The sequence below is a fragment of the Dromiciops gliroides genome, chromosome 4 (genome assembly GCF_019393635.1).
Source record: "Dromiciops gliroides isolate mDroGli1 chromosome 4, mDroGli1.pri, whole genome shotgun sequence".
Lineage (NCBI taxonomy): Eukaryota > Metazoa > Chordata > Mammalia > Microbiotheria > Microbiotheriidae > Dromiciops > Dromiciops gliroides.
The window spans coordinates 260,366,654-261,520,086 of record NC_057864.1 but is presented as its reverse complement, the minus strand read 5'-3'; the positions used below and the strand labels follow the sequence as shown (position 1 = coordinate 261,520,086).

At 38.0% G+C, this 1,153,433-nt stretch overlaps 4 protein-coding genes and 4 pseudogenes across 10 annotated transcripts; 6 read left to right on the top strand and 2 right to left on the bottom strand.

The window, feature by feature from the left end:
* Window positions 1–196,406: 196,406 nt before the first annotated feature.
* On the bottom strand, window positions 196,407–369,715 carry RUNX2 (RUNX family transcription factor 2). Of its 3 annotated transcripts, XM_043999541.1 has the most exons (7): window positions 369,514–369,715; window positions 369,235–369,453; window positions 355,249–355,405; window positions 346,747–346,851; window positions 271,552–271,725; window positions 245,055–245,216; window positions 196,407–197,079 (listed from the first exon to the last, which is right to left on the bottom strand). In XM_043999541.1, exons 1-7 carry the CDS (start codon window positions 369,604–369,606, stop codon window positions 196,601–196,603), a joined length of 1,389 nt encoding a protein of 462 aa, XP_043855476.1. In that variant the 5' UTR covers window positions 369,607–369,715; the 3' UTR covers window positions 196,407–196,600. The 3 variants fall into 3 exon arrangements, with proteins under 3 accessions (XP_043855476.1, XP_043855475.1, XP_043855477.1); XM_043999540.1 differs by having other exon boundaries at window positions 369,235–369,715; XM_043999542.1 differs by lacking the exon at window positions 271,552–271,725 and having other exon boundaries at window positions 369,235–369,715.
* A 39,106-nt stretch (window positions 369,716–408,821) lies between these two features.
* Window positions 408,822–1,084,482, top strand: SUPT3H (SPT3 homolog, SAGA and STAGA complex component). Of its 5 annotated transcripts, none has more exons than XM_043964162.1 (12): window positions 408,822–408,888; window positions 437,568–437,671; window positions 762,836–762,920; window positions 878,474–878,560; window positions 888,766–888,856; window positions 896,352–896,491; window positions 947,498–947,573; window positions 958,079–958,191; window positions 966,475–966,582; window positions 979,148–979,333; window positions 983,486–983,596; window positions 1,083,273–1,084,482. In XM_043964162.1, the coding sequence occupies exons 2-12, from the start codon at window positions 437,568–437,570 to the stop codon at window positions 1,083,312–1,083,314; spliced, it is 1,143 nt and encodes a 380-aa protein (XP_043820097.1). In that variant the 5' UTR covers window positions 408,822–408,888; the 3' UTR covers window positions 1,083,315–1,084,482. The 5 variants fall into 5 exon arrangements, with proteins under 5 accessions (XP_043820097.1, XP_043820098.1, XP_043820096.1 ...); XM_043964161.1 differs by lacking the exon at window positions 408,822–408,888 and adding an exon at window positions 408,905–409,164; XM_043964160.1 differs by lacking the exon at window positions 408,822–408,888 and adding an exon at window positions 408,906–409,200.
* LOC122726449 (heterogeneous nuclear ribonucleoprotein K-like) lies at window positions 414,723–416,467 on the top strand. Its single transcript, XM_043964159.1, has 2 exons — window positions 414,723–414,828; window positions 415,008–416,467. Exon 2 carries the CDS (start codon window positions 415,085–415,087, stop codon window positions 416,465–416,467), a length of 1,383 nt encoding a protein of 460 aa, XP_043820094.1. The 5' UTR covers window positions 414,723–414,828; window positions 415,008–415,084.
* Window positions 503,923–504,019, top strand: LOC122727068 (annotated as a pseudogene).
* On the bottom strand, window positions 752,425–753,156 carry LOC122726451 (40S ribosomal protein S3-like). Its single transcript, XM_043964165.1, has one exon. It carries the CDS (start codon window positions 753,154–753,156, stop codon window positions 752,425–752,427), a length of 732 nt encoding a protein of 243 aa, XP_043820100.1.
* LOC122726452 lies at window positions 943,156–943,775 on the top strand (annotated as a pseudogene).
* LOC122726983 lies at window positions 993,131–993,252 on the top strand (annotated as a pseudogene).
* A 43,297-nt stretch (window positions 1,084,483–1,127,779) lies between the features above and the next one.
* LOC122726259 lies at window positions 1,127,780–1,128,057 on the top strand (annotated as a pseudogene).
* The last annotated feature ends 25,376 nt before the right edge of the window (window positions 1,128,058–1,153,433 follow it).

Genomic DNA, 1,153,433 nt, shown 5'->3' with positions numbered 1-1,153,433 from the left:
CTGATTCCCAGTTCCAACTGTTCTTTCTTTCACATTATACATAGTTGTGGGTTTCTCTTTCCAGTCATATCAAAAACTTTCTAAAACAGAAATTTTACAAAAGTCATTTACCCGTTCATCAACCCCATAATTCTGACTCTGGTTTCCAATTGATACTCAACAAACTTAAGTCCCTCCTAAGTGCCAGCACTGGGGAATAGCATGGATAGAGTGTCAGTCCTGGAGTCAGGAAGATTCCTTTTCCTGAGTTCAAATCTAGCCTCAGACACTTACCTAACTTTGTGACCCTGGGCACTGGATCCTGTTTGCCTCAGTTTCCTCATCTGTAAAATGAGCTGGAGAAGGAATTGGCAAGCCATTCCAGTATCTTTGACTAGAATGAAAAACAATCCTCTCTCTCAAAGAGTTTACATTCTATTGAGGAAAAAACAAGTAAGTATATATGTGTATAGCATAAATATAAAGTGAATAAATGCAAATTTATACAAAGAAGTTATGAGTAAGGCTAAAGACAATATTTATAGAGGAAGATATTTGGGACAGGGGAAAAAACAGCCTCACTTTTAGGTAGAATTGATGGAAATTGGGTGAGGGGTGGTTCTTATTCCAGGGACTCAAGAATAGACCCCCTAATTGCCTCCCAAATACATCCCTGGTTTGTTTGCTGATCTCTGAAATTCCCATAACCCAAGATAAGGCCTTTTATTGTATGATAAAAGATCAGGTTTAAAAGGAAAATAACTTTGGAGGTGGAATTGTTAATACTTGAACATAAATTCCTACTAAGGTGTGAATGACTAATATCAGATCATTTCCTGAGAGTAGCTTAAAGGGGGAGAATAGAGAAGTGGGTATTATTATTCATTCTTTTTTCAGTCATGTCTGACTCTTCATGACCCCATTTGGGATTTTCTTGTCAAAGATATTAGAGTGATTTGCCTTTTCCTTCTCCAGCTCATTTTACAGATGAGGAAACTGAGGCAAACAAGGTTAAGTGATTTGCCCAGGATTATACAGCTAGTAAGTGTCTGAGGCCAGATTTGAATGCAGAAAGAGAAGTCTTCCTGATTCCAGGACTGACACTCTATCCATTGTGCCATTGAGTTGCCCCAAAGAAGTAGGTAGGAGGTAGAATAGCAAAAAGGGCATCTGGGAATGCTGAAGACAATTTTTGCCTACTTGATATTGCTGTACTAGAAGAGTGACCTATGTAGAAACCTCGAGGAACCAAAATTAGAGGGAAGCATATGAAAGACTGCTACCACTGAGTAGACAACAGATTATGTGGATGGATAAAAAGTCCAAGGAGGGGATTTGAATGAAATATAGCTATTTCTACTCTTGACCTGTAACACTACAGAATCTCCATCCAGAAATGACCTTTTAGCTTGGGAAATCATCAGATTTAGGGCTAAAAACAGGGGTGTGCTAGAACCAGCTTGAACTGGCTACTGAGAATCTGATGTTAAATTTTCAGTGTGAGCAATTATACCTTGAAAGTTAGAAAATACTACAATTCAGGACTTTATTTATTATTTCATTGATCATTTAGACTTAAGAAGGTGATGGAAAAATACTGATAATGTAAGTTAAATGTAAAAGTGTGTTATGTTCCCTTTTTTTAATGGAGCTGGTTATTAAATATTTTACCAGAATGCCTCTGGCTGAAAACATCCTTAAAGATCATTAAAGGGGGGAGGGAAGGAGACTGAGCTTGTGTTCATGTGTGTGTGTGAGAAAGAGATAGGCCCCCTTGTCAGTCTATTCACCTGATGTGACCCCTTCTCGGAATAATGTTGTGTGTGTGTGTGTTTTTTTTTAATTCATTATTGAAGGAAATGCTAAATCTCAGTAAGAAGTTCATGAAAACAAAGATGTAATTTTTCCCATCCAAGTTTGTGGACCCCCTGAAATCTACACATGGACCTTTTAGATGTTTGTTGACACAAGGTTAAGAATCCCTGCTCTACTATTCCCCAGTTAATAAATGGTCAAAAGATATGAACAGGCAGTTTTAAGACAAAGTAATCAAAGCTATCTATAGTCATATAAAAATGCTCTAAATCACTATTGAGGAATGTAAATTAAAACAGCTCTGAGGTACTACCTCTCACCTATCAGATTAGTTAATATGAAAGAAAAGGAAAATAACAAATGTTGGAGGAGATATGGGAAAATTGATACACTAATGTATTGACAGTGGAGTTGTGAACTGATTCAATCATTCTGGAGAGCAATTTGTAATTATGCCCAAGAGGTTATAAAACCAAAGCATACCCTTTGATCCGGCAATATCACTATTAGATCCATATCCCAAACTGATTAAAAACAAAAAAGGAAAAGACCTATCCTTACACAAATATTTATAGCAGCTTTTTTAGTGATGGTAAAGAATTGGAAATTGAGGAGCTACCCATCAACTGGGGAATGACTAAATAAGTTGTTGTATATGATAGTAATGGAATACTATTGTACTATAAGAAATGATGAGTAGGATGCTCTCAGAAAGACCTGGAAAGACTTACATGAACTGATGATGCAAAGCAAAGTGAGCAGAACCAGGAGAACATTATACATAATAACAGGATTGTTGTACAATGATCAACTGTGAATGACAGCTATTTTCAACAATACAATGATCCAAGGCAATTCCAAAAGACTTATGATAAAAAATGCTACCTGTCTCCAGAGAAAGAATTGATGGAGTTTGAATTCAGATTGAAGCATATTATTTTTCACTTTATTTTTGTCTGTTTTTTTCACAACATGACTAATATGGTAATATGTTTTGCATGATTGCACATGTATAACCTATATCAAATTCCTTGCCCTCTCAATGAGGGGGCAAGGAGGATAGAAAGAAGAAAATTTTAAACTCAAACTTTTAAAAAATGAATGTTAATAACTGGAAAAAATAAAATACTTTTATGGAAAATGAATGTTAAAATTGTTTTTACATGTAATGGGGGAAATAAAATATTAAATAAATATATGTAAAAAAGATAATCCCTGCTCTAATCCAAGTTCCCCATTTTCCACTTGACCTAGAGAGGAAAAAAATAACTTGCCCAAAGTCACATAGGTAATAAACAATTAAGCCTGGATTTGAATCTTAGGTCCTCTGACTTACTATACCATACTAGCTCATCACTGTACCAGAATGCTGAGGGTTTTTTTTTTAATTTAAAGCATTTATTAAACATCTCCTATGTGCCAGATTCTATGCTAAGTGTTCTATAAATCTTTTCTCATTTGATCTTCACAACAACCCTACCAGGTAGGTGCTAATTTTATCCTCATTTTAAAGTTGAGGAAACTGAGGCAGGTAGATGTTAAGTGACTTACCCAAGGTCACACAGCTATTAAATCTCTAAGGCAAAATTTTAATTCAGGTCTTCTTGACTCTAAACCCAGCACCCTATCCACTATGCCACCTAGTTGCCCCTCTTACTATTATTAGCCTTTCTCAGATGAGGAGTGTGAAACTGCTATGCCTGAATAGACCTTCTTTGTAAACTGCTTTATCCAAAAAAAAAAAATGGGTAAAAAGTCATGAGCCTATAGTCAATTTAGTGATGATCTTTAAACTTAGCAAGGCTGATCCCCAGACAGCTGACTCAAAAGCTTTTCACCTTAGTCAGAACTTCAAGAACTTCTTTTCTCCTGGCATAACTTAGGAGACACTATCATCTCCTCCATACAGCAATGGATACCAGCAAAGAGCTCTAGTGGAGGATGTGTGTGTGTCTGTGTGTGTGTGCATTTACATACTCATATATATGTGTGTGTGTTTTATATGTGTTTTTGTATGTAGGTGTATATGTATGTATTTCCCTACAGAGGAGGCCTAGAAGGAAGTGAGGGAGCTCAGTGAATAGAGCACTGGGCTTGGAGTCACTGAATTCAAATCCTGCCTCAGACGCTTCCTAGCTGTGTGACCCTGAGCAAGTCACTTAACCTCTGTCTCCCTTAATTCAGAAGAAGGAAATGGCAAACCACTCCAGTATCTTTGCCAAGAAAACCCAATGGACAGTTTGGTCCATAGATTCATGAAGAGTCAGACATGATTCAACAACATGCCTATGAACAGCAGGTAAAACATATGTATTCATGTATACAGAGGAAGAAGATGGTGGCCCAATGGAAAAGAGCACTATAGATAGAGTCAGAGAATTTGGGTCCGAACTTCAGTTTCCTGCATATTGCCTGTGTGACCTTAGGCAAGTTATTAAACTTCTCTCTAGGCTTCAATTTCCTCATTTGTAAAATGGTTGGGTTATACTAACTCACCTCTGTGGTCCCTTCTAGTTTTAATTTAGAAAACTATAAGGCATTACCATAATATACCTTTTTCAATAAATAGATAAAAATATATTCTGAGAACACTGCCTAATAGGTAAAATTGTCTATCTGATAATGAAGCCTCATTTCTAAAATGCATCTTTATATAGATATTGAGATGATAGACGTTAAATTCTTTGAAAATATTAAAGCACTAATTGTTGTTGTTCATCTTTCATTTTCAGAGGACATCATCTTGATATCTTGACTCATGCATGAATTGGATATAAGGGAGGCAGAGTAGCACAAAGTTATCAGACTCACTCTCCCTTCCAGAGACATCAGAGTCCAGTGGCAAGAAAAAAGTCAAGATGACTGGCAATGACCCAGGATGCAGTGAATGACCTTGGCATCTTCGATGTCTGACCAAGCTCTAAGCAATTCACAGCTGCCTTCTTGAACAAATTGTTCTCATCTATGCATGCCACTGTGGGAAGTCTTCATGTGCTTGGGATAGACATCCCCCTAACTCGTTAATGAGTCTGAGGCCTGTCAGTTACATCACTAAATAAATGCTAACTCATATGTGTTTGTGAGTATGTATGTATATTTATCACATATATAGTTTATTTGTATATATTTATTTGCTTACTGTCTCTCCCATTAAATTGTGACTTCCTTGAGAGAAGGGATTGTCTTTTGCTTCTTTTTGTATTCCCTGCACTTAAATTTTAATTTAATAGAGAAAAAGAGAGAGAGAGAGAGACTCCGTATATGTATATATATAGTCTATATATAGTGCACACATAGTCTATATATAGTGTATATAGAGACTCTCTATATAGACATATATACATACCTATACACATTCATACACACATGCATACATATGTTTCTATTTGAACTGAACTTGTACATTTATATACAGAACTCCTAGTGAAGAAACTCTCTATCAACATAGATCAGTATCAGATCTTCAACTCTTAGAGTGTTGTCTAGGGCATTGAGATGTTAAATCACTTACCCAAGGTCATCTGTCAAAGGCAGAACTTGAACCCAGATCTTCCTGACTCTGAGAATGACTCTCTATCCACTACCCAACAATCTTCAGGTAGACATATATATGTCTTTTGTGGCTTTTTCTCTTTTATGGGCTATTTGAATAGATATATAATAGATAGATAGATAGATAGATAGACAGACAGACAGATATATATATATTTATGTATATATAAAGAAACACTTTATAACCAACTTTGGCTTATAAAGAAAAGCATGACTAGGAGTTGCTTCCTGCACAGTTGCATCAGGGTCAGTCACCTCACTGACCAACTAGTTCATCTTCCTTGAGGCCCACTCACCTTTGACCTCACTGAAGTGTCTTTAAAATAAACACAAAAGAAATGGGTGGTTCTGAAATGTGGGAAGTGGGAGGTGGGGGAGCCAGGAGATTCAGTAGTCTCCTCATAGGAAAGAGGACCAAGGGGTCCATCTTCCTTACAAAAAAAAAAGGACCGCTTAATTAACTTTATGGAAAGAGGCTGAGCTGTAAAAAGACGGCATTTTGGCTTTAACAAGGCCTGAGAGCCAGGAGCAGAGCCAGCTGGGTAGTCTGTGCTAACCCAAGAATATTAGAACACCGAGGTCATGCAGAGCCCGGACGCCACCAGGAATGCGAGGAGCAGAGACAGTCTGGCGATGTGGCTGTACTGAACAACTGAGGTGCCCCTGCCAGCTCCATAAATGAGTCAACAGGCAAGCGAGGTCAGAAGCCAGTCGGAGAAGAACAGAGTCCCACGTGGCAACCCAACAGCCCCCACAGACATGTCCACACAGGGGCTCGCTGGTGCATGATGGCACCATTATCTCCACAGCAGGTCTATCAGTGGTGTTTGGCATGCATGCCCACCTGTGCACTCACAGCTGGATGAGGGGAAATAATTTCCCTCCCTCATTCCTTAAGACCCTTTGCCTTGACCAGCAAGCACCAAAGTAGGCACAAAGCATCCCTGGGTGGAGAAATTCGAAAACTGTGGACCCCCAAATTCCAGAATGCCAAAGCTGTAAAACACCTTAAAAATTATCTAGTCCATGAGTTCTTAATTCGGTGGTCTGTCAACTTATTTCTTTTTTTTTAATACTTCGATAACTGTATTTTAATATCATTATAATGCTATATACTTTATTTTATGCATTAAAAATCATTCATCTGTGAAGGGGCAGCTAGATGGCACAGTGGATAGAGTGCTGGGCCTGGGCTCAGGAACACTCATCTTCCTGAGTTCCAATCCAGCCTCAGATACTTAGTAGCTGTGTGAGCCTGGGCAAGTCACTTAAACTATTTGCCTCAGTTTCCTCATCTATCAAATGAGCTGGAGAAGGAAATGACAAATCCCAAACAGAGAGTCAGGCACAACTGAAAAACAACCAAACAACCACAACCATCTAAGCAGCGGCCGATAGGATTCACCAAACTGCCATAGGGATCCACATTATCCAAAAGGCTAAGCACCCCCGATCTAGCACAAACTCCCATCTTACAGATAATAAAAACAAGGCTGAAATGGGGAAGTGACATGATAGAACCTTCCCTCCCATGATTACCTTTTATCACTTTGCGTATACCCACATGGGTGCCAGTTGTCTCCTGGTAGATGGGGGTATTAAATAAATGTTTGTGCAAGTATTGGTTGGTTTGTTCAAGGTCACACAGCTATTGAGTGGCAGAACCAAGACTTAAACCTCACTCATTTGATCCCAGCTACAGGGAACTTTCCACTATGCTATCTAACTGTCCTTCCATTTTTCAGACCCAACAACTGAAGGCATATTTGTCAACTCAATGGTGGGGCTAGGGAAATGTTAAGGGCTAAAATTCTAGCTAAACTGTCTAAAATATCTAATGAGTAGTCGCCAATAAATTATAAGCTTTAGCAAGAGTTAGACTTTTAGGCATTTATTAAGGAGAATAAGAATTTGGTAAAGAGAGAAGGAAAGGCCTAGATTCCTATCTACTAAAGGGAGAGCGCATTTCTAGCTCCCTTCTCTACCAGTGTCCTCAGGAAAGAGCGCGAGACCGAGCGCCGGTCTCTTCCTTCTTCCTCCCACTACCCAACGTCACTTCCTGATGCCAAAGAAAAGACTCCTGGTCTTGCCCTCAAAGACCTTTGCTTCATGGGCGGAACTCTTCTACAGTAAGTCTCCAGCAGGTGGCGTCATTCCAATCGTTACAGAAATCTCCCAGAGCCCCTTGTTCTCTCTATGGTCACACCAAAATGTCTTACTAAACAGACATTGTAATATTCTCTTCAGAAGTCAATCCTTCCTATCCCCTTCAGGAAAAAAAAAAAAGAATTGCTATTAGTTAGGTTTAGCATTAGAGCCGCATGAATGGTGCCAAGAACTTGCCTGACCAGAAGCTGATAAAAACCTACCTTGACCTAGATTCCAGAAAGCAGTCATAGATCATCGGCTCATAAATCTAGAGATGAAAGGGACCTCAGGTAGGTCATCTAGTTCAGCCTCCTCATTCAATAGGTGAGAAAACTAAGGTACAGGGAATTTAGGTGACTTGCCCAAAGTCACACAGTCAGTAAGCATCAGAGGTGGGATCTGAACCCACCAGTCAAGGTTCTTTCCTCTGTACCTTGAAATTATACTTTGTAAGAAGGCAGCTAGGTAGTGCAGTGGATAGTGTCCTAAGCCTGGAGTCAAGAAGACTCATCTTCCTGAATTCAAATCTGGCCTCAGACATTTCCTAGCTGGGTGACCCTGGGCAAGTCACTTCACCCTGTTTGCCTCAGTTTCTTCATCTGTAAAATGAGCTGGAGAAGGAAATGGCAAAGGACCCCAGTATCTTTACCAAGAAAGCCTCAAATGGGGTCACGAAGAGTCAGACATGACTGGAAAATGACTGAATAACAACAATACTTTGTAGGACTAGACCATGACCCTGTGAAGGAATACCATTCTGCAATCAAGACTCAGATAATTATGTGAGATGGTAGAGATTTATTTTACTAGCCGGTTCCCTTGGATGACAGGCTGTCCGATTCTCAACACTCCCTAGCTCAGAACGCCTCAGAGATGTGCCTTCCGATCCTTTCTGCTTCATCTCTCCAAGCCCCTCAAGAAACATTTTCTAAATTGAGTCCAAGATTTCCCTTTCCTTCATGTCATGCCATTCCCCTAATGATAACCCTTTGCGCCAGGTCCAATTATACGCCAGGCCCAGTTCTCCACCAAAGCCCCATCCACTGGAATAGTTTGATCCTTGGGATGGAGTGTTTGTCCAGGGTTGGGGGGGTGATGGAAGTGAGGGGGGTGAGTGGGGGTGGGGAGGAAGAGTCAGATCCCCATGGTGGAATAGGAGCTGAAGAAGTCAAAACTCCTTGCTAAAATAAAAGCACAGAGACATGGCAGGGAATGGAGAAGCAACAGCACACCAGGGCTGCTCCACGTGAAGTCTCTCTGGCTTTAAGCAACTCCTGAATCACCAGCCAATGCGGGGCTGCCTTCATGTAGCTGACAGTGGCATCTATAAGCTCTGGCTTCGCTTTGTATAAGACTCTCTTTGTTCTTTATTCCCTTCAACTCTCCTACCGCCCCGCCCCACCTCCATCCTCCTCCCCTCTACCCCACCCCCGTTTGGGGTCATATCTATACACAGCTTGATCATACCTATGCCCAGCAGGGTGAGCAAGGGGTGAAATGAGAGCATGAATCTGGAATTTCCTGACTTCAGTGACTTTTTCTCATGATCTGGCAGTGAGTCAACATGATGCACTTATACCTCGTAGAATAATACGGACTGGATTCCCCTCCCTCTGGAACCTAGTGTGAAATGTCTCCTCAGCAGAGTAAATAAGAGGGGAAGATTCGGTGGGAAGGGGAGAGGGAGGAGGGAGGGAGGGAGGTGACTCATGAGAGGACCATGGCCTCATCTCTTACCTTCCCCAGGTTTCTCCTTCTTATGGTTCTCACAAAAGTAAAGGGAGAGGAAAAAAAAAGTAAAGGGAGGTAAGGTGTCACATTTTACCTGTACCATAATCAAATGAAGTATGCAACAGAAAAGAAGATTGAATTGGAAAAAGACCACCCAGAGCATCGTTTGTTCCCTGATACCTAGTGATGAGGAGAGAGGAAGAAAGTGATGATTGTGCGTATGAGCACATGTGAACTTGTACATGAGGAGAGGAAAGAGGGAGTGGGATGGAGGAAAAAGAAGTGGGGAGGAGGGAAGGGAAGGAGAGAAGGAGGGAGGGAGGGAGGGAGGAAGAAGGAAAAGGGAGGAAGGAAGGAAAGAAAGAAGGAAGATAAGAAGGAAGGAGGGAAGGAAGGAAGGAAGGAAGGAAGGAAGGAAGGAAGGAAGGAAGGAAGGAAGGAAGGAAGGAAGGAAGGAAGGAAGGAAGGAGGGTAGGAAGGAGGGTAGGAAGGAAAGCAGGAAGATAGGAAGAAAGAAAGAAAGAAAGAAAGAAAGAAAGAAAGAAAGAAAGAAAGAAAGAAAGAAAGAAAGAAAGAAAGAAAGAAAGAAAGAAAGAAAGAAAGAAAGAAAGCAGGAAGATAGGAAGGAAGAAAGGAAGGGAGGGAGGAAGGAAGGAAGGAACACTGCCTGTAGATATATGTGCAGGGAGCTTTCTCCTTCAGGTGAGGGGGTCCTCTCTCCTCATACAAGCACTTCAGAGTCATAGAGAGGTACCTCAGTCACTCAAAGGATGAATAACTCACTCAGTGTTACATAACCAATATTTGTCAAATGTCAGACGAACTCAGATCTTTCTGGTTTCAAGATCAGTTCTCTATCCACTACACCACACAGCTTTTCAAGAACGTAAATTATCTTAATTATATTTCGACTTTTTTATGTAACCATACGGGTAGGGGACAAAAGCTACCCCTGGTTCCCGTCACTGTCCATGCTGACACCTTCATCCAGTAAAATGTAAGCTTTCTGGGGCTGTCCAGAAGGAAGCAGGGAGCTTGCTTGCTTGCTTGCTTGCTTACTTCCTTCCTTCCTTCTTTCCTTCCTTCCTTCCTTCCCTTCCTTCCTTCTCTTCTCCCCTTTCTTTTTTCTTTCTTTCTTTCTCTTTCTTTTTTCTTTTTCTTCCTTCCTTCCTCCCTTCCTTCCTTTCTTCCTTCTTTCCTTCCTTCTTTCCTTCCTTCCTTCCTTCCTTCCTTCCTTCCTTCCTTCCTTCCTTCCTACCGTCCAACCTGCCAACCTTCCTTCCTCTTTCTCCCTCCCTCCCTTTATCCCTTCCTTCCTTTCTGCTTGCCTCCCTCCTTCCCTACCTTCTTCCTTCCCTTTTTCTTTCCTTCCTTCTTTCTTTCCTTCCTTCTTTATTTCCTTCCTCCATCCCCCTCCCTCTATCCCTCCCTCCCTTCCTTCCTTTTTGTCTCTATATCCCCCAAGCATATAGCACAATGCCAGGCACTCAATGAGTGTTTGTTAACTTGAGCTGAACTGGGTTAAAAGAATCTGGGGTAAGCATCCTCTATCAAAAATTTCTCCCCAAAGACTGGCATTAACAGTCATCTTGCATTAGGTTACTTTAACTTCTCAGATTTCTAACCCCAAAAGATAGACAAATTTTATACATTGATCATTCCCATTAAGCTTCATCCTACCTTTCTAAGTTTGGGAGGCAAGTATTTATATCCTTATTTTATACCGGTCAAAGCTAGGATGCAAAGAAGTCATTGGACCATAGACTGAAACCTGGAAGGCACCTTAGAGGTCATCTAATCAAACCTCCTCATTTTACAGATGAGGAAACTGAGGCAAAGAGACAGGATTCGAACCCAGGTTTTCCTGACTCGAAGTCCAGTGCTGGAGCCACTAGGTCCACAACTAAGGGCATGTGCCTAATCTTTCTCAATAAAGTCACTGGCAAAAAGAGAATTGGGAAACCAAGCATTCCTGTAAACCACTACAACCTTTAGATGACTGGCTCCTTTTATCCTATAGCCCTGTCAGCTCTGGGGAGAAAGTTGGTGTCCTCTTTCAGGAAGAGTGTTGTTTGTTATGAAGGAACGTACCAGCTTCCAGCAGAATATCACTGACCAGGGGCCTCCCATTTGCTGCTTTTAGCCTTTCTTCCAAGGGCTGGGGAGTCCGTTTGCCACAGCTGTCTTTGTTCCACTGAGATACTGAAATTTTATCTGGGCCTTTGTACCATCCCCATTCTGGTGCCATCAAAGCTGTGTTGGCTGGGATATCACCAGTAAGAAATCTCTAGAAACCATATTTCCCTCAATGCAAATATTTCATTTAGACACCAGTGCTGAAACTAACCAGGACAGACTCCTGAGGTTGATAGAGGGTTTCAGTTTATGTTTCAGGCTGTTTGTGGGGGATAAAAATTAGATTTATTCCTCAAAGGGCTTTCATGAACTGAAGGAGGATGCCTTCCTTCTTCCTCTCTCCTTCTCCCTCTTTTTCTTCAAAGTTCCTCCCTCTCTTTTCCCTTTTTTTCTCCTTTCTCCACTGACAAGAGAGTTCTTTCACTTATAGGTCTTAGGAAGGGGGAGAGAGACATAAAAAGGGTACCACCAGGGGGGACAAGAATTAACTTTTGTGAGCTGGGAATTTGTGAGTTACCAACACCTTTCATTTCCACAACATGACGTTTCTATGATGTCCAAAATCAGGAAACTAAAGACAGACTCACATATAACTGTAACCAAAAAGTCAAGCAAAAGCATTGGCTTAGAAGAGATTTCTGGTTTTTCATGATTTCAAGTGTATAATTAATATCATATTGCTTGCTTTCTAAAGGGGTGGGCAAGGGACAGGCAGAAGGGAGTAAATTTGAAACTCACATTTTTAAAAAATCAAGGCTAAAAAAATATCTTCATATAATTGGGAATATTCTTTAAAATAAATAAAAATATATTAAAGAAAAAAAGAAGAGGTTTCTGGGAGAAATTGGGAAGAACAGACTCTCAGGATTTCTAGGTTCTTACTCCCTTTACTAATGCCCTATGAAGTTGGTAAAGTCAGGTTCGTGGTGATGATATGTCTCACCCTAGGTGACATAGCTGGAAGGGAACAGAGTTGGGACTCAAACTCAGGTCTTTTATCTTTTATAATTTTTTTTTTTCCGGGGCAATGAGGGTTATGTGACTCGCCCAGAGTCACACAGCTAGTGTCAAGTGTCTGAGGCCGGATTTGAATTCAGGTCCTACCGAATTCATGGCTGGTGCTTTATTCACTGTGCCACCTAGCTACCCCCAAACTCAGGTCTTTTAACTCCAAGTTAGGCATCTTTCCACTACATAATACTGGACCTTTTGTAGGGGCAAGTAGGTAGCGCTTTGTATAGAGTACTGGTCCTGAAGTCGGAAGGACCTGAGTTCAAATCTCACCTCAGAAACTTACTAGTTGTGTGACCCTGGGCAAGTTACTTAATCCCAATTGCCTTAAACATCTGCAGCCATCTCCAGTCATTCTGTTTTATATCTTGCCACTGGACCCACATGGCTCTGGAAGAGAGAGTAAGGCTGGTGACTCACTTAAATTCAATGTCACGGTCCTCTTTGAGAATGAAGGACAACATCATTCATTCATTCATGCATTCACTGTACCCTTTGTTTCTGTTTTTGTTTTTTTGCAGGGCAATGAGGGTTAAGTGACTTGCCCAGGGTCACACAGCTAGTAAGTGTCACATTCACTGTACCCTTTGTAATAATGTTGCTTAGCCTTAGCCAATCTTAATTCTACCCCATCCCACACCTATCCAACCACCCTATGAAATACTTGGTGTTGGAGGAACTGAGGAAAGACAGGCACAATGATGGAGCTAGGACTTGGTCCAAGAATTCTGGAAAGCAATTTGGAAATATGAAATGAAAGTGAGACTAAAATGTTTATATTGTTTGCCCGAAACATTGTTATGTTAGTTCCTAGCTGTCATCATTTGTCAGTATTATTCACCATGTCCCAGTGAAGGTTATCTAGAATTAAACTAAGATTGAAGAAATGTAGAAGGTAAACACTGGGCTTCAGAGTCAAGAAGACCTAGGTTCAAGTCCAGTCTCTGACACCTACTGAATATGTGACTACTTAATTTCTTAGTGTCCTGCAAAGCTCTTTAAGACTAAGTTATAAATAAGGTGCCCGCTTATATTGCTGGAGTAAATTTCTTCATCGGATGTTCCTACACTTATATCAGTGAAATCATAGATCCTGTTTGAAAAAAAAGAAATAGCCCTAAGATTGAATTTGCATTTTCAAATAAAAAGAAGAAAATACACGTGTTTATACGAGCACACACGTAAACTTCAACCAAGAAAAAAATTAGATTGCCTAAATAGAATTTCCCTTAAACAGATAGTATTTCAAAGGGTTTTTTTGTTTGTTTTTTTAAAACATATCAATAACTCCAGATTTCTAACCAGGAAAAAAACCCTAATAGATTAGATATACAAAAGTACGAGTTTGTCTTTTTTGTTGTTCTTCTTCTGTAGACTTATGGAAAGGAGTATGGGGCATTTACACCTCAAAAATCAGCAAACAGGATACATCAGGGCTCGATTTATTGCTTTGTTGCTTTTCTAGACTTAAGATGGTGATGAAGAAAATGTTAATAATGCATATTAAACTTAAAAGTGATCTGTACAAACATTTTTTCCCCAAAGATTCAGTTATCAAATATTTACCAGCACACAACTGCTTATGGGCCAGGGAAAAGCAGCTTCCAAGACAAAGAAGTGAATTAGAGATCTAATAGCATTTTATTCTAAACAAAAGTTGGTTCCAGGGTGGGGGATGGGGAGGAGAAGGGAGAAATAGAGTAAGATAGCAAGGACAAAAGGGGAGAAAGGTTTGAAAACACAGTTGTGTTTTCCCAAGTTTTTTCCAAGTAGTAGATACATAGATGACTATCACCTGCTCTGCCTTAAGGCCTGACTCAGTTATTTGAAGGTAGCAAATACTACCACATGTCCTTCTACAAAGTTCGTGGACATTTCCAGAATGGAAATGCATTGAAGCATTGAAGAACTTTACCACTGGCACCTCTTTATCAGTCTCCTCTCCCACCCATCCACCTTTCTCTAACAATCTTCTCAGGACAGCTAGAAGGAACAGTAGCTAGAGCAGGGGCCCCAGGGTCAAGCTGAGTTCAAATTTGGCCTCAGATACTTACTGGCTGCGTGACCCTGGGCAAGTCACTTAACCTGTCTCCAAAATAAATAAATAAACAGACAAAGGAACGCATAAATGAATAAGCAAACAAATAAATAGATTAATTAATTAATTAATTAATAATAGTAACAATCTCCTCATTAAAAGGACCCAAGCTTGCCCCTGTTATTCGAAAGGCTGGGATACCTGAAAGGATGTGCAACTGCCAAAACGGCAACCAATGATATACTTCTGTGGAGAATATCATACAGAAAATGAAATAAAATCCAGGCATCCAATCAGATGAAGAGAATGCAGATATAGAATAATGTACAGGAAAAGAACAAAAAGATTGGTGGTTTTTGATGCACTGTGAAATCCCAAGAATTCAGAGTAAAGCCTTCATTTTCTTCTGTATTTCCCATAACCATTTCAAATAGTATAGCTTTGGGGTTAATATGTCTTTCTTTTACACATAAAACTATGTAATACTCTTCCATTCTGTAGCTTTAAATTATTTTTAGAATAACATTTTTGAATGTTAAAAAAAAAAGGACCCAAGTCTTCAATATTGTTCCTTCCTTAGAATACAGGACTTAGAAAAAGCATCCTTTGAAGCTCCCTCGTTCCAGAGACTGACACAGTCCTGATACATCCTGAATCTTCTGGATACAGTCCTAAAGTAACTTCTAGAGAATGTCTGGGTGAATTCCTATTTCTTTGTGTGTTCTTGAACCAAAGGTGACTAGTAGCTTTAGCCTTTCAAATGTGGTTACAACCCCTACACACACACACACACACACACACACACACTCACTCACTCACTCACCTCCCCTACCACCACCACACACGTAGACACATACCCCACCACCAAGGGAACACATGGGAACTGGCAGGCCCCTAAGGATCACCACAGGTATGTCTTGGGGCTCCATCTGACTCTTCTCCTTTTGCATCAGACAAGACCAGTTCGGAGGGAGCCCTTCCACGGGCAGCCAATGGAGTCACATCTCCTTAACCTGCTTTATCCTGATAAACCTGGCTCACTTAAGAACTAAAAAGGTAGGAGAGCTCTAAGTTCATGCTGAGCCTTTCTATGGTCTCAGCGCTGCTGGTAAATGTTTAGTATCTGGTCTTGCCCCTGAAAAAAAAAAAAAAAAAGGTCGGACATGCTTTTAGGCTAAATCTACACCATTAACATTTTCACCATCTTTTTCTTAAGTCTAGACAATCAACAAAACAATAAATGAAGCAAACCCTGATTCATAGCTTGGTCCATGTAAGCCAATCTGAGCTGTCTCCAGCACAACTCTGTCCCTACCACCCAGTGGAAGCCTCCCCCAAAGAAGTAAGGCAGCAGCAGCCTTTACTATGGAATAAGGAACTGAGGCCACCAATTAACCTCCAGGAATCATTAATTATTCATAGTAGCACATTAAAGTTTAATTATGTGCTTTTCCCACAACACTCCCTGGAAGGTAAGTGGTAAAAAATATATATATATATATATATATATTTATTATATAATTATATATTATATATGTATATGTATGCATATGTATGTATGTATGTATGTATGTATGTATGTATGTATGTATGTATGTATATAATCCCATTTTTCAGATTAGCAAACTGAGACTCAGAGAATCAAAGGGATTTGTCTGGGACCAAGTAACTACCTTGACAGCTGCGATTCAAACCCAGCTCTTCTGATTCGAGAACCAGTATGCTTTATATAAGGCTAAATAGCTTTACAAGGTCTGCAGTTCTCAGAGCTAGAGAATGTTCCAGGTTCTGAGGGTGGGGACATTCTTGGAGCTCTAATAACTGGGGCAGAACTGAGTAGCTGGGGCTAATGAAACTAGGCAGTCTTCCTTCTGGCTGTCTATCACCTTCCCTTCCATCTCAGTTCCCTCTCTGTCTTCAGCTTCTTATTATCTTCCCACTTCCTCCCCATCCCACCTCCCACCTCCCCCTGTGCTTTTTCCCTACAGACTTATTAGGGTCTACTTCCTCTTCCTCAGCCTGCTTCTGTCAATCAATCAATCAATCAATCTATCCACAGACATTTATTAAGCACCTGCTATGTACCAGGCATTGTACTAAGCACTAGAATACTCCTCAAAAACTTACTAGCCTCTTAAAAAGAGATCTGCATACATGTTCCTCTGAATTCTTGTATTAATTTTTGCACATATAATTCATTTGGTAATTGATCGTATATTGCTTTGTGTTGAAAGAGTCTTGTTTCTGGTGTCATAAGATCTGTGTTCAAGCCCCAGCTCTGACACTTATAAGTCGTGTGACTTCGAACACTTGACCTCATCTCATTTGCTTTGCAAATTTTCAAGATCCATTAGTCCTTTTATGTCTCTGTCTTATTTCCCCAGTTATACTGTAAACTTCCTGAGAACAGGGAGGAAGTCTTCTGCTTCCCCGTAGGCCCCACATAGAAGTGGGGAGACAACACATGCCTTGTCCAGAGACTTGCCCAGTAAATACAGGGTGGGCCAAAAGTCACAAAGGAGTCCAATATTTTAATAACGTTGAAATTTAATTTTTTCTTTATTTTTCACCATTTATGAGATTGGATTTTTCACCTGTAATTTAAATTAATTTCCTATATATATTGTATCTGATGCTATGGCATTGTAACTTAAAAACAAAAACTAAAGGCGTTATTAAATATTTGTGACTTTTGGCCCACTGTGTACTTATGTTGTGAATGTGGTTGTTTGTTGAGAACATAATTATTCATTCAAATGATTAGAATTGTAGAGATGCATAGTACCATAGAGGCCAACCCCCTCATTTAACAGGTGAGGAAACCAGTTTCTAGGATCATAGGGGAATAGGTTTATAGGCCTAGGGACCTCAGGAGGCCATTCGGTCTGATGCTTCTCACTCTACAGAAAAGAAAACAGGTCCTAGAGAGGTGAAGCATTTTAGCTAGGAGTCAGAAGAATCAGGAAAGATGAAGCCAATCTGGGAGAGTTGTCAAGCTTAGCCCCTGGGTAAGAGGTGCTAAGAAGGGATGATGTTTTGTGTTCTTCAGACCAGAGGTATTAAATTCATTGTGGCATTATGCTTGCAAGACTCCCGAGTGGGGCTAAACCAGGTTAAAATGTAATTGTAAAAAAAAAAATGTAATTGGGAAATATTTAAGAAAACAAGAATACAATAGAACATAGGTAATGTGAATTTGAGGGTTTTTAAGTCAATATGTAGCAGACAGTGATCCATCTCTTTTTGATGTTGACATCACTGGGCCAGGCCCATGATTTCATGAATAAAGGGAACTCCCAGGATGGAAATGCATTCCCTCCACCTATGCAGCTTGTAGAACTACCTGGGAATACTAAAAGAGTAAGTGGCTTGTCTAGTGTGACACAGGTGCCATGTATTGAACTCAGATCTTTCTGATACCAAAGTATCTGTTACACCGCTCTGTCTCTGGACATATTTATGGGAGGAGAAAATGTAAAGGGATGTGCAAAGATTGATTTATTTCCACCACCACCCCCCCCAAAAAAAAATTAAGCAATGAAGAGCAAAAGGAAATACCTAAGATGGGACAACATATAAATAAATATGGTGAGTTTAGGCCTAGCATAGAATGGGCAGCCAGTGGTCATCACCTCCTTCCTGGTGGGTCTGCCCTCACCCCACAGAGGAAAATAGGTCATCATAACTCTGCCCCTGAGGCCTGAAAAGCCAGCCAACATGGCAACCGCACCAGGCCTCCATGCTGGCGGTCACATCAGCATGATTGATCCCTGTGTGTGTAGCGCTTTGATATCCGGGGATGAAAGAACAGGTTCTCAAAGCCCTCATTCATGGACCTTATACCCAGGAGCAGAGAACAGAAAAAAAAAAAGTATTTCCCCACAGGTTTAGAAAGGTGTGTTCCTGTTTATTAATTGAAGACCACATAAAGAATGTAGAGTTATAAATGTTTCTTTCTGAGCCACACAGGGTCCAGTGGCTGAACTTGGAGGGGGAAAAAAACACCATCTAGTGATTTACCTGGGACAGAGGGGGCAACAGCACCAAACATCCCATCCATGTTTATATTCATGGAAATAACTCTGCAAAAAAGCCAGGCCGGCCCATTTCCAGAGAGTCCCTCACCTAATTCAGTGTGGCTTTCCATAGGGCCTGGCTGTTAAATAGGCCTTTATCTGGTTAACTCATAGATGGCAGAGGCCAGCAGCAACAAGATCTTCAATCTCCCTTCTCTGCTACCACTGCCATCTTTCCTTCTCCCCAACAGCTTTGCTCTAGTGTGTTTTTCCTACTGGGTTTGTATCAGGAAGAACCTACAGCCCACCTCCCCAGCCCCACCATCCCCTACTAAGGAAGGGAGAAAGGTCATCAGCAATTAGCTCTCTGATGGAAACTGGGAAGAGCTAAGCGGAGCTCCTTGGCGCTACTGGAAGGACCTTGGATCTTTCCAAGAAGGGAAGCAAGAATAGAATACGAAGTTTCATGTCTGAATGGGAGACTGCAAGCTACATTTTCCACCTACAGCAGGGACCATGAAAAAGGAATTAGGGAACCAACTAGAGATAAGATGGGGGCTTGGGCTCCCTTTTGAAGCTTAATTAAAGCAAACTGATAGGTTTAGACTGTGCATGTAACCAGAATCCATAATTGAGGATGATAATCATTAACAGGTACCCTTGTTATTTCAGAGCTAAGGGATGAAGGGGGAGCTAATTCAGCCTCCCAGTACAGTAGAGGAAATCCGAACTGTGATAATTAAATACAAATAATGCCCAGAGGCAAAAAATTCCTGATCTCCCCAGATGAGGGGGAGGGGGAATCCAACTCAGGGCATCTACATTTCATTGACTTTTCTGGAAGGCTCGAATTGGTTTCCAGGAGAGGGGATCAGAGCTGTCACCATGTCCAAGCAGTTGTCTACAGTCTGTGCGGGGCACGCCCCCCTGGCCTGGGACCACCAGCGGCTTTTTATGATTTCTTTACACTACAAATATTTGGCAGGACTGAAGTCACCCAATAAAATAAACCTGGGGCTTCATCCGCAGTTCTGAAATGCTCTCCAAGTGTTTCTTGGAGCCCGGCCCAAAACAACCGATGCTCATCATATTCCAATATCAAATGAAAATATGTCCTCATTTTTTGTGCCTCACTACTACTGTCTGCTATTAAAGGAAAAGCCAAGTGTGTGCATGTATGTGTGCATGTACACACACACACACACACACACACATGTGTCTAAGCTCTTGCCTTTCCTTCATGCAAACGAGACAAGGTCAAGCTGAGTCACCCAACTGGGTGGTACCTCAGCGGTCTATGGGATAGTCCCCACCATTGTTCCAAACATGCAGGGCCGGAACCAGTCGCCAAAACTGCGGCTGCCACCGCCTCCGCTGCCACCTTGTGATATATGGTGGTGGTAACCAATTGACCTGGCCCAGAAAACCTGCTGGCACCAGAGACATCCCTAAATTTCAGGCCCTTTCCTGCCTCACCCATAGGCCACCTTAACTACTCACCCACCCATTATAACCCTCTTGCCTAGAAAATGAGACTAGTATTAGGTTCTGTTGGAGAAGGAGGAAAGCAGGCAATAGAGAGAAGGAAAGAGATGAGTGAGGTCTTGGGAGTGGGAAAGAACAAGGGGTTCAGTGGAATCTGTCTGGAAAAATGTCCAGACAGGGTTAGACAAGGTAAGGAAGGATAATAAGAAGACAGCCACAAGCATTAATTAATTCCCTGTGGTACCCAAGGAAACCAGTCAGGTCATCGCTATTTTCTCCTGTTTGCCAGTGAGGTCACTCTTTGGTTGTTGTGGAGTGTGTGTGTGTGTGTGTGTGTGTGTGTGTGTGTGTGTGTGTGTGTGTGTGTGTTTCCTGACCACAGAATAAACCCTAAATAGGGGCAGGGTGAGGATGCTGCTGGCTTGAATCATTAGGCACTCCTCTGATGAGACCCAGCCAAGGAGCTAGGCAGAGGGGTGGGCAAAGGAGGGACTATTATTCAGAATCTAATTATGATCATGATTGAATTATTTTTCAGAATCTGAGTCTCAGAATGTGTGTCCCAGGCCTTCAAACTCCCCTGCCCTGGGGCCTTCCAAAAATTCATTTAGCATCTTTCTCTGAGAAAGACAAAAGCTATTTATGGATCTGACTTGAAACTGCACTTGGCCTCTAGAGTCAAAGAAAGAAAAAAAGTCATTATTTTCTACATTTCACATATAGGAAAAGAGACACAAACAAAGGAAGTGATGCACCTGAGGCAACACGGGCAAACAAGGACCCAAACCCAAGACTCCTCCTTGTCTCCAGTTCAGTGTTCCGTCTAAAGGGCCAAATAACATTCAGGGCAGAGATATTGCTTTCTTTGTGTTTTCCCTCTTATTTCTGGCCCCAGAGGTAAGTCTGAGATCTTGTGGTTCCTCACTGAGCTTTTTCAATGATCTGCCCCACAGCATGGTCCCATTAACACTGATTCTCAATTATTCAAGAGCTAGTTAACAAACTTGTGGATTATCCAGCTCTGACTCTCTCCTTTTTCTCTCTCCTGCTATGATGTTTTGGTACTTTTACTGTCAGTTGAAACTTCTTTGATTAATAAACAACCCAGGTTGTAGTTTGGGCTCTGATGACACTAAAGAATTCCTTGCCAAAATGACCAACTTGTTGCTCCCCAAATTCAGTCATGACATCTCACAGCCCTGTGCCCTTGAGCAGGCTGTTGGCAATTCCTGGAATGCATCCACTCCTCACCATTGCCCCCTAGAACCCTTAGCTTCCTTCAAAGTCACCTTCAATAGGAAGCCTTTTCTGATTTCCCTATTTCTTAGTCTCTCCTCCTCAAATTATCATGTATATATTTTTCTGTGTCCCTGCTATATTGCTCTCTCCTAATAGATTGTAATTTCCTTGAAAACAGAGGCTTTTTCATTTATGTCTTTGTGCCCGAAGCTGCTAGTACATTACAGTATATAGTTGGTGCTTAATAAATGCCTATTGGATTAGCCTGGATGACACTATATGATTGACAAAGTGCATCTCTCACAACAACTTCATGAAGTATTGTTGCTATTGTTGTTCAGTCACCTCCCACTCTTTGTGACCCTTGGCAAAGATACTGGGGTGGTTTGCCATTTCCCCCTCTGGCTCATTTTACAGGTGAGGAAACTGAGGCAAACAGGGTTAAGTGGTCTGCCCAGAGTCACACAGATAGTGTCTGAGGCCAGATTTGAACTCAGGAAGATGAATCTTCCTGATTCCAAGCTCAATGTTCTATCCACTGTGGTACCTAGCAACATTCCCTCCTCCCTGCCCTATTTGACAAATGAGAGAACTGAGCCCTGGAGAGGCTCAGTGATTAACCTAGGGTCACGCTGCTCCTTAAACTAAGTGCCCCAACCGGGGCGTGACCTCAAGTCTTCTTGCTGGAAGATTCTCCCACCTTGTTCCATGATCCTATGCTGCCTCTCAGGGCAGATGCTTATTTAACTATGCAGCTTTGGACAAGCCACTTCTATTTTCCATTCCTCATCCATAAAGCAAGCCTATTATTGGCCTAGATTCATCCAGGAAAAACATGTGAGTGCCTGCCATTTGCAATGTGTGAGAGGTGGGATGTCGTAATGGACAAGGATCTGGTCTTAGAACCAGGAAGAACTAGATTCAAGTCCTTCTCTCTGCTGTGTTACTCCGGGTAAGCAGCTTTATCTCTGGGCCCCCAGCCAGCTCTAAACAGGCATTCTTAACCTTATGGTGTGTGTTTCACAGACCCCTTCTGCGGTCTGGTGAAGCCTATAGGTCCCTTCCCAGAATAATGTTTTTAAATGCACAAAATAAGAACATGGGATTACAAAGAAAACCAATAATATTGTAGTGATCCAAATGTGCATATTTTTTAAAAAAATCAAGTTCGTGGACCCCAGGCTAAGAACCCCAGAAAATCTAAGAGTGTAAATTGCAGAATATTTGCTGATCTCCTTTGATAAAGGGAGCTCTTTACAACAAAGGGACCACACACATAAGTTCTTTGTGGTAAAATTGGTCCCTTACTGTTTGAACCCCTTATCTTTTTATAGGCTTATCATTCCATCATTAGATAGGGAGAGATAGCCATAAAAATCCATTGCAGATTCCAATTCTTAGTCACAGTTTTAATCCAAGGCTTGGCAAGGCAGGAAGGGGGATGAAAATTTACAATCAAAACCAGAATCAATGATGATAATTTCCCCTTGTCTGCCTGGTCTCCTAGGATCTCCTACTAGGTCCTCTATGAGCCATGAAGTCCCCAGAGCCTTTGAGTGTTCTCTAGCCTCTTGCCTGGCCAGGAGACCTGGCCCTTGCTCAAAACATCCTATCTGGCTTCATGAGTCATTTCCTGCATGCCACCTGCAAGCCCAACTGAGCTTCAAGTGGCTGAGAAAGATGAGGGTCTGGATCAGAGCCAGGCTACCCACACTAATGCTTGCTATCATGCATCCCTACTGGGACAGTCACACATGGAGCAAATCCAATTCAATCCAATCAAATAAACAGTTATTAAACACCCAGTGGATAGAGTGCCTGGCTTGGAGTCAGGAAGACCCATCTTCCTGGGTTCAAATCCAGACTTAGACACTTATTAGCGGTGTGAACCCTATTTGCTTCAGTTCCTCATCTGTAAAAATGAGCTGGAGAAGGAAATGGCAAACCACCCTGGTATTTTTGTCAAGAAAACCCCAAAATGGGTCACGAAAAATCAAGTAGGACTGAAACAGCTGAACAACAAAAATGTGTCAGGCACATAGAGAGGTTAAGAAAGACACTCCCTGCCCTCAAGGACCTTACTGTCTAATAAAGGGAGACAACACACAAATGACATCCAGATCCCCCAGAAGCTCTGAGGAAAGAACGGGCAGTGAGGGGGATCAATCACACCCTCATTTCTCCAGTCCCCAGATGGGAGAAACGTTTCAAGGGTCAAGAGACTCAATTTGAAGTAGTCCTCCAGCCATCATAGATGGCTGAGGAGCCCACGGCTGGCAGACCAACCTGGAACAGAACTGTCTCTCTCAAACAGCAGCATCCCTCCCCCGGGGCCTACCCCAGCATCTGTCAGGTTGAACAGCAAACTACCAGAATCTATGACAAATATCATGTGTGCTCAGTATAAGAAAGATTATGCATCCTATATTGGACATTTCATACCCATAGGTCCTAGGATCTATCTACTATGTAATACTGCCTTTTAATATATGGTATATAATATAAATGCATCTCATTTATACATAATCAAAAATATGGAAGTTCAATTGGACCTAGAAAGTAAAGTAGATTGATTATTCAGGCCTTGATTCCCTGCCCCCTTCCTGACCACTCCCCTCTCTCCAATGCCAGGATAAAAGTGTTCTTTTCCTCCTCAAATTTTCCTGACATACTTTGTTTGGATATCTCCCTTGCCCCTGTCATATTAGGTCCTATTACATATTTGATGTAACTGGGGATGTGGGGGGTGGGAGCGAGCTGAGGCCAACTCAGCAGCTTAAGAAAGCCTATTGACTAGCCCAGGGTCTCACGGATAGTAAGTTTCTGAAGTGGTATTTGAACCCAAGTTTTTTTGGCTCTGAGTCCACTGCTTTTACCCACTGTTCTATCTGGCTACCTAAATAAATAAAATAGAGTGTTGGCAAGAAATGGAATTAAGGGGCTCGATTTATTTAGCTACTTAATAATGCTAAAAATGCGATATCCCCAATAAAGTTTTCCTTAAGAAGTATTAACCTCTTTATCCGACTTATTTTTTTTAAACGGGGCAATGAGGGTTAAGCAACTTGCCCAGGGTCACATAGCTAGCAAGTATCAAGTGTCTGAGGGCAGATTTGAACTCAGGTCCTCCTGAATCCAGGGCTGGTGCTTTATCCACTGCACCACCTAGCTGCTTCCTATTTGACTTCTTATGTGCATTTTTTTTTCAGTCGTGTCCAACTCCTTGTGACCCCTTTCAGGGTTTTCTTGGCAAAGATTCTGGAGTGGCGCACATTTCCCTTCTCCAGCTTATTTTACAAATGAGGAAACTGAGGCAAACAGGGTGAAGTGATTTGCCCAGGATCACACTGTTAGTATGTGTCTGAGGCAGGATTTAAACTCAGAAAGATGAGTTTTCCTGACTCCAAGCTCCACTGAGCCTCCTAGCTGCCCTTAAATGTGCATGTGCATGGTGAATTCTAGAATGCATTTCTTTTCATAGTGATTAGGTATCTGGAAGTATTTACTGAAATCCAAAAGGGCAAAGGGACCCCCCCAAAAAAATGGTCAGGGATCCCTGCCATCCATCTAGAGTTAGAAGGGCTATCTGCTGAGCCAAGTTGATTATTTTTCAGGATTCCTAGAATCAGGAAACTAAGGACCAGGGAGATGAAATGGCATCTCAGAGGTTACAGAGGCAAGAGGAAAGCAAACCAGGATTTCAAAAAACAGATTCTCTTCATCCAAAATACAGCAATTTTTCCACTCAACTGTAATGGATTCTTGTCCCAATTCCGATTCTTACACGTTGGATAACTGTGAGCTGGTGCCTTAATCTCCCTGGGCCTCAGTCTCCTTGCCTTTAAAAGGAGGGAGCTTGTCGCACTAGGGGGCCTCTGAGGGCCCTTTCAGATCTAGATTGACAAGCCTGAGGATTTTGAAATGGAGGCAATGACCCTTAAACTATCTCCTCTCCTGGTTCCATGTTGGGAAAGTAAACCTTTCAGCGTGGCATAGCAGTACAAGCTCCTTGTGATCATTACATCTTTGTACCATCAATACAAAGGAGAAGGGGAAGGGAGCCAGTGTTTATACAGCCCCCATTGTTGATAATCCTTTGTTTTAGAAGAGGACCAATGACCACATGACTTGCAAGTAAATTGGATTTAAGTAAGGTAGGGCTATGCAAAATTGTCAGCCTCACTCTCTCCTCCAGAGTCATCCAAGTCCAGCAGCAGGACAGAAGTCAAGATGACTGGCGATGGCCAGGATGCAGTGGGTGACCTTGGCGTCTTCAGTGACTGACCAAGCTCTTTCATGCTCCACAGCACCTGCTCCAGCCATGTCTGTGACCATTGGAACAAATTGTTTTCATCCACCCATTCCATTGGGAGAAGTCTTCACAAGCTTGGGGTAGACATGCCCCTAACTCAGCCACGGGTTTGAGGTTTGTTGGTTACCCTCAACTTGATTTAGGCCATCTGCCAAGAGAGTGTGGCCGCTGTGCACAGTACAGCTTCTTAGAGCCACAGGTGAGAGTTGAGTGGCAGGTGGACACCAAAGGGGGATGAACAGCCCTGAAAAGGGCTTGGTATGTGTTCATACCAGAGGTTCTAGTCCTATTATGATCCCCATTTTCAGCTAAGGAAACCGAGGCAGACAGAGGTGAAATGACTTTTCCAGAGTCACGTAGCTACTTTCTCAGGCAGGATTTTAATTCAGTTCTCCCTGACTCCAGGCCCACCACTCTATCCACTATACCACCTACTGGCTCCAGTGACACAGTACCTTATACAAAGTAAGCGCTAAATGAATGTTTGTTAAATGCAATTGAACCGTCTCCATCCCAAAAGAATTCCCAATACAATCACAAATCTAAGTTTGGAAGAGTTATCAAAGAACATCCAAATTAGGAAGCTTGAGACCCAGGGAAGTAAAGCCATTTGCTCAAGTCACATATGCACAATTACTACTTCTGCTACTACAAAGGATAATAATAACCAACATTTATATAGCTTTGCAAACTCTAAGGTGGGAAAATACTTTACATATGTTGTCTCATTTGATCCTTACACTAACTCTGTGGGGTAGGCACTGTTAAGAATTTCTATTGTATAGATGATGAAACTGAGGCTGAGAGAGATCAAGTAAGGTCACACAGCTAGCAAATATTGAAGGGAAGATCTGAATTCAGGTCTTCCTGATTTAAAGTCCATAGCTGTCTCTCAGCTGCACTCCCTAGAAAGGAAGCCACAGAAGCAAGATTTGAACCCAAGTCCTCTGAATCCCCAGCCAAGGCTCTCTCCAGTGTGCCAATCAGGCTCACATACTATACTAAAAATGGCTTGACCTTCAGAACTTTTATATATGAACATGCTGATTGTGTAGAGTAAGGGAGCTATGTACACGTACACACGTGAATCCACAAGGCTGGGCCTCTGGTCCCTGACCTCTCACAATCAAGCCCAGATTCCCGGACATGTGTCTGCCACATACCAGCCCTGGGCCCTCAAAGAACAGTTCTCTGCTGTGCAAACAGGTGCTCCAGAGTTCACCCAAAAGGGAAGGGAATGGGAGCAGAGGGGGGAGGGAAGGGAAAAAAAAAAACCTTTCCACTCAGCACAGGCGAGCCTCACCATTTTTTTTAAGTAAGTGTTACTTAACAGTAGGCCTTGTAAAGCTCATAAAACACTGGAACATCTGGTAAATGGTGTCAATTTTACATGTTTTCCAGCAAAGGGGAACATGAGTCTTGTTTCCATTGGCCTTTCTGAAAGGTGCTGGGCCCCATGCTGCTGCCTCCCTCGGCTCCCTGCCCATACCAGATTTTCATGGGACAGTCTCAGCTCCAGTAGGTCTGTCCTTGCAACCAGCTAGCCTAACAACAGGCCACAGGCAAACCCAGAATCCAATTCCAAGAGGCCAGGGAAGTAAGGACAAGTGGGCTAGCCCTTGGACACTCCATGAATCAAGACTGGAATCATGTGCTGGGCCATGCTATTTCATTCTAGGGGTGAGGGGCATTTCAAGTCCCAAGGCCATACTGTTTTTCATAGGTCACACTGGGATACCATACCATTATCTAAATGCTGAAAACAAAATAAAACCAAAAAATGAAAGCCTTCTTTTTGGTTGTTGTTTGGTTTTATCCTAGACATGAAACATCTTGGTGGGCTCAACACCAAGGCAACTTGCATAAGGGGCATCCTAAAAGTCTTCTGGAAATACTAACCTTTCCCCATCAGGGAGATGGGAGATACTGCTAGGATGTCTATTTTAACAGAGACAGAAAAAGGGGCCCTCCAAGACATGAATGAAGGTCTTTGTTCCCAGTCTCACCACAGCTCCCCAACCAGACTAGATGAAGAATCTGCTCTTGCTCCCAATGGTCCTGGCCAGCCCCAGTGGGTGGGTTCTTGTCCTAGCAGTATGCAGTGGGATTACCTTAAATTCCAGGCCCTTGAGTCAAGATTTAAGGAAGGCCTTTTAGAGATAATGATGGTGATAGTGATGGTGACAGCTAACACAATGTGCCACACACCGTACTAAGTGCTTTACAATTATTATCTCATTTGTTCCTCACAACCCCAGGAGGTAGGTGCTATTATCATCCCCATTTTTTACAGATGAGGAAACTGAGGTGTGGGGGACAAATTTAATATGCGGAGAGTTAATTGAGTGGCTCAGCATAATACTAGGGTCTAGGAAATAAAGAGGGACCTCTAGGTCCAAAGCTCTCTCCCCTCTGAACTGCCTTTTAAAATATTCTCCCAGGCCAATGAGAAAGGAGCCTAACAGCCTCTTTTCCACAAACGAATCAGGTTTTATTAATGGGAATAAAACAAACAGCAAAGGGGAAATTAATAAAAATGAAAGACAAGGGAATAGGGAAAAAGAAAAAAATGGATAATCCCCCAACTCTAACCTCAATCTATACAATCCCCAAACTCACTTCCAGTTCAGCTAATTCAAAAGAACAGGGCTCATATGTTAACTCACCACCTGGGGTCCGTAGCTTCAATGGCAAACAGCTTTGCAGCTAGGGCCCATAGGACATACTGCCAAGAAAAAAAACTCTTTCTGCTCGCTCCTGCAGCTCACACCACCGGAAAGAAAAGTGACTCTGGAAAAGAGACTGAGCTCCCCTCAGCGAGCATTTACTTTCCCTCCCCCAAAAGGGGAGGTCCTTCAAACTGCCTGTGGAGAGAGGTTTCTCCTGCTGACATCAGCAGCATACATCACTCAGGACAGAACAGGTATGACCCATCCCAATCAGTCTGCCAAATTCCATTATTTTTACCACAGAGGCAAACAGAGGTTAAGTGACTTGCCCAGGGTTACACATCTAGTAACTATCTAAGGCTGAATTTGAACTCGGGTCTTTTTTACTTCAACCCCAGTGCTCTATCCACTGATTTGTTGCTGTTGTTCAGTCATTTCAGTTGTGTCCAACTCTTCATGATTGCATTTGAGGTTTTCTTGTCAAAGAGTCCTTCTCCAGCTCATTTTACAGATGAGGAAACTGAGGGAAACAGGGTCACAGAGCTAGTAAGTATCTGAGGCTGGATTTGATGAAAATGAATCTTCCTGACTCCAGGTCTCACTCTATTCATTGCACCATCTAGCTGCCCCCAACCACTGATATGATGGACCATTTGTGAACTTTGAGGTAGAAGTGAAATGAGATATGGGTTACCTTAATTTTTGTTTTATTAATGATAATAAAGAACTCAAAACCAGGTGGGGACAGGATGGGGTACATATCCCTATCATCCTGTCAGCTACTATCAGTTATACCAAAGATGCTTGCAGTAAATCTATAGAGGATGAGTCCACACTCCAGAGTTTTCATTCAACTATAAAAAGGAGGGATTCTATCCACTTGTACAGTAATCCACTGACCAATGAACATTAAAAAAAAATAGTAACTTAACAACTTGTTCCCTGACCATTTCTAGCTGAATTACATCAGGTAAAAAAATGGGAAGGAAAAAAATGTAGCAATAACAATAAGTACAACAATAAGGACTAGATTTGTGTTTTCACTGATTTTAGGAACTCCCAGATAAGGAAACTCTCTTTGTCAATATTGTTCAAGTCCTTCTCTGCAAGAGAGTTACCTGGAACACAAAGAATTTGAGTGACTTGCCCAGAGTCACACAGCCAGTATGAGTCAGCGATTCCAAGGCCTGATCTCCATCCGCTAAGCCAGGCTGCCTCTAGAATAACAGTAACAGTGATCACTGACATTTAGCCAGCTCTTTACAATTTGCAAAGTGTGTGGTATAATTTAGGCATAGGGCATAGCTTAGTTATCTCTTGGGTGTGCATCATTGGAGCCTTGGGTATACCCAGCCAGGTATTTTGGTGGTTCTTTGTGAGGCATTGATTCTAAATCTACCGAAGATTAAAACTTGGAGTGCAAAAGCAACGTGGTAGCAACGTTATCATAAAGGTCTCTGAAAATAAGAGACAAAATAGACTAGAAAGAGCGGGGCCCCCATCCTGAAGCACTGGGGCTAAATGGTAGGGGGCACTACCAGGATGGCAAAAGGACCCTAAAGTCTTCCATGGCAGGATCAATCAACCACTCAGCAAGTATTTATTAAGGATCATTTGAAGGGTCTGAGATCATGCGAAATTGACCTTCATCTGTGAACTCCTTGAGAACAGGCACTGATTTGGGGAGGGGGGTGCCTTTCTTTGTATTCCCAGGGTTTAGTATGGTACCTGGCACAAAGTAGAAACTTAGTAAATGCTTATTGACCTACTGACTCATTGTTTCTCACACAAGATACTCCATCTTCCAATTCCATTTATTTTCTTTTTTGGGGTGAGGGAGAGGCAGGGCAATGAGGGTTAAGTGATTTGCCCAGGGTCACACAGCTAGTAAGTGTCAAGTGTCTGGGGCCGGATTTGAACTCAGGTCCTCCTGAATCCAGGGCCGGTGCTCTATCCATTGCTCCACCTAGCTGCCCCCAAATTCCATGGATTTTCTCTGGCTGCTTCCTATGCCCCAAATGCTCTCCCACTTCAACTCATCCTCCTATCATCCTGGCTTCCTTCAAGTCATAGCTAATGTCTCATCTTCTGCAAAAAACCTTTCCCAGCTCTCCTTAATCCTGGTGTCCTTCCTCTGTTCATTATCTTCGATTTATCTCATATGTATTTTGTTTGTTCATAGTTGTTTGCATGTGGTCTCCCCATTATATTGTGAACTCCTTGAGAGCAAAGGCAGAGCTTGGTTGTTCTGTTGTCTTTTTTTGGCGGGGGGAGGGATTGATTTTTTTCTTTCCTTTGGGTTTTGGGGTTTTGGTTTTTTTTTCGGGTTTTTTTTAGTGCTTAGCACAGAGCCTGGAACTCGGTAGGCTTTTAATAAGTACTTATTGACTAGACTTGACTTGAAGGTAGACACAATCCCTGTCTTCCAGAATGTGACAGCTGTCATGTCAAAGAGATCTGTCTTGTTCTACTTGGTCCTGGAGGGGAGAACAATGATGGAAGGGAAGAAATTGCAGAGATGAATTTGGTTCAGTAAAAGAGGGGGAGGGAAATCCTAAAATTCAGACCTGTCTAAAAGTGGAATGGGATGCCTTGATTAGTTCTATTTCACTGGACACTAGATGCCTACTTGTTAAAGATGTTGTAGGGAGGACTCCTACTCAAGGACAAGATGGACTAGAGGTTTCCTGAGGACAGACAAAGGGACTTGAGAAAGAGAGAATGGCTGTTATTGGACTTCAGTCCTTGATTAATTGTGGTAGACCTTGAGAGGCCCATGAGGGTGAGATTCCAAAAGAAAGCTAGTTTAAGATTAAGGATGTTAGGGGCAGCTAGGTGCACAGTGGATAGAGCACCGGCCCTGGAATCAGGAGGACCTGAGTTCAAATCCAATCCTCAGACACTTGACAACTTACTATCTGTGTGACCCTGGGCAAGTCACTTAACCCCAATTGCCTCGCCAAAAAAAAAAAAAATAAGTAGTCTTTACTTTGGGGGCAGCTAGGTGGCACAGTGGATAGAGAACTGGCCCTGGATTCAGGAGGACCTGAGTTCAAATCTGACCTCAGACACTTGACACTTACCAGCTGTATGACCCTGGGCAAGTCACTTAACCCTAATTGCCTCACCAAAAAATAATAATAATAATAAGATTAAGGATGTTAAAACCATCTAGTCAGACATGATCAGGCCATTCTGTTAGGAACTGTGGTTCTTATAACTTCTTTAAATTTGGGAATCGATTCTGTTTCTTGTTAATGAAGACCTTAGCTTAAAACTCTGGATCACTTACTTTGGGCCCGGGGAAAAGAAGGGTGAAACTTGTAGTAAGAAGCATCAAAAAGCAATAGCAAGTTAGGGGGTGTAAGCAAGGGCACAAAGGGGTGGCAGGTTTATGGGTAACTGGAATCTTAAGGGGGCACAGTAAGAGCAGCCAGAGCAATCCATTATCATATTCCTGAGGTATCCCAGAGTCTGCTCTCAGAGCTTCTTACCCCTCCTCAGAAAATTCCCTGACCTGTAGCCTAAGGCTTTTCTGCTTATCAGATTCTTAGACATTTAGGGGAGGGAGAAAGCTGGTGAGGGAGAGAAAGGAGAGAGGACAGAAACAGAGACAGAGAGACAGAGTGAGGGAGACAGAGAAACAGAGAGACAGACAGAAAAAGAAAAAGAGAAACAGGAGAGATAGAAGAGAGGAAAAGAGAGAATACAATGAGGAAACATTGCAGGAACCATGAGAACCTCAGTTATGCTTTATAAACTGTCTCTGCGTATCCATAATCATTCAAGAGAGTTTGTCCTATCTAAATCTACCTAGGGAAAAGCAAGTAGATAAAGAATACCTATCATTCAGATCACAAGACATAGTTGTTAATATATAGAATATAGAACATATAGGCTAGTTAATATATAGAATATATAGAGAAGGGGCAGCTAGGTGGTGCAGTGGATAGAGCACCAGCCCTGGAGTCAGGAGTACCTGAGTTCAAATCCTGCCTCAGACACTTAACACTTACTAGCTGTGTGACCCTGGGCAAGTCACTTAACCCCAATTGCCTCACTAAAAAAAAAAAAATATATATATATATATATATATATATATAAAGAGTTATATATATATATATATAAAGAGTTATATATATATATATATATATATAAAGAGTTATATAGAATTTGGTAAGCAGAAAGGTCTTGGGCTATAGTGCAGGGAATTTATGATATACATAAATACATACTTATATATATGCATATGTTCATATAGACACATATTCATATAGACACATAAATAGATATCTAAATGGATGTATAGCTATCTATAAATAGATTAGATTGTAAGCTCCTTGAGGGTAGAGACTGTCTTTTGACTCTTTTTGTATCCCTAGCACTCAGCACAGTGCCTGCCACATAATTGGCATTTAATAAATGTTGATTTATCGAGATGTGATATAAGTATATCCACAAACATATATGTGTGTATATGTGTGTGTATAAATACACACATGTGCTAGAGTGGCTAAGTGGTGCAGTAGATAGATAACCAACTCTTGAGTCAGGAAGAGCTGAGTTCAAATTCTACCTCAGATGATTACTGGCTGTGTGACCCTGGGCAAGTCATATAACCTGTTTGCCTCACTTCCCTCTTCTATAAAATGGGGATAATATACTTCACAGGGTTGTTGTAAACATCAAATAAGATATAATTGTAAAATACTTCACATAGTGCCTGATACTTAATAAGCACCATATAAATATTAACAAATGGATGGATGGATCTTAGATGTTGAAAATGATCAGCGAGGGGCAGCTAAGTGGCACAGTGGATAGAGCACTGGCCCTGGAGTCAGGAGGTCCTGAGTTCAAATCCGCCTCAGACAATTAACACTTACTAGCTGTGTGACCCTGGGCAAGTCACTTAACCCCAATTGCCTCACTAAAAAAAAAAAAAAAAAAAAGAAAAAAGAAAATGATCAGTGAGCTGACCCCAGAACTAAACAGGAATATAGTGGGCTTTTGGAAACCCCAAAGTTCTTTTCATGACCCTCTGAAACCAAAGACCCATCTTTTTAACAGTAACACTGCATGGTTATGAGAAATGGAACCCACCAGTGTCAGAAAGATTAAAGCTGAGAATCATCCAATGAGTAATCAATAAAAAGATTATGACAGGTGTGCAAACAGGCAACAACACATTCCAAACAAGGACTTATCCAGGAAAAGCAATGTAAATGATGTCGTCAGAGAGATGGAACCCCCCCTCCCCCTGCCACCACCACCACCAAAAAAAAGATAGACTCATCCTGGCATTAGCAAGAGGTAGCCAATAAACAACCTGTTCCATTTGTATCCTCACAGGACACCTGGAGAAAGGCCTTTAGCACAATGGGTGGAGCCCTTGTGATCAACTTGAGGGAGAGGATGGATAAAGGGTGGGGAACACTCCCATCAATGAGATCACAGATCTATTAGAATATTGGAATATAACATAAAAATCTAAGTTCCCTGAATTGTTCTATTTATCCCCACCCCCATAAACCACATATTTTTATAAATAAATCATATATTTTTTCCAAATATAATTGTTTTTAAGTCACTTCTACAGAAAAAAAAAATGGACACATCTCTTACTAAACAGTAGTTACTTCACCCTATCTTGTCACAACCTATTTATCTCATTTGTCCCAAGGACAGTCCTGGTTAATTTATCTGAGTCTTTTATCATATGTCCTTCTGTACAGACTGGTTCCTTTGCATCTTGTTCTCAGGATTACTGATGTGATTCTAGGCTGTTCCAAAACAAGGAAAACATTAGGTCCTAAAAACCCCAGGTATGCTGTGGTCCCTTGGGAATTCATTCCCTATTGTGATTATGCAAGGGTCACAGCAGAAGCCCCTGCTTCCTTGCCATCCCCCAGCAACCCAAGGTCTCTGTGGGTATTATTTATACCCTCATCTGTTGCTAAAGAGCGGGTGGGGGTGTAGCAGACAAGAAACTTTCCATGCTAGGGAAATTAAAGCTATCTCTAAGAGAATAATGACTCAGAAGATGCAGATCTGAGCCCCGCATTCTCTACTACCTAATTATGTGTCCTTGGACAAATCATTCCATCTTTCAGGTTTTCTTCAATTTTCTCATCTGTAAAATGAGTGGGTTGAACTTCAAAGATTCCTTCCTCCTGTGAATCTATGAATCTAGTATCGTGCTGACCACAAGGAAAATGTTCGATAAACACAAATTGAATTGAACTCAGAACCTCAGAAGGATGGAAGGACTCATTTCCACCCTTATCAACACCTACATTGGTATAAACACTTAGATGGGAAAGTACACCAGAGTCAGGAAGACCTAGATTTAAATCCTACTTCTGATCATGAGAAAATCATTTAACCTCTCGGGCTCAGTTTCCTCATCTGTTACATGGGGATAATACCTAGAGTACATAGCTCATAAGATCATTGTTGGTCTCATAAAAGATCACTGCATTAATATTATACCGGTTGTCTGTTATTTTTGCCCTTGTTGTTGTTGTCGGTGTCGTCATTGCACACACCAATTGAAAGCTCTCACTTTGGCCTTCAAGATTTCTGTCAGTCTCAAAGAGCTCAGCCACCTCAGAGGAGCAGAATTATTCCAGCCTAATGCTGACTGACCTTTCACTTCAGGCAAGAAGTATTCTTAGCACAACTCTCTCCCTTCTCTCCTTCTGTCTCTGCCTCGTGGTGTTACCATTTCTAGTCCCAACTGGAACTGGTAGCCCAGGGGCAGCCTCAGAAAAGAAAAGGGAAAAAAATAAAAACCAAAACATACCACCCACAAGGGATCAGGAGGGTTTTTTTTTTTTCAAATATAATAAAAGTTTCCATGTTGTTGGCCGAGAACATAACTTGAAGGGTGGTCCCTTTTTCTCCACATAGCGGCTTTCTAACTACTTTAGAACACCATTGCCAGTGGGGACTATATTAACCCTTTTCATCTCTTGAATGCTCACACAAACTCAGGTCATGTGTTACCTCTTCCATACAATGATAAGGTAGCCCTCATTAAGGAGGCTCATCTTGGGTTTCAATGTCCCATCAGGTTTCCCAATATTTATTCCATCATCCAAACATACTGCACCAAACTCACTTTCCTTCTACTTTCCTTTTTTATTTTACCTTTCTCTCTCCCCTTCTCCTCTGGTTCTCATTCTCTTTTCTCTCTAGTTCTCATCCTCATATTCCTCTTTTTCTGTTTATCATCTCTCTCTCTCTCTCTCTCTCTCTCTCTCTCTCTCTCTCTCTCTCTCTCTCTCTCTCTCTCTCCCTGTAAGCGTGATGTATGTTTCCCTTTCTGTCTCTCTTTATTCCTCCCTGTCTCTCTGCTTTTCTCTGTCTCTCTCTCTCTCCCTCCCTCTTTTTCTCCTTGCTCCAACACCTTTCTCCATCTACTACAGTCATATTTACTTATAAAACCATAATAGTCATGTTTCCTCCATTTCCACTTTCTAGGGGATGCCTCACAGGCCTTGTCTAACTCTGCTGGTCCTTCCCTCTCAGGCCATACCTGTATGCTCTCTCCCCCTGCCCACCTTATCTAATTTGGGCCCTTTTCTTCCCTTTGCCCCCCACTATACCCTAACCAGGTTTCCCCTGATAGAATCATAACCTGGCTTGCATACATGAGATGTCCAAGCTGTTCCATTATGTCCAGCACTGGACTCTCTGAAACATTGCTTGTTGGTCTCCTTGGTCACCACTCACTAGGGATCATCCCTGTTTTCCTTTTTCTTCCTCTTTCACAATTCTCCATTGTTACCTCACACCACCACCACCCATTAGATTCAAGGAACAAGGAAATACGTCTTGAGATCAATTAAAAAAAAAAAAAACCAGGGGCCAGGGGAAAGCATGGAGCCAAGATGGCAGTTGGCAATCAATTCAACTCCAAAGGCAGTGTCTATGGAAAGGCTGGCTGAGGAGAAGGCAGAGGGCAGCTGCCACCCAATGTGTTCCTCCTTTCTCAGCCAATTCTGGTTTAAAGTGGAAGCACATCTGGGTAGAGGCCGAGGCCGACCTAGCCCACGGCTGGTCTTCACCATGTAAATAAGAAAAATATGCAATTGTAAATAGATTTGGAGATTTGGGTTAAAAATAATGCCCTCTGATAATAGACACACCAGTTTTGAGTCTAGGAGAAATGCTCTCACTTTCTTTCATTTTTTGGCAATGTTATAAACTCCTGAAAATAGAGGTTTATTATGGAAATGCTGACAGACCCTTAAATAGAGCCCTGCCTCTACGACACTGTAATTATGACTGCACTGAAATGCTCCAAAGAAAACATGATTTCCTTGTTCAAATAAATCATGCATGGTCTTAAAGGCCTAGATTTAAACCATTTGGACCATAAAGAACTGTCGTACCTACGTATGTGTATGCATGAATGTGTGTGTGTATATATATATATATATATATATATATATATATATATATATATATATACACACACACACACACACACCTATATATGTATATGTGTGTGTATGTGGAAAAAGAGAGAGAGAGAGAAACTATGTATAGCTGTTCAACAGATACATATATAATGATTAAAAAAATTTCTAGCCAAGCCAGCAAGATACATAAGGAGATAGATGGAGACTAGGGTTTACATTATTTACGTAATTGGACCCACATCTCTCTTCCATTCTCTTAAGTAGAAACCAGATTAACCTTATTACAGTGTTTATTTGATTAGCCTAGCGATTCCCTCCAGATAAAAGGGGGATACGCTGCTTCCTCTCTTCACACCCAAAACGGGGCCCAATCAGCTGGAGTCTCCAGCACGGTCGGTCTGTGGCATCTCTCAATGAGATGACACGGTAGGAGACCTCCCAAAAGATCGCCTGGAGGCGATTCAGGGGCACAGAGGTTTAAATGCCCGATGTTCTCATAATGGATTTTTATTTCCCCACAGAAAAGTCAGATTTTCCACAGTCTCAAAGATGGCCACTTAAAAAGCCTACAAATAATAAAATAAAATAAAATAAAATAAAAAAACAGTGTGCAAACGTTCAAGTTATGATATACCAGAAAGTCAAAGCCATTGAGAGGCAGAGTGAGGCAAGGAGAAGGAGGATGATTTGACTTTGAGTCAGAAGACCCTGGTTTGTAACCTAGTTCTGCCAGCTTGGGTGGCAATGTGGTAGAGTAGGAACACTAGCGTTAGAGCCAGAGGACCCGGGGCTTAGTCCCAATTCTTCCCCTTAACAAACGGGTGATTTTAGACAAGTCACTTAACCTACCCAGCCCTCCATTTCCTCATTTGTAAAATGAGGGGCTTGGGCTAAATGACCTCTGGGATCCCTCCCAGCTCTCAGTCTATGAATAAAGTTGACTTGAGAGGTAGAAAGGGGACTCTAATTAGAATGTCTTAAGTGGTTTTCCTTGTTTGAAGTTGTGTCTGGTAAAAGTTTTTATTACACATACCACTCAAAGTTCACAAAGCACTTTGCAGACATTATCTCAGTGAAAAGGGAACTGAGTCTGGAGTCACAGGACCCGGATTCGAGTCTTGCCCCTGCTGCTGACTTCCCATGTGGCCTTGGGCAAATCGCATCATCTGTCTGAGGCTTAGTCTCCTCCTTTTAAATTGGGATATCTAAAGTCCCCTCTTGGACAGCCTAAGTGGCATAATAGATAGGGTGCCAGGTCTGGAATCAAGATGACCTGAGTTCAAATCCAACCTTAGACAGTTACCAGTTATGTGACCTGGGCAAGTCACTTAATCTTGCTTGCCTCAGCTTCTTCATCTGTAAAATGAATCATAGAAGCAAATGGCAAACCACTCCAGTATCTCTGCTGAGAAAACCCAAAATGGGGTCACAAAATGTCAGACATGACTTAACCACCACCACCACCACAACAACAACAACAACAAAGGTCCTCTTCAACTCTGATGTGAGGCCATTTGAACAAGACCCAGAATCACAGGATCAGAGATTTGGAGACTGATGGGAACTTAAAGGACATCTAATCCAACCCCTTCTTTTTACAGAAGAGGAAACTGAGGCCCAGAGAAATGAAGTAACTTCTTTAAGGTCAGTAATTAGCACAGTAGAAAACCAGTCCCAAGGTCTCATGACTCTGAAGTCCCTCCTAAGATCCTCTGGCTCCCCAGCTCACAGAAAATATCACTCAAGTTAGTTGAAAACATTGACATTGTTTTGAACAGAGATGTGTGACAGATGGACATGCAGAGACAGAAGTGAAAACAGAGGACGAACAGGAGTCCACTTCATGTGGAGATGATGAGAAGGGATGAAGAAAACTGAGCCAAAAGCAGAACACAGTGGCCTGAATGGCCTAACCTGGTGAGGTTAGAGAAAGGATTTACAAAGACAAAGACAAAGCAAAGAGTACCTTCCGTGAATGCAAGCAAGGCCTGCCGTTAGTCAGCAAAGAGCTCCCAGGTTCTGATGCCAGCACACGGAGTAATTATATTAGCACTTACGCAGGATTTCTCATCTTCAAAGCCCTTTCCCAGCATTAACTAATAAATCCTCCAGACAGCCCTGTCAGGTGGGTGTGATTATCTCTGCCTTGTAGACCAGGGAGAGCAGTGGCACCAAGAGGTCTCTCCTTCCCTGGGGCCACTGCAGGAGGCATTGCCGCAGATAAGCATCCCTGGGGGTGTCTGGTTCCACGAAGTTTCTCCAAGAAGCACAAGGCTTTCTGGGGCCCAGATTCTGCCCGACCTGGGAGCTGGAAAGAGGCTGGGCCAATGACAACACTAAATCCTTCAGTCTTAGAGCAGCACCTGTACCTGAACAGCGATCTCCTGTATAATACCCCCACCCCTCACACACACACACACACTCTTTCCCAAGTCAATTAATTTTTTTCTTCTCTAAGATAAGCATCTTCCATCCATTCCACAATAATGTCTATCATCATCCAGGCTACTCTGCTCAGCCCAGACTCTGGTTTGGCATGGGCATGGGATTGAGAGCTGAAAGGAAGCTTAAGCAGTTATCTAGTCCAACCGCATCATGTTACGAATAAGGAAACTGAGTTCCAGAGATGGTACTGACTTGACCTTAGAAAGTGACTTTTAAGTGATCAAGTTAACCTGTCTGAGCCTCAGTATCCTCCTTTTAAAAAAGGTAAATTGGCGGGGCAGCTAGGTGGCGCAGTGGATAAAGCACCGGCCCTGGATTCAGGCATACCTGAGTTCAAATTTGGCCTCAGACACTTGACACTTACTAGCTGTGTGACCCTGGGCAAGTCACTTAACCCTCATTGCCCTGCAAAACAAAAAAACAACAAGAAAAAAAGGTAAATTGGATTAGAGGATATCTAAGGTCCAAGTCCAGCTCTGATATAAGGTGATTTGAACAAGACCTAAGAGTATAATAAGATCAAAGATTTGGAAGCAGAAGGGACCTTAGAGGACATTAAGTTCAACCCTCTCATTTTACACAAGACGGGACTGAGGTCCAAAGAAATGACATTTCTTGTTTAAAGCTAATTAAGTAGTTGGGCACTTAGCTGGTGCAGTGAGCACCAGACCAAGAAGATTCAACTTCCTGAGTTCAAATCCATTCTCAGACACTTACTAGCTGTGTGACCCTGGGCAAGTCATTTGACCCTGTTTACCTCATTTTCCTCATATGTAAAATGAGCTGGAGAAGGAAATGGCAAATAACTCCAGGATCTTTGCCAAGAAAACCCCAAATGAAATCACAAAGAGTCAGACACAACTGAAAAATGACTGAGCAACAATAATTAAGTAGCAGAGTCAGAATTTGAACCCAGGCTCTCTGGGTCCAGATCCAAGGTTCTTTTGGTTACACTACACTGCCTTTGTCAATAGCCTTCCTCAAATTCAGCACCCCAAGCTGGACAAAATACTCTAGGTATGGTCAAGCCAGGGCAGAGTACAGTGGGATTTTATTACTAACATTTGCCCAAGAGCAACGAATATAATTTTTCTTAACTAAAGATGGAATAAACTCTCCCATCTAAGACTGAACAGGTAGAACAGGTCTTTCCTTACACTAATCAGCTTCATTTTTCTCTTAGGGCACATGACAGAGACAGAATAAATAAGGATTATTCCAGGCCAAGGACAGAAAGTACTCAGAGATAAGGGGTGACCAACTATAAGTTGACTATCCCCTAAAGGCCCCCAAATGACTATTGGAGTAGCTTCAAACCAAGAAGTATCCTCCATATCTCTTTGTGGAACTTGTTAACCCTGATCTCCATACATTTAGACCCTACAAGGAAGAAAAGGAGCCCAACTCTCAGAGGAATGTTACGTTCTGCTTCTCTCCTTCCTGCTGAACCTCTCTTTCTGAGCTGTCCTTCCCTCCTAACCTTGCTTCCTGTGACATAGGTTTGGGAGGGATGGGGGAATGAGAGAGAGAGAGAGAGAGAGAGAGAGAGAGAGAGAGAGAGAGAGAGAGAGAGAGAGAGAAGAAGAAGAAGAAGAAGAAGAAGAAGAAGAAGAAGAAGAAGAAGAAGAAGAAGAAGAAGAAGAAGAAGAAGAAGAAGAAGAAGAAGAAGAAGAAGAAGAAGAAGAAGAAGAAGAAAGGAGGGGAGGGAAGGGAAGGGAAGGGAGAAGTACAGGAGAGAGGGAGGAGAAAGGAGAAAGAAACAGAGAGAGAAGAGAGAGGAGAGAAGAGAGAAAGAGGAGAGGAGAGAGAGAAGAAAGGGGAGAGAGAAGAAAGGGGAGAGGAGAGACAGAGAAAGAGAGAGAGGAGAGACAGAGAGATTACAGTCCTTCTGCCCAATGACCTTCAAGGTATAGTGATGGATTTGGAGTCAGAAGACCTGAGTTTGAATCCCATCTCTGACACTATGGAACTATGGGACCATGAAGAAGTTAACTTATTGTTCCAAACCTGAGCTTTTCTGTCTGTCAAATGGGGATAATAATATTTCTTACCTCATTGGGCTGTTAGTCAGACAGTACTTTGAAAACCCTCAAGCACCATGAGGTGTGATTGTAATTGCCATTCAGATAACTCAGTCACTAAGATACTCCGCAAACACATCTGAATTTGAGAGTCTAGTTGAGAGGTTTCGGGAGACTTCAGCAACATCAATGTTGCCTAAGGAGCCAAAAAAGGAAGAAAGCTCAAGATGTCTACAACATGACTTAGAGATTCAAACTCTTTACAGAAGTATCCCCAACGATGCCACGATTGACCAAACTGGGGGCAGCAAGGCAGTACAATGAATGGAGTGTTGGATTTGCAGTTAAGGAAGACCAGGAATCCTTTCTCACAAACTTACTGAGCTATGTGACCCTGAGCAAGTCAATTAAACTCTCAGCTTCAATTTCCTCATCTGGGAAATAATAACACCTCCCTCACAGGATTGTTGTAAGGATCAAATGAAATAGTACATAAAAAATGTTCAATAAATCTTAGAGCATGATATAAATGTCATCTAGTATTTTTATTATTATCATTATTGTCATTATTATTCCCTTTGAACTGGCAATTCTACTGGTAAGTATATACCCCAAGGAGAGCGACATCAAATTATTTCTGGCAACACTTGCTGAGGTAGAAAAGAACTAGAAACCAAGTAAGTGTTCACTAATTGGCAAATGGATGAACAAACAGTGGTATATATATATATATATATATATATATATATATATATATATATATATATATATATGTGTGTGTGTGTGTGTGTGTGTGTGTGTGTGTATGTATGTATATGTGTATATATTATATATATGTATATAATTGGTCAGTTAGAAATAATGAACGTGAGGAATTCAGAGAAACATAAGGAGATTTTATATGAACTGATGCAAAGTGAAACATGTCAAATTTACTATGTCAGATACAGTGACAAATGCTAGAAATTCAAAGAAAAGTAGGGCAGCTAGGTGGAGTACCTGGAGTCAAGAAGACTGGCCTCAGACACTTACTGTATGACCCTGGGCATGTTACTTAATCCTGTTTGCCTCCATCTTCTCATCTGTAAAATGGAGAAGGAAATGGCAAACCACTCCTGTGTCTCCGCCAAGAAAATCTCAAATGGGCTCATAAAAAGTTGGACAAAACTGAAAAAATGAACAACAAAGAAAAGCAAAATTTGATTCTTTCCTCAAGGAGTTTACAGTCTCAGGGGGAAGAAGACAGCAAACAACGATTGATAAACAAAATATATTCAGAATGATTTGGGGGTGATATCAGAGGGAAGACCCTAATATTATGTATAAGGTATTTTATTTTTTCCATTACATGTAAAGATAGTTCTCAACTTTTGTTTATACAAGCTTTACAGTTTCAGATTTTTCGCCCTCCCTCCCCTCCCTCCCCCTTACCCTAGACAGCAGGTAATCTGATATAGGTTATATCTATATATCTATATGCATATACATATAGATATAGATATATACACACATATATATACACATAATAACATTAATCCTATTTCTGCATTAATCCTGTTATAAGAGAAAAAATCAGAGCAGTAATGCAAAACCTCAAAATAGAAAAAAAACACAACAGCACCCAAAACAAAAGAAATAGTATGGTTCGATCAGCATCTATACTCCCCAGTTCTTTTTTTTTTCTTGGATTTGGAGATCCTCTTCTATCATGAGTTCCCTGGAACTCTTCTGTACCATTGCATTGGTGAGAAGAATATAGTCCATCACAGTAGGTCAACACTCAATGTTGATGATACTGTGTAGAATGTTCTTCTGGTTCTGCTCATCTCACTCATCATCAGCTCATGTAAGACCCTCCAGGTTTCTCTGAACTCCTCCTGCTCATCATTTCTTACAGCACAATAGTATTCCATTGTATTCATATACCACAACTTGTCCAGCCATTCCCCAGTTGATGGGCACCCCCTCAACTTCCAATTCCTTGCTACCACGTAAAGAGCAGCTATAAATATTTTTGTACATGTGGGTCCCTTTCCCCTTTCCATGATTTCTTTGGGAAATAGACCTAAAAGTGGAATTGCTGGGTCAAAGGGTATGCACAGTTTTATCGCCCTTTGGGCATAATTCCAAATTGCTCTCCAGAATGGTTGGATCAGTTCACAGCTCCACCAACAATGAATTAGTGTTCCAATTTTCCCACAGCTTCTCCAACATTTATTATCTTCCTTTTTTGTCATTTTAGCTAATCTGATAGGTGTCAGGTGGTACCTCAGAGTTGTTTTAATTTGCATCTCTCTAATCATTAGAGATTTAGAGCATTTTTTCATATGGGAATAGATAGCTTTGGTTTCTTCATCAGAAAACTGCCTTTTCATATCCTTTGACCATTTCTCAATTGGGGAATGACTTGGATTCTTATAAATTTGATTTAGTTCCCTATATATTTTAGAGATGAGGCCTTTATCAGAAGTACTGGTCTCAAAAATTGTTTCCCAGCTTTCTGCCTCCCTTCTAATTTTGGATGCATTGCTTCTGTTTGTACAGAAATTTTTAAATTTCATATAATCAAAATCATCCATTTTGCATTTTATAATATACTCTATCTCTTGTTTGGTCAAAAACTGTTTTCCTTTCCAAAGATCTGATAGGTAGACTATTCCTTTCTCTCCTAATTTACCTATGGTATCACCTCTTATGTCTAAATCATGTATCCATTTTGACCTTATTTTAGTATAAGGTGTAAGATGTTAGACCCTAATATTATGAAAAAATAAGAAAGGTTTCCTGAAGAATGTGGGATTTTAGCTGAGAGTTGAAAGAAAGCAGGGTTTTCAGGAGGCAGAGATGAGGGTGGAGAATATTTCAGGGATGAGGCATAGTGAGAGAAAATGCCCAGAATCTGGAAATAAAGTGTTCTTACACTCCACCAATAAGTAGAACTTAAAATGTATGTATACATATACATACTTACACACACACACACACATATATATATATATATAAATGCATGTATAAATTTGTTATTGTTCACTCATTTCAGTCATGTCCAACTATTCATGACTCCACTTGGGGTTATCTTGGCAACAATCCTAGAATGGTTTGTCATCTCCTTCTCCAGCTCATTTGACAGATGAGGAAACTGAGGCAAACAGGGTTATTTGACTTCCCAAGGGTCACACAGCTAATGTCTGAGGTCAGATTGGAACTCAGGTCTTCCTAATTCCAGGCTTGATGCTTTATTCACTGTGCCACCTAGCTGCCCATATGTATCGATATATGTATGTCTGTACACATATAAATGTATAAGTGTATATATAGTATAAATTTTTATCTTTCTACATATAAATATATTACATATTGCTCATTTATTTTAATCAATTATATATAAATTTATATATTTCTACGTTATAGTCATTTCTGGAAATATTATGAGTCTCTCACACACTCCAGCGATTATGTTTGTGTGTGTTATATAGCACATGTTGTGGTTGTTGTTTGTCCTTTGTTCTTGCAGAAGCCCAGTGACATCAGGACACGGATGTAAATGAAGAGCTCACTAAAGGGAAGTCAGACTCTGAGTAAATGAAAAACCAGTGATGGTTCCAAAGAACAGACAATGAAATATATCTCCCTCTTCTTCTCAGCAATAAGGCAGGGGACGACTAGGACAAAATGTCCTTTGTCAGATAAGGCCACAGTTCAGGGTGTTTTTGCTTAACTATTTTTCTTTGTTAAAGGCAGAGGACATAGTTCAGGGGGCAGGGTTGGGAGGATGGTAATATTCATGATGTCTCTAGATATGACTGTAATATAGAAAACAAAGGCAATAATAGAACTTATCTTGAAAAGCACCAAAAAAAATTTTTTTTTATTCTACTTATCTGAGATACTTGCAAATTACCCTGGTCTTTTACATTAAGGAGTTAGAGTTTGACCAAAATTGACTTCCTTCCTTATGAGCCCGTCATGGAAATGATTTCCTCTCTAACAAAAGATGGTACAGTAGAAGACAACCTGAAGAAAGAATTAGGAACCAGTGCAGCTGTCCTTAACCCAAGTTGAAGACACATGGTCCAGTAAAAACCTCAGGCCTGAAAGAATTGGAAATCAAGGAGATGCCCATCAATTGGGGAATGGCAGAACAAGTTGTGGTATATGAATGTAATGGAATACTATTATTGTGCTATAAGAAATGATGAGCAGGTGGATTTCAGAAAAACCTGGAAAGACTTAAATGAACTGATGCTGAGTGAAATGAGCTTAACCAGGAGAACATTGTACACAGAAACAGCAACACTGTGTGGCAATCATCTGTGATAGACTTAGCACTTCTCAGCAATACAATGATCCAAGACAATTCCAAAGGACTTATGATGGAATATGTTCTCCACATCCAGAAAAAGAACTGTAGGATCTGAATGAAGATTGAACCATACTACTTTTACTTTTTGTACTATTTTTTTTCTTTTTTGAGGTTTTTTTCCTTTTGTTCTGATTCTTCCACAACATGACTAATGTGGACTATAATGACTGTTTAATGTGATTATACACATATAGCCTATATCAGATTGTTTGATGTCTTGGGGAGGAGGGAGGGAAGGGAAGGGAAAAAGGGAGAAGAATTTGGAACTCAAAATCTTATAAAAATGATTGTTTAAAACTACCTTTACAAGGGCAGCTAGGTGGCGCAGTGGATAGAGCACCAGCCCTGGAATCAGAAAGATCTGAGTTCAAATGCGGCCTCAGACACTTGACATGTACTAGACCCTAGGCAACTCACTTCACCCCAATTGCCTCACCAAAACAAACAAACAACAATAACAACAAAAACCACCACTACCTTTACATGTAACTAGAAAAAAATACTATTTTTTTTAAAAGGGACTCCCCTCCCTTCAGCCCTTAAGGAACACAATGTGAGGAAGCAGAAACTTCCCCCTAGACCTGTCATCAGAATACACTGGTTCAAGATCTGACTTGTGAACATAGTGGCTATGTGAACCTGAGCAAGTTACTTAACTTCTCTGAAGCTGAGTTCTTTCCTTAAATAAGTATTCGTGGACCATCTGTTGTAAATCCTAAATTAATATATAAATAGGAACTTTTATTATTTTTTTAAATTGCAATGTTACTCGCCCATCATTTGTAAATCACAAGCTTTGAATTATTTTTCCAGTATATATGTCTGCATGTGTGCCTTCTATATGTAAATATAAATTTGCACATATATAATATATATACATGTATATCTATGTATTCATGCATGTGTATGAATTTATGAAGAAAGAGAGGGAAAGATGGAAGGGGAGAGAGGAAGAGAGAGGGAGGGAAGGAGAGAGAAACAGAAACAGAGAGACAGAGAGAGGAAGGGAGGGAGAAAAGAGAGAGACAGAAAAAGAGAGAGAGGCAGAGACAGAGAGAGGGAGAGACAGAGAGAGGGAGAGACAGAGAGAGGGAGAGAGAGAGAGAGAGAGAGAGAGAGAGAGAGAGAGAGAGAGAGAGAGAGAGAGAGAGAGAGAATGCAATCGTTGAGGCAGGAGCTGGTAATTTCTTTTTATATTTAGCATGGTACCTGCTGCCAAATAGTACACTTGACTTATTTCACTCTGCATAAGTTCATACAAATCTTCTTATGGTTCTCTTAATTCATCATATCCATCATCTCTTACTGAACAATAACATTCCATTACATTCATACAGCACAGCTTATTCGATCACTCCCCAGTCAATAAAGCAAGGTCACTTAAGTACCTCCAGCAACTTTCTAAAACTATAAAAGCAGCAGAGAAAATGTGGTGCTGTATTGGTAGGATATATACGAAACATATGTGAGATAGGTATATACATGTCTGTGTGCATGTATGTATGTATGTATACATGTTCATATATATAATTAATATTGCACATATTTTTTGAAGTAGATCTGTGATTTCATTGGTGTAGGGAGCTCCCAGTAAGAACCTGATTTTCTCTACCAATGCCAATACCAAGCAGATAGATACTTACTCTTCTCTATCATAGAGAGTGAACTGGGCACTGCCTAGCATTGAAGTAGCTTACTTGTCGAGGGTCAGACAGTCGCTGTGGATCAGAGATGGTGGGGGCAGGAGACACTTGAACCCAGGTCAACCTGACTCCAAAACTGACTATCTATCTACTACTCTACACTGTCTCCCATAGATAGATTGACAGGAAGGAGTCATATATGTTGCTGCCCATGCTGTTGCTGTTGTTTCGTTTCAGTTGTGTTCAACTCTTTGTGAACTCATTTGTGGCTTTCTTGGCAAAGATACTGGAGTGATTTGTCATTTCCTTCTCCAGCTCATTTTCTGGATGAGGAACCGAGGCCAATAGGTTTAAGTGACTTGCCCAGGGTCACACAGGTAGTAAGTGTCTGAGGTCAGATTTAAACTCAGGTCTTCCTGACTCCAGGCCCAGTGTTCTATCCACTGAGCCATCTAGCTGTGTCTAACTTAAAATATAAATAGCTATAATACATAACACCAAATATTAAGAATATTGGCGATTAAAGGGCTATGAATAGTCTAAAAGAGGACATCACTCACCATGGAAGTCAGAGAAGGCTTCCTGGAAGAGGTGATATTTGAGTTTGGGGCTAAAGGGCATCAATTTGAAATTGTACTGACTCTGGAGTCAGAGGATTTGGGTTCTAATCCTCTCTCTCTCTCTCTCTCTCTCTCTCTCTGGTAAGGAAATTGGGGTTAAGTGACTTGTCCAGGGTCACACAGCTAGTCAATGTCAAGTGTCTGGGGCTGGATTTGAACTTAGGTCCTCCTGAATCCAGTGCTGGTGCTTTTTTCACTGCACCACCTAGCTGCCCCTCTGTTCCCATCTCTGACATATATTACCTTTGTGACCTTGAGCAGTCATGTAACCTCTCTTTGCCTCAGTTTCCTTATCTCTAAAATGGAGAAGGTTGGACTAGACAGCCTCCCAGGTCTCTTGAGTTTTAAGTAATTAGATGGAATTTAGCAGGTGAATAAGAGGGGGAAGACATTCAAGGAATAGAGAAAAATACTGTGAGCAAATGTATAACTCACATTCTCCACAATCCTTGGGCCTCAAAGAAGGAGTTTCATACCACCTCTCCTGCAGACAAACACCAAGCCCCTCCCATTGTTAGAAAGCCTCTCCCTTCTCTCCAGGAAGCAAGTCTAGCTGTGAGCTCCATCCAAGGTGTAAAGCTGTCCTGGAAAGGCCTGGTTTGATTTTGGCTTCTTGTGTTCCAGGTGACCCATCCCCATCTCTGACAGCATGAAGCAGGGCCAAGGCCAAGGTCAAGTCTTATTCCATTTGTTCTCTGCAGCTGTGCCCAAGGATGCAGCAGTGTGTTTGCAGATCAGTAAGGTGCTCATTAGCCAGTGGCTTTCTGTGCTAGAAATGAGATTGAGGAGAAACCCTGAAATCCGAGAGCCACTGAGTCAAGGCATCTTCTACCAAGGCAGGATGACATTCCAGGAGCATCTGAGTTGAGTCAGTGCAGACTCTGACAAGGCCATGAGGTCTCCAGAGGAAAACACTTAAAGAATCCAAAGTAATTTGCCTCTTTTTTTACTGGGTCCCCCCATGAAGGAATGTCTGCTCCTGATACTGAAAACCCTCCACAGAGAATTCCAGCCAGCCAACATCTGGATCTCAGTGGGCTGCACGTGACAAGTTGCCCTTCTTGCTACAACATTGGCGTTTCTCTTAGTGGCTATAAGAAGCTCTCTTTTAATCCTACATCCTCTGTCTTGTCCCAGCCCAGCTGGTACCTCTCATTTTCTCACTGTCTCTAATGGTCCCTAGAGCACATCTGTGAACCAGGAAGAAAGGAGGGCAGAGGGTAACTGGTACCTGCCCAACATCATTGTGGAGTTTCGACTCACTGGTACTTTCATCTCAAGCTACTTTCCCCTTGGAGCACATCAGGAAGGGTACTATGTGTAGTGTCAAAAGGTCTTTAAAAATAGGGAGGGTGGGGCAGCTAGGTGGCACAGTGGATAGAGCACCAGCGCTGGAGTCAGGAGTACCTGAGTTCAAATCCAGCCTCAGATACTTAATACTTACTAGCTGTGTGACCCTGGGCAAGTCACTTAACTCCAATTGCCTCACTAAAAAAATTAAAATAAAAAAAATAAGGAGGGTGGCATATCTCCTAGTACCTAAATCAAGGGTGGGTGTGGGGGCACATTGTAAGCCTTAAAAATACTATAAGAACCCCCCACCCACATGATGGCAGTGTGAGTAAAGGACCAGCCTTAGATTCAAGAAAACCTGGGTTCAACTGGCTATGCAACCCTACATGAGTCACTCATCCTCTCAATATTCTCAAACTCTATGTCTCTGAGGGCTGATCTGTTTGGGTAAAGGGTATTTTCTCATGTGGAGTTTCCAGTACTGACAAAATCACAGGGATGACCCAAAACGAAAATATATGTGAGTTATTGGTGCAGAATGCCTAACCTCTTGGCAGCACGACATAGTGAATAGGGCGCGGGACTTAAGTCAGGAGATCTGTATTTGAATCTCATCTCCACTGTATGATACTGAGTTAGATAATTCACTTCTCTGGGCCTTGCTTCCTTCCGCTGTAAAATCAGGGGTTTGGAGCCTATTACCTCCATTGTCTCTTCCAGGTTTAACTCTGTGATTCCATGTGATCTTCATTTTTCTAGTAAGAAAGTTTCAGTATAGCAGGCTCATGATTAAATCTAAGGCTATTGATCCAAGGATTCCCCTTCATCCTTCCTCTTACTATAGCCCACTCACTTAAAGTCAATACTCTCCCCAACACAATACAAATCAGTTTATTTTTATCTGGAGTCAAAACCCATTATAAAAGTGCAGCTCGTAGATAACAAGGTTAAAAGAGCAGGAAATTCCTGAAGGTAATCAATGTAAGTTTGCCCAGTGGGGCAGAAGAAGGGGAAAAGGGGGAGAAGGAAAGAGGGGATAAATTCACTGAGTCTCATTGTGGCAGCAAATTCTATCCAGGCAGATCATCATTCCTTAAGCCAGTTAGCGAGTCAGACAAGGCTCCAACTGCTCATGATTATATTCATTTTAGGCTAGTAGTGCATTTTCCTTGCAATCAGTTGGCCCGAGGTATCCTCACCCTGGAGCTGGCTCCAAAGTTCTTGGTCTCTCCCCATCCTGCAAGACTTCCATCTCCCATGATGTCTTCCACTTGGGAGAAACTCTACTTTCCATCATCCACTTTACCAACAAGGGGTTACACTATAAATTACCCTAATGGGGAAAGGGTTTGTGAACTACAGAATATTATAAACATGTAAACCAATATTCCTGTTTCTTGCTCCTGCTTCCCTTGTCTTCTTGAAACGTGGATGCTCCAGCTTGCCTTGACTAATTCCTTGGCTCCAAGACTTTTGACTCACCTTGATCTCTGGCAGCTCTATTGTACTTAACTCTGAACCTGCTTGTCTCTAGCCCTAGCTACCCCTGGATGCCTGCCTGACCAATCCTGGCCACTGCCACCCACACCCTCACACTCCAGGAAGAAGAAAAAAAAGACCAAAACTCAATTAAAAAAAAAAAAACGGGGGGGGGCGGCTAGGTGGCGCAGTGAATTAAGCACCGGCCCTGGATTCAGGAGTACCTGAGTTCAAATCCGGCATCAGACACTTGACACTTACTAGCTGTGTGACCCTGGGCAAGTCACTTAACCCCCATTGCCCCACACAAAAAAAAAAAAAAACCCTTAGTTGAAGCCTAGATAAGAGGTTGAAAGGGAATCAGTCCCCAAGTGGAATTTCTGTGGAATTCAAAATGCCATAAAATAACAGCATACAGAAGTGAGTGGGAAGACATCCTTAGACGGTCTGCCCATCTCACTGACAGTGAGTGTCAGAGGCCTCTACTCCTCTAGTCATCTGTGCAGGAAGTCTTCTATGGCTCTTGCATTCCATAGAGAAGACAGGAGAAAGGGCTGATTTCTCTGAACCTGTGCCAGGTTGTGCTGAGGTGGTTGTTGGGGCTTTTGAAACCGTCAGTGAGTATATGCTTCTGATTATAGAATTCCCGAGACTCTGAGCCAATTTTGAAAAAAAAAAATAGGCCATACATTTTTCTTTCTGGACTGGAGCCATGTTGTTCTGGCTATGCTAATCCCCTTCAGTAGTCACAGTGTTTCTCAGAGCATCCAGGGAGTTACTCATTTTAGGGAAATCCTGTGAGTTTGAACTGTATTCAAGAATGTGCCCAGTATATCTAAGCCAGAGAACCAAAGTAGATTTTGCCTAGAGAGTCAAAAGTCCTTTAGCTGATTGAGGGTGACCTGTAGTTTTGGATTAATTGAATGGAAATGCATTTGGAGAAAGCATCAGCATGCATGCCAGCCCAATGTGTGCCCCCTTGAGCTTTAGAATAGCCAGGTCAACACCATCATCCATGACCCTGGTGATGAACTAGATAGTTGGGGAAGCCTCCTAAGTAATGGTTATTTCACATTACCCCTTGGAATGGGAAAACTTTATAATAATGGAAGATCCAAAGGTTAGTATGGCCAGGTAGGGAGATTAAACCAAATCTCAGAGTTGGGAAGGACCTGAGAAGTTCTTTCAACCTATAGAATGCCAAACCATTGAGCTGCCTGGAAGTGAGCAGGTAACTTATCTTCAATTGTTTTTTAGTCATTCGGTCATGTCTGACTCTTTGCAACCCCATGGACCATACTGTCCATGGATACTGTAGTTGTTTGCCATTTTGTTCTCCTATTCTCTGCAATAGCGGCCCTTGAAATGGTCATGCAGCCTCCACTTAAATATGTCCAATGAGGAGAACTCATTATCTCCTGAGCTTCAATTCTGATATTAGCTTTTATCAAGCTGTTATCTACATCTCTGAAACGTCTACCTATTATTTCTTATTCTTCCTTATGAGGCCAATTGGAACGAATCACCTTCATCAGAGGCGTTTAACGCATGCCTAGTATATGCCCCACAACACCTTGGATTACAAAGGAACCAAATTAAAATATAATTGGGAAATATTTAAGAAAACAAATCAAAATACAATAGAATATAGATAATGTTAGCATGTGGTTTTCTAAGTCAACATGCAGTCTCCAGGGATCCTTATGTACAGTTTAGTGGGCCCTGTTTCTACTCGATACCACTGTCCTGCATGGTTATCTGTCAACATTAAAGACAATTCTCGTGCTTACTCAAGCCCAAGTCTTCTCCTCTCAAACCAAACTCCCCATTACATCCTGCTTGAGAGCAGCAACTCTTTTTCATATTTTCTTTTTAGGTCCAATGTTTAACACAATGATTTGCATTTTTTTTTTTGGTCAAGACTTGTTTTTTCATCAGTGTAGGGAATTTCTGGTATGGGAACCCCCTCCACCCATGCATATTACCAACCTATCTTAAGTTGTATTGCATAGAGGAAGCTAAGTTGATGCAATGGCGAAAACACTGGACCTGGAGTCAAAGACACCTGAATTCAAATTCAGTCTCAGAAACTTACTAGTTATCTGGCACTGGGCATGTAACTTAACTACTGGCTGCCTCAATTTCCCTATCAGTTAAAGTGGGTATAATATTAGAATCCCTTGGGGTTATCATGAAGATCAAATGAGATAGTAAATGCAAAGTACATTGCAAACCTTCAAACTCATCAAACCTTAAATGCTAGGCATTATTATAAACTGTCAACTCCTCTAGAGTATTTGTCTTTGTGTCCCTAGCTCCTGAGCAGCTAAAGGGGGAGGGGTGGAAATAGATGGAGTGACAGACCTAAAGTCAAGAAGAGCTAAGTTCAAATGTTCAAATCCAGCCTCAGACACTTACTAGCTGTGTGACCCTGGATAAGTCACTTGACCCTGTTTGTCTCAGTTTCCTCATCTATAAAATGAGCTGGAGGAGGAAATGGCAAACGCTCCTGTATCTCTGCCAAGAAAACCCAAAAAGGGGTCACAAAAAGTCAGGCACAACTGAAAGGACTGAACAATGACAACAACAACCCCAGCTCCTAGCACAGTGCCCAGCATGTAGCAGACACTTCTTAAATGCTTATTGATTTGCTTTCACCTGAAACCTCCTTACAAGTATTTTCTCCTCTCAACTGGAATATGACCCTCTTGAGAGCAAGGACTTGCTCTTTGTATACCAGAAGTTAGCACTGTGCATTGCACATAGCACTAAATAAACGTTTTTTAATTCATCCATTAGAGAATTGTCTAAGGTGCTGAGAGGATCAAAATCAGGATCTGAAAGTAGGTCTTCCTGACTCTGAGGACCCACAACAGTAGTGGTATCAAACTCAAATAGAAAAAGGAGTCACTCTACCATACATGTTGTTGTTGCTGTTGTTTCAGTCCTTTCAGTCACATCCGACTCTCCATGACCCCATTTGGGGTTTTCTTGACAGAGATACTGGAGTGCTTTGCCATTTCCTTCTCCAGCTCATTTTACAGATGAAGACACTGAAGCAGATTGGGTGAAATGACTTGCCCAGTATCATGCAGCTATCTGAACTCGGGAAGATTCCTGACTCCAAGCCCAGTGTTTTATCAACAAAACCACCTCATTGCCGGTTATCATACATAAGGATCCGAAGAAGCCACATACTGACTTAGAAAGCCACATATTAACATTATCTATGTGTGTTTTTATTTATTTTGTTAAATATTTCCCAATTACATTTAAGCTGGCTCCTTCCTGTGTATTCAGATCTTGAAGGGAGTGATGCTGTCCACCGGCCCTATGTTTAACACACATAGTAGACATTTGATGGATGCTTTTTGGCTTAGGTGGGATGGGGGCTCCAGTTCCTCATATGGTCTAAGCACCAAACTAATTCTTAGTAAAAATGTGAAGCCAAAACATTTTGGTTTTGACTCCTCTCCAACTCCCCCCCACCTCCTCCGCCAGAGGCTTGTTGTCCCTTAATCCCACGCCTCCATTGCAATGTCCTTTTCCTGGACACTATTCCCAAAGGGCCCTGCACCTGCTACACCAGTACTGTAATAAGAAACTCATGCCCATCAGGGTCAGCCTTAGGAACAGATGGAGTGGTTCTCTATCAGTGCCCTGTGATTTCAGTGTAACCCAGCTGCCACCTCCCCAACTTTCCTCAGCTGCTTCCAATTCCACAATTAGAGACTCATTCATTTGGCTTAAGACCTTTATCCCCAGTTAAAATGCAGATGGAGGAGTGGCATTCCATAGTGGAAAGATCTCTGGGCTAGGCTAAACCAGGGACTACTAGGTTATAATCCTTGTTACTACCATTCAACTAGCTGTGTAATCTTGGGTAAATTTCTTATTCTCATCAATGAAATGATAGAATTGAAACTAAGGTCCCTTTTACCTTTAAATACTCTACAAAGGTGGTGTCCAACCTAAATAGAAATGGATCCCAACAGGCCACATACTGATGTGTTTAGCATTTCCTGTGAGCAGGTTTTGATTAGAAGAGAAATGAGAAAGAATGAGGAGGATGTGGTATCTGGGTAGGACAGTGACTAGGAGGCTAGGGGTGAGGGTGAGGGTAGCTTTAGGAAGGACAATTGACACCCTCCATAGCTTTGCTTAGGGCGAGCCTTGATGCTCCCTTCTCTTACTTTAACCAAGTCAAAATGTATAGTTCCTTGACAAGATTCTTAAGGGATATGAGCTTTGCAGGCAGTGGCAAGCCAGGCAAGGAAGCAGGGGACCTTTGATGGTTCAGTCAAAAAGGTCCTTTGGAACTAGAGTCAGAGGACTTGGGTTCAAATCCCACTTCAGACACTTACGAGTGGTGTGACACTTTTGCAAGTTTCTTAACTTTTCTGGGCCTCAATAACCTCAACTATAAAATAAGAGAGTTAGACCTATTGATATTAAAGGTATCTTCTACCTTTCATTCTGCAATCCCCTCTGCCCTGCCTGAAAGATCAGAGGAACAGAGACCAAAAGCTGGAAAGGAATTAGAAGCCATATTATAGCTATGGATGCTGAGGAGAAGCCAGGTGATTTGCCCATGGTCACACGGCTAGTATTCTGAGTCAGGATTTTAACCCAGGCCTTCTTGATTCTAAATCCAGCATCCTATCCACTATTCCATACTGGAAAGGCCAACACTGCTGAAGAATGTCCTTAACCAGTCACTGGGGCCCTACTTATAAACTAAATATAATCCACAGAGGCCAATCTACTAATGGTATATAGGCTCAGCCCTGCTAAATATGAGTTCATTTACCATAATATGAAACTTTAAATGCACACCCACATATAAGACGCACCCCCCCCATGTTGCCTTCAAAAGCCTTTCATGTCCTATAATGGATCACACCTTATGAATTACAGTCACCCTTTAAACAGCCCCCCAAAACCCACCTCCTTAATAATGACATGTAACACACACCCCAAAGATGAAGAACATGACTCATTCATAAAACAGGTTATTGGGGCAAAGGTATGTTATTTTTGTAATGCAGCTTGGTCAGGGTTTTCTTTGCTTGAAAGTCTGTCTTCAATAAAAGAAATCCTATCCCAATCAAAGGAACAGCAATGAGATTTCAAGGCTGGTGTGGAATACGGTGGAGTGGGGGTTTATTGCAGGTACCCCAGACAACTGATTGCCTTAAATCCCCTATTTCCAGAGTCCTTCAGAAAGGAATGTTCTAAACTCTTCTTGGATGGGTCCACATAAATCTACTTTACTGAACTAGATTTCCCCCAAAAGAAGGTGAATTCTGACAAAAGCTGGAGCCTTTTAATTTCTATGATACTGAAAAACTGAGCTGACTTGCATTGCTCACTTTCCTGCATGCAGGCTTGTTTGTATTTAGTGCTGGGAAGTGAGATAGAGTCAGGAAGACCTGAGTTCAAATTTGGCTTCAGACACTTGCTAGCTGTGTGGCCCTGGGCAGGTCACCTAGTGTCTAGGTCTGCCTCAGTTTCCTCAAATATGAAATGGGGATAATAACAGCATCTACCTCCCAGGGTTGTAAGGATGAGATAATATGTAACTGAGTTCTTTCTATCTGGAGTCAATCAAACAATAAACATTTATGGAGCACCTGTTAGCTGTTGGGGATACAAAGACAAAAAGGAAGAGTCTCTACCCTCAAGAAGCTTACATTCTATTAGAGGAAGTAACATATAAACACATAAGTAAATACATAATAGATGCAGATAGACCCAACGATGGGAGAACTCAATTCTGCTTACACAAATTTGCCTTTCCCACAGATGAAAACCTCATAGAGGTGCTGTGAGGATCTACCACTGAGGCCCAAAAGCCATCCTTACCTGGAAAAGCTCAGAATTTTGATTGCCAAAAGGAGTGGTTTAAGAAGGTTTTTTCAGGCTTAGGGCAGACCTACAAGTCAATGACGACAAGGCTAGTGGCTGAGAGAGCCACCCAGGGTTAAGGCACCACTGCTCCCCACTGTATAATCCTTTCTCTGTTTTTCTTAGTTGGGTGACCTTGGGCAAGTCACTTAACCTCAGTGGGCCTCAGTTTCCTCACCTCTAACATGAGAGGGTTAGACTAGATAGCCACTGAGGCCCCTTTCAGCTCTAGATGGATGATGTGATAAAACTAGCTTACGTTTAAATGTCAAAGGGTTGCAAGCGATTTATATCCCCTATTGTATTTAATCCTCACAACTCTGTGAGGCAGATGCAGCAGGTACTATTAGCCCTAATTTACAGATGAGAAAACTGAGACTCAAAAGTAGTGTGACTTTACTCAAGTTCACACAGATTGTTGTTGTTCATCCTTCATTTTTTTTTTTTAGTGAGGCAATTGGGGTTAAGTGGTTTGCCCAGGGTCACACAGCTAGTAAGTATTAAGTGTCTGAGGCCAGATTTGAACTCAGGTACTCCTGACTCCAGGGCTGGTGCTCTATCCACTGCATTACCTAGCTGCCCCCATCCTTCATTCTTGAAAAAGGACCAGTGACGTTATGCAAGCGATTGTCTTAACACATGAGTAAACTGGATTTAATGGAGGCAGGGAGTCCAGTGGCAAGATTACACGGCAACTAAGCATCAGAGTTGAATTTGAACCTGGATCTCCTGAATTTAAATCTAGCACTCATTCTCCTTCTTCATAGGGGTAGAACCAGAAAAGTGGGAAGAAAAAAAAAAATGATCAGTGTAGCAGGCTACCCCCTACCACTATACCCAAAAGTCTCTAGAAAATCTCACCAGGAATGTACCTCTTTACTCAATTACATTAAAAAAAATTTCTTTTTGCCTACTTTGTGAAAGATACTGTGCCATGCTCTGGATATACAAGGATGAAAAATAGCCTGATCCCTCTTCTCAGGGAGATTACAAGCTCATAGTAGAATAAAGACTTGCATTTAAAAAAAAAAAAAGATGAGGCAAGCTAGCAAACAGTTCATTATTTAGATTCAGCAAACATTATTTAAGTGCCTACCTTTTACCAGGAAATGCTAGCCTAGAAGGGAAGTAAATGTGAAAAACAACATGGTCCCTGCTGTCAAAGAGCTTGCTATCCAGTAGCGGGGTACACCATGCACACAAATAAATAAGATTACAGTTGTATTTTATTAAAAACACATAAGAATACTCTAAGAAAAAAAATATGTATCTTCCAAGCATAGAAGACCAGAAATATTCAGGAAAAGATAAAGAAAAATTCAATCTCAGTCAAAGTTAATCAGAATTGAAACTTTGACCTCATCATTTTCATTTTTTCCAACTGTTGCTAATCACCTCTTAGGGCAGGTAGGTGGTACAGTCTGAAAGACCAGAGTTCAAATCTGGCCTCAGACACTTAGTAGTTGTGTGACACTGGGCAAGTCACTTACCCCTGTTTGCCTCAGTTTCCTCATCTGTAAAATGAGCTGGAGAAGGAAATGGCCAACCACTCCAGTGTCCTTGGCAAGAAAACCCCAAATGGGGTCAGGAAGAGTCGGGCACAACCAACTAACAAAACAACCACAACAATCATCTCTTAAAAGACCAGAACTTAAGTAACCACTGCTGGCAGAAGCTCTGTGCCTTGGTTTCCCTTGCCTGTCTACAACATCTTTATATTTCAGCAGCTCTTGCTGAGAATTATGAGCTTATATCCACAGAGCACTGAGTTTCTTAGGGGGAAGCTAAATATAAATATTTTACAAGGTATTAGATTAACCCAACCAAGGTTTCTTTGTATGTCTCATTGAATGGCTAACATCCCTTCCTGTGGAGAACTTTTTCTTCCTTTTACCTTCCTTTTTCTTCCTTCCTTCCACCATTCTTTCTTTCCTTTTATCCTTCCTTCCTTCCATCCTTCCATCATTCCTTCTTTCCTTTTATCCTTCCTTCCTTGCTTCCTTTTTTCTTTCTCTCTTTCTCTCCTTTTTTTTGGAAAAAGAATACTTAATTTAATCATCTAAAAGTAAATATCAATTTTTAAAAGCCTGATGCTTGTTTGACAAGTGAGGACTTCCCTCACCCCACCCCCTCCCCAAGTTCAGGAACTTTCTAAACTTGGCCCTCTATGCTGAGTCTCATCCCTCACTAATATTCTGACAGCTGCTGACCCTCATGCTCCCGAACCTTTGGCCGTCTACCCTGGGCAGATTATTTTAGTGATAGGAAATCAACTTAATAGCTGGAAAGTTATTCTAAACTCTGACCTAGACATTTCATGAGGGGACTTCTTTTTCAGCAACAGAAGCGGAGTTCTGAGGAATAGGGGGAGCAGGAGAGAAAAAACCCTAAAATTAGGATTTTATAAGTTAAGAAGATAGGGTTCCACATTTTCTTAAAGCGTAGTTTCCTGGTTACTGGGTTTCCAGTCAGACACCATCAGACTGTGAGATGTGATGACTAGCTCTTTCTCAAGAGATTTGACAGGAATTAGAGGTTCCCATGTAACAGCTATAAACATACCTCTGCTGATCATGTCTTCCATCCTCATCCTGTGCTGGTGCCAGACACTAATACAGGTTTCTATTCACTTTCTTAAGGTTCTTTGCTATGTGCTTGAAATCCTGTTCTGATCTCACCCCACCCCCTTTAGTTTAAGAATGCTCAATGGAAAGAGGAGAGGTGATTGTTTTAACTGCTTCAAAATATCCTGACTCATGAAGCTAGATGTCTTCTACCTTGACCAGGTAGGTCTTTTCAGTGGAGAGTGAAGAGTGATGCTAAGTACTTGAGCATTTCAGAGAATCACAGAATTTCAGCATGGTGAAAGGACCTCACATTGGTCATTTCAGTTCATCCCCACTATAGGACACTTGGCAAGTGGTCATAGAGCCCTTGCTCAGAGACCTGGCAGTAATAAAGCTAACATTTAGCTAATGCTTGAAGTTTTGCAGTAATTTACAAATATTTTGTCATTTTGTTGTTTCTCTACCTGCTCCCCCCCACCATCACCCCCATCAGCCTTGGGAAGTAGGGGCTGAGAAAATGGAAATAAAGGATAAGTAACTTGCCCAGGGTCACAAAGCTATTAAGTATCTGAAACTAGTCTTGAAATGAGTTTTTGCTAACTCTAGGACCAGTGCTCTGAGGCAGCGAGGTGGCATAGTGGATAGAGTACTGGCCCTGAAGTTGGGAGGACCCAAGTTTAAATCTCACCCCAGATGCTTACTAGCTGTGTGACCCTGAGCAAGTCACAACCCCAATTGCCTTAAAATATCCAGGGCCATTTTCAGGTGTCCTGATGTATATCTTACAACTGAACCAGATAGCTCTGGAGGATAGAATAAGGCTGATGTCCTTGCACAGCCCTCCCTTACTTAAATCCAATTCAATGTAAGTCATGACATCACCCTGATGTTATGGTCCTCTTCAAGAATGAAGGACAAACAACAATTTTCTCTTGGAGAAGGACCAGTGCTCTATCCACTGAGCAACCTAGCTGCCTAACCTCAAGTGACAGGGAACTCACTACCTCTTTTCCACCCCGCATCACCCAAGGCAACCCATTTAACCAACTTCTACCCTCTGAGACTTATCAGAATTAGACAAACTCCACATCTAGACCCAACACCCTCCCCATAGTTAAACCTACCTTTCTAGCTGTCCCAAGTCTTTTCTTTCCTTAGTTCACCATCCCTAAATTCCTCCAGCTCAAAAGATCCTCCCATGCTATGAACTTGAAGACCCTCACTACCCTAGTCTCTTTCCCCGGACACTCTCCAGCTGATCAATTTCATTCCCAAGGTGGTACACAGGACTAAATATAAGAGGGCTCAAATTCAACAGCACAGGTGTCCAGAAGTGGTCTAACCAGGGGGAAGCTAGGGTGGTGCAGTGGATAGAGCGCTGGCCCTGGATTCAGGAGGACCTGAGTTCAAATTTGACCTCAGACACTTGACACTTGCTAGCTGTGTGACCCTGGGCAAGTCACTTAACCTTCATTGCCCTACCAAAAAAAAAAAAAATGTGGTCTAACCAAAATAGAGGGATGACCAGGTCTTTATTAATACCAATAAAAATAAAAGCTAATCTTTATATAGCACTTACTCTGTGCCAGGCACTGTGTTAAGTGCTTTACAAGTATTATCTCATTTGATCTTCACAGCAACCTTAGGAGGTAGGTACTATTGTCATCTCTATTTTCTAGTGGAGGAAACTGAGGCAAACCAAGGTTAAATGACTTACCCAGGGTCACACAGCTTGGTCAAATTCAGTCAAAATTGAATTTGGGTCTTCCTGACTCCTGGACAGTGTCTGGTTATAACTAACAAAACATAACACTGCTCACCTCAGCTGAATGAAGCCCACTTAGCTCTCTGGGCTGTCATAACAAGCCTATGAGTCACACCACGCTGACAGACTGCTAAAACTCCCAAGATTTTTCAAATGAACTCCTGTCTCGTCAAACGTCCCCGACCTCATACTTGCAAAGACGATTTTTGAACTCATGTTAGACTGTCATGAACAATCCAGAGACAGTGGGGTTCATTGAATTTAGAGTCCAGAAGTTTCAGTTTAAATACTGAGCTCCCCTGTTTATTATTTGGAAGATTGCAGTGAGTAGGTCATTCCCCTTCCCAGTGGGCCTCAGTTTCTTAATCTTCCAAATGAACACAGCAGGTTTTCTTAATCCTTCACCAAAGGTTGTTCACTCTCTCTCCCTCTTGAAACTACTTTGTATATTTCCTTATCTGTGTGCCTGCCACCCTCCCTCCACAGCCATTAAACTATAACCTCTTTGAGGGAAGGGCCTATTGGCCAACAGTAAAAGCTTTTAAAATGTTTACTGAATGGGATCTTTCGATTCAATAACTTCTAATGTCTTCCATCTCTTCTCTTAAACCTAAAAGCGAGCCTTGCACCAACTGGTGCCCCTACCCTCAGGAGAAAATTGAAGATGTGTGTGTGGCTGGGGGGTGGGAAGGGCTGGGGCAGGGGCAGGAGCAGGGGCAGAAGAGCTTTTTAATATTAGGAATTGAGCCTTGAAAAGCATCTCTGAAACAGACCCCTTGCTTGAGCCAGCTGAGGGAACTACTAAGAATAATGAAGTCGGGCAGCAGAGGGAAATAATCTGACCGAGGATTTCCTGTGGAGGCAGCAGCATTTGGTTGCGCCTGCAGGTCTTCACATTACTTTTCTGAAGAACAGATCAAGGGAAAGTGATACTTAGGAGGTGGGGGATGGGGGTGGGTGGGGGGAGATAATGCTAACACTGCTGAGGCCAAGCAGCTGCTATCCCTGGGTTAACTGTGGGGTAATAACCCCTCTTCTCCCCCCCCCAGCAAGTTCTTTGGGTTCAGTTCTCCTTGGGGTGGGGGGAACCTTAAAATAGGAGCTTGGGTTATTCAAGTCATCTCATCATCATTAATTCAGTCTTTGATACATTGGTTCTAGAGGCAGCTAGGTAGCATAGTATTGGGCCTAAAGTGAGAAAGACCTGAATTCAAATCTTACCTCAGATACTTACTTCTTGTATGACTTTGGTGAAGCTACTTCCCTTCAGTTGGCTTCAGTCTCCTCAACTGTTGTTGTTCGGTAGTAACCGATTTTTTGTGATACCATTTGAGGTTGTCTTAGCAAAGGTACTGGAGTGGTTCACCACTTCCTTCTCCAGTTCATTTTACAGATGAGGAAACTGAGGCAAACAGGGTAAAGTGACTTGTCCAGGGTCACACAGCTAGTAAGTATCTGAAATTTGAACTTGGGCAGATCAGTCTTCCTGACTTCAGGCCTGGCACTCTATACACTGTGCCACCTACCTACCCTATTTCAACTGTACAATAAGGATAATAACAACATCTAACTCCTTAGAGTTATGAGGAAATTAGATAAAATGTGTGAAGCATTTCATACAATTGGTGCTTAATGTTTGTTTCCTTCCTCAGGGAAAATCGATAAGGTACAGGGGTTAAAAAAAAAAAACCACCCTTGCAGATTCAAAGATAGACACTAATATTTATTACTTGTGTGACCTGGGGGAAGTCATTTAACATCCTTGTGCCTCAGTTTCCTCATATATAAAATGAGGATATTGGACTAAGTGGCCTCTAAGTTCCCTCCTAATTCACCATCTGGGATCCAATGATGTCTCCCTCTCCCACCATCACCCCTGAGAGGAGGGAGTGTTTCCTTTTTGTTTTGTTTTTTTAATCCCCATCACCCTAGCACAGTTTCCAACATAACTGAAAGGGCTTATAAATACTTAGTGAATTAAAAAGAACATTATAGCCAAGGGTGTGCTGCCAAATACTTAATAAGAGGCTCTCTGGGGGGGAAAATGTACACATGACAATTTTTTCACACATAAACTTTTAAGTTGAATCTGCAATATTAACGTTTTCACCATCACTTTCTTAAGTCTAGACAATCAACAAAACAATAAATCAAGTCCTCATTGATAGCTTTTGCCAATTTCTGAGGTACAAATGCTCTCACTGAAAATTTTAAAACCAAGGCCAGTTCAAGCAAGCTCCAGCCCACCCTGCCTCCAAGTACTTTCCAGCTCTGAATCTGTGACTCTCACATTCTATGATCTCCAAGGCACCTTCTAACCTTTACCCCTAGTGTCATATTGGGCCTCAAAATTTCCCCAAATCACCTTGATCACAGATGATAATCAATGTTCTCTTGCTGTCTGTACCTATCTTTGTGGGTGCCGTCAATATATTTCAAATTCAGAAGAATTCCATGCCCAAAAAAGGTTAGAAAACTCTGGATTAGGTCTCTGTCAGCTCAAAAAAAAAATCTGAGTCTATGATTGACAATACACTTTCTCAGATAATAGGAGAACAACGCTGATGTAATTGTACCAGGGAGAAATAGCCAGAGGAAGCAATTGAGGGTGGGGACAGGCTAATTACTTGGGGCATAACCCCAGAAGATGTCTAGTGCTTACTTCCCCACCCTAAACATAGCCATATAACACTTCCTAGAGAGCTATGAACCAGCACAGTGCTTGGAACATAGTAGGTACTTAATAAATGTTTATTGAATTCAATATAACACTTTCTGGAGAACCAGTATTTACATGGTACCTGGCATATAGTAGGTGTTTAATAAATGTAAATTGACTATTGATGGATGGATGCCAATGTCATGATATCAATGGTCTTGAACATACAAGTCCAGATTTTCTGTTAAATATGTCAGTAACCCTTGGATAAATCCTTCAGTAACTGTGGATCTCAATTTCCTCATCTGTTTGACTAGATTTTTCTTCTTTTCTTTCTTTCTTTCTTCCTTTCTTTCTTTCTTTCCTTTCTTCTTTCCTTCCTTCTTTCCTTCCTTCCTTCCTTCCTTCCTTCCTTCCTTCCTTCCTTTCTCTCTCTTCCTTCCTTTCCTTCTTTATTTCTTTCCTAGATCTTTTCTAACATGCCTTTCAACTCTAAAGCAAAAAACCCATGATTTCCTTCCTCCCAAACTCATGCCTGTCCAGAATATTCTCAAAGGACAGGAGTCAGGCTGATGAGGAAAGCCCTGTCTCTAGTGTCAGAGAGATGACTTGGGTTCAGATCTCTTCTTTGATACTTCCTACTTACATGACCTAAACCAAATCATTTAACATCCTTGGGTTTCAATTCCTTTGTCTGCAAACTCAGGAGGTTGGACCAGATTGCCTCAAAGACCCCTTCCAGATATAAGTGTATGGCCCTAGGAACCTTGCACCCCTAGTTTCTATCCCAATTTCAAAACTCTTCCAAGTCCCCTATTTTGATAAATATATTTATCAGATCCCCTTCCTTGCTTCTAAGATAGTAAATGTTTCATGTTCTATGTCACTAAACTACTTTCTAAATCTTTCCTGGTTTTTCATATTCTCATTCAACAATCAATGGATGCAAGGACCTAATAAACACGTGACTGGTACCAACTAGAATAAAACCACATATACCCTTTATGTCAAAATTAAAAGTTTTTTAATAACCTTAAATTATCAACTCCATGCCCACAAGTGAGAAATTGCCAGGAAGACCTTTTTTACAAAAATGTTTTCAGCTGATACATGTGCCCAAGAGATAGGGAGCAACAATGATATCATGGAAGGAGAGAACGTGACAGGAACAGTAGACCTGGAATCAGAATGAATAAATGAATGAATGAATGAGCAAGCATGTGCCTGGCACATAGTAGGTGCTTAATAAATGTTAACAGAGTATTGATGGAAGCATGTCAACATCATGATATTATCAATCCTTGAACATGCATATGCAGGTTGTCTGTTAAATGTATGGCAAGCATAAACAAAATAATGCAATAGTCCCTGCACTTAAAAGACTCATATTCTGAAGAAGACAAACATATATAGGATGGCTCTGCTGATGAATGGAGGGAGAGGTCCAATGGGCCTTTGAGTCAGCAACAGGGCAGATGGAAAGGTCCAGTAGACCATCAATCTATAGGATGCATCAGAGTATGAACCTAGAAGACAAGCACTTGAGTTCTGGCTCTAGTACTTACAAAGTGTATGACCTTGGGAAAGTAATCTCATCTGAGGCTCATCTTCCTGAGCTGTAAAATGGAGATGGGGTAAGTAGGTGGCAAAGTGGATAGAGTGTGGGGTCTAGAGTCAGGAAAACTCATCTTCCTGAGTTCAAATCTAGCTGTCTGACCCTAGGCAATTCACTTAACCCTGTTTACCTCTGTTTCCTCATCTGTAAAATGAGCTGGAGAAATAAATGGCAAATCACTCCAGTATCTTTGCCAAGAAAACCCCAAATGGGGGTCACAAACAATCAGACACAACTGAAACAATTCAACAACAAACATTTCCTGACATCAAACCCAAATCTACCACACTGACCCTTCCACTAATCATTGCTAGTCCTATCCCTCTGGGACCAACCACAAGACATGTAATCTGTCTTCTAGATATTACCTCTTCAAGTGGTGGAAAACAGGTATCTTGATAGCTTTTTCTTCTCCAGGCTATAGGTCCCCAATTCCTTCAATGGATCCATCCTCTATCAAACAATATATAGACAATACACAATATACAAACAACAAAAACTTATCAAGTGCCTACTATGTGCACAAGTAGATGCTTAGTAAGTATTTGTTGAATTAAACGGTTGGTTAAAAAAAAAATTGAAAAGCAACATAAAATACCAGACCCATTAAATGGTGACTTAATTATCCTCTCCCTAACCCTCATCAACTCCCATAGAAAAAGTAAGCATACCTAGAGGTAGTTGGGCTCCCTACAAAGCCAGCCACATCAAAGGTGTGGAGTGTGTGTGTGTGTGTGTGTGTGTGTGTGTGTGTGTGTGTGTGTGTGTTTTAAGTGACAAAGCTTTCTACTGAAAAGTCAGAGCTACACCCAATAGCACTTGGGAAATTATAAAATAGATACATGGCCTAGCTTAGAGCAAAACAAAGGCCTACTCATGCTGTTGCAAAAGAGACTCAAATTCCTCCCACCCCGCCTTAAAATATGAGGAGCTCAAAAAGGCAGCCTCTGGCTTCTTTAAATATCTGCCTGTATTTAATTTCACTGCAAACCACCGGGCTGGGCCTACTATCCCTACAGCCTCCTCATTACCTCTAGCAGTGTGTATCCCATCTTTCTAGAACTCTGAATTCTTAGGCAGGGTTGAGTGTGCTGGAGCAAATTACTAAGTCATAAAAATGGGAGGTGGAAAAGGCCTCCTGGGTCACTAGATTATCCTCTGTCAATACAAGCAAGATGGTTCCCTGTGGTATATCCTGAATTGTTTTATTCAAACTGGTATTAAGTCAGTGATGGAATCAGAGGAATGGTCAAAGAACAAGTTATAGAAACAATAGAAAATGTCATCAAAGAACATGGCAAGAGAGACAGACAGACAGAGAGGGAACAAATCAAAATGAATGGGATTCAGCTAATGCTGTGCTTAGGGGAAAATGTAAATCTCAACTCTTTCACCAACAAAAGAAAGAATATAGCAATGGATTGAATAAAATTAAATATAGTAAAGAATGCAAAAATCAAAACACCCCCCCAAAAAAAAAAACACTGGCAGAAATTCTAAAAATCAAAAAGGAGATTAACAAAACTGAAAGCAAAAAAATCCCCATGAAATTGATAAACAAAACTAGATTTTTTAAAAAAAATAATAAATTAGATAGTTATCCAGTTTAATTTGTAAAGAGAAGAAAGCCAATTTTTTGTATCAAAAAATTAATGAACAAGGGGAGTTTGCAACAATCACAAGTGAAATAAAGAAAATTATTAGAAAGAACAAAAACTCATCCCACCCTGCTATTTTGTTAGCAGACCAGCCCAGCAAAGGGGAGACCTTATAATCACAGGGGTGAATCACAGACTGTCAGAGATCAAAGGACCTTACAACATAGGATATTCAAACACAGAACATAAAATGTCAGAATGGAAAGGGACCTTAGAACACAGAATGTTAAGACCCAGAACACAGAATGTCAGAGAGGGACCTTAGAAGATCAAAGCTTTGAGCTGGAAAGGATGTTAGAACAATGAATGTTAAAACACAGAACACAGAAATGCCAAAGCCAGAAGAGACCATAGGGATCATCTGTGTCTTTGGCCATGCACTCTGTAAACACCGGATTTCATTTGATCTCCAAAGCTAAGCAGGGTTAAGACTGGTTAATACTTGTATAGGAGGCCACTTTGAATAACAGGTGCTGTCGGCTTTTCTTTAGGGGAAAGCAGTGTGGTGCAATGGGTCTCAAGTCAGAGGACCTGGGTGTTCCAATCCTGACTCAGTCTCTAATTGCTTTGGTGACCTCGGGGAAAGTCACTTACCTCTCCAGACCTGTTTCCTCATTTTCGAAAATAATGGGGTTGGACTCTGTGACCTCTTATGTATCTTTCAGCACTAATTCCATGATTCTATGATTTAATCCAACCTCTTCATTTTACAAGGAAGGAAACTGAAGCCTAGAGTAGCTCCCTATCACCTCCAGCTTCAAATATAAGAACCTCTTCTTAACATTCCAAGCCTTTCATACTTTGGCCCCTTCCTATCCTCCTAGTCTTTACACCTTATACCCTGCTTCCTCCTACACACACTCTAAGATTCAATGACATTGGCTTCCTTGCTGCAAAAAGACCTTCCACCTCTTGTGTCTGCATTTACACTGATTCTGTCCCCCACACTTGTAATGCTCTTTCGTCTGCATCTCTAGGGAAGCTAGGTGGCATAGTGGATGGAGTGTTGAGCCTGGAGTCAGGAAGACTCATCTTCCTGGGTTCAAATCTGGCCTCAAACACTTACTAGCTGTGTGACCCTGGGCAAGTCACTTCACTCTGTTTGCCTCAGTTTCCTCATCTGTAAAATGAGCTGGAGAAGGAAATGGCAAACCATTCCAGTATCTTTGCCAAGAAGACCCCAACTGGGGTCATTAAGTCAGATACAATTGAAATGACTGAACAACAACCTTATCTCTGTCTCCTGGCTTCCCTGGTTTCCTTCAATTCCCAGCTAAAATTCAGTTTTCAATCCTTCTTAATTCTAGCACCTTCCCTTAGTTGATTGCCTTTACTGTTTGTATCTTCTTTATACAGAGTTGTTTATGTGTTAGACTGTAAACTCTTCAAGAATAAGGATTGTCTTTTGCCTCTTTTTCTATCCCCAGCACTTATCACTGTGTCAAGTCTGTAGTTGGTACATAATAAATGCTTATTGACTGACTCACTGACTAGAACAAAGCTTCTTTTTTGTGGGTTTTTTTTTTCCGTTTTGTTTTGGGTTTTTTTTGGTGAGGCGATTGGGGTTAAGTGACTTGCCGAGGGTCACAAAGCTAGTAAGTGTTAAGTGTCTGAGGCTGGATTTGAACTCAGGTCCTCCTGACTCCAGGGCCGGTGCTCTATCCACTGTGACACCTAGCTGCCCCTAGAACAAAGCTTCTTAAACTCTGAGTTGAGACCCCAGGTTCCTGAATGTGGGGATCATGAAAAATTTGGCAGTAAATGTTTGATTTTTATACCTATTTTATATACCCAGTGTCCTATAATAATTTCTCTGGTGAAAAGGGGTCATGAGTAGAAAAAGTTTAAGAAGCCCTGGACTAGATAGATGAAGTGATTGGTCTAGGATCACAGAATATGCCAGCCAGAATAAGAATCTACATCTTCAAAGGCCTGGTCCACTGCTCTTTCCAGCCTATTATAATGCCTTCCTGGAGAGGGCAAGGATGGATGAAAGCAGCCATCCACAGGCAGACCTGGCCTCTTGTCTTCCTATTCATTTTGACACCAGCAGTGTCAAAATGGGGCTGAACTCAGAGAACCTCAGTCTCCTGAAAATCCTCCCCAGCTCCAAGTTCTCATCATCCAAAAGAAGTAGGGAATGGGCCATTTGAATGTTATCTCACTGGGTGTGGTGGCACATTCCTGTAATCCCAGGGAGGCTGAAACTGGTGAATTTTTGGAGCTCTCAAGTCCTGAGCTACAGTGGGTTAAACTTAATTAGTGAGTGTCCTCATTAAGTTGGGTATTAATATAATGAGCCCTCAGGAACAGAGGGGGATATCAAGTTGCCTAAGGAGAAGAAAATTGGCCCAGGTCAGAAAATGAAGCAGGTCATAACTCTTGTGCCAATCAGACAAGGACTGGGTTCATGAAAATACCCAGTCATAAGGAAGGTAGGAAGGAAGGAAAGAATGGAGGGAGGGAGGAGGGAGGAAGGAAGGAAGGAAGGAAGGAAGGAAGGAAGGAAGGAAGGAAGGAAGGAAGGAAGGAAGGAAGGAAGGAAGGAAGGAAGGAAGGAAGGAAGGAAGGAAGGAAGTAGGGAGAGGGAGGAGAGACAGAGACAGAGACAGAGGCAGAAATAGATAGCCTAAACAAAGGGACTTTCTTCAGTTTGAGGGAGGCTACTTTCCTCATTTTGTCATTTATTTTAATTCCACAAGCACTTATAAAGAGTCTACTCTGTGCAGGGCACTTTGTGAGGTTCTGAGAATACACAGATAAGAAATGACCCAGTATCTGCCTTCAGGGAGCTTATAAGCTAAGACGGACTAATATAAGTACACAAATTACTGAGATACTATAATGAATGTAATAATTGCACAAGAGAGTGAGGCAAAGGACTGTGAGAAATTTGAAAAAGGACAGATTCCTTTCCCCTGGGAATGGAGGAAGACCTCGTGGAGGGAGGTGACATCTGAATCAGCCCTTGAAAAAAAAAAAGGAGGCGCTCCAACAGATTAAAAACAGGGACAGGAGAGTCTATTCCAAGAACAAGACATAGCATGAACAGAAGCAGAACGGAGATAGGAGAGGGAAGGACCAGAATGGGGAAGGAATAAAGAGAAGTTCAGTTTGCCCAAAATATTGACTATGTCAGGAAGAGCAGGAAAAGATAAGGCTGGAGCCAGATTAAGTAGGGCCTTGAATGCCAGAGGTCAGAAGTTGAAATCTTATTCAGTTGGCAATGGGAAACCAATAAAGGGCTTTTAGGAGAAGAGCACCATAATCCTAGTGGGATATTAGGAAGATTACTTGGGTGACATCATGAAAAATAGCGTGGAGAAGGGAGAAGGGAGAGACAGAAAGGTCAGATGGGAGTTTATTTTGACAGTCTGAGCTGGAAGTGGCCTCAAGAAGCCATAAGATCTGACCCTTCCATTTTGCAGATGAACAAACTGAGGCAAAAACAGATTAAGTTACTCATCCAGGGTAAATCAGCTGACAAACATCAGAGGTGGGATCTGACCCCAGATCTTCTCATTCTACAGCCAATCCTCTTTCTGCCATACCATGCTACTTCCGATGACATGTTTAATTTCAGGCATATCAAATTTGGGGTGCCAGTGGAATACCCAAAATCAATTGATCAATCAATCAATCAGTGGATCATTCAATCATGTATTAAGGGCTTATCATGTGCCAGGAATTAGGGAAAGCATTAAGGATATGGGAGGAGGAAAGTCTTTGTCCTCAAAGAGTTTGTATTCTAATGAGGGAGATATGTACATACATACAAACACATACATACATATATGACAGTTCTCACTTTATGTCAGTGGACCCTTCAGATTTCTATGTAAATCGATTTTTACAGAATGTGAATTTGCCCTCCAACATGGGTAAGGGAGAGAGGGAGGGAGGGAGGCAGGAAGGGGGACACTGGCCAGTAGAGGGAGAGTACCCGTGTGGTTCAGGGACATATGGGGGCCATGGTTGCCAGGTACAGAGATGGGGTGAGGGGTGGTCACCAGCCACATGGGCTGGCCAAACAGAAAGGAAAAACAGGAGAGGGAGCAGATGAGTGGGGGCCACACACAGACACAGACAAGAGAGAACAGCTCTACATATGGGGGCTGAAGACAGACACTTGTACCCTAGTGAGGACAGACTGAAGACAACTATTCCCTCAGGTTGATGGGCAGGGCAGGGCAAAAGTCTCTCTGCATTAGAGGTCTCAAACCAAGCCCTGAATCTGGTAGCAGCGGTGCTGGTCTCTCTGTGAGTCCATTTTTCTGCTTTCACTTCAAGGGTTTTTTTAGGGTTTCTTTTTTTAAGGTTTGGGGTTTTTTGGTGAAAGGGGTAGAAGGCTGCAGAGCACTGAGAAAAGAGGCAGGAGGGGAAAGAAAGAGAGGAAGAGGGAGAGGGAGAAGGTGGAAGAGGGGGAAGGAGAAAGACAGAGAGAGAAAAGAGAGAGGGAGAGGGAGAAGGAGGGAGAGAGAGCACACAAGACTGTAAAGTTAACATGGGTGTTTGGGGGGAATGAAGATTTTCTTTGCATAAAGTCCAATTTGCAATAATGTGAATTTACATAAAACCAGAATTGTCTATATATGTGCAAAATCAATACAAAGTAACTTAAGGGGAAGGCACCAGGAACTGGGGGTACTGAGAAGGAGAAGGTATCATTTGAGCAATTTCAAAGGACACCACATATTCAAAGAGGAAGAGACAGAGCATTACAGCCATTGCAAAGGCAAGGACATAGGAGATGGGCTAAGGAAGGGCAAGTTGGTCAGAATGACTGGACTTTGGAGTAAATTCATGGAGAGAAGTAACATTAAAACAAAACAAAAACTTGGAATTCCTGAATTGGCGATCTAAGTGGAGGTTCAGTGTAGAAGAAGAGATTTGGAAGTCATCTGTCTAGAGGTGGCCTGGCAACAAATGAGATCACCAGGGGAGAAATTGAAGAGAGCCTAGGGCACAGCTTTGGGGAACACCCACATTGAAAGGAAGAGGAGAAGAAGCCAGAACAGGAGACAGAGAAGGAGTGGTCCTATTTTACCAGGAAGGAAATTTATTTTATTTCTTTATTTTTAGCACTTCAGCTAATTTCCTTTGCTTCTCCTCACCTAGTCTGGATGGTTCCTGGCCAGTCTCTTGGAATTGGTAATATTGTGGAGAAATTTAAATTCTCAGAAAAAAAAATTAAAGATGTCTCTTTGTCCTTCGTTAACTGCAAAAAAAGAGTAGAGACCTTCCTTTCACACGTGTCTCTCCCAACTTCTCCCTCCTAACTTTATTCACCCCTTAACACCCTCCTCCCACCACTACAGCCCCAAGATAGGAGACATTTAAGCAGTATTTTTGTCTATCTGCCTATGAACAGCTCACATTTATATAACATTCTAAAGTTTGCAATTCATTCTCCCCACCACAACCCTGTAAAATAGAGAGCAGGAGTTTGATTATCACTGTCTTAAAGATGAGGAAACTGAGGCACAGAATGCTAAGTGATTTGCCCAGAGTGATGCAGCTAAGGAGTGGTGGAGCCAGGTATCAAACTCAAACCTTCCCCATCCAATACCACTGCCCATCAACACCACTAAGAACACTACTGCAACGGGCAATCAACCACAAATCAATCAATAAGCAATTATTAAGCACCTACTATGTGCCAAGCACTGAATTGGGTGCTGTGGATACAAAGTCAGAAACAAAACAATTCTTGCCCTCTAAAGCTGGAAGGAATCTCAGTGGTCAGAGCTTGAAAGGACCTCGGAGACCAGCTAGTCCAACACCACTGGATTGTACAAATGAGGAAAATAAAGCCCAGGAAGGTCATGACTTGTCCAAGATCACTTAGGTGGTAAGGGCTAGAGCTGGTATTTCAACCCAGTTCCTCTAGATTCTAACCCCACTTCACCACTCTGCCTTCTTCGTCTTTTCCTCTCTTTCTCAAAAATCAAAGAAGAACTGATCTTTATCAAGAGAGAAATTCCTCCATTAATTAGAGGGTTTGCTGAAGTAGAGACTGGGTGTCAGTACTGAGCTTTCATTTACCTTAGAGGTCTCTGATAATTTTCCATTAATATTCCTTGTTGAATGTGTAGAATCTGAGTCTAACCTACCATTACTCTGTCCCTAGCCCGACGGTAGCCACTTTGGAACTCTCCTGCAAGAGGTTCCCATCAGATCACATAGGCAAAACCACCTTAAAACAAAAGCATTCTTGCATAGGAATGCAAAATGGTACTGCCACTATGGTTGGGTTTTTTGTTTGTTTGTTTTTTTAATCATTGGTCAGTTTCCTGAGACCCTGTTGGCCTAAGGGCTCCCAATCATAAATAAAATAACACCTTACACCAGTATAACAATATAGAGTTTATGAAACTGTTTCATATACATTATCTCATTAGGTTTTCACAACAGCCCTAGGAGACAGATCTGATGGGTATTATTATCCCCATTTTAAAAATGAGTTCCTCCATTAAAGTCTTCCTCGAACACCCCATCATGGAAACTGAAAGTCCTTAGGTTCCCAAAGGCTGTGCCAGCAGAGCACAAACTTTAGCTAGTGTTACTAAGCTGGAATGGCTTCAGGGATGGGCTCAGTGACACAATGTACATCTGTCATTTTAGGACCAGCCTGGCTAAGTTCCACGAAGCTCATTACCAAAAAGTTGGCAACTAGATCATTAACTTTTTTTTGCCACCTACTGCATGAAACCATCTACCAAGGGGTGGAGAGGTTCCAGTCTGCGTTGGCAGAGGATCCTCCCACATGGCTGAAATCACAGATCTTTTGAAGCATCGAAGTACAGGTGAGATAGCTATAAAATAGCTTACAAGCATCAGTACAATCCCTTCTACTCCCACTGCAACTACCTTAGCAGAGTTCCATATCTCCTCTTGTCTGGACCTCTTAACTATGCTTCCTGCCTTCATTTTCCTTTCTAATTCATCCTTCACATTGTTGCCTGAAGAGCTTTCCTAAGGCACCATTCTGATCATGTTTTTCCTCTACTCAAAAGCTTCCAGTGGCTTTCACCTGAGGTTGGGGAGGGTGTGGTGGAGACGAGTGTCCAGAATATGCTTCATAAAGAAAGTAGCACCTGAATTGGGCCATAAGGGAAAAGTTAAGGGTGAGGTAGGGAGACTGCAACAGTTGTAAATGGATGTGGAGTTCATTTGGGGGGGTTGTTTTAGTTTTTTATAGTATTTTTTTTCAATTATATATAGACAATTTTTAGCATTCATTTTTATAAAACATTGAGTTATGAATTTTTCTCTCTCCTCCCTTATTCCTGAAATGGTAAGTAATTTGATATAGGTTATATATGTGCAATCATCTAAACATATTTCTGTATTATTCACTGTAGTAAAAGGAAAAAAACACTAAAAAATAAAGTGAGAATAGTATGCTTTTATCTCCATTCAGAATCCATCACTTTTTCTCTAGATGCGGATAGCATTTTCCATGATGAGTCCTTTGTAATTGTCTTGGATCAGTGTATTTCTGAGAAGAGCTAAGTCATTCATAGTTGATTATCACACAATGTTACAGTTACTGTGTACATTGTTTTCCTGGTCCTGCTCATTTCACTTTGTATCGGTTCATACAAATCATCCCACATTTTTCTGAAATCTGCCTGGGTATCATTTCTTATTACACAATAGTATTCCATTACATTCATATACCACAACTTTTTCAGTCATTCCCCAAATGATGGGCATCCCCTCCATTTTTTTTTGCCACCACAAAAAGAGCTACTATAAATATTTTTGTACATGTAGATCTTTTTCCCTTTTTTATGATCTCTTTGGGATATAGTGTGGTATCACTGGATCAAAGTGTATGCATAGTTTGGTTGCCCTTGGGGATAGTTCCAAATTGTTCAGTGCTCATTCTTGGCATGAATGATGGCGTTGAATCCAGAGATAAGAGAAGACAGGGCAGGAAGAGAAGACAGAGAGCAGTTCTGTTTGGCTAGAATGCAGAGCATGTGAAGAAGAATAGAATGAGATGAGGGTAGATAAGCAGATGAGAGCCAGATTGCAGAAACCTGGGAATGCAAGGATCAGGAACTCACAGGATCATAACTCTGGAGCTAAAAGGGACCTCAGAAACCATCTAGTTCAACTCCTTCATTTTACAGATGAGAAACCTGAGATCCAAGTTAATTGTCTTGCCTAAGGCCACATAAGTAGGACTTACCAATGATGGAATTTGAACCCAGGTCCTTTAATTTCAGAATCAGTGTTCTTCCTACTGTGCTATGATGCCTCTTACTTAGCAGGCAATGGGAAACTATTGATGGTTTTTGAGTAAGGTAAGAAGATGAGCAGGAGAAACATTATGACATAATGGATCAAAAGCCAGCCTCAGGGTCAGGAAGACCTGGGTTCAAGTCCTGATGCTGATATATATTGGCTGTTTGGTACTAGACAAGTCACCTAACCTCTCGGTGCCCCTCCCCCCCAAATCTCTAAGACTATAAATAGCAGACTATCAAAAAATTAATTTTCTGACCAGAGAGCTCCTTACATAATAAAACCACATATCCAGACCCCCTCCCAAAAATGGAATGAGTAGACCCCAGCATTGGAAAATAATATAGTTACTGATATGAAGGATAGATTGGAAGAGGAATAGTTTCACGACTGGAAACTATAAGCTAACGCAATAATGTAGGTAAAAAGAAAGACTGGACTAAACAAGAGTGGGGAATAACAATTGAAATGAGAGAAAACCATAACGAGTATCACAAAGGTGGAAGCAACAGGCAACCAATTCAATATGTAGGATGAAGGATTAGAAAGAGTCAGAATTAACTAAGATTATAGATCTGGGAGACTAGGAAGATATTGGTACCATTAAGAGAAATATAGAAGTTAAGCAGAGGAATAAATTTGGAGTTGGAATAGATGATAATTTTGGGGATGCTGGGTGGCACAGTGGATAAAGCACCGGCCCTGGAGTCAGGAGGTCCTGAGTTCAAATCCAACCTCAGATACTTGACACTTACTAGCTGTGTGACCCTGGGCAAGTCACTTAACCCTCATTGCCCTGCCAAAAAAAAAAAAGTGAAAGGAAAGAAAGAAAACAACAGCTTGGGGGAAAGAGGCAAGAAAATGATTGGGGTTTGGTTTTTTGTTTTTTGTTTTTTCTTTCATGTTAAAAAAGGGGAGTATGTTTGTAGACTGAAATGAAGAAACCCAAAGATAGAGAGGTATTGAAGATGTTTAGCAAAGAGGAGGGCTAATAGATCAAGCTCAAAGATGAGATAGGAGGACAAAGAAACCAGGTGGTCACCTTAGAGAAGGAGAACCACCTCATCCTCTGAGGCTGGTTGGAAGGAGGAGCTCTTCAGAAGCTTACTGCAATCTGCTTTTCTAGTCTTATTATACAGAACTCCCCGTCACATTCTACAGCCTGCCTGGGGTGGGATTTAAACTCAGGTCTTCCTGACACCAGGTCCAGAACCCTATCCACTATGCCAGGCTGCCCAAATTTGAAGACAGACAGGGTAGAGGCAGTGAGGGAACAAAAAGGCAGGACAAACCAGGAAGAAAAAGTAAGCACAGTTAATTTCCTTATTCAAGGACCTCCACGATCCTCTACCTGCAAGGTGCTTCCATCGTACTGGGAAGAGAAAAGAAGTACACAGCTAAGGGAATATGAGATGATTCAAGGAGTGAGAAACACTAACATCTGAGGGTATCAATGAAGGCTTCCTTTATCTGCTAAGACTTGATCGGAACATTGAAGGAGGCTAAGGATTCTGATAGGTAGAGCTGAGAAGGGAGGGCACTCCTGACAGGGATGGTACAGAGATAGGAAATGAACATTTGAGTTTGGGTAACAGCAAAAAGATCAGTTTGGCTGGAGCATAAGCATATGTGAAGAGGAATGATAAGAAAATACTTTGCAAAGGTAGGTGGGATCCAGATTATGAAGAACTTTGTCTTTCTTGACGAAGAGCTTAATGTAGTGTCTTACCCATAGTAAGTGCTGAATTTAAATCATGCCAAATTCAATCATGTTAAATTTAGTCTCTGAAACTCATTGAAGCGAAGTGATGTGCCTAAGGTATCAGAGCAGGTATCAGAGGCAAACTCTCCTGATTACCACTCTGGAGTGTTCTTTCCTTCAGGGGGCTGCCCGGGCAGTAATCAGGTCCCAAATAGAACTAGGTCCTCCCTCATGCCCGTCCCTCCCAGGCAGTAAATTAAGTATAAATGTGCCACTTCTATTCTTTCAGGGCACTGCTACATGCAAAAATGCACTCAATAATACTATGGTTATCCACAAGAATCAATACATCTTGTTAAAAGTTGACTTTCCTACCAGACATGGGCTCTGGGGGAAGCAGAGCCTATCATATCCCAGTTTGGATAATTGCTTTCCATGCCATGAGCCAGCTAGCCGATCCATCCAACATCTCCATCATCTGTTCCCTCTTCTCTGAACTATTTCTAGCTTCTCAGCATCTTTCTGCTGATAGATTTAAGGCAGAACGGCACTATGGGCCATATTTCAGATATAACATCACTGGTTTTGTGGAGCACATATGCACACATGCACACACACACACACACACGTACCATGAAGGCAATAGTCCAGAGAGAATCAGACACTGGCACACCCAAGAGTGGCTGCCTGGCAATGGGGGCACCCAAGGTGGTAGAGGGGATCACACCTACTTCACACTCATGCCTAGAATCAAACCCTGGCTATGGGGAATAAATGGAGACACCAACAAAGGAAGGAAGTAGGGGTTTTTTGGACATTTCTACTTTGAGATACAAACCACAGTTTACTGGGCTGCTGAAATGTTCTTTCTTAACGAAATCTCACTAACTTTATCCAGGTTTGTCTTGGCTCCTGTTATCAAAAAAAAAAAAAAAGGTGGGGTGAAGAGCTTCATTTCAAAGTGTACATAAGGCTTCAACTAGCATGGAAGAGATCCCATAACCTCCCACTCTTATAAATCAGGCACCTCAGATTATATCTCTAACAATGGCACGAAGATGAGTGTGGTCCCAGAAGCCTTCTCACAAATGCACCTCTCCATCTAGCTTAGAGATTTCCAAAGCCCCATTCTAATACGTTCTTTTCAACCTTGTTTAACTTGGTCTAAAGTGGAATTAGCTTCATGACTTAGGTTTGGAGAGGAGATGAAATCACATCATATGAATTCATTACATATACCCGACATGTCATGTAAAAGGATGAATGTGAATTCAGGGTTGGGGTGAGGGGAGGAGGAAGGGAAATATTCTCTGTTGGAAAAACTCCAGAGGCTACAAAAACCTGTCTGCTGCCTCCCTCTCAGATCTCTTCTCAACAAATATACACCTCAATGTTCTATACCTCCAGGGACTCATCTATCCCTGTCTGAAATCCTTTGATGGCGGAAGCCTGTGTTCTAACTGTGAGCAACAAGCTGCCCCTCTAATGGTGTTCGAGTAAGGAAAAGGAGTCCCACCATGACATTCTGAGTGCTTCCTTTCACATTGTCATTCCATACTTGCTAACTATGGCAGAAACACAGAGACCATCCCACAGTCCTCCAGGGCAACAAGGGATAGGACCAAGAGATTAGTAGAAAGGTCCCAAACACTTAGAAGACTGTTGTTATTCAATCATTCAGTTGTGTTCAACTCTTCCTGACCCCATGGACTATAGCACACCCTTTTCCTTTTGCCTTCAATCATTCCCAACATCAGGGGCTTTTCCCAATTAAGTGGTCAGAGTGTTTAAGCTTCAGCTTTAGTACAGTTATCCCTTCCACTCTTGACTTTCCCCATCAGTTTCATTACATCAAGGGTCTATATAAGAATTTAAATAGGAATTTTGGGGGGTTTGTGGAAGCCACAGATGACACGCAAAGGCCAGCAGATGACACAGAGACTATGACCAAATACTTAACCCAAATTTTGCAATAAGGTACAGTACATACCCCATAAGAAAAAAAGAAAAAATTCAGACTTGTGCTCTGGTATGAAGGGAGGGCCAAAAAATTTTATGAGGATTTTCCATATCTCGGGGGCCCTGTGCCTTCCAGTGAATAGCCTGAATTCATTTCTTTAAGTATTGGCTGATTTGATTTCCTTGCTGTCCAAGGGACTCTCCCAAGTCTTCTCCAACCCCACAATTCAAAAGGGTCCATTCTGCAATGCTCAGCTTTCCTTATAGTACAACTCTCCCAGCCATTGATTGCTGCAGGAAATACCATAGCTTTGACTATACAGATCTTTGTGTACAAACCACTGAAAGGTATGAAATCTCAGGATGGAACAGTCAAGCCTCGGGATGTGTCCATATAGATCAAAGACCACAGTATTTGGAACTGGAAGAGACCTTAGAGATGATCTACTCTAAGAAGGCATCATGGTCCTAGGGAAAACATGCAAAATCTAGAGCCAAAGGGCCTAAGCTAAAGCCTTGGTCTCCTGCTTCCTGTAGAACCATAGGCAAGCGAGCCACTTCTCTCTGAGCTTCAGTTTCCTCATATATAAAATGAAGTGGTTTTGAACTAGATGGAATTCTAAGGCTACAACTGACTCTAAATAGATGATTCTGTGAACCTTCTGATTTTAAAGATAAAGAAACTGAGGCACATAGAGGTCAAATGACTTGGATGGAATCACACAGGTTCCAGCATACCTGGAAGAGCTTCATCATTGACTCTTCTCCTTTCTCTGAGGACAAGGGTCAATGACAGTGCTCCCCCAAAGAATGTCACTAGACCAAAGTTCTATGCAGGCAGATGAGCTTTACCTCTTAAGTTAGAAGTCCTCAGTTTTCTTCTTTATTTTGTCTCCTGACAATTTCATCCATTCACTTATTTTGGTGGCATGATGTAATGGAAAGAGCACTAAATTTTGAATCAGAGAACATGGGTTCAAATTGTAGGTCTGTTACCTAAACAACTTTGGCCTCAGTTCACTCATCTACAAAAGGGAGAGATTATACTACATGACCTTTAAGGTTCCATTCAGTGGTAGGTCTTATAAACCTTTATCCAAAATGGACTTAGTACATTTCACACCAAAATGTCTCCTCCAATTTCTGGTAAAAGGCACCATAATTTGTAGAATTCTACAAGTATGAAATTTTGGTCTTATCTTTGACTCTTTCCTCTCTCTCAACTCTCAAATATAGTTATTTATATGTCCAATTAATTCTACCCCACAATCTCTTTTTAATTTTTTTATTTTAAAATTAAACATTTTTTCTCTCCCTCCCATGCTCCTAGATAAAAGAAACAAAATTCTTGTAACAAATATGTGTAGTCAAGCAAAACAAATACCTCCATTGTCCATATGCAGAAGTGAATTTCTTATTCTTGATCTTGAATTATCACCTCTCTTTATTTATCCTTCCTCTCCATTCCTATTTGTTATTAGTCTAATATAGGCTCCAATTCCCATCTACCTTGACTATGATAGTTTTCCAAGAGCACTCTCTCAACCTCAGTTTCCTTGTTTTAAAAATTAAGATAATACTTAACTATTACTATGCAAAAGAAATTATGACTATAATAAATTCACAGAAGCATGAAGCCTTACATGAACTGGTACAAAATGAAGTTAACAGAACCAGAAAAATAACATACGAAATGACTGCAATGCTGTAAAAGGAAAAAACAAAACAATGGAAAGTAAATGCTATGAAATTATGATGACCAATTTTGGCCTCAGAGAAAACATATGAGAAGGCACTTTCCCTGCTTCTTCACAGAGGCTGGACACTATGGAGTTGGAAACTGGCATTTTTTTCATTATGTCCATTGGTTTTGTTTAACTATTTTTTCCTTCTTTTTAATTCTTTATTATAAAGGACAGCTCTCTGGGAGAGTGGGGATGGGGACTACATTGGGAAATGTAGACGATTTAAAAACATAGAGTATCAGTAAAATTTTGTTCTTGAAAAATACGCTTTCCCATCTTTTACAATCTACTAGCTTGATGGGTTAGTTAATATTAATTCCCATTTCTTTTTTATTATTACTGAGATTGAACACTTTTTTTTCAGGTGGTTCTTTTTTTTTTTTTTTTTTAGTGAGGCAATTGGGGTTAAGTGACTTGCCCAGGGTCACACAGCTAGTAAGTGTTAAGTGTCTGAGGCCGGATTTGAACTCAGGTACTCCTGACTCCAGGGCCGGTGCTTTATCCACTGTGCCACCTAGCCGCCCCTCAGGTGGTTCTTTACAATGTTTATTTCTTCTTCTGAAAATTGTTTGATTATATTCACTCTATGTTCCTAATTTTACTTCATATCACGCCCCCCCCCCCCATATTCTAGGTCCAACCAGACTGAAATAATGGCCACTGCTGCCTTTGAATCCCTCTTTTTTTTTCTTTTTTCTTTTTGCAGGCCAATGAGAGTTAAGTGACTTGCCCAGGGTCACACAGCTAGTAAGTGTCAAGTATCTGAGGCCTGATTTGAACTCTGGTCTTCCTGAATCCAGGGCCAGCGCTCTATCCACTGCGCCACCTAGCTGTCCCGAACCCATCTTTTAAAGCTCAACCAATTCCACCTCTTCTAGAAAGTCTTCCCTAGTTACCCTGAGTAGATTGCAACATAGAATTTTATACACCTCTAATGCACTATTATACATAATAGATACAAAAGCAAGACGGCACAGCAAGAAGAAGCCTGGTCAGGAGAGATATGAGTTTGAATCCCATCTCCAAAACCTAGTGTTCAGACAGCTAAGTGGCGTAGTTCAAATTCAACCTCAGAAATGTAGTAGCTGTATAACCCTGGACAAGTCAGTGACCTCTCTCTGCCTAAGTTTCCTCATATGTAAAATGGAAATAATGATAGCACCTACCTCCCAGGGTTGTGGTAAGGATAAAAAAGAAATAATATTTGTAAAGCTCTTTGCAAACCTCAGAGTGCTAAATAAATGTTAGATATTATTAGTTTTGCAACCCTGGGAAAGTCATTTAACCTCTCTGAGCCCCCATTTCCTCATTTCTAAAGAAAGAGTAGTGTCTAGATTATCGATAAGGATCCAGTGAGATTGGGTATGTAAAGTGCTTTATAACCCTTGAAATGCTATATAAATGCACCTCTCTAATGTACTTGCCCATGTCAATGGCTATTGTATATGCATCATACCTTCCCTGATAGACTGTTAACAATAATAACTAACACTTATGTAGCACTTTATGGCATATGTAAGTGTGGTATGATGTAATATGATACAAACATATATGTATTATATATATAATTATACATATATATATACATATATGTTTGTATCAGACCTTTTTTTTGCGGGGCAATGAGGGTTAAGTGACTTGCCCAAGGTCACACAGCTAGTGTCAAGTGTCTGAGGCTGGATTTGAACTCAGATCCTCCTGAATCCAGGGCCAGTGCTTTATCCACTATGCCACCTAGCTGCCCCTGTTTGTATCATATTACATCACATCATATATATAATTTATATGCATAACAACCCTATTATTATCCTTGCTCTACAGATGAAAAAACTAAGTCTGAGGAGAGGTTAAGTGACTTGCCCAGAGTCACACAGCTAGTATTTGAGATAAACCTTTCTGACTTTAAATATAACACTCTCTCCTCCTCCTCCTTCTCTTTCTTCTTCCTAGCTAGCATTTATATATTATTTTAAGGTTTGAAAAAACCTTTAAAACTTTATCTCATTTGTTTCTCACAGCAAACCTATGAAATAAGTACTATTCTTATCCCCATTTTACAAATGAGAATAACTGCCACCCCATCTAGCTACCTCTAACTTACAAAAGGGCAGTAAACATGTTTTATGTAAACTTTTTATTTCCCCTGTGCCTTAAATCTGTGCTCTAAACCAGAGGAATCAAACAAGAGGCCTAGAGGCTGAAAGATCTGGGGAAAACAGATTAAAACATAATTAAGAAATACTTAACAAAATAAATAAAAATACAATAGAACATAGATAATGTTAATGTGTGGTTTTCTAAGTCAATTTGAAACCTGCTAGGATCCTGATGTAGGGCTTAGTGACCCTTGTTTCTGTTTGAGTTTGACACTGCTACTCTCTACAAAGAAAGCGTTTGATAAATATTTGTTTAGTTGAATTGAATTATCCTTTATTTTGCATATATAGACTCAATTTAAGGGGGGATATTTTCACTATTGCTCCAAAATAAAAAGAAAACATTATATTATGGTTAGCATTATTCCTCTGATTAAGGCTCCTCTGCCTCACCATTCCCTCTACCAGCTATTCTCCCCTCCTCATAGTCCTCAGCAACAGGGAAAAGAAGCAAAGCTGGTCTAGAATGAAAAGAAATTTCATAATAGAGAAGGACACAAAGAAAGGTGAAGTATATCCATCCCATTTACTCTAAAAAAGAGCTAAAAATGGGTAGGGCAGCTTATTGCCAAATGTCAGATTTTACTAAAGTGTGTGTGGGGTCGGGGGGGTTTCATTAATTCAGGTCTTCCTTGGTTAAGATGGGCAGCTTTGAAGCCAGGAGGAGCTGAATTCAAATTCTGCTCTGACACAGACTATCTGTGTGATCCCCGGCAAATCATGGAAACTCTCAGAGCCTCTGGGGAATTCTCCAAGATTAGAAGATGCAGAGAAGTCTTGGAGGGAGTGTCTTCACTCTGGAGCTCACAATAGAATGAGCTCCTTCAGAACAAAGACTGTCTTTTGTTTTCTTTGTACTCCCAGCATTTAGCACAGCGCCTTGGCACTTAGAGCTCCTCATAAATGTTTATTGACTTTATTGATTAACTGTACCAGTGAAACAGCAGGTCCTATCCATATCCCTTCTTCAGTTATGGGTGAGAGATTAAAAACTTTCTGGCCTAATTTGGGGGGTTATTTTCCTTAGTCTCTGGCAGGGCTTCCCTGCATCTGCTTTATTTAGCCCTGTTTCATGATGTATGAACAAGAGCTAGCATGTTGGAGCTCAACAACAACAAAATCTATTTGATAATCTCTCTAGTCCCATTTCACTCTCTGCTCTGTCGAGCCATCCATGAACTAAGCAGCATTAGACTAAATCTAATGGGGAGCTTTTTAATACAGCCCAAGTTAAGTCATCAACACTACTGAAACATCTACCTTGTGTCTAGCACTGTTCTAGGTAAATGAGAGGCTCAAAATCAATGAGCTCTAAGATCCTTCCAAGCTATAAACTGATGATGTTAGGTACTGGATAGATACATACATACAAAGAAAGAGAAAGATAGGGGAAAGAGAGATGGAGAGAGATAGGGTGCTAGAGAGAGGGGGGGGGAGAGAGAGAGAGAGAGAGAGAATAGAATGCTTGTGCTTGCCCTCAGGGAGCATAGAGTAGTCTACTTGGAATAAATCAGTACAGAACTGATGCCTATAATAATTAAAAATAACAATAATAACTAACATTTATATAGTGGTTACTATGTGCAAAGTTACACTGGGATAAAGTATTTACAATTATTATCTCATTTGATTTCCAAAACAACTCTGGGAGTTGTTTTTACCACCTCCATTTTATAATTGAGGAAATTGAAGCAAACAGACATTGAGTTGCCCAGTGTCAGGCTTTGAGTTGTCAAAGGCTCCTGAGGACACTTTAGTAACAAACAATTAAACAAACATCCCTAAAATCCCTGGTAAAAACAAAAGATAAAGGGATGTTAGGATACTACCACTATTCATTACTTACCTACAGCTAGTATTAAAGCCCCTTCAATCAAACTGTTAAATTATAAAGCAGAAGGAGCCCTTCAGAGCCCTTGTCTGGTCCCTCAGATCCCTTATTCATGATTACCCAAGATGCCTGTCCTGTGTCCCAATTGAAAGAGTTACCCAGAGCCTCTAACAAGGTATTAATGACAGCTTGAAGTGTGACCTTCTCCCATAATATTTATTTTCTAATGGAGAACTTTTTAATACTGAAAGTTTTCATGGCATATGTAGAGAAGTCATGGAAAAACCAGACTATGATGGATTGCTAAAGGAAAATGGGACAAAAGTTGATGAGCTTCTGTTAGAATTCTCTAGCCACCAGAGCCATGTCTCTTTTGCCTAGGAAAGAAAAGGTTGCTGGGATAAGGTTAAGACTTTCCTTATTGTATTATCTTTCAACCCCTTTATTATTTGAAGAAATGGAGCCCTGAGGGATTAGCCTCAGTCTGGGGGTATATGTCTTAGAAACTAAAATGGGTTTCTAACCATAAGTTAAATGATCCTTGAATTGAGAGAGCCAGGGAATCCAGTGAATAAACATTTATTAAGTGCCTACTATGTGCCAGGCACTATGCTAAGTGCTGTACCAAAATATTTGAGTTCCAAAGAGAAAGAGTTAAAAGAAGATTAGTAAAAATAATAATAATAAAACAAACAAACAAACCTTAAAGGCAGATCTGATTTCACCCTGTGTCTCTGTACTTTCTAGTAAAGGCTGATTGAGAACAAGAACTTCATAGATATTATATGAATGAACTGACTGCAAAAACTACAAGGTGTTTCACAGCTATTGGCTGAAATGCCTAAGACACCTAAAACAAGCTTCAGAAATTGGGAGAAATACTGATGAGAGGAACTATATCATTCCCTACAGAGCCAAGTAACTTGATTAAGAGGAAGGTGGAGATGCAGCTAGGTGGTACAGTGGATAGAGCATTGGCCCTGGATTCAGAAGGACCTGAGTTCAAATCCAGCCTCAGATACTTGACACTTACTAGCTGTATGACCCTGGGTAAGTCACTTAACCCCAATTGCCTCACCAAAAAAAAAAAAAAGAGGAAAGTAGAGTATAGAGATGAAGGCAGTGCTAAAGATAGCACCTCTGCTGAGTATTATACCTAAGGCACAAAAGGTACCTGAAAAAAGTATGCTAGATATCCCATACATGATTCTTGTAAAGGTTCCTTCTTCATACTGAATGTGAACAGTACCAGGCTTCCACCAGTCGTGGATGACCATGGATCAGCGCCTTGAAGAGACACAGGCCACAGTGTGGCTGTGCAGTCCGATATGGGAGCCACAGCTCCTGCCACAACAAGGACATTGGAAAACTGCACTCTCTGTTGCCCGTAGGTTCCTGCGTCTCACTCATTTTTCTTCCTCCAGAGCTTGGAGGACCATCTCAGCTGTGCGCAAGCTGCTCCTGAGTACTGAACTCCATCAGGCGAGGTCCTTGTCCATCTCCTCCCAGCTGCCGATGTTTATTCCCAGAGCCCTCAAGTCTCTCTTGCATACATCTCTGTATCAAAGCTGGGGGCGTCCAGCAGGTCTTTGGCCTGAGGCTAACTCACCATAGAGTAGGTTTTTAGGAATGTGAACACATATCATGAAGAATTCATTTCAAAGTTTAATGGTGGAAGGGAAAAGTAAAGTTTTGTGATTATTTAATTTATATCTCTAATTAAATGCTTTTGTTATCAGCCTGACTAGTAAAAGTGAAACATTGGTGGGGGCTCAAGAGCTAGAGTTGAGAGAAGATTCAGAGCCTAAAGTACCTAGAAGTTAGAGTCACTAACTGGAGGCCCAAAGTGGTACATTTACAAATATGGATGTCAAGTACTATAGGAGATATTGGTGAGGGAGGCAGGAATACTCTTGTTTTTTACCATTATTTCTAAATCATACCATTATTTCTAAGGCTAGCCCTGCCTATAATCATTTGTAAATTCTAGTCATTAGGTCTTTGCCTTCTTTGGAGGTACATGAAATGGCAGTTCACCTAAGCTCCTTCTACCTACTCAAATTATGTGGGTTGAAAGGAGTGGATAGGAGGCAGCTAGGTGGAGCAGTGGATAAAGCACCAGCCCTGGATTCAGGGGGACATGAGTTCAAATCTAGCCTCAGACACTTGGCAATTACTAGCTGTGTGACCCTGGGCAAGTCACTTAACCCTCATTGCCCCGCAAAAACAAACAAATAAAAGAAAGGAATGGGTAGTAGAAGAGCCAATGAGCTGTATATCCATGAGAATTTACAACCATTCTCATCATAATCAAAGCATCACCTTTGGGATGGTCCTTCACAGAGCTGAGAAGACATGAGACAATCCCTTCCATGATCCTCTTCTAAACCACACAGCCTGAGCTGCTGTCCTCCAAGGTAAGATTGTAAGTACTCCTGGAGTACTATTCTTGTATCTAATGCATTGGCTAGCAAAAACATTAGAATGAATGCATACACTACCATGGAATTGTCCTGAACGTGAGTCAGTCACTGCTAAGCCACTCAAATCAGTACATGTGGTGTGGCTATTGCATAAGACCCAAAATCTATCCATCCATCCATTCAGGTAACACACTGAATGCCTACTAGGAGCAAACCACTGTGCTTAGGAAAATAACAACAACAGAGTATCTTATATCTACATAGGGACTTTAATTTTTAAAGTATTTTCATATCTGTTATCTCAGTTAATATTTTGAGAAGGTAGGACTCTCATTTGCAGATGAGGAAATGCAGATTTAGAAAGATCAACTCATTTGCCCACCATCACACCGTTGGTCAATGGCATAATTGAGACCATAACCTGAATCATTTCCTGTTCCTTTCAAGAGAGCACAAACTATGTCGGAAGTGCCACTGTCCAGGGCCTTAGGAGGGCTGTTATTAAAGACACCTTATGAAGAAGTTCAAAACAGTTATAATGCTGTCTTGCATAAGAATATTTAGACAGAGGGGCAGCTAGGTGGCACAGTGGATAGAGCACCAGCCCTGGAGTCAGGAGTACCTGAGTTCAAATCCCGCCTCAGACACTTAACACTTACTAGCTGTGTGACCCTGGGCAAGTCACTTAACCCCAATTGCCTCACCAAAAAAAAATAATAATAAAATAAAATAAAGAATATTTAGCCACAGTTCCTTCTCTAGGATCCATAGGGAGACTATTTTTCAAGAAGTCCACTTTGTGGGGCAACTAGGTGGTACAGTGACTGGATAAAGCTCCAGCCCTGGAGTCGGGAGGATCTGAGTTCAAGTTCAGCCTCAGACACTTACTAGCTACATGACCCTGGGCAAGTCACTTAACCCCAATTGCCTCTGAAGGAAGGAAGGAAATGAGGGAGGGAGGAGAAGAGGGAGGGAGTGGGGAGATAGGGATGGAAGGAGAGAGGAAGGAAGGAAGGGAGAGAGAGGGAGGGAGGGAGGAAGGAAGGAAAGAAGGAAGGAAGGAAGGAAGGAAGGAAGGAAGGAAGGAAGGAAGGAAGGAAGGAAGGAAGGAAGGAAGGAAGGAAGGAAGGAAGGAAGAAGGAAGGAAGGAAGGAAGGAAGGAAGGAAGGAAGGAAGGAAGGAAGGAAGGAAGGGAGGGAGGGAGGGAGGGAGGGAGGGAGGGAGGGAGGGAGGGAAGAAGGAAGGGAGGAGGGAGGGAGTGGGGATGGAAGGATGGAAGGAGAGATGGAGGAAAGAAGGAAGGAAGGGAGGGAGGGAGGAAGGAAAAAGTCCACTTTGAACAAGGACTGCTTCTGATAAGAAAAGGACGTCATGTGCATGACACATGTTCAAAGATGCCTGGTGATTACGGCAGCTTAAAACATCATGTTCTACATTAGCTGTTCAGGCTTTCCTGAGGCTTGTTCTGCAATCAGAGATGCCGTGGGGATGACATCTTCCTTATCTGTGAAGTGATGTGATGTGGAACTATTCAACAAACAATCCCAGGAGACCACAGGGTGAGGAATAGATCCAGGAATTCCATTCTAGGATGCCAGATGTGCACAAGGTAGAAAGCAGGGCCCTGCTGCAGGTCAGAGTGCATTTCCAAACTCAGCATGTCATTATTCCAAGAGACGAGATCAGGCAGCCAAAGCTTCCGAGGTGAGTCAAAAAGAAAGAAGGAAAAAAAAAAGTGGCTATACTACATTAATTCGCAATGCTAGGAACATGTCTGATTTGGCCAAATGGGTGGAAAAAGTGAAAAATAGACTAATTACCCAAAACAAATTAGACTGTGTTCTTAAAGGGACCAGAGACTGTGGAACAAAGGGGAATGTTTCCTTGCCCAACTAACCCAGGACCAGGATCCCTGAATCTAAATGGTGGGGTGACTGGAAACATCTTTGCAATCAGAGTGGCACAATGAAATGAACACTGGATTTGGAGTTCAAATATCAGGGTTCAAGGGCTACCTATGTAGACCTGTCCAAATTCTCTCTGAGTTTCATTTTCTCAACTGTATGAAGGGGTGGAAATTGGATCAGTTAAAAAGAATTTCAATTCTAAGTCCATGATCCTATAAATGACTTACAATAGTTTCAACCTCTCTTCTGTTTATGTATGTATGTATGTATGCATGTATGCATGTATGTATATTTATGTATGTTTATATGTTTATAGGTAGTCCTTTCCAGGGCTGCACATCTATATTTGGTGTCCACTTCATTCACATCTGGCTCCAAGAAGCTGTAGCATGCCTAGCTGCCACACCCCAGTAAAACTGTCTCAGCAGACGGGCTAAACCAGGTTGAGGATAACCTACAGGACTTAAACCTGTTGGTGATTTTCAGGGGTTGGGGGTGGGGTCCTACCCCAAACATGTAAATACTTCCCCTGGTGAAATGGGCGGATGAGAACAATTTGTTCCAACTGCCTCCAAGATGGCTGAAGCAGGAGCTATGGAGCCCTTAGAACTTGGTCAGACATCAAAGATGCCAAGGTTATCCACTCTCTTCCTGGCCATCTCCAGTCATCTTTGCCACTGGACTTTGATGACTCAGGAAGAGAGAATGGGACTGATGAATTTTCACAACTCTGCCTCATTTAAATGCAGTTCATATGGAAGTCAGGAAACTACCCTGAGATGTCACTGGGCCTCTTCAAAAACAGATGTACAACAATAAATGAATTTGGAATAAGTAAGCCAATCAGACACATGGAAGACTCATCTATTGCCAGGATTCTGTTGAGTTTGTTTGGAGTGTAGAAAAATCCTCCATCTTTATAACCAAGTACCAGATGCCATTGGCTTTGGAAAGAAGCAATAGGGGAGGGAGCAGGAAGATGAGCAGAATTCTCTTAAGAGGAGACAGCGTCAATACACCCTCTATGCAGCAGAGTGTGGAGCAGAACAAACAGTGGATTTAGAGTCTCAGGATCTGGGTTCAAATCCCAGCCCTCTTACTTATTAAACATATGACCTTAGAAAAACCACAGCCGGGGCGACTAGGTGGCACAAGTGGATAAAGCACCGGCCCTGGATTCAGGAGGACCTGAGTTCAAATCCAGCCTCAGACACTTGACACTTACTAGCTGTGTGACCCTGGGCAAGTCACTTAATCCCAATTGCCTCAGCAAAAGAAAGAAAGAAAGAAAGAAAGAAAAACCACAGCCTTTCTGAGTCTCAGACCAGATGACCTTCAAAGTACCTTCTACTTCTTTATCTTGTGTCCTTGTGATTCACTACATGACCTTAGACAAGTTACTTAACCACGTGCAATTGTTTCCTCAACTTCAGAGGGCTGGGCAGGGAGAGGAGTTCAAAGATAACAGCATTGATAAGATTCTTAGAGCTCCTTAGAGAAAGATAGAGGATCAATCACAAGAAGTTATTACTGCTTGTTGTGATGAAATCCCCCAAAGCAGTCGGTAGGAGGGTGGAGAGAATGTTTCCTCTAAAATCCTGAAAAGCAGCTTACTGAAGATCTTTCTCACCCAAGCCCCACCCCCAGCCCCACTCAGGGATAGTCTCTGCTCTGAAATGCTGGCAGAGGATGGCCAAATTGGCACCATGGGCAGAAATACCCAGACTCCCATGGTGGCGCATTGAAACCCAGCAAACTGCAGTTGAAAATGCCTCTGAAAATGCCCTTCTGGGGGCAGATTGAGGAGAGAGGAAGAAGGCCATCTCGTCTACACCTGGCTCTGAGCCAGTTGCAGCTGGCACCTTTTAACGGAGGCAACTGGTTCCAGGAGTGACTAATCGTGATTATCCCCCTGGGACATCCTTCATAAACATCATCCATCTCAGAAGACTTCCAAACCATAGGAGTCATAGCAAAACACACTCATATATACATGTAAGCAAGCTCACTAACAATCATATCATTGTTCGGAGTAAGGAGGCCAACCACACCTTCAGCTAAGATAAAAAGAAATTGCAAGAAGCAATCAAAACCCATCTTGCCTAACCTGAAATACAACAATTGGGTCTAAGCCTTCCCTAAACTATCTTTTAGGAACCAGAGCACAAAGGGAAAGCGTCCTAAGTGATGAAAAACACACTAGCCCAGGTGTACAGAGACCTAGGTCTGTTTCTGATATATTACTGGCTGTGTGACCTTGGGCAAGTCACTTTTCCCTCTTCAGGCCTGCATTTTCTCACTTATAAGATAAAAGGGTTAGACTAAATCCAGGGGCACTTAACTTTTTTGTGTGTCATGGACCCATTGGGTGATTTGTGAAGCTTGTGATGGACTCCTTAGAATAATGCATTGTAGTGGGGGGGGGGCAACTGGAAAAAAAATGCTAAATTTCAGTTATAGGTTAGTTAAAATAAAGTTGTATTTTTTTCCCAATCCAAGGTCACAGAACTCCTAAAATCTATCACCCCAAGGCATCCAATTAGGGTAGCAAGATGGTGCAATGAATAAAGTGCTTGGATCTTCCTGATTTCAAATCCAGCCTGTCACTTAGTAGCTGTGTGACCCTGGGCAAGTTTTTTAAACCCTGTTTGCCTCAGTTTCCTCATCTGTCAAATGAGCTGGAGAAGGAAAAAGCAAACCATTCCAGTATCTTTGCCAAGAAGACCCCAAATGGGGTCGCAAAAAGTCAGATACAACTGAAAAACAACTGAACAAAAATAACAAGACATCCCATAGAGACCCCAGCCTAAGAAGCCCTGGACCAGATCAGCCAGTCATTTGATAAGCTTTTCTTAAAAGCTTACTCTATGACAGGCACTATACAAAGAAAGGCAAAAGGCCATCTCTACTTTCAAGAAGTTCATAGTCTAATGAGACAGTCAACATGCAAATGAAAAAAGCTATATACAGGATATACTAGAGATAATTAATAGAGGGAAGACACTAACAGTAAGGGGGATTGGAAATGGCTTCCTGTAAAAGCTGGGCTTTTAGCTGGGACTAGAAAGAATCCAAGGAAGTCAGGAGATGGAGATGAAGAGAGAATTCCAGGCATGGGGAGATAGTAGTGAAAATGCCTTTTTGGGAAATGAAGTTATCTTTTGGGAGGAACTGTAAGGAGACCAGTATTATTTGATTGGAAAGTATGGGGGGGGGGGAAGCAAGGAGGGGCAGGGAATGAGGTATAAGAAGACCGAAAAGGTAAGAGGAGGGTAGGTTATAAAGATCTTTAAATGGGAAAAATGCATTTTATATTTGATCTCGAAGGTCCAATGTTAAGTGAGACATAGTATTCAATGCCTCGATAAATATTTTCAGAGAGCAAAGAGGTCACCTTTCTGACTCCATGTTTCTCTTCTCTGTGTGTGTGTGCGTGTGTGTGTGTGTGTGTGTCTGTCTGTCTGTCTGTCTTTGTCTCTCTTGCTGTTTCTATCTCTCTGCATGCCTCTGTGTCTGTCTCGCTGTTTCTCTGTATATGATTGTGTCTGTCTCTGTCTCTAGCTGTCTCTATCTCTGACTCTCCGACTCTTTCCCTCTCTCTGCTTCTGTCTGTGTGTATGTCTGTCTCTATCTGTCTCTGTCTTTGTCTCTGTCTCTCTTTCTGTCCTCTTAAATCCCACCTTCTTTATATCTCTCTCTATAATCCCCACCCTTTGTATGACCAACACCCCTAGGTGCTCCATGCCTGTTCCTCTTCTCCCAAATCTGTCTGATCTCAGGAAAAGATCCAATAGGCTTATTCAATCTAAGATCTGAGTTATTACTTGACCTATGACCTGCCACATCCCAGCACATACCACCACCAGTACCCACACTATCCCCCTACAGATATTTGCTTGAACAGGAAACTGTTTTAATAATTCATCTCTAACTGTGAAATTTTAGGCACCAGTAAGCTGTTTGGGGCCTAGGGCATTCCCAGACCCCTGAAATTATGACATGCAGTTGGCTGCCTCATCCAGCTTCTCCCATGGTCAGTTGTTCAATCTCTGACACTTTAATGATCCTTCCCTTCCGTTTTCATTCCGCTTCCCAGGCCCTCTTCATTCTTTCACAGTGAGTAGAGGCGTACAAAGGATTATCACCCTGGAGTGGCAACATTGACAAGTGATGAGCTGGCATGCCACCTCCCCCTGCTTGCCATGGCAAGCTTACCAAGAAGCAAGCTCTATTGCAGGGCTCAAGATGGGACAAGCACTTTTCTGCAGGGACCCAGAGTTCCAATAGGTAATGACTAGAACAGAAGATGAAGTCAGCTTTTTAAAATACGCCTGGGATAGGGTATGGTCCATCTGCACCACCAGGTACTTGGGAAGTATTCAAAGCTGGCTGGTGATTATGACAGCTTATTGAAAAATAGAGTCAATATTTTTAAAAAATGAGAATCTCATGACCAGATTGGGTAGGCCAAGGCCCATACCACGGCTTTGAAGTGGATGAGTGTGGAAGTTAAGGGCAATGGTGACCACATGCTGACTCTTCAGACTATAGAAGGGAAGTTGGTCAGAGGGAAATGGCCTCATGTGGATTGTCACAGAGAAACAGGAGTAGAAGTTGGCTACTAGCTTTGCTGGGAGTGATTAAATGTCTTTGCAGTTTCTTCTACATATATCAATGCTTCAAGAATCTGGGTGGATAGGGGCAGCTAGGTGGTATAGCAGATAAAGCAATCCGGCCCTGGACTCAGGAGGACCTGAGTTCAAATCTGACCTCAGGCACTTGACACTTATTAGCTGTGTGACCTTGGGTAAGTCACTTCACCCTCATTGCCCTGCCCCCCCAAAAAGAAAATCTGGGTGGATACACTCTCCACCAATGAAGCTGGCAATCCTTTTACAAATCAGTAGACAGTTTTCACTGTTGTTAGGGTAGAAAAAGTCAGCATCCTGTGACCAAGCAAGTAACAAACCTCTCCATACTTAGCTAGTCAGACAGAGGACGATATACAATCCTTCCCCAAGTCCATGTTCAAAGTCTTTCTAGCCTGGAAGGAACTGCCAGAGCTTGTGAATGGCTGGCATAACCTTCAACATTCAAGGTCACCCCCATGCCTTGATTAGTCTTAACAAAAAGATTGCTGTGGACATAAGAGGATGTGTATTTTTGGCTAATAGGTGCCAGTTGACTGATTGACTTAATGAATGTGTGTCGAACTGAATTGAGTTCAGTCAATCAATGAGCATTTACTAAATGCTTCCAAGGTGCCAAGCGCTATGCTGGCTGATTGGAATCCAAAGAAAAAAATGAAAAAGCCACTGCCTTCAAGTAGATTAAACATTCTACCAAGGAAGACAAGGTGTATAAATGTAGAGAAACAAGCTGTATATAGACATACAAGTTATATGTAAAATTCAAATTTTGTTGTTTGTTTGTTGTTTATCCTTTGTTCTCAAAGAGGACCATGACATGGGGGTGATGTCATGGCATACACTGAATTGGATTTAAGTGAGGGAGGGCGGTACAAGTTCACCAGTCTCGTTTTCTCCTCCAGAGCCATCTGGGTGCAATGGCAATAAAGAAACAAACAAATAAATGAATGAATGAATAAATGGATAAATAAATAAATAAATGAAGGGTGTAATGGAATTTATTAATTTGATCATTGACAAAGCTATGCTAAGGTTTAGTAAAAATGCAGCAATTCAAACAGTTAAGGAAGAGAATCCAGCTTTCCAGATCAGAGTCCAGAATCCAGCTTTCCAGACCAGAGTCCAGAATCCAGTTTTCCAGACCAGAATCCAGTTTCCTCCTGATGACATCTTACCACTTCAAGAAGACAAGAGAACTCAGAGACTTTATATGAACTGTTTTGTTTTGTTAGTTTTTACTATCTCCTTTCTGTTATAATATACACCATCTGTAACATGTACTCTCTGCAGAGGTCCTCCCTTTGCAAGACCAATGTCAAAGCGTAGGTTCTTGAGGACAAAAAAAAAAATCGCCCCTCTGGACAAAACTTTCCTCTCTTCCTTTTCTATATTGTTGTTCACATATTATTAGTTAGCAATAGTTATTATATTCTTTTTTACTCTTCCATCAAGGAAACATTTTGTTTCTTGAGGAATCAAAGAGGGGAATGTGGTAAAAAGTACGCCAGTTTTTAAAGGACCACCCTTTCAGGGAGGAGACCAACAGCCGTGCATGGGCTACACACACCAGCCCGGCTGCTAAGCACTCCACTTCCGGGGTGCAAGCTTAAAAGGCAAGGAGAGAACGGAAGTGAGAGATTTTTTTCGGCTCTCCTGGTTCGCTGGCTGCTCGGCACAGACAGACACTGACCAGAGTTCGACTCGGCCCAGCTCACCGTAGCAGCACGTGCTTGACTCAGCTCTCTCCCCCCAAAGGTGGCCTTGGGCTTTTGGTGAGTTTTATATGGAATATAGACTAAGCTTAGACTTAAGACTATTTGTTTTGTATTTCTACTTTCCTATCCCTCTAATCAACATCACCTTGTAATTTCCAAACAATAAAAGCTCTAACTATAGACCAGAGGCTTCTTCCATTTACTAGTCTGGGAGATAAATAAAGGAAAAGTTAAAAGGAGAGGTTAATGCTCTAGTATCCAATTTTTAAATCTCACAAGGGATAGGTGAATATATATATATATATATATATATATATATATATATATATATGTGTATGTATGTATGTATGTATGTATATATGTATGTATATACATACATACATATGCATACACATATCTATATATTATGTATATATGTATGTATGTATGTATGTATCTCAGGATGACCAGAGATGGCCCTAGATGTTTAAGGCTACTGGGATTAAGTGACTTGCCCAAGGTCCCACAGCTTGTAAGTGATATGTTATATGTAAAGACATACAAGTTATATGCAAATTTTATGTTGCATATAAAATATATGAAAAAATACAAAATAAATATGATGAAATTTGTGGAGGAGGGGAAGTCCTAATAGCTATTGGGATTGGAAAAAATATTCATGGAGAAGGGGGTGATTGAAGTGAATTCTGAAGGAAATTTTAAGAAGTGAGGGAAGAATGCTTTCCAGGCACAGGGGACACTTTCCACAGAGATGTAATATCATGTGTTAGGAAAGGCAAGGTCATTTTGTCTGGACTACAGCTTATGTGAAGGTATGTAGCATATCCTAAGACCAGAAAGGCAGGTTAGAGTCATATTCTAAAAGGCCTTGAATGCTAAACAGAGGAATGTGTATCGGAGCCTAGAAGCTATAGGGAGCCATTGGAGATTATTGAACAGGGAAGGGATATGGTCAGAATTGAGCCTTGAGAAAATCACCAAGGCATCAGTGGATGTGAAAAGAAGGAGCTTTGCAACAGGAAGACCAATTGGGAGGCTACTGTTATAATCTATTCAACAGGTGATGAAAACCTGAACTAAGGTAGTGGCCATATGAATAGAGAGAAGAAGGTAGATCTGAGAGGTGTGTGGAAGTATGAGCTACAAGATGTGGCAGCTGAGCCGTGTCTGGGGAATGTAGACTGGAAGTCAGACCAAGACATCCAACATTCCTGGAAAGTCCTAAGACCAGAGTCTCAACCTATGGCTGATTTGCCCTTCTACAGAGGACATGATAATGGCCCATCACCAAGATCCAATCCCTATCACTTATGAGAGTCCCTGCTTGACTTGAGTCATGTTTTCTTCATACAACTCAAGTCATGAGCCAGCCTCCACACTCACCCCCTATACTCAGTAGAGTCAGCATGAGGTTACTGCCTCCAAATTCCTTACTTTCAAAAGTTGTTAGAGTTAATATCCACATCCTCATCCTCACCCCCCTGAAAGAACAGAGGTCAGAGATTCAGTTTTGAAACCTTTATCAGCCCCTTTTAAGGAGATTGGGATACAATCTTGTCATCAAGTCAGGCATATTTCCCTCATCATACCAACCCAGGACAGCTAGTTCCACCAAGTGAAAGGGAGTGAAATGCCCAAATTCTTTTATTGTTGTTTAGCCGTTTCAGTCGTGTCCAACTCTTTATATCCCCCATTTGGGATTTCTTGGCAAAGATACTGGAGTGGTTGGAAACCGAGGCAAACAAGGTTGTAACTTGCCCAGGGTCACACAGCTAGTCTGAGGCCATATGTGAACTCAGATCTTCCTGACTCCAGGCCCAGTGTTCTATCCACTGTGCCACCTAGCTGCCCACCCCAATTCTAGCATCATTCAAAATCTTCATATGAATTGTTATTCAAAAGAGAAGGTATATTCCAGATCACTAGATTGGGTAAAAGGTAATCTGGGTTTAGTTTCAAATTTCCCAACTTCTTACCACATAAACTGGAGCAAATAATTAAATGTCTCTCTGTCTCTGTTTCCTCATCTGAAAAACAGGAGCAAAGTCTTCTCCTTCCTCTTCTTCCTCCAACAACAACAGCATCAAACAAAATAAAAACAACCCAACCCCCATCTTGGGATGAAAGGAATTTCTTAAATTTAAGGTATAATTATTTATGGTGGATTAATGAACATCCCACATTCACAATATGACCTTGGATTTCCTTTATAACCTAGTTCAAGCACCAAATTATATATCCTCCCCTACTGCTACTGCCTCCCATCCCCTCCCCACCCAAAATTATCTCATATTTATTTCATCATATTATCTCTATGGTTAGACTACAAGTTTCTTGACAGGGAGAAATATATCATTTTTGTCTTTGTAATACCAGCATATTGTAGGATCATAATAAATGCTTTTTGATCATCCTTCTCTTTTCCTTACCTAAGTTCTAGGATTCACTGCTCAAACTAGATCACAAATTAAAGAGTCCTGTTTGGTATCCTCAAAAATAAGGTCAGAGTCTTTATTGGTCTAAATCCATGGAAGGAAAAACAGGATCCTGCTCTAGGAAATTGCTAGCTTTGGAGTGAGAAGATTCAGATCTGAATTCTGGCTCTCAATTACTACCGCATGACTTTGGACAAGCCACTTCACACCTCTGGGTCTCAGTTTCCTCATCTGTTAAAATGAAAGGGATTAGAGTAAATGGCCTACAAGTGCCCTTCCTCTACTAAAGCTTCAGCCCTCTGAATCACAGAGGATTTTGGATAATAGAATTGCCAATCACCAAGCTAAGATGGTATTTAGGGAGACAATATTGGAATCATCAATTTAGATCCAAAAAGGACCTTGGAAGTCATTTAGTCGCAGCCTCTCATTTTACAGATGCAGAAAGAGAGGCCCTGAGAGTGACTCATGTAAAGTTACCAGGGAGCAAAAAGCAGAGCCAGGATTTGAATCCAGGTTCTTTTTTTTTTTTTTGTCTTTTTGCAGGGCAATGAGGGTTAAGTGACTTGCCCAGGGTCACACAGCTAGTGAGTGTCAAGTGTCTGAGGTCAGATTTGAACTCAGGTCCTCCTGAATCCAAGACCGGTGCTTTATCCACTGTGCCACCTAGATGCCCCTGAATCCAGGTTCTTTTGATTCCAAATCCAGTGGGCTGGTTTTGTTTGTTTAACTGCATCCCACAAAATGACCAAAGGATTTAAGACTGAAATGAACTTGAGAGACAACAGATTTTAAAATTTAGAGCAGGAAGGGGACTTAGAGGTGAAGATCAATCCCCTCATTTCATGGATGAGAAATTGAGGACTAGAGAGGGGAAATGACCTGTCTCAAGTCACACAATTTAACAAGTAGCAGAGTCAGGATTCCTATGGAAGGGTACTTAGAGATTATCTATTTTAATCCCTTATTTTAAAAGCATGGGATTTACATTCAGAAGGGGCCTTCAAGATCATATAATTCATTCCTCTCACTTTATAGATGAGAAAACTGAGAACCAGTCTTTATTAAGGTCACACAGATAGTAGACAGGAAGGAAACAAGCCTTTATTAATCATCTACCTTGTGCTAAGCACTGCGCTAGACACTTTATGAACATTATCTCATTTGATTCTCTTAATAGCTTTGTAAGGTATCCACCATTTTGCAGTTTGGGAAACTGAGGCAGACAGGGTAAAATGACTTGCTTAGAGTCACAGTCTGAGGCATACCTTAAAGTGCCATTTAAATGTTTCTATTTGAAGTATCAATTTTTAATTAATATTTGAAGTCATGTTTTGAGCCTTTCTGACTCCAGGCCCAGAGATCTATCCCAAGAAATAGCAGAGGTGAGACTTGAGCCTTGGAGCTTTGGATCCAAATGTAACACTCCTTCTGAGTTACCACATTGGTAAAAATAAAAGAAACTAAAGTCCTGGCATGTGTAAAGTGGTGTTCTATGGTTGGTGGCATGACCTTCTGTTTTTTTCAACTGAGGGAAAAAACAAAACCACCAAAAAAATATAGACTTTTCTCCCCCTTACTCATCTCTGCCTTCTGGGTTCTTTGGCTTCCCTCAAGTCTCAGCTAAAGACCAATCTTTTGCAAGAGGACTTTCCCAGTCCCCCTTAAAGTTAGAGCCTTTCCTTTGAGACCACCTCCAATTTATCTTGTCTATATGCTGTTTGTACATAGTGGTTTGCATGTTTTCTCCCCTCCTTAGACTGTATGCTCCTTGAGGGCAGGATCTATTTTTGCCTTTCTTTGTATGCCCAGCCCTTAGCACCATTCCTAGAACCTAGTAGATGCTTAATAAATGCTTATTGGTTGACTAGTTAACAACTTTGAAAGGAAAATTTTTTCCAACTTTGAGGGTTGTGCTATATTGCATTGTTACCCAAGAATACTCTATAGTACACACTCAGCAGTGAGTTTATGGGATCACTCCTCTATATGGGATAGTTCCCATAAGGTCCTGCAGGTCTTCCCCTGAATCTTCAAGGCCTCTTCTTGTCCTGCCTTCTCAGCTTGGAACTCTGGGCTTCATACATCAAAGTCTGTGCTGCGCACACTGGCCCATCTGCAGAGCCTCCAAAGCACCATATGGTTCTTATAATAAGTTAAAGAGAGAATTCTTCATGTGTCCAGATGAGCAGTCAGTCAACATGCATTTATTAAATGCTTGCAATAAGCTAAGTATGGTAAGATCTGAACTAGCTATATGCATAGGGGGAGGGAAAACAGCTACACACAAAGTATGAAGTAAACAATACCAAAAACCACCTTTGAGCATCAGACTATGCTCCCCCACCACCAACTTGCCATAGTCCCAAAAATTATACTGTTAGGTTAAATATTGTCTTCAAAAAAAAAAACTTTAAAATGAGCCCCCATTTTGTGGAAATACATACATACACACACAAATGTACATATATATATATATATACACATATATATATATACACACATATATATATATACATATGTAAGTATATATCCTATCACATCACATCATATATCTTATCATATATAACATATCATATCATACATCCTATCATATCATATCATTATATGTCATATATAGAGAGATGGACATTCAGTTTTCTATATTCTACATTTTTTGGTTTTAAGTTTAGACTACAAAAAATTTTTAAGTGAGTATCCATTTGGATGATAGGATTTTATAATTAGAAGGAACATTAGGGATTATTTAATACAGCACTGACTCGACATATGAGAAATTTGGAGCCTAAAATGGACAAGTAGTGTTCCCCTTTAGTAGCAGGGCCAAAGGTATAACCTAAGCCTCCTGATTCTAAATCTATTCATTGTTGAAGGATACCCCAGTACACTTGAATTGCTGCCAAAGTTACCTGGGTGGGGATTGAAGTGTTAACATTCATTAAACTCTGTTAATGTTAGTTTAGCAGTTTAACTAGCCCTTTTCTCAGCTAGGGTCCCTAGAAAGATAATATGAATTAGGCAGAATTAGATGGGGGATGAGGAAGAAAAAGAAAGGGATGTCATTAGGCGATGGTATTTAACATTTGATGTTAAGTTTTTAATGGAAAATAGAATTAAAAAAAGAAGAGAATCTATTATGCTGTACTGACTGCTGACTAAAGAGGCCTACATAGAGTGCCCTGTGAATTAGGACTGGGCTGTCCAACCAGAGGAAGCAAGAATAAACTGGGTATTATTTGGCTTAGATAAACTGGTTTTGCAACATAATACCTATCACATATATTCAGCTGCAACTGCTGCCATGCTTTTAACATTCAAATATATAGGCTGGTCAAAGCAGGAATCTTAAACCAGGAATTCTCCCTACCTCCGCCACTCACACCCCTTGAAATGTCCTAGACCTGGCACCAAGACTTCATTCATCTGACTTGTATCATAGCATAATGGGGCTCTTCCCACTAAACAGAACATGCTCAGCTATTCTTCACTTGCTTCAGGTGAACCGTGTGGGATCTGGTGGGGGAAGCTGGGTTACTTCTGGTCACTTATGACTCAGACATTGTGAATCTTTTAATTGGTTGATCAACACAAATGGCTGATGACTAAAAGTGCCACTCCTGGAGTTGAGAACCCCCTCTCCCATTTGGGAATCCATGGAAAGATTTCACGGGGTCTGAGAACTTGGATGGGGAAAAACATTACATCTCTATAATTTGCTTTGTAATTTTATTCATTTTATTTTATGAATTTAAAAATATGCTTCTGAAAAGAGGACCATAGATCCAGTGGGACCCATGATATAAAAAAATAAAAAATAAAAAGTTGAGAAGCACCATGATGAAGGAAGAGGAAATTTCCATCTGGTGACGGCTTTTAGACACACCCCTCTCCAGGTAACTAGATGTGATTTCAAGGAGAGGTAGAGAAGGAAGGTCCTTTGCTACACTGACATAATGGCATCAAGGGCTTACACCTTCCTAAATGAATCAGGGATGAGTTTGTCTTTCTTGTGAATTTCTTTCCTTTAGTATCTACCTAGTGACCATTGAAATGTCTGCAGGGACAGCAGAAGTCAGCTTTTTCTCCTGAGCAGCTGGGAGATCATGGCTAAGCAGTGGTGGGAGTAGACTGGCATCAGGGGAAGAGCTGCCAGTAGAGAGACAGTGTGGAGAGAGATAGAGAAACAGAAAGAGACAGACAGACAGAGAAAGAGAGACAGAGGCAGACAGACAGACAGAGACAGAGAGACAGAGAGAGAAAGTGACACAAAGACAGAGACACAGAGAAAACGAGATAGAGACAGAGAGACAGAGGCAAGGACAGAGAGGCAGAGAGTGGGGAGGGAGGGAGGGGAGAGAGAGAGAGAGAGAGAGAGAAAGAGAGAGAAAGAGAGAGAGAGAGAGAGAGAGAGAGAGAGAGAGAGAGAGAGAGAGAGAATAAAACAGAGACACAAAGATGGAGAAAACCAGATAGAGACCAAGAGACAGAGTCAGAGTGAGACACAAAAAGAGGAGAGAAACAATGAGAGAGGAAAGACAGAGAGGCAGGGAGAAGAGAGAGAGAGAGAGAAATCCAAACAGAAAGATTCATCTTGGCTTTGTGATCGATCAATCAGTGACAACAGAGGTGAAATATAAAATGGTGGTAGGGTGACCAATTGGGAGGCCAGTCAAATAGTCCAGAGAGGTGATTATGGCCTGAGTGAGGGTGGTAACCACATGAGTAGAGAGAAGGGAATGTATGTGAAAGATGGCAGGAAGGTAGGAACAAGATTTGCTAATTGATCAGATATGTAAGATGAGTGAGAATGAGAAGTCAAAAATGGAAACAAGATAGTCAAGATGCACCACCTTCATTACTGATCTCCAGATATGCCTTCCCTCTCTAATCCCTAAGTATTTATTTTGCATTCATTCCGTATGCTCTTATCTATGTACATATTGTTTCCTCTACTAGAATATAAGAGCAGGGAGTGTTTCATTTTGAGGGATCTTTATCCCTAGCACCTAACAAAGTGCCTGACACATAGTAGACATTTAATAAATGTATGTTGATTGATTGATATTTTTAAAAAATAACAAACATTTTTATTTAAAGTTCAGAGTTCCAAATTCTATCCTTCCTTCCCTCTCTCCCTCACTCCCTCCCCTCCCTTTCCCTGAGGTGATAAGGATTGATTGAAGGTTGTGAACCTGGTTGATTAAAAATACAGGATACTGTGCTGGGCATTATTAACCCAAGGAGGAAAAAAAGGCACAGTCTCTGATCTGAAAGTGCTTATAGTCTAATGCGCTGGGGTGTGTGTGTGTGTGTGTGTGTGTGTGTGTGTGTGTGCCTGTATTTAAGATGTACATGAATGAATAAGAATTACCAGAAAGGTACAAGCCCTTTGTGGGACCATTCAAGATTTTTGCACCAGGGCAAAGAGAGACCAGTCAGAACTGGAGGTCAGAAATACATACAACCTTGAGGACACGTGAAAGTCAACACCAGATCATTGCCAGCCAGAGCTTTTTCCCTAATGGGAGCATATGTTTTTACATTCACTGTTATATTAACTGCGTTTTGCTAGAGATTTCATTAAAACCTATTTGCAGGGCTGATATCTACAGCATGAAATCCTCCAGATGAATTGGTTCTGTAGATGTTGACAACACTCTCCCAACACCCTATGGATCAAAATGCTATTTATCCATTTGGCTTGGCCAGAATGTAAAAGCAAACAGTATGAAATCAATAGCTACAGAGTGTCGAGCATGTGTTCTCCCCCACCCCAGAGTAGACCCCAAAAGGAAACTGACACACAGATTAGACAAATCACTTTTCATAATCCTAAAGGCTGCTGCATGACATGTCTAGAGTATTAATCAAAGGCTGAGTCAAAGTAAAAATGTGAATTAAATTCCTTAATAGAGAGAGACATGAACTTTATATCCTTGGATCTTTGGCCACAGGCATCTCTAAGGCAATGAAAAATTCAGCTACCCAGTTTATAATATTATGAGAAATCTATCACTAAGATGACACATCTCTCAGTTGTTGGGTATTCTGTTCAAAGGACTAGGTTCCCAACGCTAGTTATAGGGTTTTCAAGGGCTGCTAGCAGGGTTTGAGTCTGGATAAGGGTTAGGGGAGATAAAGAAACCCAAAGTCCTAACCTCTTATGGCCATTTAAAGCTCCCACAACCCTAGAATAAGGGTGAACAGGGTTCCTAGAAACCTGACCAAATCCCAAGTAGAGTCATTATTCCAGAATCTTATCTTCCCCTCAAGTTTCTTCTAGAAGAATGTTCTTTCCCTTTTATCTCAGTGCAGAAATCAGTGTTAAATCATAAACTCAGGACCTTAAAGAATCGACTGGTCCTAAAAAAGAAATCAGGCTATGGCCAAAAAGAGTGTCAATGAAAATTGAAAATATAATAGTACTCCTAGGGATCTAGAGATCAGAGGGACCTTAGGGATTATCTGGTCCAAGCCCCTTTCATTTCAAAGCTCTTTCTACTGCATGAAAGCCTCAGAGGGTTATTAATCTCCTATCAGAAGGAAGAGAGGGAGGGAGGGAAAGAAGGCAGGAAGGGAGGGAGGGAGGGAAGGAAGGAAGGGAGGGAGGGAGGGAGGGAGGGAGGGAGGGAGGGAGGGAGGGAGGGAGGAAGGAAGGAAGGAAGGAAGGAAGGAAGGAAGGAAGGAAGGAAGGAAGGAAGGAAGGAAGGAAGGAAGGAAGGAAGGAAGGAAGGAAGGAAGGAAGGAAGGAGCATTTATTAACACTTACTATGTGCCAGGCACCGTGCTAAGTGCTATGGTTACAAAAACAAAAGAGAGACAATGCCTTCCATTAAGAAGCTTAAACGAACTAATAGGTGGAGGCAACATATGTGGGAGAGAGGTGTCTAAGTAAGGATGACATGGCTCCTCGAGTCACTGGATGGTGAGTGGAGCTGTGGTATAGTCTAATGTCCTGAAGCAGGAAGGCATCCTGAGGGAGAGATAGGCAACAGCAACCACAGCATAGGCTAGAAAAGTCAAGCTACCACTACCACTGAGAGACAGCCCAGGATCCTGAACCCAAGAACCATGGAAGAGCAATGCTTCCAGCCCAGTGCCCCCATCCATCACCCTGGGAAGCAGCCCCTGTGGAGATGCAGCCTGGCCACTGCTCCTGCAGGCGCTGCAGCTACAGCTACTGAAGACCCAGGAAAGAACATTATTTTCACCAAAGTCCTTGGTACTGTCAAATGGTTCAACATAAGAAACTGATATGATTTTATCAATGGAAATGACAGTTAAGAAGAGGTATTACCATCTGCTTTGCCACTGAACCCTAAGGACCATAGGATCTTTCCATCTGACTTGCAAATAAAATCTTCCATAGGTGTCATCGCTCCCATTAGAAAGTGAGTTCTTGAGAGCAGGGACTGTCTCACTTTCTTGTTTGTGTCCCCAGCTCTTAACATAGTACTTAATAAATGGTTCATCCATTCATTCATTCATCCATCCATTCATTCATTCATCAAGCCCTATTCCAAAAACATTTTTAGTAATAATTTGACTGCTCTTCCCAGAATGAGGGGTCAAAGTGGAGGGGTGGGGAGGGGGAGAATGCCTATGTCCATGGCCTCACATGGTGGTGTTGTTCCTCCTTCATACTTGAAGAGGATCAATGATCTCATGATGTTGGGGTCAAGTATAGCATGTTCAACTATGACTGATCAATCCAATACAATCTCAAAAAGCTCTACCTCAGGTAGAACACAAATAATTTGAACCAGTGGGATGAAGATGTCTCTAGATTTGCACATCTCACATTTCCTTTGTGCTACTGAGATTCTGCTTTGCTCATAGAGGATAGCATCTTCTTTGATGCAGACATGGCAGGCTGGGCAGTCCTGTGCCAGAATCTCTCATGTCTCACAACTGATACAAAAATTCTTTAAAGAGACCTTGAGAGTATCTTTTCTACCATTTCTTCTGATTTCTACGTGAGCATAGGAAGATGGTCAAGGAAAAACATGGTCAGGGGTCTAATTGAGACAGGTTTTTTGTTTTGTTTATGGGCTAGAGGGAGGAGTTAAGATGTGGTTTGGGGGTATTCTGGGCTGGGTCTTACTCAGGTCAGTCCTCTTGTAATGTATATTTAATTTTAGAATGAAATGAAACATTTAACAGTCATTCAAAAGTTAACAAAAGGAGTCTTATACCTAGCTAAAACAGGAGAGTCAACAAGGATATGCACTGAGGATGTGCTAGGTTGATTCAACTGAATGAAGCTCTCCAGTCCTTGATTTGCCCATGTTGGTCCACCAGCCAAGCATTTGAGTCCATCTGAAGATCCTCATGAATATTTTGTACTCATTTTGACAAGGAGGTGATATCAACAACCTAAGTCTTTAGTCCCCGGAGCCACTTAAGTCATGATAATGAGGAAAATCTAGCCTAACATGTAAGAGGATCATGGGATAATCTATTGTTCCCACTTGATAAGGAGTCAGTTTCTTCCCAAACTCCTCTGTAGAGTTGTTTTGAGAAAGTATTGAATCGGGGATTTGGTTTAAAATTGGACTCTGCTGCTAATTTAGGTAAGTCACTTAACCTGGGGTGTGGTTAGAGTGGAAATCAGAGGGTGCACAGTGGAATGCAGTGGGAGGCACCCTGGTTCTGGACTCAGAAGATCCCTGGGCCCAAATGTCAGCTTAACTACATACTTGTAGCACGAACTTGGGTAGGTAACTTCCTGTCTTTGGGACTTGGTTTCCTCAATCTGTAAAATCATGAGGTTTGAGTGAGTGATCTCTTAGTTCTCCAATCCTCTGATCCTACATTCTGAGGGAAGGCTATACCATAGTTGTAATACAGTCATCACCATCCATTCCAGAAGACTAGCTGGGCAAGCAAATGCAATCCCTTCTGGTGAGGAAATGTTTGGAGCTCTCTGTAGATGGAAGGAGCTATGAACTTTCATGGAGTTTTTAATAGGACCCTCTGTTTTATGTGGTTATCTTGCTCCCAAGGAGTTCAAAGCCTTTCACAGGCATTATCTGATTCATCCTCACGCCTCCTGGTGAGGGTGTGGGGGTTGGGGGCTCATTAGAGCTGGGAACGCCTGTATTACAGATGGGAAAACTGATCAGAAATATGGAAAGTCTGTCTTAAAGGGACAACATGACTTGTAATGTGAACCCAAGGTTCCTGCCAGCTCTAAATACTAGAATCCTTCTGAAACCAGAGGAAATTGGAACCCAAAAGAAATCCCCACCCATGACACAGAGGGCTCCACTGCCTCCCAAATGGATTCCTGGACATGAAAATGAGAAAGTCCCAACAGCAGTAGGTGCCATTAACAATAATGATGGTAATGATGATGATGACACATTTATATAGCTCTTCAAAGCTGTTGTTGTTGTTGTTGTTGTTGTTGTGCATTATCTCACTGGATCTTCACAATAACCCACATAAATATGGAAGGGGGTGTCTAGGGACTTTCATTTTCTCATTGTTGGGAAGGAGAGGTTCCCAAGTAGGGAAACTCCTTCTATCAATGTGTCATCCTTATTTTAGAGAGAATAGGCCCATGACTTCACTGGTGTAAAGAACTCCTGATGAAGAGATTGCTTCTATAAATACAGATGGACGACTCTTTTGTAATGCTGTCTTGGAGGGTTGCCTAGAGTCCTGGGAAGTTATGGGTCTCACAGTACTTGTCAGAATTTTCCTGACTCCAAGGCCAGAGCTCTACTGGATATAGTATCTGCCTCTCATTCACATTCATATATGCATATATATAAGGGCAGCTAGGTGGCACAGTGGATAGAGTGCTGGGCCTACAGTCAAGAAGACTCATCTTCCTGAGTTCAAATCTGGCCTCAGACACTAACTAGCTGTGTGACCTTGGGCAAGTCACTTTACCTTGCTTGCCTCAGTTTCCTCATCTATAAAATGAGCTGGAGAAGAAAATGGAAAACCCTTCTAGTATCTTTGCCAAGAAAGCCCAGAATGAGGTCACAGATACAACTGAAATGACTAAACAATAACATTCATGTATACATATGGAGAGACAGATAGGTAGATATTTCTCACAGATGCAGTATAGCATAGTGGATAAATTGCTGGACTTGGAATTGAGAAAGACATGGATTCAAACTCTGCCTTAGATACTTGCTAACTGTGTGGCTCCAGGCAAATCATTTGATCTCTCAAAGCCTCAGTTTCCTCATCTATAAAATTAAGATAATAATAGAACCTAACTTACATGTGTGTAGTGAGGATCAAAAGAGCTGTGTGCAAGCATTTTGTAAACCTTAAATTGTTACATAAATGCTATTATAAATGGATGTATGCCATATATATAATATATGTATAGTCCAATATTCCAATATATCTGTGACATCATCAATGTGGTTATTCCCTCCTCTGACAACAAATGAAGCCCTCTCATGCTTGCTCATCCTCTTGCATCTCTCGATTATATCTTTCTGTAAGTAAACCACAAAGGGTTGATTCATCCAATGTCCTGCAGTCTTTCCTTGATCTCTTGACATCTCTTGACCCATGGAGTATATAGGCTGCCTACAATCCATTCTTTTTTCATTATACATTTATTTGATGGCATCCTTTACACAACTTCTCCTATGTAATATTTTGTTTGGGACATGCCATGGGGTATTCATACCCACCTTGTGACTTTCAATTGTCCTTTGGGTAATCCTAAACTTCAGCTCTTCAGAGAGTATAGTGTGCCATGACAGGCAGCCATTCAATATCACAGAAGGATATTGGTGTTTAGAAAAACAAAAACAAAAAATAGACCTTTGTATCAGGGTGAAGGTTAGAGTCATTACAAGAACATTGGTTCAGATCAGCATAGATGGTGGAGTAAGAGGAAGGAAGACAACAAAGCTCTTTTATACAATTATTGCAAAAAAGATTTGAGGAAGAACACCAGACCCAGGAGTGATCAAGACATCCAAGGAGAAAACAAAGTGGGTCATTTTTCCAGTCCAGTTCAACTCAGATGGGACAGCTAGATGCCTGTGATCACTAGAGAAAGGGTTCAGCCAATGAAAAAGCTTCCAGGAAGCATCAATTGTATTATGCTGACTCTAGAGGAGATTCCAGATCCAGAGTTGAAGGAAGCTGGGTCTATAGCTATGTATTAAGGCATGGAAGAAGTAAGAACAGAGGTGAATCAGAAGCTATATCACGCTGACACTGGAAAAAGGTCTCAGATCCTTCTAATACAGACCTGGACTGGGCTTATGACCAACACTTGTGTCTCTCTGACCTTGGATTAGGGATGAGGAAGAATAGTGGCTAAGGCATGTGGCCATTTACCTAGAAAGGGAACATAGACTAGAGGAAAGCCTGCCACTCTGTTCCTCTAACCCTTAGCAGGATCATAGATTTGGCCCACAGACCAAGTTTAGGACCTACAGCTGAGTAACCAGGACAGGGTATATGGACCAGGGGCAAACCTGTAGCTCTGTCAACTCTGAACCTGCAAAAGACTTGCAGCTAGTTGATAGGGACTAGGACTAGCAGCTGTCTGCTGGAGCTCCAAACAGGAGTAAGCCTGCAGTTGTATCACCCAGACCCAAAGCGGGGTTGGAATCCTTCAAAGCTCAAACTATACCCATACCCTAAGTTGCATGCCAACTTGACAGAAGATAAGGACCTTAAGTAAGTTGCTCAGATGATCCAAGTCTGAGATAAAAGAGAAATACCAATTCAGCACAATAGAAGTCATGAGTTACTGTATCATACTTTAAGTATTTGTTAATGTGCATTTATGAGACTTGTATTTTGAGCATTTCTTTTATGGTAAAGGAAATAAATAGCCATTTTATACCTGGTCTACTTTGTACACTGAGGACAGTTCTAGAAGGGACCCTATTATTCCTTTTGGGGAGATCCTAGATATGAACCAAATTTATACTTAAGAGCTTTTTCTCTGGGCTCTAGGGTGGGAGTATAATGAACTAGAGTATGAGTGAAGCCTTTAGGGTTGAATCTGGTTCCTATGTCACAGAGGCAAGGCCTTTGGATGGAAAGAGAGTCATCTCCTACCCCTGGTCCTCAACAACCAGGTTTTTATGAACTTTGATTCTATCTATCTATCTATCTATCTATCTATCTATCTATCTATCTATCTATCTATCTATCCATCCATCTATCATCCATCTATAAATAGATATAGATATGTATGTATATATGTATAAATATATACATACATATATACATACATGTATGTATATATATATATGTATATATGTGTATATATGTTGGGGGATTGTGGGGGGGATACACACACACACACACACACACACTTTGATTCCCCCACAAGAATATAATAAGTTCTTTGAGGACAGAGATTGTTCTCCTTTTGTCTGGTGCCTAATGAAGCACCCTGAGCTGGCATTTCATAAATTCTTGTTGATTGATTACTTCTCAATTAGACATCCTGTTACACATATGGCTCTGTGAAGTATCATCCTCCAAATTGCAACAAGGAAAACTATACCACCCACTGAGATCCTACATCTCCTTTCTCTATGGAGATAATCATTTTCTTGTTATGCCCAAATTCTATTCTTCAGGGGAGACTAGGTTCCCTAGAAAACATCACCAGCTCCAGCGTAGTCTCTTCAATAATCAGTAAGGAATGGCCCTTCAAAAGACTGGATGGCATAATAGAGAAAGTGTTAAATTTGAACCTAGATTTGAACACTCACTCTATTTCTTCCTAGCTGAGAAACCAAGGGAAAGGTTTTTGAGACTTGTTTTCTTCATCTATGAAATGGGGGTAATAATATATGTACATTTTCCCCCTCACAGTTATTGAGAAGCGTTTTTTCCAACCTTAATATGCTATGTGAGTGTGAGTTATCATTATTTTGTGCAGTCCTAGTCAATCAATGGAGCTATGTTAGGACTAAAAATAGACTTTTAGCAAATAAATGTCAGTGCAGTAAAAAAAAAAAAGACAATAAGGGTCATAAAGCTACATTTGTGAATCACACTGCTGCAAAGTATACAGCTGTGTATCTCCCTCCTAGCTAATCTTATGTTATCTCATCTCTATTGGTCTCCCCATTTCTCTCTCTCTCTCTTTTTTTACTTTCTTAAAATCAGACAAATTGTCAGCAGGTTGCTGATAGCTAAGCCCTCTGCTCTTGCCACCTGTCAGAAACGTGATGGATACATAGTAGAAAGAGCATTAAGAGTTGGAAGAATGGAGTTCAAATCATGGCCTTGCTACTCACTACCTGGGTAACCTTGGAGATAGTATTTCCCCCTCTCTGAATTTTAGTTTTCTTCTATGTAAAATGAGGGGGTTGGATTAAATACTTCCTAAGGTCTCTCTCAGCTGTGAGCCTCATCATCACCTTCAGGGGAACTATTATAATTAGCATCCTAATTGATTTACCTGACTCCAATCCAACCTCCAACACTGGTCAAATTGCTGTTCCTAAGTGCAAGTCTTACCATGCCACTTACCTGCTCAAGAAGCATCAGTAGCTCCCCATTGCCTCTAGGATAATGTGCAAACTCCTCTGTTTGCATTTAGAGCCCTTCACAAGCTGGCACAAGAGTTTGAGGCTGGTTACAGATTACTCCTCTTTATGGACCCTACACTCTGTCCAAACCAGCCTTCTTCCTACTCCCCATACATTCCATTCCATCTCCTATTTCTGTATCATAAGCATAGGATTTCTGTCATGGCTGGAATGCTTTATTTCCTCACCTCTGCCTCTGGGAGAATCTAATTCCCCTTAAGGCTCAGCTCAGATGCAACCTTGTTCAATAAGTTTGTCCTGCTTCCCCTAATTGGTAGTGCCCTCCTGCTAATATGGAAATCGATGACATAGACATAGACATGGACATAGATATAGATGATATATCTAGATCTAGATCTGGCCCTAGACTTAGATCTGGATCAAGATGGAGATAGAGATAGAGGTAAACACCAAACGGTGTCACAAAGAGCCAGATATAACTGAAACAACAACAACAACAACAGCAAGTAGAATGTAAGCAGGGCAGGGACTGGACTGGGTATATCACATTTGTCTTTGTATCCCCAGCACCTAGCAGAGGGTTTGGTTTGTTTTCGTTGTTTAATGGTTTTTCAGTCACATTCAACTGTTGGTGACCTCATTTGGGGTTTTTCTTGGCAAAGATACTGGAGTGGTTTGCCATTTCCTTCAACAGCTGATTTTACAGATGAGGAAACTGAGGCCAACAGGGTGAAGTAACTTGCCCAGGGTCACACAGCTAGTAAGTGTCTGAGGTTGAATTTGAACTCAGGAGGATGAACCTTCCTGACTCCAGGTCTGAAATGCTATCCACTGCAACACCTAGCACAAGTGCTTGGCATATAGTGAGTGCTTAATAAGAGCTGGTTGACCCTAGCATCTAAGGGAGTTGAGCAGGCCAGGTGTATACTCCCCACACATAAGAGACTGGGTAGTCTGTTTCTGTAAAGATATGATTGATGACACTTAATGGACCTGCTCCTCTGCCCTGTGACTTGGAGCACATGAAGACTGTTCTGTTACAGATTCCAGACCAGAACTGGGGTGTGTTTAAAAGATGAGCAGCAAAAATGAGGCCTTTGCTTTGAGTCTGGCTTTTTCCTGGCTTGATCCCTTCCAGTGAGAAAGGCAATGCTATAACAGGATGGGACTACGGCCCTCCCCATCCAAGGGCAACACATAGTTCATGGACCAGGACCTCTTTTTTTCCCAATTATTTAGAATTTTGCCCCAAATTACATGTAAAAAAAATTTTAATGTCAATTTTTAAAATTTTGTGTTCCAAATTCTCTTTCCCCTTTCCTCACTCCCCCCTTAAGAACCCAAGCATCACTTTGCATCAGTTCATGTAAGTCTTTCCAAGTTTTTCTGATAGCATCCTGATCATCATTTCTTATATCACAACAGTGTTCCATCATAATTTCATCCCACAATTTGTTCAGCCATTCCCCAATTGATATCAGGGCATCTCCTCAATTTCGAATTCAACTTTTTTTTTTTAATCTCTTTTTGGATACTGACCTAGTAGTGGTATTACTAAGTCAACCAGACCTCTTTTTGTTTGTTTGTTTGCATTTGCTTTGTTCTTCTTTTAGGTGAAGTACCAGAGTCCACCTTATGAACTTCCAAAGGTCAGAATGATGACACAACAGGAGGAGATTGACAGCCACAGAGTCCAGGCCAGGTTTTGTAGTCAACCAACCCAGCAGATGATGCCTTCCTGGAATGACCTTCGTGACCCAGCCCAACATGGAAGACCAGAGAGACCAAGCTCAGGGGTTGATAAGATGAGGACTCATCTAGCAGCTATGAGGCATTTGGGAGTGAACCTGGTGTGATGAATGCTATTTTAGGCGCTGCATGGAGATTGAGCTCATTCTCCCATGGGATGTGAGCCTGGAGTCCCATTCCATAAATATCATGTTCCTCATTCCTAAGGAAAAGCTTGGGGTCAAGTCTTTTCCCTATGCTGACTCTAAGGAGAGCACAAAGCTATTCACATACAAACCATAGATCATACAAACCAACTTACATCAACTCAACAAATATGTATTAAGTGGCTACTGTGCGTAGAGCACTGGCATCCTGGACCATTCAATGCCTGTCCATAATGCAACAAGCAATATTCCAAGTATTTATGACCTTTTTGGTATTAGCTTCCCTCTACCATACAAATACCAGACAACACATCTACTATTTGCTACAAATTACCTAGAGTTTCCTGATGTTTAGAGGTAATTTGTCCATGTTTCCACAGCTGGTATTTGTCAGTCAGGATTTGAATCTAGGTTTTCCTGACTCCCAGTGCAACATTGTATCCCCTCCCTAACCATGAGCCTCTTACTGTTACTTATTTAATTACTGGCACTGCAGCCAATCAGTACTAATTTTCCGTTATATTTTCCTCTCTGTTACTAGCACAGGAGAAAAATGCTTCTTGCATTTCTACAGCACTTTAAGGCTTACAAAGGCACATATTACTTCTTTGCTTGACCCCTCAAAACAACCCTGTGAGGAAGGTATTTGCAGCATTGCTTCTTTTTTTCTTTCCTTTAAAAAAAAATTTTATTCTGAACTTAAAACAAGCACACTGCTTTTCTCATTTTACAGTTGTGGAAACTGAGTCTCAGAAAGAGAAACTAAAACATAAAACCCTGTAAAGCCAGAGATTCTTCTCAGCAACAGATGTAGTGGTTGGCACATAGTAGGTATTTAATAAATGGATGTTGACTTTAGAAATTTGCCTAAAGTCACCTAGGCAGTAAGTATCAGAGGTAAGATTTGAGCCCAAGTTACCTCCTCCAGGGTAGCTAGATGATGCAGTAGTTAGAGCACTGTGCCTGGAGTCAGGAAGACCTGAGTTCAAATTCAGCCTCAGATGCTTACTAGCTGTGTGACCCTGGGCAAGTCATTTAACCCTGTTGACCTCGGTTTCCCCATCTGTAAAAATGAGCTGAAGAAGGAAATAGCAAACCATATCTTTGCTAAGAAAACCCCAACGGGGTCACAAAGAGTAGGATGTGACTGAAATGACCCAAGAAAAATAAAAACTTGAACAGTCAGGGCAGCTAGGTGGTGCAGTGGATAGAGCACCGGCCCTGGAGTCAGGAGGATGTGAGTTCAAATCTGGCCTCAGACACTTGACAACTTACTAGCTGTGTGACCCTGGGCAAGTCACTTAACCCCAATTGCCTCACCCCCCCCAAAAAAAACCAACCCAACACCTTGAACAGTCATTCTGTTACATCACTTCTGCTCACCCTTGCCCTTCTCCTAAAACAAAACAAAACAAAACTCAAAACCCATGTATTAAATTACTGGCCAAGTCAACTTCATTTTCTTTCCTAAGTCCTTCTGCCTATCTTTACCTCTATTGGAACACTAGACTGCATTTTCGATAATTAGGGAGGTGGGATCCAGCATTTTTTCCCTCCTGTCAACATTCCCCCCACACACACATTTGGGGACCTGGTGGGATTATCAACAGGCATGCTATAAATCTTAGAGATCTATCCCCCCTACGAATGCAATGCTCTTTAGCACACACCAGGTTAGAAGAAGCATAATTAGAACTCATTGAACTGACAGATTAATGAGGGGGGCAGGAGAGGCCAGAGAGCAGTATATTAAATCTCTAAACACAGCAAAGCAATCTGGGCCCATAACAGCAGCATCACAAATCCTACACATCTTCTGGATCCACACCAGCCATTTGGGCATATACATTCTCAAATGTTTATCCATTTTATGAGGTATTTGTGATGAGGATTTGGGTTGGTTTTTTTTTTCATAACTACTTCAGTAAAAATTACTATGGAGGAGTTTGGCTTCCCCATCATCTGTGAAATATATAGATATAGAATATAGAATATTATATAGAAATAGATATGTAAAGAGAATCAGCAGGTTAAGAGCAAGCCTCTAATTCAGAAGGACTTGGCTTCAGGTCTCTAACATATACTAGGTGAGTGACTCAGAAAAAGTTATTTAATTGCTCAGTTCCCTGAGGCAATTCTGGAAGACTAAATTACAACTCAGATCTATATGGATAGAGGGGATTTCCTCACTGGGACAGACTAGAGTGTGTAAGCATACTATGAGGAAAGTGCTTTGTATACCCTGTTGTACTGTCATTCTAGCCCATGTCTTCATCTTGTCTATGAAGATATAGAGACTTTGCCAAATTCATCTTGCTGAAAATTCAGTATATTGTGTCTATATAGAATTCTCCTCATTTACCAGAAGTAGTAATAAAGTCCAAATTCTTTAGCTTCATTTCCTTGTCATTGTTATTCAGTCCCTCTTCAGTCATGTCTGACTTTTCATAACTTCATTTGGGGTTTTCTTGTCAAAGATACTAGAGTGGTTTGTCATTTCTTCAGCTTATTTTACAGATGAGGAAACTGAGGCAAACAGGGTTAAGTGACTTGCCCAGGGTCACACAGCTAGTGACTGATTTAAACTCAGAGAAATGAGTCTTCCTGACTTCAAGTCTGATGCTCTATCCACTGCTCCACCTAGCTGCCCTTCATATGTGAATATATACAAATATATGTTTTATATGTGTACGGATGGATGGATAGAGTGTTGGAGGTAGAGGTGTCCCAGATCTGTAGTTTCATTTGTGTACGGAATTTCTAGTGTGCAAACTCTTTCCACCAGTGCAGGTCAAAGATTCATGAGTCTTAGAAATCTGTCCGCCCAGAGGTTAAGTGACTTGGTCATAGTCACACAGCCAGAATATGTCAGAAGCAGAATTTAAACTCAGATTTTTTTACTTCAAGACCAGGCCATAAAGAGAAAGGGACCTATTTGTACCGCACCCCCACCCCCCAAAAAATTATAGCAGCTCTTTTTGTGTGGCAAAGAATTGGCAATCAAGGGGATGCCTATCAATTGGGGAACAGTTGAACAAGGTGTGGTATATGATTATAATGGAATATTATTGTGCTATAAGAAATGATGAGCAGGATGGTTTCTGAAGAACCTGGAAAGACTTACCCGAACTGATGCAAAGTGAATCAGCAGAACACAGTAACAGGAATACTGTTTGATGAACAACTGTGAATGACTTAGCTCTTTTCAGCAAGACAATACTAAAGAACTTGTTATGAAAAATACTATCTACCTCTAGAGAAAGAACTGATGGAATCTGAATGCAGACCAAAGCATACTATTTTTCACTGTTTTGTCTTTTGTTTTTTGGTTTGTTTTCTTCCACAAAATAACTAATATGGAAATATGTTTCACATGATTGCACAGGTATAACCTGTATCAGATTGCTTACCTTGTCAGAGAGCAGGGAAGGGAGAGAGACAGGGAGAGAATTTAGAACTCAAATTTCTTTTAAAAAATGCTAAAAAAAAAAATTACATATAATTGGGGAAAAATAAAATGTTATTTTAAAAAAATTTTTTAGAGTGGGCCATACTACCTCTCATGTGTATGTATGATGACCCATTATTGAATCAATATAAGCACATAAAATTTTATAATAAATACTTCTCAGAAGGCATCAAAATATCTTATTAAATAACCTTTATAAAGAAAAAGTTACAACCATGTCTGCTTACTATCATTATAAAGAGATATTTATAGGAGTAATGTCTAATCCAGCTTTCCTTCAGCCACTAAAGTGATTTTCCTAATGCACAGGTTCTACCATGTCAACCCCACCCCCCTCCCTAACCATGAGCCTCTTACTGTTACTTACTGTTACAGTGCTCTAACTACTGCATCACCTAGCTACCCTGGAGGAGGTAACTTGGGTTACCCCCTCCCCCCCAAAAAAAAATTCATGGCTCTTTATCACCTCCAGTATCAAATTTTTTAAATCCTATATTTGGCATGTAAAGCCCTTCATAAGCAAGCTCCCTCCTACCTTTCCAGTCTTCTTATACCTTACTCCCTGACACATGCTTTTCTATCCACCACTGCATCCAGGGCCATCTCCAGTCATCCTAATATATGTCTAGCCGCTGGACCCAGATGGCTCTGGAGGAGAGAGTGAGGTTGGTGACTTTGCACAGCCCTGCCTCCCTTCAAATTCCAAATTCACAAATCATGATGTCACCTCCCTGATGTCATGGTCCTCTTTGAGAACTAGGACAAACAACAACTCTTCCATCCAGTGATACTGGTCTCCATCTCTCTGCTCTGGGCATTTTCTCTGGCTGTCCCCCATGCCTGGATTACTCTCCCTCCTAATCTCTGCCTACTGGCTTCCTTGGCTTTCTCTAAATCCCAACTAAAATCCCATCTTCTACAAAAAAGTTTTTCCCCCACCCCTCTTAATCCTAGTGCCTTCCCTCTGTTAATTATTTCCTATTTATCCTCTATGTGGCTTATTTGTGTACATTTGTTAGTTTATCATCTCCCCTATTAGACTGTGAACTCCCTGAGGTTAGGGATTATTTTTCTGCTGGTTTTTATATCCTCAGGACAAGTGCTTATAGCAAATGTTTATTGATTGTCTGGAGAAAGGGCACCAAACGTGAAAGCAAAAGACAGAGATTTAGGTTTTGGTTTTGACCCTTTAAAGCTTTGTGAATATGAACAGGTCCTTTCAGCAACCTGAGCTAGCTTTCATTTTTGTAAAATGGGAATACTATTTCTTGTACAATTGTATTATGAAGCAAGTGTTTTGTAAACCTCTAAGAACTCTAGAAATGTGAGGCAGCATTACTGATGTTTATTTCATCTTGTTCATTTCATCTGTATAAAATTGGACCTGGGAAAACCAACTGATAAGGAAAATCAAGCACTGTGATAACATGCCTTCAGAAAATTTTCTGAGATTCCCATCATCCAGGTGGCCATCACAAGATTATAGATTTAGTCCTCCAGCGATCCAACCAACAAGCATTTAGGATATGCCAGACATTAGAATATGTCTGGAGCTACAAAGACTAAAAAATGAAACAATTCCTGTTCTTGATGAAGGAGAAAGAGGACAACAAGCATTTATTAAGTGCCTACTAAGTGCCAGGCACAGTACTAATTGTTTTACAATTATTAGCTCATTTGATACCCTGATGGGTGTGCTCACATACTGTCAGGGAAGATGACAACAGTCAACAAGTGGTTAGGCTGTGACAGGCACTATACTACCTTGAAGGAAACAAAGATAAAAGTGAAACAGTACCTGCCCTCAAGGGGCTTACATTCAAATGAGAAAGAAAACAGGTACATACATAATAAATACAATTCAGAAATGCCCAGCAGGCAAAATTCCTTGTGTAGGTGGACCAGATTATAAAATGTAATTGGGAGATGTTTAACAAAACAAATAAAAACACAATACAACATAGATAATGATAATATGTGTTCTTTTAAGTTAATGTGTAGCCAGCCAGCTGGAATCCATTTCTATTTTAGTTTAACCCCACTGCTGTACTTGGGAGAGAGGGTATGCTATCAGCTGGAGAGGGGAAGGATATCAGGAAAAACTTCATGTGGAAAGTAGCACCTGGGTTGAGTTTTGAACAAAACTGGGGTTTCCAAGAGGTCAAAGTGAGAAGGGAGAGCATTCCAAGCATGGGAGACAGCCAGTGGAAAAGTGAAATGATGTGCAAAGATGGCACCAAAAAATCCCTAGCTTCTTGATCCTTCCCTTTTAAGGTTACTATCCTCCCACTCTGTACATATCTTGCATGTGTTAATTTATATACATGTTGCTCCCGCATTAGAAGTAAATTCCTCTGTGAATTAGTACAATCATTCTGGAAAGCAATTTGGCATCATGTAAATAAAATGGTCAAAATGCCCATCCCCTTTGACCTAAAGAGTCTACTGCTAGACATATACACTCAAAAGAGGGCACTGAAAAAAAGATAGTCCTTGTATACACCAAAATATTTATAGCAGCACTTTTTGTGTTAGCAAAGAATTAGAAACAAAGTAGATGTCCATTAATTGGGGGAGTTTAGAGAAGTGTGAAAAGACTTATATGAGCTGATACAAAGTGACATAAGCAGTCTCCTACTAACAGCCATTTGATTACATACATTATTTTTATGAAAATACATTTTAATATATTTTATATCACCTATATTTCCCACTTTATCCTTTCCCCCATTACCTCCAAGAGAGTGAGCCCTTGGGATAAAGAATAAAAAATTAGAAGAAAAAAAAAGAAAAAATAGGAAGAAAAAAACTGAGTAAAACTAGTCAATATGTTAAAAATTACTAACATATGCAGTGTCCCACACCCATGGTCCCTTACCTCTGCACTGAATTAGGGCGAGGTTTCTTTTCATGTATCTTCTTTGAGGTCAATCTTGAACATTATAATTTTGTAGTATTCCATTTTTATCATTTTTATTCATTAATCATTGTTTTCTTGATTCTGCTTACCTCACTTTGCATTGCTTCACATGAATCTTTTCCTACTTCTCTATATCCATTATATTCATCTCTTAAAAGCAATTATATTCTATTACATTCACATACCACAATTTGATTTGCCATTCCCCCAGTCGATGGACATCTACTGTTTCTAATTTTTTTGCTAACACAAAAAGTGCTGCTATAAATATTTTGTTGTTTACGAGGACTTCCTTTTTTTCCCCTATTTTTCTTATTATTAACTAATATCTACCCAAGGACCCCAAGGCATGTATCTACCTAACTTGCTTTTAAATTATTTTTATCTGTCTTTGCACATAAAATTGGTATTCTACATCCCTGGAAAAGACTTCTCTCTCCCTCATTTTCTCCTCCCCAAATTTCTTCCTTTGAAATCTTTTCCCTCCTTTTCCATTGCTTTCCTCCTCTCTTCCCTAACAACATCCTCCCTAATGGTGGCTGTCTTAAGATCTTTGTCTCCCTATTAGGGAGTAGAGTTTAAGGTCTCTCTGTTCTGCCCCCCTCCTCCAGCTGACTTTGTATTCAACAGGGTTTTTTGAAGCCATATTCATTACATCTTACTCCAGGGTAGGTTTTTTTGTACTTGCTTCAAGTGACAAAGTTGATAGTTATTGCTCTGCTTGTGCAACTAATGCTATTATTATTAGCAATAGTGGTGGTGATGGTGGTGATGATGATGATGATAACTAGCAGATAGGTAGCACAGTGAAGAGAGCTCCAAGCCTGGAGTCAGAAAGACTCCTCTCCCTGAGTTCAAATCCAACCTCAGACACATACTAGTTGTGTGACACTGAGCAAGTCACTTAACCCCTTTTGCCTCAGTTTCCTCGTAAAATGAGCTGGAGAAGGAAAGAGCAAACCACCCCTATATCTTTGTCAAAAAAAAAACAAAACAAAAAACCCAAATGGGATCACAAAGAGTCAGATATGACTCAACAACAACAAAAGCATTTATGTAGCATTCATCTCATTTGATCCTCACAACAACTCTGTGAAGTAGGTGCTATTATTAGACCCATTTTGCAAATGTGGAAATTGGCAGGAGTTAGGTGACTTGTAAAGGATCACATAGCTGGCAAGTGTCTGAGGCTGGATTTGAACTCAGATGATCTTGACTCCAGGCAAAGCACACTATTCACTGTACCACCTAAGCTACCTCTACACAGCACTGGTGTCAGCAGGACAGACAGCACCTACAGGAAAGTGTTATTAGTAGCTTCTGTATTTCTCATATTGGGGTAGCTATAGCTGCCATGGGCTAATTATGGTACAATTCTTTTATTTAATTTTATCCTATTTTGTCCAGACCTAAATATAAACTGTTGCATTAATAAGATTATCCCTCTAAAATCTCATTATATTCTATTCGGGCTAACATCTAACCTAGCAGGACCTTTTAGGATCCTAATTCTGTTGTCCAACATATTAGCTAACCCTGTTCAAGTCATCTACGCATTTGACAAGTGAGTCATGGGTCCCTTCATGCAAGTCGTTGATAAAACTTTGAACAGGTCCAAGGATGGATCCCTGATGGTATTCCATTATAGCTTTCTCTCCAGGTTGACATTTATGCACTGATTATCACTCTTTGGGTCCAGTCATTCAATTAGTTCTGTATCCACATAAATATATTTGTCATTCTTACCCATAACTCTCTATGAGAGGCTTTGTCATATTCCTTACTGGAAATGAGTTATTACATGTCCATAGCATCCTCTTCATCTACTAAAAAAGATGTCCTTGGTTAGACCCCAGGCCCAGCACTCCATCCACTGCTACTCTGCTTCTATCATGCTTTATGTTGCATCAGAGTTATTTCTATATGGCTTGGATCCACTATTAGATGGAATTCTACATCTAATTTACCTTTGTGCCTGTGTGAAGTAGGTGCTTGATATACATACACTTAATAAATGTTAAAAATATTTTAATAATTTAATAAGCACTTATTTGTGAAATCGAATTATGGGCTCATAGATTCAGAACTAGAAGTGATCTTAGAAGTCATTTAGTTCAATCCCCTTGTTTTACAGATGAGGGAACGGAGACAAAATGACTGGACACAAGGTCACATGCATAGTGGGCATAGAGTCAGGATTTGAAGCCAGGTACTAGCTCTCCAAATCTAAGCCTCTTTGCACTGTACCATGCTGCCCTAGATGCAGAAAGTTCAACTATAGTATTTCCAGACCAAGGAGCCATCCAGATCCCAATTTAAAAGGGAAAAAAATGTGCCCCTGGGAAGAAGTAATATCCTAAACTCATCGTTAAATGGTGAGGGGGAAGTGTGAGTGATGAAAATAGCCAGAAAATATTATCCTTGGGTGAATTGGGATTGCTTGAATGTTTAATTGGGCCTCCTGTGAGATCCTTAAATCTACAGACAACTATCGGGGGTGAGATTTCAACTATAGTGGCCCCCAAATGGTATTACCGTCACTTTCATTTTAGTGGTGGCAGAAAGCCAGGACATTTGCAAAAATATGTGAACTATGGGTGTGCATGTGTGTTTTAAAGTTTGTATGTGTGTGGTAACTCAGATGATGGAAGTATGCTATATGACAGAGCTGTTTCAGAGAACAGGTCATTCCAAAAACCAGGAGGCCGGACGGAACTAGGGAGGTCTAAATCATCTAATGTATGTATAGATGCTGATTTCCCCAAATACAAGTAGAGCTCTACCTGCAGGCCTGCAGAGTTGAGGAAAGCTCCTTTCCAATTCCCAATTGAGATTAGACAGCTCCTTTGTTAAACCAAGTCAACAAGTAACAACAAGCCTCCATGAAGTGCTTTCTATGGGCCAGGCACTGTGCTAAATTCTGGGAATACAAAGAAAGGCAAAAAATGCCTTCTCTAAACACACAAAGTTCCCTTTCTAATGAGATGGGCAAAGGCAAATAACTAGACACATACAAGATATCTACACAGTATAAATGGTAAGTAACCTCAGAAGGAAGGCCCTAGCAGCAAGAGGGACTGTGGAATGTAAAAAGACTAGAAAGAGAAAAAGGGGCCAAGTTATTATGAAGGACTTTAAATGGCAAAGGTTAATCATTTCTGCAAACAGGCAGGCTTGACTGGGTAGGAGACTTAGCCTGATTAGATTCTGCACATGGGCATAGACAATACATAGAACCTGAAGCTGGGGAGGATTTGGGGAGGGGGCGGTGGTCAGGAGGAATAACACCTCTGGTGTGAGCACTTGCTAAGCCCTTTTCAGGACTGCTCATCCACCTTTTGTGTCCACCCGTCACCCAACTCAAAACCATGGCTCCAAGAAGCTCTAGCATGCTTGACATCCACACCCCAATAAAACCATCACAGTAGAAGGGCTAAACCAGGTTGAGGATAACTGACAGGCCTCAAATCAATCAGTGAGTTAGGGGGATGTCTATCCCAAGCATGTGAAGACTTCTCCCAGAGGAATGGGCAGATGAGAACAAATTTGTTCAGATGGCTACAGTTGAAGCAGGTGCTGTGGTGTGCTCAGAGCTTGCCAGGATGATCCACTGCATCCTGAACTATCATCAGTCGTCTTGACTTTTGTCCTGCCACCGCATTTTGATGACTCCGGAAAAGAGAGTGAGGCTGATGACTCTGTGCTACTCTGCCTCACTTAAATCTAATCCATTTGAAAGTCAAGGCATCACCCATGATGCCACTTGTCCTCTTGAAAAATGAAGGACAAAGAACAACAGTTCCAATCCACTGACTTTATGGGGAGCAGCTAGATGGCTCAGTGGATAGAGCTCTGGGCCTGAAGTCAGGAAGACCTTAGTTCAAATGTGGCCTCAGACACTTACTAGCTATCTTATGCTGGACAAGTCACTTAACATGTTTGCCTTAATCCACTGGATAAGGGAATGGCAAACCATTCCAGTATCTTTGCCAAGAAAACCCCATGGACAGCATGGTCCATGGGGTCATGAAGAGTCAGACTCAACAACTGTCTTTATAGATAAGGGAATGGAAGTCAAGAGAGATTAAATAAATGACTTGCCCCAAGGTCACCCAAGTAGAAAATGGCAGGGATTCAAACCCTCTTCTTCTCAATCCAGATTTGGGCCTTTTCCCACCACCCTGGGCTGTCCCCTAATCAATCTATGTCCTTTCAAGGTAAGGTAGCTTAGATATGGTAATTCTTCAAGTAGTTTCCAGGCATTTACAAACCCTTTCCTCAACTCAGAAATCAAGGTTTTCTCTGTCAAAAGCAAAAATAGTTTAACAAAGTCCCTGGGGCTCTCCATTCCTTATCTCAAACACTAACCCCCCCCCCACATCACCCCAAAGCATATGAACTGATAGGATCCTAGATCTAGAACTGGAAGGGGCCTCAGAGGGCCTAGTCCAAACACGTCATTTTTCAGAGAAAGAAACTGAGGCATAAGGAGGTTCAGGGATTCTCCAGTCACACAGATAATAGTTGATGGAGACAGAATTTTTGAGTCCAGTTCTTCTGACTCCAAAGAGAATCTTTCCATTATACCATAGAACTACTCCTTTAAAAATTATACAAATAGGGGGTGGCTAGGTGGTGCAGTGGATAGAGCACCGGCCCTAGAGTCAGGAGTACCTGAGTTCAAATCCGGCCTCAGACACTTAACACTTACTAGCTGTGTGACCCTGGGCAAGTCACTTAACCCCAATTGCCTCACTAAAAACAAACAAAAAATTATACAAGTACATATATAATGTATATTCTATATACATATGTCTACATATACATATATAAGCATATTGTGTACATCTTTTCCATAAAATATATAATATATAAAAATACAGTGTAAGTAAAGCATTGACATGTAAAATATATCATACAATCTATATCATATACATACAAAGATACATACATGCATTCCTTTTTTAATTCCCTGTAGTATAACTGGCTGATAAGAAGAAGACATCAGTAAAAAGTTTTAATTTGAGCAGGTATGTGTGCATGTGTGTGTTCATGCATGTGCATGCACATAAAAGATATAGACAGACAGAAAGATAGAGGAAGACAGAAAGAGAAAGACAAAAAGAGAAACAGGAGAACTAGCTATTATTCTGACACTAAAGGCAAGCAGCATAAAAAATGCTATCAAAGTAACTTTTAAAAACAAACTCATCTGAGGCAGAGAGAGCCCTAGTAGCCCACAACCAAGGAGGGGAAGGGCAGAGACCTAGAACAGAGACTGATGCCAGTCTCATGACTTGAAAAAGGGGTTGGAGGAGGGGACAGGCACATCTGACCAGGGAAAAACTAATTGTGTACAGCTTGGAAAGGGGAAGAAAGAGGGGGGAAAGGAAAGGAAAACATCTGATTGTGATTTGCTTTAGTTGATTATTCTTTCTAGCTAGGTGCTAAGCTCAGATGCTTATTTCTCTACTGTTTTAGGAATACATTGTCAGAACCCTTTAAATTTTGGCACCCTGGAACAAAGCCCAGATTGCCTTGCCCCAGTTACAGATGAGAGAGTTAAGGAGACAACTAGAATGTTAGCTATGTGAGGATAGGGACTGTTTTTTATTTTGTCTTTGTATCATAAGTTGCAAGTATATTGTTGAGTCGTTTCAGTTGTATCCAACTTTTTGTGATCCCATTTGGGATTTTCTTGGCAAAAATACTGGAGTGGTTTGCCATTTCCATCTCCAGCTCATTTAACAGATAAAGAAACTGAGGCAAAATGGGTTAAGTGACAGGATCACAGAGCTAGTAAGTGTCTAAGGCCAGATTTGAACTCAGGTACTCCCCAATCCAGGATTGGGGCTCTATCCATTGTGCCATCTAGCTGCCCAGTCCCTAGTATGGTAGGCACTTAATAAATTTTTAAGGATTGATGGGGAGAGGGGAGAGAGAGATCATCAATGGATAGATATATAAAGAGAGAGACAGAGAGACAAGAGAGAGATTTTCCCTGTACCTTTAGCTTTACAAAGCTATGAAAGTAAATTAATGAAGTATTGGGGAGAAGTCTGGGAGAGTCTGAGAGTAGATGTGTTTATTAGTGTTTTAGGGATGTGTATGGGGGTGGAGTGTGGGAGTACTTCTGTATTGTATAAACAGTTTTCACATTAATGAGAAAGATTTAGCTCCTCCATAAATCCAAAGTTACATATGTTATAGTCACCAGATCATGGTATCAGCTTTTGAAGAAGAAATAAAAAGTAGATCCTTTTAACTCTTAGAAAAATTAGATCTTGACATTGGTCTGCCAATGATAAGTTTGAAAAAGAGAGGGTTTTTTTTTTAATTGTGCTTTTCACACATTCATTCTTCCTGGTGTTTATTTAAAAGATCTCCCCCCAGAACATAAATTGGTGGTTGGCTTTGGTTTGCTTTGGTTTTTCCATTTAAAAGAAAAAAACCCCAAATCAGATCTGAAGAGAAAGGCCTCCACCCATCCTCTTTGGGTACCTCTCCTACAGAAAGACCCAGAAAGTTGAGGCTGATGCAGGTGTTTATTTAGAACTGTACTTCAAAAACTGAAAATTTACAAAATTTTGAAAGACAACATCAACAACAAAGAATTGGATGTTAATTTCTTTTCTTCCTTTTTAATAAAGCAAAGAAAGAAACCACCAATTGCTTCACCTGGCATGTGTGCTCCTGGTGAGTCATTCCAAGAAAATTGTTTAAAAGAAAATTCCCCACCTCAGTTTTACCTCTAGGAAATTCCCTTTTCATGGGAATGAAAACCCCAGCTCCCACACCCACAGACCCAGGGACCTTGGCACTGGGGACATGGACCTGTCTCTTGGCCTCCCTCTGAGTCTTCAGTTCTGAGGCAGGCAAATGCATCCTCCCTAACCAGATCATATTTTTCAATCTGAGTCTTTTTATAGTGGGGGCTTAAGCAACTTCCTCCATTCCTGATGTTCCTCTTAATTTCTCCTACTTGGGGGTGAAACCTCTTCAGGGAGACCATAAAGAAAATAGGAGAAATAAATAACCAAGAAAAACGTTTCTCTTTCCCTCCCCCAAGCTCCCCCCCCCCCCAAGCATCCCACCTCAAGTCACAAATGTAGGGTGAGTTTGAAGGGCCCAGGATTCCGCCGGGGGCGCAGGCCTGTTCCCTCCCCTACTCCTTTGAGTTTCATCTTTCAGACCACAGCTCTGTTCCCCTGCCAACTTGTTGGGAGTGTTTAGTGACTCGAAGACTGTTGCTTGCTCTCTTCAGAACTTCACACTTCATTTTTCCAGATCTCTGGGAGTGGCAGCAAATATTTCACCAGCCTGGTTTGCCGGCTACTGCCATAAATCAGACTTAGGGCTCAAAAAAATATCCAGGCCTGTCAAGGCATTAAGCTTTTATTTTCTGACTGGATCCAGGGGTAAATGAGAGCTTGTATTTTCCTTTAAAACTGGAAAGGGATTTTTTTTTTCAAGGATTGTTGCTGGACCATTGCCAGCTGCAAAAGATACAATGCAGAGCGTAACTGGTTAGGAGAGATTTGAAAAAAGTCTTAAGTATGAAAAATGGCTTTTCTTAAAGGTTGTTCAATGAAACGCAAAACAGGCCTTGAATTTCGTAAGGTTCTTTCTTTCTTTTTTAAGAGCTGGACTATTCATGAGAAGAGCCTTAGGAAATGGATGAGGAGGGCTCTTTTGGAAATATGAATTATTATTTGTTATGTTTGCTCTCTTTCTCCCCCTCTCTTTCCATCGCCTTCTCTCTTTCTGCATGTATACAGATACTCAGGGCCTGTTCATTAGTCAGTTCCTGCCATCATCACAACTAACATGACAGCAAGAACAAACAGACTGGACAGTTTTATGTGTTGTATATTAATTGCTCCGTAATTTCGGCTTAAAGACTAGGACAGAGAAGGCAAATCCATGCACAGGATAGGTTCAGTTCATGTCTGCAAGGTGCAAATCACCTTTCTCATGAGATCACTTTTCAATGTTCCCCAAGGTCACTGACCCCAATCACAAACCAAGACTGTTGAAAACCTGATTGTAACTAGAAAATCCATGAAGCTGGAATGGTCACAGTATTGGGCTCAGAAAATTCCCAGGCTTCCTTTGGGAAGAACCAACCAACCAGTCCATCAATGTGTATTTAGGCACTATGCTAGCTAGGTGCTAGGGATTCAGATACAAAAGTGAGATGGTCTCTGAGCTGAAGGAGTTTAGTTTCTTTCAAACTTAGGTTCAAATATCACCTTCTATATGACACCTTTCCTGATCTCTTTCTCCCAAGCTACTAGTGCTTTCCCCTCAAAATTTTGTGTGTGTGTGTATATATATATATATATGTATGTATGTATGTATGTATAGATGTGTATGCATATATGTATTGTGCATCTGTATGTATATGTGTATATATGCATATGTGTGTATGTGTGCATCTACATGTATGTATTGTGTATTTGTATGTGCATGTGTATAGTGATATATTGTAGATGTTTATACAGATTTACATATACTTTACAAATGTAAATTACTCCTGCATGTATGCATTTTATATGCATATTTATAACATGCATGTGTATAAACATATAGTTGATGTTCAGTAATGTACAACTCTTCATGGCCCCATGGACCATAGCATGCCAATACTGTATGTGGTAATCATAACATGTATAGCCTATATCTGATTACTTCCTCAGGGAACGGGAAGGGGAGGGAGGTAATGAGGGATAAAAATTGGAACCCAAAACTATAAATAAAAATGTTTATTACTTTTTAAAAAATGTTGTATGTGGCAAGGAAGTGATACACCATTTCCCTTTTTCAGTAGATTGAGGTAAACAGAGGTTAAGTGACTTGCCCAGGGTCACACAGTAAGTGTCTGAGGCTAGATTTGAACGCACACCTTCCTGACTCCAGGCAAGCCCTTTATCCACTGAGCCACCCAGCTGCCCCATAAACATATATACACACATGTATATGTGCATAAATATGTATATATGGGGAAGGAAATGGCAAATCACTCCAGTATGTTTGTCAAGAAAACACCAAAAAGGGTCATAAAGAGGTGGACACTACTGAAAATGATAAAACAAACAACATACATGACACATATATGTATGTGTATATGTTTATGTGTATAATATACATGTGTGTGCACACAGGTGTGTCTGTATGTTCTGTATATACATGCATGTATAAACAACATGCATGTGTGTGTGTGTGTGTGTGTGTGTGTGTGTGTGTGTGTGTGTGTGTATATACCCGTGCATGTTGTTTCCCCTGATACAATGTAAGCTTCTTGAGGGCAGGTACTGTTACATTTTCATCTCTGTAATCCTAGTACCCAGCATAGCTCCTGCTACATTGTATGCTCTGAATAAATGTTTTTATTAGTTGGTTGATTGAAGATATAAAGGTCGGTTTGAGATTAGCATAGAGAAGGTAAAGGGGGAAAAAACATTTTTTATGTTTATTCAGTTGGAGTCTTATTTCACTTATGTCCAAATTTAATTTCAATCAGAAGCACCAAATGAGATTCCATGAAACTTTTCCAATAGTTTCTCCAAATTCTAAGAACTGTCTTGTTTAATCTATACCGATTAGATATGGTGGGGATTTGGGGGTGGAAACGAGACAGGGGGAGTGGGAGATTGGGTGTTGGGAGGGTGCATAGTGAAGAAATAAAATGGACCTCTGTATCCAGAGGTATCAGAGTAGTCGGATTTTGAGCCAGGGTGAGAATTTGCAAGGAAGCAAAAAAGGAATACAATTCAGTTAGTGGAGAAATCTAATTTTGAAGCCAGGATGTTGGGGATAAGAAGGGTAGGGCTGGTGGGAAAAAAAAATTAGTGATGCAATCAGATGAGGTAGATGAGCTGGGAAACTGATATGTTTGTGTGTTTTTAAGAAGACACATCCTGGTTTGACTTTCTAAGGATTCCCACTGACTATTCCTCTGTCTTTGTCTGTGTTTGGGCTACCACTTTCTCTACCCCAAATTGGTTGGTTAGTTAGTCTAAAGGCAGGATGTTACTAAATTAAAACATTCTTCCAGGGTGGGGCTTTAGGTTGGTGGGGATGGAGAGAAAAGAGGGAGGGGATGTTTAAAAGAATTAGGAGTAGAGGGCAGCTAGGTGGCACAGTAGATAGAGCACTGGCCCTGGATTCAGGAGGACCCGAGTTCAAATCTGGCCTCAGTCCCTTGACACTTACTAGCTGTGTGACCCTGGGCAAGTCACTTAACCCCAATTGCCTCACCAAAAAGAAAAAAAAAAAAGAATTAGGAATAGAGGTAGAAAGATGTGCCTGGCCAAAAGAATATCGAGCCAGTGGTTGAATTCTATTGTAACTCTGAGATCTGGAGGTAAAAATAATCTTATATTAAACATAGTCAATCTTTTCTATGACTAAACTATAAGAAAACTGATTTAGAGGTATTCATTTCTTTACCTTGCAAATGTTTGATGAGTTCCTACTGTGTGCCAACTATCATAGAAAATGCTGTGGAGGAAGAGAAATTAGCATTTATATAGCTCTTTCTTGTAGAAGGAAATGGCAAGCCACTCTGGTGTCTTTGCCAAGAAAACCCCAAAGGGGTCAAGAAGAATAAGACACGACTTAAAAACAACTCAACAACCACAACAAAATAACACTTTCTATGTTCTGGACAGTTTGCTAAGTACTTTTACAAATATTATTTCATTTGATCCTTACAATGACCCTTCAAGGTAGGTGCTATTATTAAATCCATTTTACAATTAAGGAAACTGAGGCAAACAGAAGTTAAGTGACCAGTCCAGGATCACACAGCTAGACTAGATTTGGACTCAAGTCTTCCCAACTCCAGGCCCAGTATTCTATCCACTGTACCTCTTAGCTGCCTCCCATCCAATTGTAGGAGACATAAGTATACAAATGTTTCTTGGTAAGTTCTCCTCAAGGACCTTACCATCTAGAAGCAGAAATTCAATTTTTATATGACTTTAGCCAAATCACTTAAACTCCTTGGGACTCAGTTTCTTCATCTGCAAAATGAGAAGATTTGGACTAGGTGATCTCTGAGGTCCCTTAGTGCTCCAGACCTATGATCCTTCAATATTTATCCTAAGAACTATCAAAATAGCACATGGGCTTTACCAATCATGGTTCACAAATAATAAGAAAATTGAACAAAGTACTATCTATCTATCTATCTATCTATCTATCTATCTATCTATCTATCTATCTATCTATCTATCTATCTATCTACATACCTACCTAGACACAGACACAGACACAGGCACAGATAAAGACACACACACATATGTAATTTGACCCTTAGAAAACTCTGTGAGGTAGGAACTGTAATCCCAGTTTTATAAATGAGGAAACTGATTGTAAGAGAGTTTAAATGGTTTGTCCTGGGTCACAGAGCTAGTCAGTATCAGAAGGAAGATTTTAACTTCAGAATTCTTTTTTTTTTTTTTTTAGTGAGGCAATTGGGGGTTAAGTGACTTGCCCAGGGTCACACAGAACTTCAGAATTCTTAATCCAGCACTCTATCCATGGGCCATACTGACTTTCAATCAGTCAGTCCATAATCATTTGTTAAGCACCTGCTATGTGCCAAGCATTCACTCTGCTGAAGAGACAGTGACAAAAAATATAGCAGTCCCATCCCTCAAGGACTTTGTGTACCATCTGGAGAGATTAATAATAGCTAACTAATAATAATAGCTGGGATTTATATGCACTTTAAAGTTTGCAAAACACTTTACAAATGTTATCTCATTTGATCCTCATAACAACCCTGGGAGGTAGTGTCTATTGTCACTCCCATTTTATAGATGAGGAAACTGAGGCAGAGAAAGGTTAAGTGACTTGCATAGAATCACACAGCTACTAAGTATTTGAGGTAGGACTAGTTTAAACTTGGAACAACTGAAATCAGACCACTGAAGAGAGCCTTGTCACTGTCTCAGAAAACGTTTCAGAATATAATATCTGCTCTTTAATGTGAGATCCATGTCAATGTTGTTTTGTTAATTTAAATATAACTTCCATTATTTCAGTTTAATTCAACAAATATTTAGTGCTGGGGTAAAAAACTGAATATGATACGATATAGGCCTGGATTTCAAGGAATTTCAGTTGGGGTGGGGCCAGCTATGTGGTGCAATGAATAGAGTGCTGGGCCTGGAGTCAGAAAGACTTATTTTCCTGACTTCAAATCTAGCCTCAGACACTTACTAGTGATGTGACCCTAGGCAAGTCACTTAATGTTGTTTGCCCATGGTTCCTCATCTGTAAAATGAGCTGGAGAAGGAAATGACAAAACCACTCCAGTATCTTTGCCAAGAAAACCCCAAATGCGGTCAGGAAGAGTTAGACACAACTGAAAAATGACTGTACAACAACTGGGTGTGGTGGGAGTCAAGAATAAGAAGTCAGATGCATAAAGAACTCTACTATGAGAGGAGGGGGTCATTCATTCTTTGTACTTGTATCCCAACCCCCAAACACAATGCCTGGCACATAATAAGAGCTTAATAAATGCTTGCTGATTGAGTGATGAAAAAAGAAGAGTGAAAAGTGCAAAGGAGGGGTCTAGATAATAAGTTCTAAAAATGTGAGGAAGGTGAGAGCCCTTGCATGGTAGCCAGTATGAATAAAGAAGGAGAGATGAGAAAGGGCAGAATGAAAATGGGGATGATTAAATTGTCCTGGTTGGTTAGAAAAAAGGGAATAACATGTAAAGTAAAATTTAGAGAGATTGTGAGGGCTTTGAAAACCAGGTTTGGGGGTTATATTTCATTAAGTAGGGAAACAGAGAACCACTGAAGTTATTTTATGGATTCATTCATTTGGTTTTTCGTTTGTTTGTTTAAGTAAAGAAGTGACATGATAAAAGCTGCCCATTAGGAAAATAATTCAGGCATTGGTGTGAAGAAGAGTTTCTCAATGAGGAGATAAACAGGAGGCAAGAATGCCAGTTAAGATTCATTTGCAATCATCTCTTTTGTTGTATCATGTTATAGAAATACTTGTTTTATTCCATACATTTAAAAAAAATAAGTAAACTAATTTTTTAAAGATTCTATTACAAGCAAGAGGCAGTGAGGCAATGGGAATTGAATACTGGAGTTAAGGTGAAAAAGCCAGGGCTAAAATCCTCAGAGCAAGGAAGACCCCAGTTCAAATCCCACCTCTGACTTATACTGCCTGTATGACCATAGGTGAGTAATTTAACTTCTCAAGGACCTCGAGAATGAATGAACTATAAATTGCAGAGAAAGTGCTGATCTACATTGGTGTAGGGAGTTTACACACTGGGAGTTTCCTAAGAATCAATGAAATCTTTTTTTTTTTTAAAGTATATTACGGAGCAGCTAGGTGGTGCAGTGGATAGAGCACTGGCCCTGGATTCAGGAGGACCTAAGTTCAAATATGACCTCAGACATTTAACACTTCCTAGCTGTGTGACCCTGGGCAAGTCACTTAACCCCAATTGCCTCACAAAAAAAAAATTTTAAATTAAAAAAAAAAAGTCTATTACAAACATTTAAATGAGCGGTCTGATTTAGTGTTTACACAGTAGGAATGGATAAGTAGGAAGAAACAGATATGAGAAACATTTTCCAAGACAAGGACATTCCTCTACCCTCTCCCCATCTTTACCACCCCTCCCACCCCCAAACCAAGGCAGTTCATTTCTCACTGTTTTTCCAACTTCAGTTATGTCACAAGGTTCTTGTATGACCTTATGACTTTGGACAAATCTCTCTCTCTCTCTCTCTCTCTCTCTCTCTCTCTCTCTCTCTCTCTCTCTCTCTCCCCCCTTCCTCTTTTTCTCTTTCCCTCCCTCCCTCTCTCTGTCTCTGTGTCTTTGTCTCTGTCTCTCTGTCTCTCTCTCTGACTTTATCTCTCTCCCTGTCCCTCTTCCTCTACCTCTGTCTGTCTCTGTCTCTGTATCTCTGTCTCTGTCTCTGTGTCTCTCTGTCTCTGTCCCTCTGTCTCTCTCTCTGCCTCTGTCTCTCTCCCTGTCCCTCTCTGTCTCTGAATCTTTGTCTCTCTGTCTATCTCTGTCTCTGTCTCTCTCTGTATCTCTGTGTCTCTCTCCTTCTCTCTGTGTTTTTATCTCTGTCTCTTTCTCTTGCTGCATTCATTTCTCCATCCAAGAAAGGGTGCCCACAATTCCTGACCATATCCCAGGGAGGTCCTAAATATTCCCAAGTGAGTCCATGAAGGCCGCTGAGCTGCTTGGCAAATGGCTCCATATAATCGCACGGTTATTTAATATAATCATCACATAAAGTTGACGCGGGGTTATGCAATGCTAAATCCAACTATTACTTGTTCCAAATTCTCCCTAGTCCCTTCTCCTTAAAGGGCAATGCACATGGGACATCAAACTGTCAGAATTCTCCCTGTAATCTAGGGCTTATAGAGAGAATTCCCAGCAGCTAGGAAAAAGCTGCCAAACCTGCAGAAAGGCACCAAGCCAGGTATACACTTTCCCAGCCCCCAAAGCTGGTAAGAACTGCTGCAGATGTGTATGTGAGGAGGTGGGGGAGGGGGACAGGAGGAGAGGAGGAGAGGGACAAAAGATCTATTCATCCTATGGACTTAAAGCCAAAATTGGGAATTTTTCACCTGGAGGCAAAAATAGTTGAATGGAGACAGAGAGAAAGCTGAGAGAGGGAGAATCCAGTGACAGTACCCCAAGCATGGTGAGTCAGGGGTAGTTAGGTCCCATAGCAGTGTTGATCAACAGACAGTGATCACCATGAGAGAGAAGCTGTCATGGGGGAAAGGGAGGGAATATTTTCTTAACTATACTTCTCTATGGAGCTTTCTGACCCTGGTCAGCCCTGAGCAGGAGCCATAAAGCTCTTCTGGGGACAGAATAGGGAAAATATATTGCTAAACATGGGGGAAATTATTAATAAACTGGACCTGAATCATGGCATGACAGACTCAAAGCTGGAAGAGATCTAGGAGACCTCAGATTGTTCAATTCACCCATTTTACAGATGAGGAAACTGAGGCCCAAAGAGGTTGAGTGATTTACCTGAGGTCACACAAGTGACTCAAGAAAGATTGGAACCCAGGCTTTCTGATTTGAAGGGCAAGGCTTCCCCGCCCCTCCCCCCCATTATTACCATATTGCCTCATTCTGAGGACCGGGTGGGGACTTGGTGACAACCTAGCTGTCATTTGCTTTTTTTTTTTTCCCTCTACTAGAATCTTCCTCAGAGGCCCTCTTCCTGAGCAGATGGCCCATCTGCACACAAGCTACATGACTAAAGTTTTCTTTAGAAGCCAGACAGAAACATGAAGCATTTGTCCTCCAGATTCCCAGAAGGATACTCAGCATGTTCCAGGCAAGACTCCTCTAAAACCAAGAGGTAGCCTTTCAATCTTTGGTCTGCCTTTGCCCCTGAATTGCTATCTCCTAGTGAAAAAAGTGGCTTTTGTTTCTCCTGCCTCTAACCACTTAGAGTCTGATGGACAGACCTTTTTAGAGAAACCTTAGAGATAGTCTAGTTTAATCCCTTCATTTTGCACATGAAGAAATGGATGTCCAAAGAAAGAAAATAATCTGCCCAAGGTCATGCAGTCAGTGAGTGTCACAGCTGGGCCTAGAATACAGGTCTCTTCACTTCTCAACTGGTGCTTTTTCCACAACACTTCCTTGCCCTTTCTGAGATTCTATGCCAGGTGGGCTGGCCATTCTGATCCCAATACTTCTCCTTCCTGGTTTCTCACTCTTCTCCTGAGGTGACCTGCATTCCTCCCCCTACCTCATCATTTACCAGCCCAGAGCTACTGCTAACCGTAGCTCATTGGGTGTTCTGAGCTGCTGCAGCCACATTTGAGGCAATGAATATCTTCAAATATAGCTGACTCAGCAGGCCACTCAAGGGCAGGCAGCAAAGCAAGCGGGCTGGCAGGGGAGGATATGTGTTTAACGAGCTAAGTCTGTGAATGTTCCTTTGGGGGGCAATTGTGGAAAGGTTTGCTCATCACAATTAATTCCTTACACACCCGATGAATAAGAGGGTCCCTCAAATACACATCAAGTCTTTCAACTGAAACACTCTACACTCCCAACACTTCAATTCAATTCGAGTAGACCCACCTTCCCCATCATGGAACCTCATCAAAGATTGACTTTTTCAGAGGTCTGTTTACTTCTCCCTCTTCCTGATGCTTCTTTCTGCAACATCCTCATGATCCCTCTCCTCCCTTTCTTTATATCTAAGTTCTCTGCAGTTTTCTGTGAAAGGTCCATCATCACTGGATCTGGAGTTATAAGAGACCTCAGAGGCCAGAGGTTCTCCAGAGCAGCCCAGAGATGAGGCTGTATGATGTGGAGGAAACAGTGATGGGCTATGAGTTCAGAAGACCTGAATCCAAATCCTGCTTCTGATACCTAATACTTGTGTGACAATGAGTAGACCACTTAACCTTGATGAGCCTCAGTTTCCTCATCTGCAAACATGAGGATGATGATAGTACCTACTTTACTACTGTACTACTGTACTGTCATGCAGGTCAAATGAAATAATTTGGTACCCATGACTAATATATACATGTTTCACATGACTGCACATGTATAATCTATTTCAAATTGCTTGCCTTCTCAAAGAGAAGGAAGAGGATGAAGGGAGGGAAAGAATATAGAACTCAAAAAAAAATTTTTTTTTTGCAGGGCAGTGGGGGTTAAGTGACTTGCCCAGGGTCACACAGCTAGTAAGCGTCAAGTGTCTGAGGCCGGATTTGAACTCAGGTGCTCCTGAATCCAGGGCTGGTGCTTTATCCACTATGCCACCTAGCTGCCCCTCAAAAAAAAATTTTAAAGAAAAAACGTTCTGGCAGCTAGGTGGTACACTGGATAGAGCACTGGCCAGAGAGTCAAGAGAACCTGAATTCAAATCCCACCTCAGACATTTACTAGCTGTGTGACCTTGGACAAGTCATTTAACCCCAAGGATCCCCCCCAAAAAAGAATGTTAAAAATTTTTTGTTTACATGTATTTAAGAGGACAATTAAATGAAAAAAAAAGTTAGCATCAGAGAGTAGTATGGTATAGTGCAAAGCTTCTTAAACTGTGTGCCGTGGCCCTATATGGGGTCACATAACAATGTGGGGGTCACAAAAAATTTGGCAATAAATGTTTTATTTGTAAACCTATTTTATATATTTATATACCCGGGTCACATAAAAATTTCTCAGGCAAAAAGGGATTATGAATAGAAAAAGTTTAAGAAAACATCATATAGTGGAAAGAGAGCATAGGATTTGGCTTCAAATCTCCACTTTCTTATAATATACATGCATGACCTTGACCTTTGCACTTGTATTCCTGCACATAGTAGGCCCTTAATAAATACTTGCTGATTGGTCTGAGGCCAATTTCCTTCTTCTGCAAAGGAAATGTATGAACTCTAAGATCCCTTCCAGCCTTAAGTCAATGCCCCCTCCACATAAAGTGCTTTGCCAAACTTTCAAGTACTATATAAATGTCAGCTACCATTATTATTATTACTACAGTTCTAGACAGATGAGACCCTCTCCTCACTGGCCTGGAATAAAGTGGTGACAGTGGCTTTCGACTTGGAGTTTATTTTTTTCATTATTGCTGTTATGGTTATTTCTTGAGGTTAGAGTGCGGCTGTCTCTGAAACAGATGTTTGTTGACTAAACAGCATTCCCCAGCACAGTGGTGGCAGTGAGACCCTGAAGTGAATGGGATACCAGGCGCCTGAGGGCCTGGAGAAAAGAAAGGAAATATTTCATGGAATAACCGAATTTTAGAACTGGAAGAGACTTTAAAGAGAAGCTAATCCAACCCCATTCCCATCCACTCCCAGTACTACAAAACAATTTATAGATGAGGAAACCGAGGTTCAGAGAGATGAGCTGATTTGCCCAAGAGTATTTAGCCTGCCATCAGGAAGACCTGAGTTTCAAATCCCACCTTGGACACATGCTAGCTGTGTGACCTTGGGCAAGTCACTTAAGCTCTGTTTGCCTTAATCCCCTGGAGAAGGAAATGGCAAACCACTCTGGTATCTTTACCAAATGTGGTCATGAAGAGTTGAACACAAATGAACAACTGAACAACAACAGAGTCAGGTCAAAAAGCAGGTCTTAATATCTTACTAGGTAGCGAGCACCATGCTGGTCACTGGGGATACAAAAAGGAGGGAGAAAACCCACTCCACTTTTAACATTTTCTAGTGAGTTTTGGAGCTCCTGGATATCTCATTTCTTCTCTCTACATGTCTGTCCTGACCTGCTTTGACCATAGATGGACATCATTAAAAATCCTCCCTGTGCCTCTCTTTTCAGTGGTCTCTTAGCAATAGAACCATTGCAAAGATAACATTTTTAGAGCATTATCTTCCATCCAAGGAACATTTTTCATCAAATTTTCCCAACCAAGTGGCAAAAAGCTAAAATTCATGGACTGACAAAATAAGTGAGCACCTACAATTCAGCAGAGCTCCTTGAAAAGGCAAAGTCCCCAATGCTTAGGACTTGGCATTAGAATGCAAACTTCTTGAGGGCAGGGGCTTTTCCGTTATTGTCTGTGTATTCTCAACACAGTATCTAGCACATAGTAGGTACCTAATATATGCTTTTTGATTTATTTATCAATTATAAAGAGAATAAGCATTTATATAACATCTATTGTATACAAACACTGTGTTAAGTGGTGTGTTGTTTGTGTTGTTTTTTAACAAATATTCTCATTTGACTCTCACAACAACTCTGCAAGGTAGGTGTTATTATTATTATTATTATTCCTATCTTACAGTTAAGGAAACTGAGGCAAACAGAGGTTAAATGACTTGTCCAGGGGCACTTTGTAAGCTTCTTAGGCAGGATTTGAACTTATATTTTTTTCTGACTCCATGCCCAGCTCTCTATCTACTATAACCACCAGCTGCTTCTAATAGACATAGACATATCCTCGTTAAAAGTTCCTCTCAAGGCAGCTAGGTGGCGCAGTAGATAAAGCACCAGCCCTGGATTCAGGAGGATCTGAGTTCAAATCTGAGTTTAGACACTTGACAGTTACTAGCTGTGTGACCCTGGGGAAGTAACTTAATCCTAATTTCCTCGCCCCCCCCTCCCCCCCCAAATCCCTCTCAGTTCCAGTATTTCATTTGCCTCTTCAGTGTGCTTGCTACTCAGCAAACCCCACCCATGATACAGTGGAAAGGTCAATGGAAGTCAGAAGACCCAGGTTCAAATCCCTTACTCAAGTCCATGGACCTCTCTAGGCCTCAATTTCCTCATCTGTAAAATGAGAGGGTTTAACTAGATTACCTCTCTGGTTCCTTCTAGATCAAGACCCAGGATGCCAGGGGCTCTGCATATTGAGAGTCTCCATTTTTCAAGGCTCAACTCTAGTGCTACCTCCTCCATTAAGATTTCCCTCATGTCTGTCCTCTCCCCCATAAATGATATCTCTCCCTTCTCTGATCTCTCATATTGCTCTATCTCAACCTCCTTTATGTTCTTATAAGTTACAATTCTTCCTGTAATTGTATTATGTTCTTCTCCCATTCCCACAAAACTGTAAGTCCTTAGTGGGCAGGATTATGTCTTGTTTCATCTTGTATCCTTCACATTCATTGCTCAGCCCATTTAATCTGCCTGGCCTACAAAAGTAGAACAATCTCTGTCCTCAAAGAGCTTCCATGTTCTCAGAGGAAAAGGGATGTGCAGGTATAAGTAAATAGAAAATATATACAAATTCAATACAGTGTAACTATGGTAGAGAAGGGCACCAGTATCTGGGAGAGAGCAGAATCAGGAACATGATTTTATAGGAGATAGTGCCTGAGCTTTGAAGATAGCCAGGGAGTCTAAGAGTAAAATGTGAAGCAAGGCAAAGCAACAAGCATTTATTAAGTGCTTACTACATGCCTTAGATACTTACTAGCTGTGTGACCCTGGGCAAGTCACTTAACCCTGCTTGTCTCAGTTTCCTTATCTGCAAAATAAGATGAATGGCAAACCACTTCTGTACCCTTGCAGAGAAAACCCCAAACAGGATCATGAAGAGTCAGACACAACTGAAAACAACAACAGCAACAACAACAAAAACAGCAGCAGCAGCAACAGCAACAACAGGAACACCACATGCCAGGCACTGTGCTAAGAGCTAGGATACAAATACAAATTTTAAAAATAATCCCTGCTCTCTACGAGATTACATTCTAATGGGGATAGACAAAACATAAAAGGGAATTTAAAAAGGGAATGTGGGAGGGCTTGGGGCCAGCTAGGACTGATAAATGTTTAACTAGAAGCACTCAAAAAAAAAACATAGAGAGGATGTCCTTTTTGATTTAGCCTACATTATTACTATTTTCCTCATAACTTTCTTAAGTTTAGACAATCACAAAACAAGAAATCAATCCCTGATTTGTAGCATTCGGCAACTTCTAAGGTGTGAGGGTTCTGGTTTGAGTTGCTTTAAATTGGTTCCAAAACATTCCTAATTTGAGATATGGAAAGAAACCCACACAGAGACATGTTGGAGAAGTCTGGAGAGTCAGAAGCACAGATGGGCGTTGGGGGCCAGCATGGCAGAGGGATGCTCTATGGTGGTGGGAAGGTCCAGGCACTGAGGGAAGTTCTAGAATGAGAAGTCAGCTGAATTAAGGATGCAAAATCCAGAAAGTCAAAAGCACAGCCAGGAGGGATATGAAGAATGGGGGAATACATACTCCAGGCATGGGGGGGAAATCTATTCGAAGGTACAGAAACCAGAGGTGGGATGTCATATGAGAGGAACAGTAACTAAGCCAGTTTGGCCAAACCTTAAGAGCATGTGAAGGGGGGGGGGGGAAATGTGCAGCCAAGAAGCCAAGATAGGCTGGGGCCAGGCTGTAAAGGGCTTTAAATACCAAACAGAGACATTTGGATTTCTTCCTAGAGGAATTGGAGTCACTGAAGATGGGGATTGACATGTTCACACATGTGTTTTAGGAATATCACTGCAGTAGCTGTGGAGAGAATGGTGTGGATAGAAAAGATACTTGGGAAAGGAAGGACAGGTAGGAAATCAATGCCATGATATGATGTGGGCTTCAGTGAGGATAGTGATATGGAAGTGCAGAGACCAGACAGGTGAGAAAGATTGCAGACAGAATCCATGATGCTGATTGTCGACTGGTTTGCATATAGTATGGGAGGGAAGGGAAGAGACATGGATGCCTTCAGTGTTGCTCATCTGAATGACAGGAAGGTGATGGAAGAGAAGTGAGAAGGAAGAGCATATTGGGGTGGGGGGCGGGGGGACAGATAATGAATTCTATTGTGGATGTGTTGAATTTGAAGTGCCTAATAAATGTTGAATTGAACCAAACACTCCATCATATTTCTAGGAAACCAATAGAATATTCTATTCATAATTTAATGAGTTTGTGGTTCAGCCAGGTGGTACAGTGGACAGAGCATTGGCTCTGGATTCAGGAAAACCTGAGTTCAAATCCAGCCTCAGACACTTGACACTTACTAGCTGTGTGACCCTGGGCAAGTCATTTAACCCCAATTTCCCCCACAAAAGCAAAAACATAATATAACGAGTTTGTATGTTCCTAAAAATAGGTTTAGTCCCTTTTGCCCAATAAAAGATATGCTATGGACCATCTAACTCCTTCATTAATTAACTTAGTTGTCTCTGGGCTAATCATTTGGTTTGTGTTCTGTGGATCCGCCCCAGCAGAGATGTTCCTAAGGGACGCAGCCTCCATCTTAATTACTTGGTTTTCATCCTTTTCTCTTAGTGGACACTCTAACCCCTAGGTTACACTCCTTACTCCTTGAATCTGAAACTGGTCTAAGAAGAAGGCCCTCAAGAGCCCAGCAAAACACAGAATTTTGCAAGATGTTTAAGAAAAGTGGTAGGGATCGTGGATGCCCTAAAAACTGTACAGACTGTTTTGAAGTCATCCTCTGATCTTGACTATGCCCCAGAATTAGTCTTCCATTAAGTTTTAAATTGCTTTAACTATTGGCTACCTTCCAATAGCCAAACATAATTACATCTGGTGAAAACTTTAAAGTATACAAAGTTCATTACATGAATTATCTCAGTGGAACCTCAAAATGACCCAGGGAGGTAGGAACTACAGCTATTATTATTACCATTTTATAGAAGAAAAGAAGGCTCAGAGAGTTTAAATGATTTGTCTAAATTTACGCAAATAGTGTCTGCAGCAGGATTTGAATCCAGGTCTTCCTAGCTCTGCACCCAACACTTTGTCTACTATGCTATAGTACCTATCAATCAATGGTCATACATCAAACCATTGTTGGGGGCAGCTAGGTGGTGCAGTGGATAGAGCACCAGCCTTGGAGTTGAGAGGACCTGAGTTCAAATCCAGCCTCAGACACTTAACACTTACTAGCTGTGTAACCCTGGGCAAGTCACTTAACCCCAATTGCCTCACCAAAACAAACAAACATTGTTTGAATGTCAGCTGATCCCCTATAGCAATTGCAAAGGGCACAAATTATTAGTGATACAGCACCAGCTCAAGCCAGGAAGTATTAATTGGGTACCTACAGAAAGGACAGCTCGACCTTAGACTGAAGTTAGGGAGGAAAAAGTGCATTATGAAAGAAATATGACCTCAAAAATTTGACACTAGGGGGCAGCTAGGTGGCACAGTGGATAAAGCTCCTGCCCTGGATTCAGGAGGACCTGAGTTCAAATTCAGCCTTAGACACTTGACACTAGCTGTGTGACTCTGGGCAAGTCACTTAACCCTCATTGCCCAGCCCTGCCCCCAAAAAATTGACACTAAAGTTGGGTGGCCAGGCAGTAGAATGGACTTGAACTAGCATCAGGAAGACCTGAGTTCAAATTTGACCTTAGACACTTAGTAGCTGTGCGAGTCACTAAATTTCACTGAGCCTCAGTATCTTCATCTGAAAATGGAGTAATAAAAGCACCTACCCTGTCAAGATTGTTGTGAAAATAAAATGAGATAATCTTTGTAAAGCATTTTGTAAACCTTAAAGCACTAAACAAATGTTGTTGCAAGACCACAGTGGAAGGTAGTCTGGAAAAACAATATACAGGATTACAACGATATAAATAGAAAGAATGACAGCAACAACAACACAAGGAAATTAAATGCCATGTAATTATACTGATTAAATTCAGCTCCAAAGGAGAAAATGTAGGTCCCTCCCTTTTTGGTAAAGGTGGTGGACAATGGGTGTGGAAGTTGACATAGACTGTTGGACTTGATTGATGTGCTGACATCAATCAAGTCCAACAGTATATTTTGCCAAACAGCATTTCCCCCACTTTATTTTTTAATCTACATTACAAAGGATGGCTTGAGGGGAGAGGGTGAGGAAAGAGTTATCCCTTCCACATCTTGATTTTCCCCATTGTGGTTTAGATATATCACAGGTTAGCATAAGAAATTAAATGGGAATTTGAGGGAAGTTTTGTGGAAGCCACAGTTGACACTCGAAGGCCAGCAGACAACACAGAAAAAGTTTAGAAACCCCAAAATTCATGAAATATATGTATACTATTATATAATATCAGCATATTTTATTGTTTAACACCATAATAATTCAGACTTCTTCTCTGGTATGAAGAAAGAGCCAAAAAATTTTTTGCAGATTTTCTAGATCACAGGGGTACCCCATCCCTAATCCCCACAAGGTAGAAGGGATGACTGTATTCAAATTTTAAAGTGATGAAAAAAAAATCAATTTTTTTTTTAAAGAAGTAAGCCTGGAGTCATGAGCCAGAATCAACAAGACAAAATTCAAAGGGATAAACTGTAGCATCCTGTACCAGTCTAGGACGGGAGAGGCATGGTTAGATCACAAACCAGCTTTTTGTGTGAAAAAGACACAGTTTTTTAAGTGGACCTCAAGCTTAAAATGAATCACCAATATGCCAACACTGCCAAGAGACAATAACTTAAAGGAGATAACAGTTCCCTCCTTCCCATTCTGCATTGGTCAGATCAATGAGTAGTTCAGTATTCACCTCTGGGTGTCACATTGAAAAACTCATGTGATCAGGTAGTGGAGAATGACCAGGATTGCAAGGGAACTTGAAATAATGTTATGTGAGCTTTGGTTGAAAGTACATCATATAGACACCTTAACCAGTAGCTTTACTTGCAATCAAATGCTGAGTATTCTAGCTACTTGTGTGGCAGTGGGACTTAGTAGAAGCCACTTGAGGCAAATAGAGGTGAAAAGGATTGACTAAGTCACAGACCTTCTGGGTACCAGAAATAGAAATGAACCTGGGTCTTCTTTTTTTTTTTTTTTTTTTTTTTGCGGGGCAATGGGGGTTAAGTGACTTGCCCAGGGTCACACAGCCAGTAAGTGTCAAGTGTCTGAGGCCGGATTTGAACTCAGGTACTCCTGAATCCAGGGCCGGTGCTTAATCCACTGCGCCACCTAGCCGCCCCCCGAACCTGGGTCTTCTTGACTCCAAGCCTAGGACTTGATTTGCTGTCCCATGTTACCTCTACATGTATGCAAGCCGCTTAATAAATATTTAGTTAATGAATGAATGAACAAATAAATGAATGGCTATGGAGTCCCTTGGCCCAAGTATCATGTGGAGAAGGTTCTCATCAATGCTGCCTGAGGCAATGCTATTCCTCCATCTGAGATCAGCTTCCCTGGCTTCTTTTGGCTCCCTGCTTAATTAGGTTTCTTGCTAGTACCAAGAGTATTCCAAAACAAGATGTGATACTGGGTTGAGTTGATTTGCATACTATAAGCCTGAGAAAATAAGTTGAAAGAGATTCAGAGTTTCCCCTTTTTCTATTTTCAAGACCTCAGTCTCCAAAGGTCCAGTTAACCATCTCTATCCAACCCCATCCAACCTTCCAAAGAATCTCTAGTCTATAGTGAATTCCCTTCAGTCAAGTTTGGGTAGAGATGGACCCTTTTGTCTAAATTGCCCAAGGTTGGGAATGATCTGGGTATAGAGATAGTCTCTCTATCCAAGGGTGAAATGGTGTCACTCTCAGCCCCTCATTGTAATATTCATTCTCTCATTGTTAACCAATCAGGGTTGATTTCTACCCTAGGGAACACCTACTCTTCAAAGGGAACTGTGAGCCAGCCACCATGCTTGTCTTTTGGTCCAAAAGAGATGGCCAAATGGCCATCCTTTTATTTATAAATGTTCTGGCTATTAATAAGATGATTAAACTACCCAGAAATTATATCTCTTGAACTTTTTTAATCACCACAACCCAGAATCCCTTTCCAGTGCCCTACACAATTGATGTTTCCCCCTTAGCTTTTCCTGAGGTCTGAACCCTCACAAATGATTACATGGCTAAGATTGTGCTCACAGACCCTCTAAAGATCTTCCTTTTGCTTTTTTTTTCTGGTCAAAATAGCAGGGAACTTCCTTAATTTTAGCTTCCATACCTGAGCTGAGATAGCAGTGCCTAGGCCCAAGCAAGCTCACCAGCTCTAGTCATATTGTCTCACTTGCACAGTGTTGATGGGTAACATTTGCGACTTTACTTTTGGAGTTGGGAAATGGAATGACCTATTTATTTTCCCTGCAGACAGTTTGTTCTTTTGATAAACTACGGTTTTACTTTATTTTCTTAACGACAATAGTGGATTGTATTTTCTCATGATTTAGCTTCTTTTTTTCCCCCTTGTTAGACTTTGACTATAAATAGGAGATGCTTTGTTCTGTCTACTTTGGATTGTAATTGCAAACATAAACCAAGGAAGACACTCTCAAGCCTTTCCATGTCTCTCAGTTGTTCTCCTATGAGTAGGCAGTCGCACAAACAAACTGGCTGCTTTGTTTGTGTTTTCTCTGAAGTCACAATTTCTTCCTCTAAATGTTTATGCATTCCAGCATCAAATAACTTGACTTGAGCCTTGAGAACTTAGGAATCAAGATTTATGGCATTTTAATATTAGTTCGAACATGTGTATTTAATGTGCTTGGTTAATTGGAGTAATTAGTACTCTTTCGTGCCCAGTCCAAGCTGTTGCTGAAATTAACATAGAGCTGTTATTTTTAGTGGCATAATTGAAGAACTTTTATCCTGAAAGTGAACCAAAATGGACAGCCTGTGGACAGCCACAGGTTCTGTGTGTCTGCAGGAGAAGAGAGTAACTAATATCACCACCTGGTCCTCGTCCTTTCTCCAGACTTCATCTGGTTTCCCCAGTTTTTGAGCTCTCTCATTGAAGGGCATGAAGGACACCAATTGGTGATGACATGATATGATGGTTGGGTGCTAAGGGCACCTGTGTAGGAATAGGACCAGGTTAAGAACTGTAGAAAGTCAGACATGGGAAGAATTGAATTGTAAGATCACAATTGACAACAAGAGAAGAATTCATTTTATTGATGAGGAAATTGAGTTCCAGAGACATTACACAGGTAGTATATGGGAGAGTCAGAATTTAAGCTCAAGTCTTATGATTTTGAATTTGGCATTCTTTTTACTACAGTTCTTAGGAGTAGCTGGGTGGAGCAGTGGAAAGAGACCAAGCCAGGAGTCAGGAAGAGTTGAGTTCAAATCTGGCCTCAGATACTTACTAGTTGTGTGACCCTGGGCAAGTCACTTAACCCTGCTTGCCTCAGTTTCCTCATCTGGAAAATGAGCTTGAGAAGGAAATGGCAAAGCATTCCAGTATCTTTGCCAAGAAAATCCCAAATGGGGTCACAAAGAGTCAGACACAACTGAAGCAACTGAAAAACAACAGGAGTTCTTAACCTAAGTTCCTTGAACTTCTTTTTAAAAATATTTTGTTAACTGTATTTCAATATAATTGGTTTCTTTTGTAATCCAATGTATTTAATTAAAACGAATTTAAAAACATTATTCTGAGGAGTCCACAGTCTCCACCAGACTATCGGAGGGGTCTGTGGCACAACAAAGGTTAAGATGTCTTCCACGCCTAAATCTGATGATTTCACAAGATTCTAAAAATGAAAGGTCATCTCTGGGCAGAGATACTGCAGTCTTAAGTGTCTCGGTAGAAGCAGGTATCCCTCATTCAAACTGTCTCTATGAATACTTCATCCACCCACAGGTTCTTGGTAATCTCCTCAGTGGTGACTCTTTTCTATGTGCTTCCCCACCCCCACCCCAGTTTGGTACCTCATTGTGGTTTCTACATAGATCACTCTACCATGTCACTTCTTAGACATTATCTGCTCCAATGCTCCCCTCTCCCTTTTACAGAAGGGAAATTGAGGCCCAGAAAGATGAAGCCATTTCCCCTTTCAACTCAAATATTCCATTTATTCTAATGTCTTCTTACACTGGAACAACGTGCAAGGAGAATTCAAGTTAGATATAAGCAAGAATTTATGGCAAGAAAAACTCTTGGGCCTTTCTAAAGACAAAATTCTCCTCTGGGGATCTTTAAGAACACACAGCTTTCTCTGTGGAGTCATTTTGGATGAAGGTGTGTTCTCCTACTATGCTTCCTTTAAGAGAAAAAGATTAGAGTGGTTGCTAAGAGTCTCTTATAGTCTGAAGAGTCTATGATTTTAAAGCCTGCAGCTGCTTGAACAGATGTGACCCCAGAAACTAAACCCTTTTTTGACAAAGATCATTCTGGGATGTATTCAAGCAGTTTGAGTAAGCTGGCATGAATTCTTGCCTTGTATATTGTCAGTGCTGCCCTCCTTTTGCTAGACTCATCCATGACTCACTCAACAGGCAGGATTTCCCCCTTTGGGTTTTATTTTTCTGTTTCTCTTTATAGTCTCTGTTATTCCTCTGTTTCTTTCTGTCCATCCATCTGTCTCCCCCTTCTGCTCTCATCATCTTTGTTGTTTGGGGGAGCCAAACATATTGTTCTCTGTTGAATTAATTCTTGCTGATATCAAGGTTCTTTTCTTTATGGCTTGGCATCTTCTGCGCAGTTCCCCCTTTGTACACTTTCCTGTTACTGTATCCCCATCATTGAGGTATCATCACTCAATAATCATCTAGCAGCAGTAATGCTTTTCACATGGAAAAAAATTGCTTTTTATTGATGGCAAATGTTATAATGTACTTTCATGTCAGGATAAGGTCTGAAAGGAGAAGCATTTTATTGGCTGCACAATACTAAGATGATACCCTGTGTAAAAGTCTCTGGAATATGTACTGACAGAGACACTGGCAAAGGACAAAGGAGGATAGGGGTGGTGCAGAGAAAATGACATCTTTTGATCTCATTAGGGACAGTTCCAGCATCAGCCTAATAAATCATAACTTGCAGTAAGAACAATAATGCCCCTGTACATTCATGTAGTACTTTATACTTTGAAAACTACTTTCCTATACATTTGTTTTACATATATTTTATTTTTTCCCCAATTACATCTTAAAGCAATTTTTAACAGTTGTTGTTTTTCAAAGTTTTGAGTTCCAAATTCTATCCATCCTTTCCTTTCCTCCTTCCTTCCTGAGACAATAAGCAATATGATATAGGTAATACATGTGCAATCATGTAAAACATTTCCACATTAGTCATTTTGTACAAGAAGACTTGAAAAAAAGGAAAAGAATGAAAGTGAAAAATAGAATGCTTCAGTTTGTATTCAAATAATACCAGTTTTTTTTCTAGAGACAGAGAGTAACTTCTTTCCATCCTATGAGGGAGGTCAAATATGTCATCTTTATTTTGCAAGTGAAAAAAGTAACAACTCAGGATAGTTACAAGCCTATGATATTAGTAATCCGAATATTGATATCCTAAAATAATATAATACTAATATACAATGGGACAGCTAGGTGGCACAGTGGATAAAGTGGAATCAGGAGGACCCAAGTTCAAATCTGGACTCGGAGTCTTACTAGCTATGTGACCCTGTGCAAGTAACTTAATCCTATTTGCCTCGGTATCCTCATCTGTAAAATGAGTGAGAGAAGGGAATGGCAAATCACTCCAGTATTTTTGCTAGGAAAACCCCAAATGGGGTCACAAAGAGTCAGACACAACTAGTAGACTAACCAACAAAAACAATAAAATAAAATATTTACAAAGTGATTTGAAAATCTTGAAATGCTAGCTATTATTATAATAATTATAACCCCATTTTACAAAGGAGGAAATTCATGCTCAGAGACATTAAGTAATTGGTACAGGGACACACGATTATCATCAGAAGAAACAGAGGCTTAGGGAAGATAAATGAGTAAAGTGAAGGGTCCCCTCAGCCTAGAATCTAGACCCAATTGTCTAGTGGATAAGGTCTGAAGTAAATATAAGAGAGTTCATTCTAGGTAGAGAGGACATCCTGTGTAAATGCACAGAAATGAAAGATGGAAAATCATGTATAGAGGAAAAAATAGGCCAAAATGGCTGCAGCATAAAATAATTGCAGTCAGATTGGAAAAGTGGGCCGAAGTCAGATTGTGAAGGGCTTGACAGACAGAAGAGTTTGTATGTTAGCTTGGAGGCAATGGGGAGTCACTGAGGCTTCTAGAAAAGATAAGGGAAGAGCATACTAAAATCTGTGCTTTTAGAATACCAATTTGGCAGCCATGTGGAAGACAGATTTGAGAGAAGAGAGAGTGGAAGCAAGTAGACCAATTGGAAGGTTATTGGAAAATCTCAGTACAAAGACCATGAGAACCTGAACTAGGATTGTGACCATGCAAACAAAGATAAAGGACAAGACACTAGAGACATGGTGGAAATAGGATCAATAAGACCTGGTAAATGATTGGAAAAGGTGGGTGAGGGACAATAGAGAGTAAAATATGGTGCTGAGGTTGTAAAACAATGGCTGGGCAGATAGGACGGTGGTCCCTCAGCAGAAGCAGAAAAGTGATGGTTGGGGTTGGTGGGAAATGAAATTAATTCTGTTTTGGACATGTTGAGTTTAAGATGCCTACAGAGCAGGCAGTTGGAATTGTTCAGCAAGCAGTTGGTGATATGGGATTGAAGCTAGGGAGAGAAAGCAGGATTGGTGATGTGATATATATATATTTCCACTTTGTGTATATGGATATATAGCTATGAGAGTTATCTATATGGGGATGATAAATGAACCCATGGAACTTGAAGAGAAGAGAAGAGGAGAGAGAGAGAGAGAGAGAGAGAGAGAGAGGCAGGGGGGGGAAGATGGGAGAGACAGACAGAAAGACAGGAGAGGGACAGAGAGAGAGAGAGAGAGAAGAAGAAGAAGAAGAAGAAGAAGAAGAAGAAGAAGAAGAAGAAGAAGAAGAAGAAGAAAGATGGGGAAAGAGACAGAGGAGACAGAGAGACAGGCAGAAAGAGAGGACAGACAGAGACAGAGGAGAGAGATGGAGAGAGACAAGGAGAGACAGAGAGAGACTAATCAAAAAGGAACTGAGAAAGAGTGGCAAGATGGTTAGAAGAAACACAAGCTAAAAAGCAGTTTAAAAAAAAAAACAGGGGGGAGAGAGTATCCAGGAGGAGGGAGTAGTCCATCAATAGTGTTAAATGCTACAGAGAGGTCAAGAAGGATGAGGACTGAGAAAAGGATCAAATTTGGCAGGTTAGTGTTCTTGCCAACCTTAGGGAGGTCAGTTTCAATTGAGTGATGAAGTCAGAAGTCATATTTCAAGGAAGTGAGAAGAGCCATGGAAGCAAGAAATATAGATTTTTCTAAGAGCATAGCTATAGAAGAGAGGAGAGATGTAGGTTTGTAGATTGAGGAGATGATAGGAGCAAGTAAAGATCTCAACAAGCAGGATCTCACTGTCTGGTAAGAGAACTTGGGTCCTCCCAGGACCCTGGCAACCAACTTTTTGGCAGCTCAACATCTGAGTCTCTAGTTTGTCCTGATTTCAAACAGAAATGATTCTTTGTTTAGTATTGCATTGATCTCCTATTCCTAGAAATGGGCCCTATAAAAAGAGGTCTTTGTTTCTTGGGCCCTCTATCTTCATTATTAATTAAAGTTTTTCTCCAAGCCCATAATCTAATTAATGGTATTTTTAATTGGCCCATTACTTAACATTCTAACTCTCTGGGGCTAAGCCTTTTGGTCATGTCAGACCTAGTCTTTTTGGGCTATTGTTTGAATTACCATTTATTTTTGTCCAATCTTCTTTGTTTTCTCTTTTTCTTGATCACCTTTTTTTTCTAGTTCACTTTGCTTCTGACTTTCTGCATCTCCATTCTCTATTCCTCAGCTTTCCCAATTGTGCTATTTTAACTTCTGACTTTTAGTTCAACATTTATTAACATGTAATAGGACCTATTATGTCAAAGCACCTTGCTAAGCACTGAAGGGGAAACAAAATTGAGGTAAGACCTTGTCCCTGCTCTCATGAACTCTCCAGAGGGCTAAGAAATACCCAAATGACAACATTATATGAGAAGCGCATTAGAAAAGCAAAAACAAAATACTCTATGAGGTCCAAGGCAGACAGAGATGAGGAAGCCCTGTGATGAATGTAGGTAGCATTCTTCTGTTCAAATTTCTTCCGGGGCCATTTCTTCAGTAAAGTTCAGTCTTCTCTGCTGAGCATTCAAAGCTCTCCATAATCTGGAACCACTTTCACACCTTTCCTGGAATGAACCCTGTCCAAAATCTGGAACTGTCCAGTCTTGTTTAGAATTAGGGAGAGCTTCATCATCACCGCCATCATCATCTTTATAAACAAGTAACATTTATTAAGGGCCAATGTGTATACAATACTATGTTAGATGCCAGGGAAGAAATAATACTGAGCTAAATATCTCCCCCCTACCTCCCCCCATGTACATGCCATTTTTTTTTTTTGGTTATGGAATTCCCAATATGAAACTCCTTTGGTCTATCAGCAATTTATCCATACTTTATAGTCTTAGGAAACTACCTGGAACACTTAGATGCCAAGTGACCATCCTAGGGTCACACGGCATGCTCAAGAGGCAAGACTTTAACCCAAATTTTCCTGACTCTGTCCACTATACCACACTGCCTCTTAGGTAAGACTTCAGATAATTTTTTTAAGTGTTACATGTGATCTAAGGGGAAAAGTCATTACTAACCTAAGATCACCAGGGAATTGCAGTCTGAGTCAAGCTTTCAATAATGGATAGGAGTTTTATTGTTGTTGTTTGTCCTTTATTCTCAAAGAAGACCATGACACCAGGGTAATGTCATGACTTGCACTGAATTGGATTTAAGTGAGGGAGGGCTGTGCAAAGTCACTAGCCTCACTCTCTTCCAGAGCCATCTGGGTACAGTGGCAATATATATATATATATATATATATATATATATATATCAGGATGGAGGCAGCTAGGTGGCTCAGTGGATAAAGCACCAGCCCTGGATTCAGGACCTGAGTTCAAATTTGGCCTTAGACACTTAACATGTACTAGCTATGTGACCCTGAGCAACTCATTTAACCCTCATTGCCCCACAAAAACAAACAAACAAAATATATATCAGCAAGACTGGAGCTGGCCCTGGATGTTTAAGGCAATTGGAGTTAAGTGACTTGCCCAGGATCACACAGCTAGTAAAGTGTCTGAGGTGAGATTTTGACTCAGGTCCTCCCAACTTCAGGGCCAGTGCTCTATCCACTGCACCACTGAGCTGCCCCAGGAGTTTTGTAGGAAAAGATGGAAGGAGGGTATTCCTTGCATAGGAAACCCACGAGCGAGTTAAGGATGTAGGAGATTATACTGTATGTTTCAGATGAATGTGATCCAACCTGACTAGATGGAGTAGAGAGTTCATGGAGGGGAGTAATATCAAACAACCATCAAAAGGCATTTATTAAGTGCCTACCATGTATAGGCATTGTACTAGGAACTAAAGATACAAAAATTTTAAAAGTAAAAATAAAACAAACCCTATTGTCAAGTAGGATAACAGTGGAACACAGAAGACCTTGAATGATAGTCAGAGGGAGCTGAACTTTCCTTGGGAGGCAATAGGGAGCCATTCAATATTTTGGAGTAATGATGTACCTCAGAGGTTTTTAAAGCCCTTACAACTAGGGCTTTTAAAGGACACTGTCAGTACTTCACCAGCATAGAAACAAGAGAATTTAGTGCCTAGTTAGCAGGAATAGTTATAATTAAGAGTTACCAGATGGGGGACTTGGGTGAACTTCTCCCTCTCCCCTCAACTGAAAGCATATTTCATGACATTGAAACCAGGGCACAGTTTGTAATACATGTCTTAAGAAAAAAAAATTCCTAGTTCTAGTTCTCTTTTTTTTTGTTTTTATTTTGGAGAGGGGGTGGGATTTTTTTTAATCTCCAGGGAAGTAATTTCTTCCAGTTTTCTATTCTAAAAGTTCCTTCTTTAATCTTTGAAATGAATCAGTAAGGAAAGAAGAATGATTCCAGGATCCAAGATCTATCCCTGGCTTTCCTATTAAATAATTGAATGATCTTGGATACTACCTTTCTTCCCTTTGATCCTCAGTTGCTTTATTTGTCAAATGAGAAGATTGGACTAGATCAGGGCTTCTTAACCTGGGGTCCATAGACTTTTTAAAAAAATATCTTTATGACTGTATTTCAATATAATTGGTTTCCTTTGTAATCCTATGTATTTTGTTTTATGCATTTAAAAACCACCTGAAAAGGATTCCAAAGGTTCACCACATGGCCAAAGGAGTCTACAACACAAAAATGGTAAAAAGCCACTGTAGTAGACTGATCATTTATAAGGTCCTCTCCATAATGGAGAGAGATGTAGAAAGAGTACAAGTCTTAGGGGCAGCTAGGTGGCACAGTGGATAGAGCACCAGCCCTGGATTTAGGAGGACCTGAGTTTAAATCTGACCTCAGATACTTGATACTTACTAACTATGGGATCCTGGGCAAGTCACTTGACCCTCATTGCCCCACAAAAAAAAAAAAAAAAAAAAAAGAGAGTACAGGTCTTAAATTTGGAGAACCTAGGTTGTAGTAGCAGTGCACATTGTGAAAACTCACATTTATATATAGCTTAGAGGTGTAGGAAATATTTTTGTCACAACTGTGTTAGCTGGGGAGTACAAGGATTTATTATCCCTAGTTTCACATGCCAAATTAAGCCAAATGTCAGGACTAGAAGGAACCTCAGAGTAGTCTGGTACTGAACAAGGATCTCCTCTATGCTATATCCACCAAGGTCATCAGATCTTTACTCACAGACTTCTTCTTCTTTCTTTCTTCTTTTTTTGGCCAAGCAATGAGAATTAAGTGACTTGCCCAGGGTCACACAGCTAGTAAATGTCAAGTATCTGAGGCTGGATTTGAACTCAGGTCCTCCTGAATCCAGGGCCAGTGCTTTATCCACTGCTCCACCTCTCTGCTCCCAACTCACAGATTTCTAATGAAGGGAGACTCACCATCTCCAAGGGAGTCCATTCACTTTGGGACAAATCTAATCATTAGGAAGGTTGGGTTTGTTGTTGTTGCTGTTGTTGTTTTGGTTGCTTTGCTTTGGTTTGCCTTCAATTACTTGACTCACCCCCTATATCTCAACTACATACAGGTATGGTGATAACATTGATCTCACCCACCCACTAGCTATCTGGGAACACCTACAAGTGTTCTGTTTGCAAGTTCATAAACTCTATAATTCCTTTATTTAATCATAATCTTTTGTGATCTTCCTATGTCTTACAGCTCCAAACCCATTTCTTCCTTGTTCTTCTTCACTCTGACCTCCAAGCTCTCACTCTCAGTAACTTCCCAGGCCATCCCCTTGCACTAGCTACATTCTTTCCCATTCTCGATCTTGACCCCTTAGCGAACAAGTTCAACTCTACACTATGCTTTACCTTCAAATCCCTTGGTTCTTATTCCTATTGTAAAACCCATCTTATCAAATCCTGGTTTACTTCCTTTGTGTGGTATTGAGACTCTTCACAACCTAGCTCTTCACTTTCTTTCTAGCCTTTTTACATTCCACTCTCCTCCATATACTCTATGATAAACCTACTTACTATTGAAATAGAAAGACTTGGAAATCAAAGGGATGCCCATCAATTGGATAATGGCTGAACGAGTTGTAGTATGTGATTATAACAGAATATTATTATCCTATAAGAAATGACAAGCAGAGTGATTTCAGAAAAACCTGGAAAGACTTCCATGAACTGATGTATAATGAAGTGAACAGAACCAGGAGAACAGTAATATTGTTTGATGAAGAACTGTGAATGACTTAGCTATTCTCAGCAATACAATGATGCAAGACAATCCCAAAGAACTAATGATGAAGCATACTATCCACCTCCAGAGAAAGAACACAAATGGAAGCATGCTATTTTTCACTTTATTTCTTTTATTTGAGTCTTCTTATACAAAATGACTAACATGGAAATGTTCCACATAATTGTACATGTACTACTGATATCTGATTACTTACTGCCTCTGGGAGAGTGGAGGAGAGGAAGGGAGTGATGGAATTTGGAACTCAAAACTTTAAATAAAAATGTTTATTTAAATTTTTTTTAAAACTATTCAAATAGACTTCTAAATGGTCTCTCCATCTCCAGTCTTCCTCCTTCCCTCACTTCAATCCATCTTCCATCTAACCATCAAAGTGATTTCCTAAAGCTCAAGTCTGTTACCCTCCTCTGCCTCCAACTCAATTAATTCTTCCCCCCGCTCTGGGTCTTTTTTTTTGGTTTTTTGGTTTTGTTTTTGTTTTGTGGGGCAATAGGGGTTAAGTGACTTGCCCAGGGTCACACAGCTAGTAAGTGTCAAGTGTCTGAGGCTGGATTTGAACTCAGGTACTCCTGACTCCAGGGCCAGTGCTCTATCTACTGCACCACCTAGCTACCCCAACTCAACAAATTCTAATGGCTGCCTATTACCCCTAGGATAAAACATAAAGTCCTATGTTCACAACCTGGCCCCTTCCTACCTTTTCATTATTCTTATTCTTTACCCCACTCCATACACTCTATATTCCAGACTGCCTGCTGCTCCTCACATAAGAAACTCTATCTCTGTGCTTTTTCGTTGCCTTACCCCCATGTTCTTCCACCTCACCTCCAGGTCTTGGTATGTCTGGTTTTGTTTAAGAATCAGCTCAAATCCTACTTTCTGCAGGAGGTTTTTACAGATCCCTTCATTGAATCCAACCTTTTCCTCTGAAGTTGTATATGTATCTTATATGACCTAATTATACACACATATATGAACATACACATATGCACATTGTTTGTGCTCATGTGTATACATGTAGACATGTGATACACGTGTGTAAATATTACATGTGCGTTTGTATGTATATGTATATGCATATGTATATTGTGAGGAAATAATGGGATTTGGCATATACTCAAAGGCCCACCTGGAGATTAATCTAAACTGATTGAATTAACTGAGAGTGATTGATTTTGCTGATTAGCCTACTTCAAATTAATTAGATTGTAACCACACCTGGCTGGCCCTTAAGAAGGTATTGTTCTCAGAAGCTAAGGACTTTGAACTCAACATGAGACTCCCTTCAAGTTATGTGAACCAATGGATTTGGATGATACCTACTAATCAGCTTGAAACAGTGTGTAAGGACCGCTCATGCTCCGGACCTATAAAAAGCTTCCACACTCAGTTTGCTGGAGAGTTCATGATTGAAGCAGGCTCATGGGAGAGGACTTGAGGAAGAACCCAACCCATCTGGAACTCTAGGCTGGATATGCCTTTTCTTAACTCCATGTGTTCTTTTTTTTCTAATACTTAGGATGCTTTAATAAAAGCTAAATAGCCAAAGACTGGTACTAAAGCTTCTAATTTAAGGCAACCATACATTAGACTTTTTAGACAACACATTTAGATTTTATATACCACAATATGTATATGCTTTCTCCCCCTATAGAATATATGTTCCTTGAATTCAGTTTAGTCTTCCTTTGTATCCCTAAATCTTAGTGCACTACCTGGAACATAGTGAGTTCTTCATAAATGCTTCTTGACTGGCTTGTTCCCTGTGTAATTGGCCAAATCATTCAATTTCTCAGTTTCTTCATCTATGAAATAGGAGGGTTATAGGAAAGAAAGTTCCATTCAAACTAATTACAAATGCATGAAATATTTCTAAGTGAATCTAGCAAAGCATACTTAAGACTTCTAGAAATACATAATGTTCTTTAAAGAAATAAAAAATTCCTTAGAATAACTGAATAGTTATTCATTGTTCTTGGTTGAGTAACACCTATCTAATCAAAATAAAAAAGAATGATACCATCTAAATTGATTTACAAATTTAATGTTATATCAACAAAACTACCAAAAGCTAGACAAAATAATAATTTTGTAGAGCTAAATATGATAATCAAATTCATTTAGAGGAACCAACTCTAGATCTCAAGGGAAACAATGAAAAAAATAGGAATGAAGGGGGAAAGAGCATTTCTGTATCATAAATTATACTCTAAGGAAATAATTATCCAAACTTTTTGGTAACTGCTTAAAAATAGAAAAGTAGATCAGGAACAGTCCAGATGAGGAAAATCAGAAAAATATTATTCAGAAGTCTAATCTTTCATAAGCCCAAGAACATAAATTACTTGAGGGAAGAACCTGATCCCACATACATCACAATGATCCATAAAAATGCAAGAGTACTTTTTTCAATAAATGTTGCTGTTCTTGAATATTTGTAATGTCTCCAAAAAGAAAATCTTTCAAATATAGGGACCTAGCAGAAGAAATCAATACTATGTGGACAAGGGATGAGGGAGCTACAGTGGATAAAGAGCTGGACTTGGAAAAAAGCTTACTAGTTAAGTAACTCAGGACAAATCACTTAACCTTACACAGCTTCTGTTTCTTCATCTGTAAATTGGAAAAATAATAGCTCCCACCTCACAGAATTGGAGTAAGGATCATAATACAAATGCCAGCTGTTATCATTACTATTGTTGTTGTTTTTATCAGGGCTTGGAATCAGGAAGATGCATTTTCATGAGTTCAAATCTGACTTTAGACACTTTCTAGCTGTGTGACCTGGGGCAAGTCACTTCACCCCATTTGCCTCAGTTTCCTTAACTGTAAAATAAGCTGGAGAAAGAAAAGGCAAACCATTGTAGCATCTTTGCCAAGAAAACTCCAAATGGGTTCATGAAGATCTAGACATGAATGAAATGATTGAAAAATCACCTTCGTGATGATCATAATTAAGCCCATTATACTGTCTGCTACTGGCTGTCCAAAGATGTTTTCAGTGAGCCTAGAGAAAACAAGTTTACATCTGAATACTTTTATTCAATTACAAAAAGCAATCATTTCTCCACCTGCCCAAGAATTGGTAGAACAGTAAAAGTAAAAGAATAATAGCAGGATAGAGACTTGTCCAAAGACGATTTCAAACTGAACTTAATAGAATAAGATGAAAAGAATGAATGATGATGAAGATGGAGATGATGATAATTCTAACCTTGATTTTCAAGACAGCCCAGCCTAAATTTCTTCATCTGAAAAATGGGGATAAATATATTTATGCCTATCTTACAGAGTTGTTATGAATATTCAAACCCTGACAGCACCACAGAATGACTGAATGGGTTAAGTTGTTCCAAATCAGAATGACCTATTAAAGTACAAATGCTTCCTTCCATCTGACTCCTTGACTTCAGCAATAAGAACCTCGAATGATAGATTATCTTTCTCTCAGTGTAACTTGCAAAAGCACAGGTGCAGTTTCTGCTACATATTATATCTGTCCATGTAGCCCTAGGCCTTGGAATCCCAAGGGCTTAGAACTTAGGTTTCCATTCCATTCTTTAAGGCAGAGCCCTTTGTCATTTAGTGTTTCCTGACCCCCTCCAGAATCCTCAATTTGATTCTCCAAGAATGATCATGCTAAAAATTCTTAAATGGTGCCTTAAGCAATAAATAACTGCAGAATATTATGAGTCATCTATTAAATTAGTCTAGGGTTCTGCAACACTTTTTTTTTTGGTCATTATTGAAAAGGATTTCCCAAAATAAAGAACATTGGGAACCACTACTTTCTATCTACACAGGTAGAGAGACAACTGCAAATATGGAATGATTTGAGGGGCCTGATCTGCTTGAACATGCCTGCATAGGCTAAACGTGGCCCCAACCTCTCCTTTTGACTTGACCTCAAATTATAACTCTGGAAGTGTCACTTCTGGTTTTTTCCAAATACACAAACAAAAAAGCAGAGAAATTGTCTCCAGAAGGACACTATAAGAAGATATGTGCTAAGCCAGGCCCTAATTGTGAGAGCCAATACTGCGTAATGAGGAACTCATGGAGTTTCCCTCCCCTCCAATGCACCCTTTATTAACACAGGTCTAATCAGGTCACACCTCCTCCTACTCAATAAACTCCAGTGGCTCCCTATTGCTTCTAGGATCAATTGGAAAATGTTCTGTTTGGTATTCAGAGCCCTTCATAACCTACACACATACACACACACACACACACCCTGTTCTTTTCTAGTCTTTTAACAACATGCACTCCAGGGACATACTGGCTTTCTACTTGTTCCATGAACAAGACACTCCATAACTCGGGTCCTGGCATTTCCTCTGGCTGTGCCCATTCCTGGACACTGTCCCTCATCCTCCTACTATCAACTTACCTGACTTCATTTAAATCCCAACTAAGATCCCAACTTCTTCAGGAAGCTTTCCCCAACCTTTCTTAATTCCAGTACCTCCCCCCTGTTCATTATTTCCTATTTATTCCATACATAGCTTGTTTTGTATACATTTATTTGCATGTTGTCTCCCCTATTGGACAATAAGCTCCTTGAGAACAGGGATTGTCTTTTGTCTCTTTTTGTATACTTAGCTCTTAGCACAGAGCCTAGCACATAGTAGATGCTTAAAAAATGTTTACTGATTGATTGACAAGGCCTGCATTGGAATGCTGGCTCCAGTACTTACAGATGTGTGATCTTGGGTAAACATTTCATCTGTCTTGGCCTAAGTTTCTTCATCTGAAAAATGGGGATAAAAATACTTGTACTACCAATCTTTTTTTTTTTTTTTAATGAGGCAATTGGGGTTAAGTGACTTGCCCAAGGTCACACAGCTAATAAGTGTTAAGTGTCTGAGGCTGGATTTGAACTCAGGTCCTCCTGAATCCAGGGCCGGTGCTTTATCCGCTGCGCCATCTAGCTGCCCCTGTACTACCAATCTTATAGAGTTGTTATGAATATTCAATAAGGTGATGTCTATATGGTGCTTTTTTCACCTATTACACAGTTGTTCAGCAGTTACACAAATGACAGCAGTTATTATTAGGATATTGGGAGGGGAAGGGATAACCTTTCCCTCTAGGCCTCTTCTGTAATCATGAATTAGTTTATCAGATTAGCAAATTGTCACTTTAGAAGGTTCACAAAATGTCCTCAGGGCATTCCATAGAACACAGGCTAGTCTCAGAGAGAAATGCAGAATGACAAGCTCTTATCTTCTCTATATTCTAAAATCTGACTGCATCATAAGAGCCAATTTAAGGAAGGAGAGGAAGAAGTCAGTCAACATGCAATTTTTTATGATTATGTAAAACATGACCATATTTGTCATTTTCTACAAGAAAACGTGATTAAAAGAAAAAAATGAAAGAAAGTGAAAAATAGCATGCTTCAGTCCGTTCCATCAATATCAGTTCTTTCTCTGGAGGTGGAGAGTATGCTTCATCAATAGACCTTTGAGATTGTCTTGGTTCATTGTATCGTTGAGAATTTTCAAGTCATTCACAGTTCTTCCTCAAATAATATTGCTGTCTCTGTGCACAATGTTCTCTTGGTTCTACTCTCTTCACTATACATCAGTCCATACATGTCTTTCCAGGCCTTTCTGAAATCATCCTGACTGTCATTTCTTATAACATAATAATATTCCATCACCATAATATATCACAGCTTGTTTAGCCATTCCCCAATTGATGGGCATTCCTTTGATTTCCAGTTCTTAGCCACCACAAAAAGAGCTGCTATAAATATTTTTTTACAAATAGGTCTTTTTTCTCTTTTGGGGGACAACATGTATTTTTTAAGGGCTAGCTATGTTTAAGTATTCTGCAAGCCCTGGATTTGCAAAGGATGACAAAAACTTCCCAGTCCTCAAGGAACTCACATAAGGAGAAAGATATGTAAATAATTAAAGAGGAACAGCACACCAGGTATGGAAGACAGCCATACAACAACAGCATGGAGTCAGGAAATGGAATGTCATGTACAAAGAACAGCAAGAAGGCTAGTTTAACTATTTTTTCCTTTGTCATCCTATGTAGTTTATTTTATACATTTAAAAATAATATTTTCTCCCAATTACATGTTAAAACAATTTTTAATATTTTTTTTCTTAGTTTTGAGTTCCAAATTCTATTCCTCCCTCGCTTACTGCCCTACCCCCTCCCTGAGACAATAAGCAATCAGATATAGGTTCATCATAACTAAATTGTAGAGAGCATTTCAGAAAACTGGAAAGGTATGAAAGGACCAGGGTTTTTTTGGTTTTGGTTTTGGTTTTGGTTTTTTGTGGGGCAATGAGGGTTAAGTGACTTACCCAGGGTCACACAGCTAGTAAGTGTCAAGTGTCTGAGGTCGGATTTGAACTCAAGTCCTCCTGAATCCAGGGCCAGTGCTTTATCCACTGTGCCACCTAGCTGCCCCCAAGGACCAGGTTTTTATCAAAGTGAAATAAGAGATGAGGTCTTCAGATGAGCAGGTAGGCAGAGGAGTGAAATAAGAAATTTTAGAAGGAACCAAAAGTTTTTAGTCACTGGGATAGCAATCCCTTAAGGGAGGGTTTAAAATGATTACCTTGCTGGAAAGAAGACCCAGCTGAGATTATGACACATAAATTTGTAGTGTAGCCAGTCATCACAGTTTTGTGATTTTTGCTAGTTTCATTCAGCAGCATATGAATAAGAGCAAAGGAGGCAGATGATGAGAGTGATACAAGGCTGAGGTTTGGCAAGGAGTAATCAGTAATAGGACCAAGAGACAAGGAGAGATTTAAGAGGAGAGGATAGTGTCAAGTTAAATTGAATAACAAAGCAGTCAAGATAGGGAAGAGAGGAGAGTCCAGCCAGTTCAAGGTTAATAATCTGTGAAAGAACAAAGGGAATAAATGAAGAACAGGGGTCATAAGGTATAAGGAAAGATTGATAAAAGTTTATGAAAAGAATTTTAGAGTTCACAAACATGGAAGTAGGACAGTTGTGGCTGATAGCAAGAGGAAAGGTATGTCCATTTCTGAGTGTAGATAAGGTAGAGAGGAAAATTTGGGGATTAAGTAGATTGAGGAACTGTGAAGTATAGGTACTTGAGAAAGTGTATGTATACATATATGTGTGTATATATGTATGTGTACATGTGTAGAGATAGATATCTGTACATATATGTGTGTAGATATAGAGAATGTATAAGCATAGACAGACCATAAATATAGATATAAGACATAGACACAAAAACAGATGCAGATGTAGATATATAGATATAGAAATAGACACACAATCAGATATAAAGATATAATGCATAGATGCAAACATATATAGGGATGAAGGTGAAGATATATGGACACAGACATCAAGATAGACATCACTGCTGAGATAGATATAGATATTCATCTGGATAAAGATATAGACTAAAATATTGACACAGGCATTAATATCAATATCGACATAAAGTAGACATTGACACCAACATAGACACAGATATTAGCATCAATGGCTAATAGAGATAGGGTTAGAGATGATACAGATAGAGACAGAAAAAGAGATGGAGGTAGGGATGTTGCTCATCTTTGGTTTTTGAAGAGGACCAATGACATGACGAGTGATGTCTTGACTCATGCATGAGTTGGATTTAAGGGAGGCAAAGTTGTGCAAAGTCATTAGCCTCACTCTCTTCCAGAGTCATTGAATTCCAGTAGAAGGACAAAAGTCAAGAAGACTAGTGATAGTCCAGGATGCAGTGGATAATCTTGGCGTCTTCAATGTCTGACTAAGCTCTAAGCACTCCACAGTTCCCACTTCAAACGACTTCATGGGCATTGCTCTCATGTGCCCATTCTGCCAGGCGAAGTCTTCACATGCTGGGGGTGGACATTCCCCTAACTCACTGATGGGTTTGAGAACCATGGTTACCCTCAACCTAGTTTAGCCCAGTCTGCTAAGATGATTTCACTGGGGTATAGCTGCTGCACATGCTATAGCTTCTTGGCACCACAGGTGGACACCAAAGATGGATGAGCAGCCCTGAAAAGGGCTCAGTGAACCCTCACACCAGAGGTGTTAGTCATCCCTTAGTACCCCACATACCCCAGAGATATATGTTGAAGCCCCACAGTATGAGGTCAGGAATTGAGGTGTGGAAAGAGGTTGTGAGTCAAATAATAAACTTATTGAGGAAGAAAGGAGGATTTCGTGGAGGTCAATAGAAAAATCAGCTACCAGAATCTGGATTGGTCAATAAATTTGGAGGAAAAAGGAAAACACCTTGAGGAGCTGAAGAGTTAGAATGAAGAGGGCATTGAAAAGCTTGTGACTAAAGGTCAGACTCCTTAGTCTATCATTCATTGTCTTCCACATTCAGGACCTAGTTGCTTACTTCTCCCTGACACCAACTTTGTATTGCATCTAGCCTCAAGTATTCCTATCTTCATGTCTTTGCCCAGGGCTACTTCCTCAGCCATGAATAGCTGCTTGGTTCCTCTCTGTGCATTTGAATTCTACCTCATCTATCTTTCAAGAACTAATGGAGGGCAGCACAGTGAATAAAGCACTGGCCCTGGATTCAGGGAGACCTGAATCAAATATGGCCTTGGACACTTGACACTTACTAACTGTGACCCTGGGCAAGTCACTTAACCCTCATTGCCTTCAAAAAAAAATATCTCTCCCTCTCCCCTGCTTTCATTCTGTCCAATTTAGGTCTTCCTTATCCTGCCAAAAATCTAACTTCTCTTTCTCTCTTTTCTTCCTTATATCCACAAATTTCTCAAAAATAATAATCTATAATTCTGTTCTGCCTTATCACCCAGTCATCTAATATGCAACAGTCATTTATTAAATGTCTACTGTTTACAAGGTCTTGTGCTGGGCACTGGGTTAAATAAAAGGTTTAGTTATAGCACAATTGGGGCAGCTAGGTGGAGTATAGATAGAGGTCGTGCCTAGAGTCAGGAAAATTCATCTTTGTTGAGTTCAATCCAGTTTCGACACTTACTAGCTGGTGTGACCCTGAGCAAGTAACTTAAACCCTGTTTGCCTCAGTTTTCTCATCTCATAAATGGATTAAAGAAGGAAACGGCAAACTATTTCAGTACCCTGCCAAGAAAACCCCAAACAGGGTCGTGAAGAGTCGGACATGACTGAACAATAATAACAAACACCCTTCAATGAATGAATGGATTCATAAAGCATTTATATTATGTTAAAATGTGGGGGTTTTTTTCCCAACATTGTACAACTACAGGGAACCTTATGTAAGATTTGGTTTCTATTTTGATTGTTGTTCGATATCTCAGTGAGTCTGACTCTGTGACTTCATTTTCTATGAGCTGCTCTGCTCCAACAACATCAAGCCTACTTCAGCATAAGTTTTATCACCTGAAATCTCATCATATACAGATTGACTCAGCCTGGATACTAGGCCCCTTCTGGATACTCTCAGTTCCCTCTCTCCTCTGTTTGGAAGGGGGCAGGGGCGGGGGGGAGTAATAAACTCTTCCGAAAGCCTTTTGTTATCAAGGACTCCGAAGTTTCCAGGTAATTCTTCATTTTCTGGTCAGCTGTTTTGCTTGTTTTATAACTCTCCAAACAGCATGCCTGGGGCCAGTACTCCTTGACAACAGTGGCACCTTCCCCCCCCCTTTCAGTTCCCTCTTGTGTACTGTCCTTCCCTATTAGATTATAAGCTCTTTGAGGGCAAGGACTTTATTTTTCTTTCTTTTTTTTTTTTTTTTGTGGGGCAATGGGGGTTAAGTGACTTGCCCAGGGTCACACAGCTAGTAAGTGTCAAGTGTCTGAGGCCGGATTTGAACCCGGGTACTCCTGATCAAGGCCGGACTTTATTCACTGCGCACCTAGCTGCCCCCAGACTTTATTTTTCTTAACTGTATCCCAGTACATAGTGTAGTGTGTGGTACATAATAGGTACTAAATGTTAATTAACTGACTACTGACTTAGACAGATCACTTAACCACTCTGGACCTCACTTTCTCATGAGTAAGATTCAGAAGTGGTATTAAATGATCTGAAGGTCTTTCTCAGCTCCAAGCCTATAAAGCTATGATTTAACACTAATATACAGTATTACATGCTACATCATCTAAAATCTCTAGGCCTCAGATTACTGATCTGAAAAATAAAGGACTGGACTATAGAGTCTCTGAGCTTCCTTCCAGTTCTAAACTTATAATGCTGTAATACAGGAGTGGGCTGGAGCCATTTAGAAATGGCTCATGAGGGGCAGCTAGGTGGCGCAGTGGATAAAGCACCAGTCCTGGAGTCAGTAGGACCTGAGTTCAAATCTGGCCTCAGACACTTGATACATACTAGCTGTGGGACCCTGGGCAAGTCACTTAACCCTCATTGTCCCATAAGAAAGAAAGAAAGGGCCCATGAGAACTGGATTGTTAAATCTTCAGTGTGAGCAATTATACCTTGGAATCAGTAAACACAATATATCAGGCTTGATCTGATGACTGTCTAGACTCAAGAAAGGCAAGGAGAAAAAGGTTAATGATGTAGATTCAACTTCAATGTCTGCCCTGCATATTTTTTTTTTTCTAGAGAACCTGTTGTTAAGCACTTACCAGAATACTCCTGCTATGATCCCATGATGTAGAACCCTTTTTCAGGGGTTCCAAATAGTGTGCATTTTTAACTCTGGTCAGGGAGGGGCAAGTTATCCCCATAATCAGAAACCACAGTCTAAGCTGCAAACATACTCCTTCTCACTTGTGACCAAGAGGAGATGACCTGGATCCTTTCGAGGGCAGGCTTGGCAGTGAACAGTGGCACAGACTTATTCAGATACCCATCTAGTTTCTATAGCCTGTGTCTCTGGTTCTCTCTGCAGCCTGGACAGAGCAGTAGGGTTGAAAAGGTGACCTGGGGGTGCTCCAGTCTTCCTTTGGAAGGCACATGCTCCTCAACCTTTCTCTTTTTCCCTTCTTTCCTTTTTTTTAAATAAAAAAACACACCCTCACACATCCATGGCCTTTGTAGATAAGCTGACACTTGGAAGGCAAAAATAAAGGAAAGTTTTTATTATTGTTTGCCATTTGAAAATGATTATCAGATGGGATGATTTATATTGGAGAAGACAGCATGCAGTTTAAAATCCTGGGGGAGGCTTACCCTAGAACCCAACTAAACCCAAACTACCTTCCCTCCTCTCAACAATCACCAACTTTGTGGGTACTGTCTAAGGGTGATTTAAACTGACTGACTACCCACACAAAATCAAATAAGATACCTTCTAAGTAGATTGGGCAGAGGTTGGGGGGAAAGGGATGGAGAATTTTGAGAAATTAGAAATGAGAAATGAATCCTGGGGGGCGGCTAGGTGCGCCAGTGGATAAGCACCGGCCCTGGAGTCAGGAGTTCCTGAGTTCAAATCCGGCCTCAGACACTTGACACTTACTAGCTGTGTGACCGTGGGCAAGTCACTTAACCCCCACTGCCCCGCAAAAAAAAAAAAAAAAAAACAAACAGAAATGAATCCTGATCTTGTAGGATCATACATGTAGAGCTAGAGAATACCTTAGTAGTTGTCAAGCTTTAATCCCCTAATTGATGAGGAAACTTGAGTCTGAGTTAATAAGTGACTTACCCAGGGTCACACAGCTAGTAAGGGTCTGAGGCAGGATTCAAATTCAAGTCTTTCTGACTCCAAGTTCACCTAGCTGCCTGATAATAAATGTTTTGTTTTGTTTTTAGTTGACTTACATCAGAGCCAGCTGGGGGACACAGTGGATAAAGCACTGGACCTAATGTCAGGAAGACTTAAGTTCAAATCCAGCCTCAGACACTTAGCAGCTGTGTGACCCTGGGCAAGTCAAAAGGCCACAACTGGAAAATAGGGATAATAATAACAGGCTTTTTTTGAGGAGCAAATGAAGTAATATTTATAAAAGCACTTAGAGTGCCTGACACAATAGTTGGTGCTGTATAAATGCTTATTCCTTTCTCTTAATTTTAATTTCATCCTTGCAAAAGTAGAGGAAATAGCAAGAAAATATTGGATCTGATTCTCACCATCTGGCAAGAGAACTCACTATGGAAGTACCAATGATGAGAACCTTGGGAGAAAGTGATTTATTCTATTTTAAAATTCACAACAAAGGGAGAGTAGCACTTAAGCATGGTCTAATATACACCCTATTGTCTTGGAATAGCAGATTCCAAAAATATATGTAGAATCCCACAACCTAAAATTCTACAGAGAGCATCTCACAAAGAGGTATAGGTAGTTCTCTAGAAATAGAGTTTTCTAGAAAATTCTGAGACAGAAAGAGAAAAAAATTCCAAAGGGGAAAGAAACAGGGAGTTGTCTAGAGAGATAAATGTGATGTGGATTCACAGGGAACTCACAGATTAATTTGAATTTAGAAAGGTAACCACTAAAGCAAGGGCAAGAAGCAGAAGAAGAATACAAAAGAGAAACCATTCCATAAGATGGATGAGCCAAAGGTTGTAAGGACTGCTAAGGACAACTGAAGTGGATTTTTTTAAAAAAGCTTTGTGGAGAAAAGAGAAAGACTGAAATAAGGAGAACACACTGCTGAGGAGTAGATGGGTGTGAAGAGAGACAATGACAATAAATAATAGATTTATTTTCTCTGCCGAGAAGATATTTAGATAGGATAGATTTTAAAATGTCTAACAGAGGAGTTGCCCAAAATAAGTAAGAAGATAATAAGTAGGCACAAAGTTAATCCTTGGTGAGGTCTCAAACCACCAGGACCAGATGAACTATACCCCAGAGGAATGAAAGAACTGGTAAGGTATGATTGTTGAGTTTCTGCTCATGTATCTCTCTGAAAGCCTTGGGGAAAGAAGAGAGCTGCTACAGGGCTAGAAAGATGATATTTCTTGATATTCAAAATAATAAAATAAAATTTAGTCAAAAGTCTGCATACCAGGGATCTTGGCTTTGGTTTCTGGTAGAATTCTAGAATATGTTATCAAAAAGATCATTAGCAAATGAAAGTTAAGAAAAGAAATTATGCCAGCAGAGCTTCATTATGAACAGATCATGCCAAACTAACCCCTTTTCCTCTTTTGACAGGGTTACTAGATGGGAGGATTAGGGAAATGCTAGGGAAGAAAATCACCTTGAGCCAAGTATTAAACAACAAAAAGATAGAGATGTGGGTAAGATAGATGGGTTCAGAATTGGTTGAATGACCCATTTCCAATAGTAATCTCTGATTGCTTGGCCCTGTGCTACTTATTACTTTTTTATAACTTGGATAATAAAGTCATAAGTGCCACGTTTATCAAATTTTCATTGGGCACAAAGTTGGTAGGAATATTAATATGAGTACTTACTAAGTCAGAATCTCAAAATATACTCTATAGGCTAGAACATTAGGTCCTACCTATTTAACAAGCTGAACATTAATAAGGATAAATGTAAAGGCTTAACAGTGGGCTCAAAAAATAGATTTTATAGGTATAGGAAGGGAGAGGTATGACTAGATGAGAGTTCATTTGAAAAACCTCTCAGGGTTCCAGTGAGGTGAAATCTCAGAATGAGGCATGGTGATCTTAGGGCACATTCAAAGAGTCATAGTGCCCAGAACTAGCAAGGAAACAGTCCCACTGAACTCTGCCCTGGTCTGACCATATCTGGAACACCATTTTGTTTACCATTAAGTTTTGAGCACTACATTTTTTTGTTGTTGTTGTGGGGCAATGAGGATTAAGTCACTTGTCCAGGGTCACACAGCTAGCAAGTATCAAGTGTCTGAGACTGGATTTGAACTCAGGTCCTCCTGAATCCAAGGCCAGTGCTTTATCTACTGTGCTATCTAGGTCCCCCAAGCACTACATTTTAAGAAGAACATTGATAAACTAGAAATCCATAGAAGACCAACCAGGATGATTTATTTACATGCCTTGGGGAAATGCTATATAAAAATAAGTTGAAAGAATTATAGTTCAATTGAAGAAGAGAAAAATTTGAGGTTGTCTTGAACGACGCATAGGATTGTCATGAATAATATAGAGTAGACTTGCAGAACTAGGAACAATGGGAAGAAGTTACAGAGAAGGAGATTTCAACTTGATAAGAGGAAAAACTCCCCAGCAATTAATAAAAGATGTCCCAAAGTAGAATAAGCTACCTGAAAGGTCCTAAGTTTATGCTTGCTAGAGATCTTCATCTGAAGATTAGGTAACCATATGTTGAGGATAGGGAGTTCATAGGTCTAAAGAGTACTTCAATGGTCATGTAGTTCAAGTCCCCCATTTTATAGAGATTAAGTGTGCCAAAGGTTACATAATTAGTAAAGTCCAATGTATAATTTGAATCCAGTTCTCCTAAATTAGTGCTATTTCCACAGGTTTGATTAAATAGCTTCTGTGTACACCCTTCCAACTCTAAGATTCTATGATGCTGGAAGTATTGGATATTTCTCATCTCTGTGAATGTGAACTCCTTAACAACTCAATAGTTTTTTTTTCTCACATTTCAATAGCATTTTATAGCCTGAAAAGTTTTTTCCTCGGAACAAGTCTGTGAAGTTGTTTGTACAAATACTATTTTTCCCATTTCACAGATGAGGAAACTGAGGATCAGAAAAAGTTTAATCTCCTTGCCCATGGCCACCCTGCTAATAAGTGGCAGAGGAAGGACTCAAATCTAGGTCTACCAACTCCAAGTCTAAGGGCTTTTTCCACTGTTATGTTTCTTGCTTCAACAAGCAGATTTGTTCCTTCGAAAATGATCCATTTTTACTTGGCCAAAGCAGATTTCAACTGTGCAACCTAATGAATAGCTTTTTTCTTTTCTTTCCCTTTTTTTTCCTAACAGAAAATACTCCAAAACTGAATGTGGATTTGGTTGAATTTGAGTCACATATATATCTGAAGTTCACTTACTAACAATAGAACTGGCTTTCCCATTTGCCAAGATCAATGTTGACCTGTTTTCACCTAAATTTTATAGATGTCAGAAAAAGAAACCGTTCCCTGCTTGCTGGCACACACTGGCCTTTCTCAGCCACACTCCCGAGCATTCTTGAAGCTCCTTTAAATTCCCCTTGTCACAAAAACTAACAATAAGGTCAAGCATCTCAGTAAGAAGTATTGAATTATTATCCCCCGTTGTCAGGCAGCCAAGAGCCTACGAAAGCTAACCACCAGCTTGAGAGCCCAGCGACTTCACTTCACTCCCAGCCTGTCCTCCCTGTCTTCGCAACAAGAAAGGTCCTTGGGGCTCCAGTGAGTGGCAGGAGGGAGGTTTGGAGTGAAGGAAGAAGGTTGGATAGGTGCGACTGGGGCTGAAGAGGCTTCACCCTCAAGCCTAGCTCCTGAGCTGTTAAAAGTTTCTTCTTGCCTTGGTTTGCTGCTACAAAGCTCCAACTTTGATTTTTCTTGGAGAAGACTCCAGGAATCTGCAGGCCTCCCGCATGCCAACAGTGTGGCCTGCCTCCCCTCAATCCCCTTGCCATCCCCCTGTCCATCAAGGCTAATTTCTGTGACAACACAAACTTCATTGTGCAGCCAACAAACTCAAACCTGATGCAATTTGATGTGCCAAGTTGGGGAATGACAAACTGGCAAATTATCATAGCTGGGAATAGAATTGGGGTCAGCAGCAGCCTGTTGGTTGGGGGTGGGTAGGGAATCAAGTAAGGGGTTTTTTTTTGCTTTATCCTTTTCCATTTTGTGTGGGGGGGTATTTTGTTTTTTTTACTAGCAGGAGGGGGAAGATTTTTAATTTATTTTCTCTAATAACACCTCTAAGATTCTGTTAATTAAGAATAAAACTGAAATAATACAAGGCCCAGGGTGAGATCCTCCAGTATGATCCCAACTTTCATTCCATTCACTGGGGCACATAGGTGACTCTGGGCACAGAGCCCCCATTGTAGCTGCCAAAGGACCTGGGCTGGGGATGTAGGGGCAAGGAAGCGGGGAGAAAGGAAGAAAAAGGGGAAAGTGGGGTAAGTAGGAGAAACAGGACTTTAGCCTTAGCTGGACAGTCAGAATACCACCAATTTTTTATTTTTATAATTTTTTGGTGAGGCAATTGGGTTACAGTGACTTGCCCCATGGTCACACAGCTAGTAAGTGTCAAGTGTCTGAGGCCGGATTTGTGAACATCATGGTCCTCCTTAATCCAGGGCCGGTGCTCTATCTGCTGTGTCACCTAGCTGCCCCAAGACCACCAATTATTATAAATGTCCCTAACCATGAGTGGAGTGAATGGCTGCCTACAGGGTAGAATATCAAGGGCTGCTATTCTCTTCTCCCACTGGCCTGCCACAGTGTCTTTTGGTTAAGTCCATAGTTCCAGAAAGACCTTTTAAAATGTAAATACATTTCTCTGGCGAGTGGGTAATTGATTTGATTTGCACCCACTAACACTTAAATCAATTGAATAACCAATCACTAGGCACTAAGGGCCAGCTTGTATTCTTAGGTTCTGGGGTTACAAAGGCAAAACTCAAACACTCCCTGCCCTCAAAGAGATTAGTCTGCCAGCCACACCTAACAGGAAAGATAGCAGGACATCCTGGCAAGAATGCTAAACTTAGAATCAGAGGACGTGAGTTTGAGTCCCTATTCCACTACTTAGTAGAATAATGTGGGTTACTTCCTATCTCTTCTGGGGCTCAGTTTTTACCATCTATAAAATAAGGGGATTGGACTAGATAGTCTCTCAAGTCCCAACTGGATCTAAATTTTTCTGCTTTGGCTTCTAATGTCCCCATTGAACTTACAGTATTGCTGTGTATCTAGAGAAGCAGCCTGGAATGGTGGGAAGCATATTGGATCTGTAGTCAGAAGGCCTGAGTTTGAATCTTGGCTCTTTACTTATTACCAGTGTGACCTTGGGTGTGTCAACTAACTTTTCTGGACCTTGGTTCCTCATACTTAAAAGGAGAGCACTTGGGGCAGCTAGGTGGCACAGTGGATAAAGGCACTGACTCTGGATTCAGGAGGACCTGAGTCAAATCTGACCTCAGGCACTTGACACTCACTAGCTGTGTGACCCTGGGCAAGTCACTTAACCCCCCCCATTGTTTCGCCAAAAAAAGGAGAGCACTGAACTAAAATCTAGTCCTAGTGTGAAGCCCAAAACCAGATTCAAATACTATTTGGAAAATATTTTTTTTGTTTTGTTTTTTTGTTTGGTTGGTTGGTTTTTGTGGGCGGCAAATGGGGGATTAGGTGACTTGTCCAGGGTCACACAGCTAGTAAGTGCCAAGTGTCTGAGGCCAGATTTGAAACTCAGGTCCTCCTGAATCCAGGGCAGGTGCTTTATCTACTGCACCATCTAGCTGCCCCCATTGGAAAATATTTAACAACAAAAAAAGAAGAATCAAAATACAATAGTAGAATTTAGATAATGTTAATATGTAGTTTTCTATATCTAATATTTGGCTGCATGGATCTTTATGTAAGGTTTGTTTTCTATTTGATTTTTTTGTGTTCAGTCATTTCAGTTAAGTCAACTCTGGATCCCATTTGAGGTTTTCTTGGCAAAGATACTGGAAGTAGTTTACCATTCCCTTCTTCAGCGTCATTTTACAGATGAAGAAACCTGAAGCAAAGAGGGTTAAGTGAACTTACCAGAATCACACATCTAGTTAAGTGTCTGAGGCCAGATTTGAACTCAGAAAGATGAGTCTTCCTGACTCAGGCCTGGGCATTTCTATCCATCTAGCCAGCCACCTTTTCCATTAGTTTTAGATGATCTTGTAAAATCCTTTCCATCTCTAAATCCTATGATCCTCCAGTGGAAGACTGGACAAAGAGACTCATAGCCAAACAAGTGTGCCACCTTTTAGGAACCGCCCCAGGAAATGGAACCGAGCAGATGCTAAGTTTGATGACTTTAAAGTAGCATTCACCCAAAGATCAGATCTGTTAGTAGGGAGGCTGGAAGTTTGACGAACAATGGTTGACTAATGTCCACCAGAGGAAGTGACTGAAGGCTTAATAGAGGGTTTACTCTATGGCTTTCTCCCCAATCCCACCAGACTACTACCTTCAAATATTAATCCAGAAATGTTTTATTGGACCTAGTAAAGGTAATACTATTTCCCCCCTCCACTTGACTTCCTGTTTTCAACAATTTAACAAATATTTGTGAAACAGCTTTTGAATGACCAGTCTTGGTCTTGGAGAATAGATGATGAAATGTTAAGATAAACTAATTTATGCTTCATTCCATAGGAGAGAGGCATCCACCAAGGGAAATTGGTTATAAGTGGGACAGTGTATAGAAAACTGGACATGGGGTGAGGAGGACCTGAATTCCAAACCAGACTCAGAAATTTACTCCCTGTGGAACTCATTTAACCTCTCTCAGCCTCAGTTTGCTTATCTGTAAAACAGAGATAATAAGATTGTTTTATAGTATTTTGAAAACCTTAAAGAATTATATAAATGCTAGATGGTATTCCTATAAGAGTGAGGATGTGTTAGAAAATTATGGGCATGCTATAGTGGAAAGAACACTGACTCTAGTGATCTGGGTATGAATCCCAACTCTGAGTCACACTATCTATGTGACCTTGTGCAAGTTATTTAATTTCCCTGGGTCCCAGTTTCCTGAACTGTAAAATAAATTTTAGATAACCTGTGATAACCCTTCCATTCCTAGATCTGTGATTCTAAGAGCCTACTTACCAGGAAACACAAATTGCTATTATGCAGATAATTAAATAAGTATTAGATTAAGTTTCATTTTATTACAACACAAAATTTTCATTGTGTATGTTTAACCTCTTGACTTACGTAATACGGCTATCCTTGTATGACTTTTAAAAAATAATTAAATAAGTATTAGATTAAGTTTTATTTTATTACAGCATAGGATTCTGGTTGTGTGTGCTGAGCTCTCCTTGACTTACAGGAATTAGGATATCACGTATGACTTTTTAAAATTAAAGGATACATTAGAGATCATTCAGGCATGCGACAGGATATGTGGTAACATCAGCCTCCAAAGCAACATTTGGATTGACCCATCAATCAGTCAATCAACAAGCAATTGTTAAAGCACCTCAGGCATTTTTGTCTCAGTACAACACAAAGAATAAAATAATCCCAACCCTTCAAGAAGCTTACATTCTAACATATCATGGGTCAGATACCCATTAGCACAGGTAGTCAACTCATCATGTGAATGAAGCCAAAATCATAGGTTACATATACCAGTTATCTTTCCTCTGTTCTATGGTCAAAGATAGTATTGGATGCCTCAGTCCATTGTCTGGCAAACATATGCCACAAGACCCAAAGGTGACTAAAAGCAAAAAGATTAGATCTCAGAATCAGAAAATCTTAGATTGTCCAATCCAGTACCTATGCCTGAAGCATAAATCCACTTTATAATATCAATAAGCACTTAAGAAATTACTGTATGTGCAAGGAACTATGCTCCAGATGATGGGATAAAAAAACATAGCAAAGGTAGTCCCCATGAGCTTATATTCTCTGGAGTAGTGAGCGTGTTGAAGACTAAGGAAATTACAATATGATTTGAAGATGTAAAGAACAATAACACCCAGAGGAAGATGGGGAATAAATGACCTTTTAGTATCAGGGAACCAACTCACTACCCCATAAGGCAGCACCATTGCATCACTGGACTACTCTGGTCAATGGAAAGTTCTTTTTTATGTTGATCAAAATCTGTCTTCCTATAACTTCAACCCTTTTGTCCTAGCTATGGCCTCTGGAGCAACCTGGATAAGTCTAATCTCTTTTCCACATGGAAAGCCCTTCAAGAGTTGACGGCAATGATCATTAAGTCCTTCTAAAGACTTCTCTTGCTACATGCTAATTTCCCCCAATTCCCTCTGCAGATACTCATGTAATTTGGCTTGAAGTCTCCTCATTATTTCATTTTATCAGTGCCCCCTCTAAAATTTGACCGTGGATCAGCACAGTTCCATTCACTACTTTTGGAACTCAACTCCAAGCACATGCCCCACTGTCAGAAGGTGGGTACCTAATTGTCTAAAAGGGAGAAGTACGTTATTATCAGCTTGAATAGGAACTGGATTCATTTCCTGAAGCATCCTACTACTTCAGCTAGTTGGGTTGGTTTTTTCTATCATAAAAGTATTTTATTATTTTCTAGCTACATGTAGAGATATTTTTCAACATTTGTTTTTATAAGATTTCTAGTTCCAAATTTTTCTCCCTCCCTCCCTCCCTTCCCTCCCCCCACTCCAAGACAGCAAGCAATGTGATATAGGTCATATATGTACAATCACATTAAACATATATCTGCATTAGTCATTTCAAGTATTTTTTTTAATAAAGAAAAATATTTGTTTTAAATGGAGTTAGCTGAGATCAAGATATATTTTTTGTGATAAAGGTTGACAGAAAACTGAAGAATTCAGTCAACAATAGGATCCTGAGATCATAAATTCAGAGCTTGAAGGGACCTTAGGGTCCCTTCCTTCAATTTAATCCAGACCTTCCATTTCACAGATAAGGAAACAAAGAACCAGAGGCCAGGTGAGTTGCTGAAGACTACAATGACTGTCTAGGTGCAGTAAGAATTTCTACCCAGGATTTATGATGTCCAATCCATCGAAGTTTAACAGCCATTTATTTATTATCTTTCTAATTATTTAATTATTTATCTGTCCTTTTAAAATTTATTTGTTCATTCATTTGTTCATCCATTTATTTGTTCATTCATTCATTTAATCTATTCATTTGTTTATTTTGTTCACTTATTTGCTTGCTTGTTTGTTTATTCATTCATTCAATCTATCCATCAATCCATTCATTCATTTATTTTGCCAAAGTTCATAAGCATTAGAAATAAAGTAAATGAGTTAAAGGAAGATGTGGAAGTGTCTAGGTGTGGCAAGGAAAGAGTTGTCACTTTAAGGGTAAAAGTAAGCTCAGGTTATTGACTTAGGTTGTATGTTCTTCTGACTCTTGGTTTGCCACAACTCCCCTGTGGAGGCTCTACTAAGCATCTTGGCCTCCATTAATTAAGCTTCCTCTTTTTCTGTAAAATAACAATTCCTGCTGATTCCAACTAACTTTAAAGTGCTACTAGATAAGATTCTCCCCTTCTACACAAGGCAGAGGTATATCACAAACACTCCTAGAGTACAGGGGAGTTGGGAAACCTTTTGGTCTATACCTCTTGAATTTTCTTCTTTCCTCCTCCCCTCAATCTCTACTAGTACCTGGAAACATAGATCTTAAGGTAGGTAGGTATTATCATTCCTATCTTAACAGCTATGGCAACTAGGTAGCACAGTGGATAGAACCCTTGGCTTCATGTCAGGAAGACCTGAGTTCAAATCCTATCTCAGACATTTATTAGTTGTTGTTGCTTGTCCTTTGTTTTCAAAGAGGATCAGTGACATCATAGGGTGATGTCTTGACTAGCGTATCAATTGGACTAGTGGCAGAGTTGCACAAGGTTGTTATCCTCATTCTCTCTTCCAGAGTCATCAAAAGTCTAGTAGCAGGTCAAAAGTCAAGGCAACTGGAGTTGGCTCAGGATGCAGTGGAGGACTCTGGTGTCTCTGATATCTGACTGAGCTCTGATCTTGTGCACAAAGACATTTGCTAAGAAAGAGGATGGCTTTGCCTGGCTTCACCTCTATAAGTATTGTATTACTTAAGAGTTCTTTACCAATATTTCCTATGGAATCTCCATGTGACACTAGCATAGTTCTTTACACATAGTAGGTATCCATTAAAATGGGTTGAGTGAATGAATGAATGAAAAAATTATCCAACCATCTAATTTTATAGCAGCAGAGACCAAGAGAAGGGAAGGACTCTGCCCAAGGTCACACAACTGGTCAGTGGCAGAGTCAGCACTCCAACCCAGGCCCCTTTCCTTATCTCCCCAGTTGCCTCCCTAACTCTAGTCAGCAGACTGGGACAGTGACTTCCTGTGACAATATAATTATGTGTCATTTGAAAAAAAAAATAATAAAGCTTGAATTTCTGGTGTGCTGATTCTTCTCCATCAAGGCAAGTCCAAGCCTGCCAAGACATTCCTTGTTCCTGTTTCTACTGCTATGAGAAGGATGCTGTACTTACTGCTTCACCCATGTCAAGCTATTTAAGATCTGGAAGGTACCTCCAAAACTGAAACCAACCTCTACCTGAAAATTCAATTCAATAAACATTTAATATGCTTTTGATTATATGCTAAGTCCTGGCTGGGGGTGGGAGGGTGGGGGTGGGGCTAAGAATAAGAGAAAGAAAGACAATCCCTGCCCTCAAGGAATTTATAATCTAATACACAAAAGGAAGCTAGAAAAGGGAGGGGGGGACAGCAGGGGAGACTCAGCAGGGAGCCATCTTGTTCCTTGGATTTCAGACCAAGCAGGGCTGAAATGGAAAATAGAGTGAGCTGCAGAGTCCAGGCTATGTCCTCTATAAAGGGCTTTGGGTGGATGTAGCACTCTACCTGCCAGCCCCCTATTCAGAGGGAAGGGGAGACTGAGGAAGTTGGGAATATTGAGCATCCCAGGCTGAGTTAAACTGCATGATGAGATTTGTGGTGATCTGCTTTTCTTGGGAAGGGCTTCTTGTTGAGCTGGTCTTTGCTTGAAGACCTCCAAGGAAGGGCAACCCACTGCCTCATGAAGCAAGTCAATTCTACTTTGAAATAGTCCTAATTGATAGGTAGGTAGTTTAGCCCTCTAAATTCACCTCTTGACAACATTTCACAATGAGTTTAGATCCTAATTCTGAAACCTATTAAATAGTTAGATGTAATAGTGGACAGACAGCTGGACCTGGAATCAGCAAGACCTGAGTTCCAATCCCACCTCAGACACTTATTAATTGTATGACCCTGGGCAAGTCACTTAACCCTGTTTAACTCAGTTTCTTCATCTATACAATAGGGATAACAATAATGCATATAATATATCATATATTATTATATAATACAGAATATAGCATTTATTATGTATTATACATTTTATGTTCTATATCTCATTCTGTATCTTATATAAATATATAATATATTTAAAAATATGCATGAACTGTTTCTAGATAATATATTATCCTATAATATGTGTTATAGATCTTATATATCTCATATACACTATATATACTATCTGTCAGGGTTGTTGTGAGGAACAAATAAGATAATATTTGTAAAATGCTTAGCACAGTGCCTGGCACTATAAGCATTATATAAATGTTGTTATTGAGTCATTTTTCAGTTGTGTCCAACTCTTCATGGCCCCATTTGGGGTTTTCTTGGCAGAGACACTAGAGTGGTTTGCCATTTTCTTTTTCATATCATTTTACAGATGAGGAAACTGAGGCAAACAGGGTTGAGTGACTTGTCCAGATTCACACAGCTAGTAAGTGTCTTTTAGCTATTATTATCTAGTTAGTTTCTTCACATGAGGATCATAGTAGCACCTACTTCTTAGAGTGGTTGTGAGGATTAAATGAGGTCATTTATGGACAGCACTTTGGAAACCCTAAAGTCCTATATAACTATTAGCTAGGTGGCTATTGGGCAAGTCACTTTAATCTCTGAGCCTCGGTTTCCTCATATGTTAGATGGGGATTCTACCACTTCTATTACCTTCCTGACAAGGTTATTTTGACAAAGGCATTTGATAAACTTTAAGGTATTATAGAAATGTGAGTTATTGTAACTATAACTGACATAAAAGCTCCCGATGCCTTTGATGAGTTGAAGGAAAATCTTCGTATAGTTATGGGGATAAATAGAGAATTCAGATGGATATGTTGATCTGAATCTGTTGACAGCTTATATTAATTAATTAACAAGTATTTATTATACTATAATAATATAATTATTTTTATAGTATTAACTGGTACCTAATATGTGTCAGATACCATGTTCAACCCCAAGGATACAAATATAAAGAATAAAAATAATCCCTATCTCATGAGTTTAACATTCTAATGAAGGAGACAACAAATATATATATATATATATGTGTGTGTGTGTGTGTGTGTGTGTGTATATGTGTATATATATATATATATATATATATATATATATATATATATATACGTACACACAGTATAAATATAAAGCAAATAAATCTGAACATATGGAAAGTAGTTAAATATAATGTAGTTTGGGAAAGAAGGTACTAAGAATTGGAAGGGATCAATCAACAAGCATGTATTCATTGTTTGCTATATGCCAGACACTATGTTGAGCATAGTATAGATTATGCTCAGGTATACTAAATATAAGTATGAATATAGCTATACCAAGGAAGACAAATGGAGCTTACAATCTAATGTAAAGACAACATGCAGATAATTTTATCTTATTATATTATATATTTTATATATAAATAAGTGATACATTTAAATATATACATGAAATATTTATGTATAATATATTATAATTCCATGTTTGTGTTATGTTTTTTTGTTTTTTGTTTTTTGTTTTTTTGTTTTTGCGGGGCAGTGGGGGTTAAGTGACTTGCCCAGGGTCACAAAGCTAGTAAGTGTCGAGTGTCTGAGGCTGGATTTGAACTCAGGTACTCCTGAATCCAGGGCCAGTGCTTTATCCACTGCGCCACCTAGCTGCCCCTTGTGTTATGTTTAATATATAATAATCCTGTTATTGTGACACATACATAGATTACATTATTATTTAATGTACCTCACATAGGAGATAATATATAATATAATAGATTTTATATATTATTATATAATATGACATATCTTAGGTACCTTATATAATATGCCTTAGATATTATATAACACATACATGCATTATATAATTATATGTTTCTCATATATTAGATAATATATTATATATTTCATATAATATAGATGTCATATAAGCTAAGCTATGTGCTATATATCTTATATACTATATACCTCATAGCTTGTATTCTTATATATAATTACATATGAAAAATATGAAATATATTTGAAATGTTTCTAGATAATATTACCATATTTGTGTTATAAATCTTATTACATATTTCTTACACACTATATTTCACAATATATATCTTATCTATAACATCTCTTACATTATATATAAAAATTATGCACGCATAAGAAATGTTCACTGTAACTAGTTATAACCTAAGAGGGAAAATACAGGGGTAGGGGTGATCAACAGGAACATAGCTGTGTGAGTAGAGAGAAGGGAATACACAAGAGATGTGAAGATAAAAATGACAAAGCTTGACCACAATATACATCATTTGGTAAGTCCAGTTAATTTAGCCAAAATATATGTTGGTTACATGAAGAAAAAAAATAATGTTTATTAATTTTTTTATTTTTTTTTTTTAGTGAGGCAATTGGGGTTAAGTGACTTGCCCAGGGTCACACAGCTAGTAAGTGTTAAGTGTCTGAGGCCGGATTTGAACTCAGGTACTCCTGAATCCAGGGCCGGTGCTTTATCCAATGCACCACCTAGCCGCCCCTAATGTTTATTTTAACACTGGGAAAAGATTCCTGTGGAAGCTTTGAGTTAAAATTATAGGTAGCAATCAAGAGAGAGGGCATTCCAAGCATGGCAGATGGTCAGTAAAAAGGCATGGAGGTGAGGGATAGAGTTTGGTGTATAAGGAACAGCAAGGAAGCCAGTATAGCCGGATCCCAGGATCTGTGGTAGGGTATGTCAAGTGTAAGAAGGCTGGAAGAATAGAAAAGGGCCAGGATGTGAGGGTCTTTAAATGACAGAGCGCAGTGAAGAGAGACTTGTGGCAGGCAGACACAGCAGCATCGGGAGGCTGATGTGGCAATCCAGGTATAAGATGATGAGGGCTTGCACCAAAGTGGTGGCGGTACCAGGGGAGAGAAGGGGGGTGTATATAGGAGTTGTTGAAGGGGCAATGCTCGGTGAGCCATTGGGTAAGTCCAGTTAATTCAGTCAAAAATATATGTTCATTATACAAGGAAAAATATAATAGTTTTGACTTGAGTTAATAAATATTGGAAATATTTTCATAAGAATTAGGAAAGTAACATGAATGCAAGCAATTTTCACTGCTGACCTAGAAGAAGGAATAGAAGTTGTTACAATGAGGGAAGGAGATGTCACTTTTGCGTATGTAAGTAAGTGCAAAGATCACGTGAGCTCCTCTGGGGCAGAAACCCATGATCAATCAATTGCCAAAATGAACTGTTTTGTTTACAGAAAATTCTTCACTAAAATAATGAATGCATTTTTCTCGAATATTAAATAAATTTTCTGAAAGCATCTCTTCAGTTGAGATTTAGGGTCATTTTAAAAAGAGGTTATGACTGAAAATGTTCTTTCCCTTTCAGATCTAACTGTCTTAACCCTTTGAACATTTGCCCTCTCCCCAATAAGAAATAATGGCTGACATTGAAGATGCCCTTTAAAGTTTGCAAAGTAAACTCACTACTACCCTGAGAGCAGGCTGTGAACTGGTGAAGTGGATAGAGTGCTGGCAATGGAGTCAGAAGGACATGAGTTCAAATCTGACCTCAGACATTTACTAGCTGTGCGAGCCTGGACAAGTCACTTATCCATGTTTGCCTCAGTTTCCTTACCTGTAAAATGAGCCGGAGGAGGAAATGGCAAATTACTCCAATATCTTTGCCAAGACAATCCCAAATGGTATCATGGTCAGACACAAGTTATCGACTTAACAACAACTCCCCTAAGTCAGGTTCTATCATTATCTCCATTTTGTAGATGAGGGAACTGAGGCAGACAGAGGTTAAGGTACTTGCCCAGAATTACACAACAAGTGTGACTAGAAGGGACAACGGTATTCAGGGGCCCTCCCCAGGGGCCCTCACCTCTCCTCTTCTACCCAAAGATTTTCATGCAAATGAGACCAAGTGAAAATGGACACCAAGGGACCCTTGGAAGAATCAAGAAACCAAGAAGGGCAGTTTCTATCATTGTGCTCCTTGGGAAAGGGAAAAAATAGAGGGAAGGTGGGGCTATTTATAGAGCAACTAGATATATGTGAGGTACTCCTCACCACACCCTACACCAACGCACATATTCAGTGTCCAACAGTCATCAAAGAATAGATCTAAATGGAGACCCAGCATAATTCAATAGACTGTCAGGGTAAATTCTGCTAAGCTGTTCCTCTTATCAGAGATTCTTTTATGCATGGGGATCAATCAATCAATAAGCATCTGTTGGGTGCTTACTATGGGGCCTGGCACATACTGGGCTAAGCACTGGAGGTAGATTCCTTAGTAACATTTAGAGTTCAGTAGATCATTGGACTAGGGGGCTAGGTGGCATCAAGACTGCCAGGCCTGGAGAAAGGAAAACTCATTTTCCTGAGTCCAAATCTGGCCTCAGCCACTTACTAGCTGTGTGACCTTGGGCAAGTCACTTGACCCTGTTTGCATCATTTTCTTCATCTGTAAAATGAACTGGAGAAGGAAATGGTAAACTACTCCAACCTCTTTGCCAAGAACAGAGGGGTCACGAAGAGTCAGACACAACTGAACAACAGCAATGACAGCAGATCATCGGAACATAGGCCAAACTCTGCAAAGGACCTCATAGGTCATCTAATGCAATCCCTTCATTTTACAGATGAGAAAAGGGAGACCCAGGTTAGCCAAGCAAAGCAGAAAGGAGCATCAGAAAGGTATGGCATCTTCAGCTATAACATCCTACTCTGAGAGATAGGAAAGACCCGGCATGAGGGTGGTGGGAGGGAACAGGGAGGAAGAAGGGGAAAGGCGAGAGGACGGAACAAAGATGCCATTTTAAAGTTATTGGCTCACATTCAGGATTTCACTATTTTCTATGGCAAGGAACAAGTCAAGAAAATTCCTTGGTGATGGGTATTTTTCTACAGAAAGCCAAGGGGCCCTAGGTTTCGGTCTTTCACTTTAGGGAGAATGTGAGCCAGTTCCTCTGGATGCCACAGAAAAAAGGTGGAAAGTTTGGGGTGGGGAGGGGGGAAGGTTGCAGACGAGGGAGGAGAATGGACAGGGAGGAGGCCTGCAGAGACTCCCAGCAACCAGTTCAAACAAGGAATGGGAGCAGGAGGACAAACTGGATTTTCAGTTCTGAATCTGTGATCTCTCTGCCAAACAGGGGTTTACAAAGCAGAGACCTCCGGAGATTTCTCATACTTTTTGGCTTATTCTCCTGGTGTTCATCTTAACAGAAATCAGCTGTTCTCCTTCTCACTTGGACAGCATGTTGCCGAGTAGAATTTAGCATCTGGTCTAGCTATTATTAAAAACACGAACATCCTGCTTTGTTGGGAGAATACCATCACTGGCAATAAAAGGAGAAAGATCATTTGCATTCAGGATTCCAGAGATCTTTTCAATTCAATATTCATTCTCATTCTCATCCTCTCTGTTTTGGTCTCTCCTACTCCTCTCTGAATGTCTCTGTCTTTTTCTCTCCCACTCCACCTCCTCTCTCTTACCCTCTTATCCAGTTTTCCTTTCCATATTTCCTGATGATCCCATCATTTGAAATGTAGCCTTTATTTCTTTCAGAATTGGGAGAGACAGAGCAAGACAGAAGTAGAGATGATGGGGTAGGGGGACAAGGGGCAAGCAAGAGAGGTACAGCAGATGTGCATGTGTGTGTGTATGTGTATGAGTGTGTGTGTATGTGTTTCTTTCCCTAAGAAAGAGAGAGGGGGCCTCATTGGAGTAGTTGATCTGCTCCTGCAATGTGATAAAGTTGAGCTTCCAGAGGATATTTTTTTTACAGCTACGGAAATGAAAAAGCAAACAAGAGTTAGGGGCTGCACCAGTGTTTAAGCTCCAATTTTCTTTTCTTTTTTCTTTAAGCATTGGTACAGAAGCCCAGAGAAATAAAATAATATGACAAACCCTAAGAAGATCTTCCAATTGTATCCCCTGGGAGCTGGGGGAAACAGCACAATTTTGTTAACTATCTATGATCTATTTCCTCCTTCTATAGCCCTTCCTTTCCTTTTCTGTACAGAAGGGAATACAACTTGGTCACTCGTATAAGTTTCAAAGTCAAGTGTGAGTTTCCTTTCTCTGTTCCCTAAGATGTGGCTGAGTTTTATGATAAGTACTTCGTCCCGAATTATTACACTGCCAGATCAGCAATACAAAAATTTGGACAAGGGCTCATGTTTTAATACAAGGGGGGAAATAGGCAAGAAGAAGAGAAGATTTCAAAATGCTGCATTAAAGGGTATAAGGTCTTTGCAAATTAGGTTATCAATGATGAAAATATTTTTGGAAATAAATCAGAGAAAAAAAACAGGATTTATAAGCTGTTCTTGGAGCAATGCTGTGACCCCTAAAGCCAAAGAAAAGTATGTCTACTCTTTGGAAGAATAATAGAGGGAAACTAAACTAGAAATAGAAAGTAAAACTAGACAGGCAGACTAGTTCCATTGACAACACTGGATGAAATGTAAAATGGTAAAGATATCTAAGAGGCACAATAAAGCACCGAGTCCCAGAGTCAGGAAGACCTGAGTTCAAATCTGACCTCAGACACTTAGTAGCTATGTGACCTTGGGCAAGTCACTTAACCCCAATTACCTCACCACCCTCATGCCGGGTCTTTCCTATCTCTCAGAGTAAGATGCTATAGCCAAAGATGCCTCAGTTCCTTTGTAAAGCAGAGATAATATTAGTACCTCTCTCCCAGGGTTGTTGGGATGATAAAAGGAGATAATTTCTAATAAATGCTTATTTCTTCCATTCTGTACCCCAAAGGAGATGCATTAATCGTCCTAAAGTAGAAAGAGCCCTGGATTCCAGGAGGCATGGGTTTTAATCCAAGTTCTACCATTAGCTAGTCATGAAAACTTGGGCAAATAATTTGACTTCTGAGAGCAATTTTGCCCCCAGGAAGTTGAACTGAACCACTTCTAAGGTTCCCTTCCAACTCTAAAACTTATCATATATCCTACTGAGAAGGATCAGGGGAGCTAGATGGCGCAGTGCATAGAACACTGGCCCTAGAGTCAAGAGGACCTGAGTTCAAATTCAGCCTCTGACACTTGACACTTTACTAGCTGTGTGACCCTGGGAAAGTCACTTAACCCCACTTGCCTGACATACACACACAAAAGAGAGAGAGAGAGAGAGAGAGAGAGAGAGAGAGAGAGAGAGAGATCACAGTAGAATGTGAAAATAAAAAGAATTTAATAATATTCTAACAGTAATGTTTATGAGAGTTCAGCATGGCTTAGTGAATAGAGGATAGATTATAAGCTCCTTGAGGGCAGGGACTGTCCTTTGCCTTTTTTGCATCCCCAGAGCTTAGCACAGTGCCTGACAGACAGTCAGCACTTAGCTGATTGATTGAGGACTTCTTTTAGAATTAGCAAGACCTGGGTTCAGGTTGTACTTCTGCCTTATATCATCTTTGTGATCTCAGGAAAATAATTTAATCTTTCAGTTCTCCCAGGGAACTCTCTAACATTATAGATAAGTTGTCTTATGGACCTTGGAGGAGAGAGTTCCTTACATGAATGAAATCGCAGGTATAGATCCCAAAAATCTATAATAGGTGCAGATCCCCCAAATCTAACAGTTGTTACTTTTTTAATCTTATGTTGTTAATTGAGAATTTGCTTATTAATTTATAACAATCCGCCAATCTTGGGGATTTTGTTTCTTTGCCTAATAGATCTCTCAGAAGTGTTCCAAGTTAACAGAAGCCCCTTTCCAGACTTATAATTATCTGATATTTTTGTTATAGTTCAAGAAGAATTTCCCCAAGGCCCAGGCCAAGGTATTTTGAGTTATAAGATTTTAGTTTAGCCTTGCTTCTAGTGGAAGCTGAAAAAAATAATTCCTAAACTTTCTAGTGGTTATGGGATAAGACAGAAATGGGGAGTGGGGGAGAGCATTGTAATTAACCAATCAATCAACAAGCATTTTAAAATTTTTTTTTAATTTTAATTTTTTTTTTTTGGTGAGGAAATTGGGGTTAAGTGACTTGCCCAGGGTCACACAGCTAGTAAGTGTCAAGTGTCTGAGGTCAGACTTGAACTCAGGTTCTCCTGAATCCAGGGCCAGTGCTCTATCCACTGCACCACCTAGCTGCCCCAACAAACATTTTTTAAAGTGCCCATTTGCATGCCACTCACTGTGGTAGGCCTGGGGACATAAATGAAAGGGTACCTGCTCTCAAGGAATTTTCATTTTATCAAGGGAATTGAGGAATAAGTTGTATATAAGTGTCCAGAATCAAAAGGCCAGAGTCTCCCTAAGTCACAAGAAATCTTTGCAATATCAGAAATGAAATGAAGCCAGTAGAGATGGAATTGGCACAACTATAACTATTCATATCTCTTTGGAGCTCAAATACTGAGGGAATTAAGAAGGAACAACCAAGCTAGTCTCCAGAAACTCCATCGCTTACTTACAATTGGTGTAACATTTCTGAATGACAGGGCTGCATGCACTACTGGACCCCCTGGGGCCCCTGACTTTTCAGAAATAAGTGCTTTCCTAGAGATCACTTTCCTTGCATTGAGTTCAAATTTCAGAGTGCTCAGCGACATCTCAGCAAGCATTCTATATCCCTGTAAATCAAGTTGATGGTGTGGCAGGTTTTTTTTTTTTTAACCACCTGTTTCACATTCTGTAATTTTCACCATGGATGGGTACAATGGCAAATAAATGCTGTGTGCACACCCATGGGTAACCGTGTCCTTGGGCTCTGGGTTGGGGGAGGGTGGAATTGGTCTGGTGGAAAAAAACATTGAATGTTGAGTCAGAGGATCTGGGCTCTGTTGGGTTACTATCTGTGTGACTTTGTGCAAGTCACCACCTTTCTATGAGGTCTCAGGTTCCTGACTGCTAGAATGAAGGATTAGATTAGAATGAACTCTGATGTCCTTTCAACTCTAAGTTTATGATTCCTTTGACTTTCATTTAAAGAAAGCATCCAGGCCAGTTGTCTCTTCATTTCCCACTGGACTTCTCCCATCATGCCCCTTGAACCTCATCATCTTGAAAAATTGCTTTCAACCCTGAAACACATCTCAGGGCCCTCTCCTTTTGACTGGAGAGAACTTGTCCCAGAACCTTTATTTAAGGAGGGCACCCAGGCCAGTCATCTCTTCATTTCTTACCTGGCTGTCATCATGCCCCCACCCAGGGTACCTCCCTCCCTGATTCTTCAGCTTCTTTTTATATATTGACTTCCCTTGGTAGATTGTAAGCTTCTTAAGGACAGGGATTGTCTTTTTCTTTTCTTTCTTTTTTTTATTCCCAGTGTTTGGCACAGTAGGTGTTTATTATACGTTTACTAACTGACATTTAGATGTGCCCATTGGGGTGGCGGGGGTTGTAGCTTCTGTGTTTGTCTTTCTATACCAGATGTGTTCAGGAATTCCAAATGTCAAAATGGACAAGCTTGGGCACCAGAAAATGAGTACCTTTTCTGCATTTATCCTGGTCCCCATTCATACAAAGGTTCATATAGGCACCAAAGCTTTAAAATCAGCATAATAAAAATCATGTCTCTGCTGTCCTTTTCTTAAAAATAAACTCTCCTAGAGCCTTCATCTAACCACCATGTCTACACAGCTGTTAGATACCCAGGGCCTGGTGTAGGTAAGATGTAAGATGAGACAGGGAGTGGTTGATCTAGAGAGGTGAGAGGGAGCCATTCCAGTAGAAAGGCTCAGAGCAGAGGATAGGGCAAAAACATCCTGGAAAGATGATGGAGCCTAGGGAGAAAGAAGGACTGGCCCATGGAGACAGAAAAAAAGCTAGGTGAGAGACAAAAACAGAGAGAAAAACAAAGAGAGACAACAGAGAGACAGAGAGAGATGCTGTCAGAGACAGGGATGCAGAAATACAAACAGGAACAGAGACAGAGACACAGAAATAAAGACAGAGAGGCAGGGGTGAGAGATAGAGACAGAGAGAAAGAGACACAGAAATACAGGCAGGCAGAGAGAGACAGAGTGATAGAGACACAGAGAGACAGGAGAGAGACAGACAGACACACAGACACACAGACAGACAGAAAGAGACAGAGAGAGAGAATAAAGAGTTATAAGGAATGGGGCCACCAGGGAAGATCAGGAGGAAGGGTAGCAGCCAATTGGATGAGACCACAGACAGCCTTAGTTTACTTTCTATATAATTAATGACACTTCCGATACTGAGCTGCCTTGTTTCACCTAGGTTTCAAAGCTTTTGTTTTTTCCATCTTCCAAGGAATTTTCAGGAATTCCTGATCAGCTAGTCAATTCAGTTCAATTTAACATTTATTAAGTTGGAGGAAGTCCCAGGAGGGAGTGGCAGAAGTCTGGGAGTGATTTGAGGACCAAATATGTAGTATCCCTAGGTAGTGAAGAAAATTATATATAGCATAATCTGAAGAAATGCCTTTACACCCTACAGATCAGCCGTATTATTATTGTTAGTAGTAGTAGTAGTATTAGTATTAATGGCTAACATGTATATAGTGTTTTTTATGTGCCAGACACTGTGCTAAGCACTTTACAATTATTTCCTCATTTAGTCCTTGCAACCCTGGGAACTAGGTGCTATTACGATCCTCATTTTACATATGTGGAAACTGAAGCAAACAGGGGATTAAGTGACCAACACCTGGATATCCCAGAATTACAATCCTCTGGCAAAGAAAGAAGCCATCAGGACCTACCTAGAACCCTTTAAATCATAGTACATTGTCACCTACTTTCCAACATGTCAGGGCAGGTTTATGTCTCTGTGGAAGGAAAACTTGGAATTAGGCTATACAAACTCAGGTTCATTGCCCAAATCAACGATCCTGTCACCCTTTAGGGTAGGGAGTGGAGGAGAAATCTCCCCAATTGCCTTGACTAATATCTCTCTTACCACAGAAGAGCATGCCTAAAGGTGGGCTTTCCCACCTTTTGGTCCCCCTCCCTTCCCACCCCCCCTTGCCCCGGCATTTGGAAGCACTTTGAGATGCTGGGGGAGAGGGGAGGGGATACTCTAAAGAAATGGAAAGTAAGACATTAATTGGGGTGATTGTGTTTACTTTTAAATTTACCGAGGAAAGTATTTTATTGATATCCTTTTTTTTTTTAAATCACTGTCAATTCCTAATGACACCCCCTCCCACAAACCCTCATAAAACCCTCCCAAAAGTAACCAAAAAGCATAGCCAATTCTGGCGAAGCGTGACAATATATGCTCCTTTCTGAACGTAGACTCCACTATCTCTCTGGGGAGGAGCTGGTGGCATGTCCAATGGTAAGATATTCACTTTTATCTCAAGTACCCTAACTGTTTAAAAATCATTGCTAGTAATCACTGTCAGTCAGACAAGGGAGGCATTAGTCAGAAGTCATTGGACAAAACGAGGTAGAACCGAAATTCCACAGTTAGCCTCATAATTAAGAAAGGGGTTGGAGGTGGTGAAAGGAGAGTGTTTGCCGGAATTCTATAGCCCAGAATGTATATTTCCCATCTGGTTTTTGGCAATGGATCTCTAGACTTAAGGATTCACTTCCAAGAAGCTGAGGGAGGAGAGAGAGAGAGAGAGAGAGAGAGAGAGAGAGAGAGAGAGAGAGAGAGAGAGAGAGAGAGAGAGAGAGAGAGAGAGAGAGAGAAAGAGAAAGAGAGATCGCAAGGATCCGTGAGACCAGCATACATTATCTGTCTGTGACTGAGGGCTTCCCCCACCTCCTCCAGACTGTTTTCAGCTCCCATAAATACAAACATGTGACTCTTCAACAGCATCTGTAGATAATAACTTCAGGGGGCTTCCTGTTTACATGGTAATACCCATTTCCCAGGCCAAATAAACTCTGAGACAGAAAGCTGAGGTGTTTATTAGCCTAAGTCTCGGCTGGGATTGAGTGAACAGGAAACACCCACTCACACAGAAATATCTGATGATTAAATATTTGGGAGGGAAGGCTGGGGGAAGGGATGGTGGGATCAACAACAATGATTGTATTTCTTTCTCCTCTAATCTATTATTTTTAGCGAGAAGGACAGTGGCCATGTTGGATGTAGGCAAAATCATTGTTCCCCCTCACCAGGCCAAACAGGAGTTTAAACCAGGCCACCCAGCTTTGTTCTTCATTTGCTGAGAGTATAGTGAGCCTGAGAGAAAGAGTGAGAGAGAGAGAGAGAGAGAGAGAGAGAGAGAGAGAGAGAGAGAGAGAGAGAGAGAGAGAGAGAGGCTTCTCTCTACACAGGGTATAAACCTCAAGGTAAATTAGACTTGGAGATTCACTGAATTTACAAAAATCTTTGAAAAGATAGATAATACAGCTATCACTTAAGGGGGGGCATCAAAGAAGACAAGACAAATATGTGTAAAGCACTCAGCAAACCTGGAAGTTCTACAGAAACATAAGGTGATGTTATTACTATTGTATTATATGAAAGTTCTTATCTTTGTGATGGAATTCAGATGATTATTTTATGGTTGTAATTCCAATTTCCTAGCTAGCCATTCTATTTCATTGCCTTAGACAGCAGGTATATCACTCCAATTCCATGTTCTCATTATAGTTGTAATTAAGGCCCTGATCCCCAGCCTGTCAGAGTCAGAAAGGACCTTGTAATTTACCTATTAGGATCATAGAATACTTAGAGCTGAAAGGAATTTTAGAAGCAATCCCAATTCAGCCCCTTCTTCTTACAGATCAGGAAACTGAGCTTGAGTGAGATTTAAGTGACTTGCCTAGGATCACACAGCTAGTAAAATGTCTGGGGGGGGTGGGGTATTTGAACCCAGGTCTTCCAGATTCCAAGTCTAGTGGCCAAAGGGTGTCAAATTGGCAGGCCCACAAAACTTTTGCCATTTGAACCAGATTAAAATGTAATTGGGAATGTTTAACAAAAGAAATAAAAATACAACATAAATAATGTTGGTTTGTGGTTTTCTAAGTCAATATGTAGGCAGCAAAGTGCTGTTCCTATTTGAATTTGACGCTACCATCATGCTCTAAGCCTAAGCCATCTTCTTTTTTGTTTGTTTGTTTGTTTTTTGGTTTTGTTTTTGTTTTTTTGCAGGGCAATGAGGGTTAAGTGACTTGCCCAGGGTCACACAGCTAGTTAAGTGTCAAGTGTCTGAGGCCGGATTTGAACTCAGGGAGTCCTGAATCCAGGGCTGGTGCTTTATCCACTGCACCACCTAGCTGCCCCTAAGCCATCTTCTTTTATAGATGGGGAAATTAAGGCCCAAACAAGTCTTTTGACTTGGTCATAAATAAGTTATTGGCTTGCCCAACGAGGGTCATTTGGGGAGTTACTGACAAAACCAGGACTTATTATGGGTATCCTCCTTTCTACAACACCATATGGTCAGATAAGATTTGTAAAATGGAATATAAGGGGACATGTACTGTTATCAGAGGAAAAGTTAAGGGCACAAGCAAAGTCTAACCCCAAATTACATCATCCCTTTAAAATGGAATAGCTATTGCTGAAGCAATTCTGACCAGAAGTGTAATGGTGTTGAATTTGTTTTGGGTGGGTTTTGGTCCTTTATTTTTTTTCTTACTATCCTTTAAGAGCGAGAAACAGGTGACAGACGTCAGCTCAAGTCTCAGTGGAGGTGTCCTAAGATGTTCCTACCCTTAGAAATTCTTGTTCTTATAAACACTCTTGAGAACACTAGGTCAAAACCTTAAAAGGGGACATCTTACTTTTAGTCTGCTATGTGTGAACTGGAGCAAATTCTATAGTTTCTCTGCACCACAGTTTCCTGTGGCCTTCTTTATAGGAGTGTGGTAAGCCAAAAGGAACAGAAAACAGGTGGCCTAAAGAAAGCCCTCTGAAAAACAGGGGATCGGGGGGCTCAACACAGGTGGGCCTCAGTGACTATTTATTCTAGAGGGGACAGTCATGATAGGACAGGGACTCAACCTTTTGGGTGTCATGGACTGCTTTGGCAGTCTGGTGAAGTCTGTGGACCCCTTCTCAGAATAAAATTTTTAAATGACTGAAGGAAATGCTAAATGTCAAAACTTAATGAAAATAAAGATATTTTTTTTCTCATGCAAGTTCATGGATCCCCTAAAATCTACACATAAACTCCATAGAGCCCCTGTTCTAGGAGATCCAAACTCAAGGAGGTATAATCACCAATACACCCTTTCTGGGATGGGAGTTCGCTGACCAAACTCTGTTTCATTTCTTGAAATCTGATTGGTCTTCATTTTTCAGGATTAGGAAAAATAAGATATGAGAAGAAGAGGATCAGAAACAAATGTCAAATTTCCAATTCTTCCCCAGACCCATCTGATTTGGGGTAAGCAGCTAACTTGCTGGCATGAGAATTTCGATAAGGACTAACCATGTCCCCTATACATGGAGCTAATTTGGCAGGCAGCTAGGTGGTACAGTGGATAGAGTGCTGGGCTTGAAGTCAGGAAGTCTCATCTTCATGAGTTCAAATCCAGCCTCAGACACTTACTAGCTATGTGACCCTGGGCAAGTCACTCAACCCTGTTTGCCTCACTTTCCTCATCTGGAAAATGAGCTGGAGAAGGGAATGGCAAACCACTCTAGTATATCTGCCAAGAAAACCCCAAAAGTGGTCATGAAGAGTGGAAAATGACTGAACAACCACAACAAAAATCCATAAGTAGCTCTATCCAAGGTTAGAAGCCAAAGATCATGGGGATTAGAGCTGGAAAGATCCTTAGAAATCATCTAATACCTTTCCTTTTTTTTTTTTTTTTTACAGATAAGGTAAGAGAGGCCCAACAGTTATATAAGATATAGTAAGAAACAGCCAGAATTGGAACCCACATCTTCTGACTCCAAATCTTGTGCTTATACCATAGCAGTCTCTCTTACTAGATGAAAGGGAAATGAAACTCATGGGTAGATTCTTCTCCCATCTGTCTCTAGGCACAGGGCCAGACAGGAAGAGAGCTCCTTCCCAAATTCCTTCTCTCACTGGTTATTCAGGATTTGTACTCTCCTTTGGGCCTTGGTATGTTGTAAGTCCATGTGAAAATATTCAACCAGGTGGAGGCAGAGGTAGGGGTAAATACTTGAAAAAAGACTAGAAGAGAGGGTAAAGAGAAAAGTCTGAAACACACAAGTAACAAAACAAAACAAAAAAAGCCATTTTATTGAAAATGAAATCCAAATATCAACTTAATATTACAATCATGAGAAAAATGCCAAACAATTCAATTTACAGTTGCAACATACAATACAAATAGTCCCTTTGAAGTTAAAAGTAAACTCATCCACAATTGTGATCTCTCGCATAAAGCAGAATTTGTACAATATGTGCACAGAAAGCGCAACAGCAATTGGGGAAAAAATAAAAATAAAAAGCATGTATTTACACATAATGCTACAAATATCTTTGTTCCACCAGCAACCAGGAATTGTGAAGCAAATCCAGAAAAAAAATGGGAATTCATTCATAATACCTAAAAAATTACTGTAAAGTATGTTTTTTGGCTGATATAATTAGACATACTGCACTAAACAAGCAAACAGTTATCTGTAAACATGAAGTAAACAAAACATCTAAAAATTCTCACAAAGAAAATGTTAAAACAAAATGAATTCTATTTTAAAATAACAAATTCAAGGTTCAGAAGACTGGTCTTTTGGTTGATAGTTTTCTTTAATGTTGGAGTAATTATTGCTTTTGAAAAAGTTTTGTGGTCAGTAGAGTTAACCTAGATTCTGGAATGGGCCTTACCAATCGAGATGGGAATGAACTCTTGTGAACCAGTGCATATATCACCTCTCCTCACTTGAGCTGTGTCTCTAATGGCTTACATTTCTCTGCACGTTTTAAAGGGTGCTGGCCTGATGCAGACTAAAGAGCAAACAATAGTTGGTCTGTTGAAAGTCTACAGGGACTAGTTAGATGACATTCTGTCAATTTACAAGAAGAATTGTGGCACCTGTTTTGGATCTGTGACATAGGTAAGATTTGTGAGACAACTGGGACATCCAGAGATTGATGTAGGTTAAGCTTTGTTGGTCACTCGATAAACTCTGCCAACATTTCAGCTGCCTACAGTACTGTGCTATTTTAGCCCTGAGGAAAACACATCTCCTTCAGGCCTGCTCCATCTGAATGGTACTTGATTCCATAGGATTAAACAGATAGGAAGACTTTTTCCTTTTTTCCCCCTTCCTTGAAAATGAAAATCAAGTACATCCCCCAATGCAAATTTATGGTCCTGTCAAAAAACAAAAACAAACAAAAAAAACCACACATGCAACAAAGCAGGGAAAAGAGACTTTAAAACAACAAAAATGCAGAATCTGGTCTAAGAAGTGGGAATTAACCCCCTCTCAAAAAAAGAAAAAGAAAAAAGAAAAAAATGAAGTGCTTGAATTTTACCAAAAGAAAAAAGTATCTTTATTTTAAAGTGTTTCTGGGTTGCTGCCTGCAGCCACTATAACAACATTTCAACACAAAAGCATCCCTAAAAAAATCACTTAATATGTGTACAGTAATCTTTTAAAAAAGCCCTTTTCTGCATAAAAAATAACGTACAAATATAGTACCTTTTTTTAATTAAATAGGCTACAGCTGGCACTGGCGGTAACATCTTCCTCTCGATTAATTAACATTGAAATGTGTAACCAGACACTGGCTTTTTTAAGTGCTGCTGAAACCAACACACATACTTTACACTTACAAATAATGGGCAGCGGCATGCTTCAAGCTGCCACAGACCAACAATAAATAGTATCAATTACAGCTTCCATCTTTAAAGGAAAACCTAAGAAATAGGAAAGTAGCTTATATATCTAAGCATACTTAGTACACAACCTTTAGAAGGCAAAGATTTTTTTTCCCCCTTGATTTTCTTTAGGAGCTAGGTTGAATGGTAGGAACAGAATGTAACCATCACCCACAGGCCCCACTGCCACTCAGCCTGGATGGGAATGGGAAGTCCACAACATGAGCTTCTACTCCATGTGGAAGAACAAGAGTGTTTGGGGCAATAGTAGGGGAAAAGGGAATCTTTCGACACAATTTGCTGGGGAAGGTGGGGTTCAGAATTTAAATTTGGGTCTCTCTATGGTAACGATATTAAACTTATCCTGCAGTTTTTGGCTAAGAATAAACCTGTTGTCATTACATGACATGGCCTCACATTATTATGAGGACTGACGGTCTTTTGACTGTAGGAGTGGTAAAAGTGCATCCCAAAGGGCAGGTATAGCCCGAATTCCTCTCCAGTGTAGTCCCTAAACACCTTGATTTACTCTTTATATGAAGAACTACAATTTCAAAGACTACAGGTCCTAACATGCTGTGTTCCCTCTCAGTCAGGCTACCTGCTGAGACTTGCCTTCTATTCAAGCCAACCTTCCTGCTTAGGACAAAAGATGGCCGAGATCTACTCCTGTAAATGTAAATAAAATGGCAGGTTGCCAGGAGCCGGGCCCTGGGCAGAGTAGACTTGGTCTCCCCCAGTTTTGGGACTGGTAAAGCTGATTGATTAAGAAAACCAGGTGCAATTTGGCTTCCCTGGACTGTTGTATATCCTGATCGATAAAGGCTTTTATCCACGTATGTGGCTTTAAGGTGACTTGCATCTTCAGTATGAAGCTTGGAGATTGGAGTTTTGCAGAACTCTGAAACCACAGAACATTTTTTTTTCCTGCAGTTCAATGATTTACTTGTACTTGTCTCTTTAATGTGACAAGAATCATTTCCAGTTGAAAGAAGTTAAGAAACCACATCACTCCAGCATTTCATGCTGATGAAGGGTGACATAAGTGATAAAGCTAAAAGGTTGTTTTTTCACTCCCTAATCTTTATTGCTTAAAAAGGCAAACTGTGTTGAAGGTAACCAAAGATCTAATTGAATTAAACAAAACGCTTCCTTCATACATCACAAAAATATGCTACATCCAAAATACTTGGGGATGAAAGCATTTTAGAAATCACATTACACCTGGACAAACTGAAATTGCTTAGCAATGTTTCAGGTATGGCTATAGCCCACTGAAGAAATTTTGTTATTTAATAAAAAAGCACTTTTAGAGACCGAAGTCAACATAGCAATACACTAAGAAATGTTTAAAGGGTCCAAATGTCATTAAATAATTATAAATATTTCTTTAAAGTTATATGACCATCCACATCAGCAAGAAACCTCAGATTTTACACATATTCATAATTTAAAAAAAAGAAAAAGAAAACAAATAATAACACACAGCCAAACACAAACACTATCTATACCCTTATGGCTAGAAGAAGGTATTGCCATTTTAATTTTTTTTTTTTGCATAAAAAATGGAAACAGTTTCATTGAGAGGGAGGTCTTTTTGGTTAACTGGAAAAAAGGCCAAAAAAACCCACTAAGATTACCCATTGCGACTAGTAATGAGAAGAGTAATTTTTTAATGTAGAAAAAAAGATGTGAACCAAAAAAAAAAAAATTCAGTTGTTCATCTGCAACAAATTTAAGAGAAGTTGGCAACATCTATTAGGAATAGCCTAAGAGTTGAATGGAAGCTCTCATTCTACCTATTTCCTTTATGTGCATGTACACCAACTTTGTAAGCTGGATTGGAAAATGCACTGGCCGGATCCACTGGTCCAATACCTCATATGGCCTTCACCATACATGGAGGGTTTGTAAAGTTTCAAGCACACAGAGGGAGCGCCATTGCCCCTTTTTCCTCCTAATACCTGGAGTCCACCTCTCTGAATTGGCACAAGAACAGATGATTCATGAAAAGTCCAAACAACAGCAACAAAAAAACAAAACAAAACAAAACTCAACAAAAAATTTTGTTTGTTGGTATGCAAAAGTATGTCTTAAATAGAAGGAAAACAATGGTAGCTGTTTCAAAAGCATTGAATGTGCTGGGATTCACATAATCTGAAACTCAACTATGGAGGATACTGCTTGGCCTTTTTCCTCCTGGCATCATGTATTCTTGTAACAATTATAAACAACATGACTTAGTGAGTGAAAACTCTTTTAAAAAACAGGCACTTTATAGATAGCATATATACACACACACATGTATATATGTATATATACACCCTTATATACATATATACACATATCCACACATATAAACATGTACACACGTACACACATACACATATATGTATGTGTATCTAGGTATAGATGTATGTATAGATCTATACCTAGACACACATACATATATGTGTGGATGTATTACATATACGTGTGTATGTGTGTACAGGCACAATATACATAGTGTATATGTGGGCAATACACTACGTATATGTGTATGTGTGCATGTACAATACACACATGTGCACCGTGTTTTGTGTCTCTGTCACATACATGTACTGTATGTGTACACATATGTGTATGTATGTGTGTGCATATCTATATGGTTTTGTAAAGTATCTTGGTTTTTGTTGGTGGGGGGGGGTGGCTCGCAGGTACTTGGGCCACTGTCGGAGATATTTCAATATGGCCGCCAAACAGACTCATCCATTCTGCCACTAGAATTCAAAACAGTTGGAGAACTGCTGTGGCTTCCATCAGCGTCAACACCATCATTCTGGTTGGGCAAGTTGGGATTTAATAGCGTGCTGCCATTCGAGGTGGTGGTACATGGCGGAAGCATTCTGGAAGGAGAGCGGTCTCCCCCAGGCACCATGGGGAACTGGTAGGATCCTGATGAAGTGCCATAGTAGAGATATGGAGTGCTGCTGGTCTGGAAGGGTCCACTTTGGTTTTGGGAAGAGCCAGGGTAGGGTGGCGGCAAGTAGGTGTGGTAGTGAGTGGTTGCGGACATACCGAGGGACATGCCTGAGGTGACGGGCGGTGTGTAAGTAAAGGTGGCTGGATAGTGCATTCGTGGGTTGGAGAAGCGGCTCTCAGTGAGGGATGAAATACTTGTGAACTGCCTGGGATCTGAAAAGGGGCCCAGTTCTGAAGCACCTAAAAATTATAACAAAAGATGGGGGGAAAATCTGTAAATATCAATTAAAATAATTCTGTAAAAATTTTTTAAGGAAAAAAAAAGAGAATGACATAACTATCATTTCCCCCAAAGGAACCGTGATTCACAAATACATCTTCAAAAGGATAGGTCACTTGTGGGTATTACAACATTTATCAATAAATTCTTTTCATCCCCAAAGCACTTAGAACAACAACCAAAAAAAAATCCATAAGCTGTCTCACAAGGGCAAACTCCAACACTGTATTCTGAGTTTTCTTCAACCTCCTCTTTCTGAATGCATTTCAGAGTTTCACTGAATTCCAGAAACAGTTAAATGTTTGCTAACAAAAAGCACATCATTTTCTGCATTATGGTACAGAAATGAATGATTAAGTCCAACATTTGTCATTTTGCTATTAATGTCGAACAGGCGGCAGGGCCTCCAAATTGAACCATGCTGAAATGAAATTACCCAATATGATCCTGTGATCTTTAGTCAACACTTGGCAAGTTGTGGGGTTTTGGGGAAGATATTCTCATTTTAAAGTATATGTAATGCTAAATAAAAGTTGTACTAGAACTCAATAAACTCATAGACTCCCTTACTTATCATGGCATAGTGTAATGTGAAGTGTCAGAAAAGACCTGGGTTGAAATCCTGCCTCAGATACCTACTACCTAGAGTTATCATGGGCAATTCATTTAACCTCTGTGAGACTCAGTTTCCTCATCTCTAAAATGGATGTTCATGAAGACCAAATGAGATGATGTATGTAAAATGCTTTGCAAATTTTAAAGCACTCTATATATGTCAGCTGTTATAATGATTGTTATTATTTTCATATGGGGGCCTCAGACAAATAACTTATCTTTGGGCTTCAGTTTCTTCTCCTGTACAATGAGGGGCTGAATCTAATTACTGCTAAGGTTCCTTCTAACTCTCATATTCTGTGATTCTAGAGGATATATCTCTAATGGGGGAGGGGGAGGGGGGCTAAGAGATTCTTCTCAGAACCTCCACCAAGAAATTCCCATATTAAATTGAATAGATCAAAGATCAACTTGGAGGGTGAAGAGCTGAATGCCTTTGATCTCACCAAACTTCAGCTTCTGGTCTGTGATGAGTGGGCCTGACTTGTACGAGCTGTAACAATGGCTTTTGTGCTGCAATAGGTGGCAGATGGAGAAGGAGAGGACCCAACTTACACCTCATCTAAGAGATGACTCAAATCCCATCCTGCAGAAATGGCTTCACTTCATGTTAACTTGGAATTTATTTATTTATTCATTTATCCATTCATTCATTTTAATAATATTTATTGTTTCACCAAGGACACTTTTCTTTCTTTCTTTCTTTCTTTCTTTCTTTCTTTCTTTCTTTCTTTCTTTCTTTCTTTCTTTCTTTCTTTCTTTCTTTCTGGGCACTTAGGGTTAAGTGATTTGCCCAGGGTCACACAACAAGTAAGTGTCAGGAGTCTGAGTCTGGATTTGAACTCAGGTCCTTCTGAATACAGGGCCGGTTCTTTATCCACTGTGCCACGTAGCTGCCCCCTAACTGGGAATTTAGATTAGATTTGTGCCCATAACCTGTACTCAGAATTTTCTCTCTAAAATTTAATGTCTTTTGTCTTCTAAAGGTACCACTCAATAGGCAACACTGGTACTTAACAGAGGAAATCAAAGTTTTAGACCATTTCATTAAGAAAGTAACTTCCTGAATTGGCTAAAATTGACACCAAAAATCCCTAGTGATAATCTTTTAAAAGGCATGCTTGTTCTTACTTGTACAGTTAACTCCAGTCCTCCAAACTTAAGCCCTCTTTTTTTTTTTTAGTGGGGCAACGGGGGTTAAGTGACTTGCCCAGGGTCACACAGCTAGTAAGTGTCAAGTGTCTGAGGCCAGATTTGAACTCAGGTCCTCCTGAATCCAGGGCTGGTGCTTTATCCACTGTGCCACCTAGCTGCCCCCAAACTTAAGCCCTCTTAAGTTACAAGTACTTTAACTAACTATTTAGCCTCATATGTCTGCCTGCTCTATAGTTGTTAGGGACCTGGAAAAGTCTTTATTAATTTTAAAGGCATTGGCAAGTAAGAATTTACCCTGACTTTTTTTTTTTTTAATTTCACTCTCCTAGGAAACACTGAGAATGTCTTAAATGTGGAGAGTTCTATTTTGGAATGTATGGGTAGTTAGGGGGAATAGTGGATAAAATGACAAGCCTGAAGTCAGGAAGACTCATCACTAGGCCTCAGACACTTATTAGCTGTGTGACCCTGGGCAAGTCACTTAACCCTGTTTGCCTCAATTCCTTATCTGTAAAATGAACTGGAGAAGAAAATGGCAAACCACTCCAGTATCTTTGCCAAGAAAACCCCAAATGTGTTCACAAAGAGTTGGACACAACTGAACAACAATAAAAGTTTGTTAAAGGCAGGTTCTGTTTGTTTTTATCCCAAGCACCTAGCTCACTCAATGCCTTTCACATAGTAGATCCTTAATAAACATTTATTGGATTGGATTCAATGTCTTTAATGAAGAGAATTGGGTTGTATCACAAAATAGCAGTACTATGCTCTATAACCTGAATCTGGATCTGTGAAGCATAAACCATCTAAACAGAGCCTGCTAACCTGCCTTTCTCTCACATTAAGCAAATCAAGCAGACTAGCAGAGCCAATTAATTAACTGATTAACTCAGCAGTCTGCCTTTCTCTATTGGTTGGTAGAAGAGAGCCATGGGTAGAAGTCAAAAGCATGAGAGCTCCAAGGGCAAAGAAAGGAGGACAGAACTGGCCATAGTGACAGAAGTGCCCATACTTTCCCATCCTCACGACCCACTCTAAGCAAAACTATGGGCCCACAGGTCAAGGATAAAAAATGGCAGACAGCTTCGGCAACCAGAAATAAATACCTTCAGGATGACAAACCAGTTCTGGCTCAACTACATCCCCCTGAGCTGACTCCAGATTCCCTCACTCTGTTGGCCCTACACGTGCCCCTTTCTTCGACACACAGAACCAAGAAAAAGGGAGGTTAAAAGCTGGAGGGTAAGTAGTGAATGCTCCTGGGGTGACTTGCTCAAAATGTTCAACTGATGCCCAGAGGCAGAGATGGAAGTGTAGGGGAGTTGAAGTGGATTTTGTTCACACTGCCCCCCACCCCCCACCCCACGATTATGTAGAAGGTTGCACAATGCAGGCAATGAATATAAACCACAGTTACTGTTAAGCCAAAACATTTTCATCTCAAAGTATGTAGGTGAACTGAACTTGTAGCTGGCTCAGCCTAGACTTTTGGGCAAACTCCTGCATACATCAAGTTCAATTCTTAGATCATGTAAGAAAAGCCTGAACAGCATTAGCAATTTAAAACAGAAATGAAGTCACATTCATAACGTCGATGTCTTCCCCACTGGGCCACAGAGTTCACACAAGATAGACTGTTTAAAGCAGAGAATACTCCTCTTGTGTGTTTGTATTTAAAATACTGTAGTAATAATTAAAATTCCATGTGGTTTCATTTATTTTGATGCAGAAGTCTCATTAAAGCTCCATATTTGGGAGTTTGCCAGTAAGTTCTAAGATGGTTTTGAATTCACATTCCCCCCTCCCCCTTCCTTTCCTCCCCCTACTTCTTTTACCTGTTACCATTTTGCTGATGTTTTTACAACCCATCACATGCCAGGGTCACTGCGCCTTTTGGTTTATGGATGCCAGCTAATGCCAGTTGACATTCATTTTTCAATTAATGAGCTCTGGTTGTGGTTTATGGAAAACAATGCAACAAATTTCCGCCAGGTTTACGGCACTTTGGCCAATCACTTCCAGTTATTACAGACTGTAATGTCTCGAGGATTAACTCCTTCTGGGCACAGCAACTTGATGTGGACTTTAAAAGGATTATGGGATAATTTTATAACTTACAAACAATGCAATTTGCTGGAATTTGCTTAGTCATTTTAACTTATTGGTACGTTACCAAAGAAATGTTTCCTAAACTTTTGCATATGTCTTCTGTGTGAGGAAGTTTTAACAACTTTCCAACGTGCAACCTGAGATCATTTAAAATAATCTGTTGCAGGGGAAAAATCCAACCCTTGAGGTGCACAGTATGCTTTAAAAAAAAATGCAAAGGCTTTCTGAGCCTTCCGTTTATTTATGATAATTACTGCAGAAGCAGATACTTTAATTACATTTTCCTTTATTGAATACGTCTGTCTCTGTACTTCCAATCACTGAGTTTTTCATCTGAACTCCCAGGCTTTAGCTCCCTTCTTGGGCTACTTGGCCAGTGTATCTTGACTCATTCAGTCATTCCTCATGCCCCTAACCCTTTAGGGATGTCTTTGCATTGTTGTTATTTTTTTTAAGCCACCAGGTGCTGAAAATTCAATTTGCCATCACATCAGCTAAAGTGAAATAAGAATGTTTTCCACTTATTTAACCAAAGTTCCTAAGAAGATGGGCCTGGGGGGTCCTAGTGAGTACCATGTCACCAATTTCCCCTTTAAGCTTTCCTAAACCAGAGCTCAGGTAAGCTTGAGGAGTATGGCCAAGGACTTCAACAGAGGCAAACTTAGAGCTCATTAGGTTTTAAGTGTGCTGCTTATCCACCAAGCCATAATTCATAACAATAATTAATAATAACTTGTATTTATACAGTACTCCTTTAGTGTAATAGATAGAAGGCTGACCTTGGAGTCAGGAGACCTGGCCTCGTGTCCTGCTTTTGATGTATACTGACTGAATTACTATGGCTGCTAGGGCCTTCCCCTTTCAGATCGCCTTCCCTTCTTCTCTGGACATATCTTCTGTAAACCTCCATATTGCCTTGTAGTCCCCCACATTAAAAAGTAGATTCCTTGAGAGCAGACCTGTTTTCCCACCTTTCTTTGTATCTCTAATGCTGAGAGCAGTGCTGGGCAGACAAGAAGAGTTCAATAAGTGCTTGTTGACTAACTGACCTCAAAACTTCTTGGTGCCCCAGGCAATTTTATAAGACTTTGGAGATGAGCTGCCCATGTGCATCAGGTTGAGAGAGATTCCTCATTCAGAGCAATATCTTCCAAGCTGAAGAATCAGCATTCAGTGAACATTTATAAGGCAGCTACAGGACCAGGCACTGAGCTAGGCTCCAGTTACACAAAGATAAAAATAAAAATCAGTCCCTGCTCTCAAGGAACTTAGATTCTACCTGGAGAAGTGACTACCCTTAGAGTATTTTCAAGTTGGCTTTCCTCACAATAACACTATGAAGTAAGGACTGCAAGGATTGTATACGTTCCCTGGCAGAGCATCCCATACAAGTAGATGCTTCTGTCATTGTCTTCCCGCAAAGGCTTTCCTCAGAACACAAACAGTGAGGCCTTTCTGGACAATGGGAGTGGTTCGGGTGTTTCAGGGGGTACCACTGAAAAGGTATCATCTCATTTCAAAGGCTAGTTGGCAATGTTACAAAGGATAGTTGATGTCAGTTACAAAGGAGAGTTGGTAGGGATTTTTTTCAAATGGGATTTTATTGGTTCTGTTCTCTTCCTGAATGTGTATGCTTTAAAAAAAAAAAATCTGTTTGTTACCTTATAAAGCTATTGTTTACCTAAATGCAATTCACTTACCTGAGCTTTCCAGTGCCTAACAAATGCCCCAATCATAAGTTGAACACATTTGGGAGCTTATGAAATTCTCTCAAGCCACATCCTATACTAACAATGAGCTAACTCTGGTCTGCCCAGTTGCTTAGGACAGTGAGTAAAGGAGAGCAAGGTTGAGGGTCTGACATTCCCTAAGGGTAGCTGGCTTCACAGAAGTCTATTATTCCTAAGTCATCCTAGGTCCCAGCAAATAGATGCTTCTCTAAGTCCTCATCAATCTTTCCCTCTGAGAATACCCCCTCAATTAATGCTCCATATATCTCATTTGTATATAGTTGTTTTAATGTTGTGTCCTCCATTAGATCATGAGCAAAGACCACCTTGTTTTTCTATTTGCAACACCCCCAGTGCTTGGCACACAGTAAGAGTTTAATAAATGTTTTCCCATTCTATTCCAATCCATCAGAAGCAGCAGGGAGGAGGTAGTACAGTAGGAGCCAGAGTATAGAAAATTCAAGGGAAGTGATGGAGAACTTCTGAATGCCAACACTATCTGCTGTCTATGACAAGCACTTTGCATTTACCAATTTTTTTTATTACATATATGTCTTGTCTACCTAACTAGGTTATAAACTCTTTGATGGCTAAGATTGTGTTTTATACTTTTTTGCCTCTTCCAGGGTTAGTCACATAGGAGGTTCTCAATTAAAAAAGAAAATTGTTGAATAGAAAAAGGAAAAGAGAACTCTAGAATGAAAATACTGCAAGTTTCCAATGAGTAGCCACATACAGCCTCCTTGGCCATGTCAACTTGGGGCTGTCAGCTTAGGGCCTGTGTCACCACTTCACCACCAACACCCCACCATTCTCCTTCCTGCTCCCCAACCAATGGAAGATATAAATACACACACACACACACACACACACACACACACACACACACACACAATTTTTTTCTGAGGAGGTAGGTGGAGGAAAAAAAAAGAAAGCCAAAACCAAACCAAACCAAATTAAACAAAAAACTCTCCTTTCCTGATGAGTTACAGAAATTTCTATAGCCTTTACCTCTATGAGGTGCTAACTTCAAAGCTTTACTCAGACTTATTAATTGGAAGGAGTTAATGGATGAATTAAACTTACATGAAGCCTGAACACTTTATATTAACCTCTTCATAGCACATATAGAGGCAGTGTAGAAGACCTAGAAAACAGATCTTTGGACTGACAATTCAGTCCTCTTTCTATTACCCCACACTGACTCCAACTTCTGTTGAATTGGGATGAAGAAAATAATAGAATTGTATGTTGAAAGAGTCTGGTAAAAGATATTTAACAGCATCTACAGGGTTCTGTCCTGTTGATTACTTTAGAGGCCTAGTTTGCAAAAACACATCATGAATAGACAGAAAAAGGTTGCCATTCATATACTGTGAGGAAAGGCCTTGTTGAAACTTATTGTGCTAATATATGTGACATCATTATTATTTAATCCTCTGATAACTTAAAACCAAACCATCCCCCCACCCACCAGTCTGGAGGGAAACCCCAATTTCATAAATCCCAGAAAGGTAACAAATACTCCAGTCAAGAAAAGAGGGCTGAACAAAGTACTCTGGGAACATTCAGAAACCCCTTTATTAACTGGCTGTATTCCACCAATCCAACCAAATTTGCCATTCCTCTACACCAGGAGTCCTTCATTCAAGTGAGGGTAGTTTCTATAACCATCTACCACATATACAATGTGGAAACTCATCAAGGAAATTTTGCTCATGCTGTATATTCCCTTCGTCTAGCAAAGAAGGGAGAACATTATAGACCAGGTTAACAGGCATGAACCAACATTATACAATGAGAATAAACGTGGTATATAAATTTTCACTCATTTTTCCTACTCTTCCCCACTATCACTAAAAAGACTATATTACCACTAAGGAAAACCAATCAAGAAGCATTTATTAAGTGCCAACTAGATTCCAGGCACTGTGTTGGAGACGGGGGATACAAGTATAAAGGTGAGACAATTCTTGCCCACCAGGAGCTTACTTGAACTAGGTCTCTTCCTCCTCTAACATTATTTTCTCCTGCGATCATACTTTACCATCTCAGGCCTTTTCAAGGAGGGTAGGGTCTTTTATAATATAGTTAATTCCAAATCATCGCCTCGCACACATCTGGAGAAATGTCGGGGATAACACTAATAATAACAATAACTGACATTTAGTTGGCACTTTAAACTTTACAAAGCGTGAGGCTCCCAACAACCCAATAACCCAGTGAGGTTGGTCTCTCACTGTTAAGCTCCATTTTATAATGAAATCCTTCCCTGATTCCCCCAGCTACCAGTTTACTCCTCCCTAAACTGCCTTGTATTTAGTATATGTTCTGAGTATGCTTTTATTTACATATGTTGTCCTCCCAAATAGAATATAACCTCCTTTGTACCCCCAATCATGTCAATAAGCATTTATTAAGCAACTACTGTGTGCCTGGCACTGACCTAGCTGCCGAGGATATAAAAAGGGGGGGGGGCCCAGTCCTTGCTCTCAAGAAACTCACAGATTAAAGGAGGTGACATGCAAACAACTGTGTACAAATAAGATACAGACAGGAGAAAATGGAGATGATCTCAGAGGGAAGGTACTAAGACCAAGGAGACGGAACAGCTTCTTTTAGAAAATGAGACTTTAGCACTTAGCATGGCTCCTGGCACAGAATAGGTACTTACTATATCTGTGTTCATTGATCAATTGATAAGAAAACCAAGGCTCAGAGGGGTTAAATGACTTGCCCAAGGTCACGTGGCTATTGAGTGTCAAAGTTTGGCTATACTGAGCTACACCTGAAGTTGTCCTTAACAAAAAGAGGGACCACCAAAAGGAGCGTTTTGAACCAATTACTAAAGCAAACAAAAGTAATGAAAAGTTGGATTAGCAGACCCTGCATTTTTTCAAAAGAGAAAAAAAAATCTGCCTCAACTATCCAGTATAAATATTTGTTTCTAGTGCCGTCATGAATTGTACTTTTCCACTGCTTACTCGCAAATTCTGAAAGACCATCTGATCCTACAGTTAAGAAAGTATGCTAGACTGGGAGAAAGGAAAAAAAAACCCTTGGCAATTTTCAGTAACTTCAACCTTTCCTTAAACCCACCCAAACTTTCTCTGAGGATCCTGTTGGAATAATATATTTCCTTTTTGAGGAGAAAAGGGGAGGGATAGGGTCGGTTGGGTAAGAGGGGTGAAGAGAGAAAAAAGACTGGGATGGGGGTAATAGAAGAGAAAAGTGAGTAACCCTCTCTGGTCCTTGATTAAGAACTTTTACAAAGCTGGGGAGGGTCGATAGTCTTTGAAACCAGATCTACTGTAGGACGGAAGCCAGCACCCAGGACACCATGTCTTTCAGGAGAGGCCACACACGGTGCCACTGTAGTCATCTGACTGCTCTGTCACATCCTGAAGTCATTTCCAGTCCATGCACAAGTTTGTCCTCCCGTTTAGAGAGGATCGGATATATTGGGAACGCACATATGGAAGCACTTTCAGGGAATCAGTTTCCATGAAATTCATAATGAGCCAAGTGGCTTCAGATGTGGTTGCGTTCTTCAGATTAGCCAAATGTAAGAAAGAAAAAAAAAAGAAGGAAAGAAAGAAAGAAAAAAAGAAAGGAAAAGAAAAAGAAAGAAAAAAGTGGGGGGAGACAAATCCACCCTTTCAGACTGTATTTATGTTTTAGAAAAATTAAAAACCACTAATGACTTATGGCTACCCGAACACAGAATGAGAAAGGGAAGGGGAGAGAGAGGGAAGGGGAGAAAGAGAGAGAGACACAGAGACAGAGACACAGGGAGAAGCAAAGATAGAGAAAAGAGGTAAATGAGTCTTTCCTTTCCTTGCTAAAAATAGCAGTTTTAATATCAGTAATCTTATCATAAATCAGGAGGAGGCCTTCCTGTCATAGCATCTGCCTACAGTGGCATAATTAACTTTTTCTGAAGTCCTAACAGAAAGAAAAAAAAAATGAGAGGAGGCAAAAAGTAGAGCAGGGGAAATGGAAGATAGAGAACTGACTCTTATTTGATAACATGTGCGGTCCATTAAGATTGTTTTCAAAATTGCGACTTAATGATAAATTGTTGCTAAAGTAAATCTTTCAAGTAGGGCTGAATTCAGACTGGACAGCCTGAGATTTTCCTGCGGCCTGTATTGGTCGTAAATGGGGCCATATTAAATGGGGAAATTTATGAGCTGGTTGAGATGCTATAGATGGTATACCAAAGCTTGGCTGATAAGAAGGTGTTCATGGACATGATTCCAACAGCAGGAGTTTTTAAAGGATGAGACCTGACCCAAACACCATGTGCAGAATTGTCTTGACTCATGGACATGAGATGATTGAGGTGGGAGAAGGGGGTGGGGGAAAGGGGAAAGGAGAATACGATCGGTATAAAGGAGAAATAAGGGCCTCAGAGTGCCAGATCTGACACAGGTTGGCTGTGCCACCTTGGGCAAGTCACTGAGCCTCTTCATGTCCCTGGCAACCGTCTGTGACTATAAATCTTAGAACAGTTGCTGATCAGTATGGATATAGGGAGTTTCCTCTCTGGGAGTTCTTTATACCAATAAAATCACAGCTCAGGACCAAAACAAGAACTGCTTAATCAACAGAACTCTGAATCATAGGACCAGAGAACCTTAAGTCTAGAAGAGCCCTCAGAATTAATTAGTCCAACCCTCTTAATTTAATGGCGAAGGTACTTTCCCAAGGTCACCCAGCTGGTCAGAGATTTCCAGCCACTTAATGCTTATAACCTAGGTAATCCTGCTTCAGGAAAGAGGAGCTAATGAAAACTAGAGATAAAATCTCATGCCCAGATAGTACATAAGAGTTTCTAATTCACTTTCAGATACATCGAATTTAATTCTCACAACAATGTGAGGTAGACTAATGGGATGCTGGTCTTTGCAGTTTATAGATCTTAGCATTGTAGGTTTAGTGCTGGAAAGAGGACTGAAGTACCAGAATTTAAGAGATTTGGCTGGGGCAGCTAGGTGGCACAGTGGATAGAGCATCAGCCCTGGAGTCAGGAGTACCTGAGTTCAAATCCGACCTCAGACACTTAACACTTACTAGCTGTGTGACCCTCGGCAAGTCACTTAACCCCAATTGCCTCACTTAAAAAAAAAAACAATAATAATTTTTAAAAAAGAGAGAGAGATTTGGCCAAGGTCAAATAACTGTTAAGAGTACAGAAGGGACTAGAATTCAAGTTTTCTGACTCCTAATCCAAATTCCATCATAAACATCATGTGGTTTAGCAGGATATACTATGACCTTGAGCATTCAGTTGTTGAGTTTTGATCCTGGCTTTGCCATTTATTTTCTGACTCATCAAGAGTAAGATTCTGTTCCTCAACCTATCTCACCTTTTGAATAATATGTATTAATTCCATGGAATACTTCTTCTTCTTCTTTTTTGGTGAGGCTATTGGGGTTAAGTGACTTGCTGAGGGTCACACAGCGAGTAAGTGTCCAGTGTCTGAGGCTGGATTTGAACTCAGGTCCTCCTGAATCCAGGGCCAGTGCTTTATCCACTGTGCCACCTAGCTGCCCCATCATGGAATACTTCTATAGGATATAATAAAATCAATTTGCTAATAGGGTATGCTTCAGTAGGTTTCTATTGACCTAATTTAAACTAGAAAAGCCAATGAATGGGTTTTACTGGATAGGTGATAAAGTGCATAGAGTGCCAAGTCTAGAATCAGGAAGACCTGAGTTCAAATCCAGACTCAGACACTTACAAACTGTATGACCTCTGGGCAAGTCACTTTAACCCTGTTTGCCTCAGTTTCTTTATCTGTTAAATGAGTTGGAGAAAGAAATGGCAGTATCCAGAAACATCCAGTATGTTTGCCAAGAAAACCTTAAATGGGTTCATGAAGAGTTGAACATGACTGAAAAGACTGGACAAAAAAGGCCAATGAAGAAATAGGAAGAGAATTAGAACCCAGTAATTGTCAGTCATTCTCTGCTTCTATATGAAATCTAGCTTTCCTATGAGAGATAAACTACTGCATACCATGGCCTACAAAGATTCAAAACTTCTTCACTCCAAACAGATGTCTTGTCAAGGTGGGAAGGGGAAATTTAAGGTAACAAATAATGATAAAAATTCAGCACTGCCTTGAATTACATTAAGTTTTTTTCAATTAAAAAGTATTTACGGGCAGCTAGATGGCACAATGGATGAAGCATCAGACCTGATTTCAAATCCAGCCTCAGACACTTGACACTTACTAGCTGTGTGACCCTAGGCAAGTCACTTAAACCTCATTGCCCCGCAAAAAAAAAGGGGGGGGGGCGGAGTTTCCCTTCCTCTTCTTTCCTTCCTTGAAAAAAAAAGAAAAGAAAAACAAAACCCCTATAAGAAGTATGCATTTTTGTTTTGTTGTTGTTCAGCCATTTCAGTTGTGTCTGGGTTTTCTTGGCAAAGATACTAGAGTGGTTTGCCATTTTCTTCTCCAGATCATTTTATAGATGAGGAAACTGAGGCACACCAGATTCATAGAGCTAGTAAGTAAGGTCACGTCACTAGATGAGTCAGCCTGACTCTAGCCCAAGCAATCTATCCATTGCATCACCTTGTCACTTTCCAAAAGCGTTACCATTCTGACCTGTTTATGTAGGGATCATAATACTCTCTGTTTGGGGACAATTAAATTATAGTCAAATGCCCTGGTCTAGAATAAGGCAGATCCAGTGGGGGGGGCCTGTAAAAAAGAGAGGTCCCACACCCCACACATTTTGCCCAATTCCCCCCACCCTCTCCAAGCTTCTTAGCAAAAAGCCCAGTAGCCCAGTGTAGTAGTCAAGGAACTCTGGTCCATACTGAGCCTAAGGCAAAGTCACTCAGATTGCCCAAGACGCCTTCCAAACTCCAGGGAGACTTTAGGGGCAAACAATCTTATTCAGACTCCCCAAGGTCATTCCAATAGAATCAGCTTGACTCAATCCAAAATAATTTAGAATGTAAAACAGAGTTTAGCTAGAACTGAATCTGCTTCAGCATCAAAACTGTTTCTTTTTCTCTATCTTCTTCCCCTCTTATCCAGGTACATCCATTTTAACTATGTTCATCTCAAGACCCTGGGCTTGGTTCCTGTCCCAGCAATAAGTATAAGGGAGGCTCTCTGACTGAGCAGTAAATTATTTCACTATTAACACTTTCCTGCCACTGGTGCATAATGGTGCCTTAGCATCACGCTTGGCCTCAATTCCAACACCCTGTTTTACTCTTTAGTTCCTATGGATGTCTATGCTCCTGACTTCCAGTCTCATCTTATACAAAGTGTTGTGCCTCAACTTCTGCTACCTATTGCTGAACAGATTCCTCAAAGAGAAAAAAAATGTAAAGGGAAGGAATCTGGGATTTCAATCCCACTTCTGAGGCTCTAGCTGTGTAGCCTTGGGCAAATCTCTTAACTTCCTTAGGCCTCATTTCTTTCATCTGTAAAATGAGGTTCTGGTGGTCTCTGAGACTCCCTGAAACCTCTGGATTTATGATACCATCCTTCAGATTTCTATCTACAGTGTGGTGTGGTGGGAATATTGTTGGACACAGAGTTAGAAATATAGCATTCAAATACACAAGTGCCAGTTTCTTAATCTGTAAAATGGGAGTGATATGATAGTTGTATCATCTTCTTCACAGGATTGTTGTGAGGAAATTGTTTTGTAAATCTTTTTTTTTTTAAACAGGGCAATGAGGGTTAAGTGGCTTGCCCAAGGTCACACAGCTGGTAAGTGTCAAGTGTCTGAGGCTGGATTTGAACTCAGGGCTGGTACTTTATTCACTGTGCCACCTAGGCTGCCCCCTGATTTTGTAAATCTTAAAGAACTCTAGAAATCTGTTATTATTGTAGGTCTGTCCGTACAGTGCCTTACATAGTACAGGTCCAGGTATACACACACACACACATACACACACTCTTATTGCACCTAATATTTGAACCAGCCTACCTATCCAGCCTTATTTTTTTTTACTATTCCCCTCCGAATATCTATATTCCAACAAAACTGTACTACTCATTATTTCTCAAACACATGCTCTTATGCCTCTCTACCTTGATCCTTCACTGATCTTTCTGTCTAGAATTCTTTCTGTTCTATCTCTATTTAACAAATCCTATCTCTCCTTAAAGACACAACTCAAATACCACCTTTCCTATGAAGCTTTCTTTGATACCCTTCCCCTCAGCTAGAAGAAATTTCTCCCCCCCTCTGAACTTGTAAAGCATTTTATACCTTGTTTATGTACCTTGTATTACAGGGTTTTTAAAATCTTTTTGTTGTTGTGCAGCAGTCAAGGTTAAGTGACTTACCCAGGGTCATACAGATAGTAAATATCTTAAGCCAAATTTGAATTCAGGTCCTCCTAACTCCACTGTGCCACCTAGGTGCCCTATAGTTATTTTTAAAATAACATTTCTATAAAATTCTTTGCAAATATTAAAGAGCTCTATAAATGTCATTTATTACTATTGTGCATATACTTCATCTCCCTTACTAGATTTTAAGTTACTTGAGGGCAAAGACTGTATTATTTATTTTTTCCCCTCACTACTTAGTACAGTATGGGTTATGGATAAATGATTGTTGAATTGATAAATAAGTATGATGCCTCGTTAGATCTGCTGTCCTACCTCACCTGAGTTCCTCTGACTCTGGTTTGCTTGCCTTGTTTCAGCTTTCAACCTCTGGTAGCTGTACTAGCCCTGATGTCTACAAGTCTCTTTCCCTATAGTTAGTTCCACTCTGACCCAGAGCCATTACTAGGGGAGAGTGATCAAGGTGCCAAAGTTGGGGAAATGCTACCAGGACCTGCAGTGGTTCTGTGTTAGATTAGAGATCTATATGTCACAACAATGAAATTGTGTCCTAAGAGTTCTACCCTAACCTCATCAAAAAACTGAACTGCCCTGTGCACTACAATTGCTAGCTATGGCTCTGCTGTGACTAGTGGCCTCTGAATAAATCCTGGAGTCTGGTTTCATTCCAAGTTATGCTCCCAGACTTACTATGACTCTCTTCATCCGAGTTTTGTGCCTTGCTTCCCATACTGAACACTATCACCATTCTTATCACTAACAATAACAATAACTTGATAGGCTAGCATTTTTAACTTTTCAAAGGACTTAAAAGTTTTTCATTTAGCTTCATAATCATATGAGGAGACTGAAGCATGGAAAAGTTAAAGGACCAGCTCAAGGACACAAAGCTAATTAAGGGGCAGATCTGGGACTAGAATTCAAGGTTTTAGAAATCCAACATCATGTTCTTTCCACTAGACTTGACTCATCAGCTTCTCTTATCTATACTGATAGAGGAAAGGATCACATTTTCTAGAAAATAAGGGATATTCCAACTAGAAAAATAAGAGACAACCCAGATAAATTATCAAGCAGTAAATTAATATTTTTAAAAGATACAATAAATCAGCAATCTGATGTTCTTTAAAATTAGAGTTTTCCAGTTAAGTGACTGAGTTTTTTCGTTGTAGCTATTTGTTTAGTTTTCTTTTTTTTTCTTTTTTTAAAAAAATATTTAAACTTGCTAGGAAAAATACTAGAAATGAAATTTGCATTCATTTGTGAAAAGTTTTCTTTTCCATTGTTGCTAGGATTTAAGCCTAAAAGTTATAAAGTCCTTTAAAAATATTTACACTTGCTAGGAAAATACTAGAAATGAAGTTTTTGTTCATTTGTGAAAAGTTTTCTTTTCCTTTGTTGCTAGGATTTAGCCTAAAATCATGTTAGAAAGTCTTAATGCAACCCTGAGACAATGTTCTTTATGTAACTTCCGTCTCCAAATGCAGAGTGGTGATTCGTTCCTCTGAGAGTCTGAGAGTTTTTTCCACTCATGCTCAGCACAGAGAATTAACTCAAAACTTCTGCATGCAAAAAAAAGGGGAAAAAAAGAAAGAGAGAAAGAAAAAAAGTCTTTTCTGGGGTTTGATTTGGCTTCATTTTCAAAGAGTTGTTTGTATATTTAAGAATATGTAGAATTTCCCTTTGATTGAAACCTCTCTTTTAACAATGGACAAGAGATGATTTCTCTTCTGAGTGGTTTAAACAAAAACAAACTCTTGGAGCCTTGTTCTCGAAGTGTTTTTTTTTTTCGAGAGAGAGAAATCAAACCCTACAGATTGTTAAGCATTTGGCAAAAACCTTCAAACAGCCAAACCCAAATAGTGAAATTCTCCTTGTTACAACAGATAAACAAATGGTCCAGTACGGTAAAAAGAAAAGAACCACCCCCCTCAACACACAAATCCACATTCCACCATCCTTTCTCACTCCCCCTGCCCCATCCCCACTCACCCTTTCTACTAAAGGGCTTAATCTTTAATGTTTATTTCTAGTGCTAAAGTAGCATACTTGCCACGAATGGACATTTTCAACATCTGTTTGTGGTTGCTTCCAGGGCCCTTGTATTTCTCTGGGACATGAAGCCCTCTGTCTCCAGAGTGTAAACAGACACACCTAATTGTGTATTAAGGTGTCTGAAAACAGCTACTTGTTTGGGATGGAAGGAAGGAGGGAAGGAGGGAAGGAAGGAAGGAGATGGAGGGAAGGAAGAAGGAAGAAAGGAGGGAAAGAAGGAAGGAAGGAAGGAAGGAAGGAAGGAAGGAAGGAAGGAAGGAAGGAAGGAAGGAAGGAAGGAAGGAAGGAAGGAAGGAAGGAAGGAAGGAAGGAAGGAAGGAAGGAAGGAAGGAAGGAAGGAAGGAAGGAAGGGACAGAGGAAGGGAGGGAGGGAGGGAGGGAGGGAGGGAGGAAGGAAGGAAGGAAGGAAGGAAGGGAGGGAGGGAGGGAAAGAAAACATGCAAGAGACCAAAGTGCTGAAGTCTGGTTTTGGCAAAAGAGGAAACATAGTCTGCTGGTATATTTTATGAATGTGGTAGCTGCACCTTAAACTAGGCTATGGGACAAGATACACAGTGGTAGCTCTTCAAATAGTGGAAAAAAGACTGCCTGCCAACATGACAAAAACTAAGCAAATGTTTTGTTTTGTTTTTCCCTCAAATTTTTTGATGGACTTTGAATGACAAAATCATTGACACTTGGAAGTGGAGGAGATCTTTGTAGCTATCGAATCCAAACCACATGTGAATAAGCATCTGCTCTGTAATACCTCCAACAAGTGAACATCTCACTTTTGCTCAAAAACCTCCATTAAGAACCCATTAGATTGTAAGCTCTTTGAAGGCAGGGAACATTTTTTTTTCCTCTTTTTATTTTGTGTGTGTGTGTGGGGGGGTTTGAAAGGTTTTTTTGGTGAGGCAATTGGGATTAAGTGACTTGCCCAGGGCCACACAGCTAATAAATGTCAAGTGTCTAAGGCCAGATTTGAATTCAGGTCCTCCTGAATCCAGGGCTGGTGCTTTATCCACTGCATCACCTAGCTGCCCCTTTTGCCTCTTTTTGTATCTCCAGAGCTTAACACAGTGCCTGGCACATAATAGACACTTAATAAATTTTATTGACTGTTTATCCAGTGCTCTATTCACAGAGCCACCCAGCTGTCCCAATTTTTCCTTACATAAGGGTAAATTTTCCCCTCAGAATTTCCATCCCTTGGGTCTTAGGGACCTTGGGAGTCAAGCAGAACAAGCCTCATCTCTTTTCCATGTGTAAAAAAAAAAGGAACCTTCAGTTACTTGGAGACACCTGCCATGCCTTCCTAAATCTTCTCTTCTCCAGGTTAGATATAACTCCAAAACATGAGAGCCAAAATAGCTAGTAACTCATTTCATCGAGAAATTTTTCAACATTCCATAGCAAAATCTATTCATTCTCTTCATGAACAATTATTTTCTGAGTTGAAGGGGGGGGGAGGGTGAAAAAGAACAAGGAAGAAGGAGAAAATTGCTTCAGGGTTATTCTTTCCCAAATATATGATATCCAACAACAGGAAGAGTGCTGGAACCGGAGTCGAGATGACTGGGTTCAAGGTGAATGTGAGAAAGTCATTTAAGCTCTCTGTCTCAACTTCCCGTTGTGCTTATATCACATTGTGGGGGAAAAGAGAGATAATTGATATAAACTGCTTTGTAAACCTGAAGATACCAGTTATTATTGTGTAAGATCACAGAATTAAAAATTTCTAAGAGGAGGAGTCCTCTAGAATGTCATGATATAGTAGAAAGAACACTGGAATGGAATTCAGATGAACTGGACTCTAGGTCTAGTTTTGTTACTGTCATCTCTATAAACTGAGGCAGATTGCTTCTTATTTTTCATGTAAAATGGTCCTATCTGTAAAATTAAGAGCGTCTGAATGATTTTGATATCTCTTATAGACCTATTTTACCCCAAATCTGAGAACATACCACAATCTAAAACATCCACAAATGGTCACATAGCTGGACTCCTTCATGACAAGTACTTCATATCATCATCATATAGGACACAGGAGCCAACATCCCTACTAAGCTCTGATTTGCTACAACATTTTGGAGCCATCATTTGTCCTACTGTGTCTCACCCGTAAATGGAGTCCTAGGGAAAATAACCATGAGCTGGGCTTAAAAGAAGCCAATTTGAAATGTATGGAAACATCCTACCATTCTTTCCCCTAAAATAGCAGAAGCAAAAACTGACATCAGATTGTTACAAAACTAGAGAAAAATACAAACACTGTTCAGTAGTACCTTAGCAACAACTTTCTTCAATATGTTTTGCTAAATTCAAAAATAAAAACAAAAACAAAAACACGCACCTTGGAAAGCAGTTAAGATAAACTTTTGAACGTCATCATTCCATTCAATGAACATTTATTAATTGCCTACAGTGTGTATGATTTTGTATGGAGCACTGGGAGAGATACAAAATTCAGATGAGACATGATTTCTGCCCTTCCTACTCCCAAGAATTTACAACTTGGTCAGGAGATGTGACACATACACAAATAATTATAATACAAGATTTCACCTCTTAAGTGCACAAGGAAAATACAAAGGGTTGTGTGAGGTCTGAGGAGGAATAAAGCAAGGTTTCCTTGAGGATGTGCTATTTGAGTTGGGCTTTAAAGGAGTACTGAGAATTCACCAGGGTATGGGAGGGATTTAAGGGTTGATTTGCTAAGAAAACATTTTAAGCACAGGGAACAACTTGAGCATAATAATGGAGATGGGAAAGTAGGGCGTATATGTAAGACTAAAGTAGTTCAAAGGGTGAATAATAATACTTGGAAGGGAAGTATTAATGAGATAAGACTGAGAAAGCTAGGTAGCACCGCACTGCAGAGGGCCTCTAATACCAGACAAAGGCCTCTAAACTTTAGTTGGCAAGAAATAAGGTTTTGAGCAGAGGAATAACATGATCAGATCTGTGCATAAAAAATTAATCTGGCCATGAATCGAAGGATGGATTGAAGGGAGAGAAAGTTGAGCTATGAAAATCTGTTAAGGCTATTATAGTAGCCTGGGCAGGTGGTAATAAGAGCCCATACAAGGCTAGTGGCAGTGGAATAGAGAAGAAGGAAATGGATGCAACAGATATTGTTAGGATTAAATTCATAAAACTTGGTAACAGACTAAACATGAGAAGTGAGGGAGAGGGAAGATTCAAACATAACTCCAATGTTCTGGACACAGGGAGATTAGGTGACTAGTAATGTCTGACAAGATGGCATCAATCAGAAGGAAGAGTAGGTTTGGGGAGAAATAGAATAATCTTTCTTTTGGAAATATTAAGTCTGTGGCAGCATCCTGTCAATAATTGGAAAAGAGGGCCTAGGGCTCAGAAAGATGAGTAAGGACTAAAAGGTGGCAGTTGATGCCATGGAAGTAAATAAGATTGTCAAGGAGAAGAATAGAGAAAAGAGAAGAGGACCCAGAGGACAGAATCTTGGGAAAACTCAACTTTAAAAGAGGATTATGAACCAACAAATCAATAACATTTAGAACTATGGTCAGAGAGGTGGGAAGATAACCAGAACCAGTAGAATGTCTATACTGCTTCTGTAAAAGAATTCCTAAATCTTCTACAAGATATATCAGTATGATAATTCAGCCTCAGGAGCACCTGAAGCTTCTTTATCCACAATAATAAACATAGCTGCAAATGTAACTAAGTGGCACAGTGGATGTAGCAAAGCCCTTGGAGTCAGGAAGACCCAAATTCAAATCTAAGCTCAGACACTTACTAGCTATGTGACCTTGGCCAAGTCATTTAACCATGTTTGCCTCAGTTTCCTCACCTGTAAAATGAGCTGGAAAGGAAGTAGCAAACGACTTCTGTATCTTTGCCAAGAAAACCCCAAACAGGGCCACGAAGAGTTAGGAAATGACTAAAACAACTGAACAACAAAAAAGACCCTTAACCAACTATAACTTCTACCTCAGTTTCTTCAATTTTAAAGTGAGGATTAATAATAGCATCTACCTCACAAGGTTATTGTGAGGATCAAATGAAATAATATTTTAAAGCACATTAGCACAGTGTTTGGCATATAGCAGGCATTTAATAAATGTTTGTTCTTTTCCCCTTTGCCCCTGTGAAAAAGAATGGACTACATACAATTCAAGGCAGGATGATAAAAAAGGTCACTTGATTTGGTCTCAGAAGCACAAGATTTTAATCCTGGTTTACTTACTATTTACTTACTTACTTACTACCTGTAATAACCTCAGGCAAGTCAATCTCTCTAGACCTGTTTCCTCATCTGTTAGGGAATGGGAGAAAAAGATTTCTTCTTATTCTAAATCCAATATTGAAGAGATTTCAATTTTTCTTTTAAAGCAGAGGAGTGTTAGCTTTCTCCTGTCCTTTCTTCCTACACATATAATCAACTAGCTTTTGTTTGTCCTATTTTGCAGGATTAGACTTGCATAAAGTCTTTATCTTTGGCGTTTAGGCCCTCAGAGGAAGTCTAATTCAGATTGATTCAATCAATCAACACCATTTATTAAGGGCCTACTATGTAAGCATTTGAGATGCAAAGACAAAAATGCAACTGTTCTCACCCTTAATCATAACAATAGCTGGCATGTATATAGTGCCTTAACATTTAACCAAGCATTTTACAAATGTTGCCTCATTCTATCTTCAAAACACTCCTAGAAGAAAGGTTCTATATTATCCCCCATTTTATAGATGAGGAAACTAAGGGAGACAATCTGCCCAGGGTTACACTGCTGGTGTCTGAGAATGGAACTGAATTCAGGTCTTCTTGACTCCAGGCTTAGCATTCTAACCTCGGTACCACCCAACTGCCTGCCTCAGAAAGCCTGAATCTCTGTTAAAACTTCTTTCCTTGCATGTAATGGCTTTTATCAATTTGCGGAGGAGAACAAACCACTTCACTGATGACATGACTTGCAAGTCTTCACCCCTTAGCCTTAGCATCCTTCACCAGAGATTTATCTACTGGATTTATTTGCTGTAATCTTTCCATAGGCTCCTGCAACTTGTCTCTAGGCACTTACATTTTGTTCTTCATGTATCTGTGACCTTTAAACAATGCCTACCACACCTCCCAGCAAAACCACAGTTGAGCCTTTATTTCTTATCTCAAATGACTAGAGCCTCACCCACAATGTATAATGCTTTGCTATTCCCATTCTAGAATCTTATAATTATAGAAGCCTTTTTTTTTCAGTGTCCATTCAGAGGGGATTGTAGTATCCAAAATTGGATAGGATCTTACAGATACTCTAGTTCAACTTCCTAATTTCATAGATTAGGACATCCTGAAGCAATGGCATAAACGATCTTCCCAATGTTATAAGCATAGTTGACAGTGGACCCAAGAGAATCAAGAGAGACATGAGTTTAAATTCCAGATCTGAGGCTTTCTAGCTATCTGACCCTTGACATTATTTAAGTTTTCTGTTTTACTTTCTTCATTTGGAAAGTGGGGATAATGATAGCTGCAATACCTACTTCATCAAGTTGTTTTGTAAAACTCAAAGTACTATATAAAATGTGGGCTAATAGTGTATGGCAGAGCCAAAATCTGATCAAAAGTCCAGTATCCGGAGCAGCTAGGTGGTGCAGTGGATAGAGCACCAGCCCTGGATTCAGGAGGACCTGAGTTCAAATCCAACCTCAGACACTTGACACTTACTTACTGTGTGACCCCTGGCTAGTCCCCCACCCCCCCCACCCCCCGCAAAATAAAAGAATTGGGCATAGGGACTAGAACCTTAGAGTTCTTGAAATGATTCTGGATCTCCACATCCCATGAAATATTGGGACAGTGGATCAACATTTTATTTTACTTTTTGTCTTTTGAATTCTAAAAAGCTGAATGAGCCCACATTACCAAGGAAGACACAATTTCTCTGGGCCAGTTTCCTCCTTTCTAAAATGAGAGGTCAGAACAGGTAACATCTAAGGCCCCTTCCAACTCTGACATGAATTCATTCAAAGCTCAAGAGTATATTAGATGGCTGTGAGAGATGTATTCACAGGCCCGAATTTTGTTGTTTTCCACCTCTAAAAACAAACCCCATCCAAACATTTGGTTACTATGATTTCAGTGGTTTTCCATTTTGCACACTTCTGCACTTTGGGGTTCTGATCCGAATGAGAGATCTAAGGACCAAAGTTCCAGGAGAGTGGCCATCTTCATGTTACTTTTGGCCCAGCTTAGAAAACTGGAGCAAAGAAAATCAGACTATTTCTGGAAGATTCAGAGGCCAATTTGACTGACCCCCAAAACTGAGGATCACATCTAAAAGTCTTGGAACCCAATCCTGACTTTCAAACCTCTTTGGGGGACAGGGGAATAAGAGATGGGGCTGCCCACTTACAACTGTTATTTCAATATTTCCATAATATTTAAACCTTTTTCCATCAGTCCTGGATTACACCCACCATCCACCTCCTCTGATCCTACTCACATGTGGTTGAGAGAAGTTAAAGGAAACCACACAACTGTGCAGACTGAATCCACTACAAGTTTATGTTATCTAATCTCCACTTGGCTTCATCTATAACAAGGCAATCCTTGCTCCCTCACAACTGATGCCCTATCCTATTTTTCCACAATAGTTGTTCCAAGCCTCCATTTTCTTCAAACTTCCCACAGCAGCCCCTCTCTCTACCCTCTCAGTCAAGATCCTCACTTCATACTGCACCCAAGAAATCAAGATCATTCACGGATTGCTTCTTCTTCTCCCCTCCCACTCTTAGTGCCCTACCTCCCCAGACTACCTTCTATTCATATAGATATATGAGTGTATGTATCTATATTTACATATACATAGGAATGTATACCAATATGTGTATATCATATCCACATATATGTGTGTATGTGGATATACACACACTTATAGATGTACATGTTATTTCCCTCCTCCTTGAATGCAGGGAATATTTTACCTTTGTCCTTGTATCTTCAGAGCTTAACACTGCTCCAGGTACATGGTACATGCATGCTTAATAAATGTCTATTGATTGAGGTTGAAAATATATGATTAGGAGGCAGTGAGGAGGTCCAGTAAACAAAGCACCAGCCCTGGAGTTAGGAGGATGTGAGTTCAAATCTGACCTCAGACACTTCCTGGCTATGTGCCCCTAGGCAAGTCGCTTAGACACAATTACCTCCAAAAACAAAACAAAACCAAACCCTCAACAAGTATATGATGAGGAAATCAAGGGGATACTCATCAACTGGGGAATGACTGACAAGTTGTGGCATATGACTGCAATGAAATATTATTGTGTTATAAGAAGTGATTTGGGGGGGGGGGCAGCTAGGTGGCACAGTGGATAAAGCAGCAGCCCTGGATTCAGGAGGACCTAGACTCAAATCCAACCTCAGACACTTGACACTTACTAGCTGTGTGACCTTAGGCAAGTCACTTAACCCTCAATGCCCCACCAAAAAAAAAGAGAGAGAGAGAGAGAAGTGATTGGGAGTGGGGAGGGGTCAGAAAAATATGGCAAGACTTATATGAACTGATACAAAGTGAAATGAGAAGAACCGGGAGATCACTGTGCACAGTAAGAGCAATGTAGTAATGATGATCAACTGTGAAAGACTTGGCTACTCTGATAAATACAATGATCCAAGACAATTCCAAAGGACTCATGATGAAAAAATGCTATCCACCTCCAGAAAGAGAACTAATGAACTCTGAGTGTAAATTGAAGTATAACTTTCTCACTTTATTTTTCTTGCTTTTTTTGGAAATATGGTTAATAAGGAAATGTTTTGCATGATTTCACATGTATAATTGATATCATATTGCTTTTCTTTTCAATGGGTGTGGAAGGGGGTGGGAGGGAGGGAGAGAATTTAGAACTCAAAATTTTAAAAGAATGTTCAAAACACATAAATAATAAATTGAAATTTTTTTAAGTCTGATTTGAATATTTAAAGTTTTCCATTTCTGTCTATTCAGATTCTGTCCAGTTCCAAATCTGTTCTAGTTTTTAGCTCTCCATTCAAAAGCCATTCTGAGGTGAATTCCTAGATTCCTAATTTAATTTTTCCAAAATGTGGGACACAGAATTTTTCTTAGGATTTCTCTCCCAAGAATTTCCTTACTCTACAGCTGTTCCTTTCAACCTCCAAAATGTTGCTTTCTTAAGTTTCCCCCATACTTCTGGTCCTATTACAGTAATGATCATGGGCATGAACAACTGGGCTATTAATATTAAATAACAGTGATTTGATATCACAAGACACACTTCCATAGCAATAGATTTGTGATCTCATTATTGTTGGTCCACCCTTTCTTAGGTGAAGACTGCAACCCATCCATGCCTTCTTATCCTGAGTGGTTCTTCTCTATGTGCTACTAATCAATCCCACATAGGGGAAGGAAGGGGGTACTTTATGTGCTGGGAGCTTTCCTCTAGTTTTTGTTTTGGTTTTTTTTTTTTTGCTTTTTTTTTTGGCAGGGCAACGGGGGTTAAGTGACTTGCCCAGGGTCACACAGCTAGTAAATGTCAAGTGTCTGAGACAGGATTTGAACTCAGGTCTTCCTGAATCCAGGGCCAGTGCTTTATTCACTGTGCCTCTAGTTCTTTTGACATTGTGTGGTTACTAATAAAGTAAATCAGCAATATCCCACCCCCCCCCACACACACACACCCCACCCCCACCATGAATGACTCATCCTCTTTTTTAAGCATACATTTCTATCAGAGAATCACAGACGTGGACCTGGAAGGAACCTCAGAAGTTATACAACCAGCACCCACCTCTGATGAATGATGTAACTGAGGCCCAGAGATATTACAAGATTTGCCCAAGATCACAGAGATAGTAGATGGCAAAGCTGAGATTTCACCACAGGTCTCATGATAGCAAATTCCTTTCCACTTTACCATGTTTCTCTTGCTCCATTCTTGGTTGGTAATATTACGTCCACCATCTGTCTCTCCACTGCTATAGCATATAGCAATAATTCATATTTGTATGGTGCTTAAAGGTTGACAAAGCATTTTCCTCAGCACAATCTTATGATGTGAGTAATCCAAGTATTATTTTCATTTAACAAACATGGAAAACAAGATTCAGGGAGGTTGGATGATTTGCCCAAGGTCCTTGTTCCACTAAAACTTACTGTCTCTAAAGTGAAAAGGATTAAATATGATAAGCAGAAGTTGGAAGTCCATGAAGGATGTGGAAAAACGCCATCCATGATTCAAGAAGGTGAATTTGAATTAAAATTCTAGCATAATAAACTAATTCCACAGTTCTCAAAGTCTTCTCCAAGGATCCCTGGGGGTTCCCTTTCAATGCGTATGTGAGGTTAAAACTATTTTCATGATAATAATCACATGTTATTTGCCTATTAAAATAGTCTTCCCTTTTCCAACTATATATCTTCTTGAGGCCAGATTTTCTTCACATATTTCAACCAAAACAACATATTGCATCACAGTGAATGCAGAAGGAGATAGGAGAATCTAGCTGTCTTCTATTAATCCAGACATGAAACAGATAATATATAAAATGATGTCATTCATCTTACTGTTTTTTTGGTTTGGGAAAATATAATTTTTTTCCTTAACAATGTTATTGATGTTCAGATGTAATGAGTTTATTATTATTATTTTAAGTGAATTAAGGAATATTTTAAATGTATCATTTTACATTTCTAATGTGGTTAATATCAATAAATTTTACCTACATAAATAAAAGTTATGTGAGGTCTTCAATAATTTTAAGATTGTATGGGGGGGACAGCTAGGTGGCGCAGTGGATAGAGCACCGGCCCTGGATTCAGGAGGACCTGAGTTCGGGTCCAGCCTCAGACACTTAACACACTTACTAGCTGTGTGACCCTGGCCAGGTCACTTGACCCCAATTGCCTCACTAAAAAAAAAACAAAAACAAAAACAAAAGATTGTATTGGAAGGCTAAGGCCAAAATGTCTGAGAGCCTCTGGACTAAAATATTGTTGAGGCCTCTCTCAGCCTCGAAAGTCTTCTAATGGTGTCATTGTATTTACATGATATTTCCATCCCATGGTTTTGATGCAATAATATAGGAAGAAACCATTAAAACATTTGGTCAAATCATATTTCCTGTGAACATAATGACATACAATGCATTTTATATGTATACACAAAGATATATGTACACATACACTCATATAAAAGTAGAACACTATGCATAGGTTACACAGTTACTTTTGTCCTATACATATATTATCTCAAATTATACTTTATAACCATTAGTTTATTAACTCTCGTGACATGCCAGTGATATTAGTTCTAGCATCAACCTTAATGGGGCAGAGGTAATTTGGCATGTTAGATGGAGAGTTGGCCAAAGAGTTAGTAAAACTGGGTTCAAATCCTGCCTTGGGTATATGCTGACTATGTGACTCTTATTGCCCCAGATAACTCTCTAAATCTTTAAATTGCAGAAAATGCCAATTTGCATTGGTTGAAGGAGGTTCCTTCTCAGGAGTTCCCTGTACCAATAAAACCACAGATCAAGATAAAATTAAATTAAAAAGACAATAGCACTGTAGGACTAAGATGTCCCATAAAGGATTTGGTTTGGTTAAACATAATGCATTTGTTACAAGAATTGTGGTTTTACTCTTTGATGGGGGGAAGGGAGAAAAGGGAGCTCTCTGAGGAGAGGGGGAGGAAGAGGAGCTAGCAATAAGATCGTTTCTCCCCAAAAGAAAGAAAAAGAAAAAGAAAAGAGCATCATTGAAATATTTTTTAAATGGACAGAAGAAAACTAAAGGAAATTCAGAAGGAAACAAGCAAGACAGCTTTGAAAGTAGCAAGCTGAATTTATCATATTCTTTTATCATGCTTTTTTTTTTTAAGTGAGGCAATTGGGGTTAAGTGACTTGCCGAGGGTCACACAGCTAGTAAGTGTTAAGTGTCTGAGGACAGATTTGAACTCAGGTACTACTGAATCCAGGGCTGGTGCTTTATCCACTGCGCCACCTAGCCGCCCCTATCATATTCTTTTAAAAAGAGACAAGTGAGCTACATAATAGTCACGTTTAAACATAGAATCCTCCTTTTAAAACTAGATTACTAGAAAGATCTAAAACCCTACATGTTCCAAACTGAAATTATTATTTTCCCCCTAAACCCTTCCTCCTTCCAAACTTCCCTATTTGTTAAGGGTTCCACCATCCTTCCAGTCACCCAGGTTTGTAACCTCTACTCCTCACTCTTCCTCACCCTCTTTTTCCTGCCAATTGCTAAATCTTGTTCTTTCTCCTTTCACAATATCTTTTGCATATGACCCCCTGTTTCCACTCACACTCACACTCACATCTTGATTCAGGCCCTCATCACCTCTCACCCAGATTTTTCCAACAAGCTTTCCTAACTGGGCTCCCTGCCTCAAGTTTCTCACCACTCCAGTCCATCCTACACCTACTGTCAAAGTAATTTTCCTTTCACACAGATCTGACCATGTGACTCCCCTACTCCATGTCTTCCTCTTGCCTCTAGCAGAAAATATAAATTCCACTATTTAGCTATTAAATCCCTACATAATCTGACTGCAACCCATCCTTCCAGCCTCATTGGATCTTAGGGCACCTCTCCCAACATTCTGTGACCTGAGCCAACTGCCTTTTCACTAGCTGTACCACATGTCTGGAATTCACATCCTCTTTAGCTCTACCTCATAAAGTTGCTCTCTTTCTTTAAGGAAAGCCTAGAAGCTCAGGTACCACCTTCCACATGAGTCTTTCCCCCATCTTCCCAACTGCTAGCGCTCTCTTTCTAAAACTACCTTGTATGTAACTATTTTATACATATTTAGATTCAGCTTACATTTACACTGTATATATGATGTACTTGTTGCCTTCCCCATTAGAATGTCAGCTCTCTGAGTAGAGATCATTTATTTCTTTCTGCTTTTATTCCCAGCACCTGGCATGGTGTCTGTCACATAGTAGGTTCTTGTGTTTGATTTTTAAAATTAATATGTGGAAATGTTCATTTTTAAAAAATACTATACTCAGAGTTTAAAATAAAAGAAGTCCCACAAAATACAGTGAAAGGGGCAGGTAGGTGGTGCAGTAGATAGAGCACCAATCCTGGATTCGGAAGGACCTGAGTTCAAATCTGGCCTCAGACCCTTGACACTTACTAGCTGTGTGACCCTGGGAAAGTCACTTAACCCCAATCGCCTCACCAAAAAAAAACCAACAACAACAACAAAAAACACCCCACAGTGGAAAAGAATGCTGAATCTGAAGCCAGAGGGCATGGGTTCAAGTCCCAGCTCTGCCTTTTACCTGTATAACATTAAGTAAGACACTTAAATTCTCTGGTCTCAGTTTCCTCATCTGTAAGATAAGGTGTTTGAACAACTGGCCTTCCAAATCTAAATCTATTTGTGTAAAACCACAAGAGTAGATGTCAAAGGTCAGGAAACCAGAAAGTTGTTAAATGAGAGTTTATGTTTGGGAGACCAAGCTCTGCTCTCCAGATCTCACAAATTCCAGAATGTGACTATCTTTGTCTTTAGTCTCATTTCAGGACAAAACTTTTGCCAAAATCAAGTCAAAGTACAGGAATCCATGTTCTCTGGAATTCATTCTCTTCAGACATGACAAAGGAAAAACTGAATATTTTTCTTCATTTTTGAAGACAATTGCTCTTGTTGATTCAATTCGTAAAGCAGTCAATCAATGAACCCTTATTAAGCATCTACTATATGCTAGGTACTGTGCTACAAAGAAAGGCAAAAGATAGTGCCTTCTCTCAAGGATCTCATTGTGTAAAAGGGGAGACAGCACGCAAACAATTCTTGACAAAGTATATACATGCACACACACACATATAAATATACACACACACAGGATAAATTAGAGATAAGAGGGAGAAGGTAATAGCATATTAAGGAGAATTAATACTCATTCAGTTAAAACTAAACCATAGCTATTATTATTCTAGATGCTCACTCTTACAGCTGTAATATTTATTCTTTAGGTTTTTCTTTTTCTTTTTTTTTTTTGCAGGGCAACGGGGGTTAAGTGACTTGCCCAGGGTCATACAGCTAGTAAGTGACAAGTGTCTGGGGCCAGAATTGAACTCAGGTCCTCCTGAATCCCAGGGCTGGTGCTTTATTCACTGTACCACCTAGCTGCCCCGTAATATTTATTCTTTAGCAAAGATTTTCCATAGATAACAATAACTGGAATTTATGTAATGAATACTTTCAAGTTCACCAAGTGCTTTGCATAATATTATCTCATTGGAGCCTCCACAACAAATCTGTGAAGTGGTGCTTGGTTATTTATTATCCCCATTTTACAGATGAGGAAACTGTGGCATAGGGAAGGTAGGTGACTTGCCCAGGGTTACACAGTTATTGAGTGTCAAAGGCAAGCCATAAATCAAGGTCCTCAAAGCTCCAGCTCCAGCTTAGTATCTTTTCACTACAGCCATTTTGCTTCTCAAAAAGACAACTGACCTTATTTGACACTGTTAAGGACTTCAAATCAAACTGCTTCATTTTACAAGTGAAGAAACTGAGGTCTAAAGGTGAGTGATTTGCCCAGGGTCATATGGCTACTTAGCAACAACATTTGAGACTGGAGTCTAGGTTGCCAGTCTAGTGATTCCCACCCCCACCTCCCGCATTATTCCATTCCTTTCCTTTGCTGGGAAAAGACTTATCCCTAAAAACTCAAAATCCATTCAATTAGTATTTATGAAGTTCTTTTTTATGTTTAGCACTGTACTAGTTGTGGAGAAAAATGGGATTTCTTCTTCCAATTCTTATTTAGTATTCACATTCCAGTTAGAATTCTGTTATCTGCAAGATGAGGAACTACTTATGAATGGTGGGCTATCCATCTGTCAGATGATACTCTACAATGATATCACCCACCTACCTTTCCTGATGGCTTCTAGAATCAGAGTGGAACCTTCATTTTACTGGGATAACTGACCAGGATGTTGGATTCATTTTTTTCATGGAGTCTCTTAGCCCAACTTTCCACCCCACCTTTAAACAACATTTAAAACTCACTATTTCCCTAAGGTGTGGTCTAGGGATTTGTGGAATTTTTCCCTTAATAATAAATAAAATTGCACTAATATTAAAACTCCCTCTTCTCTCAGCCTGTTTTTATGTCTTTTATGGGTTTCACTGGGTAGATTATTTTAATTAGCTATCAACCACATAAAGAGAATTATTCTTGATTTCCCATGAATCACTCCTCTCCTTAACACAGAGCAGCAGATTTATAGCTATTGTTATTATGTTTGTTATTATTCTCTCACTGACATTTTTGATAAGTGAATCTAGGATTTTATTTGAAAGATATGATTGAAATACAGAAAGAATAGGTCTTCTTTCAGGTTTGCATATGCCTGGCTGTCTCCCAGCCACTTCAACAATAATGACTTCAATTGACATGATCCTTTTAAGTTTGGAAAGCAATTTTCCCAAATCAGTCCTCTAAGGTAGGCATTCCAAGTATGATTAGCCCCATTTTACAGTGACTCAGAAAAGTTAAGTGATTTGTCCAAGATCTCACAGCTACCAAGTGTCAAAGATATGAGTCAAATAGAGGCCTGACACCAAGTCTAGTGCAACTTCCATTATACCATGTCATCACTTCTAATTCAACAAATTCAATAGACATCAAAGTGCACAAGAGATCCTGTGAACATCGGGTAGTTAACTCTTCCAATTTAACTTTCTTACCCTGAAAAATAGATATAATGACAAGATTTGTTTGCTATCTTACTGCTAGTATTTTTTTCTTTATGTGACCCTCATAACTAAAATCCCCCTCCACTGCCTCATGGCAGTGTGGATATGACCTTTGGGGCTCAGGGAGTGTGCCAGTAGAGTGAACACTAGCAGGTTCCACACACTGAAAAAGCTTTGGGTAGGACAGAATATCTATCAGTTGTAAGAGTCAATCAATTGAAGAGCATAATAAATGCTGATTATGGTCTAGGCATAGTGTTAGGCAGAGGGGATTAAAAAAAAATAATCCTTGCCCTCAAGGAGCATGATTTCTATGTGGAGAAGCAACATGTACATATATAAGTGAAATATAAAGATATATACAAGTACATGCAAAGCAATTTGGTGGGAAGGAGGAGTCACTAGCATCTGGGGAATACCTGGAAAATACCTCAGGTAGAAGCATGCTTAGCTTACGCTATGACCAATAAATCTAAGTCCAGAGAAGCTTAACGCCAAACAGTTGGCCATCAGGTGATGGGGTATGGTTTTTTTGAGGGGGGGATTGTTTTTTTGTTTCTTTTTTTTGGCCATAGAGTTTACGAAACCATCTATATAAAAGAATGAAGGACTGTGTTCAACATCAGTAGAAGTATTCAGTCTGGTGACACAACGGATCCTTGAAGTGTTGAAGTATAAGCAAGTGATTTTCACCAACACTCTTTGAAAGTTGCTTTGTTATTGTTGTTGTTTTTAAAGAGTATAGATAGCACTGTCTTGTAGAAAAAGCCTTAGATGCATCAGAAGTCTGTGGTCCCAGTTCTGCCTCAGACTAATGAGTCAATTAACCTTCTGACCTAGTTTAATAAATAGCTGTCTCCGTATTTACTTTACTAAGAAATAAAACAATGCCCACAATGTGTTCTCGACTGTTCAAACTAAAGGAGCCAAATAAATTGAAGTGTTATTTGTTTTTTACCACTTAACTTTTTAAAAAAGGAGTGTGTGTATGTGTGCTTGTGTGTGTGTGTGTGTGTGTGTGTGTGTGTGTGTGTGTGTGTGTGTATGTAGCTCTTGGCTTTCTTAGATGCCTGCTTTACGTATATCCTCCTAGGAGTCCCTTTCCACCAACAAAATTGACAATTATTTAAACCTCTAACCCTGTCAGCTCCCTGTGGTCATTCTGTAGCTTCTCTTCCTCTGGCAATAGCACTTAGTGTTAATAAATAACCATTATGAAATTGTGTTAATTAATGTTAATATTCACAACAAACCACAGCATGGTATAGTACAGAAGTATCAAACTGGGGCCTCTCCACTCCCCAGTGTTAGCAGAACCAGATTAAGATATACTTGGGAATTGGCAAAATAAATAAAAACACAATATAACATAGATAATGTGAATTTGTGGTTTTCAAAGTCAATATGTGACCATAGGGATCTCTTTCTATTTGGGTTTGATAGCATTGTTGTAATGGATAGAGTGATTGCTTCAGTCAGGGAGAATGGGTTCAAGTCTAACTCTAACACAAACTGGCTATGTAATCCAGGGACCTTTCTTGCTCCCCTAGATGATAAATTACAGAGCAGATGCTGACCTGTATTAATAGAAGGAGTTTCTATACCAAGGAAAACATAACTCTAGTCCCCTCCCCCACCTCTCCAAAAAAAAATTAACAATAATAATAACCTCTTATTTGTGTGTGCCATTTACAAAAAAATTCTTCACATACATTCAGGGGAATGCTCTTAAATGTTTATCAACCTCTTCTTAGTGAGGGAGGGGGATTCATAGGGCTAACATATATTTAAGTTTAATCTGCATTACTAATATCTTTATTGCTTTAGTGATAGAGAATCAAGCACTTCTATGAAGTATAAATTTATACAATTTAACAATTATCTCTGTGGGCCACATAGTAGAATGTACACTTCTTAAGCAAAGAGACTATTTCATTTTTGTCTTTCTATCCCTAGCACAATGACTGACACATGACAGGCATTTGATAAATATTTATCAAACCAAAATGAATTATCTAATTTGACACCTATGACAACCACATGAGGAAGCTGTTTAATAATAGGGGTTTTCATCTCAATACTTGTTTTACAGAAGCTGAACACTGACTAATAGTCATTTCTAATACAGATCATATACTAGCATACATGTGTGTCTATACCATTATATAGCCTAGTGGATACAGGGTTGGACTAGAGTAATGAAGACCTAGATTCCAGTCCAATTCCAGCCAATCCAACCCAATCTAATCCAATGAGTATTCTGTCTTCTATATGCAAACTACCATGCTAAACACCCCAACAAGTATTTGTTAATACCATATGCAAGGGACCTGGATTAAGCACTAGCTATACAAAAAAGAAAAAAAATTCTCCCTTCAAGAAGTACTACCTCTGACACAAGACATGTGACTCCAATATTCTCTTCTGTAAGGCTGGGCTAACAATGCCTATTGTTTTTAAAGTCATTTTCAGTCATATCTGATTCTTAGTGACTCCTTTTGGGGTTTTCTTGGAAGATATACTGGAGTGATTGGCTATTTCTTTCTCCAGCTCATTTTACAGATGAAGAAACTGAGGCAAGTTTGGCCAGGGTCACAGCCACTAAATGTTTGAGGCCAATTTTGAACTCAGGTCTTCCTGATTCTAGGCCTCGTGCTCTATCCACTGAGCAAACCAGCTGCCCCAAATGCCTGTCATTCCTATTGAATAGACCCAAATGAGATAGCATGTCTAAATGGTTTACAAATTGAAAGCACTGCATAGGATCTATTGGTGATTATTACATAGACATGAGTACATACAATAAGTTTGTATTTTACATTTGTACATTTCCTTACAGAAGTATTGAATGCATTTTTTAAATGTATCATACACTGTGCCTATAAGTATGATATTCGGTTATGAAATGAAGGTAGTGGCAATTACCATATGTCTTAAAATCTTAATGATTCATTTTTACTAAAAGTAGATGGAGAAATTAACCTGAAAGAGCTGCAGGTTAAGAGGTATACTATAAATTTGGAAACATCAGTATCTAATATCGAGTTTCATATATTAGGGAAAAAGCACTTTGGGGGTTTTGTTTTGGTTGTTTTCTGGTTGTTTCTGACTCTTTCACTCCATTTGGGGTTTTCTTGGCAAAGATAATAGAGTGGTCCACCATCTCCTTCTCTAGCTCATTTTACAGATTAGGAAACTGAGGCAGAGTTCTGTGACTTGCTCAGGGAAAAGAAGGATGAGTCTTCCTTAATCCATGCTCAGCACTCTATCCACTGCACCACCTAGCTGCCCCCTTTTTTGGATACCTATTTTGCTTAAAGTGTCGAGCTAACAGTTATGGAGGCAGGGAGGTGAGGAGGGGAGGCCATATCAAAGAATTAGAAGGTATATCCTTGTCCCTTATGTCCCTTATGATCTAATTGAGAAAGACAAAGAATAAATATTAAATCATTTGTGAAGAATGACAAAGCAAGGTGTCAAAAAGCACGAAATGATATATTACAAAAATGCAAGTGTTGAAGGGAAGTGATTTGGAGGAAAAGAGTTGTCAGAGTAAAATGGGATCAATTCAAGAAAGTTTCTTGGAAAGTATGAGTTTTGAACTGTTGACTGAAAAAAAAAGATGGTGAATATGGATTGGCAGAAAGCAGGAGCCACTGAATTTTTCATATTGGAATCCTCTATTATCTTGTTTGGGCAAGAATTCATTTTGTTTAATTTTTGTTATACTGGATCCATATTGAAATAGTGAACTCATTTCTTCATATCAATACTCCACAGCACCTATCAGATAGCATGCTCAATAAATAAAAGGGATTGAATTGAACTAAATTAAAGGATGAAAAGGAGCATAAATTAAAGGGCAGCGAAGTGGGGAAGTGGATAGAGTGCTAGGCTTGTAGTTAAGAAGATTCATCTGGGGGGCAGCTAGGTGGCACAGTGGATAAAGCACCGGCCCTGGAGTCAGGAGAACCTGAGTTCAAATCTGGTCTCAGACACTTGACACTTACTAGCTGTGTGACCCTGGGCAAGTTACTTAACCTTCATTGCCCTGAAAAAAACAAAAACAAAAACAGAACCAGAAACAAACAAACAAACAAAAGAAGACTCATCTTCCTGAGTTCAAATCTGGCTTCAGACATTTATGAGCTGTGTGACCCTGGGCAAGTCACTTAACCCTGTTTGCCTCAGTTCCTTATATGGAAAATGAGCTGGAAAAGGAAATGGCAAAGCGCTCCAGTGTCATTGCTGAGAAACCCCCAAATGGGGTCATGAAGTGTCAAACTGAAACGAGAAAAGGAGGGGAAAGGAGACTGAGAGTGGTTGGAAAATGGACATAAAGGTAAAGAAAGAACATTTTTTTTAAATTTTAAAAAAAGAAGAACAAATTGCATAAGGAGACCACCAAGTTGACTGGCTTGACAGTTTGAAATGGACTATAGTACAAAGAGATGATTTGAGAGTTAAAGTAGAAAGGACTTACAGAGCTCCAGGCTCAGTGTGTTCATATTTGATGTAACAGGCAATAGAAAGCCACAGTGGGTGGTATGATGAAAATGGTATTTGAGGAAGATGATTCTAGGAGTACTATGTGGGTCAGAGTCCATCAAGAGAACTCATGAATCTTCTGCTATTTTTTTTTTTAATCCTATTCAGTCAGGGAATAAACTCATGGGCTCTGAGTTCCAATCAAGTTTGGAACTGCTACCATTTGATGACATTTTCTGAGTAATTCAGGCCTAGGGCAGTGGAAAGAGAGGGGAAAACAAAGAGAGGGAGGGAGACAGGAGAGGGGGGTAAAAAAGGAGAAGAGAAGTGGAGGGCGAGAAAGAAAGCGAGAGAGCAAGAGCAAGAGCAAATATCCTTTTACTTGAATTACTTGAGTAAATTACCTCAACATTCTGCAAGACTTTACATTTATAAGCGTGGATTCAGTTATATGAACCTGAACAATTAAATACTCTCTGACTTATGTCACCTCTTCCTAGAAATTTTTTAAACCCATCACTGTCATTTTCTCCAATCCATCCTTGACACCAGCGGTATCAAACTCTAACACAAATGGATCCTGCATATTAATTTTAAAAATCCACAAATTGACATTATCTATGTCCTACTGCATCTTTAGTTATTTTGTTAAACATTTCCCAAATGCATTCTAATCGGGTTATAGGGTGACACTTGGGAGGTTTACAAGCCAGGAGTTTGACATCTCTGCTTTAAATAACTGACAATCTTTCCACAATCAGGACATTTAGTCATCTCATTCCTCAACTCAAAACTTTTCAATGGTTCCCTATTGCCTACTAAGTAAAATTCAAACTTTTTAACTTGGCATTCATTGTTATTGTTGTTGCTGTTCATCTTTCATTTTTGAAGAGAACCAGTGACATCACAGGTGATGTCTCGACATGCAAGCAAATTGGATTTAAGGGAGGCAGAGTTGCACAGTCATTAGCCTCAATCTCCAGAGTCATCCAAATCTAGTGGCAGGACCAAAGTCAAGATAAGTGGTGATGGCCCGGGATGCACTGGATAACTTTGAAGTCCTCAGTGTCTGATCAAGCTCTAAGCTCCACAGCAACTGTTTTGGCCACCTTCATGACCATTGGAACAAATTGTTCTCATCAGCCCAACTCACCAAGTAGTCTGAGGCCTCAGTGTGGTACCACTGTATCTTTTCAGCATTATCTCATCTTGTCTTCCTTTCTGTGAATTCTATGCTTCAACCCTACACCTCCAGTATTTTCCTGCCCCAGGCTGTTTGCTGGGCCTGTTGAAATCCTACATATCTTTTAAAGTCTCATCCAAAAGTCATTTCCTCCATGAAGACTTTGCTGATACTCCCTCCTTTGTAATAACCCTTTTCAGCTGTGGATCTTGGGTATCCCCTTATTCATACTTATTTGTTATTTTATAGTATATTTATTTGGACAGGGGCCATATCCCCACCTAGAGTGCAAGCTATGTGAGGGCAAGGGCGGTGTCCTATCTAATCTTTATATTTCAACATTTCTTTTTTTTTTTTTTTTTTTTTTTGGTGAGGCAACTGGGGCCAAGCAACTTGCCCAAGGTCGCACAGCTAGCAAGTATTAAGTGTCTGAGGCCGGATTCGAACTCAGGTACTCCTGAATCCAGGGCCGGTGCTCCATCCACTGCGCCATCTAGCTACCCCTATTTCAACATTTCTTGAACATAATAGAATTTAATCATTTATATAACAGAGTGAAACAAAAATCAACAGATACCATCCACAACATGCCACTTAAATAACATTCATATCTTCTGAATCAGTTCCCAATGCCATTTATGTACTGCAAATAATGAATCAACAAAGGTTGGGGACTGCGACATCATGAACTCACATTGGTTTCATTTTGAGAAGTGGGGACTCTATACAGAGAATTTCTGAATAGCAACTCCACACTCCTCAGTACCACTAGCTTGCTATACCCTATGAGTCTTAAGTGCTTTATCAGTACAGAGACTACATAATTATAATCATGTTCAATATAGTACTATCTTTGGAGTCAAAAGATCTGGGTTGTCATCCTACCTTTGATATTTGCTACCTACATGGAAGTCACTTAGCCTTCTCAGGCCTCAGCTTCCCCAACTCTAATATGAAGGGACTGGACAAATGATCTCTGAGGTCCATTTTGGCTCTAGATCTATGGCCCTAGGATCCTATAACTGTCCTGTCTCAACACAGTGATAAATAAGAAAGGAAATTATTCAGGTCTGTATGAGTCCCAAAGGGAATTTAAGTATATCTTCTCAACACAAGGCTGCCCTGAGAAAGCTCATAGTCCCTTCTTGTATAGCTTACTAATTGCTGCTAATTCTCCCCAAAACTAGGATATTGAGGATGTTCAGAAGGGGAAGGGTTTCTTTATTCTGTCCTTAAAGGAAAGCTTTGGTTGGAAACTGTTGGTGGGATACTGGGGAGGGGAGAACACAGAGAGAGAGGGTAGACGGATGATTTCTTCAGTGTGGGGAACTCCCAGTAAGGAAATTGCTTCCACCAATGCAGAGCTACAGTTTTTCTTTAATTTCTGGCCTTAGAGAGCTGCATTAACAGCTGAAAGTTTGAGTTACTTGCTGAGGGTTTATAACAAGTATCTGTCAGAGCTGACACTCAAACCCAGGGCTTTCTCACTCCTGGGCCATCTTTCTATTAATGAAGCCATGCTACCAGAATAAACCTGTATAATTTCAGTCAGCTCCTTAAAAGGGACTGTGACACTTCAAGCAGAAGGTCATAATTAATCTCAGACCAGAAATTAATAATAAAAAAAATTTATATTATCATTTGGTTTCAAGCTGTAACTAAAGTATGTTTTGGCATTATTACTAACTGTTAGCAGCAAGTTCTGGAAACAGATGCAATCTTGATATGTGTCCTAAATATGAAACACATTGCAGAAAGGCATGGAGATAAAAATACATACTGCTTATGCACAGATCTTACTGGGCTATTTCCTGTCCTTATCAGCAACAAACGTTCCACTTGTTTTGCCCTCTCTTTGTTGTCTTTTTCACATCCCAGGTGAAAAAATTCTGTTTCCTCTCTTCCTCCTCTGCTTTTCTTCTCCTTTAATTCTCCTTGCTCTGCCTTCTCCTTCCCATTTTAAGTGTATCATCTCAACACGGTCTGTTTTCTCCCTTTTTCCTCTTTAGTCTCTCACTTTCTTTTTCTGGAACTTTCAGATAAACAGAAGAGTTGAAATTAACGATGTCATTTAGAACCATACCAGGAGGCCCAAGAACCAAAGCAATCAACTTTCTAGTCTCTCTAGAAACCAAGAGTTTCATTCTCTAGAATCAATGTGTCCTCTCAAGAGAACCTCTTGGATCAGATTTAGTTATTCATTTCAGGGTTAAAAGGTGCTTAGGTCACCAGAAAGGGATCAAAAGTGAAGACCTTACCATTTAGAAATATATCATTTAAAATGTGCCTAACCTATAATTTGAAATGATCAAAACATTCAGCTAGTTAACTTACCTCCTTTCTCTGTACTGCTCAAGTACCTCTTCCCCATTATCCATTGCCAAACAAGTGGCTGACTCATGTCCCTGTGCTCTCTATAGACGGGTGCAATGATCTCATGATCGCATAACCTTTTGTCTTGTCTTTCCCCATCCTCTACTCTTCTTTCTCCCCCCAAATGGTGGTTTCAAATCTATATTATCATTGCTAAGAGTTCTCCAGAACTTGAAGAAAAGTACCTTGGCATCAGTAGAACATGAGGACATAGAGGGCAGTAACTGGGTTTTTGGTTTTATTCTATTTTATTTTGTAATTGTATCCCTAAAACTTAGCACAGTGCTTTAGGGGCACATGGTAGAGGGCAGCAGGTTTGGAATCAATCAGAAGCACTTCAAACACCTACATGTGTTTAATCATCTGACTCTTGTAGCTGATGAGGTATAAATGAATGTCTTTTTGGATCCCCTAAGAACCACTAATTAAATGCAAAAATTCTTTACACTGGCTAAGGATGGAAGAGACAGCCATGGGGGCCATCTGCTGAAAATTTCTATGACAGGGGAAGCATTCCTAGCAAGGAATTCTGAGAAGTTTTTCTAACATGGAATGTCACTGACAGATTCTATGACAGAAGATAATGGGAATTGAGGATTCCAAGTTGGAATGAGGACATACTTGATTATTCTTGTGGATTTACCACAGACAATTTCTCTTTGTGTTGTAAGTGAGCAGTATAATTTCACTTTTCATACTTTCCTATTCCCTGTAATTATTTCTGACACTTAGATAGCACCTTACAGTTTACAAAATACTGTAATGTACAATATTTCATTCGACCTTATGATCAAGAGCATAATTTCTGGGAACTTTCAGAGTCCTGGCTAAGCATCATCTAGCTTCTTTTACCATTTCTGAGACGCATGTGAAAGGACAACTCCTATTCACCCACTTTACACCTAAAATAACGGTCACACAACAAGGTTATTTGACTAATCTAAGGGTTAAGTCAGACTCGGAATCTTTGAAGTGAAATCTAGAATTTAAGTCAAATTAAATTATGCTTACCCTATTCTCTAGCTCCCCTTTTCTCCCACTGAAAACCACTGTGAGTATACGTAGAATCTTTCATTTTACAATAACCCTGAAAAATTTGTCTCATTTGAAACTTAAAATCCTGAGATTTTCTCTGGGATGACTCGAAACGCATAGAAATATAGCCCCACTCCTAGTGGGTTTGACTCTTTTCATGACTAAATCTTTCTCCTATGCATGGGTGGTTTTATATATGACAGAAATGAAACCTCATGTAAACTACTGAAGAGAAATACATATGAAACCAAAATCATACAGTGCTCACTGGTTTCATTCTGAGCCCTAGGAAGTCCATGCAAACCCTCACTCATCAGCCAACCATGACGATCCAGCCTGCCCCAGTTTGTGGAACATCCCTGAGTCAGCCCACTGCCTAACAGTCCCCACCTCATCCTGCTAAGGCAGAGGGTCCCCTCTGCTTCTTCTTCCGCAGTACAAGCCAATTCAAGCGAGGCTGCTAAGAGCAACTGCCAACATGACTGCTGTCTGGGCCAGCAGCTCAGCCTACCCTTTTTTTTTTTTTTTTTTTGGTGAGTGAAATCAAGGAACTTTTTAGAATGCAGAGATAGGAAGCAATCACAGTCGATATAAAAGAGGGAAAAAATGTTGAACACTCAAGTTGTTAACATCTTGAATGCTTTTGTTTAGGGTCCATTAAGTTTAACAACTTCCCCCCCTGTGGCTTTAAATGAGGGCTGCTTCAAAATAAGAGTGGCTCTTATTAAACTTAATTACTTGCCCTGTGGCTTCCATGGCAAAGGTGTGTCTACCAAGCAGGTGGCTGCTAAAAACCAGTGCTGGCTCTGGAGTAAAACACAAAATAAAACCAAACCCCCACATTTTCATGGCTTATTCCTGGAGTTTTCACTTTGGCTTTCTGATGCTGAAAGCTACAATTTTGTAGCTCTCCTTTCAAAGTTTTCTGGAGGTACTCCTTGTTGTGTAATGAAAAGTAATCTGCCGAAAACTAATATTGACTTATATGTGGTACTACTGTGTGAACAGAATGAGTGGTAAGAATGCAGGGATTGGAATGAAAAAATCTGGGGTCAAATCTCAGCTCTGCCATTTATAACCTGTGTGACCTTGGGCAAGTCATTGCCCAGACCTCAGTCTTCTCCTCTGTAGAATAAGGGAGTTGGACTTAATCAGGAGTTCTTACCCAGGTATCTGTGAACTTGTTTTTTAAAATGTTTTTGTAACTATTTCAATATGATTGGTTTCCTCTGCGATCCCATGAATCTTAGTTTGTGAATTTAATAACATGATTCAGAGAAGGGGTCCCTAGGTTACAGCAGAGTGCTAGCGAGAGGGTCCATGACCCCCCCAAAAGATTAAGAACTCTCTGGACTAGAGGACATTGTAATCACAGGATCATAGATTCAGAGTTGGAAGAGACCTCATGGGCCATCTGGTCCAACCACTTCATTTTACAGATGAGAAATCTGAGGCCCATTGAGGTAAAGTGAACTGTCTAAGATCTCAAGACTAGTAGGTGTCAAGAGGGGTCTGAACCCTGCTCTTTTTACACTGTTCATGATCCCTCCTTCTAAGAGCTTGTTCAGTTTTAAATCTATGATCCTAGAAACTGACATAAGATATATGGTAGAAGGTGATTATGGGGCTTATTTTAAATTGTCTAGACCCACTAATACTGGCTTGGTAATACTTTCCCAACCCCTGAAGAGAAAAAAAAATACCTTCCAAGCCCTCAGATGACCAGATGGGGATTTTCCACCAGCAGTTTCTAGATTCTGTGATTGTGCTGAAAACATTTTGTTTGTCATAATTTGATTCATTTAGTTAATTGGGTTGACCTTTCAAGATACTATAGCTTAGGGGCGGCTAGATGGCACAGTGGATAGAGCACCGGCCCTGGAGTCAGGAGTACCTGAGTTCAGATCCGGCCTCAGACACTTAACACTTACTAGCTGTGTGACCCTGGGCAAGTCACTTAACCCCCATTGGCTCACTAAAAAAAAAAAAAGATACTATAGCTTAACACAACAAATGTCTCCAAAGGTCCTGTGTGGCTGACCATTTAAGGGGATTGTTAATTCTTATACTTCAACACTCTGATGAATCCTGTCATCTCCAACCATGTGGTTACTCCACCAACTGTGCATCTTAAATCTTCCATACGGCTTCCCTAAACTGCATCCTATTCTGTCCCTCAGATTCTGTGACAAAATGGGAATCATGAATGCTTGCAAATAATCCTTTCCTCACTCACCACCACTTACTTCATTGAAATGGTTTCTTCCAAGATTACCATTGGACTTTTTCACTATCCAAATCAATGGTCTTTTCTCATTGCCATTTTTTGAGGGCAGGGCAATGAGGGTTAAGTGACTTGCCCAGGGTCACACAGCTAGTAAGTGTCACGTGTCTAAGGTCGGATTTAAACTCAGGTCCTCCTGAATCCAGGGCCAGTGCTTTATCCACTGCACCACCTAGCTGCCCCCTCAATGATCTTTTCGCTAGCCTCTTCCTTCTTAACAGCTTTTCAATACTGCTGATGGCACTCTGTTCCTGGACAGTTTCTTTTCCTTTGGCTTCCTTAGCATTTCTCTTTCCTGGCTCTTCTCCTATCTGTCTGACCCCTCTTTGTCTCTTTTGCTGAATCCTCATTTATCTCCAGTCACTCACGTGAGTATTCCTTCAAAGCTCAATACTGGGCTCTATTTGCTTCTCTCTCTCTCTCTCTCAAGTGTGTATATGTATATTATGTCTGCATGTGTACATATACACATATGTGTATATGAAGACAGATGTGTATGTATACACACATAACCTCTGAGCAGATGATTTCCCAATTTCTATATCCAACCCAAATCACTCCCCTAAAATCCAGGATTTCCTGTAGGCACTTCAAATTTAATACATTCCTTTAAACCAGCCCCTCCACCAAACTCCTCGTTTCTACTGACAGTATTAACTGGATAGTCAATACCTTCCAGTTAGCTAGGTCCTAACTTTAGACTCATCCCTTTTCCTCATCCTCCCTTATTCAGTCAATTCCCAAGTCTTGTCAACTCTACTTCCATAATAAATCTCATATCTGTCCCTTCTTCTCTACTCACATAGTCACGACCCTAGTTCAATCCCTCATCACCTACACCCTACTACTTGTTTTATATTTTCCAACCTCCTCTCCAATCCATCCTCTACAAAGATGCCAAAACAATCTTCTTAAAGCACTAGTATGACCATGACACTCTTGCTCAAAAACGTCAGTGGATCCCCATTACCTATGGGACAAAATGCAAACTGCTTAGCCTAGCATTTGACTATTCATAAGGGTCTCCCATCTACCTTTACAAACTTATTTCTTAATATTCTCCTTGGCAAACTCCTCCCTCCTCCATGTTCAATCAAGTGCCAAGTCTTGTAAATTCTATCTCCCTATCTGTCCCTTTTTCTCTATTCACATAGTCACCACCTCAGCTGGTCTTTGAGTGAATATATAAATATATGTGTGTATATATATATGTTTGTGTGTGTGCACATATATATTTGTGTATATATGCAAACACATCCATATATGTTTATGTGTGTGTATATTCTGTATATACATATATGTACATGTCTCCCTCAATGGAAGTAAGTTCTTTGAGAGTACAGATTGTTTCATTTTTTAATTTGTATCTTCCAGCTTCTAGCATGATGACTCTCACATAGTAGGTCCTTAATTAATTTATTTATTTTGAGTGAATGATTGATAAATTCTATCTTTCAACCAAAGTGGTCTACCAACCATTCCTCAAACTCAATATCATATCTCCCCGCTCACCTGTGCCTCTCAAAATCCTCATCCTCTTTCAAGGTTCAAATCAAGGGTCACCTCCTTGATTAATCCTTCCCTGATTCCCTACTCCCTTCATCTGTTAGTATTCTTGCCTTTGTATGTATGTCGTATTTCCTTATATGTGTACATATCAGGTCCTAAGGGGCAGAGGGATATTTCATTTATATCTTAGTATCCCCAGTGGCTAGCACAGTATATGGACAAAGTAATTACTTCATAAATGTTGATTGATTGATTAATTGGATTTTCCTCATCCTATGTCTATTTGTGAATAGGTTGTTTCCTGCCAACAGACTGTTAGCACAGCTCTTTGAGGGCAGGAACTGTTTTGTTTTGTATTTTATAACCAATCTCAGACACTTGCAAAGTGCAGTAATAGGAGTTTAATGGCTGTTTAGATTTTTAACTTTTTCTGCTTTGATACTTAACCATCTTGAAAAGGAGACAAGGTACAAGAGTATTTGTTTCAAACAGAAAAATATGGTCCCTCTCCCAGGAATTTTTATTTCCCCCTACAGTTTGGAATGATGTCTTCCACCTGCAGAAATGGAGAAAGAACTTCTCAATTCAATCTAAAGTATTCCTTCCTGGATTCTCTAGCCTACTGACTTTCAACTCTGATTCTTCTCTCTGTATCTCAGAGAGACCTGTAATAAAGTATGAGAGTTGGGCATAAAATCATAAGATTTAGAACTGGAAAGAGCCTTAAAGACTGAAGAAACCTTAGAGACCACAGAGTGCAAACCCCTCATTCTACAGAGGAGAAAACTGGGGCTCAGAGATAAGTGACTTTTCCAAAGTCAAAGAGGTAGCAAGTAGCAGTGCTGGGATTTGAGCCCAAGTTTCTTTCCCACTATACTATGACGTCTTTGAAGACCACCATTCAACTCACAGGGCCTCACAGCACCATTGTAGCTCATGGGTGTGGAGGAAACCTAGAAAGAGGTGTTCACTCCTGGGGGTGGAAGAAAGCTGGAGCTCATAATTTGCCCCGACCCTAAATAAATATATGCAGGACTTCCTTGAAGGTAGTTTGCAAGATACCCAAGCTGAAGAATCAGACTAAATAAGACACAACATTTCTTTTCAAATAGGGTTATGACATAAAAAATTTTTTTGGAAAGTCAGTAATTATTTCTATAACAGCTAGTAATGACCTCCAGAGAAATAATTATAAATCTTGGTATCAAATGACCCAAATGCTTTGAACATCAAAAATTATTACATTGTTATTAGTAGTAGTAGTAGTAGTATTATAAGACACAATGGCTAGATTGCGGTTGTGTGTGGTTCTCCCTTCCTTATTCTGACACTCCCTTATCTTAACCAAAATCAATAAGGGATGAACTAGTTAGCAGGACCTCCGCATCAGGTTTCAATATTACTGTGCTGTGAATGAGTTTAGGGCATAATACAATGAAATAAAATTATTTTTGTGAAAGGCTGGCCAATAAGCAAATATGTGCATGAACTTGGGGACTGTATTTAAAGGAACCCTAAAGTGAATTCTTTAAAAACAACAACAACAATGCAGTCATCTTCTAAGTTATCTATTTAAAATTTTAGATTTTTGTTTGTCAGAGTTACTTAAACCAAGGCTTACATTATGCCTTAAACATACTAAAGGCTGAATAACTGATTACTGAACCAATAAGATGGCACATTTATATCTATCTTCTCCATCCAAACAGATTTAGTTATTGAACTATCTCATTATAAGGTAGTCTCGATTATGAGAGTTCTATGATATGGTCTTCCCAAGGACAGCAGTAGCTACAATAAATTTCCTTAAGGATATCCTTAAGGAAATACAAGACTTATATTTGCACATGAGTCCCGGCAGGAAATGATTTTGATGGGCATGGTGTTCTTTACATGGTTATATTGAGTACCATGAATGCAAAGGAACAATTCTTAGAGAATTCAAAATGGTAACTACACCAAGTAACTCTGCCCAATCTAACCAGTACTCTGCTGTCCTGGCATAGCTCCCCACCTGGAAACAAGGCTGGATGTATCAGGGTTCCTCCAGCTTCCTGACAGCTTAAGTCCAGTTGTTTCTTCCTTTTACACCATACGCTGACAAGAGGGATTTTCTGTTCTATTTTATTAAATGTTTATACAGCACCTCTCACCTGGGCATTAAGGTATTTCCCTTGTAATGATTCAAGGAAATGTTAGAGAAGGTGGGAAGAAACTGGATTAAATTCAGTTTGAAACTAGTTTAAAGCAGAGATCTGTTCTCCCCTCTTGCCCTGGGTCAATATGAAGCTGGCTAATGAGTCAATCTCTGGCAACACCTTCCTTCCCAGTAGAATGGGAATGTGTATGTCTATTTCTTATTGCTTTAAGCAATAACTCATTTTAAGGGGGTTGAAAACAATCTAAGTAATATAAATGCCATGTCTTAATTATCACATATATGGATTCTTTTCATTGTTGGCTTCGTTTGGAGTGGGTAGTTGAGTTTTTCTTTTCTTGCTACTTTCTTGGACTTATTCATATAAGCAATACTCTTCATAAATAAATCCCTCAATTAGTTAATTTTCCAGCTACTCTATTCCCAGCTAGAAGTTCTCTTTCTAAGTTCTTCTGGGAGCCACATGGCCTATTTTAGCCACAAAGGGATGGGCAGACTGAAGGAAACAGGGGACCCAAACAGAAGCAAGTCTTCACAAGTCTATGCTACCAAAGTCAAGCCAATATGGCACTGTTCAGAACAAACTAGTCTTTCAGAAGGAAGAGAAAGAAAAAAGTCAGTACAGACGCAATGTTGTCATACACTCAAGCCTTCAGACCCACCTAAGCACTCATCTTTTCACTATGCCTTCTAACTATCTGCCTAAATGAGATGGAGATCCCAATAAACAGAGAAAATATCTGTCTATATTTTAATGACTCCTCAGAAAAGTCACAATGCCAGTTATCACAGTGAAAAACAGTGATATGTTATTTTCCAAAGAACCCTGTCCCCCTCCACCCCAAACCCCACTTCCCTCCCTACTCACCCCCGTGAGAATCCATCTGCCGCAGAAAATATGGTGTGCACTAGGACCAGAGAGAACTTTTCCTGCTATTTGCTTGAGAAACAAAGCTTTCCCTCCTCCCAAGTTGAAAGAAATAAAGGAGTCTGAACTAATCAAAACCTGCAAGCCTGCTGGCGGAGGTTCAACTTGTCAGTGATGCAACTCAGCGGAGTGAATAACGGCTGCGAGCTTTGCAGAAAATGAGAGACAGACAGACAGACAGACAGACAGACAGAGAGAAACAGAGACAGGGACACAAAGAGAAAGAAAGAAAGAAATTAACCTGGCCAGGAGTCAAACAGGTGTATGGGGCCCAAATACTTGGATGGGGAACAGTGTCTGGCAAACACAGGAAGTCAGACACAGAATCCGATTCTTTTTTGTTGTTTGTTGTTGTTTTAGAAAACTGAAACTTGCTCGATCCATGTGATACACGCTGTCATTTAGCCAGAGGCTCTTTCTCTTACTGCCTGTCGGCAGTCTTCATGGGACCCTTCCTGGGGTTTTCAAAAACGGATCATCTGAGATTAGGAGGGCCACCAGACTGTTCAAAACAGTGGCCCAAGAGTCTTCGCAGTGACTTTCAGACAATGGCAGCGTGAGCACTCCTGCACATGATGCGACAGGCAGAAGTGCCGGCATGATAGGTTTGGTATGGACTGCTAAGAAAAAGCTGCCTCTCGACTTTGATCAGTCTGAGGCCACATAACTTTTTTCAGTATCTGCAGGGTAACTCTGCACCCTGAAGTGACTAGACCAGTTTCTGATAAGAATCTTAAGTACACAAGAGTTCTCAGGGAACTAACTGGTTTTCTTGAACTCCTGGGACTTTAAAAGAGAAAGGGTTTAGGACCAAAAGAAGAAATAAATAGAGGGTTATGTCATCAATCCATAATCCTGTATTTAGATGTATTTAGGTGGGGAAAGCAAAGAAAGTAACACAAGCTGAGGGAAGCTTGGAATAAGAGAGGCTTTGGGGGTGGGGGTGGAAATCCCTGCTTATTAGATGGGGTTTCCCATAATGAATATTATTCAGCAAGATAATGTGCTAAGGAAATACCATCTTTAAGAAAATGACACTAATGTTTGATGACTTTTCATTTCTTGCTGCCTTAAAATCTGAGGGGCCCTGACACTCACATTTTGGAAGATAACTTCCTCCAGGTTGCCACACTTTCCCCACTCCCCTTCTAAATTTATACAAGGTCATCTCGGCCCACCTTGTTCCCACTTCCACTATGCCATTATGTGTTTCTGGGTTTTATTGAAATATGATCTTTACCTGAAATTCGTCTGGGCACATCGGTGATGGCAGGAAGCCCCGTACCCCGGCTGGAGGACAGAGGGGTGGTGGAATGAATGGATGGTGATGTCATCTGGCTCAGGTAGGATGGGTAAGACTGGTCATATGACCATGGAGGGGATGACTGTGCCTGCCTAGGGTCTAAGAGGGGAAAGAGAAAAGAAACAGAAAAAAAAAAAGATTTATGATACCAGAAACTATAACCTTGGATAACGTGGATGTAAACATGGATGTCATCGCAAAATTTAGGAAAAATAAAGTAGGAAAAAGGAGAATAATAAAGAATGACTACTCCATATCCCCAACTTTGAGACTTCTATTGGAAATAAAAACAGCACACTGTAACCCTTCTCAAGATTATTCTTGGTTCTTCACTAGCATAATTCAATCAGCAAAATCTTTTATAGACATTTCTGAATTAACCTGCTTAAATATGTAAAATGTACTACATAGTACTTCATACCTAACCAATACATTTGTTGATCCTCCTTTGTTCTTAAATAAAATCACACAGTTCTATTTATTTGGGTAACGGAGCCCAGAGTTTCTTGGGGTTGGAGAAAGAGGGGAAATGCAAGGAGGCAGAGTATAGAGTAAATTTTTCTTATGCTTTCCGTTGACCTTGAAAACTGCCTTTAAGCAAAAAGATAATTGAATTCTGAAGCCTGCTACCATTAAGAGGACCATGGTGCCCCTTCATCATTTGGCTTTAGCATAAAGCACTTGGGTGTCTGACTTGGAGAAAATGACCCAAAGGAGGAGGATGGGAGAAGTGTTTTTAATCCCATTAGCATTTGCCCCAAAGATGTCATATGTTTGGAATGTGGCCTACTGTTACCTACAGTCACTGCAATAATAATAGTAATAATGGGCCGCCAACTGGTGAGGGTTAGCGGATGAAAGCTGACAATGTCTTTTGATGTACTACAACAGATTCTTTAGAGGGAATATCTTAAAGCTGAGTAGACTGAGGAAAGTGGCAGTATACTACCCAATAGACAAAGTAAGTACATACTATAATTCCAAAAGGATGTTTTTCAAATAGCTTTGCTTTTAGGTGAGGGTTAGAATTTCAAGACTAAGACCAAAGTTCTGTAATAGACATTTTTTAGTGCTGATAAAAAAATAAAAAGAAGCCAAGCATGTCCTAACTTATCACAAGTTAATTTGTTAGAACTCCTGCACACAGCAAGGATATTTTCCCTAGTTAGAATATGTCTGAATCGGATTTTATGTATCAGGAAAAATTTTTACTATTCTTCTCTTACTCCCCTACCCCACCCCCACCCCCCCAAATTTACAGACTACTATTTGAGAGGAAATAAGTTTAGTTACTGCTTTGTAAAACACTAGTACATTAGAATTCAGGCTTGAAGACATGAGTATCTATATGAAGATGAATTTTCTGAAAGCACTCCAGCCTTGAACCATCCCACTGCATGCTTTTTCCACATACAGCCAAAGTACTTCCAGCTACTTATTGTTTATTTGCTCAGTTAGGACATAATTTATTTGAAGAGCTGTCTAAATGGAGCATGCTTCCTTGAATTAAAAAAAGTCATATATGGAAATTTATAAATACATAAGCATGAGTGAAAATCCCATTCAGTTTATCTTTGAGGGAATTAACCCCTTAAGTTTTCAGTTTACATGAAGGCTCAGCATAGTAAATGGTTAATATAAACTCTTCTTTTAGAAATCTGAGAGATATTTGATCATTAAATGTAATGAACTTCTGTGCTCTAACAATTCCAAGGCTAGAACTGTATAGATTGGCAGTGTTTCAAATCTGAGTGACTGGTAGTTGTTATACCTGATATTGACATACTTCCCTGCCTTGCATCATTAATGTAATTCACTATTCAGAGAAATGGTAAATGATCTTCATCTGGGAAGAGAATGATTCCGAACTGGACTGGAAAGCAGTCTTATAAAACATTTTATTCAAGCAAAATTTTCACTACAGAAAGGAACTAGAGACAGTTAGACATTGAGTTAGGCATTTGGGCCTCAAATTGAAACTCAGGCTAACCTTCTCTCCATCCCAATTTTCTACAACATTCTGCAAAGTCATCTAAATTTTCCCAAAGTCCATTTCTTTCTTTATATAAAATAGGACTAATAACAATTATACATGAGATTCTCAAACCAAGAAAAAATGTAAAAAACTTCAAAATGTTAAAAGAACAATTAAAATGACTGGCATACAAAAGTGGCATTATGGCTATAAATTAAAGAATTAGGAGTATTTAATCTATATATGAGAAGAACAAGTATGGTACAATAGAAAGAGCACTGCCTTTCGCTTACTATGTGTGTAACACTGGGTGAATTGTTTCCCTAGCAAAGTGGCACAGTGGAGTCAGGAAGTCCTGAGTTCAAATTCAGTCTCAGACACTTACTAGCTGTATGACCCAGGGCAAATCACTTAACCTCTATCTGCCTCAGTTTGCTTACCTACAAAATGGGGATAATAATAGTACCTGCCTCCCAGGGTTGTTGTGAAGATCAAATGACTTAACGTTTGTGCTTTTTAAACCTTATGTGGTGCCACATAAAATATGAGCTAATATTAATTTTAACTTTTGTGACTTGCAATGTCCTTATCTGTAAAATGAAGGAGTTGGATAAGATGGCCTCTGAGGTCCCTTCCAGCATTAAATCTATGATCCTGTGATTATCTATGATCTCAAGTAAATTAATTTAATCATTGTTCCATAGAATCTTAGAACTACCATCAAACAAATGTGTAAACCATCCAGCAAAACTACGGGTTTTTGTTGTTGTTGTTGTTGTTGTTTTTTAAATCTCCAAGGACAGAGATGTTACAGAGATGTTAAATACCTCAAGAATATAAAAAGAGATGATATAATAAGGAGAATGGTGCCCTTTTATTTATCCTTGCCACTGAGGCTATAAAGACTTAAATTGCAACCATTAAGTTTTACGTTAGATACAAGGAAGAATTTCCTAATTGGGAGAGTTATCACTGGTAAAATTTATTAAAGGAAATGGTACCTTCTTCTCTAAAGATCTTAGGAAACAAAGGAAACCTTTGGGTTCAGTCTAATCAGGTTTTAATCTAGCTAACCCTTCAACGTTGCTCTCTGAAGATTATATGATTTTCACCTCCCTCACATAAGAATTATCTGATGGGTCAAATCTGACAATCTGACAAAGGAACGTTTAAAAAGTTCTTTAAATTGATATCTTTGGGGTATGTTTTAGAATGTTTTGATTTCATTTTTTTCAATTATACATACAATAATTTTAATATGCATTTTTATAATTTTTGAGTTTCAAATTCATTCTTTCCCTCCCTTCCTTCCCCCATCCTTGAGAAGGCAAACACTTTGATGATTATACATGTAGTCATGCAAAACATATTTCCATATTAGCCATGCTGCAAAAAAGAACATAGCCCCCCCCCAAAAAAAAAACAAGAATAAGAGAGTTTTTTAAAATATGCTTGAATCTGCATCTAGACTTCATTCTTTCTCTGGAGGTGGATAGCATTTTTTATCCTAAGTCCTTTGAATTGTCTTAGATCATTATTTTTCTGAGAATAGCTAAGTTATTCACAGTTGTAAAATATTGCTGTTACTCTGCACAATGTTCTCCTGGTTCTGTTCACTTCAGTTTGCATCAGTTCATATATAAGCATTCCCAGGCTTTTCTGAAACCATCTTGCTTATCATTTCTAATAGCAAAATAATATTCCATTACAATAATATACCACAACTTGTTCAGGCATTCCAAAGAAAGGTTTCATGGAAAAAAGTAGAATTGCCCTCTATGATACATGACACAAAAGGTTAGTGATATCTATCCTCCCTAACAACCCTTTTATCCCCTGATAACCTTTAATGGCACTGTCATCCATTAACTTACCTAAATCCTTCTTTCAGCCATCTACACAGTACAATAGCTTGTCTTGCTTCTCAAAGTAATGGGCTCCCTAAGTTTGATAGCTGTTTTAGTAGCAGGGAGAATTTCCCCTGGTACTTCAGAAATTCACAGACCAATAGATTTAGAGTTGACTAAAGATCATTGATTGAACTGATTGGACCATCTGGTCCAATCCTCTCATTTTATAGATGAAAAACTTGAGGTCCAAAAAGGTATGAAATTACCACAAACCCAAGATTTTTGACTCCATATTGTCTCTCTTTATACATGCCATGAAGTTTTGTTTTATTTTTATTAATGCCTATGCCATGTTTCCCTTCTTTGCCTGTTATGTTCTCAGATCAAAGTTAAGTCACCAACAATTTACTAAGTGCCTCCTATGTGCCAGGATTATATTTAATAAGTGTCTGAGATACAGAGAAAGACAAAAACAGTCCCTGCCCTCAAGAACCTCATAATCTGGGGGGGGGGACAACATGTAAATAAGTTTGTACAAACAAAATATATGCAAGATAAATTGGAGATGATTTCAGAGGGAAGATTGGGAAAGGATTAGAATTTCAGGTAAAGAAACTAATGCCCAATAAAAGCCATATAACTCAAGATTTTAAAAACAGGCTTATTGCCTTTGCTCATTCATTGTAACCTAACATTACCAAATAATATTAAGGATCTCTAAGCAACATTAAGGCCCTATTATATGGCATCATCCTGCTATACAAATACCGCATATTTCCTATTTCAGAAGACTGGTTCTGAAAGTAGGGGAAAAAAGTTATCTTAACCTGAACTCTCAAAAGCTTTGTGGTCTCAGCTTCCTGAAGAACCGAGGAAACCAAATAATTTCTTAGAAGAACTGGGATGAGTCAAGACAGGTGATAAAGATGCTCTTTCAAATTTTCTCTAATCGGTTGAGGTCACTGACAGGGACAGGGCGGAGAACTTAGATCTGTGGCATACTGGCATTGACTTCTGTTGATAGACTATTAACAAACAGGAAACTGAAGTTTCAGTCTCCATCTCATTGTCTAATGTTCTAGGGAGTAAGTATAATCCCTTCTTTAATTAGACTGATTGATTTGTTTCTGGGTGTGCCTGGGTGTCTTACCTCTCCCTAAAATCCCTTCCCCCTTCTTCCTCTTAAGTGGAAAGGTCCTTCCTTGGTTTCTGTCTCTCAGAGGAAAGAGGTGCAAATCATATACCCTGATCCAATTGGGCCTGGGACTAGACACTGACATAACTGTGTTCAGTCAGAGTTTTCTCGTAAGCAGCTATAACCCTTAAGAGAGAGAGGGGCTAAACTGGAAAACACAGACTCAGATGGACTGAGAATTGGTGCTGTACTTTTTTTTTTTAAGTGAGGCAATTGGGATTAAGTGACTTGCCCAGGGTCACACAGCTAGTAAGTGTCAAGTGTCTGAGGCCGGATTTGAACTCAGGTCCTCCTGAATCCAGGGCCGGTGCTTTATCCACTACGCCACCTAGCTGCCCCTGGTGTACTTTTAAAGAATTTTAAAATGAATCTCATAATGCAAAGGATTATGGCCTTGGATTTAAGAGATCTGAGTTCCAGACTCAGTCATAAGTTCTTCTGACCTCAGCAAGCCACTTCCCCACTTTAGGCCTCAAATGCCCTTCCCTGTAAAATATGTAAAGTACATTTTTCAAAACTGTCACAATTTTAGATTTTCACAGATAGGTAGAAACGCATAAATAGCTGTATCTCAGTTCTACTAAGGGCAGCTAGTGGTGCAGTGGATAGGGAACCAGCTTGGAGCCAGGAAGAATTGAGTTCAAATGCAGCTTCAGATACCCACTAGCTGTGTGCCCCTGTACAAGTCATTTACCCCCCTATTTGCCTCAGTTCCTTACCTATAAAATGGGGACACACCAGAGGATAAAATGGCAAACCACTCTAGTATCTTTGCCAAGAAAAAAAAAATGGACTTTTTTCCATGGGGTCATGTAAAATGGTACAGCAGTAAATGATTCAACAACAATTCCACCAACATTTATGTGTTTGGGGATTTTTTTTTTTTTGGTTTTGGTTTTGGGTTGTTTGGGTTGTTTTGTTTTGTTTTGTTTTGCAGGGCAATGAGGGTTAAGTGACTTGCCCAGGGTCACACAGCTAGTAAGTAGTGTCTGAGGCCAGATTTAAACTCAGGTCCTCCTGAAGCCAGGGCCAGTGCTTTATCCACTGCACCACCTAGTTGCCCCCTCTACCAACATTTATTAAGCACCTATTATGAGAAAGACACTGAGCTAGGCACTGATGTTTCAAGGGACTATTAAATTGTGTGACAGTTGGGCACTGTTCATAACCCCATATTCCCAACTCCTTATGCTAGTATCTCCTCCCTTTTCAAAAGCAAATGCAAAGGTCTTTGGCCTCAAGGAATCTGCATTCTTTTGAGAATTACAAGTAAATTATATTTTATATATATATATAATAAGTAAATGTGAAATAGTGTATATAGAAAATGATTACATAAGGAAGAGGTCACCATGACCTGGGATGATTTGGAAAGGCTTCTTGTAAGAGATGGTACTTTGGTTGTGCCTTGAAAAAAGTCCAAAAGCCTGCCTATATTAATTATGTAGTTTAAAGATACACATTACATGTGCACTTAAAAGGATCGGTTTTGGGCACAAACTCCTGGAAGCTCTGAAGAACAAGATGTTATATCCAAAAGCATCAAAAAAGGACAGGGTACTATAGAAAGCAATAAAGGACCCTAGACATGGTGACGATGATAGCTTACATTTATATGGGGCTTTAAAGTCAGCAAAGTATTTTACATATTTCTTCCTTTGATCTGGGGATGAACCCTGGGAGATAGGTGCTATTATTAACTTCATTTTACAGATGAAGAAAGTGAGGCAGAGAGGTGTTAAGTGACTTTCCAAAAGTCATATAAGCTAGTGGGTATCTGAGGCAATATTTAAACTCAGCACCATGCCTCAGCAATCTAATCCTTTAATCCATTCATTTATCAAATGAGAAACCTGAGATCTGTTCCCAAAGAAGAAAGGGAGGATGTAAGCTTTAATGGTTTTAATATATAACACAAACTTGAGAGAAGATAGCTAGGTCTTCAAGAGAAAACTTTGGTCCGGGCAGAAGGTGAGGAAGTGTACAATAAGTAGTGTTAGAGCCACTTGTTCCTGGCAGTGTAACACAAGGAGGCAAACTTTTTCTTGATGAGGTCTGAGGCAGGATGTTGTTGATTTAAAAACGTCTAAATAGACTAGATGATGCCATGTCCCTCAGCACTCCTATCGATAATGGACACAGAACACGTTAGAAAGTAACCATCCAAGTAATAGGCTAACATTCTAACCAGACACAGAGAAATGTGTCCTGATGGAGATTTGGAGTTAAGAGATCTCAGTCTAAGTCCCAGTTCTGCTACCCATCAGCTGTTATAGCCTCAGGCAAGCTCCCTCTGCACTTTGGGTCTCACTTCCTTCCCCTGTAAAAGGCAAGGGTTGGACTGTATGGCCTTTGAAGTCCATTCCCAATTCTAGACCTATAATCCTATTATCCTTCTTGGAACGGCCATTCTTTCATCTGTAAAATGAGTAGGTAGGACTGACTACCTGATCTATAAGGTCCCTTTCAGCTCTAACACTCTATAACATCTCTGATACCAAATGTAAGTCACCTGCTGGGCCCTTGAGTTTTACTAGTATCCCCTTACAGAAGAAATCAGCAGCCTCTTTTTACAACAGAAAAAAAAAGATGGTTGCTAGGAATTCAAGTTAATTTCCTCTTCTTTGTCTGAGAAAGAAGTTTTTTTGAAAGCCTTGGAGAGGGAACATAATTAGCTCTTTAAAGAATCCTTGTGACATCAGTTCTGCTCTTGCAGTTTTCTGCAGGCCCAGTTACCAAAGAGGACCGTGATTTCCAGACTATTACCAGAACCCAAGAAACTTTCACACTCTTCTGCAGGTCCTCTCCTGAGTGACTAGATGAATCTAGCCCAGGGGTTAAACTTTTTTGTGCCGTGTACCCTTCTGGCAGTCTGGTGAAGCCTATGGACTCCTCAGAATAATATTTTAAAATTCATAACAAAAATCAATTCTACTGAAACACAGCTACCCAAATATTAAAATCATCAAATTCACAGACTCCCTGAAATCCATCAACTTCTGTGAACACCAGGTTAAAAATCCATGGCTAAAGCTTCTTTCCCAGCTCTTTAACAAGTTTATTTCTATTTTAGAGGTTCTACAAAGAATGAATTTTTCACAGGCCATCTCTGTGAGTCAATCAATGATTATGTATTTTGAACCAACTATATGCTCAGCACTGTGCTAGGTGCTATGGAGAAAAATACAAGAAGCAATAGACATGGCTCTAGACCTCAGAGAGTTTACAGTCTGCTTGGGGAGACCGGACAAACATCCATGAAACAATTTAACACAAAGCAATATGTAATCATGCATTGTTAAATCTTCTTAAGTAAGAATCTTCAAAGAATACACTTGTGCTTAAAAAAAAAATCTGTGAGGAAAGGGTTTCTTTCAAGAAACCACAGGAGCACAAACTGAGTCTCTTTAAAAAGTCAGTCTTTTTGTGTGTTCCTGCCACCAGGCTTTCATGAAGGCAATGACTGCATCAGCTTCCCACTCTATAAAATCCCATAGCCTACACTACATGGCAATGTACCCAAGCAGGGCAGGGGATTCAGTAAATGTTACTGGGGGCAGGGGGGAGGATTTCACTGTGTTTAAGGATTGCTTTGCATCAGAGTTCACCTTGAAGAGGAAGCAAGCATTTTTTTCAGATGAAATCTACATGTAAGAAAACAAAACTTTCCCCTTCAGGTGGGTGGCAGACCTCATGAAGTTCCACCCCTTGGTAAGGAACTGTGAAGTCTGCCCAATGTCATGAGAAGTATCCTGGGCCACTATGGCTTTCCGTGACTAAAAGGCCAAAGTGCATGAGAAACCTCTCAGATTATAGTGCTCTCTGAAGAATAATTTCCCCAATACATTCTCTTTAAACCCCACATGTTTGCTGACATCAAGAGAGGAGCTAACAGAACAGAAATCAGAAATTTGGGGCGGGGGGTAGAGAACACCCTAGCAGAATAGGGTGGTTCTGCTTAAGGAGATGGAGGAAGAGAAAGAGGAAAAGATGGAGGAAGAGAAGGAAGAAGAGATAAAGGAGAAAAGAGGAGGAGGATGAAATGGAGAAGAAAAGAAGAAAAGGAGGAAAACTTTCATATAATAATAATAATAAAATAATAATAGGCTTAGGGGAAGGGTAAGTAGTAAAGCTGCCAGAAAGCTTTCCAAAGTCTCAGGGATTTTTTTAAAGGCTATACTTGAAAATTCAGTGATTACTAATAGCAGTCCTCCTTTTGCAAACATTTTTGTTATGCATGTGTGGGTGTGAAGAAAGGACTGCTTTCGTAAGATTCACAACAGGGCATATCATGTACATGGTGCTGAGCTTCATGCAGAGATGGGCTGAAACAAGTCAGCAGGGGCAAGGCCTAAACTAACACACAAACAGCTCCTTCCTGTTCACACTGCCAGGTAAGCTTCTGTGGAACATGAAATGTCAAAAGCTATTGTTTTCTTCCCCAGCCTGGTGCTGTTGCTATGAGGGGTTATCACATTTTGGATAATTGGGACCCGCTGGAGTCCTCATGCTCTCTTTCTCTCTCTCTCTCTCCAGATCCCAACACCTCTATGCCTCTCAAAGGAAAAAACAATGAGTAGTACTTGGAGGTTTCTTAGGTCTATCAAAGTGACTGGAACTTAACCCAGAGTCCACCGTGTTGGAGGGCAACTATCTCAAATTTCACCCCGATCAGAGAAAGCCAGTGACCTCAATTGAGAGAAGTGGTTTCACAATTTCCTATCTTAGAAATCTCCATCATATTATTGTTCCACACACGCATCCATCAATTCTCACTTGAAAGCAAGCCCCACTTGAAAGCAGAGGGAATTTTGACCAAGTATTTCACCACAAAAATATCAGGTTAAATTCTATTCCTCCCACTAAGCCTTCCCAGCTAGCACCAAATGTCCATACGTTGATATTTCAAAATGAATTACCACATAGATCTTCTGCTCCTTTTTGCTATGGTAAAACACTATCTGCAAACAGATAAACAGACAGCTCCAACAGGGTGATAAAATGGAAAGAATACTGGATTAAAAATTAGGAGACTGAGATTCTAGTCATTTTTCTCTTCACAACATTTCTCATTTAAGTCCCCTTCCCTTCACACAAGTACCATCCTGATTCAGGTCCCTGTCACCTCTATCCTGGATTATTACAACAGCCTCCTAATTGGTCTCTCCCTTCCTCAAGCCTCTCCCTACTCCAATTCATTTTCTATACATCTGATGAAGTGATTTTAATAAAATGCAGGTATGACATTGCCATCTCCATATTACTCAATAAATTCCAATAGCTCCCTATTACTCCTGGGAACAAAGAGAAGTATTTCTGTTTAATATTTAAAGTTCTTCACAACCTGGTCCCTTCCTATCTTTCCAGTCTTATTACACATTACTGTCCTCCATGCTATGGTCCAGCCATACTGGCCTCTGATTGTTCCTCACACAAAACATTCCAACTCCATCTCTATGACTTTGCATGGGCTTATCCACCACACTTGGAATGTCCTCTCTCCTCACCTCTTATAATCTCTAGCTTCCTTCAAGACTCAGCTCAAATGTCACATTCTGCAGAAGACCTGTCTCAGTCCCCAGGACAGAGAGTATTCTTTTCCAGTGACCCTGTATCTACTTTAATGTATATATCTTATATATACAAGTACTTATAGATAAACATGTTATTCCTCCAATTATAAGTAAGCACCTTTGATCGTTTTCACTTTGCATTTCTATCCCCAGCACTTTGTTGTTCTTCAGGCATTTAGTCTTGTCTGACTTGTCATGACCCCATATGAGGTTTTCTTGGGAAAGATCCAGGAGTGGTTTGCCATTTCCTTTTTCAGTGGATTAAGGCAAACAGAGGTTAAGTGACTTGTCCAGGATCACATAGTTAGTGAGTGTCTGAGGCCAGACTCAACTCAGGTCTTCCTGACTCTAGGCCCAGTGCTCTATCTACTAAGCCACCTCAATGCCTCCACTTAGCATTTAATACACCAACTAGAAAAGTACTTAATGTAGCTCCAGCTCTGCCACTAACTGGCTATTTGACCTTAGGAAAGTCATTTAACATCTTTGGCTTATTTTCTCATCAATAAAATGAGATTAAACTAAGCAATCTCCAAGGTCTCTTCTAACACTAACACTCTAGAATTCTAACATTTGAGAGAAGCAAGAGAGAGATGGTATTTTAAAAGTATTCCTTCTATCATCGGGGTGGTAACAGAGGCGAGCTAGGGAAATACCTCTTGAAGAAGCCCTTAAAATGAATCAGAGTATCCTAGCCAAAAGCATTTTGTAAACTGGATAGTTACAATGTATAAAGTAAGGGATTACAAGAATGCTACTATTTGTAAAGAGTACCAGAAAGAACTTCATTTCCCTTGGCTGATGAATGGGTATTTCCCAGAGCTCATAAGGGTAACCACCATAATACATTTCACATCAGACTTGCCAACCTTATCAAGAGGGCTTTAGGCTGAAATCTATAGGAGGAAAAAAATGACTGAATAAAACTATTAAACATAATACTGGGGGCGGCTAGGTGGCACAGGGGGCGGCTAGGTGGTGCAGTGGGTAAAGCAGCGACCCTGGATTCAGGAGGACCTGAGTTCAAATCCAGCCTCAGACACTTGACACTTACTAGCTGTGTGACCCGGGGCAAGTCACTTAACCCCCATTGCCCTGCAAAAACAAAACAAACAAACAAAAAACCGTAATACTATTGAGGACAACAAGTATCACAGAGAGTAATCAACTGTGATAGCTCTTTTTTTTTTTTAGCAATACAATGATCCAAAATAACACCAGAAGACTCATGATGGAAAATGTTCTCCACATACAGAAAAAGAATTATGGAGTCTGAATGCAGATTAAAGCATATTATTTTCACTTTTGTTGGTGTTGTTGTTGTTGTTGTTTCTTCTTTCTTGTGTTTTTTTCTTTCGTTTCTTATTCTTTGCTCACAATATGACTAATGTAGAAATATGTTTAACATGATTGTAATATATAACCTATATTAGACTGCTTACTGGCTTTGGGAGGGGGAGGAAAGGGAGGGAGAAAAATTTGGAACTCAAAATCTTACAAAAATGAATGTTGAAAACTAACTTTACGTTGGAAAAATACTATTAAAAATAAAAAATAAATAAAATAAAAATCACACTCAAACAGAAAAAAAACAACCAACAACCAAGTATCATATAGAAAGAATAATGGTGGAAAAGATGCCCAATAGTTCACAAGAAAAAATAACTGGAAAGGGATCAGGAAGAATGTCTAAGGTCTACATTACACATATACAAACACAAAGACTATGAATAAAGACTTAAATGAACTTGAAATCTTAACACATGCTAATAAATATGGTCATATAGGCTTCAAGGAGACTTGGTGAGATAAGCTCATGATTAAAATAAAATAGTGGAAAGGTATGCCTTTTTCAAGAGAGACAAAACTAATAGAACATGTTCAAGTAATGGCAAATAATATTTTTTAAAAATATATCTGTGTTGAAATGCTCAAATATTAGAATGGGAATATGGTGGGGAACATTTGGATTAGGTTAAAAGGAGAAAGAAAAATGAGATTGTTATAAGTATGATACAGAGAGCCAAGTCAGAGGGATAATATGGATTACACTTTCCTAACACAGATTACAAAAATCACACAAGAAAGATAAAATAGTTATAGGAATTTCAACTATCAAAATATTTGCTAGAAGGCAGCATGATCAATAGATCATAGAACCTTGACCTAGGAGTCACAAAAAATTGGGGTAAAAGCCCTATCTCTAACATTCATTGTGACTATGAGCAAATTTCTTAATCTCTCCAAATCTTGGTTTCCTCATTGGTAAAAATAAGGATTTAAAAAAATAAGGATTTTAGGGGGGAAGCTAGGTGGCGCAGTAGATAAAGCACTGGCCCTGGATTCAGAAGGACCTGAGTTCAAATCCGGACTCAGACACTTGACACTAGCTGTGTGACCCTGGGCAAGTCATTTAACCCTCATCGCCCCACAAAAAATAAAAAATTTTAAAAAATAAGGATTTTAATAACATATAGTACCAACCTCACAAAGTATGTATGTAAAGTACTTTGTAAAGTGTTATATAAAGGTCAGCTATTCTTTTTTTTTTTTTGAAGGGCAATGGGGGTTAAATGACTTGCCCAGGGTCACATAGCTAGTAAGGGTCAAGTGTCTGAGGCCGGATTTGAACTCAGGTACTCCTGAATCCAGGGCTGGTGCTTTATCCACTGTGCCACCGAGATGCCCCAAGGTCAGCTATTCTTATGCTAAAAGCAAAGCATTTGAGAAATTCTTAACTTTCTTTGACCATAATTTCATTTCTCTGAAAGCTGAAGAATCGAGAAAAGGAACTGCTACTCTGGATTTAATTTTGAACAACAAAGCTACTGGGAATAGAATTGAGCCCTTTGAATTTGATGAAGTATTAAATAACACATTGTGAACACAATCTTAATTTGAAACCAATACTCATGTTTAGTTTGTACCACGTAAAATGTTGTTATTGGTTAGCCAGCTGTGTAAGACATATTTTGACAGTCGAACATAACTTATACTCTATTAAAGACTTCAGGACCAAAGTTAGAGATGAGAAGAATTAATGTTAATATTTAACCCTGAAACAATAGTGGTAGTGAAATAGATACATGGTGTGATCCCATCTAACTATAGAGAAGAAGGCCAAGAGAACAGCTAGTTGGAATAGCTTAAACTCTCAATAAAAAAGAGGCAGAGTAGAAATAAGAAAACAGTAGCTCTGTACTTGGAGTATAAAGCTGGTTCTGTAATCCTTACTCCATTCTTCTGTATTATAAAGACCCCAAGGCTCCATATGCAAAAAAAAAAAAAAAAAAAAAAAAAAAAGACTCCTGGGAGACCATGTAAGAGGAATGAATTTCTGTTTAAGATGGATGGCTCTGAAACTCCCTAGAGAACCTAACATGGATTTTATATGTTATAGCTTTCTAGCTCTCAGGGAACTTAATGAAAGGGCAAGAATTTTCATTGGAAAACTTAGGCTTATATAAGGAAAAACTTCCTATCAACTGAACTATCCCAAAGTGAAAGGTCTTGCCTTAGGAGTTAATATGTTTCTTCTTCCTGGAGCTATTTAAGCAAAGGCTAGAATACCACTTATCAGCTATGCCATAATGGAGATTTCTTTTGAGGTATGGGTTAGACTAGGTAGCTGCTAAAAAAGTCTCTTCCAATTCTGAAGTTTTGTGATCCTGTGAAGTACTAGTTGGGAAAATGGTAGTAATGGGAACCGTGGAAGAAAGTGACTGGGTCATCTCAGAGTCAAAAGAAAAGAATGATGGGCTTGCTAAGAAAATGGAGGCAGTGTAGTAAGAAAAGAGTGATGGATTAGGAGTAAAGTGGCATGCTTGAATCTCATCTGTCACATAGAATATGTACATCCTGGACCAAATCACTTGATCCCTCTAAACCTCAGTTTCTTCTTCAGTAAAACAAAGGGGCTGGACTACAAAATTTCCTATGGTACCACCCAGCTCTAATAGTTCTGTGATACTATGTACCCTCTATATTTTAGGGAAGCATTTTTCAAATTTCAGAGAAAAGTTAGTTATGACACCATGGCTTGAGACTTTAAAAAAGGGAAGAGGGATGAGACTGTCCCAAAAAAACCCCAAAAACAAAACCCAAAATTTCATCAGCACAATAACAAATGATCTCTATGAGGAAAAAAATAGAAGAGGCTCTTAGAGAAATCAATGTAGCTACACTGAGAGTTTGGGATGAGGTCAGGTTTAAAGTAGGCCAATTCACAGTATGAATGATACATAACAAAGGAGTAATAATGAGCTGGGAGGAGGGAGAGAGAGAGACAGAAACAGAGACAGAGACAGAGACAGCCAGCCAGACAGACAGAGAGACAGAAACAAAGAAAGAGACACTAATTCTGCCTAGAAGATGTAAGTCATACTTTAAGGAAGAGATGACCCCTGAGCTAGACCTTGCAGGACAGGTTGATTTTCATGATAGATAGATAGATAGATAGATAGATAGATAGATAGATAGATAGATAGATAGATAGATAGATAGATAGATTGATAGATAGATAGATAGATAGGTAGAGATGACATAGATAGATAGATGATAGATAGCCATAGATAGATGATAGATACATAGATACATACATACATACATGCATACACAGATAGACACACAGACACAGACAGACAGACAGAAATGGAATGAAGGTAAAAAGGTAGGGGTGGGGGGAAGGACTCTTCCAAAGATGGCGAGTACTATAGTTTGGCTGGAACCACATGACAAAGAGTGGTATGAAATAAGACTACTGAGATAATACAGAGCATATTTTGAAGAGCCTTCAATGAAAGGCTTGAGAAGCTGGACTATTTTCAGGGGGCAGCAGGGACATTTGTTTGTTTTTGAGTGATATTAAAAGAGCTCTTCATAAGGAAGATGACAGGAGTCATTACTGAATCCACACTCACAACATCATTTTCTCCTCTGTCCCTTCTCCATTTCCACTGTCACCACCTTACTATTATACTCTCTTATTTTGACCATCCTGGATTATGACAATGATTCCTTTCCAAACAAGCATCACTTTCCCCCCAGTCTAATCCATCCCTCATACCACAGCCAACAACCACTTTAGTTAAACCGTGATTCTCCTCCAGCAAGAAGTACTGTCATCTGCATATGTTTGTTGAATTTCTTGTTAAAGATTCAGAAATATCTCAACTGTCTGGAACAATGCACCCAAATCAACAAGATAAAATGCAGTAAGGAGAAAGGTAAAAGCTTGCACTTAGGGTCCAAAATTAAACTTAAAAGTCATCAACATGGAAAAAATCCCAAGAAGTACAGTGGTCAAGTGACCTACCTTATCCATTTAAATTATGTTCAACAAGAGTTTCTTAGAATTGTTATTCCCAAAATGTATTTCTTATTTTGTTATTATAAAAATAAGCTCCATAAGCCTGTCAATTGTCATTAATCACTAAGAGAGTATTGACCTGATTTATGAGTAATTGTCTACTTTGCCATTAAATTAATATACTTGGGGGGAAAAAGACATCAACAAAGAGTGTATTCATAGGAGCATTACCAGGATGGCAAAGAGTTTGGAAACCATATCATATGAGGAACAGTTGACAGAACAGGAAATACTTAGCCAGGAAAAGAGAAGTCATTGTGGGGTATTGGCAGGGGGAAGGGGTATATTTAAATGCTATATTAGTGATCTTTGTATATTTGTATAAGTACCTGCCATAATTTTCTAGACAATAGCAGGTGCTTAATAAAAGTTTATTGACTATTAGAGCAATCAATATGCATTTATTAAGTACCTGCTGTGTGTCAGGCACTGTGCTAGGCATAGGGAACACAAAGACAAAAAATGTAATCACCCTGGCTCTGAGAGTTAACATTCTATTGTCAGGAACAACACATATACATATAGATGTATATGGGACAAATAGAAAAATAAATATGAGGTATTTTTGGAAGGGCGGGCACTAGCAGCTAGGGACACTCAGGAAAGGCTTCATAAATAGGAGAAGGATGAGCTGAGTTTTGAAAGAAGTAAGGGATTCTACAAGGAAAAGGTGGAGGGGGGGTTGAGGGAGGGCGAAGGGGGGTGGTGCGGGGGCATCCATTCCAGGCATTAGGAACAAGATGGAAGATATGATGAGATAAACAGAGGGATTACACTTAATATCTCTATGTAGTATCAAAGGGCAAAATTAGAACAAGTGGGTAGAAATTATAAGGAAGTAGATCTAGGTCCAACATATATAAGGAAGAATATTATAATAATTACAGCTATTAAAAATGGAATGTGCTGCATTGTGATATAGTGAGATCTCCATCACCTGAAGCATTGGAGGAAAACCTGGATGACCACCTGCCTAGGATAACCTCTAAGGTCCCTTCTAACTGATTGATTCTGTGATTCATTTTAGAACCTTCTGGCATGTCTCCTCCCTTGTGAACATACATCTTTAATGGCTATCATCCAACATTCTTTCATGTTTTCCTTTCGGAGGGCAGGACAGGTGGATGACTGAGATCACTCCTGAACCAAAGAATACATAGATGAAAATTCATCAGTCCCTTGGCCTTAAGCCTAGACACTCCTTTGAATGTTTCTCAGATTTCCCATCACTGCTCTTCCACAAATTATCCCCACTAGGGGACAGCTTTAAGATGCAGCTAGGTGGCACGGTGGATAGAACACAGGACTTGGAATGCTGAAAACCTGAGTTCAGATTTTGCCTCAGACATTTCTCCCTCAGTTTTCTCATCTCTAAAATGGCCATAATAATATCACCTTCCCTCACAGGGTTTTTTTTTAAGAGTTAAATGAGATAATATTTATAAAGTGACTTGTAATCCTTAAAACACTATATAAATGTTTTTTCCTTATCATTTATTATTGTTATATGAAGTGTTTATCAATTTTTTTATTTCGTGCAAAAGGATTTCTAATATGAGTTTTGCCATTCTTTTCTTTGGTCATGCCACCTCCTCCCTGTATCAGAGGAATCTCCCCCTTCACAAACTCTGCTTAATGAAATTCAACTAAATTCAAAGTATTTAATAAGTCCCTACTACTACAGTCCCTACACACACACACACACACACACACACACACACACACACACACACACACACACACACACCAGGTCCTGCTCCTAAGGACCTCACATTTATTGGAAGTAGACAACAAGTATACAGATTAATACAAGGTAATCTGAGGAGAGTGAGAACATTAACACATTGGAAGGGAAGGGGACACAAGTAAAATAGCTCCATGGAAGAAGTGACACCTGAGCTAAACCTTGAAGAAAGCCAGGGAATCTCAAAGGTGAGGGCAAACAGGACCACCTGTGTATGCTAAGTTATGGAGATGGGAGATGTCAGGTTCAGCAAACAGCTAATAGTTTTGTTTGGATGGAATGTAAAGTATGTAGAAAAGTTGTCATTTGAAATTAGTTTGGAAAGTATATAAAAGCCAGCTTGTGGAGGGTCTTGGATGCCAGTGCAAGGAGTTTCCCCCCACAAAATGCAAATGACCTCTCTTGAATTCCTTCTAGCACACTTCTCTCCACTTGCTGCCTAATTACTATTATGCTTATCTGTGTATCTATCTCATCTCTCCTATTAAACTATAAGCCCCTCCAGGGCAAGGATTGGGCTCGGTTCCTAGTCCAGAGCTTTATCTGTAGGAGGCACAAATATTTGTTGACTTAAACTGCTGCCAATTTATGGAGGATTCCAAGGATCTCCAAGTGATCTCTGAAATTCACAAAATAAGAATTATACTATTAACACATGAAACTGATAAGTCCTTAGCAAAATACAATACCCCATAGACAAAACAAACAGGTAGTCGCCATGTTGTCTTCTTGGAGTTCTTTTTTGTGCACTTTTATATCCCTGATTCACATTTATCCAACAAAAATGGAGAAACATGATATGAGCAAGGTCTAGAAAGACCCTAAATTAGCAACCTTGTAATTAAGTATCAGTAAACCCTGGAAAAAGTAGGACACTATATTGGGATGACATGCCACATTTTCCCCATCTCAGAGGAAGTCCTTTACACATTTCACTTAGAGTTATTCTTCTCTTCTAAGCTCTTTCTAACCATTGGCCAGTTCTCTCAGTGACATAGGAAAGGGAAAAAGGGAAGAGGGTCCCTAAGAACCTAGGAAAGGGGCAACAATATGATATAAGGAAAAGCAAAAGAAAAAAATGGGATAGGGATATAAAAGATTGCTGGAAACAGACTAAATATGAGGTTGTTTTAAAAAAAAAAACCCTCTCTGTACCTGGTAAAGACTAATACAATGAGACATTAATACATTAATACATAGAGATGTTGCTCTTTATCATAAATTAATATTGTTTTTGTGGGGTTATTTTTGGTGAGGCAATTGGGGTTAAGTGACTTGCCCAGGGTCACACAGCTAGTAAGTGTTAAATGTCTGAGGCCGGATTTGAACTCAGGTCCTCCTGAATCCAGGGCCGGTGCTCTATCCACTGTGCAACCTAGCTGCCCCAATCATAAATTAATATTAACCACATGACCTAAACGTGTAGGCACTGTAATTGAGTATAGAATACCAAAGACACGAATTCTGCCTTTAAGAAATTTGTGTTTCCTAGCACACTGCCTTATTTACTTTTCTTTAATATATTCTATTTTAACAAGAAGGAAATTAGTTCCTGGAGATGAGGGAAACAAAAGAGGAATCCGCTTAAAGAGACAAGCCTGTGGATGTTACTAAAAAGGTTAAATTAAGAAAGGCATGTTTTACTATCAGCAGCTCCATAAATCTTCACACAGTGTCCTGCAGGGAGTTTAATTCTTCAGAACATTAGCACTGAATTTCCATTTTCCACAGGACTACAAACTGATATTCCTAAAACTCAAGTCTGACCAGTTGCTTTCTATTGCCCATAGGATAAAGTCTGACCTCCTCCGCTCCTCCCTTTCATGCACCCTCTGTTTCAGGCAAATTGACCCATTTGCTCTCCTTCCATGTGGAAATGCATCCTTGGATCTATGCCCAGGCCGTGCCCCAGTGCTGGTCTGCTATCCCCCTTCATGTTAGCCACTGGGAATCCCTAGTTCCTTTCAGGGCCTTTCCCGATACCTCTCTTGTTTGTGCTCTCCCAGCCAAAATTGCTTTGCATTTCCCCCACATTTACTTATCTATGTACATGTTGTATCCTGCTCCTGACTCTCTAGTAGAAAGTAAGTTCTTTGAGAGTAGGGTCAGATTACAGTCTCTTTTGGTTTTGTCTTTGTATCTCCAGGGCCTAGAACAGTGCTTTCTTAATTGACTTAACACTCCACATGCACTATTGCAATATAAATGTGCAATATTTCCTATCTTTTGTATTATTTTGCCTCTCTCTTTAGAGAGGGCAACAATAGCAACTTGCCCTAGAAAAGGGATTTTTAACTAGCGATTTACAAACTTGTGGGGTGTGTGTGTGTGTGTGTGTGTGTGTGTATGTACACATACACACATATATATGTTGATATATACAGAACAGTATATATATGTGTGCATATATATCTTACTATATTTCAATATAATTGGTTTCCTTTGAAATGTATTTATTATATGCATCTAAAAACATTCTGAGAAGGGATCCATAAGCTTCACCAGACAGATCCATGACACCAAAAAAAACCCCCAAAACCAAAAAAACCCAACCTTAAGAATCTCTAACCTAGGCAAATCCAGGAACTATATGAACACAATTACAAAACGCTTTACACAAATAAAATCAGATCTAAAAAAATGGAAAAATATCAATTGCTCATGGGTAGGCTGAGCTAATATAATAAAAATGACAATTCTATCCAAATTAATTTACTTATTCAATGCCACATCAATCAAACTACCAAAAAGGTATTTCACAGAGCTAGAAAAAAACAATAACAAAATTCATATGGAAGAACAAAAGGCCAAGAATATCAAGGGAATTAATGGGGAAAAATGCAAAGAAAGGTGGCCTGGCTACACCAGATCTAAAGCTATATTATAAAGCAGCAATCATCAAAACTGTTTGGTACTGGGTAAGAAATAGAGAGGAGGATCAGTGGAATAGGTTAGGCACACAAAACACAGCAGTAAATGAATACAACAATCTCCTGTTTGATAAACCCAAATCCCTACCCTAGGAAAATTACACCCTACCTATAAACACAGATGCTCCCCTATCTTCCTCCTCCCACAGACAGCAGCAAATTAAGCTATTTATTCTTTTAGGATCTCAGCAAAGGAAAGCCAGCTTTTTTCTTTAAGCTTTGGAGATATAGATTCAGCAGTACCAAGGAAAAGGAGAGGAAAAGAAGTTTCAAACAAATTGCTACAATTTCAACTCCTAAGGCCATAGATTGCCTATAGATGGCCGACACAAAGCTGGGACAGAGTATGAAATCCCACTCGACTCCCATATTCTGCTTCTTATAGCCACAGTGCTGAGATTCTCCTATCTCTACCACTGACTCTGGCTCACCCAAAGATGCTAATCCTCTTACTGGATTCATTTATTTTCCCCCTTTGTTTCCCATTAAAGAATCGTGTGATCACTCCTCACATGAATAGGACAGTAATTTGAGACACAAGCAACCCAGCTGGGCTTTCCTGTTTCTGTAAAGATTAAGCTTGTAAATGTTTCAGTGCAAGCCCAGCAATACCCAGCTCAGCATATACAGGGCCTAACCCAGTGTTCTCTGGACACTCCTTACTGTTCCTTGCACAAGACACTCTATCTCCCAACTCCAAACATTTTCTCTGGCTGTCCTCCAAGCCTGGAATTCTCTCCCTCCTCATTATCATCTCCTGGTTTCCTTCAAGTCCCAGCTAAAGTTATATCTTCTGCAAGGAGCCTTTCCTGATCCTCCTTAGTGCTAGAGTCTTCTCTCTGAATAGAGCTCCAGTCTATTCTGTCTAGATCTCATTTGTACATAGTTGTTTGCATGTTGTCTCCCCCATAAGACTGTAAGCTTCTTGAGAGCAGGGACTGACTGTATTTGCCTTTCTTTGTATCCCCAGTGCTTATTAGCACAGTGCTTGTTGATGACTTGACACAGCTCCTATGGGTCTTGACAGGAGCCACACTTGCCCAGAAACTTTGGAATTAGTCCAAGAGCATGCAGATGGAGATTCTACTACCTCTTAAGTCAAAGTGTCTGCTGATAAATTGACTTAGCTTAGAGGCTGCCTAGGAGGTTGTTTTGGAAAAGCCTCCTTTAAAATATCACATTAAATATTAGCGTTGTGTTAATACATTTTATTTCTTACAGACAAAAAGTTACATTGCATTTAAAAAAAATTTTTTTTTGGGTGAGGCAATTGGGGTTAAGTGACTTGCCAAGGGTCACACAGCTAGTAAGTGTTAAGTGTCTGAGGCTGGATTTGAACTCAGGTCCTCCTGAATCCAGGGCCAGTGCTCTATCCACTGCGCCACCTAGCTGCCCCAGTTATATTGCATTTTAACATTGCATTCAGATATTTCAAAGCAACCCCACTAAATCAGAGTAGGAACCCCAAGGAATAAAACATCTTCTTAAAAATCTCCCACTTGGGAGAGGAAAAGTTAGACCCTTAAACACATGTTACTTGGAGTGTGACTTCCCAAGGAAGTCTTCCTTGGGAATGGTGAAGATGGCAGGGCCATTGAAGAACATGTCATTGGCATGGTGTCATTTGCCTGTGTACTTAATGGGTGGTTTCACGGCCCTGGATAACTGGGGAGTACACTTGGAGGAAGTGACAACTGATCTCATTCCAGAGGCAACAGAAGGCCTCTTGGGATTCTCATTGAGGAAGGCTTCACCAATTCCTTTAGACTTAGAACAGTGGGTCAAACTCAAAAGGAAAAGGGGGTGGGGGGGGCGTATCATGATAAAGAGGCTCAAAACCCAGCACTCATGGCTGCAGGGTCATTCCTTCAACAGATTCAGACCCAGGGCAAATTATTGCACTCCCATGTCTCTTAGCACTGATTCCACCTCCTCCCCAACATTTTTCTATAGTTGCCATCATGTTTAAAATAAACATCAAGGGGGGCAGCTAGGTGGCACAGTGGATAAAGTACCAGCACTGGGTTCCAGAGGACCTGAGTTCAAATCCAATCTCAGACACTTGACACTTGACACTTACTAGCTGTGTGACCCTGGGCAAGTCACTTAATCTTCATTTCCCCGCCCAAAAAAATAATCAGATGATATTCAGTCTTTGCCCTAGTGGAGAATACAGTCTAATGGGGTAGATGAATGATGCCTACAAATAGTTACTATATAAAATAATACATGATAAGTTCAGAATAGGTCTTTTCCCCTGATTCTCCCAGTTTTTTATCCTCTCCTCCAATATTACTTTGCTTTAAGTTTGTAAAAATTTAGTATTTACTTATTAATCAATCAATCCCTAAGTATCCTCCATGTGCCATGTGTACGAGATGTTGTGAATACAAAGCCAACAGTCAAACAATCCCTGACCTTGTCTGTGGTATGTGCTGTTTTCAGAACTCAAGTAGAATGCAGGCTGCTTGAGGGTAGAGACTTTTGTTTTTGTCTTTGTGCTGCCAGTGTCTATCACACCACCTGGAGCACAGTGGCCCCTTCATAAATAAATGCATGTTGAATAAATGAATAAGTAACAGAAGTTTGGGCAAAGTGTTCTTGATGAGGAAATATTGTCTAAGTATTCTTATCATCGGATGGTGTAATGGAAACATATCTTAAACTAGAAGTGAAATTAGACTCGTGAACCACTCTTGCCTTTCCATTAATTAACTAACTGGTCAGTGATGGGATTGTAGACAAGTTATTTAATTTCTCTGGCCTCAGTTTCTTCATCTCTAAAATGAAGGAGCTGGGGTAGATAAGAGGTTCCCCAACAAGTACATCTTGAAGTGAACCACTGCAGATGTTAACTCTAGTTCAATTGTCATGCCTTTCTTTCCATGGATTGATGAGATTCCTAGCATGGAAGGGAATGTAGCCTATAGTGTGATTTCATTGACTTCAAGGGTTTTTATTATCCTTGCCCCCAAAATTCTGCTCTACTTCCATCCCTGGGAAATTAAAAGGAGTTCTTCCTCACAAAAGGGTCCTTGATATGTAAAAAAAAAAAAGTCTATGATTCTTTAGGATTTCCAACTCTGAATATTGAATTTTCCTAATCCAACACAAAACAGGCTTGAAGACCAGAGTTTGAATCCTTACTCAGATTCTTATTTACTAGTTGTGTGACCCTGGGTAAGTCACTGTGCCTCATTTTCCTTCTGTATAAAATAAGAATAATGAAGCACACAGGATTATTGTGAGGATCAAATGAAATAATGTATACTAAATGCTTTCTAAACTTTAAAGTACTGTATAAGCAACAGTGGTAATTATGTAAGACAAAGCTACCACCATCCAATTGGTAACAACTTGGTTTCTAATTATTGTATCTAACTATATATGGGAGTTTATTTGGGTGTTGGTTGACAAATGTCTAATGTGTCAAAAATGTACTATAAGACTGATCATGATGGTGATCATGATGATGTTGGTGGTGATCATGATAGAGAAAAAGCAGAAGAAATTAATGTAGAAAAAGGACAAGATATATGTCATCCCTATTATACTATTTACAACTGAGTTTGTCCTGAGGATACTTTCAGTAAGCTTAGAGAAGATAAATTTATAAATTACTGCTTTTAGTAAACTACAAAAAAACAGCAACTTTATTCACCTATGCTATAGTCCATAGAATTTTAAATATACAAGAATAATAGGGGGTAGCTAGGTAGTGCAGTGTATAGAGCACCTGCCCTGGAGTCAGGAGGACCTGAGTTCAAATCTGGGCTCAGACACTTGGCACTTACTAGCTGCATGACCATGAGAAAAGTCTCTTAACCCCAATTGCCTCACCAAAAAAAAAAAAAAAAGAAAGAAAGAAAAGAAAAAAGAATAGCAGGATAGAAACTTGTCCAAGCACATTTCTATCTGAACACCATCAAACAAATGAGAAGAGCAATTTTTAAGAATAATAAGAATAATTAAAAATAACAACAACAACAAAGGACACAGCTGCCAAATCACCAAGTAATTATTTAACACACAAAGTCCCTTGGATACTTCTATATACTATTTGTAATCTATATAAATATAGTTGGGACTAAAGGATAATATGCATAATGTATAATAATAATAATAACAATAATAAAGGATCAATTAGCAGCCTAATTAATTAGGATCCTATTTATTTCTATTGATATCCTATTGCCAATGTTTGAACAAAGTCTTCTACTGTCCTCAAAATCACATTGCCTATAACTGAAAACATTTGAATTTCACAAATGAGTAAGGATTTCATCCTTAAAATTTTCAGGGATTTTGGGGAAACTATATGATATAACCCCCCCCAATAAATAAGAACTTATTTCAAAAATATTCAACATGAACAGTCAATGCTCTAACATATTAATAGCTGCAATAGAGGCCTTTGGTTTTTTCCCAAATTAACATTTAAGTATATAATTTGCTAATAGTAAGAATTTATGAATTTGTTCATGGTTTTTCCCCTCTCCAAGCTTCAATCTATTATTTAGCTGATACACACACACACACACACACACACACACATACATATACACATACATATATATACTCTGCATATGGTTACCTGGAAATGGAACTTGGAAATATATTTAATATAAGTAAATAGCTAAAAAAATGGCAGAAGAGATTCACCTAACAAAAGTAAGAGAGACATTATTTAGATGAAGAAAAACAATTATATTTGAGATCTCCAAAAAATGTTATGGTCAGAAAACTAGCTACTAGAAATGATACTTACATCATCGTTATTGTTGTTGTTGTTGTTACAGAGTTCTACTTAGATTATTTTATACATTATAAAAGTGTATAACATATAAAGTATCTATAAATATAATACAACATAATAATATGTTATATATATATGTATGTGTGTATATGTGTGTATATATATTTATATTTTTAGATTTATGGTGATCACTATGAACTCTTTCAGCCTTCCAGTTCTCAAGTTCTGTTATCTATGAATTCTAGGCACGAAATTTCCATGTTCATTAGCTCATGATCTTGTTGCCAAACTAAGTCTAGAAAAAAGATTTGGCATTGAAAAAGGGGGGGGGGGGTAAAAAAAGTTGGAGACCATAATGTGCCAAATGATAAATATTAGTCTGGAGCGTAGTGCTGTTATTCATTCGTTTTAAAGCAAGCAGAATACTGGAATGTATAAACAGAAGTGTAGCGTGTAGACCTCAAGCTAAATATGAATCAGTGGCTAATTCTATCTGCCCAATCAACCAGGCAATAACCTTGCATTAAAGCTACCAAAGAAAGGTTCTGTTAGCCCTTAGGCAATTTTACAAGCAGACTTCATAGAATGGTTAAACATTTGCATGAAATTTAAGCTGAAACCTGAACTAGTAAAACTGATTTCCTAATGACGAGTGTATGATACCACCCCCTACATTCCCTGGACAAAATGAAGACATTTATAGAATAAACATTCTCCCCAAGCATGTATTTACTATCATTCTACCACACTGTGAAGATTTGTGTTACTATAGAGTAAGGTGTTATTTGGTATTTCACCAAACTTCTAAATCAAATCAGCTAAATATCAGTGTTTCTGTAACACACACACACACACACACACACACACACACACACGTATACTCCCCAAGAAGCAAATATTACCAAACCTTATTGTTAATCTTTAGAATAATAATCTATTTCATAGCTCCAGGAACTTTGATTTATGAATTCATCTCATTTGGTAGACCCATTGCCCCAAGCCTGCTATTTTCTAAGCAAGTCAAACCTCTGGTTCTTTCTTACCTGTAATCTGACTCTGTCCTTGTGGATTAAAAGGACTTGGTGCAGAGTTCAGGGAGGGCCGTGGGTTCTGAGTCGGGACACCTACTCTCATACTGGGATGAGGAATGCGCCCTAAATCACTGAGGCGTTCAGAGAACAAACTAGGTTTAGAGTCATCAAGCTTCTGTCTGTGCCCTGGAAACAGCAAATCATAAAATAAAAGCATTATTAATATAGCTGAACAATTGACCATACCACATATAAGTGTGTATATATAAATATGAATGTTTAAGAACTACTAATAATGAGATATTAGATTTATGTGGTTATATGAGGCCTCCATATAAACTAAAATTAGTTTATAGGCATATCGAATATATCACTATTCCCATTTTATAGATAAAGAAAATGACCTGAATGAAGGGAAACTTGATTTCCCTAAGTCACAGTTTATTCAGCAGTAGAAATGCTAATGATAACCTTCTTGCTTAAGAACTCTATGAATGAGGTCACACTCTTGCCCTTCACAGAAAGGGCCAGAAACAAGATTTATATGCATTAGGTTTTTTCCCCTCTAAACTGTGTTTTTGTCTGTCGTTTCTTGTTGTAGCTGTTGTTTTTATAGAAGAGAGGAAATGAAACTGAGGTCCCAGAGGTCCTCTGTATGTGAAAAATCATATCCACAGTAGGGACAAGAATAGTTGCATGAAGGAGACCAGGACATTGTGGCAGTGACCACAATATCAAAGAATAATTTTTCAGGAGAAAGGCCACATTAATTTTTTTATGTAAACTTTCCTGTCACCACTAGAAATCTTTTCCAAAAGACTGAAACACAAAACTGTAGCCCTTTCAGGGGGAAAAATAGACATTTCATTAGACCATGAATTTAGAGTTTGAAGGAACCTTTAAATCATAAAAATCCAACATTCTCATTCTATAGATGAGGAAACAGAGACCCAAAGGGGCTAAGTGATTTTAAATCATAAAAATCCAACATTCTCATTCTATAGATGAGGAAACAGAGACCCAAAGGGGCTAAGTGATTTGCCCAGGACCACACAGAGAGTCAATGGCAGAGCTAGGATTAGGTCCAGGTCTTCTGACTCTATATCCAGTGTTCTTTCCATCATATCATCGAGCAAAGAGCCCTGGAGATCTCAAAAGGAATCTACATTCTCTGATGTGTTTCAGGCTAAACTCAGGTTATATCTTACAAGATATGTGAAAAGAGATGCTTTTTTTTTTTTGGTGTCCTTCAAATCTTAGTTAAAATCCTGCCTTGTACAAGAAAACTTTCTCAAGCTCCCCTAATGCTAGTGCCTTCCTTCTGTTGATTATATCTAACTTGTCCTTTATATATGTTATATGTACATAGTTGTTCTCATGTTGTCTCTACCATTAGACTGGGAGCTTCTTAAAAGTGGAAACTAGTTTTTTGCTTTTCTTTGAATCCACAAAGCTTAGCACAGTGCCTGGGGATATAACAGGTGATTAGTAAATGCTTAATGACTTCATTTCACATGTAACATCAACACTGTGTTCTAGTGGGTCTAAGGAAAAATAGCTAGCAAATATACCATGGGTAGCCTATGAAGGAGACAATTCATATATGTGTGTGCCTGTGTGTTTCCATCTCTCTAGTAGTTTATCTAAGCTAAGACCCAAGAGAATTTTGGTGACACATAAATGAACATGTCCCTGTGTCACCAAACCTGAAAAAGAACACAGAGCAGGCTTAGAGAAGGCTCCAAGGATGCGCTTTGGACAACTGTAGTATTAAAACACACACACACACACACACACACACACACACACACACACACACACACACAGAGAAAGGAGTCCTAGTAAGCCACAAGCTAAATATGAGTCTATAGTACAGTACTGTTGTTTAAAAAACAAGTAGGATGTTTGGATATATAAATAGAAGTATGTCATGCAATCCTCCCACGGGAGTCTGCACTGGTGAGACCTGTACTAGGAAATAATGTCCAGTCCAAACTGGACTGGGGCCCTGACAATGTTTTCAGTAAAATATGAAGAATTTGAAAAGGATTCAAAAGAGAGCAACCAAAAGGATTAAAGGATTAGGAATTATTCTATGAAGGAAAGCTAAAGAAGTTTAGATAATTTGCCTTAAGGGAAGGAAGTTTTGTAAAAGGGGGGATTAATTTGCCTTTAGGCACAGTCAGAAATATTGTTGAGGAGATGGTAGCTAGCAGTAACTGCATTCCACTGACACTGAGCACAGCACGAGAGAGATGGCTAAGACCCTATTAAGACAGAGTTAAGTTGAACATTTGAATTTCCCAACTATAAGTTGTCTCCAGAAGACAAATTCCTTATTTTATTTGCCCCAAAATGTCTTTTCCTGTCTCCTTATTCATTGACTACACAGCCCAAAGAAAACAGACAGGAAGCCAAGACACAGTAACATGAGTGTAGCTGTCTCCACAGTCAAGCTTGTTCCAACGAGGTCCATTAGCTGAAATGTGCCCCGCCACCCACTTCCTGTCAGTACAAGCTTGAAGTGTCTGGTACAACACCAGGATTGAACCTGAAAGAATCAAGGACCCAGGGAAAGTCTAATTCAAACAGGTGAGAGTTTTTTTCCCCTGACTTTTCTCACCCCTTTCTCCAACTTATATGTAGATCTCAGACCCTAAAAGGAATGTCAAGAAATATCTAGACCAATTTCTTGACTTTTTAGACTCGTTTTTTATAGGTAAGACACCTCGGGCCCCAAGAGGTTATATGACTTATTCAGGGTTAGAACTAATCACTGTAGTCTACTTTTCCTGGAGCATTTCTCCTCCTACTATGCCTCTTGAATTTGGACTTCACTAGTTTCCTCTCATATCCCTTCCAGAAGACGGAAACTTTTTAATGACCATACTACGGAAGAAGACACCCCAAGACCTGGGTATACTGAGAATGCAAGACAAGTTTTCATCGCAAAATGGACCTATAGCAAGTATTCATTACAGGGTTAAATGACCCTTGTTTTCCTAAGACGAAGGTCTTCCCTTAGAACCGAGATAACCTGGTGTCTTCAAAATCCTGAAGCAAAATATCTTGTTGGGCCCATGTATACCGTTGAATCACTATGACACTGTCAAGGTATTATACGTTGTTTCTTTAAGACAAAGGCTATATCCTGATTATCTTCGAATGTCCCTCAGCTTCTAGGATAGTATGTTGTATATAGTATATATGTAATTAATAACCCTTAAATAAATACGTTCCTCCAAAACCAGTATTGTCGACACAGCTTAAGGACTGCAACCCATGAAGGACAACAACAAAAAAGTTTTTAGATGCTCTTCAGGAATGACTAAGTATATCTGGGGAATAATTTAAGGGACAATCCTACTCGATTGTAAATCCCATGTAGGGTAGGGACTCTAACTTAATTATGTTTGTTATCTCCAAAAGTATCTGGAACAGTGTGGAAAGTACATGGTGACAACTTAATAAAGGCAGAAATGAAATAAGGACTGCTTAGAGGCAGAGGAAAAATGTTGATCTCTCACAGTCTCTTTTCTGCTTCATGACTTTATACGAAAAACAAAACCATGAGCTTACAAGAAACACAGTGAACTCTGGCCTTGCTTTCCATAGCCATTTCCTTGGTTTACCCTGGTGGCTGTGTAGTAGTGAATTTAACGCACTGGCCTGGAAATATATTTATGTTTTCTCTTAACCTGGCGCTGCAGGGAACAGTACAAGAAAGACTGAAGGACTGGGTGAGGCACAGTGGAAATTTTGAGAACAGGTGAAATTTGAAAAACCCAAAAGATCTTTTAGAAATTACTTTTCCAGGCTTTGTTACTGAGTCTTTCTGGACACCACTGAGCAGCTGCAGGAACATACATTTCTTTTTTTAGAGACCAGAAAAAAATAAGAATAAAAATCAAGCAGCCTGTCCCCTTCCTAACCCTGTATAATTGTTGTGTTACAAGAAGGAGCCAAAGTAGGATAGGTGCCTCATCTTTCATCCATGACAAAATAAAACCTTTAACACCAAACCACATTAGAGTAACATTTGAGTGATGAGCCAGGAGGATAAGATGTGCTTATGTCTTGAGCGGCCAACAAGCCTCCCTGGAGAACTGGAACCAAGACTACAAAAGGGCAATTTACTTGAGTCTGGAGACAGTGTAGTTTGCCATGCAGGGAGACCTAAAGAACAAGTTCAGACACTAAAAGAGAATAAATTCCAAACAGAAGTGAAAGAAGAATGGAAAAAATCTGTGCTGTATATTTGAAGCTCTTAATATCCAAATTGTCTTTCATCTTCATATTGGTATCCGTCTCGACAGAAAAATGTCCTAACCCTGAAGAATGGATGAAAGTTATCATTCTGTCTCAAGTATTCTATTATTATCTTTTTAAAATCTTGCTTTCCTCCTCTTCTCCATTCTGTATTTTTTAGGTGAAGGAAATTCTTTTTATACACAGGCTTATTTGGGAACACTAGTGCTTCATGGGAGTAAAATTTTGCTCATTCAAAACTTTCCCTGAACTCAGAAGTCAAATGTATTTATCTTAACTCTTAAGTATGACTGAAAGCCACTTAGAGCCATTTAGGGATCTGAACCTAGGTCTCTGACCCCCCAAATCCATGCTCCTTCCATTGGGCCATCCTGCAACCTTCAAAATGTGGCTCATGGTTCACGAGGCTCCTGCAACTTTCAACATTTGGCTCATGTAGTTCATGGTTTATTGGTTCATGACAGAGCTGCATGAGTTCTACTGGGTAAAATAACGTTCAACAGCACATTTAAAATAAGGGATAACTGGCCTGGGGAAGAGATTGAGAGTTTTCAGAAACAGATTTTTTTTCCTTCAAAAGCTGAATATGTTTGACTGAATGTGACTTTTGTTACTTGCCAGGCCCCAAAGAATAAAGCTTTATCAAAAGGTCAGTATAGTCACACATTCAGAAGGATGAGAGCAGAGGCTCATAAGTAGCTGTTAACTCTGTTTAAGGGATACTGAGTATTTGGTCAATTAACAAAGTCTGCCCTGCCCAGCTCCTTCCTTTATTCTTTTGTGTGTGTGTGTGTGTGGGGGGAGGCAATGAGGGTCAAGTGTCTGAAGCCGGACTTGAACTCAGGTCCTCCTGAATCCAGGGCTGGTGCTTTATCCACTGCGCCACCTAGCCACCTAGCCACGTAGCCACGTAGCCGCCCCCCCCCTTCCTTTATTCTTAAAGCAACTCTGAGAGCTAAAGGTTTTGAAAACAACCAGGCCAATCTGCTACAGGAGGGGGCAGTACAGGTTGTTGGCCAGTCCTCTTCAAGCTCTCAAGGCCTGGCAACTAATTTTATTATATTTTATTATATTTTTTATTATATTAATACATCAACAACAAAATAATGCCAGTCATAGTTGAACGAAGAATCCAACCAATCCAACTCAATTTAATTCAACAAGCGTGTATTATGTGCCTACAAGGCACCGTGTTCAATGCCAGAAAGACAAAAACAAAATTTAAAGCAGGTCTTCTACTCAAAGAGGTTACATTTTATTGAGGAATACAACATTGCCACAGATAAGTAAGTGTGAAATTATTGGAAGAGTGAAAGAGCTAACACCTATGGCAGTGATTCTTAATCTGGAATCTGTGAAATACACACACACATATACACAGACACACATATATATACTACGCACACATATGTGTCTATTGCCTTCTTGTGATAAAAGCACCTCAGGATCATAAAAGAGTAGCAACACTGAATGGTACCATATGCATGAACACATATAATATATACATGTATGTATATGTATACAACATGGATATATGTTGTATACATATATCTACTTGCGCATTAAAATTTATAATTGCATTTCAATATAATTAACTTCCTTTGTATTCTTCTGTCTTTAGAAATATTCTTCTGAGAAGGTATCCATATATATCAACAGACTGCCAAAGGGGTCTGTGACACACAAAAAAAGTTGGACTTTTTCTAGTTCAGGATGCCCAGATCAGGAAGCTTCCTACAGACTGGTTAGGAAAGTCCTGAGCTGTAACCTGAAGGAAGCTAAGGAAGGGTTCTAAGGCACAGGCATGAGGAGGGAATGCAAGAAAGAAAAACTAGACACCTTAACTAGTAACATAAACTTATTGGATCAATGAATGACAGTCTTAGCAATTTACATCCTGGCCTTGATGAGTCTCTCCCTACACATACATAAAAGCAACACAGCCAGATAACATTAGTCAGGGCTCCTCTAACTGTATTTTACAAGAAACTGAAAGCAAGCTATCTTGCCTAAAGGACACTCAGTGGAGTTCTCAGCTCACTCTGCTACAAGAGGATTCCATTCTGCTGATTTCAAAGGCATTGTTGAAGACATTTCTTTCTACACTGGTATTTTAGAACTGGTTTTTAATATATGCCAGTCACTGCTGCTACTCTTTTATAATCCTGAGGTCAAAAATTTTTTTCTCAAGAATGGACAATTCCATAAAAATCAAATACATGAATAAATATCTTAATTAGGAAAACAAATCACTAACAGATCTTAATGATATAAACAAGATAACAAAATTCAATTCAATATTCATTAATCCTGGACCATGTGTGAGACACCATGGAAGGCACCAGACTTAGATACAAAAGTGGACAAAGCTCTGACCCCGGTCTCAAGGAGTTTGCCATCTAATTGGGAAAAGAAGAGAGAAATAATGCTGACAGGGTTGGGGGAAAGTGGAAGAGGAAGAGAGAGAGAGACAAAGAGAGAAGGAGGGGAGGAGGAAGAGAGAGAAAGAAGGAGAGAAAGAGAGGGAAGTAGAGAGGAAGAAGGAGGGAAGGGAAGATTTATTCCAGTCAGTGTGAGAAGAAATCTGAGGACGGCATAATCACTTTCCTCTGGCAAGGTCAAGGGGCATCAATTCAAGGTTCTTGTAAGACAGGTTGGTGTTATATGGTTCAGTAATGGCATCATTCTTCAAATCACTTGACATTTCCTGTTTTAAAATCTCATATTGACTCCACTAAACCTAAGCCAAACTGGACATGTAGATGTCTATCCTGTTAAGACCCTTTTTTTTCTCCCTCTTACTAGTGTTATCTGTAAGCCTCACCCTTGACAGCCCACTTAGCACCTTGCTAAGCCAAGCCTTCAGCTTGTCCAGGAAGGGGTTGGTAAAACCTGGATATATTAACAAATTTCACTGGTACTCGTGAAACAGCAATCTATTGAGGGGAGGACAGTTTGAGGCCAAACTACAATGCAGAAGTTCATAGTTGTACATAAGTCTTTCTCATGGTTTTATTTTTCATTTAATTGGTAAGGTAAGTACAGAAGAGAAACCAGAACTTTCATCAGAACTATAGCTTATGGTGTGAAGGTTATAGATGAATAAATATACCACTCCATAGTGAATCTGAAGGGATGAGAGAGCATAGTACCATGAAAAGTTGTCATTTGTTTAGTCTTTGTAAAATTCTCAGCAGTTAGCACAGTACCTGAGATTTAGGAGGTACTTTGTAAAAGCTTTTTGAATGAACAGGGCTGGATTTGGTGAGAGGATGTGGTTTGGGGTCCCAGTTCTTCCACTTAATTAGATGTGTGGCTGTGGGCAAGTCACTTACCCTGTCTGTTTTACAGTTTCCTCATCTGTAATATGGGGGATTTGGTCTACATGTCTTTAAGGTCTCTTCCAGGTCTAAATCAATCATCTTCATTCTGAATGTGTGTGTATGTGTACACCCACATTATTATATATAATGTATGTTATATATGTATGTGTATATATATTGTACATATATATAAATAAAATCAAGAAAAAATTCCCTTAAGATATACTAAAACTTATACCCTATACACATGTGTATGTGTATATGTATTTTTATATGTGTGTATTATAGATATATGTATATTATGTGTGTATATATACATATATATTATATGCAATATGTGTATATGTGCATATTAAAAGTAGGGAAAAGGGATGGCTGGTTTTAATTTATACCAAACACACTCACAAATTGAAGCAGGGTATGAGTTTTAGTATAACTTAAGGGAATTCCCTTTTTTGTTGTTGATTTCAGGAAAAGAAGGAATTTGACGGTCCAGGATACATACAGAGAAACTGTTTAGAGCAAAACATGCATAGTTCAGATCCCCAAACTTTAGAGTAGCCTAAGCATTCGGGCTTCCACTCTAAAACTCTGACAGCTCACTGTATATTCCTAGAAATGTGTCATGCCCTTTAGGAGAGAGAAAGGATACTATGGCAGAGGGGAGAAATGAAACTCTTCATCTGCTTAAGCACTGTGCTGGGCAGGGAAGTGACTACACTCTAGTAATGTTTAAGTGAAGGTCTGGAAATTACAGACCTATAAATCTCTCTTCCAAAAATGAGAAATACTGTTGGTAGAAGGCAATCTTGAAAAAAAAATCCATTTTCAAACATCTTGAAGAGAAAAGGACAGCAGATGGTTTAAGCTGTACAACTATGGGTACTTCATAATTATTGTTTTTTAATCCTTTTTATGATTTTATGGCCTCATAAGAAGCATGCCTGGGCAATTAGCATATATTGTAGTAATCCTTCTCTTAGGCTGGTAGATTCTTTGGTTTTGTTCTGGTCCTGCAATCTTATCAATGTAAGGAAGTCCCAGTGTGGAAAGTCCATCCATACAGATCAGAAACTGGTATGCAACTTGGAGTTCTAGAGAGTCTCCTGGACATTGTTAAGTGATTTACCTAAGATCACACAGCCAACATGTGTCAGGGGAGGACATAAACCTAAGTCTTGGAGGGGGGCAATGAGGGTTAAGTGACTTGCCCAGGGTCACACACCTAGTAAGTGTCAAGTGTCTGAGTTTGGATTTGAACTGAGACCCTATTTGAACTCAGGTCCTCCTGAATCCAGGGCCAGTGCTTTATCCACTTCTCCACTTAGCTGCCCCAAACCTTAGTCGTCTTAACTGTATCCTGTAGTCTTTTATTATTGAGTCAGTCCACAAGAAACCACACTGTTCCTCATAACTATAGCATGGTTATTAAAAATTTATGCTTATATGTGACTTTTTGTGGGGAGGCAATTGTGGTTAAGTGGCTTGCCCAAGGTCACGCAGATGGTAAGTGTCTGAGTCTGGATTTGAATTCAGGTTCTCCTAATTCTAGGGCTAGTGCTCTATCCACTGTGCCACCTAGCTGCCCCAATAGGTGACTTTTGTTTGCTGGTTGGCACAAACCAATCAATAAGCACTTATTAATACCTATGTTATACCTAACACTGTGCTACAGGGTACAAATTAAGTATGACATCTTCTTTGCATATAAAGAAATTCTCTCTCTCTCTCTCCCTCTCCATATATGTGTGTGTGTGTGTGTGTGCATGTGTGTTTAGAGACAGACAGAAAGACAAATAAGATATACACACATGGTACAATAAAGAAAAAGACAAACTTTTATGTAATTACATTGTATACTGACAAAATAGAGTGCCAAATTATCTGGTACAAACAATTCTGCCCATGAATGGGGAAAAAATAGGAAGGACGGCCTCTGACCATTTTAAAATTATTATCTGAAGGGGCAGCTAGGTGGTGCAGTGGATAGAGCACCAGCCCTGGAGTCAGGAGGACCTGAGTTCAAATCCAACCTCAGACACTTGACACCTACTAGTTGTGCGACCCTGGGCAAGTCACTTAACCCCAATTGCCTCACCACCACCCCCCGAAAAATTATTATCTGGGAGCTTATCCTGATATAGTTTAATGACCACAAATAGTGAGTTTCTCTATTATTTCCAAAAAGACATTTAATCATATTTCTTAAATGCTGTGGCAGATACATCAAGTAATAAACAAATGATGAAAGAAGAAAGGAAAACCTATTCACAGCAAGTATAGTGATAAAGAAAACCAAAAATAGAAGTTAAACTTTATTCCTGGAAACTGTCTCATCTTTTTTTTTCAATCTTCATCATATATCTACATAGATTAAACATAGACTGTAAGCTTCTTGAGGTCAGGAACAAGGTTTAATTTATCTCTGTGGCTCTCACACCTAGCATACTATCTTGCACTAGTCCAATGAAGTTTTGTTGAATCAGCTGACTAGCTAAACATGAGTTGTTTTTTTATAACACATTAAAATTCACATTATCTTAGCTCATGGGAGAATTTGGTATTTTCCCTACTTTGCCCATTAAAAGATGAGAAGTTTCCCCTAAAAAATGTCATTAGAAAACAATTTCCCACCGTGAGATTGATGAGTCTGCAATGTTCACTGGGAAAGGCTGCTGACTCATAATTCTCCTTCAGAGTATACTGCTTGGTTTAGAACAAAATCTATTTCTGGAGTAGGTCAACAAAAATTCAGAAACTCTCATCTTTTTTTCTGGATACGAAGATCTTTGATCCTTTGGAAACCAGCAGACATACTAAATGATTAGCTTACTTGAACCAAAAAGACAGACCACTATTCATCTCAAAAGCTCAGATAAGGGAGAAGGATGCTCTAGGTCTGTCTTGCTTTTTGCTCTAGACAGACACAGGAATATAAATCAGTCTCCAACCATGAATACGTAGCAAGCTGCCTCTTCTCAAGCAACATTCCAAAAGGAGTCCTATATTAATAAAGTATTAATTTCTTAATGTTGGGAGACAGAGAATAACAGAGACAGAGACTACAAATCTTCAAAAGTCCCTCTTCAGTGCTATTTAACTATCAAGCATGTGACTCTCAAAGTTCATCAACAAAGGGGAGGGGAAACAATTTTCACCCAAGAGAGCAGGTTTGGAGACTTTCCAGTCTCTTGGGTAAATATGTAATTATGGGAAGAAAAATACAATCTTACCCAAGAGACATAATTACATAATTAGACCAAGAACTCTGTAGAAAAAGGTTTTTTTAAAAAATAATAATTCATGTAGCTGAGTACTACATTTATTCAATAACTGCTTCTAATGATTTCCTTGGAAATTCTTTTAAATTACTGAGATTTTTTATCACAAAATATACTATTTTATACTAATTATTGAAGAATTCATTATCCCCAATTCACCAGTAACTGTTCCATTAATATTTCCTGTTACATATATTAGCAATAAGGGACTACTAAAGACCCCAGGGAAAACATTAGACTTTTTACGGGTAAGCAACTAAAAAACCAGCAACAAATAAATAAATATCACATATATGCATATATATGTATAAAACATATAAATATATGTGTATATATAAATATAGGGATTGGGAAACGTTCATCTGCCTGTAACTAGAAACAAGTTCCATTAATTTTAGCCTTTGAATAGGAGAAGAAGGAACAACAGGCCTATTCACATCTGGGGCTGACAACTTTCATGTCAGATTTTAGGCTGTGTCAAATCATAAACATCTAAGAAGAAAACTTCTGGAAAAAAGGACAGGGTTATTAAGCCATGCCAATATCAGTCACGCCTCAGGAATAACATTCTGATGATCAGATGCTTGGGTTATATGTACTTTTCCTGAATTAACTGACTCAAAACTTGTTTTGTTGCACTCTAAAGAAAGAGGAAATACTTATGGGAATTGAGAAGGAATATAACAGAAGAAAATAATGGAAAGAGAAAAGCAGAGATGTAACGAGCAAATTATATGCTCAGGTTAAAATGAATTAAATGCTATTTGCCTATATTATATTGCTATATCCCTGGCACACTTTTTTTTTCATCTTTGCTCTCCTTATCCAGGACTACACTTCTCCAATTGCAGAATGGTCTCTATGTCCTATACCTATCCTAGTACCAGAGTTTGTGTCACTGTGTTTTCTTGCCGCTTGTTCCCAAATCCAACATGTCTGCTCAAGGTTAAATTCCTATCCAGGATGGCAGCTTTCTACTTCTCTAAACTTACACTATTAAAATACTTTCAAGATTAAGAAGGACCTTTGCAATCTTTCTTTCTAGGGACTTTCAAATTTTTTTGGTCTTAGGACCCCTTTATACTCTTCAAAATTACTGAGGACTGCACAAAAACTTTTGCATATGTGGGTTATATCTATTGGTATATACCATTAGAAATCAACACTGATGAGATTTTAAAGTATTTATGAATTCATTTAAAATAGCAATAAAAACATTATATGTTAACATAAATAATATTTTAATGAAAGATAACTATATTTTCCAAAACAAAAAAATAGTGAGAACGGAATTGTTTTACATATTTTTGCAAGTCTCTTTAATGTCTAGCTTAATAGAAGACAGCTGGATTCTCGTATCTGCTTCTGCGTTCAATCTCTTGTGATATATTGTTTTGGTTGAAGTATATGAAGAAAAGCCATTCTCAAAGATATGTAGTTGGAAAAAGGAGTATTTTAATAAGAAAATAATGCCTTAAGTATTATTATGAAATATTTTTTTTACCTCAAGGACCTCCTAAAGGTTTCTGGGACCTCTGCCAGGGATCCTGCCTCAGCTCCTTAATAGCTGTGTGACTCTGGGCAAGTCACTTAATCTCTGTTTGCTTCAGCTTTCTCAACTGCAAAATGGGAATAATAATAGTACCTACCTCCTAAAGTTGATGTGAGGATCAAACGAAATAATATTTGTAATGCTGCTGAACACAGTGCCTAGCAAAGAGTTGGCATGTTATAAATGCTTATTCCCTTTCTCCTTCCCTAAAATATTGCACTCAGAACTGATTGCAATAGTTCAGATATGGTCTAACCTGGAACAAGGTACAGCAGGGCTATCCATCACCCCCCTAGTCCTGAATTCCAGACCTTCCATAATTGTGGCCTAAGACTGCATTAGCTTTCTTTGCTTCCAAGGAATTAACATACACACATTGCACTTGGCACAAAATGGTTCTTGTCATCTCCTCTCCCACCCATGGCCTGCCCCCTTTCAAATGTGCTCAAGTTCCATATCAAACTAAGAGATCTCTTTCTCTCTCTCCACGTTCTATTCCCCAAACACCTTGGTACAACGTCATTAAAACAGGCATACAGAGTGCCTTGGACAAGGCAGTTAAAACATGCAAAGTTCCTTGTAGGCTTGTACACAGGTACCAGTGCGAAACATAAAGAGAAGGGAAAAAACAAAACAAAACAAAACAAATGGTAACTTTTGTTCACCTTAATTTTTCAAGAAAGAATATAAAGCATCACTGTGCATTTGCCAGTAATCCAGCTAAACAGGGCTGGCACTAACTACCCTTCACAGATTCTAAAGATAAACAGCATACAAATAAAGACTGTCACACAGATGCTCTCTAGCTTAATTCCCTCAGCATACTGTCTGTCTATGGCCTCTGCTCCTTTTTCCTCAGTGTGGCTGCATATGCATGTGTAGGTGCTTTAAGGAGAGAGAGAGAGACGATGATGACGAAGAAGAATCTTTGCTGGCACTTCCAGCAAGGGCATCAATTTTTCCATTTGGCTGTCACTTGAAACAATAAGAAGAAACATTTAAAAGATAATGACTAAGGAAAGAGCCAGTCAGCTCCCCGAAGCTCACTCCACTGAATGGCAGGAAAGATCATGAAGGAAGGGCAAAGAAAAAGAAAGAAAAAATGGGGGTTGCAAGAGTTTGGGGGGAGAGTCTTTCTTGCTTAAGCTGGACCCAGTCCAGCTGGCAAGATGAGGTGGTTTTCTTAACGCTTGCGAAACCTGATTACTTTAAAGGAATGAAGAGAAGGAGATGTAAACACAACCATTAAAACAGATTTAAGGTACTTAGTTTTAATCTAGTCTAAGACCTCTCCAATTGTATGCTGCTTTGCAATTCTCTGCTTGCTAGACATCAATAAGGTGCATTTTGGTTTCTTTCTGAGGAATATTACCGGCTGAGGGCTGTGGTTACCATCTAAGTTCAGGCATGGAAGAAACGGCAGTTTTAGCAATAATGGATGGATGTCTGTTGTATGCTGTGTCTTTCAGAAGTAAGTTTCCTACATTAAAGGACTATTGTGTTTATATCTACACAACAGGTCTTAAACAGATTGTTTAAACATGATTAAACAAGAGATGACTCTGAACTCTCCCCCCACCTCCGCCCCCCAAATAAAATTCAGATACCTAAGGAGCTGAAAAAATGTTGTCGACAATTAAAAAAACAAAACAAATTTAAAAAAAAACGAGGTAGGGAGGGAGAGGGTCATTTTGATCTAAGCCAGCAAAGGTAACATGATATAAACACCAAAAGAAAACAGTTTTTACAAGTTAAATTCAAAGGATTATCTCATATATCAGCACCCTTTCCCCCTACGTTTATCCACCTATCCACCCTTCCTTAATGCTGTTGCACAATTTACTACAGTCTTGATAGACAGATAATTGCTTTATCCACCCATGTGTAATAAATGGAGTCTATTGTGTTAATCCTGGTATTCTTATCTTCTGTGAACTCAGAATAAGGAACTGAAAGCCTCCCCCCTTCATTCCACAACTACTGGAGTTTACTCGCTTTCAGCTCTGCTAAAGTGTTCTTACATTCCACTCTGTCTCTTAAGATGCCAAGTATTTTGAGTAGTATCAAGTTATTGTTATATAAAAGGGCACCTAAAAATAATGTTAAGTGGAGCTGGAAGACAGCATGTCCCACCCTTTTTTCAAATCACAGGCAGAGTGGAAAAGAGGATTTTATGCTTAAGCAAAATACAACAGAGCAGACAGAGTGTCCAAACTGGACTTCTCCCCAAACTGAGTAGAAGTCATCATTACTCCCAAGAGGTATGAAACACCACGGAGTTACGAGCCCAGGGCCACTTTCTTAAATGAAAAACCTGCAAATGATTTCCCTCCTCTTCCTTCCCCTCTCTCCAAATGTCAAAAGCAGGTGTAGCCTTTAAAATTTTATAGATTCCTGGCTACAAGCTTCATCCTGAAGCATCTAATCAGTAATGACAATTTGACAGATGCTTCTTTTTCTTCCTTCTGAAAAGTATCATGAATTGGTGAGTTCCCTAGATATGTAACATACTATGTCCAGTGGAAGGGATGAAAAAAGCAAACAGATACTATAAATGTTTGTTTATTCGCTTTCTCTGGACTCAGGACCTACAAAGGGGGCTTTTGAGAATACTTTCCCAGCGACAAACCCAAGATGCCAATCGGTCCTATGTGTGTATCAAAGAGTACTTCTAACCCATGGAGGAGGTAAGGGGAGTAGGAAGAGGCAACCCCATTGGAGGGCATCAGGGTGAAGTGGAAAGAGAACTAGATTTGGCAAGAACCTAGATTTGAAGACCCAGAATTCGGAAGCATGCTGCTACTTGGTACCTGTTTCAATTTGAACCAGCCCCCTAACCTCTATAAGTCTTGATTTTCTCATTTTAAAAGAAAGGGTTTAGACTACATGACCTCTAAGGTCCCTTACAACTTTAATTCTAGGATATCACAATCCTTTGAATGATGTTCTATTGTCTTCTGGCTTAAATAGATGCCACAGTGTCTCAGTGTGCAGGACTCAATGAGGCATGCTAGAAGAAAGAAACTGCAGGCTGACAAATGTCACAACTACTAGAAGGATGTCACCTTCCTGGGTGGCCCTTCTTACTGCTCAAAGTACTTTAAAGAATCCACATTTCCCAGTACTGTGATGTTTATTTTTAAACACAAAAATCTAAAGTCCGTTTTTTTTAAATTTTGAAAATTTTACCTGAAGGTTTGAGAAGTATGGGGGAAAGAAGGATCATTTATGGTTCATAACGACTAACCCTACAATACTGGGTAAAGCATGAAACTGAGTTAAACTTCAAGTGCACAAATGGGCATCCCTGAACTTGAATTAGTTATTGACTCAAACTTATTTGGAGTTCAAGGGCAGCTAAGTGGCACAGTGGATAAAGCACCGGCCCTGGATTCAGGAGGACCTGAGTTCAAATCCGACCTCAGATCCTTGACACTTACTAGCTATGTGACCCTGAGTAAGTCACTTAACCCTTATTGCCCCGACCAAAAAAAAAAAGAGGAACTCAAAGAAGCAGAGGAGATATGGCACAAATGGACTCTGTTGTAATAAGTCAGTGAAAAGAGTTTGGAATTCATAATCTATGCAATCATTAGTCCTGTGCAAGTCAGTTTATTTCTCTAGGGCTGAGTTTCCTTATCTATATAAAATGAGAAGGTTGGATAATATGACCTCTAAGATTTCTTCCACCTCCAAATCCTGAATGACCCAATAAAGGAGAATCCAGGGTCTGACCTTGTTGAAACATGAATGATTCTGGCTAAGTTTTAGCCCTGAGGTCAAAACATACAATGCATTTAGCAGATGTGCGATTTTTGACAAATCTCTTCTATGGGCATTAACTGTTAACAGTGTAAGCTGCCTGTTCTCATCTCCCTTACTAGCTTTCCCTTTGGTGAGATGGTATAGAAGGGCTCTTTTATCCTTTCCAGAGAAGAGGATCTTGTAGAGCCATCTTCCCTCTCTAATTCAAGCATGGCTACTGTCCTGTATAAATAGGTATATCATAATACATGGCTTACATTATATTGTATTGTATTGTATTGTTGTATTGTATTCCATCAGACTGTGAGTTCCTTGGGAGCAGAGACTGTCTTCTGCCCCTTTTTGCATCTCCAGTGCTTAATACAGTGAGTGGTGCATAACAGGCACTTAACAATTGCTTATTGACTGATTGGCTAACCAACTGCTATCTTGCAAAATTCTAAATGGTGTCAGGAGACCTGGGTTCTTGCCATGCCTCTGCTACTAACTAGCTCTGTGACCTTAGAGAATTCACTTTATTTCCTTGGCTTCAGTCTCCTCACCTGTAAAAGTAGGGAATTTAAAAAGCTATGTGAGGGGCGGCTAGGTGGCGCAGTGGATAAAGCACCGGCCCTGGATTCAGGAGTACCTGAGTTCAAATCCGGCCTCAGACACTTGACACTTACTAGCTGTGTGACCCTGGGCAAGTCACTTGACCCCCATTGCCCCGCAATAACAACAAAAAAAAAGCTATGTGAGAAGTCACTGTAATGGAAAAAAAAATAAAGGAATAATAAAGTACAACATGCTGTCATGACAGAAGGGCATGACTTTATATTCTTACCTTGGATGCAAAATTATCTAACTCTGTTGCTAAAACAGGGGTACCTGGATTCCACCTCTGCCCCAAGTAGTTAATTATATGACCATGAGTAAGGTATTTGATCTTTGAACCTCAATTTCATCTGTAAAAATGGGGATAATAATACTTGCACTAGCACCCTCACTGGGGTGAGGAAGAAAGCATTTGGTAAAGTTTAGGAAGGGTTAAGTTCAGGGTCAACAGTTCCTTTACACGGTATATGATTTTAGAGGTGGGCAGGCCTCCCTGGCTTTGAACCAAATACTACTCCTACCTTTTCCCTGACATCAGACATCCTTTTCTTTACCAAGTAAAGAGTCCTTGGTAAAGGCTCAATGTGTCACTTTGAGAAGGCTACTGGATATGAAACTAGAAGACCTGCATTTGAATTCTTACTCTACAACTTACTGAGGTCGATCACTTATACTTGGGGTCACTTAACCTGTGACCTAGGGGAAGGAAACCCTGATTTTAAACCTCCGCAGCCTTGTGGCTATACCCATATATGGGAAAGGCTTCAGGAATTAACCCCGAGGAAAAATCAGGAGTTGGAGTCCCTTAGGCAGTTGGATGTTGGACATCACATCCTTCTGGCAACTCCTGCAGCAGCACTGGTGCCAAACTGTATTGGCTCCACCTCTCCTTTGGATCCACCAATGTCTCGGAGAGAGAAAACCTGCTGCATGGGCAACAGCTTGTTTTCCATATTGACTGCCCAGGTCAGTGCCCTGGAGAGGACACTCCAGCTACTCCTCATGGGGTAGATACAACACCACACTGTGGCCTGTGGCTCTTCAAGGCGCTGATCCATGGTCGTCCGTGACTGATGGAGGCCTACAATTAAGTGGTACTATGTACCAGACATTACGCTATAAAATGAAGGAGTTTAAACATTTGATTTTTTTTTCTTTTTTTTTCTTTTGCAGAGCAATGAAGGTTAAGTGACTTGCCCAGGGTCACACAGCTAGTAAGTGTCAATTGTCTGAGGCCGGATTTTAACTCAGGTCCTCCTGAATCCAGGGCCAGTGCTTTATCCACTGCGCCACCTAGCTGCCCCCAAACATTTGATTTCTAATAACCCTCCCACTCTAGTTTTGTAAGACAGAAAGAGACTAGATTTGGAATGAAGGAAGCCATGTTCAAATCCTAGCTCACTGCATGACCCTAGGCAAGTCATTTTCCCCATCTGGGCCTTAGTTTCCTCACTGACAAAATGATGGGGTTGATCTAGATCACTACCATCACCCCTTTCAACTCTAAATCTATGATCCTAATGAGCTATAATTCTAAATGAGGAAACATCACTGCTCCCAACCTGTATGCTCAACTTAAAAGGCCATGAGTTGGGGCAGCTAAGTGGCACAGTGGATAGAGCACCGGCCCTGGATTCAGGAGGACCTGAGTTCAAATCTGGTCTCAGACCCTTGACACTTACTAGCTGTGTGACCCTGGGCAAGTCACTTAACCCGAATTGCCTCACCAAAAAAAAAAAAAAAAAAAAAAAAGGCCATGGCTAGAAGCAGCAACATACAGGGAGAAAGCATCAGAGATGAAGGAGAAGCAGCAAAAGGGGATGGGATGACAATAAAGAGCCTGAAGTGAGCCATCTATCATCATTCACTCCAGCAGGTTTTCTGTACAAAGACTCCTCTGGGGGCTCCCTGAATCCACATGGTCACAACATGTGTTTAGCTGCCCCCTGTCCTCCCCTGCAAGCTGAAACACAAAAGGACCACAAAGTTCAATGAAATCAATCTTTCTTCTCCCCTATTCTTTCCTGTCCCTTTCTATGGCCTCTCTCAGCATGGCTTGCCAGGAGGTAACCAAACTTGAACAATGTATAGAGGAGGAGGAAAAAAAAGAAAATGTGTCGAGAGAGGAATAAGTTGGGAGTGAGGAGAAGGAGGATGAAAGGTTAGCAATGACTCAATGCAAGCAGCATGAGTGAAATCATTTACAAGGCTGCAAGATGAACTGCTAATCAAAAAGGGATCATAGATTTAGAGTTTGGAGAGACCCTGGAGGTCACTGAATACAGCCTGCTCACTTCTAGATGAGGAAACTGAGGCCCAGATGGAAAAATGACTTGTTTAAAGTTCTATGAGTAATAAGGGGACAGGATAAGAACCCAAGTCATCTAACTCCAAATCCCAAATTCTGTTCCCTACCTCTTTAGAGGGAAGGGTTCAGTCGACTGTATGGGCTACTTTCCAGTCCAGATACATGATCAGTTTCCTTTTCTGCTTTCCCATATCATCAATATGAATGGACAGTGTGACATATGACATGGTGACCAAAAAAAAAGTTAATGCAATATTACGTTGCAGAGACTTAGTGTCCCAAATGAGGGATATGACATTCCTAGTCAGATCACATATGGAGTGTTCATTTCTGGATATCATATTTTAACAAGGACACTTGTGAACTAGAAATCATTGAAAATTAAGCAAGGATGATGTGGAGATTGGAGATCCTGCTTATAGAGGATCAGCTGGGAGAACTGAAGATATTTAGCCTGGAGAGAATAAGACTGGGAGGAAGAGGGAAGGCTTGAGGGACAATGATGCCATCTTCAAAAACTTGATAGAATGTCACATGGAAGAGAATGATTCTGTTTGGCCCTAGAGGGAAGAACTAGGAATCGGTAGTTGCTCCCAATAGGAAGAATGAGGATCAATAAAAGGAAATTTTTCCTAACAGCTGGAGCTACTCCAAAGTGAAATAGGCCACTTTAGGAGCTAGTGGTATGGCTACTCACTGGAAGTATCTAAAAGAAGATTCCTGCTATATTATAGAGAGATAACTTCATTAAATCCATCCACAAAATAAAATTTGCAAAGTCCAACAAAGGTAAGTTCTATCTTGAATTCAATTTCATTAAACATACACCATAGTAGGCACTTTATAAACATTGATTTGGAAACACTATTTCATCCTATGTTATGCCCCACATCCATCTACAAGGGTCATATACCAAACTCCAATCTGTAGAACAGTTCACATTTATGTCTTTAAGGTTTGCAAAGTTCTTTACATGATCTCATTTGATCTTCACCACAACCTAGTGAAACAAGTGCTATTATTACCCACATTTAAAGATGAAGAAACTGAGGCTCCCTGAGTCACATATCAAATGGGTCAGTAATTACCTGAAGCAGTAATTGTCTGAAGCAGGATTCTGGCATTATTCTTCATGTCCAAGTACAGATTTCTATCCACTATGCCAGCTGCCTTACTATCCCACTCTTACTTGGAAATATTTTCTCTGTAATGCTTTCACACTCAATTCCCAGCTGCGGACCTTTTAATTTGAACTCCTGTAGGGCTCTGGATTCCCTTCCATAGTTATGTTTAAAATGGGGTTCCCTCTAGGTCCTTTCTTTGCAGAATATATGAAAACAAACTGAGCTCACAGCACTTTCAGCAGCAGCCATAGTATCTATATCCCATTCACCTACAACTGAGGATCCTAGGTAACCTCACTTCAGGGTGTAGCAGAACAGAAATCTGCCACGTTTATGTAGGAAACTCCAAGACTGTGAGTTGGGAAAAAAAGGGAAGAGTGACTGATTCCCTCCTCTACCCTTTAAGTCCCTCCCTCCCACATTCTGTGCACACAGCTACAACATCCATGTGAAACCTGGGAGGGAACACAGTCCTTCTGAAGAGGCACAGCCAGGGCACAGACTCTGAAGGGAGGAGACCCAAATGGAATACCGTGGAGTGCACATGTTGGCTCACCTGTGCTCCCCAGGAGGAAGCAGGACAGCCAAACTCCTTAGCCAGGCTACTGCTGCTGGCAGCCAAGGAACAATTCGATCTCCTTTGGTGTACACCTTGACAAAGGGGGCAATTCAGGAGAGGAACTCAGATTTTCTCTTGCACCAACATGCAGAAGGATTTCTTGTTATCATTCTCTTGGAAGTAAAAAGGGAGGGAAAGGTTTAGTATTTATTAAGCGCCCACTGTGTATCTGGCATGGAAATAGATGTTTCAGCCTAAATGTCATTAGTGCCAACCAGACTAAGCACTAGAAATTCTGATGGGATTCCAGATTTAATAATGGAGGTGAATACATATCAATGGTCCATTTGTTTTCTTTCCATAGCAAAGACTAAACAGGAACCCTATACTCAAAACTAAGATCAACTCTGCAGTGATAGAGATCATTGGGTACACCATGAGGTTAAGTGACTAACATTTAACAGCTACCACTAAGTTAAAACATAGCAAAAATCAACAATTAATCAGTCAAATTATTACAGCAAAAACTTAACTATGAACTAATTTTTTTTTTTTTTTTGGGGGGCAATGGGGGTTAAGTGACTTGCCCAGGGTCACACAGCTAGTTAAGTGTCAAGTGTCTGAGGCCGGATTTGAACTCAGGTACTCCTGAATCCAGGGTCGGTGCTTTATCCACTGCGCCACCTAGCCGCCCCCACTATGAACTAATTTTTAATTTTGTTCCCTTTTTATTACTAACAATAAATTTATCATCTATTACATACATATGTATAAATATATTATATATGTACATGAGACAAAGGGAGCATGTTGAGTTCAAATCCAGCCTCAGACACTTGGGTTTGGTTTGGTTTGGCTTTTTGTGGGGCAATGAGGGTTAAGTGACTTATCCAGGGTCACACAGCTAGTGTCAAGTGTCTGAGGCTGGATTTGAATTCAGGTCCTCCTGAATCCAGGGCTGGTGCTTCATCCACTTCACCACCTAGCTGCCCCCAGCCTCAGACACTTGACACTAGCTGTGTGACCCTGGGCAAGTCTCTTAACCCTCATTGCCCCACCAAAACCCCCCCAAAAAAACTATATACCTGGGTTTCACACGGATTCTATGGAGATAGGGAATCACCTGAGACAATTACTAAAGTCCTTTCTTCCAGCTTTAAATCCTATGATCTACTCCACCCAACCCTGGCCCATTTTACAGGTGAATAAATTGACATCTCCAAGAAAGAAGGAAGTACCTTATCACATTGCTAACTAGTGGCAGATCTAGAATTCAGAAACCAGGTGTCTGGGCTTATTTATTACACAGACATAGCTTGGGTCAATCTAAAAGATCCAACTGTCATACAAATTCCGAAGGATCAGTAATCACTTTACCCTTCCCTCTAAAGGACACTCGGTATGTGTCTAATGAGCTAAGTGGCTCAGAAGGCAACCTTACAGACAGTTAAGCTGGGCAGAGAAGGGGGGAAAAACACATGGCAGAACTAACGAAATCTGCATAAGGAGTTGACAGACAGGATGTAGTTACCCTGACCTTAAAATGTGTTTGTAGTTTTGACAAATTACATGTTTCTTATTGGTTTTGGAGGAATACTTTTTTTTCTTTTAAGAAAAAAAGATACCTCCGCCCACCTAGAAATGCCAAAAAGCCTCTGTACCTTAGATGGGTGTGTCATCTTCTTCCCACCCACATAAAGCACCCGGGTGACATTTATTCAAAGGACAGAAGAACGTCAGACTTTCACACTACTCCCAGAAAGGAAAACTTCATATTCATTTTTGCCCATATGTGACTCCTTTCAAGAATTCTTGACTCAAGATTTCAGAGGGAAGTGGCCCTGTAATAACATCTCTTCTGAGAATAATGCCATATGGTTTTAACAGAGGTTTATTTCCTGAACCAAGAGAGGACTGCTGATTCTCAATCCAATGAAAATAATTATGCAGACAATTTCACTCTATTGCTTTCAGTGGAATCCATTCTGTGTGGTCTGCACATGCCCACTGACACCTTCAAAGAGACAATAAGCCATTTTCAAGCACCATACCCTTAATGGGTGGTATATCAGGTGAATTTCCTCCAAGATTAGCACCTGTCACACTATATAAGGCATTTCTTTGGTTACCACATGTTAATTTTCCTGAAGGAGTCAAAGAGGAGAAAGAGGCCCAACAGATTTCGGAAGAGCTATCACCTAAACCAGTTACACATCACAGTAAACTTAAAACAAAAAAACCTACCAACTACTAAAAAGTCATCATTTCCCCAAACCCTGCAGCCATGTTGGCAAATGAGATCCTCAGGCTTCACATCCTGGTTGCAGAACTTGAGTATAATCCACCCACAAAGGGGGGGTGGGGAATGTGGATATAAAACCACTCCCTTGTGTAAAATCTAGGCAACATTCAATGGCTAACCTTGAAATAATCAAGAGAATAGAAAAATAAAGTCCTTTTCAGTTCAAGAGCTCAGCAATATGAATGCTATAACAATACAGTTTTAAACCAAAGAATACAAAGATTAAAAAACATTTTCAAGGGAGACTGCCCTTTAAACTAGAGAATATTCTCTTAAGAATAACCAGGGCTGACCAATTGCCAAATTGCCCCCTGTATCTATTTGATTTTTATTACAGTAGCTGGTTTATGAAATGAACCAATTTGCTTTTTCAGACTATTAAAACTAATTGCATTTAAAAACAAACCCACAAAAAAAACCCTCTATTCTTTATTTTGCTGATTTGCTTGCATTACAGAACCATATATGTTTCTTCTTCCTCTAACCTTTTTGTCTTTTCTCTCCCAGCTTAAATCGGGAAGGGGGCAGGAAGAGGAAGGGAGAAGTGTGTGTGTGTGTGTGTGTGTGTGTGTGTGTGTGTGTGTGTTGAGGGGTGGGACCCTACACAAATCTCTTTAGATGTTCACAAGGTTTCTAAAGAGTTGAATCAAATCACAAATTTCTTCAGATCAAAAAGAGAGAGAGAGAGAGAGAGAGAGAGAGAGAGAGAGAGAGAGAGAGAGAGAGAGAGAGAAGTAAATTAAAAGTAAACAGTGTCCAGGCCCACAAGGTCAGATCAGAAACTAGATACAAGTCGGCAACAGTATAACCACAAGACAGACCCAAAAGCTGTTCCAGGACTATTTTCTTCAGACTGCCTAAAAGCCTTGCCAAGGAACCGACTGATACTGCTGAAAGAATGTCTTCTGCAGCTGGGCATCTGGGTTCTATGATGGACAGCCCTACCCTGTGTGTGTGGCCTGCAGAACAGAGCTGAAGACGGGAGGGCGTACCCAATAGAACAGAAGGAAATCCAAGCATGTGCCTTATTCTCATTCTCTCTCTCTCTCTCTCTCTCTCTCTCTCTCTCTCTCTCTCTCTCTCTCTCTCTCTCTCTCTCTCTCTCTCTCTCCCTCTCTGTCCCATTTTTAGTCCCTCCCTTTTCCCCTTTCTTCTCTCATTTTTCTCTCCAGTTCTTTCTCTCACCCTCGCTCTCTTATTTTTCTTTCTTGTTCTCTCTCAATTTCAATATAATTTTCATCTGAATGAAGTACTGTCTTTTCTGTACTGCCCCCCCCCCCATCACATTTTATCATTTGCCACTTCTAATGCCTGATTCTGGTGTCTCTTCACTTGTTGGGCCAAGAAGTCATACTGCTCTCTTTTATTTTCTACTTACAATAAGTTTTGCATCTAGTTTTTACGTGCTGGCCAAATGCTAGCACTTTCTTGTTTCTAACAATCCAGGAGGATGTTTAAATAAAAAACATACTGCAAAATAATGAAATAACTTTTTTTTAAAAAAACTGGTCACAATCTAGCCATGTAGTTGAACTATGCTGCCAAGCTGGTTTTTTGCTGAATGTTTTAAGTCACAAAAAATTTTCTATTTCTCTTTATTCATCAGATATATTTGACATACCACACCAAGGTTTTGCATGGTTACTGATTTCTAAAAACACAAAAATGAACATCAATATCATACTGACCAAATTACAATAGTCCAAAAGTATCCTACTAATGTTTAAGATTTTTGAGGACAAGGTCTGTCTTATCTATCTCTTTTTCCCCCTCTCAGGGCCATGCACATAGTTTATTGTATTTAGTTTAATTAATGGAATTCTATTAAATAAGGAAAAGATATTAAAACTACACTAGAACTTTAAAGCAAAAAATTAACATTAAAAAAGCATTACTGAACAGAAAAGGAAGAGAATTCCTAAGAAAGGGACCATTAATAGAAAATAATTGCCCCCAATATGAATGTCAGTCAGGACATCACTCTGGGAATATTCCAGTTAGTCTAAACAGCCACACAGATATAGAGTCAATTAATTAATCAGTGAGCATTCTTTAAGTGCCCACATTGTGCCAGGTGCTACCTGGGCATTCAGGATATAAACACAAAAGTGAGACCCTCATGAAGCTTACATTCCACTGTAATCAGGTTGCTGGTATCTAAATCAATTGAATGTTGATGAAACAACCACCATGGGCTAGCACAGAGGTGACAAGGTAGGTAGTGTTAGGCTTTAAGTCAGAAAGCACTGAACTAAAATCTTTTTGAGTTAAAAGTTCCAATTTTTCAAATGTACTAGCTATATGATCCTGAACAGGTGACAACCAGTTTTGACTTCAGTTTCCTCAGCTATACAAGGGGTATCGTAATAGCAAAGGGATGTTCTGAGGATCATATGAGGGAACATATGCTTTACAAACTTTGAAGTGCAATATAAATGCCAGCTATTATTAGAGAGGCTTTTCACGTACAGGGTGGGCCAAAAGTCAAGAAAAGATTTCTATATTTAATAACTCCTTTATTTTTTGTTTTTAATGTATGATTCCATAGCATCATATACAGTATATATAGGAAATGAATTTACATTTAGCCATACTACTTTTGACATCTCTTTATGGGACCCCTATAGGAAATGAATAAATATGTATGTATATATGTATGTATGTATACACACATATATATGAAATAAATTTACATATATAGGAAAGGAATGTGAAAAATCAAATCTCATAAATAGCAAAAATAAAGAAAAAATAATTTTCAAAAAGTTATTATAGCATTGTGACTTTTGGCCCACCCTGTATAATGCTGATTTTTCTCATTTATATGTTAGAATACGTGGCTGTGGAGGCCCATCCCAGCTCTCAAGTTCTGTGAATGAGTCCAGAAGAACTGGGCTCCAATTGTTCTTTGGACAACTCTTAGCTATATGACCCCAAGCAAGTCACTTAACCTCTCTCAGCCTCAATTTCCTCATCTGTAAAATGGGGAAGAGGGTAGCACCTCCTTCACAGGATTGTTGTGAGCATGGAACGAGATGTTATGTGTAAAAGTACTCTGTATAGGGACAGCTAGGTGGCACAGTGGATAGAGCACCGGCCCTGGATTCGGGAGGACCGAGTTCAAATCTGGCTTCAGACACTTAACACTTACTATCTGTGTGACTCTGTGCAAGTCACTTAACCCTAATTGCCTCGCAAAAAAAAAAAGACTCTGTAAACCTTAAAATACTATATAATTGTTAGCTACTAGCTCGTACTTATTAAGCATCATGTAGATTTGTGCAGCAGTAGCTGCTGCTGTGCAGTTTTTATAGTACCTAGATATTTAAAGTCAGAGCCACTCCAGCTAGAAATTTCAGTGCAAAAAGGACGTCATTGAGAGCTCACATGTGACATGTTCCACATGAAGGTGAAATACAGCAAAAAAGGAAATGCTGCGACTTTTGCACTAAATAAAACAGAAAGGAAAATATTTAATAGAACTAGCCAATAGGAACCTGAGCACAAACCTAAACAATGGCTATCACAGGTTTCTCTTGAATTGACTCTTGATAAGCAGCTCTCTTTCATCCTCTGTCCTAACTCATGGTTGAGATTCTGTCATGTAGGAGCAGCTAGGTGCAACAGTGGATAAAGCACAGACCCTGCATTCAGGAGGACCTGAGTTCAAATCTAGCCTCAGACACTTACTAGCTGTGTGACCCTGGGCAAGTCACTTAACCCTCATTGCCCCAGAAAAAAAAAATAAGGACAACACACAAAAGATGAAGGTGGAGATTCTGTTGTCTACACCATTATGGTGGCTTTATTGTTAGTTATGTAATTCAAAATTAAATTGTAATTGTGGATGTGAATCCATGTAGCTACTAAAAACATTACTAAAAACATTATTATTAGATTACTGATCTAATCAACCAAGTTTTTACGGAAGCTTTCTCTCCTTCTAAAAGTCAGAGTAACTGTCCCAGTGGTGAAAAAAGAACATAGAGGAGTTATTCGCATAGCACCACATGGCAGTTGAAAAGAGGAAAGCCTGTGGAATCCTTAGACATTATCAGAATATTCACTCCATGAGGACAGGAATTTTGTCTTATCTAAAGTTTAGATCATCTTTAGCACATTACACAATGCTCTGCCTACAAGTCACACTTAAGTTTACTGAATTCCACTGACCATTAGCAATGCATGAGTGTAGACTCCGGGGATGCTGATTCCCCAAAATGGACTCTATCCCGCAAAAGGGCACCCGATTTACAAAAATGACTTGGCCCCCAGAAAGAGGCTTTTCCTGACCATGGAAACTCAATGAGCTCTTCCTGTCCTTTTGAGGTACTTATAAACTTAGTTCCTTGTGTCTTAAATTATCTTTTTTTAAAAAAATAAACATTTTTATTTAAAGTTTTGAGTTCCAAATTCTATCCTTCCCTCTGCCCACTCCCCCCTCCTTGAGGTGGTAAGCAATCAGATATAGGTCACACATGTGCAATTATATAAAACATTACCATATCAGTTACTTTGTATAAGAAGAGTCCAATAAAATGGAAAAAAAATAAAAGAAAGTGTAAAATAGCATGCTTGAGTCTGTGTTCAATCAGTATCAGTTCTTTCTTTGGAGGTAAATAGTATGCTTCATTAAATTATCTTCTCACATTATCTTTAAATTAAAATTTTTTAATTATCTTTGCTCCCTAACTACATTGCTCCTTGAAGGCAGGGAACATATCTCACATTTCTTTCTATTTCCCACAGGGCCTATTATAATAGGCCTCTCATAAGTATCGATTGATTCAACTGAAATCTGGGCTTTTCTATACACATCTAGGGTTTGGAGGAAGCCACAAAACCATCTGAGGCTAGGGAGGGAAAGAAAATCATGCCAACCGGCTATTTCATTAAGCCATACTACTTTTGAGATCTCTTTATGGGACCCCTATATTCAAACTAAAATACTTTATGTATCAACAAAACATTCATGAAAAGGTGTTAAGTTTCTCATCATTCTAAGCAGTAATGACAGTTCCATTGATTAGAGTCTGTGGACTGACTAATTATTTGGTAAATGAAAACAGGACTGTCGAAATTACACACGGCCAGAACACAGCTATAGTAAGATTGACTGGAAAAATAATATACATTTTTTCCAGTGGCAGTGGTGGTGTGCAGTAGCTTAAATGTGTTTTTCATTGTTGGAAAGGTCTGATTTCTTTCATACGGATATTGTTAGTAGGTTGGTGGTAGTGGGGGTGGCGTAGAATTAAGATGACAGAAGATGAAACCATAGTAGAAAAGATACTGCAAAAACATTTTAAGTTTCCCTTGGTAAAGATTTTGGCCCCACTGGCTTTTTGAAGCAGGAATGGGGTGGGTATTTGGGGTTTCCTAGTTCATTTTATTGAAGTAGAAATGTTCAGAAAAGTTAGGAGCATTCTGGTTTTTGGCTGTCTCCTTTACTTTTTAGAATGCATACCACACATGTTAAAAGTGGATCTTGAGGAAATTATCCATAGTGGTTTTGAGGCTTTGAATAAGGGAACAACAATCAGGAAACTGCATATGCACTGTGATTCACTTTAAACGTTGATTGAGTTACATGATTACAGAAATCAATGAAAAATAGAAACAATTTTCACATTTTCCTTCAGAATATTTGAATCTTGGAAATTTTTATTCCAAACACTTATCATTGCATGGCGATGACCTTTCTTATAAAGATGTCTATGTGAATTTTCACTGACATAATTTGTTATAGAAAAGACTACTGTCCTTTACATATGTGATTTTGGCAAGACGTTATTATTCAAAGGTCATCATGAAAACTGACAAATTAAATTAAAATTATTCTTTTTGTTTTTTCTTTTTGCAAATTATATTTAAGGTTTATTTATTCAGATGCCCACTGATAGGAAATAGTAAAACAAACTGAACTACATAGTACATGACAATAACAGTATTGCTGAGGCTTCAGAAATGATCATCATAAAGAATGCATTGAGGGGGCAGCTAGGTGGCACAGTGGATAGAGCACTGGCCCTGGAGTCAGGAGGACCTGAGTTCAAATCCGACCTCAGACACTTAACACTTACTAGCTGTGTGACCCTGGGCAAGTCACTTAACCCCAATTGCCTCACTAAAAAAAAAAAAAAAAGAATGCATTGAAGCATGGAAAGACATCTATGAACTGATGTATGTAAGCAGATACAAGTAACATGCAAGTAGTAGTAGTAGTAGTAGTAGTAGTAGTAGTAGTAGTAGTAGTAGTAGTAGTAGTAGTAGTAAGTAAGCTGTAAGCAGAACCAGGAAAGCAAAATACAGAAAACTACACAAATAAAAATAGTTAAGAACAAACACATACAAAAAAGAAAGAATGGGATATAATTGTAATGATTGTTTGTTCTGGAAGAAAATAAATTGAGGGGGGCGGGTCATTCTCTTCCTTCTCTTTAGAGGTAAGGAACTATGGTTGGGGAGCTTTGAACACACTGTCACATCCTTAGTTTGATATGTTAGTTCTGATGAACTGTTTTTAATTTCCTTTTTCCTTCATTAAAAAAAAAAAATTTGTTACAAGAGCTGTTTCTCTGGAAATTATATTGTATTCAAAATGTGCTCCAAATCTCTCTGCTTATGTTTGTCTCTGTCCAACTATCTTTATCTCTCTGTCTCTCTTTCCCTCCCTTTATCTCCACCTGTTTTTCCTTCTCCTTCCTAACACTGGTCAGCTACATCTTCTAGATTTTCTGGCATCATTCCATTTCCAGAAAACTAAAGCATTTTTAAAAAAAAATATCATTTTGCAAAAGGATTATTTCAGATCATAGGCCCTGATTTTTGATACAGAAAAATGTGATTACCATACCAAAACCTGGACTTTAAAAAAAAATACTTACTTAGTACTTGGGCTTTAAGAGAGAAGAGAAAAAAAATGTCAATTTCCCAGACTCCCAGGACATCTAAAAAGGAGTTAGGTGAAAGGCTTCACCAAACTGGCCAACTGAGCAATACCAAAGTAATCATTCTCCTTTGGAAATCTCAGGGTCCCACAAGGAGCTTTTAATATTGCTAAATAAATAATGGTGCATGCAAGAATTGCACACCCTACTAAAAAAATGTGCCCTATGAAATCACCTTGTGATTTTTTTTTTTTGCATTTGAAAAGATGGGGGTGGGAGAGATGGCTCGAACATTCATAATCTGATTTGTAATCTTTGTAATTGAAAACTCAGTTTAAAGGACAATGACAAAATTAGTCACCCTCTTATGGTTTGTTATAACACATTCCCAGGAACCTTTGAGCAGAGGTAGGGCAGCAGACAAACAAAGGATCAAAGTTTAAAATAACAACAGACATGGACCAATTATGAAAAATAGATAGTCATTATATAACTTTTGTTTTAAGTTTTGAGATGCTGCTTCAACTGCCGAGAACACACATAATAATAAGAGCTCACATTTATTTAGTGATTTACAGTTTTAGAAAGTGCTTCCCTCCCAGTTCTATGATGTTGGTAAGATCAGAGGATTTTGAGCTAAAATAAATATCCATCCAAGTGAATCCCCATTTTACCAGATGAGTAAGCTGAGGCTCAAGAAGTGGTCCAAAGTCACACAGCTCAAATTACAGTAGCTTCCTAAATGATCTCCCTGTTTCAAGTTTCTCCCCTTTAACCCATTCTCTACACAACTGCCAAACTGATCTTCCTAAAGCACAGATCTGACCCAAGTCATTCCCTGCTCCAGAAAATCTGGTGGCACCCAATTGCCTCTAAGATAAAACATAAATTCCTCCGTTTGGCACTGAAAGCTCTTCACAGTCTGGCTCCGTACTAGATCTCCAGGCTTCTGGCACTTTATTTCCCTTCATGCAATGTCTCCTACAAATTTGGCTGCCTGCTATGCCTGATAAGTATTCTATCTCCTATGTCCTTCTATTTCATGGGTTGTCTTTTTATGCCCAAATGCCTTCTCTCCTCTACCCTACCTCTTAGAATGCTTTGTTTTCTCAAGGCTCAGCTCATATGCTACCTCGTAGAGGAAGCACAGCTTTATTCCCCTGATTGCCCTGTCCCCAGGAATTACCTTGTATTTACTATTTACTTATCTGTGTACATATGTCAGCCCCTTCCACCTCCTACAATGTAAAATCCTTGATGGTAGAAACGGTTTCATTTTGGTTTTGTATCCCCAGAGTTTAGCACATAGTAGGGACTTAAATATTTGGTGAATGAATACTAAGGGGAAGAGTTAGAATGCAGATAATTCTCTTGTTTTCTGAGTCCAAACACAATTCTTTATCCACTCTATAAATCACCCGTCTTGCTTATGCTTTACTTCTACCTCTATTCATACCGTACTGATGTAAGCTTCTCCTTCTATTAAAAAAAATCCTACAAACTGAAAACATACAGAATTAAAAGTTCCAATCTATGCATTTCCACTTTAAACAAGAATGTCCAGGCTACAACAAGGTCAAGCAAGACTTAATGACTGACAGGATCAAATACATAATGCAAGGAGGGACTGGACAGTCTAGTCTTTTTGGAAAAATGGCAGTTGCAGATAGAAGCTCTCAAAATGGCAGATGATAATAATGATGATGATGACAGCCAACATTTATGTAGTGTTTTAAGGTTGGCAAAGTGTTTTTGCAACTATCATCTCATTTGATTTTCACAACAACCCTGATAGGTAGGTACTGTTATGATTCCCATTGTATAGATGAGGAAACTGAGGCTGAGAGGGGTTAAGTGACTTGCCCAGACTCACACAGCTACTATGTATATTTGGCCAGATTTGAATTCAGGATTTACTGTTATCCACTGCACTCATTTCCCTTTCTCTACATCCATGTACATTCCCTCTTTTTCCTTGTTTTTTTTCAGGGCAATGAGAGTTAAGTGACTTGCCCAGGGTGACACAGCTAGTAAATGTCAAGTGTCTAAGGCTTGATTTGAACTCAGGTCCTCCTGAATCCAGGTTCGATGCTTTATCCACTGAGCCACCTAGCTGCCCCCCATGTACATTCCCTTTTGAGAGAGACATGGTACCCTTTTTGGAATTCTGATACTAAATGCAAAAATGCAAAGCATCAAACTCCAATTTTAGCTGGTCTCTGAAGTCTTCACTGGCCGTCCCTTCTCTGGATTCCTAACACAATGATTACTTCACAACTACTCCCAGACTATGCTGCCTTCACTCTGGCTTCTCTCATCCTCCTCACCCCCCTCCCCCTGACCAGAACCTCTGTGCTCTCTGACAACTAATTTTCATTTATATACAACCCTTTCTCTCGTGCCTCATGCTTTCTGTATCACTCCCTTTATGTAGCACAGTGTCTGGTACACATAGAGTGATGGACATTAGAGTCAGGAAGACCTCAGTTCAAATGCTGCCTGACTTACTAGCTATGTGACTTGGGGAGGTCACTTAACTTCTATCTGTCTTAGTTTCCTCATCTATAAAATGGAGGTCATATTAACACCTACTCCCAAGGTGGTTGTGAAGATCAAGTGAGATAACACACATAAGTTTTTATCATTTTGCAAACCTTACCACAGTATGTAAATGCTAGCTACTGCTGTTAGCTTGTTCAAATTCCTTCTTTGGACTTCTCTAAAAGCAGAATCCAACCAGGGAGCCTGGAACTTAGAGCTAAAGGAAACCTTTTAAAGGGCATACTATCCGTTCTGTACTTCAGCATCTCCATCAGGGATTGTGTTCTAGTGAAAACAGCACCTACTAGAAGACATGGTTCAGGTCCCATCTCATATCCAAGTGACCTCGGGCAAGTTACTTCAACCTCAGTTTTATTTTCTATTAGGTTTGATAATACCTGATAATACCACATGGATTTTTGTAAAGATCAAAAAATGTAATAGACATGAGAATACTTTGAAAAGAATAAAGCAATATAAATGTCATGGGCTCTTTCTCTCTGTACTTCATAAAACTAACAGGTGTGTAGAAAGAAACAAGTATCAGATCTGATGTCACATAACACTCTTAGCTATTGAGTCCCTAGCCATGAACCAAGGGAGAATCAGTGTTTCTTTTTGCTTTTAACAGGTTTATAGACACTTCCCTCCCCCTAAAAAAAAAAAATTAAGGTTTGTTTTTCTGATTTAAGTGCCTTGTGGCACTATTACAATTTTCTTCATTAGCAATTAATGAAAATGTTGTGAGAGATACATAGGTACTATCTTTAGGAAGAGTTCAACATGCTTGTGATTATAAAGTCATCTCATTGCCCTGGGTGAAAATTTTCACCCTTTGTAAAAACAAATATCTTAGTACCTGCCCCCTGGGTGTGTTGTAAGGACTGATGTCATAATGTTTATAAAATTATTTAAGCTCACTGGAAGGAAGATTCAATAGAAATACTAACATTATTGTTTGTTGTTATCATTACTGTTACCATCTGTTTGAGGTTAATGGTAAAAATTACCCAATGGCATCTAGTACTGTAGAAACTGAAGCACAGAAAAATGCAGGCATTTGTTTTAAGATTTTGGATCCTGATATAGCTGTAGGAATTCTGACACAAGGGCACAGAAAGACCCATGATAAGCCTAGAAAAAGGAAAAAAGATGATGACAACGAACAAAGAACAATTATTAAGCCTGATCTGAACCAGGAACTGGGCTAAATCTCTAAGATATAAATAAAAGTAATCAAGATAGTCCCAGCTCTCAGAAAGCTTACACTGTAATAGAGAAAGACACCACATAAAAGGGAGCTAGAAAGGAGGTGAAATGCACCTATGGTATAGAGAGAGCTGGGAAGTGATGCAGAGACCTGATTCTAGGTGAGCAAAAAGCTCACCTATCAGAGCCAGTAACCCAAGCCAAAGGTCAAGGTTCTGGGAGGAGGGAGGTTAGGGGAATGAGAAAGATACCAGAGTGATGGCACCATGGTTTCAGAGTAGTTGTGAAGTAAGGATGTCTCCAAACAAGCAGTTTTGTAATCTTGGGACTGACAAGACCAGTCAATCTTTTATTAATAAAATAGAGTTGATAACACAGATGACAAAAGCACTGATTCAGGAGTAAGAGTCACAGGGTTCAAATCCAGCCTCTGATGCTTCCTAGCTGAATGACCTTGGGCAAGGTACTTAATCTCCATAGACCTCAGTCTTCCTCAACAGTAAAAATGGCTAATAATAATTGATATTTATATCAATAATCAATTAATCAATCAATATTCATTAAGTGCCTACTATATACAAGGCATGGTGTTAAGCACCTGAAGGTTTGTGATATGCGTTATCTCATTTTTTTATCTTGCAAGAACCCTGGGAGATGAATATTCCTATTATCTTCATTTTACAAATGAAGAAATTAAAGGTAACAGTCTAAGTGACTTCCCCAGCATCACACAGCTGGTATGTGTCTTTTTTTTTTTTTTTTTGTGAGGCAATTGGGGTTAAGTGACTTGCCCAGGGTCACACAGCTGGTAAGTGTTAAGTGTCTGAGGCGGATTTGAACTCAGGTACTCCTGACTCCAGGGCCAGTGCTCTATCCACTGCGCCACCTAGCTGCCCCTAGTATGTGACTTGAAGGAGGACTTAAACTCAGGTCTTCCTAATTCCAAGTTTAGTATTCTGTCCACTGGGCCACCTAGCTACTTCAATAAAATGAAAGGGTTGGAACAGAGGTCCTCTGAGGTCCCTTCCTGCTTTAAATTTACAATCCTGTGATCCTACCTCAAACTTAGGCAAGGATTTATGTGGACCCAACAAGGTAATTGACAGAAACAGGAGGCTGCTAAGAATAGGTTTGTGACTGGAGATTGTGACCAGTAATATTGATCTACTGGGTTACTGAATACATAGTTCAGACCCCCTCAGACACCATCTGACAAGAAAGCTACAAAGCCTCAGGAAACAAATGGATTGGCCGTGGTTGTTGCAGCATTGAGATGATTTTGCTGGCAATGCCTCCCAAAATTCCCCCAAGATCATAACAGGAACTTTGGAACGCTTGCAGTTTCAGGAGAATGCCCACAGAAATTGACTTGGCCCGTGTTAGAAGGATGTCATAACAGTGAGTGACCTTACTTCAGAAGCATGCTGCTCTTATCAGTGCCACAGGGTGAATTTAAGAAGAACCGTAGTAGAGATTAAAAAAAAAAAAAAGGAAAAGACAGATGGCATCTAAGCAAAAATATCTACACAGGACAAAAGAAAGAAAATCTTGTGTAGCACAGACCCAGTCTAACATCCTGTTGGGGGTCCCAAGTGATTTGGGATGTAAAGGTAATCACAGTACAAAGATTTACTCCAGACATTTGAAAGAATGCCATGACCGTAGGGTGCCCATATTAGGTGTGAAACTTTTAGACTGGCATGCAAAACGAACCAATGTCTAGACAACTAAAAAACACTAGATCAGGACTCAGTCAATTAGGTGTCTGTGGCTGTTTGGAAGATGGTACAGTGGAAAGAGTGCTGGCTCTGGAATCAGGAGACCTAAGTTTAACTTCTACTTCTGATCAATACTACCTGGGTATCTTTGAGCAAGTCACTAAACTTCCATGGGACTAGGTTTCCTTAACTGTAAAATAAGGCAGTTGGATCTGATGGCTTCTGAGGTGCCTTCCATTTCTAGAGCTATCATCCTAAGATTGTGTGGGAACAAGATGTTAGTGTAAACAAGGGAGAAAAAATGAGTTGGCTGTACCACAGTCAAATCCATCTCGCTATATAGATATCGATAAAGTATTTAAAGAAACTAATTTGGACTGTTCACTGGAAGGTCAAATACTGCCTGAAGCTTAAATACTTTGGCCACATAATGAGAAGATGGGACTCATTGGAAAAGACCCTGATGTTGGGAAAGATTGAAGGCAAAAGGAAAGGGGGATGGCCGAGGATGAGATGGATTTTGTTATTGTTGTTGTTTAGTTATTTTCAGTCATGTCCTATTCTTCATGGCCCCATTCGGGGTTTTTTTTGATGGTTTTTTTTTTTTTTTGGTGGGGCAATGAGGGTTAAGTGACTTGCCCAGGGTCACACAGCTAGTAAGTGTCACGTGTCTGAGGCCAGACTTGAACTCAGGTCCTCCTGAATCCAGGGCCGGTGCTTTATCCACTGCGCCATCTAGCTGCCCTCTCCATTTGGGTTTTTCTTGGCAAAGATACCAGAGCGGTTTGTCATTACCTTCTCCAACTCATTTTATAGATAAAGAAATTGAGGGAAACAGGGTTATGTGACTTGCCCAGGGTCACACAGCTAATAAGCATCTGAGGCCATATTTAAACTTGGGTCTTCCTGATGACAGGCCCAGCACTCTATCCACTGTGCTACCCACCTGACCTATGAGATGGATAGATAGTGTCATAAAAGCAAGGAACGTGAGCTTGGACAGACTATGAGAGACAATGGAGGCTAGAAGGGCCTGCCGTCCTGTGGTCCATGTGGTCATGAAGAGCTGGGTGTGACTGAACAACAAGAAAAAAGCTTCTCGTACTAGATGGTCTCCAAAGTCCCTTCCTGTTTAGAGCTATGACCCTCTAAAGTCTCTTATTCTAAGAAGGCACATATTGCAGGAAGTGATTCCTTCATTTACTGTGGGAACATCAGCACTGAGTGATGCCGCGACACCAGCCCAAGCTGGTTTTTCCAGCTCTAAAGCCTGTCAAATCAAAGCTACAAAAATCTAGTTTATTGCAGCTCATACCAACCTACTAGTGCTGTAGGATTGGCTTTAGAATCAGACCTATCCAAAATGAACAATTAAAATGGAGATAGAGTATTCATTCTTCCCAATGTTTCTTTATGGGCATCATGCCTTATTAAGGAGAAAAGAACTCATTAAAAAAATAAGTTTGGAGGATTTATTTTGGGTTGGCAACTTTATATACTGAGTAGGCAACAAACTTTGTGGGATCTTTTCTTTCCTTGGAATGTTGACTTAGAAGGCCACCTGTCTCCGATTTTCTGAACACTTTTCCAAATTCAGGACCTAAAAGCCCTACCCTTGGGAAGCCATCCACCATATGGCTAACATTCTGGGTCCTTCATCTTGCCTAGTCCTGTCTAAAAAATCCCAGAAAAAGATAAATTAGTAAGAACAGAAATATGCCCATTAATTTTCTTAAATTACAGGGCAAAGTGAAAGAGTGGGATACAAATATTGCACTCTGATGTCTCAGAACATCTGTGACAGGCCCAGGGAAGACTTGGAAATGAAAGCCAAAGTTAAACTGCTCAGATGGGTTCGTTTCCCTAATCTTACCAGAAAAGATTAAGTATTAGCAAAAAATAAAAATAAAATTTTAATGAAAGAGAGAAAATGGTTATTTTGAATAAATGTTCAAATTGCATGAAACATTACATCATTTTATTCCTTAGGTTTACCATCTATGGGATTCCCTTAATTTCAATTTTATTGGCAATATAAGAAAAAAATCAAAATTTACCAAATGGAAAAAGAAAAAAGTTGGAAGGGATGGGATTTTTCTCCCCAGTTTGAAAGGAAATCTCTCTGTCTTTTGTAATAACAAGAGGGTAAAAATAATTTTTAAAAAATTTAAATAATGCTGTCCTTTCAGTTCTGACTAAATGTGAAGTCTACCTTTCACCATTAATATAATTCTTTATGCCTTGTTCAATTCGCTCATTTTTTTTAAATACTCAAGAATGGCATAAATGTTTCCTTGTCAAGTCTTTTCCTTTTACTTCTGTATGGAAAGGTTGTATTTCCATTGGAGAGTAATGGTATGTATTTTATTTCCATTGAAAAGTAACAGTAGGTATTTTATTTCCTGTTTCCTGGGAGGACCAGAAAGAAAAATAGGCCAAAGAACTGACCTATGAGCCTTTTAGTAAATACATTTTTCCTCTCCCCACTGCCTAACTCTGTATCCCCCTTTTAAAAAATGAATGATAAATCTTAATGGAAATAGGAATTGCTTCTGCTTTATTTCAGATACACAAATTGCCCCTGCTCTGAAAAGCTGCCCGTGCCCATGAGGAAACTATACCCTTCCTGCAGATCCAGATGGTAATGACTTCAATCATACATTCTGCCAGCCAACACAAGTCTGAGGGTTAAACAAGCAGTTTGTTCTCTTGCTTACATACATACGGAAAGACAATACTACACTATGGCTCATAAAAAAATATTTTAATTGGTGATGATTTCCAGACAACTATGTCAAAATTAACTTGAAGTCCATGCCCACTGACTTAAATTTCATTCATTTGGGGTCTAATTATTTGCCTCAGAAGGGGAGAACATTTCCTTTTATACACACTGGTTTCAACCTCCAAAGCCATTGCTAGAAATTAACCTCAACAACCCAGCAGGCTGCTTCAAAAGCCAAGCCCAAATCCACTACTTTATTGACATCAGTAGCCAATAGGCAGCTTTAATAACTCACTCGTGAAAAACAATGTTTGTAGCGGTCCCATTTGTCACTGGAAAGATACTACTGAAAACCCGGAGCCCTAAAACCATAACCCAAGACACGAACAAACACTAGATAGCTTGTTTTCATGCTTCCTGAAGACTGTTTTAACTCTCCCACCAGCTTCTCCCAAAGTTCATTCATGTATGTGTTTTACTCTTATCTAAATCTAAAATCCCAGACACACTCAAAGGTGGCTTTCCTATATATCCTTTAGTCAGATAAACATTGCACGAATTAGGACATAACTACCACCCACACACATGGCTGATGGGATAACTTTGATGACTACATCACATCAAGTTATAGGCTATTGTAAAGAGTGCTGTACTTGGCCTCAGAACCCCCACGTTTGAGTCCTGATACTGTGTGACTATGGGTAACTCATTTAACCTTTATGAGCCTCAGTTTCCAATAAATTATAAATTGGAGATACTAAGACATTACTTACCTTGAGGGTTCCTGGGAGGAAAGTACTTTTGTGGGCCTTAAAATGCTATGCAAATATGAGTTATTATTACATCCATTAACTTACAGCTGTATTAATGATGGCCTAGAACTTCTATCCTTCTTAGTCATGCAATAGGCATTAAACTAGCACTTCTTAAAACAATCTAAAAGGGTGAGTGGGTGTCAGACATGCCTTAAGATACACAGACTTTTTTTTAACCTAAAGGTAAAAACAGTCCATCTAGTTCTTGGCCTTTGGATTCTATCTTTTGTCACCAGGTACTCTGAGTCAGTATCAAATAGAGTGGAAATTCTCTTTTGTGTTCAGAGCTAAAGGCAGGAATTGTGCACTGGTGAAATCCCCGAAACACTTATGAAGCACATAAAAATGGAAGCTACCACTAGGGAGAGGGGTTCTGGCATCTGAGGCTGGATATCCCCAACCTGGACAATGTACCCCAATGTCCCAGGGTGGTTAAAGGTTCAGGCTGTTTCCAGTAGATAGAAAATTCCTATTTTGTTATTGAAAAGCCCTTGATAGCCCAAGCACCAGCTAAATATATCACCCTGAGCTAGACTAGGCCATATTAGTGGCCTGTGAAGACAGAGATTATAATCCAAGAGCACAGAGCAAAGACTTAAAGTGGCAACAACTGGGGCAGCTAGGTGGCACAGTGGATAAAGCACCAGCCCTGGATTCAGGAGAACCTGAGTTCAAATGTGACCTCAGACACTTGACACTTACTAGCTGTGTAACCCTGGGCAAGTCACTTAACCCTCATTGCCCCGCAAAAATAAATAAATAAAAATAATAAAATAAAATAAAATGGCAACAACCTCCAAGAAACAACCATAGACTTTAGAGATCTCCATTTCAGGGCCCAGATTCCTGCCTGCTTTCCCAGATCCTCCAAAATCTGACTCCCCTCTCCTCTCCCTACCCAACTTGTTTCCTAATGAGAGGAAACACTGTGGGGAGGTGAGGAAGGGAGGCTTATCCACTGAAGTGGAGTCAGAAAGACCTGAGTTCAAATCTACTTGAGTTCAAATCAGATATTTATTAGCTGTGGGACCCTGGCCAAGTTGCTTAACCTCTGCCTGTCTCAGTTTCCTCATGTGTAAAATTAGGATAATAATAGCACCTATGTCCCAGAGTTGTTTTGAAGATACAAATGAGATAGTATTTGTCAAGCATTTTACAAACCTCAAAGCACTATATAAATGCTAGATATTATCATTATAATGGATTTATCTAGATTAAAAAACATACCCTAATATCCTGATGTAATTAGATGTCTCCCTTCATAAAATGTCTGGAATTACCACCATTATAGAGACGACAGCCAAGGCAGGTTACTGCTGCCAGAGTGCCAACTTGTTAAAATCCTAAATCTTGTCAGTATAAGGAAAGAGGACCTAGAGTTAGGGAGAAGAACTGGTTAGACTCACTTAAAACTCTCACAAATAAGCACAGTTTGGTCTTCAAGAAGACCTTTTTGTGTCACATTGGAAAGGACTGAGGAGCAGGGCCTTGAGGGATGAATGGAGATATTGGAAGGTCAAGACTGGATGGAATGAGCACTGAACTAGGCATAAAAGAGACCCGAGTTTGAGAGTCATAGTTACTAATTTTGCCACCCAAGGTAAGCTCCACAAAGCGTACAGAGTAAAAAGCACAAAACATATGTTCATGTTAATTCTTTTTTTTTTAATTTTTTTTAGTGAGGCAATTGGGGTTAAGTGACTTGCCCAGGGTCACACAGCTGGTAAGTGTTAAGTGTCTGAGGCTAGATTTGAACTCAGGTCCTCCTGACTCCAGGGCCGGTGCTCTATCCACTGTGCCACCTAGCTGCCCCATGTTAATTCTTTAAGATAAATTCAGTTGAGAATGGGAAGATCCAAGGATGCAAGGTCCTATGTGGGGAGAGAGCTCATGTTGTTTGGAGGGCTATTACTAGAGAAGGAAGCAAAGAAAACATAGCATACCCATCTTATATAGTGTCCTATTTAGATGCTAAATCAAGTTTTATCATAGATAGCATCCTCCAAATTTTGGCACTCTGGGACAAAGCCCAAGTTGCTTCAATTTGGCTTTTGGCTCTGGTTCTGGTCTCTGCCACTTATTAACCATGACACCAGGAAAAATCACTTACCTCCCTGAATCTCAGTTTACTCATCTGTAAAATGAAAGTGATACCCACTCTGCCTTGAGAGTTAAAAAAAGATGACACAAATTGATGAGGGCTTTGGTAACCAGGTAATAATTCGCTTGAGCAGAGCCTGTATCTTATACTTCTTTGTATTCTCTTAAAATTTTTCCACCCGAGACCCCTTTTCACCCAAGAAATTTTTACCTCAGGTATATAGGTATATAAAATAGGTATACAGAACCTTTTCCTGTTGCCAAATTTTTCACAACCCCCCACATTCAGTTACATGATATGGGGATCACAACCCACAGTTTAAGAAGCTTTGCTCTATGCTATCTTACACAGTGACATAAATAGGAGATGTTCAATAAATTTCTATTGCTTGATTAGCAAATAGCTAAGTTCAGCCTTTGTGCATGTTACAAGAGAGCTTGAGTTCTAGGGTCAGTTCCTTTAAAACTGCCTACTGGATTTGGTTTGGGGTTGGGTTTGTTTTTTTTTTTTAATTTTCTGTTGTTTTTTTTTCTTCTCTAGACCAGCAATGGTGAGCCCAGGTAGACGTCTGAAGGTACTTGGGAAGGACAGAGGTTCTAAGACAAAAGACCAGAGTTCAACAAACAGGAAGCAACATTCCAAAAAAAAAACAACAAATCAAAGAAATGACAAGTTTGCTTTCATGAAGATATAGCAAAAAAAAAAAAAAAGTAGCCAAAAGAATAGGGATACTGTCGATATAAAGGGCTCTTTTTGCTCCCTCCTCCTCAGGATAGCCTGTGCAGTCATGATTTTATGAAGCCTACTATATGGAGAAGTGCTGGTAGCTCCATCAAAGTCAAGGAGGTGATGGCTTCTTATGAAATCAGTAATTAATAACGTCCAAGCTCTAAGTCTGCTTTTTGTTCCTGACTCAAGACAATGCTAATCCTCCGCTTCCCACTCCACCCCACCCCTACCTTCCTTTACAGATTCCTTCCTTCTCTTCAGTCCACAGTGACTTCAATGGCAGGTAAATTTTCAGGTATCAGGCTCCATATTCTTCTACCTCAAATGGGATAGTATGTGTAAAGTTGTTTGCAAACATTTAAGTGCAGCATAAATGCTAATTATTATTACCTAGATAACTGCAATAGTTTCCTTTTGCTGGCCTCCCTATCCCAAATTTCTGCTCCCCAACTCATCCCCCTTACCACTGATACACTAAGCTTCCTAAAACTGATTTCATCGTGTTACCCCCTGTTCAAGAGTCTACAATAGCTCTCTATTTGAGCTACATCAAATCTAAATTTTTCTGTCTGATTCTCAAAGTTTTCCATAACACAGCCCCATCAGGTACCTTCCATTCCAATCAGATGTGTTTTTTTCACCATACCTTTCCCATGCTCTACTCTCATACATCCTTGTGTTCTTTCTATTAAACTGGAAAACCCTTCCTCTCTATTCTTCTACCAATCCTACTGATCATTTCTGAAGCTTCAAATCCCATCAATACCACAGAGTAGTCTTTAAATATCTCCCTAACCAGATTTTAGATTTCTTGAAGGCCAGAACCCTGCCTCTTATTTCTTTTCTGTCACAGCACCGTGCATTGGGCATTTGGTAAATTGATTTGAGATATAGGAGATCCCAGAAAAAGAAAGGAGTAGGATCAAGAATATCCGTCAGTTACAAAATGAAATGAGCAGAACCAGAGCATTGTACACAGTAACAGCAATATTGTTTGATGAAGAACTGTGAATGACTGAGCTCTTCTCAGCAAGACAATGATCAAGACAATTCTGAAGTGCTTATGATGAAAAATGCTATCCCCCTCCACAGAAAAAACTGATGGAGTCTGAAATGCAGATCGAAGCATGTCTTTTTTTTTTTTACTTTATTTTTCTTGGGGATGGGGGGGTTTAGTCTGTTTTCTTTCACAACATGACTAATATGGAAATAAGTTTTGCATGACTGCACATGCATAACCTATATCAAATTGCTTGCTTTCTCAATAAGAGGAGAGAGGAAGGAAAAAGGGAGAGAGTTTGGAACTCAAAAAATTTTTTTTATTTTTTTAATTTTAAAAAATTGGTTTTACATGAGGGTGGAAAACAAAATATTAAACATATTTATACATATATAAAACAAATGACCAAATTAATTTCTTTTTTTAACTTAAAAATATATATCCATCAGTCATTTTAGGTAACTGATATTGTCCCTGTCCTCTAACATTTTAGTTTTATGATAATAATGAAAATGAGAGGCATTATGGATTTATAAATCAAGAGCTGACTTGGAGTCAAGAAAAACTTGTTCTGAATCCTGCCTCTGACAAATGAATCAATCAACATACATTTACTATGTGCTCGGCATTATGCCTAGACTAGAGTTGGGGACTGAATTTGTTCAGGGTCACACAGCTAGTATGTGTCAGAGAAGAAACTCTACCTTTCTTTCTCGACTCTTGGAAGTCTCCCAATTCATGATACTACCCCTCTCCCTGTAGGAGAATACAAAGGCAAAATTGGAACAATCTCTCTCTGCCCTCAAGGAGTTTACTTTCTAACTGTAGAATGAGGAAGAACAAGTCACTTAACCTCTCAGTACCCCAGGAAATCATCTAAGATTCCCAATTACTAAAGAGCCTTCTATCCAAACCTGTGAAGGGGGTTTCTACACCTGGATGGAGTTCCTCTTACTGATGAAATCACAGGTTTGGACCAAGGGAAAATGGACAAACCTGCTGCACATGTATATGAAGGAACATACTGCTAACCATCAACATGTTGAGGAAGGTCATGGCAAGAGCACAGATCCCAAATGTATTTTTTTTCCAAAAGCAAAACAGAATAAGAGTTGAGACTAAGTGGATGGAATAAAAAAGAAGCAGGAACTGTTCTTATTAGTAGATGGTAGATAAAAAGCGAGGTGGGGGGGGGGAATAGAAGGAAAAAGGAAGTGATTTGGAGCTAAAGATTATTATCAGGATTTACAAATAGAGAAATCTGGCAAATCCTCTCGGCCTACACAAGGGTATTCGAAAGGAATGAAATGTGGATCTCAAGGAATCCCCATTCCCATCCTCAACTATCAACCATACCAACCAAAGTTGGAACTAAATAGTTTAAGCCAAAAAGAGCTTTAAAAAAGGGGAGCAAAAATTGGCAAACTACCCACATAGCCAATCTTCCTTTAGCATTTCATTCCCACTCTCTACAGATTACTAAAGGCAAATGTTTATTGAAAAAGTAAAAAATGTGAAAGTTCACAGGCTCACTGGGCTAACTGGAAGACTCTGTTATGGGTTTGTTGTTGTTATAATTTTTAATGGAATTTAGTTTATACTAGAGAAAAAGGAAAATAATCAACAAACTGTTTCTGGTTGACCTGATTTATTTGTGTGGGAAAGAAGGATCAGTAACCACCGGTGGTTACGCTATACATTGCTGGCACTGCATATATATGCTGTGTTACCATTCAGATACATATACATATTATTACTGTGAACATTACTGGTTTCTTGGTGATCCAATGTTTCTTTTAAATTACTGTGTGTGATTGGAATTGAAGCACAGACGCTAAATAGTTGGGCTAAGGATTTGAGATGTTTAACATAAAGCAGTTCAACACATTTCCAGTACCTGGTTTTTCAAATTTCCCAGAAATGCTAAGTGCATCATCTATTCTTATTTACATTCCAGAGTAACTAAAGAGATCATCTTCATATGTCTTAGTCTGTCTCTTTAGGATTCCTTCCCATCCCTTCCAACAGAGGGAATAATAATAATACCTTCTCTTGGAACCATCTGTGACAGTTACCTATGGGGAATGGGGGAGGGGGGGAGGGGAGGAGTGAGGGGAAGGGAGGAATATCCTAAGATCAAGACAGATAACTAATTCTTCTCATTGGCCACAAACCCTCCTCTGTGGACCCACAAATATTCTGTAACTCTTTTAGGTATTTGTTTCTACTGCATTCCTGGTAGTTCAGTGCTTAGCACAGTATCTAGACCATAATAAGTAATTAACAACTGCTTGTTGACTGACTGACTGGCAGTTTAAAGAAGAAAGTTTCCTAGCCTAGAGGGATTAACCCAGAATTTCAATCTTCCTTTTCTCATTGCTCATTGTTCCTCCTTTGCCTATGTCATTTGGGCTTTCCTGATATATGGAAGTCAAAAACTGGGAGAGCTGTGTCAATTTTTTTTAACACCCTGAACTTTCAAAAAAACATTTCAAATGACATCTCCAGGTAGGCTGAGTGGGTAATGATTTAAAAACAAAGCATATGCCAAGACAGGCTGTTTCTGACTTTCCAGACATCCTGATAAAATGAGGATTAATATAGGTTTTCAGCATTTGCCCAGGGTCCTGAATCTGGGACCAGTTTTCTATAGCTTCTTCATGGCTCTAGGAATAGGAGGAAAGGAGTGTCTGCCAGGGAACCTATTCTCTGTCCATTCCCCACCCCCTAGTCCCAAATCCTGTAGCTCTGAGTGAAAAAATAGTCAGGAGAGTATAAGAAACAGCTCCACCCTCTGGATCTGCCATCCCTGTCCTGCATCCCCCTCTTTTTGGAAAAGGTTCAAATCGCTTTTCCTTTTCCTTCTTCCCCAGTGAGTGAAGCGATGGCCAAGGACCTATACTCAATAGCCTTTTCCCTCAGGCTTAGACTACCTAATGTAATCTCTTTCTTTCCTCTTCCAAACAAATAACCCACACCTCCAAATCCTTTTAAACCTTGCTCCATAGCTAGCACCTGATCCCTAATCACTTTCCAAACAAAGGGCTCGTAAAAACTGGAAAACTTCTAGGCAGAGCCATCGGACAGGGCACTAGGCTGGACAAGGTGAATTAAAACTGTGTGGAGTTTACTTCCCCTCCTTTTTTTTTAAACTCTTTTCAGATGGAAGCCTTTCCTTCTCCTTGGACTTGGTTTGAAGCACACTGAACTCATTTTAAAATGAGGGTGTTAAAAAAAAAAGACATTAATCAAAAATGACAAATGTGTGCACATATGTGCAAAGATATATAGATAGATAAATAGATAGATAGATATACATATACACATACGTATATATGTGTATGCATATAAAGTATAATGATTTTCAGGAGAATTTACTTTGCAAGACCCAGTGTCAGCATAATGAGCCTTTGGGGGGGGGGCAATAGAAAAGAAGAAAAACACATTCAGTTCTCATTGCAGGGTTACTGTATCAGACATAAAATTTGTTATGATGTGTTGCAAGGTTACTAAACCTTGGCTTCTAGGTACCCTTAATCCTGGCTATTATTACTCAGGGGACAGTGGTTTTTATTAGCTCTGAAAATAGTTATTTTCCAAGAAAGACATTACAATGAGGTGACCAACTTTGCTCATCAAAACAGCAAGAAGGGAGACAGAGAAAGGCAAGAGGAGCAATTGGCAGACTAGTTAAGGAGGGATCCAGAGAAGGAGGTGAAAGACAAAAGCAGATGCAAAAAGAAGTTAGGCAGCTTGGCATCATAGCAGTCACACTGGATATAGCATCAGAGGAGGTGGGTTCAAATCCAAGACTCTCTCTTCTTCCCTCTATTTTGTACTTGAATTTCTCACAACAAAAACAATAATAACAATGACAAAAAGTTGAATTAGATTAGGGATTCTTAACTTTTTTGTGTCATCAATCCCTTTGGTGGTCTGGTGAAACCAATAAACCCTTCTCTGGGAATATTTTTAAATGCATAAAATAAATTACATAAGGACTACAAAAGAAATCAGTTCTAGAAGTTGGTGCAGTTTTATGCCATGAAAGCTTAAAACTGCACTAAGACTTCTAGGGTACCTTAAAATTAATTAGTTATCAAAATTTTTTAGAAAAAAGTTAAGGGACCCCAATTTAAGAACCCCTGAACTAGAAGGTCACCAATGTCCATTTTAGCTCCTCTCCCATGATTCTTCTGTGTACTTCCAGAGATCATGGAAACAAAGCCTTCAGCAGGCAGCATAGCCCATGAAGAGGAGAACTGAGAAGCGATTACAGGTCTAGAACATCAGAACTCTATACTGGGAGGGATATGTGCTCCCAAACAACATGAACAGGAGAAAGAAGCCGAGGAAAATGAAGCCCAACTGCACAGTTAGGCATATGGTATGTGGTTGATATGTTAGCTGATTTTTATCTTCTGAGAGTTTCTAGCTTTAAACACTGCTTTACCAGTGAATTTCTGAAAGTTTCTGAGCAGCAAGAATAGGAAGGCTTCACTGTGTCATTCTCTAAAGTGGCTTACCTGGCATTCACCTTTATAGAATGTCTTGAGACTAAGATTTAGGATGCAGCCCAATTCTTCCTGGCAGGAACCAAATGAAGTCAATTTAGAAGTGACACAGAGAGATGCTGGGCACCAGATGCTGAGATAAATCAAGGACATGTGACTACATGACTATTTGTTACCAATACTATAAACCTTGTGGTTTGACCAAGACACCACTCCCCCACCCCCCATGACTCTAATCATTAAGCTAATTAGCATTAATATTTATTTAGATGAACAAGCCCCATACACACTTCAGAGGTTCAAATCTGACAGGAAAAAAAAGCATCAGAAGTATTCATTAAGGAACTAGGGTGACTCATTCAAAACCCTAAGATTCAGAAAATGTGACTTTTCTCACCAAGTGATTTTATATAGGCAGGTCAATTAGTACAGGAACTCACAGGTATTGTGACATCTGTACATTCTCAATATTTCCTAGTTTCTTTACATTACACCCATTATATGAATGACTTATTTAAAAGGAACACAACCTTCCTGTTAGACTTGAATTAATTCAAAAGCCATTTCCTTCAGAAAGCCTTACCTGATTCTCCAGTTGTTTCTGCTTTTCCTCTACCCTCCAAAAGACTTTGTATATTTGTGTGTATATCATATATATATATATATATATACACACATACATATATGCATATAAATGCATATAGATATATAGATGATAGAGATAGAGAGTGTGTATGTATGACAAAATGTTTGTAAAGCACTTAGTACAGTGCCTGGTGGTACATTGTAGACACTTAGATGCTCATTCCCTGCCCCCTGTATTTAATTATCTGTGATAGTGTCTTATTTGGGGATTGAATGATTGATATTGGATCTCCCCCATTGAAAGCACGGGTATCTTTTTTATATTTGTATCTCCAACACCTAACATAATACTTAACACATAGTAGGCACTTAATACATGCTTGTTAATTGACTGACTGACTGACTGATAAACTAATGTAGATTAGGCTTAACCTCTGATTTCTAAGAAGTTCTTTAAGCTTTCTCCTCTAAATAGTTTATATAGGATCAAAGCATTTATTATTTTGTAGGGAGATCTATGAAAAGGATTCAGTGAAAAGTTATACAACCTAGGAATCAAGGAACCTGGATTCTGGTTTTTGTACTACTACAATCTAGCCATATGATATTTGAGCAAGTCTTTTCATCTTTGTGTATATCAGTTTCCATAATTATGAAATAAGGAATTTGCACTGGATGGTGTAGCTCTGACATTCCCTTATTCTAAGTTGCTTTTTACCAATTAATGAAAGGGACTATAACACTCAGATCCCCAGTATGAAGGATGCGAGAAAAAAATATTTCTATTTCTATACCTATAAGTATTGAGAAAATTATTTACTATTTCTCCAGAATTGGCTTCAATTGACACTGGAGAATAAAAAGGCCATAAATAATCATGAAAAGAATTTGAAACTGGGAAATTAGCTAACTTTCTCTACTAATTGAGTCTACCCTTCTAGGGCATTCAGAAGAATGCTTTATGCTAACTAACCCTACTTTCACTCCTGACTCCACCTGAATACAAGACAAGGTACTTGGTCTTAAAGCTAATGTTTTCCCAGTGAACATAATGGAATTAATAGGGCTAAATTTTCTTCCTAGGGCTATAAGAGAAACCTGTTAGCTTGTTTTGATAACTAAAAGCACTAAGAAGGGCTAAGTAACAAATAATAGCACTTTAAGTACCTTCTCACTTGTGAGTCAGGTAATCTACCTATTATTGTCTCTATTTTATAGAATAGGAGAAGTGATTTGCCCAAGGTCACACATTATTAGAACCACAATTCAAATGCCAATCTTCCAAGACAGGTGCTTCTGATTTAGCTGATTCCAAGTTGCTTCTTTAGTAACAAGACAGTTGATTTCACCGAGTTGCTAGCAATATTTGATAAGTTCATTGTTGAGCTGTATACCAACAAATCTGAATATACTTTTCTTGTTCCCCAACCTCTCCTGACCTCTTCTGTTATATTATTGAACACTCCCACCCCTTCTGCATACTCTCGCTTCCCTTTCATGATCCTGCTCTCTGGTGGGTCTCTTACTCTCTAGCTGACCAATTCTTACTTTCTTTTGCTGCCTCACTGTCCACCTTCTAACCACTAACAGTGATGTCCCCCAATTCTTTGGTTGTGGCCATATTCTCTTCTCTCTTTACATCCATTCTCACATGGCGTCAATTTTCACCTCTAGACAGAAAACTTCCAAAACTACATATATCCATTGCCAATCTATTCCCCTGAGCCCCATTCTTACCTCATCTACATCTGCCCAGTAGACACTCCTTTATGGATGATCCTCTAGCCCCTCAAATTCAAATTTGAATTCCCACAACTCAAAAATATATTTTAAAAATCCATATCCAAAACAGAACACATCTTGCCAAGAATACTTGCCATCTTTTCAACTCCCTTTCTTTTTATGAATAGCATTACCACCCTCCCCTCCCAAGTCACGCACATTAGAAAGCATATAGTTGTCTCTTTTTCTTCTTCCTTACTCCCATATCTAATCAGGTGCCGATTCTACCTCCACGTCACCTCTCATATCTATCCTTTCACTCTTTTCACTCCCAAGGACTCCTCCATTTTATCTCCATGCCAATGATTACCAAATCTGTACTTCCATGCCCAAATTACTCCCTGGGCTCTCTTTCTACATCTATAACTAACTAACTTCCCATTGAACATGATTGTAAAATTGGCCCATTGGTATTTCAAACTTAATATGTCCAAAACAGCTCTACCATAAATTCTTCCTCTCCACCCACATGGCCACTATCCCAGTCCATATCCTCATCACCTCTCACCTTTGCTATTGTAATATCTTCCTAAATCTCTTTGCCTCTAGTCTCTCCTCTTTGTTAATGCAACCCTGGCCTAGTAATTGCCAAAGGAAGCTTCCTATTGCACAGGGCTGACATATCACTTCCCTACCTCAAAACCTTCAGTGTTTCCAATTGTCTATAAAATAAAATACCAACTTTTTAGCCCTACTTTTAAAGTTTTCAACAATCTGACTCCTACCTTGCTTAATCTTATTTCACATTACTCCTCTTCATGCATTCTTATTTCTTGCCCACCAGCCACAAGCTTTTCCTACAGCATCTTGTCCTGCATTCTCCAACCTCAGTACCCTTCTTTGTAAAGGCATACTGGGAACACACTTTCTTCTTACCTGTTGAAGTTCTTCTCTTCCTTGGAAGCCCAGTTTAAATACCACTTCCTCTATACCAGTGGTTATTTCTTAAACTGTGGTCTGAGGACTCCTGGCTGAGATCCTTTCAGGAGGTCCTCAAGGCCAAAACTATTTTTCAGAGCAATATTAAGATTCTCTAATTTCTAATACAGCAAACTTCAATAGATACCACTAGGGTGTTTGAGAGCCAAATGTTAAATTTTCAGTGTGAATATTTACACCTCAGAAATTGGTAAATGCTACAAATCTGGGCTTAAATTTTTTTGTTGTTTGTCTTTATTAAAGTGACAGAGAGGAAGGCAACTAAGTGGCGCAGCGGATAAAGTCCCATTCTTCTGAGCACCGGCCCTGGATTCAGGAGGACCTGAATTCAAATCTGACCTCAGACCCTTGACACTTATTAGTTGTGTGACCTTGGGCAAGTCACTTAACCCTCACTGCCCCGCAAAAAAAAAAGTGACAGAGAAAATATTAATAATGCAGATTAAACAAAGGTGCCATGTCTACATTTTTTTTCTGAGAACAAGTTGTTAAACATTTACTAACACCCACATAAACAAAAGTTCTTTGAGGTGGGTTCTCAATAATTTTGGGGTTTTTTTTTGGTGAGGCAATTGGGGTTAAGTGACTTGCCCAGGGTCATACAGCTAGTAAGTGTCAAAGGTCTGAGACCAGATTTGAACTCAGATCCTCTTGAATCCAGGGCCAGTGCTCTATCCACTGCGCCACCTAGATGCCCCAGTTTGAGAAATACTGCTCTAGACTTTGAAGCTTCCCCTTTTCTCCCAAATAAATATTTTCTCTTCCTCCTGACATTTTTCTAAAGAACTCTGCCTCCATCATACTGTATCTTGTTTCACACTTCTCTTGAGTGTTCCATTATATTGTAAACTCCCACAAGCAGCAACTGTGCCATATTTTATCATTACCTCCTCAGCATCTGTGCAAAGTCCTTTGCACATAGAAGGTGCATTATGAATTAGTTAGTTAGTTAGTTAGTTAGAATTGAATAGACCTTCAAAATAACCAAGTCAAGTGGGTGGGTGGTCATAATGTCCCTGTTTTAGTGAAATGAAAACCGAGCTCAGTCAAGGCCAAGTGACTCACTAAATACCAGAGAAGCAGCTATAACTCTGCTTGTTTATGAGTCTCATTGTTCCCCAAAATCAAAACAACTGCCTTTCCTGGGAGGGTCTCACTAAAATAATTCATTCTGATTTAGGAAAGAATTGAAGGGAAGATTGACAAATTAGCCCAAAGTGCCATTTATGCCCTGAGTCAAGCTCAATTTTTTCCCCTGACCCCAGTAAAATGGATGCTTCCTTCTGAATATGCATGAGGCCTTCTTTTGAGTTCAAGCAATAAAGGCAACCAGAAGGAGTGATAATAGAGGCATGATACCACCAAATTTCCTTCTTCTAGTCAACCTTTGCCACCACAAATTTAATGGTGTTTGAGGCTGTTTTACTCTTCTCTCAGATTATCACCACCACCACTACCACCCCCCAAACCAATTGGGAAACTTTATTCCTTTTCATCTCACTTTTCTTTCCAAAACTGTATATAGCAAGAGACGTGGTCTCGTACCCCATACCAGCTTTTCCAAAGCTATAATTGACCAAAGTGTAAAAGTATATGTCGAAGACTCCAAAGAATGTGAATGGCTGACCCTGCAGACCATAATGGATGCTTTGGAACTGTTATGGTCTATCACAGAAGCCCTCTTCCATTTGTAGGCTACCACAAGGCCTATGGCATGCCAGGGTAACTGCAATCAGGCACAGGCCATTCCTAGGTTCTTTGCTTTAGGCACAATTCCCAGATGGCCTTGAATAAAGCAAAAGGAGAAAACATCTCTTTTGCCTTTGTTGTTCAGGTAATTATGGCAGCCATCTCTACCTAAGGGCTATGATAATACGGTTCACACTACTAATAACAGAAAGCCATGACAAGTATAAACAATGAACAGAAAAGTTCTGCAGCACTGGGCATACATCTCCTAAGCTAAAGATTACTTGTTTTCATCCAATTGCTGTCTGTCTAGAAACGTATAGCTCCATAAAAACCATATATTTGTGTTCCGTTCCACCTGTCACAAATTTAATTTTATTTATAACACATAAACATTTATAATCTATATTGAAAATTACTATTAGAAGAGAGAGCTGGGCAGGGAGATAGCCCAGTGCGTACAGCCTGGGCCCTGAAGTCAGGAGGACCTAAGTTCAAAGCCAGACTTAGACACTTATTACCTGTGTGACCCTGGGCAAGTCACACAACCCTAATTGCCCCCAAAAATAAAATGTCACTATAAAAAAAAAGAAATGGGGGGGCAGCTAGGTGGCATAGTAAATAAAGCACCGGCTCTGGTTTCAGGAGGACCTGAGTTCAAATCCAGCCTCAGACACTTGACACTTACTAGCTGTGTGACCTTGGACAAGTCACTTAACCCTCACTGCCCCACCAAAAAAAAAAAGAAAGAAAGAAAGAAAGAAAAGAAATGAGAGGAAAGTGGGCAAAAGTCCATGACATTCTGCAATCAGCGTGCAGATTTCAACTCACTATATCCTTTAATTAGTCTTCAAAGTCCATATCCTTTCATTTCAATCTTAACTTCCCCTTCTTTTCCCTATATCCATGTTCCAAAGTTTGACCTTATATTGATGATAGTAGAAAAGAGTGCTGAACTTGGAACCAAGAGAGAACTGGCTTCTCATTCCACTTCTGCTACTTAACTTTCTATGTGACCTTAGGTAAATTAATTATTGGACCTCTCTTCCATTTAATTTTCTCCACTGTAAAATGAAGGGACTGTATTGGTCTCTAAGGTACCTTCCAGCTCTAAATCCCTTGAGTCTCTCACCTTTCCTCTATTCTAGACTTTGATGATCCATTTTCTTTTCTTTTGGAGGGGGGGAGCAGGGCAATGAGGGTTAAGTGACTTGCCCAAGGTCACATAGCTAGTAAGTGTCAAGTGTCTGAGGCTGGATTTGAACTCAGGTCCTCCTGAATCCAGGGTCAATACTTTATCCACTGCACCATCTAGCTGCCCCCGATGAACCATTTTCTTATTATTTCTCCCAAGAAAAGGTGGTCATTCATTCCATAAACATTTGTTAAAAGTTCACTGTGTGTAGAACACTATGCTAGGCACTGGAGAAAGGGCAGAGTTTAAATAAGCCACAGTCGATACTCCCACAGAACTCAGAGTCAATGTGGCTCCATATGACCATAGTTAAGAAATCTCCGGAGGAGCTCTGAAGAAAGACAGGGTAAAGATGATGACCATTTCCCTAAAAATATAGTTACAATGTAGAGAAATGTCTACACTAGACACAGATAAGGTGATACAAGATAAATTTAATTTCTCCTCTGATTATTGTTCCTCATTACCAGATAATGAGCCATATTGGAAAAGTAGCATGTAGTAGTTCGGAGCTTCAAATGACCTCAGTGAATTGAGGAGCCCAGGTTATTTTGGGAAGAATAAAAAAAAATCTATTTTCTGAATGAATTTTTTTAAAAAACTGAATCACAATATAAAAAGTCAATAGTAAGCAACACTCTCCCCCAAAACAACTCCACATATATCCATTTCATTGGCACCTAGAACTATAGTTACATATACAAATGTGCATATGTATATACATATATATGCATTATATATAGTTATATGCACATACATAGGAAACAAGAGCAAAGAAAAGAAAGTTGTTACTTGTTTTCTGCCAACCATTAAAAAACCAAACCAAACTGAAATATGGCTCATTATCTGGTAATGAGGAACAATAATCAGAGGAGAAGTTCAATTTATCTTGTATCACCTTATCTGTGTCTAGCATAGACATTTCTCTACATTGTAACTATATTTTTAGGGAAATGGTCATCATCTTTATCCTGTCTATCTCCAGAGCTCCTCCAGAGTTTTCTTAACTATGGTCATATGGAGCCACATTGATTCTGAGATCTGAGGGAGTATTGACTGTGGCTTATCTAAACTCTGCCCTTTCCCCAGTGCCTAGTATAGTGCCCCTCCTGACATCTTTAGAAGTTTCTTTCTGACAGTGAGTAATATGGGAAAAACCACCACAAATCTTTCTTTTCAACTGGCTTTCTCCTCTGTCCTGTAGGCATCAGAATGCCATAAGGGCAGCAATCAGTGGCTATCATTCCTTTGCAGATCACTGGTCTCTGTGAGAAACAGAACTACTCTTTTTTTCCCAATTGCTTTTGAAACTAAACTGTCTAGTGGGTTGAAGGGAGGGAAAAGGTGCCAAAATAGAGAAGATTAGGAGGAGGGCCTGAATGAATAAAGCCTAGAAATGCCAAGGCAAATCATGAGGAAAGTGTAGTCGATCAGACAGAACCACCACAAAAATAAATAGAAGAAAGCAGTTTGTACCTTTTCTGACACAGCCCTGAGCTGGATGTGGAAATCCAATAATGATGAGGCCTTTGGAAAGGTAGCATGTAGTAGTTCGGAGCTTCAAATGTCCTCAGTGAATTGAGGAGCCCAGGTTATTTTGGGAAGAATACAAAAAAAAATCTATTTTCTGAATGAATTTTCTTCCTTTTCCTCTTCTATGTAGCTTTGTACCCCACCCTCTAGCATCTTGACCAGTGTTGTCACCTGTTAAAAATGATTATGAATTGGGGGGCAGCTAGGTGGCACAGTGGATAAAGCACCGGCCTTGGATTCAGGAAGACCTGAGTTCAAATCCGGCCTCAGACACTTGACACTTACTGGCTGTGTGACCCTGGGCAAGTCACTTAACCCCCACTGCCCTGGAAAAACAAACAAACAAACAACAACAACAACAACAAATGATCATGAATAACAAACGCCTGTTTCTTTCATCTTCTCCCTGATCTTTCTTTGTTCTTGGTTCTTTAGAAAATTGTTGGGTCCACAGAACACTGTAGTAGGTATTAGGGAAGGAGTTTTCCACAGATCCAAGATCTGACTTTATCAGCATTGGTGCTGTTCTCTCATTCAGACCACAAAACTCTTAATACCTTGGTGAGTGGTTAGGCCATTTAGGTGGCATGGAGCACTGGTCTTGGAGTTAGGAGGACTTGAGTTCAAATCTTGCCTTAGATATTTGTGAGCTATGTGACTCTTGGGCAAGTCATTTAACATATTTGCTTCAATTTCCTAGTCTATAAAATGGGAATAATGACCACAACTACTTTACAGAGTCAAATGAAGAAATACATGTGGAACACTATGCAAACTTTAAGGTGCTATGTAAACCATTATTATTAGTAGAGTCTTCATGAGTTACTATGGCCCCCAAAATTTCTCTCCAAATGAGATGAGCCTCTCCAAACTTAGTTAGGCTGGCCCTTGGACAAAAGATGTAGCATCTGAGTACCAACCTTTTATTCAACGTTTTCTCAGGTTGGTAGGACCTGCCATGGCTTTTCTTGTCCTGGAAAAGCCTCCCTAAACCCAGGGTCGCCTTTATAACAATGAAGCAAGACTTTAATGGGGGAGGGGGAAGGGGAAGATACAAAGAATACTCCAATTCACATCACAGCATCATGAGTCAGCCTCTGGAAAATTTTCCAGAGAAGCATTTGACAAGCAAACAGGTAGACTTGTACATAAGCAATTTTTTGGAAAGCAGCTGTGCCAGGCCATTAAGCTATCATCTCTATGAGATGTTAACCTGGTGAAGGAATCCCTTTATTTCCATGAAGCTCATATCTTTAAAATTTGGAGGAACCATGTAATATAAGGGAAAATCGAGTCAGGAAGTATCCCAGCCAGTCCTACTGTTCCATGTTCCTCTCTGTTTCTCTGTGTTCCTGCCAGCTCTGAAATGCATAAGGGTTTCTGTTTTCAGAAATAAATCCTTCACATTTCCTCTCTCCTTCCTTCACTGAGAAGATACATTCTTTTAGGGTGATTTTCTGGGCCGAATCTCTCAAGCTTCATGTCACAGTGGCTTTGTATCACACAACGATGTGTAACATCCCTCAGTCAGGGAAGTAATAAAGAAAATTCACCAATTTATAAAAGACCTCTTCCAACAGCACTTGTGTAAAAACACAGAAAATAGAGTCCAATCAAGTCTAACTTTGGAGCCCAGCACTTACTTGTCAAAAAAACTGAGGGGTTTCTAACCATGGCACATCCTCCATTCATAGTGGATTCATCCAGTCTGTCTCTGAGAAGTATTTTCTTGAGCATCTGTCAGATTTGTTCATGTTTTGGTCATTTTTTTCCAATTGAATTTAAGATACTAATGGCAGCCAATGTAAGGCAAATTACCCTCATCATTTATGTTTAAGGTCCCCTGTGGCTCAAAGCTGCAGAGCCATAATGGGAAACAGAAATCATGCCTTTGATTTTAATAGCAGGAAGGTAGCCCTTTGTTGCACTTCAGAATACACACATAAAATCACTGGGATAGAAGGAAACTTAAAAAGTCAACCAAGTCATCCCTCTGCCTTCAGAGAAAGAGGAACAAGTCTAACCCATTTCCCTATAGGAAAGTAGCATCCAATTGTGAAAAGCTTCCAGGGAAGACTATTCAACAAACTGCCTCAGAAATCAAGGCCAATGCTTAGCAATGCTCCCCTTCAAAAAAAATTCTTCCTTAAATCTAACCTAAATCCTTCATGCTTCTTTCCATTAAAGTCCATTTCCTCATTCTATGACCTTAGTAGAAACAAAGAACAGCTGGTCGCCATACACTGTATAATAATCTTTCATAATTTTGAAGGCTGTTATTAAGTCATCCTCTAGTCTTCTCTTCTTGAGGATAAATAATCCCAGTTCTTTCAACCATTCTTCATAGGCCCAATTTTCCAACCCTTTAATCATCATTAATTTTCTAAATATTTCAAGTTTTCTCTGTTGCAGAACCCAGGTCACCTTTGGAATTACTTCTTCTGGTATAAGAAGCCCTGAATTTTTTTTCTTACTTTCACATTGCATGTTATCTGGGAAAAATGATATTTAGTCATTAGAAACCATTAAAAACTATATCAAGGGGCAGCTAGATGGCGCAGTGGATAGAGCATCAGCCCTGGAGTCAGGAGTACCTGAGTTCAAATCCAGCCTCAGACGCTTAACACTTACTAGCTGTGTGACCCTGGGCAAGTCACTTAACCCCAATTGCCTCACTAAAAAAAAAAAAAGAAAGAACTATATCAAGTTCCTCTAACAGATTAGTTAGCAGGGTACAAAGGGGAAGAGCCACAAACCAGGTAAATAAGAGGGAAGAGGTTTGGAGATAAATAAAGGTTTGGAGAATGGGTATGTTACTTCCGGTAAAAGTAGAATCTGGTGAAGTGCCACTGGAAAAATATTAGGCTATTGAGAAGAAGGGAGCAACAATAAAAAGGAGGAGAGCAAAGAAAAAGGCAAAGTGGGGGAAAACTCCATTCTACAATTTTACCCAAGGCACCCCTCACACTCTAAGGGCCAGTACTAGGCAAAATTGTGAAATAGGCAACATTTTTCTCAGGTGTCCTCAGTCTCCTTTTTCGGCAGCTTTTCTCCCTCCTCTCCTGTTACTTTTTCAGGGGGGTATTTACAATTTAAGTTGTTCCCTGTTAAATATCAAAGTATGAGGAGATAGGAGAGGCAGCCAGCTTGTTATAGTTGACAGAGGGCTAGTGCTGGAGTCAGGAAGACCTGGGATCAAGTTCTCTCTCCAACACAGACTATCTGTGTAACCCTGGATAAGTCCCTTAGACTCTCAGTCACTACAGCCAGAAGGATGGAACTCGAGACTTGCTGCAGCAAAACTAGGAAGTGGGGCTGGAACCAGATTAAAATGTAATTGGGAAATGTTTACTGCAACAAATAAAAATATAATAGATAATATAGATAATGTTAATTTGTGGTTTTCTAAGTCAATGTGTGGCCTGAAGGGATCTGTTTCAGGTTGACACCACTGCAGTCTTGATAGAGTAGTTCTTCACTGACAGTGTCCTCTCTTGATGAAGTCACAGGCCTAGACCTCCTCCCCCCAAACCCTGAGGGAGTGGGGGAGAAGGAAGGGGAGGAGTACTACTGATTGATAAAGGAAGCCTTCTCAAATCATATCATAGCAGTAAAGCCAGACCTGGGCAGTATTATGGACAGCTAGATGGTGCAGAGAATAGAGTGTTGGCCCACAGCCAGGAAGACTCATCTTCCTGAGTTCCAACCTGGCCTCAGACACTTACTGACTGTGTGACCCTGGGCAAGTCACTTCACCCTGTTTGCCTCAGTTTGTTTCCTCATCTGTAAAATGAACTGGATAAGAAAATGGCCAACCACTCCAATATCTTTGCCAAGAAAACCCCAAATGGGGTCATGAAGAGTGGGACAAGACCGAACAACAACAACAGGCAATATTATAGCTACTTTGGCAGCCAGATCGTGAAGCTCAGTCTCATGAAGCTAATCAGGCCTCCCCTTCTGTTTCAATGAATTATTACCACTTCATTTTCTATTCTTTTCTTAAAACTATTTTCTATGAAATAACCACAGCTACAGCCTGAGAAGTGGTCACTGGGATGTGAAATGATCTTCTCTGGGAGCTTTCAGTTGAGCAAGGTAGAGTTGATTTTTGTCCAAGAGTAAAAGCCCAAGTACCTTAGAACTGACTGTGATTTAGCAATCCTGCTGCATCAGCGGGTTTGCCTCTGGGGCAAAAACTATCTCATAACATCATCCAAGAACAAAAGGGGGGGAGGGGAGGGAAAGTGTCTGTGTCAGTTGTCATTCTAATCTCAGTAAGAAAGGCATGTGGCAGATGTGACAAAACAGAGTTGGGGGCCAGGAACTATGGGCTAGACCAAAGCTTCTTAAACTATGGGTCGAGACCCCATATGGGGTCATATAACTGAATGTGGGGGTCACGAAAAATTGCCAGTAAGTGTCAGATTTGTGTATATATTTTGTGTACCTATACACCTGGGGTCATGTAAAACTTTCTCCAGTGAAAAAGGGAAAAAGTTTAAGAAGCCCTGGCCTAGACTCTTCTCCACACTCCATTTGCTAACTTACATCATGGTCTAGGGAAAATTACTCCTTTAATATTTTATTTCTTTTTCACTTGTCCATGCCTCAATTTCCCCACCTGTAAAATGTCTGTCTGCCTCACAGAGATGTTAGGAGAAATAGTGAGGTAATGTCTAAGTGCTTGGAGCTCCTTGGCAGAAAGGCGCTATATAATTACTATTTAGTATTTACGCCACCCTTCATGTTTGCCAAATGCTTTATGATCATTCCTCAGAGCCAGCCTGTGAAATCAGTCTTTTACACCGCTTGCTATTTAAAGGATGAGGAAACTGAGGCAGAGTGAGGTTAAGTGCATATGCTTAGGGGTCACGAAGAGAGCAGCGGGAGTTCGGAATCGGCAGCATCCCTGAACCACTTCAGACAAGCTTACTCTTATCTCTGAAGGCTGAGCTGAGCCACCTTGAAAAATCTTCTCCCAGGAGGCGATACTGCTGTGATGAGAACCGTGAAGGGGGGATTCAGAGGCTACTAAAGATGCTAAAGAACTCAGTGGCCATTAGGTTCGGCATTCCCGACTTTTCCTGCTAAGTTGGCAATTGTCCAGCCTTCAGTCTTCGAAGCCCTTTTCATTTGTATATGCATGGGATCACAGACTAGAAGAAACTTTAAGGATCATCCAGTACAACTCCCTTGTTTTATGGATAAAATGAGGCCTAGAAAGGTTAAGTGACTTTTCTAACCTCTTTTCCTGCCTGGTGGGCAGTGTTTCTTTACCCCAGGATATTCTGGAGGAAGGCATTTTCTACTCAGAAAACTATTCTTTCTATTCTGAGACATCCCTGACTTGTGCAGGACCTAGAGCTCATCAATCTCTCTCTGTCTCTCTCTGTCTCTCTGTCTCTGTCTCTGTCTCTCTCACACACACACACACCATATGCCTCTATACCTCCCCACTTACACACACACACACACACACACACACACACACTTCCTTTAATATTTTTACTTAAGGAAGAATAAGGGGAAAAGAAATAATAAAAAGGTACCAGGTACGACGAGGTGGTTGCCTGGAAGCAGCCACCTAGGGCATGACATGGAAAGGGAAGGGCACACTAAGGGACTATTACTTTTTCTAAATGCTAGAAAAACATCACTCTCCATGGGATGTGGGTATTCATTCTGTTACAGATAAATCACACATGTTTTGACAAAAGTTTTGAAACCTCTGGACAACCAAAACACAAAGGGAGCACAATGACAGATTCTTATCTAACCCTCCCAAATGCCTTGTCCTTCTTCTGATAATAATAATAGCAATGATAACAACAACAACAACAATAACAATAATAATAATAATAATAAGCTAACATTTATATAACACTTGCTATGTGTCAGGCACTATGCTAAACACTTGACAATTTTTATCTCATTTGATTCTCACAACGACCTTGGAAGGGAAGTACTATTATTATCCCCATTATACAGATGAGGAAACTGAGGTACACAGAAGTCAAAGTGACTTGGCCCAGGGTCACACAAGCTAGTAAGTGTCTGAGGCTGGAGCCGAACTCAGGTTAGGTGCTCTATCCACAACCTCCTAGCTGTCCCTATTCTGCTGAGAGAAGATGTATAAAGGAGGAGGGAGAATCTCACAGTGCACACTGTACGGGGTTGCCAAACTTGAGTCACTGGACTTGAGTTCTTATCCCCACCTCAACTATTTTCTATCCTTGTGACTTTAAAGTCACTTAATTTCTCTGGGCTTCAGTTATCTCATCTATAAAATGAGTGGGGGCGGGGGGACTCTGGTGTTTCTGGACTAGACTTCTCTGTTGTTCCTTCCAACCCTAGATCTGTGATCCAAAGAAACTGCTATCATGGAGTGTCTCAGCTTTTCCTTGGCTGTGTGTACATGAATACCTTTGGTTTCGTTTGCTTTTTAAAGAAGTACCTGCCCACCCCCAACAATTTCTCCACCTCCCTGAAACCCCAAGGTTGTCTCTCAGACAACTCTACTGCTTAGTGCCCCAAACCTGGAGAGACTCCCATATCCCCCAAAGGGTACAAGAAGTGGGTCATTACCCAGGGGCCTGCCCTACCCTGGAGATGGCTCTTTCCTCTACAGAAATAGTATAAAGGATTTGGGGTCAGGAAAGCACCGAGTTTAAATCCAGCTTCTAACACTCAATAACTTTGTATATTACATCACTTTTTTTTTGGTAGGGCAATGAGGGTTAAGTGACTTGCCCAGGGTCAGACAGCTAGTATGTGTCAAGTGTCTGAGGCTGGATTTGAACTCAGGTCCTCCTGAATCCAGGGCTGGTGCTTTATCCACTGTGCCACCTAGCTGCCCTCTCGATGACTTTGTAACTATGGATGTCCCCTGAACTCTTGAAGCTTCAGTTTCCTCATCTGTAAAATGAGAATAATAATATCCATAGCAATACCTCACAGGGCTGTTGTGAGGGTGGCAGGAGATAACAATATCAAGGCTTTACCAATGTTAAGGCACTATATAGATTGCAGCTGTTTTTATTATAATATCTTCTTCAATCCATACATTTTTAGCCTTCTCTTCCTCTACTTTTTATCTGACAGAAATATTTTCTGCTCTCAAAGCCTGATTACCCCCCTCAAAAAGAAGTATAAAGGTATTACAATCACAGATAGGTAGTTCCAGTTGTACATGGAAAGAGATAACAGTCATACAGATTTCTATCCATTTTCGCAACAACCTCAGACACACCAATATCTACATACTATAATAACACATTCTAATCCCAATTTAGGAGAACAATACAGAAAAAAGAGGAGTGCTGAAAACTTTCAACAATATTCCTGGTCCCAAATTAAACTGTCAGGGAGGAGACCTCTGAGAAGCAATGGTAATAAGCTTATTTGGCTGGCCCTTCAGTGGGTGAAAGGGCATGAGGCCTGGGGCATCAACGACTGAGTTATCTAGCCCATACAACAGACTGTGCACCTCAGGGTCAGTCTATGGCAGGGGCTCTTAACCTAGTGTCCCTGAACTTTTTAAAAAAATATTTTAGGGGGCAGCTAGGTGGCGTAGTGGATAAAGCACCAGCCCTGGATTCAAGAGTACCTGAGTTCAAATCTGGCCTCAGACACTTGACACTTAACTAGCTGTGTGACCCTGGGCAAGTCACTTAACCCTCATTGCCCTGCAAAAAAAAAAAAAAATTGATAACTATTTGAATGTCTCCTTTATAATCCCATGGGTTTTATTTTGTGTATCTAAAATTATGATTCTGAGAAGAGGTCTATAAGCTTCATCAGACTGAGAAAGGAAGGGGTCCACGATACTAAACAGTTAAGAAACCCTGGCTTGAGTTCAGTCAATAAGTGTTAAGAACCTCGTCTATGCCAGGCATTGTGCCACGCACTGGGGATACAGAGAAAGGTAAAAGACAGTGCACATTCTCAGGGAACTCACCATGTAATGGAGGAACCAACAGGTACAATCGAGATATAGACAGGATAGATGGGATATAATCAACAGAGAGAATCACTAAAATGAAAAAAGACTGGGAGAGGTTTCTTGTAGGTGGGCCTTTACCCAAGATTTAAAGGAAGTCCAGGAAGATAGGAGGCAGAGATGGGCAAGGTAAAAATGTTAAGTACCCAAAATTTGTTTTCATCCCTCCCCGTGCTCCATTTTCTCTTCCAGTGTTTCCCAGCATACTCTCTTCTACCCATCGCCTCCCATTGTTCAGTGGTCCCATGCTGACTCCTGACCCAAGAGGCCTTCATGGTACCATTCCCATAGTTCTAAATGACACTCCCATTTCTGTATCTTTCCCTTACCAATAAGATATTTCTGTCCTGTGTTCTGTCCCTTTGAGCCCCTGCTCTTTAGTAATGAATTTTCTAAATTAATTTGACATGAAGCCTTAAACCAGGAGTGACCAATGATAGCAATTATAGACACTGATGGCAAAGACATTTTGTGGGAGGAGTGTTTGAGGAAGGGTTTTAAGCACCCTACATTAAATGTCTACATTTTTTTAAAGTGTCTACATTATGTAGACTGTTCCCTATACACATTGGGCCAACTCTGATACATTTTATGATAAGGGTTCTTAATAAAACTTTTTTGTTTCAAGAAGGCTATGAATTCCTTCTCAAAATAATATTTTAATATGTAATATAAAATATATAATATCAAAAAGGAAATAATTATATTACAATACAGCTAACAATTTTTTTCAAGTTCATGGACCTCAAGTTAAAAATTCCTGTAATCAAAAAAAATTTTTCAATAAAAAAATGAAAATAATTTAAATAAAAATTTTAAAATAAATGAATAAATAGACAGACAGATAGATAGATAAATGAATTAATAAAAACTAAAAATTAAAATAAAAAAAAAGTTCCTGTAATCGATGGGAGAATCACAAGGGAAATGTATAACCCTACAAAAGATGAAATTGCAACATACTCTAAACATGAGGGAAAAAATAATTTATCTCAATGAAAAAGAATGAAAGTCTTCATACACAATAGATTTTCTGAGTTAAAATGCATTTAAAAAAACCACCACCACCTTTCCTATCCTAGGGGGCTCCATGCTAAGCAAAATTATAAAGTTGAGAAAGTTTATCTCCAGTACCCACCCCTACCTTCCCTTTCTGAATCCCTTTTCCCCCTCCCCATATTCAGATGCTCAATAGTTGTTTGGTTTTTTTTTTTTTTTGCCATTTCCCTCTCCTTTCCCCTCTATAAAAATGTGCTTTAAGGAAAGGATCTAATATCAGTTATTTTACACCTTCTTGGGAATTCGACTCCATGAATTCAACAGAAGCCTACTCACTCAATGCACTTGTGAGCCCTAGGCAACTTTGGAAAAATGTGTTACCTATGAGGCACTCTCCATCAAAGGCTTTCAACCTTCTATATAACACATGCAACTTGGATTTGGCGCAAAATAAATAGCTATGTCACGAAAGGCATAATTTTCCATCATTAAGAACATACGTATTTAGAAAAAGCATTATTAAAGCAGTATTTTGCCTCCCCCACAACTCCCCAACTCCTTTGCATGTAATCCTCTAGGCAAATGCCTATCTTTTCTACCCCTAGTTACAGATATAGTTAGATTTTACATTATCAGTCAGAAATCTCCTTCGTGGAAGTCAGAGAGAGAGAGAGAGAGAGAGAGAGAGAGAGAGAGAGAGAGAGAGAGAGAGAGAGAGAGAGAGAGAGAGAGAGAGAGAGAGATTATAAGTGTCAGCATTAGTATTTTAAGGGAGGAGGATGGGGAATGGAAGCAGAAATATACAACTGTTATTCCTGGTTATAAACAACTTGAACATCATCCCTCAGACTCTAGCATCTCAACACCTACAATTTGTGGAGGGAGCCCTGTGGGCCAGAAGACACCTTTGTCAGATTGTGAATGTCTAATACATTTGCACTTGAAGACAATTTTTAATTACAAAATGAAAGGCTTTTCCTCTTGTTAAAGGAGCTTGCTGGCAGCAGCCACCGTAGGGAAAGTTTGCGTTGAGGGTACCTTCCTTGTCCCTACCCCCCAAAACAACCACCACCTAAGCAGCCAACATGTCAGCCCATCTTAAAGGCCATTGACACTGACTAGGATCCCAGAATGAATGTTTTGAACAAAGCAAACTGGGAAAACTATGAGAGAAATTTGGAAACCAGGTTCTAGTCTCTGTCTGCCACTAACTATTAGTGTAATCTTGTAATTTCTTAGGGTCACTATGCAAAATGACATTAAACCAGGTGATCTCTAAGATGCCTTTCACTTCTTAAATTCCATAAACTATCTGAATGATTTGGAACATCTTTTCTCAGTCTCAGAAATGGAACTGACAATTCTAAATGATATATTTTTCCACCCCAAAACGTCTCCAGATAAAATAGAATAAGATTTTAAATGAACAGTAATGCACATATCCATGCTTTAGTTTATAGTATATCTATAATGGTTTACAGAGTTTATATTATATTAAGTAGAGTACTCTAAGATGGGCACTAACCATATTAATTTCTAAGAATATATGCTTCTCAAGTAATAATCTCAGAAATTGAAGGTCTTGTATATTTATGAAAATATATTTATTAAACTGTAACATATTTATTCACATATTTTCTGTCTTACTTTGTATATAGAAATGCTTATTTTTTATGTTTGTCAAGTTCAAAATTTTTTAAAGTATTTTTTGAAAAGAATATATACTTCACTTCAGACTTAATTCAAGGAATGGCTACATGGTACAATGAATTTAGCATTAGATGACTGAATTTGAATGTCTGCTACTTAACCCCTGTATGACCCTGGACAAGTCACTTCCTCTCTCAGGGCCTCAGTTTCTTCATCTGTAAAATCAGGGGGGTTGGTCTAAATGACCTCTAAAGTTTCCCTCAGTTCTAAATTAATAATTCTAACAAGTACCCCCCCAATCACTGATTTAAGTCCCCTAAAGAATAAGAAGTAGCAGCTTTTGCTCCATTCCAAGAATCAGACAGAAAGGATCTCCTTGGGGGGAGGGGGGACTTTAAAGTAAAATTCATCTCACAAATGTTTTACAAGGTTTTAAGAATGAAAATCTTCTAATTTCTACCCAATTATTACCCCATCCAAAACTCATATGCATGTGCTTTCTTTCAGAATACTTATCACTTGAAAAACTGCCCTACTATATTTAGTATAAAATAAATATATCAACTGAAACATATATATGTGAAAAATGTTCTGAAAATGACATCTCCTCATGAACATGAGCTTACCCCAGTGGGGAAAAAAGTGTATTCGGATGACTAGACACCAGGGGCAGAGAAGGTGATGTCTTCTGCGGTTTCTGAAGACAGACCAGGGAAGCCTCCAAAGAAGGGACAAAGCCTGAAGTATGTTTTAAGTGCTGTGATAATTGGCTAGCAAAGGATGTGAAGGGCATAGCTTTCTTTGCTGCAGCACGCCATGTGTTGCTGAATGAAATGACTGCCATGCAGTCTTCTAGTGGAGGAATGTGTAAACAGGCTATATAGCCTTGCATCAGTTCCCCAGAATGTTGCACAACATAAAATGCCTCTCCATGTGTCATTTCCTTCTTGGCCATCTTCCCGGCTCCTGACAGTCAGTCAAAAAAAAAAAAAAAAAAAAAAAAAACTGAAAGAGATTTAAAGCTGTTCTACCCATGAGCACATTCCGCCAACACCAGACATAACCTCCACCACCACCTCTGGCCTCCTCCTCCTTCCTTCCATTCTCCTCCTGGGGAGAAGGAGGGGAATGGAGGCACGTGGGTGGGGAGGGGGGCAGGGAGTGTCCTAAGAACTATTATTGCAACTAAGTCTAACAGACTTAGCCCCTAAAAAATGCTTCAACCATTGCTACATGTTTTAGAAGTTAGTTGGTCAAATGGTTAACATCCATTCCAGGCAAATTCTTATTCATCTGTGGTGACTACAAAGTACATAAAAAGTAGATAGTATTTGCCCAAGCCCAAGGTATACTTGTGCCCCTCACAGGAAGTGACAGCAAAGAAGTCATGGAGAAGTCTGTAAGTCAAGGAAACCAAGGCCCTTTCTGCTAATGTCTTTCATTCAAAACAAAAGAGTTAGTGTCTTTAGAAGTATAGTCCAAGGCCTGTAATAAGATTTCCAAACTGTTCCTACAAACAGTCAGACTCTAGCGGCTGGACCAGTTTTAAGCGTACCATCTGCCCTTGGTAGCTTCTTCCTTAATCCCTCCATCCAACACATTTTTACTTATTCTCAGCATTACATCACATGTTGACAGCCTTAAAATAAGCATCCATCAGTGGTGAGCAACCAAATGTCATGGAACCAGCCCCTCACCACTAATCTAAAACTATTCAACTCCCCCATCCCACAGTTCTCCTAGAGGGTCAGAGCACTACAGAAAAGAAGGAAGGATTATGGCTGAGCTTCTACAGATAGCATCTGAAACAAGGAGTAGAAATTACTTAACTCTCAATTACCTTCTTTCCCTATGCATCACAAAGGTAGTCATAGCAATGAAATTGAACTGAGATAAATATAAATTTCTACCTGTAGGTTCAAACAGTCAAGGACAAGATGGGAGGTTACAAACATATTTATACAGAGTGAGAAAAAGAAAAATGTGAAAAATACTTTGGATTGCAAACTCAATGAGTTAACAGTTGTTACATAGTAGCCAAAAATGTCAATGAGATCTTATGCATATTTAAGGATGCATGAAGTCTGAAACAAAGAAGAAGATAGTCTCTCTGTATTCTGCCCTGATTTTATTTATTCATTCATTCATTCATTCATTCGTTTGTTTGTTTATTTATCAGGGCAATGAGGGTTAAGTGACTTGCCCAGGGTCACACAGCTAGTAAGGGTCAAGTGTCTGAGGACGGATTGGAACTCAGGTCCTCCTGAATCCAGGGCAGGTGCTTCATCCACTGTGCCACCTAGCTGCCCCACTGCCCTGATTTTAAAACACGGTTGTCATTTAAGAATATTGATCAGCTAGATTGCATCTAGAGGACAGTACCCAGTACGGTAAAAGAACTAGACATTCCAAACAAAGAAAATTGGAAGGAACCGAGAATGCTTAGGCCAGAAACAGAAAAAAAAAAGTTAGGGAAGATACGATAGCCATCTTCCAGTGATGTCTGAAGAGAGAATTAGACTTATTCTTCTAGGACCCAAGTGGGAGAACCAGAAGCAACAGGTAGAAGTTGCAAAGAAGTAGATTTCAGTGCCACATAAGGAAAAATATCTAACCATTAGAGCGGTCTTAAAAAAGAATAGGCTGCCAATAAACTAAGAAGTTTCCCACCGTGGAAGGTCTTCTAGTGAAAGCCTGTTTCAAATATGGTAAAGAGGATCCCACCTTCTACTAGCAGCCCTTCCCAGTCCTCCCCAATCTTAGTGTTTTCCTCTGAGATTACATCCAATTTACTTTGTATATATCTTGTTTGCACTATAAGCTTCTTGAGAGCAGGAACTGTTTTTGCCTGTCTTTGTGCACACAGTGCCTGGCACATTGTAAGTGCTTAATAAGGTTTGTTGTCTCAACTTCCAACACTGAGATATGACAAAGGGAGGTACGTGGTAGAAAAATGAGATAATGCCTTGCTCAAACTATTTTGTCTCAGAACTCAATACTTAAAACAGTCAACCTTCCTTCTCTCCAGAATAGGGAGTAGAGAAAATTTCTCTGAGGAGTTAAGTAAATAATCAAAGACCAAGGGAGCTGAGCATGCAAGGGAATGAAAAAAATAACACACAGCGTCAACTGAAACACTCAAGCTTCTTTCCCCAGCAGTGTGAGCCAGTGGACTAAGGCAGTCCTAACTATAAAAACAATACCAAATACTTACCCTCCCAGGTGGCCTCCCACTCCCCTAAACTCTAGACCCATTTGAAAGTAGGGAAGATGGCCAAGCAGAAGCAATGTGGCAGCCTAAGCCTGGGACCATTGGCCTGAAGGAACAGAAAGAAGACAAGGAAAAGAAGTATTTGAAGGGTTTCATCTCTTCCATGCAGTTGGTACCTGGGGAACAGAAAGAGTGAAAGAGACACAGAAGAGAACAAGGACTTTCTATCTCCTTCGGCAAGAAGCCAAATGGTTTGGATCCCCAAGGTACACATAAGAATTCTCAGTTTCTCATTTTCCTAGGCCAGGATTATGTCTGTAAATATGTACCAAAAAAAAGGTATTTTCTAAGTTAGAAGGTAAAAAAAGAATAAAATTCCCAGACTGGTCCATTCAAGAATGTATGAGACCAGATTAATTGCTTAATAAATGTTAATTTGTGGTCAAAAGACCACTTCCATATATAGAAAAAAATTTAAATCATAATGTTCAGTATATACCTTTCTCCCAAGAAAATCAATCAAGTTTTAGTTCTTCAAATATAAAGTGGCATAAATCAAGCAAAAAGTGGCCATAAGTGTTCGCTGAATAAATGAAACAAAATGGCTTCCACAGTGATTATGATAGTATAGTCTACCCAGAATGCATTTGATCTGCTCTGAAGATATTCAAATCAAAACAAGGCCACTATGACTGAAAGGAAGATTTCTAAATTCAAGGTTGGGGAAAGGTAGCTGGGGTGGGGTAAGGAAAGGGGGTGGAGCTATGCCATTCTTTTATATAAAACAATAAAGGGTATATTAAAATAAAATCTGGAATTAAAGGAGTAAAAAGAAATTAAAGATGGAGATAGAGAAGGAGGGGTGAAACTTTTAAATTTTTTAACATCCCCTATATTACCAACAGAGGCAATATTCTCCATTTACCTCTTACCTAGAAGATCAAATATAATATACTCTTTTAAGAATTTAAAGCTATCATAACTCAACCCCTCCTATCTTCCCAGTTTTTCTTACTCTTTATTCCCTTCCACTACACTGACCTACTTGCAGTGCTGCAAACAGACCACTGCACAGTCTATCTCTGTGCCATTATAGTGGCCACATGTGAATGACCTCCCCTCCCTCTCCCTCCCCCACTCCAATCATTTCTGTCTCCGTGCTTCCTTGAAGCTTCATGAGAAGTCCTACCTTCTGCAGTACTGTGGTCTATACCTCCTTTACATCCCTAACAATTAGCACAGTGTCTGGTGGCACATAGTAGTTACTTAACAAATGCTTATTGAAATGACTGACTAGTGAAAAAGAAAAAAGAAAAAGGGGCAGCTAGGTGGTGCAGTGGATAAAGCACCGACCCTGGATTTGGGAGGACCTGAATTCAAATCCGGCCTTAGACACTTGACACTCACTAGCTGTGTGACCCTGGGCAAGTCACTTAACCCTCCTTGTCCTTGAAGAAGAAGAAGAAGAAGAAGAAGAAGAAGAAGAAGAAGAAGAAGAAGAAGAAGAGAAAGAAAGAAAGAAAGAAAGAAAGAAAGAAAGAAAGAAAGAAAGAAAGAAAGAAAGAAAGAAAGAAAGAAAGAAAGAAAGAAAGAGAAATGACTGGTTAGTGGATGAAGTCAGGAACGCCTGGGTTCAAAACTTGCCCCTGACATGAAATAATTCTGCAATCCTAAAAAGCCATCTTACCTCTATCTGCCTCAGGCCAGTAAGGGCATAGTACCTTAACTTGTGTCATAGATGACTTTATTTTATTTTTTTTTTCAGGGCAATGGGGGTTAAGTGACTTGCCCAGGGTCACACAGCTAGTAAGTGTCTGAGGCCAGATTTGAACTCAAGTACACCTGAATCCAGGGCCAGTGCTTTATCCACTGCGCCACCTAGCTGCCCCTGTGTCATAGATTATTAATGTTAACAAAATCCTCTGTGGAACATCCTCAGAAGTCTTCTACCAATGCTGCTACCCTTCTCTGATCATCTTTCTCCTAGGTTGGGAGGATCACAATGATAAACTACGGATTTTGCTACCAAGCTTCTCCTTCCTTATGGGAACCCTTTAAATTAGTCAGAGAGGTGGAACCAGGTGCTTAAACAGATAGCAGACTGTTAATAGAAACTGATGCTTGACCAAGTAAGATGTCTTTTGGAACATTCCCACTGCCATTGCTGAAGGTGGTCCATGCTATTGATTATCTCAAGTTAACTCAACAACAGAAGGTCAAAAAGTCTTGCCTGAAAACAAGACTTACAAATTTGGGATCTTCAGCATGATGTCATGTCTTAAAATGATAAGCTGGCAAAGAAAGGAGATGACATTCTGTAAAGATGTGCACCGTTTTCATGTTTACGCTACTTAAGATGAAGGTCCTAATAAGTCATCGGCTGTGTTCCTTTAAAGGGAAGTTTTATAACTGAGATGAATCACAACTGCAAAAGATCAAAGTCAAAAAACATCAATGATGCCATGGGGTACTTTTTAATCTTGTAATGAGTGATGATCATGTGCTCTTATGAAGTTAGTCCAACTGCCAACGCCAGATGTGTATATTAAGAAAAGGAGTTGTTTGTGAAGTGACAACACCGGTTCAGCTGCCAGAGACAGAAAACATGGAAGGATGAAGCCCTTCAGATTTCTGAGTAAAAAAGATCTTAACAGATGTGACAATAGGCTAGACCTCTGAGAGGGGGCACTGTTGACTAATGTACCCCCAACTGCAGGGGATTTTGTCCTTCTTCTTGTTTTGTTCTGTTATTACAGAATCATAATTAGCATCTGTTCCACCTTGCTTTTCCCAGGCCACGTGGATGCAGGCTTACGGCATCATTTATATCACTGATTAGTGTCATTTACTAATGTGCAGAAATTGGAGCTGACGTCTCACTAGGAGAAACAAGCACTTGTGTAAAACCCGTAGTGTAGGTAGTCTGCTTTATATGGTTATTCACCACTTAAAAGTGACATCCATCAAGAGAATTTGAGGGCTTACTATAAAGAAACTTTCAAAACAACAAGAAATTTCACCTGTCATATGAAAAACTGCTGATGAAAAAGAAAATCCATACCAACTAAAACCCAACTCTCCAATTCTCTTAAACAAAAGCTGGAAGGAAGAGCTGGTCAGATAAGAACAAGCCTTCAACAGATAGTCAAGGCATTTTAGGTAAGAGTGACATTCCATTAACACTAAGTTAGGAGACCAAAATCCTCAGCTGATTCAACCTATCACAATGTAGTAAAAATTTCCACTTAAAAAATAAAAATCTTGCACTTAAAAAAAATCTGAAACTTTCTCATTAATGGACTTATTCTCTGGTCCTCTCTCAGGGAATTTCTTGTTAAAGGTTTTTCTACTTTCTACCAAAAAAAAGGACTACAAAATTAAACAATCTGAATTTTAGAGGGTTCCAATGTACTTAATTTAATGCTACATGAACTCTCCCTAAAACAAAAGAATGCTAAATTCATTGTAGCACAATGTAAATGACTCTCCTTCTTAAGGAAGAAGTCTGAAGTCCTTGAAACTAAAGAAAGAGAACAAGGAGAAAGGAGAATACCAAGCATGTTTGGTGTTCAGCAAAGCTAAAGCTGGTGGGAGAGGGAGGATAGAAAGGGATGAAGGCAGTGTTGAGTAATGTAGTTGGAAAAACTGGTCCTATTTAAGGTGCCTTCTGATGTTGGAGTCACCTAGAAGTTTGTTCTTAATTTGCTGAGTCTTTGAGATCAGCTAATGGTTAGGGTTAGAAAGGACCCAGAAATGGGATGAGGTACCAGAGTTCTTTGATTGATTAACTTCCTACTCCACCATTCCTGAATGACATTTCATGGAAATCCACAGTGTCTGTGGGTAACTAGCTGTACTGATCATGACATCATGGGGCACTTTTCAGGAAGGAATGAGGAAATGGAAATTGAAAACTCGGCAAAACTGTGTGTGCCCTTTGACTCAGCAATACCACCATTAGGTCTGTTTCTCAAGGTGATTGAGGAAAAAGGAAAGGAACATATATGTTCTAAAATAGTTGTGGCAGCTCTCTTTGTGCTGGCAAAGATCTAAAACTGAGGGGATGCCCATCAATTGGAGAATGGCTGAATAAGTTGTCATTTATGATTGTGATGGAATATTACTGTGCTATAAGAAATGATGAAAGTTTGATTTTAGGAGAACATGGAAAGACTTGCATAAAATAACGAAGAGTGAAATGAGCAGAACCAAGAGAAGGTTGTATACAGTAACTGCAATATTATTCAAAGAATAAACGTAAATGACTAAGCTATTCTGAGATATATGAATATTCCTATCAACTACAAAGGTTCAATGGAGGACCTGAGAAAGAACTGACATATGGAACTATGTATTTTATAGGTTCATATACATATATACATATACATACACACATATGTGTGTGTGTCAAATGCTGACTTTTTCTAGTGCAGAATTGGGAGGGAGGGAGAAAAACAGCTTGAAATTCAAATGTAACCAAAAAAAAATTTTTTAAGCAATCACATAAAGATGACCTCCAGTGCTATTCCTCCTAATGCGTTTCCTTACCAGGTCACAGTACCTTCTGATCTTTTGTCATGTCTTCAGGAAAACTGATTCCAGTTGAAGGCATACCTATCTTTTCTTGTATTTATCCTCCCAGTACTCCTAATTACCAACACTTATTTACTCATACCTTTTATTGTTTTCCCCCAAACCAAGAACCAAGCCTGAGATCAGTAAGAAACACCTTTGTAAAAGATATATATTATTTAAAGACAAATATTAAAAGAGCAAGTACCCTACTTTATGCATATTACAATTGAATTTCCCTGCCTCTCCAGTTCTTCAGGGGTTGGATAAAATGGGCAAATATGGTACTCTCCAACAGAGGTGGTCATCCCTGACTGCAAAGTCAGGGAAAGCCCCAAGTCCATTCAGATAAGAATCCTGAAGCTATCCTTCATTCATCTACATGGGCTAACCTCCCCTTACAAGTCTAACAACCCCAGGCTCCTACAGATGTGTGGGTCATCCACCTCTGAATAGGAGGATCCCAAGCCGAAAAGGCAGAGCTAGCATTGACCCAACTTTGTGAACTTGGAAGAATGCCGTGCACATGAAAGGAGGAGAAAACAAAAACCTCAAAGACTCAGTTTTGAAGCAGGAAACCTCCCCAGCCCAGGCAAGCAGACAGCCTTCATGAAGAGAGACAGCAGCCATAGGAGGAGAGGTATGTGGTTGTTCTCACTCCTCAAGGAGATGCTCTGTGCTCCTAGCAGAGACAAGACCTTGCTAGCCTTTATCTTTCCACTTAAGAGGAAGGAAAAGTGATCAATTTTTGCCACCTAGACAAGTGTGCATCTCTGTGTCAAATAATTGTTCCAACTGTACCCCTGCCACAAATTAAACTTGTTAAGAGCAATGGTTCTCTCTTGCATGTATTTGCTCATCAAAGGCAGAGTGGTGAAAGTGATGCCTCCATTGACATGTTTTTTAATGTGGTTTGTACACTGAATAATCTTTAATCTCTAAATATATTTAAATACAGGCAAGCCAGCTTTGTTCTAATGAGTCAGTCTGAGGATTTTGGAAAAATCTGCTTTAATTTAGATTAAGACAAATAATGTACATTGCCCCATGTAGAGTATGGACATGATATAAAAGTGACTGCTGGTTAAAGCTACAGGATACCCAGACAGACAAATAAACCAAGACAGATTAAACCAAGTCAGACTCTATCTGTTAGCAAAAGCTATCTATAACAATTACTGGAACATGACCAAACAACTGTGTTGTAACAATCAAGCAAGTTATCATTTGCAAATAAATTTTTTATAATTAAGGAGTGTGCTCTTTATAAAGGGAATGAGTGGGCGAATAGAAGAGTTAAAACACATTCTTAGGCCATGGGAAACATATACAAGTGCTTTCGACTGAGCCCAAGATTTTTTAACGGTTTGTTGTTTTCCACCTTGGGTCTTAGGGGTCTAGTCTGTTCAGTATTATGAAATAGACATATTGAAGTTCTTATAAAACTTACTTCCAGCTTCAGGATGATTATGAATTCACTTCCCAGTGTTTCAGAAACATTAGTTGTCTTGTGGCAAAGGATGGGCCTATAATTTTATTTCCCACTAACTGGGAATGTTTTCTAATTGTTCTTCTACTGAAGTTAGATTGAAATAAAATATTTGGTAAAGAAATTATACAACAAGAACTATGTTACTGAGGATAGATTCAATATCCTCACTCAGGAGTTTCTATTTACCATAAATTTCCATATACACTATTACTATATTCAACAAAAAGGCAAGTACTTACTTCTTGGTTCCCGAGGCCCATCTACTGTAACCTTAATAGCTCTGTGGTAGGTAGCAACTTGGGGGGGATTTGTGAAGACAGTTATTGTCAGAGTGAAACTCTTTCCTGCGGATGGAAAGACAAAATAATCAATAAAAAACACAAGAAAGAAACAATTGTTAATGTTAATGCAGTTAGGAAGGTTTTCAAAGTACAATTTTCCCCCATCTCTGAAGAGACAGCATTGTACAGTAGAAATAGCAGAATTTAGAATAAAAGGAACTTGGTCCCCAGGTCAGAATCCTTGCTCTTCCACATTAGGCATTTTGCTTAACCTCTCTTCTCTGTTTCTTCATCTGTAAAATGAGCAGTTTATACTAGGTAGAATACCTCTAAGCACTCAAAAAAAAGCCTGTTATGATTTCTGATTTTATAAAAAAGTGGTCCCATAGTCCAAACCCAAGACAAAGCATTTCTAATTCTCAGTTCTAAAACCTCCCTTTGCCGGCAGTTTTAAACAGTCGTTAGACTTGTCTGTCGACATAACACCAGCTTCAGCATTAGACATGACTGCCTTGATCCACCATGCAACATTAAGAGTAAGGCAGTTCCAGGTTTTAAAAGTGCTGAGCAGTAGCAATAATGGTAATAAAAACAAAAGCCACAGTCCACTCTTGGAGTTTTCTCTTCCTTTCAGTTTTCTGTAACATCAGGAACACATCCAAACCCAGACAATTTTAGAAGCCTTTATTTAGGTTTGGGTCACAACCCTATGAGAGAACAATAGTAAATCATTGTTGATTATGTTATTTACTTCACATGGCTCTAACATTTCATTTGCTTAACTGCACTACAATAAGAAGATGAAAGAGTCAAGTTCTTATGGGAATCATTTTAACAGGGAGCTAGTGTCTCCTGTCCTGGCCTTAATGTGCCTGTGGTATGATGATGATTTCATCATTACTGGAACAAAGTTTTCCTCCACCCCCAACTCCCTCCCCCTTACATATGTCCCCTCTATTAAGTCTTGAAACAATTCTCTGACAGTGGCTTATTGTGTGCCAGATATATGTGGCATCCCCCAAATGTACATTTGAATTTTAACTTTTGGGAGGGGGCCCCTACACTTTGTTGAAATATCACAACTGACGATTCAGATTCCTGGGCAGAAGGTGATGAAAAGGAGGAAAGAAAAGACAGGGGAAATTGCGATATGAGCTTTGAATGTATGTTCTCCCCATAAGAAGACACTAGCCTCTGTTATGCAGACTCACTGACAGTTGTAATCTGTTAGATATGCAACGGTTAGTAATGTCAGATAGTCAAAACTGCAAACTGTTACAAGACAGGAAAGGGTAGGCGTAGAAGAGTGACTCAATAAAACATTCAGCAATCTGAGGCTTCACTGCCCACTGAGATGGTTTCTGGACCAGAACCTTTTAAAAAGCTGCTTTTTTTTTTTTTTGGACCAGTGACTCTTTCCCTTCATTGAGCTCTGAGAGCATTAAATCAAAACACAAATCTTAAACAATATGTAGCAATGCAAAACTTAATGCAATCTTTTCAAAGCCTAATATGGAACAGGTTATATATAAGGCTTAATGCAGACCAGGTCTTTGGCTGTCAAGTCTAGTGACTGGGTTTTCTTTTCAAACCAGGCCATGGAGGTTCCTAAAATCTGTTTAAGACACACATCATTTGTTACCAAGCATGTGGCTTTAGGTCTCCTAGGCTATATTTTTCCAATGGCCAAGAAAATGAAGGAGAATATTCCTCAGGAATATAAAATAATCTTTAAGAAGTAGAGAATCTTTCCTAAATAGAGCAATGTGCCCCAGTTCAGTGTGTTTGAAATGAATAAGTGTGAAAATCTAGAGCAATGTGATAAAGACACCTACTTTTAAAGTGTGTCCTTTAATGCATCACATTTCAAGGGATTATCAATTATGAAATATGTGCTTTAAATAATTCAAACTATCTTTCTGCAAACTAAAGGCCAGTTGATAATGGCTGAAGAGAATACTAGGATAGGAAGAGATCAGAGATAAGCTAAAATATATACACATAAAGTTCTTTTACATCCAGAGTTTAAAAATTGGAAATTTGGGAAGTTGAATGAAAGGATTGAGATTATACCTCCAGCACAGAAAAATCAATATGGATATGGACTTCTGAGATAAAAACTGATTTTATTTGGTGAAATAGACTTAGAGCTGAAAAGGCCTCGAGTCCAATTCTACCATTTTACAGATGAGGAAAGAGAGAGGTTAAGGGATTTGCCTGATGTCACACAAGGTAGCATAGCTAGGTTCTAAACTCAGCCTTTTAACTTCAAATCTAGATGGCTTTTGGAGAAAGCACCATTTCTACAGCACTGATCTCAGACACACTACTGGGCATATACCCTATGGAGATAAAAACCAGAAAGAAAGGCTCTATATATTGCAAAATATTCATGGCAAAAAATTGGAAACAATGTAGATTCTATTGATTGGGGAATAGCTGAGAAAAGTATTATATATACACACAATGGAGTATTATTGTCCTGGAAGAAATGATAAATATGAGGAATTCAGCTCAACATGGGGATGACTTATATGAAGTGATGCAAATCAAGGTGAACCAAGTGAACAATATAGATTATGTCTACAATAATGTCAATGGAAACAATACTAAAAAGGAGTGGAGTCTGAGTAATCAGAATAACTAAACTTGATCCTGGAAGACAGATGATGAAATCAACTTCCATACTTTAAATAAAAGTAGTAGTAGTAGTAAGAACAGTAACAATAAAAATAGCAACATGTATATGATGTTTTAAGGTTTGCAAAGCACTTTACAAATATCATCTCATTTGATCCTTACAACAAACTTGATAGGTCAGTGCTATTGTTATCCTCATTTTATAAATGAAGAAACAGAGGCAGGCAGGGGTCAAGTGACTTGCCAATGGTAACATAAGTGTCTGAAGGTGGATTTGAACACAAGTCTTTCTGATTCCAGGTCCAGCACCCTGTGCCACCTAGAAAAGGGTGGGGAGGATTTACAGGGGCAGACTGTTGGATATACTAAACAAACATAGTCACTCAGTTGTAACAATTATTATTTTTCTTTTTTGCAAGGGAGGGGAGGAGGGTGGGGAATTTATTTTTTTTGTAATATGGGGTGGGCGTGGGTAGGGAATTTATCCAGACACAACTGTTATAGAAAAACAAAAAGCATAGATAAAACATTTTTTTTAGGGCAATGAGGGTTAAGTGACTTGCCCAGGGTCACACAGCTAATGTCAAGTGTCTGAGGCTGGATTTGAACTCAGGTCTTCCTGAATCCAAAGCCAGTGCTTTATCCACTGCACCACCTAGCTGCCTTCTAAATAAAACATTTTTAAAAGGCTAGGGATGTGCCCCAAGTAACCTTAGATTCTATTATTAACTGATTATAGGCATCAACTACAAACTTACCTAAATTTGTTTTGATTTTGAAATCCATTTATATTCTGAAACCTTATGATTCCATTTTAAAGTTAAAAAGTATTATTTCTCCCCCTAATTCAAAGGCAACATTCTATGCAAAAGAGAATCTGCATTATTGCAAGACATTTACTCTGAAGTTTAAAAACCAATGCAAATTTTCAAAGTGGAACCAGTTTCCTATAATGCCCCAATTTATCCTTCTCAAATAAAAAAGTGGGTGGTGGTTTGGGGGAAGAAATAAGCATTTAAATTATAACTGTTCCAAAATCAAATCCCAAAGAACAAGATGTGCTTAACATTAATTTTTTTAAAAAGAGATTCCTCCCACTTCTTGCTGTTCTTTTGAAAATAGATGTAAGCAATACCAAAGACAAATTCTGGGAGTGCCAACTAACATAGAAAGTAACTCTACTTCAAAATAATGGGCATTTAATGAGTTATATCTTTATGTTGATATTTATGCTTTCCTCAAATAAAGTCATGCTTTATTTCCTGGATAGCTTTCATAAGCCAAAAGAAATCTCTTTTCCACTCATCCTTTTATAAATTAGTGTTTGATATCCCCTTAAAAATATATATGTTCTATACTCCTGGAAGCTAACAACTAATTTTAGTGCTGATTCCCTAATTTCATCAGTCAGGGGCTTATCTGGGGGTTACTTCCAAACTATGTCCTCAAGTCCTATATTTTCAGTTGTAACCACAGGAGACTAACATTGACAGACAATCATTATGGTAGCCTGAGGGACTGTCAGCCATAACAAGGAGGGAATGCTGTTTTAGGACAGGAAATACCCTTCTATTTCGGCTATGTTCTCTCTTAGACTAATGCAGAGTTTTATATACATACAGTAGGTTCTTTAAAAATGTTTATTGACTTGAATTTAAGTTGTGCTTGACATGAAAAAGAGCATGAGTTTTGTTGGGGCTTTTTGAAAGCCAAGTAATCACTGGTCTGTTTAAAATGTAGAGGCAGAAAAAAGGAACATGCGGAGTCATGACTGGAGAGAGCTAATATTGAATGCATCTTGGCATAGAGATGATGGATGCACTAGAAGAGCACAGAATGAGGCAAACATTTTCTGATATAAAGTGATGATTGGTTTTGCTTAATTAAATGTAATTGTTATAAAGCATTGCATAGTAACTTATGAGTTAATGACAGAATGAAAGAGGAAGGAAGGAAGGAAGGAAGGAAGGAAGGAAGGAAGGAAGGAAGGAAGGAAGGAAGGAAGGAAGGAAGGAAGGAAGGGAGGGAGGGAAGGAGGAAAGAAGGAGGAAAAAAGGGAGGAAGGAAGGAAGGATCAATAAAAATTTTTAAATACACATAAGGAAAAAAAGAAATTCAGGAGACAAAGCAATTTTGTTACTACCCTCTTCAATTTAAGTACACCTAAAAATAACTGCACTAACAAGTTCAAAGTTTTATATAGAATCCTTTTTTGTTGTTCTTGTAGTATTGAAATATTTATGTTTGTTGAGTTCATGATAAAAAAAGAAAAATATTAAAAGAAAAGGAAAACATGATCCGAAATTATGTGCAGTTCTCAATCATAGGTATGTAAGATGGGCTTCACTGAAGCTATTATCTAAGCAATATCTGATTGCAAAAGAAATCCAAAAGTGTTAGGCATCAGTGGAGTTTTGCATGGACAAATTATAATAGTTACATGGCCCTCTGTAATGTATTGTCATGAAGTAGATTTGGTTATCTTTCCCAAACTGAAGGAAAAGTACCATATAGCACTGGAAAATTCTCACTATTTGTTCAACAGCAGAGGGAAATGTATGTGTGTGTGTGTGTGTGTGTGTGTGTGTGTGTGTGTGTGTATCTATATTACAGAGAGTTCTTGGTGGGGTTGGGGGTGAAACTGGAGAGGTATAATGGTAGTTGGGTATTGATTTGGTCTTCACAGCTAGAGAAAAATTTAGATGCTAGGATAATAAATCTAGAGATAGAAAAGACCTCAAAGACCATCTAGAACAGCTCCCTTATTTTAGAGCTAAAGATACATGATTATCAAAGAGGAAACTGGAAAAAAATGTGCGATAAACCGGGTCAGGTACAAATACATGCAGGTTAGAGAGTTTCCTGTCACTGAAAAACAACTTACTCATCTTAAAAACAATGTTTGATTCATCTTTTCAATATTCTCTTGATGTTATTTTTTTCTCCTGACTTCTGTTTGCTGTTAACTGTTTCCTTTAATACATTGTATAGTACTGATATAATAATCTATTATTTCTCTCTCTCTCTCTCTCTCTCTCTCTCTCTCTCTCTCTCTCTCTCTCTCTCTCTCTCTCTCTCGTAGAAGTCTCTAAGACAAGTCTGGACCAATTTCTCCATCCTGCCTCTGGCAGCAGACTGTAGCATTTCAGATCCTCCACCAAGTCCCGGCTGCTTCAAAGGAAAAACCCTACTTTCTTCAGTTAAGATCATAAGAAATATAGGGGGAGGGGGTCAGCTCTGTTTGGACATAATTACACTTCATCAAAAGAAGCTTTCTTCATCTTCCATGCGTGAAAAGTCTGCAAGCAGTTAAGTCTGTCTTTTTTTTTAAATATAAAAATTGCTATTTGGGAAACCAGCCAAAACTCAGAAAGCCAATATAGTAAAACAGTGCACACCCTTTGTTTCTCTTTGAAGTTTCTTAAATAAATATGTTGAGGGTTTACAAAGTACACTATCACTTTGCCATAGTTTCTACTCAAATTGATCAGAGAAAACTTATGCAGAGTCTATATAATACAAAAGTAGTATAAATGAAAACACTAGCCTGAATATGAAAAGTAAAATAAAAATTGTGCTGATTCCTTAAATACTAAACTCCATTTCCTCTCTTTTAATAGAAAATACTATTTCATAGGACTCAAATGAGATTGAGAACACACAGGGAGTCCAGCTTATTCTTTCATGTGCTTATTAGGAGAAAAGAAATACTGTACTGTATTTTTAATGTGGGGCTGTGCTAGTGACTGAGTCAAAGAGATTTCAAACCTAATCATTCAGTAGTAGGATAATAGAACAGCTTTTTTAAAAAATGAAGTTAACTTAAACATGATACAGAGATAACACCTTTTGCTCTCATTCTAGTGGAGAGACCCAGCTTCATTTTATTTCAAATGACCTTTCTGTGACAGTATCTCATTATCATGCATAATTGTTCTTTAAAAAAGTTTAAAAGTACAACTTCTTGGCCATGTTCCTAGAAAGTAAACTAAAACTACTCATCGGAAACAGCCCTTCTTGAATCTCCCTTATCAAGCTTTTACAATGGTAATAATTTGACATCTGATCCAAACTTAAGAGCAGTCAGTTTGGACTTTGTTTAAAAACTGGAGCCTCTCATTTCCTATGACCCACTATTCTGTTCCAGCTATTCCAGAAGGGAATTTGCATTTTTTTTACTGAATTTGTAGCACACAGTGGGGTTGCTTTTTCTTTCCTTATAAGAGGGCTTAAAATTGAAATATTTCTTTAAATAAACAAATTAATTAATTAAGACTAATAGAGGGATGATATATAGGACTGTCTCAGGAGAATCCTGTGAAAACTGAAGAGTTGGTTTCCTCAGAGACATCCTTTCCATCATTAACTCCAATTATGAAGCAGCTGCAAAAACGCTAAAAGGAAATTATTTTCTATTTACCATCTTTTAAAAGGCTTCCTACAATTTCAGTATAGATTTCAGATGAGAGGAAATCCTTAAATACCAAAGGGACATTCGGAGTCATGATCATTTATCAGGCTCACCAATTCTGCTGTCATGCTGAAGTAAAGCAAGTTGATGCATTAAAGGTTTACATTCAATCCATTTTAAAACAAAAATTCTACTGCAAAAGTAAATGCCAGTCATTGATGAAAGGGGTAAGGCAAGTGCACAGAGCCTTAAATGAAATGGGGCGATTGGGGTTTTGCACTCAGGGTGTCAGATTTTGAAAATCCTAAAAGTACTTAGAGTCCTAGAGCAACAGTAGGGTTTAGCACTTAGCAAGAAGAATCAGTTAAAAGCAGGAAGCTACCAGATGGCCTGCTTCCCACTGCCACCCCACATCCAAGATGCCCTTCACATCTCCGACCTGCCTGCTTCTCTCTCCTTCCCAGTGGTTTCCCAAGCTGTGGCTTTTCTGTGGCCTCAGGTCTCTATGCCACCCCTCCCCCCGTGGTTTTCAGAATCTTGGCTTTAAAAGTAGATTTAAGGGTTCATTTTGTGCTCCTTATCTGGAGGTATAGTTTGTGTTGCCACAGGTACAAAAATTGCTAGTTATGTCTCTGCCTGTATGTTCTTACTTTGAGAGTAAACAATAGTCATGCTATTTTGCTGTCTTCATAGAACAAGGATTCTTAAAATGAGAAATGCAAACTTATTTTAAAAGAATGTTTTGATAAATGTATTTCCATATAAATGGCTTCCTTATGCACTTTATCTAATTGATTTAAAAACATAATTCTGAGAAGTCCATAAGCTTCACCAGATTACCAAAGGGGTTCATGATAGAAAGACCCCTGTTACAGTCATACCCCAATTCCAGCTCTCAATCTATGATGCTATGATACAATAAATGAAGAACATAATGACAAATTGCTACAACTTAAGAGCAATAGGGATTCCATTAAGAAACTAACAATATGTTTTTCTCTTCCCCCTTTGCCACTTAATAAACTCCGTTATCTGACTCCCTATAACCCAGAACTTGAACCTATGAAACCCTCCTTCCCCTGTACCTCACCCTCATGTACACAACAAATTCCTCTGAAAATATTTTCAAATTTTTAAACTTAATGAAACAAATCAAAAAGATGAAAGGAATCAAAAAGATAATAAATATTACTTGTACTGAGTCTTCAAATAAAACATTGAGCCACCCCTATTGGGGAAGGGAAGGCAGTTGCTTTATTTACAAAAAAAAAGTTTATATGTATCTTATTTGGGGATTCTAGTGTTTTGATTCCCCCACCCACCATCATCATCATTACCATACCTGAGTTTATATGGTACTTTAAGGTTTGCAGACTGCTCTACATACATTATCTTTTTTAAAGCCTCACCTCTTCCACTCCGGCCCACAAATCTCAGGTCGTTGAATCTTGCTACTTGGTTTTTCATGACAGCAGATGCATTTCGGAGTTCAGCAGAGTAATTTTCATCATTTCCAGCCATGACGGTGACCACAGTCCCATCTGGTACTTCTCCTAGGGCCACCACCTACAAAAATTAGGAAATGACAACAACAAAAATAGTACATCAGGCAAGGTCTAAAATATGTGAGTCATTCTTCTTAACTGTAGGTTTTATCAAGAGCCTGTCACTGCTGTGGCACAGTTGTGGCCAACTGTAATGAAGCCTGCTGCACCTAAGCAAAGATGCCACTTCAAATAAACCCATATTTCAGGGTTCACCCATTTCAAAGTCGGACTAAAAGAAAGTTTCCTTCATTTTTCTGCTGAATTCTTCGAAGAAGGCATATACGTTTTATTAAATTTCCACATTCAAATCATCCGTAGGAAACATGCCACAGTAGGAAATCTAGTGCCTACCTGAAGAGACTGCATGCCACTGGATATCTGCAATCCACAGAGGTTTGAGTTATGATCTAAGCAGGGTTACTGGCTAAAGACATGTTCATCACTTGGCTGAAAGACACTCAGCTAAGACCTTATAGCTCTTGACTATAATCCTGGATACCTATTATGTGATCTGTCCATTTCAGCTATTTACTTTGGGTTGCTTCCTGATCTTCACATATAGTCAATAAAACAAAATCTTAGCAAGTACCCGTGATAAACACTACATTGTGCCAGAGGCTGAGGAAGTCTAAGATACAGTTTCTGCCCATAAGAAACTAACTAGTCAAGTCAAGGAGATAAAATGTAGAAACTTTAAAAGATAGCTAACAATATAAGGTAATAGGTGATAAGTGTAGGCAACTAGGTGGACTATTGATTAGAGCCTTGGACCTGGAGTCAGGAAGACCTAAATTCAAATCCAGTCACAGACACTTACTAGCTGTGTGACCCTGGAAAAGTCATTTCAACTGTTAGCCTCAGTTTCCTCATCTGTAAAGTGGGAATAATAATAGCACCTATCTCTCAAGATTGTTGTGGGGACCAAATGAGATGATGATAATTGTAAAACTCATCACAGTGCCTGGCACACAGTCTGCACTATGTAAATGTTAGCTGCTACTAGTATTATTAACTATTATTATAAGTAGCAAAAGAATGGTGTGGACAGTAAATGTACCTCCAATAGCATTATCATCTGTTTGCTATCTTGGGGTGATTGTTGAGGGTTCTTTGTTCTTCAGCTTCTGTAATTAGTCTGTGGCTAGTCACCCATGTTTGTAAATTCAGGATAATTTATGACTCCTCCCTTTGCCTCATCTTCCACAACCAGACATCACCAAGTCCTGTTAATTTTCCCTCTACAGCATCTCTCACCTCTGCCCTCCTAGTCGCTCCCCTTCTATTCTCAATACCAATAACCTAATTCAGGACCATCATCATCATGCCTAACTCCTCCTCATAGTTTCTTAATTAGTGTCTATCTCCACTTTCTCCACTCTCTAATCCATTTTACATACCATTGCTAGATTAATCCTCCTAATTCACAATTGAACACATGACTCAACAACTTGAAAACATTAAATGCCTCCCAACTTAGCCCACTGAATAAGGACCATACTTGCTCCAGAATTTAAGGATCTGGCTCCAAACAACCTACCTTCCCATCCTCATCTCACATTACAATTCATGTACTCTTTGTACCAACCAAATCAGACTGCTTGCTACACTTCAAACATTCAATACTCTCTAGCCTCTCCCTACCTTCACTTACAGTATTCTCTGTCTAGAATGCCTTTTCCCTTCCCCCAATCTTAACCATCCTAAATGGCCCTGCTCAGTTTCTACTTCTTCCATGAAGTTTGTCCTGATTTACACACCGAGAAGGGATCTCTCCCTACAATGAATCCTCATAATACTTTGTTTAGGCCTCTTTTAGATAATTCTTAATTCTATATTGTATTATCCTTATTCCTGGAGACCTTATCTCTCCTATTAAATTCCTATACTTTGAAGGTAGAAATTAGGTCTTATTTATCTTTTTTCTTTCCAAGTCTATTTCCCAAGTAAACTACCTTGCACATAGTATATTAATAAATGATTACTTGATGGACACAGAAGAATGTTAATAAGGCCAAATTCATGCCTTCCATATGGGATCAGTTAGCTTTGCTCTGTTCTCTGGCTATAGATTATATTCTTAATCCTAACTTTACAGATGTAAATCCTTAGTCAAATGAGAGACATAGTGGATGGGTTAGTGCCTATCCTCTAGACCAGGGGTCCCTCTATGTACCCCCATGCATGGACAGATTTCAGAGGTTTCATTTTTAACATTTTACTAACTGTATTTCAATATAATTTATTCTTTTGTAATCCGATGTATTTTTTTTTTTGGTGAGGCAATTGGGGTTAAGTGACTTGTCCAGGGTCACACAGCTAGTAAGTGTCAAGTATCTGAGGCCAGATTTGAACTCAGATCCTCCGGACTTCAGGGCCGGTGCTCTATCGACTGCACCACCTAGCCGCCCCCAACCCTATGTATTTTAAATTTGCATTTAAAAACATTATTCTGAGAAGGGGTCTGTATGCTTCAAAAAACTGCCAAAGGAGTCAATGACACTAAAAAGTTAAGAACCCCTGCTTTAGATAGAATCAAAAGTATCTTTATCATGTGTACTTTTTTTTTTTAAAGACCACATAATTCATTGCCAAGTCTTACTGCTTGGCAATATCACAGCTCTATCCATTTCTCTTAACATCCTCCAAAGTTATTATCCAGACCCTGTTAAGACATTCAGAGTATTTCAGTCTTTTCTTCCTAGGGCTTCCAGATTGTCTCATTGAAACCATACAATATTCTTCTGTTAGATTATATACCAAAATGTATCATCTGTGATATGAGTGACTTATGTGATACTTTACTGGTGTCAATTCTGTACCTATCAATTCCTTTCTATGCACTGGCTCCCCAGTGCCCAGAACAGACTCTCCTCTAGAGGATTCAAGGCTCTAAAATCTCCTCCCTCTCTGGCTTCTTCCTTTTATCTGTACCCCTTACATCATCCAGCAAAGCCTATCTTGCTTATTAATTCCTATACCATTTTGCTCTTTTCTCTTTCACACAAACTACTCATCATGCTCAGAAGACTTCACTCTCTCTTTTCCAATATTTTGGAATTCAAGTCATGATCCCTATCCTCTTAAAACCTTCTCTTCATTAAGCTATAACCTTAAAATAACCCACTAACTTCAAATCATCCTCACTTCCATGTGCATGAATTCATGATTTCCATTCCCCTTTGACAACCATATAATTCTATTCAACAGATATTTAACCAATCAACAAGCATGTTGGTTTGTTTGTTGTTGTCACTGTTTTGGAGACAAACATAGTTAAGGAACTTGTTCAGGGTCACACAGTTAGTAAGTGTCTGAAGTCAGCTTTGAACTCAGATCCTCCTGACTCCAGGGCTGGTGCTCGGTCCACTGCACCATCTAACTGCTCCTCAACAAGGATGTATTGAGCACCAATTTTTTTTTTTGTGCCAGGGAGTCTACTAGGTGCTGGGTAATACAAAGACAAAAATAAAACAGCCTTTTCCCTCAAAATGCTTTCATTCTATTGAGGGAAACAACACGCACACAGAAAGGTAAATACAAGCTATATACAAAGGAAACAAATGATAATTTCAGTAGAAGAAGTATCCATAGCTGGGACAAACCAGAAAAAAACCTCCATAGGAGGCGGTGCTGGAACTGAATTTTGAAGGAAGCTCTGGATAGTAATAGGCAGAGGTGAAGAGGGAGTGTACTCAGGCATGAGATCCAGCCTATGCAAAGGCTTAGTGATGAGAAATTCAGTGTCACGTGCGTGAAGAGAAATGAGGTGAATCTGGCTAAAATGTAGATTGTAAAAATGTTCAGTAACTCAGGAAAGGTAGGCTGGAGTTGGATTGTGAAGACCAAGAATACTGTATTTTAACCTACATACAAGAGCTAATTAAATAGCTCTTTTGGAGCAGATAAGGGACATCTATGTTTTAAACCCATGTTTTAGGAACACCAACTTAGTGTCTGTTTGCAAGATGGAATGTGGAGAGACTTGAAACAGGGAGACCAATAGGAAAGCAATTGCAATAGTCCTTGCAAGAGGCAATGAGAGGGGCAGCTAGATGGCGGAGTGGATAGAGCACGGGCCCTGGAGTCAGAAGGACCTGAGTTCAAATCCGGCCTCAGACACTTAACACTTACTAGCTGTGTGACCCTGGACAAGTCACTTAACCCCAATTGCCTCACTAAAAAACAAACAAACAAACAAACAAACAAACAAAAAACACCAAGAGGCAATGAGAGCCTGAACTGCGGGTGGGGGAGGGGGTTGCAGGTAGGAAAGATGTTGTGCAATTAGAATCAACAGAACTAATTGGAAATGTGGAATACGGAAGAATGAGGTGTTGGGAATGACTTTAAGGTTTTGAACCTTGGTGATGGGAAGGATGGTGATACACTCAAAAGAAATAGAGATATTTGGAAGAAGGGTGGCTGTGAAAAGAATAACAGTCAGTCCTGATTAAGACTTTGAGTTTGATGCCTATGCAGTTGTAAATGCACAAAAGTGGTATGGGACAAGAACTCAGGAGAGAAATTAAGGGTGGATATGGGAGTCATCTCATGAAGATGATCAATGAATCCATGGGTGTTGATTAAATCAAGATTTCACCAAGAGATTAGTAATTTATTAAGCAATCTATTTATAAACAAGACAATTCATTAAGCAGCAGGGATACAAAGATAGAGATATGAAATAGCTCCCACTCTTAAGCATCTATTTGGGGAGGAGGAAGGTTGGATTAAAAAAAAAAACTATAACAAAAAGTGGAGGTGGCAGCTAGGTGGTGCAGTGGATAAAGCACCAGCCCTGGATTTAGGAGGACCTGAGTTCAAATCTGGCCTCAGACACCTACTAGCTGTATTACCCTGGGCAAGTCACTTAACCCTCATTGCCCTGAAAAAAAAAAAGTGGAAGGAAAAGCCCACCATATTTGGAATTGGAGAAGCTGGAATTGAATCTCTGCTATTTACCACATCACCATGGGCCAAAGGTTACTTAACTTCTCTAGAATTTTCTTCATCTGTAAAATGGGGCTGGAGTAGAAAAATCTCTAATCTAATCTCCCTTCCAAGTCTTAATCTTATGATCCCATAAGATATTAATAGCTGAGGATACTGCATAGTTTATGGATAGGGTGTATTAGGAAAGGCTTCTTGAAAGAGATAAGACCATTAGAGCACTGGCCCTGGAGTCAGGAGGACCTGAGTTCAAAGCCAGCCTCAGACACTTAACACTTACTAGCTGTGTGACCTTGGGCAAGTCACTTAACCCCAATTGCCTCACCAAAAAAAAAAATTAAAAAAAAAAAGAGATAAGACCATGTGAGCTGTGCTTTGAAGGAAGGTTGGGACTTCAAAAGATGGTGATGGGGATTGGGAGGAGAGTGTCAGGGAGAGGGACATACCAGACATGGAAGAAAAAGACTGGAAGATGAGAGGCACAGGAGAGAAATATTGTATAACAAGTTCCAGAAAAAAAATCTCTTTTCTATAGCCAATGACCACAACCAATGACTCCTTTTGGGGTGCTGCCAAGAGCTATATCATAAAACATCAGAACCAACTATATCCTTCCTTTCTCTGTTGGCCAACTCTTCCTTAGAAGGCCATTGGTGATGTTTCGTTCTTTAATTTGGAGAGCACAGATTCATGAAGGCTTTATTTGCATGCATTCTATGTGTCTTACTATGGAAGAACAGAAATTATGTCTGTGTTTGTATGACTTGATGCTCCACTAAATGGTCTCTTTCTTGACAGCAGACCATCTTCCAAAAACACATCCACCTTTCTGGTGCCAAAGAGGGCTTGATATTTTCCCTAGGCACTCAATAAACTATTGGCACTGCTGCTACCACCAAGGATGCTGGGGTGCTAACTGCTTCCACTATCCTTTCCCTAATTGGTATACACAATGCTAAGCAGCTGATTATCTTGCAATGTCCAGAGAAGAACTGACTACACTTTTCAGTTTGCATTTGAATGTTTGGGATCCTGCCGATACCACTTGGGTGGTGTTTGACTTAATACTCAAGGGTTTTCTTGGTTAGAGGGACAGGGGTAAAGGCCTGATCTGTGTTTTCAGTGATATAGGGGAATACCCAGGTGAAGAAATTCCCTCTCCAAAGGCAGGCCAATACCTTCACTGTAAACTCATAATCTTAGAGAACTGAGAATATAAGTGGCTTGCCAGATGTCACACAGTCACTTGTGCCAGTGCCACAGGTAAGACTTGAACCCAAGTTTTCCTACCTTCGTGGATGGCTCTCTGTCCACTAAACCCCACTGCCTCTCTTTCTGTCATTCAGATAGCAAAGGGCATTTGGAACTAATAAAAGTATTGTTAAAGGAAAAGAAAAGGTGTGAAGAGTGCATAGTATTAAGGATCAAAACACTGGAATTTTAATTCTACCTCTACCACTGACTTGTTATGGGACCTCAGGCAAGTCACTTGATCTTTAGGGGCCTCAGTTTTCCAACCTATAAAATGGGAATAATAAAACATTCCCTCCATCTATTAGGGATTAATAAAATAACATCTGTAAAATGTTTTGACTCCTTAGAAGAAAGATGTTATATAAATACAGAGAGGATAATTATGACATTGCACTCTGGGTAAGACTTGGAGGGCTCATGTTGTATTCTAACCAAAGTCCAATTTGCACTAAATATAGCCTCTTGGTATAACCATCCCTTGAGGCTTCAACTTGGTATGTTATTCTTTGCTTTATATCCTGGGATAGTCTATAGTGTTGCTGAGAGGTATGGAATGGCTGCTGTGTTTCACCCCAGACCTGGCTGCATTTCAGAGGGAAGTAAAGTAATTTCCCCAAATATAAGGTTTTTTAAGAACTTGGAGACATTATTATTATACTGCATATTTTTTAACATAATGGATTTTTTTAGTTAGAACAGGAAAATTGATTCAATATGGGAATATATAAAAGTAAGGATTCCCTAACAGTAATATACATAAATTCATTTTGCTTTGCTTCAGCATTATAATAATGACCACATTAATCATTGGTAAGATTTATATTGTTTTGTACAAAGCAAATAATATAATCATAGATTTTAAGTCTTCTTTAACTTAAATATTTCTAAAATAAGGCAACTTTGCCTGAAAACTGCCAACTAATATGATTTACTGCAGACTTTTCCCTATATGGCTAAAATTTAGATTGATGGTCAAATATATTGTCTGTTATAGTATTTGTGGTATCAGATAAAGAGACTACCTAATTTTTTTCCTTAAGACTTTTAAAAGAATATTTGACTTTACATAAGTCATAAAGCATTAGTATATATGTGTATTAGAGGTTTTTAAACAATGTATCTATCCCTAAAGCTAAACTAACTTCCTCTATTGACACGCTAAACTATTTCAGAGTAACTAATTCATCAAAAAGAAAGTTAAAAAATCAAGAATCTATTAAGCATTTCAACTACACCCACAATAAGCCATCAAAATGGATGCATCTCTTTTATCAAAATGAAACATCTCTTTTATCAGTTAGGAGTCAATTTGGAACCTGATCTTGCCCTGCAAATCTATCAATCAGTGAGTAAGAAGTATTATCTAAAAACACTACTTTGGGACAAAGGGTAGTTTGGAATAAAAACTTTTATGATGAATAAAATGCTTTTAAGAATCAATCCTGGGGGCGGCTAGGTGGCGCAGTGGATAGAACACGGGGCCCTGGAGTCAGGAGTACCGGAGTTCAAATCTGACCTCAGACACTTAACACTTACTAGCTGTGTGACCCTGGGCAAGTCACTTAACCCCAACTGCCTCACTAAAAAAAAAAAACAAAAAGAATTAATCCTACACATGAACGGCAAAAAAAATGGAGTCATATTCTGTCCTGGGGACTTTAAGGAGGACTTACCTTTGTCCTTAGCTCACTTAACAAGTAGCAAGGTGCTGAGATCAAATGACAAATAGCCTGAACACACTAAGGTGAAAGAAGGTTGCCCTCCATAGATTAGTCTGAAAATCAGCATGGAATTCTGTGAATGAAACTAAATTCCTTCTAGTGAAGGAGAAGCAATGAACGAGGGAATAGCCCAGGCCCTTATATTTTTTTGTACATGACTATTCATTCAGGTTTATATGGTCTAAGTAAATGAAAATAAAAATTGTCCATGACATTTACATGGTCAGACTGCTGCTTTTATCTAATCAATTACTCTTCTTAGTCCATATCATTTGGCATACTGTAATGGTAACAATGCCGAAAGGCAGTTCTTAATAACACAGAAACTGAATGAGGCCTGTTAGCTGTAGTCTGTGTAGTTCAAAACACGAATTACTAGTACCGAAAAGAAATATTCTAATGAAATCAAGGGCTTTATTTGTATAGCAGTGATTTCAAAATAATTTAAAGCAAAATACCTAAAAGCTTTCACAAATGTTCCAACTACTTTCAAACTGCAGGCCTAGAATTTAGGGATAGCCAACTGAATTCCAGAAACAAAAAGTAAAACAAACATGATGTGCCACTTTATAACTTTAAAAATGCATTTCACAGAGTAGTATAATTTTATGGAAAAGATTTTGATTCAAGCTGGCAATGTGTGTGCCAAGCATCAACTCAAATGAAAATGTCTAAAGATCGGCAATCTGGCATTTCAAAAGCAGCATCCTGGTAGTAAAGCCAAGTGGGGGGAGAAAACTATATAAAGTATCTACAGTAGCTATTTTTCAAATATTCTTTTTCTGGTCATTTAAAAATATTTATTTTCCTAGCTGTCCAAAGGCATATTTATTCTGCTTAACTTACCAATAAGGCACATTTATTTATCCAAATGTAAACTATGAACTCACAAAAAGTAACACAAATATATTGTACTTAAAGGTATAAAATAAAAAGGCTTCTTCTGTGACTTCACAAAGTGAAATTTATTACAAATTTACATAACTTTGCATAACAATTCACATATGTTTTAATAAACTACATTTTTTATTTAGTTCTGAAAGGCCTGAATATGTAGAGATGCAAACGTGCAGGAAAAATACAACAGTGAAGCTTCAGGTGTAGCTTTTTAAGACAGAGTGTCTAGTCATGTTGAAAAATGATTTTGAAATGGAAATGCTTGAATCATTTTGAAACCCTCCTTTTTGAGAAATACTGAAAGGCATCATCTAAAATGTCAAATTATGTGTAATATATCATATCTAAAAGTGTTTTTGTTACCTTGAGCTTTCTGGAAAACCATTTTCGTGAGCTCACTAAAAAATATAGTCAAATGTACTCTAACACAAAATAGCAAAATATGTTTGTACTACTTTGCACTATACTTCAGCTTGAAGCTATATAGAAAAGCTGAGCAATGAATTCTGAAAACTGGGGTTTACAATGGAAATGCTGACAGACTCTGGAGTTGTGAGTGGCAGCTAATTTAAAGTGTTTGTTTGCTCTCCGTTATTTCTGCATAGCATTAACTAATGGGTTGAATTTGGAAGTTGCTTTTTCATTACTAGTATCATAGAGGATAACAAAGGGCCCTGAGCTAATAAGTCATACTATTTTAAGCTTTCAGTAAGATGGCCCAGAAAGAAAAGTTAAAAATATTTATCTCTATTTCCTTGACACCTGGGCTGACTGAACATTTCAAAACTGCAAAGTTTGGTTTAAAAAAAAAAAAGACCCTTTCCCGTATGCTGATAAATAACAGTCTTCTTTGTCTACTAGGCTTGTTTTTTATCATATATTTCTAATCCATTTAAATTTTGAAAATATTATATGATGATTGTTCACCAGTCTTTCCTTAACTTATATGCATGCTAAGATTCATTGCCAAAATCACTTGGTTAAGTGACATCCTAGATTAATATATAAAGTAGTCGTAGTTTCCTACAAGTAAATTCTTTAATTGAAAAACCCTAAATAATCTACCCATCTTTTTGTGAGTACTAAAAAACAACAATCCACATGAATTTCATATTTCCTTTCAAAAGCCAAACTGTTATCTCCAAAGAAGTTGCCTCATTTAGGCCTCCAAATTTGCCTGTGATGAAGTTACTCCCTCATCACAGGTAAATTCTGAAATGCTGAGAAAGTATACCGCAATGTTTTTTGCAATAAGCTGAGATCTTCTCTGGGTGACTAGAAAAAGTTTGTATCTGCACAACAGTCAAATGGAAACTGAAAATTTTGGGCAAAATTCAGGATGCTTCCCAATACCTGGATGTTGGGCCTATTTTAGACAGAATTGTTGTTTACATTCAGATGTTTACCATCCTATAAATGCATAGCAGATAAAATATGAAGAGGAGAGATTAAGTTTTTTTAGATTAATTCAATTTAGTACTGTTACTATGTTGTCTGCAGATTCATCTTACTATTTAAGAGTATCCCGTCCCTTTAAAAGAAGAAAAAAACCCATTCATAATTAACTATATAACTGGACAAGTATGACTAACAACACAGATTAAGATGTAACTAAAATAAATGAAGTGTTGGGGTGGGATATATAACATGGGGAGGTGTCTAAGTAAAATATTTTATTTAGCTTCCTGTGGCATTCTACTTTTGAAGGGTTCAAACATATTTCTTAAATTATGTCATTTCTATGTTAGAAAAAATAGCACTTTCTATCCAAAGTGTGTGTGTATATATATATATATATATATATATATATATATATATATATATATATATATATATATATATATATATATATATATATATATATATATATATACAATATCATATCATCATTAAGTTGCATGAAATAATAGCTTGAGATTAATTGACTATCCCTGATCTTTCATTTAGCATACCAAACTCTTTATAGACCGCCAAATATCGGACAAATTTGGTCAAGCATCCAGATGTTTCTAAATGTGCAGATTTCTGGCCTCGGAGAGCATATATCACCTAATCAATGGACTTTTAAAGTTTTACTTCAGATGCTTGATGCTGTGTAGACACTGAATACCCATCTTTTTATTATATATTTCCAATAAATTTAAAATTTACAACTATTTTAACATGTTACCTTCAAGTCTAATGAGAATTCTGGGCCTTGGATAAAATAAGTCTTTTAAATCAATCACCTTTTGAGTTGGCAGATTAAGTACCTATTCACAAATATTCTAAACTGTACATTTTTCAGGACATGAAATGCTAATCATTAAAAATGAGTAATTAATAAGGGAAGATGGCAAAGACCTAAAAACATTTCATGAGCCAGTTGCAAAGTGAAACTTGCATCCCTTTCCCATAATGCTCATTCCAATTTCTGTACTGATACTAACTTAATATAAAACCTATGAAACCTATCTAGATAACCAGTGCTTTTAATTGACCTGGAATTTTCTTTCTTTCTACTTCCACCCACACACTGCATATGAATTGTTGAGTGGGGGAAAAGTGATCAAGGACTAGTAGCTGCGATTGGCCTGTGGGAGTTTTGGCACCAGCCCCAACACAGGAATAACTGGCATAACCTCCTTTTTTAATTCTCCAAGCTTTCCTTACTTATCCTGATCTCTATTGACATTACCAACCCAAGGGACCCCAAGTCTAACCTGTACAAGTTCTGCTAATGAGAGGTGGTGAAGATTAGTATAGCCTTTGGAAAAAAAAGTGCCTCCCTCTAGCTTACGGTTTTCCAACTCAGAAATCTAGGCCCCAGGGGTGACAACATTTGTTTTCTCTTTCGGGATCTCCTCTTTATCTTGAACAAGTCCCCAGGTTATCCCACTGCCTTGGGAAGGTGCTTAATTCTTGCCTCCACAGTATTTGGGCAGCCCCTGCTTGTCCCGGAGCCTTCATCTGGGCTCCCTCTCGCCGTGTTGCAACAGGCTGGGGACCACACACTCCTCAACCTGACAGGGTGCTTTCCCGAATCCAAACTCACCCCCAGAATTGATATTCTAACCCAGATAACGGTATTTGCTGGGAGAACTACTAGGAGGGAGAGGGACAAGACAGAGAGAAGACAGATTGGTAAAGCGAGAAATTCAAGCTTTTCCCGCTATTGCCGGGTCCAGTTCCCCCAACTCTCCAAGCCCATACTTCCTCCCGATAAAAGGTGAGGGGGTGCTAACCCACCAGTTTAGCTCCCACAGCTTGTTGGAACTGAGAGGGTGATGTAAAGAAAAATGTAAAGGGGGCAAAGTTATTTTTAAAAGGCTAAACCAAGTTTTGTTTCAAACTTTTAAAGTTAGAAGTAGAATTTTCAAGTGATTACTCCACCCTCTCTACACACACATATACAATCCCCCCCCCCCATTTCTACCAGATTGAGCTCTAAGAAGGGGAAAAGAAAGGGAAATCTGGAGGAGGGGGACATTCAGTACGAGAGGATCTCTCCTTAGTCCAGGGGCGCCTGGGGCAGGGGGGCGAAATGGGACTCACTCCAGACCAATGCGGGTGGAGCCCTGGGCACACACATACCCCGCTTTGGGGCCAGACCCCCGCCTGCGCAGCCCGCTCTCGGTCCTGGAGCACCTCGGAAGACTCCCTTCCCCTCGCTCTTCCACTTCCCCCTTGAACCCCACCCGAAGACAGGAGGTTTTCTGGACAACTGCAAGGCAGCCTCCAACAGCCTCCCGGCCTTTTTCTTCCCTGTGTCAAGGGCTGAGCAAAACCTGTTTCGGGTCAGGAAAGCTTGCACCCACAGTCTCCAGTACCCTCAAGCAGACTTGCCCTCCAGCGCCTCCCAGTCCCGGAGCCCTCTCGTCCACCTAGTCCCACACCAGCTCCTCTAAACTTCCCCGGGTAATAATGGGTCTGGGTACCCCCAGGCAAAGGCGCTGGGCGTCCACTGAGAACCCAATCGGGAATGATTTCCCTTGGAGACCCCCCTGGCATGAGAGATGGCACGGACAGGCGGAGGCGAAAGAGGGAGAGAGAAAGAGAGCACTCTAAGTGGCTCGGGCCCCTAGTTTTTCCTTAAATCAAATAAGAATCGCTATGAAAACTGTGCGGGGTGGGGAGGGGGGGGTAGCCAAATAGAGTGTGTGCCCCTCACTGGCACACCGTGCGAACCCCGCTGGAAGTCTTCACGACAGAGAGGGGGCAGTAGGAACTGAGAACTGTGGGAGTGGGTTGGAGGACCCAGGAGGTTACGAGCGGAACGGTGGAGAAGGCACTGCTCAGGGGGTGTTTTGAGGGTTAAGGGCGGGGAACGAGGGAAGTTGGACGGTTTCGGGGTTGACTGCGTCTGGGTGATTCGAAGAAAGTTACCCGGGGCTGAGGAATAGCACTGAAGCAAAGGCAGAGAAGCAATGAGAAAGACCAGTGCTGGAGAATGAGAGAGTGAAGCGGTATATGGAAAGGTTGGAGAGGGGGAAGAGGTCAAAGAAGGGAAGTGGGACAAAAGGTAAGTCGGGGTGAGGAAGAGCTTTGGAAAGGTGGCTTGGGGTCTAAGGAGGTGCACCAAGCTACCCTGGCGGTAGAGAGGAAAATTGAGCTGGGATGAAGGGAAAAGGAATTAAAAAGGTGCATGACTCCGAGGTTAGGGGAACGAGCCGGCCGGGAGCTGGGGAAAGCACCATGCCCGTTCTCAATTCGGATTAGAAGAAAGGTAAAATTGGGGGTGACAGACCCCTGCTTAAAACAGGCAAGTCCGAGCGCTTGGGGAAGGCGTTTGGGGGAACATTCCCCTTCTGTTAGTGGTCATTGGTAAAGCAGGATCGAGAGAAGAATGCATTCATTGCCTTCTTCTTCTGAGGGTGTCTGGGGGAGCCGGCTCCCTCTCACAAACAAACACACATGAACAGGCACACGCACACCCACTGCCTGGTGATGGGGAGTTCAGACGGGCTGCGGTGCTGGGTGAGCAGAAAGAGGGATGCAGGGGTCAGAAGGGCAAGGCGGCAGAACGAGCCGGCAGCCCCTTCCTTACCTTGAACGCCACGGGCAGGGTCTTGTTACAGCGCCAGTGAGAGGGCAGTACGGAGCACAGGAAGTTGGGGCTGTCTGTGCGGACGAGCTCGGCTGGGTGGTCAGCGATGATTTCCACCATGGTGCGGTTGTCGTGCGGCGGGCGCAGCCTGGGCACCGCGGCCGCCGCCGCAGCAGCAGCCGCCGCCGCCGCCGCTGCCGCTGCTGCCGCGGCCGCCGCCTCCTGCTGCTGCTGTTGTTGCTGCTGTTGCTGCTGCTGCTGCTGCTGCTGGGCAGCCACTACCGGGCTCACGTCGCTCATCTTGCCGGGTTGCAGGCTGCTGGAGGGGGGGCTGAACCGCCGACTGGTGCTCGGATCTACGGGAATACGCATCACAACAGCCACAAGTTAGCGAAGTGGCCGGGGGGGGGGAGGGGAAGCCGGGTGAAAAAGAAGGGAGAAAAGGAAACGACGAGGGAGAGAACGAGGGAGGGGGGAGAGAAATAAGGGGTGTAGGCGATGGGGTGGAGGAGATAAACGAAATCAAGTTCGATGGAGCCAAGGGCCAGGAAGAGTCTGACACTCGGCGTGGGGGGGGGGGGTGGAGTGGAGGTGCTGATCAGTTCGGATTGGCGGGGTGGGGAGAAGAGGACGAGCAGATCTTTTCCGGAGTCTTTGGAAAAACCGGGGGTGGCAGCCGAGAAGGGGCTCGGGGGTGTGTGTGGCGGCTGGGGGGGGGGAGCTTGTGGTTGGAGCGGGTTTAAATGGGGTCCCCTCGGACGCCTGGGTTCCTGGGTCTCCCTTGAGCCCCCCCTTCCCAAAGTCCAGTTCAGCGGACGGCTTCTTGTTCAGCAGCGCCCCGCTGAAAACAGCATAGCCCCGGGACTGCCTGCTGCCGCTGCTGCGGCCGCTGCTCTTCCCACAGCTGCCCAGCTGCAGCCTTCTCCTCCGCCTCCGCCTCCTCCTCCTCTTCCTTCGCCTCCTCCTCCTGTTGCCGCTGCCGCAGATGCTCCCCCCTTGTGTTCTAGCTCACTCAGATTACGGCTGCTGCTGCCGCCGCCGCCGCCGCCGCCGCTACCTTCCACAGCACCAAGGCTCGACTCTTTTTCTCCTTCTCCCCCCTCCTCTTCTCTTTCGCTCACCACCACCTCCTTGCAACTACTTCTGCTTCTAAATTCAAGAGTTCCTTTTCCTTCTGATTTTCAAGGTGCCAGGAGGTAAGTTGAGTCGCAGCCGATCTCTAGTCCTAACTTTGCATTGTTGCTGTACTCCTGCCGTCCACCAGCGGGGGAGAAACACCAAGGAAGACAAGTCTGTCTGTGCCGCAGGTTCGGGACACCAAGTCGGTTTGGGTGTCGGTAGATGTGAGAATGGCTCCCAGAGTATAGAGGGGTTTTCACCTCTGCTTGTCCTCTTCCTTTCCCCTTTCCTGTCTCCCCTAAAAGACCGGGGAGCACTTTCCTGACCAAATATATTTAGGAAGTCCAAGAGGTACTGGTTTGATCCGAAAGCAGTGAACTTTTCGTTTTTCTCAGAGTGTCTCTGCTGACTTCTTAGTGTGTCTCGCTGTTCATCCCCGCCACCCCCAGCCCACCCCCACCACGACCAAAAAGGCTGGGGGAGGGGGGGTCTTATTTATTTGTTTTTAAACTGGAAAGGGGGGGTTGAAATATTGGTCAAAAGAATAATTAAAAGAGAAAAAAAGCGTGACGGATGACAGAGGATAAGAAATAAACTTTTTTTCTTACACACTCAACCTTGTGACTGCCAAAGAAGGATTAAAAAACAGTTGGAAAACTGTCAGCTTGGTGATTAAAATAAGTTGCAAAAAACTTGCGGGGGGGGGAGAGCAAATAGACAGTACCCGTTGCGTTTCAGCCCCCTAAATCTCTGCAGAGTCTAAAATTGAATAGATTGACACCCCCCCCAATAATTGTCTCTCTCCCCCAACTTCAATGGGTATAATTTATTTATTTATTTGTAAATCAGAGTTGGGGGGGACTACTTTGGGTTCCCCAAAAATGTGGTTGAAAGGATGAAGGAGCGAGAAAAAATGCCTCAGTTTTTGTCCTAAAATGTGGTTTTTGGAGGCTGGGATTTCTAATGATTAGGTTTTTGTGGTTTATATAGACAGGACTCTCTGGCTAAGGCGATCATTATGCTGATGAGAGTCAGAAGCACGTGGGTGTCTCCAGCCAGCCCTCATACTCTGTAGCCTTCAAAATAAATACAGCAATGTGCTTCGCCCACAGAAGGGAGGGGGATGGGGGGGGGAAGGGGTAAGGAGGATCTGTTGGAATCAATTTCACCCACAGGAAGGGGAGAGGGGGGAGGGACCGTTTTCTCCATTTGCTGGTTACTGCTGCCCTCCCGGCTTTTCATGAACATTTTTTTTTACCCCCAACAACTTGAAGATCTTGTTTTTCACAAAATGAAAATCATGAGTTGCCAGAGGAGTTTTAAAGACTCCAAGTAAGGATTCGACACAATCTACATTTCCTTAAGTGAATGGAAACTCTAAAATATTCCTTAGACTTTAAGATAAAGTGTAATTGTTTTCCGAAAATTTTTTTTAATCTTGCTTAAAATAATTTACATACCCAATAGTAATTTTTAAAAATTTGTAAACACTTCCCCCACATTGATAACAACCTATGAAAATCTTCCTGGTCATTTCTAAGTCTTCTCTTCAACTTACTGCTCCAGTTAAAAGGTTGGATTGTACTTAGGCTAGAGGCTCTGTGTTTGGAAGGTGTTGGGGGCGGGGGAATGCAGAAAGCGTGTGTGAGGGGCGTTGGGCTCTCCGTGGTGTTGACTTTGAAACTGGTTTCAAGCCCGAGATAAACTCCGAGGTCTATTTTTAAAGCGACACGGAAACAAGAATCGCTCCCAGTTCTGAAGGATTAAAAGAGAGCCTAAGAAAGAAATGTGTGTGTCTGTGTCTGTGTTTGTGTGTGTCTGTGTTTGTGGTGTGCGCGCTCCTCTGTGTGTATGTCTGAGTATAAGTTCACGCAAATCAGAGGAATGCATACAAAAATAAATGAATAAAAGGATCTCTTTGGGGACATTCTTTTCTCCCCCTTCGCTATCTATCCTTACTTTCTCCTTTCTTCTTCCCATTTTCCTTTTACTTTTTGCTAATTTACTCTTTGTGCATCCGCCTCTCGACCCCAAACCACACACACAGATATACATACACATGCAAGCACAAACTTCCTTCCCTTTCCCCTCCCTTTTTCGCTTTCTCTGCCTTCCTACAGTTGCTACTGCAGCTGACAAGTTCTCCAAAGAGGAGAAATATACACATGCAGCAACTTTGGGAAACAACCCCCTTTCTCCCATTGCCTCCCCTACCCCGATATCCACATCCCTAAATCCCCCCCCCCAACAGAGTACGGGTTTCCCAAGCGTTGGCTGGTGCATATTTGAGCGATTATCCAAATCTAGTTTATTGTTCATCGAATTGTTTGTATGTCGGTATGTACGGTTTTTGTTTTGTTTTGGTTTTTAATGATCTTTTTGGTCACGGGGAGAGCTCTAATTCTGGGCACTGTTCACTGTTTGCAAACACCATGGTCAATTTTCCCCTTGCCTGAGGCTGCCGTCTTGGAAGAGGAAATTCTATTTTCTTTTTTCAAAAACCAGAAGATACCTCTCAGTTTGTCACTGTCCCTTCCCCTGTCCCCATCTCCTTTTTATTTCCCGGAATAAACAATACCCATTCCCTACATTGGCAGAGATCTCCTGGTATCAATCAAAATGAAATGAAATTGCGGGGGGGGGGTGCAAAATGCAAAAGAGGGGAGGCGTTTCAGGAAGTGAAATTATTCCTCTGGTCGAAGGGAAATCGGAAGCTTAATAACCAGCAACCCAGATGAAAACCATGCCTCCTCCACCCTGATGTCCTTTCCCCCAGGAGAACCACTGGATTAGAAAAGGGTGAAGGCGAATTTCAACACCCAATTTCAAATGTGGGAAAGCTGAGTTTTTCTTTTTTTAAAAGAAGATTTAGGGCTGCTTGAAAGTTAAGCCAATGATATTCAGAAGTTTCCCTTCAATGTTTCTGCCTTTCAGTGTGCTTTATATAACATCAAGGATAGAATGGGAGTATTGGGATAAATAATAAAAGTCGCTGAGGTATAACTTTACTCTATCTGCAAATAAAACTCATGGAAGTGGGGGAGGGCAATTAAGGGGAATTTGGTGAATGTCAAAATTATTTATTTTAATTAGTCACATCCGGTAGTTGAGTTTTATAGACACCCTCCCTGTCTTCCCTCTATTTCACATTTCTGTAGAGGGAATATAATCAGCTATTGGAAGGTACTTGTCTCGATCTCTTAAAATATCCTACAGTTATTTATAATGTGGAAATGAAATTTTCCACTGAATACTCTAACAAAGTTTCAGGTATCTGGCACGAGTGATTTTTCAGGCTCCTTGCAAAAATATCCTGCTGAACATTTACACTTTCAACTGGAACTGAGTGAAACCTGGAACGGATCTCTTGGCTCAAAGCATTATTTTTAAAAGAAGAAAAAAATTTAGAGACCCCTGAACAAAACCTCCCCTGGTAATAAAAGGCACATATGAAAACAGTATGGAATTTTAAATATAAATGTACATATATAGTTATACTTATAACTTGCATGATCTCACAATTCCATGATGATTTTCTCTTCCCAGAAAATATAAGGTACATAACTTTCCTTAGATTCTTCTCAGGGAAAACTCATCTTTTTTATTCTATTTAATGGTGTCAGAAAGCAAATAGCCTTAGTAGAAATGTAGCAGGATGGAGAATTATGCACTGGCATAGGCCATCAGTGCAAAAATAATCCAGTGTCTAGCAATGATACCTAGTGATTGTTATTCTCACTTTGCTGATGAAAAAAGTGAGGTATGAGGAAGTCAGATTATTTTTCGACTGAAATAAATCAATCCCAGAAATGGTAATAAATCACATCTCTGCATCCAAGTTGCCAGTCCTAAACTTTAGACAGCGTTTCACATTTGTGCCGTGAATTTCATTATCAAAATGGCAGTGCATAAAAAGTCGACTTTAACAGCTTTCTAAATAAAGTAAATCTTAAAAACACTTTTCAAGCAATCAACTAATAAAAACTTTAAAGTTCCTAAGTAGAAAAACCTTTCAATATAATGGAAATTTACAGATATGTTGATGGGGCCTAAAATTCAGCATGTATCAAATGGGAAAGCTTGGTAAACAGGGATTCACTAAAAGGGCTTTATTTTACACTGGGTGGTGTGATTGTGTGGTCATAATCACACCTTCACTAAGGATGCTTATAATATTTGTATGATTGCAAACTACCTTATACTAATAGCTCACATTTATACAGCACTCTGAGGTTTGCAAAGTACTTTCCATATATTAACTCATTTGATTTTCACAACAACCCTGCAAAGTAGATTGTTATATTGTCCTCATTTGATAGATGAGGAAACTGAGGCCAAGAGAGGTTCAATGACTTGGTAAAGGTCTCACAACTAGTAGGAATCAGCAATAGTATTTGAACTCAGGGCTTCCTGATTCTAACTTCAACTCTGTATCCATTATGCCACCTAGCTCCCACAAAGAGAAAACATTTAGGGACCACAGTAGAATGTGACAGCAGTAAGCATCAGGTATTTGATATGATTGATCAATCAGTCAGCAACCATTTATGAAGCACCTGCTATGTGCCAGGCTTTGAGAATACACATTTGAGATAGTAAAACCCAAGATATATAATCCCTGTCTGCAGACTGCCTAAAAAACTCATTTAAAAATGAATTTTTAAATGGACTAATTATTTTGTGCATGACTGAAAATTTTCCACTTGACTGATATTTTTCATTGTTTACTAGTTGTTTTGAATGTCTGTGTATGCTTTACAGCTTTCATTTTTTATTAGTAAATTGGGAGAAATGAAGAAAGAAGGAATTTGGATATTATATGAAGGTAAGGAACAGGGCTCTTTGCTGGATGTCTATCAATTGATCAGTCAACAGGCATCTATTAAATTTCTGTTTTCTAAGAAATGTGCTGGGTGATGGGGATACAAATTAAAAAATGAAATAGCCCCTGCCCTCAAAGAGCTTACATTCAAAGGTAGGATTATCAGGGGAAAGGGGAAGGGACAATAAATCTTACCAATGCTTTTACCAGTGCATAGACTTCTCTCACTTCGTCCTCACTTAAAATAATAATAGCTCACATTTCTATAGCACTTTAAGGTTTTCATTGTGTTATCTCATTGCAGCCCTGCAACAACTCTGTGAGTTAGATGCTATTATTATAGTCCACATTTTATAACTAAGGGAAGTAAGAATCAGAGAGGTTAGGTCACTTGTCCAGGGTCATACAACTAGCAAATTGCTTAGTCAGGATTTGAATCCATTTTTTTCTTACTCCAAATCCAATTCTCTTTGATCCCATGGGTATGGGTCCTGTTTAAGATTTTAATTAATTTTTCCATTAACTCACTGTCTGGACTATATTTAACAGCTTTTTTTCCCTAGGCTGTGGGCCCATCTATAGTTATAATAAGAAATAAAATATTTGTAGTGGGAGACTCAGGATTGTAATACTGCTCTCAATTATCCTTGTTACCTTGTCCAGTGGTCCATGTGGATCTTTTATAATAAAGACATGCAGTGTTGTTATTAAGGCAGACTGTTGCTATATGAACTTTAATTATTGTACTTTATCATCAAGTTGAACATTCGTTTAGTTGATCTCTAGCATGGTACTCAAAAACTTGTAAACTTTGCATTAGCCTAAAACAGCAGTTTACTAAAAGGTACCCTGTTGGCATGAAAAAATTCATGCAGTTTTCAAAAGCATATAATCGTTTGCCAGTTAGTAGGGGGAAAATAATAGCAATACACTTTTATAACACTTTAAAGTTGGCAAATCACTTTCCATACATGGTAATGCTGATCAGTACTAATTGTACAGTATACAAAATCGGCCCTGTGTTTGGCTACATCCCAGCAATGCTGGAAGGGTGCTGAAATATTTAAACAGTATTTCATGAAGTTCTACAATCAAACCATGAAGGTTTGCCTCCAATCAGACGTTCCTTTTATTATTTCTTATGGCATGATAACAATCCATCATATTCATATGCCATATTTAATTCAGTAGTTCTCCACTTGATTAGTACCTCCTTGGTTTACACATGACAAAGGGGATGGTTTCAGAGAAACCTGGGAAGACTATAAACTGATGCAAAGTGAAGTGTGCAGAAGCAGGAGAACAATTTGTGCAATACCTCCAGCATTATAAGAAACAAAACAACTTTGAAAGACTTACAAATTCTGATCAGTGAGATGACCAACTGGGATTCTGAGGAGGAATGCCATCCAGTTCTTGACAAATGGAGGTGGTGGATTCTATTGCAGAATGGGAAGTATTTTTACATGGCCAATGTGGGGATCTGTTTTGCTTGATTATGCATATTTTTATAAGGTTTTTGTCCTTTTTTCCAGTGGTGGGGGAAGAGTGATAGAAGGAGGGAAAAGAAATGCTTATTAATTGAAAAAATAAAATTTAAATTAAAAAAAAATGAAGACTCCCTGAATTTTCTTCTGTTCAGGTATATTGCCGCTACCCAGGGGATTGAACTGTTTCTCCTCATTAGAGATTTTGAGGCAACAGTCTGACCCATTTATTACCTCCTGTGCCCTTTCTTCAGAATGAGTCATATGTATCATAACAGTTTCAGGCAGAATGCAAAATCTGCTTTACTACAAGGTAAATTAAATCTTGATAAACAAGATTCAGACACGCCTTAGTCTACTAGATTTTGGTATGCCTTCACATATATGTCTACCTCTTTATTCCAACTTCAATGAAGGCAGAGAATTATCTAAACTTTTTTTTCATTTCACCTGGTACTGTTCTCTATACACAATAAGTGCTTAATATTTTTTTTGTTGAATTTCTGAACCTGTTTCATACCTGAGTTAGATAGATCTCTTAGCCTCAGTCCTTGTACATACCAAGTTGTCTTTGGAAAGCATCTTTGATTAGAGGTCAAAACTGCTTGCCACTCAACTCCCCAACGTGGCAGTTGTTCTTCTAGGCTAGCATCCATAAACCCTTCAACAAGCTTCTTTTCCTAAGCTCCCCCTGTCTAGGTTAATTTTCAGAATAATTTTCCTCCTTCCTTCCTAGTCTTCATTAAGTTCCACAAACATAATTTCTTTTCCTATAATTTTCTGGCCCTGAGTTTTCTTCCTAAAGCTCCTTTTTTAAAATTAAAAAGACTTTTCTTCAGGGGCAGCTAGGTGGCGCAGTGGATAGAGCACCGGCCCTGGAGTCAGGAGGACCTCAGTTCAAATCTGGCCTCAGACACTTAACACTAGCTGTGTGACCCTGGGCAAGTCATTTAACCCCAATTGCCTCACCAAAAAAAAAAAAAAAAAGACTTTTCTTCAGATTATCTCTATCAAGTCACATTGTCTCCTAGTCCACATTTCTTGCCATAGTTTTATCTCTCTGACCTAAATACCTCCACCTTATTATTCTATCTCTATTCAGTCAACTAGTTATAAAATTACCTTCTTCAAAAATCTCATTTATGCATTACATCTGCAGAATAACTTTTGCTTCAGTCAAACAAATATAATTAATTGCTGTTAGGATAAGTAAGGTCCTTGCATTTGGATTTCCTTTACACTTGACTTGTACCTTCTGTTAGAGGCCATACAAGAACTCAGCATCCTAAAGATAACTTAAACAAACCACTTCAGTTTTTGATAAAAGATCCTTATCCTCAATTGATCTCAGTGATAGACTTAGACTATGCACATTCTCATGGGAGAGGATACAATATTAATCATAGCATCTGATCATAAACATCATTATTTTCCACCCAGTGGTCTTTGTGTGGTTCTGATAGATGAAAAATCAGGGCTAATGGAGTCAAAATACCACCACTGGGAAAGAAAGAGTGACCTGAAGAATAAATTGCTATCTCTAAAAGAAGAGAGGAGGAAGATCAGAGCATAGTAACGTGGAAAGAGCAATGACTTCAGAGTCAAAGGACTTGGTTCAAATATTGCCTCTAATACTTGCTACCCAAGTGACCCCAGGCAAATCACTTAACCTCCCTAGGCCTCAGTTTCCTCATTTGCAAAATTAGAGGATTGGACCAGATGGCTTCTGGTTCCCTTCTAGCTGACTACCTATGATCCTATTATGATCCATATGGTGCTGGGTATGAAAGGATGATTGTACTTCTGGAGTAAGTAGGACTATCCTCTGTGCCCCCTTTCAGTTATTTAATGATCCATCCATCCTCACCCCAGGAATCTAACTCAGATTAAGAAATAGTTTATTCCTCTAGAGGCTCTAACTCATTGAGTTGGGGGGGAGGGGTTGTCTTCCTATTAACTCTTTCAATTTATTGCTGACTAGTTGTAGTACTCCAAAACTTAAGGTCAAAATTTCTTCCAAGAAATGAATGAGTGAATCATATAAGAGTGTTTGACTATGGAGGTAACTTTGTTGAAGTAGCAACATTAAGCGAAGCATATAACAACCATAAATCATAGCCAGATTGTTTGCCAGTGGTATGGAAGATGGATTGCATGGAGTTCAAGTAGAAGGCTTCCCTTGTTAATGAGGAGGCTCCTAGAAAAGTGGGGAAGTGGGGGTGGGACAGCTAGGTGGCACAGTGGATAAAGCACTAGCCCTGGATTCAGGAGAACCTGAGTTCAAATCTGGCCTCAGACACTTGACATTTACTAGCTGTGTGACCCTGTGCAAGTCACTTAACCCTCGTTGCCCCACCAAAAAGAAAAAAAAAAGTGGGAAAATAGTTGGATTTTTACATCAAGGACTGTGTTCTTTTTTCCTTTGAATCCCTAGCACTGAGTACAGTACCTAGCAAATAATAGGTGATTAATAACTGCTTGTTGATTGATTGATTTGGAATAAAAAGAACTAGTTTTAACTCCTCTCAGCTATTTCTACCTTTATGAGCCTGGGCAAGTCATTTAATTTGTCTAGTCTTTGGTATCCTAATGAAAGTGAGGGAACTGGTTAGCTGCCCCCTAAGGTCTCTTCCACCTCTCAAACTATACTCCTAAAAAAAGCTATACTTTGGGAGTACAGAAAGTGAAGTGGAAATTTGTTAAATGTTTAATTTACTTAATGAAGGTAGCCAATTGGCAACCAAAGTGGTATCCTTGACTTGTCACTCTCCCATACCCCACATATACAAGGAGTTACTAAAATTTGTTTCATATCTATATCTCTCCAATCTTTTTCTTTGTCTCCACCCTGGTTCAGCCATTCATCAAGACTCACCTGGACTTTGCAATAGCCTACTAATTGGTTTCCCTACCTCAAACTGTGGCCACCACCATCTTCCCTTACTCTCATACTTGGCCTTTCATTCACACTCATCCCACATATCTAATTAGTTACCAAACCCTGTTGTTTCTACCATCACAACATATTTCAAATACTTTCTTTTCTCTTTACTCTCACAGCTACCATCTTAGTTTAGGGCTTCATAACCATTCACCTGGACTTTTGTAATAGACTCAATTGGTCTCTCTACCTCGTCTCCCCCGTTTTAAATCCATCTTCCACATAGCCAACAACATGATTTTCTGAAAGTGCATGTCTAACCATGGCATCAACACCCGACTCAAGAAACTCTCATGATTCCCCATTACTTGTATAATCAGATATAAATTACTTTTCCTGCTTTATTACACATTACTCCCCTACATGCACACTATGTTTCAACTAACCTTATCTCCTTTGCTCTTCCTCACCAACAATACTCTATCAGTTTGCACTTTTGTCCCTCATACTCGTACAAGCTGTGCCCCATGCTCCTCACTGCACATCTTAGAATCATCTTCTGCATGAGGCCTTTACTGTGCCCCGCCCCCCTGCCAGCTACTGATACCTTTCCTCTTTAACTCTGAAAGCTACCTTGAATATGTTTTTACATACACTACAGATATGCATACAGATGGAGTATATGCTTTTCAAGGACAAGAAATGTTTGTTGTTTTGCCTTTGAAACCCCAGTGCTTGGCACATAGGTTATTACTAAATGATTACTGACTGATTCATTGATTGAATTATATAGTCTAGAGGTTCACACTACTAAAGTGATGGCCAAAATAACCTACTTCTGGTTACTCAGAAATATGACATTGTTATATATTCTAAAATACTTATGAATAATTAGCAAGTGATAAACACAGAGATAAACAGGTAAGAAAAAGTGGGTAATTTCAATAATGAGTACATTGATAATATTTCTGAAATAACATTCTTTGATCATTCATTTGTAGGTCTTTCTTCACCTGTACTTCAGAAAATTCAATTCAGTTCTGCCTGCAAAACCATCCCTTGACATACACAAAAAAAAACCAACCTGACATTCTATTGGGAGAAAACATTATCATACAAAATACATGCCAAGTAATTTCTGAGTGAAAGGAACCAACAGCTGTAGTGATCAAGAACTGGCACCTGAAATAAGCTTTGATGGGAGCCAAGGATTCCCTGAGGTGGAGGACAATGGATTCTGAATATGGGGGACAATACAGAAATCAAAGATAGAATGTCATGTATGGGTAATAAGCAAATAAACCACTTGGACAGAAACATAAAGTGCAGAAAGAAGAAGAAATAGTAGTGCAGGGATGGGGAGAGATTAGCAAATGGAAGAAATAGAATTTCTGCTTCATTTTGTTCTGAAAATTGAATCAACTAGTCAATAATTATAAATATAAATAAAAGACTTTCCTCCCCTAATTCTTTATTTCCAGGTTGCACTTCATATCTAGGTCAAAGTAGGAGGAAGAAGGTTGTTACTACCTTTTCTTGCCAGCTTGACTCTGCCTCCAGAGGAAGAAGGTTGTCAACTCGAATCATTTGACAATAGATATTTGTTTTTTTTAAAGATTATTAGAATGTCCTTCAATGCTCTCATTATTTCTGAATGATTAAGGGGTTTTAGGGGGGGGGTTTTGGCGGGGCAGTGGGGGTTAAGTGACTTGCCCAGGGTCACACAGCTAGTAAGTGTCAAGTGTCTGAGGCCAGATTTGAACTCAGGTACTCCTGAATCCAGGGCCGGTGCTTTATCCACTGCGCCACCTAGCTGCCCCCATGATTAAGGTTTAAAGAAGGATAAGAAGAAAAGTAAAATATAGAACTGAAAAAGAATATGAACAGACAGTTTTCCAGTGAAAAATCAAAATGGTTCATAGTCGTATGAAAAAGATGCTCTAAATCATTGATTAGAGAAATGCAAATTAAAACAACCTTGAGATATTATTTTACACCTATCAGACTGACTAAAATGATAGAAAGTGACAAATGTTGGAGGGGATGTGGGAAAATTGGGACACTAATTCACTGTTGGTGGAGCTATAAACTAATCTAACCATTTTGGAGAGCAATTTAGAATTATGCCCAATTATAAAATGCTTGTACCCTTTGACCCAGCAATATTACTATTAGATCTGTTTCCAAAGATGATTAGGGAAAAAGGAAAAGAACCTATATGTTCTAAAATATTTATAGCAGCGCTCTCTGTGATGGCAAAGAACTAGAAATTTTGGGGAAGCCCATCAAGTTGCGTTATGATTGTGATGGAATATTTATGCTCTATAAGAAATTATGAGCTCGATAATTTTAGAAAAACTTGGAAATACTTGCATGAAATAATGAAGAGTGGAATGAGCAGAACTAAGAGAATGTTATATACAGTAATAGCAATATTGTTTTAGGAGCAATTCTGAGCGACCAAGTCATTTTGACTATTATAAATACCAAAATTAACTACACACACACACACACATACATATTTGTGTCTAATGGTAGCCATCTTTAGGTCAGGAATAGGGAGAGGGAGGAGAAAAAGAAAGTTATATGACAACTTTGTTATATATTTAAAAGGAAAAGCAAGTTGTACATAACAGATTTGAAGCTTCCTATGCAATCCTCTTTTTTTTTTCTATTCTACTTTGCTATGGAAATGCTTATTTTATTTCTTAAGGTCAGAATTTTTTTTTAAAAAGAGCTACCTGCTCAAAGATTCTCATAGCAGTGTAACGATTGGAATGACGCCACCTGCTGGAGACTTACTGTAGAAGAGTTCCTCCCATGAATCAAAGGTCTTTGAGGGCAAGACCAGGAGTCTTTTCTTTGGCGGGCTAGTGGGAGGAGGAAGGAAGAGACTGGCACTCGGTCTCACTCTCTTTCCTGGGGATGCTGGTGGAGAAGGCAGTTAGAAATGCGCTCTCCCTTTAATAGATAGGAATCTAGACCTTTCTTCTCTCTTTATCAAATTCTTATTCTCCTTAATAAATGCTTAAAAGTCTAACTCTTGCTAAAGCTTATAATTTGTTGGTGAACACTCACTAGATATTTTAGACAGTTTAGCTAGAATTTTAGCCCTTAGCAGCATTATTCATAATGAAAAAACTGGAAGCAATCTAAATAGGGTAATTGTTAAATAAATTGTGGTGAAACAATACAATTAAAACCAACAAGTATGAGGAATATAAAGAAATCTGGAAAGGATCTTTATAAAATAATGCAAAGCAGGAAAAAAGCAGAACTAAAAAAAATTTCATCCTATGATACAGATAAGAAAAAGTGAATGAGGATGAATGGGGCGGAGAGGAGGCAAGACTCCTAAAAGAGACTTTGAGGGAGTGACTGAAAAATAGTATTTTAAGACCTGAAATGCAAATATTTAAATGTAAAGTTACAGAGGAAGTTTAATTATTTGCCTTCTGTAACATATTTGTAATAAATTATTTTAAAAGATAGGTGCATTTATGTAACAATAACTTAACTCATTACTTTTCCCAATTATTCATATATGTTTGGGATCAGTTTTCCCTTTGGCTCTGAAAAACAATTATTTGGCTATTCTCTGCCCTGACCATGCCATATCTTGAGTATTGTGTTCCATTTGGGGCACCAAATTTAGGAGGCCTTTGACAAATATCCACTGAACAGGGCACAGAGGATGCCATGATAGAGAAGCATTGATTGAAGGAACTAGTGGTGTTAGCTAGAAGACTTAGGAGAAAAGGGAGGGAAGTACAGAAGCCAGGAAGGAGCACAAATATCATTGGACTTGGAGTCAGGAGACCTTGAGTCATAGTCTTTGTTCCATGTGACCTCAGGCAAGTAACATAACCTCTCTGAATCTCAGTTTCCTTATTTGTAAAATAGGGATGATTTTTGTATTACTTGCCTCATAGGATTTGGGGGGCGGTGGGGCAGATGACATTTTGAAACCTTAAAGTGCCACATAAATGTGAGTTGTTAAATTAAGTTGGATAGGTAGTATGTGGACAGGTTATTGGAATTCTTAAAAGAAAATCAAGAAAATCATCCTGGTTGTGTTAGGCATTGAAGAGTTATTATAGATTCTTGAGAGAGAGGACAGTATGATTTCTGTCTATGACCCAGTTTATGAGTAGCAACAAGAGAGTAAAAGAATACTCTCGTGTTTTCTTGGAAGGTCCTCCTACACCTCATCCCTGTGGATGCTCTTATTGATGGACACATGAGACATATATAGCTGTATCCACACCCAGCATTAAAAGAATGATTCTTTACTCATTACTTTTTCACATAATGTTTAAGAAAGCATAAAATTCCATACGAAATTGGGAGGAAATAGGCTTACCATTCATATTTCCCAGGTAGAGAAGCCAAAGTAGTAGTGGTAACCACCCCCTCCCAAACAACAAAAATAAGCCTTTAGTTGAGGCACTGTTTAATTAAGGTCTTGGGAGAAACTGAGTCATAAGGGGGTTGATTTAACCCAGGATGAATACCAAAGTTGTGACAAAATATGGAACAAATACTTGTCTTCCCCCACTTTTGCCATCCCCTTCTCATATAGTGAATTTCTAAAACATTTAAATTGTTTTGGATGCTATTACAATAAAATTTATTTTTCTCCTCAATCCATATGCTCTTACAATGAATACAAAACTCAACATTGTTAACTGTTTAACCAACTGAAATCCTCACTGGGGTTAGAAATTTACAAAAAAAAAAATGGTCCAGGGTATGCATGTGGAAAGTATATTCTTTTGTACATGTGTAACAAGTTTACCTGGTTAAAACTTCTCTTTCAGAAGAAACAAATATACATGCTCTATTTCTGATGCTGTAATTTAGGAAAGGTAAAAGATGTACTTTTTGGGTATCTACATCCCTTTTAAAATAATCTAGTCTGGGGGCAGCTAGGTGGCACAGTGGAGAGAGCACTGGCCCTGGAGTCAGGAGGACCTGAGTTCAAATCCAGCCTCAGACACTTAACACTTGCTAGCTGTTTGGCCCTAGGCAAGTCACTTAACCCCAATTGCCTCAAAAAAAAAATTATCTAGTCCAGATAAAATTTAATTAAAATAACTTCACCAATGGAATATACTTGGAACCTTCTACAACATTTAACTTTTTAAAGTAGATAGCTGATATTCAATTTATTTTTCAGTCCCACCTGAGTCTTCATAACCCCATTTTATATGGACTTCTCTCATTTCCCAAGGTAGATCTCAAAATACTTTAATACAGGGATCTGTGAAAAAAATTATTATTAATAATGGATTTCTTGGGGGGACCCAGTCGGGATCCAGTTTGAGTTGACTTTCTACCCTCCACTTTGGAGGTCAATTTTTAGAAGGGAGTTCTCATTCTGTGCAGGGCATAAAAAGAATGGAGATAGACTCTTTTTTGTTTAGCTCAGTGAATTGAGGGAATTAAACCACACCTATCTGAATGTGCCTTTGCTCTTCAGAGGGTCTTCCATTAGACCCTGAAGTCATCACAGTAGAGCTCATTTTAATATGGACCACCTTCATGTCATGTCAACCAATGGAATTGAATGATGTTAGCCAATTAGCTTTGATCAGTGTGTAAGGAGCCAACTCTGTGGAAAAGAGGAAAAAGCCTTGGACCACAGGGAGAGCACTATTCTGGGCTTGCACTTTAGACTTGGAATGTTGTCCTGTTGGTCAGCACTCTCCTCTTAGGCCAGTATAGGTAATGTAGAGAAAAAATGTCACTGCGGGGTTTTCTGCTTTTGTTAAATGTCACATGGTCAATTCTTTACTAATATTTAATATACTTTAATAACAAATACTGCCAAAATGGGTGCAATAGCCATTAATTTATAGGTAGCAATATTTTAGAAAAACCAGCTCCCCCCCCCCAATAATTTAAATAAAACAGAACACCGTGTCTTATATTTCCTCTGTATCTCTGAGTGTCGAGAACAATAATGGACATGCTTGTTTCTTGGTGATTTTTCAGTCATGTCAATGCTTTGTGGCCCCATTTGGGGTTTACTTGGCAAAATTTTGGAATGGTTTTCCGTGTCCTTCTCCAGCTCATTTTACAGATGAGAAAATCGAGGCAAACAGGATTAAGTGATCTGCACAGATAGTAAGTGTCTGAGGCCAGATTCTAACTCAAGAAGATTGGTTTTCCTGACACCAGACCCAGGTGCCCATATTCAATTCACTAGATGCATCTTTTTAAGTAAACAAAATGGTTTACATGATTAGATGTTTACAAGGGAGTTTGGCAAGAGATGATCCTACTGGTATCACTGTGAATGTAGACTTACCAGGGGGGAAAAAACCATGTAGACATAAATAAAACCCTCTTGAGTTTTATTTCAGTGCTGATATTATTTGTCTTTCTGTAATAATTACATGATTCAACAAATCACCTCCTCACCTCACAAACAATTATAAACATCAAATAATTGAGAAATACAAGTATCCTCTACAGGTTCACATCAAGAACTATTCTGCAACTTTTAGAGATGGAATCTTTCACATGGCTTAAAACAAAGTTCCTTCTTTTGCTCCTGATGAACTAAAATTCTAAGCAGCTTTTGGTAAGGTTTTTGATCTTGAACATCTTAGATCAGCTTTATATGGGTGATGAGCAGATGAAAATATTTGACAATCAGTTTGATTTATTTTAACACATAATAGTTTCCACTACCCTTTACTGATGGAGAACATTTTCCATTATCTCATTTGATTTTCTTAACCTAATGAAGGAGAACACTCTGAGCAGCGATAAGAGGAGGGATCAATGGAAGAATATACAAATAAACTATATCAATAAAAATATATTTTAAAAGGTATAGTAATATATGGAATACAAGTATTGGCTCCATTTTTCACATAAGGAAATTATACTTTAAGGGCAGAATTGACCTGATGATAGTGGAGAGTTTATGTTGGGAAATGGTGGCAAGGACAGCAATGCACTTGGAGTCAGGAAACCTGAGTTCTAATTCCTGCTCAGAGACTAAAGTCTCAGAAAGTTTATAGAACTTGACAAACGTCTCACAAAGGGAAAAGAACCAAGATATTTTAGCTCTAAGTACAGTGCTAATTCCAATACACTATTTTTAAGATGTTAAAATGGCTTACAATGCATATAATTGAGCAAATGTTTTGGATCTATATTTGATTTTCTATGGTTGCAGAAGTCCAAATATGTCTTATTTTCTCCAACTTTGCTAAAAAAAACCAACCCTGGATTAAATCTAGAAGAGTAATTTAAAAAAATATATTTTCCTGCTTTATTCAATCAGGTATCCAACAAGCATTTAAGTAATTACTACATGCCAGTTACTTTACAAGACATTAAGGATGCAAAGACAAAAACAATACATACATGCAAAAGTATATATAGGGGCAGCTAGGTGGCGCAGTGGATAGAGCACTGGCCTTGGACTCAGGAGGACCTGAATTCAAATCCTGCCTCAGACACTTAACACTTACTAGCTGTGTGACCCTGGGTAAGTCACTTAACCCCAATTGCCTCACCAAAAATAAAAGTATATATAAAAATGTAAAACACAAGTATAAGATAATTGTAGGAGGGAGGGTACTTGTAGCTGAAAGGATCAAGAAATATTTCATGTAGAAGGTGATGCTTAAACTAAGTGTTGAGGGAAATTATGGATTCTAAGAGGCAGAGATAAAGAAGGAGTGCATTTCAAGTTTAGGAGACAGCTAGTGCTAAAGGCATGGCAGCAGAAAGAAGTCTCATGGATAAGGAATAGCAAGGCCAATTCAGTTGGACAGGGGAGTGCATAAAGAAGAGGCTGGATAGGGAAGTTAACAAAAAAGCTGTGAAGAATGCTAAGTGCTGAGGAGTTTGTACCTGATTCTAGAGGTAATAGGTGGCCCTTGAAGTTCATTGATCAGATCTATGGTTTAAATTCACTTTGGTTGCAGTATGAAGAGTGGGTTGGAGAGGGGATAGACCTGAGGCAGGGAAACCAATTGAAGAAATGTAAAGAGGCTATTGAGGGGCGGCTAGGTGGCTCAGTGGATAAAGCATCGGCCCTGGATTTGGGAGTACCTGAGTTCAAATCCAGCCTCAGACACTTGACACTTACTAGCTGTGTGACCCTGGGCAAGTCACTTAACCCCCATTGCCCCGCAAAAAAAAAAAAAAAAAAGAGGCTATTGAAATAGTCCAGGTGAGAGGTAATAAGGATGTGAACTGGGGTAGTGGCTGTATGAGTAGAGGGAAGTGTACAAATGTGAGAGATATTATGCAGGTAGAGTGGACATGACATATCAAGTGAGAGGATATTTGGGGTAAAGGAGAGTAAGGAGTCAAGAATGACTCCAAGGCTGTGAATCTGGATAAACTAGAAGTGGTGCTATTCTCAATATAAACTGGGGAGTTAGAAAGAAGAGGGGGATTTGGGGGGGGTGGAAGATAATGAGTTCCATTTTGGACATGATGAATTTAAGATGTCTACTAGACATCTAGTTCAAAATATCAAATAGTTGACTGGTGATGGAAAGATAGGAGGGCTGGATATGTAGGTCTGGGAGTAATCTGTATAGAAATGATAATTAAACTCATAGGAGCTTGTGAAGTTACAAAGAGAAAGAACACACAGAGAGAGGATAAGAGGCCCAAGGACAGAGCCTTGGGGAACACCCACAGTTAGCAAATAGTATATATGAACCTTGATAGGAGTCTGAAGAACAGGCGAAGAGAAGGGAGAAGAAACAAAACAAGGTGGTATCAAAAAAAAAAAAAAAGCCTGGAGAGGAAAGAGAATCCAAGAGAAAAGGATTTTCAATAGTGACAAGTGCTACAAAGAAGTTGACAAGGACCAAAATTTGAGAAAAGGCTACTAGATTTGGCAATTAAAATCTTTGTTAACTTTGAATAGAGTAGTTTCAATTGACTGGTGAGGTTGGAAGCCAGATTGCAAAGGACTGAGGAAATTAGATGGGAAGAATGTGAAGACAATTTAGAGTGAACAGCGGTCCCCCCCCCACTCCCCCACCCCTAGGAATTTGACTATGAAAGGAAGGAGAGATATAAAATGATAGCTCTAGGGGATGGTAGGGTTAAATGAGGGTTTTTAAAGGATGGAGTGGACCTTCGTATATTTTTGGGCAGCAGGAAAGGAGTCACTAGAGAGATTGAAGATGAAAGGTGTTGATTGTGGGGGGATTCTGAAGAAGATAAAGCGAGATAATAATTGTAAAGCATTTAGCACAGCGTCTGGCACGTAGTAAGCATTATATTAATGTTGGAAACAATTATACAATGTTATAACAATAACAATTCAGACACTGCATAGAAAAAAACCAGCATTTTATTCACAGATCTCTGTGTTGGCTCCCAAACAAGAAATTTGAAAATGAATGGATGACTTTAGTTTGATATATAACACAATATGACTAAAAATATTGTCAGCATTATAGTTTTTGACTTTACAGAAGTTTGTCATTCATTCATAAAAATTTCTTCTAGTCAGAAATGTGGCACAAAATGTTTCAGGGCAAAGCTAAACTTGATGTAGGATTATTCTTTGTGGCATTGTTAAAATTACAAAGCTAGAAGAAAAAGAAATTTTGAACATTTTTTTTTGCACTTCCATCACTAAAAAAAATGCAACTAAGTTGTAATTCTAGATAATAATCAGTAATTTTGGTGAAGCCTCTTTTAAAACTTTTTTTTTTTTTGGTCTTAATCCACTCAATCAGATCACCTTTGAATTACTTACTATTACATGAAAAACATATGTGGCTTCTATGCTTGAAAACACTGAGAATTTTTATATGTTACCCAATTCTTTGGAATTCTCTGTTTGAAGACTGGGCTGTTTTAAACTTGTAGAGGACAAGTTCTCCAAAGGTTTACATTGGGGTGGAGAATTTCTCTCCTCCCTTTGACCTCCTTCCAAAAACAGAACAACAGTCCCTTATGTGAACTATGTCTGTCCTTTGCACATTCATTATAGAAGGCTGGAAACCTCATCAAAGGAATATGTGAGAAGACTACTACTCTTTTCTTTTTGCTGAAGAAATATGCATTTTCCCAGTGCAGAGAGAATAATTCATTTCAGTATTTTTTCTATCTTCACTAATTTCAATGGTTGGTTCTGTTAGTTAGAATATGGTGTTAGTAAAGTCCAGGCTGTAAGTTTGATCCCTCAGTTTGAACCAGTTTACTGAGAAGAATCTATCTATTAACAAGTCCAGGCAATCCCTAACTTACAAACAGGTATGATCTAGAAGTTTGCTTTTAAACCAACTATTTAGAACTTAGAAAGCATTTTTCCATGAAACCATGTTATAAATGATAGGTTTAGTAGAATCTGGCTTACAGAAGTCTATCCATAAATGACAGTACCAATAGTAGTTTTGTTTTGTTTTTTAAATGGGGAAATGCAATCCAGGTTCCAACTGGGAACTTAGGACACCAAACACATTTCCACATTCCTTCCACACTACAATCCCAAGCCCCAAAATAGAATCTTTTTTGTCTTTTCCAAAAACTATCCCAACAACAGAAGGGGATTCTTTCCCTTCCCTACAGTTCTCTGTATGGTTGCGTGGGCAAAAATCAAGTCCCAGGGAAAATGAAAGGTAATAGAAAGCATTCTTAATATCAATTCTTGTTATGAGAGACATGTAAGAAATCCTCATGACTCAGTTCTATCTTGAGAATAGTTTATGTTTCTTAAATGCATACTATGTGTCCATTATGGGGCAGCTAGATAGCATAATGTATAAGGTGGTACTGGACCTGGCATCAGGAAGACCTGAGTTCAAATCCAACCTCAGACTCTTACTAACTGTGTGATCCTGGGTAAGTTACTTATCCCTGTGTGCCTCAGTTTCCTCTGTAAAATGAGCTGGAGAAGGAAATGACAAAACATTCCAGTATCATTGCCAAGAAAACCCTAAATGGGGTCACAAAAAGTTGGACATGACAGAAAAATCACTAAACAGCAGACATGTGTCCATTATTGGTCTAGACACTCTGGTAGATATAGGAGGAATATAAGGCACAAAGTTCCTTGTATTAAAGTAATTTGAGATCTACCCTGGGAGACAAGAGAAATCTATATAATATGATTAGTAAACAATATGATAGCATCTAATTTAACATGAATTTATATGATAGTAGCTCTAAATGCTATAGTGCTTCAGAGAAGGGAAAATAAATGAGATAGTATATGTCTAATGTTTTGCAAACCTGAAAGTGTTATCTAAGTGTTTATAATAATAACAACAACAGTGTTCAAGACAATTATGGAAGAGAACCTGGCATAGCAGGCAGATAATTGGCTTCCCAGTTAGGAAGACCTGGGTTCAAGTTCCATTTCTGATTTATAGTGCCTGAGTGACCCTGGGTAATTTGCTTAACCTCTCAGTGCCCTGCACAACTCTGTAATATTATAAATTATAGAAGAATGGCTGATTTGTATTATTAGAGGATGCTTCCTTGTCAAGAGTAGACTATACCAATGAAATGATGGGTTCACACCAAATAATAGTAATAATAGAAGAAATGAGGGAGAGGATGACAACAGTGGTAGTGATGATGAATGGAATTAGAGAATGCTATACTGTGAAAATAAGACTTGATCAAAGTCTTAAAGGTTGTGTAGGATTTGGGGAGGTGAAAGGGAAAGGAGACAATATTTCAGGTGGAGGAAGAATATGAGAAAAGGCACAGTGGGAGACTTGGTCATGCCATTTTGTCAGGTGCAGTATAGGAGAGAAAATAATAGTGAAAAGGTTGGCCTGAGTACAGGAGAGGGTTTATAGTTCATAAGGTGTGGGAAATAAGATTGGATAGGAGTGTCAAACACAGCATAGGGATCTTAGTAACTTGTCAAACTGCATCCCTATAACTGATAATGGATACCTTGGCACAAAAACCAATACACAATATACTGAAAAACATCAGAAACAACTCAATGGTCATCTCCTACTGTTGGTTTGATAGACTTAGGCCCAATACCAAGATCTTATCGGGGTTTTTTCTCAAGTATTTAGAATTGTTAAGAAGACAAATGTCTTAAAATGTAGTCTATTATTTTTGTTACAAAATAATAAGGCTGCAAAAAGCTGTTGCTAAGTAATAAAATTCATTTTAAAAAATCTGACCTACATTTGTGCCTTTCTGACAAATGGTGATTAAATACTATCTTGTCATTTCCAAGATTTTTACAACCCACTGGAAACAATGTGTATGTCATGGTGTTATTTGAAGACATTCTGTAAAAGCTATAAAGACATGTAGAAATATTAATATATATTTAGCCAACTATGGTGAAATTGCTTTAAATCTCTGTTTAAAAATCTCAGTCTTCTGTTGTTTTAAAATTATTTGTTCTACATGACCCTTTTAAGAAATTAGTTTTGGGGGCAGCTAGGTGGCACAGTGGATAGAGCACCAGCCTTGAAGTCAGGAATACCTGAGTTCAAATCTGGACTCAGACACTTAACACTTACTAGCTGTGTGACCCTGGGCAAGTCACTTAACCCCAATTGCCTCACTTAAAAAAAAAATTAGTTTTGGACTTATGAAGCTGAGATCTCTGCAGTTCATCAGAGAAACCAGCTAAGGAAGTTTTGTGTTTTGTTAAGTTAAAAAAGGAGTTGCAGGCAAGCAGTTATTAAAACCTAATTTCCTAAAACGCAAACCAACAAGGAAAATTCTAATTGAGAAAATAAAGTTCTAGGGAGGGGTCAGAGGCTCACTACTAGTATTATATACTATATAATTGAAATCGATCAACAGATAATTAATACAGGACCATTGCATATAACTGAGTCCTTTCCCTCTGCTGTTGGGAGATTTACTTCCTTCTTTCCTCTCCATGAAGGGGCTACAAATCCTAAAGCTGTTTTGGGAGTGAAGTGATGGGGTCTGTGATGTTGGGAAGAAAGGAAGGATAAAGGAGGAGGGGAAACAAAAGACTGTGATGGACTTTACAGCTGTGCTCATTGTCCCATTCAATCCTATTCCTAATATTCTCCTAGTCATGGATTTAATGAATACTAAGAGAAAGGAAAATAGAAGAAAAAGAAGTTAAAACCTTTTCTGCTATTCTTCATGTGGCTTCCCAGTCCCTACCTCACCATACCAAGGACTTGTCTTCTTTTTTTCCAATTTCTTATTGCCTCTCTTTCCCCAGACACTGACCCAAAAAGGCATCCCTAGCACCTTTTTGTGAGGATAAAATGAGAACATAATGAATATGTATATGAATATATGTATATATATTTAAACTTGCAAATCTAAAAACATCTAATGAATGTCATCACCATCATCATTTTTATTATTACTAGGGCGTCATTGGAGACCCTGTCCTCAATCTTCACTCAATTTTTAACCTATCAGAATACCTGCCCCAGGCCAATAAAGCTACCTCCAGTGGCCTGGAAGGAGAGAAATCCTCCCTACTACTGGCTGGTAGATGGGAAGGAATTAGATGAAGAAGGAATTCCTGTGTCTACTGCCATGACTGAGGGAACAGAGGGTGGGGGAGGGTAGTAGTGGTGTTGAGATATGTTCCTGGCTTCCCAAATTGGAACTTTGAATTCTTTTTTTTTCCCATGGAGACATTGTTATACATGGTGGTTAGACTATATGTTCTTATTAACACTTTATTTCATCTACATTACAGATTAAATAGACTTTTGTGGGTTAGCCTAGTATTCTAACCACCATGTATAATATTGTTTCTGTGAGAAACTATGTTCCAAATTCCAAACAACCAATTTACAAATGGATTTTTGGAATACAACCCATTTGTAAATTGGAACTTCCTAACCATGCCATGTATCTTTTTTGAGAAGTCTTATATTTTATTTTTTCTCAATTATATGTAAAAAATTTTAATATTTATTATTTTTTAAAATTTTGAGTACCAGATTTTTTTCTCTCCCTCCCTCCTCTCCCTTCTCCTTGAGAAAGCAAGCAATTTAATATAGATTATAAATGAGAAGTCATCAAAACATATTTACAAATTGGCCATATTGCAAAAGAAAACACAGACCAAAAAAAACCAAAACCATGGGAAAAATAAAGAAAATTTTAAAAGTATGTTTTGATCTGCATTAAGACTCTTTTAGTGGGGCAGCTAGGTGGCACAGTGGATAGAGCACTAGCCCTGGAGTCAGGGGTACCTGAGTTCAAATCCAGCCTCAGACACTTAACACTTACTAGCTGTGTGACCCTGGGCAAGTCACTTAACCCCAATTGCCTCACTAAATAAATAAATAAATAAAAATAAAGACTGTTTTAGTTCTTTTTCTGAAGGTGGCTACCTTTTTTCATCATAAGTCCCTAAGAATTGTCCTGGATCACTGTATTCCTGAGAATAGCTAAGTCATTCACAGTTGATCATGATACAATATAGTTATTACTATGTACAATATCATCCTGATTCTGCTCACTTCACTTTGTATCAGTTCATATAAGTCTTTTTTTTTTCATATAAGTCTTCTTGGGTTTTTCTGAAAGCACCCTGTTTATCATTTCTTATAGCACAATAGTATTCCATTATAATCACATATCACAACTTGTTCAGCCATTCCCCAATTGATTGCCATCCCCTCAATTTCTAATTCTCTGCCACCACAAAAAGAACTGCTGTAAATATTTTTGTTTATAAAGGTCCTATTCTTTTTTTCTTCAATCTCTGTGGGATACAGACCTAGTAGTGGTATTGCTGGGTCAGAGTATGCACAGTTTTATAGCCCTTTGAGCATAATTCCAAATTGCTTTCCAAAATGGTTGGATCAGTTCACAACTCTTCCAACATTGCATTAGTGTTTCAGTTTTTCCACATCCCCTCTAACATTTGTCATTTCCCCTTTCTGTTGTTTTAGCCAATCTGATAGTGTTCTTTCTTTCTTTAGGTATCTTTTTATATTTGCAGTGTATTTTTGTCTCCCTAACTAGATTCTAAATTCTTCCAAGGCAATAACTGACCCTGGGCCTTGGTTTCAGGGGAATGGCATGACCAGATGTATTAGGAATATTAACTTGGTGTCTGTATGAAGGATGGATAGCAGGGAGACCAATTAGAAGGCCTTTGCAATAGTCTAGGTAAGAGGTGATGAGAGCCTAAACTAGCATAATGCTATTAATGAATTGAAATAAGGAGACAGAGGGGGCAGCTAGGTGGTGCAGTGGATAAAGCACCAGCCCTAGATTCAGGAGGACCTGAGTTCAAATCCTGCCTCAGACACTTGACACTTACTAGCTGTGTGACCTTTGGCAAGTCACTTAACCCTCATTGCCCCCTAAAAAAAAAAGAAAGAAAAAGGGAAGGTTGGGGCGGGGGGAATCATCAGTATTCTGCTATGTAGAGAAAAGAGCAGGAGAGGCAGAAGGCAATGGAATATCTTCCTAATTAATAAATATAATAGGAAAACTAAATAAAGCTATCAATTTTTTTTCCTCTGGGCAATGAGGGTTAAGTGACTTGCCCAGAGTCACATAGCTAGTAAGTGTCAAGGTTCTGAGGCTGGATTTGAACTCAGGTCCTCCTCTGAATTCAGGGCCAGTGCTTTATCCACTGCGACACCTACCTGCCCCAAAGCTATCAATTTAATTAAATATAAATAAAATTAAATAAACATGCATTAAGTCCCTATTATCAGAGGGGGAAGCTAGGTGGTGCAGTGCATAAAGCAGTGGCCCTGGATTCAGGAGGACCTGAGTTCAAATCCAAACTCAAACACTTGACACTTTGCCCTGCCTAAAAAAAAAATGTAATGGAAAGTCCCTATTATTTACAAGGCATTTAGTACCTACTTATCAGAGAAATAGTGTACTTTTAGTTAGATAAAGAAAAACCCTAAGTTTGACTGTGAGAAAGTTGAGAAAAATCTGGTAGGGGTATTTTTCATATTAAATTGGACTGAAGTTCCCCTGAGGTGGCCAATTCAAAGAAAAGGATTCAGTGTAAGTTGTAAAGAAATGCTTGACTTGAGTCTGAAGATAAAAAAATTAATTGGTTTCTGAAAAATTGAGGACTAGTTAGAAAGGTGTCAAAATAGAGGTAGGTATTCATTTCCTTAAAATCTTTCTTTTTATGCATAATTTTTAACATAGTATGTTTGAACATTGCTAATGATTAGTTGCTTTAGTAAAGAGTTATATGTTTAAAAGTTTATAAAAGGACAATTACCTAAAGGAGCATGATAACATTTTTCTTTCAGTTAACCACATCAATGACTGCATTCTGGCTAATCAAACCTCAGGACATATCATAAAGTCACCACTGATCACCTGGTGGCAGTATACTCTAATTGTTGGAAAAATGCTTAGGAAGGAAGAAAATAAACAGCCTCACACAGTGCTGAATTTGCAAAATTAAACTTTTAAAATGGGAGTAACATCATATCAGTGCCAAAACATTGACAATCTATTTTTAATTCTTATACTGAGTGGTATTTTTATTTAAAGTGATTTCTTTACAAACCTAAAGGAAAAATAATTCTGTGCAATGCTTTAGCAAATAGATCAAATTAAGACCAAATCTTTTGCTCTGATCTTAAATGGTTACCTAAGTCTACTTCCCTATATATTATTTACTTCAAATATATGCCCAAAGACTATAGACCCAAGGAATCCATAATCCAAATATAGGCCCAAAGATTCCATAATCTCATCAATATGGGTACTTCCCCTAATGGTTCAAATTACAAACCAATGATAACTTTTCATTCTATATAACTCATATCTGTCTCCTTCCACAAATCCACTACCCAATGTGCTATAGACTTCCTTTACATCTTTTAAAATCATGTGGCTACCAGTGCAGTACTTGGGCTAACCATTTGTTTTTCTTCCTCTAACAGGAGCAGTCTGTTCATCTCCTAGATGATATATGGTATGTCTTTTCTTGTACACAAATCATTATTGGCTACATGGCACCTAATTACATCCACTGTAACCTTCCATTGCCCTTTGGTTCACCTATTATTTTGATTCCTAGAAGATTATTTATATTTCATGATTCATAGCATTATATCATTATGGGAAGAATACTGAGGTTTAAATGATGGATTTCTTTTTCAGAAAGCATCTTAGTATCATTGAAGGCACTACACAAGTTTTTGCTATTATCTTCCTACTCATTTCTAGGCTCAGTTCATTGTTCCTTTTCAATGTTTGTCTGAGATATTTATTCATGGAAAAGCACTATGGACTGCCTAGCCATCTACTATCATTGTTTGGACGATAGCAATTTTGGGGATCATTGGATTTAGAGGTGGAAGGGATCTCAGAGTATGCCAATAGAGATGAAATGCTCTGCATGGAATAAGTATCAGAGCAAGGATTCAAACTCAAGTCCTCTGTCCCTAAAACTCTCACACTTAATAGCACACTACACCAAATTTTAATGTATAGAACATTCTCTGTTACCTTAAGGCCCTGTATGTGTCTACTATTATTGCTCCTGTGGCTGTTGTTACAAGAAGTCCTTCCATGCCAAGATTCCTCCTTATTTACTTTAGACTAGCCTAGGGAATTAGTTTGCAAAGAAACTAGGAACTAGTCATAGTTTGATCTTTTCCTGTGTAGATTATTTGACTGAGCCATTGTTAAGCAGTGTGGTATCTCACTATGGAGGCTTTGTAATGTTCTTGGGCTTGAATCAACCAGCACAAAGTCAGCTACAAACAGGAACATCAGAGGATCTTACAACTATAGGTAATCTCTCTTCCATTTTGATTCTGCTTTGGATATCCTCTATGACAATGTTAAATACCTTTGGTGGGCTTGTGTGGGTATGCCTCACTTGATATTTATAATCATAAAAATCGCTGAACCAAGTTATCACTGTGTTTGCAATCTTATATGACCTTAAATATGCATTGGAGATCCCTTGTTGGAAGAGAGCCTTTTTAAGGCTGTCTTTTGCTCTTTCAAGACAAATGATTTTTGATAATTCAACTAACAGTCAACTTATTGGGGCCTTTTAATTACCATGTTTTCATTTGTTATATTCAATAAGGATATTCTCAATAATACATGTATTTCTTTATCATCACCATTGTCATCATCAGAATAACTGACATTGCTTTAAGGTTTTCATACATTATTTCATTTATTTGTCACAACAGCCCTTAGAAGTAAGTCCTCCAGGTATTGTAATGCCCATTTTTATAGATGGGACAAGTGCAGAGAAGATAAAGGAATTGCCGTGATCACTAGTAAGTGTAAGAGGTAAAATCTGAACCTGCACCTCTCCTGACTCCACATCTGACACTATCTCCTGTCTACCATGCTATCACTCAAACTTAAAACAGGTGCCACATACTTTATAAAGATGAGAAGGTAGATATATTGAATAGGACTTATTAATATTCTTTCAATCACATCTTTTAAGCAATAAGATCACCTCTGATTTTCCCAGTCATTTGGCATCTTCCTTTCTTTCCAACATTTTGAGAATTGTTTGATTTAATGCTTTCAAAACTGTATATCCCCCAGGATGGATTTGTGTGTGTGTTTACCTTGTTTGTTCCAGTTATTCTTACAATATGCATCTTTGGCATTAGTTCCACTTCCTAATATAGCAAACTAAGAACTGACATATTAGAGTTTAAAAGTGATAACTTCATTGTCATCAAGAAAATCATTGAAATGCTGATGGATCGGTTCCATTCTTTGTCTATTTGTTATACTTTAAAGTTTCCTTTGTAACAGCTCTTGAGATGATCTGGTTAATTGAGTCTCATACCAAACTTTTTGCAGGCTCCTTTTCCCTCTTAATGCTCTTTGCCATTTTTTCAGGTGACTCCACTTATGAAATTTTATTATCCTCCTCTGTGAGGATAGTAATATACCAGTATGCCAGCCTTTGGCTGGTATATTTCTCCATGTGGGAAGGAAATAAATTATCTGCTGCCTGAGGTTACTTCTGAATTCCTTGCTGTAATTACTTTCACTGCTTAAATTTTAGTTGGAAATTGTGAGATCTTTTTTTAAATCCCTTTTTGAAAATTGATAGCTTTTTTGAATAGGTAAGATTAGAGTTCTTATAATTGCAAGCCAAATTTTCAGATCACTTTTTAAATCCTTTCTTCTAAATTGATATTGATTTTGACCTTTGTTATAACAAATTGATAGTGTGACTGCACATGATACATAAAAATAAGGCTTCTGAATAATATGCAAGCCATTGGTCTGTTTCTGTTTCTTAACCCTGAAGCACATTTTCCAACATATTTTTTTGCTGTTCTCATTTCCACCTACTGGCTTTCCTGACTTCATTTAATTCTCACCTAAAATCCCATCTTCTTCAAGGAGTTTTCCCTTTTAATTTCAGTGCCTTTTCTCTCCTATTTATTTTCTATTTATCTTGTATTTAGCTTGTTTGTACATATTTGTTTGTTTGTTGCCTCCCCCATTAGAATGTGGGCTCCTAAAAGGCAGGGACTATCTTTTGCCTCTTTTTGTATGCCTAGCATTTAGCACAGTGCTTGGTACATAACAGGCACTTAATAAACCCCACTTTTACAGTTAAACACCAAGTTTGGAAAATCTCATTGAGTTCTTTGTAGGATTTTGCTGCTTTATCATCTGCCAAAAAATGTTGGTTAGTACATAAACTGCAGTTATTTTCATGGTGGTCTTTTTGCTTATGTTCATTATGAGCAATGAAAGGTAAGATGATCAAGTGTCTTATGAAATGTTTTTTTCTTATTTGAACACAATTTCACCAACCCTTTTATTTTCCCCTCTAAGAATTTGTTAGTCATTTTCCCATTTAACTGAAACTTCCTTCTGTTTTTTTACTTCCTTTATAGTAAAAATGTCAATATTGATAAGGTTCGGTTTCTCTGTTATTGTATGTATTCTATGTTGATAATAACAGAGAATTATTATTTTTTTAAAGATCACACTTTCCAACCAATGTTTAAGCAGTGAAAGAAGTTAGTTCAAGGAGTCCAGAAGTCACCTCATCTAGCGATGTTTGTAGATAGACTGAACATTATTAATTTTTATCACATGCCCCTTTTCTACCATAGACCATTACTTCAAAAATGGAAAGGAGTCATATAGAACCAAAGGGCCATTGTGTGTGTGTGTGTGATGGGTTGTCACAGAAAAAGAATTTATTCCCTTATGCCTAGGTTATTGTTGATAAACTTTTCTGTATTTATCTGGGCTGGTCCTTTGACAGCAGATACAAGCTATTTCTGCAACCATATTCAAAATCTTTCAGCTCTGTCATAGCTTGTGCTTGGCTGATAATAGTTTTTGAGAGTCCATGGTTACTTCTATACTTCTTTAAAGACATTGAAGAGGGACATTTATGGAAGACTTAAATGAGTAAAGCAATAATATTGATATTTGATAGCTCCTGAGAAGCTACAACTAGCTATATATCATAAATAGGATACAGAATTTTGTTTTAGAATATTTGATCTAGCATGCTGTAAAATGTTAAAATGTAATTTCTTTCTAAGAATTTAGTATTCTCTGGCCACAGACACTTGACACATACTAGCTGTGTGACCCTGGGCAAGTCATTTAACCCCAAATGCTTCACCAAAAAAAAAAAGAAAGAAAGAAAGAAAAGAAATCTGGAGGTGAGGCAGTGGATAAAGCACCATCCCTGAATTCAGGAGGACCCTCATTGCCCCCCCCAGAAGAATTTAGTATTCAAAATTCATTTGTAGATTTTGGGGTCTGAAGTCAAATTATAAAATTCAAGTGTGAAGAAACGATTTTCCAATAAGTTGAGAGAAAAGAGTGTTAAGAGGACTGGATAAAAAAGTGAGAGGATCTGTTTGATGAAAGAAAAATGATTGATGATGCAGGGCATTGTGTACCTCAGCTCATTTGCATGTAACTATATGCTAGAGTTTGAGAGATTAAAATTCAGTTAGCTGTGTGACCCTGGGCAAGTCACTTAACCCTCATTGCCCTGCCAAAAAACAGAAACAAAACACCCCAAACTCACAAGTTGTAAATTAAATAAGTGTTTGGAAAGTATGAGATGATTCAATGGACATGGTTGATTTCATAACCAACTGAAAGGTTGATTTTTGGAGATAAGGAAGGCCTAGGTTCAAATCCTACCTCAGACACTAGTTATATGATCCTAGAAAAATCACTTAACCTCTCTCAATATCAGTTTCTTCAACTGTAAAATGAGATATAACTAATTACTCCCAGGACTGTTGTGGGGTTCAAATGAGATGTAAAGCATTTTGCAAGCTTTTATTATTTTGTGAGTTTTATATCATAAGGGAAAGATGAGTTGTTAAACACAAGGAAGTTCTGATTTGAGCCACTAAATGTGCTAAAGTAGCCAGCAGGAGAATAATGGAAGAAGATGGATCTGAGGTGAGGAAGCTGGCCAAAAAAAAAAAAAATGTAGATGAACTAGCTGGAGGGAACTGAGTAAAGAAGATGAGAGAATATGTTGAAAGGAAGATTTCACTTGCTGTGCTGGAAGATGCTGATTAATTGCCATTTCTGGATAGATAGAGAGAATTGGAAGGGAAAAGACTAGCTCTGCATCTGCTTTGCTGTAAGAAAAACTGGTAGCTGATTTATAATACAGAATCCAATTGAGTGAAAAGCTGGCTGGGCTTGTCTTCATTACCCAGAAAGCCAGTCTGAAGAGCTTTGCACTTCTTTGGCTCAAAGGAACTGCTTATCATTACCATAGTTTAACAATTCCTCAGTGCCCTTTTATGAGTGATTATTAATTAAAAGAACTTGTCATTACTTCATCAGTTTGAAAAGAGTAATGGATTTACTTAGCAAGAGAACAGTGAGAATCAGAAGGGAAATATTTGTCATAGAAGCAGCTTCATGTGATGAAGATTGTTCCTGAAGGAATCAAAGCCTACTGTTCAGAATTGTGAGTTGCCTCAAACACTAGGGTAGTTCTCACTCTTGAATTTCCCTGCCTACTCTTCCCCATTAATATTTAATGCCTTGGTGGGAGGGTATGACCTAGGTTTATGTGTGGACTATATGTAGATTATAATTGCATTTACCATACAGTAACTGTCACATGACTATTCATGCATTTGCCTTAATGTTTCATGTTTAAGAATTAATGGGTTTTATCATTATGACTGATTTAGCAAATAGGGGGAGTGTCCCCTACCCCCCAAAGACTTGCCCTTATGGACTCTGAGAGTGTGTATAAGTTTTTTTTGTGTGTGAGGCAATTGGGATTAAGTGACTTGCCTAGGGTCACACAGCTAGTAAGTGTCAAGTGTCTGAGGCTGGATTTGAACTGAGGTCCTCCTAAATCCAGGGCCAGTGCTCTATCCACTGCACCACCTAGCTGTCCCGAGTGTGTATAAGTTGTAGTCTTGTGGTGGTTCTCCTTTTTTGGGAACCCTAGCCCTACCATTGTAAGGGCAGGTGGGGGTAAGCCAGCTCAGAGAACCCCATATACTACCTCATAGCAACAGAAATATTTTGCATAATCATACAATTTTATATCTGCAAAAAAGCCCTAAGGGATCATCTATTTCAAGGTTAAGTGAAACTCAAGGTCATATAGTCTGCTCGTGGGTTCTGAGGGCAAGATCACAAATATATTTAGGTTGGTGGTATCCATGTTTAAAGAATGAAAAATTGAGTTCTCTATTTGAACTATCATTAATTACATTCTTTTTAAGATTAGAAGCTTTATTATTATTTTTACTATAGTGTATATTAACTAAGTATCTGTCAATTCATTGATTTTCAAAAGACCCACTTTTCAAAATGGGAAGTTCTTAAATTCTTCAAAAAATATTAATGGTTTCATTGGTGTGGGTATTCCCTCTACTGATTTAGATAAAAATCTCTCTGTGCATTACAAGATGGTCTACAGATTTGCTGTGGCCAATTTACTTGCTCCCAATATGTAATTTGGTGTCCAACTTTCTGGTGATAAACCTCTTCAAAATTAGCTAGGTGGGTCTTTAGGCAATATAAGCAAAGTCCATTGCTAATCATGAATCCAAAGCCTTGCCAGTTTGCTGGGGCTGGCAAAGCTTGTCTTATGCTAGTTTTTGTGAAGGAGAGGACTTTAATGAATGTTAAATGGAAATATGTGAATGTATAAAATGGAATATTAACATGTGATATGCATGGTTAAGAGACCAACGAAATTCTTAGGAACTACAAATTAATATTCCAATAGTGGGGGGTTTTTTGGTGTTGTGCTAATTTATATGGAAATTTTACCTGAGGTCTCATTAATACCCAAACTAACCAATTGACCTGACTGGCTAACAACAAATTAACTTGTAAGAAACACAGCAATGTTTCATTACATTAACATGAGATTGGGGGACTGAGATGAAATGAATGTGTAAAAAAAGGACATAGCCCTTTGTCATTTGCTTTAAAGTCCTGTACTTCTGCACAGCAGGTTATTTCATTTCTCATTTCTATGGTTTCTGCCTACCCTTTTCAGTCTCTTAATTCCCTTAATATCCTTTTTAGTTTCCCTCGTCATAGACTCCTCATGCTAAGTTCCTAGGGTCTGTTCTTTTCTGCAGTATGACTACTGAGTAGGGAGTCACACTCCTTTAAGCTGTTTTCTACCTCAGGCAACTAAGTGACTCTCTATACCTCCTTCTGGAGTGAATGTCCATTAGTCTACTAACTCCAACTGTCCTTCTTTGCCTTTTTCTTAACTAATTATTATTTTTTTTTTTAAAGTGAGGCAATTGGGGTTAAGTGACTTGCCCAGGGTCACACAGCTAGTAAGTGTTAAGTGTCTGAGGCCGGATTTGAACCCAGGTACTCCTGACTCCAGGGCCAGTGCTCTATCCACTGCGCCACCTAGCTGCCCCTCTTAACTAATTATTAAATTAATTCTGGTGAAAGTGTTAAATGACACCTAAAGTATCAGCAGAAAATCCTTTAACTGATATCCCAGATTTGATATGCCCTTCCTAGATTTGATTGCATTTAAAATAGGCTTTTTAAACATGGTATACAATTAAATACCTCTTCCTAGTTCCTTTATTTTTTCTTTTAGGAGAAATACATCGGCATACCTCCTCTGAGAAGTTGTCAATCTCCATTTTAATGTTTCTTGAGTACCCCAAGTGATAGTTCTGGGTTGGTTTTAGCTATAGCAGATCAGACTAAACCTTATGGTCCTAGACCAATATGTCTACATATATAGACAGGCCTTTAAATTTCAGCTTCCGAGAGGGAAAGGGCCATGTTTATTTAATTTGCTTTACAAAGTCTTGTACAATTAGGCATGCAATAAAGTCTTTTAATTATATTGAGGATGGTGTGGTTATTGCTGCAAGGTTGGAATTTTTGTTTAAATGAAATAGAAAGGCTTTTATCCATTGCCAGTCAAGGTATTAGGCTACTACTCTTTTTCTGACACATCATGTTACTGTTTATCATGGCATTTCAGTTAATATTCCTTCTTGGCTTGCATATACTCTCCTTGGATTATTCTTTGGTTTCCATTTAATCTACAATTATGATCAGAGCAAATGATCTTATGATTCTATGTTCTACCATTGTACTTACCCATTTAAACATTGGGACTGTAAGAAAACAGTATGTTTTTAATTCCGATGATTTCTAGGGAATATTTGGTAAACACAAATATCATAGGAGCATTACATTTTGAGCTAACAGGTCAAAGATAAGATAATTTACTCCAATTCCTTTATTTTACAGATAAAGAAACTGAGGCTCTAAAATAACTGAATTATTCAGGGTTACTCAGTAAGCTCTCTTACTACCTAGTAAGTAGGAGAACTGACTTCAGATTTACTGGTCTTTTCATTACACTACTATTTCAGGATTGTTTGTTGTCACCTGTTGGCACCTTTGAGGTAGTGTCCAAAAAGTTTCCTAATGATTTTCTTGCTTCACTGTAGGGATCGCATTTATTTTAGAATAAAGTGAATTCATTTCAAGAATTTTTTGTATATGGCATTTTTGAAGCATCTATGAGACAAAAGCTACTACAATCTGTACATATGGAATATTATTTTTCTGTTATAGCATCTGAAAGTTAGATTGACTTTCTGATTGCTTAATAAATTTGTTTCTAAAAAGCTGGCAATTAAAGACCTAGTTTTGACATGCATAATGCAATTTGAACTTTTAATCCTTTAGCCATTCTACCATTGCTTTTACTGTATGTTTGGGCTGCTCAAAGTCTGTAGAATCAAGCCTTAAGGGGGATCTTCTATAATCTGGAACGGTTTCTGCTTAAGGAGGTTTTTGTTAACATTGTTGGTAGTACAAAGGTGAGTATGTAACTTCAGGGCCTACTCTTCAGTCATCTTTGCTTTTAAGCATCAAAGAACAAGAAAATGTGAAGAGGTCCCAATCCTGTTTTATAGATGAAGAGGTTGAATCTTAAAGCAGGTTAAGTACCTTGCCCAAGGTCATATAGCATTTTTATTGGCAAAGTTGAGGATCCTTCTCAGTGAGAGAAATCTGTATCTAAAACAAAGTCTAATACTTGTAATTGATATGTTTCAGCTTAGAGACTGAAAATGGTACATTTCACTATAATTCAGATACTCAGTGCCAGAAAATTAAAATAAATTGAATACAGCCAAGCTCTCTAATTCTCACATTCAGCTTTTTTTGGTTATTGCTTAAGCACTGAAGAAAGTAAAGGTTACAAAGGAAAAAATAGCGAAAACCAAATATGCATACACATGCATGCACATGTATATATACACATATACATATACAACACACATTCATATATATAAACATAGTTTTACACACATACACACACACCCTAAAAGGCTTCCTAACAAACAAGATAGTCACACATCACCCAAGGGTAAAAGTATTTGTAGGACAACATTATTTGCAGGTCATCTGAACTGAATTGTCTACATTGGCATCTGCTTTGACTTGTTGGCAGAAGCAGAAAAAACCACTCCATCACACTGCAGACGTCTCCTTATTAGCTGTGGCTTCTGCAGTGGCTCCGACTCTTCTTTGGAGCATGGAGGACTTCTTTTATTACATAATCTGGACACGTTTTTTTAAAGCAGACATTTTAACTTAAATATGTGCAACTTCTCTTTGCACCAATGCTTCTATACTGAAGTTTTTATGCCAAAGGAATGTAAAAGTATTCAGAAACAATGCTTCATTTTTCTTTAATGACTGTCGACAGCATGGAGACATTTTTGTGGTATGATGAATTCACTTGGTCTCCTGTTGTGTATTCCCCACATGCTCTGGAAATCACTTTTCTTTTTCTGAGACCAGTAGTCAACAATGCCTTAACTTCAGCAAGAACTTCACTGTTTTACCTTGTTGTACTTAAACAACGCTCCAGTAGCATTTATATTTTAGGATAATTGATGCTAATGATATGGTACTTAGTGGAAATTTTTTTCTGACCTTCTAAGTTCCACAGTCCTGTAAAACTGCAAGCAAATCATGACTATTCTAAAGTAAAACTTACACCCCCCTCCACATCCCAGACAATTATGGTTTTAGCAGGCTACAGGAGGTAGAAGCACAGCTCATAAATGACTAACATTCCAAGGCCTTCTAGAACTCTGGCAATATCACAAATCCCATACCATCTTTTACTGTCGTGCCTTTAACTTCCAATATTCTCTATGTACGATTTCTTCCCCAGGTTCTCACTTTAAAAAGCTTTTGTGTATAAGGTAATAGGAACATTGATTTAGAGCTGGAAGGGGCATTATCTATTTCAACTTTCTTATTTTACAGAACTAAGGCCCAGAGAGAAGTGCCTTCCTTAGGGCCTCCCTAATATTAAGCAGCAGAGCTGGGATTTTGACCCAACTTCTCTGAATAAATTCTACATGATTTTCCATGATGTACCTCACTACCTCTATATATTTTTGTGTAAATCCTAAAGATCTGGAGCAGGAGGTTCTAGGCATTGACGAGTTGTGTCACAAGTCACTTCATTTGTCTGGGATTCAAGTTGCTCATCTATAAGATAAGATGGTGGGACTAAATGAAAATGCAAAAATAAGTATCACACTGACAATATCTAATATAGACTGAAAGACAGTTTTTTAAAAAAAACTACACAAAACCCAAACAAAACCTTATCAGCCTGCAAAAAAGAAGCCTGTTTTCCAAAGTCAAATGGTAATTGGTGCATGGAAGGGAAGAGTACAGAAGGAAAAGAGTACATAATGGAAAGTTTCCTACTCTCAAAGCTCTGTTTCAGATAAAGTACATTTTTAGTATTGAAAGTATCTCAAACTTCTAGTCTTCATCCCAAAGAAATACTTCCTTCATCTGCATGGAGCTCTAATAAATTTCCTGGGGCAAAGTTGAGAAATCTCCAGGGTGATTCAGTGCCTTGATGACATAGGAAGGATCAGAGGTATAAACAGTATTTCTGGGGCCTGTGGAAAGTACTGCAAAATGTACCCAGGGCAAGCAACATGAAAGGTCCTCTCAGATCAGTTTTTTAAATCCAGTCTCAATTAGGGTGGGGGGGTAAAGGCCTCAGATACTAGGATATAAAAAGTGTTGTGGTTAAGTGAGAGATGGCAGGACACTTCAAAGATGGTACTTCTGGGAAGAAGCTAGCTCACTTAGATGTGTAGATATCATCTGGTAGCTTTCTATTTCGGCTAATGATTCCTGCTAACTAGGTGCTAAACTTTATCTACTTAAGTAGTAGAACTGCTTGTCAGCACTCTCTAAATTTCAGGGCCCTGGGAACTCTGGTCAAACATTCCCTAGGGTTGAAACCTACAGGTCTATCTTTAAATGAAGAAACACTATCAATTCTTTTTATTTTTTGGCAGGGCAATGAGGGTTAAGTGACTTGCCCAGGGTCATGCAGCTAGTAATATCAATTCTCATTTAATGAAAATATTTTGGCTTAAGATAATTTCTTTAGGCCCATCGTGATTTCAGTTGGTTGCCTCAGTTTCACATACAGGATAACACACTGTTACCTTTCTCTGAATTCTACAACTTATATCAAACAGAGTCTCAAGATTGTTATTATGGTGGGTATTCCTTATTCTTACGATCGATCGCCTTGGTATTTGGCATAAATTGAAGTTTTGTGAAATCACCAAAACCAAAACAGCAAGAAAAGCAAGTCTTGATCATATGGGTAGGAAGCAAATGATATTGAACATGAAATAGGATTAGAGAAATAGAAATGAGACCCTCAGTCTACACCTGCCTCCTTACTTTCAGATGAGGAAACTGAAGCCGATTAGTGACTTGCCTATGGTCACATTGACAATAATGACAAAGGAGGGATTTAAAGCCGGTTTCTTTCAATTCAGTACTAAAGTTCCTTTTATTGTACCAGGCTTCTTCCTTAATACTATATATTTTTGTAAAAAATTAATCTGGTGGGGCAGCTAGGTGGTGCAGTGGATAGAGCACCGGCCCTGGAGTCAGGAGTACCTGAGTTCAAATCCGCCTCAGACACTTAACACTTACTAGCTGTGTGACCCAGGGCAAGTCACTTAACCCCAATTGCCTCACTTAAAAAAAATTTAATCTGGAACAAATATTCAACCAATGGAGATAACTTCAGAATAGTAAAGCCATAAAGAAAAAAAAAGACAAAGCTTAAGGGTCACAGTATTTCGCCAACTATCACATTGTAAATGAGTGTGTCATTGTTGAAATTTAGGCTGCATTCGCAGAAGTGCCACAAACATGATTTCCCTTTCCCCAGGCGGCACCGAGGGAAAACTTTTTAAAAATCCGTTTCAGAAAGACGTGAGATAATTCTAAACAACTTAGAAGAGTGTAAGAAACCGGATCGATTATCTCCAATTGACCTGTGTTTTTATGTGATTGATACCGATGATATGGGAGGCGAGTATATACAACTTCTCATTTTGGACCTCAGGGCATGCTAAGAAAAAACAATATAAAACTAGCCTCAATCTACTCGAAGATCCCAAGCCCCTGGGCCCAACCCGGATCTAGCTGAGGCTTGTACCCCACCCTCTGGCGCTCACCACAACGCCTGGCACACAAGAGGCGTTTAATAATTGCTTATTGATTTGACTTACAAGAATCAAAATCAATCCCTCTACTTCCTCATCTAGATACTCTAGAAAACTCACGGCGGGCCCATTCCCAAACACTTCCATCTTCTCTACTCCTTCCGCTATCTCCCTCAGAATTTAACCACCCGCCCGCCACCGCACGCCGGGGGCGGGTTAGCGAAGAACATGGCCGCAGGCGGCGGATTCCAACCCTCACGCCACTCCCGCCCCTCCCCCTCCCCGACCCGTCCCCGCCTCGCAGGAGCGTGGCGGAAGTAGCTCGAGAGAACCCAGCGAACGCCAGTTGGCGAAAGGCGCATGCGTCCGCTCCTCAGTGCTTTGTAGGTCTGTGGTGTGGGGGAGACTTAAGTCATACCCTCCTGCTTCTGCCCCCTTTCCCCCCGAGTCTCAATCGCTCACCTCCTCCCCCCACCACAAGAGCAGAGGTTACGCCATCTTGTTTCCCCCACCCCCCCTCACGGCCGCAGTCGCCCCTTCTCCTTTGCTACACTCCCATCCCCCTCCCACTCTCCGGAAGAGTGTCCTGGGCAGCCGCGGCGGGAACAGCACCAGCTTCGGCCGTCCCCACCTCCGCGGCGCGGGACTCGCAGCCGTCCGTCAGTCCGTCTGCCCCTCCAAGGGTTCATTAAAGCAGAGGTTGGAGGGGGAGGGAGCCTGTGGCAAGCAGATACGGAGGGAGGGGAATGGGAGGTTGGCGGGGGATGGGGGTGGGGTGGGGACGGGGAAGTGGGGACGGGAAACAGTGATGGTGTCCTGGGAGGGAGGCTGAGAAAGAAAAGTCTCGCGCCCGCGACCTCCTCAAGCAGCGGCGCCGCCGGGAAGGGGCGAAGAGCGAGGAGCGCGGAGCGGCGCGAGCCCAGACCGGCGCTACGCTGGCCCTGGGCTGGCGGGCGCGCGCCTGGGTTAGCGGGCGTCGGGGCTCGCGGGAAGTGTTTGCACCGTGCCCCTCCCCGTCTTCCCGGGAGGCTCGCGCCGCCCCCTCTCCCCTCCCTCCCCTTGTTCGGGTATCCTTGCGCCGGCGCCAGGAGGCCGGTTGTCTTTATGATCAGACTCCTCCTCCCCGACTCTGTGCTTGGGGATGCACGCGTGGGAGCCAGTACGGTTATGTGTGTGTGTGTGCACCGCGGGCAGAGAAGCGTCAGCCCTGGACCGTAGAGTTAGGACCGACAGGCTTCTCTGGATGAGAGGAGGTCGTACTTGGAAACGTCTCAGAGCTCTTTTTTAATGAAGGGACCCTTCCTGGGGGAGGGAGATAGTCATAAATTAAGAGCTGGAGGGGGACCTTCGAGTCCAACCCCTTGATTTCACAGATGAGGAAAGTGGGACTCGGAGGGATTAACTGATTTGCTCAGGGTTAGGAAGATATTAGTAAGTGGCAGAGGTAGCATTTGAACCCAGGTCCTCCGACTCCTAAGTCCTGTGCCCTAATCTTGTCTTCGGGTGAGAAGTTTGCGAAGTTTTGGACTTCGTTAATAATTACTCGGGTCTTTAAGCAAACATTTATTACGATTTTACTGTATACCAGGCATGGTGCTATAGGCTTTGACTTCACAAAATGACCTGTCCTCAAGGAGCTTGCATTCCAAGGGGGAGGGAGTAGATACATAACTGAGTATATACAAAAGTGTACAGTATAATTTGGGGGTAAAGGAGCGCAACTGGGAAGGGATCTAAGGCTTTGAATTTCAAAGCAAACAAGGGACTTTGCCTGTGGAAGGTGAAAGAATGCATGTGAGGCCTGGGGAACATCCATGACCAAGACAAGAGGTAGAGATGAAATGACTTTTTTGCGGAGCAGCAAGAAGGCTAGTTTGTCTGGAGCATAGAGTGTAGAAAGTGAAGTAATGGTTAATGAAAAAGTTTGTGACCAAATTGTGAAGGGCTTTAAAATCTGAATTGAGAAATTTATATTGGATCATAGAGGCAATCAGGAACCATTGGAGTTTAATGAGTGACATAGTCAGACCTGCACTTAAGGAATATGACTTTGACAGATTTGAGGACTATGGATTGGAAAGTCTCAAGACAGGGAAAGCAATTAAGTACTTGAAGTAAGCTATTATTATTTTTTGGTGAGGCAATTGGGGTTAAGTGACTTGCCCAGGGTCACACAGCTAGACCTGCCAAGGGTCTGAGGCCCTCCTGAATCCAGGGCCGGTGCTCTATCCACTGTGCTACCTAGCTGCCCCAGTAAGTTATTATTATTATATTCCAGGATAAGAATGATGAAAACCTGAACTGGGTCTTGTGATTGTCTCTTTTCTTTAGTGTGACCTTTATACTTTTATCCCAATGCAGATATCCACTCCTTTAGCCTTATTAGATTGACTGTGGCTTGACTGCAAAAGAAAATTTATACATTAGTGATAAGCCTTCAGTTGAATTTTGAACTTTGGCTAGTCATCAGAGGGCAGACATATCATTGGACCCATACTTAGTTCAACAAACAGTAAGTGTCTACTTTGTGCAGGTCACTGCTAGATTCTAGGGGATACCAAGACAAAAAAGGGAGGCCCTGCCCTCAAGGAGACTTCATTATATTGGATAGCTTTATGGCTTGCTGTGTTATATCACTCACATCTTGTGTTCTGTTCTACAACGTTTTAAAAACCTAGGGTTACCCCCTTCCCCCCCCCCCCACATCCCCCATACCACAACATATAAGAGTAGGACTTGAGTGGAAGAATAATAGTGCATTATGTTTTATAGAATTCCTTACCAATATTAGCAAAGTACAGTGAAAATTACACTGGACCAGGAGTTAGGGGACTTGAGTTCAAATTCTGGCTCTGTTACTCATGGTGGTCTTAGGCAATGAACCTCTGGATTAGATTACCTCTGGGGTGGTGTCTAGTTCCAAATGTATAATACTATAAACTCATTTGATCTTCATGATAGTTTTGTGACATGTAGCACAGGTATCATTCATATGTTACAAATGTGAAAAAAAAGGCTTAGAGAAATTATGACTTCTCTAAGGTCACAGGGCTGTCCAGGGACTGGAGTCTAGGTCATTTTACTGACTCCAAGTCAGTCAGTCAACAAGTATTTATTAAGCGCCTTGTTAAGTGCTGGGGATACAAAGAAAAGCAAAAACACTGTCTCTGCCCTCAAAGAGCTCAAAATCTAATGGGAAAGACAACATGTGAAGAACTGTGTACATACCAGATTATATAGAGTAGATGAAAGGTAACTTCAGAGTAAAGAAAACGGGGATGTGGGAAGGGGTGGGGGGAAGACCCAGAAAGACCTTTGAAACTGGTGGGACTTGAGGTGAGTGTTGGAGAAGCCCAGGAAGGTGAAGAGGTAGAGATGGGGAGGGGAGCATTCCAGGCATGGGGGACAACCAGTGAAAAGGCACAGAGTGGGGAGATGGAGTGTTGTGTGTGAGGAACAGCCGGGAGGCCAGTGTAGTTGGATCATAGAGTAAGGGAAGGGGAGTAAAGTCTAAGACTGGAAAGGTAGGAAGGGGTCAGGTTGTGATGAGCTTTAACTGCCAAACAGCAGTTTATTGAATAAGGGGAAGGTGTGACATGGTCAGACCTGCACTTTAGGAAGATGACTTTGGCAGCTGAGTGGAAGATGGATTGGATTGGGATGGGGAGAGACTTGAGGCAGGGAGACCAACTGGCAGGCTGTTGCTATAGTCCAGGTTAGAAGTGATGAGATCCTGAGCTAGGGTTGTGGCTGTCTGAGTGGGAAGAGGGGAACGTATCCCATAGATATCGTGAACGAAGACAAATCAAGATTGATAACAGATTGATATGTGGGATGTGTGAGTGAGGGGTTGAGAATGACATTGAGGTTGTCATGGGTGACAACCACATGCCTGGGTGTGACTAGAAGGATGGTTGTGCCCTCTATAGTAAGTACTAGGAAAGTTGGGAAGAGGGGAGGGTTTTGGGGGAAAGAAAATGGCTATATTGTGTTAGAGATGCCTATATGACATCTAGTTTGTGGTGTTCAAAAGGTGATATGAAACTGGAGCTCAGGAGAGAGACTTGGGCTGGATAAGTAGATCTGGGAATCATCAGCATAGAGATGATGGAAGTGATGAGATCACCAGGTAAGACAGGATAGAAAGAAAAGAGAGCCCCAGCACACAGAGCCTCTGGGACCATCCACCATGAGAGGGCATGACATGAATGGAGAGCTAGCAAAGAAAACTGAGAAGGAAGGAGCAGTCAGGCAAGTAGGAAGAGAAAGAGGAGAGAAAGCAATGTCATGAAAACCTAGATATTATCAGGAGAAGTGGGTGATTGACAGTGTCAAAGGCTGCAGAGAGGTCAAGAAGGATGAGGACTGAGAAAAGGCCATTAGCTTTGACATTTAAGAGATCACTGGTAACTTTGGAGAAGAGTTTTAGTTAAGTTTTTGTTTTGTTTTGTTTTGTTTTGCATCTAAAATTCCATTGTTAATACATTCTTTGTACTCTGTACTGATCAGACTGCTTTTGAAACACTGAATTCAGTTCTGAATCTACATTTAAAGGCAGATAATAAACTGGAAATTTATAGAAATGGTGAGGAACCTGGAATACAGTGTCATATGAGGTGAACAGTTGTGTGAACCAATGATATTTAGCGTGGACAGGAGACTAAATGATTTCTAAGGGACCTTCCAGTTTTGATGATCCTGCTCTCTTAGAGCAAGGCAGAGAAAGAACTGTGATGGTTCCTTTCAAATATTTGAAAGGGTGATGTGTATAGGAGAAATCATTACACTTAATTCTGTAGCATCTGGGAGAAAGAACTAAGACCACACATTACCAGGAGACAGATTGCAGTTTAATATAAAGATTCTTCCAGCAAGTTGAGATGTTGAGAAATGACAGTATATGATTTGTGGCTACTACCTCTTTCTGGTTGAATTTATGCAGAGACTAGATTACTGTCTTTCAGGGATATTGTGTGTATGTGAGTATTATGTATACAGAAACTCACATTTACATATATACACAGATCTATGTAGATCATTCTATCTAGCCTATCTGTCTATCTGCATGGAATGGTAAATTGGATTAGATGACTTTTAAGGGCCCTTCTCCTGCTAAGGTCCCTTATAATGAAGTTAGAAAATCTTTGCTACATCTTTGGAAAATTTCCTGCCTTAGGTAATAATAATAGTTGTTTGGTTGTTATTTATAAATTGTTTCTCATTCAAATGTGATAGTTCAAATTATGTAGCTATGTTTTCTCTGATTTATAGACAGATAAATTGGGGAATAATATGGTGCTTTCCTAGGGTCATACAATAGATTAATGCCAGATTTAGGTGTAGGATCAGGCATTTAATTCCATAGTGTTCCAGTCAACCATTATTCATTTCTTTTTTAGTTTTCTTTTTTTCTTCACCCCTATTTTGGTAGTGTACTTTTTATTTTGGAGTATTTTCATTTTCAGGATCTGTGGTCTCTTAACTTTTTATTATTATTTTTTTGGTACCTTTTGTCAAAAAAGTTTTTGATTTTGCTAGTAAAGCAGTTTAAGGAATTGCAGGACTATGGTTAAGTGTACCATGTGAGCAGTTTTTTTGTTATAACTGCTGTAGGTAATCAGAAATTTTTTGATGCCTACCAGTGATTTAGTCAGTGTAGAAACTTTCTACTCATAATCTAACTCATAATCTTAGAGGATTGCTTGGGACACTAAGATGTTGTCACTTGTCTATTATAATATAATAGAAATAATAATAATAGTAACAGTAATAGTATTTTTATGGCTTGTAAGAAAATAATGGGATTTGGCAGATACTCAAAGGCTCACCTGGAGATTAAGCTAAACTGATTAAATTAACTGAGAGTGATTGACTTTGCTGATTAGCCTATTTCAAGTTAATTAGATCATAACCACACCTGGCTGGCCCTTAAGAAGGTATTCTTCTCAGAAGCTAAGGATTTTGAACTCAACATGAGACTCCCTTCAAGTTATGTGAACCAATGGATTTGGATGACGCCTACCAGTCAGCTTGAAGTAGTGTGTAAGGACCTCCTCTGCTCCAGATCTATAAAAAGCTTCCACACTCGGAGGACTTGAGGAAGAACCAGACCAGACCAGGCTGCAACTCTAGGCTAGATAGGCCTTTTCTGAACTCCACGTGTTCTCTTTTTTCTAATACCTAGTATGCTTTAATAAATGTTTAATGCCCAAAGACTTGTGCTAAAGCTTCTAATTTAAGGCGACCACACACTTGGATTTTTAAACATCTCAGTTGGCAACCACAAAGGGATTGCTGAACCCCTCAACCTTCTGATCTTTGCGTTGGGTAAGAAATTTTATTCTTGTTTTATTGATTTTGTGTGCCTGTCCCTTTAAATTTTCAATTGTTTTTCTTCTCCTTGCTAAGTACCTAAGTAACAGCTAAATATGTGCTTTTCTCTAACTTTAGTCTGGTTAATCAGATAAACATGGGAGTGAGGGCCTGTGCTTGCTCTTTTTTTTTAGCTTGGACTGACTCAGGCATCGGAGGCATAGAAGAGAAGGTGGCCTTGTGCAATTGTCTACCCATTTAATCTGAGAAAATGGAGACTGAGCAGCCAGAAGAAACCTTCCCCAATACTGAAACCAATGGTGAATTTGGTAAGCACCCTGCTGAATATATGGAGGAGGAGCAGGCCTTTAAAAGATCTAGAAACACTGAGATGGTTGAACTGCGCATTTTGCTTCAAAGCAAGAATGCTGGAGTGGTGATTGGGAAAGGAGGCAAAAATATTCAATCACTTCGTACAGAATACAATGCCAGTGTTTCAGTCCCAGACAGCAGTGGCCCCGAGCGTATATTGAGTATCAGTGCAGATATTGAAACGATTGGAGAAATTCTGAAGAAAATCATCCCTACCTTGGAAGAGGGCCTGCAGTTGCCATCACTCACTACAACCAGCCAGCTCCCGCTTGAATCTGATGCTATGGAATGCTTAAATTACCAACACTATAAAGGAAGCAACTTTTTCTGCGAGTTAAGACTGTTGATTCACCAGAGTCTGGCAGGAGGAATTATTGGGGTCAAAGGTGCTAAAATCAAAGAACTTCGAGAGAACACTCAGACAGCTATCAAGCTTTTCCAGGAATGCTGTCCTCATTCCACAGATAGAGTTGTTCGTATCAGTGGAAAGCCTGATAGGGTTGTGGAGTGTATCAAGATCATACTGGATCTTATATCTGAGTCTCCCATCAAAGGACATGCACAACCCTATGATCCCAATTTTTATGATGAAACCTATGACTATGGTGGTTTCATGATGTTTGATGATCCTCGAGGACACCCAGTAGGATTTTCCTTTCGGGGAAGAAGAGGCTTTCACAGAATGCCTCCAGGTTGTGGCAGGTGTCCTATGCCCCCATCTAGAAGAGATTATGATTACATGAGCCCTTGCAGAGGACCCCCACCACCTCCACTTGGATGTGGTGTCAGGGTTGGTAGCAGAGCTCAAAATCTTCCATTTCCTCAACCACCACCTAGAGGAGGAGATCTTATGGCTTATGACAGAGGAAGAAGACCTGGTGACCATTATGATGGCATGGTTGATTTTAGTGCTGATGAGACTTGGGACTCTGCAATAGATACATGGAGTCCTTCTGCATGGCAGATGGCTTATGAACCACAGGGTGGTTCTGGATATTATTATTCCTGTTCAGGGAGCCGTGGTTCATATGGTGATCTTGATGGACCCCTTATTACAACACAAGTAACTGTTCCCAAAGATTTGGCTGGATCTATTATCGGCAAAGGTGGGAAACGAATCAAACAAATACGTCATGAATCCAGAGCATCAATCAAAATTGACGAGCCTTTGGAAGGATCTGAGGATCGAATTATTACCATTACAGGAACACAGGACCAGATACAGAATGCACAGTATTTACTGCAAAACAGTGTGGAGCAGTATTCTGGAAAGTTTTTCTAAGACTAGTGAAGAACTGAAGGAGTCCTGCGTCTTTTTTTTTTTTTAATCTACTTCTGTTTAAAAAACCAACATCACCCCCTGGTTTTTGTTTTTTTGAGAACTCTCATTGTTTAATTTGATTATTGGCAAAGCTATTTAAAGTTGTGTTAAGATCAATTTTGTAGGAAACCTCCTAGCTGATTATCAGTATCTGAAATACCTTAGAAACTTCACAACTGCACCCAGAGGACATCCAAGAATCATCTGAGTAAAGACTTCCAAAGACTCAAATGGGCCTTTTCCTGTTTTATACTGTTTATAATGTCCACCTTCTAAAGGGGAGTGCCCCCTTTAGTTGTCAATGTGTCACTCAATTTCTTTTCTCTTTACATTGCTCCCTTTACATTGTTAGTCACAAGTATCTGTAATGTTATTGCTTCATTAAGAAAACAATGTTTCTTAACAAAGCACAGGGGGAATGTGAGAAAATAATGGAATTTGGCAGATACTCCAAGGCTCACCTGGAGATTAAACTGATTGAATTAAGTGAGAGTGATTGACTTTGCTGATTAGCCTACTTCAAGTTAATGAGATCATAACCACACCTGGCTGGCCCTTAAGAAGGTATTGTTCTTGAACTCAACATGAGACTCCCTTCAAGTTATGTGAACCAATGGATTTGGATGACACCTACTAATCAGCTTGAAACAGTGTGTAAGGACCGCCTATGCTCCAGACCTATAAAAAGCTTCCACACTCAGTTTGCTGGAGAGTTCATGGTTGAAGCAGGCTCATGGGAGAGGACTTGAGGAAGAACCCAACCCAGCTGGAACTCTAGGCTGGATATGCCTTTTCTTAATTCCATGTGTTCTTTTTTCTCTAATACCTAGTATGCTTTAATAAATGTTTAATGCCCAAAGACTGGTGCTAAAGCTTCTAATTTAAGGCAACCACACATTTAGATTTCCAAACATCACAGGCCCTTTAAGGTTTGCAAAGTGCTTTGCAAATGTAATCTTATTTGATGCTCACAACAACCATATAAGACAGGTACTATTATCTTTATTTTACACATGAGGAAACTGAGGCTGAAATGTTAAGTAACTTGCCCAGGTTCACTTAGAACCTGTAAGTATCTGATTGTTGGATCTCAGTTGGATTTCATTTTGTGTCTTCCTACTCCAAGTCCAATAATACTCTGCCCACTATTCCAACTAACTGCCAGTATTTGTCTCGGCAGGACTTGAACCCAGATTTTTCTCATTCTAAGGCCAATCCCTCTTTTAATGAACTTATACTTCCTCTCTAACCAGGTTTTAAAAGAAGATTTAATTAGACATTCTTTTGAAAAATATGCCTTACAAGATAATTTTTGGAAATAAGTGTATTTTTATTAATCATTTATTTCAGGTTTTCATTTGATTGGAATTAGATACTAAGGAGTGATCCCCTTGAGCCACCGAATAACTCTGAATAATTAAGAACTTTCTTAGTTGGAATATTTCACCTATCTCTGGCCTAGTGTCCTTAAAAGTGCCCTTGATCACTAGCCTGCCTATTACCAACCATCTCATCACTACTGATAGAACAACTCATAGCATGTATTTTACTGATTAGTGGTCTAATAGTGTTATATACATATGGATACTTAGAATTTTAGAGCTAGAAGGAATGATAGAGATCATCTACGCCTAAGACTTTCATTTTATAACAATACAGAGTGTTTTCTAGATCTTGGGGTCAGCACATATACAGAAACCATTGTCATCTTTTTTTTTTTTTAAAGTTTGATGTGGTAGTGGTAAGTTTCATTACCATGTGGTTTAGGGAGATTAACCATCTTCAGAGTTTCAGAAGCCTGAATAAAAGCCATAGAACTTCTTCCAACTTAAGAGATCTTTAGCCCAGCCCCATCATTTTATAGATGTGGAATCTGAATTATAGTGAGGTGAAATGTCTTGACCAAGGTTATATACTTGGCCAATGACAGAGGTAGGATAAGAAGCTAGGTCTTCTGTCCATTAATTCCCCCCCTAAATTCCATTGGTTTAGAAGTAAATAAAAGACAGCTTTCTCATCCTTATTGAAATTAAAATGATATCTCTGCAATGAAACTACATAGTGATATCCTTTGAAATCGACAACAACTTAGTGTCAAATGCTTGTTTGGTAGGTTATACATTTGTAGTTATTTTTAAATGACTTCGTCTAGGCTGGAAGGCACTTCTCACTTTGTCAGTGTCCTTATTTTATATAGGAGGCTTAGTGATTACATAGGTAATAAGTAGAATTCATTCAGCATGTTGTATTTGGATTTATTAAGTAAAAGATCTGGAAGAGACCTCAAAACTAAGTCCTTCTTTGAACTTAAATCATGTAAAAACATAGTTATTTATTTTCTTTTGTAATACACGTACAATCCATTTCAAGGAGTACCATTACCAAGATGGCTTTGTATAGCTAAGATGTTTCCATGTGCATAGTAATGGTGTTTTGGTTAAAATACCATTTTGCATAACAGTTTCATACAACAATAATAAGCACATCCATAGTTGAAATTTATATAGTACTTAATAGTTGGAAAAGTGCTTTACATACTTTTTTTCATTTCACCTTTTCAACAATCCTCTTAGGTACTACAGGCATTATTCCCATTTTGCAAATGAGGAAACTCAGGCTCAGAGAGGTTAAGGGTTAAATCCATTGCTATACAACTGATAATTATTGCAGTTTCCCTCTTACTCTAAGTGTTTCTTTCTTTCCACCATACCTAAGAAATCAAGCAAGGAAGAGACCTCAAGGCAAACACTCTACTTGTTTTCAGGAAAGTGCAAATGATCAATTTCTGTCTTTCCTGACTTTGGATTTTGATGCACTTATTTGCTAATATTGGTTCTTAGGTTTGATTTTTTTTTTGAGCTACATAGTGAGGTGTAGTGGAGAGTGCTATATTTGGAGTCAGGAAGACTTGGATTTGTATCTTGCTTTGGACATTTACTACCTGGGTGCCTGGGCAGGTCAGTTGACTTCTTCTGGGCCTCAGTTTCCTCATTTGTACAATAAGGACTGAGTGAGAAATGCCTTGTAGTTCTAAAGATATGATTTACTGAATAGTAAAAATTTTAGTGTCAAAGCACTTGATTTGGAGTCCAAGAGCCTAGGTTCAAATTCTGGCTATGTTCCTCAAGATATCTGTGACCTTAGGGAAGTCATTTAACCTCCCTGGGTCTTAGTGTCCTTATCTAAAAAATAAAGAATTTAGCTTGTGATCTGTAAAGTCCCTTCTACACCCATATCTGCTGGTCCTTATGACTTATCTACCTTGTCACCTTTATTCATTCCATAGTTTCTACCAAAAATCTATAATCAAAGGTAACAGCTATTTAGTCAAGACACTGCTTTTTACCTGTCTTAGAGATTCTGTGAGAGAGATCTGGAATCTGAGAATCATGGAATTGGAAGGTACTTTAAAGACCATCTCGTTCCACTGGCATCTGAACAAGAATATTCTCTATAAATGGTCATTTAATAAGTGAGAGAGAACTCTTGAGGCAACTATTCCATTTTAAAATAACTAATTATTAGGTTTTTCCTCACATTTATTCAGCTTGGGAGTGAGGGTTCTGAAAAACAGATGTTCACACTCTGATATTTTTTAACCAATTTTTTTACTTTAAAATTTTTACATTGACTTAATTTCCCTATGTCCTTTGCCACATTCATCTTTAAAGTTGGTATGACCAATTATGTAGTCCTAGATGAATAAATAATACTCAGATTACTAGAAGAGACCTTAATGATCATCTAGATCATGTCTCATTTAGTAGATGAAATTACACACTGTAGTTAGTTATGGACAGAGCCAGCAACCAAACCCAGGTCTCCTGACTCCTAGACAGTGAGATCACAAATCTATTAGGGTATCACTGTGTTCCAGACACTGGACTAGGTATTTTGAAGGATACAAAATTGTGAGAGAGTTTAGTTTTTTTTCTCAAGGAACTTGTCTACTAGGAGAAATAAGATACATGTATAAGTAACTATTGTAAAAGGCATTTTTAATGCCTTACTTGGAATTCAATTCAAGAAACATCTACTAAGTCTCCATTATGTGCAACACACTGTGGTAAGAGGGATACAAAGATACATGGACCATTCTCTTAAGTATCATGTAATGTAATGTTAGAGTAGTTTATCAAAAGAAAAAGACATCATTTTAAAATTATAGTTTTTGAAGAACATTAGGTCAACTAGATCATCTCTTAAAAATCATTCTATATTCTAAGGGAAACAGTTACTATAAATTAAATGTTCTGTGTATAAGTTTTACGTTAAAATTATGATATAAGGAGGGATGCATTTTTTTATGCCATGAATGTATCCTATAACTATTATTGTGGGATCCCTTGTGGAAGCATTATATACAGTTCATTCATTCCCATTTCATATGGCTTAAATAATAATTTTATTAGTTTAAAAGATTATATAAACTTGTGGTTGCATATTTACCCTTTTGAAATTTGGTTATATCTGTGATTTATTTGATGTCCTTGGTGAGGAGCACAACCCTCAATTATAATGTTGTATCTTTGGGAAGATAGAATTTGCTTCATGGCAATCTCCTTTATGATGTGGTTTCTGACAATTACTGGTGAAAATTAGTACTACTTGTATAAGGCATTATACCTACACATAAATATTTTAGAATATAGTTAGAGAATATTTGATTCTGATGAATTATCTCTTATAGAAGATGGGAGGAATCATGGCTTTATTTCTTCTTTTTTTTTTGGTTCTGTTATGTGGAAATTATTCAGCAACTTCCCTTCCCTCTCCACAAACATCAAAACTCTCCTCTCAAATCCCTAAAATAAAGTAAATATACAATGCTTGGAGGAGGAAAGGTGTGGTCTGTGTGGGTATGGCAACTTAAGACTTTTTAACTTGTTTATTCATTCAAGTGAATGAACATGTTTCATTTCCAGCCATTTAGACCAGAAATATGATTTCTCACAATGAAGTCATTCATTACAGCATCTTATTTGATGTTTAGAGTTAATAAATTTATCTGTATCCTCTAATAATTAATGAAGAGGATACATTCCCTTGGCATTTTTTTTTTTAGGAACTTGAGAGGGAACAGTAGAAATAACTTAGGAATAGTTGAATTTCATCAATCTCCAGAAAAGTATTAAAGTTTTGAAAACATTCTGCAGGGTATATGGAAAGCTCAGTGGATTAGTAGTCAGAAGCCCTACATTCTTGTCTTAGTTTTGCCACTAATTGTATGGGACCTCCAGCAGGCTACTTCATCTTTATGGGCCTTGATTTCTTCATCTTTTGACTTTTTTTTTTTTTTTTTGGCGGGGCAATGAGGGTTAAGTGACTTGCCCAGGGTCACACAGCTAGTAAATGTCAAGTGTCTGAGGCCGGATTTGAACTCAGGTACTCCTGAATCCAGGGCCGGTGCTTTATCCACTATGCCACCTAGCTATCCCTGATTTTTTCATCTTTAAAATGAAGAGTTTTAAGGTCTCTTGCAGCTCTCAGTCTATGATTCGGTGAATTAAAAGTCCATAATCTTCTAAGTAGCTTACTGGACGTTTTTTCCTCCCATGAGACAGTCTGAGTACTAAATAGTTTAATAACTCTATTATTATTATTATTATTATTATTTAGTAATACTAGTAAAATATTTTACCCCATTTTTTTGTGTTGGAAAAGTACTTATATTTATATAGGAAAAAATGAGGTAATGGAATATGAAGTGTGATAGGAATGTATTTAGAATCATTCTTATACAATCACTGAGTAGAAGGGACTTAAGGATATTCCAATTTTTTTTTCTCCTGCTTCTAGGTACGATTACACAAAGATATTTTCCTCCATCAGACTCTGAGATAAATTTTATAATTATTCTGTTATACTAAGAATACAAGAAATACTTTAAAGAGTATATAGAACTATATAGTCATTAGTCCTTTGCCTTCCTTATAGGTGTAATCCCATTTTTTGTTATGTTATTGTATAAGAGATAAGGGGATTGGCTCTAGAGTATCCAAGCCCACAGCAGAACCAATCTATGAACTTCAGCCCTCCATTATACCCAGATTTAATAGTCTTAGAATTTCTAGATTTTATATTTTACTGTTTTTAATTTCTATAACTGTATCTGAGTGGTATAGTCTTGTTTATATGTGTATATGGATCTGTCCAATTAGCATTTTGATTTGACTGTGGTATGAATGTTAAAGTTGTACTGAGGAGAGAAAGACACATCTAAATTTTATTGTAACATTTCACTCTAAGTTGTTGAATGGGGAAGATTTTACATGAATATAAACTCTGAAGAAAAAAGTTGACTCTGGGCCACCTTTTTGCAGTCATGGTAGCAGCTTCTTTCATAAAAGGGTATGAAATTGAAATGACAGGATTGTGGCTTCTACTCTTTAGAAAGATAAAGGAATACTCTCAGCTATCATTCATGATTAGGCATCAAATCTTTTTGTCACCCAGAGAGAAGTTCAGCAGGAAAATGGTCATCTCAGGATTGATGTACCTAAATAACTTTGAACCTGGCAGGAAGAAGAGTATTTCTCTTTCAGATCAGTAGATCTTCGAGCAAGCTCCAGCATTTTTGCTCAGATAAACATCAATGATATGCACTTAGTACAGTGCCTAGCACATAGTGAGTGTTTAATAAATGTTAACTGATTGATTAGTTTGCCAGTGGCAGGAGCTGAAGTGAGTGATAAGCAGGTCACATTGATCATCTTCAGGCTGTCAGTTCTGCTATTGAATTTGTTTCTTCCAGACAAGTAAAAGTACCTTAATCAGAGCAGTTCACATTGCCCCTCCCAAATCACTTTCTAAATTGGAGAGATTAATCTGATCCTAAATCCTTCTCATCATGACCATAACCAGGAAAGTCAACCAGTTCCTTCCAGTTCTACAGTATGCATTTGGGTGAAAGCCATCCACCAAAGCCATTTTTGCCTTTATCCTTGGCAGTGATTGGGGTGGATTTTGTCTTCTTATAGTCACTTCTCCCCCTTGCCTTGAACTTTACTGTTCCTGGTCTTTGCTTCTTTTGAGGTTTCTTAAAGCTATGTATTTTTTTTTTCTGCTTCATGATTTCCAGTGACTTCCCTACTATTCTTTTGTGGGTTTTTTTTTTGTTTTTTTGGTGAGGGAATTGGGGTTAAGTGACTTGCCCAGGGTCACACAGCTAGTACGTGTCGAGTGTCTTAGACTGGATTTGAACTCAGCTCTTCCTGAATCTAGGGCCAGTGCTCTATCCACTGCGATACCTAGCTGCCTTCTTCCCTACTATTCTTGCTCTGACCCTCTTTAAAAATATATGAAGACGGGGCAGCTAGGTGGCGCAGTGTATAAAGTACCGGCCCTGGATTCAGGAGTACCTGAGTTCAAATCCGGCCTCAGACTCTTGACACTTACTACCTGTGTGACCCTGGGCAAGTCACTTAACCCTCATTGCCCCACGGGAAAAAAAAACAGAAAGAAAGAAAAATATATGAAGACTGGGGCAGCTAGGTGGTGCAGTGGATAAAGCACCAACCAGCCTTGGATTCAGGAGGACCCGAGTTCAAATCCAACCTCAGGCCCTTGACACTTACTAGCTGTGTGACCCTGGGCAAGTCACTTAACCCTCATTGCCCCTCAAAAAAAAAATATATATATATATAGACACACACACATATTCTTATCTATTTCCCAGACTGCTTTGCTTTGGGTTGCAGATTGTGGACACAAACTACCTTGTCTGGTGCAGGACCATAATTATTGAAACTTCTCAGTTCAAACTCCCTCTCCAGCTTTCTACAAGCTGGTCTCTTCTTCCAAGTGATGCTGCTTGGAATGATCAGTGCCTTGAGGCACATGTTACATGACAAGACTTTATATAACCTGCAGAATGCTGAGGGACTGTCTGCTGCTTTCTAGCTATAGGAAAACTGACTTATCACTATCATGATGTATTTCAAGAACTTCTCCACCCTTTACTTTTAACATATTGGTCAGGGCCTCTTTTTCTTCCTCTTTCTCTGTCTTTAGGATTTTTGTTTCTCTTACCTAGTGAAGAAGGTGAAAAGGCTATAAACCTTTTTGTCTCACCTTTTGAATTACTTGGTTCTTTTTTTGAGGAAGAGAGATTGCTGAGGTTGTTTCTAATATATTGCTAATCTAGATTGGAAAGACTGGAAAACGATGGCCCAACTTTATCACTGCCCTTCCTGGACACATATTTAGTGGTGGAAGCTTGAGTGTGAATAATAAGGATCTTTGGAAAGGGATTCTTTTTCCAAACATTGACTATTTTGATGACTAGAAGCACATGTAATTTGGAACTCTTAGTCCTGATAGCTTAGTTCCTGTGCCTTAGAACACTTGTATGAGAAACTCCACTTAATCTGCATTGAGGTATCTTTGCCAGGTGTTGTTGCTTAGTTTTGTGACTGTTACATTTTGGGAGATAGTTCTGGCTACATTTTTACTTCTCGGATATATGGTGGCTCTTTCAACCCTGAATGTAGAGAAAAGAAATTCTCAGATTCTAATCTATGGATCATAAGTCTTCGTTCTTTCTGAGTAAATGTTGGCAACTCCTCAGTTTTAAATCCAGTGGCAACTTCTTCAGACTCATTAGTAAAGCATTGTCATGCTTTTTCTCTGTAATATCAAGGATGTTGGGTGAACCAGATGATATTGATGTCCCTTCCAGCTCTGGTATCTTTGGAATGTTATTGCTGAATGACCTTTCTAGGAGGCAAATGTAATTCACTAGAAAGAATATTGGATTTTAAGTTGGAAGAGATAAGTTCTAGTCTTGGCCCTACCAGTAATCAAATGTTTTGCCTTGAGAAGGCCATTGTGTCTCTCTGGGCTTCAGTTTCTTTGTCTGTGAAAAGAGCTGTCTTCAGCCAGAAAACGAAAAAAGAAAGGGAGAGAGTTACACACCATCTCCCTGTATGGCTTCTGAGGTTCTTTTCGGCACTAGTATCTATAAAGTGAGTTATTTGATTTCTGATAACTGGAATTGCCCATTTCTTGACCAGCTACGTTAATAATTTCATGACCTTTTCCCAGAGCTAGATCACATCAAGGAGACCTTGGATGAGGAACTAACGGGAGTGTGGCAGATTGCTCATCTTCGAACCATGCTCCCCTTTGCCTGTTTCAAACAGACCCCCTCATTCCTACAGGTTCTGGAAATTCCTAATTGCACTAAAAATATAATAGATGTCATCCTTTTCCTAAATGTATCCAGAAAATTCCAGAATTTTAAAAATAAGTTGTTTTACATAAAATTTTTATTAAAATGTTTTTAGATGGTTGTCAAACATAAACTTTTTTCATACCTCCTACTTTTTAGCACTATCAAATATTCCTTTAAGCATGGTCAAATTTGAATATTTTAGTTTGGTATGAAACTCTATGGTCTTATGTCTACAGTCTCAGAATCACAGAATCCTAGAGTTGGAAGGGACCACAGACCCCAAGTAGTCCAATTTGATACTATGTAAGAATCTTTTATCAAATAGTAAACATTTATTAAGTGCCTCTGATATATCCTGTACTGTGCTAAATTCTGAGGATATACAAAGTAGCATAAGACAATCCCTGCCCTGAAGGAGCTTACAAGGTAAAGGCCACATGCAAACAAATGTTCACAGAGAAAGCTTATATGTAGCATAAATAGGACATAATTAGGTCCTAGAATTAAGTGGGTCATCATTTCCATTTTAACAAGTATTTATTCAGCCTTTGCTTGAAAACCTCCTGTAAGGGAAAATCCACTCCTTTCTGAGGCAGCCCATTTAACATTTGCATAGTTATCTTGAATAATTAAGGATTATTTAGATTCTATTGTTAGAATTATTCTCTATATCAAGCCTAAACCTCTGTCTCTGCAACTTCCACCATTTTCTCCTAATTCTCCTCTCTGGCTAAAGAGACCAAATTCAACCCATCTTCCATATAATAGCCCTTTAAATACAAGTTCATATAACCACCGAATCTCATCTTTCCCATTCTAAAGATCTTGAAAAATGATCCTCATATGGCATAGTCTAAGGCCACCATTTTATTTTATCTCAAGACTTGTCAATATCTTCATTAAAATGTTTTGCAGAGAGCTAAACACAATGCTATCAGTATGGTCTGATCAAGGAGGAGTGCAGTGGCATATCCTCTTGTGTACTCAACACTTCTTGCTAGAACATCAAATTATCTTAACTTATTTGCTACCATGAAATGGCTTATGATTTAACATTTGGGTTTTTTTTCTCTTTCAGCCAGTGAGGGTTAAGTGACTTGCCCAGGGTTACACAGCTAGTAAATGTCAAATGTCTGAGACTGGATTTGAACTCATGTCCTCCTGACTCCAGGGCCAGTGATCTATCCACTGTGCCACCTAGCTGCCCCATTCCTTATCTTTTTTCAGTGACCTATTATCTAGCCATAACTTCTCCATCTTCTGCTTTTGAAGGTAAATTTTTTCCCCAACCCATTGCTCTTACTTGTTAAGATCTTTCTGGAACCAGGATCTTTTGTCCATTGTATTATTGTTTCTTTGCAATTTTATGTCACCTTTAAATCTGATAAACGGATCATTTTTGCCTTCATTCAGATGATGGATAAAATTATTGGATAGCACAGGGCCCAAGAGAAATCCTTGGGACACTGCATTAGAGACATCACTGAAAGTTTAAATTGAACCAAATTCTTGAGGACTGGGCAACCAGTTTTAAATTCTGATTGTGCTATAATCTAGCACGTGTCCATTTTAGGTAAACTATATTTTACCATTCTCCTGATATACCAATCTAGAATGAGGAAATGAGGTTAATCTAGTGTCAACAGTCCTTGATAAAGCCAGTTGACTTTCTGTGAACACTGTTTCCTTTTCTTAATAGAAAATCAAAGCTATGTTTAGGCAGCTAGGTGCTGCAGTGAATAAGAGTGTCAGGCTTGAAGTCAGGACTACCTGAGTTTACTTACTTGCTGTGTAATCCTTGGGCAGGTCACTTAACCGTGTTTGCCTCAGTTTCCCCCATCTGTAAAATGAGCTAGAGAAGGACATGGTGAACCACTCCAGTATCTTTGCCAAGAAAACCCAAATGGGATCACAAAGAGTTGGGTACAACTGAAACGATTCAACAAAAACTATCCCTTTAATTGCCAGAAATCAAAGCTAAATTCATTTGGCCTAGTTTTCTTACTGTGCTCTTTCTCTTTTTTGGGGTGGGTGAGGGGGTGAGAAGGGACAAAATTTACCTTTTTCTAGTACTGTGGAACTTCCTTTGTTCTTAAAGACCTTACAGACTATCATGTCCCCTAGTCTTCTTGTTACTCTGGGCTGTAGATCATCTCTGGTAATCTGCACTCATCAGTGAAGTTAGGTGTGTTCTTAACATTGGCTATCAACTCCCTATCTGCCATTTTTGGTCTATCCTTTCCAGTTCAAAGTTTATTCTTGGCAGAGAAGAAAGAAATAAAATAAGAGATGAGAAGTGCTATCTTGCCTCTGTCATTCTTCAGGTTTGCCCCATGCCCTTAAACAACAGACAGACCCTATTCTTTTATCCCCCCTTTAAAAAAGTGTCACTTGAAGGGTCCTCTTGGTTCTTAGTGTTTATCACTAATGTCAGATTACTCTGGACTTTGAGGATTCCTGAAATCATTCTTTTTTACAAGACCCATGCCATGCTTTTATATTCATTTTTCATTACCTAAGCTTGCTTTCATCTTCAATATATGTCTTTATAAAATCTTAGCAACATAGATTTAGAGAGATAGACGGAACTTGAGAGACCATTTAGAACATTTTCTACTACCACATTTTACAGATGCGGAAATTAAGACCAGGAAAATGAAGTGATTTTTCTAGGGTTACAAGGTTGAAAATAGGAGAGCTAGGATTTGGACCTAAGTCCTCTGATTCTTTTTTTTGGGGGGGGGCAATGGGGGTTAAGTGACTTGCCCAGGGTCACACAGCTAGTAAGTGTCAAGTGTCTGAGCCGGATTTGAACTCAGGTGCTCCTGAATCTAGGGCCGGTGCTTTATTCACTGAGCCACCTAGCTGCCCCCAGTCCTCTGATTCTTAAAGCAGCATTATTTGCATCCAGATTCTTCTCTTTTGTCAACTTCTCTTTTTTCTCAGTGGAATTCTTTAAGTTCTTGACTTCAAATTATAATTTTTGAGAGCTTCCTATCCCTGCCTCCCTTAGAGAATTTTAGTACATAAGATCACACTAATTTTGCTTTGAACCCTTTGAAATAAGCTCTTTTCAGATTTAGGGGATTGACTGTGCCTGGCTTTCCTTCCCACCCCTGTGACATTTTCAAAGATAGAAGAATGATCAGTTTCTCCTAAGGTTCCTGTAATTTCCATCCCAGAAACTAGTTCCTACTCCAGAAATAGTTTGTAGTAGAGTTGAAAATATTGCCAGATTTGGAGTCAGATAATGCAGGTTCAGATTGCAACTCTCATTTTTTGTGTGACTTTGGGCAAATAATTTTTTTGGACCTTACTTTATTTTCCCTGTAAAATGAAGGGGTTGGACTAGATTAGTGCTGCCAAACTGAAATAGAAATGGCTCCACTGAGGCATACATAAGGATTCCTGAGGGCTATATGTTCACTTAATTTTAAGATGTAATGGTATCTATGTTTTATTACATTTTAATTTATTTTGTTAAATATTTCCCAATTACATTTTAATCTCGTTTGAGCTGCACTCAGGAGTGTTGTGGGCTGTGTTGAGCCTGCTATGTGCTTGACACCTCTGGACTAGATAAGCTCTAAGATTACCCCAATTTAAATTTATGATCCAATGAACTTCCTTACTGGTTCTGTTTAGGTTGTAGTTGGTAATTAAGTGTTGTGTAGTGGAAAAAATACTGGACTTGGAATCTTGATAGAACTGGGTTTAAACTCTGGTTTGAAACAGCATAGTTTTATGGTAGCTAGGTGGTGCAGTGGATAAAGCACTGGCCCTGGACTCAGGAGTACCTGAGTTCAAATCCAGCCTCAGACACTTGACACTAGTTGTGTGACCCTGGGCAAGTCACTTAACCCCCATTGCCCCGCCCCCCCCCCAAAAAAAGAAACAGCATAGTTTTTAAAAAATCACATGCAAAGTTCAAGTTATGTCAGATTACAATGAAGGACCTCCTCTCTTCAATTAAAATAAAAAACTAGAACCATTATGTGGGTCTACAGAATTAATTTACTTCAGCAGTGGTTCATATGTTCACACCACCTTAAAAGAAAATAATGACATTAAATATGCATTTTTTTCTAAACAAGTGGATGGTTAGATGGGTTTGATCTACTTTTTATTTTTGTTAAAGAGAAGTATAAAATGGCTATAATTATGACAATCAGGTTCCTAATATATTTAAGTTTTTAAAACTTCTTTCTTTATGATTACTTGTCTTTGTTCCAAGCTACATTAATCACCAAAAATAGAGTACCAGTTAAATGCAATCATATATTCAGGGTATGTTTGCTAATTCAACTGCTTAGATAGTCTAAACTTAATAAAATAAAATTACTACAGTATTTACAGTACAAAATCTACATCTTTCAAAATTTAGTTATTTAAAATTAAAATACAAATGCCAGATTTTCTTCACATGAAAATTTACAAATGTGACATAGATAAAATATTTTCATAATGACTGGTTTTAAGTAGTGTTGATCAGAACTGATCTTCTGCTTAGTAGGGTTCATATTTAAACTACTGCATGTTGAAATAATCTTTGCCCCAATCTGCACATCTGAATTCAGTTTGCAGAATATGGCAAACAGCTGCATTTCAATTGAAAGCTACAACAACTGTAGGACATTAACCCGTTGAGAAGATTACAGTAGGTTTTCAGTTCCATGTTAACTGTATTTATTAGAGAAAATTGACTTTAGTGCTTCTGCTTTTGACTGACATTTCTTTTTTTAATGTCTGGAAGAAAGGAAATAAAGCATCTGAGTGATAGGACTTTGATGTGTAAAGAAGTTAATATCCAAAGTAGCTAATTATCTCAAACATCAAACAAAATTGTAGTCCTGGGAAATAATTATTTTAAAGAGTTTGATGAGCTATTGGCTCATCTTGTCAAGAAAATGCCATACACCTGTTTGATTTGTAAGTTAAATAATTTGTGAAAGAATGACTATAATTTCAAGAAAGTAGTATTGGATACTTTCCTTTCACCAACAGTGGTTCTGATGTGAAACACTTGTGCCAAAAAGTAGGTTTTTTTTTTTTTTATCAAAAGTGTCAATGAATAAGCATTTATTAGGCACTTACTCTGTACTAGACAACATCAAATGCTGGGTATACGAAGAAAAGCAAAAACACTGTCTCTGCCCTCAAAGAGCTCAAAATCTAATGGGAAAGACAACATGTGAAGAACTGTGTACATACCAGATTATATAGAGTAGATGAAAGGTAACTTCAGAGTAAAGAAAACGGGGATGTGGGAAGGGGTGGGGGGAAGACCCAGAAAGACCTTTAAAACTGGTGGGACTTGAGGTGAGTGTTGGAGAAGCCCAGGAAGGTGAAGAGGTAGAGATGGGGAGGGGAGCATTCCAGGCATGGGGGACAACCAGTGAAAAGGCACAGAGTGGGGAGATGGAGTGTTGTGTGTGAGGAACAGCCGGGAGGCCAGTGTAGTTGGATCATAGAGTAAGGGAAGGGGAGTAAAGTCTAAGACTGGAAAGGTAGGAAGGGGTCAGGTTGTGATGAGCTTTAACTGCCAAACAGCAGTTTATTGAATAAGGGGAAGGTGTGACATGGTCAGACCTGCACTTTAGGAAGATGACTTTGGCAGCTGAGTGGAAGATGGATTGGATTGGGATGGGGAGAGACTTGAGGCAGGGAGACCAACTGGCAGGCTGTTGTTATAGTCCAGGTTAGAAGTGATGAGATCCTGAGCTAGGGTTGTGGCTGTCTGAGTGGGAAGAGGGGAACGTATCCCATAGATATCGTGAACGAAGACAAATCAAGATTGATAACAGATTGATATGTGGGATGTGTGAGTGAGGGGTTGAGAATGACATTGAGGTTGTCATGGGTGACAACCACATGCCTGGGTGTGACTAGAAGGATGGTTGTGCCCTCTATAGTAAGTACTAGGAAAGTTGGGAAGAGGGGAGGGTTTTGGGGGAAAGAAAATGAGTTTTGTTGTGGCTACATTGTGTTAGAGATGCCTATATGACATCTAGTTTGTGGTGTTCAAAAGGTGATATGAAACTGGAGCTCAGGAGAGAGACTTGGGCTGGATAAGTAGATCTGGGAATCATCAGCATAGAGATGATGGAAGTGATGAGATCACCAGGTAAGACAGGATAGAAAGAAAAGAGAGCCCCAGCACACAGAGCCTCTGGGACCATCCACCATGAGAGGGCATGACATGAATGGAGAGCTAGCAAAGAAAACTGAGAAGGAAGGAGCAGTCAGGCAAGTAGGAAGAGAAAGAGGAGAGAAAGCAATGTCATGAAAACCTAGATATTATCAGGAGAAGTGGGTGATTGACGGTGTCAAAGGCTGCAGAGAGGTCAAGAAGGATGAGGACTGAGAAAAGGCCATTAGCTTTGACATTTAAGAGATCACTGGTGTGATAAAATAATGGGATTTAGCAGATACTCAAAGGCCTACCTGGAGATTAATCTAAACTGATTGAATTAAGTGAGAGTGATTGACTGCTGATTAGCCTCCTTCTAGTTAAATAGATTGTAATCACACCTGGCTAGCCCTTAAGAAGATATTGTTCTTAGAAGCTAGACTTTGAACTTAACTCAAGACCATCTTCAAGTCCAGTGACCAATGGATTTGGATGATGCTAACCAATCCAGCTTGAAGGACCTATGCCCATGCTCTGGACCTATAAAAAGCTTTCACAATCAGTTTTCTGGAGAGTTCATGATTGAAGCAGGCTTGTGGTGGAGGACTTGAGGAAAAACCAGACCAGGCTGGAACTGTAGGCTAGAGGCTTTTTCTTAACTTTCTGAACTCCACGTGAATATCTGTATGCTTTAATAAATGTTTAGTGCCCAAAGACTGGTGCTAAAGCTTCTAATTTAAGGCGATCACACAATTTAGATTTTAAACATCACATTGGTAACTTTGGAGAAAGCAATTTTAGTTGAATAACATCAGAAGTCAGATTGTAGAGAATTTAGAAGAGAGTGAAACAAATGGAGACACTGAATTTAGATAGCCATTTCCAAAGAATTTAGCTGAGAAGGTGAAGAGATTTGAATGATAGGTAGAAGGAACAGAGCAAGATTTATTTTAAGGTAGGAGACATGGGCATGTTTTAGATAGGTAAGAAGATAGGGAGAGATTGAAGATGAGAAAGAGAATATAGAGTTGGATTGGATTGGATGGGGGGGTGGTGGTGTGACTGGAATCAAGGAGAGCAGTTAGCAGATGGTTCCAGTGATTTGTGGTGTGGCAATGTTATTCTTCTTATGGCAGTGAGAATAGAGAGGAGGCAGATGAAAGAGATACAGGGATAGAATTCATAGGACTTGGGGGGTTGAAATTGGAGAAATGGGAAGGTTCATTGATGGTACAAGAGTTTTGAACCTGGACTACAGAATTATGTTAGTAACATGAATGAAAATAAGAGAATGAGGAGCAGGAAAATTCTTTGGGAAAGTCACATGTTGAACTTAATTTTAGGTGTCAGTGGAACATCCACATGAGATATCCAGCAAGCAGATAGAAATGTGGAGTTCAGGGATGAAGAGTGAAATAGCTGAAGCTTTAGTAGACGAAAGTCCCCAGAGAGAGTGTAGATGGTGAGGAATCTAGAGGTCAGAGCAGTGATGAAGTCTACTTTTGGGATTGGGGTATGAAAAACAAGATTCAGAGGAGGAGGTGCATAAAACTTAGTCAAGGAATTAAGAAAGGAATCAGAAAAGTACTCTGCTTTGGAAGCCAAAGGAGAATACCATCCTGATTGGGAGGTTTGGTGGAATGGGGAGCACTTATGAATGCTGCAGGGAAATCAGTAAAAGAATTGAGGGAAATCAGTAAAAGGACTGAGATTAGATCATTGGATTTGACAGGATTGAGGTGGCTAATCTTTCAGGAAGAAGTTTCAGTAGAATAGTAGAGATGGTAACCATATTACAAAGGGTTAAAGAGGGAGTGAATGGTGAGATAGTCGGAGAACTAGAATAGGCTGTGCTTGGGAAAAATTTGATGGTAAAGAAAGGAGATAGAGACATCAGAGCTATTACTAGCATTGCATTTATAGATGGGGTAGCACAAACCGTGCCTTCAAATAAATAAGTGGGAGGGAAGAGTATGGTAGGTATAGAGGTTGCACCAGTCTGAGCCAGTGAGGTGCTTGTCTTTTTGTCCCTCCTTTAACCTTTCACTACTCCTTCCACTCTCAGTTGAGATCCTTGCTCATATTTTACTGAAAAAAATTGAGGCTATTTGCTTATAGCGATCTTTTCTTTCCTCTTCTTCATCTTGTATCACTCAGATGCCCTCAGCCACTGTTTCTTCCTTTACCCTTGTCTCATATGAAGAGGCAGATCTTTCTACTAGCACAAGCAGTACTGTTCTATCCTGTCTTCTTCAACAGATTGCACCATCTATTGTTCCCATCTCTCAATTATCTTCAATCTCTGTGTACTGCCTTCTCACTTACCTTCATTCTCTCCATTCCCAACTGCCTACAGATAGGCCCATATCATCTCCATTCTCACAAAACCCTCAGTTGATCCTTCCATCCCTGCTATCATACTATTTCTCTTCTGCCCTTTGTGGCTCAACGTCTGACAGGTGCCTTCCACTTCACCTGTCACTTTCTTCTTAACCTCCTACAATCCAACTTCAGACCTCATCATTCCACTGAAACTACTCTCATTAAAGTTACCAATGATCTCCTAGTTACCAAATCTATTGTCCGTTTCTCAGTCCTCATTCTTCTTGACTCCTCTGCAGCCTTTGACACTGTCAGTCACCTTTTTCTCTTCGATACTCCCTTCTTCCTAGGACACTATTTTCTTTTGGTCTGAGACCTTTCTTTCTCAGTTTCCTTTGCTGGATCCTTATCCAGGTCATGCTTGCTAACCCTGTGTGTCCCACAGGACTCTGTCCTGGGGCCTTTTCTCTTCTCCCTCTATACTACTCTGTGATCTCTTCAGTTCCCATATATTTTATTGAAATGATTCTAAAATCCACCTATCTAGTCTTAACCTTTTTGCTGATTTCCAGTCTCATATCTTGAACTGGATCTCTGGTAGACATCTTGTACTCAGTATGTCTCAAACTGAATTCATTATCTTTCCCCCTAAAACCTTCTCCCCCTTCCAAACTTCCCTATTACTGTTGAGGGCACCTCCCAGTTCTCCAGGCTTGAAATTTGTTGTCACTCTTGATTTCTCACTGTCTTATTCAATCTGTTGCCAAAGCCTGTTGATTTCACACTTGTAACATCTCTCAAATATTCCCCATTCTCTTCTATACTGCCCCCATTCTGGTATAGGCCCTCATCACCTCATGCTTGAACTATTGCAGTAAGCTACTGGTTGGTCTGCCCTCCATAAGTCTCTCATCACTACAGTCCATCCTCTCTTCAGCCACCAAAATGATTTTCCTGGACCACAGGTCTGATCATTTCACTTCCTTACTCAATCAGCTAACCTTCTGTTTGGCATTCAGAACTCGACCTTATAAGCTGCCATGGGTTTAATAAATAATAAACAAACAAACAAACAAACACACAAACTCTATGTAGATGACTCCTAAATCTTTAGATCCAGCTCTACTCTCTATCCTCAGCTGCAGTTGCTCATCTTCATCTATCTATTAGATATTCCAAACTAAATGTCTCTTAAGCATTTAAACTTAACATGTCAAAAAACTCATCCTTCCCTCAATCCCCTCCTTCCAACTTTTGAACTTAAGTAATTCTGTATAGTACACTTGGATCTTTCCACTCTCTCAGCTATGCAGTGTTAGAATTATCCTAGATACCTCACTTTCACCCCCACATATCCAGTCTGTTTCCAAATAATGTCATTTCTACCTCCACAAAATTTTTTGCATCATTCCCCTTTTCTCTACTCAGGTGCTCACTATCTCATCACCTTTTGCCTGGGCTATTGCAATAACCTCTTGATTGATCTCCCCAATTCAGGTCTTTGCCCTTTCCAAATCCATCTGCTATGTAGTTATCAAATCATTTTCCTAAAGTGTATATCTAAACATTTAATTAATTTCCTTACTCAATAAACTCCACTTTATTGCTTATAGGATCAAATATAAGCTTTCTGTTTAACTTTTAAAACTCATTTATAATCAGCCCCCAACTTGTCTTTTCTACCTTATGATTCCCCTTCCTATACTCTCTACTGGCCCTCCCCCCCACACCGTGCTTTTTTTTTTTGTTACTGTTTTTCACACATGATGTACCATCTCCCATCTCCATGCTCCCATGTTGTTGCACTGGCTGTATCCTATGCCTAGAATACACTCTCATCTGAACTTTACCTGTTAGAATCCCTAGCTACTTTCAAAACTCTCCATAATTTATACCCCCCCCCCATAATTACCCTGTATTTATTTTGTTTGTTTTTTTGTTTATGTGGGGCAATGGGGGTTAAGTGACTTGCCCAGGGTCACACAGCTAGTAAGTGTCAAGTGTCTGAGGCCGGATTTGAACTCAGGTCCTCCTGAATCCAGGGCTGGTGCTTTATCCACTGTGCCACCTAGCTGCCCCCCCCCATTTATTTTGTATATTTGTTTTTATCAGGCCTCAGGTGACTCTGGGCAAGTCACATAATTTCTCTGTTTCCTTATCTGTTAAATGGAGATAATAGCATATGCCTCTTTTTGGTTGTGGGCTGTTTGAGGACAAAATGAGGTAATATTTACAAAATGCTTTGTAAACCTTAAAACACTATATAAATAATATTATTCTCAGAATAATGTTTTAAACGCAAATATGGTTACAAAAATAAAAAATGCAAACATTCAAAATAATTTCATGGATCCTAAGTTAAGAACCTCTGCCTTATGACTTTAATACTATAGCAATTTGGTGGAGATAAGGAAAGGGGAAAACAAGTCAAGGCATTCTAAAGAAGATGAATCTTGAGGGAAAGTGGAGATTCTAAGAAGCAGAGATAAGGATGGAAAACTCTTCAGGCATGATGGCAGCCAATCCAAAATCAGAGAGGGGAGATAGAGCGGAAGTGTGAGGAACACCAAGTAGACCAATGTGGATGGACCACAAGAGAGGGAGAAAACAAGTCAAGGCATTCTAAAGAAGCTGAATCTTGAGGGAAAGTGGAGATTCTAAGAAGCAGAGATAAGGATGGAAAACTCTTCAGGCATGATGGCAGCCAATCCAAAATCAGAGAGGGGAGATAGAGCGGAAGTGTGAGGAACACCAAGTAGACCAATGTGGATGGACCACAAGAGAGGGATGAGTCAAATTTTGAAGAGCTTTAAGTGCCAAAGGACTTTATATTTGATCATGTATGAAATAGTGAGCCAGTGGAGTCAGAGTAAGGGGAAGTATGGTTGTTTCTAGATGTTATGAAAAGCATTTTGTCAGCTGAGTGGGGGATGGGTTGGAGTGCAAAAGATTTGGTGCAGAGAGACTAATTAAAAGGTCATTACAATATTCCTGGTGGGAGCTGGTGGATCTTTAACTAGGGTTGTGGCTGTGTGAATAGAGAGAGTATAAAGATAAGATAGTGTAAAGATAGAAACAAGATTTGGCATCTGATATGATAAAGACTCTCTACCAGTACAGGTAGCAAACAACTGTTCTGTAACTTAATCTTATGGAGTTGCATTCCTTACCTAAATGCATTTTTGTATCAAATCCTTCTGGAATATTTGCTTTCATGAATGAATAATGCAGTTATAATCATATTGTTGTACAAAATAGGGTTTACTAGTTTTCTTGTGTTGATGAGCAAACAAGATTTTTATAGATTATACTAAGTAGGATATTTAAAATAATTCATGCTTTATTACATTTTATCATTGCTGCCATTTCTCATATGCTTTTATTTACAGCTAAAATACTTTTGCAAGCTTTGTTATTTCTTTTTGTTTATATAGATGAATAATACTGCAGCTAGCCCGATGTCAGCTATTGCTACCTCAAGTAGTGGAAGAGGCACAGGGAAATCTACAAGTTTTGCTCTTGAACTGCAGAGTATGATGTAAGTATTGTATCCATATAGACTTTAAACTATTTAAAAAGTATTCCTGAGAAGGACATAGATCTAACAAATAGAAAGTATTGAAAAATAAGTTTGGAAGTGACTAAGAAAGAAAAAAAAACATGTCGAATAGTCTTTATTATTACATTTAAAATAAATATCTAGTTGGGTAAAACGGCTTATCTATAATGTAACTTTATGTGATTATAATGCACACTTGGTTCTACTTTGAAAAAGTTAATATAAGTGATTAATTGTTTATAAACTATGACTTGTAAATGTTTTCAACATTTAAAAGACTGCTTTAATTTTTCAAGAATTAGATGTATGTTATAGATTCTGCATTTATAAGACAGTTCAAATATTTTGAAGTAGTTAAAATTGAAACCATTTAAGTTTATGATTACAAAAGATAATCAGAGAAATATTTGTTTTTTAATGGTATTTGAATAATAAAAAGCTTAATTAATCAAGAATTTGTAATTGTGATAATATTACTAAGCATCACAGCTTAGAATTTTGATTAAGTAGTCTCTAATCCATCTCTAAGAAGCTTCATAATTATGAAGGTTCCTTTCCTAAGGCTCTATTTTGCTTGATTGATTACTATTGCATTGCAACCTGACTTGGCAAAGACAAGTAATTCATAATCTGATGGCAGAGAAGCTTATTCCCCCTAAATGTTTGTCTGCTAATGCATCTTAGTTTTTATTTCATATGGTCTTTGGAAAGAGGACAAAATGAGTTCTTTTCCTGTGGTTAATTTTTCATAATTTGTCAGTTCAGGGGAGGTATTTCTTCCTGAAAATGAAATGGCTTCCCTTGAATTGTGAATTCAATTGGTAGCTTAATTCATGTAGTGATTCATTAAATATAAAATGAATTAGGGATTCTTTGTTCAGAATGTTCTAGTTGACTGTACCTGGACATAGTATTATAGTCTCACACACACTCTGTTATGGTGATATTTGGGTAGTCTTAGTGCTTAATGAGGCAACTAGGTGGTGCAGTGGATTCAGTGATGGGCCTGGAGTCAAGAAGGCCTGAATTAAAATCTGGTCTCATATACTTACTAGCTGCATTACCCTGGGAAAAACCCTTCACCTCTGTTTTCCTTAGTTTCTTCAACTGTTAAATGGAGATAATAAAGCAATTACCTTTTTCTTCTCCTATCCTTTCCCCTTTAATGAAAATTATCTTGGAGAGTTTTTTCAGTTAGAGCTTAATTGCATTTCTAACATTGCTACTGTAACATTACAGTTCTGATTCATAGTACTAATATATAAAACTTCTAGGTCATTGATTTAATTCAGTCCCCATTTAAGATAGGCCTTTTAAAAATAGAATTCAGAGCTTAATTTTTTTAATCTAGAAAAACAAACCAAAAGCAACCCATAAAACAGTTTTATTTTATATTATTTCCTTTTTACTGATGAGCAGCATATGGGACTGCTTTCAGTCACTGGAGCAATTTAGTGCTAGGACAACCAGTTGTCCCAGGTGACACTGTTTTATATTCTAGGATTATATAATATAGAAGTAAATTATACCCTGTGGAAAAATGTGGATAAAACAAGCTGTTAAAGGATATTGACATTGTAGTTAAGGGGTATCTTTACTTTAGATAAGGCTATCTAATTTAAAAGATACACACAAAAGAGGTTATTTGAAAGAGTGGCCTCAGAGTCAGCCAGACCTGGATTCAAGTCCACCTCTGATATATTTTGTGTGTGTGTGTGTGTGTGTGTGTGTGTGTGTGTGTGTGACACCTTGGGCAAATTGCTTAACTTTTCAGTGACCCAGCTAACTCTCTGAGACTTCATATTATGGAAAAGTTCCTCACTGAAAGCTTTCCACATGGATAAAGTCATAGGTCCGGTAAAAAACAACAATAAAAAAACCAAAAACCAAACATTCTTGGTTTTTTTTTTTGTTTGTTTGTTTTAGTGAGGCAATTGGGGTTAAGTGACTTGCCCAGGGTCACACAGCTAGTAAGTGTCTGAGGCCAGATTTGAACTCAGGTACTCCTGACTCCAGGGCTGGTGCTCTATTCACTGGGCCACCTAGCTGCCCCATAAAACCAAACATTCTTATCCATAACTTTCCCCCAATTGTATTTAGTTACATTTTAAAACCATGAAAGAATTTGATCAAGCTTAGGGGAACCTAAAAGAGTATAGGCTCTCTATCTGTATCTATATGTATAGGCTCTCTATCTGAAACATATCATTTTGTTTCTGGAGAACCAGAAGATATTAAAAATTAAATGAATTAAAACTTGTCCCTCCAGAAAATTTTAATTCTAAGTTTTTTAACGACTGGAATTTTTTTTTTTTTGGTGGGACAATGAGGGTTAAGTGACTTGCCCAGGGTCATACATAAATGTCAAGTATCTGAGGTCGCATTTGAACTCAGTTCCTCCTGAATCCAGGGTCAGTGCTTTACCTACTGTACCACCTAACTGCTCCTACTGGAGATATATATATATATATATATATATATATTTTAAAAACTGCTCTTTGAATCAGAATCATTCTAAAGGGTGGTTTTAGTTCTGCTTTTCTTTTTGTTATCACCAGGGATTTTGTTGTAGATTTTGTAGCATCACATTTCTTACATCTTCACAGAGTTGGGAATGGAAGCGATAAGAATTTCCCTCTATGGTGGTTACATCTAAAAAGCTTTAGGGAAGAAATTCTAGAAATAAAGGATTTCTACACTTTTTTTCATATGGGTAAGATAGGTTTAATGACCCTGGAGCATTTAACTAGAAGAAGAAAAGACTTGAGAAGGTGGTAAGAGGGGAATTTGGTAGCTTTCTTTAGGTATTTGAAGGATTGTCATGTTGAAGAGATAGTGTTCTGCTTAATTTTAGAGGGTCGATTTACAGTGGAAGTTGTAGAAAGGCAAATCTCTGTTCAACAAAAGGCAAACTTTCTAATAATTAGAACTGTTCAGAAGTGGATTGAGCAGAAAGTAGTCAGTTCCGTGTCCCAGGACACTGGAAGTCCATAAATAGGGGCTGGAGGTTCACTTGTTAGGGATGCTGTAGATGTAACTCTGTGGCCTCCCAAGTCCTTCTCAACACTGATAGTCTTTGGGGCAGCTAGATGGCGCAGTGGATAGAGCACCGGCCCTGGAGTCAGGAGGATCTGAGTTCAAATCCGGCCTCAGACACTTAACACTTACTAGCTGTGTGACCCTGGGCAAGTCACTTAACCCCAATTGCCTCACTAAAAACAAACAAACAAACCAAAAAAACCACTGATAGTCTTTGTGATTCTGAGATTCTGTGTATTGTTTCTTTGAAATGTCCCATAATGTTAGAAATGGATCACAGCTGCAGAGCTGGAGGAGACCTCAGAGGTCATCTAGTCTAAACTCCTTCATTTTACAGATGAAGGCCTTGAAGTACAGAAAGATGAAATGTTTGCCTGAGGTCACACAGAGAGGTGGCAGAGCCTGGCTTCTAACCTAAGTCTTAATGTTTCCAAATGGATTACTTTTTCCATTGTCCTGGGGAAAACTTCAGAGAAATCTATAAAAACTTTATGTAAAAGCAGAGGAGGTTTCCATTGGTACTTTGTTTTTGTAAAGTATTCGGGTGTCTGGTTCTTGGTTTTTATATAGAGAATTTGTTGCTTGTACTGAAAAGGAAATTGAAAAACAAAGTTTTTTCCTTCCTAAATTCCATGCATACTTTTTTTTTTGGTGGGGTAATGAGGGTTAAGTGACTTGCCCAGGGTCACACAGCTAGTAAGTGTCAAGTGACTGAGGCCGGGTTTGAACTCAGGTCCTCCTGAATCCAGGGCTGGTGCTTTATCCACTGTGCTACGTAGCTGCCCCCCATGCATACATTTTTGCAAATTTCTTCATAATTAAGAAACCTAGATAATTTTCTGAGCAAAGTTATAATTGTTTGTGTATGTGAAAGAAATGGACATCTGTTAGAATTTCTATATGTATTAAAAGTGTATAATCTGAAATGAACCTATAAAATAAATGTCTTAATTGGATTGGGATTACTTAAAGTTTTATCAACATGTTAATAAAAATAATTTTGGGGGGAAGTAAAAGGAGAATTATAATTTGAAATAATGTCAACATGTCAAGGCTAAGCTCTGGTCAGAAAATAACAGGTTTTTCTCTAGATTCTTTGCAATTCATATTTAGCTGAACCCTGTTATATGATTATTAGTATAGGAAAATACCAATTTTAAAAGTAGTTTGTGATTCTTTTTGTTTTGCTGATTTTTGATTCTGTAAATGGTCTCCACCCCCCACCTACCTCCCCCCCCTCCAGGTTGGGAGAGTTTACATCTTTAAAATTAATGTTATAATACACCCTCCAGTAAAGTAATTTCTCAGGAAGGACCTGGGAACTTTTAAATCAGATAAGGAGTGGCTGAGTAGGGGGAGGAGGGAAGAGAAGAAGGCAACAGACCTTTAAATTAGATAAGTATAGAACTTATAGAACCCAGAAAAGAGAGTGATTTTAGCTAAGTAAATTCTCCCTCTTCCCCCTTCAGTTCAGATTATTTAGCTGGGATATGGATCCCTCAGCAAAGTTTCCTGAATTTGTTTAACTAAGTTAAGTGTTCTACAGGGGAAACTTCATTAAGGTAGCCTAATGAGGTTTAGATGGCAGTTGTCAGCCTGGTGTTACCAGCCCTAAGAAATGGACATATAGCACCTCAGTTATTTCAATGTAACTTAATGGAAAAAAATGTTTTGCTCTAGACATTACTTCACTTATATATTAAGTACAATACATCTGTTAAGAAATTATAGTACATTGATATTCACACAAAACTGTTATTTATTTTCAAACTAAGAATTTATCATAGTGAATGTAGAACATATTGTTGAAAAAGAACTTAACATTTAGCAAGTCTTTCAGTGTCTTTTTTAGTAACAATGAAGATAATGGCATACAACTAAAACATTTTGAGAGAGTAAGACTTCTTCCTTTGAAAAAATACATACATACATATATATGAAAATAATTTTGTACAATAGAATAATACTTCTCAATATTTCTTTCTCTAAGACACACTTGTACCTAATTGTAGATGACTGACATCCTATTTAGCATTATTTTAAAAATTTCACAGAAATTCACCATTTTATAGTAGCACATAAATATATCTTAAGCCTATTTCAGAAATGGTCTCCACTGATATTGTCACTTTGTTTTTATAATGGCAACTCAGATTAAAATATTTCTGGCTTTTGAAACAATTTTACATTGAGAAAATGTTATTGGTTGAAAATATTTCACATCTAGTCCTGTAGCTATGTATACGTTATCACATATTTGAGAACCAGGAAGAATGGAACTTCATCATATCTAATAGTTTTCCACTAAAAATATTAGGTTACATCTCCATTAAGCAATTTATAAAGTAATAGTCTTTTGTTTAAAAGGTAAGAACTTGTAAAATATTATTTAATAGTTGTCGTTTATAATAATAATAGTAGTAATGCTAGCATTTAGATAGAATTTTAACATTTTTGAAGTGCTTGAAATATGATCTCATCTGACTCTCCTAACAGTCGTGTGAGGTAGTGCTGTTAGGACTGATTTTACAGATTAGGAATCTGAGGTTGATACAGGTTAAGTGCCTTGGCCAGGGCCGCATGACTCTTCAGTGTCTGAGGCTCAATTCAGATTCAGGTCTTCCTGACTCTGAGACCAGCCCTCCTGTTGCAGTGACAAGCTACCTTTTAAAAGACTGATGTAAATGTAAGGATAAACCATTGAAAATTCATTATTCACCAGGTAAATGAAGTGTTTTCTTTGTATAAAAACTCTGTTAGGTGATAGGGCAGCTAGAAAGACAAATAAGATAAATTACCTGCCATAAATGAGTAGCTAGAAGAAATGTATATAGTTAACTGTAATATAAAATATGTTTTTATGAGGTATAACCATCTGACCTTGAAGAAGAAAAGATTTGTGATTGAGTTAATCAAGTTCATGGGGAAATGGGCATTCTAGGAATAGTGACTGATATGAATGCCAACAATGCCCATTTTTGCCTTTATCTCTGCCCCTTTTCAGATGTTCTTTTAAGACCCAGCTCAAATGCTATGTCTTTCATGAAGTGTACTGTAGTATAAAGGATAGGTCTTGGAGTTGGAAGACCCAGATTTTAGTCCTAACTCTGCCATTTATTTGCTATGTGATTTTGAGAAAGTATTTTCATCTCTTTGTGCCTCAGTTTCTACATCTGTAAATTGAGGAGGTTGTGTAGATGATTTCTGTGCTTATTCTTGATTGTAGCATTTTTTGATTTGTGATGTCTTTATAAAACTAAAGTAGCAAAGTGAAAACTGTATTTGTAGAACAGTGGACCATTCATTTGGCTAAAACGAGAAGTATGTAAACGAGAGTAGTATTAAGAAAAGCTTAGATTGTGGAGGACTTTCAGTGCCAGAGTAAGAATTCTGAACTTAATTTTGTTGGCATTAGGGATAGGGACCTAATGAAATGCTTTTAGCTATATGTATAAGTCTATACATCAGGAAGATCAATCAGGCAACATTGTGAAAGATGATTGAAGTGGGGTTTTACTTAAGAGGCTAATGTTCAGATGAGAGATAATAATGGCCTTTTTGTGGGGGTGATGGCAGTGGGAAGAGAGAAGGATATTGTGGAAATAGAATCAATAGGATTTGGGAAATTACAAGGCATGGAGTGGGGAGAAAGGGACAGTCAAAGGTGACACCAACATTTCTAACAGGCAACTGGGAGAATAGTAGTGTTATTAACAGATATATGGGAGTTGAGAGAATGATTAGGATTTTGTTGTTGTTTTTGTTTTTCTGAGAAAGCTAAGATGGGTACTTTATCATACATTGAGTTTTTGAAGTACCAGAGGGCTAACCATTTGGGGAATACCAAGTAGACAGAAATGCGTGTTCTTTTTTCTCTTCTTAGGAGTCAGGGTTATATATTTACTTTGGGGAGTCATTCTGATAGTTTGTAACTAAGTGAATGAATAAATTTGATTTGGGGAGAGAGAATATAAAGAGAAGAGAGAGACCCATGGGGAATGTTTGAGAAAAAGAAAAAAGATCTCAGTTAAGGAGTAGTTTAGCATAATGTACTGGGTGACTAAAGGTGTCAAATGCTATAGAGATGTCTAGGAGTATGAAAAAAAGCTATTGGGTTTGGTAATTAGGAGATCACTTGTGACCTCAATGAGTAGTTTTAATAGAGTAGTGGGGACAGAAGTTAAATTGCAAGACAAGTAGGAATCTTAGATTATAATATGTTATTTAGAAAATGTAATTTTATATGTAAATATTTGTTTTACACATAACTTTGAGGAATACATTTAGAACTGAAAACGAAATCCAACTATTTTTAGAACAAGTTTTAAAATCTCTTCTTTTGTCATTTTTGAAACTATCTCAGTTGTCATTGAGTTTTATTAAGTGATTTATAATTTTAGAGTGGAAGTTTGTCCCACCCTGGCTTTAAAAGAAGCAAATAAATGAAACCTTGAATTTCAGTTGATAAATTAGGGGATGATTATAATGTGAGATGTTATATATTTACAACAGTATCTTGTTATCTTAATCTATGTGTTTAAATATTGAGTTCTCTCTATAAAATTGTATAATATATGTATAGATATTTTAGTAGATTAGTACCAGATAGAGATGAGAGTCTAATAAAAAGAGTTAATAATTTAATGGTCATAGTTTTTGAGATGTCAGGTTGGCAACATTATTTCTTTTTTTTCCCTTCCCATTTTTAAAATTAGTGAACAGCAGTTAGAGAGAAAATGTCTGTTTGCCCATAGTATTTTTGTTATTGGAATGCCACCCAAAACATAGTTTAAAAAACAAATAACTTCTGACAAAAGAAAGGAAGAGAGTTTAAAGTAGAGTGGGGATTTGGTGGAAGAAGAACACCAAGTGTAACACATTTGTTTATGCACCCTGATTTTTAATTTAGAATTTATTTTCTCAACCTAAATAATTCTAAAGCCCAGACTGGACGGTAATTAAAATATGTGTATTTAGGAGTTTCTAATCAAAGATCACAACTTTCACAGGTAAAGTTATCAAAAAAGAAAGTAACCAAATCACGGGGGAAAATACTAATATTTAGTACTTTGGTAAATATTATGGTTCCAAAAGGAACCATATTATTTTGAAATTATAATCATTACCAACTCGAGGAACATTATTTCTGATAAACTAAAAAGTTATTATCCCATTGGAATCATAAAATCATGGAGTATTTGAACCAAAAGTATAACCTTTAGAGGTTATCATGTTCAGTCTTTTCATTTTACAGATGAGGAAACTAAGACCGATGATGTGTCTCATCATTAAATTAAATTAAATAGATTAGAACTTGGATAAGAATCTGAATTTTCTTACCCCAGTTTTACCACTATTAACAGGAAAGTGTTTGACTTTAACTATTAAAATGAAACTTAGAGAAACCATTATAGGATGTATGTACAAAGTGAATATACTTTTAAAAATTATTCGCTTGTATTTTTTTTATGTTTGTGTGCTTGAGTCACTTAAAGGTGTACTACAGAGGGAACCTATTTAATAATGAGGCCAGCATTGTTGGTAATATTTCTTTCTGAATGTGGGTAATGCATGTAAAGATTACTTTAGAACACTTAAAACATGAGACAGTGGTGGAAAAAGCACTAGTTGTAGAGAGAGAACACCTGGGTTCTAGTCCTGTGTTGGCTACTATCTTATCTAACAATGTGACCTTTACTTTTCTGGGTGAGAGTTTGTTCATCTGTAAATTGAGCTTGTACATCAACATTTTCCAAACTACACTTTTTGGCATAGGGTTGTGATAGACATAAGGTCCTCTTTAGGTTTTCTCAGTTTTTTCAGTTGTAGAATGAGAACTAGGTGATCTTTGATTTCCTTACTGGCTCAAACACATATGATTCTAGAGATTGATGAAATATTGGGATAAAATACTTTAATTCTTGAATGGATCTGTGATCTCATCAGTGTGAGCATTCCCTCCAACAAATAGTGCACCACATCCATGCTTGCCCATGCTGTGCAGCTCTTATTCTTATCTTCCTGTAAATTCATCCCAGGAGGGCCATATAAATTGGGACGTTTTCTTGCATTATCTTGACATTGTCTCGATACCAGTAGAACATACAGGCTGTCTCCATGGATTGTCCTTTGATGTAGATGTCTATGGATTATCCCTCAATCTCATCATGTGATTGGGCCATCTTTTTTTTCTTTTCTAGTCATACCTTTTTTCTGATGATATATTTTATACCACTTCTCCTTTGTAAGTGATTTGTAATGCCCTACAGCCTACTCATGTCTATCATGGGCCTCTTCATTGATCTTTAGGTCATCTTAAACTCTAGTTTTTTCAGAAATTGTGGTATTCTGTGATATACGGTCAAAACAACAACACCAGAAGAGTATTAGTATTAAAAGATGAGCCCTTTGTTTCAGGGGGAAAGGTTGGATTTGTTAAAAGAACTGTGCAGTTTCCTTAAGATAATTTAGCCTAGTTTGGGACAAAATATAATGATGATGATAATAATAATAATAATAATAACTCAAGTAGCACTTAATTATTGATGCCATTTGTTTTACATTTCATTTATATTTGGATACAGTTTCCTTTATCCGCAAGGGAATTGAACCTGTCTTTTAACAAAGAAGAATATTGAGCAGAAACTTACTTTAACAAATTGGTATCTGATAACATATGCAACATTTTGACTTCTTAGTCCTTCTGGCTTTCTGCTAAGAAGATGGAGGGGGTCCATTTCATTTTCTGTTCTTTGGGATTGATTTTTACAGTTACTCAGAGTTTGGCTGTTTTTTAATGTTCCTTTCACTTTTGTTATTGATACAATACTTTAAGGGTTACAAATTACACTCGTCATAACAATCCTGTTAAGCAGGTTCTGTAAGTATTATTACATACTTCAGTTTTCTAGATGAAGGAAATAGGCTGTATTAAATGATTTCTCCATGTTCATACAGCTAGTCAAGGTTTGAGGTATGATTTGAATCCATTTCTTTTCATTCCAAGTATGTCATTCCGTTATTTATGCCATGCTACTTCTCTTCATTCTTTTTAGTCATCCTTCCCACAACACTGAACATAATAAAATATTTTTAATACTTATATTTTAGAGGAAAAATTATTTTCTAGAACTATGAAATTTTCTCATATAAGCATTATTCACATTGTAGAAAACTCACAAGTTCTAAGGAACTGTTTGAGAAACATTGACTTCTAAGGTCATAAAGTTCTATAGACCTAGAATTTTTTTCTCTAATAATAATACTAATTGCTGACATTTACATAGTATTTTAAGATTTGCAAAATGCTTTACAAGATGATCTCATTTGATCCTCAGAATAGCTTTGCCAGATGGGTACTATGAGTATTATTGTTGTCATTTTATAGCTAGGAAACTGAGGCTTAGAGAAGTGGATGAGTTGTCTATGTTGCAAGTCAGGAAGTATCAGAGGAAAGATTCAAATAAAGGTTTTTCTGACTCCAAGTTCATCATTCTCTACTATTCAATAGTTACTTTTAGTGAAATTAGGAAGCTTGTCAGTTGCTAGAAATATGTTGTTTTGAGATTGGGTTTCAGAACTTCCTGTAGTTATACTAAAAGATAAGTTTATTTTAGATAAGTGAATTTAAATTCACCTTTGTGAATCCTCCCACTAAAGAAATTGATCACAAGCCTTTTGAAGGCAGGGCCTGTCACCTTTGTAAATTTCTTAATCTTTAGCATTCTGCACATCGTAGGTACTCAGTACATGTTTTAATTAGATGAAATAAGAAGTAGCCAAATGACGACGACGACGACGACGACGATGATGATGATGATGATGATGATGATGATGATGATGATGATTGGTTTTTTATTTTTTGCTGAGGCAATTGGGGTTAAGTGATTTGCCCAGAGTCACATAGCTAGTAAATGTTAATTGTCTGAGGCTGGATTTGAACTCAGGTCCTCCTGAATCCAGGGCTGGTGCTCTATCCAGTGCACCACCTAGCTGCCCGAAGTAGCCAAATTGTTATAGAAGAATTTGTAACTAAGAAAAAAACTTATTTACTTGCTGGAAATTGGATCTTGAAATAAGGGGAAAGTGAAGCACAAATATGAATCATTTTAATAATTCAGCATTGGAGGTAAAGTGGAGAAAATAAAATTTATATTATCTGCTTTTGTAAGGATCTATTGAGAGAATAGACTTGGCTAAGCTAGTCCTTTTTTGGGGGGGGTGGGGGGGGCGGGCAATGAGGGTTAAGTGACTTGCCCAGGGTCACACAGCTAGTAAGTGTCAAGTGTCTGAGGCCGGATTTGAACTCAGGTCCTCCTGAATCCAGGGCCAGTGCTTTATCCACTGTGCCACCTAGCTGCCCCCTAATTGTTGCCTTCCCAATTTGATAGAACCTCCAACAATTTACAGGCATATATCCTTTGATAATCTGAGGTTATTTTCATCCCATCCATTATGAAGCCTCAGGCTGGGACTTTAATAGTGACAGAATTAATTATGCATTGCAAAGAGTACTGTACTATTAATGAACTAATAACACATTTATATAGTATTTCAGGGTTTACAAGGTGCTGTCATCATAAAAATCACATGAAATAGTGCAAGTATTTTCTCCATTTTACGCAAGAAATAACTCAACTTCAGAGCTTAAATACTTGTTTGAGGTTACACAGTGTGGAAGTTGAGATTTCAACTTAGGTCTCTTGATTGTAAACTTAATTAAAAAATAGTTTATGCTTTAGAAAAATTACTGTCCAAAATAAGAAAAATTACTGTCCCTTGCCAATATCTCTCTCCCTCCTCTTCCAACTGTCCCTTAGAACCCTTCTTAATAGTAAATAAGTACAAGTAAGGAAAACAAATCACTACTTGACAATGTCTGAAATACAGATCTCATTCCACCATTACATTACGCCTCTGCTGAAAGGTGGGAAGCATGACTTTAATTTTTGGTAAGTAAAATTGGAAACGAAATAGTGGCTTGCCCATAGTAGGCACTTAATAATATTTGCTGAATGAATACTCTGTTTGTTTCTCCAATTGTACCTAACAGACCAAATGCATATTTTAATGGAGTTATTTACTTCCCCCAGTCTGCCTTGTGAAGATATTTTGAGTTCCTTGGTTGCTGAGGAAAGGTATTGAATAACAAAATAGTATGTAAATTCAGGCTATTGTTCTTTCTATTCTTCTGGTATTTTTTTAGTTTCCATAAAATACCTCTCTGTGGTATATTATATAGGTGTTATTATTATTATTATTATTATTACATTTTATGGTATATAAAAGAACTGTTCTAGTTATCACCCATATTTGGAAAGTTACTTATTTTTTAAAAGGCATCTTTTTGAAAAAATTTAAGGTCTAGTTAGGCTTTCCATAGTGAATTATAGTTTGATTAATCCAAGAAGTGAGATACACATAATTCACATAGCACGTTGTTATGAGATAAGAGAAGCCATCTCTTCCCCATGAAATATATAGGGAACAGGGATAGCTAGGTGGCGCATTGGATAAAGCAGCTGCCCTGGATTCAGGAGTACCTGAGTTCAAATCTGGCCTCAGACACTTGACACTTACTAGCTGTGTGACCCTGGGCAAGTCACTTAACCCTTATTGCCCTGCAGCAAAAAAAAAAAAAGGAAATATATAGGGAACACAAAACTCCTAGAAAAGGAAATAACTACTAACTTTCAGAATAGCTCTAACTTCTAGAAGATGAAGAAACTTCTTTGGAGGGTATGAGTGACAGTATTGTATTATTAAGTTGTACCCTACCTACATTGTCAAGTTGGAAATACTGGGTTTGGAGTTAGGAAGACTTTGGCATGAATTCAGCCTCTGACACTAGCAATGTGATTACAGGTACATGATGACTTCATTGAACCTCATGTTCTCATCTATAAAATGGGGATCATAGTACCTATCTCTTAGAGTTGTTACGAAGCTCAAAATGCACTGATATATGTAAAATATCATCTTAAAATGGTCTGTAAAAGTCAGCTATAATTCTTTTAATTTATTAAACAGTATGGTTGTGGGAGATACCATTTTTTGTTGGGAGTACTTGGTGAAATTCCAACTTTATGTAGTAAATTTTCATTTTGGAAAATTATCAAGTGAATTTAAAAACAAATTTGAATTAAAAACATTTTATAGGTCTCAATTTTGCTAATATGATTTGATGATTTAAATCTGGCACTAGGCTCTCATGCTATCAGGTTTCAGGTGAATATTGCAGAAAGAGGCATGTTTAGCCTGAAGAAGAGAAGACTTGTGGGGAATATGATAACAGTCTTTAAATTTTGGAAGGATTGTCACATGGTATATGGTTAGACTTGTTCTACTTGATGCCAGAAGGTAAAACTAGGGAGCAATCAGTGGAAATTGTAGAGTATTAGGTAGAAATTTTGTTTGAAGGAAAAAAATTATAACAATTAGAGCTATCTAAATGTGGAATGGACTATTTTTTGAAGTAATAATACATTCTCCTTCCATAGAGATATTTGAGCAAAGATTGATAAAACTGATATATTGTTGAGAGAATTCTTATCCAGATATAGGCTGGACATCTTTTCCATGTCTGAGATTCTAAAATGCTTTGTATTTGGATTCATGGATTGGGTTGATTATTAGATAAAGAAAAAATTGAGATTAGGCTGTTTCCAAAATGCTTTTTGCTAGGGAGTCAGAATGTCTAATAATTGTTGATAGGGATAGATTATAATGAATGCTAAAGAACATTTATCTGTGGGATAGAAATTAGGCATTAGTCCATGTTTTTGCCAGGGCCTAAACCCTCCCACTTTAATCCTTTGTGTGTTTGTTTTCTTGTTGGCTCTAGTTTGTCTCAATTTCTCTGTTTTGAATTACTTTTTAGCTCCTGCCATGCTGTTACTCTCTCTCCAGAAATTTTCTCTTGTTCACTCTTTCTGTTATGTTAATATATCAGTAAACCTGAGTTACTAAAACATTTCTTTAGTCATACTTAACAGGTATATATCAAAGGCTACTTGTAGTCAGGAACACTGATAAATGGAGGTTAGAAAGTGTTTGGAAGGTAGTTTGGGGGAGGCAATGAATAAAGGTAGGGAGTCAAAAGCGATAGTCTATGGTAAATGGTTGGCCAGTTAAAATTAAGAAGGTAGATAGTGTGTTCTACTAGGGTTTAAAAGCATATGTCTTTAAGTGAGAATGAGGTGGTCTTCATGGTTAGGAGAGTTGATCAGGTAGGGATTAATGTGTTTACATGATCAGTTATATCTTATAATTTTACAATTCTCTTCATTATTTTATTTATTTTAAAATTATAAACAAATAGTCATGAACTTAATGGATTATACTTTTGATAACACCAGATAAGATGTTCTTACATAGTTTCTTGAAGAATCAAATTTTAAGGAAACTGCAGTTAGTCATATGGTTAGAGAGTCACGTATTTTTTATCACCTATCAATTTATTTGTATGCTTTCAACTACTTTGATTTCCTTGTTTTCTTTTTTCCCTAAGAAACTACATTTTTTTTGTTTTGTTTTGTTTTGAGGTATACTGGTGAAGAGCAGTGGATTTTTAGTTAGAAGACTTTGAATCCTGGCTTTGTTAGTTACTACTTGTTTGACTACAAAAGTTATTTCTGTTTAGACTTCAGTTTTTCACATCTGTAAAATGAGGGGCTTGGATTAGATGATCTCTACAGTTTCTTCCAGCTCTAAACCTATAAAATTCTAGGCTATGTAAAGAGGTTTTGATTTTTGAACTTTTGTCTCTTTAGAAAGATCATAAAACATATGATGAAGAACATATATGAATAGGGGAAATTATAGTGAAATTTCTATTTTGTTCCTCAAGTGATATTACATGAGGGGCATTTGAAATTACAATTTAATCATTAATATTTTAAGATTGGTTAAAAGATGGAAATTGACATCTTTAATTTTAATTTTATTTTTATGCATCTTTGCATTTTTTTTAACCTTTCGGAACTGGCTTCTCAGAAGTGATTTTCTGACCAGAAAAATGATCTTCAATTCAGAAAGTTCATTTCAAATAACATTGTTGCCCAAATAACATCAGTAGCATAACCAAGGAAGCAAGGTGGTTAACTAGTATGTAATTTGTAGGTGGAAAGATTTTCTAAGTTGTATTTAATATTTATTTACTGTATTTGACCCCAAAATGTTTCTGAGGCTTTAGGTTGTGAAAATAACTGATTTAATCTGTGTAAGAATGTAGGAGAGATAAGTAAAGATGAAAGAAAAAAACCAAAAGATAAAAAAACTGACAGACTTTTTCATAGGTAGCAAAAATAGTTTCAGTCAAATGCCATACCAAAATCTGTATAGAAAAACAAATATACTTATATTCATATATAAACACTTACTTGACATTTTCAAGGAATGGTTAATATATATTTCCTGGATAACTAAAAGTTGCTTCCTTCATGCCATCAGAGGTCTTTGAGGGTTTGGGGTCATTTACTCTTATCTTAAATAAGCACATATCTGCTGTGCTTTTGACTTCCTTTTTTACACTTTGCATATTTTTCATTATGGTCATCTATCCATTTATATTGACATTAGTATATGCCATAGCCTCCATATAATTTGCTGCTTATAAATTGCTGTGGTCTAGGAACAAGATAACTAAACTTAAAAAACAACCACCCCAACCCCCTGAAACAAACTTTTATTTATATTTTTTGTTTGTTTTTTTTACATTACTGTCACTAATAGCTCCCATTCCACAATAAAGCCCACCTTGTAATAAAAAACACGGTAAAAAAGTAAAGTTAAGCAAAACAAACCAACATATTGACCTTGGTTGCTAGTGTATGTCTCATCCTGCCCTCATTCATCCTTGATTCTCTGAATTAATATTTGGTCATTCTGTTGATTTAAATTCTGTTGTCATTTAGTGTACTTTTCCTGGACATTTTCGGAATCATTGTGTACATATTGCCCTGTTAGTTTACTTGCTTCATTCTGTATCAGTTAAAATGAGCCTTCCCTCATTTTTATGAATTTCTTGTGCTTGACATTTTAGGTACAATAAATAAATTAAAGCTTTGTTAAACTAAGAGTAAATAGACTTTTAAATAAGAATCTGAAGAATTCTTCTAGGGGTCAGATAGATAAGCTGTATTGCATGGACATTAATTTTGAGTTCACATAGGCTTTTGAGCTTTTCTGGTTCTTGGCTGTATTGTAGTAATATGAGCTTGTTAGGTCAGTGACCTACATATATGTGAGGTATTACATAGTTTCCAACTTAAAAACTGATTGTATTCTGAACATTTATTTGTCACTATAGAACTCAGAATGAATTTTCCTATGGAAGTAATGTCATAAACCGTGGTTAGATTGCCATTTCTTGACTAGCTCTACTAAGTACTCTCTTTTTGGATCTTCATTATACCATTAAATGCATGGCAAATACAATCACATTTTCCTGGAGAGCCTTGCCTTTGTCCCTTTTTTGCCTCTTTTATACCTGACTTTGTATTCTACTTATTTGTGTAGATACTCCTGCTCCTACTTCCCAACAAACTCCGTGTTTCTTGGGGTCAGGTAGTAGATCACTTTTTAGCTTTGTGTTTTCCTCAGCCTGAATTATTCTAACAAACTATTTGTGCCCCCAAATGGGAAATAGATATAAGAAAAGACATTGACACAAATGTCTAATAAAAGGTAATAGTCTAATGAAAAACAATTTGAGCTAAAAAACCAAACAAAATATTACAATAAAAACACTATGTAGATACTTGCTCTCTTTCCAAGAGGAGAGACATGGTAGATAAGGGACTATACCAACTTAGAATGCAAACTGTTTTACAAAATAGTTTAGGGGAGGGTAGTGGAAGATTAACACCCCTCTTGCTTTAGAAACCTGCAAATTTGTAATAGTGAAAATGAAGCTACAGAAAACTTGTTATAATATTCAAGTAAGTCAGATTATAGACGAAACTTAAAGGACAAGTCAAAAATGAAAGAAATCTGTCAACATTTTCATAATAAAGTATTCTATCATTGATTAGAATGAAATGAGCACATTTGGGCCAACACCTTAATATTTGATGTTTGAAAAAAAAATGAACTAAAGAATATATGAAAACAGTAAAAGCAAGTAGATCAAAGTTTCTTAAACTGTGGGTTTGCTACCCCATATGAGGTTGAGTAACTGAGTGTGGGGGTTGCAAAAAATTTGGCAGTAAATGTTTAATTTGTATACCTATTTTATATACTTATATACCCAGTGTTGTGTAAAACTTTTTCAGACAAAAAGGGGTCAAGAGTGGAAAAAATTTAAGAAGCCCTGAGGTAGATCGTAACAAAGACAGAAGAATCTAGTCACAACACGATTTTGAATGCATTGAGGAGGGAATTAATCTTTAAAACAGCTGACAAAAGAGAAGATAGAGAATGATTAAAAAAATCAGCAAACTAGCACTTAAGCGCTTACTTTGTGCCAAGCACTATGGATATGCAAAGAAAGGCCAAAAAAGAAGTCTTTGCTCTTAAGGAACTCACTGACTAATGGGTTGACAATATGCTAATAACCATATACACAAGATGCATGCAGGTCGAATTTTGTAGGAGTAGTCTTAGAGGGAAGGCATTAAGATTAAGTAGGGCTGAGAAAGACTCTTTGTAGAAGGTAGAACTTTACTTGAGACTTGAAGAAAGTCATGGAAACCAGAAGAAAGAGCTGTAAGCTTGGAAGACAGGCATCAAAAATGCTAAAAGTAAGGAGGTAAATGTTGTGTAAAAGGAGAAGCAAGGAGGTCAATATCATCAGAAGACTGGAAGTGTAAGAATGGGCGGTGTTATAAAGGATTTTAAAAGTCAAATAGTCAATAAACCTTTGTTTTATTACTATTTTTTGTGTAAACATTAAGCACCTATTGTATGTTGGCACTTTGCTAAGTTCTGGGGCTACAAACACAAATGAAAACAGAGTCCTTGCCTTCAAGGAGCTTACAATTTAACGGGGTAAGGCAGCAATACATAAAGGGAAGCTGAAAAGACATAGAAGTAGGAACCTGATGGAGAAGTCCATAAAAGTCCAAAAGCATTGGAACTAGTGGTAAATGGGGAGACGGCTGGGGCATGCTCCTTCCTTAAATAGAAAGCCATTAGCCTATGGTTTTTGTCCTTCACTCAGCGGGTCTAATCAAGGGAGCAGAGGGTATGAATGAGATATGAATACCAAAGATATTAGATTTGATCCTGGAGGTAATGGGAACTTCTGGAGTGTATTGAAAAGTGGGGTAATATTGTCAGACCTATACTTTAGTAAAATCATTTTAATAGTTGACTGGAGGATGGATCAAAGTTTGTAGAGGCTTGAGGGAAATCCAGCTAGCAAGTTATTACAATAAGCAATACATGTGGTGATAAAGGCCTGTGGAGCTGTGTGGGACAATTATAGATTTGAGTCAGATTAAACTCTGAGGATGGAGTATGAAGGATACCTCCCCCCCCCCCCCCCCCCCCCCCCCCCCGCCCAATAGCTAGCCTCTTGCTTTGCCTGCTTTACTTTTGTTTAGTTCCCACATGCCAGCTACACCTTAGTTTACTGCCTGTAATAAAAAAACTCCCCTCTCACATGTCAGAATAAATTGCAGTCAGATAAGGGAGTGATTTCTGCCTCCCTCTTTCTTTGACATTCCTCAGACTTGTACCTCTTCCCCTTTTCCCCTTTGTTCTTGGACATGTCTCCATACATGGATCATGAGCTGGGTACGTACCTTGGATGAGACAGGATTGGATGTTAGATTGTGAGCTCATCCACCCTAGGTGTACGTGGGGACAATCCTTTTCAAGATTACTATAAAAACCTAGAGGATTGGGCATATCTTTGCAAGACTTCAATGTGTAATTGGGTTTTGCCCGTCCTCATGAGGATGTAATAAATCTGTCTCTGCTTGACTTGGTGGTCTCCTCGAGTTATTTGGATAAACTGAAGCAGTTTGTCCCAAACAGAGCAGAGTGGTAGCAGAGTCAGAGGAGAGAAGAGGTTTTTATATAAGAGATGTATTGAAGATAGAATTAACAGGACTTGGCAACTAATTGGATATGGGGGTAGTGAGAGTGAGTGAAAAATTGGGATGACACCTAGGTTGTGAGCCAGGGTGACTGGGAATAGGTGGTACACCACACAGTAAAAAGGAAGTTAGGCAGAGGGGACTGTTTGGGGTGGGGAAGAAGATGATGAGTTCAGTTTTGGACAAGTTGAGTTTAAGATGTCTGTAGGACTTCCAGTTTGTGATGTCTAATGGGCACTTAGAGATGTGAGATTGAAAATCAGGAGAAAAAATCGTGTTAGACGAGTATATCTTCAGAGTGATCTCATAGAGATGATAATGGAAACAATAAGAGTTGATGAGATCACCAACTGAAATAGTATAGAAGGAGAAAAAAGAAGGCCTGCAACAGAACCTTGGAGGTCCCCCATCGTTAGTAGATATGAAGGTGATAAAGATCCATCTAAGGAGAGAGCAGGAACCAGTGAGATATCTAGGAGGAGCACTAGGACAGAGCAGTGTCAGGAGATCATAGAGAAAAGAGGGTTTCAAGGAGTAGAGGGTGTTAGGACAGTGTCAAAGGCTGCAGAGAGGCAAGAGTTCAATCACAGATGGTATTATTATGCAGAAAACATGATCAAGAGAACATCAACAGCACCAAATCCACATGCTTACATTATAGCCTTTATAAAATCTTTATGAGAATGATTGACCTATTTAGCAAAGGTATTTTTGATGAAAACATGAAGAAGAGGGAGGAATGGAACAAACATTTAATAAGTGCCTACCATATGCTGAGGTAGTATGCTTATGTGCTTTATAAACATTTCATTTGATCCTAGAGGTAGGTGTTATATTGCTTAATTTTTAAAAATTTTTAGATGAGAAAACTGAGGCAGACTTGCCTAAGGTCAGGTAGCTAGTAAGCCTCTGAGGTAGCATTTGAACTCAGAACTTCCTTAGTCCAGACCCAGTATTTCATCTGCTGTACCACCTAGCAAAGAATAAGTTTTTCACAAATTTTCTGTAGCAGACTAGATCATCACACACAGTTGCCTGAAAGGGATAGAGAGTACTCTACTTCCTCTTTATTTGTTGTCTGAGTATTCAAAAGCATTTGACTCAGCAGAGCAAAATTCAGTCTCTTCTAACAAGATTTATCTCCTATGCATGTCCTAAGATCACAGAGGATTCATTGGTAAATGCAATCTCCAAGGTTCCTTTGTTTAGTGATCCTTTGATTATCAAATGGGGTATAGAGATGGGGAACTCACTTTTGCCAAAGGCATTCATCGGTTTACCACTTGGAAAGATGTTCTCTGCAGAATTTGAATTTAAGAGGACTCCTTATCCTGTAGATAGTGAGTTCCTCCAGATACTCCTATTTGCAGTTGACTTGTCACCTTTTTGAGGGTTTTAAGACAGGTTAGCAGCAGTTTAAGGTCTTAGGCACCAGAATCTGTTGACCTAATGCACCCAAATTTTATAAAGTGGTAATGTTCCTTTGTAATTGCCTTAAAAAAAGTTTAGATTAATTTTTCCCCTTATGATTTATATAGTTGTTTGACAGCTAAGTAGTTGTGGTTTTGAATCATCTTCAACTTTTACTTGAAATGACTATTTTTGAAAAACTAACTTTTTATGCAAAAGAAGATGTAGAAGGAGTTAACTGTATATAAAAAAAAGAACACTGACAGCCTTTAATTGATTATGTGGTTTATATGGAGGGAACAATATGTTAAGGTTTTGTTGGCCTTTTTTATATTGTGACCAGATGTTGTGTTTTTCTGACTTCAGAGTTCTTTAGATAAGTTTATCCTATAATATTAAAATTTCTATGGTGAAATATAAAGTCTGATAAAATAAAATGATGGTGATAGGCCATGAAAACTATCTGTAATTTTAAGAATATGAACACTACAATACATTGTCTAATAGTATCCTGATTTAATAGCAGATGGCTGGTTTACGTTAATCATAAGTACTTCAGAGTATGATTTGAAGAAAATGTGACTAAGTTCTGAATTTAAAAGTTTAAAAGAATAACCTGACATTTTTCTGAGCTCATATTTTTACTAGTCAAATTCAGAAAAGCTCAAGGTAAAAAACCTCAACCTTGTGATCCTAAATTTGAGTTCAAGTTTCGCCTCCAACACATAATGTTTATGTATTCTTGGGCAAGTCACTGAATCTTTTAGCACCTCTGTCAATTTTCTGAGCCTATAAATTGCATAGTAGGTCACCATCTGTGTTGGTAGAAGAAGTTCTTCAGTGAGAATTTTCTACACAGATAAAATCACAGATCTGTTTAAAAAAGCATGTTCAGGGGCAGCTAGGTGGCACAGTGGATAGAGCACTGGCCCTGGAGTCAGGGGTACCTGAGTTCAAATCCAGCCTCAGACACTTAACACCTACCAGCTGTGTGACCCTGGGCAAGTCACTTAACCCCAATTGCCTCACCAATAAATAAACAAAAAACCAAATAAATAAATTTTTAAAAAGCATGTACAGTTGAAGCAAAGTGGTATAGTAGGAAACTGGATTAGATCGAGACTCCAGAGCTTTAAGTTTTGATGTTGCTCTTAGTAGCTCTGTGTTTATAAGTAGATTGTTTAACCTGTCTGAACTTTCATTTTCTTACCTGTGGGATAAGAAGAGTGTTTGCACTACCTACATCATGTTTATTGTGAGGAAAGCCTTTTGTAACCTATACAAACAAGTTATTTTCATTCTAATAATAATTGAGATCAGATGACTAGCAAAGATTTCTAGATATATTTTTTAAATATTTAAAATTTAATGATTATAAATATTTTTTTTAATGGAAGAAACAATAGATTTTAATTGAGAGGAGCAAGAAAGAAACAGCTTGGTTTGGTACAAATGGCTGAGGTGCCTTCTAGTCCTGGCCTTGATGCTTATTGGGTGGGCAGAGGTGTCCCTTATTTACGTATGAACAAGGGTTCTTAACATGGCATCTGGGAACTTGTCCTTTTGAATATACAATTATCCCTTCCATATTGTGACTTTTCCCATTTGTGGTTTTCCTATACCATGGGTTGGTATAAGAAATTAAGTGGGAATTTGGGGGAGTTTTGTGGAAGCTTCAGACAATACATAAAGGCCAGTAGATGACACAGAAAAAGTTTAGAAACTCAGAAACGCATAAAATATAGGTGTAGTATTGTATAATATCAAGATTGTTTATCTTTTAATATCATAATAATTTAGACTTCTTTTCCAGTATGAAGGGAGGGCCAAAATTTTTTTACATGTATTTTCCAGATTGTGGGGGTGCCATGCCCCTAACCCCTGAGATGTGGAAGGGATAATTGTAATTGGTTTTCTTTATAATCCTGCATACTTAAAAAACCTTATTCTGACAAGAGGGTCCATGAGTTTCACCAGAATGCCAAAGGGATCCATCCAGGAAACAAAAAAGGTTAACCCATTCCTGCATATGGGGAAGCTAAGATAAACTAAGATAAAGCTGAGATAATTTAAGTGATGCACACAGCTAGAATGTGGCCTAGATGGTATTTGAATTGCTGTCCTTTGATGCCAAGTCCATTTCATTTTCCCTTGTAAGAATTATCTTTTGATTGAAATTAGTAGAAACCCTTTGGTCATTCAGGAGAAAATTAGGAAATGGGATTAGAAATAACTAATTCAGTATGGAATTTCAATTAAGAAAAACTGAAAATTTGGAATTATGCCCAGAGGGCTTTAAAACTGTGCATACCCTTTGATGCAACAATACCTTTGCTAGATTTATATTCCAGATACATCCCCAAAAAGAGTAAAAGACCTATTTGTATAAAAATATTTATAGCAGCTGTTTTTGTGGTGGCTCAGAATTGGAAATCAAAGGAATGCCCATCAAATGGGGAATGGCTAAACAAACTGTGGTATATGATGGTGATGGAATATTACTGTGCTATAAGAAATGGCAAGCAGGATGATTTCAGAAAGGCCTGGAAAAACTTATATGAACTGATGTACAGTGTAGTGAGCAGAACCAGGAGAATGTTGTGCAGAGGAACAGCAATATTGTTTGATGAAGAACTGTGAATGTCTTAGCTATTCTCAGCAATACAGTGATCCAAGACAATCCCAAAGGACTAATGATGAAGCATACTGTCCACCTCCAAAGAAAAAACTCATAATGATTGAATGGACTGAAACATGCTATTTTTCACTCATTAATTTTTTTCTTTTATTCAAGTTTTCTTGTACAAAACTACTAATATGGTGATGTTTTATATAATTGCAGATATATTCTGATTACTTATTGATTCACCGAGAGGGGAGGGGAGGAAAGGGAAGGCAGGAGGAATAGAATTTGGAAATCAAAACTTTAAATTAAAATGTTTATTATTTTTTTAAAAAAAGTATGGAGGGGCAGCTAGGTGGCGCAGTGGATAGAGCACCGGCCCTGGAGTCAGGAGTACCTGAGTTCAAATCTGGCCTCAGACACTTAACACTTACTATCTGTGTGACCCTGGGCAAGTCACTTAACCCCAATTGCCTCACTTAAAAAAAAAAAAGAATGGAAACTCTTGGAGGGAATTCTCCAAGAGCAAAGATACAACCCATTATGATATATCTTGTAAGCTTGAACCTAACCATGAATGAAAAAGAGGGACATTTAATCAAAAGATGCATTACAAGTATTCCTACAAAGAAAAAAAAAGCTTAAGAGAAAAGTCATGGTCAGTGCAGCTTTAGCAATGTACAAGGAGGTTAGCAAGTCCTGATTCTTTAAACATATTCCCCTAGAATGGAAAAATATGTCTGCTTCAGGTTACAAAAAGAACAGAATGATACCAAAGTCCAGTTACCTACTGTGTGCAAGCCCAATGGCTTAAAATCAACCACTTTGTTTTTCTCTGATTATATGTTTATCAAATGCCCTGGTAAGCTTTAAGTTATATTTTTCTTAATACATCTGGCATAACAGTGGTTATAACCAAATTTTCAAATTTAATAATCTGACACATGCGTAGACAGGAAAATATTGACATCATATACAGGTAAAGGGTAAGTGTAGTTTAGGGATGTGAAATGAGGATATAAGAGTAAGAGGGGGATGCTGTTAGATGAAACATATCTTTGTCTGTGTGATTGAGGTTAGTATGAGAGGACCTAATAGTAGAAGTATGATTTTATGATTTCTTTATTGGGCTAACATCAAGAATATTATTGATAAAAACAGTTCTTATTTCTATAGTGTTTCTAGGTTTGTAAAATACTTTATTGACAACAATTGAATGAAATAGTATTGTCATTTTTATTTTACATATGAGAAAACTGAGGCATAAGAGGTTAAATGATTTCCTTAAGGTCAGTCAGCTGGTGTTATAGATGAGAACGGAGCCCATGTCTCTGACTCCAGTTCAAGTACACTCCCTGCTAGGCTATGCTGCTTCATGCGAAGGCCCCTCATCTTTTTTAACTGTAACAAATTTACAATAGAGTTTTAATTTTAAGCATGATAGTTTCCTAAATTTAACATTTTGTCTGCCCAATTACTATGATTTACTTTCTCTAGTAATTGAGGGAAAAGTCAAGAATAGGAAACTGTGATTGTAAAATATCCAATAATGCTGAAAACATTTTTCTCCCTTTGAAAATCAGTTCAAAATAAATGACTTAAATGGTTTCCTATTTCAAAGCTTAATTTGGGGCATAAAGAAAGTCTTTGTTGTACCTACTTTTTAGCATTGGTATGGAAAAAGTTTCCTATACCTTTAAAATGATACCAGGTTTTTAACCTAATGTTAATGACTATGGCAGAATCTTTCCACTTAAACCCTTTCCCAGCATTCAAGGTTGCTGGAAGCATTGCTGTTTTCTTTTTGAACTTTAGAATCACACAGTAAAATCAGAGATCACAGATAGAGAGTGAGAAAAGGCCTCAGAAGAGATCCAGGCCAGTGCCCTTGTCTTAAAGACAGACTTTCAACTCAGCAGACAGATGGAGACCAAGTGACTTGCTCAACCAGTAAGTTGAGCAGTAAGCAGTAAGCATCAGGTGCAGGATTTGAATCTTCTGACCATGCCCTGCCAGCTTGTTAAGTTCTCATTCAATGTTGTTTAATTTTTTTAAAAAATGAATTTCATGCACTACCCAGCTGTTACATTAACTGGTTTTGGTGTGTGTGTGTGTATCATTTCCTAATTTTCACTTCTGTTTTATCTACATCAACAATGCACTTAATTATATCAATTATCTTAGTGTTAGGCTAGACTAATGACTTTCCAAGTCATTCTTCAGTCTGTACCTTATGTGGTGGTTGACGTACACAGTGTTTTAAATTACAGGGTCCCTTTCCTTCTCAATTCACTTCAGTGGGCCTTAGTTAAATTTAGGGCCGTGTGTGTGTGTGTGTGTGTGTGTGTGTGTGTGTGTGTGTGTGTGGTGGTTTGGGGGGGGGCATGTAGGGGCGGTATAGGAGGGAAGCATGTTAGAGTAGAAAGAGAACTAGATTTGGAGTTGTAACCTGGGTTAAAATTCTGATTCAGCTACAGATCCTGTGACCTTGACCAAGTAATTTCTTTTGTCTGGGCTTTAGTTTCCTCATCTATAAAACAAAATTATTGTAATAACTGATATACAAGTTTCCTTCCAACTTCAAAATAAAACAAACATCAGTTCCTCCGGTAACCCTGCTTATTGTCTCTTGCCTCTTAGTACATACTTCCTTTGTTCATGATGCCATTCAAACACCTCTTTTTTTCTCTTCTTTTCATGATCATTACATGTCTTACTTAAATTTTGTATCACACTTGGAAAAGGTTGGCTCTCTGTTCATTAATTTGGTTGTGTGTGTATATATGTCTATATGTATTTATTTACCTAAAGTAAGGTCTTAAATAGAGAGACATGTGTGTATGTTATGCATATAAACACATGCATATATTTATATACATATTCACCTTTAGTGAAAATCTGTTTATATTTGAATACATTTGCTAATGTATATGCATACAAATATACATATGTAAAACATGAGTAAAATAATAAGGTAGATTGGATTTGTTTTAAACTAACATAAGAGTTTGCACATTCAAATGAGTTGTACCCTTCAAAGTAGTAACCTTTGGATGTTGTACATATATTCTAATAATGCTTCCTTTGACTAGAGAATTTTGGGAACTTCTTGGTATTGCCTTCTAAGTCTGAAGCAAATAAAATTTTTACTGGTGTCAAATCTTTGCCCTTTGAAAGTGGATTTAAAAAATAGGTAATTTGGATCTAGATCTTATGAGGAAGGTGGGCTCAAACCGGGTAATGGTGGCTTTAGACAAAAATGAGGTCTAATTATGAAGAAAAAAGTGATTCTTTCTGTGGCTTATAACCCATTGGAGGGAGTTCTAAAAGAGAAGTCTGAAACATTTTTACCAGTGGCTTCGTTTCTGGAACATATGTGTGTCCTGAGAGACAGCACGCCCTTGTTGATGGAGAATTGGCTTGGGAATCAGGATGACTTAGGTTCGGCTTTTACCATTGACACATAACTATGTGCCCTTGTGTCTTGGCTATTCTCTAAAATTGTAAGTTTCAGAATAGTTGATGATTTGCACTGGTAGAGGATGTTTCTTTACCCGAGGGTTTCCTATACTGATGGAATCATTGGTCCCACCAACAAACCAAAAGTCTTCTAAGTTGATTTCTTTGAAAGAGACAGTACTTTTTTGGATATATAATTTTGTGTATATTCTTTTAAATTCAAATTTGTCTCACTGTTCTACAGCAACATCTAGATTATATCTAGATAGAGATTCTATACTGTCTATGAATTTCCTTGTTTAGTATTTTTACGTGCAGCCCCAGGTTCTTTTATTTATTGTTTTGTACCAAAAGCACATGTTCCCATAGTAATTCTGTTCTACATGCTGGTGTAGATCAAACCTCAAGAAGCTATTTCACCTAAAATGTGCATGAAATATAGAATTTATAAAACCTATAAAACTGACCTACCACATCTACAAGTTTCTGTGGGAAATTGCAGTCTGGGAAGCCAGCAGTATTCCTCTGCTTGGGCTCTTGGCAATAGTACTTGGGATTCTTCTTACCACTCTTCTCACTTGGTAGTAGAAATTGAGACTCCCTCAACTCAAATCACTGGTGCTGGCTTGGAACAAGGCAAGGGTGATAGGGAGTTTGGGCAGAGGAAAGGCAATTAAGGGCTAGGAGTTATAGGGGTTCAGAGATGAAGATTTACATTGGAGACTGGAAAAAGTAGCAGGAATGGAGGCTCTTAGGTTTGGGGGTGTGTCAGTTCATCAGTTAACAAGCATTTATAACTACTTACTTTATGCAAGTCACAGTGTTGTTCAATGGGGATACAAAGTTTCCAAGATAAACAGTGTGAAATTTGGGTCACCTGAAAGTATAGATTATAGGGAATACTTCTTTGCCTTGGAATAGTTTACTAGTTCTTTCTTTTTTCTGTTATTGTTATTCACTACTACTACTACTACTAATTATTATTATTCACTAATATCCTATTATTATTATTCACTGCTGTCATCTACTATTTCTGACAAAGACTTTTTCTTTTTCCTGGTATGTTGTGGAATAGAATGTAGTCTTACAGATTCTCCCCCTGTCATCATATATTTCTTTTAATTTTTTTCCTAAGAGTTTTTATTGCTTGTTAACAACAGACAAGTTAAAAGACTTTATTATTCATCATACTATAGAATAAGAGAATTTGAGAGTTAAAAGGGATCTTAGTGACCCTCTAGTCCAACCAATGTACAAGAAGGAATCCCTGCTGAAATATACTCAGCCAGTCATTACTCTGTCACTGCTTGAAGACCTCCAACGAGGGTGAACCCACCAATTCTCTAGGTAGCCCTTTCTACTTTTGAACAGCTCTCACTGTTGCAAAGTTTTTCTTGAAAATTAACCTAAATTTGCCCCTCTGCAGCTTCAACCCATTTTTCTATTTCTGTGGTTTGGGATAAAAAGAAACTCCTCTGTCTGGTCCTTTGAGGATAGCTATCCTGTTCCACCTGTCTTCTTTTCTCCAAGCTAAACATGTTCAGTTACTTAACCAAGAATATGACATGACACATATGACTGATATGACATGGACTCAAGATCATTTATTCTGGTTGCCTTTCTCCAGTTTTCTATCATATTTATACTATGGTGCCCACACCTGAACAAAGGCAGAGTCCTATAGGAATGTCACCTCCCAATTACTGAAAACTATGATCCTCAAAGCAGCTCAAGGTTACAGTAACTTTTTAGCTGCCATAACACACTATTGATTAATGTAGGGCTTGTAGTCCACTAAAGTCTCTGGATCTTTTTCAGAACAAATGATATCTAACTATGACTTTCCCAAATTGTACTTTTGAAATCGATTATTCTTATACTCAAGGCTAAGACTTTACATTTTTCCTTAGTGAATTTCATCTTATTAGATTCAACTCAGGGCTTTACTGTCAATATCCTTTTGGTTTGAGTCATCCACTGTGTTAGCTGTCTTTACCAGTTTTGTGCCACCTGTAAATGTGATGAACAAACCAACTACTCTTTTATCCAAATTATTGATTAAACAACATAAGACTGAACACAGATAATGGGATAATTCAGTGGCGATTTTCTGTCACTTTGACATTGAACTATTAATAATCACTCTTTGAATGTGGCCCATACAACCAGTTCTAAATCCCTTCTCACCTCAACACATTTCTTTTTCCATATGTTGGAGAGGATTGTATTTAGTTTACAAAATTAAGCCCAGAATCAGGCATTTCAGCATAGGTAGAGCTCTAGCTATGATCATAGGACTGTGGCAGTCAAGGATTTGCCTTTGGGAGAAGGAAAGGAAAGTAGCAAGAGGACAGAAATGGTAATTATTTTTTATAGTTACTTATTTTAATAAAATTTATTAGCTTAAGCCTTACTAATGCATAAAAAGCTAATATATGTTAGTAGCAAAAATGGAGCCATGAATACATTTATACTGGGAAGCTATATAGAATTATTCCAAGATAAGTTTAATGGACTACAAATTATCATGTTATACTTATTTACAAAAATTTTAGTAGTGTTACTGTGTGGTAGGCAGGATATTTGTCATGAATTACATCAAGTTAATTTAGACAGTTATGTTGTACAGACTTCTTTGGAAAGATCATATCTATATCTATATTTATATCTAGACAGATATGTAGATATTTCTTAGAAGGTAGATGTTGAATCTTAAAAAAAAATGTTTGCCTTTCATTTAGGAGCTCCTCATCCCTTTGGATTTTCTATCCCTCCTGCTTCTCCTTTCTAATACTTTTCATTTGGCCATGTCATTGTTCATTACAGAGAGAAAGAGGGAGGGAAGAGAGAGGAAGTGAAACCCTCAAATAGTTGTTCCTTGGAAATAATAGTTCTTGCAAATATTTAGTGGGAGAAAAATATGGAAACTAATTGATTTCATTGATTGATTCTCTGTCTTCCTTAATGTTAGGAATAAATGAAAGTTGGCTATATCAGATCACATAATATCCCATTGGCTTAAAAATGTAATATATTTCTTTACTCTCTCTGTTTCAAGCTTTAAGTCAAATTAACAAGCATTTATTACTTTTCTAATATGTACTAAGCACCATGCTAAGAGCTGAGGATACAATGAAAGGCAAAAATTAGGCCCTGTTCTCAAGGGACTTTCTCTTATTGTCTCTCTTATATTTGGGGTGGGGGTAGACAGCCTGATATATGCAGCATAAATTGGAGATAATCAACTGAGAAAGGCAGTAGCATTAAAGGCTGTTGGAAAAGGCTTCCTGTAGAAGGTGGATTTTATCTGAAAGGAGGAAGAGGGAGAGAATTACAGAGATGGAGGACAACCAGAGAAAATTGGGAGTTGGAAATTAGAGTGTCATGGGAAAAGGTCAGCAAAGAGGTCAATATCACAGGGATTGCCGAGTATGTAGAGGTAAGGTGTAAAAAAACTGGAAAGGTAGAAGGGTCTTATTACAAAGAGTTTTAAAGCCAAATAGGATTTTATACTTGATACAGGAGGCAATAGAGAACCAGTTGAGTTTACTGACTAGAGAAGTGACATGGTCAGACCTATGTTTTAGGAAGATCTCTTTAACATGTGGTGAACTAGAATGAGGAGAGACTTGTGGCAGGGAGACCAGTCAGCAGGCTGTTGCAGAACAGGTGTGAGATGATGAAGCCCTTAACCAAGGTAGTGGAAGAGTCGAAGGAAAGAAGGAAGTATTCAAGAAGTATTTTGAAAGTAGAATCAACAAGCCTTGGAAACTGATTTGATAGGACATGGAGGAGGGGTGGGCAGTGAGAAAGAATGAGTAGTTGGGATGATCCATAGATTGTGAGGCTGGTTGACAGAGTATGAGGGTACTCTTAACAGTGATTTGGAAATTAGGAAGAGAGAAGGAAAGATGATTTCTGGATGCGTGGGAGCACATGCCTATGCATGCATATGTGTGTGTGTGTATGTGTGTGTGTGTGTGTGTGTGTTCATTCTCATGCTTTCAAGGTCAAGTAGTAATGCTGTAGAGGCAGTATGGTCTAGTAGAAAGAACAGTGGACTTGAATCAGGAGACCTGAGTTTGAATGTTGACTGAAACTTCCTAATTGTGTGGCCATGGAAAAATTATTCAATTTTCTGAGTTTGTTTCTTTACCCATAAAAGGGGATAAATAAGGTACTACATGCATTAAAAGGTTATTGTAGGGAAAGGGCTTTGTAAACCTTAAAGCATCAGTATAAATGGGACTTGTTATTGCCATTTTTGCAAGAGATTAGGAAATGCCAGGCTTATTTAATAAAGAATTACAAATTATTTGTATTATTCTGTTATTCTAGAAGTACATTTAAATATGAAAGCTAATAATACTCATTTTAAACCAATGGTCTTAGTTTTTAAATATTAATTTAAATTTAATCCTGTCTTCATCTATTAAGTGGGAAAAGAGATTTGAGTTTTCCTTTTCTTAGCAAAATGTAAGCCAGATAAAGAACAAAGCTTTTAAAGTATACCTTTCTAATTTATATTTGATTTTTATATCTCTGTATTTTCCCCTAATTTTTGCCTTTTACATATTTTTGAATTAGTGGTCTGCTTAGATAAGCTCTCACAGAGTGATGCCCAATTACTTTATAAAATGTTTAGCCAATTTGGGTGGTTAATAAATATTTGATAACCATTAATGTTCAAATACTTCATTTGAACTCAGACTTTTGCCAAATAGGAGAAAAAAAGATAATTAAAAAAATATATGACAAAATGTTTTATGTTACAGATATACTTCCAAACCACAACAGTATGAATTATGTCATTTTGGTGTAATTTATTTGTTATAAAGTCACAGTTCTCATTTGCAATAGTCCCCAGCAATCTTAGTTTAGAAAAAGTAGTTTTACCTATTCATAAATACCTGAAATCTGTGTCCTTGTAGCTAGCACAGCCGTCTTAATTTGAAATGGGATGTACTGAGCTCCTATTTCAAGTTTATGTGGTTATACTTTAAGTATTAAATAGTAAGTACAGTCTTATTCTATTAAACTTTTTATTAACAATTTCAGCATCCTATGAGAAGATTTGCTTTTGATTTTTACCCTTCTTTCAGTAATACATCTGGAAATGCTCAACGGTTGTTTGCCATATTTGAGAGAACAGTCTGCAATGAAAGTAGAACCTCTTTAGAGGTGAGGTTCAAATTAACTAACATTGAGCCATAATGTAAGGAAGCATAATATTGTGAATTATTGTTTGGCAAATATAAGTAATGTCAGTATTAGCTGCTGAAGTAATTTGAAATGTACTACTTGCAGAAAGCTAAAGAGATATGCTATACAAAACTTTCTCAGTAAGTTCTCTAAATGTAGCTAGAGTGCTGTTTAGTTTGTTCAATAAGAGCTGTAAATTCTGTAAGTTCAAGCTTGATCTGTTTGTAAGTTACATGATTAATATCTAACTCAAGTATGAAAGGAATATTTGGAGCTTGAAGGTGTGGGCATTGTCACACTTTTCTTAAAGCTAGAATATGTTTAAAGGTACATATTTCTGAATGCATTTTTATTTCCAATCATACCAGTCCTTCAGACTAAACTGAGTTTTCACAAATAGGATCATTGAGTAGTACGGTCAGTTGGTACTCTTAAAAAACAAAACGAAAACAAAACAACCGGAGGTAGAGGGGGTGTAGTTGTTTTTAGTCTTTTTTTTTTTTCATGGCTTTTCAGAGGTGTATCATATTATAAATACATTAGAAATGTTTTGCTCTGAGGATATGTAGCATTCCTATAAAGGTTAAATCAATAAAAATGATTTGGCCACATTCCTAAGCATGGCTAGAACAGGTAGCCCGTTGTTTTAGGTACCCTTGAGTTTCTGGATCGGATCATTATGGCGCAGCAAAAAGGGCTTACTAAATGCTGCTTGCTCCATGCAGACATTCTAGAAGATGCTATCAGCCTAAAAAAAAGTCAAACAGATTTTTCTCGGCTTCTTGAAAATTTCAAAACATCCTTATGTATATTATGTCTTTCATGTCATATTTTATATTCTCTAGTAAATCATTTAAGGATTTTTTTTTTTTTGGCAAACACAATGCTGAAGATTCTTCCATAATTGATAAGAAACAGGTATGTACAGGACAAGACTTTGAAGCCAATTTTGAATGAGTAGTAATTTTAAAACTGATAAAAAGGATGTAATTCCATCACAGCCAAATTTAGGAATTAGGTGTTTTTTGTCTTATGTGTGTATGAGAAAATGCAGTAGTCATTCAGCAATGATTATTTTGTTGTTTTGGGCAGCTAAGAAGTCCAGCATGAATTTTCAAAGTATGTTTTTGTAGGTTTGTTGGAAAAATCTCTGTGTGTCTGTATGTACTTAGAATATACTCTGCACCGAAGCAGCTGCTGAATGTTCTTCTTGCAATATGGAGCCCCATTTTAAGCATTTGGCTTCAAATACACTTTAGTATTTTCCCGTTGATTTTTCAGCATATGATGGTTTTAAGACCAAACTATTTTTTAGGACTACTGTTTTAAAAATACTACTCTCCACCCAAACTAGTAGTAATAATTAATGGATTTATTTCTAAGATGTGTATGAAAGAGACTTTTTAAGATAGAACAATTTAAAAACTTAAAGGGTAACAACTACTAGAATGATTGTTTATATTTTCTAATTATAAAAACTCAGTGAGTTAACTATTCATTTTTTTGATATTAAGCTCATTCTCAATCATGTGTTAATTAGTTATATTAAGAAGATATCTTAATATGCATTGCTTATGTGCCTTAATAATGGTTTGATTGTTGATCCATAACAAAAAGTAAGACTTTACATTAGATCACATTTTATCGTACACACAAAATTGTATTTATTGGAGCACATTTTCTTGATATTTCATATTTGAATGACAAACTGGAAAACAGGGTTAAATTATTTCCTCAGAAGATACACACACACACACACATACATACATACATATATACATACATGCATACATAAATACAAGGGCTTATTTGAGCTTTTTGACATTCTTAATAACATAAACTTAGATTTTATTTAAAAATAATATTAATTAAAATATGTTGCTTTATACATAGACTACTGTGTAAAAATTTAGACAAAAAATTTTTCATGAAAAAAATGAAAAGAGAAACTTCAGTTCCTAATCAACTTGCAGCTATGTGACTTTAAATATGCTTCTTAGGATATTTGAAAAATGAAAATACCAGTTTGTCTTTTTTGGTAGTCATATTGAATGCAATAAGTAATTTTTTTTAAATTTGTGAAACTTGGGCATGCTTTTGTGAATAGAAAGAACATTACTTTCTCTTTAGTACTAAAGTAAACTAACTCATTAGACACTTGTTTAGCACCTACTATGTGCAAAGAAATATCCTTATTGTTAGGAAGCTGCTGTTTCCCAAGTCATTTCCTCATAGAAAAAGTCTTATAAAATCTAATATTTCAGTTCTTGTCATTTAAATCCTTTGACATTCAACACAATAAGGATGGTATGTCACACTACTACAGTTATCACTTTTTTAGGAAAATAATTTTTTGAAAACATAGATTATCAAGATAAAAGTTAACACATTAGTAGTAAATTTGTAGTGGAGGTAAAACATACTTATGAAATAAAGCTGAAATTCTTTCTTTATAATATTTTTGCTATTTCTTAAGGAGTTTTTACATAAACCCTTTTTATAATGTAGTTATTCATACTTGATGAAAGGAATTTGTTAAGTTCTAGACATCAAAGAGGCCATTTTCTAGGAACAAATTACTTCAAAATTAAATAAAAGCTACATATGTTTTTTCTAATGTATTGAGATACTTTGTACAACTGACTACAATATACAGTGTGGTAAAAATTTTAAAATATGAGTTTCACTATAGAGTTTAGCAGCTCTTTTTCAGCTGCTGAGTTGTAGAGTAGTTAGCATGCTGGCCCTGTAGTCAGGAAGATCTGTGTTCGAACCCTACTTCAAACACTAGTTAGCTGTGTGACCATCGGTTGGACATTTAATTTCTCTGAGGCTGTTTCCTCATCTGTAAAATGGAGTTAATAATAACTGACATTTATGTAGGACTTTAAAATTTTATACACATTTTCTCATTTGAACCTCACAATAATGGTGTAGAGGATATAGTATAGATTTTATTTTCTACATTTTACAGTTGAAGAAACTGAGACTCAGAGACTCTGTGTTCCATGTGGTGGTACCTATAAACATGTTATTACAAGGTTCAAATGAGATTTATAAAGTGTTTTGCAAATTTTACAGCACAATGTATATGTGAATTATTATTACTTAAATATGTTCATTTTTAGATATAATTGAAAGACTTGATTCATTTGGGAAATTTCAAATGATTAGAGAAAATATAAAGGTTTTTTTTTAAAAGTAGTTAAGATGAACTATATGTTAACAAATTCTCATATGGCAACAGAATATAAAAATCAATTTAAAATTCTATGTAACATATATCTCTGGAGCCTGTGATGTTTTGTATAGAAATACATAGAATGTGAATGTGAATAGAAAACATATCTGTTAAGAACTGAACTAGGTTGGAACTTAGGGCCAATATTAGTAATCGTTTTCATTAGACTCTTATGTAGTTAGTCTTGGCAAGTACAATAATTTATTTTATCTAAGTTCTTCTTAATGTATTGTCATCACTGCCTCTTAGGGGGAGATAGTGCAATTGAATTTAATCATTTTAGTTGTTCAAGAGCGTATTTCCTAGTAAGTTCCTACTGTTAGTATTTTCATAGGCTGATAGTTCTCAAAAATATGGTTAACTTGCATTATTTAGTGAAAGAACTAGAAGAACAATTCATGAATTTATTAGTAAATTATTCTGAGTTTACAAAAAGGAGCCCATGTTCTTTAGCTGTAATGTAGATATGTAACATTATCTATCTATCTTTCTATCTACTAACACATAGATGTGTTAAGCTATGAATAAAAATTTTAAGCTAGATTAATATACAGAAGAAGTTCAAGTTGAATATACTTGGCAAGGCATTTTATTTTAGCATATGAAGTATACTAGTATTACATTTATCTGAGAAAATCTCACATCCCATCTCCTTTCAAAACAAAATGTATGTGCCTTTTGTTGATTTTACTGTTGATTGTCATTGTGATTTTGGCAGTTTTTTCCCCAGGAAAACAATAAAACATTATATGGCTGTCAACTTTTCTGCCTTTTTCTTTTACCAAACCACAAAGTGGATTTAGATGTTGGGTATCTGACCACAAAGGATAAGTAAACAATGGTTTGGCATACTCACGATTCACATAAATTCAGGAGAAAATGTAAATATATATCTTAAGACCTTGAATTTTCAACTTTTCCTTTTTATGTGAATAAATGTTGGTGAGATTAGTTGTATTGGTTCTAATAGATTAGTTTTAAAAAATACTAATGTTCTAGTTGAAATCTACAGGAAGAAAATTCATTTCACTGAGTTTAAGATGAAAATTCTTTCCTTTGTATGGCAAAGGTTATTTCTCTTGCTGAAGTTAAAGACTATTGTCAAGTTCAGAACTACCTGTCAAATAAAAACAATTTCCAAAATGTAGGTAACAACTATTAGAGATAAGATAGCCTTTAGAAATTTTGGCCAAAATATTCCTAAATAACTTTCCTGAGAATAACTATAATTTGTAAAAATTTTAAGTCAGAGTAATATAAAAAATATGTAAAAGTTGATGTTATAGTAGAGTTAATTTCAAATCTACACATCTAAACGATATAAACATCTGAAGCTGTTGCTTAGAAGTTTATTTGGGAAAATTTACATGTTAAAAAAATTTTGCCAAAATAAATTACTGTGTTGGTTGTCTCTTTGAGACAGCTACGTAGTTAAGAGACTTGGTTGTGTGATGGAGGTTGACTACTTGTGCATATCCATACAGTATAGAAAAATGCTAAGTAAATAACTTCTTAAAAATTGAGTATTTAGGTATACAGTAGTAAGTGTTTCAGCTTATTTAAAAATGCATGTGTGTGAGCATCTACTTCACAATATAGTAGGTGATAACATTTATTTGTAAAAAAAAGAACACTTTTATGAAAGGAAATGTATTCTTAGTTTTAACACTTCCATTGAAATGAACACCTGAAGTATCTGATATCCTGCTTACATTTCTTCTACAACATCATCCTTCAATTCCTCATCCTTCATTAAGCAGAACAAAGAAAAAATAATATCAAATACTCTGCATAATATAAAATATGGTACAAAAGACAATCAAATAGCTTTCCCCTCTTTTAATAAGTTCCTTTTAAGGACCAGGTGGCAATGATGGAGTATATATGGTTTATCTTGTGGGTATTTTCTTTTGAGGAGACAAAAATGGTGGTTGACTTCCTTAAGCTGGATGAAATTCACATGGAATGGTATTTCCTCATTATTTTTCATACTGTAATGCATCTATCATCATAAAGCAAGTTTTAATTCCTCCTAGGCCAACTGAAGTTCATAATCTGTTTTTCAAATTACAGTAGATCAAGATGTATTTTATTTATTTTTTTTCAGTATATGAAACTTCCTTTTTATAGGATTTTTGTTTTCCATAAAACCTGAAATGTTTAATATTTTACGTTTTCTTACACTCCTGAGGCATCTAAATTAGAAATGGGTTTTTTAAAGTGTGTCATAAACGTAATTCATTGTAATTCTTATTGAAGTGAATTCAGTTGCTTATTTTCTTTGGGAAGGGGGAAGTATCCTATCTATAAGAGAAGCTGTAATACTAATTATTGTAGGAGGAAAATGTAGTGCATTTAAATTCCTTATTGGAAACCACAGCCTAAATAGCTATTGTGTTGCTGAGGTACAGTAAAACATTTTACAAAGTGAATGACCAATAATGCTTAAGAATTACATTTATATTTAAAAATAGCGAATTTTAAAATGTCAGTGCTCTCAGAAAAAAAAGTTTTTGGCATGTTCATTTGGGTCCTTGGTATTTGACTCTTTAAAAAAAAGTGAGACAAATGAATTATATATGTCTAATATATAATACAGCCTGTCTATTTAAGTTATTCAGAGGGACTATTTTTGTAAATGTTGATTGTTAAGATTAATTATTTGGTTAAAACACATGAAATCTCATAGCTTTTAAGGAAATTTTGCATTATTTTGTTATTTAGTTATTGAATTTCAATTTCTATTACACAAGTTAGTACAGCACGGAAGCTTCATATTTGTACAGTTTGGCAAGGAATTTGAGGTGTTACCCTATTTTGACTTCTGTTTTCAAGTATGCACTGGTGCATCATTAATCATAGGAAATGCAAAAATAAATAATCCAGTCCCATTGGATTTTTCATGTGAATACTTACCTTTTCCTTTTTTTGTATATACAGTTGAGGTATTTAGGTAACCCCTAACCTTTTGCTTCAACAAAGAGGTACAGTATAAAAATATTACCACAGTTTTCATATGAGCAGCCCCTTTTAAGAAAACCTCTAGATGGATATTTATTGAAAAAAGAAAAGTTGTGATACATTAGCTCAGCCCCAATACTATATTTTAGACCACCAGTGTATAAAATTAAAAGCACATGAATTTTGAAGCACTAGAAAAGGTTTGTAATTGATTAGCGCTGCTTGAAAGAATTGAAGTGTAGTAAGTTTTGATTTGTGAATGGTTCTATTCAATAAAGATTAATCCTATGTGTTTGATAAAATCTTAGTGCCTCCAATGAGTTAGTTTTTTTTCCTCTGCAGTTTATTTAACCATCAAATATTTCAGTGTTCTTTTAACTAACTGGAACATTTTCTATCTTACTGAATTTAACTTTAGCATGACTGATTTAAACAAGTCAGACTATCAGTGATTAGCTCAAAGGAAGTACTTGAATAGATCAGTATTTTGTCCTTTTAAAAACAGTTAGAATGTATTATGATGTAATCGTGCATATTTCATGCCTTTCATGTGAGTTAGAGACTATCATAAGCTATACACTAAGGTGAAGAGAAAGGAATACTGACTCTTAAAGTATATCTAGCAAGATCTTTTATAAATATGATATGTATTTATAAAATTGAGTTTAATTGTTACAATTAAAATACCTTATAGCATAACCTCCTGGGAATTGTATTAATAGTTATTTCCCCCCTCTTACTAGACTACGACAATGCAAGTTCACATTTTTACTTCCTTTCCTTGAATTTTGGAATGTAATATTCTAATGAGCGTGCAAGCTCTGAGACTTTTTAGCTGTTAAAAATTTAAACTAAAAAGTTATTTAGTGCATCATGGAAGATGAATTGCTATAGTTGTTTAGGAAATCACTGTTTTCTTCCTTTAGTCCAATTATAGTCAATTATAAAAATTGTATAATATTTTAATCTTTTAAAGAGCTTCTTTTCAGAAATGTTAGGCATTAGATTATTGCATTTAATCTTCTGTCAGCATTGTTCAAGTTGTTATTGAATACCATTATTGTTGCTTGTAAGTAGCTGAATAAATGAGGTTTTAGACTATATATGAAATAGGTAACATACTTATAGTTATCTAGGAGAATGGCACTATCCATCCTGAAAACACTCCTGCAACTTTTAAAAATGGACATGAGTCAGCTGATTAGGCCTTTGCTATTGTGCTCTCTTGAAAAGAGCATGGAAAGCTAGGGCACATAATTCTCAATAATTCAAGAGGTCATTGTAATGATGATATTAGAATTTGGAGGCATAAATGAACTTATTAGTACCATCATTTAAACAGCTTTAAGATTGTAGAAATTCATTTAAAAAGTATAGTGATAGTTATATATAATTGTCCCACCTACACATCCAGCCCTCCATAATTCTTTTGGCATATTAGTTCATTGGAGAACTTTAAAAACAACAACAACAAAACCAATAACTCTGAAAACAAAACAAAGCCCAAGTTATAGAACATGAAGGAGAACTTAGTTATAACATTTAATGCCCTCTACCCTTAAAAAAATATAGAATAATCTAGATAATCCATTGTCACCCATATCTTTTATTTTCATTGTTTTAAAAGTATTGAGTGTATACTTGAAATATGTTAATGAGGAAATAATTTTTGATTCAAATGGAGAACAAAAGGATGAACAAAAGGACTTGCCATTCAGTTAAAAAACAACAACAAAAATACCCCAAAGTCTTTCTTTAATAATTATATTTTGACATTAGCCTCATTTTCCTTATTTCATTTTCAGTTGACATAATATATGTATAGTCCTTTGTAGAATCTATGGATGTTATCAGTATTATTAAAATTAAAATGTTGCTCAGAATACAATTGAAACAGTGTTTCCAACATGCTACATAATATCCTTTTAAAAAAAAGACTTGAAATGAAGCAATTAATGCCTTTATGTTATTATTTTGACCAAGTAAATATCTGTTGATATCTTTTGGAATTAATAGGGGAGAAGTTCCCATTCATGTAAACCATATTCCCTCCTGTGAACCTGAGGATAGTACGATTTCTCAGAATTTGTAAACACTCATTATTATAAAATTTTCTGTCATGGAAATGTTACCTTCTTTCCATTTTAAAGGATCATTTCCGCTATCATCACTGTGAGATTTTATTTACTATAACTCAGTAAATTTCCTTATAGACATTAACTATGCCACAATTTAGAAGTTTTGTAAAACATATAAAATAATTTCCTCTGTCTTTTAAGATAAAGCTTTTTTTCTTCTTAAGGGATTTTATTATCATTCACTGACCTACACCAGGACTGATCCTTAAGTAGTAGCCAGTTAAAATGTGTGAAGTAGGAGGAGTGAAGGAAACTCCAATCATTAGTTATGTTACAAAGGAAAACTAATCCAGCCATACACAGTGAAAAGATTTCTAGTATCTTTCCCTTTTCTTCATTTTCAAAGATAGTGAGGGGGGGGGAAACAGTGATAAAATCTTCTTAGTTGGAACATCATGGACATCATAAAGAAAATCTTGTAAGTGTTTGGATACTTTATTAGACTATGTCAGATGATGAAGTAATTTACAGACCTTATCAACTATAATCTTGCACCATGTCGCAATATAATTAAATGTTATTAAGGAATTGATATTTTGTCACATCTTAAATTCAAGCCTATCCAGTCACATGGACTGCTTAAATGATATATTATCATCATTTTCTATGTAATCCTTATGACACTTTATTTTACTTGAGACTAAAAGATAATCACTTTGACAGATCTGAGAATTTAAGATTAAAAGTTTGATGCTCAGTTTGTTGCTTATTGTAAATACCAATATATATTAATGTATATAGGGCATGTATGTAGAGAGTTAAACATGTAGAGAATTATTTACATGTTTGCATGGAGAGTTTTTTTTAAAAGACATCTGTGTTTACTGTTCTGAATATCTAAGCCAATATTTAGCAACATTCTGTTATACAGAGCTCTTAAAACTGCTCCTATAATTCAAGCATTATTTTGTATGGTTTTTCCTTTATAGTCATACATCTCCATTATATGTATGCAGCAATGTAAACAAATGTGCATGCTTTGATTCTTCTTATATAAAACTGTCGAATATCAGTGCCGATATTTCCAGAGGCATTTTTTGTGAAAGGATGAGACTGGCTAAACTGATACCTGCTGAACAGGAGTTATTACCCTGTTTAAAGTATATTATAAACATGGTAGCTTCAGATCATGCATTAGCAGATTATTTTTGGCAAAAAAGTGCATTTCTTTTGAAATTTGATCAAATACTGGGTCCTGTCAGAGGTCAGATAATTCTTGCTCGTCTGATTAACATACTAGTGTTAGTGACTGATCTTAGTTAAATGCTCTACGGTTAAGGTTATAAAAGTATTCTAATGTTTTATAATGCCTTTCAGTTCAGTAGCTTTAGACAACTTTTTCTTCTTGTTCTAAGGAGCTTCCTATCTTCTAGCTTTAATCTTTACTCAGTGAATAGATAAGTGACAATGGGTATGCTTATTGCCAAATGCAAAGATTTACAGTGATTATTTTTCTTTCCAGCTTTCCATGTAACAAACTACATTTCATGTCTACTCATTTTTTGTATCCTAGTATATTTATTATCCCTAAAACCAAATATCTTATCTAGGAAACAGACCAAATATCTTATCTAAGAAACAGACCTTTCTACTTAACAGGTTCATATTGTGATGACAAGCAAAATTACTTTTAGAACTTAAAAATATTGTTAACACTTTACCCCAAAAGAAGTTTTTGCTGACATGGTGTTACAGTGCTGAAGAGGGCTGTTTGATGCCATAGTCCCTCTTATTTTTCAGATAGGATTTGTACCCTCTGGTGTAAATACTGCTTGCAGCCTTAAACTGAAAATACAAACCATAGCCAAACCTTGTTTTAGTTTTACAGTATGCCTGGAGTGCATAGATTTTATATTTGTTTTTTTCTGTCAAGAAATTATGTAGCTGGTAACATGTGAAAAGCAAAGAAACAAAACAAAAAAGAGAATGAGCAAATATTTGAAGGACCTACTATTACTGCATAGACTGTGGTTAGAGAGCACTCACTGACTCTGTTGGTCTCGGTGGCTGGTAGGTGACCTGCGAGAGATTAACCATTTTAAAAACCAGAGACTTCTTGCTGTCCTCCTGGAGAAAGTTTGCACCGCACTTGTGGTTCTGTGGTTGTTTGTGAGGCGAATGAAGCATTCACACAATCCAAAAAAGCAAAAGCTTTAAAACTCCTTTTTTTTTGCAAGCACTATTACTGGAGAGACAGAATCATGTGGTTTGTGACCTCACAGTCCTCAAAGTAAAGTGGGACTGCCTACCACTGTGGCTTTTTTCCCTTTTCTTTTTCTTTCTTTTTTCCTTTTTTTTTTTTTTTTTCAAAAGGTCTGTGGTGAGGCCCTTCCTGGCATCCAGAAGGATATAGCTTTTTAATTTTGTGACTCATGGGGATTTGGAGAGAGTACAAATGCTGAAGGAGCCCAAACTCCTGTACAGTAAAAGCATATGTAGAGCAGAACTCTATTTCTGCTCTGCAGTTCAGGTCCCCCCCCCCCCTTTTTGCCTCTTCTCTTTAGTTCATTATTGTGTCTGTGGAAAAGTGAGCAAAATTGGCACAAGTGACTGTGTGAAATTCTGAACAACAGTGATGATTTACAATAATTTACATCTTTGGACTGTATCACGATCTAGGGTCTGCTTCATATTTGCTGGGTGGCTGGATTCCTTCTGTTTTTCTTTTTCTTCTTGTCTTCTTGTACTTATGAATCTGTAACTCATTGTAAGAAGTTTTACCTTTCCTAAGGTCTGGTAGCAGACTTGCTGGGCTGTGTTTTGTGCTGTAATTGGCTGTCATGGAAGTGTTAGTCTAGGGATTCTTTTACAAATATTAAATCACGTCTGTCTAGCTTATGTATCATCAAGACTATATGGCAGCTTCCTAAAAAGAAAATTAAATGTAGTTGTGTATCTCTTTTTATATGATGCACAGTATCTTGTTTATAAGTTCTGAATAGTTTGAAGGTTCTATAAATTGTGAAATTTAGATAAAATGGATAGATATAGAGAATTAGAATTGAATTTGTTGATTTAAAATTTTGATTGTTTATATTAGTTTCTTTATGATAGCAATGATTTTGACTGAAATATAATTGGCTTGTATGTTGCTTTACACAGCTTTATTCTACTATTAACTTTAATAGATTATTTGATACTAAATCTTATACATATGTAAGATAAAACACTTATGTTGTCATTTAGATTGTATAATGCAGGATTTTATAAGCTCAGGATGGAGTGGGTTAACAGAAGCTGTATTTTTTTGTTTATAATAGAGGCTTTGAAATAAATTACAAAATGCTGTGTGTAGTAAGGAATAATGCACACAGACAGAGTGTGTTAGTCGTCTCGATTTGCTAACTCTGATTCAGAACAAAATTGGAAACATCTTTGGGAAACTATCTCCTTTTTGCCCCTTTGGACATGTATGTGTAGAACTCATTTTCTTATTAGGATGATTATATATCATAGGCAGTGAATTTTATATTTATGAATAGGGCTTCCTGTTTTCATCAGTTGGGAGAGATGGGGTATTTTTTAGCAAAAATTGTAAAACCGAGCAGTCCAATTTTCTAGGCATTTTTCACCATTTATTCATGCCACTCTGAATTTGCATGTCTCTAGTTGTTAGACTTCTTCCTAGTGTGATTTTAACTAGGAGTGGCATAAAGTTAATGCTGAGAGAGTGGGTGGAGACTGAGAGATCTGCAGTAAATTTTTTAGGTGTATAGTGAAGGGTGAGGTCTGGGGAAATGCATGTGATATTATAGTTAACTGTAGCTAAATATATAATAGATCTATTTACTCTTTTAGAGTAGATCATTATCTGTTAGATCACCTTAAAGGATATAAACACATTCTTTAGATTTGTTTATGGAAATGTGATTTCAGCATTTCAAAGAACATTTTAAGTTCCTAATGTGTACAAGGTACTGTGATATAAGATATATTCAAAAACACAAAATGGAAAAATGCTAGAATGGTTTTTGCTTATATTTGTTTCCAAATTTCTATTGCTCTTTTCATAATAAACTAACAAAGTTAGGAAACCAAAAGCACTGTTTAAAGTAAGTTTCTTATTCCTATATGTTTGTTTTGTTTGAAAGGAGAAAGCTTTAATTTATCATAGTTATTCACAGAAAAGGAACAAAAGAAAAAAATTAATTATCCAGTTAGCATAAACAAAGTATATTGGTATAATCTAGATGGCTAATCAACTTCTAATGGTGATAAAAACTATTTTGAGGATTTTGTCATAATAGGCGAATTTCTAATTGTACTTCTACACGTTTTTGCCCAGGTAATAATGGACATAATCTAGTGATTAAATAACTTTAACTGTTGTGCTATGGAAACTAAATTTTTTAGAACAAATTTTTTATTTCTATATCAGGATTGATTATTCTCTGACATTCTCATACGACTTGAAACATTGACTTACTTTGGAACAAACAATAAAAATACCCAAGCCTTTGTCATCTTCCCTCTTCTTTCCTTCCTTTCCCTCCATCATTCCTTCCCCCATGCATTTATAATTTGGACCCTTACACTGACATATAGTCTTCTGTCTTAGGTAAATTTCATGGTCATTGAAAAATATACTTATCATATCATGTGGTATCTTCTATAATTTTCCTTGTAATGACCATCTAGTGTCCATTCTTTAGGCTAGTACCATCACTGTTTTTCAAAATCTAATACATGTTTGTTAAATACTTATTGAATGTATCCCGATATTTCATTTTTGCATGAAGTTCATCATACTCTAAAAAGGATGAACTACTTGCTTTGATATATTTTGGAGGTGTTGTGCTTATTGTATTTGCATTTGCTTTCTCAAAATTATTATATATCTTCTTTGGATCAGCTTTTTCCATTGTGATGAGTTTTTAAAGACAACAGCAATTTAATCTGACAATTAATAGCTTGCTTCATTAGGAACATTTTACTTAAATGCGATGATGGAGAGATGAATTCTGAAAAGAGTCACTGTGCAAATAAATCTCTTGATTGCAGATTTATATCCATGAAGTATTATGTTTAAAATCAGAACTGAAAACCGCAGTTCAATTTTATTTAAAAAAACAACAAAACCCCTCTTCCTTTGGGAATATTTTGGTAACTGGTATGCTTAAGTAGCAAGTTTAGATCTACTGTATAAATTATGTACTTTAATTTTACAGGCATGAAATATAGCTTTGAATTTAAGTAATCACAAAAAGTAAAGAAGTTGGTTTCACTCTTTTATTCCCTTGAGTGCTGTTACATGTTTTTTGTCAGAATTAGCTGGTTTGCATTTTTCTTTTTAAAAAACAAAACATTTGGAAGTAATAGAATATTATATATCATAATGGTTTAAAATGCTAAGTTATACGTATGCTTATTGCTGTTTTAGTTATACTTTTGGTTGCAGCTGATTATCCCTGTGAAAAGATACTATATTTTAATGGTGTAATTTTTACGTGGTAACTCTGTGGGATGCAGTATATTGCTATACCTATAAGTGCCTCCCAATCGTTTTCTTTTATACAATTGAAAGCAACATCAAAAACGTATGATTTGGGGAATTTTACAAACACAAGCTTCTTGTTTCAATGAAACAAGCATTTATTTATTTGGTTAAAACAAATGTGGATCTGGTGTTCAATTTATCATTGGTATTTCTAAATTTATCATTTCCACATAGTTATATGGTGATAGTTATGTATATATGATTTGATGTCTTAGATTTTTTTTCCCCTGCCATACTGTTTTGTGCCTTTATATAGTGATTTAAATATTTCGGCTATTTCATGTTATTCAGCCAGTACATTGAATACATTTAAATTAATAATTTTATTTTAAAAGAGAAATGAAGTATTCAATTTTCTTATCTTGTCTTTTAAAATGTTATCAGTAGGTCACTTATGGAAACTGTTTTATTAGATGGGCATCTTTCTTGCTTTCTTGTTCTTCAGTAAAACTAATAAATATAAGCTTAAAGCTTTATTTTATTGATGTCATTAGATTTATAGATATATCACTTTAGTCCCTCCCCAGTTTTAGGACTCACCTGTTCTTGCCCTTGCTCAGGTTTATTAAGTAGAAATTGGAGACTACTTAACATTTTTAATAGTTCACTCAAATTTAACTTATTCATTTTTGCTGTGTACTGTTTTAACATTTTATTAAGTACTGAAGTAGACCTCTTAAAGATTGACTGAATTATAGGTAAAGCTGACATTAATCCTTAGTAATAAGCAGTTAGCACGAATTATAATCGTTAGCAATGTTGTGCGCTTCATTTTGCCTTAAGATATTAAAGTTGCATTTGTCAGATAGCATTAGAAAAGGAAAAATTTTAATTAACATAAGTTACATATACCCAATTTTTCTTAAATTCTAATACTTCAAATGGATAGTAGATTCTTTTTATTGACTCAGACACTTCATTTATCATTTCATTAACACTTATTTGACCAACACTTATTTTATTTGACTTTTCCTCTGCCAGTTATTAAATATGTAGGGTAGCACCATTAGAATAATTTTTTGCTACTTCTTTAATTTTCTTTAACAGAAAAAAAAGAAAACTTGCAGAAAATTTGGAAACTTGTCTCATATAACAGCTGAGGATGTGGCTAGGCTTCAGCAGGAAACTACGTACCCACAATGCAATGTTACATACACTACCACTTAATAAAATTTATTTCAAACATGCTACTGACAAAACCAAAGAAAATAATATCATAACTATGCTATTTAACATACTAAATTATCTAGGGAAAAGTGAAACTGTTTCTTTTTGTAGCCTTTGTCCTTATTGACTATAATAACAATTTCTGGGCCTTCATCCGGTACACTGGAGCCTAGCTTTAACTGTCCTTTAGGGTCATGTTGTAGAGTTGCTTTTAGTTGAGACTGTCTTATAATGAGGTACTTTTTGGTATTTACTAAACCCTCTTGGATAGAGTCCAAGAAGGCCTTGCTTTTTACTAAATTCTATGTGGCAAGTCATGTTATGGTGTGTTCTGGTGTGGTTGAAAAAATGTGCTATATTTTATCATATTCATTGAGAAATGCTTGAATTTAGAAAGCTCTTGTTCTTTTAAATTCTCTTTTACATTAATTTCTTGCTAATTTGAATGGTCATAAATTTCCACCGAGACCTGTATGCGTATTTGTCTCTATTATTCTTTGTTTGATTTCTGCTTTACTACATGTTAGTTTACCTGTTTCCAGTTTTGTTGAGGCCCTCTCACTCCATTCTCCTTGCCATGTCTCTCAAGAGAGGTAATAATAGACCAGAATGTTTCTTTTTAAATGTAGCTAGAAAAGATATAAATGTAGCCCTTTAAAATATGAGTAGAGTACAGTTTCTAAGTAGCATCATCTTGTAAAACTTTACATATTGTTGATTCTGACAACTTTGTGATTTGGTGGAATTTAAGATTTAAAGGAAGTAAAGTAGGCTCAATTTTTGAATTGATATATACTGTATGTGCATTTTATCAGGGAATCAAAAAAGAACTTTAAGTCTGTGAACTGACCCCATAGGCAATTCCAGCAGAAAAATTGAAAGGCTTTATTGCATCGGGGCTACATTCTTTGCCTTTCATTGTTTTCAAATGAATGTGTATTAAGGATGATTCTCTTAACATAGAAATTTTTGAAGTATTTTCTTTAGTTAGAGAACGCTTATCAAGAACAGCTGTAGGACTATGGATCCTATCCATGGACTCATGGTGGTCTGTTGAACAACGTTCTTCAACTTTGACAGGTGAGACCAGAGACTCTCCAGTGCCACTGCTTTTGGATGATCTAGCTGTGGTTGGAGAAAGTGCATCTTGCCAAAATATATGGGTGAGACCACACACAGCCTTTAAAATAGTTATTGTAAGCTTATTTAGGGCAATATATGTCTTGACAGTCCTTTTATTTGCATGCCAGTTTCATTTCTGCTTATAGTTTTTTTTTCATTTGTTTTAGTAATGGCAATTGCAGATTTAGGTCTATATTTGTAAAACTCTTACACATTTTGCAGAAAATACTCGTTTTTTCCCACTCATAATGAAGCTTATAAGATAGACATTTTAAAAAATCAAGCAGTAGTATACTGAATTAATGGTGTTGTGAATTTGTCAGTGTTTCTGTTCAATTAAAGTGCTTATTTTTCCAATTAGTTCAATAATACAAAATTGTTCCAGTTAAAGAATTCAGGATGTGAGGTTCTTACAGGTGTATTTTAAATTATATCACTTTTGATATGTTTTGGGGTAATCATTACTTTGGCTATATATATTTTAAAATATTGCTAAAAGCAAGGCTTGATTTAGAATTTTTAGTTTACTTCATAACAACCAACATTGAAAAAGCTAACTTTGGATACATATATACATATTTGTAGAAGGGTACCAGTTTGGAGATGGTGATTCAGGAAAATATGCTTTAATTAGGCTGAGTGTCATTCACTTAGATTCATGATGCCAATTGAGTAATTTGATAGATTTTATAAGTAACTATTGAAGCAGAATAAACATTTGCTTCAAACCACATTTACAAATGTGTTATATCAAATATGATAGGTTTGCCTGAATTATTAGTATTAGAAAAGCATAGACACAAAATTATTATAGCTAAACTTTTTGAGACCCAGCTGGTTACTAGACATCATGAGCCTGTTCACTTTATATCAATGATGTTGAAGTTTTTCTGCAGGTTAGGTTGACTGTAAATTTGGTACCAAATGTTTGATCTATGGGAGACAATGTTAAACGTTCTGTTCTGGTTCCTAGTGGACAGTATATACTAATGATTTACCTTTTAGATGGTTTCATATGAATACCAGGTTCTGATAGATGTATGGGGATTAAATTTTCCTTTACTTTGTAAATTTAGTATTTTGCTATTTCTGAGCAAAATTAAACAGCAAGTGTCTTGAAGCCTATTTTGATGCAGCCTTTGCATTATCTGTTAAGCTAGGCCAGATTACATGAGAAGAGGATAGGTAGCATGCCCATGATGTCTTAAAAAAAGGTTCTTAAAAATTAGCATTATTTACAGACTTTTCATATTAGAATATAGGTTTACTTTTTTTTTCCACTCTTGACTAGCTTGAAAAATACCATACATTATAGGATTTTTAAAAAATGTAGTTTTGTTACTTTAATGTATCTGTAGCAACTTAGGCATATACTTATCTACTAAAGATCCTTAGAAGATTTCTTCATAAGTACTTACAATTAATATTTCAATTGTGTAAATAGTTCTTTACTGGAAAGAGGTTTAAAATTTTGGGGTTCAAACATTTCTCAGAAAGTTTTGTTTATATTATTGATTTGCATTGACTTTGTAGGTTTACTAAGTAGAAATGGATTTCAGGCCAATTCTATCCAAATTCAAAATTCAAAATTAATGGATTCCAAAGTATATATTGAATTTTATCAGAATTAGGTTTATCCAGATACTTTATTAACACTAGTGTTGTGTAATTAGCATATAGTTTCTTTTAGTAAATTTGGTTTGAAAAGAACTTTTAAAAAAGATCGTCTAAAACTTCAGAAATTCAATGATTCTAAGTAATTTATACACCTAGAAATTATATTAGACTGTTTGAATTTTCAAAAATTACTCTTAAATGAAAATTTGAGATGAGATTTTTACCAGTAGTATATTGTAGAATAGTGGGAAGCATCACAGTCTTCAGAGTCTGAAGAGACTCAGAGGCCTTCTAATGTAGCCCATATTGAAGATTCTTAATAAGAATTTTTTCTATAGTATACCCAACAAATGGTCATCTAACCTTTGCTTGAAGAATTGGAACCTACTACAGTAGGAAACATTTTAGATGATCTTAACTTTGGAATATTTTCCTTATATGAATCTAAATTGGCTCTTTCCAACTGCAGTGTTGTACCCTTAGGGGCCAAATAGAATTATAAATTCACAATAGGAAAAGTCTTTTTACTTTTCTATACTTTTAGATACTTGAATATAGCTTTTCATGGCCCTCCTACATCATTAATTAATCATTCAAAAGCATTTATTGAGTATGTATCTGTCAGGTATTGTGGTAATTGCTGCGTTCTCTGTTTCCTTTCTAGACATCTAGTCAGTTTCCTCCTCAACCAGTCCTTTGCAGTAGGATATAAAGACCCTTTTACCATCTAGTGGTTGCTCTGTCTGGACCTCTTTAGTTTGTCGAAATACCCTTCTCAAATGTGGTGTCCAAAACTGAACACAGTACTTTGCATGTCTCTGACCACATCAGGGATATACTGGGACTCTCAGCTCTTTTATTCCCAGATAGTACATGCTTTTTAAAAAATGCATCTAAAATTATATTAATTTTCTTAGCTGCCTTGTTACATTATTGATTTACATAGAGCCTTCTTTCCACTAAAACCCCAAGACCCTTTTTACATGAACTGTTCTTTAGTTATGCCTCTCCCATTTTGTATTTGTAAAGTTGATTTTTTTCAATCTTAATAGTATTTTATTTTTTCCAGTTACATGTAAAAGTTTTCAACATTTGTTTTTATAAGATTTTGAATTCCAAATTTTTCCCTCTCTCTCTCCTTTCCTTCCCCCTCCCTGATTTTTTTCAATCTAAGTGACTTTTCTTTTTATTCCTGTTAGATTTCATTATATATGATTCAGTCCAGTGTTCTAGCCTGTCAAAGTATTTTAAAATCCTGACTTAGTCTTGTTAGCATATTAACCTTCTGCCTAGAACATTAGTTTTGTAGTTAGGAAAAAAAACACATTTTAATCTGGCTGTAAAGCTAACTAATTGTGTGGCTATGTTATAATTATTAAATCTCTTTGAGTATCTCCTTCCTCATCTGTGAAGTAAGGATAATATTATTTGTTGTGCCTACCTCATAGGGTGGTTAACATTAAAACTGTAAATTTATCGTTCATTGTTGTTAGGTTAATGACTTCTAAATTCCTGTGTCTGAGAATTGCTTGTTGTTTACCAAAACTAGGTCCTATCCCCAAGGTCATTCTTTACTCGTTAGCACCACAAAACATTTAATACCAAGAGTTAAGTTTCTGGTAGTGGTATAGGTAGTTTTTTGATTTCCCTTCCATGTATTTAGAAATCCTATAGAATTCATGTGGAAAGCAAAGGTAACAAAATCAATTCTTCAAGGTATTATTTATCCTTCAGTAGGATATATAGGACTATTAGACATAACATATAAACCAAATTACTTTTATGACCCATATTTATTTATTCTGTGATGATGGCTGAACTGTGGGAAAAATAATTTTCAGTATTTTTTTCCAGCAGCAAATACTAAAACCAGTAGGAGGTAATTCGAATTTTCAAAAGGCAACAATGTTAAATTAAAGATTCATTTTATTTTGAGACAAAAACTCAATAGTAGGTAGCTTAGTTTATAGTATTGTATGACTTAGAAGTAGAAGAGATATTGGTCATCTCTAATACTAGTCTAATTTTATAGGTAAGTAAGTGCATACCCATAGTGCTAAAGTAACTTGTCCAAGTTAGCAGAATTATGATTCAAACTTAGTCTTTCTTATCTCATACCCTGGCTGGTTTCATTCACTTATCCAAAAATCACTTGTCTAGCAACCTCAACTGTCTAGAATATTGTTAGAAACCACAAGTAAGCTAAAAAATCTTATGAGTGGTCAAAATAGATACTGTGATTTTCATGTACTTTATTCAGAGGAGAATACACTTTCAATAATGCCATGATAAAATGACCTGGTATTACAATTGTGTTCTGAAGTATCTTTAACATTAAAAAGTTCAATGTCTTAATCAGATATAAAATCTTTTATTTTTTGGTTTTGTTAAGTTTAGTAAGTGAAGGTCTAGCCTAAATTTGTAAGTCACATTTTTTAAAATAATTTTTTATTTATACTTATGTTTTTATATTACCCTACATTTCCCATTGTAGCGCTACTCCTCCCCTCCCCACAGTAATTTCTTTGTAATGTTGCAAGTGAGTAAAACTATATGTGGTTGCCCTAAATTGTCCCAGGTGTAGGTAATTTAGCTGGGATTTATAATTGTTACTTAGAAATTAGAGGCTACTGCACCATTTGGGGGGCATTAAGCATTTATTAAAGCTATTAAATATTAGTAAAGAGCGCATAAGGACTTTGAAAGATAGGAAAGCCTAGCTAGGAAAGAGAAGAAAAAGAAAAGAGAAAAATGGGGAACCCTAATGGCGCGTCTGCTCTCACCAAGTTCCCCTGGCCAAAAGAGTGAGTGTCTGTGTAAGCTGGCTGGGGGCAGGTAGAAGAGCCCACCTATACACATTACTCAAAGATAATTGGCTAGCATCATTCAAATCTTTGATTCAATGGATTTGAGGGTGGTTCTGTGCAGTCGTGCTAGGGTCAGAGCCCAGAGAACAGATCCTCCGGGGGGAACAAGGCTTTCAGATGGTGTGGTTTTGATGGAGGTACTTCCTGGACTCTGGGCTGACCTTAAGAAAGGTCAGGCCAGGACTCTCTCAGCAGGGGGCCTCTGGGAGTCCCAAAACCCCATTATTTTCTCACAGTAATAAAGAAAAAAAAGTAGGGGAAAAATGTTCACAAAATCTAAAAATATATCAGGAAAATCTTATATCCTGGGAAGGTAACACACTTAAATTTAGTGATTGTAATTTTACATAATTTTTGTTTTTGTTGTTCTTTCCAGTTTCATTGTTATACAGATTTTGTATCATGTTTTCCTGGTCCTGATTACTTCACTTGGTATTGTCATATAGGTCTTCCATACTTCTTGGTATTCATCATGTCTGTCATCTTATAGAATAATAATTCTAAGCTATTAAATCTCAGAACTAAAGTTTTACTTTAGCCCAAATTAGGTATATTAGGTTTTTGGAAGAACTAGAATTAAAGTCAATTTATAGATATTTGTTGTTCAGCTATTTCAGATGTGTCTACCTCTTTGTGACCTCTTGAGGTTTTCTTACCAAAGATACTGGAGTGATTCATGATTTCCTTCTCCAGCTCATTTTACAGATAAGGAAAGTGAGGCAAACAGGGTTAAGTGACTTGCCCAGGATCACACAGCTAGTTAAATTGTCAAAAAATTTTCAAAAAGTCTCAAGAATGTAAAAATTTTCTATAATCCTTATTATGTGCATTGGTTTTACTAGCATTTACCACTACTATTCACTCTTGATATTTTATATCTTAAGCTTTTTAATTCAGTAATTCAATTTTATTTAATATTTATTAATTTTATTTAACATTTATTTAACAATCAATAGAGTAAAAATAATATAAAAACTATAATAATTCTATAGGAATTTAACTTCATTAATATGAGAACTCCTTCTCCAAAGGTACAAATCATAACTTAGCCATACTTTCTCAGCTTATGTAACTTTTTCCCATGTGCTTTCATAAATCCTCTAAAAAAGGTCACCCAACTTATAGCAAGAACGCCAATGGAGCATGTGGGCTGAGCTGTCTATCTCCTTTCCCCATTAAATAGTAAAAGATTGTTGACAGGAAGGACAGAGTTTATCGTACTTATTTTCATTTCAAAGGCAGCCATAGCATAGGGGATAGAAAGATGGATTTAGAATCAGTAAGGCTGGTTTTCAATACTGCCTCTGACACATATTGATAGTAGAACCCTGGGAAGTCACTTAACCTCTTAAAACTTTAAGACAACAGAGAAGGTGCTAATTTTCAGTGGTAGAGTTTACTCACCTAAGAATTCCTTTAACCAATGAAATCATAAAACCAGCCCCTAGCTGATACGAAGCAGCTAGGTGACACAGTGGATAGAGTGCCAGGATTGGAGTCAGGAAGACCTAAGTACAAATTTGGCCTCAGACACTTACTGCTGTGTAATCCTGATCAAGTCTGTTTGTCTCAGTTTCCTCAACTGCAAAATGGGGATAACAACAACCCCTACTTCTCAGAGTTGTTCCGAGCATCGAATCAGATGATATTTTTAAAGTGCTGAGCACAATGACTAGCAAATAAATACCAGGAATCCCTCTCTTCTGATCTTTCTTGTTAAGGACTTTTCTTGCTTTGTGAAGTATCTCTTGGTGTTTTCAAATCACTCTGGTAATAGTCTTTAGATTTTTAGGAAAATTGATACCAGCCCTTTGAATAACTGAATATTTGCAATAGTAAGCTGCATATTTACAAACTTAATATAATCATCAAATAGTTGGGAAGAAGCCCTCCAGAAATTTAGTTATATTTTGTGTGTTCATTTACATAGCACCTCCTGTATGCCAAGCCCTTTACAAATATTATATCATTTGGTCCTTACAAAAACCCTATGATAGAGGTGCTATTGTTATTCCAATTTGACAATTGAGGAAATTGAGGCAAACAGGTTTAAGTGATTTGCCTTGGGTCACATAACTAGTAAGTGTGTGAGGCTAGATTTGAACTCAGGTGTTCAATGTAATTTGCTCTTGGGCATTAAAGCAACTAATTAATTAATTAACCAGTCAACCTATTTATCTATCTATCTATTTATTTATTTAGTATAATAATTTTTTTTTTGGTGAGGCAATTAGGGTTAAGTGACTTGCCTAGGGTCACACAGCTAGTAAATGTCAATGATGCTGGATTTGAACTCAGGTCCTCCTAACTCCGGGACAGGCACTCTATCCACTGTGCCACCTAGCTGCTCCTAATTAATGTTCTTTTTAAAAATTTTCTTAAAACAAATACAATCCATCATTACCTTCAATCAGAGTTTTTTGGGAGAGTGTGAGAGAGAGGAAGGAACTTAAAACTGTAAGATTTTAGGTTGAGAAAAGTAGATTTTCATCTCTTAGAAATACATGGGGGACCTGAGTTCAAATCTGGCCTTAGACACTTGATACTTACTAGCTGTGTGACCCTGGGCAAGTCACTTAACCCCAAATGCCTCACCAAAAAAAAAGAAAGAAATACATGGCAAAGCCAACTTAAACTTTCTCTTCAAGTGGTTGGATCAAAAAAATTAAATGATTGAACACTGACTTATTATGCTCTTGGGAAAATATTTACAAATTATAATATCTTCCATTTAAAGCATTCTCTTTAGTCACTTAAGACTGACACCTCTCTTCACTTTTCATTATTTCTCATCCTTTGTTACTTGAGATATCTATTTCTATCAAGCTAAATTCTTCTACTTCTTCTTTTTTTTTTTTTTTTGCAGGGCAATGAGGGTTAAGTGACTTGCCCAGGGTCACACAGCTAGTAAGTGTCAAGTGTCTGACTTCGGATTTGAACTCAGGTACTCCTGAATCCAGGGCCAGTGCTTTATCCACTGCGCCACCTAGCTGCCCCTCAATGTTAAATTTTATTGCTTATTTGCATGCACTCTTTTGGCAGGACCTCTACACCTACATGTCTATACATTTTCAAACATTCATTGAATAAATTCATTTATTCAATATTTAATTAGCTATAAAATGTATGGGAGAGATTTAGGAAGGGAATATTTATTTATCCTTCAGATTAATGCACTGTCTTTACAGTAGTAAAATAGAGATGAGTTGTATATAGGCTGTCAGGTTATTGAAAAAGGCCTTTTTATATATGGTATTTTCCAAAAATGGTTTTATTTATAATTAAAACAATTTATTTTGCTATATTGTGAGCTCCCCAGTTGGAAATAACGAATCCTAAGTCTTCACATTTTGAGGAATGGCCCAGACCTACCATATTTCGTTATTTAGACTTTGCCCACCATTCTTTAGCTTCCTTCTTCCTCTGCCCTTATCTCATTGGTGAAATTCATCTGGAACCTCTGTTTTTGAGGTAGGGCCCAGACCATTCTTCATTCTCCTGACTTTGTCACCCATACCTTCTAAGACTACTTCCATTACTTTCTCCCCCACAACCTTTTCAGCTTTCTTTTGTGTTTGCTTCCCCCATTAGTGTGTAAGCTTCTTGAGGGCAGGGAGTTGTTTTGTTTCTGGTTTTGATCTTTTTGTATTTGAATCTTAAGAGTTTAGCACAGTACTGGGCAAATAGTAAGTACTCAATGTGAGCTTGTTGACTTAACTTCACATTATAGCTTATTCTGCAGCTCCCTAGTGTATTTATCATATAATGTTGTGTTTTATTATAGACATCTATATTTATGTTTTATGACCCCACTACAGTATAAGTGCAATGAGATCAGGGATTTTGTCTTCTATAAACTTTGCTTCCTTTTTACCACTTATCACTGTCTTCTGTACACAGTAGGTATGTAAATGTTTTGAATAAATGAATGAATGAATTTATTGATATCCTTTGAGATAACTTGAATAACAGAATAAAATCACTGTAGCTATTTCATTTATTAAAAGTAACAAAATATGAAATTTGAGTTAAATGAAATGGAAAACAGCTAAGTCTTTTCTGTAATTTCTGTGATTCTTATTTTAATAGTATTCCATATAAATGAGTGAATTCACCTTTTTCTTTTAACTTAGGATGCAATGAATTCCAACCATCTGTAGATGTAAATCAAATTCCCTTGTTTGTTTTGTGGAGTGTGCTGAAGTTTTATGGTATTCCTATCTATAAGCCTAGGGAGGCAGTTATAACCAAAGATTATCTATAAGCTTACAATGACTGATCCCTCATCTGGGAGAGCCCCTAGGTTAATGTGGAAATTTCATTCAGTATTAGGTGATAATTGTTTTTTGTCTCTATTCCTAGAATATTTTGCTGCTGACTAAAAATGTTCTAAGCACATTGGACACCATCTTTTTTACCATTGGATCCATTGGTCTTCCTAGGCCAGCCTAGAGTTGGATTGAATTCTCTAAAGCTGGCTTAGACCCCAAATAAGGTGTCTAGGTTGGTTGTCTGTTCTGGGAAGTGCCTAGGTATGGTTGACTCAGTGTTTAAAAAAATTGAATTATGTGTGCCTGGTAGCCATAGCCAGGTTAGTAATTTTCCACTACCCTTTGGCAGAACTAAGTGTAAAGCAAATTGCTATAGTATTGTTGAAGTAATTTATTAGCTAATTTTTATTTTTAAAAGTTGAAGAATTTAGTAAAATATTTATGTTGATTTTCTTATTGTTTCTCTAGAGATAATTTTTTAGGACAGACTTGTCACTTAAAACATTTATATGTCTTCTTCAATCTTATTTTGCCTTTTGCTTGTATCTCTTTCTATGAATATGAATATGAAGAGAAAAGATCTGCTTCAGTGTGACAGTGATCTCTTTGAGATTACAGCTATTTGCTGATGAGTGTGAATAATAAATCCAGGGAAGTGGTTGTTCAAATTTACATTGCTTATTGCTATTGTTTTGGAACAGATTAACATATTTTACAAAATTATAACTTAGAGTAGTGAGAATTTGATTATATGATTGAGCTGGGGGTCCATTTTTCTTATTAATTGGGGCCTACCTGTACTCAACCTAATTCTGCAGTATTTGCTTCTTGTGAGTTTCACAATCATAAGGGGATTAGTGATTTCATTTTCTATACCCATTTTTCTTTCCTTGACTGATATTAGTATCATTTACAGTGCACATAACTGTCTGCTTTATAGTCCATAAGTCCTGCAGCTGAGTGTTTTTTCACAGTTTGTGTCATTCTTTGTAGTCATGCTATTGAACACTACCTCTATACAATCATAGTTTTTAACTGTATTCCCTCATTATGACTTGTGCCCTCAAAATTCAGTGTTTTGTAGAAGTTTCACAGTTCTTTTGGGAAAAAAAGAAACGTTTCAACTGCAACCAACATGTAACTGTTAGAAATTGGGTAACTGCTATGACTTTGTAAGCTAATGTTAGTGGCTTTTGTGGGGCTAATTGTCAGCTAGTTGACATACTGAAGTCATTTTTCAAAAGAAGGTGATATCATCTGCTAACAAGTTTAGTAAGAGAAAGATCTTTGACATGTTCTCAAGTTATACTTTGTGAGAAGTTTGCTTGTACGCTAGATTATCTTTTTCATAGCCTAATTTTCACATTTTTCTGATAGTAACACTTCTGAAAGGCTATTTGTATTTTGTATTTTCAAAAGATGTTTTCTGTTTTCTGTCATGGTTAGCAAGAGGCGTTTGAAGGATGGAATTTTTTAGCAGTCCTTAGAAGGTAGCTAATAGTCACTGTCAGTTGGTACAGTGTATGCTTGCTGTGGGGCTCCCCACTTGGGTTTCTAGAAAGAGTTTTGACTTCATACGTTTTTCTAAGGTTATGACCTAATCAAATCAATGTATGTCATTCTTGAGGTACCTATTGGTATCTCATGAAGGTCATTTTCCTGTTTTCTCTTTCTTTTCTCAGTTGTATATTCCTAGATCTAATTTTAATAGAAAGTAAATGTAAGGCAAAGTAGAATTAACTTTTCTCCCACCTTCACCTGTAGCCCTATTGCTTCTGCAGAATGAAATCCTTGTGGAATCTTTACTTCCTTTTTAAGGCTCATGATATTCTTCTCAGAAGTGCTGATGCTGACAATTTTTCTCAGATGCCTTGATTAGAGGTTAAGCTTCTTCTTTTTTGTAAAGAAAAACATACCAGTACCATTTATTTAATTTCTAAGTATTCTTTGCATTGTTTGTATCCATGTTTCACTTTCTGTGTGTGTGTGTGTGTGTGTGTGTGTGTGTACGTGTACTTGTTCTCTGTCCTGGACCTAATTATTATCTTTATACAGAGAATTCAACTCAGAAATGCCTGAGTTTGGATCATAGGTCTGCTGTAAGACATTGGCCAAGTTATTTAACCTTTCTGGATCTCAGACACTATGAGCCTCCTATGGTCTTTCCAAACTCTAAATCTGGTTGGGTGATCCTATGACTTACAGATCTACTTATCCAGTCCTTAGGCCTCTCCTAAATTCCAGTCCTATATCACAGACTTCGTGCTGGACTTCTCCACCTCTATGTTCCATAAACATCTTAAATTCCATGTATATGAAACAATACATTATTTTTCCTCTTAAATCCAGTCCTCTTATCTATTTTCATTAAGAGAATTGCCATTCTTTGCAAATTTGCATCCTACAAGTCTTCCTCAACGTTTTTCTTTTTCAGTCAATCAAGAATAAACATTTATTGGCCTATTGTATGTGCCAAGCATTATGTTTAACACTGGACAAAAGGACAAAAGACAGTTCCTGTTCTTATGGAGTTACAATCTAATGGGGAGACAACATGCAAACAAATATATACAAAGTAAGCTATATACAGGATAAATAAGTAATAATTAACAAAGAGAAAGCACTAGAATTAAGATGGATTGGAGAAAGCTTTGAGTAAAGGATGGCATTTTAGTTGGGACTTAAAGGAAGCCAGAGAGGAGGAAGGGAGAGTGTTCCAGGTATGGAGGATTTCCAGAGAAAATGTCTGGAGCTGAGAGATGGAGTTCCTTGTTCATGGAACACCAGAGGCCAGTGTCCCTGGATTGAAGAACACATATCAGAGAGTAAGGTGTAAGAAGATGGGAAAAAGTAGGAGGGGGGCTAGATTATGAAAGACAATGCCAAACAAAGCATTTTGTATTTGCTCTTGGAGGGAGTAGGAACTACTGGAGTTTATTGAGTAGGGTGTGTGTGACATGATTAGACCTGTGTTTTAGGAAAATTACTTCAGTGGCTGAATGGAGGATGGAGTGGAATGAGAAGAGACTTGAGGCAGGCAGACTTAACTAGCAAGCTATTGAAATAGTCTAAGGGTGAGGTAATGAGGACCAGCAATGGAATGATGGCAAGGTCAGAGGAGTGCACGAGGCATATTTGACAGATGTTGGAAGGGTGAACTCAATAGGTCTTGGCCACAGATTGGATATAGAAGATGAGAGAGTTAGTGAGGAGTCCAGGATTACTCCTAAGTTTTGAACCTGAGGGACTGGGAGGATGGTGTTGCCCACTTAAGTAATAGAGGTGTATGGAATATTCCAGGAATACTAGCACCTCTGGTACAAATGCTTGCTGAGCCGTTTTTAGGACTGCTCATCCATCTTTGGTGTTTACCTTTTTTTCCCTGTCCAATATTAATAGTATTTTATTTTTTCCAGTTACATGTAAAAATAGTTTTCAGCATTCATTTTTTTTTTTTTTAGTGAGGCAGTTGGGGTTAAGTGACTTGCCCAGGGTCACACAGCTAGCAAGTGTTAAGTGTCTGAGGCCGGATTTGAACTCAGGTACTCCTGACTCCAGGGCCAGTGCTCTATCCACTGTGCCACCTAGCAGCATTCATTTTTGTAAGATTTGAGTTCCAAATTCTTTTTCCTCCTTTGTCTCCCCCTCCCCAAGACAGCAACTAATCTAATATAGGTTATATATGTACAAACATGTTAAATATTTCAAAATTAGTCATTTTGTGAAAGAAGAATCAGAACAAAAGGAAAAAAAAACCTCAAAAAGAAAAAGCAAACAAAAAACTACCCCCAAATAAAGTAAAAATAGTATGCTTCAATCAGCATTCAGATTCCACCATTCTTTTTCTGGATGTGGAGAGCATTTCCCATCATGAGTCTTTTGGAATTGTCTTGGATCATTGTATTGCTGAGAAGAGCCATCACAGCTGATTATCATGCAATGTTGTTGTTACTGTGTACAATGTTCTCCTGGCTCTGCTTACTTTACTCAGCATCAGTTATTTAAGTCTTTCCAGTTTTTTTCAAATCTGCCTACTCATCATTTCTTATAGTACAATAGTATTCCATTACATTTATATACTACAACTTGTTCAGCCATTCCCCAGTTGGTGGGCATCCCCTCAATTTCCAATTCTTTGCCACCTGCTGTTCACCTTTCACTGAACTTTCACCTGTGGCTTCAAGAAGCTGTAGCATGTGCAGTGGCCACACTTTGGTAAACTGTCTTGGCAGATGGGCTAAATCAGGTTGAGAGTAGCTGACAGGCCTCAGACCCTTTGGTGAATTAGGGGGATGTCTGTCCCAAGAATGTGAAGACTTCTCCTGATGGAATGAGTGGATGAGAATAATTTGTTTCAGTGGCCACGAAGGTGGCTGAAACAGATGCTGTGGAGCACTTAGAGCTTGGTCAGGCATCCTGGGCCATCACCAGTTGTCTTGATTTTTGTCCTGCTACTGGATTTCAATGAATGTGGAAGAACGAGTGAAGCTGATGGATATGCAACTCTGCTTCACTTCGAATTCACCTGTAATGTCATTGGTCCACTTTGAAAATGAAGGACAAACAACAATAGGGAAGGTGATTTGGGAGGGTATGGGGGAAAGATAACAAGTTACATTTTAGACATATTTAGTTAAAGATATATATTAGACATCCAGTTAGAGATGTCTGAAAGGCAGTTGGAGATGTGAGATTGGAGGTCAGCAGAGAGATTGGGTAAGGATATTATCAGGAGCATTATCAGCAAAGAGATGGTGAGTAAATGAGCTGATGAGGTCATCAAGTGAGAGAGAGGAGAGAAGAGGGCCCAGGAGAGAATCCTGTGGGTCACTTACATTTAGAAGGCATGAGCTGGAAGAGTATCTGGAAAAGGAGATAAAGTGTGGTCAGGTAGAAGGAGAACCAGAGGAGAATGGAGTCTCAAAAACCTAGAAATAAGAGTATCAAGGAGAAGAGAGTGCTTAACAGTGTCACAGGCTGTGGAGAGATAGAGATAATGAAAATTGAAAAAAGGCCACTAGATCTAGCAACTAAAAGATCATTAGTAACTTTGGAGAAAGCAGTTTTGGTGGAATGATAAGGTCAGAAGCCAGATTGTAATGGGTTAAGAGGACAGTGACAGAAGAGAAAGTGGAGGTACCTATTGTACCTCAAGAGTTTGACTACAATAGGCAGAAGAGATATATGAGGAAGAGGGAACTGAGATTTTTTTTTCTTTCCCCTCTCATATTAATCAGTTGCCAATTCTTGATCAGTTCTACCCCAGTAACTTTTGCATGCACCCAAATCACTGAATTTCCTTTGGCCACAAGTTCTCTTAAATGAGGGAGTTGGCTTTTGTTGTTCCTTCTAACTATTCTTTGTGACCCCATATGGGGTTTTCTTGGCAAAGATACTGAAGTGGTTTGCTATTTCCTTCTTCAGTGGATTAAGGCAAACAAAGGTTAAGTGATTTTCCCAGACTCAGTGTCTGAGGCTGGATTTGAATTCAGGTATTTCTGACTCCAGGCCCAGCATTATATCTATTGAGACATCTAACTGCTTCCTCATGAAAATTAGAATGATCCAGATAGAAAGCAATGATTTCATGATGCTTAAAGAAATATTCAAACAATTCAAAAGATTGAGAAAAAGAAGAAAAATTATATGCTGTCAAAAATGACCTCAAAAATAAGTTAAAAGGGGGCAGCTAGGTGACTCAGTGGATAAAGCAGTGGCCCTGGATTCAGGAGGACCTGAGTTCAAATCCTTCCTCAGACACTTGGCACTCACTAGTCGTGTGACCCTGGGCAAGTCACTTAACCCCATTGCCCTGCCCACAAAAAAAAGTTAATGAGGGAATCTAAAAAATTATCAGATTGACTGAAAATCATGCTTTAAAAAATTAGTTAATACCTTATTTCAAGGAATAATAAATATAACTGCCCAGATTATTAAAAACAGAGGAAAAATGAAAATAGAAAGTATATATTAGTTCCTGAAAGAAACCTCCAAATGAAAACTTTCCAAACCCAGCATCCATAGCTTCTAGGTAAAATCAAAATACTGCAATCAGCCAAAAAGAAAGAATTCAGTTACCAAGAAATCACAGTCCAGATCACACAAGACTTGGCAGCTTCAAGGAAAGGAAAAATCTGATACTATCATATTCTATGTGGTGAAAGATAAAAGTTACAAACAAGAATTACTTGCAATGTAAAACAGTATTAAGTACTTGCAGGAAGGGGGCAGTGTGTGTGTGACCTTTAATGGAATGGAAAACTCTCATTCATTCCTAGAGTAAAGAAAGGAACTGAGTAGAAGCTTGAAAGACAAATAAAATAGGCAAGAGAAAACAAGAAATGTAAATAAATACATTTGAGAACTTCAAAGGGACTATATCATGATGAATTGCTTGTAGTCTAATGGGGGAAGGGAGAATGAACAAGTTTTTCCTTAAAACTCTGAAGTTTTCAAGATAGAAGGCCTGAGGGTGGTTAAGTTCTGTCTTCTACTATGGTCTTTTATTTTTGGTAGGGCAATGAGGATTAAGTGACTTGCCCAGGGTCACACAGCTGATAAGTGTCAAGTGTCTGAGGCCAGATTTGAACTCAGGTCCTCCTGAAACCAGGGTTGGTGCTTTATCCACTGTGCCACCTGGCTGCCCCCTCTACTGTGGTCTTAAAAGAAGAAAGAAAAGGGAAGGAAACAGGAATATACCTGGGAAGTAAAAGAAGAAAGAGATAGGGGAGGGAACTTACTATCTCACAGAACAGTAGTATTAAGAGCTAGAATATATAAACATGAAGGAAGGGATAGGTGGGATAGAGATCATATGAACCTCATTTTCATTTGAACCAGAAAAGGGAGTGTTGAATCCCTCCCCCCCTCCAAGATTTTGATGTAGAAATACCTTAGACTTAAGTAATTGATAAATAGGGCAGGAACAGAAAGGTAGGGAGGGAGGGTGTGCTTAGAGGGAGGAGAAGCAGTAGCATTGTTGAAGGGTCCTAGGCGACATATAATCAAAAATCATTAGGTAAAGTGAAGATGAAACAAAAAGGAAGAATAAAAATCTATAATCATGATCAGGGGCATGAAATAAGGCAGGTTTTAGCAAAATAAGATCTTTTATAGATCAATGATGTTAAGGCACATTTTCTTTTCTGTGTAAGAGAACAGTGAATGGCAAGAGAGAAAAAAGTACAAGATGAATTAGAATGGGAAGAAAAACCACAGCTAACAATAACAATTTTATATAAAAAAAATCTTAGAATGTAGATAGATAGCATAATCCAATTTCTGTTATTGACAGAAAACACTGAAAGATAAAGAGTCAGAATAAGAGGCAAAAAAAAAATCCCTTTTGTGCTTCAGATGAAAGAGAAAAAGTAGCAATTATATAGCATGAAATAGTTAAAAGCCGACTTGGATTAAAATTAGTTTACCTGTTTTAAGGAAACTGAAAACAATATAGATAAGGAAAAGTAACATTATTTTACCTACATACTACACACATGAAACAGATAGTATAGCATCCGAATATTTGAGGAATATATTGTTCATTGAATTTCAAAGGCAAAATAGACATTAAGTTCTAATAGCAGGTGGCTTCAGCATACCTTTTTCATATGTAGATGAGGGATCCACTAGGTGCTCAGAGGGATAGAGCATTGGCCCTGAAGTTGGGAGGACCTGAGTTCAATTCTCCACTCAGACACTTAGTAGCTGTGTGACCCTGGGCAAGCCACTTAACCCCAATTGCCTTAAATTTCCAGGGGTCATCTCCCAGTTGTCCCTGATATATCTGGCACTGGACCCAGATGACTCTGGAGGAGTGAGATTGATGACCTTGCACTGCCCTCCCTTACTTAAATCCAGTTCACTGCAAGATATCACATCACTTCTTGATGTTATGGTTCTTTTTGAGAATAAAGAACAAATAACAACAAGAACTTAAATGAAAAAAGAAACAGAAAAGAAGTGAAGGACCTGAATAAAATTTTACAAGTTAGATATCATAGCTTTCTGGAGATTACTTAATAGGTACTAAAAAAAAAATACATATTTCACAGGTGTGCATGGCACTTTAACAAAAACTGACCATACACTAAGATATAAAAATCTTGAAAAATTTCAGAAAAGTAGAAATATTGGTTTTTACTGATGATAATGTAATAAAATTACATCGAATAAAGGATCTTTCAAGAAAGGAATAAAAGTTAATTGGAGACTAATTTAATCTTAAAGAATGGGTAGGTCAAAGAATAACTTATAGAAATGATAAAAAATTCAGAATGAGAGAATTCAGAAAATGAGAATAATGAAATTAACTTTTAATATATAGCTAAAACATTCCTGAGGACCTGAGTTCAAATCCAGCCTTAGACACATGACACTTACTAGCTATGTGACCATGGGTAAGTCACTTAACCCCAATTGCTCACCAAAAAAAGAAGAAAAAGACCAGTCACTAAAAACCTCCAACTAAATGTTGAATATTTGTGCAGAGAATTCGTAAGAACCAAATTTGACAACAGTGAAAGGGGAATAATAGATTGATAAATAAAAACCCAGAGATAGTTAAAAAAATTTTTTTTTAATATAGAAAGCTAGGCTGTTTAAAAAGCAGGGGGAATTAAACAAATGATCAATATATAAAAAAGGACTTTGCAATAGAAGATCCAATAAAGGAAGCCATTATATATTTTTTTACAAAGAAGAATTATTTTGTTAAGCAAACAGCTTACACAAAATGAAATATATGCATATGTATATTTAGAAACATAAATTAATATAACAATGGAACAGGAAATATGCTAACCAACTTAATATAAAAAAAAGAAATTGAATAAGCCACAAATGAACTGCCCCTCCCCTAAACAACAAAAAAGAAATCAAAGACCAGATAGTTTATTAATCATATGAAACATTTAAAGGACACTTAATTGCAATATTATATAAATTATTTGCCAAAATAAGAGGAAATTTTTACCAAATATCGTCTTTTTTTTTTTTTTTTTAACAGGGCAATGACTGTTAAGTGACTTGCCCAGGGTCACACAGCTGATAAGTGTCAAGTGTCTGAGGCCAAATTTGAACTCAGGTCTTCCTGAATCCAGGGCCAGTGCTTTATCCACTACACCACCTAGCTGCCCCCCACCCCCATATAATCTTAATACCTAAACCAAGAATTGACAAAGCAGAGAAAGGAAAATGTATACCAATGTCCATCATGAATATCTATCTAAGTTTTAGAAATGATAGTTATAGCAGTAAGGAGAAAAATATTAATGAAGTAAACATAAGCAAATAAAAAATAGAGCTCACTTTTTGCAGATGATATAATGGTTTCTCTAGAGCAAGGCTTCTTAAACTTTCCCCCCTCAAGACCCCTTTTGTCTGAGAAGTTTTAAATAATCCTGGGTATATAGCTGTAAAACATAGGTATACAAATCAAACATTTACTGCCAAAATTTTCATGACCCCCACATTCAATTACATGACCCCGTGAGGGTCGTGACTCACAGTTTAAGAAGCTTTGCTCTAGAGGACTGTACAGGTTCAACTAAAAATTAACTGAAATTTGCTAGCTTAAGCAGAACATAAATTGGAAATTGGAAAGATACAAAGATTAGCATAGTCCCTTCAGAAAGACGACATGAAAACTTGTGGAGCATATCTTTTTTTCTTTTTGGTATTAATTAAAAGGTTAAAAAAAATTTTTAAATCAGCTGATGAACTATTTTTAGCAATGTAACAAGTCATAAAAATATACCTACATAAATTATTAGTATTTCTCTATATGACTTCCTTATTCTGTTAAAGGCACTAATTACCATTCTTCATAGTCAAATGTTTATAATGTCAGTAGTATCCTTTTGATATGCATTATCTCAGTATTATCTTTTCCCTTACTCTACATACTCGTGAGGTAAGTTGTCAAATTTTGCTCTTTTTGCTTCTAATGTCTTTTACTTCTGACCTCTTTACTTTATTCACCAGGCCCTCATCACCTCTCATCTAGATGATTACAACAGCCTTAATTCATATCCCTGCTTCATGTTTCTCAACAATCCAGTTCATCCTTCTTATTGCTGTCAAAATAAATTTTTAAAGTGCAGATCTGTTCATTTGGCTGCTTAATCAATTTCGGTGGCTTCTCTTTACCTCTAAGATAAAATATAAACTTGTTTATTTAGCTTTTATATCCTTACATTATCTGGCCCCAACCTATTTTTTCTTCATCATTGGATATTTACATTCTTCCCTTTACCCTGTGACCAGCCAAACTGTCCTTGTCTCTTTTTCATAAAGCCACTCATAAAGTCTCCCAATTCTTTGTCCTTGTCCTGGTCATCCCACATTCTCTGAATCTACTCCTTCCTTACCTCCACTTCATTTAGTTCCTCTCTCTATCTTTTTCTTTTTCCTTTTTGTCAAGGAAAGTAAAGTTTTTATATAAGCATCCTTTTAGACTATGAGCATTTACAAATATTTTTAAATAAACCTTTTTATTTAAAGTTTTGAGTTCCAAATTCTATCCCTCCCTCTCTCCTCTTCCCCCTCCCTAAGATGGTAAGCAATCAGATGTAGGTTATACTTGTGCATTTATGTAAAACATTACCATACTAATAATTTTGTATAAGAAGACTCAAATAAAAGAAAATCAATGAAAGTGAAAAATACCATGCTTCCATCTGTGTTCAATCAATATTATTTCTTTCATTGGAGGTGGATAGTATGTTCATTACTACTCCTTTGGGATTATCTTGGACCATTTTATTGCTACGGATAGTTGTCATTCACAGTTCTTCACCAAACAATATTGATCTAGCTATTTCTTAATCAGCACCAATAGTAATTATTAAAACTATCTGGTACTGATTAAGAAATAGCTTGATTGGGGGCAGCTAGGTGGCACAGTGGATAAAGCACTGACCTTGGATTCAGGAGGACCTGAGTTCAAATCTAGCCTCAGACACTTGACACTTAACTAGCTGTGTGATCCTGGGCAAGTTACTTAACCTGCATTGCCCTGCAAAAACAAAACCAAAACCAAAACCAAAACCAAAAAAAAGGCAGCAGAGAAGAAATAGCTTGATTAATAAAAGAGAATAGTACATGATCCAGAAGCAAACTAACATTTTTTTTTTTTGGTGGGACAATGGGGGTTAAGTGACTTGCCCAGGGTCACACAGCTAGTAAGTGTCAAGGGTCTGAGGCCAGATTTGAACTCAGGTCCTCCTGAATCCAGGGCCGGTGCTTTATCCACTGTGCCACCTAGCTGCCCCCCAACAGTTTTTGATAAAACATCTCCTTTCTCCTTGGATATGGACTCAATTTTTTTGTTTGTTTGTTTTGTTTTTTTAGTGAGGCAATGGGGGTTAAGTGACATGCCCAGGGTCACACAGCTAGTAAGTGTTAAGTGTCTGAGGCCGAATTTGAACTCAGGTCCTCCTGAATCCAGGGCCGGTGCTCTATCCACTGTGTCACCTAGCTGCCCTCGATATGGACTAAATTTGAAGGGAAAACTGGAAACTACTCTAGAACAAATCAGATATAGAACGACATGTTACATCATATACTCAGATAAAGTCACATAATAAATTAAAGGATCAAGGAAGGTAAAACTTTTTGCAACTGGATACAAAATTGGTTAATAAATTAAAAAGTGAGATAGAAGATCTTAAAAGAGAAAGTGGTCAATTTTGCTTACGTAAAATTATATACTTTTTGAGCAAATGTCGTGTCTTTTATTAGAAAGCAAATAGTTAAATGAGGAAAAATTTTTCAGCATTTTTCTCTGATAAAGATTTCATATCCAAGATAAATAATAAATGAATTCAAATATATAAGAACAAGAGCTATTCCTTAGTAGAGAAATGATCAAAGGATATGAACCTATAATTCTCAAAGGAGAAATTCTAAGATATCAACATATATGAAAAAAAGCTCAAAATCACTGGTGATTAAAGAAATCTAAATTGAAATGTCTGTGGTTCTACTTCACACTTATCAGTTTGGCTAAGATGACAATAAGGGAAAATATTATTTATTGGAGGAGCAGTGAGAAAACTGACACAATAGTGTACTGTTCATGGAATTGGGAATTAGTTGAGTTTTTCTCGAAAACAACATGGAACTATATACCCTAAAGTCACAAAACTTTGCAATGCTTTTGATCCTGAAATTTCTACTTATAAGCCTATTTCCCGAAGAGATCAAAGAAACAGAAGAGGGATCCATCCATACAAAATTTTTTGTTACAGTTCTTTTTGTTATGTCAAAGAAATGGAAGCTAAAGGAGTGCTCTTTAATTACGGAACAGTTGAACAAATTATGGTAATATAATATTGTTTTTCCTAAGAAATGATGAAAGTGATAGGTTCAGAGAAACCTGGGAAGACTTGTATGAATTGATGCAAAATTAAATGTAAAAACCTACATGCATATAATCCCAGCATTATAAAGAAAAACAGCTTTGTAAGAGTTAAGAATTATGATCGATTGAATGACTAACCAAGATTCTAGAGGACTCATGATGAAGCTTATTACCTACCAACTGATAGAAACATGATGGATTAAAGGTACAGAATGAATTTTACACTTTCTGGGCATGGCCAGTGTGGAAATTTGTTTTGCTTGATGTTGAATATTTTTAGAAGATTTTTAAAAATTGGGATGGCAGTGAGAGGAAGAGGTTGGATGGGGATAGAGATTATTAAAATAAGTAATTCATATAGCTCTTTAAGGTTTACAGAGTCGTTTACCTATGTAAATACATTTGTTCCTCCCAATAACCTATGAGGTAGGTGCGATTATTATCTCCATTTTACAGATAAGAAAGCTGAAGCTGAGAGAGAAGAAAGAGAAGAGCCATTGGAGAATTTTTTAAAAATTCACAGAAGAGAACAGAAGGAAAGCCAGAAGGAAATATAGACAGTCAGAATAGCTTTGAAGGAGTTGTGTGTTAAATTTAATAAGTACTTAAAAGAAAAAGGAAGCTATATATAAGTTTCAAATTTACATGTATAAACCATTCTTTCCTCTGTTCTTATTTGTGTACATACTTGCTTATTTTATTTAGTGGTCTTCTGAATTAAAAAACCCTAAATTTAAAATGAAAAAACCTTTACAATCTGACTTCAGCCTATTTTTCCAGTTCAGTTGCAAATTGCATACCTATCACCCTGTATATTTTAGCCAAACTGATGTGCTCACACTTCATATACAATATTCAGCTTTTCCCTTCCATACTTTTGCACAGGCTAGTCCTCTCTTCCTAGAATGTTTTCCTTTCTCATTTATTCCACATAAAACCCAAACCCCTTTCAAAAGTCAGTTTGTTTTATCTTCTCCCTGGTCTTTTTTTTTTTTTAAACTTTCCCAATTATTACCATCCTATCTGAAGTTACTTTGTATTAATTTTGCATGTTTTTTGTATATAGTTATTTTTGAACATTGTATTCCTACCCCCAACAAAATGTAAGCCTCTTTAGTGTCCTAAAGGGTCTTTTTAGTTTTTATATGATCACTTCCTAAAGCTGTAGTGCTTGGCAAATAGCGAACAATAAATACTTGTTGAATCCAATTTTTATGTAGGCATTAGACATTTATTTAGTACCTACTATATGCCAGGTACTGTGCTAAGTGTTGAAGATATAAATACAAAAAAGAAGGACAGCTCCTGCTCTCAAGTAACTTACAGTCTTATGGGGGAAGACAACACTAAAAAGAAGTTAGAAAGGAGAAGGAAAGTACACAGTGCGGTGGGTCGTAATGGAGAAGAACAAAGGAGTACAGACAGGTAGGAAAAGAAGATATGGTTAACTGGGTAACCTCCTTAAACAGATTCTGGGAGGAGCTCTTTGCTCTACCCTCTAATAAGGGTTAATTAATGTTAAATATTGAAAGAATTGTATGGAATTCAGAAATGGGTTGCACATAAAAAAACTGTTTAGTTTTAAAATACATAGGTGTAAATACCATCCTCATAAAAATAAAACCAGTAATTCGAAATTAATCCTCTGTTTGGAATCAGTGTTGGGTCCTTTTTCTTAAGAGATTCATCAAGGAATATCATGCGGTCTTGTTATATAATGGTTTTGTGAATCTAAAAACACAAGAGCATATAGATTGAGAGATGGGAGGGGATTTTAGCAATCATCTAATCCAAACTCAGGGGTTCAATGATTATATGTATTTAGATAGCTCCCATATCTTTATATCTAACCTAGTCCTCTCTTTCTGTTGTATAGCCCAACCTACATCACTAGCTCTTTGGTTGGTCATATATCATGTCACATAGACTTTGCAAACTCAACATTTCCAAAGCCACTCATTATCTTTTGCTACATGGGCCCCCTTTTCCCACAGATGACTTTCCTCCCTGGATTTGCCATTTTGGAGGAGTGACCCAATCTGGCTGTCCTTTCATTCCCGTCTGAATCTGCTTATGACTCTCTGGATTTGAACTTTTAATACCATGCTCACACTGTCAGTACTTCCTAACTCCTCCCTCCTTTTCTGATCCTTTTTGTGTATTGGTATTCTGGATTATAATGTAACTCCTTGATGGCAGGGTCTGTCCTTTTGCTTGTATTTTGGTCTCCCTAAGGCCCAGCCATTATTGTAAATGGCCCTTGCTTTGTTTTGTCTTGTCTTATATCTCTCCCTCCTCACGCATGTCTTTTCAATAAGTCCTTCGATTTTTGCATTTTATGATTTGAAGAGAGGTTTTAAAAAGTGTTAAATATTTCTTATTAATGAGAGGCACTGGATCCTATTTTTCACATTCCCTAATCCTCCATCTCTAAAGGAGATTTCCACATTTCCATTCATTCCAAATTTCTGATAAAGCAGTTTATTAAAAAAACAACAACCAACAAACCTTGAATATATTGAGGAAAGGCAGACATGTAAAAAATATTTTAAATAAAGATAATACATATCATGCACTAGAAATCTCACTAAATCTTTTCACATAAAGCAGAATTATAATCAAGGCAATCCATCTTGGTTTATGTCCAGAGTTGTTGAATTTATGGAAATTCCAACTGGCTCTATCATAAGGTGGTGGTGGTTGTTTCTTTAATCTACAAGGTAGGCATAAGGGCATAGACCACTATTATTTTAATATAATGATGGAGTTTTAGAATAAATGGTTCTTAAAAATGTTTGTAAGTACCTTGTATTTAGCCACCAAAAAGACAGTTCTAATCTGTGATTTGGCCCTTCTATTTTTCTGCAATTATTGCCTCTCTAATTTGGTGGATTTCATGACTATTTGCAGTGTATTAGCTTTCTTAATATAGATTAAAATCATTATTAATTATAATTATTAGTATAGTATATTAACATTGTTTATATATCATACAACAATAGTAACATAACACACAAACATATATAACTTTAACAAGTAATATTAATAAAATATTAATGTTCAAGTTTTAATGATAAATTCTAGGGATAAAAAATTGTTAATTGCCCTTTTTTTGAGGGTGAGGAGATAGCTAGATACGTGCATTGGACAGAGTCAGTGGGCCCAAAGTGAGGAAGACTTAAATTAAGATTTGGCCTAGACACTTACTGGCTTTGGTGCCCCTGAAGAAGTCATTTAACCTTAGTCTGCCTCACTTTTTTCAGTTGATCAATTGGGGATTTAGAATAACACCTATCTCCTAATATAAGTTATGAGAATCAAATGAGATATAGTATTTGTAAAGTTCTTAGCGATAGTACTTATCACATAGTAGGGTACTTAGAAGCTTTTTCACTTCTTCTTTTCCTCTTAATAAAGTTTATGATAATCATGCAGTAATATGGTAATTTAATTTTTCGTTGTTAATCAGTGTCAGTTTCCTGTTTTTCTTTGTGCTTATTTATAATTTTGGAGCAACTATTAGCAATGTCCTCTATTATAATATGGGAAGAAAGTATTAACCATTATGGTTATTTGATACCATTTTAACTTTCTAACCAGTCTTTCTTAATTAGGTTTGATTATATCCAAATTACCATAATATTGAACCGTATTATGATTTTAGCTCTACTTAAATTGGGTAGTATGTTGAATCAGCATACTCCTTTTAGGGTAAGGCTTATGACATTTCAAAACTAGTGAAAAGGAATGTTTGCTACTTACTATATCCTCGTAGCTAGTGTAATATTGTTTATTATTTGCCAAGTTTACTTATATCATCATTATTATTATTATTTATACTCTTGCCCTTATTTTCATTCTAGACTAAAAGGTGTGAGGTAGAAACAAATGAAGTCATCGTGAGTGTCTCAGTTGTGATCGTCTTGTCAGCTCTGTTTGTCTTAAGACTCCTGAGGTCTGCAGATCAACTCTCTGTAGAAGTACAAGTATAAATACCAGTATATTATTATGTCATTTAGCATACCCGTCAATTAGTTATAAAATAAAATAGAATTGTTCTCCTTAACATTTTCCTTCAATAATTTCATATCCATACAGATACTTCTCATAGGAAAGATTGTACTAGGAATGAGGTGGTGTGATTGCATATATATTTTGTGTTTCTGTGATATTGGTTGGGGTGAAGGGAGTGAAGTTTAAGCTAACTTTACAATTATGATAAAATAGTAATTGGGAATTTATGGTATAGGCTTCAGACCTTTAGTTTTCATGGGGAAAGGAACAGCCATGTGCTGTACCCTCAAACTAATACTAGTTAATATCTCTCCACCCCACAGGGTTTCCTCATTATAAATCCTATATTGCTAGACTGAAGTGAATTTGAAAGTAAATTGGGATAAGTAGTAAATGGCAGTTGTGGATTAAGTAATGCCATTTAGCCTTTTTCTTCACATGCTTGCAAGCTGCTGATGATGTCTTCAAGCAAATACCTTTCATTATCTCTAATAGATAAATCCTCTGTTGGCATTATATATAAAAGGACTCAGAAATAAGGTGATGAGCGAGGAGGTTTGAGGTGGGTGTCTGTGATTACAAGGAAAAATTTAGCTTTGCAAAAGATTTTATACGTTAATTTACTTATCCCCATTTTACAAATGAGGAAACTGAGTTTGAGGAAGATTATTTGATCTGTCCAGAATCAGGTATCTAGTAAATATCTGAGGCTGATTTTGAACCCAGGTCTTTCTGACTCCAGGTGTGAGATTTAAAATTGGATATTAGATCATAAATCTCCCCTCTTTAACCTTTCCCTTAATTTATCTCCCAGACTAGTAAATGGAAGAAGCTTCTGGTTTTCTAGATAGAGCTTTTATTGTATGGTAGTCACAAGGTGATGTTGATTAGAAGGATAGGAAAGTAGAAACACAATACAAATCGTCTTAAGTCTAAGTTTAGTCTATATTCCGTATAAAACCCACCAAAACTGAAGGCCACCTTTGGGGAGAGAGAGACCGTGTGCTGCTGCTAACCGCGAGCCGGCCCAGTCGAAACTCTCATCAGCATCAGCCTGTGCAGCGCAGTCAGGAGACCAGCAGAGCAGGAAAAAAAGTCCCACTTCTGTTCTCTCCTTGCCTTTTAAGCTTGCACCCCAGAAGTGGAGTGCTAGCAGGCAGTCTGACGTGCACAGCAGGCGGACTGGCATGTGTAACTCATGCCATTGGTCTCCTCCCCGAAAGGGTGGTCCTTAAAAAAAACTGGCGTCTTTCAGTTATCCTAACCGACTGTTAAAAAACTTTCATATTTTTTACCACACAGGTCTAGTGCTGCCTGCATTGAACCACTGAGCTTTGTAAATATTTTTTCATCTTCTTATCAGAATTGGTCTTTATAGGAAATGGATACAAATATGGTATTGCAAGTCATATATGTGACATTTAAAATGGAATGTGTCAGTATATCAAGAATAAGAAATAATATTTTTTTTTTTTAAGAAATAACATTTTAAGAACCAGTAGCAAGGGGTACAATAGATAGAGCACTAGGACCTGGGAGTCAGGAGATTTGAAATTTAAATCTAGCCTTATGACATTTACTAGCCCTAGGACCCTGGGCAAGTTACTTTACCACTATCTGCCCTCAGTTTCCTTATCTGTAGAAATGGGGAGAATAATAGCCCCTACTTCTTGTGGGCTGTTGTGGTATCAATGTAGATAATATTTGTAGAAATGTTAGCACAGTGTCTGGCAGATAGGTGGATTAATAAAAGTATTATTATTAAATAGATTATGAAAACATTAAATAGGAAAATAATTATTATCACTTACCACATTATCTATGATAGACATATGAATAGTTGACTATAATAGCTATAGTCAAAGATTAAAATCTCTTGTACTCTTAAAGTATATTTGGGACAGTAAACAATAGGAGGTCCCTCCCCTCCCCCTTACATTTTCATTCATGCTTAGACATCTTGGTCAATAGAAAAGATAACCAAATTTGCATCTTTTCTCTGTGGTCTATAGCCCAAACTTCTGATATATGTATATATTCTTCATAATAATTTCTTTAGTGTGGTATGTTCTCAAATAGTTTACTGCAAAAATGCTAGGAAATAAAAACTTCCTTTCAAGAGATTAATTGGTGGCAAACATAATCTTGCATGCATAATATTCAAAGCCTGTATTAAAAGAGAAGTTATAATTTGGTGTTGGGATTGCTGAAGGGACCACACAAATTTTAATGTGGTTCTTTCATGGCTGTGTGAGACACTGTTGACTCTTTTTTTCTTGAAGGACTTATTATTTCTAGATGCAAGCAAGTAAAAATCCTCAGTTTACCCTGTTTCATTTATTTAAAATTTTCTTAAATGAACTTGACAGTATACTGGTATCCTAGAAATTTTTACTTTATTGTTCATGTAACTTAAGTTTTAATCCCTTGGTTGGCAAAGTTTTGAACACTGAGAAACTTAGTTTCCTAGAAGGAATAAAGGACTTTTTCATTTAACATTTACCACATCAGGCAAGTTTTTGAAGGGAGATTTGCCAATTTCTCCTTGAGTTGAAGAAGATAACCTTCCTGGGCTGTGAAAATAAGGACAACTTAGAATATATATATATGAAGACTTTGATGAAGATGCATAAGGAGCAGACTGGGAGATAGAATGAAGTTCCATGGGGGAGGGGAGAGAGAGAGAATGCTGTGTTTAGTATACTTTATGTCTTATAAGAAATAAATAAAAAATAATTTAAAAGCACCTATGTGCCAGACACTATTTATACCAAGAAAGATAAAAACAGTCTTTTTCCTCAAGGAACTCATTCTCTGATGGGAGATACACAACATGTAAATAAGGAGGTACTAATGACTGTAGTTATTGGTTATATTTCATTTCAACATAGGTGCTATAAAATTCTCAGTAAAATCACACTTAGAGGGGCAGCTAGGTGGCACACACAGTGGATAAAACACTGGCTCTGGATTCAGGAGTACCTGAGTTCGAATCCGGCCTCAGACACTTGACACTTACTTAGCTGTTTGACCCTGGGCAAGTCACTTAACCCCTATTGCCCTGCAAAAAAAACCCCAAAACAAAACAAAAATCACACTTATATTTATGAAGGGAGAGAGGGAATAGACATTTTATTTTATTTTATTTTTAGTGAAGCCATTGGGGTCAAGTGACTTGCCCAGGGTCACACAGCTAGTAAGTGTTAAGTGTCTGAGGCTGGATTTGAACTCAGGTACTCCTGACTCCAGGGCTGGTGCTCTATCCACTGCGCCAACTAGCTGCCCTGGGAATAGACATTTTAAAAGCACCTACTATATGTTGGACAGTATACAAAGTTCTTTATAAATATTATCTCCATTTAAGCAATCCTTATCTTTTTCTTGCAAAGAACCTTACCAATCAATCAGAAACATTTAATGAGATTTTTACCCTCGGGAAAATTCTGTGTTAGAAATTTTTCAGAGACATAGATACACACTAAGGGGCATTATAGAAGTCTGCAGTGGAAGCTACTTCTGCTGCCAACCTCCTGATGTTCTTTAGAAAGAAACTTACTGACTAGCTCTTTCATGTCTCTAGCTTTTATGCTGTTAGAGAAGCAAAAGCAACAATATCCCTTGCTTTCTTATCCATTTTGTGATGTGTCCTTTCAGTAGTTTTTTAGTCTTGTTTGCTTTGTATGATGAAGATGAGAGTTTCTTCTGCTAGTAATGTTTTTATGCTTTTGTAATTGCATTCCTTAGAGTAGATTTCTTAAATGCTTTTAGCATTTTTAAAATTTAAGTTTCAATGGATAGGAGATAACTTATTTTTTTGTAGAGAGCTCATTGCAGCATATTATTTATTGAAGGGACTGTATATTTTAGTGAGGTTTTGGCATTTTTTTAAGAGGCTTATTGAAATTGCAAATTTAATAGAGCCCATACTCAGAATATAGTAGAACCTTAGCATGTAGCAATGTTGTTGATGATTTGATAAAAACTACTTAACATATTGGGGGCAGCTAGGTGGCACAGTGGATTGAACACTGGACCTGGAGTCCGGAAGACTAAAGTTCAGATGTGACTTCAGACACTTAACAGCTGTGTGACCCTGGGCAAGTTGTGTAACCCCTTTGTGCATAAAACTGGAGAAGCAAATGGCAAACCACTTTCTTTGCTAAAGAGTTGGATATGAGGGGCAGCTGGGTGGCACAGTGGATAGAGCGCCGGCCCTGGAGTCGGGAGGACCTGAGTTCAGATCTGGCCTCAGACACTTGACACTTGCTGGCTGTGTGACCCTGGGCAAGTCACTTGACCCCAATTGCCTCACCAAAAAAAAAAAAAAAAAAGAGTTGGATATGAGTCAACCACAATAAGAACATAACATATCACAAACTTTATTGAAGACTAATTTTGACTTATCAACTTTTTTTTGTTTAAACTTTTAAAGCTTAAAAAATGAACTCTGCTTCTTTTCATTTACCTCACTAATCAATAGTCAATAAATTGTCAATAAATATTTATTAAGCATATGCCAGACACTGTGCTGAGCACTGAGGATACAAGGAAATATATGACAGCCTCTTCCCTCAAGGAGCTAACAATGTAATGGGGAAACAGAACAGACAAATAGAAAATCTGGGTGAGGGGGATGATGAAGTCTTCTGGCAAGACTTGGGAACTATCTGAGTGTGAGTGAGTTTCAGTGTGGATCTCATCTTGAAGAATGATGAGTTTCTGAAGATCATGAAATACAGGAGGTCTGCAGGGTGGGAAAGGACGAGGTGAATTCCTTGATTGTCCTTCTCAAGTTCTGTGAGGAGTCCATTCGAGGAAAAGTGTTTTTTAAAAAATAACCCACAGTACATTTTCTCATGCTTTTTAAGTTAAGAAGCTAGGTTTAGTAATGCTATGTTTACTTATAATTAGCCCAAAACTTCTTAAACTGTGGGTGGAGGGACCCCATATGGGGTTGCATTACTGAATGTGGGGGTTGTGAAAGATTTGGCAGTGAGAAAACGTTATATATACCTATTTTATATACTTATGTACCAGGGATTGCATAAAAATTTCTTGGGTTAAAAGGGCTTGGGAGTGGAAAAAGTTTAAGAAGCCCTGAATTAGTTATCAATGCTAATTCTGGGAAAAGCTCTACAATGATAGGTTATTTCCCTTTAGGGTCCTCTTCTCCCTCTCCCATTTCTATATCTTTATCTTTCATTACTTTTAGGCTGCTAAATATCTGAGATTTAATTCACATTTCAATTCAGTCCAGTCCATTAAGAATTTTTTTAGGTACATACTCTGTACATTTCACTGTGGGTACAAAGACAAAGTGAACAACAATACTGCTTTCAGTGGGCTTACATTCTCTTCGATGTTTGGATAAACATGTAAAGCAGGTAAGTTTGTATTCAGTTCAACAAACATTATGTGACCTGCATGTTCATGATACTGTGTTAGGTACTGGGGATAAAAAAAACAAAACCAGGAAGGGGAGACAAAGCTTGTCCTTAAGTAACTTCCACTCTCTCTTGGGAGATGCTTGGAAAAAGAATTTGTGCAAAAATAAATGAAAGTTATAGACCAGTTGGAGTGTTCAGTCACTTAAACATTCTCAGTGTCAGTCAAGTGACCCAAAGGTAGTTAGGAGAATATAATATTTCCCAAACTTTCTGAACTCCTGGTTTATTTTGTGTTAGGTTTAACTCAGACGTGTAGTGTCTCCTTTTGGAGATGGTTATTCTCATCATTGACACAGGCTATTGATCTTTTCCTCTTCTTGCCCTTTCTTTAGTTTAATCTGTCCTTTGAAGTTTGCTTTTAAAATGACAAAAATAAGTTTGTCTTAAAAATGAATTGGGGGCAGCTAGATGGCACAGTGGTTAAAGCACCGGCCCTGGATTCAGGAGTACCTGAGTTCAAATTTAACACTTACTAGCTGTGTGACCGTGGGCAAGTCACTTAACCCCAATTGCCTCACTTAAAAAATGAATTGGGGGTACAGGCAAGGTAGGGAGATTCAGAGGATGCATTTTTCTTGGGTGTCCTTAGAAGTATATCATAGTTGATTGTCTATAGTGGTGCATGCCTGTAGTTCTGGTTACTGAAGAGGTTGAACCTGGTGGATCACTTGAGCCTGGGAGTTATGAGAGGGCTAAAGTCCATTGGGCATCCATACTAAATCAGTCACCAATATGGTGAGCCTCCTAGAATCTGGGGGCTGCCCAAGAAGACATGAAATGGCCAAACTTGGAAACAGATATGGTCAAAACTTCTGTGGTGATCTGTAGTGGGATTGGGCTGCTGAGTGGCTGCTATACTTCCAACTTGACCCAGATAAGGAGATCCTGTCACGTTCTTCTCCTGACACCCCTTCCTCCCCTTCCCCCCAAGAAAAGTATGTCACAGTCCCATTCAGTTTCCTCTACTAGATGCTTTGCACATTTTCTACTTTTTAACTTAAACAAGATGCAGTATTTCATAGTGGATAGAGAGCCAGACTTGGAAGCCAGTAAGACCTGAATTTAAGGGCCAATGTCTTATGCATACTGCCTCAGTGACCATGAGCAAACCACTTACCCTCTTAGTAACCAGCAAGCAGCTCTAATTCTAATAGTTGTAGGACGCAGTTTCAGGGAGCAAGGGGAAAAAAGTGCTGAATTTGGAATCGGAGGACCTGGGTTTGAATCCACAGTCTATGATTTACTACCTGCTTGACCCTGAACAAGCTACTTCATTTCCCTTGGCCTCGGTTTCCTTATTTGTGAAATGGGAAGGTTTGCCTAGATGATTATAGAGGTCCCTTCCAGCTTGAAATCTTTTATCTATTCCCAATCCTACTTCCAGTTCTTCCTAATGCATCTGGGAGGGCCAAAATTTGATATATGGAGTCTTATTTGGGTGACTTGCCTTAATATTGGGGTCCCAGAAATATAAGGGACCTTTTAGGTTTTCTCTCAACTCTGAACTGCCCTTTTTAGATATTTTTCCCAGGCCAGTAAGAAATGAGCCTCTAAGCTTTAGTTCACAAAAGGATCAGATTTTGTTACTTGGGAATTAATTAAACAACAAAGGTGAAACTAATAAAAATAAAAGATAAGGAAATAGGAAAATAGAAATACAGATAAATATTCTTAACTCTAAGCTTAACCTATTCACTGCCCAGATCGTTCCCAATTAAGCTAGTTCAAAGGAATTTAGGGTTTTCCATAATTAACTCACCAGCCCTTAAAGTCTACAGTTGCCCGAGCCGCCAGAACAGCTAACACGCCACTGCAAGGGGAGTCACCAGACAGTGAGACCCAAGAGCAAGCTCGAATTCCGGAAGAAGCCTAGCGTTCTGGAAATAGCTCTCCCCCTCTCTTCAGGGAGCATTCAATCTTTCCTTCTCCAAAAGGGGAGGTCCTTCAAAAACTGCCTATGGAGAGTTCTCCTTCTCAGTTCAGTAGCATATGTAACCTCAGGGTGGGCCAGGCGTGGCCCCTCCTAAATGAGTTAGCTAAAAATGGAAATATTAATCTTTACCACAAATGATTTTTACCACACATCCCTGCACAGCTGCCACAATAATATTTCTAAGTCACGGGTCTTACAGTGTCACCCCCTTGTCCAAGTATTTTGAATGACTCTGTTACCTGTAGGATAAAATATAATCTCCTCAGTCTTACAAACCTTTCACAGTCTGGTTCTAGCCCACCTACCTGGGCTTATTTCACATAACCGATCTTCATATCCTTGCAGTCAATTTGTCGAAATTGTTTCCCAAATATGACATTCTATTTCTCAACATTTTGCCAGGCTTATCTCATCTTCCTATAATGTATTCCATTTTCACCTCCATCCCTTACACTTTCTATCTTCTTTCTCAACTGAACTCAAATGTCACCTCTTAAGGAAGCCTTTATTGATGCCCCCTTACTTATTAGTAGTTTCTCTTTTGCTCCTTGTGGGAAAGGGCTAATTTTCATTTTCTGTGTCCCAGTATCTAATAGTATACCTTGTACATAATACACACTTAATAAATGTTTGTTGAATTGAATTGACTCTCGATTACAGAAAATCTCACTCAGAGATGGATATGTGGAATGAGGAAGATTGAGGAATCTCGGATAACACAGGGGCTACACACCGAGGAAACTGAAAGTGAGGTGGTGTTGTCAACAAAAATAGGAACATTTGCATCAGGGAAGCATTTTGGGGGAAAAGATAATGAATTGTTTTGAATGTGCTGAGTTTGAGAAGTCTCTGGGACTTCTGGTTTGAAGTGTCCAAGAGGCAGTTGGTGATATGGAACTATCATATAGGGGGAGAGACTACACAGAAAATAGATGATTATTAAATGCATGGGATATGTTGTGGTTTTTACTACAGTGAATGTAGAGGAAGAAGGGAAGAAGGCCTAGGACAGCACCTTGGGCATTATCTCTGGTAAGGGCCATGATATGGATGATGAACCAGCAAGATGAACAGAAAAGGGGCAGGGATAGCATTAGGGTTAGGGTTAGCATTAGGGTTAGCCAGGAGAGTTGTCCAGTCATTTCAGTTATGCCTTACTCTTTGTGCCCCTTAGGGGGGTTTTGTTTTTATCAAGGATACTTGAGTGGTTTGCCATTCCTTCTCCAGCTCATTTTAAAAAAGAGGAAACTGAGACAAATTGGGTTGAATTGACCTGCCCCAGGATCACATAGCTAGTAAGTGTCTAAAGCCAGATTGAACTCAGGGAGATGAGTCTTCCTGACTCCTGTCACAAAAACTCAGAGCGGAGAGTAATCAGCAGAAGAAGGTGTCCAATGTTGTCAAAAATTGAGAAGGATGAGGACTAAGAAAAGGCCTTTATATTTGGCAAATAAGAGCTCATTGGTAACTTTGAAGAGAGCTCTTTCAGTTGAATGATGAGGTTGGAATCCATCTTCCAAAGGGATGAGGAGGGAGTGAGAAGAGAAGGAAGCCGCTAGTGTATATAATTTTTTTCTGAGTTTGGCTGAGAGAGGGAAGAGAGATATAGAGCAAAATAGCTTGAAGGCATAGTCAGGTCAAATGAGGGAGATTAAGGATGAGGGAGATTTGAGTATGTTCGAAGACATTGGAAATGGAACCAGTAGATTAAAAAAGTGAAAAGATTTGAGAGAGGGAGAGGAAGAGAAGAGGAAAGGGAGGAAGAAAGGATTATTGAGGTTGTGATCTGTTGGAGTACTTGAGTGCGGAGGGATATGGTAAAGTACAGATATAAAAGTCTTGGCCTTGGTCAGGAGACCAATGTCAAATTGGGAATGATATTATGGGATTTTGAGATGAAAAAATGGGAGAAGAGAAACTTTGCATCTATTGTCCTCAATTTTCTTAGTAGTGTAAAAGCCCTTTTTCTCATTTGAGGGAGGAGGGGGAAGAAACAATGTGGTAATTGCGGAGGGAAGAGATTTGGAATAGCTTCTGCTGTGAGTGAAATTGGAAACATTATCAGGGAGGAGCAAAAGACCTGTCTTCCTTCATTGAGGCCCCCGGTTGAAATTGGGTAAGTTAACATGATTAGGCAGGTGAAAGATGCACTTCTCTCTCTGGTATTGACTTTTCACCCCAAACTGTTCCCACAGTAGCAGGTTTAAGTTCCCAGTGATAGACCATTACCAAATACTACATTAAGCTTATGTAAAACAGTGAATAGAGCACTGAGTCTACAATAAGGAAGACCTGAGTTAAAATCCAGCCTCAGCTTCTTACTAACTTTGTGATCTTGGGCAAGTCACTTAACCTCTGCTCACCTCAGTTTCCTCAACTGTAAAATGGGGACAATAATAGCACCTACCTTGAAGGTTGTTGTGAGGATAATATTTGCAAAGTGTTTAGCCATAGCAAGGTGTGTGTGTGTGTGTGTGTGTGTGTGTGTGTGTGTGTGTGTATAACATTATAGTCATTGTTGTTATGGTTATTTTATTCACAATCAAGTATTTATAGAGCATTTTTAAGGACTTACTATTTGACAGTTTAGAGCTTTGTCTTTTACAAATATCTCTATCATTTCGTTAAGAATTCAGCAGCTATGGTTGTGAATATTACCTTCTGTTCTGTAATTAAAAAAAATAATGTAGACCTCTTAAAGATTTAGTATACATTAGGAAGTTATTATGGTATATAGTCTAAGATGCTGATCTAAATTTATAATGTTTGCTAAGCTGCTTTCCAGTTTTCCCAGTAGCCCATGGAAAATAAGGTATCTTTTCTCACATTGATTTATATTCTTGGATTTGTCCTAGAACTCTCATTTTGCAGATGGCAGTAGAGGACAGTTGATGACTTTGGGTCACTTGCCTCTAGTTTGCTGGGTAATGTGTGGCAGAGTTATCTGGAAACTTCTTTTGGATACCCTTTTGATTGTATCAGGCTTGTAGTAAGCTTTCAAAAATCTGGTTCATGGATCAGAGGGTCCATCATTGTAGAAATTCAAGGACCTCCTCCTGCCCTGCTTCTCAGTTATAGTTCACTTTATCTGGAAAAAGGTAAAAACTATTGTTGTAGGTACTTTCCCCTGAGACCTGTATTCCGTCTTTCACTTCCTACTTCCCTAAACCACTGTTCTTTTTCTCAGAATCTGTTTGATCTGGCTATTCTATTGGTAATTGCTATTCTCAACTTAACCTTGCTCATTGCCTCCTGTTGATCAAACTCAGTAATTATCTAAGGTGACAAGGAGTCCTTGGAGAAATTCATGTGTTTTGTTTTGTCATTGAAGTGCTTCCTCTGGAGATGTAGTATACCTAGCAACTGCTGCACATTCTTTTTCTTCTTCTTACTAGTGAAGCCTTTGTTATAGCCTCTGTAATTAATCATTTTTTTCAGTCATTTGTTTGTTCATTCTGGCATTTATTAAGAGCTTTGTGTGTGTAGGTTCTTTGTGGTCTTCATTTAGGTCAGAATATTTGGAGAGGCCATAAAATACTCTCTAATTAACTTAGAAGGGAAGGTGAGAATGATACATAATACAAAAAAGTTAAGTGACTGACACTAGTAGCACTAAAAGGGATATAAAGACCCTGAATGAACAAGAAGAAAAAAGAATATTTGTTAGGCTCTTGTCATGTGTCAGGCACTGTGCTAAGCACCTGGGATACAAAGAAAAGCAAAAAACAGCCCATGCTGTTTAGGAGCTCACAGACTAACAGGGTGGGAGGGATTGTTAGAGTTTGTCACCCACCACAAAAGGCACACTGCTTTAATAGTGAATAACTGTAGTTTTTCTTATTCCTTAAAGGAGTCAAACACACATGGCCTGTGGGCCTCTGGAGGCTCACAACATTCCCAAATGTGGTCCAAATGAAATTAAAATGTATTTAGGAAATACTTAACAAAATTAATAAAAATACATAAAACATAGATAATATGTTTTATAACTAAGTCAATTTGTGACCCACGGGGATCCTTATGTACAGTTTTGTGACCCTCATTATTATTTGAGTCTGAAACCACTACTTTAAAGTACTTTGAAAACTCATGTACAAGTCATCATTGGAGAAGAGAATTATTTTAGGTTTCCTAGAAAATATATATCATGATGGTGAAACTTAAAAATTCACTAAACCACTACTGTAAAGCAGTACACAGTTGCACCTGTGTCAGGTGCATCATTTCCACTTTATATCTCATGTAACTTCAACTATGTAATGAGTTTTCTATGGTTACTATTAGTTTTCTTGTTCTATTGAAATATTTCAGCTGGGTTTCCTTTTACATATTAAACATTTTCTGGAAGCTGAATTTATGTAAGTTGAATCTGATGTTTTTCCATTGAATTTCAGTGCGAGATGAAAGATGGGTTCCTCTGGAGACTTTTAGAATCTACATACATTACCTTATAATGCACCCTTTGCAGTAATTGACATACTTTTATGATGCAATAGTAATCCTTCAATAAATTTGCAAAATTTATTTATCTCTTTTTTCTGACCTGAGTAGTACAACTTTGTGTAAAGTACATATCCTAATGGAAATCTCTTGTATTATAAGCTATTAGGATTTAAAACTTCGAGAGATGGAGATAATCTAGTGTAGCCCCTTCATTTTACAGTTGAGGAAAATGAGACCCAGTAAGGTCAAATGACTCGCCCATGGTTACTACTACAAATAGTTGCAGAACCTGCTTTCAAAGTTATAAGACCATTGACTCCAAATACAGTAATCTTTTATTTCACTTCAGTCCTTCAGGTGGCTACAGCAACAGCAACAGCAACCACCACTACCATTTATATAGTGCTTACTGTGTGCCGGGCACTGTGCTAAGAACTTCAAAATTATTTTATTATTTCATCTTCACAATAACCCAAGAGGGTGGATGCTATTATTATTCCCATTTTACAAATTAGTAAAACAAAGCAGACAGATGGTGATTTGCCCAGTGTCATACAGCTAATGAGTATCTGAGATCAGATTTGAACTGTTCCTGATTCTCAGCCTGGTAGTCTATCTACTGCACTACCTAGCTTCCCAGATGCCTTTCTTGAATATAATAATTAATATTTTAAAGTAAGAAAATCTTTTATCCTTTACTTTATTAATATCCAGGGCATGGAGACATATAAATACAAATTATTGATTGATTTACTGTCATGTAGTAAATATCTTCTGCTACCCTTTGTCCCCTTTCCCTAGTTTGTTGCTTTTTGAGCCATTGCCTCTGTTCTAGTTCTCCTTATCTCCCCACCACCATCATCTTTTACCCCTTTTCAGATTACTTCAACATTTTCTTTAGACTTTAAAATTTATTTTCATATTTAGAGGAAAAATAAGTGACATCTAGGAATGGAAGTAGAGGAGCAAGAAAACAATCCTGTACTCATTTGCCTATACCTGTCCATCAGATGACCTTAGAGGTCATCTAATTCAATTCTGTCATTTTACAAATGAGGAAACTGAAGACCAAGGAGGCTAAATAGTTTGCCCATTATTACTTAGGTAAACATCAGAAGCCATATTTGAACTTGGGTCCTCTGACTTTAGAGTCAGTTCAATTTTCACTTCACCATCTATCTTTTACCTCATCTTTTCCCCTGCCCTTTCAGCATGATACAGAGAATAGTGTTGGACTTTGAACTAGTGTACTTTGGTTCTAATCCTGTCTGTCACACTGTGATTTCTATGAATTTCTTCATCTGAAAAATTGGAATAATAGTAATTTTGTACTTCTTAAATGACAGAAATATGGCAAGGAAAGCCTTTCAGAAATATTAAAGCATCATATAAACTAGTCATATTATTCCCATGGTTTTAGTGCTGTACTTTTCCTGTAGTGTATTTAGGTTTTAATTTCAGCTTCTAATATATGTCCAAGTTTTTGGATACACACTCATAAAAGGGAATTTGTACAATAATTGCTTGATCCTCCTCGGGGAGGAAAGGTATCTGATCCAGTGACACTAGCATACTTGCTGTTCAATGATCAAAATTCTTTATCTCTTTCTCCAGGCATTTTCTCTTGCTATCCTTCATGCCTGGAGTGCTCTCCATCCTCATCTCTGCTTCCTGTCCTCCTTGACTTTCTTCAAGTCCTAACTAAAACCCCACCTTCTACAGAAAGCCTTTCCAAATCTCTCTGGTTTTAATGATTTCCCTCTGTTAATTGTTTCCTGTTCATACTGTATATAGCTTATTCATACATATTTGTTTCCTTGTCTCTCCCATTAGATTATAAGCTCCTTGAGGACAGGGACTGTCTTTTGACTCTTTGTGTACAGCTTTTATTAAGTGTTTAGCACTGTACTTTAGGTGCTTAATAAGTGCTTATTGATTCATTGATTATTTCATTTTATTTGCCTGAAACTTTCAAACATTATTTAATTTTTTCCAATTACATGTAAAGACAATTTTTGGGGGGTGGGTCAATGGGGGTTAAGTGACTTGCCTAGGGTCACACAGCGAGTAAGTGTCAAGTGTTTGAGGTCAGATTTGAACTCAGGTTCTCCTGAATCCAGGGCCAGTACTATCCACTGAGCCACTTACCTGCCCCCAAAGACAATTTTTAACATTCAATTTTTTAGTAAAATTTTGAGTTCCAAATTTTTTCCCTCCTTCTCCTCCTTCTTCCCCAAAATAGTAAGAAATTTGATATAGGTTATATCTGTGCAATCATATAAAACATATTTCTGTATTAGTAATGTTGTAAAAGAAGAAACAGAACAAAAAGGGGAAAAATGAAAAAAAAATAAAGTGAAAATAATATGCTTTGATCTGCATGCAGACTTCATCAGTTCTTTCTCTGGCGGTGGAGGGCATTTCCCATCATGAGTCTTTTGGAATTGTCTTGGATCATTATATTGCTAAGAAAAACTAAGGCAATCATGGTTGATCATCACAATGTTGGTGTTATTGTGTACAGTGTTCTGATTTTGCTCATTTCACTTATATTTGCCAGAAACTTAAAAGGAAAGGACATTTTCTAAATGTCAACACCACTCTATTTACTTTGAAAATCACTTTATAATTAATCCCCTTTCCCATCCTTGCTCTTATCAGAGTACTTGGCATATAGTAGGTGTTTATTAATGTTTATTGAGTTGAATGATAAAGAAAGCTGCCATGCTTAAGACTTCACATTGAATTGCTATTGGGATTTCATACTTAATGAGTGTTTTCCTTTAAGCAAGAGGTGATAAAGTAACAATATCCAGACACTCTAAATATCAGTTTCTGAAATTTCTAAATGTCAGTGAATAAAGTACAGTTAATTTTGATGCTTGAGAGGGAGTATGTATGGTATAGTAGATCACTGCTAGACTTTGGATCGGGGTGACATAGGTTTAGATTAGCCTCTGACATTTAATAGTTTGTATAACCATGGAAAAGTTGCTTTGGTTTTCTCATCTGTAAAATGACTAGATTGATCAAAGAAGAATAGTGATACTAAAAATACCACCCATGCTTGGTGTGTGGTTTAAATAAGATAATGCTAACCCTAAATTGCTTTGAAACCTTTAAGGCACTGTGTTGATGTTAGGCCTTCTAAAACAAAAATTGTTTTGCCTAACTTTCTTTCCTAACATAGAACCTGATGGCTTTCCATTCCTATTTTCCCCTTAATCTCTTTTATTTTATTTATTTCATTATTTATTTCATTATTTATTTACTTATTTTTAGTGAGGCACTTGGGGTTGTGACTTGCCCAGGGTCACACAGCTAGTAAGTGTTAAGTGTCTGAGGCCGGATTTGAACTCAGGTACTCCTGACTCCAGGGCCGGTGCTCTATCCACTGTGCCACCTAGCTGCCCCCTTAATCTCTTTTAACAGGTTAAATTGCATTACTAAGGAATTTTTTACAGATTGAACACTTATCCGTTATTGCTTTGATTTCACTGATAGAGAATATGCTCTTATATCATTAGTGCCTTAGATTTTTTTTTCCCTACAACCATGAAGCTCGTAGGATAGAGGGAAGCCATTTACTGTGCCCCAAATGGGTCAAACTAAATATTCAAATAAGATGTAGGATTTTCTATTAATTCAGTAGGGGCAGGGTTACATCAAGGAACATATTAGACATCATGACATCTGATAAAAGACTTGGGCAAACAAAGACTCAGTGCATAGCTACTTGTCAGTGGTCAATGAGAAAGAAGTTTAGAATTATGTGACTTTTAAAAATTACTAGTGAGGACAATGTTTTCCGAAGCCACTGTTTCCCCCAAACTGAGTTTAAAGATGATATGGGGGAAGCTAGGTGGCACAGTGGATAAAGCACCGACCCTGGAATCAGAAGGACCTGAGTTCAAATTCAGCCTCAGATACTTGACACTTACTAACTGTGAGACCCTGGGCAAGTCACTTAACCCCCATAGCCCTGCCCCCCCAAAAAGATGATATAAATATGCTCCATTTGCACATTCTTAGTCCTAGTATAGCCTGTTAAAATGGACAGTGATAGTGATTAGCATAATACCTCTCCTAGATAGATGCTATGTCATTATTTCCAAAATACATTAATGGTTCTGTAAATATGATTCTGTAGTCAAAATGAGTATACTGCTGATAACAGCCCTGGAAAACCACAAATAATCAGTAGTATAAAGCTTTCCTTACAAAAGTATCGCTTAAAACACACACACACACACACACACACACACACACACACACACATACACAGAGGTATCTTGAACCGTTTTAGAGGTAAACTGAATTCTCATTTACTCAGATATACTGGAAGGTTTAGCCATGGTCATGTGACCAAACCACGGCTAGCACATAAAGTGCTGTGGGTCCTTTAATGCCCACCCAAAGTGGGCAGGCTCTCAATCTGGAAGTTTCCACCTAGTAGACATTCCCCATTTGGCCCCATGGAAACCTCCACCACAGTACACTACATAGACCTAAGTTTATTTACCTCAGGAGAAGGAATGGTTTAGTCAACTCGCTGGAGATAAATCTGTGGTTCCAGGGAGTCTAGGTGTTGTGGGGCTGATTTTTAAATCATGGTGCCACCATGTCATTTTGCTTATTTTGTTTAGAACTATTTGGTGATATAGAAATTTTGTCAATAATACTAGGAACCCAACTTCAGAAATACCTTTTTCCATATAGAGAATCAGTTTAACTAAAAAATTAGGATACAATTCCTACAACACAATCTTCAATAAATGTGTTCAAGTATTATATTCAAGGATTTCTTACAAAGTAGAAAACTTACCTAAAGCATTAAAAAAGGATGGTTAGCATCTTAATTTAAAGAGAAAATCTGGTAAATTGATGAATATCCATGTGTCAAATCAAACTAAATGAGATAGATAGGCACTAAATTCTGTTAAATTCAGTGATAGAGCTCACTGTGTTGTCATTCTGGTTCCAACCAAAGCCCAGACTGGGCACTAGTATTGCTACATTTTACATGGCTTGATTAAAAAAGAGGAGGTTCCTATGGACCGAATTCTCTTTTAGAAAATGGGCACATTTCCCAGAGCAAATATGATACTTCTACACTAATCAGGATGGAGCCTTATCCTGCAATGGGACCTACATTTTGGTCTTTTCACCACATCATTGCTGTTTTCTAGTTGGACAAAAATAGATATAGAGTAAACCAACCCAAAAAGTCAATTACAGGGTTTTATAGTGATGTACTGTGAAAAATTTGGTCGTGTTTTTCATTATACAGAATGTTCTTTCCGAAGACATAAACAGAAAAGGCACATATGTTTGATTTTAAAAATAACTTTGCTTAGCTCTTTAAAATGCTAGAGACATTTTGGATACTTTCAAATGATCAGCATTATAATTATATGATAAAGCTTCTGTCTAAAGGAAGATCTTGTTTATAATTTATTTTTAACCCATATTTGGTACAAAATGAATGCTTTGAATTTTTTTCTGCAATTCAGAAGATCTGATCATTTCATCTTTTTCATCTCCTTCTAGGAAGCAAATGTTAAGTTTATCATAGCACTTTGGAGGGAAGTAGTTGTGAATTTACAAGTATTAATATATAAAACATGAGAAATCCAAACCATTTGCTTCACTGATTATTTTAATACTGTGTCTATTACAAGATAGAATAAGATATTATTCTTTAATAATTAATAAGTATCAAACCAAGAAACATCTCTATGAAGTAGCTAAAATAATTATAATTTAAACTAAATTCTTTTTAGTCAAAGCCATACACAACTTTGAAGAGAATGAAGTAAAAATTTTTAAAGATTGTTTTCCTCAAAAAGATACTTTGGGGGCAGCTAGATGGCGCAGTGGTTAAAGCACCGGCCCTGGAGTCAGGAGTACCTGAGTTCAAATCCAGCCTCAGACACTTAACACTTACTAGCTGTGTGACCCTGGGCAAGTCACTTAACCCCCATTGCCCCGCAAAAAAAAAAAAAAGATACTTTGTCCCTTTGCTATTTAAAATTCTTTTTCTATTAATAGTCATTTATTAACTTTTGTTTTCTTCTATTTATCCCCTACTTCCCCACTCTTCTTTTATTAGAAATTATAGATATTAAAGCTGTTTACTTAACATCTTTGACAGTCTACTTTTAGTTGTTCAGTGCAAGATTTTTGGACATATATGCATATATTCATGTATATTTTCAGCAAAACAAAATAATTATTGACTACCTACTGTGTGCAAAATGCTGTGCGATGCATTGATAAAATGCACAGATCCTGGCTTCTCTTACTGGTGTGGATGTTAATTTTAGTCTCACTGAAATTTCCTCTACTTTTGTAATACTTCAGTTTTTGAATGTTGGAATAATGTGATCATTATGTTTTTATTCTTAATCAATTATGTACTATAGTTTGTTGCACAACAGGAATCAGAAAAAGAAGACTTTTAATACCAGAACACCTGAAAAGGAAAATAGTAACTCTCCCCTCTTAACCTCCTGAGTCTTCATCTCAGATCTTAACTTTTGTCCTGATTTCCACTATCACCTCCTGTCAGGTTTTTTAGCACTGACCTTTACGCCACTATTGTAAAACCTGAATTCATCTTCTGCTTGGATACTTACTAGCTTTGGGATTCTGGGCACATATCTTAACCATTCTCATCCTTATTTCCTTATCAATGAAATGAGGGCAATAACACCTATTTTTTAGGGTCTTTGTGAGAATCAAATGAGATACCATATGTAAAGTGCTTTGCAAACTAACACTGATATACATGTTAGTAATTCATTACTCTTACAGTTGGATTATTTTGAATGAAAAGCATTTCAACTGTAGATTGGTTATTTACACATACATTACAAACATCACTTGGGTTTTAGGTGCGATATTTGCAAAAACATGTATGGAGTGTTATTATAGTCCTTTATTCTATGACCATCATGATACATTCTTTTTTCAGAAATGGAAACCAACCCATTGTTAATTCATTTATCATTCATTTCCAAATTTTTGAGCCCATATTCAGTGATTCACAAAGTCATGTTTCTTTCTTGGAAATATTTCTTGTACCTTTTACTATTCTGACTGCAGTTTCCCTATTTTGAGCCAAAATTACCTTACTGTTTGGACTATTTCAATTACCTATACAATATTCAGCTCATAATCCTGCCTCCAGTTTCTTTCCTGATGCTCTCCTCTCTCCAAATCTCTCTTATATACTTCTACCAGATGAATCTTTCTGTAGTAACTCTTTGATTGTTTGATGTTAATATCTTCCACAGCCTACAGGTAAAGTTCACTTTTTTTAGCCTAATATTCAGAATCCTTCCTAGGAAGCAATTCATAGAACAGAGTACTTCTAGAAAGTACCTTAAGAACTATAGAAAATTGAGTAGTTATCATTATTATCATTATTGTATCCTGACCTCCATTTTCAGTTTATCTTCACTAGGACCCCATACCCTGTGCTCCATTCAAAGTAAAATTATATGTTCATACATATAATTCACAAAAGATTCTTAGGTTGCCTGCCACTTGTCTGCTTTGTTCGGTAATTGAGAATTGACTATCATTTTGTTATAAAATATATTTTTAGCAACTGCATCTATTTGTACACTGTAATTTTATTTGGGACTCTGTTGCCAGTAGAATGGGCCATATGACCTGTCTTTTTCAGTTCCGTATTTGTCTTATCCTGTTAATGACAAGGTAATCTTAAGTTCTTTATTCACATTATCAGGATCATTGCAAAATCTACAGTTTATGGCTATTTTTAATAGTGGATGGGAAAAGGAGTATTAAACCTTTAACTAATTTGTTTTTTTATTTTGAATTTAAGTGTCAAAAAATGAACATTACTGTGAATCTCTTTTCTATCTTTGCATTTTCTGAATGTATGTAATAAAAATAATTAACTTTCAAAATTGTCCTGCTTGTCTGTGCTTCCTTCTGAACCTCTGCCTTTTCCTCTATGTGCATTTAAAAAAAATGTTTCAGTGATCCTCCTGTTTCTTCTTCTTTTTTATTGTTTCTTCATGTAACCATTGTTACCTCCATGGGCATAGCCCATTCTCCCTTTCAAAAGAAGAAGAGAAAAAAACAAACCCTTGTATATAATACAGTTATCCCTTCCACATTGCAGGGGTTAGGGGGGCGGCGTCTGAAAAGTCTGTGTAAAAGTTTTTGGCCTTCACTTTGTACCAGAGAAGAAGTCTGAATTACTATGGTATTAAAAGATAAGATATGTGAATATTATACTATACTATACATATATTTTATTCATTTTTGAGTTCTTAAACTTTTTCTGTGTCATCTGCTGGCCTATTTGTGTTGTCTGTGGCATCTGCAATACTCCTTCCAAATTCCCATTTAATTTCTTATGCCGCCTTATGATATGTTGAAACCACAATGGGAAAAGTTGTGGAAGGGACAACTATAATATAATAAATAATCATAGTCAAGCGAAGCAAATTCATAGCGTGGTCGTGTCCAAAAATTTATGTCTTCTTTCATAACATGAATCCTGCCATGGTAACATTTTTCATAATATACCTTCTAGACACATTGTTGGTCATTTCTTTAATGAAAATTTTAAAGTCTTTTTAAGTTGTTTGTCTTTATACTTTTGTTGTCATTTTTTTCTTTTTACAATATTGTATTTTTTATTTGTCTATTTTTAAATTTTCAGTTTCAAATTCTCTCCCTTCCCCTCTTCTAGCATTCACTGAGAATGAAAACAATACAGTACCCATTATACGTATGGGGTCATGCAAAATATATTTCCATATTAGCCATATTGAAAAAAAAAGTAAGAAAAATTAAGAAAGCAAAAAAAAAAAGTTCAATCTGCACTCAGAGTCCATCACTTCTCTGTCTGGAGATAGATGCAATTTTTCATTTGTAAAATATTTTTGATGGCTAGCCTAATTTGGGGGGCCAATCTGACTGGAGGACTAATCTTTCTGAGTGGAGGGCTAATCTGGGGACTTTTGACTATTTGGATATCTGACTGCTGTTAATTTAATGTGGGCCATTTATAAAGTTCCACACTGCTCCCAAATTGATAAACTAAAGATTAAGAAGGCTCTTAACTAAATAATCAAAGCAGAGTTTATTTGTGAGATACTATCTAAAATTAAGAATACAGGGAAATAAAATGTATAACCTGACTGCATTGTGGTGCCTCTTTCCTACCTGCTGGCTTCAAACTTTTTTAATACAATAAGGGCCTTGGCCGCTGCTTGCCTTAGGGCACTCAGGTACTTTATTCTAACTCTGTAAATTCCCCTGCTTCTAACTTTCCTCTCCTTATTGCCACCGCTGAACCCCCCTGTGTTTCTCTCTCACCAACCTTCTGTCTGTCTGCTCTGTCAGTCTGCCCTTCGGCCTCTCTTTTCCCTGCTCCTAGTCCTTCTTGTCTTCTCCTGAGTCCTTGTAGCCCCGTCTCTAGTCTGCTGGGCTCCAACCTTTCTAATCTCATCAGCAGCCACTTGACCTCTTCACCTCATCTCGTCCGTCCTCTGAGTCTAACTCCCAGGTCTATGTATACCTTTTCTTCTCTCCACTCAAATCTCAGGGCTTCCTGTGCCCCCACAGACCAAGCTAATCCTCCAGCCAGGGCTGTGGCTGGGGTGGGGGGGTGTTGTGCTCCTGCCTCAGGTGCCTCAGCACAGGCTATCCGGGATCTTTCAGATAGCTCTGCTCAGGTCGGAGGGAGCTGGGGGCTTTTTCTCCCCCAACTGTCTGACCTGGCGTCTTGTACAGCCCATGAGCCCATGGCTCAGCTGAAGCAGAGGGGGAGGGGCACCAGCCCCTCCCACACAGAAGAGACCCTGAGGGCCTAAGGCTTTCCAATATCAGCCCAAAGGTAGGGTTCCCAAATCAAAATAAATTTCCACATATTATGAGCCCTTTGGAATTGTCATGGATCATTGTATTGATTAGAATAGCCAAGTCTTTCATAGCTGATTCTTATTACAATATTTCTGTTACAATGTACAAAGTTCTGGTTCTGTTCACTTCACTTTCTATCAGATAATATGTCTCTTTAGGTTTTTCTGAAAGCATCCCCTTAATCATTTCTCATAGCACAATAGTATACCATCAGAGTCATTTACCACAGCTTGTTCATCCATTCTCCAGTTGATGGGCATCCCTGTAATTTCCAGTTCTTTGCCACCACAAAAAGAGGTGCTATAAATATTTTTGTAACTATGGTATGTTAAAATTGTATCTTCTTCTGCTCCCCCTGAACACTTACCACTCTTCTAGTTAGTATAGTAAGTATATTTATAAAAAGCCAATATAAAGTAACAATAGCAGGAAGTAAGATTGCAAAAGAGAACTTAGAAGTCATGAATAGACTGTCTTGAGGATCAAAGGGGCATAATTTGCTGACTATATCATAGAGTAACTAAAATTCACATCCTAAGAACATGTGCTAATCATGGGAAGCCATCTAGATTTTGCTGTCAGAGCCTTTTGGTCCTCTGATATGCAAACCTCAGATAAACTAACTTAATTTTTTTTGGTTACATTTAAAATTCCAAACTGTTTCCCTCCTTCTCTTCCTACCCTGCACTAGAAAAGGCCACCATTTGACACATACATACATACATACACACATACATATAAATATATATGTGTACACATATGCACATACATATGTATATATAGCATATTTTTATATATACATATAAATCCATACTATGGATACTTCTATTTATCAGTTCTTTCTCTGGAGATAGAAAGCATCTTCCTTCATAGGTTCTTTGTAATTGATTTGAATATTTTAATATGCAGAATAACTTAGTCATTCACAATTGTTCTTTGGACGATATTACTATTACAGTATAAAATGTTTATTTCCTATAGTATAGTAGTATTCCATTACAATGATATACCACAGCTTGTTCAGCCATTTCCCCAATCGATGATCATTCCCTCAATTTCCAGTTCTTTGCCACTACTAAAAGAGCTTCTGTAAATATTCGAGAACATATATGGTCTTTTCATTTTTCCCCGATCACCTTGGGAAACAGGCTTAATAGCAGTATTGCTGGGTCAAAGGGTAACACAGTTTTATAACTCTTTGTGTATAGTTTGCTCTTTAAATAAGAGTACATAAAAGTAGCAAGAATAGACTTTTTTCCCCTTAGGTCTTTGATTTAGAAGGAAGGAGAGATGGGGGCAGCTAGGTGGCACAGTGGATAGAGCACTGGCCCTGGAGTCAGTAGGACCTGAGTTCAAATCTGGCCTCAGACACTTGACACTTAGTAACTGTGTGACCCTGGGCAAGTCTCTTAACCCCAATTGACTTACAAAAAAAAAAAAAAAAGAAAGAAAAAAAGAAAGAAAAAGAACCAGTGAGAAGGGAGGAGAAGGGGCAGCTAGGTGGCACAGTGGATAAAGCACCAGCCCTGGATTCAAGAGGTTCTGAGTTCAAATCTGGCCTTAGACACTTGACACTTACTAGCTGTGTGACCCTGGGCAAGTCACTTAATCCTCATTGTCCCACCAAAAAAAAAAAAAGAGAAAGAGAGAAGGGAGGAGAGATATTAGGTAATAGCAGTAGAGTATAATGTAGCTTTTTTAAGGATGTTGGAGACTTGGGCATGTTGAAGGCAGAAGGGAAAGAGCCACTAGTCAGGGAGATACTCAACTCAAAATCTTCTTTAGGAGATGGTCTTGGTCCCTTTACCTGTGAAAGCCTTCTCTGCTAAGATTTCCCTCTAAATAGTCTGTATATCTATTTGCACCTTGCATTCTTCATCAGGATGTAAACTTCTCAAGGACAGGAACTGTTTTGGTTTTCTTCCTATCCCCAGTGGTTGGCACACTGCCTGACTCATAGTAAGTACTTAATAAATGCTTATTGACTAATTGAAGATTGGTGAGAGATAGAGAAGGAATGATTGAGGGACAACTCACTGAAGAAGACAGGAGGGAATGATGTGAAGACATCTGTAGTGGTGTTGGTCTTGCTAAGGATAAAGGCCACATTATCAGAGATTACAGGAGCGCAAGGAAGAGTTGGGACAAATGTCAAAGGGTATTTTGAAGAAGAGAAATTGAAAAGAGGACTGTGGCTTTCTCAAGGAAGTAAGATATTGGGGTTTTAGTTGAGAGCCTGGGGTTGTGGGAAGTTAGAGAGGCTTGAGAAGAGAAAGTTCAGAATAGCTTCTTTGGGGAATGAGATGGGAAGTTAATTAGGGAAGAATAAAGAATTATCTTGTTGCAAGGAAGGCCCAATTGAGGTCAGAGAACAAATTTGTAGTCGATCCAGTTATTGTGATTGTGGGGCATCTTCCAGCCTTATTTACCAGCTAGTAGTAGGAACTAATGAGTTAGATGGTGAAAGGAATCCTGGATTGGAATTTGGCAAGAGAGGAGGAATAAAAGGATAATGGGTGTGTGTGTGTGTGTGTGTGTGTGTGTGTGTGTGTGGTTTAAAAGAAGGGTAGAAGACATTGTGTAGTTGTACTGTTTAACTATTTTGTTAAGGTTTAAAAGGGAGGGAATAAGGTAAAGCCAGAGCCAAGTATAATGGACTGAGAAAGTACTGAGTAATGGGGGAATTGGGGATCTCATTGAAGGCAGATAATCAGTTCAGGACAAGTAAAACAGAGAGATACAGTGAAGTTTATGCTCAACTAGAGGAATGTCAAAATTTTTGAAGAAGGAAGTGGAGTGGTTGAGGATAATGGTAAGATCTGTAACATGACTATCCTTGTGTGACTGACTTGAGGTGTAGGAATATATTATGGGATGTGAATACATTGAGAAACTAGGCTGTTGGCATGTTTGAGGAAGCATCAGCACGAATGTTAAGAGCCCTTAGCTTAAGGGCAGAATGTGAGAGGTTGTTATTTAGTCATTTTTCAGTCATGTCTGACTCTTTGTGACTACATTTAGGGATTTCTCGGCAAAGATACTAGAGTACTTTGCCACTTCATTTTCCATCTTATTTTACAGATGAAGAAACTGAGGCGAGGGTTAAGTGACCCAGGGTCACACAACTAGTATGTGTCTGAAGCTGGATTTGAACTCAGACTCTCTTGACTACAGAGCTGGTGCTCCATTTATTGCACCATCTAGCTGCCCCAGCTGTGAGAAGCAGACAGTGATAAAGATACTAAACTCTTTTGAAAAGGAAGAATAATATGTGCTTAGTACAAGTCATGGAAACAGTGAACATGATCTTGATAGACTTTGAGAGAGAGTGGAGAATTGAAGGGCCTGGTGTGATATGGTCTGTGGGGTCACTAAGAGTCAGATACAACTGAATGACTGAATAGCACACAGCATTAAAAATTCCAAAATCTACTGTACTACTTAGCTATATAAGAGGAGGAACACATCCAGAATAAAGGGAAGTCCCCCCAAATTAATGGGAACTCTAGAGGGTACAGTGGAATGAGTATATATAATTAGAATGGAACATGGTTGTGGTAAAGCATTATGTTGAAGCCAAAGGTAGACAATCTTCATATTATAAGATGACTTTCTACAAATAATAACAAAGAGCCAAAAGAGAGGGAAAGATAAAAAATGGGGAGATGAGCTACCTTTTCATTATTAAAACCCTAGAAGGTCAAAGGAAATCTTCGAATATAAAGTGTCAAAAAAAGAAATGCAAGCTATCAACAAACATACAGAAAATGCTCCAGATTATTAATAAGAAAATTGTAAAAACAACTGAGGCGCCACCTTATACCTATCATTTGGGGTGTGTGTGTATGTCTCTGTGTGTGTGTGTGTATACAGCAAAACCCAAAGGAAAATGACACTTATGGGAGTGGCTTCCAGTACTCTAATGAAGTTTTTCTTGAACTGTGACTTGACCCAGCTTTATAGAAAAACAAACCCCATACTCATTAAGCTCTTCATACCCTTTGGTTCAGTAATACTGTTTTTTTTTTTGTTTGTTTGTTTGGTTTTTTTAGTGAGGCAATTGGGGTTAAGTGACTTGCCCAGGGTCACACAGCTAGTAAGTGTTAAGTGTCTGAGGCCGGATTTGAACTCAGGCACTCCTGACTCCAGGGCCGGTGCTCCATCCACTGCGCCATCTAGCTGCCCCAGTAATACTGTTAATAGACTTAGACCTTAAAGAGATCAAAAAAAGAAGGAAAGGAACCACATGTGCAAAAATATTCATAGTAACGCTTTTTGTTGTAGCAAACCATTGGAAACAAAAAGATTGTTCATCAATTTGGGGAATGATGAAGCAAGGTATATTATATGAGTGTAGTAGAATATATTGCGCCGTAGGAAACAATGAAATGATAGATTCAGAGTAGCCTGGGAAGACTTAAATGTAGAACATAAGTAGAATCAGGAAAACAATCTATATAACTATTATAACATTATTAAAGAAAACAACTTTGACAAATTTAGCTTGGATCAATGAATACAGTGAATGACCATGACTCTGGACAGCAAATGATGAATTGTACTTATTACCTCTTATCAGAGATATGCAGAACAAGAGGCCCAGAATGAGTGATGCATTTTTGGATATAGTCAATATGTGGATCTATTTTGCTTGACATACATATTTATTACAAGTAGACCATTTTTTAGGTTGAGGAGAATTATTTGTCTGTGGAGTAATAGCAGTTATGCCAAAAGAAACAAAGAAAAAATAGATCATTAATGAAATATTTTTAAAAACACAGAAGAGAATAGATTGAAGTTCAGAAAGAGAGACTAACAGGGAAGTATTGGAATTACAGTGTGAAATTTATTATGTACTTAAAAACAAACTGTATATAATTGTAATTCATTGTTTCATATACTGTTCTCTTTTTCTATTCTTTGTATCTAGGAATGATAATATTTGTTGATGTGAAATAGACAATTGGTAGCTTCTTTATTAAGGCCTTCCTGATTGCCTTAACTGTGGCCCTCCCCCACCAAACTATTTTGTATTTAACTTCTTTATATACTTTGGTATTTTTTCACTTTGTATATCTTTTCACTGTGTATATTTTTATAGGACCTCTTGGTGGCACAGTGGATAGAGTGCCAGGTCTGAAGTCAGGAAAACCTCTTGAGTTCAAATCTGGCTTCAGACACTTAGGAACTGTGTGATTTCATTTGCCCTCAGTTCCTTATCTGTAAAATAAGCACTAGAAGGAAATGACAAACCATTCCAGTATTCTTGCCAAGAAAACCCCAAATGGGGTCATGAAGAGTCAGACACAACTTCTTGTGAGTAAGAATTATTTCATTATTTGTATTTCTGTCCCCATGTCTTAGGAGAATGCCTGGCACATAGTAGGCACTTAATAAATACTGTCTGATTGATTTTCCCAGACCCTGTTAGTTGCTATTGATGACAATAACTAAGTAATAGTTAATGTTTTTCTAGGGCTTTAAAGTTTAGAAAGTCCTTTACATAAATTGTCTTCAACTATATATATAGAGCTGAAAAAGACCTAAGACATCATCTAATCCAAACCCTCAATTTACAGTTGTGAAAACTAAGACAGAGAGAAGTTGTTTGCCCACACACGCAGGCCAGGTGGCAGACTTGGGAATCAGAAACCCATAGTGTTGTAGGATCTTGGCTCTAGAGGCTATCTAGCAGTATCCTCTCATTTTATACATGGAGAAAATGAGGCCCAGAGAGTTTAAATGACTTGTCTGTGTTTACATGGGTGATGGAGCTGGGATACAAGCTTAGGTCTTCTGACTTTGAATCTATGCTCCTTCCATTGAACCATGCTGCCCCTCCTAAACTAACCCTTCTTATGTGTGGTTTATTTCATCCACATCAATTAATCTATGACTCATTCCTATCAAGTGAGGGATGGAGGTAATATATTTTCTGGGGAATGGGGCCTATTCATAACAAAATAAACAAATAATTTCCTTATGCTTTGTGGACCTAAGATAGGATACATTTTAAAATGATTATGATACATTGATAAGATATGTGGGAAGGTTAAATCAAGTCAGCAAACATTTAATAAATACCTACTATGTGCCAGACATTGTGTTACATTCTGAACAGACTTTATTTTAAAACTTTATATGTGTGTGCGTGTCTCTCTTCTCTCTGTCTCTGTCTTTTTGTCTCTGTCTACACATATGTATGTCTTTCTTCTATCAGAAAAATGTTCTAAGACAAAAGGATGTTCAGATTTACACCTTACAAATCTCACCTAGTGTACATATTTTTCCAGTTGTACATTTTATGTAGTTTTCCATATTTTGTTTTGCATGCTTTTTATTTGAAGATTCATAAAGGTTGAGGTATTTTCTTATTTTGTGCTGTTACCTTCCCCAATGATCCACAGAATATAGTAGATTATGAGATAAATCAAGAGGCATTTATTAAGTACCTAAAATACACTAGCAGCTGGGAACACAAATAATAAAAATAACTCCTGCTCTCAAGTTTTTTGTCCAAATGATGAATTTGATATAATTATAGTGATCATTGAGAAGTGCTTTTATAAAAATTTACCCTTAACTCATGTGAGAAATGTGGGAGTTCATATTATATGTAGATATTCTACTTGTCTGGTTTCATTGATTAGCAGCAAATGTAGCATAAATGACAGAGCACTTGATGGCTTCTTGTGTGTTTGCTTGCTCTCTGGGGTTATAATTATCATGTTTATATTTAATAAAGTGACTGTATGAACTATAGAAAATGTCAGTTTACAGAAGGGTTTTGAACAGTAATTTTCTTCTACCCCACCTCCCTTATATGACATTTTCTTCTTTGTACTCTCTACTTCCCACTTCTTCCTCCTTCTTTATCCTACTCCCTCTTCTACCCCTGTAGTCTTTTACTTCCTTCTCCTCTCTCTCCTTATCTCAACTCACCCTTCCCTTGCCATTTCCCAAATCTATGATTCTTTGAATCAAATCTTAATCCCTTCAGGAAGAGTAGATACCATATAGATCCAGTGGGACAACTTTCACTGCTTTTAATTTCATATTAACTTAACTGTATACAATTTATTTCCTCTCATAGAACATCAGCTCCTTGAGGTTAGAGACTGTCCCGTTTTGTCTGTGTATCCTCTGTGCCACACCCATTACATTACATTGCATGTAGTAATAATAATTACAATAGCTAGCTTATATATCACTTTAAAGTTTTCAAAGTTCTTTGCAAATGTGTGATTTTATACTCACAACAACCTTTGGAGAGAGCTATTATTATCTCCCTTTTATAGAAGGGAAAACTGCACGACAGATGTGTTAAGTGACTAAACTGGGTTCACATAGTGTTGAATTTGAACTTAGGACTTCCTACTCCAGGTTTAGTGTGTCACCTTGCTGCATTTATAAAGTAGACATTTAATGAATAGATTTTGAATGAAGAGATGAGTGAGTGAAGGCACCATTATTATAGAAATCTAAGCATGTTTCATAAGTTTGATCTACTTGGAAAAAGTTCTTCTTTAATGATCAATGAAGCAGGACATTTTAAAGAAATTCAAAATATAGACATTACTGTATGTGTCATATTATACCTTTTTAACTCAAAGTGTTAGGGTTCACATGGAATGAATATAAAATAAATTATTAAAGTCAAATATTTACCTAATCCTTTTCATTTTCTCCCAAATAAAATCTGTTGGTAGACTATTAATTTACTCAACTCTATTATTCCTTTAACTACTTTAATCCATGTGTGAAATGAGGATAAGATGTAGAATTAGAATATTTTGAGATTCTTAGAAAATGATGTATTATATACAGCATCAAATATCCGTGTTATATTTTTTGAGTAGTAACTGTATGTGTGTGGTGGCAGAACCACACAGCAGGAAACATTCTTTCAGTGTGCTATAGTTTATTCTGCACATGCCATAAAGTACTGTGGATCTGTTAATAATCCCATTGAGAGAATTTCAGGCTACTTATGGGGAGTACTTACATATGGGTAATGACAACAACTTCAAGCAGTCTATACAATGTATACAGAAGAGCCATAGAAATTACTGATGGCTAGAATGGTGTGGACTAGTTTGAATATAGTAGATTTTATATTTTATATTATGTATATGTGGACATGTGTACATTACATATACTATCATTACATATTTGAAATTTTTTTCCAAGGTTCCTATATTGAACCTTTGTACTTTTACTAAATGTTTTTCAATGTCTTTTTTGGGGGGGAGGTTGATGTTAAGTTATTAATCTTATGCATAAATCCATATATATGATATGGACTTCTATGTGTGTATTGAAGCAATTTTCATTAAAATTCACTGTTTAAAAAAGTATTTTAAAAATACTTCCCTTGTTACCATATAATGCTACTTATTTAATCTCAAATTAAATATTTATAGAGTTCAGCTTTCTATATACAATAAGCTCTTAAAATTTTAGTTATTAGTACTTGATAAGAGTTAAAAATATTTAATTCTGAAAGCTAAAATTTACATTTGTAATAATAAGTTGCAGTATAATGAAATTATTACTATTATCTCATTCTTCTTTAACAGTTAGTATTATTGTGACTAGTTCAGGGCATTAGAAAGAAATAACTTTATCCCTAAGTCCAGACTAGATTGAAATAGGAGTGAAACGAAGGAATTTATAAAATCTTAGGAGGGAGATATTAAAGAATTTGAGATCACTGAAAATCTTAACATAAATATTAGAAATTCTAGCTGTTAGTATTTGTTGATGTGGTTCAGATAGAAATAGTACTAAGACATAACACTACCCAGTTTTTATTCTTTTTGTATTTGCTGTCCTGAAGACTGTTGTGCAGATGGATAAGAGGATTGCTTTTCTAACTTACTATGAGTATTAGAATGTAAAATTATCTTCTGTAGATTCACAGGAAGCATCTTAGGGACAATTGGAGTAGTAGATAAGATGAGGGGTAATGACACCTCATCCTGTTCTCCAGTGGTTTTAATTTTTCCTCTAATATCTCTACGTTTTAAAAGCTTTTCATTCCATTTAATTTGGAAATAATGAGTATCTGATATGGCAGCACAGTCTGACCCATATCACTTCTTTTTTCAATAAATTAGTCTCTCTCTATTACCTCCTGGATCAAGTGGAACAACTTTACCAATTTTCACTTTTGCAGTCTTCTTATACCTTACTTCTTTATTCGCTCTCACTCCCTTCCCCCCTTCCCTCTGTCTTTCTCCCTGTCCCCTGCCCCATCTTCCACCTACCCTCAAGTCCTAGCTAAAATCAAACCTTTACAGGAAGCCTTTCCCAATCCCTATTAATAACTGTGCTCTCCCTCCAAGATTGTATTCAATTTATCCTGCGTTTATGTAGTTTGCACCTAGTGGTTTGTATGTTGTCATCCCCCAGTAGAAAGTGAGCCCCTTGAGATTAGGGACTGCTTTTTGCCCTTTTTTGTATCTCCAGTGCTTAGCAGTGCCTGACATATATGATAGGTGCTTAATAGTTGCTTGCTCACTTAATTTGAATTCTGAAGAACATTTGGATCAAACATCAAATTATAGAAGCAGTATGTAATTTCATTAAATTAAATGATGACAGTGAAACAAAAATACCTCAGCTTTTGGGGTGCAGCCAAAGCAGTGCATAGAGGAAAACTTATATCTCTTTCATCTACAAAAAAGTCAGACAAGATATCAGTAAATTGCTCATGCAAGGTATTTTTTTCCACCAAACTAATAGTCAAATTATTGATTAATCTGATAAAAATCAGATTAGGAAAATCAAAATCTGATATAAAAAATAAGACAAAGATGCATTTATAACAAATGAACAGGAAATAATTACAATTTTTTTTGTCAAACTGCTGAGAAAACTCGAAAGAAATTTGGCAAAAATTGGATATAGATTAACATCTAGTAGCATATACCAAGAAAAATTCCAAATGGATATGTAATTTAGACATAAAAGATGACATGAACTTACAAGAGGAGCAAGGAAGAAATTTCTTAATAGGGAAAAGGTCATGACTAAACATGTGATAGAGAGGATCATAAAAGATAAAATTGACTTGTGATTATATAAAAGTAAACAGTTTTGCATAATTAAATCTAATGCTGTTAAAATTAGAGTAGAAACATAATTGGGGAAAAATCTTCGTAAGTTTCTTTGATGAAGGTCTCATTTATAATGTATATAAGGAACTGTTTCAAATTTATAAAAGAACCATGCTCCAAGAGATCCAAAGAATATGAATAGTAGTTTTCAAAGGAAGAAACCTGAGCTATGGACTGTCATATAAAAAAGTGCTCCAGATCACTAATAATTATAGAAGTGGATATTTAAGCAATTCTGAGATTTCAACTTGCACTTATCAGATGAGCAAAAGTAATGAAGGAAAATGACAAATGTTGGAGGAGCTGCAGGAATACAGTATGTTTGTTGGTGCACCTCTTAATTGGTCCAACCATTGTTGAAAGGCATTTGGAACTATACACCAAAAGTTATATACGTTTACCCATAAACACCATTATTAGGCTTATGTCCCAAAGAAATTTTAAAAAGAGAAGAAGAAAAGGATCTTCATATGGTAGCTCTTTTCACAGTAGCCAAAAGACTGAAAACTAAGGAGATACTAATTAATTGTCAAATGGATAAACAAATTATAGCTTATGAATGTAATGGAATATTCTTGTGCCTTTAGAAATGATGAAATAGATAGTTTCAGAGGAAATTGTGATGATTTGTGTCAACTGATACAAATAAGTGAACAGAACTAGAATAATGTCATAGAGGAAAATAACAATGCAAAGCTTTAGAACTCTGATTGCACTCACTGATGAACCATGAACCTAGAGTACTAAGATGAAACATGCTTCTTGTCAGAGAGTTAGTATTCTTACAGTTGTAAAGGAGATATGCATTTTTGGCCATGACCAACATGAGAGTTTGTTGTTTTTCATCTTGCATGTTTGTTATATTAATACTTTATTTTTATTGCTTAAGAAGAGATGCATTGGAATAGACTTTTACAGGTTACTATGGTAATTAGTATCTATCTAAAGCCAAGAGCTACTCTGATTTATAATGGAATAATCCTAGAGATCTTTCTAGTATGATAAGTGATAAAGCAAGTTGATCTATTATTACCACTATTATTTAATATGGTTCAAGAAATGCTAGTTATAGCAATTTAAGAAAAAAGAAGTTGAGAAAATGGCATAGAGAGACAAAATTACCAAGTTCTGTAGATATGATGGTTCGATTGACCAGCCCTAGAGATTAAAATAAACATTTAATAATTTAAATTAGAATTAATAAACCCACATAAAACATCAAATTTTCACCACATTACCAACAACATGCAGCCAGAAGCAATAGAAAGGGGGGAGTAGAGAAGAGGTTTTCCCTACTATGAATAGGTGAATAGTTCTTGACCTAATAATGGATGGGGGGTCATAGGAAATAAAATGGACAATTTTGATTATATAAAATTGAAAAGTTTTTCACAACCTAAATCAATGAAGTTAAAATTAGAAGGGAAGCAGTTAATTTGGTCAAAACAAAACAAAACAAAACAAAACAAAAACTCTATAGCAGATTTTTTATGTTAAAAGGTTTTATAGCCAAGATCTATAGATTTATATAGTGAGAAATGAGTGCAACTAATAGAACAATTTCTATGACTACAACTTAGTAAAATAATACAATTTAAAAAAACTTAACTATGATGAATGTAATGATCTGACTTAGAATGAATCTTGTTTTCCACTTCTTAGTAAAGAAGTAAAGTATTAGAAGTGAAGAATGAGGCACGCTTTTAGACATTGTAAATGTATGGGTTTGTTTTTTTTTGATTATAACTAGTTATTACAAGGGATAATTATACATTATTGAAGGGAGAGAACTATACATGGGAGAGAAAGGGTTATGATAATGATAATTTTAATGCCTTAAAAAAGAAAATAAACAAAAGAATGTCAATTAAACATTTTAAAAACACAGCATGATGAAGTTCATAGTGGGACATGGACAAGTAGGGCATTTTAGATGCTAATTTTTAAATTTAATAAGCTTATATAATAATGATACATATTTTCATATACAGTCTTTCTTAGACATCTTTATATATGGACATATTCACATTTGTCTACTTCATGATATATTTTCAGAAAAAGAAGGGAAGCAGAAAGGGAAATGAACATATGGGAATTTGGGAAATTATCTTTAGAAAATGAGATGACTGACTATGAAGTAGTTTCTTTTATCATATTCCTTTTATATGTATTATGTAGGGGTCCCATCAAAAGCGCATGTTCATGAGAAGAAGTCTGGTACAGTGGAAAGAGTGGTGCCTCTGGATTCAATATCCTTTCGACATTACCTCATGACCTTGGACAAATCGTTTAATGGATGGTTGGAGTAGATAGCCTCTGAGATTTCTTCATAATTCTGGCACAGTGACCTTATGATCTTTTAGAACTTTACAGAGCACTGTGGCTATATTAACTACCAAATGAAGGTAGACTGGACATAAAAATTGCTGAGTTGTTTTATAGCTTGATATTTTGGAGAGGATAATGACTGTGCTATTAATGTTTCTGGTTTCAGGAAGTCTGGCAACTTCACTGAGATAGTGATCAATAATTAGGTTTTCAAGGAATTTAGTATAATAATTTTTCAAAGATTTTAGCATCCTTTGATCTTTATCTTTAAAAAAATTCTACTGTATAACTTCACTTATAAATATCGTAAAAAACTCAGCAATGTCTATTCTTTCATCCTCAATCATTATAGAGATGGCAGCTGATTTTTTAAAATGCTTATTTTTATAAGACATGTTGCTCATTAGGCAAATTTTCTTCCAAGCCACAAATGCCACTTCTAACTACAATTTAGTCTCTCTTTAAAAATTCAGTTTTATTTTCAGTTTTAATTCTCTTTTACTTTTCTCCCCCTCCCCTGCCCATTGAGAAGATAAATAAAACCTATTTCACATATGTATAGTCATGAAAACAAAGTCCCACAATAGTTATGTTTCCTTTCTGCCTTCCACCAAAAAAAAGGGTGGGGGGAAGAAAAAGAGAAAATATACTTCAATTTATACTGTAGGTCCATCACTTCTCTATCTGAAGATGGATAGCATGTTTCATCATGTCGTTTGGAATTGTGATTAATCATTATGTTGATCAGTTACCGAATCCTTCAAAGTTAATTATCTTTATAATATTGTTGTTATTCTATAAATTGTTCTCCTAGTTCTGCATCAGTTGATACAGGTCTTCACAGATTTTTCTGAAACAATCATTTCTTATAGCCTAATATTATTCCATCACCTCCATATTGCATTACTTGTTCCCCTGTACTCCATTTGATGGGCATCTCCTCAGTTTCCAATTCCAGTTCACAAAAAGAGTTGCTATAAATATTTTTGTACATATTGTTCCTTTTCCTCTTTCTTTCATCTTTTTGGGGCAGAGACCGAGGAGCATAATCTCTGGTTCAAAGGCTATATATACTGTAGTAGCTTTTGGGAAACAGTTCCACAGTTCTTTCTGGAAATATTCAACTCATCACAACTCCACCTACAGGGTATTAGTGTACCTATTTTCCCACATACCCTCCAGCATTTGTCATTTTCCTTTTTTGTTATCTTATTTAATCTGAAGGATGCAAAATAGTATCTCAGGATTGTTTTAATTTTAAATTCTCTGGTTAATAGTGTTTTAGAGCATTTTTTTTCCATAGAACTCTTCGTAATTTTGTTTTCTAACTCTGAAAACTACTTATTCATATCCTTTAACCATTTAACAATTGGGGAATAATTCTTATTCTTTAACTTTGATTACATTCCCTATGTGTCTTAGAAATGAGATTTTAGGGGGCAGCTAGGTGGCGCAGTGGATAAAGCACTGGCCTTGGATTCAGGAGGACCTGAGTTCAAATGCAGCCTCAAACACTTGACACTTAACTAGCTGTGTGACCCTGGGAACGTCATTTAACCCTCATTGCCCTGAAAAAAAAAATGAGATTTTATCAGAGAAATTTGCTGCAAGTTTTCCCCCAATTTCTTGCTTTTTTTTAAAAAAAAATAGCTATTTTGGTTTTGTTTGTGCAAAACTTTTTTCTACAACTTTTTTGAGGAAATAGTTTAGAATAATAGACTACACAAATGCCACCTCTGTGTTTTAATGTCTAACAGAAATTTGTTAGTAGACCTAAAGTTTGTCTCTCCCTCTCTTTCCTATACTTTTCCCCCAGGTACTATAATCAAACTTGTTCTTTGTTTTCTGTCTAGGAAAATGCATTTCTTATGTTCCTTTTTATCTCTGTGATCCATTACACATTTAATATCCTTGCAATAAGTGCCTTTTTTTTGTTTGAACTAAAATTGTGGCCTTATACTTTAAGCCTCTGTAGAACAGGAAAATTATATTTGTTTCCTATTTCTCCATTGTACCTTGTACATTGTTCTATAAACAGTGATAATGGTTGAAATATCAGTCACATATTTAGAGTAATAGTATTTTGATTACAATGTTTCTGAAAGTTGGTATCCTTTACATCTTATGGGGTTTTTTTGGGGGGGGGTATTTTAGATGAGGTTAAGCATGATAGTAGCAAAATCCTAGGATTTAAAAGCTTATATAATTGGAAAAATGTGCCCTTTAATAGTTAATCCTTTACTTTTGCTACCAGATCCATTCTCCCAATAAAATTTCTTGTCTTTTTTCTACAATTTTGAAGAAGTAGTTTAGAATAATAGGCTATACAGACACCACCTCTGTGTTTTAATATCACCAGGAGTGATTTGCTGAATGATTCAGTGTATACAAAGTAGATTATATATGTGGATGGCTATTTCTCTCTAAAATAAAATTTTAAGGAATATATTCAGATGTGGGATTTTTAAGGAAATAGTATTTTTGGTTGCAACTTACTGAAGTTATTTATAAAATACGGGTAGACTGTTAAACCATTAGTGTTTTTATTTCTACACCAGTGATTTTAGTTTTCTAGACCTTCTTTTTAGATCAAATCTAAACCCAAGAGGAGTTTCAATTTGATTTATTTAGGCAGAAAGCCTTTCTTCTTCTTCTTCTTCTTTTATTTTGCTTGCCCAACTCTTTGGCAGTTGTTAAAAATTCTGAATAGATGCCTAGTCAAGAGATTTATGCCATTTTGAGCCATGGCTCCTTTTTAATGTGTTTATAAGTAATAGTCCTGATTGTCTACAATACTCTATGTTTTGATCAAATACTTTTTTGAAAGTATTTTGAGAATATGTGGGAACTTATGGTTCCTAGCATTACAAGTTTTGCAGGGGGCGCCCTACAAATTTTTTTTTTGTTTGTTTGTTTTGTAGGATCATATTAATTTAATTCCTGGCCCTTGTGTTTACTTTTCTATACTCCACCACCCCACCAGCAACCTTTACAATTTGTAGAAGTCTCTGCTTTATAACCTTCTCTTCTGACTGGTGAATTGTTGGTCTGGACTTCCATTTCATGAGGCAGGCAAACCAGGTTCACTTCACTCCTGGTATCTACTCCTAATTCTGGACATCTCTTCTTCACCAAAAGCCTTGAGGTTTGGAAGTATTATTCCCATTTCATTCCCACATTTCTTAATTATTTCCCTGAGTATTCTTGATTTTTTGTTTCTCCAAATGAATTTTATTATTACTATGTCTGGTATTCCATTAATGGATTGTTTGGTGTATCCCTAAAGACCATTGTCCTTTCAGTATGTTTCATGGCCTTCTAGTCCATGTAGCCCTAATCTATTTGATAAGGCCTAACTTGTATTTCCATATCAAATTTAGAGCTTAGTCCATACGTTGTTGTGTTCAGTTCAGTTGGGCAAAGATTTATTGCAATAATTATATGTCTAAAGATGCTCTTGAATGAATTTTCATCATGTTTTCAGTGGCTAAGATAGAGAGCTACCCTGTGAGTATGTATATGTGTAATAAAATCTTTTGGGAGCAGCTAGGTGGCACAGTGGATAAAGCATTGGCACTGGATTCAGGAAGACCTGAGTTCAAAACCGGCCTCAGATATTTGACATTTACCAGCTGTGTGACCCTAGGCAAGTCACTTAACCCTCATTGCCTGCCCCCCCCCCAAATATCTGTAATACTTCAGATAATTGAAAGTTTTTAATAGAGTCTGACTGACCAAATTTTTTGATGTACACATCATTCTGGATTGACCATGAGGAATTTGGAGAATGTTTTCATATTACCTATCTGTGAATCTATAAATTTGATAAATTTACCAATTCTCAAATCCTTAATAGAAATTATGAAAATATTTAAAATATATAATCTCCTTCATGTCTAAATCTTTTCCTAGAGACTCAATAGAAATTATGAAATTGTTTAAAAGGTATAATCTCCTTTGTATATAAATCTACTTCAAAAGACTCCATATCACTTTATTGAAGGATTAAAATATATACCTTAGTCTTTTATTGATAATGTATTTTATAGATTTATTTATGATATTGACTTAAAGTAATATAGTAAGTTATTAGAATTCTGTGCCTATCCATTTGGTAGAATTTGGTATAGTACTTAATGTGTATACTAAGGCTTTATGATATTATTAAATAATTTTACATGAAATGAATACTGACAGAACAGTGGGGAGAGGGTTATAGGTTCATAGTAAATATATATAATTCTTAACCTTTGAGGATTCATTGCAGGAGCCCCCACCAACACCTCTTTCTCCCTGAGTGGAAGTCTTCTACTACCCAGATTGTGCTTCCCCTGGCTGATGCCCTCTGTAGAACCCCTGAAGTGAAGTCAGAGACTTGAGGAGACTTAGAGCATTCTAATTTTCCTGTCATCCGTATTTAGTAGGACTACTGTCATCCATTGCTATGGTTTACAAATTACTTCTACCTGTTACTCTACCAATACATTTCTCATATTATACCTAAAAACAACTTACCCCACTCTTCCTAAAGCATACCTCCCCCTCTTATATCCATATCCTTCTCCACCCTGCCTCTCTCATGTCCCATCCTAACTCTGTCTGCCCCTTCTTTTATACCCTCTGGAATTCCCATTGCATAACTAACACGCTTCATTTCTTTTTGGACCTCTTCATGTGCTTCTTCCTTCATCTGTCATGCACAGAGATGTGGCCTTTTCTTGGCAACACTGTATCCTCCCCCCTGCCACTTTCAGGCCTTCAGTTATCATCACTTAGCAACCTGTCCCCCATCCAAATTTATCATTAGATCAATATCATGGTGCCTATTATCTAGTGCCCTGGACTTTCTTTCTCTTCTGACAAGAGGATATAAGTATATTTGTTGATACTTCTTCAAATATCCTAACTTCCTGTTCCTTAATCTCCTCAGACTTCATGATCTACCTTACCTTTTCACCTCTCAGTCATACCATCTTACCATCACTCACAAACATTCCAATTCCTTGATCAAAAACTTTGACTTTTCTCTCTCTGACCATAACCTCCCAACATTACATCTCTGCTTATATCTTATCCCTCTTAAACTTATTCTTAGTTCTTATCTTGATTGTCATTCCATCTACTTTCAATATTTTACAGGACATTACTCCTAATCTGACTTCACTTTCCTATCTTTTGAACCTTCATTTTATAATTAACTAGATAACCCTACATTGTCTTCTTCACTCGAATCCCTTCTACCCTTGTCCTATTGCTATGTATGATTTGCCAAACCCTAATCCTGGATTATTCTCACTCTCTGCTTTCATCCCTCACATAGTGCTGAGGGAAGATCTCCTAAATCTCCTACAAATGTATATAATCCAATGTCAATGAGGTTATCCCTAGAGCAAGGCAAGTCATTTTCTCCTTTATAGTTATTTATCCCCCACCCCACAGAAGCAGTTCTTAACCTTGTATTCTTTATTAAAATCATCTCTACTGCCTGTCCCCTACCTTCTGGGCTGAGGAACTTCCCTTATACTTTACTGAGAAAATAGATATCATTCATCGGGAACTTCCTCATTTTCATCTTATTTTTCTCTTAAAACCCTGTGATGTTAATCTTTTTCTCTCTCCTTGTCTACTCCAATTTATGATAATGAAGTGGTTCTTCTTTTTGTCAAAGTCAGTACTCTATGTCAGTCTTTTTGTCATATCTTTCCATTGACCCAATTTTCAACTTTGTTGTTCTCCTCAATATCCAATCAGTGGCTAAATTGTATTATTTTATTTACAAAACATAACTTGTATATTTCCCTTTTTCTCTACTCAAGCAATCCCCACTCTGGTTTAGACCCTCAATCTACATCCTGGACTAATGCCTTCTATTTGGTCTCCCTATCTTATGCATCTCCCCCTTGCGGTTCTTGTAACACACAGTCAGCAAAGTGATTTTTCATAAAGTGCGTTTTTGACCAGTGATTCCTTTTGTGATGTTTAAAAACTAATGTGGGTCCTATCCTGCCCCCCCTAGTTTTGGGGGGAAACTGGCTAAGATTTACTGATAAATTCAGCAAGAGTTTAGGCTTTTAAGTATTTATTAAAGTGTATTAGAAGTTAGTGAAGACAGATAGGGTGGAAAACCCTAGCTTAGATCTATGCAGGATAGCCAGAGAGAAAACCCTACTTTCCATAGCAGGCCACCGTGAAGTTCTGCCACCACGCCAAAATCCCAGATGAAAAGAGGCCCTCTATTTTTCTCTGTCTCTTCTGCCAAGCCAAAGTCCAAACGAAAAGAGAGCGATCCAGCGAGCCACCCTCCCCTTCCTACTTCCTGTCTTTTTCCCCAAAAGGGGAGGTCCTTCAGGCTGTTTGGTTGAGGGTGGTTTCCTGTTGATGTCATAGACCACAGCCTCTGAGAACAACACCCCACTCAGACATGGTCTCAATTTTATCAATCTTAAGTAGGTTTTCAATCAGTTTCTCAGTCTCACCCAATTCAATCAATTCCAAATCAATGTTTAGGTGGGGCCCCTGGGTGTCTGCCAAATCCCATTATTTTATCACACTTTTTACCTTTAGGATCAACTTTAAACTCTGCTATTTAAATCACTCCAAAAACTTACCCCTCCTTACCTTTCCAGTCTTCTCACATATTATTCCCCTCCATACACTCTGTGATCCAATCATAATCGCCAAGTTTCTGACTCATATATAGACATTTCATCTACTTTCTCTGTGCCTTTTCCTTGACTGCCTCCATTCTCAGAATATTCCCTGTCCTTTCTTCTGTTTCTTAGAATCTTTGGCTTCCTTAAAAACCTAGCTGAAAAATTCCCTTTCTTGGTGGCCTTTACTGGTCCCTCAAGCTTGTAGTACTTTCTTTTGTAAGGTTCCTTTGTGTTTACTCAATAATAATAATAATTATGATAATGCTGTTAATAATGACAATAAGCAGGCAGCTAGGTAGTGCAGTGGATAAAGCACCAGCCCTGGATTCAGAAGCACCTGAGTTCAAATTTGACCTTAGACACTTGACGCTTACTAGCTGTGTGATCCTAGGCAAGTCACTTAACCTTCATTGCCCTGCAAAAACAAAAACAACAACTAAAAAACGACAACAATAATGACAATAACTTCCATTTATAAAGCAGTTTAAGGTTTGTAAAGTACTTTAGATATGTATATTATTTCCCTTGATTCTCATAATCTTGCGTGTTTGGTTCATATTTTCTTATTTTATATACACACATGTTGTAATATAAGCTCTTTGAGGGCTCAGATTATTTTCAATTTTGTCTTTCTATCCTCAGCACTTGATAGAGTGCCTAGCACGTAGTAAGCAGTAAATGTTTATTGATTGATTGATCAATGATCCCCCATAGGTATTTCTATAGGACTGGTATCTCATTGATATCCCCCAATTCTTAACAATGTGGGATGTTAGTATGAAATATAATAAAGAACATAATGAAAGGCCTATAGAAGGAAGAGAAAACCAGCATAATAATTGTAATAACTGGGGCAGCTAGATGGCGCAGTGGATAGAGTACCGGCCCTGGAGTCAGGAGTACCTGAGTTCAAATTCGGCCTCAGACACTTAACACTTACTAGCTGTGTGACCCTGGGCAAGTCACTTAACCCCAATTGCCTCACCAAAAAAAAAAAATTGTAATAACTCATTCATTTAGGGTTTATTTGTTTACAGACATTATCTTTACCACTTTTTTATGTGAACAGATGTTATTATCCCTGTTTTTCAGATGATTATAAAGGTTAAGTGATTTGATTACACTTTACTGTTACATAGGACAGCTAGGTGGTGCAGCAGATAGAACACTGGGCCCTGAAGTTGGGAGGACCTGAGTTCAAATATCATCTCAGACAATAGCTATGTGACTGTAACTTTCTATATCTCCTAGATGCCTTGCCAAAGGTAAAAAACTATAGCTGGCTCAGCATTTGAAGGCTATTATCTACCTAAGCCAGTTTGTAAATTCCTGGCTGGCTGGAGCTTCCAATCTGTAAGAGCCTGCCCCATCCCCAACTGCTTCTCCCAGAATAACCAGAAAGGAGATTAAAAAAGCTTCCTTTCAATAAAAGCCAAAAATGGTGTTTATTGATGTGGAATAAACTTAGAGATAAGAACAAAGACAAATAGGATATACAACCTGACTGCCTTTAACTTTCTCGCCTGCCACGGCGAAATCTCCTCCCTGCTGCCATGAAATCTCCCTCATCTCTCGCCCCCTCTGCTCTCCTCCTTCTACTGACCCTGTGTCTCCTTCACTTTCACTGTCTCTGGTCACTCAGTCACTCCCCTCTGCTCCATGTCTTTTTCTACTGCAGCCCCCCCCCCCCCCAGCCCCCAACTGCTTTACGTCTCATCCTTAAAAAACCTTTCTCTCCCAGGAAACCCAGGCCCGACTGGCTCACATCCCCCAAGCTGATTCCCTGGCACCCCCAGGGGAGGTACCCAAGGCCTGCTGGGGTAAGGAGCCTCTGTGCAGGGCTCCCTGGCTGGGCGGAGGGAGCTGTGCATATCACCGCTGAGCAGGGCATGGTGAACCCTAGGCTTGTATGCCTGGGGCAGAGGAAGCCGGGGAGTGCCCAGGTTTTCTGTCCATATTCCCGCTGTGCGGAGGAGGCCCAGGTGTGATGCCCCAAGGCTTGCATGGGGTGGGGGGGTGGGGAGGGGAGCAGGGAGCTGGGTGGAGTGCACCTGAGGCTTTCAAATTTTAACCAAAAATAGGGGTCCCCAAATCAATTCTTACATGACCCTGGTCAAATCACTTAACCCTAATTGCCTTAAACATCTGGGGTCATCTCCAATCATCCTGAAATATATCTTGCAACTGGACCCAGATGGCTCTGAAGGAGAGTGAGGTTGGTGACCTTTCATAGTCCTTTCTCACTTAAATCCAATTCACTACAAGTCTTGATATCACCCCGATGTCATGGTCCTCTCTGGGAATGAAGGATAAACAACAACAGTTAGACACAAGAAATAACAAAGGAGATTTAAATCTGGGTCCCTTCCAACTTCAATATTCTTTTTACTATGTCACATTGGCACTGTTTGGAATTTAAAGACCTTTACAGTCTGAATTCAGTCTACCTTTTCAGACTTTTCGCATATTTCTTAAACCTCCTATTAGGGCAGCATGACATAGTGAATAGAGACTTGGACTTGGAGCCAGGAAGACCTTGTAACATGTAATGTAAGTGATGTCAAACTCAAATAGAAACAGATTCCAGTGGGCTGCAAATTGACTTATAAAAATCACAAACTAATATTATATCTGTTGCATTTTAATTTTAAAAAATCATTTCTATTTTAATCTGGTTCTAGCTATTCTTGGGAGTTTTGGGGGCCCAAGCAAGTTTGACCCCTCTGTTCTAGGTAATTCTTGCTGTTGTTGTTCAGTTGTTTCAGTCATATCCAAGTCTTTATGACCCCATTTGGGGTTTTCTTGGCAAACATATTGGAGTGACTTGCCATTTCCTTATCCAGCTCATTTTACAGATGAGGAAACTGAGACAGCTAAGGTTAAGTGATTTGTCCAGGGTCACACAGGAAGTATCTGGGGCAAGATTTGAACTCATGAAACTCCCAAAGAATTTCAGAGTTGCAAAGATGTTGACTTGAATCTAGCTTCCTACTCAAATGTAATGGTATGGTTTCTGTCTTTATTGATTCTGCTATACCTTAAATTTATCATCTTATGTCTCAGCTATTTCACAAACTCCAAGTAAATGCTTTCTTTTCTTCCTTTCTTTTCACTCATTTCTTAACCCTCTGCAAACTGACCTCTGACATCATAATTCAACTTTAAATCCCTCAAATTATAAATTTTAACATGTTAACAAGTCAACAGGTTATTTTGTTGCCAAATCCCATGACCTTTGCCTTTGTTTGACTTTCTTGACCTCTCTGAAGCTTATATACTGGTTGATCTCTTTTTCTTTCTGGATATTATGTCTTTTTTGTTTTTTCTTGACTCTATATTACGTTCTTGCCTGTCTGCTTGCTCATTTTCACTTTTTTTGTCTTGATCTGCTGGTGTTCTGCCATCTAAACTGTGAGTATGCTTTAAGGCACTGCCCTGGGTGCTCTTCTTTTCTTTTTCTATACTCTCAGTGACCTCATCATCTTTCATGTGCTCAGTTATAATCTCATTACAGATAAAACCTAGATTTGTAGTTCTGGCCCTAGTCTCTCTCTGGACCTCTTGCCCTGCAGCACCAGCTGCCCTTTTGGACATAACCAACTGAATGCCCCACAGAGTATCACAAATTCAGCATATGCAAAATAGAACTCATGATATATTCTCCAAAAGCATTCTTCCTAATCTTATTTATATAGTGGGAACCACCATCCTTTTACCCAGGTACACAACCTCAATTATCCATGACTTTTTATTCTCCCTCACCCCCAACTCTCATTCAGTTGACAAGTTTTGAGGATTCTTCCCTGCTAACCTCTCTTTTACCCTTTTCCTCTTTCCTACTCATATGCTCATCATCCTAGTTTGGTCTCTCATTTATTACTTGGACTTTTGCAGTAGCTGTCTAATTTGTCTTTCTGTATCCAGTCTGTTATGGGCCCAGAGCACCCCAGAAGTTCTCTGGGGTATATCAAAGAACCTTCTCCTTGAGAAACTAAATCAAAGGACAGACACACCTAAAGAGATAAGTGGAACCAGCTCAGACTGAGCTAGCTCTGGGACCCCAACCCTTCATTCCAGTCTCTTCCACCCCTGGGGAGATAAGATTAGGTGTGGCTGTTGCCTTTGTGACTTGAGGAGGAGAGAGATGGCTTGAGAGATCTGTAGCCACCCCTCATCCAACTCCCCCCACCACCACCACCACAGGGGGGTGGTCCTCCCTAAATAGGGGAACTTTCCACAGTCAGACAATCACCTCATTGGACCACCATCAGACCTCTATAAAAGTATCTGCCTGTCTCCTGCTCAAGGAGATTGGTATCTCAGAGCCAAGCTCTGTGTCACATCTTTCTCCCCATTAGAAGCCCAAGGATTTCTCTCTTGGTTTCCCTTCCCCTGCCCCTGAATAAACTACTGTCTTATTCTAATTGGTTTTGTGTGCAAGAGGGTATAATTCTTTAAAGAGGAATTCCTAAGACTCCAAGCCCCTAACCCCTAGCCCGAACCCCCTATCTATCTTACCCATGATAAGTCTCTACTTTGTTTCAGCTTATACTCCATCTCCCCCACCAATGCCCAGTTGATATTACTGATAAAGTACAAATCCTTTTTCTTTAGCATTTATTTGCTTCCCACCAAGCTTTCAAGATTAACTGTACCTGGGCACCTCTAATTTCCTCTATAATCCAGCCAAATTGTTTTTCTTGCTGTTCCTACACATGACATGTCACCTCCCATGAGCACTTCTTCGGACAGGACATTTCCCATTTCTGGAAATTCCACCTCCACCTCTTAGAATTCCTTGTTTCCTTCAAATCATAGCCCATGTGCCACCTTCTACATTAGCACTTTCCTTATACACCACCTTCTTATGCCTCTCCCACAAAATTACTTTCTGTACATTTCCCCCCTACATTTCTGCCTATATGTTTTCTCATCTGCTAAAATAAAAGATCATTGAGAGAAGGAATTTCCATTTTTTTGCTTTTGATTCTCAGCTTCTTTTTGTCTTTGTATACCTAATGCCTAGGACAGTATCTGGCACGTAGTCAAAATTTAACAAATACCCTTTTTGGTTTATATTTCCCCTTGACTGTGTTCCAGCCAAACTGGCATACTTGCAGTTCCTTATCTAGGACATTCTATCTCCATTCTTCATACCTGTTCACAGACTTTTCTATATCTGAAGTGCAATACCTCCTTACCACTACCTCTGAGAATTCCTAGCTAATGCTCCATTTACTAGCCACCCCAATTACTTTTAAAAAAATTAGCATATATTTTTCATTTTCTAATTTTCCTCAGTAGACTATTATCTCTTTGAGGTAACTTCCTTCCTTCCTTCCTTTCTTATACCTAGCACAATTGTTGGTAGAAAGTAGTTTATTTAAAAATGCTTGCGACTGAATGAAATAGCCATTCTTCCTATGATTAATATTGGTTCTGAATGAGGAAGTTACAGTGTACAATGTAACAAACTTATTATCTTTGACTTAGAGATGTATGAGAAGGCATAGAAACATATATAGAAATTAGTTAGAAACATATACAGAAACTGGTTCTCCAATATTATAGAGCCTATGGTTAGTGAGCAAAGAGAAGGAAAGATACTTTAGACCTAAACTGAATTTAATACAGGAATATAATACCTTAATGACGTAGCCCTTTACTTTTTGTGAAAAACTTAAGTAGAAACACACACACACATGAGCCTCTCAATCTGTTTTATTTTTTTGGTTTTTGTTTGTTTGTTTTTTTGCAGGGCAATGAAGGTTAAATGCCTTGCCCAGGGTCACACAGCTAGTACGTGTTAAGTGTCTGAGGCTGGATTTGAGCTCAGGTCCTCCTGAATCCAAGGCCAGTGCTTTATCCACTGCATCCCCTAGCTGCCCTAAAAACAAACACTGTGTACTTTTTTTTTTTTTTTTGGTCTGGCAATGGGGGTTAAGTGACTTAGCCAGGGTCACACAGCTAGTAAGTGTCAAGTGTCTGAGGTCAGATTTGAACTCATGTCCTCCTCAATCCAGGGCTGGTACTTTATCCACTGTGTCACCTAGCTGCCCCCTCTAAATCTGTTTTAATCTAGAGAAAGACTGAATGAATAAAAGGAATTAGAAGCAATTTCAAGGCATTATTAGGAGTTATTTCTTGTTTGGAAACTGAGGTATGCATATAGAGAATAATGATGACATTGGAAATGCATAATGACTTAATACTTTCTTAAATGAAATGTCAAGCTTTTATAAAATTTTCCATGATTTACTTTAAAAAGTGTATTTCTGAATAAATTAGGATACATTTAAGCATCTTTAGTTTTCTCCCATGTCAGCAATAAGTTGGAATGGTTTTTAATACCTAGAAATGATTTGGTTGAGATAGTTGACAGTATCTTGGAATAGAAGAAAGAGTGTACTCTGTCGGATTCATGTCCGACACTGCCATTATATCCTTAGTATATTTGGACTTTTGGCATGTCTTTTTAAGAATGAGTTGCTCTAAATAAGTTGTAATGATACCAGGACTGCCAAATACTAGTTGTCTAACCCAAATCATTTCAACTCTGAACCTCACTATTTCATCTGAAAAATGGAAATTATGCCTAGTTATTTCAAATGGCTGTTGTGGGCATTTGTTGCAATGAAATATAAAAATGTTTTGAAAAAGGGTTAATAGCACTATGAAAAAAAATGGGTATTAATGAATGAAGGCGGGGTCTTCAACTAGGAGAGAACACATTAGTTTAGATATAACTGATTTTTTTCATTAAATGTTAAAATAACATCCAGAAACTTGGGAAAATGTGATATCTGGAAGTTAATTTAGATCTGAGACATATAGATTTGTACAGTCTACAGCATATGTTATTATCAGCTGATTTGGACCTCCATTAGTACTTGGCAACTGGGTAGAACATTGGATAAAACCTACAGTCAGTAAGTTCAAATCCAGTTTCAGACTCTTACTAGCTGTATGACTCTGGGAAAGTCACTTAACTTGTTTGCTTCAGTTTTTTCAGCTATAAAATGGGGATAGTAAGAGCACCTATCAGGTACGGTTTTTGTGAGGATCAAGTAAGATTTATTTATTAAGTGCTTACCGCAGTGCCTAACATATTGGAGGTGCTATGGAAATTGTTATTACTTTTCTCTCTCCCTATTACATGTTTGCTTATATCTGCTGAAAAATCATTTTTTAAATTAAGAAGCAAGACATTACTAGTTATGTTATCCTGTAGAATCAGACTTAATAGCAGTCTTACTTGCTTTTTGGATTATTTCCTCTATTGTCCTTCTCTACTTTCATTTCTTTCTACTCGATTGGTTATTTACTTCATATATGAAATACTCTCTTTTGCTTAATTTTCTTGGCTGCCTAAAAATAAAGTTTGCATAGGTAATAGACTGTATAAAGTGGTATTGAACAGTTGACCCTTTGCAGAATATAGAACAGATTCCTTCAAAGAGTATTCTTTGGCAAGGTGTTGTTTTGTTTTTTTAAATTTATAATCCCAGGGGCAACTAGGTGATGCAGTGGATAAAGCACCAGCCCTGGATTCAGGAGGACTTGAGTTCAAATCTGACCTCAGACACTTGACACTTAGTAGCTGCGTGACTCTGGGCAAGTCACTTAACCCTCTTTGCCCTGCAAAAAAATAAAAATAAACTTATAATCCCATGTTTTATTTTTAAAAAATTTGGTCATATTCTATAAAAATAAAATGTTAAAAGGTAATAGACATTATATCCTTAATATATTTGGACTTTTGGCATGTCTTTATAAGAATGAGTTGCTCTAAATAAGTTGTAATGATAATACCAGCTTAAACATATGTATAATGCTTTAATATTATAAAATACTCTTAATACATTACACTAATTCTGAAGTACATAAAGTGAGTATTATCTAATGAGGATGTACTAATAAGGAAATCAACTTTCTAGGTCAAATAGTAAATGATAGAACATAAATTAAAACTTAGATCTTAATTCAGGTCTAGTGCGTATTCCACTATAGCAACTATATATATATATATATATATATGTATGTATGTATATATATGTATATATATGTGTATGTGTATATATATATGTATATATGTATATAGTGAGGCAATTGGGGTTAAGTGACTTGCCCAGGATCACATAGCTAGTAAGTGTCAAATGTCTGAGGCTGGATTTGAACTCAGGTCCTCCTGACTCCAGGGCCGGTGCTAGCAACAATATTTTTAAGATTGAAGTTTGTACTTTTGAGCAGGTACCATCACAAGTAGAAAATATTGTGTATTTTCTTCCACTTAAATATCATAAATCATTTAAGTATTTCTTCACAAAATTTGGTAAATATGGACTTAGTATAAAAATTGTGTATGACGTGTTTGTTTTTTGCCTTATTGGTCAAAAATAGTTTTCACCATGTCCACAACACAGTAATGAAGTTGTTTTTTAAACTGATATTTACTGTGCAGTTTTTGTTAGGATCACTTAGTCTGAGATGAAAAAACATTTTTGGTGTGCTATATTGACAATGTGATTTAAAAAAATGAATTGTATAGTTTTATTAACATAATTAGAGGGCAGCTAGTTGGCACAGTGAATAGAATGCTGGACCTGGAATCAGGAAGACTTCTCTTTCTGAGTTCAAATCTGTCCTCAGATACTTACTAGCCATGGGACCCTAGGCAAGTAACTTAACCCTATTTGCCTCAGTTTCTTCATCTGTAAAATGAGCTAGAGAAGGATATGGTAAATTCTAGTATTTCTTCCCCCCCCCCCAAAAAAAAACCCTCAAAAGAGGTCACAAAGAGTTGGACATGACTGAAAGAAGACTAAACAAGAAGTTACAATTGACAGGGTTTGAGTTTTCTTTGAAAAGAATTTTCAGTCAAATATATGTTTCAGCTTGTTAAATTCATATTGTAAAGCCATTGTTGTTTCCCAATGCTTGGGGATATCCTGCCTGTGTAATTACAGGTTTATGTAGCAAATATGCAGACGCGATTATTAGCAATAGCATGAATAATTGTACCAGTCGGCTGATTTGTGGTTAGATTGTCTACATGAAAAATTTGGGGGATTGGGGAACAACCCCAAACAACAAACAAATAGTACTATTACCAATTTTTTTTTTAAAGAGGACATCACAATTCAACTTTTGTAACGTGTCAAAATTTTAAAAGTTGCTTTTGAGTAAGTTTTTCTTTTTTCTGTTCTCCTTTTTCTCTTTTTCATTCATTCATTTTTGTTTTTTCTTGCCTCTTTACTCTTGCTTTTCCTTTTTCTTTTTTTCTCACTTTTTCTTTCCTATTTTTTGATATTTTGAGACTTACTTATGAATAAATATAGATTAAACATTTAGAAGAATTGGAAGTTTCCTCTCATGTTTAGAAAACAGAAAATAATTTTACAAATTGTCAGTTTCTGGACAGGCACTACAAGAAGCCCTAGTGGTCATTTAATCCAACACTTAAATTTTTTGAGGTTTGGTTTTTATGCATATATAAATGTGACTTTTCCTAGATAATCAGGATAATATTAATGGCAATATTGCATCTAAAATACAGGTTTTCTGATTCTCATTCTAGTGTTCTTTTTGTTATAGTTTTGTTCAGTAATGTTAGTTAATTTAATCAGAAGGAAAATAAACTATCTAAATAATAGCTCAAAAATAATTTTACCTAGTACCAATTAGGAGATATTACTGTTTCTGTTTTTTTCTTTGTGGGGGCAATGAGGGTTAAGTGACTTGCCCAGGGTCACACAGCTATTAAGTGTGAAGTATCTGAGCCCAGATTTGAACTCAGGTCCTCCTGAATCCAGGGCTAGTGCTTTATCCACTGCGCCACCTAGCTTCCCTGATACTACTGTTTTTAGTGTTTATCTCTTAATGGATTTACCATTACACTTCTTTTTTTAAAATAATATTTTTCCCCATGAGATGTAAAAATAATTTTTAACATTTGATTGTTTTTGTTTTGATTTCCAAATTTTATCCTTTCCTTTCTCCTTCACCCCCTTCCTGAGAGGGTAAGCAGTCTGATACAGGTTATATATGTGCAATCATGTAAAACATATTTCCGTATTAGTCATTTTGTGGAAGAAAAACTCAAGCCAAAAAAAAAAATGAAAGAAGAAAGTGAAAAATGGTATGCTTTGGTTCTACTCAGATGCCATCAATTCTTTCTCTGGGGACAGCACTTTCATCACGAGTCCTTTGGAATTGTCTTGGATAATTACATTAATGAGAATAGCTAAGTCATTCACAGTTGATCATTGTACAATATTGTTATTACTGTTCACAATGTTCTCCTGGTTCTTTTCACTTCATTTCATGTTAGTCTTTCCGGTTTTTCTGAAATCATCCTGCTCATTTTTAATTTCCTATAGCATAGTAATATTCCATTACAATCATATACTTTAGCTTGTTTAGCCATTACCCAATTGATAAACATACCCTTAATTTCCAATTCTTGGCTATTACAAAAAGAATCACTATAAATATATTTGAACAAATAGCTCCTCCCTCCCTGCCCTTTTAAAGTCTTAAATCTCTACCTATGGATTCAGAAGGACTTGAGTTCAAATCCGACCTCAGACACTTGACACTTACTAGCTGTGTGATCCTGGGCAAGTCACTTAACCTTTATTTCCCTGCAATCCCCTCTACCCTCCCCACCAAAATCCCCCAAATCTCTACCTAGTAGTAGTATTGCTGGATCCAAGGGTATGCACAGTTTAATAGCTGTTGGGGCATAGTTCCAAATTGTTCTCCAGGATGGTTGGATCAGTTCACAATTCTACCAACAGTGCATTAGTTTCCCAGTTTTTCCACACTGTCTCCAACACTTGTTATTTCCATTTTCTGTTTCTATTAGCCAGTCTGATAGGTGTGAGATGGTACCTCAAAACTGGTATAATTTGGGGGCAGCTAGGTGGCGCAGTGGATAAAGCACCAGCCCTGGATTCAGGAGGACCTAAGTTCAAATCTGGTCTCAGACACTTGACACTTACTAGCTGTGTGACCCTAGGCAAGTCACTTAACCCTTATTGCCCTGCAAAAAACCAAACCAAACCAAACCAAACAAACAAACAAACAAAAACCCTGATACAATTTGCATTTCTCTAATAATAAACATTTTTTCATATTACTATAGATAGCTTTGCTTTCTTTGAAATATCTATGGTAGGTGCATGCATAAACACTGTTCTAGGTACTAAGGATATACTCAAATGGATCTCTGTTCCTTCCAATGATATTCAACTCATGCTTCCCAATCCTGTGTGACTTTCCCAATTTCACCATAGAGTGTCTAGGGACCTTCCTTGCTTTCTCTGGACCTTGCCACCCTTTACTGTCCATTTGTTATGCTTCTTATTTCTTCTTTGTCATTTATTGCTATTTGACTGCATATCTTCTCTCTCTCTCTCTCTCTCTCTCTCTCTCTCATGATAAACATTTTTATTTCAAGTTTGGGGTTCCAAGTTCTATCCCTCCCTCTCCTACTCTCCTCCCTGAGGCAGTAAACAATCAGAGATAGGTATTGTGTTCAGTTCTGGGCACTTTAGTTTAAGGAGAATGTAGATAAGATGAAGTGTATCCTAAGGTGAGCAGCCCATGTAGTGTGGAAACCCAAAGATGACTGCTATTTGAGGCTAGGTTGCAAGTACTAGGAATGTTGAACCTGAAGAAGAGAAAATGTAGGTGTCAGGCATTATAACTGTCTTCAAGTATTTTAAGCATTGTAATTTGGGAAAGTCTTGTTTTGCTTGGCTGTAGAGGACTGAACTGGGAGGAATGGACGCAACTTTCCAGGATAAGTTTCTTTCCAGTGAGGAAAAGTCTAAACAATTAGATCTGTCCAAAAGAAAGAGTGCTGACTCCTTAAGTAATCAGTTCCCTTTTACTGAAGCCTTTAAGTGGCATGTTTATTTTGAGGATTTTATAAATAAAATTTGATAGTTTTAGCAATGCATTTTATTTTTACATTGCATAGTTTTAAAATTCTTTGTTATGAGAGATTCAGAGGGAAAGCTAGTTGTTAGGGATATTATAAACATAGTTCCTGATTAAGGTCAGTCTAGATGACATCTGAGATCACTTCCATCTTTGTGATTGTGTGAAATAAATACACCTGAAAATAGCTTTTAGAAAATGGTTTTCTTTTAAAAATTTTCCATATAATGAGCTCTAAGTAGATGTTGTTTTTATTATTAAGATGGTTTTTTTCCCCAACAAGTGAATTCAGGATAATGCAACTGTGACCACAAAGTTGATTTTGCACCCCAAAGCTTAAAGGCTTTAGTTTTCTAATTTTGCTTTGATTCAAATACTTGACAATTTCTTAAAAGTACTGGTTGAAGTTAGCTAATTTTGGGAACATTGGATACCAAATTTTGGTTTCTGAAAAAGACATTGAATTGGGAAAAAGTTTCAAATAAAGGTTCAGTTTGAGTCATTATGGATTTATTAAGTTCCTACTATGTTTAGATTTCCTTGCCATGTAGATTTGTGTAGACGTAAAATTTGATTAAGTCCTTCATGAAGCTTGCATTCTGTTAGGGCATAGAACATCTACATTTTATTTTAAAAACCAGATTTTTTTCTTTCAATTTTATTTATTTCTCCTTGGATTTTCAGGATTTTTATTTTAATATTAGATTGAGGGTTTTAAATTTTTTAATTTTCTAGGTTTTAAAAAATTGTATGTTTAATTCTTTTATCTTTCCTCTCTCTCTCTTTTATTGATGAAAGTATTTAGAGATAAACAATTTCCCCCAGAATACTGTTTGGGCTGCATGCCACAAATTTTGTTATGTTGTCTCATTATTGTCATTCTCTTTAATGAAATAATCGATCTTTGCTATAATTTGTCCTTTTACCTACTTATTCTTTATATTGTTGTTTTCTACTTTTTAGCCTTTACTCTAAAAGTCCTTTATTGAATATATTTTTATCATATTGTGATTGAATAAATATTTATTAATATTTCTGTTTTTCTGTATTTGTTTATGAGGATTGTATATCCTAATACATGGCCAGTTTTTTTAAAGGTGCCATGCATAGCTGAGCGGTAGGTATAATTCTTTATGTTTCCATTAAGTGGTCTTCAGAGCTCTATCTTGTTAACTTTTCTAAAATTCTTTTCAGGTCCTAATTTCCTCTTTGGTTTGATATGTCTGAGAGGTATAAATTGAGGTCACCTATTACTATAGTTTTATTATCTATTATTCTCTGTAACTCATTTCAGTTTTCCTTTAACAATTTAGATGCTGTGCCATTTTGTGCATGTTTTAATATTGCTATTAATTCATTGTCTATGGTACCTTTCATCAAAATGTGTTTTCTCTATTTTTTTTTTAATTAGGTCTATTTTTACTTTTGATTAGTATGAGAGCATGATTTCCATTCTTGTCTTTTTTACTTCAGTTTAGTCATTGTTGGTTCTGCTCCAGCCCCTTATTTGAACTTTGTGTATTTTTCATTTAGCTGGCCCACCAGCTAAAGGAGGAACACACTTAGAGAAATAAGAGAGAGAGATAAGTCCATTTGGCTTGGCTGCTGCCTGATTGGTGCCAGGGGACAGAGATAATTCCAGAAGTGCTCTCATTCAAGCCTTTACTCAAGCCTTCCCCTGTCCCCAAAGGGAATTTTCCCATCTGCCAGCTATAAAAGTTTTTGCCTTTCTCCTATTCGAGGAGATAAGTATCTCAGAGAACCATGTCTTGCTGAACTATCTAGCCTCTAGAGAATTCCTTGACTTCTCTCTTGTTCTCTTTTCTCTAGTGCCTAAATAAAAGATTATTTTAATCTAATTGGATTTGTGTGTGAGAGGGTGTAATTCTTTAAAGAGGAATACCTAAGGACCACCACTCCCCATTTCTCCCATCACATATTATCATAGGGCTCTGCATCCTTTGGGGAAGGTACCTGGTTTGAGTTACTGTCCTCCATCTCCTGCTACTTTCACAGCTCAGACTATAAACTTTAGTGCTCTCAGAGTGATGGGATCTGGTTCCTTGTCTGAGCTCTGTATGTTCCTGACCCAGATTTGGGTCTGTCAACTTGTCCCTAGATAGGAGTTTTAGTTGACTGATGATGCTGTTAGACTTTGCCACTTAGGTCTGCTAGGAGGCCTCCCCTTTGGCCTGGTACCCTTACCCTAGTTACTCTGCTTCAGCTTTCCACATTGCACTCAAGGCTGCCACTGAGCTCCTCATATTATCTTGCTCCTCATATTAGAGCCACACAACTGTTTTACTTCAAAAACTTGTTCCTTGCTCAGCTTGTGACCTTTACTCTCTACCCTGGATCTTTGACCCAGAACTGAGTAGTGGGTGACAGAGCTACTAGATTGTACCTGTTCCTGCACCCTGCCTTAGTTGAAGAATCCTCTGAGATCACTTTCAGTGCCACTGCTTTCTGCCTTAATGCTGAGTTTCAGTTCTCTTTCAGTGCCTGGGTGCTAGAATGCTGTGCATTGAGTGCTTCTGCTCAGACTTCTTCCCCTATATCTACTCTGTCTCCCTCAGCTGGAAAATGACTGCATATGATTTTTGCGTGGCTTTCCTCATCCAGATTTAGTCTGGTATATTTTCTAGTTCTTTGTTGAGAAGATTTAGTGGGGAGCTAGGCTCTTCCTATGCCATATTGATTCTCCCTCCCTGAAGTTGTCATCCTTCTTGACCTCTTTTTAGCCTTTGGCACTGTTGATTGCCTTCTATTTGTAAGGGGCTAAAATTCTAGCTAGTCTGTCTAAAATATCTAATGATTGGATGCCAATAAATTATAAGTTTTAGCGAGTTAGACTTTTAAGCATTTATTAAGGAGAATAAGAATTTGGTAAAGAGAGAGAGAAAGGCCTAGATTCATCTATCTATTAAAGGGAGAGAGCATTTCGCACTCCACTCTCCACCAGAGTCCTGACAAAAGAGAGCGAAAGAGCCCGCCTCTCCCCCTCTTCCTACCACAAGCAAACATCACTTCCTGACGCCAAAGAGCCGCATGCCTTGTCTTCAGACACCTTCTCCTCATGGCGGAGTTTTGCTACAGTAAGTCTCCAGCAGGTGGCATCATTCCAATCGTTACAGTGCCCCCTTTGTTTTGTTGGAAAACCCAAATGGGTTTGCTCAATGAAACAGCCAGAAATAACAGAATATAATATCCTATGCTAACTAACAATATGTTAATATCAATATAGAAAAGGGAGAGAGGAAAGTTTTGTCCAGAGGGGTGGTCCCTCATGAATGCGACACTTTGACATTGGCCTGCAGAGGGAGGGCCTCTGCAGAAAGTACATGTTACAGATGGTGTATATAATGACAGAAGGAAAAAAAGAAAAACAGCAAAACAAAACTGTTCATTTAACGTCTCTGAAAGTCTTTTCTCAGATGTTCTCTGAGTATAGTCATGGAATGGAAGTCTTTTCAGGGGTTGATGTGTGGATGCTGGTAATCAGTCAGGAAACTTTCCTACAAAATTGAGCTTAACACAACTTTAAAATAGCTTTGTCAATAATCAAATCTAACAATGAGAGTTCTCAAAAACATGTCTAAGGGAATTCAGAATCTTAGTTGTTATACATGAAACATATGATAAAACAAAAATTGAAACATTCTCTAAAACTTAATATTACTACAGTCCCCCCTTGTGGAGGGTAAATTGAGAAGACAATTGCTGGGATATTAATTTAAAAAAAATAATTTTTATCTTTGTTTCATCACTTTTTGCATCATCTGCCCAATTATCCTCATCCCATTATGAGAAATTAAAGAATCTAATATAATTGGTAACAGATATCAAGGCCAAATCCAACACTGTATTTATCATGACACCTGAGATAATTATGGGGGTTACCATAAAAGAAGAGAGAAATGATGGGATTTGAGAATTCCCACACTTGAGCAATATATACTGCTCATGCATTATGCTAGGCTTAAAATAGGTGGATGGGATATATGTCCATGCCACCGAACATATTGGAGGAAACTGAGTCAGACTTAATCAGATGCATGGGATTGAGACGTCCATGACTTCACGCTTATAGGAGGGGGCATAGAAGCCAGGTGTAGAATGAGATGGGTGGGATGAAAACTTCCAGCCATCTGTACATTATTGTAGGGAAAAATTAAAACAAATGAAACCAACCTCAATATTTGTCAAAAGCCATTCCCTCAGCCATTCCTTGACTTCATGCATGTCTCCCCTCACATAACAGTTCAATGTCTGCTCTTCCATGTATTCCTCTTGTGATCAGATGGCATCTTAGCCAACTAGCACCTGATAACTCAGAATCAAGGCAATTAATGTCTTAAATGATAAGTTCCCATAATCCAAGTCTCATATGGATTTAAAAATTGAGGATAGTAATGATCACAAAAAATGTGAATGTATCTTGACTCAATATAATATACAATTATGCAATAATTTCAAATAATACCTCTTTTTGTTTATTAAGTATACAATTACTTTTGTAAAAAAACCAGAACATATTTAAATACAAGTTAAAACACAACACAATCTTAAAGAAAACTTTTTTTGAAAAAAGAAAACTTTTTTTGAAAAAAGAAAACTTTTACAAATGTTTCCCTCTTTTTTTTTTTTGGAATATGCTTATCAAAAATAATACTTCTAGAATCAGTTTACACTTGCCATGGCAACCAGTTTGCCAGGGAAATAGAGTTTGATCAAATAATCAGTTGGGAGAAAAAAATAACAAAAACAAACAATTCAGAATATGGAAGCACAGTACTCCCAGAATTAACATTGTATTATGAAATCAAAACTATCTTGCATTGTTTCAAAATTAGACAGATGAATGAATAGAAGAAAATACACATGAAAGAATAAAAGACAATGAAATTCAAACTAGGGAAATATAAATCAATATGAACTTAATATTAATAAATTACAAAATATAAACTTGATCACATGACTATAAAAAGCTTTTACAAATATTCTTTTTTTTAAAAAAGCTAAGTATGAAACACAATCTCAAAAGCATGAAAATCTCTATGAAAATAAACCCATACCGTTAATTTCAAAATGTGTCAAGATAATGGAATGTAATAAATGCGATTTAGCAGATATTTAGGGCCCCACCTGGAGACTGAGTTAAACTGATTGAATTGGATAAGGCAACTGACTGTTGACTGCTTACTAGATTGTAAGCACATCTGGCTGGTACTTAATGGTACTTAAGAAAGTAATTGTTCTCAGAAGCTAACAACTTTGAACTTTGACTACCTTTGGGCCCAGTGAACCAATCAGCTTGAAGAACCTCCCATTTCTGGGAGGGGAACAGGAACGAGAGGCAGAAATTGAGAGCTGGGCCTTTTTTGGCTGTGAGAGATTGGTGTGGTGGCAGTTGACTTCAGAAGTGGGAGCTTAGGAAGTTTAGGATCGCCAGGTTATAGGAAATCTGTTCTCAGTCTTTCTCTTTCTTTTACTATCTTTCAATAAACCCTTAAAAAACTTAAACTCGTTTATCAGTGATTTTAGTCAGCTTTCCCCCAAAACTGGGGGGACAGATTAGAACCCACATTTAGAAATTTAAATTACACATATTCCTTAATGCAGGCTTCTAAATTTTGGTGTTTTGTTTTGTTTTGTTTTGATTTTGACACTAATCCTTTCTGTTTCTCTTTTTGCCTGTCTAACTACTCCTTCTTGGTCTTTGCTATATTTTTATCTAGGTCATGCTCACTAACCTTAGGTTTTTCACAGGGCCCTGTCCTGGGCTCTCTTCTTTCTCTGCACCAGGGATTAGCAAAATGTAACTCATGGATCAACTTTTTGTATGACCAGCAAGCTGTGAATGCTTTTTTTTTCACTTTTAATTGTCCTCTCTATGCTGATGATTCCCAAATCTTCTTATCTAGACCTAAACTTTCTGCTGACCTCCAAACTAATTTCTCCAACAGCCTATTAAATATCTCAAACTGGATGTCCAATAGATAAATTAAAATCAGCATGTCCCAAACTAAATTCATTATCTTTCATCCCAATTCTTACCCCCTTCCAGATTTCAGTATTACCGTCTAGGGATTCATTATCTTCCCTGTCATTGAGGCTTATAACCCAGGTCTTAGGTGTCATCTCAATTTCTCAGTCTTTCAACTCCTCTCTTCTTTCCCTATATCCAATCTATTCCCAAATCTTATGGAGTTTAACTTTGTAACTTATTGAATTTATCTCTTGAATATTCCCTCTTCTTTCCTTTGACAATTAATCAGTTTACATTTCCTAAGTGCCTACTAAATGCACTTGTAATCTTAGACACTTACTAGCTGTGTGATCCTGGGCAAGTCACTTAACCCTTTTTGTCTTAGCTCCTCATCTGTAAAATAAACTGGAGAAGGAAATGGCTAACCATTTTAGTATCTTTGGGAAGAAAACTCCAAATGGGGTCATGAAGAGTTGGACATGAATGAAACACAACAACAAAATATATACAGGTTAAATGAAATAATTAATCAAAGGAATACAGTGGAATTGAGAGGGATTAGGAAAGGCTTCCAGTAGAAAATGGGATTTTTGTTGATACTTAAAGGAAGCCAGGGAAATCAGTAGTGTTAGCAGGGGAGGAGGAGTGTTCCAGGCATGGGGGAAAGCAGAGAGAATGCTTGGTGCTCAGAGATGGAGTGTCTTGTTTGTGAAACAGCCAGCAGGCCAGTGTCCCTAGAGTGAAGAGTACGTATCAGAGAGCAAGGTGTAAGAAGATAGGAAAGGTTGGAGCTGGCTAGGTTATGAAGGTCTTGGAATGCCAAACAGAGCATTTCTATATTTCATCCTGGAGGCAATATCCTGGGGCATGTGCTTTAGGAAGGTCACTTTAGCGGCCAATTGGAGAGGAGATTGGTATGCCAGAGACTTGAAGCAGACAGACCCACTAGCCCACAATTGTAGTAATCAAGGTGTGAGGTGATGAGGGCCTGTGCTAAAGTAGTGGCAATTTCAGAGAAGAGAAGTGAGTATATTCCATGTTGCAAAGATCAAATTGACAGGTCTTGGGAACAGATTGGATGGGGAGTCGGGGAGAGCAGGGGTCAGAGAGTGGGGAATCCATCCTGGCCCCTGGGTTGTGAGTCTGAGGTACTGGGAGGATGGTTTTGCCCTCTACAGTAATAGGGAAGGTAAGAGGGGGGAAGGGTGTAGGGGATGGATAATATTTCCACCTTCCTGTTGCAAACCCTTATCATTTCCTGTCTGGACTACTGCAAAAGCCAAGTATTTAGTCTCCCTTCCTAATGTCTTTATCTACTTCAGTCCATCCTAACTCAGTTGGCAACAATTATCTTCTTAAATTTGATATCTAACCTTGTTATCCCCATCTCTGGCTCCCATTCACCCCTAGAATCAAATATAAAATCCTCTGTTTAGCCTTCAGAGTCCTTCACAACCTTTCTCTGCCCTCTACCTGTCTAGTATTCTTATACATACTTCACTTGCCTTGTCCCTCCCCACAACTCTCACCTAGTACTATTACTGTGATCTAATGGCTGTTACATTGGCTTTCTTGCTTTTTCTTGAAACTGATGCATCATTGCCCAAATCTAGGCATCTTCACTAGTTGTTCCTCATACATTAATATTCTCCTTCCTCAACTGTGCCTCCTGCCTTCCTTCAAGTCCAAGCTAAAATTCTATCTTCTACACTAAGCCTTTCACAACCCCCTTAATTCTACCTAGTGCTTTCTTTAAATGAATCATCTCTCATTTATTCTATCTATAGTTTTATTGTACTTAGTTGTTTATGGGTTGTCCCCACCATTACACTGTGAGCTCCTTGAGAACAGAGCCTGTCTTTTGCCTCTTCTTGCATCTTTGGTGCTTAGTACATTGCCTGGTACACAATAAGTGCTTCAGAAATGATGATGACTAATTGATTTTTCTGTTTTTCTTCTGTCAGCCAAGTAGCTTGGTTATTTTCAGACTAGAGTATTATAGGATTTTAAGCTGGAAGGTACCTAAAAAATCTTCAACCCTCTCATTTCTTAAACAAGAGAGCAAGTGTGGAGGGGTTACTTGACTCCCACCGCTAAGGAAGTGTCATTGGATGCCACAGGAAGTCTTCTGATTCTATATCCAGTGCTTTTTCTAATGCACCATACAGGAAAAGCTTGGTTTACTATGAATGGAACTGACAAAAATCACTGATTTCATTTTGGAGACTCATACCTATAACATATTTTGTAAATATTTAGCTATATGAGACAGCATGATCTTGAAGACCTAAGCCTTGGAGTCAGTAAGATCTGATTCTATTACTGTATTTGAAACATCCTAGCTCTGTGATCCTTGGGAACACTTGACCTCAGTCTACCATGAAACTCTCTTAGAGTAAAAGTTACAGATGAATTATGTATTTATTATTGCATTATATTGATTTATTTTATTTTAACATCTATTTATTCATTTATTTATTTTAATATTATTTATTATTGATGATTGCTGATCTGTACTGGTAGAGGGAGTATCTGTAGGAATTTTTGTACACTGATGAAATTAGAGATGTGGACCTCCCCTCTCTCCTCTACCCCCCACCCCCAACCACGACATTATATTTATAATACATATTATTATATGTATCTGAAAAATTCTTGAAGCAGATCTCACAAATTTGAATTTAAGGAAAACAGACATTCATTATATACTTTTCTATTTACTGTAATATGTCATGAGAAGTAGCTTCTTTCAACCTTTTGAGAGTTTTACCCCTTGATGATACCATTAATTTTCAAGCCACTATCTGCCTTTCTTTTTAAACTTTTGCTTTCCTTTTAAAGCTTTCTTTGATGGGGCAGCTAGGTGGTGCAGTGGATAAAGCACCAGCCCTCGATTCAGGAGGTCCTGAGTTCAAATTCAGCCTCAGACTCTTGACACGTACTAGCTGTGTGGCCCTGGGCAAGTCACTTAACCCTCATTGCCCTGTCCCCCCCCCCAAATATTGTTGGGGGTGTACCTTTCTGTGAAATTTAGGCTTCAAAAGAGTTGACATTAAACATAAATATTCCTGCTTTGCCTTGCCATGTAATACCATTTCAAATCTATATTTCAAATGCTGATTGTATGGTAATTGTAGTTACTTTTGCCAAGACCACCAGATTTCTTTTCACCATTGTCCGAAGAATGTCCCTAATCATAGCCAATATAGTTGGTGTCTATTATTATACTTTAAGTACCTTCTGCTTTCCTTCAAATGCGATCATGTGCTGTATCATGTTACATGCAATTTTTTCATTGACTGGTTGTTTTACTTGTGATTTTCTGAAGTCTAAATTAGCAGTGCTGAGAGTTGATTTATAAAAACTTAATTACATTGCTTTAATCATCTTTATTTTAGAAGGAAATATCCAGGCTTCTTTTACTTTTATATAATTAACTTTTTGTTTTTTGACTTTTACCTCAAAGAGTTAGCCTAAAGGGTCAGATTTTCAAAACCTGCTTCTGTATTTGCATAAGCATATTGGTTGGTAAAAACTGGGTAACTGGACTTGTGCACAAGTTGTATATTTCTCTATTTGTATATAAAACTATGAGTTCTAATTATTAATAAGAAGTACCAAAATGAAATTAATATTTTAATCTCCCAGTGGTCCAAACTCTTTTATAAAATTGGTAATGAGTAGAGTTTCCTTTTAAAATGAATACCAGCAAAATAAAATAACTTGGGTTCTGAAGAAACATTTTTGTAAAAGATTCTTTCACTCAGAGCAGCTTTAGTTTCCCAAATTACAGTTTTGTAGACCAGTAGTCTATCATATGGACTATTTGTCTTTGGATATTTTGAAAGGGGGAAAATAGCCAAGTTACTTCATTTACAGATGTGGCTTATTACACATTTAGTTTGAATAGATCTCTTTTTGGTGAGGAAATTAAATGTTTATGAATTAAAGGAATTCATAGCCTTTCTTTCCTCCTAGAATAAGTGTAGATAGGTTTTCCAAATAGCTTTTCTCATACACCATGGATCACCATCTTGCCCTATGGCATCTTTGTTTTAAATATTAGCTCCCCTTGAGAAAAAATAATCATGTGGGGAAAATTAATTCCTATTCACAGTTTTCATTTTACACTTAAAACAAGTCAAATGGTAGTCTTGTTTTACTTGCCATTTACATAAAAATTGAACCCACATCTACTGAGTAGATGGTATGAGAATGTGCATTGTCCATTTTCTTGTATTTCTTATTTAATTGAGTAGATGCATTTCTAGAAAGTTGAGTTTAAGATGGATTTTTTGTTAAAATATTTTCTAATTGAAAGTGAGGTCGAAAAAGTACATAATATAATACGATAACAAAATGCATTACCAAAAAAAAATCACATTTTACAATGTAGTAATCCATAGGTTCATAGAAACATGGATTTAGAGCTGGAAGAGACTGTCTCCTTATTTTATGTCAGATATTTGTTTAAAAGCAAAGTTCTCTTTTATAATAATATGGGTGAACTACATTGTACATATCTTCAGTTAGCAATGTCAGTATTAAATTAAGGAATTGTTCATGTGAGATTACCATAAATTTAATTAATATGCATTTTACAATTCAATATGTAAGAAATCTAATTACATTTAGTGGCAAAAACTCACAAAGCCCATTTTTTGTAAGAGAAGAAGGTCTTTGAAGAGCAATGAGACCCTTCCTCAACATCTCTTTCTCCTCCCCTTCCACTTTAATAAGATCTTTTTATATTCTCTCCCTGGCCCCCCCATTTATTTCCTTAAATAAGTATAGTGGATACTCAGGGGGAAAAAACAATTCTGGTTTTTTGTACTCTTTTTCCTTTAGCTTAAAAATCAAACAAAGGTACAGAAATAAAAACTCACATTTGCTAGAACCATAAGTTTTGCTTTGTTCTATATTATTAAAAATATAGCACTTTACACATAAAAATGATTTTCTTATCTGTTTATCCATATGTAACCTCTTCTGACCTTTGGATGATATCTCCAGTGAACTTCTGGACATTTTCAACTGGATTATCTTAGACCATTTTAAATAATATATCTTAAACTCAGCATGTCCAAAGCACATTATCTTTGCCCCCAAACCGTCTTTTCTTTCTAACTTCCCTATTACTATTAAGGGCACTATCCTCCTCCTATTCTTCCAGGCTTCTCACCTAGGTATTCATCCTCAAGTTCTTGTTCTCACTCATGTCCCATTTCTATTTCAGATCCACATTACTTCATGCCTGGATTCTTGAAATAATCTCCCCAACTAATGGTTGGTCTCCTTGCTTAAACATTTAAGAATTTCTCTTTATTCCTGTTAATCATCCATTTAGCTACCAAAGTGATCTTCTTAAAGAGCAGATCTGCCCATGTTACCACCCTATTCAATCAGCTCCAATGGCTCCCTGTTACCTTTAGGATCAGATATGAAATCAGTCCTACTGGCTCTTTATAACCTGGGCCTGTCCCACCTTTACACTATTTTTGTACTTCATTCTCCACATACTCTGCCACTTGACAATTCAGTGACACTCTGGCTCACCTTCCTATTCTTCTCACGTGAAACTCTATCTTCCCATTTGGGATATTTTCACTGGCTGTCCACCATCCCCAGAATGCTCTCCCTCCTCAACAATACCTTCTGGCTTCCCTGGTTTCTTTCAAGTTCCAGCTAACACCTCCCTGCTGCAAGGAGCGTTTCCTAATCTTTCTTAATGCTACTATCTTCCCATCAAAATTTCCTCAAATTTATCTTGTACATATCTTGTTTGTACATAATTGTTTATATGTTTTTGTATATAGTTGTTTGCATGCTGTCTCCTCAAATAGATTGTGAATTTCTTGAGGGGAGGGACGTTTTTGGCCTTTCTTTGTCTCCTTAGCACAGTGTCTGGTACATAGTAGGTGCTTAATAAATGCTTGGTGAGTGACAACTAAAAATTGTCTGACTAGAAACTGACCCCCAAATAATCCCATATTGTTGTAGTTATTTTGATGGATTTCTGCTTTCCTTAATGTGTATTTCAATGATTTTTGTTTATATGTTCCTGTAAACTCCCATGGAGTATCAATTCACTCAATGTCTTCTAATATTTTTGAGGTACCCATGTAGCATTCCAAGCTATCTCTATCTTATTATTTAACCATGATTGGGATATCTGCTTTTCCTAATATTTATCTTGGTTGATAATGCATTTTATGCCAAATCTCTAATATAGGTCATTACTGGTAATTTACTTCAGCCTTATTTACAAACATGAAAAATGTTTCCATTATCTTTTGTTTATTTACAATTTCAGTTTTTTTGAGATCATTGTGTTCTGTGATTTATACCACATGGCATCATTTGAAAGACATTGGTGTCAAAATGAAGATTTTTGTGGTAGCTGACATTGTAGGGTAATTGAAAGCACTGAGAAGTTTATTAGATGCAGTCTATCATAATGTCTTCCTATTAACTCAGCTTTGTTCCTAGATTTTTGTCTGTCTTCACTACTTGTCCAAGATTACATATAAATGGTTTAGACAGTCCTCTTGTCACCCATAATACAACCAATGATTTTTTCATCCACTTTGATTTTCCATTGTGAGTAATTAGAATACATTTTCCCTTCAATTATTGAAAACTTTACTGTAGAAGCTTTATAGTATTGTAGGGTTGGGGGTAATTAATATAATGAAAAATTTAGAGAAACTCATCAATAGGGGGAAATTTTACTTGGACATTGTATAGTACATCTTATGTGAGGATGAAAAACACCTTTGAAAAGCTTCTATCTGTTTGTCTAATTACTTCTATTTTAATAGTGGGTTGTTGAAAAAATTGTATACACATCTTTCAGAGTCTTTTATGATCTTAATGTTGATGTATGAGATGGTAGCAGTTTGCTCTACCCAACCTAATGCTTTCTTAAAATTAGCATGCTATACACAACAGCTATGGTAGAGTGCTTACTATGTGCTTTATTGGGTGCTTACCATGTATAATGTACATTCACTAAAGTCCTGCTTCAGTGTTTCTTTTTGGCTTTGAAGTGATACTGGGTTCTTAAAGGCTATGCCAACAGAGAATTAACTCTGGGATATTCTGGCAACCTATAAAGACCTGTAGCAGTACTCCAGATGTTGTCTAAGCAAGGCAAAGTATAACAGAACTTTTACCTTCTTTGTTTTGAATCTCATACCTTTCATAATACAGACTTTTTTTGTCTGCCATAGTCAAAGACTCATACTGAGTTTCTTTTCTGTTAGCAGCTCTTGAGCTTTTTCTGACAACTGATATCTAGTTGCCCTCCCTTTATTGTATTTCTGAAGTTTAGATCTATTTAGAATAGGAAGAGTTTGGTAATTGCATTAATCTAACCACAGTGCCCAAAGTTTTTAATTGAGACCTGCTAAAAATCCAGTTAATGTTTATTCTTACTATCCCAGTAGGATTTTCTTGGGGATGTTAACCAGAAGTTACAGCTCCATAAGACATGGGTAGTAACTTGATTTATCATAAGAGAAAGATATATGCATGTGGGAAATCCTTATGCTAAGAAGCCCACCTTACAGAAAATCCTTGGATATTTATGCAATACCACAAAAAGGGGAGGTCTCTTGAAAGAGTGGAAGGCAATCCCTTCCCAAATTGAAGTGGGGAGCAAGAGGGAACAGGAAGGTTTGGCAATATCTCACCATCAAGTGAGGATGTTCTGCTTATCTGAAAGGGTTCCAGTTGCACAGTTTATCAGTCTGGGCAGACTGGCTGGAGTCAGGCTTGTAGCTGACTTGACCAAGGGCACGGAAAGTTTAATAGAGTTCAGTTGCCAAAGATCACTTATGTTAGTTTGGAGAGTGGGTAGGGCTTCATCTCTAGAAAATAGGGTAATTCAAGAAAAGAAGTTCAGAAATACAAGATAACAAAATATTTTTTCCTTTCCCTCTGTGGCATTCATTCATTCACTCATTTATTTATTCATTCATCCATCCATCCATCCATCCATCCATCCATCCATCCATCCATCCATCCATTCATCTATCTTCCTTCCTTCCTTCCTTCCTTCCTTCCTTCCTTCCGTCCTTCCTTCCTTCCTTCCTTCCTTCCTTCCTTCCTTCCTTCCTTCCTTCCTTCCTTCCTTCCTTCTTTCTTTCTTTCTTTCTTTCTTTCTTTCTATTTTAAGTTTTGAGTTCCAAATTCTATTCCTCTCTCATTCCTTCCCTCCCTACCCTCCCCTCTCCCCAAGGTTGCAAGCAATCAGTATAGGTTATACATGTGCAATTATGTAAAACATTGCCACATTAGTCATTTTACATAAAAAGACTTAAGTAAAAAAAAGAGAAAGCGCAAAATAGTGTGAGATTAAAATTGGATATTAGATCATAAATCTACCCTACTTAACCTTTCCCTTAATTTATCTCCCAGACTAGTAAATGGAAGAAGCTTCTGGTTTTCTAGATAGACCTTTTATTGTATGGTAGTCACAAGGTGATGTTGATTAGAAGGATAAGAAAGTAGAAATACAATACAAATCGTCTTAAGTCTAGGCTTAGTCTATATTCTGTATAAAACTCACCAAAAGCAGAAGGCCACCTTTGGGGAGAGAGACCGAGTCAAGCGCGTGCTGTTAACTGAGAGCCAGGCCAAGTCAAACTCCAGTCCGCGTCTGTCTGTGTAGCGCAGCCAGGAGACCAGCGGAGCAGGAAAAAGGCCCCACTTCCTTTCTCTCCTTGCCTTTTAAGATCGCACCCCGGAAGTCGAGTGCTTAGCAGGCAATCTGGCATGCGTCGCAGGCGGACTGGTGTGCGTAGCTCATGCTGTTGGTCTCCTCCCCAAAAGGGTGGTCCTAAAAAAAAACTGGCGTCTCTCCATTATCTAACCGTCTCTCCATTATCTAACCGACTGTTAAAACTTTTTACCACATTCCCCACTTTTGTTCCTCAAGAAACAAAATATTTCCTTGATGGAACAGTAAAAAGAATATAATAACTATTGCTAACTAATAATATGTGAACAACAATATAGAAAAGGAAGAGAGGAAAGTTTTGTCCAGAGGGGCGACTTTTTTGTCCTCATGAACCGACGCTTTGACATTAGTCTTGCAAAGGGAGAGCCTCTGCAGAGAGTACATGTTACAGATAGTGTATTTTATAACAGAAAGGAGATAGTAAAAACTAACAAAACATATAAAGTCTCTGAGTTCTCTTGTCTTCTTGAAGTGGTAAGATGTCATCAGGAGGAAACTGGATTCTGGACTCTGGTCTGGATTCTGGTCTGGAAAAACTGGAATCTGGACTCTGGTCTGGAAAGCTGGATTCTCTTCTTTAACTGTTTGAATTGCTGTATTTTTACTAAACCTTAGCATAGCATTGTCAATGATCAAATTAATAAATTCCATTACATTCCCTCCTTTATATCCTTAGACTTCTAATAGAGGGTTGAGGTAGTTATGCAATCTGTAACACTTTTTACCACCATGTGTCTGGATCAAAGCCAAATTTAGTATGTGTTCATGACACGACAGCCAGTGATTGTGCTAGGCCACAGGTGAGTTCAACTGAGTGAGATAAAAAGATAAATAAGTTCAGTTAAATTAGGTTAAATTAGGAGGGAGAGAGGATGAATACTGGACTGTGCCTAGTAATTGTGCTCTACATAGTCACCATCATAAGCAAACCATGGACTTACGTATACCTGTCTCTCCTTTTGTTGCACATATATTCTCTCCAGGGCCTGCATCAGAGTTCACAGAAAGTTAGTCTCTGAAATGATAAGTTTCCATACTTCCAAAATCTCATATTAATTTCACCAAAGACAGTATGATGGTAAAAATGTGTACTATGCTGCATAACTGAGAACATATTCGTGATATATACAATAATTCCAAACCATACCCAGAGTATAATGACATATAAATAATAAATGAATATAAATAGCTGATTATATTAGACATTGTTACATAATCTTCTTTTAGCAAGTAGACCACATCATCTTATACATGAATTCTCTAGTATAACAGTAGCAGATACTTAAAGTGGTGATTAATTCATCAAAAAGAAATAAGACTTCAATTAGCAAGATTCAATATTCAGTGTTTTCAGTGAGGTATCAAGCAATAGGGTTCAATAACCCTCTCTCAAAAAGAAAGAGTAAAAAAAAAGAATTCTGTTAGCTTCTGAGGCCGATGGCCTCACCCACAGCATATACTTAAAATGTCTTTGAAAAGTCACTTAGTTTAGTTTTAAAGAAAAGCAAAAGAAACAAAAGTAAAAAAAACAAAGCAAAACCAAAAATAAAAAGCAAAAGATTTGCTAAGCACCCTTTTGTGCTCTTAAAGAACTTAAAGGTGTGGTGAATTCCAGGTCTTTTCAGTGCCTTTCAAAAGTCAAAACAAAACAAAAACAAAAAGGATTAAAAAAAATAGGTATAGGGTAGGGAAAGGGTGAGGGAGATGGAGGTGGGCCAGAAAACCAGGCCATGTGCTTTAGTGGTTTGCCTGTAGAAGGAAATGCTTGTTAAATTTTAAGGTATTTAAGCTGCTAGAGTTTGGGTTATGCCACATTGTTTTAACTGGTTCCCCAATTCTCTGCATGCCAAAGTGGCAGGGGTTTCTGAATTGTCATTGATCTTTCTAATGCTGTCATAATGTTCTTTATGGTAGAAAATGTGGAGTTCTCTAGCATCAGTTTTGTCTGTGCCACTGATTTTCAATAAAGGCTGATTTAACTGATGAACTACCACATTCTGCTGATGCTGCTTAGCAAATGCTACAATTGTATCATTTCCTCCCCACTTTCCAAATTTCTTTAGTTCATCAACATATTCTTCAAAAAGGGAGTCATTTACTCTAAAACACTCAAACTCTTGTCTATGGTTAATCATATAAGAAGCAGCTTCTTGTCTATGTCTGAGATGATTTCTACAGTGACCTTCTAGCTGGTCTGCTAAAGCCCTAAAAAGGCAATTTCCATCTCCTGATACTTTACGAAGACTGAGTCCCAAAGCATTTAACTGATCAGTGGGATTATCAAATGGGAACTGCCTATTTCCTCTGGACTCTCTTTGCTCTCTCTTCACCTATGAATGGTGCAGGCTTTACATGAGAGCAATGAATCCATGAGTCTTTTTCACCAATTTTAATGGCAGTAGGAGTTGTCAATAATACCTGAAAAAGGTCCTTCCCAGGCAGGTTGGGTTCCACTGGTTCTCTGAAAATTCTTTACATATATTTTATCTCCTGGGTTGAAGTTATGTAATGAAAAGTCTAATGGTCCTGCCTGGACCACAGCTCCTGCTTCATGGAGTTCACCTAGCCTGGTTTGTAATTCCTGTATATAGGAGGCAACAGAAGTATCACCTCCCACCAGTGATGTATAAACTGGGAAAAAAGTTTTAGCTTGGATAGGAGGGTGACATGCTTCAGTCTGTGTTTAGTCAATATCAGTTCTTTCTCTGGAGGTGGAAAGTATACTTCATCATTAGTCCTTTGGAATTGTCTTGGATCATTGTATTGCTGAGAGAAGTTAAGGTATTCACGATTGCTCACAGAAAAATAATGCTGTCACTGTGCACAGTATTTTCTTGGTTCTGCTCACTTCACTATACATCAGTTCATATAAGTCTTTCCAGGATTTTCTGAAATCATCCTGCTTTTCATTTCTTATAGCACAATAATATTCCATTATAATCATATACCACAGCTTGTTCAGTTATTCCCTAATTGATGGACATTCCTTCTTTCTTTTTTTTTTTTTTGGTGGGGCAGTTGGGGTTAAGTGACTTGCCCAGGGTCACACAGCTAGTACGTGTCTGTGGTAGGATTTGAACTCAGGGCCTCCTGAATCCAGGGCCAGTGCTCTATCCACTGCGCCACCTAGCTGCCCCTAATTGATAGACATTCCTATGATTTCCAATTCTTAGCCACCACACAGAGTTGCTATAAATATTTTTTGTACATTTTTTCCTTTTCTCTTTTCACAATTACTATTGTTAACTGTTTCTCTCCATCCTATTCCCTTCCCTATGATATTTACTCTATCTATCTTTTTTCACCCTAACGTTCCTCAAAAGGATTTGCTTCTGACTGCCCCCTCCCCCAATCTACCCTCCATTCTTTTCCCCCTCCCTCCTTAACCCCTTCCCTTCCTATTTTCCTGCAGGGATAGATAGATTACTTCACCCAATTGAGTATGTATATTATTCCCTCCTTTAGCCAATTCTAATGAGATTAAGGTCTTTGAGCCAATTCTGATGAGTGTAAGACTAATTTACTACCCTGCTCCTCCCCCATCTCTCCCCCACTCCATAAGCTCTTTCCTGTTTCTTTCATGTGGGATTTCACCCCATGCTACCTCTTCCCTTCCCCCTGCCTGAGTGCATTCCTCTCACTCCTCAATTTTACCCCAAAGAAGTCATCATGGGGCAGCTGGGTGACGCAGTGGACAAAGCACCCACCCTGGACCCCGGAGGACCCAAGACCAAACCCAGCTTCAGACACAAGACACTTACTGCACAAACCCAGGCATGTCACCCAACTCCAACCACCTCACACACACAAAAAAAGATAAACAAAATATAAATACTTTACAGATATCATCCCTTAGTAATCAGTTCCCACCTGTGCCCTCTTTCTAAATTTATTTCTAACATCTGCCCTAATACTGAGAAAGTTCTTATGAGTTAGACTCATCATCTTCCCATTATGGGAATGTAAACAGTTTAACCTTTTAATGTCCCTCTTCGTTTCTTTTTCTTGTTTACCTTTTTATGTTTCTCTATGGTCTTGTATTTGAAAGTCAAATTTTCCATTCATTTCAGGTCTTTTCACCATGAATACCTGAAAGTTCTCTTTTTCATCGAAGTCCCATTTTTTCCCCTGAAAGATTGTACTCAGTTTTGCTGGATAAGTGATTCTTAGTTGTAATCCCAATTCCTTTGCCCTCTGGAATATCATATTCCATGCCCTCCAGTCATTTAATGCAGAAGTTGCTAGATCTTTTGCTATCCTGACTGTGGCTCCACAGTACTTGAATTGTTTCTTTTTGGCTGCTTGCAATATTTTCTCCTTGACCTGGGACCTCTGGAATTAGACTATAATATTTCTGGGAGTTTTCCTTTTTGGGATCTTTTTTAGGAGGTGATCAGTGGATTCTTTCAGTCTCTATTTTACCGTCTGCTCCTAGAATATCATGGTGGGTTTCCACAATTTCCTGGAAGATGATGTCTAAGCTCTTTCCTTGATCAAGGTTTTCAAGTATTCCAGTAATTTTCAGATTGTCTCTCCTGGATCTATTTTCCAGGTCAGCTGTTTTTCCAAGGAGATATTTCACATGTTTTATTCATTTGGATTTATTTTATTATGTCTAGATTTCTCATGTCATTAGCTTCTGTTTGCTCAATCCTAATTTTTAAGGAATGATTTTCTTCAGAGAGCTTTTGTACCTCCTTTTCCATTTGGCCAGTTTGGATTTTCAAGCTGTTGACTTTTTTTCATGACCCTCCTTCATCACTCTCATTTCTCTTTCCATTTTTTCCTCTACCTCTCTTACTTTATATTCAAAGTCCTTTTTGAGTGCCTCTATGGCCTGAGATCAATTTATATTTTTCTTGGAAGCTTTGGATGTAGCAGCCCTGACATTGCCATCCTCTTCAGAGGGTGCACCTCTATCTTTCTTGTCACTAAAGAAACTTTCTATGGTCCTCCCCTTTCTCTGCTCCTCTTGCCTGTCTTTTATTTGACTTTTAGCTCCTTAAAGTGGGGTACTGTTTCTAGGCTTCACTGTTCCAAGCTTCAGGAGGTCCCAGGTGGTATGATTTAAGTAGGGGCAGGTTCTTCACTTGCCTAGCTTGTTCCCTGGTCTGTAGATAATCCCAGGCCAACTTGCTAATTAACGAGACAGCAAAACTTTGTGTGCTGTGGTTGTTAGCTCTGATGAGCCTGCACCCCTCCCCAACCTGGGCCACTGCTATTCAAGCCTACTTCCTGGTTCCCAGCAGAGGTGAAACACCCAAGTTCTGCCTCAGCACCAGCAGAGACGCCGGTGATCTTTCCCCTGCCAACCACTCAGCCCTCTTACCAGACTGTGAGCTTAGTTCCAGATGACATTGGCGCCGTAGCTGATTTAGGGGTTCCAGGGGTCTTTTTCCCTCGCTCAACCTTCCTGGTACTGGATCTGTGTCAGCATGATTTTGGGGTTTAGCTCCACTCCTGCCTAGGCACAGCAGCCCCCTCCTTCCAACCTTCTAAGCTGTCTTTGGCTGGAAAATTATCTCAGCATGTTCTTTTGTGGGTTTTGCTGCTCCAGGAATTGTCCTATGGCATTATTTGGAGGATTTTTGGAGCAATCATGTCATGAGTTTGAGAACTTACTGCCTTTTTTCCACTATCTTGGCTCTGCCCCAGAAATCTTTTTTGACAAAATATTATTGAGAAGCTATAGATGATATGGAAAAGAGTGGGGCAAGTTGAAAGTATTTGTCAAACTAGACTTACAGAGTGAGCAAATAAATACTAGTTCCTCCTTGATTATTAATAAATCCAGGTAGTACAATATATTAAAACTAGGATCTAAATGGATCTTTCATAAGTGCAACACTACAATTTCTGTAGGCTGAAAACAGTGAGTGAAATCTTCTGAAGTTCTTGACAAATGAAAAGTAAATGGGTTAATAATCAAGTGGTGTAGTCATCCGGGCAGTTAAGAAGTTAGGAATTTGTTGTATTGCTGAAACTTTGGTTCTACACTTGTTTTTTGACCCTGGGTGACTGTATGTTTACATGTATGTAAACCTTGACTAGAAATGCTGAGCTTTTTTTTATCTGAATACTTGATGTACTGAAGAAGTTCCTCTAAAATACAGTAGACAGCTTTTAAGTGAATCTTTTGAGATTTTACCTTTATTTACTTTTTTTCCCCCGGGCAATGGGGGTTAAGGGACTTTCCCAGGGTCACACAGCTAGTAAGTGTCAAGAGTCTGAGGCCAAATTTGAACTCAGGTCCTCCTGAATCAAGGGCTGGTGCTTTATCCACTGTGCCTCCTAGCTGCCCCCACTTTATTTACTTTTATAAATACTGGATTTTTGGTGGGGCAATGAGGTTTAAGTGACTTGCCCAGGGTCACACAGCTAGTAAATGTCAAGTGTCTGAGACTGGATTTGAACTCAGGTTCTCCTGAATTCAGGGTCTGTGCTTTATACACTGCACCAAGTAGTATCCCCAATCATACAAATATTTATTAAATTCTGGCTATGTTCTAGGCATTGTGCCAAATGCTAGGGATAAAAGGTAAGAAAACAGCAGGCAGTGCCATTAAGGAGCTTATTTTCTAATGATGGAAATGACATGTAGACACATAGGTATATACAAGATCCAAGCTAGCTACAAGGATTACCTTAGAAGAGAAGGAACTTAAAGCTTTGGGAGCATGTGATTTTGAAAATAATTACTATAGACATCAATTTATGTAAGTATATATCAATTTATCAGTATTATACCAGTAAAGTATTTACCACGTCTCCCTAAAAATCTCTTGGTCCTAGGCCACATTGCAGAGAGCTTCAGCATGCCAGTTAGCACAAGTAGGAGAAAAGCCCCCCTAAATGCCATATGGTCCCAAAGAAACCCAAGAAAGAGAGCTCAAGAGAGAGACAGATATCATGTGGTTCCAGAGAGCCAAGAGAGGCAAGAGAGAGAAAAACAGGGACCATGTGGTCCCGAGAGCCTAACATGGCTACCTGTCCAGGGTTTGTTGTTTTTTTTTTTAATCCCTTTTGAGAAGAGGAGCATCATTATATATTAAGCAAATCTAATTAAGTCATTATACATCAAACAAATCTAATTGGTTACTGTTATTCAAATCTGTTCCTTGACATGACTCTAAGGTGATCTGTATTAAAATGAATGCTAGGGATGACATCTGGGAAAGAAATGCAAAAACCCCTCACTCAAGTTGCCCTGGGCAAAGTCCATTACCCAGGTGTGGTTTAACACCATCAGTCCTTCTACAATCTAGACAAAATAATCTATCTCCATTCCTTTTGTTCCCTTGAGTTGGTAGCAGATGAGATTTGATGACAAACTCTCCAAGAGAACTGACTTTCTGGAGGGGTGGGGAAGAAGAACTGATCCTTGGGTCACCCAAGAAATCAATTATTATAATTATTTTCTCACAGGCAGGGTGATGGAAGAAGCCTTTTATAGAAGGTTGTCTTTGCTTTCAAGCTTTAAAGGAAAGCAGGGCTTCTAAGAAATTGATGTACAAGAAGTCCTAAAATATAGAAAGGCACTAGATTCTGAAGAGCTTTAAATGTCATATTCTTTCATCTTGGAATTATTAGGGAGCTATTGAAATTTAGTGGTACGGGGAGGGAAGTATGACATAGTCAGACCTATGCTTTAGGAAAAATTACTCTGTGGCCATTATGTGGAAGTTTGATTGGATAACTAGCATTTATTTAATATTTTAGGATTAGCAAAGGACTTTACATGTATAAAGACCCAAAAGTCTACGGTAGGAGTATTCCCTGAACCAGGGGTGAAGCTAAATCTTGAAAACACCTGGGAGCCTCCGCCTCTTACTCGATTCAGCGGTGACAGGGAAAGAGCGCAAACTACTTTTCTAATGTGTGGTGCTTAATATTGCTTATTCCCAACTTCTGCTCTGAAATATTCTCAGGACTATTTCTTCTACTTCTCTATTTTAGCATCATATTGCAAAGAAGAATCCATGTTCACAAATGTATCTCGGGGCAAATTTTTTAATGTATTAGTAATAACTCGTTTATATAAACTTTAATTTGATCTTCATAGCAGCCCTGAGAGGAAGGTGCTATTTATTATCCTGATTTTTCATATAAAGAAACTTAGCACCACAGTAATCTAGTATATGATAAACTCAAAGATCCAAGATTTTAGAACAAAAACTCATTATGTGACAAAAACTTCTAGGAAAACTAGAAAATAGTATGGCAGAAACTAGGTTTAGAAAAATATCTCACAGGGGCAGCTGGGTGGCACAATGGCTAGAGCACCGGCCCTGGAGTCAGGAGGACCTGAGTTCAAATCCGGCCTCAGACACTTAACACTTACTAGCTGTGTAACCCTGGGCAAGTCACTTAACCCCAGTTGCCTTACCAAAAAAAAAAAAAAAAAAAAAAAATCTCACACCATATACCATGATAGGGTCAAAATAGGCACATGATTTACAATTACAGGGTGATACCATAAACAAAATAGGGGAGCCTGGAATAGTTTGTTTGTCCTATCTGTGGATAAGAGAAGAATTTAGGACCAAAAGGATGCATTTAATATTTCTGCCTTTCTGCATTTGATTGTGAGGTTTTTATGCCCTAATACATGGTCAATTTTTGTGTAGGTGCCATGTACTGCTGAGAAAAAGGTATATTCTTTTGTATCTCCATTAAATTTTTTTCATAGGTCTATCATATGTAACTTTTCTAAAATTCTATTTCCAATTTTTCTTTTACCTCTCTTACTTCATTTTAAAAATCCTTTTTGAGCTCTTTCAAGAGGATTTTTTGGGCTTGAGACCAATTTATATTCCCTTTTTAGGCTTCACAGGTAGGCATTTTGACATTGTTGTCCTCCTCTGAGTTTGTGTTTTGATCTTCCCTGTCACCATAGTAGCTTTCTATGGTGAGGGCTCTTTTTTTTGTTTTTTTTGCTCATTTTACAAAGTTGAGCTCAGCTCCTGGGGCACAGGGACCACTTCTTGTGTTAGGGGTCGGGTACCTGGTCTCTGGCTTTCTGTGGTGGGGCTTCTGGAGCTTGTGGCTTGCCTACTGCCCTGGGGTGGCTCAGGCTAGTCAAACTTGTTATACCAGGGTTCCAGGACTGGCAGTTTGCCTTCTGTACTGGGACTGGAGACCTCACAGCTGACCTGCTGTACCACTGGCTCAGGGATCTTATTGGTTGGCCCCAGGGGTGGTGCTTTGCTGGATTGCTGTAGTAACAGTTCTCCCTGCTAGCAGGCCCTGGAGGAGTAGTTTTGTTGCAAATCTGCTTAAGGGTGGGAGCCCTGCTGCTGCGTTGCTATGGAAACAGAGTCTTTCTGCTGGTAGGCCACGGGGTGGGATCTCACTGTGGACCAGCCTCAGGGTGGGGCTTCACTACTGGTCAGCAGTGGTGTCAAGGTCTCCCTAGTGGCTTGTGCTGGGGTAGGGTTGCTGATATGGAGCCTTGCAATGCAGCTCAATCTTCCCACTTGCCTGGAGTCTTCTGGTTTGCAGGAATGCAGAGCCTCAGTGGCAGACTGCTCCAGGCTTAAAGCCTTGCCACAGGCTCTCTGCTGTGGGCCTGGCTTCTGAGGCCTATCTTGGACCTTACTCCCCTCTCACCTCAGTAAGACAGATCTTTCTTGCTGGGCCATTAAACTGCTTCCTTGCTGCTGGAACAATTCTGAGGTGGCTTTCTAGTTATTTGAAAGGGAAACTTGAGAGGTATATAGAGGGTTCCTTCCTCATTCCACCGTCTTGGTGCCAGAAGTCTTAAAATCTAAATCCAAAGTTCTTGCCAGTATATTATACCTATTTCTCATGATGAGAGAGTAGGCCATGATACAAAACTTTTAGAAATGGAGGGATGAGAGCAGAGGACATTCAGGTTGAATGACCTTAGTCTTCTTTATGAAGTAGTTATCTGCTATCTGTCACAAAGTTGAGAAGAGAAAAGGTTTGGAAGAGTTGCTATGAGGAAAGAATGAATCAGAGGGAAAGTGAAAGGTCAGTACAGCTTTGGCTTTACATCATGAAGATGTCATTGGTGAAATCACCTTAATTTAGGGATTTTGTCTTTTATAGCTGTTCTAGAACAGAAGTAGGGAGAACATACACAGGGATGAAGATTCATCAACCATGGAAAAGGCTAAGAATAGTAGAAAGCAAATGAATGAATGAATTTGATGAAAAAGCATTTGTTAAGCATTTATGCCAAGCACTATGCTATATCATTAAGATATTCTATGGGATCAAAGCTGGGTGTGGAGGCAAATGAAGAAGAAGTGAAGCACATGGAATGGTAGAATTGGGATAGGTCAAGGGACCTGAGTTCATCAAAAGGGAGAAAACTGGGTTTAACCTAAGAGAGCAAATGGGTAAGGTGGTAGGACAAGAGATGAATAGCAATACATCTTGGCAACTGCTGTTAAGTGACTATGGGCTATCATAAAGCCAACTACAACCTAGGAGACCCTGAAACACTAATCTAGAGCTATCTCAGATGTCTGGTCCTTTTCCCCTTGACCAAAGGTTCATAACAATTAAATCTGAAATTTGCAAGAAAATCTTAAATTTTAATCACTCACTTAGTATTCTGTGTCCTTTCTCTCACCCTCATATAATCACACTGACAATCTCTTCCTAAAATCGTCTATTCTTAATTATAGGCGTGTCTACTGGAATAAATTTTTTTATGAAAACCCTTTTGAATTAAGACAACTGTGGTGGTAGATATGGCTCCTATCATAGATCTGTTTTCCTGGCTGAAAATAGCAATAGTTCATACCTACTTAGAGAATTAATGTGAAATAGTCATGTCATCTGTGGATTCTGTAAATTGGTGCTTAATTTTATGCATTTAGAATTTCTGGTCAGTATTTTTCCATTATTTCTTGCATTATGGTGCATATGTCTTTTTACATTTTCTATTCTTCTGGGGAGGCAAGCTCTTATCCATAAATTGTCTTTATATTTGCTGTCTTTGAGATAAATGTACTTATCTTGTATAGAAATAATATTGCTTGCTTTTTGTTCTTCTGGATTATCTTTCATTTTAACATATTCCCAATCACTTTTTGCCTCAGTTTTTTTTTTTTGAGATTCAACATCTGAATTCACATTTTTCCCTTCTGCTAATTATTTCTGCAGTGTTGTCATTTATCATCTTTTAACTTTTTTCAAGGTCTCTATTTCTTGAAGTCAAGAACATTTTCCTCTCTTTTCAATCCACAGGGTTCTTTGTTTCATTAGTTGTTTGTTCACATTTTTTCTTACAATATTTACATATAGATGATGATAGTAATTTAGATATCTTGGTAGCCATCTTTCCTTCAATTTTAATATTTTTCCTGCACAATTATCTACTTGTGCTCTAGATTTTTAACTGAGTTTTCTTTCTCTGGAGAATGTTACTGGTAGTTTTTGTTTATTATCTTTTCCTATCAGTCACTTCCTAACTAAATTTCTTTTGATTATGGAACCTCAAAACTGTCAGCCTTGTATCACATTGGGGAATTCACTTTTCACCCACTTCAATGCCTGTGCCAAAAAGGACAGCAGGACTAGTTCCAGCTAGATGTCAATCTCTGTCCTTCAGGCCCAGTGCAGCCTCACATTCTGGTGCTATGTCCCAGTTACTTATTATTTACTTTCCTGGCTAAGTGCTACCATTCCAGTCTCCTACCTTCCTGTACTACTCCTTTCTCCAAGAGTAGTAGGGCAAATTTGAGGCTTGTTGCCATTGAATAGTGGAGTGAGAGCATGGGCAGAGTGTGTGTAGCAGCAGAGATTTTCAGCATCTGGCAAATTGTAATATCCAATTTCGTGGATCAGGTTGTATCTCCTGCTAGAGTATGGGAATTATCAGAGGGAGTAGTTGGTGAACATGTTAGGTATCAGTATTCTCTGCTGTTAATTCATAAGACTAACTATTTGGGTTCTTGGTGTTTTTGCCTATGGAGAAAGCAGAAATTTTGTTCCAGCTTAGATGCATAATTCCTCTTCTGGGGAGATTTTGAGAGTTAATGAGGACTGGTAAAAATGGCTAGTCCTCCATCTTGTTCAGATGCAGGAAAATAAACTTAATGTGGTAGGTTGGATTCTAGAATATCAAAGCAAAGTAATACTTTTTGGAGTTTCCTTCACTGATTTCCATGGCAATGCTTATTTGGTTACTTTGTTTTTATAAACTTTTAATAGAACACATATAAAGCACAAAAGTATTTTTCTGAAGTTGATAGCCTGGCAGTTACTTAGTAAGTTTATTTTTCTGTGTAAATGATCCAAATCACTGGGGTATCATTTCTTATCTGCTTATGTGATTTTGAACTTCTGGAGGAACAGGGTGCTGTCAATTTTTCATCTTTCCATCCTTAGTGTCTTAGCACCATACTTCATAAATAGTATATAGTTAGTGGGAGGGAGAAAAATTTGGAACTAGAAATCTTTATAAAAACAGGTAACTAGAAAATAATAAAATACTTTTATGATTAAAAAAAAGAAAGTTGCTTGGGGCACTCAAAAATAAATTGATTTGCCCAGCAACCATAACAGTATGTTTCAGAGGCTAAACTGGAACCCAAGTCATCATAAGATTTTTCTCCCTCTCTTCATGCTTTGCTGCCCTCTAGTACAGGTTCAAGGGAAAGGGGAGTGAGCTCAGAGACAGTAACATATATTAGTTACCATAATTATTTTTTTTCAATACCACAAACTAAGCCTCTTAACCTTTGCAATTTTTACACTATCCAAAGAAGATGAGACAATAGCTTGAACACTTAATGCTATCTTTTGGTGGACTTAGAACCCTGCTTTGTCTTCAAATCAATCAGGAGTCTTAGTGGGTGTGCCAAGGTATAGTGACTGCCATGTTTATGTGCATAAGGATAATAACTCCATCCAAGTCTGATATGCTTTATGGGATTGCTATTTTGAATGTAAGAGCAAATAGTAGTGTCATTGAGGATAACATCACTTCACTAAATCATAGAAACATGATAAGAAAATAAAATATAATGAATTAAAAAATAGTATATGATTGAGTGTCTGTTAATGGGAAGTACTGAACTGCCATTTAGATATATAGATCAAAATTACTTTTGTATTTGCCTCAATAGTTTTTGAGAAAGTATTTGTCATGTGTGGCATATTCTAATACATTTTTTATGAATGATCCACTTTAACATTTCAATGTAAGCAGGTTTTATTGTTACTAATAGCATTCTCTTGTGGCTCTTTAGTCAAAACTATCGTATATTTGAATGAAACCCCTTGAACAAAATGTATCTTTCAATTAAAAAATGTTACAACTGGGGAAGCTAGGTGGCGCAGTGGATAGAGCACCGGCACTGGATTCAGGAGTACCTGAGTTCAAATTTAACACTTACTAGCTGTGTGTCCCTGGGCAAGTCACTTAACCCCAATTGCCTCACAAAACAAAAACAAAAAATGTTACAACCTAGTTTAAATATCTTCAAGTCATTACATTTACCTTTTTGAAGGAAAAGAGGGAGGAAAGTACATTAGAAACAGTTGTCATCATTTTACAATTGAACAGTTCTGTTAGGTGGAAGAATAGAGCCAGAAAATGATTACTAGTATAGCTGCAGTTTTTTTTCCTCAGTTCCATGGGGAAAGGAACAGTAAAACATTGTGTGGATTGGCTAGAATGTGAAAATGTAGTTTTATAAAAAATTTTCACTAAAACATTTTCAGTTCTTATTTTCCTTAGATTTTGCTAAAACCTTTGTTACTTGGATATATCTTGAAATTGAATTTGCACACACCATTTTGGATATCTTTTTTATGAATTATTGTTAGGTGCTTCATTTTTGCCAAGTGATACTTTGTGTCTAGTGACTATGCTTTTACAAATCAGCTTTTCCACCTAATTTGTAAATGGCATGAAAGGAATAATATTGGTGGTTCTTTTAATATGGCTCAAGTGGCATGAACAGATGTCTAGTGCTTACTTATTTTTTAAGCTAAAAAGTAATGACCTTGTATGAATTAATCATCAAATAAAGAGATTTTGGAGCAGAATTTTTTTCATCCTGAGAATGTTGACTTTTTATACTCTGCTCTCAATATGTTCCCTTTCTAAATCCTATCAGTCAGGGCATTTTCCTGTTCTATAAAATTAATACATTTCCTTAATTTTTAGACTGTTCTCTGATTTTTTTCCTGCCACACAAACCGTGTGTGGTCAGAACTTTTTTTTTTTAAACAGATTGTTTTAGGAAGCACATTTCTTGTTTCTGAACTGTTCTATGCTTGGGTGGTCATTCAATTGCTGGATACTGTAGCTGTGAGCTTTGCTTTCTCATTTATACATGGCTTTATTGTTTAAATCTCTTCCTGTAGTTAATTGCTTTCATTCTATTGACATTTTATTAAAATCAGTTTTTATAAGCTCAGAAGTCTTTGGGTGTTATTAAGATGACATTTATATTTTACTATGTGGGAACCAATATTTAAATAACAAATTATGTGAATTCAGATAAATTTTAGGACCTTCTAAATAATTTTAATTCCATTTAAAATGGTTTCCTTGGTATGTTCACCTCGCTTTTTATTAAATACTTTGTGATGAAAACATTGCAACTAAGTATCAGAATATATATATCTTAACCTTGATTTCACAGGAACTAGCAGTGAGATCTTGGACTTATATAGCAATAATTTTGTTAATTATTTAGACTTAAAGTACTATTTGTTAGGGTGTGGCTAGGTGGCGCAGTGGATAAAGCACCAGCCCTGGATTCAGGAGGGCCTGAGTTCAAATCCGGCCTCAGACACTTGACATTTACTAGCTGTGTGACCCTGGGCAAGTCACTTAACCCCCAATGCCCCGCCCCCCCCCCAAAATATATATATATATAAATATATAAAATAGTATTTGTTATATTAGCATCCATTTTCTTTGACTCACGAATACAAACTAGTTTTAAAATTGAATATTATTTTTTTCAACTATAAAGCATTTTTTCCCTCCTGCTCAAATGCACTCCCTGCATTAGTGTTGTGGCATGGGGTATTGGGGGAGAAAAATAAAACCATTGTAACAAGTAATCATCATCAAACAAAACAAATTCCCACATTGGCCATATCAAAAAAAATATGTATTTCTGCCACCACTTCTGTCAAGATATAGATAGCATTCTTTTTCATCATTCTCTAGAATAATGATCATTGTGTTGGTCAGAGTTCTTTAGTTTTTCAAAATTGTTCCATTTTTACAGTGGTGATGTTATATAGTATAACATTTTCTTCTACTTCTGCTTATTTCATTATTCATCATTTCATAGAAATCTTCCTTAGTTTCTCTGAGACCATTTCTTCATTTCTCATAGCACAATAATAGTATTAAATTATGTTTTACATGCTACAATTTATTCAGCCATTTCCTAATTGATGTACCTTCCCTTTAGTTTCTAGTTCTTTGCTGTCATGCAAAATTATATTATATTATAAATACTATAAATATTTTAATATATTTTATATATTTTTTCTTTTTAAAAATCTCTTTAGGGTATAGTTCTTCTTCTTCTTTTTTTTTTTGCAGGGCAATGAGGGTTAAGTGACTTGCCCAGGGTCACACAGCTAGTAAGTGTCAAGTGTCTGAGACTGTAGGGTATAGTTCTAATGGTGGTATTGCTGGGTTGAAGGTTATGCGCAGTTTAGTAACTATTTGTGAAAAGTTCCAAAATGCTATCCATAATGGATATACCAATTTACACAGGTCCATCAACTGCATTTTTTCCCACAGCCTCTCCAAAACTTACTCTTTTTCTTTTTTGCAGTCGTGTCAATCTGATGAGTCTAAGGTAGAGTCACAGAAATTTGCATTTCTCTATTTGTGATTTGGAATGTATTTCATGAGTATAGCTGTCTTAGATGTCTTCCTATGAGAACTGTCTGTTTATATATTTTGAGTATTTAGAAATTAAATTATTACCACATATTTGCAAGTGACATTGTTAAGCCAACTGTTTGATATACTTCTCCAATTTTAAGCTATTTTGCATTTTAACTTATAGGATAAGTCCAGTCTTGAGGTAGGATGCTTTAATGAAAGCCAAATATGGAGACTAGAAAATCACAATATAGATGTAAATAGAGACCAGTGACATTTTTTAAATGTTTGGATGAAGTTGTCCATTATGAAAGCAGTGATGTTAAATAACTGGAAGACAATTTTACCTTTACTTGTTGAGATCATAAGACCATAAAATGGTCCTCAGAAAATCTAGTTCAGCCCCTTCATTTTACACATGAAGGAACTGAAGTCCTAAGAATAGTAAATGCCTTGCTGAAGGTGTTGAAGGTCGTGACTCTTGCATTCTGATTTTGGAAATTACCTTCTCTGACAGGGTTAAATGTAATATAAAAATGAATGGCTTTCTGGGAACACTTCCCTGAATTATATTCATTAGTGAGTATTTGAATTATTTATGATCATAGTCCAAACATATAATGATGCCTGATTTACATACAGTTTGGCAGAGCAAACAGATGATACAGTTCCTCTAATCATTTGTAATTAATGATGTTTTACATGATCCAGAACTAGAATTTAATCTTAATTCATAGTAATCTGGACATTTAACTCTTCTAGAACTGGGAAAGGATTTGTGTTCATTTCTTTACTTCCCCATTCAGCTGATACATAATTAATGAATGCATAGAAGTTACTGTTCTAAGTATTATGGAAAATAGTATACTATCTCTGCTCTCAAAGAGCTTACAGTTTATTGAAGAAAATAAAAAATGTACCCATAACAAGTATCTAACTTATGGTAACATATTAAAAGCCAAATATGTAATTTGCTACAAAAATTGCTAGAATGACAACTCTAGATTGATGATGATGATGATGGTGATGAAGAATTCATGAAGGAATAGAAAATTTTTTTCATTGTGAGAAATTCACATGTAAGAATTTCTTTTTATATATATATATATATATATATATATGTTTGTTTAGATGAAGATTATGTATCCTGTATATGACTTACTGGGGAGTTGCTTGAGATACATTGAGTTTAAGTGATTTGCCCAGGGTCAGTCACACAGCTAACTAAAACAATAATATATATTAAGATGTTTCTACTTTTGTTATCAGTTTTAGGCAGGAGCTTCATGTCTTTTTCTTAATAGTACAGTCATCTCTAAAGTCACATAACAATATCTTGCCAACCAGTACAAAGCAATCATTAAAAACAAACCCCAGGGCAGCTAGATGGCACAGTGGATAGAGCACTGGCCCTGGATTCAGGAGTACCTGAGTTCAAATATGGCCCCAGACACTTAACACTTATTAGCTGTGTGACGTTGGGCAAGTCACTTAACCCCAATTGCCTCACCAAAAAAAAAAAAAAAAAACCAAAAAACCCAACACCCTCCCCAACTATATCCCAAAGACTAGATTAGGTGAAATCAAATTTGGAATTGAGGGGTTACTAAAATCTGTAGAGGGAAAAGTTGAAGACCCTGAAGACACTGGAAATCTTTACACTTCAGAAATGATACCCTCAAAGTTAAATGAATGGAAAAAAACCCAGCACTGATATTTCAAATGATTTTACAAGGCAGTAAACATACTTAGACTCAAGTTCCAAAGGAATATTTTTTTGTTTGCCAGCATGAATGCAATTAGCAGACCAATTATACTAAAATAGGCTTAAAAAATTTCCTATATTCTATAACTAGCACAAATAGATACATTCTCCAACAATATTTGAAATTAAGTTTAAAACCATTTCCGGATCTGTATATAACAACATATGGTTCTGCATAATGCATTTTACGTTGCACTAGGAAGCATAGAAAGATTAATGTGGAGCTTTCAAATAATGACTCTAAGGACAGATATCAAAAGTACTGGAGAAGGATCAACTTTAAAAAATTTTTTTAAATTTAAAGATCTAGTAAAGATCTGTGCAAAGATATCAGAAGATTAATAACTACAGAATATGGTATATGAAGTAGAAAGTTGAATACTTTATTGCCGGGGATGTGCTGATAGTTAACAACTGGCTCCTCCCCAAAAACAAATAGCAAGACACAGTTTAAAGTTTAATCCAAATTATTAACATTTTTTCCCGATAACTTTTTTTTTCCCTTTTTCCCCGGCAATGAGGGTTAAGTGACTTGCCCAAGGTCACACAGCTAGTAAGTGTCAAGTGTCTAAGGTTGGATTTAAACTCCAGTTCTCTTGACTCCAGGGCCAGTGCTTTATCCACTGCTCAACCTAGCTGCCCCCATCCCTTTCTTAAGTCTAGAAATTAACAAAATATAGCAAGCCCTGAGTTTTTGTATTTGCCAATTTTGGAGGTGTAAATGCTTACAGTGGAAATTTAACAACAGCCTCTACCAGGTAGTTTTGGCACACACTAAAGCCATCAAAAAAAAAATTAGGGCAAAGGAATGGAGAAAATAAAAGCTCTTCAGAAATTCTAGATTCAGTAATTAGCTATTTACTTTTTAAATAACGTCAATACATTAAGATTATATGAGTCAATGCAGAACAAACTAGAAAGTAAACAGTTATGCATCAATCAAAAACTTTAATACAGAGACCTGAAAAGAAAAGAAATCAGACATTAGAGATTACAGTGAAAGAATGCAAAAATATTCTTATGTTTGTATGATGCACAATACAATGAAAGCAGAAGTTGGATCAAATGAGAACTAGAAAGCGTGTGAGCTATTAATATAACGGAAAACAGAAGGGACAATAGAATCTTAGATTTATCGCTGAATGTGACATCTACTCCACTCTTAGCCCTTGGGGTATACATCAGATGGCAAACCAGATTTGACCTGTGGTCCATAGTTTGCAAATCTTGGTCTAGTCCAGGACTTCTTAAACTTTTTCCACTCGTGACCCATTTTTGCCCGAGAAATTTTTATGTGACCCCAGGTATATAGGTATATAAAATGGGCATACATAACTTTTTACTGTTGCCAAATTTTTCATGACTACCACATTCAGTTATGGGGTCACAACCCATAGTGTGAGAAGCTAGGGTCTAGATAATATTTAGTTTTAAACTTTTGAATTTTAACCCACTTAAAAAATAAGAATGGGGATTGGGGGCAGCTAGGTGGCACAGTGGATAAAGCACTGGCCCTGGATTCAGGAGGACCTGAGTTAAATGTGGCCTCAGACACTTGACATGTACTAGCTGTGTGACCCTGAGCAAGTCACTTAACCCTCATTACCCTGCCCCCCCCCCCAAAAGGAAAAATATAAGAACAGGGAACATAACATTTTATTCAGTATGTATATATATATGTAAAATATTGTAAACTTAGTGTTATCTTATGGAATATCACCCTAGTAGTTGGTATGTACAAGATAGGTCAAACCACTGGTGTCTCCTCAACCATGTTCTCTTAGATTCTAGTAGATGCATTTCAGAACTCTGAACCTAAGATCGCTGAGAATTGTCATATCTCCACAACCACCAGACCGAATTCTAGCCTGGCTCTTGCAGCCATTATCCATGTTAACAACCTCTCCGGAAGATGTCATTTGGTAACTGCTTCTCTAGGTGATAGAGGCATCCATCAGCTGCCATAGCCAATAAAGACATGGAAAAGAAAGTTCTTTCCACCAAAGTCCTTGGGAACTTTCAAGTGATTAAAAATGAGAAAAAAAAAAAACCCTGGCGACTTACTAATGAAAATGACATTAAGCAATTAGGTAATAAACATTTATTAAGTAACTGCCATGTGCCAGTTACTATGCTAGCCTTTGCTAGTACAAAGAATAAAACAATTCCTATTTGTAAGGAGTTTACATTCCAATGGGGGAGACAATGCAGTAAATACATATTGTATATATAAAAAATGTATGTATGTACATGTATATACCCAAGTATGTACAATATATATGCATGTACAATACATATGCATGTACAATATATGTCAATATAATATATAATACATATCGTACATATACAAGTATATATAATATATAAGTATGTACAGTATATAAGTATACAATATATGCATACATATAAAGTAATAGATAGAAATATTTACTAATTATTTAGCTGTAAGATAATTTGGAAGAAAGAGAAGTAGCAGTTGTGAAGATCAGGATAGGGATCATGCAGAAGATGGTAAATGACCTTCATCTTGTTTTTTGTTTTGTTTTGTTTTTTGTGGGGCAATGGGGGTCAAGTGACTTGCCAAGGGTCACACAGCTAGTAAGTGTCAAGTGTCTGAGGCCGGATTTGAACTCAGGTACTCCTGAATCTAGGGCCAGTGCTTTATCCACTGTGCCACCTAGCTCCCCGTTTTGTTTGTTTGTTGGTTTGTTTTGGTTTGGTTTGGGTTTTTTTGACCTGCACTAGAAGGAAGAGGAGACTCTGTGAAGTGGAAGAAAACGGAAAACAATTTTACAGAAGTTATATTTAGGCTAGCAATTTACATCATTTACCATAATAAGCTGAAAATGGATATGTGGCCTTAATATAAAGGGTCACAACATAAAATAATTAAGGGGAAAACTCAATCAAGTGCCATTTAGTAATAATGAGTGGAAATGTTCTTATCTAAAGAAAATCACCAAACATGGTATAGATTCAATTCAGTAAAAATTTATTAAATGTCTGCTATATGCCAGGCCCTGTGCTAAGTGCTGGGGGTACAAATAAGAAAAGAAAAGATAGTTCATGTCCTCAAGGAGCTTACAATCTGCTAGAAAGGGGGGAGGGGACCATACCAGGAAGCATCTTGTTCCATGGAGTGGAGACCAAACAGGGCTGCAGATGGAAAGCCAGATAAGCAGTGAAGTACAGGTTCTGCCCTCTATAAAGTACGGTTTTAGGTGGAATTGAGTGTTGCACCCTCCAGTCCTCCAACAGGGGTTGGGCGAAGGGGGGAAGGAGGTAATCACAAAAGATCAAATAGATAATTTTAATTACATGAAGGTGAAAATCTTTGGCACATGTGAAGTCATTGATTTTAGAATTATTAGTGAGAACATTAATTTGAAAAAAAATCTTTAAATCAAATGTTTCTTATAAGGGTCTAATATTTATTATCTATAGGGAATTAAGTCTATATGACCAAGAGCCATTCCACTATGGGTAAGTGGTCAAACAATATGAACCAACATATTTCAGAAAAACACCTGTAGACTAGTAATATCTATATTAATAATTACATCAAATCATTTGTAATGGGCATACATGAAACACCTCTGAAGTTTCATGTCACAATCAGCAAATTGATAATAATGACCTAAGATAGGGGTGTCAAACCCAAATAGAAATGAGAACCTCTAATTCATATATAAATGTATCCCTGTGAGCTATATATTGATTTAATTTTAAAATGGAATATCTATATTGTGTTTCAATTACATTTTAATCTGGTTTGAGCCTCACTTTGGAGTGTTCTAAACTACACATGACACATAGGTATGTTTGAAGCCTGTAGCCTAAGATGTTGGAGGGATTCTGGAAAGACAGGAACATATAAACTGTTGCTGTAGCTGTGAATTGGCCACTTCATCCTAAAAACCATTTTAGACTTTTACTAAGTGCCTAACATCTCCATACTCTTTGACCCACAGATTCCACTTTGAGATATATGCTATGTCGAGTCTGAAGACAGAAAGATCCCATATAGCCTAAATGTGTAGCCAGACTTTTTGTGAGGATAAGGAAATGGAAACAAATTGGATACACACTGGTTGGGAAATGGCTAAACAAATTGCAGTATACTTTACATATTACTCTGTTGAAAGCAGTGATGAATATGAAGAATTAAGAGAAGTATAGGATGATTTACATGAATTGTTGCAGATTAAAGTAAGCAGAACAAGGAAAACAATACTACAACAATATTAATGCAAAGAGCAAAAAAAATAAGAACTGAATGCTGTGTAATTATAATGACCACAAAACTTCAAGCATGTGATTGGTTGGGAAAACACATATATTCCTCCATTTACAGAGGTGGGGGGTCCTATGTGTATGAAATACTGAATATATTGTCATACTCAGTTGATCTGGTGATTGGTTTTACTGAGCTTTTAAAATTTTCACTTTCTCTTTTTGTTCTTTGTTTGAAGAGAAAGATCACTGGTTAGGAAAGAGGAGAGGCATATGTTTGTAAATCAAGGTAATATCAAGACAAAATATATCAATAAAGTTAGATGAAATGTTTAAGCATAATCTAGAATTTTATAAAAAATCTAAATTAAACTCATTGTTTTGCAGTTTTCCCCTTCTTGCCTTATACCCTCTAATTCCATACCTATATAATTTTCCAGTCTTGTGATTTCCTGTACTCCATGATCTTTGACATATAATTCATGATGCTTTTACATTTGTATAATTCATGATATTTTTACAATTACATAAAGCATTTTTTAATATTTGAGAATACAGTTTGTCTGGGTCATGTAACATTAATTCATTAAAGGTCTCTAAGGACTCTTTTAATAGATACTTTCTTAATTTTGGCTATCAGCTCGATATTAGTGTATTTTGTTAACTCTTTCTTACTTCAGAGATAATTTTCTTGGGAAAGAAGATAGGCAAAATATGAATTAAATACCTCTGTTGTCAGTCGATAGTTATTTTCATCCTATTCAACCTTACCAATGTTGTTCCTTTTTTCTTTTTCTTTCCCAAATTAACTGTACTTTAGAGTTGTCATTGATGGTGGATGAATAATGTCGGTAATTTTTTCCCCCCAGCATGGTATACTTTAGAAACATTAGCCAAGCTTGGTTTGAGATATTTCTTGGCAATGTGAAGGCAATGAATGCCTTAACAGGAATGAGAAACAAACAGGGAGATAGGAGAACTCCAAAGACCAAATGCAACTATTTCAAAATATTACATAGGAATGACCCTCTGCCCAGGAAGAGGACAGGAAATACCTCTTTTCTCCTGTACCATGAGATATTCTACTCAGAGAGTCCAGAAATCAGGCAGCATTATCAGTAAGAGAATTTAGCTACAAGATGGGTTAAACAAGCTTTTGTGTGTTTTCCTGGGAGCCAAACCAGCATTTAGAGTATTGTTTCTATGGGAAAATGTATCCTGAGTTCCAAAGAGACATAGAAATGAACTTTTGAAACAGGCAACAAACATTTAAGTATTTACTATGGGATTTTCTTGTCTTTTTTTTTTCCTAGCACAGGGTGAGGTTTCTGTTTGTTTGTATTCCACTGAGAAAAGTATATGATTCTATACTTGCTAGTCTCTATTCCCAAACTCTAAGGTCTTAGATGTATATGTTCTAGAGATAGGAGGTACTTGAAACCACTATACTAAGTGGGAGGTTCACTTAGTACTGACTACTAAAATGCAAACTTTAAATTAGGGACTGAATATAATTAATTTACTTATGATTCATATACTGATTAAATTTCTGTTGTAAGACACTAAAGACAGACGAGGATAAAGTGAGAGAATAAGTGGAATACAGATGAGAAAGATGAGGAAAAGAGATAAAAATATGGGAAATAATTCAATACAGTTCAGTAAATTTTTAAGTTATTAAATGACTGCTTTGTTCCAGTGGTTCTTGACTTTGTGAAACTCAGTCTCTAGGCACACAAAATGGGAAAATGAATACAAAGAAGATGTGGGATAAAGTCAGAAGGAATGAAAAAGGGAAAAGAATACAAGAGAGTGACACTGAGGTTAACAAAGTTGGAAGGTAAAACTAATAGAAAAAGGAGGGAGAGAAAGAGGGAGGCAAAAGAAAAAGAGAAACAGACTGAGTTGTCTGTTTTTGAAGTAAACACTCCAGTTTTCCACTTTTTGATGAAAATCATAGTAATTCTGCTATCCATTATGTTAGAACTAATACCTTTTGCATTTAGAAACAGCTTATTTTTATTTAAAAAAATTTTTTTAATGATCAAGTCTTTGTCAGTTTATTAGCTATGCCTGAAAGTCTCTTTAGCATTCAAATCCTCTTTACCTTATTTCAGTGCCTATATCATTTTTCATCTTTCTCAATAAAATCTATTTTGTCTTGGTCCTAGTTGTCATAATATGTAGTATAGGGAAAAAAAATAAATACTTAAATTCTTAAAGATTCGACAAGACAAAATTAAACATTGTTAAAACATCTATACTGTCACCTCCTGTTGAGTAGAATAACCATAGCCTATCAGAGATGAAAATGTGCTTTAGACAGCAGTCCTTTGGCTTACTCCATAAAAGAATATGCATAAGACAAGTACAATTAAGCAGTGGGTAAAATTGTACAGGCTCCAAGTTTCCCACTTTTGGACTGCAGTCAAGAAGTTTACAGTCTAATAGGGTGACTCACAGAAACCTAGAAACTCAGATAAGCATTCATTAAACACTTATGTGCTAAGCACCAGAGATACAAAGAAAGACAAACAATAGTACATGCTCTCAAGGAGCTAACAGAGTAATATAGTAGAATGAAAGCTCCTTGAGGGCAATTTTTGACTTTGTATATCCAGCACATATTGTATGTCTTTGTGTTTCTGTGTATGTATGTGTAAATGTGATACTTAATACTTGTAATTGGTTTGGAAAAATTTAAAAGAACTTAAGAAGAATATAGAAGTTTTATTACTATTAAAAAGAATTAAATATTAGTATGTATTTCATCTCCTCAACCCACAGATATTATGGTAAAAGATATATATCTATATATAGGTATATATATATATTTCCCTAGGGCAATGAGGGTTAAGTGACTTGCCCAGGGTCACACAGCTAGTAAGTGTCAAGTGTCTGAGGCCGGATTTGAACTCGGGTCGTCCTGAATCCAGAGCCGGTGCTTTATCCACTGTGACACCTAGCTTCCCCAAGATATATTGATATTTAACGTCTACAAAGGTTTAAATTCTTTGCAGTTACTATGCAGAGTGAAAGTTATGTCCTTATACTTTGCTAGCTACTCAGTTGCAAGGTCAAGACAGACTTTGTCCCATAGGGTCCCTGATATTGATGCAGAGTGTTTGAAATTCAACATTGCCTCATGAATTTCTCTGTTGTATTGTTTGTTCCTCCATTAGATTATATGCTACTTGCTTTCTTCTTTGTTGTCTTTCATCTGTATAGCCCCACCTGCCAATTAAGTGCTTTATACTTAGAGGGTGTTTAATAAATGTTTGTTGAATTAAATAAATGTGTGTGTATTTCCATTTATGAGAGGTGGTCTCTGCTTTGCATAGAGAGATGGCCTTAGCAGTAAGACCCAGGTTTGAGTAAAGTCCCAGGTCTCTTACTTGGTGTGTAACCCTGGTCAATTACTTAACCTTTTTCCCAGCCCTAGACAGCCCTCTCAGACTGTAGCATGTAGAATAGTTGCAGATCTACCTTGGTGTAGAGAGTGTTTTTATACAGGGAGTACCCTACACCAATGAAATAAAAGATTCATATCCCTCCTCCTTCCCCTCTCCCACCTAGTCTTAGTTTGTAATATTAATTTGACTCTAAATGTATTAAAATACATTTTTTAAAATATCCTACCAAAATTCTTGTTCAAAAGAACTTTAATGTGTTGACATTAAGATCCTCAAGTGGATCTGGGACTTCATCTCTTTGGTTATTCTCTCCAGTAATTCAGATCACAATCCTCGCCTGCCCTTGCTATGCAGCTCTTATCCATGCCCTCCCACCATAATAAATTCACCATAAGGCATTTGCCAGATGGGCTGGAGCCCTTTGCTTTCTTTTTAACATTCTGAAGATATGAGTGGAACACTCTGGTTGTACTGCTGTGTCACAACAGCAATATCTCACCCAAAGAAGTAGTTATTCCTTAAAAGGTGTTGAAATTATCCTAAAGCTTCCTGATTTCCCAAGTATAAAAGCACAAGGAATGTGGGACCCACCTTAGCCTTGATTCCTACTGCTGGCCACTGTGGCAAATGGGGAAGTAGAGAAGCTGCTGCACCGTATAAGAATTGTGTCCTTGCTGAGTATCTTCCATATTATTTTTAAATTAAGTAACTTCTTTGGTTAACTGTTAGATGGTTTTCAGTTGCATCATGTCATTTTAATACCAAACCTGATCCAGACTGGCCTGAGACAAACCTCGACAAGAGGACATTTGGTAAAATTTTAAGGATGATTTCAGTACCTTTTAAGGGAAAGCTAACGTGATCTGCATGTGGCAGATACCTCTCCACTGACAAACTGCCATCTCTTGCCCTTGCCACATGAGCAGTCCATTCTCCTCTCCCCTCTCTCCCCCTCCCCATGGTATATTTCTCTTACAACTTTTATCTCTTTTCTTCCTTAGGCTTCCTCATAGGTGATATGTTATAGCATGTTCATACCCACCATGTGCCTTTGATAAGTTGTACCCTGCTCATACTCACCATGCACCGTTTCATTGTCATCTGTGTGCTATTTATTTTCAGTTCTTTATAGAGTGCTTTGTTCCATACTATGCTGTATCAGCATAATATTGGCATTTAAAGGATGGGCCCTTGTGGCTGGGAGACATTAAAGGAACATTTCAGTTTTCCAAAGGCAATCCAGTGAAATCTCTTCCTTTCTGTTCAGTTCTGGTGCCAACTTATTGTTGGCATTGTCTGTTACAGATATACATATGGATGGACAAGCTTTATAGGTTTTCCATCCAGATTCTTATTGTTATCTGAACAATAGTTAGCTATTTTCCCAGAATTATTATAGCAAAAAGGATTGGACTTCTCTTCATAGTCCTCTTTGCCAGTCCAGTATGTGACCTTGGCATGTCTCTCAACTTTCTAGTACCTAATGTTTATAATGGAGGGATTCCATGAGATCATTTCTAATGCCCTTTACAGGATTTACTCTTTATGTTACCAGTCATCTGAATTAAGTATATGAAGTATGTATTTTTCATTATGTCAGATATGTCCTACAATTTTATGAAGGATCACAGATTTAGAGTTGCAAGAGATTTTAGGGGTCAGCTAGTCCACTGTCTCTACCCTATACCCCTTTATCAATTTACAGATAACAAAACAGCCCCAGGGATGTGGAATGTGTCCCAAAGTAATATAGGTAGGAGTAGTAAGTGGTAGAGCTAAGTTTTTTTTTATTTAATTATTTTTGATTTTTCTCAATTACATGTAAAGATATTTTTTGAATTCCAAATTTTTCTCCTATCCTTCCTTCCCTCCCTGCTCCTAAAGCCAGTAAGCAATTTGATATAGGTTATACATTACAATCATATTAAACATATTTCCACATTCATCAGAAGAAAAGGAAAGAAAAAATGCAAGAAAAAATAAAGAACAATAACAAAAAAGGAACAACAAAAGTGAAAATAGTATGCTTCAGTCTGCATTCAGACTCCATAGTTCTTTTTCTGAATGTGGAGAACATTTTCTACCATAATTCTTTCTGCATTGTCTTTGATCATTGCATTGCTGGGAAGAGCCAAGTCCATCACAGTTGATCATCACAAAATGTTGTTGATACTGTGTACAATGTTCTTTTGGTTCTGCTCATTTCACTCAGTATCAATTCATTTAAGTCTTTCCAGGGTTTTCTGAAATCCATCCATTATATTCATATACCACAACTTGTTTAGCCATTCCCCAATTTATGGGTATCCCCTCAATTTCCAATTCTTTTCTACCACAAAAAAAGCAACTGTAAATATTTTTTATATGTGGGTCCTTTTCCCTTTTCCATGATCTCTTTGGGATACAGTGGTATTGCTGGGTCAAAGGATATGCACGGTTTTAAACATTTTGGACATGGTTCCAAGTTTTGAACCCAGTACTCTGACTCAAAATATAATGTTTTTCCTACTTTATCTCACTTCTTTGAACTCTCCCTGGCTTAAAAAAAATGTTTTAAGATAGCTAATCATTTATGCTAGATTTATTTCAGTTTACTTCCTATAATTGAGAAGATTTCTTTAAATTCCACATGCATTTTTCCCATAGCTACTGTTTGCTTAGTACTTGGATATTAGCTATTTAAATTTCATTGATGTTTGAGACTCTTCATAAAACAACCTCATCTTAATTATATGATATTATCTGCCACAACATATATCTTGCCCAGTGAATTAATTTCACCTATTCATCCTTTCTGTCCCCATATCTAGAACTCTAGTGAGCACCAATTTCTTCCCTGATACTATATTGCTTTTACTATATATAACATAGCAATTATCCCTTCACTGCATACATAGTATCATAGAGCTATAGCTAGAAAGGATATTGGAGGCCATACAGCCCAACTTCCTAATTTTACATGTGAGGAAATCCAGGTCCATAGGGATTAAGTGACTTGCCTAAGGTCACACAGGTAGTGAATGTTATTCCATAGAATAGATTTGTTTTCGAATTGGTTCATGTGCAAAAGGCAGATTTGTCTAATAAGACTCCTAACCTCCCTTAGGACAGGAATTATATTATTCACCATTCCTCTTCTGACCACTTAACAAGCATTTCTTAAGCACCTGTGCCTCCTATTGCCAAGACATTGTGCTAGGAGCCATGGGTACATAGACAAAAATAAAAGTTTCTGCCATTAAGGAACCTCCTAGGGAAGCCAACACTATAAACACAAATAAATATAAAATCAATTTACAACAAATACAAGATAATTATATTATACATATTTATATAAATCTATGAGAATAGGGAGATTGTACTAATAAGATGGGGATAAGATAAGGAAATGGCACTTGAAAAATCAGTATGTTGAATTGATAGGAAGGCCAAACCATGGGCATCAGGAATTAGTGTTTTCTGTCCTAGCTGTCCTCTAAAGTTCCTTTCAAATGTTAGATTATGGAATTGTGTGATTGCCTTATAAGACTTCTTGACATATGGATATATATATATATATATATATATATATGTGTGATACATATACATATATATATATGCTAAAAGGAAAGTAGTAAAATTCTGGAGATTATTATGTTTCAAACTTGGGTGATTGAGAAAATTACGATGTCATTGGATGTCCATTTTTATCTCATTATTTTATTATTTCTTGGCTAAAAATACATTGGAACAATGTTTCACTTTCTCATCACCTCATGCCTGGATCGTTGCAATAACCATTTATCAGTCAATATATCAATCAATAAATACTTGTTAAAGTACATGTATTCAATAGTAGCTCTTTGAGGGAAAAAGAAGATCCATGGTCTCTGCCCCTGAGGGGCTTAAAGTCCTTAAAGAGACAAGACTAACAGTATAGTAGTACAGTGTGTAGCCAGAGAATTATTAAATTGTATGCCAATTTAATAAGATTTTTGCTTCAGTGAGGAAGGCATGTCTATGAAATAAATCAGGCTTTTATGGAGGAAGCTGGGATTTAGATTGGGCATTGAAGGTGAGGTAAGATTTGTATGAAAATAATAATAAATACTAGCGAGCCTTTATATAGTGCTTTAAGGTTTGCAAAATGGTTTACAAATGTTTCATTTTATCCTCACAACAACCCTGTAAAGTAGATGCTACTGATATCCCATTTTACAGATGAGGAAACTGAGGCAAGTGGAAGTTAAATGACTTGTCCAGGGTTACACAGTTGTATTTGAGGCCAGATTTGAACCCTGTCCTGACTCTAGGTCCAACACTCTATCCACTGGACCATCTAGCTGTTTGTAAAAGCAGAGAAGAAAGCCTAGATTTTCTAAGTGGAAAGAACATTGGTAGGTAATAACAAGAGTTATGAAGGAACCTATGACTACATGAGATAGTAAGGAATCTGGCTTGATTAGACTTTATCTTAAGACTTTTTATAGATACATTAGGTAGGTTAGGGTCAAATTGGATATGAAAATTATCTTTAGTATAAATAATGCTACTCAGTTTACATGTACATAAGCAATGTAAGTACTTTTTACATATTTAAATCTTTATAATAAATCCTATACTTTATATAAATTTGATGCTGGCTAATGATCTTAACCTCCTTTAGACATAGTTCTTGTATCTGTCAAATTAGAGGGTTTGATCTCTAATGTCTTTTCTAGCTCTAATATTCTATTACTCTTCTAAAATGAACCATCAATTTAAATAGTTTTTGAAAATGTTTTATGTCCTGTGATATATGGTGCGTGATTAGTTTTCCCTTTCCAAAACCAGATAGTTTAACAGAAACAAAACATATCCTAAAAAACGTAGAGCAGTGATTTCCATTCTTGGTTTTCAGTGTATTGCAGTATCTTTAGTTATCTCAAAGGGTATAATGAAATGCATATAATGAAAGTATAATTAATTTAAAACTTACTTAAATTTAAAAGCATTCATACTTGCCATCCACCACTTTAAGGAGAAACATTGGCAACCTCAAGTAAAAACAAGGGTGTAACTGCATTAAAATGTTTGGGAATCAATTAGCTAAAAGAACGATTTGGTTTATGTTGTGATATATTAAAGTATTATTAAAATGTGAAAAGAGTTAAATATTTAACACTGAATAGTTAGTTAAGCATTCGTAATTTCAAACAACAAAAACAACCTCATCAAACACAATCTCTTGGAAACTAAGCCCAAGACAAAACTTTACTAAAGTTTGAGAACATTAATGTTTTAGTTGGAACTGATGTAAAAGAAGTATTATTTTAAAGGAAAATGAAGTCTACAGCTATCTGGTTGGGAAGGTCTTTCAATTACAGTGGCGTCCATGAATCTTGGATCTAAATGAAAATTTGGCTATAAGTTCTCCACATCCTATTCTCTATTTCCCTTTGAATAAGAAACAGCATGTGTGAAATGCATTTACTATAATCCATTCCATACTGGGTAATAAAAATACTGTTAAAATGATTAAAATTGGTATAAAATTATACATATTATATTCTTTTCACTTTTAGCTGAGTTTCTTTTAAAAAAAGTTTATGCAAACCTAAGAGAATGTGATGACCTTTTAATTTATTTTTCAAAACATGAATATGAAATAAGTAATATTATAGATAATCACATTCCAATGGTCATTTAACTTCCTCCATTTGGCTAATATGAAACATTATTCACTGAAAATGAAAAATACTCTTCCTGAGAGAGGGCAACTGAAGCAATTAAAATAAATTACAGATACTTTTAAGTTGGGCATTTAATGAAGAATTTAATGAGATTATCTGTGTTTTACATTTCCCATATTAAATCTTAAGGAACAAAAATATAATCATTTATGCATAGAGGGTAGCTAAATCAACAAAGGAAGTATCAAATTTTTTAAAAAAGGATTTTAAATGTAAATCGATTACTATTATATAAATATTAATATCTTTTGAAACCAAAATGTTCAGACTATTTCAGTAACTACAGTAGTTATTTAACTGTAAAATGAAATATTATATTGTCTAAATTTATGGGTTACCAAAAGCATTTACATCATTTGCTTGGTAAAAAGTTGAGTTACATTGATACTTATTTTTTGACTATAAGGAAGACCTTGTTTTAAGTCAAGGGGCTAAGATTTTCATAGATACGATAATTAAATCAGATTTTTTTTCAGGGAATTGACATTGAAAACAAAATCATGTTCCAGTTAAAAACAACACAGTATGTGCAATAGTATAATCCAAGTTAAAAGTGTTGGTTCTACTTTTTAAATGTGTTAACTATAAACCTGACAAAAGTTTATCCTCTTCCTTTGACTATTTTTTAGAAAAATGGTTCTGACATAACTTGGGCTTGTTTTTACAAATAAAAATTTCATTCATTCTTCTCTGGGGCATTCCTTTATATTCAAATAAGAGTCCTTTGCATATTTGAATCAGGTGTGTATGTGTGTGGGTGTGTTGCACATGCGCTTGCATGTGCACGTGTGTGGTGCATTTCAAATGTCTGAAATATTAAAAATAACATTATTTTTTATATTTTATAAGGGCAGATCATTTTAATCAACACTCTACTTAAGCTGTAATAAAGATCTAAAACTTTATTAGTATAGCATCATTTCCTTGTAAATGACTTAGTTAAAACTGTAAATTATTGTTTAATTAATTTAGTTTGACCATTATATAGATGCCTGATCTTCATTAATGAATAGTTTCCTTTATTGTGAATTAGGGAAACTATTGTGTCTCCTATGTACATATATACCTCACATTTCCTCTTGAGTAACTAGAACAGAAGAACCAAAACTCTGGAAGAAAAATTTGTGATGTGTGTATTTGTCTACTGTCAGATTTTCAGAAGATTATAAAATGGGAACGTTTAGCTTTCTATTAAAAATTAGCTTTGTTTTATTTACTCTTATTTTTTTGTCAAGAAAGTGAAAGAAAAAAACCCCCAAATCTACAACTATGTAATACATTTAGGAAATATGTTAGTATGTGTTACTAATTTATTTTGAAACCTACAAATATTTCCTTTCCACCCATCACTGGCTTTTCATTTTCTCCTGTCTTCAACCCAAAGTAATGAATCTTAGAAATTATTATTGAGATGTCAAGACAATCTAATCTAATATATTTTACTGACTGCCTCTCTCCTGCATATGCCTATCTGGGTTGAAACTGGATTATGGTATTTAAGAAACAAACTGCCTGCCTTTGACTGTGACAGAAAAATCCCTGTCAGTTAAGCCACAGACTCATGTAAATAAGGCTCTGGTCTTAAAGCAACATATAATGTTCAACTGATCTTTGAAAATCTACTTCAAAGCCGTATATTGCATAAAAGGAAAACATTTCTTGAAATAAAATTTTTTCATGACACTGATAGATATTCCTTTTTTAGGGTTCACGGTAGGAAAAATAGCCAAACAGAAACAAAAAGATGTGTTTTACTAGTAGTTTAAAATAGCATCATAAATGGTATTACTGCAAGAATACAGAATCATTGTATAAAAAATGAAGCTACCAAACATAGTGATCTTGGCAGTTTGGGATAGTTCATCTTCTGTTTTTACTCTATCTCTTGGAATATGATGTATCCTAAAATAGTCAGATATTTCTCACAATAGGAAAAAGAGAAGTCAAACAAATGGTCTTAAGATAGTTTAAGGATATGTAGGAAAAAACTAATTTTATTATGAAATGCCTTAACATATATCTTATTATCTAAGCTTTTCAGTTGAAACCACAGTACTTCACTGTATTAAATAGGTTCAGTTGCAGTTGGTATCATAGAATTCATGGCAAATTCATATTAAAATGAGAAAAATATATTATTTGTCCTATATTACACATATTCATTCAATAAAGCACTTCAATAAACATGTTCTTCAGTAGTGCTTATAAAATTATCCCTTTTAAAGTTCTATGAAAAATAAGTACATTTAAAATTATGTTTTAGGGATATGAAATTTTCTGTTGATGATATTACAAATGTTAGTTATAATAATATAGTCTGGTTAATTTTTTTGAGAATTCATTTATAGCATAGAGTCTCTATTCCAAAAAATGGAAGTCAACATATGCAGCGAGAAGTACAATATATAATTTTTAAAGAAAAAATATAGTTCTAATAAATTCTTATAGCATTTATTTATCTTTTAAGTTAACACCACATACATTAGCAAACTCAATAATAATATTTTATTGTGAAGTTATTGCCATCAGAACCTGATTAATACTTATTCTTTGCTCCTGCTCAGAACAGTGCTCCATGCTGGAAAGTTTAAGTGTAGCACATATAATAAAAAAATTTCATTTGAATGATAAAGTTATAAGTTTCTTTTTAATTTATCATGACAAATTTCTCAATAGCATTATTTCAGCTAGTGTGATTCAACTCATAGTTAACCTAAAGGCTATAGTCTAAAGAATAGAAAAGGAAGGATATTTTGGAGATTCAAAACACAATAATAGATGCAACAATAAATCCAAAATCATAGTTATGAGCCTCAAAGTAAAAAATTATATATTTTGGTTTAGAAATTTAAATTCTTTTGAATATGTTATTATTATGTAATAGTAAAGATATCGTTAATTTATTGTTATGGATTCATTAAGTTAATATTTTATAGATGAATTTCACAACCTCATTAAAAAATTTGTGAGGGAATGGTAACTTTCTGGAAAGTGCTGTTTCTTGAGAATATAAATGTTTGATAATTGACTGACATTCATTTTATCCTAGTTAATTTAGCCTTATCAATGGAGGGATTGCCTCAAATATTCATTTTACTATTCAATCATTTAAGGCTATTATTATTTCTAGTGTTTAATTCAAAAATCACCCTTTTCAAATTTAATTTGGCTCTGTTAATTTTATCTGTAATGCTGAAATTGTCAAAGTAAATTGTTACTATTTTTTGTTTACATTAATTTTAGTAAATATTTGAGGGATAAAATTAATAATAATATTTTTACTTAATAAATATTATTGTATAAACCTATATTTGCATATAAATATTTGCTAAACAGTACTTTCTCCAGAGAAAAATAAAACTATAGTTTTGTTTTTCAAATACTCATTTTTTCAACCTGATACAATATTAATATCACTTTCCTATATATATATCTATATGTATATGTATAGAGATATATAGATATAACCTATATCAGATTACCTGCTGTCTAGGGGAGGGGGTAGGGAGGGGTGGGAGGGAGAAAAATCTGAAATTGTAAAGCATGTATAAACAAAAGTTGAGAACTAAAAAAAATAAATAAATAAAATAATATCACTTTCCATCAGAGAATCCTCCATTATGGCCTTTTAATACACTTTAAATTTTTTCATTTTAAAACGTAAATTTTCCTGTTCTCATTTTTCCTAAATTGCATCTGAAAAATACAAATTATTTTATTAATATAAATTCAAATGAGCATTAATAAAGCACATAACTATGTGCAGGATATCTTGGATACAAAGACAAAAGTAAAAGAGCCCTCAGGGATCTTATATTCTACTGGATACAAAGCATTACAATTTATAATTAATTTATAATACAAATAAAATATTTTAATCAATATAAGATACTAAGAGGAATTTTTAGTTTCAGTAGTATTGCTTTGTTTTTGCATCACCTGTTCCTAACACACAGTAGGTACTTAATAAATATGAATTTATTAATAGATTTTTTTATAGTCTCTCTGCAAAATTCTTTATCACTTTCCACATCAGAGCTCACAACTCCTAGCTCTGCCATTTGTAGAGATAAAGTGGCATCAGATCTTTGACTGTGTAACTAACTTCAGTTCATTAAATCCTGAGTTAAAATATGTTCTTAATATGAAAGGTTATTTCATCTAAATTTTTTTTGTCTCTGAATATCATTTCCATTGATGTACATTGTGTTTCATGGAAACAGACCTTTTATGGAAATAATAATATGCAATACAGAGCAAGCTGAGCTTTCGGATGATGTTTTTATTCATATTTATTAATTTGTTCATTTTAAATTGATTCCTTTTGGGTTTTTTTGTATCCACCGACATTTTCCCCATCTACACTACCACTTCTACTCACACACTGCTCTTCATCCCACTGACTTCTGCCTTGTAACAAGGAAAACTTAAGCAAACCTAACTGAGTGAGTACTGACACCATAAAAAAATTATACATACCTGCATTCCTTCATATCTTTATTGAAAGGTAGCTTATATGTTTTTCTCTCTTCTTTAGAAGCAAGATTGATCATTGCAAGCAGTTGCCATTTAGTGTTTTCTTTAACATTGTTGCAGTCACTGTGAATGTTAATTCTCTTTGTTCTGTTTTATTCTCTATGCTTCACTTCATAGAAATCTTCCCATGTTTCTCTGATTTCCTCATATTTGATTCTTTGTGGAATGTATTAGTATTCCATTGTATTCATATATCACAGTTTGTTCAGTCATTTCCCAGTTGATGGTACCCACTTTGTTTTCTTTTTCTTTTCCCTTTTTTTTTTTGGCTACCTCAAAGAATGTAGTATTAGAATATCGAATAAGACCTTTCTTTTTGGATGACATCTTTTCTAACAGGGTGACTGGCTAAATTATCCAAAATAATAATTTCATGGAATTCCTGGAGAATTATGCTTAAATATTTATTTGAATTGCAAATATAGTATGGTTAAATTTGAATGTTTATACATTTTCAAGCAGTTAAAAATTAAGTCTGAATCTTTTAATAAACTTAAGAGTCCAATGAATAACTAAGAAGCTAATTATAGATGTGAAAAGATATTTTAACATCTTATGAATTATAATCTAGTCTTATTAAATTAAAAACATTTTTTTAGAATTTATATGGCATTTAGCCATAATATCCAGTTTATAAGTCTAGACATACAAACTGGGCCAATTTTTCCTATGGGACGTAATATAATATAGTCAAAATATATTTAGTACAACAATATAGGAAGTTTAAAATTCAAAATACTGAAACATTAACAACCTTGAATTTTTGTCTTGTAAATTTAAACCAAGAAGCTTTATTAAAATAAGAATAGAAAAGCAATTCTTTGATGCCAAAATGTTTGCTTTGTAACTTTCCTATTCAATTTACTTGCATTTTGCATGATAGAGTTTATTTTAGATAGTATTCCTACAGGTATTTCTTGTTAATATAGGTCTGTTTTTCAACAGGTACAAAGAATATATCCTATTATGTATTTATTTAAGGAATCTTAAAATATATATGTTGGTTAAGTATGCATGATAAAACTACTTATAAAAAGTAATTATCATGATGTGTAAAAGATAGCCACTTAAAAAACCCCAACAACCTGTTTTGTTTTGTTTTGAGTATCTGAATAATTGGATTATATCGTAAACCAATTGCTTGTCAGATTTGTATTTTTTAAAAATTTAGTCATTTTTGGGTTATGTTAGAGCTAGAATAAAGAAATCTAAATCAGTACCATTTTTCCTTCCTCTTTCCTTAGTGATTCTTTGAATACTATTTTAATAAATCTTTATTGAGTGCTTCAAAGGTTATTTTTTGTAAATCATTCCCAGAACCTGAGTACATTTGCTTTTTTTTGGGTGGGGGACATGAGGCAATTGGGGTTAAGTGACTTGTCCAGGGTCACACAGGTAGTAAATGTTAAGTGTCTGAGGCCGGATTTGAACTCAGGTCCTCCTGAATCCAGGGCCAGTGCTCTATCTACTGCACCACCTAGCTGCTCCAGTACATTTGCTTTTAACCATGAGAGAACTGTCAGGATCAGTTCTTAAATATGTGGAAATAAGAATATTAAATGAAAATACTGACCCTGCATAAAGCTTTCTTATTATTAGAATCATCACTGTGACAAGAGGGTCACCAGCCATCTTCCTGGAATTGAACATGAGTGGTGTGTTTTTGTTTGTTTGTTTGTTTGTTTTTTGCTATCTCTTAAGTACCTGTGAGCATATAAAACCCAAGGGGTAATAGTATCTGTGTCTGAAATTTGCCTTCTCATTGGCTAGTTCTTTAATGATACCTTATCTATAAAATAGATGCTTTTGTTAGCTTTTCAGCCTTGTCATGTGAATTTAAATCCAACCTATAGGAAGAAGATTGGCTACATATCTGCATTTTTTTAAGTATTTCCTTTTAATGTTCCTATTTCCAGAAATTAATTTTAAGTCTTTTTTTCAAGAATCCATGGCCTCAAAAAAAAAAAAATTACTGCACACATTATCTTTTAAGACTGAGGAAAAATGTGATTTGTATGCTTAATGTTATCCAGAAAGCATAATATTCTGAAAAAATAATATGCCCCAGATTATTTCAAATTAAACACTCTAATGGAAGAGGATATCTAAGGTGAAAGATGTTTGTGTAATGCTAAACATAACCAAAGAAACTGTGGTTTTTAGCAAAGGTACCATTGCTCTATTTTATCGGGTGCCAGAAGTTGCATAATGAAAGTCTTTCAGTTAGAGAAAATATAAGTAAAAAAAACCCAAAAATGCCACCCAGCTGGTTGAGATCTTCCTAATTTTTACCTGATTGTATTTCTGAAGAAATATGGCAGAACCATCGTAAATTTTCAACATGAACTGCATTTTTGTTGCCAATTTCCATATCCTTTAAAAAGTGCTGAAGCGTGCATTTGCTATTTATGTTTGCAGTAGACTGAGTACACTTTTACTATTTGTGGTTTTAGAAATTGGAAACAACCAAACAGTGGTGCTATGGTCTAAAAAAATAAATTTTAAACAGCTGTGGGACAGTATTTTTAGAATGGTAGGAGCCTTTCTAAAGCAGTACAACTGCTTTCTGATGAAAATATTACTGTGGATGTAATTCAAAAGTTAATTATCTATTGTCTTCTCTTGTATTGTTGTTTAGTTGAATGTAAATCAAAATATTTTTGTTGGTATAAAAAATATTTCTCTAAACATCCTCGTATAAATTCTTTAGAGAATACATACCCAAATGGGACTCTGTGCATAAATAAAAAAAAAAAATCTTTAGATTTTTTTTTTTTGTTATTTTGAATTTGTCAAACACCAAAAACATGAACACTTTACATCTACACTTATGAGCAGAAAAAATAAAGATCATATAGGAAAACAGGAATCTTTTGTGAAAATCTTGGGATTTTTAATAAGTACATAATAAATATAGTGCATCAGTGCCAAAGCTCTCCTTCTCATCTGAGTGTCTCCTCAGAACTTTCTTCTGGTATCTTCTGTGGATTTTTTATAAAGGCTTCATTGATGCTTCCTGCCCCCCCTCCCCCCAGCCCCTTTTTTTGCATCACTATCACAATTCCCCTGTCCCTCCCTCAAACAAACAAAACAACTGCTACACATACCTCCTCCCCACCCCCTCTTCACATGTAACAATAAAACCTAGCCAAATAAAAGAAATCCACACATTGGCCATGTCCAAATTGTTTATCTTGCTACCTTTAGTTGACAATTTTCTCAGGAGGTATGGCATGCTTCATCTTCTGTACTCTGGAGGTGTGGTTGGTTCATGATTGGTCCAATCCATTGATAAGGATATTTAAACTTTTCAGTTATTTTTTTGAAATATAGTCATTGTATAAATTGTCCTCCTGGTTCTCTTTACTTCATGCTTCATTAGTTCATACAAGTCTTGCCAGGCTTCTCTGAATTGAACCCTTCAACCACTCTTTACAGTGCAAGAATATTCTATTCTATTACTATGCCATATTATTTTCAGCCATTCTCAAGTAGATGGGCACTTTTTGCTATGGAAAAAAGTGGTGCTGTGAATATTTTTGTATATATTAGTTCTTTTGCTTATTTAAAATTTTTTGTGGGGGATATAAGCCTTTGACCTATAGGTCAAAGGGTATAACTACTTTAATGACTTTTTGGATGTAGTTTCAACGTACTTTCCAGAACAGTCTGACCAATTCACAGATCTACCACCAGTACATTTGTGTCCTTATATTCCTAGATTCTTTCCAACAATTCTCCCAATCTGATGAGTCTGACTTAGAGCCTTTTGTTTTGCACATTCTCTTACTGTCAGTTGGAGAATTTTTGTGTGGCTGTGGACAATTTGTTCATTCCTTTTGACCTATGAGGAAATGGCATATATGTGCACATATGTGTGCATACATATGTGCGGCATACACATATACATAAATAACATGTATGTGTATATATATATATATATATATATATATATATATATATATATATATATAAATTCTGTATAGATGTTGGATATTAGAAAAACTTGTTGGCAAGATTCTTTTTCCTGATCCACTGTTTCCATTCTAATTTTACCTGCATTGATTTTGATTATGAAAATAAAATGTTAATTTTGAGTAACCAAACTTGCTCAATTTTATCTTCTGTAATCTTATCTAGAGCATCTAGGTGGCTTAATGCATAGAGCATTGGACCTGGAGTCAGGAAGATCCAAATGAAAATAGGATTCCAAACATGTATTAACTGTGTGACCCTGGTCAAGTCACTTAACCTTGTTTGCCTCAGTTTCCTCATCTGTAAAATGATCTGGAGAAAGAAATGGCAAATAAGTTCAGTATCTTTGCCAAAGAAAACCCCAAAGGGGGTCATGAAGAGTCAGACATGACTAAAAATGATTGAACAGCAACAATCTTATCCATAGTTTGTTTGGTCAAGAACTCTTCCCCTGTCCATAGTCTTTCACTATTCTCTTACTTGTTTACTATGTATATTTTCTAACATTTGATCAATAAGCATTTATTAAGTGCCTCCTATGTGCGAGTCAGTGTGCTAAGTTTTGGTCATATATTACTATCTAGATCAAGTATTCATATAAGTAGCCAAGTATTCATTTTGAGCTTATTGTAGTATTGGTTTTCGACTAAACCTGCTTCCTGGTAGACTGTTTTCTTATTTTCCCAGTCATTGTCAAATATTAAGTCCTAAACCTTATAGTTTAGTGGCTTTGGATTTATTGAAACTGTGCTTCTATATTTATTTCCTTCCATATAGTATGTTTCTAATCTGTTTCACTGAACACCTTTACTTTTTTGGCTTCTTTAGACCAGTTTCAATTAATTTTGATGGAGCAGTATGATATTATTTGAGATCTAGTTCTACTAGGTACCCTTCCCACATTTTCTCATTATTTTCTCTTGAAATTCTTGAACTTTGTTTCCTCTAGATGATTTTATATGATTTTTTTCTATCCCTAAACTTTTTATTTAGTTGGTATTGTAATGAATAACTAAAAGTAGTATTGTCCTTTTTATTATATGGCCACAGCCTAATCATGAGAAGTTATTATCCCTATATTTACTTAGGTCTATCTTTATTTCTCTAACGAGTGTTTTGGTTTTTTCTTTTCTTTTCTTTCTGTGGGGCAATGAGGGTTAAATGACTTGCCCAGGGTCACACAGCTAGTTTCAAGTGTCTGTGGACAAATTTGAACTCAGGTCCTCCTGAATCTAAGGCTGGTACTTTATTCACTGCGCCACCTAGCTGCCCTGTCTAAAGAGTATTTTGTAATTGTAGTCATATTTCTGTGTCTTGATAGGTTATCTATACGCACTTATCTTATACGTTCCATATTTATTTTGGATTTTGAGCCCACTTTTTTTTGTTGGGTTTTTTTTTTTTTTTGGTGGGGCAGTGAGGGTTAAGTGACTTGCCCAGGGTCACACAGCTAGTAAATGTCAAGTGTCTGAGGCTGGATTTGAACTCAGGTCCTCCTGAATCCAGGGGCCAGGGCTGCGCCACCTAGCTGCCCCCTCCATATTTATTTTGAATGAAATGTCCTTGTCTCTTCCTGTTTGGTTTTATTGATAGCATTATGAAAAATGTGGATGATTGTGTGATTTCATTTTCTGTCCTTCTACTTTGATGCAGTTATTATTTCAATTATTTTTTAGTTTCTCCAATTAGACCATTATATTATTTGCAAACGCAGTAATTTTGTTTCCTCTTTGCCTTTGCTTATTCCTTTTCTTTTTAATGTTACAGTTAGTATTCTACATATCAAATATCAGTAGTGACAATGAAAATCCTTGCTTTATTCTTTATGTTATTGAAAAGGCCTTAAGTATTTATGTTTTACAGATAATTCTACTTCTTTTAGGTAGACACTATTTAAAATATTAAGGAAAAGTGCATTTATTCCTTTGCTCCTAATAGTTCATTAGTCATGGATGTTATATTTTGTCACAGACTTTTTCTGCATCTGTTAATTTATTCATGCACTTATTTTATTATTAATGTGGTCTATTTTGTTTACAGTTTTCCTCATAGTGAACCAACCTGCTATCCTGGTATATATCTTGTAGAATATTCTGCTATATTTTTTCTAGTGAATTATTCATCATTTTTGTACCAATATTCATTAGGTACAATATTCAATAATTAAGTAATAATGTTCATTAGTCTATAGTTCACTTTCTGGCTTTTCTTGCTTTAGATGTTAAGACAATATTTATTTCATAGACAAAACTTGTTATTGTCCCTTTTTTAATAGTTTATGTAATTTAAAATTTCATCGTTCTTTGGATGTTTGCTGATAAAATTAACTTTTAAATCTAACTGAATCTTTACCCTCTCATCTCTTTGGAAATTTATTATAGCCTATCCAGTTTTTAAAAAAGATTTATTTATTTAAATTCTTTATTTGTTTTTCTCTTATACTGTGTATTTTATTTTATTTTATTTTTTGGTAAATATTCATTCATTGAATTTGTTTATTGGTTTTGTCACACTTTGGGGGAATGGCAGGGTGGGTCTTCCCATCTCTACCTGTCTGAAATTGCAGCATCCTCTCATGGGCCCAATTCCACTGCTTGATCCTCATGGAAGCTTTGACTTGCTTCATTTCTGGCAGAGGGGGTTCACCCCGCTTTAGGTAGCCTAGTGGGTCCCCTTCTTTGGAGGCTTACCAAATTGGTTCTGGACTTAGTTTAGACACTCAATCCATTAGTCCTATTGTAGCTCAGGACTCCCAAAATAATACTATCTTCCATTGCAGCCTCTACCAGTAGGAAGGATTGTAGGTGCAGGTCACCACACCTAGTTTACTATGTGATTTTACAAACTATTTTATATGATATAATTTCCTCTGTTTTTCCTTTATTTGATGTGAATTCTCTTGTTAGTTTTGCTGCCAGTTTGATTTTCTCTCTAAATTAATCAGTGATCAATGTAGCAAATAGTCTATTTTTGTTTTGTTTTTGTTTTGTTTTGTAGGGCTATGGGGGTTAAGTGACTTGCCCAGGGTCACACAGCTAGTAAGTGTCAAGTGTCTGAGGCTGGATTTGAACTCAGGTACTCCTGAATCCAGGGCCAGTGCCTTATCCACTGCGCCACCTAGCTGCCCCTGCAAATAGTTTATTTTAATAATTAAAAAAACTTTCCAGTTTTATTGATAAATTTGTTTTAAGTTTTCATTTATGTGAATTTCAGATTTTCAGCATTTGTGATTAATTGGGGTTTTTTGATTTGTTGCTTTTGCAGTTTTTGGAACTTCATTCCAGATTTATTGATCTGTTCTTTTTCTCTTTTTCTGCAAAGTATCTAGAGATATAAAATTTGTTGTCTACTTCTGATTATTCATGTATATGTATACATATGTAGTATATATGTACATATTTAAATAGGTAAGTTCTGTTCTATAGTTGGAGAACATTTTGGGACCAACATTAGGTGCTTTGGAGAACATTTTGGGACCAGCATTAGGTGCTTTATCCTTCCATTCCAAGGGCAGCTAAGTGGTACAGTGGGTAGAGCATTTGGTCTGGAGTCAGAAAGACCAGAGTTCATATCTAATCTTAGACCCTTAGTAGCTGTTTGACTCTAGGCAAGTCACCTAAACTTTCCCTGTATAAAACTGGAGAAGGAAATGGGAAACCACTCCAGTTATCTTTGACAAGAAAATTTCATAGGTCCATGGGGTGATGGAGAGTCAGATACAACTGAATGAATGACTAAACAACAGTAACTTTTCATTCTCTTGGATGGGATGGTCAGGCCCTATTTTATATTGACCTTGATTTTCATTGCCTCTATGCCCCCTGGTGTGTCTTCTCTTAGAAGTTGACTAGCTTCATTCTTCTTGGTTAGAGCTCTCTTCTCCTGTCCCAAGTGTGGGTCTTATTGCAGGCCTCCATTCTTCCCAGGACCTCCAAGTTCTAGGACCTACTGTGTCTTCAGTCCCCATCCACACTCTCAGTCTGGGCACAGATATGAGCTTCTATTCCCTCAATTGAAGTGCTTCTCTAGGCTTCCAGTCTCATCTGAACTCACGTTGGCTTTTCCTGACCAAATATATTTCCTCTTTGTAGCACTCTTTTCATTCAGTTCAAGTCTGGATAAGTGTGTTTACTGATATTTCTCTTCAGATTTCTTCATTTTATATCATTATTGGAGCATATATAATTGGAGTATATATAGAAGACCTGCTTCCTCTGTGACCTTTTACAGTCATTGTAATCAGAAGTCAAGAAATAGAATGGAAAATAAAAAGAGTTTTATTTTGAAATAGGAATATGGGCAGGTTGAAAGGAATGGAAAGGATGACTTCGAAAGTATATCATTATTATTCTTTCTTACATAGTCAGATTTAGGTTTCATCTTTATAAAGTTGCAGCTATCTCTTCTAAAAGCAATGCTTTGTTTTGATAGTTTTCCCAGATTTAGTCTTTTAGCCAGACAATTAAACAATGGATGATGCTTTTTATTTATTAAAATTTATTGATACATATAATTGTGATGCTATTTAGAGATCAAGTACCTTCAATTCAGCAAGTTAATAATAGATATTTGGTTAGCAACCCTCCCCCCCCAAATTAGGAATGTAATTAGGAATGAAAATGAAAAAATAAATCAGTTGTTTTACTCAATTAAAATACAAGTTTATCAGTTTTCCCCCTTTCATTAAGTATATTTATATTAAATGTTTTCTGTATGGAGGGCTGTATACTAGGTGCTTAAAAGAGATAAAAAAATTGGGGTTCCTGCTTTCACAATGCTTACATTATAGTATATGTAAAAAATTCTTGATATGATACAAGGGGGAAAGGATTCCTGAGATAATAAAGGAAAACTTTAAGGAGGAAGTACCATTTACAGATTGATTAGACTTACCATGCCAAGAAGTCTAGGAAGAATATTCTGATCATAGGGAACAGAAGTGAGAAAGTATAGGGGGGATATTTAGGAGCCCATCTTGGCTGTAGTGTAGTAGTATAATATGGAGAGAAGGGAATCACATAAGGCAAAATACTAGGGTGGTCTCAGATTGTAAAATAATTTGAATGCCAGGTCTTTAAGCAAAGGAATCACATGATCTCTTTGTTTAAAGAAAATGTCTGGCCACAGTGGAGTTGAAGATTCACTGGAGGGAAGAGAGAATGGAGAAAGGAAAACGTGTTGAGGAGCTTTTAGAGAAAAATTCAAGTGAATACTAATGACAGCTAATATTTGACAGTTGGCAGTGGAAGTAGAGAGACAGGGGCAGAAATAAGATGTTTCAGAAATGCATTTGATAACATATCACAGAGAGAGAAAGAAGCCTCCTCTACATGAACTCCTTATTGATTCCCTCCTGTCTTTTTAAGCAGTTTGCTCCTTCTATTATCTACACTGTTTCAGTAATATTCAGTCACTTCTTATTTGCTGGCTACTTCCATGCTGCCTATACACATGTTCAGGTCTCATCTTCAAAAACTCCTCACTTTATCTTCTTCAGTAGTTATCACCCTATGTCTCTCTTTCCCTTCATGGCCAAGCTCCTTGAGAAATCCTCTCAGTCTTTTTTAAACCCTCTGGAATCATGGCTTCTGACTTCAGTGTTTAACTGAAACCGTTCTTTCCAAAGTTAGGAATGTGCTTTTAATTTCCTAATCTAATCCTTTACTTTTGCAATTTTGGACACTTGTCATGCATCCTTTTCTTGATACTTTCTTCTCCATGGTTTTCTCCTGGTCATTCTCTTTTTGTCTTTATCCTGATCATACCCACTAACCATGGGTGTACACCAACGCTCTGTCCTGAGTCCTCTTTTTTTCTCAATTGGTAATCTTATCATCACCTGTGGGTTAAATTATCTCTATCCAGGTGACTTCCAGATCTTTATATTTGACTCTAACCTCTTGCATCAGCAATCACCATTTTTTAAAAAGTAATAAACATTTTAATTTATAGTTTTGGGTTCCAATTTTTATCCCTCCTTCCCTCCCTGCCCTCCATATCTTATTGCTTACCAAATCAGGGAGAAGGGAGGCAGGTCTTGGATTTTCCTGTTAATTTTTCTTGTTTTCCTGCCTTATTGACAGAACACATTCATTGGATAAAAGAGAGGAGATCAGATGGTGAATACAGGAATTTTCTGTGGAAATTATTCAGAAATTATTTCTATTTCACATTTATTTAAGGTAGCTGATACTCTAGGTGTTGTCTGGCACATCAAAGAAATCACAGTTACTACTTAGTGGCTCTCCAATCAAAATAAAATAATTGTGTTATTCTTGTTCAAGAAAGGGGTCTCAAACCTAAGGGCCTTTGGTTTGTCCCACAAATAATTTCTTCTGGAGAGAGTACTGTTTTCTTTGGTGCTGAGAACTTCCTCTCTGATTTTCTAAGTTTTGACCAGTTAAAATGTCTCTGGGTGGTCCTGTAGCCTGGGGGTTTGAAAGAGGAACTCTCTACTTTTCCTGAGAAATAGCAACTACAGTTCTCCTTATTCATACCCCACCTTTTGATTTCTGTTATAGCTTTAACCCAATAACTAGAATTAGGATGGACTACTTGAGGGCCCCTCTTTAAAAGGATCTATGTTATATTACAATCTTGGTTTGATGATGAGGTTTTGAAAGGCTTTTTCCCCCTTCATATCAAATTCCTATTTTTAGAAGCTATTTCTTGAAAGGTTTTATTAAAAGTTTAAAGTCTGACTCTTAACATTTTTTTAAATTGAGAAACCTACTAAGAAAATATTGTAAATTTTGCTCACATTTTCTAAATTTTAAAAATTAAGTTTTAATTTTGAACCTAATAGTTGCCAACAAACAAAAATATTTCAGCATACAAAAAGCCAAGCAGTAATTGAAAAATATACTATGAACTTATATTACATGCAGTTTTTTAGAGATGTATATATTTGACAAAGTAGTATCAAAATTGTTCTATTTTGTTCTCATAAGATTTTTAGATTTTATTCTCCATCTAACTTTCCTTGTATTATCAAATTTTTCAATTTAAAAATTAAACTATTTTCTGTGTCTGTAAAATTCCCCCAACACATACATTTATTTACTGGATAATTTTCACACAGTATTCAAACCACTTTTGTTTTCTCTTTAATGTTTCTAACTGGAGGAATACTTCAATAGTGATTCGCAGATTAATAAATCTATAATTGGAAGTTATGTGATAGGCCATCTAATCTAAATGCTTCCTTTATTTGACAAATGAGGAAAGTAGTTTAGGTAGACTACTATATATATAATAAGATAGATTTATAATATAAATTTATAATTTATATTTCCTAAAAGGAAAACAGTCCTAATGCTAAGACAAGTTGAGTAGCATTGTATAAAGGGCCACCTGAACTAGGAGTTAGATGAACTTGATTTTTTTTTTTTTTGGCTCCAATTCTGCCGTTGACCAGGTTTATGACTTTAGTCAAATCAGGTTCCTTATTTGTAAAGTGAAGTTTTTGGACTAGCATATAGCAAAGTTTATTTATTCCTCTGTGAATCTTTGGTTCTATGTTAGGTCTAATATTTTAGAATTTTCTTCTCAGGATGTCTTTAAAAGTAGGCTTGGTCTTCATTTGTAAAATTGGTTTAGATTTACTCTATTTACTTTATAGAGGTTCTTTAATCTACTTAATAATTCAATTCAACAAACATTTGTTAAAATATCACCTCCACAAAACATTGTGCTAGCCACTGTGAAATTATAAAAATAATACAAATAGGAGTTTCTTGACTTTGTGGAGCTTATGCTGTAAGGGTACTGAAATGTATTCAAATAGCAATGGTATGAAATAGAATATTAAGTAAAGAATAACCTCTCCCATTGGAGGGATAGGTTCTCTTCTGGCTGGAGGGGATTTAGAAAGACTTCATGGAAGAGGTGACCTTTTAGACCACTTTTCAAAGAATAATAACTTGCAGAAATGGAGTTCATTTAAGATATAAGGAGCAATGTATACAAAAGTTTGATAATAGGAGAGTATAGATGTGTTCTTAGTATGAATAGCAGCTTATGGTGTAGAGTGATGTTACCTTCTTCTATACCATTCAACTTGTCCTAGCACCAACTATCTGCCCCTTGCTTTTAGGAAACTCTTGCCTTGAATGTAACTCAAATAATCTTACTGAAGTCCATTTTCTCTTATTATATTCTAAGTTCACATGCAGAAACCCTTCATCATGTAATAAACCTCCTTTTACATTAATACTATGCTAAAGAATATGAAGATTTTTTGAGCAGCGGAGTAGTGTGATTAGATGTCTGTGTTAGGGACGTTGATCTGGCAACATTTTCTAGATGATATTTGTAAAGTTCTTAGCATAGTAAGTAGGTGCTTTTGTTGTTGTTTAGTTGTTTCAGTCATGTCCAACTCTTCATGACCTCACTTGGGGTTTTCCTGGCAAAGATCCTGGAGCGGTTTGCCATTTCCTTCTCCAGATCATTTTACAGATTAAGAAACTGAGGCAAACAGGGTTAAGTGACTTGCTCAGGGTCACACAGCTAATAAGTGTCTGAGGTCAGATTCGAAACCTCTTCTGGTTGTTTTTAAATAAACAGGAACTGTTTTGTTTGTTTTGTTGTCATTGTAGATGTGGTTTGAAATAAAAATTCTAATTAAAAGAGTCCAACTTTGAATCAGCATCAGTGGCCCAGCAGCACAGTATCTATGGGGTAGATATTACCAAGCTGTCATTTTGAAAAACATATTAGGTTTTATTTGAAGTACTTTGTCTCATATTTAGTACCAAAAAGAAATAGGACATTTATCTACTTTTTTTTTATGTATAAGGTATTTTATTTTTTCCGTTACATGTAAAGATAGTTCTCAACTTTTGTTTATACATGCTTTACAATTTCAGATTTTTCTCCCTCCCTCCCCTCCCTCCCCCCTCCCCTAGACAGCAGGTAATCTGATATAGGTTGTATCTATGTATCTCTATACATATACATATAGATATATATATCTATACACACACACACACATATATATATATACACATAATAACATTAATCCTATTTCTGCATTAATCCTGTTACAAGAGAAAAAATCAGAGCAGTGATGCAAAACCTCAAAATAGAAAAAAAAAAACAACAGCACCCAAAACAAAAGAAATAATATGGTTCAATCAAATTCTATACTCCACAGTTCTTTCTTTCTTTTTCTTTCTTGGATTTGGAGATCCTCTTCTATCATGAGTTCCCTGGAACTCTTCTGTACCATTGCATTGGTGAGAAGAATATAGTCCATCACAGTAGGTCAACACTCAATGTTGATGATACTGTGTACAATGTTCTTCTGGTTCTGCTCATCTCACTCATCATCAGCTCATGTAAGACCCTCCAGGTTTCCCTGAACTCTTCCTGCTCATCATTTCTTACAGCACAATAGTATTCCATTGTATTCATATACCACAACTTGTCCAGCCATTCCCCAATTGATGGGCACCCCCTCAACTTCCAATTCCTTGCCACCACGTAAAGAGCAGCTATAAATATTTTTGTACATGTGGGTCCCTTTCCCCCTTCCATGATTTCTTTAGGCAAAAGACCTAAGAGTGGGATTGCTGGGTCAAAGGGTATGCACAGCTTTATCGCCCTTTGGGCATAATTCCAAATTGCTCTCCAGAATGGTTGGATCAGCTCACAGCTCCACCAACAATGCATTAGTGTTCCAATTTTCCCACAGCCTCTCCAAGATTTATTATCTTCCTTTTTTGTCATTTTAGCCAATATGATAGGTGTCAGGTGGTACCTCAGAGTTGTTTTAATTTGCATCTCTCTAATCATTAGAGATTTAGAGCATTTTTTCATATAGGAATAGATAGCTTTGGTTTCTTCATCAGAAAACTGCCTGTTCATATCCTTTGACCATTTCTCAATTGGGGAATGACTTGGATTCTTATAAATTTGATTTCATTCCCTATATATTTTAGAGATGAGGCCTTTATCAGAAGCACTGACCTCAAAAATTGTTTCCCAGCTTTCTGCCTCCCTTCCAATTTTGGATGCATTGCTTCTGTTTGTACAAAAATTTTTTAATTTAATATAATCAAAATCATCCATTTTGCATTTTATAATATACTCTATCTCTTGTTTGGTCAAAAACTGTTTTCCTTTCCAAAGATCTGATAGGTACACTATTCCTTTCTCTCCTAATTTACCTATGGTATCACCTCTTATGTCTAAATCGTGTATCCATTTTGACCTTATTTTAGTATAAGGTGTAAGATGTTGGTCTATGCCTAATTTCTGCCATACTATCTTCCAGTTTTCCCAGCAGTTTTTGTCAAATACTGAGTTCCTATCCCAGAAGCTGGAGTCTTTGGATTTATCAAACACTACATTACTAGTGTCATTTACTACTGCATTTCCTGAGCCTAGCCTATTCCATTGATCTACCACTCCATTTTTTAGCCAGTACCAGATAGTTTTGATGACTGCCGCTTTATAGTAAAGCTCCAGGTTTGGTACCGCTAACCCACCTTCCTGTGAATTTTTTTTCATTATTTCCCTGGATATTCTTGATTTTTTGTTTTTCCAGATGAATTTTGTTATTATTTTTTCTAGCTGTATAAAATAATTTTTAGGTATTCTGATTGGTATGGCACTGAATAAGTAAATTAATTTAGGCAGTATTGTCATTTTTACTATATTAGCTCTGCCTATCCATGAGCAATTGATATCTTTCCAATTATTTAGATCTGATTTGATTTGTGTGAAGAATGTTTGGTAGTTGTGTTCATAGAGTTCCTGGGTTTGTCTTGGCAAGTAGACTCCCAAGTATTTTATATTATCTGCTGTTACTTTAAATGGAATTTCTCTTTCTATCTCTTGCTGCTGGACTTTGTTGGTCATGTATAGAAATGCTGATGATTTATGTGGATTTATTTTATATCCTGCTACTTTGCTAAAGTTGTTAATTGTTTCAAGTAATTTTTGACTTGATTCTCGAGGATTCCTTAAGTATACCATCATATCATCTGCAAAGAGTGATAGTTTTGTTTCCTCCTTGCCTATTCTAATTCCTTTAATTCCTTTCTCTTCTCTGATTGCTAAAGCTAACATTTCTAGGACAATATTAAATAATAGGGGTGATAATGGACATCCCTGTTTCACCCCTGATCTTATTGGGAAGGCCTCTAATTTATCTCCATTGCATATAATACTTGCTGATGGCTTTAGGTAGATACTGTTTATTATTCTAAGGAAAGCTCCCCCTATTCCTAAACTCTCTAGTGTTTTTATTAGGAATGGGTGCTGTACTTTGTCAAAAGCTTTCTCTGCATCTATTGAGATAATCATATGATTTTGGTTGGTTTTCTTATTGATGTGGTTGATTATGTTAATAGTTTTCCTAATGTTGAACCAGCCCTGCATTCCTGGTATAAATCCCACCTGGCCATAGTGTATTATCCTGGGGATCACTTGCTGTAATCTCCTTGCTAATATCTTATTTAAGATTTTAGCATCAATATTCATTAGGGAAATTGGTCTATGATTTTCTTTCTCTGTTTTTGCTTTGCCTGGTTTTGGTATCACCACCATATTTGTGTCATAAAATGAATTTGGTAGAACTCCTTCTTCACCTATTTTTCCAAATAATTTGTATAATATTGGAATTAATTGTTCTTTAAATGTTTGGTAAAATTCACCAGTAAACCCATCTGGCCCTGGGGATTTTTTCTTAGGGAGTTCATTAATAGCTTGTTCAATTTCTTTTTCTAATATGGGTTTATTTAAGGATTTTATTTCCTCTTCAGTTAACCTGGGCAGTTTGTATTTTTGTAAATATTCATCCATTTCATTATATTGTCAAATTTATTGGCATACAATTGGGCAAAATAATTCCTAATTATTGCTTTAATTTCCACTTCATTGGTGGTAACATCACCCTTTTCATTTTTGATACTGGTAATTTGGTTTTCTTCTTTCTTTTTTTTAATCAAATTAACCAATATTTTATCTATTTTATTGTTTTTTTCATAAAACCAGCTCTTAGTTTTATTGATTAACTCTATAGTTTTTTTGCTTTCAATCTTATTAATTTCTCCTTTAATTTTCAGGATCTCTAATTTAGTGTCTAATTGAGGATTTCTAATTTGTTCTTTTTCTAGCTTTTTAAGTTGCATGCCCAATTCATTAATCTCCTCTTTCTCTTTTTTATTCATGTAAGCATTTAGAGCTATAAATTTTCCCCTAAGCACTGCTTTGGCTGCATCCCATAGATTTTGGTATGTTGTCTCATTATTGTCATTCTCTTGGATATAGTTATTGATTGTTTCTATGATTTGTTCTTTGGCCCATTCATTCTTTAGAATGAAATTATTTAGTTTCCAATTGATTTTCATTCTACTTTTCCCTGGCTCTTTCTTACATGTAATTTTTATTGCATCATGATCTGAGAAGGATGCATTTACTATTTCTGCCTTTCTACATTTGACTATGATGTTTTTGTGCCCTAATACATGGTCAATTTTTGAAAATGTGCCATGTACTGCTGAGAAAAAGGTATATTCCTTTCTATCCCCATTCAATTTTCTCCAGACATCTATCATGTCTAACTTTTCTAGTAATCTATTCACCTTTTTCACTTCTTTCTTATTTATTTTTTGGCTAGATTTATCTAATTCTGAGGGGGGAGATTCAGATCCCCCACTAGTATAGTATTACTATCTAATTCCTCTTGTAACTCATTTAACTTCTCCTCTAAGAACTTGGATGCTATACCACTTGGCGCATACATATTTAATATTGATATTACTTCCTTATCTATAGTACCTTTAAGTAAGATCTAATTTCCTTCCTTATCTCTTTTAATGAGATCTATTTTTGCCTGCACTTTGTCTGAGATAAGGATTGCTACCCCTGCCTTTTTTACTTTAGCTGAGGCATAATATATTCTGCTCCAGCCTTTTACCTTTACTCTGTGTGTATCTCTCTGCTTCAAATGTGTTTCTTGTAAACAGCATATTGTAGGGTTCTGGTTTTTAATCCACTCTGCAATTCGCTTCCGTTTTATAGCAGAGTTCATCCCATTCACATTCACAGTTATTATTACTGACTGTCTATTCCCCTCCATTCTATTTACCCCCTTTGTACTTTTCCCCCCTTCTTTCACCCTATTCCTCCTCACCAACGTTTTACTTCTTACTCCTGCTTCCCCCGATCTGCCCTCCCTTTTTATCACCCCCCCCTCTTTTCTTTACCCTTTTCTCCCTTGCTTTTGTCCTCCCTTCTATCAGTCCCCCCCTTTCCCTTCCCCTTTTGTTTCCCTAAAGAATGAGTTAAGTTTCTTTATCCCAATGAACGTATATGTTATTCCCTCTTTGAGTCAGATCTAATGAGAATAGGGTTGAAACCATGTTCCCCCCTCCTTTCTTTCCCTCTATTGTAATAGGTTTTTTCCCACCTCTTCATATGATATAATTCATCCCATTCCACCTCCCCTTTCCTCTCCTCCCCATAGACTCCCTTTTTATCCCCTTAATTCTTTTGTATCATCACATCAAAGACAATTTATATTTATACCCTCTATATAAAGTCCTTCTCTCTGCCCAAATACATTTACAGTTCTTAAGAGTTATGAGTATTATCTTCCTGTGTAGGGATATAAACAGTTTAACCTAATAGGGTAACTTTTTTTTTCCCCCTCTGTTTACCTTTTTAAACTTCTCTTGAGTCTTGTATGTTGAGATCAAATTTTCTATTCAGTTCTGGTCTTTTCACCAGGAAAGATTGAAAGTCCCCAATGTCATTAAATGTCCATCTTTTCCCCTGAAAGAAAATGCACATTTTTACTGGGTAATAGATTCTCGGCTGCAATCCAAGCTCCTTTGCCTTCTGGAATATCATATTCCAAGCCTTGCGGTCCTTTAATGTTGAAGCTGCCAGGTCCTGACTGTGGCTCCATGATATTTAAATTGCTTCTTTCTGGCTGCTTGGAGTATTTTCTCCTTCACCTGATAATTCTGGAATTTGGCTACAATATTCCTTGGAGTTTTCCTTTTGGGATCTCTTTCAGGAGGTGATCGGTGGATTCTTTCAATGATGATTTTATCCTCTGATTCTATGATATCAGGGCAGTTCTCCTTAATAATTTCCTGGAATATGGTGTCTAGATTCTTTTTCTGGTCATGGCTTTCAGGCAGTCCAATGATTCTCAAATTGTCTCTCCTCGATCTGTTTTCCAGATCAGTTGTCTTTCCAATGAGGTATTTCACATTTTCTTCTATTTTTTCATTTTTTTTATTCTGCTTGACTGATTCTTGGTGTCTCATGGATTCCTTATCTTCCAACTGTCCCACTTTAATTTTTAAGGCATTGTTTTCTTCAGTGAGATTATGCACCTTTTTTTCCATTTGGCTAAGTGAATTTTTTAAGGTATTGTTTTCTTCAGTGAGATTATGCAGCTTTTTTTCCATTTGGCCAAATGAATTTTTTAAGGCTTTGTTTTCTTCAGCTTCCTTTTCCAAGCTGCTGATTCTTTTTTCATAGTTTTCTTGTTTTGCTTTCATTTCTCTCCCCATTTTTTCTTCTACCTCTTGCAATTGATTTTTAAAATCCTTTTTGAGCTCTTCCAGGAAGGCTTTTTGTTCTTGCGACCAATTCACCTTCCCTTGTGAGGCTTCAGATGTAGCCAATTTGAGGCTATTGTCCTCATCTGAGTTTGTGTTGGCTTCTTCCCTATTGATACAGAAGCTCTCAATGGAGAGGGCTCTTTTTTGCTTCTTACTCATTATTGCAGCTTATTTATTTATTCTTTAAGTTGAGGTCTGCTCTGGGGGCACCAGGGTCCCTGTTTTGGGCTTCTTGTGCAGGTGTATAGGTGCTGTGTGGCCGGGCTTTTACTCTGAGGCCTTTATGGTGTGTGGAGATCCCCCGCCCTGCACTTTCTGTCTGATTGTGCTCGGCCAGCCAGGCGCCAGACCCTGGCGTCTGATCCCGCCGTTCGTGGCCCTCTTGGCCGGTGCAGGTAGGTTTTTCCACTGTCCTTCTTGGCCACCAGATTTTTGAACCAGGTTCTGGGAGCCTCAGTTGTTCGGCTGTGGCCCGCAGCTCCTGCTGACTTGCCCCGACCCCCTCGGGGCTGGGTTCCTGCCCTGCGCTGGGCCTCCCTTTTGCCCGAGTCAGACCGACCTTTTCCTGAAGTCTTCTAAATTATCTCTGGTTGGAGGACTGTGTTTCTCTGTCTCTTTGCAGGTTCTGTAGTTTCAGAATCCGTCCAGAGGCTTGATTTAATGTTCTTTTTGAGGGAACAGAAGGAGAGCTCAGGCAGCTTGCTGCTTCCTCTCCGCCATCTTGGCTCCGAGATCCATTTATCTACTTTTAAACTACTAAAATATTTCCCTTTTCTCCTCACTTGTTCTTCCTTAAAAATGACCAAGCCTCAGCCTCTTTCTTACCTTGGAGCTTACCTCAGTGCCAGGAGTCTCCTATTGCTTTATTACCCTGGAGCAATCTTTCTGTCATATTGTCCCCTTTCTCCTATTTGTTGAGTTCCATGTGGAGCCTCCACTGTGGGTAGAGGCCCAGTCTGGCCAATCTTCTCATCTGTACCCTTCTTGCTTTGCTTCTGACTTTATGGCCTTCAACACCCTGCTCCCCCAGCATCGTACAGCTCTACTCTTCATAGGTCCCCTCCTTACCCTTCACAGATTTTTTTTTTAAGCTCCCTTTTGTATTTTGTCTTCCTCCATTAGAATGGAGGCAAGGCGTGCCTTTCTTTTTGTTTATATTTGTATCATGAACACTTAGCACAGTCCCTGGCACTTAATAAATGCTTCTTGCCTTGCCCTACCATTATAGTAGACATTGAATTTAGGAAACAAATTTTCCATAACAGCCTTTTGACTTTGCATTGAAGTGTTGATGATAACAAAATAAAAATACAGAACAGTCTTCTGAATTTGTGAAGGCCTGGGTTTCCATGGAAATAGTATAGCATATTGTAGGATATTTTCCTTATTTCAAGTTGAAATTTATTCTTTACAATATTGATTTATTGTTTCTAGGTCAGCCCACAGAAGCTAAACTGAACAAGTCTCATCAGCTTCCTCTTAATAGACTTAATACAAAAGCCTTTCAAGTACTAAAAGACATCTCTCATGCTGCTTCCCTAGGCTTCCCCCCACAACAATCATCTGTTCTTTAGACTAAGCACCTTTAGTGCTTCCAACCTTTCTTCATGTACTGATGTGTCTCATTCATGTTCTATCCTGGACATCCTCCTTTTAGACAGGTTCCAATTTGTCAAAATCCATCCTAAAATGTGGCAATCAGAACCAAGTGCCAGATTTTTAAAGATATGGGTTAACTAGGGCAGAACACAGAGGAACTATCATTTCTATAGTCTTAGATACTATCCATCTTTAAATGTGATCTAAGACTGATTTTTAATTTTTTTTAAATTTTTTGCTATTATGCTATTACTATTGGCTTTAAATTAGATAATGGGAGATTCTCATATAATTTATATGTGATTCTACTACTTATTATAAGTGGGTATAACATTCATATATATATATATATATATATATATATATATATATATATTTGACCTGTCCCCTAAAGGGTTAGAGAAAGTAAAGGTTATAGTAGGTCAGGGTGACCCATTGAGGTGAGGATGATTCATGCTGGCAAAGCTTGTAAGGAGGGGGGCCACATTTAAGGTTTTCCTTATAAAGAATATCCCTTTTTGTGTCCTTGTTTTATTTATGCTTCCATTTATCTCTCATGTCTAGGAGTTTTAATTTTCTTTAGGTTAATAATTTCTCCCTTCTCAAATTCTCCTGCTTATAAAACTTTAGCTGGATGAAAAGTACTATCTTCATGTGCCTCCAATTATTTTGTGACCTAGAGGGGAATCAACATCTATGCCATCTCTTTATCTCTCACCAGACCAAGTCCTCCTCAAAGCCCTGTCTACAATGATAGTATTAACAATTATTAGTGACTATTAAATTTTCTTTTATATAACATGTAACAAACCATGGCAAAAAGCAGAGGACAAAGGGGAGAGATACTTTGTTGAATATTTCCAGAAGCAGAAATCTGCTTCTTTAAAACAAGCAAACATGATCAACTGTGATAGACTAGATTCTTCTCACCAATACAACGGTACAAGAAAGTTCCAAAGGATATGTGATAGAAAAGGCTCTCCAAATCCCAGAAAAAAAAAAAAAGGAACTGTGTGAAAAAGATGCTGATTGGATCATACTATTTCTTTTGTTTTTAGTGCTGTTGTTTTTCTTTTTTGAGGTTTTTCCTTTTTGCTCTGATTCTTCTCGTATAACATGACTAATCCAGAAATGTGTTTGATGTTATTGTATATATATAACCTATACCAGATTACCTGCTGTCTAGGGGAGGGGGTGGGGTTGGGGGGGTGGAAGGGGAGGGAGGGAGAAAAATTTGAATTTGGAAATCTTATATAAACAAATGTTGAAAACTATCTCTACATGTAACTGGAAAATAATAAAATACTTTTATTTTTTAAAAAACAAACAAAACAAAAAAAAACCCCTTCCTTTTTCTTTGTAAAGAAGAGGTGGGATGGTTAAAAAAAAGTATGAGTTGATATGAGAACTATACAATCAATAATCAGAATACAAAATATTAATTAAATGAATTTACCTTTAAAATAGTAGAAAATAGGTCACTGAATTAGAAAGCACTATCAAACTGGATATATATATATATATATTTTTTACAAGAAACACAGTTGAAACTTAGAAATTCAGAGTTAAAATGAGACTGAAATAGAATTTCTTATTCTTCAGGTCAGCTCAGAAAAGCTTGAAAAACAGTTGATCTCAGATAATATTTATTATATTAAATATAGGCAGTGTTAAATCAATTTAAAGAGAGAAACTACACTATTGATAATATAAAATATCTATACATCTAAATCTATATACATATATCTATAGGTACACACACCCATTGGCATAGCAGCTATATTCCTTTTTTTTTTTTTTTGGTTTTTGGAGGGTGAGGCAGTTGGGATTAAGTGACTTGCCCAGGGTCACACAGCTAGTACATGTCAAGTGTCTGAGGCCAGATTTGAACTCAGGTCTTCCTGACTCCAGGGCCGGTGCTCTATCCACTGTACCACCTATCTGCCTCACAGCTATATTCTTAAAGGAAAAGTTAAGTCAATTACAGGGAGAAATAGCAAAATAGTAATTATTTGGGACAATAATATGTACTTTTCAGATGTTGAGAAACCTAACCAAAAAATGAGCAAGAAAGAAGTTGTGGACCTAAATAGCATTTTAGAAGAGATAGATGTGATAGCTCTTTGGTAGTTAGTAAATGGGGATCAAAAAAATTGTACTTATTATTGAGGTGTGCATGGTTCCTTTACAAAAATTCAATACCTGTAAAGGCATAAAATCCTTTGAAACAAATGGAGGAAAGCAACATTATTAAACACATCCTTTACTGACCATAAGGCAATAAAAAGTATCATTAATAAAGAGATTCAAAGAAAAGATTTGGATTTAAATGTTGAATAAGCAATTTAATCCTAAAGAAAATTTTTGTCAAATAATGAATCATAGAAAGTATATATGATTTCATTAAAATTACAGTCATGATGTAATACAACAAAAATTTTGACATGCAGCTAAAATGGCCCTTAGGGCAAAATTTAAATTTCTAAATATTTTTATAAGAGGAAAAGAGTAGATACATTTTAAAAGGCATGTAATCACAACAGAAATTCTGAAAATCGAAGAGATAAAAAATTCAATCTAAATAAAACTAGAAGTTGTTCTTGTTGGCAGAAAAGAACAAAATAAGCCTTTAGTTAATAATTTAGTCAAAGAGAGGAAAATTTAATTGCAAAATCAAAAATGAAAACTGTCAGTTAATAACAGGAGAAGGGGGAAATTGTATTTATTCAAAACTGCCCAATTATGTGACAATAAAGCTAATAAATGAAATATATGGAAGTTTATAGTATATAAAATACCAAGATTAATAAAACAGGAAATATAGATTCTAAATAACTCAACTGTAGAAAGAGAAGCAGCATGGCATAGTATAGTGAACTGGCCTCGATGCCAGGAAGACCTAGATCCAAGTGCTACTTGTGACACATACTGCCTTTGTGACCCTGGGCAAATTGTTTGTTTTTACAGTACTCTAAGTGACAAGGCTGTAGATTACAGAGGAGTATCTTCACTGGTAGAGTGATTACTCACCAGAAACTCACTTCATCAATGAAATCACAGGTCCAGTCTCTATTCCTACCCTGGTCTTAGAATAAAATTGAATAAGCCATTAATGAATTCCCAAGAGCTGATGGTGGGTTGGTGAATCTCCAAACCCAGGACCAGGTACATTTAAAAGTGAATTCTCATTTTAGAAAAGCTATAAATATAATATCTCATATTAGATTATTATAACAATCTTCTAATTGACTTACCTGGCCCAAGTTTCTTACTATTAAGGTGCTTCCCACACTGCTGCTAAAGTAATCTTCCTTATGCAGAGATCTGATCAGGTGATTCCCTATTCAGTCACCTCTAGTAGCTTCCTATTGTTTCTAGCCTAAATTGTAGACTCTGTTTAGCTTTTAAAGTCTTGCCTGATCCCAGCCAACTTTCCAGCCTCATTGGACTTTTCTTCTCTTATCTTCTGCGACACAGTAAAACTTGTTGTATTGAAACTTTTCTGTTCCTCATACATGATATGCCATCTCAGTGGGGTGTTTTTTTCCGTATAACTTTGCATTTCTTTACCCTTATGTTTTACATTTTTAATTTAATTTAATTTTTTCCAGTTACATGTAAGGGTAGTTTTTAACATTCATTTTCATTAGATTTAGAGTTCCAAATTTTTCTCCCTTCCTCTCTCTCTTTCCTCCACCCTCCACAAGATCGCAATCAGGTTATATATGTACAATCCACAAGTTTTCTTTTTATCAATTCTTTCTATAGCAGTGCATAGTATGCTTCCTCATTAGTTCCTTGGGATTGTCCTGGATCATTGCATTGCTGAGAGTAGTTAACTCATTCACAATTGCTCATTGAATAATACTGCTGTCACTATGCACAATGTCCTCCCAGCTCTGCTCACTTCACTATACATCAATGTTCATTAGGTTTTTCAGGGATCATCCTGTTTGTCATTTCTTGTAGCACAAGACCATTCCTCTACAATCATAGCACAGCATTTTCCATCATTTCTCAAGTGATGGACATTCCCTTGATTCTCAATTCTTAGCCGCCACTAAGAGTTGCTATAAATATTTTTTGTACAATTTTCCCCCTTTTCTCTTTTTCATGATTACTATTGTTAACTGTTTCCCTTCCATCCTATTCCCTTCCCCATGATATTTATTCTATTATCCATCTTTTTTCATCCTATCCCTCTTCAAAAGGGATTTGCTTCTGTCTTTCCCCTCCCCCACTCTGCCCTTCTTTCTTTGGCCCCTCTTTCTTTATCCCCTTCCCCTCCTATTTTCCTGCAGGGTTAGAGAGATTACTCCACCCAATTGTATATTATTCCCTCTTTGAGCCAATTCTAATGAGATTGAGGTCTTTGAGTCCATTCTGATGAGTGTTAGGCTCATTTACTGCCTAGATTAAATAAATTACTCCAGCCCAGTTGGGTGTGTGTGTTAATCCCTCCTTGAGACAGCTCTGATGAGTTTAAGTATAAAATTCATTTCCTGCCCTGCTCCTCTCCCATCTCTTCCCCCACTCCATAAGCCTTTTCCTGTTTCTTTCATGTAGGATTTCACCTCTGCCCTTCCCTTTCCCCCAGTGCATTCCCTTCACCCCTCAACTTAACCCTAACGATGTCATCACCTAGCTAGGTGACACAGTGGACAAAGCATCACCCCTGGATCCAGGGGGATCCCAGCCAAAACTTGGCCTCAGACACAAGACAGTCACCCATTGTACAACCCCAGGTATGTCCCCCAGCTCCAATTTTTTATGGTTCTCTAGGGTCTTGTATTTGAAAGTCAAATTTGCCATTCAGTTCGGGTCTTTTCATCATGAATACCTGAAAGTCTTTTTCATTAAAGTCCCATTTTTTCTGCTGAAAGATTATGCTGAGTTTTGCTGGGTAGGTGATTCTTGGTTGTGATCCCATTTCCTTTGCCCTCTGGAACATCATATTCCATGCCCTCTGGTCCTTTAATGTAGAAGCTGCTAGCTCTTGTGCTATCCTGACTGAGGCTCCACAGTACTTGAATTCTTTCTTTTTGGCAGCTTGCAATATTTTCCCCTTGACCTGAGAGCTCTGGAATTTGACTATAATATTCCTAGTAGATTTCCTTTTTGGGATCTCTTTCTTTTTTTTTTAAATTAATAAAGTATTTTATGATTTTTCTGTTACATGTAAAGATAGTTCTCATCTTTTGTTTATACAAGCTTTACAATTTCAGATTTTTCTCCCTCCCTCCCCTCCCTTCCCCCTCCCCTAGACAGCAGGTAATCTGATATAGGTTATATATATATACATAATAACATTAATCCTATTTCTGCATTAGTCATGTTATAAGAGAAAAAATCAGAGCACTGATGAAAAACTTCAAAATAGAAAAAAAACAACAGCACCAAAACCAAAAGAAATAGTATGGTTCATTCAGCATCTATACTCCACAGTTCTTTTTTTTTTTTTCCTTGGATTTAGAGATCCTCTGCCATCATGAGTTCCCTGGAACTCTTCTGTACCATTGCATTGGTAAGAAGAATATAGTCCATTACAGTAGATCAACACTCAATGTTGATGATACTGTGTACAGTGTTCTTCTGGTTCTGCTCATCTCACTCATCATCAGCTCACACAAGACCCTCCAGGTTTCTCTGAACTCCTCCTGCTCATCATTTCTTATAGCACAATAGTATTCCATTGTATTCATATACCACAACTTGTCCAGCCATTCCCCAATTGATGGGCACCCCCTCAACTTCCAATTCCTTGCCATTGGGATCTCTTTCTGAGGTGATCGGTGGATTCTTTCAATTTCTATTTTAGCTTCTTCTTCTAGAATTTCAGGGCAATTTTCCCTGAGAATATCTTGGAAGATGATGTCTAAACTCTTTCCTTGATCATGGTTTTCAGGTAGACCAATAATTTTCAAATGATCTCTCCTGGACCTATTTTCCAGGTCAGCAGTTTTTCCCAGAAGATATTTCACATTGCCCTCTATTTTTTTATTCATTTGGATTTGCTTTATTGTGTGTTGGTTTCTCATAAAGTCACTGGCTTCCATTTGTTCAATCCTCATTCTTAGGCAATTATTTTCCCCAGAGAGCTTTTGTACCTACTTTTCCATTTGGCCAATTGGACTTTTCAAGCTGTTGACTTTTTTCTCATGTCTTTCCTGCATCACCCTCATTTCTCTTTCCATGTTTTTCTCTACCTCTCTAACTTTATCTTCAAAGTCCTTTTTGAGCACCTCTATTTTTCTTGGAAACTTTAGGTATAGGGGCCCTGATGTTGACATCTTCCTTTGAGGGTGCACCTCGGTCTTCCTTGTTACTGAAGAAGCTTTCTATGGTCCTCACCTTTCTCTGTCTGCTCATCTTGCCTTTCTTTTACTTGACTTTTAGCTCCTTAAAATGGGGCACTGTTTCCAGGCTGCAGTATCCCAAGCTTCAGAAGTCCCAGGTGGTATGATTTAAGGAGGATCAGGTTCTTCACTGGACCTGGCCTGTTTCCTGGTCCTAGATGACCCCAGACCAACTTGCTAATCAACCAGCTTTGTGTGTTGTGGTTGTCAGCTCCGATGGGCCTGTGCCCCTCTCCCACCTGGGCCACTGATACTCAAGCCTACCTCCTGGTTCTCAGCAGGGTTGAAAAATCCAAGTTCTGCCTTAGCACCAGCATAATAAAATTTATCTGAAGTAATAAAAAGTCAAGAATCTCAAGGGAAATGATGAAAAATGGTGGGGATAAGGTGACTGAAAAATTCTAGATTTCAAACTATAATCATCAAAATTATTTGATACTGGTTAAGAAAACATAAAGGCTTAACAGTGAAACAGATTAGATACACAAAATCCAGAAGGGAATGCACAAAATAGCATAGAGTTAAATCCAAATACTCCAAATTCTGGGGTAAAGACTTACTATTTTAAAGTTAATTTTTTTTTTTGCGGGGCAATGAGGGTTAAGTGACTTGCCCAGGGTCACACAGTAAGTATCAAGTGTCTGAGGCCAGATTTGAACTCAGATCCTCCTGAATCCAGGGCTGGTGCTTTATCCACTGTACCACCTAGCTGCCGCCTAGACTCACTATTTGATAAAAACTGCTAGAAAAACTAGAAATTAATCTGGCAGAAATTAGGTATAAATCAACCTCTCACAACATGTGCCACAATAAGTTTCAAATAGGTACATAACCTAGATGGAAAAGTTTATTTCTTAATCAAATTAAAGGTATTAAGGAAATATCCTTTAGAATTCTAGAGGGGGGAAGATTTTTTTGCCCAAAGTATGGAAAAGGTCACAGAAGATAAAATGGACAGTTTTGATTAAATTTATACAAATTAGAGTACATGAAATGAGAAGCGAAACAGGTAATTGGGAAGTCCTTTTTTTAGTAAGTTTCTGTGATAGAGGTCTGATAGCCAAGATAAAGAGATAACTTATCAAATGTATAATAATAAGAACCATTATCCAGTAGGTTGAAGGATATAAAAAGGCAGGTTTACAAAGAAAAAATAAAATTATTAATAACCTTATGGGGGAAAAATGCTCCAAGTGACAACATAAATCCAAGTTAAGAGAATTCTGAAAATTTTGACTTACCATTTTATTCAGAGAATAATACAGACTCCTTTTCAGGCAATATAACTTTGAAAAGAACTATAGCTAGCAAATCTTTTCTCAGCAGTGGTCTACTTTGACTTATGAAAGAATTTCACTGAGATAATAAAGCACAGTTTTAAATAAAAAATTTGAACCAATTTAAACCAATCAGTTTTGTTGCTTAAGCAACAGCTTGAGCTAAAAAATGTGCAATCATTTTAGATTTATCTGTCTGTCACCTCTTCAAACTAAATTTTCCATTAAAAAGTAAATTTTAGATCACAGACAGATGAGTATTTTCAGATGAGACCAAGTAGACACCTGTAATCAAAAATCCTTTTAAAAAATACTGCTAAGCCCTATGCTAAGGGATTATCTTTCTTTTCTTTCATCAACCTGCTTATTTTATGTTCATTATGGTTTATGAAAACATAGACTCAATATTGATTGCATGTATAAACTTAAATGTTTTGTGTGTACAAAGTAATTGAGGGAGAATATAGTGTTGTAGAAGAGCTTTATTGGGTGTCAGCATTTTAGTCATGGCAACTCTTAACATGAGTTGTGTGACTCTGAACAAGTCATTATCCTCTTGGTCCCCCAGTTTCTTGTTTTGTAAAATAAAATGGTTGAAGTAGTTGATTTCCTACATTCTTTCCAGATCTAAAATTTTATTATCTGTGACCTTTCAGAAAGTAACCACCTAATTTTGGTATTTGTTACATTAAATTCATACACACAAATACACATCTTATCTTCTCCTCAATGCCTACGTAGTAAAATGGATGATAATTAAATTATAACAATGACTTATTGATTATTGATTTTGGCTTTATATGGGAATAAGCTGAATTTCAATGCTTTAAGTTATCTTCCTGCGATAAAATTGTTATTTCAATTTTATAGAAATATTCCCCACACTCAAAAAAACCCTATCTCTCAGAATGTTAAAGTGTTGCTAAGCCATAGAATTCTGTAATAGCAATAAGCAGTTGTTTCTAAGCCTGTTCTACTCTTGTACCATTTGCAGCTTGTCTATATAAACTTTAACTTTTAAAATGTCTGGGTAGAATAACTCACTGAGGTGAAGGCCAACTATAGTTGAATGCCATTCTTTTTCTTCATACTTCTTTGTAGGATTTTTAGACTTTTGACCTAAAATATGAAAAAGGCATACTTGGACAAAAATCAGAGTGATTATGTGATATTGGTAATTATTCACTAAGGAATGTGCTGATTGCCTCCAATTAGGACTTGGATAGTCTTGAAAATATCTAATCATCTATAATTGTGAGTCTTTTGAATATTTGGAAAAGGCATATAACTGGGGGCAAAATTGAGTCTTCTGCAACACCAGGGCAGGTTGCTTTAGTTTGGAAGTCATTTCATAGTTGAAGAATGAACCCACCAGCAAAGACATACATGACAGCAGATGTGAATAGAACTGCATATTACTGGCCTCTGAGGTACTTAGTAAATAGTTTAGGGAATAGAAGTGGTAACACTAGGATGTTTCTCCCATGTCTCTACTTTTGAACATAATCAACAGGCATTTATTAGAGTTCTACTATTTACTTTTTTCCCCCAGTTGTGTCATGTCCTACTCTTTGTGACCCTGTGTGGGGTTTTCTTGGTAAAGATTCTAGAATGATTTGCCTTTTCTTTCTTTAGTGAATTAAAGGAAACAGAGGGTTAAATGACTTGCCCAGGGTCACATAGCTAGTGAGTGTCTGAGGTTGGATGTGAACTCAGGTCTTTCTGACTCCAGGCCCAGAATTCTATCCACTAAGTCAGTGGTATGCTAGTAAACAGCAACTGTTTCTTTTTAATCTCTCTATTTACAATTACTGTTTACTAGTTGAATTACAATTACTATTTAATAGTAAATTGTAAATAAAGAGATAAAAAGAAACAGTAATTGCCCTCTAGGACCTCTCTTGAAGCAAATAACTGGTATAGTTATCAATAGATACAAAAGAAGAGATAAAGATTTTATGGGATAGGGAACTACATTAGGATAATGAAACTCTTATCCCTTCAAGCCTGTACAGGCCTAGGTGGCAGGTGCTATTCTTTGCATATTTTATTGAGGAGGAATCCTGCAAAAGGGTTAAGTAACTTGCCCAGGTTTACACAGCTAGTGATTATGTGGTTTTCCTGAGTCCCAATCAAGTCAAGTACTAAGTGAATTGTGCCCCCCTCTCAAGGTGGAGTATGAATTGAACATTGAAGTAGATGTTTTAAGAGGGAGAAGTAAGAAAGGAGTACATTTTAGGCTTAGGAGAGAGCCTATGCAAAGTCACAAAGACCAGAAATGGAATGTTGTTTATGAGACAGATCAAAGTGAGACAGAGACAGAGACAGAGAGACAGAGAGAAACAGGAGAGAGAGCAAGCGCTATATTCGAAGGTCTTTAAATGGCAAGCACAACGAATTTCTATTTCATTCTAGATGTACTAAGGAGCCACTGGATTTTATTAAGCAGGTGAATAAAATGATTAAAGCTGTTTTGTAGAAATATTAATTTGGTAGCTATTTGTAGGGAGGGTAGATTAGATTGGAGAGATGAGAAGAAACAAGGAAAAATGAGAGATTAATAGTAATATCTTTTTATTTTACTTAAGAAAAAATTAGGTTTTTATAGAATTCCTGTTCTCCTTAGTTTGCAGCTAGTTCAGGAGTGATGCAAATGGCATTAACTGTGATTTTAATTGTTACTTAGTTCTGGAACTAAGGATTGCTCTCCTGAGCTGTGGTGAAGGAAGAATGTACCTATTTGGATCAAGCTACTTCTTAAAAATTTATTACTAATTGTGTTCTGGAGCAGGGATGCTGGAAACTTGTCTGTTTATGATTAGTTTAGATGACCATCATTACCTGTGTGACCTTGAGTAAGTCATTTAACTTCCCTGGCCCTCAGTTTCCTCATCTGTAAAGGAAAGGGTTGAACTATATGACCCTTAATGCCACTTCCATTTTCACATCTCTGTTCCTATGATTCTGTGAGCTTTTGTTCTCGAAATATGGCTCTAGAGGATGAACATTCTCTTATACAACTATCCTTAGCTGTGTGTTGCTTCACAGATCTCTATTTTTTCTTATCTTAAACATTTCTTGGCACTAGGGTGGGGGAAGGAAAGGGAAGGAAATAAGTATTTATGTATTGCCTATTATCTGCTGGGCACTTTGCTGAGCCCTTAACAAATATCTCATTTGATCCTCACAACAACCCTGTGAGGTAGATACTGTTATCTTCATTTTGCAGTTGAGGCAACTAAGGTAGACTGAGCTTAAGTGAGTTGATCAGCTGATGCCTGATGCTGGATTTGGAGTTTGAACTTCTTAGCACCTTGCTACTTTGTTTGCTTCTTTATCCTGAACTTAATATACATCAGGTAAAATGAGCATTTCCATATAAAAATAGAAGAGAAAAAGAAGATTATATATGATACTGCAAACCTCTGTTATGTTCTGCTTGCTTTTTTTTTATATATTAAATTCAATATTGCACCTTCAACGCTATCCTGCTTGTATTTTCTGCCATTTTCTTCCTTGTTTTTGTTAAATGCTTCAATGATCCTCTTTTTCCCCCTTTTTCTTTTCTTTTTTTTGGGGGGGAAGGCAACTTTAATCACTTGCCTCCATTTCACTCCTCTATCTCTACACAAAATTGAAAACAAACTAATAAACAAATAAAAATGGATAGTTAAGTTAAAAAAAAAAAGGCCACAGGGGCAGCTAGATGGTGCAGTGATTAAAGCAGGGGCCCTGGATTCAGGAGTACCTGAGTTCAAATCCGGCCTCAGGCACTTGACACTTACTAGCTGTGTGACCCTGGGCAAGTCACTTAACCCCCATTGCCTGCAAAAAACTAAAAGGCCACATTGTCTGTAGCCAAAAATTTATGTCTTATTTTGTACCTAGGATCTATCATGTCCTTTAGGAGGTTCCAACTGTGCTGCACCATGACTCTCTGACAGTGTGGTTGATGATTTTCTTAGTTCTTTTTTTCCCAAATTTGCTTTTTAAAATTATTATATAAATTATTCCCTTGGTTCTGCTTACTTCATTATGTATAAGTTCACAGTAATCACCAAAAATTTCTCTGAAATACTACTTTTCCTCATTTCTACTTTATTTACATGTCATCATTATTTCAGATATTTTCCAATTGATTGGGGTTTTCCAGTTTGCTATAGTAAAACTTAGATTTTGCTATGTACTTTACCCAGTTTTTTGGGGCTCTTTGAGTACATGCCTAGTAGTTGCTATCATTAGATCAAAGGGTGTGAACCATTTAGTTATATTTTGGGCATTGTTCCAAATGACTTTACAGAATGTCTAGACTAATTCAGAGTTCCACCAAAATTGTATTGCTGTTTCTGTTTTCCCTCAGGCCTGGCAAAATTTGTCTGTTTTCATTTGTTATATTTGCCAGTATAATGAGTGTGGGGTAGAACCTCAAAATTGCTTTTGATTTTCATTCTTCTAATTATTAGGGATTTAGAGTATTTTTATCATATGGCTGATGATTGCTTAGATTTTTTTGCTGTTAGAAACTGCCTTTTCATATCTTTTGATTATATGTGTCTTGGAAACTGGCTTTTATTTTTTATTAATTTAAATCAATGCCTCATATATCTTGGAAATTATACCATTATCAGAGAAACCTTGCTGAAATGTTTTTTTTTTTCTATTACGCTTTTGCCCTTGTAATTTTAGTTGCATTTTAATTTAATTGAATCTTCTGTAATCCTCTCTATCCCTTGTCTCATCAGGAATTCTTCTCCTAGACATAGGTATAAAAGTTAATTTCTTTGCTTTTTTCATTTGTTTATGATACGACTTTTTAAAAAAAAATCAGTCATTTAAATTTGGTGCTTATGTTCTTATTTAGGCAGCTAGGTTGCTCAGTAGATAGTGTTTGATATAGACACAGGAAAACCCTAGTATGGATCTTGTCTTAAGATACTTCCCACCTGTGTGACTGTAGCAAGTTGCAACATTCAATTAAAAAAATTTTTTTGAGTCCCAAATTAGCTCATTTTAAAAATGAGGATAATAATAGTATCTACCTCATAAGGTTGTTTCAGGGATCAAATGAGGAAACGAATTTAAAGTGTTTTGCAAACCTTAAAGTACTACATATTGTGGCGAGTAAAACTATATGTGGTTGCCTTATTTCTGTCCCAAGTTTGGGGACAATTAGCTGGGGTTTCTAATATATTGCTACTTATAAATCAGAAACTTTAGCACCAGTTTTGGGACATTAAGAATTTATTAAAGCATATTAGGTATTAGTAAAGATAGAGCACATTGCCCTGAAAGTTAGGAAAGCCTCACTAGGATCTAGAGAAGAAGAGAGAAAAAAGTGCTTTCACCGACAAGTCTTAGGCCCAAAAAGAAAGTCCCTCCCCCTGTCACCAGAAGCTTCCTGCAGGTCCCAACGAGAGGCAGTCCTTACACACTGCTTCAAGCTAATTGGCCAGCATCACCCAAATCCATTGGTTCACTGGATTTGAGGGCAGTTCGTGAGCAGAATGTGCCAAGGTCAGAGTTCAGAGAACACACCCCCTGAGGGCCAGGCTCTCAGGTAAGGTGTGGATTCAATCATGTTAATTTTAAGTGAGTTAATCAGAAAAGTCAATCCAATCAATCCCAATATTATCCTCTAGAGAGGTGGGTCTCTGGGTATCCCAGAACCCATTATTTTCTCTCTCTCTCTCTCTTTTTTTTTTTTTGCAGGGCAGTGAGGGTTAAGTGACTTGCCCAGGGTCACACAGCTAGTAAGTGTCAAATGTCTGAGGCTAGATTTGAACTCAGGTCCTCCTGAATCCAGGGCAGGTGCTTTATCCATTGTACCACCTTGCTGCCCCCAACCCATTATTTTCTCACAATATATATAGTACATATAAATGTTAGCTGTTGCTTCTTTGATTACCCTCATTTTGGACTTCTTTGACCACAGAGTCCTTGTGCTGGCCTCCCTCATGCTTGTCCTCCTGATGTTCACCTTCATTTTGTGCATTGTTTTCCACCATTAGATTATATACTTCTTGAGGGCAGGAACTGCCTTTCCTCTTTTTGTATTTGGATTAGCCTATTGCCTAGTGCATGTATTAGGTAGTTAATAAATAAACATTTATTAACTTGATTTATTGTTGTTGTTATATGGTATGGCATGTTAGCCTCTGCATATTCTCTACCATCCTCTGTTCTGATTTCTCAGTAGTTTTTTGTTGAATAGTGTGTCCTCATTCTAGTAGTTGAGGTTTTTGGGCTTATCAGATATTAACCAATTAGTAAGCATTATTAAGTGCTTACTTTGTACTAGTTACTGTGCTAAGTTAGCATTGAAGATAAATGTAAACATCAAAAACATTTCTTTGCCTCAAGGCCCTCACATTCTAATGGGGAAGATAACAATCCAACTCAGTTGTACAAACAAGATATTTACAGGATAAACTGGAGGTTCTGGGCAAAAATAATTTCTCTTCATTAAGCCAGCAAAAGTGGTTTAACTGTTTGTTTTTTAAACACCAAAACTCTTACATTTTAGACTTTTTCAAACTAATAACACTAATGTAAAATCTGTTACATGTTTTCTTAATAATCTTCCATCTCATAGTATGAAAGAAATTTCAAACTAAAAGTTACCTTAGTGCTGCACAACATTTTATAGATGAGGAAACTGAGGCTCAGGGCACATAAGCAATTTGGTAGAAAGCAAAAAGAACATTGAAAAATTAGGCCAATGCCTATAACCTCTATCTTACGCTTCATGTTAATATATCATCAGTTATTTAGTTGGTGAATATTTTTGGTGAATAAATTGCTTACTTTTTAACTGATTCTTGGTATTTCATATTATTGCTTTCCAGGGCAAATAAATTTAGCGGAAAAACAGGCAAAGTGTTGTTTGATATTAGCCCTCTGGACATATTGATGAATTGAAGATTCTGTTCATTGATTTTGATTTAACAGACTCTATTAAGGACAAGTTGTATGTAGGGCATTATGGTAGAAGTTGGAGATACAAAAATAAATGAATGAATGAATGAGTGAGGCAAAGGTTGATTCAAAGGACAATATGAAATTCGGAGTTTTCAAAGAACAATTTTAATGCGCTTTAATAAAATACAAACCTATGTATCTTAAATTAAAATGAATTTTAATTTCATAAATTATACATATATACATCTAAAACATCATTATGTAGTATGATACTTTGAAAAAGATGGAAGGGAAAAGGGATTCTTTTGAAATTAAACAACATGATGACCCGACTCCAAAATGGTTTTAGATTCCCTTTTCATAATTCACCAAACTTTAGAGTTCTTTATGCTGTGATTTCAAAGGGGGATTGGTTCTAGTGCTCAGCACCTTTCTATTGGTTCTCACAAAGTATGCTCTTGTACACAGAGCAGGCTGAAGCTTCAGTTAAACCTAAGTACATTTTTTCTTTGTAAAAATGAATAACATTTTTATTTCTTTTTAAGAACAATTATTTTACTTCATATACTTCTGGAGTTTATATTCCTGTTCTTAGAGTTCAAGACATGTTAATATTCTTGGATAGAATCTTGCTTTCAATTTATTCACAACAAATTCTTTCTGTATTGCCATGGTAACATTTTTATGGTATTCCCTGCTGAACTGTACCCATACCTTTAATATCTACAATATCACATTCTTGTAGATTTGCATGTTTGTAGCAACATTCACTCTTTTTTAAATCATAAAAGTATTTTTTTATTTTCCAGTTATATGTAAAGATCGTTTTCAACATTTGTTTTCATAAGATTTTTAGTTCCAAGTTCTTCTATCTCCCTCCCTTCCCTCCCCCCTCCTCAATACAGAAAGCAATCTGATATAGGTTATATATGTACAATCACATTAAACCTATTTTTGCATTAGTCATATTGTTAAAGAAGAATCAGAGTACAAGGGAAAAACCTCAAGGAAGAAAGAAAAAAACAGCCAAAAAGTAGAAACAGTGTGGTTCAATCTGCATTCATAATCCACAGTTCTTTTTTCTGGATATGGAGAACATTTTCTATCATGAGTTCTTTGGAATTGTCTTGGATCATAAGAGGAAAGTCTGTCACAGTTGATCATCACACAATGTTGCTGTTAATGTGTACAATGTTCTCCTGATTCTGCTCACTTCACTCAGCATCAGTCCACTTAAGTATTTCGAGGTTTTTTTGAAGTTTGCCTGCTCATCATTTCTTACAGCACAATAGTATTCCATTACATTCATATCCCACAATTTGTTCAGCCATTCCCCAATTTGTGGGCATTCCCTTGATTTCCAATTCTTTGCACCACAAAGAGAGCTGCTAGTAACATTCACCCTTGATTTGTGTGTGTGATTCTCCCATTTATATTGTTGAATATTTTCATCTTTTGTCATTTTTATCAATTTAAAGGGTTTAAAATGAAACCTCAGGATGATTTTGTTTTGTGCTTTTTTTATTAGTTATTTGGAGCGTTCTTTTATGTGGTTGGATATACTTTACAATTCTTCTGAGAATTGACCATTTATCTATTGAAGAATCTAAATTCTTTCTTTTTCTTTGTTTCTTTCCCTCCTTCCTTCCTTCTCCTTCTCCTTCTCCTTCTCCTTCTCCTTCTCCTTCTCCTTCTCCTTCTCCTTCTCCTTCTCCTTCTCCTTCTCCTTCTCCTTCTCCTTCTCCTTCTCCTTCTCCTTCTCCTTCTCCTTCTTCTCCTCCTCCTCCTCCTCCTCTTTGTTTCTTTCTTGGGGGCAATGAGTGGTTAAGTGACTTGCCCAGGGTCACACAGCTAGTAAGTGTCAAATGTCTGAGGTCAGATTTGAACCCAGGCCTCCTGAATCCAGGGCTGGTGCTTTATCTATTGTGCCCCCAAGCTACCCCCTAGATTCTTTTTTTTTAATTAATAAAGTATTTTATTTTTTTCTCATTACATGTAAAGATAGTTCTCAACTTTTGTTTATACAAGCTTTACAATTTCAGATTTTTCCCTCTCCCTCCCCTCCCTCCCCCCTCCCCTAGACAGCAGGTAATCTGATACACACACACACACACACAATAACATTAAACATATTTCTGCATTAGTCATGTTATAAGAGAAAAATCAGAGCAATGACGACAAACCTCAAAATAGAAAAACATCAGCACCCAAAACAAAAGAAATAGTATGGTTCATTCAGCATCTATACTCCACAGTTCTTTTTTTTTTTTTCCTGGATTTGGAGATCCTCTTCTATCATGAGTTCCCTGGAACTCTTCTATACCATTGCATTGGTGAGAAGAATATAGTCCATCACAGTAGATCAACACTCAATGTTGATACTGTGTACAATGTTCTTCTGGTTCTGCTTATCTCACTCATCATCAGCTCACACAAGACCCTCCAGGTTTCTCTGAACTCCTCCTGCTCATCGTTTCTTACAGCGCAATAGTATTCCATTGTATTCATATACCACAACTTGTCCAGCCATTCCCCAGTTGATGGGCATCCCCTCAACTTCCAATTCCTTGCCACCACATAAAGAGCAGCTATGAATATTTTTGTACATGTGGGTCCCTTTCCCCTTTCCATGATTTCTTTGGGCAGAAGACCCAAAAGCGGTATTGCTGGGTCAAAGGGTATGCATAGCTTTATCACACTTTGGGCATAATTCCAAATTGCTCTCCAGAATGGTTGGATCAGTTCACAGCTCCACCAACAATGCATTAGTGTTCCAATTTTCCCACAGCTTCTCCAACATTTATTATTTTCCTTTTTTATCATTTTAGCCAATCTTATAGGTGTCAGGTGGTACCTCAGAGTTGTTTTAATTTGCACCTAGATTCTTTTTTTAAAGCCCTCTTATTGACTATAATTTATAATACATTATTGGCAATAAAGAATAAGTTTAATATTTCTGTTTTTGATTGTGAAGATTTGATTCCAATTGGATTTCTGTAAATTAATGTGGATTGGACTATATTTTATTTTTTTTCAATACTTACTATTATAACAGTGCTTGTTACACATTAGGTACTTATTAAATGTTTGTTCATTGACTACCCAACTCTCCAATTAAATAAAAAGTGTTCTGGAATAGTTAGAGAAGAATCAAAAGGTTTGGTTTTTATTGATGTAAAACTTGGGTGGAAAGTGTGTGTGTATCCAATGACATAATACTTATGTATGTCTATCTAGTAAGATAATAATTGACCATTAATCTTAATATTATTGGGGGGGGTGTTTGTTTGCAGGGCAATAAGGGTTAAGTGACTTGCCCAGGGTCACACAGCTAGTAAGTGTCAAGTGTCTGAGGTCAAGTTTGAACTCAGGTCCTTCTGAATCCAGGGCCAGCACTTTATCCACTATGCCACCTAGCTGCCCCAATATTATTGTTAAAACAGCCACAGACGATGGATATTTTGAAGACCTGAGCTCAGTTCAGCACCTCTTACTGTCAAAATAACCTTCTAAATGTCCATAACTTATTAGGTAGTGGTATCATGCCTAAAGAGGAAACTAAGTCCAGAAAATAGTGCTGGATTTGAGCCAAGGAAGATTTATGTTTAAAACATGACTAGACACTTAGTGATTTCATGATCTTAAAAATATTAATCCCACTTTTTTGAGTTTTCTTTTTTTAAATGGAGATAAATAATCCTATAATATCTACTCCTTTGGATAATTAGATTGGTATAATGAGACACAAGGATATATGCTCAGTAAATATTTTAGTATTTTTATTAGATTATAGAGTTAGAAATAATGACATTAATTTACCATTAAATTTCAATATGATTTTGTTTCATAAAACTTATTTTTAAGAGAAGAATACACAAAAAATATTATGGTATATTTTTTCCTTTAGTCTAAATTTATTACTTGGTGTTGGAACATAAGCAGCGTATGTCATTTACTAAAGATGGATGTGTAGAATCTCCAACTGTTGACTTTCCTGTCCATCTTTTCAGGGTATGAACATGATATTTTCCTATGTCCATGTTTTATTTTTCATTTATACTCCACCCATAGGGCTGTGCATATTTTTTCTGAAAATATTTTTTTATGAATTGAACATAGAACTTACACACTAGGTTTTCAAAGTCCTTGGAAAAATGCATCTCAGCATGTATTAATTGCTGCCCGAAAGCAGCAGCAAATCATTTCACAATATACACAGCATCCAAATCAAGTACTGTGAGAATGAATTTTACTATCATACATGAGAGATTTTCTCCCTCCATGATTTCAGAAGTCATAGTGTGCTTTATTAAAAAGCAAGAAAAAGTCAGCTAAACCATCTAATACATTGAAACAATCTGATGTTTAGAGCCAGTATTCCACATTTGTGGAACCTCTATTCTTCCCACTCCTCTTTAAAAAGAACAAGGCAAGCTATCTTTTTTCTACCTCTATGATACTAAGCTTGTTCTTTATAACTTCACAGAATTAATTTTGATTATTTTATGACTGTTCTTTTCATTTGCACTGATGTAGTGATTATATATGTGTGTATACATATTCACATATATGGTTTTATAGATAAATATAAATTATGTGTATACATGCATATATACACATATAGATATATTCTTTCTTTGGTCCACTTTATTTTATACCATTTCATTCCAGTGTTTCCATGCTTCTCTATATTCATCATGTTCATAATTTCTTATGTTGGATTCCATTACATCAGTGTACCACAATTTGTATCTCCTTTCCCTATTAACTTTGTTTCTGATTCTTTGCTACCATAAAAGTGCTGCATACAGTATTCACATAATATAAAATATTATTGTCCTGTAAAGAATTATAAATGGGATAATACAGAAAAGAATGAAAATATCTGCATGAATTGATGCAGAGTGAAACAGGAAGAGACAAAAAGGTATCTGAAATAACTGCAAGAATGTAAACAGAAAGAATATCCACAGAAATAATCAAAAGCAAATATTGCAGAATTATTAAGAATAGGCATGGATTGAAAGAAATAATTTGTATGAGAAGACATTCTCACCAGTCCATTTCCAGAGGTGGAAATGCACATTTTTTTCACTTTTAAAATGTGTTCATTAATTATGCTAATCCTTTCTTTTCTTTTATTTAACTTTTAAAATGCCATTTAAAACATTTCTTAGAAATAGAAGATGAGGAAAATCCTAGGAGAAACTAGTGATGTAAAAACCCCCAAAGATGTCAATAAAAACTTTTTTGGAAAAAGTATCGCTACAAATTTTTAGTGTATGTGGAGCCTTTCTTTTTGTCAATGATATCCTTGTAGAATATGATTACCATTGTACTCTTTGGGTTAAAGAGTATGGGCAGTTTAGTCACTTTATTTGTATAACGAATGCTACATCGTTTTCCAGAGTGGTTGTGCCAATACAGAGCTCCATCATCAGTTTACCTTTCTTTTTACATCCCACCAGCACTGATTATTCTATCTTTTGTCATTTTTGCCAGTTTATGAGTATGAGGTAAAACTTCAGGATTGCTTTTTGATTTGCATTTTTCTTATTATTAGTTATTTGGAGAATTCTTTCCATGTCTTTTTATTTTCTTTTTCCAAGATATTGACTCTCTCTTGCATAACTCTCATTTCTTTCCCCAATTTTTCTTCTACCTATCTTATTTGGCTTATAATATCCTTTTTGAGCTCTTCCAAGAAGGCTTTTTGGTCTTCAGACCAATTCCTCTTCCCCTTTAAGGCTTTACACATAGACATTTTGACATCCTCTGAATTTATGTTTTAGTTCTCCTTGTTGCCATTGTAATTTTCTATGGTGAGGGTTCTTTTCTGCTTCTTACTCATATTTTAGCCTATTTCATGACTTTTAAAGTTGAGCTTTGCTTCTGGGGTACAGTGTGTACTGTCCCAAACTTCTTTTGCTGGGCGCCAGGGGCCCAGTCTATGAAAATTACATCATTTTCTTCTCCCTTGCCCTTGCCCTCACCTTTACCCTCTCTTCTCTCTGTCTCTGTCTCTCTTCCTCTCCATCCCAGACATTCTCCCTCTTTCTCCCTCCTTCCCTTCCCCTCCTCTTCTTGTCTCCCCCCCCAAAATATGATCTTTAATATTCAGGTAACTTCAATTTTTTCAGTTGTGGTATACAGTGTAAAATATTTGTCAAAACCCAATTTCTTCCTGACCACTTTCCAGTTTTGTTAGCAATTCTTGTCAAATAGGGAGTTCTTTCCTTGTTCATTTAAATTTTGGTGTTTATCAGTATCTTGATTATTGAGTTCCTTTTAAAAAATTTTTAAATATATATATAGACACACACATATATTTTGTAATTCTACCTTGTCTAGTCTGTTTCATTAATCTAACCTTGTTATTTTTGGAGTTCTATTGTTCTGAGTTTTTCCACACTGATTTTCTAGACTTTTCTACTAAACTATCCAATTTAAAATTCACAAACAAACCAATTTTTATATGAAATGTCAAGTATCAGTGCACATGCTTTTTTCCTTTTAATTTTGAAAATTTTGGCTTGGGGGAACAAGTCACATTAACATTTATGGCTATATAATATATATATATTTTATATATACATACTTAGTATATATACATATATGTGTATTTATATATATACACATACATATGTGAAAGACTTTCTTTTGGGGAATTTAATACTCATACCTTTATTCAACTTTCATGGTTCACTACAGGTAACTTTTGGCTAAGAATTATAACTTTTGAAGTCTTTATTCATTTTTTTTTAATTTAAAAAAAATTTCCACATCACATATTTTTTAAAAAAAATGTCCTTACCTCCAAATAGAAGTTGATAATATTCTTTTGTTTATGGAACATAAACTAGGAAGGAAGGCAAGCTGAAGGAGAAAAGACTATCTCCACTTCTTTATGTAGTATGCTTTTTAATGTAGTTTGCTTCTCATGTGAAGTAGCTATTTAGAATTATTGAGTTATACTATTCATAACTATCTTGGAAGAACCAGGACTATAGTTAAAGTAGGGTAAATAGCCTGTTTGAGGGGAACAGTAAGTTTTGTGTGTTTGGAAAGGGAGAGTTAGGGAATAACAATAAATACTTTTTAATAATATTTTTTTCTTAATGTATGCATTTTTAATGCCAGAAAATTGTGTTCTTTTTAACCCTTTGTATTTGTTTTCTTACATGCATTATGGTAAACAGGGTCCAAAAATTCCAAACCCAGGTATGGTACTCAAATCACTTATCTTTATATCTTGAAATTCATTTTAAAATCCTTTCCTTGCCCTTTCCTATGAAACAATCTTCCCTATATTCCTATCTCTCATTCCTGTTACCAGGATTTTAGGGCTTTATTCAGAAATTTTGAGCAAAAATTGTCAATATAGTTCTATTTGACAATATCAAAGGTTATTTTCAAACCATGCTACCCACATGAGTATGGAACTCAGACTCTGTCCCTGAGGCCTTGAGTTCTTATAGGTGAGCTTTTACATTATTTTGCTCAAAACTAGGCTACCATACCTTTAAATTACCTTTAAATGTCATCTTCCCCTATTAGAATGTAAGCTCCTTGAGGGTAGTAACTATCTTGCTTGCTTATATTTGTATTTATATTTCTATTTGTATCTCTTGCATCTCAGTGTCTGGCCAGTAAACACTTTAAATGATTTTTAAATTTAGTCATTCATTTATAGGGTTCTAGACTGGAGAGATTGTGGTATAATAGAATTTATCAAAAAAATATCTTGCTTAAAAGTCACTTTCCTTAAGCTATTTTTGTAGTTATGACACCATACTGCTAACACATGATATTTTCATAGCTGAGTTTGTACTTAATGTGATTAGAATGATTGTTCTATTTAATTTTTACACATGTACAGAAAATTGTTATAAAATATGTAGTATATAATTTTATTTTAAAATATAAGAATATTTCTATTATAAAGCATAAGTATAAAACTTAGTGAAGAAATGTTGGTTTAAGAACATTCCTATTTTGGTAATAGATTTCAACCACTGTTTCCCTAAGAAAACCTTTAAAAAATTCTCCCACATATGAATGTGTTATTAATTCTTTGCAGATAACTTTTAGATCTGTGGATATTGCCATTCCCTTTTCTGATCTCCAGTCTCACATCATCAAGTGCCTATTGAGCATTTCAGTTCTAATGGTATCTTGAGCTCAATACTATTAAAACAGAACTGCTTTCTTTCACTGCAATTTTACTCCTTTTCTTAACTTACCTATTTCTGTTAAGGAAATCACCATGCTTCTACCTACCCAAGTTTGTGACCTCACTCTCTCATCCAACATATCCCATTAGTTTCCTCACCTAGTGGCTCCTGCCTCCACAACACATCTCATCCTTCCACTTTTCTCTATTTCCATGGTTACCACCCTGAAGTAGGTACTTCAAAGTTCTGTCACCTTTTGCAATCTTATTATTATTATTATTATTATTATTTTGTTTTGTGTTTTTGGAGGGGGGCAGTAAGGGTTAAGTGACTTGTCCAGGGTCACACAGCTAGTAAGTGTCAAGTGTCTGAGGTCAGATTTGAACTCAGGTACTCCTGAATTCAGGGCCGGTGCTTTATCCATTGTTCCACCTAGCTGCCCACTTTTTGCACTCTTATAGCAGCCTCCCAATTGGTTTTCCCACCTAATACTCTTCCCACTCACACCTATCCTATCCTAGACCTCCAAAGTGATTTTGCTAAGGCACAGATCTTGCTAAGACACCTTGTCAATTTCTTATTCAATAAACTCCAGTAGCTCTCTATGGCCTCTAACATAAAATATCACCTTCTTTACACTGTAGAGCTTTTCACAGGTTGATTACATCTCACCTTTCCCAACTTATACCTCTTACTCCCCTCCACCAACACTGTGTTCTAGCCAAACTGACCTTTCTGTTCCCCACTAAAGGTTTCCCCCATCTCCATTCCTTTGCACTGCTGCCTCCTCATGCCAGGAATGCACTTCCTTTTCACATCTAACTTTTTTTTTTTAATCTTAAAAGTATTTTCTTATTTTCCACTTACATGTAAAGATAGTTTTCAATATTTGTTTTTATAGGACTTTTAGTTCCAAATTTTTCTCCCATTCTCCCTTCCCTCCCTCCCCCCTCCTCAAGATGGAAAGCAATCTGATATAGATTATATATGAACAATCACATTAAACCTATTTCTGCATTAGTCATATTGTGAAAGAAGAAGCAGAACACAAGGGGAAAACCTATAAAAAGAAAAAAAAAGCCAAAAAGTAGAAACAGTATGGTTCAATCTGTCTTCAGAATCCACAGTTCTCTTTTCTGGATGTGGAGAACTTTTTCTATCATGAGTTCTTTGAAATTGTTTCAGATCATTGCACTGCTGAGAAGGGCCAAGTCTATCACAGTTGATCATTACACAATGTTGCTGTTACTGTGTACAATGTTCTCCTGGTTCTGCTCATCTTGCTCAGCATCAATTCATATAAGTCCTTCCAGGTTTCTCTGAAATCCTCCTGCATATCCTTTCTTACAGCACAATAGTATTCTATTACATTCATATACCACACACAACTTGTTCAGCCATTCCCCAGTTGATGGGCATTCCCTTGATTTCCAATTCTTTGCCACAACAAAGAGAGCTGCTATAAATTTTTTGTACATGTGGGTACTTTTCCCTCTTCTATGATCTCTTTGGGATACAGACCTAGTAGTGGTATTACTGGATCAAAGGGTATGCCCTTTGGGCATAGTTCCAAATTGCTCTCCAGAATGGTTGGATCAGTTCACAGCTCTACCAACGATGCATTAGCGTTTGAATATTTCCACAGCTTCTTCAACATTTATTATTTTCCTTTTTTCTCATATTAGCCAATCTGACAGGTGTGAGGTGATACCTCAGACTTATTTTAATTTGCATTTCTCTACTCAATAGTGATTTAGAGCATTTTTTCATATGGCATTAGATAGCTTTGATTTCTTCATCTGAAAACTGCCTGTTCATATCCTTTGACCATTTTTCAACTGGGGAATAACTTGCATTCTTAATAAATTTGATTTAGTTTCCTATATATTTTAGAAACGAGGCCTTTATCAGAAATACTGACTGTAAAAATTGTTTCCCAGCTTTCTTCTTCCCTTCTAATTTTAGCTGCATTTTTTTTGTTTGTACAAAAACATTAATTTAATTTAATCAAAATCATCCATTTTGCATTTCATAATATTCTCTATCTCTTGTTTGGACATAAATTGTTTTCCTCTCCATAGATCTGAGAGGTAAACTACTCTTTCCTCTCCTAATTTACGTGTGGTATCATCCTTTATGTCTAAATCATGTATCCATTTTGACCTTATTTTGGTATGCCTCACCTCTAAATCTTGGAATTCTTAGGTTCCTTTTAAATTAAATTCATGTCCTACTTTTGATGCCTTCAAATCAGAGTTACCTTAATTCTGCTTTTATGAGTTATGCTTAGACCTATACTTGGACATTTTGCTTCCCTTGTTAGAATATGAGATCTTTGAGGGAAGAGATGATTTTACTTTTGCCTTTGTATCCCCAATGCCTAATATACTGCTTAGTACATTATAGGTCTTTAATAAATGCTTGTAGATTGATTTGACATTTAATTGTTTAATTATATTTTAGATTATTCAGAAATGTATGACCTTAATATTCAGTTGCATTTTGCCTTACTTAATTGAGAATTCCCCCCTTCATCATTACATTGATGACCTCTCATGTAATTATTCAGTTACTATACTTTCAAATTATCTTTTAAGTGCTCAGTATCACCCTTAATTTTTTTCATGAAGTAACCACAGTCATTAATTATCTATTTTTATCTGTAAGAAACTGTTCTAATTTCTTAGGGAGATAGATACAAAGATAAATTAGGTATTGTCCATGCCCTTAAGGAGCTTTTTGCCTAATAGGAGAAAATAAAACGTGATAAACTTTAACTATGATTCAAAATCGTTACAGAATAAGTACAGAAACTATACAATGTTACAGAAGTTCAGGAGAGGGAGATTTTTCCAGTTGTAGACATCAAGAGGAGGTGAATGTTGATAGGATGTCTACAGCTCAAGCCTTTGGGTTGGGGTGGGGGCATCTACCCTGAAATATAAAAAATTAATAAAAGTGGGAAAGCTTGTGACACATACTGTTTTGTAGTCTAGGAGATAAGACTTCCTATAGAAGATGGGATTTTAGTTGGGACTTAAAGGAGACCAGGGAGGTCAGTAATTGGAGTGAAGGAGGGAGAGCATTTCATGCATGAAGAACAGCCAGAGAGAATGCCTGGAACTAGGAGATGGAATGTCTTATTCGTGGAACAATCAAGAGGCTAGTGTCACTGGATCCACTGTTAGGGAAAGGCATGTACTAGGACCAGGTTATGAACGGTTTTTACTGCCAAACAGAACGTCTTGTATTTCTCCCAGCCAATGGAGTTTATTGAATGGGTCTGGGGCAGTGGGTGACATGGTCAGACCTGCACTTTAGTAAAATCACTTTGGTAGATGAATGCAGGATGGATTGGAGTGGGAAGAGACTTGAGGCAGGCCACAAGTTGGTTATACAGTAGTCTAGGAGTGAGATGATGAGGGCCTGCACTAGACTGGTGGCAGTGTCTAAGAAGACAAAAGAGCAGATGAATTGTGTTTTGGACATGTTGAGTTCAAGATTTTATGGGACATTTGATTCGAGATGTCTGAATGCAGTTGGAGTTACAAGATTGAATTTCACCATTTAGAGCAGGATAGATAGATTTGAGAATCATTAGCATGAAAATGATAGTGAAATCCATGGGAGCTGATGAGATCACCAAGTAGTTTGGCAGGAGAAGAGAAGAAGGCCCCAGACAGAACCTATGTGACATCTATAGTTGGGGAACATGGTCTGGGTGAAGAGTCCAGCAAGGGAGACTGAGAAGGAGCAATCTGGTAGGTAGAAAAGGAGAACCAGAAGAAAGTGATACCCTGAAAAACTAAAAAGAGTATCAAGAAGAGGGTGATCAACAGTGTCAGGGGCTGTTGAAGAATGAGGATTGAGAAAAGGCCTTTGGATTTGGTAATTTTAGTGACAGTATTTTTATGGAATGATAAGCTTGGAATCAGGATTGTAAGGAGTTAAGAAGAGAGTGAGAAGAGAAAAAGTAGAGACACCTCTTGTAGATGGCCTTTTCAAGGAGTTTAGCCACAACAAGCAGAAGAGATACAGAATGATAGTTAGCAGGGGGTGGAACTGGCCACTGACATTTTTCAAAACTCCACACTATAGTTTAATTTGGGTTTTGATTCAAACTCTAGCCATGGTTTGGCTTGTTCTAATTTAAATAAAGTTGTTCCCTCAGCAGCATATTATTGATATGTTTCATTTATTGTTCATTACTTATTCATCCAACCCATGCTTTAAGTGCCTAGGCCCTGTGCTAATACCAAGAAAATACTTAAAAAAAAAAATAAATACTGCCTACTCTCAGGGAGTCTATATTCTATTGTGGGAAGACAACATCAATATAAATAAGCAAATATAGTATATATACAAACTAAATACAAGATACCATACACAGGATTAAAATGTAAATAAATCAACAGAAGGAAGGCACCAGAATTGAGAGATCATGAAAGGTTTCATGGAGAAGGCAGGATTTTTACTGAGCCTCACAGTAATCCAGGAGGTAGAAGTAAAGAGGGAGAGAATGCTAGGCATGGGGGATAGCTAGTAAAAATTCATGGAGGCAATGGCTGAACAAGTTGTGGTATATCAATGTAATGGAATACTATAGTGCTGTAAGAAATGACAAGCAGGCAGATTTCAGAAAAACCTGTAAAGACTTAAAGTGGATTGATGATGAGTGAAGTGAGCAAAACCAGGAGAACATTGTACACAGTAGCAGCAACATTTTATGATGATCAACTGTGATAGACTTGGCTTTTCTCAGAAGTGCAATGATCCAAGACAATTCCAAAGAACTCATGATAGAAAAAGTTCTCCACATCCAGAAAAAAAGAACTGTGGATTCTGAAGGCAGTTTGAACTATACTGTTTCTACGTTTTTGTTTTGTTTTGTTTTTTCTTTCTTGAGGTTTTTCCCTTTTGTGCTGATGCTTCTTTCACAACATGATTAATGCAGAAATATGTTTGATGTGATTATACATGTGTGACCTATATCGGATTGCTTTCTTTCTAGGAGGGAAGAGGGGGAGGGGAAAAAATTTGGAACTAAAAATCTTATGAAGACAAATATTGAGAACTATCTTTACATATAACTGGAAAAGAATAAAATACTTTTATGATTTAAAAAGTAATAATCTAAAAAATAAATAAACCAATAAATTAGCTAGTTTAAAAAAAGTTCATGGAGTTGGGAGATGGAGTTTCTTGTTAGAGGAGCAGCAAGAATGCCAATGTTGCTGGATCAGAGAATACATAGGGTTGTAGAAGATTGGGAGTAAGACCTTCCAGAAGATTGGAATGTGGGACAGGGGCAGGTTATGAAGGGCTTTGCACACCAAACAAAGGATTTTATTATATTTGATCCTGTAGGTAATAGGGAGCACTGGAGTTAATTAAATGGGGGGGGGTGACATAATTGGACCTGTACTTTAGGAAAATCAATTTAATGGCTGGCTGAAGGATGGATTGGAGTGGGGAGAAACTTGAAGCAGGCCGACTCACTAGCAAACTATTGCAATAATCTAGGGGTAAGGTGATGAGAGTCTGCACCAGAAGGGTGGCAGTGTCAGAGGAGAGAAGGAGACATTATTGGAGAGATTTTGCAAAGTTGAAATTGAGAAGTTTTGGTAACACACTGGATATGGGAGTTGAAGAGATAGTGAGGAATCCAGGATGATTCCCAGGTTGTGAAACTGAGACAGTAGGAGGATAGTGTTTCTCTCTAAGGTAATAGGGAACTTTGGAAGTGGGGAATTTGGGGAGGTTGATTATAATGATTCTTCTTTTGAATATGTTGAGTTTAAGATGTCTACAGGACATAGTTTGAGATTTCTAAAGGCAATTGGAGATGGGAGGCTGGAGATCAACAGAGAAGATAGGGTTAGATAAATGAATTTGAGAAACTTAAGCTGAGATGGTAATTAAATTCATGGGGGCTGATGAGATCACCAAGTAAAATAGTATGGCAGAAGAAGAGGCCTAAGACAGATATTGTGTAGTAATCTAATGATAATATGAGAGGTGATATTATATGGTTGATAGAGAGCTGACTTTGGAATGAACAAGACCTAGTTTCAAGTCTTGCTTTTTGATTGTCATCAAGTTACTTAACCTCTCTCACTGTCCTAGACAACTCTCTAAGGCATTTAGTTATAGATGATTTTTCTATCTTTATGGGTTGAAATAGTTTTGAGAGTTACCTACACTAACAAAATTACGGGTCTGGGACGCCCTCTCCCATCCCTGGGGTTGCTAAAATTTAGGGTAAACATATCACAGATAAAAATGTGGGCCTTATCACAATAAGTCAAAATCAGGTAGCCAGTAAATCAGTTTTAGTTGAGAACAAACTGCAATGAGTCTGGTTAGGATTTTTAGAAAATTTAACTGACTACATGCCTTAACCCATAGGCCCTGTTTAGGCAACACATGACTTAACTCGCCCTTCTTTGCTTTGCTCCAATTCATTTTATAATCATTCATATTTTTAAAATTCAGGAGTAGTGAAGTACATTGTGCCAACAGCATTTTGGCACTGTTTCTAACTTTACCTTCTTCCCTTTAGGCTCTTAGAGGTGAGTATCTCTGGGTGCACTTTGTTAAGATGTTTCTCTGGATATTTCTATGCTACTTTGTTAATGGCAACCTTCATTATACAATTATTACAGTTATAGGAACACTCTCTTTTATAGGCCTGTAATTTATTTGGGGTCCTGTTGTAACAAGAATGGATGAGATGATTTCAAAATTCCCTTCTAACTAACTAGTAGCCTGTAAGCTTCTTATGGGCAAAGATTATTGTTTGTCAACCATCTTCATAGCCATATCATCTAGTACATAGAAAATGTTTCATAAATTAATGAAATTAACTTGAATCTTTTATCCTTATAATTTATCATGTTATCAGGCCATTAAAATAATTAAAAATTACTCTGGAAAGATTTGATTTTATTTCTACCAACTTAACAGCCTCTTCCCACATAAAATGTATATGTATAGATTTTGTTTGTTTTGTTTTGTTTTGTGGGGCAGTGGGGGTTAAGTGACTTGCCCAAGGTCACACAGCTAGTAAGTGTTAAGTGTCTGAGGCGGATTTGAACTCAGGTACTCCTGAATCCAGGGCTGGTGCTTTATCTACTGCACCACCTAGCTGCCCCATAGATGTATAGATTTACAATTGGAGTGGAGGATGAGGAGGCCTTTAATAAAGGGTCTTGCCCAATCCTTTCAGGTAGCTGAAAACCTCAATCATGCCAAATAGAGAGCTGTCAGTTTACTTCTTGAAGATCTCCTTGAGTAGAGACTCTACAACTTTCCTCAGGAGCTCATTATACTAATAATTTTTAGAGTTCATTGAAATTTCTCCTGGTCTAATTAGCCTAATGTTTCTCATTTGTGTTTCAAATAAAAGTGCCTTAAAGTCTTTAGTGAATGTAAATAGAATAATTCAGTCACCTCTTCTCTTCTTTATGCTAAATTGTAGCTAAGGACCTAGTTACTTTGAAAAGATTTCTCAGTATGGCCAGCTACCATGAGGTTTTCAATATTTATTCTAACCCTTTTAAATTTGCACTCTTTTTTTTTGTCTTTTGGTCTTTTTTGATTGTGACTTTGCTCTTTTTCTATATGCCTTTTTAAAATGTGGTGACTCCACTTGAATACAGCATTCTAATAAGGAATGTTATTTTTTTTTCTCCTTTTCTCAGCTTTTACTAGGTTTAATCCCTTTACTTAAATTCAGTGCTCTACAAGCTGCAATTGTGGTAGCTCAGTAAATTTTTTTGGATCAATTAGTTATATAATACTAGTGTTATAGGTTTGGGACATGTCAAGGACTTTGGGACTATTAAAGTTCAAAGGGGCCTACTAGCTAAAGGAGAAACACACCTTGAGAAGAAAGAACCCATTAGAAGTGGCTGCTGCCTGATGGGCACCAGGGAACAGAGATAACTCCAAAAGTCAGGACTGCTACCTCACTCAAGCTTTCTGCCACCCCCAAAGGGAACTTTCCATTGTCAGGTGGTGATCACCCCATCTAAACTCTGTAAAAGCTTTTGCCTTTCTTCTGTTCAAGGAGAAATGTGTTTCAGAGAATCTTGTCTCAAAACCATTTTGTCCCCTCAAGAGTCTATCTCTTTTGGTTCTTTTCTTTAGCACCTAAATAAAAGATTAATTTATTCTAATTGGATTTGTGTGTGAGAGGGTATAATTCTTGTTTGTTTTTTGTTTGTTTGCAGGGCAATGAGGGTTGTGACTTGCCCAAGGTCACACAGCTAGTTAAGTGTCAAGTGTCTGAGGCTGGATTTGAACTCAGGTCCTCCTGAATCCAAGGCCAGTGCTTTATCCACTGTGCCACCTAGCTGCCCCCTGGTATAATTCTTTAAAGAGGAATACCAAAGGACTCCCGCACCAGCAGTTTCCTTGTAACACTAGGATAACATATTGAATAATGCCAGCATTACATTAAAACCCCTATACTTGGAGACTAGGGATGTTTTGCTTTAATTTTGTCTGGGTCTTTGTTTTACTGGTATATAGATGTAACTAAATGAGGAAACTTCCTCTACTAATACAGACTGGCAACTGTTCTGGAATTTAAAGTCTCAGTAACTAGGTGGTGTTGGGGCTAGAGTACTAGTCCTGGAGTCTGGAAGACACCCCTTCCAGAGTTCAAATCTGGCCTCAAATACTTACTAGCTGTGTGACCCTGGGCAAGTCACTTCACCCTGTTTCCCTCAATGTCCCCATCTGTAAAATGAGCTGGAGAAGGAAATGTCAAACCACTCCACTATCTTTGCCAAGAAAACCCCAAATGGTGTCATGGAGCATTGAATACAACTGAAAAATAACTGACCAACAGCAATAGGTTTCCTGGTTCAGTGAAAGGTTTAGTACCTTGTTTAAGATCACACAGATTCTGTATTGAAGACATATGACTTGATGCCCCATGATAATTTGAAATTGACAAATTGAAATATTTGGTTAGTTCTTTATCCTGTAAGCCATGTTGCCCCTCATAGATTAATTAATAGGTAGCAAAGGCATTAAAATCCTTATTATTGCATAAGGATATATAGTGTATCAGATTGTATAAAGAGGAAGTGGCATGGATACCTCAACATAAGAATATTCTTAAAAATTTGAGAATTAAATTGGGGAGTAGGTGGGGCAGAGGGGAAAGATATGTAGCTCAAAGGCTGTGTTCTAGAGATATTTTAGAGTTAAAAGAAACATATTACTATGTTGGCAAAGACTAAAGCCTCATAATGGTGTTTTGTTTTGTTTTTTGTTTTTTGTTTTGTTTTAAGCCTGAAAAGTAGGATTCTTGGATTCAGTTGTCAAGACATTGAGCTTTAATGTAATTGATTTCTCTGGCACAAGATAGGGTAACTGATTTAAAAGTTTTATTTCTTAGGGTTTCCTTAATATGAGAATTAAGTGAGAATATGTAGCGTATAATTAGTATGATTCTCTAATTTATGAATTAAAGTGTGATAGAACAACTCCCTAGGACACTTTCAAACTGAAGGATTATGTTCCTCTCTAGTGAATACTTTAGCCAATGCCTAAGGGAACCAGAAGTTTCTCATCATTAAACTGCAGCTTTGGAATTTCAGCCTAGGCTGGCAATCTTCTTCTTCTTCTTCTTCTTCTTCTTCTTCTTCTTCTTCTTCTTCTTCTTCTTCTTCTTCTTCTTCTTCTTCTTCTTCCTTCTTCCTTCTTCCTTCTTCCTTCTTCCTTCTTCCTTCTTCTTCTTCCCTCTTTCTTCTCCTCCTCTTCCTCTTCCTCCTCCCCCTCCTCCTCATTTTAGAGATATAATCAACATTTTAGTAATATTATTGTGGTAACTCTATTTAGCATAAATTGGAGAAACACAGGAGGCAGGGAGAATAGTTAGGAAGCAGTTCTGGTGGTATAGGCATAATGGGATCAGAGTTTAGGTTATGCAGGTGGCAGCAGAAATCGGGGGGGGGGGGAAATGGTCAGATCAGATAGATTTCTAGGAGGAATTTATATAGAGGATATTAAAGAGGAGGATGAATCAAAAATGACACCAAGTTTTCAAACCTGAGTGACTAGCAAAATGCTACATCTTTTGATGGAGACTTTTAACTTTGAAATTCTTCTCATTTATCTGGCTCTCCTCTAGACTTCCAGGTTCTTATATGGATATTTATCATGTTAGCTTTGTTCTTTATTCTTAGACAGCTTAAGTAGCTAATAATAATATGTGCACTTATATTTTTGGGTAGCTTTCAACTTGGTGTTCTCACATCTATTATTTCATTGTATTTTATTTCATGAGAAAAGAGTTCTAATCTTCAGTTATCTTTTTAAAAAAATTAGATTCTACTTGCAACTCCTCAATCACAGATTCAGTTCCTGGTTTTTCTTTTCATGAGTAAAATCATTGACTTCAGATCTGAGGGAGGAATAAAAATATCTTGTGGGTGAAAAGTGAAAAATATAGGATAAGAAATTTAAAGATCCAGAAGATTGGAAAGAATAGGGTGCTAGAAATGCAACATGGACTTTTCTTTTGGAAAAACATGAACTGTCTTTGGTATTTATGTATGTATAATGTTATTATCTTTGATCAAGGCTCTAAATTGGGCCTACATTTTTCAGACATGGATAAATAGGAAGCTAGATCAGTAACAGATACTTGAAAATTGATGAAAAGTTATTTAGGTCATACTTTTTATTATTTTACCTAATTAGCCTTAATAAAAATTTCTAAGTAAAATTAAGGATATAATGATATCTGCACCATGGATGTTAGCCATGTCAGGCCCAGAATATAGTGCTGGAGTTTTCCAGATATTATTAGTTCAGGGATAGCACTAGGGTGGGGATTTAAGGGTCAAATTTACCTCTTAAATTCCAGGTGCCAAATAGTACCAACCTTATGACCACTCTATGTAGATTTAAACTTCTAGGACTTCCTTATATTTTCCTGCACTCAGCAATTCACTATATTCTTGGTATCACTTGAGACCCAACAAAATGTTTAATATTGCTCTGAACTAAAGTGACCATGAAACTACAGTATGGCTTATGCATGGAATGTATAGTATATTTTATCTAAGTATCATGATTTATCTTTGTTTCAGAGTTTCTAGGCACCACGATAGCATCTAGTCTTATTCTTGTGTCAGAGATGAGAACATTTATTTATTGCTTAAGAAAGCATTTTTTGTTTCATCTTCTAAAGAAAGCTGATATTTAGACCCATATGAGAATCATAATTCCAGGCCTTTGATTTTTCTGTCCCAATTCCAAACAATACCATCTCTACTCAGGCAAGCATGCCCACTTTCTTTCTATAGAAAACTTGGACATACCACCAGGAATCATCCTGGGTGCTGATAGGTGAGCTTTTGTTTTATCTATCTATCTACCCATCTATCCACCTATTTCTATTTTTTATTTATTTCTATTTCTATTTATTTATTTATTTGTGGGACAATGAGGGTTAAGTGACTTGCCCAGGGTCACTTAGCTAGTAAGTGTCAAGTGTCTGAGGCCAGATTTGAACTCAGGTCTTCCTGAATCTAGGGCCAGTGCTTTATCCATTGCACCACCTAGCTGCCCCAAGCTTTTGCTTTAATATATTTTCTCCCTCTCTTCTCTTTCACCCATCCTGTTTCCCTCTTTTTATAATGTAGGTAATATACACCTCTTACACATTATATTTTCTTTGCTTCTCTGAGCAGTCTTGTTAATTCTATTTTCTTTACTTGTTTCCTATTGTATTCACATTGATTTTTCATTCTTCTTTCATATTAAACTAAACAGCCTTTCTAGATATTTTTTCAGTTTCAATTCATTAGTAAGTCTACATTTCAGGCAGTTAGGAGAGTCATCATAATTCACTAACATATGTAAAAAAAAAGTTGTTTTCACCAGCTAAAACAATATTTTTACTTTCAAGTTTTGCTGTGCTTGCAGAAACCATGTATGTTGTGCTCATTCATTTTAATGGAAATTCTTTACATCCAGCCTCTAGATACAGTACTTAAAATTTTGGTCTTTTAATTTTAGATTTATTTTTAAACCAGGATTTGATCAGATATTTTAAAAATTCCCCTTGTCTACCATGAAGTCTTCCCCTGAGTTTATGCCTAAAAATTTGACTGGATAATCTTAAATTTTGGAGTATCTCTAAATCCTATGATTTTATGAAAGGTACTTTATTGTGAAGTCTTCATTTAAAAAAAATAATTAATTAATTTTTTGTGAAGTTCATTTTAATGTTTTATTACCTCAGCTAAGTAGATCAGAATCCAAGTTGAATCTTTCTCATACTACATTATTTTCTATAGTAAATGGTTATACTGAGTTTGCATGCCTTAAATGACCAAAATATATGAAACAAACTTAGTGCAACACTGTGACTTCTAAGAAAAGTAGTAATATGTTGATAGTCATTTCAATTCAGTTTTAAGGAGAAGGGAGCTGGGATATCTAAGTTTAGTATGTCTGCCATAAACAGGGCTTTTATCTTGGCCCTATGAAAATGTTTCTTGTCATTTAGCTTATCCTTACACATGTTCTCTTTTCTACTAGCTAAGACTAGTTGCAGATAATTTTGATAATAAGTATATGAAGTTTTTCTATTGTCTGTTCAGTTAGCCAGATAGCCAGCCTGGTCATCCTCTTTAAAAACTGATGCATCTTGGGGCAGCTAGGTTCTGCAGTGGATAAAACGTCGGCCCTGGATTCCGGAGTACCTGAGTTCAAATCCAGGCTCAGACACTTGACACTTACTAGCTGTGTGACCCTGGGCAAGTCACTTAGTCCCCATTGCCCCGCAAAAAAAGACAACAAAAAAACAAAACTGACGCATCTCCAAGACTTTTCCTAGCTGTCAATAATGCATGCCACCTTCGGGCTCTTGATTCCTGGGTAATTACCTTACTTGCTTTCACTTGTGGCTTCATATTTAAATATCCTTATTTGAAATGTGAAAAAAAATTATTTTAAATTGGTTAAAATGGCTACCTCTTATACAGTGGCAAATATATTACCGAAAATTAAAATACTATTCTAAAACCCTATTTCTTTTCTCCTATGACTGTTCCATAAATCAGATCATTGGACCAGACTTTCTTTTGATTGGTCATAACCCAGAAATATTTTTGAGTGTTTGACAAAAATTAATTTGGCCATTTTTAAAAAAATGGTGAGGTATTTTGGCATATATTTTTAAATTTACATTTTGCAGTGGCACATATGAGAATTTCAAACTTGCATTTACCCCAGTCAGTGATAATTAGAAACATTCTTGCTTCTGAAGGAAATTGGATGTAGAAGTAACCATTTTTAATTTTAGCTCATTTTTCATGGAGTCAGTCAATCAGTCAATAATCATTTATTAAACTTCTACTATGCTCTAGGCACTGTTCTACGTGCTAAGGATGAAAAGAAAGGGAAAAACAATTCCTGCCATCAAGGAGCTCACATTCAGATGGGGGAGACAAAATTGAAACAACTATGTATGTGTGCATGAGAGAGACACACACAGAGGAAAGGAGGGAGGGAGAGAGGGGAAGGAGGGAAAGGGGGGGGAGAGAGAGAGAGAGAGAGAGAGAGAGAGAGAGAGAGAGAGAGAGAGAGAGAGAGAGAGAGGGAGGACTTAAGCTGAGACTTGAAGGAATGCTATAGACATAGAGGATAGCTACTGAAAGTGCACTAGTGTACTAAGCTATAACCTATGGAGAGTCTTGTGCAAGAAACGGCAAGAAGTTACTAAAGTGTAAAAGACTAGAAAGGTAGGAAGAAGCCAGATTTAAAGGTTTAAAAGCCAAAGAAAGGATTTTTGTATTTGATAGTGAAGGTAATAGGGAGCCACTAAGTTTATTGATGGAGGTTGGGAGGAGGTGTCAGATCTGTGCTTTAGGAAAATCAGTTTGGTAGCCAAGTGGAGTATGGACTGAAGCAACCAGAAGGTTATTGCAGTAGTCCAGTTGTGAGTAGATGAGAGACTACACCGGACTATATCTGATGAGGAAAGGAAATTTATACAAAGGGATTTTTCAAAGGTAGAAAACAACAGTTCCTAGAAACATTGTATTTGTGAGGTGAGTGGGAGTGACCAGTAAGGGATGACACTGAGTCTGTGAACATGGATACTTGAGATGGTGGCAATGTTGACAATATCAAGGAAGATCAGAAGAGGGGAGGTAAAGACAATGAGTTCAGTTTTGGACCTGTTGAGATCACCAAGTAGGATAGTATAGAGGGAACAGTGAAAACGGTCCAGAACTGAACTTTGGGGAATCTGTGCTTTTAGCAGGTACAACTTGGATAAAAATCCAGCAAAGGAATCAGAGGAGCGGTCAGACAGGTAGGAGAACAAGCAGGAGGAGAGCAGGGTGACAAAAACCTAAAGAGGAGAGAGTAGCTAGGAGAAGAGGGTAATTAACCATGTCAGAAGCTACAGAGAGATTGAGACGGTTGAGTGAGGATTGAGAATATGCCTTTAGGTTTTGTAATTAAGCAATCTTTGGTGTGTTTGCAGAAAGTTGTTTCAGTGGAATTATAATGCTGAAAGATAGAGTTTAAAAGAGAGTGAGGGGGGCGGCTAGGTCGCGCAGTGGATAAAGCACCGGCCCTGGATTCAGGAGTATCTGAGTTCAAATCCGGCCTCAGACACTTGACACTTACTAGCTGTGTGACCCTGGGCAAGTCACTTAACCCCCATTGCCCTGCAAAAAAAAAAAAAAGTGAGGAAAAAGGAAGTGGAGGCAGGCAACGATTAAAGATGAATTATTCAAGGAGTTTTACCACAAAAGGAAAGAGAAATATAATGTTAGATATTGGGAATGCTTGGATCAAGTAAGGAATTTTTAAGGACACACACATTTGTACGTCTGTCTCTATTTCTGTCTTTATATCTCTATCTATACATATACATACACATATGTAGGCAGGAGGGAAGCATCCAGTAACCAAAGAAAGATTAATGAGAGAATGGGGATAATAGAGGAGTCCGGGTGCTGGTTGGGATGGAATGGTACCCTTCTACATGTAAAAAGTAGAAGAGTCTACTGTGGCAAGTAGAAGATTCACTTTATGTGAGAGAGGTATAAAAGAGGAGGTAATAGTGACAATCATTTGAGTGAGGCGAGGTAAGAAGGAGAGAAGAGGAAGGAGATTTCTTTTCAGTGATGAGAGGCAAATTCCTCATCTGGGGGGTAGGAGGGGGATTTCTTTGGACATTTGAGGAAACATGAAAATGTTTAGGAAAACTGCTTTGGTGAGTGGGGTAGTGAATTGTTTAGGGAGGCATGAAATGATTGTCCTGCTTCAATAAAAGGCCAGCTGAGATTATGTAGCATAAATTTTCAATGCATCTAGTCAATGTGGTTTCATCCCATTCCATCCTGTCTCCTCCAACAGTTGCCCCCTCTGTCATCCCCACTCCTTCACTTCTTTTTGTGTTTGTTTTTTTTTGTTTTGTTTTTTGCGGGGCAATGAGGGTTAAGTGACTTGCCCAGGGTCACACAGCTAGTAAGTGTCAAGTGTCTGAGGCCAGATTTGAACTCAGGTCCTCCTGACTCCAGGGCAGGTGCTCTATCCACTGCGCCACCTAGCTGCCCCCTCCTTCACTTCTTTTTAATCTGTCCCTTGGTTTCTTTCCTACTGCCTAAAAACATGCCTCAGCCTGAAAAAACTCTCACTCCATCCTTCCATCTCTGCTGTCATCCTGTACCTCTTCTGCCCTTTATAGCTAAACTCCTCAAAAAGTCCATCTATAATAGATGCCTCCACTTTTGATCCTCTCACTCTCTTTGTAACAGCTTAGAATCCAGCTTCCAACGTTATCATTCCATTAAAACTACTGTCTCCAAAGTTATTAATGATCCTTTAGTTGCCTTTTCTCAATCCTCATACCCCTTTACCTCTTTGTGGCCTTTGACACTTGGTCACTTTCTCTTCTTTGATATTTTCTCATTCTCTCCTGGTTTCCTCCTATCTATCTGAACACTCCTTTTCCATCTCCTTTGCTGGAACCTTCTCTAGTGTATACCCTCTAACCTTAGGTGTACTTCCAGGTTCTATCCTGGGACCTCTTTGGATTTGCTAATGATTTTCACATCTGCCTATCAGGCTTCAGCCTTTGCACAGACCTGCAGTCTTACCCCTTCAGTTGCCTTTCAGACATCTTAAACTGGATGTCCACTAGACATCTTAAACTCAGTATCTCCAAAACAAAAGTCATTATTTAACCACTAACTTTCCCTCATCCCCTACATATCTTCCCTATTACTGTAGAGGGCAATAACATCCCATCAAGCTCAAAACCTAAGAATCATCCTGGATCACTCACCATCTCTCAACTCCCATATCCAGTCTGTTGCCAAAGCCTGCCAATTCCACCTTTGAAGCATCTTGCCAATGATGTACTCTTTTCTCCTCTGACACTACCATCACTCTAGTGTAGGCCCTCATCATCTGACAGGTGGATTATTGCAGTAACTCTCTGGTGGGTCAGCCTGCCTCAAATCTCCCCACTTTAATCCATTCAGCCACTAAAGCAATTTTCTAAAAATGCAAATCTGATCATGTCACCTCACCAGCTAATAAACTCCGGTAGTTTAATATTGTTTTCAGGAGTAAATACAAAATGCTGTAGTTAGTATTTAAAGCCTTCATAACCTAGTTCCCTCCTACTTTGCCAGTATTCTTACACCTTACTCCCAGATATATATTCTTTTAGGCAGTGACACTGGTCTCCTGGCTGAGCCATGAAAAATGCACTCTATCTCTCACTCTGAGAGTTTTTTCTGATTGTTCTACATGGTTGGAACACTCTTCCTCCTCTGCTCAGCCTACTGACCTTCCTGGCTTCCTTTAAGTCCTGATTAAAATTCAGCCTTCTACAGTAAGCCGTCCCCAACAGTCTTAAATCCAGTGTCTTCCCTCCATTAATTATTTCCTATTTAGGGGGCAGCTAGGTGGTGCTGTGGATAAAGCACTGGTCCTAGATTCAGGAGGACCTGAGTTCAAATCTGGACTCAGACACTTGGCACTTGGCACTTGGCACTTACTAGCTGTGTGACCCTGGGCAAGTCACGTAACCCTCATTGCCCTGCCCCCCCCCATTATTTCCTATTTATCCTGTATTTAGCTTTTTTTAGGTATATTTGTTTACATGTTGTCTTTCCCTGACTGTAAGCTCTCAAGCTTCTTGGAGGCAGGGATTTCTTTTGCCTCTCTTTGTAATTAGGTGTTTAATACTGTGCCTGAGACACATAGTAGGTACTTAGTGAATATTGCTTGATTGGTTTCATGATTTTCCCAAATTCCATTCAGTAGCATGTGAATAGGAACAAAGGTATAAGATGTGGTAGTAATCCAAGGGCAGACTTGTCAAGGTGTGATCAGTGATAGGAAAAGGAAGCAAGGGACTACAGTATTTAGGATAGTATAATATTGAACTGATTCACTAAAGGGATCGAAATAGGGAAAGGAGAATAGGAAAGTGCTGGGGTGATGGCTGGGGAAAAAAACCTGAGGGGGTGGGTAGACTAGAGGTTATGGTGAGGAAGAAGAAATGTTGGAAAGGAAAGGGCAGTAGATAAAGGTGGGAGAATTTTGTTATAGTCCAGATGCTACCTAGTGCTTTTTCTACTATACCTCTTGGCTAAGGAGCTACTGTTAGATCTCTATCCAGAATCCATCAATTTCTACAGTCAAGATGATTAAATTATAAAAGATACTGTATACAAGACACATACAAAGCAAAAGCAACAAAACTTTGAGAAAACACTAACATCTAAGGGAAAAAAGAAAAGCCTCCTTTAGATTGCACTTAAGTTGATTCTTGAAGGAAACTATAACATATATTATATAAGACCAGTGTAAGAAATGAGCCAAGAATTTGTCTCCCTCTTTCTCTCTCCTTCCCTTTTCTCCCTCCCTTTCCCTTCCAACTCCATCGTCCTCTCCTTTGGGGATCAAGCAAGAGATACAGTTTTATTGTCACTTTTAGGGCGAGGTAGGCAGACCTGTGATCATGTCAGTAGAGAGAAATCATTTTTTAGGAACTCCATACAGATGAACTATTATTTAATTTATCATCTGAGATCTTTGCCAAAAGTATTGAGAAATTAAAGGGCTAGAGAAGAGTCATAATAATTATTTTAAAGATCTGGGTAATTCTTATCTTTGATTTACAAATACAAACTTAAATGAGTTGGGGCATCAATATCCCAAAAATCTTGTTTAGGCTAGAATTTGTTATAATCCAGGTTTGTCCTGTCCTTCCAGTTATTATTGGAGGTACCAGAAAGACCTTCCCCAAATACTGTTTGACTGATAGTACTGTTGTGTGGCATGGATTCCCAAGACCTTGCACATGCTTTATATTTTAAAATGTTGTTATCTCCAATAAATGCTATGGTAGTCTGAAAACTCTCCATTTTGTGGGGTTTGGGGGGGTTCATGATAGGCTCTCTTTGTTCTTGAAATGTCTCCTTCTACTACTTGGTATCCACCCTGCTCCTTATCTTGAAACTGTTTCCCCTTTTATATGTGCAATCTTCCTTACTGGAAACTCCATCTCTTAATGTTACACTTCTAATTGATGGCCATCTCTCCCCTTGATGTTGAAGGAGATCCCTACTCTCCCACCCCTTCCTTTAAAAAGCAAACAGCCCCTCCCCAAATAAACCTTAGTGTTTTTTAATTTATCCATATTCTAGTGTGTCCTATAGCCTAATTATTCAATAGACCAGATAACCAGAGGTGTGACCAAGTACCTGATATAACTGGGTTGCCTAATACTTAGAACACCATTTGCTGAGCCAGAAGATCATCTCACCCAAGGCCAAAACCATTTCCATTGTGTCCCAGTAAGGATCAAATTATATCTGTGGGGAGAGTGATCTGGATAGATCCCTGACTCTACTTTGCTTGCCCTACTCCTTAACAATCCCTGGATATCTAAGGGGTCATCCTTTGTGTGTGATAAAATGTGTCAAAAATATGAAGTGCTAATTATTGGTTGGTATGCCATATCTATGGAAATGACCATTAATTCAGCAAACTTGACTTAGTGCCTTTGCTGTTTTGGGTGCTAGAGATAAAAAAAAGAAAAACAAAACAACCCCTACCTTTAAGGAACTTACATTCAAGTGGGAAAATTGACCACATGCACAAATAAGTTTATACATTAATATGTACATAATACACAGTAATTTTTTGGTTATAGGGTATAGTGAATACTAGCGGGGCAGCTAGGTGGCGCAGTGGATAAAGCACCAGCCCTGCATTTAGGAAGACCTGAGTTCAAATCCGGCCTCAGACACTTGACACTTACTAGCTGTGTGACCCTGGGCAAGTCAACCCTCATTACCTCACCCCCCCAAAAAAGTGATTATGGCAGTGAATACTAGCAACTGGGCAGATCAAAACTGAACTTCCTCAGGTAGTACCTGAATTGAGCTTTGAAGGAAGCTGGTAATTCTCCTGCATAAAGGGAAAGAAATAAGACAACCTATGCAAAGATATGACAGGTGAGATGTCATATCCCCCAAAATAATTTCTAATAGATCTGGATAAATTTATTAGTATTAGTGAATTCCTTCTGTGTTTCTGTGCATTATATTAACACTGTACAAGGGTCTGGTACTTGTGAGGTATTTAGGTATTATTTAATTGAATTGAATGACATCCTTTGACAGAGTATAAGATTCCAAAGAAATTCTGAATTTTCTAATTTTGAATGTAAAGAATTAAGAGTCTGAAAAATTTACATGCCATAATTTAGGGAGTAACATAAATGCACCTGATTTAGGCAATTTGCTCAGCACAAATTTTAATTTGCTGGATTTTATAAGTCAAAAGATATAGTACAACAATAACAACTGAGTCTAGACATTACCAAAGACTATCATTTGCTGAGCCTGAGATAATAGACTCCAGGATTCTGGAGGTGTTTCTTAGACACTTTGGGGATGACCTAATCGTTCATGTTATTACATTGTTGAAATTATAGAATTACAAAAAAAAAATATTTACCTATATAAGGAAAACACATGCATTCCTTTTAAGGGAGGAAACAAGCTTAATTTCATTGTCTCTGATGTAAAAACTTGGCTTTGAAAAAAAAATGAAGATGAAAGGATTTGTATTAATATTTCTTTTTTTTTAATTAATAAAGTATTTTATTTTTTTCCATTACATGTAAAGATAGTTCTCAACTTTTGTTTATACAAGCTTTACAATTTCAGATTTTTCTCCCTCCCTTCCCTCCCTCCCCCTTCCTCTAGACAGCAGGTAATCTGATATAGGTTTTATATCTATCTATCTATATATATATATATACACTTAATAACATTAATCCTATTTCTGCATTAGTCATGTTATAAGAGAAAAAATCAGAGCAATGATGAAAAATCTCAAAATAGAAAAAAAACCAACAGCATCAAAAACAAAAGAAATAGTATGGTTCATTCAGCATCTATAGTCTGCAGTTCTTTTTTTTTTTTTTCCTTGGATTTGGAGATCCTCTTCCATCACGAGTTCCCTGGAACTCTTCTGTGCCATTGCATTGGTGAGAAGAATATAGTCCATCACAGTAGATCAACACTCAATGTTGATGATACTGTGTACAATGTTCTTCTGGTTCTGCTCATCTCACTCATCATCAGCTCACACAAGACCCTCCAGGTTTCTCTGAACTCCTCCTGCTCATCATTTCTTACAACACAATAGTATTCCATTGTATTCAAATACTACAACTTGTCCAGCCATTCCCCAATTGATGGGCACCTCCTCAACTTCCAATTCCTTGCCACCACGTAAAGAGCAGCTATAAATATTTTTGTACATGTGGGTCCCTTTCCCCTTTCCATGATTTCTTTGGGAAAAAGACCCAAAAGTGGTATTGCTGGGTCAAAGTGTATGCACAGCTTTAGCGCCCTTTGGGCATAATTCCAAATTGCTCTCCAGAATGGTTGGATCAGTTCATAGCTCCACCAACAATGGATTAGTGTTCCAATTTTCCCACAGCTTCTCCAACATTTATTATTTTCCTTTTTTGTCATTTTAGCCAATCTGATAGGTGTCAGGTGGTACCTCAGAATTGTTTTAATTTGCATCTCTCTAATCATTAGAGATTTAGAGCATTTTTTCATATGGGAATAGATAGCTTTGGTTTCTTCATCAGAAAACTGCCTGTTCATATCCTTTGACCATTTCTCAATTGGGGAATGACTTGGGTTCTTATAAATTTGATTTAGTTCCCTATATATTTTAGAGATGAGGCCTTTATCAGAAGTACTGGCCTCAAAAATTGTTTCCCAGCTTTCTGCCTCCCTTCCAATTTTGGATGCATTGCTTCTGTTGGTACAAAATTTTTTTAATTTAATGTAATCAAAATCATCCATTTTGCATTTTATAATATACTCTATCTCTTGTTTGGTCAAAAACTGTTTTCCTTTCCAAAGATCTGATAGGTAGACTATTCCTTTCTCTCCTAATTTACCTATGATATCACCTCATGTCTAAATCGTGTATCCATTTTGACCTTATTTTGGTATAAGGTGTAAGATGTTGGTCTATGCCTAATTTCTGCCATACTGTCTTCCAGTTTTCCCAGCAGTTTTTGTCAAATACTGAGTTCCTATCCCAGAAGCTGGAGTCTTTGGGTTTATCAAACACTACATTACTAGTGTCATTTACTACTGCATTTCCTGAGCCTAGCCTATTCCATTGATCTACCACTCCATTTTTTAGCCAGTACCAGATAGTTTTGATGACTGCCGCTTTATAGTAAAGCTCCAGGTTTGGTACCGCTAACCCACCTTCCTGTGAATTTTTTTTCATTATTTCCCTGGATATTCTTGATTTTTTGTTTTTCCAGATGAATTTTGTTATTATTTTTTCTAGCTGTATAAAATAATTTTTAGGTATTCTGATTGGTATGGCACTGAATAAGTAAATTAATTTAGGCAGTATTGTCATTTTTACTATATTAGCTCTGCCTATCCATGAGCAATTGATATCTTTCCAATTATTTAGATCTGATTTGATTTGTGTGAAGAATGTTTGGTAGTTGTGTTCATAGAGTTCCTGGGTTTGTCTTGGCAAGTAGACTCCCAAGTATTTTATATTATCTGCTGTTACTTTAAATGGAATTTCTCTTTCTATCTCTTGCTGCTGGACTTTGTTGGTCATGTATAGAAATGCTGATGATTTATGTGGATTTATTTTATATCCTGCTACTTTGCTAAAGTTGTTAATTGTTTCAAGTAATTTTTGACTTGATTCTCGAGGATTCCTTAAGTATACCATCATATCATCTGCAAAGAGTGATAGTTTTGTTTCCTCCTTGCCTATTCTAATTCCTTTAATTCCTTTCTCTTCTCTGATTGCTAAAGCTAACATTTCTAGGACAATATTAAATAATAGGGGTGATAATGGACATCCCTGTTTCACCCCTGATCTTATTGGGAAGGCCTCTAATTTATCTCCATTGCATATAATACTTGCTGATGGCTTTAGGTAGATACTGTTTATTATTTTAAGGAAAGCTCCCCCTATTCCTAAACTCTCTAGTGTTTTTATTAGGAATGGGTGCTGTACTTTGTCAAAAGCTTTCTCTGCATCTATTGAGATAATCATATGATTTTGGTTGGTTTTTTTTATTGATGTGGTTGATTATGTTAATAGTTTTCTTAATGTTGAACCAGCCCTGCATTCCTGGTATAAATCCCACCTGGCCATAGTGTATTATCCTGGGGATCACTTGCTGTAATCTCCTTGCTAATATCTTATTTAAGATTTTAGCATCAATATTCATTAGGGAAATTGGTCTATGATTTTCTTTCTCTGTTTTTGCTTTGCCTGGTTTTGGTATCACCACCATATTTGTGTCATAAAACGAATTTGGTAGAACTCCTTCTTCACCTATTTTTCCAAATAATTTGTATAATATTGGAATTAATTTTTCTTTAAATGTTTGGTAAAATTCACCAGTAAACCTATCTGGCCCTGGGGATTTTTTCTTAGGGAGTTCATTAATGGCTTGTTCAATTTCTTTTTCTAATATGGGTTTATTTAAGGATTTTATTTCCTCCTCACATAACCTGGGCAGTTTGTCTTTTTGTAAATATTCATCCATTTCATTATATTGTCAAATTTATTGGCATACAATTGGGCAAAATAATTCCTAATTATTGATTTAATTTCCACTTCATTGGTGGTAATATCCCCTTTTTCATTTTTGATACTGGTAATTTGGTTTTCTTCTTTCTTTTTTTAAATCAAATTAACCAATATTTTATCTATTTTATTGGTTTTTTCATAAAACCAGTTCTTAGTTTTATTGATTAATTCTATAGTTTTTCTGCTTTCAATCTTATTAATTTCTCCTTTTGATTTTCAGGATCTCTAATTTAGTATCTAATTGAGGATTTCTAATTTGTTCTTTTTCTAGCTTTTTAAGTTGCATGCCCAATTCATTAATCTCCTCTTTCTCTTTTTTATTCATGAAAGCATTTAGAGCTATAAATTTTCCCCTAAGCACTGCTTTGGCTGCATCCCATAGATTTTGGTATGTTGTCTCATTATTGTCATTCTCTTGGATATAGTTATTGATTGTTTCTATGATTTGTTCTTTGGCCCATTCATTCTTTAGAATGAAATTATTTAGTTTCCAATTGATTTTCATTCTACTTTTCCCTGGCTCTTTCTTACATGTAATTTTTATTGCATCATGATCTGAAAAGGATGCATTTAATATTTTTGCCTTTCTACATTTAACTATGACGTTTTTGTGCCCTAATACATGGTCAATTTTTGAAAATGTGCCATGTACTGCTGAGAAAAAGGTATATTCCTTTCTATCCCCATTCAATTTTCTCCAGACATCTATCATGTCTAACTTTTCTAGTAATCTATTTACCTCCTTCACTTCTTTCTTATTTATTTTTCTGCTAGATTTATCTAATTCTGAGGGGGGAGATTCAGATCCCCCACTAGTATAGTATCACTCTCTAATTCCTCTTGCACCTCATTTAACTTCTACTTTAAGAACTTGGATGCTATACCACTTGGCGCATACATATTCAATATTGATATTACTTCATTACCTTTAAGCAAGATGTAATTTCCTTCCTTATCTCTTTTAATGAGATCTATTTTTGCCTGCACTTTGTCTGAGATAAGGATTGCTACCCCTGCTTTTTTTACTTTAGCTGAAGCATAATATATTCTGCTCCAGCCTTTCACCTTTACTCTGTGTGTATCTCTCTGCTTCAAATGTGTTTCTTGTAAACAGCATATTGTAGGATTCTGGTTTTTAATGCACTCTGCAGTTCGCTTCTGTTTTATAGCAGAGTTCATCCCATTCACATTCATAGTTATTATTACTGACTGTCTATTCCCCTCCATTCTATTTACCCCCTTTGTACTTTCCCCCCCTTCTTTTACCCTATTTCTCCTCACCGATGTTTTACTTCTTACCCCTGCCTCCCCCGATCTGCCCTCCCTTTTTATCACCCCCCTCTCTTTTCTTTACCCTTTTCTCCCTTGCTTTTGTCCTCCTTTTATCAGTCCCCCCCTTTCCCTTCCCCTTTTGCTTCCCTAGAGAGAATAGGGTTGAAACAATGTTCACCCCTCCTTTCTTTCCCGCTATTGTAATAGGTTTTTTTTTCACCTCTTCATATGATATAATTCATCCCCTTCCACCTCCCCTTTCCTCTCCTCCCCATAGACTCCCTTTTTAACCCCTTAATTTTTTTTTGTATCATCACATCAAAGACAATTTATATTTATACCCTCTGTGTAAAGTCCTTCTCTCTGCCCAAATACATTTTACAGTTCTTAAGAGTTATGAGTATTATCTTCCCATGTAGGGATATAAACAGTTTAACCTAATAGGTTAACCTTTTTTTTTCCCCCTCTGTTTACCTTTTTAAACTTCTCTTGAGTCTTGTATGTTGAGATCAAACTTTCTATTCAGTTCTGGTCTTTTCACCAGGAAAGATTGAAAGTCCCCAATGTCGTTAAATGTCCATCTTTTCCCCCCGAAAGAAAATGCTCATTTTTTGCTGGGTAATAGATTCTTGGCTGCAATCCAAGCTCCTTTGCCTTCCAGAATATCATATTCCAAGCCTTTCAGTCCTTTAATGTTGAAGCTGCCAGGTCCTGAGCAATCCTGACTGTGGCTCCATGATATTTAAATTGCTTCTTTCTGACTGCTTTGAGTATTTTCTCCTTCACCTGATAATTCTGGAATTTGGCTACAGTATTCCTTGGAGTTTTCCTTTTGGGGTCTCTTTCAGGAGGTAATCAGTGGATTCTTTCAATGATGATTTTATCCTCTGATTCTATGATATCAGGGCACTTCTCCTTAATAATTTCCTGGAATATGGTGTCTAGATTATTTTTCTGATCATGGCTTTCAGGCAGTTCAGTGATTCTCAAATTGTCTCTCCTGCACTTTTTTTTCCATTTGGCCAAGTGAATTTTTTAAGGCAGTGTTTTCTTCGATGAGATTATGCACTTTTTTTTCCATTTGGCCAAGTGAATTTTTTAAGGCAGTGTTTTCTTCGATGAGATTATGCACCTTTTTTTCCATTTGGCCAGATGAATTTTTTAAGGAATTGTTTTCTGCAGTCAATCTTTGTGCTTCCTTTTCCAAGCTGCTGATTCTTTTTTCCTAGTTTTCTTGTTTTGCTTTCATTTCTCTCCCCATTTTTTCTTCTACCTCTCTCAATTGATTTTTAATATCCTTTTTGAGCTCTTCCAGGAAGGCTTTTTGTTCTTGAGACCAATTCACCTTCCCTTGGGAGGCTTCACATGTAGGCAATTTGAGGGTATTGTCCTCATCTGAGTTTGCGTTGGCTTCTTCCCTATTGATACAGAAGCTCTCAATGGAGAGGGCTCTTTTTTGCTTCTTACTCATTATTGCAGCTTATTTATTTATTCTTTAAGTTGAGGTCTGCTCTGGGGGCACCAGGGTCCCTGTTTTGGGCTTCTTGTGTAGGGGTATAGGTGCTGTGTGACTGGGTTTTTACTCTGAGGCCTTTATGGTGTGTGGAGATCCCCCGCCCTGCACTTTCTGTCTGATTGTGCTCGGCCAGCCAGGCGCCGGACCCAGGCGTCTGATCCCGCCTGACCCGTTCGTGGCCCTCTCGACTGGTGCAGGTAGGTTTTTCCACTGTCCTTCTTGGCCACCAGATTTTTGAACCAGGTTCCAGGGGCCTCAGTTGTTTGGCTGTGGCCCACAGCTCCTGCTGACTTGCCCCAACCCCCTCGGCGCTGGGTTGCTGCCCTGCGCTGGGCCTCCCTTTTGTCCTAGTTAGACCGACCTTTTCCTGAAGTCTTCTAAATTATCTCTGGTTGGAGGACTGTGTCTCTCTGTCCCTTTGCAGGTTCTGTAGTTTCAGAATCCGTCCAGAGGCTTGATTTAATGTTCTTTTTGAGGGAACAGAAGGAAAGCTCAGGCAGCTTGCTGCTTCCTCTCCACCATCTTGGCTCCACCCCCTCACAATCTGTATTAATATTTCTTAACTAAGAACTATTGAGTTTAATAATAGGAACAGAACTGTAATAATTTTTCAGGCTCCTTATAATGCTGATCCTTAGAAGAATATAGACTCCCCCCCTTCTCCTATTGTAGAAGTCAAGTTTACAAGTATTTATTAATTGCTTATTATGAGCCTAATACTGTGGTAGGAGTCTGAAATACTAATAGAAAAAGAAAAAGGACAGTCTCTGCCCTCTAACATTGTAATCGAAGAAGATAATATAGAAAAGGAAGCTAAAAGTTGGTTGTGAGCGAGGCAGAAGTCTAGAGAGTCAGTACTGCTGTCAGAAGAAGAATGAAGACATGGCTGACCCAAGCAAAATGAGGAGGAAAATAAAATTAGTCTGTATAGAAAATGGGCAACTAGGTGGCATAGTGCATAAAGTGCTGAGCCTGGACTTTAAGTCTGGTCTCAGACACCAGCTGTATGATCCTGGTCAAGTCGCTTAACCCTGTTTGCTTCCATTTCCTTATCTGTAAAATGAGCTGTAGAAAGAAATGGTACACTACTCCAGGATATCTGCCAAGAAAAACCCAAATGGGGTCACAGAGTTGGATGTAACTGAAAAGTGAATAACAATAACAACATATAGAAAATAATTACATCTTTTATAGAAAAATTATATAGAAAGTAAACTTCATCTAATATGGGTAGGAAAGACAGAACTTGCCAAAGTAGTAATAAACTAAATATTTGGAAAATAGTATGAGGAAAATAGTAAATATTTTTGCCATCTTTAAAATTTTTATTATTTCTTTATTTTGAGCATTTTTTAATTTTATCATTTGAGTTCCAAATTCTCTTCCTCTCTCCCAGCCCTATCCTACCCACTGAGAATCCAAACAAAAAGATGTCAATTATACATGTAAAATCATGGAAAACGTACTTCCATATTAGCCATATTTTTTTTTAAGCAAGGCAAATAGAGAAAGTGAGAAAATCATACTTCATTTTCCACTCAGAGTTCATTGATTCTCTCCCTGGAGGTGGATAGTTTTTTTGGTTTGGTTTGGTTTGGTTTTGTTGGGCAAGGCAATGAGGGTTAAGTGACTTGCCCAGGGTCACACAGCTAGTAAGTATTAAGTATCTTAAGTATCTGAGGTCAGATTTGAACTCAGGTCCTCTTGAGTCCAGGGTTAATGTTGTATCCACTGCACCACCTAGCTGCCCCCTGGATAGTTTTTTTTTTCTTCATGAGTCCTTTGGAATTTTCTTGTGTCATTATATTGATAAGAGTAGCCATGTCTTTCACAGTTGATCATCATTACAATGTTGCTGTTATTCTTCACAATGATCTCTTTGTTATTCTCACTTCAGTTTGTTCCCATAGGTATTACCATGTTTTTCTGAAACTTCCCCCTCATCATTTTCCATAGCACAATAATATTCCATTAAATCATAGGCTACAATATATTCAGCCATTCTCCAATTGATGAACATTCCCTTGGTTTCTATATTCTTTGCCTTCACAAAAAGAGCTGTTATCAATATTTTTGTTTTACGTTTTCTTTGGTCTCTGATACCCAAAACAGACCTAGTAGTGGTATTGCTGGGTCTAAGGATATGCACAGTTTTGTATCTCTTTAGGCCTAGTTCCAAACTGTTCTCCAGAAGGGTTGGAACAGTTTACTACTGGGCAGTTCTTTAATATTCCTGTTTCTCCCCCCTCATCCCCTCTATCGTTTGTTTTTTCTTATCGGTGTGAGGTGTACCTTATGGTTGTTTTAATTTGCCCTTCTCTAATCAATCAGTATTTCAGAGCATTTTTGATACAACCATATATAGCTTTAATTTCTTCTTCTGAAAACTGCCTGTTTATATCCTTTTACCATTTATTAATTGTCAAATTCCTCTTATTTTTTATAAATTTGTCTCAGTTATATACTAAGTATATATTTAAGAAATGAAGCCTTTTTCAGAGAAACTTGTTGTAAACATTTTTGTTACTATTTCATTGTCTATGGTACCTCTTAGAAAAATGTAATTTCCTAGATTAGCTCTTTTAATTAGGTCTATTTTTGCTTTTGCTTTGTCTGAGACATGATTTCTACCCTTACTATCTTAATTTACCAGCTGACGCATATTAGATTCTGCTCCAGCTGTTTATTTTAACTGTGTGTATGGTAGAGTGGTCTAAATATTTTTTGAGCATTCAGATTTTTAGAAGAAAAGTTAAATTAATTTTTAGGAGAAAATAGTAAAACTGTACTAGTAAGGGACATCAACTTTCCTCTCTCAGAGCTAGAGAAATTCAACCATTAAATAAGAAAAAAATTAAGGAGATGAATAGAACCTTAGAAAAGTTAGATATGATAGACTTCTGGAGAAATTTAATGGGAATAGAAAGGAATACACCTTTTTCTCAGCTGTACAAAGAACTGTCACAAAAATTGACCATGTATTAAGGTGTAAGAATCTTATAATCCAATGTAGAAAAGTAGAAATACTGAATGCAGCCTTTTCAAACAATAATGTAATTCTAATTGTATTCAATAAAGGGCTGTTAAAGCATAGATTAAAAATTAATTGGAAATTATGTAATCTAATCTTAAAGAATGAGTGGGTCAAAAAATAAATCCTAGAAATAACCAGTAGTATCATTAAAGAGAAACAATGAGACCACATACCAAAATTTATGGGATGCAGTCAAATCAGTATTAGGGGAAAATTTGTATCTTATGTCCATCAGTGAAAAATAGAGCAGTTCAATTAATCAAGCATGCAACTAAAAAAAAATTTAGAAAAAGAGCAAATTAAAAACCCACAATTAACACCAAATTGAAAATACTTTAAATCAAAGGAAAGATTAATATGCACAAAATTATGCAGGTTGAAGCATATTTTTTCAGTTTCTTTTCTTTTTCTCCCTTTTTGTTTTTTTGTTTTGAGGGGCAATTGGGAATAAGTGACTTGCCCAGGGTCACACAGCTAGTAAGTGTTAAGTGTCTGAGGCCGGATTTGAACTCAGGTCCTCCTGAATCCAGGGCTGGTATTCTATCCACTGTGCCACCTAGCTGCCCCTTTTTGTTTTCTCTTGCAACATAACTAAAATGGAAATATGTTTTTACTTATTATACATGAATATTTGCTATCATATTGCTTGCCTTCTCAAGGGAGTCATAGAACTTGGAACTAATTTTTTAAATTAATTTTTTAAAATGACATTGGGAAATATTTAGGAAAATGAATAAAAATACCTTTTAAAAATAGCAAACAGTAATGGTAATAATGGACATTCTTTGCTTTATCCTTGACCTTATTGGAAAAAACTTCTAGGTTACTCACATCATAGAGAATGCTTGCTCTTGGTTTTAGGTAGGTACCGCTTATCATTGTAAGATAACTTCTATTTATTCTTATGTTTCCTATTGTTTTATTTTATTTTCCTTTTAGTGAGGCAATTGGGGTTAAGTGACTTTCCCAGGGTCACACAGCTAGTAAGTGTTAAGTGTCTGAGACTGGATTTGAACTCAGGTACTCCTGACTCCAGGGCAGATACTCTTATCTGCTGCACCACCTAGCTGCCCCTTTCCTATTGTTTTAAAAAAGGAATGGATGTTGTATTTTGTCAAAAGTTTTTTCTATGTCTATTAAAATAATCGCATTATTTATATTGGTTTTGTTATGATATGGTCAGTTATGCTTATAGTTTTTCTAATACTGAATCACCCCTGCATTCCTAGTATAAATTCAGCCTGGTCATGATGATCTTTGTGATATGTGATATGTGATATGTCCTTCAAAATTTTTACATCAGTGGTCTCTAGTTTTCATTCTCTGTTTGACTCTATATGGTTTAGGCATAAAGACCACATTTATGCCATAGGAGGAATTTGACAGGAATGTTCTTTATTTTTTCAAATAGTTCATATTATAATGGAATTATTCTTTAAATATTTGGTAGAATTCACATGTAATTCCATTTGGTCCTGGGAATTTTTTTCTTAGGGAATTCATTTAGGTCTTGTTCAGTTTCTTTTACTATTATGAAGTTATTTAGGTATTCTATTTCCTCTTCTATTAACATGGATCATTTGTATTTTGTAAATATTCATTTATTTAATTTCGATCATCAGTTTGTTGGCATATATAGTAAGCAAAATAGTTCTTAAAATTATTTTTGTTCTTCATTGGAATTCACCTTTTAAATTTTTTATACTCATGATTTGGTATTTTTCTTTATTTTATATTTTTTGTCCCCCCCCCCCAAAAAAAAACAACCAAAAACCAGCTTCTAGTTTTATTAATCCAATTGGTTTTTACTTTCAATTTTTTAAATCTCTTCTTTAAATTTTTAGGATTTCCATTTTGGTGTTTGGTTGGAGGTTTTAATTTGTTGGTTTTCTAGGTTTTTTTTAGTTACATGCCTAATTCATTGATCTGTTCTTTCTCCTTTTTATTAATTAATGAAATAATTTAGATATAAATTTCCCCCTAAATATTACTTTGGCTATATCCCACAAATTTTCTTATGTTGTCTTACTTTAGTTATGTTGTCATTATCTTTAATGAAATTATTGTTTCTAGAATTTCTTCCTTGCTTTACACATTCTTTAGTGTTAAGTTAGTTTCCAATTAATTGTTATTCTTTCCTTCAAAGACCTTTTATTGAATGTAATTTTTATTTCATTATGTCAAATAAAAGTTGAATTTAATATTTCTGCTTTCTTCCATTTGTTTATGAAATTTCTGTGCCAAATTCATAGTTTTTGTGAATGTGCCATGTACAGCTTAGAAATAAATGGCAATACTACATTGTATTATATTTCAGTATTCTTTGGAGCTATATCTAAGTTTTCTAAAATTATATTCAGGTTCTTATCTTTGTTTATTTTTTGTTTCTATTTATCTAGGTCTAAGCAGAGTAAATTAAGTTCTTATTATTATACTTTTACTCTTTCCTTTTTAAAACTCATTTATTTTTTCTTTTAACAATTTAGATGCTATGAGGTTTGGTTGCCTGTACATTAGCATTCATTGTCTATGGGACCTTTTAATAAAATATAGTTTTCCTGTTTATCTCTTTTAAGGCCATTGTATCCAAATACTACATTTTATAGATTAAGGAACTGAACCCTAGGGAGCCTAAGTGACTTGCCTAATATCGCACAAGACTGTCAGAGACAGAATTTGAACCCATGTCTTCTAGTCCTCTGCCTCCAGAACCATTGCTCACTCTCCTGTGTCTTACTGATACTATATCATTTCTTATGGCACAGCAATACTCTATTACATTACTATACCATAATTTTTTTGGCCTTTCCCAAATTGATGGGCATCTTCTTTGTTCTTTGCTTACTCACCCCCACCCCCAAGTTCTGCTATAAATATTATCTTATACATTCAGCTTTTCTTTCTGTCTTTGATCTCTTTGGAGTATATTTCTAGAAGCTGAATCTCTGGATGAGAGAGCATGAACATTTTATTCTCTTCACAAAATTCCAAATTGCTGTTCAGAATCTTTTGACCAATGATATCACAGCTCTACATTGATGTGTTTGCCATTCCATTACCCTTCCAATATTGGCTGTTGCCATCATTGATCATCTCTGTCAACCTGCCCAGTGTGAGGTGAAACCCTAAAAATTGTTTTGATTTATACTTTTTTATCATTAGTTACAGTTACTGTTTTCAAGTCAATAAGTCATGAGGTCTTGACATAGCATTGTGGAAATGTGACTGCAAAGGAGGGGACAGCTTCCAGAGGTAGAATCTCTATGATTTGCAGTCATTGGGATGTGGTAAAAAGGAGAGAAAAATGAAGGGTTACTTCACTGTGACTAAGAACCCTCAAGGGCCTATAACAAGAAAAAGATGAAGTTACTTAGAAAGGTACCCTAGAGACAGGAAATGTGGGTTCATATTCTGGCACTGCTTTAAAATAAGATACATTTATTTGCACAAATTTCACACCTTCTTTGGACTTGTGATGTTTAAAAACTAATTGCTATGACTAAAATAATTTTTTTCTCTTTTTTTTCCTTTTTTTTTTTTTTCCGGGGCAATGGGGGTTAAGTGACTTGCCCAGGGTCACACAGCTAGTAAGTGTTAAGTGTCTGAGTCCAAATTTGAACTCAGGTCCTCCTGAATCCAGGGCCAGTGCTTTATCCAATGCGCCACCTAGCTGCCCCTATGATTAAAATCTAATGAGTGGTCACCTTAAATTAGAAACTCTTAGCACCAGTCTTTGGGCCATTAAACATTTATTAAAGTATAGGAGGGGCTAGTAAAGAGAACACGTAGAGTTCAGAAGGAATGACTCTAGCTCCCTGCACCTGCTGCTCCTAAGGCGACCTCCAACAGAAAAGAAGGATCCCATTCTCTAGAGCAGAAGCTCCCTGCAGGCCCACCCAAGTGTGGTCCCTACACACAGTCAAATTAATTGGCTGGTAGCATTGATTGACATGACTTACAGGTGTTTCTAATAGATGTAATGGTTCTATGAATCCATGTAACTTCCTGAAGCTAGTCACATGCATTCTCCTCAGGGTGGAGCTGCCCTGGTTCCCATAATGTCTTTCTCAGCAGCGGGATGACACTCTGATTCTCACAGACTGGAGGCTAGATAATGTCTAGGTTACCTTCTATCTTTGACATTCCATTTTTATGATTTTATGATTTGTTAACGTATACTATGTAAATTGTTACTACATTTGCTCATGTCATCTTGCATTTTCATGGTACTTTATACTTTTCCGGTTGCTTCCTATTATTTCAAAATTAGTTATATTAGTTCTGATAGCAGTTTTGACTTGGAATGTCTTTCTAAAGATATTTTGAAAAAAATATAGACAGACTTTAGGTCCATAAATTAATTTTTCGAATGAAGTTTTATGACATACTCTTTCCATTTTGGGTGGGAATACAGAAATTATCTGTCATTAGAACAGTGTATGGAATTTCTTCCACTAAGAAATCCATCTAGATGGTGCAGTGGATAGAATGCTGGGCTTGAAGTCAGGAAGACCTGAGTTCAAATCTTATTCTTACTAGCTCTGTAACTTTGGACAAGTCACTTAACCTGCCCCCTTCAGTTTCCTTAACTGTAAAATGTGGAAAATAATAGCACCTACCTCCCAGGGTCCTTGTGAAGATCAAATGAGATATTTGTAAAGCATTTAGCACTGTGCCTGGCACACAGCAGGTGCTTAATTAATGCTGATTTCTAGCCTCTAGTCTTAGACTTTTATTAGGTTAAGCGATCTGCCTGAGGCATGAACAGGTTAAGCTCCTTGCTTAGGTTTACACAGATAGTTAAGTGTTAGAGACCAGATTTGAAATGATATCTTCCCACCTCCAAGTCTGGCACATTATTCACTTTATAGGAAGATAGAATCTTAGATTTAGAGCTGGAATGGACCTTAGAGATCATCAAGACCTACTCCCTCATTTTGTAGATCAGGCATGGGAGGCACAGGAAGGTTGCCCAGAGTTACACAGCTAGGTTGGGTCTCCACTATTAGTAATTAACTAAATAAATATTTGTTGATTTGATCATGGGATAGAGAGTATGGGATCTGAGAAATGAGGTTCAGAAGTATGAAGCTGACTAGAATAGAAGTTAATATTTTAATTAATTTCTCTGACTGGTTTTAAAATTTGCAGTTTTGAGATGCACAATTTAAAATGCTACCCATTTTCTAGAACAAAAATCCACATGATTATAAGGTAAAAGGATAAGACAGATATTTTCTGCTTTAAAAGAAACAAACAAAAAAAAGGTTTTAAATCCGGCCTCAGACACTTGACACTAGCTGTGAGACCCTGGGCAAGTCACTTGACCTTCATTGCACTGTCACCTCCCCCCAAAAAAACAACAGGTTTTGCAACAATTTAATTTCCTTTATAAACCTGAATTTCAAGAAGATAAAACAATAATTTTATACTCAATCCAAATGCCTGGAAGACAATATCTAAACTTTTTAGTGGAATTATTCACAATGTTGGAAATATAACTTATTAGAAATTCTAAAATCAGAAAACCAAAGTTAAAGTTTTTGATGATTTAAAAAATGTCAGATACCAGATTTGAACTAGATGACTACATTTTTCACAGTAAAGTATTACAGGTTGCATTCTTTTTAGATGTTAATTTATTGTGATTAGATCTGTCTAGATTAAATAAAAATGATGTTGTCTGTTCAATTCCTTACACATGTAGCTGAGTTTTAACCGGATTATCATTATGCCACATTCTTTTTTTTCACAAGAACCATAGAAAACTATGGTATTAATAAATCATGAAATTATTTTTATCAAGAAATTTGGAAAAGTATGTTTAGCAGTTATTCAGTAATGCCAAAAATTTATCTGATTCTTATAATAAAACTGGCAAATCATTCCAAAATACTTTTTGAAAGGAAATCACCAGGATTTTTTGTGTAAACAAAACAAAACAAAACTTTCCTCACACTTGTTTATGATTATTATCGTGAAATCAAGTCCCAAAGTATCTTTTTCTTTAGTACTTAAAAAAATGCCTGTGTGCAGAGTTCTCTAGGTTAACAAATGAATGGTAGAGAATTGGAATTGATTTAAAAATCTTAAACCAAAGATCACCAAACAATTTGAAAATACACTCAATCTTGACTACTGACATTGAAAGGAAGGCAAGGAAAATGGGAAAAGATTATGAACTTGCATGGTTTTATTGAAGAAACTGTCTCTTTAAATGTGGTTCACAGATTAACTTAAGAAATGTTTGCATTGAACATTCTGTCTAACCTAGAGAACTCAGGAAGGATGCAGCAGTTTTGTTAGTTAAAAAACACTATACAAATGTTGAGGGTGTCTGCATGACATTAGTGAATTGAAAGCATTTTGTTATCCTGTGATAAGGGCTAGACCAGGTGGCCCTATTCTGTGGCTTAGGATGTGGGTTTCTTTGGTCTTGCTTGCCCCAGACACAGGGGAAACAAGTCAAGTATGCAAAATGAGCAGTATTTTTAATTTCACTGTACTTAGGTAGCGATCTCATGTAAGTATTAACTATATGACCTCCCAGCTGGTCATTTTCTTTTTTTTTTTAATAAAAGTATTTTATTACTTTCCAGTTACATGTAGAGATAGCTTTCAGCATTTGTTTACATAAAATTTCAAATTTAAAATTTTTCTCCCTCCCTCCCCCCCTCCCCCAGACAGCAGGCAATCCGATAAAGGTTTTATATATATCACATATACATATACATAACAACATTAAACATTTCTGCATCAGTCATGCTATAAGAGAAGAATCAGAGTAATGAGGAAAAATATCAATATAGAAAAACAAAAGCACCAAAAAGAAAAGAAATTGTATGGTTCAATCAGCATCCATATTTCATAATTCTTTTTTTTTTTTTTATGGATTTGGAGAGCCTTTTCCATCATGAGTCCCCTGGAACTCTCTTGTATCATTGTATTGCTGGTCATTTTCAATAAGTTAACTTAACAGATATTTATGAAGCATTATGTTTCAGGTATTGATAATACAAAAAGAAAAAGGAAATTGTTTTTTCCTTCAAGGATCTTAAATTCTACTGGGCAGGTTGGGGGCGGGAATTTAATTGTGATACCTGGTTTTTCTTGAGCTAATTTACACATATTTTCTATCATATTAATTAGTAATCAAGACCAACCAGAAATTTTTTTTTATATAAGGAAAAGGGAAATGATTATAATTTTATTTTTATGTTATGTGATTAATAGAGTATGTTCTTTGTTGCATGTGTGTTCTATGAATAGAAATATGCCCATTTTCAGGTAGCTATGCCTATGATGAAACATCCCAAAATACTAAAAAAGAATACTCTCTTTGGCATATGCTAGATATTCTTATTGCTGCTACCCAGAGGATCAAGTTGTCTTTCATCTTTAGGTTCTTTGAAACTACAAATCATCTAGTCATGACATTGCCAATCATTTGTCAACTTCAGGGTCAGGTATTTGTGGGTACAAGTGGAATAGAAAGTACACTTTGCTCTGAGTGTCCAGAGGTTTGCTTCCTGCTATATGATGTTGAACAAGTCTTGAACTCCTTAGTCTCAGCTTCCCTATCTATATAATCAGGATGTGTCCTAGATAGCATCCCTTCTAATATCCCTTCCAGCCCTAAATTCCTTTGTTTTAGATAGATTAATCAGAGCTGAAGTTCCTGATTTAGTCAGGTCTGCTTGATAAAAGGGTTTCAAGGAGGGTTTCAAACCCTGGTCACTTAGGATATCCTTGTTAACTCTGGTTCCAAAGTTAGTGGCTCATTTCTAAGTTGAACTCCAAGTTTTTGCTCACCGGTCTACATTTTAAAGCCACAATCTGGGCTCTGGACCTCCTAAACTAAGTCAATTTGAACAAGATGGTTCTCAGAGATGAAAGTGTCATCCTAAGAGTACTGAACTTGGAACAATGTCTGAGTGTGTGTTCTACCAAACTGTTCTATTATTTGCTCTCTATGAGATCTTGGGCAAGTCTTTTAACTTCTTTGAACCTCAGATATCTCCTAAATAAAATGGGGATAACACTACCTTCTTGAGTTGGGATGGAAAAAAGTAAGATATTATTGTCACTGGTTATCTCTTTCCGGATTTTCTGGCTTTTTTCCCCCTTTAGCTATACTATTGGCTGCTCACTTTAGCATTTTCTATTGCTCTAATCACTCACATCACTCTTAAACTTTTTCTTAATAGCCCTGAGTTACCCTTTTCTTAGTCTAGGTCATACTTCTTCATCTCCCAGGTCAGTTATCTCCTCCCTTAGACCCCTTTTATGCTTTCCTTGGAAAAGTCTGCATTTTTATTGTGCTACTTCAGACATCTAAATCCATCATAAAATTAGTATCTACAAAACTTGTACTTGCATTGCTATGCATAGGATAATGTTTTTAAAGGAAAAGAACACAATTACAATAAAGAATAATAGGAAAGCAGAGGTAATTTACCTCAATGTCTATTTGTAAATGACTAACTATATCCCACTGAAAACCAGTGATTGGCCCATTCAGAACCATTTGAAAAGCCTATTTTGGAAAGGAACTGTTAGCAACGCAGAATATCAACTTTTTACCTGAATTATTCACAATAAATGAAATGGTTTACCCCAAATGCTTTAAGAGATTTACTTCAATGACTTTTTAAGACATGAACTCCTTCCAAAATAAAGCTTATTCATTCAAATTAGAGATAATAGCCCTCACGATTTTGAATGGCCCTATATGGTTCTTTTCACCTGAAAATATTTCTTTACGTGGGCCTGTAGTATATTCATCAATAAAATCTACACAATTTTTTTGTTTTGTTCCTTTTGTTTTTGCAGGGCAATGAGGGTTAAGTGACTTCCCCAGGGTCATACAGATATTAAGTGTCAAGTGTCTGAGGCCAGATTTGAACTCAGGTCCTCCTGAATCCAGGGCCAGTGCTTTATCCACTGTGCCACCTAGCTGCCCCCAAATCTACACAAATTTAATTACTCTTTTTTTTATCTCTGGCTTTATTATAGTCCAATTTTAATATGATCATTTCATCTCACAACTTGTAAGAAATAACAATGAATTATAAATATGATTTGTATGAGCTTTTAAAAACATAAATGACTACCTTTACAATTATACTGACAAAGAAAAATGACATTTCTTTCAAGCTTCAAATTCCCAATAAAGTTAAGCTGAAAATTTTAGTTAAAATATAAATTGAAGTTGTTCCCATTGGTAGAAAATAACTTGAATAAATATAGCCAGCTACTGTTTCTTTTTTGTCTTTTGACCCCTAGCAACTAGCCAATGTCTGGCACATAGTAGGCACTTAATAAATGCTTTTTGATGGCTTAATTGATTGAGATCACTTAATTGGGCTCCTTTTATAAAACTGGTGGTTTGTCCTAATTGTTGGTCCCTTTTTAGACTTTTATTTATTTTCTAAAATGAAGCAGCATTGACCCTCTCCCAAAGATGTCCTTGGGCCTCCAAAGCCCCTAATGTCACTCCACAGCAAAGTCCCAGTAATACAGGGGTTCTTAACCTTGGTTTGATGAACTTGCTTTAAAACATATTTTAGTTGTTATATTTAAGTGTAATTTGTTTCCTTTGTAATTCTAGGTATTTTGTTTTAGGCATTTAAAAACCTTATTCTAAAAGGGCTTTACCAGACTGCCAAAAGGGTCCATTATTCACAAAAGGTTAAGAATCCCTCTTCTAGTCTATCAGCATTGCAATGGATGCCCATCCCTGGTTTTCAATGTATACTTTTATGAAATTAAAAAAAAAACCCAACAGCTTTCTATGGGAGTGTAACTTTAAATATAAATATAAAAATATTTAGGTCATTCACTTAAAAATAGACATATGGTCTGTTAAATTCAGAATAAACTAGTTTAATCAACAATTGTCATATTTTAGGAAATATAACTTTTTTATAAAATTTTTTATTTTAGTGAGGCAATTGGGGTTAAGTGACTTGCCCAGGGTCACACAGCTAGTAAGTGTTAAGTTTCTGAGGCCGGATTTGAACTCAGGTCCTCTTGACTGCAGGGCTGGTGCTCTATCCACTGCGCCACCTAGCTGCCCCAAAATATAACTTTTTTAATGAAAGTATTGTTTCAGTTGATGATTTGGGGACTTCTTATTTTACTTTTTTGCTATTTATTGGGGGGTGGGAGGAGGGATGGCATCCATAACATTGATGGTTCCTATTCTACACATATTGTGACCTGTGTAAATTTTTTTCAGGCCTTATAGCTCCATTGAACTTGGAAAATCATTTAAGTAGCATTTACAAGTAATAATAGAATGTACATCATTAGAAATTACTTTTAGGGGTAGCGAGGTGGCATAGTGGATAGAGCAATGGCCCTGGATTCAGGAGGACCTGAATTCAAATTCGGCCTCAGACACTTGACACTTACTAGCTGTGTGACCCTGGGCAAGTCACTTAATCCCAATTGCCTCACCCCACCCTCAAAAAGAAAGAAATTACTTTTAAGCATCATCTAGCACTAGCATTGATCAGTAAAAACTACCAATTTATTTACTTTTTAAAATCATAAAAGTATTTTATTATTTTCCAGTTATATGTAAAAATAGTTTTCAACATTTGTTTTCATAAGATTTTGTGGGGGGTGGGGGGACAGTGAGGGTTAAGTGACTTGCCCAGGGTCACACAGCTAGTAAGTGTCAAGTGTCTGAGGTCAGATTTGAACACAGGTCCTCCTCAATCCAGGGCCAGTGCTTTATCCACTACACCACCTAGCTGCCCCTCAGATTTTTAGTTCCAAATTTTTCTCCCACCATCCCTTCCCTTCTTCCTCCCCAAGACACAAAGCTATCTGATACAGGTTATATATGTACAATCACATTAAACCCATTTCTGCATTAATCATATTGTGAAAAAAAGTATCAGAGCACAAGGGGAAAATCTCAAAAAAGAAGGGGGGAAAAAACCAGCCCCAAAGTAGAAACGGTATGGTTCAATCTGCATTCAGAATCCACAGTTCTTTTTTCTGGACATGGAGAACATTTTCTATCATGAATTCTTTGGAATTGTCTTGGATCATTGCACTGCTGAGAAGGGCCAATTCTGTCACAGTTGTTCATCATACAATGTTGCTGTTACTGTGCACAGTATTTTCTTGGTTCTGCTCACTTCACTCAGCATCAGTCCACTTAAATCTTTCCAGGTTTTTCTGAAATCTGCCTGCTCATCATTTCTTACAGCATAATAGTGTTCCATGACTTTCATATACCACAACTTGCTCCATTCCCTACTTGATGGGCATCCCCTTGATTTCCAATTCTTTGCCACCACAAAGAGGGCTGCTATAAATATTTTTGTACATGTGGTTCCTTTTCCCTTTTTTACAATCTCTTTGGGATACAGACCTAGTACTGGTATTACTCAGTCAAAGGGTATATACAGTCCCATAGCCCTTTGGGCATAGTTCCAAATTGCTCTCCAGAATGGTTTCCATAGCTTTTCCAACATTTATTATTTTCCTTTTTTTTTTTTCATATTAACCAATCTGATACGTGTGAGGTGGTACCTCAGAGTTGTTTTAATTTGCATTTCTCTACTTAATAGTGATTTAGAGCATTTTTTCATATGGTAATAGTTAGCTTTGATTTCTTCATCTGAAAACTGCCTGTTCATATCCTTTGACCATTTCTCAATTGGTGAATGACTTGCATTCTTATAAACTTGATTTAATTCCTTACATATTTTAGAAATAAGACCTTATCAGAAACACTGTAAAAATTGTTTTACAGCTTTCTACTTCCCTTCTAATTTTGGCTGCATTGTTTCTATTTTTATAAAACCTTTTTAATTTAATGTAATCAGAATCATCCATTTTACATTTCATAATATTCTCTATCTCTTGTTTGGTCATAAATTCTTTTGCTTTCCATAGATCTGAGGGGTAAACTACTCCTTCTTCTCCTAATTCACTTATGGCCTTTATGTCTAAATCATGTACCCATTTTGACCTTATATTAGTATATGGTGTAAGATGTTGGTCTATGCCTAATTTCTGCCATACTACCTTCCAGTTTTCCCAGCACTTTTTGTCAAATACTGAATTCCAACACCAGAAGCTGGAGTCTTTGGGTTTATCCAACAGTAGATTACTATAATCATTTACTACTACTGAGTCTCCTGTGCCTAACATATTCTATTGATCCATCACCCTATTTCTTAGCCAGTACCAAATAATTTTGATGACTGCCGCTTTACAGTATAGCTTCAGATTTGGTAAGGCTAGCCCATCTCCCTGTACATTTTCTTTTTCATTAGTTCCCTTGATATTCTTGACTTTTTGTTCTTCCAGATGAATTTGTTATTATTTTCTAACTCTATGAAATAATTTTTAGGTAGTCTGATTGGTATGGCACTGAATAAGCAAATTTACTTAGGTAGAATTGTAATTTTTATTATATTAGCTCAGACTATCCACAAACAATTGATATTTTCCCAATTATTTAGATCTGATTTTATTTGTGTAAAAAGTGTTTTGTAATTTGGTTCATAGAATTCCTCGGTTTGTCTTGGCAGGTAGATTCCCAAGAATTTTATATTCTCTACAGTTGCTTTAAATGGAATTTCTCTTTCTATCTCTTGCTGCTGAGCTTTGTTGGTCATGTATAAAAATGATGAAGATTTATGTGGATTTATTTCATATTCTGCAACTTTGATAAAGGTGTAAATTGTTTCAAGTAGTTTTTTTAGTTGATTCTCTAGGATTCTCTAAGTATGCCATCATGTCATCTGCACAGTGATAGATTTGTTTCCTCCTTGCCTATTATAATTCCTTTAATTCCTTTTTCTTCTCTTATTGCTAAAGCTAACATTTCTAGTATAATATTAAATAATGGGGTAATAATGGAAATCCCTGTTTCACCCCGATCTTATTGGGAATGCCTCCAACTTATCCCCATTTCATTTACTTTTATAGCAAGTAAGGAATCTTAAATCTCTATGTCACTTTGGAAAATTTATTTCCCACAGGAACTGAATCTATTTTTATAAGCTGCATATATGATGATTACATACAAGTCCAACGTGGGTAAAATATTTCATCTTTCTGAGTCTCTGTTTCCTCATCTGTGAAATGTGGTGTTGGACTAGATAACTGCCAAGGTTCTTTCCAGTTCTGGAAAACACTATGATTATGAGTTTTGTAAATATTACGATGAACTGTGATTCAGTCCCTGCCCTCCAGATACTTGACATAAGCAACAGTGGACAAATTCAGGAATTAAATAAAATGCATTATTTACAAGCAGCTGTATGAGTAAATTTTGTGTGGTGGAGGGTGAATCATACACATTGCATGTTTAGACAGGGTGGGGTTAGAGAAAAATACCCCTCTCATTTAGTGAGGCCAAAGACTAGACATAATGGAGAAGGTAGGGCTTTGGAAGCTGTTTTAATTGTGGGGCAGTGGAATTGGTCTGCTCACACTCTCTTCTGTTTATGCTTTAGACAGAGTTTCTGGGTAATTAATGATCAGTTTATTAATTAGGCCAGCTAATAGTGAATAATTTCATGGTCAGTTGTTTCTCTTGGTAACCAAAGACCCCTAATGGAGACACTGAATGCCTTAAATTTTTTTTGAGAAGGAATGCCCCTGACAGTAAAAATCAACCTTGATTGGTGGACATTTAATATGGTGGTGGCCTAGGAGTCTTTAGTTTCTCCTGCTGAAAACATGCCTTGATCATGAGACTCAGCCACCTCCAGTAATCTGGACAGGGGAATCCATCTCCACCCAGACCACTCTGATTGGTTTTCTCCTTCATCAAATGGGTCAACTTAAATTCTAATGCAGGGCTTTTTAAACTTTTTCCATTTGCAACCTCTTTTTGTGCAAGAAATTTTTATGTAACCCTAGGTATATGGGTATATAAAATAGGTATACATAACCTTTTACTCTTGCTAAATTTTTCATGACCCTTCATATTCAGTTATGCAACCCCACATAGGGTCACAATATATAGTTTAAGAAGCTTTGATTGAACAGGGGCTTATTTCCTTGGGGCAAAAACTTGCCTAGACTGAATCTGTTTATACTTGAAACAGAAGGAAGGTCTCTTATTTGTATGGGGTCCTGCCCAAGATAGAGGAGCATATTCCTGAACGTTAGGGACATTTCAGCAATCATCCCTGTCCTTCAGAGACTGACAGACCTACAGGGGCTGAGCCCCAAATGAAGAAATAAAGAAAAAAGCCTGGATACTAGTTTAATAATTGGTTATTAACATACTAACAGAATTATTTTTCTTATTACTAAATGTTTAGATAAAATGTCCACACTTTGGCATATTTTCTTGCCTTTCTCATTCAATTTTTTAAACAGGTAAATTCTAACAGGCTTTTATTTTATTTCATTTTTGATCTCTAGGAAGACAAACACTTTCCAAGAATATATTAATTCAGAGTGAATTCATTCATCAGACATTTCCATGTACATTTATCAGATGCTCTATCAGATCTTAACTTTTTTTGGCAGTTGTTATTTGGGTTCATAGCTGTAGATTCATATTTGAATACTACTGTTAGGAAAGAAATTGTCCTTCAGTTTTTTGTCTTGTTGTTATGAAACATTTTAAACAATATGCTTTAAGTAGGAAATCATGTGAAAGCATGAGGAAAAGAAAATTGTTTATAGCCATAGAATACACTAAGGCTATGACTTTAAGACACCTAACATCTTAATAAAAACTCAAGAATTGTTTCAGATATGCAAATAATTATCTGTATGATATATGATAAAGAGTCATATATTTGAACACAATGTATGTTCACTTTTCAACTTTTGTCCACCTCTTTAGTATTTTATATAAACTCTGAGACTGACTCTGGTCTTAAGAACAGAAGGCCTGGATTTGATACTTCATAAAATTATATAGAGAGGGATGGAGAAAAATCTAGCAGTCATATGAACAAATGAATAAATGCATGCATAAACATTTATGAAGTGCTCCCTGTATGCCAGACACTGTGTTAAATGCTGGGAATGCGACTAAAAGCAAGAAAGATAATAACTATCCTTAAGGAACTTAACATTCTAATGAAGGTAGACAACACAATAAAGGAAGCTGGAAAGTGCATGCATGGTAGTTGGATTTGGAAATAATCTGAAAGTGGAATTCATCTATTATTTTAGGCAAGAAAGGGGAAAAGTTCCTATGGGGGAAAAAGGTGGGATTTGGGGTGTTGGGGTTCTTAGGTATTCCTCTTTAAAGAGTTACACCCTCTCACACACAAATCCAATTAGAAGAAAATAATATTTTATTTGGGCACTAGAGAAAGGAAACCAATAGAGAAGTTGAGCTTCTCTCATGGGGAGATAGCATGACACAGAGATGTAGTTTTCTGAGATACCTATCTCGTCAAGCAGGAAAAAGGCAAATACTTTTATAGAGGACTAATGGTAAAGGGATCCGATGGGGTGATCATCTGGCTGTGGAAATTTCCCTTATTGGGGTGGGTGAGAGGTGGCTCCAAGCTCTGGAGCTATCTCAATCCCCCTGGTGCAACCATGCCTAATGGGCTTATTTTCCTGAGGGGTGGGGGGTACTGGAATGAAGGGTGGTGGGAGTTGACTGGAGTTGACTCAGTCCTGTTTGGGTGTTGCTTATCTCTTTAGGTGTGTCAGCCCTTTGGTTTAGCTTCTCAAGAAGGTTCCCTGAGTTCCCCCAGATAACTTCTGAGGAACCCCACCAGGCCCATAACACTTCTGTATCAGAAGCCAGGATCCTGGGGGCAAATTCCAAGTTCCAATGGGAGGGGGATGAGGAAGATGGACAGAATACAGACAGAATGATTTTAAAGTGGTCAGGAAGATTTAATCTTACTCTCTATTTTTTTATGCATAATGAAACTGAGACCTGGAGTGGTTAAGTGACTTGCCCAAGGTTACATGAGTACTAAGTGTCAGACTTTAACTTGTATCCATGTCTTCTGACTCCAGATTTAATGCTCTTCTTACCTGTCCCATCCTGAATAAATCATTTAGCCTATTTAAGCCTCAGTTGCTCCTCTGTTAACTGGAGATAATAACTTATACTACCTGCCTCATAGGGATTTTATAAGAAAAGTGCTTCATACACCTTAAAGTGTCACAGAAATGTGAATTATTATTTATACCCTCATTTCCAGACCCACAGTGGACTTCCATGGAATACAATGATTTAATATTTCAGTAGGTTTAAACATCCACAGTCAAACCCCAGTTCTCAATACCCTCAAGTCATCTTCCACTTAAGGGATAGAAGTGTCATTTGAAAGTTATATTTGGACTAGATCAAATTTATTTCCTCCTCAAACTTGGCAATGGTAATAATCCTTAGAATGTCTGCATTGATATAAAATGTGCAAAGAAGCCTTTTGGGGATCACAAGTAAGAGATTTCCTTTCCAACATACCTCTTGCCACTAAGGACTATGAAGGATGAGAGTATGAAAGGAAAGAAAACCCAAGTGACAGCTAAAGACTATTCCTAAATTAGTCATTTCTTGTCCTATTTCTCTAGATAAATACTTCACTTTGAATATTGTAAGTCACATACAACTGAAAGTCATCCTTCATTGCCATTGGTCTTATTGGGAAATGACAGTTTGACTTCACTTCCTTTTCTGATGGTATATTTGTTTTGTATTACAATTTATATGATTTTACCAAAGAATCATGGAAGTGGAAAGGGTTATAGAGTCCTTATAAACCAAATCATATTCATGGAAGAATTGACTCTAAAATATTTTCATCCATTGATCAAGTCTTTGCTTGTTATGTCTTATGAGGAAGGGAACCCATGGCCTTCTCAGGTATACTGTTCTACTTTTAGATAGCTCTGACAAGAAAGTGACTTTTCACTTACCTGAAATCTGCCTTTCTACAACATCTACCCATTTTTCTTAGTTCTTCCTTCCAGAGCCAAGCAGAAAAAGGTCTGATTCCTTTTTTATAAGGATAACCTTTCAAGAAATAGTTATCATGTCCTCTGTAACTAATATCTTTTCAGTTCTAAATATCCCCATAGCCTTATAGCCAAATCTCTTATGGAATGGTTTCACGGCTCCTCACCATTTGGGCTGTCCTCTTCTTGATGCATTCCAGTTTAATAATGTTCTAGTAAAATGTGGCACCCAGATTTCTAGGTCATATGGTCATTTTTGATCTCTAGGAAAACAAACACTTTCCATATCCAGTAAGATGGAGGACTGGATATTTTCTCTGATCCCCACCACCTCTAAAACCTTTTCAAAACAGAAATAATGAGCTAAAACATAAAGCAACTTCAGCCCTCTCCATTGTCTAGGACACCCAGGATCCAAAAGATAGTTAAAAAAAAAAAAACACCCTGCGAGTTCACTGACCCTGAGCTTACTACTTAGCATTCTCCTCCACTTCTCATAGTAACTGTAGTGAGGCTTCACTAGCAGACCTAATGACCTGCAACAAAATCCAACTCCACACCTTAATCCCCCTTTCTTCTTTCCAGAGCCATGGAGACTATAGCTTCGAACTGTGGAAGTTTGCTTGTGCAGTGACAGGTAACTAAAAAGTAGGTGGCAGCCTTTTAGGAGCAAAAGCCTGCTGGGGGCTATAATCATGTAAGCACGAGCACTGCAAAGCTCTGAATTGCAGTCCACTAAATCCCATAGTACCAGCACCGTAGAGCTCTGAACTGCTTATGCCAGAGTGTACAACTGTTTTATTAAGCCAGAGGGAAAAAAGCACAACATCCAGCTGGGGCCAGTTCTGACCATTCAAAATTCTCTTGGGGCTGAGTTCATTTCAGCTGATGAACTGTGAATTGCCCAGCATAGAAAGAGGCTGAGATATTTTTTCTCCAAGGAAACTACTTTAAGAGGGTACAGAGAGGCAGCTAGGTGGCACAGTGGATAAAGCACCAGCCCTGGATTCAGGAGGACCTGAGTTCAAATCTAGGAATGGGGAGGAAAAAATGAAATTACCAAAGATCTCAGGAAGAAGAAAACTCCTTTGAACATAGTAGATTAATTAACAAGGAAACATTAACAAGAGAAGGAAAAATAGCCTCCAGATCTAGTAAATGAGTTCAATCATCTCTGAATAAATACTGCAGACAAAGGAGAATAATCCATGCTTTATGAGACAAAAGACCCTGAAGACTGTGAGAACATGGAACCCCAACCCTCTATTTTTTCACTATTCACTTTAAAGAAGTTAGTAGAGGGCTAGAAAGGTCATTTGACTCTCCTGTTAGCTTTTTCTACTATTTAACAGTAAATGTTTTCTAAATGGATGATTTTGTGGTAAGCCAAAAACCAATACCAATGTAATGAATGACAAGTTTTACACACACACACACACACGTTTTGTATCTTAGCAAAGTTTATTGAAAAATGTTTAGTTATCAATAACACAGATGCTAGTCTTTGAGTGCTTACCTCTGGGAGTTCTTTTTTTTTTTCTTCTGTGAGTTAACCCAAGTCTTCTATCAATTATTGACCCAAGCAACCATGAAATGTATTCTGTGGACTCAATTGTGGCAATGATGGTAGCAACATGGCTTTTTGTTTTCCCCTTATCTACCAAAAAAAAAAAAAGCCAAGTCTGTGATGGAGGAAGGTGATATTACATTGACTTTTCTGCTTCCTAAGGATTCTAAGACCAAATATTTCTTTTGTTATCTGGAAGCATTATAATTCACTTTGGGTTTGAAGGAAGAAAAAAAAGGAATCAGGGAGAATCTGGTTTAGCCTATCTTTGCAAATGTATTATTCATTGCATGGGGCTAGAAGTTTACTCTCATGGACTTGGGATGGTGTCTGTGAACCATTTTATTGTTGTATTTCCAGAGGCAAGGATAGCAAACAGAAATAGTGAAAGGAACAAATGTGTGATTAAGTTTGTTCATAGCCTGAATTTGTTAGCCCTTAATTCTCCACAGCCAGTCTGCAGACTTTAAATCATGTTCTATGGGTACATTAAACAGTTAAACATTTACTGAGGACTTTTTGTCAGTGCTTTATTATATTTTGGTAACTTGCATCTCTAAGATGTTTAGAGTTCTTAAAGGCTCCTCCTTGGAGTCCCCCCCCCCCCAACACACACATTTTAGGTCTCTATAGATGTTGGCTCTGAAACTCTGCCATTAACACCTTGTTCCCTTCTGACAAAGCCATAGTCCATCCAGGATCTTTGAGTTTCTTCAGTAAAGACACAGTGATAATTTAAAAATAATCTCTGGACAAACAGAACTTTCCCCAGGTGCTTTTCTGAGAAAAAAGCAGAAATTTGGTCCATGTTCTAGTCTCAAGCTTTTTCTATAAAAATAAGTTTATTTAAATAACAGACTAATTGCTCACTAGTTAGATATAACTCAGAAGGATTCAATATGGAACAAGAAGAAAAGAAATACCAACAAGATGTAGTATAAATGAAATAACTTACTCAATGAATGTTAATGTTGTCAATCTCTTTTTAACAGTAGAGGGCTAATGTAGTCTAGTTTAAAGAATGTTCAATACAACTCAAAAGACCTGTGTTCTAAAATCTGCACATCTACTAACTAGTGATTATGATCTCTATATTTAACATCTTTCATATCCTCATATTCCCATTTAATAATGGGAAAAGAAGTCACATTATGTATGGTGCAAAACCGCTGGCTTTTTATTCAATTTCTGCCACTTGCTGCCTTGTTAAAATCAAAGAACATCCCGAATATCATCCAAAAAACCCCAAACAAAACCAAACCACACACCTCTTGATGGTGTGTGATCCAAAGGATGCATGATAGGTACAAGTCAACAGTGACTTGATATTACAGTTAGAAAAAATAGCACCTTATGTTCAGGAAAGCAGTTTGGCTGTGCAACCACAGTGATGCATAACAGACAGATAGCTTAAATGCTAAACAATTTCCTATACAATGTTAAAAGACTCCTTACTGAGGTCTCCGGTGTAGCACTTAAAGGGGAATTCTGATAAGAGTAGCACAAAGGTAAAGGTTTCCTTCATATTACTCTCTTTTACACATTCTACATCTAAAATGGTCTAAGCCCTAAAGCTCAGTTTTGGGCTTTCTTTTCTCTGTATATATCCTTACTCTCTTGGTGATCTAAGGTCCCATGAGTGTGATCATTATGTTTACACAGATGACTCTCAGATGTCTATATTTGTTCTTGTCTCTCTCCTGAGCTATGGTCTCACATAACATACATCTTATTATGCATTTCCAAGTGGATATCCCATACATCAAACTCAACTTGTCCAAAAGAGAGCCAGTCTCCCCCTGGTCCCACCCCTTTTCCTAATCTCTCTATTTGTTCTCAAAAATATCACCATTCTTCTAGATATTCAGTAACATGACCTGGGTTATTCTCTATTCCTCTCACTCATCATTTCAAATTACTTGTCAAGTCTTGAGGATTCTACCTTTATAATTCTACCTCCACATCTTTCACATTCATCTCCTTAAATCTGCTCACAACACAAACAATTCATTTTAGACCTGTATAATCATTTAGCTGAACCATTACAATAACCTCCTAATTGGTTTCCTTGTCTCCAGCCTCTCACTGTTACATTCATTGCATTATCCACACTGTTGCCAAATTTATTTCCTGAAACTATGCATTTGACTTTGTCACTCACTTGCTCAAGAAACTTCAGTAGTTCCTATTTCCTTCTAGGATAAACTATCCATTTCACTGTTAAGTACTTAAAGTCTTTTACAATCTAGCAATAGCCAGCCCTTCTTAGGGCACTGCATATTACTCTCATTCATCTGTTTTTTATATTTTGGCCAGATTATCCACTTTGCTGTTGCTTGTACATAACATTATATTTTTGATTTCTGGTTGTCCTCCATGCCTCAAATGTTCTCCATCCTGCTCTCTGCCTTAAAAGTTAAAATCCTGCCTTCATCAAGAGACCTTATTCATTCCTCGCTTCTTAGTCCTCCTCATTGAAGGCAGGGACTTTTCTATTTTTGTCTCTATATCCCTTGGACCTAGCCTGGTCCCTGGCAAATCATATGCATTTAATAAATTTTTGTTGAGTACCTTCCCCTTTCAGATTAATTTTGTATACTCTATATGTAACTTTTATAAACCTAGACATTTACATGTTGCTTCACCTATTAGAATATATGCTATTTAAGAGATGGGATAACATTTTGTGTGTGTGCTTAGCACACTACCTGGCAAATAATCACTTAAATAGAGGCTTGTTGACTGAATGCAGATTGTATCCTCTCAGTCCTCTCCACACCCTCCAGCAGAATATAATTTTTAGGGGGCCAAGGACAATTTTTAATTTTATTGTTTTGTTATTTTATTTGTAAGAACTCTGATACATACTGTCTGTGTGACTTTGGCCAGTTCCTTAAAGATTAAGTATTATAAGCAATTATCTGAGATGATATGGTGTAGAGATGACTGACCTGCATTGATAGAGGGGAGTTTTCTTACCTGGGATTTCCCTATGCACTAAAATCAGAAGTCTAGTTCCCGTCTTTGATGTGGTCTATTCCAGTGGTATCAAACTCAGATAGAAATGGATCCCTGTGGATGTGTGTTGACTTAGAAAACCTCAAATTAACATTATCATTGGTGGGTTGTATTTTTATGTATCTTGTTTAACATTTCCTAAGTAAATTTTTAGTTTTGTTTTAGGGACAGTGAATGTGGTATTTCTGGTCTATAATATGGAGGTTATATTTTGTGTTTGGGAGGCTTAAAATTGAGGAAGATAGAACAGCTGAACTAAAACTTTCTCCAAGTGATGGTAGAAGACTGTGAATTGAAAATATAAAAGATTTATATTTTTAAAAAAGGATTAAAACTTTGAAGTCGATTTGACAGGGCACACACATGAACTATATGAAGAAAATTACAAAACATCCTTCACAAAAGTAAAGGTAGATTTAAATGTTTTAGAAAAAATACTAATTGCTCATGGGTAGACCAAGCCAATATAACAAAAATTATAATGCTAACTAAATTAATTTACTTACTCAATGCTATGCCAATCAGATAACCAAAGAATAACTCTATTGAAGTAGAAATAAATAACAAAATTCATCTGGAGCAACAAAAAGTCAATAATATCAAGGGAATCAATGAAGAAAAATGTGAAGGGAAGAATCTTAGGAGTACCAGATCTTAAACTATACTAACAAAGTAGTAATCACAAAAACAACTTGGTTTTGGATAAGAAATAGAGTGGTTGAACAGTAGAATAGATTAGGTACACAATATATAGAAGCAAATGAACACAGAAACCTATGATTTGATAAATACAAAGTCTCAGCTAGGGACAAAAACTCAATATTTGACAGTAATTTCTGGAATAACTAGAAAGTCTGACAGAAATTTGACATACATCAGCATCTCATAATATAGTCCTAGATAAGCTCAAAAGTATGATTTAGACATAAAGGGTGATATAAGCAAATTAGAGGAGCATGGAAAAAATTACCTATGAGATCAATGGATAGGAGAAGAGTACATGACTACATAGGGAGATTCACAGGATATAAAATGGATAATTTTGATTACATAAATCTAAGAAGTTTTTCCACAAACAAAACCAGTGCAGCTAAAATTAGAAGTAAAGCAGGAAATGGGGAGGGGGCCAAAGAATTACAACTAGTTTCTCTGATAAAGGTCTCATTTCTCAAATATATAGGGAAGTGAGCCATATTTATAAAAATAAGTCATTGTCCATTTCACAAATGGTCAAGAATATCAACAGCCAGTTTTCAGAGGAAAAAAATACCAATGCTATCAATAGCCATATGAAAAATGATATAAATAATAATTAGGGAAATGCAAATTAAACACCTCTAAGCTATCATTTCACAGCTATCACATTAGCTAAAGATGTCAGAAAAATGCTAGAAGGGATGTGGAAAAATTGGTACAGTAATACAATGTTGGTGGAGTTGTGAAGTAGTCCAACCATTCCAAAGAACAATTTAGAATTAGGCCTAAAGGATTATAAAACTGTGCAATATCCTTCAACCCAATGATACCATTGTTGTTCATCCTTCATTTTCTAATTTTTAAGTAATGATTTTCTTGAGAGAGCTTTTGTACCTCCTTTTCCATTTGGCCAATTTGGCTTTTCAAGATGTTCACTTTTTTTTTCATGACCCTACTGCATCACTCTCATTTCTCTTTCCATTTTTTCCTCTACCTCTCTTACTTTACCTTCAAAGTCCTTTTTGAAAGTCTCTATGGCCTGAGACCAATTCATATTTTTCTTGGAAGCTTTGGATGTAGGAACTCTGATCAATCAATCAGTTAACTAAGTGCCTACTAGGTGCCAGCCACATATGGAGATACAAAAAGGGTAGGGAGATAGTCCCTATACTCAAAGATTTAATAAAGGAGACAATATGCAAACAAATAAGGTAAGTTATATGCTGAATAAATAGGAAATGATTAACCAAGGAAAGGCACTGGAATTAAGAGGTGTTGGGAAAGACTTCCTGTAAAAGATAAAATTTTAGTGGGCACATAAAGGAAGGCAGGGAAGTCAGTAGGCAGAAAAATTGAGGAGGGAGAGGATTCCAAACACGGGGGACAACTAGAGAAAATGCTCAGAGCCAAAAGATAGATTGTCTTCTTGGAGGAATAGCTAGGAGGACAGTGTCACTGGATCAAAGAGTACTGTGAGATTAAAATTGGATATTAGATCATAAATCTCCCCTACTTAACCTTTCCCTTAATTTATCTCCCAGACTAGTAAATGGAAGAAGCTTCTGGTTTTCTAGATAGAGCCTTTATTGTATGGTAGTCACAAGGTGATGTTGATTAGAAGGATAGGAAAGTAGAAATACAATAAAAATCGTCTTAAGTCTAGGCTTAGTCTATATTCTGTATAAAACTCACCAAAACCCAAGGCCACTTTTGGGGAGAGAGACCGAGTCAAGCACGTGCTGTTAACCAAGAGCCGGGCCGAGTCAAACTCCAGTCCGCGTCTGTCTGTGCAGCGCAGCCAGGAGACCAGCGGAGCAGGAAAAAGCTCCCACTTCCGTTCTCTCCTTGCCTTTTAAGCTCACACCCCGGAAGTCAGAAGTCGAGTGCTCAGCAGGCAATGCTGTTGGTCTCCTCCCCAAAAGGGTGGTCCTAAAAAAACCCCAAAACTGGCGTCTCTCCATTATCTAACCGACTGTTAAAACTTTTTACCACATCACTAAGGAAACTTTCTATGGTCTGCATCTTTCTCTGTCTACTCATCTTGCCTGTCTTTTAATTGACTTTTAACTCCTTCTTAAAGTGGGGCACTATTTCCAAGCTTCACTGTCCCAAGCTTCAGGGGGTCCCAGGTGGTACACTTTAAGGAGGGGCAGGTTCTTCACTTGCCTGGCCTGTTCCCTGGTCTGTAGCTAACCCTAGGCCAACTTTCTAAGTAACCAGGCAGTAAAACTTTGAGTGCTGTGGTTGTTAGCTCCCTCCCCCACCTGGGCCACCCCCACCTGGGCCACCACCACTCAAGCCTACTTCCTGATTCCTAGCAGGGGTGAAACACCTGTTCCACCTTAGCACCAGCATAGACCCCTATGATCTCCTCCTGGTCAACTGCTTAGCCCTCTCACCAGGCCATGAGCTTAGTTCCAGACGACACTTACACAGCAGATGATTCAGAGGCCCCAGGGTTCTCTTTCTCTGGTGAGGTCTGCCTGGGACTGGATCTGTGTCAGCATTACCTTGGGGTTGGGTTCTACTCCCACCGGGCACAGCGGCCCCCTCCTTCCAACCTTCTAAGCTGTTTTTGGCTGGAAAATTATCTCAGTTTATTCTTTTGTGGGTTCTGCTATTCCAGGACTTGTCCTGTGGCATTATTTGGAGGTTTTTTGGAGCAATCATGTAGTGAGTTCTGAGTGCTTACTGCCTTTCTTCCACCATCTTGGCTCTGCCCCAGCAATCCCTGAACACCATCCTTCATTTTCAAAGAGGACCAGTGACATTACATTGTTGCTTGGGCAAGGTTTTACAGCTCCTGTACCAAGCTGTTAATTCCCCTTCCAATTTTTCTTCCATATCTTTCATTTGTTTTCCATCTTTTCTCTGAAATGCTCTCATTTCATTGATAAAACCGTTTAAAAACTTTAATTTCATTTCTTCCAGGAATTTGTGTTGAATTTGTTTTCTAAATTCAACTATATTTTTCTTTCTTTTTTAAAAAAATAGTATTTCATTTCATTTTTTTCCAATTACATGTAAAGATAGTTTTCAACATTCATTTTTGTAAGATTTTGAGTTCCAGATTTTTCTCCCGCTCCCTTCCCTTCCCCCTCCTAAAGCCAGCAAGCAATCTGGTATAGGTTATACATTACAATAATGTTAAACATATTTCCACATTAGTCATGTTGTGAGAGAAGAATCTGAACAAAAGGAGAAAACACACACACACACACACACACACACACACACACACACATGCAAAAGAAAGAAACAAAATAACAAAAGTGAAAATAGTATGCTTCAATCTGCATTCAGACTCCATAGTTCTTTTTTTGAACTCAGGTCATCTTGATTCTAGGACCAGTGCTCTATCCACTGCTCCATTTAACTGCCCCCATAGTTCTTTTTTTGAATGTGCAGAGCATTTTCCATAATGAGTCTTTTGGCATTGCCTTGGATCATTGTATTTGCTGAGAAGATCATTGCTGAGAAGAGCTAAGTCTATCACGGTTGATTATCACACAATGTTTTGTTACTGTGTACAATGTTCTTGTGGTTCTGTTAATTTCACTCAGCATCAATTCATGTAAATCTTACAGTTTTTTCTGAAATCTGCCTGCTTGTCATCAAAACTATTTGGTAGTGGCTAAGAAATAGAGTGGTGGATCAGTGGAATAGGTTAGACACAGGAGACTCAGTAATAGTAAATGATTATAGTAATCCATTGTTGGATAAACCCAAAGACTGCAGCTTCTGGGATAGGAATTCAGTATTTAACAAAAACTGCTGGGAAAACTGGAAGATAGTATGGCAGAAAGTAGGCTACATTAACATCTTATACTATATACCACAATAAAGTCAAAATGGGTATATGACTTAGACATAAAGGATGATACCATAGGTAAATTAGGAAAGGAAGGAGTAGTTTACCTCTCAGATCTATGGAGAGGAAAACAATTTATGTCCAAGCAAGAGATAGAGAATCTTATGAAATGCAAGATGGATGACTTTGATTGCATTAAATTAAAAAGTCTTTGTACAAACAGAAGCAATGCACCCAAAATTAGAGGGGAGGAAGAAAGCTGAGAAATAATTTTTACAGTCAGTATTTCTGATAAAGGCCTCATTTCTGAAATATATAGGGAACTAAATCAAATTTATAAGAATAGAAGTCATTCACCAATTGAGAAATGGTCAAAGGATATGAACAGGCAGTTTTCAGATGAAGAAATCAAAGCTACCTATTGCCATATGAAAAAATGCTCTGAATCACTATTGATTTGAGAAATGCAAATCAAAACAACTCTGAGGTACCGCTTTACACCTATCAGATTGGCTAATATCTCACACACACACACACACACACACACACACACACACACACACACACACAAAGGAAAATAATAAAAGTTGTAGAAGCTGTGGAAAAATTCATTGTTGGTGGAGCTGTGAACTGATCCAACCATTCTGGAGAGCAATTTGAAACTATGCCCAAAGGGCTATGAGACTGTTCATACCCTATGACGCAGTAATACCACTACTAGGTCTGTATCCCAAAGAGATCATAGAAGAGGGAAAAGGACCCACATGTACAAAAATATTTATAGCAGCTCTCTTTGTGGTGGCAAAGAATTGGATTTCAAGGGAATGCCCATCAACAGGAATGGCTAAAGAAGTTGTGGTATATGAATGTAATGGAATACTGTTGTGCTGTAAGAAATGATGAGCAGGCAGATTTCAGAAAAACCTGGAAGGACCTTACATGAACTGATGCTGAATGAGGGGAGCAGAACCAGGAGAACTTTGTACACAGTGACAGCAACATTGTGTGATGATCAACTGTGATAGACTTGGCTCTTCTCAGCAGTGCAATGATCCAAAACAATTTCAAAGAACTCATGATAGAAAATGTTCTCCACATCCAGAAAAAAGAACTGTGGATTCTGAATGCAGATTGAACCATACTGCTTCTAATTGGGGGCTGGTTTTTTTGTTTGTTTGTTTTGTTTTACTTATGTTTTGAGATTTTTCCCTTGTGCTCTGATTCTTCTTTCACAATATGTCTAATGCAGAAATATATTTAATGTACACATATAGTCTATATCAGATTGCTTTCTGTCTTGGGGACGGGTGAGGTTAGGGAGGGTGGGTGAAAAATTTTCAACTAAAAATCCTACGCAAACAAATATTAAAAAACTATTCTTACATGTAACTGGAAAATAATAAAATACTTCAAATAAAATCTGCCTGCTCATCATTTCTTATAGCATAATACATTCATATACCACAACTTTTAACTATATTTTTCTCTGAGGATTTGCTTTTGGAGTCATTCTCTTTTCATGGGGTTGTGTCTCTAACCAGAGCTGTTCTCTTTTGAGTTTGTGTCTTGAACATTGCTGTCATTGTGATAGCTCTTTTGGGGAGGATTCTTTTTGTTTTCTCATTCTTCCTGCCTAATTTTCCACTTTGGACTTGATGTTAACAGCTGTCATAGTATTTCCTTTCTAACCTATCTCCAATAACATTAAGACATTATGATCAACCTCCACATCAAAACTTTTATCTCAAATTCCTGGATCTAGCTTAGTTCAGCTCATCTATGATTTTGCTAACATGATTTTTCAAACCCCATTTGCTCCAATCACAAATATGCTTACAAGATTTCCTTGCCCATCCATAACACCAGCTTGGCAGATCTTGAAGCCACCACTGCCACTACCATTGACACCATCACCACTACCACTACCATCACTGCTACTGCAACCATTACTATTACACCACTACTAGCTAAAATTTATATAACGTTTTAGAATTTTTTCAACTTATACACATTATTTCACTTGATCATCTCAACAGTACTGAGATAAATAATTCAAAAGAACATTCTCATTTATTTGTTAGATCATATACTGTGTTGTTTATGGGGCAGGGAGTTTCTGTTCATCACATAGTTTATAGTTATCATATATACCTTATATATAGTTGTTGAGAAGGAATTTTGTAGAACTTAAAGCACACTTTAAATATTAATTATCATCAATACTTAGCTCTACAAAAATAAAAATCTTTTTGTAGTGGAGAGAATGCAGAATTTGTAGTCAGAGAACTAGAATTCAAATATTTGCTCTTTCACTTACTATCTCTGTCACCCTTTATGAGTGGTTAAATTAGATTATCCACAATTGTTTAGAATGCTAGAATTCAAATCAGGAAGGCTCAAAAACTTACTACCTATGTGAACATGTGCAACTCACTCACCCTATTTGTGCCTCATAGTTGTTGTCAGGTGATCAAATGAAATAATGTTTGTTAAAGGTATATACATATAAGCCATTATTAAGATCCTAACTAATTGCCTTATAAAAAAATTCTCCAGGAAAGTGACAGCTAGGAACAATGGGAAAAACATTGAATTTATATTAGAAGACCTAGGTTTGATTGCTTGCTCTGATTTCTTTACCACTTGTGTAACTTTAGGCAAGTCCCTTTACCCCCCTAGAATTTGATGATCTTTCCATGCCCTACAAGCTCTAAATTTGATGAAAGATAAAAGGAGATAATTTATTAAGCCCTTATTATGTGGCAGGCACTTTGGCAAGAGTTGGGGACATGCCAAAGATATATGCCAAAAAAAGACATTCCCTACCCTCAAGGAGCTTACATTCTCATAGTGAGAGGGTGAAGGTACCTGGTATAGGGACATAGTTTTGAGCTTCAGAGAAAGTCAGGGACAGGGCTGGAATAAGAATGAAAGCAGACTACCTTGGGCACCTCCATAAAATGAAGGCTCTAGGAAGAATTCACCAATGGGAGAAGTGGGAGGAGTGAGTGGCCTTGTGAAGGGATATACCAAGGGCTTCAGATTTTAGGAGTAGTAAGTAGGCTGTTAAACCAGCTGCAAAGTGGTTTTGTAATACTGAGGAGGTCAAGAATAAACCCAACCAAGGAATGACAATGATCCTATGATCCCTTTGCCTCTTTGCTTATCTTGTCCTTAGTATAACTAGCCTAAGGTGGAGGCTGAAGCTTCCATGACTCTCCGATGGAGAAGGAATTGGGGGTGGAGTTGTTCCTGGATTACTGACTGTTGACTCCTTCAGCATTAAGAATCTTGACCCTTGAGGTCTTTTGTTTCAGGAATGTGGAGCAGGAAGTCTGGGGTTGAGGAACTGTTTTGTGGTCTGTCATCACTTGCAATGGGTCAAGTTTAAAAGTTTTTTGCATCCAATCAAAGTGGGCTAAAGTTTCTGTCATTAAGTTGGGTGAGCCAAAAAACCTGAATCTCCATTTGAGGTTGCTATTGGGAGATAAAACTGAACAATATTCAGTACAGGCTGAGTCAGCTGATCACCTTATTTAGATGTACTGTTTTCTTTATTAAGCCAATTAATTGGTTCACTACTTACAGTTTCAAAGCAAAATCATGGTGGTAGTACTCATATTTGTTTGATTTGTTTGTTAATAGCAAGCTAGATGCTATTATTTACAATAAAAATTTAAAACTATTAGTTTGTGATTTCAGAAACCATTTTTCTTAATTGAATTGCAGATTGTGGTGGCATTTTATTCTTCTATTAAGTGGAAATGATAACCATTCCCAGTTTGTAATGTAAAACATATGAAAATAGTATGAGGAATAATTTCAGGATAGCATTATACTGAGTCAACATCTGTGAGTTATTTAGTATATTCCTTTTCATTAACACACATGGAGGAATTTATATCAATGACATCTTCTGGCTGAGTTTCTATGTATTTGTCAGTCTGAATATGTTTATATCATTCATTCTAAAATAGCTAGCTTTGTGATAGCCAAACATTAATCTACAGTATTGCTAAATGGTATTAACTGGAATTCATTTCATCTAACCTTTATTTTTTATATTATTCCTTATCTATATTCCTTATATTGTTTATGTTATGTGATTGGTCAGATTGTTTAAGCAGATGAATTTAATATTTTTGATATACATGTAATACAGTGCTTATTGAATGATTTGTTTGCCATTCCATTTTATCCTGTTGTTTTATACTATGTTCTTAATGGCTATTAATGGCTGTAGAATACTTTCTTAATGCAGTAATTTAGTTCAAAAGACAATTAAATGCTAACTAAAAGTTCCATTTTCATAGTGTTAGATACTTTTTAGTCATTGAAGCCTAGGAATTATTTGTCAAAATCACTAAAAGCTTATTGGTCACTTGTGAGAAGAAAATAGTGGTTAATCTTATCCATGCCAATTAGCCAGGAGGCTAAAATGAACCAAGCTGATACTAGAAAAAAAATTTATTAGGAAAATAAGCATTTATGTAAAAATTAAAATTGATGAGCTATAGCATCAGTACCATTATTCCCCAGGCAACTTATTCACTAGGAAGAAATCATGTATTTATTTATTTTCCTACCATCTTAACCTCAACATGTGCAAAACACAACTCATTTTTCCGTCTAAAACCTACCCATCTTCCAAAGTTCCCTGTCAAGTACACCATGATCTTTCTAGACACCCATGTTTCCAATCCTGTGTTCAGACTCCTTTCTTTCACCTCACATATCCAGTCTCATGTATCCAAATTTTATTGAGTCTGACTTCATGTTATCTCTCATCTCTCTCCCTCTCTTCTCATATGGCCATCACCCTCATCCAAGGCCTTAAAGCCTCTCTTGTGGACTATTGGCAATGGCCTCCTAATGGATCTCCCTATTTCAAGGTTCTCCCCTTTTCAGGCTCTCTTCCATACAGACACTAACTTGATATTCCTAAAGCATTGGTCTTATTTTTGTCCTTAACCTGTCACCTGATTAAACTCCAGTTCGATATTTAAAGCCTTCTACAAACTGCCTTCTCTTATCTTTCCAACCTTCTTCTATATTATTCCCCTTCATTTACTCTTCAGGTCAGCCACACTGGTTTCTTGCTATCCTTTTGAATGACACTCCATCTTCACCTCTGCTTCTTTTAATCTCTAGTTTCCTTCATAGTGCAACCCAGCCTGTGTTGTCTGTTTGATGCTTTTATACATCTCCCAAGCTGCTAATGTCTCCCCCAAATCACCAGTATTTATTTCATGCATAATTATTTATTTACATGTTATTTCCACTGATAGAATATAGAATCCTTAAGGACAAGAGGCAATTTATTTTTGTCTTTGTATGCTCAACACCTAACACAGTCGCTAGAACAGAGTAGCCACTTAATATTTATGATTGTACTTTCTTGACATATCAAGTTATACTTTTTTTCTGTCTAAAAAAAAGCCCTATTATTTGTCAGATAGAATGAGTCAGGGAGGGAGCAAAAGAGCATGGGATACTATGATGATTTAATGAACAAAAAACATCAGTAAAAATTATTTAGAAAATAAATACATTTGATTGATTAATTGGTTGATGGATCCACAGATAGCATGAGAAGTTTATTAACTACATTGATAAAGAGAATTTCCATACTAGAAGTTCCCTACTCTAATAATGAAGTCAAAGGTCTGATGTCTTAAATCTCTCCTACCCCTCGGTCTGTGATACTGTTATTCTGTGATCTGATTTATTTCATTGTCATAAAAATGGAAATCCAGATCAGAAATTCACCTCTAACTTATAGTCTTAGAGATGCAGAGATCCTAAGAAGTTAATTGACTTCCAAGAGTCACACATTTTGTAAGTAACAGGCAGATCTTGAATAGAGGTTTTCTTGAGTCAAAAGTCAGTTTTCAATGCACTATGCTAACATCCCCAGTTACTCTTCTTCTGTATAAATAAAAAATCCCTTTTAAGTATGTATGTTAACATTTCAGTGCAATATCTTAATACAAATGAAATTATCATTACAAAGCACTGTATCTCCAAACCTTTCTTGCTTTGTTTGTTGCTTTAAACCATCTAATTTCTGTGACTGGTGAGTAGTTAATCTAAGTATCGTATTCATTTATTCTACTTCAATTTATGATCCTCTTCCTTAAATCAGTTCTTATTTTCAAGGTTAACTTTTTTTTTTAAGGCACTGAAATGTAATAGCACTATTTGTGGTTTTGGCTTGTGTGTAACAAGTTAGTTTAAGTGGATTATTTTATTAGAACTGACATGTAACATTAATATTTGTGTTTGATTACTCAGAGGTTATTATTAGATAACATATATTGGGAGTGTTCAGTGGTTTCATATAGGATTAAAATATGTCATATAAAAGTGTTAAAAAAAAAAGATAGTCTCAGCTTATACCTAACTGACTTCAATCACATGTTAAGTCAGGCAGAACACTAGAGAAGGCCAATAGTGAAATTTTTTCACCCACTACCATGGTTCATAAGCCTTGTATAAGGGTTTTCTCTTGGATTATTAGAATGCATTTCCATTTTTGACTTAAAATTATAGATCTTCAGAAATAGAAGGAACCTTGACAATAACCTTGTTTACCACCCTCATGTAGCAGATGTCACACAGAACTTTTTAGCACACAGAAGTGCAGAAAGGTGCTTGCACTGGAACACATAGATAATTAGGGGTAGAATCTGACCCGGAATCTATGTCTCCTTACCCTTTGTCCAGTATTCTTTTCTATGTCTTTATTTGTACCCGTCTTCCCATCTGTTAAATATGTACTTCTTCAGAGATCATCTAGACTATCAACTTTTTATTTTGACTATCAACTTTTTTAATGCCTATTTTTAGTGCTTTGTACTTACCAGTTTGTTCCAGCCTTTTTTTTTTTTTTTAAAGCATTAGCCTTTTATTCATGTGATGTTACTGGACTCTCAAAAGCTATGCACAAGCGGCTGTGGTGATGGACTTTGTCTCCTGTCCAAAGACTGTGGAGCCCTTAAAATGTCAATTTAATCAAGTCCCTTGAAAGTGCTTAAGTGATAATTTTAGAAAGTGGACAATGATACTTATCCCTTTTTCTCTTGAGTTTCTTCTTGACCATTATGTAAGAAACTAGCTTTAGTATTTCTTTAAAAAAAAAAAGAAATAGAAAAGTACTTGTAGACCTTAAACTATATCATAAAGTTGAAATCATCAAAACTATTTCATACTAGGTATAAAAAAATACAAAAGGACACCAAAAGGGGCAGCTGGATGGCACAGTGGATAAAGCACCAGCCCTGAATTCAGGAGGACCTGAGTTCAAATCCAGCCTCATATACTTAACACTGACTAGCTGTATGACCCTGGGCAAGTCACTTAACCCCAATTGCCTCACCAAAAAAAATAAAATAAAATAAAATAAGGACACCAATAAAAAGGATTCAGTTACTACATTTATCATAAATAAGGAATAAAAACTAATTGACCTTTGTAACATAATTTCTGATAAATCCCAAAATATAAATTACTAATGAAAAAGCCCCCATTTGACAGAAATTGCTGAGAGATTTGTTTGGCAACAATTACATTTTGATCATAGTCTTATGCCATATGCCTCAATAAACAAAATAGATACATGTCCTGAATATTAAAAATTATAAGAAAAACTATTGGATGAAAATCATACCATACACTTTTCACAGCTTTGGTTAGGGGCTGAATTCTTAATTAAACTTGGAATAGATTAAAATCACATGAATTGCAATTGATCAAAAGCAAAAATGTTTTTTCATTAACAGCATTACAGTTAACATAAAAAAGGAAGCAGTAGGCTGGGAAAAAATTCTTTGTATCCAGATCTCTGATAAGGATCTGATGGCAAGACAAGTAGGTAGTTAATAAATGTAGTTCAGTCATGTTTTTGTCATATCTGACTTTTCATGACGCCATTTGGCATTTTATTTTTTTTAATCATAAAAGAATTTTATTATTTTCCAGTTACATGTAAAGATAGTTTTCAACATTTGTTTTCATAAGATTTTTAGCTCCAAATTTTTCTCCCTCCCTCCCTTGCTTTCCCAAGACAGAAAGCAATTTTATATAGGTTATATATGTTCAATCACATTAAACATATTCCTGCATTAGTCATCTTGTGAAAGAAGAATCACAACACAAGGGAAAAACTTCAAAAAAGAAAAAACAAAAATAGAAACAGTCTGGTTCATTCTGCATTCAGAATCCACAGTTCTTTTTTTCTGGGTGTGGAGAACATTTTCCATCATGAGTTCTTTGGAATTGTTTTGGATCATTGTATTGCTGAGAGGACCTAAGTCTATCACAATTGATCATCACAGAATGTTGCCCTTTCTCTGTACAATGTTCTCCTTGTTTTGCTCACTTCACTCAGCATCAATCCACTTAAGTCTTTCCAAGTTTTTCTGAAATCTGCCTGCTCATCATTTCTTATAGCACAATAGTATTCCATTACATTCATGTACCCCAACTTGTTCAGCCATTCCCCAGTTGATGGGCATTCCCTCAATTTCCAATTCTTTGCCACCACAAAGAGAGCTGCTATAGATATTTTTGTACATGTGGTTCCTTTTCCCTTTCTTATGATCTCTTTGGGATACAGACCTAGTAGTGGTATTACTGGGTCAAAGGATATACACAGTCCCATAGCCCTTTGGTCATAGTTCCATTTGGCATTTTCTTGGCAAAGATACTAAAGTGGTTTGCCATTTCCTTCTCCAGCTCATTTTCCAGATAAGGAAAGTGAAGCAAACAGGGTTGAGTGACTTGTCCAGGGTCACAGATCTGAGGCTGAATTTGAACTCAGGAAGATGAGTCTTCCTGACCCCAGGCCTAGTACTCCTTCCACTTTGCCTGCCACCTAACAGTCTTAGCTTCAGTTAAGACAAAAAACCATTCCCCAATTTATGTCATCAAAGGATATAAACAGAGTTCCCAAAAGAAGAATTAGATATAATTAAGAACCATTTGAAGGAGTGTTCCAAATGTCTAATAGAGAAATACAAACCAAAATAATTCTTTAAAAAGTTTCATTGAAGTCTTTTGTATAACAACACAATTAGGCCTCCATCTCTATTCTACCCAGTGAACCTTCCCTCTTGCAAAATAATACAATCAACAGAAACAGCAGCCATGTTTGCTAGAATATGCAACATACCACATCTGAGTCCCTCCCCTCTAAAACGGAAGGAGAAAGCCATATTTCCTCATCTGTGTGGGGACAAGATTAGTCATTTTAATTACAAAGCTTTTGGATTTGTTCTTTTCTTTAACATTATTGTAGTCAGTGTAAAATATTTCCCTTATTCTGTTTGTTTTACTCTTTATTAGTTTATACAAACATACCCATGTTTTTCTGGTTTCCTTATATTTGTCTTTTCTTATACATATTCATACACTCACTATTTGTTCATCTATGCCGAAACTAAAGGACTCTTCACTTTTGTTGTTGTTGTTGTTGTTGTTGTTTTTTGTTTTTATGGGGCAATGAGGGTTAAGTGATTTGCCCAGGGTCACACAGCTAGTAAGTGTCAAGTGTCTGAGGCTGGATTTGAACTCAGGTCCTCCTGAATCCAGGGCTGGTGCTTTATCCACTGCGCCACCTAGCTGCCCCTACTCTTCACTTTTTAATATACAGTTTTTTGGTACCACAGAAGTGCTGCTATGAATATTTTCCTATATAACACCTTTTTTGTACCTTTCTGAATGTGACCTACTTTCATTATTTTGGCAACAGTAAGATCTTTCTCAAAGGGCACAAGCAATTTAGTGACTTTTCTTAGATTAAATTTGCATCAAATTTGCTTTATTAAAACACATATACGAAGTGCTATAGCAGGTCAGTCAATGTTATTAGCTTCCTTAGGCTCTTTTGGAGCCTTGATTTGACTTTCCTAGTTCCAACCAATAGACAAATGATGCTTAAAAAAAATACAATTGGTTTATTGTTCACATAAGCATATTCAGTTCTGAGAATGAAGCCTCCCTCTATTTGCAATCTCATTACACAAAACAACTCAGGACCTGGAAAATTCCTTTTTAAGGACCAATGCTTAAGAACACTCCATTCAATCCATTGATCTGGTTGGTCTGTGGCCCACAGACCAATGAACAACATTAGTAGGTAGTTTTCTCTATTCAGTGCTTTTCTGATTTAGAGAACAAAGGTGAGGGAGCAGACCTTTTCAGGATCTGCAATCCTTAAGATAAAAACTAGCTATTGTTCGTCATAGAGCATCATCCAGATCAACAAGGGCACTATTATGGTTCTTGTTTATTGCCTGTTGGATATCTCAAACTGTAGAAATGGTGTAGGCATGTCTTATAGACACGTTAAACTCAACGTATCTATAACAGACTCATCTTTCCTCCCAAACCTTCTCAAAGACCATTTCAGAGAAGGACAAGCTTCAGTTTAGCAAGGCTTCTAATCACTCCTATTCAGTCTTCTTTGTTGGATTTTCATTCAGGTCATGCCTGCCAGCCACAGCCAACTTCTAAAGTTCTTTAAGAAGGCTGTGTACAGTTTATGCCTATGTTTCCTTTTCCCCCCACTCTTTACAATCCGGCTTCTAACCTCATCACTTACGTGAAACTTCAAAGTTACCACTGATCTCTTCATTGCCAAATCTAATGACCTTTTATCTTTTTCTTTTTACTTTTTTTTTTCTTGCAGGGCAATGAGGGTTAAGTGACTTGCCCAGGGTCACACAGCTAGTTAAGTGTCAAGTGTCTGAGACTGGATTTGAACTCAGGTCCTCCTGAATTCAAGGCCAGTGCTTTATCCACTGTGCCACCTAGCTGCCCCCTTCCTTTTATCAATCCTTATCCTTCTTGATCTCTCTGTATCCTTTGTCACTATTGTTCACCTGTCTTCTCCTTCATACTCTTTTCTTTCTAGGTATTAGTGGCACTGCTCACTCCTAGTTTACTCCCTACCTATCTGACCACTCTTCAAGTCTCCTTTGTTGGATCTTCATCCAGGTTATTCCCAGTAACTGTGAGTGTCCCCAAGGTTCTGCCCTGGGCCCTCTTCTCCTCCCTCTTTCTTCCTATGCCATTTTGCTTGGTTATCTCATCAGCTTTGATAGATTCTGTTATCATTTCTATGCAGATGATCCTGCCCTAACCCTTCTCTTAACCTCCAGTCTCACATCTCCATCTGCCTATTGAACATTTCCAAATTGAATATCCTGTAGATAACTCAAACTCAACATAACCAAAACTGGACTCAGTAGATTTCCCCCCAAATTCTCCCCTTTTCCAAACTTCCCTATTGCTGTCAAAAGCCACCACCCTCTCAGTCACCCAGTGTCATTCTTTACTCCTCATTTGCATCTCTTCTATTCAATCAGTGGGCAAATCCTGTTGATTTGACCCTTGTTAACATTTCTCATGTGCACCCTTTTCTCTTCTTACTCTTCAATCACCTTAATACAAGTCCTCATTCTCATAAGTGGATTATGGCAGCAGCCTTCTGTTTACTTTCCCTGTCTCCATTCTCTCCCAATCTAATTCATCCTTGACTCAACTGAGAAGATGATGTTCTTGAAAAAAGCAGGTCTGACCACATCACTTCCCTATTCAATAAACTCCAGTGGTTCTCTGTTGCCTCCAGGATCAAATAGAAAATCCTAACCCAGTCAATAAATTCTAGTGGTTACCTGTCAGCTTTACTGCTCTTCATAACCTGGCCTCTCATACCTTTGCAGTCTTTTTACAGTTCACCCCTCTATGTTCTCTGTGATCCGGTGACATTCCCCCCTTCCTGTTCCTCACACAAGTAGCTTAATCTCCCAGATCTGAACATTTAAACTCACTGTCCCCCCTGCCTACCATACTCTCCCTCCTCATTTCCTTCTCCTAGCTTCCATACAATCTCGGCTTCTATAAAAAACCTTTTCCAGTCCTCCTCAGTCTTGGTGCCTTCCTTCTGAGATAACCTCCAATTTCTCCAGCATAAGGCTTGTTTGTGTGTAGTTGTTTTCATGTTGTCTTCTCCATCAGATTGAAAGCTCCTTGGGGGCAGGGCCTATATTTATCTTTCTTCATGTCCTTAGCCTATATTCAGATTGACCAGCACTTGGTAGACACTTAATCCATGCTTGTGGATTTAACTTGACAGTGACCCTTGACAACCCTGGCAGAGATCCAGCAAAGTAATTTTCCTGCTACTGGCAGCAACACCTCATGTAAAGAGACACCTGAAACAAATGTTCTTGTTTGTCTGAAAGGCCCGTCCTTGAAGGGAGGAGCAGTTCTTTCATGTGACAAGCTGAATCCGCTCTCTGGCATTCTTGTTGGAGCACTTAAACTTTTCTCACACAAAGTCACAGTCCAGTTTAAAAATGCATAGTCAAGTCTTGTTAGATCAAAATAAAATTCCCGCTACGGGGCTGGGTTAAGTTAGAGTTTTCACTAGAGTTCCACAAGACAATTTCTTAGATAAAGCTAGAATTTACAGAGACATAAACTTATTTCCTCAGGCATATAAATGAGGACTGACTCCTGGAGGGTTAAAATGATTGCAGACTGTACCTAGGTTGCATGTTAATGATAGATGATGATTATATAGTATTTCAGGTATGCAAAATACTTCATTTGAGACTCAGTATCTCCTTTTATTAGGTAGGTACTTCAGATATCATTATCCTCATTGTGTCAAAGATTAAATGACTTATCTGCGGTCACAAAGTTTTCAATGGCCAAAGGCAGAATTCACTCTCAAGTGCATTCATTCTCTAAATGCAGCTTCACCCACCCACCCCACGCCACCCATAAGCAGGATTTCTCTTTACTAGCTAACATAGTACTTGAAGATTTTCACATGCTTTATAGTAATTACCTCATCTGATTTTCACAGTAATCTATTAAATTTTTCCACGTGTATATGTACACACATATACATTATATATCATAACAATAATGATACAGTATTGCAATTGCAAGTTTTTAAAGTACTTCCTAAAAATCTTGCATCTTAAGGTTTGGGGTTTTTTTTTAACCTCTATCTTGAAGTCTCTAGAAAAGAAGGAAAAATTGGTCATTTGAGCTTTTTGTAAAACTATTGTTATTTGGGGTACCTCAATGGCAAAACAAGTTGAGTAGTTTGTCTGATTTTTAGGCAACTCACAGTCTGTTTTGCAGAAATACCTCCTGATTTGTCTTTTTTTTTTTTTTTTTGGACAATTAGCATTCTTCCAGAGAAGTTGAGAAAGAGAAGTCTGTTACTAGAAGGGGTATTTGGAAAAGCTTCACAGTTGGTCTACATGTTGAGCCAAAAATCTAGGAAATAGTATTTATTTTATATATTTGTTATATATTCTTAAAACTTGTGTGCTTTGCTAAGAGGTCCCAGGGCACACTGCATAAAGTCTGAATAATTAAAACCTCCATAAAATAGCAGTTTTCCAAAGCTAAGCAAAATTGGCTACAAAATGGTAGTAGCATGAATATCATTATTTTTACTTCAAAATTAGGATAATTGGGATTGTAGTTAATATTTGAAAATATTAGTTTAATATTATAATTTAATAGATTAACATGCCGAAAGCCTGTATTCCCAGTAAAATTATATACTTTGACAAAGCATATAAATGTAGATACATAAATTAAGATAAATATCAAACAATTATATCATCTCTCTGTATGGGGAATTTGGGGGGCTGTAGAGCTAGCAATTTAGGTTGGTAACAATGTTCTGGGAAGACCTGAGTCCAATCCAGCCTCAGACACATACTAGTTGTGTGACCCTGAACAAGTGACTTAATCTCTGCCTCAGTTTTCTCAACTGTAAAATGAGGATAATAACATCACCTACCTCCCAAGGTTGTTATGATGATCAAAAGAGATAATAAATGTCAAATGCTTAGCACAGTGCCAGGAACATAGTAAGCTCTATAAAAATGTTGCTATTGTTGTTATCATTATTATTCCCATTATTAAAACAGTATATTTGAAACAATATTTTTTCATTATTTTTCAATATTTTTTTTAAAAGAATTTTAACCTGCATTAATAGCCTAAATAGCTAACTTGTAGGCTAACTTGCTTCACAGAATAAGGAAAGTGATTTATAAACTATTAAATGTGAATTATCAGTCTGGCCACCTAACCATCATCTCATAGTACTATTTCTATCACAGTGTATTTTTGAGCTTCCAAAGAGTTGATTTGGAAATGAACTTTAAAACATGAATTCATGACTCCCTTTATCCATTTTAGTGTTAGCCCTTTTTTGTGTATCCCAGATAATAATGAAATAATAATATCATCACATTTATATAGTCTTTTTTTTTTTTTTTGGTGAGGCACTTGGGGTTAAGTGACTTGCCCAGGGTCACACAGCTAGTAAGTGTTAAGTGTCTGAGGTTGGATTTGAACTCAGGTCCTCCTGAATCCAGGGCCAGTGCTCTATCCACTGCACCACCTAGCTGCCCCTATGTAGCCTTTTAAGATTTACAAAATTCTTTTCTTCACATTAATCTTAAGATAGGTAGAACATTTCAAACATTTGTCAAGCTCCTACTGCTGCAGATATAGAAAAAAACAATAACAATCCCTGCTCTCAAAGAACTTTTACTACACTGGATGAATATGGCATGTACAAAGCACATATGAAATTATACTAAATACTTTCAAGAGGTATCAAGTATTAACAATTGGGAAGTTCAGGAAAAGTTTCATAGAGGAAATGTGTGGAGGGGGCAGCTAGGTGGCAAAGTGGATAACACACCAGTCCTGGATTCAGGAGGACCTCAAATCCATTTTCAGACACTCAACATTTACTAGCTGTGTGACTCTGGACAAGTCACTTAACCCTCATTGTCCCACCCGGAAAAAGAAATGTGGAAGGAAGAGAGGATAGGAATTCTAAGAATTAGAGGTGAGGAGAGAGTATGTTCCATTCAAGTCCTTTGTGTTAAATAGCTTGAAATGTAATTTTTGTAAACTATTATTCTTTAAAGTTGTTTTACCATTTAAAAATCAACCATACCTTGCTCTAATTTCCTTTACCTATTTTCAGTGTATTGGAGAGTTACTTCATGTTCTGCTCCAAAGCTGCTTCTTCCTTCATCTCACCCACATTAATTAACTCCTGACTTCTGCTTAGAACCCTTTCCCATCTTTATGTACCATGTTCCTATTTGGAGAATGAATTTAAGAAGCAGGTAATGTTTCATGTCTTTTAGGTTGGTTTACATAGGATTACCATTACTATAATTATGCACTAGAGGTCATTTGCAGTTCCATTGTCAGATGGGACTACAACTAGAAGACCTCAAAGAGGGGAATTTCTATGGAAAACTTCTGTGGGACCCTTTGGTATAGGGTGAAAACCTTTGCACTATAAAAATTGGCTTTGCAATCTGGTTTACATACACAAGTCAATTCATACATATGCAGGAAGTTTTCTTGACTTTTGCTAACTTCTGAAGCCAATGAAATTACAAAATAAATGATTTGTTGTAAAAGATTTAGTGAATTGTGACTAAGCACCTTTTAATAGAAAGTATTGGTGTTTTAATTCCAGAGGTCTGAGTGTTCATAAATGGTTATATTTTATAAGGTACTTTGTCATAGCTCACAAGATATTTATGGCAAATTTTTTTAGTGACTTTTTCATTAAGAAAACTCATGAGAATTTCCTGAGCATACAAAGTAGTCCCCTGATCACATAGGAGGATTACCCAGAAAAGGTTTTTGGGTTTTTTTTGGGTTTTTTGCTGTGCAAAAGGGTTAAACAACTTATGCAGAGTCACATAGCTAGTGTCAAGTGTCCGAGGCTGGATTTGAACTCAGGTCATCCTGAATCCAGGACTGGTGCTTTTTCACTGTGCCACCTACCTGCCCCTGAAAAGTCTATTTCTTTAAATTTGATGTCAGAAAAACTTCTATTAGGTGCTATTAACAGTCTTTTTGAAACTATAGTATAGATTTAGGGGGAAGGATAGGAGAGACTCAAGCAAAAGACAAAGAAATAGCTGTAGAAAAATTATTAAACTTTTGTTTAAAATTCATAAATACTTTAAAAAGCATGAAACTTAGAGAATACAAAATATATCACTTTTTGGTGCTTTGCTGTTTTATTACTGATTTAGATAAAGATTTCAATGGTATGCTTATAAAATTTGCTGATGACACAAAGTAGAGAGACTAACTTACACATTAGATAATAGTTAAGATCCAGAAATATGTTGGAACAATGGGCCAAATCTAATTGAATAGAAATAAATGTAAAGATATAAAATTGGGTTCAAAGATTCAATTTCACCAGTGTAAGATTGGTGGAAAGGGGATATGTGGTTAGTTATAAAATATCAGGTATTTAAATAAACTTCAACTTCATATGAATCAGTAGTGAGTTTTGGCAGTCAAAAAAGCTAATAAAGTTTTAGGACACATGTTGTGTCCAGGCAGAGGAAGGGGATGCTCTACTCAGTGCTTACTTGGACCATCATGTTCAGTTCTTGATTTTTCATTTTAGGAAGAACGTTGATAAACTAGAGTTGTCTAGGAAGAGCACCTAAGGTACTAAAGAGCTTAAAAATCAATCTAAGAGGATAAGTTGGGTAATGCTTAGGTTGGAAAAGAGATTTAAGAGGACATGATAGCTCTCTTCAAGTATTTGCTGAGTTGTCAAGTAGAAGAGGGACAAGATTTTTCCTGCTTGAGAAGTAAGATCAATGGATAGAAGCCTCTGAAAGTTATATCTTTGGCTTAATGCAAGGCAAAGCTTTGTAACACTATCCAAAATTGAAGGATCATCCTTAAAAGTAGCTATGTTTTGGGGCAGCTAGGTGGCAAAGTGGATAGAGCACCGGCCCTGGATTCAGGACGACCTGAGTTCAAATCTGGCCTCAGATACTTTACACTTACTAGCTATTTGACCCTGGGCAAGTCACTTAACCCTCATTGCCTCACAAAAAACAAAAAACAAAAACCAACAATGCAAAAACAAAAAGTAGTTATGTTCTGCCTCAGTGGAGGTCTTCAAGTAATAGTTGGATGCCCACTTAAGGGATGTATTGCCTAGGGATTCCTTTTTCATGGTTCTTTTTTTTTTTTTTTTGGACCTATCGATCTCTGAGATCCTTTCTGGTTCAAAAATTCTCTAATGCTGTGATGTAAAAATTAGTAAAATTGATGTTTATTGGCAAGTACTTACTATATCCTAGGTGCTATGCTAACTGCTGGTGATAGGGGAAAAGGCAAAAGACACTCTCTGCCATTTAATGGGATTAGACAACTCATAAAAAGATGTAAAAGTGAGAGGAGGTTTTTAGTAAGGAATTGTACTCTGTAGGGAAATGCAGCCTGGTAGGAAATGATGAGAGCTGCCCTTAGCTCCTGAAGTGGAGCATCTAGGGAGAGCTCTCCAATGTCTATTCTCAATCCTCTCCAATGAGAAGGAAGCAGGGATCCCTGGGGCAGAGGTATGGAGGGGGTGTGAGTTTCAAAAAGGATGAACACAGACCACTTTAGGCTTCTTTTGATTACTAGGACCTCTGCAACTACAGCTACTTTCTGTCCCTTCTCAATCATGAAGCCCATAAAATTAAATCAATATGGTCTTACCATTATCTGTAAATCATGAAACCTCTGAAATAGATCAGTCTTGGACTTTTCAACTCATTTTTTTTTTTTTTTGTAAATTTTCCTGCATATGATTTGTGTTTATCTCTTGCCAGTGACCTTTTTAATCCCCAAACTTTCACACTCCAATATAAATAAATGCTTTTTTCTTTTTCTGTTTTCTCTTTTGCCCCCACCAACAAACAAATGTTACCATATTGTGTTTTTTCTTCATGGAATGGTTGACTAGATTGACTCATATCTTTTTGGACTCTAGAATCCAATTTTCTACAGCATTTGCAGAATGCTACTGCTACTATTGCTTCCCATCTTTTAAGTTAAAAATATATAGCACAGGGGCAGCTAGATGGTGCAGTGGATAGAGCACCGGCCCTGGAGTCAGGAGTACCTGAGTTCAAATCCGGCCTCAGACACTTAACACTTACTAGCTGTGTGACCCTAGGCAAGTCACTTAACCCCAATTGCCTCACTAAAAATATATATATATATATATATATATATATATATATAGCACAAAATCTTCTACATTTGTAAGCCATGCTATAGCTTCCCCATTCATCACAAGATTTAGTTTTAGCTATGATTTCCCCCCAAAACTTTCCAAAGACAAGTTTTAAAAAACAAACAAAACCCAGTGCTTTTTTTGTCATTTTTTCTTTTTAAGCGATTCTCCCATTCACTTGTCCTGAAGAGACTATCAATCTCTCTGCTTTGTTTCCTTATTTATAAAACGGTGATCACTTTATCCTCTACTTTTCCTCATCTGTAAAAATGGAGGTTAACACTACTAACATTACCTTCTCTACGTGGTCATTGTGAGGAAGGTGCTTTGTAAATGTTAAAAATGCTATAGGAGTGTGACATCACATTTCTATGCTATTTAATTCTTTCTACATTTCCTTGTTTTAAAGTCTGTTTCTTGCTATTTTTCAGGGTCATATCACTTTTATAACTAGAAATGAATGATTTTTTTCATCCCTACAGATATTTTTACTTTTTTTTTTTTTTAAATGGGGCATTGAGGGTTGTGACTTGCCCAGTGTCACACTAGTGTCAAGTGTCCGAGATTGAATTTGAACTCAGGTCCTCCTGAATCCAAGGCCGATGCTTTATCCACTGCACCACCTAGCTTCCCCTTAACATTTTTTTTTTTAAACAGGTAGAATTGAGCAAGGTTCAAGCACTAGGAAGTGATACGGCATTGAATTCTTCTTTGGCTCTTTGATTGTTCTGACTGCTGTATAAATTGATCAACAAGCATTCATTAGGCCCTCAATATGTGTGCTTACATCCTACTGGAGAAAGTAAATGTAAATATTTAAGTAAATAAAAAGTATATGGAAAGAAAATACAAAGTATTTTTGTTTGAAAGATATTGGCTGGAAAAGAACTAGATTTCTGTGGGAGGAGGAATGTGGAATAAGTGGGCAATATTTTATAATCATTTGTTTCCTTTCTACTTTCCCCTCATTTAATAAAATATTTAAGCAGGATAGAAAGGCAGAGTAACAAGGGCCAGTGAAATGGAGGCATTGGTGTTTTTCATCTGGATTGAGGCCCAAGCCTTCATTTGTACAATTTTGTTTTCATGGTGTGACCAGAGGCTTAGGAAACAAAGAAAAGGTAGATTTTGAGAACTTGTTTTTGCTGAATTTCATGTCCTCGGTATATCTATCACCCTTCTGTATTTCCGTGTAATTTCTCACCTAGAACCAAATTATGTAGCTATTTAATCTTCTATGACTTAAAAGAGGATTTCTCTAAAATCATATTGATTAGAATCTAAGGGCTTAGATTTGGTGGTATTTATAACTTATAGCATTTACATACTCTTTTAGAACAATATCACTTCTTATTCTTTAAAAGAAGGGGTGACATCTTTTAAGTAATACACTGAAATGGAAGTCAAGCAGTGAAACAAGTCACTAACTTTTATAAACCTTGATTTTTACTTTTAAATCCCTAGTAGGATGTACCTAACTCTGTGGAGTCATTCACATGTTACTAATATTAAAATTTCAAAATACTTTGAAATAAATCAATAAAATATAGAATAATAAGGTAAGATGTCTTCTAATTCATCATCGCTTTGCTTTGCTTAGGGTACCACTTATTGCCTATCTTTTGTTTCTGTGATCTTGTCATCTGATAATGTACAAGCTTACTCAAAGTCCTTTAACTAATGTATCATTGACTTTATCATACCATTACTAGGGAACCTTTAATTATCAAATACCAGCATATACCATAAATCTTCATTAGGAAATTCCTTGTGAATTTTTTGCTGAAAAGTAGTTACTGTGCAGTGTGTGTGTGAAGCAGCTGTTTGCTTAAGTTTTTTTTTTTTTTTAAGCACATTTTAATTTGCTTTAAAAATATCCATTGGCACTGGTTCTCATTATAGATGTGCGGTTGTAACATTTCATTTTTTAAATGTGTATCTTTTTTTTTTTTAAGATCTAAAGGAGTCCAAAGAAACCATCTAAAACTTTAAAAATAACCACTGAACTTACAGTGCTTTTGGTTTTTAAAAATCCTTAAGGGAAGACATTTTTTGTCTAGGACTTAAGCTTCACACCGGGTGGCCCATTTAAAACAAGCCCTGCACACAGCCACATTATTAAATGGGAATTGGTTTAAATGGGCCACCTTGTAAATCAGTTTTTTTAAAAAAAATGAATATTTACTTCTTCATAGGCAGAGTGATTGGGATATAAGTTTTCAGTTACTCTTGTTTAGGAAATATCTCCCAAATTCAAATCCATGCACTCAGGTGACATTGAAATGGGCAAATCTTGAATTCAGAGAAATGCAAGACCTTATGAATTCAAAATCTGAAAGATGAGGTTTGACCCTCTTTGAAAATTTGGCCAACATTTTATGCCAATCTTCTATTCCAAATATTTTTTTATGGATGAGATACAAACAATTGAAAATGGAAACTTTTAATATAAACAGTAATACAATTGTGGCACCTCCTTTACTGGAAATCTTTAAAAAATAGGCTAATACTTATTCATTTAGAGTAGTTTAGGGTCAGTAATCCTTAATATTTTTCATCCCAGTTTCCAAACTCAACATCATTCACACAGAAAGAAAAAAAATCTGTGCCAGAAACGAGGCTGCAGAGATGATGAGAATAATAGTACCACCATTGTGTAGTTTTACCTATTTAAGGCAACAGCATATTTCCCTGAACTATGATCTTGTCCATCTAAAGTTGATATTAAGAGTCATGCACAAGCTAAATTAATCACACATGGAAAGTATTTTCCATTTCCAGGAATTGCCAAATTATATTGATTGGGTCCACAACAGATTTGTTACATAAATCTCAATTGGTCCCTCACTGCAGCAAGGCTATCCTTTTATCCCTGATTGCTTCCCTTCCTGCTCACCATAGCCATTTTCCCAAACTTTTTCATCCCTCTGTAAAACTTTTATGACACCCCCTCCTACACCTTCTCAAGAGAAAACCTTGCCTCCTATTTCACTGAAAACATAAACACCATTTGCCTAGATTGCCCTTTCCCCTCGCTTCCTCATTTTAAATTAGTCAGATGCCTTCTACCACTATCTCATTCTTCACTACTGTCTTTTTTAAAAAATAAAAGTATTTTATTATTCTCCAGTTACATGTAAGGTTAGTCTTCAATATTTGTTTTCATAGGATTTTTAGTTCCAAATTTTTCTCTCAACTTCCTTTCCCTCCCTCCTCCCCAAGACAGAAAGCAATCTGATATAGGTTATATATGTACAATCACATTAAACATATTTCTGCATTAATCATATTGTGAAAGAAGAATCACAAGGGAAACACCTCAAAAAAGAAGGGAAAAAACTGCCCAAAAGTAGAAACAGTATGGTTCAATCTGCATTCAGAATCCACAGTTCTTTTTTCTGGATGTTGAGAACATTTTCTATCATGAGTTCTTTGAAATTATTTTGGATCATTGCACTGCTAAGAAGAGTTCACCACTGTCTTAACTAAAAAACGGCCTGTCTCCTTGCTGAGACAAACCTCTATGCATGCAAAAGTGATCCCATCCCATCTCTTTTCCAGCAGATTGCCCTATCATTCCCATTCTCTCACATAGCTGCAATCATTTCTTGTCTACTAGCCTCTTCTTACTGTCTAAAACATGCCGATATTTCCCTTATCCTCAAAAAACGTATTTGATCTATTCATCCTAGAAAGCTTTCTTCTCTTATGTGTTTCTTCCCTTTGTGGTTAAACTCCTTGAGAAGACCATCCACCATCAATACTTCCACTTCCTTTCCTTCCATTCTCTTCTGAACTCTTCAGAATTTTGCTTCTGAATTCATCATTCAATTGAAACAACTCTCCCCAAAATTACCATTGATCTCTTAATTGCTAAATTAATTACTTTTTCTCAGCCCTTATACTTCTTCACCTCTCTGCTGCCTTTAACACTGTTGATCACCCTCTTCTCCTTTATACTTTCATGTCTAGGTTTTAGTGATGCTGCACTCTCCTGGTTCTCCTACCTGTCTGACCAGTTCTCAGTCTCTTTTGACCAGTCTTCATCCAGATCTCTATCACTAACCATGAACACTCTTCTCCTTCCTCTCTATTCAGTTTCACTTAATGATCTCATCAGCTCCTATAGAGTCTATTATCTTTTCTGTGCTGATGATTCATGGTCTACTTATTTATTCAACCCTAACTCCAGACTCACAACTCCATCAGTGTATTGCTCATTTTGAATTGGATGTCCCATAGACATCTTAAACTCAATATGTACCCAACTCTACTCTTCCCTCCCCCAAGTCTTCCCCACATCTTTTCTTTGCTATTACTATTGAGGGAACCCCAATCTTCCCAATCACCCAGGCTCACAACTTGGGTGTTATCTTCAACTCCTCACTCTCTTCTCCCTCTGCATATCCAAACTGTGACCAAGCCCATTGATTTTATTAACATTTCTTATGTATGTTCCTTTATTCCCTTTGACACTGCCATCTCCCTCATACACACCCTCTTTACAGAATGTGTGGATTATTATAATAGCCTTCTGGTTGGGCTTCCTGTCTCAATTTTCTCCCCACTCCAGTCCATCTCCAACTCCACTGTCAAGTTGGTGGTCCTAAAGGGCAGGTTTGACCATGTCACACCCTTATTCAATAAATTCCAGTGGTCTTTATCACCTCAACTACAAAATCTTTTGGCATTCAAAGTCCTTCATAACCTGACCCCTTTTACCTTTCTAGTCTTATGCCTTCCTCCTTCCTCCACATACTCCAGAGACACTCTCTCCTTTCTCTTCCTGCTACAAGATATTCCATCTCTCACCTCCAGGTATTTTCACTTGTGGTTTCTTATGCCAGAAATTCTCTCCCTACTCATCCCTGCCTCTGACTTACCTAAGTTTCTTTCCTCCTGACTTACCAAAGTCTTTCTTTCTTACCTGTGCCACTGGAAAGATATAGTATTTACCCCAGGTAACAGCACAGGGTCTGAAAATGACAGTAACAATAGATGGGATGGATGTGGCTCCAGCTGCAGCACCAGTAATGATTTGTTCCTCTCATGGTGGGAGGCAGAATCCTAGAACAATAAAGTAGAAATAGCATCAAACATTGGAAATCAGGAGTCACTCTAGCCAAAGAGGTTCTCCTGGAAGACTATAAAGGAACTTTTACATTTATAATATATGCTTGCTTTTACAAACATGTTCACATCCATATAATGAAAAGCATTATTTAGTATTAGAAAATGCATTTATCTTATGTCTTAGGACCATGCAACCTATCTTTTCTCTTTCCTTACCTGAACATAAGGTTTCAGAGACATAGAGTAAGGAGGAAGTGAATTCTAATCATTGGAATGACATGCATTTGAACAGAGGCAAGAATGGATTCTCAGGTTGGCAAACAGCTAGTTGTCCAATTTGGCTGGAATGTAGAGCTTGTAAAGGGCCATGGAATGAAATAAGACTGGAAAAGTACATGGGAACCAGATTGTGGAGGGCCTTAAATGCCAGTGGTTTGTGCCTTAGTTCCCTTTCTGAGTTGTTCATCTTCAGGAAGATCCATAGTCCCACAGGATAGAATAATATTGAATTGCATCTTCAGGCTGGTCCCTGGTGAGATTGAAGATAAGATAGAATCGTTCCCAACGATGATGCAAACAAACAAAATAATCATGGCAGGTTTGGCCTATTAGGCCCCAAATTACTTGGCCAGATATCTGACTAGGTGTTTGCTGAATCCACTCAGTGAAGTTATTTATGGAGATAAGCCCTAGTATTGGAGCTGTAGGTGAGTATGCTTGTCCTTTCTGGGGACACAGATTGTAATGGTTTGTTAGGCACCACAAATTGAGACCCATTCTCTTGGACAGTTGTTTCTTCTCCCCCAGCATCCAAGTTTCTTCTCTTCAGTCTAACTGGTAGATTACAAGGTTTAGAAAGTGTAAATGTTTCTCTCTTTCTCATTTAAGAATTAAAGTGTCCCATGGAGTCAGTTACCCTTCAGAGTCTGTTTCTCTAATGTTTGCCCTCATTTCTCTTTCTTCAAGCTTTGGGTGGCCTTAACCCATAAGAAGCTGAACCTACCTCCATCATCTCACTCTAGAATATGATTCATACATTTGAGCAGGGGTGTAACCATCTCCTAAAAATCCCCTTTCTATCATGCCCAATTTCTCTTCCATAATGTTCCCAGGTTTCTTCAGGGCTGCGTTGTCCAAACTGCTCCTCATTTTTCTCTCGCTTCCCATTACCTTGTTTTCTGTCTTGGGACTCAGTTCTGGGTGTTACTCCTGCTGGACACCAAAAATACAAGGGCATCTGAAAATCCGTAGACACTGTTGTGACCAGAATTGCTTGCTACACTGGAAAGAGTTCTGGATTTGTAGATCTGCATTTGAATCCTGCCTCTGCTACTCACTACTTGTATGACCTTGAACAAGTACTTTAACTATCTGGGGCCTCAATTTTCTCATCTGTAAAATGTAGGGGTTTATTTGAATGGCCTGTAATGTTCTTTCAAGCCCTGTCTGTGATCTAAGACAATGTTCCAGCATTAAGTACACTACAAGAAGAAATAACTGAATTAATCTGATATAGAAGCCATCTAATTATATATACATACATACATACACACAAACACATATATGTATATGTATATACATACTTACATACTGTAGGTGAGTGAAATATAGATAAATATGTATATGCAAATATATATTTCATTCTTCATTTTAAGGAAGGAGTGAGGGAGAAAAGGGAAAAATCCTGCACATGTTTCTGTTTAAACTTTGAAATGAAGCTTCCCAACCCTTCTTACCCTTGGAAGAAAAGAAAGAAATTGACATAGACCCAAAGGAACTTCCTGGTGTCATGCCATACATTTGAGGGTAAGTTGGCCTTAGCTGGCATTACTCAGATCATTCATTCCTTCATGCCAGTATGGAACATTCAGAAGGCTTTACTGTGACTGGACATAGTAATGGAGCCAACCTAATTAACTACTAGTTTGCTTCACTCAGGAAGCTCTCATCTGAAATCTTCAGTGGCAACAAGAGAAATGGAGAATGTTCCTCGGTTTCCTTCAGCCTGTTACCACTCTGTTCAGCCAAAACACAACTGGCTCCTGATTGAGAAGAGAAAGGAAGAGAACAAGAGACTTGTTCAGTGACTGCACCATGAATAGAAACATTCAATTTAATTTCAACATGACAAATACTTTAAAACACGTGCATCTTTTTGTTTTTTCTTGATGTTTGACTACTTCATTAAATGGTGACAGTATTTTTTAAAGAGTAGTACTGTTCTTGCAAATGGAGAAAAGTGAGAATGCTTAATACTTAGAGATACCTATACTTTATGCATAAAAAAGGAAGTAGAATGTAGTTAATCTGTATAAAACAGGCCCTTTGTAGGAATCATATGTTTTCAGTTGTCAGGTAGATACTTTGTCTTTGAAAGTGCTCAAACAGTTTTTTCATTCACTAAACAAATCATTAAGCACATATTACATAAGACATAGTGCAAGATGTTGGGAATATAGAGACAAAATGAAAACCAGTCCTTTCATTCAAGGAAATTACTTTCTAGTTGCATGTGTGTGGTGTTCAGTTGTTTGTTTTTTGATATACTGTTTTGATAAATCAGTTTACTTTTTAAATTACAGGAATGACCCTTGTATATGCTTGTCAGTTAGAGGAACTGAGTGGAGGCATTGTTATTTTTTTTCCTTACACAACTCTTGTTGTTACAACCAAATTATATACCTCTCTGAGACAGGGCAAGGGCCTCATCTTTGATATCCTTCAGGTTATCCATTACAGACCTGAGCAAATAGTAGTAGTATACTCTACGTAATACTCCTTATTTTATTAATTAAACCCATGCAGAATGTGTGCGGTTACAGTAGGAAAAAATTATGTGGATGTGTTCCTATTATATATCTCTTCGGTCTGTTAAAGAGGAGAGGGATACTATGAGAACATAGACAATACTATTTATATCAGAACCCTATGTGGTCCCAGAGGAAAGGATACTTTGTAAGACATAGTAAAAATATGTATGGTTTATGTTCATCATTTTCATCATTAAGCTCTAGAATGACCATAGAGCTGTATTTATTTGGTATTTTCATTTTTATGTGCCAACTTTTTCATCAGGTCTCCTTTGCTATCCTCCTATACTGATGAGGTAACTAAAATAATTTGCTATGGTTAAGATATTTATCCCAGATCACAAAGCATGTTCATGCAGAGCTAAAGGGAGAGCTTTTAACCCCTGAATTTCTCTACTGCTTTCTATATAAGAGATACAAAATTCAAACCAGAGATACAAAGTGGAAGAATTTAGTAAAACATAGATAAACATCATCCATTTGTACATGAATTAGAGGACATCACTGTGATTTAAACTTAAACTTTATATCCTTTCTTGGTTGATAAAAGGAAACTCTTTCGATATGAATTATTTCCTACAGTTTCTCTCATGTTTAATTAGTATTTCTTTCCTTTTTATAAAAATTACCTTAAAGAGGTGGGGAGTTAAGATTAAGGGGAGGAGAGTTTCCTTATTCTTGATATTTTAATGAGGGAGATGATGATTCAATGTAAATGCAGAACATTTCTGTTGGAGAGATTTTAGGATAAAGTAATCCAAACCAAATTAATAAATGTGGATGTGGTACCCTTCCAAAGTCCATGCCTTTGTTTTCTTAGCAAATGGATCAAAACTAGAGTAGTTTTAAAACAACAATATTTTATGAAATCTTTTTTTCTCGTTCCAAAGATTCTGCCAAATCGTTCTTAAATACAGCCTTCCAAGGGAGAAAATATGTGAGGGTTGTTAACTATAAATATGTGTTTGTGATTGTTAAGAAAAGTGAGTTATTTATAATAGAATTGTATTCTATTACATTTTAACATATTACAAAATTATTCATTTGGAAAATAAAAAGAAAATGGCACCCTTATGAAAAGAGAAAAGAAATATTTTTGTCTTAGTAATTTCCTTTAACAAAGTTAAAGAATATCTTGCAAACATAGTGAAAGTTAGCTAGATAAAAAGATAAAGCATTTAAGGGCTTACTGTATACCAAGCCCTGTGTTAAGCTCTGAGGATACAAAGGAGATACAAAACCAATAAAACAAGGTCATTTTTGCTCTCAAGGAGTTTATATTGTAGTGGAGGAAGATAAAACAAAAGAGTGGGGAAAAGTCAGAAGGGAGTATTCTTTTGAGGAAGGGCTTGGCAGCAGCTATGGATGTGAGCCAGACCAGTATGGGAGGTAGTGAAACAGAGTGGAGAGTGAACTGTATGTAAGTGGAGAGTGTAAAGTATAGCTGGACCTTCTCATGATATGGCAGTTCCAGGTGAGGACCCAACAATTATTGAATCATCATCAGGGTGGCCACAGGATGCTTAGGCAAGTCAGCATATTTAGAGGGGGAACAGACCGTTATAATGGTAGAAAATTATTGATTGCATTTTCATTCAGTTTTCTTTATTCAGTTTTCCCCTATTAACCTCTGACATTCCCTCCTTTCCCTCCTTACCTCCCTTAATCCTCTTAAAGCTTTTGGGAAGATATATGTAAAGTAGAATCAAACCCCGTGAATTTGAAGAACTATTGAATAGCATATTATGAGCACAATTTCAATTTGAAACCAATAACTATATTTAGTTTGAACTATTGTCAAATATCGTTCTTGGTTGGCTTATTTTGCAAAATGCATTTTGACAGGTAAGCATAACCTTATATTCTTTCAGAAAATTTTGGGTGCAAATGTTAGAGATGAGACGAATTAGTGTTATAGATTGTCTTTCATTCACGAGGGATATCCCCAAGGCAGGCATTCTGTGATCCCAGTTTGACATTCATCCATACTGGTGTATCTTGGCAACTAACATGAGTTAGAATGCATGTTTAATACTATGATCTTATACTTTCAATTAAGAGGGACATGGTAGAATCAAGGAAATCGTCACTTTACCTCTGTATTCTTAGAACAGAGTCCTAGATCCATAACCCTTATTCTGTTGCTCTGCATTTCGAAGTCCTTGGAAGATTGCTTGTATAAAGGTAGAATAGAAACTTAGAAGACCTTGTGGTAAGTGAGTTGTGGTTTTAAAGTTCATGCTTCAAGATTAGAGACAAGGCAGAAATTTTCTCAGACTTTGTTCTTAACTTCTTCAAATCTTCAGGCTATTAATATTTGTAGTGAATTTGAGCTTACTATCATGCATTAGGTAGACTCCTCTATAGATTATGAATTAATTGACTATTCAGTAAAAATAAACCATTCCCAAATGTTTGGTCTTACTCTGGGCATAATTTTTAGATTATAAAGCATATAGCATAATCAGATTAAAACTTGTTTCTGTCATTTCTACTTAGAAATATTTTTGTAATTTTTTTTGCTTGGGGGTTTTCACATTGATGTTGGTTAATATAATAATTTTCCAAATTGACTAGCACCTCTGAGATTTCAATAACACTTATAAACAAAGTCTCCCAGGAAACTGCAACAGTAGGAAACTCATCATCCTTGAGATTTCATCAGCTTTGGTTTTCACACCTCATTAGTATCCATTGTACCTTTGATTAGAGAGCTGAAAGGCAGAGCAAAAAACTTTTCCCCTAAAGGTGAAAAAAAAGTATCTTTAATGAATTATAAGGGACTTTTGATCATTCTACATGAAAAGATCAGAGCTAAGTAGAAAATCTGACGTACCAACAAAGGAGTCAAGAGAAACATAAAAATATAAATATGAGTGAGCAGTCATACAGGAGTAAAGAACGTTAAACAGTTGCTTATATTCTTACATAGGGAGTTAGTACATGTATCCCCTCAGAACACTATAATCAGAGGTCAGAGAAAGAGTCTAATTAGAAGGCCTGGGAGGGATTCTGCTATATTTTGTTAATCTTAAAAGAGAGGAATATGGTAAGAGAGGGGAAGGGAAAGGAATAATGGATAAAATAATCTCACATATATGGGATACACAAGCAGAAGTTTATTTGACAAAGAGAACATGGGCAGGGAGGGTGAAGTTGAACTTCACTTTTATCTGTACTTGTCAAAAAAAAAAAAAGGAAGCATCCATACATACACATGCATACAAACACATGGTTGGGTACAGAGAAATGTTTCCTATAATGGAAAAACAGGAGACAAAAGAGTTAAAGAAAGGAGAAAGAAAAAAGGGTAAATAGATTTAGGAGTGTATTCATTAGAAGTAAACAAATTTTAAAGAGCAGAGAAGGAAAAGCATAAAAGATAGGGTAGAGGAAAATACACAATTAGTGATTATAGCTGTGAGTGTTAATGGAGTGAACACACTCATTAAGTAGAAGAGGATAGTAAAATGGATTAGAAGCTAAAATACAATATGTTTGAAGCAGAAAGATGGTTAAAATAAGGGCCTGGAGCAGAATCTGTTATGCTTCAGCTGAAATAAAAAAGACAGATGTAGCAAACATGATCTCAGACAAAACAACAGTAAAAATATACCTAATTAAAAGGATAGACAGGAAAATGTATATTGCTGAAATTCCCCATAGGCAATAAATTAATAGCAATACTAAATATATGCAAAAAAGACGCATAGCATTTCAACTCTTAAAGGAAAACTTATATGAATTACAGGGAAAAATAGAGAATAAAACTATAATAGAAGGGACCCCAATTTACATCTCTGTGAGTTAGATAAATATAATTAAAAAGGAAAAAATTAAGAAATGAAGGACCGGAATACAATTTTAGAAAAGTAAGATATGATAGCTCTCTGGAGGCTATTCAGTGGGAATATAAAGGATTATACTTACACTCAGCTATGCATGGCACCTTATGTATTAGGGCATAAAAATCTAATAAGCAAATGCAGAAAAGCAGACATATTAAGTGTCTCTTTTACTGACCACAGTGCAAAACCCCCTATATTTAACAAATGGCCTTTGAAAAACAGATTAAAAATTAAATAACTTTATTTATTTTTGTTTGGTTTTTGTTTTTTGGGGTTTTTTTTTGCGGGGCAATGGGGGTTAAGTGACTTGCCCAGGGTCACACAGCTAGTAAGTGTCAAGTGTCTGAGGCCAGATTTGAACTCAGGTACTCCTGAATCCAGGGCCAGTGCTTTATCCACTGCGCCACCTAGCTGCCCCTAAATAACTTTGTTTTAAAGAATGTATGGGACTTCCAGAAAAAAAATAGATAAATTCTACTTAAAATAATTACAGATAGGGGCAGCTAGGTGGTGCAGTGGATGAAGCACTTGCCTTGGATTCAGGAGGACCTGAGTTCAAATCCAGTCTCAGACACTTGACACTTAACTAGCTGTGTGACCCTGGGCAAGTCACTTAACCCTCATTGCCCTGAAAAAAAAAATAATAATAATAATTACAGACAGTAGTAAATACTTGCAAGTCTACTAGCTAACACACACAGAGGAAATATATAAAGATGATTACAAAATACTCCATCCAAATAAAGATAGATGTAAATAGTTGGAAAAATATTAATTGTTCTTAAGTAGGCTGAGATAAAATAAAAATGACAATGCTAACTAATGCAGTTAGTTAGCACTACTTATGCAGGGCCATATCAATTGGATTACCAAAGAATTACTTTATATAATTAGGGAAAATAATAAAACTAATCTAGAGAATCAAAAGGCCAATAATATCAAGGGAATCAATTTAGAAAACAGGAAGGAAGGGAAATTAGCAGTACTAGATCTCATATTATACTACAGCTCCTTAGTCATCAAAACAATTTGGTACCAGGTAAGAAATAGAGAGGTTGATTAATGGAGCAGATTAGTATACAATATACAAAAGGAAACAAGCTCAGTAAGCCTTGTGTTTGATAAATGTAATAATAGTCCCAACTATTGGGGCAAGAACTCACTAAAAAAACTGGGGATGGAGGCACTGGAATGCAATCTGATAGAAGCTAGGTATAGACCAATATTTCACAAGACAACATAAACAGATTACAGGAGTATGACAGAAAATACATATCAAATCTATGAATGGAGAAGCAGATAAAAAAATTTCATAAGAAGTAAAATGGACAATTTTGACCACATAACATTAGATTTGTTTTGCACAAACAAAATCAACGTTGTTAAAATTAGAAGTGAGGCAGGAAATTGGGATATAGATGTTTGCAGTAAGATTCTCTGATAAAGGTCTTATTTCTAAAATATAAAAAAAGCTGATTCAAATTTATAGGAGCATTTCCCACTTGATAAAAAGATGTGAATAAAGTTTTTAGAGGAAGAAATGTAAGTTATCAATAGCCATAAGAAAAAAAGTTCAAAATCATTAGTAATTAGAGAAATAAAAATAAAAAAATTCTGAGGTACCACCTCACACCTATCAAATTGGCTAATATGACAAAAAAGGAAACTGTCGGATGTTGGAGGATATGTGGGAAAACTAAGACACTAATACACTGTTGGTAGAGTTGTAAATCGGAGAATAATTTGGAACTATGCCCAAAGGGCTACAAAACTGTACATACCCTTTGATTCAGCAATACCACTGCTAGGTCTATATCCCAAAGACATCCCCCCAAAAAGGGAAAAGGACCCATACCTAGAAAAATATTTATAGCAGCTCTTTTTGTGGTGGCTAAGAATTGGACATCAAAGGGATGCCCATTGATTGGGGTAATGGTTAAACAAGCTGTGGTATATGATTATAATGGAATATTATTTTTCTATAAGAAATGACAAGCAGTATAATTTCAGAAAAACTTACATGAGTTGATGCATAGTGAAGTGAACAGAACCAGGAGAACATTGTACACAGTAACAGCAATATTGTTTGATGAAGAATTATGAATGACTTAGCTATTCTCAGCAATACAATGATCCAAGACAATCTTAAAGACTAATGATGAAGCATACTGTCCACCTCCAGAGAAAGAACTGACATTGATTGAACACAAACTGAAGCATGCTATTTTTTACTTTCTTTTATTCAAGTCTTCTTGTACAAAATGACTAATATGGAAATGTTTATATAATTCCACATGTATAACCTGTAACTAATTGCTTACTCTCTCAGGGAGAAGGGAGGAAAGGGAGGGAGGCACAGAATTTGGAACTCAAAACTTTCAATAAAAATGTTAAAAATAAAGAAAAGAAGTGCAGTTTTTTTGGTTTGTTTTTCTCCCAGATAGAGTTCTCTGTTGATAAGCAGGTGTGTATTAGTAAAATTATTTAAATATATGGTTGTATTATATCACATATACATATATAGATATATGATAAACATTTATATCTTATAAATAAGTATATCTTGTTTAGGTGGATAAGATATATTTGTCTTTCTAATCACATGTTTACCTGTTGAAATAGCTTTTTGCCTCAATGATTGTAAGCTTCTAGAGGAAGGGGCAATGACTTAGCTTTGCACAGTACCTTGTAAATTGGAAGCTTATTGAATATGTTTTTTAAATGAGGCTGTTTAAACTGCTACAAAAATAAATATTTTTAAATACCAAAGTTCAGAATTCATAAGACATAATCCAAAGTACAACCTTTCAGGGGTAGTCTAATAAATACAGGGTACACATTCCACATTAAAAATTATGTTAATATCATTGTATTTTGACATCCTCCTCATTTCTCATCATTTTTTCATCATGTTCTTTGGAGAACAAACTGAAAATCCTTTTCTTCTGGGCTTGTTAATTCCTTTGTTCCTTAGGAACATTGTTGAGACTGGAAATAAATTTTTCCTTATTTTACTCAGAATGAAAATGACTGATCGCTGTCCAGTCTGCATATTCTAGAAAAGCAATTGTCTTGTATACTTCCTGATTCGAACTGAATGAAGCCTTTTGTTCAGGAGCAAATGGAATATATTATGATGTATGACTGGATTAGATTATGCATCTTTCCTTTTGGCAAGCATGACTATTTGTAAATTTAATGTTTGAATTACAACAGCTTTGTATAGTTTTCCCTTATTTTAAAATTTACAAGTTTACTTGCTAGACTTATTTTATGTGAAAATGAAACCATTTTTATGCTTCATGGAGCAAATTCAATCCTGGAAATCCATTCACACAATATGAGATGTTATGTACAGAAATAATAGTACTATATTAACTAGTACCAAGTGCTTTCTTTTAAAAGATATTTCAAAGAAGTTTAAAGTAAATGATAAATTTGATAAAGGAATGCTTCATTTTAGCTCAGTGATGACTTTTGGGGCCATGTTAGGCAATCTAAAGTATGTGCTAAAGGATGATAAAATTACATTGCTTCATTTTTTTCTTATTTCCTTTTATTTCTCCTAGAAGTTTATTAGCAATAGTAGTTTAAGTATCTCGAATGGCAGTAATTCTTAAGAGAGGATTCTGTGACTTGTTATTTTTTTTTTCCTGGAAAGAATTTGCAGTTTCTATGAAGAAAGAGACATTTTAACATTATGTAGCCCCAGAAATCTATTAACATCATAATTCAGAATAACTGTAATGTCATTGCCTGTTACTATGTAGCCCACCACTATTTTGGCATTTTTAATATCTTATAAATTGGGTGCTTAAATGGAGTACATCACACATACAAAAACTGGAACAATATCATTAAAAAATTACACTTTATTGTTTAGTTGTGTTAAAAGCAAATTAATTAGCCAGTTGAACAAAGATGTTTACTAGTAATTTTATTACTAGAATTCACTGTGTTATATTTACTAAAAAATAATCCATAAAGTCAGGAAAACTTGGACTTAATTCTTGCCTTTGACATATTCTGAATATCTGAACCTGGGCAAGTCCCTTAACTTCCAGAAAACTCTCAAAGACTGGAAACTACAGCACAATTGCTCATCTGCATTGGTAGAGGGAGTTTATCCACTCTTTACCAATGAAATCACAGATCTAGTTTCCTTTTCTGCCCCTTCTTTTCAAAAATGTTAACACTTAAGTATAAATAAACTTGATCTTGGCATGCCAAAATTCAGCCTTTCCAATATTCATCAAGTAGAGAGCTAACTCATTTTACTTCCTGGCTAGCTCCTCACTCTGCTGCCTTTCTTCTTGACATTATCTTCATCTCTCCTTTTCCTAGCCATAGCCTTAACCTTTGCCATCTGATACTCTCAGCTCTGCCAGGAACTAGGCCTTCATGGTATCTCTACACTATGCTATGCATAACTTGTCCTCATGTTTCTATATATCCCCACTATTTATCATAGTGTCTGTCTGCCTGTTTGTCTTTCTATCTAGTCAAATGTCTTGAATGTTAAGACTTTTCAGATTATAGTACAGCGTGGATTAGTTACATGGCTGAACTTATTGGCCAAGATTGATATTTGTGGATTGACTCTTGTGACTCCTGAGGTTAAAAGGGGGAGAAACACCACAATAGTGGAAGGTGACATGAAGTTGAAGGGGGAGGGCAGGGGGCCCTTCCTAATCTTGAACAATATTTCTATGATCCAGAGAGGCTGTGTGATAGTGGAAGGGAATCCTGGATAGAGCTGGTGAAATAAATAGAAGGTTATAAGAAAAAGTATATTGTGAAAGGACTAGTTAGGTGTTAGACCTTGCAACAGATACTACTTATAGTGTACATCAATGAACGATTTTAAACCCCTTTGCCCCAAAACTCGTTTTCTCTTGGTTGCTTATCATCCATTGGGATTCATCTCCTATTTCCTAATGGAAGTCAGTGGGAAAATTTTTATTCTCATTGTAATTCACATTTGAAGGAACACAGCTTCTATTCTACAAGACTGACTTGTTAAGTTTGTCACATTTTATACAGTCTTTAATTTGCCTCCCTTCAAAATACTGAAAAAGTTTTGGGTGGCATTTTGGCTCGTGTTTCAGGTTATATGTAAATTAACCATCCTCTAAATAGTGCTATGTTACTGATATTATTCATTAGAACATGGTGTGTTGTTTTTTTTTAAAAAAGAACATGGTGTTAAATATACTACCAAAAGGAAATAAAGAAAAAGAATAGAATGCATAACCATGTCACAAAACAAAGAAGTAGAGCATTCATGAAAATTGAGTAAATATTCACCAAGTGAAGACCAGGCTATCACAAAGAGTATTGCTCTTTGTCCAGAGTAAAACCCAGGCTATAAGAAGAAAAGCAGCATATGCAGGGACCGAGAAAACTCAAATTAAGTAACCAAGAGAACAATAACTCGCACAGACCCTAAAGTCAGAGTTGAGGAGGAAGGTAGATATATATAAAATATATTGTAGTTTAGGGGCAAGGGCACTAGCAATTGGGGGAGGTGGGATGTGGATCATGGGAGCCCCATCAAAATGCTGCTTGAGGTACATCTTGAAGTAAATAAAGAATTCTGTGAGTCAGAGTTGAGGAGAACTGGGGAGGTATGTAGCACAAAGACAAGGAAATTGGAACCAGAGCATCAGGTGTTAGGATCATTAAGCAAGTGACTTAGCTATACCATAAAGTGTGGGAAGGGGAAGTTAGAAAGAAAAGTTGGGTCTAGGTTCTGAAGCTTGTCTTCCATGTGCTCACTGAAAGCATCTTCAAGATAGCTGGGATGTTGTTCTTATTGTTCTCTTATTTTCATGTTCTTTCTCTGTGATTTATATAGAGAGAATCCTCCCCTTCCCACCTCCCATTCCTTACCATATGGATAATGGGTTGGGCTTTGAGGGAATATGTGGTTGTTGTTCCTAATGTTATATCTGGATTCTGCATAGCAGCTAGAACATCTGTTTATTTTGGTCTTGCTGAACCATAGATTTCAAGATTAATTACTATAGCTAGACTAATTAGTTCTTTAGCTTCTGTACTGTCCTTTAGGATTAGATTATTTAGTTTCTAATTAATTTTTAATCTATGCTTCTATGGCCCTTTACTAATGTAATTTTTATTGTATTATGGTCTGAAAAGGGTGCATTTAATATTTCTGCCTTGCATTTGGGTGTGGGGTTGTTAGGCTCTCATACATGGTCAGTTTTTGTGAAGGTGCCATGTACAGCTGAGAAAAATGGCATATTCCTTTCTATTTGTGTTCAGTTTTCTCCAGAGGTCTATTATATCTAACATTTCTAAGATTCTATTATTTTTCTTGACTTCTTTCTGATTTATATAATTGTTAGACATATCTAGCTCTGAGAGAGGAAAGTTGAGGTCCTCCACTAGTATAGTTTTACTATATATTTCTATGATTCATTTAACTTTTCCTTTAATAATTTGAATGCTATATCATTTAGTGCATATGTGTTTGGTACTGATATTACTTCATTGTCTATGATTCCATTTACTTATTTATTCATTAATATTCAATTGATTTGTTCATTGATATTCAATTAATTTTTCATTAATATTACTTATTCATTTCTCATTCATTCATTCATTCATTCATTCATTCAATTGAGCAATGAGGGTTAAGTGACTTGCCCAGGGTCACACAGCTAGTAAAAGTCAAGTGTCCGAGGCCAGATTTGAACTCAGGTCCTCCTGAATCCAGGGCCAGTGCTTTATCCACTGCACCACCTAGCTGCCCACTATGATTCCTTTTAACAAGATATAGTTTGACTGTTTATTCCTTTTAATTAGGCCTATTTTTGCTTTTGCTTTGTCTGCTCCCCCTGCATTTTTTACTTCAGGTAAAGCACAATAGATTCTGCTCCAGCCCCTACTTTTAACTCTGTATGTATCCCCTCTCTTTCAAGTGTGATTCTTGTAAACAACATATTGTTGGATTCTGGTTTCTAATTCATTCTGCTGTTTCCATTTTATGGTTGAGTTCATACCATTCCCATTTATGGTTATGATTATTAACTGTGTATTTTCTTTTTTTATCCTGTCCTTCCTCTAAAGTGTGTTTTGCTTCTGACTACTGCTTTCCTTTACCCACCCTTCATTTCTCTTATCCCCTTCCCCTCCTATTCCCTGTCAGGTATGATAGATTTCTATTACCAATCATGTATGTGTGTGTGTGTGTATACACTAATCTCTTTGAACAAATTTACATGTGTGAAGTTCAAGCATTGCCTGCTGCCACCCCTCCTCATCATTTTCCATTTACTGCAAAAGCTCTTTCTTATACACCATTTTTATGTGAGATAATTTCCCCATTATCCCAATATTATTGACTCACTCCCATACCCTCTTTCTATGTAGAATTCTTTTAACTGCCCTCAGTTCTTAGAAGCTACATGTATCATTTTCCCATATAGAAAGGTAACAATTTAACCTTAGTGAGATCTTTATGAAAGTTTATCATTTTATAGGTCTCTTGTCTTATATTTGAAAGTCATATTTTCTATTTAGCTCTGATCTTTTCATCAGGAATACTTGAAAGTCATCTATTTCATTGTCTATTTCCCACCCTCAAGGATTATACTTAGTTTTGCTGGGTAGGTTATTCTTGCTTTTAATACCAGATTTTTTGCCTTCCAAACCCTCTGCTTCTTTAATCTGGTAGCTTCTAAATCTTGTGTGATCCTGAATGGGACTTCACAGAATTTGAATGTTTTCTTGTGTTTTTTCCCTTTTGTTCTGATTCTTCTCTCCCAACATGACTGATGTGGAAATGTTTAACATGATTATAATGTATAATCTTTATCAGATTACTTTCTGGCTTTGAGAGGGGGAAGGTAGGGAAAAAATTTGGAAATCAAAATCTTGCAAAAATGAATGGTGAATTTTTTACATGTAATTAGAAAAAAATAAAATAAAATACTATTTAAAAATAAAGGATGGTTTCTTTCTGGGTGCTGGACCTCTGGGATTTGGTGATACTCCAGGGAGTTTTCATTTTGGGATTTCTTCCAGGTAGTGATTAGTAGATTCTTTCAATTTCTATTTTACCCTCTTGTTGTAGGATATCAAGGCAGTTTTCCTTGATAATTATTATATTATTATATGATGTCTAGGCTATGGATCAGGTCTTTTAGGTAATCCAAGAATTCTTAAATTATCTCTCATATCTATTTTTCAGGTTAGTTGTTTTTTGATGACATATGTTATATTTTTTTGTATTTCTTAATTCTGTTGATTTTATTTTATTTTTTCTTAATATTTCATAGAGTTATTAGCTTCCACTTGCCCAATTCTAATTTTTAAGAAGTTATTTTTATTAGTGAGCTTTTGTACCTCTTTTTTCATTTGGTAATTCTGGTTTTTAAGGAATTATTTTTATCAGTGAAGTTTTATATGTGTTCATTGTGACTAATTCTGTTTTTAAAAATCATTTTCTACAGGATTTTTTTATTCCTCTTTTACCAAGTTGTGAATTGTCTTTTAATAATTTTCTTCCTTTGCTTTCATTTATTTGCCTAATTTTCCCTCTAATACTCTTCTTCAATTTTGAAAATAATTTTTTAGCTTTTCCAGGAATTCTTGTTGGATTTGTGTTCAATTCACGGGTTTTTCCCATTTTAGGCTTTGTTTCTAGCTGTTTTGACTTTATTGTCTTCTGAGTTTTTGTCTTGAACTTCCCCTGTCATCATAGTGACTTTTTATGCTTAGTTTCTTCTTTTGTTGTTGTTTGCACGTTTTCTAGCCTATTTTTCAATATTGAACTATATGTTAAAGTTGAGCTCTATTTTTGGTATGGTGGTAGGTGGGGCACTGTCTCAAGCTTCAGACTTTTTTGCACTGCTCTTTTCAGAGATGGTTGTGGGTGTTTGGAAGTTTTTGGTGCTGTGTTTTGAGGAGAGGTATGCTCACTGTTCTCCTGGTCTATGCTCTTTGCTTCCTTATCCAGGAAAGGCCCCCATTCCCTCAATAGATACTATTCCTCAGGGTCCCTGACTCCTTTGAACCAAAAAGGATATTGTCCTTTAGGGCTTCTCTATCCTGACTGAAAGTGCTCCTCTCAGTCCTTGAACTATGACCCAGAAGTGTAAGTACAGGCAATAGAATTGTCAAACAGTATCTGGTCCCATGTCCAGTGCTAGCAGTGGGGTACTCTATTATCTTTTTCTAACTAGTTGAGAGGTCCCCTTATTGCCTCTGTTTTGAGAGTTCTCAACGCTGTTGTTGCTTCTGCCACCACCTCCTGGTCCCACCATGGGTATTTCATCCAGTGAGCTTTGGATCAACCCCCACCCTCATGCCATAAATCCCTTTTTCTGACCTCCTAAGTTTTCTCAGTCTGGAGAAATGTCTCAGTTTTTCTTTTTGTTGGGTCTAACACTCCAGGCTTGAGGCCTCATTTTAAGTTTGTTTGGAGAGGAATGTTGGGAAAGCTCAGCTGACTGTTTCTCTATTAAGCTCTTTTCACCTCTGTAATCAAAATTGAAAAGAGAAGGGAAAGATGTTTTCATTGTATTGTTTTTGTAACTGTAAGGCCCCTACCCCCAGATATTCTTCTTCTAGGATAGGGATAATAAACAAGCTTAGCTGATATGATACCAAATAAGCAGTGGTAGACAAAATCAAAATTAATTCTTTCCCATATTATCATTCACAGTGCAACCAAGCCATGCATCTGTGTAATTTAAAATTCTAAAAGTGGATTCTAATCTGTTTCCCCAGTTTTGGGGAAAACTGACTAAAATCACTGATAAAACAAGTTTAGGTTTTTTTAAGGGTTTATTGAAAGATAGAGAAAGATTGAGAACAGAATTCCAACAGCCTGGCAATCCTATCTTTCCTCAATTTTCCTGTGAAGTCCTCTGGAGTCTCTCTCTCTCTCTCTCTCTCTCTCTCTCTCTCTTTCTCTCTCTCTCTCTCTCTCTCTCTCTCTCTCTCTCTCTCTCTCTCTCTCTCTCTCTCTCTCTCTCTCCCACCACGGTGAAATCAGGAACCAAAAAGCAACAGAGCTCTCCACGCAGGCCCTCCTTCCTCCTTTCTGTCCCCTCCCAGAAAATGGGAGGCTCCTCAAGTTGATTGGCTGGAAGCCTTGATAGACAGTACCCATGAGCAAATGTCACTTCCTGACGCCAAGGAAAAGCCACATGACCTTGCCCTCTGAGGCATTCTCCTCATGATGGAGCTTTCCTATAGTATGTCTCCGGTAGGTGGCGTCATTCCAATCATTATACACCCCAGCTCAAACATGTTTGAATACCCCCACATACTTTGATGATTATATGGGGTAAGCACCCCAAGGCCCACTTTTCCCTTCCATTTCACTAATTGAATCTCATACCTAATTGTCTTCAGCTTATCTCCTAAAGCATTTACTACAGCAACACTGGTCACAGTGATTGGGTTACCTGTTCTGCAATCTTTGTACTTCCCAGTCTTCCTAAATACTCCCAATGAATCACAGTCATTTGCTTACCTTTCTCAGTTGTTCTTTTGAGGATGGGAGCTATGGAGAAAACTTTCCTATATTGCAGAAGGCCTATGGTGGGTCTCTGCTTTCCTAGCTCCACAGCATCCTAGTAGTCTGCCATTTTTCCATAAGCAGTTTCCATGTTTTATTAACAATATGAAAAACCATGAATTAAGGTTTTTGATAAGTCAATTATTTATTTAGGGTTTTGTTTTGTTTTATATTTTGCTACATTACCTTTTCATGAATTGGAATATTGCTCTATAAATCTATGGGAGGAGGCATCCTTATATAATGGAAAGAAGCCTGGACTTGAAGTTGGGAAGACCTACTTTCTAATTCTGTCTCAGATACTTTTCTTTTTTTGAAAAAGATTTTATTAAAGATCTTTATAGAAGAGCTTTGGACACACCATTCCAGATGTCACAGAGTCCTTCCTGTTATGCAGTGGGCACTGGCTGGGGCATAGAAGGTTGCTCTGCCTTCCTACTCTTCTGATCTGAGATGGGGATAGTAGGAAGAATCTCATCCTTGGGCTCTATGATGCTCACATGATCAGGCAGGGGCTTCTTGAGGCCAATCTTGCCACTTGGGTCCCAGGGCAACATGATTTTGACTTTAATTCCCAAAACACCCTGTCTGAGGAGGATGTGGTGCACAGCTGTGTCGATGTAGTAGTTGTTGGGGTCTCTCCTGTGGATCATCAGACCATCCACAAACTTCATGGACTTGGCCCTCTGGCCTCTGAGTTTACCAGACACCACCACCTCACATCCCTTTGCTCCACTCTCTGTAATGAAGCGGAGGACACCATAGCAGGCTCTACGCACAGCAAGGCCTCCCAGGAGCTTGTAACGCAGGGACTTGGCCTGAGCAATAGCACAGAGACCTCTGGTGGCCACCTTCTTGGCGTACAGCTCTACACTGCCTTCGGGGAAGCCAAACCTCTTCTGTACTACAGCTGTCAGTTCATGAATCCAACGACCCTTCTCCCCAAGGACATTCTGAGTCCTGGTAGCCAAGATGATGATTTCCGTCCTGGTTGGGATAACTCGAACCTCTACCCCAGAATAGCCATCCTCAGCCAGCTCCCTGGTGAGAAACTTATTCAGTTCTGCTTTAAAGATGCCATCAGCAACAAACTTCCTCTTCTTGGAGATCTGCACCGCCATCTTGCACCGACAGGAAAGTGTCTCAGATACTTATTACCTATGTGAGCATGTGCAAGTCATTTATCCTCTTTAAGCATCAGTTTCTTCATCTTTGAAATGGGAACAATAATATCTGTACTTTTCAACAAAGCTGGATTGTTGAGGATAAAATGATATAATGTCTCTAAAATATTTTGCAAACATACAAATATAAAATATTATTGTTGTTATTAATTTATAACCTTAGTTTTATGATTATCCCATGATATCTCTATTTAACTTCAGGGATGTATTCTGAAAATCCTCCAAAGGTACAAATATATGTGTGTGCATGCGGGCGTGTGTGTGTGTGTGTGTGTGTGTGTGTGTGTATTTCCCATTTAAGGAACTCTTTTTTTTTTTTTTTTGCGGGGCAATGAGGGTTAAGTGATTTGCCCAGGGTCACACAGCTAGTAAATATCAAGTGCCTGAGGCCAGATTTGAACTCTGGTCCTCCTGAATCCAGGGCTGGTGCTTTAACCACTGTGCCACCTAGTTGCCCTAAGGAACCATTTTAAAAGAAAACATCTACTAGTCTGAAAGATCCATCATTAGATAATTTAGCTTATCTATTTTTTTATCTTCCCAAGTGTCTAAAATAGAATTCTGTACAAAATAATTGATTAACCAATTGTTATTGCAATACTTTGTAGGCCAGGGGCAGAAAAGAAAGAGTATTTAAAAAAAAACAGGTGAGGATAAATTGTCACTGCTCTATTCCAAACAAGTTTGAATTTGCTGTCCTCATGATAACTGTGATGATCCCTTCTTAACTTGTTCTTTGTCAAATTTATCAGTCTTACATATTCATCTGATGAGGTCAGTCTTTCCTTTTTGCATGAAGCAGGTAAAATCATATAGTTGTATGTGGTTGGAAGTAGTGTAAATTCAAGAGCAGTGATAATTTACATGTGTTTATGACCATTTCATTGCCCTAAGCAGCCAAACCTAACCAAACTTCTCCAGTTTTTTTCTCCCCTAAACACAGTGGGTAATTTGGGCTAGTCAAATATTGGATCATGATGACATAAACAGTATGATGTCTGTGTTTGCATGTGCTGTCTAGTGCCAGAGTGGATGACTAGAGTGCATATTAGGCCTCAAGCCTGGAATTCACTCTAATTATAATTATGAGAAATGCCTTGGAACTATAGTGATAGTAACCATATAAATATCCAGTCAGATATGTGGGTAGAAGAAAAAGAAAAGCTGTTTCTTTTAGAAGGAAAAGTCATCCAGGGCCTTATACCAAGTGATAGTCACATACTGTCCATTCCAAAGTAATGTCAATTACCTGAGGTAGGAAAAAGACTGAAAAGCCAGAGCTAATAAAAAAAAAAGTAACTAGCAACCAAGACCACACCAATTATTTAACCACAGCATCCAGAATAATTTAACCACATTAGAGTTTGTAGCCAGAAGTAAGTACTGAAATGTTGGAAGCAACTAAAGCACCCAAAAAGACACACACATGGAATTAAAGAAATGTCTCTTTGTCCTTACTTTTCTGTTTGGCTCTTGGATGCCTCATAGGAAGGATCTGATTGGGGGACTTGTGTTTTGGAGAGCTGGTATGGAACTGGTTGTTGATCCTGCCTGTTACAAATTATCACCAAGCAATCTACCTTTATTTCTATTCCTTAGAATTCCTATGATTAAAAAATAAATCACATCTTTCCCCATTATCCTTAATCAAGGCCTTCCCATTTTCAAAACGGGTTATTGGAGAATAGTGGTGTGTTCTATTGAACACATCTAATAGCAACAGTACAAAACATTGTGATCCTAACTCACAAGGAAACATTTCCATTCTTTTTTCTTTTTATGGGGCTATGCAATGTTTACTAGGAAAATACATATAACTTGGTATAGGGATTAGACTATGATTTTATCATTATAGAGAACTGCTGGATGAGGACATTCCTTCTAATGCACATCAGCAAATTTTTTTTATATCCTTAGAGAGCATTCAGTGACTTGCCTAAGGTCACACAGCCAGTACATATAAAGTTGCGACTTGAACCCAGGCCTTCCTGGCTTCAAGGCCAGCTCTCTCCTCATTATGCCATGATGCCTTTTATGTAGACCTATGAATGAATAAGATTGATTAATTCTCCTATCTCATTTTGTACTAATTTGCTTTTGGGAGATGTAGTGTCCTATTAACTTATCTTTCTCTTAATTTCATATTGACTGTAATATTTACAATTAAAATAGTTACCCTCATTGTTGTGCCTCAAATCAGAGTAGTTGAAAAACTAGGGGACTAATAGATAATTATTGTCATAGAATAGAATCAAAGGACCTTTTTCCTTTGGTCCAGACTTAAGATTTCAACTGTGTGAGCAATTCACTACAGATTAATGCAGATCTACCCTTTCATTTTTCCTTATAGTTATAGAGATTTGCCTAGTAGTAAATCATGTATCTTCCATCCTTTCACTCCATCCCCACTATATCCATTCTATTTCAGTCCCTTCTCACCTTTCCTTGGACTTTTGTAATAGTTTCCCTGCCTCTAATCAGTCTTCCACATGTCTAAGTAATAATGCTAAAATACATGTCTGATCCTGTCACTCCCCTGATCAACTAATTCCAGTGGTTCTCTATTATCATTAGGAACAAATAAAAACTCATCTGTTTTAAAGGTCTTCACAATCTGGCTCTGACTTGTTCTTCAAGCCTTTTGATCCACTAGTACTCTTACTCCCCTTTACACACTCTTTAAGACACATTGCATCATTTCTTCATGCTGTATGTGTCATTACTTTTTTCCAGCCAAACTTTCCTTCTTGCTGTTGGCCACAAATGGTCCTATTCTCTGCTTTCCCTTGCCAAAACATACTTTTCATCCACAGTATCTTTTATCCTTCATTACATCAATCCCTCAGTTTTCTCCGAGACTAACTCCCCTGAACAAGCCACTCTCACCTTTTTTCCCTATCTTGACTCCTTGGTGAACTAGTTCAACTCTCCACTGTCCTCTTCTCTTGAGTTTCTAGACCCTTTAACATATTGCCAGTTTGTAATCTACCAAGCCTCAGCCTTAGACTATTTCCACTATCTGCAGCTTTACCTCCTATACATGGACTGCTGAATGAAGGTGGAGAAAATCGTACATCCATTATGATTGGGTGCCTTACAAATTTATGGCACACAACTTCAACTGGTCTTTCACTTCTGCTAAGCAATACTGGTACGTTTCCCTTATCAGCTAACTCTTTTATTCTCTATAGCAGCACTTCTAAACCTTTTCATCACTCCCAAGCTTCCCCTGGCTCCTCTTCTCCCTACTATTTCAGTTGAAAAACTTGCTTCATATTTTACAGAAAAAATTGAGGCCATTCACCATGAGCTTGCTCCTTTTTTTCTCATCTCATGTCATTTATATCCCTGTGCCACTCTTTTCTTTCATCCCTCTCTCACAAGATGGCCTTGTTTCTTACAAACTCTAACCCTTCTGTCTACTCAAATAATCCCATTTCATCCCATCTTCTCCAACAAATTGACTCCTTTGTAATTTCCCCTGTCACTTATTTTCAATCCCTGTCTACTGACTCCTTTTCTACTTCTTACAAACTGGCCATCTCCCCCATCTTCATAAAACCTTTACTTAATCCTTCCATCCCCACTAGCTGCTAGCCTATATATCTTCTGCTCTTTGTCTCCAAACTCTTTTAAAAAGCCATTGTGAGGGGGCAGTTAGGTGGTACAGTGGAAAAAGCACCGGCCCTGGATTCAGGAGGACCTGAGTTCAAACTCGGCCTCGGACACTTGACGCGTACTAGTTGTGTGACCCTGGGCAAGTCATTTAACCCTCATTTTCCCACCAAAAAATTTTAATTTAATTAAAATTAAAATAAATAAAAAGCCATTGTGAGAGATACCTCCACTTTCTCTCCTCTCTTACAATCTGACATCAGATCTCATCATTTCACTGAGATTACTCCCTTTATAGTAATCAATGATCTCTTAATTGCTTTACCCAAAGGCTTTTTTTCAACCCTCATTCTCCTTGACCTTTCTGTAACTTTTGACACTGTCAATCACCCTCTTTAGGCTTTTCTTACTCTAGTACCAGAGTAAACATTATAGTTAGATCATTAGTTTTGATGGCAGAACTCAAGGTGACAATTTCTTTTCTTTTGTGTGTGTGTGTGTGGGGGGGCGGCAGTTGGGGTTAAGTGACTTGCCCAGGGTCACACAGCTAGTAAGTGTTAAGTGTCTGAGGCCGGATTTGAGCTCAGGTATTCCTGACTCCAGGGCCGGTGCTCTATGCACTGTGCCATCTAGCTGCCCCACAAGGTGACAATTTCATAATAAAAACAAAAGATGTGCATTTGCAATTAATCCTTTTGAGTTCTGATGAGATATTCCATCTTCTCCAGCTACTTCTTCCTGGTTATGCAGCTTAACAAATGGTAGTGCTCAGCTGAGGGCATTTTCATCTGCACCTGGTCTTCTTCAAAGCACCTGGAAGCATAATGTTACCTTTATTTCCATCATCAGTCAGTTCCATGGTCTTTGCATAGTGTAATTTCAGCCTTAGAAGAGTCCCCAGGGAAACAGCAATAAAGAAAGAACAATTCAATTCAACAAATAATTATCAAGCATCTAAATGATGCTAGGTGGTAGGGATAAAAAAGATGATAAATGACAAAATCTGGGCCTTCAAAAAGCTTGCAAGTCTACTGGGAGAAGGTAGATATGAGATGTATATAGGTAAGTATGATACAAGGCAGGGACTGATGAAGACAAAAATGCCCTACAGAATTTTCAGGGAGAATTCACCCCTTTCCACTGGGGTGAAAGGGAAACCAGAGAAGGCTACAGTTTAATGGAAACTAATTCTAGAACTGACTAAATGACAGGTTTTATAATTTCCTAGAGTCATGAGAAAAAAGACCATATATGTAAGACACAAAAGTAGCTATCACATGGGGTGGTTGATGACTAGGGTATGGGGGGAGGGATTTGTCTTTAAACTAAGCTCATCAATACCTGAGTTACTTTGGACAAGCCATCTTTTGACCTTTAGTTTCTTTAACTGAAAAATGAGGGCCTTTTCAGACCTAAATTCTTTGATCTGACTTTAAAATATTTATGATTTTTTTTGGTTAACCACTCACCTAAACAAATGAAAACTTCTTTATAGTTGAATTTGTGAATTGCTGAAGTCAACAAAATTCCATCACCTGCTGCCCAATTCTCTAATATTGAGCTTCCCCAAATTTAGTTTGTCTGATCCTTGAAAAACAAATAAGTGGATTGGTATGAAACCTTTATGACTCTGTGCTGCCTATCACAATGTATCCTCTGCTGTCATAATATAGCCTTCATGAACTGTGTTACTGCCACACTACCCTGAAATATTGGAGTGACATTTCAATAGAGCATTATGGTTTCACTTTGCAAATATAATTTGATTTGTAAAAACTTGATTTGCATGCAACTTTTGAGAAACACACTGCATAAAGCAAGATACATCTGTACAAGATATGTTCTGAGTAGCAAAATCATTTCTACTTATGGTTGGTACTGAGTGCTTTAGTTAACTCATTGCAAATAAATCTCCTACTGCCTATACAACAAATCTTTTCTTTTGTTCTCCCTGTTTGTCATGTTCACTTTTTAGTTTTTAAAAAAAAAGTTGTTGACCTATACTGGAACTTTTCATTCTTTTTTCTATCATGTAACAATTTACTCTTTACCTCTGCCCACCCTATCCCATTTTAGACACGTTATAGAATACCTAGAAGGTCAGTTCAAGTGCTAGCCCCAACATTCCATTCCATTTTGATTTTTTAGTGTAAACAGTGTTGTTTCTTCATTAAATTGGCCCCTGAAACCATAAGCAGACATACCCATATATTGTCCTGAAACTGAACTTTAGCAATTATTTTTTTAAGTACCTAATACGTACAGAATCCTAAACCAGTTGGTAGAAGAGATAAAAAGATTTAATAAGCCAGGACCCCTCCCCTCATGGAGTTCACAGTCTGTTTGGGGGATAGATACACATGCAGCTGTCATACAAAATCAAATGTGATAATTATAGAAGAGAACCAAGCCTCCTGTGTGCATCGAAGGGGAGTGAAACCCATTACGTAGTCAGGAGACCAGTTAAAGTGTTTTAAAGGAGGTAGCATTTGAGTTGTGCCTTTATGGGTAGAATTACAGTAAGTAGGTATGAGAATTGGATTAAGGACATTCTGGGCTTGGAGACCAATGTCCATGGTGTGAGATTTATGATCTAATATCCAATTTTAAATCTCACAATGGAAAGGCATGGAAGTGGGACAGTAGAAGACCTGTTTTGCAGGAAGGGAAGGCAGAACCTAGTTCCATTTGGCTGAAACTTTGATTAAATGGAATGGAATAGCATGAGATAAAGCTGCAAAGGGTAGGGTGGCAGAAGACTGAGGAAGGCCTTCAGCGTTAGGCTGAGGAATTTTATTTTTTTTAGATGTCGATAGACTTTAGACCAGACTTTGCATGAGGATTTTACACTTGAGCAGGATCAAATCCCAATCCTGCTGTGCCATTTATCCCTGTGAGGGTTGGGAATGAGTGAAAGAATAGGAACACATTTCACAAATTTGCTTAATTATGGCATTTACATTTAGTCTAAAATTGAAAACAATTATATTAAAGTAGAGTCAGATTTTGGGAATGTCTAAAATGTGAATATCATTTTTGTTTTTTTAAAGTGTAGGTTTTGCTTATTACTTAAAATATTTTGGTTTGGCACGTGAGAAGTATCCATTAAATATGTCTTCATTTTGGTATAATTTACACATACATATTTTTTGTAATAATATAAATTCCTTTAAAAGCTTATTTCTCTAATTTAACATGTGTTTATTTTAAGGTCATCTTCCAATTGGTGTCTATCTCTTGGCACACACACAGTCACATGCAAATACATGCAACTCCAATATAAACCCATAGTGTGCTATAGCAGTTTCCTTCATAAAAATGTAAACTGGTTAGTCCTAAGTTCTTATAGACTATTGGAACACAAACCCATGATTTCATTCAGCATGTGGGATCCCATTTCTAAAAACAAGCATGCAAGTAGAAGAAAGGAGTCTCATCTTACCTTATAAATGATCTCAGGTTTTTAGGCTTCTGTAGTCTACTCAGTAAGTGAGAAGCAGCATTAAATTGTGAGCTTATTAGAAGTGGTCATTAAAACATTTGGCAGGTGGATTGACTTCAGATGATGCTCCCTGACAGAGCTGAGGATGAGGGTCTCAGGGTTAAGGATGATCCTAGTGCTTTTCCTGGTTATGTACCCAGAGTCCAAGTCTCCTTCTCTGGCTTCACTTATTTGCCATCAACCACTACCACCAGAATCACTTTCCCTCAAATTAGGGCAAGTATTGATGTAGGAGGCAAAAAGGGGTTAACCCTAAGATCCAAGCTCTAATTCAGATATTAGCTCCAAAAGGGAGTTAGACCCCAGTTAATGAATAACTTACAAGTCGGCATACTAGGTTCTTGTACACAGAGAAATCAGTGCCCATAATGGGAACAGAGGGAGAGAGGCCATGAGGACCTTAGACTAAATGACAAGGGTATAGAAATTCTAATGAAAAATGGAGATATTTTGAAACTAGCCATGGGAACCAGAAAGAGACATACTCAGAAAAGGCCAAATTTGTCCCCAGATTCACCTTATGACGTGTAAACCCCCAAAAAACACCTCCACTGAAAAAGGTACCCACCTTGGGGTTTGGCTTAGGACCCCAGGAACTCCAAATTAGGATGAGCCCTCCCTTGTAACACCCCTAGGTGGAGAATATTATAATGAGTAGGATAGGCCCTACCTATACCTCCCCAAGGTGGAGATTATTATAATGAGACTGATAATCAGTTTATCTATACTATAAATATAACTGTCTTTTCTTTCACTATTAGAGAGATACCTTTCCACTTTTCTGGTTCTCTCCCTGTGATCACTCACAGCATTGCAATAAAACTTGGTAAACTGAGTCACTGAGTCTTATAATTCTTTTGGGATGACTCACAATAAATTCGACCCCTAATTCCAGCCCACATCAGTATGGGAGAGCATCAAGGATGCAAGCAGAAAGAAGCACAGGCTTTGGACCAGTTCAAGAAAGCAGACTGGGGTAGTGCTGGAGAAATACAAAGGAAATAGCCTTAGAGTATTGTCATACTGGGAAGAGACAAAGGGAAAGGTGCCAGCAAAAGGAAGAATACATCACATAGATAACTTAGATTGTCTACTAAGGTAATAGATATGCCACAGGTACCAGAGAAAGACATGGCAATCAATGAATCAACTGATGAGCTAGATTATTTTCAAGACTAGGCCTGCATTTCAATGACCAGTGGGATAGCAATGATTCAGATGCTCTCTGTGGGTTAAAAATGCTGAACACATTTGTACAGAAAAAAAGGAAGCGACTGTGGCAAGGTATAACAATTTTCATTTTTATTTTGCCAAAACCATCATGCCAATATCTAGCCTTCCTTGTATGAGAAAGAAATTGGCAGAAGTAATGTGGGAAAAACTATGGGAGAACAAAAGCAAAAGTACCAACAACCTTTTATAAATTAAGTGAACAAATGATCAATATGTATTCATTTTCTCATTCATGCAAGCAACAAACATTTATTAAGTGCTTACTGTGTACAAAGCACTTTACCATGTTCTAGAAGAGAAAAAGTTTACAAAAATAAAAAATTTAGATGAAATATAAGCTCTCTAGCCTGAGGAGTTTATATTCTATTAGTATATGTAAAGGACAGACACTTATGAGTGGTTCTATGACCTGAGAAGTTAGATGACTTGTCACCCAACTAGCATGGGTCAAAGGCAGGTTCTGAGGCCTACTTTCTATGTATTTTGACACTGATATTTGCGGGTTTTTTGCTCATCAAAGGCTTCTCCCTTTGCCCATGCTGTCCCCATGCCTTTAAAACCTTTCCTGTTCAAGTCTGCGTTTGGTTAAGGCTCAACTCCTGGTTTACTTCCTATAATCAGTCTTCATTGTTAATGATTATTCCCTCCACCTATACTCATGTATATACTTTATATGTTTACATTTTGTATCTCCTCCCTGTCTCACTGTAGAATATTAGCAAGAATTATTTTTTTGGGGCAGCTAGGTGGCGCAGTGGATAGAGCACCGGCCCTGGAGTCAGGAGTACCCAAGTTCAAATCCGGCCTCAGACACTTAACACTTACTAGCTGTGTGATCCTGGGCAAGTCACTTAACCCCAATTGCCTCACAAAAAAAAAAAAAGAAAAGAAAAGAATTGTTTTTTTTTTCCTTTTGTGTTTTCCTACTTAATGCCTTGCACATAAGGAGATGCTGCTTGTTGGATTGGACTGTAGTTAGGCACCTTTCTTGAAAAAATACTAAATGTATAAATAACGAACTACTCAGCTTATGTCTTCAAGGAAGAACAGTATTCCAATTTAGGATGTGTAAATTAAGTTTAGGATGAATGAATACCATCTAATATCTCATATATCTGAAATGTTTACTGTTAAATTGCTTCATGTGTTATAATGTTAATTGGATGGTTTCTAACCCTTCCACCCCAAAACACAGCAAAACCCTCTATTTTGCAACTTCCTTTGTGCTTATTTTATATTAATAATTGTTTATTTGTTTGTTTCTAGGTTTTCTTTAGGAGATGCTAGAAGGCCACTTCATGAAACAGCAGTCTTGGTAGAAGATATTGTTCATACCCAGTTGATTAATTTGGTAAGAATATATGTATTGCCTATACAGAATGACCCAATTGGTATTATTTCACTCCCCACATATGGCTTTTCTTTCCTCTTCTATTTTTACTGTGTTATTTCTATTCACCAAAAGTAGCTTTCCTCAGCTGATTGGTAAGGGAAGTAAAGGCATTTATGTCTAATTAAAACAATTGCCATTAGGGTTTAACCTCTCTGCATTTTTTTTTTTGTAGGGCAGTGAGGGTTAAGTGACTTGCCCAGGGTCACACAGCTAGTAAGTGTCAAGTGTCTGAAGCTGGATTTGAACTCAGGTCCTCCTGAATCCAGGGCCAGTGCTTTTATCCACTGTGCCACCTATCTGCCCTCTTCTCTGCATTTTTAAAGAAGAAGATACTGAATCAGATGAAGCTAGAGGCAGCAGTTGACCGAGGGCAGAGAGAGATGGGCCTGGAATCAGGAAAATCTGAGTTCAATTCTAACCTCAGACACTTTAGCCATATGACTGTAGGCAAGTCACTTAACCTCTATAGATAGCTCTTGCTTTACATAAAGGGACCAATCTTTAGACTTCTGTGATTGAGTAATGTGAATTTGCTTATAGACTTAAGGAAAGGAGAGAGGGAGAGAGGCAGGAAGGGAGTGCCATACAGGCCAAGCCAGCCATGTGGGGCCTGGCTGGAACTAAGACGAATAAGGGGTGTTGGGGCACAGACAGGAAAGCATGTGGACATGCAAGGAAGGAGACAAAAACAGTACCCCAGTGGGGACAGACAGAAGACAGACACATAGGGGCCTGACATGGGGGCTGGTGGGAGGAGCAGGACAGAGGTCTCCTATCTTGGTGCTGAACTTGAGATCAGGTAACCGATTTTTTAAAAAAAAATTGTCAATTATTTCTCCCATTAAGTTTACTTTCCCAAATTACATATAAATACAAATTTTGACATCAATTTAAAAAAAAACTTTGTGATAGAAATTCTCTTCCTCCCTCCGCTCCCCCCCCCCAAGAACTCAAGCAATTCAATATAAGTTATACATGAGCAGTCATGCAAAACATTTCCACATTAGCCAGGTTGTGAAAGAAAACAGACAAAAACAAAACTTCAGATAATGGAACTAACAAAAAAAATTATGCTTCAATCTGACAATCTGATGGTCAGTTCTCTCTCTGTAGATGGACTGCATTTTTCATAGGACCTTCAGATTTGTCTTGGATCATTGCATTGGTGAAAATAAGCAGGTCATCTTACGGTATTGCTATTATTTTGTATACAGTATGTTTCATGTTGCATCAGCTCATGTAGGTCTTTCTGGTTTTTTGATAGCTGATCATTTTTTTTTATACTAAACTACATTTATATAGTACTTTATTTTTTTTTTTATTTTTTTTTTTAGTGAGGCAATTGGGGTTAAGTGACTTGCCCAGGGTCACACAGCTAGTAAGTGTTTAAGTGTCTGAGGCTGGATTTGAACTCAGGTACTCCTGACTCCAAGGCCGGTGCTCTATCCACTGCGCCACCTAGCTGCCCCTATATAGTACTTTAAAGAGAGATTTCCTTACAATAAACCCAAGAGGTTGATTCTTGCAACAACAGTAATAGATAACATTTATATACCTTATACCTGACAAAGAATTTTCTTCACAATAGCCCAGTAAAGTAAGTACCATATATTTTATCATCATCATCAATCAATTCACATCATCATAAATCCATCACACAATCATCATCTTACATTACTCTTGCCTCTGCAAGATATTGACTCTATTTTCTATCTTCTTTTACCCTATCTCTCCTCAAAAGTGATTTACTTCTGACTGCGCCCTCCCCCAGTCTGCCCTCCCTTATTTCACCCCTCCCTCCTTATCCCCTTCCCCTCCTACTTTCCTGCTGGGTTAGATTACTCCACCCAATTGAGTGTGTGTTATTCCCTCCTTGAGCCAGCTCTGATGAGATTAATGTCTTTGAGCCATTTTGATGAGAGTAAGGCTCATTCACTGCCCATTTTAGAAAGATTTCTCCACCTAATTGAGTGTGTATGTTATTCCTTCCTTGAGCCAGCTCTGATGAGATTAATGTCTTTGAGCCAATTCTGATGAGTATAAGGCTCATTCACTACCCCCCTCCTCCCCCCTCCTCCCCCATCCCCCCCCCATAATCCCTTTCCTGTTTCTTTCATGTAGGATTTTACCCCATTCTACCTCTCCCCTTCCCCCTCCCCCAGTGCATTCCTCTCACCCCTCAATTTTACCCTAAAAATGTCATCATGGGGCAGCTAGGTGACACAGTGGACAAAGCACCCACCCTGTACCTAGGAGGATTCGAGCCTCAGACACAAAACACTCATCCACTGCAGGACTCCGGACATGTCACCCAACTCCAACCACCCCACAAAAAAAAAGAAAAACAAAAATGGAATGCTTTACAGATATCATCCCTTCATAATCGATTTCCACCTGTGCCCTCTGTCTAAATTTATTTCTATCATCTGCCCTAATACTAAGAAAGTTCTTATGAGTTAGATGTATCATCTTCCCATGTAGGAATGTAAACAGTTTAACCTTTTTAACCTTTTACCTTTTTATGCTTCTCTAGGGTCTTGTATTTAAAAGTAAAATTTTCTATTCAGTTCAGGTCTTTTCTTTTTTCTTTTCTTTTTCTTTTTTTTTTTTTGTGTGGGACAGTGAGGGTTAAGTGACTTGCTTAGGGTCACACAGCTAGTAAATGTCAAGTGTCTAAGGCCGGATTTGCACTCAGGTCCTCCTGAATCCAGGGCTGGTGCTTTATCCACTGTGCCACCTAGGTGCCCCTTTTAACTCCTTCTTAAAGTGGGGCACTTTTTCCAGGATGCACTGTCCCAAGCTTCAGGGGGTCCCAGGTGGTATGATTTAAGGAGAGGCAGGTTTGTCACTCACCTGGCATGTTCCCTGGTCTGTAGATAACCCCAGGCTAACTTGCTAATTAACCATAAAGCAAAACTGTGTTCTGTGGTTGTCAGCTCCCTCCCCTTCCTGGCCCACCGCCACTCAAGCCTACTTCCTGGCTCCCAGCAGGGGTGAAACACCCAAGTTCTGCCTCAGAGCCTGCTGAGACCCTTGTAATCTCCCTACCCCTGCCCTGGCCAATGGCTCAGCCCTCTCACCAGATTATGAGCTTAGTTCCAGAAGATGTAGGCACTGCAGCTGATTCAGAGGCTCCAGGGTTCTCTTTTTCTGCCAAGGCCTCCCTAGGACTGGATCTGTGTCTGCATGACTCTGGGATTGGACTCCACTCCCTCCCCAGCCAAGCAGCTCCATCCTTCAATAAGCTGTCTTTGGCTGGAAGATATTCTCACTCTGTCCTTTTGTGGGTTCTGCTGCTCCAGGTATTGTCTTATGGCATTATTTGGAGGCATTTGGGGGAGAGCTCCAAGGCATCACTGCCTGCCCCCCGCCACCTTAGGATACTCTGTTTCAAATGCAATATGGTAGAGTGGAAAAGATGCTGTCTCTGGATTCCCTAGGCATGGGGTTCAAATCATTCCCTCATCAGCTCTGTGATGTTGTATAAATCACTTTGATTCTCTGGGCTTCAATTTCCTAATCTATGAAATACAAGATGTAAATTATATTATAAAATATAGATTTATATAAAATTAGAGTACTGGACTAGATGGCCTCTGAGGAACGTCAAAGCTCTCAATCTACATTCCCAGGATTTTCTGTGATCTAACTCTGACATTTAGTATCTGTATAATCAGATAAATGTCAAAACTTCTCCAAGTCTCAGTTTCCTCATCTGTAAAACAATGATAATGATATCTTTACTGGCTATCACTTAGGGTTGTTACAAGGAAAGCATCTGGTAAATCTGCAAAGGTTCTATCAGTACAAGCTATCATTATTTATTTAAATTGTCTTTTAAAAAATCAAATAAACTAGTTATTTTTCAGTTTGTCATTCAGAAAAAATAATAGCTTGTTATTATTTTTCCTTAAGTTCTGATTTAAAAATATTTTTATTGTTTTTGTGAGCTTTCAACTATATATTAATGGCCATTATTATCAAATAGGAAGGGGTTTTTCCCCCTGATTCCTATAAGGTTTTAGTTTTAGAGTCATTAAGGTTTGATCTGAACCACATCATAAAGGTTAAGTTAAAAATTCCAATTAGTCTCACAGACTTCAAGGTTAGGTTGGTTCCCTGACCTTTTAAAAATGTATATAATCAAACTATGATGACCTTATTGTTATTGATCAAGTAAGCTTGATGGAAATATGAGAAACATTTGCCCTTTAAAGTTGAAGTTTAGGTGAACAAAATTTTCAGTCGTCTTAGCAGACTGACTGTTGTTTGAAAACTCTTGTCCTCTGGCCTGGCAAGTCCCCTTAGAACATTTATTGACTTAGATGATCTTCATGTCTTCATACTACAGTGTTTGGGATTTTTTTTTTCCAGCCTGTGAATAGGACTTTGAGCACTGTGTCAGGAAGATCTACAGAAGACAAATATTTGGTTGTTTTTTTTTTTTAAGTGAGGCAATTGGGGGTAAGTGACTTGCCCAGGGTCACACAGCTAGTAAGTGTTAAGTGTCTGAGGCCAAATTTGAACTCAGGTACTCCTGAATCCAGGGCCGGTGCTCTATCCACTGCGCCACCTAGCTGCCTCTACAGAAGACAAATATTAGTTACAAAATAGAAATAGGATTAATTATTATCCAACTGCAGTGTAGTGAAAAGAGAAATAGATTTTTGACTTGAATTCAAATATGGGCTCTGCCACTTACCCTCATCAGACACTGACCCTCTTTAGGCTGCAGTTTCCTCCACTGTAAAATTTGGCATTTGGATTTTGTTTCCCTCTACCGAGGATGATCCTTCAACCGTATTTTATGCCTCTTCTTCTTTCCAGCCTTTTCTCTCTATATGGCTTGTACTGGTGCACATGCAAGTACACACATACACAAACACACCTACATATATATATATATATATATATATATATATATATATATATATATATATATATATATATATATATACACACACACATACATATTTTCTCTGTATGCAAATTTTTTCTTAGAAAATCCTTTGTTGAGGCATAATTGGAATCCTAATAGCCTTATGCTATAGGATCATCAAGCCTTCTGGGAGAAGTAGTTGGTTAGGATCTCCTTATCTCATTAGGACAGTCTATCAAGAAACATTTTTTAAGGTCCACCTATGTGCCAAGCACTGTTCTAAGTGTTGTTGATACAAAAATTGGTCAAAAAAAATAGTTGCTGTCCTCAGAGAGCTTACAGTCTAATGGACAGATAATATACTAGCCAAGAAATTCTTGTAAGATGTGATAAAGAAAGTTTTCCCGGAATTGGCTAAGGACCCCGTCTCTGATTTTTATTATTGAGGCAAAAAGCAGCTACTAAGGGTTTTTGAATAGTGCTTTAACAATATCAGTTTGGTAGCTATGTAGAGGATCGATTAGAAAGAAGAGGAATTTGAAGCATGGGTGGGAGACTATTGTAGTATTACAGGTGCCAGCCTGAGCTAAGGTTATGGCTCTATGAGTATAAAGTAGGGGAGGGAAATGATAGCTTTTATAGAGGCAGAATTAATAGGCCATTGATTGAATAGGGGATGTGGAAGAAAAAAGAGTTGAAGATGGCCTTCCCAAAAGTTGGGAATCTGGATGACTAGAAAGATGGTAGTGCCTTTGAGAGAATTAGGGAAGTGAGGAAGAAGGATAGAGTTTTGTGGGGAAGATAATGACTTCTGTTTCAGATATGTTAAGTTTGAGATACCTATAGCACATTCACATGGAAATTTTGAGCAAGTGGTGGGTTAAACTTGAGCTCTGAAGAAATATGAATGGTGGATAAGAAGATTTGAAAGTCATTTGCAAAGAGTAAACCTGGAGGACCTGGTGAGATCATTAAGAAAGACTATTGCAGGGAGATGACGGAGATGGGAAGACCAATTAAGAGGTGGTTAAAATAGTCTAGGTGAGAAAAGATGGGGTGTTAATTTGAGCATAGTCTCCGAGTCTCCCTTCAATCCATCTTTCACATTACTGCCTGAGTAGTAACCCCATTTAAAAAATTCTGAACTTAATAAACATCAACTAAAACAATCATTTCCAAATACCCATTAGGACAGAAAAAGAGAGGTTGTACATGAAACTGTGAATCTCTATAATGTATAGTTTGATCGTTCTTTTAAAATATGTAATAAAGTTAACATTACTTTAAAAAAGAAAGAAAGACTATTGCAGAGAAAAAGGACCAGGAGAGCACAGTGGGGGACACCTATGATTGTCAGGCATGACCTGGATCATCGTGATCCATATGATCCAGCAAAGGAGGCTAAGAGTGAGCCATCAGACAGTTATAAAGAAAACCGGGAGAGAGGAGTATTATCAAAACTCAATAACTCAATAGCCAAGAAGAAAAAGTAGTTATCCGTATTGCATATGCTGCAGAGGCCAAGAAGGAGGAAGAATGAGAAAAAGATTCTAGATTTTACGAGGAAGCATTAATTAGGAAGAGGAAGCACCTACTCTATGCCAGGCACTGTGCTAAATGTTTTACAAATATTATCTCTTTAATCCTCACATTCCTGAAAGATAGGTGCTATTATATTGTGTTTAGACAGACAAAGAGGAAGGAAGGAAGGAAGGAAAGGAAAAGAAAGAATGAAAAAGACAAAGAAAGACAAAGAAGCAAAGAAAGAAGGATAGATATGGAGTATGTTCATAGTTGTTTGCACATTGTCTGGACCATTAGAAGGTGACTTCCTTGAAGGCAGACTCTGTCACTACACTGAGACTACTCCAAGATTTCCAGTGATCTTTAGCTAGGTAATGTAGTAGCTAGAACCCTGGACCTGGAGTCAGGAAGACTTCAGTTCAAATCTGGTCTCAGATACTTGCTAGCTATGTAACCCTGGGCAAATCACTTAACCTCTGCCTCAATTTCTTCAACTATAAAATGGGGATAATAATAGCACCTGCCTCTTAGGGTTGCTGTAAAGATTAAATGAGATGGTGGCATCTGCCTTCAAGGAGCTCACATTTCTAAGAGGAGAGAGAAAGTATGCAAATATCTTCAACTGGGGCTCAAGTCCTACCTCTAACACATACCAGCTGGGTAATTCCAGGTCAGTCAGCTTCATAGAGAAAAGGAAAAGAGAATGATCTTGATCTGAGGGGATTTAGGAGAGACCAGTAAGAGCACTATTATGTGGACTATTACATGTCTGTGTCTGAGTCTCCTTGTTGCCATTCAGGGGTCGATGTGCTGATTCCCTGAACACCCTCTCCTGCGAGATCCCTTTTCCTCTGTCTCTTCTTACTTCATATGCCAATTCTTACCAATATCCCTTCATCTTCAGTTCTGTAGCTCTTGGAATCATCTCCCAAGAAAGAGACATGTCAGCTAAGATAAGCATGATACTTCGTCAAAGCTGAGATCATATCTTACCATTTCCTTGCAACCTATGATTACTCCCTTCTTTGTGACTCATCATATTTAAAATTGGGAACAACATTAGAATTCATCTAGTTTAATACTCTCATTTTACAGCTAGGGAAACTAAAGAAGTTGTTATTCGTGGCTATATGGGTATTAAAGATCAGAAGAAAGGATGGAACCCAGGTCCTCTGACTACAAATACATTACAAAATGTACTCAGATTCTTCCTGTGTTTTCCATGGTCTTTTTATACATAAGTTCATCGAATTATAGTCTTAGAGCTAGAAGGGGCTTCAAAGGTCATAGGGTCCAATCTTTTTTTTTTTTTTTTGAGTCCAGTCCTTTTTATAGATGAAGAAACTGAGGCCCAGCAATGGTAAAGGATTTGCTGCCATCACATAGGCAGTAAGCATCAGAGTGAGGGTTTGAGCCCAGGTTCTCTGACTCCAGAGTTAAGGCTCTTTACATTGTACCACATTTCATTTATATTCCCCAACAGTAATTGACATAAAATGCACATTTAGTAATAATGGGCTCTTATTATTTATCAAAAGGCAGCATAAAATACAAGGGATTTATAGCATACCCCAATAAAATCCTAGGGTTCTTCACTGTTGTATGGTGCATAGGTAACCCAAGGTTCTGGTGGACCACACACCAGCTAGTATGGTCTGCTCATTTGGAAGAATGATGAGTGTAAGAGTCAGATCTGTATTTGCTGATGCTTACACTAGGCCCTGTGGCCATGGACATGCCCCTTCAAATATCTTTGCTTCCCATTTTATCAACATCCTCAATTCCTGTGATCTGCCATTTCACTCCAATTCAGCTACGCAAAAATAGTTATATTTTTGCTCTTGACTTCATCATGACAAAGTGGTTTATCTCCATGGCCCCAGGTTCTTGGGCTTCTTGAGCCTGACTGTAACTCTTTATTCTATCTTTCTTGTGCTCCATCTCTCAAAAATGTGACATCTGGTGTCACTACAAATTTCAATCACTTTGTACCACCTAAGCCACCCTCTTTACCCTGGCCTCCCTTCCTCCCTTCAGAATCTTGATTCTAGCTAACCGATACAATTTTATATTATCCTGATTTACATCGCCTCCTTTGCTCTCTTGTCCTATTACTACTAATTCCTTTCTAGACTCCCACATGAAACTAATCCCACCATTTGCCTGCATTGTATTGGATTAAGGAAGTTACAGAAAGGTACTGACTAGGTTCCCCTAAGAACTTGTTATTGGATCTGATAGGGTCCTCCTTGCTGCTTGCCATTCCCTTTCACTCTTCCTGATAAACTAGATTATGCTCCCAACAGCTGCTCTTTGATACTTTCTCCTTTCTCACACACCTTCACCACCACCTCTCCTCTTCTCTGCAAAGAGCATTGCTTTGTTTGAAAAAACTGAGGCTGTCCCTTGCAAACAACCTATTGTCTTCATTTTTATACTTCACATTCCCTCAGGGCCATCCCCATCCTCCTTTCCTTTGTTCCAATCTCAGAAGAATTGGCCCTCCTTAACACTAAACCCTTCACTTGTGCCCTTGATCTTATAGAAGCTTACTGCTTTTCTTTCCCCAATTTTCACCTTGTCATTACCCACCAGTTCCTTTCCTACTGCTGCTGCCTACACACGTGCCCAGCTCTCTCCTTAAGAGCCCTTCACATTCCTGTATTCTCCTCTTAAGCTGTCATCCTATACCTCTGCTGAAAGAAAGTCTTCATTTGGCTTGTTCACCCTGATCTGCAAGGCAAGCCTCAGGACAAAGAAAATCAAAAGTTTATTCTTATTTACTTAATTAGGATTTTTCCCCACCTTAAAATGTAAAAACATCGATTTTTAAAACTGTGTTCCAAATTCTCATCCTTCCTCCCTCTCCCCCCTTAAGAACACAAGCAATTCAATATAAGTTATACATGTGCAGTCATGCAAAACATAGCAGACAAAAAAAACATGAAAAAAAAAAAAGGAACTAACACCACCAACAACAAAATATACTTCCATCTATATTCAGGTAACATCAGTTCCTTCTCAGTAGATGGATTGCATTTTTCTTAAGTCCTTTAGAGCTGTCCCGGATCATTGCATTGCTGAAAATAACCAAGTCATTCACAGCAGATCATTCTACGATATTGCTGTTGTTTTGTATACAGTACATGTCACTTTGCATCAGCCCATGTAAGTCTTTCCAGGTTCTTCTGATAGCATCCTGCTCATCTTTTTTTTTTTTTTTAATAGTAAACTACATTTATATAGTACTTTATTTTATTTTTTTTTTCAGGGCAATGAGGGTTAAGTGACTTGCCCAGGGTTACAAAGCTAGTAAGTATCAAGTGTCTGAGGCCAGATTTGAACTCAGGTCCTCTGACTCCAGAGGCAGTACTCTATCCACTGCACCAACCAGCTGCCCCTATATAGTACTTTATTGGGAAATTTCCTTACAAAACATCCATGAGATTGATTATTGCAACAACAATAATAGCTAACATTTATATAGTACCTTATACCTGACAAAGAATTTTCTTCACAATAGCCCAACAAAGTAAGTACCACCACCATCATCATTATCATCCTCATCTTACATTGTTCTTGCCTCTGCTTCAGATTCTTCCCCGCCAGTTACTATTGCAAGAACAGGACAGTTTACAGGTAGGGGTATGTGACCAAGAACCTGTAATACAAAAAGTTGCAAACTTGGTGTCTACTTCCCTACCAGAGCCTCCCCTCCCCAGTACGGATTGATAAGCAGGGCTATGAACAGTGGGATACTGAGGCTGCCTGACTTAAATCCAATTCATTTTTACGTCATGATATCTTCTTCATTATGTCTCAGTCATCTTAGAGAACAAAGGACAAACATCAACAAATGAATCAACATGACGTTTAACACCTTTCCACCACACTTCTGGTCTCTGCTTGTTCACCTCTCACTTATTCATCATCCCTTCTCAACCTTGTGCAGTCTATCCTAAATCCCTGCCAACTGTATGGATGAAGTTTTTCTTTCCTAAGTCACCAGTTATCTCTTTATTATGAAATTTAATGGATCTTTCTCATTCTTCATCCTTCTTGACATTGGTGTTTTGATACTGCTAACCACCCTCTCATTGCAGGTTTCTCTATTTTCATTATACTGTTCTCTATCTAGTTGTTCACTTTCTACTTGTCAGTGATCATTCTCTAATTGTTTTGAAGGTTCCTGAGCCATGTGCCAACCCCTATGTGTGGGTGTCCTGGGCCTTCTTTTGCTGACCATATCAGCTTCTACAGATTCAACTGTCACTTCTGTACAAATTACTTTATTTAGCTAATCTTCATCTGTCTCCTATCTCCAGTCCTATCTACCTGATGAAAGCAACTATCTCTCAATGTATTAGAATTTTTTTAAAAGTATTTTACACAGAATAATAGTATTCTAGTATTTACAACTGTAATACATCTTTTAGATATCCTTTAGTTCAATCTCATCTCGCAGAAAAAGGAACTGAAGCCCAGAGAGGCTTAAATGAATGAGTTGACCAAGGTTACACAGTAAATAATAGAGGCAAGACTGGAACCCAGGTCCCACTGCTTCTTTTCACTGACAGTGTATTTCTAGGGTGTTGGATTGTACAAGGTAGCTGAAGAAGTTGTAGCATTTATGTGGATGAATATGAATTAAATAAGCAAATATATATATATATAAAATCACATAGTAGATTTAGAGCTGTAAGGTATCTTAGAGGACCTGCTTCAGTCTCTTCACATTAAGGAAGGCCTAAAGAGATTTAAGTGACTTGTCTAAGGTAACACAGGTAATATCAGAACTATGATTGGAACCACATCCTTGGACTCTAAATCAAATGTTCTTCCCATTTTTTTTCTTACTCCCAAATAGGAGTTCCAGAATTAGATTATCTCAAGTAAATGTGGTGATTAACACATATAATTTTAATTTAAATTGTGGTAACTTTTTGTTACTTCTTTAAAGTATGAAATAGATTTTATGGTTTTTTGTGAGTTAACATAGAAGAAAGCTGAGGATAGAAAAGCTACTTTGATAGCTTTTCAGTTTTGCTGGAGTTATTTAAAGAGAAGCGAAAGTCACTTTAATGACTTATTATTTTGACCTTTGACATAGAATGGAATACTTAAATTATAGGTTTTTATATTCTGTGAAGTCCCTTTGAACATTATATGATTACTTAACAGATATTTCACGTTTATTGTTGAAATGTCATCTTGAATCATTAAATATACTCTCTCATCTTCATCTGGTTGTTACTTTCATTATGTTAATTTTGGAAAAGAAACTAAGCTATTAAAAAAACACATTTATTAGAAACAGCATAAGATAAAAAGTAGTGGACTAAGAGGAGAAGACCTAGATTCTAGCTCAGCCTTTACCTCTAGCTGGCTATGATTTTAAGGAAATCTTTAAAACTTTCTGGGTTGTAGTTGTCCTTTCTAAAATAAGGGGACTGAATTATATCATCCCGATGGTGCTTTCACCTCTAATGATCTCACTATAGAATCTTGTAGGAATGTCTACATCTCAGAACTAGATTCCTATTTTCTTTTATTCATTTTCCTTCACATTTGAGTTTGTCATAACATGTTTGTTTCATGGTTGAATCTAAGAGCTTTCTTTTTATCCTTTCTAATGTGAAGTCAAAGTATGTTATTTCTCTAGAAGGAACTCATTTGCAAGAAAGTGTATTGGTTAATCAAGTCCAGATTTAAGCTTCTGAATTCTGAAAGAAGTTGCCCATTTGATTACCTTTGATGATGTAATGATTGGAATGATGCCACCTACTGGAGACTTACTATAGGAAAGCTCCATCATGAGGGGAATGCTTCAGAGGGCAAGGCCAGTGTGGATTTTCCTTGGCGTCAGGAAGTGATATTTGCTCATGGGTGCTGTCTATCAAGGCTACCAGCCAATCAACTTGAGGAGCCTCCTATTTTCTGGGAGGAGACAGGAAGGAGGAAAGAGGGCCTGTGTGGAGAGCTCTGCCTCTTTTGGGTTCCTGACTTGATGGTGGTGGTGGCGGCAGAGGACTTCACAGGAAATTTGAGGAAAGATAGGAATGCCAGGCTGTTGGAATTCTGTTCTCAATCTTTCTCTTTCTATTTTTCAATAAACCCATAAAAACCTAAATTTTGTTTTATCAGTGATTTTAGTCAGTTTCCCCCAAAACTGGGGGAACAGATTAGAATCCACATTTAGAATCTTAAATTACACAATGACAAGCTCTTGATATTTGGGAAGCTATTGCTCTAATTCTCTAAGTTCAATCCTACAATATAGAAGCCAAGTTGTAATCTTTTTTTTTTCTTTTTAAAGTTAGCGCTACACATCATTTTACATTAGCTATGAGGATACTATGCAACCTGGGTGTCCTAAAATTTATAATCAAGTGTGTATAAAGCTCTGGTATATTCAGGTTAATCCATTATTAAATGATAAAATAGATGTAATATACTATGTTTGTCCATTATTATTAGTAGTTGTGATCATATCTACTGGAAAACTCTAGTATTTCCATACTGTATTTTCTTTTCAGGGACAGCTGTCCCTACACCTCACCATGGTGAATATATATTGGTGCTGTGTTGTTCTAGTAAGTACTGATCTCTATCTGATCACATCCAACTCAGTCACACAGTAGGAGATAGGAGATAACATATATCTCAGCTCTTGAGAAGTATATTATAAAAACTAATCTTGGGGGAAGAAAGTGAAAAATATAATATCCATTTTCTTGGCTCAGCAGAAACACTTTTGAGCAGCTAGTAGCCATTGCTAGAAAGAGCAACTATTAATTAAATAAAATAGTAATCCTATACTTTATAAGAAATATTACCAGAAAACTAACTCAATCATTTGTTTATTCAACATTTCAGTTATGATATTCATTGAGAGGCACATGTGATAGAGTGTTATACTAGAAGAAAGACCTGTATTCAAATCCCATATTCAGATACTAGATTTATGATAATGGACAAGTCACTTAACCTCCCTTAGCCTCAGTTTCCTCATTTGTGAAGTGGGGATAATATTATCTAAAGAATGTGCTTCAACTTACAAAGTTGTGAGTTCAAATGAGGTCATTCCATTCAACTAAATAGAGATTTAATAAATGTATATAAAGCATTTGCAATGAAGTCACTATAGAAATGATAATCATTTTTATTATTCGTTTGTGGATATTGACTTATGATATTCTCTTTTAAGGCATTCCTAGGTTCTCAAATCTTGAATCAATAGAGTCTAAGCTCTATTAGGTCATACAAAGAAAGAACAGTTTAAACTTGATAATGCCTGTGTTCTGAAGAAAAACATCTCTTTATTATGAAATTCCTAAATTCAGAGAAGCCTAAGACCAGAGTTTGGTTTCTACATTGTGAATATTTTGTTTACAATGACTTATGAAGATCTTTTACTTTAATTTTGTTTCAATGAATTTAGTAGCCATATTGATGAAAAAGGGTCATTTTTGAAGGTGCTATACATAGCTGAGAAATAAGTATATTCTTTTATATCCCTATTCAATATATTATACTTTATATTATACTTTTTAATAAGATATTTCACATTTCTTTCTATTTTGACTTTGTTTTATTGTTTCTTTTTTGTTGTTTTATTGTTTTTTGATACCTAGTGGAGTCATTAGCTTCCACTTGACCATCTCTTATTTATTTTTTTTTTCATCTCTTATTTTTTAAGAGTTATTTTCTTCAGTGAGGTTTTACACCTCTTTTACTCTTTGGCCAAGGAGTTATATACTACAATATTTTATGCCTCTTACCAAGTTTAATTTTCTTGCATAGATCTCATTTCTTTTCCCTGTTTTCCTCTATCATTCTTATGTGCTTTTAAAAGTTTTTCCCTCCTCCTTTTTAAAATCTCTTCTTTAGCTCCTCTAGGAATACCTGTTGGGCTTGTGTCTAAACTGAATTTTTATTTAAGGCATTGCTTGTAGATGCTTTCAGGTCAATGTCTTTTTCTGTGTTTATGTCTTAAGTTTTCTTCTCACCATATTAGCTCCCCCCCCCCACCAAGGAGGGGGGGGCAATGAGGGTTAAGTGTCTAGTAAGTGTCTGAGGCAGGACTTAAATTCCCATCTTCCTGACTCCAAGCACTTCCTCCTCTATACCGTGTAGCTGTCTCTTTATTTTACAAATGAGGAAACTGAAGATTAGACCTGAGGTCACACAGCCAGCTATTAATTTTTTAGAATTAGAAAAATGTCATTCAGAGCCTTCACTCCTGTTAATATATAGATGGGCAGTTACACTGGGTAATACATATCTATCAGAGTCCACATCGAAATGACATTCTTGTCCATAGTGAGATCCCCCAAGTTTTTATGTTTCTGGTTCACTCCTTGCTGGTTTAATCAACCCTGAGCATTACAGAACCTCCCCAAAAGTTTCCTGAACCACTCACTAGAATTTGGTGTAGCCATCCATATAGGAAAAGAAGAATGTCCACTGTCTAAATCACAATATAAAGTTAGATGATAAAATGATGAGGGTCATTAATCAGTATCTGAGTATGTAATTGGGAAAAGTATAATAGAAAAAATATGATTAGCTGAACACATTTTGTGAATGACAGAAAGGCACTAGACGACCTGTGTCTCCACTTTTCCTGGAAATCTCAAGAGGAAAAAAAAGGAAGGCCCCCAACACAATCTATAGCCAGACACCTTGTGAAAGACATGGATAGGAGGCACCCTGAGTGGACAGACACAGTAAGGTGTCACTGGGGAAAATCCTTACAATGATGAGATTAAAGATGCATATGACAAATTATATAGCAATAATATAAGCATAAATCCTGGATTGCTTCTAATCAGTAGTCGAAGTAGCCTGTTTTTCTATTTCCATTCATTCTTTCATTTATTCATTAAACATTTGTTTTATATTTAGGCATTTACTCCTATGAATTAAGATATTACTCTTCTTTAAAAATGAAAACACCCCTAAAAAGGGTATGATAGCACATAATTCATTATCATCCATTAATAACTTAATATGCATTCATTTATCTGATTATTTTCTTTTTGGGTGGGGCCAGTGGGGTTAAATGACTTGCCCAGGGTCACATAGCTAGTACATGTCAAGCGTCTGAGGCTGGTTTGAACTCAGGTCCTCCTGAATCCAGGGCTGGTGCTTTGATTATTTTTTTAATATGAAAACTAAAGAATGGAAGATTTGATGGTGGTTTCAATAGTGACTATTTTGTTAAAGAACCACTATTACCCATTAAGTTATGAAATTCAAAAGGTTAGGCGTGTTTCTCTAACCTATTATGTCTGCCATCCATTAATTTATCTAAACCTTCTCGAATCTCTGTTTTGAAATGATAACAGTTCTTGTTCATTTAGTTTAAAGTGCCTGTTGTAAAATAGAATGCTAACTTTTATCCTAAATGTAAATATTTTCTATGCTAACCCTCTCTCTGACTTATTTAATTTTTTGAACTGTCAGGAACCTAATTATTATTATAATTTTTCTATCTTCATTTCATGGGAATTTTCCTCTCTCAATTTTATTTACTGCCCATTTATAAATCATTTCTAGTTTTTATAGTAGGTCTGATCATAATATTCCAAGTACAAATGCACAGTGCTAAACAATAAAAACAAAAAAGGTGGGGAACAGCTAGGTGGCACAGTGGGTAAAGCACTGGCCTTGGATTCAGGAAGACCTGAGTTCAAATCTGATCTCAGACACTTGTTACTTACTAGCTGTATGACCCCGGGCAAGTTATTTAACCCTCATTGTCCCACCCCCACACCCCCCCAAAAATCACACAAATAAAAAACAAATGTGTAGTACTCTTTTTTTTCTTGATACATTTTGTTTTAACATTATGTTAAATTTTAAACTTATCCCTCTCCCTCCATTGGAAAATTGGAAAAGAAGGAAGAGGCCAAGTTGTAAATGCCAAACAAATGATTTTATATTTAATCCTGGAAAAAATAAGGAGCTACTGGAATTTATTGAATAGGTTGGGGTATGTGCATGCCATATGGTCAGACCTGCTCTTTAGGAGGATGACTTAGCAGCTGATTGGAAGATGGATTGAAGAGAGACTTGAAGCACTTTTGGGTAGGCGACTATTGAAATAATTAAGGTGAAAAGGTGCTCAGGGCCTGTACTACATTGGTGGTTGTGTGAATTGAGAAAAAAAGGATGTATACTAGAAATTTTGTGAAGGTAGAAACATCAAGATTTGTGAACAGATTATATATACTGGGTTGAGTGGAACTGAGGAGTGGAGGATAAAACTAAGATTGTAGGCCTCAGTGACTAAGAGGATAATGATGGCCCCAACAGCACTAACAGAGAAGTTCAGAAAAGGGGAGATTTTGGAGAGAACAATAATGAGTTGAATCTGAGGTGTCTACAAGACAACAAACTTCTAAAAGACAGTTGTTGATGAAGAACTAGGAGCTTAGGACAGAAATTGGGCTGGATTTCTAAATCTGGGAATCATCTACATAGAGATGAAAATCAAATCCACTAGGCTTTTCTTCTCATTATCTTTGACCTCTCTGTATCCTTTGACATTGTTGATCACCCTTTTCTTTTTTATAAATAATATTTTATTTACATTTGGGGTTTTTTTTAAGTTTTAAGTTCCAAATTCTATCCCTCCCTCTCTCCTTCCCCTCCACCTTCCCTGAGATGTAAGCACTCTGATTTAGTTATATGTGTATATTAATGTAAAAATTTTCCATATTAGTCATTTTGTACAAGAAAACTTGAACCAAAAAAATGAAAGGAAGGAAGGAAGGAAGAAAGAAAGAATGCATGCCTTGGTCTGCATTCAGACAATATCAGTTCTTTCTCAGGATAGCATGTTTCTTCATGAATCTTTTGGAGTTGCCTTGAATCACTGTATTGCTGAGAATAGCTAAGTCATTCACAGTTCATCATACAATATTGTTGCTACGGTGTATAATATTGTCCTGGTCCTGTTCACTTCACTTTGCATCAATTTATAGAAGTCTTTCCAAGTTTTTCTAAAATCATCCTGCTTGTCATTTCTTATAGCACAATTTCATCACAATCATATATCACAGATTGTTCAGCCATTCCCCAGTTGATGGGCATCTCCTCAATTTCCAATTCTTAGCCACCACAAAAAGAGCTGCTATCAATATGTTTGTACACATAGGTCCCTTTCTTTTTTTAAAATCTCTTAGGAATGCAGACCAAACAGTAGTATTGCTGGATCAAAAGGTATGCATAGTTTTATAGTTGTTTGGGCATAGTTCCAAATTACTCTCCAGAATGGTTGGATCAATTCACAACTCTATCAGCAGTGCATTCATGTCCCACCTTTCCCACATCCCCTCCAACATTTATCATTTTCCTCCAATCTGATAGGTATGAGGTGGTACTTTAGAGTTGTTTTAATTAGCATTTCTCTAATCTGTAGGATTACCCTATTTTTGATACTTTCTTCTCTTTAAATTGTCAAGATATCTCTCTCTCCTGGTTGTCCTCCTATCTCACCACTCTTTCTCAGTTTCCTTTGCTGGATCTTCATTCAGACCACAGCCTTTAACCATCGGTATCCCACAGGCTTCTTTCCTGGGCCCTCTTCTCTTTTTACTCTATACTACTTCGATTTGGTTGCTTATAAATCACATGAATTTAATTACCATCTCTTTGATGATGATTCTCAAATCTACTTATTCTGCCCCAACCTTTCTGCTGACCTGCAATTTCACACCTCCAACTGCTTTTCAGACATCTCAAACTGGATGTCTAATGGACATCTTACATTCAACACATCCAAAAAACCCCTTATTTTCTTTACTCCTAAACACTTCCCTCTCCTGCCTTCCCTGTTATTGTGGAGGGCAACATCATTCTCCCAGTCCCTCAGTCTTGCAATCCGAGAGCTATCCTGGACTTCTCACTATCTCTCACCCCCCATATCCAAGCTGTTGTCATGGCCTGTTAATTTCACCTGGGCCATATCTCCTTTTTTTTTTTTTTTTTTTGCGGGGCAGTGAGGGTTAAGTGACTTGCCCAGGGTCACACAGCTAGTAAGTGTCAAGTGTCTGAGGTTGGATTTGAACTCAGGTCCTCCTGAATCCAGGGCCAGTGCTTTATCCACTGTGCCACCTAGCTGTGCCCTAGGTCATATCTCTTGAATTTCCCCCCTTCTTTCCTCTGATATTGCCACTACTTTAGTGTAGGTTCTCATTACCTCTTACTTAGACTGTTGCAATATCAACAATCTCTCCCCACTATCCATCTTCCAGTCAGCCACCAAAGTAATTTTCCTAAAGTGCAGGTCTTTTGTCACCTTCTTACCCAGTAAATTCCAGTGACTGTATTACTTCCAGGATCAAATAAAAAATCTTTTGTTTGACATTCAAAGCCCCTTATGACCTAGCTTCTTTCTATCTTTCCAGCCTTTTTACACCTTACTCTTCACTATGTACTCTTTGATCCAGTGACACTGTCCTCCTAGTTATTCCTCCAAGAAGACAATCTATCTTTTGACTCTGAGCATTTTCTCTAGTTGTCCCCTGTGTTTGGAATCCTCTCCCTCCTCAATTTTTCTGCCTACTGACTTCCCTGCCTTCCTTTATGTGCCCACTAAAATTTTATCTTTTACAGGAAGTCTTTCCCAACACCTCTTAATTCCAGTGCCTTTCCTTGGTTAATCATTTCCTATTTATTCAGCATATAACTTGCCTTATTTGTTTGCATATTGTCTCCTTTATTAAATCTTTGAGTATAGGGACTATCTCCCTACCCCTTTTGTATCTCCATATGTGGTTGGCACCTAGTAGGCACTTAGTTAACTGATTGATTAATGATAGTTGAATCCATGGGAATTCATGGGTTCACCAAGGGTGGTAGTATAAAGCAGGGCTTCTTAAAATATTTCCACTTGCAACCCCTTTTTGCCCTAGAAATTTTTACATGACCCTGCATATATAGATGAAATGGGTATACATAACCTTTTACTGTTGCCAAATTGTTCACGACCCCCACACTCAGTTACCCAACCCCATATGGGGCCGCAACCCACAGTTTAAGTAGCTAGGGGATAGAGGAAGAAAAGGAGAGGGCTCGGGACAGAGCCATGGTCTACACCTAACATGAGTGAGTGTGATATGGCTGAAAATCCCTCAGAGGATACTGAGAAGTGGTGAGATAGAAAGAAAGAGAAGCAGGAGAGGGCAACATCACAAAAACTTGGCCCATAGAGGATATCTAAGAGAAAACTGATAGGGTCAAAGGCTGCAGAGAAATTAGAAAGGATCATTTCCTGTTTTATTTCTATACTTATTCAAACCCAAATTTGTGAATTAAAAAGGTTTTATGTTCAGTCCTTTCTCAAAATGAATGGATTGGGTCAGCTAGATGGTGCAGTGGATAAAGCACCAGCCCTGGATTCAGGAGGATCTGAGTTCAAATTTGACCTCAGACACTTGACACTAGCTGCATGACCTTGGGGAAGTCACTTAACCCTCATTGCCCCACCAAAAAACAAAAAAACAAAAAAACAAAAATGAATGGATTATTCCTCTTCAAGTTCACTTAGTTTTAGTCATTTCTTTTGACCAGCATACTTAGTCTGACAGACTATTGCTTTTATAGGCTGGTCCTGTGATATTCTGTAATTTTAGAAAATAAACAAAGAATTGTTTTAATTAAATGATGAGGTCTTGTCTCAGCTACCTGGTGGTAGAAATGCCATGTGAAAGACACTATTCATTCTTCTTCAACAGTTGTATGTAGCAGTTGCTTTTGCTACCTCAGTAATGGTTTATGAGTGTGTTTTAAAACACTAATAAAGTTTCCTGTGTATGATATTAATGAAAAGGGTTATCAAAATAAGACAAACCAATATAATTTGTGATTATATATTTTTAAAAAGGAAGTGGAGGTATCATGGGACCAAATGAATCATGCATGCAAACAATCTAGCTAACTAAAGTTCTAGACTTTATACTAAGTCATAGGTTATATATGTGTGTGTATCTTAGTAAACCGGAACACACTCTATGTTTATGGGAATGGGAATGGGATAGAGGAGTTCACAAAAGCCATCTGGGAAACCTCTCTGGTGTATTTTGCCTCTTCCTACTGTGGGGTAAACTGAGTACAACATTTGTAGTTAAAAGAGATTAACAACACACCTGCCTTGAAACAACACACAATGGGCCCATGATATATAAAACAGTGATAGTAAAGACAGTTGTTGTGTGTGTTACTTCTGAGTTTCCTTTCTTATTGGTGCTAGTAGGAAAAACATTCTTCTTGGAAGCACTAATTACTGACTATATGGTCTTTTTTTCTTTGTGCTTTATGTGTCATAGATTGTATGAATGTGGCATAAAATCAGATATTTTAAAATTATATCTATTTTTTGTTTTTACATCAATTTTATTTCTAGTTATGTTCATCCTTTCTTCCCTCCTCAGACAGCCATTACTTATTACAAAGAATTTAAAAGAAAAAAAACCAACTTAGCAAAACTAACACATCAACTGAATCCAATAGTATATGCAGTGTTCTCCTAGCCATAGTCACCAATCATGTGCAAAGAAAGGGAGGCCATTCTTCAAGGACTGCCTTGGTCAATATAGTTCCATAGCATTCGGTTTCAGCCTTTGGTTTTGTTTTTAACATTCACTTTTTTATCATTATATACTGACCTTACCGAAAGTCTAAGTGCAGTTGTAAACTATTAAAATGTAACTTTTGGGTTAATCTATATATGGTTTTCATGCTTCTGATTAATTTATGTAAGTTACCTTAAGGCCTCCAATACTTATTTAAATAATTAGTATTCATTTTTTATTTTATACCACGACTGTCTGTTTATGTACTCTCCAATAGATGGGCAGCAATTTTGTCTCTAGTTTGTTACTTTAAAAAATATTCCAAATGAGTGTTTTCATATATATGGGATTATTCTTTCTGTCTTTGACTTCCTTGGTAGTAAAGGGTATGGACATTTTAGGAGGCTGGAAAATTTAGATGTGTCCAGGCATTAAATTTGGAAGCCATTTCACTGAATTATTTTTATAGTTATATAGGTATATAGTAATATAACTCATTAACATTTCTATTACTAAATTATATTATTCTCTGTAATAGTTTAATTTCTATATTGTCCCTAAGAGTTTTTTTTTAAATAAACAATATTTTTGAAATTTCAAATGATACTGTAGCTAATACCCAATAACTATATGTAGGGCATGGTCCCTCATGGATGGCAATATCCAAGTGAGAAATTTGGTGTGTGTTCTAAATCAAAATAAGTAGAAAGTGAAATCAGAGCTCTACAAGAATTTGTCAAGTACAGAAGGTTTTACTAATCACCTCCTGAAAATGCTTTAAGTCTTTATTTGGAAAGTAAATGGCTTTGAATAAGTTGAATAATAATACAGTAACATGTCATTTAAGTCAAGGCTTCTTGTCAGGCAACCACAGCTCTTCAGCACAGAACCAAGAACCAGGGAGTAAGCCAAAAAGACCTGAGAAGCCAAAATAAATATTTCAAAGTCTGTGCTCTGCCACCCAGTCCCCAACCTCTAACTCAGAACCTGTTTGCTCTTAATTTAGACATATTTCTAAAAACCTTGGTCATCAGTTTTCTTAGCTCACTGTACAGAGAGTCACAGATTAGAGCTCCATATGCATTAAGGGGTTGTGATGGAGGAAAAAAGTAGGCTTTCGGTATGCTACTTGTAAGGCAAACTGAAGTTAGTGATAACAGATGGCAAGGGAAGAAACCTTGAAACAAAAACCTTTCTTTTTTCCCTGCAACGTCAGTGTTACTCCAGTGATGTTATTTGGCTATAAGACATGGCATACCACAACCTTGCACAAATTAAACTGGTAGATAGCTTACCCAAAGTACAACAGAAAAATATAGGGTGGCTATGAGTTGACTTCATGACATGAGCAACAAAGAATTATATAAAGTGGTATAAAGGTTATTGTCACTAATGCATATGACCAGAAAAGGAAATGGGTTAGATTTTTAGTGAGAATAAAGAGATATCCAAAGTATAGTCCGCTAGCTCTGTTAGTATCTATACAATGTCAAGAGATCTGATGGAAGCCCACATAATACTTTGGGGTCTCTTTGTGAAAGATCTGTGGAAGGACATGGACAAGAGTAGCATAGATTGAAAAGGCATTGTTGGGCAGTGATGTGCACTGGTGAAGATAGTACTCCCATGGATAAAATCACTAATCTGTGTAAGACCTATTAAAAAAAAAAACACCAACAACCCTACCAACTTTGATCATCCTGAGAATTTCATTATGTCAAAAATTATACAATAATTTTGTGTTCAATGTAGTCTGCTTAAAACAGAGTTATGTGGTATATTTTAGAATATGTGCACCAAAAACAATTAAAATTTTAAAAAATTAAACCCTGACATCCAGAGGTCATCTTTATTTGCTAAAATTTAAGTTCCATAGAATATACATCAGCTAAATGGTGTCATAGTATTCTGCTTTTACTCCAAAGTGACATTTAGATAACTATTCTTTCAGAAATGACCTGCTCTGCAGACTTCACAAAGTACTCGGTAAATGTGTCACTTTCTTATCCAAACATGGGAATTGGGATGGTACAATAGAAAGAATGCTTGTTTGGGGATCTTGTTTTGGAGATTTGATGTGAGCCTTGGATGTGACCCTGGTCAAGTCATGTCCTCCTCTATAAGTAATTCTTATAAAATAATCAATCTGTAATGATTCTTGTATTACCTGCCAGATTGTTTCTACCTGCTTTATAGCTATTATATAATTGTATCTGTTTCTACAAAATCTGTTGATACATTATGAGCTCCATGAGTGTGGAGACTGTTTTAGCTGAACTTCATATTTCCCCAGCACCTGCACTTGGCACAGTGGTCTGAACCATATTAGGTCCTTAAGAATATTTTAAAATTAATTAATGGAAGAAATAGAGCCTGAGAGAGGCTCTGGGGTCTTTGTGTGAAAAGTACTGTTTGTATTAAGTATATCTGCACTACCAGTGAGAAGTTTGGGTTATATCTCTGAGGTCCTTTTCTGGGCTATTGCTCTGTCATTCTGTGAGCCAAGACACAGAAAAAGAAATATGGATTGCGACTGGCCCAGTGTAGCCACAATGAATGCCAATATTTTCTTTGTACTTATAATATCTCATACTTTTATCTATATCCTAACTTAGCACAACTATGTTTCTGATTTCAGTTTAAGTTTCATGTGTTGAGAACGTTAATGGACAATAGTGAACATAAGGAAGAGCTTGAAAAAGAGGAAACGTGGAGAGATATGAAAAGAGTTGGATTGGCAGGGGTGGGAGGGAGCTGGAAAACATAAGGCAATAGAATGACTGAATAAATATTGTATTTGTAAAAAGAACAGTCTGCCATTTTGTCACAGAAAATTTGCTTGTCTTGCTTTAAGATATGTCTAAATTAGAAATAAAACACTCTAAAAACAAGGCAAGAGTATCTGATCCTAGAAAGGCAGTGTAGATAGAGGTAGCTGTAGAGTCAAGACCAATCTTCTTTCAAATACTACTTCTGCTATCTACTGGAAAGTGCCCTAGTCATCTCTCTAAGACCAGTGCAAATCTGCATTTTTAGAGGGAATTTTCTCATTACAAACTTCCTTCCATGTGAAATCACCCATCCAGATCTCGTCTCCCCTTTTCAAAAAAAAAAAAAAAAGAAATAGATTCTAGAAGAAATTATTTTAACAGAATGTAGAAATCACTTTTAAGATTTGCTTTTGTAAAGTATAATTTAGGCAGCCAATCAGTAAATATTTCTTAAGTGTAGTAGCAAATACTGTGAATGGTGGTAATGACCCAAGATTGAAGCTTGATAAAGAGTACAATCAGCAAAATGATAAAGGGGTCTAGGAACTCAAGAAAAGAGAACAGTATAGAGTTGAATTGGTTTACTAATGGGTTAAAATGGGGAAAAGAATAGAGAGTGGCTAGCGCTGAGTTGATGGTGTGGGAGAGAATTGAGGGGTCAAAGGATTAGAGGTCATAGTATGAGTGAAGAGTAGGATTTTATAAGAAACAAAGGAAATTTAATAGAATATGGTCAGATATGGGGATTTCAGAGTTTTTGAACACGGAGGTGGTACAATTGTGGATGATAGCAAGATTAAGGGTATGACCATCTTTGTGTGTGGCTGAGATAAGGTAGATTTAGGGCTCCTGGTGCGATTATTTAAATTATCTAATGCTAATACTAAAATCTCTAAAATTTTAAGTCATTTTGATTCTGTTTTCGTTTGAGAAAGAGCTTTGCTAATTTTCTGAGAAGTTGAGAAATGAGATCAGGTAGGTGAGAATTCTAATCAATGGAATAAGAGGCCGGGTTACAGACACACTGCACAGCATTAGGAGTTCATAAAAAGTCAGATGTACTCATTGCACTAAACTTCTCCTGCCTTCTGGATTTCACCCTGGCTCAGTTCCATAACTGACCCATTTCCCCCCAACCTACACACTCCTTACTCCCAACATCCTGGCTGAAAACTTGGACCTCTAAAGCTTTCTGAATTGCCCTGTTACTTCCTTACCCATTCCAATGCTGGCTTTAAGTTTCCCTGCTGTGAAACCTGCCCCACACAGAGGTCCATTGTTAGTGTATGTATTTTATATCCTTACCCCCAACATCCTGGCTCCATTCTTAGAACCTTAAGCTGTCTAAATTGCCCTATTAACTAAGTTAAATCCTGGGGCTTGAAAAGCCAATCCAAAAAAATAAAAAACCCTCATGTGTTCTCATCCTGGTACTCTGATTGAAATTATTTGTACATCAGTGAAACAAGAACAGAACACCGAATCAAAGCATTTTTCCCACAAATTATATACCAGTGTTTATTCAACTTCTTAAGCTGTGTTCTTAAATGACTTTCAGCAAGTCCTGGGAAATTTGTATTTTGTTGATGACAATTTTTTTTACCTAGTTGCATTTCCTGTCACAAATGTGTTTTTGAAACACTGATTCTGTGATTTTTTTCCCTTGTCCAAATGCAACACTATTCTGTGCATACTGTAGATACACTTGAAAGAAAAGATGCCATAAATTGATGAGAAGAAAATATCTCACTTGATATTTGAGACATAGTAGGTGGATAAGGAAGAGAGCTGGTAGATGGGGGTAGGATAGAAGATATGTATGGAATGCTCTTAATTCCCTCTACCTCTGGGGAGAAGGGAACCAGTCTGCACCAGTTCAGTCTTCCTACTGTCCTTGCCCCATCCATACATGGATACATTAGCAGCAGGCTTGGGCAATAGCATCCCAGGATGGCTTTACCAAGGCCCAGCACATGACCTTTTTGCCAGACCAGCAACACTGATCCCCTCCCCCTTTCCAGCTGGACAAACAGGTGTGGGTGATTAAGTGCCTGCATCCTCACTTTGCCCATCAACAACATCCCTTCTAGATTGTGAACTTTATTTTTCATCTACCACTCACTACTACCCCTATGACTGATAGATTCCGATCTCTTGTTTCTCTCCCTATCCCTGTATTACTCAATCATCAGACCCATAACAAAACACTATTCCTAATCCCAGGTTCCTATTCTCATCCCAATCCTGCTTAACTATCCCAACCATGTCTCACTCAAGTCCCACACATTCCTTCTACTGTGACCTTGGAAATCACTTTTTCATAGTGAACATCTTTCGCTCACATTTCTTTCATCTACTGGTCCTCATTGGTTCCTCCCTGACAGTTCTCCATTCCTGGGACTCCTTTATCCCACTAGCTGTCCCTTCCTACTGCTGTCTTTTTCTATAACTCCTCTTCCTTTTCTGTACTGTTCTTTCATCTCAAATTCTTTGGCCTGTTTTCCTGTTGCTGCTTATCTATCTGAGATTTGATAAAACCTCAACTTTGAATTATTGCCACCATCTGCCTTCTCTGCTCCTATTCATGTGCTATAGAATAAAGGTGAACCATGCTGACCAGGGATATATATATATTTTTTAATTATTATTATTATTATTTTAGTGAGGCAATTGGGGTTAAGTGACTTGCCCAGGGTCACACAGCTAGTTAAGTGTTAAGTGTCTGAGGCCATATTTGAACTCAGGTACTCCTGATTCCAGGGCCAGTGCTCTATCCACTGCGCCACCTAGCTGCCCCCGACCAGGGATGTTTTAAATTTCTGTTATCAAGCTGGCCCCTCAATGCAGCAAGTTATTCCTTTTATTTTTCCCTAATTCACCCTCTCTTCAGCTTCCCACAAAAGCTTTTCCAAGCCTCTTCAGCTCATAAATCTCCCATACCTCTACTTCACCCCTCTATCTCAGCTAAACACTTCACCTCCTATTTTACTGAGAAAATTCAGGCCATCGAAATATGGACTCTTTCTTCTCTTCATCCAAAACTCCTCGATACCATCCTGTACTCTCTCTTTTCCCCCAGTCTCTGACAATGAGCTGACCTTTCTCCTTTCCAAAACTGATACCTATATGTGTCCTCAATCCCTAATTGACACTTCAGTTAACCCTTGGTCCCTAATGTTCAACCTCCTCATAACTACTGTTTTCTTCCCCACTAAATTTGAACATGCCCAAATTCCCTTAAAATACCTTCACTAGATTTTACTATTCCTTTACATTATCTTTCTGTAGCACTCCTCCTTTTCTTAGCCAAGCTCCCAGGGGAAAAGCAAAACAAAACAAAACAAAACAAAACAAAACAAAACTCTCCCTGCCCCTACTTCCCTTCCTCTGACTCACTCCTTAGCCCTTGGCCTTCTGACTTCTGACTTCATGTCTCAAATGAAACTGCTATTTCCAAAGTTACCAGTGATCTCTTTGTTGCCTTTATAGTCTTTTTTTCATTCCTGATCCTGCTTTATCCGTTTGCTGAGTTTGGTTCTATTAACTATCCTCTCTTCCTGGATTCTCTTTCCTCTTTAGATTTCCTCGACGCTATTCTTTTCTGGTTTTCCTCTAACCAGTTACTCACTGGTTAGTGTTTAACCACTCTGTATCTCCTTCTGATGCTGATTCATCATCTTCATTATTCTTAAATGTGGGTGTTCCCCAAGGTTCTGCCCTAAATTCTTTCTTCTTGCTTTGCACTTTCTCTTGGTGATAGAATTAACATCTTTGGGTTTAATTATCATCTCTATGCAGATGTTTCCCAGCTCTACATATGAATGAATGAATAAATGAAAAAAAACCAAAAATACATTACATATTCATATAAAACACACATGTAGCACATTTTAAAGCACTGGTTTTAGCACTGAGGATACAAATAGAAAAGCAAGACAGTTATTACTTTCGTGAAACTCTTTCTAATAGGGGGAGACTATATGTTTATATATTTATATTCATATTTATGTATATATGGGAGGTTTTCAGTGTTGTCCCAATATTTGTTAGGGTACCAGAGCAAAATAAACTACAACAAATCTTTAATGTTATTTCCACTGATAAAAGCAGATAGATTTTTTTTTTTGCAGTCTGTCAAGTTTTATTGCATGAGACAAATAGAAGGGTACTATGTACAAAGGAGATAGGAGAGAATTGTTTCTTGGTCTCCTCCTCCTCCTTAGACATCACTTGATGATCTCCTCTTTCTTAACATATAGACCCTCTTCCCGACACTTTTGTGCTTCCTTAGTCTTGGACCGGCAAGCTTCAGCCTGGTCACCCGGGAGCTTCTTTTAGTTTATGAATGTGCTCCATGAGGATCCGCTTATTCTTGAACACATTTCCCTTCACCTTCAAGTATTGTGTTGAACCATTTGACAGTGCCAAGGTTTTTTATGGCATTTTCTTTTCTTCAGTAGCTGCGGCTGCTGAGGACTCAAAGGTTGTAGCACTTGTATTAGCTATTGCCCAGTCACATCTCCATAAAAATGAATCTCTTGGATGATGGCTGTTGGGCTTCAGTGACATACAGTCACTCTTTGTGGGCTTAAGGCTGCCATATTGGACATTTCAAACTAGTTGTCCTACAGTTATATCAAATTCAGTATGTCCAAAACAGAATTGATTACCTTTCCCCATAAGCAAACTCCTCTTCCAAACCTCTTTGGTTCTTTAGAAGGTACCACCATTCTTCCATGCTCCCAGGTTTATACTCTTGGTGTTATCCTTGACTCCATTCTCCTTCATTCCACATGTTGAATAAATTAAACAGCGTGACCATCTCTCCCTCCACAAAATCTCTCACATCTCTCTATTTATACAACTACCCTTTTATTTCTAGCCATTGTCACCTCTTACCTAGATCATTACAATAGTCTCTTAATTAGTCTCACTGCCTCAAGTCTTTCTGCCCATTTTAGTCCATCTTCCTCACAACTTCCAAAGTAAAATTTCCTTTAAATATAGATCTGACCATGTCACTCTACTCAGCAAACTCCAGTGACTTCCTATTGCCTCTAGAATCATATATGTGTGTGTGTGTATTCCTGTGCCTGGCACTGTGCTAATTACTGGGCATACAAAATGAGGCAAACGATGATCCTTGCCCTCAAAGAATTTACAATCTAATGGGGAAACAACATGCAAACAAATATACAAAAAGTGAGCTATCTACAGGGTAAAGAGAAGATAATTAACCAAGGGAAGGCATTACAATGGTGAGATTTGGGGGAAGATTTCCTATAGAAGATGGGATTTTAGTTGGGACTTAAAGGAAGCCAAGAAGGTAAATAGTTGGAGTAGAGAATGGAGACCATTTCAGGCATGAGGAACAGCCAGAGATGGACTATCTTATTCATAGAACAACCAGGAGTCTGGTGTCACTGGATCAAAGAGTAAATATTGAGGACTCAGGTGTAAGAAGACTAAAAAGATAGGAATGGACTAGATTAGGAAGGGCTTTGAATGCCAAAGAAACATTTTGTATTTGATTGTAGAGATGATAGGGGGTCATGGAGGTTGTTGAGTAAGGGGTTGAGACGGTCAGACATGTGCTTTAAAGAAAATCACTTTATTGACTGAATGGAGGATGGCTTGGAATGTGGAGAGACTTGCAACAAGTAGACTTAACCAGAAAGCTACTGTAATAGTTCAGGCATGTACTGATGTAGCTCTGCATAAGAGTGGTGACAGTGTCAGAGGAGAGAAGGGACATATGCAAGAGATGTTGCAAAGGCGGAATTGATAGTCCTCGGCAACAGCTTGGATTGGGGCATCTGAGTGTTGAGAAATAGTGAGGAATCCAGGATGGCTTCTATGTTTCAAGCCTGAGGGAGTGGAAGGATGGTGTTGTCCTCTTTAGTTATAGGGAAGGTTGTCCTGGGGAGGGGGGTTGGTTAAGAGGGAAAGATAATGAGTTCAATTTTTGATATATTGAGTTTAAGATGTCTACTGGAAATCCACTTAGAGGTGTCTGAAGAACAGTTGGAGATATGAGACTGAAGGTCAGCAGAGGGATTGAGGCAGGAAAAGTAGAATTGAGAGTCATCAGCATAGATATAGTTATTAAACCCATGGACCTGGATGAGATTACCAAGTGAAATAGTATAGAAGGAGAAGAGAAGAGCCCATGTTTTGAATGAAAATCCAGCAAAGGAGGCTGAGAAGGAGCAGTCAGATCAGTAGAAGGAAAACCAGAAGAGACAGGAGGAGAGAGTGATCAACAATGTCAGGGTGCAGAGAGGTCAAGGAAAATGAGGACTGAGAAAAGGCTATTGGATTTGGAAATTGAGAAAGAAGTTTCAGTGAAATGATGAGGTCTTAAGAGAATGAGAGGAGAGAACATGGAGTCATCTATTGTAGACAGCTTTGTAAGGAGTTTAGCAACAAAGGAAAGAAGGGATATAGGAGGATAGAGGGAATAGAAGGATCATGTGAGGGCTTTTTAGGATGAGGGAAAACATGGGCATGTCTGTAGATACTAGGGAATGAGCCAGTAGAGAGGCAGACATTGGAAATAACTGAGTGAGGTGACAAAGGAGGTAATCTGTTGGAGCAGATGAGATACCATGGAATTGTTTGAAGAAACAAAGGGGTTAGCCATGGTAAGGAATAAGGCCGCTTCACCTTGTGAGACATGGGTGAAGAAGGCAGAAGTGGCACTTGAGTGACAGATGAGGAAGAGGTAAGAGGAGAGAGCCTATGGTGAATGGTCTCAATTTGTCCTGTCTCTATTTGTCCAAGCAATTCAATAAATACTTGCCAACTGGTGGCCAGCAGCCTCTGGCCTCATTGAGACAACAGTACCTGTTAGATCAGTCATAGGAGGAATCATAGGTTCATAGATCCAGAACCGGAGCTAGAAGATCTCTCAGAGTCCATCTCATTAAACTCCCTTTTTTTCTTGTTGATGAGGAAATGAGACTTAGGGAGTTTGAGTGACTTCCCCCAAGTGGCACAGCCAAGATGGAATTCAAACCAAGCTCTTCTGACTTCAGAGCCAGTTGTCTTTCTACTGTACAACAGAAGGAGCATTGAAAACAATATCCAAAGGAACATTCAGGAATAATATGGTAGAACAAGCACGGTTGTTGAGAGGAGCCAAAGCCATTGAGAATTGACAACAAAGAAGAGCCAAAGGACAGGAATCAGCCAGAAGTAGTGAAAGCACAGTGGGTTATGGTGGAAACAAAATCATCTGAGCATAGATTTAGGCCTGGAAGGCACCCAAAAGATAATCTATTCAAACTACTTTCAGTTTACAAAATTTTATAAATTTTACTGAGGCCTGGAAAAGTTAAGTGATTTGTCCAAAGTCATGTAGGTAGTAGGTAACAGAGCCAGGATTCAGACTCTGGTCCTCCAAATGCAATCTGGGATACTTTATGGGAGCAGCTAGGTGGGTAGAGCCCAAAGCTTAGAATCAGGAAGACTCACCTTGGTGAGTTCAAATGTGGCCTCAGACACTCACTAGCTGTATGACCCTGTGCAAGTCACTTAACCCTGTTTGCCTCAGTTCCTCATCTGTAAAATGAGCTGGAGAAGGAAGTGGCAAACCACATCAGTACCTTTGCCAAAAACAAAAACAAAAAAAAAAAAAAAACCCAAATGGGATCATGAAGGGTCAGACAGGACTGAAACAACTCAATACTTTAACCGTAAAACTTGACCTCTAGTTGTTTCATGACAAGGGGTGTTTGTCCAAGGTTTCCTTTTGATGTGAATGGTACTGTGTACACTATGCAACTGATACTCATGCTTCTCAATGGAGAGACACTAGATTTGAGCCTGGAAACTGGACATAGGGTTTCAAGAATTTCCACCTGGCAAAAGAAAGAATGAAAAAATCCCCTTTAAATAAAATCCTTTGTTTTCCTTAAATAAGTGATGTAAGCTAAATTTGTTTTGTTTTATCAGAAATAATATCCAAATATTAGATCAGGTAGGATTTGGGGGCAGCAAATCATTTTAGTAGCATTTGTTTTTCTTATCCCTCTAGAACTGATAACATAAATATGCTTACTTTCAGTAAAAGAAAACCTGCTCATTCTACATTGGGTCTCATTTTAAGGACTTCTTATTTATAGAGAAAAGTATAAAATACATTACCTAACTTTATCCCTTTTCCAAGTTCATTATTTTGGAAAATAATTCATTTTTATGTCCGTCTTAAGCTAAGTGATGGCATTTCTCTGGAATGGGTCTATGTTTAATACCAAAAGGAAATTATACACATTCTTTAAACTGAAAATTATTCTTTATGCCTCTTATAGCTGATTCACAGAAGATTTGTAGCTTTGAATAATCACCTTATCTGATTTCAAACACTTGATGGTTTTAAAGCAGCATTTTTTTTAAAGGAAGATTGGCTTGTTAACTGAATTATGCAGTTATAAGTAAATGTGGTCACAGCTGCTTTGGGTTTCTTGGCTAATCCACCTGATTGGAAACAACAGGTTTTTGACATTTTTCCATTCCTTACACTGACACCTAGTGTTCACTATTCTTGGGATCTCTACTATTAAATATTTATTATTAATAAATAAGGGGGATAATTTTAAGAATTATTCTTAAAGCAGAGAGCCTGTCATCAGATCAAAGACATACATTAGTAATGCAGTTGCTAACACAATTTAAAAAATCTCTCCAATGGCCAGTTGGCATGCTTGCCTTTCAAATTCAATAAAACTTAAAGAATCCTTGAATTTTAGAACTAAAAGTGACTTTAGAGATTGTCTATTCTAAACTTTGTTATATTCATTCTCTTGTTCAATGGAAAATGTGATTGGCTAGAGAGCCTCTACACTTCAAAACAGTCTTTAAAAACAACAAAAAATTCACCCTAATTAAAAACTCCAGGGCTTTTACACTTCAGCATTTAAGTCATAATTGCATGTGAATTGAATTGGTCGCCATTTTTTCTGACCTTGGGTTATAGTTAACCAAATCACATATTGCCATACAAACGGTAACATTTTTGCTTTTACTGAATGTTTTGGAATGATTCAAAAGTAGTTACTTGTAATTCTTGAAAACAGTGACCTTGTAATGTGATAAATTTATCTCCTTTATAGTGACCAAGGATCACTTAAGTCCTCATTTTTATGGTCATCTACCTAAAACCACCCTGACATCTAGATAAATTCTAGGTTAACTGGAATGAAGTAAAACTAGACCATTTTAGAGGAATATAATGAACCTGTAATGTATTTAAAGCAGAAAAGCAGAGAGTTGACAGAAGTTTCCTTAATCTGTTTTTCCCATTTCTTATCACATTCGTTAAAATGAGGAGTTAAAATATTAGTAAAATTTAAATCCTTAATTTTTTATGAAGACTCTACCATAGATTTTATAAAAGTGCAGCCTGCCTAGTATTTCAGGAATCTGTGCTGAAACCTTTTGGGATCACACTGTAGAATCAGAGGCTCATCAATTTAAAGATCAAAGGGACCTCAGAGGCTATTGAGTCCAATCCTTCCATTTTACAGGTAAAAAAACTGAAGACTGTAGAGCTTAGATGACTTGCCTGGATACTGTGTTATTTATTTAACATAATAAATATGAAGCAGAATTTGAATTCAGTCCCTCTAATTCTAAAGCCAGTACTCTTTCTACTATACCGTGCTTCAGTGGTCTTCCCCATACTTGAAGTTGAATCTTCTATTAACTTACTTTTGTGGGGGACAAGGGGATACCAGAGTCACTAACAACAATGAAATCAGTCATTCAACCTATAAGCATTTATTTAAGGCCTACTGTATATCAGGTGCTACACTTGGTCCTGGTTTAGCCAATCCATTCTATTTTAATAATATTCATTAGGAATAGTAGAGCTAATTCCAGAAATCAGAAATTGGGAAGTGTAACTCTAAGATGGTTAATTTTTAATTTGCAAAGTTTTTCATGCAGAGACCAATCGAGGCTAGGGAAAGACCTTAATTAGAAAGGCCATGGTCATCTACTGCATCCTTTGTCATTGTCAGTTCTGACTTTGATGACTCTGGAAGAAAGAATGAAGCTGACAACTGTGCAACCTTGCTTCACTTAAATCCAATTTACTTGCAAGTCAAGACATCATCCCATGATGTCATAGATCCTTTTCAAAAACTAAGGAAAAAGAACAATAACAATCAATCAGTGTGGCACATAGTAGGTACCTAATAATTGCTTCTTAATTGATTAATATTATTTCATCTTGGCAACTTCTTAGCTTCAGTAAATTGAAAAGTCAGAAAATATATTTGGACTTTCATTTCCTCTTAGCTAAATTGTATTACGTTTAGGATTCAGATACATATACATTTTCTACTGAAAGGGGAAAATGTCACCAACAAATATTCAATCAAAGAATTACTAGGTATCTACACAAATATCCTCTTCCTCTACAGGTATGAATTCTTCCCTTTCAAAATTTATCTATGTATTTAACTGTTGCTATCTCATTATCTGATAGAACATAGTTGCGCAAAATGTAAAATTGTTTTGTTTTCTTTATATTTAACAAGATTTATAGAGATAATATTTTATAGCAATTACAAACCAATTGACTTCTTTTGTGGGCTAAGTTAAAACAAAAGAAAGACATTACTTTGAAATGAACATGCTAAAAGTAAGTAAAAGTTTGCTTGATTTTTTTCCCCTTAATTGCCCATGCAGAAGTTGACTGGAACTACTAGGGCAGAAGCTATTTTCAATAGGTTCTAGTTTCATGTTTTATCAAGCCCAACAGTAAAATGTTCTGCAACCAGTGCAGCTTAACAATGGTACTTTTTTGTCCATTTATTTAGAATTTAATTTTTTCCCAAATTACATGTAAAAACAATTTTAATGTGTATTTTTAAAACTTTGTTTTCCAAATTCTCTTCTTCCCTCCCCACCACTCTCTTACAAACTCAAGCAATTCAATATGAGTTTTACATGTGTAGTCATGCAAAACATTCCCATATTAGTCAGGTTGTGAAAGAAAACAGACAAAAAAAACCCTTAAGAAACTAAAAAAAAATTATGCTTCAATCTGTATTCAGACACCATCAGTTTTTTCTCTGGAGATGGATCACATTTTTCATAAGTCCTTCAAAGTTGTCTTGGATCATTGTGTTGCTGAGAATAGCTAAGACATTTACAGCTGATCATCTTGCAATATTGCTGTTACCTTATATACAGTACAGTTCACTTTGTATTAGCTCATGTAAGTCTTTTCAGGTTTTTCTGAGAGCATCCTGCTCATTATAGCACAATATTTTTCCATCATAATCTCATCCCACAATTTGTTCAGCCATTCCCCAGTTGATGCGCAGATCCCCAATTTCAAATTCTTTGCACCAGAAAAGGGCTGCCATAAATAAGTTTTGTACATATAGGTCCTTTAACTTTTTGGGTTTTATCTCTTTTTGGATAGTGACCTAGTAGTAATGGTATCACTAGTTCAAAGAGTATGCGTGGTTTTATAGCCCTTTGGCCATAGTTCCAAATTGCTCTAGTGAATGTTTACAACTCCACCAACAGTGCATTAATGTCTCATTTTCCCCGTATCCCCTACAACATTTGTCATTTTCCTCTGCTGTCTTATTATCCAATCCAATAGGTATGAAGTAGTACCCCAGAATTGTTTTGACTTGCATCTTTCTAATCAATAGTGAGTTAGAGCATTTTTTTTCATATGGCTATAGATAGCTTTGATTATTTCATTTGAAAACTCTTCATGTCTTTTGATCATTTATTAATTGGGGAATGGCTCTTATTTTAATAAATTTGACTCAGTTCTTTATGTGATTGAGAAATGAGGCCTTTGTCAGACAAACTTGTTTCAAAATTTTTCACAGTTACTATTGCTAAGTGTATTTCCCTCCATCCTATTCCCTGCCCATGACATGAATTCTGTTCTCTATTTCCTTTCACCCTGTCCATCCTCAAAAGTGTTTTGCTTCTGACTGCCCCCTCCCCCAATCTGCCCTCCTTTCTATCTCTCCCCCACCCCTTTATCCCCTTACCCTCCTACCTTCCTGCATGTAAAATAGATTACTATACCCAATTGAGTGTTTATGTTCATAATGGTCTCTCTTTTTTTTTTTTTTTTTTTTTTTTTTTTTAGTGAGGCAATTGGGGTTAAGTGACTTGCCCAGGGTCACACAGCTAGTAAGTGTTAAGTGTCTGAGGCCAGATTTGAACTCAGGTACTCCTGACTCCAGGACTGGTGCTCTATCCACTGCGCCACCTAGCTGCCCCCATAATGGTCTCTTAACCTAGAACTAATACAGTAGGGTTCATATGTTCATTGGTTCAGATAGAACATAGAGTAGATTAAATCACAAGCCCCCAAATAAAAGTGTCTATGTAGGAAGTCCGATATAACCAAGTTAGATTGTAAGGTGGCTAACAGTGTTCTTTCTAAATATCACTGTTAGCAAGGATTTGTGTAGTACAACATGATCATTATATTGAACCTCATACAAGAATGATTGCTTTTGTTGTAGTTCCTTAAGTACTTGTGGAGCAAAAGTTATTTGCCCTCATTCATTTTCTCCAAATGATTGTGTTTGGATTGGTTTAGCTATATACATATATACACATACACGTACATATACAATACACACATACACATACATGCACGTTTACATATGTGTAAAAAGTTTTGCTAAATCTTGTTTCTTAAATTTTATGCCTTGAAAGTTAAATGTAAAATATAGGAGTCAAAATGAAACACAATGTTATGTTTATTTTTAGATTAATGGAAATTTTGCAGTGGATTTAATTATTTGGGGAGATTTTATCCATTTTAAAAAGCTATATATAGATATTTGTGCTAAAAATCTGAGATTCACTTAAGGTATTTATCAGCTAAATTTAGAACAAGTAGAATTTATGAATGAAGCATTTATTAAGTACCTCCAATATATAAAATAGGGGCAGCTAGGTTGTGCAATGGCCCCTAGCCTGGACTCAGAAAGATCTGAATTCAGATTTTACCTCAGAGGCTGACTAGCTGTGTGACCCCGGACAAGTCACTTAACCCTGTTTGCCTCAGTTTCTTCATCTGTCAAAAAAAGTTGGAGAAGGAAATGACAAGCCACTCCAGTTTCTCTGCAAAGAAAACCCTAAAATGGGTCCATGAAGAATTGGACATACCTAAAAAAACCCCAACTAAACAACAAAAATGTACAAAACATTGTGCTAAGGGCCGTGGATACAAATAGAAAAGTAAGACAGCCCCTCCTCTCCAGGAGCTCCCATTCTAAAGGAGAAGACAATGCATAGGGTAGGTTTCAGCCACTAGTCAAATGCAAAGGTCTCAGGATTTTGGGGGGTTTGGGGCAAAGCAGATGTCAAGATTTCTTTCATGTCATTTACACTGATGAAATCATATCATTTTCTGAAGTTGAACCATTTGATAGCACCAAGGGCTTTAGTGGGGAGAATATTCTTTCCTGGGTCTTCAGTAGCTGTGGCTGCAGCGCCTGCAGGAGCAGTGGCCAGACTTCATCTCCACAGGGACTGTTTCCCAGGGTGATGGATGGGGTGACTGGGATGGAAGCATTGCTCTGCCCAAGACTCTTGGGTTCAGGGTGCTGGGCTGTCTCCATCCAGATCTGGGGAGAAAGGGTAGTCAAGGTCTGACCTGCCTGACATTTGCTGCTTTCTGTCTCACCTTCAAGGTTCCTTGCTACATTAGCCAGTCTGGCTGGCTGGCCTGCCTGCCCTGTGGGTGGCAATTGGTTTGCAGTGGGTGGGGATGGCTAATCCTTTTACTATAAGAGTTGCTTCCTCTAATGGTGATAATGAGCACTGGGCTGGAAGTAATACTGATGTTCTGGGTACTTGAGTGGGATGAAGGAGGGAGGGGTACAAAGTATCCATTCATATTGTCTTATTTCCAATAAGAAGAAATATTCTTGTCCTTCTTTTAAGGAGGAAGAAAGTGAGCACCCAAGAGGTTAATTGAGTTACCTGGCATAACACTTACTCTGGGATTTGGAATTCTGTTCTCTCTTGGTACAATAGTAAGTCCACTGGCTCCAGAGGCTGACCTTGGTTCGAACCCTGCTTCTCACACTTTGTACCTGTGTGATTCTGTAAGTCACCTTCTCCGGCCTGACTGGCTAATATAGCAAGGAACCTGAGCTGATAAGCTACCGGACGGATTAACTTTATTTTATTTTTTGTCTGTCACAAAAATTTCTCAGACTGCAAGGAGTGTTCCCCCCTCAAATCTGTTAGATATAGATTCTTTGTATATGTGTAATTATTTCTAAGTTATTGCTATTCACCATTGTGGCAACAATTTTGTTTTGATTGTTCGTCATGAATTGCCTAAACAAAAGCAAGTTTTGTATACCCTGTATCTGATTTCAAAGAGAGCCATTTTTTATTTTGTTTATTAGAACCTAAATCTACCACTGAAAGCATTGTATTATTTTAGTAGATAGAAATATTCTTTCCATTAGCTTACAGGCCATTCACAGATTTTACACACTACTTGTAGTGCCCCAGAAATATCTCATTTATTTAGCAGTTATTTAAGCACCTATTGCATTCCAGGAATTTTGCTAGTTATGGGACAGAGACTTTGCTCTTGCAACTCAAGGCAACTGCAGAAATAACTATGATACAAGGAAAGGAGATAAATGCAAAAAAGAGATCCAGGAAAAAATGCTATTAAAAAATCTAAAAGATATCCTTTATCAGGAGGTAGAGGTAGGGACATAAAGGGAACAGAAAGTATGTTAGGAAAGATGGTATGTATTTGGATTGGACCTTAAACCGAAGGCCTTTAAAAGATGATAGTGGAGAGGAGGGGAAGGTAGAATCTGTTTGTAGGATAGGAATAGATGAGTAAAATCATGGAGATGGGATAGAACAAAATAAGAAAGGAGACAGGGAAAAGTACAGTTATACTATACTAGAAAAATTTCAAAGGGCAGTAGTATGAGATAAGATTGGGCAGACGGAATACTTTGCATGCAAGATTCATGAGTTTATATTTTATTCAGAAGGCAATGGGTAGTCACTCGGGGTTTGAGCTGTTGTTTATTACCACCTCTGATACCTACTAACTGTATGCCCCTGGGTAAGTCACTAAACTCACCTAGAAAATTAGAAGGTAACCCTAGGAGGTCTCCAAGGGCCTGTCCTGCTCAGTATGTTATCCTATAAACTGGTGATCATAAATGTTCAATAGGCAGAGTACTCAGTGGTGTGGAGAATGGATTGGAGAGGAGAGAGAATGGATTTAGAAAGACCAGTAGGAGGTTATTATAACATTTTAGGCAAAAAGGAAAAAGGGTTTGCACTCTGGGTAGTTGTAGTGGGAATGAAGAAGAGGGACACCTTACTAAAAAGGATAACTTATCTTTCATTATTTGGTCCCTCTTTTGCATTCCCACTACAACTACAAATAAAAGGACCTATTACTTTGAGCAATGACTAGCTCCTCTAATTGTCCTTTGAAACCCTTTTGGTCCAGCAATGGACCCATACATTGGTCTTGACATAGCCAAAATATTATTTACCTGTGATTCTCTTAATTGACAGTTTTACCTCATTAGCTTATATATTATGCAGTGGCTTATTAAAATTAAACATTGTAATAAAAAGTACTTATTACCATTAAAATAAAGCATTTATCCAACTTATACTTACCTAATTCTTTCACAGTTTTTAGATGTTTTGAGAAAGATTTATTATTTGTTCTTAATGAGTATAACTCACGTTACAGGTGCTTGATTTTTTTAATAATCCACGTAAAAGTGATGTGTGTGACTTGGTAATGTTTTGTCAAAGTATGTTCTTTTACTGGATGCCAATTCAGGTATTATAATATAAGCCGTAAGATATTTTAGAAAGTCTTTTCTCATAGTTGTATTCCGTTACCTCAGATAAATTTTCTGAGAGCCTATTCTCCTTCTAGATTTGAGTGACCAGCACTCCTGCTGCTGCATACTCCACTGGAGAACTGACAAGTGTTGATGATGGCCTCATTCCAGTTGCCAGTGTACCTTTTTGGTATTTCCTCCTCTGTGCTCCACATCTGCCTTTGGTAATTTTCTTTTCCATTGGTGATGTTGGCTCTTATGTCTTTCATACAGTGACTAGTAGAGTGGACGGCATTTGAGAGGTTGTTCGCTGTGTTTGGGAGCTTTTGCCCCCTTTCTCTTTCAGTAATCTTTCTTCATGACAAATTCCTGCATCGCTTGTTGTTCCCTCCAGCAACAGCCATTTTCTTCCTTTTAGCTATGAAGAAAGATTACGTCTCCTTCGTTCTCCCTAGATTAGGCAGACATAGCAACAAAAAAGGAAGAAGAGGTAACAATGTGTTTACCAGGAGAAGTGAGGAAATCCAGGAAAAGCAGGAACTAGATTTTTAGCTAAAGCTGCTGCTACTACTTAATCAAAACTGACTTTTCTGAGGCTTTCCTCTTTGGGATACTTTTCCTCAGTATCCTGAGAAGGTATACTGAATCTAGTATAACATCAAGGATATATTAATAGAAAAGAAAATAAACAACTAGGCATTCAGTTACCCAGCCTTTTACCTCAACCAACACATTTCAAATCAGGGCAAAGAAAAAACATGTATGTTATAATTTACGTGTGAAAATTGGCCTATGTCCAAATGGTCCAACCCACCTGCACATTGGCTGATGGGATCTGCCTAAGTGCAAAGAATGGCTTGATTCAGAGTTTAAAAATAATGGCTGTCATGAAAAACTTTTTTTTATTGTATTGAAAAATGATGAATACAAAGCCAGTTAAATTTTTATTTAACATAATAAAAGTCTCCTGATTTTTTAACCTAATGTGTTTTGTAATTCATCATTTTAAAATAATAAGTCAATTAAAATGTGAGGTTTAAAAAATGAATGAAATAGGTATGTAATGCTGCTGGTGGGACCCCGAATCAAGGCTAGAAAAGAAGCTGTTAGACTGATCTAGTCATTAAGTGATAATATTGAGTTACGAGAGGAATGGATATTTAGGAACCATTTTTTTAGTGAAGAATGGATGAGGCTTTATAACTGAAATAGGAAAAAGTGAATAAAGAATTCATAGTTTAATTTATTTTTTTTCAATGAATAAACTTTTATTTTTTCCATCAAACTCCCAATTTTTTAAAGGAAAATTTTAAGCCCTTGTAATATAGTCAAGCAAAATCAATTCCTGTCATGACTACATCCAAGAAATATATGTTTAATGATTCACAACTTGAGCTTGGGCAGTTGCAAGAATGGCATAATCAAGATATAGGAAAACTGGGAGGAAGACAATGGTGTCAGCTTTTTCTATAGATTTTCTGTTTAAGGAAGTGATTAGAATAATTTGCATAAAGGAGTCATTGAAGTACAGTGGGAAGATCACTAGATTTGGAGTGAGAAAAATGGAGTTCAAATCCTGGACTTGTCACTTAATATCATTATGACCTTTGCAAATCTCTGATCCTTAGTTTCCTTATCTACAAAGTGAGGGAGTTGGACTAGTTCTTACTTCTAAGGTCCCTTTTAATCCTAAATCTATGATCCTGTCCCTTATATATTTAACCCCCATATATTTGAAGGAGGAAGGAGGAGGGAAAAAATATTAACCTTTATCTAAGGGAACTTATGGAAAGCTTCTGATAAGACTGCCTATTTGATTTGTTGGTGGTGCGGGGTGTCCCTCAGGAAGAGGCATCATATTAATTGAACTTCATCTTCCTGTGTGTATTATGAAATGGGGTGCATCCTATCTCTCTACTTTCCCTTATTTACTTCTACTTTTTTCTTGTTCTTTTTCATATCTCCTTTATTAATTCAATATTTTGAAACTTTATCCACTGAGAACATGATATTTAATTGAAATGAATGAAGGATGGCTATGGAATCTACTATATCACATTACTTAGTAAGGTAAACTGCTCACCTCATTCACTGTTTATGGGATGAACTTTACACCTTTGTTTTCCCACTCTCTTATGAGTGGGAACCATGACTGTTTAGCAGGTAAATTCAATTTATGTCTGGCCTCTGTAGCTTTACATTGACTATCCTCCAGTCCTGGAATGTGCACCCTCTTCACTTATCTCTTAGAGTCCATAGCCACCTCAAGCTCATGAACCATCTCCTATTGGAAGCCTCTCTTGATACCCCCTCGCTGTGTAGTTATTGCTCTCGCCTCCTCTTCCTGTCCCCAGTCTTATTGAATATAAGAATCATGAGAAGAAGGGAGTTGGCTCTGTATTGTCAGCATGTAGTACCATGTATTTCATGCAGTTGGTCTTTAATAGATGATATTGGATTATGAGATTTGAGAGTAGAGGGTAAGATATTGAAATCAAATTAATAATGATAGGTTATTATAATTCCAAAAAATGTTTGGGGAACTATTTCATAAGATTGTGGTGAAGTTGAAGCAAATTATGGTGCTTTCTTCATCTATAAAATTTTAGATCTTCAATTAATGAGAATTTATTAAATATCTACTATGTGATGAATACTTGGAAATACAAAGACCCTCCCCCCCCCCCAAGAAAAGAAACAATTCTGTGATACAGATTTTTAAGGAGAGAGTAATATAGTAGAAAGACTAATGAATCTCCAGTCAGTAAATCTGAGTTCAGACCCTAACTCTACTACTTATTACCTATGCGTACTAGGGCAAATTATGGGCATACTTTGGAGATTCTGCAAGTTTGGTTCTAGACCACTGCACCATAATCTTTTTGCAGGTGGAGGGTCTTGCCTCCATGCTGATGGCTACTGACTGATCAGGGTGGTGGTTGTTGAAGGTTGGGGTGACTGGTAATTTCTTAAAATAAGACAACAATGAAGTTTGTTTTGACTGACTCCTTTCCCTTGAACTGGTCTAATTTCAATATTGTTTTGCTTGAGGGAATAGGGAGGCTTGAGTAGAGAGAGAAAAACGGGGAACAGCCATTGGGTGAAGCAATCAGAACACATACAACATTTATAGACTTAAGTTCACCCTCTTACATGGGTGTAGTTCATGATGCCCCAAAACAGTGACAGTAGTAACACCCAAAATCACTGATCACAGATCACCATAAAGGAAAAATTATCACCATAATGAAAAAGTTTGAAATTTTGCAAAAATTACCAAAATGTGACACAGAGACATGATGTGAGCATGTGCTGTTGAAAAAAACAGAGCCAATAGATTTGCTCGACATAGGGTTGCTACAAATCTTCAATTTGTAAAAACTGTATCTGTGAAGCACAATAAAATGCAATATGCCTACACTTAAACTTTCAGTGCTTCATGTCTCTTCTTCATTTTAAAATGAGAGGGTTCAATTAAATTCTTTTTAGGGTCTTTTCTAGATCTAAGTTTTATGATCTTCATCTACCTAAACCTATATTCAATATCTTGGCTTTGTTCCCTTCATCATTTTTAAAGTAGTGATTTAGAAGAAGACACAGATGTCATGTTCATCAAATTTGTGAAAGAGAGGAAGCTGGGAATAGCAGTTAATACATAACCTCAAAATCATAAAAGATCTCAAGAGGCTGGAACAATGGGTCAAATCTAAGAAAACAAAATCTAATAGGGATAAATGTATAATCCTGCACTTAGATTCAAAAAAGCAACTCCATAAAAAACAGGCATTTGGATTTCTGTCCAAAAAATGACAGTGCTGGGGGAGAGGGACTGTGACTGTAAGTGTGTGTGTGTGTGTGTGTGTGTGTGTGTGTGTGTGTGTGTGTGTCCCTAAGAGTTTTAGGGAACTGTAAGGCAAGTCTAAAGAACAATATGGCTGTTGTTGTTTTTTAATGTAATCCTAGGCCGAAGTGATTGAAGTATAATATCTAGAACAATTAAGAACCATGCCCCAAAGAGGATGGCTTGTGTTTTAGAAGATTCTGCGTTCCCTCCCACTGATAGTCTGCTGGTCTAGTCTGGGTGATCACTTAAGAGGAATCTTGTAGAACAGATTCACACTTCAAGTTGAGATTGACTTTCATCATCTTCAAAGCCCCTTCCAACTATAAGACTCCATGGTTTTCTCTGCCTGTTTACAATCAGAAAAAAATGACTCAGCAGTAGCAGAGGAAGACTGATCCCTGGGACTATTGAGTTTCCGTCTCTTCTGCCACAGTAGGGTAGAGGCCTTCTCACTTTGACAACAGAAAGTGACTAATAATAATAATGGGGGTCATTTTGAATTTAATTAAATGTCTGTGTAATCACTATGGCATTATCTCATTTTTCTCTGTTTTAAAAACCTGAAGCCCCCCTTCCCCACAAGAATCTATGATAGTCTGTTCATCTGTGCAAGTTGCCACCTGAAAAAATCTAAATTTCTGTCAAGGCCATTCCTACCCCGACCTTGACCCAGGAACAGTTTCTGGGAGAACATCCCATCTGGTTGCCATTACCTGTAGGATATGCAGTTTGTCTGTCTTTTGGAGGTTAACTCTTAATGTTAAACAAAGGAAGCTGATCAAAACCAGCTGCAAAACATTTTCATAGTTCATATTTTATACAGTGAGTATTGAGTTACCATTCATATGACTACATGTCTGATGCAAAAAATAATAAGGTAAATCTTTTCCTTTTTTTAAAAAAAATAGAGTAATACTGATTTTGTACTTAAATACATTTAATTACTTCTCTATTTGGCAGGAAAAGTTAGTGCTGTTGATATCACTGATGTTTTTACACACCTCAAAAAATAATAGCTCATTTATTGACTTGATGTGCCATTATTAATACATTTTGGATTCAGTCAAAATATAAACAGCAGGTTAAATACAATTTTCTCATTTTAAATTAGGTGGTTAGAAAGTGCATAAAATTGCCAGCTAAACATGTAACAGACCGTTAAGATTATTACATTGAATAATTATATGAAAATTGGAAATTACTCTAGTAAAACCCAGTTTGGCATAGTGCCTCTATTATAAGCCTACATGCATAAAAGTATGGGTATTCCAAATCATTATTACTTGTGATAAATGGCTTAGTGAATTTCACAATGAGGAAGGATTTGTTATCTTCTACATTTGGATTATTATTTTAATTTTTATTCTGAATCCAACAAATACCAAATAGAATGGTCATTTTCATATACATAGGAGACAAAAAATAAAAATTATTTATAACAAGGAATGGCTTAATGATTTTCAAATGGAAAAAAGATTTGTACTTCCTTAATTGGGGTTTTTGTTGAGGTCATACTTGGGGAAAATTCTGCTGTGAATTGAAAAGAAATAGCCCATATTAATTCAGGGCCATGTCTTGTATGTACTGCAGTCACTTAATTAAATGTTAAATAATTAAAACAGTTTCTTCTGCCTAGACTTTGTATTTCTAACAAAGCAACAATTTTGGAAGAAGAAAAGGGCACATGAATCAAAACAAATTATATTTTTCAAAGACCCCTAGCACCATTCCTAAGGACTTACAAATTGATATAAAATGGAATTTCATGCCTACCTAAAGCTTCAGATAATATAATGACTCAGGCATAACAATCTAGTCCAAAAAAAAAAGCAATAAGCACTTTTTTCAAAGGAAATACTTTGAAACTCAATGGATGTTTTGGGAATGATTAGTCCTGTTTTGTTCACAGAGTTCTTGCAGGAGAAAACTGAATATTGCTCACAAATTCCACAAAGGCAGATAGATAGGCCAAGGGCAATTGTGATCCATGGGAGAAGACCTGAGAGCCTTGGTGAAACATCAGGTTTTAGGGAGACATTGTGCCTGAATATGCCATTCTTCTCTTCTATTGCCAAGTCAAACTAACTGATAGGAACATAAGTAAATTTTAAATAAATACGACAGGAGGAATTTTCATTTCAACAATTAGTTGCCTGTTTTACTCAGAAAGATGTTGATTATCATAGGAATATGCTGATAAGAGAATTTAAGACTGAATATTCTTGGAATTGACAAGATCCAGCATTTCATAGAAGTGTGGTTTAAACAGTGTTTCTTCAACGTATTTTCACACTAAAATTGAAGTTCTTATTAAATAGTTAAGTTGTATGAAGTTTACCTTAATGTAATTTTTTTTAAAGCTCTACGGATACAAATACAAAGAATCAAACAATTTCTACTCAAAAATAGCTTAAATACAGCAAGTACATACTTAAATATAAACAGAATAAATATAAAGAAAATAATTAGAAACTAGCTAAAGGTGTTTTAGAAGACTGATCAGGAAAGGCTTTACATAGAAGGTGCTGCTTAAACTGTGTCTTAAAGAATGAGAGGGATCTTGAGATCAGAAGCATGGAAGTGAGTGCATTCCAGGCAAAAACCTGGCTTTGGCACATGGAATGCCATGTATGACAAATAGTGACAAGGCTAATTTGGCTGGACTGAAGAGGGGAGAAAGGAGACTCATGTCCTAAAAGACCAGAAAGATAGTTTTGTGCCAAGTTGTTGGCTTTAAAAGCTAAACAGAAGAGTTTATATTCTATCCTGAAGGCAGCTATACTTTAAAAAAAAAATCACTTTGGCAGTTGTGAAGTGGAATGGGGAGAGAGGCCTGAGGCAAGCTACCAATTAGTTGTTGCTCTCTCAAGTGAGAGCTTGAACTAAGGTGGTAGCTGTGTGGATAAAGTAGGGAATGGATGTTGGTATTCTAGAGGTAGAAATAACAAGGTTTAGCCATTAATTGGATGTGTGGGGTTGTTGTTGTTTGTCCTTCATTCTTGAAGAGGACCATGACCTTGGGGTGATATCATGACTTGCAATGAATTGGATTTAAGTGAGGCAGGGCTGTGCAAGGTCACCTGCCTCATTCTCTCTTCCAGAGCCGCCCGGGTCCAATGGCAAGATATACATCAGGACAACTGGCTATGGCCCTGGATTTTTAAAGCAATTGGGATTAAGTGACTTGGCTAGGGTCACACAGTAAGTGTCTGAGGTGAGATTTTAAGTCAGATCCTCCTAACTTCAGTGCCAGTGCTCTATCCACTGTACCACCTCGCTGTCCCAGATGTGTGTTAAGGAGAGTGAAGAAGAGTTGAAAATAACAATGAGGCTATGAACGTGGGAGACTATAAGGATGGAGGTCCTCTCAACAGAAATGGGAAAGTTTGGAAGACAGGAGAGTTTGGAGGAAAAGATAAAGAATTGAGTTTTGGACATGTGGAATATGAGACATTTATGGGACATTTAATTTGAAATGTTCAGTAGACTTTTAGTGGTGCAGGAGAGAGACTGAGTATGGATATATAGATCTGTGAATCATCTGCATAGAGATCATTAAACCCTTGGGAGTTAATGATTTCACCAAGAGAGATAGTGTAGAAAGAGGAGAAGAGTTCTTTCTTGATCAAAAAAGGACTACAGAGGATAGGAAAGTCCACAAAATGGACTTTCAGAGTTTTTGTAGAAACAAATCCATTGCAGCTAAGATTATATTAAGAAATAGCAAAGGGTACAGTTTCAGAGAAGACCTGAGAAGACACTTATGAACTGATGCAGAGTGAAGTGATCAAGATCAGGAGAACAATTTATATTGTAGCAAAAATAAAAGTGAGTAAAATTGAACTCTGATCAATATAACAATCAACCATAATTCCAGAGAACTAATGATGAAAAATTATTTTGAACTCCTGACAGAGAGGTGATAGATTAAATATGCAGAATGAAACACACTTTTGGACAAGGACAATATAGGAATTTGTTTTACTTGATTATTTGTTACAAGGATTTTTTTCTTTTTGAAGAAAAAGGGGGGAAAGGGAAAAAATTAATACTCATTAATTGAAAAATAAAATAAATTTTAATTAAAAAAAAAGGTCATTGGTAACTTTGGAGAGAGCAGTTTTTATTGAGGTGAGAAGCCAGATTATAAAGGGTTAAGGAGTGAATGAGAAGAAGGAATGTAATGAGTATAGATAGCTTTTCTACAAGTTTTACTGACAAAAGAAGAACCTTGGAAAGATAGCTTGAGGGGATAGTAAGGCTTAATGAAGAACCTTAAGTTTCTGGGAGACTTGGACATGTCTGAGTAAGTAATGATCTAGTAGATAGGGTAAGATTGAGGAATTGAGAGAAAAGAGAAATTGTAATCTTTAGAAAAAGACAGGGAGGGTTGGCATTGGCAAGGATAAGGACAACATTATTTTCAGAAGAGTAGGGATTGATTTCTTAAATTTTATGATAAAGAAAATGGGAGGAGTGAGAGCTCACATCAAATGGTCTCACTTTTTTCGGTAAAGTGATGAGTTCTTCAGCTGAAAGAGTTGGGAGGTGAAAGGGGAGATGTATGGGAGACCTGAGGAAAGCTGAGAAGTGGCTTCTGTGGGAAGTAGAGTGGAGACTCAACTAGAAGGGATTAAAAGGACTACCTTGTGCGGGCCCAGTTGAAGTTGGATATTAGGAATTTATAATGTTCCTGGTCAGGATGACTCTGTGACTTCTCCAGCTTTGTTCTGCTGCCTGTGAGTAGGAGCAAATGACAAATGATGGAAGTAATCCAAGACTGACATTTGCAAGAGATGGGCAAAGGGGACAGAGGGGCACAGGGATTTGAGAGCCAAAGACAGTGTAGAGTTTAAATGGCTAACTGAGCTCAGAATTGGAAAGAGAAGAAAGTGAAGTCAGAACAGAATACTGAGGGGTGGAGAGACTAAAGGTCTCAATGAAGGTTTAAAAAAGTGGGTTTTAGGGAGGAGTGAGGCACAGAGAAATATGGAATAATAGGAAGTTATGATCAAATAGAGGAATGTCAGGGTTTCTAATTAAGGAAGTGGGGTGCTTGTGGATAGTGGTGAAATCTAGTATGTGACTGTCTCTTTAGGTGACAGAATTGGAGTGAAGGAGTAGTTCATGGAACTTAAGGGAACTGAAGAGTCTGAAGGGAAGTTTCAGGGAACATCACTGTGAAATGTTTCGAAGTTCCCCAGGAGAAAGAAGGCAGGAGTTAGTGAGATGCTAGTAAAATGTGTGCTCAGCCCCTTGAGAAAGGAAAGAAGCGTGTCCTGGGGGCCAATCAGTAAAACTGCCACCATGATGTGGACTTGAGAGTAAGGAGAGTTTGTTAATCAAGAGTCTGGAAGTGGCATTAGGGAGCAGGGTTTGCTTGTTGAGGTTTTGAGAGAACACATAGCTGGAGAGTATGGCCAGGGGCACATTGTCTTGAGGATACTTGGTCCTAGGGAGAGCTTTCAGACGGAAGGAATGTGACAGAAAGAGGTCCAGGATATAGGGAAGTTTGTTCATAATAACATGGAAATTCCAGAGGGCACAGTAAGGGGTTGGTTGGGATTGGTTGAGATTTGGAGTGAGACATGGGCAGGGTAGGGTTAAGAAGAAAGTTTAGGAGTTGAGAGTGTCATTTGGTTTGTTACTATTGATGACTGATTAATACAGAAAGAAACAAGATGTGGGAAACATATAGCTTTAGGGGGTAGAACAGGTAGTGGATGAGTTTTAAAGCTTACAGCCTCCAAGGGGTGTTGCAGAATGTGCTAGTTGCTTTGACCTAGGGTTAACCTGTCACTAGCTTCTGCTCCTACTGCTCCTCTCTTCTTCCTTCTCCATGGTGGCTGGGGGAGGGGAAGGGCAGGGCTTCATATTGGGCCATGGTACCTCCTTTATTGCTTAGGCCTGGGTCTTTCTGGCTTGGGCTCTCTTGGTGCTGAAGTTGTTGCTGCTCCTCCTCATTCTTATTGTAAATGAGAATTTTGTTAAATCGAAAACAATACTTCATGCAGGATGAATCTTTGAAACCTTAAATTTTAAAGTAAATGGATCCAAATAAAACATTATAAGAGAGGCTGACATTTTGAGAAAGTAGTTCCTAACAGTACAAGTTAGGAGCCAGGGCCATATGACTTTTAAATTATATGCTTAGTGTATCAGTATTTCCATTTCTTTAGGACTCCCCTGTAGTTAATTGTAGTTTGCACATTAGTGAAAGCTTTTAAGTCTGGCTCCCCCTATACTTTGAATGTTTTGTATCTATCACACACTCCAACTATCCACTCCCTCCCAAGTACATACACAAATACTAGCAGTTTTTTTCCACTGTCATTACACTAAGGGCTGCAGAAAAGATTTATACCACCCACTAAATCTTTATTTGACTTCCAACATCCTTCTCCTTTCTTGCTTTTTGTTTTATGTCTTAATTTTTCTTCTATCTGTTCTAGCCCTGAAATAGAAGAACATGAACTATTTTGTAAACTCCCACACTCACCTGTATCTTCCTCCTCCCAAAACTACATGGTATTAATTGTTGTCTTTTGTGATTTTAGCTTGACTACTTAAAAAATGATATAGGTAATTGGTAAGATCCTAGATGGTTATTGAAGGCTTTCCTCAGATGAGGTCTATACCTTGATGGAATTACTATATGCTTATCCTCAGACTTTGGAACTATCTCTACAACTTTGAAGGTTTATCCACAAACTATTCTCAGTCTTTAAAAAAACAAAAAGAAAAATATCCAGTAACCTTAGGTGCCATTTAATCCAAGGTCCTTCCTTTGATAGATGAAGAAATTGAGACCCAGAAAAGTCCAAAGACTGTCCAGAATTGTATAGGCATTAAGTGTCAGCACTAAGGTTCAAACACAGACCTTCTTTCCACTTAGCAAGTATTCTTTCTACTCAGTCCACACTGCCAAACCTTAGAAGAGACTGATTTATAAATTGGAATGCCAATTTATTGATTTTCTGTGGGAGATAGAGCCAACCTGATAATCAAGACCAGTCATCTAAAAAGGGCACTCCCTCCAGGTGGAAACATGCACTCAGAAGACCAAATTATAGATCAGTATATCGTTTCATGAATCTAGAATTAAAGCAAAAAACATTGAGAATATTTTGGTCAGGTCTCTTCAATCAAGCCTAAACATACAATAATAGATTTAGCTTTGGAGGCCACCTAATCCAACACTTTCATTTATAGATGAGGAATTGTAGTTCATGGTGTTTGATGCTTGCCCATGTCCTCTCATAAACTGGCTAGAGATCTGCCCAATGTGTTCAGACCTTTCCTTTTTTTCTTGCCAATCTGAGCAGCAGAACACATGCGCTATCAGTTATCCTTACCTTTGCCATGTGACCATGATGTCTTTTTTAGTTATTTAGTTATTCATTTCTTTCATGACATTCTTTGTTCTAATTCTTTTATTTATTGCAGGCTGTTCACAATCACCATGCATCTCTTCACTGCACTTTGTCATACTTATTTTTAATAATTGACTCCTTGTGCAAAGTAGAGGTTTAATACATGTTTATTGGATTGAACCAGGTTCTCTTTTCTGGATTGGATGAGTTTTTTTCCTTCCTTTTCCTAATCCTTAATTCTTGATGTCGGTGTGTTTATTCCCTGCTTTGAGAATTAGAGAAATTACCCATTTCTTACCATAGGTCTAAATTCTCACATAACTAGTGTAGGAAACACCAAACTAAATTCACTGTTGCCAACTATCTTCCAACTATACATGTTGGTTTGAGTGGTAATTAGGCTATAAAGTGTGGCTGTATCAATGTAAATTACTATTGAATGATGTTATGTATTTTCAATGGGTTGTTTTGATGAATTGAGTAGTTAAATATAGGATTTTAATGGTTACGATATCTTGAATCAACCTTAATTTATTATGTATATAAAGTTGTTTCATATTTTAAAAAACATCTTCATAATATTTTCAACAATCTCATCTAAGTTTTAAAAGAGCACTGAGGGGTTTTTTGTTTGTTTTAGTCTATTGTACTATAGATTTGGTTGCAATGAATACCATTTATCTTTTAATCATTTCAAAATTACATTAATATAGTCTTCCGCATACATTATCTCTCTTCTGTAATCTCTTAATGCAAAAATGAGAATCATTCTCATTTTACATTAAAAAATACTGCTTAGTCTATCAGCTGTTGCTAATGATATTGGTTAAGCTGTGTTTATCCTTTATGCCACATGTTACGGAAAAGAAGTGTCTGGCAAGACTTAAACTTCACATCTATGCTATGTCATTAAGGAACGCCACTTTTCCACAGGCTTATAAGGGAAGTGCTTTGTACCCTGCCAGACATTGTGTTAAATGCTTACTTGGTGCTTGTGTGACTCACCATTTTTTATTACCTAAGATAGTTCTGCATAAAATGAATTTCAACTGTGACCATTTCACAGTTGAAACTGTTGTGGAGTTTATCACATGTTACTAACTTCCTTCAAATTACACTTGATTTTGTTCATAAGGCTTTCTTTTCAACCTTCCTTACAGCCTCCAAGTTTGATTTCATATTGTGACTGGTTTTGAACATTGGTATCCTGCTATCCTCACTTAGCTCAGTGCTCCATTTTAGTTGCTTAAAAGAAAAATTTCTTTCCTAAGCCTTACATAATTAAAGGTTTCTTTATCTATCTATGAAGCTACTAATGAAAAATCATTATTGGTGGATCCAAGGCTCATACCCATTTTATAGGCAGGTCACAATCACTTCTTCAAGGACATTGACCCTGATCAGTAGTTAGGTAATGAGGTGTTCTGATTAACCACATTCTCAAATCACCTGAAGGTTAGGAAAGGTCCTTGTGCAAGGGTTGTAGGGAGATTAAACTAACAGAACCCTTCCAATTGCACTCAGTTATATTGTTTGAATTTTCAATTTCTTATTTGCAGAAACATGGCATGTTACCACCCACAAATCTGCAGTCTAGGAACCAGACCATCAACCACATTTTCAACATGTGTTTAAACAAACCTAATGAAAATAAAAAGCTAAAGTTGACTTTGAAGACTTGAGCTAAGCAGAATAAACCAGAAGAAAAGTTAAATCTTTCCTCCAAACATCACCTAGGTGAAATCTGAAAGCTTCAGAAATTCTTGGGCAATGGCAAGTGCCTGAGCAGTTAGACACAGGATTTGAGTGCTTGGGGTATCTTTCATCCATGGTATTGCCTTTCCAACTGTAGTAAAACTCATAGTTTACCTAACCTTCACCCCCTAGGTAATAGTGATATTTCCTGGACTTGGAGAAGTTTCTGCCCCTGCCTACTTTATAACTCTTGATGGTTATAATAAAATTGTAAGACTTTCTTTTTCTTACTTTCTTCCTTTTTTAAAAAAGACAAATAACTTTTGAGTTTAAGTCAGCTTGATGGAGTTTCCCCCCATGGTTTCTAGGCTCACTTTGTGTTTTGGCTTTTTGTTGTGTGTGTGTGTGTTTTTTTTTTTAGTTGAGGTTTCCCAGATGCTGCTTACTGTTAACTGTCAAGTCCCTTAAACTACTTTTCATTCATTCAATGAACATGAAACGTAGTATTTTATCGTTCTTGACTTGGTCCGTCAGAAGATATACTGGTTTTGTAGCTATGTAGCTAGTTATCTCTTGGTGCACCGATTTCTTTCCATGTTCCAATTTCTAAAGAGAGAAACAGATTAATGATAAACTCTTCATTTCCTCTCATGGGCCTTATAACAGTCTTTCAGTTTAGCAATGAGGTGAAAAGAAAATAAATGTGCTAGTACCAAATGGCAGAGAAGACTTAATTAGAATAGGAAGTTTGTTCTCCAACTCAGATGCCTGTGGCCTCAGCATCTGCCCTATTTCCTGTGACTTCAGTGGTCATTTTGAACTCAGTAATATGGGCTGTTTGCCATATACTGATAGTGACACTCACTTCTGTGTCATCACTCCAGTTTGTAGAAAGAAATTACTTCCATTTTGGGATCAAAGGATTTCATTTTCCCAGCTGTTGACCATGCCATGTTAGCCCTGTAGCAGAAATGTGTACCTCTGAACACTGAAATAAGAACAGATTTAATCCCTAGAGTTTCCAGACAGGTTTCTGGGTGGTCTGGAAAGATCAGCAATCCCTTTCACAATTTGACAATTTCTAGATATTTCTTTTACATTTTTACATGTTGGAGCTATAATCTTGATAGTGAAGGCTTAATAGAACACATCGATTTATCAGATTATCATTAAAAATTATAATAAAAAGTCAATTGTTTGGCACTCTTCATTTTTCATAGTGCTTTTCTCACCCTACATCTCCTCATTCCCACAAAAAAAGTGCTTTGTGATGAGAAAGTTAACATATTCAATTAATATTACTTGCTTAGAAACAAAAAGCTAGTAAGTGAAATAGCTGGTTTTGAATGCAGATGTGCTGACTCATAGTCTAGTGTTTGATGATAATGTACTGGTCTCATTTGAATCTAATGAGTCATTTATTGCTTAGGTGAAGAATGGGCCCTACAAGAGCCCCATTATGGGGATGGACATGGGATTTAGAAGTACTGTGATGAGATTAGATGCAGCGATGACCTTGCTATATGAGACTTGATTATTTGGTAGCTCTATGGAGGTGACCATGTGTTTTCCTTTTTAAAAGTTCTCCCTTTTTTTTTTAATCTTGCACTCAATTATCCACTAACACAAATATTTCATTATACAAATTAGGACAAAAAAAGGATCATATGTGAACTTGCAAAAACTGTTATATATAGTTTTTTAGTATACGTTAAATTTAACATGGTAGTATCAAAATTGCCCTTTATGTGTCCTTTTCTGAACTTTTTTTCCTCTGTACTTTGAAGTCTTTTTTGTTGTCCTCTACTGCTCTTACCAGCTTCAATTGTCTTATTTATCTTCTTTTACTTGGCCTTGCTTCCATCCTCTGTACATTTATCTTTTTAAAAATCTAAGGTTTTTTGGCCAGTCTTTTGTGCATCTGCCTTAGTCTCTTCAGACAAATCCCAAATTTCCTTCTTATTGGAAATTATATCCCATTGTGAATTTAGAATTTCATTTTTTTAGCATCTTTTAGTCTGACTTCTCCCTGAAGCATTTTAGTCCTTGGTATCCTACCTCTCTTTCTCCTCAACCCATTGAAATTGGTTTTCTCAAAATCTAGGATATATGTCAGACTATGCCCACCTTTCCTATCATAAACTTTCCTCCAAGGTGCCCATCATTTCTATCCCAGAAATCAGGTTCTCCCTGTTTATGAGAATAGGATCTATAATAGAATTTTTCCTCATTGGTTCATTTACCTTGTGAAGAATAAAATTATTATTAAAGTAAGGGAAGAAGCTATTAGCTTTTCTGCTTTTGGCAAAGAGAGAACTGAAGAAAATATTTGGTTAATTAGTAATCCCATCCCTACTATACCATGCCTCTGTATGAGGCTTGTGATAATTCCCAAACCCCTCATCCATTTTTTCTTTCTTTCCAGATGGTCTGTAGTATACTCCAATGACAAAAATAATTTCTGAGTCTCCCTTCTTTAACTTTAACTCAAGTATTCTCCATGCTTCTCCCTCTTATTCTTGAGTCTCCCAACATGAGTATAATTTCTCAGTATATAGTGCTACACTACCCTGACCCTTTGTTTTTATTGAATGTTACACCCATCCAGAGTTATGGTCAGGTCAAGAGTTTCATCTCACCAAGTCTCAGTGATATCTATGAGGTCAAATTTGCCCTTTTGGAATGACCTCTAATTCTACTTATTTGTTGCCTAAAATTGGAGCATTGGTATATAGACCCTTGTGGCTATAGGTATTATTACTGATGTCTTAATTGGATTTTATCTCCTATGAATTTTGGGGTTTCTCAGTTTCTCTCTCTCGGTTTTTTTTTGTTTTGTTTTGTTTTTTTTTGCAGGGCAGTGAGGGTTAAGTGACTTGCCCAGGGTCACACAGCTAGTAAGTGTCAAGTGTTTGAGCCCAGATTTGATCTCTTCCTTCTTTGAAGCTATTACTTATGCTAACTTTGACAGTATAAACAGGCAGTCTTCTCTCTTGCCTTTACTTTTTAGTTTAGATTTGCAAAAAATTTGGTAAATACAGCCTTTCTTTTAGATGTTCTTAGGTAATGGTGACTTTTCATGACCCTGAATTCCCTACAGTTTCCACCACTCACTTAGCACATGTTTACTGCATTTTGTAATAAAGCACCCTGAACTTGAGGATCTAAACTTGTAATGGCTGCCTTGAGAGGTATTGGAATCACCTTCTTGGAGGTCTTCACACAAAGACTGGATAACCACTTGTCAAGTATATTATAATGAATATTTCTTTGGGTAAGGTTTGAACTACATGGCTGTTGAATTCCCTTCCAACTCTCAAGTTCTATAACTCTGAGAGGCAATGAAGGAGGTCCAGTAGAGTCCAAATTAAAGAGGATTTTTCTAGAGATGGAAAGATTCTCTAGATGTTCCCATTTGTAGAAGTATTGCATTGGTCGCATCAAACCCCGGAATGCCACAAACCCTTTACAAAGAGAGCTATAATCATGTAAACAAGTATATCCTAACTATATATACAGGAAAAAAAGAGTGGATAAAGAATGTTTATTGCACAGACTTTTATATCCAATTAGATGTACAGTCTGTAGAGTTCATCCATTAGTTCCTATATTTGGGACAAATGTGGAAATTTCTGTGCCCCAAAATGAACAGTAATAGAAAAGAAGGTTGGAATGCCTTTGGGAAATTTTGTAGTGTTTTTCAATGACTCCAGGGTTTTCCCTTAAACTAATTCTCATTTTGTTAATGCCAGTATAGCTTTTGGTGATGTTGTATGTCTATGAGGCATGCTATACTATAGTCTTAAAAATTTGAAATGGAGGATTATCTAAAGAGCCATGGAGACAAAAAAAAAAATCAAAATAAAAAAGGGGGCAGTTGGCTGGCGCGGTGGATAAAGCACAGACCCTGGATTCAGGAGGACCTAAGTTCAAATCCAGTCTCAGACACTTGACACCTACCTACTAGCTGTGTGACCCTGGGCAAGTCACTTAACCCTCAATGCCGCCCCCCCCCCCCCCGACACAAAATCAAAATGAAATAAAGAGCCATGAGAAAGGTCCTGGACATGTAGACTGCAATAATCCAAAAGAGTACCCAGGAAGTAGTATAAAGGATGTCATCAGAGGAACTATACAATTATAAAAAAGATTAGCCAGTCATTTTCCAAGACTGTCCCAGAAGTGAGTGACAATTGATGGACAGGCCACATACTCCATCCATTTTCCTGCAATGCAAGGCAGTTCCCTCACACACTGTTGGACTTGTCAGGGCTAATGTATAGGAAAGCATGGATTTGAATAAGAGTCACATAGGGTGAGCAGGCAAGGATGGGTCAAAATCTACATTGCTGAAAATACCCAGATTGACAAGATGGAAAAAATCCATAGGATGACTTGAGTGAATTGAGTTGTAATACCTTTTCCAGTGTCAAAAAGGTTGTTATGAGGCAGCTAGCTGGTGCAGTGGATAGAGCACCGGCCCTGGATTCAGGAGGACCTGAGTTCAAATTTGGCCTCAGACACTTAACACTGTGTGACGCTGGGCAAGTCACTTAACCCCCCCCCAAAAAAAGGGGGGGGTCATCACAAGGATCAGTCCTCTGTTTCTCTTACATGAAGTTTTGTTTTCCTTTAAGAGTTGTGGGGGGTTGTTTGTGGGTTGTTTTTTCGGGGTTTCTGGGTGGGGCAATGAGGGTTAAGTGACTTGCTCAGGGTCACACAGCTAATAAGTGTCAAGTGTCTGAAGACAGATTTGAACTCAGGTCCTCCTGACTCCAGGGCTGTGCTCTATCCACTGCACTGTGCTCTATCCACCTAGCTGTCCCTTCAGAGTTGTTTTAATTTGTACTTCTCTAGTAGTGATTTAGAGTGTTTTTTCTTATACCTATAGATAGCTTTGCATCTGAAAACTGCCTGTTCATATCCTTTGACTATTTATCAATTGGGGAATGACTTGTATTCTTATGAATTTGGCTCAGTTCTAGATATATTTGAGAAATTAGGCCTTTATCAGAGATACTTGTAAAAATTCTTTCTCAGTTTTCTGCTTTCCTTATAATTTTGGTTGCATTGATTTTGTTTGTGCAAAACCTTTTTAATTTTAAATAATCAAAATTATCTTCTTTACATTTTATAATGTTTTGTATATCTTCTTTGGTCCTTCATTCTTTTCCTGTCCATAAATCTGACAGATAAACTATTCTGAGCTCTCTTAATTTGCTTATGATATCACCCTTTATGTGTAAATCATGTTCCCATTTTGAGCTTATTTTGGTTTAGGGTGTGAGATGTTGGTCTATACCTAGTTTCTGCCATACTGTTTTCCAGTTTTCCCAGCAGTTTTTGTCAAATAATGAATTTTTGTTCCAAAAGCTTGGCTCTTTGGCTTTATCATATACTAGATTATTGTAGTCAGTTACTAAACTATATATACTGTAATATACTATCGTCACTTACTATAATGTATTTCATACCTATTCTATTCCACTGATCCACTACTCTATTTCTTACCCATGTGAGATTTAAAATTGGATATTAGATCATAAATCTCCCCTACTTAACCCTTCCCTTAATTTATCTCCCAGACTAGTAAATGGAAGAAGCTTCTGGTTTTCTAGATAGAGCCTTTATTGTATATAAGGTGTTGTTGATTAGAAGGATAGGAAAATAGAAATACAGTACAAATCGTCTTAAATCTAGGCTTAGTCTATATTCCTTATAAAAACTCACCAAACCGATTTAGGCCACCTTTGGAGTGAGTCAGACCGTCAGTCCCGCGCCGCCCGGAGTCCCGCCAAGCCGGCAAAAAAAGGCTACTCCCGTTCTCTCCACCCCGGAAGTCAAAAAACCCGGCAGGCAGTCTGACATGCGCAGCAGGCGGACTGTACCCGGCAGGCAGTCTGACATGCGCAGCAGGCAGACTGTACCCGGCAGGCAGTCTGACATGCGCAGCAGGCAGACTGTACCCGGCAGGCAGTCTGACATGCGCAGCAGGCGGACTGTTCATCTCCTCCCCAAAAGGGTGGTCCTTGAAAAACTGGCGTCTTTCAGTTATCCTAGCCGACTGTTAAAAACTTTCATATTTTACCACATTTCCCCCCTTTGCTTCCTCAAGAAATGGAATGTTTCCTTGATGGAACAGTAAAAAGAATATAATAACTTCTGCTGACTAATAATATGCGAACAACAATACAGAAAAGGAAGAGAGGAAAGTTTTGTCCAGAGGGACGATTTTTTTTCTTTCCTCATGAACCGACGCTTTGACATTAGTCTTGCAAAGGGAGAGCCTCTGCAGAGAGTACATGTTACAGATAGTATATAACAGAAAGGAGATAGTAAAAGCTAATAAAGCAAAACAGTTCATATAAAGTCTCTGAGTTCTCTTGTCTTCTTGAAGTGGTAAGATGTCATCAGGAGGAAACTGGATTCTGGTCTGGAAAACTGGATTCAGGACTCTGGTCTGGATTCTGGATTCTGGACTCTGGTCTGGAAAGCTGGATTTCTTCTTTAACTGTTTGAATTGCTGTATTTTTTTTTTTTTTTACTAAACCTTAGCATAGCATTTTGCAATCAGTAACACTTTTTACCACCATGTGTCTGGATCAAAGTCAAATTTAGTATGTGTTCATGACACCTGAAAATGTTATGGAAAGGTTATCATACCATATCTCATGGTTCCGAGACAGCCAGTGATTGTGCTAGGCCACAGGTGAATTCAACTGAGTGAGATAAAAAGATAAGTAAGTTCAGTTAAATTAGGTTAAATTAGGAGGGAGAGAGGATGAATACTGGACTGTGCCTAGTAATTGTGCTCTACATAGTCACCATCATAAGCAAACCATGGACTTATGTATACCTGTCTCTCCTTTTGTTGCACATATATTCTCTCCAGGGCCTGCATCAGAGTTCACAGCAAGTTAGTCTCTGAAATGATAAGTTTCCATATTTCTGAAATCTCATTAATTTCACCAAAGACAATATGATGGTAAAAATGTGTGCTATGCTGCATAACTGAGAATATATTAGTGATATATACAATAATTCCAAACCATACCCAGAGTATAATGACATATAAATAATAAACGAATGTAAATAGCTGATTATATTAGACATTGTTACATAATCTTCTTTTAGACATTATTACATAATCTTCTTTTAGCAAGTAGACCACATCATCTTATACATGAATTCTCTAGTATAACAGTAGCAGATACTTAAAGTGGTGATTAATTCATCAAAAAGAAATAAGACTTCAATAAGCAAGATTCAATATTCAATAGCATATACTTAAAATGCCTTTGAAAAGTCACTTAGTTTACAAAATTGGGTTTTTAAAGAAAAGCAAAAGAAACAAAAGTAAAAAAAAAAACAAAGCAAAACCAAAAACCAAAAATAAAAGGCAAAAGATTCGCTAAGCACCCTTTTGTGCTCTTAAAGAATTTAAAGGTGTGGTGAATTCCAGGTCTTTTCAGTGCCTTTCAAAAGTCAAAACAAAACAAAAAGCAAAAAGGATTAAAAAAAATAGGTATAGGGTAGGGAAAAGGGTGGGAGAAATTGAGGTGGGCCAGAAAACTAGGCCATGTGCTTCAGTGCTTTTGCCTGTGGAAGGAAATGCTTGTTAAATTTTAAGGTATTTAAGCTGCTAGAGTTTGGGGTATGCCACATTGTTTTAACTGGTTCCCCAATTCTCTGCATGCCAAAGTGGCAGGGGTTTCTGAATTGTCATTGATCTTTCTAATGCTGTCATAATGTTCTTTATGGTAGAAAATGTGGAGTTCTCTAGCATCAGTCTTGTCTGTGCCACTGATTTTCAATAAAGGCTGATTTAATTGATGAACCACAACATTCAGCTGATGCTGCTTAGCAAATGCTACAATTGTATCATTTCCTCCCCACTTTCCAAATTTCTTTAATTCATCAACATATTCTTCAAAAGGGGAGTCATTTACTATAAAAGACTCAAACTCTTGTCTATGGTTAATCATATAAGAAGCAGCTTCTTGTCTGTGTCTGAGATGATTTCTACAGTGACCTTCTAGCTGGTCTGCTAAAGCCCTAAAAAGGCAATTTCCGTCTCCTGATACTTTACGAAGACTGAGTCCCAAAGCATTTAACTGATCAGTGGGATTATTAAATGGGAACTGCCTTTTTCCTCTGAACTCTCTTTGCTCTTTAACAGTTGCTATCTTTAGGGTTTTTACCTCTTTAGCGTCTACCTCAGGTCTATCTGAAATCTCTTCACCTATGAATGGTGCAGGCTTTATATGAGAGCAATGAATCCATGAGTCTTTTTCACCAATTTTAATGGCAGTAGGAGTTGTCAATAATACCTGAAAAGGTCCTTCCCAGGCAGGTTGAGTTCCACTGGTTTTCTGAAAATTCTTTACATATATTTTATCTCCTGGGTTGAAGTTATGCAATGAAAAGTCTAATGGTCCTGCCTGGACCACAGCTCCTGCCTCATGGAGTTCACGTAGCCTGGTCTGTAATTCCTGTATATAGGAAGCAACAGAAGTATCACCTCCCACCAGTGATGTATAAACTGGGGAAAAAGTTTTAGCTTGGATAGGAGGGTGACCAAAAAGCATTTCATAAGGAGATATATGAAGTTCTCCTCTTGGTCTACTTCGTAGATAGAATAATGCCAATGGTAGAACATCAGGCCATTTCAAATGGGTTTCAGTACATAATTTGCCAATCATACTCTTAAGCTCTTTATTCATACGTTCGACTTGGCCTGAACTTTGTGGATGGTAGGGCGTGTGGAATTTTGGATTCACTCCCAAGAAAGAGTAGATTTGGGATAAAATCGAATCAGTGAAATGTGTGCCTTTGTCAGAATCGATGCGGGCTGGTGGGCCAAAACGAGGTACTATCTCTTTAAGAAGAATTTTGGCAACAAAGGCAGCTGTGGCTCGGGGGCTGGGAAAGGCCTCCACCCACCGAGTGAGCTGATCAACTATAACAAGGCAAAATTTATAATGTCCTGCTTTTGGCATAGTAATATAATCAATTTGTAAGTGCTCAAAAGGTGTATATGCTAGAGGACGCCCTCCATAAGCTTTGACCTTAAAAGCATACTGATTATAAGACTGACATGTGGAGCAGCCCGAGCAGATTCGAGATGCTGTATTAGTCACACCTGGTGCTATCCAGGTTCTCTTAATAGAGTCTACAATGCCTTGTGTACCAAAATGGCCTTTTCTGTGAACAGAGAGGCATACCTGGTGGTAGAATTTCCGGGGAAGAAATGGCTTACCTTCCGGAGACACCCAGATGCCATTGATCTGTTTCGCCTTAAATTTCTTTTTCCACTTTTCTACTTCAGAATCGTCATAGGTTAGGTTGGAAGGAATATCCTCAGAAGGTGAAAGGTTAAATACATGTTCAGGAGCTTCTAATGCAGCAAGCTTGGCTGCAGAATCGGCTCGTGCATTTCCCTTTGAAACAGGATCACTATTCCCTGTGTGGGCAGGGCAATGTACAACGGCTAGGGAAGAAGGCAGTTTTAGGGCATCTAAGAGGTCCTTGATAAGGTCCCCATTGGCAATAGCCTTGCCCGAGGATGTTAGAAAGCCTCGTTGACGCCAAATCATACCAATAAAGTGGCATATGCCAAAGCCATATTTCGAGTCAGTAAAAATGGTGGCACTCTTATCTTTAGCTATATTACAGGCCTGTGTAAGAGCCACAAGTTCAGCAGCCTGTGCACTAAAATGGGAAGGCAGAGAAGCTGCCCAGAGGGTGTCATAATCAGAAACTACAGCAGCTCCAGTAAAACGGGTTCCCTCTCTCATAAATGAGGAACCATCTGTATAGAGGACAAGATCAGGATTTTCTAAAGGTGTATCAAAAAGATCATCACGGGGTTTTTCAGCCATATCAACTAAAGAAGCACAGTCATGCAACGGTTCCCCCGAGAATGGTAAGTTAGGGAGTAGTGTTGCTGGATTAAGAACTGTGCAGCGTTTTAAAGTGATATTCTCATTACCTAACAGGGTTATTTCATACTTAGCCAGCCTTTGATCTGAAAAGGCTTGTGTCCTGTGACGTAGTAAGAGAGCCTCCACTTCGTGAGGGCATTGCACAGTTAGAGGGTTACCTAGGACCAAATCAGAGGCTTTTTCTACCAAAAGCGCTGTGGCCGCCACTGCTCTAAGGCAAGGTGGCGCTCCAGCCGCTACAGGGTCCAGCTGAATTGAGTAGTAGGCTATAGGACGTTGGTTAGGCCCCAGTGACTGAGTCAGGACTCCAGAAGCCACCCCCCTTTGTTCATGCACAAAGAGAGTGAAAGGCTTACTATAATCTGGCAGTCCTAGGGCAGGTGCTGATAACAAGGCCCGTTTTAATTCTTTTATGGCTGAGAGATGCTGGGGATCCAACTGTAAACTGTCTGGAACAGAACTTTTTGTAAGAGCTATGAGGGGTTTAGTAACTTCACCAAAAGAGGGTATCCATTGTCTACAGTACCCAGCTGCTCCCAGAATGGCTCTCAACTGCCTCTTAGTAGTGGGGGCAGAGAGTTGTTGAATGGCCTGGACTCTCTTAGAAGAGACAGAGCGAGTTCCAGCAGCCAAAATAAATCCTAAATATTCTACCTGGGGCAAACACCATTGTACCTTTGTCTTGGAAACCTTGTGTCCTCTCTTGTGCAGCTCCAGCAGTAAGTGACGGCTATCTTCCTGACAAATTTCAGCATTAGGAGAGGCCAAAAGTAAGTCATCAACATATTGTACTAGTATGGAGCCCTTAAAGGTAATAGAGGCCAGATCCTGCTGTAAAATTTGGGAAAATAATGTGGGACTGTCTACAAATCCCTGTGGGAGTCTAGTCCAGGTCCACTGTCTATTTTTCCAGGTAAAAGCAAATAAATATTGGAAGTCCTCATGTACTGGTATGGAGAAAAAGGCAGAGCAAAGGTCTACCACTGTGAAACATGTAGATTCATAGGGAATCGAGGAAATTATCGTAGCCGGGTTTGGAACTATGGAATGTCTAGGAATAACATAATTATTAATCGCTCTAAGGTCTTGCACAAAACGATAAACAGGTTTACCATCTGGCCCAGGCTTGGGTTTTTTAACTGGCAAAATGGGAGTATTGCATGGAGAGTGATGACATGGAATAATAATACCCTGGCTTTTCAAAGCCTCAATTATAGGGGTGATCCCTTCTATTGCTTCCCTAGACAATGGATACTGTGGAATGGAGGGGGGTGGTCCCCCCTTAACTTTAAAGGTAACAGGCATGGCAGACTTAAGGAGCCCCACCTCATTAGGGGATGAGGCCCATAAAGACTCAGGAATGTCAGAGGGGATTTTGGATACCTCCCCTGCTGTTCCTTGAGCTTCTGTAAGTAAAATTGGTAATAAATGAACAGTATCCTCTGGCAATTGTAAGGAGACAGCCCCATCTGGAGCACAAGATATGGTTGCTCTAAGCTTGCAAAGGAGATCACGACCTAATAAATTTACAGGGGCATCAGGCATGAGTAAAAATGAATGTTCCACTGTTAAGGGCCCCATAGATACCATGCGAGGATTCAATTTTGCCACTCTCTGGCTCTTTCCTGAGACTCCCACTACATTCAAAAATCCTACAGGTCTACACCCAGCATCTGGTTTGCTTACTAATACTGATTTAGAGGCTCCTGTGTCTAGCAGACAATCATAATAAGTCTCCCCCACTTTTAAGGTGACATGTGGTTCATTACTCTGGGGAGGTGAATGGACTGGCACAAGTGCATTCAAAAAATCCGGATCTGGGAATATATGGCTTTCATTATCTATGTTCCATTCCTCCCCAAGACACCATCATTCCTGTGTCCTCTTCTGAGGGGGGTCTTGGTTACCATTATTCTGGTACTGCCTTTCTGTATTCCTCCAAAAGGATCTATTTCTATTTTGATTTCGCCTGTAATTAGAATTAGAATTTCTTCTCCAAGTCCTACATTCTCTCAATTCATGCCCCTCCTTACGACAGTAACAACACACCTTAGTGTCCTTGTTCCAGTGTCCACATGGCTGACTAGGAATCGCTGGTGCCAGAATGCTCTGTTTAGGGTGATCTGGATCTTCCTCACGTGAGTCAAAGACATAATTTGCAAGTTCCTTAATTCTATCTACTGAGAGATTTCTCCAGTCTGGACATTGTTTCAGAAAGTATCTGCGTATTTCTGGCAGTGAATTATAAACAAATGTGTTGAGAATGATACAGGAATCTCTTAAATCTACTGGATCCAATCTGGTGTACTGTCTAGCGGCCTCACAAAGTCTATCATAAAATCTGTTTGGTCTTTCATTAGCCTCCTGAGGTAGGCTTAAAAATTTCTGCCAGTTTTCCGGTTTTCTAGAGCAAGATTCCATTCCCTTCAGAAGTGTTTCTCTAGCATCTTTTAATCTTTGGAAATCCCTATCATCATTATAATTCCACTCTGGATCCTTTAGAGGCCATTCCACATCGGCCTTACCTTTCGCAACAAGGGCATTTCCTGCTGAGATAATATCTGTAATCTCAGTTGGGGACAGTAAAGTTTCCAAAAGGCAAGTAACATCAGCCCAACTGGGTTGATATGCATTAAATATAGTCCTTAACTGTGAAATTACAGTGTTTGGATTTTTCTCAAAACTAGGGATGATTGATTTCCATGCGCTCAAGTCACTTGGTCTAAAGGGGCTATATTTTCTGACTTGAATTGGCACTCCCTTCTTACTATGTTCTATAGCTTCCTGCAGAGGGAGTAGTTTCTGCTGATCTGATTCTGAACTTGGATCATCTCTAGTAGAAACAGCCATTTTGAGGTCTCTCTCCATATGTGAGAGTTTCCCCCACATCATAACAATGATAATAACAAAAACAATGATAATAACAAAAACAAAAAAAAAACAACAAAAAAGAATAAAATCCTTAGTCGTATGAACTATGGATGTGGTATTAAAAGGTATTTCAATTGCAGGCATAAAATTTCTACTTATATTAAACGTATTTTCCCAAAGATTCTCACGTATACTATTATACAAAAAACTTTTTGCTGCCTGAATGAGGAAAAAACCAATAATGTTATGAAGGACCATTGAGTAAACTATTCCTCTAAGTCGGGATGTTATGCTGTCCCAATACATTCCGATGAGAAAAATCAAAGGGATGGTAGAATATTCAAGCATCTTGCCCTTTAAACTGGGCTGGCTTTTCTGTTTAAAGCGAGACTTTCAGAGGCTTAAAGTCTTTAAGGGAGATTAGACAAAGGGAAAGTCCGCGGGGGGGGGGGGGGGGGGGTATTTGGAAAAACCACCGAATTAGCCGGCTTATGGCCAAACTAGGGAGGGTGGGAGGGTCCTTAAGGTCCCTTCGGGGTCGCCAAACTGTGAGATTTAAAATTGGATATTAGATCATAAATCTCCCCTACTTAACCCTTCCCTTAATTTATCTCCCAGACTAGTAAATGGAAGAAGCTTCTGGTTTTCTAGATAGAGCCTTTATTGTATATAAGGTGTTGTTGATTAGAAGGATAGGAAAATAGAAATACAGTACAAATCGTCTTAAATCTAGGCTTAGTCTATATTCCTTATAAAAACTCACCAAACCGATTTAGGCCACCTTTGGAGTGAGTCAGACCGTCAGTCCCGCGCCGCCCGGAGTCCCGCCAAGCCGGCAAAAAAAGGCTACTCCCGTTCTCTCCACCCCGGAAGTCAAAAAACCCGGCAGGCAGTCTGACATGCGCAGCAGGCGGACTGTACCCGGCAGGCAGTCTGACATGCGCAGCAGGCGGACTGTACCCGGCAGGCAGTCTGACATGCGCAGCAGGCAGACTGTACCCGGCAGGCAGTCTGACATGCGCAGCAGGCGGACTGTTCATCTCCTCCCCAAAAGGGTGGTCCTTGAAAAACTGGCGTCTTTCAGTTATCCTAGCCGACTGTTAAAAACTTTCATATTTTACCACACCCAGTACCAAATTGCTTGATAATTACCACTTTATAATACAATTTAAGATCTGGTATGGCTAGACCACCTTCTTTTGTGTTTGAAAAAAATTTTAAATTAAATATAGTATTCCATAATATGTGCATTTTCAGGACTTGTAGCAAAGCATTAATCTATTTTTTGTCAGACCTTTCTTGCAAAAGAAAAACAATTTTTAATGAAAACTCAAGATTGCTTTGAATTCTGTGGTAATTTTATTGAAAGGTGAAAAAACTTAATTTTTAGTAGCTATAATTTGAGTGATGAGGTATTTAGTCACGATAAGACTATTCTCATTTGTAATACTTTTAGGCTTATGCATTTTTATAGCGATATTTATTGTAGGTATTATTATCCCTATTTTATCAATAAGAAAACTAAGGCTCAGTTTAGGTTAAATGACTTGCCCAAATTCACACAACTAATATGAGTTAGATCAAATCCTGTGGACTCAACTCTTTCCTCCATTTCGCTGTGGTGAGTTTTATTTAGTTAAGTGCAGTGAGGTATACAAAAGAGGAATCTGTGCTGCTGAGCAGATCAGACTCTGACTTGAGTTTGAGAAGAATGAGAGAAAGAGTGTGTGTGTGTATTTATATCTGCATAGGCATGCATGCATGTGTAAACATATACATACATAAGCATGGGAAGATTTTCTTACTTTGCACTTATAAAAGGAATGAAGATTTTGCCTGGCAATGCTGTTTGTGTAAGGGCTTTAGGGCATTCATGAGTAGTATAGCACCTTTATTTTAACAACCTGTGGGTGCTCATATGGCAAATTATCACCCCAGTGGATTCCCTTCATTTTGAATTTGAGCTCTTGCCAAGAAAAACACCTTGATGATAGAAAGCTGGCCGAGGCACAATTGATTTTGGATTACAACCCTGAATTTAACAGCTCAGGTCAATGGATGCTTTTTTCCCCAAAAAACCTTGCTTATAAGTATATTAGAATTCAGCTTAAGAAATTAGTCTAATTAATTAGTTCACATATTCAAAGAATGGAATTTTTATAAAATCTTACATGGAGATTCATTTTGAGGTGAACAATATTAGTAGTTTGTAATTCCGTCAGACTTCATTTAATGTTTTTAATATAGGAAGCCCCAACCTTCCAGATGAGTTATATTTATTTCTAGTTTGTCAGTTCAGAGCTCAGCTCATAGAGTCAACATTTCTAATGACAATTAATTCCCCAAACCAGCCAAGTGAAACATTTAATTCATTATGTAACCCACCTATACTATTAACTTGATTCCTGGATCCGTGTGTGTGGGTAAGTACATTCTTGTTAACATAAATGAGTTTCTTATATGTGGGGTTTTGAACATTTTAGCAAAGTGAAGTACAAAAATGCAAGCAAGTTATGGTGAAAATATTTTTGGGTAGAGATACTCTCATGTAGACAACCCTGTATAAAAAGTCCATTCCTGGGGTCAGCTCCTCTAAGCTATTCTGTTTTTTAATTTCTTCTTGTTCCCCTACTCCTTCCAAGCTTAGAAATTTCCCTAAAAGCTACAAGATTCCCCCACTCCCCAGCCATACTTTCTGTTCATTACAGTCGGGGCTATCTGAAGGAGTGTCAGAAAGAAGAAGCAGTATTACATTCTACACAGCAGCTTTCCTATGTTAAGGGCTAAAATTCTAGCTAAACTGTCTAAAATATCTAATGAGTGGTCGCCAATAAATTATAAGCTTTAGCAAGAGTTAGACTTTTAAGCATTTATTAAGGAGAATAAGAATTTGGTAAAGAGAGAGAAAAAGGCCTAAATTCCTAGCTATTAAAGGGAGAGCACATTTCTAGCTCCGCTCTCCACCAGAGTCCAAAGGAAAGAGAGCGCGAGACTGAGCGCCAGTCTCTTCCTGCCTCCTCCCACTAGTCCGCGTCACTTCCTGACTCCTGAAGAAAAGACTCCTGGTCTTGCCCTCAAAGACCTTCGCTTCATGGGCAGAACTCTTCTACAGTTAGTATCCAGCAGGTGGCGTTATTCCAATCGTTACAGTCCCCCCTGTTGTTCCTCAAGAAACAAAATGTTTCCTTGACGGAACAGTAAAAAGAATATAATAACTATTGCTAGCTAATAATATGTGAACAACAATATAGAAAAGGAAGAGAGGAAAGTTTTGTCCAGAGGGGCGATTTTTTTTTTGTCCTCATGAACCGACGCTTTGACATTAGTCTTGCAAAGGGAGGGCCTCTGCAGAGAGTACATGTTACAGATGGTGTATATTATAACAGAAAGAGAAAAAAAACAACAAAAACAACAAATCAAAACTGTTCATTTAAAGTCTCTGAAAGTCTTTTCTTAGATGTCCTCTAGGTGTAGTCGTGGAATGGAAGTCTTTTCAGGGGTTGATGTGTGGATGCTGGTAATCAGCCAGGAAAATTTCCTACAAAATTGAGCTTAACACAACTTTAAAATAGCTTTGTCAATAATCAAATCCAACAATGAAAGTTCTCAAAAACATGTCTAAGGGAATTCAGAATCTTAGTTGTTACACATGAAATATATAATAAAACAAAAATTGAACCATTCTTTAAAATTATAATATTACTATAGTCCCCCCTTATGGAGGGTAATTGAGAAGACAATTGCTGCAATATTAATTAATAAAAATAATTTTTATCTTTGTTTTATCACTTTTTGCATCATCTGCCTAATTATCCTCATGCCATTATGAGAAATTAAAAAATCTAATATAATTGGTAACAGGTGTCAAGGCCAAATTCAACACTGTATTTATCATGACACCTGAGATAATTATGGGGGTTACCATAAAAGAACAGAGAAATGATGGGATATGAGCATTCCCACACTTGAGCAATATGTACTGCCCATACAGTATGCCAGGCTTAAAATAGGTGGATGGAATATATGTCCATGCCACCGAACATATTGGAAGAAACTGAGTCAGACTTAATCAGATGCATGGGACTGAGATGTCCATGGCATCAGGCATATAGGAGGGAGCATGGAAGCCAGGTGTAGAAGTGAGATGGGTGGGATGAATACTTCCAGCCATCTGTACAATATTGTGGGGAAAAATAAAATAAAATATTAAACCAAGAGAATCCAACCTCAACATTAGTCAAAAGCCGTTCCCTCGGCCATACCTTGACTTCATGCATGTCTCCCCTCATGTGACAATTCAGTGTCTGCTCTTGCATGTATTCCTCTTGTGATTGGATGGCATCTTGGCCAACTGACATCTGATAACTCAGAATAAAGGCAATTAATGTCTTAAATGATAAGTTCCCATAATCCAAGTCTCATATGGATTTAAAAATTGAGGATAATAAATGATTGCAAAAAATGTGAATACATCTTGACTCAGAACACAATATATAATTATGCAACAATTTCAAATAATACCCCCTTTTTTTTAACTTAGTATACAATTACTTTTTTGAAAAATCTGAACATATTTAAATAAAAGTTAAAGCACAACACAATCTCAAAGAAAACTTTTACAAATGTTCCCCTCTTTTTTTTTTGGAATATGCTTATCAAAAATAATACTTCTAGAATCAATTTACACTTGCCATAGCAAACAATTTGCCAGGGAAATGCTTTAAAGAGTTTGATCAAATAATCAGTTGAGAAAAAATAACAAAAACAAACAACTCAGAATATGGGAGCACAATACTCCTAGAATTAACATTGTATTATGAAATCAAAACCATGTTTCAAAATTAGATAGATGAATGAATAGAAGAAAATACACGTGGAACAATAAAAGACAGTGAAATTCAAACTAGGGAAATCTAAATGAATATGAATTTAATATTAATAAGAGTACTATAAAATATAAACTTGATCACATGACTATAAAAAGCTTTTACAAATATTCTCCTTGTTTTAAAAACTAAGTATGACACAATCTCAAAAGCATGAAAATCTCTATGAAAATAAACCCATACCATTAATTTCAAAATGTAGGTGTAATAGCATAGAAATCCTATGTAACCTCTGAACTGATACTATTAATAATCTGAGTGAATTTAGAACACTTTTGATTCCGATATCTAAAATCCCCAATACTCATATCAATACCTTGCTTCTTACTTCTACATTTCTGTAAAATATATATACTTCCATGGCAAAAGAAGCAGAGTCTTGAACTATGTTGATTGTTATTATTCTTATTCAGCTTAACTTTTTCTTCTTTAACCCCTCTATATTGTCTGTCAGTCTTTTCACCATACAAATGCTTTATAAGATTACTAATTAAAGACAAAAGCAGGTTAGCAAAATTATGAACAAAACGAGCATATCTGGAATTTAAAGGGTTTTCTAAGGTTGTCTCAGAAGCACAGCCAGGCTGGGGAAGGACTGAGCCTGAAGCTGCAAATGTAGTTACAGAAAGTTGAGCATGCGCATCAGATCTCTGGACTTCCCAGGCAGGGGAAGCAATGGGCTTGGCCATAGGAGGAGTAGAGGGTGGGGTCTGGAGAGGAGGGGAGGGACCAGAGCAATTTGAATCAGACTTGATTTTGAACTCAGGCCTGGATTCCTCTTCCCCCACTTTGCCTCCAGGTGCTAGGGGATTAAAAGCTTCTAGAGGGTGGGTCATTGCCTCCAGGCATGCAAAATTAAAGCAACAATTAGTGTTAGAACTGGGAAAAGCTGCGGGAATCTCTTCAGGTTTCTCTGAAAAAGCATGGTTGGGAGAGGGAGAGATATTTCCTTGTGTGAGTAAGTTGCTGGCTCTTTTAACAAAAATAAAAAGAAAAATAGAAAATCCACAAAAACAAAGCATTAACATGATCTTATCCCCCATTTGTCTGGTTAAACAGACTAAAATCAAAAATAGGGTAATTAGGGAGTTTAAAAGGTCCATTCGAAAAAATTTAAAGGAAAACACAGCCAGTACGCCAGTACTTAGCAGTTAAAGGGAGAGGGAGGGGAAATTTCTTACCCAACCAGAAGATCAGAAGACTGAAGTTTAGCTTTCCTCTTCGTGGTCAGCCATCTGTTAAGGGCTAAAATTCTAGCTAAACTGTCTAAAATATCTAATGAGTGGTCGCCAATAAATTATAAGCTTTAGCAAGAGTTAGACTTTTAAGCATTTATTAAGGAGAATAAGAATTTGGTAAAGAGAGAGAAAAAGGCCTAAATTCCTAGCTATTAAAGGGAGAGCACATTTCTAGCTCCGCTCTCCACCAGAGTCCAAAGGAAAGAGAGCGCGAGACTGAGCGCCAGTCTCTTCCTGCCTCCTCCCACTAGTCCGCGTCACTTCCTGACTCCTGAAGAAAAGACTCCTGGTCTTGCCCTCAAAGACCTTCGCTTCATGGGCAGAACTCTTCTACAGTTAGTATCCAGCAGGTGGCGTTATTCCAATCGTTACACCTAAAATTTCACTTCTAAAGCCACCTGCTTCCTCTCAGGAGATGACATGACCATATAAACCTCACTATATTAAACCTCCTCTTCTCCCAGGGTACACAATCAAATAATTTTCGTATCATTCACCATTTTTTTCATTTTCTCCAGCCTCAGAAGATGAGGTGGTCTTTCTCGTTAATTGCCAATCCTTCTGCTTATTCTCTTGATTTCATGCATAAGAGGAACTTGCCCTTTTGATCATTCCCTTTTCTTTCCCTAATTTGCAACATCTCTTTATTCACTGGTTCTTTCTTTGATACCTACAAACATGCCCATATCTTCCTTATCCTTAAGATACCTTCACTTGATACTGCCATCCCTTCAGGCTAGATATTCCCTCTATCTTTTTTTTTCTCTTTACAGCCAAACTCCTTTTAAACAAAACAAAACAACAGAACACCACCAAATTCATGCATTGCCTTTGCTTCATCACTTCCCAACCCCTCACAATTTGGCTTCCACACAACATCAGTTAGCTGAAACTCCTCTCTTGAATGTTATTAGGGACCTCGCAATTGCTAAATCCAATGGTGTTTTCTCACCTTTCTTGACCACCTGCCTCTTTTCTGGATAAGCTCCTTTTCCAGGATTTTCAGGACACTGCTCTGTAATGGTTCTTTCCCTAGCTGTCACAGTGATTCTTCTAAATCTACTTTGTTAGATCATTTCTGTCCTGCCCTTTATATGTGAGTGAACTCCAGAGCTCTGAACTGGGCCCTCTTTATACTTTCTGTCTTGATATTCTCATGGATTTAACTAGCTCTCCTCAGCTCCCATAGATTCAACTAGCATCTCTGTGCTAACACTCACAGATCTGTATGTCCAGGCTCATCTCTCTTCCGAGCTCCAGTCCTGCTTCTTCAGATGTGCTATAGGCATCTCAAACTTAACACTACAGAGAAGAATTCATCTTTCCTCATAAGGCCATTTCTCTTTCCCTAATTCCCATCAAAGGTGTCACATTCTAGTCATTGAGGTTCACAATATGAGTTATCCTTGATTCTTCACTTTTACTAACCCCAAACTCTGAGCCGATAATTAGTCACCAAGGCTTTTTTGCCTTTAGGATAAAATACAAACTATTCTCTGGCATTTAAAAGCATTCCTGTGTGGTCTGGCTCTTTCCTATCTTTCCAGACTATTATTTTCTCTCATGTACTATATATACCGTACAAACTAGCCCATATACAACATGTCATCTCTCTACCCTGTCCCTTTGCAGAGTCTGTCCCCTAAGCTTGTCTTCTTCATCTAACTCTGATCTCACTTCAGGGCTCAGCTTGGTTCTACCACATTCAAGAGGCAATAGATTTCCCCTTCTTGTAAGGCTGCCACAGATCACTTTGTATGTGTTTATACATATATTTAAATATATGTATATATATATATAAATGTGTGTATGTGTATAAATATACATATATGTGTATGCATATATACAATCACAGTTATTATTAATTATAAACATCTTGTGCATTTCCTCTAGCCCTATTAGACATAAGCACAACTCTTTAGAGACCAGAGCTGGCATGCTTTTGTATTTGGATCCTAAGTGTTGGGCACATCGTAGGCACATAATAAGTATTTATTGATGAATTGATTGATTACTACTTTCTGTATTCATGGGTAATCTGTAAGTCAGGTGCTGTTAAAGTTTTTACTGCCTGGGTTTATAATCTAGTAACTCATATTGTATTCTTCTGGCCAATGCTAATGTTTTCATTGAGCTTATTTTTCTCGATATTATATAGATAGAAGGCAATTCACATAATTTTGAACTGGAAAGAATCTCAGAGATGATCTAGTCCAACCTTCCTGTTTTACAGAGGATGCACCTAAGACAAAGGCGCCTTATATGACTGGCCCAACATCACCAAGTGGCAGAACCAGGATTTAAATCCTGACTTCTGACTCTCTATCTGGTTCTTTTTCCAAATCTAAATAATTACTTGAAAAATACATCAGCACAGGGGAATTATTTACCGTGTGAGACAGAAGCAAAGATAGCAGTCAAAGAAAGATATGAGAGAACTGTATGCTTGCCATTACTCTGTTTCTTTCCAAGTGACCCATGTCTATCAGGTGTATTTTTCTAAAAGAAATAGTGTAAGAATGGTTAGTGTTGTGTTAGACAGCTTGCAGGCAAATTGCCCACTGAGTTTTCCCAGTTCCTACTGAAGAAGTATTTGAAAGTATAACAAACTACATCAGAAACCAACCTGTAGTCTGAATACTTAATACAAAAATGTCTAAAAGGTTTATAGTTAATTTATATCCTTTTTACCCTTAGAGAATAAAGAATTTTCTTCATATGCAGTCATGAAAAGATCACACTTCTGAAACTGTAAATAACACACACAGCCTTACTTTGAGAGCGTCACCTTACCAATAAGTTTCTTGGCAACTATTTTTGCAGTTTAGAAAAAGTGCTAAGATAATGAAAAATGTCCTTTTGACAGTTAATTTGAAGCTCAGCTTCAGCATCCAAGTCTCTTCAGATAGAATTCTGACTCTTGGATATAATATGCTTGGCCTCTGGAGACTCATTTTCTTCATCTGCAAAATTGAGATTATACTTATTGTGATTACTTGTATTACATACTTCACAGGGTTGCTGCTATTTGTAAATAAAATATTGCTTGCCTCTTGGCAGCTGTTGTTTGTTACTGTCATATACTTTATCCTGAGATTGTCCCTTTCTGAGATCAGTCTTTTTAAGAAAGTCTCATCGGTGTGTTCAGATACTGAATTCTACATTCCCCAGAATGTCCAGGAAATAGGGTGATGATATCTCATTTGGGTTGAGATTCTTTGTGATGAGAGAATTCATTTGCTATGTTCCCAGAAGAGTAGCTAATTTTTGGAGAGCCCTAGCTATTGATCTTATATGTATCTTTACATTTGGTTGATGAGGTTAAGCAAGTCATATGTAAATCTTACATTTACCTGCTCAAGCTGGTGGGAAACATAGGACTTCTATGCATATTTGGATCCCAGGTCATCTCAACATATCAGCAGCATAATATACATAGAAAGAATCCATAGTTGGGTATCAGAGGATCTCATTTAAAATTCATTCTAGGGTACTTACTTATGTCACTTTGGGCAAGTCATATCATTTCTCTCAGCTGATTTCCACACCTGTGAAAAGAGCCTGAGAGGTCAAGCAATTCATTTAAGGCCATACATAGTAAGTAACAGAACCAGTATTTTAATACCTAGTTCTCTTGATTTTAAACCCATTGCTTTTGGCATATCTACAAGATAATAAGCTCCATCAAAGAAGGGACCATTTGTACCTAAACTGAATTTCTCCTAGCACCTACAATAGGTACAAAATCAAGTTGCTGATTGCATGAATGAGTGAATGAATGAATGAAACCATCATTTACTCTCTAGTTTAGCCTATTTGTCCAAATTCCTCAAGGCAAAAAAAAAATTGAAGGTCTGAATTTTTGAAAAATAATCACACCTCAAACAAGGCTTATTCTCATTTAAGTAATAAACAATTGTAACCATCTCTCAGGCACTTACAAACTATGTAACCCTGGGCAAGTCTCTTCTCTCTGCTTCAGTTTTCTTTTTATCAAATAGGGATTAATAATAGCACTTACCTCGCAGGGTTGTTGTGAGGATCAACTGAAATAACATATGTAAAGCACTTTGTAAACGTCAAAGTACTATATAAATGCTGGTTATTATCTGCCCCATTATTCTTTAGATTTAGACACAAGCTACTCACCAGTAGCATAAAGTACTTAGTATAATTTTAGCATATAGTCCTAACTGCAAGGAGTGAATAAGTTCCAAAGAACAGCAACAGGTGACAAGTACCTTGCATAATAAGCAATTTTAGACTCCGGACAGTCATTGCAAAATACAGACTGTTTTGAAAACTCTTGGAATGCTAGTTGAAACTGCAGCTTATCAACATTTGTGTGGTATAAGTTTTATGTAGACACTGGCCTTGGGATTAGGGTACACAGTGCAGACCTGATATTTTCCTAAAAACCATGCGTCTCCATTTCATTATCTAATATATTTATGTTTGCTTAACGTTGACAAGTGATAAGCTAAATTTGCCTCATATTAATAGCAGCCTGACATTGACAATATTGTAGCTCGAAGGATCTTATTAAAAAGAGGCCATCCTCCATTTTAAGTATTTCATATTTCTTGATTATTTATCAAGTCAAAAATAGCAATGCATTTTAAAGAGGCACAGAAAGTTTTAGGTGCAGCAGAAAATTACTAGATCTGGAGTCAGAAAACCTGAGTTTGAATCATTCTTCTGGCTTGTACTTTCTTATTTGACCTCAAACAAGTTGGTAAATCTTTGTGGAACTTAGTTTCTCCATCTGTAAAAGGAGATGATTAGACTATATGACCTCTAGGGTCCTTGTAGCACGAAGTCAATCATCAGTAATAATAGCAGTTTATAGTTTAGTCCTCTGTGTAATTTTTAACATGTAATGCAAATGATCCAAGGAATGCAGAAGAAAATCAAACTTAAAGAAATCTGAGATGAACTACATTAAATTATTATTGTATCTGAATCAGAATATTTAGGTATTTGTTGTACAATGGTTGCAACTTTAAAAAGTTTAAACACTGGGAACTAGTTTTGTTCCTTTAAGAAATGTTTGTTTTTTTCATGAACTTAACTACATTTTGTAAGATTTTTGCATGTAATTCTGAAAATGGGCAAGTCAAGCATTGAGCTCTTCCCTAAACTTATTTTTCTCTCCGTTTCTGCCCTTCTCCCTTCCTCTATTCCTTAGACTTTGTTAAATATCTCTGTTCTCTGCTGTAGTTATATGAGAAATATACAAGACAGATAGCTGATATTTGAATAGTGATATAAGGACTGCAGAGTGATTTACATGCATTATCTTATTTGATAAGTCAAACAGAGTGGTATGAGAAATTCAAGGTGGGAAAGATCACTTCTACATTTAGCAATAAGGAAAGCCTTCCTGAAGGAGAGAAGGTACCAGATCTGGAACTTAAAGGAAGGGAATGATTTCAAGTCAGAAATTGAGGAGGAGGGGAATTGCCTTTTGAGATGTAGAAGATGGCATGCACAGATGCAGGTGAAGGCAAGATGCAGTCAGGGGGACATGCAATGCCTGGAAAACTAGATTGGGACCAGAGTTGTGGGACCCTTCAATGTCAAGCAATGACCTTTGTGAAGTTGTACAAGATAATGACAGTCAGACCCTGCATACTAGGAAAGTCAGATTCCCTGGTGTTGAAAGATAGATTGGATAGTGAGAGACAAGAAGTGGGACAATTGGGTGAGGAGGTTGTGAGAAGAGTGGAGACAAGGACTAATGAGAACTGAGCTTGAGTGGTTTCAGTGAGATGGAAAGGTGCAGAGGTGAAGCAGAAAGAATTGATGGATGAATGGATATGGAGATAAGACAGGGAAGAGTTAAAGATGACTCGGGTCTTAAGTCTGAGATGACTAGGGCAATGGTGGTACTGTCTTTTAGGGAATTTAAGGAAAGGGGTCAGTTGGTGGCAGGTGAGGATGATTTGTTCAGCTTGGGATATATTGAGTTTGAGGTTCTGGGGAGCATCCTCATGAAGATGTGACAGTTAGGTGGTATGGTCAATCAATCAATCAGTCAACATTAAGCACCTGGTATTAACCAGACACTGTGCTGGGGATTAAAAAAGAAAAAAAAAAGAAAAAGGACAGTTCCTTTCCCCAAGGAGTTTAAGTGGATAGAGCCTGGGTTCAAATCTAACCTCAGACCTCTGCGACCCTCTGTAAATCTCTTAACCTCTGTTTGCTTCAGTTTCTTCCTCTGTAAAATGGTGATAATAATAGCACTTCTCAGAGTTGTTGTGAGGATCAGATGTGCTAATGTATGTATAGTATTAAATAAATGTTTACTATTATTACTATTGTTACTATTATTACGTCCAGCAGACAGAAATCCAGAATAAGATTCAGGGGAGAGGTCAGGCTAGTAGACGTAGAAGTGGGAGTCAGCTACATAAAGAAGATAATTGAATCCATTGGTGTAGATGAGATCACCAAAAAGGAGGTCAGAGAGAGGAGAAAGAAGGTTGAAGCCATCCACAACATGAAGAAGCCCCCACTTTGGAGAAGTGAGAAGAGAAAGAAGTATAATAACTCCTCCCTAGCCTTTAAAAGGGTGCAATGGATAGAACGCTGGCCCTGAAGTCAGGAAGAACTGAGTTTAAATGTGGCTTCAGACACTTACTGGTTGTGTGACCCTGGGCAAGTCAAAAACTTGTTTGCCTCAGTATCCTCATCTGTAAAATGAGCTGGAGAAGGAAATGGCAAACTACTCTAGTATCTCTGCCAAGAAAACCGCAAATAGGGTCATAAAGAGTCAGAACAACTGAAAAATGACTGAACAATAAATAAGCCTTTAAAATGTCTTTGGACTAAGAAGATTGGGATTCTACTACTGACTTTCTGCATTAATTAGGTCTAGCCAATTCTGTTTATCTCCTTAGCTCAAAAGAGAACAGTGAGTGTCTGTGGTACGTACCCTTTCAGGATAGTTGTGAGGATCAAATGAGATCATGAAGAAGTGCCCCACCACCACCACCACCACATGCACACATGTACAATTGGCTTTGTGTTTATGAAGAACATAGAAGTGTATGTATGGGTATCCTCTAACACAGCCCTACACCAGAGCTGTTTCATGTTGTGGAGGCCACTCTTGCTTGTGGAAGGTTATGCCAGCAGAGGATAATATCTGGCAGATTCTACCAAAACCAAAGAGCTTTAAATATGGGCCTGGCAGTGGACTCCATCTGTCCTCCATGGGCCTGCCTGGCTCTGTTTGGAGAGGTAGCTTAGCTGTGATTTTGCTACCAGCTGATCTTTTTTTTGGCCACTTACTACAGTGGCCTACTAAGGACAGAGGCTGTGGCCTGTGTCAGTGGAAGGGGAGAGGAGTCCAAACCAATGAAAATCATGGATCCTTTGAAGTATTATTGTTGAACTCCTACTGTAGCCATTTGCAGAACCATAAAATCATAGAAAAATATGAAATTTTAGAGTATTTTCCTGGAAATTTAATAAGAGCAAATTGGACCTCCCTATAGATTATTTGCCCCCACTTTTTGGCTGCTCAACTGAGCTATTTAATCTCTGAGGAAAATGACTATTTTTGTAGTTAGGCTGAAGTTTTGAAAGCTGAATATTCTAGTGTTACCACTTTAAGTTTAAGATACAGAAAATTTTTAACTCTTCACCCTACAATAAGATTTGTAGAGGCAGCTAGATGGTAAATGACTGGGCCTGGTATCAGGAAGAACTGAATTAAAATCCAGCTTCAGACATTTACTAGCCATGTACCTAGACACGTGACTGAATAAGTCACTTATTTTGTGTCTGTCTCAGTTTCCTCAACTATAAAATGAGTGTAATAATAGTACCTACATCCCAGGGTTGTTATGAGGGTCAAATGAGATATCTCTAAAGTGCATAGCATAGTGCACGGCATATAGTACAAAGCTTATGTATCCTTATGAGTTCATGTATTAGGTTCTTCTGTCACTTCCATATTTAGTATGATTTTTTTTAACAAGATAGATTTTTCCTCTCAAATCATTACACAGTATTCTTGGCACTGGGCACACTGTCCTACTTCTTAGGTTGACAGGATTGGGAAGGCTTCTTAGGAAAGAAGAACATTTGGTTTTCCTTTGCAATATTTCTGAATGACTCACCAAGAAGTTCATTGAGGAACTTAGGAACTGTCAACATGGACTCAAAATGTAGGAAAAAGGAGGGATTTTTAAACATCTGACTTTAACAGTGGGGTTTCATTCCATTTTCTTCCCTTTTTTCTTTTTCTTCTTAAAGCTTATTGCATATTTGCCTCATGTTGGACTATTATTTATGTATTCTTTTTAATCTATGCTGCTAATATAATTTTCATTACTCATCACTGACATTTGATGGTGATTCAAGAAGATCATTGAGAGAAACAATAGACACCCGTGCTTGCTCACATGAATAATTTCCATAGGAGGCCAAACCATTGAAAAATGCAGTAAATTAGATAGAAAACAAAGATGCAGTTGTGTAGACATTTGAACTCTGATGTTATAAAGCAGTGATCATCTGATATTTGTTCTATAACCTGGGAGAAGAGAGGAAAATATTTTCAAATGACATACATGGCATACTTATACACTGCTTTGAGAAAAACAATGAAACAAAAATCTGAACTTAAGGAAAAAATATTGTGTGTTTATTAGCAAAAAGATTCTGTCAAGATTTGCTGTAGTGTTCCTATGGAACATCAAATAATTTTAAAAATTTGTAAACAACTTTTAAGAATTATATGTTGGAAGTTGGAGTTGGTTTGCTAAACTGCTTCTTGTTCTCTTTATATTTGTTGATATAAAGAATGATTTCCTGGGCGGGAATGGAAAGGGATATATTCAGAAATGAAGGTGGTATAAAAAAAGATATCAGAAAATATTTTTAAAAGAATTATATGTTGAGTAAAGCTTGGCCCACATACATTTGTTAATTACATTTAATATTGCTATTAAGTGAATAACACTTTTGAAACAAGAGGGATTTTAACAGCTGTCTATTCACTTCATTTTAACAAATACTTATGGGGACCCACATGTACAAAAATATTTATAGCTGCTCTTTACGTGGTAGCAAGGAATTGGAAGTTGAGGGGGTGCCCATCAATTGGGGAATGGCTGGACAAGTTGTGGTATATGAATACAATGGAATACTATTGTGCTGTAAGAAATGATGAGCAGGAAGAGTTCAGAGAAACCTGGAGGGTCTTACGTGAGCTGATGATGAGTGAGATGTGCAGAACCAGAAGAACATTGTACACAGTATCATCAACATTGAGTGCTGACCTACGGTGATGGACTATATTCTTCTCACCAATGCAATGGTACAGAAGAGTTCCAGGGAACTCATGATAGAAGAGGATCTCCAAATCCAAGAAAAAAAAAGAAAGAAAGAACTGTGGAGTATAGATGCTGATTGAACCATATTATTTCTTTTGTTTTGGGTGCTGTTTTTTTTTTTCTATTTTGAGGTTTTGCATCACTGCTCTGATTCTTTCTCTTGTAACAGGATTAATGCAGAAATAGGATTAATGTTATTATGTGTATATATATGTGTGTGTATATATATATCTATATGTATATGTATAGATATATATAGATATAACCTATATCAGATTACCTGCTGTCTAGGGGAGGGGGGGAGGGAGGGGAGGGAGGGAGGGAGAAAAATCTGAAATTGTAAAGCATGTATAAACAAAAGTTGAGAACTATCTTTACATGTAACGGAAAAAATAAAATATCTCAAAAAAAAAAAAAAAAACAAATACTTATGGGGCAGCTAGGTGGCGCAGTGGATAGAACACCGGCCCTGGAGTCAGGAGTACCTGAGTTCAAATCCGGCCTCAGACACTTAACACTTACTAGCTGTGTGACCCTGGGCAAGTCACTTAACCCCAATTGCCTCACTAAAAAAAAATAAAAAAATAAATAAATAAATACTTATAAAGTCAGTGTCCACTGTATGCAGAGCAGCTCTCTTCTCACTGTCAGTCAAGTTATCTTTCAGCTCCACCATGTCATCCCTCTTCAGGGTCTCTTCCCACGCATTAGAAGGCCACCAAAATGGGGCAGCTAGGTGGTGCAGTGGATAGAGCACCGGCCCTGGAGTCAGGAGTACCTGAGTTCAAATCTGGCCTCAGACACTTAATACTTACTAGCTGTGTGACCCTGGGCAAGTCACTTAACCCCAATCGCCTCACCAAAAAACAAAAACAAAAAAAAAAGAAGGCCACCAAAATGGATATGACGACCATCTTAATTATGAGGTTTCCATGCTGGTCAAGTGGCTACCTTCAGCAGACTCCATGCCATTTTTCTTTTGCCATTAAAGATCCCAATTCTCTTCTCTCCCAAATATGCCTTACTAAAACCCTCAAACCCATAACAGATGAAAAAGACTTAGTTCCTTTAATGTCATTACCTAACAGTTGGACTCAATTTGAAACATCTAGTAAATTTTACTCAAGCATAACTAAGGCAAATCCTATGTGGCTAATAAAGTTGTGGTTGTATTAGCCATACAAATTTAGAGGTTTTGTAGTAAACTAATGAAAACATTTTAATATAAAAAATTACAAAGCTAGTGATATGTTAATGTAACAGGAAGCTTTGCCTCTGTGTAGCCTTCATCATAAAAAAATCTCAGATGTTGGTTGCTATTCTCCCCCAACCCTTTCTGTTTTGACTCCTTATCTTTTCCTTTTTCCTTTTCCATCCATTGGCAGAGAAATCTAGTTAGTTAGTTAGTTAGTTAGTTAGTTAGTTAGTTAGTTAATTAGTTTAATGTGGACTATTAATGTCTAAACTCACTGTACCTTTTAAATTTAGGTATTTATTAATATAGGGATACTATCACTTGAGTAGTACTGTTTTCCTCTTGTATCTTGATTTAATGTAATTAAATAATATATTTTACTTCATAACTTTTTACTTATAATGGTGAAGAGATTATTTTCACCATCTTTATTTTTTTCCTTTGCCTTTCTGTGGTATAAAAGGGATCTTTTCTCCCTGTGTAAAAATAAAATAAAATAGCCCATTTAAAACCATGACCTTGGGGAAAGACTGCTAATTTAAAAAATATTGTAAAGAATTTCTAAGTCCAAATTAATTTTTCCACAAATATATTTAATTTAAATCTGAAATACTATTCTATTTGGGGAAAGAGGCTAAGATTTTAATAATCAGTCAGTAATATAGAAAATGATAACACAGTATAGTAAAAAAAATGCATGTGCTTATTTAATTTGACCTTTGTCCAAGTTAATTAAAGTCAAACATAAATTATAATGAATTAAATAATAATTTACATAAATTAATCAAAGTACTTTGTGACAAAAGGGAAATAAGTGTTAGCTTTAAAGCCATTGTTCTCAGATTATATCTCTTTCCTTGTACAACATATTTCCCCTTTTTATATATGGTTAGAAATAGAATTATCTTAATGTTCATAATAAAATCTGTAGATTTAAAGGCTTAATTGGTACTCTATGCTAAGTAACATAGTTCATATACACAAAGTGTGGTACACACATGAGTATGGCAAAAACTGCCAATTGGGAAACACATTAAGCAAGCCAGTGTGGTCAGCTTAATAGAAATGGCATGCTGAACGCTAACATGAACAAAGTGGGCAATAGTAGACAAGTGGCAAAATAATACAGGGCTTTTATCTTCCCTCCCTGATATTTTTGAAGGGACAGGAAGATCTAGGACTGACTAGCAATTCAATTTGTTTTGCAAACAAATACAAATACAGATACAAACCCCTGTATTTGGGGTTTGACAGGAAGCTGCTAATTGCCAAAGACAACTGAACAAGAAAGCATCATCTCAAGAGGTGGGGGAAAAACATAAAAATCATGAAAGATAAAGCCTTGCTGAGAAGACTCCATTGAAATGAACTTGCATGCCAAACTGGCAGCCTGCCATGAGAGTTGAAAACAAGCTACCAATCACAATGACAAAGGCCTGATGATCTCTTCTCTTCTAGGACTTAGGAGGTACATTGAGTGTTTCAGAGAGACATGCAGAGTGTTCTGGTTTTGTTTTTCTGTCAGTTTAAGGTAATAATTGTGTGCCTAGAGTGTGAGTTGGCATGTATTGAGTATAGTCCTGTTGCTCAGGGTGTTTGGGACAATGGTCTTGAGCAAAGAACAGAAGGCAGAACTAACCAGTTCTCATTTTGCTTCTGTTTCCTCTGTCAAAGAAATTGTTCTTTATGGTACAAGGGAATAGAACCTTTCCCAATCAGATACTTAAAAGGGAGTTGGAAGCCATGATGAGTGAGGAGACAATAAATAGAGAAAGTTCAGGTTACCAGACCTGGATTAACTCCTACAACCCAGGACACTGGAAAAAAAAAAAAACAACAGTGAATGTGATCAGACATACTATCCCAATTTTAAAATGTCATGCCCAGTACCATGATCCTATTTGGGGTATTCTTGGCAAAGAAACTAGAGTGATTTGCCATTTCCTTCTACTGCTAATTTTATAGATGAGAAAACTGAGGCAAACACGGTTGGGTGACTTGGCCAGGGTGATATAGCTAGTCAGTGTCTGAAAACAGATTTGAACTCACGTCTTCCTGACTCCAGGCCCAGCCCTCTTATCTACTGTGTCACCAGCTGACAGTCTTATCCATGTTCTTTTAGAAATACTTGATAAAGGAACTTCCCAATGTCCTTAAAGATTTCCTGTAGATCTTTTACATTTCTTGAATTCCAGTGCATCAGTAGGCCAGTCCATCTATCTTCCCTCAGGCTTCCTACATGGACAGCCCTATTCCTTTTCCATTTATACATTTCCCAGATAATAGTCCTTATACCTATTCTTTCATGAATGGGCATCACTGGAAATATTTTGAAGACTATTTACATCCAATAAACATATGTCCATTGCCCTCTGTATCACCTTCAACTATGGTTCTTCAAAGACTATAGTGTTTCATGATTCATAAAGGAGTATGGATAGAATATCATATAAAAAGTTTGGACTTTTGTATCAGGAACAGCTTGAGATAATTGAAGACACTGTGACTTTTCCTAGATGATATCAAATCCCATTAAATTCTAGGCCTAAATCACTGTTTATTTGCCATGCAGAAAGACTAATTCAGTGGACTAACTAGCCAACTGAATATCACAGTATGGACAATAGTCTTTTCCCATCAATTTGGCTTTTCTCATATGGATTATGTAAAGAATTAATTATGATTTGGAGTTTTTTCTATGACCCCATCTTTGGCTAAAATTAGAAACCCCAGTGCATGCTGACCTCACGCCGGACACCCACATGCGTACATGGGACTGGCCAAATTATTATGAGGACAAGTCAAGTGGTCTTTGTTGTCCAGAAGCTGGGTGGCTGGCATTTATAGAGCCACCTGTTAGTTCTGTCAGTCAGGGCTGCCAGCCAATTGGCTTGGGGCTGTGTGTGTGGTTGGCCTTGTTTCCTGTGGGAAAGGGGGCTGCTGGGAGAGAGAAGGGAAGAGAGGTTTCACTTTTGGCACGTGCAAGAGAGGGAGAGGGACACTGTGCAGCTGGTTCTCTTTGAAACTGCTGTTTCTGAGTGGTGGTGAGTTTGCAGGTCATTTTTTTCCTCCCCCATTCCCTTTTTCATTGTCCCTAGTTCTATTAACCTTACTTGTGTTTAAAATTTTGTTCCCATTAATAAACCCTGTTTTCTTTATTGAAAAGAGGCTCGGGGCAGCTAGGTGGCGCAGTGGATAGAGCACTGGCCCTGGATTCAGGAGTACCTGAGTTCAAATCTGGCCTCAGATACTTGACACTTACTAGCTGTGTGACCCTGGGCAAATCACTTAACCCCCATTGTCCCGCTTAAAAAAAAAAAAAAAAGAAGGGGCAGCTAGGTGGCGCAGTGGATAGAGCACTGGCCCTGGATTCAGGAGTACCTGAGTTCAAATCTGGTCTCAGACACTTGACACTTACTAGCTGTGTGACCCTGGGCAAGTCACTTAACCCCCACTGCCCTGCAAAAAAAAAAGAGGCTCGCCATCTGTGGGGGCCAAATTTAGTATGGGGAGAGTTAATTGGGTGGCTCGCCATAATATTGGGGTAAGAAAGGAGATTAACAGCCTCTTTTCACTATCATCAGTGCAGAAGAAAGGGGATGCATAGTACTGAGGGTCATCTCTATTTATCTTGAAGTCTTTAGTCATGACAATCCATGAAATTGTCACTTATAAATTTCCCCAAATCTAGAGAGGTTTGAGACCTGGACAGTAATCTCACTGTGAAAACTTAGAGCTTTCCAGCTTATCAGAGTCAGAGGGAACTGGTACTCTGCTATCATACTCCTTAAGTCAAGGTCATTTCCATGCCACCAGGACACCTTGTATTAAGACTTGCTGGGGTGAACTTGAATAGCTTTTGAAAATTTTTTTTTTGCCTATTCTTATCAAAGTTTCTTTTTTCTCACTTAAATGCAGGTTTTATATCAGTTTGTCTTGGCTGCCTCTATGACAGGACATTCATTTTTATTTAAAAATCATTTAACCTACAATATTTGAAAAATCATACAAGCAATTTCTCTTTTTGCTTTAAATGAAGTTAATTGTAAATAAATAATTCAAGTTCCTAAATAAATCCTTTAGTGAGGGAGCTGTAAATATCAGTAGCTTTTTCTCCTGTGTTAAGGGCTAAAATTCTAGCTAAACTGTCTAAAATATCTAATGAGTGGTCGCCAATAAATTATAAGCTTTAGCAAGAGTTAGACTTTTAAGCATTTATTAAGGAGAATAAGAATTTGGTAAAGAGAGAGAAAAAGGCCTAGATTTCTATCTATTAAAGGGAGAGCACATTTCTAGCTCCCTTCTCCACCAGAGTCCAGAGGAAAAGAGAGTGAGACCGAGCGCCAGTCTCTTCCTTCCTCCTCCCACTAGTCCGCGTCACTTCCTGAAGCCTGGTCTTGCCCTCAAAGACCTTTGCTTCATGGGCAGAACTCTTCTACAGTAAGTATCCAGCAGGTGGCGTCATTCCAATCGTTACAGTCCCCCCTGTTGTTCCTCAAGAAACAAAATGTTTCCTTGACGGAACAGTAAAAACAATATAATAACTATTGCTAACTAATAATATGTGAACAACAATATAGAAAAGGAAGAGAGGAAAGTTTTGTCCAGAGGGGCGATTTTTTTTGTCCTCATGAACCGACGCTTTGACATTAGTCTTGCAAAGGGAGGGCCTCTGCAGAGAATACATGTTACAGATGGTGTATATTATAACAGAAAGAGAAAAAAACCAACAAAAAGAACAAATCAAAACTGTTCATTTAAAGTCTCTGAAAGTCTTTTCTCAGATGTCCTCTAGGCGTAGTCGTGGAATGGAAGTCTTTTCAGGGGTTGATGTGTGGATGCTGGTAATCAGCCAGGAAAATTTCCTACAAAATTGAGCTTAACACAACTTTAAAATAGCTTTGTCAATAATCAAATCAAACAATGAAAGTTCTCAAAAACATGTCTAAGGGAATTCAGAATCTTAGTTGTTACACATGAAACATATAATAAAACAAAAATTGAAACATTCTTTAAAATTATAATATTACTATAGTCCCCCCCCTTATGGAGGGTAATTGAGAAGACAATTGCTGCAATATTAATTATTAAAAATAATTTTTATCTGTTTCATCACTTTTTGCATCATCTGCCTAATTATCCTCATGCCATTATGAGAAATTTTAAAATCTAATATAATTAGTAACAGATGTCAAGGCCAAATTCAACACTGTTATTTATCATGACACCTGAGATAATTATGGGGGTTACCATAAAAGAACAGAGAAATGATGGGATATGAGCATTCCCACACTTGAGCAATATGTACTGCCCATACAGTATGCCAGGCTTAAAATAGGTGGATGGAATATACGTCCATGCCACCGAACATATTGGAGGAAACTGAGTCAGACTTAATCAGATGCATGGGATTGAGATGGTCCATGGCATCAGGCATATAGGAGGAAGCATAGAAGCCAGGTGTAGAAGTGAGATGGGTGGGATCAATACTTCCAGCCATCTGTACGATATTGTGGGGAAAAATAAAATAAAATATTAAACCAAGAGAATCCAACCTCAACATTTGTCAAAAGCCGTTCCCTTGGCCATACCTTGACTTCATGCATGTCTCCCCTCATGTGACAGTTCAGTGTCTGCTCTTGCATGTATTCCTCTTGTGATTGGATGGCATCTTGGCCAACTGGCATCTGATAACTCAGAATAAAGGCAATTAATGTCTTAAATGATAAGTTCCCATAATCCAAGTCTCATATGGATTTAAAAATTGAGGATAATAAATGATTGCAAAAAATGTGAATACATCTTGACTCAGAATATAATATATAATTATGCAACAATTTCAAATAATACCTTTTTTTTACTTAGCATACAATTACTTTTTTGAAAAATCTGAACATATTTAAATACAAGTTAAAGCACAACACAATCTCAAAGACAACTTTTACAAATGTTCCCCTCTTTTTTTTTTTTTTTTGGAATATGCTTATCAAAAATAATACTTCTAGAATCAATTTATACTTGCCATGGCAACCAATTTGCCAGGGAAATGCTTTAAAGAGTTTGATCAAATAATCAGTTGAGAAAAAATAACAAAAACAAACAACTCAGAATATGGGAGCACAATACTCCTAGAATTAACATTGTATTATGAAATCAAAACCATGTTTCAAAATTAGATAGATGAATGAATAGAAGAAGATACACGTGGAACAATAAAAGACAATGAAATTCAAACTAGGGAAATCTAAATGAATATGAACTTAATATCAATAAGAGTATTATAAAATATAAACTGGACCACATGACTATAAAAAGCTTTTACAAATATTCTCTTTGTTTTAGAAACTAAGTATAAAACACAATCTCAAATGCATGAAAATCTCTACGAAAATAAACCCATACCATTAATTTAAAAATGTATATATAATAGCATAGAAATCCTATGTAACCTCTGAACTGATACTATTACTCTGAGTGAATTCAGAACACTTTTGATTCCGATATCTAAAATCCCCAATACTCATATCAATACCTTGCTGCTTACTTCTACATTTCTGTAAAATATATACCCTTCCATGGCAAAAGAATCGGAGTCTTGAACTATGTTGATGATTGTCATTCTTATTCGGCTTAAGTTTTTCTTCTTTAACCCCTCTATATTGTCTGTCAGCCTTTTCACCATACAAATGCTTTATAAGATTACTAATTAAAGACAAAAGCAGGTTAGCAAAATTAAGAACAAAACGAGCATATCTGGAATTTAAAGGGTTTTCTAAGGTTGTTTCAGAAGCACAGCCAGGCTGGGGAAGGGCTGAGCCTGAAGCAGCAAATGTAGTTAGAGAAAGTTGAGCATGCGCATTAGATCTTTGGACTTCCCGGGCTGGGGAAGCAATGGGCTTGGCCATGGGAGGAGTAGAGGGTGGGGTCTGGAGAGATGGGGAGGGACCAGCGCAATTTGAATCAGACTTGATTTTGAACTCAGGCCTGGATTCCTCTTCCCCCACTTTGCCTCCAGGTGCTAGGGGATTAAAAGCTTCTAGAGGGTGGGTCATTGCCTCCAGGCATGCAAAATTAGAGCAACAATTAGTGTTAGAACTGGGGAAAGCTGCCGGAATCTCTTCAGGTTTCTCTGAAAAAGCATGGTTGGGAGAGGGAGAGATATTTAGGATCAACAATTAAGAGAGAATTTAAGGGGACAGCTAGGTGGTGCAGTGGAGAAAGCACTGGCCCTGGGTTCAGGAGGAACTGAGTTCAAATCTGGCCTTAGAGACTTGACAGTTACTAGCTGTGTGACCCTAAGCAAATCACTTAACCCTTATTGCCCCACAAAAAATAAAAAATTAAAATTAAAAAGAGAGAACTTGAGAACAGACTTTGATCCTTCTATGGGTCCATGAGTTTATCACCCTAAGTATTCCCTCTATCAGTGCATATTATAAGGCCTCCATTCACAATCCCTTACACTGTGTACATCTTGTTTCCATCTTTATGTAATTCCTCCATGGAAGATCAGCAAGATACCATACACTTTCTTCCAGTTCTTTTTAATAGTTTATGGGGACAATGAACAATTTTGAAATGTTACCTTTGAAAGATGAATATCACATCTTTTGGAAAACAACAACATAAAACTACCAGTTTTGATCTTGAAAAGAGAAAGTAACCCATGAATAGTGATTAACATTTGTAGAATATCTTAAATGTTCTCAGATTGCCACTTAGCATCTTTAATGTTCCATCAGTGATTAGTTTTTGTAAGATTATTTGGTAAAAGATATATGATTGCCAACTTCTCATGACATAAATTTTATTTGTAACATGAGGAAGACATTACTCACAAACCACTCAGTTGACCCTGAAAAAATTTGTACATGCATTTTCTTAGGGCAAAAAGCTATCTGTGTGCTAATTAAATGATGACATCTTTGGTGATTATACATTAGGCTGTGTGCTAGGAGAGATACAAAGCTTAATTACAGTAGGGGCCTTGCTCTCATGCAGCTTATAGCCTAATAAGGAAAAAAGGCAAATAGAAACAACCAACATAAAGTGCTACATGATAAATATATCATAGAACAAAAGAAAGTGCTTTATGAAATTTCCATGGGAAAAGATCATTTTCATATATTAGGGGTCAGATTGTTATTAAATACCGACAACTACAATTTTTCTTTAAATATATCCTAGCTGGGGGGCAGCTAGGTGGCATAGTGGATAAAGCACCGGCCTTGGATTCAGGAGGACCTGAGTTCAAATCCAGCCTCAGACAACTTGACACTTACTAGCTATGTGACTCTGGGCAAGTCATTTACCCCTCATTGCCCCGCAAAAAAAAAAAATAAAATAAATATATCCTAGCTGAATCCAGCTTAGAGTTTTTAATTTGCTTCTGGTACCCATCAGAGATAAGCGAAAGGATTCATTTTTACATTTTGACAACTATGAATTGATCAAATTCTTAACGTTATTTTCAATCTGTGGATAAAATGTGTGTCTCTGATTATATCCATTATATTAACTAAAGAATTATCTTCCAATTTTCTTTTTTAAACAATTCACTAATATATTTCCCCTTTATTGGATGGCTTTGTTTATGCATAAAGAAACATTCATAAGTTTTCAGAGATGGCAAAATCTCCCATTAAAACTCTATTTATATGCTATCAGTCATACCCATTTCACAGGTCACCTTAAATTGGTTAAAGTCATCAGTTAGTTTCTTGAAGAATTTTTGTGTGACTTGCTTTGAAGTGTCTTTCTTTCTTTCTTTTTTTTTTTTTTGTGAGGCAATTGGGGTTAAGTGACTTGCCCAGGGTCACACAGCTAGTAAGTGTTAAGTGTCTGAGACCGGATTTGAACTCAGGTACTCCTGACTCCAGGACCAGTGCTCTATCCACTGCACCATCTAGCTGCCCCTTGAAGTTTCTTTCTTGAAGTATCTAAACTATTAGTCCCAGGCACCAAGGCTACATCTATTTCCTTTCAAAATGCAGTGATGTTAATATCCAGAACAGCTTGGTAATCAGTGATAACATCTTTTACATCAACCATTAGCATCTTGATTGCCAATATGGACACCTCTCAACCCACTGAAAGAATATCTCTGCTGCCAGCCAGCGATAAGGCTCTTCTTGCTGTTCTTGAACACTACAGTCCACCTCCAAACTTGGAACTTCTCCCCTCTGCCAGGAATGTTCTCTTACAACCTTTGACTTCATTCAAGACTCATCACTAATCCAACCTTTTACAAGAGACGTTTCCTGCTGTCCCTTTCCTCTAGTTCCTTCCCACCTGTCTCATGTATACTGTGTGCCTACATAATTATTTGGTTATTGTCTCCTTTATTAGAATGTAAGCTCCTTAAAGCAGAGACCATGTTTTTGCCTTTCTTTGTATCCCCAGACATTTCCTGGTACATAGTAAATACTTACTTAATGCCTGTAAATTAATTGACCATATAGGAAAAGAAGGAAAGGCAACAGAAAAGAAGTAAGAGTTAGATATCTCAAAGACACAACAATGGTCTGTGCTCTATAAAATTGGGTGTGTGGAGGGGTTAGAATAGATGATTTCGAAGGCCCCTTCTAGTTTTAAAGCTGAGTAGTACGTTAGGAAAAAACAACCACCAGTGCTGGAGTTAGAGGATTTGGATTCAAATGTTCTTGGTTACTTAGTGCCTGTGACCTTGTGCAAGTCACTTAACCTAAAGGGTATTGGACAGAATTGCTTCTAAAGTACATTCAAATTTTAAATTTATGGGATCTTCAATTATAAAAGAAATTTGAGGATAAAGAGCTCATTTCTTCCACCTCAATGTAAATGAAAGGTACAGGTAGTGCTAATGTGATAAACTTTGTGAATACAAAAATAGGCAAAGAAAAAGAAAAAGTCTATGCTCTCAAGAAGTTCATAGCCTGGGGCAACTAGGTGACAGTGGGCCCTGGAGTCTGGAGTACCTGAATTCAAATCTGGCCTCAGACACTTAACACTTACTAGCTGTGTGACCTTGGGCAAGTCACTTAACCCCAATTGCCTCACTAAAAAAAAAAAAATTTAAAAGAAAAAAAGAAGTTCATAGCCTAATGGAAGAGACAACATGCAAATAAGGTATATACAAGATAAATTGCAAATGTTTTCAGAGAAAAGATCCCAAGATTAAGGGGAACTGGGAAAGGGAAGGGAAGAGAAAGGAATAAGCATTTATTAAGTACTACTAGGTGCCAGGTAGTGACTTTACAAATATTATCTCATTTCATCCTCATAATAACCCTGAGAGGTAAGTACTGTTATTCCCATTTTACAGTTGAGGAAGCTGAGGCAAACTAAGGTTAAGTGACTTGCCCAGGGTCACATAGCTAGTAAGTGTCTGTGGCCAAATTTGAACTCAGGCCTTCCTGACTCTAGCCTCAGCAATCTATCCACTGTGTCACCTTGCTCCACAAAGAGACAGTTTAGCTAAAGTTTCTTTCCTATCTCATAGTTAATAAATACTTAAATCTTGTACCACTGGGATATGATGTTGATGTGAGGCAAGATTCCTTAGCTAAGCAATATCCCCATCTCCTTTTCCTGGAAGCCAAAGAGTGGGTTTTTTTGTTGGTTTGGTTTTTGCGGGGCAATGAGGGTTAAGTGACTTGCCCAGGGTCACACAATTAGTAAGTGTCAAGTGTCTGAGGCCGGTTTTGAACTCTGGTCCTCCTGAATCCAGGCCAGTGCTTTATCTACTGTACCACCTAGCTGCCCCCAGAATGTTTCACTTTTGTGTAATACAAGGTGTCGCTTCAGGGCATGAAGCACAAAGGGGCCTGCTCTTCTCACTATCCCCTCCTAACCATCACAGATCATGCCCATTGGACCAACACTCTTGGGACTCCATCCTCTAATCCCTCCTCATCCCCTTTACAAAAAGGGAGCAGAGTTTACCCTCTAGGACTCTGCACTCAGGCCCTCAGTAGCAACATGGCTTCATTTGGCTCGTTTTTCTCAGGGAAATCTAAGTGAGGCCCAAGTTCAAGTTTTAGGGTTCTGATTGGGAAAACTATTGGATCATTCATAAAACTAAACTGCAACTCAGTATCCTGCAGGGGTTTTTTTCAGCCTCCTAAGCAAGAGCTGCACAGATAGACTCTGAAATGGAAAACTCCTTAGAGCCATGAAAACACAGACACTCTGATCCCAAGTAATGGTATGCCCATAGGCAATGAAAACAAATGCATTTATTTAAAAAAAAAAAAGATTTAGGCTTACAAATTACCATCAGCAATGGGGAGGGGCTGGAAGAATAGGGGAAAAAAGGTCACAATGGGTTTTTCTGCTCCATCTAAACAGAGAGAGGAGAAAAGGGAAGAGATGGAAGATAACCCTCCTGCTTGGCTTCACAGATGAGATGGGGAGAGCCCACTACTGCTTATGCCCTCTTTCCCGTTAGATTCTTCAAGTCCCATCTGCTTCCTTTGGATGATGACACTGGTCACCTCATGGGAACCCCATTACTCTCTATCCTAACAAACAATTCCTGCCCTGCTTCCCTTTCTCTATAGCAATTTCTCCCTGGCTGTACTCTGCTCTCAGCCCCAGACCCTCTTTCCTCAAGCTCTGTGTGCCATAGGATCTTGTCTCTAACAACATGTTTCCTCAGTCATCTTCTGGTCCAAGACTGGCAGGTGGAACAGGACTACAATTCCTAAGATTCCTAGCTGCAGGGGACAGCTAGGTGGTGCAGAAGATAAAGCATCAGCCCTGGATTCAGGAGGACCTGAGTTAAAATTCGGCCTCAGACGCTTGATACCTACTTGATGTGTGACGTTGGACAAGTTACTTAACCCTCATTGCCCTGAAAGAAGAAGAAGAAGAGGAAGAAGAAGAAGAAAGAAAGAAGAGGAAGAAGGAAGAAAGAAGAGGAAGAAGGAAGAAAGAAGAGGAAGAAGAAGAAGAAAGAAAGAAGAGGAAGAAGGAAGAAGAGGAAGAAGAAAGAAGAGGAAGAAGGAAGAAGAAGAAAGAGAAGAGGAACAAGGAAGAAGAGGAAGAAGAAGGAAGAAGAGGAAGAAGAAGAAAGAAGAGGAAGAAGGAAGAAGAAGAAAGAAAGAAGAGGAAGAAGAAGAAGGAGAAAGAAGAAGGAGAAAGGAGAAAGAAAGAAGAAGATTCCTAGCTGCAATGGTTTATAACAATTGCCCTTTGAGTTTTAGCCAAAGAGGTATTACGTTCATCTTTGTATTCCAGCACTGGCACATAATAGGCAACTAATAAATGGATGTGGATTGACTGATGGATAGATAGCTTTCCAAGACAACAATGTTTACAGAGATTATTTTGGTCCTGGATTTATAGTAAGGGCAACTTAATATGAATTCTGTTTGACACTTAGGTGTGTGACCTTGAACAAACCACTCTCTAAGAGCTTAATTGCCTTGTCTTGAAAATGAGGTTTTAAATCTATGATGCCATATCATTGACACAGTATATAATAGTGACTTTATCACAGATATAGTATCATAACCCAGAGGCCTTAGTGAACCTAGTAGACCCTTGAAAGAATAGCTTTTGTTGAAATATATAGAATTAGGCGTTGTAGGCTCTGTTTAATGATTCTCTGAGTCTTAGCGGAAACATTTTAAATTAAAACTTTGAAAAGGGTTGGAATTTTTATTTTATTTTCTAGAAAGTGAACTTTGAAAAGGGTTGGAATTTTTATTTTCTTTTCTAGAAAGTGAACCAGAAATTGTTTTGACCAAAAAAAATCAGTTTAAATTTTTATTTTGTAAAAAGTAGCTTAAAAGTTCCCTTTACCAATTTAACTGTATCCTACCAAACATATTAAAAATTTTCCTCCCGCTTTTCTGTTAATAATAGCTATTTTCTGTTTGCTAATAGCTTTCTTGATCTAGCACTGTTTGCATCTTTTTTTTGGGGGGGGGGTTGTTTGTTTTTTGCAGGGGAATGAGGGTTAAGTGACTTGCCCAGGGTCACACAGCTAATAAGTGTCAAGTGTCTGAGGCTGGATTTGAACTCAGTTCCTCCTGAATCCAGGGCTGGTGCTTTCTCCACTGCTCCACCTAGCCACCCCTACTTTTTGGATCTTCTGATCCCAAGAGATAAAAATTGAAAGGCCTGGATTCTAGATCTAGTTCTATACTGAGTTGTAACCTTGGCCTAGGCACTGGGTCATTTTAGACCTTTAATTATTTGTAACATGAAAGGATTAGATTACATGGTCTCAAAAGTCATATTCACTTCCATCTCTAAAATCTTATGCTTTACTTGTTTTACAGAAAATCCATGTGCCCTTCAATTCCACAGAAGTCATTTAACATTAGGGCATGTTTTATAATAAATAGCAATGTTGTAATTAGATACATCCTGTTTGGCATCTTACACACAAAGCCCTTTATAGACTTTAAAGTACCATAAAAATGAGTTGCCATTATTATTGTAATTATTAAGTACTTAATAACAAATAACAAATTCACATTTCTTAACTTCCTTGCCTAAGTTTCAAGACTATCCTACTATGGATTGTTTCCATACATGTATGACATCTGTTATGTCTTCTTCATGGTCCCCCTGCCCATAACTTTATAGTTTAATATAAGCTGGACATCTGATTCCAGGGAACTGAACCCTTCAGTTTTACATGTCTGGAGTCCAATTTGGTAAAGTCTATATACAATACATATTGGTTTTCATATGCAAGCGATCTTTGGATACAGAATTTGAATAAGTGCTCCTTTTTCTGACAACCTGAGGAAGAAGCATATACAAATGATCACAGTTCTTCATGAGATGGAGGCATTGAGACACATTGGAAGCTGACAGAAACTAGTATCCTTTGTGCAGTTAGTAATTACACTGCCATAATCCCAATTTGCAGCTGTCTTTGGCTTTCAAATGTGTTTCTAATTCTAGGAGGGGAAACTGGAATAGTTATCCATATCACCTGCTGATTTGCATCCCACGGTAAACATTGTGGTAGAATAAGTTAGCAGTGGGTTCCACCACCCTTTCCCTACTCCTCCCTCCCTGCCCCCAATAAAGCATACACTTGATTTGTTCTCCCTTGAGACTGGGGGTCCACCTCACTCCCAGCTCCTTTCCTCACCTTGCCACTGTCACCTCCAGAGATTTCACCAACTTGTTAAAAGTCTTTTTCTTGGTACCTATCTACCTAAATAAGAAAATGTAAACCTCTTTAGTCTCCAATGGATTGGTCTTGGAATTAATCTGTACATAACCTCGGTTTCTTCTACTGTTAAATTGATCACTTACCCACCAAGGTTGTTGTAAGGATTAAATGAAATAATAAAGTTGCTAAGCACAGTATCTAGCACATAGTAGGCACTATGTAAATGCCAACTAGTATTATTATTATCATTGTCATAATAATAATTATTATTATCTACCCAAACAGAACAGCTAATAGCTTCTTGACTTGTCTTAATGATTAAAGGGACTGATAATGAGAAATTCTGTTCTGCAATTCATTCTCACTAAGAGAAGAACTGATTGCTGGGTTGATGGAATTTTGACGGGAAATACCTACTATGTTGGAGAGGTTTTGGTAGAGAAATTAAAAAAAAAATACAAAGTAGGGACATAATCCAACAGCCACATACATTTTGAGAGACAACAAGGTTCATAGGTAGGACAGGAAGTATCCCATAAACTAAGTAAAAAGTCAGCCCATGAAGGATAAGAAACTCACAAATAGGAAATTCTAAAAATAAAAGGGGGAGTTTTAATTCTGATGAGGGAGAAAACAAGAGTTGTTGGAAGAGACCAAAATACATACACAGAGATTTCACCAACAACTTTTATTTTTAAAAGGATACACACACACACACACACACACACACACACACACACACACACATATACGTATACGTATATGTATATATAAAATGAAAACAAGGACATGTGATGGAGAATGAATAGAGAACTGTAGCACAGTGATCTAAGAATAGTGTCCAAAGTGCTAGAGCCCAGAGTGGGCTGAAGCTTGTAAGAATAGCAAAGGACAAGAAGAGTGTTTTTTAGCTCTGTTTGAAGAATGAAAAGGATCAAAGAAGTGATAAGACCACTCTAATAACTGTAGAAAGAAAAAGCTGAGATGTTCACTTCGAATTTTGCTTCCCTTTTCTTTTTGAAGGAGAAAAGGCTTTGTACTGTAAAGAATCAAACAAAAACTGTCTAGAAAGAGTTTAGTGACCACTATTAATAAGGAGGTAGTGAGACAATGCATGTTGCCTCTTTATGAATTAAAGTGACCTGGACTAAACTCTTGGGTACTGAAAGAATTAGTGGTTGTGATTTCTGAGCCATTGAAAGATCACAGAGAACAAAACTGGAGAGGAGCCAAATGTCACAATTTTTAAAAAAAATGTGTCTGTAGCGGGGGATAGTCTGCACAGTATAGACAAGTGAGTTCAATTTCAATTTCTGGCAAAATTCTAGAAGATATTCCTAAAATATCTGTTAGTGAACATCTGGTAAATGAAATGGTGGTTTCAAGAGTCGTCTTAACTTGAAAAAATAGGTCTAACCTTGGCTCCTTTTTTGACAGTCACTAAACTGTTAGATCAAGGTATATTTTACCTAGATTTTATCAAATCATTTGATAAAGTATCTCCTTATTGTTGTGGAAAAGATGGAGAAGGATAGACAGTAGGACAATTAGATTTGGAACTTGCTTAATTATAGACTCCAAAGAAACTTTAATGGCTCAATGTCAACTTGGCAAGGCCAATCCCATCATCCTCTCCTCATCTTTGCCAGTTTGCACAGTACAAGGGGAAGCCTCAGGGTGGTTATTATTTGGTTCTAAGACCTCTGAAGCCTCCTGCCTGCTATCTCTTCCTGCCACATCTGATTTCCTCTCTCTCACAGTCCTGAAATAACTCATGGCAACAGCTCCTGCCCTTGCTTCTGTTTCCTCCTTGTCCTTCTCTGTGCTTCATCATAGGAGAGTCCAGAAAGGAGCAAAGCTTGGCAGTCACAACATCAGTGGCAGTTTCTCTGCCTTCTCCCTAACTCTCTATGGTCCATTTCAACATCACTAAGCCACAGGAACTCCTTGTGTTATGAAAGACTCATAATTTGGAGTCAGGAGACCCGGGTAGGGAATTCTGAATTGACTCACCTCCTTCTGTGACTTGAGCCAATCATTCCCACTTCTCATGCCTGCAGGGGTTGGGCTCAGTGACGTCTAAGGTGACTTCTAGCTCAGGATCCTGTGATTTTTCATCTCAGCTTCCAGGTTATAAATACATGGTGGCTGCATGTACTCGTTCATCCCTTTCTACATCTTCCCTGGCAGGCACAGGGAGGTTTTAAAAGTCAGGGGGCAGATAATGAATAGAACACTGCACCTGGAGTCAGCAACACCTGTGTTCAAATTTGACCCCAGGCACTTACCAGCTATGTCACTGTGGGCAAGTCATTTAACTTCTACCTGCTCTTGTTTGTTATCTCTAAAATGGGGATAGTGATAGTACCTATGAGACAGCTAAGATGGATAGAGCACTGGTCCTGGAGTCAGGGAGACTTCTTCAAGAGTTCAGATCTGGCCTCCGACACTTACTAGCTGTGTGACCTTGGGCAAGCCACTTGACCCTGTTTGCCTCAGCTCTTCATCTGTAAAATGAGCAGTAGAAGGATATGGCAAACCATTCCAGTATCTTTGCCAAGAAAACCCCAAATGGGATCACAAAGAGTTGGACACAACTGAAATGACTCAACAACAATGGCATCTACTTTCTAGGGTTGTTGTGAGGACAAAATGAGATCAGATTTTTAAAGCACTTTGCAAACTTCAAAGTGCTATATAAATGTTAGCTGTTATTATGACAGTGCCAGCTATTGTCCCTCTGCTTTTTTTTCCCCATGTGTTCTTATAGTTTTTATTGTGATTCTTTGGCTTATTTATGTGTATTTTGTCATCTCCCTGGACAAGTAGTTCCACCTTCCAAACCAGTTATCAGAGGCCCAGATTCTCCCATGTACTGAAATCAGCTCAGGTTCCCCATACTGTGTGCTTCTTTGCTTTCTGCAAAAGTTCCAGGAAAGACAACTGTCATTTACTGATCAGATTGTAGCCCTCCTTTGGATCTCCCATGAGTTGCTATTTTATATCAGAGTTCTCCTTCCCTCTGCTTGCTTTATATTTCCAGTTTCTGACACATAGTAGGTACTTAATAACTGTTTGTTGATTGAGTGATTGATTGCAAATAGTTCTTCCTTCATCCCCATAGCCTCTGAATAGCTCATTGTTATAGTCCCAACACCACGGTGTTGCTGCTGCCCCTTCCATTGGCTGGTAGTGTTATATAGCCTTCAGAGAGCCAAGCTTTTACAATACCACCTGCTTCAAATGTTTCCTGATTCCTATTAATGCTAGTGCTTTCCCTTTTCCCATTTATCCCATATATGTATACATTATATACATTATTTGTACATAGTTGCTTGCTTCTTGTGTACTCCATTACACTGAGTTCCTTGAGAGTAAGGCCTATTCTGGTTTGTTTTGTTGTTGCTTGTGGGGAAAGGGGTGTTAAAATTAGAGCTGAATAGAAATTAGATCTAAAAGAAACCTCAGAGATCATGTTCTCCATATCCCTCATTTAACAGATGATGAAACTGAAGCCAAACTTTACAAGTACTATGGCAGTACTATTGTTGTTGTTATTGTTATACTAATTTGGCAGAAGGCTGTAAACATTTCTTTTAGACTACTTGTATAAATGTTTGACCAAGATAGAGAAGAAAAATATGGGGCCATATTTTCACAGCTTTACCAACACATATCATATTAGAGGTGGAGGTGTGTCAGTTCAATCCAATGCAATAAAATACAATCGGAAGTGATTCAATTCCAATAAACAATTATTTAGAAAGAACAGAAAGGAAGGAAGGAAGGAAAGAAGGGGGGAGAGAGAGAGAGAGAGAGAGAGAGAGAGAGAGAGAGAGAGACAGGAAGGAAGGAAGGAACTGAAGCCAAGAGAGGGGAATTTGTGATTTGCTTAGGATCATGAAGGTAATAACTGGAAGAGGCAGCTTTTGAACCCAGGTCCTCTGTCTCAAGGAGATAAATAAACTATTTATCACTGACATATGTGCATAGTCTTATAATTCAGCTAGCTATACAAACAAACTGTACCACGAGTTTGTACTTTTTTAGTCCACAGGAACCCTGAAGAACAAAGTGTTACAAACACTTTGTACACACAGAAAAACCAAATGTGAACCTCTGGTCTCCATAGTGTCAAACAGTATACATTATATGATTAATGAAAAGGAAACAGAAATGATCAAGACGGTTACTTTTTTAACAGCACTTAAAATTTGCTGATTTAAATGAATTTATATGCAGTAATAACAAAGAGATCATTTGGGGATTTAGTCACACCATTAAATGGAAATAATAGTCTAAATGCTCTGAAACCTTGCTATAACCTAATCCTTGGGGTTTACTCCACTGAACCATGTCACAGCCACAACCGCACCATAATGGGTTTTCACAGCTGGACCTCTCCCTCCTCGAGGTGAGGAAGGATTCTGAGGACACAGAATGTTTATGTCTCTTTGATGTATTTTTTTGTGTGAATAAATTTAGTCATGAAGTTGCTTTTGCAAGTCAAAGGGTGAGTAGTAAAGGTAAGTTCAGAGGTAAGTTTAGAAAAAGACTCATCTTACTTCCAGGATTTATTTATTAGATTATTGTGAAGTATCTGTAAGACTCTCCCCACTCACCTCTTCCTCCCACTCATCCCTACATGTTCTCTCTCCCAGGTCCAGGGCAGCACATCACTGCAACCGTGGCTCCTACCTCTCTTTTGCTTTTGGTCTCTTCTATCTGTAGACTTCAGGGACCATGTCATATGGGATGTGGGGAGGGGGAGGGAGAGGTTGTTCAGAGGATAAAAGAATGGAGAGTAGTTGGAAAATATACAGTGGCTTAATTACAAAAGTAAGTTTGGGTTTTTTTGTAATCATTCTACATGGGTGTTTTTAGTCAAATATAATCAAGTGTTTCTCATACACCAACCTAGAATGTTAGTATGGAGCCTTTGTGTTTGGTCCTCATCAAACTCAGGCAAAGGGTGAAAGGAACTCAATCTTCTTGCACAGGAAAAATCAATCTTGGGTTCTACCACAAAATAGCCCTGTCTCTCTAGTCTTTTGCCTATTAAGTTTTCATGAAGACTTTTGTTTTGGCCAGTAACATTGAGTGTTGGCTAAGATAAACTTTTTGTTCCCAGCTTAATGAGAAGGAAGCCTGCCTGCCTAGTATGGAAAAGGATTAGTACAAATTTTGTGGGCTGGTAAAAGGTTTTGGGGCCCGAGACTCTTTTTATTGATTCTTTTTTGTTTTTTGTTCATTTGGGTTTCTTCTACATGTCAATTTTTTTCTAGTATACTTCCCTTCCCTCAACACACATGCACGCGCGCGTGCGCACACACACACACACACACAGAGAAAAATAGTTAAGTGTAACCAGTCAGTCAGTCAACAAATATTTATTGACTGATAAAGCAATTAAATCTCATAGCCTATACTGAGTGGCATATCCTCTGTTCTCTGGAATCAGTATTATTCATCAAAATTAATCTGATTCCAGTTGTTTTTTACTATTATTTTCTTTTTCATTATTGCAGCCATCATAGTTCTTTTGTTCTATTTTCTTCATTTTGTATTAGTTCATATGAGGAACCCAAGGCTTCTTTAAAAAAAAAATTAGTATTAAGGATAAGGATGATATGTCATATTTACATAATATTTTGTTTTACAAAACATTTCCGCAATATCCAACCTCTTAAGTAAGCAGGGCCTTTTTACAGATGAAGAAACTGAGGCCCAATGATTAACTGACTTTTTATCAGAGTCACATAGCTAATAAATATTAAATTTGTACTTGAACCCTGACCTACAGATTTTTATTTTTTTTTTTTAGTAAGGCAATTGGGTTTAAGTGACTTGCCCAGGGTCACACAGCTAGTAAGTGTTAAGTGTCTGAGGCTGGATTTGAACTCAAGTATTCCTGACTCCAGGGCCGGTGCTCTATCCACTGCGCCACCTAGCGGCCCCTGGCCTACAGATTTTAAGACCAGTATTCTTTCTACTATATCAGGCTGCCTCTTCTTGGGCACATGTAAATCAGTTATTATTCATAGCTATTGGGTGCCCAAATGGGGCATTATATAACAAAATAAAAGTGGAATCCCTTCTTTCTTTAAAAGTGTTGTTCCATTTCAAATAGAATGTACTGTACCATGAATTCTTTTCCCGGCGTCCCTAAATGAGAACTGCATTTCAATATGATTGGTTTTCTTTGTAATCTATGTATTTCATTGCATACTTTTAAAACATTATCCTGAGGATTCTGAGAGCTTCATCAGACTGCCAAAGGGGTACGTTTCACAAAAAGATGAAGTACCCCAATGTTGCATTTTTAATGCCCACATACTATTAATCTAATTTCAACTTCCGAATATATTATCAAGGCATATTTTTGCTTACTTTTAAATCTTGGATACTTTTAGACTTGAAAGCTGCTTGTAAATAACACATATACAAAACAAGATAAAAGAAAACATTCAAATGATTCTTGTTTGTTCTTCTCCTAATTTCACATTTAAATAGAGTAACTGGAGAATTAGTCCCATGTCTAGCTCACTTTCTTCTTACAGTAAATACATAGTCAATGTTTATAGGGCCTCTCCATAAGCTTTCCAGGCTTCCATTGGCTGTGGTTTGGTAATTCTTTTAAAAATACATAAATAAAAATGGATTCTTTGAATCATGTGATGCTGATAATTATAGCTTTATCATACTTCTCCAGAATTCTGCTTAACTGTATTTGACTTACCATTCCAAAAAGAGGAATTTAAATGAGGCTCTAAAAATGCTAGGAACAGCTTTTATCAATTTACATAGTGTACTTGTTTTGTTTCAGATATCTAAAACAGTGAATACTAGTCAGCTAAGAAGAAGTGGATGATATGATAGAAGAAACTAAATTGATTTTTACATTTGTGAAATGCAGCATTTTAACTACATTGCATCTTTCACCATTTTCCTTCATGGATTTTCTCCCTTCCTCTTTTTCTTCCTCCTTTCCTAAGTACTTGTTAAACACCTACTGTGTACAGGGACTGTATTTGGTACTAGATATACAAAGATTTATGTGTCACAGACATAACTCTTGTGGAGCCTACAGTCTAATGGGAAGATAGAAGAGTGTAAAAGAATCATTGTGCAAAGAAGAGTCCCAGAAGTTCAGAGGAGAAGTTCTGGCCAAACGCCCAGAGACATTTGAGGAGACATCACTTATCTCTGTTCCAGCCAAATCCTTCATTCTCATCCTATCTTGTCAGTCCTCTATGCCTTTCCTCACACCATCCCAGTGCATAGAATGGGCTCATTTTTGCCCATTGTTGTTCCTTGCTTCCTTCAAAGCCCAACTCAGATGTCACCTCCTCCGTGAAGCCCTCACCAATCCTTCAAACTGGAAGCAATTTCTGTCTCCTCAGATTTCTTAGCATTTTGTCTGGACCTCTTCTTTTTCCTTACATCTTTCTGCTACTTATGGTACCACCCTCCAGTTAGATTGTGAACTACTTAAGGGCAGAGTCTCTGTCTTATTGAAAGAGTTCGGTGAGTTGGCATATCCCTGACTGCCTTCCAAATCAGCACTGCCATTCTTGGTGAAGATGTTTCAGTCAAGTGCCCTAAGACTCCAGTTCCCATTCTCTCTGACTTCCCAGATCATATACTGCCCACTTGCCACTCTTCATTGTGCTTATCTTTTTCTGCTGGAATGTAAACTCAACAGGGATTCTTTTTATCCCATGTATTTGTATCTCTAGCATTTGGCACGGTGCTAAGCACAGAGTAATTGCTTAATACATACTTTTTCGTTCATTCATTTATTTCCACGGTCATTTAGGGACCCTCCAGCGGCCACCATCTCTCAGCAGCCTGTGGGATCACAGATTCAGAGCTGCAAGGAACCTTAAAGGCTGTCCAATCCAAGCCCTCCTTTTACAGAGGCTCAGAGTAGTTGAGTGACTTTCCCAAGCTCACACAGCAGGGAAGTAGTAGAGGCAGAATTTGAGCCCAGCTTTTCCTAACTTTAAAGGCTAGCACTCTTATCAGCTATGCCATGCTGCTTCTCTCCTCCTTTGGGATTCAATCCATCCAGCATTGCCACCATATCTAAACTCTCATAGCATTTGCTACCTCTGGATGAGTACTTCTCTCCTTTTTCAAGGTGCTTAATACCTGATTCACATTTTTTTATTCTCTATTCTAACTCCTATTAGGGAATTCTCTAAGAACTCTGTAAAGAGAATTCTCATCCTTGGGTATTTAAATATTAATGTTGATCAGTGGTGTCAAACTCAAATTAGAAAGGGATCCATCCCTGGAGATTACATATTGACTGAGAAAACCACAAATTAACATTATCTATCTTATATTTTTATTTTATTTTATTAAACATTCCCCAATTATATTCCAATCTGGCAGTTGCTGGAGTAGCTTGGATCCCTGGGAAGTCAGTTTGACCCCTCTGATGTTGATGGGTCTTTGAAAGCCCTCACTTCCCAGTTTATCCCCTCACTAAACTTCTGTGACTTCCATTTTCATTAGACCTATGCCAGCCAAAGGGGTAGTCATACCTTAGACCTCACCATCATGTCAAACACTGCCAGCTCTACAATATGAAACACAGGAATTCCCATTTCTGATCTTAATCATTTACTATCTTATCTTTCTTTCTGACTCATTCGACATTGAAAACTATTTTTCATCAACTCAACCCCAATAGTCAGTAATCATTAATCACCTACTACGTGCCAAACACTGCAGAAGCACTGGGGATACAAATACAAAAAAAGGAAAGAAAGAAAGAAAATCTCTGCCCTCAAGGAGCTTTGAATCTAATGGGGGGAGGGAAACAATATACAAAAGGAAGTGGGAAAGCTTTGGGAAGTAGGGGAGGAGGGCACCCCATGTGAGGGCATGGTGGAGAAGTCTGAGGAGTCCCAAAGTAGTAGAGCCGGGTGAGAAATGAGGTTATGTCTGTGCTGAGCCCCCTCCTTAAATGGAGGTTTCAGGGTTCAGGGCTCTGCCCTCCAATCAGAGAGGCAGAGAATAGTGCTGAGGTGTGAGCACCAAAGCTGATTGGAGCTTACAGGATGGTGAGTTTTCCCAGAGAAAAGGTTCCTGGAGCCTGGTGCTTTGTGTCCAAGGGATGCCAAAGTGATGCAGCCAGGGTGGAAATCTTGTCTTCCTTCTTTTCCCAGACAGTCAGCCCTACTCTTAACTCACTTTCCTGTCTTCACAGTCTTGACACTATAGTTTGCAATCTGAACTACTCACTACATTGACTCTCTTGCCCTCTTGTCCTAGGATTCTTTATATTGGCCAAGCTCCAACTATGGTTCATTCCTATCATCCAGCCTTTCTGCTTCTAATCCTGAGCTGCTAATAACTAATGGATGGATTCATCTATGAAGATTGAGTCCAGTACAAGTTTGTGTTATCTAATCTCAGCTTTCCCCTCACTACTTGGTGGCATCATTTTTATTATTTTCAGATTTTCTGTTTTACTCCCTTCAATGACGTTTTCAATTTTTTTTTTTAAGTGAGGCAGTTGGGGTTAAGTGACTTGCCCAGGGTCACACAGCTAGTAAGTGTTAAGTGTCTAAGGCCAGATTTGAACTCAGGTCCTCCTGAATCCAGGGCCAATGCTCTATCCACTGCGCCACCTAGCTGCCCCTCAATGACGTTTTCAAACCTCCTTCTCTTTACTTAAGTTTACAACACTATCCTTATCCCACTTCTTCTCAACAGATGTCGTCTTCAACATTAGGGACATCTGTCATGAGTTTGTTTGCCCTTCATTCTCCCCACTTCAATACCTTTCTACATTATCAGTCAATCAACAAAGACAAGAATGAAATAGTTTCTCCCCACAAGGAACTTATATTCTGTCAAGACAACCTTTACATACACACATACACATATGCACACATATATGCATGCATGCATACATACACACATTCAAACAAACAAAATAAACACAAGGTCATGGTGTAGGGAAACCATTAACAGCTGGAAGATCATTTGAGCAAAATTTTGGAGGAAACAAGATTCTAAAGGCACAATGTTGAGAAGAGAGTCCATTCCAGTCATAAAGGACAGCTAATACAAAGATTTAAAAATAGGAATCGGAGTGTTCTGTGTCAGCAACAGCAAGAAATCCAATTGGCTGAACCACAGAAAGGGAGTAGTAATGGAAAATTACACTGGAACAAAAGTTTGGGCCAGACTATGAAGGTCTTCAAAAGACTTAAGAGTGGAATTTTTGTTTTCTTTGAGAGGCAACAAACATAGAGTTATTGGAGTTTATGGAATATTCTGGTGACACAATCAGACCTACATTGTAGGAAAAACATTTTAGTCAATGTATGGAGAATGAATTGGAGTTGGGAGAGATGGGGCAGGAAGAACAAATCATGGGCTTTTTGTAATAGTCTAAATGGAAGACAATAAGGATCTGAACTAGACTGATGGCTATACAAGTAGAGAAGAAGGGGATGGATGCTTGCGATGTTTTGAAAAAGGAAACGAGATTTGGCAAAGTATTAGATGTGGCAAGTGAAAGTGAAGTTGCAAACTTGGAAGCCTGGAAGAATTGAATTCTCCACAGGAGCAGGGAGGTTTGGAAGAAGGGTGAGTTGTAGTTGAAAGGCAGTGTTTTGGACATTTTGAATTTCAGATGCTTGTGGGACACCTGGAAAAATACAGAGCAGATGCATGTGTGTATATTCATATGCACAGAATACATATACATGTATATATGAGTTTCATATATGTATACTTATATAGATATATCTTTAAATGACTTAGGCTCTGAGATGTAGATACAGAATTAGTTTAATGATAAACATCAGTCCATCAAAATTGCAGTTTAATACACAAGGGAATTTGGAAATTTAATTTAAGATCCTGCATCCCTAGACTTCATTTCCAGAGCTATCTAGTTTCATTTAAAGTTTAGGTGTGACCAACTTGTGTGTGATCAAAGAATCAAAATCTTCACAAATCATAGGATCCAGGCCTTTTGCCTTCAAGCAGTCTTGTAGCTGTATCATCTAAACAGGTCTATTTTTAAGGACCCCCTCCCCAAGAAGTTGGGATTGCAGACTTCTTTGAGAGATAGTGGTTTAATCACTTGGACAATGAAAAAATACTTTCTTTTTTCTCTGTATTTTAAGCCAATTCTTATTCATTCATTTTATATTCCTTAAAGCATTGAAGAAGTATCAGCTTACATTATATTTTACTTTTCTTATAAATTTTAATTTCCTTTGACAAGTACATGTATTTGAACATATAGACAAAAGCATATGAAAATGAACAAACAAAAAAGAAATTGTAAATGAAAGAGGAAAGTTGGTGTAGAGACTGAGGAACTGGACTTAGAGTCAGGAACATGGAGCTTCATGCATCACCTCAGACTCTTTAGGAGCACAAGCCATTGAATCTTTTTGTGCCTCTGTTTCTTCATCTATAAAATGAAGAGGTTGGATTAAGTGGCCTCTGAGTTTATTTCCAGCTCTGAAACCATGAGTGAGCCTGTTATCATCCAGGTGTTTGTACACTTTGGTTATTTACTAATTTTTAAGCCCCAAACAGAATGTGTATATTACATTTAATATGACTAGTAACTAACTGCTCTTGCTTGTTTCCCTAACCCTCCTTGAGCTTCTTTTTCCTGTGTATTTAGCATGAATTTGTTGCTGTTATTATTGTCTTTAATTATATAGTGATGTGTATATTTTTTGGTTTTGTTTTCTTCATTCAGCATCATATGTTGGTTTTCCTATATATATTGAAGTCTTCATATTTTTTTCCCATATGGCCCATTAATGTTTCATTGCATTCATGTCACTGCTCTGTCATTGAGTATCTCTCATTTTTGGAGTTTTGGCAGAAGAATTATAAGGGTTGGGTTTTTTCCCTTACAAATACTATCACTAATAATGTTTTTATTTTACAGATCAGCCTCTTTCCTCCCTTTCAGTAACTTGATTAGGTTATAGTGCGAGTAATGGTACTTGTACAGTGTACAAGATTATGGACATTTTTGTTAACTTTTGTTTTATAATTACATATTGCTTTTCAGATACCCAAATTGTCTCTCCACCAATAGTCTATTATACACACTGCTATACTAGTATCTTGTCCATTTTGATGGATATTAGATAGGATCCTTTAAAAAAAAAATTTTGGTGAGGCAATTGGGGTTAAGTGACTTGCCCAGGGTCACACAGCTAGTAAGTGTTAAGTGTCTGAGGCCAGGTTTGAACTCAGGTCCTCCTGACTCCAGGGCCATTGCTCTATCCACTGCGCCACCTAGCTGCCCCTGAATACTTTTTTAATGTTCTTAGAGTAGTTTTGATTTACATTTTTCTAATTATTAGAAATTTTGAACATTTTTAACGTGGTTAATCATTTTGGCCATTAATAAGTTGGAGAATGGCTTTTACTTGAATAAATGTGCTTTGGTTCCTTAAAGGTTTCATATGTCCAACTTTTATCACAGATATTTAACACAAACATTTTCTCTACTCTTCCCCACTCTTTCTTTCCTTTCACAATCTAAGCATCATTGTTTTTGTTCTGCAAAAATTTGATTTTTATGTTATATAATTTATCTGTCCTAAAATTTCATCAAAGTCATAGTTGATTAAGAACTTATCTCATCTTCACCATTTGAAAGATATAAAGGTCTATCATCCTTTAGGTTTTTTATGATTTATTTTTTATATTTGAATCAGTGTTCCAAAAGTGGAATATGATTGTGTTAGAATACTATTAAGAATTAATAAGGGGGGCAGCTAGATGGTGCAGTGGATAGAGTACCAGCCTTGAATTCAGTAGGACTGAGTTCAAATCCGGTCTCAGATACTTGACACTTACTAGCTGTGTGACCCTTGGCAAGTCACTTAACCCTCACTGCCCCACAAAAAAAAAAAAAATTAAAAGAATAAAGAGAATGGTTTCAGGAAAAACCTGGGAAGACTTATATGAACAGATGCAATGCAGAGTGAAGTGAGCAGAACCAGGAAAACAATTTATACAGTAATAGCAATATTGCAGTGATGAGAAACTGTGAAAGACTTAACTACTCTTACCAATGAAATGATCCATGACAATTCTAAATGACTAATAATGAAAAACACTGTCCACCTCCAGAGAACTGATGAACTCTAAATGCCAGTTGAAGAATAATTTTTTTCATTTTATTTTTCTTGTAGTATTGGGGGCGGGTAACAGGGATAACATGGAAATGTTTTGTATTTCACATCTATAATGGATATCATATTGCATACCTTCTCAATGGGTGGGTGGGGGCTAAAGGGAAGGAGTGAATTTGGAATTCAGTTTTATAAAAAAATCTTTAAATAATAAAATTTTAGAAATTAAAATTTAGAAATGAAGAAAAAAATCATTATTTTTCCTGAAAGTTATTGTGATGTGTGACATATTCAAACTCACATAGCTAGTAAGTGCCCAAGCTGAAAGGAGAAACCAAGACCTATGATTCCCAGGCCAGTTTTCTCTTCATTATATCCCACTTTCTTTTAGCTCCATCCAGATTCTATTTGTAGTGTCAGTCCAAGTCATTCTTTAGGAAAATGTGATTAAAATTAACTCAGTAGGCATATTACTCTTCCAGTTAACTGCTAAAACAGGATAAATACTTGATGTATTAAAGAATTTATTAGTTGTGCCCATGAGTGTTTCATTTTCTCTCTCTGATACCTGGTTTCTTCATCTGCAAAATATGGGAATATACTAATACTACCTTCCTCACAGGAAAGATCTTTGTAAATCTTGAAGTACTGTGCCTACTCAGCGTCAGTGAAAGAGGGGCTATTTGAACCCAGAACTTCTTTACCACAAGTTCAGCACACTATGCCATGCCAACTCTCCTGCTTACTAGGGCACATGTTGTATTGCCTACTTAGGGACTTAGAAATTGTACTCAAAACTTTCAATTAGTCTGTGCTTAATCCTTCTTGCTGAACATTGGGAAAGGCACTTGACCTCACCTCTCTCCTTAAGTTCGTTCCTCCTATCAGATGCTCTCCTGGCAAAATAAGTCTCAAATTTCTCCCTCAGCTACCAATTCTGATTATACTTTTTGGGTGGCTATGAAAGTAAGTGAACAGTTTATTGTGGTGAATTCCTTCCTAGCTACCTTCATGATGATGTGAATCCCACACCAGATGACTTCCAAAGGTATCTCTGTGTGTGTATTTGTGTGTGTATGTTTCTGTCATTTAGCACAGAACCCTAAAGATTTAAAGTATGCTTGAAGACTTGGGATTTTTGTGTTTGTTAGTGAACATTTTTCTTAGCCTTTAGCTAAACATTTACTGAAAATGTGGGTGTTGCCATTTGTTTATTTTGAAAACAATAGAAAAATTATTAAGCCAAAGCTGAATTTCAACAAAGTGAACTGCAATCACTGCGGAATAAATAGTTCTTTTACCAAATCTATAATTTGTTAAAGTTGCTAAAAGAATTACTGTAAGGTTACTGTTAACATACCTTATTCCATCTAGCCAAGAAAGTTAACTTCATAAAGTCATTAAACTAGTGATTAAGCCTAAAATATCATTTCCCCCAGTCATTGCTTGTTAGCTTTTTAATACAATTATAGTATATACTACTTTCTTTGTAATGCACAAAATTGTAAAATGTTTTCATTCTTCATTAATTATTAACAGAAATATTTGCCTTGCTCTATTGGCTATTGTTTTAGGATCTTTACTTCTAGTCTTTTATTTTCAAAAATATGAAACTTGACAGTAAATAGTTCTCAGAAAACAGTTTCCAACAGTCTTATTTTGTATCAACATAATAATTATAATTATAATAGCAGCTAACATTTATATAACTTATTCTGTACCAGGCCTGTGCTAAGTACTTTACAATTGTTATCTTATTTTATCCTCACAACAATCCTAGGAGGTGCTATTAATTATGATCCTAATTTTACAGATGAGAAAACTGGCACAAATCGGGGTTAAGTGAATTGCTCAGGGTCTGAGGCCAGATTTAAAATCAGATCTTCCTGACTCAAGGTGCACTCCGTCCTCTATGCTACCTATTCCAAAGGCATTTGTTTGAAGTTTATAATGCTTTTGTCCCACATCAAATGCATTAAAACAAGGGCTGATAACCTTTCAAAAGATGAATGCCAAGCTGCTTCCTTGATGTGGTAGTAAAGGTCAGAGGACTTTGATGACAGTGGCCTAGAGTAAGCAAGGGACACACAATAAGCCCATTTTGTCTAAAAACAATGTAAATAATCCCTGAAAGGTTGAGTTTCTTTGTTATTCATACCTTTGTATGAATTACTTTAATCACTTATATAATTAGATTGTGGTAATTTTAATAGGCTAGAGGAGGGTATTCTGGAGTGCTGGGCACATTGCCCAGGATGGCAATTGGATGAGAGAGCTATATGAGATGCACAGCCGATAATTTTTGAATGGCTTCAGAGAGGTTTCTAAAGAAGAGCCCATGTCTAGAAGAAGGAACACTGGATTTGGAGTCAGCAAACCAGAGTGAAATGACACTAGCTTTTAGATTATGTTGCCTTTCTGGTATCCTTGTCTTTAAGTGGTGATAATAATAGCCCCTACCTGACAGTGCTGTTGTTGAGGACTAAATGAGACAATATAAGTAAAGTGCTTTGTAAATCTTAATGTGTTGTAAATTAGGTTCTTTTTATTATCCTGGTTTTAACACTTAGTTAAAGTAATCATGAGTAAGTCACAGCCACTCTGAACCTGTTTCCTCAAATATAAAATCAGGATAATAATATTTATACTACCTTCTTCATAAGGTTTTAAAGAGAAAATTTGTCAAACCTTAAACCCTTCTTAAAGCATGAATTAAGGTTGAGGGCTTTGAAGTAAACTACTGTGCAGTTTTGCTAGCAGTCCTGATTGTCACATTGTATTCCTGACCTATGTTACTGATGCCTGTACTAACTTATGTAATTCATATGCATATGAATGCATAAAGGCATCTAGCTGACAGTGTAGGGAAAGAACTGGACTTGGAATCAGGAAGACTTTAGTTCCAATCCTCCAGATACTTAGCAGCTGCTTTACCCTGGGCAGGTCACTTTAAGGCTCATTCTATTTCCTACCTCCCAGGTTTGCTGTGAAGTTCTACTGAGGTAACATGTGCAAAGTGCTTTGCAAACCTTAAAGCCCTATATAAATAAATGCTAGTGACAATGATGACTGGGGGGGGGGGGAAGGAGGATGATGATATGGATAGAAAGTCATTCATGAAGCCAAGAAGGACCTTGGTTCAAGTCGCCAAGTTTTACTCATAGTGCTCTAAGCAATTCTCCTAGATTACAAATTTCAGGGAAAGTGCTGTTCTGCATTGATAGAGGGGGTTTCCTATACCAGTTGGTCAATAAACATTTACTAAGTGCCTGTTTTGTGCCAGGCATTGTGCTAGGTGCTTAGGATAAAAATGCACATATAAAGAATTAATCAATCGCTATTTCCAAGGAACTTACAGCTTTAAGGAGGAAGATAACAAGCATAAGAATAGAGATTAAAAGAGAATAAATAAAAATAAATGTGAGACCATTTAGGCAGTGGGACACTAGCAGTTGTGGGGGCAGGAAATCACAGATCCAGTTCCTATCCCCTAGAATTGCATAGCAGTATTTGAAAGGTTGGTTAATAAGCTATTATTTTTGTGTTGTTTTATTAACAATTTTTGTTTTCATACTGATCACATCACTCCTCTGCTCAACAATTTACAGTGACTCCCCAGTGCCTACTAAATTAAGTTCAAACTCTTTTTTTGTTTGTTTGTTTTGTTTTGTTTTTGCAGGCAATGGGGGTTAAGTGACTTGCCCAGGGTCACACAGCTAGTAAGTGTCAAATGTCTGAGGCCGGATTTGAACTCAGGTACTCCTGAATCCAGGGCCGGTGTTTTAACCATTGCGCCATCTAGCTGCCCCAAATTCAAACTCTTTTGTCCAGGATTCAAAGCTTTATGACAACCAACAGTCATTTTCCCTTTTCAGTCTTATCTAATGTTTTTGGTCTCTCAGCACTCTACACTACTCAGTCTGGAGGATCCCCTGAACATCTCCACCCTTTTGTCCCTTTGTTCCTAATGGTCCTTATCTCCCTTCTCATCCTCAGCTGTGGAATTCCTGCCCCTCCTTTAAAGCCCAAGTCAAGGCCACCTACTGCAAGAAGCCTCCCTTGACCATTTGCCCCCAGCCTCCCACTCTTGGAACTGGAATGGCCTCAGGTCTTACTTAGCCATTTGTTTTGTTCCTCTCTAATGTGCTTATTATACAATATTGTAGTTATGATAGTCTTATTATAGTCATATAATAATAGTCACAGAGGCATATGGATTGAAATGTAGTCATATACTACATATACATCATATGTAATCATGTACTATTTTAGTTACTTGTGTTTTTGTTTTATATACCTACTAGACTGTAGGCTCTCTAAGAGCAAAGATTAGCTAAACTTTTAATCTCCCCTGAGAGCTATACACAGAACTCTACACACAGAAAATGCGATTTATTAAATGAATACTGAATGCCAATATAATAGATTCTACCAGTCAGGATGGTATGAAATACAGAAATTTAAATATGAACAGTCGGAAATAATGTTTTAAATTTTGAGAAGCTATTTTGGGTCATATAGTTAAAACACCTTCTTAACAACAAAGATGACACCTCATTTGTATAGTGCTTGGCAATTTTCAGAATGTCATCCTATGTATTAGTAAATGTTTCTTGACATTCCTACCTCCTGGGACTCTGTGTGTGGTCAAAAAGATTGACGCACAACTTATGTTCCCTTCTAGACTGATTGCATGAATTGTGGACAGGGATAAAAATATTTTTGTTCAAAAAGCATATGTACCTAAAAGCAATTTTTACCTAAAAGCAATCCCAGTCTTTTAAAAAAAAACCCTCCCTTTTCAAAACTATTCATTCTCTCTCTCTCTCTCTCTTTCTCTCTCTCTCCTTTTTTTAACCTTTCTTTCAAGATTCCTTTTTAAATGGTTGATGGTTAAAAATAAATTTCTATATATAGATAGAATCATGTTTTTATGCCAACCACAGTAGCCAGGAAAGTGAGTGCTATAGCTGACACTCTGAGAGCTTAATCTATTTTGTAGTTTGTATATGTGCAAGAAGTATGAAGCTGAATTGGAAAAATAGCTTAAACATTTGTGGAGTAGTGTTTGTTCATCAGAGATATTTTATTTGGTCTCATACAAATGGTAAGAAAACCAAAAACATTGTACCCTCTTTTAAAGAGCTTTTCATCAGGATGTTGTTGAGTGTGTGTGTTAGATGTATTACTTTCAGAAAGAGATGCATTCAGGGATAGCTTTTGAATATAAATATTTTTACAGTAATTTCAGATTGGATAGAGTGGGTTTGGTACAATCAGCATGGTATGATCAAATTTGGAAGAAATTACAGATGCATTTTTGGAGCATTTTCTCTAGCATCTTGATTTTTTTCAGATGGAAGTATAAGCATTTTATGTTCCCTCAAACTAATCAGAATAAGAAACTGATTTTGCCTTTGCCAGAAAAATAGAACTATCATTTTTCACATTCTTATATTTTCCAGGTCAGTTTCAAGTAAGATTATGTTTCTAGGACTTCTGAATTCCTGAAAACTCTCTAGTCTCTGTAGCAGGAAAGGCCCAAATGAGCACTTGGGGGTGGGAGGAATCTGTAACTTTTTATGCAGTATGTTTTGTGTTGTGCATTCCAGATACAGTTAACTTTTTGTGTGCGTGTGATTAGTGTGGAAAGAAATTAATGCAGTCCAGTATTATGATTTATGGACTGAATCCTTTACCCACTGAAGACTTGCCAAAACTAAAAGTACTTTTTTTCTTTGGATATTAGAAACAGCTACTGTTTTTGTTGATCTTTTTAACTTCTGAATAGACCTATTGCAAGTCATACCAGCATGGGAGCTCAGATTAATAATATACTTATTCAACGAGTGATACTGAGTGAAACCATTGCTCATATGGGTATGAAGGATAAAATTTCATGAAATTATTTTCAGGTGCATTAATGCAATTCGGGAAGCTGAGCGTCAAGATTTTTTTTTTGCATGAAAGAAATCAAAGATTTCTGTTTATTGTATCATGTTGCAGGTGTGCTCCTAAGTTTAATCTAATTGCATTTTTTGGCATCCTAAAACATAGGACATTTGGCTTTTAAATGCTATAATGTATTTGCTGAATATCCCCAAAGATTTTTCATTCATGGTACATTCTGAAGTTAGAATTTGTCTTTCCTGAGACATCATGCCTCCTTTGTGTTTATCTTTAATTTTATCTTTACCTAATAAACAAAGCACATATTATAGAAGTGGATTTCACATTTTTCTCTTGTTTGTAGTTGCAGCAAGCAGCTGAAGTTTCACAGCTACGAGGAGCCAGAGTGATTTCTGCTGAAGATCTTCTTTTTTTGATGCGCAAAGACAAGGTAATACAAAAATGATCTTCTCACTAAAGTATCCTTTACAAAGGGAAGTTGCCAATAGCAGATAGAATGTTCTAGGCCTTGTTACAGCATCAGCACAAAATGCTCTTATTGTTAGTTTCCTAATTTTTCTTTCATGAAAACTTCTGTAAAAACTGAATTGTTTTAATCATCTACTCATTTTTCCTTTAAAGGAACGGTTCTTCACCACCAGCCCAGTATTTAGTAGGCAGCTCTCGTTGACTATGCTATTACTGGCCATAAGAATAAATTTTCTCATAATCTCATCATCATTATCATCATCACTGGCTCCCTTCTAACAATTAACCACATAAGCAAAAAAATACATTTCTTTGGTACCGATACCTTGTCAATAAAATTGTAAAACCAAATAATCAGTGGTTAGCGCCATGAGGGCTCAGATGTCTGTTGTATTATCTTTGGTGGTGTGATGTATTGGAAAGAACACTGGATTTACATTCATAGTACACTGGCCCAGCTCTTCATGTCGTTAGTTACTCCTTGTATGAGTTTGAACTTAAACTCTCTGGTCCTCAGTTTCCTCCTGTGCAAAATGAGAGAGTGGACTAGATGACCTCTGAGGTCCCTCCCAGCTCAAAATCCATGCTCTTGTGATATTAATTTTAATCTCTTTAAGATCATTTTTCTCATTTTGAATTATGATAATTGTATAATCCATGAATAATTTAAATATATACTTCTGTGTAATGTTAATATTTAAAATTAGCCTCTTGCACAATTGACAGACTGAAAAAACCCTAGCGTTAATAATTCAAATATAACATTTTGCTAAAAGACTGAAATATGTGAAAGGGTGAACAACCCTAGAGCACTAAAACAGGTATTATGCTAATAAGGGAAATTTTTACCTTCTGGAGAAACCTGAGTTACTGTTCAGCCACCTTTTGGTTACTCTAATTAAACACCCTTTCCTATGTTCAATACCTCTACCTATTCAACAAAGCTTTTCATTAGAAATGACTAAAGAGGCTGTCCTACCCCAGTGGGGAACCAGGAAGAAATCTTGAGTGGCCAGAGGCCCAGGTCAGGGAGGGGCACAGGCTCCTCAAAGCTAAGAAATACCACAGCGCACAAAGTTCTGCTGGCTGGTTAATTAGCAAGTTGGCTTGAGGTTATCTTCAGAACAGAGAACAGGCCAGGCAAGAGAAAAACCTGCCCTCCCTCAAACCAAAACACCTGGGACCCTCTGAAGCTTGGGATAGTAGAGCTTGGAAGTAGGGCCCCATTGTAAGAGGGAGTTAAAAGTCAAGTAAAAAATGGCAAGATGAGCAAGCAGATAGTTGAGAATTATAGAAAGTTTCTTTAGGGACCTGGAAGATCAAGGTGCACCCTTAGAAGAGGATAACAACCTCAGGGCCCCTATATCCAAAGTTTCCAAGAAAAATATGAATTGGTCTCAGGCCATGGAAGTGCTCAAAAAGAACTTTGAAGAGAAAGTAGGAGAAATAGAAGGAAGATTTAAAGAGGTGGAGGAAAGAATGGAAAGAGAAATGAGAGTGATGCAGGAGAGTCATGAGAAGGAAGTCAGCAGCTTGAAAAGCCAAATGGAAGAGGAGATACAAAAACTCTCTGAAGAAAATTATGGCCTAAGAATTAGGATTGAACAAATGGAAGCTACTAACTTTATGGGAAATCAAGACACAGTAAAGCAAATCTAAATGAATAAAAAAAATAGAGGGGGCAGTATGAAATATCTTCTTGGAAAAACAGCTGACCTGGAAAATAGATCCAGGAGAGATAATTTGAAAATCATTGGACTACCTGAAAACCATGACCAAAATAAGAGTTCAGACAGCATCTTCCAAGAAATTGTCAGGAAAAATTTCCCTGATATTCTAGAAGCAGAAGGTAAAATATAAATTGAAAGAATCCACCAGTCACCTCCTGAAAGAGATACGAAAAGGAAAACCTCCAGGAATATTATAGCCAAATTCCAGAGCTCCCAGGTCAAGGAGAAAATATTGTAAGCAGCTAGAAAAAAAGGATTTCAAATACTGTGGAGCTTCAATAAGGATAAAACAAGATCTAGCGGCATCTACATTAAAGGATCAGAGGGCATGGAATATGATATTCCAGAGGGCAAAGGAACTGAGACTACAACCAAGAATCACGTACCCAACAAAACTGTGTATACTCTTTCAATGGAAATAATGGGACTACAGTGAAAAAGAGGACTTTCAGGCATTTGTGATGAAAAGACCTGAATTGAATAGAAAATTTGACTTTCAAATACAACACCCTAGAGAAGCATAAAAAGGTAAACAGCAAAAAGAATGATGGATATTAAAAGATTAAACTGTTTACATTCCGACATGGGAAAATAATACTTCTAACTCATAAGAACTTTCTCAGTATGAGGGTAGCTGAAAGGAATACACTTAGACAAAGGACATAGGTCTGAACTGAATATTGTGAGATTTAAAATTGGATACAAGAGCATTAAACTACCCTTTAACCTTTCCCTTATATATCTCCCAGACCATTAAGTAAAAGAAGCCTCTGAGCTTTAGTTAGAGCTTTTATTGTTTGGGAATTAATTAGCCAACAAAACAAGGTGATGTTGATTAGCGAGATAGGAAAGTAGAAATACAAATAAATAGTCTTAGATCTAAGCTTAGTCTATATTCTGTATAGAACTCACCAAAAACCCAAAGCCACCTATGAGGCTGAGAACCGCGTCAAGCACATGCTATTATGGAGGACCAGGTCGATCACCAAGGACCACACTATCAAAGCTGAGTCAGCGTGTGTGTGCCGAGCGAGCCAGTCAAGCGAGCCAAGTCAAGAAGCCAACTTCCATTCTCTCCTTGCTTTTAAGCTCGCACTCCAGAAGTGGAGTGCTTAGCAGATGCACGGGCAGTTCATCACGGTCTCCTCCCCAAAAGGGTGGTCCTTCAAAAACTGGTGTCCTTCAGTTATCTTAACTGACTGTTAAAAGTTTTCACTTTTTACCACAATATGAAGGGATGATATCTGTAGAGCATTTATTTTTTGTTTATCCTTGTTTTTTGTGGGGCAGGCAGGGTGGTGTGGCCTATGTCTGGGGCTGGATTTGGGCTCAGGGCCTCCTGGTTCCAGGGCTGGTGCTTTATCCACTGTGCCACCTAGCTAACCCACGATGGCATCTTTAAAATAGGGTTGAGGGGTAGGAGGAATGCACTGGGGGAAGGGGAAGTGGAGAGGTGGACTGGCAGAGGTAGCTCACATGAAGGAAATAAGAAAAAAGCTTATGGAGGGGAGGGGAAGAGGGGGAAGGAGTGGGGGAGTGAGTGAACCTTACTATCATCAGAACTGGCTCAAAGAGGGAATAATATACATACTTAAGTGGGTATAGTAATATATTTTGCCCTGAGGGAAAGTGAGAGGGGAAAGAGATGGGGGGTGGGGAAGAGGGGAAGGATAGAAGGACAGATTGGGGGAGGGAGCAGTAAAAAGCAAAACACTTTAGAGGAAGGTGAAGATGTTCTGCATAACTGCGCATGTATGACTTATATTGAATTGCTTGATTTCATAGGGAGGGTTGAGGAGGGAGGGAGGAAGAAAAATTTAGAACATAGAATTAGCTCAAAGAACTTAATCTCATCAGTGTGGGCTCAAGGATGGAATGACATACACACCCAGTTGGGAGGAGTAATTTATTTAACCCTACAGGAAAGTAGGAGGGGAAGAGGATAAGGAGGGAAGGGTGAAAGAAGAGAAGGGGCAGTCAGAAGCAAAACACTTTTGAGGAAGAATAGGATAAAAAAAGATAGAAATAGAGTAAATATCATGGGAAGGAAATAGGATGGAGGGAAATAGTTATGATGATTGATTATAATGGCAAAAGTAGGTATGTCAGGTTTAAGGTATTATATAAAAGTTATGATGAACAGGATGCTATCAAAAAAGCCTGGAAAGACCTACATGAACTGAAGCAGAATGAAATGTACTGTATACAAAATAACAGCAATATTGTAAGATGATCTGATGGGAAGCATGTGGCTATTTTCAGCAAGTCAATGATCCAATATAACTCTGAAGGACTTATGAAAATTACAGTCCATCTACAGAGAAAGATCTGATGGTATTGAAAACAGATTGAAGCATAATTTTTTGACAGTTTCTTAATCTGAAGTTTTGTTTTTATCTGTTTTCTCTCACAACCTAGCTAATGTGGACATGCTTTCCATGACTACTCATGTATAACTTATATTGACTTGCTTGAGTTCTTGTTGGTGGGGGTTGGGAAGGGAGGGAGGAAGAGAAGTTGGAACACAAAGTTTTAAAAAATTGGTGTTGAAATTTGTTTCTACATGTAATTTGGAAAATAATATTCTAAATAAATAAAAAAATGACTAAAGATTAAATAGGACTAGACTTTTCATGCAATTTTTTACCTACATTTGTGAGAAATATGTGAAAGAACCATCAATTGTCACCTAAACTAATTTGAATCTAAATTTAATTCGACATGTATTAATCTATGGGAGCAGCTTGGTAATATAGTAGATAGAGTTGAGGGCCTGGAGTCAGGAAGACTCATCTTTTTAAGTTCAAATCCAGCCTCAGATGCTTTCTAGCTGTGTGACCCTGGGCAAAATGCTTAACCCTCTCTTCCTTGGTTTCCTCTTCTGTAAGATGGCCTGGAGAAGGAAATAGCAAACTTCTCCAGTATCCTTGTCAAGAAATCCCCAAAACGGGTCACAATGATTTGGACATAACGGAAAAACGACTAAACAAAAATTTATTCTTTGCCTGGCTTCTTCTGTAACAAGTGCTCTCTTGGTGACTATTGGGTTACAAAGGATAGAGCAAGAGATAGCAACCCCCTGAAAAGGTGCTCACATACTAGTTAGAGAGCTGGTTTGGAGAAGCTAAAGAATCATCTACTCCAAATCCCAAGGCACACTACTGAGGGTATGGGACAGACCACATAGAATTGAGTCTTTTTGAAGCAAGAATGAAAGGCCCCAGAGAGTTCCTGCTTAGCACAGGCACATAGTGGGACACTGAGTCTTTGTAGTGCTAGCTTTGCTTACTCAGTATTATAGATTGTGCTAAGTGTTGGAAACATTGATTACTTTGTGCTGATGGTATTCAGTATAAAGCAAAGGTTACCAGGGAGTGTGAGGTTAGTTGGAAGACATCTAGAAGAAGCTAAGCCTTAAAAGAACTTTATGGTTAGGACTGATGGAAAAAGAGGAGAAGAACCCTTTTGGTTAGGGATTTGCATGAGTGAAGATACAGTTATAACTAGGGTATGTCTAGAAAGCAGGAAGGAGATCTGTCTTTTTTTGTTTTGTTTTTTTTGATGGGGCAATGAGGGTTAAGTGATTTGCCCAAGGTCACACAGCTAGTTAAGTGTCAAGTGTCTGAGGCAGGATTTGAATTCAGGTCCTCCTGAATCCAAGGCCGGTGCTTTATCCACTGTACCACCTAGAGATCTGTCTTAATGGAATGAAGGCACCATGCTGGGAAGTAGCAAGATGTGAGTCTGGATAGGGAAGGTTGACAGAGTGTTTATGCATTTTCTTCACACTTGATCTCAAACAAGAAACGCTTCCTTCTTATCCGAATGCCAAGTCACAACATCATGGAGCTGCAGGAGACCTTGGGATTGTCCTTTGGTATGCTTAGCCAGGTTCATTCATTTTGGTTATAGCACCAAGTTTACTCATACCCAATAAGAAAATTTTCCAATCAGCAAAAAGCTTTTGGTTCTCTAAAACACCTTTCTACTTAATACAGTAATAATTATAATGATAATAACAACAGCTTACATTTGTTTATATGGCATATTAAGGTTCAGGTTATCAAACATTTATTAAACATCTGCAATGTGCAAGGCATTCTGCTTCCTCATAACAATCCTACAAGTTAGGGTCTCAGAGGCACAGTTTCCCCTGTTTTGCAGATCAGAAAACTGAGTTTGACAGAGGTTGTGATATGCACTTGGCCACATAGCAAAAAAGTTTTAGGACAAGATTCAAATCCCTCCTAACTGAACATCCATTACTCTTCCTCCACTAAGCTGCCTCACTGGCCACTCTCTAAGTGACCACCATTTCTCTCACCAAGCAAGATCATCCGGAATCCTGGATACAACTTTAAAGTCAAAGAATACTTAATCCCAAGATTCATTAATTAATACAGATATATTCCCCATCAAATGCCTTTCCCCACTTCTCAACACAGTAAATCCTTACAATCATGGTAAATTTCTCAAGACAATCAGATTTAGTTCCTTCCAGAGTCCAAGTGTAGTTGTGGCTAGAAATATTTTTATAAGGTCAGTTCATTCTGTGCAGAGTTGTGCATAACTTACATGGAGAAATCAGGGGACAGTGTTTTTCCACTGCCCAAGAAGAATATTCTGGTCTTTTGAACAGTAAAGATCACACAGGGTTAGGAGAGTGGCCAGTTTTCTTGCACGTCTTCTAGAGAAGACTAATGATGTTGGCAACTCTGGAATCTCCTTTCATGTTCCATGCCTTGAGGAAATGTTTCTAAAGTTAGATAGCATACCTTTCCTCTTTACCACTGAGGTATGAGTTGTAGGAATTGTATAGGTCTTCAAAGCTCAGAATAGAGGAGCACCTGCCATATGCATGTCCATGTCAAAGGACCTGGAAGCTGCTTCCACATTTCTTTTATAAAGTGAGGCCACAACATCATCCAGGCATCATTGGCTCATAGAAGGAACACGGAACCTGAAAGCCATGAGTTCTCATCCCATTGCTTACTATCTAGACATGTCACTCAAACCTCTGGGAGCCTTTGTTCCCTCACATGAGGAACCTGTAATCATAATAATAATAATAATAATAATAATAATAATAATAACTTCTCTTCTCCTAGGAGTGTCATAAGGATTGCTTATGGTAACATGTGTGAAAGCTCTTTGTAAATTCTAAATCATTGTGCTTTGTAACATTGACTATCATTAACAAGAGTCCCTATGTAACCATGAAGGGATTGCTGGGTGCCAAAGATGAAGCTTTTGAAAACCACACACAGGGTGACTGTGCCTTATACTCAGCCACTTGATGACTCATGACATAAATCCAAAGGAAGACCATTAGTTACCAGCTTAAACCAAGGAAATGGTACATCAGTATAGCCAAAGATTTTCCACACTGATATACAGAGCTACATAGTTTTTACTACATTTTCCCTTTTGGCAGACATATTCTCTAAATGACCAAGAAAAATGGATTCAAGAAGGCCAGCATTTTTTTCTCAGGAATTTTATGTTTAATATTTAAAGTTAGAGGGCTGACAGTTCACTTAACATATTCTTTAAGTTTGCATGTGCCTATGTAGAGCCAAAGTATGTTTCGGTTAAGATTATTACCAGCCTGTTGTCATGTCACAATTTGAGTTTGTATTTTTTTTCTCCTGTTCCTTCTTACAGAGTGTGCCCCTAAAACAAGAGTACCTCAATGTTCTCCTCTGGGTGGGTATATCCTCCAGTGATGCAGCTTGTACCCCACCCATGCTTGCCTATCTGTGTGATTCTAGTCCATGGTCCCCCATCACTTCATCACAGGGAAGTTCATGAGTAGTCCATTAGTTAGCCCTTCATTCTTACAAGTGACCAACCCATCTTTTCCAGTCTTACATTTCTTTGATGATATGCTACTTCCCTTGTCTTATTCCTTGTTTGTAACATGTAACAACCTGCTTACATTTCACCACACCCCTGTCCCCAGCTCTTTGAGTGATCATCAGAGACAATAGTGTCTGTGAGCCTAATCAGGTATCATCATACAGAACCTTTTCTAAGACACAGAGCAGGAAAAGGTTCTTGGTGACAAAGAAAATAGAATCCCAAGTTAAAAATAGTGGTTAAAGACAGTTTTTCCAGGAAATTATTAGACTATATTTTTATAAGTATTTGCCTTTAATCTTAGAGGTATAGGCAGGAAAAGAAAGAAAAATTCCCGATTTGTTCTATAGAATTAACTCATAATAAAGATTACTCTGCTTACTTGAAGTTCTTCAACAAGGGATGCATCATTACTTCTCAGGTAAATTATAGAAGGAATATTTTTCAGGGGATATGAATTGGAATAGATGGGCTCTATAATTCCTTACAGTGCTCAAATTCTATAGTTCTACATATCTGTTTATGTTTATAATGTCGAATACAGTGATATTGCATTATATTCATGTACCACAGTTTGTTTAGGCATTCCTTTATTAATAGGAATTGAATTCATTTCATTCTTTGCTATCATAAAAACATATAAATATTTTGTTGTATATCTGGACTTTGTTCTTATTGATTACTTACTTGAGGTATAAGCCTGGAAATAGAATCTCTAGATAAAGAAAACAAACATGTGGCAGCTAGGTGGTGCAGTGGATAAAGCACTGGCCCTGGATTCAGGAGGTCCTGAGTTCAAATCTGGCCTCAGACAATTGACACTTACTAGTTGTGTGACCGTGGGCAAGTCACTTAACACTCATTGGCCCGCCCCCCCCCCCCAAAAGGAAAGAGAACAAACATTTTAGTCAATTTATTTGCATAATTCCAAATTGTTTTCCAAAGTGGTTATGCTGGTTCACAGTTCCACCAATAATACACTTGTGTGCCTATCTTGCACAAGCCCCCCATATTGATTATTCCCATTGTCATCTTTGCCAATTTTCAGGGTGCAAGGTAAAATCTAAGGGTTGTTTTGATTTGCATTTTTCTTACTATTAATGATGTGGAACATTCTTTAATATGGTTCTTAATAGTTTGCAATTCTTTTCTTCATATCCTCTGCTTATGTACTGGGGACTTGCTTTTAAGTAGAGACATGTGTGTTAATTGTTTATATATTTTGATACCAAACCCTTATCAGATAAATTCGATATAAAGGTGGGTTTTTTTTTTCATATTTGACCACTTCTTATCCTTAGGTACATTAATTTTCTTTGTGTAGAATCTTTGTAAAGAATCTTTTCAGTTTCATGTAATAAAAGTTATCTGTTTTATCTTTTCTAATTGCTGCTATTGCTTGTTTGGTTAAGAATACATCTCTTACTGATAGTTATGAAAGGTATATGATCTGTTTCTCTTCTAATTTTTTATAGTAAAGTCTCTAATATAATATTAAGGTCATGAATCTAATTAGAATATATTGTGTAATATAGTAACATCTTGAGCCAAATATATTTTCTTCTAACCTGCTTTATAGTTTCTTCCAGTTTTTTTTTTATTCAAACAGGAAGTTTTTTCCTAAGTAATTTATGTCTTCTGGTTTATCTAGTATTGGATTACTAAGTTACATCGTTTCAGATTTTCCTTTGTCTGATTGTTATATTGATCTACCTCTCTTTCTAAACTAATATAAGATCGTTTGATGACTATTGCTTTATAATATATTTTGAGATCTAGAAGTGCTATGTGAGAGGAATAAAGTCCCCCTTTATCCTTATCTCTTTTCATTATTTCCCTTAGTATTTTAGATTTTTAATTTTTCCAAATTGATTCCATTATTTCATTGAGTTCTATAAAGTGTTCTTTTGATAATTTGATTGGTATAACATTAAAGCTGTAAATTAATGTTGATAGTATTGTGGTTTTTATTATGTTGGTATGACCCAGCCATGTGCCATTAAGTATTCCTCCAGTTTTTTATATTGTTCTTTATTTATGTAAGGAAAACTTTGTAATCAAACTATACAAGTATTTTTTGTGCTATGGCATCTTGAAGCCCACATGTTTTATACATTTTGTAGTTATTTAGAATGAGATTTGCCGTTCTATTATTTCCCCTTGGATTTTATTATTACTATATAGAAATGATATTGATTTAGGAGACTTTCTTTTGTAGTTTGTGACTTTGCTGAATATATTGTCTCAAATTGTATCGTTGCTGGTTTCCTGGTATTTTCTAAATAAACCATCATATCATTAGCACTTAAAGATAGATGAAGTTTTAATGGTTATTTTGTATCCTTTAACATTATGTCAGGCATATTGCTCTAAATGATTATTGCATGCAGGTTCATTAATTTAATTTATTTTAATCATCTTCATAATTTTTGCTAGTATTTCATTTTCTTATTTATGTACCAAACAACTTGTACATAAGAGGCATATAATAATTATTGAATTTAATTTAATTGTTCATACTCACTAATATAATACTTTATATAATCTTTCCTAATTGGTTTATATTTTTCTTTAATAGAAAAAGCTTAAAAGATTGCTGAAATACATGTTTTTCCGAGACTACAAGTCTAAGATTGTCAAAGGAATAGAGGAGGATGATCTCCTAGAAGGTAATTACATGCACACCTTGTGTATGTATGCACATATATATCATATATATTTTTGTGTATATATTTGTATATATGTACACATATAATAATGATAATAGCTGCATTTATATTGCTCTATAGTTTCAAAATACTTTATATACATTATCATATTTGATGGAATTGTACACATATATTTGAATATATGCATTATGTACTAGGAATATGTGTGTGATGTATATATGTACATATACATATGTAATGCCGATATATTTTCTTGACACAAAAAGTATACTTCTGTTTGATACTGTACTTTAGGAACCTTCAAAATACTGACTTAGCAGTTTAAATTTAATATTTTCTGATTAAGTGACTTCAAAAAAGGAAATATTTCCATTCTCTATTAATGATCAGTGAACTGCTTATTATCAGAATTTCATGGAACTAGGAAACTGGTATTTCTTAAAGGGATAATTGATCTCAATATGTGTAATTTTAATGTGGCATCTATGATGAATAAAAGTGTATATATAAACCTTTGAAATTCATTTGAATAGAAAATTTTAAATTTATTATCAATAGTACTGGACATATTTTATGAAATAACTAAAATCTAAAGTCACTTAATTCTGATACATGAGTATACCCTTCCAGTACTATTTATTTGAAGTTTTATACAGATACATAAAGTATAAATATATTTTTTAAAATTTACTTTCCTACCAACTCAATTCCATTTTAAAGAACAACTGAGAATTATGTTCACAATGGAGAATCACAGAATCAGGAATCCAACAATCTGAATTTAAATTCTGGCTCCACTATTTACTTCCAATGTGACCTTAACTTTTAGATATTTCTGGGGTACACTTTTAGATGCATCATTTAAGTTCTTGACATTTTCTTAATTTTAATGAACTTCTACTGATAGAGTAAATGTGTTGTCAAAATATTAATATAACATTTTATACAAACTTTAAAATCATTATTTTAAAGTTTTGGTGCAGAGGGACTGACTTTGCCCTAACCTGATTATGTTTCTACTCATGACTTCAAATCTAATGATCCTTTTGTTATACTATTCTTCACTCACTGGGTCTCAGTTTCTTTACCTGTAAAATGAAGAGATGAGATTCAACTATCTTTAAGGTTCCTTCCACGTAATACACCGTGATTCCCTAAGTTTAATCATTTGAAAGTAGGTATATCTAATAGACATGTTTCTAATTATAAGAGTTATAAAAGTAATCTTAGTGTTATAGAGTTAAAGTTTGAAGGGATCCTACAGGCCATCTAGTTGGAGGATCATGGATCTACAGCTGGAAAGAACCAGAGACTGAAAAGTAGTCAGTCCCTCATATCACAGATGAGGAAATGGGGTTGGGGGGAGTGAGAAAGCCTAATTGATTCACATGCAATCATACAGTTGGTGATGACCAGGGAGACAGATCTGTGTTACTAGGACTAGAACCAGAAATTCTGATTCCCAATTCTACTGTTTTCCATTGTACCATATGCTGTATATCTGCTTTACTAATTTTAGGATAAAGGCAGAGATTATTTCATATTGTCAGGATTCTCTTGTTTAGAGGCTTCCATCTACTGATCAAACCTCAAATTTTCTGTCAGTTAAATGAGATTATATAATAAGCCCTTCAAGTATTTTATGTATATTTTGTGTATATACATTTATTTACATTTACATATATAAAAGGGAAGTTGTAAAAATTATCAATTAAGTAATTAGTCTTGATAAAGATAATCAGTATTCAAAGTTAATAAAGGCTTTCAGTAATTCTTAGCTTTTTTATTAATCTAAACAAACTGACATAATTAATGAGGAACTATTTCTTTAGTGAACCAAGTTGAATATCAACACATAGGTAGCAAAATTATGTCATTTAAATTAACTGGTTGGAAAATGATTAGATTATCTCATATTCTGGGAGAAATCATTTACTAGCAAACTTTGCTTCACAAAACCAATTCTTCTTTGGCTACAAGATTATTCTTTTTTTGTTTTCATTTTATTTAAATGATTTCATTTTTTTTCAAAATTAAAGTAGATTTCATTGATGCATTTTGTCTTTATATCAGTCATTTCCCCTCCCTCCCCATTCAGATTCAACTCCACCTTGTCACTTAGTATCAGACAATGTATTCAATATTCTGTTCCAGTCCCCTACTTTTTTACTATGAGGGAGAATTATTTAATGTTCAACTTTGTTTAAAAAGTAGATTTTTAGAGTAGCCGTAAGTAGCAAATTTCTTAACAAAGGTACACTCTTTCACCAACATCTACCAGTAAATAACATACCATGGAAATAATACCTTGTTTACATAACACATAAAGTACACTATGATTCTGGAGCTTACCTGCTTTTGAGAGTCTCCTAACTAGTCAGCTTCAGCTGGCCAGAACCTCTGAAGCAGCCAACCAAAGAATCTCTAAATGGCCTTGTCACAAAAGCACCAAGTTACTTCATCCTCCTCTCCTTCTTTTCCAGTGTACTTTATTATTCACATTAGCTACTTGTGAGATTAAAATTGGATATTAGATCATAAATCTCCCCTACTTAACTTTTCCCTTAATTTATCTCCCAGACTAGTAAATGGAAGAAGCTTCTGGTTTTCTAGATAGAGCCTTTATTGTATATAAGGTGCTGTTGATTAGAAGGATAGGAAAATAGAAATACAATACAAATCGTCTTAAATCTAGGCTTAGTCTATATTCCTTATAAAAACTCACCAAACCGAAAAGGCCACCTTTGAAGAGAGACCGTCTGTGCCGCGCCGTCAGGAGTCCCGCCAAGCAGGCAAAAAGGCCTACTCCCGTTCTCTCCACCCCGGAAGTCAAGAGCCCGGCAGGCAGTCTGACATGCGCAGCAGGAGGACTGTTCATCTCCTCCCCAAAAGGGTGGTCCTTGAAAAACTGGCGTCTTTCAGTTATCCTAACCGACTGTTAAAAACTTTCATATTTTACCACATACTGATTATCTCAATATCCTCTGTCTGAAAATTTGCATAGCCAGTTTCAGACAAATTGATGAGATTCTTTCTCAAGAAGCTATGGACGGGGGGGGGGGGGGGGGGGGGACCCCGGAGAGTAGCTAGGTGGCACAGTTGATAAAACACCAGCCCTGGATTCAGGAGGACCTGAGTTCAAATTCAGCCTCAGACACTTGCTACTTACTAGCTATGTGACCCTGGGCAAGTCACTTAACCCTCATTGCCCTGCCCCGTCCCCCTCAAAAAAAGAAGCTATGCGGGAAAGTCTCATTCATTTGAACTGCACTAATTTGGAGTTCATGATCATTTAAACATGATAGAGGATGATGTGAAACCTGGCACTTCAGTGCTAATCATTCTTTTAAATGGGGAAAGAAGTGTTGAACCAATTAATAGAGTGAAACAGACATGAGACTTATTAATTTAAGAAAACTTTTATTTTCATGGCATCCTTTTGAATGTTAAAAATTAATATGCCAATCAAAAGTAAAATTTATCTATTCATTACAACCAAGTATTTGATATCTCTATTTGGCAACATTTTGTTAGTCATTATTTTATGGAGTCATACATTCTTGGAAATAATAACAGCTTCTTCTCCCCTCCTTTTCTCTCTACTCTCTCCTGTCATCTCCCATCCTTTTCTTTTCCTTTATTTCCCTCCTTCCCTCTTTCCCCTCCTTTCTGCTCTCTTCTCTCCCCAATCTCTGTCTTGTCCAAAACTGTAAGTACAACGGCCACTCATCAGCCCAATCTCACAGCTGATCAACACAGACATTTTAACCTGCTCCGTTTTTCTAATCAGGGCCAGGTGGCTACTTCTTAGGCATCCTGGTGGCCCACTGGTACCCACCACATTGGTGCCAGATTTAGTGCGGATTGATTGTTTTTAGGCCAACTGGAGGTCAGAACTCCCAAGCTCAAGCAGTTTCACTATGCCCTGCAAGGGCTGAGGGGCTGGGGTTAGTGGTGTGATGTTGAAAATCTAATGTGTGATTGCCTTATCTGCCCCCCTCCCCCCCACCGTGTGCATGTCGGGGAGAACTAGCTAAGTTTACTGATAAATTTGGCAACAATTTAAGCTTTTAAACATTTATTAAAGTATATTAGGGGTTAGCAAAGAGAGAAAGAGAAAGTCACCTTCACCTAGCCATCCACTTTGAAAGAGAACACGTGAAGTTCTGAAAGTTAGGAGATCTGTCTACTCTGCCTGCCCCTGCCACCACAGACTTGTTCCTGAACAAAAGAGAGTGATCCTCAGTCGGCTCCAGTGGAAGCTTCCTATGGGACCGGAAGAGGGGCGGTCCACACACACAGCTCCAAGCTAATTGGCTGGTCCATTGATTGATATGACTTACAGGCAGTCTATGAATAGACACAACTTCAGGACACCAGGCAGCTTCCAGAAGCTAGGCACATGCTTTCTTTTCAGGGGGGTGTTGCCCTGGTTCTCACAATGTCTTTCTCAGCAGGGGGTGGTACCCTGATTCTCACAGTGGGAAGGGGAATAAGTAATTATATAATACCTACTGCACATAGCACTTTTTTATAAATATTATCTCATCTGATAACACAACAACCTCACACCTGTGAAGTAAGTGCTATTATTATCACCATTTTTGCAAAGAGAAGTCAAGTGACTTGCTCAGGGTCACACAGCTAGGACATATCAGAGGCTGGATCTGAACTCAGGTCTTCCTAGCTCCAGGACCATCATTCTATCCACTAAACCACCTACATGTCCAGTGCACTTCTAGCAGGGATCCCAGGCATATACCACCATGTTTCTTTCTCTACCTATTCTCCCCCAACCCATTACCCTCAAAACACCTTTTTGAAATAATTCTGATATATAATCTTAGAATTTGAGGTCTGAAAGGGAGCTTAGACATCATCCAATCAAATAAATTTCTTTTACAATAGGGAAAATAGAAGCCCAGACAGGTGTTTTGGCTTATCTAAGGGTCATATTCTTTAGTGGAAGACTAGGGACAGAAGATCTTGAGGTATATCCAGTGTTCTAACTTCTAGTCCTATGTTCTTTCTATTCCCATTAATTTATATTAGTTTTCCTCTTAATTAAGCTTGACATTCCAGTAAGATGTAAGTTTCTTGAGGGTAGAAACTAGTTCTTTTTTTTTTTTCTTTTTTGCAAGGCAATGAGGGTTAAGTGACTTGCCCAGGGTCACACAGCTAATAAATGTTAAGTGTCTAAGGCCAGATTTGAATTGAGGTCCTTCTGAATCCCTGGCTGGTGCTTTATCCACTGAGCCACCTATCTGCCTCTGACTGGTTCTATTTTTAATACCCCTGTGTAATAATTGTTTTTAATTGAATTATTTAGAACTAGTAAAATAAAATGTAGCTGAATCCCCTTCCAATTTCTTATGTTTTCTTTATCCCCTTTAAAATAACTTTGTTGTTTTCCTTCGTTTTTTAATCTTATCTGATTCTTCACGACCCCATTCAGGGTTTTCTTGGCAGAGATACTGGAGTGGTTTGCCATTTCCTTCTCCAGCTCATTTCACAGATGAGGAAGCTGAGGCAAGCAGGGTTAAGTGACTTGTTCAGGGTCACACAGGTAGCAAGTATCTGAGACTAGATTTGAAGTCAAGTCTTCCTGATTCCAGGCCCAACACTCTATTCACTGTACCACCCAAGATGCCCCTTAAAATAACTTGAATGCATACAAAGTTTTTCCTTGCTTTTTTGCAAGGTTTTTTCCCTTTTAATTCTCCTAGGAATTTCCCTATTCCTCTAATTCCCTTAAAATTTTTTAACATCCTTTCTCTTCTAGAGTATAGATCCATTGTAAAAGGAATAGAATTAGATCCTTTGAAGACTTGTTGATTCTCTTCTAAACCTACCACATTAAGTTTTTATCTAATTATTGCCACTTATAAATTTAGTATACAATTAATCTTATTACTTGTATATCTTACAAAGAGATATTAAATATATACTAACTAACCTCTGATCTCAAACTGATGATTGTCCACTTATTAGCTTTCTATAATAATGAATAATGCACCCTTTGAACTGAAATGGACTTTAGAAATTATGGAGTTCAGTCCCATTCATCAAAGTCCCACCTTTTTCTTTATAAGATATTAACAGGACAACGCATGGAAGTTAGATGAGTCAATCCTTATGATAAATGCATCCATGGGTGATGCCATTGGAAAAACTGAAGAAGATTAGAAATGCAGGATTTTCTTTTTCTCAGCATATGTAACTTCTTTTTGACTTTAAAGCAACATAGGTCAGATCTTCTTTTTAGTTAAAAATATAATTCATGGACAGAAATTCTAAAAATATGTCTAAAGGATTGAATTTATTCCAGATCACAACTGAGTCGGTCATGTATTCACATTGTAAAGGAAAAACCACCAGACTACCTCAGACACCAACTTTGTGACCATTGGGGCAATTCACTTAGCCTCTCAGAGACTCAGTTTCCACATTTTACAAAATGGGAATGTTACTTTTTATATCTTTAACACATGGTTGTTGTGAGGAAAGTGCTTTATTAATCATTAAGGTGCTACCTATTACTCTTTTAAAACTCACATAGGAGTAGAGTTGGAAAGGCTTCCTTAGAGATCACCTATCTTATAGATTTGGGGTATCTTTTTTTAATCCTGGACTTTTAGTAAGTAGAGAACCATCTGCTTCTTAGTATTAATATTATTTTGCCCAGCCAGAAAACAAACAGGTTTGGCACAATCATGAATTTTAAAATTTATCTCTTTTTTCAAGTTTTTGTCACATTTATTTGATTTCCAGCTACATTGCTGCTTTCTGGAGTGGCAGAAAAGGATTAAGAAAGAGCAAAATCCAAATGAGTTTTAACTAATTTCCTCAGCTATGAGGCAGAAAGTGGGCTTCAGTATCCTCATCTGTAAAATGAATGGGCCCGGTGTAGGGGGTTGTTGGGACATAACTCTATGGTGTCTCCTCTAGTTCTGCTTCTATGACCCAGTGAACCCTGAGCCTTAAAACCAGCGAAATTTTACAGGACTGATTTTACTGCCCAATTTGACTTAGATCAAATCTGAAGATAGACCGGGCTACATTTCTCATTACCCCCAAAGTCATGTAGATTCTCCTTATACACAGGCTCACAGGGAGCTTTACTAGTAAAGATTTTCCTTTAAGTAAGAATTGGGTTTCACATTTGGACAAAATTAAAACAAAGATAGGGAGCATATCCCTGTAAGGTAAGTAGGTAGCAGGTTATGTTGTCACTATTTTATAGAAGACTACCCAGTAGGCCAAATGATTTTCCCTAGGTAAGAAAGTAAACAAGGAACTGAAGCAATAGACATGCCACTGCTCTTGATTCCTGTTCCCTGATTTAGGAGAAAGACAAGAGCATTCTCCTTTGTAAAATTCATTTGATTCAGTTCCAAAAAGGATTCTGTACAGATTGCATATGGAATAATTGATATTGTTTTTTAGAGTTGCTGACAAAATTATACTTTTTTTTTCTTTTCTTATCTGCATGAAGACAAATTCAGCAGCAGTAGCAATGCCAACAAAAGGCAAAAAACAGCCCAAGACTTCCTCCACTCTATTGATCAGACAGGAGAACTCTTGGCTATGTTTGAAGATGATGAGATCGATGATGTTAAACAAGAGAGAATGGAGGTATAGTATTTTCTTTCTTCTTCCCTCCTTATGTTCAATCTGCTGTAGTATATATGTTAATATATTTAATATTATCCCAGAAATTGATTGATTATGTTCAGTCTTTCTTGTTCTCTCTTCTCCTCTCTCCCCCTACCCCAGTTCTTCCCTATTTCTTCTTACCCTCTTTTTCACTGATTTTTTTCATCATCTTAGTATTGTCATTAATTTTCCATGTACCATCCTGAAAGAAAAGTAATGCTCTCCCTTTAGTTATCGTCTTTAAGGCTAAGAATTGTATCGAAGAGAATTTAAAATGTATTCTACTGTCTATGTTTCTTGTGTGCATCTGAGAAATGTGCTAGCTCTGTATTTAGTTTTATTTAGTTTATTTTTAAATTTATTATTTATTTAGTTGTATTTAGTCTTCTCTTGGCAATAGATAGACAGACAGACAGATATGTAGACCTTTGCTTTTCAATGTGTAGACATTTCCCCTCCCTACATATCCATTCATATTCATCCTATAGAATGGTTGAAAATTATATTTACAAAGTTATATGTATTTGCACATACAGACTTAAAAGTACTGAGATTGTATTTTTCTCTTTGATACTTCTACTTTCCTCATATTTTATTTTTAGATTATGTTTTTTAAAAAGTCAGCTTTTTTGCCCTTTACCATAGGAGTTGTCATGGTCTAGCATTCTCCTGTTATTTTCTTGTTATTCTTGCTATACCTCAATCCTCTTCTTTGTTTATAGCTTTCATCTTTGTTTTCATCCAGCCTATGATCTGCCTATGTTCACTTCTCACTTTGCTCTTTCCCTTTTCACCCTTTTTCCTTACTTTTTCTCTAAGTCATTCTTTTACATTTTCCTAGATAAAAAAATGCTAGCATTTTTATCTTGCTTTAATCATTGGAGATATTTCCTGCTGGTCTTAAAGAAAAGATTTCTAATATCAATATCCTTTTTGTCAAACAAGTTTGTCAATTTTTCCATTAAAAAACAGGTATTGTGTAAAAAGCTAATGTGAAAATGTCATAACATTAGAACTGTAAAGGACCTTAGAGAATCCATTTCCCTGTCCCACCCTCATTTTGCAAATGATACAACTGAGGCTTAGAAAAGTAAAATGACTTACTTATGGTAACACAGAAAATAAATGGTGGGCCCAGGGTTTCTGGTTTCCATCTTGTTCTCTTTCCTAGAAAAAAGTACTGACTCTGTTGTCACTGTGAATTTCATGAAATATGCATTTCAATCCATTAATGAAAATTTTTTAAATGTACATCTACTTTTTTAAACTAATAGTTTTTTTTTAAAGATAAATTTTATCACTTTAGGTATGGGCCTATATCATAAAAAATAATGTTCAGGCATGGTTTGAAATTAGGCACTCAGTCATCTTTCTCTGATTATTATTATTATTATTATTAAGGTAGACTCCAGGGCATTTATATGTTATATATTGCTATAATTCCAACTTAGTAATAGCAGTTTGTTAAAATTAATTCTAAACATCAGCCTATCTACATAATTGAAGGCTTGATTCTATTCTCTTAATGGCTAGGTAGCTACTTCTAAGTTTCCTCAGCTATAAAATGGGCTGATAAATTCTTTTGCTCTATCTCAGGAAAACTTCATCATTATTATTTATTGATACATCTTACAAATATAAGAAATACTCATTCTTATTTGTACTATTAATAATTTTGCCTTCAAGAAATCAATGATTTTGTCCTGCATTTTAAGTGGGAAAACAAGGTAATGCCAGACCTCCAAAGGATGGGTGACTATTGTCCTAAGTTGCCTATTTTATCATAGTTTCTCTGTGCAGTAGAATATAATTATCCCATGTTAAGTTTTGGAGGAAGTCCAATAGACATACATGCTTTATAAACTTTAACAACCTTCTTTAAAGAATTAGTATGCTTAGATCATGAACTGTGATCTAAAGGCAGTGTTCCTTTTAGGTATCAATTACCTCAGAAATGTGTGGTTATCTTGGTTTTGGACAACTGCAAATGGTTTTAGTTCCACTTTGCCTTGGGCCAAAAACATGCTTAGTTGTCCAAAGCAGATGATAAACACATATTTCTGATGTCATTATGTCCTAAACAGGATATGATTGTTTAGTGGCATGGTTTCATTTATGATGCATTATCCAGAAAGAAAATATTGTTTATGCTTTATTTTTAAAACATTTTTTAAAATTATATTTTCAAGCCAGCAAAATGTGTCGTTAGCTTCTGCACTACTTTGTATTCATTGTTCACTGCTGGGTATTGAGGAATGTTTAGCACCACTCATGAGCATTAGTGAAATTGAACAAATGGCTTTTCAGTTTTGCTGGGAAATCTGTTAACCAAGCCCATTGCCTGGAAGGGCATCCCACCACAGTGAGAGGAAGAGCAGAACCTGAGATCCTTCTTGTAAATGCTGAACTCCCGATAACAGGATGCTATTGTTCTGAAAAGTGATGAGTCATCAAGGTGCCCTGCGCTCACAGCAGGGCTCAGACTTATAGGGTAGAAAGACCAAGAATGCACATGTAAGATTCTTTGCCTTGGTGTACAGTTAATGCATGCGTGCACACACACACACACACACACACACAGAGTATGGACAGGGTAGCTACTGTATTCATGGGCATCATAAATAGTTGGAAAACTAATTCAGCTCAATGAAGACCATACAAATTAGATTGGTCATTTCATGAAACCTTGCTTTGTTATTCTAAGAGCCTCTCCTTGCCTGGATAACAAAGAGTATCCTTGAGATGCTCCTTGTCCAAAAAACAGACACTGTAGCTGGAGGGGTGGGGGTAGGGAAAGACTGAACTTGTAGACATAACTTGACTGTAGACGGTAGAAAGTGGAACCGTTAAAGGCCTAAGACATTGCCTGCTTCTAATTTGACAGGTTACAGTTTCAAGAGTAAACCACAACTGTGGCTGTCCATATGAAACCACTTTGGGCTCATAGACGGCAGCCTTTTGCTTTTAAAGTGCAGTAGAATAATCAGTTCTGGCATCACTCAGTGATTTAATTTTCCTTTAAGCATCACTTATGGTTGCAGAAACTTTGTTTACTACATTCTCCCCTAGACTGAATGAACACAATGCAGATCTACAAATGGAGTTTATTCCTGGAGGTTTTTTTTCCCTCATTTTTCTTCTTTTATGATAGAATTTAGAAGGGAAAAAAAATGCCATAGAAGTAGAACTCGCAAGAGATGCTGGGTTTTGCAAAGGTCTAGTGAAGACATACTGAACCACCTAAGTCGTCCCTGTTACTTTCTGTAGATTTATATGAAGGATGCATTTTCTATGTGCTCCTCATAATTTACTCTATCTTTCCAATTTTAGTATATGTGCTGCCAAAGTGAGCACATAATTTACTTTATCACCTCAGGAGCTTTTAGCATTAAACAACAGATAATTTTAGGTATAAGAAAGAGTTACTCATTTTCATTCAACAAACATTTATTAAGCACCTATTTTGTTCAGTGTGCTATTTTAGGCACTGGGGAAACTTAGAGGCTAATAAAGGAGATGATAGATAGCCACAAATAAAATACAAAATCGAAAATAAGTGATAAATATGTGAGAGATCTGAGGAAAGGAAGTCCACTTCAGACTGAGAGAATCAGGCTTCCATATATGTTGTCTCCCTCATTAGAATGTGAGCTCCATAAAAGCAGGGACCAGCTTACTTTTCTATTCATACCCTCAGAGCTTAGCTCAGCGCTTTGGACATAGGAAGCATTTAGTAATTGCTTTATTCATTCATAGATGGAAAAGAATGCTATTCAAGCTGAGTCTTAAAAGATAGGCCAGATGGGTGTGATCTTTTGAATGTCCATCCTTATCACTAAAAGTTTTTTGAGCATTAAACTCCCCCAATATATTTCTTTATGTACATATATGTATGATTATTTATAATATATATATTCTAAGACACTATTCTATCTGTATTATAAACCTTACAAAAAGTAGAAATTTTTCAAGAATAAAACTGAAATAAGATTTTTAAATAATTATTTTATTCATTTGTTAATGGTACAAGAAGTTTGCTCACTAAAATGATTAGTAATACTATTTTAGTGAGAGCAGTGTCATTAAGTAAACTTCATTGCTTTTAAAATCTTGGTCCATTACTTTTGTGACAGAGCTATTTGAAGGTCTGGTTCTGAGTTCAATTTTATTTATTTATTTATTTGTTTGTTTTTTTGTTTGTTTGTTTGTTTATTTTGTGAGGCAGTTGGGATTAAGTGACTTGCTCAGGGTCACACAGCTAGTAACTGTCAAGTGTCTGAGGCAGGATTTGAACTCAGGTCCCCATGACTCCAGAGTCAGTGCTCTATCCTCTGAGCCACCTAGCTGTCCTTCAATTCATTTTTGATAACTAGTTTTAATTGTTGTCACAGCTAAAAATGGGGCCTCTCAAAGAGATAGAGATTCCCAGTAAAAGAAGTAATTACCTAACCATGATCCTCATTGTTCCACACCATCTATCAAGGCTGCCAAAGCTTCTCTTGTGTTTTTGTGTCCCCCGTGCTCAACACAGCACTTGGCCTAGGGTAGATGCTCAATGCACGCTTGAATTGAATCCCCAAAGAAAAGCTATTACATTCTTTGTGGCTTGAGCATTAATTATATCTTATCATTTTCTCATTCTTTGATTATTAGCATTCTGTATATAGTAGGCTCACCAGTAACCAGAATATTATATCTCAGTTATAGGATTTTAAAACTGGAAAAGACTTCAGAGATCTTGTTCATTTCATTCCTTTTACAACTAAAGAGATCAAAGCTGAGAAATAAAGATAGATAATTTTTGTTGTTGTTCAGTCCTTGCCCAAGGTCCTTGCCCAAGACACAGCTATTAAGTGTCTGAGGCTGGATTTGAACTCAAGTCTTTCTGACTCCAGGCCCAGTGCTCTATCCACTGCACCACCTAAGTGCCTCACATAAGAAATAAGCTCATTGTTCACTTGTGTTTTGAAAAGATGCAGGGTAGTATAGTAGGAGACATGCTGGACTTGGAGTCAGGAGAGACCTGGGTTTGACTCTTACCTCTTAATTCCTATCTGTTTAACCATGGACAAGTCAATGTAACCCTCTGAGCCAAATTTCCTCATCTATAAAATAGAGGTAGTAATGCTTTAGTAGCTTCTTCAAATGAGCTATTGTGAGGGTAAAATAAAATCTTTGAAGGCATTTTATACATTTTTAAATACTATGTAAAGCCTGCTATCATTATGTAAAGAAACAAGGATGAGACTTGAGCCTTGGTCTTCTAACTGCAAATCCAGCTCCCTTCCTATTCAACCACATTATTATATTCATACAACAGTAATTCGATAAATACTTGTTGAGGACCTGTCATTTACCTACATAAACATTTCTCAAACTTTTTGGTTGCAAGACTCCTTTATACTCTCAAAGGTTATTGAGCACCCACCCTAAAGAGCTTTTGTTTATGTGCTTTATCTATAGATATTTGCTATATTAAAAATTAAAGCCTAAATATTTAAAAAATATTCATTAATTCATTTAAAAGTAATATTAATAAGCCCATTACATGCCCCAAAATTCTATGCATTTTTGTTTAAAAAATAACTATTTTCCAAAACAAAAGAAAATTAACAAAAAGAGTGGCATCATTTTACATATTTTTGCAAATTTCTATAATGCCTGGTTTAATAGAAGACAGCTGGATTCTCATATCGGCTTCTGCATTCAATTCTGTTGTAATATGTTGTTTTGGTTGAAGTATATGAAGAAAATGTGACCTCACACAGTGATGTAGTTGGGAAAGGGAGGAGTATTTTAATGGGCAAATATGTCTTAGTACTAATAAGAAAAAAAGTTTTGATTAAAGGATGCCTGAAAAGGTCTTGAGAATCCCCAGGGGTCTGTGGACCATACCTTGAGAACTCTTGGCCTACACTGAAATCAGTCTAGTGCTTCATCATGACATGTTGGAAATCCTTTGTTAATCCATAATATTTCAAAGGTTCTGCCAGCAGAGAGCAAGTTCCTGAAGGATTTGCCAATCTGAGAAAACAGTGACTAAAAGTCTTTTGATAAAGTATCTCATAATTTTTTAGGGGGAAGGAGGAATAGAGAAACGAAATGTGGACTAGACAATTAGATGGATTCAGTACTGATCAGATAGCCAGACTCAAAAGGTTTATGGTCCAGTGTCATCAGTACAAACATAGATCTCCCTGGACGACATCAAGGATCAGCCTTTGAGCCTGTACTTTTTAACATTTTTATCAATGACTTAGATAAAAGCATAGATGACATGCTCACCAAATTTGCAAATGTCACAAACCTAGGAAGGTCAGCTAATTTATTGATTGATAGAATTCAGGTTCAGAAGGCAGTAGAAGATTGAGTTGAACCGAGTAAGGTGAAATTCAAAAGATACAATTGTAAAATCACATTCTTGGATACCAAACAATGATGGGGGAGGAATAGTTAGGCAGTAGGTGTCTGAAAGAGGTCTGAAGATTTTGGTGGACTACAAGATCAATAAGAGTCAGCAATGTCATTTAGCAGCTAAAAAAGCTAACTTGTACTTCATTAAAAGAGTTTAGCTCTTAGGGGAGCAGTATTGCAGAGTGATTAATTTTCTGACCACTCTATCTCTTTTTTTTTTTTAAGTTTTAGAAGGGCTGTGATCTGTGTCAGTGAAGGTAGTACCCTTGCTAACAAAGTCACAGATCATGGTGATGCTGAGGTGGAAACGGATATACCTCTAAATACTGTAACTAATAATAACTCACATTGATAGAGTGTTTAAAGATTTACAGAATGCTTTCCTTATTAAAAACCCTGCCAGTACTTTAGGTATGAGAAGTATAATTATTCCATTTTTATATATTAGTAAACTGAGGGTTTAAGTTATGTTATTACTCAGGGTTACTCAGGATTTACCTAGGATTTGAAACCTAACATTCTCCTGACTCCCAGGTCTAGCATATTTTTCACTATATTATGCTGCTGCTCAGTGTGAAAGAGGTCAAACTAAATGACACAAGAGATCTGAGGAAGAATGCATTACTTCTAACATGAAGCCTTTTTCATTCTGTTTATTCAGTAGCTTTCCAGATTTTTTTCTGCATATCTGCTCTGCCATACCTTTCTAAGGAGTTGGTTTGTGATAAAATGTGGTAACTCATTCAAGGCGCTCAGAATATTCCTCGAATCTGATTTATGCACCCAATTACCCATCATGAAACAAAATGATAGTCAAGAGAAGTTTTCAAGTATCATTTCTTCTGTAATTATTAACAGATTTCTGTGAAATTTGGCATGTGGCACCACCAAATGTGGCATTGTACTAAGTAAGATCTATAGCTCACAAATCAATGTGTTTGAATAATGGTGTATATTGTGTTTATAAGTGACAAGAGACATAGAAGAAATAAATGTATGTCAGTGATACCCACTTTCATTTCATCATAGTCATCAAAAGCAACTTATATGTGGTGATGAGTAATGTGTGGTGTTAAACTCACTTATGACCTCAAAACTGGACTTTCCTTTCTCAGCCTGTCTGTCATATGGAAAGGTAGATAGATCTTCATCCTTCCCTGGCAAGGCTATCCCCGAAGTTCATGCACAACTAATATATTTTAAGAGTCTCCTCTTCCACTGGCCCAGTTTATCACTAAGGAAACATCCAGCTATTTATTTATTTTTTTTTTGCAAAAGAAAAATTTCAAAACTAAATAGTTAATACCCACCATTGTCTGTCTATGCAGCATGTAAGAAAAAGTAGTCTCAATCGTTCTTAACTCCTTGCTGTGTCCTAGCCAAAGCCTTCTTCCCAATCTTGTCCCTGAAGTCCCAGCTCTGTTTTAGTGTCAGTTAAGGGTTAGAACAGTGTTTGTAGCCAGAGGAAATTCAGATGGCCAGGCTGATAACTTTTAGAATCTGCTGCTCAGAACTATCTCTAGTCCTTGGCTTTCAGAAGGCTCCCCCCAGCTATTTCTTTCCTTTGGCGAGGGGGGGGGGGGGACAATGAGGGTTAAATGACTTGCCCAGGTTCACACAGCTAGTAAGTGTTAAGTATCTGAAGTCAGATTTTGAACTCCGGTCCTCCTGAATCCAGGGCTGGTGCTTTATCCACTGCCCCACCTAGCTGCCCCCTAAATGAGAGGAATGTTTTTGTTTTGTTTTGTTGCAAGGCAATGAGGGTTAAGTGACTTGCCCAGGGTCACACAGTTGGTGTGAAGTGTCTGAGGTCGGATTTGAACTCAGGTCCTCCTGAATCCAAGACTGGTGCTTTATCCATTGTGCCACCTAGCTGCCTCTCGCCCAGTTATTTCTCTAAGGACTTTGGATCGTCTTGCACTAAAGGAGCATCTCTGATCTTCTTCAAGTTTTTGGTGGTTCTGGGTCCTTTTGTAGTCTTACCTTCACCCCTTATTCCCTCAGTGAAGAAGACACCCTTCCCTCGATTTCTTCAAAGATTTCTCTCCCTGGATTTCTAGGATTCCTACAGTGAGTAACCCAACAGAAGCTTCTTCTACTCTCCTAGAGGTTTTTATGACCCTAATCCCTTCAAAGTTCTTTGCCTTGTTCCTTTCTGCCCATGTTTGCTTTAAGAACGTTCACTAGCTGCTAGTTAAACCTGGTTCTCCCACTTTAGGTGAAACTTAAGTTCTTTACCTCTTTATTTAAACTGGTACCAGGTCTCCAATATCTAAAACTAAATGTCATTTAAACATTTCATGTCTCACAAACCAGAGAGTTTATGGATTTTAAACTCTTAGGGACTTGCTAGAAAGTCTTATACCTTTAGCCAGAATAGTTATAATTGTTTCATCTTTGTAAATCTTACTCTTTGTCTGTAATCCCAGTGCATGTAAAACTCAAACTGTTATGTCTGAAGGTAATATATCTATGTTGGCCTACAACTTCACCACCTTAGGAGTCCTAATACCTCAGAAGGCATCATCATCTAAAAATCACTTCTTAGCATAGGCACAGATCTCCTTCCTATGTCAATGCCCTGCTTCCTAGAGTATGGAGCATGCCTTAATATCTGTGTGTGAATTACTCCATAGCCCACTGAGCCCTTAAAGGTGTTTCTAGACACTGCCTACCCAGCATAGCTCCACAGTAAGGTTGACTGCTCAGCTTTTGCACAAAAAGTTCCAACTTCCAAAGTACCAAAGGCCCAAGTTCTCCCATAGACCAGAAATCAGGCCTGATATTCTATGCACAGTATCATGTCTGTATCCCAATGTTTGGCATGGTATCTGCCATGTAGTATCACAATAGACACTTAATAAATGCTTGTTGGTGATGCATCTCACCTTCCCTGTCACCACCCCACTCCCTAGGGACTTTTGGCATTTCTTAGGTAAGAAAAAATGTTTTATACATTTTATATTATATTAGTTTTATATTAGTGATCATTCCCCCACTCCTTCAGTAAAAGAAGAGTTCTTATATCACAATTACTCTCCTAACTACCCCCGGCATTTCCAAAATATTTCCATACCTCTGCTTCTTTGGATCTTCCTCTGGCTATCTAGAGGCCTCTCTCACAAGCCAGGATACATTTTTGCTCCTAGATTTTTTTCCCCTGTTCTCTCATATTAGAAACCTTATTTCTTGAATTCTGCTGGTCACTCATACTTAGGTACGAATTAGGCTTAACCTAAAACAGGACATTTGCATTGTCAAAGAAGAAAATGCTAATTTATATTTTTCTCTAGTATCTATATCTATATCTATGTCTATATCTATATCTATATCTATATCTATATCTATATCTATATCTATATCTATATCTATATCTATATCTATATCTATATCTATATGAATGAAAGGAGAGGTGCCTCCTCTCTCGTTCTGTACTACTAGGATCACCTTCCCACCTCCCTGACAGCTGCTTTTCCCCACTTTCACTAAATTAGGCTGCCATGAATAAAATACATGGAATCAACTTTATAGCCTCATGTTGTCCACCACCCTCCACTCCTATTCCACGCCTATATAAATACCTTTCTTGCCTTTGCAAGGAGCTCTGTGACCCCATGGGATTTGATAAAGCAAAGAGGAACTGTTTAGAGAGAGGGCATGGGCTGGCACAGCTCAGTGAAAATATTCAGAACAAATCCTGAATCCACACATGCTGAAGGCCTCCTGTTCCAGAATTGCAGTGATAAATGCTCCTCTGACTTTTCCAGAAGAAGTTGTTTATCATTGGATCAATCAATATTATCCTTTCCAAATATTTCAATTTGTTTTTCTTAATGATACCTCCACTAGTAAATATACAGTTCTGGGTTTTTCTCAGATATCAATCCACTAGCATGTTTATAGAAACACCTTGGCAGGGAGAAGTTTAAAAATATCTAATTTGGGAATACCACAGGAATTACCACCAATTTACATTTCACATTTATAGTTCTCAAATTGTGGTAGTTGTAATAACCAAAATATTTTTCCATGAATACTTGATGGCTCACATTTCTCCATTCTTTTCCTCTCTCACCCACATTCCCCAGAGGAGGTGGGCAGATTGTGGTTATATAGTCAGATTTTTCTTTATCTTTGTTATTTTCATCTCAACATTTTGGCACCTCTAAATAGGAACAAAAGTGTGTTCTGAACCAAGCTTTTTATGTTTTTTAATATTTCAACATATTTAATACAATTTGACTAGCTTACAAATAAGTTCTTACCGCTGATAGTTTTATCCTGTTCATTCACTTAACTTTTCTGATAAGAACCTGCTTTTAGGCCTACTGCTATATATCAAAACATCCTCTATCAGCAAATTAAATCAGTTTTGTTAAGCTATTCCTCTCTTATTTACAGGTATTTTTAATTTAGAATTTGGGAATTGTGGCCTATCTCATAAACTTTGTGTACACTTTGTAGTGGAAAGATCACTACCCTGGAATACAGAAGACCCAGGTCCAAAAGCAGGCTTTCTCCCTGACTTTGAGACCTTGGGCAAAGCCAGAAACTTACTGGATCTCATCAGTTTCCTAACAGTTGAAGTGAAACATTTGGTTAAAAAAAAATTCCCCTTAAGTTCTCTTCTACCTATAACATTCTCATACTCAGATTTTCTTAAATGATTAGTTATCCCTAAACCTTTAATGCCCCGATCTACATAAATTACAATAAAAGTTTTTAATTCATTAGTCATAATGCTATTCTCTTCAAAGCATAGTTGATATTTTCTGCAAAAAGTCAACTTCAAAATGATGAGCTTAGAGCAGATGGGTCTCTCAGGGCCCTTCCAGTTCAGAATCCCATGATCCCAGATGTCCTTATTTTGTTCATGTTAGGTGTAATTGTTACTAATGTCTTTGGGGGGAGATTTGGAGTTAGTTATGTAGGTACCATAAATGCAGGCATTACTTCCAACTCACAAAGTATCTACATGAAGCATTTTTCAATTGCATGATATACTTTTATGAACAGTTTGTATTGAAAATTCTCTATTGTTATAACCTGTTGTTTTCTAGTTACTGACTGCTTTAGTTGCTCCAGTAACTTTCTGCAGAAATTGACTTTTCTATAATTATATTAAAGGGTTTTTTTCTTCTCATAGCCACATTTGACATTTGGGATTTCCAAAACACTCACAATTTCAGTACTTTTTAAATCAATGGCACAATGACTATAGTTATATTTTGGCTGTTGGAAATTCTATTAGATTTTCTTTTGCTTCTTCCAGAAACATTTTGTTTTTCTTATCCTGGATTTTCAGTAATAAGCCTTGAAACCCAGCACAGTTCTTTGTATTTCTTTGTCTTGTAACATTCCAAAGCTAACCAACCACCTAGCCCCCTTTTTTTTGTTATGGGGAAAATGGGGTAGGGGGTTTGGGTAGGGGTAGGGGTTTGGGGTCCTTAGGAATTCCTCTTTAAAGAATCACACCCTCTTGCACACAGAAGCAATTAGAATAAGATAGTAATGTATAAAAGGGAAAGGAAGGGAAACCAAGAGAAAAATCCTTGGACTTCTCATGGGGAGAAAGGCATGGCACAGAGCATGGCTCTGAGATACCAATCTCCTCGAGCAGGAAACAGGCAGATACTTTTTATAGAGGACCAATGTGGGTGATCATCTGACTGTGGAAAGTTCCCTTAGTTTTTTTTAATCATAAAAGCATTTTATTATTTTCCAGTTACATGTAAAAATAGTTTTCAACATTTGTTTTTGTATGATTTTTAGTTCCAAATTTTTCTCCCCATCCCACCTCCCCAAGACATAAAACAATCTGATATAGACTATATATGTACAATCACATACATTTCTGCATTAGTCATGTAAAAGAAGAATCAGAACAAAAGGGAAAAACCTTGAAAAAGAGAAAAAACACAAAAAAAGTAGAAACAGTATGGTTCAATCTGCATTCAGAATCCACAGTTCTTTTGTTCTGGAAGTGGAGAACATTTTCCATTATGAGTTCTTTGGAATTGTCTTGAGTCATTGCACTGCTGAGAAAAGCCAAGTCTGTCACAGTTGATCATCACAATGTTGCTGTTACTGTGTACAATGTTCTCCTGGTTCTACTCACTTCACTCAGCATCTGTCCAGTTAAGTCTTTCAAGGTTTCTCGGAACTCCTCCTGATCATCGTTTCTTACAGCACAATAGTATTCCATTACATTCATATACCATAACTTGTTCAGCCATTCTCCAGTTGATGGGCGTTCCCTCAATTTCCAGTTCTTTGCCACAGTTTTAATTTATATTTATTGAGGTCAAACACTGCCTTGTTTTTGTATTTATGTCTCCAGCATGCACACTGCTCTCCCTGCCACAAGGCTCTCCTCTTGCCAGGCCACCCTCCATTCAGCTCTTAAAATGCTCTTCCTAAAGGCCATGTCTGATCTTGTCACTTCTAAACTCAATAATTAACTCTCATGACTGTTACCTCCAACAGCAAATATGAACTACTCTGGTGTTCAAAGCTCTTCCTAACCTGTACCTTCCTTCCCCTATCTTTTCAGTCTTCTTCCACCTTATACCATCTTCCTACCCCCATCCCAAACCCTAACATACTCTGCAATCCAGCCTCCTGGCTGTTCTTTTTTTTTTTTAATTAATAAAGTATTTTTTTTCCCGTTACATGTAAAGATAGTTCTCAACTTTTGTTTATACAAGCTTTCCAATTTCAGATTTTTCTCCCTCCCTCCCCCCTCCCCTAGACAACAGGTAATCTGATATAGGTTATATATATATATATATATATATATATATATATATATATATATATATATATACACACACACACACACACACACACACATAATAACATTAAGCCTATTTCTGCATTAGTCATGTTATAAGAGAAAGATCAGAGCAATGATGAAAAACCTCAAAATAGAAAAAACAATAGCACCAAAACCAAAAGAAATAGTATGGTTCATTCAGCATCTATACTCCACAGTTTTTTTTCTTGGATTTGGAGATCCTCTTCCATCACGAGTTCCCTGGAACTCTTCTGTACCATTGCATTGGTGAGAAGAATATAGTCCATCACAGTAGATCAACATTCAGTGTTGATGATACTGTGTATAATGTTCTTCTGGTTCTGCTCATCTGACTCACCATCAGCTCATGCAAGACCCTCCAGGTTTCTCTGAACTCCTCCTGCTCATCATTTCTTACAGCACAATAGTATTCCATTGTATTCATATACCACAACTTGTCCAGCCATTCCCCAATTAATGGGCATCCCCTCAACTTCCAATTCCTTGCCACCACGTAAAGAGCAGCTATAAATATTTTTGTACATGTGGGTCCCTTTCCCCTTTCCGTGATTTCTTTGGGAAAAAGACCCAAAAGTGGTATTGCTGGATCAAAGGGTATGGACAGCTTTATCGCCCTTTGGTCATAAGTCCAAATTGCTCTCCAGAATGGTTGGATCAGTTCACAGCTCCACCAACAATGCATTAGTGTTCCAATTTTCCCACAGCTTCTCCAACATTTATTATTTTCCTTTTTTGTCATTTTAGCCAATCTGATAGGTGTCAGGTGGTACCTCAGAGTTATTTTAATTTGCATCTCTCTAATCATTAGAGATTTAGAGCATTTTTTCATATGGGAATAGATAGCTTTGGTTTCTTCATCAGAAAACTGCCTGTTCATAACCTTTGACCATTTCTCAATTGGGGAATGACCTGGATTCTTATAAATTTGATTTAGTTCCCTATATATTTTAGAGATGAGGCCTTTATCAGAAGTACTGGCCACAAAAATTATTTCCCAGCTTTCTGCCTCCCTTCTAATTTTGGACGTATTGCCTCTGTTTGTACAAATTTTTTTTAAATTAATGTAATCAAAATCATCCATTTTGCATTTTATAATATACTCTATCTCTTGTTTGGTCATAAACTGTTTTCCTTTCCAAAGATCTGATAGGTAGACTATTCCTTTCTCTCCTAATTTACCTATGGTATCACCTTTTATGTCTAAATCGTGTATCCATTTTGACCTTATTTTAGTATAAGGTGTAAGATGTTAGTCTATGCCTAATTTCTGCCATACTATCTTCCTGTTTTCCCAGCAGTTTTTGTCAAATACTGAGTTCCTATCCCAGAAGCTGGAGTCTTTGGGTTTATCAAACACTACATTACTAGTGTCATTTACTACTGCATTTCCTGTGCCTAGCCTATTCCATTGATCTACCACTCCATTTTTTAGCCAGTACCAGATAGTTTTGATGACTGCCGCTTTATAGTAAAGCTCCAGGTTTGGTACCGCTAACCCACCTTCCTGTGAATTTTTTTTCATTATTTCCCTGGATATTCTTGATTTTTTGTTTTTCCAGATGAATTTTGTTATTATTTTTTCTAGCTGTATAAAATAATTTTTAGGTAGTCTGATTGGTATGGCACTGAATAAATAAATTAATTTAGGCAGTATTGTCATTTTTACTATATTAGCTCTGCCTATCCATGAGCAATTGATATCTTTCCAATTATTTAGATCTGATTTGATTTGTATGAAGAGTGTTTGGTAGTTGTGTTCATAGAGTTCCTGGGTTTGTCTTGGCAAGTAGACTCCCAAGTATTTTATCTTATCTACCTTTACTTTAAATGGAATTTCTCTTTCTATCTCTTGCTGCTGGACTTTGTTGGTCATGTATAGAAATGCTGATGATTTATGTGGATTTATTTTATATCCTGCTACTTTGCTAAAGTTGTTCAGTGTTTCAAGTAATTTTTGAGTTGATTCTCTAGGATTCTCTACGTATACCATAGTATCATCTGCAAAGAGTGATAATTTTGTTTCCTCCTTGCCTATTCTAATTCCTTTAAGTTCTTTTTCTTCTCTGATTGCTAAGGCTAACATTTCTAGTAAAATATTAAATAATAGAGGTGATAATGGACATCCCTGTTTCACCCCTGATCTTATTGGGAAGGCCTCTAACTTATCTCCATTACATATAATGCTTGCTGATGGTTTTGGGTAGATACTGCTTATTATTTGAAGGAAAGCTCCACCTATTCCTAAGCTCTCTAGTGTTTTTATTAGGAATAGGTGCTGTATTTTGTCAAAAGCTTTCTCTGCATTTATTGAGATAATCACATGATTTTGGTTAGTTTTCTTACTGATATGGTTGATTATGTTGATAGTTTTCCTAATATTGAACCAGCCCTGCATTCCTGGTATAAATCCCACCTGGTCATAGTGTATTATCCTGGGGATCACTTGCTGTAATCTCCTTGCTAATATCTTATTTAAGATTTTAGCATCAATATTCATTAGGGAAATTGGTCTATAATTTTCTTTCTCTGTATTGGCTCTGCCTGCTTTTGGTATGACCACCATATTTGTGTCATAAAACGAATTTGGTAGAACTCCTTCTTCACCTATTTTTCTAAATAATTTGTATAATATTGGAATTAATTTTTTTAAATGTTTGGTAGAATTCTCCTGTAAACCCATATGACCCTGGGAATTTTTTCTTAGGGAGTTCATTAATGGCTTGTTCAATTTCTTTTTCTAATATGGGCTTATTTTCCTCTTCAGTTAACCTGGGCAGTTTGTATTTTTGTAAATATTTATCCATTTCATTGAGATTGTCAAATTTATTGGCATACAATTGGGCAAAATAGTTCCTAATTATTGCTTTAATTTCTACTTCATTGGTGGTAAGATCACCCTTTTCATTTTTGATACTGGTAATTTGGTTTTCTTCTTTCTTTTTTTTAATCAAATTAACCAATGTTTTATCTATTTTGTTGGTTTTTTCATAAAACCAGCTCTTAGTTTTATTGATTAATTCTATAGTTTTTTTATTTCAATCTTATTGATTTCTCCTTTAATTTTCAGGATCTCTAGGTTAGTATCTAATTGGGGATTTCTAATTTGTTCTTTTTCTAGCTTTTGAAGTTGCATGCCCAATTCATTAATCTCCTCTTTCTCTTTTTTATTCATGCAAGCATTTAGAGCTATAAATTTTCCCCTAAGTACTGCTTTGGCTGCATCCCATAGATTTTGGTGTGTTGTCATTCTCTTGGATATAGTTATTGATTGTTTCTATGATTTGTTCTTTGGCCCATTCATTCTTTAGAATGAAATTATTTAGTTTCCAATTGATTTTCATTCTACTTTTCCCTGGCTCTTTCTTACATGTAATTTTTATTGCATCATGATCTGAGAAGGATTCATTTACTATTTCTGCCTTTCTACATTTGACTATGATGTTTTTGTGCCCTAATACATGGTCAGTTTTTGAAAATGTGCCATGTACTGCTGAGAAAAAGGTATATTCCTTTCTATCCCCATTCAATTTTCTCCAGACATCTATCATGTCTAACTTTTCTAGTAATCTATTCACCTCTTTCACTTCTTTCTTATTTATTTTTTGGCTAGATTTATCTAATTCTGAGAGGAGGAGATTCAGATCCCCCACTAGTATAGTATCACTGTCTAATTCCTCTTGTAACTCATTTACCTTCTCCTCTAAGAATTTGGATGCTATACCACTTGGCTCATACATATTTAATATTGATATTACTTCATTATCTATAGTACCTTTTAGCAAGATGTAATTTCCTTCCTTATCTCTTTTAATGAGATCTATTTTTGCCTGCACTTTGTCTGAGATAAGGATTGCTACCCCTGCTTTTTTTACTTTAGCTGAAGCATAATATATTCTGCTCCAGCCTTTTACCTTTACTCTGTGTGTATCTCTCTGCTTCAAATGTGTTTCTTGTAAACAACATATTGTAGGATTCTGGTTTTTAATGCACTCTGCAGTTCGCTTCCGTTTTATAGCAGAGTTCATCCCATTCACATCCACAGTTATTATTACTGATTGTCTATTCCCCTCCATTCTATTTACCCCCTTTGTACTTTTACCCCCTTCTTTCACCCTATTCCTCCTCACTGATGTTTTACTTCTTACCCCTGCCTCCCCCAATCTGCCCTCCCTTTTTATCACCCCCCTCTTTTTCTTTACCCTTTTCTCCCTTGCTTTTGTCCTCCCTTCTATCAGTCCCCCCTTTTGCTTCCCTAAAGAATGAGCTAAGTTTCTTTATCCCAATGAATGTATGTTATGCCCTCTTTGAATCAAATCTAATGAGAGTAGAGTTGAAACAATGTTCACCCCTCCTTTCTTTCCTTCTATTGTAATAGGTTGTTTTTTTCACCTCTTCATATGATATAATTCACCCCATTCCACCTCCCCTTTCCTCTCCTCCCCATATACTCCCTTTTTTAACCCCTTAGTTTTCTTTGTATCATCACATCAAAGACAGTTTATATTTGTACCCTCTGTGTAAAGTCCTTCTCTCTGCCCAAATACATTTACAATTCTTAAGATTTATGAGTATTATCTTCCTGTGTAGGGATATAAACAGTTTAACCTAATTGAGTAACCTTTTTTTTCCCCCTCTGTTTACCTTTTTAAACTTCTCTTGAGTCTTCTATGTTAAGATCGAATTTTCTATTAAGTTCTGGTCTTTTCATCAAGAATGATTGAAAGTCCCCAATGTCATTAAATGGCCATCTTTTCCCCTGAAAAAGAATGCACATTTTTGCTGGGTAATAGATTCTTGGCTGCAATCCAAGCTCCTTTGCCTTCTGGAATATCATATTCCAAGCCTTGCGGTCCTTTAATGTTGAAGCTGCCTGATCCTGAGCAATCCTGACTGTGGCTCCATGATATTTAAATTGCTTCTTTCTGGCTGCTTGGAGTATTTTCTCCTTCACCTGATAATTCTGGAATTTGGATACAATATTCCTTGGAGTTTTCCTTTTGGGGTCTCTTTCAGGAGGTGATCAGTGGATTCTTTCAATGATGATTTTATCCTCTGATTCTATGATATCAGGGGATCAGTTGTCTTTCCAATGAGGTATTTCACATTTTCTTCTATTTTTTCATTCTTTTGATTCTGCTTGACTGATTCCTGGTGTCTCATGGATTCCTTATCTTCCAACTGTCCCATTTTAATTTTTAAGGCATTGTTTTCTTCATGAGATTATGCACCTTTTTTTCTATTTGGCCAAATGAATTTTTTAAGGCATTGTTTTCTTCAGTGAAATTATGCACTTTTTTTTTCCATTTGGCCAGATGAATTTTTTAAGGCATTGTTTTCGTCAATGAGATTATGCACCTTTTTTTTTCCATTTGGCCAAATGAATTTTTTAAGGCATTGTTTTCTTCAGTGAAATTATGCACTTGTTTTTTCCATTTGGCCAGATGAATTTTTTAAGGAATTGTTTTCTGCAGTCAGTCTTTGTGCTTCCTTTTCCAAGCTGCTGATTCTTTTTTCTTAGTTTTCTTGTTTTGCTTTCATTTCTCTCCCCATTTTTTCTTCTACCTCTCTCAATTGATTTTTGAAATCCTTTTTGACCTCTTCCAGGAAGGCTTTTTGTTCTCGAGACCAATTCACCTTCCCTTGGGAGGCTTCACATGTAGGCAATTTGAGGGTATTGTCCTTATCTGAGTTTGCGTTGGCTTTTTCCCTATTGATACAGAAGCTCTCAATGGAGAGGGCTCTTTTTTGCTTTTTACTCATTATTGCACCTTATTTATTTATTTTTTTAAGTTGAGGTCTGCTCTAGGGGCACCAGGGTCCCTGTTTTGGGCTTCTTGTGCAGGGGTATAGGTGCTGTGTGACCGGCTTTTTACTCTGAGGCCTTTATAGTGTGTGCAGTTCGCCCCCCTGCACCTCCTGTCTAAGCACGCTGCGTCTGTGTGCCTGGTCGCGCCTATCTTGTTCGTGGCCCTACCGCTGGCAACTTGCCCTTTCGGCTGGTGCGGGTAGGTTTTTCCACTGTCCTTCTTGGCCACCAGATTTTTTGAGCCAGGTTCCAGGGGCCTCAGTTGTTCGGCTGTGGCCCACAGCTCCTGCTGACTTGCCCCAACCCCCTTGGCGCTGGGCTGCTGCCCTGCACTGGGCCTCCCTTTTGCCCAAGTCAGACTGACCTTTTCCTGAAGTCTTCTAAATTATCTCTGGTTGGAAGACTGTGTCTCTCTGTCTCTTTGCAGGTTCTGTAGTTTCATACCCAAACTTATCTCCCCAGGGGTGAGGGATGAAGGGTGGGGGTCCTGGAGCTAGCTCCACTTATCTGTTTAGGTGTGTCTGTCCTTTGGATTAGTTTCTCAAGAAGGTTCTTTGATGTGCCCCAGAGAACTTCTGGGGTGCTCTGGGCCCATAACATTTTGGAAAAGGGAATTAAGATCAGTCATAGAGGGTCAAATACACAAGCCTGTCTGAATTTGTGGAAATGATTAAATAATTAGCATTCATCCTCTTTTCAATGTATCCTGTGGCCTGACTCTGGAGTAGCTTCAGTCCTGACAGACAGACACCTTGGGAGGCACTGACATGACACCATGAGCTTCTCATTGCTTTTCTTAGAAAATCAGCAACTAGGACCCACAGAACAAACACTGAGGGAAATGGCAAAGAGCACCAGGTGATTTTAGCCTCCCCTACGTCCCTACAGAGCCTTCTCCTGGTCCCTCAGCTCTACACTTCTTTCTCTGAGCTGGCTCCCTTTTGGTCCTAGTCTTCTTTCACCGTATCGGTTTACTTCTTCTGTGCTGAAGAACTAGCTGTAATCCACTTCTTATTGTTGCTACTGATATAAAGCAAAGTACTCCACATATTCCAGGCCTCTTTTTTTTCACATATTGGAACTTGACTGTATAGGCCATTTGTTATAATATTATTTATGATAATACTCATTTTTTGGCACTTTGTCTCCCTGAGAGCCCTAGGCATTTTATAGAATTGACATCCTTAAATACAGTCATGGTCCCATTAAAAGGATAAATCACAGGGGCAGCTAGGTGGCGCAGTGGATAGAGCACTGGCCCTGGAGTCAGGAGTACCTGAGTTCAAGTCTGGCCTCAAACACTTCACACTTACTAGCTGTGTGACCCTGGGCAAGTCACTTGGCCCCAATTGCCTCACTAAAAAAAAAAAAAAAAGGATAAATCACTTTAATATCTTTATTTTCATTCAGTCAATGCTGGCTCTTCCTTTGTTCATTTTCTTTTGTCATTCATTCACCTGGCATTTATTAAGTTCCTATTGCATGTCCTGTGCTGTAGGAATGGAGAGCTAAATAAAACATAATCCCTTAATCTTATAGATTTTTTTTGGCCCAGTTGAAGATATGATGATCTAAGATATTGCACTGTTTGCCTTCCTTGGCTCCTCAGTGGGGTCCCATCTACTGTTACAGTACTGTGCATGTTCCTGGGTAGAGCTATAGACTGTAAAAGGAGGGGAAGAAGATGAGGATGTCATCTTGACTGGCTAGTAAACTTTGAATTCTCTAGATAATAATCAAATGACATAAAATGTCAATAAATTTTACCCATTGTATTATTTATGCAGGACCAATGATTTCATTGACATAAGGACCTCTCAATATGGAAAAAAAATCTCTCTATCCATGTAGATCAGTATCTTACCTGTACCTTAGAAACTTGAGGGAGAAGGAAGGGCTGGTGGGAAACAGAGCCAAGATAGAGGAGTAAAAGGAAGCAATGCGATAAGCTCTTGTCCAAAAACTCCTTCAAATTGATCCAGAAATGCACCAGACCAAATTCTGATGAGGAAATCTTGAAAGAGGTACAGTGAGTCCTTTGTCTAGACCAGCAAGCAATACAGGGAAATAGGCAGGGAGACTATAGACACTAAGACTGTCACTAAGACTGGCCAGGAGACTGTCTCCACAAAGCATTTTAGTACCCAGGAAAAGGTTGTGCCTCAGGGCAGAAAGGGGTTCTAGACCCAAGCTGGGATATTCTCAAACTATACCAGGGCATTGTGATAGGGACAGGTGCAAACTGGCCTCTTTGTTGCCCACTATCCATATCATTCCCTGAGATCCAGGGAAGACCAAGAAGGGAATTTGTGACCTGGGGCAAGGGGCGGGGTGGGAGGTCTTTCTTGGGTTGGGAAGACTTTTGGGCAGTGTACCAAGAAAGGAAGAAGTTCAACAGCAATTCAGCCTACAAAGGCAGAAATCCTAGACTAAAGGGGAACTTACAATTCTGCCATTTTAAAGCAGCAGAGCTTTCCAACTGGCTCATAGAAGATAAATCCAACACCACTGTACTTTTGCACAGACCCAAACCTACGTCAGGAAATTTGAGAGCTCAGACCTAGGAGCAGCAATCAGATTTTGTCCTAGATCAGACCACTTTGGGTGCACTGAAAGCTTGCAAGTCCCCAGCCCATCCCTAAGATCCCAGAACAACACTGCAAATACCTCTAGGAAGACAATAACAGAACCAGCCCAGATCTTCCCTCCAGAAGTACCACAGAGCCTAGCCCCCTAACATCAAGTTAGGAAATAGGCTGGAGAATGGGGGGTAGAGGGGCAGTGAGGGGGAAGTCCATGATAAATGAGCTAGTATGGTGGCAGGCAGGGATTCTCAAGACACAAGTGTATAAGATGAGAATGATTCTAAAACATTTATAAGCAATACCTTTAATCAGGGCTTCTTAAACTTTTTCCACTCATGACCCCTTATTGCTCGAGAATTTTTTTTTTTCTTGAGAAATTTTTATGTGACCTCAAGTATATAGGTGTATAAAATAGGTATATATAACCTTTTACTGTTGCCAAATTTTTACGGCCCCCACATTCAGTTATATGACCCCATATGGGGCCATGACCCACAATTTAAGAAACTGGACCTTAGAGAAAACACAGCTTGGTCATAAGCTCAACTAGAATTCCTGGCAGAGATTTTTTTTTAATAGTTTAAAAATATTTTTATAAACTGAATGAGAACTCAAAAAATCAGAAAAGAAATGAAATTTATGGAAGAAAGCATGTAGGAAGGGAATTAATACCTTGGCATATGACCTACAAAACTTTGTCTAAGCAACAAACTCTGTGAAAAAATATAATAGACCAAATAGAAGCCAGTTGCTTTATAAGGAACAAGAAATATTAAAACAGCGAATGAAATGGAATACTATTGTGCTGTAAGAAATGATCAGCAGGAGGATTTCAGAGGAACCTGGAAGGACTGACATGAACTGATGCTGAGTGAGAGGAGCAGAACGAGGAGAACACTGTACACAGTAACAGCAACATTGTGTGATGATCAGCTGTGATAGACTTGGCTCTTCTCATGCAATGATCCAAAACAATTTCAAAGAACTCATGATAGAAAATGTTTTCCACATCCAGAAAAAGGAACTGGATTCTGAGTACAGATTGAACCATACTGTTTCTACTTTTTGGCTGTTTTTTTTCCTTCTTTTTTGAGGTTTTCCCCTTGAGCTCTGATTCTTCTTTCACAATATGACTAATGCAGAAATATGTTTAATGTGAATGTACATATATAACCTATATCAGATTGCTTTCCATCTTGGGGAGGGGCAAGGGAAGGGAAGGTGGGAGAAAAATTCGGAACTAAAAATCCAATGAAAACAAATGTTGAAAACTGTCCTTACATGTAACTAGAAAATAATAAAATACTTTTATTTTAAAAAAGAAATACTAAAACAAAATCAAAAGTCTGAAAAAATAGAAGCAAATGTAAAACCATAGCAAAAACAACTGACTTGGGAAATAGAGGAAAAAAATTAAGATTCATTGGCTCCAAATGCTATAACCAAAAGAAGAGCCTAGACGTAATTTTTTAAGAAATATTAAAAGAAAACTGCATAGATATCTTAGATGCAGAGAACATAGTGGAGATAGAAGTATCCATTGGTCACATATTAAAGAAACTCCAAAATGAAACTCCCAGGAACATCGTGGCCAAAATCCAGAGATTTTATATAGAAGAAAAAAATGCTGCAGGCAGCTGGAAAGCAAGAATTCAAGTACTAAGGATTATGCACAGTTTAGTAGCTACTACTATAAAGGAGCAGAGGAAACGCAATACAGTATTCCAGAAGGCAAAGAAAATGGGCTTACAGCAAAACTGAGTATAATGCTTAAGGAGAAAAAAATGGATCTTTAATAAAATAGAGAACTTCCAAGTATTCCTGATGAAAAGACCAGACCTATTAAAAAACAAACAAACAGGGGCAGCTAGGTGGCGCAGTGGATAGAGCACCGGCCCTGGAGTCAGGAGGACCTGAGTTCAAATCCGGCCTCAGACACTTAACACTTACTAGCTGTGTGACCCTGGGCAAGTCACTTAACCCCAATTGCCTCACCAAAAAAAAAAAAAAAAAAAACAACAACCAACAAACAAAAAAAAACCCCTTCAAACACAGGAATGAAGAGAAACATGAAAAGGTAAACATGAATGAACAAATATTAAGGATTAAAAAAGGATAAGTTGCTTGGATTCAAATATGAGGAGTTGATATGTGTCTATTCTGAACCCTATCATCATCAGGGTTCATAGAATGAATCCAATTCAACAAGGCCTGGGAGGGGTTCTGTTAAGTCTTGATGATCTTAAGAAAATGGCTAATGTAGAAATTATTCTGATTGACTATACATTTTCATAATGGGATTGTTTTTCTTGTATTACCTATAGGGGGTGGAAGACTGGTTCTGAAGGGGTGAAGGCAAATCTGGACTGAATAAATCAAATATATATATTTTTTTAATTAAAAAAAAATGCATAGAGTTGTCTGAGAGCTGATTTGCCCAGGGTGACCCGGCTAGTCTATATCAGAGACACAACTTGAATCAAGGTCTTTGATTCAAGGGCCAGCCATCCTACCATCCTATTATCTCTACAGAAACTTCCAATGCATCTTAATTTGAAATGTTATAACTGAAATATTAGCTATACTCACCTACCTGTGGTGTATAAAATTATATGTGGTTTTCTTATTTCTGTCCCAAGTTTGAGTAAAATTAGCTAGGCTTTCTAATATATGATTATAATGGAGTGTTACTGTGCAGTGAGAAGTGATGGGGAGGTTGATTTCAGAGAAACCTGGAGAGACTCATATGAACTGATATATAGTGAAGTGAACAGAACTGGGGGAACACTGTGCACAGTGACAGCAGCAATTGTGAATGACTTGACTACTCTCAGCAATGCAATGATCCAAGACAATCCTAAGGGACTAATGATGAAGCATGCTATCCACTCCCAGAGAAAGTAGATTATACATACATAACCTGTGTCAGATTGGTTGCTGTCTTGTGGAGGGGGGAGGAAATGGGAGGGAGGAAAAAAAATTTGGAACTCTAAATCTTATGAAAATGAATGTTGAAAACTACCTTTACATGTAACTGGAAAAAATAAAATAAATGGAAATATGATAGAGGAAGAGAGAGAAAAAGGCACCGCCACCTACAAGTCTCCGGCCAAAAAAGAAGTCCCTATGGCTCTGTGAGTGGATGAGAGGTGGTCCCTACACACCGCTCCAAGGTAATTGGCCAGCATCACCCAAATCCATTGGTTCACTGGACTTAAGGGTGGCCCAAGAACAGAACTGCTGAGGTCATTGCTCAGAGAACACACCCTCTGAGGGCCAGGCCCTCAGGTAGGTGTGGTTTCAACCAAGTCAACTTCAAGTGAGTTAATCAGCAAAGTCAATCCCTCAATCTCAATATTATCCCCTCAAGTACAGCCTCTGGGCTTCCCTAAACCCACCATTTTCTCACATACCTCAGTTGCTGGGAAAAGTTCGTTGGTTTTTATTAGAAGACAAAGGAAAAAAGTACAGTAAGGCTTATGTTAAGAAGAGCTACCATTGAAATATTCAAACTTCCAAAAACCAATAAATTAATCATTTCACCCATGAGAAACAGAAACCTCACTTCATAAAAAAACATTAGAGCATTTATGGAAATCGTTTAGAATTTAAAATGATTTAATTTATGAACAATTTTATTTAAATAAGAAATTTTTAGGAATTCATTTGTTATTTAAAACATGGTTTTCTATAGTATATTTTTTCCAATTTTATTTAACATTGTTATTTAAAGTTTGGAGTTCCAAATTCTATTCCTCCTTTCCTTCCTCTCTCCCCCTCCCACCCCCCACCCATGGTAAGCAATCAGATATAGGTTATACATGTGCAATCATGTAAAACAATCCCATATTAGTCATTTTGTATAAGAAGACTCAAATAAAAGAAAAAGAATGAAAGAAAAAAAGTGAAAAATAGCATGCTTCAATCTGTATTTGAATATTAGCTCATTCTCTGGAGGCGGATAGTCCTTTGAAATTGTCTTGGATCATTGTATTGCTGAGAGTAGCTAAGTCATTTACAATTCTTCATTAAACTGCTGTCACTGTGTGCAATATTCTCCTGGTTCTGTTCACTTTACTATGTATCATTTCATGTAAGTCTTTCCTATAGTATTTTGATACTACTGTAGAAATGGAAGCCATGAAAGAGTGTGTGTGTGTGTGTGTGTGTGTGTGTGTGTGTGTGTGTGTGTGAGTGTGAGAGAGAGAGAGAGAGAGAGAGAGAGAGAGAGAGAGAGAGAGAGAGAGAGAGAGAGAGAGAGGGAGATTCAGTGACTGAATGTTTTTGTTCTAGATAGTGACTTACTGTGCAGTGTTCCTTCACATATCTGGCACCAATAGATACCACAATTGAATCTCAGTAAAAATTGTTTTCTGAGACCAAAAAATCCAGGTCATGATAAGCAGTGCAATGAAAATGATCTGACTTTCTGTTTTAAAAAGTCACTTTCAAGGGCAGCTAGGTGGTACAGTGGATAAAGCACCTGCCTGGATTCAGGAGGACTTGAGTTCAAATTCTGCCTCAGACACTTGACACTAGCTGTGTGACCCTGGGCAAGTCACTTAACCCTCGTTGTCCCACCCCCCCAAAAAAGGCACTTTCAGTGAAAAAGCAAATAAAGTTTTCTTTAGCACTTTTCACATTTCACATGACATTTTGAAATGGAAAGTGCAGTCCTTCAGTTGTCTTTATATTGATGTTGAAACTTTCAAATGAATAGAAGACAATTATGAAGACTTAGATTTTAATTTAAAGTAACCAAAGAGAGATAAGTAGCCTTTGTCAGTGGCCTGGATTTCATTCCCTTCTAATTTCTCAGTCAACTTCAGGATTTGTTATATCATTTAACAAAATTTCCTGTCATTATTAGATGGTATTATTTAAAATAATTTCATCCACTTGTTTGAGACATGTCCTTTCACATATAAATGATGACAGGATAGCTGTTATATTGGAATATTATTCAGTGAATTGTGGATTCTCTGAGGCTATAGACAGCTACAGGAAAAATTGTGAACCATTTAGAACACACTTAAATGGTATCTCAATCCCATTTCTTCTAGAACTATAGTGAATTTAGGCTAAAGGCATCACATTTTATATAAGGTAGAGAATATATTTTGCTAAAAATGAATAGACATTAGTTATCTCATGTCCAACTCTAATGACATTATTATAGATAACAGCAATGAAGAATTTGTTTTCCCTGTGGAAGAGATTTGTTGAAGTTGTAGAGTGGTTCTTTACATTGGATTTTTTAAAAAATCTTTTGGGCAATGAGGGTTAAGTGACTTGCCTAGGGTCACACAGCTAGTAAGTGTCAAGTGTCTGAGGCCAGATTTGAACTCAGGTCCTCCTGAATCCAGGGCCGGTGCTTTAACCACTGGGCCACCTAGCTGCCCCCTTTACATTGGATTTTAAGGGAAGTATAGCCTGCCCAATACTATGCGGCAGTTAGATGGTACCATGGATTAAGTGCTGGACCTGGAGTCAGAAAGGCTTACCTTTCTGAGTTCAAATCTGGCCTCAGATACTAGCTGTGTGACCCTGGACAATTCATTTAACCATGTTTCCCTCCATTTCCTCATTTGTAAAATGATCTGGAGGAGGAAACGGCAAACCATTCCAGTATCTCTGCCAAGAAAACCTCAAATGGAATGATGAAGAATCAGACACAACTGAAAATGCCTGAACAACAGACTATCCTTATGTTTTAATGAGTTCAACATCAAGCATTCAGTCTTTGGCTATAATCAATGGATTCCTAACTCTGGCCAGTTATCTCACAAATTCATTCTGCTAATGTGTATAAAGAAACAGAAAATGCTTTTCATATATATGTATATATATATATATATACACACACAAACATACATATACACATATACACACATACACATATGTGTGTATATATGTATATATCAGCATGCATCCTATATCAGTACTGAAAAAAAGTACATGACTGGTGACCATGGGTCAGTAGCCTCATCTTTATCTCTGCAGGGCAACTATAATTTAATTGTACTCACATATCCAGTAGTAAGTGGGTTTTAAAATTTTTTTATATTGATATCTCTTCCCCATACTTCCTTCCACTATGAAATAAGTAGTTAATCAAAATAAATAAACACACTGACCATGTCTTACATCATATGCCTCATTCCACATTTTTAGACTAATACCTCTATTCCAACTATAGGGAGATACACTTCATTATTACTCCACTGGAGTCAACATTAGTCATTGCAGTTATCTAATTTCTCATATTCTGTGTTGTTTTCCTTCACATCCTTATGATCATTGTAGATAGATAGATAGATATCTAGAGAGAGAAAGGGAGTTTTCAGGTCTATATTCATTGTGCTGCATCAGTTAATAGAAACCTTCTTTAATTCTATGAATTCCTCATATTATTTCTTAGGGCACAATAATATTAATATACCACAATTCAACTATTCTCCAAATAATGAACCCCCTTTTCTTTCCTTATTTATTTGTTTGTTTATATATTGCTATCACAAAATGCCCTACTATAAATACTTTGGTACATATGGGAACTTTGCCACTATCTTTGAACCCCTTGAATTATATGCCTAGGAGTGATATCACCAGGTAAGGGATTTGAACAGATTAATCACAATAAAAGTGATTATATCCAGGGGCAGCTAGGTGGTGCAGTGGATAGAGCACCGGCCCTGGATTCAGGAGTACCTGAGTTCAAATCCGACCTCAGAGACCTAACACTTACTAGTTGTGTGACCCTGGGCAAGTCACTTAACCCCAATTGCCTCACTAAAAAAAAAATAATAAAAAAGTGATTATATCCAACATGATGAATTCTTTATTAACTGGCTCTTCTGCATAGCTGTGTAATACCATGATAATCTAGGTTCATAACAATGATGAGGTCCTAAAGTGCTTTCTGAGCCATCAAATAAAGATTAAATTATGTTCAAGAGATAAATGTTTATGTATGTGCCTTTGTATGTATATACAATATTCTAATCCTTTGATACTTATCAATCTGTGCATGAGAGACAATGGTGACTTTCTACTCAGCAGAATTTGTGATAAATGATAGTCTCTCTGTACCTGGGTTATCCCCTCTGTAGAATCCGGGGGTTTGGGCTCCATGATCTCTAAGGTCTTTTACAGCTCAAGAATTCTATGACTGTATGACCAAATCCCTTAACCATGGACCATAACATTTTATTGTAAGGTTATATAAATGTATATAATCCATATTATAATAGCAGCTTGATCATATGGAACTATTCTATACTCCCTTTCCTTTCCTCAGGGAAAACAAAGTTGCCTTATCCATGGTAAAAAGAGGGTGAATTAGTCAACATTCAGGCGTATTATCTCGCTAATCATCTATTATACTGATGACATTCCAAATTTCTGAAGAGGTTGATTTGATTAAAAACAAATACATTTAACTATGACTTAGGTTGCTTGACAGGAAAGTTCAAAAGTCATCTTTTTTTTTACCAAAAGTACATATTTTAAAATATTATGTATTATTGTCATTAGCTAACTCAGGTTCCTTGGGAGAACTTTAGTGATTGCTCTAAAGTTATCTGGAAAATTATTTGACTGAAAAGTTGCTAATGAAAGGAAGTAAAAGCAAAAAAAAAAAAATCACACTAAGCTCAAGTAAAGAACATTAGGAACAATGAGAGAAAAATAATAAAATCCAGTTGATCTCTTTACTCATATGAAATATTTTTTTTGAAAAATTTTAAAGGTTTCAGCAAAATGTTTCTTCAAACATAGTTTTAAATATTTTATTACTTAAGCAAATATTTAAATATTATTATTTTTTTAATTAATAAAATATTTTTTCCCATTACATGTAAAGATAATTCTCAACTTTTGTTTATACAAGCTTTCCAATTTCAGATTTTTCTCCCTCCCTCTCCTCCCTCCCCCCCTCCCCTAGACAGCAGGTAATCTGATATGGGTTATACACACACACACACACACACACACACACACACACACACACACACACACATACATACTAACTAACTAAATGTTATTATTTTTAATAAGCTTGATACAAATTTGATTCTACATTCTTGCCAAGTACACTGAAACCCCATATCAACTTTAATTTGCCAGGATAAATATTTTTGTTTTGTTTTCCCACATAATGCCTTCTTTAAGTGTCACAAGCTAACCAAATCTTATTGCTTTTTAATAGTGGACACAGCAGTGTTTGTTTGTTTGTTTGTTTGTTTGTTTACTTATATCAAGAAATTTATAAAGATTTGCTTTCTGTCTTACCCTACCTAACCTTCATTATCCAAGGGAGGGGAAAAAATTTTCCTTTAATCTTTTGTAATGAATTGACAATTCAGTTTTCTCTTTTTTTAAAGAATGTTTTAAGTCTATTTGCAGAGTACTTTGCTGTGTACAACAGAAAATTAAGTAATACACACCCCTTTATGGAAGGTGTAGTAGAGAGGTCAGCACATATACTTTTGTCTTGCCACTGAACTTCAATGACTCTGGAGGAGGGAGTTATGACTTTGCACAGCTCTGCATCACTTGAAAGTCAAGATATCACCCTCATGATGCCATTGGTCCTCTTCTAAAATGAAGGATGAACAACAACACAATAAGCCCATAAGAGATCTGCAAAGTCCATTCCATGACTGAAGAAGGAATGGTCATTACTGTCATGGAAGAAGGGACATTTAAGTTGAACCTTTCAGAATAGCTGGGAGGGAAAGGGGAAGAGAAGGGAATAAGCTCTTATATGGTACCTACTCTATACCAGGCAAAGAGTATGGAAACATGTCTTATTTAGCTTTGCCTTCTCATAGCACAGGACACACAATAGGCATTTAATTAATGTTGGTTGATTCAATAACTATCTCACTTTAATATTTGTATTCCCAGGGCATAGTATAGTGCTTAATAAATGCTTTGCATTCATTCAGAAAGTTGATAAACAAATCATTTAATTAATTTTGAAACTTCTGCATGATTAACTTAATGTTAATTACTATATGGCCACTTCCTCCTTATCTATTTCTCCTAGCATCTTTCCTCTTGCATGAATTCTTTCTCATCCAGTTTTGCCTGTAGAAGACATAGGCTTTTTCTTTCTCTTTCCCAACCACCTAAAAAGAACAAATGGAGAGCTAGGTGGTGCAGTAATTAAAGCACTGGCCCTGGATTCAGGAGGACTTGAGTTCAAATCTGGCCTCAGACACTTGACATTTACTAGCGGTGTGACCCTGGACAAGTCATTTAACCCTCATTGCCCCACAAAACAAAACAAAATAAACAAACAAACAAAAAAAACCCAGTACATCTTTTAACTGTCTTAATGATTTTATTGCTATATACTACAGGAACATACACAGGGAATTACAGTAACCGGTAGTGGGAAAACTACACAGCTGTACAAAGGTCTTAACAGTTAATCCCTGTTTTGCAAGCCAGTAAAGAAACCAGGGCTTCATCTTTCTTAGGTCCTCTTCTCTTATCTGGCAGAATATTTCTTCCTAAGTCTTATTCATAGAGCAAAATGCACCCAAATTTTGTAGTCTCCTTTTTATCTTTCTGAGTTCTCCTAGATTTTGTTTGGCCCTCCACTTGGAGAAAGAAACAAAACCATATCACATTATTCTAACTGTAATCTTCACAAGTAATTTTCTAGACTATAGGGTGGGATCACAGTTGGTTATAGGATGGCTATGGGTCTAGGCAATCGCCATTTACAAGACCTGGAGGTGGAAAGGAGTTTCTAGATTCTTAGGCGCCATATTAAATAGAATTCCTCTCTCCTACCCTCATTCCCCTCTCATCAGTCATTTCTCCATGCTTCAGTGAAAAATGTGGGACATTTAAACACCTTTGGGGGCGGGGAGACAGTACCATGTTGTCAAACTAACTGGCACTCCACTTTTCACTTTTTCCATATATAGAAAGATACCTTGTTGCTCCTACTCCTCCTCTTTTTTCCTTCTCTCTATCTTAAACACAAAAAGTTTGAATACCTCATTTCTTAGGCCCCAAACAACTGTGCATTAGGACTGGTTTAGAGTAAGTTCACTTGTAAGGACCTATGCATGCTCAAGCAGTCTTCAGTTTATTAACAGTTTGGTGATATAATTCAGGCATTTACCCTAAAAACTCAAAGACCTCCCTTTAGTGGTTACCCACTGCCTTTAAGACATAATACAAGTTTTTCATCATGATATTCAAGTCCTCCGCAATGTGATTACAGTCTACCTTTGTACATTATTTTGCACTAACCTCTTTATACAGTTTGTCAAAGTAGACCACTTAGCATAATTCAATGTCTTTCTGCTATCTCCTGCCGCTGTGTCTATGGCAGTGAATCTCAATGCTCTGCGGATCCCTATGGTCCTCCAGACCCTTTCAGGGGGCCCATGAGAGCAAAACTCTCTTCATAATAATACTAAGACATGGCTTTCCTATTTAACATATTCCTTCCCTTTTCCCAACTACATATCTGCGTGAGGCCAGATTTTTTTGACATAAACTTCAATCAGAACAACATATCACAACAGACTGAATGCAGAAACAAAATGGAGAATCCAGCTTTCTTATATTAAGCCAGCCTTTGAAGAGATTTGCAAAATATATAAAACAATGCCACTCTCCTGACTAAACTTTGTTTTGAAAAAATATAGTTATTTTTCATAAGAAATGTCTTGTTTATATTAATATCTACTGGATTTATTATTTTAATGAATTAATACATTTTTTAAAAATCTGTTTTAATTTCTAATAAGGTAACTATCAATAGCTATAACTCACATGTACAAAAGCTCTTTGGGATCCTCAGTGATTATTTAAGGGTATAAAAGAGTCCTGAGATCAAAAGGTTTGAGAATTGCTGGCCTAGTAGAGGAGAAAGGGTTGGCTGGCATGTCAAATTCCTACGCTCATGCCTGTAGTAGTTCATTCCACATCTCTACCTTTGAAATCCTTTTCTCCTTTCAAGATCCAGTTCAGGTGTTAACTCTTCCACAGAACTTTCCTCATCCCCCACAAAGAGATTCCTTCTTTGCAAATGTCTCACATCTCTCCATTTGATTTCTTCTACAAATTTGTCACATTTTTCTTCACAGTTCCTTGTTTATATGTTATCTTTTCACGAATCATGTTCTGAGAGTCTTTTGAGAATGCTAAATACTTAATAAAATTACTTTCTTTGGTTTCCAATCAAGCTCTATTAGAAGTCTGAGGGTGCAAAGTGCTTGAAACCAAGGTCAAAATGAGATTTAGTGATTTTCTCTACATTCCCCCTGACTCTATTAGGAAGTCAACTTAATTTATTTAAATTAAGAAACCTCTTCCCCCTTCCTGAAGTGTTAGGAAATAAGAATTGGGAATCATTGTTATAAACATCACAATTGAATATGTTTTAAGCATTATTCATATTTACATATAAACAAATCCCTATGGTTTCTAGAAAGAAAAGGTTGCAAAGTATTTCTAACATTTAGAAATGAATTATTAGCATATTATGGACCAAACTTAACACATGTTCTTTTTGTAAGCACATTGGTAAATAGGAAGAGTATTTTCATTTAAGTTTATCTGGTGTGGTTGGCTTACACTTTTTTTATCCCACTTTACTTTGGTTGAAAATTTATATTCTGGGATAGAATTCTTGGTTCTGTCATCCAACCGTACACATGTGTTTACTTGTTTTAATTCATGTCCATGATTTCTAATTCATAAATTCAAAGATATACAATCCAGTCTAATTGCAGTCGTCTAATATGCACAGTACATAGCTCTATGTTAGGTGTGAGGGAGATAACTCAATTCAGATTAGACATAGTCTCTTCCTTTAAAACCTAGTAAGGGGGGCAGCTAGGTGGTGCAGTGGATGGAGCACCGGCCCTGGAGTCAGAAGTACCTGAGTTCAAATCTGGCCTCAGACACTTAACACTTACTAGCTGTGTGATCCTGGGCAAGTCACTTAATCCCAATTGCCTCACTAATAAAAAATAAATAAAATAAAATAAAAATAAAACCTAGTAAGGGGGCAGCTAGATGGCGCAGTGGATAAAGCACCAGCCCTGGATTCAGGAGTACCTGAGTTCAAATCCGGCCTCAGACACTTAACACTTACTAGCTGTGTGACCCTGGGCAAGTCACTTAACCCCAATTGCCTCACCAAAAAAAAACCCCCAAAACAAAAACAACCTAGTAAGGTGAAAATCCATCAATATAAGTAATTAAAATATACATACTAAATACTTTCAAAGTAATCAAAGTACTTTGTAAGGTCTCATAAGACCTCACAAATGGATTCAGTCTGATTTCTTGCTGTATCATTATATTGCAGTTTTTCCAGGCTGAGTACCCCCATCACCACCAACAACCACTTTGTGTCAAACAGTAAACTTCTTCAAATGTAAATAGATTGGTCCTTGAGTCAGATATATCCAATATATCACTGGACATGTACTCAAAACTTTTCTAACCTGCCAGAGCTTTTGCTTTACTGGTAGAAACTAGGGTTGATGCCTTTCCACAGTGAAGCATGGAAAGATGTAATTATATATGGCAAATAAGAATTTCTAGCTGCCCTGGGGAATTATGCTTTAGCATATTAAAGGAATTCTTAACTCTGTAACAAAAACTGTGTGAATGCACACATATACATGGGCAGGACTGTAAACCCCATGAGTTGTTGTTGTTGTTCATTCAGTCATTTCCAATTCTTCATGAGCGTGTAGACCATACTGTCCATGGCAGTGGGGACTGGTTGGCCAATTCCTTCTCCAGTGGATTAAGTCAAACAGAGGTTAAATAACTTGCCCAGGGTCACTCAGCTAGGAAGTGTCTGTGGACAGATTTGAACTCTGGTTTTCCTAATGCTAAGCCCAGTGTTCTATCCACTAAGCCATCTGGCTGCCCAAAACCCCATGAAGGGAGGGGCCATTTCTTGTCTGGATTGTATATTACTCCAAGCATCTAGCATAAGGCCTTGCAACCAAGCACTTAATAAAAGTTTGTTGTCATTACTGAATAAATTTGTAGGTTTTTCATATCTGAGTGTCTAGCACTTTTACTTCATTTTCTCTTTTCCTCTTTCCCTAAGCTAGTGAACTAGTTATTTCCAAGTAACAAATTAAAAGTCTAATCCTTGCATTCTGGAATTTTTTGGTCATGGAGTCATGACTCTGAAGGAATAGTCACAGCTGCAGGACAAGTTGTCATTGTTTGGCATGTTTTCATCTGAGAACCATGTCGTCCAAGAAAACTGGTGTCACCAAACAATAAGAGGACTTACATAGTCATCAGTGAAGCTACCGTTGTGTGCTCTTTCATGTTTTTGAGTGTTTAAAGTTCAGTTTGAGATCTCGTTTGATTGTCAGAATAGCCCTCCTGTTACTTAAGACATCACAAATAATGCTGTGTGTGTAAAAGAAGAAAGGTATTATCTAGATTATTTTTTCTTTGTCACAAAAGGAATGTTATGCAAATATTAATTAGCCAAGGTGATAGTGCTTGCGTCATTTAATTTTTCATTTGTTTATTTTTTTCTATGTCTAATACATGCAGGATTTTTTCCAATTATGAAACATTTTCCCCTCTATCTCATTCACCCCACCCCAGGAAAAAAAAAATTTTTACCAAATAAGTACAGTAACAATGTGTCTCCTTCTGCACATGAGGCTACTCATCTCTCTGTCAAGAGGTGGATCACCTTCTTTATCATTAGCCTCCTAGAATTGTGCTTGATCATTGTCCATTTTTACTGTGTTGATGTCCTTGTATAGATTGTTCTCATGCCACTCACTTCTCTTTGCCTCAGTTCATACAAGTAAATCTCAGGTCTTTCTGAAACCACATTATTTCTTTTTTTTGGGGGGGGGGGTGACAGTGAGGTTTAAGTGATTTGTCCAGCGCCACACAGCGAATAAGTGTCAAGTGTCTGAGGCTGGATTTGAACTCAGGTCCTCCTGAATCCAGGGTCGGTGCTTTATCCACTGTGCCACCTAGCTGCCCCCAACCATATCATTTCTTACAGCACAATAGTATCCCATTATATTCTTATACCCCAACTTGTTCAGCCATTCCCCTTTGCTTCCAGTTCTTTGTCACTACACAGAGAGATGCTATAAATATTTTTGCATATATAGGACTTTTCTTTCTGGACTTAGACTTAGGAAGGCCTAGATTTGAATCTCGCATCTGACTGAAATGACCCTGGGGAAATCACTTAATCCCTCTAAGTATTAGGTTCCTCATCTGTCTGGTGAGAACTAAATGAGCAAATGCAAAGTGTAATATAAATATTGGGTTTCATTGTAGAAAATTGTAAGATTCTAGATAAAATAAGAAATTAAGTATAAGATGAAATGTGTAGTACATTAGAGCTCAGCAAGATTTGAGTATTGGTGTGAAGGATTTTGGATGTAGGGAAGGTCTAAGAAGTAACAGGTTCATGCTTCAAAAACAGAAATTATTCATGCCTCAAATTTGGGAGATATTTACATAATAAATTACTGACAGTATCGGTCACCAAGGGCACTGTCACTGGTGTCTTAATCTTCTCACTTTGTATCAGATTTTAGTGAAGAAACATCTGCATGTCTTAATGTATAAGTCTCATACACATGCTTGCCTACCACTGGGTTTACTTTCTAGATTTAAAGCCATGAAGCACTTAAAAATTATCTGAACCGGTTGACCCACTGTCAACTGAGTTTGATGAAGCTCCCAATTTTTTTGTCAGGATCTCTTCCTTATGTTCATGAACTGATGAGAGTAGTCACTGCTAATTTTATTTCCATCATCCCAACCCTAAAAGTAATCTTTAACTCATTTCCATTCTTATTGGAACTTCCTAAATTATTTAAACCTACTTTCTCCTTTCTACATGTTATCTCTTGTATCCATCCACTTCCTCTGAAGTGCCATACTCTTTGTCTAGGAAGCCACGATCTTTTGCCAGAACTGTTGCAGTATTGTCCTCAGCAGACTTTCTGCCTCCATTCCCATCCCCTCCAAACTCTCCTCCCTGCTGCTCCTTATACTCCTCCTTAAAGTTATGTGGTGACTTCTCTGTGAAGCAAATCCAAAAACCTCACCCTACACATCAAAGCACAGGGTGCCCTGGACTGCCTAACTTCCCTCATCTCTTCCAGAAATTCAGCATGCCTTCCTCAGACCTTCAATGGGACATCTACTCTCCACCCTTTGCCTTGGAAATTTGAACTAATTAGTGACCATTTACTTTTAAATCAGATTATAAAATGTTTACTCATTTAGCAAATGCTGAATAAACTTTGGGTATTGACATCTAAGAGGTTGGGATGTATCAGCAAATATCTAAAAAGAAGTTGTTTTGTCAAATAGTACCATAATTGCATGTTTCATGTTTGCTGTCCCAGGAGGAGCTTGAAATCTTTCTTTTATTGAAGGCAAAGAGAAAGCCACTATTACAATGCCTTTGGTATGACTAGACTGGACTTGAGTAATATATTAGCTGCCAAGGCTTTTTTTAGGAAGTTCAAGTTAATTATGAAGAATCAAAGTTGCTGGCACTGTCAAATGGTTTAGCATTGGAAAGAAATAGGGTTTTTTCAGTGGAAAAGACATTTAAAAATGCATTCTTTCTGCTTAGCCATGCCACCCTAAGAATCAATTGGTCTTTCCACCTGATTTGTAGCTGACACTTCCTGTGCAAGTTGTCTCCTATATTAAACTATGAGCTCCTTGAGAGCAGGAACTGTCTAGTTTTTCTCTTAGTATCCCCAACACTGAATGCAGTACTTTGCACACAGTAAGCACTTAAAAATACTTTTCATTCATTCATTCATTCATTCATTCATTCATTCATTCTGCAAAAGAACTTGTTCATCTCTAGCCCCATATCCTATAAATATGTAAGTATGTTTTTTCTGTATTATAACCAAATAATCACTCCTTTAAAATGGTATATATAGGTACATTTCAGCATTTTTTTCTTCTTGAGGGTAGAGTTGACACAGTGTGACTTAATAAATCTTTAGAAAACAGAAGTAGTAGGGACCTTAAAAGTTATCCAGGCCAATCCCTTTATTCTACAGATTGGGAAACATAGGCCCAAAGAGGTGGATGACTTGCTCAAAGTTATAGTCATGTAGCTAGTAATGAAATGTTAGAGCAATAAAAATAGACCCCAGATCTTCTAACTTCTAGTCTAGGACTCTTTGTCTTTGGTGCACAGTGTATGAAATCAGCGTGGAACATATCATAGATGGCTATTTGACCTTTGTCATCCACTTTTGTTTAAATGGAAATGTGATATTGGGGGAGGTCACTCAATAGATATTTTAGTCTCATGATAGTTCTACTGGGTAAGTCTGTCATACTGTCTTCTGTCTGGTTTTCTTTCATGACTAAATCTTGGCATGATTAGAAACTCATTTTGTTCTTTTTGTCTTGTCTGAACTCAGGATTCAGCTAGATCTGCCTGTGTGGCAAGATTCTGTTGATGAATGTGCTCACTTCTGACTCATGAAAACAACTCAGCACAATTATGATAAAAGAAACATCAACTTCCAAATGATTAAGAACATTCCCTTTAGGGGACAAACAATTCAGTTATATTTTGTTTTCTTTCTAATCTTGATTCAGATGGCAACCAGTTGTAAGAAGTCTATTTTTATCCTAATGTATTCAATTGAAATTTTCACTAGACTGGTGACCTCATGTCACTGATGAATGATATGATGCCTCTTCATTATTCAAGCATATTTTCACTTTTTTCCCCTTTTTTCCCAAGCATGTGTGATTCACATTTAGTGTGAGACACAGTTTTCAAAGTCACAGTCCATTACTACTGCTTCTTCCAAAGTTTGTGATGCAGCAACATTTTGACTTGATCTCTGTCCAATCCTAAGGGAATAGTAACAATCATTCTTTGTTAATGGCATTTAACATATATGCAGAGAGCTTTAGAAAGCATTTTGCAAATAAGAAAGTTCTTGAAAAAGAGCTATTTAAAACATTTTATTTTAAAGATGGAACAGACCCAAGTGGTTATTCCAGTTGATCTTCTTGTCATTTACTTTGATAACATATCAAGTTACACAGACACATATGCATGGACGCACACACACAGTAAAAGGTAAGAGTCTGACTAGCCAAAATATGATTTTCCTTTTATTTAAAGTTAGAGATGGGAAAATACTGACACAGACAGACACAAAAAGTGCAGGTCCATTTTATTGGCCATGGGAAATGAAGGCATACTATTATTTCCAATATTATCTTGGCCCAGGCTCAGATCTGTTTTACAAAGAAAAACAAAATGTGGACTCTTTAAAAATAAAACTTTTTTTCCTTAAAAGTGCATTTAAGACATTCATAACAAGAGCTACTCACATTTTTATGATGTTATAAAGCTTTGAAAAATATATGAGTCTTCCCTGTCTAGCTAAGCATTTCTAGAGGCAGGATGTTTTATGGGGAATTTTACTGAAGCCTTAGTCTCATTGTCACAAGTGAAATCAGAGAGTTCCAACAAAGGAAATCCCAAAGAGGACCTTCTGGTTTTGTACAGTTATTTCATTTCCAAAGTGGTTTTCTATCATCTGTCAATTCATGAAAGAAAAAAAAAATGAAAGACTTAACCTACCAATATTGTATTTTAAATGTTCTAATCACTCACCTTAAAAAAAGTTTACTAACTGTAGCCAAGTTCTAGCAAGTACTCACTTTGAACTGACTGAATATTTGTTCTGAGTTATAACATTGTAATGAAGTACAAAAGGAAAGACTGCATTTTTATACTTGGGGTTCAAGAAAACTCCATGAAATGAATTGTGCAATTATGTTCTACCCATATTTTCCAGGCAGTGTTTTGGAGTTTTACCCTAAGTGACCAAAATATTTAACTGTATCCATGGACATTTTGCTAGATTCAAAAGTTATGTAGGTTCATCTGATCTAAAAATTGTGTAAACCTATGAGAACTTTTAAGAATATGATTCAGGAGGCTTAAAGGTCTTACACGTATTAACCTGGTATGTGAAGTTTTTGATGTACAGCCAAAGAAAAACCACAGAAAAGGGTTACAGCATCCTCCATGAGGAATGTAAAAGGATATCAGTCATCTACCATTTTTTAAAAATTCACTAGTGTGGTCATAAACCTGCATAACCTCTTATATCATTTGCTACAATGGATATCAAATACATGCTTGCCATTTTTGGTAAACATTGGTCAAATGTAGTAACAATTTAAAATTTTTAAATTAGATTTTCAACCAAACATATATTAGAATATGTGGTATTAGCATGTCACTGAAAAAGTGAGACTTTTCCATGAATGCAAAATATATCCTCACCATGTTTTGTTGTATAATCTGATTGTGCTCTTGGTGAAATAAATTTAAAAAGGAATATTAATAACATATGAAAATATTTTCCCATTTAAAAAAACACAGGTGATGTTATAACAGCTTCTCAATGAACCAATAATAAAAATATGCCAGGTATTGATTTATTTACTTCACATACACTTATACTATGAGCATATGTATATGGTATAAGCATACTTATACTATACTTTTCATTCTCTCAAATACAACTATTTCTCCAGAAGACTTTATTTGAATATATCATCATATATTTTAATAATTTGGGCACAGGTGTTTGGTATATTGAAAAAACAAAAACCACTGCTTTGTGACAAATAATTAATAATATGCATTTTTGTTCTACAGATTAAAAAATACATACTATACAGTATGTTGGATTTCCTTAGATATTTTAGAATGCATTCTGCCTCCTACTGATATGGAAGTCTAATATCAAGAGTATTTCAAAATTAGAATTTCTGAAGTATTCATTCTTTAGAAATTGATAACTCTGCCCCCCCACTCCAACTGCCATAAACATATACCTTTTTTATTATGAAAATATAAGTGGGGCTATAATGTTTCTCCAGGTTATATTCTACTATCTTTGATGCTGCCTTGATTTCCTTGTATATCTTATGATCAGTAGCCAACTATTAGGAAGCATCAAAGTGTATCTTAATGCTGTATTCAATATCCTGCCAAACTTAATAGCTTTAAGTTCAACCCTTTAAGTTCAAATGTGTATTTTGCATTTTTTGTAGTAATTACTTTATTAAATAGCTGAAACACATTTTAAAAGAAGAAAATGCAAACAAGACCTCAAAGTATTATTAATTGTAATCATTGTTCTTGTCAGTACTTCAAGGATGTGTGATTGAGTAAACTTGCCCAAGGGATGAGGTACTTCCTCCCAGGATGCCAGTCACAACCCTCTATTATTTAGCAGATTGTCTTCAAGTATGTCTGTGGCCTCACAGTGTTTCATTCTGCAAGTCAACCTGTTCATGAGCTTCCCTGAACTTAGCTAGTCTGTTGCTCACACAACAGGCATGGAGTTAGGCATGTGACCTTTTAAGTTCTTTATTTCATTCTTACTGAAAGGGGCCAAAGTCCTAGATAACTTTCTCTGTCTCCTTTCCTCTATAGTTTGTTATGTTCTACTATATATGTGGAATTACCTTTTGATCTAAATGTAAGCATTTGTCTTTAATATTGAGAACTGTTCCCTTTACTGTCAGCTAAACTGTTCACAACAAAGCTAGTATGTTGAATTTGTGCTTGGGCAGGGAGACCAAATAGAGAGAAGCCTCACTTCATTCATTCTTTAATTCACTGAACAATACTTATTAAACATTTGCTTCAGAGGCAGAATGTCATAGAAAATGTCCGCTAATGTCAGGATTGGAATCTAGCATCTGATATCTGAGATAAGTGACCATGAGCAAAACATTTAATCTTTATAGATTCCGTTTCTTTATCTTTAAAATTGGAATGATATCTATAATTCCCTCCATAGAGTGGAAGATTTCATTTAATTTAATGCTTCAATCCTTACAGTGAGGATTAAATGGGATTAGAGAAGCAAAGTGTTTTGTACATCTTAAGGAATTTAAGTGTTGGTGCATAGTATTATTTACTATGTGCTGAACACTACCAGCAGTTGTGAGGCAGGGTGGGAGGGTGGGAATTACAAAGAAAGGAATAGATAAGATCCCTGCATTTAAGAAATGTTTATCTTTCTCTACTGGAAGACAGTGCCCCCCCCGTGTACCTCACAAGGTTCTGCAAAGAAAATACTGGGCAAATCACAAGGCACATGAGAAGAACATTCTTGGGGGCCAGGTTGGCATGAGCATAGCAGGCATGGGGAGCAGTGAGGAGAGCAGCTTGACCAGAGCAAAAAGAAGCTTATTGGTATCAGATTCAATGAGAACCTTGAAAGCCAAACCCAGGCACTTGGATTTGAGGTGGTCTAGTTCTGATACCCCATGATTCAGTGTTGGAGGGAGATAATTGACACCCAAGATGGACCAGGTGAGCATTGGGGAAAACAGCTAGTAGTTCAGGCATGAGAGGATCTTAGAGAGAAAGGAACAAATCTGAGAGACATTTTGAAGAAACATACTTTAACAGTCTTCCTTTGCAGAAAGGCAGGCATCCACACTCTATTACTGAGTGAAATTTTATTCCATCCTTGTACAGGGCACTTAGCACAGTATAGTGGAAAGAACATTGAAAATATGGCTTCTGAGCCTAACCCTGGCACTAACTAGAGGTCTGTACTGGAACGAGCTGCTTTTCCTTTCAGGTTCTCAGTGTCCTCAGCTGTAAAATGCAGATGCTGAACTAGCTTTTCCTTGGGGTCCTTTCCAGTGCTGTATCATTCTCTTTGTTCTATGAGCATTTCCAGTTGGTGTCCTTATCTGCAGATGAGTAGATGCCTGTTGATGGGCCATAACAAATATACAAATGGTTGGCGAGGCTGGAAACTTCAACACTTAACATTATTGCTAAATTCTGAGTTCATTTGCAAGCATTTGGCTTTCAGATGCTCCAAAATAGCTGAATGCATTTCCTTCTAACACTAAACAGTTGATAAGGTTTTAACTGTTGGCATTCTGCCTTTTCCATAGAAAAATGGGCTTCGTGTTTCAAAGGTAATATCTTTTAGGGGAGATAAGAATAAGATTTTTATTTTATCCTAGGTAGTAAAGGATAATAGATAAGCCTTCTTTGTTTGAAAGCCATACTTTTGTGATTCTTCCTTGCTGAGGAAAGATAAATGTCATGTGTTTTCAGAAATCTACAGAAGATATGCCAGCACTATCTTCTGTAACCCTGAATCATGCTCCAGTGAAATCATGCAGATTATTTAAATGGAACTGCATGCTCCATAAGTAATTCAGCCTCATCCCTGAGAATAACTGTTGGAAGGGGTCAAAGAGAGTAAAGATTGCTGAAAACATTTTTTCCAAGATAAGCATCCCCAAAGTTGAATCATTTGGGGTCAAAGCTGGTAATTGAAAGCAAAGCAAATGATAGTTGCTACTTCATTCCTTCGGATATGAGTCTCTGCGCCCATATGATAACAACCCCAAAAATGAATTTGAAATCGACATGGAAATTGTACATCCTAACTTGTTTTTACAATAGCCAGGGGAACATTCAACTTTTTGATAGAGTGACTAATAATTTGACTTTTAATCCAGTCCAAATAGGTTTCAGAATATTGTGATGCATTTTGAAAATGTCAAGAAAATTTCTAGGTTATGGGTTAAAAAACCATTGTGGGTGGACAGCTAGGTGGCACAATGGATAAAGCACCAGTCCTGGATTCAGGAGGACCTGAGTTCAAATCCAGTCTCAGACACTTGACACTAGCTGTGTGACCCTTGGCAAATTAACCTCATTGCCCCACCCCCAAAATATCATTGCGGGTACTATATGGGACTTTCTATGTTAACACATTGATGCTAAGTAATATCCAATCTTTTAGCAATTCCTTTTATCATGGGTATGCCCTTTTTTTGACGGCCTGAAAACATTGTTGTTGATCCCTGGTGGAACCAGTATAGCAAGAAGTGGGAGCAAATCCAATAATCAATGTAGAGGTATGGAGAGATTTAGAGGTCATCAGATCTGGTCCTCTCATTTTACAGCTGAGGAGAGTTAAGTGTCTTAACCATGGTCGTATTGAAATCAAATGGTAGAGCCAGGATTCAAATCAAGGTCCTCTGAGTTCAAATCCAACCTTCTTTTCATGGCACACTGCTTTACATAACTCAGAGTTAACTCATTTTGTTCTGAAGGATACCCAGAATAGGTTTTTATCATCTAATGTTTAGAACACTCCCTGTAGGCACTGTCAAAGTATGCAGTCAGTGAACATGGCTCCTCAGGCTTTTAGAGAAAGTCAAGATGTAAGAAATGTGCAGTTCAGTGTAAAGGTATGCTTGGCAAGCACAGTTCATAATAAAGAGGCTATCCTGATTCAAGAATGGTTCATGGAGTCATCGATTTAAGGCTGGAGTGGTCCTTAAAAGTCTGAATCCACCCTCTTCACTTGGCACATGAGAAGACTGAGTGAGTCGCCAAGAAGGTGAAGTGGCATAGCTAACAAGTATCAGAAGCAAGATTTTATCCAGATCTTCCTAACTGCAAGTGTCTAATTATTCAGTGTTGCCTGCCTTTCCTTACATGTTCAAAAATAGTGAAAATCCAGGAGAAGTTTTACAAAATACAAAGCACAGTCCATTTTTATAAGACAGTACTTCCTAAGTATTTATACTGAGTTATATCATGCTATGAAAAACATTCACTATTATTTCAAAACAAGTTCACAGAGTCATTTCTACCTAATCATTTTCTCTTGGGCATGGGAAAAAAAATAAGTTTAGGATTGACTGAAAGATGTGCAGTTATTTGGCCTCAAGGGGGTTCATGGCTGTCACATGGAAGGGAGTTTAAACTTGTTCTTCATGGCCCAAAGGCAGAAGTTGCAAGGGTACAAGTCAGTCAACAAACATTTATTGTCTACTATGTGCCAGTTGCTGGGTATACAAACGAAAATATTGTGCCAGGTGCTAGGAATACAAAGACACAAATGAAACAGTCCCCATGGAATGGGGTGGCTCAGGAGATAATAGTTTCTCCCTTATTAAAGATCTTGGAGCAAAGACTAAATGACCACTTGTTGAGTGTCTTGTAAATGGTATTTGTGTTCAGGTATAGGTCAGGCCCCATGGAGGCCAAGATTCCTTCCATGTCGGAGGTTCTGTGATTCTGAATCAGGGGAACCTTGGCGGGTCCCTGCTGAGACCTGAAAAAATGTCAGCACTGTATGGTAGCAAACATGAATAACTATGATAAAAATATTGAAACCTTAATGATTTGAGTCTTATGAGTCTTCAGTTCTCTGGCTTTCCTTGAATTTTGATGTACTACTCCAGTATAGCCTCTTGGACCTTGCAACTTTGCAGTAGAAATCAGCAAGTGCTCCATAGATACCCTGGTGCCGAAGTAAACTGGGGTTTTATTATCCTCCCAACTTAACCATCTCCTTAGTCCTACTCAAAGATCATCCCTCCCTATTTCTTGGAAGTTTTTTTATCATTAGAACATAAGATGCTTGTATTTTCATAAGCCATAATTGAAATAGGTAACTACAGTATAATATTCAGACATTTGAATTGTTTTCTTCTTATATTGATATCAGTCTCTGTAATTTTTCAGATTTCTTGACACAAGTTACATGAAAACCCAAAGAGTAAGACCCTATATAATATATATATATATATATATATACTTCTTCTACTCTATAATGCTCTTAACCAGAATAGTTTTCAATATATCTGATAAATATGAAGCATGTAAACCTTGAAAATATATTCCACTAAAATAAGTTTTTAAATGAAATTTAAATTTGGGTTAAAAATCATCATTCAGAATCATGGTCTAAAATTTCTGTGAAAATCTAAGCCTCATGCCATATGAATGAAAGAATGCAAGTATGGAGTATAAAGAGTTATGATTAGAATAATCAATTTTGATAATTAGCAAGATTATATTTTGAATTAATTGTTCCTCCTGATTTGCCTTAAGGCAAGCCCACTTATCTGCTTTATCTTTTTATTCAAGTTTTGTGACCATATGGAATAGTAGTAGGTATTTAATGAATATCTTCTAAATGAATTGATAAACCTCAGTTAAAATGAATTTGGGATGCTAGTAGTTATCACAAATGATGAAGGAACCCAATCTGAGTATAGATAACAAACTTTAGATTAATAATAATTGATTTACTACTTTCTTGAGATTTTTATTTTGTTTTGTTTTACCATTTCTTAGAGGTTTTTATGAACTGTAAGTTGGAATGATTGCTTAAGTAAGAAAGAACATGTGGAATGTGGGCCATTATAATAGATATGAGGCAGACTTCCTTACTATTTGAATGATGATAGGAGTACTGTTACTTTATAGGTTTTTGACTCGAAACATACTCATAATACCTGGAACACTTACAACTTAGGCACTGTGCTAAGTGGTTTACAAATATTCTCTCATTTGATCCTCACAATAATGCTGGGAGTCAGATGCATTATTAAGCCCATTTTATAGTTGGAGAGCAACAGAGGTTAAGTGACTTGCTCAGAGTCACCTAGCTAGGAAGTGTCTGAGATTTGAACTCAGGCCTTCCTGACTCCATGCTCAGTACACTGTCCACCGTGGTCTAGTTCTCATTTCACTTGACTGTGCCCAAAATGATGTCCTCTCTAGTATAAAGAATTGAAGGTCGGTGATAGCAAGTATAGCCTGAATTATGGACAAATCATAACCTCCACTCTGTCCCTGGAAAATTTTACTTACCACCATTACTTTTTTTTTTCCTAAGAGGAGTTTGGGCATGTTAAATAATAGCCTGTGGAACTCTTGAGTACTTTCCAAAAGAGTAGTGTCTGAAATTTCAAGGACTTGGAAATAAAACCTATAGGTAGGAGTGGCCGGACACCCCCTCATGGTGGCAGCGGCGGCGGCAACAGCTGCTTTGGTACGGTGACGGAAAGTGCGAACCCGGTGGCCCTTCTCTTCCTACCCCTACCTCCCCCCACCCCATGCTGTACGCCCCCTAACGCTGCCCCGATGCCAACCCCCACCGGGACGATGGTGAAGTATTTCCTGGGGTAGAGCGTGCTCCGGAGCTCCTGGGACCAAGTGTTTGCTGCCTTTTGACGTTACCCCAACCCCTACAGCAAGCATGTGTTGACAGAGGACATCGTGCACCGGGAGGTGACTCCTGACCAGAAGCTGCTGTCCAGGCGGCTGCTCACAAAGACCAACAGGATGCCCCGCTGGGCGGAGCGCTTCTTTCTTGCTAATGTAGCCCACTCAGTGTATATCCTTGAAGATAGAGTCGTGGTGGACCAAAAAAACCAGACTTTCACCTGGAACATCAACCATGCCGGGCTGATGGTGATGGAGGAAAGGTGTGTTTACTGTGTGAACCCTGAAAACAGTGGCTGGACTGAATCTGATGGGAAGTCTGGGTCTCCTCTAGTTTGTTTGGGGTCTCCAGAGCTGTTCAGGAGTTTGGCCTAGCCAGATTCAAAAGTAATGTGACCAAGACCATCAAAGGCTTTGAATACATCTTGGCCGAACTGCAAGGTGAAGCTCCTTCTATGACACTGGTTGAAACAGCTAAGCAAGCAACTGAGAAGGCTAAGGACCTGGCCAGCAAGGCAGCCACCAAGAAGCAGCAGCAGCAACAACAACACTATGTTTAAAAGGCTCACCCTCCTGCTTCCCCTGCAATAAAAAAGGCCCTGCTGCCCTCCCAGAGCTCTCCAAAGCTAAGAGCCTCCTAGCATTGGGCCCGGAGCCCCAGCCGCTGAACATACCATCAGTACAACACAAACCCACAGACAATCCAGCTTTTGTCCCATTACCAACACCCTGTGTCCGAGTTGTAATTCATCATTAAAAATCAATTTTCAGTCCTGGCAAAACAAAAACAAAAACAAAAAACCTATAGGTAAAGATAATGCAGTCTCACCCAATGTTTCTATAGTGAGGGACAAAAAATCCTTGAGCATTGCATTAGTTTCTTTAACCATTCTTGGGTCCAGAGGTCATGTTGGGTCATTGAAGGAATTGTGATTCAGAATTGGATTTCTTAGAAAATAGAGAAGAGCAAGACTTGAAGGCCCTCTCCTGAGTCATTTTCATGCTGGTGTGTCTCTAAAATGGGACCTGTGGCAGAAAAAGTTAGTCAGACGTGGCAGCCCCCATTGTTTTTGTGGCCTCCCATACTGAACTAGACCATTATTCTTGTCTACTACTTACTCCTTGGGAATGGTGTGTTAAGACAAAGATGTCCATGAAGAACTTTGAGCTACCCAAAGAAAACCTACTGATCATCCTTATAGTGAAATCGCCTTGTAGTTTTTAAGTACTTAGGGGACATTGAGTGGGGGAAGGGCTCCTTTACTGAAGCTTCACTTGAAATCCTCAAATCAAAGTTATACCAAATGACTGATGAAATTTCCAGACAACTGACTGGTTTGAGCGCAGGAAATGACCAAATAAAGGAAAGATTTAACATGAGAGACAGAATAGATACAAGATTATATGCATGCGTGCATGCATACATCCATATGTACTCCTTTTTTTACATATAACATACAATATGGTTTATAGACATGTAGTCTCTATATTCTATATTATACGTGAGTACACATAATATAGAATTTTATGTATAATATACATACACATATTCATGTTTATATAGATGATATAGATTCTATTTAACCATGATGGGGTCAGCAAAATTTTTATGATATATAATAACTAGACATTTTTATGAATCAGTTTATAATTTCAAGAGCAACAACAGTTAGAACAAACATTGAATTTGGAATCATGATGCCTGGGTTCAAATCCCAATTCTGACGCTTGCTGTGTGATTTTAGTCAAGTCACCTCAAATTTCCTAGTCTCTATTCATTCAACTATAAAAAAAGTATAATAACATTTGACACTACCTGTTTCACAGGAGGAGATAACTTTAAAATTATAGAGAAATATTTAATAGATATCACCACACTCAAAACTCCTGATCTCCAAGATATGTGAAATGGAAAATCTTTCAAAATATAGAAACCAAGAAGAAGAAATCAAACCATGTGGGAATAAAATTATTATCCCATCATCTTGTCTACTAGAGATGCAGCATGACACAGAGCATAGGGAGCCACCTGCAAAGTCAGGAAGACCTGAATTCATGCCCCGCCTCTAATATGTTGGCTATGTGGTGCTGGACAAGTCAATTGGCCTCTCGATGCTCTAGAACAGAAGTGTCCAAAATGCTGCCTATCCACAACACTCCTGGGTATGGCCTAGCCTGAACCAGATTAAAATGTAAATGGCTCTAGCTGTGTGACCCTGGGCAAGTCACTTAACCCCCATTGCCCCACCACAAAAAATGTAATTGGAAAATATTTTACAAAATAAAAAAATGCAATGAAACATAATAGTATTACATTTTAAAACTAAGTTAACATGGGGCCCACGAGGATCCTTTATATGGCTTGTTGGCCCTGTTTATCTTTGAGTTTGACCACTACTCTAGGCAACTTGCTGAGATTATAAATTGCAAAGGAGGTACCATTCTGCATTAGTAGACAGAGTTTCCTCACCTGGAAGTTTCCTATACCAAAGAAATAACAGGTATGGTCCTTATCCAATCTGCTGTTAGAATTGTACTGAAGATGCTTTCCCCAAGCCCCCAGAAGATGAGTATACATCCCAATATTTTATTTAATGACAAAAAAACAGTTACTTTGTCCGCTGTCAGCAATCCACAGAAGATAAAATATAAAAGCATAATATCAGTAGAGTAGCTCGTACCTGGGGCATTTCTATATGAGCTCCATCAAAGAAGATAAGAATGAAATAATTACAATTGTCATTTACATGGCATTTTAAACTTTGTAAAGCACTGTACATTCATTGTTTCTTTAATGCTAGTACTCTTTATATAGTAGGCACTAAATAAATGTTGATTGGTATTGCTGAAGTGGTTGAGATGTATAGGTGGTAGAAAAAAAAAGGGTGCTCAGGAGAAATGGTAGTCACGGAAGGAACCACAGATGATTAGCCATTTCTGACTGATTAGCTTATTACCAACATACAGGTTGAGTCTTGGATGGTAGACTATCATTTATCCTCTTTCCAGGCACATCTGTGGAATCTAGATGATTTCCAAAGACAAGCTAAAAGAAAAAAATCCGATCAAAAATTTAAAGAAATCTATGAAAGAAGCTGTGGTGGTGGTACTTATGTACTCCAGTGACAGTGATAAAGAGAACTTGTCCAATACCTTTCCAAAGCAAAGAAAAACTATAATCTCAGGGAGTGTTTTCTTTTCATTGGCTGATAAGTCAGACCAAATAACAGCAGCATGTCTCATTTCAGAATGCCTTTCTTACCATGGAGGCGGAAGTGGTCATCTTCTTTCCCACCATACTATGAGTGAATTATAATTATCCTACCTCTTGTGGGACACTGAAGTAGCAAACATCTGCTAAATGGCATCCAAAAAAACCCCACAAATGAAACCATACGAGGCTGTGAATCATACCTGGACTCTGATGAAAGGAACTTCACTGTGTTTACCTTTTTCTTTGTTTTCTTCCTGGTTTAAAAATGTGGCTTTGTTAGCTCTGGCTCTGAGTTCTAACGGAGGAAAAATATATGGATGCTATTGGCTGGCTTCCATTTTAAAATTAGAAAATTATAGCATCAGAACCAATGGACAGCAATAGTCACCAGATAGCTGTATATTTACACCATTGTATTTCACACTGCTTCCCATACCCCATAGTCTTCTCCTACTTCTTAAAGAGAATAGCACAGGTAGAATGAATCAAGAATTTAAGCAGAACCATTCTTTACTTTGCTCTTCTCCTTTAGTACCAATAAATATAAGCTGATTTCAGCTAACAGTCTCAACACAGGAGTCCAAAAAATAAACCCAAATATGTTATGCAGCATCCTTAAAAAAAAAAAGGAATGAGAAGGGGCAGCTAGATGGCACAGTGGATAAAGCACCGGCCCTGGATTCAGGAGTACCTGAGTTCAAATCTGACCTCAGACACTTGACGCTAGCTGTATGACCCTGGGCAAGTCACTTAACCCCAATTGCCTTACAAAAAAAAAAAAGGAATGAGATCTAACACATCTGCTGTTATCTGTCATAGTAGTTATTGAGTTCTACTAAGTAGAATTAGATGGATAACCGAATCAAAAGAATCCCTTTGGGAAAATCTCCATGTCAATATTGTAAATAAGAATCTATTTTCCTTTTAAAAAGCTTTTTTAATTCACATCTCTAGCCACAAATTGAAATATGAATGGCCTTTAACTTCACAGGAATTGTGTACAATCTGTTACCTCCTTAAGCGATTGCTACTATAACCTTTTTAATGATTCTCTAATTTCTTTTTTAGAGAGCGGAAAGACAGACTCGAATGATGGATGCAGCTCAATATGCAGAATTCTGTGAAAGTCGACAGTTAAGCTTTTGTAAGTAATATGTAATAAATATCTAACCCTGTGCTTGGTAATAGATGGGGTATCATATATTAATATTTGCTCGGTGACATTTGAAAATCATATCCAACCATATTTGAAAATTGTATCCCCAGTGTATTACTGTCTGCCAGACTTTGAGCCTTCATGATAGTCCACATAATGGGTTATTTAAAATAAGTAACTATATATCTTGGAAATTCGAATTTTTTTAGCAATAAAAATAAGTGCATTTACAAAAAGTAATATTAAAAAGTATCACTTGCCACACTTCTCTTTCACATTCCAAGCAACTGCCTACCTACCTTTCTTCCCTCTAGCTGTGGCTCTGCATGGATATACTGCATAAATCCTTATGTTATCATCAACCAAATAAATGCTCTTGGTTGTTGAAAAACCCATAAAATTACTACCCCATCCAATCCTCTCAAACTACAAATATATCAGTTTTGTAATCAATAGAGTTAGAGGTTATGTAGTCATGTAGTCACAAATTATAGTCTTCTATATTTTGTGCTTTTTTTCCTTCTTGACTAGAAGCTTCATGAAGGTATAGAATATGTCTTAGTTAAACTTCCAATCTTCCCAGGGCACAGCACTATGAATACAGTATATCCTTTTTAAGTTATCGTTGAATTAATACATTGGAGTGACTGAAAGAAAATGAAAGGAGGGAGGGACAAATGAATGGAGGAAGAAAAGAAAAAATAAAATAAAGTATATTTCTTTAAGATCAGAAAAAATGATTATTCTTTATGTTCCCATCTTTATTTATCTTTCTGCTTTTTTCACATCAGCTTATTCTGTTTTATTCCAGTGTTTCCATACATGCTGTTGATTGATGCTGCACTGTCAGAGAATAGTCACTGCCTTTGAAAGCGTCCAAAATTAGCTAATATATTATTAAGCTCTCCCCTTTGTTTTTTGTGCCCATGGACATTGCTAAGCATCTTTCCAATTTTACCAAGTAACCTCCTACTGTGTAACTTATTCAGCATTAGCCAAATTTGTTAGTCCATGTCATGGGAACACTAATAATATAGAAGAAGAATTAGGACTTTCCCAGCACTGAACACCAACTGACTAGAAGAAGAACTTGTGGCGCGTGACAAAAATCGTTCTAATTAATGAACTAGATCATGTAGCAAAACATCAGTACAGCAACAGTTCAGTGATGACTAAGGCTCTGGGTTAAAGGTCAAAGAGAACATGTGATGAAAGGTCCCTTTAAAAACATGACAAAATAGCACATGACCCCACACTGAAGGATTATAAACAATGGTGTCTTTAAATGAGAAGCAATTATGTAGTTGACAATAATGATGTATTTTATTTGGAGCAATGAGTACTTCATTTATGGATCATAAAGTGCAAATAAATGACACATCACCAGTAGTATCCTATGTAAATGTCAGCAAAATGTAGGAAAAACATGTTTTGGAAGCAAGCATTTCTTTTTTCTAATATAATACACTTTCTAATCTGAGTTATAATTTGGCATCCTACATCTGTGAAGCAGTGAGTCAGTGGTACTTCAGATTATGGCAATTTTAGTCAATGAGAACTTTTGGATAATGGCATTTTATACCCAAAAATTATATTCAAGACTTGGTACAAATATGAATCTTACATTTTAAAAATACAGTTGGATACTACAGAGCCATATTTTTAAAAATCACATTTAGAGTTCATTTCACTAGAGAAATTTATCTACCATTACATATGGCTAGTAGATTAGAAGCCCAGAACTTACAAAATATCATGGGGTGAGTGTTTAATGAATGTTTGTTAGAATGAATTGAGTTTTGCTTGTCATTAGCAATTAAAGTGTGAGCAAATGATTTTAAAATCAAATAGAATATTAAACTATAAAACTATAATACCAGTTTTGAGAAAAGGAAATTCATTTATTAAATAATGATCTAAAACTGAATGCTATGTTTATTCTCTCTTGAATTAGATTGGGTTGTGTGTGTGTCTGTGTGTGTTTATATGTGTCTTTTAAAAATATTTGTTTATTTGGTACCCATGGGCATGTCACAATTATGAAAACCTGGGTGAAAGAATAGGTGCCTCACTCTAACATGTTGTGGTTATGAATGCTGTCATTCAAGTATGTCAACAAATTCAGAAAGCTTTCCCATGGAAGAGATGGACTCATCACTTCCCCTGCCTTTGTGATACATCAAACTGTAAGAACTAGTATCCTACCACACATTTCCCTTAAATCTCTGATCAAAATTCTGACTCATTGGCTGCTCCAGTAGAAAGGTCAGCCTTCCATGAAACCTTTGGGCTCGAAAGGTCTAGTCTAGAAAATTATCAAGAATCTCTCTATCTCTAGTTGTTATATTTACATAAATTATGGGAGATTTTGATAGTTGAGGAAAGGTCAGATATTTTTCTTATTACATATCTTTATAGATTTTCCCCCATGATTTCTTAACCTACACCTTCCCTAAAGATCTTTCTGTTTCAAAAATCTGCCGTATTTGCATCTTTTCTACTCAGGCCATTTTTATAGTGGAAATGGTGAAACTTGCTTATTTGGCATCTACTGTGTCTGCATGAATACTTGGAACTTTATCCCTAAACTAAAGAGTCCTAGAGTTTAAGAGTTGGTAGGTATCCCTATAGTTAGCTAATCCAACTACTATCCACAGTTTAAATCATGTCTACAATATACCCTACCAGTAAATCTAAATTCTGCTTGAAAATCTCTAGCCATGGGGAGCTCACGATATCTGGTGATAGACATGCATTTTTTTGAATCGCTCTATTATATGAGTAGCTAGGTGGTGCTTAATAGAGTGCTGGTCCTGGAGTCAGGAAAACTCATTTTCCTAAATTCAAATCCCTCCTCAAACACTAGCTATGGACAAGTCACTTAATCCTGGACAAGTCACTTAATCCTGTTTGCCTCAGTTTGTTTCCTCATCTGTAAAATGAGCTAGAGAAGGAAATGGCAAACCACTCCAGTATCTGTGCCAAGAAAACACCAAATGGGATCATGAAGAGTTGGACATGACTGAAAACAACTCAACAATTATTAGGAACTTGTTCCTTATAATGAGCCCAAATCTTCCTACTTATTATTTCTACCCATTGGTCCTAGTTTTGACTCTTGGAGCCAAGAATAATATATCTTCTAGCATGAATACCATTCTAGTATTTTTACTCCCTGCTTGTTCATTCTAATTCTCCTCTTCTCATTCCTTATTCCTTCAACCAGTACTTATAACATAGCTTCAATTCACCCCATCAACCATGTCGTCCCATTCTGTATGTACTCCAGACTGTCAACATCTATTTTGAAATCTGCCACCCAGAACTGGACAGAATATCACAGATTTAGTCTGACCAAAACAAAGTACAGGGAGATTATCACCTCCCTTCCTCTGGATACCATGTTTCTATTAATGCATGTTCTGGTACATACTCTCTGTCAGACTATGGGCAGGCTGTCAGACCTCCTTCTCCCCACCCTCCCAATCCCCAAGAAAACAAACAAAAATAAGACAGTGTTAGCTTTGGGGGAAGATTTGTCATCCAGCCTGTTCATATTGCACTTGAAGTTCATTGTTCACTGAAGCCTTTTTCACATGTACTGAGTTTTAGATCTATGTCTCTTTTTTGTTTTGTTTTGTTTTGGGGTGGGGCAGTGAGGGTTAAGTGACTTGCCCAGGGTCACACAGCTAGTAAGTTTCAAGTGTCTGGGGTCAGATTTGAACTCAGGTCCTCCTGAATCCAGGGCCGGTGCTTTATCCACTGTGCCACCTAGCTGCCCCCATGTCTCTTTTAATGTATATACATGACTCTTTTTTTAATCCCTTTCCAGTATTTAACCATTTTCTCATTTATTTGCATGGTTCCAGCATGTCAAGATTTTTTTGGATTCCATTTCTATGATCATATTATTAAAGACCCCTCCCAGCTTCTCATCATCGCAAACTTGCTAAAGATGTCTTTTTTCTTTTGCTAACTTAGTAGTACAATTTTTTAAGAGAATAGAGCTAATGATAGAGCCCTGGAGCATTCCCCTAAGGATCCCTTTAGGTAGCGATGAATCCATTAATTCATCTTCTATAGATCCAGTCATTCAACTAGTTCCTAATCCATGTATAACTACTATAATTAATCAATTTTCCTTTATCTTTCCTGGTGAAAGACTTTGTTAAATGCCTTGGTAAAATCCAGGGATATATCCATAATGTTCCTGTTCTAATAACTTTTTTAAAAGGATAGTGAAGTTGGTCTCACATGACTTGTTCTTAATAAATTTCCTTAGTGGTCACTGACAACTCCTGTTCTAAAGTTTTCAAAGCATACTTTAATAATCCATTCTAGATTTTTATCAAGAATTGATATTAAATTCACTGGCTTATAGTTTGAGGTATATGCTTTCTTTTGTTTTTTGAAAATAGGAATAATATTTGCCCATCTTCAGCCCTGTACTTGCTCTCTAGTTCACCACATGTCCTTTAAGGTCACTTACAGAATTCAGTAATCATATTTAGAGGTTCTTTCAGTACCCTGGGATGTAGCTGATTGAGCTAGGGTGTCTTAGACTCATTGAAGGCCTCTTACCATTGTCTCACTTATCTTGGGATGCAATTTCTTGCTATTGGGCAGAGCTAAGATGTAAAAGTAACAGAAATTGCAGCCCCGTTCATCCCACAAAACTTTTACATGAAGAACCAGAAAATGTACCAGACAAGCCCTCACTGAGAAATATAAGGAAAAAAACCACATCAAATCATTTGTTCAGCCCAGGTCTACATAGGAAGACAAACCGAGAGATCTGTAGACACTGGTAATAGGGTGTGGCCGAGGTCACACTTAATATATTTATGAACTTTAAAAAAGACTGTGGCCATGCATTAGAGCAAGAAGTTTCAGGAACAAGTGCCAACTGACAGCTTTTTCACTCACTATCCTGACCCATATCATAGATCTAAGAAGAGATTTGCACATAGGGGTAGCATGCCAGAGTAAAAAGTGGTCATATGCCCTAGACCATATACTGAATGAGGAACAAGTTCAAAATCCAACAGTAGTCATGTGGCTTTGACCCCAGGAAGTGAATGGAGTCTTAGTTCCAACCTCCAACTCAATTTGAAGCCTACAGCAAAATAACAACAGTAGAAATCCCAGACCAAAGGGAAACCTAAAATTTTGTCACTCTCAACCAGCACAACTTTATGATTGTCTTACAGTGGATAAGTCCAGCAGCAATCTTTTAGAACTTCCAACCAAGGACAAGCCAACAAGAGTATTGCAGAGACTCACACCCAATCAGGAACTTACAGAGCTCAGACCAGGAAGGCATTGATCAGATTTTCCTTTTTATCACGCTACTTTGGGAGTACTGAAAGCTTACAGGTCCTCAACCTGACCTCCCCCCAATATCCTGGAATAACAGTATCCTAAAAAAGCAACAGAAAACCCCAAGATAACATAATCTCACCTCAGATATCCTTCAAATCCCAGAAGTACATAGAGCCCAGCCATAAAAAAAGTCTGAAATCTGGAAATAGTCTGGAAGAATGAGCAAGCGAGCAAACCAACAAAAAGAATAATACCATAACGAACCATTTTTTCAGCAAGATGCTTAAGATACAAACCCAGAAAAAGAGAATGACTCCAAAACATCTACAAGCAAAGTCTCAAAAATGCAGCTTGATTACAAGTTCAACTAGAATTCCTGGGAAAGATCAAGCAGATTTTTTTTAGAAGTAAAAATTATTGAAACCAAATAAATGCACTACAGGGAAAAATGGAGAAACAAATGAGCTATATATAAAAAAAGAGTTGAAAAGAGTGTTAACAGTTTGTGATGAAAAATAAATCATCTTACTCAAGGGAAAAAGCTTCCCCGAAAATTTGAGTTGACCAAATAGAACCTTATGACTCCACAAGACAACAAGAAATGTTAGAAACAAGGTCAAAAGACTAAAAGAATAGGGGAAAAATGTGAGATATCTAACAGAAAAAAACCCTCACTTGGAAAAGAGATAAGCGAGAGATAATTTAAGAATCATTGTACTACCTGAAAGCCATGGACCCTCTGCCCCCCCCCAAAAAAAAACCTAGACATCATAGAATCATAAAACTGCCCAGATCTCTTAGAACCAAAGAGCAAAGCAGAAGTAGAAGGAATCTATCAGTTATCCCCTAAAGGAAACCCCAAAATGAAAACTCCCAAGAATATTATGGTCAAAATATATAGTTTCCAGGTCAAAGAAAAAAGTACTACAAACAACCAGAAAGAACCAATATAAGTACCAAGCAGCCACACAGTCAAGATTGCACAAGATTTAGCAGCTGTCATCCTGTAGGAGTGGAGAGCTTGGGATGTGATGTTTTACAAGGCAAAAGGTAGAGAATAACAACTTAGAAAAAATTGCCCTGAACTGAGTGTTGCCCCAAACTATAGGAGAGCAAGTGGACCTTTAATTCCTGTTGTTCAAATCTAATCTATCCTTCCCAGTTGGATGATTATCCTCTTTGATAGAAAAACAGAAATAAAATAAAAGTTGAGTAGTTCTATTATCTATTATCTTCCTATCCACTCAGAGCAGGGACATACTGTCCATTTATATTCCTGTTGCCCCCAGTATAGAAATATTTTTATTTCCTTAACATTTATTGGTAGACCCAGTTCATGCTGGCTACAGTTTTCCTGCCACTGTTCTGATGGCACCTTGCAATTCTTTTCTATTTATCTTCAATTACTCGTCCTCACCCTATCTCTTCTACATATTCTTTTCAAATCCAAGTTTCTTGTTAAAGGTTCCATAAAACCTTAGTCTTTTTAGAAGCTATCTTTGCTTATTTACTGGAATTTATTTCAGTATTGTCACCAGAATTTCATTCTTGAGAGCCTCCCATTCTTCTTGATATTGATTTCCTTTTTAGAGTCACAGGCTATGGGATCTCCACCCCCACCCCCACCCATCCTATCCTTGAACTTATTAATATCCATTCTTTTAAAATATAGGTACATAGATGGTTCTTTAATAAAGTGATAGACATAGATTTTCATAGAAGAAAAGAAAAGGAATACCAGGAGGAAAGGAAGGAATGTATTATGAACTAGTCAGGTGAGAGTAAGATGTGGAAAGAATATTGAAATGATGAGTCAAATAGAAACAGGTTAATAATTTCTTTTTTTGTTTGTTTCTTGCTTGTTTGTTTTGCAGGGCAATGAGGGTTAAGTGACTTGCCCAGGGTCACACAGCTAGTAAGTGTCAAGTGTCTTAGGCTGGATTTTAACTCAGTTCCTCCTGAATCCAGGGCCAGTGCTTTATCCACTGCGCCACCTAGCTACCCCAGGTTAATCATTTTTTGTGGGTTGTGTGTCTTGAACAGAGTTTCAGATAAAAGAGAGTTTTATTTGTAGGAAGGGAGAGAGGACAGATCCCAACCAATCAAATTAGTTTCCTTATTAGTGGTTGTGATAAAAAGATTTTGTGGGAAGAAGGTATAGTCTATTTAATAAAACAATGTTTGGGAGAACTAATTGTAATTTTTTTAATCTATACATTGCCGTGCAGTTAACAAGATTTGTCCATATGAATTCATTCATTTATTCATCAGATATTAAGTACCTAACCCTAACCCTAATGCTAATGCTTACAGTATAGTAGTCAGATAAGACACAGTTATAGATAATTATAATATAAAATATGGCATATAATTGTATATTAAAGTGTTTCTAAGCAAAATGTCATATAAAGTCTGAATTAAGTCATTGCCAACTGGGAAGAAGGTGACATTTAAATTCAGTGAAGAAGAGGAAGTAAGATATTCTAAAAATAGTGAACAGGGTGAGCAAGAAAAAAGAGCACATGTTCAGAGAACAAAAATTGGTCTAGTTTGATTGAAGCTTGGAATACATTTAGGAAAGTTATATGAAATAAATCTGGAAAATCAGCTTAACACCAGTCTATAAAGGACTTTAAATACTGTGCCAGTGGAAGCTGGACTTTACTTGATAGTCATAAAACAGTTCTAGAAGAATTTTGTGTAGATAAATGACATAATGTTTGCATAACAAAAATCTTTCTGGTCAAAGAGCCAATGGGTAACAATCAATTATTAAGCTCTTACTATGTGCCAAGCATTGTGCTAAGCACTGAAGAAACATAAAGGCAAAAGACAGATCTTGCCCTCAAAGAGCTTACCCTCTAAACTACAAAAGCAGCACATAAAAAGGACTGGAAAAGCAGGGGTCACTTGACAGGGGCATGGTGGCAAAGTCTATAGAGTCAGCAGCACAGCCGGGGGTGGGGGGGGGGAATGAAGGCCCCAGAAGGAACTCACTGGTGAAAGAAGGAGGCCATCATGGTGGGTAGTGCAGGCATCCGGCACTGAGGGACACTAGTAGTGGTTTTAAAAATGGATTGATAGAGAGTGGAAGACCAAATGGACTAGTAATTAGCATAAAACTATACTTAGAATTGAAAGGTTTCCCATCCTATCCACCATTCCAATCAACCATGCAGTACCTATATTATTTATTTGTATTTATATTTATTTATATTATAATTTATATTCCTTCACTTTTTTAAAAAAATTCATTTTACTGATATCTTTTCTGATTGCCTAAATTTTATTGTTTTCTTCTCCCTAGCCATTCCAGAAAGCCATAGTATATACATCCCTTCACTTTTGAACATTTGCCTTTATCTCCAGTATCTTGCTTTCCACAAGAGCTCGGTCCTATACAAATTAGAATGATCTAGGAAAGACAAAAATGACCAAGGCTATATGTCTCCACCCTGTTCTTAAAGAAGAAAATGTTTTAAACTTATTAATTCTGTAACTCAGGTCAATCTGATTGAATGCCTGACTAATTCCTACTCTTCCCCACCCACACACTCCTACAACAAACTCTCTAGGGTACTGTCACAAAATGCCTGTTGTTGTATTAATACCATCAGTCAGAGAGAAAAGTTTCCTCAGTACATTTACTCAGTAGACTGAGGCAACTGATGCCTGTTAGCTCTAAGTTCAAAAGTATTCCACAGATGTTAAACAAGTGTTCATGAGCAGTTGCAGCATACTGCCTGAATGGAATGGCTGCATGTCAGAGAGTATCCAGATGATTGGTGACTTTAGGGAGATAGCTTTAAAAGGGATTATAATAATTTCTACCATACTTGTCAGCTTTGGATGCTTACTTCTGTAGCAAGACTTAATGTCTTCTGTGATTTATTTAAATGAAAACTGTGTCGTACATAGAATCCATAAAGACTCTATAGGGATCAAAGTCCCACATTTTGAATTATAGTTTTATATTTTATGGACCTATGAGTCTAGCTTCATCAGAAAAGTAAGTAGTGGATTTTTTTAGAAATTATTATCTCATGGATTCAGTAATGTCTTTACTGTCAGGCCTTTTTCTTCTAAGTCACTAGTTAAAATGGTAATCAGCCTAGTAGTGGTTAGGGAATAAATGCAGTCTAACATGAGAGAAGTTTTTAATCTCAACATAGAAAGCCAGGTTCAGATGAAACAGTCTTCAACCAATGTGTATCGAGCCCCCAGGATGTTCAAGGGACTCTGTCAGGTATTGAGGAAGATGCAAAAAAGGCTTAAGTTATGGCATAATTTTCCACAAGTTTGAAATCTTGCTGACTATCTATCAATGAAGTGCACTGTATGTTCCATACCAAACTAGTATCTTAGACAGGGAATGCTCTAGAGATTCAGAGTTGGGCGAGATTACTGAGAGCTTGAATGGTCATGGAGATGAAACCCTACCCATGTCCATAATAATGGGTAGGATTCAGATAAAGCAAAGAAGTTGTAGGGAACATTCTAAATGTGGAGTGGAAGAAGGAACAGTACTAACAAGAGACAGAAGTATTTGAAGCAAGTAGACTTGTACTTTTGAGTCAGTTGGGAAATAGTGAATAACAAAATTAGAAAGGTCAGTTGGAAGAAAATTTTAGAGCATTTTGAATACCAAAGTGAAGAGTTGGACTTCATCCTATAGACTGAGTAAGTGAACACTAATTTAGAAATGTGAAGATTCTCTCAAAATGGCCTGACCTGGAATGTCCTCTCTTCTACCACAAATTCTTTTCCCACTGAACTGAATGTTGAATGAAGGAATGAATGTGACTAAGTCATCATTTACACTGAGGTAATATACAGAGTGCACAAATATACATAGTTTAGTAAACCACATTAGCTGCCAACAGTATCTACAATGAAACTGGGGCTACATATCACAAGACCCAAACAGCTGAGTACTAATAAATTTCTTAGCAAGTATGTTGCCCTCTTACATTAATATGGCCAAATATGGGCTCCTTGGGCTTAGTCTCTGCACATTGACTGATGTCCAAAATACTAAGTTTCATATCCATTACATCATTCCATATGAAATTCTGAAGAAAAGTCCTTGTTTTTCAGTGTTGAAGTTAGTATGTAATACTGAGTCATTCATTAAAAGTTAAATTCTGTTCACTACTGTTTTTGTTGAGCAGCCAAAAAAGCCTCCAAGTTCCGAGACTGGTTGGATTGTAGCAGTATGGAGATCAAACCAAATGTTATTGCCATGGAGATTCTGGCCTATCTAGCATATGAGACCGTGGCCCAGGTAAGATAATATATTTCCATTTATGTGGATCTAAGGAAAAACTTGAATATGTCTTCCAGGGTAAAACCCCATGGATGAAGTAATGTAATTTCTAAGAACTCTATAACCTTTTGTTGGATCTTAACATAGTCCACATTTTTACATTAAAAATGGTGCTGAGGGAGGGAATATTAGTATTAATTAATTAGTACTAATGTAATAGAGACAAGATCATATACCTCCAGCTTAAATTGAATCTACAGATTGAATCTCCAAAAAGAGATTGATATTTATAGTAGTGGTGTGTGTGTGTGTGTGTGTGTGTGTGTGTGTGTGTGTGTGTGTGTGTGTGTGTGTGTGTGTGTGTGTAATGGCAAAGAACTAGACAATGAAGGGCTACCCATCAATTGGGGAATGGCTAAACAGGCTTTGGTATATGATTTAGATGGAATACTATTGTGCCATAATTAATGATTAGCAGAATTATTTCAGAAAAACCTGGGAAGACTTAGATGAAGTGATGTAAAGTGAAGTGAACAGAACCAGGAGAACATTGTACACAGTAATAACAATATTGTAACAATGATCAACTGTGAAGGACTTAACTACTCTGATCAATACAGTGATCCAAGATAATTCCAAAAGACTTAATGATGAAAAGTTTTATTTACCTCCAGAGAGAGAACTGATGACCTCTGCATGCAGATTGAAACATATTGTTTTTTCACTTTATTTTTCTTGGGGTGGGTTTTACAAAATAAATAATATAGATATATACTTTACATGAATTCATGTGTGTAATGGATATCATATTATTTGCTTTCCCAAGGGGTGGGGAAGGATCTGGAGAGAAGGATAGTATCTAGAACTTAAAATTTTCAAAAATCAATGTTATAAAATAAAAGAATAAAAGTTTAAAAGATTGAGAACTAATGGAAGATTTCAACATGAAAGTGAAATAGTCTTCAGTTGGGAACTCAACACTGGAAACCAGAAATCATTTTTTGATCAGTATTCTATGTTTGAATGTGACCTAAGGTCATCCACTTAACAGCTTCCTGTGTCTATCTTCTCAACTATGAGACTGTGGGACTTGCAGGGAATATTTTCTGAAAACCAGATGATGCCTCATGAGAAATGAATGTTTATGAGTTAGTGAGAAGTATAGAAAGCACTTAACTCTGCATACAATGAGCACCCCTACTGGTGTTTATTGCAATGCAGTCAGCCCCACCTCCAGGATTGCAAAGGGATTGTGATGAAATAATATACATAAAAGCCCTTGGTAAACCATACATGCCTTTCCCAGGTAGACGCTAAGCTCCTTGAGTCCAGGAACTGTCATTTCTCATATTTGTGCTCCACGGGTCTAGTATGGGATCATTCACCTAACAAGCACCAGCTTAATAACATGTTGGTCAAGTGGAAAGTTGTTTTGCTATTAAAGGAACTTTGTAGGCACAAAGATATTTTTCCTGAAGGGCTAGAATCTAATAATAAACAGTGTAACATTCCAAGCTTTGTTTCTTCATCCAGGGATCCTAAATGATGCCTGCTTGTGAAAGCTACATGACTTCAGACCTTAAATCTTCTGCTAGTTATCAGTCACTTTGGGTGTTGGATTCATTTGTATTTAGTTGCTTCCCAAATTTTCATTATACTTTGCTGTTTCAGTAAGGCAAATGTCCTCTTTCATTCCATTCTTCAGTTTTCAACTGTGCTTCTTCTCTACCTTTCCTCATGTTTTAAATAATTTTTTATGCCCAATCTATTTAACTACTTCCTCTCTCTTTTTTCAGAATACTTCTTAAATATCTTCTTACTGAAACCTAACCAACCTGAATCTTAAAAATAGATAAAATTGGGGGCAACTAAGTGGTGCAGTGGATAAAGCACCAGCTTTGGATTCAGGAAAACCTGAGTTCAAATCTGGCCTCAGACACTTGACATTTACTAGCTGTGTGACCCTGGGCAAGTCACTTAACCCTCATTGCCCTGCCCTCCCCAAATATATATATAAATTATAACTTTCTAAGATGATTCTTGTTAATTCTTTTACTTTATAGATATAGTCTTAAAAAACCAGAAGTTGAGACTGCTTATTTTTGCTTAGGGACTTTATCTACAATGTGTATAGACTAGATGAATGCTTGGTTGTGGCATCATGGTCCAATAAGCTAGGCTTTTCATAGATATAGGTGACTGAGAAAAATGAACATGCTTTCCCATTTAGAAGTAATTTTCAAAACTCAAAAATAGAAATCCTCATTGAAACAACTAAACAAAAAGACTTAGAATGAAAATTAATAATACTACTTGTCATATTTTAAAAGAATAATAATACTTAATGTTAATAATACTTTGTTGTTATCATTATTATATAAAACTTAATAATACTTGGTTAAAATCCAAAAAGTACTTTACATACTTTGTGAAAAACTCAATGAAAAATCATTTATTAAGCACTTACTACATGCAAAATACTGCGCTAATCACAGGGTTCTGCTCCTTAGATGCAGAGGTCAGTAACCTTTGGTCCATCAGCCAAATCTAGCCCACAGCCTTGTTTTTGTAAGGCCCATCAACTAAGAGTGGTACAAAAAGAGGCTGTGGGCCATTTTTATTCTGCAGGCCCTGGTTTGCCGACTCATGGCATAAAGTTCCTGAGTCCCTCATCAAGACCCATTCTTTATATTTCTCTGGAAGCTTGCCAGAAAAAAAGAAAACAAAGCCAATCATTGTTATTTCCATATCTGTCAATCTGAAATCATGCTATTGTCTTTTTTTCTACTTCCTTCTACATAGTCTCTTTCCTCTCTGGGTTTTCATGATACTCTTTTTTTTTCTACTGATTCTCTTCCAACCTGTCTTACTTCTCTTTCTTAGTTTCTTTTACTGACTCATCATCCAGTTTCATGTCCTTTAACTGTTAAGATTCCCCAAGGCTCTATACCAGGACCTTTTCCTTCTCTATACCCACTATCAATGAACCTGTCAGCTTCCATGGGCTTAACTATCAAGTCTATGCAAATTACTTACTAATTCATATGTCTAGAACCAACTATTACCAACTGATTTTTGGACATTTCAAATTCAGTGCCCTAGAAACATCTCGTCTACAGAAGTCTAAAACAGGGCTCACTATCTTTCCCCAAAACCTACCTCTCCCTGAAACTTCTCAATTTCTATCAAAGGTGCCACAATTCTTCCATTCTACCAGATTTGTAATCCTCATGTTGTCCTCTACTCCTCACTTTCACCCCACATATTTAATTAATTCTTAGTTGCCCAAGCTCCATCAATATGAAACCTTTCCTGATCCCCCAATTTCAAGTGCCCTCTCTCTGTGTAGTTTCCTTAACTGCTTTGTTTTTTTTAATACACACACACACACACACACACACAAATAGTATACAATGGGGAAAGCTAGGTGGTACAATACATAGAGCACCAGGCCTGAAGTTAGGAAAATTCTTCTTGGGTTCAAATCTGGCCTCAGATATTTATTAGCTGCTTGACCCTGGGCAAGTCGCTTCATCTTTTTTGCCTCAGCTTTCTCATCTGTCAAATGAACTGGAGAAGGAAATTGCACACCCCTCCAGCATTTCTACCAAGAAAACCCCTAATGGAGTCATGAAGAGTCAAACATTGATGAAATGGTAGAATAACAATAATACATATTGTATATATACATATATGTGTGTGTGTGTATTTATATATGAACTTGTTCTCCCTCTCATAGAAAGTAAATTCTGGATCATTTCATTTTTTGTCTTTGTATCCTCAGCATCTAGCACTAAGTGCCTAACACATAGTAGGCCCTTAATAAACACCCATTGATTGATTGATTGATTCTAAATTCCTTTCCACCTGTTCTTTGATTTTTGAAATCCAAGCCTATACTATTCTTAAATTGCAATGAATGCTTCTTAAATTATCTCCATACAAATAGTTAGATATAACTTTGCTTTGATAGAGTTGGGTGATAATATCTCAGTTACATCAAACATCACTTTATGGAAAGTATTTAAGCACACCTCAACAAAAATTTAAACAGGGTTTATGTGGCTTTAGCATAATCTCTTCCCCTTTTTTCAGGCCCTTTGAAGTTTTTGAGAGTTAAGCAAGTCCCCAACCTAAACACATATTGTTTGGTTACATGTGGGATAACACTTCATAAAACTAAACTCTGAGAAACAAAGTTTGTTTTTAATAACCTCTCATCAACCTTTCTGTGCCTTCTCTTTCCTCCTAATAGTCTCTTCCCCAAATTCCTAGTGTCCTCTTGCCTTGAACCTCTTTCTCTGGTATCTCACCTTGGAAAAGTACTTTGTTCTACACAGTGCTATCTCCCATGCAACAATCAAGGGTCTCTCATTCCTTCAGAACAACTGATCTTAACTAGATGTTAAGGGCGAACATTCTGATTAATCTAATTAATTCTAACATATAAATGACTGATAAGTGCCCAAGAATATTTATAATTCTTTAAAGAAACTTCTTGTTAACCCAGAGCATCTCTAACGATTATATTTCAGGCTATATAACAAAATTAATTGAAATATCCTGTGTGTTATAATATATTCTTTTTAAAAATGAAATTTGGGGGGCAGCTAGGTGGCACAGTGGATAAAGCACCAGCCCTGGATTCAGGAGGACCTGAGTTCAAATCCAGCCTCAGACACTTGATACTTACTAGCTGTGTGACCCCAGGCAAATCATTTAACCCTCATTGCCCCGCAAAAAGAAAAGAAAAGAAAAGAAAAGAAAAGAAAAAAAAAGAAAAAAAAAGAAAAGAAATTTATTTTTGTTTTTTTTTTTAAACTACCCTTTATTTTCTCCCCACTTTTCCCTCCTCACCACTTAAAATAAAAAAGAAAGAAAAACAAGACCCTTTTAATAAATGCATAGTCAGGTAAAACAAATTCCAAAAAGAGACATGTCCAAAATATGTGTCTCATTCTGCCTATTTATCCTCTCACTTCTCTTTCAGGAGCTAAGTAGCATTCATCATCTGTCTTCTCAAATCATGGTTGGTCATTATATTCATCAGCATTCCTATGTCTTTTCAAGCAGCTGGTTTTTACAATATCATCATTATAGTTTAAATTGTTCCTCTGATCCTGATCATATCACTCTGCATCAGGTCATACCAGTCTTCCCACCTCTCTCTGAGACTGGTCATTACATCATTCCTAATGCTACAGTAGTATTCCATAATGTTCATACACCACCCGTTTGTCTTTGTTGTTTTTTTCTCTCTAGCCATTCCCCAAATGATAAACATCCCCTTGATTTCAAGTTCTTTGCCTCCACAAAAAGAGCTACATATTTTTTGTAAAAAAAAATACAATTTTGGGTTGTAAACCCAATTCCTTTGTCTTCCAGAATATCATATTCCATGCCCTCCAATCCTTTAATGTAGAAGCTGCTAGATCCTGTGCTATCCATACCATGGCTCCATAGTATTTGCATTGCTTCTTTTTGACTGCTTGCAATATTTTCTCCTTGACCTGGGAGCTCTGGAATTTGGCTATAATATTCCTGGAAGTTTTCTTTTTGGGGTATCTTTCACGAGGTGATTGGTGAATTCTTTCAATTTCTATTTTACCGTCTGCTTCTAGGCTATCAGGGCAATTTTCTCTGACAATTTCCTGGAAGATGATGTCTATACTCTTTCTTTGATCATGGTTTTCCAGTAGTCCAATGATTTTCAAATTATCTCTCCTGGATCTATTTTCCAGGTCAGCTGTTTTTCCAAGAAGATATTTCACATTGCCCTCTATTTTTTTTATTCATTTTTTTTTTGCTTTATTGTTTCTTGGTTTCTCATAAAGTCATTAGCTTCCATTCATTCAATCCTAATTCTTAGGCAATTATTTTCGTCAGAGAGTGTTTCCATTTGACTTTTCAAGCTGTTGACTTTTTTCTCCTGTCTTTCCTGCATCATCCTCATTTCTCTTTCCATTTTTTACTCTACCTCTCTAACTTTATCTTCAAAGTCCTTTTTGAGTGCCTCTATGGCCTGAGACCAATTCATATTTTTCTTGGAAGCTTTAGATGTGGGGGCCCTGATGTTGCTATCATCTTCTGAGGGTGCACCTTGATCTTCCTTGTCACTAAAGAAGTTATCTATGGTTTGCAACTTTCTCTGCCTGCTCATCCTTCCCATCTTTCACTCGACTTTTAACTCCTTCTTAGTATGGGGTCCTGCTTCCAGGATATACTGTCCCAAGCTTCGGGGATCTAAGGTGGTATGATTTAAGGAAGAGCAGGTTCTTTACCCACCTGGCCTGTTCTCTAGTCCATAGATAACCCCAGGCCAATTTGCCAATCAACTAGGAAGCAAAACTTTATTGCTGTGGTTGCTGGCTCTGATGAACCTGCACCCCTCCCCTACCTGGGTTAAACCGCTCAAGGTTTCTTCCTGGTTCCCTGTGGGGTAGGACATCCAAATCCCCCCTTAGGTCCTGCATACACCCCCATAGACTCCCCCCGCCCCGCCAGCCATTCAGCCCTTTCACCTTTCCCTTTTTCTTCTTTCTTTGATATCTTTGGGATATAGATCTAATATCACTGAGTTAGAAAGGATGCATAATTTAATAAATATGGGGACGTAGTTTCAAATTGCTTTCCAGAATGTCTGTACCAGTTCCTCTTGACTTAATAGGTTCTTTGGTTTTTGAAGCTGAAAAATTCAAAAGTTCCAATAGCTCTACCAACAGTGCCTCTTTTCTTGAAATTCCTAATGGAAGGTATTCTTGAACAGGGAGGCCACCATCTAAGCAAACCTTTGTAGTCTGCCTCTAGGCTCAGCAATCTGAAACTGTCTTTCAGCAGGGGGCCCATCAGTTTTGTGAGTTCCAACCAAGCTGGCCTTTTTCTTCTTCACACAGTATTTCACCACCTGCCTCCTTCCCTATTTCATATAGGCTGTCCCCCAGGCCTCTTAGACACTCTAGCTTCATTCATAGTGCTATTAAAGCATCAGCTTCTACTTGAAACCTTTCCTAATCCCACTAGTGGTTAATCTCTCCCTCCCCGCAATTCTCGTATCAATTTTTTATATATATTTGTATATGCTTATATGTGTACAAGTTCTTTGATAAAATATAAGCTCTTTGAGGTTGAAGACTCTGTTTTTGTCTAGCACAGAGTCAGGCACACAGTAAGCACCTAATAAATACTTGAAGGTTGATTGGAGTATGTGTATAAAAATATTGCATGTGAATGTAGTTTCCCAGAATACAGATTCTTAACTATGAAGAAACTTCATTGTCATAACCCTGTATAATATAATCTTCAATTTAATGTAACAGACATTTGTGAAGCATTTAGTGTATGCAAAACACTGTACCAGTTCATGGGCTACACTGACAAAAACAAAATAAAAACCATTGCTTGCCTTCAAGGTACTTCTGTTGCCCTTTTACGCCATTCACTAAAGCAAATTGTTTCATCTCTTTTCAAACCTACACTTTCTCACCTCTAAAATGGTAACAGCAATACTTTTTTTAAATTATTTATTTCCCAGTTACACATAAAAAATTAATGTTTATTCTTTAAAATTCTGAGTTCCAAATTCTCCCTCCCTCTCTCTTCACCCCCTTCCTTGAGAAGGCGAGCAATTTGATAGCAGTTATAGAAATGAAGTCATGCAAAACATATCCATGTTGCAAAAGAAAACACAGATTTAAAAAAACAACAAGAAAAATAAAGAAAATGAGAAAAGAATGTTTCAATCTGTACTCAGAGTTCATCAGTTCTCTCTCTGGAGGTGGATAGTATTTTTCATCATGGGGGACAGCAATACTTTTATTACCTATTTCAAAAGGCTATTTGTAAGGATTCAATGAGAATGTTGAATGGTTTGTAAACCTTAAAGTATAGACTGCCACTATTTTTATTATTTTGAACCCAGATTTCTTCTGCCAAGAAAGTGGTATATATTGCAAATAATTTAATTGTGTGTGTATATTTAATTTAAAATCTGTATGTATCTATGTTTTAATACAAATTGTAAAACTGAAAATAATGTGAGATTGGATGATATTGATAAGACTCTTTGAGGTAGTTATCAGCACCATGGAGCACAGAGCAAAACCATCACTCTGGATGCATAGACAGTTTTGTCTTTGAGGCCTCCGAGGAGCCTAGAGCAAAAATGAGCACTTAGCAAGCAGATATAATGGCACTGCGGGAGTGTTCACATTATAATCTTCTTGTCCTTTTTTCATGATCATCCTGTAGCCTCAGTGGTCACCTCCAGCTTCTAAATTTGTTTTCTCCATTATTCTCTTCTAGTTGGTGGACCTCGCTCTTCTGGTTAGGCAAGATATGGCACCCAAGGCGGGTGACCCCTTCAGCCATGCCATCTCTGCTACTTTCATACAGTACCATGCTTCTGCTGAGGTAATGTTTAAATCTACTCAAGCCTTACTCTGATACTCTATTGTGATTTAAAGATATCCGGGGTTCTTTAAAGCTTTTCAAGGGGAACATGGGAGGCAGTATGGTACAGAGGAAAGAGTATTGACTCTAGACTCAGATGATCTGAGTTCAGATTCTGTCCCCAAGTCCTACTTTCCTTATCTGTAAGTCCTGGGAGGTCCTACCAAGCTGGACCTTTGTGTATGAGCCCAGAAGTATGCTTTGTGTCTCTCATCCATAGACCTGACTAGCTTAAGTTTATGGAAACCCATTACATAAGATTGGCTACCAACTGATAGCTTTTTTTGGCCATTGCAAATCATGAAACCATTTGCTAAGATGACTCAGCAGGGACTAAAATCTGCATTAGTGGAGAAAGTACCTATATGGATGATATCACAGCTCTTTTTGAGGTAAGTGAAGAAAAAAACCAAATGCATCATATACAAAATTGTAACAGGAAAAGACAGAAGAAATAGAGGATTCCCACAAAGAACTTTCATCCTAGTGATGCAAAGACCTTTTTTCAGCACCTTATGGCAACACAGAGGTGACCCTTTACCTTTAGCTAAGTAGGCAAGGCACAACCTTTGAAAGAAAAGCTTGAAGGTGGGCCCAGGAATAGACTATGTCCATTATCCAAGGAACAGCCTGGCTTAGACTGGAGAGGTTCAGCACCAAGGGTTAGACATAAGGTGATGAATTCTTTGGCCACAAGAACACATGAAATCATTCACTAAGATATGGATGTGATTATACTAGCCTTGGTAGGGGAAGTGCCCATAAACATGAAATAATGAATATTTTGAAGGACTGAAGTAAAGCATAAAAAATGATTCATTTTGTTTGGCCTCTCAATGATTGCCTTCCCTAACCATAGGAGTAGTATGCTACATGCTTTCTTTATACACCAATATTTATATCCATCTTGTCTTACAAAAGATATCAGAAGATTTGTTCTTAGTGAAAATGACTTAGTTCATAGCTTCTCCTTCATTTTCCTGACAATTGAGTCTAGTGTCCAAAGAAGAAGGAAGATTCTGGAAAATAGTGACAAGGTAAAACAAGGTGTTTTAATGTCAGTAGAGAATTTGATTTTGTCTTGGGTCCTATGTGCCTATGTCTTGTCTGCTTCTGTCTACTATAAACTAAGTCTTAACCCTAGTTGTTTCCAGAGAGCTTACCATCCAGGAAAGTGGAGGGAGTTTCCACTGGAGTCTCATATCTAGCAAATAGGCTGTTTTCCACAAAAGTTAGCCAAAAGAGATAATTAAAAAACTAAGTCAAATTACTGTGAAATTTGCTTTAAATAGGTAAGGAAAAAGAGAATTGTGACTGAACTGGCTTGGATCCACTACAAATTTATACTTACTAATTTCAACTGGGCCCTCACTGAAGACAGGCATTACTACTTCATTCTTCTAATTGATTCCATATCCCACTCACTAATAGAGACTATCACAGACCTTTTCTTTTTCTCCTCCAGCCTTCCATCCTAAATTTATACCCCAGCCTTACCTGCTGAGTAATTTGCCTTACACTTCTCTCCCAAAATGAGACCTTTTGCCAAGAGGTCCCTCTTTGTCCTTCCTCATCTCATTTCCCTATGACGATCCCCCACTGTGTCCTCCTTCACTCCAGTCTCTGATGAGGGGGCCCTTCTTTTTGCCAAGTCCAAGTCCTCTGCATCTATACCTTTAATCCTATCCCTTCCTAAAATCTGTCTCTAATCTTCAGCCTTTCCTTATCTACTGGTTCTTCATTGCCTAGAAACATGCCCATCTTCCCCATCCTTAAAAATCATTAAGTGGATAAACTCAAGAAAGCTGTCTGCTCTCTGTCCCTTCACTTTCCCTCCTGTCATTCAATTCTATACCCTCTGCAGTCTGGTTTCTGACCTCATCATTTAATTGGAATGTTCTCCCCAAAGTTACCAATGATCTCTTTATTGCAAAACCAAATAGGCCTTTTCTTGATCTTCATCCTTACAGACCACAGCAGCAGTTGACACCTGCTTTGGATTCCCTCTCCTTTCAGGGTTTTCATTGCTTTGCTCTCCTTGTTTTGTTGCACTCTTTCTGTCTCTTCTTGGATCTTCATGCTACCCTCAAAATATTGAATTGCTCTGAGGCTCTGTCTTGCATCCTCTTCTCTTTTCATTCAATATTTTTGTATTTGGTGATCTTGTCATCTCACACAGTCTGTATTTGCTCTATGCCAATAATTAGCAGATCCATTTATTCGACCCTTATTTCTCTGCTGAGTTCCAGTCCCTCATTACTAACTGCCTATTGGACTTTTCCAACTGATTATGCCAGAAGAATTTTAAACACTATATATCCCAAACAGAATTCTTTGTGTCCCCCCTGCCAAAAGCCCTCCCTGCTTCTGTCAAGGTCAACACCAACCCAAACTTCATGCCATCCTCAACTCCTCACTTTCACATGCCTTGTATGTCTGATTAGTAGCCAAATCTTGCCATTTCTTTCTCTGTGTCTCCCACATCTGTCCCTTTCTCTGTATAAACACAACCACCATCCTACCTCAGGCCCTCATTGCCTTTTCCCTAAACAATTGTAAATCTCCTGAGTAGTCTCCCTACCTCAGGTCTCTATCCCAATCCATCTTCCGAATAACTGCCAGGGCGATTTGCCTAAAGCTCAGGTCTGACTCTGATGGCTCCTTTAGGATCAAATATAAACTCCTGTGTTTGCATTTAAAGCTCTTCATAATGTAGCCCCTTCCTATCTTCCTTTTCTCTTAACACATTCTACATACTAATGCACTTGCTATTTCTCACACACAGCCATCCATCCCTTGTCTCCATGCCTCAGCACTGATAGTCTCCCATGTCTGGAATGCTTTCACTGCTCAGCTCTAACTCTTAGAATCTCTCAATTCCTTCAAGATTCTGTTCTAATGCCACCTCTGCAAGTGGCTTTTTTCCATTCCACTCGCTGCTAGTATCTTCCCTTCTAGATCACCCTCTCTCTACTCTGTATGTATATTTTATGTACTTAGTTATGTATAGCTTGTCTTCCTCAATAGAATGTAAGACCTCTGAGAGCAGGCAATGTTTTTGCCTTCTCTTTGTGTCCCCAGCCCTTAGCTCAGTAATGAGTTTAATATTTGTTGATTGATTGATTAAACTTAAGAGAGGTTTATTTTCTGACTATACCATCTTTACTTATGTATGTACAATTTGATCTCCATCCTAAAGGACAAACTGAAAGCATTTGAGGAATGTATTTTTATTCTTTAGGTTATCTGGGAAAATGATTTATTTATTGAAAAAATGATAAAAGTAATATAACAAAAATGATGTTTTATTACCTAAATTAATTTATAGATTTAATACTCTATCAATCAGGCTACTTCATAGAATTAGGTACAATAAAACAATTCATTTGGAGGAATAAGAAAAAGTAGTAATAAAGTGGAGGAGGAGGGAGGGCTACCTGGCATTACCAGATCTGAAACTGCACTATAAAGCATTAATCTTCAAAACTGTTTCCTGTTGGCTAAAACACTTATGAATTGACCAAAAGAATAGGCAAAGTAAGATCCGGAAACAATCAAACATAGTATCCTAATTTTGGTAAACCCAAAGATACCAACTACTGGGGTAAGAGCTCCTTAGTAATAAAAACTGGTGGGGAAAATGGAAAGCAGATGGCAGAATTTAAGTTTAGATCAACATCTTATACCATATACCACAGTGAGCTCCAGATGATTATATGACTAAACTATGAATAGTCAAATCATAAAAAATTTAGAGGAAAATGGAAGGAAATTACTTTCACAATTATGGCTAAAGAAAGAATGTTTTAACTAAGCAAGAAATAGATTTAAATGAAGATAAATTGGATAATTTTGGTTCCACAAAATTATAAAGATTTTATAGAAATAGTGCACATAGAAATAACAATAATAATAATTATAGCTAACATTTATATAGTGGTTACCATGTGCCAAACACTGTGCTAAGCCTTTCACAATTATTATCCCCAGTGATCCTCATAACAGCCCTGGGAGGAGAGGGCTATTATTGCCCCCATTTCACAGATGAGGAAACTGAGGCAAACAGATGTTAAAATGACTGTGACTTACACAGCTACTAAGCATCTGAGGCTACATTTGAACTCAGGTCTTCCCAACTCCAGTTCTGGTATTCTGCCCATTGAGTCACCTAGAGAAAAGTGGTTAGAGGAGGGGTGGAGTGGCAGGGGAGGAGAAATACTTTGTAGCATATTTCTCTTAGGTAGATAATTAGGTGGCATGGTGGATATACTTTATAACTTGGTGTAAGGAAGACCTGAGTTCAAATCCTATAACAAAACATAATATCTGTGGGACCGGGGTAACTCCAATTCCTCAGCTTCCATTTCCCTATCAGTAATATGGGAATAATAATAGTACCAACTTCACAGGGTTGTTGAGATAATATGTACAAAGCATTTTGCAAACTTTAAAATTCTATATAAGTGTTAGATATCATCTTTATTTTTGTTATTATTCTAGATATAGAGAATTGGTACACATGTATAAGGGGAACCATTAATAGTTTAATTAATATACACATACTCCTTTTTCCTTTCTTTCTCTCTATCTCTTCCAACCTGTGCATGACATAACTATTTCCTTTTGCTTGATTATATGCATATGGTTCTTTTTTGTTTCCTCCTTGAAGCATTTCTGACATCATTTTGGTTTTTTTTTTTAGTGAGGCAATTGGGGTTAAGTGACTTGCCCAGGGTCACACAGCTAGTAAGTGTCAAGTGTCTGAGGCCGGATTTGAACTCAGGTACTCCTGAATCCAGGTCCGGTGCTCTATCCACTGCGTCACCTAGCTGCCCCAGCCCTGTGACTTTTTGATAACTACCAATAGGCATAAACCACAATGAGTGAAGTTCCTACATGTAAAAAAAAAATTATCTGTCTATCTACACAAATATTTATATTACATTTATGAATCCATATTACATATGGATTTTTTTTGGTGAGGTAATTGGGGTTAAGTGACTTGCCCAGGGTCATACAGCTAGTAAGTGTCAAATGTCTGAGGCCAGATTTGAACTAGGGTCCTCCTGAATCCAAGGCTGGTGCTTTATCCACTGCACCATCTAGCTGCCCCTTGCATATGTGTTTTTTTGTTCTGTTTTGTTTTGTTTTGTTTTGTAAATAATGATCCCAATAATACAAGGAAAAATAATAGTGAAATGCTTTGAAACTTGTATCAGTGAAGTGCCCAATCATGATTTTTAAGGTTTTAGTGGTATCATATATTTCCTTGCCCTCAGCAGATAGTAGGTAGTAGACAATAGATGTGGAAGGGGGCATACCTTTTCAGATGTGACCGATATATTGATTTGTTTTGTAAGACTATGTATTTGTTATTGGGGGGTTGGGCAGATGAAGTCATTAGAAAATGACTAATTTTTAGAAAGAAAAAATAAAACATTTTAAAAGTAAATTTCAAAAATATTAAATGATATCAGAAATGCTTCAAGGAGGAAACAAAAAAGAACCATATGCATATAATCAAGCAAAGGGAAATAGTTATGTCGTGCACGGGTTGGAAGGGACATAGAGAAAGAAAGGAAAAAGAAAGACTGCTGAGTAATTTGAGGTAAATAATAGATAAAGGTTCTTAGAGTTGGTTAGTCGATAGCATTTATCAAGCACTCACTATGTGGTAGGCACTGTGCTCAGCACTGGATATACAAAGAAAGTCAAAAAATAGTCCCTGTTCACAGGGAGCTCACAGTCTGATGAAGGAAAGAACATGCCAACAACTGTTTACAAACAACCGAACTGTTTCTGGAGGAAGCAACTTCTTGTGCTTCAAGAAATTTTGATGGGGCTTCAGTAGTTCCCTTAGGTGAGAGATCATCAAGTGTTGGTCCAAAAGAGGTAGAGAAGAATGATGCTTGATGATTCTCTGGAGCTAACTAAAGCAGCTGTCTGACAAGCATTATTGCGAACACCACTTCTGGTGATTCATGTGTGAACAAATGATACCACCAGAATAATTGCTAGAAAACAAAAACCAACATTTATATTTCATTTTAAAAAGCATTGCTAAGAAGTATGAGGTCCTGAAGAAAATAATTTAAGACCCTGGGAATGCAGATTATTTCATATCATTTGTAGATTTGGAAAATGAACATCTGACTAAGAAGATGTCTGAAAGTGAGATTTTAATGAAAATGTCTCAAAAGAGAAAATGCAAGTAGAACTGGAAAAGTTTCACACCAAACTTATCAAATCTGGTACCACAGAGAATAGCAAAGACACCACAACAGAAAGAATATCAGGAGGTAGCTCCTGATTCATGGGGGACTGGAATCACGATGAGAGCCAGCAATAAAATTCATAATCTTAGAAGTCTATACACACATGAACAAATGAACAGGGTAAACTAGAAATCTTAAAGCAAGGGAACAAATTTGACCTCACAGGTATCACTGAAACTTGGAATAGGATGTATGACTAGAATTTGGCTCTGGAGGAGCAGATCTTATTTAAAAGTAACAGGATAGATAAAAGGTAGGGGAACGGAAGTAGTACCGAATAGTTAAAAGAGAAAAGACTTCCTAGAATCCAAGGGAACAAAACATGGTGGTGAGCAAGGTGAAGATCACTGGGGGTTAACGTAGGCATATACTACAAACTATATGGTCAAAAAGAATAATTAGGGGGGCAACTAGGTGGTGCAGTGGATAGAGCACCAGCCCTGGAGTCAGAAGGACCTGAGTTCAAATCCCACCTCAGACACTTAACACTTACTAGCTGTGTGACCCTGGGCAAGTCACTTAACCCCAATTGCCTCACCAAAAAAAAGAATAATTAGGATCATATAGAGCTCAAGGGACTCTTACTGATCATTTCAGTCACAAGATCACAGGAGGAGGTCAGAAGGGACCTCAGAAGTCATCCTAACAAAGCCTCTTGTTTTGCAATTGAGGAAACTGACATCAATAGGTGAAGTAACTTACCAAAGATCACATAGCTGGTAAGAGGCAGACCAGGATTTGAACTCAGGTCCTCTGACTCCAAATCTAGCACTCTTGCCACTAACACACTTCAATTAGGAATAGGAAACAGATGCTAACCCTGGCATATGGGACACTTGAGTTATATAAATATCTACTACTGCTTTCTATGTCAAAATCAGAGCAGCTAGTAAATTTGTCACTTACCTTAACTATAATTTCATCCTTTAACAAGGGGAGGAATTGAATAGGAGGACTGCTATTCTGGGTCTGATTCTGACCAATAAAGAAGAATTAGTTGCTAAAGTCAAAATGATGGAAACCTTGGGACAAAGAGATCATTCCATCAAAGAACTTTTGCAAACAATAGAGAAAAAGAGGAAAGCTCCGTACTCTGATATCTCTATTAGAAACTCCATACTCTAGTATCTCTATTAGAAATGAGACTTCAAAGTGCTCAGAGAACCAACAGCCTAATACACTGAAGGCAGGGGCCAGTTGAACAAGGATGGGAAGCTCTGAAATGCTAAATTCTAAAGGGAAAGAGGATGTGGAGGCATTGAAATGGAATGATATGGAAATATAGGGAACTCACAAAAAAACCACTCAAATTTAAGAAAGGCATATGTAGCAAGTGGAAGCAAGTGACAATATGCTATAGAAACATGTTTGTTACGAGTGCGTTTTTATTTTTCTCTCACCTAAAGTTGGGAGGATAAAGGGGAATAGGAATAGGGTGGCAAAAAAGAAAAGAGAAGGGAAAAAAGAAAAGAGGGTCAGTAGGAATTTTTTATGTAGAAAACAGGATAAAGTCTAAGAAGTCACATAGACAAGCAGGACATCCTTGAAAGCTAAAGGTTAAATTTATTACATACTTCAAAAGAAGAGCCATCTGTACATAATAGAGATCTTCAGTTTCATGTACAATCCTTTTTTCCTATTCTACTTTGTATGTGGAAATATCCATTTCATTTGGTGTTTGTTAATTGTAAAATAAAAGACATTAAAAAAATAAAAGAAGACAGAAGCAAAGACAAAGAGTAGTGTGGCCTATAAAGCCCAGAATGAACTGAAGCTAATGACAAAAAAAAAAAAAAAGTGGCTCCTTTTTTAAAGATTCAAAAAATCATATTCTTCTAAGTGTGATGGGATATTATTCAACGTTGAAAACGCTAAAATACATAGTCCTGCCTTCTCTATCAAAAGAAGGGATCTTTGTACTGGGAAAGATAGAAAAATATGTTAAAAAGTAGAAAGCCAAGATAAGTGAAGAGACAGACAATATCTTGCTGCCCCATGTGTTCAGGCACAGATGAACATGACCCCATGGTTCTGAAAGAATTGGCAGCAGTGATCCAAAGTCATTATTGGTGATCTTGGAAAGATGTCAAGAACAGGAGAGGTGCTGCTGGAACAGAAAAATTCAAATGTTGTACCAATATTGGGGTGGCGGAGGTGGGGGGATGTGGAGCAGGGTAGCTTCTTCAAACTATAGATCAGTAAATCTGACTTCTATTTCTGGCAAAATTCTAGAACACATAAAAAAGTAGTTTGTGACCACTTGATCAGTAAGAACTAACATGGTATCATCAAAATAAGTCATGTGAGACTAACCTCATTTCTATTAATGACAGGTAATTTAACTAGATTGTTAAGTCAAGAGAATAATTTAGCTTAAATATATTTGAGTTTCACCATTGCTCTGTGATGTACAATATTTTTATCAGTCTCATTTGAAGGATTAGGTAATTTCCTGTCTAATTTGCAGATGACATGAAGCTTGAAGAAATAGCCAACACATAGAATGGCAAGACCTATATCATATTACAACAGGCTAAGACAGTGAGCCAAATCTGTATTTACTAAGGATAACTATATTTTTAAAAAAATCAATTTCACAAATAAAAGATGGAGAGGGTTTGGATAGACAATAGTTCCTGTGAAAAACATCTGGGAGTTTTAGTGGTTTGGGGTTATTTTGAGTATCAAAGGAGATATTACATGTGAAATGCCTTTATAAACCTTAATAACTGTTAGCTAATATTATTATTATTATTATTATTATCATTAGCTACTAAGCTCCATTAGGGCAGGCACCACTCTGGCATTTTTCTGAGCATATAGCACAATGGTCCTCATACAGTAGGTACATATTAATAGTTGCTTCTGTTGCTAACTACCAGTCATTGGATTTAATGTTAAAGGTTTTTTTTTTCCTACATATCCCCAAGGCAGATGCTTAAATTTGGGCTAATGGGGATGTGGACATTCTTCAATAGAGCACATAACATGGTACTCAGCACATGGTAGGTGCTTTGTTTATTATTTGTGGTGTGGAGTTGAATTGAGCTGATTAGTTTCTAACAGCTACATTTGTTCTTCTTGGGGAAATAGCAAGAAACCTTGGTTCCTTGCCACGCCACCCATTGCGTGCAATCAATAAACCCTCATCTTGTCAGCAGTTGTGAGGGCTCCTTCTATTGTAGTAAATTCATCTGGAGTGCTAGAAAACTGCCCGCCTATGGAGCTGCTTCAAGGCTAAGTATGTCAACAGTCTAGGGGCACATTAAGTTCCCCTGTTAGGCAAGGTGAAAGACATGGCCAGAAGACCAAAAAACCATCATGATCATGCCGAGGTTAGCCTTAGCCCACTCCCTGTCAACATCCCAGAACAAATTCCAGCTTGAGGATAGTATCTGTGAGAAGCTCAGGTATTCCCCCAGGGTACTTAAAATCATGAAGCAATATCTGCTCTGACTACACTTTAGGAATGCCCCCACACTGTATAGCCAGCCCAATAGGATGTTTATGCTCCTCAGAAAATCTGGTTGAGGAAAAATACAAGACTTTACTCTTAAATTAATAATTTGGATCATAGACCAAATCCCTTGCATATCTATTTTTTTTCTTGGAAAAAAACATACTAGGTATCTCTTCGTCAGTGCATTTGAAGAGCACCCTAAATCTTGCCTGCTTGCTTAAGCAGCATTCATTTTGGTGATATTAAAAAACACAATTTTTATGTCAATAAACACCCCCTTGAAATGCCTTTGATATATGTATGATCTATGAATAAATGCATAAGTATGTTTTTCATTAACATCATACCAGTATGTTATAACATTTATAATTGAAGAAATGTAGCGTACATAACATTCTATACTTTGCATCCAAGAAAATGCTAAAGACAGCCCTTCATTTTTCTCCTTTCTTGATTCTCCAAGGTGGCCAGCCAGGCATAAGCCAAGCTGCCCTAGGGAACTGTTTGACTACCACAGCAACTATTTCCAGCTCCACAGCAGCTGATAAAAGCTTCCCTATGCAGGCTGATTTTCAAGGCATAGAGTGTGGGTTTTCTGAGAAACAAGGACATAAGGATCAAGGAACACTATAGCTGAATCCCATTAGTAATGGAATACCCACCTCCTACTCACCAAGGTTGATTGAGATGCTTTACAAAGAACCAGAGCGCTTCTTCCCCCTTGGACTTCAGTGCTAAGTGGCTAGCATGAACCCAGCCATCATAATCAAGCAAACATCACAATATACTATATACCAGACTAGTCCCTGTTGACAGCCTGGTTAGAGAAAAAGGACATAGACTAAGTAATAGTATTAAAAAATATGCCTGTTGATGATGATGACAATGGTGGTGGTGATGGTGGTGATGATGAAGAACAAGATCTGCTGCACTTGCTCTCCTTGTGTACCTTTTATTTCCTGTTTCTGTCTGTCTTTGCACAGACTATCCCCAGTTCTAGAATATACTTCCTTCTACTTTCTCACTTCTAATCATAGCTTCCTTCAAAGTTCAGCTCATATACCAACTCCTATAGGAAACATCCAGATTTTCTAGTCCACCTCCCCAATTGATATTCCCTTTCTCCAAGAAATTACTTTGTAGACATTTTATATTTAATTTTCTATGTACACATATTTTTTTACCTTCTGCTCCCTTCCTCCCTGCCCCCCCCCCACACACACACATGACTTTAGGACTGGGACTTTTATTTTTCAATGTATATCTGTGGAATCTAGCACAGTACCTGGTATTTAGTAGATGCTTAATAAATGCCTGTTGAATAATTGCTAAGTCACTTCTATTTACTACAATCCTGTGAGACAGAGAGTAGTATATGCAGTAAGTCATAAGGGAGTTCAGAGCAAGAATATTAAGCTGTGGTGGGTCAGGAATACCTAAGTTATAAAAGAGTTCAAATGTGTACCTTGACAATATTCCAAGTAAAAAAATCCCACCTCTATGTGCAAAGATTTAGAAATAAGAGTGGGATCTAGAAATTTGGGGGTAAGTAGACCAGCTTGACTGAAATGAAGAGTTTATCTCAGATACAGTGAGCAGCTATTGAAAGTTTCTGTTGGGAATGATGAGAAAATGGTGTTATAAGAAATTTAATCTAACAAGGTGTGGAATGGGCTATTTTAGGAGATAATGAGTTCTCTGTCACTGGAAGTCTTCAGGCAAATACCGGGTAACCACTTGTTACAGATATTGTAGAAGAAATTACTTTTGGAGTAGAGGCTAAAGTAGATGACCTCTGAGGTCCCTTCCATTTCTGACATTATGAAAATGTATATTAGAGTGGTGAGAGATTGGAGTCAAGCAATTAGGAAAATTGTTACAGTAGTCTAGACAGGAGGCCGAAAAGAACCAGTATTGGTGGGATGATAAGAGAAAGAGAAGGAAGTCTTTAAGGGTAATTAAGAAAAAAACAAGCAACAGGACCTGACAACAAAGTAGCTATGGAGCAAGAAGTCAAGAGTGTCCCACCTATAAAAAAGGATCTGGGGGAAGAATGGTGTTGGCATAGATAAACCTTCCAGCTCTAAGTTCTATGATCCTATCACTCCAGGAATTTAACCTAAATTACTTTCTGTTGTTGTCATTCATATATTTCAGTCATGGACAACTCTTAGTGATCCCACCTGGGGTTTTCATGGCAGAGATACTGGAATGGTTTGCCATTTCCTTCTCTAGCTCGTTTTATAGATAAGGAAGCCAAGGCAAATAGGGCTAAGTGACTTGCCCAGGGTCACATAGCTAGTAAGTGACTGAGACCAGATTTGAACTCAGGAAGATGAGTCTTCCATACTTCAGGCCCAGCACTCTATCTGCTGGACCACCTAATCTGCACTGCCCTGAAACACTAGGAGAACAATATAATACACCCCATTGACCTGTTGACGGAAAGAGTAAAATATTCAAGAGGACCTTGATTTTGGCAGGGGGCAGAGCCAAGAAAGTGAATTCAACTTTAGGTAATTGCATTCCAGAATTTCCACATAGAGATAGAAGGCCTCCTCTGAAACACTAATGGGAGTTTTAAAACAATCCTGAACTCTTCTCCAGACTTAAAACTAACATCCCTAGACCTGCCATGGGCATCATTTCCTGCTTTAAATAATAGGAATATCATGAGAATATATATGAAAATAAATCATATCTATTCACTTTTAGATTAAATTGCCATCAAATTCATAAATCATTTTGCTGAACCTCCTTAAGCAGCCGGCTTGGTCTCTTGATTTTACAGCCACATCTCTTCGGGTCGAGTTCTGGCATGAAATCCAGCCCTGACTCCCCTGAAAACACGCCTCCTCCTACACCAACTGCTCCAACATCTGGACCACAACACCCAGGGAAAAACCAATCAGGGACTTTGGGGAACGGGAATGTTGGACAAGACTCGGCTAAAACAAAGCAAAGGAAGAGGAAAAAGGTCAGTTAAACAGAGGCAGCATCATGTAATGACCATTGCACTGAATTTGGAGTTAGAAGACCTAGGTTCAAATTTCAGCTTTGACCCTTAATACCTGTAAGACCTTAAACAAGTCACTTCCCTTTTATAGGCCTCAACTTCCTCAAGTATAAAGTGAAGGAATTAAAGTAGATGATACCCTAGGCCTGAAATCTCTAAGTCCCATAACCATAAGTTCACTGGAGTTCTTAGGGCTCTTAGGCCTTCAAAGAAGATGCTCTGTTGTATGCCATAGCTGGGATTTTCTGAAGAAAAATGAGCAATTTGAATGAATGAAATTTTTTTATCAAGTTCTTACTCTTTGCAAAGCGTTGTGCTCAGCACAATGAAAGAGAAATTCAGTTTAGTCCCTGTTCTCAAATAGCTTATGTTCTATTGGAGGTAGACCACAACTATAGGAGAGTTCATCTACAAGCCAAATAGGTAGGTCCCGTGGTCCTTAGAAGGCAGTAAGTAGCAAAGCAGATGGCATAACCTCTTCTTTCATGTCTTTTCTTTTCATGTAACTGTACCAGTTTCTTATGTTGAACTTTTTGACAGTGTCTAGGACTTTGGTGGCAAGAATTTTCTTTTCTGGGTCTTCAGTAGCTGCAACAGCTGAGAAAGTGGGGACTGGGGCATCTACAGAGGAAGTTCCAAGTGGCATCTCTACAAGGGCTGCTTTTCTGAACTGTGTCTGTTGGGGACAGGCTGGAAGCTAGTGAGGGGAAGAGGAAGGATTACCGTTCCAAGGTCTTTTTATGCTCCCCAGTTGTTGCTGATGATGGTGAGGAGAGTGGGCCCCTTCTCCACAAAGAATGCTCCCCTCAATGGTGGTTATTAGGGTTGTACTAACTGCAGGGTCAGTGGTCAGGGTTGGAAGTGGGCACTGTTATTCTTGTGGCTCTTAGGCTCAGGGTCCCATAGGTGGTGATCAAGGTGGTTTAATCTGCCTGGCACATGCTCCCAAGAAATGTTTTTCTTTTTTTGGTCAATACCGATTTACTTCTTCCTTTTCAAAATTGCCTTCTGTGGTATGGTCATGGTAGGTAGTAGATCTCTTCTATAAGTAAAATTCATTTTCTTTCAGGTATACCTTCTTACTTTCCTTTCATTGCTTACAAAAATCTCTAATTCAAAAAATATAGTCACATTCTTTTCAGATAAATAGAATAATTAAAATAGATACAAAAGCTGTTGTGGAAGCAAACTCAGCAAGATTTGACAACTGCTTGGTAATAGAGGTTTGGGAGGAGAGGAGTTGAAGACCTGTGTGACTAGAAGGTTGGTGCTAGTGGCCTCAGCAGAAATAAGGAAAATTGGAGGAGGAGCGAGTTTAAGGGAAAAGATAACTAGTTCTGCTCTAGACTGTTGACTAAAGGGGAGATACAATAATACTTGTATTACCAACCTCACAGTTTGCTGTGAGGCTTAAACAAAATAACATGATGTAAAACGCTTTAAAACTTTAACTCAGTATTAAATATCAATTAGTAGTCATCATCGTCATTTTCGTCGTCCAACAAGAGACTAAAGCTAGATATATAGAGATAATAATTGAACCCTTGAATCTGATAATATCATCAAGAGAGTGGGTATATAGAGTAGAAAAAAGCCCAAGACAAAGCTTTAAGGGGACAATAAAGTTAGAAAATAAGACATAGATGAAATCAGACAAATGGTTATCACAAAAACCAAGGAGGGGCAGCTAGCACCAGCCTTGGATTCAGGAGGACCTGAGTTCAAATCTTGCCTCAGACACTTAACAGTTACTAGCTGTGTGACCCAGGGCAAGTCACTTAACTCCAATTGCCCTGCAAAATAAATAAATAAATAAATAGATAGATAAAAGAGCATTGATAATATAGGAAATAGCAGTGACAGTTTGAGTGATATAGTCAGTGTTTTAAAGTCAGTAGTGAGTGAGAGGAAGAAAATTGAAGCAATGCATGTAGCTACCTTTTTCTTGGAGTTTATGTGCAAAGGAAAGAACTCATAAAATGATAGTGTGATAATGACAGAGAAATGAAGGTTATTTGAAAGATGAGAAAACTGTGGGCATATTTGTCAGCATCAAAGAAGGAACTAGTATAGAAGGAGAGGTTAAAAATGAAGGACAGACATACAGAAGGAGGAGATGATGGTGGTGACGATGATGACAGTGGCAGTGGTATTGATACCAACCTGCCAGAGGATAGGGGTGAGGATCACTAGTTGAAATATTTGCCCCAGTGAGGGGGAGGGCCTCCTTTTTATAAGAAATTGGCACAAAAGAAGTCCAGAGATTTTGGAGAAGGAGCTCATGCAATGAACAGTTATAAAGGATCTAGTATGAAAAATACTTGCCTCAGTAAATAAATTAATTACTTAATAAGGCCTTTTGATTTGCAATGAATATATGTAACTTCTTGAGGCATCTTGAAAACAATTTTTTCTCTTCTTTGATCCTTCAGTAGATCTGTAATCTCAGTAGTGGGGGTATTCATTTCTTCTACTAGTAAAAATGGCAACCCATCTGTTCCTTTCCATCTTTTCTGTGTATATCTTGTCCATGGCCTTCCAAGAATCCTCCAGATGTTGAACACAATGTTCTGAAGGCCTTTTTTTCTGGTTCTTTTCACATTTTATTGCATACTAGTACAACACTCAGGCTATCAATATCTTGTCTCTTATTCTCTTTATGTGATCAGCCCACCTCCCTTTCCAGTTATGTGTGTGCATAATGACATCTTTTATGTCAATTCTCATTCAAAAGTCACTTTTGGTAGTATGCTGTAGCTTATTCATACCCATCATGCCTGTCCATTGCCCTATATGTCGCCTGTGGTTTTGATTTTTTGGAGATCATGGAATTCTATAATTTGTAGACATAGAGCATCACCATTAGTAGAATATTTGTGTAAAGGAGATGGGCTTTTTTTTTTTTTTTTGGTAGCAAGCAGCTTTTAAAAATGAGATTGAAACCTAAAATTTCAGATTTAGCAAAACAACTAATAGACAATTAGAGTACTACCATTAAATCAGCATTTTATATTCTACTAAAGAGCTGGTTACCTGTAGATTAGTACATAGTGTTGCCAGTACAAAGATATAAAAAGTTTCTGATTTTTTTCCCTGATTTTTATTATTTATCATGATAATGTTTATCATTTTAATATTCATAAATTCAACTATTATTTACTATGTGCCCTCTGAACAAATCATGATAATATATGCAGTATTTGTTGCTAATCTTGCATCAGTTGTAATAATTTTCTAATCCTTCGTTAATAACTACCATTTATATAATGTTTTAAGTTCAGCAAAGTGTTTTACATATGTAAACTCATTTGATACTCATAACCACCCTTTGAGGGAAGTGCCGTTATTGGCCCTATTTTACAAATGAGGAAACTGGGGCACAAGGGATTAGATTATTTGCTCAGCTCACATAGCTAATAAGTGTCTGAGGCAGCCATTGAACTTCTTCCTGACTCCAAGTCTGGCTGTCTTTCTGTTACTCAGCTTAGTTGCCTGCATTACTTGAAATCTGGTTCCTTCTTGATTTTCCTATTTTCATCTCCCCACTTTACATATTAGCCAGACAGATAAAGAGCATTCAGAACAATTTAATCGTAATCCCTGAAAGTGTACTTTTGGGTCTACCACAACTAAAAAATGATCTAGTTTTTACTTTAATTCTGACTGGACTGAAGTTATCTCAAAGGCCTGCCCAAGTTTGAAACAGCCCCTGAAAAACAGGGGCTGTTTCTCCCATCATTACAATAACAAAAGTTTAAAACATTTAAAAAGCCATTTCCTGTGGCTCTCTCAACAGGCCTCCTGTGGTACTTTTCATCTGAGTGCAAGTGGCTGCTGTTCATTCTTCTGCACTTTGACATTTGGTCCTAGGTGAAATATTAAGAGCATAAAAATAGCTTTTGGTAGGTCTGTTAGGAAGAGGTCACATTAAAGTCATCTTTGATTTGTTAATGGAACTTTGGTGGGGGGTGTTATAGTGTATGGCAGTAACGATGTATGTCCTCAGGGGGAAAAAGCGGTCCATTCGATAAAGGTTTATTTTCATATTTTATGCACTCTAGGTCTATTGTGTGTTTTTGATTTGGTAACATTTTCGGTGTTTTTCTGTTGCAGAGCACTGCAGCCTGTGGTATCGAGGCTCAAAGCGATGCCATCCAGCCCAGCCACATCAGAGAGGCCATTCGACGCTATGGCCACAAGATTGGCCCAGTTTCCCCATTCACAGTATGTAATAACAGAGTTATAAAAAGTTATATTTATAATCTGAAAGAACTTTGATTTTCAAGTGGTCAAATGAAGAAGCGCTGGAATGGTTGAGAGCAATTTGTGGCGACTGTAATTTTCTTGTATAAAAGTGGCATAATTCTCTTGGGAAATAAAACTTAGTCATTTTTGTCTCTTTTTGGAAGGACAAAAAAGTTTTTTTTTCTTTTAAATATTATTTTCTTTCAATTACAAATTATGTTTTTTGTGAGGCTCAAATTTTCTGTTTCTCAAAGCTTAGTTTTATAGGGTGTTTTCCCCCAAAATTATATGTATCCAAATATTGCCTGAGATGCTTTATATTCTAAAATAAATCAGATTGGAGATAATCACTTCTGTCAAATGTCCTATTCCCAAGTGATAGACTTCATACTGGAAGTCGAAAAGATTTTTTTTTTACCAATTTTGAACTAAGCTAAAGGGTACTCAAACTGTACACCTTTTAAGTTTAGACCACACACTTTTTTGTTGAAAATTAGACTTGGGGGGCAGCTAGGTGGCGCAGTGGATAAAGCACTGGCCCTGGATTCAGGAGTTCCTGAGTTCAATTCCGGCCTCAGACACTTGACACTTACTAGCTGTGTGACCCTGGGCAAGTCACTTAACCCCCATTGCCCCGCAAAAAAAAAAAAAAAAAGAAAATTAGACTTGATAATTCATTAACCCAGAGAATGGTCTTATTTTTAAGTCCATCTTGGGACTTGCCTCTTAACCTGACATCTTGAGAAGCCTTTGTTTTGCAATTTCCCATTTAGAGAAAAAATTATGTATCAAGCTAACTAATATAGAATAGGACCTACTGCCTCATAAGAAGATTTTTCCACATTATTAACTAAGAAGACTTTTTACCCTTTTTTTATCCAGTTAATTTATTATTCACTATATAAGATCTTAATGTGTTGATGAGAACAAGTTCTTTCATATAAAACTCCAGTTGTTCTTCCATTCTTACCCTTGTGATTATAAATGTTTTTATTTACATGACAGTACTATGTCTTATCTCTCCTAAGTTCACATTTGGGATGCTATTTGTGAGCGTGATACATCTTTTTTGTATGGATAGTTTATTTCTTGCACTGGGCACAGTTTTAGATTATCTTCATTGAACAGTGAAAACTAAAACTAAAACTCTGTGCTTCTGTTGCAAAAGGAGACCTGACTTTGGAAGAACTTCATAGACAGCTCTGCCAAGGCGCAGATGGAGATTTTAGACAAACTCAGGATTGCTGGAAAGAGGACCTAAATAGTTGATGAAATTGAGGGAAAAATTATAAGTAAAGATTAAAAATATAAAAATTCGTAGTTTGGCCAAATTATGACTAAGAGGTTGGTGCAGTGGAATGAGTTTAAGGAAGAAAAGGGAACAACCAACAATGATAATAATCTACAAGTAATTGAAGGGTATAGGAACCAAGGAGAGAAGAAGATTTTTGAGAGGTGACCTAAGATGGGAATTAGGAGTAATGGATGGAATTAAGTAAAAGAAAATACCTAATATAGGGGAAAAACTTCCTCATCATAGAGTTCTTAAGACCACCACAAAAGGAAGTGGTAGCAGTGGTCAAGCTTAAAAAAAAAAAAAAAAAAGAACTGAACTAGGGACTTAAACCTTGTAGATGCGACCTCATCAATTTTTTCTTCCATTTCTGACCTCGACTAAATGATTCTCTGATTATTACAGTTACAATGTCATCATGAGGTTGTTTCAGCACTCAGCGCAAAGCTTTGTATCACAGGAATGGCATTTATTTGAGAAACATACTTAAATCTAGGTTCAGATGTATTGAGCTGAATTCTGTTACACCACATAGCCAATTTGTTTGGGCTTTCTAAAATGCTTAGTGAAGTAAAGCATCCTTAATTTTAAATAGCTCACCTCAAAGGAAGGAAGGAAGGAAGGAAGGAAGGAAGGAAGGAAGGAAGGAAGGAAGGAAGGAAGGAAGGAAGGAAGGAAGGAAGGAAGGAAGGAAGGAAGGAAGGAAGGAAAGAAAGAAAGAAAGAAAGAAAGAAAGAAAGAAAGAAAGAAAGAAAGAAAGAAAGAAAGAAAGAAAGAAAGAAAGAAAGAAGGTATTATTATTCTAAGGTATTATTATAGCTGTATGATACCCCTAGAAGTTGTGTAAGGCAAGTATCATTGTCCCCATTTAGAAGATGAGGAAATTGAGGCCAAGAACACTTAAGTAATTTGCCCATGAGCACACTACTAATTAGAATGATGGCACATACAGAATTAGGACTGTGGTCAGTTGACTCCAACCCCTACTTTTTTTTTATATACCATAGAATTTCATCCTCTGTGCACAAACAAAATGACCACATAGAAGCATCCTCACATCTATGTATACAACACTACACACACACACACACACACACACACACACACACACACTCACTCACATGCCTATTAGTGAAACAATTTTCATATTTATTTTTGTTCTTTCTCCTAGACTTCCTCTCATATACAGTTTTCTATAACCATCCTCATGCCTATATGCAGTCATCTACACATATACACAATACAGATATGTCTTGTGAATATCTACCCATTTATAGTCACATGCCTATCAGTGAAACTAGTTCTACATTTCTTTTTCTCCCTTCATTTTGCTACAGAGATTCTGATTACGCCATTCCATGGTCCTCTGACAGTCTGAATCAGCTCCATCAGGGAACTTATGAGAAACAACACAGTGAAAGGACTTGGAGGGAAAAGACCTGAGTTTGAGGCCTGATTGGTGCATGTGACCTTAGACAAGTGACCTCACCTCTTTGGACCTTAGTTCCCTATCTGTAAAATGGGGATGACATTTGCACAAAGGATGAAATCATCCTTGCAGAAGGATGTTTTAGTGGCAGATAATGAATGTAAAGTGCTTTGTAAACATCAAAGAACTCTATACATTTCAGCCTTGCATTACATCAGTCTTTATTGAAGCTTTGTTTCCTTTTTCTTCTTTTATAGTAGTTGAATCCATATGATGCCATGTTTTGAAATAGATTTTTGGATAGGAATTCAATCAATCAATAAGCAGTTATTAAATACCTACCATGTGCCAAGCACTATGCCAAGCACTGAGAATACAGAAAGAGTCCAAAGACAAACTCTGCCTTCAAGGGGCTCACCATCTAATAGAAAACAAGCAAACGGATATGTGCAGACAAAGTATATACAGAATAAGTGGAAATTATTAACAGAGAAAAGAAATTTTGATAAAGAGAGAATGGGAAAGGCTTCCTGGAGAAGATGGGATATTAGGTGAGACCTAATGAAAGTGAAGGAAGGCAGTAGATAGGGATAAGGAGGGAGAAGACTCAAGGCAGAGCAAACAGCCAGAGAAAATGCCTGGAGCTGAGGGATGGAGGATGGAGTGTCTTGGTCATGGAACAGCTAGAAAGCTGCATCAAAAAGTACATGTCAGGTAGTGATGTGTGTGAGAAGACTGGAAAGGTAGGAAGTGGCTTTGACAGCCAAACAGAGCATTTTGTATTTGGTCCCAGAGCCAATAGGGAGCCACCAGAGTTTATTGAATAAGGGAGTGACATGATCAGACCTGTGCATTAAGAAAATAACTCCGGTGGCTGAAATGAGTATGGATTGGAGTGGGGAGAGACTTGAGGCAGGTAGATCCACCAGCAGGCTATTGCAATAGTCCAGGTGTGAGGAGGAGAATTAACTGTTAATAATATGTTTTGGCATACAAATTGGGTCTGGTTCTAAAAATAAGGGCTCTGTGAAAACTGATTGTTCATTTCTGTGTAATGTTCTTAGTATCCAAATCATTTTAATATATTAGCAGCCTTTAGAAAACATCTTATTACCAAAGGCAAGATACATGGCATCCAGAACTTCAACTCTGTGGATTAGGGGCCATCTCATTTTGACATCCAAATTCCACTGGATGAGGGCCCACACTAGGGTGCTGGTAGTGTCATAGAAATGAAGGGATCATGTTCAAAAGATGTTGTAAAGGTAAAATTGACAGAATTTGGCAACAAATTGGATATGGAGAATGAGATATAGTGAGAGGTTGAGTGTAACCCCTAGGTTGCAAATCTAAGGGCTAGGAGGGTTGTGTTGCACTCTACAGAAATAGGGAAGATAAGAGTGGGGGCAGGGTTTACAGAGAAAAAGTAGTCCCATTTAGTATATGTTAAGTTTGAGATGTTTATTGGACATCCAGTTCAAGATTTCTGAAAGGCAATTGAAAATGTGAGAGTAAGGGTCACCAGAAAGGTTGGGACAGGATAGATAGATTTGAAGATCATCAGTCTAGAGATTGTAATTAAGTCCATGGGAGCTGATGTGATCACCAAGTGAAGTAGTATAGAGGGAGAAGTAAGCCCAGGATAGAACCCTGTGGACAGCTTTGTTTAGAAGATGAGAATCTAGAAAAGGAGATTGAGAAGGAACAGTCAGATAGGTAGGAGGAGAACCAAAACCAAGTGGTGTCCTGAAAACTTACCAAAGAGGGTAGCAGCAAGGAGAGGGTGCTGCATGGTGTCAAAGGCTCCACCAAGGCCAAGGAGAATGACAACTAAGGAACAGTCAGCATTAAAGTAAAATCCACTTCTCTCCCTAAAAACATCTCTATATTTCCAGGGTTAGGGTTAGAAATGAATTTAGGGTTAGGACTAACTTAACCTTAACCAATACTCTCCTTATTGACCCTATTAAAGCTAATAATTATCTTCAAAGACTGGCCTTACTGCATGTATGGAGGGAAATCTCAGTGGTAATGTGATTTCCTCATACTTTCTTCACCTTGATCGTAGAAGGCATTTTCTACAGCTAAGTCCCATTCAGACTTTATTACTCCTAGGAGTAAAGTTAATGCTTGCCCCCTGGATTAATAATGTTTCAAGCATTCATGCTTACTTTTTAGCTCTAAAAGTCATGAAATGTTTTTTAAGTTGAACTGAACAAATGTGTAGTGAAAGTCATCAAATATCCCAAGTGACTACCCTACACTATCTGGTTTTATATTTTCTTACAAAAGAGAAATTTGGAGAACAGAAGTGGGACTGCATAAAATTTATAAAAGTTGCTAAAATTTCAATTGGTGTATAGTTATATATTTATACAAAACACTGAAAAAAAACCCTAGCATATGGAGAATCTTGCATAGACCAGAATTGTTAATAATTTCAGAAAAAAAGATTGTAGTTTTGAACTCACTTGACATTGGTGTCTTAGAGTAAAATAGGAATAATAATCTTAAACTTGAACCCACTAATACTGAACATTTTACTTCAACTTATCCTTGATAATTGTAAATATTCATGCCTATTACCATTGAATAGAGAGTGACTTACTCTTTTCAACTGTTGTTTTACAGTCTTGCCAAATGGAATGTTCTCCTGGGTTTCCACTGTTACAGGTCTATCAGTAGTGATCCTGTGGGCTATTCTAATGCCGTAGAGGCTGACATTGTTAGCCATATCAGGAAGGCAGCAGCCTCTGACAGTAGCCCTAAAAGTGCCTCCTTATTTGCCCCTCTGAGGCTACCTGTAGTAGACTTACAAAAGCAGACATGGTCCAGGTTTCAGGACTTGTTATTCTGAAAAGGGCTTCTATACCATGAATTTGGCAATGGGTTTGTTGATAGAGAGAGTAGAAGAATCAGATAAAACTCCATGTGAAAGAATAGGACAATTCTGGGGAGTCTAGTTCCCTAGGTACCTTTTCCTCTGTGTGTGTGTGTGTGTGTGTGAGACCCTGAATAAAGTTATCTTTATTGGTCTATGTTAGCATCTTCTTGAGATCTTAGGCACAGAACACCCCAAGGGGCCAGAGAATGGTATCACTGTTACAGTGATATCGCCATGTTGGAGAGAGTTGCTTCCTCAACAAGCGGCTTCTGATTGCTTTCCCCTCTTCCTGGGCATTCCGGGATCCTAGCAGCTGGTGGCTGCACAACCTGACAAATGCCTCAAATGGCCACCCTACATGTTTGCACCAATGACCAAATTAATCTAAAAGCTGCAAGTTACTGGGAAATTGAGAGGGTCTGTGGCAATAGTAATAGCTCACCTACAATTGGGTGTGAAATCCCATAAAGTGCCTTGCACAGTCTCAAAGTACAGAGGTGGAGGAAATATCCCTATACAGGGGTATAAAATTTTTATGGGTAGATAGCTGCCAGTGACAAAGCCTTACTGCCAACAGCCACCTTCCTCGTTAAGCAAAGGAAGATGGTGATACATTTCACTGTATCCCAGACCAAGTAGGAGACCCCTCTCATTGCTCTCAACAGAAGTAGCCTGCTTCTGGGTAGTCATTAACAAGTGTTGGGGCCCAGGCCATTTTCAGGAGCAAGACCAAATATCCTGTCATCAGTAACTGACCTGGTGACTGGAAGTTTTGAGTTATTTCTCTCTCCCTGTATAGTACAGGCAGCATCGACAGCACATTCCTGCCAGAACTTGCTCATAAGTCTAGGCTATGTAAACAGTCTGGCTGCCCAGGCCTGGATTGTACAGACCACCCCTGCGTGGCAGTACAGTCAAAGATAAAGATATAGTGTTTTAGGTCATCAGATATCTGCCACAGTGAAAAATGTAAGCATTAATAAGATCTGATGATGGTGGTGGTGATGGTAGTGATAACAACTGTCGCTACCATTTAGATAATGCCTACTATGTGCCAGACATTGTCCTGACAACTTTACAAATATTTTCTCATTTGATCTTCACAACAATCCTGCAAAGTAGGTGCTATTATTACTCCCACTTTGCAGTTGAGGAAACTAAGGCAGAGGTTAAATGACTTGTCTAAGATCAAACAGCTTTTAATTGTCTGAGACTGGATTTGAGCTCCAGTCTATGTAACTCTAGACCCAACATTGTATCTACTGTGCCACCCAGCTACCAGATGTAATACACTACCAAAAGATAAAGCTATTCTCCTAATGATCAATACATTAGATTAGTTGCATGCAATAGGTAGACAGTAAATATTAACCAATCATGGTGATAAGATCAGTAAGCTTTAATGCAGACAGACTATACCGTCTCTCACAGATTGCCCACCCTTATCATCAATCTGACAGATAGTATGGTTCTGCATGATAGCTGCTTTTGCTGGTTTAGACAATAGACATTATTCATCCATTTGTCCTTTCTTATATATATATATATATATGAGTGATTATGGAGCTAATTTGGGAGGTTCTGCAGTTCTCTGGGACTTGATAAAAATTAATGTCATCTACTAATAGGAATATGTGGAAAACCTTGTCCTTTATCTGGAGTCCTCTTTCATTTGGTCTCTATACTAAACATACTCTGTGACACCAGAAAAATCTTTGGGGAGCACAAAACTCCCAGCTTTATTCCTCACTAGGTATTTAAAATCATCAAAGAGCTGTCAATCAAAATTACTTATGTTTTTGTTTTTGTTTGTTTTTTTTTTGCAGGGCAGTGAGGGTTAAGTGACTTGCCCAGGGTCACACAGCCAGTAAGTGTCAAGTGTCTGAGGGCAGATTTGAACTCAGGTCCTCCTGAATCCAGGGCTGATGCTTTATCCACTGAGCCACCTAGCTGCCCCTACTTCTGATTTTACATCTTAAACTTATATTATTTTGACATATATGAGTGAGAGAGAGAGCACTTTACTGAAGGAAGGCCTTTTCAGATATCAATTTGCTATATTAGGTCATTTTTTTAATAGTCAACAAACGATAAGTACAATGGGATCCTGCATTTGCCTTACCTGTCAGCAAATTATGTCACTATAGTGAAATGAAAGACTGCTTATTCCTTTCTCATACCTTCATCAGAACTGCTCTTAATATAGCTGTAGATTATTCTCATAATTGTTTTATAGAGATGAGAAAGTAGATATAAGTTAGTATTTTCTCAGTCACCTTTTTTGTATAATTAATTTTTTTTTGCAAGAATTTGATTTGTCTATCTATCTCTACAACTTATCTCAAATCTTTCCCCTTCTTTCTCCTTATAGCTTCTATGCTATTAGAGGGACCCATCTCTCTGTGCCTGGACTATTCTTATAGCCTCCTACTTAGTGTCCCTGCTATTTTGTTTTTGTCATTGTATCCATGGTGCTGGACATACAGCAGGTGTCTAAAAGATATGTATTGCATTTAAATGAAGTGAATCTCAAAAATCTGTTGTCAACATCCTCAAAATTGTGTAACCTCCATCAAGGAGTTCCTGTTTGTAGACTTGGTCTAATCTAGCTGTTCTTCTCACCTTTAAGCTTTCTTCAGTGCCATTTCTGTTTCCTCACCTGGCACATCTGGGACTATGTTGTTAGGGTGCAAATGTACTGGCCCAACTCTCACTGATTGAGAAAAAGGTTTTGTATATATATATATTTTTGGAATTCTTCCATTTCTTTTGTATATTCTTTGGCTTTCTTCCAATTCCATCCTTAAATGTCCTTAGAACGATCTGGCTTAATTATATCTCTCGCTGTTTTCTTTTAACGTTTTTTTCCACCTCTGCTGTTTTATGAAGCAGTACTGCTCATCTTCCACCATCCTCCCCCATAAAATTTTACAACTTATTTTATTCTGTAAACTACTATTATCTTTGGCTAACATCTCTCTCCAGCTGACAAGAAGAGCAAGCTGGTTTTTGACTGCAGTAGTTTCTAGCCTCTTTTAATCTCCTTCTTATGATGACCGAACTATGTCAGATAAACTTTTTTAGGAAATGTTGATAATTAGTCAATATCTGTTCTTTTATCCATTTCCCATTTTCTAGCATATATAGTTGTTGAAATAGATAATGTTTTCATTGCATGCCATAACTTCTTGTCATTTTGATTCTTCTAATTTCAAACTGATTTTGATCTCTGCTCTAACAAGATGATAGTCTGACTATACATATAAAACTGTATGGGAAATGAATCCCACTGTGGTAACCAGTTATTTTCCATCTGTTAACATATAAGTAGTTCCATGTTTTGTGATCTTATTTAATGCTTACCATGTCCGGTGACTCGACTCTTTACTGAAAGGAAGGATACATGATATAAAGTATACATCATATATTGGCACAAAACTTGTGTATAATTTACAAACCTTTAGCTCTCATTTCTTCCTCTTGAACCATATTTTCGAACCTGTCTAGCCTTCAAGAAAAGTCGGCTCCAAACCTCTGTGAGATGTCATTGAAAGACTCTGTGAAGGCGGGGATATAATGTGACATATTGAAAGGCACCCTAGGACATTGGAAAGAGTACTGAGTTTTGAGTCAGAAGAACCAAGTTTCAATCCCAGCCACCTTACATATATTTGTATAATCTTAGGCAACTGACTTAATTCTCTGTAAATGGAATCTTAATTTCTCCATCTGTAAAATTAAGGAGTCACACTAAATAACCTCTGAGTGTCCCCTCAGCTCTTCATCTATGATTCTTCCCTGAGGCAGGAAAAAAAAATCCTATACATTTGATGAACTTAAAAAATTACTTTAAGGATTGCCCATCATCTAAAACAGTAGAGATTTTTCATAGATAAGAAAAAGGGGGTGCTCACTTCGGCAGCACATATTCTAAAATCGGAACAATACAGAGATTAGCATGGCCCCTGCGCAAGGATGACACGCAAATTCGTGAAGAATAAGGGAGACAAGACCTAGTCTATTTTTTTTTCCTATAAGAAACATAAAGCACTTAACTCACTTTAAAAAAAAATTGTATGCAGGAGATATGAGACTTTTTTCAACAAATACTAAAATCCATAGTGCAATTCATTATCAAACAAGAAAAAGTTACAAGGTAGCAAGGTTCTCTGGTTTCTTAGATGAGTATTATTTGCGGCAAACTGCCTCTATCACATGCTGGCACACACGTGGGCTTTGGGATTCCAGGAATCCCCTTTCGATCATGCCCATTGAAATTCTGACTGTTCTCTGTTCATGTCTCTTCATCGGCTTTTATCCTTAAATTTTTAGGAGCTCCCTTATGAAAGCTATAACACCAGAAGCCTGTTGTGTGAAAAACTGTTATCTGACTTATAATGACAGTGTGTTCCATGTAATCTCATTTCACAGAAAAGTATAAATTAAGCTTAAGACTGATCCTGGCTCTCAGGCCAGAATTTCTTCCTTCCAGATAAATTTTATCAAAGACTGTCATCTATGGAAGTTCACTATGTAAAGCAGCAAAGATAACCAACCCAGCATGGTCATTTTTTTATTTTGAGTTCTTAGCTCAACTCAAGACTCTCTTTTGAGTGCATTTTATTTTAATGAATAAATAAGCCTGAGATCAGATTGTTGATCAACTATATATGCCAATCACAGGAATTTAAACTTTCTGTAGGCTTTTCTGAACATCCATTTGGGTGATAAATCAGTGACTTTTTTTTTGCATCCAGAAACCAAATTTATAGACATTTAAATTGGGGGGAAGGTGTTGACCTTTTTATTTTTAAAATCTATAGAAAAGTATTTTTGTCACTGTAACGTAAAACTTAAATATCTATCAACTGATTTAAACTACATAGTCTTTGAAACAATACATTCAGGTCACCTCTTTGGAGTTATAGTCATCCATACATTGTGTTAGTAACCCATTCTTATGGGATGAGAATGTGTGTATAGTTTTTGACATGTCCCCAAAAAGAAGTCCATTTGGTAGAGAACACATTGGCCTATTGACCCCAGTTGGGATCAAGAGCCAATAGCCTAGAGTCAGGCCCATTCACACTGGAACATTTGAGCAAGGGAGAGGAAAGAGGTGTGTTCCTGGCTGAATGAAAGAATGTTTGAGCTGGCTGGCTCAAAAAAAAATCACATCATCCAGCTGGGCATCTGTGCACTGTAGTTTTATAATAGACTATTTTTTTTACAGGTGCCAATAATTCCTAGCCCAGAGCAGTTTGCTAAGCCTGATCTAACCTATACAACTTTATTTAGATGAGTGAATTGATAAAAGCTGGAAAAAAAGGTTATGTTTGATCCAGCAGGTACTGAGTGCTTAAAAACTGAATCTATATCGGTAGTACCTTCCATATCTATATTTAATTTCACTGCTTTGAGTCTTGGGAAAGCCAGGTGACACAATGGACAGCGTGCCAGGTCAGGAGTCAAGAAGACTCATCTTTTTGAATTCAAATCCCACCTCAGAAACTTATTGGCTGTGTGAGCATGAGCAAGTCACTTCACCCTGTTTGCCTCTAGTTCCTTATCAGTGAAAATGGGCTGGAGAAGGAAATGACAAACTACTCCAGTATCTTTGCCAAGAAAACTCCAAATCGGGTCACTAAGAGTTGGACATGATTGGAAAATGACTCGGCACCAACTCTGAATCTAGAAAGGGGCTCGTGGTCTTTTTAGAAAAATCTTTACACCAACTTAAGCTCAGGTGATAGAATCACTGAGCTCACAGGCGTTCCACAAGACTAAGAACTGGAAGGAGGCTCTAGAGATTATCTTCTACAACCCCTTCATTTCATAGACGAGGAGATTGCAGCACAAAGAGAGTAGTGACAGGGAAAGTAAGGAGCAGAACTGGGATGGAAGACCATATCCACTACAAATCCAGTGTATTTCCACCATACTCCCCTACCTCTCTAATCACAAGATGATTCCTTTTTTGATTAGGTTGCTTTGTTCTGTACCCCCTAACCCTGGCAAGTCTTCATAAAAGTAACAACCTGGGGTCAAGAGAGAGCTGGTTTCAAATCCTGGAACTTACCAGCTAAGTGATCAGAGGAAAGTCACTTAAGTCCTCAGCCTCAGTTTCTTCATCTGTACAATGAAGATAATAAGTCCTGTATTACCTAGCTCCCAAGGTTGTATAATGTATAATGATCAAATAAGATAATTTATGCAACAGTTTGTGAACATGAAAGTGTTATACACATGTCAGCTGTTAATGAATATCTGACTAGAGATGAGTAAGACAGGGCAGGACAAGTCCATCACCTTTACTAGAAAAAAAATTTTTTTTAATGTTATGCCCTACTTTTAGCTGGTAACATCACTTTTATATGGAAAAGGACTAACATATTATTTCAGAATAATTAATTAACAAGCCTTTATTAAATACCTTCTATAATCCTAGCTGTGTTCTTCCTAGGCAGGGAGATAAAGATATATAAGTGAGATGGTCCCTGACTTTCAGGAGCTTACTTGCTATAAGGATAAAAGCATGTTCATGAAAAAAATAAAGACAAGATAGATGCAAAATAAGTACACAGAGGGGGCAGCTAGGTGGCACAATGGATAAAGCACCGGCCCTGGATTCAGGAGGACCCAAGTTCAAAGCCGGCCTCAGACACTTGACACTTACTAGCTGTGTGACCCTGGGCAAGTCACTTAACCCTTATTGCTCCACAAGAAAAAAAAAGTACACAGAGATTTATAGGGAGAGGAGGAGCACTAAGACTGGGAGAGATTTCTGGAAGGAGGTCACCCTTGAACTAGTAATGGCAGGCATGGGAGAACCTACAAGTTATCAACCATAGTCCATGTGGTCTAAGAGTGAATAGAGAATTCTCTACGAGCATCTCTGTCCCCAAACCCAGATATGATCCATCCAACCTCTGAAATCTCATAGCATTTCTGTACCTGATATAAGCTTTCACATTCTGCTTTATGGTACTACGTACGTAAGGATAAGATACAAATTCAGTTCATCAAATATACATTTGATAGGTATCAATAAGTGTTTGATGAATTCATATCCTAACAAAATTCCAACAAGGACATTGCAATTCTGACTTAATCATCATTTGAACTCAGAGATCACACAACCAAAAAATTATCTTAAGGTAAGCACCAAGGTTACAAATAAAGGCAAAACATCCTCTGCCCTCTAGGAGTTTACATTCTAATAGAGGAAAAAACATGTAAATGTCTGGGTATCAATAAGGCATATACAGAGTAGATGCAAGGCAGTCTTAGAGTGGAAAGCACCAGCATCGGGGCAGGGTGGGGGGTGGGAGGGGACAGGAAAAGACCTCCTACAAAAGGTAGAATTTGAGTTGAGTCTTGAAGTAAACCAGGGAAACTAAGAATTGGAGGGGAAAGGGGAGAGCATTCCAGGCATGGGGGCCAACCAGTACAGAGGCATGATGTAGAACACAGAGCATGGCATGCGAGGAATAAGTAGACCAGTGTAGCTGGATCATAGGGTACATGGAGGAAAGAAAAACATGAGCCTGGAAGGGCAGGAAGGGACCATGTTATAAATGCCAAAGGACTTCGTATTTGCTCCTAAAAATAATGGGGAACCACTAATCATTATCTTGGCAACTAAATGGAAAATTGGTTGGAAGGAGAGAGTTCCTAGGTAGGACGTCCAGTTGGCAGGGCCATTGCAGTAGTTCAGACAAGAGGTGATGAAGGGCTAAAGTAGAGGAAAGAGACTTAGACAAGAGATATTGTAAAGTATAAACAAGAAGATTTGACAAGGATGAAGGTGTGGGATGAGTGAGGGTGAGGAATTAGGGAATATACCAAGGTTATAGACCTGGGTAACTAGAAGGGTGGTGATGTCTTCAACACTCATAAAAAAGTAGATGGGGGGCAGCTAGGTGGCGCTGTATATAGAGCACTGGCCCTGGAGTCAGGAGTACCTGAGTTCAAATCCGGCCTCAGACACTTGACAATTACTAGCTGTGTGACCCTGGGCAAGTCACTTAACCCCAATTGCCTCACTTAAAAAAAAAAAGTGGAGGAATAGGGGAAGATTTAGGAGGAAGGACAATAATTTTTGTTTTGGATGTGTTGAATTCAAGATGCCAATGGACATCAATTTCAAAATGTCCAGAAGTCAATTACCAGACAAGTACTTTATAAACTATAAAGCACTATATAAACACAAGGTTTTAGAGGGTAGCATGGTGTCTTAGAGAGGGCCCTGAAAGACTTGTGTTTAAATCCCAGCTCTAACACCTACTAGCTTTGTGTTTGTGGATTTGCAAGTCACTTGTCCTCATGTAATCAGTTATGTTATATGTAACATGAAGATAATATACTGCATACCTCACAGGACTAATATGAAAACAGTGCTTTACAAACTGTTATGTAATTTATATAATTTATATATAGCCCTGAGGCTGGTAAAACATCCTTGAGCAATTACCATAAAAGCCAATACCACAAGCATTTATTAGGCACCTACTATTTGTATCAGGCAGTGCAAAGGTTCAGCAGTCAGAGAACATGGGTTTAGATCACTTCTGACATTTACTGGTTGCAAGACACTGGACAGTTCACTTAAACTCCTGTTCAAAGCAACTCTGCAGGTTGTAAAACAGGTGCCTATCTGCATTGGTAGATGGACTTCCTTACCTGGGAGTTCCCTATTCCAATGAAATCACAGATCCAATTCCTATCCTTACTACTTATACGCTATTATGAGTTTCTAGGGATGTAGAGACAAAAACGAAATCGCCTTTGCCCTCAGGGAGCTTTCTGATATCTTTAACATTTCAATCACTTAAAGCTGTTGCTAAGATGAATCAGTACAGATGTTGATGGAGAAAGCTCAGATTTCCTAAAATATGGTTCCCTTCATTGCCATGCCTGGTTACTACCAAAATGATTATCTTCTAAAATATAGCAAGAAATCTTTTTGTTAAAAATTGCAAGGCAAGCACCAGTCCTGGAGTCAGGAGGACCTGAGTTCAAATCCTGCCCCAGACACTTGACACTTATTAGCTATGTGACTCTGGGCAAGTCACTTAATCCCAATTGCCTCACCAAAAAACAAAAAAAGCAAGGCAATGTATCATAAAAATAGAAATATCAGCAAAGCACAAAGGGAGCATTGGCAAGAACTCAGCATCTATTACCTATAGAGGAAAGACCGTTCTATTGCTAGATGAACCTCCCACTCTAAAATGATAGAAAAGAAAGCACTAAACTAAACAACCACTTCTGCAAAACATTTGGAAAGAGAAATAAACCAATCATCTTCATAAAAAGCGAAGCTGGATATTATCACTGCCCTTCTAAAATATTGGTACTTTTTCCCTGGTTGTTGACAGGCCATTTTCTTTCATGAAAATTACTTCTTCAAAGGCGGTATGATAGAGGAATATGGTGGACAGGGCATTGGATTTCATGTCAAAGCTTGTGGGCTTGAATCCTAACTCTTATTTTTACTCCCTATAAAAGTATTCTCAAGATCTCAATTTCCTCCTCAAGAAATGTTGAACCAAGTGACCTCTAGACTCCCAAACCTAAAATCCTATGAATCTAAATTCAAATTTATTCTGTGTATTTAATTTTTTTAAAGTTCACAATTGTATGGTCCTTTATGGTTTGCAGAGTGTTCTCCTCTGAAGCCTCTAGTGATATGCATGCTGCTAAGTATTATAATCCCAGTTTTATAGAAAAGGAAACCAAGGCCCAGAATGTCCAAGTGACTTAGCCCTTGCACTAGAAAGTGACAAAGCCAAGACTTCCAATTCCCTTTCTTGTGCTTTATGCCACAATGACAAAAAGTCACTGCTGACCTATTATTGTACTCCAGCAAGCACAGGCATTCTATACAAAATCAAGTCTCAGTTTGGAACTCTCTGCCCTTCCCCACTGAGTCCCTCTGTTCAGATTTATGAAAGAAAACATTTCTTTCTGCAAAAGGTTTTTGTACACCCGCATCTGGAAGTGTTTATTTCAGTGGCATGTAAGCTATCTGTGGATTTAGTTAGCACCAGACCCCCTTTTGTGTACTGACTTAAAATTTTTATAAATGATCTTATTGAATGTATGCCAGGGTGCACACACATGGTTTGGCTGATTGCTGCCTATATCCTTTACCTGCCAGTCACCTTTGATTTATATTCCTTCTCCCCTGCTTCTGCCTTCCAAAAGTAGTGCCACTGAACTGTCCTTTAAATCATCTTATTGGGTAAATTACTCCAAGATGAGTTGGTATGTTTTTGGCTGCCTACAGACAGCCACATTTATATCCCACTGCCCTTACCCACCTCCAGGAGAGTTGCTTATGGAAGAGGATTGGACAAGTTATGTCGTCGATCTCTTTATTCTAAATGAATCCCATCTGAAATGTTGTGCCAGCTAAAGATTAAAGAGATAAAGAATGGTTCTTTGGCACAGGATTCAGTTCTGAGCCTTTAGCTTGCATCTATTCCTTGAATAGAATGTGACTTAGAGAGTTCTTTCTTCAATTTGAAAGAAGCCAGTAAATAAATTCTCTGCAACAAAATACGTAAACTTTTTCAGGGGGATAGAATTTTTATAAGATTTACTAACTGGGGTGGGGGGGTGTATAATAGTTCCAGGAGAAAAGCAGGTGGCTTGGCAGTTATTTAAAAGGTTCGCTTATTTGTGGTAGCGGTTTCAAGAGGTTTCATATTTCTAAAGAGAGAGACCAAAGAGCATATTGCTTAAGAGTGTCTGACACAATGATGTATCCTTTTGGACTGAATTTCCAGGAGTTCATTGGTCATTAAACATGCTGTTTGACTTGCTGCTGCAGTTTTCCAGCTGTCTCTACCGGGGGTAACCTTAACACTCAAAGAGAATTTGGTAATGAGGTAACAAATAGACGGTGCTGATAAAAGTGGAATTGCTGAGATAATTTTAAAGTACTTTTTAGATTACTCAAACATGTCATCAAAGCACAGTTGGAAAAGAGTTGCTCTCTCTTCTTGTTGAGCATGGTATGGGGAAAGTATTTACGAGAGGGCTTGGTGGTGTTTGTTATGGTGGGGAGGCATTTAACATTGGGGGATTACAGAGACATTAGTGTCAGAGCACATAACACATTACACAAATTGTACTACGTGTCATGGGCTAGAGCACTCCCAGGCTTCCAGAGTATGACCTGGATCTGCCCAAAATGGCCCAAGAAGCCCTACATTTTCAAAACAGCTGTATAAGGAGGAGTTGCCTGGGGGTCATAACTAAGGATCCACAACTGTTCTATGAACATCTGGACTCTAAAAGAAATAACTTTTTTCTTCTTCCATTGTTCAGTCAGTCACCAGGGATTACTTCACTGGAGAAGAAGACAGGTGATACTCAGACAATCAGAGATTTCATGGTCAATGACATTGATGCCCTGTTTAGACATCTTTTAGTAGAGTTCTCATCAGAGTGAGGAGGCTAGGGCTTGTTCTCAGTTCTGACATCTATCTGAACAGCATGCACATTTCCACCCCAAAGTGATCTAGAAGCTACTGGCCTACTCTGTAGTCACCCCACTCCCTTCACTTTCTTGGCCCTGGGCCACCGCTTCCCCATATCCTCTCCCAGGGCCCATTTCCCCCTCAATCTCCACAAGAATAAAAGTTACACTCTTTGTGGGGTGACTGTCCCCCCTCCCAAGGCAGCTGCACCCTCTTTGAACAGAGCACTTACTATGTGCCAAGCGCTATATTGTAAATGCTGGAAATACAAATACAAATAGGCAATCAATCAGTCAACATTTATGAAGCACCTACTATATGCTGGGCACCATACAATGTGCTATAGATACAAAAAGAGATAAAGGATAGTCCCCACCCTCAAGGAGTTTACACTCTAATGGAGGAAGACAACAAATAAAAGCAACCGATCTTAAATGTGGAGGAGACAGGGTACTCAGCATGGGGTCATACTAGGAGAAGTCTAGAATCAGCCTGGACAGGAATGGAAATTCTAAGAGAAGTCATCAAATCAGAAGGGTTCTCAGGGCCCAAGATACTTCCAGTATATGAATTCCAAGGCCAGAGGGAGGCTTTGGGAGGAAGAACTGAGACATGGTGGAAGAAGTACATCTTGGAGAGGAATTAGAATTTCTATTTACAGACCTGATCTTCAATGTGTATATGCAATTGCTCTGAAGGGAAATAATTTTAATAGTTCAATTTACACAAGTATTTCACCCCTCATTTTATAATATTGATTTCTATGTAACAGAACCTGTCCTGACTCTTCAGGAAAGAATAGATAAGATACAAATTTAAACCATCTCCTTTAATAGTTGCCTTCCTTTTGATGCCTTTTCCTAATTTTCACTTTTAAATATAGAGAGTGACCTTGGCAGCAAGCAAAAAGATCATTTCTACCAATGACCGGTGTCACTTTCTTAAAATATTGCAAAGGAAAGCACACATTAGTGATCTAAATCTAGGCGTCTGGAAATCTGCTCCTGATTTAGGGTCATAGATTTAGAACTGGAATAGACATTTGAGACCATTTGGTCCAATCTTTTCATTTCACAGATGAGGAAACTAAGGCTAAGGAACAGAAAGTGACTGCTCAAGGTCACACAGCTTGTAAAGAGCAGAGCCAAGATTTACTTGCTGTGTAACAGCTTTTGGTAAACCACCTAATCTTCGTTGCATCGTGGTTTCCATGTGCATGACATGAATAACATATTCATGGTAGAAAGCATCCAAGTGGTGAGTGGAGGAGGTTGGAAAACCTCACATCTCTCATAAGCAGATGGTGCTGAAAAGTGTTCCTGGACATTGTGTGGACAAATAAGGCATGAGCCCAGGGCCATTCTACTTCCTAAGGTGGTGGTGATGGTGATGGTGATGGTGATGGTGATGGTGAGAGAGGTGGTGCTGATACTGACCATATCTGGGGAGTAAGGCTGAAGCAGGAAAGTCAGGATGAGAAGGCAAAAAGCCATGGAGGTTGTGGGTTGCACAGTGTGGCTGCCAGCAAACTGCAACTTCTCCTGGGGTAAATGCTAGGAAAAAACCATGAGAGGCTTTTATTTTTTTTTTAAGGGAATGGGGAGGGTTGTTTTTTAAGACACAAATAAAAGAGATGCTATCTCCAAGGAAGACAGAAATGTTGGCTGGCAAAATAGGTGGGTGAGAAAAGGCACATTTCAGTAAAATTGTTTAAATTCAAATAATATTTGTAAAACATTTAATGCAATGCCTGGCATGTAATAAGTGCTATATAAATGCTTATTTCCCTCCCTCTTCCCTAAAGTCTCTATAAATTGAGGGAATTCATAAAATCATGGGGGTGGAAAGGATCTAATAAATCATTGTCCATTCCCCTAGTGCCTTAAAGAAAGCCCTCTCTTCATTGATAAATGGAATTTACAACTAAATGAGATCTTAAATGTCATCCAGATCAACCCCTTCATTTTACAAAGGAAGAAACTGAGTCCCTGAATGAGGAAAGTGACTTGTCCAAAGTCACAAGCATTAAGTAACAAAGCTGGAATTCAAAACAGAGTACTGACTTCCAGTCAAATTGTTCCTTCTACTATACCACTTAAACCATCTCAAAGAGTCTGCAGGACCATGGATTCAAAGTTGAAGTGACCTTAAAGACCTTCTAGTTCAACCCCCTTATTGAACTCAGATAAGAAACTGAGTCCTAGAGAAGTGAAGTTACTTGTCCAAGATCATACAACTGTTAAGTCTAAGAGCCAGGATGACAATTCAGGTCCTCTGACTCCAAATCCAACACTCTTTCACTATACAACAATACCTCTAGTTAAGAATTTGCTTTTTAAAAAACAACAACAAAATCAGGATAAAAAATTCTATAATCAGGGCAGCTAGGTGGCACAGTGGATAAAGCACCAGCCCTGGATTCAGGAGGACCTGAGTTTAAATCTGGCCTCAAACACTTCACACTTACTAGCTGTGTGGCCCTGGGCAAGTCACTTAACCCTCATTGCCCTGCAAAAAAAAAATAGATAAAATTTAAAAATAAAAAAATTCTATAATCTCTATAAAGATGTTCCAATAGTTTATACCTATAGTCTCAGAAAGCCATTTTTTTAAATGAAATTCTTCTCATTTTTTTTTTTTTCTAGTGAGGAAAATCACCGTTTCAGTACTTTTAGTGGCTTTGTGATCTCAGGGGTTCCCTCTCATCATGTGTGACTCTTGTCAATGTCTTCCCCATACATCCAGAGGATTGGAGGGAAGCTTCACTCACAATCAACCATAAACAGGAGCCTCTGAATTCTTTTTTTCTTTGGAATGACCAAGTTGGATGCTCACTTGGTTTGAGACATTTAGTCCTTTAGCCTTAAATTTCAAGAGGTCTCTAGCATTTCTCTGGACTAGCTCAATAATTTGGGTTAAACTGTACTTGTCTTGGATAAGTTTAAAAAAAATCTTTTCCATTTCCAAATTTATGAGAGCAATCTTTTGTGTGTCTCTCACCTCTGCACATGTCACACTATTTCTCAGTGGAAGCAGGTTCTAATACATAAAACGAGATAGCTGCATACATTCAAGTGTCAGTTTGAAGCCCTAAACCAAAAAAACACTTTATTACAATAGGTAAAACACAGCACGTTGCATTTCGTATGTACTTAACGGAGGTTTCTTAGCTGAACTGAATCCATCTTGTTTGGTTGTAATGGAATTTTCTTTGAGTACATCACTAGAACTCACATTCCCAGTGCAAAGGCACTAAAGATTCATGCATCAGAGAAGGAGTTTTATTCAATGATGTCTAAGGTTCCTACTCTGTATAGGATCCTACGATTTTATGAAATCAGAGCTTGCAACTGCATTAGCCAATGAAAAGAAGTGCTTTGATCACAAGGGAAAATGGGAGGTGCTAGGCAAGCATCACCCTCCAGTTCTAGAATGTGTTTGCGTGCCATGTCCCAGTGAGTGGTTTGGACATTTCAGTATTTCTGTTGTAGCATGATAATTCACTCAGCCTCCAATGTTTGAAAGCTGGGCATAATCTTTGACCTTTCTCTCAACTGTCCAGTCACTTCAGAATATCAGGATTTTAGAGCTAAAAGGGACCTCAGTAAACATCTACTCCAACCAGTTGCTGCCAAAGGTGACCAATTCTAATGTTGTATCTCTCTAATTGTTACATGTTTTTCTTGAAATTAAGCCTAAATTTACCTCTCTTCAATTTCCATTCATTGTTTCTGGCTCTACTCTCTGAGGTCAAGCAGAACCAGTCTAATCCCATTTCTAGATGACAGCCCTTCAAGTTTTTGAAGATAGCTCTCATGTCCCCTCCTGAGTCTTCTCCAGGTTATGCTTTACCAATTTCTTCAACCACTTCTAATGTGACATGGACTTGAGATCCTTCAGTATCTTGGTAACCAGTGTCTGGGATCTGGACAACTTATCATTTTCCTTGCTAAACTATGGCATCAAGAATTTGGAATTGCCAAGTCCTGATGATTCTTTCTCTGTCCCTTCCTCTCTGTTCCTCCTGCTACCAGTCTGTTGTAGTCCCACATTACTATCCATTCATGCCATTGAAATAGCCTCATAGTGTGTCTTCTTCCCTCCATGTTTCTTACCTACTACCCCTCACCCCCTGCAAAAGGAAAAAAAAATCCATACATCATGGCACTATCAAACTAATCTAAACCATACAGAAAATTGGTCATATCATTCCTCTACTTAAAACATTCAAAGGTTCCCTTATTGCCTATCAGGAAAAAACTTCAAATTCCTAGGCTTGACTTTCCAAGGCCCTCCATAATTAGCCTCTACCCTCCATTTCCAGCCTCAGTTCTTACTACTTCTGACCATGTACTCTCTGTCCCACCAAAATGGACAAAACTGCCTACTTCGAAACTTTACTTGGCTTTCATTGCTTGGAATGCTCTATTTCTCACTTCTTCCATCTGTTGAATTCTTATATATCTTCTTTTTTTCTGGGCCAAATGAGGGTTAAGTGACTTGCCCAGGGTCACACAGCTAGTTTCAAGTGTCTAAGGCTGGATTTGAACTCAGGTCCTCCTGAATCCAAGGCCAGTGCTTTATCCACTGCGCCACCTTGCTGCCCCCTTATGTATCTTCTTAAGCCTAACTCCTCCATGTTGCCTTTCCTGCTTCTCCACCCACTCTGTAGCCTTTTCCACATCTGAGCTGACATAGCACTTTGTTTGCACTTTTCTGTTACACTCAACTTGTTAACTTCCCACCTTCTTTGGGTGACAAGAAGCTAGTCATTTAACTTCTCTGTTCTTCTTTCCTCATCAGAAAAATGGGAAAGAAATAGACTTGATGACCTCTATCTAACATTCTTTCCAGTTCCAAATGTATGATCCTATGTTGTGTTCACATTATAATTATTTGTATGTGTGTCATCTCTTCACTAGATGGTAAGCTTTTTGAGGGATGAAACTGTAATATGTGATCTTTATATCACTCCCAATCGTAGAATAGTGCTTAATAAAGCACTTAATAAATGCTTATCAAACTTATTGAATAGTAGATTTGTAATGAGTTTAACTGACAAGTATACAGCATAACATTAGATATTTATATAATATAATAACATATTATAATGATTTATGTACTACCCAAATGTTTATTATACAAAGTGATTATGAAATGGACAGGAGCCAGAGAAAAAAGGTGTATGTCAGATACTGAGCTTACCGTAAGACCCAGGAAGGACAGGGCCAGCTGCTACTAGGAGGAGGCTAAAGGGAAAACTTGTTTACATTTCTTAGCTTAAGAGCCATAGAGTGTAGCTTTAGAACTCTTGTTAGTCATGAAGTGATTGTACATTGGCTTGTGTGAGGCAGGTAAGTGGTGTGGTGGATAAAAGTGCTGCATGTGAAATAAGAAGGACCTAAGTTCAAATCCAGCCTCAAGCACTTACTTAGCTGTGTGACTTGAGGCGAATTCCTTAACCTGTGTCTGCTTCAGTATTCTCATCCTGTGAAATGGGAATAATAATAGCACCTAGAGTTATTGTGAGGATGAGATAATATTTATTATTATATAGCTTTTACATAGGTGCTATGAAAATGCTAGCTCTTGTTGTTGGTCTTAATATTATAAAGAATGTGGCTAGAAAGCTAGCATTTATTCTAGGGTAAGCTGCATGGTTTGGTTGGGGAGTGAGTCTGATATTAAAGGGATTCATTCATACATGTGTGTCTAGACCAGAGAGAGTAATTGAGGGAGCATGAGAAGAGTGGAAAGGTGAGTAAGTCTATAGCTAAATGGTTGTTGTGTCCTGGTTATTCAGTGATCCCTGCTCTGGAAGAGACAAGGAGGATTTGGCTCCTAGGAGGTGTGTTCTAGGACACACACATGCATGCATGCACACACACACAGATGGACATACATACACATGCACTTACACACATAGATAAGCACATGCACACACATACACACGTGAGCACACATACATGCATATACACTCATACTTCACAATGAAAAGAGCAGTAGAGAAGAGGCTGCCAGATAACATTTTATCTCTGATAGTCTATTTGCATTTCTATCAATTTCTTAGATGCTGCTAGCTCTTTAGGCAAAGAGTGTTTTTCTAGGAAAAGATAGGAGAGAGGGGCAGGGCACACAGTGTGTGTGGCATACTCAAAATATTTCCATATTTTGTGTTTTGTTGACATAGACCCAAGCTCACCTCCATATTGGAAGAATATAAACACTAAGGGAGAGCTAAGTAAACATTCATTTTTCCTGCTATTATTGTTATTGTTGTTGTTACATATTATGTGCAATAATATTGATAATTCTGAAATTATGTAAGTCTAGAAAGCTGGATAATGCAGACTTATGAAACTGACTCATTGATAGCCTTGCTAGAGGCTTCAGACACTAGAAATAACCATTTGGAAAATAAGATTTAAAAAAACATCATCACCACCACCACAATGGAATGGGTTGGATGTTAAGAGATTTCCATTTGCCAGATGTTCTTTCAGTTATATAGACACAACCTAATTTGTTGGTCAATGAGCCTGTGTTATTGGTAGACTTCTGTATCATTTCAGAGAAATTTTTATGAACATGTGTATTGCCATCAATTAGGAAAGCCGTCTAGACATCGTGTTTTCAAATTTGGTGGAGCTATTCCCCCCTTGAATAACAGCCTTACATTCTACTGTGAAATATGTCAGGTTTTCGTGCAAATTCTAATTGTCTCTCATTCTTAGTGGGTAACTTTTCTCTTGCATCAGTAAGTGAATTTTTTGAAATATAATTTTTTATTCCAGTCAACAAAATTTAGGAAAATGGATGCACAGTTTGAAGACAGGGCTATACATGAAGCCCTGGAAAGGTGGGTAGGGAGGATAATTCATCCTTTATTTGCCCTGTATCCCATCAGAGGGATGTTATCATCTCAGTTCCTGTAGCAAGGATAGCCATATTCTCCCAATGCTGGGGCAAAAATACAAATGCCAAAAAATACAAAGGAATGTATCATAATGTAAGCTAGGAGCCTGATTCATATACACACACTGATTCCAAATAAATGTTTTTTTCTGAATTTGTCTGAAATGTTTACCTAAATTCTTCACTAGAGGCCCTTGCAAATTGTATGGAACAGACACCTCTTCAATCTGCAATCAATGATTATCTATTTTCTGGTACCTATGTGAGAATTAGGCACATTGTTAATTGTAGGACTCTATTAGGAGGAAGGCATTTTTTTCTAATTAACTATTAAACATTTACTGAGTACCTAGTATAGGCCTAGCAGTAGTTGCTGTATAAAGAAAGATATCAGGGGTGGCTAGGTGGCACAGTGGATGAATCACTGGCCCTGGATTCAGGAGGACCTGACTTCAAATATGGCCTCAGACACTTGAGCTTACTAACTTGTGTGACCCTGGGCAAGTCACGTAACCCTCATTGCCCCACAAAAAAAAAAAAGAAAAAAGAAAAGAAAAGAAAGAAAGACATTAAAGTATAATACATAATCCCTACCCTCAAGGACCTCACTGTCTAGTTGGGGAGATAACACATACACACCAGAAAAAAAACCCTATATATAAGGCAGTGCTGAACTGTATAATGTAGAAGTGAGGTGCCTACTGTTTGCCAAGCACTATGCCTAGATTTTGGGGGTAAGAAGACAACTTCCTTTCCTTTCCCTTTCTAACTCTTTGCAGTTTGGCCTCTGACCTCATCATTTAACCAAAACCACCCTCTCCAAAGTTACTAATGATTTCTTCTGGTGTCCCTATGGACCATACTGTGTCCATGGGGTCTTTTTTTTTTTGGCGGGGCAGTGGGGGTTAAGTGACTTGCCCAGGGTCACACAGCTAGTAAGAGTCAAGTGTCTGAGGCTGGATTTGAACTCAGGTACTTCTGAATCCAGGGCTGGTACTCTATCCACTGCGCCACCTAGCTGCCCCACACCAATGATTTCTTAATTGCCAAATCAAATAGCCTCTTTTTCTAGTTCTCATCCTTCTTGACCTCTCTGCAATCTTTATAACTATCAGCCAGTTTTTTTTCTCCTTGATACTCCCATCTCTCTAGGTTTTCATGACACTGCTCTCTTGGTTCTCCAACTAGTGTCTGACAGCACCTTCTCTTTCTCCATAGCCAGATCTTGACCAGTGTCATGCCTGCTAACAACAGGGGTCTCCCAAAATGCTTTGTCCTGAGCCATCTTCTCTTCTCATTCTATACTGTTTCACTTGGTAACCTTTGCACCCATAGTTTCAATTATCATCTCTATATAGATGTCTCTGTCTATTTGTTCAGCCCTAATTTCTCTCTCTCTCTCTCTCTCTCTCTCTCTCTCTCTCTCTCTCTCTCTCTCTCTCTCTCTCTCTCTCTCTCTCTCTCTCTCTCTCTCCCCCTCTCTCCTTCCCTCCCTCCCATCTTGTATCTCCAATTATTTATTAAGTATCTCAAACTTGATATCCTGTTAACATCTTAAACTCTACATATCCAAAACTGAACTCATTATCTTCTCCCCAAAACCCTTCCCTCTTCCCAATTTCCCAATTACTGTCAAGAGTAATGCCATTCTCTATTTTCAAAAGTGCTGGAAGGGGAGGACAGTCAGTGACTCCTTGGAGCTCTCCCCCAAATCCCTCCAGATCCCTTCAAATAATGCCACAAAACAATGCATGGAGCAGCAGAATCCACAAAAGGATGGGGTGAGATTATTTTCTAGCCACAGATGGCTTAGATGGTCTGCAGGAGGGGTCTGCTGTTCTGGAACAGGAGTGGAACCCAACCCTGAGGTTATGCTAACACAGATCCAGCCCCAGTCAGGCTGTGCCAGAGAAAGAGACCTCCAGAGCCTCTGAATCAGCTGCAGTACCAGCTTCTTCTGGAACAAAGCTCATGATCTGATAAGATGGCTGAGTGGTTGGCCCGGGGGAGATTACAGGGATCTCTGCTGGTGCTGAGGTAGAGCTCAGTTGTTTTATCCCTGCTGGGAACCAGGAAGCAGCCTTGAGTGGCAGTGGCCAAGGTGGGAGAGGGGCTCAGGCTAACCGGAGCTGTCAACCCAGCTAAACAAAAATTTGGTTTTCTGGTTGAAGAACAAGTAGGCCTGGGGTTATTTACAGGCCAGAGCACAGGCCAGGCTAGTGAAGAACTCCTTAAATCGTACCACCTTGGATTCCCTGAAGCTTGGGACAGTGCAGCCTGGAAGCATTGCTCCACTTTAAGAAGGAGTTAAAAGTCAAGAAATAGGTGGGCAAGATGAGCAGGCAGAAAAAGGTGCAGACCATAGAATGTTTCTTTAGTGACAAGGAAGATCAAGGTGCACCGTCAGAAGAGGATAGCAATGTCAGGGCTCCTATATCCAAAGCTCCCAAGAAAAATATGAATTGGTCTTAGGCCATAGAGGTGCCCAAAAAGGACTTTGAAGATAAAGTAAGAGAGGTAGAGGAAAAATGGAAAGAGAAATGAAAGTGATGCAGGAAATTCATAAGAAAAAAGTCAACAGCTTGAAAAGCCAAATGGAAATGCTCTCTGAAAAAAAATAATTGCCTAAGAATTAGGATTGAACAAATGGAAGCTAATGACTTTATGAGAAACCAAGACACAATAAAGTAAACACAAATGAATAAAAAATAGAGGGAAATCTGAAATATCTTCGTGGAAAAACAGCTGACATGGAAAATAGATCCAGGAGAGATAATTTGAAAATTATTGGACTACCTGAAACCATGATCAAAACAAGAGCTTAAACTTTATCTTCCAAGAGATTGTCAGGGAAAATTTCCCTGATATTCTAAAAGAAGAAGGTAAAATAGAAATTGAAAGAATCCATTGATCACCTCCTGAAAGAGATCCCAAAAGGAAAACTTCCAGGAATATTATAGCCAAATTCTAGAGCTTCCAGGTCAAGGAGGAAATATTGCAAGCAGCCAGAAAAAAAAAAAAATTCAAGTACTGTGGAGTCACAGTCAGGATAGCACAAAATCTATCAGCTTCTACATTAAAGGATCAGAGGGCATGGAACATGATATTCCAGAGGGCAAAGGAACTGGGATTACAATCAAGAGTCACCTACCCAGTAAAACTGAGTATGATTTTTCAGGGGAAAAAATGGAACTTCTATGAAAAAGAGGACTTTCAGGCATTTGTGATGAAAAGACCTGAACTGAATAGAAAATTTGACTTTCAAATACAAGACCCTAGAGAAGCATGAAAAAAGGTAAACAGGAAAAAAAATGAAGAGGGATGTTAAAAGGTTAAACTGTTTATATTCCTACATGAGAAGATGATACTTCTAACTCATAAGAATTTTCTCAGTATTAGGGTATATGACTGGAATAAATTTAGATGGAGGGCACAGCAGGGAATTGATTATAAAGAGATGATATCTGTAAAGCATTTATTTTTTGTTTATTTTAAAATTTTTTTTTGGTGTGTCTGTGGGGTGGTTGGGGTTGAGTGGCATGCCCGGGGTTGCACAGTGGGTGTCTTGTGTATGAGGCCAAATTTGGGCTTAGGTCCTCCTGGGTCCAGGGTGGGTGCTTTGTCTACTGTGTCACCTAGCTGCCCCATGATAACATCTTTAGGATAAAATTGAAGGGGGAGAGGAATGCACTGGGGGAGGGGAATGGGGAGAGTTAGAATGGGGTGAAATCCCACATTAAAGAAGCCAGAAAGGGCTTATGGAGTGTGGAGAAGAGATGAGGTTGGATCGGGGAAGTAAATGAGCCTTTCACTCATCAGAATTGGCTCAGAGACCTTAATCTCATCAGAGTTGGCTCAAGGAGGGAATAAGACACACACTCACTTAGGTGGCGCAATCTATCTAACCCTGCAGGAAAGTAGGAGGGGAAGGGGATAAGGAGGGAGGAATGAAATAAGGGAGGGTAGATTGGGGGAGAGGGCAGTGAGGAGCAAAACACTTTTGAGGAGGGATGGGGTGAAAGAAGATAGAAAATAGAGTCAATATAATGGGAGAGGGAATAGGATGGAGGGAAACAGTTAACAATAGTAACTGTGAAAAACATTTTGAAGCAGAGGCAAGAGTAATGTAAGGTGACAATGATGATTGTTTGATGGATTGATTGATGAGGAGGACTAATTGATGAAGATGAGGATTGATTGATGATGATTGATGATGATGAAATGTATGGTACTTTGCTGAGCTATTGTGAAGAAAATTCTTTGTCAGATATAAGGTATAAATATAACTGTTGCTGTTGTTGTTTTATTGTAAGGAAATCACTCTTTAAAGTACTCAAGGCCCATCACTCTATGCACCATGGCACCACCTTGCTTGTTTGTATGTAATTGTTTGCCTGATGTCTCTCCCATTAACCTGTGAGCTTCTTTAAAAGGCAGGTACTGTTTTTTTGTCTTTCTTTGTATTGCTTGTGCTTAGAACAGTGCCTGGCATATAGTAGATGCTTTATAAATGCTTGCTGACTTGACTGGATAAAAATAAAATGGTCCTTATTTCCAAAATGCTTGCATTTTATGGGAGTGGGGTGGGAAAGGTGGACAACATGTGCAAAGAAAGTAACTACAAAATATATACAGGGTAGATTCAAAATCATTTGATGGGAAGGTGCTAACCCCCGCAGGGGTGGATCAGTTCAGGCTTCCAGTAGGAACTGGTTCAGAGGAACTTTGAAGGAAGGAAGGGATTAAACAAGGCAGAGGTGAGAGGAGAAAGTTTATCCTAAGACTAAACCTATGCAGAGATGCAGTGTCACACAGAGAGAACAGCAAGTGAGCTAGTTTGTCTGGAGAGTAGAATGCTTGACAGAGAGTAATGAGTTTTGAAACTACATAGATGAGTCTTTATTTTATCCTAGTAAAAAGAGGAAACTACGGAAACTTCTTGAACAGGAGAGTAACATGGTCAGAACTGTGCTTTAGGAGTGTTAGTTTATTGGGGGCAGCTAGGTGGCGCAGTAGATAAAGCACCCTGGATTCAGGACCCTGGTGGATAAAGTAGATAAAGGCCCTGGATTCAGGTGGACCTGAGTTCAAATTTGGACTCAGACACTTGACACTTATTAGCTGTGTGACCCTGGGTAAGTCACTTAACCCTCATTGCCCTGCCCAAAAAAAAAGGAAAAAAAAAGGAGCATTAGTCCATCAGCTGTGTGGATGACAGCTTGGAGAGGAGAGAAGTTGAATGCATGGAGACTAATTAGGAGATTATTTCAATAATCCAGATGAGAAACTTTATGGTATGAAATGAAGGAGACCTGCAAGAGGTTATGGAGGTAGACTTGACACTATTTGAAAACTGGTTGGCTGTAGGGCATAAGAGAAAGAGTAGTTGTTCCCCAAGGTCACAGACATGGGGAAGTTAGGATAAATGTCTTTAGGAGGAAAGGTAATTAGTTCTGTTGTAGACATATTTAATTTGAGATTATGAAAGAATGTTCAATAGGTGATAGGGACTGGAGCTCAAGAGAGAAAGTCTAAGGCTGGATATATAAATTTGGGAGACATCTGCACTGAGGCAGTAGTTGAACACTTGAGAACTGATGAGAGAGAAAGAGAGCCAGCCTTGAATGGACTTTCTCCTGAATGGAAAAAGAGAGGGGTGCTCCAAACAAGATAAAAAAAGCCAAGGCAAGTAAGTGAGATGAGTATGTAAAGAGACAGATCTAGTGAGCGTGGAAGTTGTTATTGGGAAGTAGTGAGACATAAAGAGTAGAGATTTAGTGCTTGAAATGATCACAAAGATTATTAAGTATAATAACTCTTCTCTAATGACTCCATTAGTCTTGAGAGGGAAAGAAAGCCTAGACTCTGATGCCACCATCAGTTAAAAGATCTGGGAGACACCACAGTGTCTGGGCACCGTACAGCTAAATCAGGTACATGAACAGTCTATACCCTTGTTGTGACAGAAGGACCCAGGCAGAAATCCCCCTTTATGATTTACCTGCCATGTGACACTAAGCAGTTTCAGAAGCATTGGGATAGGGCCACCTGACTTTTCTACTTCACAGAACTGTGGTAAGGATCATTCATTCCCTCAGCAACACATAAGCATATACTATTTTGTATGAATGCATGCATAATTGTATGAGCACGGGAGAGGAGATGAGGGAGCTGCTACCTGGCATCCTGACTTCTGTCCAAGTTCCATTCCTTCTCCAGAAGTTCTTCACTTTTAACATTCTTGGTCTCCATTGAATCTGTGATCTCAACCAGCAAAAAGAATCCAGGTCAAGGGTGGTGAAATGTTCTGCTTACAAAGTCTTGTGCCAGATGCTACAGGAGCTACAAAGAAATAACATCGTAAAAGTGCCTCATAAACTCCAAAGGCCTCTACAGAGTTTTGAGGTATTGTAAGAAGATAGTTTAAAGGAATTTTAAACCTAATCCCCATTTAAATAGTGATCAAAAAATTGAGAGCTGTACTTAAAGAGTGTTACTCACCAATTTTCTGTCCAGATTCTCTATGCAGGAGGCTTTAACCTGTGGCCCGTGAGCTAACATGATTAGTTTCCTTTGTCATCCTATTTATGGTATTTTATGTTTTTCTAAAACATTCTGAGGAGTCCATAGGCTTTACCAGACTACAAAAGGGGCCCATAGTACAAAAAAAAAAAAAGTTCTAACCATTTTTTTCTTGAAAGTATTCACCTTTTGAGACGGGGAGGCAGCTAGGTGGTGCAATGGTTAAAGCATCAGCCCTGGATTCAGGAGGACCTGAATTCAAATCCTGCTTCAGACACTTGACACTAGCTGTATGACCCTGGGCAAGTCACTTAATCCTCATTGCCCTCCCCCCCCCAAAAAGTATTCACCTTTTGGGAATGGAAATGAGATAAACACACATTCCCACACAGAAGAATAAATCATAGAACTGGTCAGAAAAATCAGTGAATAGTTTCATAAAGTCCCAAGCACAGTGGTAGGCACATAGCAAGCTCTAGACTAATACTCAGTGAGTTCAACTGAACTGGGAAGCCAACACAGTTTTTTCCCCTGCTCTGCTATAAAGTGGGTCTAATGCAAGGAGCAGAGCTTTGTAGTTGGCAGCCCTTTTGAATGTTTTTCCCATAGCACCAGTGTAAAATATCAAACTACTGGCAACCAGGCAAGTTCCATGGACTCATGGGTGGTGGCGCGCACACGTGTGCGCGCGCGTGTGTGTGTGTGTCTGTCTGTCTGTCTGTCTGTCCGTCTGTCAGTTTAGAATTGAAATCTAGTGCTCAAGGCCTGTTTTTTAAAAAATTAACTTTCTGGGGATCTCATGATGTTTTTACCTACTTAATATCTTTCGCCCATGTTGGATATTGGTGAGGTTTTTCTTTTGTGGCAAAGGCCCTCAGCAAAGAAAAATGTGCCTCTTGGTGGGCTTCTAAAGTGTTTTAGTCTTATTTTCCTAGTGAAATTGTATCTGTAACAAAAGCTATCTCCAAGAAACACAATGTAAACGACTTTTTTTATTTGACATGGGGAGAAAGGATTAAGATAAACAGCGTATGCATATCTCTATGGCTTTTAGAAGAATGCAAAGTTTGCCAACCTATGTGACCAGCATTATATGAAATGATGAAAGTAACTGTAAAGGGATCTCTTTCTTTGTTTTGATGGTGATGACATGATAAAGCAGTATAATCATTGTGAACAGTGTGATAGCCCTGAAAAGAATGTTTTGTAAACAAACTGATATAATCAGAGTATTATGATTCAACTCTTTGTCTCTCTTACTGCAACCCTAATCAGTAATAATAGCATGCTGTGTTATAATTGGTTTCATGACTATGGCTTATGTTTGAAGGAGAATTATTTTGGGCTTTGGACCACTCTGAATGCTAGAAGCCTAAATAGGCCAAAGGTCTTTGGAAAAAGCATAATCTATGGTCAGATCACAAGTGAGTGGGATGTTAAAGAAGACCTCAGAGACTCCTGGTATATAGTCACCCAGTTACCAAGACCGAATAGGCTAGTGTACAGCAGAATGAAAATTCACATAGGTGACAGCTGGATAATTGCATGCCAGGTTTTTATTCTCAACTCTCCTTTAGTCAAAAATCCACTTCTGGGATATGAATAGGGTTTTACTTCCTTAAGTTTAAGGCATATTTTAATAGACTTTTTAAGTTTTTTAAAACTGTTTAAAAGAATTAAGAATAATTGAGAAAGGAATATAAGCAAGCTAGGTAGAAAGCTTGGCAGCCAGGAGGATGGATTATGGATTCAAGCAAGAGAAGGAAGAGTCAAGGGAGTTTGAGGACTCTAAATCTAATCACAACTAGATGATGCTTTTCTTTCTCTTTCCTTTCTTTGCATCTTCCTCTTTTCTTGTGTGTGTGTGTGTGTGTGTGTGTGTGTGTGTGTGTGTGTGTGTGTGTGTGTGTGTGTGTTTTCACTCAGGGGACATGACACTGAACAAAGGAAGAGTTTGTTGTCAGAGAACTGTCCTTTTTACCTACTCCCAAAATACACTTGGTTAGGATGGAACTCATCACTACTACCTTGTACTTATAAGTTTTGTCTTTCTTATTTGATTTTTACCTCCTTAAGGAGGATTGTGCCTTAGTACATTTTCCTATCTTCCACCAGTACCCTGTACAAAGTAGCAACTCAATTAATGTTCAGTGAATGAATGATGAATGGAAAAACTGAAAGCACAGAGTTGGAATACCCCAAAACCACTACCTCATAATCCAGCTAGTTTTGATGTTAGCTTTAGCCTGTCCTTTCCTCCTTTCCCCACTTCTTTACCTCCTAAACCTAAACCTTAACCCTCAACTACATTGGGATCTCCTGCCTCATAGGTCAAGGAGACTATTTTTTTCCTAATCCCTGCTAAAGAAACACCACAAGCACACTTATGCAGTCACAGATATTTTGTGTGTTTGTGTGTGTGTGAGACAGAGACTGAGACAGAGAGACAGAAACAGAGAGAGAGAGAGTGCCTATAGAATATCTTTTAAAGTGATTATATGCCAGAATAATTGTCTATGAACTTTTAAGCTTCTTGGGTTAAGCATTAGCTATCCTTTGTAATTGGGGAAAGGGGAAAGAAGTCAGGAGGGAAGAACTCATCTTTTTCTCCCATTAGCCCTGTGCTTCTACTCTCATTTGTTCATGTCCCTGTGTACATTTTGGTACCTCGGGAAAAGTCATGTGCCACCTTCCCCGGGATGCCTTTCCTGATCCTCCCATCTGAATATAATTTTTCCTTCCTCAAATTTTACAAGAGTATTTTGTCTGCATCTCTTCTTTGCTTCTGTCAGTCATGTTCTACCTTGTATCTTATGTTATTTGTGTATATTATAGTATGTACTGGCAGAGCTTGTGAAGGCAGTAACTGTCATTTATCATCATTGCATCTCAAATCTTTATCAAGATGCCTTGCACATAGTAGGTGCTTAATAAATGTTTATTGCATATAATTGAATTATGACCAGAATTGAACTATAATTTATAATTCTTGAAGGATAATATCTATGGCATATTAACATTTATGGCTTGCCTATGTTAAAGGACTAGAGCTATAGTCTGAGATTTCTCAAGCTAGATAGAGCTCTTATGAGTATGGTAAGAGTAACATCTACTCTACGGTTAGGTTAGGTTAGGTTAGGTTACTTCCCCCGACACAGCCCCCCCGCCCCAGCCAAAAAAAAAAGACAGTGGAATCATCCAACTGGGAACTAGAGTACCAACCTTATTTTATTTTAATGTTCCATGTAGATTCCCAGTTACTATAGGCACAAAGAACCCAATCCATGAGCAGTCTAAAAGGTCTCGTTTTTTTCAGACCTGGCCAAGATCAGCGGCATAATGTAAGGAAGCACTGAATAACGGCCAGTCCTTCATAGTTTAGGTCCTTTTAGCTACTGGAGTATTAGAAACTAACTTCAGCTAATCTACCTGTCTCACTACAGCAATGTCTGTCTCATTACAAGTGGTAGATAGTAGGTACTTAATAAATATTTGTAAAATCTTTTTCAGGGAACTGCAGATAAGAGCAGCCCTAAGGAAACATAGGGGGCAGCTAGGGGGTTCAGAGGATAGAGGGCTGGGCCTGAAGTCAAACAGACTCATCTTCCTGAGTTCAAATCTAGCCTCATATACTTTCTAGCTGTGTGAGAAGAAGAAGAAGAAGAAGAAGAAGAAGAAGAAGAAGAAGAAAGAAGAAAGAAGAAAGAAGAAAGAAGAAAGAAGGAAGAAAGAAGAAAAGTAACATCCAAACATGAGCTTCAGACTTTGAGGCAAATTAAGACATCTACCGTCTCACACCCAGACACAGTTTTAAAAGGCTTCAGAGACTATCTAAGCTAACCCACACCTGAACAAGAGTCCTCAACAAGTGACCTCCTCAAAACTGAGTATATCTCTAGGCCTAATGAAATGTAAATTATTAATGTGGAGCTAATGGTGTTAAACATAAACTAAGGCTCAGTGCAAAGTCATTATTTACCAGTGGAATTGTGGTACCAAACTTCAGCATAAGGCAATGAGTGGTAAGTAATTCAATTACCATTTGTTAAGGGCCTACTATGTGTCAGGCACTATGCTGGTTAAGTTCCAAAAGCATTTGAAGGCTCAGTACAGATATACCATGAAGCTGGTGCAACCAACTGTAACTTATTTTGTTAATATATCATAACTGAACTCTAGCCTAAAGTCAGGAATGGGATATAAAATCCTTCATCCAGTCTCCAGAGATAAACCTATTGAAGCCCTCTGCAAATTTTGAGTCTTGGTTCTTCACTTGTGTTATGAAATATCAGAGTAATATTAAAGACCTTATGCAAACAGTCCACTGATAAGTAGTTCTATTCTCACAAAGAGGCACCAAATTAGTGATTCTGCCTCATCACTTCAGACATACAAAGGGAAAACAAAACAAAACAAATCTTGAGCTTTTAAAACTTTAAGCTCAACTTTGATAAATTCATTTTCATTATCCTAAGGGTTGATCTGCACTACCAGTGGCTAGAGGAAAGGGGAGAGGGGAGCAGTGTCAATGAAATTTGTCTCCTGAACCTCCAGGCTTTAGTTCTAAAGAACCCCCACCCCACAATTGAATGAGGGCGTCATACTATTCCATTCTTACAGCAGAATGAGTCATCACCACCTATACACATAACTTTTTTTTTGGTTGTTTGTTTCCAAAGCAACTTCCCCTGCAGTATTGCTTCACCTGAAGTAATACCTTAATGGAGGTCATTAGCAACATTAGATGGGAAATATTGTACATTTGAGCCAAGTGTTGATGGCAGCAGTACTGTCAATGATGGTTTGGTTGTAAGATTTTTAGGTGTGTATTGCAAAGATTGACCAAAATTATGCCATGCATAACTGTAGTTGATTAAGGAACCATTTTCCCCCTTATTACTGATCCATAATCCACCTCTTTGCAATTTATACCTCTGGGAAAACAAATCTAATCCCTCCTCTGAGTGGCAGCCCTTCAAAAACTCAAAGACATATCATATCCCTCCCAAGTCTCTTCATCTCCAGGTTAAACAATTCATTTTGTTCAACTGAGTATCATATGATGTGATTTCAGAGATCTTTCCACATCCTGGTTGCCCTTCTGGATCTCTACAGTATATCAGTGTCTTTCATAAAATGTTATCTAACCAGAACACAATGCTTCAGATGTGAGCTGACTGGGTAAGGTCAAGCAGGATTCCCAACCCTCCATATCCTGGTAGCTATGCCTCTAGATGTACTCTTAAATCACATTTGCTTTCTTGACTGCCATATCCCTGTTGGATCATATTGACCTAAAAGTTCACTAAAATACTAAGATCTTTTTCAGAGAAATGACTATCTTGATATGCCTCTGCTATTTTATACTTAAAAAGCTCATTTTTTTAACCTAAGGAGATATATAATTTATATATTTATCCCCATATTCCTATTAAGCTGCATCTTATTAGATTTGCCTGTCATAATCTTTTTGGATCCTATCTCTATGATCTTATACACTAACTACCCCTCAAGTTTTTGTCATCAAATCTGCAAATTTGATCATCATGCCATTAATGCCTTTATCCAAGTAACTGATAAAAATTAAAAAGAAAAAAAGATCAAGCCCAGATCCCTAGGATACTACACTAGAGATCTCCTTCTAAGCTGACTCCGAAACATTAATGATTACTCTTTTGGTCCAGCCATTCAACCTGTCATATGACCTAGTCCATATTTTTCCATGAAAATAAAATTATATATTTTGTTAAACTCATTGGATAAGAAATTTAGACCCTTTTTTAAGCTCCTTCTTAGTCAGGTCTTCCCAGAACGGCTTCATTGTTTCATTTGCAATGAATTCCTAGAGTACTTAATGCATCTGTATTCAAACATAAGGCCAAGAGTATCTTCAGAGCCAAAAATAAATGATTGAGGGTTATAGATACTTCTATTCCTCTCTATTACTGTAAATAATTAAGAGATCACTATACTACCACTTTCACCATTGATTTTAAATTTGGAAATTTTGATTCAGTAGTAGTGGAGTTACTTCTGAGGTTTGGAAGGTACAGGAACACTTTTTTTAAAAGCCAGACTTTAATAAGTTAACATTTTTTTAACATTTAACTTTAATTGGAGTGACTAATGTACTACAGGGTAAGTTGGCTTAGCAGTTACCCCATTGTTTTTTCCTAAATCCATTTTGGCAAATGATCCATAGATTCTGGCTGATGGAACTAGGGTAAACCCCTGCTCTCCAAAAGAGTACTTTGGGGTCTATAATATCTTTACAGGAAAAACAAGATCTCAGTTCCCAATGTCTCATCCATAACCCATACTAAATAATCCACAGAGTCTTCCATTTATCCCCCTTATTAGGCCCTGGGGTTGAGTCAACCTACTGGGATTTGAAGCTTTGACTCCAGAAAGTCTACATTGTTCAGACCTCAGGCATTGTTTGCACTTCAGACGTTAGCTTCCTAGGCTAGGAGAGGGTTTAAGACATTTAGTAAAATGTAGATGGAGAATAAGACTGGCCATCTGGAGACCTGAATGCTATTCTAAACTAGACTGAGGCCTCAATGAGTGAGTTAGAGGCAGATCATTTCACTTTCAGTGCCTTAGTTTTTCAGGTTGTAGAAATGTAGTAACAACCCTTTTCCTTCTACATCAGGAATACCATAAAGTTGAATAAGAGAATATTTTAAAAGTTCCTTGAATATTTATGTGAGGGCCTGAATTTTGACTCAAGCTTTAAGACCCATCAGCTTCCCATCTGTGAACTTTGTGTTATTCTCTCTAAAAGAAGTAAGATAAGATGAGCACCAAGGTTCTTTCCAGCTCTGTCTATAAATTGATATATTCATTTTTTTTAACATTTCAAATCTAAAGTAGGGATTGTGGTCCACTATCGTGTCATCTAAATGGCTAATTCCAGAGTTTTTGACAGCTTGCAGTGGAGAATTTAAAAGTACTGAGAAATCATTAGTACTGTCTGTAACCAGTGCACTCTGGAGAGACATCAGGAATTTGCTTGCCTTCTTCGAAATAAAGGAAGCCTCATTTGATCCATGGATACACATGGGAAATAGAAACAAATGCTCCTCAGACTCCTTGGATTGTCTGAGGCTGCTTTGGTTTTGCTTGCTTTGTTCTTAACTAGTCATTTTACCCCACCTTAGTAATGTCTCCACATTATTTCTCAGCTATTTGAATGGAAAAAATGAATTTCATGTTTCAGGGTGTGACCTTTTAAGGCATCAGTATCATGGTTTGGCTTTGAAAGAGGTTGCTTGCTATCTACCCTTCACTACTGGCTGTGGCTTTCTATTGTATCTGTCTAAGCAGAGTCCCATTTCATTGTAAATGTATAGATTAATGCATCCTTGTGTAAGGGCCTAAAATTCTAGCTATGATGTCTAAAATCTAATGAGTGGTCGCCTTAAATTAGAAGTTTTAGCAAGAGTATAGACTTTTAAGTATTTATTAAAGTGCATTAGAAATTAGTAAATAGAGAGAGAGAGGTCAAAAGCAAACTTCATCTAACTATCTCTAAGAAAGCCCAGTATCTGTCCTCCCGCCAAGCCCAAGTCAGGAACCGAAAGGCCTCGCTCCTCCCTCCTCCCAGAAGCCTCCTGTGAAACAGGAAAGAGGGCCATCCACACACAAAGCTCCAAGATAATTGGCTGGTAACTTTGATTGACACAACTAACAGGCAGTAACTTCTAGACTGTAAGTCACACATGGATGCCAAGTCACATGCTTTCTCCTCATGGCAGAGCTTCCCTAAAATATCTTTCTCAACAGGTTGGTAGCGCTTTAATTCTCACACTTGTATTCATTTGTATGCTTTCTAAGGCTGTCTGTTTAGACCATGGCACTGTTATCGTGACACAACTCATGTTACTTAAGCCATCTCAAAAATACAAGTTTGGGCCACAAAGTAGCAAAAAGAATTGGAGATAAGAAGAGAGCTTGTGCAGGATAACAGGATTTATGCTACTAAAGGAATGTTGCACTTCAAAGCAGTCACCCAGGAAAGCCATAGATTACTTTTTCTTAGCTACCAGGCAACTTAGGTACCATTGTGATAAAGTACAGGGTAGTAGGTACAGTTCTGGATGTTGAATTGGGAAGATTTGGATTCAGGCTTGCCTCCCACATTTACTGGTATTGTGACCAAGGGCAAATCATTGAAGTTTTCTCAGCTTCAGTTTCTTTATCTGTAAAATGGCCATCACCAGTCATGTTGACTTTGGTCAGCCTCATAATACTTGCTATATCTAATTCATAACAAGGTTGTGAGCTTCATATGAGATAATGTATGTAAAGTGCTTTGCCAACTTGAAAATGCTTTATACATTTTAGCTCTGATTCTAAATTTTAAGTATTTTCTAAAGTATCTATAAATTCCAAGAATGGTAAAGGGAGCATAGTGTAATGGAAGGAGGCCAGGAGGTAGTGTCAGAAGCCCTGACAATGAATTAAACTGTGACACTTGCTACCTGTGTGACCATGTGCAAGAAACTTTTTCATGCCCTCAGTCTCCTGATCTGTTAATTGATGGGATTGGGAGAGATCATCTCTAATTTCCTTCCAGTTTATATTCCTGAATTTCCATTACTCAAAACATTTTCTATTCTTCTTTCCAAATTGCCTTTAAAATCTGTATAACATTCTTTTACATCTCCTCATTGATAGCAAATTAGACAGGTTGCTTTATAACTGTACCATAGAGTTATAGATTCAGAGGTTACATTTTTCTTTACCATAGAAAAATCCCAAAATACTAGTACAGACTATACCTCATTCCATTTGCTGGCTATATAAAGATACTGCCTAAATACAAGAGAATGTACAGGAAAGAATCAATAGCATTTCTCATTTTTGTTGTAGCAATAATAGGTCATTGCCATTCTCTGGATGTTGTTGGCACATTTCCATTACATCACCATCATTAAAAGTATTTATTACTTTTAATATACCATAAGTTTACATAGTGGAAAAGTGAAATAAAAATATGCTGTGAGCATTTTAAAAATAATTTTCAACTTTAATAGTATTGATTATTTTAAATGTTATAAAAAACTAATATTTTATTGCCCCATAAAACATTGTAGCAACAGATGCTTGTTACCCTGATTTTCTCAATCAGTTTATGGGGATGTTTTATCAAAATGGATATTTAAAATTTTATAAAGATCTAATCTTCTACTAAATTAGACTATAAATGATTAATTTGGAAAACTAATACATTTTATTATTTTTCAAGTATGGCTTTACATATATTATAATAAGCAGCTGTTAGGAAGAAAGATTTCTGAATTTCAGAAACAGCAATGTTACAAGATCTATTAGTGTCTCTGTGTACATGCGCATTCTTTCTTTATACAGTCTCTCTTTATCACCAGTAATGGGTTTTAGGAATAGCACTAGATTTGGAACCAGAGGATTTAAGTTGAACTGCAGATCTACTCTTTGTGACTTTGGACAAGTCATTCCCTGCTTTGTGAAAAATGGAGGTAGAAGAAGGTCAGATTAGATATTGTCCCAGGTCCCTTTCAGCTATAAATCCTAAGATAAAGAACCTTTTCAGAGTTTCTATTTTACTTGGTTTTCATCACTCTGCTCTCTCCTGGTTCTCCTTCTGCCTATCTGACTACACCTTCTAAGTTTCCATTGACAAATTTTCTTGTCATTACTGCAGTATGAGCGCTCACAATGTGACATGACCAAAGGGAGGACCTCTTCTCTTTTTACTTTAGAAGCTCTAACTTGGTAATTTCACCGACTCCCCTGGGTTCAATTATCCTCCCTATGAAAGTAATTCCCAGATCTATTGATCCAGGCCCCCATCTCTCTCCAGAGCTGTCATCCCACATCACCAAGAACCTATAAAACCTCTGGAATCAGATGTCCTGAAGGAATTTCAAACTTAACATGTCCAAAGCAGATGTCATCTTTACCCCAAAACCCATCTCTTTTCCAAACTCCCCTTTTTACTCTCTCAAAACCCATTATCCTTCCACTCACCCAGGTTCTCAGCCTTCAGGCCATCCCAACTCTTCAGTCTCCCTTACCTCACGTATCTAATCAGTTCCCAAATCTTCTCATTTCTTTCTCTATAACATCTCTCTCATATGTTCCTTTCTTTTCCATTCACATAGCAACCACCCTAATTTAGGCCCTTATCACCTGTCACCCGGATGATTACTGTAGCATTCTAACTGGACTCCTGGCCTTCAGCCTATCCCTGTTCAAATCCATCCTTTACAGCCAAAGTGATTGTCTTAAATAATAGATATGACCATATTAACCCTACCACCACCACCACTACCACTCAGTAAACTACAGTGGTTCCATAGTACCTTTTTTTTTGTGAGGCAATTGAGATTAAGTGACTTACCCAGGGTCACACAGCTAGTAAGTGTCAAGTGTCTGAGGCCGGATTTGAACTCAGGTCCTCCTGAATCCAGGGTTGGTGCTCTATCCACTGCACCACCTAGCTGCCCCTCTTCATATTACCTTTTCCATCAAATATGAACTTCTCTATTTTGCATGTAAAGGTCTTCACAACCTGGGCCCTTCTTGTCTTCACAGTCATTGAACACATTGCTTTCTTCTACATACAAGTCACCACACTAACTGACTCATTGCTCCTCATAAACTCTGCACCCTGTCTCCCAACTCCATGTTTTTGTACTATTTCTCATGCCTCAAATGCTCTCTTTCCTAATCTCTGTCTCTTAGAATCCCTGGCTTCCTTTAAGACTAAGGTCAAACACCATCTTCCTAAGTAGGGAGGCCTTTCCCAGCTCCCCTTATTGCTATTACCTCTCCCCACCCCAGACTACCTTCAATCTACTCTATAGGTATCTTTTATGTCCCTAGTTATTTATATGTTGTCCCCCTCATTGGAATACAGTTTCCTTGAGAACAGACACTGTTTTGGCTCCTTCTTTGTATTTCCAGAACTTAGCACAGTAGATGTATTTTCGTCATTCAGTATTTCAGTCGTGTCCAACTTTTTGTGGCACCACTTGGGGTTTTCTTGGCGAAGATACTAGAGTGGTTTGCCATTTCCTTCTCCAGCTCATTTTATAGATGAGTCAGAGATAAGTGACTTGCCCAGGGTCACACAGCTGATAAATGTCTGAGGCTGGATTTGAACTCAGGAAGATGAGTCTTCCTGACACTGGACTCCCTGACACTCAAGATGAGTCTTCCTGATACTTTGGGACCTGACACTCTATCCACTGCACCACCTAGCTGTGCAGTTGTACTCTGCCTCCTTTCCCTACCCTCCAAAATGGAGTATAGTAGTTGTTGGAGGAGAGCCTGTGTTGTTCTTCAAAGACTGGTTTTCTGATGAACTTGTGAATGAAGTATTCATGGACAGAGTGCTACACTTGAAGTTCAGAAGACATGAGACCAATGGCTCATCACTTGATCCTAGAAAAAGTAACTTCCTTGAGTCAGTGTCATCATCTGTAAAATGTGTGTAATACCACAAATTAGATAATTTATCCAAAGTACTTTGCAAACCTTAAAGCACTATATAAATGTCATTTGCTGTTGTTATTGTTGTTCATTTTTATTATCATTTCATATGCTTCACTTTTCTAACTCTGTCTTCCAGACAGTCTGGCCTATTAGCCATTTCCAAAAGACACCCTATCTCTCCATGCATTTGCAGAAGTTTGGAATTTTCTTCCTTCTCACCTCCACTTCTCAGAGTCTTTGACCTCCTTTGAGGCTCAGTTCAATATAACCTTCTCCATGATTGCCCAAGTTGGTGCTTTCTTTCTTAACTTACCTTTTATTAAATTTATTTATGGATACCTGTATCCTCTCAGTAGACTATCAACTCCTAGAGAGTAATGACTGTTCTGTCTTTGTCTTTGCATCCCTAGCAAGTAGTTCTGTACTTTAAATTTGGTATATACTTAAGTGTTTGTTGAATTGAATTGACATGCTGATTCAGTAGGCTAAAGTGAGATTCCTAGGAGAAAATGAATGGAAGGAAAAGAAGATTGACTTACAAGAATAGCAACTTAATCCTGGTCTATTCATTGGGGAATCCAAATGCACAAGGATTGTGCCAAGCTACAAGGAATTTTGATCCCAAACTAGCCTGGAATCTCAGAATCATCATTTCCTTGTTCCAGAAAAGATTGGAGTCAAAGATACAAATTCATAGTCAGTTAAAAAGGGAGGTTTCTAATTGAGTAGGAAATGAAAGAAAGGTCTGATTAAGCTTCAAATGTATCATTAAGAATTAATGAGGGGGCAGCTAGGTGGCACAGTGGATAGAGCACCGGCCCTGGAGTCAGTATGAACCTGAGTTCAAATCTGGCCTCAGACACTTAACACTTACTAGCTGTGTGACCTTGGGCAAGTCACTTAACCCCCAATTGCCTCACTAAAAAAACAAAAATGAAAAGAAAAAAAAAAGAATTAATGAGGGGGCATCTAGGTGGCGCAGTGGATAAAGCACCAGACCTGGATTCAGGAGGACCTAAGTTCAAATTAACTTACTAGTTGTATGACCCTACGCAAGTCACTTAACTCTCATTGCCCCACAAAAAAAAAAAAAAAAGAATTATTGAGAATGGTATTGCCAAGTGACAGGCTGGCAGAACTAGGAAGGACTTCAGATGCCAGCTAGTCCAGGCGCCCCTTGTACAATAAACCTAACCAGTGGTCATCAGGCTTTGGCTGGAAGACCTCTTCCTCCAAGGGTGGCCCATCCTGACTTGGGAGATGTCTAGTTGTTAGCAAAGTGTTCCTTACATTGAGGTTAAATTTGCCACTTGGCAACTTCTACTCATCAATTCCAGCTTTACCTTTTGGGGCCAAGAAGAACAAATCTAATCATTATTCCATATGACACTCCTTTAAAAACTGTTCTGACAGTAGTTCTCACTCCTCTGCCCGTGGCCTTCCTGGCTTCTTTTGAGTCTCAGCCAAAAGCTCATCTTCTCTAGGAAGCCCCTCCTAACCCTTCTTAATGCTAGTGTCTGTCAGTTATTTCCTTCTTATCCTCTATATAGTTTATGTGTGTGTATAAACAAATAAACATAAAACATAATACAAATAAATAAATATATGTGTGTATATAGGTGTGTACATATATACATACATACATACATATATGTATATATATGTGTGTGTGTGTGTGTTTATTGCCTTCCCCATTAGATTTCCTTGAGGGTACAGCCTATCTTTTGCCTCTTTTCATATCTCCAGTGCTCCATACAGTGTCTGGCACATAGTAAACCCTTCATAAATGTTGAGTGATTGATTGGTACCTGGGTGACCTCAGAAGAGTCTCTTAATGTGTGCGGGCCTCAAGTTCTTCATCTAGAAAATGAGAGGGTTAGACTTGATTATTCCTAAGGACCATGACAACCATAAATCCTATGGCCCGACATGGCTTTATACACACACACACACACACACACACACACACACACACACACACACACACACACACACAGTGGCACCAATGTGCTGAGGTCATCAGTAGTATACTTGGACAGTGTTACTTCTTGTGTTCACAAGTGAATTGGTATTTGATTCGCTCAGAACTCCTGGAATTGTAGCATAGGCTTAATGAGAGGATATCTGAATCCACAGGGTTTTAGTAAACCTCTTTAGTGGTTTAAGTTTTGGTTCTATGAAAGTTTGCCTCAGCCTCAATGAATCACCATAGCAATTAGCGTCAACCCGGCCACTCTTCCCAAAAGTCTCTTGATTTTAACTCCCCAGCCCTAGAATTGTGACTTCGTGCCAGAAGAAAGTTGGCAGGATGATGCCCCATTGTGCTGCTGCCGCTTTAGGGGAGGCATAAGGGCAAAGAGCACTGAACTTGGAGTTAAGAGAGAGGCCTATGTTCAGATAATGACTTTTCTACTTTCCAGAGCATCCCTGGGCAAGTCACTTAATTTCTTTGAGCCTCAGTTTTCTCATATTTAAAGTAGGGATAATTATATTTGCACTATTTCCCTATCTCAGTGCTTATAAACCTTAAATCAGTAAACATGAATTGTCTATTGCGTGTCAATTATCTTTGAGCCCATGGGCTGTGAATAACACTTTATCTCTCTAGGAAGTCTCTGTCTGAATTGCCACTGTAAGACTGACAGACCAGAATGTCCCAGGCATTGAAAATTGTTTATACCCAACAGGGAGCCAGCACTACCTTGAGATGATTTGCTGCCCAGCCTCCCCCACCTCACTCCCCTTAAGCTTCATCAGCACTTCCCTCTAGATTGCCCTCTGAAGCTGGGCATAAACACACTCCATTCAGTGACTCAGGAAAAATATCTTTGGAGCTGTGAGTTCAAATCCCAACTCAACCTCTGGGCCTCTGTTTTCCTATCCATATGATACAGGTATTGGACTTGATGATGTCTAAGTTTGCTTCCAGGTTTAAATCCTGGGATCCTTTTCCTCCCCTCTGTCCTCTCTTCTCTTTTTCACCTCTCTGATTTCCCTTTTCCCTCTTTTCCTTTCCTATCTCTGGCTCCTCCATTACCTCCTCCTTCCTTCCTCTTCCCTTTTTTCTCTTTTTTCTTTCATTCCCACCCCCTGTCCTCCCAGCATTACACACAAATCCCAGCCAAATTTTGTTCAGAGGCATCCTCCCCTCTCATCAGTACCTGAACATGATAGGTGGAGAGGTAGAATAGAATGGGCAGTGGCAGAACCAGCACCAGGCCACCCACTTTCAAGTTGTAATTTGCATTCCCTTCCTAGGAAGAGATGCTCCTCCTGACTGCTGTCATTCCTTTGAAAGGTAACCCCATAAACTATTTTTTTTTTGGCATTCCCTAAAGACTAAGACAGATTGTTACATCTTTTGAATTTAAAACACACTTGCACCCCAAACCATGAAGTCAGAATTGGGAGAGCAGAAAACTATTTTCTGACTTGGTTGTTGAATCTTTAAATTTTCCTGGGGTTGAGTTCTATTTTCTGCCAGAAAGGCCTAAATACCTACTTCAAAGCAAACACTCTAACAAGAACTTGTAAAAAGGAAAGGAAAAAAAACTCCTGCGGCTTCTTGTACACCAACTACTGTAGCTTTCACAAAACAACATTTGTGAGTTGAGTGTAAATGAATCTGAAACCTACAAATTAGATTTCCTTTGAAATACACATGGGTTTAAAACCTTAACGGGAAAAGAACTTGGCAAATCAAGTCTGACCATATACAGTAAAACCTCACTAATTTGCACTAATGACTGAGCGACCCATTGAGAATTACTGAGTTTTTGTGACTATGCTAGCATACTAACAAATAACCTTCCTCCCTCCACCCTCCCCCACCAAAAAAGGCATGGGCCTGGGAGTCGGGGTTGGAAGGGTGGAGAGAAGAATCAAAGATCCAGCACCCCACAAGCATACTTTATGGTCCCTTGAAGAATGTACTTGAATGGTTACTGGAAAGTAACCCGATAGCTTAATAAGTGCCTTGCTATGGTACGGCTGCCCATTGGGGGAGGGGGTGGGGTGTGCCATGTCACACAAAGTGCTGAAGCCAACAGCTAATGTGCACTTAGGTAAGAGGCTTTCTTGGGAGTTTGGGGGTTTGTGGTTTTGCTGGGGTGTGAACCAATGAGATTCCACCATGTGTCGTGTACATTCATTGGTGGCCTGCATGTTCAGGTCATACTTTTGATCAAAACTTGAGGGTGGGCTACTTATTGCCCCCCGCAAAAAAGTTTGAAGTTTTATTAAGGGCAATGAAGTGGAAAAAGAAATCAGCATTGTAATACCAGAATCTTTCAGTGACCCAATCAAATTGATCATAGAAGAATATTCAGTTGACAGTGTCTTGAAAGGAAAGTCAAGTATTTAGTATCCTTTTAACATGCCTTTGTTTTACAGAATGGTTGTGAGGAAAGCCTGTTATAAATGTGAGTTGTTATTTATTCCATTTCAGGGAAGATCTGCATTTTCCATTAAAAATTCCCCTTCTAAAATTTGAGAGATGGTCTTTTCCAGAGGAATGAGTACTGGATTTGAACTCAGTGATATCTGAGTTCAAATTCAAGCTCTGCTAATTACTCCCTTTGTGATGTGGGATAAGTCAGTGAACCTCTCTGGGCCTCAGTTTCCTCATCCTTAAAACCAGGGAGTAAGGCTAACAAACCTCTGAGGTCCCTTTCTGCTCCAAATCTATGGTCCTATTTTTTGAGATTATAGACTCTGAATCCACTGCTTTCCCTTTACACCCATAACTGGGTTGATAAAGCAATCAGAGCCAAAATCTTTGTCTTTACTCCATAGCATGGACACCTGTCTATGAGTGGCCCTTCTCAGTGCTCCATTTCAATGAGAAAAAGGAAACATTTCACTTGCTTCCAGTTGTCATTTTGACATATGAATGGAAAGCAAAGTGACAAGCCCTCTCTCTCATTCATGCCACTTCATAAATTTATTCAAGTAACTTGCTAACGCAGCTGCTAGTTTCTTCTATGTATGTTCCAAGGGTTATTTATACTTCAGGAAGAAACCTCATCTATTCAATGTGCTGTTTCCCTGACTTAAGAAGAGGCCATCATGGTGGTTTGTGTTTTATGCTGCTTTAATTTACACTGTCTGGCCTGCCAGATGATGAGCTAATCTTTTCCCAATCCCATGAATAATTTAGAACTTCCAGCACAACCACCACCAAATACCCTAGTACATTAAATAGCTAGGACCAGAGCCATGCCTGGAATAAGCAAATTAGGACAATTGCCCCCAGGTACTATACTACAGGGATGGGAGAGAAAAGTGTGCTTGGGCCAGTTGGGAATTAAAAATAAATAGAAATGAAAAAAAGAAAAGAAAAGAACTAGAAACAAGAAAAAAGCCAACAAGAGCCTGGGCCCCACAAACTCTCCACTGTCACCAAAGCAAGGCCCTCATCTTTCCATCTTCCCCCTCCTTATTCATGCATGACTTTGCATTTTCTTGTCATGACTTACCTTCCCCTTCAAGACTTCCTGATCTTCCTCTAGATAAAAATGGATGGGGTAGGTAAGAGAAAGGACATGGTATGTTTTTCACCTAGACCCAAGATAGTATTTCTGCTGTATTCAGTGATTTTTCTTTAGTTGTTTCCTGTTACTGGTAGCTAGGCAGTTGGGTGGCAGAATGGATAAAGTGATAGATTTGAAGTCACAAGACTTGAGTTCAGATCCAGCTTTAGAAATTTACTAGTTCTATCACCCTGAACAAGTCACTTAACTTCCGTTAGCCTCAGTTTCTTCATCTGTATAATGGGGGAAATAATTAGCATCTATTTCACAGGGCTGTGAGGAACAAATGTAATAACATCCTTTGCAAACCTTAAAATACTCTACTATCATTATTACTATCACAGGTTAAAATTCTTATGTTAAAATAATACACACTCAAATGTCTTTCTAGCCATACTATTCTGACTTATTAACAAAGAAAGAACCAGTGTCAGAAGCGTGTACCCTAACATTCCTTCCTGTTCTAGTCTTTTAGAAAATGGGTCTCTCTCAGAATCATGACTGTTTTCCTCCCCAGCCATGTTCTCTGATCAGGAAACAGTGGAAAGGATGCAGATGCAAGGCTAGATGTGGCATTTAAGGGGGAAAAGACTGGTCTTATTCCCTATATGGTCCATCAGAAGAAACTGTCAGCCTCTGAAAATAGAGGTAGCACTCCCCATGGGTAGGGCAACAATATTTTTGAGTGGAAAATCAGAACATAGGAAGAGACAGAGGATTTTTTTTTCCTCCTTTATACGAAGCCCATCACAAAGTTGCTTACAAATACTAAGTTACAGAAGGGTTGTGAGCTCTGTCTGTGAAGGCATCTAACTAGCTGGTGCAGGAAATAGGGGGCTGGGACCAGGAGTCAGGAACACCTGAATTCAAAGCTCTTATTACCACCACGGTTACATTCAGGCAGGTGGGGCTCGTTAGCCTCGGCAGGCAACCCACCTAGGGGAAGGAAACCCTGATTTTAAACCTCCGCTGCCTTGCGGCTATACCCATATATGGGAAAGGCTTCTGGAGTTAACCCCGAGGAAAAATCAGGAGTTGGAGTCCCTTAGGCAGTTGGATGTTAGACATCACATCCCTCTGGCAACTCCTGCAGCAGCACTGGTGCCAAACTGTATTGGCTCTGCCTCTCCTTTGGATCCACCAGTGTCGTGGAGAGGGAAAATCTGCTGCATGGGCAACAGCTTGTTTTCCATATTGATCCGCCCAGGCCAGTGCCCTGGAGAGGACACTCTAGCTACTCCTCGTGGGGTAGATACAACACGGGATGCGGCAGTTACCGGTTATAAGTCACTCAGGAGCTGCAGCTCCCATATCGGACTGCACAGCCACTGTGGCCTGTGGCTCTTCAAGGCACTGATCCATGGTCGCCCGCGACTAGTGGAGGCCTACTACCTTGAAGTCAGATCCAAACAATACTTGAAACTGAAGCTGACCTAGGAAGATCAAAGTATATGTTTGTCTAAACCTGATGACCAAATGGGTGAGTAGAGAATAATGACTGAATGAGTCAATAGAAAACATTAGTGGTGAGGATGCCTGGGGACCCCAGAAAAGAAGGAAAAGATCAGGCTGGAGAAGGGCTCTCCCTCCAACTTTCCCTTCCCACCTCATCCCCCAGGGAGAGACTATAAATAGATCCAGGGAAAGGAAGGGGTAAATGCTACTTCTCTGAACCCTCAGGTACATTGCCTTAAACATTCTTGGTCAAAGTTGGAGGCCAGTAGCACTGGCTCTACTGCCCCTTCTTCATAAGGAGAGACACTGCAGTGGCTGTGTTACTCCCTGGACCTGGAGTCAAAAGGCCTAGATTTGAATCCTAGCTCCAACATTTACAACGTGGATGACCTTGAACAGGCTGGCCCAATGCATAGAGCAGGCCCTGGAGTCAGGAGGACCTAAGTTCAAATCTGGCCTCAGGCACTTACTAGCTGAGTGACCCTGCAAGTCACTTAAACCTGATTACCTCGGCACACCCCTCCCCCACCTTTTTTTTCAGGTTAAACATTTTTATTTATATTTTTCTGTTCCAATCTCTATCCCTCCCTTCCTCCCTCCCTCCCCTCCCCCCTTCCTGAGGCAGCAAACAATCTATACATATATGATCATGCAAAACATCACCATAATTTGTCAATTAATGAAAGAATGTGAAAAATAGCATGCTTCAGTCTGTTCTATCAATATCAGTTCTTTCTTTGGAGGTGGATAGTATGTTTCATCAATATTCTTTTGGGATTGTCTTGGATTATTATATTGTTGAGAAAAGTCAAGTCATTCACAGTTCTTCATTGAACAACATTGCTGTCTCTGTGTATAGTGTTCTATTGGTTCTGCTCGCTTCCCAATACATCATTTCATACATATCTTTCCAAGCTTTTTTGAAGCCATCCTGTTTTGTCATTTTCTTACTGCACAGCAATATTCCATTATCATCATACACCACAGTTTGTTTAGCCATTCCCCAACTGATGGTCATTCCTTTGATTTCCAATTTTTAGCCACCACAAAAAGAGCTGCTATAAATATTTTTGTACAAGTAGGTCTTTTTCTCTTTTTGGAGATGTCTTTGGGATATAAACCAAGTAGTGTTATTGTTGGATTAAAGGATATGCACGGTTCTATAGCCCTTTGGGCATAGTTCCAAATTGATTTCCAGAATGGTTGAATCTTTTCACAACTCCACCAACAGTGGATTAGCATCCCAGTTTTCCCACAATCCCTCTAACAACCAATATTTTCTGTTCTTGTTATATTAGCCATTATAAAAGGTGTAAGGTAATATCTCAGAGTTGTTTTAATTTGCATATCTATAATCAATAATAATCTAAATAATTTTTTCATATGATTATTGATAACTTTGATTTCTTTGTCTGAAAACTGCCTGTTCAAATCTTTTGACCATTTATCAAATGGGGAATGACTTGTATTTTTTAAATTTGGATGCAGTTCTTTGTATATTTAAGAAATGAGGCCTTTATCAGAGATATTTGTTTCAAAAATTATTTCCCAGTTTTCTACTTGCCTTGTAATCTTGGTTACATTAGTTTTGTTTTTGCAAAAGCTTTTTAACTTTATATAATCAAAATTATCTATTTTACATTTAATTTTATTCTCTATATCCTCCTTGGTCCTGAATTCTTCCCCTGTCCATAAATCTGAGAGACAATTCCATACTCCTTTAATTTTCTTATGGTATCATCTTTTATTTGTAAATCATGTACCCATTTTGACCTTATTTTAGTATACAGTGTGAGATGTTGGTCTATACCTAATTTCTGCCATACTGTTTTCCAGTTTTCCCAGCAGTTTTTGTTCCATTGCTCTTTTATAGAGATGTGATCTGTATTGGTAGAGGAATCATCCACACAATACAAAGATCTTTGAGTTACTAAAGTAAAAATGGTTTTGAAATCTAATTTTTATGGTCATTATGATTCATGAATGCATATACTGTGGAGAAATGAGACAGAGACTTCTTTTTAAAAAGACTTTCTCATAATGGAAATGCTATGGCCTATGAGGGATACTATATGACTCTTCAGAAAGTGACGACTGAAATACACTCAGACAAAAAAGCAGTTAACCATGTTGAATAATACACATACTGAAATACATATGGCCCTCGTCCTGTAGTCCATATTTATTGGATTAAATAACATGCACTTATTCTTAAAATATTTACCCCCAAATGACTCTGCATTGTAAGAAGCCACTGTGGTCTTTCCTGTAAATAACAAACATACCAAAGACTTCATATTACATTCATCTAAATGAATATTTAACTGGATAAGTAGTATGTGTTATAAAAACAAAAGTCTTAAATTCATATTTATAAAAGCTTCATTTTGTGTTTGCCTTAGAAGCCTACTCAAGTATATGAGTTTAAATAACAAAAATGGATTATCCAGGAAATAGTATAAACTAGAAAAAATTGTGCCATCTTTTTTCATTTTATTCTGGATGAAGAGAATCCTATTTCTAAGGAAGAGATGGTGGTAGGGCAACATTGTTTCCATTGAATATATTCACTAGGTTTCCTTTGGTCAGGCAGTGTAGAGACTGAACTGATTTCAGTGGAGAAATAATAGTACCTGACATTTACATAGTATTTTTAAGGTTTGTAAAGTGCTTTATAGACATTATCTTACTGATAGTTGAGAAGATACTCATCAAAAATCTTCAGTCTAGTGGGCCACAATACAATAATTCTGTTGAGTGAAATGGTAAGTATTTTGGTATATCTGTGACTTGTTTTAGAAAAACACCTAAAAATTTTGGAAGACAAATGTGTAATACTTTTCATGCATTGAATAATTTGAGATTAAAATTCATGTGAAATGGGTTAATTAGCCTTACAAAAAGCAAGAACTAAATTGATAAAACCAGGAACTGCCTTTCTTATTGGATCAATAAATTTGACCTATTAGCAAATATTATCATAAATAATTCTAAGAAACCACAAATCAATAAAATTACAATTGAAAAAGAAATAATTAAGAAAAATAAGTTAAGAATGTAATTTTGGAATGCTGGAGAACTTAAAGGAAATAGATGACTATGCTCAAAAATATTAATGATTGTAACGATTGGAATGACGCCACCTGCTGGAGACTTGCTGTAGAAATGAGGTGAACATCTCTGAGGACAAGACCATGCATCTTTTCTTTGGCGTCAGGAAGTGATGTTTGCTGGTGGGAGGAGGAAGGGGGAGTCGGGTGCTCTGTCGTTTTTCTTTTCCTTTGGACTCTGGCGGAGAGCTGAGCTAGAAATGTGCTCTCCCTTTAATAGATAGATGAATGTAGGCCTTTCTCTCTCTCTTTACCAAATTCTTATTCTCCTTAATAAATGCTTAAAAGCCTAACTCTGGCTAAAGCTTATAATTTATTGGCGACCACTCATTAGATATTTTAGACAGATTAGCTAGAATTTTAGCCTTTAACATGACAAGAAATCAATTGCTTAAATAGAGCAATCTAAGAGGAAGAAATAGGACAAATGATAAATGAATTTTCCAACAAATAAACATCTGGCTCACATAGATTCATGGATGAATTCTTTAAAACCTTGCCAAAAACAAATGACCTCTGTACTATATAGATTATTCAGAAATATAGAGAAAACTAAAATAGTACTCAGGACCTTTTAGGAGGCAAACACATTTATTTTAAAACTTGGCAATGATGCTACTAAAATAGAAAAGTATAAATCAATTTTCTTTTTGTTTTTTTGCTGGGAAATGGGGGTTAAGTGACTTGCCCAGGGTCACACAGCTAGTAAGTCAAGTGTCTGAGGCTAGATTTGAACTCAGGTACTCCTAAATCCAAGGCCGGTGCTTTATCCACTGCGCCACCTAGCCACCCCCTAAATCAATTTTCTTAATGAATATAGATGAAAATACTAAATAAAATTATATTACCTAACAGAATTCAGCAGTAATTTTTGAAATCTGGCATCATGATCCAGCAGATTTTATACCTGGAAGCAAATCTGAGTCATTATAAAATATATTAACTTTTTTTTTTTTAAATTTAAGTGAGGCAGTTGGGGTTAAGTGGCTTGCCCAGGGTCCACACAGCTAGTAAGTGTTAAGTGTCTGAGGCCAGATTTGAACTCAGGTACTCCTGACTCCAGGGCTGGTGCTCTATCCACTGCACCACCTAGCTGCCCCAAAATATATTAACTTTAACAAACTATAAACAAAACAAAAAACTGAAGAGAGTGAAAAGATTGTTTTACTGAATTTTTTTAAAAAGCTTTTGACAGAACCCAGCATTAATCCCTGCCCAAAACACACAAAAAAGAATAGAAATAGAACTTTTTTTCCTTGACTCAATAAAAGGGGCTATCCAGATATGCAAAAAGTAAGCATTAGAAGCATTCCTGCTAAATAGGATATAAAACAAAGCCACTTTTATCACTTCTGTGTGACAAATTATTAGAGATGCTAGTAGTCGCACAAGGCAGGAAAGAGACAGGGATTAACAGGAAACAAAACCATAAAAATGCCACTGTTTGCAGATGACAGTTTCTTAAAGTCACAGGATACACATTAAGGCTATAGAAATATAGCAACAAACATCATTATAGCAATACAGATCAAGGAAATGTAAAAATAGAAAACTCATTTACAATAACAATAAAAACTATAAAATAAATACCAATCCAAATACCAAGGGGTTTTAAATAGAAATGCATAAAATCCCAATGGAATCTATACTTTATACCTACCTATCATTTTATCAGGTTAATTATAATCAAGAAACCCATTGCTGGCAGGGCTGCAGAGAAATAGGCTTACTCATTATAACAGAAAAGCAATCCAATAGTACCCAGTAAAAACTACAAAAATAATCATACCATTTAATCCCATAATTCAGTTGTTGGAAATCTACCCTGAGAATATTATCAAAAGTTGGGAAAGAGTTCTTTTTAAAGAGCTTTTTATAACATTTGTTATTGGCGGGGGAAGGGGAGGGCTAAATTAAAGCTAGGTAGCATTCATGTAGCACTTTAAGATTTGCAAAGTTCTTTCTATATGTTATCTCATTTGATCTTTATAATAGCCTTGAGAGGTAAATACTAGTATCATCTCCATAAGAAAAATGAAGCCAAGAAAGGCTAATTGATTTGCCCAGGATCACACAGCTATGTAAGTGTCTGAAGTATGTCTTGAAACTGTGTTATTGATTCCAAGCCCAGCACTCTTTAAACAGCACTCTCAGATCAAGGTGCACCCTCAGAAGATGATAGAAACATCAGGGCTCATACATCCAAAGCATCCGAGAAAAATATGAGTTGGTCTCAGGCCATAGAAGTGCTCAAAAAGGATTTTGAAGATAAAGCAAGAGAGGTAGAGGAAGAAATGGAAAGAGAAATGAGAGTGATGCAGGAGGGTCATTAAAAATAAAAGCCAACAGCTTGAAAAGTCAAATTAGCCAAATGGAAAAGGAGGTACAAAAGTTCACTGAAGAAAATAATTGCTTAAAAATTAGGATTGAGTAAATAGAAGCAGATGACTTTATGAAAAATCAAGACATAATAAAGCAAATCCAAATGAATAAAAAAAATAGAGGGCAATGTGAAATATCTTCTTGGAAAAAAAGCTGACCTGAAAAATAGATCTAGGAGAGGTAATTTGAAAATTATTGGACTACCAGAAAACCATTGTCAAAGAAAGGGCTTAGACATCATCTTCCAGGAAATTGTCAGGTAAAATTGCCCTTGATATCCTAGAAGCAGAAGGTAAAATGGAAATTGAAAGAATCCACTGATTACCTCCTGAAAGAGATCCCAAAAGGAAAACTTCCAGAAATGTTATAACCAAATTCCAGAGCTCCCAAGTCAAGGAGAAAATATTGCAAGTAGCCAGAAAGAAACAATTCAAGTACTGTGAAACTGCAGTCAGGATAGCACAAGATCTAGCAGCTTCTACATTAAAGAAACTTTCTATGGTCCACATCTTTCTCTGTCTGCTCATCTTGCCCATCTTTTACTTGACTTTTAACTCCTTTTTAAAGTGGGGCACTGCTTCCAGGATGTACTGTCCCAAGCTTCAGAGGGTCTAAGGTGGTATGAATTAAGGAGGTGAAGGTTCTTCCCTCACCTGGTCTATTCTCTGGTCTATAGATAACCCCAGGCCAACTTGCTAATTATCCAGCCAGCAAAACTTTGTGTACTGAGGTTGTTAGCTCCAATGAGCCTGATCCCCTCCCCTACCTGGGCCATCCCCACTCAATCCTACTTCCTAGTTCCCAGCAGGGGTGAAACACCCAAATTCTGCTTCAGCACCAGCAGAGACCCCAGTAATCTTCCCCCAGCCAACCACTCAGCCCTCTCACCAAACCATAAACACTTAGTTCCATATGACACTGGTACTGCAGCTGATTCAGAGGCTCCTGGGGTCTCTTTCTCTGGCTCAGCCTGCCTGGGACTGGATCTGTGTCAGTGTGACCACGGGGTTGAGCTCCACTCCTGCCGTGACACAGCAGCTCCCTCCTTCCGACCTTCTAAGCCATCTTTGGCTGGGAAATTATCTCAGCCCATTCTTTTGTGGGTTCTGCTGCTCCAGGAATTGTCCTATGGCATTATTTGGAGGTTTTTTGGAGTGATCGTGTCATGAGTTCTGAGAGCTTACTTCCTTTCCTCTGCCATCTTGGCTCTGCCCCAGAAATCTTGGGTTTTATTTTCAATAGCAATTAAGAACTTCCTTACAAGAGTGTATCTTTGTTTGAGACCTTGCTCTCCACTGACACTGAACACAAGTATAAATTAATACAACCCCAATTTAACTCTTATTGTCTTTAAGGACTGGGAATCTAACCTCCAAGCTCCATATAATGAATTCCTCTATCTCATTCCACCCCAAAAATCTTCAGAAATGACCAGGTCCTCCCCAAAATCCTAGATATAGGAGGAAGGTTGATTGTAGAATGAGGTAAAGAGGAGAAGGAGGGGTGATTCATGCTGAAAGTAAGATGGAGACAGTTCATAATGTTAACCATTTTGAGAGGAAATAGGGCAGTAAGCTTAACCAATCAAATAACATTTTTGTTCTTTATCCCCACTTCTTAAGACTCTATATAGCCTTGGGTTGAAAGGACTTGGAACTTTGGAATTCTGTTCCTTCACTTTACTTTTTAAGTAGAATTTTACTTATTTTTATGTTGACATGACCTGAATTTCCTAAAGTAGTTTTGCCCCACCCTGTCTCAGAACAATCTTGAAAGAGAGAGAGAGAGAGAGAGAGAGAGAGAGAGAGAGAGAGGAAAAAGTCAGCCCATCAAAACTAGCCAACACATGAAAAAAAAATCTTCCATTATCTACAGAGACTTGCTTTCTAATCATGGATGAGTTTAATAGTCCAAATTTAAAGCAAAAAATAAAGTGCATGACACATGGTAAGTGCTTAATAAATGCTTGTTGACTGACTGACAGAATCTGTTTTAAATTGTGCTCTCCCTTTTATCTTCCTACACAATGGCAATTGATGACTTCTCAGAATGTGAGTTATTAGAAAGTTGTGTGTAAATCCCGTATTCTTTTTCCATTGCCTTTTTTCTTCCTTTCTGATTGATCTTTAATAGGCAGTTGCTCCTAGGGGCAAGCTTTGAGTGTTTCTGCTCAGTTCCCACTTGACCAGTAGTAGTTGACACTATGTAAATAAAGGCTTGTGCCTGTTCATAGGATAGAGAGCTGGAAGGATCCTTTAAGATCATCTGGTCCATCTCCTTTAGTTTATTGATGAGAAAACTAAAGCTCAAATATATTGAATGACTTGACCAAGATTACTCAGTAACTAACAGAACTGGGATTTGGACTCAAAATCCTGTAACATTTAATCTGTAGCACGTTCCATGATACTGAAGATGTCTCTTTATCTTTAAATATATATTTAAATGTTCAGATAAAATGAAGTCCCATAGATCTCTTTTATAATTTGCATTTGCCTGTAATTATTTTATTTAAAATAAAGCACACTTAGAGGGGTATGGTTTGAACCAAGCAATAATTTTATCAAAGTAATTGATTTGCTTCATATGCTAGTATTATAAATGTTTATGACTTGTTCTCTATTTTATACATAAGCTGTTATAGCCAGAAAGGAACTATGAGATCATCTAAGCTAAATCCCTCATAAGGGAAGCTGGGGCCCAGAAAGGGGAGATGTCTTTCCCGATATCACACAGTTCAGTACCAGGACTGGAAGCCCGATCTTACAGTCCCTTCTCCACTTCCTTCATTCCCCTCCCATGTCTCAAGAAGTCCCATGCAATGTTCCACACCAACCTGCCACTGGAACAAGAGGCCTCAACAAATATGTTATTTCATGTTTTAGTCATTGAGTGGTTTTTCATCCATGTCGGATTCTTTTGACTCCATTTGGGTCATTGTACCACATTCTGAATAACTTCATCAGCAACCTTTGCCTCTTAATTACGCACCTATAATAAATGAGAAATAAAAAAGAGGGTCAAAGTAGAACTGGTTTCCACATTGTATGTCCACTTCCAGAATTATTGTGGGGTCTAACTCTCGCTATGTGCTTGACTATAAAGTCAATATAAGGTCAATAATATAATAATAATAATATAAGGTCAATGTGATATTGTTTTGCCCACTCACATCATCTAACTAAGAACACCTGCTGATATTTATTGAACTTGATCTCTTGGGAACTGAATGCATACAGGTTTTCCTTGAAGGACTATCCTCTGTGAAATCCCTTTCTGTTACATTCTACTAAAACATGAGCTTGTTGACCTTGTCTGAACAGTATATTTTAACTGAGGTCCTCATCATTGTGAATGATATGTTTGTGTTTTAACCTGTACAAAATCTGTAGCAATGAGTGCATTTTGTAGATTGAAAATGTTTGGTTTTTTTATTTGTGGTTTTTGTAATCGGTTCTAATATTCATAAAGCAGTAGAGAAATTGTAGGATCCAATTTGGACAGGACCTTAGAAAGCACCTCGACAACCCCTCATTTTACAAATATGGAAGATGAGGCCCAGAAAGAGCAAGTGACCTGCCCAATGACACACAGAGGTAGCAGAGCCTGTATTTCCACCTCAGATCCTTTGACTCCAAATCCAGCCTTGCCACCTTCCTTCTTCTATAGCTGGTATCATTTGGATGTGTAATGTAGTGCTTCGCCTTTTGCCTTCCCTTTGTGGATGTGAAACCCAATTCCCAAATAAAAGTAAAATCCCCTGATGGGATAGCTAGTAGGGGACTGGTTGAACACACGCACACATATGTATGCACACACAACTTAAGACTACTTCAGGTGCTATACACACTTGTATATATAGCATCTGAAGTCTGTCTTCAAATGGAATACATACATACATACATAGATACACACACTTATGAGGGAATAGGTACAGACCTGTGTTTTCATTAGTGAAAAGAGTTCACAATGTGAAAAATTCCTCTGTAATTGACCATCTTGGAATATAACCTGGAGGTTATATTATATGCCTTTCATCAGACTAGAATGTATCAAGCCTTCTATTCACAACATCACACTGCCTCTTAAAAATAATATTGTAATAATAATAGATGACATTTCCATAATGCTTTAAGGTTTGCAAAATGCCGTACAAACATTCTTGACTACAACCCCCTGAGGTGAGTGCTACGATTTTCCCATTTTATAGATGAGAAGACAGGCTCAGAGAGAATAACTAATTTGCCAAGGTCACATGTTGAATGTCATGAGATGGAATGTGAAGGCAGATTGTCATGCCATATCCACTGTTCTGTAGCTCTCTCCCTACCACGTTAAATGTAATCTCTTGAAGGACAAGGAATGTTTCACTTCTGGAACTATATCCACAGTGCCTAGCGTAGGACCTGACATATAGTAGATACTTAGTAAATACCTGCTGATTAAATGTTTGATTATGGCATATCTACTCCACAAGTTCTCTAAGGTCCCTGAGTCAGGATGACTCACATGTTAATAACTTTTTGTGAGATACAGGGTGAAATCCTAGAACTTTAGAGCCAGAGAAACCCTAGAGATGATCTAGTTCAAGCTACTTTGTGGAGATTTTTAAAAGTTGAGTCCTTAAAAATGAGGCAACTTCTCCAATGTCACCCATCTAAAAACTGGAGGATTTATTTCTCATCTCCCTTTTCTCTGCCATGTGTATAACAATTAGGGTGCAGATGTTTGGAGAGAATGTTAGTTACTGAAATAATTTCAAATTCTGTGGTGTATATTTCCATTTGAAGATATAAGGCTATTTCAGGTGCCATACTAATTGTGGCTTTATCACTGATTTGTACACTCTTGGAGAAATCTGATTGGTATTGCTTGATGTCCCTTCTCTCTTTGAAAAAGAAGAGAAATCATATTTCTCAAGATCTTGGATTACTTCCATGGGAGCTACAGCAAATCAGTTCTTAATGTTATTTTTGAGAAGTTCTTCCTTACTGTGCCACTGTGAAGTCATGAACCAGTTTGACATCAAGGCCTGTTGCCGGGAGAATGCTTGTGATAGAACGAACAATGTCTGCATTGTAGGCATAAGGAGGAGAAAGAGGGGGTAAGTTATAAAGCAGAACATTTCTATTTACACAGCCATGTTTTAATAACCAGCAAAATTTTGGAAGAGGACTGGAAAAATAGTTAAAAGATAAATGGACTTATGTTTCAATGTTATGATTTTTCACTAAGCACAAAAGTCCATTTTTACATTTTTTCAGAATCCTTGAAATTCAGTCAGGACCCTGGGAGCGTTGTTGGCATTCCTTGATCAACACATTTGTCAGGCTATTTTCTTTTTTTTTTCAAGGTCCTTCTATGGTTCTATTAAGTACTAACCTCATTAGCAACACATTTGAGTGGTGTAGTGAGATACCCTCCTACACAAGAGTTCTGTATTTCAGGAGCCAGGGTGTAACACTCTCAGGACAGAGAAAAGAAAGGAATGAAATTAAGAAATATATCTGGAAAGACAAGAGGGAAGAGAAAGGGAAGAAAGGAGGAAAGAAAGAGAGGAAAGGTAGGTAGGAAGAAAGGAAAGGAAGGAGGAGAGGAGAGAGGAAATCAGGAAAGTAAGGAAGAAGGAAGGAAGGAAGTCTTTGCTCTGTGGAGGTGAAGCTTAAAATGATTGATCTTCATACTGGAGTTTTTCATTTAAAAGTTTACCATGGCTTAAAGAACTGTCATATTTGTATCTTTCAAAATAAAAATTGTAAGTAGAGCCTAAATATGCTCTAAAACAAGTCATATGCTTCCCCGACCTGCACCCCCTTACCTGGCTTTGGACTGACCTATAAGGTATTTCTGTCACAAATGGCTTTTACTAAGAGACACAGCACCACCCTCTTCTGGAGTAAGACAAATAAAACATTCTAATTCAGTCCTGGCTACCTTGAGAACAGACTGTCACTTGTGTTGAATTGTAGGGAATATTTTTGCCTGTTACCAAGTCAGCTTTTGGGGCTGCATCAGATTAAGTTAGAGCCATACAAACTTTGAAATGCCCAGACCCAAATTAACCCCGGCAAGATTCCAGAAGAGCTGGAAGCTGGCAAATTTCAATCATTTTAAACTCAGAACTTTTTTTTTTCCTTTCTGGGCTTTATATCATGGCAAAAGCTAAAACTAAAGAAAATTTGGTTATTACTGACTTAGCTTCTTTTTGGTTCTTAATTTATACAGGTAAATGCACTACAATAATAGTGTTTCCGAGATATTGACCCATGAAAGTTTTGTTGATCTAGTTATAAAGAATTGTATGTAAGGAGCAATCCTGTATAACAAATGTAGGTAGTGAGAAGAGCATAATCCTCTTGGAGACCTAAGTTAAAGTCCCAGAATAGCTACTTGCTAGCTATGTGGTCTTGGACAGATCACTTAACCTCCTTATGCCACAGAATCTTCCTCTATAAAATGGGGGTATTTGACTAAATAAGGTCCAAGGTCTCTTCCAGATCTGACATTCTATGATTCTTTGGTCCCTGCCCTTTCAAGCATCACTCTCTAGAAGGAAATAATTGGTACAATTTGAGATTGTAGGGGGGAAGAGTACAGCTTCTGATTCAGTGGCTTACGTGATTATACAATAGCACTAGCCCTTGCTTGAGCTACTGTTACCTCTTCCCACCTCAGACTTTTCAGACCTCTAAATACAAATCACCTAAATTTCGCATAGTAATAACAATTATATAACACTTCAACAAGTAATACAAAGGGAGAAGAGAAGAGGGCATGGGAAAGAACACATGCAATTAGAGGGCATGATCTGGAAGAGGGTCCAGCAAAGAAAACAGAGGGGTGGTCAGATATATAGGAGGAGAACCAGGAAAGAGTGGTGTCCTGAAACCTAGAGAGAAGACAGGATCAAGGAGGAGAGAGTAGCCAGTAGTGCCAAAAGCTACAGAGAGAGAGGGCAAGGAGAACGAGGACTGAGAAAAGACCATTGGAATTGGCAACTAAGAGATCACTAGTCACTTTGGAGACAGCGGTTTGGGTGGAATGATCAAGTCAGAAGCTGGATTGTAAGGGCGAGGGATTGTGAGAAGAGAATGAAGAGGAGAGAAAGTGGAGGCACCTATTGCAGACTGCCTTTTCGAGGAGCAAAGGGCAAATGAGACATAGAACTAGGGTTATCAGAGGCCGAGGGATCAGGATGGAAGAGACACGGGCATGTTTGTGGGCAGTGGGGAATAAGCTAGTAAACAGAGAGAGATTGAAAAAAGTGAAAGAGTGGGGGTGACAGAAGGAGCAGCCAGGAGCTGGGAAGGCATGGGATCACTTAAGCAGGCAGAGGGGTTAGCCTTGGTAAAGAATAAAACCACCCCCTCATATCAGACAGGGTTGAAGGAGGAGGTCATGGCAGAAGGAACCTGAGTGATGGATGAGGTGAAGCAGATGGGAGAAGAGGGGATTCACAGCAAATGGCCTTAGTTTTTCCTGTACAATATGAGGCAGTGTTCTCAGTAGAGAGGGTGGGCATAGGGAAGGCCATGGCATGTTGGAGGAGAGCTGAAAAGGTTTGGAAGAGCTTCTGTGGAGAGTGGGAGAGTGAGTTAATAGGTATAGAAGGAACGGCTAGCACTAGTGAGGGCCCAGTTGATGTTGTGTGTTCATTCTCTACATTCATTTAGCAGCATGTGTCTGTGGGATCAAAGGTGGATGGTAGGAGGGATCCAGGGCTTAATCAGTGAAATAATAAAGGGACTGGGGATTCAAGAGAGAAGGACAGTGTATAGTTGAATTACTTCAGTAAGGAGTCAAAAATAGTGAGAAGAAGAGAGGATGGCTAATATAAGAGAGATGGCTTGAGAGGGAACTGGGAGGAGGGGGAGCATCAAGAGATCAGAAGTTACAATGTGAACAAAGGGTAGGGTATTATGAGAAAAGGCAGGGGGAAGGGTGAAAAGTCAAAAAACTATAGTCAGATAAGGGGATTTCAGGATTCTTGAATGTTGAGTTGGCACATTTGTGGATGGTGGCAAAATTGGTGGGTAGAGGAGTAGCTCATGGGAAGTAAGTAGGTTGAGGAACTGAGGTGTTTCAGGGAGAGTTAATATGCATGTTGAAATACCCTAGAATGAGGGTAGAAGTTGGAAAGAACAGAAAAATTGTGAGCCATATATTGAACTCATTGAGGAAAGAAGGGGAATGACTTGGAGGTCTCTAGACAACAGCTACCATGAATAGCATGAACCTCAAAGAAGAAGAGGTTACTAAATGATGGAAGTAGAGGAAGAAACTTGAAGTGGCAATGGGGAGCAAGGAATATTCCAATTCCCCTGCCTCAAACAGTGCACCATACTGGGAAGGGTGGTCAGGGTAGCTGTGTCATCAGCAGGGAGCCATAGCTAGGAGATGGAAGGAGTAGGAAAGTAAAAGATTTTGGATGAAGTGAAGTTTGTTGCATATGTGACAGGTATTACAGAGGGCACAGTGGAAGGAGTGAATAATAAATAGTGTTTGGTTGAAACTTTTATGTGGAAAGGTTAAGGGGGTTGAGAATAAGAGATTAGGAGGTAGGGGTGGTGAGTGGAGTTTAGATGATGTTCAGGGATTCAGAATCACTGGGATATGAAGGGTATGACCAAATGTGAGAATGTTCATCTTGGAGTAGAGGGTGCCACCCCACTTCCCAAAGAAGGCAACCACAGTGTGAGATGGTAGGCAGCGGATCAGCTGGGAGGTACAACTTCTCACTACTCCAGTCCCTCCAAACTGTGGAGCTTATAAATTACTCATTGAAACAAAATAATACACAACTAAAACTGAGAGGTCAGAGAAGATAAGGTACATGTGTGAAATCATGAAGAGGTATGTTTGCAGTTCAGAGGCACACAATAGTACTTTCTGGCTTCTTGAGCTTCAAAGTACTATTTGCACTTGTGAGTGAATTGCAGAGAGGATGAGTATTTGTTTCATTCCTGGATCCTGAAGGATAGGGATTTGATTTATAGCGATATATTCATTCATTTGAACAAAATTTCCTAGGCAGCGCCTTTTAATTATGTAATATTTTTGTTTGTGTAAAAAGTTGTTCTACAGCAAGGACTGTAAGCTAATGGGATAGAGTAAACTAAATAGAATATTTGGTCCAAGTAAGCCAAAAGATAATTCTGAGAAGTAGGATGGTGTGATAATAAAGGCATGCTGGTCTTAAGAATCCAGAGAGACTAGGGTTCAAAGCCTAGCTGAAACCTATCAATTCTATGACCTTGGGAAAGTTCCTTACCTCTTTGTGCTTCAGTTTCCTTATCTGTAAAACGGATTTTAATATATGTGTTGCCAAGAATTTGTAGGGAAAACACTTTGTAAATTTTAAAGCACTGTAGAAATGTGAACAACTGTTAAAAAAAACAGTTTAAAATATCAGCACTTATCAGCTTCACCATTTCTACACTATACAGTACTAATAGTAATATGTAATAACACATTTAATCTCAGTTCTTTTCCTGCTGGGGTGTCTCTTTACCTTGATCATGAAAGGCTGTGTTTTTTTTCAAATCTGAAATAATCAGAAGGCAGCATACATAGCAAGGTGGAGGGAGGGCTGTCTTTGGAGTCAAAAGCTCTGGGTTCAAGATGTGGCTACACCAGATTACCTGTACCAGCTTATTCAAGTCATTTCCCTTCTCTGGAACCTCAGGTTTTCTTCTCTGTAAAATCAGAGTAGGAGACATGACCTCCAAGGTCCTTTCCATCTCCGTGATTTCTGCATTGCAGGTGACAGTCTCTGCTTGATGGTTCCTGTGCTGTGCATTTTTGACATGAACATTAAAAAAGTATTCAGGGGCAGCTAGGTGGCTCAGTGAATAGAGCACTGGCCCTGGAGTCAGAAGGACCTGAGTTCAAATCCAGCCTCAGACACTTGACACTTACTAGCTGTGTGACCCTGGGCAAGTCACTTAACCCCGATTGCCTCACCCCCCCAAAAAAAAAAACAACAAACAGTATTCAAAAGAAGCATTCATAACGTAGTTGGAATATTAGTTGTAAAAAATAGAAAGGAATGAAATCATTTACAAAATTGCCTCCTGGTAAAGTTTTGGTTTTTAATAAGATCCTTTCCAGCTCCTCATCTATGACACTATGATCTCCAAGATTCCTTACAGGTCTATTTTATAAAAATCATTTTGATTTAAGCTTTCAGTAGGAAGCTAGTAGTGAAGAAACTCCCTCGACCAGTGCAAATCAACTCAGACAGTTGTCTGGGTTAATTAGAGGTTAATAATATGGCCAAAGTCCCACAGCCAGCATGTGTCAAAGACAAGATTGGAACTCAGGTCTTCCTCACTCTAAGGATAGATCTCTTTCGACCACTCCATGATGTCTTCCAAATACAATATATTTCCAATTAAATGTAAAGTAATTTCAGAGAGGGGTTAGAACACTACCAATGGGCAGGAGACAGGTCAGGAAGGGGCTCATGGGGGAGGAAGTGGCTTAAGCCTTGAGGGAGCTAGGAATTCCAAGAGGCAGAAGGGAGAGTCATTGTAGGCAGGGGAGGCAGCTTGCATGAAGGTCCACGTGGACACAGGAGAGGGAGTGTCATGTACACAGAAGAGCCAGGAAACCAGTGAAATCAGGAAGGCTAAGAGGAGAACCAGCTGGAAGGGGCTTTAAGGGCGGGAGGAGTTTGCATTCTACCCTAGAGATAATAGGGAGTCACTGAAACTTCTTGAGCAAGGATGGAGAGGATGAGAACCACACTGAACAAATATCAGTTTAGTAGATATTATTTCTTCTCCCCACCATACCAACCCCTCTATGAGAAAATAGTTAAAATGTACCATAATCTCACTGGGTCTCAGTTTCCTCCTGTGTAAAATTAAGGAGTTTGGCTAGAAAATCTCTAAGAGCCCTTCCAGCTCAGAATCAGAAAACCCTATGAAAATGGAAATATACAGCTCATCCTAGAGGGTTGTCGTGAGGGAAACACTTCATCAATTTGAAGCACTATAGAAAGAGGAATTCTTATTATCCCGGAGTAGATCGTAGTCTCCTAGAGGGCCAGAATGGTTTGGTTTTACTTGATTCACTTCCCAACATTTAAAACAGGGCCCTGAATATAGAGAGGCTTAATCAGTACTTGTTGACACGAATTATGAGGCCTGGCAACCTGCTTGTTATTGGCTTTGTGATATGGGTGCTGATTGACTTGAGATATATTTCTTTTCCCCTTACAAGAATGCCTCTAACGCTATTCACATGAATGCCGACATTCCCATGACTTATTTATTGCAGACTTTATTATCCTTTATAAGAGCTCCATGTTGAACTGTTAAATCAACGGAATCATCACCTTAGCTTTCAATTAGCATAGCACATCGTTAGGAAAAGCATAGCTGTATTTGGAATGGCCTTTGTCAGAGGTTCCGGCATGTTTCCAAGGCTGTACGTTTGCGCCCCTATGTTACCAAACTTAATTTATAAGGAGTTTGTTTAATTTACAAGAAAGTGCCTGGGTTGTTTCCTGTTGTTCATTAGCTTACCTTCCCCCCCCCCCCCAAGCTCCGGGATTTGGGAATAGCCAGGGCTGTTGCCATTCAAACCCATGAAATACAGTGTAACTGAAATGATCTAGGACAAGAGGGCAAATGTTAGGGAATTGGAAAAATAGAAAAACAGCACCGTATGAAATGTCAAACCACATTTTAGGGCCTTCTACTATATTTCCATAAATTCATGAGGGAATTATGTTGCAAATTCTTGAAACTGTTTATTTTCATTTTTGGCCTGATTTTCTAGCATTGAAGAAACCATGTCTAATGATCTTGAGCATTCTTAAAGAAAAAAAAATTATATTTTACATAATGGCTTGCATGTGTGAGTTCCCTCTGGCAGAAGGACTATAATTAGTCTGTCGTCTCTAGGAGAAGAGACTATCTGTCTTAAAGATACAACAGCCACTTTGGGCTGCTTGAGCTGAGAGCAGAACGTTGTGATTTTAGATTCAGCCAAAAGATAAACATCATCCCCTCTCACTGGTTCATCTCTCTGCCTTTCCTGCTTCGTGGGTTAATGCCAGAGTAGCAGAGGACAGCCGAGTACAAACAGTCTTCTTCCTTCCTCATTCAGCAAACCATGGAGAAAGATCTTGGCTTCTTGACATTAATAACTGTGCTTTGACTTGCAATTGTTTGGGCACCTTTTCAAAAATGAAAAAGGTACAATAAAAGGGGGCCGAACTTCCTGTTTTACTCATAAAGTAGCAGATTCAGCTATGGCCTGCTTTCCTCTGGGACTAGCCATATTATTCCCTGGAGAACTGAGGATGTGGTATATTATTTCCTTAAACAACCTTCATTGAAGCTATTAAAAGACAATCAGTTTGAGTAGGAGTAGCGGCAGACAGGATGAGGAGTTTCAGTCATCATACTAAGCAAGATTCATTTTGGTCGTAAATGCTTTGCTGCTTTTGGGTAGTCTTACGCATCCATGATCAGATAATGGGAGGAAAAGACGAGTTATTCTAGCTTCAGAACTGTGATAAATGGTTCACTCCCATTATGTATTTTTATATATGTCATTTTTTTTCTTGATCTCTTTACACAGTAGGATCTTAATAAATATTTTGTGATAGTAGATGGCCAATATTTGACTGGAATTTTATCACCAAAGCTAGGGATACTTAATAACATTGTGCTATGGCATGATGTGTTGTTTATTTTAATTTTTTTTTCCAGGGCAGTGAGGGTTAAGTGACTTGCCCAGGGTCACACAGCTAGTAAGTGTCAAGTGTCTGAGGTCAGATTTCAACTCAGGTCCTCCTGAATTCAGGGCTAGCTGCCCCTGTTGTTTATTTTTAGCTTTGACTTCGATGACCCTAGTTGCATCTTACACAGCAGCATTGCAGAACGATATCTCTTAGTTGTTCTCCGATTGAAGTTTGAATCCCTATAATAGACATAAAATTCGAATTATCAGAAGGACTAAATATGTTCCTTTCTCATGCATTGGGGGTTAACTGCAGCAGGACCTCACCAGCTGTCCCTCATGCCTAGAACTCTCTTTCTCCTCATTTTTTCCTCTGGACTTCCCTGGCTTCTTTCAAGTTTCAGATAAAACCTCACCTTTAACAAGAACCTTATCCTAGTCCTTAATCTTAGTGCCTTCCCTCTGAGATTATATCCAATGTATCCTGTGTTTATCTTTTTTCTTTATACCTACTTATTTCCATTAGACTGTGAATTCAGTTCAATCTACTTATTCAGATGCCACCAGCCTATTTACTTTCATTCTTGTCTTCCTTATTTCCTGTGAATCTTTTTTTCCCTATACTGCCCTCCACCTTGATAGTATGAGGACTAATACTGGCCAGGGTCCGTGGTATAGATCCAGTCTTCTTTCCCTAGGGCAAGAAGAATAAGGCGAAAATTCCAAAATAGATGACATTTGGAAATGTGGAACAACCTTGATACCAAGAGCTAGGTAGATTGGTTGATTAGCTAAAAAGATCCAGAGATGGGAGGCAATATCATACATGGGCAAAGGGTCAAAACCAGAGATTAATAAGATGTGAGCAGAGAGCTGATAAGAGTTGAAGTTCAGATTTCAGGCAATGGGTTCAGTGGCAGGAGACAGATGAACTAGATAAGGAACGTGAATATTACTTGCTACATTTAAAAGCTACACAGGAGCATGCAAACCCATTTCAGCTGTCAACAGTCATCTAGGGGAACTCTCCATGTCATGAGTGCCCTCCCTCATTACCTCCATGGAAAATTTGAAATAGAGGGCTTATACACACCCTTGTTGACCGGAGCATCTCTGCAAGGTTCCCCCTTCTTATTAAACCTTGGGGAATTTATACTAATTTTGTGAGTCCAAGTGGACTTGGCCATAATGTCAGCAGAATGTTCCAGAAATCATTTACTATTGGACAAAGAGAAGCACCATATTAGGGATCAAAGGACTTGGGTTTCCTTCCCAGATTAATATATAACTCATTGAAGTTTAGCTGAGTTACCCACTGTTTCTCAATCTTTTCCTTTCTATTGTGAGGGTTAGGATAGATATTAACTCAGCAGCCACTTGGCCTAATTCTCTTAACTCACATAGGCCTAAGAATATATTTCTCAGTATACTTTGTTCCCACCCACCCTGTACTCCCTCTCCCCCATCATATTTTTATATTCACAGGAAACAAACTAGGAGGGAAATTGTTGATCCACTTCGTCACTAGTTGGGTTTTTGTAAAACCCAGGAATAACATATAGAAATCCGCTCAGGTGGTGATTTGAGTTTACCCCTAAACCCCTTGCCATAATTTCATGCCAGGAGGATTCAGAAGTGCATGCACGCACATTTTCATAAATATCTTTTCTAAAATTAGGGGGTTATATTAGGTAAGGGCCAAGGTTTCTTTTACCCCTAAATCTATGGTGCTTTTTGCATATTTTATTCAAGTTGACTAATTTGGGGTTGAAAACAGGACCCTGGTATGATGACTGTTGAAAATGTTTTTTTCTTTCTCAAAACCCTGAGAGGCAAAGATCTAATTTCTTAATTCTGCTCTTCTAAGAAAAACAACAGTGGTGTAAATTAGAAATGTAACTGAACATTAACAGAATTTCTTTTAAATTTTAATGCATATCTGAAACATTTTGAAGGTCATTTTTCAACCTATTTTTTTCCCAGAGAACATCCCTCCAGAAGATCTACTTTCTATATCAATCTCTGGGACAGCTCTGTGGTTAAAAACTTCCTTGCACATCATGTGCTGCTCGACATAGAACCCTTTTCTACATTCCAGAATCCTCAGAGAACCAACCCCCAGTACTGTGTTCCACTTCCTGTTCCCTGTGGCTCTTAGATTTCCCATCCTGGCTGGCCCCTTTCTGGTGTGGCTCGTTCTTCAGGAGCAGGTTACACACAAGGATATCTTGGCAGCAACTTGAAATGTACCAGGAAATGAGTTCATAGAGAATAGACTCTAAGTCCCATAGCATTCTGGTCCTCCTAGGGGATGAGCAAAAAAGCTGTGACTTGACAGCCGCTAGGTATCTTCATATTTATCTCCCTCCACAGCAAAAGTATTGTGGAAAGCCTCTTCATGAGGGTTAGACTAAGCTTAGTCCCCAGACTGACTGCCAAAGCAGCAAGAAGAATTGAAATGAGAGAGTTTTTCAGTTCAGTCATGACCTTCTGAGTCTGATCCCTGTAGTAGTATGTTTAGTCTCACTGACCATGGAGAGGACTTGGAGCTAGCACACAGTTTTATTTCAATTGCTTCTCCGGCCCTGGTCCTGAGGGACAGTCTCAGTGATCTAACAGGTCTTTTCCATCTCTAATATCTGTAATTTTGCCTATTCTGTGGCAGCTTCTTATTGCTTTAAATAAACCATTTTCATTCAAAAACCTTTCTGGAACTGACCTCCATAATGTATATAAAGAAGCGTCTGTCCCTTCAAAGCACCACCAGGGAACCTAGGTAAGGACGAGGGAGGGAAACAAGGGAAGCAGAAGGTAGCAGGGGGTGGGAATGGAGAGGGAGGTGGGGACATTACTCAAAGACAGGATCATCCATATTTTACTTTATTGCTGACGTTTAAGCCTCTTTAAGTCATCTTTGTTCAAATTTCATTCTGAACATGAAAGTACCTAATGTTTGCATTCTGTCGCTCTTGCTTCTTGGAAACTACTCCTTATTAATTCATGTTAGTTTTCAGCAGATCTCAGTCATCATCTCTCCCCAATTCTTGGCCTCTCCCCCATTCCCCACCTCTGAATGTCTGAAGAGGAATTGGAATATGTAAGTTGCCCCAAATTTCTACCAGTGGTGTGTGCTGGGGAACTTATGCTTAGAAATAGTTAACAACTGTCCTCTCCCACAGCTGGGCAAATTACAAACACTATGAATTAGCTGCTCTAAAGGTATAAACACACTCCATCATTATGCTTAAGGGCATCAGTAGTCATCATTTACTCTTCCTTGGCCAGGGACTTTTATTTTCTTATAGCTCTTCTATAAGCCAGTGTTTCCTGTGACATACTCTCTTTCATCTATTTCTATATTCTTTGCGACTGGTTTTCTAGGCGAGAGGATAAAAGTTTGTGTGGGTATGTATCCCTCTGTGCATCTTCATGTTTGCCTTCAGAGAAGATGCTGTAGGAACACTCAGCTTTTTTATTCTGAGCCCAAACCCAAGTCCACACCATCATGAGCAAGTTAGATGAGATCAATGACCAAAGCCAACTTGATTCACAACCACCCACCATTAGAACCACACAGCAGGAACTCACAAAGATCATGAAACTTACTGACAGAGCCTTAACTAGGAAATGTTTTCATACGGAACAAAAAACAGTTGGAGGTTGGGGGAGAGATCGCTCCAGTGCTGAGGACTGTCCAAATGCAGCTGTAGTTACACTACATGAGGGAGTGGCCTCTCTTAGCATCCGTCCACCCCAGTGTTCCTTGCTACCATGCTGCTTGAAGGGGAGGGTGGGTATCAGCAGAGAGGTGTCATGTAGATGGACTCCGGAAGGAGCAACCTAGGAGTGGTTGTGCCACCTACAAGAACAGCCTTGCTGTAAAAAACTCTGAAGAACCTTTCATGAGGAAGAAGTGTGCCCTCCCTGTGTTCTGATGCCGTCGCCCTGAGACTAATCTCTCTTCAACCATGTGCTAATTATATCTCAGCTTGCCACAGGTTAAACTGATACTATTAGTGGGAGGCTTGCTGAACTGACTCTTTTCCTGGGACTGACATCACAATCATTTTCTGGGGGCTTTGCTGCCATAGCCCCAGGTCAGAGTCCAAACAAATTATTCCAGGAGTCCACATCTTTGTAACCCACATTTCCAATTGCCAACTAACGTTCTGAGCTTCGAACTCTGAAAAGTAAAACAAACCCAGATTAAGTCATACTCAGTCACTTTTCTGGAAAGAGTCCTTGATTTCTTACCAACGAGAATCTGGTCTCTATTATCAGTTGAATTGAGATTTAAAGCAAAAAATATAAAATGTTGTGTCTGCAATTCAGTTTGTCACTATTTCATAGGACACTTGCTGCTGCCAAAGCTCATCATTTTGACATTGCTGTTCTCTTGGTCAAACCATATGACTGCAAAGCAGAGAGAAGCACAATCTAAGAAGATTTAAAATTGTAGATGCCCTAAAGGGCAATCAGAAGATACATAGGGATTGTAGGTAGGCTGAATCACATAACCATTGATGACTTACATACATTCAGTGGCGTAAAAGACATCATGAAAGACTATCTGACTGGAAAAGAAGTTGGAACAGTCCTAAAGTGCGAACAAGGAATAGCAGACAGATGCCCCAGATGTTGGACCAGTGTTTGTGAGATGTTAAAAAACTCCAGGAAAGGTCTCTAGCATCTTGGACAGGTCCTCTATCAAAGATTTATGGGAATTACACAAAATAAGAGGGCATGTGTGAGTGGGGATTCATACCCACAGTGTTCATGTCATAGATTCAGCAAAGAAAATTCCGTTTGTCAGGGTGAAGAGGTCATAAGTGCAGAAATGGAAGGGGGGGGGAGGAACTGGAGAAATTGCTTCAGGAAGTGGAAACAACCTGACTGTGTTAATAAGTACATCTGACATAGCAACAATAATTGATCGTTCATTTTTCAAACTCTCAGATTATCAAGTGAGAGCCTGCAGCTATACAACTTAATTTGAATTTTTAGTATTGTTCCTATGAGAATCATCACTATATGAATGCTATTGTTTCTAACACCAACATTCAAAATATTCCAGTCAGAACTCTGTTCAGCCCCTAGAACTCAGATGTCCTTGAGTAGGGTTGATTCACTTCTATTTCATAAGATAAGCCTTAGGAAAATATGAGGATTCAAAAGTCAGGCATGAGTGAATTCTTTAGTTCTGAGTATTTGCAATAGTAATGGTGATAGACCCCAAATAAGATACTTCATTAACACTTCAGGGATAAGTACTTTGGTCAGTGTAGGCATTCCCTCCCTGGTCAAGATGGTGAACCCTCTATGTCTTAGTAGATGATCTTTGAAAGTCACTATGACCAAAAAAAATCATCACCCTATTGTCAACCTACTGATGAGATTCTTTAGGATCTTCTTAGGCTGATTTTTTGACAAAATAATGCTTATAAGTGGCTCCCTGAGCCTATACACAAAGCCTTTCTACCACTGGAAAACTCCCAACCTTGTGCTATGCTTTCAAGAACCCAGAGCCAGTTGCCTTCTTACCACAATGAGGCATGAGGGTGGCATTTCTGTAGAAGCAGAAGAAGGAGAGAGAGAGAGAGAGAGAGAGAGAGAGAGAGAGAGAGAGAGAGAGAGAGAGAGAGAGAGAGAGAGAGAGAGAGAGAGAAAGAGAAAAGCAGGCTAAAGAAAAGGGATAAAGGAATTTGCAAGGAGTTCCATATAGCAGAAGGGGATTAAAAGGAAGAGAGAGAAAAGAGAATATAGGTAGGGACATGGTAGGGCTCCCACTCATTGCATTAGGTGGCACTGATGGCGTTGGTGGCTAACCTCTGGGTTTAATTTCCCCTGATATAACAAGAACCCAAATTCCCCGTAGAGGAATAAGGAACTTTCTACCTTCCATATTCTTTTTTAAGCACTTTACCCTTGGCTTAAAAGAAAATAATAGTTCTCTTTCATTTGGTGGTTTGTGTTTCCACCAATTCCAACCGTTTTCTAGGCAATGCATCAATCAACAAGCATTATACTTTTTTTAAACCTTCTTTATTTTTCTTGGGGGTTTTGTGTGGGTAATTTTTTTTGCAACATGGCTAATATGGAAATATGCTTTACATGATTCACATGTATAATCGACAATAGTGTTTGCATTCTCAAGGAGTGGGAGATTGGCAAGAGAGAGTGAGAGAATTTGGAACTCAATTTTTAAAGATAAATGTTTAAAAATGTACATGTAATTGGGAAATATTTAATGAAATAAATAAAATAATATTTTCAAAAATCAGCAAGCATTAATGAAGGACCTGTTATGTGCCAGGCACCAGTCTAGAAATATAAAGAATGTAACAACTCTAGTCACAAGAAACTAACATTCTAATTGGGATGGGGGAGGGGCAAATACAAATAAGTATTTATAGAGGGGGCAGGTAGGTAGCAAAGTGGAGAAAGCACCAGCCCTGGATTTAGGAGGACCTGAGTTCAAATCCAGCCTCAGACACTTGACACTTACTAGCTGTGTAACCCTGGGCAAGTCACTTAACCCTCATTGCCCCGCAAAAAAAAAAAAAAGTATTTATAGAATATATATATATATATATATATATATATATATATATAGAGAGAGAGAGAGAGAGAGAGAGAGAGAGAGAGAGAGAGAGAATAAATACAAAATACATCAAATGCAAGATAGTGGGGGGAGGAGGAAGGTTCTAAGCAGTTAGCTACTCAAGCAGTGGTTTTGAAAAATACCAGACTGTTCTCACTATAGTGACAGTTATGATGATGGAAAAATAGAAACATATATACTGCTATCCCTGACTCCAAGGGAGAATTCAGGGCTTGTGATTCCTTCTTGTCCAATTTGTCCAATGCCCTTTTCAGGACCTATGCTGGTTGTTTTAAAATATATATAAAGAAAAGAGGAGAGGCATGGCTGTGGTCCATTCAGATATGTTAAATGGACGTGAAAAGCTGTGAAACCAGAAAAACTCAACTAAGAGAATTTGCAGATGCAGTATCTACAATGATATGCAAATACAAAGATCTGCGATTTTGTAGCAGGAAGAAGTCCCGGTATGGGAAGGCTTTCCACCACTGAGGCAACTGCAATTTATCTGTGTCGAGAAATCTTGGGGAGCTCCCTAAGCCACACAGAGGTTAAATGACCTGCCCCATAAGACTTAGTTGTCTGTATGACTAGAACCATATGGATATGGATATTCACATTGGTGATTACATCATTGGAAGGCTCAGAAGGGGTTATATTGTAAGTTACCAAGAAGTTGTTATTGATGCCTTTATGTTTAAGCTTACCTTTTGTTGTAAAGTTGATTAAATACATGCAGAAATTACTAAAGGAACCTGCAGAGATCCTAAGGAGAGGAGTTACAGCTCAAACTGTTGATCACAAAGAAGAAGGAGGAGGAGGAGGAGGGAAGGAAGGAAGGAAGGGAAAGAAAACTGGAGTATTACATTTGGGTGTCATTGGGAATGGGAGGTGAGAACTTCTCTTGAATTTATGATTGACAAGTGCTAGGAAAATCTAGAATTTTCCTAGTGTTTCATTTCTCTCTCTCTCTCTCTCTCTCTCTCTCTCTCTCTCTCTCTCTCTCTCTCATTCTCTCTTTCTCTCTCATCTCTCATTTCTCATCTCTCATCTCTCTCTCCCTCTCCCTCCTCTCTCCCTCCCTCCCCATCTGTCTCTTTCTCACACACATACAGACACACAAACTTCATTTTATTTCTCCAGTAAACTAGATATGAACATATTTTTCCACAATGACTTCTACAAATGTGTTAAAAGGCACAAACTCTTCCTCCCCATGCATATTCAGATGGGATCTGTAATCCCTAGATTATCACTTTATCAGTAACTACAGAGACTTCTAATACCTGTCTGGTCCCATCAAATTAAAGCAGCTCCTTCTGTTCCCTGAAAAGGGGAAGTGGGGAAGAAAAGATTTCAGAAATGTGTTATTCTGAGTCCATATGAAAATGTGTTTCTATCTAGTCACATGGCAGCTCCCATTCTGAGTCAAGTAGCAATAGGTAATGTCTAAACATGAGTTTGAATGTTATTTTCTCAATCTCTGTGCTCATTTAGTAAATATTTATGTAACGGCTAATCTAAGTTGTTACAACCAATCACTGCTGATTTCCTTTAACTCACAGGGATTTTGATTGTGACCAGACTGTAGTCCCAGGTCATTTACAGAAATTCCAAAATAATCTTCCCCGCAAGAAAGACAGTAGCATTTTATGCCTGGCAAAATGACTGTATCAGCAATTGGAAAAGTATATGGTAGCTAGTTTGTTCTCTAAAATAAAATGCAAGGAACAAAGCATTAAGCTTTCATTGTGGCACTAGGTAGAGCTCCAGTTTCCACAGCACTACCCTGATTTATGCCTGTGATTCAGTCTGGTCGTTAATGTCAATTACCAAGAACAAGACACATTTATGTGATTTTTAGGGCTCTGTTTTTAAGCACACAGAAGCCAAGAGATTAAGAGCTACCGTAAGGCCAAACTCTAGCTTTGACATTGAAAGTCATTCTTTATTGTTCTCAGCTACCTCCTCTTTCCATCCTCCCCCTAAAAAAAAAAATTGATTTCAAAGTCTCAAATCTTCAGAAAGTCCAGACTTCCTTTTCTCTTTGTAAGAATCCTGCTCAGTTTCTCCCCAATGTACATCACTACCTTCAGTATCACCTCCTATTTCCTCAGTTCCTCCCTCCTAAAAGATTCCTTTGTTTCTTTTTCTCCTTCTTCATGGCATGCTTTATAGAGGGCTCTTGCCACTTCCACCCTCCTCCCTGGTCTTTGTGCGCCTGTCTCTCTCTGTGTTTCTGTCTCTGTCTGTCTATCTCTTTTGCCCTTGCTCTTTGTCTCCCTCTCTCTGTTTTTCTCTGTGTGTATCTCTTTCTCTTTTCTGACTCTCCTCCTCCTCTTCCTTCTTTTCTTCCTCCTCCTTCTTTTCTCTCCCTCCTCTTTCTCCTCTTCTCGTTTCTCTGTTTCTCCAGTTCTCTTCACTCTCCTCTTCCGTCTTCTTTCTTCTCTCTCCTCTCCTCTACTGTCTCTTCTATTTTCCTCTTTCACTCTCGCTTTCACTCTCTCCCTTTCTCTCTCTAGCACTGCTTTTGACCTCACTATCTCAGTGGTTAGTTTGTGGGAGTGTTTGGGAAGTTGCTCCTTTGAGAGACCAGTGAATACCAACAGCTTCAAACCAGCAGTAGCGCTTGGCATGGAATTGCAGGGAAGGACACTGGTTTCCGTAGCTGCAGCTGTAGCTGTGCATGAAGAGGCAGAGGTGGTGAGAAAGACAGGACTGGAATTTTCTGGGAAGGAGAATTGTTTTTCTAAAGCCAGCATCATCATGTGTCATTATAGTGTGGGTATTTGTCTAGAATTACCTGAAATCTGTGATAAGATTTTAGGGCCTGAGGGTCATTGCAGGAAGAAGGGTGGTATGATAAAGCCTCTATTGGTCATCCAGCCACTGTGAGATCTAGCTTACAAATTACCCCAGAGAGATTCTCCAGAGGCCCAGCCTACAACAAGCATACACATTCATAAATGTTTATGGTAAACTTCGGCCCCAGCAGGGGGAATGGAGTATATAATTTTATAAATATTTATGCTGAAAATCACATAATTGTACTAATCTATGGAACCTTTCTAGTAAAAACATGACTTTGGTACCTGATCAAACAAAATGACAATTACCTGGAGACTTTCTGGGAACCATTCTTCACTTCCCAGGTCTAAAGGCCTGCTAGTCAATTGCTGGGTGTCTCCTAAAGCAGTGGTGTCCAAATTTTTTTGAGCATGTACCCATATCATTAACTTTTTTTTTTTTGGTGGCTGTGCTGGAGGAGAAGAGGTCAGGTTTCTCCTTGGTACTTGTGCAATTGATGCTCTAAGTACTTGGGTTAGGTTAGACCTTGGAGGGGGGGGCTGACACCCAGCTCAGAAAGGGAAAATTTAGGAAGTTGCACAGAAACAGTACAAAACTGGGGAGAGTGTTAGACTATAATGGGTGAAGGGTAGTTGTGGTTGTATTAGAGACAAGCCCAACAAATGACCATCACAGGGTGGATGAGAAGCATCCTATGTTGCCAGGTGCCACTTAGAAGACCACTGCCCTAAAGGGTGCTCCTAGAATAAAGAGCCCTGTGTTTCAAACTCATTTTTGCCATTGACTAGCAGGTTGCTTTAACTCTCTAGGTCAATTTCCTCATCTACAAAATTAAGAAAGTTGGATTAAATGATCTCTATGATTTCTTTACTCTCTAAAATTATGTGATAATCTTTGTATCATAGAATTATAAGAAGAGCTGAGAAGAAGCTTGGAGATCATTGTGGAGGCACTGTAGTACAGTGGAATGAATGCTAATTCTGGGCCAAAGGATCTGTGTTCAAATCCTCTCTCTGATGCTTACTACCTATGATACCTTGAACAAATCATTTAACCCCCTTGAACCTCTGTTTCTCCATCTGTAATATGGGAGATTTGGACTAGATGGCCCCAGTGGTCCCTTTCAGTTTTACATCCAGGATCTTATGATGCCAGTCCAATGTCCTTGCTTTATAGATGAGGAAACTGAAGCCCAGAGAGGTAAGATTATTTTCTCAAAGTCATAAAGTTTACAAGTAGAGAATTGGGATTCAAACCCAGGTTTCTTGACTCCTAATCCAGTATACAGTCTATATTTTGGTGTTTCAGAGGCCACAGCATTATAGGGCAATAGTTATGTTATCCAAATGTCTGTCTGGAATTATTTTCAAAATTACAGTGATAGCATTCTATAGAAATGTTTATAACGATATTCTTTTTATTCCTTCACTGTCACTTTCCAATGATTCTCCCTCCCTTATACAAGAAACACAGTTAATCAAAATAAATCAACCCATTACCCATGTCAGACAAAATATACTTCAATTTGCACCTCTACTCCAGTACCTTTTTGTGATGTCTTGGGAAGGAAAGGGAAGGCGGTCAACATTTATTTATATAACCCCTATGTGCTAGCCACTGTTCCAAGTGCTTTTTTACAAATAATGCATGATGATGATGGTGATGGTGATAGCCAGTGTTTACATGGTACCTACTATGTGGCTCGGCACTGCCAAATGCTTTTTACAGATATTTCATTTGATCCTCACAACAACCGTGGGAAGTAAGTGATGTTATTATCTCCATTTTATAGTTGAGGAAACTGAGGCAAACAGCAGTCAAGTGACTTACCCAAGGTCACACAGTTAAGCCATGTCTGAGGCTGAATTTGAACTCAGGGCTTCCTGACTCCAGGCCTATCCACTGTGCCACCAGCTGCCTCTGAATTATGATGATTTGTCACTGAATTGTTCAGAGGTCTGAAGTGCCTCAAAATTGTTTCCTTTTAGGGACAGCTAGGTGATGCAGTGGATGAAGCACCGGCCCTGGATTCAGGAGGACCTGAGTTCAAATACGGCCTCAGACATTTGACACTTACTAGCTGTGTGACCTTGGCAAGTCACTTAACCCTCATTGTCCCACCAAAAAAAAAAATTGTTTCCTTTCAATCATCCTGGTTCTGCTTACTTTGTTCTGCTTTAGTTCATATAAACCTTCTCAGGTTTCTCTGAATTTTCATATTCAGCATTTATAAAGGTTCTATTACACCCATTTATTTGCCATTCTTGGCTTAGCCATTCCCCAGTCCATGCTTTGCTTCAGGTTCTTTGCTACAACAAGAGATGCTACTAAGAATATTTTGGTAAATATGGAATTTTTTTTCTGTTACTGACTTACAGGGGTATATGAATAGGAGTGGTCAAAGGATAAGTACAGTTTCATGTTTCTAATATAATTTCAAATTGTTTCCTAGGACAGTTGGACCAATTCAGTTTCACTGACAGTGTCATTAGTGGCCTTGTCTTCCCACAGCCCCTCCAACATTTACCGTCATCGTATTTTGCCATCTTTGCCAATCTAAGTGTGAGATAAAACCTCAGAGTTGTTTTTAATTTTCATTTCTACAGCATCCTTTTCATTTGGCTTGTGGCTCCAGGCTGTCATTGTCCGGCCTTGTGTGCACCACTCATGATGTCCCTACAAAATAGCAAAGTGAAGTCACTTAGCTCCTAGCCTGATTAATGTATGAAATATAAGCATTCACTCCTAGTCAGTGGAGTAACCTTGTGGAGTAACCCACACTGTAATGTGATAAACCTTCCATTCTTATCCCATAGGAAGCATGATGAATGTTCCTGTCTGTCACCACCTGCTCATCATGCTAGCCTGGTGTCAGCACACACACACAATCCAGCAGCTCTTACGTCACTGGCATGTTAAAAAAATGATTCTTCTTATCTCCATATATCATCTAAGTATTTTATGTGTATAATTTTTAAAAATAAGGGCCATGATATAATGAAAAGCCCTTGAATGATTTATAACAAGGTAATCTGTCTCTCGCCATTCATTCCCTTCTATTTAAATAATAGCAGAGTGGTGGTGCAGTACTGATTAACCACATGATTTCATAGCCTGACAGGTTTATTATTAAACTGATACCAGAGGGAAAAGATGATCTATAGCCGGTTACCTGTTTTTATAGGGGAAGCAGACATATATTTTAAATGGCAATGCACATTGAATCTTAAACCCAAGGTACTTTTGGAGAGACATTAAAAACTCAGAACCTAGCATTCTCAGCAGTTACTAAAATTCCCAGTGTCCCCTTTTGCAAGAGAAGGGGTTTATATTGCATTTTATGACTAATAATTTCTGTATGGCTTCTTTAAAATGGAAAAGTGGCAAGTCCCCTATGATGGATATTGGGCTTTGAAGTCACCTGTGAAGGAAGTGCTTGTATTCCTAATTATGCTGTGATACCAAAATCAGCATTCTGAATGAATTCCCCCAAATGTACTGCTGCCTTTCTCCCAAAAGGTTTAAAGGTAGCAAAAATAAAGTAATTGCTATTTCTAGTACTTAGCAAGTGGGTAGATGGCTTTCTGTAAGGCCCAGCTAAAGGTGCAGTATATGTGCACAGCAGTGGGAACTTCCAGCCCCTTGTGAGATATAGACCCCACTGAAATCTAGCCTCTTCCCAGGAAGAATAATTTAACTGCTCAGGAACTCCAGAGAAACTAAAAAGTAAGAGAAAATGGAAAAGAGGACAAAAGAAAGTTTATTTCTTACAGTATAAATATAAATTATTTGAGTTAACTCCTAGCAATTCATGTCATTAGAGAGCAATTGTCATCTTCCCTTGAGGAGAGATTTTTGTCTAAAATGTTTTTGTGCATGTTTGCTGTGTTCCTATTGACTGCTTCTGCCCCACAGTTCTGTCTGTCAGTCAACTTTGAAATAGTAGGATGGTTGTTGTGGTGGTTCTTGTTGTTCGGTCATGTCCAATTCTTCCTGACCCCATTTGGGATTTTCTTGACAAGGATACCAGAGTGATTTGTCGTTTCCTTCTTCAGCTCATTTTATAGATGAGGAAACCGAGGCAAACAGGGTTACAGGACTTGCCCGGGTTCACACATCTAGTAAGTGTTTGAAGCCAGATTTGAATTTAGGAGGATGTCTTCCTGACTCCAAGCCCAATGCTCTATCCACTTCACCAACTAATAATTAAGGTGGTGTTGTTGTTGTTGTTAAAAAGTACTATTATCACCCTAATCCTTATAGCTTACAAATGTTGCTTGGTTGGTCTGTTTGTTTTACTGTTTATCTCAGCACTCTGCTGGTGTGTTCCTTGGAGCTCATGTTCCATTATTTTGACTCTTCCCCCCCCCCCATTGCCCTGGTTATTTGTGTACATAGCATTTCTCCCTTCTTAATCATAGGATCATGGAGCTTGAGCTGGATGGGACTTCAGAAACTATCTATTCCAACTCTCTCCTTTTACAGATAATGAAACTGAGGTCCACCAGGTATCATGTGACTTGCCCAAGGTTGCACAGGCAGGATCATAGGTAGGATTGGAACTCGGATCCTCTCATTCCAAACCAGTACTCTTTCCACAAAACCAAGCTGTTAGAATAAGATTTGTATTTACATATTTGGGGAACAACAGCTTGCCTTACCCATAATAAGTGCTTCATAAATATGTATTGAATTACGTTGAACTGTCCAGACCACGTTTGCATATCTATATTTCTATATATGAATCAAACAGAAAATTGCAATCTTTCCACTGCATTATGTTGCAATATTAATAATACATTTATTGCTGTTACAGTAAGTACAAAAGTATGCAATCATAATAAACATTCATTAGAAATGTCACCTTTATGGAAACTTATGTTAATAGGTTTAATGCCCCTTGAGCTTTTCTGAGAAAAATCTAAGAATAAAGAAATATTTACATTGTAGCTATTCTTCAGTTTAGGTAATTAATGTTTTCCTGAGATTTTGTGTGTACTTCAGATTTCTGAGAGTTAAAACATGCTATAAGTTCACAATTGGGCCTGAATATGAAAAGGAAAATAATTTTATTGAAATTTTCAAACCACGATCTTATGTGGTATTTATGAAATGAGATGAAAAATATATGTCGCATGTAAGTATAACTAATCCCCTGAAAGCTTGCTTCTTAATCAACCATGGAAAGTTAGCCTTAACAGCATAATCTTTAAGATTTTACTGTCTTAACTTAGCTTCTAGGAAGAACCAGAATCTTTGGTGATACCATATGCGTATGTTAACACCAAAAAATAAAAGTGAGGGCCTATACTCTCCATGTGCTCATTTCAACCTGGGTGGCTAAATGACTTATTACAGTCAATGCATAAAAATGGTCTAGATTGAATAAATTAGCAAAATCACAAAAGGAAACCACCGTAGGAAATAGTTTTACACGTGTAATCGCTAAAATACTCGAGTGAACGTGTCAATCTGTACTGAATAAATAAATTTGTTTATAGACATGTTCTGTATTAGCTTCCACTCTTTCACAGCGCTTTGCCAAACAAAATCCCACTAGAAGTAGGATGTTCACACCCGAGTAGGAGTTTCTTGGATAAATATTTTTACTATATTGAGACCAAAACCACTTCTACAAATTTCAGACTTTGATTGAAATCGTATATTTCTTTTGGTTTTTTTCTTCCCATCTCCTCCACTGGCAGCCACTCACACATTACCTTGCCTCCTCTTACCTCCCACTGCTACGGTGAACAAGAAAGAGGTTGACTACAAACAGAGAGGACTGAGGAGTCATATGGGCTGAGCAGTAATGGGACCAACCACACCCAATTGCTTCCACTAGGAAAAGGACTTGGGGGAGAGGAGGATTTCAATAACGTCCTCCATTTGTGAAGCAGTTTGCATAAAACTGGAGAAATGTGTTTTCCTCTCTCCTCTTTACTTCATTGAATAAATTTGAGAATAGATCATATATCTATCATCTCTCTTTCTCTCTCTCTTCACACGTACACACATACACACACACACACACACACACACACACACACACACAGGCAAATGCATTACCAAGTGCTTACTCACACTTTGAGTATCACATTTATTGAATATGTAAAAACAAGAATTCATCCAATTCATCCTCAGGAATATCCTGGTAAAAGGGACAGAGATGAAAAGGCCGGAGCATAAAGTTAGCCTCACACTTTGTTGTGAAGCTGTTTATGTCAGAGATTTTCATTCTGTATCCCTCAAAAGGATTCACTTTTCTAGTCTCAAAAGCAGTGTTGATTTCATCATAGTCCTTCTGAAGTTTAGTTGTAAGAATAAGAATAATAACTGTATTTTAAAATTTGCAATGCCTTTTTTCATGCCTCATGTCACATGAGCCTCACATGATAAGGAAAATAAGGTTGATAGAGCGCCTTGTCCAGAGTTACACAGCCATTAAGTGTCTGCGGCAGGATTTAAACACAGGTCTTCTTGAATCCCAATCAAGCATTCTGTCTTCTACCAAAGGCAAATCGCTTTCACAGTAATTTATTTAACAATAATAGTTATATCTTAATGATTTACAAACCAGCTCATATGCCTTGGTAGTGAGATGACCTATAGGTCATAGCATCTTAAATTTTTCAAACCACTTTCCTCATGTTATCTCATTCTAGGCTCAAAGTATCCCTGTGAGGTAGAGACTACAGCTATTATTATTTTTTCCATTTTCCAAACAGGCAAACTGAAGCTAGAGGTAGAGTTTGAACCAAAGTCTTCCAAACTCCAAGTCCAATATTCTACCCACAATGCCACATTGCCATCTTTTATTTGGTTTGCTTTGGTTTTTTGAGACTGCATCTCTCCGTCTCTCTCTTGCTAGAAGTTCAGTGGTCACTCACTCACAGCCCCAATCCTACCTGTGCTCTGGGCAGAAGTTTTGGCCCGCCAGGAGGAAGCCCCTCCTTAGGAAGTTTCCGTGGGACTCACCGTATCGGTGTCAGACTTAGTGTGGACACCCACTTACTTTAGCCCTCTTGCCTCTCAGAACTGAGCTCAAACCAAGTACTGGCCCCTGGTTCTCTGGGGGGCAGCTTGAGCTGCCTCTAAAACAGAGTTACTTGCAGTGATGACTTCTTGTAGTCATGAAATTGTAGGCCACTTCCATGATGTAGCCATCAGTGGGCAAAAGAGTTATAATACAAGCAGCTACTGAGAGGCAGTTTGGCTTTTTTCTAAGCAGTAGACAGGAATGAATGCCCTGTGGCCTCACCCCCAGCACCACCGGTCCTTAACTTGCCCTGTATCCTTGGCCAAATTGTATGACTTCTCTGTGGTTCATTTTCCTTATCTGGGGGACAAGGAAAAGAGGGTAATAAGACAGTTGTGCCAATCCAAACACATGATAAGTTCTGTCTGCATTATCTCTAGATTAGTTCACATGCCTTGATAGTGGGATAACCTGTGGGCCACAGTGTCACTGAAGAACTGTGGAGGCATGGCTAGTAGAGAGATCAGGGAGTGAAGCAAGAGCTTTGGCAAAAATTGTTTTATATAGGAGGCAAGATGATATATTCCAATATTTTAGGCCCATTTCAGTAACCCTTGCAATGAATTTCCTGAGGCTTTGCTAAGTAGAATGATTCCCTTTTTTATCCTTTGGTTCACAGTGCAGTACAGAAAAAATGGTCTTCTCTTCTTCCTCCTCTCAGTAAACCTCAAGACTACCTAACCCACCCACACATTATAGTAGATGGGCACAGAACAGGGGAGCTGCTTACTGGGAAGGGGAGTGCACAAACTTCAGCTGGGCCTCAGTTCCTTCATATGTAAAATAGTCTGACATCCTGTGCTTCCCTTTGTAGGGACTTCTTTATAGAGGAAAGGTAATTCAGCAGCCCTTGCTGAAAGTTTTGTTAGAAGTAGGTTTGGGGGGGCAGCTAGGTGGCGCAGTGGATAAAGCACCGGCCCTGGATTCAGGAGTTCCTGAGTTCAAATCCAGCCTCAGACACTTGATACTTACTAGCTGTGTGACCCTGGGCAAGTCACTTAACCCCCATTGCCCCGCCAAAAAAAAAAAAAAAAAAGAAATAGGTTTGGAACTGGAACTGCGATTTCATTGGAATCAGGATCTCCCAGTGAAGAAACACCCACTGCTAGTGCAAATCAGCATCTGCTCTACAACAGAGCTCTACAGCTCTGAGCAAGCTACCTGGAGCACTTGGAAATCAATGACTTATCCAGGGTCATTCAGCCTGTATGTCTCAGACTAGAACCCAGCTCTCTGCATATATAGTCATGCCATACCACCCCTGCTAGAAACACGGGTATTTAAATGCATGAAACTGCCTCTCTCAATAGATGAAAAAGGGAACCTTCTAGAAATTTCACCTAAGGTTACTTACAACTCCCCTCTTAGAACTAGTGTTGGAGAGCCTAGACTTGGTGAACGACAGAGGTAAACCTAGAAAAAAGTGGGAGAATAGGGGGCTTAGTGGGTACCCACTCACTTCCAGTCACCATGACTATACTAAGCCACATTGTAGGGTTATTCTCAGCAGCATTTTATAAAATTGCACGTAAATAATCATGTAGACATCTTTCCATCATTGGCTCCATTAAGTCAAATGAAAATGGACATTTTTACGTAACACTTCAGTTTAAATTAATCTATTTTAGAACAAATGAGCACTATGCTCTTTTATAATGTCAGGAAGTAAATACTTTAAATGACCCAAATTCTGTGCCTACCAAAGAAAGGACTGTGTATCTGTTGCCTGAGGACTAGCCTAGCCATGTGTGGAGAGGCCCATGCCCTGAAAGTTGACCAGTAACCACAACACTGGCTGGGACCATGCGATGAGGCTGTGATTTATATCAGGGGAAGAACCAGCCACATGAAATCAAAAATCCTGAGGATGGAAATTCCAAACTTCTTTCAAATGAGCAATTCGTAATTAAACCTCTATAAATGAGCACAGAATATAGTTTGATAGGCTGTCAAATACTAATTCACAAAGTCCATCATCTGCATCTTTCTCACCTCCAAGAATTCACCTCCTTAGATAATACTTTGTAGCCATTGAGCATTTGGGTTATGTTGGAGGAGACAATTTGGCAATATGCTTTTCTCTTGCTTTTGACCAAGTCTGAGATTTTCTGTTAAGACATTTCAGATGGAATATCAGCTTATCAACTAATCTCTAATTCTCCAGAAGTTTTCTTTCTTTCCATGCATTAGCACTAGTCTCCATGCACAGGCTCTCTCTCTTCTTTCTTCCAAAATGCCTGGTCCTGCTACACCAAGATAAGAACCCCGTCAAAACACACAAAAACCTGTGGGGGAGAGGGTGCTTCATTCCCTCCAGGATCCCATCCGTTCCATTAGAGTCCCCAGTTGGAGGCCCAAGTGCATCCGGGAGCTTAGTGAACCTGTTTCCGTCATTCTCCCAGACTGCCTTTCATTTTGTAAGTATCTCCCCTTAATAAAGCCAGCTTCATTTAAAAAAAAAAAAAGATATTTCAAATGATTTTTAGGACTCATCTTCTACTAGAAGCCCTCTCACGGCTGTTCATCAATTTGTATTGATTAGAGGTTTCACAGCACTTTGTCCTCTAGGGTGACAGTGAAATCACAGAAAAATTGTGCAGTGAAAAGAATGCTGGATTTGGAATCTAAGGATATTAGGTTCAAATCCTGGCTCGGCCACTTATTACCTGAGTGACTTTGGGTAAGTCACTCATGTTCTCTCATCTCTACAATAATGGGGCAGGACCAGATGACCTCTGAACTCCTTTCCAACTATAGATCTGTGCTCCATGGAGGAAGTACTCTCCCCTGTGAAATCACAGGTGGTTGGAGTGATTCACAGAGGTTCAAGACATATTGAACATATTGTTTATTGTGGATTTGCATTTAGAGTCACAGAAAGTCAGCAGGGTATAATAGATAGAGGGCTGACCTTGAAGCCAAGACCAGAATTCTATCTCCCTTCTGACACAGAGGGGCTGTGTGACCCTGGGCGGATCCCTTAAGACTGGAAGGTGCGGAACTGTCACTAATCTACATTGGTAGAGAAAGCTTCTCATTGGGAGCTCACCAAAGTGATACAGTCACAGATCCAGGACCCCCCCGCCCCCCAAAAAAAATTTAGTCAAGGAGATTTGGTGATAACCAGGGATCTTGACCCACAGGTTTGGAAGCCCTGCTCTTCTTGACAATGCACTTCAAGTAACCTTCCACCCTCACAAATTGGACCAGATTTTAACAGTCTTCTAAATGAAGCTGTCCATTTTAGAAAAATTCCTACAGTGAGTTTGTTTCTCAGCTCAAGTACGGGGGTAGGGGTGATTTCATTGCATAAAACAACACTTCAATCTTACTTACTCATTGTGACTCTTGATAGTTCAGTCCACTCTTCATTGTCCAGGGGCTTATTATCCAGGCAGGGGGTTCTCCAGGTCTTACACATCCTCACAGTCCCCTCCCCCCCACTTTGTGGGCCTTTCAGGGTCTAGTGGCACTTCTACCCAACAGGCCAAGACAAGATGAGGTGGACCTCCAGCTACTATATTTCTGGATTTGTGAGTTATTGTGGTTTAAAATTTGAAACCTACTTTTTAAAATGAAGATTCAGGAATTATTTATATTTGAGTTAGCCCTGCTTTCCCGAACAGCTAATTAAGATTTTATTGCACCAATGACTCCCATTTACTGAAAGGAAAGCAGTCTATGACACTGGGAAGACTCTTGAGAAGTCACATAGTAGTGTTTCAGAGAGAGCAGAAGCGGGATATCTCCTGCAAACCAAATTAGTTGCCTTGAAATGTAGCTACGGTAGACTAACAAAGGCCTTGCTAGCCAGTGTAGTCGGTGTTACTTCTGTCCTTCTCAGTTATCACAGCTATTTGGGTTGGGTTTTTTTTTTTAGTCTCCATTATCACAAATTGAGTTTGAGAAACCTTCATTTCTCCTCCCCCAGCACTGATTGCTGCCTATTTTCTTATTCTCCGTGGTTTGGTTTTTAATGCAAGAGGCCTTTGCAATTTCATTGTTTGTTTTTCTTCTTTGCCTCTTATCACTGCTGTCCAAGGCCTGAGTACCTTGAAAACAGAACTGAATAATATTGTCCCAGAGCCAGAATAATACAAGAGAAGTTTATTTTGTTAGCTCTTCCATAAAGTGTAGCTATTTATCAGAATGGCATCATTTTTAGCAACTGGGTACTTGAATTTTAAAATTTGGGGCCCAACAAAACAATTTGACAGTGTTGTTTTAGAAGACTTGGATACTGTCTCTCTGGCACACAAAGCAGTTTAGCTTGATTGATGCAAAAGTTTACACCGTTGGCAGATAAACAGTGAGTGGAAGCCCAGAATTGATCCCAGTGGAAATCCAGAGCTGATCTCATTGTAAGCATTCTGGTACAGTGTTGCTCACCCGTGGCTTACCAGGTTGCTAATTTATTTCCCTCCAGCAGTAACTGCTTGTGGTCAGACTACATAGGCAATAAGTGCTTGGTCCGAACCCAGTTCTTAGGATGTATTCCGTCTCAGCCATAGTTTGCATACTAGACATATATGGACATTTGCAGAATTGTCCAAGTATCATTTTGTGTAGGTTAATTTTTTAAAAAACGCACACACACAACTATTGTATAGTCCATTGTAGGTGTATACAAGACTTGAATTTTCCAATCTTTGCATGTTTAGAGTTTTCCATAATACACACACACACACACACACACACACACACACACATATTTGCAGCATGCAATAATTGTGTACATCTGTGTTTTGATTGTTTATAGCATAAGGAAGCTAAAGAAAAGTTTGGCATTACAGACATGAGATGAACATTATAAACTGTATGTATGGATGTATATCTGTGTAGATATACAAAGCACACTGGTAAGAACTGTTTATATAAATGTAGCACTTCCATAATCCATAGTAGAAAATGAACCAAAACTAAATTTCACAAGGATTTTCTTTTTTTCTTTTTTTTTAAACAACACTGTCCGTCTTTAGCTACTTAGGTTAATTATTTATTTTTATCTCCAAATTACTTGACCCATCCTTGCATGTGGCTTGACTGAGAAAGCTAGGGAAACAAGACAAGTCATCTTTTAATGACCATATTTTAGACTTGACATTTTTATGTCCCCAAAGCCTCAAGTCAGCCTGGAACGACTTGTTTAATAACCCAAACTGACAACATTTCCACATTCTGACTGTTTAGTAAAAAGAAGGGAAAAAAAAGGGGGAGGGTAGATGAGAGCAAATTTGAAATGAGAGAATCATTGTGTTTTAGTGGTTCCAGGTTATTTGAAATGGAATGCAAGCTAAGGCTACAACCTTTTTTTTATTATTATTATTCTGGCAGCCATTGTCATACCCAAGAAGGCCTCTTATTCATGTGGCCCGGCTTTCTCCGCTGTTTTTAAATAAAGGTTTATTCTACCTGACAAATGGTCCTCAATGATTTTCATCAGCTATATATAAAGTTGGAAAAACACAAAGACAAAAAATATATTAAAAAAAGATCACAAGTAACCATGCTGCAGGTCATATGGTTCGGCTTCCAATCTTTCAAATATTAAGAGTTAGAACAAAATTATCAAAAAAGGAAGAGTCCAATGGTAATATCACAAACAAGATACGCCTAGTTGTATTTAAGTTTGCTAATGAAGTTCAGCCCTGGTTCTTTCTTTGATTGGGAAGGCTCAATCTACCATTTCAGCTTCTTTTGCTCTAATTAAATCACTTGCCCACCCACATTCACTAGGGCAAGACAGAGGGTCACATTTTAGCTTTTAAAAAACAATTGCTTAACTCTGATATGTTGCTCCCATGCTACAGAAATTTACATTATTAAAACAAAACAACATGTTTTTCATAGTACAGGCAAGGCAACCTCCCACACTATTGCAGGGGAAGAGAAGAAAGCGTGGTTGGTTAAAAGCAGTGTGGTAAAATGGACAAACAGTGGCCTTTGAGTCAGAGGACCAGCTCTGCCACTTACTACTTGAATGACCTTAGGCAAGTCATTGCCTCTCTCTGAACCTCAGTTTCCTCGTTTGAAAAATGAGGAGGGTTACATGAGATGACCTTGGATCTTTTCCATCTTTAAATCCTATACTTTTCAGTTTTGTTGCCAGAGAAAAGAGAAAGCTAAGTATAAATCGGGAAGGGAAGGGGGAGTAGTATGTTTGTGTGTGTGTTGTTGTTGTTCAGTTTTGTCCCACTCTTTGTGACTGTATTTGGGGTTTTCTTGGCAGAGAGACTGGAGTGGTTTGCCATTTCCTTCTCCAGCTCATTTTACAGATGAGGAAACTGAGGCAAACAGTCAAGTGGCTTGCCCAGGGTCACATGGCAAGTAAGTGTCTGAGGCCAGATTTGAACTCAGGAAGATGTCTTGGTACTCTATCCACTGTACCACCTAGCTGCCCAGAGAATATATTGAGCCAGAGTTGAAATTCCCATCTGCAGTTTCCTACTCAAATGTAATAATAATTTAATTTTTGCTGTTATATTTTTATTCAAGAAGGAAGCTAGTGAGCCTAGTAGAGTTGAGGAATAAATGCCTTTTACAAGTGAAATTCAATGGGTTCCCCAGTTCCCCAGTCCGTCTGTCTATGACAGACCTCTTCAAACACAAAATCCTTTAAATCTCTTCTTTCACTCTCTTAGGACAAACATAGACTTCTATTGCTCAGAAAGAGTCCCCAGCCATCACTTCTAGCTCAATTCAAGTGTTTTGAACCTAAAACATACTTTTTCGCATTCCTCAGTACTCTACCTTATTCTCCTATTAAATCTTCTCTCCTGCATGCCTGAAACAGTGACACGGCCAACATCAAGTGGATTGGGTGTGGTGGTCTCCAAATGATCCCAGATGCAAGTCATCTGCCCTTCACATAATTGGGAAGTCGACCCTTCTTATGTGTGGTGGGAGGTAAAGTGGGGACTGAAGTGGGGCACTCCAAAGCTTTTTATGGTTCTCTTACTACTGGATTTAGCCCAAATTGGCCAATCCTAAATACACCCATGCACAGCCACGTTATTTTCTCAGCCCTGAATCAGATTCTGAGCACAGTTCTCCCTAAGATTTCAACCAGAAACACATGGTACATGTTTAACCCCTTTCAGGTCTTAAAAGTTGTGTGCGGTTTACTAACTATATCTGTCATAATACCTTTCAGCCAAGGTTATCAGCATCATTTGAAAATTATGCCCATTTATCTGGAAGTTGCAAAAGTACAGAAAAGTGATGGGTTTCTCCAGAAGGCATAGTGAAATAATGGGAAAGGGAAGAATAAAAGCATCCACTCCCTTACATAATCAACAGTTTAAGAGGCTAAACTGCTATTCTCACCATGAAACTCTAATAGAAAGAAACTAGGATCAGAAGTCATAGATTTTGAGCTGAAAATGACCTCAAATATAATTTAGACCAACTCCATCATTTTACAAATGAGGAAACTGAGGCCAGAAAGGTTAAATAACTTACCCAAGGTTATACAAGTAGGACATAGCAGAACATGATTCAAAATTCAAACCCTGACCCTAAACCCATTGCAACATGAGTCCTTCCTTATGTGCTCTGTAGAAACACCATCATTAGAGCTGTGAGCTAGGATTGGAGGACCTTGGAGTCCAACCCACTGCCCCATCTCTGTACCCTCTATACTTGTTCTGACCTAATTTTAGGACTTCATCCACCTGTTCATTTTTCCTGTGTGAATTATTAGCTCTCTTTAGTGGCTGTAACTTTGATTAAAAAGGCATTTAATGTTCTATCTTCCCAGTTCTTCTTTTTGGAGTCACTCCTATGGCTGCTTTTTTAGGAGGACAGGCCTAGAATATCCTCAGTGAATTTGGTGTTCACTGGCATATAAATTCCATCCACTCACTTAGATTGGCAGATCATCCCTACTTGACTGTTTTGGGGAGCTGTGTGTTACACTAAGAAGTGACTTGCCCACAGTCACATGTGCTCTGTTCTGATACTGTTGGTCCAAACACCCTCAAGCACTTGAGTTTTGGTCCTTCCTTAGATGTTGCCTCTACCTGCCCTTGTGCCCTTCTGGCTCCAAACTGCTTCTGGAAGACTTCCTTCCTCCAGCTCCTTGTCTTCTACAGGTTTCTTGAGAAGCTGGGTTCTTCCTCTAGTCAGACTTCTGCCTCGAGTGACTTTCAAAGGTCACAGGACGTGTGGCTTATCATTGTTTTTCCTATCCATTGGTCCTTTCCCAATTCACTTAAGGGACCTCATAAAGGGATGACCTGCCGGGTCCCATTTTTACAAGTTGTTTAACACCTTGTTATTGGTCCCTTTTCTGTAATTAGGTCCTGGGCTTTCAAGGAACAATTGCCTCACAGAACCAATGCATTCCAGTGCATACTGGAATGCATACAAATCATCCATAAATTCCTATTTCACTGTGATAAGCAATAATATTGCTCTGTGGTCATATTGCTTTTACTAGTTAGTAGCTCTGCTTCTTATCATCTGCAAATGTAAAATGTTGAACAGATGGTCCATAACCAAGAAGTAGATAACATTATCTGGCCAAAAGGTACAATCTATACGTTTTCAGCTTCATTTCTTTCCATCCCAACTTACTCTTCTCTTCCCTTTTTGTTAGGTATTTAAAATACTTATTGTTTTCTAGGCTGTTCAAGAATGTCTGCTATACATCTTCATATCCTTTCAGAATTATCACTAGAGGGTGCAAGAGAAGGAAGAGGGCAAAAAGAATGAGCCTGATATAAATTTCACAGGTTGGGAATGAATCCTAAGAGCTTGAGCAGTGGAAGAGGCACCAGTGTTTTAGACAAAGATATTGGGTTCAGATCCCCAACTGTATTAGCTACTCCATTTTTTATATCCAGCCAATCTCTTAACCTCTATGGGCCTCAGTTTCTTCAGGTGTAAAATGAGGGGTTTGGACTTGTTGACTTTGAAAATCCCTTCCAGATCTCAGTCTGTGATCCTTTGTTTTCTGTCATAATGTAGGAAAGCCATTGAACAAATAATTAAACAATAATTTTTACTTGAATTTAGTGTTAACATCCTCATAAACATACTTTTTCGTGAGGAGAGTTCTTGATGCTGAAAACAATATTTCCTTTAGTTTAACTTAAGACAAACATACATTCCCTGAGCATATGGAGGACAGCTAGGTGCTGCAGTGAATAGAGTGTTGGGCCTGGAGTCAGGCATCTACTAGCTGCATGATCCCAGACAAGTCACTTCACCCTGGTTGTCTTCGTTTCCTCATTTATAAAATGAGCTGGAGAAGGAAATAACAAACCACTCCAGTATCTTTGCCAAGAAAACCCCAAATGATACATGATTTAGACATAAGAGGTGATACCATAGGTAAATTAGGAGAGAAAGGAATAGTGTACCTATCAGATCTTTGGAAAGGAGAACAGTTTTTGACCAAACATGAGATAGAGTATATTATAAAATGCAAAGTGGATGATTTTGATTATATTAAATTAAAAAAATTTTGTACAAACAGAAACAATGCATCCAAAATTAGAAGGGAGGCAGAAAGCTGGGAAACAATTTTTGAGGCCAGTGCTTCTGATAAAGGCCTCATCTCTAAAATATATAGGGAATTAAATCAAATTTATAAGAATCCAAGTCATTCCCCAATTGAGAAATGGTCAAAGGATATGAACAGGCAGTTTTCTGATGAAGAAACCAAAGCTATCTATTCCCATATGAAAAAATGCTCTAAATCTCTAATGATTAGAGAGATGCAAATTAAAACAACTCTGAGGTACCACCTGACACCTATCAGATTGGCTAAAATGACAAAAAAGGAAGATAATAAATGTTGGAGAGGCTGTGGGAAAATTGGAACACTAATGCATTGTTGGTGGAGCTGTGAGCTGATCCAACCATTCTGGAGAGCAATTTGGAATTATGCCCAAAGGGCGATAAAGCTGTGCATACCCTTTGACCCAGCAATCCCACTTTTAGGTCTTTTGCCCAAAGAAATCATGGAAGGGGGAAAGGGACCCACATGTACAAAAATATTTATAGCTGCTCTTTACGTGGTAGCAAGGAATTGGAAGTTGAGGGGGTGCCCATCAATTGGGGAATGGCTGGACAAGTTGTGGTATATGAATACAATGGAATACTATTGTGCTGTAAGAAATGATGAGCAGGAAGAGTTCAGAGAAACCTGGAGGGTCTTACGTGAGCTGATGATGAGTGAGATGAGCAGAACCAGAAGAACATTGTACACAGTATCATCAACATTGAGTGTTGACCTACTGTGATGGACTATATTCTTCTCACCAATGCAATGGTACAGAAGAGTTCCAGGGAACTCATGATAGAAGAGGATCTCCAAATCCAAGAAAAAAAAAGAAAGAAAGAACTGTGGAGTATAGATGCTGATTGAACCATATTATTTCTTTTGTTTTGGGTGCTGTTGTTTTTTTTTTCTATTTTGAGGTTTTGCATCACTGCTCTGATTCTTTCTCTTGTAACAGGATTAATGCAGAAATAGGATTAATGTTATTATGTGTATATATATGTGTGTGTATATATATATCTATATGTATATGTATAGATATATATAGATATAACCTATATCAGATTACCTGCTGTCTAGGGGAGGGGGGAGGGAGGGAAGGGAGGGAGGGAGAAAAATCTGAAAGTGTAAAGCATGTATAAACAAAAGTTGAGAACTATCTTTACATGTAACGGAAAAAATAAAATATCTCAAAAAAAAAAAAAAAAGAAAAAGAAAACCCCAAATGGAGTCATGAAGAGTCTGAAATGACCAAACACCAACAATACACTAAATAATGATGGTCCATGCGTGTACTGGTGAAGTGAAGATACCAGCCTGGGAAATGAGACTTGAAAATTTCCCTTGGATAAACCTCCTTCAGCTATCTGTATTTTCAAGGCTGTATATTGTGATTTACCTGACTTGTGTAACAGTTGGAATGACGCCACCTGCTGGAGACTTACTGTAGAAAAGCTCCGCCATGAAGTGAAGGTCTTTGAGGGCAAGACCATGCGTCTTTTCTTTGGCATCAGGAAGTGACATTTGCTTGTGGGAGGAAAAAGGGGGAGCCTGGCGCTCTGACTGGGGGCGCTTTCCTGGGGACTCTGGCAGAGAGGGGAGCTAGAAATGTGCTCTCCTTTTAATAGATAGATGAATGTAGGCCTTTCTCTCTCTCTTTACCAAATTCTTATTCTCCTTAATAAATGCTTAAAAGTCCAACTCTTGCTAAAGCTTATAATTTATTGGCGACCACTCATTAGATATTTTAGACAGAATAGCTAGAATTTTAGCCTTTAACACTTGACACTGAAATATTTCCAGTCAATAGCATCTGTGCCTGCCTATCAGGAGTAGTGCAAAGGTAGTTATACAGAGCAATGTTGCACTTGCAGACCATGGAAGATGCCCTTGTCAGTAGATAAAAATTGGGATCTACGTAGATCCTTGAGTGAAGAGTCTTAAAAGCTAAAGTTGATTCTCCTTCCTTTGTGCCTCATGACTGTTTTGCTTTGTCAACTTTCAGAGATGCTTAATATGCATCTGAGCCTTTTTTCCCACCATAATGACCACTGGATACACCAGTAACAGGGCACAGCACTGCCACCTATCTATAATAAAACTGTTGATAGGATTAAAATTTAAGAAGCTAGTGTATATAAACAAACAAGTTGGTTGACATTTTGGACCAAATGTTGACTTAATTGAGTTAAGTATTAAACAATGAGTAGGGGGTCTTCGTTGGTTTTTGTTTTCCTCATTAAAACAACCTGTGAAGTTATTCAGAGAAAAAAGGACAGTGACTTGAGGAGTTTCATGGAAACTTACAAAACTACAGGGAAGAAGTCTCCCCAAGGGAAAAGAAAGATGACACAATTTAGACCTATGATTTCATCAGTGTAGGGAACTATGAAGCTCCATCCCCCAGAGCACATTTGCAACTGGTTCTGCAGCTTATTCATTCAATATTCAGCAAGCAGGCGATGTATGAGGTGCAAGGGATATAGACACTAAAGGTAAACAACCCCTCCCCTCAAGGAGTTTGCTTTCTATTGTCTGAAGCTAATAGGTAGTATATCATACCATACATTTACAATTCCTCATTTTACAGATGAGAAAACTGAGGCACATACAAGTTAAACTTCTTGCCCAGGATCACACAGATAGTAAGTGTCAGAAGCAGCCTGGGAACCAAGATCTTCCTAACTCCAAAGTATCCTATTTCCAGTAAACTACACTGCCCTACTTATCTGAATAAAATGTTTAAATCTGGTTTTGTAGCAAAGTTTATGGTAAAGAAATTCACAAATGGCATCTTCAATAATTCATTCATAGTTTCTTGCTATAGGAAATACTCCAAAGATGGAGAAATTCTCATAATTCCCTCGTTCAGGCACAAGGACAACACGTGTATATTTCTTGTTTTAGATGGTGCGTAGATCTTGTATTAAAAGGTTTTCCATTTCAGATCCCTAAAAGCTCTACCACACCAGAATGAAAATTTACTGAGATTGGGGCTTATAGCTCCCATCTAAACCCAAATGATAGTTAGCAAGCACGTGGGTCCATAGGCATCACCTGTCCAGTTCTAGGATAAAGGTCCAAGACTGATACAAATTCAATAGGCTACTGATTACACCAACACCTTTCAATTTCATTTGATGCTAATGGAAAGAAGTGGATTCATAGAGCTGAAAGAGACCTTAATAATAATATTGTCAAGAAGATTGATATTTTTTATAAAGCATTTTTTTCCATTTTGATCCTCCCATTAATTCTATGGAGATAAGTAATAATATTAGCTCCATTTCACAGATGAGAAAACTCAGACACAGGAAATTTAAGGGACTTGCCAATCATTAGACAGCTAGGAATTGTTGAAAGCCAGGTCTTCGTGACTTCCAACTCTAGAGCTCTATGCGATCTCTAAGATAACTTCATTTTACAAAGAGAAGAAAAATGATTTACTCAAAGCCAAATGGGGAATTATTGAAAGGGCTAAGAGTGGAACTCATGTATCAAGACTCCCAGTCCAGTCTCTTGCCACCACTTCACATTGAGCAACACCAGGGAGGTCATTTTTTGGAAGCTCCCTTCATATCCTGTCTTTCCATTTTTTTTTCTTTCTCTCTCTTTGTTTTAGAACCTAAGAGTAGCATGTAATTTAGCTCATCTGAAAGGTAACATGACGATATATGAGAGTAGTGTTTGTTAGTTATTGTTCAAAAGAATGAATTTCTCTACCAGTCTCATTCTGATCCACACCTGTCCTATGGCCTGAAACTATAGCAACATGAACTACAGTGGAAGACTCTTGGAAGAGATGTTCAGAAAGCGACCTTTCCAGTGGCACGGGGAGCTCATTCACTAATGGCCAGCTTGGAAGCTTTTAAACTTGATTATTTCTTAGGTGAACCCAGCCAAGCCAACAGCTGCCTTTGAGCCAAAAATCCTTTCCTGAACAGGGCAGAATTCAGCCATTTACCTTTCATAGGAATCCAACTTTATACTCAGGTTCATTTATCTCGGTGTAAACTGTACAGGCATTTTAAATATTATGTTTATGTTAAAGGTTGTCACTGTGGTTGTAAAATTTAAAAATATCAAGGTCAGGGAGCTAAAAGCATTATTTTGGCATGATATTTGGCGGCCATAGTAGAAGGGGCAACTTCAAGGCCTGAGGCTCCCTTGTTTGTGGTTGTGGGGAGACACTTTATCCATTTCTGAAAGTTATTTGTGGCTCTCTCAGAAACTAATTTAACACTATTCTTCAGTACACAGTCTTGAGGGGAAAGTTTGATCTTACTGGTCCATGGTAGAAAATTCATTCCAGTCTAGAAATGTCGTATGGAACAAGAGAAGCGTCGAGCAGGGCCATAAGAGAGCTCAAAGGAGTGAAAATAGAAACACATTCTACGTTTCCACTTCCCTGATCAATTCATCAAGAGCGAATTGCCTATGTGGGCTATCAGCAGGCACTGGGAGAAGAGAGCAATAAACTCATAGTCAAACAAGTACAAAGCAAAGATTAACTTCAGGACTTGGAGGGAATGAGGTTGACAGTGTTCTGGTGAGCTAGAAACCTTTTTTTGTTTGTTTTTGCACTTGTTGACAATTCATCTGAAATGTATCAGCCATAGAGTCACAGAGTTAGAAGGCACTGAATAGACTATTTAGTCCAACCTCTGCCTCCTAAAACATCCTCAAGAAGTGGCCATCCAACCACTAAAAAAGAACTCTTGTAATGACACAGAACTCATTCTCTCAGTAGTCAGTCCATTTCAGTCTTTGACAATTTTCTTCCTTATATTGAGCTGAAATCTGTCACTCTGTAACTTTCCCCCTTCTGACCCTACTTTCTGTTCTCTGTAGCTTTAGAAAATAAGTTTGATCTCTGTTCCATGGGAACCCCATCAGATATTTGAACATAAGTGATCACACCTCCCCTAAGCTTTTTACTTGAAGCTGAGCATTCCCAGTTCCTCTGATGTGACATGGTTTTATTTTTTACCTCATCATTCTTCATTGGTTTCATTCAGCCAATGCCCCTTTTAAAATTTGGTGCTCAGATCTGAGGACGATACTCCAAATGTGGTCTGTCTGAGGTAGGGTACGTTGAAGCTGTTACCTCACTTGTTCAGGACACTCTTTCTGGCAATGCAGACTAAGATCACATTGGGTTTGTTTGTTGTTGTTGTTGTTGTTTTGAGGAGCCACATTATGTTCTTTGTGGATCCATTAATTAACACTCAGGATCTAGGCCACTCAGCAAACTTCAAATTCTGTATCAGCTTTGTCAAATGCCTTACTGGAATCCAGGGATACTGAATCTGGAACATTTCAGCAATCCTAGAACATTTCATATCATTCTGTCATTTTTTAATGATTAGAAATTGATCAAAACCTCAGTATCATCATTCCAAACATAAATCCTTCCTGTAGAGTCCTAGCTGCAGTCTAGCTGTTGGGGATGAGACAGTTCAACTGAATATCTGCTGACCTGAGGGCATTCCTAGAGGTTTTTAATTTTTTTCTCATGAACCTCTCATTCTCTAGCACTTGTTTTTCATCATTTATATCTTCTCCCTCAAAAGTGCCACAACGGGAGAAAAATTCCAAATCACCAAAGATCTTACTGATAACTTTAAGTATTTCAATTATTGAATATTCCGGATTATGGTTTGCAGTAGGGTTTTCATTCCAAAGAGCTGGTTTTTTATTCTGACTCACCACAGGTCTCAATCTGTGATTTCAGACCAGTTACCTGAACAGTATGCCTCTGTTTCTCTATCTCACCAATGGAAGGAAAAGTAATATTTCACTGCAATCTGGGGCAGTGGGGAAAATGCTGACTCATCTTTTTAAATTTATTGGGTCTCTGCATAAACTTGTATTTACTACCCATTGTTTCTATTTCCTCTAATGAAAAGATTGAATCCTACTCTCTATATACAATCCATCATCTTACGAAAGATCAAAGTTTCTTCTGCTTTACAGTACTCCTCTGAGCCCACTTTATTTGGGGTGAGGCAGGGGGTGGGAAGAGAGAAGCAAGAGGACTCGATTAGTGTCTGTTTACATAGCTTTGGGCTGGGCCTATAAATTAGCCTTGGGAAGACTCTAATGAGTCAGTGATTTATAGACTATTAAAATACTTGAGCTAGAAGTGATTCTTGAGCACTGCGGATAGAGAACACATGCTTATGAAGGACCAGTAGATTCAGCCCAACAGCCCTTCCACAGAGCCAGGCCCAGTCAATTAACAAAGCGGGATGTCATCTTTTTGCATATCTGCTGTTTGCCTGAAATAGAAGCACCGACCACTTGTTAACCACACTGATTTTTTTTTTTAATAGACAAAGCGGTTGCTTATGGCTTCCCAAGCAGAAATGTTCAGATTAAGCCCACTCTTAGACTGCAGCCAGCATAGTCTCCCAAACAGGAAGGAGGTTCTGCTCTCCTCTCAGCCTCCTTGCCTTGTTGAAGCTGATGTGATAATTCATTGCAGCTTTTCTTTCTCTTTTGACAGAGTGCCTACCGCAGAAATGGAATGACTTTCCTGGCCTGCTAATGTGGACATGGATATGACTACAGCAACAGGAAAGACAACATTCTATTAAGGTGATTTTTTTTTTGCCCTGTCGGTGGAGAGGAGACAGGGCAGAAATACAGTTTGAGTTCATCTGCTAAGAAGTCTACTGGTTTGTTGTGACTATCAACAGGCTGACTCCAGCTCTTTTCCAACCCCCTCAATCATTACTCTTGTTTACCAGATGGAACCTTGAGCTAATTAATGGCAGGATGTTTGGTATAGTGTGTAGGTGGACAAGAATGCAAATCACACAATTTTGAAATTTGCAATGGATTTACTGCTGTGGGCTCCCCTATCTAAAGAACTCTGTGTGTGTGTGTGAGTGTGTGTGTGTGTGTGTGAGTGTGTGTGTGTGTGTGTGAGTGTGTGTGTGTGTGTGTGTGTGAGTGTGTGTGTGTGTGTGTGTGTGTGTGTGTGTGTGTGAGAGAGAGAGAGAGAGAGAGAGAGAGAGAGAGAAGTCTACATATTCTCCTTGGTACATTTTGCAATCCAATTTTGGGACAAAAGAAGAAAAAAACAGCTGCAACAACTTTTTAATAGTTATTTATGACATCTCCATCTTTTAAAATGAAGATCTATGTTGGGAATAGTTAGTAATACTCAGACCTCGGTCATCCATCTGACCTTTCTGACTCTTACTTTCTCTTCTTTTGGTCTCTCTGCTCTCTTGCCTCCTGCATTTCGTAGAGCCATTCTTCCTAATTTTCTTTTCTCTAACATTTATTCTCCCTCTCCTCTCAAATCAAAAGATTGGAAAATGGTACCATTTCAGGACTCACCAAGGCCAGAGGGGGTATTAAAAAAGGAAAACTATCGATAAAAGTATTAGATGCGAGCCTTGAAAGGCCCAGCCAGAGATCTTGTCTCTCATTTGTCCATTTCCTACCACTGGCCCTATATTTTGCCTTATTTATGCTTTCTGAACTAGAAAATACTGTTATATGCTGAAAAAATAACTTTGGTTCCATGTCGATTTGTAATAATAGTAATTCTTTTTGATTGAACTTGTTATTGATACCCATAGAACTTGGATAAGAGGGAATTTTGTCTTCAGTTATATATTTTTCACAATTCTAAGCTTGTCATTGTTTCTATACACTTCTAAAAAAACTTTGTGAAGAATAAATAAAAGTGAGAAATAAAACCATCCGTCATCGCCTCCTTGGAACTAAATACTTAGACTGTTCCCTAATAAATGCAAATGAGATTGTTCCATATTATTCTTATTAGTTCACCCTCCCTTACCTGCTGAGTGTTGCTACTTCTGGAAAAAATCTGAATGCCAGGAACTAAAAACTAGAATATATAATATAGTAAGATTTCCAAAGGTTTTGATGTTGCATCTGTGCTTGTTGAAATGTATGATTAAACTTCTTTTTATCATCATTCTTATTTTTCTTGGCGTCCCTAATCATGGAAAATTATAAGCTTGCAGTAAACATCCCAACTTTTAAGAGGACAGCATTTATTGTATTTGGTTTCAATCTGCCAGGCTTATGGGGGAATAAAATTTTCAGGGGCTGTTTTTTTCACATCAAAATTCCTTTTCTAGATATATCACATCCACTCTCCCCCCCATATTTTACATTTAAAAGCATGAATGAGACAGAAAATATAAGTTTGGAATTTTTTTTTTCATTTTGTTTTACCTGATCTACTTGAAATCCAGAGAATGAAGACTCAACACACATTTCTCTCAGAAATATGACAGATCCATGTTTTTGTTGGTCTGGTGTATGTTTGTCTATCTTGAACAGCCTGACAGGTAATTATTTATAAAATCTGGTTTTGCCCAGTAAGTCCATATAATAACCTTTCACTTTTCAACATAAACCAGTGAGCTGAATTTAGAATAAAACAAGGCAGTTTATGTCTACCCTAAACCAGCCTAGATATTCCCACAATTGCTCAATATTAATTTTTCAGATTCTTAATTTTTTCTCTTTTCTACACATGGTTCCTTTCTCTTTTATACCTACATAGTTTTTGGAATTGAAATATTACTTAATTAAGCAATGACACAATAAAAGAAAATGATCATTTGTTTTTCAGTAAGAAAAAGTTTGAGAAAATGGAACGTTTCAGAATATTGATATCCGTAGGTTAAATTATTATATGATGTGGTGGCATTTTCTATTTGAAAGTGACCTTAGAGATCAGAGGAGATGGGGGTGGGGTAGCAGAAATCACTAGACTTAGGTTCTATATCTGGTTCTGTCACTTGGGGCGGCCTAGGTGGTGCCAGACCTGGAATCAGAAATACTCAAATTCCTGAGTTCCGATCTGGCCCTGTGACACACCCTGGATAGGTCACTTAACCCTTGTTTGCCTCAGTTTCCTTATCTGTAAAGTGATCTGGAGAGGGCTATTGGAAACCATTCTAGGATCTCTGCCAAGAAAGTCCCAAATGGGGTCACCAAACTGAACACGACTCAATGACAACAACAATCTGTCACTTAATCACTCAGTTTCCTCATCTGTTGAATGTGAAATGAAGCAGTTGGACTGGATGATCCAAAACCTCCCTCTCAGCTCTCTCGATCTATTATTCTATCCAGGCCAACCCCTTAATTTTACTAGTGAGGCTCCGACCTCTGACCTTTACTCCCTGTGTGACTTCTGGTCAGGTCCCTAGACCTCAGTTTATTAATTTGTAAAATGAGGAGGTTGGACTAGATAGATAGTCTCTAAAGGCCCTTCTAGCTCTAGATTTTTGAGGAAATAAGTAATTTATCCAGGGCCACAAAATGAGGTACTAATAGATTGTGGCGTCCCAACTTCCAGTCCAACCGTCTTCCACACCACCACCTCAATGCTTCAAAAGCCCTTTGATTTAAGCACTTCATATCAGTCATTCCTCCACCAGCACAGATCTTATAATACCTCCACATCGTGGTGGCCAGCGGTCTTCGGGAGTTGCTGTGACTGAAAAATTCATGCCTTAGCAGACATTTCCTGCTTTGAACATTTGGGTTTGGGTTTGGGGTGTTGTTTTTGTTGGGGTTTCAATTTGTATTGTTTTGGTTTTCTTAACAGACCCATGTTTTCATAGGTGTGGGGAGCCCCAGTGAGAGAGCCCAAGGAAGACCTCTCTCTCCCAATGCAAGTCAGCACGTGCTCTTTGGAGTGTAATATGATACTTGAAACACTGATATGTTGCCCACAGTTACACAGCTAGTGTGTGTGTCAGAAAAAGACTTGAACCCAGAGCTTTGTAAACTCAAGACCAGTTTCTCCTTCCATTAAATTGCATTGCCTCTCTTTTTTTTTGTTTGGTTGGGGTTTTGGGGGGTTTTTTGCAGGGCAGTGGGGGTTTAGTGACTTGCCCAGGGTCACACAGCTAGTAAGTGTCAAGTGTCTGAGGCCAGATTTGAACTCAGGTACTCCTGAATTCAGGGCCGCTGCTCTATCTACTGCACCACCTAGCTGCCCCATTGCCTCTCTTTTTAAAAAACCATATCAATCAGAGCACAGATTGATATTACTTTTTTTTTGATACAACCATTTCAGGAATTTATTTTGCATGACCATACATGTTTGTAACAGAGGATTTGTTTTTCTTGCTTTCTCAATGCAGAGAGAGAGGAGAGGAGGAGGAAAGCTAATGTACAGATCTGAAAACAAAATTTAATTTTTAAAAAACTGTTTTAAATTATGTCAAGAACACACAGTTGAGTATATAAGTGCATTTCACTCAACAGGGAAACAGGAGAGAGAAGGGAGAACTAGAGGGAGGGTAAATAAATGGAGGGATTAGTGCTAAGCAAAATAAACTCTAAGGATGTACAAAAATATTTATAACTCTTTTCAAAGTGGCAAAGGGGGAACAGCTAGATGGCACAGTGTATAAAACACCTGCCCTGGATTCAGGAGGACCTGAATTCAAATCCAGCCTCAGACACTTGACATTTACTAGCTGTGTAACCCTGGTCAAGTCACTTAATCCTCATTGCCCTGCAGAAAAACAAAAACAAAAAAGTGGCAAAGAATTGGAATCTGAGGAAGTGTCTATATATGGGGGAATGTATGAACAGGTTATTGTATACATGTGATGGAATACTATCATGCTGTAAGAAATGATAAAAGGGATACTTTGAAAGAAACCTGGAAAGATTCACATGAACTGATGCAGAGTGAAGTGACTGGAACAATTAATACAATGACAACAATATGGGAAAGACAAAGGACTCTGAAAGACTTAGGAACTTTGATCAACATAATAACCAACCATGATTCCACAGGAGTAATGATGAAGCATGCTAGCCACTTCCTGACATAGAGGTTAGAGTCTCAGTACAGGATGAGACATATATATATATATATATATGTGTGTGTGTGTGTGTGTGTGTGTGTGTGTGTGTGTGTGTGTGTGTATCACAAATGCATGTACATACATGTGAGTAATTTTCTTTTAGATATGGCCAATTCAGAAATTTGTTTGCTTGATTAAACATGCATAACCTTGTTTTTCTTTCAGTCTCATGGGGGCAAGGTGGATAAATTTTTCTGGACTAAAAAAATAAAATTCAATGTTTAAAAATAATGTCAAGATTACATAGATGTTTAGTTTTGTGGTAGATTTCTCTATTCAAGCAGTATATTTAAAGCCCAAAAAAGTATGAAGCATATTGTGACCTAATTCTGTTGCACAATAATAATCTTTCAATGAAATTAAGAGACTTTATATTTTGAAAGTATTGATAACTATTCAGCCTGTTTTCTTCTAAGCAACAAACTAACTTAAAGTCCTTTGTCTTTCCCATATTGTTGTCATTGTATTAAATTCCTCTTTCCTTTGACTCTGTGTTTTCTCTCCTCATTCTGTTTGCTGCTTTAAAGAATTAGAAAATAACAAATTTGCATCATGAATTTGGAGGCTTTAGAAGTCAGCTAGTATAGTGCTCTCATTTTAAAAGCGAAGAAACTAAGGAGGACTAGAGCAGTGACTCAATGTGACTTTGTCAGTGACGTTGCCAGGGTTCAAAGCCAAGACTTCTCATTCCAGATCCTAAAGTCATTCACCTGCACTTCACTGCCTCTATGTGTCATAAGAAATTCATACAGGCATACTCTGTCTACTCTCATTAGTTGGTTCCCCAATGAAAAATGCAATATTAGGGGAAATGATACTACATGGAGCAGTTATTTCAATGGGGTAAATTTTATAAATGAGTGATCAGCTGGATGATATTAATAGCAATAGTTCAGGACTTTACGGTGGAGTTTGGGTAAAATACATCAAGGACAGGCAATAGTCAGTAAACATTTGTTAAGTGCCTACTGTGTGCCAGGAATTGTGCTAAGCACATATGAAAAGAAAGGACAACAATATCAATTACATTGTGTGATGATCAATGGTGATAAACATAACTCATCTCAGCAATATGAAGATCCAAGACAATGCCAAAAGACTCATGGTGGAAAATGCTCTCCACATTCAGAAAAAGAACTATGGAGTCTGAATGCAGACAGGAGCACACTATTTTCACTTTTGTTGTTGCTTTTTGTTCTTGTTTATTCTTTCTTGCATTTTTCCTTATGTTCTGATTCTTCTCTTACAACATGACTAATGTGGATATGATTGTAATTATAACCTATATCAGATTGCTTGCTGGCTTTGGGAGGGGGGAGGGAAGAGAGGGTGAGAGAAAAATTTGGAACTCAAAAAAATATCTTTACATGTAATTGGGAATTTTTTTTAATTTAAATTAATTTTAAAAAAAAGAAAAAGAAAAGAAAGGACAGCTCTGCCCTCAAGGAGCTTACAATCTGATGGGGATTTTTGTAAGATGACAGTCTGACAACATTACACAGAATATCCTTTGCTAGGATGACTCATAGAGGAATCCAGTCACATTCTCACATGGCCATCTGTTTATGAGGAATCTTTCCTATACCCAAGTATTTGAGTCCACTTCAGTAACTTTTCTGTCCTAATATTTTGCAACAGTACATACTTAACATTTCCACTAATGCCCCAGTCTGCTGCCTCAGTGAGGTGTAGAGATGACCATGGGTTCTCAAGGTTTTCTGCCATCTACAACCCAAGCTGTGTTTATGAAGATGGAAAGTGTTAGAGGAGGTTCTTAACCTGTGGACCAAGAGGCCCATGGATAGATTTTAGGAGGTCCATGAATTTATACAGGAAATAAATACATCTTTATTTCAATATAATTGTTTTATTTTGTAATCTTATATTGTATTATGTGCATTTATTTTTTTCTTTCTTTTCCTTTTTAATTCGATGCATTTCAAAGCATAATTCTGGGGGCAGCTAGGTGGCACAGTGGATAAAGAACCAGCCCTCAATTCAAGAGGACCTGAGTTCAAAACCAGTCTCAGACACTTGACACTTACTAGCTGTGTGACCCTGGGCAAATCACTTAACCCTCATTGCCCCACAAAAAAAATAAAAATAAAAGCATGATTCTAAAGAGGAGTTCACAGCCTTCACCAGACTGCCAAAGGGGTCCATAGTTCAAAAAAGGTTAAGACTCCCTAATTTAGTGGATGGGCTTGGTAATGGACCCAGACTAGCAAAGCTTGGGGACACTCCCCTCTGGGAGTTTAGCCACCAAATAATAAAGGGTTTTTTTTCTGTTTTGTTTCGATGCAACTCATGAAGTACCAGCTGCTAAGTTGTAGAGAGATCAGGAGATACACCAGTGGAAACGGTACCCACACCATTAAAAAATCAGCAATGTTATTAAATTCTAAAGAAGAACTATTTAGAAATAGTCTGCCTATTTCAATATCAATTTTTATTTGAAAACCATCAAATAAACAATTTTTTTTAGAGTTAGTGGATATAAGTCCAGTATCTGTGTGGTGAAATCTACATTTACCAAATAATAAACAGTTCATGTTTAGTGCTTTTTTTACCAAGCAAAAGACAAATAAACATAACTGATGATTCATGACCAGACAGAAAATAAGCTTGTTTGCCTAGAAATTCAAGAGTCCAGATTTTCAAAATTTTTCATGCAGTCCCTAATCAGACACTCTACTCCATACTGATATTTGGTCAAAGTTAAATCACTATAGAGAAGTCATTCTCCCCCATGTATGCCTGGAATTCAGATGGAACCTTCCCAGGTTGCATTAAAATTCTACCATCAGCCATGTATACATCTCATAAAATAATTTTATAGCTTCCCGTAGAGCTCATGCAGAATGTTCCATAGCACATAAACACTTCTACAAATAATTTCAGAATACATACTGGCATCTGTCACAACTATAGCTCCCATGTAAAGCCTATTCTATTACAGTTTATTTTTTTTCAGAGAGTCTTCTTATATGGAATCCAAAGTTAAGCTGTTTGTACTTTTACCTTCCAATAGCAAGGGGTGACGATGCAGCTGTTTAAACCAAGCAGCCTGCTTTCAAGGGAAGGCTTTCTCCAAAGGGCGTCAAGCCAACCTTAAACAACAAAACCATCCCTGCAGGAACTGAATATAAATATGACAGTTAAATAAGGGCCAGATGCCCTTAAAAACCTAAGATATTAAAAAGTCAGATCTCCTAAAGTCACTCTCTCCTATTGGGGGATTTTTAAAAATTGCCTTTGTTTTGTTGAAAAGAATATTAAACATTGAAGCTGTCATACATCGTGGAAATGTTGGCAATTGAAGCACATTTCAGAACAACAGATTTTGCAAGGACTAGGAAAAGCAACTTCATGCAGAATTCTTTCTTTAAAACACTGTATTTAAGACAATACCACTTTCATATATATATATATATATATATATATATATATATATATATATATATATATATATATATATATATATATATATATATATTGCATGGGGCAATGAGGACTAAGTGACTTGGCCAGGGTCACACAGCTAGCAAGTGTCAAGTGTCTGATGTAAAATTTGAACTCATGTCCTCCTGAATCCAGGGCTGGTGCTTTATCCACTGCGTCACCTAGCTGCCCCCTCCATTATCTCTTTCACTGAGTCCTTATAACAAGGGTAATTAAATGAGTCAAATCAATACATTGATCATCTCTGACATTGCCCAACCACCTCCATACCAAAAGGTGGGAGATATGCTTTATCATTAGTTCTTTGGAGCCAAAACTTAGTCCTTGCATTATACTATAGCAGTCATTGTGTACATTTTTCTCTTGGTTGTGTTTATTTTGTATTGCATCAGCCTATACAAGTCTTCCCAAGTTTCTCTACATTCCTTGTTTGCTGTTTCTTATAGCATAATAATACTCTGTTACAATCAGATTTTGATGACAGTTTTGACCAGCCATTGATAAGCAACTACTTTATTTCCATATTTTTTTTTACTATATGCCACAATTCATTGCTGGAAGCCACTTTTGTCCTATTTTAGAGCATTTCCAGACAATATGTTAATAATCCTTTTCATGCTTCTCAACCCCACAGTGTTCATATAACAGCATTTTTCATCAGAAAGAACAGGAGAGTGGGAAAAAGTAGGAATGAAAATGGACCAAATATGCTTTCTTTTTTTATATAACCCATCAGTTTTAAATTGAGTGATGGTCTTGATTCTTATCAAAATACCAAAGAAATATTGTGTCAATAGTATAAATTCTATTTTGATATTTGACATCAATATTTTATATTATTGATATATATTTAATTTCGATATATTAATGATTCAAGAATACAAAATTTCTCCACACTGATCTAATTGTGTTTGCCTAGAAGTGCCAAAAAGCTTCATTAATGTAAGCCTTACCTTTTTGTTTTGTTTTTTTTTTTTAATCTGGACCAGCAGAGGAGTTAGATTCAAATGTTATCTCTGCCACTTTCTTTCTCTGTGATCCAAGACAAGTCACTTAACCTTTCTGAGCCTCGGTTTCCTCATCTGTAAAAATGAGCTAGAGAAGGAAATAGCAAACCACTCCAGTATCTTTGCCAAGAGAACCTCAAATGGGGTCAACGAAGAGTCAGATGCTACCAAAAAATGATTAAAAACAATATTATTTACATAGCACTTTATAGTTAGTAAAGCACTGTATATATGTTATTTCATTTGATTCTCACAACAACCTTGCAAGGCAGGTGCTATTAATCCTATTTTACAGATAGCCAATTTAGAAAGTTGAAAGTGTTTTGTAAATATATACTGTTATATAACTTACAGCCTTAGAGAGAGTTTCCTGGATACATTGATAGGTTAAGGAACCTGCACAGGAGCATCCAGCCAATATGTTTTAGAAACAGTCTTTGAACTCAGGTCTTCTAGACTCTGAAGCTGGCCCTATACCCACTGGGCCATGCCTTACTGCTACAAGAAAAAGCTAGTTTTATTTATTGTTTCTGCTATATTGCCTGGTTTCATAACATAATGGTTCAATGAATATGATGGACACACACATCTGTAAATGTTAAAGTCCCTCATTAAAAAAAAAATTGAAAAGTAAACTCTCTTGAGAGTAGAAATGGAAAAAAATCTTTTCTTTCTGAAGACAGAATTTCTTTTAATGGCTCTGATTGCCCTTGATCATCTTGCTCTATTCCATTAAGGTATTTGAGCATATCCTAAAACCACTGACGTCTTATTTTCACATACTGCAAGCTTTCTCCCTAGGAACAAGAGCTATATCCTCTGTTGATTTTGTATCAACCTCATCAGCAGAAGATTGGCCACTGAGTGATAAATTGTTTTGGCCACATCAACCCATGGAGTACTATCTGCTAAGGATGTAATGGTCTATGATGGGGGAAGGCAGTATCCATTCCAGTGATCACAAATAGTTTGAAAGTATCTTGCATTGTGCTATACATACTAGGTAAGCAAAAAAGGGAATGACACATAGTGTAAAGAAAGACCTGGAAAGACTTCACAGTTGTCATCTATTCATGACTTCAAAAGACTAAGGATGAAGTATTCATCCATAATCTTAGTAGAGAGATGATGGATTAGCAGAACAGAATGAGGCACATGTTTTCCTACCTAGCTAATGTGTTGAGTTGTTTTGTTTTGATGGTACTTTTTTGTTACAAGCAAGGGCTCTATGGGAGCTGGGATGATGAAGAAGTGTTGGTGGGGGAGGGAAGAGTGATGTTTTAAAAAAAGAAAATATCAATAAAAATATTTAAAGAGTGGCATACTAAAATCCCCAAAAGATCCCATATTCCTTAGCCAGGAGCCAAGGAACTTCCTTAACAACCATTCCCTAAGGTGGCTACTCCCTTCCTAGGGTAGATGAAAGAGAAACTAAAATAATGAAGAAAAAGAGGAGAGTCAGCTCATTGTGGGAGGGGGAAGGGGGGCAAGCCTGACCCTCTCTTCTCTTTCTCCAATCCATGATAGCTGATCCTGCAGTTTAACCCCTTTTGCCTGTCCTAGTAAGTACAAGGGTATTATTACTATGAAGATTTCTAGGGGGAAGCTAGGTGGCACAGTGGATAAAGCACTGGCCCTGGATTCAGGAGGACCTGAGTTCAAATCTGCCCTCAGACCCTTGACATTTACTAGCTGTGTGACCCTGGGCAAGTCACTTAACCCTCATTTCCCCACACACACACACAAGATTTCTTAATTTTCTCCAACCCTAAGGAATGTCTTCTGGTAGCTGTCTGTTTAAGATTGGAGCAGGGGAAAGGGAGAGGGCAATGCCTCTTTATACTATGCTAACAATTGGGATTGGTGGTCAAGTTTCCAGGGAAATTTGTAGAATTAAAAAATATATATATTTGCCTTGTTTCTTAGAGATATAAACAGGGAGAGAGAATTCAAAATGTATTCTGTAAAATACACACTATAGATAATTTCTATTGTTCACTCGCTTGAAGACGTTAAAAAGGATACAGAAAAATACTTTGGCCCATCCTGACACATCTCAATGGAGAGAATGAAGCAACTAGTCTTCTGCCATTTATTATCCATATAATCATGGTCACTTAATCTCACTGAGTCCCAGTTACTTTATCTGTAAAATGGGAATTAAAAAATACATGCTAGCAATAGCAAAAATCTGGAGGAAATAAGAGAAAGAAAAGCACCACTCAAAATAACTACAAAATGAATAAAATATCTGGGAGTCAGTCTATTAGAGCCATCTCTATATATATACTTGCAGTATATACAGTTTTGGGGTCGGTTTTTTTTTGTTTGTTTTTGTGGGGCAATTGAGGGTTAAGTGACTTGTCCAGGGTCACACAGCTAGCAAGTGTCAAGTGTCTGAGGCTAGATTTGAACTCAGGTCCTCCTGAATCCAGGGCTGGTACTTTATCCACTGCGCCACCTAGCTGCCCCCTGGGAAAAGTTTTTCTTTATATCCCCCACACTCAGCACATGTATATGTCACCTTGTTGACTAAGTACTACAGACTGACCAAAGTACACTCAAAATTTGTACAAATACAATTATAAAATATTTCTCAAAAAAACCCAACCGATTTAAGTAATTGGGTGGATATTCAGTGCTCATGGCTCGGTCATGCCGATATAATAAATATGGCAATACTATGAAAATTAATTTACCAATTTCATTCTATAACAATCAAACCATGAAGGGTGATACTTTCCAGAGGGCATTAACATAATAACAGCATTAATTGATATGGAGGAACAAAATATTTAAAATATGAAAGCAATGACAAAAAGTATGTTTAAGCAGGAATAACACTTCCAGTAGCGCCCAAACTATGTTACAAAGCAGTAATCATTAAAATTATTTTATATTGGTTAAAAAATAGAGAAGCACATCAATGAAAAGACTAGACAAAGAAGAATTAGAACCAATCAAACTCAATAACTCAATTTATTAAAATTCCCAAACATAAATTACCTAAGAAAGAACTCCCTCTTTGACAGCAACTGCTGAGGAAACTAGAAAGTAGTCTGGAAGAAATTAGGTTAATTTTTCACCCACCACAAGACCAACGTTCTATACCACACACACAATAAATTCAAGATGGATATGTCACCTAAATATTAAATATCATATCATAAAAAATTAGGAGAGAATGATTTCAGGGACTTCTTATAGGTATGGCTAGGAGATAGATTCTTAACTAAATAAGAGCTAGATAATTATAAAAGATAAAACAGATTATTTTGAATACATGAAATTGAAAAGCTTTTACATAAACAAAATGCAACAGAGATCAGAAGGGAAGTAATTTGCTAGGGAAAAATCTTTGCATCAAATATTTTTGATAAAGTTCTAATATGCAAATTATAAAGGCAACTGACAATTACATAGGAATAAAAGCTATTCCCCCAATAGAAAAGAATTCAAAGCCTATTAACATTTTTCAAAATAATTGCAAATTGTTAACAACCAGATGAGATGTTCTAAATTCAAGTAACTCTGACATTTTCCATACACTCAGCAAATTAGCAATAAGAAAAACAAAAAACCAGAATAGTTAATGTTTGGGAAATTTGAAGAAAGACAGGCATACTAATGCACAATTGGTGAATCTATGAATTGGTCCAAGCATTCTGGAAAATAATTTGGAATTATATGAAGAAAGTGACTGAAATGTTCTTATCCTTTAACCAAAAGATTCTGTGACCAGGCATATACCCTAAACAGTATGATGACCAAAACAAACAAACAGTTCTATACCCCAAAAGTCACTAAATTGTTCATACCCTTTCACCCAGGGATACCACTACTAGGCATATTACCCCCAAAGGGAAGAAAGAAGCAGGAAGACTGATAATGTACAAAAATAATCATAATCGTCATAGCAGCACTATTGTAGTAAGAACTGCAAACTATGGGGTGCCCATAATTCAGGGAACAGATGAACAATTTGTGGCATATTCGTGTAATTGAATGTTCTTGCATTATAAAATGGTAAAAAGGACAGATAGGTGGCTTAGTGGATATAGTGCTAGACCTGGAAATTTGGGAGACCTGAATACAAATCTGGCCTCAAATACTTACTGTGTGACCCTGGGCAAGTCACTTAACCTCTGCCTGCCTCGGTTTTCACATCTACAAAATAAGAATAATAATAGCACCTCACTCTCAGGATTGTTGTGAGGATCAAATGAAACAATAATTATGAAGAGCTTAGCACAGTTCCTGGCATATAGTAAGCATTATATAAATGCTATTTATCATCATCATCACCATTAGATTAAGAGAAACTTGGCAAGACTTTTGTGAACTAATAGTAAAATGAGAAGAACTAGAATAGTCTACAATATTGTAGAGAAAAATACCTTTTTTTTTTTTTGGTGAGGCAGTTGGGGTTAAGTGACTTGCCCAGGGTCATACAGCTAGTAAGTGTCAAGTGTCTGAGGCCGGATTTGAACTCAGGTCCTCCTGAATCCAGGGCCGGTGCTTTACCCCCTGTGCCACCTAGCTGCCCCAGAGAAAAATACCTTTTGAAAGAACCTTTTGATCAATGCAATGACAAACAGCTCTTGAAGAAAGGATGAAGTATGCTTCCCATCCTCTGATAGAGAGTTGATAGGCTAGAGGTATAGCATAAGACATACATTTTCAGAGGTCACCAATGTGTGGATTTGTTTTGCCCAATTGTGCTTATTAGTTACAAATGAGGGGGTTTTGTGGGAGAAGGTGGATAGAGGGTCACTGGTGATAGTGATATCCCACAAAAAGAAAAGAAAATGCATCAATAAAACATTTTTAATAGACAAAAAAAAGGAAATTCGGAGGGAGAAATACATAAATGGGAAAGACAGATTTGCAACTTACATTTTGATATTGTTATATACTTGTTTCAAAAACATGTACATAATGGAATTCCTCAATTTTATATACAATTCTCTTTTTGTATATGGAAATATTTTTACTTATCAATAGTTGCCAAGTTCATAATAACAAGAAAATAAAAATTATAATTTTTGTAAAGAGAACGGTCCCATTTATACCAAAATATTCAAAGCTGTACTTTTTGTATTAGCAAATAACTAGAAACGAAAGAGATGCCTATTAACAGGGGAATGGCTAAACAAGTTGTGGAATGTGGATATAATGTAATATTACTGCATCATAAAAACCAATATGATGAATTCAAAGAACCAGAGGAAGACTTATATGGAATGCTGCAAAGTAATGTCAGTAGCCAGACACTACTGGTGGCACACACCTTTATATTACTGGGGAGGTTGATACTGGTGGGTAGCTTGAGTTTGGTCCTTCTGATCTGTAGAAGGAGTAAAAACAGTCGAGTGTCCACACCACCATGATGAGCTCCCAGAAATGGAGGGCCACAAGGCTACCTAAAGAGGGCTGAACTAGTCTAGTTCTGATATGGAGTAGGTTAAAGCTCCCTATGCCAATGAGCAATGGGGTGGGACTGCACTTTCAGCTTAGGTGAGATAGTGAGGCCCAGTCTCAAAAACAAACAAAAGAAAATATGTAAACTGAAGATGGCAAGCAGTGTACAACAATGACTGCAATCATGTAAATGGAAGGAGCAACAACAAATAATTGTAACTGGATGCTACAAAATGATAATGACCAAGTTTGACACTGAAAGAGAGATCTGGGAAAGAGTATCCCTGTTTCTTTGCAAGGATGATGCTCCATTGCTAGTTTTTAATACATTGGTTAGTTTTGTTAAATTTGTGGGGTTTTTTCCTTTTTAATTTTTTTTTGTTATAATGGATGGGGCAGCTAGATGGCACAATGGATAAAGCACCAGCCCTGGATTCAGGAGGACCTGAGTTCAAATCTGCCCTCAGACACTTGACACTTACTAGCTGTGTGACCCTGGGCAAGTCACTTAACTCTCATTGCCCCACAAACAAAAAAACACACAAAACAAAAACAAAAATAAGGGGTGGAGCTCTGGGAAAGAGAGGAGTGGGAGTCAATTAAGGAATGTTAAGTGATGTTAAAAAATGAAAACTATCAATAAAAAGTATTGGGTTCAGGGGGGCAGCTAGATGGCGCAGTGGTAAAGCACAGGCCCTGGATTCAGGAGGACCTGAGTTCAAATCCAGCCTCAGACCCTTGACACTTACTAGTTGTGTGACCCTGGGCAAATCACTTAACCCTCATTGCCCTCCAAAACAAAACAAAAAAAGTATTGGGTTCAATTCTAGCCATTGCCACATACTGACTGTGTGACCCTGGACAAATCATTTAATCTCTCAGTGCCCCAAGCAGCTCTCTAAGACTAACAAAGGATCTGCCTGGGCAGAGTAGTTCCTCACTGAGATATTCTCTACAATGAAAAAGTTTCATATTAATTAGGAGAATACAAGTAATTGGCATTCTCTTCCATGATCAATAATTATAAGAGTGTGCAAGGAACAGAGAATATCTAGCTCAGATACTGCCAGATCTATTCCAGATGGCCTCAAGACCAATCTGATTTTCATCAGGTATCCTTGATCACGAATATTCTCTATGCTTTGGTAAGCTTAGTAAAGGCATAATTAACATGATTGTAGTTTTTGACTGCTTTGTGCCAAATCTGGAAACTGAGGCCCCTCAGGGATAATTCCAGTAGCATCATAATCAAATACACCAATGTAAGGTAAACAGACTCCAGGCACCTTTGAATACATCAAGCATGAGTAGGTCAGATAAGGAAGCACTCAGGGGCTAGTAAAATGCCTTTGGTATCAGAGTATCCTGGTCACTTTTCCATGTCTGGTGCAATGGGGCATTCAATGCCTGAGGGTTCAAATAAACAATCTATTTAATAAAAACATTCATATGCCCCCAGGTGAAAACAGTTCCTAAAGCAGTAAAAAGCAGTCCAGGAAAGTAAGAGCCAGTTAAAGCCACTGGCAAGGAAATTAAAAGCAGTTGGCAAGGAGGTTCCCTGGGGTCTCAAGAACTCCCCACCAAAGTCCTAAAAACCACCTTTATATCCTTCTTGCCCAAAGGGACCACAGCTGAGTCTCAGAGCAATCCAACTGAGTCAAAGTTAACTTAAAATGCCCAAGTCCTGCACCATAGTTTCTTTGCTCACAAGAATCCCAGCTGGTGTTGTGGAAGGTGGGGGGAAGGGTATTAACTCATACCTCCCCAGTTCCACCAGTATCCTGGCCCACAACACAGGGTCTGTATTTATGGAATCACCAGTCATTCTAGCTCTTTCTGTCTTCACATATCCAGTTTAACTGTTAAATATATTTGGGGTTTTTATTCATTTTAAGGGAAAAGGTCCCATGATATTGGTTTTATCTTAGACTGAAGTCCCCCCCACCCCTCAAGAATTTAAGTTCTTTTGGAACAGAGCAGTAACTTGCCCATTTCCCCTTTCCCCAGATAAAGATATCTCTGCAGTGACCAACGAGAAATAGGCAGTGTGACCATACCCATTTCTCTCTGAGCTATGAGTGCAGGAGTTGAGGATCCAGAAATGAGAAGTTCATTCTTCTGAAGAGTCACCAATGATAAGCATAAAATCTATGCCTTGGTCCTATACAGATTCCATTTTGGAAGACGTGAATGACATTTAAGAGGCAAATTGCATTTGCAGTGTTAAAAGTCTTAAAAATCCACCTTAAAATTTTTTCACCTGAGTTTGCACAAGTCAGACAATTAATTATAGAATCTATTTTGAATCTGTTATTTTGAATATGACACCAACATGTGGCCAAAACATTGAATGATTCAGCAGTGTAACGAAAAGATATATATTTATAAAGCAGCAATGTTTACTTTAAAGGAATGAAAATTATATTGGTGGAATTATAGCAATGCTAGAGTGAGGTTATTTCTTAGAATTATAAGTAGGAGCATTGGATTTTAAAGTCAAGGGGCCTGGGTTTTAATCTTGGTTCTGCCATTTACTATCTACAATACCTTTGGGGGTCATCTCCAGTTGTCCTGATAATATATCTTTCCACTGGACCCAATGCTCTCTCCAGAGGAGAGACAGAGAGGCTGGTGACTTTGCATAGCCCTCCCTCACTTAAATCCAATTCATTGCAAGTCATAACATCTGTCTTGATCCTCTTTGAGAATGAAGGACAAACAACAACCACCTTGGGCAAGTCACATTTCCTCTTTGAGCCTCAGTTTTCTCATCTGTAAAATAAAGGAATTGGATTAGAGTAGCATTAAATTCTATTCCTATTCTAAATTGATGGTTACATGATCTGTAAGTGGAAGAACCCTTTGGACCACCTAGTCCAACCTCTCATTTTAAAGATGGAGAGATTGAGATTCAGAGGGGTTGCCTAGTATCACACATCTAGTTAGTGTAAGGGTTGAGATTCAAAATTTATCTCAATTTTCAAGGACTAAATTTAAAATCAAAAGACTTTTGAGAAGAAATATCCAGTGCTGAACATTCAGAAATTTTCCTTTAACCGACATTGTATTCAAAATTCTTCTCTTTCAAGCTATATAGTGTTTTATTCAAGAACATTGCAGTTGACTGCCACTGGAGACTCCAAACTCCTGTGGGCAAATGGGCTATGTCCTCTGGGGGCTCCATACTACTTAGCTTAGATTTAATATTGCTTTTTTTAACATAAAATATCACCTTGATTTTTTAAAACATGTCTTGTAATGGGAAAAATTTATGATCTTTTTAACATTAGGAAGTTTAGCTTTTCCTGAAGTTTTATTGCTCTGAATATTTGAAGCATTTCAATCCCAGACAATAAATATTACAGATTATTGTTTTCACATGGATAGGATATTTCTTCTTGTTTTTCTTATTCCACTTTTACCAGTAAATGACACCCCCAAATTTATAGACACTAAAAACAAAACAGCTCAACTTTCCCTGAATTATACAACATGAGAGTTGGGTAAAGAAGGGACAAGAAATAGTAGTTAAATTGAGGGTTTGTTTTTGGTTTTTGGATCTCAGTACTTAATTTGTTCAAGTAGATATATTTTAAAACTTTTTAATAGCTGACAGAGACAGTTAGACTAAGTAATATCTTTTTACATAATTTTCACAGACTAAAATGCTCAGTCAGCTAAATTCAATTCAACAAACTTTAGTTAAGTCCCTACCCTGTGCAGGACCATGCTAGAAATTGAGGATATAAAGACAGATGGGACATAGGCACTGTCCTCATACAATTTTCAGTGTAATGTCAGGCAACAGAAATATAACGTTTTCAGATCGAGATGACTCAAGGTAGAAAATGCTGGGAACAAAATAGAACCAAGAAAAATGCTGTGAGAAATTCGGGGAAGGGGTTTGTGAGGAGAATAAGGGTTTCTTTTCAGTTTCCTCATCAGTAAAATGGAGATAACCATAACACTTACCTCAAGAGTTGTTGTGAGGTTCAAATGAGATAATATATGTAAAACATTTTGACAAACCTAAAACACTATATAAATGCTAGCTATTGTTATTATCTGTCCAGGAAGGATCCGTGGAAGAAGTCGCATCTAAATTGGATCTAAAGTTGACCTTTCAGAAAGAAAAGACCCTAGGATCATAGGATTTAGAAATTCAGGGGATTGTGGAGATCATCTATTCTGAATCCTCCTTTTCCTAGAAGAAGAACTGAAAGAATTCAAGTGACTTGCCCAAGGTCAGGTGGCAGACCCTCTAACTCCAGATTCAAGGATTCCACCCCCCAAAAAATGGAAAGAAGGGAAGTGGGAAAGGAAAAAGGGGGTGGAGTCTATTCCATTGTTGGGAGAAAGTGTGAACAAAGAAATGGAGATGGGGCCAGGTAGGGCTACAGGAGAAAGAGGTAATCTAGGTTAGCTGCAACATGGAATACATGAAGACAAGCAGTAAAGATAAAACTAGAGAATGAGACTAGAGACATACTGTAAAGAGTCATGAATGCCAGAGGCTGGAGTTTAAACTTTTTGTTGTTCAGTCATATTTGAATCTTGGTGACCCCGTTTGGGGTTTTCTTGGCAGAGATACTGGAATGGTTTGTCATTTCTTTCAGCTTATTTTACAGATGAGGAAACTGAGGCAAATAGGGTTAAGTGACTTGCTTAGGGTCACACAGCTAGTAAGTGCCTGAGGCCAGATTTGGACTCAGGAAGATGAGTCTTCCTGACTCCAGGCCTGGCATGCCATTCACTTCACCATCCAGCTTCCCCTGATAGCTTAAACTTTACTTGGTAGGCAATGGGAGCTATGGAAGGTTTCTGAGTAGATGAGTAACATTAGGAAAATTACAAAAAGAAATGTGTGGAGGATAAATTAGAAAGAGAATAAACTGAAAATAGGAAGACTAGAAGGGTATTACAGTGTTCTAGACCAGAAGACATGGAGAAAGATAAAGTGATGTGCCTAATCTAGGGTGGCTGAAATGGAAGAAGAAAGGACACAGCTCATCAATGACTACCCCTTGAAACTTTCTTGGATTTCATAACTCCTTAATTTCCTTTTGACCAAATTTACTTTGCTGCTTGCTTTTCTTTCTCCATTTTTCACCTATGGGTGTGCCTGGCCAAGCCTCTATCCTGTGCCTTCTGCACTCTTCTCGTCTATCCCTGTGCTGTGGCTTTCTCAGGGCAATCCTTTGCTGGTTGTGTATCACAAATAAACTCTAGGGCTGCTATTGCAACTCACACTCACACTCATGGATTGGTTTCCCAAAACATGACCCTGAAGAGTTGAGGGTTGTCTTTTTAATGTGATAGTTCATGAACTCCCAGTGGTGTACTCCTCCCTCATCCTCATGATTATCGATTAATATCAGTCCTCTAGACTTAGCTTTCAAAAAGGGACATTTGCTAAGGTGGTATAGTAAGAACAATTGGTTTTTACTCTACCACCCAAAAAATTCTGTGACACATTTTCCCACCAGTACATATGGAGTCGATGGGAAGTGGGCTAAAGCTTAGAAAATACATGTGACAAGAGGTTATTCATAGTTCCTGGAAGGCCTCTTGTTAGAATCTACAAGATGTTCCCCTTCTGCTTGTGCCTATGGCACTGGGGATGCCCTGAGGTATAAGAAAGAGCCTCTGAATTCAGAGGACCACCTTCTTCACCACAAGGCTGACAGGTTCCAGCCCTGGGAAGTCATTCCAATCTCCCCTCTCCCTGACAGGCATTGGCTCTGTACTCCATCTTGACCTCTAAGGCACGTCACTTTACCTCTCTCAAAAGTGGGGGGCTGGTCCCAAAAGGTGTGACATCCCATGATTCGAGGGCATATTACCAGTCTACGTGCCAGCCATGAGTAACCTAGAGAAAAGACCAGCTCAACGGAAATCAGACCTTCTAGAAATGCCTTTCTGCAGAGATGTGCGTGTTTTTTTTTTAAGAGACCCTCATCCAAACTCTTTTTTTAAAATAGTGCTTTAATGATGGGTTTGGGATGTTGTGTTATTTGTCCTACCTTTTTTAGAAACTCAAAAATAGCAGTGCTTTCAGGACCAACTGTGTGCTTCTCCAGTCAGTAAACACTGATTTTGTTTCCCTTGCTTAGCCTGGAGTACGCCCAGCCATCTCAGCACTTCCTGTTTATTTCCTTGTCCTGGATCCTAGAGGGTGACGGTGCCACTCTAGAAATAGGCTTTCTCCATTTTCATCAGTCAGCTGCCTTTCAGGCCAGATGACTGACTTGCTTGGCTGCCCCTGGGATGGTGAAGAAATGATGCCAAGTAAACCTGTTGCTTTTTTTTTTTTTTTTGGTGGGGGAGAAGGGAGAGAGTGTAAAATTGTTGAATAGAAAGAATGCTTGCTTCTGTGACAAAAATGACTTTTGACTCTAGTATGTTGCCAGACTTTTGTCCCAGGAATTTCAAATGGTTTTTCAAGCTCTACTTAAGGTTGGCAAGTTGGAGACAATATCACACAATGATGGGCAGTGACCTTTTTGCCTTGAAGATAAACCAGTACTTATAATAGAAGTTATCAAAGCCCCTCTTTTAAAGTGAAAATATACCTGTAATGGTAAATTAGCTCTACCAAACATTCACATTTTATTCACATTTATTTATTTTATTCACATTTAATTCACATTGTCTAATGTGAATTAGACAATGCCCTCAGGCCCTGGGAGAGGGAGAGCTGAGTCCCCAGGAGACTTGGTGGACCCTGCCTTTGCCCATGCTGGCTCGTCAGCACAAGGCAGGATTAGGGAAAGCAAGCAGGCCCAAGATTTAGGGAGTCAGGTTACTCAAACAGTGGATTCCTTATCTAATATGGACTCTCTGATTTGGGATCTTCTTCTAGCAACTGAACTTCTTTCTTAAACCCTGGAATTTTGCCTTATTTTTGGCTTAAACTTACTCTCTTCCCAACTTGGAAAGATCCCTTTTCCCTCTACCTAGAGTGAAAGAATGAACAGAGAGGCAGGCAAATAACCCAGGTCTTTATTCCAGAGGCCATGTAGCCTTAGAGGTAGAGGAAGGCCCAAGGCTTCTCCCCTCTCAGCAATGTCTCTCACTGGGCATAGTGAGGGAAGGAGCTAAAGCAAGGGCTGAAGAGCCAAAGAGAAGAGATGGAGCAGAATGACGAAGGCCAAGGAAGATGTCCCCAGTTCTGGCCACTGGGCCAGATTTTTTTAAAAAGGCCAAATAAAAAGGCTTTTCCTAATCACGAGGTTAGCAGACCAGAAACAGGACCAGAACATCTCCCCGAGGGCCAGTCTCTCTCAGGCCCTGCCATTCATTCACTGTGGCCATGACTCTCAGAAGCAGGCTTCTCAGCCCCTCTGCCAGGGGAAGGATGGAGCAGTGATGCAGCCCGAGACTTCCATCTTCAGATATGGCCAGTGTGTGGATTTGTTGACAAGGGATGACTTCTTAGGTCTGGTAGTTCAGCTTTCCTCCTTGCACAGCTCCTAAGTACCACCTACGGGTATAAACAGGGTCCTAATAAACAGATTAGTGGTCACAGATTTTTGTTTGCTTTTATCTAAATGAGGAAGGGCAGGAAATAAAGTGGAATAACAACCGAATAACAGCTGGTCTGATCCCTAGATAAAGGTTTAAATAGCTTCTGGTCATCCAAAAAAAAAAAGTTTTTGTTTTTTTTTTTTGTGAGGCAACTGGGGTTAAGTGACTTGCCCAGGGTCACACAGCTAGTAAGTGTTAAGTGTCTGAGGCCCGATTTGAACACAGGTACTCCTGACTCCAGGGCCGGTGCTCTATCCACTGTGCCACCTAGCTGCCCCCCCCCAAAAGTCTTCTAATAGAGATGCAATGAGGTATCATGGAAAGAACACTGAATTGGAGCCTGCTTTGAGTTCCTGCTTTGTTACTTCTTAAACCACTGTGACCTTGGACCAATTGCTTAACCTCTAAATCTGTCTCTTCTGCGAAATCAGTCAATCAATCAACAAGGATTTATTTCAGTGCCTACTATACACACTGTACTAGGCACTGGGGACGCAAAGTCAGAAATGAAACAGTCTACTCTCAAAGACATTGTTGTTGTTCATTGTTCAGTACCCTTTGACTCTTTGTGACCCCGTTTGAGGAAATTGAGGCAGAGTTAAGTGACTTGTCCAGGGTCACACAGCTAGTAAGTGTCTAGGTCAGATTTGAATTCAGATATTCCTGACTCCAGGCCTGGCGTTCTTTCCACTGTGCCACCTAGTTATACCATCAAGGATATTTGTTGTTCAGTTGTTTCTGACTCTTCATAATCCTATTTAGGTTTTGCTTAGCAGAGATGCTGGAGGGGTTTGCCATTTCCTTCTCCAGCTCATGAGGAAACTGAGGCAAACAGGGTTAAGCGACTTGCTATCAAAGGAGAAAATGTATACATATATAAGAAGACCCAAGATAAACACAAGGTTCAGTCAATCAACATTTATTAAACAGGATAGTGTAGTAGACAAAGAGCTGGTCTCCAAGCCAAGACAACCTGGGTTCAAGTCCTGACTCTTCTACTAGACAACAGGGATACAAAGACAAAGACAACAATGAAATAGATCCTGCCCTCAAGTAGCTTGCATTTTGTCAGGGAAAGTAACATATACATAGATAAGTAGATACAATATAGATACAAAATATAGCATAGATACAAAATAATGACAAGATCATTTCCAAAGACCAAGCTGACACAGTAGAAGGTGGAGGACTTCTAGAATGTAAAAATATAGACAAAATAAATACAAAGTAACAGCATCAGGGTCTGGGTGTGGGGTTCTGGAAGGGTAGGGACAGGTGAGCACTTGGACCTGTGAGGAATCAGGAAAGGTCTCAGTCTACAGGAGCTGAGCTTTGAAGGGAGCTAGGGAAAAGGAGGTGATAACTCTAGGCTATTTCTCTTCCACGGTTAATGTGAAATAAGTACTTTATGAACTGCAAAGTGCTCTAAAAATATGAAATATTATTTGACAAAATGAGGAACAACCCCTAAGGCTTCCAGTGAGACTTTTTGTCCTTTAAATAGGGATCACAAAGGGGCAAGTTTATAGTTTGGTGTACTGGAAATAGCTCTGGATTGAGAGTGAGTTAGAGGACTAGGGACTTGAATCCTAGGTTTCTAGAGGCCTGAGTCCACCCTCTCATATTGTCTGTGTGAAACTGAGGTCCAGGCAGTTAAAATGACTTTCCCAATCAGATCCTCCGACTCTTTCCTGGTCATACCTCTCACTACCCCTTAGACTTAACTACACCTCCCCTTTTGAGACTGTTTCGCCCTCTACAAAAATAGGAGTTTGGACAAAAGCAAATGATCTTTCCCTTCCCACTTTCACTCCCCTGATCCACTGAACCATGAAATCCCATGTTATTCTCTGGTCAAATCAGAGAACCTGAGGTCATCTACATCAGTATCTTTGTTCTCCTTACTGGCCCCTAATGGCCAGCTGTGTGTGTGTGGGGGGGGGCGGTACTTCCTAAGAATGAGTCGTTCACACCTTTCTTAGTGGAAACCCTTTAACCTTCAGCATTCTGGTAGGCGAGGAAGAGTTGATTGGAAGAAGGACCTAGAAAACTTTCCTGGAGTCCCACACCGATACATGACTGGAACCAAGAAACAAATCCAGGGATTACTTTGGTGACCCAAGTTGTTCTTCCAAGCAGCAAATGTTTCAAAAGACTGTGGACCTCTTTACTATATACATACATACACACATATATACATATATATATACATACACACATCATATATAAAATTATGTATACACATACACATATTTATACATACACACACACACATATATATGTGTGTGTGTGTGTATATATATATATATATATATATATACATACATACATACATATATAAAATTCCAGTTGGCATGATTGGTGACTGAGTATAAATGAGTCCACTTAGCCAAGCATATGAGGCTCATCATAATCCCCACAAAATGTATCACCATACACCCAAGGCAGGGGCGGGGGGGGGGGGGGAGAGAGAATGCATTGATTAGGCACCCCATATGTGCCTAGCACTGTTAGAAGCACCTTAAAATATTATCTCATTTGATCCTCAAAACAGCTTTGGGAGGTCAGATTTTGGGAAGTACTATTATCCCCATTTTACAGATGAGGAAACTGAGGTAGGCAGAGGTTAAGTGACTTAGCTAGGATCACACAGCTAGTAAGAGTCTGAGTCTGGATTTGAATTCATGTCTTCCTTTCTCTGCAGTCAATAGAGTGCTGGGCCTGGAGTCAGAATGGCCTGAGTGCAAATCCAGCTTCAGACACTTAGTTATGTGACCCTGCACAAGTCATTTAACCCTATTTGTCTCAGTTTCCTCACCTGTAAAATGAGCTGGAGAAGGAAATGGCAAACCACTTCAGGAGCTTTGCCAAGAAAACCCCAAAGAGGGTTACAAAGAGGCAGACAGGACTGAAACGACCAAACAACTTCTTGTCTCTAGGCCCTGTGGGCTAACCACTGTGCCATCTACTTGCTATGCCTTCTTGCCTTCTGCCTACTGAGATACATAATGCCTTCCTCTTCTTGATGTGGACCCAGTAATCAAATCAATTACCACCAATGAGTGTCATTGCCTCTGGAAAGGTCTTGACAATTAAATACCCTATATATCAACCCATTAACCCTGTGACTCCTCAGACCAAGATTCCTCCACTACCACTGGTCTATAGATGTTATCTCTCCCTATTTCTAAGCTTCTTAAGGGCAGAAACTGTGATTCTTTTTGTATTTGTGTTTCTAACACAAAGTACGATGCCTAAAAAATAGGAAGCACTTTATAAATGATTATTTTCATTCACTCATTCTAGAGGAGGCCTTAGAAGCTGTTTCATCCAATCCTCTCTTTTTCTGTTTTTATGGATGTGGAACTGAGGCCCAGAGAGGTTGAGCTGTTTGCCCAAAGTCATCAGCCTTGCATTTGAATCCAGCCAGGTCCATCTTCTCTGTACTTTGACTTGGTTTTCAAACGTTCTCTATTTCTCAATATTTTCCAGGGGACACGCTTGACTTAAAATTACCTCATCTGCCTCATAAGACACTGCGTAGCTCAGAAAGCAAACTGGACAGCCAAAGCTTTGTCGATACAGATTCCACATCAGAGTCCTGGAAAGAAGACTAGAGTACCCATTACATCAATGTACATAGAAAGTATCTGCATGTGGTATGCATAGTGGGGATGGTGTCAGCCTCAGAGGCAGCTAGGTGGTGCAGGAGATAGAGTCCTGGCCCTGCAGTCAAGGGAGACCTGAGTTCAAATCCCACCTCAGACAGTTAAGTAGCTGTGGGCTTGAACAAATCGCTTAATCTTTGTCTCAGTTTCCTCATCTGTAAAATAGAGATAAATAATGGCCCCTACCCCCCCGGAGTTGTTGTTAGGATCAGAGATAACATTTGTAAAGCACTTAGCACAGTGGCTAGTACATAGTAGGTGCAATATAAATACTAGCTGTTATTAGTATGATTATTGTTGTTTGGAGTCAAGAAGACATGAGTTCAAATTCAACCTTTGACATCTATTGGCTATATGACCCTGGGCAAATCATTCAACTTCTAAGCTCCAGACACTTTCTAAATTGCAGGGCGTTTACCCCAGGCAACTCTTTAAATGGCCAAGTAGTGCCCAGAGTTCCTTCTACCAAGGAAATCCCAAGTTAGGGTAAAAAAATTCATTAATATAAAGTCTAATCTCTTATTCCCAAGACTTGTACCTCCGTCTGACTTGTACCATATTAGACATATGCAGCAGTCCACCAAGGAGTGTCGGCACTATTTTTAGCATTATTTTTTTGACAAGGGAGTAGCTGGCAGTTGGGGGCTCAGAGGAGAGGAGAATTCTATAGAATCTTAATGAGAAGACTGAATGATTCTTTGAAATGTGGTTGTGATTCTCTTCTGTCTTATTAAGTTGTGATATCATTGGTGCCAAGAAACAGGAAACAGTAGATTCTCTCATTTAACAGCATGTCTTAGAGATAAACCAGAAGAGGGATAGCAATGCATCTTAAGTGTGGTTGATATGATCAGATCCCCTGTTGTGCATAAGTCACTGCATAAGGTAAGTTGTGTACTTATCATTTGCAATTTTTGTGAGACTGAGACATAGGAGTGGATATTATTTCCATGAGTTTCTTATCAGAGTCAGTCTTCCCATCAGACATTTTCCCCCTTGAATTCATTAACTCTATCCCCATTACAGAGATGTTATTTTTCTCCTCACTGTAATCTCTATTTATAAGATCATCCAAATCTCTCTGTGTGTATGTATTTATTTATTTAAGAAAAATACTCTGTCTATAAATGTCTTATAAAACAGTAAGGAGTGGATGTGGAAGATGTCTCAGGGGAAAGAGAATTCAAAAAGTCTTTTTCTTATGTCATTTCACTTCAAAATCATCAAAAAGGCAAGTCTTAGTCAAGAAGAGGTCATGATCTCTCTTGACTCACCTACGGGCACCTGTGGGGCACTGAACTTGGGGTCAGGAAGACCTCAGTTCAAAACTAGTCTCAAACACTTATTAGCTGTGTGACCCTCAGCAAGTCAATGAACTTCATTGGACCTCAGTTTCCTTTTCTGTAAAATAAAAGGGTTGGCATTGATGACTTTCTAAAGGTCCTTCTAGCCACAAACCTATGATTCTAGGATGCCCCCCCACATTGGCATGATTAGCAAATGCCACAGAGGCTGCTAAAGAATGATAAGAAAAGAAAACAATCTGACCTTGCTTTGTAAATGGTGAGCTATAGGAATTGTAGTTACAGGGGCAGCTAGATGGCACAGTGGATAGAGCACTGGTCCTGGATTAAGGAGGACCTGAGTTCAAATCCAGCTTCAGATACTTGACACTTACTAGCTGTGTGACCCTGGGCAAGTCACTTAACCCCAATTGCCTCACCCCCCCCCAAAAAAAAAGAATGGTAGTTACTCATCATTCAGGTCCTATCTTCAGTGAACACAAGTTCCAATCACACATGGAATTCCTTAGTTTGAGTTATCAGGCAACACTAGAAAGAGGTCATGGTCAGCTTCACAAGGCCTGTCAATGGGCAAGCTGACTCAATCAAGACATCTTATCACCAAAGGGAAGATTAGAGTGGGTTAGGAAATTAACTTCAATAATTTGGAAAATCAGCAGGGAAAGTTTCAGGAACATTGTGAGGGAGCCTCCAGAAAAAAAAACCTATTGCTTCCATGACTGAAATCTCTTATTCTAGACATTCCAGTTGTTATGAACCCTGAGCAGTCTTAAGACTAAACCTCTCTCAGGATCCTAGGGGTAACCCTGTGGTGGTGGCATATTATAACTCCTGAGCCCTACTAGAATGCTTTGTACCTACACAAAATCAGTCATTCTACAAATCTGCAAAACCAGGCATCATTAACTCTTTTTTATTATTTTTTTTGGTGGGACAATTAGGGTTAAGTGACTTGCCTAGGGTCACACAGCTAGTAAGTGTTAAGTGTCTGAGGCTAGATTTGAACTCAGGTCCTTCTGAATCCAGAACCTGTTTATCCACTTATGCCACCTAGCTGCCCCAAACTCTTTTTTAAAAAAATAATTTCTATATACATTTTTTTTTTGTTGGTGGGGCAATGAGGATTAAGTGACTTGCCCAGGATCACACAGCTAGTAAGTGTCAAGTGTCTGTGGTTGGATTTGAACTCAGGTCCTCCTGAATCCAGGGCCAGTGCTTTATCCACTGTGCCAACTAGCTGCCTCTAATCGTTAATTCTTAAACATAAAACATTTTCATAAAAACAAGGCAAAAGCAAGAATAGCCACTGTTAAAATAAAGTAACAAATGAAATCCCAATCGATGTCCTTTAAACTTGTACCCCTCAGATGGCCCCCACCACACCCCCAAATATATCTAAAACTGTAGCAGAGGTCACCTATTCTCCAATTAGAACACTCCTGGCCTTTATTTTCCAGCCACCAGGCAGCTTTCCAAGTACAGAAACTAAAGTTTTCTTGTCAGCTGACTATTTCTGATCCTGTCTTCTCACTCAGTTCCTAGTACCTTCTTAACTGTTCCTGCTATTACACCTACTTGGTTCTAAAACATCTGTTGGTTTCGTTAGTGCTCTCAATGGCTCAAATGCAGTACTTAGTACAATGCTTGGCACATACTGGGTACTTGATAAATGCTTATTAATTGATTGCAAAGTATTCTGGGGCTCAGTGACATCTTTCCTTTATGGGGTAAAATTTTAAAAATCTACTTTTTTTTCCTTGTGGGGCAATGAGGGTTAAGTGACTTGCCCAGGGTCACACAGCTAGTAAGCGTCAAGTGGCTGAGGCTGGATTTGAACTCAGATCCTCCTGGATCTAGGGCAGGTACTTTATCTACTGTGCCACCTAGCTGCCCCCAAAAATCTACCTTTCTGTTAGTTATGAAATAAACAATATTTAATCATCCCAGACTTTTCAATTATTTAATTTATTTCTTTGTGAATTTTAAACTCACACTCTAAAAAAAAAGAAAAACATTCACATGAAAATGAGTCCAGGGACCATAATGCCTTGCAGCTTTAGTCATTTCTCTGTTCACAAACAGGTCAGTCTGTGTCTCATATTGAACAACAACAACAAAAACCTTCTTTCTTTCCAATTGAATTGTATAAGTGTTTTTTGGTTTTTTTTCAGTGAACAAATGTTCTTTCGGTCCCCTTTCCGTCACCAAACTAATCACATACAAAAGCCCCAGGATTTTGAATCCCTTTTGATGTAATCTTTCTTCACACAGAAGTCAATTTTCTGCCCCAACAATCCATTTCCTGTCCCTTTCGATAACCAAGCTGCTCACCTATAAAGAGGGCAATACCTTTTTTTTGTTGTTGTTTTGTTATTCAGCTAATAGAGTGGTTTTTGTTGTTGTTGTTGTTGTTGTTTGGTTGGTTGGGTTTTTTTGCAGGGCGATGGGGGTTAAGTGACTTGCCCAGGGTCACACAGCTAGTAAGTGTCAAGTGTCCGAGGCCGGATTTGAACTCAGGTACTCTTGAATCCAGGGCCGGTGCTTTATCCACTGCACCACCTAGCTGCCCCCGGCAATACCTTTTTAAAAAGTAAGCACAATGTGATTTTTTTCCCCGACCCTGAATGTAATTTGAAAAATCTCTTAGTGAAATGATGGCATAGGGAAGGGGTAAAGTATAATCTGGTCACACACATCCTTTCACAGAAGTTGAAATGACAAAGTCTCGTAACTGCAGCTACAAAAAGAGTAGAAGGGTTTGAGTGAAGCAGCCCTGCTTGTCCAGGGAAGATGAAGTCAGCTTCAGAAAGAACTCTGGCATCCCTGGTTCCCAGTCCTCTGCCTGGAACCCTCAGCCTTCAGTGACAAGTTGCAATTATGGGGGAGTGCTAACATTATAAGTTGCTCTAAACACTATTCAATAAAGAGTAGTCCACGAAAATGAACCCTGGGCGGTTAGGAACCTTGTTGTTGTGCAGAAACCATAAGGTTTGCATCCAAGAATGTGTTGCCTGTTTGAGGCCTGCCTTTCTTCTCTGAGATGGGTGCCGGTGGCATGCATCTCAAATGAGCATTTGTCTCCTGCAGCAGAGTCTGTGGCTAGGGCATATCTAATCAGGTTTAGCAGTCATTCATCCCCAGCTGTCAGCTCTCTCGAAATCAGAACATTATCTGCAACCACACATGTCTAAAATATAAGGTTGGGGCTTGGAGTTTTGGATCTTGAACTTCTTGGTGACCTTTCTGTGGTGGACTCTGGTTTTCTCTTTTCCTATGTGCCTATATACAACAGTAGCAAAGATGATGTAGGGATTAAAACAGCTAATTGCGGATTTACAACATGGCCAGCTAGCCTCCAATCAGTTTCAAGTGGAAGTGTTGCATGCATTCTGGTGGCCTTTGCCTGGGTTTTTGGTTGTATGTTTTGTGTGAACCTCCCTGCATAATCTTCCCCTTCCTCTTCCCCCCACCAGCCCCTGGCAAACCCCTATCTCTTTTCTGAAAGTTATGATAAGACGCATGCCATGTAGGATAGCACCTGGTACAGAATTGAAACTCAATGGAGTTGATTATATGGCTATCAATTAATATTTTCCATGCAACTTGAATCATATAGTATTAGGGAGGTACAATGAAAGCACCCCTGACTATAACTATATAACTATATAACCCTGACCTGGGTTCAGGTTACATTTCTGATACTTAGTACTTGTTCGACCTTGCAAAAATAATTTAACCAGCCTGGGACCTGGTTTTCTTATGTATAAAATGGGGGAGCTCCGACTGCCCTTTTAGTTCTGGATCTAGCATGTATGAACAGGGATTGAGCAGTGCTGCCTAGATCCATACTGCATGTATGACCCTGGATAAGTCACTTAGGTCTCAATACTAAATTGTTGGACAATTCTAGCTCTGAATTAGTAGAGGAAGTTGGGAGAAGAAAGGGGGAGTGAAAGAAGAGGGTGAGGGGGATAGAAAGGAACTCAATATTCAATGTAAATCAGATATGAGAGAGTTAATTTCAAGCTTTTGACAATCTGGACTCTTCCTACTGTTACAGTCTTCTCTTTTTTTGAGGCAATTGGGGTTAAGTGACTTGCCCAGGGTCACACAGCTAGTAAGTGTTAAGTGTCTGAGGCTAGATTTGAACTCAGGTCCTCCTGACTCCACGGCCGGTGCTCTATCTACTGCACCACCTAGCTGCACCCTGTTACAGTCTTCTTACGCTTTACTCTCTTCCATGTACCCCATGATCCAGTTACATTGACTACATGGTGCTCCTCATGTGTGACATTCTATCTCCTGCTGACATATTTTTTCAATGCCTGGCCACAAGTCTATGGTGCTCTGCTCCTTCATATTTCATATATATTCATACCTTCTAATTTCCTTATTCGAGACCCTCAACTCAAGTCCTACTTTCTCCTGGAGACTTTTCCCAGTCTCCCCAGCTACCTTCCCTTCTGAGATTACCTTCTATCTACTCTGAATTCATTTAGTCATTCACATCTCTCCCATCTGAAGACTCATCTTCATGAGTTTAAATCAGCCTCAGATACTTACTAGCTGTGGGACCCTGGGCAAGTCACTTCACCCTGTTTGCCTCAGTTTCCTCATCTGTAAAATGAGCTGGGGAAGAAAATCGCCAACCACTCCAGTATCTGCCAAGAAAGCCCCAAATGGGGTCCCAAAGAGTCAGACATGACTGAACAACAACAAGATCTGAATGTAAGCTCTTCGATGGAAGGGATGGTTTTCTATTTTATATGCCCAGTATTCAGCACAGAGCCTGGCACTGAATGAGCACTTCATAAATGCTTATGGACTGATTGTTAAACAACTGGTGGTACAGTGGATAGAAACACCCAAGCCTGGAGTCAAGAAGACCTGAATTCAAATCTGACCTCCAACACTTACTAACTGTGTAATCATGGACAAGTCAGTTAACCTCTGTCTGCCTCAGCTTCCTCAAATGGTGATCAAAATGATCACCTACTTCTCAGGCTTATTGTGAGGATCAAATGAGATGATACTTGTAAAGCACTTAGCACAATGCCTGGCACATAGCAGGTGCTTAATAAATGCTTCTTTCCTTTCTTCCTTCCTGAAGTCTCAGCTTCAGTGGTAGAGTGGGGACATTAATCCTTGTGATAGCTACTTCAGAGAGTCATAGAAGGAACATTAAAGGTCATCTAATCTAGTCCCCTCATTGTAGAGATGTGCAAACAAAGGACTACAGAGTTTAAGTGATTTAGTCAAGGTTATACAGTTAGGAAACATCAGGCAGGATTTGTCCTTTGCCTTTGGAGTCAATGGTGTTTTGTGTGTGTGTTTGTTTTCTAATCTCCTCCCCTCCTCCCCACTGCACCATAGTGACTTTAAGAATGAATCCTAAAAACAAAAAACAAAACAAAACAAAAGAAAGAAAGCAAGAAAAAAAGAAAAAAGAACGAATCGTGCCTGATTCCCTAGACTAGAAATGATCTGTAGACGTCCACGACCACCCTCACCCCACTCTGTCTCCATACACTGAGGGATCACAGGGGGCTTCCACTTAAGCATGAAAGGAATGTTTTTGTTTTGTTTCTAAAGATAGAATAAGCAGAAAAGTGGTATTTCCTGCCATTCAGGAGGGCAAAGACCCATGTGAAAAGAATATTTGGAAAAATGTAAAAAGTGAGATCTGCCCATCAACAGCTGACCTAAGGTTACTCAGCAAATTACATTTCTATTTTCTTGGGGAGGGTGAGTGAATGCTATAATAATGAAAAAGGAGAAGTAGTTGCCAATACCAAGATCTTCTATAGAGGACAAGGAAAAGAAATTTGGTTCTCTTCTATGTATATGTTGTATCTCCTCCCCCCCCCCCCATTTCTAGTAGAACTTTACTTCCTTGAGGGTAGAGACTATTGGTTGTATTTGTTTAGTGGATTGGTTTTGGTTTTGTCCATGTCTTTGCATTCCCACCACCTAGCACAGTTCCTGCTATGTAGTAGTAGTAGTAGTAGTAGTACTACTACTACTACTACTACTACTACTAATAATAATAATAATAGTAATAATGTTTGCTAACATTTGTGAAGTGCTTTATGGTTTGCAAAACACTTTACATATATTAACTCGTTTTGTCTTCTCAACAGCCTCATTGATAGGTACTGTTATTATTCCATTTTGCAGATGAATCAACAGTCAAACAATGGTAGTTGTTGTTTAGTGGGTTTCAGTTGTGTCCAGTTCTTTGTGACTTCTTTTGGGGTTTTCTTGGCAAAAAATACTGGATTGAGGAGCAGCTAGGTGGCTCAGTGGATAAAGCACTGGCCCTGGATTCAGGAGGACCTGAGTTCAAGTCCGGACACAGACACTTGATACTTGCTAGCTGTGTGACCCTGGGTAAGTCACTAAACCCTCATTGCCCTGCTCCCCCAAAAAACAAACAAAACCCCCGAACTGGATTAATTTGCCATTTCTTTCTCCAGATCATTTTTAAAGATGTGGAAACTATAGCCAATGGGGTTAAGTGACTTGTCCAGTGTCACATAGCTAGTAAATATCTGAGGCTAGTTTTGAACAAAGGTTAAGATCCCTCCCTCCTTTCCTTCCTTCCTTCCTTCCTTTGGAGGCTATCAGGGTTTAATGACTTGCCCAGGGTCACCTAGTTCTTTCAATTAATCCTCATGTCATGAACTCATGAATCCATATGGATTGTCTTTCTCTGGATAGTCTGTGTGTGTGTGTGTCTTTGTTTATTTGTGTGTGGCAGTATGTGAAATATTCCACATTCCTAGTGTTCTACCTCTGCAAAGTGGAGAGAGAGCAATGTTTTCTTTTTTATTATTATTAAAAAAACTTTCAAACAGCAAAAAATCACCTTCTTTCACTCCCTTCATCTCCCCAATTGAACAAAAGATTTAACAAAATCCCTTTTGCAAACATGTATAGTTAAGCAAAGCAAATTTCTACATTGGTCAGGTCCCTCTTGCATTCCCAAGTATGTCTCTTTTTGCGTTTTGAGTCTTTCTCCTCTCCACCAGGAGGTGGGCAGAATTTTTCATTTTTAGTCTTCTGGAATTGTGTATGGTCATTACATTAATCAAAATTCCAAAGTCTTTCAAAATTGCCTTTATATTATTGTTACAATTACATACATCGTTCTCCTGGTTCTGTTCACTTCACATCAGTTCACACCAGTCTATCCAGATTTCTCTGCAATCATCTCATTTGCCATTTCTTATAGCACAATAGTGTTTCATCATGTTCCTACCCCACAAATTGTTTAGTCATTCTCTAATTGGTGGACACTGCATCGGTTTCTCTGAACACTCTCCATCTCATCAATGTCCTTCCTGAAATGCGGGGGCCAGAACTGAACCAAAGATTCCATCTGTGGTCTAATAAGGACAAAGAACAGCAAGATTATCATGTCCTTATTCCAGGAAACTGTGTTTCTCCATGAAGTTTCAGATTACATTAGTTTTCTTGGTTTCGTTATCACACTGTTGACTCATAATGAGTTTGCAGTTCACAAAAACCCCAAGACCTTTTGAAAACTGCTGTTTAATCATGCTTAGTATTTTGTGAACTAAATTAACCCCCACATTTATCTCTGTTATTAAAAAATAATAATTTGATTGGATTTGGCCCAATATCTTTTTATTTATTTATTTAATTATTCACTGCATTCTTTCGTTTGTTTATTTGTTTATTTATTTTGTGGGGCAATGAGGGAGGGTTAAGTGACTTGCCTAGGGTCACACAGCTAGTAAGTGGCAAGTGTCTAAGGTCGGATTTGAACTCAGGTCCTCCTGAATCCAGGGCTGGTGCTTTATCCACTGTGCCACCTAGTTGCTCCCAATACCTTTTTTAATCCAATCTTTCATCCACTGTTTTAGTTCTCCTTCTCAGCTTTGTGTCATTTGTTCATTTGGTGACCATGTCATCAAATTGTTGAGAATAATGTGAAGCAGCACAGGGCCAAGCAGAAATCCCTGGAACATTCCAGTAGAGGCCACTTGCCACACTGACACTGAACCACTAATGACCACTCTTTGGGTTTGGTCATTCAGCTTAGTTCTTTATCTTTCCTAAAATATGGCACCCAGAATTAAACACAATGACTCACTTAAATCCAATTCACGCATAAGTCAAGATCTCATCCTCTTCTGAAAAAAAACAAAAACAAAAACAGGGGGGAGGGGGGGCAGCTAGGTGGCGCAGTGGATAGAGCACCAGCCCTGAAGTCAGGAGTACCTGAGTTCAAATCCGGCCTCAGACACTTAACACTTACTAGCTGTGTGACCCTGGGCAAGTCACTTAACCCCAATTGCCTCACTTAAAAAAAACAAAAACAAAAACAAAGGAAGAACAAGAAATGGTCCTGAGATAGGTTGCTTTCTGACTATTATATTGTCCTGTTACCATTTTGTATTTAATGGCCTATGGACAATTGCAAAGATGAATAAAATGAAGGCTTTTTCTAATTCATTAAAAGTGTCAGAGTGGAACTTCATCTTCCATTGGCTCACTGGAAGCAATTCCAGTAGAAGAAAGGATGACAGATGATATACACGTCATTGTGTCACCACATGGTTTTGATTTCTTCTGCTAGGTCTCTATATTTTAAGCATTTTTCATTCCATGTAGATTGGAAGTTTTGAATATTCAGTATGACCAAACAGAAGTGGGAGGGGGAAAGAAGGAGAATGGCGGAGACTTGGATGGGCAAACGAAATTAAACAGCAGAATTTAGAAAGGAAGGAAATGAGAATTTATATAGTTCTTACTATGTGGCAGTCACTATGCTAAATGGTTTACAAATGTGATCCTCACAATAACACTACAAGGTAGCTGCTGTTCTTGCCCCCATTATATAATTGAGGAAACTGAGGCCAAATTGTAAAATGCTTAGCACAGTGCCTGACACATACTAAGTACTCTAAAAATGTTAGCTATTATTAATTATTAAGTCATTTGCCTAGGACCACACAGCTAGCAAGAGTCTGAGGTCAGATTTGAATTCAGGGTCCTCCTGACTTCAGGAATCCAGCATTCTATCAGAGTTAGAGGGGTTTTTGAAATGGGCTACAGAGATCAGAAAAGAAGCTTTTTTTTTTCAATTCAACTTAATAAGCATTTAATAAAAGTCAGGTGTGTTCAGGCCTCTGTGCTGGTATGAAGGATATACACAGGTGAACAATTAAGTGGTTTCTGCTTTCACAGGGTTTACGATTTAATTGTACCAGTGTTCCTATAGTATTTCATAGTTTTTTCTTGGTTTTGTAACTTTAAAGATGTAACAGGGGCAGGTGTGGTATGGATCACATCCTGTTCTTTCTTGAATTGCTTCTCCCAGAATCCTTACAGAGAGCCCAGCAACTTTCATCAAGTTCAGTTGAAAAGGAGAATGGGAATCTCATAGGAGGGACAAGACATAGAATACCATGGGGAGAGAGGGGGAAGAAATGATGGTGCAGTAAACAGATCACCAGGCCTGGAGTCAGGAAGACCTGAGTTCAAATCCAACATCAGCTACTTATTTGCTCTGTGACCCTGGCCAAATCACTTAACCCTGTTTGCCTCAGGTTTCCTCATCTATAAAATGAGCTGGAGAAGGAAATGGCAAACTACTGTGGTATATTTGCCAAGAAAACCCTAAAATGAAGTCACAAAGTGTGGACATGACTGAACAACATCAACAAATGTAAAATACTTCTTGTAAAACTTTTTTTAATAGTAGGAAGAATGCAAGACTTGGAATCAAGAGAGATCTCCATACAGATCTTGCCTTCAGGACTATTTAGCTACTGTGATCAGTTGAAATAATGAATGCAAATCACTCAAACCATAACATGCTACATAAATACCTCTAGTTACTGTTGTTGTTGTTATTGTTGCTGCTATAGGGCTCCCCAGTTCATATGCCAAAGGGAAACAATAATTCTCTTTATAACCATCTCAGGTATTTGCTCCAATAACCTTCCCTGAATGTCCTTGGGTTGCGGTCTCATTCCAAGAGGTTCAGTGGACCCAGTCCTGCTTCTATAGATACTGGTCTAAGCTCTTGCTATGAGGGATTTAATACATGCTGTTCCCACTGAATCACAGAGGTGGCATGACCCCTCCCCCAGAGAGGCCCATCACTCCCAGCTCTCACTGGGAGATGGGGGGGGAGGGGAGGGAGTAGCAGCAGAGGAGAATCCACCATTTCAGTTTCAAGTAACATGTAGTGAGAATAGTCCCTGCTTTCTTTAACTTCTTAATATTTCACGTGCATTTTATTTACAGTAACTGTCAATTATCAGCAGGCATTCATTAAATGGGAGGGAAAGAGAAGAGAATAAGCACTAAGGTAGCACCTATCATGTGCCAGGTAATGTGCTAAGCATTTTTTACAAATTCGATCTCATTTGATCTTCATATCAACCCTAGGAGGGAAGTGCTGTTATTAGCCCCATTTTATAGGTGAGGAAACTTGAGGCAGTCAGAGGCTAAGTGACTTGCCCAGAGTCATACAGCTATTGTTACAGTTCAGCTGTGTCTGACTCTTCAAGACCCTATTTGGGATTTTCTTGGCAAAGATGCTGGAGTCATTTGCCATTTCCTTCTCCAGCTCATTTTATAGATGAGGAAATTGAGGCAAACAGGTCTGAATGACTTGCCCAGGGTCACACAGCTAGTAAGTGTCTGAGGTCAAACTTGAACTCAGTCGGGTCTTCCTGACTCTGTGCCTGACATTTATACAATGCTCTACAAAGCTGCCTTTCAGTGACAAGGTGTCTACTGCCCTTTGCTTTACTATAATATGTGATTCATCCTGATTTGGTCAAAGGAGATTCACTGGACATGGGGGCTTGTAAACTATGGTAGAAGTAACAATTATTCTAGATCTGGATGTTTCTAAAAGGGAGGGTAATGGAGGCCCCCAAGGGCTACATAAGAAATTTATTTGTGACACTCCAATTTCTGATCACCATGCTGAAATGTTTCTCGTTTAGAAGAAATCATAAGAAATTTCCCTACTGGAGGGTCTCTTCTGATGCCTCATCATGGTGGCAACAATGGGCTCTCAAGAGCATTGAACGCAATTTCTAACAGGTCCTACCAAGATGGAGAGGCTACCAAATTGGATAGACTGACTGACCATGACTCTTTTCCCTCAGGACCAGCCTAGATGTTTAAAAGAAACTCATTGCCAGATGTTTACTACCCACAACAACTCACAAAGATGATAAGGAAGGAGGAGCTATGAGTTGTGTTGTGGGAAGGGCAATAGATCATAGAGCTAGAACTAAAAGAGACCTCAGAGTGACCCTATTTCTCTCTTTTTTTTTTTTTTTGCGGGGCAATGGGGGTTAAGTGACTTGCCCAGGGTCACACAGCTAGGAAGTATCAAGTGTCTGAGGCCGGATTTGAACTCAGGTCCTCCTGAATCCAGGGCCGGTGCTCTATCCACTGTGCCACCTAGCTGCCCCCGTGACCCTATTTCTTACAGATGAGGAAACTGAAACTAGGGAAGTAAAGTTACTTGTCCAAGGTCATACAGCTCTTAAGCTGGTAGAACCAGAATTCAAACTCAGATTCTATGCCTCCAAGCTCAACACTTTCAATTACAACTTACACAATTACAATTGTGAAATGACAAATTCCTCAAGTATTGAAATAAGTATAGGTTAGTGGAAGGGGATGAGATCAAATCAAACTCATTCAAAAATAGAGGAAATTAATTTATTTTTTTAAAAACTCAATTATCAACTACCCTGTAATTTTTGGTGATTTCCTTGCAAAGAAACCATGACCACTGTCATTATATACAAAATAAAAATAAAGGAATAAAAGGGAGGAAAGTTTTCTCCCCCTTCTCCCATCTGATAGTTTTATAAAGGCCTTGGGAGAAGAAAAAAAAGTCAGTCCTCCAGCTCTAATCATTCCCAGATTATGCCTTTCTCCACGTCTGTTTAGGCTTGGGCAGCGTAAAACAGAGGACAGCTTTTCCCCAGGCACATCTGCCTCTGGCTCACCAGACATCCTGGCTGTGTAGGGACCATCGCCCCCGTTGTCATCAGGCAGCATCCCAGATGTGGGAGGGCAGGCGGAGGTCGAAGGCATCCAGGGGAGGCATGGTGAAGAGAAACCAAATCACAATTAGGAGAATGATGATTAGTTACAAGAGCACAGTGACCCAAAGCCCCCTCCTTCCAAGAGTGTGGGCCGGAGTTCCTGGCAGTCCTGCTTCCGAGTTGCTCAGTTATCCAGTCTGGCACCAGGACTGCCACTTAAGGCCTTCTGTGTTCCTCTCCCCCTTCGGGATCACGTTCCTTGACCCTCTAATTGCAATGCTCTACCATGCCCTCGGAGCCACACCACTGAGGTCAGGGAGATTGGCTGCAAGTGTTGAAATTGATCTTTAAGGGAGTATCTTGTGCTGATGGGAGGGAGGGTGAAGGGCTTTGCTTCAGCTCCTGTGTCTGAGAGGTGGGGAGTCTCCCTGGGTGGAATTCCCACAATTCTAACTTCCTGCACTCTGCAGGTCAGGTCTCTGGGGAGCTGCCACAGTCAGCCTCCCTGCCTGTCCAACTGTCCTTCCCAGTGTCTGGGTCTCTCTCCCTCTGTTTCTGTTCCCAGCATCTCTGTTGCTCTGGCCACTGACCTCACGGCAAAATGCCAAGACCATGGGCTAGGGAAGTTGCTGAACTGGGGGACTACAGGAAATGATCAATTGGGAAATGTCTCTGATCTTCATCTCCTCCCACCACTGTGCCCCTTGCCCTCCTAAGACCAAAACTTAGTCTAACAAAGTGAATGCATGTTCTGAAGAGTCGCCCCAGATACAGTCAGAACACTCCTGTCTCCCCAGCAACTGTCTGATTTGAGGACCTTTGGGCTCTTGTGATTCCAGGTCTCCAAGCAGACTGTCTTCTAGGGTTCAATTACTTTTGCAAATGCCAACTTTCTGTTTGCAAATGAAAAGATATAAGCCTTGCTCTACAAAGGAGTTGGAAATGGCTTTTTTAGACGTCAAATATCTCCTACAAAACAAACATTTTGATGAGTTAGCGTAAATGAATCAGAAACAGACGGGGTAAGATTTCTACCAAATACACAGGGGCTTCAGTGCAGAGGGGAAGGTGGGGCTGGGCCAAAATACATTTGGGGTTTTTGTTGAATTCAAACTATGGGAGGAGAGGGTTTGAAGCTTTGACTGATCCAACCAACTTCTTCCATCTCTTGTGTCAACTTGACAAGTCGTCTTTGTTCTTCCAAGGACTTACAGACATCAAGGATTTGGAGATGCTGTCTCATCTCAGATGCATTATTGGTAGAAAAAGTAATCTTTGTTTACAATGTGCTCCCTTCACCATCCCACTGTTACAGTGCAGGCCCATCCAAAATAAAGTTGTTTGGGGGATGGTTACCCCATGTTTGCTGTTGATATGCCACAGCATTAATCTGCAGGGAGAAGGCTTGATTGATGGGTAGGGGTATGTTCAAGAAAGGAGAAAGGCAGGAGGCAGAGATGGAAAGGGAGAGCTAAGTCAGTGGTTTCAACAAAGATACAAGAATGTGAAAATACTCTATGTGGCAGCCCTGGAATAGGATGGTGGCTCACAGATCTGTTATAGATTAGCCTTTCAAATCACAGGCGTTTCCATTAAAGATGAAAGTAGGATTGGGCCAAAAGGCATTTGGGGTTTTGTTGGACCTGAAATATGGAAGAAAGGGTTAATAGTAGCATCAACAACTCACAGAGACTGCTTTTAGATTTGCAGAGCCACTTCCTTGTAACACTTCTATAGTGGAAGTGTTCTAAATATCATTACAAGGACAGTGAGGTTGAAGTGGCTTGCAGGAGCCATTCCATGGAGCACACTCAGAGTTGCCATTCCTGATAATGGTTGACCATGTGGAAAGCTTTGGGGACTGCTTCTGGTTATGTGTTAGCCCAGCATTTTGAGGACTTAACATTTAGCTATGATATGACAAGCCCTAAGTGGTGTCTTGGTCCTCTCCTCACTCTGTGACTATGTTGAGGTGATAGGGCACTTCATGTAGAGAACTCCCAATATTGAGAGATCCACCTGTGTTAAGGCCTTATGGGATGCAAGGCCCCATGTGTGGCAAATACCTTGCCACAGGAAGCAGGATAAACATCTCTAGCCTCTTCTCCCTCCACGGAGCCCACTACCCTTCTCCAAGGGAGACTTTATTTCCTGCCTTTAATTCGTCCTGTAAGGAGTTGGGGCAGATACCAGACTAGAGTTATATCTATCTGCTCCCTTAGGCATTGTTAGTCTAGGGGATATAATCAGGTTCAAGCTAACTTCTGATCATTTCAGTCATTTTGGGCGCGGGGAGCGCGGGGAGCGCGGAAAATGCCAAGCTTTTTAATCCACCATTTGACCCCTTCCCCATCAAATATCAGCTCCATAATGAATACATATGATGAATAGTGAATAAAACTCATTTTCCCAAATCAGTAGCAAAATAGAAGTCAGAGAAGATTGTGTGTATGTAGGAGAATATATGCTGGACAATAAATTGAAGGAGATATCCCATCAGGAGCAAGATAACAGCTCAACCAAGAGAGTTCTGGATCTCACCCAGAGGGAACACCCCCCCCCCTCCCGCCCAAGTCTCTGGTGTAGATATCTGGGAATAGGGAAAAGATGATCACTGCTGACTCTTCTCGAATTTTCCCAGTCTTTTCCTTTAGCAACCTGAAGTGGGATTGCCCTCGTCCATCTTCTTTCTTGAAGCTAGAAGCCAGAAGCACCTGAAGGAACCTTGAAGAATCTAGAAAAAGACTTGAAGCTTAGAGTCCAAAAGAAGACTGAAGTAGGCTGGAGCTCTCCCACTCTTATCAACTCTGCCCTGCCCTTCATACAGGTGGGTAGGGCATCCAACTCCACCAATAAGGAGAGAGTGTCCTATCAGTGGGCTTTGGAACAAACATTACATTCATTTTGCATGAGGAAATGGACTTTGAGAGATTAAGTGACTATACTGGTAATAAATGTCAAAGCTGGACTTCAAGACTGTTGGAGAATCCCTATGCAACTGGGTTCTTATATCTCTTGTGTCAGCTTGACTTCTCTGCCCATTACTTTTAGAGCTCATGGGCTTGAAAAAAATGACTCCAGGTGGCTCTCACAAAGGGGGCTTGATACTAATTAGTATTTCTTCTAATCTTCCCCTGCTTAACACAAGCATCACCACCAGGTCTTAACTCACCTGCTATGCCTTCTGGGGTAGGACACGCCTTTGCCACCCACCCTACCTATTACCCTTTAATAGGAATCTTGCTTGCAGATTTGATACACTTATTGTTGTTGTTTTCTTTTAAGTTTCGTTAAATGGTGTGACCCTGGGCAAGTCATTTAACCCCAATTGCCTCACCAAAAAAAATTTTTAAATGTTTCAGCAAATGAAAGAAAAAATGATTAGGGATCTTCTTTTTCCAGTTGAGACTATTCTTAGCTCAACTTTTACCAAATAGTAATTTGATTTAAAAAAAATTAGGATCTGGGTTAATTCTTTGGTCAGTTCTTTCTATGAAGCTCAGGCTGTGGTCCTGCCTGGAAAATTTAAGTAAGACAGTTACTCATTGAAACTCTTCAATTTTGGAGCTGTGGGTAGCCTGAACTTTAAAATGAACTAGTGCTGGTAAAGGGTGGGTTTTAAACATCTGAGCATGTGCGTATGTGTGTGTGTGTGTGTGTGTGTGTGTGTGTGTGTGTGTGTGTTGACAGGCACTAAAGACTGTGAAAATGACAAGAGAGCCTGACTTAAAAACATGATTAGGATCACTCATTGAGGTTACTTCCTGGCTATAGACAGTCACCTCACAGAAGTGTGGAATCTCACCCACACCTGAATATGAAAGTCACCTACAACACCCTCAGAAGGTCTGCCTAGTAAAAGACAGTCATAGGCTCCCAGATTTTAGAGCTGCAAGGGACCTTAGGACCATTTAGTTCAACCTTGTCATTTCATAAAAATGGAAACTGAATTGCAGAGTGGGAGAAATTACTTGCCCAAGGTCACACACGTAGTAAGTCCTGGGCTATGAACCTAAGTCATCTGACTGCAAATCCAGGATTCTTTCCAAAGATTCCAGTTCTGATTTACTCTTTGCCATAAGCACCCACATTTTAGAAGATTTAACATCATAGAATCAATCAGTCAGCAAGCACTGATCAAGTGCCTACTATGTGTCAGGTTCTTTTGTTAGGCTGGAGATATAAAATCAAAAATGAAATAGCCCCTTCCCCTCAATGAGCTTGCATTTGGTGACCCCTGGATTTAGAGCTAGAAGGGCTACCTTAGAGGTAGTCCTAAGTTTAGCAGACTGGAACATGAGCTTTAACCCTCCCAACTTGACAGATGAAGAAACAAGGACCAAAAAAGTTCATACAGTTAGCAAGTAACAGAGTGGGGATCCCCATGTAGGTAGGTCTTCCACCTCCCAAAGCATTGCTTTTTCCCCTACCCCACAAAGATGATCCATGTGGAAGTAATCAAGCGTTCACTCCATGTGCGCGTGCATGCACACATGGGTGCTACTGTTAAGAGCTGAGCAAACCCCTGAGCCCTGCATCTTTTTAAATCTTTGCTTTGCTTTCCTGGGCTCAATTAGAAATGGTTTGGCCACAATTAAAATGTGCTCCGTGGATGTGGTTGACAGATTTATTGAGCTGATCTCATTATCCGCAGATAAAAGCAGCTAAACAGGAGGGGGGTACTGATGAGAGACTGATTGGGGTGACCCCATTTCTAAGCTCTAGAATTGCTGCAGGGTGCTGGTCTTCCAGCCTCCCAGAATGTCAAGGGGGAAACATTCGATGGCATATTGGAGAAACTTCAGAGAATGGAGAACAATTACGGGAACAAAAATGCTCCCTGGCTACGAAGGAAGATGAAAACCACCATCTGAATTGCCCAGCATGGAAGACACTATGGATGCAGGCACTGGTTATGGGGCGGGGCACAAAGGGGACCAAAGGTGGGAGAAGCAGGGATGACTATGAAGAGTAGAAAAAAGTTAGAGAGGAGTATGGTACAGTAGAAAGAGCTCTGCTTTTTGTATGAAGTCAGAGAACCTGAGTTCAAATCCTACCTCTAGTATTTGCTATCTGTGCGTTCTTGCACAAGTGACTTAATTTCCTTGGGCTTCAGTTTTTTCACCTGTAAAATAATGGGGTCGGATTAGATAGTCTCTGGGGTCTCTTAGTCCATGAAATGAAGAAAGAGTATAAATATCTATATCGATCTAGCTATACACACATATATAGTATAGATAGATAAATGCAACTCAACATAATTACTTTTCTTTGTATTCCTGTTTTTATTTCACATTTTAAAAAACAATATTCTGATATGGGGACCCATTACCTTTACCTTCAAAGGTGTTCATGACACAAAAAAGGTTAATAACCCCTGATTTAGAATTAGAAGGGGCCTCAGAAGTCATCCAGTACAACCCCTTAGTTTACAGATGAAGAAACTGACAACCAGAGAGGTTGACTTACCCCACATCACATAAGCAGTATGTATCTTTAAGAGATGGAATTTGAATCCAGGTGTTGTAATTCCAGAGACAGTGCTCTTTCCAAAAGTGTGTGCAGACTACCATCTACCAAAGGGAATATGACACTGCTCATTCAAAAGAATGAATAGAGATGAAATATTTAGACTAGCTTTTGCCCCCCTCAAAAGAAATAGTTCAAGTTCCAGGTCCGCGATTGGCAACATGGCTAAATGCACCAAGAAGGTCGAATTGTTGGTAAATGTGGAACACGTTATGGTGCATCCCTCAGAAAAATAGTGAAGAAAATTGAATTAAGTCAGCATGCCAAGTATACCTGCTCCTTCTGTGGCAAGACCAAAATGAAGAGACGGGCTGTGGGTATCTGGCATTGTGGATCCTGTATGAAAACAGTAGCTGGTGGTGCATGGACCTACAATACCACCTCTGCAGTTACAGTCAAATCTGCCATCAGAAGACTGAAGGAATTGAAGGACCAGTAAAATCTTCTCCCCATCAAATATCTGTAACCCATAGTCCAACAATAAATGGGTTAATTTATGGAATAAAAAAAAGAACGAGTACTAGAAATCAACTGTAAAGGATTTAGCAACTTGGATCAATACAGTGATCTACCACAATTCCAAAGGACTCATAAAAAATGCTACCTACTTCCAGATAGGGAACTGATGGACTCTGAACACAGATTGAACCATTTTTTTTCTCTTTCTTTTTCTTCACCCCCCCCCCAAATGCCTAGTGCAGGAGTGTTTTATATAAAGGGGCAGCTAGGTGGCACAGTGGATAGAGCACCAGCCCTGGATTCAGTAGGACCTGAGTTTAAATTTGGCCTCAGACACTTAACAATAACTAGCTGTGTGACCCTAGGCAAGTCACTTAACCCCAATTGCCTCACCAAAAGAAAAAAAGTGTTTTATATAACTTCATATATATATATATATATATATGTATTATATATATATATATGAATGGATATATATATATATATATAATGGATATCTTAATTCTTGCCTTCTTAACGGGTGGGGGAGGGGTAGAGGGAAGGATTGAATTTGGAACTGAAAATAAAAATAAAATAAAAAAACAGAATGAGTACTAGCAGCATGCTGGATGAAGATAGGATAAAAAGTTTTTTTAAAAAAAAGATCTGATTGATGTGAGGGACAGGGGGTGAGGCAATTCCATGAATGGATTCACCTTTATTTTCAGTAATTCTTCTGTAAACATGATTCAGTCTAGACGTGGTAGTCAAATAGTTCTTTAACTTTTCAGGTCTCTGGTCCATATATGAAGTAAGGAAGAAGAAAGGGCTGTTCATTGAATGGTTGTTGTTTTTTTTTTAACTGTGACCCAAAGCATGCAAGCTAACTCTTTTCAGTTCCCTGACCTAGCTTTGCTTCTGTCCACATATGCCACCAAGTTCTCCAAAAATTCTTTCTGGGGTCCACACACTGCACTGACCCTCACAGTCACTGCTATCCCTAGCCATCACTCCTTTGTACACACCCTGTGGTTGTCTCTCAATAGAATGTAAGACTCTTGAAAGCAAGAGTTGCTTGGCTACTATCTTTGAATCCCCAGAATTCAACATAGTGCCTGGCACATAGCAGGCACAATAAATGTCTAGTGGATAAATGTGTGAATGCATGAATGAATGAATGACTCCTAATTGGGGTGAAATTGAATACCCCATAGTCCATCAGGATTATTCTTGCCACTAGAAGCAGAATTAAGATTAGGGGTAGTCAAGGCAGCAGCTTTGCTGCATGCAAAGCATGCAATGGGGGCAGGTAGATATAAAGGAAGTTTTTTAACTTTCCATCCCTTCCTTTTTTCCTCCCTCCCTCCCTTCCTTTTTTTCTTCCTCCCTCTCTCCCTCCCTCCTTCCCTTCTTTCTTTCCTTCCTTCCTTCTTTCTCTCCTTCCTTCTTTTCTTCCTTCCTTCCTTTCTTCCTTTCTCTTCTCTCTTTGTTTTTCTCCTTTCTGCCCTTTCTTCCTTCCACAATTATTTCCTAAACATCTGCTGGAGATGCAAAAAGATAAAACAATCTCTGCCCTCAATGTGTTTATATTCTATCGGAGAAAACAACAGATCACAATGCATAGATCAGTCAACACAAAAGCCTTCAATTATAAGTAAGAAATCAAGTCACTTGTGTTCCTTTGGGCTTAAACCTCCTGGAGGACATCTAGAAGGCATAACTCTTAACTCTTACATAGGACAGTTAGTTCTCTAGGACTATAAATCGCAGGGCAGTTATTAGTCAGCATCGTTAAGGAAAGTTTTTCCTCCTGGAGTTCTCTGCACAGTTGGCATCAAGGTGGGACAGAAATGTGGGGCACTAACTATCCAGGCCTGGAACAGCTCAGAAGGGTCGTTTCATAGCTCTTAGCTCCCCTGCAGGAAAATCCCCTTTTCCCAAATACATCTTGAAGCATTTTGAATATCAAGAACAGTCTGAATGCAAATTTCAGAGGTTGTCTATTTGTTCTATTTGCAGAGGGCCTCAGAACCATGACACAACAGGAAATCCAGAGAGACGGAATAATGGACACGGACGACTGCTAACAGGACAGTAAGGTCTCTGCTCAGTCAGCCTTGTCTTCCTTAGGCACATGTCTAGAGTTCCAGGGCAGCAATTTGTTGTGCCACGCTCTGCTGTTTCCTAAACACCACCATTCTTTCTTGGAGACTTTGTCTCAAAGAGCCATATTTTTGCCATTCATGTATGCAGTGAGTGCAATCATTGATTTTCAAAGAGGGGTTGTAGGATGTTATGAGCCTTTTCCCTCACATGCTAAAGATTATTTCTGGATGTTCTACCACATGAAGTCTGTGTTGGGAAGGAAGCAATGCCACTTCTTGCAGACATAAGGATAATCCTTTACCCTTCGTCCACTGCTTACTTTTTCCACAATCCTTCCCTTTGCCAAGATGCAAAGAATTTTATTTTCCCCCTTTTTTCCCCATAGAAGTTAAATGGAGGAAGTGACATTTAAATCAGGTTTTAAAAATTCATAGATTAGGATGTTTTCATTTACTCACGAACACTTCTCAAGAAGGAAGAGTACTTTCTTGTAATTCAGTTCAATACACACTTATTAAGCACCTAATACATGCAAAGAACTGTGTTAAGCCACTGTGGGAAAAAGAAAGTTTAGACAATCCAATCCAACAAGTATTTATAAAAACGCTATTAATTGCAAGACTTTGTGTTAGGCACTGGGCAAACAGATTAAAACAAACAAACACACAATCCTTATCTTCAAGGAGCTACATTCTACTGGTAAGATAAGACAGAGTCCCTGCCCTCATGGAGTTTACAATCTAGTAGAGAGACAGATCACATATATCAAAGTGTGATCCAAAATAACAAAATAAGTGCTATGCCCTCCCCTTTGGTTCCTGGTGGAGACAACCCATGACTCAGAGTCCAAAATTATTTCAGTGCTCCCTTCTTCCAGCCCAGTTCCCACAGCCATGAACTAGACGAGCTCTTGAGAAGAGCCACCATCCTCACCATCCCTGGCACCATCAACACCACTAACCTACCAATTGCCACCAATGGGGAAGGCAACACAGCATAGCGGAAGCAGAGTCGAAGGGAAGGTGGTACATGGTAGTCAAACACTGCCATCACCTTGACCACCGTGCACCACCTTCCCTTGGACTCTAGTGAAAATAGCTCAGGACAAAAACTGTGAGATTTTAAATTGATTATAAGAGCATTAAACTCCCCTTTTAACCTTTCCCTTATATATCTCCCAGACCAGTAAGAAAAGAAGCCTCTGAGCTTTCTTCAGTGAGGGATTAACTTTTATTGTTTGGGAATTAATTAGACAACAAACAGGTGATACCAATTAGGGAAATAGGAAAGTAGAAATACAAATGAATAGTCTTAGGTCTAAGCTTAGTCTATATTCTTTTATAAAACTCACCGAATCCCAAAAGTCCAAAGGTACTGGAAATTACATTTACCACCACCACCCCTCTCCTCAGCCAGGTGGTGCACTGGGCTCTTTGGAATCTGAAAGACATCTTCATGAGTTCAAATCCAGCATCTGACACCTATTAGTTGTGTGACCCTGGACAAGTCATTTCATCCTCTTTGCCTCAGTTTTCTCATTTGTAAAATGAGCTGGAGAAGGAAATGGCAAACCACTCTAGTATCTCTGCCAAGAAAACCCCAGATGGTATCACAATGAGTTGGGCACAACTGAAATGACTGAACTGCAACTACCTCCCCTCAGACTGCCAACCTTGCTACCAGCCTGGCATTGAAGTCATTGTCCTGGGGAGCAAACCTTGTGGAGATGTGACTTGTCAATTTTCTCTTCAGGGGCTGCATCTCCTCTCCACACTTTTTTAGTAGCTTTGACTACTAAAGACTTAGAAAGTCAACTTCAAATAAAAGTCCTTGGCAAACGTCAACATCTAAAATAAGATAAGATTTTATATATGGAAATGACTAAAGAAGTGAATTGCTTGGGGCAGCTAGGTGGCACAGTGGATAAAGCACCGGCCCTGGATTCAGGAGGACCTGAGTTCAAATCCAACCTGAGGCACTTGACACTTAATAGCTGCATGACCCTGGGAAAGTCACTTAACCCTCATTACCCCACAAAAACAAAACAAAACAGAAGTGAATTGCTTCTATATCTTAAGGATCAGTGGGACCTGAACCAATTTTTCTTAACTCCAAGCCCAACTCTCTTTACTATACAACACTTGCACACAGTAAGCTCTTAATAAATTCATTCATTCATTCATTCACTGGTCCAGGGAAGGGAGCTGTAATACCCCTTGTCCCCCATTACCAATTTCAGGTTCTCCCCCTACCTCCATCACTCCCTCTCCACTTTTGAAACCCATGCTCTTCATTTTAAATATCTAATCAAAGTCCTGGTAGCTGTTGCCTACATATTTCCAGGTCACTCCCCTTCCTTATGAGTATGGTACATGACTCACAATTTTTCACTCCTTCCCAAGTTCTTCTCTCATGTTAAGGCACTTCAACATATATATTAATTCTCCCTCAAACACCATAACAGCTCAGTCCCTCAACTACTCTCTTCCTATGACATAAACCTCTAAGCCTCACCCCAGCCACACACAAAGATGGTTATCATCTTTATCTTCCCAAAACCCAAAATGCTCTGTTTGTCATTCAAAGCCCTTTATAACCTAGCCCTTGCCAACCTTTATGGTCTACTTACACCTTACAAACTCTTCCATCCAATGATGTGGTCTCCTGGTTGTTTCAGGAACAAGACACTCCATCTCTGGACTCTAGGCATTTGCATTGGCTGTACCTGCTCTCCCTCCTACTCTCTGCCTTCGGGCTTCCCTTACTATCCTCAAGTTCTAGTTAAAATCTCACCTTCTACATGAAGCCTTTTCTGATTCTCCCTTAAAACTAATTTATTCTCAGGGGGCAGCTAGGTGGCATGGTGGATAAAGCACCGGCCCTGGATTCAGGAGGACCTGAGTTCAAATCCAGCCTCAGACACTTGATACTTACTAGCTGTGTGACCCTGGGCAAGTCACTTAACCCTCCTTGCCCTGCAAAAAAATAAAAATTAAAAAAAAACTAATGCATTCTCTTTGTTGAGTATCCCCAATTTATCTTGTTTATATTCTTGTCTGTATTTAGTATTTTGCATGTTATATTCCCCATTAGACTGTGAACTCCTTGAAAGTGGGGCCTTTTTTTGTGCGTATCTTCAGCACTTAGTACAGTGGCTGCCCCAGCTTTCAGTAATTTTTCAGTTGTGTCCAATTCTCCATCACCCCATTTGGGATTCTCTTAGCAAAGATATTGGAGTCATTTGCCATTCCCTTCTCATTTTTTTTTTTTTGCAGGGCAATGGGGGCTAAGTGACTTGCCCAGGATCACACAGCTAGTAAGTGTCAAGTGTCTGAAGCCAGACTTGAACTCAGGTACTCCTGAATCCAAGGCTGGTGCTTTATCCACTGCGCCACCTAGCCGCCCCCCATTCCCTTCTCATTTTATAGATGAGGAAACTGAGACAAACAGGGTTAAGTGACTTGCCCACAGTCACACAGCTACTGTCTAAAGCCAGATTTGAACTCAGGAAGATGAATCTTCCTGACTTCAGACCCAGTACACTGCACTATGGCACCACCTAGCTGCCTCGTACATGGTAGGTACTTGATAAATATATATTGACTGGCTGCCTAATTCTATGCTATGATGCCTCTGACACTTCATGAATTTACTAGTTGTTATTTTCTATTGTGGGCATGAGCTGGTATGTAGTTTGACCCATGGAGAAGGAGAGAAAAAACACACCATGTGGTAAGGGTTTGTTGAGTGGTTTTAGGATAGAATCACTGGAGGAAAGACAAGGCATCCCATTAAGTATTATGTTACCACGGCCCTGGAAGCAAGCTATGTCTGGTGGTCAGAAGAGCAGACTAGAACATCGGAGTCTTGGAGCTATTCCTAGCTCTTTCACTGACTCATTCAATGACCTTTGTCAAGACACTTAACTCCTTACGCCTAGAACAGTGCCCTCAAGCACAGCCAGGATCAATATTGGGAGGAGATACTCTAATATTGTTCAGAAATTCTTCTTTTACAAAGTGTAAGGTACAAAAATACTCATGGCAGCTATTTTAGTGGTGGCAAAAAAATTGGAAATCAAGGGGATGCCCATCAATTGGGAAATGGCTGAACAAGATATGGTATTTGATTGTGATGGAATACTACCATGCCATAAGTAATGATGAACAGTATGGTTTCAGAAAAAAAAATGGGAAGACCTATATGAACAGATGCAAAGTGAAGTGAGCAGAACCTGGAAAATGTTGTATGCAGTAACAACAATATTATATGAAAATAGACCTTGAAAGACAGCTATTCTGATCAAGACAGTGACCCAAGAAAATTCCAAAGGAGCCATGATGAAAATTGAAATCTATCTCCAGAGAGAAAACTGATATACTCTGAGTACATATTGAGGCATACTTTTCTCTACTCTCTTTATTTTTATTCTTTTATTCTATTTGTGTTTTATTTTGCAACATGACTAACATGGAAATATGTTTTGCATGACTTCACATGTATGTTGTTGTCATTCAGTTGTTTCACTTGTGTCTAACTCTTTGTGACCCCATTTGGGATTGTCTTGGCAAAGAGACCAAAGTGGTTTGCCATTTCCTCCTCTAGCTCATTTGACAGATTAGGACACTGAGGCAAACAGGATTAAGTGACTTGCCCAGGGACACATAGTCAATATGTGTCTGAGGCCAGATTTGAACTCAGAAAGATGAGTCTTCCTAACAACAAGCCTGGAACTTTATCTATTGCACCACCTACCTGCCCCTTCACATGTATAATCAATATCAAATTGCTTGCCTTCTCAAAAAAGGGGTAAGGAGTGAAGAAAGGGCAAGAATTTGGAACTCAAAATTTTTTTAAATTATAAAAAAATTTTTACATGTAATTGGAAAATATTTAATGAAATAAATAAATATAATTTTAAAAATATAAGGACCAAAATTAAGACTTTTCTCGCTACTGTAGAGTTTTCCTAAATTTGTTTGAATTTCCAAGTTGGTACAAGATTTTTCCACTTCCCCTTTTTGATAACTGTGGGTGTTTCCTCAGAGTGGCTCTGGCCCTCTGTACAGAGATGAGTAGTCATTGGCCACTTCTTTGAAAATTCTGACCAATGACATTCAGGATGATAGGCCTTTGCTGCCTCTTGTGTCCAGGTTCACAGGCCCTCTGTGAACAAAACAAACAAAAGTACCTTTTAATTCCCATTTTTTTGCACTCAGTGCCATAACTCAGGTGAGATGACTTGGGCTTTCCCTCAAGCCACCAAAATTTGGTGGGCACAGTAAAATTTTACAATAGTGTATAGTTGTTACATTTGCATTTTGAAAGCATTCATACCCTTCCTGAAGCACAGAAGTAATTAAGCTTAGTACCTGTATTTTTTGGTTCTGACCTGTGGTTTTAGTGACACTGTGAACTCCTTGTGAGGAAACTTCCTCTACCAAGGGAGATGGACAACAGTTGTGAGATTTATAGTCCTAAAAAGTTGCTGGACCACTGAGGAGTTAAGTGATTTTTCCAGGGTCACAAAGCCAGTATGGGTGAGAGGAAAGACTTGAACTCAGACCTTCCTGACTCCTAGGTCAACTCTCTGTCCTTGTTTCCATACTGCTTCTCTTGGTAGTATCTCAGCAGCAAGAATAATGAGTTAGGGCTAGAAGGTTCCAGATGGTCCCACACCTCAGGTGAGTTTTTCCTCCACCTGGACACATTTAACTCTCCTTAGTCCCAAGATGGCAGCCTCCTCAACACTAGTCTCAGAAACCTTGTGGTATTCTTTTTGTTGTTGTTGTTGGGTTTTTTTTAGTGAGGCAATTGGGGTTAAGTGACTTGCCCAGGGTTACACAGCTAGTAAGTGTTAGGTGTCTGAGGCTAGATTTGAACTCAGGTACTCCTGACTCCAGGGCCGGTGCTCTATCCACTGTGCCACCTAGCTGCCCCACCTTGTGGTATTCTTAAGGGCTCTCCCGGGGGACCCTGGGATCTTTTTCTCCCCTTTCACATGGAAATGTCATGTGTTTCTTGCCACCTCATGCCCTAGCCGCCTGAATTCCTCTTAGTTACTTCTTTTATGATTTGTACATCATAATTTACAAAGTTAGTGACTGTGGGCAGGCATTTCCCCTCTTGGGATCTCAGTTTCTTCATCTGTAGAATGGATATAATTGGGGCAGCTAGCCACTGATGAATGAATAAACCAAATCTTGTTATAATCTGGCACAAATTGAACAAGAACCAGAAAAATAACGAGAACAATAATGACAACAAGAAAACCAGGTCTCAGTTTCCTCATCCGTAATTGAAAGACATTTATGAAAATGATCTCAGTGTCCCCGAGCTCCTACAGTCAGTAATTAGCTGAACAAAAAACAAAGCACCAAACAATTTTATTATTATTATTGTTATTATTATTATTAGTGTGTGTGTGTGTATAACACCTGGGAGTACCTCCAAACTCACACTTGGGTCCTACAGAAATACCATGGGTTATTGGTTCAGTTGTTTTTCAGTCGTGTCTAACTTTTTGTGATCCAATTTGGAGATTCCTTGGCAAAGATAGTGGAGTCATTTGCCATTTCCTTCTCCAGCTCATTTTTTTTTTTTTTTACTGAGGCAATTGGGGTTAAGTGACTTGCCCAGGGTCACACAGCTAGTAAGTGTTAAGTGTCTGAGGCCGGATTTGAACTCAGGTCCTCCTGACTCCAGGGCCGGTGCTCTATCCACTGTGCCACCTAGCTGCCCCCAGCTCATTTTATAGATGAGAAAACTGAGGCAACCAGGGTTAAGTTAAGTTAAGTTAAGGGTCACACAGCTTTTAAGTGTCTGAAGGCAGATTTAAACTCGGGAAGATGAGTCTCAGTGGGTTAACATCCACTTAAAGTCCTATTAATGATAGGACAGGATTCAATTTGTTTATTAAAGATGTCGTTTATTATTAGTATTATCATCATTAAAATGCATGGCTCCATAGCTGGAGGAGTTTACCTTACAAGTGATGGAATTTAGAGACAGAAGGGATCTTAGAGATTGTCTTGTCCAACTAACTCATTTTACAGATGAAGGAACTGAGGCCCCCAAAAGGAGAGTGACTAATGCAAAGTCACATGGCTAGGAAGGAGCAGAGTCAGGATCTAAAACCAGGTCTTCTTATCCTAAATCCACCACTGCATGCTGCCTGTCTCCTCTTCTAGTAGACTAGAACTCATTAGGGAGCCTGCCAGGCCACCGTGCTAACGCCAATGTGCTCCTCAAAATTTGTTTGGGTCATGCCTGATAATGTGGCCTGTCATCCCCCCTACTGGCCACAGAACTGTGGGTGTTTCCTGGTCAGCGACTCCCTATTCTGGACCAGCTTGGGTTATCTGGCAGCAGAGTTATCATTAATATCCACCTCAGCAGGTGGTGACCACAAACCACAGGAACTCCAGCCAAGTCAATGAGACAAAACCTGTTGTATCCTCCCACATCCAAGAGTAAGTGAAGGGTTCATGTAACTCAGGTCATACATCCTCCTGCTGGCTTGAGCACAGGCTGCCCTCTTTCTGGAGAGCTGACCCAGGGCTGGTCCTCCAAAAGAGTGCCCGTTGAATCACCCTTCATTTCCCCCCTGCCACACACACTTTCAGGTAAAAGGGTTATTCATTCCTGCCTTTGTGATGTTTGTTTATGGGCAGTCATTTTTCCTCCCATTATTTACTTATTGTTGTTGTTGTTGTTGTTGTTGTTGTTAGTTATTATTATTACTGTACCCTTAGCATCTATGTTCTTTTCATAGGTTAGTGTCTTCTGGCTTCCATCCTCCCCCACTGACCACTCTCTCCCTTCTGCACTACTGTTCAAATATACCTTTGTAAACGTTTGCTTCATTATAAATAAACTAAAACAGCCATGCCTTCTTTTCTGGAACAGGGAGTACACACTCAGTCTATGGCACAGGGGGACTGAGTCATCTTCCTCTGAAAACCTGACATGTGGATTTAAGAGAACCATCTCACAGAGGGGAGGGAGAAAGGGAACAGTTCCCACAGAGCCTAATTTTGTCCATACATTTCCTCAGCCTTCATATGGTACAGGTTAGAGACGTAACCATCTGTGACATGGCAGGATGGGATATTTCAAGCAGAGGCCAGAAGAGGACCCAAAAGGAGTAACTGAAAAGAATCAGCATGCTTCTGTCACTCAATCTATGACAGGGTCATGAAAATAATAGGGTGAGGGGGATGCCGTAGACATGCCCATGTAAGATAGGGATTATGCTCACATAGGTTGTCTAAATATATAGGCAGGCTCATGGGTGGCATGGATAGATGTCTCTGAGGTCTGGTTCACCTCTTTCTAAGGAAGGCAATACCTTGAGGAGAGTAAGAAAGGGTTATGGCAGGGTGCTTGCTCCTTGCTTAACCCATCTCCAAGTGGGGTATCAGACTAGATTTATATCTATCTGCTCCCCTTCAAAGATTGTTAGTCTACAGGTATAACAAGTGTGGAACAAAAGCCACTTCCATGTTCACCTCAGGGTGGGGAAAATAATAATCTTTTAACTTGTACTTGCCAGCTTAACTCCTATCCACTAAATGCTGATTACAAAAAAGACCATCACGAACAGTGAGTAATAAGTAAATCCACTTATCCAAGCAAACGGAAAGATGGATTTTATAGATTAGAACATATTGGGAAATACATACGAGTTGATGGGCTCTTCAGCTAGGGGACAGACAAGACCTCATCTCAGACCAAGAGGGAGGACCCAATCTCATCTAAGTTAGAATAGTCTACCAAGTTTCTAGGAGGCAAGTTAGAAATCAGAGACATGTTGGGGAGCCGACTTCCCCTATCTGTCATGAATCTCTCTTGAGAAATTTCTAGAACCACTTTCCCCTAAGAAGCTCTGACCCTTATGCAAGCATGCAGTGTAAAGAATCATAAATCACACAGCTGTGTGCAAAATGTCTGATTATGTATCATTTACCTAGATTCTAATGGAGCATTTGATAAGATTGTTTATGATATTCTCATGGGTAAGATAGAGAAATGTCCCACCTATAATTGGTTGGAACCAAAGGAGAGTCATTGATGTTTCAATGTCATTTTTTTTTTTTGGCGAGGCAATTGGGGTTAAGTGACTTGCCCAGGGTCACACAGCTAGTAAGTGTTAAGTGTCTGAGACCAGATTTGAACTCAGGTCCTCCTGACTCCAGGGCCGGTGCTCTATCCACTGCACCACCTCGCTGCCCCTCAATGTCATTTTTAAATGTCTCCAATGCATTGTTGTCACTATGCTATTTAAAAATGGTTCTCAGGGGTAGCTAGGTGGCGCAGTGGATAAAGCACTGGCCCTGGATTCAGGAGGACCTGAGTTCAAATCACTTGACACTTACTAGCCATGTGACCCTGGACAAGTCACTTAACCCTCATTGTGCTACTCCCTTAAAAAATGGTTCTCAGTGACTTGGATAAAGGCATAGGCAAGATATTTATCAGACTTGCAGATGCATGGTACAATGGAGAGAACACCGTCTCTAGAGTCAATTTCCAGGTTCAAATCCTGCCTACGATGATGCTTAGTACTCGTGTAACCTTTGGTAAGTCATTTTTCCACTCCTGGGCCTCAGTTTCCTCAGCTACAAAATGAGGGGGTTGGCCTCTGAGGCTCCATTTGAGTTCTAAACCTATGAGCCAGGGGCAGCTAGGTGGCGCAGTGGATAGAGCACTGGCCCTGGAGTCAGGAGTACCTGAGTTCAAATCCGGCCTCAGACATCTAACACTTGCTAGCTGTGTGACCCTGGGCAAGTCACTTAACCCCAATTGCCTCACTAAAATAAATAAATAAACCTATGAGCCTATGTATCTAATCACATAAAGCTGGGAAGAATAGCTGAAATTCCTGTGAGAATGACCGGGTACAAAGAGATCTTGGCAGGTGAGAATGTTGGGCCAAATCTAAAAACAAAATGAAATTTAACAAGGATAAATATAAAGTTTTATACATTGGTTCAAAAAAAATCAGCTTTGTAAGTACAAAGCAGGGTTGTGGGGAGCTGATCCATAGCTCACTACCAGCTTATGTGAAGACCTGATGGTTTTAATGCAAGGAATAGTGGATAGAGTGCTGGGTCTGGAGTTGGCAAGACCTGAGTTTAAATCAGACCTCAGACTCTTTCTGTGTGACCCTGGACAAGTCACTTAACCTCTAACTTCCTTGGTTTCCTCATCTGTAAAATGGGGACAATCATAGTACCTACTCCCAAGAGTTGTTGTGAAGATCAAATGAGATAATATTTGGAAGAAACACTTAGCACAGTGACTGGCACATAGTAGGTATGATATAAATGCTAGCTATGATGATGATGAAATAGCAGCTTAAAAAAAAAAGACTGCTACAACCTTATGCTGCAATAAGAGAAGTGTAGCGTCAGGGACTAGGAAGATGCTAGCCCACCATATACAGGCCAGACCACATACTATGATCATTTTAAAGACATACCGGAGAGAATTCAGAGGAGGGTAACTCCCCTGGTGAAAGGCCATGAGATAATGCCATATGAGGATCCATTGGAGAAAATGGGACCATTTAACTTGGTCTACCCCAAAGAGTGAATAGAGAGTCAATCCATTTATCCAAGCAAAAAAGCCAGCAGATATAGGAATTCTACACATTAGAATATATTTGAAAATGCCTAAGGAAGGAGATTTATGGGAGACATGATGGCTGTCTTCAAATACATTAAGGGCTATAATATAGAAGAGGGATTACACTTATTTTGATTTTTCCCACAAGGAAAAAAAATCTGGAACAATGGGTGACAGCTGTAGAGAGATCAATTTCAGTTTGATATATAGAATAAAATTTCCCCACAATTAAGCCAATCCAGAAGTGGAATGGGGATCTTAAGCAGGTAGTGAGTTTCCTGTCACTAGAAGTCTCCAAGTATTGGCTGCATGACTGCTTGTCAGGTATGCCGTAGGGAGGGTTCCTGTTCAGGAGCAGGTTGGATCCTAGGTTGCCTTCCAAATCTAAGGCGCTGTGATTGTGTGAATTGGAACCTGAAGGACCAAATTGACTTAACATGATCTACGAGGTCTCATGTCAGGGTGGGGTGACATCTCTCAAGATGTCATCAGCTTTAGAAATCTTGGCAATCACCAAGTGGAAATTGTGAGCTTATGTTCCTAATGGACACTGAGCTGAGCGGTCTCAGTCTAGCTGTCAGGGATTCAGGAAATACCAAGATAGATGGATAAATATACTGTGTATCAGAAACGTGTAGAGGACTTATTATGACTCCCTGTGGCTGAATGACACCTTGGACATTTGATTCCTATGGAACATCGAGCCTGGCAGAAATGAATAAATAAATAGTGTGGGGTCGACTTGCTCACTGTTCAAGGCTGATCATCACCAGCCCTTTGAACAACCTTATGTTGAAGTCAGCAACTTATGGAGCTGCTTTTACCTCCATCTTGCATGTGGAAACTGAACTCATTGTTAGACACAGAGATGTAGCATTTCAAAGTTGAAAGTAACCTCAGCATTCATGTTACCTAGTGTGTTCCTGAAAAAGATTTCTACAAAATGCCAGAAAAGTGGTCATCCGACCTGTGCTTGAAGACCTCAAGTTATGGGGACCCCATTACCCCCAAAACAACCCATTCCACTTTTGGATAGCTGTGATTGTTAGGAGGACAGCTAGGTGGTACAGTGGACAGAGTGCAGGGCCTGGAGTCAGAAAGACTCATCTTCCTGAGTTCAAATCTGACCTCAGACACTTACTTGCTGTGTGACCCTAGACAAGTCACTTAACCCTGTTTGCCTCACTTTCCTCATCTGTCAAATGAGCTGGAGAAGGAAATGGCAAACCACTCCAGTATCCTTGCCAAGAAAACCCCAAATGGGGTCACAGAGAGTCAGACAAGAAAAAAATGACTTAACAACCACTTCTTGACTCCAGTCCCAGTACTCTATCCACCGTACTACCTAGCAGCCTCAAAGAGAAGAACAGAATTACAGCATTTATTAAGCTCTTAATAATTGCTAGATGCTGGGGATGCAAAGACACAAGTGAAGCATTTCCTGCCTTCAAGGAGCATACATTCTAACGAGATTCAAAATTTGTGCATATGTATGTGTATGTATACATGTATACACTTACACATGCATGTGTATGTATTCATGTGTGTAATGATATGTGTGCACATGTGTGTCGATATGGGCTTTTCCTGTGTGTATTTATATGTGTGCGCATGTGTATATGAGTGTGTGTACCTGTGTACGTATATGTGGGCATACAGGTATATACGTATATGCATATATACATGTGTGTACCTGTGTATATATGTGTATGTACTTTGTCTTCTCCATTAGAATGTAAACTCCTTGAGGGCAGTGACTTCTTCACTTTTGTTTTTGTATTCCCAGCATCTTGCATACTGATGAGCACTTTTCTAGCTCATATGACCAATTCCAGAGACCCTGCCCCCAGGCTGCTTGAAAACTAGGTCTTGCCTAAATGAAAAGGAACCATATCTTAGCCCAAGGATTTACCTCTTAGGCTCATACCCTCATAAATTTAGTGCTAGAAGGAACCTCAGAGGTCACCTAGTCCAACCCCCCCCCCTTGTTTTTACAGTTGAGAAAATTGAGGACCAGAAAAGTTAAGCAACTTGGCCAAGGCCACATAGTGACACAGCTAGAATTAGAATCCAGAGCCATTGATTCCAGAGCAAGTGTTCTTTCCAGTGTTGCCTTCCAGAAACAGGTCTGTGACCTCTTTCTAATCTCAAAGATCCCTTTTTGGGAAGGTCAATTTGCGAGGACCCTTTACATGTTCCAATGGGTAATCCCAGAGAAATCTTTGGCTTTTGGATTTTCTATTGCCTAATACTAATAATAGCTTATATTGGGGTCGGCTAGATGGTGCAGTGGATAGAGCACCAGCCCTGGATTCAGGAGGACCTGAGTTCAAAATCTGGCCTCAGACACTTAACACTTACTAGCTGTGTGACCCTGGGCAAGTCACTTAACCCCAATTGCCTCACCAAAAAAAAAAAAATAATAGCTTATATTTATGAGACCCTCCATCTTTGGACTCCAGGCATTTTCCCTGGCTATTCCCCATGCCTGGAATCTCAGCCTCCTAAGTTTCCTGGTTTCCTTCAAGTTTCAGCTAAAATCCCATCTTCTATAAGCCTTTCCTGATCCCCCTTTATGCCAATGCCTTCCCTCTGTTGATTATCTCCAATTTATCAGATGTGTCTCTGTGTCTCTGTCTCTGTCTCTTTCTCCATCTCTATCTCCCTCTGCATCTCTCTGTCTTTGACTATCTCTCTTTCTGTCTCTCTGACTCTGTCTCTCACTGTCTTTTATTTGTACCTAGTTGTTTTCATATTGTTTCCTCCGTTAGATTGTACATTTCTTGCGAGCAGAAACCTTTCTTTGTATCCCCAGCACTGAGCAAGGTGCCTAGCACATCCATAATAGGTGCCTAATAAATGTTTATTGACTAACTGATTGCTTTAGTTTATAAAATGCTTTCTTTTCAACAATCTTATGAAGTAGTTAGAGCAAGTAATATTTTTTGTCATTTTAAAGATGAGAAAACTGAGGCTCAAATACATGCCTTGCCTATGACCACCCACCTGGAAGATGTGGAAGAGTCAACGAACTGAACTCAGTTCTCCTTGATACAAATGCAGGGCTCTTTCTATTACATCATATTGTATTGATATTTGGTCAAGGCAATGAGCATTTACTGAGACCTGGTGGGTGCTCAGAATTGTGTGAGGTTTAGCACGAGACACAGAAAAGTATCTATCTCTCAAATAGCTTACTGTCTAGTTGGGGAAACAAAATAGACTAGAGGGAAATAATTAGATAATCAATCAATATTTAAATGCCTATTATGTGCCAGGCACTGTGCTAAGTGCTGGAGATAAAAAAAGAGGCAAAAGACAGTCTCTGCCCTCAAGGACCTTGCAATTTAATAGGGGAAATAACATGCAAACGAATATATAGGGTGTATACAGGATTTTTTTTTTTAATTTTTTTTTGCGGGGCAATGGGGGTTAAGTGACTTGCCCAGAGTCACACAGCTGGTAAGTGTCTGAGGCCGGATTTGAACTCAGGTACTCCTGAATCCAGTGCCAGTGCTTTATCCACTACGCCACCTAGCTGCCCCTGTATACAGGATTAATAGGAAATAATTAAAAGAGTTAAACAAAAATACCAGTGTTGCATTTAAGTGCCAACATGAATGAAGATACAGGATATAAGCTTAACTTTAAGAAAAAGTTCTGGCAGCACCATTGAAATAAGTATACAGTCTCTAAAGGGTACTACTTTGAAGGGAATAGACAATATTGTCTAGTTCACTCCTGGGCTGATACTTGAAGATTTTCCCATCTGAAAGACCTTGCTTTATTCTTCTCCAGGCTACAGTGTTGACTCTCATTCCTCTCCATCATTTCACAGCAGTCATCTCACCCTGAAAGATCCCTGTATCCCCAAGGTCCCTTTCTCTGATTGTTTGATTACTCCTAGAGTCTCCATTTTATTTATTTATTTGTGGGACAGTGGGGGTTAAGTGACTTGCCCAGGGTCACACAGCTAGTGTCAAGTGTCTGAGGCCGGATCTGAACTCCTCAATCCAGGGCTCGTGCTTTATCCACTGCGCCACCTAGCTGCCCCAAATTTTATTTTTAAATATCTGGATTTTAGGATGGGTTAAGTGACTTGCTCAGGGTCACACAGCTAGTGTCAAGTGTCTGAGGTAGGATTTGAACTCAGGTCCTTCTAAATCCAGGGCCAGTGCTTTATCTAATGTGCCATCTAGCTGCCGCTAGAGTATCCATTTTAAAGAATTGCCCAGGGGCAGCTAGATGGCGCAGTGGATAGAGAACTGGCCTTGGAGTCAGGAGTACCTGAGTTCAAATCCGGCCTTAGACACTCAACACTTACTAGCTGTGTGACCCTGGGCAAGTCACTTAACCCCAATTGCCTCACTAAAAAACAAAAACAAAAACAAAATAAAGAATTGGCCATGGGGGCAGCTAGGTGGCACAGTGGATTGAGCATTGGCCCTGGATTCAGGAGGACCTGAGTTCAAATATGACCTTAGACACTTGATATTTACTAGCTGTGTGACGCTGGGCAAGTCACTTAACCCCAATTGCCTCACCAAAAATAAAATAAAATAGAATGGGATAGCTGCGGGACAGCTAGGTGGCACAGTGGATAGAGCACTGGCCCTGGATTCAGGGGAACCTGAGTTCAAATCTGGCCTCAGACACTTGACACTTACTAGCTGTGTGACTCTGATCTAATCACTTAACCCTCATTGCCCCGCCAAAGAAGAATAAAATAAAATAAAATGAAATGCAAAAGAATGGGACAGCTGCCCATGTGTCTAAGATGGTGTCTGATGGGGACTAACTATGGATGGGGTCAGCTGGACTCAGTGAGTTCTTTGTATTTCCTTCCAGGCCCAGGATTCCATGATTCCATGTTCTAAGGGATGAATAGGAAACACACAGGTCCTTGTGTGGAGCTGGGGAGGCTCCACTTGGTATCTGGCTGAGCATTTACCACTGATTTAATCTCATTGAGATGGTCTGAACACAAAATATATCGAAGGCCTAGGGAGGCTTGGTCTGATGGGGTTTTGCCATCAGGGCCGGGGACCTTCTGAAGATGCCTGCTCTCCAGGCCCTCCAGAATTCTTTGTTTCTTTAACACAGATGAAGTGTTCTGCTCTCACGCAAATCCTTCTTTCTTCTTTTCTCCCTTTCTCTGAGTGCTGTTTTTGGTGGTGTCTGTTGGAGGCCGGACAGCTGTATCCCAAGGATTTCCCTCTGGTATATAGCACAGAGCCCTTCTGTCTCAGTGAGGAATGCAGTAGCACATCAGAGCACAGTGGCTCAGAAGGAGCCCAGCTCCCCTTATAAACTTTTTATAGCTTAGGAAAATAAACATGCGGTTTCAGGTCTTCTCATAGATGGTGCTCGCTGAGTTGGAGCTTGCTTTACAGAAGTAAGAAAGAAAATATTGGGAAGGCTAATAAATTTCTGAGCCAGCCAAGGGACAGTGTTCCAGAAATCTCGGAGAGGATTTGATGGCTTAGGAGATAAAATAATAAGTTATCGCCAGAGCCGTCATTCAGTTCAACGCCAGCTTGGAAATGGGCTGTCCTGGGGGACATCTCTAAGGGAGAATAAAAGTGGTCTGTGTTTAAAAGGAAGGAGCCTTAAACCTGAAAGGAGATTTGGAGATGTTCTAGTCTAGGGTTTCTAGCTTTTTTTAAAAAAATTTTTTTATTGGTATATCATGTACCTCTTTGGCAGCCTGATGAAGCTTATGGACCCCTTCCTAGAATAATTTTTCTGTTGTTATTTAGTAATTTTTTCAGTTGTGTCTGACTCTTTTATGACCTCTGTTGGGGTTTTCTACTACTGTGGTTTGTTATTTCTTTCTCCAGCTCATTTTACAGAAGAGGAAACTGAGGTAAACAGGGTTAAGTGACTTGCCCAGGGTCACACAGCTAGTAAATGTCTGAGGCCAGATTTGAACTCAGAAAGATGAGTCTTCCTGACTCTGGGCCCAGAGCTCTATCCAATATGACACTTGGCTGCTCCAAGAAAAATTTTTTAAAAATTCATAATTGAAGGAAATACTAAATTTCAGTTAGAAGTCAGTGAAAATAGGGGGCAGCTAGGTGACACAGTGGATAAAGCACTGATCCTGAATTCAGGAGAACCTGAGTTCAAATCCAGCCTCAGACACTTGACATTAATAGCTGTGTGACCCTGGGTAAGTCACTTAACTTTCATTGCCCAAAAAAGAAAGAGGAAGAGGAGGTCAGTGAAAATAAAGATATAATTTTTTCCCATCCAAGGTCACAAACCTCTTGAAATACATCCATGAACCCTGATCTAAGAACCCCTGCTCTAGTCTAAGCTCCTTGTATGAAAAAAATCTGAGACTCAGACAGATTTGGTGACTTTCCAAAATGTACCCAGTTTGGTAGTGGCAGAGCTGGACCTAGAACCCAGGCTTCCTGACATCATATTGCCTTTCTCTCAAGCTAGAATTCTTTTAGATATTAAAAATACTGGCTCTCAATATTTAAAAAAAAAAATTTTATTTATTTTATTCTGGACTTAAGAAATACAACAAGCATTTCCATAACATAGTGAAATAGAAAAAAAGATGATTGTACAAGAAAGTACAAATCTATTATGTACAACTTGCTATTCCTTTTAAATATATAATAGTTATCACGTAAATTCTTCCTGCCCTTTTTTTGTGGGACAATGAGGGTTAAGTGACTTGCCCAGAGTCACACAGCTAGTAAGTGTCAAGTGTCTGAGGTCATATTTGAACTCAGGTCCTCTCGAATCCAGGGCCAGTGCTTTAACCACTGCACCACCTAGCTGCCCCAACCTTTTTTTCCTTACCCACTCCCCTTGCCCTATAGATGGCTACCATTGGACACAAATATGTTTATATGTGTAAAACCATGCTGGCTTTTAATATTGAAAATAAAACAATTAGTATCTTTTAAAAATTCTTGTGGAGCACCATGCAGCAAGCTAACATAGCTGGGAAGAAATACCTTTCACCTACTGTTGGAACAGGGAGTTGCTGTGAAGCAGGTGATGATGCCTTGTGCTTTCCCAGAATGACTCATGGCATAGTCTGCATGGAGATCCCTTATGCCTAATCCTTCCAGTATCAAGTAAAGAAGAGAACTTTGCATATTTTCAACATATGTTTCTAGTTCTTGGATGTTTTGATATGCTTTGTCGTCCAAATTCTTTCCTCTTTCATCAATGATAAGAAGGGAAGAAGAACAGAGGCCCATGTCGGATGCAAAGACCTATGATGGGTCAGAAGGAAAATGGGCTGTTTATGGCCTCAGGGACAAGTGTTATTTTTAAACCTCTGGGGAATCTCCAAAAAAAAAGGGGTGCCTGGTATCACCCATGATAGATGGGCAGCTCCAGTGAAGGTGATAGCAGACCTGACTTCTTACCCCTTTTCATTCTGAGGAATGTCTATAAATGTCTAAAGTGACTGCAAACAGATGCAAGAGGCTTCATTGAGAAGTATTTGTGAAGTGTTTATTGTGTGTCTAATACTGGGAAACATACTGTGGGAAATACAAAGTCAGTGAGAATTTGGGGAGGGGAGAAGGAAGAATGGGATATGCTCACATCCAACCTTCTTCTTTAGAATTATTATGGAGGATGAATATTGGTACAGAAGATGGCAAAGAAAAGAACTAATGAGTCATTTCACCAATCTACAAGGATTTGTTGACCAGCTGCTAGGCCCCATACTAGGTGCTAAAGATCCCCCCCCCCAAAAAAAGTAAAACAGTCCCTGCTCTCAAGGGGCTTACATTCTATTAGGGGAAAGCAACATGTAGATACGTAGTTATGTGCAAAATAGAAACAAGATGAAGGGGCAGTTGGTGGCGCAGTAGATAAAGGACCGGCCCTGGATTCAGGAGGACCTGAGTTCAAATCTAACCTCAGAGACTTGACATTACTAGCTGTGTGACCCTGGGCAAGTCACTTAACCCTCATTGCCCTGAAAAACAAAAACAAAGAAACAAAAAACCCCAACACAACAACAAACAAAAAACCAAACAACTCCAAAATAGATACAAGATGATTTAGGGTAAAGGGCACGAGAAGCTGGGGGGATCAGGGGAGACTTCCTGTAGGAAGAGGTAGTCTTCCAGTTGGATTTTAAAGAAAACTAGGGATTCTAACACACTGTAATTTGACTTCAACATAGTGTTGTCATTTTGGTCCTCTTTGAGAACAAAGGACAGCAACTAACCAGGCAACTACCATAGTCAGTATATGTCAGAGGACTGTGGACCTGAATCCAGGTCCTCACACTATATCAGATACAGTATCAATAGCATAGATCATGGATAACTTCCCCTTCTAAAGCTATCTTCCATTTCCTCTATATATCTTGTGTGTGTTGATTTACATGCTGTATCTTCCATTAGAATCTAAGCTCCTGGGGCAGCTAGGTGGCGCAGTGGATAGAGCACGGGCCCTGGAGTCAGGAGTACCTGAGTTCAAATCCAGCCTCAGACACTTAACACTTACTAGCTGTGTGACCCTGGGCAAGTCACTTAACCCCAATTGCCTCACCAAAAAAAATAAATAAATAAATAAAGGAAAAATAAAGGCTAAAAATAGGACTAAAAGGGCAGCTAGGTGGCACAGTGGATAAAGCACTGGCCCTGGATTCAGGAGTACCTGAGTTCAAATCTGGCCTCAGACACTTGATGCTTACTAGCTGTGTGACTCTGGGCAAGTCACTTAACCCTCATTGCTCCAAAAAAAAAAAAAAAAGTAAGCCCCTAGAGGACAGGAACAGTTGTTCTTTTTCTTTGTATCTTGCTCTTAGCTCTTAATATGCACATATTAAGTACTCATTATATGCTGGTTGATTGATTGGTTCATTGAACTGAGCTTCTCCAAGAAGCCAAGCCTGTGCCCCATCTGTTTCTGATAAAAAACAGCCATCACTAGACCCAGAGACACTAATAATAATTGCCAGCATTTATACAATAATATAAGGTTTGCAAAGTGTTTTATAAGCACTATCTCATTTGATTCTCACAACAACCCCAGGGGTGGGAGGAGTAGGTGCTATTATTTTCCCCATTTTACAAATGAAGGAACTGAGGTACAGAACAGTTAAGGGACTTGCCCAGGGTCATACAGTTTGTAAATGTCTCAGGCTGTATTTGAACTCAGTCTTCCTGACTCCTGTGCCACCTAGCCATACACTAGTGCATTTCCTATACAGAACATGGTGCTTATGTCCTCCCTCACCCTTTATACTGATCTCAGCTTGGGCCATGCATAGTGTCTCTCATAAATGACTCTTTCTTAAGGAAGACTCTTCTTAGCTTTCCTAGTAGAAAGAGAGCAGGGATTTCAGGAAAACAGGGAATAGTTAAATCCGGAAAACAAACCTTTTTTATTCTTCCTTTCCCCAGACCAGCTATTTATCAGGCAAATGGCAACAGGTCAGAAGGAACCACCTGCATTAATCCCTGCTTTGTCTCTGCAGTTCTAAGCTGCCTCCCTCCTGGCTCTGACCAGTTAATTATTCTCCTGGCCTGTCCATCAAGTCAGAACACCTCAGCGCATCTGGGCAGCCTCTGAAAGTCGGCACACACCCCTCCTTGGAGGGAGGCCATCATTTCTTCCTTCCTAAAGCTGTGATGTTTCAGAAATACCTACTTGGAGAGAACTTTGCAGTGCGATTAATCTCTAAATCTAGGGCTGTTCAGTGTTTGCTTTAGCTCCTTGGGAAGGTGAACAGTGGAAGCAGCAGGAGCTGACGTTAATAAAGTGCTTTAAGGTTTTGAAGGTGCTGTCCCTAAATTATCTCATCCTCCCCCCCCCCCAGCCCAGGACATCTCTGTGAGGTCAGGCATTTTACAGATGAAGTGACTAAGGCTCTGAGATCTTAAGGGGCTTGCTCAGGATCACACAGCTGGAAAGTGTCCAAGATGAAATTTGAACCCAGGTCTTTCTGACTTCAAGTCTCACTGAATGACACTGTTTCTCAGGTATTTGCTGGCAAACTGAGATCAACCCATTATGGGAAGTTGAGAAATGAGAAATGAGTCAGAGAAATAGCTGGGAATCTGGAAGGGGCTTGAGAGGATGAGAGATGTTTGCAGATAGATTGCATGATTTAGAATGCACACACGTTACAGACAAAACGTGGCTGGGGATGGGGCTTGGAGATATATGAGCAGATGCTTGGTGTTATGTGAAAGACGCTTATCTTACCTGCCTACGGAGCAGGACCAGGAACTACTGGCAGAAATTTCAAAGAAGTAAATTTCAACTTGATGTCGGAAAAAAAAAATTCCCAACAACTAGAGCTCTCTAAAGGTAGAATGCACTACTGCCTTAAGAAGAAGTGGGTTACCCCTTAATGGAAGTATTCAGGCAAATGCTGGATTACCAGTCACTGGGGATTTTAGAGAGTAGATTCTTATTCAGATGAGGGCTGAACTGAAAACCCACTAAAATTATTTCTGCCTCAGATTGTGTTTTTGATTACAAATTCTATATGCATTTAATTTAATAGATAGAAAAAACAGATGATTGGTAGATAGGTAGATTGTTGGTAGAAGATAAAGATGAAAGAAAGAAGGAAAGGAGAGGAAGGAGGAAGGAAAGGAAGAAGGAAAGCAGGGATGAAGGAAGGAGGAAGGAAGAGCGGGAGGACTGTTTTTTGTCTTTGCCTTTTTGTATCCTCTACATGGTTTAAGAAACAATTATGAAAGGAAGGAAGGGCAGAAAGGAGAAAGGGAGGAAGAAAGGCAAGGAAAGGAAAGGAAGGAGGGTGGGAAAGAGAGAGAGGAAAGAAGAGAGAGGGAGGAGCAAAGGAACAAAGGAATGGATAGATAAGTAGCCTGAGAATTTATTAAACACTTACTGTGTACAAGACTCTGATAGTCCCTGCCTATTGTCATGGAAGAAGACAACATGAACAAGGGTTCTGGAAAGCTGAGAGAGACAGAGGAGTGGAAGGGGGAGTCTGGAGGGAGTGGAGACCAGAGTGAAGTAAAGGATGGCAGGTTGTCCGGGTGGGTGTTACCTATTGAGGAGAGTGGGGCCCCAGGGCAAAGGTTTCCCAGAGCAGCAATGCTGCACAGCCTGCAAAGAGGAGGTATACATTATCCAATGGAAAATCTCCTCCTAGAGGGCACAGTTTTTTTTCTATCCCCACCACCTAGCACAGTCATAGTAGGTGCTTAATAAATGCTTTTTAAATTAAACTGAATTGGCCTGTAATGGGATTAAATTTAATATGCTGAGAGGCAGTGCTGAATCACCACAATAGATATCAGGAGACTTGCAAACAATTTATATGTTGGATTAAATGAAGTGAAAAACAAGGGGGGAAATGAGGTCTGACATTGAGCAAGGCAACTTTGGATCATTTACTAATGATTACTGGTAGAAGGAATGAGTGATGTGGGATCATGTGAAAATGATTGGCATCAGGTTTTGGGATGCCTTGGGGGATAGGGAGGGTCTGTTTGATTATTGGTGTGACAGACACTTCCAGGGCTAGTGTTTGTGACTGGAAAGATCTGGAATGCTGCCTCTATCACCTGTCAGCCTCCTATTTCAACTCCCTCATTTTTCAGCGGAGGCACCAGAAAAACAAACTTGCTGAAAGTCATACAATTCCAATGTTGCAGATCCAAGAAGATTCAAACTCAGGTCCTCTTGTTCAAAACGCAGCGCTGTTTCCCCCTGTACTGAACTGCCTTTGCTGATTCGTTAACTTTACACCCAAACCCACCCCTTTCCCAAACTTCCCCATTTGCACCACCATTCTTCCAATATCCCTAGTTTATAAACTTGGCACGATCTTGGGCTTCTCACTCCCCCTCATGCCACATGTTCAGACACTTGCCAAATTTTGCTGTTTCTACCTCCACATCTTTCTCATCTGATCCCTTCTTTCCAGGGTCTCTTCCAGTGTTAAATCTATGATCCTCTAATTCTCCACTCGCACTATTACCACCTTATTCCAAGCCCTCATCACTTCTTGCCTAGATTACTTCAACAGCTTCCCATTTAACCTCCCATTTCCCTCCACTCCAATCCATTCTACACAGTTGTCAAAGTGATTTTCCTTTAGTGTAGATATAACTATGTAACACTTTTTCTCCACAAATTCCAGTAGCTTTCTATAGCCTCTAGAATCAAGAGACTCCTTCCTTTAGCTTTCAAAGCCTCTTACAACATGGCTTCGACCTATCTTTCCAACCTTGTTGGACATTACTTCCCATTTTATACTCTTATGATTGAACCAAACCAGACTTTTCTCTGTCCTTCATAAATTATTCTGTCCCTAGTTTTTGTATCTTTGCACTGGCTGGCTCTCATGCCTACAATGCATTCCCTCTTTGCCTGTCTTGCAGAAGTTGTTTCCATAGCTTTTCGCTGACTACCTCCTATGCCTAGAATGTACTTCCTTCTTACCTGTCTCTTACAAATCCCCCTCTTTCTTCAAGACAACTAGTTGGTACAATGGTTAGAGTCCTAAATCTGGAATTGTAAAACCTGAATTCAAATGTGATCTCAGACATTTACTAATTGTGTAATGTTAGGCAAATCCCTTAACTTCACTGTACCTCAATTTCTTCATCTAAATAATGAGGACAATATAGGACCTACCTCCCAGAATGTTGTAAGGATAAAATGAGA

Bases quoted from the DNA above. Each gene is read 5' to 3' on its own strand.
- LOC122726451 (XM_043964165.1), bottom strand. From the start codon at position 753,156: ATGGCGGTGCAGATCTCCAAGAAGAGGAAGTTTGTTGCTGATGGCATC.
- SUPT3H (XM_043964162.1), top strand. From the start codon at position 437,568: ATGAATAATACTGCAGCTAGCCCGATGTCAGCTATTGCTACCTCAAGT. The intron at 958,192-966,474 runs GTAAGATAATAT...ATTCTCTTCTAG, and splicing joins CATATGAGACCGTGGCCCAG to TTGGTGGACCTCGCTCTTCT. The intron at 983,597-1,083,272 runs GTATGTAATAAC...CTCTTTTGACAG, and splicing joins GCCCAGTTTCCCCATTCACA to AGTGCCTACCGCAGAAATGG.
- RUNX2 (XM_043999540.1), bottom strand. From the start codon at position 369,606: ATGCGTATTCCCGTAGATCCGAGCACCAGTCGGCGGTTCAGCCCCCCC. The intron at 245,217-271,551 runs GTAAGAAAGAAC...TTCCCCTCTTAG, and splicing joins AGGACAGAGTCAGATTACAG to ACCCTAGGCAGGCACAGTCA. The intron at 197,080-245,054 runs GTAAAGATCATA...TATAATTTTTAG, and splicing joins TGTGCCCAGACGAATTTCAG to GTGCTTCAGAACTGGGCCCC.
- LOC122726449 (XM_043964159.1), top strand. From the start codon at position 415,085: ATGGAGACTGAGCAGCCAGAAGAAACCTTCCCCAATACTGAAACCAAT.